The 1,153,433-nt window shown below is 38.2% G+C and overlaps 5 protein-coding genes, 4 long non-coding RNA genes, 1 other non-coding gene and 3 pseudogenes across 11 annotated transcripts; 9 read left to right on the plus strand and 4 right to left on the minus strand.

Moving 5' to 3' along the window:
- The first annotated feature begins 269 nt into the window (after positions 1–269).
- Positions 270–59,762, plus strand: DNAJC3 (DnaJ heat shock protein family (Hsp40) member C3). Of its 2 annotated transcripts, XM_036458876.2 has the most exons (12): positions 270–490; positions 19,070–19,180; positions 27,589–27,713; positions 30,024–30,098; positions 35,353–35,505; positions 37,039–37,220; positions 37,695–37,814; positions 41,509–41,614; positions 41,699–41,819; positions 56,705–56,837; positions 57,600–57,748; positions 59,576–59,762. In XM_036458876.2, the coding sequence occupies exons 1-12, from the start codon at positions 409–411 to the stop codon at positions 59,731–59,733; spliced, it is 1,515 nt and encodes a 504-aa protein (XP_036314769.1). In that variant the 5' UTR covers positions 270–408; the 3' UTR covers positions 59,734–59,762. The 2 variants fall into 2 exon arrangements, with proteins under 2 accessions (XP_036314769.1, XP_036314770.1); XM_036458877.2 differs by lacking the exon at positions 270–490 and having other exon boundaries at positions 19,070–19,176.
- A 4,909-nt stretch (positions 59,763–64,671) lies between these two features.
- LOC118730735 (40S ribosomal protein S18) lies at positions 64,672–65,219 on the plus strand. The gene has a single exon (XM_036458878.2). It carries the CDS (start codon positions 64,722–64,724, stop codon positions 65,178–65,180), a length of 459 nt encoding a protein of 152 aa, XP_036314771.1. The 5' UTR covers positions 64,672–64,721; the 3' UTR covers positions 65,181–65,219.
- A 1,069-nt stretch (positions 65,220–66,288) lies between these two features.
- UGGT2 (UDP-glucose glycoprotein glucosyltransferase 2) lies at positions 66,289–211,560 on the minus strand. Its single transcript, XM_036458874.2, has 39 exons — positions 211,279–211,560; positions 204,698–204,780; positions 201,518–201,648; positions 200,533–200,645; positions 196,686–196,860; positions 193,016–193,112; positions 184,712–184,784; positions 181,889–181,989; positions 177,436–177,535; positions 173,341–173,401; positions 170,334–170,425; positions 159,004–159,154; positions 151,895–152,014; positions 150,925–151,010; positions 150,274–150,409; positions 139,935–140,066; positions 134,835–134,999; positions 134,360–134,483; positions 134,173–134,271; positions 131,315–131,409; positions 129,005–129,211; positions 125,714–125,845; positions 109,655–109,779; positions 106,942–107,037; positions 103,975–104,077; positions 102,739–102,818; positions 100,043–100,226; positions 96,648–96,806; positions 96,162–96,247; positions 91,321–91,405; positions 88,563–88,642; positions 85,860–85,958; positions 84,202–84,286; positions 81,594–81,776; positions 80,207–80,367; positions 79,467–79,581; positions 76,714–76,830; positions 70,866–70,992; positions 66,289–66,516 (listed from the first exon to the last, which is right to left on the minus strand). Exons 1-39 carry the CDS (start codon positions 211,437–211,439, stop codon positions 66,494–66,496), a joined length of 4,542 nt encoding a protein of 1,513 aa, XP_036314767.1. The 5' UTR covers positions 211,440–211,560; the 3' UTR covers positions 66,289–66,493.
- Positions 211,561–252,531: 40,971 nt separating this feature from the next.
- HS6ST3 (heparan sulfate 6-O-sulfotransferase 3) lies at positions 252,532–934,898 on the plus strand. The gene is made up of 2 exons (XM_036457361.2): positions 252,532–253,821; positions 929,773–934,898. The coding sequence occupies exons 1-2, from the start codon at positions 253,064–253,066 to the stop codon at positions 930,479–930,481; spliced, it is 1,467 nt and encodes a 488-aa protein (XP_036313254.1). The 5' UTR covers positions 252,532–253,063; the 3' UTR covers positions 930,482–934,898.
- On the plus strand, positions 308,600–327,226 carry LOC118729840. Its single transcript, XR_004991280.1, has 4 exons — positions 308,600–308,611; positions 310,890–310,991; positions 314,812–314,815; positions 327,217–327,226. It is a non-coding gene; the product is annotated as an uncharacterized LOC118729840 (long non-coding RNA).
- Positions 440,882–442,168, minus strand: LOC118729839 (annotated as a pseudogene).
- LOC118729837 lies at positions 574,306–575,988 on the plus strand (annotated as a pseudogene).
- LOC118729838 lies at positions 633,476–634,035 on the plus strand (annotated as a pseudogene).
- Positions 820,802–820,907, minus strand: LOC118730966. Its single transcript, XR_004991691.1, has one exon. It is a non-coding gene; the product is annotated as a U6 spliceosomal RNA (small nuclear RNA).
- A 73,708-nt stretch (positions 934,899–1,008,606) lies between the features above and the next one.
- On the plus strand, positions 1,008,607–1,020,746 carry LOC123653097. The gene is made up of 3 exons (XR_006742726.1): positions 1,008,607–1,008,745; positions 1,012,107–1,012,112; positions 1,020,735–1,020,746. It is a non-coding gene; the product is annotated as an uncharacterized LOC123653097 (long non-coding RNA).
- A 20,332-nt stretch (positions 1,020,747–1,041,078) lies between these two features.
- Positions 1,041,079–1,046,601, plus strand: LOC123653265. The gene is made up of 2 exons (XR_006742972.1): positions 1,041,079–1,041,174; positions 1,046,240–1,046,601. It is a non-coding gene; the product is annotated as an uncharacterized LOC123653265 (long non-coding RNA).
- Positions 1,042,287–1,046,284, minus strand: OXGR1 (oxoglutarate receptor 1). The gene is made up of 2 exons (XM_036458912.2): positions 1,046,178–1,046,284; positions 1,042,287–1,043,398 (listed from the first exon to the last, which is right to left on the minus strand). The coding sequence occupies exon 2, from the start codon at positions 1,043,322–1,043,324 to the stop codon at positions 1,042,311–1,042,313; it is 1,014 nt and encodes a 337-aa protein (XP_036314805.1). The 5' UTR covers positions 1,043,325–1,043,398; positions 1,046,178–1,046,284; the 3' UTR covers positions 1,042,287–1,042,310.
- Positions 1,046,602–1,070,491: 23,890 nt separating the features above from the next.
- On the plus strand, positions 1,070,492–1,085,872 carry LOC123653098. The gene is made up of 3 exons (XR_006742727.1): positions 1,070,492–1,070,575; positions 1,076,868–1,077,028; positions 1,085,604–1,085,872. It is a non-coding gene; the product is annotated as an uncharacterized LOC123653098 (long non-coding RNA).
- The last annotated feature ends 67,561 nt before the right edge of the window (positions 1,085,873–1,153,433 follow it).

Raw genomic sequence — 1,153,433 nt, forward strand, 5'->3', positions numbered from 1 at the left:
TCCTGACTCCCAGCCGCCTTCCCTGCCCCTCCCCGCCCCGGCGCCCGCGGCCGCCCCGAGCACCCTGACAGCTCCACAACCGGCGGACGCCGCCTTGTCTCGTGCTTCCACGTTACCCTATCAGAGGCGGGGCGGGGCGATGGCCTCCGCAGCCAATCAGCGCGAACCACGACCCGGCGAGCCCAGTAGAAGAGCGGCTAGGGAGAAGGCGATTGGACGGCGGCGGCGCTGGGGGGCGTGACATCGCCCGGGCCCCCGCCCACCGCTGCTTCCCTCGGGGGGTGGGCTCCAGCTGCCGCTTAGGCCCGAGCGAGAGCCGACGGCGGGCGGGCGCAGCTGCTGCCGGAGCGCCAGCGGGGACGTGTGGGCCCCGCACTCTCGTTGCTTCTCCCCGCCGCGCCCTCGGACATGGTGGCCCCCGGCTCCGTGACTAGCCGACTGGGCTCGGTGTTCCCCTTCCTGCTGGTCCTAGTGGACCTGCAGTACGAAGGTAAAAGTCCTGCGCTGCGCTGCGCCGCGCTGGCGGGAGGAGCGGGCTCGGGGGTCAGGTCCCCCCGGCACCTCCTCGCCGTGGCCCGGGCGCGAGTGTGTCCGGGCGGGCGCCCCGGGCGGCGGGCGGCAGCCGGGGCTGCGCGGCGCGGCCGCCGGGGCCTGAGCCCGCCCCTGGGTTCCGGGTTGGTTTGGGGAAGAGGAGCCGGGGCCGGCGGGCGCGGGGCGGGAACTGGGGGTTTGGAGTGGAGCCGGGGCCGAAGGGAGGCGGGGAGAGCGGGGCCCGGGGCGCGGAGACGCGCGCAGCCCTCGGGTCCGGCCTCGCCGGGGACCCTCGCCCGGGACCCTGTCGGTCGGTCGGTGGGGCCGGGAGGAGGCGGTCCGGGCAGCCCAAGGGGAGCCAGCTTTCGCTTTGGAGGTCCGCGGGCGGCGGGAGGAAGTGTGTCCCGCCGAGTGAAGTCCGGAGGGGACGACAGTGCTGGGACCTCCCGTGCTGGTCATTCTGTGTCTCCCGTGGCAGTGGCTGGGCTGGGAGTCATGCACTCGGAGAGCAAGGCTTTTGCAAAGTTTGTGGGTTTTACAATTCCTGGCGCGGTGTCCTTCAGGTTAGGGCTGGCTTTGCTTTTCCCAGTTTTCTGGGGAAGGAGAGGGGGGATCCCCTTAAAAAGGTACCAATATTTAAGTTTCACGTAAGTCCTACAGCTTGGGATGCTGCTTACTACTGTAACAGAATGTCCAAAAACAGAGGGCTGACTGCCCCGTCTTAGATAGCAGCGGGAGGAGTCAGCATGAAAGCCCCTACTTTGTAGGTTACCGTGCGAAATAATGGAGTGTAACAATCTCCTATCCAATGCACTGGTCTGTTCCCGTCTAAAGGCTCGTGGGGAGGTAAAACGAAACATTGTAATAGGAGACTTTATATTATACGAGGGGAGTGAGGAGCTGAAACCAGGAATTGTTTCTGGTGAAGTCCCCTCAAAATTCTAAACGTAAAAAAAAGTAATATTTTTCCAATTTTTAGGTGTCATGTATGATAGCGATTTATTTTTACTTTTAGTTTTTGGTTGTTATTGTTTTGGTGTCCCTAGTGACTATATATATATATATATGTGTGTGTGTGTGTGTGTATATATATATATATATATATATATATATATATACCAAAAATCAGGACATGTATGCGGACAAGATGGAGATAGAGAATTTGACAGTGATGCTGCCCCAGAAAAACTAGGGAATTTGAATTTGAATGCCCGGACCACATTAATATGGGTCATGTTTTCCAGGCCTCTTGGATTTTCTAAAGCTAACCCCCTTCCTCCCCAAATGAAGCATTTATGTCCAGTTCCCATTGATTTATTTCGGCCACTTAAGAGAACGTTGCCTGTGTTCTGTTTGATGGCAATCATTTTAGGATGCAAAGGGTGCACACTTTTGTATGATTTGCTTTTCCCACTAGCTCTTGGATTACCTTTTTAGAATTGCTGTTCTGTATATGATTCTGTCACTTTATTTACATCCTGTGATACTTTTCATAAGAAAAAAAGCCACGCTGGAGAGCTTTTCTGTAGAGGAAACCTTGGTGGCATTTCTCCAAGGAGTGCCAGAGTGCTGTCTTCTTTAGGAGCATTACCTATGTAAAGGAGCAGGGATTTGGTACAGGCCGTAGGGTAGAAAGGAAAAAGATCTCAAAGTTATTGAATGTCTGCTGTGTGCCAGGCCCCTTTCTGTAAGCGATCTCTTATTCATGGAGGTACGTGATATTGTTCCTACTTTACTGACGAGAGAACGGAGTCTCTGAGTTTAAAGAATGTGTATAAGGTCACATAGCTATTAACTCTAAGATCAGTAAATTGAACTCAAGTTATTTGACTCTAAAGTTTATCTGTGTACAGGCTGGAGACAGAGTTAAATGGTTGATAGCGTCATGTGGGCCCAATCATTTGTAAGTGGTGGCAGCTGAGAAAAATCAAAATTTTTTTTTTTTTTGTTGTTGTTGCTTGTTTGCTACCAGTAGTAATGCACAAGAAGGTGATTTTCTGGCATGTTTCATACAGCAGTTCTCAATTTTTTTTTAAAAGACCTGTTTTCATTATTTATTTTTGTTAAATCTCACCCTAGGATATTCTAATATTGATTTTTAGAGAGAGTGGAAGAGAGGGAGAGAGACAGAGAAATATCGATTTTAGAGAGACACATCAATTGGCACCTTGATCTGGGATCGAGCCTGCAATTGAGCGAGGTACATGCCCTTAATCAGAATTGAATCTAGACACTTCTGTCCCAGAGCCTATGCTCTTTCCCATTGAGCCAAACCATTTGGGGCCAGTTCTCAACTTTGAGTGTGCATCAGGATCTCACCCTGGGGGCTTTTGAAAACAGAGTTCAGGTCCCCTCTCTAAGAATTTCTGATTCAGTAGGTCTGGGTGAGAGCTGACATTTTGCATTTCTAAAAAGAAATCACTGATGAGAATCACGGCTATAATAAGTTACACAGAACAGTAAAATTATGTGTCTTCTATGTACTAGACATTAAGTTTGGTAATGGAACTCAAAACGAATCTCTGACTTGGGCTAGCAGACTGTTAGCTCCTGCTTTCCCAAGTAAGATGTTTGTCTGGTACAGATAGTAGGAAAGGAAAAAGATCTTAAATTCTTGGAGGTAGGCTGGGCTCAGTAACAGCAAAGTCCTGGAAGCATTCAGAGCTGAGTGATCCCACCACTGTGCCTGACTGAGGCTTTGGAGAAAGAAGAAATAAAGGAGAAAGGGTTTGAGAAGAGTAAATGTGAAACAGAGTTGCATAGGATGGGGAGTGTCACCAATAAGTAGGTTAGTTGGCCTAGTTTTTTCTAATTTAACTGTGGATGAAAAAGATCAAATACTAAACCAGACAAGCTCAGGTATGGCCTGCATGGCAGCCTTACAAACTCAAAGCCTAAAGTAAACCACAAAGGATGGTCTGAAATTAAAATTAAAACTTCTTAACTAAAAGCAGATTGTTGCAGGTTGTCATGCCCTAAGGCAGTATTTTTCCCTAACAAAAGTCAATCTTTACCTTAATTGAGCCTATTTATTTATTTATTTATTTTTGCATATATAATAAAATGTAGAATGTCAAAATAATTTTCTTTTTCCAGATCCTTCAGAGGCATAATTCTGGGAAGACAACAGACTCTCCTCATTGTTATTGTTATGTTAATTGTTGACTATTAACTAACATGTTTTCACCCATGTAAAAGAAGTGTGTATATCATTTTTCTTTCTTTAAAAAAAATTTTTTTTTTATTGATTTCAGAAAGGAAGGGAGAGGGAGACAGAGAGAGAAATATGGGTGATGAGAATCACTGATCAGCTGCCTCCTGCACGTCCCTTACCATTCCACAACCCAGGCATGTGCTCTGACCAGGAATCGAACCATGACCTCCTGGTTCATGGGGTCCACGCTTAATCACTGAGCAACACTGACGGGGCTGTCAATGGGTTTCATATAACCCATTTACGTCTTCTCTTTTGATTGTATTGTATAAAATAAGGTTCATAACTGCCGTTCTCTGGAGCATCTTCTCAATCTGTTAACATTTTGCTTCCTGGCAGTTGTCGACAGTTGAGTTGTCAAATAAACTCACAAAAGTTCTCTACGGTTTGAATGTTCCACAAGTTGACATGATTCAGAGAAAGAAAATACGTAATATTTTTATGAATTTAAAGTGTTAGTACATTGTTTCAAAAAGACCTTTAAAAGAGGGAAGACTAAAACACTAGATTAGGAATAGAATTTTTGTAGCAGAGAGAAAACTTCAGTAGAATATACTTTAGTATTCTCTTGTTACAGATAAGGAAGTTATCGATATTTAATTCTTTGCTAATGGTTCTGTATGGTGCCTTCAGTAGGAACATAGCCTGGAAATCAAAACTTCTTTTATCTCTTTTTCTTCCTTAATATGCCTCCTGGATCCAGTATCTAGACCCAGTTTTCTTCCTTTTTCCCCTTCCCATTCCCCTTTCTTTCCTCTTATTATTTTTTTTTTTTAAGCTTCATCTGAGGATATGTTTTATTGATTTTAGAAAGAAGAAGGGAGAGAAAGAAATATCTATCTAGAGGCCTGGTGCATGAAATTCGTGCGTGGGGGAGGAGTTGTCCCTCAGCCTGGCCTGCACCCCCTCCAGTCTGGGACCCCTGTGGGATTGGGCCTAAACCAGCAGGCCTGAACTAGCAGTCGGACATCCCTCTCACAATCAAGGACTGCTAGCTCCTTACCGCTCACCTGCCTGCCTGCCTGTCTGCCTGTCTGATTGCCCCTAACTGCTTGTGCCTGCCAGCCTGATCACCCCCTAACTGTACCCCTGCTGGCCTGATTGATGCCTAACTGCTCTCCTGCTGGCCCGATCACCCCCAACTGCCCTCCCCTGTTGAACTATTCGCCCCCAACCCACCCCTGCCAGCCTGATTGCCCACAGCTGCCCTCCCCTGCCGGCCATCTTGTGATGATGTCACACGAGGGCATGATGCCACCTAGGCTTTTATTATATAGGATGAGAAGAATAAATGTAATAGGGAAAATGAATGACTTTCAGTAATTTTTATAAACTATTCTAGCAGATGGTCAGGCAACTTCTAAAATTAATTTAAATTCTTTTAATGAGATAGTCTATAGTTAGCAGTAGTGCCAAAGTTCCAATTCACTTGATAGGTTAGCATTGCTGAGTTAGTGCTTAAAAATGAAGTAATTTTAATTCTATAGGTCAGAGTGAGTTGTTCTAAGATAGGATGCCTTGAAGTAATTGGGCTTTATTTCCCCATATGAAGTGAATTAATTGTGGTTAAGTTTACTTTCTATTGCTATAGTTTTCCTTTGATTAATGTCCAGCAATTAATCATTGTTTATATGGAAGTATCATGAGAATCCAGTCATCTGCTCTTTAGAACTAACACATTTCAACTACAGATTTATTTTTATTTTGAGATCTTTAGAAAACGTCTTAAAGAAAAAAGTCTGAGTTTCTGTCATTTGGAAATTTGAAATATGGGGAATACTCAATTAGTCAGCATAGGCTTAAACTGTAGTGCTCTTTGGTGAGGTATAGAACTCAATGTTTTTGTTGTTGGGTTTACAGACCACTGGGGGTATAAGACATGCTTTGTGAAGCATCCATGCCCTCTTCCCTACTTTCTCAGTATAGATTTAGTGGTTCTGCCTTGAAGTTACTCCATTGCAAACACACTTTAATTTTCTTGCCCCCCTGTATGTTTTGTTTTATTCACTTGGCAGAATTTGACACTGATTAAATCCAACTTGGCCACCAACTTTGTTGTACCTCAGAGCTGAACATGGGGGGGAGGAAAATGGAGATAATCTTGCCTACTGGTCTCATTTTAAGCATATAATCTCAATTTCAAGTGCATACTTAATACTGCTGACATACCTACAATTCTCTACTATGTCTATTTTGAATACCAGTATTTCAAACCTTTTCCTCTTTCCTTAAATCTCCAATTAATCCCCTTCCCTTCTTCCTTTACTTCATTCTTTTAGATCTTGCCTTTATTGAGAAAATGAAAGATATCATAGGGCAGTTTTCTTTCTATCACCAAATTCACTAGCCTACTTGTATCTGTTCCTACTCTGCTACTTTTATTTTTCTGTCACCATTTATCCCCTCTACTTTTCTTATATTAACATGGATAAAGCATCTCTGTTCTGGAAAATTCCAATTTCTTTATTTGAAAAAAAATATGTTTTTATTGATTTTAGAGGGTGGGGGAAGAAGGGACGAAGGGAGAGAAACATTGATATGACAGAGAAACTCCACTGGTTGTCTCCCACCTGCATTCCAACCAGGGATTGAATCTGCAACTTGGGCATGTGCCCTGATCTGAAATTGAACCTGAGACCTTTTGGTGCACAGGATGATGCTTCAACTGAGCCACACTAGCCAGGGTGGCAATAAATAATTTTTAAAAAATATATATTTTATTTTTTACAGAGAGGAAGAGAGTTGGATAGAGAGTTAGAAACATCGATGAGAGAGAGACATCTGTCAGCACCCTCTATTGGGGATGTGCCCACAACCAAGGTACATGCCCTTGGCTGGAATCAAACCCGGGACCTTTCAGTTCACAGGCCGACACTCTATCCACTGAGCCAAACTGGTTTTGGCGGCAATAAATAATTTTTAATTGGATGAATAAAGTTGACTATTTGAGCTGTTTTAGCATGGACTTTTCTAAACTAATTGTCCAAGTTGAAATTCTTTGAGTAAGGTATCTCATTACAATATTTATGCCTTCACAGTTCATTAAAGCAAAGACAGATTAATGTCTATTAAAATTGATTAAACCTGGTTACAATAAATTTTATTTTCCTAGTTTACATAGGAAGATTTTAATGCACTTTTCAAATATCACTGTTCAGATGTACATAACTTCTCAGCCTTTTCTTTCTTTTACTTTGGCTTTGTAGACTAAAGCACTTTTTAGAACTAGGTGATTGGAAAGAGGTTCTTAAGGTTTCCAGATCAGTGTATTTTTTTTGAAACTGGTCATTGGTTCTCACTTAACTATGGAATTGCTAAGATAATGAACTTCCTGCTCTGTCTTTCTGTGGCCAGATTCTACTGTTTTCTGTGTTTCTGTCATCTTGCCATCTTGCTTGATCTTTTATAAATAGTACTTTGCCATTTTGCCCATGTTTCTTTCTAGAATGATCTTAACTTTCCTCATATGCTGAGTGCTCCAACCTCAGTAAGCATTCCTGGGCTTGGTACCGCCTTTGTCAGCTGGCTTCAGCTTGAAACTTAGTATTTCTGACCACCAGTTCTTGCCTTTTTCAGCCTGTTCTTCCAGTATTGATTGTGACTCTTACTATATCATACTTTTAACCCCTCAATTTAAAATTCTTTTATTTTTGCTCTTCAAAACATGACAGATTCTAATAACTTTAGTGAAAGACCTAGCTACTCCATCACTTTTTCCAACCCTTCCTGTATATTTTGCTGACCTGTGGTTATGCTTGTCTAAGGAGAAGCCCGTTATTTAATCCTGATTAGAAAATGGCATGATATTTGGTAGCTTTATCTCTCAGAAAATAAGAGATAGCTCTCATTGACACTCTCTCCTAGGATGTGGCAAAAGAATAAAAATATTATCCATGGCTCAAAATAGAGTTGAGACATTGTAAAAATATTCACAATTTACACATTAGTGCATTTATTATTTGATTTTATAATTGTTATATGTCTTAGACTCTAATTCTGATGAATTATATATTTAAGTAAGAAGAAAAGTAGTTACATTCAATAAATATCGAGTGCACTTCATTCAAGAGACTGAACTAGGTGATGCAAAGAAGAAAAGATAGATTCTCACACTTGGTTTTGGTCTGAGAGTTGAAAGGTTGAGGGGCTGGGCATTGTGAGAGGCAGGCAAACTGTAACGATCAATATATTGCGACTATTATTGAAAAGTGAAGCCATGTACTTGTGAGTGTGGGGATGCAAAGTATAGTAGGAACCTAGGAGGGACTTTTTCCTTACCCTCTCACAAACGTAGTTTGAGAAGGTTTCACAAAAGGAGTCAACATTTGAGGGCAGGATCCTGATGGAGAAGTAGAAATTTTTCTGGTGGGCAAATGGGGACCTTTTCATGAAACTCCCAAGTGCAGAGGGATGTGGTGTGAGTACATAGTATGTTCACTGAAATACAACCAGTTCATTATGATATGGAAATATAAAGTAAGAGGTGAAGGAATGAGAGATTATAAGGTTGGATCTATATCATGGGATCTGATTATGAAGGATCTTGTTTACCTTTAGATCTGAAGGAATTTAGTTTAAACCTAGCCAGTGATGTGAAATTACTGAAGAATTTTTTATTAGGAGTGTATTTTGGAAGGATTGACAGCAGCATGGGGGCTAGATTTGGAGGAAGAAGGTGAGGGAAGATCCCTGTGGGAGCACACTGTGTTGAGTGTCTGCCCCCTGGTGGTCAGTGTGTGTCATAATGACTGCTCCTTCCAGTGTTGGGTTGATTTGCATATTAGCCTTTTATTATATAGAATACCCTTAATGGGTATTCTTTAAGAATTTTCAATTGCAAGTGATTATTTAATCAGCAACAACTTTAACAAAACACATCCCTAAGTCTACTTTGTTAAATTTTTATTATATTAATAGTGTGTGCATACATTCTTAATGGAAAAAGTTGGACAATACAGAAATACATATTGTATTTTCTTTTAAAAGCATAAATGAAATCAGGATATAGTATATACTATAATGCAACTTGTTATCCTAATCTTAGTTCACACCATTATAGTTTTTTCCATTCTTGCCTGCCTCCATTATCTTTTCCACACTACCCCCTAAAGTGATCTTAAAAAAAATAATAAAAAAATTAAATAAATAAATATGTATATAATATATATCCATTGATTTCAGAGAGGGAGGAAGGGAGAAGAAGAGAGAGACAGAAACATCAGTGATGAGAAAGAATAACTGTTCGACAAACCCCCTACTGGGGACTGAGCCTGCAACCTGGGCATGCACCCTGATCTGGAATCAAACTGTGACCTCCTGGTTCATAGGTTGACATGCAATCACTGAGCCACACCGCCAGGCCTAAAGTGATCTTTTAAAAATGTAAATCAGGCAGTCAGTTCCTGGCTAAATGACTTCCATTCTAATGACTTCTCTTTGCACTTAGAAATAAAATAGAAGTTTCTTACTGGGGCCTTCAAGGCTCAATGTGATCTGTCTTGCCTACATCCTTTATCCTTCTTCACATGCTGGAGCCTACTTTGGATTGGTTGAAGTGGAGCTTGGCCCTACCTAAGCCCTTTGCACTTGTTTTGTATTCCTTGGGAGCCTAGTAATGCTTTGGCATCTGGAGGCTTCTCGTCATTCAAAATCCCCTTACTCCCTTATGTTTTAATACAAACACAATCTTCTCAGGAATTATAACCCCTTTGTCTTAAGGACTCTTCTTTTCTTCTGCCTATTTATCATGGCTCTTAGAAATCATCTTGTTTATCTTTTTCTTCATTGGTAGAGCAGCCAGTGCATAAATACTTGGTTCTGTTTTTTTTTTTTTTTTTCCTTTTAATGAATGTTGCACCCTCTTAACTCAGTAATTCATTTTTAGAATTGTTTTTCTATTTGTTCCACTAATTTTTTCCTCTTAATTTTCTTAGTTAGTGTTGATTTTCTTTAGTTGATTTTCTAGAGAGAAAGGAAGGGAGAAGGGTAGAGAGAGAGAAACATTGATGTGAGAGGGGGTTGGCTGCCTGCTGCATAACTTCTACTGGCGATGGAGCCCACGACCCGGGCATGTGCCCTGACTAAAAATTGAACCTGAAACCTTTTGGTGAACCATATCGAACAGGCTGGTGTTAATTTTTAAAAGTTGGACATATCCAGGGTTCCTTCCTTTTTCTTGTATCAGAGTTGGAGCGCTTAAAGAACTGCAGCCACCTCCATGGCCTGCTTTCCCCAGAAGGGTTCTTGGATGTGGTTTGCCCACCAGTTCAATCCTGTCCTTTTCATGGTTTTTTTTTTTCATGTTTTTTTTTTTTTTTTAATTTTTAAAATCTTAATTATTGAGAGGATTACAGATGTCCTCCTTTTTTTTTTTTCCAATGTAATGCTAGAAAGCAGCATGTCTCTCTCCAGAGTCAATTATGAGACCCCTGCAGGCTGGGGAGTTCTCATAAATGGCTAAAGCCTTCGGGATTCTCTTCATTGACTCTTTGGAAGAGACTAACCTATTCATTTCTTCCTATGGCCACAGTTTTACATATTAGTATGTCTTTAGTAACATTTGTTAAATGAAACACATTAATTTCTATAATCTTCATTATGAAAAGCAGGTTATATTTCTGGATATGGTATGGAGTTGGGTGGAACTACAGGTGACTTTCACTATGAATATAATCATTTTTTAAATTTATATTGCATAGTGAATTTTCACAGAGTAGGAGCTTATATCCTCATTTTATTTTTTAAAATTTTATTATTATTATTTAAATATATTTTATTGATTTTTTTACAGAGAGGAAGGGAGAGAGATAGAGAGCTAGAAACGTCGATGAGAGAGAAACATCCACCAGCTGCCTCTTGCACACCCCCTACCGGGGATGTGCCTGCAACCAATGCCCTTGACCAGAATTGAATCTGGGACCTTTCAGTCCGCAGACAGACGCTCTACCACTGAGCCAAACCGGTTTCGGCTATGTCCTCATTTTAAATGAAAAAAATAAAATAAAAAAATAAATAAAAATAAAAAATGCTTTCCCAGCTCATTGAAAACACCTAATTTCTCTATATGTTACTCATATTCTTAAATACCCTAGTTCTCTTTACATTGTTGCCCAAAACAAAAAGGGCTCTGCAGGACCCTAACTTTTAGAGGCCATTAAGTTAAGGTTTCCTCTCGCCTTCCCTTCTTGTTTTTCCTTTTTCCTTGGGGGGGGGGGGGGGGGGGGGATCCAAAAGGCAGCCCAGGCAATAAGACACTACACAGAAACTTCAGACTAGGAATACTGAAAGCCAACAAAGCTACTTTGTTTAGTAGGGCATATAGCAAGAAAAAGTGAAATTTGTTCAGCTTTTTGCTTGTATTAGATGAATAAGAATTCAGTTGCTTTTGATGACTAGAATGGCAAGCAGTTGCTCAAATAGTTGCCCTGAGTATCCTCTTAGACTCATGCTCTTTCTTCACTTGACCTCCATATCCAGTCAATACAAGCCAGGTGGTCGACTTTCTGTCCGACATCTCTTTAAACAGTCTGTTTTTCTGTTTCCACCACTACTACACAGTCAAGTCACCATAATGTCATTTGGATAATTGTAACAGATGCTTTATTGGCTTTTGCCTTCTCTATTGGCTATTTACTGTAATCACCTAGCACTTACTAATAAGTGACCCACTCCAGAATAATTAAATTATGACGGAGAGGAGAGCTATTCTAATACTTGGCTTTAATTTCTTTGAAAATCTCATTAATTTTTTGACTGCTGGGCATTTAGATATGATGTTCTTTGCATTTGGAATGTTGGTTTCCCTCTTCAGCCTTTTTACATAGAGATATTCTTCCAATTTTTCCTTCAGGTTTCAGGTGAGACCTCAGCAAAACTGCCACCTCAGAAGCACTGTCTGAGAAGTTTCTGTGAAAATGGGAAATGTTCTGAATCATCTACACTGACCCATCAACTAGCCATTAGCTATGCAGTACTTAAACTGACTGATGTGACTGAGACATTGAATTTTAAATTGTATTGAATTTTGGCTATATGTGTTTGGTACCTTAACTTGTGTCCTCACAGTACCCTGTGTGTGTTTCTCCCATCATAATACTGATTTTATTGCATATTTTCCCAATATTTTATTACTAAAAGTTTTGCAAGATGAAAGAATTTTATAGTATAAACTTGTGTATTCATCACCTAGATTCTACCATTAATGTAATTACTATAATTGACTTTAACACATACCCTTCTGGGTATTTCTCGATCCAGCCATTATTTTTTCTAAAAAAATACATTTAAAAATCACATCAATACACATGTTCCTAACTACTTTAACATACATATCATAAACAGTTGTTTTGGGTATAAAATTTACATAAAAAATAAAATGTCCTTTTTTTTGGTTACTACTCACCCAAGGATCTTTTTTTCCATTGATTTTTAGAGAGAGTGGAAGGGAGGCAAGGACAGGGAGAGACACAGAGAGGGATAGAGAGAGACTAAGAGAAACATTGATGTAAGAGAGGCACATTGATTGGTTGCCTTCCTGTAACCCAGGTATGTGCCCTTGACTGGGAATTGAACTCGTGACCCTTTGGTGTGAGGGCTGATACACTAATCTCTCAACAAAATTGACTAGAGAAATGTCTATATTTTAAGTTGCATTTGCTGAATTTTGATAACTACATATACCTGCGTAACACATACCTCTGTCAAGATCAGAACATTATTGAACCCCCAGAAAGTTCTCTTTTGCCCCTTCCCAGTCCTTGCACTTTCCCAAGTGATTACTGCTATTCCCCCCCCCCCCCCAAAGGCCCCCATAGCATCATAGTTTTCATACTGTTCATTGTAAAAGAGAGATAATTTGGCCACTGAGTTTTCATATACATCCTTCTACACACATTTCAACTTCACTACAATAAAACGACTGTATTTCCTACCTAACAAGATACAACTATTCGTATAAGTGAAGAAATTCCCACCTGTACCCCAAATGAAAAGACACAGTTCTAAGTCATTGTGTCCATAACTGGCTATATAAGTAACTATTATCTCATTACTATCCCACTTAGCATTCAGCTACATAAAGACTAAATTGTAAAGTTAATTTCAACAATTATATATAAAGTAAAAATGCAAACTAGAGAAAATATGGTCAATACAGTTGATTCTGTATAGTTATGTGGTAGTTACGTTCTGTGAAGTCATTACTACTCTGAGTGGTATACTGTAAGCCTCAGGTCATTACATTTTTGTCAACAGATCAAAACTTAACCTTGTTTTATGTGTGTTTTTGTTTAAAAATATTTTATTTAATATTATTGATTTATCAACATTGAATTCATGGCCAACAACATTATCATTCATGTCTGAATGAAACTTTTCTAGCACATACTTTCTATGAAAGAGTACATCACAATCTCTTTCACTTAGAAACACTAGTCAGGACTATACTTGGGGGCCATTTTGACAGTGAACAAAAAGTACAAAAATATGAAAATCACTATCATAAATATACCATAGAAAGGTAACTTATTTATAACTCAGAATAGAAAGAAGGCAAAGTATCGCCTTGCTTGATTTGAGAATTTGTACTACAAGTGACTCAAGTTTTACATCATTCTGCACATGCAAATGTCCATGAATGACTGCCAAGGTGCCCCAAGTATTAATTTTAGGGTTATAATTGAATTTTAGGGGTTACAAATGAATTATTATTGGGCACATTCACAAATACAGAATCTGTGGATTGTGAGGATTGATTGTATTTGCAAATAACGTGTATAACAAGCAAAGAGAAAATATACAAAGCTACTGTAGTCTTCGTGTGTGGTAATGAGGTTGTTGATACGTATAGCTTTCTTTTTCACTGCTGTTCATACTTCTGCTCTCAGCTACTCTGGCTTCTTTACTTGATAGTGTGACCAAAACTTTTATTCCTGAGAGATCATAGTGTTTAATTGTTCTCTTTTCTGTAGTTTTCTTTAATCTTTGGTATTGGAAGTACTTAAGACCCTAGAGCAGTGGTTCTCAACCTTTCTAATGCTTCGACTCTTTAATACAGTTCCTCATGTTGTGGTGACCCCAACCATAAAATTATTTTCGTTGCTATTTAACTGTTATTTTGCTACTGTTATGAATTGTAATGTAAATATCTGTGTTTTCTGATGGTCTTAGTAACCTTGCTAGCGATGGAGGTGTTACTAGTGGTGAGAGGTTGAGAACCGCTGCTGTAGAGCCTAAGACCAGGTTTCGAGTTCCTGTATTATGGCTATGGGGGAGATAGCACCATCTGATGGTCTGTCACCAAAAGTGTAACCTGTATCCTTCAAAATAGTTTTTTAGGTATTTGTCTCCCAACTAGTGCTGCCATTCCTCTTTTCAAATGGGCATGCTGCTTCTGGGTGAAAGAGTATGTTGTATGTTGTAAGACTAATTCTTTAAAAAAAAAAAAATATTTTATTGATTTTTTACAGAGAGCTAGAAACATCGATGAGAGAGAATCATCGATCAGCTGCCTCCTGCACACCCCCTACGGGGGCTGTGCCCACAACCACGGTACATGCCTTTGACCAGAATCGAACCTGGGACCCCTCAGTTCGCAGGCCAACGCTCTCTCTACTGAGCCAAACTGGTTTCGACTGTAACACCAATTCTATGGGCATGAGCAAATTGCTGTACTTTCTTTGTTGGGAAATGAATAAATGTGTTTATTGATTAGATACCAAGCTATATGGACTGCCATAATGATGAGTCTATTAATGGTGGTGCTGGCAGAAGTGTTACAGGAAAATCCATATGCTGAATATGTGAAGGCGATCTATATGGAAGAGAGCCAGTATAATCAACCTACCACCAGGTGGCTGGCTTGTCCCCCCACCTTCACCCCTATGGTGCTCTATTGGGAACTCAAGTTTGTTCTCTAGTGGTGTCAGATTAGGTACTCAGTCAGCCAGATTAGCATTGGTAGAGAGTAGCTGTGTTTTTTCATTCATATCCTCTATCCCTGCTGCCATGGCCACTTTGTTGCATAGGTATCATGGGGAAGGAAGTTGACTGATATCCACAAGTCATTTTATTCCTGATTGTTAAGATTCTCCTGTCGCCAGGACCGGTTTGGCTCAGTGGATAGAGCGTCGGCCTGCGGACTGAAAGGTCCCGGGTTCGATTCCGGGCAAGGGCATGTGCCTTGGTTGCGGGCACATCCCCAGTAGGGGGTGTGCAAGAGGCAGCTGATCGATGATTCTCTCTCATCGATGTTTCTAACTCTCTATCCCTCTCTCTTCCTCTCTGTGAAAATTCAATAAAAATATATATATATATAAAAAAAAAAAAGATTCTCCTGTGAGTTGATGCATTTATAGTTGATGTGCTCACCTGGTCTATGGTGGTGATAACTTAAGCTTCAGCTACTTCAGGATCCAATAATTTCCATTGAAATCAGAAAGCCAATCCTGATGGTAGCATCCCCTATACTCATACCTGTCCTTCAAAGGAGAGTGATCACAGAGCTTTGAAAAGGTTGCAGGTAGTATACTAATACCCTGTTTCCCCGAAAATAAGACAGTGTCTTATATTAATTTTTGCTCCCAAAGATGCGCTAGGTCTTATTTTCAGGGGATGACTTATTTTTCCATGAAGAAGAATATGGTACACATTTATTGTTAAATGAAAATAAAGGAAATTTATTACCTGTATACGGTATGGTAGTACAGTAGTTGTCAACACAAACCAGACAAACTGTCAATCCTACAGTATCAAGAATTGACTCTTATTCAATGACAATCATGTCATCATCTTCTGGAACATCATCATAACAATCTAATTCCTGAATTTCCTGTTGAATTTCTTGTGACTCCATTTCTTTCAGAATCAGTGGACCAAATCTCTCATGTTTAGCAATAGCACTGTCTTTAAATGAGTACTTTTTGTCAAGGTAGCCTCGCAGGGCATTTGCAATGCAACTGTCAGTGATTTTCTCCCATGAATTCTTCACCCAAGTCACAACTTCTTGCAGTTTAGGTTTCACAGAGTTTCCACGCTGATTTCTCTCCATTCTATTTTCATTGTAGTCATTAATTTCCATGCGCAAATTGTCTTTGAATGGCTTGTTTATTGCAATATCAAGAGTCTGGAGATAGGCCTTATTTTCGGGGGGGATGCCTTATATTATATTTCACTCAGAAGGAAACCTGTAAGTAGGTCTTATTTTCGGAGGATGTCTTATTTTTGGGGAAACACGGTATATTTCTGAACACATTAGTAAATGGAGTGTCTGCTGGGCCCTGTTTGGAACATAAGTGGGAGGTTGGTGTGTAAATGATAAATCTCATAAAGGTTTTGAATACCTCCTTATTGTGCTAAGAAACTCTCTGGAATCTTAGTTTTATGAAAGCATAGGTCATTGTTGGGTCCAATTTAAGTAAGCCAACCAAGTAAGTTTTAGAGCTACCTTCATCTTCATGAACTAATGTAATTAAATCTGGGATTTCCAGTACAGGAGTCAGCAAATCTTTTCTGTAAAGGGTCAGATAGTAAATATTTTAGTTTTAATGGGCCATATGTTTTTTGTCAAAATTCCTCTACTTGCCTATACCGGTTTGGCTCAGTGTTTATAGAGCATCGGCCTGTGGACTGAAAGGTCCCGGGTTTGATTCCGGTCAAGGGCATGTACCTTGGTTGCGGGCACATCCCCGGTAGGGGGTGTGCAAGAGGCAGCTAATCGACGATTCTTTCTCATCGATGTTTCTAACTCTCTATCCCTCTCTCTTCTTCTCTGTAAAATATCAATACAATATATTTTTAAAAAAATTCCTCTACTTTGCCATTATAGCATGAAAGCCATAGAAAACGTGGGATGAAAGGGCATGGCTGTGTTCCAGTAAAATTTTATTTATAGTAGCAGTTTGCTGACCTCTGCTATAGTAAGTGTGCACATTATCAGTGAATTAGACCAGATATAGTGTTACATTTCACCCTGCTTGGTTTAACACCTTTAGGATCCACTTCCACACATGTTCCAAGGGTTTCTGTTAGTTTATCATGAAAGTCTTACAGTTCTTTTGCTGTATAATCTATTTCCTTTGGTCATAGTGTATACCTGTTTAGTGACATTGGGAGTGGTTAGGGTAGGCTTTAATGAAAATAGATATCCCCTTTCATAGTATTTGCCCTAGGTAAGGTTATGCTAGGAATTTTAAGGGGTGGAAGGGTAGTCTTCTCTGTTATGGGAGAGTGAGCTACTTCTGGTAAGGGAGGCTCAGAAGGGGTTTAAATTGGTTAGTTTCATCTGGGTCAAACTAAATGTCTTCATTCTGAGTTTTAGAATTCCGTTGTTTACTAATGCATGTCCTAAATTTCAGAGGAGAAACTGGGTGAAACTGTGAATTCAACTATTGTTTTAATTTAACCCTCAAAAGTAAACTTTTGTTTTATTTTCAGTTGAGTTAGCTCTGTGGTTTCAAAAAATAAGAGATTTAGAGTTGCTATGGTGCTCTTAGAGAATTGAGCTGAGAGTTAGACCTGAGCCTTTTCCCCCCCTAAGTGACCTAGTGTACTCAGAAGAATCTTCCCCCACATCACAATTCTTTATGGTCTAGAGCAGCAGCCATTTGGGTTTCCAAGGCATGTGCCTCAGCACTTGCTCATGGCAAACCACAGTGATATCTTGATTAACTTTTATTCCAAGACATGCAATGGATTGCTAATGATGTTTCTCATTGTCAAGGAGCTCACAACTGCACTTAGAACTAGTAAGCTCAGGGCATGACCAGAACAATTGTCAAATTCCATGTTTGTGAGTCTATCTCCTGGGACCACTCCTATTACAATGTGTAAGTCTGTGTTGTCTAATGAGATAGAAACCATATAGTAATATAAAAGGGGAAGTTTAATATAAAGAAATGTAAGTTGTGAGAGTAGCTATAAACATGTAAAGGGAACTCTAAAGGACATTCTTATAATTGGCTGGGGTTCAGACCTCATTGAAGAAGGTATAGCTACAACCCGAGTTTGCTGGTAGAACAGTTTGCTGAGTTGCTGGGGCAAGAGCTGGGCAGGCAGGCAACAACCCTCTCAAGTATACTAGTAGATGAGCCCAGGTTGGTTAGCTGTATGCAGGGGGAGTCAAGGTGCTGTTGGTGGTTATGAAGCCTTGAGTGCATGGTGTCCTTATAGAGGTGGTGTCTGGCCAAGGCTGCCAGATTGCTGAGGTACTGGATCCCTGGGCATATAGCCACATGGCAGTGCACCACTGGATGTCCTTCCCATGCGTACCATGAAGCAGGAGCCAGAAAAAAGTAAACGCAGTAAGGGGAACCAGAAAGTGTCCTTGCAATGCCCCTTCAATGTCCTTTTCTAACAAAGTATAACATTGTGCTGTATAAAGAAATGCTTAAAAATTCAATTTTTTACAGCCAAGTATTAAAAATGAATTCGAAACAGAGAGGCAGTACCTTATAATAATTGGCTTGGCCAGGCAGATCATGTTATTCTCACAATTCCTCAGTAGCTCCCTGCTTTACCCAGAGTGAGACTGAAGCCAGACATAGACCCGCTACTTTGACTTCATGTTATACTATGTTCTCCCCTGTTGGCTCTGTGGTAGCCATTCTGGCCTTCCTGCTGTTTCTGGCACATGACCTGGTTCTTGAAAAGCTCTTTCCATGGATACTTGCATGTTGACCTCCTCACTTCCTTTCAATTAAATCTTTGCTCAAATGTCAGCTTCTCAATGAAGCACATCATTCACCACCTTGTGTAAAACTGGAAGCCCAGTACTGCTGACTTCTATCACACAGTCCTGCTTTTTCCATAGTACTTTTCCTTAACGTGCTGTGTAATTTACTTATTTCTTATGTCTGTTTCCTCCTTTAATGCCAAGCACTGTGAGTGGCACATTTTTTGTTTGCTTTGCACTTATCTCAAATACTTAGAATAGTGCCTGGTATGTTGTAGGTGCTCAGCAAGTAATTGAATATTATTGTGGTCTCGATAATATTCATTAAAGTGAGAGTCTAGTTTAACAAAGCAGTTGTTATTTCGTTGTTCACCATAGGCTTACTACCACTGTGTTGTATAGTTTCCCTTATATTTTGTAGACTGGATGCATTCTTTTCATTGACTAGGTTAATATGGTATATTTCTGGGTTGCTTATACTCTATAAAATGAAGCATGCTTGTGCCTTATTGTTACTTTCTTTAGGTCACTTTTCAGCTCCTTTTACTTTTCTCATGATAAATTTCTGAGACAGATAATTATAGCTTTAACATTTTATTTTTTAGGATTAAATCTTGGTCCATTGATAATTAACTTATTTTTTAATTTGTTTCTAGGTGCCGAATGTGGAGTGAATGCAGATGTTGAGAAACATCTTGAATTGGGGAAGAAATTGCTTGCCGCTGGACAGCTGGCTGATGCGTTATCACAATTTCATGCTGCAGTAGGTATGTATCTTGGAAGTAAAAAACTCAGTGGTCATCTTAGTAAATTTTAATTAATAGCTGTTTATAGAATAACATTTAAATTAAACATTATTTAATGCTTAAATATAATACTTAAAAATAGTTGCAGAATTTTAAGTGAAATGGATTAGTAAAATAAATGCATAACACTGAATGCATATGTATTTAGTATGAGAAAACGTTCTAGGCAGTAATTGAGATTTGCTACTATAAATACCAAGAATAATTCAAGATAATTTTGACAGGAAACCTTTTCAATGCATTACATAATTTTCTGCCTCTTAAAATATTTTACTAAATGCAGTTTAATTTTCTTGATGACTTGAGATAATCAATCTAATAGTTACTTTTCTGATGATTTGAACTGTCTTAATTGCTGCAGCATGGTAATTAAAAAATATTCAGTTATTAGTTAAAGCATGTCTTTAAAATATTGATTCTTCTTACAGCCACAGAAAGTTATACTTTCTACCTATTTTATACTTTATGATTTGCATTCTTTTTTCTTTTAATATAGTATATTTTTGGGTTGCTTATACTCATCTGAGGATATTTTTTCATTGGTTTTTAGAGAGAGGGAAAGACAGAAATACTGATGTGAAAGAAACACATTGATTGGTTGCCTCCTGCATGCACCCTGACCAGAGCTCAGGCTGGGGAGGAGCCTGCCATCGAGTTATGTGCCCCTGACTATTATCGAACCCAGGATCCTTTGGTCTGCAGGCTGGCGCTCTATCCAGTGAGCCAAACAGGCTAAGGCTATTATTTGCATTCTTTAATCCCACAATTATTGGAAACATTATGGGCCATGATATATCTATCGTATATAATAAAAGGCTAATATGCAAATTGACCAAATGGCAGAAATACTGGTTGCTATGATGTGCACTGACCACCAGGGGGCAGATGCTCAATGCAGGAGCTGCCCCCCGGTGGTCAGTGCGCTCTCACAGGGGGAGCGTCGCTTAGCCAGAAGCTGGGCTCAAAGCTGGTGGGTGTAGTGGCAGTGGCAGGAGCCTCTCCCGCCTCCGCAGCAGTTGGACATCCCCTGAGGGGTCCCAGGCTGCAAGAGGGCGAAAGTTGGGCTGAGGGCTGCTCCTTCCTCTGAGTGCATGAATTTCATGCACCAGCCCCCTAGTATATATATAAAAGTGACCATTTGACTGTTTAACTGGTAGCTATGAAGCACACTTACCACCAGGAGGCAGACACTCAACGCACAGGCATGAAAATGTGGAATAGGCTGATGAATCTCAGAGGGAAGGGAGGAGGGCAGGAAGAGATTAACCAAAGATCTTATATGCATACTAGAGGCATGGTGCATGGATTTGTGCACTTTGGCCTGTATTGAGGGGATTGGGCCGAAACCAGCAGTCCGACATCCTCTAAAGGGTCCCAGATTATGAGGGGGCGCAGGCCAGGCTGAGGGACCTCCACTGGTACCCGAATCCGTGCACTGAGCCTCTTGTTAAAATAATTTAAAATGACTCCCTAGTTTTCTTTTTATTTTTTTAAAATATATTTTTATTGATTTCAGAGAGGAAGGAAGAGGGAGAGAGAGATAGAAACATCATTGATGAGAGAGAATCATTGATTGGCTGCATCCTGCACGTCCCCCACTGGGGATTGAGCCCGCAACCTGGGCATATGCCCTTGACGGGAATCGAACCTGGGACCCTTCAGTCCTCAGGCCGATGCTCAATCCACTGAGCCAAACTTGCTACGGCTCTCTAGTTTTCTTTAGCATCACTGCCATTCAAGAATCCTTGAGCTGGCTCTTCCCCAAAATACCCAATAAAATATTATTGTTTTCACTGAAAGATGTAAACTTGTAAAACTAAATTCGGTAAAGAGAAAAAGCAAAACACTGGTTGCATCCAGAATTCAAATAGCTATGTCACTTGGTTCATAATTTGATGAGTAGCAATGAATTTCAAATGGTACAAATGTCATAATTTCTGAGGAGCACCTATGTGGTTTGAAAGATTCATCATTTTAGTTTATGTAAAACACTGTTGTTCATAACTAACTATAGAAAATAGAGTTTAAATTATATATGATGACAATATATAGCAGATAGTGATAGGGTGATGTGGTGTCATGGCGTACTGAATCTCTTAGGAGATATGTGTTTATCAGAAAAGAAGTGTAGATCCTCTTGCAGTTGTCTCATTTACCAAATATAACATTTAGTATGGCCATGTTGGCTGCTTCAGGTAACTCAATGATTTGGTGAGAGCCTTTAGCTAACAGTGAATTGTTCTAGATAGACTAACAAGTTATGCACAAGTTATTGCAGCAGATCATAGGACTGTGCTACTTTAAAATGAATGCTAATCTTTTGTGTTAAAATGTCATCTATGTACTAATACATTGCTTTAAACTAATTATATAAAAAGTTTGTTAAATGTTTATTCATAAAAGTGTTTATACCTCCCAACTTCTAAATTTTGTAATGTACTTTATTGCTTTAACTTCATCTTTGATTAGAAATTAATGTTAAAAGTTTTTGTTTTTAATTAAGGTATTACATATGTGTCCTTATCCCTTGCTCCTCTGCTCCCACCCCCCTCCTCCCCCAGTCATGCCCTTACCCCCCTGGTGTCTGTGCCCATTGGTTAGGCTTATATGGATGCAAACAAATCCGTTGGTTAATCTCTTGCCCTTACCCCCATCCTCCCCTACCCTCCCTCTGAGGTTTGAGCATCTGATTGATGCTTCTCTGTCTCTGGATCTGTTTTTGTTAATCAGTTTATGTTCATTATAATCCACAAATGAGTGAGATCAGTGAAATTTATCTTTCTCTGACTTAACTTATTTCGCTTAGCATAATGCTCTCCAGCTCCATGGTAGGAGTTCCTTCATTTTTACAGCAGTGTAGTATTCCATTGTGTAGATGTACCACAGTTTTTTGTTTTGTTTTATATTTTATTGATTTTTCACAGAGAGGAAGGGAGAGGGTTAGAGAGCTAGAAACATTGATGAGAGATACATCGACTAGCTTGCACACCCCCTACCAGGGATGTATCCGCAACCAAGGTACATGCCCTTGACCGGAATCGAACTTGGGACCTTTCAGTCCACAGACCGATGCTCTATCCACTGAGCCGAAACCGATTTTGGCTGTACCACAGTTTTTTAATCCACTCATCTGCTGATTGGCACTTAGACTGTTTCCAAATCTTAGCTATTATAAATTGTGCTGCTATGAATATAGGGGTGCATATATCCTTTCTGATTGGTATTTCTAGTTTCTTGGGATATATTCCTAGAAGTGGGATCACTGAGTCAAATAAGAGTTCCATTTTTAGTTTTTTGATGAAACTCCATGCTGTTCTTCACAGTGGCTGCACCAGTCTGCATTCCCACCAGCAGTGCATGAAGATTCCTTTTTCTCTGCATCCTCACCAGCACTTAACATTTGTTGATTTGTTGGTGATAGCCATTCTGACAGGTGTGAGATGGTACCTCATTGTCGTTTTGATTTGCATCTCTGTGATGATTAGTGACATTAGTGACTTTGAGCATGTTTTCATATGTCTCTTGGCCTTCCTTATGTCCTCTTTCGAAAAGTATCTATTTAGATCTGCTGCCCATTTTTTGATTGGGTTGTTTATCTTCTCTTTGTTAATTTGTTCCCTGTAAATGTTGGAGATTAAATTCTTATTGGAGATAACATTGAAAAATATGTTCTTTTATGCAGTGGGTTTTCTTGTTTTGCTGATGGTTTCTTCTGCTGTACAGAAGCTTTTTATTTTGATGTATTCCCATTTGTTTATTTTCTCTTTAGTTTCCATTATCTTAGATGCTGTATTAATGAAGATAATTACTTCGGCATATGTCTGAGATTTTGCTGACTGTGGATTCCTCTAAGATTTTTATGGTTTCCTGTCTTACGTTTAACTCCTTTATCCATTTTATTTTTGTCTATGGTGTTTTATTTTTGTCTATGGTGTAAATTGGTGGTCTAGTTTTATTTTTTTTTGCATGTATCTGTCCAATTTTCTCAGTAGCATATATTGAAGAGACTGTCTTGACTCCATTGTATGCTCTTGCCTCCTTTGTCAAATATTAATTGAGCATAGTGGTTTGGGTCAATTTCTGGTTCTCTATTCTATTCCATTGGTCTATGTGTCTGTTCTTGTGTCAGTACCAGGCAGTTTTGAGAACAGTGGCTTTGTAATACAGCTTGATATCTGGTACTGAGATCCCTTCTACTTTGTTCTTTTTCAGGATTGCTGCAGCTATTCTGGGTCTTTTTTTAAATTCCAGATGAATTTTGGAGAGTTCATTCTTTGTCTGTGATATAGGCTGTTGGTGGGGGGTGCATTGAATCTATAGATTGCTTTGGGTCATATGGACATTTTAATGATTGATGCTAAAGTTTTTAATTAAATTTGGCCAGCAGCATATTGTGTATCAACGAATAATTTTTTATAATGTTGCGGAAATAATTTATGTTGTGACATCCTTCCATTTTTATTTTTGAAAAATTACTTGGTACGTTTTGGAAATTACTTGGGCATGGTATGTTTTATGATTACATTTTTACACAATAAAAGGTTAATTTATTAAAACTGCATAGTAACATAAGTAATTATTTATACCTTGTGGTGATTTAGTTTGAAATATTTTTGTATCTGTCATATAAATATTTTTTGGCAGGGGTTTTAAGATTTAGAACTGATTGGGAAATAGTCTTGATCTGTTGGAAACATTTTTTATTTAAGAACGAGTGTAGTTTATCACTTTTCAAATAGTTTTCTGAAACAGTTGCATCCATTTTAATGTGATGAAGGAGTTTTATTTAGAGAATTATCATTAAAGAAAACTACAATGCAGGTATGATGATGGTCTCACCTCTCATCCCCACATCATGTCTTATGTTCTGTGTGTCTGAAATGTATTCTAGGGTGTGAAATCATTTCTTTGATAGACCTTACAGAGTGTCTTAAGCCTATCTGGCAGGAATGAATGTCTGAAGTAGATTAAATGGTGGTCATGTCTGAAATGGTACGTGTCTCCATTTGCTTGGTAAAAAAACCAACAGTATTACATTTATGTAGTTTTGCCAAATTAAAAAAAACACACCAAGTCTACTTTTATTTGCCACTTAAGCATTTGTTGCTTTCTCGTGACATTTGAACATCACTTGTGAAATGGGAATGAGCATTCCTGTTCACATTAGACAGTAGGAAACAGAGAATACACTGGTGACCTTCCAAAGGTCACATCCCGGGTCAAAAGATTGTGAACTTTTTAAGGATAGGTACTATCTCATTATTACTGTGTCATTTTTTAATTTTAATATCTGATGGTGCCCAGTTAAAGTTTGAATGAATGAATGAGGTAGAGTGGATTAGCTGGGAGCCAGAATAAAAATAATTTTTGTACCCAGGCAAGGGTAGTGTTCTCATGCTTCCTGCTACCACTGTTTACAACATCATTTGTAATTGACTTCCTGACGTGTTTTCTCCAGATAGTAGTTGTATATTCTTTATTAGGGCTTATTGAATTGATAGTTTTAGGATTAAAACTTAAATTCTTCCCTCATGTTCATATTTCTAATCAACTAGTGTAACAATTTGAATGACATGTTTTAAAATGAAGTATTTATATGCAGGCTTGCAAGTAATTTAAATAATGAATTATATTGTATATATAATTATATTGAGTGGATAATAGGAAAAGTGATTTTTTTGAAGTTATCAAATCTTACATTTATTAAGATGATGGTGTGTGGTTTAAATGCCAAATTTAAAAGCACGAATTTCTTAAACTAATTCTTGCTACTTTATATACAACGATATAGGAAGGGACACTAGTTCTATTGTAAGAACTGTTGGTATTTTAAGGTGAAGAGCCAGGCTATTCTATAATATTTTGCAATTCAAGTGCCTCAGCCCCGCCACCATGGCTTTTTCTGGAAAGTCTCCCGGTCTAATTAGCATATTACCCTTTTATTAGTAAGATAGAGGCCTGGTGCACAGGTGTGGGCCAGCTGGTCTGCCCTGAAGGGGGTCTAAGATCAGGATGGGGGTCTCCTTAGGGGTTGGGGCTGGCATGGGCGAGGGGCTTGGGACGGTTTACAGGCTGGCCACACCCCTATTGGGATTTGGGGGGGGGAGGGGTCGTTTCTGCTGAGGGGCGTGGCCAGCCTGGGCTAGGGGCTGTTTGCAGGCTGGCCACACCCAGTTGGGTGAGGGTCCCAGCTGGGGTCATGGCCAGCCTGGGTGAAGGTCTGAGGGCCATTTTCAGGCTGCTACACCCCTAAGGGGTGAGGGTCTCTGCTGTGGGCAGGCAGGCCTGGGTGAGGGGCTAAGGGCTGTTTGCAGGCCATTCTCACCCCTATCAGGGTGGGAGTCTCTGCTGGGGGCGGGGCCAGCCTGGGTGAGGGGCTGAGGGCTGTTTGCAGGCCATCCTTGCCCCTATCAGGGTGGGGGTCCCCACTGGGGAATGGGCAGCCTGAGCAAGGGGCCTGGGGCAGTTTTCAGGCCTGATAAGCCACGGGTCTAATTAGAATATTACTCTTTTATTAGTATAGACTAGTGGCCTGGTGTATGAAATTTGTGCACATTAAAAGGGGATTAATTTGAGGGAATATTTTAATACTGCTATTTGCCCTTTCTCTATAATAGAAGTGTCAGAGATGAAAAAAATTAGTAAATGTAAATGAAAATCTTCCTCCTATCAGAGTCTGGGGTGCACCACGGGACCTAGAGTCAAATCCCTGCCCATCTATGGTGCCTCAAAATTGCACGAGACCCTGATCCAGCCGGCCCCACCACATTGGGCAAGATCCAGCCCCAGCCAGCCCCACCCTTGTCAGGTCCCCTGATCTGGCATCGGGTGGGGGGTGCAACTTCAGGTCTCTCATCAAGCCCTACCAGGCAGGGGGTGTAGCCTTAGGTCCCCAGTGCACCCTCAGGTCCCTGGCCCGCCACCAGGGCAGGAGGTGGAGCCTGAGATCCCCTGGCCTGGCACAGGGGTGGGTGGGTGTGCCTTGAGGTTCCCAGTCAGTCCCTACTGGGCCAGGGCATGGCCTGAGGTCCCCTGTCAAATCTCACCAGGCAGGGGGTGCAGCCTGAGGTCCTCCAGCCTAGGTTGGGGTGGGGGACATGCCTTGAAATCCACTGTCAAGCCCCACTGTGTGGGGGATTCAGCCTGAGATCCCCTGTCAAACCCTGCCAGGTGGGGGGCGCAGCCTGAGGTCCCCCATCAAGCCCTGCTGGGTGGGGGGTGCAGCCTCAGGTCGCCCAGCCTGGTGCTGGGCGGGGAGAGGGGAACAGGGTGGGGGGGGAGGCCCTCGGTTTAAACCTCAGATCTGGCCCAGTGCTGGGTGGGGTCACAGCCTCAGCTCCCCCAGTGTGGGGTGGGTGGGTGTGGCTTGAGGTCCCTAGGCCCAGGGCGTGGGGAGCAGCCTGATGTCCCCTGGCCTGGTGGGGGTGGGGGGGCAGGGGGAGACGCGTATGCAGCCTCAGATTCCTAGTCAAGCTCCACCAAGTGGGGGGGCACAGCCTCAGGTCCCTGCTGATTGCTCATTAAGGCTTGTATGGAAACTTGGCCTCCACTGTGGGTGCAGCCATCTTGTGTTACCGAACCCCACCTCCCCTGTGGGTGCCACATCTTTGTGATGGTGTGATGGTCAACTTGCATATTCCCTCTTTATTAGATAGAATTTCAAAGTTGCTTTCTGGAAGGATTGTTCAGCAGCATGAGGTTTGCTTCTAATTGAATTCACTCTTTCCCCAATTTGTAGGTGCTGAGCAGAGTGGAATTAGCTCAAAAACTTAACTCATCCATCTGCTTTCCTTTGTTCAGATATTTTTGACTTATCTAGTCTTGCTCTTTTAGTCTCACTCATTCTTTGTCTAAGCATTGTACCTTTATTTCTTTACTGCCATTTTAGTTGGAGTTTGTGAGGGAGCAGAGGTTGCACAATATCAATTTAATTGGAAGTCTATATTTTCTAAAATCCTGTGAATAAGTGCATAGTCCATATTTTCAATCAGTATTTTACTTAAGAAAATTTCAGTAAAGACAAAGTTGTGAGTTGAATATAGTATTTCAGACTAGAGATGGGCAAACCTTTCCTCTCAAGGGCTAGATAATAAATAAATATTGTAGGCTTTATTGAATATTTTTTTTAAACTCTTTAAAAATGTAAAAATTATTTTTAACTTGTGGATTGGATTTGGCTGACAGACCAGTTTGATGACCCTTGTTCTAGATTTATTTGCAGTGATCTTGCTAGGCAACATGATTCGTTATTAATGAAGAAATTCTTTTCTTAACTAACATTTCTTAATAGAATTGCAAATTCTAATATTGTTCAGGTGACTTGGTTTTTTAAATAAATTACTGAGTGCTAATATTTATTTAATTTTCAGATGGTGACCCAGATAACTATGTTGCTTACTATCGAAGAGCTACTGCCTTTTTAGCTATGGGAAAATCAAAAGCAGCACTTCCTGATTTAACTAGAGTGATTGAATTGAAGATGGATTTCACTGCAGTAAGTGCATCTAAACTTTCTTTAAGGTTTAATTTAAGGGAACTTGGAAGAGGTAATTTGTTAAGTTGAGGACTGGCATGCTGGGTAGGCATAGCTGGAGGATATAGAAAGCCACTATGATGTAGTGAACTGGGCAATAAGAGCCTTCCAAAGTCGCTGACATCAAAGGTCTGAAAGAGGAACAGTGGGTACATTAGATAATTTTTAGAAGTGTGGCAGTGATGTTCACTCTGTCATTTAGGAAGACCTCTGTGTGGAAGATGAAGTGCAGGGCAAGAAGTGAGGCTGAGAAATGAGTTGACTCAGAGGCTGTTAAATTAAGAGGCTGTCCGGTTACTAATGACAGGGTCAATTAGTCAGTAGCAGGAACAGTAAAGAAAAGGAGACAACTAAGCAGTGGTTTGTGGTGAATTAGACAGAATTCTCCCCTAGGACCAACACATAGACTTCAGAAGTGGAGGAATTTACAACTTACTGGGATATGTTGACAATTGGCAGGTCAGTGTAATGGCTTAAAATAATAGGACCAATTAGATAGTTTCAAAATTAACTTGATGACTTATTTATTGTTTATATTCTGCCATATTTAAAAAAGAATTTGAGATAATTAGATATGGGTGAATGTTTGGTTTGAAATATTACTATTATTTTAAGATGGAATGCCCAAGTATCTAATTTTCTTTAATCTATTTGTAAGAAATAAGGCGAGCCCCCAAATTCAGGGGTCCTGGTAGCACACAGAACATACTCGGGAGCCAGGCAGCAAGGCAAACATCTTTACTTCTATGTAGAAGGGTGCGCACACATGGTCTGGAAGCACCCGCACACCAAGCAGGCAGTCTGCTTGGCTTTTTAATTCCTGACACACATGACCTATCCCTCACTCTTGATTGGAGCTCAGGTGCACAGTTTTGAGCAATTGGTTAATTCAAAGGGAGGGATTGTTTGCTATTTCAAGATGGTGGCCCCCAGGGAGCTGCAAGTCATGTGGCCAACATGGTGGCTGTCAAAACTGTTTATTGACAGAAAAGATGACTTGTTTATTCTCACATATTACTTTACCTAGCTAAGCACAACCTTTCACAAAGGCTAAGTAGCTCATTATTCTAATACTTCCATACAAACTCAAGCCACGAGACATCTACTCATCACACACACACACACAAATATATATTAGAGGCCCTGTGCATGAAATCGTGCATGGGTGGGGTCCTGCCAGCCTGGCCAGGGGGAGAGGCCATGGGCAGTTGGCCGACCTGCCTGCTGGTCGAACTCCTGGTCCAGGGGACAATTTGCAGATTAGCCTTTTATTATATAGGATATACACTGAGTGGCCAGATTATTATGCATTCAGAGATCATAATATAATCTGGCCATTCAGTGTATATACCAAGTTATGTTTAATGTAGTCTATTTTAAGTTGATAGTCACTTAGGTTTGAACATATTCTAAAATCAGTACAATTTTTACTCATCTCCTCCATGTTTTTGCTTTTGGCATTATTTTCCCCTTATTTTATGTGTGTTTGTGTATTCCTAAATTTATTGTTGTAATTACACATGATCTTCTTTTAACCTTTGTACTAGCTTTATAATTACTAGGTCCAGTGCACGAGATTCATGCATTGGGGATGGAGGGTCCCTCAGCCCTGCTCGTGCCCTCACAGTCTGGGACCCCTGGGGGATGTCCACCTATTGGCTTTATGTGAAATATCCAAATTCCATACAGACAGAAAATAAGTGGTTGCCAGGGACTAGGGTAGATATGGTAATGACTATTACTGAGTACAGGGTTTCTTTTAAAAAAAATATTTATATGTGAAATAAACATATATACATAAATGAAATATTACTATTATATAGCCTTTTGTGTCTGATTTCTTTTCAGTTAGCATGAAGTTTTCAAGGTTCTTATACTTTATTCCTTTTTATAGCTGAATAATAATTCCATTTTATAGATTTTATCACATTTGATTATTGATTTATTAGTTGATGGAAATTTGGATTGTTTTTCACTTTTTGGCTATTGCTGTGAACATTCATGTACAAGATTTTGTGTTTTCAATGTTTTCAACATTTTGGGTATAGCAAAAAATATTTTTAAGGAAGCATACTTTATCAAAAATTAAACATACTTGTTGGTTCCAGGAAATATTCTTAGAGTGCCAAATCAAATAGGCATTGAAAAATAATTTATTTCATTAACACTTCATTAGCTTATTTAATTTTATTCTTTGTGTTTAAAGAACATTTAGAAATGCATAGTACTCAGAACACCCTTTCTGTTTTTTTGTTTTGTTTTGTTTTCTAGGCAAGATTACAGAGAGGCCACTTATTACTCAAACAAGGAAAACTTGATGAAGCAGAAGATGATTTTAAGAAAGTGGTAAGTTAAATTTGTGTTTGGCTCTTTGAACATGCTATTTTGAGTGGATATATTTGATTTATATTTTATAGGAAGACATTTAATAAAAATTTTATATCTAAAAGGGAAAACATTTCATTTGTGTATATAAGAATCACAGTTCTTGAATTAATACTTGGTGGCTGACATCAAAGAGTCACTTTAATAGATAGTAGGTAAAGTGTGAGGAATAAATACATAATCCTGACTGTTTTTGTAGATCACATACTCTGTTTTGTCTTCTGTGAGAATCTAGGGATGTTAGCTGAGCTATTCTAAGAGTCCTCTAAGTAACTTGGGAACACCTTTATTTGATTTGAAAGGAATAATGACACAAATTCTTTTTTTGTTAATCCTTACTGGAAGTTATTTTTCCAGTGATTTTTTTTTTTTTTTTAAGAGAGAGTGGAAGGGGATGATGGAGAAAGAGAAAGGATGGGGGTGAGGGGAGAGGAAGGGAAGGAAGAGTAGAGAGAAGGAGGGAGAGAAACATCAGTGTGAGAGAGATACATTGATTGGTTGTCTCCCATATGCCCCCCTTCCTGCCCTATAACCATGAAACAAACCTGAAATGAGGTATGTGCCCTTGACTGAGAATCAAACCCATGACCCTTCGATGGGGAGGGTTGACTGCTCTACCACTGAGCAACACTGGCAGGGGCCATTAAACAGATTCTTAAAAGGGATTTTTTCAATTTCCCATATGGCTACTTTAGTAAAGTGTTGTTGAGGATTTCATTCAAGAGGGCAGAGTAGCATATCCAGAATCTCTATGACAAACTGACCTTTTACTTGCTAATGCTAGCAGCCTTTCATAGCTAGCTTTGTTGTATTATTATACTAAAATAACCTGTACCAGGCAGAGATGAAAAGTTATGAAATTGGGTGAAGAAAACAGAGAACTCTGTATTATTCCCACTTCATTTGTTCATTTAACAAACCTTCATTTTGCTAGACATTATAATGTTATATGTTTGATTTCTGTCCAAAAAAGCATAAAGCATTTTGGATTTTTTGATGGAATGTAAGATAATATGTAATTAAAAGGGGTATATCCTGAAAAATGATTTAGAGAGAGATAGCTAGCCCAATGTCTTTATGCCTTCCTTGGGCTTGTTTTAAGTCGAGCATTTTTGTTCTACATGGATTTGTTTCTGGAATGATTTAAAAAGGCCATAAATGTAGAGTCCATTACTCATTATTTGGATTTTTGTAGTTTATCAAAATGCGTAGGTACTATGATGATATCCACTCTGAAAATAAAATTAAAATTTCTAACATTTTCATAGCCTTACCTCAATGCTCAGTCATAGGCAGAAAAATCTAGAAAACATAATAGTTTTGAATCAGAATCTTGGCTCATGATCTCAGTAACATTGTATGTCATTTTCTGTTGATCTAATCTTCCTTGCTACTTGAGAGCAGGCTGAAGGATGAGTGGTGGAGATACAGAGGTGCTGGGAGCATACCTTTCTCTAGCTCAGTCTCTAGCAAGTGTTTTATAAAAATCTGTCGAATGGATAAATAAATAATAAAACACAAGGATGTGTTTTTTTCTTTTTAACAAATACTGATATATATTACTTCGAGTTTGTTTTTTTCAATCATACATTAATAACACAATTTATTTATTTATTTATATATTATTATTATTTTTTGTTAATCCTCAGCTGAGGATATTTTTTTCATATACATTTTTTTTTAGAGAGGGTAGAAGAGAGAGAGAGAGGCACATCGATTGTCTGCCTCCTGCACAAACCCTGACTAGGGCTGGGGAACCTGCAACTGGGTATCTGCCTTTGACTGGAATTGAATCCAGGACCATTCAGTCTGCAGGCCAATGCTCTATCACTGAGCCAAATCAGCTTGGGCGAAATAGCACAATTTATAATCAAGCTTTAGCATAAATTAATCCTTAGTGGACATTGAATGTATCTTTTTGGAAAAGTGAGTGTTTGGAACTTGGGGTATGTATTGGGTTAATTGCAGCCCTTTCTGTGATCAATATGAAAACCTCCCAGAAACAAGAAGGGGAACTTTCGTGTTACTTTCCACTTTTAGATTGTTCTCTGACAGTCATGCTTCTGCTGGTGTGTTCTTAATACTGTCATTGCTGTTACTGGTATAGGATTCTTCCATGAGAACGCACATCAGTACTGAATGTTTAATTTTTAATTTAAAGTTTTGAGATAATCGTAGCTTCCCATGAAATTGTAATTAACACAGAGATTCTTTGTACTTTTTACTTAATCCCCAGTTTTCCCCAATATAATTAGCATATTACCCTTTTATTAGTATAGATGGTATTGCTTTATAGACCGAGTTGTGGAAAATAAAGTTAGTTAAAAGGAAAAAAATGTGTAAATGTTATCACTACAGAAAACATTTATGTGTGCTAGATTGGTATAAGTGGCAATTGTTTAAAGCTTATAGCTTGCCTTGTCAACTGACTTTCCCCTCTCTCACCTTCCAACAACAACAAGAAGAGACTAGACTGCAAAGATGAGGAGAGGAAAGATGCAAATTCCATCCAGAAGAGGCACTCTCTAATACATTCCAATACAATCTATTCAAAAGGGAGCAGTGATGAACCTATAGAAAAGAAGTAATCAATAAACTTCTACTTTTACCGAGAGCAAAGAGACAGCGCACACACATTTGTACTCCTTACAATGTGGTCTATCAGAAGTATTCAAGACCACCCTAATAAGGATGATAAGACAGTCATAGACAAGCATTCCATGGCCATAATGCAACTCACCTTCAGCTGATAACTCAGTCATGCAGTGATAGTCCACCCCCAGCCAGAGCAAGCTGAGGTTGACCAATTCCTTCCTAGTTACCTATGACTACTTGGAGTCCTGTCTATTACTTCAAAAGCCAGAGGCTCTACAGACAAAATAGAATACCTAAAGTTTTCTAAAAACAAATGGAGAAATATAGAGCCTCTATCAAGTGATAATAATCTTAATGTTTTTCCTTTGGAGTATTTTCTCCTACCAGGTGGTTCTGGGGGTGTTTTTACAAAATAAATCCACTAAATGGGGAAACAGTATGATTGGTCAATTGAAGAAGAGACATTTTTAGAAATCAACTATGGTCTTCATCGCACCCAAAATTAGAACCTAGCAACTACAATTCTCATCTTAATAAGAATATTAGATTTCAGGAATTATTACATAACTAATCTGAAAGAAAAAAGTCCCCCCAAAACTCAGTAGCTTTTAAAATTTTTTAAAAAATTATTTATGTCCTTTTTCCCCATTGACCGCTCCCCAGCTGTTCCCACCCTCCAGCACATGTCCTCACTCCCTGTACTGTCTGTGTCCATGAGTTATGCTTATATGCATGCACCTCCCCTGCTTTCCCTCTGAGGTTGGACGGTCTGTTCAATGCTTCTGTTTCTCTGAATCTATTTTTTGTTAATCAGTTTATGTTGTTTAAAGTCAGTAGCTTTTTATTGTAGCACCTCATTTTTCTGAGCCATTAAGCTTAATGTTTTCCATCTGGAGGAAGAAATTATTAAGAGTCATTGTATATGAGACCAGGCTGGGAGTGGGGATGAACTGTAAACAGACACAAAGGATCTTATTGGGGTGACATAAATGGTCTAAAAATGTGGAGATGGTTGCATACATGGTTTTTTAATTAAAAATCACAGAATTGCACACCCAAAATTAGTGAATTGTTGATATATATATATATATATATATATATATATATATATATATATATATATATATATTACACATGGATGATGTTGTTTAAAAAGAGACAAGGGCCCTAGTTGGTGTGGTTCAGTTGGTTGGGTATCATCTTGTGCATCAAAACGTTGCCAGTTTGATTCCTGGTCAGGCCACATGCCCAGATTGCAGGCTCCATCCCTGGTAGGGGGTGTGCAGGAGGCAGCTGATCTGATTGATAGTCTGCTCTCACATTGATGTTTCTCTCTCCCCCTCCCCCCTCCCCCCTTCCTCTCCCTCTCCCCCTCTCCCTTCCTCTCTCTTTCAAAATCAATAAAAATATCTGTCTATAGAAAAGCCTAAGCATTCGACTGGTCGCTATGTTGCACACTGACAACCAGGGGGCAGGTGCTCAATGCAGGAGCAGCCCCCTGATCACTGCGCTCCCACAGTGGGAGTGCTGCTTAGCTGACTGACAGGTGCCAGACGTCAGGCTCACGGCTGGTGAGTGCAGCCGCAGCGGTGCAGGCCTCTCCTGTGGGCATTCCTCCTGAGTGTCCCTCCCCCATCTGGATTGGGACTGGGATGGACCGGCACCAGGACTGACTGGGCGTGAGCCCGCAGCCGCTTCTTGGTCACGGGTGTGCTGGTATCACCCTAGGACTGTGCGTTGAGACCGCAGTAGGGCAGCAATGAGCTGCTTACCTAGTGGCAGTGAGCTTACCTAGCAGGGCTGGGATGAGAAGGAGGGGCGAGGTGCCCAACTCAGGCTCTGGCTCCTCCCAGCTGCCTGCCACTTCACACACTACTACATCCCTCAGGGGGATGTTGGAATGCTGGTTTCAGCCTGATCCCCAAGGCCACGCCAAGGGACCCCACCAGTGCACAAATCCATGCGCTGGGCCTCCTGTTTAAAATAAAAAGAGACAAGGTGTCAACCTCTTAAAACCTCATGATAGCCTTTAAATAAAGTATTACTAATACTCTTATTTTTCCTTATATATTCTTTTTTTCTTATTATACCTTAGCCCCTCCGGCATCAAATGCTTTTTCTGTTTTACAAGCTCTAAAAAATGCCCTCTCTGTCTCTCTTTCCCTGTTTTTTTTTTGTTTTTTTTTTTTAATTTTTAAATTTTGGCAAGATTATTTTATACTTAAAAATAAGTATAACTAGAAAACAAAATACATAAAACTCATTATTTTCTCTAGAGCTATACATAAGAAAGTGAGAATGGTGCTTTCCTTTAGTCTCCATTCTTCTCTGCCCTCTCATGTTCCTAAATATATTTGCTTCCTGTGTCTGGGGGTCCAGGTCTTTGGCCCTCACTCCACTGCTCGCTCACGTGCACCACACTGGTGGGAGCTGCCTTTGCTGTTGCTTTCCATGGTGGTCAGCACCAGGAGCAAGTCAGTGGACAAGACAAGCCGGGTCTGCTAGTGTCTCGATCCTTTCTCCTCAGTGAATTTAATTAGGAATGCTTAGATTATTGTGTATACTATGGATATTAGACTTAAGAGATGGAAACCCGGTTTAATTTAATTTATTCTTATAGCTCAAATCTAATCCAAGTGAAAATGAAGAAAAGGAAGCCCAGTCCCAACTTATAAAATCAGATGAAATGCAGCGTTTGCGTTCACAAGCCCTTCATGCTTTTGAAAACTCAGATTATATTGGTGCTATAACCTCCCTTGACAAGATTTTAGAGGTAAGTTTCTTAAGTATTACAGCTGACAAGCCTAACACTTACTGCTTTTACAATAAGGCATCGTTATATACTTTGATATGTAATGTACCACAGAAAACCTAAATAGTATAAAATCAGACTGTCCTTGGGCTTTTGGCTGTTAGGAGAAACATGGTCTTTATAGAGAACAAAATTTGTAACTGAAGTTTTCAGTAAATGTAATGAATGTGCTGTGAAATGGGAGTTACATATTTTTATACATTGCTTGCTTTGCTATTTTTACTTTACTTTTTTTGGGGGGGAATGGGGAAGAAAACTCTAGAGGTTAAATAATGGAGTACAAGATGAAAGAGTTGGCTAAGAAAAAGGAAAAATAATGTTTGGGAGGAAAGAGGAGTGTTTAGAGTGAGAAGTTTCTTGGGAAAAAGGCAGATGAAAAGAGTTCATAGGATCCAGACAGTTCTAGATTGGGAAAACAAAGTCTATAGTTTCCTTGCCTCCGAAACTTACTAATGACAAGTGGTTTCAGAAGGAAGTCTACTAAAATATTCATATGAAAGAAATCATAATTCATATTTATAATTTTTATGAAACTTTAATATACAGTTTCATTTCATCTTTGTGGTAAATTTTTATGTAGAATGTGCATTTTAACAATTTTATAGAGGAAATTGTGATGTGATTAAGTAGAATTCACGTTTTGCTAAGTCATTTTGTAAATGTTTTATTAAGGAAAAATATAGTTACAATTTTTACCTTCCAGTATTTAAACTGTCCATTTTGACTTAACTTATTGTTCATATTTAATTGATATCCAATGTTGTCTTTGATAACTTAATATATGTGGGAAGTTGACATGACTTTAGCATAAGTTTTAAGAAATGTGTACAAACACGTCTACAGACCTTACTGGTGAGCTTTTGGGTTTACATTTTGAAGAATACCAGTGCATTTACTACACATGGTAAACGTGCAATGAAATGGAAATGAAGCCTCCACCTTCTCACATTGTTTTTCTTTTCTTTTCTTTCTTTTTCTGATATGAGGGCTTAATTTCAAGATGACATTTTACAAGACAGAATTTTACTTAGTTATTAGTAGAATAAAAATATTTTGCAAATTTAGAACCTAGATTTTTATTTTTTGTTACTAGAAAGTAGAATTGTTGGTTACAAAAATCCCTTTACAGAATACCCTCTTCAAAATCAAATATGTTTCATTGGGAACAACATTCTACTAGTAAATGCCATGTGTTCTTATTTTCAAAGTTTTACAATTATATCATTGAAGGAGGTAGGAAAAGGGCCTTGTCAGTGTATGTATATCCTTCCCCTGTTAGAATTTATTTACAATATTCTTAGAGAAATTATTTTATTACATTTACTAAGTTTTGTCATATGTAAATTGTTTCAGATTTCTAAATACTATTTACTATATAGAAGTTACCACATTAATTGAGGATGTTTTATAAATATATAGGTGAAATATGTGGGGTGTAAGTATAAATGTGCATAATTTATTGTTTCTTAAAATCTAGTTCTTTTGTTTCTCAAGGTTTGTGTTTGGGATGCCGATCTACGGGAACTTCGAGCTGAGTGTTATATAAAAGAAGGGGAACCTAGGAAAGCAATAAGTGACTTAAAAGCAGCATCAAAATTGAAAAATGACAATACTGAGGCTTTTTATAAAATCAGCACACTGTACTACCAACTAGGAGATCATGAACTATCCCTCAGGTGCATTCTGCTGGCTCACACATATCATCCTTTGTTGTTGGCAGTAACATAATACTATTTTCTTTTTAATTTTAAATTAATAAAATTGTGGTTAAAGCTGTTTTTATTTTCTGTTGTGTTTATATATTTTGTGTTTATATCCTATTATTTATTTATACATTTCAAATTATTCTAGTTCTACATAGTTTATTTTCATGAACTATTCTTATTAAAATAAATAGGGATGTTATTATTTGTAGAAACAAAATGGAGTATTTAATGTATAACCCTACTTAAGTCATTTTAATTTGAATTAATAAGTATGTGCATGTTCCAATATGTGCAAATATATGGTAAATTATTAAGCCAGTATGTTTTAATTATTACACACAACAAAATACCTTTTATTGTAATTTCTATATTTAGTATGGAGAATTAACTACTCATTGATTATTTTGACTTGGAATATTTTCTTCTTTTTAAATACATGAACAGTGAAGTTCGGGAATGCCTTAAACTGGACCAAGATCATAAAAGGTGTTTTGCACACTATAAACAAGTAAAGAAACTTAACAAGCTGATTGAGTCAGCGGAAGAACTCATCAGAGATGGCAGGTAAGCATATCCTGTCTAGAATCTCCAGCTCCCTCATGTGTCCTTTGTAGACACAAAAGAACCATTGAACTGCTTGCTTTTTTACCCTTTAGCAATCAAGGATGGAGTTATCTTAACACTGGGCTTTAACAAAATCTGTACATTAAAAATAATGCAGCAGAATATAAATAATAGTAACTGCATAGTATTCTTACCGGATTTATTTCTATTTCACCAAATACTTATTGAGTATTTGCTGTATCAAGCACTGACTATGTCCTGGGGTTGCAGAAATGCATATGACTAGTTTTTTATTTTAAGAAGCTTTTGGTATAGTTAGGGAGACAGACATATAAATTATTAAAAGGTAATGTAGTGATAGAGATATATACAGAGTATACAGAGATTTTTTCCCCCCCTCCATGATATAAGAATCTCAGTTATAATAGTTCCTTTGTTATAGTACCTGAAAAATATTGTACTTTTTTCCGGCCTCCATGATTCCTGATGAGAAATCCATTGTCATTTTAATTGCTTTTTTCTCCTAAAGATAAGGTATGATTTTCCTCTGACTTCTTATAAGATTTTTCCCCTTGCCTTTAGCATTCATGAGTTTAATTATGATGTGCCTCAATGTGCATTTCCTGTGTTTATCCTTTTTGGAGTCTATAATATTTCATTGCTAGAATATGTAGGTTTACATCTTATCAGATTTGGGAAGTTCCCAATTAATATTTTTGGAGTGATTTTGAGCCCTTCCCTCTCTATACTTTGCTTCTTAGACTCTGATTGACTTAAAGGTTAATAACTCTTTTGTTATAGCCCTACAGATTCCTAGGCTCTGTTCTTTTTTTTTTTCTCTTCAATTTATTTTCTCTCTTGTTAAAATTTGGTAATTTCTGTTGTTCTAATTCATTGATTCCTTTTTCCTTCAATCAGCTATTTAGCCCATTCCATGACTCTTTTCAGTTTTTTTATTTTTCAGTTCTAAAAATTGGTTATTCTTTTATATCTTCTGTTTCTTTGTTGAGGCATGGTTGTTGGTGTTTTTTTTTTTTTTCGTTTTAAATACGTTTTTATTTATTTTATAGAGAGAAAAGGAGAGGGAGAGAGACAGAAACACCAATAATGAGAGAAAATCATCTATTGAATACCTCCTGCACAAGCCTACAACCCGGGCATGTACCCTGAGGGTAATTGAACTTTGACCTCATGGTTCATGGGTTGACATTTAACCACAGAGCTAAGCCAGCTGGGCCATTCTGTTTTTTTGTTGTATTTTCTCCCTTTGCTCAGAGCATGTTTATCATTATTGCTTTTTTATGGCTGCCTTAAAGTTTTTGTCAGATAATTCTAACATGTCTGTCTTGTTAGTGTTCGAATTTATTGTCTCTCTCTCAGTTTGAGATCTGTTACTTTGTATGGGAGTGGTTTTTAATTGAAACCTGGACAGTAAGACTGTTTTTTTTCCTGCTTTGGCTGGTTTTTCTGATATTGTTTCAGCAAATGTCTAATGTCTAGTGGCAGTGGAGGTAGAAGTCCACTCAGCCTTCATTGATACTCGAGGTGTGGGGGCTTCTTGCTACTGCTTGGTGCAGGTGAGAGTTTAGGGGGGCTTATTTGCAGCCATGGTTGAAAGTTCTGGCTCTTCACCTGGCCTTTTCTGACAGCACCGTGGTCTGGGTGTGGGCACAGCTCATCAGTCTAACCGTGAAAGAAGGCTGGATGCTCTCCCCTGACCTGCTGGTGTTGATGGGGGTGGTGCCATAATTTTCTCTGGTGTTCGGCTGGAGTAGAGCCATTGTTCTGTCTTGCCAAGCTGCTCTTTCCAGGTCTTTTGGCTTGGGGCAGCAGGTTTTTGCTTTTTGTTTGTGTTATGTATGTGTGTGTATTTGTAACCAATAGCATTTCTGGGTTGCTTGCTGGCTTCCTCAGCTCCAAGTCTGGGGTATATGAAGCAAAAGAGAAACCCAAGGACTTACCACATTGTTTTCCCTCAGGTCTAGAAGTCCTACCTGTCTCCATCTTTCCCTTTCTCAGTCTTTGAATATTTAAAAAATGTCTAGTGTCTAGGGTATTCATTGCACCTAGGTGGACAAATTGGGGAAAGTACATTTATTCCACCTTCCCAGAAGTTAGTTTTTGTTTTCTTAAGTGAGGTGCAGTATTTTCTAATTGAGCTTTTTATTTTGAGCTAATTGTAGCTTCACATGTAGTTGTAAAAAGTAAAGCAAGGTCTCACATACTCTGTGCAGTTTCCTACAGTTGTTTTATCACTATGGAAAATTTTAGAGCCATATCCCTACTAAGATTTTGACATAGCTAGCTAGCTTCTGTTGTAAATATTACATTTAAAGCTGTGTTTTAATTCATCTGCATTTAAAGGTGAAGATTGTAGCAATTTGGAAATAATGTGCCATATTATATATCCTTTAGTTTGCCATTACTGAGAAAAATAACAGGATGTATAACAGGATTAGTACTTTTCAACAGTTTTTAAGCTGCAAAAATAGCTTTTATTGTTCTTAGACAGCTACCGGGTTTCCCCGAAAATAATACATCCTCCGAAAATAAGACCTACTTACAGATTTCCTTCTGGGTGAAATATAAGGCATCCCCCTGAAATTAAGGCCCCCCTAGGCTAAACATGAGAGATTTGGTCCACTGATTCTGAAAGAAATGGAGTCACAAGAAATTCACCAGGAAATTCAGGAATTGGATTGTTATGATGATGTTCCAGAAGATGATGACATGATTATCATTGAATAAATGAGTCAATTCTTGATACTGTAGGATTCAGTTTGTCTGGTTTGTGTTGACAACTACCGTACTACCTTACCCTATACAGGTAATACATTTCCTTTATTTTCATTTAACAATAAGTGTGTACTGTATTCCTCTTCATGGAAAAATAATACATCCCCTGAAAATAAGACCTAGCGCATCTTTGGGAGCAAAAATTAATATAAGACACTGCCTTATTTTCGGGGAAACAGGGTAGTAAAGTTAGCAATTTAAACAGGTTCCTTCTGCAAGGATGTACACTGTGTACTTAGCTGTGAATATTAGCGTTCATTATATAAAATAAGCATGTATTATATATAATGGGTTCCATGATTTCATGAAAGTCAGAGTGACCAAAAAATAAAACCTTCTCTCTGCTTTGTTATAAGTGCTCTATTAACATTGGTCTGTGGACTGAAAGGTCCCGGGTTTGATTCCAGTCAAGGACATGTACCTTGGTTGCAGGCACATCCCCGGTAGGGGGTGTGCAAGAGGCAGCTAGTCGATGTTTCTCTCTCATCGACTTTTCTAGCTCTCTATCTCTCTCCCTTTCTCTCTGTAAAAAATTAATAAAATATATTAAAAATAAATAAATAAATAAATATAAGTGCTCTATTAAGCCAGACTTTAACAAAGTGTTTTATTCAGTTTCAAAATCATGAGCATTTTTCTGTAAAGAAATTCATCAGGTGGTTTGATTGGTACTCACAAGTATGCTCTGATTTGTCATTTTATGTGGTCATGTGTTTTATATCTTAACTCTTTATTGCAGGTAGTGCATTCCTTACTACTGTAGATTAGTAAGTAAAAGCAGTGTTTGAAGGCATGTGCTCATTCAGGTAAACAGATTAAGCAACATATAGTGAAGAATAGAGTTTCTTTGACTCTGGAAATAGAATTTGTTGCTCATTTTGATTTGCTCATTTAATAGATACACAGATGCGACCAGCAAGTATGAATCTGTCATGAAAACAGAGCCTAGTATTTCTGAATATACAATTCGTTCAAAAGAAAGGATTTGCCACTGCTTTTCTAAGGTAACAGTTGACCCATTCTCAGAAATGCAGAAACTTAACATATGGAATAAAAACCATCAATCATTTTCTCACATTTACTTTTAGGATGAGAAGCCTGTTGAAGCTATTCGGGTGTGTTCTGAGGTTTTACAGATGGAACCCGACAATGTGAATGCTCTGAAAGACCGAGCAGAGGCCTATTTAATTGAAGAAATGTATGATGAAGGTAAATCTATAAGGAATTGGATTTTCAGAATCTAAAAATTGATGTATATGAAAATTAGTATATGTTTAACATCCTGTTGTTTAGAACAAGTTTATCAGAGTACCAGGAAATGTTGACCATTTTAGAAAAATCGTAGAGAGCTTCAAAGTTATTCTTCCTTAGAACTTGAAAGGTATACCATATAAGGAAAAAGTTCTGCTGTTGAAGCCAGTTCAGTAGAGTCTAAAAAAAATTTAGCCTTTCTTTTTAGATAAGTTAGAAAAGGTAAATAACAAAATAGAAAACTTAAATTGTGGATTTTATATCATCCAGAGGAATCACTGTTAATTTTGAAATTAATCTCTTTCAGACTTTTTTCTATACATAGTCTATATTCTATACATGTTAGAATATACATATTCTATGCATATATAGTATACATATTATATATGCATCATACATTTTTATGTCATATATTCCTAAATAGACAATGATCTTCTGTGATCCCTAAGCTGTTTAATAACATTAGGATAGCTGCTTACCCTGCTTTGTTCAGTTTGAAGTAATGGAGATTTCTCTGTGGTAAGGACCTTGAGTAAAGGCAGTGCCCTATTTTTGGAAGATAACTAAGGCATATATACTAATGTACATATTTTGAAAACTAGACTTTTTTGTGTGTGACAATATGCTATGAACATTTAAATGATATGGTTTTTAAAAGAAGTAAGCCTTTTTGCTCTTATTCAAAGCTTTCATTGCAGATCAGGTAAACTATTTTAAATTGAAAACACAGTATTTTTCTGGTGAAATTTAGTTTATGGTACTCTATTTTTTCAATTAAGTATTGAATATTTAATAAAAGAATATGGCTATTAAAATAATACATATTAATTTTAATGTAATGCAAAAATAGTCTTAAGTGGTAATTGTACATAAAATTTTAAATGCAATAAGAATACATCACAGCTACGATAAAACCTATTCTAAGAAGGAAATAAGTACACTTCTAATTAAGAAAGGTTTATAGTATTCACTTTTTAAAGCAAAGTAATTATTCAGTTTTTCTGCTTTCTACAATTTGAAAAGAATTTTGCTCCTAAGTGGTTTCCTGGGAGTGATGACAGCTCTGGTTACTGCTATTTGTGGGACATATTTATAGTATAGTTTGAAGTCTGATTGAAGCTTGAAATGTATGCAGTCAGTATAAGTTTTAACGTATATAAGAACACTTCGGTAAGGCAGGTAATCTATATGGAAGAGTCAATTAACATAATTGTTCTTTTCACATTTGAGCTATTTTGTCTACTCAGTACTTTACAGTTTTCATTCCAGTTAGTTTTTGAATTGTTTCATCAAAGGAACTTTTGCATCTATGCTAATAAAAGGGTAACATGCTAATTAGGCCAGGTCGAGCCGTCATCTTCCAGACATCTGATTTCCTTCAAGACAAAGCCATGGTGGTGGGGGCCAAGGAAGAGGCAGTTAGGGGCGATCAGGCAATTGGCGACCAAGCCAGCAGGAGAGGGCAGTTCGGGGGCACCAGGCTGGCAGAGGATGGCAGTTGGGGGTCACCAGGCTGGCAGGTAAGGGCAGTTGGGGGCAAAATGGACAGCAGGGGAGGGAAGTTGGGGGCAACTAGGTAGTCAGGGGAGGGCAGTTGGGGGTGGTCAGGCTGGCAGGGGAGGGCAGTTAGGGACGACCAGGCCAGCAGGCAGGTGAGTGGTTAGGAGCCAGTGGTCCTGGATTGTGAGAGGGATCCCGGATTGGAGAGGGTGCAGGCCGGGCTGAGGTGTATGAATTTCATGCATTGGGCCTCTAGTCTATATATAAATCCTTAGCTCTAATTGTGAAATTAGAGAAGCTGTAGAATATAAAAAACATAGCTGTAAAAAAAAAAGGTTAATTCTTTTTGACTGCTAAATATAATTTGAAAGGTACTTTTGTGAATGTCAAACTGACTTTTTTTTAAGGGAAATGACAACTTTAAAAAATTAATTTGTGTGACATTGGTTAATAGGATAATATAGATTTCAGAATAGCTTAATTCTTGAAGAAAAAGATGCTTAATACTACTTTAGTAGAACAGATGTCTTTAAAGTCTGTTTTTTCCTTTAGAAATTTCTTGTAAATAGGAGTTTATTTTTTGGGGGGGGGTATTTTATTTTATCTATTTTACTTTTTGCATTTTAATTTCTTTATTGATTAAGATATTACATATGTGTCCTCATCCCCCCATTACCTAGGAGTTTATTCTTTGTCTTAGGGGGAGGGCTTAGATTATACACTGGCACCTTTTTGACTTATTGTTTTACAAGAGTAACATTGTTTGAGTCTCAGGTTTGGAAATTTAGGCAAGGTCCTGGAGATTGCTAGGTCTCTAAATTGGGGGGATCGTGAGGAGGCCTATTTAGTTGAAACTGAAAGGTGTTATTTGACTTGTTTAGATTTGAATCTGAGGTTCAGTAAATGATGTAAGTGGCTAATAATCTTATTCAACTAGGCTAAATAATATGTTGAAACCCTTAGTTAAAATATGAAAGCTTTCCATATTCTGTTACTATTACCTATTTAAAAGTAAATCAGCAATTTAAAATGATAGTAGGTATATAATGAATAAAGAAGAAATAGGTTTAAATTAGTGGATAATGGAATATGGAGATTAATTTTGGGCTTACAATAGAATTATCGGGAAAGAGTACTGTATTCCACTCATTAGGAAGCAAGTAAGGTAAATTGTTGTTTGAGGATGCCTCTGAGACTATGAAAAAGGAAGGGGGCTCTTTGTCTTTCTATGACTGATTCTTTTAATAGTTTTTGAGAGGAACAATTTGACATTGAAGCAATACTGAGTGGTTGACACATTTCCTTTAAATATAAGGTGATTTATGTGTCCTTATGAGATAAGCAGTTATACTTTCTTGAACTTAAGCTACCTGTGTCTTTTTTATTAACTGGTACTTGTGCCTGGCACACAGGCAGGTATTCATATATTTGCCGAATGAATAAATGTGGTTAAACAATAAGGTCAGAGTGCAAAGATTGTGGAATTTGGAATTAGTCCTGAGTTTGAGTTTGGCTTTGCCATTTTACTAAATTAATTTACTTTTTTGTTAATCCTCATCCGAGGATATTTTTCCATTGAGTTTTAGAGGGGGGAAGGGAGAGAGGAAGGGGGAAATGAGAGAGAAGGAAACATCTATGTGAGGGAGACATGGATTAGTTGGGATCATCCAATGTGTGCACTGATGCTCTAACCACAGCGCCATGCTGGCCATGGCAATTTATTATTTTTAATCATAAATAATTACACATAAAATCTACCAAATTGATTTTAAGGCCAGACGTTCCCCACCCCTCACCTCCTTGCAAACATTTGGTATTGTCAGACTTTTAAATTTTATGCATTTTAGTATCTTATGGCTTCAATCTGTGGCATTTCTAAAATTTAAATTTTATTTTGTTGACCTTAGAGTGTGGGAGAGAGAGAAAAACATTCTTCAGTTGCCCCCTGTATGTGCCCTGACTGATGATTGAATCTGAAATTTAGGTGTGTGCCCTGACTGGAAATTGAACCTGCTACCTATTGGTATGTGGGACAATGTTCCAACCAACTAAGCTACACCAGCCAGGGCTTACTCTGTGTTTTTGATGACTAAGGTTGTTGGATACTTCTTCATAACTTCTTCATATGTTGCCTTTATATTCAAATAACTTTTTTTGTGATATGTTCAAATATTTACCCATTTAACCAAATGTGTTGTTTCTGCCCTGACTGTGTGGCTCACTTGGTTGAGCATCATCCATTGGATGCACCAAAGAGTTGCCATCTTAATTCCCAGTCAGGACACATACACAGGTTGCGGATTTGATCCCATTGGGGTGCGTGTGGGAGGCAACTGATCTATGTTTCTATCCCTCTAACAACAACAAAAAGAAATGTTTAAGTGTTGTTGTCTTTTTGTTACTGAGTTGTAGAATTTGTTAATCCTCATCCAAGGATATTTTTGTGTTTTTCTTCTTTATTTTATTAATGTGATAAATTAACACTGATATTTCTAAAGTTAAATCAACCTTGAAGTATTGGATTAAACCCTTCTTGGACATGGTGTCTTATCATCTTTAGATATTGCTGGACTTGATTTGCTAATATTTTAAGTGTGCATCTATATGTTCACAAGGGATATTGCTCTGTAACTTCTTTTTTTAATATCTTTATCAGATTTTAGTGTTAAGGCTGTCCTAAACTCAGTTACAAATTGTTCCTTTCTCTGAAAGAGTTGTGTAAGATTGATATTTTCTTTAAAGTTTGAGACAATATACTAGTGAAGCCATTTTGGTCCTGGAGTTTTCTTAGTAGGAAGATTTTTTCTGATTATGTTGTTTCATTAATCGATATAGGGCTATTTATATTTTCTGTTAGATCTTGGGTTAGTTTTTATAAGTTATCACTTTCATGGAATTTGTTTATATTGCTGAATTTGTTGGCATGAAGTTCATATCATCTTTTTCCCCTTACTGTCTATATTATCTGAAGTGATTATTTCTCTTTCATTTCGAATAGTGATAATTTGTGTTTTCTTTTTCCCCCTCTTGATTAGTGTAGTTAGAGTTTGGTCACATTTGTTGGTCTTGAAAGAACCTATTTATGGATTTGTTAATATTTTCTATGATTTTTCTTTATTATTTTTCCTCTACCTTCCTCTGACTTTGGGTTTACTTTGTGCTTTTCCAGCTTCTTAAGGTGTAATTATCATTGCTTTTAGTCCTCTTTTTATTTGTAATACTAGAGGCCTGGTGCACAAAATTTGTGCACTCAGGAGGGGGAGGTGTCCCTCAGCCTGAATTGCGAAAGTGTTCAGGCCAAGCCGAGGGACCCCACCAGTGTATCATCAGGGCCAGGGAGGGATGCGGGAGGTTGGCTAGCGGGAGAAGGACTGTGGGAGGGCTCCAGGGTGTGTCTGGCCCATCTCGCTCAGTCCCAATTGGCCAGACCCCAGCAGCAAGCTAACCTACTGGTCAGAGCGTCTGCCTCCTGGTAGTCAGTGCATGTCATAGCGAGCAGTTGAGCGGCCTTAGCATATCATTAGCATGCTTTGCTTTGATTGGTTGTATGGTCGACCAGACAACCAGGCACTTAGTATATTAGGCTTTTATTATATAGGATAAGCATTAAAAGCTGTACTTCTCACACTGTTTTATTTTTTTGTTTTTAAAATTTTAAAAATATATATATTTTATTGATATTTTACAGAGAGGAAGAGAGAGGGATGATAGTTAGAAACATTGATGAGAGAGAAACATTGATCAGCTGCTTCCTACACACTGCCTACTGGGGATGTGCTCACAACCAAGGTACATGCCCTTGACTGGAATCAAACCTGAGACCTTTCAGTCCATGGGCCAATGCTCTATCCACTGAACCAAATTGGTCAGGGCTCTCACATTGTTTTATTTTCATTATCATTTGGTTTGAATTATATTCTAATTTTCCTTCTGACTTTTTTGTTAGATGTAGTTTAATTTTCAAATATGGGGTAGGGCAAATTAATTAGTTGTAATCAAAAGAGGTTACAACTATAATCCTACTTTTGCCCCATCCTGTATTTGATGATTTTCTAGGTATGTGATTATTATTTTTTAAAATATACCTTTATTGATTTTAGAGAGGGAGAGGGAGAGATAGAAGCATCAATGATGAGAGAAAATCATTGATTGGTTGCTTCTTGCAGACCCCCTACTGGGGACCTAGCCCACAACCCAGTTATGTGCCCTGACTGAGAATCAAACCATGACTTCCTGGTTCATAGGTCAGTACTCAACCACTAAGCAACATCGGCTGGGCCTGATTATTGGTTTCTAATTTAATTCCAGAGAACATACCTGTGTGATTTCTTTTCTTTTAAATTTATTTGATTTGTTTCGTTTAAAACTTATGTAGATTTGTGTTGTAGTTCCAACATATCTTGCTGAATGTCCTATGTACACTTGAAAATAATGTGTATTCTGCAATTGTAAGATGTAATGTTTTCTGTTAGTTTCCCCAACAGTTGCTGAAAGTTGTTAAAATCTTTTAATTACTTTTTTGGAAATTGTAAACTTTCCTATCTTCCCTTTAAATGTCCAATTTTTGTTTATACGTTTTGAAGCTCTGATATTAGCAGCCCACACATTTAAGACTTAAATTCCTGATGAACTTTTCTCCCACTCTCTTCCCTTATTAATTCCAGAAGAGAGTATTGCAATAATCTCAAAAAATTCTGAGGAAAAAATAATTTTTAACCTAGACTTTTATGTATAACAAACTATTAATTAGGGTAGTTTTAAATAATAATTTGGAATTTTCTTTTTCTTTTTAAATATATTTTATTGATTTTTTTACAGAGAGAAGGGAGAGAGATACAGAATAGAGAGTTAGAAACTTCGATGAGAGGTAGAGTAATCGATCAGCTGCCCCTTGCACGCCCGCTACTGGGGATGTGCCTGCAACCAAGGTACATGCCCTTGACTGGAATCGAACCCGGGACCTTTCAGTCTGCAGGCCAACGCTCCATCTACTGAGCCAAACCGGTTTCGGCTGGAATTTTCTTTTTAAGTTGTGGTATCTCCATGGAAAGCCTGCTGCTTAGTTGGGAGATGACTTTTTTTTTTTTTTTTTTTTTTTTTTAATGACAATTGTTCTGTTTCAATTTTCTGTATCTTTTGCATTGAGTTACTCTATGGAGTTTTCAAAAATTTATTTGTACAGAATTTAGCAAAGTCTCATTTTAATTTCTTCCATGATTATTTCTCATTTATTTTAGCTTTCTTTTCTTAATTAGAGGTATTTACAGATATTTCTCAATAAATAAGCTTTTGACTTTTCAGTCCTATTTTGTTTCATTAGTTTCTATTTTGTCCTCTAATTCACCTTTATTTTCTAACTTTGAATCATGATTACCTAGTTCATTTTTTTTCTTGTAATTCTTATTGAACCACTAAGGTTATAAAAAACACCTTGTGGGATGTCTTATGGGTTCTGAACAGTATTGTTTTCATCATTACTTTTTAGATATTTTGCAGGTTTTATTTTTATATTTTTTCTTTAAGAGTTGGTGAGTTAAAAAATTTTTTAGATGTGAAACTCCTTTTATTTTTTTACATTAATTTCTAGTATTATAACATTGTGATTGGAGAATATTTTTAGTACTCCTATCATTTGTAATTTATTACTGGTTTCTTTGTTTTTAATCTAAAATGACTGATTTCATGAATTATAGAGATTTGGAAAGAGGTGAACACTCTCGTTTCTAAGACAGTTTGACATATCACTCAAATCTACCTTATATTGTGGTCTTTCTTTTCTTGCCTTTTGTCCACTAGCTCTGTTATGAACAGAGAAGTCTCTCTCTACAAGTGAAGCCTCCCTAGTATCTTATTTCTGCTTCATAAATGTTGCTATTTTATTTTATGCAGATATTCCTTACGTGTCTCATTATGATGTCTAGCCTTTAGCATTATAAGTCCCCTTCTTCCCCTTTAATGTTTTTTACCTAAATTCTAATTATCTGATGTTAAGATTGTGAATCAAACTTACTTGCATTTGTTTGGTGAAACTTTGACCACACTTTTTTCCCCCCAACATTTTGGAATCACTTTGTTGTTTCAGGTATATCTCTTGCATAAAGTTGTGTTTTGATTTGTGATCCCATATGAAATTCTTTTAAATAGGTGAGTTAAACACATTTACACTTATTGATATGGCAGACATGTTTGGTCTGAATTCTGGCATTCTGTTTTGCTGAGAAATTTTGCTATTTGGCCTGTATCGTTTTGTATAATATTTTGATATCTAGGAAGTTTGTATTTTTCTTCTTAGTTATTTTTATAGTTTTGTTAACTTTGCTTTCTTCCTCTGGACAGTATTTATTAGTTTTCTGCAATGAGGAAGAATATTAGCATGTTTCTTCTTCATCTTTCCTTTTCCTCTACCATATAATGCTTGTTAGTGAATCTCTCTAGTATTTGCCTTTGACTTACCAGTAGTGATGTTTTCTGATTGCTCCAGCTGTAATTGGGGGAATTCATGAATTCTCCCATCTTTTGTTAGCTGTATCCCCCCTGCCTTGTCAGGGTATGCATTCTTCTTTAGTACTGAACTTCTTTCTGTTTTGTTTCAGTCTTGGTTCTATATTAAATATATTCCATGTGTGCCATCCCTCCTTTGGCTGTGGTTTCTCTAGACTCTTCTTGGTGAGTTCATTGCATAGTAGCTTCCTTGATGGGCTCCTGGGAAATTTTTTTTCCTGGTTTCTTCTACGTTCAAAGCTGTTTGTACCTTTTGTACTTGAAGGATGGCTTGGCTAGATAATAAAATTCTTGGTTCACAAATTTGCTGTATATTGGGTCGGCAGCTAAGTAATTGCGGATTTTTTAAAGAAAATCAAAGACAATTTTTTCATGGAACTAAATAACTTTATTCTGTAATGTATTGCCCATTTTGATCAATGACCTTTTGCCATCTTTCAGGCAGCATCATAATCCCACGTTCAAAAAACTTCTGGTTTTTATTAGCAAAAAACTGAATCAGGTACGATTTGACATCATCATCATTATTGAAATTTTTACCATTCAAGGAGTTTTGTAAAGATCGAAACAAAAAGTAATCAGATGGTGCAAGGTCAGGACTATATGGTGGATGTGGCAAAACATCCCAACCAAGCTCCATTAATTTTTGCCGAGTGACCAAAGATGTGTGTGGCCTTGCATTGTCATGATGGAATACAACACCTTTTCGATTTGTCAATTCGGGCCGCTTTTCTTCAAGTGCATTGTTTAATTTCATTAGTTGTTCAATGTAGACATCAGAATTGATCGTTCTGTTGGGTGGTAAGAGTTCAAAGTAGACAATTCCTTTGTAATCCCACCAAACTGATAACAAAACCTTCTTTTGATGAATATCAGCTTTTGATGTTGTTTGACTTGGTTCACCTGGCCTGCTCCACAATCTTTTCCGCTTGATATTGTTGTAAACAACCCATTTTTCATCGCCAGTTATCAGTCGTTTTAAAAATGGATAATTTTCATTACGTTTCTTTAGCAAATCGCAGCTGCTAATGCGTTGCGTTAACTGTGATTCTTTCAGTTCGTGAGAAACCCATGTATCGAGTTTTTGAACATAGCCAAGTTGTTTTAAGTGATTTTCAATGCATGTATGTGATACATGAAGCTTCTCTGCAATCTCATGTGTTGTACTGTGACAGTCCGAATTGATTATTGCTTTGATTAGGGCGTCATCAACTTCAACTGGACGACCAGAGCGTTTTTCATCTTTGAGTGAAAAATCACCAGAACGAAATTTGGCAAACCAATTTTGACACTGCCGTTCTTTTAAGGCTTCGTCACCATAAACAGCACATAACTTTTTATGAGCTTGCGATGCGTTTTTCCCTTTGCGGAAATAAAAAAGCAAAATATGACAAAAATGTTCCTTTTGATTTTCCATTTTTCAACGAACGCCAAACGAAAACTACAAAACAGATCAAAAAACTTTTTTTACTGATTAACAGCTGAATAGCCAACTATCAAATAACAAAATGTGTTTTACATTTGTACTACGTCTGCAAACCTAAAAATTCAACTGAAGCCATATATGTGTGAAACCCGCAATTACTTAGCTGCCGACCCAATATTTTAGTTATTTTTACATTCTTTCTGGGCACTGAATATTGCTATGGAAAATCTGGGTCCAGGATTTTGGTTTTGGTCTGGCCACCCAAAGAGCCCTTATCTTCCAAGTGTGTTACTTACACCAAGATATTACCTTAATGTTGATCATTCTCATCCTGTTTGCCCTGGTACCTAGTGTGCCCTTTGAATTATATAGGTTTATCTTTCATTTTAGAAAAGTTTTCTTAAATTTGATCTGAATTGTTTTGTTCTGTTCTATTAGTTTTCTGCTTCAAAGATTACTCTTTTCTTATCTGTAGCTACATTTTTTCCTCTCTGGTCTTTTTGAACTATTTCTATTTTGTTTTGTTGGGTCCTTAATTTTTCCTCATGTGCTCCTTATTTCATCTTCACTTCTGTGAGTTTTTATTGTATTTTATTTTTCTTGAGTGTTGACTACTGATATTTTTATCTCCCCCTTGTCTCTCTTTCCTGAGCACTTACTCTGCTTAGTGACTTATCCTTATTAGGGGTGATTGAGTTAAAATTTAAATATTCATGTCAGTATTTGCTCAGAATTTTCCTGTATTCTTTGGCTATTGTCCTGATGTGTGTTCATCAGGTAAGTTTCAGTGTTTTTTTCTTGTTTTAAAAATTAAATATCTGAATTGATGCTAAACAATATTACTCATCACAAAATATGTTATATTGCCCTTTTCTGTCTACCTGTGGGAAAGTCATTTGGAGGGTATGTGTGTAAGAGGGTGTTGGGGACAGGGCAGCCTTCTGTACTTAATTGCAATACTCTCTGCTTCACTGTTTCCACAGACATTCTGCTTCCTGCTAAAATGGCCTTTCTGTATAGCCATGCCCTCTCTGCTTCTCTGAACCAAACCGGGTCCAGGAGGTCGTCTGCTGCCAGTCCTGCTGCCCCTCTGCCCACTTCCTTTGCTACACCACAGGGGCATATCTTTTGCACTTCAGGGTGAGCCCCTCACCTTCAGAGCACAGTTTCTGAGTTTCCTGACATGTACTGCCCAGGGCTGTTATTCTCCCTCATCGCCGTCCCTTCTTTCCCCATCTTCTCTCTAGTAAGACCTCTGCCTTATCTTCACTCAGTCGGCTTTAGATGTCATGGATCTTGTAATAATCAGGGGTACAGGTTGTCACTTCAGGGAGAGCCATCCTCATAAATAATATTCTTGGCTGGCGTTTTCTGTGGTCTCTTGCCATTGGGCCTTTCTCACTATTTGCTTCCCCCTCTCATTTTAGATTTATGGCTGATTATTAGCTAATATTTGCAGCCCTTGTACAGTATGAATTGTTTGTTGAAAGCGCGGCTCTCCCCTGTACCCCTACCTGTTTGTTTTGTACGATATCCAGGATGAGAAAGTTGATGTTCCATGGGGCATATTTATATTGAAGGTGTGATATAACCTTGAGTATAGACTTTTAGGGCAAAATAGGAATGGAAGCTGAGGAGAGCTTTTCTGAAGCTATTACAGCTATTCAGGTGTGTCAGTGATAGACTTCTCAGTGGTAACTGTGGAAATGGTGAGTAGTAGTTAAATTCTGTTGAAGGGAAGCTGATTGAGGATTTGCTAATGGATTGGTGACATGAAAGAGAGAAGCCATTTGCAACTGCATGTTTGTTTTTCAAGTGCTTCTCTACTGGGGAGTCACTGCAGACTGCAAGGGGCAGAACTGCTCCCAGGAGGACTTCCCCTGCAGTGCTGCCATCTTGCCCTTATCAGGTGGAGTCCTTTGGTGTATTTAAATTCTGGACAGAACGACTTTTCCTTTGTTTGTTCTGGGTCTGCTGTGGAGGTCTCAAGTGCCTGCAGGCTCAGTTCTGCATCCTTCCTGGTCCCAGCAGCCACCTCAGGGGTCTTCCAGATGCACACCCTCCATTTTGCTTGGAGGCTGGGTCTTGAGGTTAATGCTGTATCTGCTCCACATAAAAAGGGATAAAAGGGAACGTCTGCTCTTGCTTGCTAAACTGAGGATCCTTGGCCTAATAGAACAGCCTCCAAATTTGACAGAACCTCTCAATGTGTATTCTTTCTACTTAGGTTAAATCACTATTAATATGATCCCATTTGCTTTCCCTCTTCCAAAAACTGATAAACATTTCTACTGTTTTCAGTGCTGCCATGGTTATGCTTTTTTTTTTTTTTTTTTAAATTTTAGTCAATTTGGTGGGATAGTGGGATAGAGGGCAGGCAAAGGCCTTTGCTTACTGCCTGCCATCTTGATCTGATTGTTTGCATTGCTCCTTAAGAATTGAGGAGAATATGGAAGAAAAAAAAAATTGGGAGGTATGTTTTATATTCAGATGTTAAAAACTGAATTGGCTAATATGTAATATACTAGGGGCCTGGTGCACGAAATTCATGCATGGGGAAAGGGGGTGTCTCTCAGCCCAGCCTGCACCCTCTCCAATCTGGGACCCCTTGAGGGATGTCCAATAGCCCGTTTAGGTCCAATCCCACCAAGATTGGGCCTAAATGGGCGGTTGGATATCCCTCTCACAAGCTAGGACTGCTGGCTCCCAACTGCTCGCCTGCCTCTGCCTGATTGCCCCTAACCACTTCTGCCTGCCAGCCTGATTGATGCCTAACTGATCCCTAGCTGGCCCGATTGCTCCTGTCTTCCTCTAACTGCACTCCCTAACTGGTCACCCCTAACTGTTCTCCCCTGCCAATCTGGTTGCCCCAAACTTCCCTCCCCTGCAGGCCTGGTCTTCCCCAACTGCCCTCCCCTATAGGCCTGGTCCCTGCCAACTGCCCTCCCTTGCAGGCCTGGGTCCCCCCACTGTCCTCCACTGCAGGCCTGGTCCCTCCCTCCAACTACCCTCTCATACAGGCCTAGTCCTCCCAACTATTCTCTCCTGAAGGCCTGGCCCCCCTGCAACAGCATGTACCGGTGTGTGTGTGTGTGGGGAGTGTCTCTTGGCCTGGCCTGTAGGGGTCATGTTGAAACAGGCTCTCCAACAACCCTGAAGGGTCCTGGACTGTGAGAGGGCAAAGGCCAGGCCAACGGACCCAACTGCCCCCCGCCTGCTGACCATCTTGTGATGGCCATCTTGTGTCCACATGGGGCAGCCATCTTGTGTGTTGGAGTGATAGTCAATTTGCATATTACTTTTATTAGGATAGGATACTGTTCATTTGGGTCCTTAGTATTTCTGTCTTACTCTACTTTTCACAGCTGCTAGTGTATGCCATATACGAAACTAGATGGCATTTAGTATTTTTTTTTTCCTCCAGGATTCCCTCAGAGAGTAGAAATCTGAAATACAATTAAAAATTATCTAGTTAATATCCATTGAAAGTCTTACATCATCTATATTAAGTTTAAGATAGGATATAGAAGACTACTTTGGGGAGATACTGTGAACACTTAATAATGCAAGCAAACATGTTTTAAGTGTAGAGTTTGTATAAGTAGCAAAATTGCATATATTGAAACATTTCCCCATGTATTAAATTCTTTCAAAGTAATTTTCTTACTGGGTTCTGCTATCAAGTGCTATGGGTATTAATTGCAGTTAAACTTTGCTGTTTATGATGGATTTATGTCTTAAATTGGAAAGATACTATGGATTGGGTGACTGGCATTTAATTTTTCATTAATACTTAATATGTTGAGGCAGGAATTAGGAGAAAAGCTTAAAGCAGCCCCCCTATGTTCGAGTTGGAGGGGGGGGCTTTGGGGGAGAGGTAAAGGTAATGTTGGTTCATTTTACTATGTAGTTCAGGGTTATAAATTTGAATATCTTTCTCATTTTAACCTTGCCCAAGTTTAAACCCCTTCCAGGATTATCTATCCTGGCAAGTTATCCAGAGAGTTGTCTTTTTCCACAATAAAATGCATTTCCATAAACACTAGAATTTGAAACCAACAATCTATTATTTGAGATGTCTTTCCAGGGAGAACACTGGGAAGAATTTGTGTGGGAGCTTCCCAAGACCACCCCCAGATTTGGTGATTCAGGAGAGGACAGTGGGACTCAGCATGTAGTTGTACTGAGACCAAGATTTATTCCAGGGAAAGGATACTAAGTGAGGTGAGCAGAGGGAAAGGCTCATGGGGCAGCATTCAGAGGGAACCAGGTGATAGATTCCAAGCGTCTGTAAAATCATACAGCACCAGCCAATTCCTCAACAAGTGTGAAGTGCTGTCTACCAGGGGGCTGCCTAGTTCATACCCAAATTCTAGCCTTTCAGGAGGAAATGAGACTTTTTGTGTGTGTGTGTGTGTGTGTGTGTTTTAAAAAAATATATATTTTATTGATTTTTTTTTACAGAGAGGAAAGGAGAGGGATAGAGAGTTAGAAACATCAGTGAAAGAGAATCATCGATCAGCTGCCTCTTGCACACTTCCTTCTGGGGATGTGCCCGCAACCCAAGTGCATGCCCTTGATCGGAATCGAACCTGGGACCTTTCAGTCCACAGGCTAACGCTCTATCCACTGAGCCAAACCGATTTCAGCAAAATGAGACGTTTTGTATACATCACAGTTTTATCAGGGAATGTTGGGAGCACTCCTGAAATCCGACTTTCCAGATGCTGCGGGGGCCCACCTTTCTAAGGACAGTCCTTTCTGCATGACATTAGGTATCCAGATAAATGCCTGTTTTAACTAATATTTTAACTAATCTAAAAGAAAGGATACAATATGCATTACCAGACCTTCCATACCAGGTCTGTAGATAGGTCTCTATTTTGATTGATACTTAAAAAAAAAAAAAATCAGGTTGTAATAGTTTGTGTTGAAATCTGTGGGTGACTTTGTGATTCTAACTGCTGATGGTTCCTCCTGCCCCCTTTCTAAGCCTCTAATTCTTCTGTACTGTGAACCCAGTATCTGAACAAGTAGACTTTCTTTGCCACTGTCTTGTTTTCCTGTGTAACAATCATTTTAATCTTACTGATGGTAAATTGCTTTGTTTCAAGTGCTGATGTTAAAGCATCTACAGGGCTAAAAGGTATGGGTAAGATAATGTGGGAGGGAAAGTATATAAACAGCAGTGAATTTTATTGAATGGGAGTAATAAGCTACTAAATTCTTCCTTAATTATGTTTTTTTGTAAGTTTGTGAACAAAATCAGTAAGGTTACCACTTCTTAAGCTCTTAGTAATGACAAAAGTGTGAAGTGATTGGGGATGGTGACTTCAATGTCAATTTTGCAGGATAAGTAAAGGTGTTATAAATTGTAATTTCTCTTAACAGCATTATCTTAAACATATTTTGACAGCTATTCAGGATTATGAAACTGCCCAGGAACACAATGAAAATGACCAGCAGATTCGGGAAGGTCTAGAGAAAGCACAAAGACTATTGAAACAGTCACAGAAAAGAGATTATTATAAAATCTTGGGAGTAAAAAGGTGAATTATTTAAAATTTGCATTTTTATTTTCAATCAACTGCTTTAAAGCTAATCATTGCTCCTCTTTCTCAGATTCCTTTCCTAATAGCCTAACATCATAAAACTATGTTGAATATATTACAGTTTTCTTTGATGATAGAGACTAGTAATGCAATAATGGAGAATTAGTAGTTGGTGACAAAGATATGACACTGAGGATGAATAGATCTTAGGCCTAGATTTCCTTTTAAAAAATATACTTTTTTTTTTTTTTTTCTTCATTTGAGAGAGGAAGGGAGAGAGGGAGAGAGAGAGATAGAAATATCAATGATGAGAGAGTCATTGCTCAGCTGCCTCCTGCATGCCCCACACTTGGGATCAAGCCTGCAATTTGGGTATTTACCCTGACTGGGAATCATACTGTGACCTCCTGGTTCATAGGTTGATGCTAAACAATGTAGCCACACTGGCTAGGCGAGGCCTATATTTCTAAAAAGTAATGTGTTAGGAGAGAGATTTTTTTTTTCTTTTTTTGAGGGGATAGGAAGGAGAGAGGGGATAGGGAAAAGAAAATGTATCTAGGCCTATAAATAAAGTGGCATTTTAAGAATCAACTTGTAGGTACTAAGATATTTAATTTAGCCAATATGTACTTTTGAATAAGACCACCTTCTTTGAATAAACATCATTCTTTTAGGTAATTGTTCTTATTAAGTAAACTCATCCAGAAGTTTTGGGTACTTCTTAACTAATGATTATTAATAAATTTTAATACCCCTCAGAAATGCCAAAAAGCAAGAAATCATTAAAGCATACCGAAAATTAGCAATGCAGTGGCACCCAGATAACTTCCAGAATGAAGAAGAAAAGAAAAAAGCTGAGAAAAAATTCATCGACATTGCAGCTGCTAAAGAGGTCCTCTCTGATCCAGGTAGCACTTGCCTTTAACATTTTTTATTCCCTTGAAATGGGTGAATCGGTGACGTGGCCTCCCGCTCCCATTGCCTGTCATAGAGGCAGTGTCGGAATGGACGGTAGGCAGCTCTGGGCTCACTTCATGGGCTGGTGACTAGTGCGGGCTCGACAGTTTCCTGCCCCGCAGACTCCGGGACCCACATATTCCTGGTGCAGTAAATGAAAAATTCTGACTTTGACATCTTTTTTTTCCCATCTGTGATAGGAAAGCACAACAGTGAGGGGATCTCTTAGGTTTCACCCAGTTTCATAGCTCAGGGATGAATTCTTCAAACCAAACGGACAGGAGCTCTATTAGGAAACCAGCTGGACTGTGCAGTGGTGGGAGAGAAGCTGCCTGCCAGTGTGTGCTCCCCAGGAATCTTGTCCTAATCAGATGTTCATTTGATTTACTGGCTGCTAAGTGTTCTTTAACACACGCTAAAATGGCCTGGGAAATAACAGTGAAAGAGCTAAAAATTTAGGTATTTTTGAACAACACTGACATTTCCAGAGGGAATTTAATGTTAAGTTAGTATCTACTGATTCTGTGCCTTTCCATGTCAGTGGGAGCAAAAGCTATGGCTTGAGCTAGACAAATTGAGGAAAAAAGTAGAAGGAAATCAAGTTGTATGCCCATTTGACAAATCTTTCTTGAACACCTCACTTATGCTATGCACCTGAAGAGAAACAGGTTTTTGTTCATTTATAATCAAGCATAGGAGACAGAGTGTACTTAATTAGGAGGCTACATACTGTGGTGGTTTTGTTCTGTTCTGCAGGGGAGGGTCTACCACCTCTCTGGAGTGCTTCTGTCCCCTTGCACAGTGCGCATGGGGGTGGCTGGAACTCATGGCAAGGGTTCAATCCCTTCAGCTCAGGCGGACCTTTTAGATTTAAATTTCACTTCAATTAAGCCAGCTGTGTTTTTTTGTTTGTTTGTTTTTTGTTTTTTCCCTCCGTAGCTGAGCACCCCGGGAGCTGGGACCAGCAGTCACTGAGGTGCCCATGGAGAAAACTGCATTTTTAGTTACTATGAGTTCCTTTTTTTTTTCTTTCTTGGTTCCCTTTTCTTAGCTTCAATTTTAAAAAAAATATTTTTATTAATTTTTTTACAGAGAGAAAGAAAGAGAGATAGAGAGCTAGAAACATCGATGAGAGAGAAATACTGACCAGCTGCCTCTTGCACACCCCCTACCGGGGATGTGCCCCCAACCAACGTACATGTACATGCCCCTGACCGGAATCGAACCTGGGACCTTTCAGTCTGCAGATCGACGCTCTACCACTGAGTCAAACCGGTTTCGGCCCCAATTCTTATTTTAAGGATGACGGCTTTTTCTAAACACTGAGGATGAGCTTGCTCCTGTGGGACTTTCCTCAGGACTGACAGGCACAGCCTTGGAGGTGGCCTCGTTCCCCTCATGTCTGAGGAACTCAGATTGAACAGTGAGGCTTTAGAATTGTTGGGCTCATCAACAATGAGCTGTTTTGGAGGCACTTTCTCTGCAATTATTTTTTCCAGAGAAGCATCTCCTTGGGTAGCTTCTTGTGAGGAGTGAAGCTTTAGGGGCCTGTTTTCAATGATACCATTTTCAACCCTGGCCCTCACCCCCCTCTCTATGACTGGTGTTTCTCTAGTCTGTTTTCCTGAGACCAAACCTCTGATCTAGGAGAGCCTATTTTTTGAGTGTCAGGCATACCTGTTTTAATAACTGAAAAGTAAGTAGGTAGTCCCTCAGTCCACCCCCGCCTCCACATCTTAGTCCATACCTGAGTCTTAGTCTGTTGGTTTCTTTTCTAGAAATGAGGAAGAAGTTTGATGATGGAGAAGACCCCCTTGATGCAGAGAGCCAACAAGGAGGTGGTGGCAACCCTTTCCACAGAAGCTGGAACTCATGGCAAGGGTTCAATCCCTTCAGCTCAGGCGGACCTTTTAGATTTAAATTCCACTTCAATTAAGCCAGCTGTGTTTTTGTTTTTTTTTCTCTTATTCCTTAAATTTTTTTAAAGATTAAAAACAAACCTTGTTCCAGGATACTAAAGAAAAAAAAAATTCAAATATTTTAGTTTGTCCATGACCAAAGAATTGTTTTAATAAGAAAAATCTGTTCTTCTCCATTTTAGACTTGAGGTGGATGGGTTTGTTATGGCCGGGAGCTGAGAAATGGTTCTGAGGCAGGCTCACCGGGTCTGTTTTCCTATGCTGCAGCATGTAGAAATGGTTTTCTTCACAGCCCTGCATAGTATGTCAGTGCCTATATGAAGAAGAAGGAGCTGTACGTAACCTTCATGAGAATGGGTTATATTTCAGTATTCGTAAAGAGAATATTAACATTTAGAGCTATTGATTCTTAGGGACAATTTTGTTTAGATTTTGGTCAATACAGTCACTTGCAAATATCTGTTAAATTACAGAGCCTCCTTTAATCCGCATGCATGTCCATCTCCCACCAGCATGAACATGGCTGACTCTGGGGAGGAAGGGACTAGAGCTCCTGCTAGAGAACCTGTTACCCAGTGGCAGTCAGTGTAGCCAGGGTTAGACTTCGGATTGATGGTAAGCATATACTTTGTATTGTATTGCTGAGTATCTCTGCAAGAGAATACTAAAAACACCGCAATAGAATTAATTATAAAACCTATGGGCCTTTTGTTTAACATGACACATAATAGATTAACTTAAAAGTTATGCATAAATAAGTTCAGAGAAGACAGCAGTGCTTTTATGTAAAAAAATTTGCTGAGATGCAGAGTGAACTGCTTCAACAACTGAAATTGAGAGTTAAACCTATCCAATAACAGGTTTAACTATAAAGTTGCTCAGTTAACATCAACAGAATGCCCTCTTGCCCACCTTTAATACATACAGTGGGGCAGGCTCTCTTACCTCCTGGCTGACCCTCTTGTTCTGTAGTAATGCCCAAGTGGGGCCTGTTTCAAGTGGGCTGAAACAGCAGACCCGTTCCTTTACCTGCCTAAAAAAAATAAAAATAAAAAAACAGGCTTACAGATCTAGTCAGCTCTGGCTATATTTCCACTATTAAGATGGGCATCTCTTCTTGGGATTCCTTCTTCTTAACTTTGAAGAAATGAACTATTCAATCTTTGTTTTTGATAATTGATAATTTTTTCCTCTAAAAAAATGAGTGTTACTTTAATCAAAAATATTAAACATTTATGGGACTATTGATACTGCATTTAAAATCTAGGAGAATTACTTTAGATAAGAATTAGTACCTTTACTCTGGAAAGGTTTTTCTATTTGCCTCAAAGCATGTTGAAGCATTTTAAGCAATACAATACTGATACTGTTTTTATGAAATCAAGCATTTTACTTTTAGTTCTAGAAGGCATCCTGACCAATAATGTCCACAATGGGCAAGCACAAATCATTTTCTTCCACAGTCACCCTGAAACATATGTGGAAAAATTTTCTTAACTGGGAGACAAAAATCACATAGTTGAGTTGGGTAAAACACGTTGTGCTTTTTGCATCTATTTAGAAGTCTATTTTTTACCAATAAACTTAACAATGCATTTTGAAAACTAGTGAACATCTTTCAGCTTTCATTTTGTTTTAATGTCTCAAAATTCAAGTTAATGTAATCACATTACTTAATTATATCAGAGATTTTTTTCAATCTGGTTCTTTCGTACATGATGTCACTGTGACCTCTTTGATATCTAGCAATGGTCTCTACTTTCAAGAAAAGGATTTTCACACACATGAGAACAAAAGGAATGTCCAATTACTTGCCCTTCTATTCAGAGGAGAGGATGAAAAGTCCGGAGGGTTGAGAACTGGGCCACATGGGAAATGTATCTGGGACACAGGTTACCTCGCTGCCTGCCAATTGCTGCCCAGAAGGTTGTTTACATTGTTTTTTCTCCAATGTAATAACTTGTAATAACTGTAATTCCTGTTTATAAAGTCTTACCCTGGACTTAATTTAGTCACCGTACTGAAATGTACAGAGTTACTTGCCTGTTTTCAGTGAAGAGAGTAAAATCTGTGATGCCAAGTGCCAATGCCACTGAGAGAAACTAATTCTTTGGAATTTGTTTTGCTGACTAATGAAGAAAACCATGACCTTTACATTCCGCCTGGATGGGCACCAGCAGTCTCTGGCATCCACCTGAAGGGAAAGACGGTCACTTGATGTCTCCTTACGTGACTGAGGAAAACGTGGGTGTGTAGAGGACAGCGAGTCTCTGCTGGCCTGAGGATGGCTGTGCAATGGAAGGCGATGACTGAGGAAGCATTCGACTGGTTTGGGGCTACTTGCACTTACCTTTCGAGTCTCTTTGGAGACGGCAGTGCCCAGTAACCTTCATGGCTCTTTCTGGGAAAGTGAATGCCGAGGGGCACATCACCTCACCTGTATTGTATTCCCTTCTTAACGCCTCCCTTTGGAGAGCTCCACAAGTGAAGTATTTCTGGTCTGTGCATTGTGGATCTTTTCCACAGCAGCAAGTATTAAACACATCAGCCTATAAAATGTGAGGGAGTTCTGAAAAGAGAATAAATTAATTTATTGCCCACTTCTGAAAGTTCGTGCTTTCTTACCATGGATAAATGAAAACTGGGGAACAACTTTAATAGTTGACTGATGTGAATTGGATATAACTACTAATTTTAAAATGTCTTTCTCTTTAGTATTAAAAATTTATTCTAAATATCAATATGGAAACAGAACTTTTTTGGGACTTTGATAATAAAATGCAAACAATCCACTAAATTTTAAAGAGAAAGATACTGATAACTGAGTAGGAAAAAAGTTAACAGAATCACAATTTAAAATTGGCATAATTTTCTATTCATGGTGGAAAATGAGATTCACCTTTTAAAGGCATGAAGCTGGTAAAAAATTGTGAGGTTTACCATGAAAAAAAAAATGCATGAGATGCCTAAGTTAAAAATGGTTCCTCAGGTATTTGTTAGAGCCGACTGCCTTAAAAGTACAGGGCACTGGTGACAGGCCTTGCAAAGGGTTTTTGTTGAGCAACATCAATAGTATAACCTAGAGAGATCCATGCAACTTTGTTGAACGTAATTTCCTTTTCCATATTTATAAAGTAAGGAAGAAAGAAGGCAAATGCTAATCTGTCAGTGCATTATATCCTTATTCTAAATCAGATTATTTCTTTTTAAAGTAGCAGAGTTTATGCTGTAATTGCAAATGATGTTAATAGGTGGGGATACTTTTTTATTTTTATGAATGATCTCATTTGCTGAATGATTTAAGAGTAAAATTAGCCACCGAGTGGCTTGTGTATAGTTAACAGGTTTTGTTGCAATCATCTGTGGTTGAACCTCTTACCTGCAGTGGAAAGCAGAGTGTGGAGAGTGTAAAAGCTGGAGATGTTTGGGGTTAAAATAGTACTCCTGTACGGCTGTATACTAGGTTTTGAATGAGAACACTTAGTAACTTAATCCATCTCAGTTTAGTGTTTTAATAAAAACTGAAAATTAATTGAAATGGGTCTCAGACATGTCTATACATATGGGTACTATTTTTATGCCCTTGTATTTTCACATTTAATAAAAATATTTATGGTCAAAATCAGTACATTTTTGCTTTTGATTAATTTTTAGTCTTTTGGAGAAGTCTATTTTCCCACTTTATTTCACACATTATCAGTGATTACAAGGACTCCTGAACACAAGCTAAGGAAAATCAGAGCACCAAATGCAGAAATGGCTAAAATCTCTTAATTTCAAAAAGTCAAATGGATGGTTCTTCAACTTAAAATCTCTTAAATTGACTTTGAAGACTTACCCTTTTATTCTATAACTAGAGGCCTGATGCACGGAATTTGTGCAAGAGTAGGCCTTCCTTCTCCCGGCTGCTGGCACCAGCTTCCCTCCGGCACCCGGACCTGGGCTTCCCTCACAGCCCCCACTTCACCTGAAAGGATGTCTAGTCTAATTAGCATATTATGCTTTTTTATAGATTTGTACATTTCTATTATAAAGTCTTTAAAGGGATAGTAGGGATACACTGTTAATCAAATTTCTAGCAACAAAAGCTTTCTTAACTCTATATTCTGCATACCCTAAAACTAAAGGACAGCTAGGATACTTATATAGACCTTTCCCAGGAAGCTCAAAGTTTGCAAATTCTTAATCATATTTTTGCAATATATGAACCACTTGCCCTAGTCTGAAGACAATAAGGGCTTCCAGGAGTGCAAAGAGGAAGTTCCCTGTAGAATATTTATAAATCTAGATTTTCAGATATAAGGTATCATTTATGTGGAAATGAGACATGTAAATTTAGCCACTCAACTCACAAGACAAGCTGGAGGGAGCCATCAAGTCTTTATATTCTGCAATTTTAGCTTCTGCTCTATGAAATACAGACTCTACCAAATTGGACGTGATAGTAATAAGCATGGGAATCAGGTGTCTGCCTAGCCCATCCTTTCCACAGGATTCTTACAAAAGTGGAAACGGGCTGACAATAAAGGAAAACAAAGTAACATCTTGCAATTGGGGCTTCTGCTTAAAACACTAAACCATGAACTCAGAATTTCTTACCTCTCATCAAGCTCAGATGTTACTCCTGACTCCAAAGAGGAATGAGCCAGGTAGTACATGGAGTTGGTCACCTCAGGCCAAGTTACCCATGAGGTCTTTGATAGCATCCCTTTGGATCCCTGGAAACCACAGGAACATTCTAGTTCCATTAGGGAGCCATTTCTGGAACACCCCATTTTATCATAGACAAATACAAACACATAACAAAGGGAGGGTGACCAGGAAAGGGAGAAGTCTTGTGATCTCTTATTAACAATGAATGAAACTACTGGGACCAGAGAACTTATTTGCAAATACCCTGGGCTGGACTGTCAGAGAAGAACTAGACTTGTTTAGAAGCACTCAAAGGAGCAAGAGTAGAAATTGCCAATAGAGCTCTTCCACAGGAGGCCTGCACGCCGCCGCCATGTCTCTAGTGATTCCTGAGAAGTTCCAGCACATTTTGCGAGTACTCAACACCAATATCGATGGGCGGCGGAAAATAGCCTTTGCCATCACTGCAATTAAGGGTGTGGGGCGAAGGTATGCTCACGTGGTGCTGAGGAAAGCAGACATCGACCTCACCAAGAGGGCAGGAGAGCTCACGGAGGATGAGGTGGAGCGTGTCATCACCATTATGCAGAACCCACGCCAGTACAAGATTCCAGACTGGTTCTTGAACAGACAGAAGGATGTAAAAGACGGGAAATACAGCCAGGTCCTGGCCAATGGTCTGGACAACAAGCTTCGTGAGGACCTGGAGCGGCTGAAGAAAATTCGGGCCCACAGAGGGCTGCGCCACTTCTGGGGTCTTCGAGTTCGAGGCCAGCACACCAAGACCACAGGCCGCCGGGGTCGCACTGTGGGTGTGTCCAAGAAGAAATAGTCTGTAGGCCTCGTCTGTTAATAAATAGTTTATACACCTCTGAAAAAAAAAAAAAAAAAAAAAAAAAAAGAAATTGCCAATAGACAGCTCTGGCTCACTGGGGACCTAACTATACAGAATTGTCCAAAGATGGACTGCCCTGTCTCTATCAGCCTGGAGGGTTCAGAGATGGCCTGAGCCTCTACTTGACAAGACCTTGTAAGGGGGTCTGGCACACTGGTTGGGGGCTAAATTCTGCTGGATGTTCCCCAAACTTCACCTATCAACAGAATCATCTGGGAGCTTTTTAAAACAATCATGATTTCCCATGCTCACCTCTGCCCTATTACATTAGTCTCTTCAGGGGATGGGGTTCTAATGACATTGAACTCTCATCCAGTCCCCAAATCCCATGATTCTAGAATAGTTGGATATTTTTTGAACACTGACTATACCTATTCTATTAATACAGAAAACAAAGTTTACATTCTTAGTTTCTATAAAAGTAGTTCTTATTAAAAAAAAATAATGCACATGCCCCATAAGCCCATAAATATCATTTTATGAAGTAAAAATTAGAAATAGTAAAAAAAATACAAATAGAGCATAAGATTAAAACATATAATTTAAGCCCTAACCGGTTTGGCTCAGTGGATAGAGCGTCAGTCTGTGGACTCAAGGGTCCCAGGTTAGATTCCTGTCAAGGGCACATCCCCAGTAGGGAGTGCAGGAAGCAGCTCATCGATGTTTCTAACTCTCTATCCCTCTCCCTTCCTCTCTGTAAAAAATCAATGAAATACATTAAAAAAACCAAACAAAAACACAATTTAAGATAAAGTAACATTATAGTGCAACACTATTGTACCTTCCATTTTACAACAGATAAGGTATAAACTGGATTACTTTTTTTTTTTTAATTCAGAGATAACCATGCATCCCTTTCCTCTACTTTTAAATGCATTTTGTGAATAAGAAAATATAAATGCACACAGAGCTGAAATACACAAAAATGTAGATGGTTTGGTAAATCCCCAATAGACAGACATGTTTTTTACTGGGTCACCTGGCAAAATACCACTTTGGTAAAATCAGTGTTTTAAGCAATTAGGAAAAAGGAATAAACTTAGAATTAAATACTCAGTGGTCATTTCTTATATAACTTAAATTTATTCAATAATTAAGTACATGTATTTTTAAATAATATTTACAAAATTGAGGAATATGTCACTGATCTTTAATGAACCTTCCAAAAGTCTTAGCAGTAGTTCAACACCTTCCCAGCAGATGGCAGATTTCTTGTCACTCTTTCATCTTCTTTCTCATAAAAGCCAGTGCTAGAGTTCATCATGTGTCAAAACTGTAGGGGAGGAAAGTTTCTTTCTTGAAATCTTAAATATCAAATTAGTTTAAACCTCTCTGATGTCTGATAGAGAAAAAGCACAGGTGCTGACTGAGGATCCTTCTGTTAATTTAGTATCTATTTGGTTCAATTATGTGACATGAGAACAGCTCTCTGTACATTATGGTATCGGTTAGATTGTACTGTATCATGACTACTTACCTTTGCCCCTCCTAGAAGTGAGCTCCCAGTAGTCTAGGAGGACAAGAACTATGCCTTATTTATCTCTTATTTCTAGGACCTAGCACCCAGCCTGGCAAGGAGGCCATGAAATATACTACCGTGTTTCCCCGAAAATAAGACCTAGCGCATGGAAAGATAAGACATCCCCTGAAAATAAGCGCAACTTTGGGAGAAAAAATTAATATAAGACACTGTCTTATTTTCGGGGAAACAGGGTAGTAGAATATTTCCTGCTATCACTTGCAAAAAGTATTAGTGTAATGAACAACAAAGAGCAAAAGACATACATGGTATTCTATGATGGGAGGAGAGAGCATTCAAATATAGACACAAGTACCATACAAATGTGAGAACAGTGAAGACTTTTAGAGACAAAAAATGGGTTCTTTTTTTCTGCATCACTGAACTGTCACATCACATACTAATTGATTTAAGAACACTGAGAATTCAAAATGATATTTTCAGGTAGAAATTAAAATACAAATTAAATGTATTCTATACCACAATTCAAGATGGAAGACTATGTTTATATCTTCACTAAATTCCACTTTATCTTTTTATTTTTTATAAAATATATTTTTATTGATTTTAGAGAGTAGGGGAGAGGGAGAGAATCATTGATCAGCTGCATCCTGTACATTCCCTAATGGGTATCAAACCTGCAACCCATACAGGGGCCCTTGACCAAAATTGAGCCCAGGAACCTTCAGTCCACAGGCTGACTCTCTATTTTATGAGGCAAACCAGCTAGGGCCACTAAATTCGACTTTAAAGATAATCCCATCTAATAAAATAATAATATGCAAATTGACTGTCACTCCAACACACAAGATGGCTGCCCCATGTGGTCAAAGATGGCCACCCGCATGTGGACACAAGATGGCCGGCAGGGGAGGGCAGTTGTGGGCTATCAGGTCTGCAGAGTAGGGCAGTTAGGGATGACCAGGTTGGCAGAGGAGGACAGATGGGGATGACCAGGCCTGCAGGGGAGAATAGTTGGGGGGAACCCAGGCTTGCAAGGGAGGGCAGTTGGGGAGGACCAGGATTGCAGGGAGGACAGTTAGGGGTGACTGGGCCAGCAAGGGGGGGGGGCAGTTGGGGGCAACTAGGACTGCAGGGGAGGGCAGTTGGGCAGGACCAGGCCTGCAGGGGAGGGCAGTTAGGGGGGACCAGGCCTGCAAGGTAAGGCAATTGGGGGTAACCAGGCCAGCAGGGAAGGGCAGTTGGGGGTGACCAAGCCTGCAGGGGAGGGCAGTTAGGGGCAACCAGGCTGGCAGGGGAGGGCAGTTAGGGGCAATTGGGCCAGCATTGGAGCAATTAGGTGTTGATCAGGCTGGCAGGGCAGTGGTTAGGGGGTGATCAGATTGGCAGGCAGAAGTGGTTAGGGGCAATCATAAAGGCAGGCAGGTGAGCAGTTGGAAGCCAGTAGTCCTGGAATGTGAGAGGGATGTCCAACTGCCTGTTTAAACGGGCAGTAGGACATCCCATGAGGGGTCCCAGATTGGAGAGGGTGCAGGCTGGGCTGAGGCATAACCCCCTCCCCCACCTTGTGCACGAATTTTGTGAACCAGGCCGCTAGTAAAAAAATATAAAAGGGAAGGAAGGAAGTGGTTATGAAACATTGGAGCAGAATTTTTAATGAATTTCTAAAAATGGAAAAGAGAGCAGTATGCAGCTGAATACATAAGCACACAGCTGAGATGTGGTGGTGTTCCTGACAGTGGAAACCAGGTGAGCCTCCTAAAAGAAACGCTGGTGGGGACTGAGCAAGACAGAAGCAATTAACTGAAGGACTGGTCTGGAGTATCTGAGCTGGCTGCTCCCCTTCCATCCTACTGCATACCGGAGGAAATCTGACAGCCTGCTTGTTCCAAGAGATAAAGTAGAAGACTTTTTGTTGTTATTAATCCTTACCCAAAGATATTTTTCCCATTGATTTTTAGTGAGAATGGAAGGGAGAGAAGACAAGGGAGGGAAGGAGAAAGGAGAAAGGAAGAGAGAAATCAATGTGAGAAAGACATATTAATTGGTTGCCTCCCACACATGCCCCATTCAGGGCCCGGGATTGAACCTGCAACCCAGATATATGCCCTTGACCAGGAATCAAACTCTTGGCGCATGGGCCAAGGCTTTAACCACTGAACAACACCAACCAGGGCTAGAAGACTATTCTTTTTTTTTTTTTTTTCCAAAATATACTTTTTTATTGATTTTTTATAAAGAGGAAGGGAGAGGGATAGAAAGTTAGAAACATTGATGAGAGAGAAACAGCAATCAGCTGCCTCCTGCACGCTCCCTACTAGGGATGTGCCCACAACTAAGGTACATGCCCTTGACCAGAATCGAACCAGGGACCCTTCAGTCCGCAGGCCGATGCTCTATCCATTGAGCCAAACTTGTTTTGCCTATTGTAAGTTTTTATACAGCTAGTACATGATGTTTAAATAAGTGTTCATGTGTCAACATCCTCATTAATGCTGGATATTTTGATCCTTTAACTCTTTTCAGTTTGATAAGAGAAACATTTGATTCAGTTTTGTGCACTTGTAATTATGTAAATTTTCCTTCCTTCCTTCCTTCCTTCCTTCCTTCCTTCCTTCCTTCCTTCCTTCCTTCCTTCCTTCCTTCCTTCCTTCCTTCCCTCCCTCCCTCCCTCCCTCCTTCCTTCCTTTTTTTGCTTACTTTCCTTCTTTTCTACTATCCTTTGATTTATTTATCTTTCTCTCCCTTTAAAAAGTTATACCACTTACAGAATAATATAACTTTTGAACTTAAACAGATTATTAAAAATACATGGGTATGTTTTAAATACGAAATATCTCAGACAACACATTAGTTTTGTTAAGGAAAACACAAAATCAAGATGAAACAATTTCATACTTATGTAAGGAAATTTATATATAAACATTTATATATTAAAAATAAAACTGAGGAAAACAAAAATTATATTTTGAACTACTAGGAAGAATTATTGTGATGGTAACAAATATAACATGGGGGAAAGTCTCTTAACATACTGACTGAAAAAGCTCAATGCTTTTCTTCTTTTCAATCCTCACCCAAGGATATGTTTTTATGGATGTCAATGAGAGAGGGAGGGTTAGAGGGAGAAACACTGATGTGAGAGAAACATCAATTGGTTGCCTCCCATGTGTCACCTGATTGGAAATTGAACCTGCAACCTTTTGGGTGTATGGGACAATGCTCTGAACAACTGAGCCACCAGGCCAGGGCCTTAGTGCTGTTTTTATAAAAAGGAGTAAAGAACAAAGGGGAGACAGACACTGGCAAGGAGAGGGAATTATGAGGCTTAAAAGAATATTCAGCACACATCTGGTGAAGGTTTATGTAGGATGATTAAATGCCAAGGTAACCATAGTTTTTTAAATCTAAGAAATGGAAGCAGATCTAATTCAGTCACCCTCCAGCCAATGAATAAGCTACTAGAATCAGGAACACGTGGGGAAACCTCTATTTTCTGAGGTTAAATTTGGGAGAGAGAAGATAATATTCTTAGTTAGCTATGTAAGACTTTTATTAAACTTCAGAGGTTGGATTTTCATATTTGGAAGATTCAGTGTGATCTTAAAAGATTAACTTAAAAAATTTTTTTTTATGTTTACCTCTATCTCATGTCAGGAGATGACTTGTATACTATGCATCTATGTGGTACAGATTATATGAATTGAAGCTATATCCATGGGGGAATAGATTCTCTGTCCATATATTTTTAAAAAAATGTTTTTTTATTTTTATTTTAGAGAGCGAGGAAAAGGAGAGGGAGTAAGGGATAGAAATATCAATCAAACATCAACCAGCTGCCTCCTGCACAACCCCCATTGGGGATTGAGCCTGCAATCCAGGCATGGGCCCTGACCAGGAATTGAACCAGTGACCTCCTGGTACATGGGATGTCACTCAACCACTGTCACACTTGCCAGACTTTATCCATATTTTAAATTTGTGAGCTTAGTCCACATAAAAATATTCTTAATTATGTCATAGACTTTCTTAGAGAAATTCTGACCCAATCACTTGATAGCTTCACTATAAAATATATAATCTATTCTAGTTTCATTTAATGCAATGTGTGGTGCAGGTGCCACCACAGAATGATTACTTACTTGCATTTTTCTTCTTGTTTTCAAGGTGATCTAGTAATTGTCGTATCTCAGTATCATACTCCACCCATTCTGGGACAATCCTGGCAGCAGCTTTCAGTTTGGGTTCCTTTGTTTTGGGATTATTGCACTGAAAGTTTAAATAAAGTTTTGTTAATAAAAAACCATACTCCTGAAACAGAAAGGAAATACTTGAGGACTCTGCTGTGTCACTGGAGCAAACAAAATGCATTTTATAAGGAGCAGAGTCCTAAGTCCTATGTCCTTGAAATACTGGAATTCATTTAATGAACAGGAACAAGTGAAATGACAGGCCTTAGTTTCTGAAAGCAGTAAGTATTCAATGCAAATACTTCAATCAAAAAAATTTAAAAAATTGTTTAAAGACACTTGCATGGTTCATAAGAAGTTTTTCAAACAATTCTGTAAAGTATTTTGTTTGGCAAGAGGTCTAAATACATGACCATTCTGACAAAAAATAACATAGCAAACTATATATATATATATATATATATATATATATATATATATAATTTTTAAAAAATACATTTTATTGATTTTTTACAAAGAGGAAGGGAGAAGATAGAAAGTCAGAAACATCGATGGGAGAGAAACATCGATCAGCCGCCTCTTGCACACCCCCTACTGGGGATGTGCCCGCAACCAAGGTATATGCCCTTGACCAGAATAGAACCCGGGACCCTTGAGTCCGCAGGCCGATGCTCTATCCACTGAGCCAAACCGGTTTCAGCCATAGCAGACTATATTAATAAATATTTTCTTTGGACTAAAAATTTGGTTTAATATACTTTACATTTTCCACAGACAAAACCATTTGTCAGCCTTTAGAAAAGTTTTGAGTTTCTTTAGCAAAAGCATTCATTCCCTTTCATGCCTCTGTTTTAATTAGCAATTGGGGCTATATTAAAAGTCAGTTAACTGGAACTCATTTGTCCAAATAGTTGTGAAATAGTAATAGCTGTGAAATTCAGAGTAGTACATAAATCTCAGTCCACATATGTCCAATTTACTGGCAGAGTAAGATCCATACATGTTGCTTAACTTTGTGTATATGTTCATCTACAGAGGAGGAGATTAAACAAGATCATCTTCAAGGTTCCACTAATATAAGGTCAATTGAAACTAGGTAACAACGGACTCTATTATAGAGTTTCTTGGGAAAGTAAAGTTTAAAAAGTGGAAGGGCCCGGCCAGTGTGGTTCAGTGGTTGAGTGCTACCCTATGAACCAGGAGATCACAGTTCAATTCCTGGTCAGGGCACATGCCCAGATTGCAGGCTTGATCCTCAGAGGGGAGTGCAGGAGGCAGCCAATCAATGATTCTTTCTCATCACTGATGTTTCTCTCTCTTTCTCTCTCCCTTCCTCTCTGAAATAAAAAAGATTTTTATTTTATTTTTTTAAAGAAGGAGATGGTTGAGAGGATCTGATTCTGAATGTATTGAAGGTTCAGCTAACAAGAGTTGCTGATGGGGCTGAAGCCGGTTTGGCTCAGTGATAGAGCGTCGGTCTGCAGACTGAAAGGTCCCAGGTTCGGTTCCGGTCAAGGGCATGTATATTGGTTGCGGGCACATCCCCGGTAGGGGGTGTGCAAGAGGCAGCTGGTCAATGTTTCTCTCTCATCGATGTTTCTAGCTCTCTATCTCTCTCCCTTCTTCTCTGTAAAAAAATCAATAAAATATATTAAAAAAAGAAAAAAGAAAAAAAAGAGTTGCTGATGGGCACAGTAAAGAATAGAAATGCCCTTGACTGAGACAGGAAAGACAATGAGAGGAGCATAGACTTCACAAAGTTACAGACACCCATTTCCTCATTACAAAGCATTAACAGAAAGCGTGTCCTGAGGCTTACTTCCATGTGACATATTCTTATGGTTGTTGAAAATTGCTCACCACCATGCCTTTGGGAAAGCTGTTAATTATGAGCCATGAACCTGTCATCTTAATCCTTTCCTCACCAGATATTAACAGCTAATTCCACTGTGGAATTTTCTTTCTACAGTAATATATTTCTGAAATAGTAGAAATAGGATTTCCTTTGCAGAAATTAACTTTATAGGCAATATGTTCTATAATGTGAAGATGAAACTATTTTCCCTTTTTGTGTCAGAAACTATTAAATAAAAAATACTATGTTTTTCTTAGTTTTTTTGTAATACAATCCCCCCCCCCCCCCCCCCCCCCAATCTAGATCTGTGGTGCTTAATTGGGCCTATCATGTCCCTTAGGGGAACTGTGGCAAGGTTGTTTGTCAGGCCTGAAGGTGGTGGGGTGCTGCTGCCATCTAGTGGGTAGAGGCTAGGGATGCTGCTAAACATCCTTACAAAGAATTATGTGGTCACAAATGTCAATGCCCAGACTGAGAAATGTTTACTGAAACAGAGTCTCAATTTTAGTTCCATTATGCATCTTTTTCCTTCCCCTTATGCCATTTCCTTGGAATTTTTCTGAATTCCCTCAACATTTTCCCCAAGAAGCTAGCTCAAAATAGCATGTTCTCTCATTTTTATTTTAAGTTTTTCTGTGGGAGAACTGGCTAAGCTGTCCACCAAAATTTATGCCACTTGTCCTTTTCCTACACAGACCTATTGCCAGGACATAGCTGGCCACCCAGCAATGACATTTATCATGTGACCACATGAGCAAGTCCCACCAAGGGGTGAAGGCTGTTAAGAGTCAGGATGAGGGACCGGTTTGGCTCAGTGGATAGAGCCTCGGCCTGCGGACTGAAAGGTCCCGGGTTCGAATCCGGTCAAGGGCACGTACCTTGGTTGCGGGCACATCTCTAGTGGAGGGTGTGCAAGAGGCAGCTGGTCGATGTTTCTCTCTCATCGATGTTTCTAACTCTCTGTCCCTCTCAATTCCTCACTGTGTAAAATCAATAAAATATATTAAAAAAAAAAAAAAGGAGTCAGGATGAATTCTCCATATTCCCTTTTTCCTTTACTCCAGATCATACTACCCAACAGAAAAATTTGGAAACTGCTTATGAAATTTAAAAATTTCTAGTAGCCGCATGTGAAAATGTAAAAGGAACAAGTGAAATTAATTTTAATACTGCATTTAACTATGTCCAAAATATTATCAATCAATATGTTATCAATAAAAAAATCAGTAGATACTTTTACATTATTTTTATTGCACTCAGTTCTCCTAATGTAAAAAAGTATGTTACATCCCATAGCACATTTAAGTTCAGACTCCCAACATTTCAGGTGCTCACTGGCCACATGTGGCACATGACTGCCACACTGGAGAGATGCATACAGGTGATGATGAATCCTCTAGGGCCGAGAATGAATAAGCCACAAGGTGGACAGAGACTATTCCCTGAGTTATGATACACAGGGAAGCTACTCACAGACATGACACCCACTTAGATCTGTACTTGGGAGAGTGCAAAACCACTAACATTCGGGGATTTGTTACAGTGGCTCAAGTTAACCCAAGTACTCCTAAAGAGCCCAAGGATATCTCATGTCACAACCTTTTATGTTACAACATAACCTTAAACAATATATTAGCCACTGTAAATAACACTGCTATGAACATAGTAGTGCATATCCTCTTTCTGATTGGTTTCAGGCTTCCTAGGACATTCCTAGGAGTAGGATCACTGGGTCACATGGCAGTTCAACTTTTAATTTTTTGAGGAAACTCCACACTGTTTTTCATAATGGCTGCACCAGTCTGCATTCCCACCAGCAATGTACTAGGGTTCCTTTTTCTCCACATCCTCACCAGCACTTGTTTGTTGATTTACTAATAGTAGCCATTCTGGCAGGTGTGGTGGTACCTCAGTGTCATTTTAATTTGCATCTCTTCTGATAATTACGGTAATGACATTGAGAATTTTTTTCATATGAGCCTATAACTGAGGTACATGCCCTTGACTGGAATTGAATGGGCAAATATTCAATTCACAGGGCTGGCGCTCTAACCACTGAGAAAACCAGCCAGGGCATGCCATCCTGTTTTTGCTACCTTCTATCATCTACAGTTGCATTCCAACATATTGTCATGCTATTTTTTTTATACAATGTTACACATATCTAGAAAAAAATTTTGTTTCAATTAAAAAACTTTATAAATTTTAATATTTAGACAGTTTTTTCTTCAGTGAGGATCTTATACACAAACTAGAGACCCAGCGGGGGGTGGGGGTTCCTTCAGCCCAGCCTGCCCCCTCTTAGAGTCCGGGAGCACTCAGGGGTGGGAGGTGACCTGGTGATCAGGGGAAGGTGACGCCCATCACACCTCTGCTGTTGCCACTCCCTGAGCGTCGGGCAGCCCTGGGCACCTGAGCAGCCAACATCTGAGACTTGCCTGTGCCTCGGGCCAGCCCTGGGTAGCTGAGGGGCTGAGGGGACTGGGGAACTCTGGAGGCAGGAGTGCAGAGCAGCTGGGCCCACCTGGGGATGTGCCCAGCCTTGCTGCATGCCTACTACCCAGGAGGGGCTGAGGGAACTGGGCGCTGCCATCTTGTGGCTGTGGGCGCTATCTTTGAGGGCGAGGCAGTAAATTAGCATATTCCCTCTTATTGGCTGTGGGCACTTTCATCTTTTGTGATGGTGTGAGGGTGAATAAGCATATTCCCTCTTTATTAGATAGGATATCTTATACTTAACTTAGTACATTGAAACAATATGATCAGAAAAAAATAATGGTATCTTTAACTGTTAGAGATAATGAATAAGTTTGAAATGTTTCATGTCTAGGAGAGTTAAACTGTAGCATAAAGTGCTTAAAAGGAAAATGTAATTAAAATTCTTCTAAAAAATAAGGAATAAAATAGACATGTTTTGCATAATTTGAGTAAAGGCAATTATTTTGGTTATGTGTACTTGGGAGAAATATTGGCAGGAGAATTAAACTGATGATATGCTAAGATGATAGCAAACTCATGAACATGTTAGACCATGGCCTTTCTTCCCAAAGCAGAAAGAGTTAAGCAAGCAGGCCTGAGATTGCTATTCTTTTTAAAAAAATTCTTTATTGTGCAAAGTATTAGAGATTGATATTCTTAGACAGGCCTGCTTGCAAGGCTGGTCCGTGGCTTGCATCTGGAACTTGCATTTCAGGAGTGCTCCCTCCATTCCCTGGTAAGAAAGGCTCACTGTGCCTAATCTGTGCAAACAACATGGTTCATGCTGATGTGACTGTCCCCCAATAAGAATCCTGGGCACTGGGTTTCCAGTAGCTTCCCTGGTTGATATTACATATGCGTTATGAAAATTTTTGTAGCCTAAGGAATTAAGCTTGTCCCATGGAACTTCCCAGGCTGAGGGCTCTTGGAAGCATGGTTTTCTCTGGACTTCACCCCATGCACCTTTCCCTTTGCTGCCTTTGCTATGTATCCTTTCACTAGAATAAATCATAGCCATGAACATGACTATATTCTTTTTAAAAAATATTTTTTATTGATTTCAGAGAGGAAGGAAGAGGGAAAGAGAGAGATAGAAACACCAATAATGAGAGAGAGAGTCATTGTTTGGCTGCCTCCTGCACTCCTCACATTGGTGACTGAGCCTGAAACTCATATGTCCTGACCAGGAATCCAACTGTGGCTTCCTGGTTCATAGGTTGGCTGAGCAGTATGACTATATTCTCAGTCCTGTGAATACTCTTCACTAAACTAAGAAATCATCAAAGCTGGAGTTGACTCAGGGACCCCCTAACACATCCTATACCGGTCAAGCTAAGTAAATACCAGTAAATAGACTGAGCAGCAGGATGCCAGGTGTGTGCCACTCCATTTGTAAAACATAAAATATTTCTACTGAAAATTATCATATTTGCTTATACACAAATAAAAATAATCACAGACACTCACCAGATCAATTGTTTTGGCTCTTTGTTTGGATTCATCATCACACCAGGTTTCACACCACAGCCAATCTTGAGGAAGAGACTTAATGGCGACTTGGTAAATCATATTATTAGGAAGATCCTACAGAGAGAGAGAAAAAAAGATTTAAACAGAGGTATAGGGTCTGGAGTCATAGGAAAAGAATGTGAAGATGGGATTTAGAACAGTGATCGCCAATGTTTTGGACCTCATGGTCCACCAGTGGTCCATGGGCCACCGGTTGGCGACCACTGATTTAGAGTATAAATAGATCGTTAAAAACATGTAAAATTGAGATCTCTCTATTTTTAAACTTTACTTAACTTGACCCAATCATCTTGTGTAATGAATAAGCCCATGCAAGGGAACTATTATATGTCCACACCTGCCCGGACTTGACCCCTAGCATCAAGGTTGAAGAAGAAGGCCTAGAAACCCACCATTTCACATTCCCCAAACAGACTACCTCTATCTGCCTCAAACCCCCAGGATCAATCACTCACACTGTGCTTGCTATTACTGTTTATGTCAGTCACTATCACATTCTCCAGATTCTGAGGGAACCTTTCATTTTCCTATTAGAAAACAATGACCCATGAACATTTTCATATTTCTGCCTGTTCAGGGCTTTCTAAGCAAAGATTGCTGGAACCTGAGTTAAAGGATGCTTAAATGGCAGATGAACACAGTAATCTAAAATAGTGACCTCTGGAGAGATTTAGAGATGTTTTCCCCAGAGATACTTATTATTTATATGCCAGGGGATGTAGAGTCCTTCCTTACTCTCCCCAGAAATGTTGATTTACATTCCAGGGCAAAGGGCATGCTTCCTCTCTCTCCCGGAGGGCACAAGGGGTACTTGTGTTAGATGAACAATTTAAGCTCCAAGATTCACAATTTTAAAGTTCTTCTCTCAACACTCCTATTAAAAATCAATACTGTAAGTATTAGCTAATGCAACAAGACAAGAAAAAGAAATAAGAGATAAACACATTGGAAAGGTAGCAATAAAACTGTCTTTGTTCACAGATGCCAGAATTATTTATGCAGAAAGTCCCAAGAATCAATAAAAAACCTCCTGAATCTAATACGTAACTGTAACAAGGTTTTAGGATACAAAGTTAATATACAGAAGTCAATTGTGCCCTGGCCCAGGTGGCTCAGTTGTTTGGGTGTCATCCCATGTACTGAAAAGTTGCAGATAAGGTTCTCAGTCAGGACATAGGCCCAGGTTGTGGGCATAATCCCCAGTAGTGGGTGTGCAGGAGACAGCTGATTGATGTTTCTCTCTCTCTTCCTCCCTCTTCTTTCCTTTCTCTAAAAATCAATTTAAAAAGTATTAAAACAACAAAAAAATAATAATTAGCTATATACCAGCAATGAACAATTGGACTTTGAAATAAAAAATGCATTACCATGACATTAGTACCCAAACCAAACAAACCAAAAAAGACAAAAAATAAACCCAGGTAAAAATATTACAAAATATGTTCTTCTATATGAGGAAAGAAAACTATAAAATTCTGATTAAAGAAACCTGGGAAGATCTAAATAAAAGGACAGTCCATGTTCATGAATAGGAAGACTCAATATTGATAAGATGTCAATTATTCCCAACTTGACATATAGATTTAATGCAATTCCAATAAAATCCCAAAAAATTATTTTGTGGCTATTGATCAACCTGATAGTAAAGTTTATAAGGAAAGGCAAAAAATCCAGAGTAGCTAACACAATACTGAAGAACAACAACAAAGTTAGAAGACTTATACTACTGAACTAGTAGTCTTGCTATAAAAATCTATAGGAATTAAGAAAATGTGGTATTGGCAAAAGAACAAACAAACCAATATAATAGAGAATAGAAAGCCCATAAATATGGGAATTCCTTGTACTTTGTGCTCTATATTTTTTCTGTAAACCTAACACTGCTATACAAAAGGAAAATCTATTCAATAATAATAAGAATAAAAGCTACATTGTTCCCTTCAAAACCCTTTTCCTTGGAACCCATTCCTTAAATAACTTGGCCTTTCATCTTATCCCACCCACTTTTCACCCGATCATGTCCTAGCCAAGTCCTCTTCAATTTCAAATTCAGAATCCCACTCTCTGACCACCTCTTGATTTTCAGCTCACTCCATCTAGTACTCAGATATCAAAATCCTTTGATCACCATTCAAACCTCCAATCAACTGATGTTATTTCATTATCATCACCCCTTGATATCTTTGCTCATTTCCTTTCATAACTTAATTTCCATAGTTAATCATTATAGTTAATCCCTTGTATATATTCTCGATTGTCTTACCCTTGTTTCACTTAGTTGCATTCACTTGGCAAAATTATAGTCGTGGTTAAATCCAAACCTCTGCACTTTAACCCATGCAACTAAGCATGGCTTGCAAAACATATGGACACAAACAAACCACGCTGTTTTCATTTTAACCTTATGAACATGAGCCTTAAGGGGGTCCTTAACACTGTTGAACATTTATATATATCATGTACAAATCTTTGTGTAGACAACAATCGTAGGATGGAAAAGTGAGGATAAAATACTACTATTATTATTTTTAAATGTTCAGCTTGAAGTTAAAAAAATTATATATAAGTCTAGATTTTCAATAGATAATTCTATAAAAAGAAAAGGCTGAAAATATAAAACTTTGAAGTCTACAAACTAGGAATTGGAGCAGTCTATATCTATATAATTATTCTATGGACATTTTACTTACCTGATCTAGGTTTGAAAGGCTGTTTGGATCTTGGCTGAGAGCTTGGTACTGGCCCCGAAGCCTGTCACCTGCTGCAATTCTTCTGAACCTCTTGAGATCCACTACATATAAGGCACTGCAAAAATTGAGCACTCCTTGATAGTATGTTATTTATAGATTTTTATTCCCCCCCTACAGTGTTAGTCTACTTAATAATATTAACCCTAGATATGCTTGGATCTAATAATAATAAGTCCTTTAATAAATTTGCTCCCAACATCTAATACTATTTCCAAGGGGTTTGAAGTTCGTTATAATACTATTAGGACACATATACTCTTAGAGTCACCTCAAATTTTTCCAAGATCTCATGAAACTGATGGCCTTACAAACCAAAAACAGATTTGAGGTCAGTATCTTGATTTGGTTATTTGACAAACCAAATCTTCTGTAGTAGTTAGTAGCATATTTCTTGAGCTATATCACATGGGTTTAACTTGGTTTAGTTATGTAAGCCTGGCCAAGTTACATTAAGTGTTATATGCCTCAGTTTCTACATCTATAAAATGGGGATAACAACAATATCTCAAAAGGTTGTTAAGAGGTTTTATGACTTAAATTATAAAATCTTGTAAGCGTGACTGCCATGTAAAAGCACTATGTAATTGGTTGCCATTGTTGTATAATTTCTAAGAGAACTTAATATTGGTGATTCAATAATTTATTTATTTACTAAAGGTTAAGAGTACAGATTTTCTTACCTGATATGGTATTTCCTCTTTAACAGATGTGATGCCCAATATCCTTTCTTCCAGAAACGATAACCATCCATGTCAGTGCGGCTATCACAAAATGGAGTATACCCATAAGGAGCTCCACCCAGATCAAAATCTCTAAGTTCTTTCAGGTCATGTCTCACAATCTAAGTAATTAAAATAATTTTTCTGATGAAGACTATAAAATAAAATCATTATGTAAATCTCAAATAATTACTTTATTGTAGAAATATAGAAACTATATTTTCTTCCAGTTTTCTTTCTCTTGTCCTCACAAATTAAAAAAAAAAACACTAAAATTTATATGCCTAGTTAACATGATTCATTAATAAGAATAATTACATCATTTTTATCAACATATATTATTTATTTATATATTTTTATTTATTTCAGAGAGGAAGGGAGAGGAAGAGAGATAGAAACATCAATTATGAGAGAGAATCATTGACCAGCTGCCTCCTGCATGCCCTCTACTGGGGATTGAACGTGCAACCTGGGCATGTGCGCTTGATTGGAATCAAACCTGGGACCTTTCAGTCCTCAGGCCAACGCTCTATTCACTAAGCCAAACCAGCTAGGGTCATCAATATATTTTAAAAGAAATATATTTTGGGAAGGAACAAAACATCAGACAAGTGCATAGCTCTAAGTTTCTCAAAGTATGAACTAATAATTCAAAATCATTTTTATGATAAAGCTCCATTATTATATATTAGCAACTATTAGTTTGAATCATAAAGAAAAATCTCCTCATTACCTTCAATGGCGTTAATGCAATAATGATTACAAAGGTATGCAAGGAGGAAAGGGGAAAAGTCATAATTTCTGGATTTATAAATTTTGGAAGCTGAGAATCATAATTGTTTTTTGGGCCAATTTTGGGACATCCTTCCCCTGTAAAAGGATAGGATGAGGAGGATTTGGTTTCTGGCTAAATGCCAAAGAATACTATTGCAAATGGAAGAGTAAGAGTTGTGTGTAATTGCTAACTTTTCCATCAAGAATAGCTCATTATACAACTATCAGCTCATATTCATAGGAACTCATATAACTTTTATTATGACTAATATAAGTATTTGTTTTATTTTTAATACCAAAATAAAAACAAAACACTATTATTTCAGAGAGAAAACTGCTATGTCCTAAATAACAAATGGTCTTCCTTGCAATACCTTTAATTTTCCCCTGGAATTCTGAGGTTTTTTTTTTTTAAAAGATGCTTTGCCTTTGTATCTCAATCATATCTTATTTGTTTATGTAGCATGGCAACAAAGATAATGATAAATACCAGCAATATAAGTTGAGTCCCTATACTAAGATAAACCTGTTAAAAAGAGTTTAAGTACTAATAAAAACAAATCCATCTATTTACCTGGTCAGCATCAACAAAAATAATTTTGTCCACTGCTAGAGGAAAAAGGACATCAAGGAAAAGAATTTTGTATCCCCAAATAATCCTTTGTTTTTCTGTCTGTTGGTGAAGCCAGCGAGGCCACTTATATTGGACCAGTTCATATTGGAATCCATATTCCTTAGCCATGTAAGGAATTACCTCCTAAAAATACACATACACACAAATCAAATATGTTCAAGAAAGAAAGCAGTTTTTGTTTTAAAGAAAAAGCTATCATTTAAAAAATATAAATTTTATTGATTTTTTATAGAGAGGAAGAGAGAGAGGGGGGGGGAGGGAGAGAGAGAGAGAGAGAGAGAGAGAGAGAGAGAGAGAGAGAGAGAGAGAGAGAGAAATCTATCAGCTGCCTCTTGTACATCATCCCCTACTGGGGATGTTCCTGCAACCAAGGTACATACCCTTGAATGGAATTGAACCTGGGACCTTTCAGTCCGCAGGCCAAGGCTCTATTCACTGAGCCAAACCTCTGCTCAAGGCTACAAAGTTTCAATTATAGAAGATAAATAAATCCCATATAACAGGGCCTCCGCTTGGGATGCTGGGGGCTTGACCAGCCTGCAAACCACCACAGGCCCCTCTCCCAGGCCACCCCATGCTCCAAGGAACCCCCACCCTGATCCAGGACACCCTTCAGGGCAAACCATCTGGCCCCTACCCATGCACCAGGCCTCTATCCTACCTAATAAAAGAGTAATATGCAGATTGACCATCACTCTAGCACACAAGATGGTTGCCCCCCTGTGGTCAAAGATGGCTGCCCTCATGTGGATATAAGATGGCCACCACAAGATGGCCAGCAGGAGAGGGCAGTTGGGAGGGGTCAGGCCAGCAGGGGAAAGCAATTGGGAGGGACCAGGCCTGCAAGGGAGGGCAGTTGTGAGTGATCAGGCCAGGAGGGGACCAGGCCTGCAAGGGAGGGTAGTTAGGGGTGACTAGGCCAGCAGAGGAGGGAAGTTGGGGGTGACCGGGCCTGCAGGGAAGGGCAGTTCAAAGGGACCCAGGCCTGCAGGGGAGGGGCAACCAGGTTGGCAGGGGAGTGGTTAGGGGGGTAATCAGGCTGGCAGGCAGATCGGTTAGGGGCAATTGGGAAGGCAGGCAGGTGAGCAATTGGGAGCCAGCAGTCCTGGATTGTGAGAGGGATATCCCACTGCCCATTTAGGCCCGATCCCAATAGGCCAGCCACAGAGGGCAATTGGGAAGGACCATGCCTGCAAGGGAGGGCAGTTGTGGATCCTATTGGGATCAGGCCTAAACGGGCAGTCATACAACCCTCAAGGGGTCCAGATTGGAGAAGGTGCAGGCTGGGCTGAGGGACACACCCCCATGCATGAATTTTGTTCACCAGGCCTCTAGTATATATATAATACATAGACTCAGACAACAGTATGGTGAGAGAGGGGAAAGGGAGTGGGGAATAGGTGGGGGTGGGAATTAGGTGGAGGTGGGCAAAGGGGATAAATGGAGACAAAAAGAGACTGCTTAGGGTGATGCACACAGGATGCAGTGTGCAGATGTTTTATTGAGTTGTACACTTGCAATCTATATGGTTTTATGAACCAATGTCACCCCAACAAATCTATATATATAAAAGGCTAATATGCAAAGTGTCCCCTGGGAAATTCAATTGGGAGACTGGGAGTTTGATCGCTTGCTATGATGTGCACTGACCACTAGGGGCCGGCGTGGACCATGGCAGATGACCAGCAGTGGCAGGGTGCTGAGATAACGAGGGAAGGAGGAGGCAAGGAGGCGGGGGTGGCGGGGGGAACCTCATGGTGGCGGCACATGGGTGGCAAGGGAAGGAGGCGGGGAACCTGATTGGCCCTGATCGCTGGCCAGGCCTAGGGACCCTACCCGTGCACAAATTTAGTGCACCAGGCCTCTAGTTAAAAAATAAAATAAATAAAAGGTAGCATTTACTATAAAATGGTTACAAATTGATGTCTAAATACTACTTCTACAACTTATACCTATTAATGAGAAATGTGAAAATGCTGACAAATATAAAAAGACAAGCATACACCCAACTATATAATTAACTGTCATAAAAAATAGATATGAACAAAATGGCAATAAATATGTATGTATCAACAATTGAATCTATAAACAAATTGAACAAGCAGAACAGAAACAGATTCATAGCTAGAGAACTTTTTGTAGGTTGCCAGATGGGAGGGGAATTGTGGTGGGTGGGCAAAAATAAAAAGGTGAAGGGAATAAGAAGTACAAATTGGTTATTATAGAATAGTTATGGGGATGTAAAGTATAGCTTAGGGAATATAGTCAATAATATTCTAATAACTAGATGTTGTGCTGATGGGTGCAAAAATTTATTGGGATGATCAAGTATTAAGTTATGTAATGTCTGGTCACTGGGGTGTACAAAAAATTAAAAAATATTAAAAAATTAATAAAGATAAAAATTTGAGTATAAATACATTTCTTTTTTTTTTTGAGTATAAATACATTTCAAAACTCATTCTGAAAAGAAAAAGTTATATGAACTTACAATGATATAAAGCATTTACTATTAACCATTCTATAATAAAAAAATCAATGGACTTACTTTAAATGTTGGTGAGAGATAATTTTTTAGGAACCAAAATTTCACTGGTGTTTTGGTGTTACGTAAAACAGAAAGCATCATAATTCTGTAAAAAAAGAGCATTAAACCAACCAAGTTCATATTAATAGTTTATCCTACTTTTCATAAGGCATTTAAATATTTAAAGTTATTAATATGAGAAATTTTTCAATATGTATTATAAAGAAATAAACTAAAGGACCTTCAAATGTTATGGTTGCTCATCAAGTATGCAATGTGTAAGATTATGTGTTTACCAAGGATTCCTGACCTATGATGGTATGATTTATGAATTTCCAACTTTACAATGGTATAAGCGATACAAATTCAGTAGAAACTGTACTTCAAATTTTGAATTTTGATCTTCTCTTAGGCTAGTGATATATGATTTAATGCTCTTTCAGGATGTTGGGCAATGGCATGACATGTTTCTGTCTAATTGTACGTACACTAGCACAAGTGTTTTGAGCATATTTAAGGTAGGCTAGGGTAAGCTATGATGTTCAGTAGGTTTGGAGTATTAAATAAATACATTTTCTAATTAGGAGAGATGGGGAACCTTTTTTCTGCCAGATCCCTTTAGACATTTATAACATCATTTCGAGGGCCATACAAAATTATCAACTTAAAAATTAGCCTGCTATATTTGATCAAACATTAAACTAACTCCCCCTAATGCCTTGGCAGGGCCAGACCAAATGATTTCCCGGGCCTTATATAGCCTACAGCTGGACATTCCCCCTTCCCTCCAATGTTTACTGAGACATAACCTTATTGTTAGTCAAGGAGCATCTGTATACATATATTTCATTGCATATACATATAATCCATTAAATTGCTTGCTTTTTGACTATTTCAGCTTGCAAACAAACTAATCTGAACTAGTCTTGATGAGCTGAACTACAGTCTAATATTGTCTCTTCTACTGTGTCAATAACATCAGGTGTGAAAAACATGAAGAGCTGAATGCTCTGTCTTTATTGATAAATTCACTGGACAGGGCACTTGTTTTGAATTCTAGTCCTCTGACTGGAGAAGGTATCTAAAGTTCCATCTTAAAATATAAACATATATCCAAACATTTCTGAAGCATTCTCTGAGATTCTTCTGTATAAACAGTTAAAACAACAACAGTGCTTTGGGGTCTGTAAATATGCTTTTCTCCTCTCACTGCTCCTCCTCCTTTTATGTAAAACAAGGCATTTCTTCATTGGAAAAGGGAAATTTACAATATATAATTCTTATTAATTATATTGTTATAAGATATTTCAATTTTCTAGTCTTAAATAATATCAATATTCCAAATCAGTCAAATTCATGAAATTTATTATATTTTAAAATATACTTCCCTCATAATTTTAGGTGAAAAAAAGCAAGGTACAGAACAGTGTATAAACATTGTTCCTATTTGGGTAAAAATAAATTTACAAAATAAAAAATATATATATTTACTTGTCTATACATCTTTGGTAGGACATAAAAATAATATTAGTTACCTGTGGGAAAGAAAACTGGGTATCAAGAAAAGGAAAGAAGATTCTTTTCACTGTATATAATTTTATTCTTTTGAACTTTAGAAATTCTTTTTGAACCAAGTAAATGTACTAGGTTTAAAAACATTAGATAAAAAATATACCTACCTTAAAAAGCGTTCATATAAATGGCCAGAAGCAACTGAGAAAATGTTCAGAACGTCTGTTTCCTTTTTGTCTTTTTCTTTATGCAAACTTCTTGTGAAACTTGGAATAAAAAAAGTAGTGATTGTCGGTTTCTAAAAATATATCCATAAACTTTATATACCTAAATGCTAAATTTCATAAGTAATAAAAATAAGACCGCCTTTCAAAGTAATTTCACTAAAACCAGTTCTAAATATTATGAATTAATACTAGGACATATGACATTATAACAAAGTTTTTATGACTAAAAATATTTAAAACAGAATGTAATTATATTGTCTCTAGGTTAATGAGGTAAATCTTTGAATCTTTTTGAGTTACAAATGTTTTTGAGAACAAAGAATGAGTTATAGCATGCCATGGCCATAAAAAATGATATTTATTTATTTAATCCTCACCTGATGATATTTTTCATTGATTTTTAGAAAGAGTGGAAGGGAGGGGGAGAGACAAAGAGAGTGAAACATGGATGTGAGAGAGACACATCGACTGGGCAGAGAATGCTTCAGCCCAGGACTGGCGATAGAGCCTGTAGCTGAAGTACATGCCCTTCACCTGAATCAAACCCAGGACCCTTCAGTCTGTGGGCCAACTCTCTATCCAATGAGCCAAACCATTAGGGCTGAACTGACATTTTAACTAGGCCAATAGTCAGGGCAGAAACAGACTGTACACGTGTAACTACAGCAGTGAGACATTTCCTATGTGGTAATAGTAGGTCCTTGAGTGCTGGTGACATGGCTCCCCTAGGATAAAATGTTATAAATAAAAGATGCCTACAATTGAGAGTTCTTCTGGCCAGCTATAGTCACCAAACCACACGGGCTATCCTCTGGGTGTGCCTCCACGAGGAGCAAGAGAGTACTAGGGAGCCACATCCACTCACTGGCTTCCTCTGGGCCCAGCTATAGTTTTCACCACTTTCAGGACTCACATCAGCCTTTTATATGTCCCATCTCATGTTCAAAAGTGACTGATTTTTTTATTTAAGGTATTTATAATGTATTAATTTCTTCCTTTTCCTTCTATCAAAAGATTTTAATTAAAAATCTCATTTTTATATGCACAGATATTTAAAATGACTAAAATTTGGAAAGCTAAACAACTTACAATCATCATGGATTATATTCTGCCAAATAGGAATTGTTATGACAAAAGCATTTTTCAAATATTTTTATGATAATCTCCAAAATAAGAAAAACACAAGTTGATTCAGTGAGAAAAAAATCACTCTAAGAGGATAAAACTAAGATTAAAAAAAAAGTGAAAACAATGTACAAAACATATATTTGGAGGAGTTATCTCTGTAGCAAAGCATATTTTGTTTTTGGTATCCCTTGATAAAGTAAGTTGCAATGCTATACTTGAACAGTTATCTTTATTCATTCAGTTTATCTTCTGGCTTTAATGGAAGCTCATGGACAGATACTCTTTAAATGTCCAAATAATAATGTTTCATTATCCCATCAAATATACCTACTCTTCAAATCATCTCAAAATGTGAGTTTGAGCCTTACTAGCATAATAACATGATCCTTCTTATCAAACAAGGAGTCAACTATCAAAAAAGAGACCTCAACTGGGCAAAATTCAAGATGGGAGTGCTTTGATCACTACAATAACATCTGCTTAAGTTGTTGAATCTATTTGGCCTAAAGTTTCTATTTCTCAGCCCTGACCAAAATAATCTTGTCCTCCATCATAATTAAATTAAGTTCAAATCTCTAAGTTCTCTACAGTCTAGATCTATGGCAGATTTTGTTTCCGTCTGCTTAATATCCTTTACATTTCAATAACAGTAACCAGGTATTTTGAGGGGAAGGCATTTTTCAATTTCATTCTATAAAGTGTAAGTGGGACAGTTCTTCTCATTGGCTCTAAAGATAGTCATATGACCTAAGTCACAGTGATCAGCTCAGTTTGGGACACATGGCTATAGCTGGACTAATGAGTCAGCCTTGGAACTTTCATTGGTACTATTTGGAAAGAGGCAATCTCTTCCCACTGGAGATGGCAAACTTTCCTTGTTAAAGTTAACTGAAAATGAAGGAGGCACAGATAACAGAACTAAGAGAGGAAGAGTTTCCAGACCATATCACCTGAATGCTTAAAGTTAGCTCTACTCCTGGATTCTGTAGGTAATGTGAATCAATATATTAATTTTTTGATGAACTAATAATAAAGGTCTCAACCTAATTTATAGATTCCCTATCATATTCACTGTACCAGCTAACTGGAGCTACTTTCTGTTCCTTGAGTAACATATCAAATCTTCACATAACTAGGCACTTTCACTCCATCTTCAACTTTTAAAAACCTGCTAAACCTTTAGGACAGCGGTCACAAACCTTTCGGATCTCGCGGACCACTTGTTGGCAACCGCTGCTTTAGAACACATCTTAGCTACACATTTCGCCATGAAGTCTTTTCTGAGTTTCCTCCTAACTGGATATAGCCCTTTACTCCCTTGGTTTGCATAGCACTTTATTTCCAGCTGTCTTACAGCTCCAGTTTCCTACCTTATATTATTAAAACTTACCTATCTTATCCCTCTTAGAGGAGAGGATCTGGGTTTTACTTAAATGTTGACCATCTGTAGGGTTTCCATATACTAGATTCTTGATGAATCAATAGTTATGTGTTAACATATTCATTAGTAATTACCTTTTAATGGAATCCCACAATCCTTTTTTTTTTTCATCAGTAAGGATATCTTCCTTAATTTTGTCTGGCTTTTTTTGTACCTAGATAGCATGGTGAAGAAAAATTTTAGAATTCTTCAGCTTTAAATATTATGCTGCATGGTTAGAAAGTGAAACTTACTTTTCAGGGTGACCCTGTATATCTAAGACAGTGGCAGTAAATGAAGCCGGAAAATATCTTAGTACATTATAGACACAATCTGGTTTCAATGACAGTTCAAGCCTTTGTTTTTAGTTCTCTGATGGTTAGCTTCATACTGCTAAATAGTGTATTTATATTTGTACTTACTGATTTATCAACTTTAAACATACCTGGATATACATAGTATATCTGGATTCACAGGATTTATATATTATTCATTCATGATGAAAGAAGAGCAGCTCACCCTGCTTATATCACCCTGCCCCTTTGTCTGGAAGTTTTTGATAGTAATACCTTCATCATTACTTCTTTTATCAACTGTTTTTTAACTTCAAGTAATATTTAAATCTCTATTTTCTATTCCAAAAACTTCAACAGTCCCTGTTTCATACTGTTGATAAGGATACTAATATCTCTACCTTTTCCCTCCACCTCCCAACTTACATTAGCTAAACACCTTTACTTTACTTTAAATGTAAATATATTTTCATTTAGTCCAATAAATATCTTTTCCAGTATGTTGTTTATTCTTCATCTTGAGAATCAGTCACTAGTGCTTATGGTGACAATGTAAATATTATTCACTGAAAAGTCTGAAAGACTGCTACAATTATATTTCCTCTGTGGAGGTACAATAACATGATCACTGTGCCACTTGTAGGAGACTTGCTAGTTTAAATTGATTCTGCTTTTTTACATTCCACCATAGAGAAATATATATTTTTGGAATTTTATTATACTTATTCTTTCTGGTTGTGAGCTATATTTCTTCTTTACCACATACCCAATATTTTCCAGTTTATTATTCATGCTAGTTAGCTAAAATTCCTGTCTTCCTGAAGATTTTTTTTTTTCTTGGAGCTCAACAATTAACTGCCTGTTTATTTCTAGGTTTTCTTTGCTTTAACTTTCAGATTAATGTTACCATTTCTCAAAATACTTAACTTCTTCTTTCTTGGTTTTCATCTTCACTGTGTTGGCAAATAACTTCAAAAAGAGATGTGAAAAATAATGTTTCTAAATCTTCACACTTCAGAAAACAACCTTAGTTTTCAAATTTGATTAAGAATTCAGTTAAAGAATCCTAGGTTCAAAACAATTTTCCTCAAAACATTAAATACTTTGTTTTGCTGTCTTGTAACTTCCATTTGAAAATGACAAATATGATGCTAGTGCTTGTGTTATTCAATTGCAGTGACCCAACTTTTCCCTGTGGTTTTTTTGTTTTGTTTTTCAGGGCTAGTTTTTCGACCTGCATTACTGATATAATTTCTAGAGCCTAATTTTTAACATTATCTGGCTACAGATACAGTAGTAGACACATCATAACTTAAAAAAAATCATTTCTTTTTTTCTATCTTCAAGTTCTATGCTTTCCTTTATGAATTTAATCCTCTTCTTTCTGTCATTACAATAATTCCAATATGACATTTTAGGTAGTAAAATTATGAAATTAGTTGTAAAATAAAAATTAATCAATTAAAAACAGATAAAATCTACACTAAGAAAAGAGAAACATGCAAATTAACAATCACTCCGCTATGCAAATTAACCCAACCAAGATGGTGGCCCGCCATGGAGCAAGCAGAAAACTTGGGTTTCCCTGGCAATGGAGGAAGTCAAGCTTTCCACCAGCTCTGGCCGGCCCTGGCCTCTGCTCAAGACTACAAAGTTTCAATTACATAAGATAAATAAATCCCAACAAAAATGGCTGTGGCCACAGAGCAAGGAGGCATGGATTTCCCCAGCGATTGAGGAAGCCAAATTTCCTGGCCTGCCCTAGACTCTGCTCAAGGCTACGAAGTTTCAATTACAGAAGATATATAAATCACAGATCCCAGGGCCTCCACTTTGGTTACTGGGGGGCCTGGCCGGCCTGAAAATCACCACAGGCCCCTCTCTCAGGCCACACCATGCCCCAAAGGAACCTCCACCCTGATCCGGGACACCCTTCAGGGCAAACCAACCAGCCCCCACCTGTGCACTAGGCCTCTATCCTAATAAAAGAGTAATATGCAAATTGACCATCACTCCAACACACAAGATGGCTGCCCCTATGTGGTCAAAGATCCTGCCCCCATGTGGACACAAGATGGCCACCACAAGATGGCCAGCAGGGGAGGGCAGTTGGGAGGCACCAGGTCTGCAAGGGAGGGCAGTTTTGGGTGGTCAGGCCTTCAGGGGAGAGCAGTTGGTGGGAGACCAGGCCTGCAGGGGAGAGCAGTTAGGGATGACCAGGCCTGAAGGGGAGGGTAGTTAGGGGCAATTAAGGTGTCAGGAGAGCAGTAAGGCATCAATCAGGCTGTCAGGGGAGTGGTAAGGGGGTGATCTGATTGGCATGAAGAAGTGCTTAGGGGCAATCAGGAAGGCAGGCAGGCAAGTAGTTGGGAGCCAGCAGTCCTGGATTGTGAGAAGGATGGGCCTAAACAGGCAGTTGGACATCCCTCGATGGGTCCCAGATTGGAGAAGGTGCAGGCTGGGCTGGGCTGAAGGACACATTCCAGGCACGAATTTCATGCCCTGGGCCTCTAGTTTAATATTAAGAACGAAGCCTATGAGTAGCTTCTGTCTCACATACTTGTATTTCCAGTATTTTGCTTTTGAAGCTGTTTAATACAACAATGACATCTCCTAGGTCTGATTGAGAGTCAGTTCCTTCATGCCTAAAAGTAGAAAAACATGTAAATATCATCAGTTCATGAAAAAATATACAACATAAAATAAATGCATTTCACAATAAATACAATATAATATCACTTGTGTACATATACAATATTTTATATTTCTATAATCTATTAAGATGTGCTATAATACATTAAAAAAACTGTCCAATCAATTTAATTTAGTACAAATTAACACAATATAAAAGTAACTCTCTAAATTTAATATTGCCTATTCACTCAGAAAGCTCAAATTACTGTTCATCTTTTCTGATGTATACCAAGATGATCACAAAAGTCAAATCTTTCAGATGTCTGTGATATTTTCAATGATTGTTAAAATATAAAACATTTCTAGACTTTACATTGTTTATAAATCATAATCAAGGAATCATATACTGTCCAATAACTTTTAAGTATCTATCAGCCATTTTCAAATACTAAAATTTGAAGTGTACTGTTAATCTCACAAGACTGAAAATGCCTATGATGTCCAACTACATCACTTGAATTTTTCTATTTTATATTATAGTAGAGGCCCGGTGCACAAAATCATGCACTTGGGGGAGGAGGGAGCACCCTCAGCCCAGCCTGCATCCTCTCACAGACTGGGAGTCCGTGGAGGATGTCCAATTTAGGCCCGTTCCTTGTGAGCCCAGCTTCTGGCTGAACAGTGCTCCCCTGTGGGAGTGCACTGACCACCAAGGGGTGGTTCCTGCATTGAGCGTTTGCCCCCTGGTGGTGAATGCGTATCATAGCAACCAGTCATTCCACAATTTGCATATTAGTCTTTTATTATATGGGATTCATTGTCTAAATTTCAAAACTGAGGAAATCAACCACTTTGCTCAATAATTATGTTTTGAACACTATACTCATTATGCACTGAAAAATGCTACTGTAAGAAGATTTATAATAAAATTAAATTTTGTCAGAGGGAAAGCAATCAATGTCAAATTAGTAGATACTTTATTTTTGATTATTTAGTATATACTTTAAGTTCAGTCAGATTTATACACTTGAACATTTTTTTCTAAAATAAAACCGGGGGGCGGGGGGATCATGTGTGATTCTAGCACTACTAGTATGCTGACTAAGACATGCCTTTGACTCCCTCATATTCCCAATTCACCAGCTGAGGTGGTTAAACCAATGTACAAGACACAGTCCTGAACAGCGATTACCACTGGAAAATAGAAAGTATCTCAATTTATGTAGTAGAAAAGCCGAATTTCATAAAAACTTTTAGGAGCTTCTAGTCCCAAACAGTACTCAAGGGCATCAGCAACGTCAGCCATTGAGTCTGCCATCTCCTGAGATCAGGGTAGAGCCAGGAAGCACAACACTACAGCTAAACCCAAACAACATTTAAAGCAACTACCTCCTTGCCACCAAGTGGCACAAGTAGTGGTGATGAAGACTTACTTTATTCAGGTACTATTTCAAGTACTCTTCAGTTGCAATCATAATTTAAGGTATACTAGATCCAAACAGCCCAGGCAGTTCGGCTCTGCATTGCTGCACTTTTAGATCTCTGTAGTAAATCTAGGCAACTAAACATCTCTGGATATGTGAGGACAGTAAGTAGCTTAAACAAAAGGAACAAGCTAAGCAGTCAGAGAACAGGGACTTTATTGATAAAGAAATTAAAGCAGTAAAAGAGGGAGCATTCAAATAATTCATATTCTTAATGACACTTGAGAATTGTGTATCTCAGCAAAAGCCATGTAGTTAAAAATGAAAGAATATATGACATGTCAGGAAGCATTATTTTTTAAAAAAAATCATATTTCCCCAAGAATTTTACATGTAAATATCATTCAAATTTTGTAGAGGTAAAGTAAAACACACTGCCTCTCACTTTTTATTCAAAACACTAAATAGCGAAAGATAATGATGAAGGCTTGTTTCAAATATTCTAAGGAAAATTAAAATGCTATTATCAATATTTATGAAAAGCAAAAGAAGGTTAGGCTGTTAGGATCTGAAAAAAGGATGTGTAGAAATGTAGTTCATGTTATGACATAGGTGGCAACACCCATTCCACCTTTTAGCATATGCTATAGAAGCTACAAAGCTTAAAACTCTTTTTGTGGTTTTTGTTCCTAGATTTTTTTTTTTTTTTTTTATGGTTTTGGTTTAGATTCTGCTAAACAGAGAAACACATTTGCCTGTGATTTGGAATTTAGAAGTGAGGTTGGGGTAATGCTTGGCTAGGTTTCTTTGAGCAAGCGAAGTCATGGGGACAGAAGTTTTCTACATTTAATGTTTAAGTGTGCAATCTCTTAGCTTTCTGGGTCTGAAGAACCAGTTGATGTCCGGTAAGTAGTAGCTTGGTGCTTCCTCACTTTCCTAATCCTGGGAAAAGTAGCAGCTCGTTCTGGTTCATCAGTTCCTCAGTTCCTTAGCTTTGTTCTGTTAGCCATTCTTGGAAGCTAGCTCTTCTGGAGTGCTTGCTCCTCCAATCCGCCTTATTACAGTCAACAACCAATTTCCCTGTCTTTAATCCTTCTCTGGAAGCTGGGTATTGCCTTCGTATCTCAAACTTAGATAGATACTTTAAAATGAAAGCACTTTGCAATGAATTTTTTTGAAGTTGGGAGACACAGAAGTCTGGCTCCTGTCCGGAAAAATTAAAACAGACCACGGGCTAGAATCTGGCATTTGAGAACTGATTTATTGCTTTAACCAGTGGAGTGCTGCTGCCTTTGAGACTAGCCTGAACTCCTGGGCAAGTGATGTGTATTTCCCATGTTTCAGACATGGCCAAACAGGGAAGAGATTTGTTATTATTACTGTGGTATAGTCTTATATCCAGCCAATGTGGCAACCTGAAGATATGAAGAGACTTCAACAAAAATAGGCTGTGGGTATACATAGGATGATGGAGTTAGGAAGTTGTTAGAGATGCTGCTAGAACAGATGCGCCAACAGAGACCAAGGAATCAAAGGAAAGTGAAATACAGCAACAGAGACCTTCCCAGAGCCCACCGAAGTACTCCACAAACAGTGAGCTATTTGTGGAGTACTGCCAGGTCAGAGTGCAAAGCTAGTTTACAAAGGAACTAGCTCAACGAATTGTAAAGAAGGTAAAGTGTTTGAATTATCTTCTGAATCCTATAGTAAGTAAGCATAGGAGAAGGAGTTCACTCTCACAGGTATCAAATTAAAATTATGTACAGTAGTAACTTGGCAATTGGTGTCACTGAAGATTTCAAGTGAAAAGTCTACCCTAGCTGGGACCGGTTTGGCTCAATGGATAGAGCGTCGGCTTGGGGACTGAAGGGCCCGGGTTCGATTCCGGTCAAGGGCATGTACCTTGGTTGCGGGCATATCCCCGGTAGGGGGTGTGCAAGAGGCAGCTGATCGATGACTCTCTTTCATTGATATTTCGAACTCTCTATCTCTCTCCCTTACACTCTGTACAAAAATAAATAAAATATATTTTAAAAAAAGAAAAGTTTACCCTAATAATTTTGCCCATTGAAAACCATAGATATGTGTACAGTATATGATATTTTCTATAATTTAATTAGGAAAATATAAGGAACATTTATCTAATTTTAATTGAATTTATCTAATTTTAATGAAATTTAATTTAATTTTGAAGATTTTATTTTCTTGGAGAGAATAATTTTGAGTATTTATGTATTCAAGGTAAATGACAATCAACATTGAGTCAGGGTAGGTAGTCTGCAGTTAAAGATTAAAATAAGATGGACAGAAATAAAGAGTATACACGTGAGGACTATGCCTAACAAACAGAAAGTCAAATTTTAAATTATCAAATTATTTAGCCATTGTTTTTAAATCAGGACTTAGAAACTCATACCAATATTACTTTATTATTTTAGCTATCTTTTCAGCATATTTCAGGACATTATTCTTAAATGTAATACCAATTAGAATGACATCATAAATTGGGATAAATAGATTTTCCATTTTTGTCATATTTTATATTGACCTATTTTTTCATTATTGATAGTATTTTAATTTCAAATAAATTTTATGAAGTAGCATTATTTATGTTTTTTTCCATTCTGGATATTTAGTGACATTAATCACATTTAAAATTAAATAAATTATGACAAAGAGAAGTTTATGGTTTTATTGTTTGTAAGTAATACAAATTTGAAATTATTTCTATCCCCAAAAGCTGTCTGTGAAGGAGAAAAATTAGTTTACTACAATATATTAGTGGTACTTAATGATATCAGGGGCTATTTTCTCCCTAAATGATCCATTTATTTATAGATTGTGTATGACAGAAAATAATGGTAAAGAAGATAAAATAGAACATAATATAATGTCTAGTTTTGCATAATATATATTATACACATTATGTAAGATAGATATTATATACATATTACACAACATACATATAAATAATATACAATGATATGTAACTAGAGGCCCATATGGCTTAAAATGAAAAACTAAATATAACCCTTGGATAATGGCTAAGTTACAACACACATTATATTGTCATTCAATGATAAATATATTAATTATGATAAAACATGAAAAAGTGTATAGAAAACAGTTAAGTAAATGAGACAGAATAAAGAACAAGATATATACATTAGGCCTACTTTTGTATTTTTGAAATAAAACAAAAATTTGGAAACAAATGCCAGATTTTTGTTGTTTTTTTATAGTGATAGTACTTGTGAACATTTTAGTTGTTTTGATGATCTTGGTTATATCACACTAAAACTTATTTATACATAAAAATTAGAAAGTGGTTTATATAACTCACCCAACTATTTGATAAATATCTTCAGATTTTCCTTGGCGTAATTTCAGTATCCAAGCACCTGGGTTTGCTTTTAATTGAAAATACCCCTTTTAAGTGAGAAAAATATGATCATAGTTATAGGACTAAACACACATACGATTGTTTAAGAAAGTTTATACATTAATCATCCAATAAAGTGTTTATTAATTGTGGGATGAATGAATTTTACAAGTGAATTCCAAGAAGGAGATTTTGCAATAACCTGTAAATGCACTTTTTGAAAAGATAATTCTATTCATTTCTGTATTATTTAATTACCTTATTCAATGTTTTAATTTTATTTTCTTGGAAGCTGTTCAGCAACAGCGTAATAAAAATTATTTTATCTTATTATTGAAAAACAGAGGATTTTACCAAAATATCAAATTTTAATGATTTTACCAAAACACCTACTTGTTGTTTTATAGTGATTTATTATAAAGTTAGTTAAGTCTTTATAATACTTACAAGATTGGCCATCACTATTGTATCAACTGCAACAGGTTGACTTTTTGTGCCAAGTGTAAACTGCAGACCTCGAGGAGGTTGTTCTGTTGTTCTATCAAAGCAATGTCCTTCAAGTAGTAGGTACTCTAATTCATATTCTGCTATAACAGTTCTCTCAATCTGTGGAGGAAGCATGCCAAAAATATGTAATGCCCATATACAAATAATAATTAAATGAGATTGTTTTAACATTAGCCAATACATTTTGGGTGGGCAACTTCAAGTCTTCCTTTTACATGGGTGAACTTAACAGTGGAATCAATTTCTTGAAAACCAAAGCTAACCATGGTAAATTTTCTTCCTTTACCATGGTATCAGCTCTTTTCTAGCCTCATGATATATGAGCCAATATCACAAGCTGCCATGATGTGCACTGGCCATTTAAAAATAAATGGCACCATGGACCGGGCACCAACAAACCAACACTCAGCTTCCCTCAAGTAGGACACAGACCCGCCACCACCTCAGAGCGACATCCTACCAAATCACAGCCCAAAATGCCAAGACCCCATTGCGCAAAATGCTGCCCACCGCCCATCCTGGAAAGGGTCACTGTGGGCGTTGGGTACTGATGTCACATAGCAATGCCCAGGTTCCCTCCCTAGCGACTAGCTGCCTTAGAGTTTCTTCAGCCCAGGAACCTGACTTGCTTTATAGCTTTATAGCAAACATGTTAAACTGAAAAAAAGTAAGAAATGGTGGAACTTGGAAATGACTTTAGGTTTTCTCACTGCACAGAATATAGTCAAACACTGCTGCAGTTAAATATTTTACCCTTTGTTCTCCCTGCATGATCTACAATAACAATCTGCTTTGTGTTGATATTTATTGCTGTGTTGCTGACAATAACCTGAAAGAAAAGTTGGGTGCTTAACTGAGCTGGAAAAAGTTTAGCTAAATCAGAAAGTAGGTCTAATTAAGCAGGTGTATCTATAAATATAAGAGGATAAGTTGACTTGTGCATGTGTGATACATAAAAAGCTCTCACTGGCATTAATCGTACATGTGTGTTTCAATTTTTCATTGTTAATCATGAATTTGGTTGACACTTCTATTATAGAAAAAGGGCGAATAATGATATTAAAATATTTCTTCTAATTAATTTGCTTTCAATGTGCATGGATCTGTGCACCAGGACACTAGTAAATAAATAAGTAAATACGAACAGAGGGGGGAAAAAGAATTTGAAAGCTAGTAATCTTTTTTTTAATGTTTATATCTCCTTTATATTTTATTTCCTGTTCTAAATATTGACTGTAGACCAAAGTCCTGGTAAGGGAGAATTTTTCTAGATCAAGCTTTTTTAAAGGTATTTATGTTGTGAACTAGATATAGCAAAGAGTAGCTACACGAGCTAGTGTGTGGCGACAAAACTCTCATGGTTAGTTTCAGGTTTGCAATGGTACACTTTTATCCTTTACCTAGAACTCCTTGTTTCTGCTCTAGCAAATGTCTTTGCTATTTACTCTTTTTGCAGGATGATTGCAGGGAATATTCTGAGTATGTATAGTGGAAGAGAAGAGCCTCAGAGGCAGTTAACTTTTATCACTGCTAGAATTTATAATTTCCTTCTTTTTATTCATATAGCCTGTGAAGAGAGAGGAAATTACTTCTCTATTTTAGTCTTCTAAAATAAACAGATCTACTGTTCACTTAAATAGCTTCTATAAAGACCTTGTTATATTTGCCACTCACAACAAAAAATGTTTAAGCTCCATTATTGTTTAACAGCTGCTGTAATTTTTTACCAGCAGACTTGATTTAAAATCTTTTCTAAGCTGCATTAATTCTCCCAACACAAATTCTTTACCCTTTTGTCTAGAATCTTTAAAGTTACCTTATGGAAGTATATTACTGAACTCTCTTAAAAAAGAATCCAATGGACTTTTTTAAGAGCTAAAACTTGTGGGGGAAAAACAGAATTTTTATTTTTTTTACTTCCTGCCAAGTTCATTTCTCAGTTTTCTCATGAATTTTCTTTCCCTGGATTTGAAGGACTGATTTCAGATGACTGCTATGACTGAATTCAGAGTCTCCGGGTGGGTAAAGTTGGGGGTATTGGTGAATACATGTTCCAGGGAAGTAACTTAGAATTCTATAGAAACTATTCATGAGTGGATCCGAAGAAACGTGCCTAAAAGGAAAATCTTTAGGCAAAGGGCAACACACAAGAAGCATGAGAAGCAAATCTGATGAATAGTTATAACCAAATTATAAGAGGTTAAATGTTTATGCCTACGTCAAGGCAATGGCTACATTCTAAGGAGCTGTTGGAAACAGGTCGGAGGCTGTGCAGAACCAGGCAAGAGGCTAATCAGAAAGAAGTATTTTCTCTCCAGTTTCTGGATACCTGTTCTCTATGCAAACTCCCCTGAAATGTTTCTGCTTTTTGTAGTATCTGAATCCCTTTCCCATTTTGAACGGAAATAACAGTGGAATCAGTTTGAAAGACTCAGTATTTTTTTAAACACTCATCTCACTTTTTTTGTTGTGGTCTAAACGACAACAGGAAGGGAAAAGAAGTCTGGTCACTTACTGGACAAGGACCACACTAAAGGTGTGGAAAGCAATGCACACAGCCTGCAGTACACGAAGGACTTTCTTCCCTGCTTTTTACTCTTATCTCATTAAGACTGCCTTCTCTAGCTATGATCTGCGGGGCAAAAAGGGTTTCAGATGAAACTGTTTCTTTCCAGTTAAAAACAAAACCTAGCCGCGGTCAGTGTGGCTCAATTCCCAGTCAGGGCACAACCCAGGGTTGACCCCCATAGGAGTGCATATGGAAGGCAACCCGTTAATGTATCTCTCTCTCTCTCCCTCTCTCTCTCTCTCTCTCTCTCTCTCTCTCTCTCTCTCTCTCTCTCTCTCTCTCTCTCTCTCTCTCTCCACACACCACACACACACACACACACACACACACACACACACACACACCCTTTTCTGAGAACATCTTCTCAGGTGAAGATTTAAAATAGATAAATAAATGAATGAATGAATGAATTAATTAATTAAATTAAATTAAAACAAAATTCGAAGGGCAAAATAGAGAGATAGTGGTACTGTCCTACACTGTCATGCTTTTGCCTCCGTATTTTCTACATTGCTCATCTTAAAACAGCATTTGTGTATCAGGAGTCTGAAGCAACTAAAACGGTGAAGACATCTAGAAACCCAGAAAATCAGAGAAACAGAATTTGGAAGTTAGGGAAACTAAAAAAATCCAAGGGAAGACTGAGTCAGGACCTAGAATCATAAAGAAAACATTTTGTTGAGCAGCCGGTGTATGATCACTCAGTTGCTATAGTTAGCTGATAAATTTTTTTCCCTCTTTCTTGATGTAAGTTTATATAACTTACGTCCTTTAAGTGGATATTATCAAGGTCACAGTTGCTGTGTACTGTTTCAACCAGCCAGCCTTCAGGAGTAATCATGTTAAGGGTTAGAAGGGGTGATTCAGGAATATCCAAGAATCTTGCTACTGGTTCAGTAAGGTCATTAGTCACTAACGTCAGTTCTGGTTCCAGAACAAATCGGTAAAAACTGTCAATAGAACATAAAAAAATAAAACAACATACTTTGACCCAAATTGAGATTTCCTCTAACTAAAATATTAAAACTGAAAATGGTTTAAAAATATAACAAGAAAGCATTAAATTATAAAGACTAAAACCACACTATATTTCAGAAGAGACAATGCTTGTAAATGGTATATAATTATTAAATTTATACTATTAACTGTTATAAGATTGTATGTATGTATACACACTCACAGACACACATAACCTTGTTAATTACTTCTTAATGAACATGGTTAAAATCCCTTTAAGATACTGACTTATGCAGGTTCTAGAAGTTAATGATCTGTATTCATTCACTGATCCTTCTTCAAATTTGATCATGGTCTATTTTTCAGCCATTATATCAGCTCTTGGTACCATTAATAATATGAAGAGAAATAACCAGAAACTAAATAAAATTCAAGCTGAAAACCAGGTAACCAATTATAATATTTCAATTAAAAACAAACAGGATTGAGGTGAAAACAGTTGCTTATTAACAGACTTAGAGTCTTAAAAGTATTTTAGCCTTATTTCCCAATATCACACATAATAAAAATTAGTTATATTACTAATAGTGACTTCCACTATTTTAGACTGGAGTCAAGGTGTCAGCTATGCTGTAGTTATCTCAAGGCTTGAAGGGGGAAGGATCCATCTCTAGGCTCATGAGGTCCCTCAAAACCGCTGGAATGAGGGCTGCAGTTCCTCACTAGTGGTTGGCTGGAGACCAACTTCCTTCCACAATGTCATCTCCAGTATACTTGCTCAGAGAAGCACACAAGAACAAGAGAGAATGCCAGCAGGACAAAAATCCATCTTTTATAACCTAATTACAGAAGGCACATTTCATCCCTTTTGCCATATTCTGCTTATTAGAAGCAAATCATTTGGTGCGGTCCATTCTCAAGGAGAATCTACAGAGTGGGGGTCCCAGAAGGTGGTGATCCCTGGCAGCCATATCTGAAGCTGCTTACTGGAGGAAGGCAGAGTCAGAAAAGGAGAGTGGGAGAGGCGACACGGGAGAGGACAATCATGTAGCAGAGGGACAAAACAAGTGCTTGCTACTGTCAAATGCAGCAGAAATGTCATCAAGTAAAAAGTATCCCATGGATAATGCAAATAGCAATTTCTTTGTGACTAAATAAAAGGGAGAAAAGCCAAACTGCAGTGGGAGGTACAGTGAATGAGAGATGAAGAGGGGGTGTGACCACTCTTCAAAGAAGCTGAGACTGAAAAGAGTGGAGAAGAGGAGGAAAAGCCAGAACTCTAGAGGAGAGCGTTAAGGGGGCAGTTTGTGCTTTTGAAACTGAATAACCCTTTGGACTGAAAAAGGCTAGTAGAGAGGTTGAAGGTACAAAACAAAGGGACTATGTGATAAAGCAAGGATCCAGAACAAATGGGAAAGAATGGGATCAAAACAGAGAGAGAGAGTTTAACCAGAGGAGAGAGAGCACATTCTTCCCCCACACACAGGAAGGCCATGGTGCAGGCGTTAGAGAAAGTTGCGGGAATTCCTGCCCATGACCTCCATCATCTCTGAGAAGGATGAGATACTATTTACTCTAAAAGTAAAGGGCTGGGAATTTCACTACCTTTCTTAAGTAAATAAGACTCTGTTTAACTCACAGTTGAACACAGTTTAACATTGTTGTCCTGTGCAGCATTATTCACCAATCCAAGCATCAATCTGGTACATTAGGCGTTATTTCACCACAGAGAAGTCAAGTTCTTTCCCTCCTAATGAATTATGCTTCTTATACTCAATATTCCTACTCTTTATTATATATTCAAAACTTTTATAATTTTATATACTATGGAGATGACTTGTACTTGTGTGAATATGCTCAGTTTTCATAATTCTCATTTACCTTTTGTATTTCAAATTAATTTCACCATGTCTTTCTACATAGGAACAAATACTTTCATCTTATTTCAGCCACTCACTGAGAAGTCTATTAATTTCATGAGTATAGAATTTTAATCCACTAGAACCGTATTAATGAGAAATATTTGCATATAATAAACAACCTTTTCTGTATCATTAAAAAATTACTTGAAACTAGTTATACCTAAATACCCCCAAATATTAATTGTGATGTTATAATAAAGATCATTTTGATAATTTAGCTCAAAGTACTGAAAGTATAGGTAAACCAAAAATGGTGTAATTCAACCTACTTCCCACTTGTTATTTCCTATGTATTTCTAAATAGGTATCTCTAAATCACATTTTTAAAAATACTCATGGATAAACATAATTCTGCAATTAGTCTGTAAATTCTGCAATTAGAGTGGTTCAATTTTACTGGTTAGGTTATTTTAATTTTATATCATTTAAAGTTAATAATAAATTATGTCTGATCTTCTGATCTATTTCAATTAACCATCCTGTGAAGAAAAATAAAACAGGTACAAAATAAAACAAGTTCAGTAATTATGGTCCTTTTTTCATTTTAGTCTTTTTAAATGAAATTATGTTCACTTAGACTCACCTCTCTAAAGGGGCTTCTGAAAGCTTATCCCTACAGTTCAGGAACAACTTTAACTTCATGTTGATAATCTTTCCAAGTACCTGTTAGGAAAAATTCCCATATTTGAAAAATTAGTATTAATAACTAACATTGATTGAACATTTACTATGTACCAGGCACTACATTAACACTTCACATTCATTATCTCACCTAATCCCCAGATCATCCTCAGAGATAGTTAGTTTTATAGTTGAGGCACAGGGATATATAGTAATTTGCCCAAGACCACACAATAAGTCATGGTAGAGGTAAGATTTGAGTCTAAACTACTGATTTCATTGCCTAATGGGTATGCTGCCTACCTTTTGCCAAACATGATTTTCTTTCATGGTGTCTGAATTTCCTTAGTATTAAAGAACAAGTAACTAATTATAAATATCTTGACCTGCAAATACAAAGTGGTGGCCTCACAACAATCAGGGTCCTGAGCCTTTGTTATTTCAACTACATTGTAAGAAATGCAGGTAGTTCTTGGCTAAATACAGATGGAATACTTACTTTTCATTTCCCTGGAGCATAGAATTAGGAGAATTATTAATCTTGATAGTTGCCACCTCTAGATAGGCAACAAGTCAGTGAAAATTTGAAAGACAGTAGAAAACAAAGGATGAAAGTAAAGGGAGAAGAAAAAAATAGATACATGGAACAGAAAGAATGCAGATTTGTTAGGGCAAACTAATTTCTGAGAGAAACTGCATTTTGAAGTTTCAAAAGACTATACATTAGAATGACCTAGCTTGATCACTTATATCTTTCCATAGACTTAGTATTGAATTACTTTTGTCTATCTCCAAAAGTGAAGCAAACTGTCAATGTGTCTTTTTAAAAAAGCATTGAGTAATTTTACATAGGAGTAAAGAACAAGTAACTAATTATATTGTAAATATCTTGACCAAAATTCTAAACATCCCAAGAAAAAAAAATAGCCTACCAATGGAACTACTTTATTAAAATTTACTGCAGTCCAGAGGAACACCTAACTTTGGTACTGCCATAATACCCCATATACAGCTCTATCATTTCATTTTATACATTTAATTAAGACAACCTATTTAAAATGTTGTATGGAAAAGAATCAAGAGCACAAATATTTAATTATAACTGAAAACAAACTTAAAAAGATTAATTATACAATTTTAAAAAGTACTATGTAATATGGTAAATATATGTAAATATATAACAAAAACAATATCTTACAATCAATAACTGTGCCATCATCTGTGCTTCTCTTGTCAATGGGTCAACAATAGCAATAACATCAAAGAACATATCATTCTCTGGAGGATTGATCTTTATAATGCTAGGAAAATAAAGCATAAAAGGTAAATGATGATCAGTTAAATTTATTCTACTTCCAATTAACCTTAATCTAAGCTATATACATTGTTATAAATTGCTTTCTCTCACTAGATTTTAAAATCCTGGTTGTTTCACAGAAGAAAATGCAAATGTAAAACTCTAATGTTTGTGTTAGCAAATTAGAAAACTGCAAAGAATTAGAAAAAAATGAAAGTAAACTTTTATGAATGAGTGATTTTAAAAACTCTTCAAAGGACAATAAAATTATAGTGAAAACTAATCATTTTAAGCCGCCCAAATTCTCCTAGATCACTAGGATATAAAAATAAAACCAAGATGCCTTTTTTTGTTAGTTGAATATTCTTTTTCAGGTTTGAGAATAACATTAACTATTAAGCACTTTTATTAAATTTAGTATTTAAAAAACCCCAACATATTATAACAAAAAGTTCAGGAGAACCTCCTCTCCTAGATTTATCATACGTTATTTTTACCCCAGTCATGCTCTCCGTACCTCTCCCCTCTGTCCTTTCCATTTTGTCGTTCATTGATCTAACTTCTAAATTAGAATATGAACTAGTTTTTAAAAGTTAATGTTAAGGAAATAATTAAAAGCACAGACAAGGCCAATGGGAGATAATTAATTATATATTTAATGTAATTGAAAGTTAAAAGTATATATTTAAAGCTCAGAATATTCCAGATGAATGATAATTTTAACACTATAATAATATGAAAATCCATTGATTTTTGAGATGTCTAAATTAAATATTTTACATATTACAAAAATAAAAATATCTCAACATAAAATGTATATGTGTAAAATTACAGGAAGATAGGTCTTCTGTAGTATATAAAGACTTTTTGCAATGAAATATTTATTACCAATTAAATTAAAGGTAATGCAAACTTCACTTGAAACATGGGTCCTCCAACACTGGGAAATAAATTACATTTTATTTTATATGCAGTTGATATGATTTAATGTTAAAATAAGAATGCCAGAGCTAGATAATAGATCCTGCTGGATAATTTTACTGCTAAAAATTAAAGACAATATATGATATTTTAAATTAAAGAGACCATCTACTGTACAATGGTTAATTCCTTTAGTTATCTTTAAAAAAAAATAAATAAATAAATATATATATATATATATATATATATATATATTGATTTCAGAGAAGAAAGGAGAGGAAGACAGAGATAGAAACATCAATAATGAGAGAAAAATCATTGACCGACTGCCTCCTGCACACCCCACACTGGGGATTGAGCCCACAACCTGGGTAGGTGCCTCACTCGGGAATTAAATTGTGATCTCCTGGTTCATAGGTCAATGCTCAAGCCCTGAGCCATGCCTGCTGAGCAAGTTATCTTGATGAAAATTTTACAAAATTACTGGTTACTTTCTGTAAGGTTTATAAGATGTTATGGCTAAGGTAGGCATCTGTTTACTGCTCCTTTAAGTTTCCCCCCTCAAACTGCTACCAATTCTGTGAGGTTGTATGAATCAGAATTCCAATCCCCAGAAATAAACAGAAAAAAAACACTGGGAAATTGTAAACCACTGTCACAAAGTCACACTATGTCCATCCCTCTACATAAAATAGGGCAGTAGGCCAAAAGCAGCAGGACACTGATAGATGTGAAAAATAGAGAAAGGAGAGACTATAGCAACAATCCCATATACAATAATAAAACCCTAATATGCAAATTGACTGAACAGCAGAATGACCAGCGGAACAATTGGTTGCTATGATGCGCACTGACCGAGGGGGGCAGACGTTCAGTGCAGGAGCTGCCCATAGTGGTCAGTGCTCTCCCACAGGGGGAGCTCTGCTCAGCTAAAAGCCGGGCTCATGTCTGGCGAGCGCAGTGGTGGTGGTGGGAGCCTCTTCCGTTTCCACTGCAGTGCTAAGGAGCAGTAAGCCAAGAGGCGAGGAGCAGTGAGAGGCGGGCGATAAAGAATGAGGGGTCCCGGCCTATGAAAGGAATCCCAGACTGCAAGAGGACATAGATGGGACTAAGGGACACCGTCTCCTCCCCGCCAGTGCATGAATTCTGTGCACTAGGCCTCCAGTAAACTATAAAAGATCAATGTGTCATACATTTAACATGAGTAAATAGTCCCAAACATATAAAAATTCCTAAATATAATATAATTTAATGGGAATAGTATAGTGACTAACATTTACAATAATAGGTTTAATAATTTGTGTTGAATTATTTCAGCACATAGTACTTAAGCAATAAAAAGTTTGTAAAAAGAATCCCAGTGGATATGTTTAAAATTCCTAAAAGAATTGAATCTCAGTAATCTGAAAAAAATAAAAACCTCACTCCTGACAGTGCCAGATAATTTCTCTTTAGAAAATACTATACATGTGTGCACCTGAAACCTGTATAATTTTATTAATCAGTATCATCCCATTAAATGCAATAAAAAGGAAAAAAATACTATACATATGTGAAGACATCTGAAAGGATAGACTTTTTCAGAGCTAAAGCATGTTTTATCTTCTAATAGTAAATACAAGCAACATAAGATTGCATTTACCGTAAGATCAGAAAACTTAAGAGTCAGTCACTTTAAGTTTTCGATAAAGTAATGTGAAATCCTTCTTATATATATCATCCTTTATTTGCTGCAATATAGACTTAATAGGAATTTCTTTTCCTAATCTTGTCAAACACATTTATTTTCTAACATAGTACTTTTAATTCTTTTTTAATTTTGCCATATTTGAATACAAATGCAACCATAGTACTTTTAATTCTTCTTTAATTTTGCCATATTTGAATACAAATGCAACCATCTCTGTCAGGATTCAGTGACAGAGAACAGCACTATTATATTCTTACCTGTGATTCTCTGTTAAAAACGTGACATTATGACGGGATTCACGTGTAGGCAAAGAGGAAACAAGGGCATCAATTTTCATGATAAGGTCACTCTTTCTAGATAAATAAGATAAACAATGTATGAGTTTTTCAGAAAGAGAAATATCAGTATTTTGTATCACAATTAATGCTCCAAGGAAGGGGAATTTAAAATTGAAGTTTCAATGAAGAACCCTTAAAAAAAACAAACAAAAAAACCCCACCCCAAATAAGTGTGTCTATCTATCTATCTACATACACACATATATACTTATATATAAATTACAAACCTAATATAGATGTATTTCATTCATATTATAAATACATATGTGTATTTGTATAGCTACATATAAGTAATATATATGTATTTTTTTAGTAAGTGGGATTACTCAATATTATATAAAGATGATAATTTCTTAATCTAATCTATAGATTCAAATAAATCCCCATAAAAATTCCAGGAATGTTTTTGGTAGAACTGGTTATGCTGGTTCTAATCATATTTATACTGAAAAGCAACTAACAAAAAATAGTCAAGAAAATTTTGAAAACGAGGCAAAGGGGGAGTTTTTCTATCTACTATGAAAATTTATTATGAAGTTGTGGTAACTGGAGTGTGGGACTGGCATGAGGCAACAGTCCAGTGGAACAATAGAAAAATTTAAGAATTAAAGATATAAATCAGAAAGAAAAGCAAAACTGTAAAACTTTTAGAAGACAATAAAAGAAAATATCTTTACCAACTCAGACTAAGGAAAATTCTTACACATCCTTCTCTCTCAGGTCACAGACAAACTATGAATGAAAAACCTGATAATATTTTCCCATTAAAATAAAACCTCTACATATGTGGTAACATTATATATAATAAACATGCAGTGTGCAAACTGTCCCCTTGACTGGGAGTCCCACCAGGGGGATGGGTTGGCTGGGGGAAAGGAGGGAGGCTCTGGCCAGTGGCAGCGGGGGGGGGGGGGGGGGGGGGGGGGGGAAGGGGGGGGATAAAAAGGGAAGGGAGGGAGGCCCCAGCTGGCAGCAGGCAGCCACTAGGGACCATACCAGTGCACACCGGGACTCTAGTTTTATAATAAAAAGTAAATAGTCAAGACACAAAATAAAATATTGTACTTGCAGAACACATAACTGATGGATTAATATACAGAATCATAAACAATATGTTTACAAATCACTAACACGAGACAATAACCCAACAGATAACTAAGTAAAATCTATGGACAGGTATTTTACAGGAGAACAAACATGAATCAAGATAGTCATATGAGAAGATCCTCAACTATCCTAGAGCTCAAAGAAATACAAATTAAAATAAGATACAATATAACATCCATTACATGGGAAAAATTTACAAGTCAGATTAACACCAAATATTGGTGAGGACTTGGGGAAACAGGAACTCATACATTTCCGGTGGGAGTATTGATTGTTCCAACTATTTTAAAAGATAAAATGTAGCAATATCTGCTAAAGCTAAAGATAAGCATATCCTACAACCCAACAAACACACTCCTCTAGACTCACACATTGCACAAGGAGACATTAAAGCAGATTCATTATAGCACTTCTGTAATAGTAAAAAGCTAAAGCCAAGTTCATTATACCTCAGTAATGGATCATATAAACTTTATTTATTTATTTATTTATTTATTTAAAAAAATATATATTTTATTGATTTTGTACAGAGAGGAAGGGAGAGAGATAGAGAGTTAGAAACATTGATGAGAGAGAGTCATCGATCAGCTGCCTCTTGCACACCCCCTCTGGGGATATGCCCGCAACCAAGGTACATGCCCTTGACCGGAATCGAACCTGGGACCTTTCAGTCGCCAAGCCGACGCTGTATCCATTGAGCCAAACCGGTTTCGGCAGATCATATAAACTTTAATCTATACATATGAACGGCTAAGTGACTGTACGTCTGACTTGTCCAACTGGCCCATACATATGATGCACACTGACAATTTAAAAATAAATGTTGACTAGTATGTGCACGATACATATCAGGCTCTCGTTGGTGCTAATCGCACACGTGTGTTTCAGTCTGTCATTGTTGATCATGAATTGGTTGTTTTTGATGACATTCTGAGCCAAAGAAAGCAAGTATCAGCAACAGAATATGTCTGAAGACCAACTATGCAAAATATACCTCTGACACTTCTATTATAGAGAAAGGGTGAATAGAGATATTAAAATATTTCTTCTAATTAATTTCCTTTCAATGGTCATGAATCCATGCACCAGGCCACTAGTATATTCATAAAATGAAATATTAAAAAGAAGTTAAAATGAATGAGCAAACTCTATTTCAATGAATGTGGATAAAGCTTCTATGAAAGTAGATAGCAAAAAGGAGTCTTCAGTTTATTAGCATTTCTCTAAAAAAAATCAAAGCATCCAATACAATCAAAACTGATAGTGCATATTTACATATAAGGCAAAAGTAAAAAGAAAAACAAATACAGGAATCTGGTACACAACCTTTAGAAAAGTGGTTACCTCTTGGGAAGGGAGGAGATTGAGGGAAGCAGAAACAGTAAGACCACAGCAAGAAAACAAAATATTAACATTTATGGTTTGGTGATAGTGAGTAAATGGTTCATTATTTCTTTATATCCTCTATGAGTTGGAAAAATACCAAACCTGAAAATGAATTGCTCTTATGATTTTACATACTTACTTCTTTGAGCTGATTGCCATATTTTCAACAATGCCTTTAATTTTCTCTGCTAAATTAGTAAATGTTATCTTTTCCAACAAGGAGAAATCTGCTGCACAGAAATTTTCATTCAAAGGTCCTAAGAACTAAAATAAAGGCAATCATTGTATATCTTATAAAACAGATATTTCTTTAAGCAAAAATTGATTACAGATTAAAGAGATAGTGGCCCTCAATCCCACCACTTACTAAGCCCACAGGGATAAAATAGAAGAGAAAAATATTTTCTCACTTTCATAATACAAATAACATTTGTATAAACACAAAAGTCAAAATAACAAAAAGTAGCAAATTATTTTCATTTGAAATATAATGCTCCCCAAAACCTAAGACTGTTTATATCTTGTTTATCTATAAATTGTAGACCATATGCATAGTTATGAATCTCTATATATAAAAGCCTAAGCAACCGAACGACCAGTCGACCAGTCGCTATGATGCGCACTGACCACCAGGGGGCAGGTGTTCAATGCAGGAGCTGCCCCCTGATGGTCAGTGTGCTCCCACAGGGGGAGCATTGCTCAGCCAGAAGCCAGGTTCACCGGCTCATGGCTGGCAAATGCAGCGGCAGTGGCAGGAGTCTCTCCCGCCTCCTAGCAGTGCAAAGGAGCAGCGAGTGAGCAATAAGGAGCAGTGAGGAGATGGGGTGTAAGGAGCAAGGAGTCCTGGACTGCAAGAGGGATCTCTACCGAGGGCTCCCAGACTTCGAGAAGGTGCAGGCTGGGCTGAAGGATTACCCCTCCCCCTACTGCAGGAATTTTGTGCACTGGGCCTCTAGTTAATACATAAGCAAGGCATAAAAGAGCAAAAACCAAGAGACAAATCAAGTAATTGCTTAATAATACCAAGCAATCTTCATTGGATACTTTATAATGGTTTGGAGCTCAGCAAGGTCATGTAGGTTAGCTTTAAACCAGTAAGTACAGAGGGGGTAAACTCAAACTACCACATACCTAATTTCTCAAGATGGCTATTCCATCACAACTACCACCAACAATTCGCATTTTCTGAGGAAATTAATACATGAAATCATCATACTATTATGAACACATACCCTGATGTAGAAGGTGGGCCTGAGATAGTCTCATGCATTAACAGTAGTACTTAATGACAACCAGAAAATATGTCAAGCAGAATATTCCCTTTTTCTTAGCAAAAGAGCCAGAATGAAATGGCTGCAGATTTTCTCACTTCCCCTTTACCTGTTTCTACAGTTAATAATTTCTAAAACTTAATGAAATATAGTTCTTGAATCTTTCTTATTTGCTGTTATAGGTGATATCATGTTTCACCTTAAACATAAAGCATAGCTCTTAAGAATAAAAAAAATGGGCACTATAAAACTAAAAGTACACAAATAAACCTTAAGATATCATCACCTTAAGATTTATAAAAAATATCTATTTTATTGATTTTCCAGAGAGGAAGAGAGAGGGACAGAGAGAATCATCGATCAGCTGCCTCCTGCACATCCCTCACTGGGGATGTGCCCGCAACCAAGGTACATGCCCTTGACCAGAATTGAACCTGGGACCCTTCAGACTGCAGAGCGATGCACTACCACTGAGCCAAACCCGTCCCCGCAACACCTTAAGATTTGATACCATTTTTAAGGTGACTTTGAAAGCACTTTTAACATTATATATTTTGGACTATGAATAGAAAAGGCCTGGAAAATAGTTTAAATTTTATCAATAGCATCCATAGTGACTCAAACAGTTTTGTTAATAGCTCAAAATAAGATAATAAAATCTCAACTATTTTTTAAGGAATTAAAAAGATGGCTATTTTAACTGATTAAATTCACCAGAAAACCAACTCTATTTCTCTAAGTAAGTCCAGCATCAAACAGCTAGGAGGACCTTGCTTCTTCCGTGTCTCACTTCTATTTAAAGTTAAATATGATAATTGTGAAATAAAGTAACTCAAATAGTACAAAATACTATCATATCCATGTTGGGAAAAGGAATATTAAATTTGAAAATCATGTATTGATACAGTCAGTAAAACCTATTTGGTGCTTAAATCTTCTTTACAACACTTTAGAAATGTTATTTTCTCAATTATACAGAACTAGAGACCCGGTGCACAGATTCGTGCACTGGTGGAGTCCCGTGGCCTGACCTTGGGTATTGGGCTGAAACTGGCTCTCTGACATCCCCCGCGGGGTCCCAGATTGTGAGAGGGTGCAGGCCAGGCCGAGACCCCCCACCGGTGCACGATTAGGACTTGGGAGAGACTGCGGGAGGACTCCAGGCCTCTCTTACTCAGTCCTGATTGGAGCCAATCGGGGCCATGTTGTCCAGTCCCAATTGGGGATGGTTGGCCCGGGAGGAACTACGGGAGGTTGGCTGGCCAGGGAGGGGCCACGGGAGGGCTCAAAAGTGTGTCTGGGACATCTCTCCCAGTCCCAATCAGGGCCAATCAGGCTGGGGAGGGACCGCAGGAGGGCCCCAGAGTGTGTCCAGCTTGTCTTGCCCAGTCCCGATCAGCCGGATTCCAGCAGCAAGTAACCTACCGGAATGTCTGCTCCCTGGTGGTCAGTGGGCATCATGGCGACTAGTCTAATGGTCAGACACTTAGCATATTAGACTTTTATTATATAGGATAACTGCTATAATACAAATTCATTAGTTCTTTTGACAGCTTATTAAAATTCTAGAAAACTCTGGGAGTGTTCATCCACATACTGAGCTAAAAATCTCTCTCCACTAGTGGAAGTTTGAGAAGCTGGCCTTAATTCTATATTGATTCTTATCCAATATAACATAAATCTATCTACAAATGTAAATATGGTGCTCCATGACAGCCTTCAAATATTTAAAGAGAAAATAGGAGTGAATATTGACTGAAAATTTACTCAGTGGCTGGTGCTATTCTATGTGCCTTATGTATAAAACTATATTTTAAAAGAAGAAAAAAATTATATTTAATCTGACAACTGCATAATTCATACTATTATCATTCTTATTGTACAAATGAAAAAAGCAAGTCTTACAGAGGTGATATAATTAATGATGAAACTAGATTTGGAATCCAGATTTCTGTATCTTAAGAAAAAAAAGTCCTTGATTGTTTCCCTATTTTCTATTATCCCATGTCATTCAGCAATCTGTAAATGTGTCATGTGATAAAAATAAATTTATTATAATTATAGCAACAACATTTAAGGTTTTATTTGATAACAAAATATATAAAATTTTAATTCTTCAACATGCAGTAAGAAAGTGTCCTTGTTGGTTGCTAAATGGGAACAGGTTGGGGGACTGGGTGAAAAAGATGAAAGGAATGAGAAGTACAAATTAGCAGTTACACAATAGTACAGGCATGTAAAATACAACATAAAGAATATAGTTAATCTATATATATAAAACCCTAATATGGAAATATACCGTAGCTCTGGAGACAGGTGGAATATATATATAGGCTAACATTCCAAGTGTTGCCTTGGGAGTTTGACCAGGAGACTGGTAATTCAATCGCTCATTATGACATGCGCTGACCACCAGGGGGTGGTGCATTATTAAGATGGGCCCCAGCCAGCAGCCAGGGAATAGGGACCCAGCTGGCAGCCGAAAAGCCCTGATTGACCCTGATCGGCTCTGATCACCAGCCATACCTAGGGACCCTACCCATGCAAAAATTTTGTGCACTGGGCCTCTAGTTGAAAAATAAAAATAAAATTTAAAAATATCACTGGTACCTAGTTTTGGTCATTCCTAATTTTAATTTTGAATATGTTTCAATTCTAAGACAACATTTGGACAGGTTCAGAATGAAGATTAATTCTAAAATGTAGGAATTATTTCAAACTTTCAACTATTTGATTCTGAATGATAGCTATCTGCCATAATTGCTGTGATTATTGTACTTTATTACTGAGAGCATTAAGCTAAGTATCTTACCTAGTAATAGACAAACATGTAATCTGACCATACCTCCGCTATGCTACCAGCCAATCAAGAGTGATATGAAAATTAACCCAACAAATATGGTGATTAATTTGCATACACAGGCCCTGAGAGATGGAGGTGGGGCGCTAGCATCATCACTATGGTGATGATGCAGGCATTCTGCCCCAACCCCAGTCTCTCAGGGCCTCTGGGCAGCATGGGAAGGCGGGGCTGGAGGTAAAGAGGCGGCTCTGGGACCTGAGTGGAAAGGCCCTGCTGGCAGCTAGGGAAAGGAAAGCCCATTCTAGCACAAATCTTTATGCATTGGGCTTCTAGTTACATTATAGTTCACAAACCACAGAACTTATTTTTAGATATATCTTTTCTATTTAAACCAAATTTGTATAAATAAAATAATCATCAAAATTGTAATTTTCTACAAATCAACATTGAAGGTCAACATAATTCTATGTAATAAAAGAGAAAGGTTCAAATTGATTGTACCTCCACTATGCCCAGAAGCCACACCCAAAAGCCAATCAGGAGCGAGTATGCAAATTAACCCAACAAATATGGTGGTGGCCACAGAGCTGGAGAGAGCAGGAGTCTTGGGCCTGCAGGGGAGGGCAGTTAGTGGTAACCAGGTTGGCAGGGGAGTGGTTAGGGGGTGATCAGGCTGGCAGGCAGAATAGGTTAGGGGCAATTGGTAAGGCAGGTAGGCGAGCAATTGGGAGCCAGCAGTCCTGGATTGTGAGAGGGACATGAACTGCCCGTTTAGACCGGATCCCAATAGGCCAGCCATGGAGGGCAATTGGGAGAGACCAGGCCTGCAAGAGAGGGCAGTTGTGGATCCTATTGGGATCAAGCCTAAAGGGGCAGTTGGACATCCCTCAAGGGGTCCAGATTGGAGAGGGTGTAGGCTGTGCTGAGGGACACTCCCACCTCCCATGCATGAATTTCGTGTACCAGGTCTCTAGTTTAATACTATCTTTAGGGGCGGAGCTTGAAGATAGCGACCGAAAAGTCGGACTTGTTCTGACTCCCATCCCAGAACAGATAGAAGCAGTGTCTGAGTCGCTCAGGGAATGTTGATTGGCAGCTAAGGGGCAGCGGAATTCTCAAGGAAGGTAAGGAAAGTCCACTGGATAGGATTTCCTGACCAAGAGGCCAGCACTGCCGCGGCCACGGCGAGCTCTCCTGGAGAGCTCTCCCGGAGGGAAGGCTGCGCCATCTTACCAGGAAAGGAGGAGCTTCTCTGAGGCCTGGAAAGCCCACAGCGGGGAGGTCCATCGAGCAGCTGAGACGCCCGGATTGGCACGGACACGTGGATTCAAGGGGTTATTCAGTCACCCACGGAAAGGTCAGAGTTTGTGGGGAGAGCCTGAGGGAGCTGGGTCCCGCAGCGCAGGCAGCTACAGTGGCCGGGGAGCTCCGGCCCCACCTCCACAGTAGCCGGGAGTGCAGCACTACTGCCCACCGAGCTGAGCTGCTCCCAAAGAAGGCTGCAGTGACACCTAGTGCTGGGTTTGACATAATCCTTCCCAGAAGTGGGACTTTTTTAAAACGCCAGGGGTCACGGGACAAAGTGTTAAGAATCGCGGCTGTCCCCCCAAGGGCGGAACATCTGGACACCTGGCGCCTGATCCCCTTTACCCCCTTGCTTCTGACTAGGGAAGGTCTGCCCAGTTGGGCATATCCGGGGAAATTGCAGGGGGAAATTGCCTTCCTGGAAACAAGGGATTGGAGCCAGAAGAGATAGTCTGGGAGCCAGCCGACACCCTGCCAGCTAGAGCCATAGAGAAAGAAGGCCAGAGCAACCAAAAAGACTGGGAGGTCAAACCGGTAACACTGACACCTAAGAGCTGAATTACAAACTGCCCTTTTTTTTTTTTCCTTTTCTTTTATCTTTTAATTAATAAAAAATAAATGGACACAAATAACTAAGATATAGCCTACATAAAATTAAGGATTACCTTACGAATCTGAGGTGCAGTGGAATGCTGGGAACTGCAAGACTGGTCTGAGAATCAGGAGTGCCAAATACATTAACTGAGGAAGTGAATGACCACTACTGGACATTTTTATGCTAATTTTACTATTCTTTATTTTATTTTCATTTTTTTACATCTTTAATTTTCATTTCTTATATCTTTTACTTAAGGAACGATTTTTTTTTCTTTTTTCCTTACTTGATTTTACCTTTTTAATTATTACATTTTTCAATCTCTATCATCACTATTACTACTGCTATTTTGCAATTTTTGTTTCCTTTTTTTCCCCCTCTCCAGTACCATTTTATTTTTTCTTTATTTTACATTGGGAGTAACCTTCATTCTATTTTAATCTCTATTATAGCATCATTCAACCCTATCTCAACTCGACCTTTACACCATCACTCTCTTACTAAACTTTACCCTTTTAGTCTACAGTTTATCCTATGCCTTTCCAGCTTTAATTTTTCCTCTATTCTTTCTGTATACCCCCTGCTAAAGCTCTCACTATACTTATAGACCTAAGTTCCAATCCCTGATCCAAGTGTATAAATACTAATCTCTGCACTATATTAACTATTTAAAAAAAAAACACAAAAAACTGTTCTCCCCTCTATCCTTTTCACATTGTTTGAGTGAAGGTTGATTATTGTGAATTTTTATGCTTGTTAGTGAAATTGTTATGCTTATTCCTGTGTTGTTATTGTTGCTTTGAATTTTTTTTTAAAAATCCTGTTTTTGTTTGTTTCTTTTACTTCTGTATATCATAGCCTTACTTAATAATAGTGGATATTGTAGTTTGTATTAATCTCCAAGTATTGTTACTGGCATTGGCTGGGTGCAGTGGTTGTTCTATGGCAATTTTCTCCACAAATATATAGTTTGTTTCCCATTTCTCTTTTAGTTTGCTTCTCTCTCTCTCTCTCTCTCTCTCTCTCTCTCTCTCTCTCTCTCTCTCTCTCTCTTCTTTTTCTCCCTGTTTTCCAACTTCATTTTGTCATTACTTTTCTTCTTCTTTTTCTATCTCTTTATCCCTCTTTTTTAATTTTATTTACTTAATTTTTTTTTATTTTAATTTTAATTTTTTTAAATTTTTCTTTATTTTATTTTTACCTTTCTTCCTTCTCTCCTATCCCCCAAGTTGTCTTTCTCTAGTGGTCACCTTTATTAGAGGTTATTAATATTGTAAATACATTCCTGTTAAGTGCCTCTTGTCTTGTACCTGGTAGTGTTGTATTTTGTACCTTTAAATCAATGCAGGAGAAGGAACACCACATAACCAGACATCCTGAAAAGAGAGGCCATGGGGAGACAAAAACAAAGTCCGCACATGAAAGAAAAGCAGGCATCACCAGAAAAGGAAGTAAACGAGTCAGAGGCAAGCAGCCTACCAGAGCAAGAATTCAGAATATGATCATAGGATGGCTAAAAAGAATGGAAGAGAAATTTGACAATAACCAAGAAGAAATGAGGAAAAACCATGAGGAATTGAAGAAGAACCATGAGGAATTGAAGAAGAACCAAGAAGAAATGAAAAATGACATCGCTACCATGAAGAACTCAATAGAAAGCATCAAGTGTAGACTAGGTAAAGCAGAGGACCGCATCAGTGAGCTAGAAGATAAGATGGAAAAAATACCCAAGTAGAGCAGCTTCTAGAAAAAAAGATTAAAAAGCAGGAGGAGAGCCTACAGGAGCTTTGGAACAATACAAAACAAAATAATATTCGAATAATAAGGGTTCCAGAAGGAAAGGAAACTGAGGTAGACATGGAAAAAGTATTTCAAGAAATAATGACAGAAAACTTTCCTGAAATAGAGAAGAAAAAACCCACACAAATCCAAGATGCTCGCAGATCCCAAGCAAAATGAATCCCAGAAGACAGACTCCAAGGCACATTATAATCAAATTGGCAAACAACAACGACAAAGTAAGAATCTTAAAAGCAGCCAGAGAGAGACAGAAAGTTACATACAAAGGAAACCCCATCAGCCTAGCAACTGATTTCTCAACAGAAACTTATCAGGCCAGAAGATAATGGGATGAAATATACAAAGTCATGCAAAGGAAGGCTCTGAATCCAAGAATACTGTACCCAGCAAGGCTATCAATCAAAATTGAAGGGGAAATCAGGAGCTTCACAGACAAAAAAAGACTGAAGGAATTTATCTCCACCAAACCAGCAATGCAAGAAATGCTAAAGGGTCTACTATAAAAATAAAGAAATAGGAAGTGAAGAAGGAACACGGGTATAGAATAAAAATGGCGTCAAATGAGTACCTATCAATAATAACCTTAAATGTAAATGGATTAAATGCTCCAATCAAAAGACATAGGGTAACAGATTGGATAAGAAAACAAGACCCATACATCTGTTGTCTATAAGAAACCCACCTCAGAAAAAAAGATGCACACAGACTGAGGGTGAAGGGATAGAAAAAAGTTTTCCAGGCAAATGGAAATGAAAAAAAAGCTGGGGTAGCAATACTTATATCTGACAAATTAGATCTCAGAGTGAAGGACATAATAAGAGATAGTGAAGGCCACTTCATAATACTAAAGGGAACAATCCAACAAGAAGAAATAACCCTGGTAAATATATATGCACCCAATACAGGAGCAACCAAATACATAAAAAAACTGCTGGAGGACATTAAGGGAGAGATTAATAGCAATACAATCATAGTAGGAGATTTTAATACCCCACTGTCACCCTTGGACAAATCATCTAAACAAAAAATCAGCAAAGAAATATCAATCCTAAATGACTCACTAGACCAGATGGAATTAATTGACATCTTCAGAACATTCCACCCCAAAGCCACAGAATATACATTCTTCTCAAGTGCACATGGGACATTCTCAAAGATAGACCACATTTTGGGACAAAGGCAAAGTCTCTTCAAATTCAAGAAGATAGAAATCATATCAAGTATCTTCTCAGACCATAATGGCATAAAATTGGAAATTAACTACAATAAAAATAATCCAAAGAAATCAAACACATGGAGACTAAAAAGCATGCTATTAAATAAGGACTGGGTTACCAGAGAAATCAAGGAAGAAATTAAAAACATCCTGGAAACAAATGACAATGAAAACACAACAATCCAAAATCTATGGGACACAGCAAAAGCAGTTTTGAGAGGGAAGTTCATAGCCTTACAAGCCTATTGCAAAAAACTAGAAAAAACTAAAAAACTAGAGATGATCTAACTCTACAACTCAAAGAGTTAGAAAAGGAGCAACAAGAAAAGCCCAGTGTAAGCAGAAGGAAGGAAATAACAAAAATCAGAGCACAGATAAATGACATAGAGACCAAAAAAACAATACATAAGATCAACAAAACCAAGAGCTGGTTCTTTGAAAGAATAAACAAGATAAATGAACCTCTAGCGAGGCTAACCAAGAAACAAAGAGAGAGAACCCAAATAAACAAAATCAGAAATGAAAGAGGTGAAATAACAACAGACCCCACCGAAATACAACGGATTGTTACAAAATACTACGAACAACTCTATTCCAACAAACTGAACAACCTGGAGGAAATAGACATATTCCTAGAAAAATACAAACTTCCAAAACTCGATCAGGAAGAATCTAAAAATCTCAATAGACCAGTGACTTGGGAAGAAATTGAAACAGTCATCAGAAAGCTTCCAGCAAACAAAAGCCCAGGGCCAGATGGCTTCACAGGAGAGTTTTACCAAACATTCAAGGAAGAACTAAAAACTATACTCCTCAGACTATTCCAAAAAATCCAAGAGGAAGGAACACTTCCAAACTCTTTCTATGAAGCCAGCATCACCCTAATACCAAAACCAGATAAAGACAACTCAATGAAAGAGAATTACAGGCCAATATCCCTCATGAACATAGATGCCAAAATCCTCAACAAAATTCTAGCAAATTGACTCCAGAAGAACATCACAAAGATCATACACCATGACCAAGTAGGATTTATTCCAGGAATGCAAGGATGGTACAATATCCGCAAATCAATAAACGTGATACATCACATAAACAAATTGAAAGATAAAAATCATATAGTCATATCAATTGATGCAGAAAGACATTTGATAAAATCCAACACCCTTTCCTGACAAAAACTCTTAACAAGGTGGAAGTATAAGGATCATACTTCAACATAATAAAAGCTATATATGATAAACCCACAGCCAACATTATACTCAATAGGCAAAAACTAAAACCATTCCCTCTAAGAACAGGAACAAGACAGGGATGCCCACTCTCGCCACTCCTGTTTGACATAGTACTGGAAGTACTAGCCATTGCAATTAGACAAGAGGAGGAAATAAAAGGCATCCAAATTGGAAAAGAAAAAGTAAAGTTATCCTTATTTGCAGATGACACGATATTGTACTTAAAAAACCCAAAAGACTCCATTAAAAAACTAATTGACTTAATAAATGAATTTGGCAATGTAGCAGGATACAAAATTAACGCCAAGAAATCCATGGCATTTCTATACACCAACAGTGAAACTACAGAAACAGAGACTAAAAAAGCAATTCCATTTCCCATCACATTAAAAATATTAAGATACCTAGGAATAAATTTAACCAAGGAAGTAAAGGACCTATATGCAGAAAACTACATGACACTGAAAAAAGAGATAGAAGAAGATGTAAGGAGATGGAAGAACATACCATGTTCATGGATTGGTAGTATCAACATCATCAAAATGTTCATACTTCCTAAAGCAATCTATAGGTTCAATGCACTCCCCATTAAAATACCAACGGCATATTTCACTGACCTAGAAAGAACTCTCCAAAAGTTCATTTGGAACAATAAAAGACCCCGAATAGCCACAGCAATCCTGAGAAAGAAGGGTAAAGTAGGAGGGATCTCAATAGCATACTTCAAACTGTATTACAAAGCCACTGTTCTCAAAACAGCCTGGTACTGGCACAAGAACAGACATGTAGATCAATGGAATAGAATTGAGAACCCAGATATCAACCCAAATCACTATGCTCAATTAATATTTGACAAAGGAGGCACGGATATACAATGGAGTCAAGACAGTTTCTTCAATAAATGGTGTTGGGAAAATTGGACAGATACATGAAAAAGAATGAAACTAGATCACCAACTTACACCATTCACAAAAATAAACTCAAAATGGATACAGGACTTAAACATCAGACGGGAAACCATAAAAATACTAGAAGCATCCACAGCTAGCAAAATCTCAGACATATGCTAAAAGAACTTCTTCACTGATACTGCCCCTAGGGTAGGGGTGTCGAACTCAATCAGAGAAGGGGCCAAAATCTAAAATCCAGCCTAAATCGCGGGCCGAATGGTTTACTGAACAGTCATAAACTGTCATTGTGATGGAAACGCAGTGGAGTGCAGTGATGACAGAGCGGTGTGGGCCACATTGCAAGGCCTGGCGGGACGGATTTGGCCCGCGGGCCTTGTGTTTGACACATGTGCCCTAGGGCAATGGAAGCTAAAGAGAAAATAAACAAATGGGACTACATCAAAATAAAAAGCTTTTTTACAGCAAAAGAAACCATCAACAAAACAACAAGAAAGCCCACGGTGTGGGAGAACATATTTGCAAATAACAACACTGATAAAGGTTTAATCTCCAACATCTACAGACAGCTGATACAACTAAATAAAAGGAAGATGAATGATCCAATTAAGAAATGGGCAATGGACCTAAATAGAATATTTTCAAAAGAAGACAGAAGGAAGGCCAAAAGGCACATGAAAACATGCTCAAAGTCACTAAATTATCCGAGAGATGCAAATCAAAACAATGCGGTACCATCTCACACCTGTCAGAATGGCCAACATCAACAAATCAACAAACGACAAGTGTTGGCGAGGTTGCGGAGAAAAAGGAACCCTCCTGCACTGCTGGTGGGAATGCAGACTGGTGCAACCACTGTGGAGAACAGTGTGGAGTTTCCTCAAAAAACTGAAAATGGAACTCCCATTTGACCCAGTAATCCCACTCCTAGGAATATATCCCAAGAAACTAGAAACACCAATCAGAACACCATATGCACCCCTATGTTCATAGCAGCACAATCTACAATAGCCAGAATTTGGAAACAGCCTAGGTGCCTGTCAGCTGATGATTGGATCCAAAAACTATGGTACATCTACACAATGGAATACTATGCTGCCATAAAAAAGAAGGAATTCTCATCATTTGCAGCAACCTAGATGGAATTGGAGAACATCATGCTGAGTGAAATAAGCCAATCAATGAAAGAGAAACACCACATGACCCCACTCATTTGTGGATAATAAAGATCATTATAAACTGATGAACCAAAAGATAGATATAGAGACAGTAAAGCAACAAGCAGATTGTTAAATTACAGCGGGGAGGGAAGGAGGATCTGGGGGAGATAATGGATCAACCGAAGGACTTGTATACATGTATATAAGTACAACCAATGGACATAAAACTCTGGGGAGGGAGGGGATATCTGAGAGGGAGGGAGGGGGGCAAAAAAAAAATCAATAAAATATGTAAAAAAAAAATACTATCTTTAGCCCCAACCTCTCCCTTAAATTCAGGTCATAAGTTCAACAGCCAACTCAACAAACCAACCTGGAGATCCAGAAATGAACTCTGAATTCTCTACCTTTTCCTTTCCACTCCTCCTGAATAACTCTCACTCTTCCTGCATTCTTTCTCACCTGAATACACAGCAACTCCATTCTGCCAGTTATGTAGTTCCGCACCCCACATTATGCCTCTCAGCAAATCCTGTTCACCTTCCTCCAAAATGTATCCAACCTCCAATTTTCACTAATTCCACTATAGCCGTTCTGGCACAAGCCATTGTCACTTCTCACTTGGACTTCTTCAATACCTTCTATCAGGTTTCCTGACTCCCTATAGTCTATTCTCAATGTTCAGTCTCTAGAGGTCCAAATAAAACATACTAATTATTAGTATGTTGGAAACAGCCTAGGTGCCTGTCAGCAGATGATTGGATCCAAAAATAGTGGTCAGCAAACTCACTGGTCAACAGAGCCAAATATCAATAGTACAATGATTGAAATTTCTTTTAAGAGCCAAATTTTTTAAATTTAAACTTCTTCTAACATCACTTTTTCAAAATAGACTTACTCAGGCCATGGTATTTTGTGGAAGAGCCATACTCAAGGGGCCAAAGAGCTGTAGGTGGCTCGCGAGCCACAGTTTGCAGACCACTGTACTAGTAGGTCAGATCATGTCACCCCCCTGTCTAGAACTTCACAACTCAGTCAGAGTAAAATAGGAATCCTAAGCTGCCTGTAAAACCATACTAATCTGGTCCCCAGAAACTTCCCTGAGCTTTTCTTTAGACTACTCTCACTATAACTGCTATTTCTAAAACACATAGTCATGACCTCATCTTGAGGCCTTTGTACTGTTACTTCTACCTAGAGCATTCCTCTTCCAGACATGGCTTTCTCCCTCACCTCTTCTTGTTCTCTGTCCCAATGACACCTTATCAGTAAGAATGCTATTTGTTATATGTCTCTGCCCACCAAAATGTAAATCCACGAAAACATGCTTGTTCACTACTATACTCTGAGAACCCTAGAATAACGTTTGGTTTAGAGCAAGTGAAACATTAATATATTAATATTTTGTTAATTAAAAAGAAGAAGAAATGAGTTCTAGGAGAAATCAATTTAACATAACTATAACTAATATTTGTTATCACTAATTTTAATAACAATACATGCGATATATTAAACAATGTCAAAACATTGTAGGATCTGCACCCAGCCCACAGGCCCCAGACCAGCCAAGGTGGGCTCCAGCGAGGGACCCCCCCCTCCCATTACCCCTCCTGTTGCCCCACAGGGGGAGGCAACCAGCAGTGGCAGCAGGGGGTGGGGCTGACTGGTGGGCCCAAACTGCCCCCAATCACACCATCAGATGCCTCCTGCTGAGGAAGGCAACTGTGGCAGTGGCAAGGCGATAGGGGGGTGGGGCCAGCGAGCAAGGCGGGTGCCAGTGGGGGCCCACCAAACACCCCACCAGTTGCCCCACAGATCAGTCCTGATTGCTGGCCAGGCCTAGAAACCCTACGCGTGCACGAATTTTGTGCACCAGGCCTCTGGTAATGTATTATTAAAAGGCAAGGTACTATATATAGCAGGTTTAATTTATTTTCCTCTTTATTTCTGAAAATGACTGACAGAGCCAAAGGCAGTTATATAGTTTAAAACTGTTCTAAAAAACTGTGTTTTTCCCCCAGAATAATTGTTAGAGAATAAGCAATATCAATTTTGGGCTTCCACATAACTCACTATCAAAATTCACTAATACACAGTCCTCAGGTTACGTCAGTAATGACTTACACCATTTGTGGTTATGGCACCATCTCCCATTTATTTATAAAAAAAAATAAAGTGTCATCATTTCAACGTATGTACATATGTGCTTTATGCTTTTTCATTATTTGTTTACCACAAGTAAAGGTCAGGAATTGTTATCTTTTAATTTTTTTTTTTTTACTGTTTTACTTCATTACTGCTATGTATGTTCTCCATGTGAGTGACGTAGGTGCTTATGTAGGTGGGTTCCGACTTACGGCAAAAAAACGCATTACATCGCACCTTAGGAACAAATCTCAGAGGACCTACTGCACAGGGAGGGGCAAAAGTAGGTTTACAGTTGTGAAAGTTTATTCTTGTATTATTTATTAATTACTGTATTATTTTCCATATGAACAACTGTAAACCTACATTAACCCTACCCTGTACCTTATAATTTCTGTAATAATAAATGGCCATCAGTGTCATCAATTTGTAAAGTAGCACTGAACACCGATGAACTTGAGCCTGATTGCTTTTAGGAGCTAATGTCAGCTTAAACACCATTACACTGAAGAAGATGTATTTTATCTGTGGAAGCTTGGGGAAATGGATCTCTCATTCGTCTCCAATTCTATTATTTATAGATTCAGATAAGAAAGAATAAATAAGCATAATTTTAAGGGAATAGTGTGATAAGAGAATAAAATGCAGGTGAACAGAGTTCATAAAAATGTAGAAAAGAAAGAAAGCAGAAGCATATTAGAGCTTTGAAGATGATTTAGGAATATATAATTTGATAGTTCAAGCAGAGGTCTGTCAAGTGCATTGTATTAGTGTATTTCTTAATAAATCAAAGCACCAAATTTAATTTTTAAAAACTGAATTCCTGAGAAATAAAATAAAAATATATTAATAAGTAGCTAGTACCCACTAACAGTGAGTCTATAAAGATGTCCTAATTAGAAAAATGTTTATAATATACTAAGAAAAAAAGTGTGATATAAATTTATATATATAAAACTATAATGATGTACTTTATGAAAACCAGAAACAACTCTATAGGGTCAGAAAAAGGGTTAGAAGATAATACAGTAAACTTTTATAATATATTTTATTAGGATGTTGGGAGCAAGTAATCTTTTCCTATAGATCACATGTGTCAAACACAAGGCCCGCGGGCCAAATCCGTCCCGCCAGGCCTTGCAATGTGGCCCGCATCGTGCTGTCATCACTGCACTCCGCTGCGTTTCCATCACAATGACAGTTTATGACTGTTCAGTAAACCATTCGGTCCATGATTTAGGCTGGATTTTAGATTTTGGCCCCTTCTCTGATTGAGTTCGACACCCCTACTATAGATGTTTAAAGGTTATATTGATAAATAATACTTTATACTTCAATAGAAAACATTGCACTGTTGTTATTAAACAATTTTAAGAAGGCTACAAGAAGAGTAAGATTTCACAATGTACTTTCTACACTTACTGTAACAGTGGTCCTCAATCACAATGTTGTAAAGTGTACTAAGTTGTTTATTCTAGTACTTATATTAGGACAAAATAAAGGTTACGTATCCCCACAAGAACATTCTCTCTTCCCTGCAGTCAATGTTCTTACCAATGGGGGAAGGGATGAAGTGATATGTACTGTGCCCTAAATAACCCTTTCAGCACCATTTACTCCTGCTGAGACCTGTCTCATGTGTCCACCATGCAAACACCATCCTCTGTTGTGTTACATTGCATGGATTGTGCCAGAAAAATGTCTGAGACCCCTGAACCACAATGTCACTGAGAAAAGTGAGCAACTGTTTTTCTACTTACTTTCCCATTGCTGACAATTCCCATTTCTCCAGGACCCAACTTAAGTACATCTTGACAGAACAACTGGTGAGTTCGAAAAATATTCACCCCAATGGTATTATATTTTTTCTCAAAAGCATTCTTATCCATCTCCTAAAGCAAGAAAATATGAAATGAATAAGTGAACAGTAAATATAGTAAATTATTTTCTTAACAAATCTTACTTTAATATATTAGTGTAAAATTTAAATTATACTAAGTTGTGACAAAAAGTCTCCTGAAACCATTTTTAAAAAATAAATCATTCTCTGCCAAATCAAGTACAATATTTGTATATCTTTTTACAAGTAGATAGTTTGCTATTCATTCTTTGAGAATTTCAGGTGGAATACTGATTGGTAAAATGCTAAGGAAGATCAAATTAAATAAAATTTAATGTTCCAGAAAAGATATAAACCTAGTTAGTAATAGTGCATTTAACTTCTCTGTGGTGAGAGTCATAAAATATATGGATATTCACAGAAAATTAACCACAAATAAGTTCCTTACATCTTTATACTAACACACTTCTTCATATCAATATTTAATAATTTTTTATGTTCATCCAAATCACCTTGGTACTTTGTTAAAATGAAGTTTCCTCTTCAGTAGATCAGGGTGGAGCCTTAAATCCTGAACTTCTAACAAATTCAGATGATAGAATTGTTTCCCCTTTGCTGCCCAATATGGTAGCCACAGCCACAAATGGTTACTGAGCCCTGGACATGTGGCTGGTATGACTGAGGAGCTGATTTTAAAGCTCAATTTAATTTTAAGCTTAAAATATCTCCATGTAGCTAGTGACTACAGTATTGGATAGTATCTCCTTACTTCCAAAATCTCCATCTCAGTCATCCCCTCTCATCACAAGCTCCTAACCTTCCAGCTCACTCATTCTGTTACCAAATATTATTCACACTTTCAGTCCACGGACCCTACCGCTTATTTATTGTCCATTACACTTCCCACATCATAATTTCCCTCCCACCCAAGTTACACTCTGGAATCCTTTACTGTAACATCAACCTTCCATGCTCAGCTCCCTGAAATGCTTCCCTCAGTTACATTCACCTTTGAAAAACCCCAACTCTGGTTAAATACAACTCAGCTTCCTCTGCAACTGGACCCAAACAGTGTTAATAAAACTGGAAAATACATACAACCAAGGCTGATCTCACTTTCAATTTGTGGTCATTAATCTCAAGTGGGCTCTCAGAAATCTTCCCACACTAATGTATTGGATTCACGTTCTCATTCTGAGTAACAGAAACATATTTGACATTTTCTCTTCTTCCTCATACCTCTAATAGCACCCACTAATACTCTAATACTTAACTAACGACCCACTTTTCTTTTGAAAAATGAAAGTAATCAGAAGAAAAGCACTTTTCTTGTTACCACCAAATAAATCTATCCTTCTGCATCTGTACCCATATAGTCTGCCTTTCTTCTGGTTAAAATGGATGAATGATTCCTATTCTTAAACTAACACTTAACACTGTCCATTGGTTCTCAGCACCTTTTAACTTTATGTCTATATGATCCTATTCTTATTGTTGGATAGATTGTTTCCATTAGCATACAAAAGAGTGACATCTCCTAAGGTTAGAAAAATTTCCTTGACCTCAAGTCCCATTCTGGCTATGAAATACTTCTCCTTTCAGTGTGCAAGAAACTTTTTAAAATAACTGTACTTGCTATTTCTATTTCCTGATTTTCTATTTTCTCTCGAATCTAGTGTACTTTATGCTTTTCATTCCACTGAAGTTGTTCTTATCAAAGTCACCAAGGACCACCTTAATAAATAAAATGGTCAGTTAGGAAGTTGGATTTCAGAAACATCTGGCATAGGTAATCATTTCCTACTTGAAATATATTCTCCATTTGGCTTCCAGGATACCATACTCTCCTGGTCACTTTCCTAATTCATTGGCTGTTCCACCTTTTTTATAGGATCATCCTTTTCTTGTGTTCCTCCACTTTTTAGAATGTTCCAGGGCTGATATTTCAATTTCTCTGTCCTCTACCCACCCTCACTTCTAAGGTTTCTCACCTAGTTTCTTAGCTTCAAATTATATATAACGTTGATAAACCTCAAATTGACTCTCAAAAAAAAAAGGAGAATCCCTCATTGATTTCTACACTCATTTACTCAATTGTCAACATTTCTACTTGAATGTCTAACAGGCTTCTGCAACTTAACATGTAAAAAACTTAGCTCTAGATTTAGACCCTATGTGCCCAAATCTTCTCTTCAATCTAGATTTCCCATCTCAAAATAAATAAATAAATAAATAAATAAATAAATAAATAAATAAATAAAAAATATCACCATTAAATCTAGCTATTCAAGACAAAATCCTAGCCTATTATTTTTAAGTCACATACAATTGAGCAATTAATCCTATTGACCATAATATAACAATTATTTATTATCCATTTTACCATTTCCACCTCTCCTAGCTAGTTCAACATACCATTATTTCTTGCCTAGGTTATAGGCAAGAAATGCAATAGCATTCTAAATGTTCATCCCATTTCCACTCTTGTCTACCTACTATCAAATCTTCACATGGTAACCAGAGTCATCTTTTTAAAGGTTATTCACCTCTTCAAGATTCCTTAATGACTTGCCAGTATGCTCAGGAAAAATTTCAATCCCTTACTATGGCCTTTAAGTGCTTGAGATATCTGGGGTTATATTTCTGACCTCATGTGCTAGTACTCTGCACATCTCTCTCTATTTTGGTCATAATGATCTTCTGTCTATACCTCAAGTCTGACAAGACTGTCTCTGTGTCAAGCCTTTAGACTTGCTATGTTCTTGAACCTGGTACATTCTTCTCACAGACTTTCTATGGTTTGATATTTCATTTGCTGCCCAAATGTAGGCTCTGTAGAAATACATTTCCTGACCATTCCAGCTAAAATAGCATCCCTCAAACAATCTAACCTTTATGTTTCTTTATTTTTTCTAATACCACTTACTTTGCTGTCTTTCCCACTACCATGTAAGCTCACCAAGAACAGGGACTCTATTCTTGTTCACAAGTGTATCTCCATGGTCTAGTAGATAATATATAAAATCTAATTTGTTAACTGTCTCTATGCAAAGTCATATTATTTAACATTTATCTTTTCCCATTTAAAGAAATATTATCCCCAAATTATTATACTTACTAACCGATGTTTTTAAGTACCATATTACCTCCAAGCATATTTATTCTTTTGAAATATTCAATACATACTTCTTTTTTCAAAAAAGGTACTGACCTCAGTAAGGAATGTTTTAATTTTATCTCCAGAGTAAATAGCTGTAGCAGTTTCTTCCCTTGCCAGTTTCCTGAGAAAGTTTCTCAAAAAGCTGTTTTTCTGTGTAAGAAAAGCTGCCAAAATTCCTCTAGAAATAGCTGTGTTCTCTTCATTTATTTCTGATGTAGGATTATAAATAACGCCCAACCGACTATGTAAACTTTTTTTCTGAAAAACACATTTATAGGTGAAAAAAAAATCTGTGTCTTACATATCTTTTTACAGTTGAACTTTTATCTTTCCAATCAAGTTTATACTTTACCATACAACATCTTTCAATGTCAAATTCTTCTTGTTGACTACTGAAGATGACCTATCATTAAAATAGCCTAAAAACAATAATTTTAGTAATTCCAACTGCTTCAACTCTTTGCATAATGATTATTTTATAATGCAATACTTTGTTTAACCTCTTCTTGTGTATGTATGTCTATGAAATAACAAAATTACAAAACAAAAATGCAAAATAACCACCCCGGTAAAAAAATAGAGCACTGTCAAGGATACTTCTCAGGAGTAATTAAAAAGGTAAATTCCAAGATACTATTCCATGGGTGAATGTGAGGCAAAATCATAACATTTCTGAACTGTGAAAGTAGTCTCTAAATCAGTCACACATATCCAACAGTAAAGATGAAAATCTAACTGGCTTTGGGGACTTAAGCACAACCTTTTACCAGTAAGTGGCTTGTGCTCACCCAGAGATATTCCCCAGGAAACCAAGATAAAAGACAAAAATAAGGGTAAAAAACCTGAGCAAGAATATCAGAGGCATACCATGAGAGAAAAATAGACTTTACAGAATTAGTTCATTCACATTACTAAAAATAGGTAAATCAATAAACTATCCAACAAACAACAAGTAGTCCAGGGAAGGTGTGGGGGAGGGTGTAGTTACCAATATTCAAATATGCTACAGCATATTCCCAGTATCCAAATATGCTATGGTGTATTATCTAAAATGTTTTGTTTTCAATAAAAAAATTATGAGACATGCAATGTAACGAGAGTATGATTCATACAAAGGTGAAAAAAAACTACATAGCATTAGAAACTGTCTTTGAGGGGCCTTAGATGTTGGACTTAACAGATGTAATATATTCAAAGAACTAAAGAAAACTATGTCTAAAGAATTAAAGAAATATTTCACAGATAATAATAATGAAGATACAGAAATTATATAACAGAACCAAAAGAAAATTCTGGAGTTATAAATTCAGTAACTAAAATGAAAAATGCTCTAGAAGGGTCCAATAGATATGAGATGGCAAAAAAATAAGTGAATCAATAGAGATTATACAATCTGAAAAACAAACTATTGCAATAAAAAGAATGAACAGATCCTCAGAGAAATGTGGAACATCATTAAACATGCCAACATATGCATAATGGAAGGGCCACATACATGTAACTACTGGGGGAAGGGCAGTCTGTGAGCCTCTCAAAGAACATGCTCCCAGAAATTCTTGAGAAGGAAGAGAAAACAGAAGTTGACTGTTGTTCCATAGGTCCCGAACAACCGGTTTTGAAATGTACTTCTCTGCAGGCAACTGAGGAAAGCCAGAATGTGTTCTGAGATTATCTAATATGATGTGAAAATCTCCTAGCAGATGTTGTGTTTCATTTTAAATGTATTAATTATTCTTAATGTGGTAGCAGTGCACCAAGTTGGCCCCCAATGATCCCCAACTTCTGGTACTCCTACTTACAGTTTCTTCTCATACTGAATAGAAATGATCTGCATAACAAACAGAATAGTGTGGAAATATAGTGTATGACTTTGGAGACTAGATCATAAAAGACATTGTGACTTGTGGTTTCCATCTATAACTCTTTGTCACTCATTCTGGGGAAAGCCAGCTGTCATTTTGTGAGGACACTTAAGCAACACTAAAAAGTGGTCTACGTGGCAATAGAAGAAGCATTCTGTTCATGGCCAGTGAGAAACTTGAGGTCTCCTGCTAACAGCCATGCAAGTGAGCCATCTTAGAAGCTGATCCTCTAGCTCCAGGAAAGCCTTCAGGTGGCAGCAGCCAAAATCATGACTGCAACCTTATGAGAAACCCCAAGCCACAACCACTCAGCTAAGTCACTCTTGAATTCTTAAACCTCAGAAACTATGAGAAAATAAAGGTTTACTGCTTTAAACCACTGAGTTATAGGGTAATTTGTTATACATCAGTAAACTTACATTTAGTTAATACAAAGCAATTTCATAAAATATTTTGGTTTATGTTTCTTGGGTGCTTTTATCTAGGTAAACTTGCTCACCATGTGCTTTAATGCATTCAAAAGCAGTTTTCTCCCAGATGGTTTGTCAAAATCAGCAATAATCCAGAGAGTAATGGAAGAAATCACATCTTCATCTGAAAGTTTCAAATGGTTTAGCTAAACTATTTTTAAAATAAAACTAAAAGCAGAGAGCATATTCAGTTAAAATTAAAAAACATTAAAATTAGTCTTTTGGAAAATAAACAAATGTTAAAAATTGTACACACATAGTGACATAAAATGCTAGAAATATAATTCATTTATAAGCTCTCTAGAAACTCAGGTACCCAGAAGAAAGCAGTGTCCCTAAAGGACACGTCTGTGGGATACTTCTATGAGTAGAGAAAGTTGTATTATGCTTATCATGGTTCCATTGTTAGAAAGCAAAACTGCGTTCTAGCTATATTTGTAAAAAAAAAATTAAGAAACTGATATGTATAACCTCATATATAAAAAAACACACACCCAGATACAATAAGGTTTATTAGTATATACTAAAAATAGCAATATCTTATTAGCTTTTGATTCATTAATTCAAAATGTCTGACTTTTATTAACTTGGTCTAATTCACATCTTGTGACATCAATATCAGTATGATTCTTTTTCTGAAAAATTTGAAAATTTAGATGGCACAGAAAGAAACAATTTTTAATTCTTACGTCACAGTTAAATGAATTTATTTCATCCAGCTTCAGGATATAACATTTGAAGTAACACTTATCTGGTCATTAAAATCTATAGAAAAATTATTCTTTTAGATCACATGACTCACTTAAAACAGTTTTAAAAAATTTATTGTTCTGTAGATCAGCAAATAGCACATTCTTTTAAAAGAATAAAGGTAAAGAATTCTGGTGCCCTCTCAATGTTAGCCCTTTTACCAACAGTAGTAAATGAAGTAATGTTTCAAATGTGCTACGTAAATTATAATTTTTTATTTCTTTACACATTTACATAATTGCAAATAAGAGGAACTTATGATGCTTCTATTAATAAAGTATTCCTTTAAGCTACAGGAAATTTAAAGGCTAACTTACTCTGTTGCCCAGAAATACACCCCAGAACCTGACAAATATTTATCCCTTTATTTCCTATTTCCGACTCCTTTTCTTTCCCATCATTTTTTTAAAAATATTTTTTTATTTTATTGATTTTTCAGAGAGGAAGAGAGAGGGATAGAGAGTTAGAAACATCAATGAGAGAGAATCATTGATCAGCAGCCTCTTGCACACCCCCTACTGGGGACGTGCCTGCAACCAAAGTACATGCCCTTGACCAGAATTGAACCCGGGACCTTTCAGTCTGCAGGCCGATGCTCTATCCACTGAGCCAAACCGGTCCCGGCTCCCATCATTTTTTAAAAAATATATATTTTATTGATTTTGTACAGAGAGGAAGGGAGAGAGATAGAGAGTTAGAAACATCGATGAGAGAGAGTTATCGATCAGCCGCCTCTTGCACACCCCCTACTGGGGATATGCCCGCAACCAAGGAACATGCCCTTGACTGGACTCGAACCCGGGACCCTTCAGTCCCCAAGCCGATGCTCTATCCATTGAGCCAAACCGGTTTTGGCTCTTTCCCATCATTTTTACACATTAGCCTGCCATAAAGTGGAACTTTTATTTTACATTTTATTATTTGTTGGATTGTGTGTAGACAGATCATTTTGTGAACATAAAGTCATGAATCAATTAGAAAGTAATTTGGGGGCCATCTGGTCCCAAGTTGGATTCACTCTTTTCCACTCTCAAAACTGGTTGTGTAGCCTCTGCTTAAATCTCTCTCTGATAAAATTTACCCCTTACAACATAGTTTATTCCAAATTTAGATCACTGTAATTGTTAGAAAGTTACTGCTTTAATACTGAGATACAAATAAGCCTTCTTTTATGTATTGGCTCTCATTTTTTTCCCTACAGCTAAGCAGGTCAAATAAAATAAAGCAAAACAAAAACCAATCAAACTTTAATTATTTCATCTATCTTATAATTACCTACCTTATCTTATCTATCCGATAAGATTAAAAAATGTAGGGCCCCATTGCAGACTTCCTTATCTAGGCTAAATTCTTATTTTCAAATATGTTTCTGTCTTGGTTTCCCTTCCTTTGCTTTGACCGCCAAACCTAAGCAAAACATCCACCTATTTTTTTATTTTAATTGATTTTTTTTTTTTAGAGAGAGGAAGGGGGAGACAGAGAAACACCTATGTGAGAAATATTTATCAGCTGTGTCCTGTATGCCGCCTACTGGGGATTGAGGCTGAAACATGGGCATGTGCCCTGACAAGGAATGGAACTGGCAACATTTTGGTGCATAGGGTGAGGATCAACCAACCGAGTCACTCCAGTGGGGATACACATGTTATAGCTTTTAAAAAAAGGCAAAAAAAACTAAAATGAACTCCTTCTGCATTTATAGGATAGAAGGCATTATTTTCTCAGCACAATCCTTATATCCTAACAAATTACAAACTCTCAAATTGAAAACCAGGCCTCTAGTCAAATATCAATATATAAATATGTATTATGGTCCTAGCTGGTTTGGCTCCATCCCACAGACTGAAGGATCTTGGGTTTGATTTGAGTCAAGGGCATATACCTCAGTTGTAGGCTCACTCCCCTACCTTGGTCAGGGCACCTGTGGAAGGCAACCAATTGCTATGTCTCACTCGCATCCATGTTTCTCTCTCACTGTCTCACCCCCTTCTTCTTCCCTTCCACTCTGAGAATCAATGAGAAAAATATTGTTAGGTAATGATTTAAAAAAAGAAAAGTATAATGCAAACACCTTACTAAAATTACAACATTTTGCTACTTTAAGAATAAATTCAGGAAAATAAAATATGCTTATTACCTTCATGGGTTAAATAATACATGTTCTCTGCAATTACAGCACTCTTATCTTGTGAGTCCAAGAAAAAGAAAGTAGAGAAATCTTCAACATCTGTAGTTACTGAAAAATTTCATATTAAACAATAAATAATGAATTAATAAAACATTCACAATTCAACAAGTATTTGTAGAAAACAGAATTATTTTACCTGATGTAGATATTAAATTAAGGTACTGCCCTTCGTTGTACAAAATCGAAGGATTTATACGGGGTACAACATTATTTTTATCCATAAAGAAATCAATTGCATTTGTTTGATCATTTAATGTGCCCTAAAATAACAAAAATATTATTTAGGTAATAGAAGCAATTTATATGCATATGTTTAAAGTTATGCAGAGATTATATTTAAAGATACTCAGTATAAAATAAGTCAATAAATAATACGTGATTTAGGATTCTCATAATAAATTTTCATGTAAAACTTTGAATTTTCTTTCCAATTAAGCAATTTTTAGATGTAATTATGCACAGATAAAGTTAATTATTACTTTAAAAATCATTGCTAAATGATCAGGATGAAAATTTTTACAAAATTAACTTTTGCTATTAAAATATTTCTTAATACAAAAAGTCATTTATAAAAATCATTCACATATATTTTCTTATAAATGTTTACCTACCATAAAAACTTCCCTTTGTAAATATATGGTTGTATCCATCATTTTTTGAAGAAGAGCTCTTTCTAGTTTTTGAATATTTAACTTCTCATGGTTAAAGGATTCGCCATTATAAAGAGCTTGAGGCAAAGGACCCAGGCCAGTCATCTTATAAAAGCTTGCTCCTGCCTATTAAGTTAAAAAATATCAGAGTTAAACAGAATATGGTTTTCTAAAAAAGAAATACATAAGAAAAAGAAGGAACACTGGCACATTTTTATATGCCAGAGTGGGGAAAATGTTAATTTTGATAATATTACTCAACCTTTTAAAAGACTGTTTAAAAGAAAATCTACAAAGAGCAAGAGTCAGGGAACTTATTATGCATGGAAAAATATAGTAATACATATTTTAGGCTTTGTGAGCTATCAGGTTTGTCTGTGTCACATCTACTCAACTTTGCTGTTATAGTACAGAAGCAGCGAGAACAAACAAATATGGCCATGTCCCCCAAAACTATGAAAACAGGCAATGGGAGGGCTAGATTTGGCCTATGGGCTATAGCTTGCTGACCCTTGATATGAACAACAATATTCACTTTTTAAGAAATATCATTCACCAGGACCAGAGAGTCATTTGTCCCTATATGTACTTGTTTAATAAGCATTTATTCAATTCATGCCACCAGCATTAGGCTAGACCCTGTGAATACAGAACTGAAAGTTTTCCCTCAAGTGGTTCATATATTTACAAACAAAATGCAGGCATGTACAAGGCTCTTTGGGAGACCAGAAATGAAGCATCTAACCAAGTCTGTGATGGATAGGAAGGTATCAGAGAAGGACTCTGCTAGGGGGTAACACCAAAAAAATCAAAGGATGAGCAAAATTTGCTAGGGAGATGAAGTGGAAAAAGGCATTCCAAGTGAAAAGAGATAGCCAAGCAAGTGGGGGGAGGGAGAGAGAATAAGGCATATTTAGGCAATTGCAAGTAATTTGCTTTGTTTACAGTGGGGAGAGCTGTCCAATATGGGTCAGAGGAGACAGGCAGAGACCAGATCATGAAGCTTCAACATCGGGATTTTGAAGTGATAAAGCAGCCCTGCACACTTCATTCATTTGCTATTCTGTACTATGCATTATTATAATTATTATAGCCAACACTCTCACAACTACTTGATGAAGCTAAGTATTCTGATTACATCCATTTTAAAGTTGATGAAAACAGATATAAAAACATGAAGTCATTTCCAATGTCACATAGCTATTACATTTTGGAAACAGAATTTGTATTTAGATCTAACCAAGAGTCTGAACTGAACTCAACCACTGGACTATATTTCCTCTGCATTTATTGAGCATTTACTATATGTTAGGCTATGAATTCATATAAATAATATTCAAACTCCTTCCTAAGAAAACATACTTTAACAGAGGGAGAGATGGATACATTAAAAACAGGTGTAATATACAGAGGTGCAAAGTATGTATAATCAATTCTATCTAGGAAGAGGATTCATGACAATATGATCAGATGTTCTTATTTTAAAAAGAACACAATATCAACAGTGGAAGAAGGTGGGGGAGCATGCACTGGGAATGATGGGTCGGGGGCTACTACAGTAGCATGGGAAAGAAAAAGCAAAGGCCGGAACAACAACAAAAAAGTAACGGGCCAGGTGAGAATGAGGCAGTTTCTAAAATATTTAGTGGGCTGAACTGGATCTACTGTTTCAGAGAGTATGAGAGGAAATAAGTAGTTTAGGATGACATAGGTGTCTTGGGAGAATGATGATACTACCCTCTAGATAGGGCAAAAAAGGAAAAAGGTTAGGGGTAACAAAGAAGATCATGGGCTTGGTTATAGGTTATTGTGATTTAAGATGTTCATGGGCAATCAATCCACTAGGCAGTTGCATACCTGGGTATGGACCTCAAGAAAGATGTCCCTGCTAGAAATACAGGCTCTCTTCTGATTTATTCTATCATTTCCAATTAGGCAAGCTGTTCATTACAAAAGTTTTAACTACCAAAAATAAGCCAATAACACTAAATTTTATACTTTAACCCACACCTCTTTCCTGAGCTATAGACACGTATATCTAAACATTTATTTCATATTTACTCTGGAAATCTCACAGGCACCTTAACTTCAATATGTGAAAAACAGTATTTTTGACCTTATTTCCCATCTGGTTTTCCCTCCACTCCTTTCCACCTTGGCAATGGCATCACAACCTTCCATAGTTAGTTGATCAATTGAACCCTGAGAGTAGACCTTGACAATCTCTCATCTCTCCTTTACCTACTCTATCCAGCAGCAGGTCTGGGGTTGTACTTCCTAACTCAATTGTTTCCATTTTTCTCTGCCTCTACTTCCAAAAGTCTCAAGTTCATCTCTCATTTTGAACTCCTAACTACATGTTTCCTAATCTGTCTCACCACATATAATTTTACTCCCTGATGATTCATTCTCAACAATGGAGAATGTTTTGTTGTTGTTGTTTTTAAAAAGCATTATCTCTGTCACTTTCCAAGATCTTGTATTAAATACTGTTCACAAGGCCCGGTGCAATCAGTCCCAGGGCCTACTTCTCCAGCCTTGTCTTAGGAAATTTCCTCCTGCACCTACCTAACCCAAACTTGCTATCTGTACAGCAGCAACGCCAATTTCTCTTAGTTTCTTTACAACTCAGGACCTCCTAACATTTCCCCCTGAATGTTCATCTACTACTACTATCACCTCCTGTTTTCTTTCATCCAACTCTTCGTTTTACTTCAGGACTCATCTTAAATGCCACTTCTTTAGAGAAGGATTCCTATTCCCATTCCAGAGCCCTCCTCTTTCATTCTGCTGTGTACCTATGGGCCTCTTCCAATGAAGACTCATGTCCATCAATTCAGGAATTTCTTTATGCTATTTGTGATGCTTTCTGTCCCTTTGTTTTATTTGTTCTTTCTGACTCTTCTAAATTGAGTCTCTAATTGTTTACCTTTCATTCTTATTTTTCACTTTTTTTGTCTCAGTACTATTACATTTTTATTTTATTTTGAATTTTCAAGAGATCTTTGGACTCTATTCTTTAACCTCCTGTGCCTTGAACATTATATGTACTCAATAAATATTTGTCAAAAATACAGATGAAGTTTGGATTGGATAGAGAGAGAAAATTACATGAATATGAGTTTATGGAATAAAGGCCTAAACTCATTTATTTGCTTTGTGATGTAGGAGTCAGAATGATTTCCTAGGCATGGAGAATAAAGTGGAAGAAGGTTTGATGGGACTGATAAATATTTACAGTAATTTGGGGATAGTGTTCACAAAACCAGAGGTCCTATGAAGGGGAGCATCAAAGGCACAAGTTCAGTTTAAGAGAAAGAGGCAGGAACAACTACAGAAGGGCATTCTTGGGGCTGATGTGTGCAAGGGAAGATGCTGTGTTATATTTGTTATTATTAATTGCTATGTTTGCAAGGAGAATTCTGAATTAGTTATTTGATTAATCTATGAAAGTAAAAATGTGGAGTAATTCTTAAAGAAAAAAAAAGTCAAGAAATGAAAAGACATAGTATTTGACTTACTAACAAGGAACATTTAAAAAGTCACACACACTCTAAATATTCACTTAATCAAAATGTGTTATCAACAGATCTCTTCACTAGCTGGTATGTACTGCACAGTCCTATGAATTCTTAATGGACTGAAACGCTTCTGTACTAATGGCACAGTGGTTTCCCCCATGAGAACCATCTGACCTCTTTCCCAGACCCACCCTGTCAACATGTTTCAGCCACTACAGGTAACTGGCTCCCACATCAGCCCTGGTTGATTCTTTCTGATTGGTTTCATTTGATTTTGAAGCTACAAGTTTTTAGATATTTTAAGTAATACCACTGGACTAAGGAGAGATTAAGTAAAGGCAGGAGGTAGAAAAGATCTCAATCCTCAATTATGGTAAGAAAAACTCAACAAATAATATCTAAAACTTAAGCTATGCTACAAAGCTTGAGGAATACAAAAGAATAAGGAGACAAGATCCCTTTTCTTGAAGTACCTACAGTCTAGCTAGAAGTTAAATTTATATCCACAAAGGACATGTTAATATTGATTTGTGCATACCAATATGTAAGGATAACATTGTGTTACTCAGGTATTTTTATGGCAACACATAAAAGAAGTATATTTTGACTATGTAATATTATCTCAGCTTAAGTGCATTAATATAACAGCATATACTGCCTAGAATAAGCAAATAAATAAGTACATTTTCTTCTATATGCAAGTTAGGTTATAAACAATATTTTAAACTTTAATAAATATATTAAATAAAATTAAGTACCTTAAATATTTCCTATCTAGATATTCATATAAATGCATTTTATTTCAATACACTTAATATTCTCAGGAATGCAAGCATTAACAAAAGGCTTTAAATGCTATAATTAATTTGAATCAGAAGAGATTCCTTAAAAAACACTTATAAAATACAAAATCCCATTGAAAAATGTTGAGAGCCATATGAGCATTAGAAATACAACCCCAGCCGAAACTGGTTTGGCTCAATGGATAGAGCGTCGGCTTGGGGACTGAAGGGTCCCGAGTTTGATTCCGGTCAAGGGCACGTACCTTGGTTGCGGGCATATCCCCAGTAGGGGGTGTGCAAGAGGCAGCTGATCGATGACTCTCTCTCATCGATGTTTTTCTAACTCTGTATCTCTCTCCTTTCCTCTCTGTACAAAATCAATAAAATATATTAAAAAAAAAGAAATACAACCCCAATGATGCTTTTCTGAAGTCTGATTCTTATCCTAATGTTTATCTAAAAAGCCACCTTTATTTATTCCTAAGAAAGCACAAATTCTATCCTTTAAAATTCTATGCTTAAGTTTTCTCCCCTGTAAATCCTGAGAACTATCTTTTTTGGGGGTACTTTTTTCGAAAAGTCAATTGTGGAAATGTAAATACTGTACACAACATGTGTCTTTCAAAGGTCTAAAATTTCCCTTCTTTTAAAGGAACTAAAATCCAAATCGTGAGTTATTTATATTAAGATAATTTATTCATAAGATTATAAAAAAAGGGTCTTGGATCATATTTTTGAAAACTTAAAAACCAAATTACCTTTCTTTTATTATCATATCTAGAATCCATTCCCAAAATATCCGAAATATTAGCATGAGGAAATTTATCTTGGAGAACACTCTTCACATTATCCACCGTGAGTATATTTCGATTCTTCACTTTTTGGTACATCTGTGTATAAAAATATTATAATTAATTTTCATCTTACAACAGTTATTTTATTTCCCTTAGCATGCAAATACATTTCTATATTAAATATATTTAAGTTCTAAATATACTATATACATATGAATACACACCTATGCAAACAACTAAATTAATCATTCTAACCATACAATATATCATCTTGAAAGATAAACGGTTTTGTGGAATTCTATAGCTTTCACAAATAACATAACAAATTTATTATATTCCTTCTTGACCACTGATTAATAAAATAGTTACTTTATTTAAAAAGATAAGTATAAAATATTTTAAATGACTAATTTCAGAATGCTTTTTTTTCATTTCTAATTGCTCTTCAGTAAATACTATGATTAGATTTTCTCTGCACTGCCATTCTTCCCCATCTCAAACATTTAAATGCACTTGTGTAATGTAAGCTATTACTCCTTATTATTTTTTTGTTTCATTTCTCCCTTCATTATAGATCCTCTACTATGACCAGACACTGCTCTAGGCATGAGGCAAAGGACAGTTTTGCATCGAGAGAGATGTTATCTTTGACTTAGCCAAGACATACTATTCAATAGTAAATATGAACAGTGAGCTAACAAGACATTCTGGGGAATACACAATATTATATACAAGATGATGTACAATATTACAGAATTGCACTGGAAACCTATATAATTTTATTAACCAATGTTACCCCAATAAATTCAATAATTTTTTTTCAAAAAGATATTTTGGGGAAAGAAACTTCCAAGCAGAAGGAACTAGCAAGTACAAATACCATTAGGTAGCATTTTGATAGATCAGTTAAGAACATTCTTTTTAGTCCCAACTCAAGTAAATACTGCCAGAGATAATCTCACATTATGGCTGACAGAATCCCCATGATATTCCTCAAAATGAAGAGTTAGAATTCTTATTTGTTTTCCCTTTATCACTGTAAACTTTGTAACCTTTTCCTTTAGGAAGCACAGGTCTGTAATTAGATCAGTTTAGTTGTCTGCGTTTCTCAATTTACGGGTATTTTCTCCTCATTTCTCCCCATAGTATTAGAACATACTATGATTCTAATAACTAACAAAACAAAACAAAACAAAACAAAACAAAACAAAAGGTGAAAAATTCAGGCTTTAGAGTAAAACATAAATAAGAATTAAAAAATAAGATTTTTGAATGAAGCAAAAATTACATATGAAAAGTCTTTGAGACTAATCATTTTACTAATGAATTATGTTAAAATATTAGATATTCCGAAATATCTAAGGTAGCCAGAATATCTTGCATAAGATACTTAGATACATAACAAGTCAATCTTTTTATATATATTTTTTAAAATTCAAACCTGTCATATAACTTGGTAAGCAAAATAAAAGTATATATATTATGAGGCATCTCTATAATAAAGAGCCAGTGTGTAACGACAAATCACAAGCAAAGTCAGCACTGCGTTGCCATGGTGATCCAGTGCTGACTACTGAGGCTGCAGTGACTCAGGCCCAGAAAGAGACCTAAAGAGAGAAGCTGGGACTGATCTGGAGCAACTGAGTCAGCTTTTGACTAGCACTTGCCTCTCTCCCTCACAGCCTGACCAGCAGTCCTGTGTCCATTTCTCTCCAGACCTCCACTAGGGCTGCTGATCAGCTCCGCCTTTCTGATCAGGCCCTGTTAATAGGCCCAAAGATGCTGACTGGCATAGAAATTGACTAATCAGAACCAAATCTGGGTCAACTGTGGAGAGCCAATGGTTGCCTAGGAGGCAGAGCTTTTGATGCTGATTGGCATAGAAACTGACCAATTAGAACCAAATCTGGGTCAACTGTGAGGAGCCAATAGCTGCCTAGAAGGCAGAGCTTTTGACACTGACTGGCATAGAAACTGACCAATTAGAATGAAATTGGCCAGCAGAGGAGAGCAGTTGGGGGTGAGATCAGGCCAGCAGGGGAGGGCACTTGGGGGCAACCAGACTGGCAGTGGAGGGGAGTTGGGGGTGAGTTCAGGCTGGCAGGAGAGGGCAGTTGGGGGCAAGATCAGATCAGACAGTTAGGGGTGATCAGGCCAGCAGGTGAGCGGTTAGGAGCCAGTGATCCCAGATTGCGAGAGGGATGTCCAACTGCCAAATTTTGTGCACCAGGCTACTAATAAATAATAAAATGGACAATCCCCATGAATAGACCACATAACCCAGGAAATGGAATATCATCAGTGCTGGTAAAGTACCGTATTTTTCGGACCATAAGACGCTCCGGACCATAAGACGCATCAGTTTTTAGAGAAGGGAAATGAAGAAAAAAAGATTCTGAAACAAATAGTGTCCTAAAATATTTTATGTGCATTAAAACCCAACATCACAGTCATAAACACATGTAATCAACCCTGTAAAGTAAACAGCAGCATTTAAAACCATTTTAGAGCTGGGCAAGCACACAGAGACCACACAGAGCCGGGCAAGTAAAAAACCTTTTTTTTAAAAGTATATGTGTAGGCTATATTTGGACCATAAGACGCAGGGACTTTTCCCCCCCACTTCTGGGGGGAAAAAAAGTGCGTCTTATGGTCCGAAAAATACGGTACATCCCTCCTCCCAATCCCATCTTGCTCCCTAGATGCAAGCATCTTCTAATTTGTATTCACCATTCTCTTGCCTTTTAATTGCTAGATTTTTACCTGAATGTATTCCCATGCACTATAATTTTACTTTTGAACTTCAAAGTGTATGGCAATATGTTAGCCTTCTATAATGTCATTATGCCTCTAACAAATATGCTGTTGCATATCATATTCCATTATCTGAACAGACAAAATTTTACTCATCTCTTTTACTACTGACACATCTCTATACTCTCGCACTCAGAGAGACATATATATGTATGCAAAAATGTGTGTGCATATATATATATATATATATATATATATATATATATATAATTTCCCCTTATTTGTTGCTATAGCAGATGATTCTGCTAAGAATACTTTCTTATGACACAGATATATATAATTCCCCCCCCCCCCCCACTATTGACCTTCCCCCAGCCTCCCTATCTCCTGTCACATGCCCTCATCCTAATAGATGGTTTTTCAATGTGGTGGGGCCAATTCATACTCTTACAGGCAGTGTAACATTGTAAAGGCATTCCCACTACTCTATATTCTCATTGTAAAGGCTTTCTTAATTACTGACAAATTATAAGGTATAAAATAATATCTCAGCGTAATCTTTGTTTTTCTTATTTCTGAAATAATTATCTTATTTACCATTAATTGTAATAAATATTTACTTACTGCTTTGACTTCAATAAATTTTAATTTATCATTAATGTCTCCTCTTGTATTTTAAATAATCTTTTATGTATTTCTTCTCTTGGGTTGTTTTGTCTTTTTCTTTTTTGCCTTTTCAATATTTTATTTGTATCTGTCGTTAAATTCCCATCCTTATTTAGGTCCTCATTTGATTCATCCTGGACTATTTCATAATCACTTAACTCCAGTTTCTCTTTTTTCCTTTACATTTATTATAGTTTTCTTTTTAAACAATTAGATATAATCCATTTACATGGAGGCATGCTAGTCACATGACCCTCTACTCCAAAGTGCTTCTTGTTGAAATCTTAAAACAATGAAGATGCTGGAGAAGCATTTAAAAAAATGTATATAATAAATCTTTATTGTTCAGATTATTACAATTGTTCCTCTTTTTTCCCCCCATAGTTCCCCTCCACCAGGTTCCTACCCCACCCTCTGCCCTTACCTCCTCCCACTGTCCTCATCCATAGGTGTATGCTTTTTGTTCAGTCTCTTCCCGCACTTCCACTCCCCTTTTCCCCTGAGAACTGTCAGTCCACTCCCTTTCTATGCCCCTGATTCTTTCTATTATATTCACCAGTTAATACTGTTCATCAGATTTTTTATTCCCTTGGTTTTTAGATTCAATTGTTGATATGTATTTGCTGTTCATAATTTTTATCTTTATCTTTTTCTTCTTCTTCCCCTTCTTAAAGATACTTTTCAGCATTTCATATTGTATAATTCTGGTTTGGTGGAGATGAACTCCTTTAGCTTTTTCTTATCTATGAAGCTCTTTATTTGACCTTCAATTATGAATATAGCTTTGCTGGGTAGAATAATCTTGGTTATAGTTTTTTGCTATTCATCACTTTGAATATTTCTTGCCACTCCCGTCTGGCCTGCATGGTTTCTGTTCAGAAATCAGCTGACAATAGTACGGGTGCTTCCTTGTAGGTAACTAACTGTTTTTCTCTGGCTGCTTTTAATATTCTGTCTTTTGCTCTTGGCATTTTAATTATGATGTGTCTTGGTGTGGTCCTCTTTGGATTCCTTTTGTTTGTGGTTCTATGTGCTTCCTGGACTTATAAGTCTATTTCTTTCACCAGGTGGGGGAAGTTTTCTGTTACTATTTCTTCAAATAAGTTTTTAGTATCTTGCTCTCTCTCTTCTTCTGACACCCATATAATTTTGATGTTGGTACACTTGAAGTTGTCCCAGAGGCTTCTTACACTATCTTCAACTTTTTGGATTCTTTTTTCTTATTTCTTTTCCAAAGAAGTGCTTTTTGTTTCTTTCTATTCCAAATCTTTGACTTGATTCTTGCGATCCTCTAGTCTGCTTTTAGGTCTCTGTATAATATTTTTATTTCAGTCAGTGTATGGTTAATTTCTAGTTGATCCTTTTTCATATCCTGGAGGGTCTCGTTAAACTTATCAGCCTTTTCTAGGAAATTCTTTAAAAACCTTATAACCATGGTTTTGAACTCTATATCCAGTCTTTTGCTTTCCTCGACTTCCTTCATTTGTGGCCTGCCTCTTTGTCTCTGCATTTTAACTGCTTCCCTGAGTTGATGGAGTGGCTTTGTGTGCTATGTGTCCTAGCAGGGCCCAGTAGCTTAGCCTCCCCAGTTATCTGAGGTGGACACTCTTGGTGTACCCCTTTGTGGGTTGTGTGTGCAGTCTTGTTGTAGTTAAGCCTTGATTGTTGTTGGTATCACTTGGGGGGAGTTGACCTCTAGGCCAATTGGCTGTGAGGATCAGCACTGTCTCCACTGGAAGGGCTTCTGTGCTCAGCTTGGATGGAGTGGAGTCTCAGTGTGGTTTCCCATCAGCCTTGGTTTCCCATCAGCCCTGCCCTAAGAGGCCCCTGGGTCTGTGTTCCATGGCAATGGCTGCATGCACCTCTGAGAGAAGGCTGCTTTCGAGTTTCACCCACTGCCAGACAATCCAGTTTCTCCCCGAATGAGTCTGGGTACCCAAAAGTCTCACCCGGAACTGGAGTTCAGTGCAATTGGAAGGTTTTGTTTCCTTCCTGAACGAGAAAGCTAGCCGCACGCTTGCTGCCTGCCCTTTCCGTGCAGCATATAAGCCAGCCGCATATTCAGCTGCCCGCCCTTTCTCGCACCTCCATAACTCCTCTGAGGCTCAGTGTCCTTTTCTCTTTCCTTCTAGTTGTAGAATTTCCACTCAGCCAGCTTTTTGGCGGTTCTGGACAATGTCCACTCTGTCTTTCAGTTGCAGTTTTAAAATCATTGTGCAAGGCAGCAGTATAGGTGTTTATCTATGCCACCATCTTGGTTGCTCCTGGAGAAGCATTTTAAAGACCTATTCTTCTTTTCATTCTTATTAGAAGTTGGGGAAAGTTTCATTAATACTCAGAATTATGAAAAAGCTGTAACTCAATTAAAATAGAGACTTCCTTTTCTTTTGTCAGAAAGTTAGGTAGAGAAGCAGATCTTTGAAAATTCTGTCCCATTTTACTAAATCCAAAGGTTAAACTGAAGTAAACTTTTCATACTATCAGTTTTAAATATTCTGAAAGGGGCCTTTCTTTCCAAAACTTCTTTCTTAATAAGTTATTTATTAATTAATCACTATAGAAAGTCCATCCTCATCCCACCAAATAGACTTCAACTGAATACTTTCAAATATTTTCTACAGTTTTCTGGGAAAGGTCATAGATAGAAAATCATTATCTTCATCTGGCTCAGAGGCACAAAATATGTAACATGGTCTTTTTATGAAGGTTATTTCACACAAAAAGGTGTTTTCTTCTATCATACTCAACTCCAAGTCCCCAGGGCATGAGTCATTACATAATATCTATCTAATGGAGTTTTCTGAATCATTTCATCCATCTTTAGTAGAAACAATTTAAATTTCTGAAGAACATGGGCCATCTCAAACTTTTCTTTATCTGCCTTCCACATCTGCATAATTTTGAACGTTGCAGCTTCAAACCCGTCTTGGCAGGCAGATAAATTCTTCACACCATCACAATGATCCTCAACCTGAGTTGCTGCGACATCACAAAATAACTGGTCCTCTAGCAATTAAACATAACATACAGCCAGTGTTTCCTTCTCACTTTATAAATGTTATCCAGTTAGAATAAAATATAGGCCAGTTATTTTTGGCAGTCACCAAAAAATAAAAACTGCAAAATTATATTGCTATAAATAAAACATGTATATAATAATCTATTGGTCCCTGAAATAAAACTGATTTCCTCCATTGTATATACAAACTCATACTAAATTGGTGCTAATGATATAAGACTGGTAAGTGAACAATTAAAAAATGAGTTAAATAGCACTGGCAAGTGTGGCTCAGTTGATTGGGCAGGCTCCCCTGCAAATAAAAGTTTCCGGTTTGATTCCAGGTGAGGGCATATGCTCGGGTTGTGGACTTGATCTCTAGGAGGGGGTTGCAGGACGCAGTGAACAGATGTTTTGCTTTCAGATCAATGTTTTTCTCTGTGTCTCCCTCTCCATTTCTCTCTCTCTTGGGCTCTTGTGGGGTGGTTAGAACTGTGTGAGGAGAGTCTGGAGTTGGTGGTTCCTTGGAGACAGCACAGAGAAGGCAACCTTCAGTATCCATGTGTTGAGTCATTCCTCCTGTATTTTTTTTTTTTTATTTGTAGGAAATCTTTATATAATGGCATATAAATATTTTATTGATTATATATACATTACAAATACTTCTTTTGCTTGGAACTTATTTCCCCTGACTTTATGATGTCATTTGGTATGCACTTGTAATACAGCTAAATTTATCAATATTTTCCTTCAGACTCATGATTTTTTTAGTGTAACCCAGGAAACTCTAACCTCCCTTGGGTTCCTATTTTTATTCTAAAAGTTTTAATACTTTGTTTTTCACACTAAACTTTTGTGCTGAAATAATTTTTATATAAGGTGTGAGATTTTATGTTTGTATTGTTATAATCAATTGTCTAGACACCAGTAGTTGAAAGTCCATTCCAACTTACTATATCATCACTTCTGTATTTTTCAGTTTTGGAGACCCCTTTGGTCTATATATCTTTCCCTTGAACCAATACCACACTGTCTTAATATAATTTTATGGATATTACCTGTTACAGCCAGATACATTTTATTCTTCCTCAAGGGATTCTCAGCAATTCTAGAGCTTTACTCTACCACATGTTACATTAATTTTTCTATTTTATTTTACTTTTTTAGCTTTTTGAAGTATAATTGACAAATAAAATAGTAATATATTTAAAGTGTACGACATGATAATTTGATAAAATCCTATGAAAGGATTTCCACTATCTAATTAATTAAATGTTTTTCTTTTTTGTAAGAACACTTAAATTCTCTTAGTAAATTTCAATTATATAATACAGTATTTTCAACTAAAGCCACCATGCTATACATCAGATCTCCAGAATTTATACCTCTTATAATTGAAAAGTTTGTACCCTTTGACCAACATCTACTCATTTCAGTCATCCGTTGGCAACCACTATTCTACTGCTTCCCTGAGTTCAGCTTTTTTAGATATAACATATAAGTGATATTATTCAGTATTTATCTTTACTCTCTCTAATATAATGCACTTAGCATAATGTCCTTAAGGTTCTCCCATGTTATTGCAAATGGCAGGATTTCCATCTTTAAGGCTGAATAATATTCTGTTGTACAATATATATTTCCACTTGTCCATTGATGAACACTTAGATTGTTTCCTTACCTTGACAATTGTAAATAATGCTGCAATGAACGTGGAAGTACAGTAATCTCCTTGAGATACTGATTTCATTTCCTTTGAATATATACCCAGAAGTGCGACTGCTGAATCATATTATAATTCTATCTTAATTTCTTAAGGAACCACCAGACTGTTTTCCATAGTGGCTCTACCAAAAAATTTAGTAGCCATCCATGCATGGGTTCTTGATTTTCTGTTCCATTGATCTATGTGTCTGTTTTTATGCCAGTTCCATACTGTTTTGATTACTATAACTTTGTAATATTAATTAAAATTCAGAAATGTGATGCTTCCAGTTTTGTTTTTCTTTCACAAGATTGCTTTGGCTATTCAGGATCTTTGTGGTTCCATATGAATTTAAGGATTGTTTTATCTATTTCTGTGAAAAATGCTACTGAAATTTTAATAGAGATTGCTTAAATCTGTAGATCACTTGGGTAATATGGGCAATTTAAAAATATTAATTCTCTAATCCATGAACATGGAATATATTTCCAATTACACTGTTTCCCCAAAAATAAGACAGTGTCTTATAGTAATTTTTCTCCCAAAGTTGCGCTAGATCTTATTTTCAGGGGATGTCTTATCTTTCCATGAGCTAGGTCTTATTTTCGGAGGATGTCTTATTTTCGTGGAAACACGGTATTAGTCTCTTCAATTTTTTTCATCAATGTCTTATAATTTTCAGTAAAAAGATCTTTCACCTCCTTGGTTAAATTTATTCCTAAGTATTTTATTATTTTTCAATGCTATTGTAATTGGGATTATATATTTAACTAGAGGCCTGATGCACGAAATCCATACACGGGGGAGAAGGGGAAGGTCCCTCAGCCTGGACTGAGAGAAGGCAGAGGCCAGGCAGAGTGACCCCAACGATGTATAATCAGGGCTAGTGAGGGACACGGGAGCTTGGCCAGCTGGGGAGGAACTGTAGGAGGGCTCCAGGGCAAGTCCAGCCCATCTCGCTCAGTCCCAATTGGCTGGACCCCAGCAGTAAGCTAACCTACAGGTCAGTGCACTTCATAACGACTGGTCCAGTATCTGCACTCTGGTAGTCAGTGCACATCATAGTGAGTGGTTTACTAGCCCTAGCATATCATTATCATATTACACTTTGATTGGTTAAATGGAAGACAGGGTGACTAGACACTTTAGCATATTAAGCTTTTATTGTATAGGGTAGAAAATTTATAGTGCTTTGGTAATTTTCTTCTCAGTCTAAAGAAGCAGCACTCCTTGTTTACAATAAAGGTTGATAAGCTAAAGACCAATGAATTTAAAAATGAATACAGCGGGACCGGTTTGGCTCAGTGGATAGAGCGTCGGCCTGCGGACTGAAAGGTCCGGGGTTCGATTTCGGGCAAGGGCATGTACCTTGGTTGCGGGCACATCCCCAGTACAGGGTGTGCAAGAGGCAGCTGATCGATGATTTTCTCTGATCGATGTTTCTAACTCTCTATCCCTCTCTCTTCCTCTCTGTGAAAAATCAATAATATATATATATCTTTAAAAATGTTTTAAAAAAATAAATAAAAAATAAAAATAAAAATGAATACAAGTTACTTTTTAAAGTTATAATCTAATTTTATTGATAATCTTTTAAAAGTATATTTATATTTTTTCATGATGAATTATAATAGTTTTAAAAGCTCAATTATGAAATAATTCTCCTGTCTCATATGCTTCCTTAATTAAGTTCTAACCAGTTTCTGACTTTTCTTATACAATATCTGTCAAGACTCAGTATCAATCTTACTACTTCCACACTAATTTACTATTATAAATTGATCTCCTTCTCCTTTGAAAGTCCCTAGAAAGTATCTATATACTTTTTTTAGGATATTTTACTCTGCAATAATTTTTTCCTATTCATGGTTTTACTCAGGATCTATTAAAGAATTCTTCCCTGCCTAATCATGTTCTTTAAACTTAATATATACAATTTAAATCCCTTTATTGGCTAAGCAAGTTCATATATTTTGGTAAAGCCTCAGTTGCATAATTTTTAAATTGGGGACCATATTATGTACCTCAGTTAGGAATGGCAAAAATCAAATCTATTGTATGTATTAATCCTCACAATAGTTCTTTATACACTTTGAAATATTAATATAATAATAATTATAGTGATATAAGAAACACTATAAATTCCAAATATTGTACATTGTGCTAGTACATAAACTTACATGTGTTATGGAAATAAATGCTTGTGATACATCATGTTCTTTTGCAATATAGTTGAAAGCCCGCCAAAGAGCAACTCCAGCATCATTTGTTCCATCAACTTCATCATCTGTATTAACAATGAACACAAAGCCAATTCTGGAAAAAAAGATGAATAAGGAATGTCACAACAATCCCTTTAAACCACAATAAACTATGATTTTAAAACATCATTAGACTATAACATCCAATTGGAGAGAATGTATTAATAAATAGGGACAAAGGGAAATATTATTTGAAAAGGTTTGATTTGTAATGCCTATTCACCTAAATCTTCATATTTGATGGATTCTTCCAAAACATATACTCTCTGGTGATGGCATTATCAAATGCCTGTTTTTCTGTTGTACTCTTAAAACCACAAAGAAATGGGTCCATCTTTAAGTTCCCAAAATGATCAGATCATTCTCTTGGGAAGATAAACAAGATTACCAAGCAGCTTTGATTAACAGTCTATCATTAAAGTATATGATACTTCATAACACACAGCTATATTTTATCAGGCACTAGATATAAACCATTGCTTTGAATCACACATTAATACTCTATTATAATACAAAATGAAAATCACTGGATTTCCATCATTTGACAGTTTGTTATTAATTGAAAATTACCTAAGAGGAATTTTATGATAATATAAAAGTTTAGCAAGTTTGATAAAATCCAAGGTATATTCTTGCGCAGGGTCAATAAACAGAACCTAAAAGAAAGCAGACAGTCTATCATCATTATTTTGTTTAAACACTTTTAAGATTTTCATAAAATTAAAATTTAATCTAATTTCAGCAGTTAAAACCATACAATTTAAAGGTTTTTAAAAAAGAAATTTCTAGCAAAAATCTAAAGAATTCTGAAATGTGTATATAAGAATTTCAATTTATGAAGGATTTTTAATAATACAATAATAAATATAATTTAATAACATTATTCATTCTCTTTTTGAAACACAAAATATTTTTTTATAAGTGAAATATCTTATTTTAAATGTTCACTGGATTTTCTGTGATAAATTTTTAGAAAAAGAAAATAGTAATTGAATTTTGACCAAAAAATCCCCAAAAGCATTAATATAATTGATTGCTCCAGGTTGAAGTAGGAAATAAGATATTTACTTCCTATGCTAAAAGCAAAACAAAACAAAACCCTGGGTGTTTCTCTACAATTTCAAATTCATAAGGTTATTTATGTTGTGATAATGAATTTATATGCTAACATGCTAATCATGTATTTTTTCCTGAAATGTATAAAATTTTAATCATTAGTTGTAAGAATGATTATTTATTTAATCATTATAATATAGAAGAAAAGTTCTATCATAAATTCTTTTCAGGAAATGTAAAAATTGACCACTAACTTAATATTGGTATCATTAAAGTTATAGGAACGCTAAGTAACATAACAAGAGGCAGATTATGTGACATTGCTAGCTTCTGATACCTACTCAGCCATGCCACTCAAACTTGTTGCATCAAGCAAATATTTCCTTCCTTATTACTCAGATGCTTATTTATCAAAAGCAGAAAATCCAAAAAGAATGCTGATATCTTTATAAATGTATATAACATGTCAAAATATGAAACTCACCAAATTATGAAAATTACGCCTTATGGAAGGTATTTTTCCAGGGAATACTGATTTCAGAAGTTCCTGGCAACTTGCAGGCCATGTAAAATACAAATTATCATTTTCTAAGTCATTAATCCACTAGAAAAGAATAGAGAAATCTGTTAGTTATATTAAGATAATACTTAAATCATTTTTAAAGGAAGATTTCACTTATTAGAAAGACATGAAAATATATGCACACTTTCTATTTTAATGGATAATAAATATAATTTAATTTTTTAAATAATCCCATTTACAATAGCATTAACAAAGGTAAAATACCTAGAAATAAATTTAACGAGTATCAGACTTTTAACTGAAAACTATAAAAAATCATTAAAAAAAAAAGATGACCTAATAAATAGAAAGGCATTCCTGTTCATGAATCAGAAGACTTAATATTTTTAATAGCAACACTCCTCAAATGATCTACAAATTCAACAAAAAACTCAATAAAAATTCCAAATTCATTTTATTTGCAGAAATAGACAAATTAACTCATAATTGAATTATTTTTAACAGTGAGCTGCAAAAATTTTTAAAACATGCAATACCTGACTATTTAGTCAGGGGGCACTGACCTTTTTTGGGGATTGCCAAGACAATCTTGAAAAATAATGAAGTTTGAGTAATCATAGTCCCAATTTTGAAACTAACTACAAAGCTATAAGAATCAAACAGTGTATGGGCATACAAATAAGAGACTGGTAATAAAATCAAACTGAGAATCCATAAATACACATATCTATGGTCAATGATTTATGACATCATTATGGGACTTGGGGAAACTTCCATAACACTGGGACTCATTGTGGATAACAAGTTACATTCATATATATATATATATATATATATATATATATATATATATATATATATATATGTGTGTGTTAGAGGCCCAATGTGTGTGGGGGGGGGAGTCCCTCAGCCTGGCCTGCGTCCTCTCATGGTCTGGGTCCCCTCAGGGGATGTTCACCCTGGGATTGGGTCCAAGCCAGCAGTCAGAGATTCCTCTCACAGTCCGCTGCTCTTGAAGTCCGGGATCCCTTGCTCCTTACCGCCCTCCTGCAGCAGAGGTGGGTGAGGCTCCTGTCACCACGTTGTGTTCGCCAGCCATGAGCCTGGCTTCTGGCCAAGTGGTGCACTGACCACCAGGGGGCAGCTCCTGTGTTGAGTGTCTGTCCCCTGGTGGTCAGTGTATGTCATAGCAATGGGTCGTTCTGCCATTTCATTAATATATTAGAGTGTTACTATATAGGATTATATATATGCTAGTGGCCCGATGCACGAATGAAGATTCGTGCAAGAATGGGCCTTTGTTCCCCTGGCTGCCGGCACTGCCTTTGCTCTGGCAGGAGCAGCGTTTCGACTCTGGCCCAAAGCCACCTTCCTGACTTCCCATGCTGCCCAGAGACCCCAAGTGGCTGAGGTGGTGCAGAACACCTTGTCCCCAGCCGCTCAGTGCCTGCACATGCAAATCAACCGGCTATCTTTGTTGGGTTAATTTGCATAGCCACTCCTGATTGGCTGGTGGACATCACAAAAGTATGGTTAATTAGCATGTTACACACACACACACACACACACACACACACACTAGAGGCCTAATGCACGAAATTGGTGCAAGGGGCTCTGCCTTTGCAGCCCCGGCTTCATCCGGAAGGTCGTTCAGAAGGACATCCAGAAGGTTGTTTGGCTGTCTGGTCTAATTAGCATATTACATTTTTATTATAAAATCAAACTGATTTTATATATATATAGTTGATAATTGATTTTAGAAAGAGAAAAAAAGGAGGGAGGACGGAAGGGAGTGGGAAGGAGATCAGCTGCCTCCTGCATGCACTCTAACCAAAACTGAATCTGCAACCTGGGCATGTGCCCTTATTGGAATTGAACTTTTGTCCTTTTGGTGCACAGACGACTTTCAACCAACTTAGCCACACCAGCTAGGGCATAAGTTATGCTCTTACATTCTTAACCTGGTTAAAGAACTCATATCATTTGCCTGTGTCTATCAGTGCTTTTTTAAAAAGATGATGTCACTATCATATTGGTGATAGTAACTAAAATTTCAAATTCTGATATAATGACAAATGACCAGGTTGACGTGGGAACATTAAATAGGACATGAAAAAGGATAAGAACATTATCAACATAATAAGATAAAAATAGTTGCTGCTGGAGATAAGGATAGTTTTGGTAGAATATTAACTAAGTACCTTTTACTTCAAGTGGTCTGGTGCAGTGGACTGAAAAGGAATTACAACCCAACAGAGCCAAATATTCAATCATATGGTGTGTGTTTTTGACTCTTGACAAAATACTAGTGATACCTGAAGCATTATAGCAAGGGTGGAAAGAAACAGCTAAACTAGATAAAATTTAAATTGTGTTTCCTGATGTTTTGGACAGAGAAACCTGGAATGATAAACCAGGGATGAATGAATACCCTATGACCCCTTGAGTTCTTACTCACTGTCATTTAGCAATGTTAAAAAAAGAAACTGCCCAAGTTTGTTTTGGGGAAGGTGTTTACAGAGGTCTAAAGTGATGTAAATGAGTTACTCAACTTTCTCTGTGAAGATAAAAAGTAGGGATACAGATGCAGGTGCTGGGAGGAGAATTAAAGGCAATGTATTGCTTTCATTCATGAATAACTGTTTTGACCTTAAGATATTCAACAAATTTTTTGAGTGCTTCCAATGTGACAGGATCTGATGTTTGTGTTGGTTTTTATGGAGCTTACATTCTACTGGAAAATTATAAATAAACAAATGTATACTATATTGGGTGGTAGCAAATGCTATAAAGCAAAAATAAAGCTTATGTGGATTGATTTTGCTGCTTTCACAGACCAAATTGAAAAGAGTGCTGAGACCACAGAACTCTGCATTTTGTGCCAGTTGTTTTTTTTTAAAGGTATCTAAAGAATGAAGTCTCAGAAATAATTTTTTACTCAAAGTGAAAAATAAAAGCATTTGAGACATAGAACTTCCCTTAACAATATATAAAAAAAAAAATTTAAAAAATTAAACTATTATTCAGCCTTAAAAGAGAATGAAATTCTGACATGAATAAATCTTGAAAACATTATGCAAAGTGAAATTAGCCAGGCATAAGCAAATAATGTATAATTCCACTTACAAAGTATTTAGGCTAGCCAAATTCATACAGACAGAAAGTAGAACAGAGGTTACCAGAGAAGGAAAGAGAGACTTTAATGAGTAAGTTTCTGTTTGGAGAGATGAAAAGTTCTGAAAATGGATAATGGTGATGGCTGTACAACACTGTGACTGTACTTAATGACACTGAATGTCATACCTAAAATCATTAAAAGAGCCTACCTTCCGTTTTTTTATTTTACTACAGTAAAAAAATTACCTTGTGATACTTTCAGATAGCTCCTAGAAAAGAATGCCCCCTCAAGGGATTGAGTGTTGGGCAAGTAGGAGACTATATAGCAGTACAGAAGAAATTTTTATCCAAGAGAAATGTGACTGCAGAGAGCAGGGGTAATGGGAACAGCAGCAAGGCTGCTCTTCCCCAGGGAGAGTGACTGGCCTGTACTGCCACCGCCAGAGGACCCGGATGTTATTTTATTTTATTTATTTATTTTTTTAAATATATTTTATTGATTTTGTACAGAGAGGAAGGGAGAGAGATAGAGAGTTAGAAACATCAATGAGAGAGTCATTGATCAGCTGCCTCTTGCACACCCCCTACTGGGGATATGCCCGCAACCAAGGTACATGCCCTTGACCGGAATTGAACCCGAGTCCCTTTAGTCCCCAAGCCCGCTCTATCCATTGGGCCAAACCGGTTTCGGCCCGGATGTTATTTTATAAATGGAGCTGCAAAGAGCCTTTATTGATCTATTTCTTATGTCCAAAATAGCCTTGAACATTTCTACCCTCATTTTCTCAGTGTGATTCACACTTCCAGCATTGTTCTAAAAATGATGAAAGGCATAGCTACTTAAAATAAAAGGCATAAAGTATTAATATTATAACATGGTCATTCCTTTTTCTGATAAAACATTTTCAGAAAAAAATCTATTATTGAGCTTAAAAATATCCAAATAAAAGGAGACTCTTGCCAATGAAAGAATATAGTCTAAAGAGTAGTAAAAGCAGCAACAGTAAATCTTGATATCAAGTCACTTAGTATTCTAGAAAATATGAAAAATAACTAATTAATAATTTAACTGCTTTTCTTGAGTCTGAGGGCTTTGATGCACATGGTGCTGCTATCATTTCATGATTCTTAGATGGTGTACTAAATTTGTAAGTGGAAAGACTATTCAGGTAGGACAAAAATAACCTTAATAATGGATACTTCAGAGCAAGGCCCTTTGATTTTTTTATGTTAAACAATTAGCAAGACATTGAGAGTTTATGTTTTCCTCTAAAAACATGTTTTCTGATCATACAGGGGTAGGTAAAGGTAGGTTTACAATTGTAAGTACATGAGTTTATTCTTATATTATTTAAATTACTGTATTTATTTGTATTACAACTATAAATCTACTTTTGTCTAATACACAGCTAAAAATTTGCAGAAAATGGGGAAAAAACCCCCAAACTACCCATTAAATCACATCACCCATTAATAACTTAGCTTCTTATTCTATGTCCATCTTTTCACATGATGACATCATATGTCCATATTTTTTACTAAACATGCAAATACAGTCATTGCTCCTGATTCAAAAATATTTACAAACATAATATTAATGTCTGAATAATACTCAATATTGGGGATATATAATTTACAACACTTGTTTTGTATATAACTCGTTTCTATTTTGTTTTAAAAATATGCAATGATGATCATATTTTTGGGTATAAAGACTTTTCTCTATTTCCTGCTATCTCTTTATGATCATTTCTATTTCAGAGTATATGAACACTGAAAGGGCAACACAGCCAGAATTTTTAAAAGGCTATGTCATTCAGCACTCTCTTTCCACAGTCCTTTATCCTCCTTTTCTATCTCAAGTTGCAGTTTTTATTATTAATCTTAAGATAATCTTATTGCATAGTAGTTATTAAGATAGTATATTAGGAATTTAAAATTTTATGTTGTTATAAATCATTTTGTCATCCAAATGGCTTTTGTGAAAAAGGCTTTTGACCTGTTTCCTGTCACTTCAAACCCATTTTTACTAAAGTCTCATTAATTATAATGGCTTTCCTTGGGGAGTTTTAGTTACATAATCTTATGTCATGTAACACTTTTATTTTCTCATTTAGTAGTTTTTTTTATAATAATGTTAAATCATAAAGCTGATAAGAACATTCTTATATTGAGTATAATTACAATGATCCCAGAGTTTCATTATTAAAAATTATGTTTTATAATGAGATAAATATTTAACTGACCATTGAAGGAATATTTATATTTACTGAGTACCTATCAATATCAAGAATATATTGGTGAGAAAAAAAAATGGATAAAGTTCCTACCTTTACAAAGTTTAGATAGTCTAGAAAAAAAACAAAGACATCAAAGAATCATAGGATAAATAAAAAATTATAACTGTGCTAAGTATACAGAGACTGTAGTTCTATAACATATATATATATGTGTATGTGTGTGTGTATATATATATATATATATATATATATATATATATATATAAGAGAGAGAAAGAGAGAAATCAGTTAGCTGATTCAGCAGGCCTGGGTTGCTCATACCTTGCATATTCTCAAGAAAGACCTGTTTTTGTGATAAAGGTTCTCTAGGTTGGCTTCTGGGAATTGAGCTCTTGGGATGTTCTACTGATAACGAGTTTTCTGAATGCTTAGGCCCTTGCTGCATGCTTGATGTATGATTTATGATCAACACCTACTTTTCCTTTGAGCTTCAATGGCTAAAATCAGTCACAAGCCATTCGATATCTATATAAGGTACTTCCTTTCAAAACTCTGAACTCCCAGACTCAAGTGAGTAGCACTTTGCATGTATTGTCATACACTGAATTAAGCATGTCCTGTACAACTACATGAGGAGCAGATTCCTGGAAGTTTGCACCTGGTTTTCTCTGGACTCCACCCCATGTCCTCTCTCCCTCTGCTGATATTACTTTGTACTCTTTTGCTCTAATAAATCATAGCCAAGAGTATAACAATTTCAAGGGTTTTGAATCCTTTTAGCAAATTACCAAACTTGATGGTATTCTCAGACTTCTTGGTATAATGTGCATTAAAAAATTATCTAGGATAGTTAAGGAAAGTTTCTTTCAGAAACTACTGCTTGCAGTTGGAGTCTAAAAAAATAAGAGTTGGTTGGATAGAGAGGAAAATTTCCTTTCCAAGCATGGTAGAAGGGATAGTGGTGAAAAGAATATTTCATACTTTTAGAAATTAACGGAATTAGACCATTTATGCAGGCGTCCTCAAACTTTTTAAAGTGGGGGCCAGATCACGGTCCCTCAGAGAGCTGGAGAGAGGGACTATATGAACTACTAATTCCTACTGTAACACCTCGGCTGTGCTCACTGCCCAAAAAACCTGGAGGGCCGGATCAGACTCCTCTGCGGGCTGCATGTGGCCCGCGGGCCGTAGTTTGAAGACCCCTGATTTATAGCCTCACAGGCCAACTGAGAATTTTTTTTTTTTTTATGTGTTAAGCAAAGAAGAGCGATGTGATCAGATTTCACAAACTTCATCAGCTACGTATACTACATAGGCCAGAATTTAAGAGCGCACTTAAAATTGTCTAGGTAAGATTTTCATTATATTAAGGTAGCAATCTTATGTTCCTCAGATATTAACTGTTATTTTACTGTTGCTATTGTTCACGTGGTTAATTTGTTGTTCTTGTTTGTTTTGTGTTTATCTTTAAAGCTGGAAAAGATAATGAACTAGTGAGCAGGTGCTCTTGTGAGGAAGTGCAGAGAATATGGGGAGGGAAAAGAAAATACAAGAGTAAGAGGGGAAGAATCAGTGTTTTTACTTCTTCTTCTGAGTTCTGCTATACAACCTCTTTCAAACCACTTAAATGTATTCTGATGCCTGACAAAATTTGGCTTTATACTGAGTCTTAAATAAACTAAGTTTTAAAACAGGATTTACATGAGCACTTACCATTATTGAAGAATGCCTAATATCTAATACATAGTTATTGTTCCAAACATGTGAATTTAATTTTAAAAATTTGCTCATTTCTTCTCCGTTTATTCCAAGCTTGCGAAGGCCATTCATCATTTTTCCTTCCAGCTTCAGCATATCCAAAATACTTCACATTTAAACAAAAAAGATAAGTTTTATTTTTATTTTCCAATATTTAAAATAATTTTATCAAGTTTATAGCTTTCTCAAGCACTAGAAACAAGTTTCACTGGTATTTTTATTAATAGCAGAAATATATATTAAACTCATTAACAAATAAGGCAAATAGTTGTAACTAGTTATACAGATTAAAGTTATGTTGAAGGTTCCTGTTGTTGTTTTTAGTGGTTAACAAAATCTTATTTAAAAGATAAGAAACAAGGTATGTTGATTATATTCCTTACCAAAGAAGCAAGAATATGCTCATTCCTGAGCAAGCCCAAAATAAAGGGGAAAACATACTGTTACTCTTTTGACAAATCTACTCAAAAACAAGATCAAATATGACCTAAAATATAAAATTTTAGTATAAAAAAATTGCTTTGATAATAATGTCTGGTCAAATCAATCAGGATCATAATAAAAATAGAGTATGTCAAGATTTGCTCTGTTATATAGTAAAACAGTTGCAGAGAGATGGTTCTACCATGCAGCAAATTTTAAAACAAAAATTATAACTAAATTATAAAAAAAAATTAGTATAGAGAAAGCACGAAAGTTCACATCTATTTAGAATACATATTAAAATTCCTAATTACATATATAATTGACAGCTCTTAAACATGATAGAAAGTATTACTGCTAAAAATAACATCAATAAATAACCATATTGACTTCTCCTTTCAGAAATAAATGAAATCAGAATAAAGTACTATGTGAATTTTAGAATATAGTTTTCAGATAGAACTACAGATATCCACATTTTAAAAAATAGAGATCTAATATCTAAACTCCTAAAAAAGCTATTTTATAAGCTGTTTTGAAGCTGCCCTGTATAACTTTAGCTCTGCATGTCTATCTCCTAGATAGTTCTGACAACTGCTTTACAAAGGAAACTTTTTACCCACAAAATGAAATATACTAGGATACAAGTATGATCAAAAGAGCACTAGTTTGTATGTTACAAATTATTAATCTAAAAATAAGATTTAGTCTGGGCTGAAACACTACTTCATGTATGGCTTCTTGAAGTTCTTAATTTCTTTAGTTTAAATTTCTCACTTATAAAATAAAAAAAATCTGGATTGCATTGCCAATGTTCTCCTTCATGTTAAAAATTTCATGATGCGCCAAAACGGGTTTGGCTCAGTGGATAGAGCGTGAGCCTGAGGACTGAAAGGTCCCAGGTTCGTTTCCAGTCAAGTGCATGTACCTGCATTGTGGGCACATCCCCAGTAGGAGGTGTGCAAGAGGCAGCTGATCGATGATTCTCTCTCATCGATGTTTCTAACTCTCTATCCCTCTCCTTTCCTCTCTGTAGAAAATCAATAAAATATATTTAAAAATAAAATAAAAATAATTTCATGATGCTTACTGATCAGACACTTTTTTACACAGTAGAATTTAAATGTTCCACATGGATTTTGTAGTTATCATCTTTGCTACCTCATCCAAGTTTCTAAGGAAAAGCATTAATAGAAAATTAGATAGTTACAAGGTACACTGAAAAAAGCATGAGATTTTGAATCCTGCTACTATTTGCTAGCTGAATCCCTATCTTTGTATGAGATCTCTCTGAGTCTTCATTTTCCCATCTATATGAAGAGAATAGTCATAATCACTTCATAGAGTACTAGAGGCCCAGTGTACGAAATTCGTGCATAGGGGGAGGAGGGGATGTCCCTCCTCTCCAATCTGGGACCTCTCGAGGGATGTCTGACTGCTCTCACAACCCATAACTATTGGCTCCCAACTGCTCACTTGCCTGCCTTCCTGATTGTCCCTAACTGCTTCTGCCTGCAAGCCTGATCACCCCCTAACCACTCCCCTGCCAACCTGATTGATGCCTAACTGCTCCCCTGTCAGCCTGTTTGCCCCTAACTGCCCTCCCATACAGGCCAGGTCACCCTAACTACCCTCCCCCTGCAGGTCAAGTTCCCCCAACTGCCCTCACCTGCTGGCCATCTTCTGGTGGCCATCTTGTGTCCACATGGGGGCAACCATCTTGTGTGTTGGAGTGATGGTCAGTCTGCATATTACTCTTTTATTAGATAGGATAGAGGCCTGGCACATGAGTGGGGGCAGCTGGTTTGCCCTGAAGGATGTCCCGGATCAGGATGGAGGTTCCCTTAGGGTGTGGGGCGGCCTGGGCGAGGGGCCTGTGGTGGTTTGCAGGATGGCCACATCCCATAGCGACCCAAGTGGAGGCCCTGGAATCTGGGGGTTATTTATCTTCTACATCTGAAGCTTTGTAGCCTGGAGTAGAGCCAAGCCTTCTGCTTGCTCCTTGGCAGTAGCCATTTCTGTTGGAATTTATGTATATTCTATAATTAAAACTTTGTAGCCTCAAGCAGAGGCCTGGGCCGGCCAAGGTGTGTAGAAAGCTTGGCTCTCTCCAGTGCTGGGAAAACCCAAGCCTCCCTCCAGCTCTCTGTGACTTGTAGCCATCTTGGTTGGGTTTATTTGCATATCCACTCCTGATTGGCTGGCAGGCGTGGCCTGTGGGTATAGCATAAGGATGATTAATTTGCAAATTACTCTTATTATATAGGATTAGTATTACATTAACTACTGCTGGGCATACTGTTGCCCTCAACAAGTATTTGTTTCTTCACTGCTCTTCCTACATCATGAATTCTGTTTATTGATTTAAAAACAAAAACAAAACCCACACAGGTTCTTTAAATATGCTAGATTTTCTTATCAGTAAAACTTGTAACTCTCCATTTCTAAATAATTTATCATACTTCTCTTTTAAATACTTAGTGACTATCTTTAGATTTACTTAGAACCCTTCACTGGCTTCTCTGGCCCTTGAGATAGAAGGCCAAAATTTAAAACCTGGTTCCACATCTGATCATTTCCCACCTCAGTGAGCTCAGTTTTCTCCACCTCCTCCTCACTCCAGTCTGTCCATATTAGATTTTCCATTTTCTCAAATATACCATGCTTGCAGAATCTCCACTCCTCCATTTGCCTGATTCATCTTTTTTTTTTTTTTTTTTTTTTTTTTTAAATAGAATTTATTGCATGGCATAGTGATTTCAATACATTAAAAAAAGTTTTCTTGTCAGTATTGGCACATAATGAAGAATTTTAAAACACTGCTAAATTAACACTTCAAAAATTTTTAATCATGTTCCATTAAAAAAAAAAAGCCTAATAGTGTTATAAAGTATTAATTTACACTAACCTCCATATCAAAGTGTTTAAAAAAAGGATTCCACACTAAAACCAATGATCTAAGAAGTAAAAATTCAATCATGTATTTTTAAAAAGGTTCTCATTTAAACAAAATACAACAGAAGGTATAAAATAGGCAACAACTACAAAATTTACATTGACTTGTTCTACTGGAAAGTTCTGCAAACTAACCAGATAAACTTTGGATATTTTAAAAAAATCCATATTCCAAAAGAATGTTTACAATACTTCATGCCCAATTAAAGAAACACATGATAACATTAAGCATTCTACATTTTTTTCTTTCAGTTGCTACTTATTTGCCATTATTACAGGACTATTCTAAAATTTTAGTTTTAAGAAATAATTTTCCCCCATGATAATTTTCATAGATACAAAGGCTGTTCTGAAGTATAGAAACATTAAACAAGTTCACATATGTGGCCTTCACTATAATATGGCCTGTATATTATTCTATCAATCTCATTTTGTTTACTCTGAAAATTCAGTAATCCAAATCATAAGTATTGAATATTACACAATTTCTTTCAAATTCCAAAAAGTTGAGTAATTTGACTCAGATCTTTTAAATTTACAGAGTATCTTTCTTCCAGGAAGCATAAAGTCATTTATATTCAGTATTTTGACTTTATTTACATTTCTTGCCCCAATCTGTGTAGAATTAACCTCTGAGGTAAAACGACCACTGAAAATAAAAATTTTAAACTGTAGAATTTATTATTTGACATCTTCTTGAGTAAATTCAACTCTTTACCTTGTTGATAGAAAAATATAAAGCCTTTCAAACTTGTACACTGCACCAGTTTGAAATGCAATTCCTATATTTTTGAAATCTTATTGGTTGAGGTCAGGCTAAAATTTTAGAGATCAAGCTTAAGTAAATTAAATACTTTTTTAGTCAAATGTAAAAATGTCTGCTTATATCTAAGGAAAAAATCGAACAAGCAAAAGAAAACTAGAAAGCTCATTTGTATTGAATATAAATGTATCATTTTAACAAAATCTCTATGGACATTTAACTAACATCTATGAATGCCAACTGCAGATGGGTTAATATTTTCTTCTTTCTAAAAAGAAATAAATTGTGGATTTTACTAATAAGGTATTGCTAATCTAAAAAGAAAATACAAGATGAAATATAATGTATTAAAATAGCAAGGTTTTCCTCACAAACCAAATTATCTTTGCTGAAGTAAACTGAAGTGAAAACTCTACAATTTGAGATATTTAGTGATTTATGTTGGATAAGTTGCAAAAATGTTCATAGAAAATATCTAAGAAGTAACAATTTTTTCAATAAGTAATAATATAGGATATAGTATTGTTTTTAAGACATATTTAGTTAAAAACCCAATTTATCTTCTCCTTAAAGTTACTGGTGATGGGAAGGCAAGAGAGGAAGAATAATAGAGCCTTTTAAAGACAAATTGTCATCTCCCCTACTCTTTGTTTACTTTGACTTGTAAAATATTTTTGTACTTTGTTGTAATTTCTCTAAATATATTCAGCGGGGTTGTTAGAAGAATTATTTAAGTATAATGGAAAGTTGACACTGAGGATGGAGAAACTTAAGGAATTTCCCTATTTCTTTTTTAATAGCAAACTGGAAAGGAAACTTTACCTCCTTGGTAGTTAATGGTTAGATACAGTACAATGTGTATCAAAAAACTAAAACTTCATATTTACAGATTTAAATTTTCCTTAACATTCTTCATAAAATGTGGCTGAGGTTGAGGCTTTTGAATATCAAAAAGCTGGGATGAGAATGCAGATAATTTTACTAAAAAAGATGTATTTTTGCAAACATTTTATTGATATTAAAAATGAAAATATATGACCCAGTAATCCCACTCCTAGGAATATATCCCAAGAAACTAGAAACATCAATCAGAAAGGATATATGCACCCCTATGTTCATAGCAGCACAATCTACAATAGCTAGAATTTGGAAACAGCCTAGGTGCCCATCAGAAGATGATTGGATAAAAAAACTATGGTACATCTACACAATGGAATACTATGCTGCCATAAAAAAGAAGGAATTCTCATCATTTGCAGCAACCTGGATGAAATTGGAGACCATCATGCTGAGTGAAATAAGCCAGTCAATGAAAGAGAAATACCACATGACCTCACTCATTTATGGATATTAAAGACCATTATAAACTGATGAACGAAAAGACAGATATAAAGACAGTAAAGCAACAAGCAGACTGTCAAATTACAGCGGGGAGGGTAGGGAGATCTGGGGGAGATAAGAGATCAACTGAAGGACTTGTATACATGCATATAAGTACAACCAATGGACACAAAACTCTGGGGAGGGAGGTTATGTATTGGGGGGCAATGTTAAAATATGTACACAGATAATAATTTAATTTTAAAAAAAGTAAAGCTGGCTAAAAAAAATAAAAATATAGTTGGATCTTTAAAATGACATTTCATGTGTTCTATCAGCATTTGCCAAATAAATTAGATTCTTTGGAAAAAATTCAAACTTGATATTATGGAGACAGAATGAAGAATAACCCTTACTGGTCAGATACTTACTTGTCATTTACCGAAGGATCCGTAATTGTATTAAGTGGACAGAGGGCTGTCAAGGGAGCTTCTCTATCTGCTACTTACTCAGCAAAAGGAACAAACAAAAGCATCTAATTCCCTCAAATGCTAAATTTAGGTCTAATACCAAAGCTCTCATTTATTTTAAAAGGCATTAGATTTATATTTTAACCAGCTGAACTGGCTTTAGAATGAAAGAGCATAGAGTGGCTAACATAGCTTGTATATTATTTCTAGAGAATGTAAAATTCCACTGCCCTTGGAATTACTTGTTATTTGGAAATTTCTTAGCAAGAAAAAAAAAAAAAAAAGAAAAAAAAAAAAGGAAAGACAATTTGACCTGACTTCCAGGAGAATGTTCAAGGTCACAAGCAAAGAATGAGAGGTTTTTTGTTTCCCTCTGCCCCAAGTTATAAGGTACGAGAGTGGTTCATTGGTCTAACCCAGCAATTTTCAACCAGTGTGTTGCACCTGGTATGCTGCAAGAATCTTCACAACAGATAATATTGACTATTTAGTCAGGGGCACAGACCTCTCTCTCTTAGATTGCCAAATAGATAAATGACAACAGCCGACACAACAGCTGTCCAGCGTGGATGAACCAAAATTATACCTATTTTTTTTTTTGTCAGAATGACAAATATATATTTTTTGGTGTGCTGCAGAATTTTATAATTAGTTTATGTGTGTCATGAGATGAAAAAGGTTGAAAATTGCTGGTTTAACCTACAGTACTCATTTTGCAGATGAGAAAACTGAGACATCAATGTCTGGCACCAAGATAATTCACTCACACTTCAGTCATGTAATTAAAATGACCCTAACACCCAGTCTCCTCTCTTTTGTCTTTCTTCTGAAGCACACCTGGTAAATTAGTATATCATCCTCCACCAAAATATAAAAGGTTAGCAGTGGTTTCCTTTGGAGAAAGGAGTAGGAATTAAGATAGTGGGGGTGGGAGCAGGGGCGGGAGAGGAGATTGTTAAGGATTTTACACAAAATACTAAACCTGAACATCAACAGGCCCAAACTTTAGAGATCAGAAATACCACAGTGAAACTGAGTGTTGCTATAGAAATTTAAACTATACCTTCAGGAAGTATTGTAGCAAACCACTGAAAACTGTGGATGCCATTTTTGTATCCTTTTAATGACTAGTTCTATATATTAGGTTTCCCTATACTGGGAAAAATATTGTAACATAAAACAGCAATTTGAAGCAATTCAGGTTCTCAACATTAAAAAAGGAATGAATTTTTTAAAAAAAACGTATGCTATAAACATATTCCCAGATTATATTTTTTTAACTTCTGCAGTTTCTGGAATTTCATTATGGAACTTCCTTCTTGCATGATCTTAATCAAATTTCTAGAGAGCACAAAATTTTCATAATTTTTTTCAGTAAAATCTGTTCAGAAATTCACTTGGGCAGAAATACTTTTATCTGACACTAAAGTTGAAAAGAAATAGATTTCAGTAAGAAAAATACAGGGATGGATTTTTTTTTTTTTTTTAAGAAAAATATACTGTATATAATACATTTTGAAAGTTATACAGACCCTATCCTTTTATTTAATGTGAAGGCACAACTTTAATATAGTTAAAAGCAAATGTATTTTAATCACGTAAGACATAGTTGACAGTACCAGCTCTTAAAAATGTATATTTGCGAGCATGTCATTGAAGATTCTTTCAGATTGTCAGTTCTAAAAGTAAAACTCTTCCGCAGAAAATCAGTTGAACCATTACGGCAGGTCCACATGATATTACTGTTGGATAATCTGTTCACCAGCAGCCACAGGGGTTTCTTCACTTGCTGCATAGTCCAGCTGGTCCATCTTGGTTGCGGGCACATCCCCAGTGGGGGGTGTTCAAGAGGCAGCTGGCTGATGGTTCTCTCTCATCAATGTTTCTAACTCTCTGTCCCTCTCTCTTCCTTTATGATAGCTGTTTCCTTTCCAGAACTTTTTCATTTCTTTACGTCTCCAAGCAACAATTGAGGCAGTAATAAGTGTGCACAGTACTAAATAGAGGAGAGCAGGTTGCCCCTTTTCCATCTGCACCAGAGCAACAAAGGTAATTATCATGCCAACAGCATAGGCAATTGTGGAGGAGACATAGTACAAAGAAGAACTAGTGTGCTGATCAAATCTTCTACAGAATGCAATCAGCAGGCCTGGTACAATAATGTCTCCAAAACCCAATATGGAAACTGGCATGGAGCATATGCTCATTACTGAGAAATATGCCAGCTTTGGCACTTTGATGACTACTGGTAATTTTTCGTTATTTCCAAAAGGTCCAGCTGCAAGTTCAGCCATGATACTCTCGCCGTTCTTTGTGATGAATGGTGTTATAAAAACAAAAAAACACATCATAGAAGAGGAGAAGGCCTAGAAGTATCACACATGACTTGAAGTTGGGTAACTTCATTGTTTTAATTAAACTCAGGCAGAAAGCAATCCCCAAGATATCCTGTAAAAACCAAGCCCACCTATCTTCATTTCTATATACAGCCCAAACAGCAGCTATTGCTATGCACAGTCCAGCGAGAAAAATAGGTCTCACTTCAATGCTTTTGCCATGACACACAATTGTGCATTGTCCATATGGAATCTTATGAATTAGTGCAGCAAGACAGTTGTATAGACTCATTGCTGATGCTATGCAGAAAATTGCTATCATAACATAAACCAACCATTTGTAGAAGAAATAAAGTAAGATCATCATAACACAGGAGAAGGCCACAAATATTACAACTGTTAGAGGACTAAAAGTTAAATATTCATCCTTCTTTCTCCTCGTTTCTCTGTCTTCAGTGTCTGCCATTGCCTTCATGCTTTCCAATTCAAGTAGTCCACTCCAGTATCCTCCTAATGCCACAGTGAACACATAAATTACAAAATGACCACCATCGTATAGTCAAAGTTACATCTTGATGGTGAATACATTTTCACAGTAATGTTATCTCCAAGAGCCTGCTTCATATCTTTTAAGTCTTTATTGTTTATAAATGCAATCAGTATTTTCACATTGTCAAATGCAGATCTGTCCCCTGAGGAGCAAATACGATACTGTTATTGGCAACCAACAATGCTTCAGCACCTCCGGTTTCTGCAATTCTGGCTTTTTCAAGAGAATGGCAGGTTCCCCACTGAATCACAACTGCTTTGTTCTTTATTCCATCAGGAGGAATATCAGAAATGTCACACAGTGTTGTGGAAGTAAGATTCTTCAAATTAAAGGAAGTTGCATTTACTAGGGTTCTTGGCAGAGCTGTCCAATGAGGGTTATAGACCACGCAGTAGTCCTTAGATGGTAAAGGTGAGCCAATTCCTGAGCAGCTGTCAGCCAGAGGAGGACACCCCAGAGCAGGGCGGCCCCATCGGTGAGGCGTTGCTTGGCGGGGCGGGCTCGGGGTCCCGCTGCGCTGCCTCCGAAGCGGAGCTGGACCAGGGGGGAGGGTGGCGGGGCTTGGCCCGGGTCGTTGCTGGGGAGGTCACTGGGGCGCTGACTTCCTTTACCTACCACACCTGGAGGACTCGGAAACCCCCGCGTTGAGCACGTGGAGCCCGCTGGCTCTCCTGATTCATCCTTTAAGTCTTAGCTTAAACATCACTTTCATGAAGAAATCTGATATCCACTGTCCAAATGTTCAATTAAGAACAAATTAAATCTCTGGAGTTATAAAATCCCAAAGCACTGCACTTTATCTTTTATGAACCTTATCACACTATAATTATTTATTATCAGTTCTTCCTCTAGACTGTGAATTTCACTTAGGCAAGACTTCTATCTTGTTCACCAAATATCAATCTGTTTTTATAGAAAAGTAGGCACTCAGATACTTACTGAGTTGAATTTTAATACTGAATTGATTTTATCATATTGAATCTTAATGTTGCTTGCATTAAAATACATATTTACTAAGAGGACAAAAGGATTCTGAGCCAGATAACTTCATTAAGATACAGAAAAATTTACACAAATGGGGATATCAAGGCCCCTCTGTTCCTTCCTTCTTTCAGGATCAGTGCAAGAAGGGGTAGGCCATGGGCATAGTATCAGTTCTCTACAACCCAAGAAGGCTATGAGAAACAGGAGGTGGGAAGAAAGTGCAAAATAATTACTTACTTGGCCCCCTCCCCTTTATTTTATTTTCTTTTACTCCAAATGGACCTCTCTCTAGATCCAGGATATAATCTCAGTAATATTACACTTTTCTTCCTCTCCTCTTTCCTGTATAATTTTATCCCATTCATTAACCTCTCCACACTGATTTTACCTACTTGTTCTCATCTTTTTTTCAGATAACCTCTTTAATTATTTACTTTGAAATAAAAATGTCAGAAGATAAAAAAAATATTCTCACATATTTACTTTTCCTCTAAGGGAATTATAATACCTTCAACTAGGGATCACTTCAATGAGAAACAAAAATATATCACTCATCCCGCAGCTCACTAATTACCATGTGAAGGAGCCAAGGGGTTGTGTTTGTTGCAATACTTTTATAAATGACACATCAAAATATTCCTGCTATGAAAATTTCTCCATACATTGACACTGAAAACTTTCTACAATCTATGTACCACTTCACTGCTTTTTAAAACCTATTTTCACTGTGCTGAGCACAGATGTACCTTTTGTCCCCCTGAAGTTTATAGGCCAGGCGCTAACAATTGCTCTATTCTTTCTGTGTATCTTAGGTAATCATTTTCCCAATATTAGGTCTAAGGATTCAACTAAAGAGAAAAGCACCATTTGAACTAACTCAGTTTTTCTTGTACTTTCCTATATATTTACAAACTATTAAGAAAATTAACATTTAATTAATTTAAGTTCAATAAAATATATTCAATTGACTTAAAACTGAATGTCTGAACTAAAGTGCTATGTTATAAAATTTATTTTATATTCTAAATGTTAATTTTAAAGTACTTTTATACTTTTCTTTAAAAATAAAATAAATTCAATGATTTCTCTTCTTTTGGCCCATGACTGATTTATGGGCCAGTGCCCATGAAGAGTAAAGACTATTTAATTCTGCCCTACGCCATTTTGGCATTTTTTAATTTTTTTTTTTTTAACCTAAGGGAAAAGATAGCACCCGAATTCTGTAATTGCAAATTTCCTTCCTGACAGATACAAATACAGTTTTCTCAACAATATCTCTAAGTTCTCTCCCAGTTCTAACATTCTAAGACACTTAAGAGAGTATTCTACAAAAATAACAGGTGTTTTATACAATCAAAAAGATGTTTTTGTTTTTTTTTAACCTTTAAAGTGATTATTTGAATTTTGACAAATACTACATTCAGGACAATATTTACCTTTACATAAAGTATAGTTATCGTTTGTATCTATAATTCAATACTTACCTAAAGATATCAAGAGCATCCATGTCAACACGAAGTCCATTTATATACAAAAGAGCATCACCCGGCTGAATTTCAAATCTATTATGAAGATCCTTGAAATAGAGCAGAATAATAAATAGCTAACCCAGTAACATAATAATATCCAGCTATGTCAGGAGTCTGCAAACAGATAGTAAATGTTTGACTTTGCAGGCCATACCATCTCTGATGCAACCACTAAACTCTGTCCTTGTAGCATGAAAAGAGTCAAAAACAATATTTTTTAAAAAGCCATAACTATGTTCCAATAAAACTTTATATTGATAAAAGCAGGTTAGATTTGACTTGCAGGTTGGTAGCAGTTTGCCCCCCTGATCTAGTAATAGACATCTGATGACAGATTTGAGACACAGATGCCTGAATCTTTTGAGTTTTCAGTATTTGATATTAAAGTTTTAACGATGCAATGACTTTTTGACTTCTACGTTTTATCAGGTGTATTAGCTGATAATGTTGATTTTTTTCAATAGATGGAGTTACACATATGTTGATATATATGCAATTTGATATGTATGCTATTTTGTTGTATTGACAGCAAGCTTCAAAAGTTCATATGTCAAATTTCCTGAAGGTGTTAACATCATAGATATTTTTACACTTAAAAATATCAAATTTTATGCTATAAAAAGAGCATCTGCGGGAAGCTTTAATTCATTACTTTATTTTGAAAGAAAGTGCTGCTGAAAGTTATCATATACTTCAGGAGCTTATGGTGAATATGCTCCATCTAAAGATACTTGTGAATGCTGGTTTAAACACTTTATAAGTGATGATTTCAATGTGAAAGACAAAGAATGTCCGGATCAACCAAAAAAGTTTGAAACCAACAATTACAAGTATTATTGGATAAAGATGAGAATCAAACTAAAAACAACTTGCAGAAAGATTAAATGTTGCTCAGCAAACAATTTCTGATTGTTCACAAGCAATGGGAAAGATTTTAAAGGAAGGAAAATGGGTGCCACATCAACTGAATGAAAGACAAATGGAAAACCAAAAAGTCATCAGTAAAATGTTGCTTCAATAGCACAAAAGTCTTCTTTGCATCAAATTGTGACTGATGATGAAAAGTGGATTTATTTTGAGAATCCCAAATGCACAAAATCATGGGTTGATCCAGGTCAACCATGAACATCGACTGCAATGCCAAATTGCTTTGGAAAGACAATGCTCTGCATTTGGTGGGATCAGAAAGGTGTGGTGTATTAGGAGCTTTTAAAACCAGGTGAAACCGTTAATTCTTATCGCTACTGACAACAAATAATCTATTTCAGGCGTCTTCAAACTACGGCCTGCGCCACATGCGGCCCGCAGAGGAGTCTGATTCGGCCCGCCAGGTTTTTTGGGCAGTGAGCGCAGCCGAGGTGTTACAGTAGGAATTAGTAGTTCATATAGTCCAGCCCTCCAGCTCTCTGAGGGACCGTGATCTGGCCCCCACTTTAAAAAGTTTGAGGACCCCTGAATATGAACCATGTTTTGACCGTAAAACAACCAGAATGGGTCAGAAAACATGGCAAATAGTTTTGCTTCATGATGCCACACCATCACATACTTCAAAACCAGTTAAATACATGTTAAAAGATCTTGCCAGAGAAGTATTAACCCATCCACCCCTATCCATGACTCAGAGGGGTAACTGTTTTACTTCCTCCTCAAAGCTTTTTGTTCATCCTTTTCTGGTGTTCCTTTAAGCAAATACGAAGACATACAAATATATATCTTGTTTTCCCTGCTGTCTTCCACACACAAAAGATAGACTTACCAACAGATTTTGAATACTGTAAATCTGGTATCTCAGTATAACTCTGATCTGTATGTTTTATTATGAATGAAGATAGATAATGTTTTTCCATATTCAAAGACCACTATTTTGTATGTGTGTGAACTCTCTGGTTACATGTTTTGCAGCAGTTATGTTTTATAGGAATTGTAGTGTTGCTGTATATGGATGAGATGTAACAGTGACACACTTCCAGGGATGATGTGTATGGTTCCTAACACCCATGCCCAATGAACAATAAGCATCTACTTCTTTACATTGTAGTTGTCACCATCACAACAGCTAACATTTATTGAGAGCTTACTCTGTCCCAGTGTGACAGATACTGCTGGTTGGCTCAGCTAGCACCATTCCTAACCCACTCCTCCTGTGCTTGTCTCAATTACTAGAAAAGTAAAAACTGACTTTTTTAACCTCCCTTGCAGCAAGGGAGAGCCACACTACATTTTGGCCAACAAGATGGAAGTCAAAATTGGCTTACTGCTCCAGGAAGGCTTTAGAGTAAGGATGCCACTTCTGCTTAGAATTCATGAAAGAAGACCGGAGCTGTGGCAGCCATTTTGCAACCAGAAAAGAGGAAAATTCTGCCTGTGGCCATATACTTTATGACATCTTTTGTGGGAGAAGATTAAACTACTTTTTGGGGCCCTGTGCATCTGGTATAATATTACTTAAAACCAAACGAGTCTTATGTAATAAAACCAGACAATGTTCTAAGCACTTCACAAGTATTAACACAATTAGGATCAATTGGAATCTTAAGGTAACATTAAGAAATCATTTGGAAGAGTCTTACTAAATTACCAATCATGTCCTACACACTGTAGGATCACAGCAATGTTCCAGTGGTCGAAACCTGACTTGCTCCTTATAGTTTTAAGCAAAAACTAATTATGAGAAACAATAATTAACTCATATTCTTTATGCTTTATCCTATTAAGAAACCCACACTGCATCGCCAAAAGATTTGGAGTATAGGGTGAATAAGCATGTAAGTAGAATATATGTCAGGAACTACTGGCAAGAATTACAGACTGTAGCAGAGAGTACAAAAAATGAAAAAACTTGAATTGTCTTAATAATTGAAATAGTACAACTAAGCATTTTCTTTTTTGTATGAAAATGAACATTTGAAGTCTGAAACAATGATATGACTATAGTAAATTTTTTTTTAAAAGGAATTCAAACCTGTTGATTTTTCTGTATTTCTTTCTTCATATGTTGATTTATAGAAATTCTGGTCAGAGATCTGGGAAAATAAATACTATTATAACTCATTTATCCTTAAATGTTTAGGCCTAACCTATAATTTAAGGTAATATAATATTTTGTGTAAGAAACTAACAACTACAAAGGCTTCATGATATTATATTTCTATATAGACTATTAACAAGTGGACTATTTGACAAAGGTATGTGACTATTTAACAAAGGTATGTGATTCAAATGGAACAGAGACTGTCAAAAGTTTATGTACTCTGCCAAAACCGGTTTGGCTCAGCGGTAGAGCATCGGTCTGTGGACTGAAGGGTCCCAGGTTCGATTCCGGTCAAGGGCATGTACATTGGTTGCAGCACATCCCCGGTAGAGGGTGTGCAAGAGGCAGGTGATCGATGTTTCTCTCTCATCGACATTTCTAGCTCTCTATCTCTCTTCCTTCCTCTCTGTAAGAAAAATCAACAAAATACATTTAAAAAAAAAGTTCATGTACACTAACTGAATGCATTAGGTATTGTCAAACTTGCTTATTTCCAGTTATTTTTCAAAAATACTTGATTAAAAATTCTATTTTGTGGTTTTTTTCACACAGAGAAATTTTGCATGAAATTATCGATGTCATCAATATGTATCAATAAAAACAGGTAATTTTCAGAATATTTGCACACAATTTTGATTAATCTGTAATTTTTACTATATAACATCCTATATAATAAAAGGCTAATATGCAAATAGACCAAATGGCGAAACAACCAGAAAAACCGAACAACCAGTCACTATGACGTGTGCTGACCACTAGAGGGTGTGTGTGAAACATGGCGGGAGTTGTCTGTGGTGGGATGGTGGAGCAGGTGAACAGGGGCACCAGACCAAGGTGGGGCACCAGTTGCTGTCATTGGGGTAAGCCTCTGGTGGTTACTGAAAATTCTTCGCTCCCACGAACCACAGTCCTGCCTGGTGCTCGCACCTACTTAGTGCCGGCCCTGCTTGCACCTGGTGCTGGCACCAGAGCCACCATTCACACTCACTGCCAGTGCCAGCCCTGTTTGCACTCTCAGCTGGTGCTGGAGCTGCTGCTCGCACCCCCTGCTGGTGCCTGGTGCCAGTCCCAATCACCCAGCACCATCAATAGGTGCAAGCAGCAGCTGCTTGCCCTGATCACCCCTAAGGGTTTCTCCACCTTCCCTTGCTCCTGAGGGGCAATTGGGGCAGCAGCCACCACTTGTACCCACTGATGGTGCTGGCCCTGCTTGGCACCCACTGCTGGTGCTGGCCCCAATCACTCGGCACCATTAGCAGGTGCAAGCAGGTTGGCGCTGTCAGTGTATGGGAGTGGCTGTGGCAGGAGCGGGCTTCTGGCAGACAGGAGACGGGGGGGCCACAATGGGAGGGGCCGGGCAGGGGCGCGGACGATAGGCCGAGACCCACCCTTGTGCCTACTACAGCCTCGTGGTCAACAGTTCCTTTCAAGGTGTACAAATTCGTGCACTGGGCCCCTAGTAAGTTATAATACTTAACTTCACATATTCACGGCTGAATAGCTTACCGTATAAAAGAAAATTTTAAAAGTAGGACTATTATTTGACTTAACTCCTAAGAATGCTTAGTTATATATCTGTCAATTTTATTCATAGAAGAAAATAATTTAAAACTTAAAAGACAGTAAACACAAAGTTTTGCTTTAGGTACAACTCAAGCAGAAAGGTGTAACTTAAAACAATACACAATAAGTGTGCATAATCTCCTAAAAGTTAGTAGCATTTGTGAGAAATTATATAAATTTGATAATGCAAGTTTTTCATTAATTTAGAAAATATTTTATTTCAATAAACACTTACCAATTGCTCACCGAGTGTTTTAGAATTATGCTCAAGCTTACAAGGTAGCCATTAAGCAATGTTAGCATAGTTTGTAAATTTTTTTAATAGCCAACTATGAATTAAAACTAGAGTGTAGTAGCTGAACCCCACAATAGTAGTACCGTGTTTCCCCAAAAATAAGACATCCTCCGAAAATAAAACCTACTTACAGGTTTTCTTCTGAGTGGAATATAAGGTATCCCCCAAAAATAAGGCCTATCTCCAGACTCTTGATATTGCAATAAACAAGCCATTCAAAGACAATTTGCGCATGGAAATTAATGACTACATTGAAAATAGAATGGAGAGAAATCAGCGTGGAAACTTTGTGGAACCTAAACTGCAAGAAGTTGTGACTTGGGTGAAGAATTCATGGGAGAAAATCACTGACAGTTGCATTGCAAATGCATTGCGAGCAGGCTACCTTGATAAGAAGTACTCATTTAAAGACAGTGCTATTGCTAAACATGAGAGATTTGGTCCACTGATTCTGAAAGAAATGGAGTCACAAGAAATTCACCAGGAAATTCAGGAATTGGATTGTTATGATGATGTTCCAGAAGATGATGACATGATTGTCATTGAATAAATGAGTAAATTCTTGTTACTGTAGGATTCACAGTTTGTCTGGTTTGTGTTGACAACTACCATACTACCGTACCATATACAGGTAATAAATTTCCTTTATTTTCATTTAACAATAAATGTGTACCGTATTCTTCTTCATGGAAAAATAAGACATCCCCTGAAAATAAGACCTAGTGCATCTTTGGGAGCAAAAATTAATATAAGACACTGTCTTATTTTCAGGGGAACAGGGTACTAACTTACTGTCCAAAAGCGAACCAACTGTCTTCTTAAAACTAAAATTATTTTAACTTTATTTGTATTTAATTGAGTAATTTCAAAAGCTACTCTTAATTAGCAGCAATGTGGCTAAACATCATAGTTATACATACATATAACTAAAGTTATATATACATATATACATGTATTTTATTGAATGCCTATAATAACTAAGTTATATATACATATAACTAGTTATATATACATATATACATGTATTTTATTGGATGCCTGTAATAACTAAGCCATAGTTATATATACATACATAATTTATGTTTCATAATACTGACTTCTCAAATTTTTGACTGTTTAAATTAAAACTGAAAGAATCATATCAATATATTCATTCTCAATACATAAAAAAAAGTGACAAACCTGTGTATTTTCAGGGTACCATGAAAAGGTTCTTGGTATCTCGTGGCCAACAGTACTCTTTATTTATCTTACCAAGGCAAAGAATATCTAGATAACATTCAGTAAATTGTACTGTGGACAAATGTACAAGAGTGTTGAAGACAAATAGAAGCCTAGCAAGCATTCACTGCTTAAGAAGGGATGCTGAGAGCCCAAGGATTCCTCTCAACAAAACACTATTGTTTCACTTGTCACATATTATATGCATTAAATATTATATAAGCTAATTTACTTTGTATTTTATTGGATGCCTGTAATTTTATATTCTGTCATTGCAGATCCAAACACAAATGCATCGATGTCCTGTGATTTTGTCAGTCCTTACAATACCTGGAAACCTGAATTATCTGTATTTTTACCTTTAGATATACCAATGTATTATCTACTGAACCGAAAGATGTGTAAAATGTAACAGTAATATTTCCGGAAGCAGTTCAATTAGATATCCTATGGCAAAAAGTATACCATAAGCTATTCCATACAATTAAGTAAGACCTTACTACTTATTTGAAATCTGAAACGGCAAGAAGATTTGGCTACACATTGGGCATAGATTTATTAAGAATAATATTGTACTTTTCAACATCCTCCATGGTGAACAGAAAAAAAATTCTTTTATTTACTGCTTAAACAAACTTTTTCTTGGATTGTCATGTCTCACTGTTTTATTTAAATATATATATGTTTAGTGAATTATTTTTTCCTTTCCATTTGCCTCTAATTCAAGAGTTCTATTTTGCAGTACATACACACATGCATAGAGAAGCCAATATTCTGCTCCAGTAAAAAACAACAACATACACAACACAGAAAGATCCTGATTTCTGAAACACTATTTATACTAGAATTAACTGGCATCATTATGTTAAATGAAACCAGCTATTTTAATAAATTTTACATAATAGAAAGAATTCTGATCATAATCAAACTAATAAACTTTACTATACCTGGCTTTTATGGGGAAGTTCTGTGAAATGTCTTTCATTAACTTTAAGGAATCATAAACTGGAGTGGCCATTATTTGAGAAGCTGCTTGAAAACTAAGACCTAGAAGGGGGCGGGGGGCGGGGGGGGGGAAACACAGACACATTAAAAATTCTAGCATAAGGCCACACCTTCATAGACATTTCCATGTAATATAAGTGATTTATTCAATCCTTCTGGCCATACATTCTTATATAGACATGAAGGCATCCTTATATTTAACATTTTTCAAAAGTTTTAAGTGGAAAGGTATCACTTATTCCTACTAAGGTAAACTTTACACCTTTATAAATCAATAATTATCACTTAATATTTGTTTTCCACAAATTATAGTATAACTTCAAAAAGAGATACATGAAAAGAAATGTGGTTGCAAAGTTATTTTTTCTAAATTTAGGTTAAATAGGCAAGGAAAGGCTTTGATAAAAAAAAAAAAAAAAAAAAAAAAGATAAGAAGAAAAGTTTAAAGAACCGATTCTGAAAAGAACTTTTAGTAGGACTCAATGTGTTTAACTCAGTAAATACTCTTTCAATATTGTTCTACTTTTATACGATAAAAACAAAACCCTAAACTTAGCATTATTGTACTTGAACTGACAGTTCTAAGAAAGGAAAAATGTTTGTGGCTTACTATAGGCAGTCTTCAATATGCCAGAAGCAAAGTTGAACTTAAAATATTTTCACACAAAAAATGTACCTCATATATAAGTAAGTGCTCCACAAAAACTGATGAATGAATGAATGAACAATAATATAACAAATAAGACCCTTTATGTTATGTCTCTTATTATTCTATTACTATTAAAGGCATTTATAAGCAACATAATTTTTAACTGGTGTGCATACATTTAGGAATATATTTTTTTTTTGTGAGAAATCTTAAGAGTCATTACTTATATGATTGATATAACAACTTCTTTTGAGATAAATATATGATCAAAGGTGTTGCCTAACAGCATTTGGCTGCATGATGTTATATTAAAAAAACAGTACAATATAGTGGTAAAGGAAGAATTTAGGCTCTAAAATGAGAGAGACCTGCTTGTTTTAGGTATTTTTCATATGTGCTTAATTATTTTGTGTGTCCATGTCTTGAAATTTCCTCATCTGGGAGAGTGAGATATCTATATTACATAAATTTAAAAAAATTAGGATAATGCATATATAGAGCCTGTTACTGTACTAAACACATAGTATTGGCTAATATTTTTATCATCATTAATTACTATGACCATGGACAACTATCTTTTACTCAGGTTGACAGCACAACTAGTCTTCTAAAACTTATTTTAACATGAGTGTACTTCCCTTTCACATGACCAATTTTCTAATGTAATTTATTTGAAAGCCCCTGAAAATTCACTAATGAAATCAGAGTGCAAATAACAAGAAATTAAATAACAGATTCTATTACCCTTTTTGCTTTTGTCTAAATTGTTTCATACCTAGATGATTCATAAATTGCTACTTAAGGTCTACATTGACGCTAAAACCCAGATCCTATTTTAAATGCCTTCTTCGTTTTACCATTTAGAAACTTCAACAGGAGCATGTTGAAACTGTAATAGTCCTGCTTCATCTTTGCAAAAACCTGATACTCTTTAGTGTTCAGCAAATATCACCACAAAATTGTCCCTCCAGTTGGGCAAACCATGGATATAGCTGTTGTTCTTGATATCTCCTTCTCCCTGCCATTCCATATCCAACATCTCACAAAGATTTTTAAATAATTTCTCTAAATAACCCACCCTCAAATTTATTCCAAACCATCCTCAAATTTCAATTCAATCAACACTCTGAAGAAAGCCACCCCTCTCTGTTCTCTCTTCCCTACTCCCACTTCACCAATTCAGATCTTCTTGGCATATATCCTTCATAATCTATGTATTTTTACTTAGCAGTATTTAGAATGGTACTTTCTATGTTGGTTTATGAAATTATTTCTGTTTATCTAAGATCCTTTGAAGGACACATGGTTATCTTTTTTAACTCTTCATTTTATCTTCAGAATTTAATATTTTTCAAAATGTTAGCTAGAACCCATGAGTTAACAGTGAAATCAGGTTAATGAATAATGTGAAGTTTTTTTCTAATGAAATATGGTAGAATAAAAGAAAGTTCTGTTGGAGTAGATAAACTGTAGTAAACATACATACTGTATGCTGAAGATTTTTTTTTGTTTGTTTTGAGAATTCTTATGTATTCAGGCATTATACACTTGTGTATGAGTCTCAATGTAAAGTATATTTACTACTATGTAGGTCTCAGCTCAAAATTGTGAAACCATGGATGTAGGGACATGGCTGAAACCTAGCAGACACTCAATAAATTGTGTTAAATCAATTAAAAATAAAAAAGAAAGAAAAAGGAAAGGTATTGATCAATCTCTTTCTTGAACATGTGTTTCCTTAGCTTATATTGTACTCTTCCATTCTCATCCTCCCGCCATGTCTTCCTCATGGGACCACTGTCCACACGGAGATGAGCACCACAGCCCCTTCCTTGTGCACTGATCTGGTCATGCTCCACTTTGATAGCAACCCTTCCTTTTAAACAACATGATGCTATGATTTTCAACTTTTAAAATCCTCTCCTATTTGCTTAAGGACTTTATATTCACCCCACAACTAGCCCTTGTCATCTGGGTATGTCACAATCACTCTTAAGTCAATCATTGTAATGCCAGTCTCATTATTTCTGGGCCCTATATTCAACACACAAACCTGCTTCCAGGTTTTATATAATTTCAAAGCTGGAAATATACCATTTTTAACTCCTTTTATCTCCTAAATATTTGCCAAATCCAGCTCTCCTTTTGATTTCTCTACCATAGTTATGGTTCAACCCCCTATTACACTACTTCAGTGATGTCTAAATTAGGTTTTTTGTTTCTAGTCCATTCAAATCCCTTACACAGAAACTACAAAGGTTAATTAAAAGTTAGCTGACTATATGTATTATCTGCTTACAAAGCCTTCAAAAGCACTCTGTTAGTTATATTTCTAAAATATGGATCCCTTGGGAGTACATTTTGAAGGAAAAGAAAGTAGACTGGGGATTACCTACAGCTGGAGGAATTGGGAGAAATAAGAGTGACTGTTAACATGTACATTACTTTCTCTTTGGAGTGATGAAAATACTCTAAATTAACTGTGGTGACAGTTAAAATTTTTGAAAATATACTAAAATCTATTGAATGATATACTTTAAATGGGTTGTGTCAGTTATGTCTGAAGGATGCCCAGGGACGGGCGGACCTGCATTACCACCATTTGTCCACCAAACCAGAGACGGGCGGACCTGCATTACCACTATTTGTCCACCAACCAGATCTGAAATATCATGGCTGATATGTACACATAAGGAACTATCTAGCATTGAAATTGGGACTCAAAAGAACTGTTGGCCAAGAAAGGAACTCTCTACAGACTGATTCATTTGCCTCTCAGCATAACCATTATGGCTTGTTGCAGTTTAAGTTCTTACAAGGGTATTTCTTGGATCACATGATCTCACACATCTAGAGGAAATAATGAACAACATAATCAGACCCAGAGAAAGAGAACCAGTGATCAGACTCTCAAACCTCAGAGGGAAAGTAAGAGAGGATGGAGGTAAGGGAAAGAGATCAACCAAAGGACTTGTGTGCATACATATGGGCCTAGCCAGTGGCCATGGACAAGGGGGGGGGGGGGGGGAGAGAAGAAGGATGGGGGGGCATATCTAGGGAGGGGTTTGGGATGGGAATGGGGAAATAACAATTATGTGAGACCATAATCAATTTAAAAAATCATGATATCAAAAAACAAATTATATGCAATATTAAACAAACAAACAAATAAATAAATAAATAAAAATAAAAGTTGATGAGAGATGTGATGAAAGTTATGGATCACACAGAAAAACACAACTAAAAATTACAAATAATAAATAAATACAAGCTAAAAGGAGTTATTGTTCAATCCAAACTAAATTTTGGCCATAAAATATCTGCTTATGGGATGCCAGTACAGAAGCTGTTCCAAGCGAATAATAAAACATGCAATAATCAGTCTATTAAGATCCAAATTTTAAATAGAAGAAAACTAAGGATTAGATATGATTTCTCCTGACCTGTTAGGAGTTTTAATCAATATTATGGATTCCATAAAATGTGATTGAATATAAATACATCAGTGTACATTTAAATATCTATATTTCATATAATTTAAAGTCATAAAATTTAAAGACATAAAAAATGTAATTTGCTTGATGGATAACATTTTTATTATTTATTTTTCACAAGAAGCAAATTTATATTATTTATAATAATAATTATTTTCTATAAAATAATTTATTTCATCATGTTATATAGAAGCTAATTTAACAAAACATAGATCAGTTAACAAACTGCTATGTTAAAGTAGAATACTATACCTTGTAGTTCCCAGACTTTCAAAGGCATCATTTCTTTGCTACTCTCAATCAGGTATTTCTGGAATGCTGTCAGATTATCTCTGAGATCTGAGTATCTTTCTCTGCATTAAAGTAGTAAGTAATGTTAATTATCATCCTATAAGTCACTATTTAAGCAGTAAGCTTTTGAAATTAACTCTTACAAATTAGTTACAAACTAATAGTTCATCATTAAAAGAATAAATCATGATGCAACTATATACACAGAACTTAACTCTCATGTTAACTCTCAGTTGTTAACATGCTAACATTATCTAAAAGGATCTCAAGGGTGAGGGCTGAATTATTAGTTTTTATGTTACATAATTTTATTTTAACATTTTATAAATTAAAAGTATTGATTTTATAGTTTAAAATAAAAATATTTTATAAGGAAAAACATAAATGCTCCCTATACAATCATTTCTGAAAAGTTCCATGTATAAAATGTATAAAAATATAACATAATTTTGCCTAATATTAAACACATCTAAGTATCTTTTAGAGAATGCTAAATCATAATGTAGTAGAATGACAAATTTTACTATACATACAATCTAAAATATAATCTTCCAACTCTCATGAAATCAAGACATGGTGCCATTTTAGATTAAAATAGAATTCCTTTTAAAAAAATACTTTAGCTACCATCACAACTTATAAAATAGATAATTTCAGGAGTAAAGAGAAATGAAGATATTAAAAAGTGAAATGAAAATAAATATACAGAACATATATACAGAAATGCATTAATCTTATAGATAACAATAAATAAATATACTACAGTGTCAATATCTTGCAATTTGATTAAAATGTAGGACCACATATTGAAAATGAATCAAGACTGACTATGACTGGTCTCAGAATAAAAAAGGAACAAAATTCCAGAAAAATTCACTACAAATTACATTAACCCCTCATTTCTCAAAATTGTAATTAATGGAGTAATATTATATAAGTTTATCAGAGATACTGTTTTTCATATTTAATCATAATCATTAATTTTCACTGCTAAATTTATTTATGTAATTCAGGTCAAAATACATTATTCATACAATACCTTAAAGAAAAAAATATTTTTCCCTAAATCAATTGAGTAATAGTATAAGAACTAACTTTTAGGATACCTCTTAAAAACTAATGTCCCATGATTCCAAAGGCTTTTTGGAGGATGCACACGATTTATTCCCATAAAAAGGTATGTTTAAAAAAGAACAGAACTATGGATTGTAAGACGCTGAGACACAGCTGAAAATGAAATAAAAAAATTTTTTTTAATATAACTGTATTTTTAAGGCCACTAGTATATCGCTTGGCCAATACAGTTTAGAGCTGTAACTCAGTCATCTGTATAAATTAGCATAGTCTCCAAAAATGTTCCCCTCTCTATATGGTTATCTACTCACCAGAGTAGATAAGTGTCCTAAATGTCCTTTAGGTAATGTTAAACATGAACTAAAGATACTAATAAAATCAGTTATTTTGTTTTCATTAATTTTGCCTTTATATTGGAATCATAAACTTTCCCTTCTTGTAAATAGGAGAAAATGTAAAGCTACAATGATCCCCATTCATGAATATTCAGAGAGTACTCACCATTCTATTCCTTGTCCTCAATCAGTAATGCAGGGAAAAAAGGGGGACACAACTTTAACTGTTCAAAGTTTACTTAAACATGGATATGAGATTAAGATGAGACATTAAAAGATTTTTAATATGGGAATCTGCAGCACTGAAATTTAGGGGAATAAATTATTTTCTCTTCTTTTGAGGAGTAAAAATTATGTTTTTCTTCCATGCTAAATATATATATTTTCATGCCTTCTTTGTCAAATATTAATTGAGCTTAGTGGTTTGGGTGGATATCTGGATTCCCTATATATTTTAAATCCTCACCTGAGGATATTTTTCCATTGGTTTTTAAAGAGAGTGGCAGGGAGAGGGAAAGACACAGAGAAATATCAATGTGAGAGAAACACATCGATAAGTTGCCACCTGCACGAGTCCTGACCAACACCTGGGCTGGGGAAGAACTTGCAACCAAGGTACGTGCCCTTGGCCAGAATTGAACCTGGGACCCTTTGATCCCCAGGTTGATCGATGCTCTATTTACTGAGCCAAACTGGCTAGGGCTCATGCTAAATATTAACTATGGTTTTTGTAGTCTATTATATATATAAAATATTCTGTAAATTTAGATTTAGATTTTTTGCCAGAAATAACTTCAATCATTTTCAATTCCTATTGTCTAATTACCGTATTTTTCGGACCATAAGACGCACTTTTTCCCCCCCAGAAGTGGGGGGGAAAAGTCCCTGCGTCTTATGGTCCAAATATAGCCTACACATATACTTTAAAAAAAAAGTTTTTTTACTTGCCTGGCTCTGTGTGGTCTCTGTGTGCTTGCCTGGCTCTAAAATGGTTCTAAATGCTGCTGTTTACTTTACAGGGTTGATTACATGTGTTTATGACTGTGATGTTGGGTTTTAATGCACATAAAATATTTTAGGACACTATTTGTTTCAGAATCTTTTTTTCTTCATTTCCCTTCTCTAAAAACTGGTGCGTCTTATGGTCCGGAGCGTCTTATGGTCCGAAAAATACGGTATACTTACACTGTTGAATTAGTGATTACTTTTCAATTTTGTGCTTTTCTGTATTAACTGTAATTACTTTTATAATAAAAATAATTATAAGTGTATCTTTAAAATGTGAAACATAAGCCAACAGAGCATATTGAATTAATTCCCATAAAAAGCACATGTAAGAGTATATTAATATAATTTTATTTCATTTCAGACTTACTTGAGTTTCCCAAAGAAAAATCCTTGAACTTCATTTGTTTCAATCTCACCTTCTACGGTGGTATTAGTCACAGCTATAATTGGGAAACAAACCAAAATAAAATAAAAACATTTTCAGAATGGAAAAACAGTATGTAATCACATATCAGGAGACTTCTAAATAAAACTGAGTAACATCTGGTTTACTTTGTGTTTCCTTCATGGATCAGCTTAATGATACCTGCACATGCACATGCTTGCACTCCTGATTGTGCACTCTCTTTTTATTTATTTATTGTTTTTAAATAGAATTTATTGGGGTGACATTGGTTCACAAGACCATGCAAGTTTAGAAAATAAAATAAAAAACCATACAGGTTACAATGCAACAAAACCTCATCTGCACACTGTATCCTGTTCCCATCCCCCAAGGCAGTTTCTTTCTGTCTCCATTTATCACTGCGTTGCCCACTCCACCTACTCCCACCCTTTTCCCCTCTGGATATCATCACACTATGGTCTGTGTATATGTGTTAAACAGTATATGATTTTTTGCTTCATCTCTTCACCTTCTTTCATCCCGCCTCCCAACTCTTCTCCCCTGACAACTCTGTCTGTTCCATGCATCCATGCCTCTATTTCTATTTTGTTCACAAGTTTTTGCTCATTAGATTCCACACCTAAGATTTTTGCTTAATCCCTTCATCTTTTTCACATAGCCCCAAACCCCTCCCCTCTGACATCTATCAGCCTGTTCTCTGTTATCTGTGAGTCTGTTTCTATTTTATTTGTTAGTTTCTTTTGTTCATTAGATTCCACATATAAATGAAATCATACAGTACTATCTTTTCTCTGGCTGGCTTATTTCACTTACATAATACTCCACAGGTCCTTCCATGCTGGTTTTCAGATTCTTTGTCTTTAATTTTTGTTATTTTAATTATTATGTGTCTTGGTTTGGGCCTCCTTGGGTCCATCTGGTTTAGGACTCCCTGAGCTTCCTGGATTTGTGTCTTTTTCCTTCACCAGTTTAGAGAAGTTTTCAGCCATTATTTCTATAGGTTTTTGATGCCTTGCTCTCTTTCTTCTTCTTCTGGTATCTCTATAATGCAAATGTTATGCTTCATGTTGTACCAAAGGTCTCTTAAACTATCCTCATTTTTAAAATTCTTTCCACTTTATTGTTGCTCTGATGGGGTGTTTTTTTTTAATTATTAATTTTATTTTGTTTAAAGTATTACATATAGTAGTACATATATCTCCTTTTTCCCCCCATTAACTTTCCCCCAGCCTCCCTTACCCACTGTCACATGCCCTCAGCACCTCCCCCTCGGGGGGCGGGGCAGTGTCTTGTGTCCATTGGTTGTGCTTATATGCATGCATACAAGTCCTTTGGTTGATCTCTTTCCCCCATTCCCCAACTCTCTCTGACCTTCCGCTGTAATTTGACAGTCTGTTTGGTGCTTTACTGCCTGTGTGTCTATCTTTGTGTTCATCAGTTATAATGTTCTTTATTTTCCATAAATGAGCGAGATCATGTGGTATTTTTCTAGCATTGCCTGGTTTATTTCACTTAACACAATGCTCTCCAGGTCCATCCATGCTGCTGCAAATGGTAAGAATTCCTTTTTTAATAGCAACATAGTGTTCCATTGTATAGATGTACCATAGTTTTCTAATCCACTCATCTGCTGATGGGCATTTACCATAGACTGTTTTCAAATCTTAGCTATGGTGAATTGTGCTGCTATGAACATAGGAGTGCATATATCCTTTCTTATTGGTGTTTCTGATTTCTTGGGATATATTCCTAGAAGTGGGATTACTGGGTCAAATGGGAATTCCATTTTCGGGTTTTGTGTTTGTTTTTTTTAGGAAACTCCATACTGTTCTCCACAGTGGCTGCACCAGTCTACATTCCCACCAGTAGTGCACAAGGGTTCCTTTTTCTCTGCATCCTTGCTAGTACTTGTGGTTTGTTGATTTGTTGATGACTGCCATCCTGACAGGTGTGAGATGGTATCACATTGTTGTTTTGTTTTGCATCTCTCAAGTAATTAGTGACTTTGAGCATGTTTTCATATGTCTCTTGGCCTTCCTTCTGTCTTCTTTAAAAAAGATTATATTTAGGTCCATTGCCCATTTTTTTATTGGATCATTTATCTTCCTTTTATTAAGTTCCCTGTAGATGTTGGAGATTAAACCTTTTATCAGTGATAACATTTGCAAATATGTACTCCCATGCAGTGGGCTTTCTTTTTGTTTTGTTAATGGTTTATTTTGCTGTGCAAAAGCTTTTTATTTTGATGTAGTTCCATTTTTCTATTTTCTCTTTAGCTTCTATTGCCCTAGGAGCGGTACTGGTGAAGGAACTGCTTTGGCATATGTCTAAGATTTTTCTGCCTGTGGATTCCTCTAGCATTTTTATGGTTTCCTGTCTTATGTTTAAGTCCTTTAGCCATTTTGAGTTTATTTTTGTGTATAGTGTAAGTTGGTGGTCTAGTTTCATTTTTTTGCATGTATCTGCCCAATTTTCCCAACACCATTTATTAAAGAAACTGTCTGGATTTCATTGTATGTTTATGCCTCCTTTGTCAAATATTAATTGGGTCGGCAAGTAAGTAATTGCGGGTTTCACACATATATGGCTTCAGTTGAATTTTTAGGTTTGCAGACGTAGTACAAATGTAAAACACATTTTGTTATTTGATAGTTGGCTATTCAGCTGTTAATCAGTAAAAAAAGTTTTTTGATCTGTTTTGTAGTTTTCGTTTGGCGTTCGTTGAAAAATGGAAAATCAAAAGGAACATTTTCGTCATATTTTGCTTTTTTATTTCCACAAAGGGAAAAACGCATCGCAAGCTCATAAAAAGTTATGTGCTGTTTATGGTGATGAAGCCTTAAAAGAACGGCAGTGTCAAAATTGGTTTGCCAAATTTCGTTCTGGTGATTTTTCACTCAAAGATGAAAAACGCTCTGGTTGTCCAGTTGAAGTTGATGACGCCCTAATCAAAGCAATAATCAATTCGGACTGTCACAGTACAACACGTGAGATTGCAGAGAAGCTTCATATATCACATACATGCATTGAAAATCACTTAAAACAACTTGGCTATGTTCAAAAACTTGATACATGGGTTCCTCACGAACTGAAAGAATCACAGTTAATGCAACGCATTAGCAGCTGCGATTTGCTAAAGAAACGTAATGAAAATGATCCATTTTTAAAACGACTGATAACTGGCGATGAAAAATGGGTTGTTTACAACAATATCAAGCGGAAAAGATCGTGGAGCAGGCCAGGTGAACCAACTCAAACAACATCAAAAGCTGATATTCATCAAAAGAAGGTTTTGTTATCAGTTTGGTGGAATTACAAAGGAATTGTCTACTTTGAACTCTTACCACCCAACCGAACGATCAATTCTGATGTCTACATTGAACAACTAACGAAATTAAACAATGCAGTTGAAGAAAAGCGGCCCAAATTGACAAATCGAAAAGGTGTTGTATTCCATCATGACAATGCAAGGCCACACACATCTTTGGTCACTCGGCAAAAATTAATGGAGCTTGGTTGGGATGTTTTGCCACATCCACCATATAGTCCTGACCTTGCACCATCTGATTACTTTTTGTTTCGATCTTTACAAAACTCCTTGAATGGTAAAAATTTCAATAATGATGATGATGTCAAATCGTACCTGATTCAGTTTTTTGCTAATAAAAACCAGAAGTTTTTTGAACGTGGGATTATGATGCTGCCTGAAAGATGGCAAAAGGTCATTGATCAAAATGGGCAATACATTACAGAATAAAGTTATTTAGTTCCATGAAAAAATTGTCTTTGATTTTCTTTAAAAAATCCGCAATTACTTACATGCCGACCCAATAATTGAGCATAGAGCATTAATTGAGCATAGAACCCATAGAATGGGTTCTCTATTCTATTCCATTGGTCTAAATGTCCGTTATTGTGCTAGTACCAGGCTGTTTTGAGAACAGTGGCTTTGTAATACAGCTTGAAATCTAGTCTTTTTTTTTTAAAATTCGAGATGAATTTTTGGAGAGTTCTTTCTAGGTCTCCAAAATATGCCATTGGTATTTTAATGGGGAGTGCATTAAATCTATAGAATGCTTTGGGTAGTATGGACATTTTAATGATGTTGATTCTACCAATCCATGAATATGCATGTTCTTCCATTTGTTTACATCTTCCTCTATCTCTTTTTTCAATGTCCTGTAGTTTTCCGTGTATAGATCTTTTACCTCCTTAGGAAATAGATCCAAGCCTTGGTAAATATAGTTCTTGCACATTTCTCATGCCTTTAAAAATAATCAAGAAATCTTGAAAAAAAAACTCATGGTCTCAAAAAATAAAGATGTAATGTTTTATATTCCTATCACTTACCCTCACTTCTTTACTTACCAATACCTGCAATATACAGTGTAGTGAGTGGTATATACAAAAGGCATTTGGGATTATAAGAATTTGTGACTTCTTACAGCATAGGGTTGCTCTCTAACAGAGTCTGTCAGGGCTCATCAAATAAACTCCTTTCTTACTCTTATGAAGGTCTGGATCTCTAGAACTACAAAGAAAAACCTCTGGTGCTTTATGTAGTCTTCCTTTCCCTCCTTTTCATTCACCAAGCAAATATATTGACTAGCTACTATGATGCCCAATGCATGCTGGGATAGACCCCAGAAATAGACACAAACTCCACTTGGTTGTAAAGGAGAGAGACAAATAAACAATTTTAATAGTGTGTGAAACTTTTCTGAAAGCGCATGCCCTATGGAATATAGAAAAGAAAAAATGATCCTGACAAAACAAGAAAACAGGCAGCCATCTCAGAGGTACTGACTTGCATATGTCTAAAGAGATGAGTAAGCCTTAGATGAAACGGAAGAGGTGGGAGAAAGGAGGAAGGTGTCACCAAAAGGAATGGCATATGCAAAGAGATGAAAGTACTCTGTAGAGGCCATAAAGGCTTTGCATGGAGTCACACATGGATGTAACCAGGGAACATGAAGTTATTCTACATAGTTTAGTGTTGCAGGATCAGATGATATAAATGAAAGAGGGCTGAGGGAGAGTGATAAGGCAGAAAGAAGTCAGTGTGTGAACAGCTTTCTTTGCTATGCTACCGTGCTTGAATTCAGGAGGAAGGTTACAGGGAGCCACTAAGTGATTTTAACAAGTGAAGTCACAAAGTCAGATTTTCATGACAAGAAATCCAATCTGAAAGCACTGTGGAGATTAAACTGACTAATCTATTTTGGAGGTTTGGGGGTTGAGGTTATGAAGACCAAAGATCAGAGAGAAGGCTATACATGTACAGAAGGCTATACATGTACAGTTCTTTTTTCCTCTATGTACATGTATAGAAGCTAATACATGTACATAGAGGAAAAAAAAACTGAATTAAATGAGTGGCAACTAGAATGGAGAGACAATATATTCTAAATCCTATATAAGCCTAATATGGTAAGGGTCTGACCATTTATTCAAAGTTTTGAACAGTTGCTATGATGTGCACTGGCCATGAGAGGGTAAATGCCCCCACTGTTTTGGTCTAGCTGATCAGGACTCGGTGAAATGGGCCAAACATACCCTAGAGCTCTCCTGTGGTTCCTCTCTGGCCCCAATTGTGCACTATAATGGGGTCTCTCAGCCTGGCCTGCACCCTCTCACAATCTGGGACCCTTGGGACCCCTTTTGTCAAAGAGTTGGTTTCGGGCCAATCCCCACAGGCCAGACCGAGGGACCCCACTGGTGCATGAATCCGTGCACTGGGCCTCTAGTGTGTGTGTGTGTGTGTGTGTGTGTGTGTGTGTGTGATGACAGAATTTAGTATGTAATTTATAATATAGATAATACATGTAATATAGGTAATACATGTGATCACCTCACTTTTCATTATTATTTATGTTTTTATCGTGTATGTTTTTAGAGACAGAAGGGAGAGAGAAACAGTGATGAGAGAGAAACATTAATCAGTTGCCTCCTGCATGCCTCCTACTGGGGATTGAGCCCAAAAGCCCAGCATGTGCCCTGACCAGGAATCAAACCTTGCTTCCTGGTGCATGGGTCAATGCTCAATCCACTGACCCACACCAGCCCGACATCATCTTACTTTTTAAAGAAAATTCTACAAGCTCAAAGAAAGGTTGAAAAATGCCTTATGTTACTATACTAGTAGATGTTACATGTCTTAAAAAAGAGTAGGCATTAAATAAATTGACTTAAATAAGATATTATATAGCATTATAAAACTACTAGAAGCCTGATGCATGAAGATTCATGCAAAAATGATCCTTTCTTTCCCTGGCTGCTGGCACTGCCTTTCTGCTCCAGCCCGAAGCCGCCTCTTTCCACTCAGGTCCTGCCTTCCCAAGTGGCCCTGAGCAGCTGGGATGGTAAGGAATGCTCCAGGCTGCTCGATACATGCATATGCAAATCAACCTGCCATCTTTGTTGGGTTAATTTGCATACTCACTCCTGATTGGCTGGTGGGTGTCACATAGGTATGGTAAATTTGCATTTTTTCTCTTTTATTGTAGATATGTAACCATATAGAAATGTATAAAATCAGAATATTATTTCTATTATATTTTTCCAGCAAGCCTTTAATAAGACTTACATCACAGTAATACAGATCTTTATTGGGAACACATTCAGTAGGAGCAGCCAGAGCTAAGTCTACAATCAGGGCAGGGCTTTCTGGACCAGATCCTGAACAGAAAAAGTTAAAGCAGAAGCCAGATCTGAGAGCATATAAAATAATTTAAAACTCTTAACCAAGATTAAGATATAAATTTCTGATGAATGAAGTAATAAAAGATTTTCATTAAGTATATGAAACTTCTTTAGTTTTTCTTTGATCTCCAGAGTCTTTTGTCTAGAGCACATGTGTCAAACACAAGGCCCGCGGGCCAAATCCGTCCCGCCAGGCCTTGCAATGTGGCCCGCACCGCGCTGTCATCACTGCACTCCGCTGCGTTTCCATCATAATGACAGTTTATGACTGTTCAGTAAACCATTCGGCCCGCGATTTAGGCTGGATTTTAGATTTTGGCCCCTTCTCTGAATGAGTTCAACACCCCTAGTCTAGAGCATTCATTTAGTTCCCAGGAATACAAGCATATTAATTTGTAGATCAAAAATCTAACCAAGCTACTTCATCTAAACAAATATCCCCCACACCACTTCATGAAAGAAAATAAAAAACTCCATCAATCTAACTTCATTATAAATAAAACTAGAGGCCTGGTGCATGAAATTTGTGCACTAGTGCGGTCCCTAGGCCTGGCCGGCGATTGAAGCATGAGCATCTGGCAAGGAAGAGCAGGTCCCAGCTGACCTCTGAGCCCTGAGCAGCACCGGGGCCCCTGGGTCTCCACGCACCCCCCTTCGCCTAAGTCATGGCGCCTGAGTCCCCATGTGGAGATGTGGTGAATGAAGCCAGACACTGTGGGTTGAAGTGCAGCGTGGGCCTCTGGGTCACTCAGCGGCGGTGCATGGAAGCCAGGCAGGGAGTGCGTTCTCTCCTGGCTGGCCTCGCAGACCAGCTCCTGCATGAACCCATAGAGAGCCCAATCAGCCCCTGAGGTTCTGATGGCTATGGTCCAGCTCATCTCAAAGAGGCCACACGGGTATATGGTGGGCTCCTCACAGGTGCCCAGCACCTGAACATGGGGGCTTCCTCAGCACACAAGCCATGGCAGAATGGGTAGCAGGAGTGAGAGTGAGCTCGGTGCACACCCCGCATCTTCATCCCCATCACCCCTGCCCCCAGGTAGCGAGTGGTCGCAGTACATTGCCAATGCCCACCATGTCCGTGCTGTCACCTGGTGGTCAGCACATGTCACAGTGAGCAGTCGAACTCCTGGTCAAGATGGCAATTTACATATTAGGCTTTTATTATTGAGAATACGTCAGACAAACATTCTTAAGGCAAATGAGTTACTGATGAATTTCAGATTTACTGAGCTATTGATCTCCTTTGATCTCTTAGCCCCCTCATTCACACCCTGGTGGGTGGCTGGGCACATTAGACCAGTCAGAGCTTCTAGGCCAGTCACATGAAACCATAAGCATTTTTGTCTAATGCCTCAGTGTGCCTTGTATTATCATTTTAAAATATGTTTCTAAAAATGGTTGGTAAGCCATTGGATATAAGCAAAACTCCAAACTCAAGAAAAATATGTCACCCCATCAATAGCCTCTTTTAACACAGAATTTTAGTCATAAAATTTTTAAAAGCAAAAGGATGTAAGCCTCCAAATTTTCATTCTACTCAAATTCAAAGATAAAACTTACTTTTAACTTGAGTATCATCCAGTGTTTTGTATTCTGTACTCTTAATTGCTAATTCCACGCCATATCCAGATAAGTACATTTTCCGTGAACTTGGTTTCTGTTCAAACATGTTGATTTAAAAAAAAAAGAGAGAGAGAAAATACTCTAATATCTTGTTTTCATTTTAGTATAACTGTGTTTTAGCATATTAGAGTAAATTACTAATAAACATATTTAAATCTCTATAAAAATTACTTGGGGGATATTTACACTCTCTCTAGACAGTCTATCAAGGTACAAATATTTGGCTGATGACAACTTTCTTAGTTTTTAAAAGTTTTGTCATGACTATACTGTTTTCTCTTTTATGATGAAAGTATCTTATATTTTCTTATTTTACTCTAGTACCTTCCCCTCTCCCCAATGAGTTAATTAACAAGCATCTAATACAATCAAGTGTCAATAAAACCGTACTGTTTTGGGGAACCACAGGAGATTTGCTAAATCAGCAAGTGGCATTCATTTGCTAGTTTTCTAGATGTAGAACAACTAGAGTGTTGCCAAAAGCAAATACTGGAAAGTACAGACAAAGGAGACAAAAACAAAACAAAACAAAACAACTCAGTGCCTTGAACAACCTGATTAAATTTTTCTCCATTGTTTCTCAATGACTGAAATATACCAAATGCCACAAAAAATATTTTTTAAAAATATTTTTAATGAGTTTATACAGAGAGGAAGAGAGAGGGATAGAAAGCTAGAAACATAGATGAGAGAGAAACATCGATCAGCTGCTTCTTGCACACCCCCTACTAGGGATGTGCCCACAACCAAGGTACATGCCCTTGACCAGAATCGAACCTGGGATCTTTTAGTCTGCAGGCCGATGTTCTATCCACTGAGCCAAACTGGTTTCGGCACAAATTTTTATCCATTCTTGCAATAAAGGGTAACAATTGCCTAAAACTGAGTTATCTGAAGAATTTAAAATCAGAATTTTGGTATCCCATTTCCCCCTTCCAATTAAGGACAAATATTAAATGTACTTTATCAAGGAAGAGAAGTCACCATCTTTTTTCTAAAGGTAAGCAAGCTGAATGCATATACATAATATTGTTGAAAATGTCCAAGTTTCTTTATAGAAACTGAAATTCTTATCAGTTGTGCTACAATCATTATAATTTGGCATATTCTTTTAAAGGTTAGGAAACCAGTTTAACCTAGCACTCACAAAGTTCCTTGAAAATGTTCTGTCTTTGCTTAATTCAGGTTTGCATAGGGGTAATTTTGCAACCCTAAAAATGACAGAGAAAGAGGCAGAAATTGGAAGGAAGGAGAATCTTACAAGCATATTATTCTTTTCATTCTCTTTTTTCCCCTCTGAAGTTCTTCCCCAGTTTTAAAAAAATAGTAAATATATCACCAGAGTAACTATTCCTGGACTGTTCTATTTCAAAATAAGAGGATGTAAGAATTAGCGTCAGATATGCAGACAAGTATCTAATACTGCTGCCCACACTAAAATTTAATTTGCTAATTTTTCAGGCATATGCTATAATGAAAGATAGCATAAGAAAACTAGGTTGTTTATAATTATAGTAATCTGACAAAGTTGAAAACCTTTGGAAGTCTTTTCAATTTTATACAGCTCAATTTAAAAATACATTGTGACTATCCACCCACAAAGACAATCAGTTGGTGGCTAAGTGAACCAAAGCTTTAAGTCTACATACTTTCTTATAGTTTATAAAAGAAATATAATTTCACATAACCAATTTCCATTATAAGTTCTGGGGTATTATTAGTTCCTCAGTTATAAAGATAAATGTTTATTAAATCTATATTTACTTTCTCCATATGAAAATGTATTAATATAAAATTGAATTATAGTTTAATAAATTCAGATTTGTAAACCAAAAATGCTCATAGGCTAAATTAACTAGTGAAAAAAAAATCTGTATTCTATTTCTTCTTTCCACACAAAAATGTATCTGTTCAAAAAGTATCATAAATAAATCTATTTTTATTAAGATTACATGTTGATTAGACTGACAATATAACTATTTTGATTGCACAATATTTCAGTTATTAAATAGAAGGCTATAATTTGATGTTTCAAAGTGCCCAGAGAGTTTCAGTATTATAAAGTAGCCAGTATGATTTTGCAGAAGTATACTTAATAGTCATATTCTTCAAAGAATAAGTAGGGACACTGATTCTCAATAGATGAGCATACCTTCTGGGGCCATATTAGAATCCCTTGGGAGACATTGTTTTAAAAAAATATATATGTTTATCTTTTTCAATCTCCAACTTTCATTCCTGTTTTGATATAATTGACATATAACACTATGTAAGTTATACAACATAATGTTTTGATCTATGTATATGTATATTATGAAATGATCACATTAAGTTTAGTTAACATCCATACCCCACATACGGTTGTTTATTCTTGTGATGAGACTTTTAAGATCTATTCTCTTAGCAACTTTATAATATATAATACATTATTGTTAACTATAGTCACCATGCTGTACATTGCATTTCCAGAATTTGTTTCCCTTATAATTGGCAATTACTTGGATTTGATACAAAAAATAAAGGCAATAAAAGCAAAAGTAAACAAGGGAAACTACATCAAACTAAAATCCTTTGCATAGCAAAGAAAACTAACAAAATAAGGCAACCTATGCAATAGGGAAAAATATTTGCAAATCATATATCTGATAAGGGGTTAATATCCAAAACATATAAGGAACTCATGCAACTCAATAGCAAAACAACAAAAATCCCAGTCCAATTCAGGCAAAGGACCTGAATAGACATTTTTCTAAAGGAAACGTGCAAATAGCCAACAGGTACATGAAAAAATGCTCATATCACTAGTTATCAGGAAAATGTTAATCAAAACTACAATGAGATATCACAACAGCTTTTAGGGTGGCAGTTATTAAAAAAAAAGATACAAGCCGAAACCAGTTTGGCTCAGTGGTAGAGCGTTGGTCTGCGGACAGAAGGGTCCCAAGTTCGATTCCAGTCAGGGGCATGTACGTTGGTTGCAGGCACATCCCCGGTGGGGGGTGTGCAAGAGGCAGCTGGTCGGTGTTTCTCTCTCATCGATGTTTCTAGCTCTCTGTCTCTCTCCCTTCCTCTCTGTAAAAAATCAATAAAATAAAAAAAAGATACAAGTTTTGGTGAGGATGTAGAACAAAGGGAACCCATGTGCACTGTTGGAAATAGAAATTGCTGTTGCCAGTATAGAAAAGAGTATAATGGTTCCTCAAACAATTACAAATAGAGCTAAATAGAACTCTCATAAACTCCAGCAATTCTACTTGTGAGTATATACAACAAGGAAGTGAAAGCACTGTCTAGGAAAGATATATGCAACTCCATGTTTACTGCAGCATTACTTAAAATAGCCAAATGTGTGAACAATCTACTTGTCCATCAATGGGTGAATGTATAAAGAAAATGTAGTGTGAGTATAAAATGGAATATTATTCAGCCTTAAAAAAGAATGAAATCTTGCCATTTGGGACAACATGAATGGTCGGAACATGAGGGTATTGTGCTAGTGTGATAGTTGTGTCAGTTTTAAAAAATCTTAAAATTACATTCCTAATGGAACTTATTATGTAAAATCTAGTAAGACAATGAAATAATCTTAAATAAAACAAACATGTACCTGAATATAATGACGAAGAACATACAGAATTTCTCCATTTTGAGCTTTTTCAGACAATACTGTGTGAAATTTACCAAATGATCTGGTACCCATTTCTGCATAGAGAATAATCACTGGTAAATTCTCTTTATTTGTAGGAAATTTATGATCCCCTTCAAAAAGATAAGGTCTGGGCCTGAAATGGAAAAAAACAAACAAACACAGAAAACCCCACAGAAATTTTTAAAAGAACTTAAAGTAAAGAGCATATGAGAAATACATCATGACACTTTATAATTTACTAGAGGCCTGATGCATAAAATTCATGCAAGAGTGAAATTTCTTTCCCCTGACTGTCAGCACTGGCTTTTCTCTGGCACCCAGGACCTGGGCTTCCCTCATAGCACTGGCTTCGCCTGGAAGGTCATCTGGTCTAATTAGCATATTATGCTTTAATTATTATAGATAGGAATATAAATATATACTCCTCACACATATATTATCACAGAAAAAGAATTTAAATTTCCTGTGGTACTTTGTGCACATAACTTCTAAGTGACAGAAAAAAAAGCAATTTGGTTAACCCAAAATTGAATATGAGAAGTATTTTCTTTTCCGACAAGGTACACTGTCTTTAATCACTAACATATAATAGCAACATAATTATCAATTAAATAAAATTTATACTTTTCTTCAATTAAGATGTGATTTTTATTATTATAGCTCACATTTCATTTTCAACTATTTAAAAAACAAAAGCATTATATCATACAAAGATTGTTAGTACTTAATATAGGGTGGGCCGAAGCCGGTTTGGCTCAGTGGTAGAGCATTGGTCTGCGGACTGAAAGGTCCCAGGTTCAATTCCGGTCAAGGGTATGAACCTGAGTTGCGGGCACATCCCCAGTGGGGGGTGTGCAAGAGGCAGCTGGTCGATGTTTCTCTCTCATCAACATTTCTAGCTCTCTCTCTCCCTTCCTCTCTGTGAAAAATCAATAAAATACATTAAAAAATATATATATATGTAGGGTGGGACGAAAGTAGGTTTACAGTTGTAAATACTTGAAACAGAGTTGATTCTTGAATTATTAATTCCTAGGGACCTGTTGCAGGAATATTCCTGCAAGACTTCTGGCGGGCTTCCCTCCCACCACCGCCACTTCTCCCACCCCCCACCTCTCCTGCTGCTGTGGGCGGGGTGAGGCAGGATGGGCAGGGACCTCTCATGCCACTGCTGTGCACCCTGCCCCACCCAACACCTCCACTATCTACGACCATGTGCATGCCGCCCCTGCACCCCGCCCCACACTCGCTGCCAGTGCCTTCCCTCCAGCAGCTACAGCCGCCTTGCTTTCCACTTTCCCTCCCTCTTCCTTCCATGCTGTATTCAGTCTTCATTCCTCCCTCCCTCAAATTAAATACAAATTAACTGCCATATTTGTTGGGTTAATTTGCATAATTACTGTTTGGCTTGCGGGTGTAACAGAGTGATGGTTAATTTGCATATTACTATATTATTAGGTAGGATAGTATTATTTTCCACACAAATAAGTGTAAACTTACTTTTCCCCCACCCTATATAAGTAACAATTCATTAAATCCTCAAGCAAAATTAAAGAAACATGAAAAAACATGAAAAAGAGCCCTGGCCAGTGTGACTATTTGATTGAGCATTGTCCCCATGTTCTAAAAGGTCACAGGTTTGATTCCCAGTCAGGGCACATGCCCAGGTTGGGGGCTCAATCCATAGTCGGGATGCATGCAAGAGGTATCCAATCGATGTTTTCTGCCTCACATCAATATCTGTCTGTCTGTATGTCTGCCCCTCTTCTTTCTCTAACAACAACAACAAAAAAGTCATTAAAAACAAATTTTTTAAAAATTTAAGAAGTGAAAAAGAGTCTTGGCCAGTGTGGCTCAGTTGGTTAGGGCACATGCCCTAGTTGTGGGTTCAATCCCCAGTATGGTAGCATATGGGAGGCAAGTGATAGATGTTTCTCTCCCACATTAATGTTTCTCTCTCCCTCTTCCTCTTCTTTCTTCTCTCTCTAAAATCAATAAAAACATGTCCTCAGGTGAAGATTAAAAAAATAAAAGTAAAAAAGAATCTTAAACTAGATGAAATTATTAAAATCTTTCTCTTGCCCTAGCCGGTTTTGCTCAGTGGTAGAGCATTGGTCTGTGGACCAAAGGGCATGTACCTTGGTTGAAGATTCCTCCCCTGCCTGGGCCCTGGTCGAGGCTTGTAGAGGAGGCAATCGATTGATGTGTTTCTCTCACATCCATGTTTCTCTCTGTCTTTCCCTCTCTCTTCCACTTTTCCTAAAAGTCAATTGAAAATGTCCTCTGGTAAGGATTAACAAACAAGCAAACAAACAAAATATTTCTCATTAATTTCAACTGATGATAAGTTTGAACTCGTATGAGACTAAGTTAAATGGCTTATCATTGAAAATTTGGTTTTGCCGAAACTGGTTTGGCTCAGTGGATAGAGCATCATCAGCCTGCGGACTGAAGGGTCCCCGGTTCAATTCCGGTTAAGGGCATGTACCTTGGTTGTGGGCACATCCCCAGGAGGGGGGTGCAAGAGGCAGCTGATCCATGACTCTCTCATAGATGTTCTAACTATCTCTCTTCCTTCCTCTCTGTAAAAAATTAATATATTTTTAAAAAATTGAGTTTTATCAAATCAGTACTATAGAAGTCTATTTAGTAATTTTTAAAAAATATATTATTTATTAGTTTTAGAAAGAAAGCAAAGGGAGGGGGGGTGGGAGAGACAGACATTGATTTGTTGTTCCACTTAGTTATGCATTTATTAGTTGCTACTTATATGTGCCCTGAACAGCGATTAAACCCACAACCTCAGCCTATCAGGGTGACACTCTAACCAACTGAGCTACCTGGCCAGGACATACTTAGTAATTTATATAGGGTATCTTACATTGGAAATTAGTATGAAAGAATGTTTTCAAATGATTTACAATTGTTGATAACTGGAAAGGCTGCAAATAAAACAATGCTAGTATATCAATCTTGAAGTTGAATATAAAAGAAAAATTAACTCATATAGAAACTGTTCACAAATCATTACAGAAAATGCCTTCCTATACACATATACACATACCTTCCAAAGTCTGTTTCTATGATTAATTCAGGAACTGCTGAGATATAACACAGGTTAAGGAAACTTAATCCACAGCTATAGAGAATTACTGGGTAAGAGAGAAAATAATCTTTTTTTTAAAAATGTTTTTATTGATTTTTTTAGAGAGAGAAACACTGATGAGAAAGATTAACTGGCTGCCTCCTGCATGCCCCCACCAGGCACTGAGGATCCAGCCCACAACCCAGGCATTTGCCCCAACCAGCAACAGGATGATGTTCAACCAACTGAGCCACATTGGTTGGGCGAAAATAGTCTTTAAATCTGAAGAGATTACATTAAAAAATGTAAATTTTCATTTATTAAATTCACTAAGATTATAAAGGGAATAACACGAATTAGCAGTGGCAAAAATGTTAATGTAGTGCCTAAGGTTCACAGAAAAAAGGTCCATATAAATCCATAGGCTCCATTTGTTTATGGTTTCTATAAAACATATCTCATATTTTATGGCATTCTTGTATAATTTATACTCTAAAGTCAAAAGCTAGTTAACACAAAATACTGAAAATACTTAGATATTTTAGAAAAGGACTCACACTCCCAGCTCATATATATTCAGTTTTTCAATATATACATATTCTTTAAAATATTGATATATCTTAGAATAATAACATTTTGTATTATAAGAAATTTAGACTATTTTGACCCTCAATCCTTTTCATAAAGCAGTTCTTTCACTAGAGGCTTTCATTAATTTACCTTGAAGTAGCCTTCTTCAGCAGCTTTTTAATCTCATTAATTTTACAGGTGTATTTCTTATGGATAACCACAAATGCATCACAACCATCTGGTGGTGGCTCATCAGCTGCAATCTAAGATTTAAAAGATTATATTTAGCTACAGTAATTCATAATTACAATATGATTTTAAAAACTCACATTACTTTGATTATAATAACTCATCAACTACTATTAAGTTATTGCTCTAATTAAAGTAAAAAATATCTATATGCAGGCAGAATTAAATATTTTAACAGAATCAACTTTACAGTAGAAATATATGTTTCAAAGAAGTTGAAAGTTACATCAAATTAAAATTTTCTATACAGTTCATTTTAATGGTGATCTGTCCTCATAAAATCCTTTATCCCAAATAACTGTAAAATTATATATCAAGTAGAGGCCTGGTGCATGGAATTGTGCACATTGGAAGGAAATAAATTAAGAAGGTGGCTGGCGGGGCGGGACCAGTGAGATGGGCTGGACATGCCCTGGAGCCAACCTCCCGTGGCCCCTCACTGGCTGGCTGCACCTGGGGCGGCACAGGGACTCAAAGGGCATCTGCGGAGTGAGCAGGGTTCCTCCGGTAGGTGGGGTCCCTTAGCCTGGCCTGCAGGGATTGGTCCAAAACTGGCAGTCCAACATCCCCCAAAGGGTCCTGGATTGTGTAAGGGTACTTTGCAAAGTTACTATTGCTTGGAAGCTCCTGCATTAAGTGTCTGCCCCTTAGTGGTCAGTGCATGTCATAGCTACCAGCTGGTCAGCTGGTTGGTCACTTAGCCTTTTATATAGATGAATTATATTATAATCAATGATAACAATAACAATATAATCAATAATAAGCTATGGAACCAGATATGATAGGTGTATAGATCCTTTTGAATGAAAGATATTCACCTAAAATAGATTCATGTACATTGCTAGCATGCTTCTTTGTCATAGATAGCTTAAGAATTTTTACATACCTGTTGAAACATCTGAATAGTAGGAGAGTATGCTCTTATAGAGAAAGCAAACTTTAAGAGATTGATATGTAAATTGTCTAAGAATTGACCAGCTTTCTTCAGGATTAAGTTATAATAAGAATAACTTGACTCTATAAAAACAATGCAAAAAGAAAGAATGTTAATATTTTGTATTCAACACATTGGCACATCTCTCTCACTGTAATGCTAAATTAATATCAAATAATCATAAATTTTTTATTGTTTAAAGTATTACATATGTCTCCTTTTTACCAGATTAACGCCCCCCCAGCTACTCCCACCCCCAAGGGCAGGCCCCCACCACCCCAGTGTCTGTGTCGATTGGTTATGCTAATATGCAAGCATACACGTCCTTTGGTTATCTCTAACCCTTTTTCACCTGCCTCTTGTCTCTGGATCTATTTTTGTTCATCAGCTAATCCTATCTCCTTTAAAAAATATATATTTTTATTGATTTTTTACAGAGAGGAAAGGAGAAGGATAGAAAGTTAGAAACATCGATGAGAAACATTGATTCAGCTGCCTCCTGCACATTCCCTACTGGGGATGTGCCTGCAACCAAGGTACATGCTCTTGACCAGAATCGAACCCAGGACCCTTCAGTCAGCAGGCCAATGCTCTATCCACTGAGCCAAACTGGCCAGGGCTAATCCTATATTTTTAAATATTTTTTATTGTTGATAATATTATAGATGTCTCCCTCTTAAAGCTCTTATCACCTCATAGAATACTTAGCTGTTTTGCTGCCTTCTGCACTGTAATATGGCGTTTCAAATAACATGTCACATTTATTTATCTTTATATTCCCTGTATCTAAAGCAATGCCCAGCTTCTCTTGACTCAAATAATTATAAATAATGAATTGAAGTAAACATTTTTTGAGAGAGCAAATTACTTGTTTTTGGAAAGATTTCAGTTTAAGATATTATCAAAGGCATGTCTGCTCTATTTTTTAAACCTAGCTCATGAATAAAATTGTTGAACTTCACCATCACATGAGCCAAATAGTCTCCAGTAAATGAACACTTAAAACATTTTAAACTGTTCTTTACCTTACATTTATAAAATAATAAAATAACAAACTATTTAATTACTGTAGTAAGATGCTTTCTCTAAGTCTAAAAGGTTAAAGAATTCCCTCTTGAGGGATTCCATGTTAATATCATTTATTATATTCTTTGTAGAGACAGGAAAATAACCATTCTTTAAAATAATTGGTAACCTTTTAGCCTCTGCTGCTAAAACCTAAGTTCAATTTATTAAATCTAGTAACTTTCCCTTGGAAACACACTAACATAATGAACACTTGTTCATTCTAAAGATACATGTATATATAGAAATATAATCTCATATATATTTAATGTTTAACTCCATTTTCTAGACAGTGAAATGAAAGCATAATAATTTCCTTGATTTTTGATGGAAAGTATTAAAAATCTCTTGAAAAGTTTGAGTATTTTGGCAAAAAAAAAAATCAATATTACTATATGCAAAACTAACACTATTTCAAATCTATGTAAAATGCAAAACAATTAAAAAATTATATTTCTTCTTGATTATAATGCATTATGCAAACATTGCTAATTAGTTACTAGTGGCCTGGTGCACAAAATTTGTGCACGGGGGTGGGGGGTTTCCCTCAGCCCAGCCTGAACTCTCTCCAATCGAACATCCCTCTCACAATCTGGGACCGTTGGCTCCTAACTGCTCACCTGCCTGTCTGCCTGAACACCCCTAACTTCCTCTGCCTGCCTGTCTGATAGCCCCCTAACCTCTGTGCCTGCCTGCCTGCCTGATTGACCCTAACTGCCCTCCCCTGCTGGCCTGATCTCACCCCCAAATGCTCTCCCCTGCCAGCCTGATCTTGCCCCCCACTGCCCTCTCTACCTCAGCCCCCACCACCATGGCTTTGTCTGGAAGGAAGTTGGATGTCTGGAAAATGGGCGGTCAACCCAGTCTAATTAGCATGTTACCCTTTTATTAGTATAGATTGATTATATAGGATAGGATTGCTTAAATGGGAGGAAAAGCTTTTTTCAGCAGGAGGAGATATTCTTGGCAGACAAAAATACATCCTGATATCTGGACTGATAGCCAGCCATATGCATCATACTGTGAAACCAGTCATTAAAAATTGAACTACTTTCTTACACCTTACACCAACAGCTGTTGTTGGTAACCTTTTAAAACCCCTCCTCAGCTCCCACCTTAGGTTCTGCCTTTGCAGTTCACCCAGATTTTGTTCTGATTGGTTGGTTTCTATGCCAGGCAGTGCCAAAAGCTCTGCCTCTTAGGCAACCAATGGCCTCAGTTACCCAGATTTGGTTCTGATGGTCCATCTCTATGCCAGTCAGAGTCAAAGTTCTGCCTCCTAGGCAGTCATTGGTTCCTCACACTTCCCCCAGGTTTGGTTCTGATTGGTCAGTTTCTATGCCAGGCAGCATCTCCAGGCTTATCTCCGGGCCTGATCAGAGAGGCAGGGCTGATCAGCAGCCCTGGCGGAGGCTCAGAGAGAAAAAGAGGCATGGCTGCTGGCTAGGCCCGGAGAGAAAAAGAGAGGCAAGGTCTGATCAGCTGCCATGGAGGCTACGGATCAGACCCGGCTTCTCTCTCCAGGCCTCTCACAGGGCCTGATCGGCAGCCTCCTCAGCAGTTAGCGCTGGGTCGCCTGCTGGCATCAGTGCTGGGTTGCCACAGCTGACTTCTGGTCAGTGAAGCCTTCGGTCTTTACAGACCATGGGTTTTTATATATTAGGATTTTTTAAAATTGATTTTTAGAGAGAGAGAGAGGGAGGGAGAGAGGAAGGGAAAAAGGGCAAGAGGGGAAAAGAGAGAGACATTGATGTGTGAGAGAAACACTGATCAGTTGCTCTTATACATGCCCAACCAGGGATCAAACCCTAAATCTAGGATGTGCCCTGATCAGAAATAAAACCTACAACCTTTTGGTATATAGGATAATGCTCCAACCAAATGATCTATCTGGCCAGGGCTGAGCTTTCTTATAATAAAGAATTAAAGCTTTAAAATTTTGGAAATAGATGCTTGAAACAGTTTTCATTAAAACATTTCAAACTTAATATTCAGATTTATTAACCCCATTAAGCAAGTGTGTATATAAATACAAATCTTACCAGTTAAAATATACACATGACATACCTCTTTGCTTATAAATTGCTAATTCTTTTACGGTGTCCAAAAACTGCCAAAATTTTTCATTACTTTCTTCTGCCATAAATTCACTATTAAAAAATAAAAGCAATCAGTTAATAAATGAAAATAAAAACCCACCTATCATCTATCTCTCCTCCCACCTCTCTCTCTCTTTAGTAAACTTTAACATGTAATATAAATGGAAAGTATTTAAGACATCAAACACAGTTGCAGACGAACTAATTCTTGTGAATCTGAGATGGTTACTAAATGGAGAAAAGGAGGTCGACAAAACCGATTAATTCATCAACATAAACATGGCAAGCATATAAAATTCTTTTTCATTTTAAATATTTACTAAGTTGATTGGGGTGACACTGATCAACATGAAGCATAGAAATTCAAAACATTAAGTAACTTCAAAATAATTCTTGTTATTAATGGTGTCCAACTCACAATGGCATAAAAAAAAGAAGATAAAAATAGAGGAAACAACTGGAACACTAAACAGAATATACCTGAAAAGAGCAAAGATGCTACAAAACCTTAAGTTAAGTGGGGAGCAACACTTACTACCTAACTGACTTGACCAAATAACTGCAAACATGCTCATAGTGTGCAATCATAGGAAAAAGACTTCTTCCATATGCCAGAATTTATACATCTAAGCATGAACCTGCAAAGTGACTACCTTAAGAAAATATTCACTTATACTCATTTACTCAATATATATCACCGCTCTAAGCACTTTTGAAACTATTCTGGAATTACTTTCAGGAGCAAAATGCCAGTAACCCATCATTAATCTCAAAGAAGTAAATATCCTTGAGAGACATCTAAATCAGCTCCTCACCTTCCAAAAGATATTATCTTTGGTCAAAGTTTTAAAAAGAGAAAAACCAAAGTAATCTTGAGAAAGAAGAACAAAGCTAGAGGTATCATTCTGCCTGATTTCAAACTATATTACAAAGTTATAATAATCAAAACAGTACGGTATTGGCATAAAAACAGACAAACAGATCAATGGACCAGAACTGAGAGCCCCAAAATAAACCCAGGTATATACAGGGGTAGGCAAAAGTAGATTTACAGTTGTATGTTAAACAGTTTATTCTTATATTATTATTATTATATTATTTATATTACAACTGTAAACCTACTTTTGCCCACCCTTGTATGGTAAGCTAACTTATGACAAAGGAGCTAAGCAAAAGAAAAACAGTTTCTTCAATTAGTGGTGCTAGGACAACTTAACAGCCACTCACAAGAGAATGAAACTGGATCACTGTTTTACCTCATAAACAGAAACTGACTGAAATAGATTAAAGACTTGAACATAAAACATGAAACCATAAAACTCCTAAAAAATAAAAAACCCATGGGCTGTAGGCTCCTTACCATTGATCTTGTTGATTTTTTTGGATTTGATACTAAAAGCAAAGGCAACAAAAGTAAAAATAAACACGTGAGACTACATCAAATTAAAAATCTATACAACAAAGGAAATAATCAACAAAATGAAAAGGCAATCTACTGAATGGGAGAAAATATTTGCAAATCATGTATCTGATAAGGGGTTAATACATAAAATATATTAATAATTCATACAACTCCACATTAAAAACAACAAGAAATCCAATTAAAAAATGGTCAGAGGATCTGATAGGCATTTTTTCCAAAAAAATACAGATGATCAATAGGAACGTGAAAAGGTGCTTAACTTGACTAATCACCAGGAAAATGCAAATCAAAACCACAATGGGATACCACCTCACACCTGTTATACAATTGCTATCGTTAAACAGATGAGAGATAAATATTGGCAAGGACATGGAGAAAAAACCCTTGTACAAGGTTGGTGGGATGAAATCAGTGCAGCCACTATGGAAAAGAGCATGGCAGTTGCTCAAAAACTGAAAAAGAGAAATACTACGAGATCTCGAATGTCCACTTTTGGGTAAACAAAGGAAACAAAAACATTAACTCAAAAAAATATATGCACCCTTATATTCACTGCAGCATTATTTACAATAGCCAGTTGTCCACAGATGGATGAATGGATGAAGAAATTGTGGTATATATGTGCAATGAAAAATTATTAAGCAATAAGAAAAAGAAGGTGCCCAGCAGGTGTGCTCAGTGGTTGGATGTCCACCCATGAACCAAGTCAAGGTTCAATTCCTGGTCAGGGCACATACTCAGACTGTCCACTCGATCCCCAATAGGGGGCGTGCAGGAGGCAACCAATCAATTATACTCTCTCATCTTAGATGTTTCTGTCCTCTCCCTCTCTCTTTCTCTCTCTGAATATCATTACAAAAATAAAAAAAAAAAGTAAAAAGAGAGAAACCAAGATGGCAGCATAAGGTACCTACAAAACTACAACTAAAAGACAAAACGACTATCACCCAGAACCATAGGAAAGCTGGCAGAGTAGAAGTTCTACAACTAGAAGGAAAGAAAAAACCTCATTGAGACTGTGTAGGACACATGTGTCAAACACAAGGCCCGCGGGCCAAATCCGTCCCGCCAGGCCTTGCAATGTGGCCCGCACCGCGCTGTCATCACTGCACTCCACTGCGTTTCCATCACAATGACAGTTTATGACTGTTCAGTAAACCATTCGGCCCGCGATTTAGGCTGGATTTTAGATTTTGGCCCTTTCCCTGATTGAGTTCGACACCCCTAGTGTAGGAGGTGTAGAGACGAGGAAAAGCAGAGGTACGGAGGTGCGAGAATCAGGATGGCAACTGGGTGCACTGTTTTTTTTCAATTTGAAGGGAGATACAAGCTACCTACTGCTCTGAACTCGTTTCCAGCTAGACTCTGGGGACCCAGACTCCAATGGGGAGAAACTGGACTGTCTGGCATAGGGTTGGAAAGTGAGGGTGGCTTTCTCACAGATGTGCATGCAGGAATCATTTACCGCGCTGGGGCGCAGGACCCAGGGATACAGAAACATGAAGGTACAGAGACGGCTGACTGGCAGCCATCGCTGTTTGCCATGCCCTAGTGATTCCCTGAGACCTTATCCCATCCAATTTACAAACCCACCTGAGCTGTGTGCAGCAGCTTTTGCATATGAATGGTGTGCCCTTTCACGGTTTAACCTAACAAACTGCAGCTGGGTCAGGCTGCTCCAAAACTTCCAAACCCCAAACTAAGAGGAGAAATCTGCAGATCTCGCTGTAGCTCCTGCTGGGTGGTCTCACACAGTAGCTGAATTGCACCTCCTTGGAGATCCAGGAGCCAGTGAACCTAGTGATCAGTGTGAGACGACACCAGATTTCAACTCCTCACATACATAAGTGACACACTCAAAAGGCAGACTCAGTGAACACCAAAGCCCCATTGAAGCAAGTCCTGCCCCATACGCGTGTCTCCAGCACAGTTCTTCCGTTACAGACACAGTTGATCCTCACAGCCAATTGGCCTGGAGGTCAATTCCTCCAACACCAATAAAGGCTTAATTACAATAAGACTGTGCACCCAGCCTACAAAGGGGTGCACCAAGAGTGTCCACCTCAGGTGATAGGGAAGGCTGAGCCACTAGGCCCTATAGGTCACCTACCACACAAAGCTACTCCATCAACACAGGGAAGCAGCCAAAATGTGGAGACAAAGAAACATGTTATGGATAGAAGAAATGGAGGAAAGCTACTGGAGATAGAGTTCAAAACCACAGTTATAAGGTTACTCAAGAATCTTCTAGAAACTGCCAAGGAACTTAGTGAGACCTTCAAGGATCTTAATGAGAATGCCTAAAAAAAAAAAAAAGACAAGAAAAGGATGAGTCAGAAATTAAGCATACACTGTCTGAAATAAAGAATAATATACAGAAATCTAGAGGACCCCAAGAATCAAACCAAATATTTGAAATATGAGGAAGCAAAAAACACCCAACTAGAAAAACAAAATGAAAAAAGAACCCAAAAATATAGAGATAGTGTAAGAAGCCTCTAGGACAACTTCAAGGGTACCAACATCCGAATTATAGGGGTGCCAGAAGAAGAGAGATAAAAATATTGAAAATCTGTTAGAAGAAATAATGACAGAAAACTTTCCCTATCTGGTGAAAGAAATAGACTTACAAGTCCAGGAAGTGCACAGAACCCCAAACAAGAGGAATCCAAAGAGGACCACACCAAGACACATCATCATTAAAATGCCAAGGGCAAAAGAAAGAATCTTGAAAGCAGCAAGAGAAAAACAGCTAGTTACCTACAAGGGAGTCTCCATATGCCTGTCAGCTGATTTCTCAACAGAAACTACGCAGGCTAGAAGGGAGTGGCAAGAAATATTCAAAGTGATGAACAGCAAGAACTTATAACCAAGATTACTCTACCTAGCAAAGCTATCATTGAGAATTGAAGGTAGATAAAGAGCTTCACAGATAAGAAAAAGCTAAATGAGTTCATCACCACCAAACCAGGATTATATGAAATGCTGAAGGGTATTCGTTAAGAAGAGGAAGAAGAAGAAAAAGGTAAAGATAAAAATTATGAACAACAAAGTGACAACAAATACATATCAACAAGTGAATTTAAGAATCATGTCAATAAAAAATCTGATGAACAGAATAAACTGGTGAACATAATAGAATCAGGGGCATAGAAAGGGGGTGGACTGACAATTCTTGGGGAAAGGGGGTGTGAGGAGTGCGGAAAGAGATTGAACAAAAACCTTACACCCTATGGATGAGTACAGTGGCAGGGGCGGGGGGGGGGGGGCGGGTAGAGAGGTTAAAGTCATGGGGTGAAGGGGAGCTCTGGTAGGGGGGAAGAGGAACATTTGTAATAATCTGAATATTTATTTAAAAAATTAATCACAGTGTTTACTAAATGCCAGGCTTTTTATGTGTTTTATACATATGGCTTATTAAATTTTTTAAACAAAAAATAAAAATAAAAAGAAATTCTGCTATTTATTACAGTCTGGCTGGACCGTTAGGGCACTATGCTAAATTAACTCAGAGAAAGACAAATATTGTAAGACCTCATTTATGTGTAAAATTTCTGCTCACCCAAATAGAGAATAGATGGAGAAGGGCAGGTGAGTGAAATGGATGAAGTTGGTCAAAAGGTATAAACTTTCAGCTATAAAATAATTCAAGGGATGTAATGTACAGCATGGTGACTGTAATTACTATTGAACTTTCATATTGAAAACTGTGGAGAGATCTTAAAAGTCTTCATCACAAGAAAGAATGTTGTAACCATGACCTGTTAACTAGACTCATAGTGGTGATCACAATACATACAAACAGCAAATCCTTATGCTGCACAGCTGAAACTAATGGAATGCTAAATGTCAATTATAAAAAAAAACTCATTTAGTTTCTTACATATGCATTGTGATGTGGGGCAATGGATTCTCATTTAAGGACAATAAGCTCTCGTTTGGGTGAAATGACAAAAGTAATTTGCATTAAAACTTCATGTTGGCTAAAGAACGTTAAAATTCGGTTATTTGGAATACCAAGAACAAAACTGAATAGCAACAAGTTTTGTTTGTGCACAGCAAATGACACCTTGTGAGCTAATACCAAGAGAGGAGATTCGGAAAGAAGAACGTGGGAAGCGTCTTGTGCACAGGAGACCTACCTGGGTGCTTCAGATCTTTGAAAGAACTGCCCACGTTAACTGAAGGGCTTGCAGTAAAAGCTACACTCCATTACCCATTCTCTTTTTCCCTTTCCTAAATGTTAAGAAATTCCATGCCGAAACCGGTTTGGCTCAGTGGATAGAGTAGGGGTGTCGAACTCAATCAGAGAAGGGGCCAAAATCTAAAATCCAGCCTAAATCTCGGGCCGAATGGTTTACTGAACAGTCATAAACTGTCATTGTGATGGAAGCGGTGCGGGCCACATTGCAAGGCCTGGCGGGACGGATTTGGCCCGCGGGCCTTGTGTTTGACACATGTGCCCTATAGAGTTTCTAAAATTAAAAATTTTACAGATTTTGAGTTTGTCTATTTCCTGGCCTTATTTGACAGTCTGTTTGTTTGTGTCTTCTTCGTGGTAGTAACTTACTAAAATCATTGATTTTTTTTGTTGTTTATTTGTTTTTATAAGATAAAATGCTGACTTATTTTTGGCACACAAAAAGAATATTGAGTATAGTATTGTGGGATAGAGAATCAGCCTGCAGACTGAAAGGTTCCATGTTCGATCCCGGTCAAGAGCATGTACCGTAGTTGTGGGCACATCCCCAGTAGGGGGTGTGCAGGAGGCAGCTGGTCGATGCTTCTCTCTCATCGATGTTTCTAACTCTCTATCCTTCTTTCCCTTCCTTTCTGTAAAAAAAAAAATCAATAAAATATATATATTTAAAATTTTTCTAAAAAAAAAAAAAAATCCAAACGCATTAAACAAAAATCCCGAAATTTTTAAAATTCGAGGGCGAGGCAAAGTAGGAACCGCGGGTGGGGGGTGGAGGGAAGGAATTGCAAATGATGCTGCGCGGGGCCGCGGGAGGAGGTGATGCTCCGAGGGCCCCGAGCGGCGGTGCCCGGGCGGCTCCGGGAAGCCGTCCGGCCCCAGCTTCCCGGCCCCGCCGCTCCTCCCTCCGCGGGCCCCGCGCACCCACCTGGCTTCCAGCAGCAGCGGGGTCTCCGGCCACTTGGCGGCCAAGCGAGCCGTCACCGCCTTGGACGCGGAGGCCGTCCCGGAGCGGAGCAGCGGGAGCCACAGCATCGCGTAGCCCAGGAGCCGCAGCAGCCGCCCCGCGCCGCCGGCCGCCTTCCCCATGACGCGTAGAGGGGACGTTCGAGAGCGGTTCGAACCCGGAGCCGAAAGCCCGCAGCAGCCGCCACGCTTCGGCCGGCTCCTCCCGGCGCGCCGGCACCCACTTCCGGTGGGGGGAGCTCGCGTCCGTTACTCGGGCCCGGGGCTTGGCGGGTGCGGGGCGCATGCGCGGCGGGTCTCCCGGGCGGGCCGACTCCGAGGGACGTGAGCCACGTACGTGTTGTTGGCGAAGCTGGAATGCGGAGCCGCTTGGCTGATGCTCAGGCAGGTCCGTGGCGGGCTCCCCCCGATAGAAGACAGACAGGCTGTGGGACCCGAGGCGGGGAGACTGGCTCCCCGAGACAGAGCTGGGATCCTGGCCAACTCCGGCTGGCTGGACATGCCAAAATCTGGAGCCAGCGTGGATATTTATCCACATGGACACATGCGGGGAAAGCAGGCCCATCGACATGCAAGCGCCTACCTCGCGGTTTCTCGAATTTCATTGCAGATGAGAGCCACCTGGTAGAGCTTCTAGAAAGCTGCAAACCCACACCGCACCTCGCACCGTGGCAAGTGATTCTCCGGGATTGAGATTTTTGAGCATCAATAGTATTTAACACTCCCCTGCCGCCACTCCTCCAGGGATTGGAGTGCTGTAGTCATGTTGGAAAACCAGGGACATAACAGAGGGTTTGTTGAAACACAGGGTGCTGGGCCTCGTTTCAGGGTTTCTGATTCAGTAGGTCTTGGGGGGGGGGGGGGGGTGTCTCAGAATGTGCATTTCACGTCTAATAAGTTTCCAAGGAGCTGCTGATACTGATGACTGGGGTCCATGCTTCTAGCCTTTTTACTCAAAAGTAGTCTACAGACCAGCATTACCCGTAACCTCATTAGAAATGCAGAATCTCAGATCCCACCCCAGACCTACTGAATCTGAATCCCCAGATGAATGGGAACCCCAGGTGATATTTGTTCACATTAAAGTTTGAGAAGAGGGACAGGTGAAATGCATAGAAAACTGATAGTTGCTTTTGTTATTAGCAACCCAAATTACATATACTGTGATTAAGTTTAAAAAATATATATATATATATATATATATATATATATATATATATATTATTGATTTCAGAGAGGACTGGAGGAGAGAGAGATAGAAAAATCAATGATGAGAGAGAATCATGGATGGACTGCCTTCTGCACGCCCCCACACTGGGGATCAAGCCCACAACCCAGAGATGTGCCCTGAATGAAATCAAACCGGGACCTCCTGGTTCATAGCTTGATGCTCAACACTGAGAAACTTCAGCGGGACTGTGATTAGGTCTTGATTTCAATAGAGGACTGGCTGACCTCAAAGCTCATGAATTTTACTACATCCGTTTCAAAGACAAAACTTGCAACAGAGTTAACTGGTTTTCCAGTACATATGATTCTTCAAGCAAAGTACTTAAGGTTTTTTGTTTTGTTTTATTTATTTTTAATTTATCTTTATTGATTTCAGAGAGGTCGGAAGAGGAAAAGAGAGATAGAAACTTCAATGATGAGAATCATTGATTGGCTGCTTCCTGCAAGTCCCCTATAGGGGATCAAGCCCGCAACCCAGGCATGTGCCCTTGACTGGAATCAAACCTGGGACCCTTCAGTCCACAAGTTGATGCTCTACTAGGATCCACTGAGCCAAACCAGCTAAGGCTTGTTTTGTTTGTTTGTTTGTTTGTTTGTGTGTGTGTGTGTGTTTTAACTGAGTGGAAGTAAAGCCTCAATATTCTGACTTCTAGTCAGGAACGATACTTTTCCTATTCAGAAGTTAGTAAACTTGTTATAAATATTAAAAAACATGGTAAAGAGAAGCAGCAGCTGGGAAAAATCAAAATTGATCCATCCCCCGACCCCTTATTTCTCTACCCTATAGGAGATTGATCTCTGGAAGCTGCCAAAAACGTTTGCACTTCACTTTTACATTTCCTCTGATGTGCTTAGAATATACCTTTCCTTAGAAAACCTTGCCCTGGAAATTCTAGTCAGATCTCACTTCCCAAGCTTAGCCTTCATTTCTGGCTTCTCCTACTTGATATGATCCATCCCTCCTTTAAATTCTCAGAAGCTCTTTGTTTTAACTGTCAAATACCACTTATAATTCTCACTTTAGAATTTGAATACAGTACTTATTTACTTCTCTGACTAGAGATGGTGTGATCCCCAAAGGCTCATACCTTATTCATTTTTAGCCTCCTTTGCAGAACCTAGCACAGTACATGTATTGGGGCTCAATAAATATTGAAGAGTCCTTGCTTTATGGATAGATAGGCAGAAAGCTAAAGCAGACGAGAAAGGAGTTTCATTTCTATCCATAGAGCATAACAGAAAAATGTGTTATGAATTTTTCACAAGCATTTGCTTTAATTAATTCCTTATTTCCACTTATTTTTGGACTTAATATTTTACTGAAATTTTGGGATGAAGGACCCAAAATATTTGCAGTGAATATAAATGTTAGCATTTATCTGATGGGTTGCAAATCTTTAAGAAATGACTTTCCTATCAAAAGTCACATAAAAAGCCCCGGCTGGTGTGGCTTAGTTGGTTGGAGCATCATCCTGTCTACCCAAGGGTCATGGGTTCATTTCCCAGTCAGGACACATACCCAGTCATGGTATATGGGAAGCAACTCATTGTCATTTTTCTCTCATATCAATGTTTCTCTTTCTCTCACACATTGATGTTTCTTCATCTTCCTCTCTTCCTCTCTTTCTGAATTAGTGGAGGCATATCCTTGGGTGTGGATTAAAAATAAATAAATAAAAACAAAACAGAAATGAAAACAAAAATGTCACACAAATACACTGTTTTTTTTAAATGTTCATTTTAAAATCTAATTTTTTTTGTTAATCCTCACCTGAAAAATATCTCACCTGAGGATATTTTTCCATTGATTTTTAGAGAACGGAAAGGAGGGGAGAGACAGAAACATCAATGTGAAAGAGACATTGATTGGTTACTGGATTGAGTCTGCAACCAAGGTACATGCCCTTAACTGGAAATTCAACCCAGGACTCTATCCACTGAGCCAAACCAGCTAGCACATTATTAAAGGGCACTACTAAAGCATAAGTTAATATATATTCCAGGATATTTGAATTTAGAATAGTGAGGAATGTATATTCCTCTTTTAAAGACAATGAAATTAATTTAGTCCAGAGTCAGTTATTTACTTTAATACCTGCAAGAATGGGCCTTCCTTCCCCTGGCTGCTGGCACTGCCTTTGCTCCAGCTGGAGCTCTTTTTCACTCTCTGGCCCAGAGGTACCCTTCCATCTTGCCTCAGTGCCCAGAGGCCCGGAGCTGCTGGGGCGGTGCAGAATGCCTGCATCATTACCATGGCAATGATATAAGCATCCCACCCCTGGCCACTAGGTATCTGCATATGCCAATTAATCCACCATCTTTGTTGGGTTAATTTTATACTTGCTCCTAATGGGCTGGTGGGCATCACAAAGGTATGGTCCATTTACATCTTACGCTTTTATTAGTGTAAGTTATTATACATTTTAGCTTACATAGTATTTTCCTAGAAATCAAAGTGGGTTCGAAATATCACTAACTTGACTATCCCTGGACTTGTTTCCTTATCTGCAGAACAAAAGAGAATAGTTGGACTGGATGATATTTAAGGGGTAAGGGTGGTCATCAGGAGAGGAGGTGAGGTTGATCTGAGAGGTGGACCTGGGCAATCCAAGGCTCCTTTCCCCCTCTCCTGTCCCTGGAATAGACTTTACATTCCACCCACATTTTCCACAGTAGTAGAGATTTTTGTTATTGAGACCATCTGGACTGAACCCCATTAAAGCCTCGATATAAACTCTTAAGGTTCTGGGAGCAGGTGCAAAGATCTACTTAATGTTACAGTTGCCCAAGATAAGCCTAGTACATTCATTCTCTGTTTATTAAACTCGCCACCCTTCTTTGGTCTCTCTTTGCCCACTGCATACAGGTCCAGTTTCATATTTTACCAGGGGAACTTCAGAGGTTTTGAACCAACATTAAAGTCTCTTTTCTATGTGATTTCTGTGAACAGATAGAGAAATTAAAATGCAAAACTTGAGTAACTCAGCAAAGGTCACTCAAGTTAGTGGAGCAGCAAAGCATTCTAACATTCATTATCAATAACCTTTGAGCACAGATTGGCTCTGAAGTGAATATAATTCAGGGACACAATTGTTCTTTAGTATTTTTTAGCAAAATGTTATTCAAAGTTATTCATATTGGGGTAATATGAATGAAAATTGATGATGATAGCAGTTTTCATTGTATGTGGAAGAAGTGATTAATGAGTGCTTTATAATAAGAATATTGTGTTTAATAGAATAAATCATCTTGAATTTTTTTAGGTACAGCACACACTAGGTTTATTTAATGAAAATAGTGGTGCTATGTGAAGATAAAGTTACTGCCAAATTATCATGTAATATAATAATACTTTAATTTTCTCCACCTAAATAAACTCTCACAGCTGAAATGGCTTTTATAAAACTATCACTCTGTAGAGCTTCCTTACTATAAGAAAGACTTCATTCTCACTTTTAACTTTGAATATATTATATACACAGAGGTGTCCTACTTTTCATTCCAGTTGAGAAGAATTTGTAGATTTATGTTAAAAATCTCTAGGTACGATTACACTAAAATCATACCCAAATGAGTAATGAATTAGTTTCATTTACTTTAGTGTCAGTAAATTTTTAAAACAAGTTTGTATATTTTATTTAAAATAGATTCCAAATGCCTCACAAATATCTAACACCAGGTAAACTTGATAAAACTTTTGAGTATAGTTTATTACAGTGACTTTCAAATAGTAAATTAAATGTGAGAGATAAATAATTCTAAATGGATCATTTAGGTCAGTGATCGGCAAATTGCGGCTCGCGAGCCACATGCGGCTCTTTGGCCCCTTGAGTGTGGCTCTTCCACAAAATACCATGTGTGGGTGCACACGTACAGTGTGATTGAAACTTCATGGCCTGTGCGCAGAAGTTGGTTTTCGGCTCTCAAAGGAAATTCCAATTGTTGTACTGTTGATATTTGGCTCTGTTGACTAATGAGTTTGCCGACCACTGATTTAGGATAATTTAAGAACTTGAAATCTAACAGCCTTACATATGTGGTCAGTATTTTATAATCATGCATTTATTTGTTTTGTTTCTTCACCAAAATGCATAAGATCGAAACGTGAGTGAAAGACATGTTTTGCTTTTACATCTTCTAGTAGAGGTTAGTATGGTTTTGTGCAAACTTGCGAATTCATTAAAAAATATATTGTAAATCATCCAAGGGAAGGTGACTGTATCAGATATTGGGGAAAATACTGAGATGAATAAAATGGTTAATATCTTCAAGGCGTTTACAGTGTAGTAAGGAAATAAAAACATATATCAGATAGAAGATAATAAAATTTGATGCAAGTCCAGAAGAAGAAGACACATTTTTAAGAAATCTTATTGAACAAATAAATATTCTTATTAAAATTATTTTCCATGTTTAAACCTAAGACTTTGTGAAGTGGCACAAATGCTTTTAGTTGCTAGGGAAGCATCTGAAAAGTAGTGTCATGACTATCAACAATAAAAATAAGCATTTGTGGAGCAGCTGCTTTATGTTTGTGTCGTGAAACACGGTCTCAAACCCAAGTGACTGTTTCATGTGGTTGGGAAAGTAGGAGAGTACATAAAAAGTAAATTAAAATGCATTTTATGTGGCAAGATCTAAAGGACTGGCACTTTACAATAAATATGACAGGAATTAAAGGAGAAGGCAATCTCAAGAAAAGCCTCACAGAATAGATGGTGTGACTGTGCTTTGAAGGAAGGTATACCCTGTTTCCCCGAAAATAAGACAGAGTCTTATATTAATTTTTTCTCCCAAAGTTGCGCTAGATCTTATTTTCAGGGGATGTCTTATTTTCGGGGAAACACGGTAGATGACATAGACCACTGCTCTGCCATTGTAACATTAAGGCAGCCATAAATGATATGTAAGCAAATGGACATGGATATATCCCCCAAAACTTTATTTATGAATACTGAATTCCTAATTTAATATGTCATGAAATCTTCTTTTTTGCTTTTTTTTTTTTTTTCATTAAAAGAACATAAAGAACTGTGTTTAACTCATAAGCTATACATATTGGGCCATGGGCCACAGTATGCAAACCTCTGTTCTAGAGAAAGTTTTTCCGGAAACATATACAGGAAAGCTTATAAAATTATTGTTTGTAATAACAAAAAAAAAAAACTGGACACAGCTCAAATGTCCATTGAAATAGAATGACAAAATAAATTGTGGTTTATTTGTAAAATGGAATACTAATCAGCAGTGACAATAAATGAGTCACGGCTATTAGATAAACATGGATGAATCCCCAAAACACAATGTCAGTGAAAATGCAAGTCACAAAAGAACAAATATACTAAGACTGTTACACAGGTTACAAATCGAGTTGTCTATCCTAATATATAAAAAAGCCAGGGGCTGGCATGACGGAAACAACCAGGCAGGCAAAGAGGGCAGTTGGGGTTGACCAGGCTGTCAAGGGGGGACAGGTAGGAACAATCAGGTCAGCAGGAAGAGGTGGTTAGAAGTGATCAGGCTGGCAGGGTGGCAGTTAGGGGCAAGCAGGCAAGCAGGCAGGTGAGCAGTTAGGAGCCAGCAGTCCTGGATTGTGAGAGGGATGTCGGACTGCTGGTTTAGGCGTGAGCCGGGGGAGTTGGACATTCCCTGAGGGTCCCAGATTGAAGAGGGTGCAGGCTGGGCTGAGGGGACCCTCCCCCATGCATGAATTTTATTCACCGGGCCTCTAATATTTAATAAACTTTCTTAAAAGTCCTAGCAAATGACTTCCTCTGAAATCTCCGCCACCTGGCCACCACTTGCACAATGTGATTTTATAGCTGGGCACATTTTCCTTGTTTCTACCAACAAAATTGGGATTCTGTTACTAAGGAATTAGGGAGTGATGTGATTTGTGTAGACAACTGGCTGTGATTTCTATACCATGTATCCTTTCTACTTTCAGTAGTTTATTTTGAGGCAATAAATTAGCTTGGAAATTAGAGGGAGTGAGATTCTAGAAGGAAGAGGAAAATTTGTAAGCCAATATCAGAAAATGGATAATCTGCCATAAGTAGTCTTCTTCTAGCCTAATGTATCCTAATGTGTGTTTTATTGGTTGAAGACTCTTTTGAAGGTCAAGTAGCAGTAAGTTAAAAAAAAAAAAAAACCCCAAACACAAAACACCCTTTATTTAAAAATACTATAATTCAAACCAGGACCAGTTTGGCTCAGTGGATATAGCGTCGGCCTGCGGACTGAGAGGTCCCGGGTTCGATTCCGGTCAAGGGCATGTACCTTGGTTTCGGGCACATCCCCGGTGGGGGCGGGGGGTGCAAGAGGCAGCTGGTTGATGTTTCTCTCTCATCGATGTTTCTAACTCTCTGTCCCTCTCAATTCCTCTCTGTGTAAAATCAATAAAATATATATATTTTAAAAATACTATAATTTAAAAGTAACAGAATATCAAAATTTAGTGTTGATCGTTATCTTGAACTGTTATATTTGCAGCTGTAAGTGCTAAAAATCTCTTTGTCTAAAATTAGTTGTATCAAGTATCATGAGCCAAAAAAATTTATGACATTTGTGTAATTTTGGTTTAAACCGTTTTCTGACCCAGCAACTGATCTTAATAAAATCAAATAACAATTTGTTTCATTTCAAACCCAAAACTTGATCAGTCTTGCCTAGCTAAGAGTAATTCCTTCTTCCCATTGACCTTCTCATCGGCTTCTGATAGTATATTTCAACTCTAGACTTAGGAAGGAGATATTCTGGAAGGCAGAAGCATGGAAACAGTTTAAGTAGCACATCAAATAGGAAATTAGTGTTTGTGTATATTGTTTCAGATGGAGATATTAAAGGGGGGCAGAGAGATGGGGAAAGTAAGAGGAGGTTTTATAATGTTAGCAGATTTAGTAAACCTTTTTATTTATTTTCATTTTTGTCTCCATTCCACTTTGGGCTCAATATCTTTTTTGTTTTCTCTTCTCTCTTTTTATTTCCCCTTCCAGTGTTAATCTGATACCATTTATTTTTAATTTAGTATGAATGCATTTCTGAACCTAAGCTAGAGTTACCAGAGTACCTTCTGAAAGAGCTTTTTGGTCTACTCCAAGGCCATTCACTAGTCTCAGCTGTAACTACACTGGAAGAAAAAGGGACCTGGAGCCAATCCTGAGAAGGCACAGATTATTCTGCTTAACAAGGTCCCTGCATTATCCATCTTCAGCTTCCATAATATTTTTCCTTGTATTTCAGGTTTTGTTCTTCCCACCAGTACCTTCAGCCCAAATGTCCTGCTTCCTCATCCCAAACTGTATAACCTCCCACTAGACTAGCCCTTTGATCTCATGCCCCTGGGATTCTTTTATTTTAAATCATTTGGCATGCAGAACATCTGGGGCTGAACCTTCTACAGATAGGTGGGATGAATATGAAAATACTTCTCAGAAACAGCTTAGAGGTAGGATAACCCATTATACCTGCCTGAAGAACATCAGTCATTTTGGGCCAAATTTCCTGAAGTTTAGCTACTGGATTCAGGATTTAGCTATTTCAGTGCATTATGTTAATATTTTAACATGTGATTATAATAATGAATATTAAACTGCCAATGTAGGCACTTTATGGATACTCAGAAAACAACAAAGAATATAAAAACTCTTAAGAACATTGACATGGACTAGGTGAACTTCTCACTATTTTTTATTTCATTGGGATGCATTATAAAAACTCCCTATAAAACTATATTTAAAATATATATACATATACACATATACATAAACATATATATATATATATATATATATATATATATATATATATATATATATAAATATATATAATGCAAATTAGGCCAGGAAGCTGTAACAGTCATGACCAGCTCAGGAGGAGAAGCCTGGTGTGGGCCCAGAGCCTGAGAGAACAACAGGGTGGCCCACGCCTGACCCCAGAGCCAGAGAGAACAACATGCAGGGTGGCCAGCTGTGGTGCTGGGCTGCTGGGGCCAGAGCAGCAAAGACACAAACCCACATGGGGGGCTGGCCCCCAGTCCCAGCCCCATGGCTGCAGCTGGGGGCCATGTTTGATTCTGGTCAATGGCATGGACCTAAGTTGCAGGCTCCTCCCTGGCCGGGCCCAGGTCAGGGCTCATGCAGGAGGCAACCAATAAAGTGTGCCTCTCAACTGATGTTTTTCTCTATCTTTTCATCTCTCTTCCACACTCTCTAAAAATCATTGGGAAAATATCCTCATGTGAGGATAAAAAAAGAGAAAAAAATGTCATATCTTATGAAAGAGACATCTTCAAAATGCCTAAAGAAAATTGTCATTTTTTTTTTGTTTGTGGTGAAGGGACTGGAATCTGTGTTGATGAAAACATCTTGGCATCTGCAGCAGCTGGCAGTGGCAGCAGCACAGGGTGATGGGTGTGGCACCATCTGATCAGCCTGGTTACCTCCTGCAGAGGGAGGCCAGATTTCGGGAGGACATCCCCTGAGGGCTCCCGGTCTGTGAGAGGGGGCAGGCTGGGCTGAGGGATCATCCCCCAGTGCATGAATTTCATGTACTGGGCCTCTAGTAATATATATAAAATGCCTTGTGCATACCTAGTCCATGGTAGGCACTAAAAATGCAACTATACAGTTAATTGCATTATTGTATATTTATAATATATAAATATTTTTGTATTAAAATTAATATTTAAATCATTAATAGGTGCTTTATGAGATTATTATTAAGTTTCTCATTCTCAGTGTTTACATAACAGATTTTTCTATTCAGACATTTCCCAAACTGGTGGGAACATTAGTGTGGATTTTTATTAAATCCTACTGAGAGCTGTATGTCATATCTTCACCTAAAATTTATGTTCTAAAATCCTATAATTCAAAATGTCAGAATAATTTATGCCATTGACTCAGAAGATGTCTCTTTGCCTACTGGTTTCTCGACTGTTTTGTCTGGATTTATATTTAAGCATTTGGCTTTCATTTTTATCTCTGTTTCAGCCAGGCTGGAAGAGTTGAATAGTGATACCAGCTGGCATTGAGTTGAGCCTGTATCAGCATATTGATGTTCCTGCATCAGCATATTGATGCGAGTGACACCAGAATGTCTCTCTGTCTCACTAAACTGCCTCTCATTGCATTAAACAAGTGTGGTGACAAAAGAGAGCTGACAGGAATTATCCCCTAGGGTGGATGAACTGTTGCCCATTGGAAGAGAGACTGTTTCACAGTGAGGTGGTACATTATCACAATGACATGAAACAAATCCATAGAATCCCAGCTCTCCATAATGAATAAGAATGAGTATGTGACTTTCTGCTGGTCATTGATGATCACCTATTGTGATCAGAACACTTTTGGCTCTGAGTGTGATTGAAAACAAAACTCAATGTAATGAAGAGGTTTATAAAATACTGGAGCTATTGATCAATCCTGATATGAAGATAACTGGCTAACCAATTATATTTTATGTAATTAACTTTTTAATTGAACAATATATATATATATTAGAGGCCTGGTGCACAACTTGTGCATGGATAGGGTCCCTTGGCCTGGCTGGTGATCAGGGCTGATGAGGGGGGTGTGGCTGGTGTGGGGGAGGACCTGAGGGAGGTTGGCTGGCCAACTGTGGGAGGTTGGTGGTGGGAGCGCACTGACCACCAGGGGGAAGCTCCTGCATTAAACATCTGCCCCCTGGTGGTCAGTGTGCATCATAGCAGCTGGCTGACTGGTTGTTTGGTTGTTCGTTGTGTGGCCACTTAGGCTTTTATATATATAAATATGTTTCAAAAGTGCCTGTATCATACTTATACAGCTCAGTGAATTTTCATACATCTATCACACTCATGTTACCTTCACCAGAATAAAGAAATAGTACACATTGGCAGTATTCCTCCACTTCATAACAGCTGCTACTATGGCCTTGGATTCAGAATTTAGCATTATTAAAGAAATAATGATATAAGTGATGATCCACAGGACTCTGGCTTGGGCAGAGAATAGTGTTGACATTAATTGAGCTAGGAGAATTGATGAATTTTGGACATATTGAGCTTGCCAAACTTGCAAGGAATCCAAATAGAGATAGGTTATGGCTAGTTGGATATATACAATGTTCAAAACATGGATATTTTTTAAGAAGATTAAAATATAACAAGCATTTCAAAGCACTCTGGAAAGTTTAGAATGCTCCATAGACTACTATTAGCTATTATTTTTTGTTGACTAAGTTTTAAAAGGCCCTGATAGTGACAGTCTATGATTAATCGCTGGAACAGAAACATCTCTCTGGTAAAAGAAGACATCAGCATTTTGTCACTGATAACAATGGCATTGTGCCAGTTTCAAAAGCCATTTCAGCCAATGATCATCCGAAATTATTTGCCTAAATTCTAACTATGAGGCAATTCAATTCTGTAAGACAGAAATCTTAATTTATTCTTTAAAATTTGTTTCTACCAATTGTAGCACTACAAAAATGCCTGTAGTTGGCTCAACAATTAGTTGGAACTAAGGATCACTCTACAGTCCAATGTGAAAAACCCTGTTATCAAGACAAATTCATTGCTATGTCACAGAAAACTAGGAATAGAACATTGTCAGCTCCTTCATTTAGTGACCCCTCTGATTCACCTGGGAGCCAGGGAAGCATCAGTGAGAAAGTAGCATAGTGCTTGAGTTTGAAGTTCTTGAACTACATACAAAAGCTCTGTAAGAATATCACTGGGTGTTTTAGGCAACTACCACATCTCCAAAGCTCCTGAAGAGATTATTCTCGCTCTTGAAAGAAAGTCTTGCCCCTTGATGACCTAATCAGACAAGGTAGGACAAACTAAATGTCCACCAACAGATGAATGGATAAAGAAAATAGACAAAGAGAGAAATAGTATTCAGCTATGAGAAAGAAAAAATTTTCTGTTTGCAATAACACAGATAGAACTTGAGGGCATTGTGCTAAGTTAAATAAGCCAGACAGAGAAAGACAAATACTGTGTGGTATCAAGTGTATGTGGAATCTAAACAAAACAAAATAAAATACTCACAGAAATAGAAAAGTGGTTGCCTGGAGCTGGGGGTTTGAGGAAACAGAAAAAAGTTGGCAAAGGGTATAAACTTTCATCTATAAAACTGAATAAAGTCTGAGGATCTAATGTATGGCATGGTGACTATACTTAATAACACTGCACTGTATAATTTCCCAAGAGAGTAGAACTTAAATGTCCTTGCACACATAAATGATATGTGAAAATGATGGGAAAATTTCATTGGATGAAATTAAGTTAAGGAGAAGGGGGAATTTTTAAAATAATGTATATGTATAGCAAATCACCATGATATACACCTTTAAATATCACATCATTTTGTAGGTCAATTCTTTTAAAAAATATATATATATATTTTATTGACTTTTTACAGAGAGGAAGGGAGAGAGATAGTGAGCTAGAAACATCGATGAAAGAGAAACATTGACCAGCTGCCTCTTGCACACCCCCTACCGGGGATGTGTCCGCAACCATCGTACATGCCCTTGACCGGAATCGAACCCGGGACCTTTCAGTCCAAAGACCGACACTCTACCACTGAGCCAAACCGGTTTTGGCTGTAGGTCAATTCTACTTCAATAAAACTGAAGTGAAAGAAAATAGAAGAAAAGGGGGGGGGGGGAAAGAGAACAAATTTGAAGAGGAATCATAAACTAGACAAGAGAAATAATTGATTCATTTCATCAGTTATAATACATATTCACCAGGCATCATGCTGAGTACTGGGGATACCAGTTATAAATATGATTCTTCTATTAAGGTCCTTATAGATTAGTGGAAAGACAAACCTATAAATAATTATATAATAAATATAAAAGTATTGATTATGATAATGAAGATATAAGCAACACACAATAGAACAGTGGAAGAGGGCACCTAATACTCCAAGTAAAAAATACTTCATAGATAAAATAATACCTAATAGGAGTTGAGATATAAGTTGGAATTCAAATAGGAAGAAAAAGCTTGAAGAGTCTCCTACTAGCCAAATTTATGATAACTGAAATAAAAGATGTCAGTAATTAGTTATAGTACATTGAATAAAAATTATCCTGAGATTCATAGTGATACTCAAGAAAAAATGAGGGGAGAAAGGATAGGGGTGAAGGTGGTGTTAAAAGGAAAACTAATAAATGAAAAGGAATGATAAAATATCAGAAAATGTTCATTTGAAACCTCCAATGTAATATCGATAGTTGATTCAGACAGGTAGGAAATTGACCTCTGTGATCCATCTCCAGTATAGTCAACTTTAAATGGAAATGGTTACTGAATTTCCCGATGGCAAACAAAATGTAGGGAGGATGGAAGAGGATATAAGAATAAAGAAGTGTGTACTTGAGCTAGCATCATAGTGGGAACCACCCCTCTCCCCCCAGCACCCATCTCAACTATACAGTGGGAGGTGAAGACAACTAGAAAAGGCCTCAGTCCATTAAAAAACACATAACAAAAACAAATAGGAAAAAATAAGATCTAGGCATGCGGAAACTATTAACCCCATAGTATCAGCTAATGAGGAACCAGAGGAGGGACTCTCACACTTCAGGGGGTTAAATGGGTGGTGATCACTACTCCACGTGTGCCTGTACAACTGGACACCTGCTCTTCAGAACCTATTAAAAGTCTCGTTTTCGCGATACTTCTCTTTCCGAGTCTATTATTTGAAGGCAGACAGGTGAGCATTTCTCAAGAACATGACTCGTGAATAGGTGCTAAAACCATTGGGTAAAATGATTTTGGAGAAGTTGTATTTTAAAAGTGAGAAAATATCACCACAGAGTTCATCTATTAATTAGAAAGGGAAAATTTTATGTTTACAACAGGGTAATCTGGAGATACTGCCTTAACCGAGTGATGAAATTTACCATCTCATAGTGAGACCAAATAATGTCATGTGATAAAATAGAGGTACACGATATCACTTATGAAGTATTTTTGTTCAAAATGTTCAACCTGAATATTTTCAAATCTCCAAATGTAACTCACAGTTTACAAGAAATACAAGAAAGAGGGGAACAAGTTGAACACATTCAGGATATGGGAGCACTCTATATTAAAACTAGCCCTGTTTTTATAAATTAATGTTTTGTGGCGGAAAATGGTGGGAGCTGCAAGAGGTTCAAGAGACACAACAAAATGCAACGTGTGAGCCCTGATTGGATTCCAGTTTGAAAAAAACAAATATCTATCAAGAACATTTTGGGGGAAATTTGAATATAAACTGGCTATTCTATTGTAGAATTGTTAATTTTCTTAGATCTGATAAGTAAACTATGGTTATATAGGTGAACAGACTTCTTATTTTTATGAGACATGAAATTTAAAATGTGTATGACCCATTTTCAAATGATTCAACAAAAAAGTGTATGTATTCGACAACATGTTAAAATTGTTAAAACTAAATGAAAGGTTTATAGAATTTCATTGTACCATTATTTCGAGTGTTTTGCATTTTTGTCTCATGATGTTTATAGGTTATGTCCTAAATTCTATTTGCACAATTTAATTTTCCTACACAGGCATGCTTAATGTTCTTTATATGATACTATGAGTGCACTCATAGCATGATGACGATGTATTGAGGCTCTGGCATAAGTTCTTTTGTCTCTGTTTCTAAATTCCATGAACAGGTTCTTTGTTCTTTTCACTTTGCTGTCCCCAGGAACTGGAACACTGGCTGGCCCACAGAGAGTGCTCAAATAATACTTTTAAAACAAATTTTTATTAAAAATTTTTTTTCCAGACTTACAAAAACGTTGCAAAAAACAATAGAGTTCTATTTACCCTTCACCATTATCTCCGAATGTTAACCTCTTACATAACCATAGCACAATCATTCAAACCAGGTAATAACATTGAAAAATGCATAATCTACAACAAGTAATACTTCTTGAATGAATAAATTTATAGAACAGGCAAAATAATATTTTCTATCTCAAGCACATGACCCTTAGTAAGTGTTCACTATTACTTATATTAAATTAGAGGCCCAGTGCATGAAATTGGTGCACTGGTAGGGTCCCTAGCGAATGCCCACTGCCGGCCAGGGCCTCCTTCCCTTCCCCTGGCTGCCTGCCCCCTGGTGGAACTCTCTGGAGAACTCCAAAGGGACAATTTGCATACTACAGTTTTATCATATAGGGTAGCATCATTCTGATTATTTCTTTTTTTAAAAATTCTTTATTGTTGAAAGTTCATCCTGATTGTTTCTGTCCTTAAGTTTATAGAAGGGACATAGGGACATCTGGTTAGAAGGAGAACTAAAGGACTTAAAGTTGTATTTATATAGCAATCATTATTTTTATTTAGCTTTCAGTTTATTTGACATGGCTGTCATGCCTATCCTGTCAAACTGTTCGGGTCTTGGGCCACTCTAGATTTAGGCATACATCACCTATATTATGTGCTGCAAGAGTTCATTCATTCAACATTTATTGAACCTGAACTTCAAACCCCAGAGCTAACTCATGAGGATTCAATGATAAATTAACCAATCAACCAACCAAACATACAAACAAACAAATAACCAAACCAAACAAAAAATAAAAACAAAATTCCTTTCCTTTAAGGAATTCAGGGGCCAGAGCTTCTTGTGTCAAACCTTTGGCTTGCTTCCTGATTTTACCGTCCCAGACTCTTGGTAACTGCCTGCTCTCTGTGGCCTGATATCAGATATTTTGGGACCTTAGGTAAGTGTGAATGTTGTACTTTATTACTATGACAAAGTGGTTTTAAGTCTCTCTGAGAGCTGCCTAATTATTGTCTGAGCCCATTCCAGGCTCCAATCCTGTGTAACAACTTGTGACAGCAGGATGCTTAACATATTGCCATAGAATAGTGTCTCTTCACAGGCATCCTCAGACTTTCTATTCTTATTGTTGGAGATAGTTCTTTTCTTAACTTTCTGTAGATGGCTCTCTCATGCCATGTATAAATGGAGTCTGAAGCAAAAACAAGACTCAAGCAAAACCCAGCAGTAACATTATTTTTCGTTTGTTGCTATTCAATGCACCACAGCAATTTCTGGAGGCAACCTTTCCGGAGAAGTTGGGAAAGAAATATTGCCCAAGTTCTAGATGCTTATTCAGCTTTTAACCAAATGGGGATTAAGGCTTATCCCCTATTAAAATAATCTACTCAGTATTTCAAATGTGTAAAAAAATCAAAAAAACACTAATAACTAAAACCAAAACATTATCAGGCAATCAAAATACTTAATTTATGCTTTAGGAAACACAATAAATCACACTTTGATTATAGCATTTCAAATTGGTAGTCTAAAAAGTTCCTTATGAATTAAATACTTCTCAAAAACACTGAGTCTATATAGCAACTTATCATTTTCATGATTTTAAACAAAGCATTTAAACGACAGTCATTTAATTACTGAGTCCATGCAATTGCTTATAGTGAGCATAACTATGGCAAACATATAAAAATTACTTTTAAGTATTGTAAATGAACATCTTATATCTTTTCCATTAATCTGAATATGTGAAATTTTCAACTGAGTAGATTTACATGAGGTCATAATTATAAAACATCGAAGAAACAGCTTTTAAATCAATGCAAAATATAAAAGGCACACATGAATGAATATGTATTAAAAAACTGCAGCCACAAGCTATTACACATATAATTTAAATGATTTATTGATTTTGGCTTTGATTTTTTTTCTCTCCCTGTTATTGAATCATTATGGGGATCCCTCGAGTTCAATTATAATTACACATATACACATTATCATGCTTCACATATATATAGTACATATATAATCTTTAAAGCTGAACTAATGTAATAATATATATGCAAATTTAAATGTGTAAAATTCAGGTAATTAAAAATTATGATTCCCTAAGCAACATTAACATACAGATAGTTAGGCATCACTTCAGTGTATGTTAAATTTATATCACAATACATCTCGGTGTCAAGGTAGATTTATGGTGTAGGTCTGAATTCTTTAAATTTCATAACTTATATTCTTAAGGTATTGGGCATACACTTCTTAGTTTAATAATTTTACTCTATAATTAAAGGCATTCTTTGTGTCCTGGCCAGATAATGCACAGACTTGTCGAAGGTCTGAGTGGTGACTAGGATTGAGGGCTTTGCAAACACAAAAAGAATAGATAACTTACTAGAATAATCATATTTCTCATTGATTTTCAATGGAAAATTCAGATAAAGTTGATTAATTGGTAGATACAACAAAATTTTTAAAGAGATGAAAATAAAGGAGCTGAAGCATATGAATAAGGAATACTACAAGGTCCCATACAATCTTGTTCCCTGAGGTGGTGGCAAAGTTTACTAGTTTAGGAGTGGGTCCTTAATCACCGTCTAGGTCAGTGTTTGTTATGAGTTTGAATTGTGTCATGAAAAAAAGATATGTTGAAGTACCAACCCCTGGTCCCAGTGATTTTGACATTATTTGGAAATAGGATCTTTGAAGATGTAATTAAGATATGATGGCTTGTCAGGATAAGCCCTAATCCTATATAATAAAGAGGTAATATGCAAATTAACCCTCCTGCCATCAGAAGATGCCTTTACCCACAATGAAGGCAGGGTTCCCATAACACAAGATGGCTGCATCCACAGCAGAGGAGGGGTTTCTGTAATGAGTGATCAGCAGGGACCTGAGGCTGTGTCCCCTGCCCAGTGGGGCTTGACTGGGGACCTCAGGCTGTGCCTCCTGCCCCCTCCCTGGTGATGAGCTGGGAACCTCAGGCCACGCCCTTTGCCCTGGGCCTGGGGACCTGAGGCCGTGACCCCTGCCCCAGTGCCAGGTCAGGGGACCTCAGGCCATACCCACTGCTCTGGTGCTGGCCCAAGGGACATCAGGCCACGCCCCATGCCCAACGGGGCTTGACAGGGGACCTCAAGGTGCACCCCCTACCCCGGTGCCGGGCTGGTGGACCTCAGGCTACGCCCCCTGCCCTGGTGCCAGGCTAGGGGAACTGGGGTGCGCCAGGGGGCCTGAAACTGTGCCCCCTACCTGGCATGCATTGGGGAACCTGAGGCTGCACCCCTCCCCCTAAAGTTGCACCCCCCCCCCCCCAGTGAAACTTGACGGGGGTCCTGAGGCTGCGGAGGCCCCTCCCCCCCACCCAGTGCCAGGTCAGGGGACCTGAGACTCTGGCCCCTGCCTGGCAGAGCTTGACCAGGGTGGGGCTGGCCAGGTCTGGATCTTGCTCAATGGGAGTGAGGCCAGCCAAGTCTGGGTCTTGCACTATTTTGAGGCACGCGCAAGTGGGCAGGGACTTGATTCTGGGTCCCATGGTGTGCCCTAGACTCTGACAGGAGGAAGGTTTTCATATACATTTTACTAATTTTCTTTGATCTCTGTCATTCTATTGTATTATAGAGAAAAGGCAAATAGCAGTATTAAAGTATTCCCTCTAATTCCCTTTTATTTATTTTTAAATTTTTAAAAAAATATATTTTATTGATTTTGTACAGAGAGGAGGAGAGAGAGATAGAGAGTTAGAAACATCGATGAGAGAGAGAATCATCGATCAGCCGCCTCTTGCACACCCCCTACTGGAGATATGCCCGCAACCAAGGAATCGAACCCTGGACCCTTCAGTCCCCAAGCTGATGCTCTATCCACTGAGCCAAACCGGTCTCGGCTAATTAGTTCCCTTTTAATGTGCATGAATTTCATGTACTGGGTCACTAGTGTAATATAACTGTTATTATAAGAAGAATAGAAGAATGCCATATGAAGATACAGATACACAAGGGAAGAATGTCAGATAACGATGGAGGCAGAGATACCTGTGTAGCAGCTGCAAATCAAGAAATGTCAACAATTACCAGAAAATGACCAGGAGCTAGGAGGAGGCAAGGAAGGATTCTCCCTTACAGGTTTCAGACACCTTGATTTCTGATTTCAAGCCTCCAGAACCATGAGACATACATTTCTGATATTTTAAACCCCTCAGGTTGTGGTACTTTATGGCAGCTTTCGGAAACAAATGAGTCACCTGGGCTACATTTTCTGTTTTCTTAGGAGAACTGGCTGTCTGACTTCTGGATTCCAATAAGCTGAGCTTTACATTCTCTTTATTTCCATACAATATGAAGTGAACTCACTCTTTATTCCTTGCAACCAAAATATTATTGTCAACTGGAACAGAAGTGGGCTGTAGGCAACAGAGGCTCACAAGAAATGAAGGGCACATGGAATTGGTTATGGTGATGAGGCAGAGTAATGGGCAGTGAGAGTTCCTTACCTCCATAATGTCAATGAAGTGCTGGTAGCTTGCAGTCTGTGTGATGGAAGAATTAGTTAAGCCATAAACTATTGTCTCTAGATACTTAGATAATATATTCCCCAGAGACAAGTCTTTGAGGGCTTTTCTAATGTTTCTAATGGCTTTTCTAAGACGAGGTCCAAAAAGCCTGTAGAATTGTGGGGTCAACTGAATTCCTGATTTGTCCATATCTCTCTCCATGTAAAGATTTAGGACATAATTAATAGAGTTTGGATCACATATAATGAGACAATCCAAGGGAAAGGAGAAGATAATTGGCTTGCTTAAGTTGAACCAACTTGTACATCTACATAATGGAATACTATGCTGCTGTAAAAAGGAAGGAACTCCTACTATTTGTAACAGCATGGATGGACCTGGAGAGCAGTATGCTAAGCGAAATAAGTCAGTTGGAGAAAGATAAATATCACATTATGTCACTGATTTGTGGAACATAATGAACAACATAAACTGATGAACAAAAACAGATCCAGAGACAGAGAAGCATTGATCAGACCGTCAAACCTCAGAGTGAAGGCAAGGGCAGGTGGGGGTAAGAACTTATATGCAGACATATAAGCCTAACCAATGGACACAGACACTAGAGGGGTGAAGCATGAATTGTGTGTGTGTGTGGGGGGGCAATGGAGGGGAGGACACTTATGTAATTAATACCTAATCAATAAAGAAAAAAAGTTGCAACAATTTTATGTTATGGCCATTTTACTGAAGTTAAGAAAAATAAAAGCACTTTGTATAGTATGAATGAGGCAAAATAAAAAAGTCAATTATTTGAAATGCATAAGGATGTATTGAGGATTATATGTATGAACATTTAAGCCTGAAGTTGGAACAAAATTTGTACAAAAGCTTTCTATTCTCTACTGAATGTGATCTGTTGGATCAATGAAGGACTTGTCCTTATGGAAGTTTTAATCTTTTAATATGAGTGGTTAGCTGAAATCTCCCACTAGGGGATAGGCCAAGAATTTGGGCAATCTCATCTTTATGATCTTTACAGAATGGCTTAAACGGAGAATGTCTTACTGAATTACATAAATACTTTGGAAATATTTATGATATCTATGGGGAAAATAAAATTATTAAAAGAATAAGGAGACAATGATCAAAAACTTGTTTGCTTTTTAACACTAAAAGAACTCACAGAATTCAGTTCTATAGTATTTACTTCAAATAGATAGTCATTTTGTTCAAGAGAATTTAATCTTTTCAGAATATGAATTCCTGTGCCAGTTCATACCTTAAATGGAAGGTTTAAAACAAAAGTTGACCCATACTTTGTTTAATTCTTGGAGTGATTAAATATAATTGAATAATAGACCTAAGTGTGCTTCATAAGTTTGAGGAGAAGGGAAGAAAAAGTATTCTCTCATTTTCTTTTGGTTGGAAAAAAACCCCACACCAATCTATAATCCCTCTCCTTTGCCGCAAATACCAAACAACCAAACAGACAAGCGAGAAAAGGCAAATTCTCCCATTAAAAGCTCTTGTGCTGCCGAAACCAGTTTGGCTCAATGGATAGAGCGTCGGCTTGGGGACTGAAAGGTCCCAAGATACATGCCCCGATTCCGGTCAAGGGCATGCACCTTGGTTGCGGGCATATCCCCAGTAGGGGGTGTGCAAGAGACAGCTGATCGATGACTCTCTCTCTCATCAATGTTTCTCTCTCTCTACCTTCCTCTCTGTACAAAATCAATAAAAATGTATTAAAAAAAAAAGCTCTTGTGCTTTTTTGAGCATCTTCCCACATTATGCAGAGATTAGTCCCACTTTACAGACAAAGTTTGTTATTGTTCACCAACAAAATGCAAATATTCAGAACATGCTAACTGATCAAGAATAGGCAAGAGGGGGGAAAAGGAGAACAGACATTTTTGAAAGATCAGCTCTTCTACTAGTAATCCTTTCAATCCCACTGTGATCTAGTGGGGACTATCTCTATGTTAAAGTAGTAGAGATGTTTACTCAATCAGGATCACTCAGCCAGTGACAGAGCCTGGTTCTGTCTGACTCCCAGACGGGTACTTTTGCTAGTATACTACCCAGGGTCTCATATTGAGAAAATATTTATTCATAGGCAAAGTGATTTTTTGATCAACAATTTCCATAAACATCTTGTTTTCTTTAAGACCCCTTAGGAGAATGCGTACACACACACACACACACACACACACGTCACAAAAGTGGTAACAGTCTGCTAATTAGTGATTCCCAAGTTTCCTTGGAGTTTTTGCTATTCTTAGTAAGTTGACTTCTGTCAATAAACACTTTTTTAGGTATAGCAGCTGGATAATACATCTTTTGAAATTATGATAGCCAATAATGAGGCTTTATTGGAGTTGTCTAAAATTTCAAAATATTTTTATTGATTTATTTTGAGAAAGGGAGGAAGGGAAAGGGAGAGAGAGAGAGACAACAACATCAATCGGCTGCTTCCTGCATGACCCCTACTGGGGATCAAGCCCACAACCTGGCCATTTGTCCTGACCAGGAATCAAACCGGCTGCCAGTTGGTGCATGGGAGGAAGCTCAACCATCTGAGCAACACTGGGAGGGCTAAAATTTGACATTGTTTAAAACACTGTCATTGAATTGGGAAAATTCACATTTTCAAGTAAATGTCTAAATTCTTGGTACGCTGATCTTAGAAAAAGGAACAGATCACTATTTAATAAACAATTGAATACAAACTTGGCTACTTTACTTTTACCATTTCTGCTTTCTTTTTTGCTTATTAATAAACAGCTATTTTGTTTCTTGGCTGAGAAGATGAGGCTAATAAAATGTACTATAATTGTTCAGAAGCGATTTTTCTCCAGAGATCCAGGAAGCTTAAGCAGTTGAGCTTCCTATTACTTTCTGCTCCCCCTGGGTTTTACATGAGTTCTGCTCTCACTTTCTTTCTTGTGTATTTGTAAGAGTAAACGATTAGGTGGGAGAGTAAACGATTAGGTAGGAGAGGCTCCAGGGGCTGTTCTTGGCAGTAGCAGGTTGTGCTTAACCACCTTGTACTTACGTGCACCTGATGCTGTTGGTTATTAACAAAGTTTATGGGAATCAATGACTACAATATCTCTTTGCTTAATAGGTGCACACAAAGGGAAAAAAAGAATGTAATAACATTTACCTGCAGGTGCATCTTGTGGTCTGAATCCAAGAAACAGAATTTTGTAGCATTGTTGACAGCTGTTCTAGGTGTTCTGTGTTTTTATTGCACAGGTTGATCCATGAATATTCAAAACGTGGTCTACCTGACTATGTCACCCATGGGAAAAAGCAACAAGAAGAGATATATGTGGTAGAAAGTAACGGACAGCAAAGGCTATTGCAAATGAAGTGGTAGGAATTAAACTCAAACAAACCCGAATGATGGTATTACAGTGGACGATTTTAAAAATTGAAAATATGATACCAGTGTTGAAGTCATAATGTCAATCTGCTGTTTGACAGGAGGACCCTAATGGCCTCTAATTCATTTACACTGTCTGAATGCTGGAGATTAAATCAAGTTTTGTGCTTGTTGAGAGAATATTTAAAGTGCAAGTTTTTGGATCCTCACTCTACTATCTTCCTAGGGAAGAATTCCCCCCCCCCCCCTTTTCCTTCTTTTTCTTTTCCTTCTCTATCTCCACATCCATTCTCTTCACCTTCTCTTCCTTTTTTCTTTTACTCTGATGCTACTAGGACTTCTTTGCTGCTGGGTGGGAAAAAACTGGAGAAACGAAAAACAGATGGCTCTTCATGATAAAAAGGGAAGCAGACATTCAGAGGAAACATCTGGTTTATGGGAAGAAGAGGGTGGGTTTGGATGGGGAGGTCTGCAGAAATGTGGAGTTCAATGTGACATGGGACTTCTGGAGAAAAAGAAATGTATAAGGAAGATTTGCTCTTTGGGATGAATGATGAAATCCCCATATTAATTTCCAACCAAACTATTGAAAAGGTCAGATTGCATGTGTGTGTGTGTGTGTGTGTGTGTGTGTGTGTGTGTGTACATGCACATCTGTTATGTTAACACATATATCTGGGCATTATGTAAGAGTAGAGCTGACTCTAAAGATGTATTATATGTGAAAAATTATTTAAAATATAGGAATCACTTCCTTTACTATCCGCTAAACTATCTTTTACAGTCAAATTAGGTTACTTACTGCTTTCTGCACTTTTTTCCTTCTTACCTCTGCACTTTTGTGCTTGCACTCTCTCAGCCTTCACATTCTCTGTCACTTCCATTTCACTCAGCCATCAAAATCCAACTGATCTCCCAAAGTTTAAATGCCAAGTAAAAAAAAAGAAAGAAAGAAAGAAAGAAAAAGAAAACAACAACAAAGTTTAAATGCCACCTTTCCTCGCAGGGGTCCTCAAACTTCTTAAAGTGGGGGCCAGATCACGGTCCCTCAGAGAGCTGGAGGGCTGGACTATATCAACTACTAATTCCTACTGTAACACCTCGGCTGCGCTCACTGCCCAAAAAACCTGGTGGGCCGGATCAGACTCCTCTGCGGGCTGCATGTGGCCTGCGGGCCGTAGTTTGAAGACCCCTGCGTAAAGCCTTCTCTGATTCCCTGGCTGGAAATGATTTTCCCCTTAATTCTTATTTCTGTATTTTGTTTGCAGCTTTTTCACCCACTGCCTTATACTATAGGTCTTTTTCTGCTGACAGAGTTTGAGTCCCTCCTATGAAGGAATCCTGTACTATTCATCCCTCTGCCTCCTCTAGATTCTGGCTCAGTACACTTAGCAGGTGCTCAGTAAACATATATGGCCCATGCCTGAATCATCAAAAATAGTTTTGCTTTTTTTAAAATTTATTTTTATTTATTTATTTTTTACTTGCATCTTCTAACTCATGGGTTACTTTTTAAAAGCTCTTTTGTAGGTAAAGTTCTTTCCAATAATACAGCATTGAAAGGTAACATTGATAACAACAAATTGCAATGGTAAACATAGTTTTAAACAAACAAGATAAAATATAATAAAAAATCATTTAGAGGATACTGTTGTACTTCACTACCTAAATTGTAATAGGTGCTCATCCATTTGGCAAATGCATTTACACAATAAAGTTGTGTGAAAATGAAAGAAAAGTTGTCATTTTAAAGGTTTTCATGTAAATGGAAGAGGGGTGGACCACACTGTTATCTACCTTTGTCTTAAAGCAAGAGAATTATAAAGTGCAAATTATTATAGAACCAGAAAATGTAAGTAACCTGAGGTAATAATTAGAAGTAGTTTCCATATTTCCCTTGTGGAAAGAATGGATACTTATGGCTGTACACGTTTTTAAGTTTTATATTGTCCCTGTGCCCTCTGGCAAGGAGAGAAATTTTGATTTGAGACACTGTTTGGGAGAAATAATAGGATCCAAGAGAAAATGAATAAGTAATATCGGTATACATCAACATAGATTAATCTCAAAAAACACAATGATTAGTGAGAAGGCAAATCACAAAAGAAAATGTACAGGATGTGTCCCCTTACATAACGTTAAAAACAGATAGAACAAAGCAATAGATTGTTGAGAGATATATATATGTCTCACAAAGAAAATAGGGAATTAAAAAAAAGTAATGTGTTAAGGTAACATTGGTTAATAAAATTACACAGGTATACAATGCAACAATACCTCATCTATATATTGCATTGGGTATTTACCACTCCAAGTCAAGTCTCCACCCATCACCATTTATCTCCCCTTTACCTTTTTCTACCTCCCCTCGCCCCTCTGGCATTCACCATACAGTTGTCTGTATCTATGAATTGTTTTTTTCTTTGCTTAATCCCTTCACTCTTCTCACCCAGCCCCCAATTCCCTTCCCTCTGACAGCTGTCAGTCTGTTTTCTGTATCCACCAGTCTTTCTACATTTTGTTTGTTAGTATATTTGTTCATTAGACTCCACATATAAGTGAAATCACATGGTAAGAAGTGAACTTTGCATTTGAATATATGGAAAAGAAGGGAAATTTAGGAGGGAAAAACGAGGCTTTAAGGATACAGATAATATTTTATTTCTTAAGCTGGGTGGTGCATTTTAAAAAGCTGTACCTGATATCATATACAGTTTTGCATGTATGGCATAGTTAATGTTTAAAAGTGAATATATATAGTCCTGGCCAGGTGGCTCAGTTGGCTGGAGTGTCATCCAATACATGGAAAGATTGTGGGTTCTATCTCAAGTCAGGGCACATACCTAGATTTCTGGTTCGATTCCCCTATCAGGGTGTGGACTGGAGACAACAGATCCATGTTTCTCTCTCTCACATGGATACTTTTCTCTTTCTCTCATCCATGTCCCTCACAAAAACTAATAAAACCTATCCTTGGGTAAGTATTAAAAAAAAGAGAGAGAGAGAGAGAGAGAGAGAATAGATACACTAACCTCACAGCCCTGTAGTAAAACTGGTGTATATAAATATATAACAGCATGAGAGAGAGAGTTGTGTCAAAGGTCATAAAACTACAAGACAGACATAACATTTAAAATACCATTTTTTAGTAAAAGTGTTGTGGACAAAATATTTGAAGATTAAAGGATATTAGCAGTTTTTATGGAATAAAACAAAGCATTTGCATTAAGTTTCTAAGATAAAATCCAAGTCTTGCTAAGAAAGTTGCTGTTACAGTGAGTCATTGTAAGTTTGATTCCAAAGCACTTGAAAAACTCATTCACTATCCTCTAGAGCAGTGTTTCCCAACCTTCTCTCATGATGAGAATCACCTGGTGGAGTTGTTAAAACACAGATTCCTGAATCCCAACTAAGAAGTGCTAAACTAGAATTTTTGGGAACATATAGGTAAAATTGTATACTTAACTAGTGCTCTAAGACAGATTTTATATACAGAGCACTAAGTTAGGTATGCAATTTTACCTATATGTTCTCAAAAATTCTAGTTTAGCACTTCTTAGTTGGGATTCAGGAATCTGTGTTTTAACAACTCCACCAGGTGATTCTCATCATGAGAGAAGGTTGGGAAACACTGCTCTAGAGCAGCGATTTTCCACCTTTTTAACCGCATGACACACAAACTAATTACTAAAATTCTGCAGCACACCAAAAAATGCATTGTAAAAAAAACTAGGTAAGGTTTTGACAAAATAACTAGGTATAATTTTGATTCATTCACACTGGATGGCTATGGTTGTGTTGGCTGTTGTCATTTTTTATAATATTTGCCCATCTAAGGGGGAAAAGGTCAGTGCACCTGGCTAAATAATCAGGTGCTGCATATTTTAAAAATTCTTGCAGCACACTGGTTGAAAATCTATAGTAATGTTTGTTGCAGGGAGAGAATCTGGGGAAGCCTCGAGGAGTCGAGAAGCCTTCAACCTGAGCCAACATGGAGAGTAGACTCATGCCTTTCCCCAAAACACAGCAAAGAGGTATTTATAAATGTAACTCTGTAGCAAATAGTGCTTCCTTTTCTTTATTTTACTTTATTGTATTGCTATTTTAGTGAATACTGAGCAAATTCTTTAAGAGGTCTTTGCTGAGATAGCTATTATTTTTGGTTCCCCCTAGAGGTTATTAGAGATACAGTAATAAATTAATGTCCAGTTCTCAGTGACTTTTATACTAAGCCACTTCTAAAATAACGGATGAGGGATTTTGGAGAGTTTAGAGGAGCAGAAAACACATCTAAGACACAAGAGGCTATCAAAAGCAAAAGGAGACTTTAGGACACATCTCACAGGTATCCTTAAAATGCAGAAAGGCTTTATTAATTTCTTTGTTCAAATACAGATTGAGTTGTCTTTTTACAAAAATGGGAATGTCAGTTTTCCTAATACAAGTATATCAAGGCAGAGTAAAATTTGTCTCTTTAGACGAATAGGGTAAGGGTATTCAGGAAGCCTAGATTTATTCATGAAGTAAACATTTATTGAGTGTCCACTGTGTGCCAGGCACTGCCCTAGCCATGGAGTTACTAGCAGACTGATGAGTACTAGTAAAAGCATCATTAGTGCCCTTTGCAAAATATGGCTAATAAAGAAGAGTGAAAATAATCAAGTAATATACAAAAAATGTACATTGAAAACAACTAAAATGCTATGGAATGAGGGTACATGGTCCTAGAATAGGAGGAGCCATATAAGAGAAGGATTAGATATAGTAGTGGAATGGATCAGGAAGAAATTATCTGAAAAAGTGACATTTGAACTGAAGTCTGAAGAATGAGAAGAAATTAACTTGTTGAATTATGCAGGGGTAGGGGTGTTCAAAGAGAGAAACAATATATGCAAAGGTCCTGAGGCAGAATGACATATGCATGGTACATTCTAAAAAATAAATAAGAAGACTGTGTGACTCTAGCACAAAGAATGAGGAGAGTGAGAGGGCCATGTTCAGGATTTAGGTCATTATCTTAAAAGAACTGAGAAGCCATTTAAATCTTATAAACTGGGGAATGATATGATCAGATGTATGAAAAGTATATTATGACTTCAAGGTATAGAATAAATTGAAAGATGCAAAAACAAAGAGACCAGTTAGAGTGAATTTTGAACCAAAGCAGTGAAAATGGTACCTTAGCTTATCATGTTAATGGGAAGAAAAATGTTTTGATAAGTAGTTAGAATGTAAAATCCATATGACTTGAAAATGGATTGAATATGAGGGCTGAGAGAGAATTGTCAAGAATGATTCTCAGGTTGCTGGTTTAAGATGATTTGTCATGGACTTGGGACACATAAAGGAAAGATCCTGAATTTGGTAATGGACATGCTGAGCTAGAGATCGTAGTTAAACAAGCAAATAGAGCAATTGGGAAGGCAGTTGGTTATAGGCAGGTGCAATTGAGGGGAGAGGTTTGCATTGGAGGCAGAGCATAGTCTAAGAATTACTGGTATATGTGGAATAGTAATGCTAGAGGATCAGGTGAGGCTTTTGGTGGATGGGGCTTAGAGTGAGAAGAGAGAAGGACCTAAGAGCTCTAACAAACAGAGTGAAAAGGAATAGTCACAGAGCTCAAATCACCTATGGCAACTGGGTATAATCCAGTCTTTGCAGTCCAGTGGCATGTGGGGCACAGAAAAATAAGAGTCACTTAAAATCATTTATTTATTCAATTATTCAAGAACTACCTTGTGATTAGCAGCCAACGAAATAGGTACTAGAATTAATCCGAAGAAGAGGAAGGCACAGACTCTGCCTTGGAGTATCCCATAATCTGGGAGTGGGCAGACATCAAGCTCTAGATCCTCAGCTTGATGAACAAAGTATGGGGCCATGGAGAAATCCAGGAAGTTGAGAAAAGGGCTTATTATAAGACTTGGGTATGTGTTAAATGATTTGAAGAAGGATTCAATGTCTTCCAGAAAGCTAAACAATTAGGTGAAGGGGTATTTTAGTACTTTGAATTTAGGTGGAGGAGGAAAGGAGCAGAGCTAGAGTTATCATTGGAGAAGAGCAGTTGTTATTTGTATTTTTTTGGGGGAAAGGAGAGGTTTGGTCATTTTGTGTTTGCACAGTGTCTTTGTTTTGATCTTTGGCCAGACATTTTTGGGGAGTCTTGTTTTTGTCTTATTCGTAATCATGGAGAGTCCTCACCTGATGCTGAAATTATGGGAGGCTGTTTATATTCACAGGAAAATGCTATGGCCTGCTGGTAGTCACTGGGCCAGCTACCAGTGGACAGTTATCGGGGCTGTGTTTTTCTTTCTCACCAGACAAGTTGGGATCAAGTTATGGGTGACAAAATGGTCAAGGATAGATTAGAAATCGGATGGGGAATAAAATGGAAGCTAGGAAACATGAACAGAAAAAACTAATCTAAACTGACATAAAATATCTGTCCCGCTTGTTCAGCTCAGGAAGGTCCATCAATCATTCTAAGAAATTGTCTGTTCATTCTCTAAAAATTCATTTGTACTTGCATAGACCACAATACAAATTTTTTTTCTAAATAGTGTATTTCTTTCTCCCTCCTTTTTTCTTTTCCTTCCTCCTACCCCCCTTCCTCTCTCCCTCCCTTCCTTCCTCTCTTCATCCCTCCCTCTCTCTTTCCCTTCCTCCCTTTCTCCCTTCTTCCTTCCCTCCCTTCCTCCCTTCCTCCCTCCCTTCCTCCCTCCCTTCCTTCCTTCCTTCCTTCCTTCCTTCCTTCCTTCCTTCCTTCCTTCCTTCCTTCCATAACCTCATTCATTAATTCAAAGCATCTAACATTAACAAATAAATACTTTATTATGTACCAGGCACTGGGGTGTTACAACATAAACATAGCTGCCTAAAACAATACAGTCTGTAGGTCATAGTTCTGTAGGCCATCAGTCCAGGCATTTCATGGCTGTGTTATCTGTTCAACATCTTACAATGCTAAAATCAAGGTGTCTAGCTGGGTTGACTGCCTGTCTGGGAGTACTGAGGAAGAGTCCACTTATGAGCTCATTCAGGTTTTGGCAGAATTTCCTTGAGGCTGTGAGATGAAGTCATATAGACTATTGGTCAGGGACAGCACTCAGCTCCTAGAGGCTGCGTGCCATTTGGTGCTACGGGGTCCCCACGGTTATACCTGCTTCTTCCAGATCAGCAGGAATGAATCTCTCTGACTTCTTCCTCTGCAATAAGCTGGAGAAAGCCTTCTGCTTTTAAAGGACTCGGGTCTAACCAGGATTACCTCCCTTTGCCATATAACACAACATGATCACAGCATCTTCCGACACTCAACAGGATGGAATTCTACAAGCATCTGCCCACACTCAACAAGATAGGATTCTACAAAGGCAAGCAAGGGTCACTAGGAGTCCCTTGGAATTCTGCTTACTTCAGCTAGATAAATACAGATATCAACAATCAATAGTGCCTGTCTATAAGGAATTCAAAATCTCAATTTAATTATTCAGTATATAAACACAATTTAATTATTCAGTATAACAATAGAGCTACATAATTGTGAAGAGGTGGAACAAAGGAGGGAATATTTCACTTTACCTGCAACAGAAGGATGGCAGAGTATTCAAACTGTTTTATGGAAGAGATGTTTCAGCTGAGTGTGGAAGGGTGAGCTGGATCATCAGGTGACAGGGTGTGGAAGAATATTCCTGATGGAAGGTTGCCAAGAATGGAAAGTATGTGCCTTCTGGGGAGGCATGGGTCTTGGCCACTGACATGTAGTCGAGTGAGAAAAGGGTGCTGATAGTAGAGACTAGCCATAACCAATAGAGCTACGAGGTAGAACAGGAGCAGGTAAAACAGACCCAGGAAGAGCAGCCATCAAAGATCTAGTGTTGGTTTGAACTCCCCACAAGCAAGCAAGCCTCCCAGCCCACTCCTCCTTGGGTGGCTTGATTTGGATAAGCAGCCATCGAGGACATCATCATTTTATCTTGCTCTGCCATTTTGTGCTTTAAACAAACAACTCCCCGCAAAAGGCTCAGGGAGACAAATGTTTCAATTTCCTTTTTTTTTTCCCCCCAGAGGAATGAGATGTTTTTGCATTTGCTAAGTTTGGACAGCACCTTAGAGTTAGACACTTAAATGATGTATCATTGCCTTATAAAAATCACAAGAGCAACATTTAACTAACAATAGTTGGGGAGAATTATCATTAAATGTTTAAGAGCAATTTATGGGAAAGAATGATCAGAAGACAGCTATACTGAAAATAGAAGTGCAACTGTTTTAATGTACTTTTTGTGCAAAAATGTATATTGAATTTGGGTCTCTAGAGCACAACTAAGAATGAATTGGATTAAAAAACCCATCTATTTCACAGCATGATTTTAAAAACAAATTATTTTATTAATCAATTGAATAAAAATGGACATACACTTCTGAGGTTCTGTATTGGACTTTGATGGGTTTAGGTAGGCAGGCTTATAGCTACATTAAACTGTTTTCTTTGAACATTTAAAATATATTTTCTTGAAAATAGAAAACTAGGATTATAATGAACAGAACTCAAAGTTTTAAGACCATGCTCTGAGGACAATAAGTATTTACTGCCTGATTTCTTAGAGAAAACATAAAAATAATTTAAAAAGCTTTGAAATAGCCCTAGCTGGTTTGGCTCAGTGGATAGAGCATTTGCCTGTGGACTGAAGGGTCCCAGGTTCAATTCTAGCCAAGGGCGCATGCCCAGGTTACAGGCTTGATCCCCACTGAGGGAGGTGCAGGAGGCAGTCGGTCAATGATTCTCCCTCTCATCATGTTTCTAGCTCTCTCTCTTACTCTCTGAAATCAATAAAGACATATTTTTTTAAAAGTGCTTTGAAATAATAAAATTCTATATTAATAACCATTAGAAGGTAACAAACATAATTTTTCCCAATAGCCAATATGCTTCCAAGGTTACCAGTATTTTTGATAAATGAATATAAAAATATCTACACTAATAAAAGAGAAAGATGCAAATTGACTGTACCTCTATGACAACCAACAGCCAATCAGGAGTGAGTATGCAAATTAATCAAACAAAGATGGTGGGTTAATTTGCATATGCAGGCACAGAGTGAAGACTGAAGACTGAAGAGGCTTGGCTTCTCCACTGCAGCCAGAGCAAAGGCCTGGGTCCCAGGTGCTGGAGGAAAACTGGTGCAGGCAGCCAGGGGAAGGAAGGCCTATTGCATGAATCTTCATACAACAGGCCTCTAATATATGTGTGTGTATATATATATATATATATATATATATATATATATATATATGTAAATATAATAGGATTTTGTTTTTGTGTAGTACAATTCATCAGATCCTAGGAACATCAGTTAAAATGGTGGGGAAAGGTCATACTAAAATGAATGTTACCAGTAGTAGGAACACAACTGAATGATTTGTCAAAGGACTCATTGCTCACTTCACTTTAAATAAGACATTAGCAAGAAGTATCAGGGGTTTGAGACTAGGCATCTGTTAAGGGAGTTTGTGGAAACCCATTTAGCAGTTGAAAAGGAGAGCATAGTTATTTCTTAACTTATTCAAAGAACATTTATTCAGATGCCTATAAAGTGTAAAGCACTGGGCTAAGTGCTTTACAAAGAGTCTTCCTTAAATTCTGTCCTCAGAAAACATTCAGGTCATCTGTGTCTCTGGAAAATGTCATTCTAATGGAGCAAAGAACAGCCACCTACAATATTTTTTAGAACATGTTTTAGATATTTAATTTTTTGTGGTACATAGATAGATAGAGATAGAGATTGTCAAAGTAAGAAATATCCAAATTTGTAGAGAAACTTTATGAGAGGTTATTTGAGCCAAACTGATGAAATATGCCTGAAGAAAGATCTCAAATGTTTCAAAGAATAACAGTTTTGCAGCTTCTTCTATGCATTTGAAATTAAGAAAGGTAAGGAAGATCACCTGGTGGTGGGAGAAATCAACTCATGGACGGGATCATAGGCTAGTGAAGATTATGGTTCTCTTGGGAGGCCTGAAAGGGAACATTTCAAAGGTGTGTTAACCTAGATGTACAGAAACATTGGACAGGGCTTGCTTAAGGCAAAGATAAACCTTTTAGTAAAGAAATTATATGCCTGGGGCATGGTTACCTCCATGACCTATCCAGTTAGGTTACTTTCCAGAAAACCCCCTCTTTTTTGTCCACAAGATGTATAGATGTCTATCATCTGTCATCTATCTATCTATCTATCTATCTATCATCTAGATCGAGAGTGAGAGATATTGAGAGATAGATAGATATAGAGATATTGAGAGATAGATAGATATAGAGATATTGAGAGATAGAGATTGAAAGAGGGGGGATAGAACTCATTGCCAATGTAGAAAAGAGCATTACAAAATGATTTACCCTATAAAACATTAAAAAAAAGAGAAAATAGTCTTTCTAAAATATACTGTTACCTAGGCTTTTCTTTACAAAGCTAATAATTAAACTAAGGTTATCTGTCTTGCTGTAGAAAGATGAAAGTATATTTTGAAAGCCTGCTTCCTTAAAATGAAATGTAAATGTTTTGAAACTCAAATCCATTTGAAAAACGCAAGCATTTTAATTTGCTGAGAGAACGAATAATTATCTGTATTGATTTTTTTCCCTCCCAATCCTTTTTCTGTTTCTCCTCCCCTATTAATGGCATTACCATCCATGTAGCTTTCTAAGCTAGGATACTTTGAGTCATCCTCAATTTCCTCCCTTCATACTTAGTCACTAGATGCCATTCCACCTCTGGAATGTATCTCAAATTTCTTCTTTTTGATTCTACTGTCAAAGAGAAGAAATTTGAGATACATTGGAGTATGACCTTTCCCCATCATTCTTTTTGTTTGTGTCTCATTTCTCTCATGGACCATATTAATTGCTTACTTAGTCTTTTATGTATTTTTTTCAACAACTATTTATAAAGCATTCACTGCTGTGTGTTATCTATTTATTAAAAGCACCACGATTTCATTTCCTGTCCTCTCATATTTGAGCTCAAGATATTATAATCAGCTATATATTTGATATATCCATTTGGCTGTCTCATTATTATTTTATACTTAACTTATCCAAAGCAGAACTCAGAATTCACTCCTCCCGAACCCCAGCCTCCCGACTGGTTTCTCTCTCATGTCACTCCTTTTCAGTAAATAGAATTGTCAGCCCTCCAGTAGTTCAAATGATAAACCTCAGAATCATCTTTCATTCATTCATTCCTTGTTAACTCCTCTTCATCCAATCTTTCAGGAAGTCCTGTTGATTTGGCTCCCAACATCTATCCTGAATCAAGCACTTCTCTCCATCTCTGAATTAGACCACCTTGCTCATATCCAAGTACTGTCATTTATTAGCTATGTGACCTTGGGTAATTAATGTCTGAAAGTCTTGTTTTCAAGTACAAAACCAGACCTTTTAAAGACAAAAAGTATTATAGATGCCAATAAAGAAAATGAATTCTAAAATACGACTTTACCTGTCAAGAACCAAAATCTGACTGAGTAAGGAAAAATGTACTGGTTTGGCCTTTTTATCTCCCCCAAATGGATTTATTTTGACTGGTGGGAAAAAAGGAAGTTACTAGATTCTCAGCAGGAGTGGTATCAATGCATAGGGTGTATTTGGGCTTCTCACAAAAATGAGGCACCTTTCCTGGCATTTATTTACTGGTTGTAATGATAGAATTGTCTTGCCTCCATGTGACTTTCAAGTATTCTATTTTCATAAATTTGGTTAGCTTTTTATGTGTAGTGGAATTTCATGTGTAGTGGAATTTCAAGATAGATTTTTTTTTGAGATATATTATAGAGAAGTATTTTGACCTGACATTTAAAAAGAAGACCTAGCTAATTTATGAGAATCATGTTTCCTGTTTTCCTCCTTCCAAAAATCTGTACTTTGTCATCTCTGCTTCATTCAAGGTTATTCCCCTCTTTTTTTCTTTCTTTCTTATCATAGGTATATTTGTAAATCAAGTCTATTCTTACTTATTCTACCATTATTTTAATTCTAGTATCCACTAACACCTCTGCTCTTTCAATTTCTTCTTGAAAGGAATGGCTTGTGAACTTTGCTTTTATTCAATCAAACAAGGTATTTAAGAGACAAACATTTCACTACTTTATATTGTCTGCTGTAGTCAGGTATGAATATTTACATTTTGAAATTCACAGTATTTTATTATTAGTACTTTCTATAACTTTTTCACCTTACAATTAGGGCATTATTATTTTTTTTTTTTGCAAAAGTTTGTGTGTAGGTAGGTACCATTATCTAACCCATTTAACTTGAGATTATAAAAAGGGCAATTTCACAATATTTGTTCAACAAAAGCAAATACTGGGGCTGATAGGTTTGAGATACTGATTTAGTTGCAAACATGCCCCTGAGAAAGGCCATAGAAGAGCTTAAAGGGCTAGCAGACAAAAAAAGTCACAGTTCAGTTGAATAAGATGCAGATCATGTGGACATAATGGTGAGGTTATAGAATGGCAGCAGAACAACCAGCAGAAATCAAGACGTAACCTGAGTTCAGCTGAGCCTAACTGCATACTGTGGGGAGCTCTGTGAGAAGAGGAAACTCCTACAGACCCCATCTCCTTCAGCCAAAGCAAAAATGCTACATAAGCTCCCTTAGCTCAGATCACAGAGAAAGACAATGAGAAGAGGGAGGGGAGACAAATGTGAACATCTACCCCAAAGAGACAGAGGTTAACTAAGAAGTGACTGAGTTAAGTTGGATACTTTTCATTTTTCTCTTTCCTCAGGGAATAGAAACTTAAAGGCAAACTTTCTCTCAGCCAGTGTGGCTCAGTGGTTGAGCATTTACCCATGAAACCGGAGCTCACAGTTCAATTCTTGGTCAGGGCACATATCCAGGTTGCAGGTTCAATTTCCAGTAGGGGGCATACAGGAGGAAGCCAATTGATGATGCTCTCTCATAATTGATGTTTCTCTCTCTCTCTCTCTCTCTCGCTCTCGCTCTCGCTCTCGCTCTCGCTCTCGCTCTCGCTCTCGCTCTCTCTTCTCTCTGAAGTCAATACAAATATTTTAAATATTTTGAAACAAAAAAGTAAAGTTTCATTCTGCTATTAAAAAATAAAGAAGTTACATCAGCCCATATTGTTTGTGGACTCATGACTGTAAATTATTTTCTCCACTCATCCTTGCCCAAGCCCCAGCCATGTCTTGCCTAGAAAACTGTAACAGCCTCCTAACTGCTTTTTCTCTTCCTAATCCTCATCTATTCTTCATGGATACGAGTGGGCTTTTCATATAAATTCATTATAACTTTTCCTTGATTAAAACTCCCCAGTGGTTACTTTGCACCTGTTATCATGGCTCTGAATGTTCTGGCCCCAACTACCACATCCTTTCTCTACCTTGAGCCTGCCAAGATCTTTTCCATTCCAGACTTTTGTACTTGTTCTTTTTAGAAAGCTCTTCTCCAGGATGTTTGACACAGCTGGTTCATTCATTCCAATCCTTCGTAGCTCATCCCCTTTGCCTCTGCATAACAAGTATTTTCTGACTTCCTCCTTCTCACTACCCATCATTTATTCTTGGTTATATGACCCTCCTTATTTACCCGATAACACTTGGAATGGTCTCCATTAAAACCCCAATTGATGGTAACTCCATATTTCCAGTTGTCTAGGCACCTAACTTTGGCATCATCCTTTGCTCCCCCTTCCTTTTACAACACACATTCATCCCACCAGGAACAAGCTGATGGCTTTGTCTTGAAAATGCAGGTACTCTGACCACTTTCCACTGCCTTCTTTACTACCACCTTGTTTTGGTCTGAATCATTATCATCTCTCACTTGATTACAGAATAACCACTTATCTGGTTTTTCCATTCAATGTTTGCTTTCTTACAGTCCATTCTCAACAAAGCAGTCAAATGACCCCTTTAAAACTGTTTATATCCTTTAGTGACTACCCATTTCTACCATGGCCCACAGGCCCAACAATTTTATATTGCTGGCATTTAACTCTTGAGGGAAAAAATATTGTCTTTATTGTTCACTAAAGTATTCCAAGTACCTAAAAATAACTGACAACATACTAGGTACTCAATAGATATATATTTGGATTAAATTAATGAATCTTGATTCATTTATTTTTCCATTGTTGGAATGTAAGGTATATATGATGGAAGGGTCCTTATTGGTCTTGTTTAATGTTGTATAAACAAAGCACTCAGAACTGCACCTGCTATAGAGTAAATGCTTGACAAGCTCTTGAGGAAGAAATCAGTGAGTATCTACTATGAAAAGATGATTGTATCTGCTTATACTGAAATAAGTTAATGAATACATTATTCATACAGGTAGTATAGTTTCCATTCATCGTACATAGGCAGCTACCTATGGTGAATGAAGAGTGTTATACAATAAAGCAAAGAATAAACTGTTAATATAAATGGAACTTCAAGGAAAGCAGTATGTAGGGTTATGGTTGCCCCAAAGTTACAATCATGTAGCGAACTGGAACATATTCAGTATGTATCACATTCTTTCTGCAGTTTGCCCTGCCTATACAAACTCTCTGCTTAACTTCCTCAGGAAAAATAAAGCCATTGCTTTTCTGGTTATTTGCAAAACTGCTTACCCAGGGGCTTTTTTGTTTTTGTTTTTTGGGGGTTTTTTTTTTGTTTACAAAAAATGAAAAAAGTCATTTCCGTGTATAAGAGCACTTTGTATTCTTGAAGGAGAGATTCACACTGCCAATCACTTACATAATCTATTTTGTTTTTCATTTGTATTGAAGGGCATTCATACCTCTATATTACTGTGTGCAAATCTAGGGAATCTAAAACTATTCTCTGTGATCGTTTGGATTGTTAATCTCTCCAGGGTTTCCTCAACAATCTCAGAGGCAGTTTCTGGCACCAAAGGGAAAATGGAGAAGTTGAGATGCAATTTTGTCTCCCAATTGAACTTGATTAAATGGGGACTGTTCTAATCAAAAGTTTGAATCCCAGGGGTGTGCAATGTTGTTAACGGGTTTGAGAATATTTGAGGAGAACAGGGAGGAAGAGTGCTAACGTTACGGCAGAGAGAGAGAATCAGGCAAGAAAATAATTGTAGTAAAGCTTATTAAGGCATAAAATTAGGTGAACAAATTGCTTCACAGATAGTGTTAAGCTCATTGCTAGACTGGCAAAGGAAGTGAAAGGAAGCTCTTTGAAAACATTATTTTTATTATTTTAATAATTTGTGTAGGAATCGTAGTAGCTGCAATCTGTTAGCCAGAAACAATTGCCAGCTGGTGTCATCGTGGAGTAACTGTAGTAGGCTGAATGCAAATATGTTTTTCCTTTTCACCTGGAGAGCATTCAATTTTAGAAAATTTCTATTTATTTTCACCTGAATGTGAGGTCTGCCATTGTAGATAAGAAAGCCTGCTTATTGCATGATTTAAGAGCTCTGATTAGTTTCACACCAAGTTCCACAACTGTGATAGGGAGGCCACTCCTGGGACAGTGTTCACACCACCAACATTACCCATCATTAAAAACAAATACTTGGTTCCATGCCTGAATTAACTGTGTCATTGCTTGATTCTATGCATTGTTTTCCTTGTAGTTACCCTGGGGAAATGTTGGTGCCTCCTTGGGTATTTTACTGAAAGCAAAAAGAGATCTTCTAGGGTAGTGTTTTTTAAAGAGGGTCAAAGGTACACTTATTTATGGAAACATATTTTGTTAGCAACATAGCAGTTACATTTGTTTGTTATAATGCTTTCTTCTGAAATTCTCCTAAATAATTTCTTTTAGCAATGATATAATCCTGTTAAATTGTATTGTCTTTCTCCTTTATATGAGAACTCTCTGACTAGGTCCAAAATACTTTAGGGTGTGGGGATTGTTCAGCTTTTCCTTAAAGCCGTGGTCAGCAAACTGCGGCTCTTTGGCCTCTTGAGTGTGGCTCTTCCACAAAATATCATGGCCTGGGCGAGTCTATTTTGAAGAACTGGCGTTAGAAGAAGTTTAAGTTTGAAAAATTTGGCTCTCAAAAGAAATTTTAATCATTGTACTGTTGATATTTGGCTCTGTTGACTAATGAGTTTGCCAACCAGTGCCTTAAAGCCTGAGGGAGAGGCAAAATAATTCAATTGCTCTATTGCAATTCCTTTGCCTCTTCCTGTCTCTTGACTCAAAAGATCTTGAGAGGGAGAGAGGAAACTTTGGGCTCTGTTGTTGATGTTCATTGGATTTTTTCAAAGGTGATTTGAATGTATTTCAGGGATATTAGTGGTTTCTAGTCCTGGCTCTGCTTTCACCTAGTTTTCCTTGGTTCAGTTTCATAGTCTCTGAAATGGGACATTATGCTCTTCTGATCACCTTAGAGTGTTGTTCTGAGGAGCAGATGAGATAATGGCTAGGAGAGTGCTTTCGACTATACAAATTGCCACCTGCAATCAGGTTATACATTTGTGTAGCTAACAAGGTTATATCTATCCATGTGATAGCAAGTGATTTTATAAAAAAAAATGAGGAACTTCTCAAATAAAGTAATATGAAAATGTGATACATTTTTACTTTGCTAAAGTAAATATATGTATTTCAAAATAAGGACACCGTTAACTAGATGAATTCAGGGAATAATTGTTGGGTTTTATCGGGGTTTGGTTCTATTTCAATTTCTTGCTTGGAAGAGTAGTGGGGTGCCATTAAAAGGATTTTAAACTTTACATGAAAGGGAAAGAATCTACTAAGCTTTAAAGAAGCAGATTCATCTTACCTCACACCTTTCTTACTAATACAGGTCATACAGTATCAGGAAGGGCACTGTTTGCGGCTGTTTATAGAGTTGAAAAGAGGAAAGGAAGCAGAGGAAGGAAGCTTTGTTAAGGTGAACCCCCACCTGCCTAGAAAATGAAAAATAACCTCCTATGGGCAAGCCTTAGTATCCCTGAAACAGATCTGGATCTTAAGTGATGGTTGCCAAGGGGACAGCCTAACAAATGAAAGAGATCAGCACAGTGTCTCAGGAAGAGACAGGCACCTCATAGATCTGTAAGGAGGCCAGGTGGGAAAGTTGGCTGACATGAAGGTATGGATCGCCGGATGTGGTTGACTGGGACTGGCAGGGTAGCCAGGAGGGACATGATAGTATGGGCCAGGGGATAAAACTGCACCATCTTGGTCTTCAATACACTGACACTCTCCACTGGAATCAAACAAGACCAGGAATTTATTCCAATTGATGGTACACACATCCATTATCTGAAATACAGAAAATGTTATGATATAAAGATTTGGTTCTCAGGTAAATGCAAAATTTAGATGTTTGAAAAAAAATAAAGTTTTTAAAAATTTTATTTATGTTAAGAAATACAGGTAAGTACAGGTCTTATCGTTGACATTGGGGGGAAGGGGTGAGTCTTGCATATTTAGTACCTCAACGTGTATTAGTAGGATGAATTTTAGCAGGTGACTCCTAAGTGCCTCTTACTCTGTATGCACTGCCTGGTTGTGGGAAGGGCTGTCTGGGCTGGAAGAAATGAACGGAGGGTTGAACACAAAGCCTGATTGATTCACCTTAGAAGCCCAATGGACAATGGCGTCTCACCATGACTGGCTGCTGGTTGAATAAAGTTGTAGAGTTGGACACAAGAAGTTTGTAGTTAAGGAAGGAGAGGGGAAAAATTGAGCACCCATTAGAATGTTTTGGGTAGAAATTCAAAGCTGTCTGGAGGCAATTTCCTCTGCTGACTAGAGACCAGCCTACTCTCGTGAAGTCCCGTTTAGGAGAATCCACCCAGCATGGTGTGCAGGTGTTATTCTGGTCGATAGGCCGGCCAGGTTTCTCTCCTGATTCAGATCCAGAAGAGCAGCCACGCTCTCCTCCACCGGGGGGCCTCTCCTGGCTCCGCCATTGCCTTTTCTCCCAAACCTCTCCTCCCTCGGGGCACAAGGGATTCCCGGCGCCAGCTGCCACCGCGAGCCCCGCGGAGCGGCGGGCTCCTCCCCTGGAAACTCCTCCAGGGCCGGGGGCGCTGCGGCGCATGCTCCGTACCTTGGGCAGGTTTGTGCTGCGGGAGCGGGGCGCCCGTCACTCCGGCAGGCGGGCTGTGGCGGTGCCAGCCGGTGCGTGCCAGTGTGCCTGCGTGCCCGCGCCCGGGGCGGACCGACCCGGAGCAGCGGTGCCACCCTCCCGGGAGAGGCGTGCTCTGCGCGGGGCGCCTCGCCCGCAGCCGCGGCGGGGGCTCCCCTCCTGCAAACTTGCGGCTCCCGCGCCTGGCGATCGGAGCGCCGAGGGTGCGGAGCGCGGTGCCCGCGGCGGCCGGCCGTGGCGGCGGGGCCCGGCCGCGCCTTCGCCTTCGCCCTTGGCCGCCCGCGCGCCCCGGCGAGCCTCATGCAGCCCCCGCGCTCGCGGCCGCCGCTGCCCGGCTGCCCGGCTGCTGCCCGGGGCAGGTCCGGGACCCGAGCCGCTCTCCCCAGCGCCTGAGCGCCCGCGTGTGCCCGAGCGCGGGCGGCGGGGTGCCCCGAGGCGCCTGAGAGCGCGCCCCGCGCCCCGGCGGCAGCCAGAAGCGGGCCGAGCCGGGCGCTCCCGGGAGCGCAGGGCGCCCCTCGCCGCCGCCAGCACCGCACTCGCCGGCGCCCGGCAGCTCGCTCGGTCCGAAGGCCCGGCTCCGTCCGTCTCGAGTGCCGGGGTGCCGCCGCGGGGCCGCCGGCCAGCCGCTCGCCCGGGCGTCGGGGGGCATGGAGGAGCGGCGGGCTCGGAGCCGCGCCCCGGAGTCCCCGAAACTTCCGAGCGGACGCGGGTCCGCGCCGCCGCCGCCGCCGCCGCTGAGCCTGCCGGCCTGAGACGGGACCATGGATGAAAGGTTCAACAAGTGGCTGCTGACGCCCGTGCTCACCCTCCTCTTCGTGGTCATCATGTACCAGTACGTGTCCCCCTCCTGCACCAGCTCCTGCGCCAACTTCGGGGAGCAGCCCCGCGCCGCCGGGGGGCACGCCGGCCCCCCCTCCGCCCCGGGTCCCGCCCGCCGAGCGCAGGTGCCGCCCGAGGACGGGGAGCGGCGGCCCCAGCTGCCCCCGCCGCCCCGGGGGCCGCCCGAGGGGCTTCGGGGCGCCGTGGTGGCGCCCCCCGAGGACGACGACGACGACGACGATGAGCAGGGGGACCAAGAGGAGGAGGAGGGAGAGGAGGAAGAGGAGGAGGAGGGCGAGGAGGAAGAGGAACCGGACCCCGAGGCCCCCGACCACGGCGGCGGCGGCTCGCTGCCCCGGTTCGTGCCGCGCTTCAACTTCACCCTGAAGGACCTGACCCGCTTCGTGGACTTCAACATCAAAGGGCGCGACGTGATCGTGTTCCTGCACATCCAGAAGACCGGCGGCACCACGTTCGGCCGGCACCTGGTGAAGAACATCCGGCTGGAGCAGCCGTGCAGCTGCAAGGCCGGCCAGAAGAAGTGCACCTGCCACCGGCCCGGCAAGAAGGAGACCTGGCTCTTCTCCCGCTTCTCCACCGGCTGGAGCTGCGGGCTGCACGCCGACTGGACGGAGCTCACCAACTGCGTGCCGGCCATCATGGAGAAGAAAGACTTTCCCCGCAACCACAGCCACACCAGGTACCGTGTCCTGCCCCGTCGGGGCTTCCTGCCACCTCCCCACCTCTCTCTCTCTCTCTCTCTCTCTCTCTCTCTCTCTCTCTCTCTCTCTTCCCCCCCCCACCCCCCCCCCCCAATCCCGACCTCTGGCCAACGCTGTCTGGGCGGGCTGGGCTGGTAGTTCCCCCAGTGGCTCTCAGCAGTGGGGGCAGAGGCTTTGGGATGGGGATAAGAAACCTCTGGATGGTTCCTTGGTCTTGAAGTCCCCCACCCCCCGCCACCCCCCTCCCTCCGCCTTCACCCTCTTTGCTTCCCTCTCCCCCTTTCACCTTCAAATGTGTCCCGTGCCTTTTGTGTGTCTCCTTCCTAGTGCCTGGCATGGTGTGGGGGCCTTCTGAGCAATGCTTGGAAAATCTTGGTATGGCCAGGAGGCCTGAGTTAGATCAGCGAGGTAGAATCCTGTACTTAACTTTTGTGGGTGGAAACCCAAACCCAGTAAAAGACAGAGGAGTCGGGGGGTATAGGGACAGGGCAGTTTTCCAGGCACGGTGAGGCTGAAGAGGAGTCTCATTCCTCTATAAGTGGCTCTCAGGTGGCTGCTGGCCAGCTCAGGAAACAATCCTCTTGATGACACTTTGAAGATAACATGTTCACATTCCTGCTCCTACCTTGATAACGCTAATTCTGGAAATGGTTTTTTTTTGTTGCTGAGCAATGCCAGGATTTTGGATGCTGTTCTCAGCAAGATTTCCACTTTCCCCCAGGCTAATCCATCAACTCATTCAAAAAGTATTTGTTAAATGACTACCTTGTGCCTGGCAATGTGCTACATGCTAAGTGGATACAAATAGATAGTAAGTAAAATCCCTTCCTTTCAGGATAGATTGGCCTACCCCCTTTTAAATAGCGATTCTGCTGAGAATTAGGAAAGTTTGACATCTTAATAGCCAATGAAACTGCTTACATTATTAACATCCTTTGAGAGAGGCATGGGTTTAAGAATTTGGTTGAATGTTCTTTCTGCCCATTGCAATTTGAAGATTAATCTGACATGCTTGCTCAAGGGACTGAAATATTAAAAGCTTGGAACACTAGTTTATTGAAGTTTTTATCTCAAAGGTTTCAAACAATTTGGTGTAAGGAAATAGGAATTTAAAAACTCAAGCCCAATATGTTGATATCATATAGCCTTTGCATTTGACATTATGGAAAAGCTTCATTTACTGGCAGCTGCCCAGATTCTAGAATTCACCACCACTGAAGCATCTAATTCTACTTCATTTCTCCAAGAATGAGCAAAATTTCATTATGGGATTTTTTACTCTGGCAGTTTTTCAAATGCTTTCTCTCCTCCCTGCTCCTTTCTCTGTTTAATGGAAATTGGTGAGAATAAAAAATAGTTAGACTTGGAAGGAAGGCATTAGACTTCCTTAGTATATTTTATGGGTATTTTACTTTTAAATATTTCTCATGGTGTAGTATTTTAGATCCTGCTCCTCTATTTTAGTTTAAGACAATTTTCCAATTAATTATTACTTCTATACTTCCTAACAAACAAAACTATCATTTCAGTGAGAGGGAATCTCTGCTGCGTTTTACCCAAAGTTGTACTTTTTGGACTTAGAACTTTATGTATTAATTCCTGAATGACCCCAAAGGGTTTGATAGTCTGATTCCCAGCTTCTATTTCACTCAAACTAGAGACTTTGATTATCACATAGAAATGTATAATGGTCCTTCAGTAGGTATCAGCATTGTTTTGTACTGATGTATATAAGTCGTAGTGGATAGGTTTAAGATTTTGGAGGAATTAGGAATTATGGAATCTAAAAATAATGAGATTTTTGCTTAATGGTGGAATGATGCTGCTGCTGAAGACCCAGCATAGATTATAGCAGGAAGGTCTCACTTCTAAAGGAAATGCTCAACACCTCTGTCCTCTGTGATGTAGGAAAATTCTACCTTGACTATTTGAACCCGTGGGTTCTAATGCACAGTCCAATGCTTTTTTTTGTTTAGCAATGGGCCACAAACATTCATTTCTTCCTGATTCTCAAGTTACCAGATAATCACCCTGCACTGATTCACTTATTTTTTAATTCTAATTTTTGTGTATATATTTTTTGGGGGGTTAGCACTTCTTATAACACTTCTTCTTTTTCTTTCTCTTCCTTTTCTGGTACTCTAAATTACTTTTTGTCTCTAGATGCTGTAGGAAGGAATATGTGAGGTGCCTTGCATCAAAAGCTATGGAGAAAAAAAATTGAAGAGATGTTCAGTAGCATCTTCCTCACACAGAAGATTGAATTAGTTGTCTGTCATTGGAATGTCTGTGTACGACATTCTACACTCAACTAGATTAGCCTGGATAATGGAGGGTACATTCCCACAATGCAAAATGGCAGATAATCTATTGCTACATAATGGGAACAAGGTTCTTCTTCAAATAGAGCTGACTCAAAGCCAAATCGAGAAGTAGAGCATGATGATTTTTGTTTCCTAGTCTCTTTTGCTTTTGGTACCCCTCTTGGGCACCCCATTCCCAATTTCTCATAGGGATCAGTGCTTTTGTGAGTCACGTAATTGGCCAGATCAAGGATTCTGGGTACAGATGGATATGGCTCCTGTGGTTACTAGTTGTACAACCAGAAATAATTTATTATTTCTGAGCCACAGATTCTTTATCTTTAAACAGAGATAGCTATTAGTACTTCTATCACAGAGGTGTTATGAAAACTAAGTGAGAAAATGCATTCTAAGTGCTTAACTTATATTCATAGTATAATATGCTGGTATAAAGTTCTTAATATGCAAGTATAGTTGAAACCGTTTTGGCTCAGTGGATTGAGCGTTGGTCTGCGGACTGAAAGGTCCCAGGTTCGATTCTGGTCAAGGGCATGTACATTGGTTGTGGGCATATCCCCGGTAGGGGGCGTGCAGAAGGCAGCTGATCGATGTCTCTCTCATCGATGTTTCTAACTTTCTGTCCCTTTCTCTTCCTCTCTGTAAATGATCAATAAAATGTATTAAAAATATGCAAGTATATAATAATACTTAGACATTAGTTGTAACTATAATAAGAATACTTTCCCTAGAAGGATATGAGGTCAGTTCCTTAGAGCTGCTTAGTGTAAATGGTGCTCAGTAATTTATAGAGATGCCATTTTATGACTGTTTTTATTGAGGCAGAATCCTAAGTTCAAAACACCAGAAATAAATGGAAAATTATGGACATTTGGGCATCAGCCATTGCAGGGGACAAGATGGGAAACAATATAATTGAGTTGGTGACACAAAACACTGTCTGAAATGGTGAGAGGAAGTGAGAGGTGGGAAGCCAACTCTAAAGGGAGATGCATCAGGCACAGGAAGGAGAAAGGCTTGGTGGCTGGTAGTTTGGATTCAGCACCAAGAACATTTCTAACCATCAAAATTGGTTAGAACAAGGTCAGAAACTAATAGAAAGTTGGCATACCTGAAGACCTCTTTTATCATATTACTGATGATTGCTTCCCATTATATTCTTTTGCTTTTTTTTCTCTCCAGTTACATATTTCTTCGTTAAGGTATGTTTCTCCCCTAAGCATACCTAGGTCTTTTGAAGACTCTTCTTTAGCATTGTTGAGTATGGATAGAATCATAACATTTTATGGCTAAAAAAGACTGGAGAGATATTCTTGTCTTACTATTTATATGGTGAGTTGGTAATCTAATCTTAAGGATGTGAAATGATGTTTTTTTTTTTTTTTTTCCCCCAGGGCACTCATGTCTTCATTTTAGTAACTTATATCCAATGTTTTTCCTACTGTTTACTATAAAAAGTATAGTGGAGAGTGTCTTATTCACCTACTATGTGCCAGGTACTCTGAAGTTCTAGGAATACAGTTTTGGATAATGTCAGCCCTTTGAGCTTAGGTTCTTAAGGAAAATAGACCTTAATCTTCTTTGGTAAGCGAGTAACACTCTAATTCTTAAATAATGCTGGAAAGAGATTCCATCCAAACCTTTTGTAGGGTGGAATGGCAATTTTTCTCTCTTATGACCTGCATTCTGTTGGTCCTATTAGAGTAGTTTGAACCATATGAATATTGTATTAAACAGGACCCTCTGTGCTGCAAATGGTACAACTCTAACGCAAACTTGGTTCAGTCAGGGGGAATTATTGGTTTAAACCAGGCAATAGGAAAGGTAGGGGTAGAGTTCAAGAATGACTGGAACTAGAGATTTGAAGTTTTTCTCCCCACATTCTTTGCATATGGACCTCATTCTGTCAATTGGCTTATTCTACGAAATGGGTAAATGGCTGTCATATCTAATACCTCCACAAGCTGAGAGGGAAGCAGGTCTTGACTGAGTTTCAGCTTGCAATATTGGGGAATGACTTTTTATAGTCCAGGTTGGAACTTGTGACTATTCATTTGAAGCAAATCAATTGGCCAGGGAGATAAGGTTGACTTTGTATCACAGATCCACCCCATGACTGATGTAGGTGAGTGTGTGTGTGTGTGTGTGTGTGTGTGTGTGAGTGTGATCACAAGAATAGCATAGACATGGCTCCTGAGTAAACCATTGTGTTCTTAACTTATAGACAGTACTGCCAATTGTGTCAATTATAGGTGTAAATAAATGAAACTTCAGTTTTCTTCTTTGCATTTTATATTCTGTTTAGGACACATTAAAAAGAGAAAGAGATAGAGAGATTTTATATTCTATTTCGGAAACATTAGAAAGAGAAAGAGAGATAGAGATAGATAGATAGAGAATTTGGTGTATGGGATGATGCTTCTACCAACTGAACCACACTGGGCAGAGCCTACAGAAAAAAATTTTAAGTCAATCTACAGCTCTTATTTATCTGTAACATCTGGGAACCATGTCATATGAAAAATAATAGAAGGAACTGATAATATTTAATAAGGATATGGAAAAAATAAAGACATAAAAGTGTCATTAGATGCTCAATGGAGGAAGATGTGGAAGATGAAGGAGACTTGTTTAACATTTCTCCAAAGGACAGAACTAGCATAAGTGAGATCGTTGTGATGGAATAAAGATTTCAACTCAGAGTAAGAAAGAACTTTATATAATTTGTAACTTTCTAAAATGAGAATGAACTCTTTTGTGAAGTGGTGTGCTCCACAGCAGTGAAAACTTTAGACATGGATGATTAACTACTGATGTTGTAAAAGGAAATCCTTCTGGGGCCAACATATGGCCTTTTATTTTAAGGCTTGCACTCTAATCTAATGGTATCTTCCTCCTCCCCTTTCCTGTCCCAGGCAAACAAAACACAATAAAACAAACAAACAAACAAACAAACAGGAATATAAATGAATTAAACAGTTTTCAAGCATTTGTCAATATTTCTACCAAGGAAATTTTGGCAAAGCACAGTCTGATAGCATAGACTGTTTTATACATTCAGGGCCAAGAGCAATAAATAGGCCCTGTGTACTAGTATGTATGCTTAATAATAAGTGTAAAAAGGTAAGATGAGAAAATATAACACAACTTGCCACAAAAAACCATAACCACTTTGAAACATCATCTGGTTATTGCTTTTTCTTTAGACAGCAGGCTAAAATATATAAGGAGGCCACAGAGCTCTGTTTCAAAGACAATCTAGAATATTATGGCCCTTACTGCTTTTTAAATCATAATCTTTTTGATGTCTCTTCGAATTAGAAATGTTGAACTGCAAAGTAAGTTAATTTTCACCATCAGATTTGTGTGCAGTGTAGAAACTAAGAATATAGGAGATTGTGCTGTCTATATTCCATATCCACTTACATGTTGTCTTAATGCATTGCTTCGGTTCAAATCACCAATATTTGCTGTAAATCAGGAGGACGTTGAATTAAACCCATATAGTTTTTTGAATTGTGGAAATAAGGGTCTAGGTGCTAAATGTAATAGGTGGCTTATTTTTTTTTCCTTTTACTTGCTGGTTACCTCGGAATTTTTGAAAGGGTTGATTTTAGAGAAATATGAATGTTTATGTGATAATTGGAAGGTAGGTAAATTTAACCACTAACAATGTAGATTTGATTTATCTCAGATTCTTATATTATTATTCCTCAAACTAATTATTATCATCTCATTTTGGCTAAGGACAATCAGAGGCTTATGACATTTGAAAGTTATTTATGCTTGATAATGAATTAAACAGGTTTAATTGAGACTGGAAAATCCTAATGTGATTTTAAGAGTCATGAAATAAATTAATTATTGGGCCAAGAAATAGGTTTGGTATGAAAACAATTAAATGGGGAACCCAAATTAGTATTTTGTAGCAATCATTTATCTTGTTTTTGAGTTTGTTAAATTATGGATATAATGTATATATTCTCTGTTGATATTAATTGCCTGGTAATAATTTTATTTTAAACATAGCTAAGAATTTAACTATCTGTTGGAAAGTCTACTAAACATTTAACTTAGACAGTGTTATTAGTTTATATCTTCCTCCAGCAAATATAGTTGCTCAGTAAAACATATGTAAAGTTCCCAGGACAGAGACTTACCTATAGAAGATGCTATAGATTACATTGTAAGAACATCAGCATAATTTGACAAGATGGTGGTTTTAAAGATGGAATTATTAAAAGCTTTGATTCATGACTCTCTTATTTCAGGTACAAATCTTTTATAGTTGCCTTCCTTAATTAACAAGATATCAACTCTCCCGATTCTCTAGAACAGGAGTAAAAGTAATCATAGAGACCAGGGCTTGTTGGATCATTTGAAAATAGTTGTTACAAATGTTGTTACAAATCAGAAATTTAAAGAATTGCCTCTTGGGAAGGCTAATCTCATCATTCATTTTTCACTTTGGAAAAAATAGCCTAAACGGAGAGCATGGGAACTTTGAAGTAGGATAGGAGAATGAACAAGTATAAATGTAGACTCTGGATCACTGTCTAAATTAGATTGTTGAGGTCATTGTGGCTAGAGATTGTGATATTGGAGAGCATAGGGAGAGACCTTGAGTTAGGAAAAAGTCCTCATGAGAAATTGGAAGAAACCAATGACAAATTTATCAACCACTGAAAATTGTAGTGATGCTCAATTTGTGAATATAATTAGGGTGATGTTTAAGAGCATGGACTATAAAGTCAAACTAGCTAGAGTTTAATCTGGCTCAACCATTTACTGCCATTTAACCCTGAACAAGTCAGTTCCCTGCTTCATACTTCAGTTTCCTTCTCTGCAAAATGGGAGGATTAGTACTATTTCATGTTGGATGCCACAGAACCTGACACATAGAAGAGTTAGCTATTATTTTCTCATTGGACTAATCCTATATATGTTCATGCTGTTTTGTGTAAAAATAAAATGATAGATAAACCTGTACTATCCTTTTTGAATCTGGAATTTTTTCATCCTGAATGATGCAGAAATGAATTTTTAAACTTTTAAAACCATGAATGATAAAAATAAATGTTAATTCTTAAGATACTATGAATACTCAATGGGCACTTAATGAATATTATTGAATGGAAACTCATTGTCTTTCTTTTCTTCAGCATATCATTGTATTTTCTCTTACTGAAAATTAATGAAACAGTAACAAAAATGTTTAAAACCACATACAATTAAATTAATAAGTGAAGCAATCCTGCAGTGAAATTGAATTAGTTGCCTGTGGGCACATAAATATTTGTAGTTCATTGCTATGATTAATATCTTACCATGCTTTTATTGCTAAGTATTGTGTCATTTCTTGTCAGAATCTTGCACTTAACACTGTATGTTCATGGTTGCTCGTGCCCCCTCTAGTTTCTTTGTAAACACAAGAGGGTAGAAATGCTAACCACCTTGATGTCCTCCATATTTATTTGTTAGATTTTACAGAGTATTTCTCCCATAGAATTCAAGGTTATGGATGTCTGACTGTAAACCTGGAAGATAGTTTCCATATTTTGTGTGCCTTAATTAGGATTTTGTAGAATTTTTTATGTTTACTTCAAAAATGAAAACATAGACCTAGAAAGATGAGTAAACATGATTTTACAGATAGACATGCAGTAACATAACCTGTGTGTATAAATTTCAAGGTAATATCAGGATAGTACAATAAAAAACAAGGTGACATACCATGGAAGAGAGAATAGACAGTGAATGCAGAGTGTAAATTAGAAGGATGCTACAGAGGAGGGAGAGAAGAAGGACAAAAGTAGTCAAGGTGAAGAATGAAATCCTAAAAGAACTGAATCAGAAAGAAGGTAATAATGAAAGCAGAGGTCAGAAATTTATCTTGTGTGCAGTGTGTTTGTCTCATTAGTACATTTATGGAAGTAATCAACTATCTAGGAGGCTATCTGACTCAGAGGGCTGGTGTTTTTAAACGCTGCTAACGCTCTTTTATTATACATTCTTTTTCAGTATCAGGTTGCTATGTATTAGTCAGCATCTTGACAGCAAACAGAGGCACAATCAGGTATTGCAAAGAGACTAGGTACAGAGGTTTGGATGGGGTAAAGGACCTGAGATACTTTACAACTAGGAATAAAGGAAGACAGTTAACGCCCCTGGGCTTAAGAGACAGAGAGAGAACCATGTTGTCAACATCCACTGTCTGCTGGAGCCTGACAGGAGCTACAGTCTCCATGGTAGGGAGGGCTTCCCCATAGGAGCTGTTTGTAGAAAGCAGCTACTGCTGGAAATGTAGAGCTGAGGCAGAGGAAGGGGTAGGGGAGGGACTTTCTTGACACTTTCACCTCCTATCCATCTTTCACTTCCTATTGCCTTCCATTGGCTGAATCCATCTGGAAACTAGACAAGAGATCTACTTGATACATTCCATGCCAACAACAAGGCAGAGAAGGATGGAAAATGGAGGATGGAAATGGAGAATAACTAGCACATTGTCTTAAAGTAGTTTGAAATTTCTTCTAATTCATTTATGGATGCCACATTCAGTTCTACAAATGAGGCACACCCTTTCTTTTAATATCTGTACCACACGTTTTCTGTATGGACTGTTAAGTCTCCGCCTAAAGAAAGATGAGTGCAACAGGACACTCAGCTCAGGAGCAGTCACCACTGACAAAGGAATTTTTTTTGCTGAGTAATAAAAATAATGCTAAATTTGGGTGTTTTGTCATGAAGTACCCGAGTCAGCTGGTAATAGTGACAGATTTGGGCAGTTAGAGCTGTATTATGATGCATAGTTTACAGTACACATTTTATATTACACCTCTGTATAGTATTTTATAAATTTGAAATTATATAACAATATTAGTTAAAGCATGACAAAATAGTTTTCAAAACTGGCTGTAGTTTGCAAAAGCATATTTAGAAAATAAGATGCCTTCTGTAGCTTGATTTTATTCCAAGAACATTTAGAAAATTAAGAGTAATATGTTTGTAGCTTTAAGTCTCTGAGGGTAAAAGGTGAGAAAGAAAAGGCGTACTACATTTGAAACAATTCTAATATTTTTAGTTTTAAGTGATTTTGAAACAGTTTCCATATTTAGTATAGGGGAGATATGAGATGCTTGAAAGTATGCATACAAGCAACTTTCAGTGCGCAAAGCATTATGAATCTGGAGTCTTGTAACATTAGATACTGAAAAATCTATAATAATAAAAGGGTAATATGCTAATTAGACTGGATGTCCTTCCGGATGTCCTTCCTGATGAAGCTGAGGCCCAAGGGAAGCCAGCCCTGGTCCCAGGTGCCATTGGCAGCCGGGGGAAGGAAGGCCTACTTTTGCATGAATTTTTGTGCATTGGGCTTCTAGTAGTTAAATAAAGTTGGTATCTGATGAGGCTTGGCACAGGGAACTTGATATAAGGACTATCAATAACTGCTTTAATTCCAAGAGTCAAAATGCCATGAGCAAAACAATTCAACATATGTATTCGTAGATGACAAAATAATATTCAGTGCATCATCCATTGCTCGTACATCTATTGGGATTGATACATATGTGTTAAGTTCATTTCTCCCAGGCATCAGAGGGGATTTGATTTGCTGGGGACATCACCCATGAAGAGCATACAAACTTTCAGCTGTCCTCCCCATCCCTGCTCCCATTCTGCCTCTCCCCTCCCTCCCCCAGCCTTTGCACACAATCCTCTCTTTTTGTGACATGGCTAGAGTCAGTAATGGCTGTAAACTCGAGGATCACCTCATGTCCTTGCCTCTATGAAAGTTACTTGCCATGGTAAAAATTGCATCAGGAGTTGTTTTCTGCTGCCTTTGAAAATTATTAGCTCTAAGAAACCTGTACTCCGTTCAACTGGATTTAAGTCCAGTTCACTTAAAGAATCTGGGAGAGGTGTCAGAGAAGGTTTTCTTTCCCACAGAGTTTTATTGAGTTTGTCATTGTGCCTTTTGTATATGCAATGAAAGAGGTGGGTTAACAGACAGTCTTAATTCTAATATTCCCCTTAACAAACATTTCAATCAATAGGTCTATTGATAAATAGCAAACATTTTATGTATAAAAACATTGGACAACGTGAAGGAACTTAGGTATTTTGGAAGTGTCAAATTTATTTTCTGATACATTTTTAATCTAAAAATATTTGTCAACTATCATGGCCCTATTATATTTGCCTTTTAAACTCAGACTTAAGCCTACAACACCACTGAAGATAATTTTTTTTTTTTTTGCTTGGAAAGTTTTATTCTCCAAGTTCCTTATGTGTGCTATAAAGAATAATTAATGTAATGAAAAAATCAATATAGTGTATAAATTATTTAGGCTTTACTATCATTGTAATTTTCTTTTCAGCACCTATTGATTGGCAACAATTCATTTGTTAATTTCTTTCTAATAAGATATTCATTGTATTAGGTCTGTAGTAGTGCTGTCCCTGCACTTTCACAAATAAGTCATGAATTACTAATGATACATGGACAAGTTAACTTACCAGTGAGTTCTGTGAGATGGGAAGCAGGCAAAAGGGAGTCATTTGAAATGCTGTATAGAGACATCCTGTAAAACCAGACAACTGCTGGTAACTAAATGCATTGATTCTTGCAAGATATTAATTTGTATTTTAAAATTTTATGTGTATTTATTTTTTCAGGTATGTATATGTTTCCTTTTTCAAGTTAATTTTTAAATCCCAAAATTCTCTTTTATTGGGGGAATTGGGGATGGTCATTCCTAACTATCTGTAATAATGCTCTGAATGTATTATTTACTAATGCTGTTTTGGCAGTTGTCCACTCAATTACTTCTGAGGAGTGGGAAATATCTAAGACCTTTTGGAAACGCAAACAGATCTGAGTTCAATAAATCAAACTGCCAAAATTCATGGCAAAGAGATCTTTTGCATCAGCTAATTTGGACCAGAAAAGCAAAATGATATCCTAAAAAGAGATTTAAATTTGTGATCAACAACCACAGTATTTGAATCTAGGCTTCCTCATTGACTTGTTTACTTATTTATTGTGTGGCTTTCTTGCCAAAATTTAAGTTTCCTGAAGATGTGACTGTTTTGTTTCCTTCTGTATTTTTAGTTCCTAGAATAGGGATTATGAAAGAAAGGTACCATAAAAAATTTACTAATTTATTGGACAGTTTGGATAAGAATATCTGTCCTATTTCCTTTTTTACAGTTGTTGTGGTTTAAGGAAATGACTATGAGGGCACTTAGAAAGCATAAAGTACTCTACAATGTTAAATTTACATTGGTAGTGAGAAGCCTTTTGAAATAAAATGGAAAAGGAAGGAAAGTTGGATTTTGGAAAATGCAATGAATATATAATTTTTATAGAGAGTTTCAAAAATTGGAAGTGACAAAGATGCAGTTGAAAGATATGCAAAATACACATTCAGCTCAATTTGTTAGTGTAATGACCAGTCTCTCTCTCTTTTTTTTTTAATATATTTTTTATTGATTTTTTACAGAGAGGAAGGGAGAGGGTTAGAGAGCTAGAAACGTCGATGAGACAGAAACATCGACCAGCTGCCTCTTGCACACTCCCTACTGGGGATGTGCCCGCATCTAATGTACATGCCCTTGACCGGAATCGAACCCGGGACCTTTTAGTCCGCAGACTGATGCTCTACCACTGAGCCAAACCGGTTTCTGCATGACCAGTCTCTTTTAAAACAGGATATAATATATTATAAAAGGCTTATCAAAAGGCATATGTAATGGAGGGTCAAGATGGTAGCATAGGATAAACATGGTTCTCCCCTCTACTCACTACCATATCAATATAACAACTAAGCCACAAAACAACCAGCATTCAGAACCATGTGAAATCTGTCTGAATTCTGCCTTACAACTAGAGAATTAAATAAGAAACCACATTGAAACTGAGATGGAGGCTCAGAACTGGCTGATCTGACACTTACCTGTGGCATTTTTTTTTTTTTTTTTTTTTTTTTTTTTATCAAGAGGGATATCTCAGCTACACAGGTTCCCCATGAGGAGCAAAGGGTCCCAGCCTCACACCATACCCCTCAGCCTAGGATTCTAGTGCCAGGAAGAGAAGTCCTTATAACTTTGGGCTGTGAAAACAGCAGGGTTTGTGGTTGAATGACAAGGAGGCTGTTGGAGTCCCAGGTAGTTCCTCTTAAAGGGCCTACACATGGACTTACTTGGACTCACTCCCTCTGAGATCCAGTAATGGGGCAACAGCTTGAAGGGATACAGCACATATCCAGGGAGCAACTAAATTGTCTGGCATCAGGCAAGAGCTGGCAGGGAAGCTTTCTCCCAGAAAAAAAGTGCTCTTTTGCTGAGACCACTCTGTCACAGTGCCAATAGGCAGTCACCATATCTGAGTCTCCATCAACCTGGCTCACACTGTTCTTCTTGGTGACCCCTTCCCCCAGCTTGCAGGCTGTTTGCAGTGCTTTTTTTCATATGAATGACTTGTCCTGACTCAGGCTTCAAACTTTTCTAAAAACCTCTCAAACAAGCAGGAGCTGGTCTCAGCATGCCCCATACTTCTTGATAAGTGGCCTCAGGCCCAGCACTAGCAGCAACTGCTTTGTTACACAGCTTGTCCTCTCCTGGGGATCTCCAAACCCAACACAAATAGCAACAATCTGCATATCACACTGTAGTTCAAGCCATGTGGTCCCAGGGAGGGTACAGGGATTACCTAACTTTGTACCTCCCAGGAGGCCCCAGACTAAGTGCACCTGATGGCCAGCTTCAGACCAGGCCAGAATAAAACCCTACCACATCCATAAGTCAAACACTCAAGGGATGGACTTAGTGAGCACCAGAGTATCACTGAAGCAAGTCCTATTCTGTAGGGCAGTCTCCTGCATAGCAGCTTGTCCATTGTTGTCACAGCTGGTTCTCACAACCAATTGGTCCAAGGGTCAATCTCTCCCAGTGACCCCAACAGCAATCAAGGCAATCAAGGTACAATAGGACAGTGCACACAGCCCACAAAGGGGTGCACCTATATTGCCCAGCTCAGGTGACTGGGGAGGCTGAGCCACTGGGCCCTACACGACACCTACTACACAAGGCCACTCTACTAATTCCTGAAGACACAACAGCTCTACTTAATACATAGAAATAAAGACAGAGAAGCAGCCAAAATGTAGAGACAAAGAAACATGTCACAAATGAAAGAACAGAAGAAATATCCAGAAAAAGAAGTAAATGAAATGGAAGCAAGTAAACTATCAAGTACAGAGTTCAAAACTATGGTTATAAGGATGCTCAAGGAATTTAATGAGAACTTCAAGGAACTTAGTGACACCATCAATGACATAAAAAAGGACCAGTCAAGAATGAAGGATACACTAATTGAAATGAAGAATAATTTACAGTGAATAAACAGTAGAATAGAAGATGTTGAGAATCAAATCAGCAATATGGAATATGAGGGAGCAAACAGCACCCAATCAGAATAACAAAAAGAGAAAATAATACAAAATATGAAGATAGTGTAAGGAGCCTCTGGGACAACTTCAAGTGTACCAATATTTGCATCATAGGGGTGCCAGAAAGTGAAGAAAGAGAGCAAGAAGTTGAAAACTATTTGAAAAAAATGATGGAAAAAACTTCCCTTATTTGGTGAAATAAATAGATTTACAAGTCCAGGAAGTAGAGTCCCAAACAAGATGAACCCAAAGAGGTCCACACCAAGACCCATCATAATTAAAATGCCAAAGGTTATAAAGACAAAGACAGAATCTTAAAAGCAGCAAGAGAAAAGGAGTTAGTTACTTCTAAGGGAGCACCCATATGACTGTCAGCTGATTTCTTAACAGAAACTTTGCAAGCCAGAAGGTAGTGGCAAGAAATATTCAAAGTGATGAAAAGCAAGGATCTATAACCAAGATTACTCTATCCAGAAAAGCTATAATTTAGAATTGAAGGTCAGATAGAGTGCTTCTAGACAATAAAAAGCTAAAGGAGTTTATCACCACCAAACTGTATTACATGAAATGTTAAAGGGTCAATAATAATAATAATAATAAGTTATTATTATAATAAAAATGTGAACAATAAAATGGCAATAAATACACATCTATCAACAATTTAATCTTAAAATCAGTAAATGAACAAGTAATCTAATCAATAAAATAAAATGATGAATAAAATAACTAGAGGTATGGAAACAGAACAGACTGAAGAATCTCAGAGGTAAATAGGAGGGGAGATGGGAAGAGACTAACGAAAGATTTTATATGCATACTAGAAGCCTGGTGTACAAAATTTGTGCATGGGGGGGGGGACGGGGGTGTCTCCCTCAGCCCAGCCTGAGCCCTCTTGGGTAGGGTCTCTAGGCCTGGCCAGTGACCAGGACCTATCAGGGCTTTCCTTCCCCTGCTGCTGGAAGCTGGCCCAGCCCCTGCTGCTGCCACTGCTTGCCATCTGTGCAGCGCTGCCCCCTGTCCCCTCTACCGTTCACCTCCCTCTATGGGCAACAGGTGTGGGGTGTGATCAGTTGGCTGGCCTTGGCCTCCCTCTGTGGGGTGATTGCTGGCCTGTCCACACATTCACCACAGCATCGCTGGCCAGTGACATGGGCCTCCCTCTGTGGAGCAATCAATCGCAGGGTCCCCAGATCGATCACCCAGCAGAGGGAGGCCCCACACCATAGCACTACCAGCCCAGTGGCCTGGGCCTCCCTCTTTGGGGCATTGATCATGGGGCTCTGTGATTGATCACCCAGCAGAGGGAGGTCCTGCTCAAATGGCCAGGGCTCTATGATTGATTGCCATGCAGAGGTTGGCTTGGGCCTATTATGCTTTTATTATAGACTAGAGGCCCAGCGCACGAATTTTGTGCATGGGTATGGTCTCTAGGCCTGGTCTGCAATCAGGACCATCCTTCTTGGCTTCCCACAGCTGGCTCCAAAACCTGCCACCACCCACTTCTGTTTCCCCTTTTGCTATAGGGCGATCACTGTCTGACGCCTGGGGGAAGGGACTGAGAGGTTGGCTGTTACTGCCTGCTCACTAGCCCCGGCCCTGCCATGGGTTGCCCTCTGTGTGTGGGGTATAGCTGGGTGGGACCTTGGCCTGGCACCACCCATATCCCCTGCCACCCATCCCCAGTTCCATGTTTGTCATCAGGTGATCAGAGCCTGTTGGTTGGGGAAAGGAACCAAGAGGTGGTCAGTGTGCCTCATAGTGACTGGTCCAGCAGTTGTTCTGATCGTTCCACCTTTAGGGCCAATTTGCATGTTACCCTTTTATTATATAGGCTATGCATTACCTATGGATATGGACAATAGGGTGGTAAAGGCCTGAGGTGGGATGGGATTTGGTTGGAGGGGGGAAATTAAGGGGAAAACAAAAGGACATCTATAATACTTTCAACAATAAAGATTTAAATTAAAAAATGCATACTTCAGAAACTTTTTTTTTTTTTTTTTTTTTTTTTTTTAACCTGGGATCTGGCACAGATCAAGGTGTAAAAGTTCCTTTTTTTCCATTGCTTTACCTTTTTGAGGAAGTTATTCTAAAATTGATGTTTTTAGTTTTATATTCAGAACGTTATTTAATATTTTCATTTGACAGCTATAAATTATAGCTACCTGGTTAATATGTTCTGAAAGTGAGCTAAGAATCTAACTCTTCTTTATTTAAGCTGATTTAGGATGTACTACTTCACTGTACTATTCAGCACATACTTGGTTTTGCATTTACTTAAAACAAAATCAAGAAGTTACTTTAAAAAAAAAATTCCAGAATCTAGTTTATCCTACCTAATAAAATAGTAATATGCAAACTGACAGTCACTCTAAGACACAAGATGGCTGCCCCCATGTGATAAAAAATGGCTGCACCCATGTAGACACAAGATGGTTACCACAAGATGGCCAGCAGGGGAGGGCAGTTGTGGGCAGTTAGGGGTGACCAGGCCAGCAGAGGAGGGAAGTTAGGGGAAACCAGGCCAGCAGGGGTGGTCAGTTGGGGGAGACCAGGCTGGCAGAGGAGGGCAGTTAGGGGCAATTGGGCTGGCCAGGGAGCAGCTATGTGTTGATCAGGCTGGCAGGGAGTGGTTAGGGGGTGATCAGGCTGTCAGATAGAAGTAGTTAGGGGCAATAAGGCAGAGGCAGGTGAGCAGTTGGGAGCCAGCAGTCCTGGATTGTGAGAGGGTGCAGGATCGGCTGAGGCACACCCACCTCAAGGGTCCCAGGTTGGAGAGGGTACAGGCTCAGCTGAGGCACACCCTCCTGTGCATGAATTTTGTGCACCGGGCATCTAATGTTAGAATAGAGATCTATCAGAAAATAATTTTGCTGAATAATAAGCTGGTTTTCATTTGAGAGGCATGCCTGGTCACTTCTAAGAGGATATACACATTTGCATGGGTGAAGACCTAAAAGTCTTGGGCTGGGTTGGAGTCTTGGATGAACTTTAGTAAGCTATGAGAGGTGTGATGACTGTCAGTATGAGGTGATCCAGAAGAGAGGGGGCATTATCATTTATTGAACTCTTTATGTTAACAGCAATCCTATGAGGCAATGTAGAAGTATCCCCATTTTACACATGAATAATTCGTGTAGGATGCCATCAGCTGCATTTACCAAAAATTCAAATTCAAATTGGCTTAATAATAAGATATTTCATATCTCATAACAAGCCCAGAGAGAATTAGTTGATTCTTTCAGATCCACTGAAGCAGAGAGCAAAGACTATAAGTTCTGAGGCCCAATTGTGGTTTTAAATACTGACTCTATCACTTTCTGCCTTGTAATTTTGCACAAATTATGTGAATTTTTTCAGGGTTCTGTTTCTCAATCTGTAGTAGTGATGAAACATTTACCTGGTATTAGTGATGGTTTTCTGAGCTAATGCACACAAACATTTAGAAGAATATCTGAAGCATAGTAAGCACTTATTAAATATTAGCTATTGTTATTTTATGAAGGACCCAGGTATTTTCCACATCTTCACTCTGCCATCTTGAGCTTTCTGACTTAGGCCATAGGTGGCTTCTTTTATGGCTACAAGAAGGCTATAGTTGTTCAGTTGGCTGCAGAATTCCCTGGCCAAATGGACTCCAGGATTTGTTCTTTAAGATGAGGACAGGGCCCAAACCAGTTTGTCTCAGTGGATAGAGCATCAGCTGTGGACTGAAAGGTCCTAGATTCGATTCCAGTCAAGGGCATATTCCTTGGTTGCGGGCACATCCCCAGTGAGGGGTATGCAGGAGGCAGCTGATCGATGTTTCTCTCTCATCAGTGTTCTAATTCTCTATCCCTCTCCTTTCCTCTCTGTAAAAAAAATCAATAATATATATATATATATATATATATATATATATATATATATATATATATATAAAAGATAAGGATAGGGTTACACTTCTTTGAGTTCCAAGTGGACAGCAGAACAAAATAGAAGTTTTCTCAGAAAGGGAAAGGGCAGGGGGAGTGTATGTTGGAGAGGTTAACAAAAGTATTTCCATCCTGTTTTAGAGAGGCATATAGGATTAAACTATAAAGATAGATTTTTAAATCCAGACCTCAACTCCTAAGTTCTAGCATGTCAGTTATACGAATTTACATTTATTAAAAGTCTGGCATTTCTTTGATTGGTCAAAGAATTGGAATTACTCATTTATTTTTTTTTTAATTTTATTTTATTCATCCCTTTGTTGGTTCAGTCAACTTCAACATATATTTCTTGAATATATACTATATATCAATCACTTACAATTTCAAGGAAATCAGAGGGAATAGAAGTAGTCATTATTGCTGATACATTTTGATTGTTTACTCGGCTCTAGGCAAAGTGCCTTATGTATCTAAGTACCTGCATTAAATAGGTGTTATTATCATCTCCACTATACAGAAGAGAGAATGAAGTTCAGGGCTGTTTAGTGATTTACCCATGGTTGCAGAACTACTCATTGGTGGAGCAGTTAGGTATTTTCACCACCATATCTCAGAACCATATCTCTTAATACCTAGGGCTGTGCTGATGTTGTGTGTATTTTGAAAGCTATTTAAGCTGCTAATAAGACAACAGGCAGAAACAAGGCAGGACAAAGGTCAAACCTATATGGTAATAACCTTGTTTTCTAGTTTTTGTAATAACCTTGTTTTCTAGTTTTTTTTGTATTTCATGTCTTAATATCTTGGGTTATGCTGACTCTGGAGGGATTGCCCCTCAGAGGGTTAGCTAATTTCTAGAGCTAGTAAATGAACATGCCTTTCATAACCAATTTAGAACGCATCCTTGCAGCCACTTCCTTTATCATGCTCTTGATACCATTATTGTCCATGCCCTAATCACTTTGCCCTACTATGGCCAGGAACTAGATAATTTAGGAGAACCCAGAGCCCACTGAAATTATTCAAATTAGCCAACCCTAAAACTGCTTTCCCCGACTCACTTGCTCCTTCCCTTGGAAACCGTAATGAAGGCTCTTGCCCACATTTCTCCCCAGTTTCCTCTACTTCCTGAATGACCCTGGTGCTTTCTCAGGTAGCACATGGTTGTGGTATGCTGTGCCTCCTATTTATAGGAATCTGTGAATATAAAAAACCTTCTTTATGATAGTCATTCACGTATCTACTTAACACACGATTAAAACAAATCCTGAATATTCTTAAAACAGTTACCAAGAATTAAACTCAAACATAGGACAAAGAATCTAGAATCAGAAGCATAAAATGGTAAAAAGTGGGTTCTGACACAATATAGAAACCAGTTTTTAGAGTACAGGTCCAAAGTCAGTTTGAGACTGGATCCAGGATCAGTGCCCTCACATCCATTGTTAGGATTTGTGGATTGGCTCCAAAGACTGGAGTGGGGCCAAGTCTTTAAGACAAGTGGTTCTAAGCTATAGGAGGTCATGAATATAGGAAGAGGAGGGAGAGATGGAAAGGGTTGTAGAATTGTAATTAACCAAGTAAAACATGAAACAGCCAATTCTTTATAAGTATTTAAACAATGTTGTAATTGACTGGTTGACAAGAGAGATATAAAAATACCTAATTTTATTTTGAAGTGATTTCTTTCTGTTGCTAGTTAGCTAGTTAGCTAGACTGACTGATTCAATTACCAGGTATTGTAGAGGATACAGAGGAGAAGACTTGTCCTTTTATGGAGTGAAATCATAGTTATGTAAATCACAGGCAAAATGACTTGGAAATATTTATGTCACAACAGTTAAGTCAATTCATGGTATTATAACCAGAACTATATATAAAAGTTTTTTTTTAAAAAAATATATTTTATTGATTTTCTACAGAGAGAAAGAGAGAGGAATAGAGAGTTAGAAACATCGATGAGAGAGAATCATTGATCAGCTGCCTCTTGCACACCCCCTACTGGGGATGCGCCCACAACCAATATACATGCCCTTGACTGGAATCGAACCCGGGACCTTTCAGTCCGCAGGCCGATGCTCTATCCACTGAGCCAAACCGGTTTCGGCTATAAAAGTTTTTTGAAGAAGGTATACTAAAAGAAAGGAAGAGTGTGAATATTTGTAGAAATGAAGAAGATACGTATAAAGGATTTGAATTGTCTGAAGAGATAGAGTGATATTGGGATGGCCATAAATCAGTATATAGAGGGCCCTGAATATATGCTGGACAGAGAAAATAATTTAATTATTTTTGATTTAGTATCAAATTTAGAACAACTTAAACAGTGATGGTTTTACAAATATGTCCATATTTGATACTCTTTTCTTTATTTTATTATTTTATTTTATTGTTAATCCTCAGCCAAGAGTATTTTTCCCACTGATTTTTTAAGGTTCTTACTTTTTATTTTTAAAATATGCTTTTTATTGTTGATAGTATTACAAATATCTCCCTTCCCCCCTTTACCTCATCCTCCCAGCCCCTACCACTGCCCCCCACCCCATGTCTTCACTACCCTATTGCCTGTGTCCTTGGGCTATGCCTATAAGTATATTAGTTCTTTGGTTTGTCTCTTCTCTTCCCCCCAACCCCACATCAAGGTATGTCAGTCTGTTCCATGCCTGCATACTTTCAGTCTTATTTTGTTTGTCAGTTCATTCTTCTCATTAGATTCCACAAATAAGTGAGATCATGTGATATTTGTATTTCTCAGATTGGCTTATTTCACTTAGCATAATATTTTCCAGGTCCATCTATGTTTTCCCAAATGGTAAGTGATCCCTCTTTTTTTATAGCTGCATTGTGTTAATGTCCCACAGCTTTTTTTATCCATTTATCTATTGATGGGTACTTGGGTTGTTGCCAAATCTTAGCTGTTGTAAGTAATGCTGCTATGAACATAGGCATATATTCTTTCTGATTTGTGTTTTGGGGTTTTTAGGATATATTCCCATAAGTGGGATTGCTGGATCAAAGGGAAGTTCCATTTTTAATTTTTTGAGCAAACTCCGTACTGTTTTCCATAATAACTGCACCAGTCTTCATTCCCACCAGCAGTGAACTAGTGTTTCCTTTTCTCCACATTCTCCCCAGCATTTGTTAATTTTTCTATATTAGCCTCCATTAATATTTAGAGAGAATGGAAGGGAGGGAGGGAGGGAGAAAGAGAGAGAGACATGGTATGAAAGAAACACATTGATTGATTGCCTCCCACATGCACCCCAACAGGGGATGGGGTTTGAACCTGTAAACCAGGTATAATATGTTCCTTGACCAGAAATCAAACCCTCGACACGTTGGTGTGCAGGCTGACATTCTAATCACTGAGCACTCTGGCCAGAGCTGATACTCCTCTCTTCAAGAGGGAAGCTTAATTCCTTTTCCCGATACTAGTATTGACTTCAGTGACTTGATTCTAATGAACAGAATTCAATCAAAAGGATGAACTGCCACTTCTAAGGTTAGGTTATAAAAGGATTGTGGCTTCTATGTTGGTATTCTCTCTTTTTTTGTCTCCTGGGTCCCGTGCTCTGGGTGAAGCTGAGTTTTGTGTGGCCTTATGGAGAAGCCCACATAACAAGGAACTGAAACTTCTTGCCAACAGCAACGTGAGTGAGCTTGGCAGGAGATCCTTCAGCTCCCGTTTAGTCTTCAGAGATTGCAGCCTTGTGAGAGACCCTGGGCCATGTTTGAATGCTGCTAATGGGAATGATAAAGCAAAGAGGAGTGCTTGTAGGAGTGATGTTTTTAAGAAGATGAGAGATGATCTGATAGCAGAACAGGATTTCATCTATCTTCTTCCCCTTTTGACAGAAACGAATGCAGAATATTTGAACACAGATAGGGGAAGCTTGAGGAATTGATAGTTGAAAAATGAGATCATTCTAATTTGATTGCATCTTCTTTCCCTGTGAAGTATGAAGCAAGGTCATTAGCTAAGAGAGGAAGGAATGTTGGAAATTTGAAGAGAGCAGAGAAGGTGTGAATAATTATCTCAGAAGTAGGGAAAACAAAGTTTCTAGGTAGTAAGCTGTCTGGCAGTATTGAGTTCTGTTTTGAGACCTTTGATTATAAATTTGAAAGCAATCCAGTTAGCATGGTTCTGTAGTTTTCTCCAGCAACATTAAGCTGTTTGGATAGGGGCATGGAGTAAGTGCATAGTCGGATTCAACCAGGATTTGGGTTTTACCAAGGAAGGAGCAAGGGAGTTATGGCTGTTTGCAAGGGAGCATTTCTAGTGCCAGAACATGTAACTTAAACTGGTTAGGAGATGAGCGAAGATGCAAGAATTGATTGTGGAGGTCTTGCTGAGGTTGGGGAATTGTAGGAGTTGCTGTTGTAAGTGTGCTTGACTATATGACCTAATGGTCAGAGATCAGGATGTTTGAAATCAGGATGCTGGAGTGGGTGCTATAATTTATATGAATTATGTAAATGGGTGCATGAAGTGTAAAAGGGGGGAAGAGGTGATAATTGGAGCTAGGAATATTGAAGAATGGTGGGAACAAGATGTTGAATGGATTATCCATGTGGATGTCGAAGTCAAGAATGATGGTAAAAGTACACTTGGAAAAGAAAGCCTGGTGCTGGAGGTCTGGAGGCCCAAGGTGATAGAACCTGGGACAAAGGATTACGAAGAATAATGTGTTCACCAGAAGACTCAGCAGATCATATTCAATATGTGAGTAGATACATTTCTTAGAAATAAAGGTTTCTTGAGGAAATAACTCACTTTCATAAAGAGAGTTACACTGTTTCAGACCACTTGTGGTTTTAATGAGATGTGCTGGGAGAAGGATGAATTAGGGCATAATTAGGACAGTTTCCAAAAGGTTATGCATTGCTTATATGCATAAAGGGCCTTGTCCATTGGTAGATTGGCCTGTGTTTTGTCTAAAGCTCAATTCTTCCCTCAGTGGGAGAACTACTTACATTTATTCATAATCTGATATTCTCTCACTTTGTTCTAGAGAGCATTGAAGGCAGTATTATAAATTACAAAGATCAAGAAGTACCAAATAAGGGCCTAGGAATGAGATTCCCAGCATGGCTCCAAAAGCTAGAATAGGAGAATACAAATAGTGAACGTGAACAGCAACATGTACTTCTTAAGTCCTTACACATGATGTTTGATAATATGACACGTTTTGGCATGCAGAGGTGGCTAAGGCCCTGATGATTAAAAAAAGGTCACTTTCTTGATGGGAGACAATAATTTTAGCAGCTAAGACACAATGTGAGTCGATTGTAAGTGCTAGGTACTGTGCTAGGCACTGGAGATTAAAAGATTTAGACGGTTCAGGCTAAAACTGGACAATGATAATGTAAGGAGGGACGTACTGTAATGGCCAGCGCAGTGAGGTGCAGTGAGAGCAGAGTGAAGAGATAAGGCATTGCCACAGCAGCAGGAAATGCTTAAGCTATGATTCAGGAACTGCTCACGACTTAACCTTGTCAAGGAACTTCTTCAAACTCATTCCTACCCATTTGTGTTTCGGATATGTCTTGATGACATGCTGTTCGCTGCACATTGGCCAGTAATTAAACTGTACTATAAATAATTTATGACAAAAAATATTGGAAGTATGCAAGTTTGTGAAAAATGATTGTGTTTTTTCTTTAACTTATACAAGGACTCAAGGTGACCTGAGGGATCACTCTTCATATGCTGTAAATGCTTTCTTCAGTGTGATATAAGCGGGTAGATTTACAGTATGTCCTGGAGGAAAAAGGTTGATTACACTCTTTTTAGCATATGTAATTAGGAACAGATGAACAATACTATTCAATTATCATATAGCTTAATTACCTGTGAATGTGCATATTAAGGTACATAACCTTCCTAGGCTATCTGCTGACCTCTAAAGACAATTTAAGGTGGATTAAAGAATTAAAATAGAAAAATTAAAAATACAAGTAAAACCAAAACAAATTAAAAGGAACAGAAAAACGTGTGTGCCAAGCATCTAAGTTGAGTTCATTTGTGCAGTTAAACATGAACTAAGCTTTTAATATCTTGATTGCTAAGACAAATAATAAAATACTTATAGAGCTTTTGTCAATGGGTTAAATTTGTTTCAGGAACAAAACAAAACACCTTTTTCTGACCTCTGGAAGGAATTTATTGCTTAAAGGGACATGGGTTGACATCATGAACAATGTTTTCACAGTGGTTTTGCAGAAGATACAGAAAAAGTCTTCAAAGGCTGTTACTTATATCAACTCTGTAAAACAGAGATATTGTATATCAGCTTGAAATGTCTAAAGAATGTAATGAAAAACATTTCATTCACTATAGTGACAAAATATAAAATACTTAGAAATAGTTTCTTTAGGGATCATTGTGACTGTGTAAAGAAAATGACAGCATTTTATTGGATATATATATTTGAAAAAAGAATAGATAAATGTTTCCTGAATGGAAGAAAGAATATTATAAAGACGGTAAATGTTTATAAAGTAAATTCTTAAATTTAAGAATAAAAAAGTCTATTCTTTTACTTGACTAAATCATTCTAAAACATACTGGAAAAAAAATCACAGGATACCAGAAATACTATGAAAGAAGACAAATGAGGTAGAGTTAGTCCCAAATATAAACCATGTTAGAAGTGACAATTACAACTGCATCTATTGGTACACAGCTAGAAATATTCGTAAATAGTGTGGCAAGACCCAGAAATTGGTACAATTACATTTATGAATTGAATGTTTGATGTAGTAGCTATCACAGAAGAGGGAAAGGAACAGTCACTTGATAACCAGTTTCCCAACAATATTTAGAAACACAGCAAACGATTTCCGATCCATGTCTCATATAACAAACTATGTTCCAAGTGAATTTAGTAGTTAAGCGTAAAAAGAAATATAAGCTTTAGGAGAATATCAAACTGTGCATATTTGAGTTCCTTGAAAAGAAAGATCCTCTCCCAAACAGGAAAGGGTGAAAGAAAGCACAAGTGAAAGCCTGAGAGTTATCGATAGTAAAAATTTGAACTGTGAACAGTGAAAACAACTAACTGAAGTAACATAGGGAAGAGGAAGGCAGAGTTTCCGGTGAGTCTGGGTTGGCAGGAATACTGCAGATGCACATTCGATTAATTCCTGATTTACTTAGCTGAGGGTACAGGGTTTGCTGGGATAAGGAGGTCACGCAGAGCAGGAGCAGGTACAGTGGACATAACAGCTCTCTCCTGTGAGTGGGGCTTCTGGTAAGGTGGACCTGTTGGCACTGTCCCCACAGTGGTGGGGAGGGGGATGTTCCTCCAGATCTGAGAAGCTCAAATCTTGCTGTTCCTCAGCTCTTTTGTACTCAGAGCTTAAATCAATATCCAGGGATAAATGACATAAAATGAATTCCCTTAAAATTTAAGGGGGCATTTACAGCTATCAGGCCCTTTTGGCTTTTGAGCCAAACTCACCCTTTTCAAGGTCATAGCTTCATCTATAGGGAGAAAGCCAATTCTGAGCCCAGGTATCACTGAGTGGCATCTTAGGACCTTGCTTTCCAGGACCCCAGTAAGCAGATGAGGAAAAATATACAAAGTATGACAGGAAAGAATTAATCACTTTCTTTAAAGACATTCAAAGTAGTAGAAAATCTATTACATTCTCAATTGGACAAAACTTAGTACAGTCAAATTTTTCATTAAGAATCTTAGTTGCCCTAGTTGGTTTGGCTCAGTGGATAGAACATTGGCCTGCAGACTGAAGGGTCCTGGGTTTGATTCCAGTCAAGGGCACATGCTCAAGTTGCAGGCTTATTCTCCAATGTGGGGTATGAAGGAGGCGGCTGATCAATGATTTTTTTTAATTTTTTTTATCATCATTGATATTTCTATCTATATCTCCCTCTCTCTTCCTCGCTGAAATCAATAAAACTATATTTAAAAAAAGAATCTTAGGTAATAAGTAAACAACTAGAAAAATAGTCACTGCATCTGTATGCAATGCAGCTAAAATAGAAATTAAAAAATAACATGTAACTTACACCTACTAGATTAGTAAATATAAGCATAACATCCAGTCCTCATGATATTATGGTGAAATGTGTTCATTTGTAAGATTGTAGCCTTCCATTGCTGATTTACTGGTATAGAAAGTAGTCTGACTATATGTGAGGAATAAAAAAAATTGCTTTTTGATGTTTGTACCAGCAATCTCACACTTGGGAATTTATTCAAAGAAATTAATTCCAATGAAAGAAAAAAAATGTACTGAGATGTTCCACCATTATTTTAATAGCAAAGAAATGGAAAACCAGGGAACACCTATGAATTTAGAGGGTAGGGGAAATAAATGGTTAAGCTATGGTAGAATAAATTGATGAAATACTATTTTACCTTTAAAATGATAATTATTAAGATTGGCATGTTAGAAAATTTTGAGGCACTGTTAAATTAGACACAAAATGGTATCTATTCAGTGACCAAATTTGTATCCCTATTATAAAGAAATATAATAAAATGAAAAAAGTTTTAAGTTAAGTTTTATAAAGAAATATAATAAAATGAAAAAAAGTGAAAGCGTGGGTAATTTTAAATTTTTATTATTATTAAAAGTAGCATGGAGTAGTAGTTAAAAATGTGGATTCTCAGATTACTGGGTACATATCTCAGTTCTTCCAGTTAGTAACTGTGGGGAGTTACTCACATATTTGTACCTCATCTGTAAAATGGGCATACTAATAGTGCCTGCATTACAGAAATGTGAGGAATACATGAGTTAATATTTATAAAATGCTTTGAAAAGTGCCTGGCATGCATAAAGCTTTATGCCAACATTAGTTGTCAGTTGAATCTAATAAGATGTAAAAGGATGTAAAATCCCCCAAATAAACAAAACGTTGTTCTTCTCACAAAACATCACCTATTGCAAAACATCACAAACACTTATGAGAAGTCAATAGACATTGACTTCTCATAAGTGTTTGTGTAGAGAGCAAAGACATTGATTGGCCCTGGAATGTAACTACAAGGAGTCTAATTTCACTCATTTTTATTACATTCTGACTCATTGTAGGAGATATATATATATATATATATATATATATATATGATATATAATATATAATATATAATTTTATTATTATTTTTTAATGGAATTGCCCAGATATGTGGCTTTTTACCAATCTGGCTTAATAGTTAGCCAGAGTTTAAGTAACCATAGGAATTGTTTCTCCTTGGCTTTGTGACTTTCTTGAGATTTCTCAACCTCTCCACTTCTGTGCCTTTGTTCAACTTACTAGTTTTTAAAAACACAGTACAGGTGTTGTCTGTTGAGGTTAGGTTAGGATCTGTTTCTTGGCATAGACATGGAACCGGTTGATATAGGTGATAGCATTTATTATAGTTACATTTTTTCATTACTTGGCTCTCAGCTATTTCTTAGTGGCAGAAATCAATCTAACTAGCTCACACTAAAAGTGTGTTTATTTAAGATGTGGGCAGGACACAGTGATATCTCTGAAAAGCAGACACTAGAACAGCAGGTGTCAGGAAGGGTCTTAAGAATCTGTTCAACTTCAGGAACTGGGCAGCAGGAATGCATGAATCCTGGTTCTCCATCACTGACATGACTACATATTCTCTTCATTCATTGGCTTCTTTTATCCTGCCATGACCTGACTTGTTCTTTATTTGCCTAATTATAAATTTTTGGCTGAGAAAACTGGTTGGCCCACTTTATCTATCCAACTGGAGTGCGGGTGATAGGAGGGAGTATAGTTGTGATATACACATGGTGGACTTCTAATCAGTAGAGATGGAGTCTGGAGAAGCTTCTTTGAGAAAGGAATAACAACAACATGGCAAACTCCCCAGCTCATGTGTAATCTGTAGCATTCTCCCCTCCTCACTTGACCCCAACTGTAAGTTTCTCAGTGGTTGATGGATGTCTTATTTATCCATGTATTTTAAGATACTGGAGTGGTTTCTGGCATGCAGACAGTGCTCAATATACATTTATTTATTTTAAATATTTTTTTATTGATTTTTAGAAAGAGAGGAAGGGAGAGGGAGAGATAGGAAAATCAATGATGAGAACTGTCAAGCGACTGTCTCCTGCACAATCCCTACTGAGGATCAAGCCCACATTCGGGCATGTTCCCTGACTTCTGGTGCATGGATTGACCTTCAATCACTAAGCCATACATTTATTGAACTGAAATTTAAAATATCTGCTAGTTCACTCATTATAGCAAATGCTAAATTGTAATAAAATTTCCAGTGAATGCCTGCCCACCACCATTTTAAAGTATTGATTAAACAGTTAGGCTAGAGAGGTACCAAATGGCAGAACGACCATCTTATTGTGATTTTATTGATATCTGACATGTTCTCATCATTTCTCTTGTGCAGGGAGGCTCAGAGAAACTTCAAATTGAGTAAAAATGTATTTGAGTGTCAATGGGAGTTTATATGAAGTCATGAGAAAAGCATAGGTTTTGGAGTCTACAAATTAATTTTGACCCTAAGCTTAATATCATTTACTACATATATGAACTTGAGAAAGTTACTATGTTCTCTGAGCCTCAATTTACACATTTGTAAAATGAGATAAATGATTTAATCCAAAATTTAGGTTAGAGTATTAAATGAGATTGTGAAATTAAGTTTCTAGCATGTAGTAAGTATTAGTAATTTAATTCCCTTCCCTTTTTCTCCTTGTTCTTACCTCTTATGTGCTTTGAGAGTTATTCTGAATGGAGTCTTAGGAGTCCTGATTTCTGTAGCATGAAAGAGACTATTTTGGCCTGAATATTTCATAAGACAAGGACTTCCAGGAACATGCTAAAAGAATTAACGTTGTAAGATGCCCCCTGTGGTATAAGCATATCAAAATAATAGCAGAAGAATTACAAAAATTATAATAAGTACCACAAAGGGAAAATAACCTTTGAAAACAATAAATGGAAACTTAAAATAAAAAACCATATCTCACTGTGAAAGTATTTTAACACCGAAGAGGAAGAACACATTTTCAGGATGAAGCATTTGCGCTGGTAGAGATTGGAAACAAATATCACGAATCACAAAGAGATAAGGTTGAATGATGATATCCACTTGAGAAGATAGGAAAGACATAATATCTATAAAAATATGCAGTGATGATGAATGACTGCAGTACATGGAAATGCTGCAGAAATACCAAAAAAAAAAAAAAAAAAAAAAAAGACAGGCTACAGAGAATAGAGTTAGAGCCTGCAGTAAAAATTTACATTAGTTGTACATTGTAACCTAAGTGATTAAATTAAAAACACGTAATGAATTTCATGAATCTAGAAAACAGATTGAGATAAAACTGTGAAGAATAGCTACAAAGTTATGGGCTGAATTGTGTCTCTCCCAAATTCATATGTTGAAGTCTTAACCTCAGCACCTCAAAATATGATTGGTAGGGGTGTCGAACTCAATCAGAGAAGGGGCCAAAATCTAAAATCCAGCCTAAATCGCGGGCCGAATGGTTTACTGAACAGTCATAAACTGTCATTGTGATGGAAATGCAGCGGAGTGCAGTGATGACAGCGCGGTGCGGGCCACATTGCAAGGCCTGGCGGGACGGATTTGGCCCGCGGGCCTTGCGTTTGACACATGTGGGTTAGAGCATCGTCCCATACACCAACAGGTTGTGGGTTTGATTACCCGTTAGGGCATATACCTAGGTTGTGGGTTTGATCCTCAGTCTGGGCACTTACTTGAGGTAACCATTTAATATTTCTCTCTCACATGGATGTTTCTCCTTCCTCTCTCCCTAAGATCAATGAAAAAAAAAAAAATCCTTGAGTAAGGATTTAAAAAAAGGTAATTGAACTTGAATGAGGTTACGGGGGTGGGCCCTAATCCAATATGACTGATGTCCTTATAAGAAGAGAAGATTAGGACACAGACACACAGAGGGAAGACTGTATAAAGACAGAGGGAGAAGATGGCCATTTACAAGCTAAAGAGAAAGGCTTCAGATTGAAACCAACCTTGTCAATACCTTGATCTGACTTCTAGCCTCTCTAATTATGAAGTAATACAGTTTAGTTGTTTAATTGACCTAGTCTTTGGCACTTTGTTATGGAATCCCAGCAAATTAATACTGATCTCAAGTGAAAAAGTGATGATGACAATCATAGGAAGGAAGTAGAGAGACTTCCTCTATCATGGAAGAGAAGAAATAAGGAGAATTTAAGAAAAGTGTTGAAATATCTTCTATCAGTATTCCAAATTAATGATATTAGAGTTGCTTGCCGTAGGACTATGCATGGAAAAATGTGAAGGACTAGATTCATAACTTACCTTTTTAAGTGTATGCATGATTATGTATGTAGAAAACCCCAAGAAATCAACTAAAATTTATTATAGTAATGAGTTCAGCCTAATTATAACATCAAATAAATCCTAGATTCTAGTGCTTCAGACATCTGTAAAATGTAATAAAAATTAATCTCTTAATAAATAGTAAAATGACATTAAATAACTGCTATTTTAGATTTCAGATTCCTAACCTCCAGAAGTGTGAGAATAAATTTGTGTTGTTTTTAGCTACCCCAGTTTTTGGTACTTTGTTATGACAGCCCTAGGAAATGAACCCAATGACTATGTCATTTCTGTAGCCATTTAAAACATATTCTTGAATATTTTAAGGATACAAAAAATATACAATATAGTAACTACTAAAAAAAGCAGCTTTAAAAATATTATATATGCCCTGACTCCTATTATCTAAAACATATAAATGTAATTATGTATATTCATCCAGTTTGTTTTCTATACATCATGTTGTTAAAACTATTTTTCTCTGATTGGGAGCATTTTGAATATTCTTATTTTCTTCATATTTTTTTCTAAATTTTTATAAAGAGACAAATCTATAAATGTTAATTTTTTGAAGTAATACTTTATTTAATATTGTCCTCTTGTGATTTAGGCAACTATGCTCCCTCATAAAAAGCACAAAATTATAAACATTTCTTTTTTCAATTTAATTTTCTTTGCATGGAGCTTGGCGGAACCATTACCAGTTCAGGCACACAAGAGTGCTAACATGAGCATAACAGTTCATGTATAACATATGGGAGGCTGATGTATCTGAAAGACATGTGTTACAAAAGCATTAGAAAAGCTATTCATTAAGGCACAGTAGGTCAGTCTCATCTCAAAATCAGGTAAGGTTTGGGATGAATGTAAGCGATTCTGAAACTAATGGAGAGTCATTGGCCTATAATGAAATTACCTGTCCTGGGCTGCATAGCAAACTGACAAATAAAACTTGGGCACCGAGAATTTCATTTTCCAAATCTCAGACCTTCTAAAATAGATACTGCTAACACTGGTCACAGAGGATTTAAATTCGTTTGCACATCTATCAGAAAAACATTTTCAGTTATTTGTAAGTATATTCGCAATCACTCTAAGGTTTTAAAAAATGCCTTCATTTCTCTTTGGGATTTTAAAGAGTGCCTTTGAGAGATACTGATTTTACTAATACTTTAAACTTAGATATATTTAATTTAGCTGAATTGAGATATATCTGAACAGGTATGTTTTATGGGCTTCTTGGTACAGTTTATTAGAGACTTATTAAGGAGCCAAGCAAATGTAGAGTGAGGCTAGGATTATTTGAGGTGAGTGTCATCCTAAGAGGTATGAAATGAAGAGACGTGTAGAAAAGGCATATTCTTATTGCTCTGATTAAGTTATAATGTATTTTGACACCTCATGGCCTTCTTTCTTCTTGAAGAAAGAAAATGAGGCAGCAGATGGCCACAATTTCTAAGAGCCCAGGCCAGTTTATAACAGCCATCCAAAGAGTGAGCTCATTTCTCCTCTAGTCCAAGGTCTCTTTCTGGTAGCAATGGCTATGGGTAGAGCATTACAGATTCATGAACACTTGGTTTATTTTTATTAGCTGCAGTCATTCTGTTTGGAGAAGCAGCTGGCCTTGGGATCCAAAGTTTTCCAGTTGCTGGAATCCCTGGACCACTTTTCTTTTTAATATATTTTCATTGATTTTAGAGAAGAAGGGAGAAGGAGAGAGAGAGATAGAAAGATCAATGATGAGAGAGAATCATTGATTGACTGCCTCCTGCATGCCCCTTACTGAGGATTGAACCCGCAACCAGGAATTGAACCCAGGATCCTTTAAGTAGGTAGGCCAATGCTCTGTCCATGGAGCCAAACCAGCTAGGGCTGGACCACTTTTCATTTACCACCCAAGCCCTTCTCCTAATGAATTCTCTCTTTGTCTGGTACGCAAGTCCTAAAATCTATCCCAACCTTGAAGATTACATTTGACTTCATATTGATTACTTTTGCTGTATATGCTGTTATTTTTACCCATTATAATTGCATTAGCATGAAATGAGATTCTCATTACCATGGCAATAAGGGAGGAGTAAGGTTTATGCAAAAACTTGTCAGCCAAGACTTTGTTTACGTTGGTCATATTCTTTCACTCTTTTTTTCAATTACAAAAAAATATAAACCATTTTCTATGATCTGAATATTGTAAGAGACTTACATGCTGGTAATTCTTTTAATTGTCATAATAACCCTTTTAGGTAAGGTTACTATTATTACTTTTTTACTATATTATCACTATTTTGCAGATGAGGAAGTTGAGAAACAAAGAGAAAATTTGCCCAAGGGAAAAAGATAAGAAATGGTAAAGTAAGGATTTGATCTCAGGAGCCCCCCACACTTACTTATATGCATTTGCACTTGACCCCAAAAGCCCAGATACTTAGCTATATGTATTTGCTTCTTTCCAATTAAGTCTTTGACTGTTGTCCTCTGTTGTCACAAGACATCATTAAAGAACATGTTCTTCTAAATCTATTACTATAGTATATTATATTTCTACTAATATAATCATAATTATTCTTTTTCAAAGCCTCTAAATATATATATTTTATAATATGATTAACCTAATATATTTCCTCACATTGTTGAATGGGAAATGACACTGATGCAATAGTAGCCTCCCAATCCACTACCAGAGACCAAACAGAAGGGCTCATGGATAAACTTAAGATACTCCAATCACATGGTTTATTAAACCAATGCAAAACATAAGAATCAGGAGGAAAAAGATGGGGTAAGTTACTGCACTTAGGATAATATGCAAAACGAAACCCACAACCTGAATTCTGGTTATACAATGCTCATATGTCTTATCTTTATCTTTATTGCATCAGCCTCCAAACCAGTGGTGTGGTTACAAGGATGAGAATTGGGGTTTGAGGAAGGGGACCCAGTAGAGAGATGGAAGGTATTTGGGGGTATATTTACTCTATCAGAGAGACGCAAAGGCGAGTACATAGTTGTCAGCCCACAGTGGTGCAATTTTTACCTTAAGACTTGGTTTTTCTGAGCCTTCCAATCAAAAAGTTATACTGCTGCCTGTTCCATAATAAATTCCATTTATTCTATCTTTAAACTGCTTACAGTTTACTTACTTCCTATCTGTACTGAACATTTATGCCTGTCTCACAAACTATTATCTATACTTAATGCATCCTATGAATTCTGTCTCTTGTCTTAAGCTATTAGCTTTCTTATTATCTATGCATAACATTTATTGAGTTCTACAAAAATATTCTATTTATTTTGCTTCTCTTTTTTTTTAAGAAAAATTGAGTATTCTTAAACAATAGAGCAAGCACATATTATTCAAGTGCAATAGATTTCCTCACTTACTACCAACTGGTGAGTACAAAGTGTTCAGATTAAATAGAGTGAGCATTGGACAAATGGTATTGTGAATGGGTGACTTTTTTAGTCAAAGTTTTATGAAAGGTTTTGGAAAAGAATTAGAGCCAATGCTCAAGCTCTTCATATTGGTTAGTTAGTTTTGAACTGCATCAGGCCTACTCACGCAAACTTTCTGGGGTATGGCAGGCTAGCAGGGGTCATGGGGGAAAAAGGGACATGTAATACTTTCAATAATAAAGATTAAAAAAAACCTTAAAATGGAGAAAACTTTCTGTTTCCCCTTATCAAGAACTATAAAGCAGCTGAAGAAATTTCTCAACTAGTTTCCATTATTGAGGAAATATGGTATTGAGTATGACTAGTACATATAAATTCTCTTCCCTTAAATGGGTCTGGAATTATCAAGTAGAGTGTATTGTCATAGGAGTTTTGGTGTGATAGCTCTTATGAGAAGGACAGAATTGTTGTGGTTATGACTTTCTTATATCCAGCTATCTCTTAATTTTCATGAGTGAAGGATGCATATAAAATATTTATATGATAAAAACAAATCATTATGAAGGTTATTCCAGAAAAGTTAGTTTGCTGAGAATTCAAAGGATTATAAATAAGAATCCTCAATTATGCCTCCCTCTTGGAAACATTATATCAAAGGATCACCCGTATGCTTTAGAAAATTAAAAATGCAGATCTTATAGAGATGTTAGTTGCTGCATGCATGGGCTGATTAGGAGGTTTGGCCAAAGGTTAAGCATGTTGAAGATTATGGATTTAAGCTCTCATATTTGTCATATGGGGACTGAATCATCTCAGGTATTAAAAAAAAATGTTAGGGAGCTTTTCTTAATAGTTTTTAGAGGTAGGTCTTATTGCTCTCTTGATGGCAATTTCTAACCCATTGTTCCACTGAATTGCCTGGGACAGTGACTTTAGGTGTGCAGTTATTAACCATCTCAAGAGGAACATCTTTTAGGACAAGGGGGCCATTGGGGACTTGAATGGGATATCTGATTCCAAGCATTAAAAGTCTCTGTGGACAACATTTTTAAGCCACACTTCTTTCTTGTTTTGGCATTCCTGATTCCTTGTTTATTTGAATAGATGGGAACTAACTAACTAAATATGATAAATAACAGAAAAAAACAAGTAGGTATTGTTTCATTTCTTTCAGTAATGGAATGTATAGACAACTCAGACTTAGAAAGCTTTAAGCATCTGATGTCAATAAGGATGGATAATTCTTTGGGCTGGTGTTTAGGGTTTCCTTGGATTTCTACTCTTGAGGCAGAGGCTCATGGACTACATGCCGGGGTCTGATTAGTTGATTATTGGTTAAAGCTGATAGCATGCTTTTCCGATTCTCCTTTTAGTTCTCTATTACCTCTTTTGTCTTTCTAAAGTTCTCTTTTTCCTTCAGATGCCTTTCAAATGTCGATGTTATTTAGATACATGTCCTTAGTTCTGCTCTCATTGGAAGTTCTCACACATCTTTGTGGTTTCATCAACCCCTTGTGTGCTTGTTGATTGGTTGGGAAGCCAAGTGGACATGTAATATTCTGGTGACTTGGACAGCTTTAGAGGAAAAACATATGGAAGCAATAGGAGGTGACAGCGAGCATAAGTCTCAGAGGTTGTGAAGTAAGATCCCACACCAACTGCAACAGAATCACATAAATATATTTACCTAACCCTATCTCCAATTTTTTTTTTTTTGTGTGTGTGTGTTTGGGGTGGTCCTGGTGATCCGTATTGTTAACAAATTCCTGAGTTGTTTCTGATATACATTTATTGAATGTATAATATGTCCAAGACCATGCTATGTTAGTAAAGCCAACATTTTATTATGCAATTGAAGAGACTTATTTGTATTCTCTAGTTAATGTGTAAGCTTTCTGGCTGTAGGAGGAACCACAGGCATGATCAGAACTTTATTCTAAAAGCAGTTCTGAATGTGCTTATAATTAGTAGAGTTGATTAAGTATTAGGTTCTGTCTCACGAGGTACTAGTAGTGTGGTTGCCCAGAATATTTTGAGGCAGGGCTTTTTTTGACTGTCTTATAGATGTTCTCTTTCAGATAGTTGCTGACCTTGCATAATGCTATATCAGGGTGCACTCAGGGTAGTTCACCTTAACATATTAACCTTAGAGATAACTCGATGGCAGAAGATAACTAGATGCCAGCTGAGGGACTCCTTCTTACAGGATTCCTCCAGAAGAGTGCTGCATGGTTTTGCCCTACATGGATGCAATGCCCAGCTCTTTTCAAGTTCCTGGAGCTTATTTCCATTTGTTAGTTTATGGCGATTTGGGGTTTCACGTGGGGATTACATTTTATACCATACAGACTCTACATCTCCAAATTCTCCCTCTCCCTGCTTCTCTCCCTTCTCAGTCTTCCCTTCCTTCCCATTACCTTTTTCTATCAAGGTCAGCACATATTCTCCTCCTGATTTGATGCAGGGAACTTAATAACAGTCATTTTTTAATTTGAATGTGCTTGGGATTGATCTTTTCCTTCATCCTAAAGAGACAATCAAAGTTTTTTTTTTTTCCCTTCTGTGCACTTCCTAAGAATAATTCTGGAAATAAAAATTTCTCTGTCTCACTTTCTGAAATGTTTCCTTCAAAGCTGTTTCTTAAAAATGACAATTTTGGTGGTGTTACAGGCAATATTGTGAGTGCTTTATTCTGGTCATGATTGGTTCAGTTTCTGAAAGAAGATCATTTCTTAACTTCTCAAGGAGGATGCATGGCAGGCAAAAAAACAACCTCAAATAACTAAATTTCAGAGTGGAAACTACATCATATTAGGTCTAGTAATAATTAATGTCGTTTTCTAATACTTTTTAAAATCGAATTTATTTAAACAATACAACAAAATTTAATCAACAATATAGTTGCCGTTGTTTTCTACTACTTGTGCCCAACGCTCAGGAAGCATTTTAATCCCTCTGTTGTAAAATTCTTGTGATTTTGATGCAAAAAATTCGGTCAATGCATTTTTGAGGCATTCTTCATTATTAAATTTTTTTCCAAGAAGGAAGTTTTGCAAAGAACGAAACAAATGGTAATCGGAAGGGGCAATATTAGGAGAATATGCAGGTTGAGGGAGAACTTCCCATTCCAACTGGCGCAGTTTTTCAGCAGTGATTCTTGCAGTATGCGGTCGTGCGTTATCGTGGTGAAGAATTACGCCCTTCCAATTAATGAGTGCGGGTTCTTTTTCTCTTAAAGCTTGGGCTAACCTTTCCAATTGGGCACTATACACTGCACTTGTAATGGTTTGGTTAGATGGTAAAAGTTCATAATGAAGAATTCCTTTAAAATTCCACCAAACACACAACATCACTTTTTTCGCATGCAAGTCAGGTTTTGGCGTGGGCTGCGGAGCCTCATTTTTGTCCAACCATTGAGGCCACCTTTTCAAAGTAACATACAGCACCCATTTTCCATTTCCGGTAACAATTTGCTCTAAAAACGGCAAAGGGTTTTGATGAGAGAGGAGCGAACTGCAAATTGTGACTCTTTGATTATGGTTGTTGTCGGTCAACTCATGAGGAACCCATTTTCCAAACTTTTGGACTTTGCCAAGTGCACGCAATTGATTGGAAATTGTTTTTTGTGAACAATTTAAAGTTGTCGCAAGCTCTTGTTGGGTAATTTGAGGATTTTGCACCAAAAGACCTTGAAGAGCTTCTTGATCAAAATTGGACACACGGCCTCGACCACTCTTGTCATCTAACGAAAAATTTCCCTTGCGAAATTTCTCAAACCAACGCTGGCATTTTCTGGCGCTAACTGCATCTTGACCAAGAGCACTACAGATTTTTTTTGCAGCCTCACTTGCTTTTCTTCCTAATTGGAACTGGTAAAGCATGCAGTGCCGAATATGCTCTTCATCCGCCATCTTCTTAGCCCTAGTTTTGCAACAAAAACCAAACCAAACACAAACTTTTTCAAGCAAAACTTGTTAATTGCACTTCACACATTTTGTAGATACCATGTGTTTGAAGGTTATGTCAATACAAGTCAACGCCAAGCAAGATTTTAAATGAATGTTTAAAAACGACATTAATTATTACTAGACCCTAGTTCGCTTTCTATAATATGGAGTTTGATTTGTTGAAACATTGTCTTTGGTGATTTTATAACAAGTCATTTAAAGTCCCTGGGATCTGTATCTTTGTTAGTTTGTATGGAAACAAGAATGCCTGAGAACCAAGAATGAAAATTAATTTGGAGCATTCAGTCCTATCTTTAAGAAATTTATCTGAAAGATGATTATAAGTAGTGGTAATGGTCATATGTCCAACAATAAGTGTTATGGGTTGTATTGTGTTTATTTATTGCAATCCTAACCTAAGGATTCAGAATGTCACCTTATTTGGAGAGAGGGTCTTTTCCAAGTTAAAGTGAGGTTATTTTATGGTGGAAGCTATTCCAATAGGAATGGTGTCCTTATAAAAAGGGAAAATTTGGAGATAGATTCACATACAGAAAGAGCACTCCATGAGCATGAAGAGGGCCATCTATAAACCAAGGAGAGAGGTCTCAGAAGTAACCAACCCAGCCAATACCTTGACCTCAGACTTCTAGCTTCCAGAACTGTGAGACGATAGATTTCTGTTGTGTAAGCCACCTACCGTGTTTCACCAAAAATAAGACATCCTCCGAAAATAAGACCTACTTACAGGTTTCCTTCTAAGTGAAATATAAGGCATCCACCCCGAAAATAAGGCCTTCCCAGGCTAAACATGAGAGATTTGGTCCACTGATTCTGAAAGAAATGGAGTCACAAGAAATTCACCAGGAAATTCAGGAATTGGATTGTTATGATGATGTTCCAGAAGATGATGACATGATTGTCATTGAATAAATGAGTAAATTCTTTATACTGTAGGATTCACAGTTTGTCTGGTTTGTGTTGACAACTACTATACTACCGTACCGTGTACAGGTAATAGATTTCCTTTATTTTCATTTAACAATAAATGTGTACCGTATTCTTCTTCATGGAAAAATAAGACATCCCCTTAAAATAAGATCTAGCATATCTTTGGGAGCAAAAATTAATATAAATCACTGTCTTATTTTGGGGGAAACAGGGTAGTTGGTGGTAGTATGCCATAACAAACACAGTATGTCTTCAATTGCAGTTCCCATTAAATATGTTAGTTTGACTAATCTAGCTCTGTAGTGCAAGAGGGGAAAATAATAGCAAAGAATTCTAAACGTATTTCTTTCATTAAAGAAGAGTACTATGTAATTTTGGGGAGTAGGATGGTAACTTTTTGGTAAATAGAGTTACTTATCTTAGGAGTTTCTAAATGTTATTTAGCAGGGAATCTTTTTTTTTTTTTTTTTTAAATTAAAGGAGATAATTGCAGGACAGTTTTCTTTGGTTGCAAGGACAGATGTGTGTATAAGCAGAGAGTTGGTTGCTGTCCCTCTCTCCATCCAGCCCTCCCCTTTAGATGGCTTGGAACCATGGGCCTTTTAAAAGGTAGCAGGAGTACACTCTTGGCTACGATTTTGAATGTACCCAGAAGGAACCATGGCTGAGGGTTAATTAGACTCTTTGCATGGGTTGGGATTTGCTACATTAAAACTAGTTAACATTGTCCTATAGGCAAAATAATCATTTCTGGGAAAGTGATTAATTATATATGCTGTAATGGGAGAGGGGTATCCATACTTGGGGAAGTGTTAGAGCCTATGAAACATGGGGTGAATATTACGAGGGAAATAATCAGTCATTGTGAACTTGTCTTTCCTTGATTCCCTTTTCCTGAAGTAATGCCAGAAGCAACTATATCCCCAAATCTGCATTCATTGTTGGTCCTATTGGTTAAGCCTTGGGCTTTTCAGTGAGCTCTGTAGTATTGCATTAAAAAACTGCTTATAAAAGGATTTACATTTAATGAATTTCTCTGCAGCTTTCTCTGAGCTCTTTATCCTATCCCATCTAGTCTGAAACTTCCTCCTTCAATTATCGCTGCTCTCAGAGTTTCACCTCCCGACTCTCTGATGCCTCACTCTCTAGTTACTCTAAATGTTCAAATCTTATCCAAGTTGTTTTCTCGTTTCCCTCTTCTTACCCCTAAGCAAGGTATTGGCTTGGGTGAGCATCTGCCATGAGAAGTGTGCTGTTTCTGATCTTTCTAGGCTTTCATCAGCTCATTGCCCTCAGCTTTCCATGAAAACCGTCTTGATATCCTTTGCCAGGAACTGTTAAGTCTTGAAAGGTCAAATCAACAGGAGATATACTGCCTTTGCGTTGCACTCAAAATGAGTTCTGAACAGCATCTAAGAAAAGTGTATATCTTATTTTACTATATAAAGAATCTATTCTGTTCATCTAAACTGTTTCCATTTATTCTCCTTTAGATTGTTTGTCTTAGTTTATTAGTTCATTTAATGCTTAGGATATTTTCTCTTTAAAATGATTCTTTTGCTATTTACTTTTGTTATTTTTAAATTTCTTTATCATATTAATTTTTATTATCTTATTTTAGAAAGGACTGTCCTGAGATTTACCCTCTTGAAACCGTAAGTGTACAATATATTATTGTTGACTATAGTTACAGAATTGTATAGCAGATCTTTAGAACTTTCTCATTCTATTTAACTGAAATCATGCCTGTTGATTAGTAATCTCCATTTCCCCTCTCCATCCCTGAAAACACGATTCCACTGTTTGATTTTATGAATTTGATTATTTTAGATACTTCTCATATAAGTGGAATCATGATATTTTTGCCTTTCTATAAATGTCTTATGTCAGTTAGCATGATGTCCTTGAGGTTTATCCATATTGCACAATTTCCTTTTTTTTTTTTTTAAGGCTGAATAGTATTTCATTTTGTGTACACACACACACACACACACACACACACACACACACACACCCCGTTTTCTTTATCCATTTGTCTGTTTGTGGAAGGATATTTTTGTTGTTTCCATATGTTCGCTATTACAAGTAGTGCTGCAGTGAACAAAAGAGTGGTAATCTCTTTGGTTTCAGTTTTTTTGGACAGATACTCAGAAGTGGGATTAATGGACCATATGTTTTATTTTTAATTTTTTGAGAAACCGTCATACTCTTTTCCATAGTGGCTGTACCATGTTGCATTTCTACCAGCAGTCTGCAGGCCACCATGCTGACAGTTGTGAAGTGATATTTTGTAGTTTTGGTTTTCACTTCCCAGATGACTAGTGACACTGAGCATTTTTTTCATGTACCATCTGTACCTTTATGTTATCTTTGGAGAAAGTCTACCAAGAGCTTATACCATTTTAGAATCAGGTTATTAGGCTTTTTAAAAAAAATTCACAGATTTTATCTACTTCTGTCCTACTTAGCAACCTCCTCTTCCGTGGCAGCCCTAGTTTGGCCAGTGTGGTTTGGGTAATTGAGCATTGTCCTATGTACCAATAGATCACTGGTTTGACTCCGGGTTAGGATACATGCCCCCAGTAGGTGGCATGCAAGAGGTAGCCGATCGATGTTTCTATCTCATCCATGTTTCTATCTCTCTCCCTCTCCCTTCCTTACTCTCTAAAAATCAATAAAAACATATTTAAAAAAATCGTACTAAAGAAGAAACAGTTGAGGAAATAGTTTCGTCTAACTATAACAGGAAATTAAAGGGAATTTGTTTGCTATTGGCAGATGTCTCTAGGGCAGCCACGGAAGAGGAGGTTGCTAAGTAGGGCAGAACTAGATACAATCGGTGGAATTTACAGGAGCTAGCTTTGGCTGTGTTTATGGAAGAAAAGAAATTCATGTATGAAAACTGTTCAAACATACAACATGCTGCTTCCAAGTGGACCGTAATAGGCTAATTTTAGAAGATAAGAAGATTGTATGATTTATTGGTCTTATGTTTGTTTTTACTTCTGGCTTTATATTGGATTTTAAATGATATGATTAGCTTATTTTAAAATAAAGTATTTGAATTTGAAATGAATTTCCTTATAGAATTTTAATTATTTTAATGGGGAAAAGGAAATATTTTCTCCTTAGTACTATCTAGCATTGGTTATATTCCATCCAGGTGGTTGGTGTTGTCTTGGTATGCAGTAGGATTAATTGAATGTAAGTTAGGGTCATGCTAGGCAAAAAAAAAAAAAAAAGAAAGAAAGAAAAAAGTAAATTTGATTGGAATCATATTACAGCTAATACTTAGCTTCCCAGATATTTATATTATCCCAATTTTATTTAAGGATAAGGAAACATATAATAAAATGCATGATCTTAAATGGTTAGTATGATCAATTTTGACAAATGCATATACACATATAGCCACTTACTGAAAATTTCTTCATAGTTTTTTTAAAATGATTTCTTCACCATTTTCACCCTAGTCTCCAGATAAATTCCTTTCTGACTCCTATAGCAATAAATTAGTTTTGTCTGTTCTTGGGCTTCATATAAATGGAATCATACATTTATCCATTTGTTTCTGGCTTTCTTCACTCACCCTAATGTTTTGGAGGTTTATCCTGCATGTTACTGCATCTCATTTGTTTCTTGAAACCTAAAAGAACAATGCTGAACATATCCAAAGGACTTTGAATTCTGGAGGTAAGCTTCCTCTAGACCTCATTACTTAGTATTGTCATATTTTTACTTTATTTTTTCCTATTTTAATTGAAAGAAACAAGAAAGAAGATAATTGCCATGTAATATAAAATGCTAACACAGTGTCTAGCTCATGGAAAGCCTTCAGTTAATGTGGTCTCTAATGATAACAATAAGTAGGTTACCTAATTTTGCCCCAAATACATTTTAGTCCTAAAATTATGTGCAGTAGTAAATATTTTAGTAAAATGAGTTTCAGGAAATTTTAATAAAATCTGTTCTGAATTGTAAAAGAGTTAAAATGTCTCTTCATCAAATCCATGAATTAGTTTTAAATATACAAAATTGTATTCTCTTTGAAATAAAGTGGTAGATTATTTTGTTCATAATAGCCAAACATTGACACCAAACACAACTGTTGGTGCTGCCAGGGTTAAGCCCCACATTGAGCACCATTAATGCTGGGGTTCTTGTTCTGGCATTAAGAAGGGGTTTCAGCAATCTGGAGAAAGGCTGTGTGTAGATGAAGTAGGAGTCCAAAAACGAAAAATAGTTTTGAAAGGCATTGGGGGTCAGAGGAGCTTCAGCTAAAGGTTTTCTCTTGACTCAGGACCCATTCTTTTTATTAACACAATTTGTCCTAAGGCAGAATGGAGATATACACTTCAAAGGGTAGGGTTTCATACAGAAAGCATTGTCAGATTGGGGAATAGCTTCCGGCTGTTCAGGTGTTTGGCCAGTAGGAGGTAATAACATGTAGAGTAAGAAGCTCTGAGCCCTCTGGCAGCAAGCAATTTTCCTATTCAGGTTTGGGAGAAGTGACCTCTAGCCACTGGAACAGGTAATTTCATATGTGACTCGCCCTTGTTGATCCCCCAAGTTTCATCAACCTTTTAATAAAACCCTTGAATTATGACATGCTGGAATTGACCTCCGGCATCAGACCACTGTACAACAGTAAGAGAATTTTTATAGGTTATTTTATCAGCTTCATTGAGGCATGATTGCTGTATAATAACTGCAAATATGTAAAGTGTATAAAATTTGATACCACAAAACCATCACCACAACCAAGATAATGAACATATGTGTTATCTCCAAGTGTTTCTTGTGCCTTTTTAGAATTTTCTCTCTTGAACTATTTCCCCCCACCCTCAGCAACCACTGACTGATTAGCTTTCTGTCACCATAGTTTGTATTTTGTAGAGTTTTTAGTAAAGGGGTATTAAAATAAGTTATGGCACATTTATATTCTCTTCAAATTAAAATAAGGCTTTTGAAGAATATTTAATTCTAGGGGAAACACTCATGATATAATGTTAGATGGGAAAAAATGACATAAAATTATAGAGAATAATCTTAAATTTACATTCACAAAAAACTTTTAACTTGAATAGAAAAAAGAGATGGGAATATTAAAATGATGTGGTTATTTCTGGATATGTGGGATTATGGGTGATTTTATTTACTTTATACATTTCTTATTTTTTAAATTTAGTATCAGAATACATTCTATTAGAATCAGAAAAAAATAAAAATGAGAAATCTGTGGGATTTACATCTACAACAAACTTTTTTTTTTTAATTTATTGATTTTTTACAGAGAGAAAAAGAGAGGAATAGAGAGTTAGAAACACGGATGAGAGGGAATCATTGATCAGCTGCCTCTTGCACACCCCTACTGGGGATATGCCCGCAACCAAGGTACATGCCCTTGACCGGAATCGAACCCGAGATCCTTCAGTCCGCAGGCCAATGCTCTATCCACTGACCCAAACAAGCTTTGGCACAAACTCTTTATAATGCACTTTTATTTTGCTGAGGAAACTTTCCCTTGGGGATTTTAACTGCAAATGGTTAAGGATGTGTTCTCTATGCTAAAGGAAAAATTCTGATTAAAGAAGCATTTTCTTTTCTTCCAAAAGTGGAGTGCCTTGGATATTAATATAATGTCTCTAAGTAATCATGTTAATAACTATGGTATGTAAAATAATTCCTACAGTATCTGACTGCTTATCCTCCTGGAACTGAACTGAAAGCAGTAAGTGTGCTCTCATGGTAATGAAGGTCACAAATCAAAAGAAAGAATGCATGAAAAAAGGATCAGAACAAAAAGAGCTAAGCCGTAGCTCTACATCCCTGTTCTAATGAATCCTATAATTTGACAAATGCAAGTGGTAAAAAAATGGCACTTAATGAATTAAGGATGAGCTGGTATTTCTTATTGTCAGTTGGGAATAAAAACTTTTTTAATGAATTACTAAAAGATTCAGAAAACAAAGAGCACATGTAGATTAAAATAACTTGTTAGATGTAAGAAAATGATCATATATATATATATATATATATATATATATATATATATATATATATTATTGATTTCTTACAGAGAGGAAGGGAGAGAGACAGAGAACCAGAAACATCGATGAGAGAGAAACATCGACCAGCTGCCTCTTGCGCACCCCCCACCGGAGATGTGCCCACAACCGATGTACATGCCCTTGACCAGAATCGAACCTGGGACCCCTCAATCCACAGACCGACGCTCCACCACTGAGCCAAACCGGTTTCGGAGGAAATGATCATTTTTAAATAAATAATATTCATAGTAAAGAATAACTTTTCTCCTTGTGTTTTGCATAGGACTCACAGCATGTGTAAGGTAAACAAGAATTGAAGTTTATATATTTGTTTTACTTCTCAACTTAACAAAATAGTAATTACCTATTATGTGTTAGTGGAGTTCTGCTCAGTGCCATATAAAACACAGAAAAGATCAAATAGTGTTCAAAGGGCATATAAACTTCAGTGCATTTTTTGGGTATAGTACTTGGGCTTTGAACCAAGTGTATAATTTGGACGAGAAGAAAGGAGTATTTTCCCTGGTATACTAGAAGGAAATGAAAGTAACGTTAAATATGAATATAGTTATCAATTTCCATTAAAATTAGGGTTTAGGTCATTTAAAAAAGGTTTCCTTCTATGAAAAATATATGAAAATTATCTCAGTTTTCCTTCTTATTTTTAGTAGTGTTATTTCCCACTTTTGGATAGGTCATTCTGGAAAAACACTTTCTTCCAAAGAAGTAATAATGTATTATTTTGCATCTATTAGTAAATTTCAGAATTAGTGCAGGCAAAATGAGAATGATTGAAAGGAATTATCAAAAAAGCCAGTTACTCCTAAGGTAGTTATGTCAGTACTCAACCAAAACATAAACTGCTGATATTACATGTAATATAATATTCAAAAACTGCTGATATTACATGTAACATAATATTCACAAGATTGGTACTTTACCCAATTAGAAGGGTATATATTGTAAATATAGGGCATACCAGAAATGTATACACACACTTTGAACAATTATAAAAAAAGGTTCATTAAAATACATTTCATTTTCAAAATTGAGCTATCAGTTGTTACAGTGTGTATACATTTTTTGGTTACACCCTGTGTGTATATTTGCCTGTGGCAAAGGTATGTCAATTGTAGCTATGGGTAATTCTGAGACACATGACACATCTTATAGTATTTTTCTGGAAGTTTATAAATCTGATAAATACATGTCAGAAACAATGGCATATCATGAAAGTACAATTGATGCAATTAAATGTTTTATCCTTCCTTTGTGCGTATAGTCTGTTTTTCTTCATAAATCCTCCCACTTAATTAAAGTGAACTCATTTCAAAGATGCATTAGAAAATGGAGAAACTGTAATATGATATTTTAGTAATGTCTTTACAAAAAGATATTTCAAAGTTAAAGTGCCAGTGCTTTCTGAGCGCTTAATTGTATTTAAAAATAAATGAAATTCTGATGACTTACATCTTTTACCTCCCCCAAATCTCTCTAATGTAGATGCTATTTCTATAAAACTTCTTAAGCAGAACTTGACATCTTTTAAAACCATCCACTATCATAGCATAATGTAGTCTGCAAATGTTTCTCACTTCATTTGAAATGTCTCTATGCATGAACACAGATCCTATTGATAGCAGTGATTGAATGCCTCACTTTTGTCGCATAACGAAACTAATATCACTCTGTGATAAGATAATGAGCATTCAAAATTTACAGAGCTCCCCCAAACTTTTCACAGATCAAAACAAAATCTTGGAGGAAAAATAGTGATACATAAATGTTCTCAACCTCTTTATAACTAGGCAAGTGATCCCATATGTATATATTAATAGACAGGGTAGTCTCATGAATAACCTTAAGTACATATAAGTGGTTTATTGCAAGTGATTAAAATTGAATCTCTAAATTGTTTAAGTTGAAGAGATAGCTAAAAATAGCCTGATTTAAGTATTTGAAATATTTTTTTTTTATTTTACAAGTGAACATAATTTTCTGGAAAAAAAAAAACAAACACAACACACAACAACCATGGACTATTGTTTGAAATTGAAAATAAATTGCTTTCCCTTTCTAGACTCACTTTAAATAATAAACCATTTAATTCAGTTTACCCATGATTGTTTGGGAGATGGTAACCCAGCTTGTAGATTATTCAGACCCTATGATTTTCATCCTTCTTTTACTTCTGTCTACCTTCTGTTCATATTAGTATCCTAATCAGGCTGGGTGGTGGGGGGGAAGTGCCTGAAGAAACAGAAGTTAGATGAGTCAATATTTTTCTTATTAATGTTAGGAAAATGTTTTGACCAAAAGCTGTTAATTAAAATCAAGTTTTCAATGTACTGTTAGTTTTAATTTATGGTATGTGTGTTTTCATCAATTTAGGGAATCCTAAACTTAATTGAAAATAAAGGCAGTTTGATTTAGTGAAAAGCTTTGAAATCAGACATCGGGGTTCAAAATCCCAGCTTTGCCATTACTAACATGACTTAGGCAAGATAGTTTATTAGATTTTATTACTTTACTAGTGGCCTGGTGCATGAAATTCATGCATGGGGTATGTGGGTGTCCCTCAGCCCAGCCTTCACCCTCTGCAATCTGGAACCCCTTGAAGAATGTCCTACTGCTGGTTACAGGGATTGGGCCTAAACTGGCAGTTGGACATTCCTCTCGCAATCCGGGACTGCTGGCTCCTAACCACTCACCTGCTTGCCTGCCAGATTGGCCCAAACCACTTGCCTGTCAGCTTGCTCACTCTCAACTGCCCTCCGCTGCTGGCCTGCTCGCCCCCAAATGCCCCACCCCCCACTAGCCTAATCACCCCCACCTGCCCCCCATGCGAGTGTGCTCGCCCCCAACTGTCCCCCTCCTTCCCTGGCTTACCTGCTTGCCCCCACATTGCCTCCCCCCTGCTGGCCTGCTCACTCCAAACTGCTTCCCCCGCTCCCCGCTGTCCTGATCACCTCCAACTGATGGCCTTCTTGCCCCCAACTGGCCCTTTTGCTGGTCTGCTCACCCCCAAAGCCCCACCCGCCCCTGTTGGCCTGATTACCCACAATGGTCCCTCCCACTGGCCTGATCACCCACAACTGCTGTCCTGTCCTGGCCTGATCACCCACAACTGCCTTCCCCTCTTGGCTTCTAACTGCCTCTACCTCAGCCCCAACACCAAGGCTTTTCCCAGAAGAACATCTGGAAGGTCTCCTGTTAGGTCTCCCAGTCTAATTAGCACATTACCCTTTTATTAGTATAGATAGAGGCCTGATGCATGGGTGGGGACTGGCTGGTTTGCCCTGAAGGGTGTCCTGGATCAGGATGGGGATTCCCTTGGGGCATGAGGCGGCCTGGGTGAGGGGTCTGTGGTGGTTTGCAGGCTGGCCATGCCCCCATGGGGTGAAGGTCCCTTCTGGGAGGCGTGGCCAACCTGGGTGAGAGGCTGATAGCTGTTTTTAAGCTGGCCACACCCCCTTCAGGGTGGGGTTTCCCGCTGGGATGCCTGGCCAGCCTGGGTGAGAGGCTGATAGCTGTTTTTAGGCTGGCCAGGACCCCAGCAGGGACTCTTACTCCATGGGGACATGGCCAGCCTGGGTAAGGACTGAGGGCTATTTTCAGGCTGGCCACGCCCCCTGGTGACCCAGGACCCAGCCACTCCTTCAGTGGAGGCCAGGGAAGACTGGAAGCCTATGTTGCCCCTGGAAACCTGGTCCCCAGCCACTCCTTCAGCCGTGGCCAGGGTGGGCGGAAAACTTGGCTTCCTGGGTTGCTGGGGGAAACCCAAGCCTCCTGCTTGTTCCAGCTTCATAGCTGCCGCCATCTTTGTTGGGTTAATTTGCATATTCACTCCTGATTGGCTGGTGGATATAGCAGGGGGACAGTCAAATTGCATGCTTGCCTTTTATTAATGTAGATCTGTTCATAGGGGGTGAAATATTTGTCATACAGAGTTGTTATGAGAATCTATACTAATAAAACCCTAGGTTGTCGCCATGCCATTATGCCGTCATGCTGTCACACCATGATGTCCTCATGTTGTCACAACCCATCACGAGGAGTCTTTGTGAGCAGTGGGCACATGCGAGTGGGTGGGGACATGACACTGTATGCACGGTGTGGAGGAGGTGGGGCCCAGCAGCTCTGTGCTGCAAGGCCTGGGGTGTCTGCAGCTATGGCCTACCTCTTTGGGGCAATTCATCCAGGAACCTCAGACGGGTGGGTGGGGCCTATCTCTTACGGGCAATTGATCTTACAAGCTCCCACACTGTGAGAGGGCACAGGCCAGCCTGGGGACTGACTCCCTTTCCCCAAGTGCACAAATTTCAAGCACCAGGCTTCTAGTTAATAATAATTTATGTTAAAATCTGGAATATAACATATTCATAATTTTTACCTGAGTGTGTCTTTCAGTGTATTAGAAAATGTTCAATATTAGAAAATATTCAATCTTAATATTGATTATATTACTAGTAAGATTGCTAAGTATACTATGAAAAGTAGTTATCAGAAATACCGGTGGCCAAAGTTTTAGTACACAAATGTAATGACCCATTATTCAGAATTCTATACAGCTGATAGTCCTAATCATAGAAAAGCACTCATAGCTTTTATTTAATGCACAGAAGATTGTCACTAGAATTAGGAGACATATGCAGGATAGAAAGTTCAAGGTGAGAACTCTTAAAAACCCTAGTTTTTCTTCAGATTGTGTTCACCATCAAACAGTTCCGTTTAAAAAGATCTAAATTTATGTACTTTTTAGACTAAATGTGATCCTGAAATTGCTTCTAAATAAAATTCTTTTTAAAGAATACAAGTTTAAATTGATTAGTAAACTTTGATATTTAAGGAAATAAGAGAAACTTCTGATAGGTGCACTTTATATTTTTTTGGCTTTCTGTAAAATATATTTGTAAATCATGTCATAGAGTTTATGTACCATTCTTCTCATTCCCACATGGCTCTGCTTGCCAGGGATCTTAGGATAGCTTGGGAGAAAAGAAATTTTATAAACTAAGTCATGTCCACATGTAGTCACCTTGTGTAGCAATCTCTTGGAAATACTGTTTTTCAAGTATGTTATGGTTTATGTTAAAGTTTTGGTTTTTTTAAAATTCCATAGATCATCGAGCTTAGTGTGTTTAATAAGGAAACACTTGCATTAGCTAGTGTTGAATTGTTCAATGGAGTTGAACCACAAGACAAAAAAAATGTAAAACCAGTAGTGTAAATAAAGTAAATTTCAGGAAACTCAACTTTATTAAGCTTAAATAAGTTATAAGAAAGGATGCATCAGTAGAAGGATCCATGCAAACTAGATTTTTTTGAAAGCAGCACTTATAAGGATGGCAAGAGGATGAAGAGAACAGAGGAAACCTGGGTAGCTACACTGAACTGCAGATCTCAAATGCCCAAGAGAGTAAGGATTACCCTGTTTCCCAGAAAATAAGACAGTGACTTATATTAATTTTTGCTCCCAAAGATGTGCTAGGTCTTATTTTCAGGGGATATCTTATTTTTCCATGAAGAAGAATACAGTACACATTTATTGTTAAATGAAAATAAAGGAAATTTATTACCTGTATACATACGGTAGTACAGTAGTTGTCAACACAAACCAGAAAAACTGTGAATCCTACAGGATCAAGAATTTACTTTACTCATTTATTCAATGACAATCATGTCATCATCTTCTGGAACATCATAATAACAATCCAATTCCTGAACTTTCTGGTGAATTTTTTGTGACTCCATTTCTTTCAGAATCAGTGGACCAAATCTCTCATGTTTAGCCTGGGGGGGGGGGGGGGCTTATTTTTGGGGGGATACCTTATATTTCACTTAGAAGGAAACCTGTAAGTAGGTCTTATTTTCGGAGGATGTCTTATTTTCGGGGAAACACGGTAGAAAGGACTATTAAACCAAAAATAAGGCAAGTAAGGATAAAACCAGGGAACATATGGTGAATAGAAGGTGAAATGCACCAAAAATGACAAAATACTCTTTAGGTAGGCATGAAGTGAAAGGATGACTGAGAAAACAGTCTCTTCATTAGGTGCCAAGAAGAGAATTGGCAACAAAACCAAAAGCAGAGTTCAGTTGTTTGTAAAGAACATTTAGCATTCATCATAAATATAGTGTATAAGTTAGAAAACGGAATAGGAAGCAATTTGCTTGAAGGGCAGGAAAACAAACTAGTCTTGACAATAAATTGATCAAAGGTCATTGAAATAAACAGACGCTGATGACTTTCAAATTAGAATGCCAATTACTGATGATCTTGGATCCGATATGCTAAAAGTAACACCTTATAGTAGAAAACCATTCTTTTTAATATATATGTATGTGTGTATATATATATATATATATTATTGATTTTTTTTTTTTTTTTACAGAGGAGAAGGGAGAGGGATAGAGAGTTAGAAACATCAATGAGAGAGAAACATCGATCAGCTGCCTCCTGCACGCTCCCTACTGGGTATGTGCCGGCAACTAAGATACATGCCTTTGACTAGAATCAAACCTGGGGCTTTTGAGTCCACAGGCCGATACTCTATCCACTGAGCTAAACTGGTTAGGGCTAGAAAACTATTCTTAATGATTTTTGAGGGGAATTTGAGTGAAGAAATGTGGAAATGTGGATAGCAATTCTATCACCCTTTCCTTATGGCATGAAGTTTAATGTCTTGAACCAATTTTTAAGTAGATGCCTTATAGACACTAAGGATGTCCATTAATAATAATAAAAAAAAATCAGTAAATGTTATTTCAAAAAAAACCTTGGTTAGTTTCCCAGGGTTGCTTTATCAAAGTACCACAAAATGCTTGGCTTAAAACATGGATATATATTTCCTCACTGTTTTGGAGGGCAGTAGCCCAAAGCCCAGGTGTCCATAGAGACATGCTTTATCTGAAACCAGTAGGAAAGAATACTTCTTTGCCATCTCCCTGCCAGCTGTGCCCAGTTTCTTATGCCGATTCTTTTTTTGTTTTGTTAATCCTCAGCTGAGGATATTTTTCCATTGATTTTTAGAGAGAGTGGAAGGGAGACGGAGAGACAGAGAGAAACATTGATGTTAGAGAGTCAGAGACATTGATGTGAGAGAGACATTGATTGGTTGCCTCCTGCAAACACCCAAATTCAGGGGAACCTGCAACATGCCTTTGATCAGAATCAAAGCTGGGATCTTTCAGTCCATGGGCCCACACTCTATCCACTGAGCCAAACTGGTTAGTGCTCTTGTACCCATTCTTTCCCCTATTGTATGGGAGGAGGGTTTTACTTCCTCTGAAAGTGGTTAGAAGATGAAACAATTGGTTCAATTTGCAGGATATATAGTTTTTCTGATTAAATCTATTGGTGATACATGCAAAATATATCAAAAGCAAGCAACTATTTAATTTGAGAATTTTATGTTTACATGTTATTTCTGCTATTCAAATTACTAGTATGAAAATTCTGATTTAAATTTTAGTCAAGTTACATAGGCCAAGCTCTAAAAAATGTAACCACTGATGCTATGTTTATTAATGGAGGTATCATTTGAGGAGTTTCCAACCAGAATATATATACTAAATGGTCTTGATAAAATATTCTTATCTAAGTTTTTTTTAAATCAGTAGTTAATACACAATATTGCGATGGTAAGGGCTGCATGCTATAAGGCCAGGTGCTTAACTGTGAGGGGCACAGGCTCTGGGTTGGTATTCCTCTCCATCACCTGTTAGCTGGCTGGCCTTGGCCAGGTAGTTAACTGTTCTGAGCCTATGTTTTCTCAATTGTAAATTGGAATGGCTAATATGGCTCTGAAAGTTTGTTTTGAGAATAAAATGAGATAATTAATCTAAAACAGCACACCGACTGGCACTTAGTAATTTTTTAGTGAATGGAGGTGATTAATAATAATGCTAATATTCAATAATGTCAGATAATTTGGGATTTGGTATAAGCATCAGTTTCAGGGTGGCAGGATCATCAGTTTTATTTGCGTTAATTAAATTGTTACAGTAATGCATTAAAAGGTTAGGAGAGGGATAGGGAATAAGAAAATTTGTCTTTAATTGGTTGGCATGTCATATTGGAAAAAAATCCTTTTATTTTAATTTCAAAGGATAAGTATAATTATAACAGGTAAGTTCCAGTGAAACAAAAGACTATTAAAGCCTCCAAATTGTCCCTCAAATAACTGTCAGAACTTGGTGAAATGCTCCCAAGATATTTTAATTCTAATTTATTAGTGTCTGATTTCACTATTCAGCTTAGTATAACATCAGTAAAATGTCAAGGATCCTTCTAATATTCTTACTTTTAGTACTAAATAATTTTATGAGTAAAGGAGATGGCCTCATACAAATCAATGAAAAAAGATGAAGCTTCTAACAGATGAACAGATAAAGCTAATGAATAGATGACTCACACAGGAAAAGTAAAACTGGAAAATAACCATGAAAAGACAAATGTTCTATGTAAAAAGGGAAGTAAAATTAATACAGCCATGTATCTACTTTATTTCTTGCATATTTGATAGGAAAACTTTTTGCTGAGAGAATCAGGGTCAAGTGACATTGATTGCTTACCAACATTATTGATGGCAGTAAAATTGGTGCAACCCTTTTAAAGGCAGTTTGAGAATATGTATCAAGAATCAGATAAATGCCGAAGCCGATTTGGCTCAGTGGTAGAGCGTTGGTCTGTGGACTGAGGGGTCCCGGGTACGATTCCGGTCAGGGGCATGTGCATTGGTTGCGGGCGTGTCCCCGGTGGGGTCTGTGCAGGGGGCAGCTGGTCGATGTTTCTCTCTCATCGACATTTCTGGCTCTCTGTTTCTCTCTCTTCCTCTCTGTAAAAAATCAATTAAAAAAAAAAGAATCATTCTTGTTGAACAAGCATGTAATTTGGAAATTAAACATAAGAAAAGATTACAAAGATAGAAAAAGGTATATGCAGGAAAATGTTCTTCATAATGCTATTTAAAATTAGGAAGATTAGAGGCAACACTAATGTCCACCACCATGGGGGAAATAGTTAATCTTTCAGAGACATGTTGTGCAGTCAATACATAAAATACATATGTACATATGTAAAACTTAAAATTGTTTATAGTAATGTTAATTGAGAAAAATAATAAACAATTATTTGTACACCATAATTAAAGTTTTATAAAAATATTCATGAAAAAAAAACTTGAAGGAAATACTGTATAATAGTGATAATTACTAAGAGAGGTGGTATCATGAAATTTTTTTCCATGTTTACATTTTCCAAATTTCCCTTGCTTTATATTTTATATAAAATGTTTTATAAAATTTAAAAAAGAGCATTCTCACCTCATTGAGATTTACTGTTGTGTAAATATATTCTTGCCTTGTGGACAAATTTTTCTTGGCCTACAGGGCAAAAGCTGAATGCTTAAATAGGTATTAATTAGCCCTAGATTCAGCAGTAGGAGAGGATGAAGATGTCAGAGGTTAATACAAATTTTGATTGGGATAATTTATACAATGAAAATTCATGTCCATGCTATTCTGGCAAGTTTTCCTTTAAAACAAGGTTAAGAATTTTTTTTAAAGGCCAGGAATGGCAGTAATTTTTAATAATGAAAAACTGATAGAAAAACATTTCTGTACATACCAACTACTTCTATTTTCTGTGATTACTAACAGCATAAGTACAGTTCATTTTTTGTGATCTGTAACTTAATATACTATTTTTCTGTCAAAATATGTGAAAATTGAGATTGCATTTAATCTTCCAAAAATGTTTCCCTGAATAAATAGAGAGGAATCATAAACCTGCTACAGTGTTTGGAGAATAATTTATAAAGTCATGAAAACTTTTAAAAATTTAATAAGGTATTACAAATGTGTCTTACTCCCCCATTGTCCCACCAATCCCCCCAGTCCTGCCCTCACCCTCACCCCCTGTTGTCTGCCTCCATAGATTATGCTTATATGCATGCATACAAGTCCTTGGTTGATTGCACCCTTACCTCCATCCTCCCCTACTTTCCCTCTGAGGTTTGACAGTTTGATTGATGCTTCTCTGTCCCTAAATCTGTTTTTGTTCATCAGTTTATGTTGCTCATTATAATCCACAAATGAGTGAGATCATGTGATATCTTTCTCTGACTTATTTCACTTAGCACAATGCTCTTCAGCTCCATCCCATCAGCAGATGAGTGGGATTAAAAATCCAAAAAACAAAAAAAACTTTGGCACATCTACACGATGGAATACTATGCTGCTGTAAAAAGGAAGGAACTCCTATCATTTGCAATAGCATGATTGAAAACTTTTTTAAGTTCACCAAAGACCTACTTTAGGCCAAACCTTTTAGAGACTTATGGATTGAAAGCCCCTCCCCTCCCATCATTCACAAGTTCATAATTCCCAGTGTCCTAGTGTGTCTGTTATGAAGGTGGGGTCTCTGAGGAAGTAATTAAGGTTAAATCAGGTCATAAGGGTGTGGCCATGGGAGCTCACCAAGAAGGCAGCTGTCTACAACTCAAGAGGAAAGCTCTCCCTAGACACCAACTGGAATCTTCTTCTTGGACTTCCAGGTTTAGGAACTGAGGGAAAATGCACGTCTGTTGTTTAAGCCATCGAGTCTGTAGTAGTTTGTTACAGCAACCTCTGGCAGACTAATAGAGTGACCTTGCAGGGGATCAGGCACATGATTTCTCAACTCCTTTAAACATACCTTCTCTTCAGCTTCCATGAAACTATGTTCAAATGCTTTCCTTCTGTTTTTCTCTTCTCACAGTATATAGTCATCTCTGTAAAATATCGTTAATATTTTTATACTTTATTATGTAATAACAACTGTTCTAAGTGGCAGTCCTGGGATTGGAACCCAACAGACTAGTTTCATAGCACAGACATTTTATCACCATTCCCTGCTGTTTCTTACAGTGCCCCTCAGTGCAAAGAGTGCCTGAAAACCCAAAGGTGAATCAACGAGAGCAGTCATTGCTATGAAAAATCCAGAAAGTGAAAGCTACACAGCTCTTTGGTTAGTTGGTATGATAGGAGGAGATGTTTCAGAAGACCTAGAAGACCAATAGAATAAAAAATGACTTAAGAACAAATTTCAAAATGGTAATGACAAGTTTCTGGTGATATTCTCAAACAAGATCTTGCTGATCTAGGGCAGTGTGGGCCATGTTTGTAGTTGAAGGAGACATTTGATTTGGTTTTTGGGAACACTGTTAATCAGCTTCACTAATTGTGAGGCTTCAGGTCCTGAGCTTTGTTTCCTTATCTCTAAGGCAATAAATAATACTGCCCCATTCATAACTCATTCAATACTCACACGAGGAAATTGTATTAAGGCTCTTAGCACAGCACACAGTGTAAATGCAGGCAGAATATAGGATTGGAGTTCTGTTCTGGAATAATGTGTCTGACAAGAAACCACATGTCAGTGAGCAGAGGCAGTGACCTTCAGGCAGGTCAACTTTTTTTTTTTTTTTTCCTAAGAAAATTACCTCAGGTCACTTCAACATATGGCAAGGAACTGCCATTTATTACCTGGTTAACCTTGAGCAATTACTGAACCTCTCTGAATCCCGGTTTATTGATCTGTTAAGCAATGATAATGTGATTTACCTTGCAGAGTTTTGATGAGGATTAAAATTGGATAATAACATCTTTAGTCACTAACCTACTCTGTTATTTCTTAAGTATTTGATAACATTTACTAAATGTTATTGCTGGAAAAGTCTTTGGCTGTTATTTTTCCAGTATTTATTTTTATTGTCATCTTACTTGGAATTTAGTTTCTTTTTTCTGCCATTAATTGGGATAACATAATTATGGAGAGTTTAATTCACAAGGTTTAGAAATTAGAGGAAGTTTATCAAAGATATTTTATCCTGAAAAGTAAGAGAGGAGACAAAGAATTTTATAAAATAAAATGTAAGCTGGCAGGAAGAGATATTTCCATTGGATTAAAGTGAGGCCAAATTGAGTAGGAATAGGCTTCATCACTGACATTCCAGAAAGAAATCAAGTATTTGAGCAGGGACCTGTAAGATAATTTGTCATTTTGGACTTTTAAAGTAGGAATTAGGAAAGCAGTAGTGAGCAGTTGATTGACATTGGAAACTGGTGTTCTCAAGAGAAGCTATTCTGTTTCTTCAGTGGAGGTAACCTTCTCTGCACAAGAACCATAAAGGATCATATTTGGTGTTAACATTTGTTTCAGGAAGAAAAATGTTGTATTACTTCCCTTGAATTTTTTTGATGTCTCACATAATGAATTATTTGTGTTCAAAGGAACTAAAAATTTACTTAATATAAGCCCCTTTCTCTAACTAGGAATTTTTATAAACAACACCAGGCAGATGGATCAGCTCAATGAAGCAGACATCTTTGAAGACTTCCGATGAGCTAGGTACTTGTTCAATGTTTCATGACATAGAATAGGGAATACAACACAAGTCTCCTTTGCTAAGGAACAATAAAGATAGGAACCCAAATGAATGGGGGCAGGAGTTCTCAAAATTATCATAGTACCAAGGCTATAGATGCTATAAATTACCAGTGTACACAAAGTGCTTTGAGAACACCAAGGAAGAAATGAATGTTCTTAGGAAGAGATAGAAGAAGCTTCATAACACATGTGACACTTGAGCAGGAATCTGAACGTTAAGGACTATATCAGGTAAAGAAAACATTATATATAATAAAAGGCTAATATGCAAATTGTCTCTGAGAGTTTGACCAACCTGGAGTTCGACTGCTTGCAATGACATGCTCTGTCCACCAGGTGGTGGCAGGAAATGAAGGAAAGCCCTAGCAGGCAGCTTGCAGAAGGTCCTGATCAGCCTTGATCTCTGGCCATGCTTAGGGACCCTACCTGTGCATGAATTTTGTGCACCAGGCCTGTAGTTATGTATAAAGATATACATGCTGTGAGCCATCCAAGATGAGAACCCTGGACTGCCTCCATGTCTTCTTGGTTGCCTGTGAGGAATGACAAGAGAGGAGGCTGTAGACAGGTTGGGAAAGGACTGCAGAATGCCTGGGTGGTTTCCACTTGGGAGATGGAATGGATCTAAGGGCAAAAAGACGGAGTGGGTTTTAAGAGAGAGAGGGTAAATGGGTTTCAGTGTTTTAAAGTGGCATATTGGGGAGAGAGGAGGAGAGTGTGGTAAAAGACAAATGAGGAACAGTTTGAACTCTTGGACCAAAGGAGAAAAAATTGTGACTAAGATGAAGAAAGAAGGAAGGCTTTGAGAGGAACAGTCAGAGAGATAGGAAGATAACCTGGGAAGTTGGGTATTAATGATATCAGCGAGGGCTTTGAGGAGAGAGCATACCACATTAACATGATCTAGGGAGACATCAAATAGGGTAAGAATAGTAAGTAGGGGTCACTTGTGACATTCCTGAGAAGGATTTAAGAGAGATGAGAGCAAAAGCCAGGGATGATGAATAAGTGGGAGGTGAGGCAGAAGTATAGGCAGAACATACCACTTTGTTAAGCATTTTTGCAGGGAGAAGAGGAAGAAGGGAAAGAGAGTTCTGAGGAAAGGGCTTGTGTGTATATAGATCCAGGAGACCTGAACATTTCGTGTTTGATCTGAGAGCTAAAGGCAGGAGGAGGGGGAATGCAGGTAAGGATACGGAGAGAGAAACATTTATTGAGGAATTTTCCAGAAGAGGTGATGGAGAGTGGGATAAAGACTACAAACAGGAGGAATAGTCCTTGAAGAAACAGCAAGACACCTTTTCCTCTAAGACCGGATGAAAAGAACAAAGGGATCAATAAAGGAGGAGAGTGGATTGCATGAATGCCCTACTTTTTAAATTCTCTTACCAAAAGGAGCATTTGCTAGCATTTATTCTATTCTATTCTCTTTTCATGGAATTTTTTTTACTTTAATTTTAAAGGAAATGGAGATACCATGTTAATAAATAATTGCAAATTTGCAGAAAACAATTTTGCCCATAGCTCTAGCATGTGCTGGTTTAGAACTGGCTTTCTTAGGGGGAGAATTCCTGGCCACACATCTTTTCAGTGTGTTTCTCATATCAATCTGTGATCAGCATTAAGGGCCTGACTGGAGTTTATGTTTTATTGGTTATACTGTAATTTGTAATAACTGTAATTTCAGGAGTCATTAAATACATTCACTGTACAAAATAAAAATAAAATAATACATGGACAAGGAACCAAAAGCTACAGATATTATCGTTTTAAGTTCTTACTAGGTTGAACCATTTTTGGTCAACAAAAGCAATTTTATACAGCTCAGTATGATTATAATGTCAAACTCACAAGAATATTTGACAAAATATATCCTTTTAGTTAATACTAACGGGAGGCAGTGTCCACATAGCATAGGGGCCAGGGCTGTGACACTAGAAAGCATTGGGAAGTATTCCCACCTCAATCTCTTATTAGCTGCATGACCTTGGGCATATTACTTTATATCTTGAGTTCAATTCTTTTAAAATGCAGTAACGATAGTTCCCAATTCATAATATTTTTATGAAAAGTAAATGAAATAATTTATGTAGCTCTTAGCAACACGCTTGGCATATAGTAAACACCCAATTAAGTTAGTAAAATGAATAATAAGAGCAATAATAACAAATTCTAAATAGCTATGAGAGGTTTTAGTAGAAGCCTCTTATTTGTAATAGAGGATGTTCTGTGTAATGAAAATGCTGAATATGATAGAAATTAACATACACTAAATCAGATGATATTTATAGTGCTTTAAAATCCTTCTTTGAGGAAAAGGTTACATTCATATGGTTACCCTGGACACCTAGAAATGATTATTCTGTGCTTATCAGTGTATAGATGACAACTTAGTTTATATTATTAGTTATGTTCTGGAAGTTGGTAGAATGATGACACAGAACTCTATGCATTACTTAAGGGTCAGTTTTATTCACTATATTAGAGGCCCGGTGGGGTCCCTTGGCCCAGCCTTCGGGAATCGGGCTGGATCTGGCTCTTGACATTCCCTGAGGGGTCCCAGATTGCAAGAGGGTGGTTCTTGGGTGACGCACCCTGGAATGAGGCTCCCTACTCTGTGGTACCAGATGTGTCACCCAAGAACTGCTCTGCCGAATCACCACAGCTCAGCAACTCCTACATTGAGCATCTGCTTCCTGGTGGTCATTGCTCGTCATATATATATATATATATATATATATATATATATATATATATACACACACACATATATATATATCTACATATATCTACATATATCTACATATATCTATATCTATCTATCTATTTATCTATCTATATATATAGAGAGAGAGAGGGAGAGAGAATAGATTATTGGGAGGGCTATTATCTTTATGTAAAGAGATCTGAGTTTTCCCATTCTTCTATTTCTGACTGTGGAAGCTTCACATTATGTTGAAATATCTAGAAAGGTGGTGATTAATTTCAAGAAGAGCTAATTCTGCTACCAAGCTCCTTTCCCCTGTGACCATGAGTTGATTTAACTTCCATTTACTCTGGTTTGTCTATTGGAAAATGAGAATAATAGCAGGTTTCCTGATAGCTTGGGGCTATTCTGAGCACAAATAAGGGAAAAAGTGGTATTTAAGCATTTGTTTAGTCAGCAGACTTTTATTTAGTCTTTGTATCTGATTTCTATTCTCAGAGGGGTTATAATCCATAGTAGCATGGGCATGTACACACACAGTTATACTTTAGTATGGTAAATGCAACGAAGGGCATGCAATAAAACCCAGAAGGCTGGGCTATCACTTTAACAAAGGGAAATGGTACTTGAGGTTGGTATAGGTTCAGAATTTCAAGAAAAGGAAATTTCTAAAGCTATGATACTGAATCCTAGTTTGAAAGTCTTCATTTCTCTTAAGTTTAATTCTTTAACTCTTTAACTCTTTCAGTTTAATTTTATGAATTTATATTTGCTAAACAGCATTTCTAGTAATTGGAATTAGGGTTATGTTTCATTGAAAAAAATTTTTGAGTGTCTGTTATATGCTGAACATTGTACTAGGTGCTGTTTGTAATATGGAAAAAAATAATAACTAACCTTTGCCTCAAGATGTTATTACATAGTCGGGGACTCTAATGCATTAAGGAAGAATGAGATAAGTACACTAATAGGAATATGGGTAATATTTTATGGAGGGTCAGATCATAAAATGTCCATAACATACAGAAGATTTTATAGAAGAGATATTGGTATTTTATCTGGATCTTGACAAGATAATGTGACATGGAAGTGGAGTGAGCTTCATCAAATTCAGGGAAGCATAAAATTTCATAGATTCTCTGCATAGTCAGGATGGCTAGAGGATAGTATGTGAAGAGATGCAGTGGAGAAGTAGGTTGAAAAAGAAAATAGGTCTAAATTTTAAGGGTTTTACGCTTTATAGTGCCTACTAAGATCTCCACTTTAGAGTTATTTTTTTTCTCTCTTGGGAGTAAAGGATTTAGGAGCATGTTTTATTGATTTTTAGGCAACACCAAACTCAATGATTAGGTCCTCAGCTGAACCTTTAAGGATAACATTCATTATAGTGAAACTTGAGAGACTGGGGAGGACAGACGAGTTAGGAGGCTATTGCCCAAATCCTCTGATCAGGCAGGTGATAAAAGACCTTTAAGTTCAAGACTGATGAAAAAAGCACATACTGAAATTTTCTGTTCTCCTACAAAACTCAGAGAAATATGTAAAAGGGAAAATTATACAACCAGCGAATATATATTTCTATGAAAACATGGGATTAAGCAGAAGCACATAAGAGCACACAGGAAAATTCTCTCACAAAAAATAAGTTAGGGAATTTCAAAGACCTGAATAAGGTCAGTATCATTAAAGAGATCATATTAAGAGATGACTTAATACACACAAGAATTTACAATTGAGGAAACAGAGATAATAGAATAGTCTGAAAAGGCTTTAAAATGAAAAAAAAAATTAATATCTTCAGGGTGATGAATGTCTTTACATTTATACAACAAAATGCTAATTCAAAAAGTTATGTGCAACCCTATGTTTATTCCAAGATTATTTATAATAGCTAATGGAAGAAGTCTATATATTCATCAATAAATGATTGTGTGTATAAATATAATAGAATATTACTCAGCCATAAAAAGGAATGAAATCTTGCCTCTGACAACATGGATGGATGTAGAAGGTGTAAGTGAAATATGTCATCCAGAGAAAGACAAATACCATATGATTTCACTTACATGTGGAATCTAAAAAACAAAATAAATGAATAAACAAGATAGAAATGAACTCATAGGTATAGAGAACAAATTGATGATGGCCAGATGAAAGGGAGAGTTGGGGTGATGGGTGAAAAAGGTGAAGAGATTAAGAAGTTCAAACTATCAGTTATAAAAGTAGTCACACAGATGTAAATTACCAACATAGGGATTATAGTCAGTAATCTGTCTATATAATAGAGGAAAATGCAAATTAGCCAGGATGCTGTAATGTCACAATCAAACAGCAGTAACCTGAGGCTGCATGGCACCTAGCCTAGGCAAAGGACCTCAGGCTGCACCCCAGTCTGGGCATAAGGGGGTCCCATCTCCCTGCTGTTGCAGCCACTGGGAATTTCATCAACATAGATTCTAGTCCTTTCACCATGAAAAAATGACAACTTTCTTTAGGCAGTTTCAAGATGTGTCTTTCATAGCATATGATCTTCCTTCCTTCCTTCGTTCCTTCGTTCCTTCCTTCCTTCGTTCCTTCCTTCCTTCCTTCCTTCCTTCCTTCCTTCCTTCCTTCCTTCCTTCCTTCTTCCATCCCTCCCTCCCTTCTAACCTGAGGATATGTTTCCATTGATTTTTAGAGACTGTGGGAGAGAGAGAGAGAGAGAGAGAGAGAGAGAGAGAGAGAGACAGACAGACAGACAGACAGACAGACAGACATCAGTGTGAGAGGGACACTTTGGTTGGTTGCCTCCTGCATGAGCCCTGACCTGGGCCAGGCCAGGGAGGAGCCTGTAACCTAGGTGCATGCCCTTGATCATAATCAAACCTTGACTCTGCCTGTCAGCAGGCTGAGGCTCTATCCATTGACCCAAACCGGCTAGGGCAGGATATGATATTTCTTAGCCCTCCAGCAGCAGACCATTGTTTTTTCCTCCAGGAGTGTTGTGGAAAAACCCTAGATCACCTTCTTGGATTCTTATTACCCAGGTTACCAAGAACACTGCAAGTGGAGGTGCACAGGGAGCTTAGTCAATGAGTGGTCAGAAAACATGTTTATGCTCAAACTTGTTTGGCTCAGTGGATAGTTCCCCTGCTTTGTGTCCACTGGGCTAGGGGTGTGTCCCCGGCTGCTGGGGGCATGCCCCTAAGACTGGTGGTGATGCGTTCGCTGTGTCTATGGGCTGGGGGACATGGATCCAGGCTGCTTGGCATGGGCACAGTGGCCAGAGGTTGGGAACTTCCACCATGTCATCATGGCGACATGGCTCAAGTGGCTGTGGGGTGGGAACTTTACCTATCCCACTTGAGTTTGCGCTTGGCACCCCTGGCTGCTTGTCCTAGGACCCAGCTCACTTGGTGCTCCCAGCCACTCCTGACCTGGGTGTTCTGGGACCCTTGCTGCTCAGGGCCTATAGGCTTGGAGCGGCCTGGGTCCCAAGGATGTTCTTGGGACCCAGGCTCCTGGCTGCCTGCATATGCAAATGAACTCACCATTTTTTTTTTGTTGGGTTAATCTGCATGCTGACTCCTGATTGGCTGGTGAGAATAGCAGAGGTATGGTCAATTTACATGTTTCTCTTTTATTATATAGAATTTTTTTCTTAATATAAACAGTATTATGGTGGTTTTTTATTTGTTTGTTTGTTATTTGTTTTTGTTCTATTCCACATCCTTTCCAAAAGAAATGTGTAATTAAATCGTCATGGGTACTAAATTACTCTAATAAAAGGTCACTCAAGCAATCTGATATCAACTTAAAACATTATTTTAGGATTTGACCTCAAACTTCTAATATGGATAGAATCATCATAGTCACCAATTCTTAAAGGAATAGAGTTATTGATAGAGGAGAGTTATTAATTTTACAGAGTAATTGTTTTGTGTTTAAGGAAACATGCTGCTTTCATGAGGCAGTGGACATATAAGTACGATATATTTTTCTCTGTGACATTTCAATGATTGTTGTATTTCTGAAATAGTTTTTTTAAAAGCAGGACAGAATACAATATTTTTCTTGGTGTCTGCCTAGATGGTATGTTGAACTATAGTTTTTGTTCTTTTTTTAGAAAATGTCATTGAAATAATATTGTAAGATTAATTTATGATGATACTTATAATAATATTTAATGTATCCACAGCTTAATAAAAAGCCTCCTTCCCCAGCTAAGAAATATATCGTTATTAAACTACTACTCAGTGACATGATGTTCTTAGAGATCATTCTATTATGATAAATTCTTCTCAGCAGAAGTTCTGAATGTGCGAATGTTGACAGTTCTTTATTCAAAAGTTAGTAGCAGGTATTTTGTGTGTGTGTGTGTGTGTGTGTGTGTGTGTGTTTAAGTAGAAGAGATTAGGTATATTACTTATGAGTTCTTACATATGTATAAAGCTGGGAAAACATTTGTGGTCTTGCTGGCATTCTAAGATACATGATTTGAGTTCGGGAAACACAATTCTCAGTCTTCCAGGTGGCCAGGAATGATTCCCGATGTTTTTCGGTAGCTTCGGTGGATTGCACTGCAGTGGGGCCTCACCCCTGGTCTCAGGGAGGAGTCACTTCACATGGGATTAGGCTTTCTGCTCCAACTTGTCTTATGAATCCAAAAGCACCATTGAGAACTCGCCTGCCCATCTGCTTCTTTGTCACAAACACACCAGATGTGTTTTATATGTATATAAAATGCATTCTTCAAACAGGGGCATGCGTGCTTTCCAAGGGTTCTCATGCATGGGTAGTTTTAAGAATTTGCAGTGACACGCTGCTTTCAAAATTCGCAATTTCCACGTTTATTCTTTTCTAGAATTGCCTTAGACATTTCCTGCTTTTGTATGTTTGTTCCACCACTTTACAAAATAAAGGCCTACTTTTCATCTATGTGAAATATTAATAGAGGGCATTTGCCCCAGGATTAGAGACCTCCCGTGCACTAAAGAAAGGGATGATGAGAAATATTGGTTTTTGGAGGAGGGCTTGTTTAATGTTTAATCAAGGACACTTAAACCTGGTGGGTTTCTTGTCTTTCTGTAGTTTATATATATTTCTGATAAGAATGAAGCTGGGCTTTTCCAAGTAAGTTAGTGGTGCTAATTAAAAAAAAAAAAAATCCATGTTTTCCAGGACGAATAACATTTTAAAGATACAAATACAAATTTATATTTGTATTTGTGTAAAACTACAAATACATATTTCATGTGGTTTCTTTTAGATGCAGCATGGTTTTTTCAGTACAATAGTTAAAACCCATTTTATCAAGTATGTCATAAAACATTGATTTCAGTTAAAGTCAATCCTTATCTTATTTTGTCTTATAAAATATTTAATATTTACTATCTTTTATTAACAAGTTAATTTTCAAACTTGTGAAAATTTTTGGATGGCAGTTTTAAAATATGTAAAGGGGATTCATAATTTTTTTTCAAAATTATTTTACGGAGAATTTTGAATAACAGAGTATTTTGAATAACACTGAGAAAAAGCCTCCTTGAACATATTCTGGGATTGTTCAGAGACCTGGTTGGCCCCTTGCTCACACAAGCTTACCTCTTTTGGTGGGTACGCAGGCTGCTTTTAAAGGCCCACATTTACCCTGTACTCCCTCTGGGATGTCTGAAGCTCACTAAACGAATTTAGGAAAGGCAATGTCACAGTGCTGGTTTCCAGAAGACAGTTGGTTCATTCTAGAACTTCCCCTTTGCAGTGCCAAATACCAGAATTGTGACTAGTTAAGATTGCTGGTTGTGCTGAAGTAACAAATGATACCAACGTCTCAATGGCTTATAATGGCCAAGATGTATCTCTTGCTCATGCCACATGTGCACACGTGGATCAGCTGTGATTGTGCTCCTGTTGCCTTGAGAACTCAGATGGATACATCAGCCTCTGTCTTGGAAAGAGGAAACTGGGCACTCTATAGATGAGGTTATTGTAAGCATATCCCTTCAGCTCACTTTTCATTGACCAGAGCAAGTTCATTGGCTAAACCTGGTATCAGTGGGGGTGAGGAATATGGTCCTCTCTTTAGTAAGGTCAGTGGATATTGTCCAAACAAAATTTATACTGGGCCAATTTAAAAAGACAAGGAAGATTTTATTCAAAACTATTGTAATGGGAGAAGGAGACCTGAACTCAGTCTGTACCAACTCCATAAAAGAAAGGGTGGGAGGGTTTTAAGAGATGGAATGGTGGTGTGGGGATTATTGGCCTTCTATGTTTGCTAATTGGCTTTACCAAAAGGAAACATAAACTTCCATGTCTTTATGATGGGCAGTTTTATAAAGGTCTAGTAATAATTAACGTCGTTCTCTAATACTTTTTTAAATCGAATTTATTTAAACAATACAACAAAATTTAATCAACAATATAGTTGCCGTTGTTTTCTACTACTTGTGCCCAACACTCAGGAAGCATTTTAATCCCTCTGTTGTAAAATTCTTGTGATTTTGATGCAAAAAATTCGGTCAATGCATTTTTGAGGCATTCTTCATTATTAAATTTTTTTCCAAGAAGAAAGTTTTGCAAAGAACGAAACAAATGGTAATCGGAAGGGGCAATATCAGGAGAATATGCAGGTTGAGGGAGAACTTCCCATTCCAACTGGCGCAGTTTTTCAGCAGTGATTCTTGCAGTATGCAGTCGTGTGTTCTCGTAGTGAAGAATTACGCCCTTCCGATTAATCAGCGCGGGTTCTTTTTCTCTTAAAGCTTGGGCTAACCTTTCCAATTGGGCACTATACACTGCACTTGTAATGGTTTGGTTAGATGGTAAAAGTTCATAATGAAGAATTCCTTTAAAATTCCACCAAACACACAACATCACTTTTTTCGCATGCAAGTCAGGTTTTGGCGTGGGCTGCGGAGCCTCATTTTTGTCCAACCATTGAGGCCGCCTTTTCAAATTAACATCCAGCACCCATTCTTCATCTCCGGTAACAATTTGCTCTAAAAACGGCAAAGGGTTTTGATGAGAGAGGAGCGAACTGCAAATTGTGACTCTTTGATTATGGTTGTTGTCCGTCAACTCATGAGGAACCCATTTTCCAAACTTTTGGACTTTGCCAAGTGCACGCAATTGATTGGAAATTGTTTTTTGTGAACAATTTAAAGTTGTTGCAAGCTCTTGTTGGGTAATTTGAGGATTTTGCACCAAAAGAGCTTGAAGAGCTTCTTGATCAAAATTGGACACACGGCCTCGACCACTCTTGTCATCTAACGAAAAATTTCCCTTGCGAAATTTTTCAAACCAACGCTGGCATTTTCTGGCGCTAACTGCATCTTGACCAAGAGCACTACAGATGTTTTTTTCAGCCTCACTTGCTTTTCTTCCTAATTGGAACTCATAAAGCATGCAGTGCCGAATATGCTCTTCATCCGCCATGTTCTTAGCCCTAGTTTGGCAACAAAAACCAAACCAAACACAAACTTTTTCAAGCAAAACTTGTTAATTGCACTTCACACGTTCTGTAGATACCACATGTTTGAAGGTTATGTCAATACAAGTCAACGCCAAGCAAGATTTTAAACGAATGTTTAAAAACGACATTAAGTATTACTAGACCCAATAATTTGGAGCAAGGAATCCTACCTAACTCAGGTTTCTATCTACCATTTTAGAGTCTGGGTGATTGGGTCCTATTTTCTTTGAAGATTATATTTCCAAGTGGTGATTCCCACGTCTTTGGGAAAACATTTCAGAGATAAAAACTGGTGAGAGGCTTTAAAAAAGGTTTACATCTACTTGGGCAGAGAAAAAAATTTATAATTCCGAAAATTTACAAGTTTTCTGAAGTAAATGCTTCTACATGGGAGGTCAGGGGCCTAGAGTCAGGAGGAAGGCTGTCTAAAGTTAAGTTGAGGGGTATGTGAAGGCCATCTTGGTTAATATTTAAGAACAATAATGCAGTCTACTACAGTGTTGTGTGTGTGTGTGTGTGTGTGTGTGTGTGTGTGAGATATTTGCTTGAATGCAAGCAACAAATCAATGTTGGCTGCTTAATTGGGAGAATGCATAGAATTGATGGGAGGTGAAGAATCAGGTTTGAAAAACATATCTAGCAGATCTTGAGAAAGCAGCCACCCATCTTTTGGCAGGGAGAATGTAGTCAGAACTTCTTTACTGCTGGGCAAGGATGTGGTTACCACCAGATACTTTTATAGTTCTTGTACCTAAAGTCTGGCTATTCCTTCAGTTTTGCTCCAGAATCAAAGTCTGGGCTGGCATATCTGATTGGCATCAGAAGGCCACCACACTGGGTAATGGAGAGGTGTAAGCTCCCTCACATATCCATGCCCTCGCCTTGTATAGTGGGAGGATGTGAGCTTTGACTTTGGTTTTGGTGATGGAAAGTAGGGTAATGAGTTCCACCAAGACTGAACATATAACTAGAATTAACCTTTTAACTCATCCACCCCAAAGGAAAGTTAAATCAATAAAACAAAATAAAACACGGAAGAAACGTACAACCCCTAATGTCCACTACCTGGAGGACAGAGTCCTTGTGAAGGGAGTTATAGCAATTGTTTACACTCTTCTTCACTGTCTCTTCTGTGGGTCCTTTAATGGCCAACAAATGATTTCTGCTCTAACCCCTGGGCTCACTGGGGCAGGCTCACAGGTGTCCGAGTGGTCAGCCAGAGACCACGTGGAGAATTTCTCTCTCCTCTAAGCTCTTTGCACGAAGATGTGGTGAGCAGAAAGTGAAGCTCTCAAAAACCCTTGTGTCTATCAAGTAGGAAAATAAAAATTACTATGAACATATAGATTTTCCAGCTTAGTACCTTTAAAGGAGAGGCACAGGATGGTCTTTGAAGTTACAAAACTTTGTAGTTGCAAAAACTCCTCACCCCTTATCTCTGAGCCTCAGATTTCCTTTCAGATCAATGGAATTTTCAGGCATATTTTGCAAGGAGTTTTGGAGAATGCATCAGATCAAGTCTGCAGAATGCACAGCACTGGCACACAGTAGGCACGAGTAAGTAGTAGCGATTCTTAGGAAAGGAACATCTTCAATTTCTTCTTTCCCCTCTGCTAGAGTTACTTCTCCATAGCCATCGTAATTCCGCTATTTGTCTAGGAGGAAGGACACAGGTATATTTTCTTTCTTTTAAAAAAAATATATTTTATTGATTTTTTACAGAGAGGAAGAGAGAGGGATAGAGAGTTAGAAACATCAATGAGAGAGAATCATCGATCAGCTGCCCCCTGTACACCCCCACATTGGGAATGGGCCTGCAACCAAGGCATATGCTCTTGATGGGAATCGAACCTGGGACCTTTCAGTCACAGTCCGATGCTCTATCCACTGAGCCAAACCGGTTTCAGCACAGGTATATTTTCAAATTGGCTTCTGAAGGCTGCAGAGTGCCATGTGCTCTTGCTTCTGTCTGTCTTTCCTCACAGCCCAAGGATGTCCTATGTGGCTTGCCTGGCCTAACCCAAACTGAGCCAGAGAGGCCAGATCTTGTGCCAGACAGATTGGAGTCTTTCTGCCGGCCCCTGGATCATTTACTGAGCTTCAGTGCTTTGAAAATATGAAGCATGCTGAGGAAGGGTTTATTAGGCAATTTTTACTATGTCCTCACACTAACGCTGCATTAATCATGTTGGATCGTACAAGTACCCAAGTGCTTCCTGAATAGGTAATTAATTAAAATATTATATGCAAGTGTCATACAGTATGTGAGGAGTTTTATGGAAATTATTAACATTTCTGTGAAAAATTCTCTTTGGGCCTGTTTATAAATGTATGCTAAAGATACGGCATTTTTGATATATAAATATACTATGCGTGTGTGTGTGTGTGTGTGTGTGTGTGTGTGTGTCAAATGTTTGGTGATGATTAAGTTTGGAGTGGGCTTAGTTAGATTATAAAGCTGGAAGTTAATACTGAAAATTTTTCCAAGTGTCATTAAAACTTAACACAATTTTTTTTTTTCAGTTTTAAAGAATAACTGTCTTAAAAATCGAACAAATTAGAAAGTTTTATTGGCAGTAATATTGTGTTTCTCAAACTCTGGTTGCCTTGGTTACTCTTGGAATGTTAAAATAATCTGGGCCTTTAGACAGTGAGGACTAGTCTCCTATTTATTTTGGGCCCATGATGGTGCTAATTAATCACTCTCTAGGCTGTGTGAGGAGAACATGTACATGCTGTCTTTAAGGAAAGATGGCTATGGCAGCCAGCAGGGAGGATAATTTCTGAGCCCCTAAAGAAAATAGCAATATTAATATGGAGAATCACTATCTTCCAGACACCCATGAGTCCTTTTCTAAATGTTTCTGGAGCACAAAGGCACATCTTTGACCAGTTTGTTTAAAGTTACTCTTAGAATTGAGAGAAGGGGGCAGTTTATGGTCCTAATCCACATCTGTTATTTTTTCCCTTTAATTATTGTTCTCCACCCCACTCCTTTCTCAAAGATAAGCAGTGCTGAAGGTGGCAATGTCCATTCCTGAGAGGCAGTGGTTCTCACAGATGTATTTATGGCCTGCTGTTGTACCTAGCTCTGTGGTGGGCTGAAATCTTATCCTAGAATTAGAATTTCAAAGCTGATTTTTCAAACCTGAGTTTCTTATTTCCATTGTGTTCCCCACCCCCACCCCCAATTCTGGTTTATATTGAGGACAATCCTAGGTTTTCCAGGTAAACCTAAGTCCCTTATTTAAGTAACACTGCTTGTTGGAAAATTGTTTGGCACCCTTTGAATTTTAGAAGTTCTCTTGGTCGAGTTTTGTAGTCACAAAGTGGAAAGGAGCCTTGAGCATTAATAATCCATAATCCACCAGGAGAATTTGTAATACCTCACGCTATCTCTTCTGATCTAAAGGTAAGCTCTCAAAACTCACCTTTAGATCAGATTGGAGGCACAATCTGAGGAGGGCAGGTCTCAGAAGCTAGGGTATCTGTCTAAATACACGTGGTTTCCTTCTTTTGTTCACTTACCTAGTTAGACTTATTGACTGTAGAATTGTTGAAGGATAGGGGAATGGCTATAAGGTAGAGCAGTCACATACAAAACCCACTGTGATTTGTATTTTAATCTTTCCACTTTACTGTTTCAGGACCATCAGATAATCCATACTGATGACTTAAGTGTTTTAATTGATTGGCAGATAATTAACAGTACCAAGAATAAATAACACAAGAAGGAAAAAGAGAAAAATGAGAAAAATGTGTGCTGTGTTCCACCTGTCACTTAGATATATTCAGTCTTCACCATGAGGTGAAGAAGATAGTGTCACCATCTTATGGATGAGGACACTGGGAATCAGAAAGGTCCAGTGTCTTTCTGAAGGTGACAAAGTTACTGAGTGGTGATGCTAGGATTGGAACCTGGCCTGCTGCCTCCCAGCAAACTGAAAACCTTAAAGGAGACTAGCAACTGGATATCTGTGCAGTTGAGTGTACTTAACATTTTCTTCCTGTTGCCTAAAAATAAGTCATGTCATGTGATCTCGACGGTGAGCTTCCTGCTGAAGCAAAGATGAAGCCAAAGAGTTTTCCTAAGTTTGCAGATCTCCTGAAGTTTAAAAATGGTGGGAGAGTGCATTTTCTTTTTTAAAGCTAATGACTAGAGTAATGATGAGTAAGAAGAAACTTAAGACACAGATTGATAAAGGGCTCACTGGCACTGAGGTGGAAGACAATGATGTGGGGGAGGAAAGTGTGGATGAAGATATAGTGAACGTATTTGACTGCATAAGCATTGGAAGTGATTGAAATGTGTTTATATTCCAGAAGCCTTATAATACCAAAAATAAAAAAATTGGGCAATTGATAGCAAGTAAGGCCTTGATGATGTAGGACAAGAACTTGGTGGAAGGAATTGCATTGGATCTCTCTCTCTCTCTCTCTCTCTCTCTCTCTCTCTCTCTCTCTCTCTCTCTCTCTCTTACACACACACACACACACACACACACACACACACACACACACAGTCAAATACTGGGAAAGCTCTAATGTCAAGCCAGACTGCAAACCTTTAATGTCAAGCCAGACTGCAAGCAGAGGGACTTTAAATATATCTACATATATAGGGTATCACCCAAATATGTATACACCCACTTTGAATAATTATAAATGCAGTATTTATTAAAATACATTTTATTTTCAAAATTGAGCTATCAGCTGTTAAATTGCATATACATTTTTTTGGGGATATCCTGTGTATTAGATGAATATCTTTTAATGGAAAAAAGTAGAATTTAGATTTTTGATTAAGACCACTGAATCACATAGTTTTAGGATCAGGAATGATAGGAAATGCTTATAAGTTGAATAATTTTATTAATATGAAACTTTATAGATGGTGATTGAGGGCAAAGTACAAATAAGCTTGAATCCTGAATTTCCACAATTATCAGCCTTTTCCTTCCCCTTCCTTCACTTACTCACCTCTTGCATTTGTCCTGCTTGAGTAGATTCTCAGTTCAGAGTTGAAATGGTGTGCACAAAATGTCCTTTCCTTCTTTGTTTGTACTGAGGGAAGAATGCCCTGAGCTTAGGGGTTGTTCTTGTGGGATGGAATACTCTTCAAGAGTTTCATTTGCCCACTCTTTGACTCAGCATTCAAGGAGTTTGCTCAGGCTTCTCTGGTCGCTTGAATATTTCTTTTGAACAATATTCTCTCAGTGGGCCACCATAGTTTAGAACTTCTTGGCAAATTTTGAATTTTATTTTCTGGTCTGCATGTGATAAAGTGTTTTGTCTGTAACTTACACAGCAGAGGCATACAAACTTTATTGGTTCATGGAGCCCTTAGCTTCTCAGTAAAATTTTTTTTCATGTTGCCCGTAGGCAAAAAAACCCCCAAACAAATAAATCTAATGGTTCTGCTTATTAAGTAGTTGAGCTCAGACAAGTTGGTGAATATTTATCTCCTAAGAGTGCTAAAATTTTACATACATTATATAATTTTAATCATTCAGCCATACTCTTCATTCAAGCATTCATTCAAGAAACATTTATTGAGCAGCTGATATATGCTAAGCATTGTTTTAAGAGCTGCAGATATAGATATGAATAAAGCAGGTAGGGCCTTGTCCTCAAGAAATATGTAGTCTGGTATGGGAGATAGGTAATAAACAAAGAAAAGAACAGATGTGAAGAGTAGTGGCAAATAGAGATAAAAATACAGTTAAGAAAAATAACTCAGATAAAGGGAAAAGAGAATAATGGAGATGGTATTTTAGATAGGATGAAAGATGTAACTGTGAAATTGGTGGTATTATACCCATTTTATAGAGGAAGAAACTGAGTCGCACAGATGTTAAATGTTTACCATAGTCTTTTAAAAGATAGCTGGGTTTCAAATCACTCTTATCAAGGAACTGATGCAATACAATCAAGAGTTCTAATTAATTAAAGGGTAACATTATTATTATTATTATTATTATTATTATATTTTAATATATTTTATTGATTTTTTACAGAGACGAAGAGAGAGAGAGAGTCAGAAACATCGATGAGAGAGAATCATCAATCAGCTGCCTCTTGCACACCCTCTACTGGGAATGTGCCCACAACCAAGGTACATGCCCTTGACTGAAATCAAACCCTGGATCTTTCAGTCCTCAGGCCGATGCTCCATCCAATGAGCCAAACTGATTTTGGCAAGGATAACATTATTAACATATTTGTCAAACGTTGTGAGTTAATAAGTCATTGTATCTGAGTATCTGAAATTTTCTAACACGAACTCCCTCCTATAACTTGAGAATTACAGAAAGATCAGTTTCATTTGCATACTTATCAAGGATATAAAAATATTAACAGAAGGGTGGAATCACTGAGTACTCAAACATTGCCTGGAGTGTAAGTGCAAAATGATTTCTCTGAGGACAAACAAGACTTGGCTTCTTTGAAGAGGTAAATTCTCCAATTGGAAAATAATGGGGTCTAGAGGACAGTACAATTTATTTAGTTCAAGCAAAAAGATCATTTTCATTTTGATTGGCAGCTACTAAGGGTAAAATCAATTGGGAATAGCATTCCAAATTGAACAACTTAATTTCACTTTCTGTGAAAGGAAAGTAAAATATTCCACTAGAATTTTAAGGACAGAAAAAAGGATCATATAATAAAGACAACATAGAAGGGATAGTAATGTATTTTAATTATTATTATTATTATGACCAGGTAATTGGCAAAAAGAGCAAGGGAGTGATGGACAGAAGGATGCTGAGCAGGCTCCAAGGGGCATGTGTTAGCTATAGGTAAATCATGTCTGACACACTGTGTTTTGAGCATCAGAGTAAATTATCACCTGTTAACACTACTCTTAGAAGGCTAACACTACTCTTAGTTCTGCAGATAAGAACGGTCTTCAGTTTCTCAGTGCTCTGGAAAACATGTTGCAAAGGAAAGCATGTAAATACCGGTTCACATTTATTTATTCATTTTCACATTTTATTGTTAATGAAAATATTATGAAAAATTCTAAGCATGCAGAGTGGTATTAAATGAAACGTACATGGCTTCCCAACTTTAGTACTACTCCCCAGAGACAATCATTTCTAACTAACATCAATCACCACATATATGTATTTATATATAATAGGTTATGTGTTTATTTCCTAATTTATCAACTTTAGACAGTATCGAATTCTGGTCGTGAAAGAGGAATTTATCTTATACAGTCTCACCTCTCCCGTCCAAAATTATATATAATTTTATAATATTTTATAGTATATACAATTTATCATGTTTTATTTTTTCAAATTGAAATATAACTGACGTATAATATGAGTTTCAGGTGCACAACATAATGAATTGATATTTGTATATATTGCAAAATGATCACCACAATAAGTCTAGCTAGCATTCATCATCACACATAGAGTTATACTTTTTCTTGTGATGAGAACTTTGAATTTTACTCTCTTAACAACTTTCAAATATACAAGACAGTATAATTAATTATAGTTGTCATGATGTACATTACATGTGCAGGACTTATTTATCTTATAATTTGATATTTATATCTTTTGACCACGTTCACCCATGTATAGTAGTTTTAGATTTTCAAGTTTCTAACTTTAATATGTAATTAATACCTCTAGATTACTTTCTCTCTTTCTACTTGTAGTTCAATTCCTTTTATATTTTTCAGTATTTATATGCTTAGTTGTTGAAAACTGAAAAACAAGATACCACACTTGCAATATTATGATTCAAGTAAGTATTATTTACTGTAGAATCAACTGTATATCTGACCTTCAGAGAAGAATGTAATTCTGTGGAACTGAACTCTGGCTTCTCAAAGGAGAAGGTCCAGGAATTATAGTCAAAAGAATTTCCTCTTAAAAAATATCTGTATTAGTTTCTCAGAATCAGGCCAAAGTTTAAGTTTGCTTCAAATTTAGAACATGGCTTTAGGGCACAACTTTCTATTTTTCCTGGAGCTTCTAATAAATTTGCTTTATATTTGTTGACACAATGAATATGTCTTATTCACCATGCTATTAGATCTTCCAGTGTAAAAATTATGAGTTTTATTAAATGGAATCTATTCTTGTTTTAAAGACATTATTATTGGACTAACACACCTGGCACCTTAGAATTTTTTTCATGGCACTGCTAGGTTAGTTTGCTTCTTTATACACTCTTTCTTGAAGTCTTTTTTTGTAATTTCCTCGTAAGGAGTATATAGGGGATATATGTCTGTAAACATTTTTTTCTCTTATTTAATACTAGAGGCCTGGTGCACGACATTTGTGCATTTGAGGGGGGAGGGCCCCTCAGCCCAGCCTGGGCCCTCTCACAGTCCAGGATCCTTAGAAAGTTGTTAAGCTGGCAAGCGGACAACCCCCCCAGGGATCCTTAGCGCTGCTGGGTAGGAAGGAGAGGCTCCTGCCACCACCACTTTGCTCGAGCCTGGCTCCTGGTTGAGTGGTGCTCCCCTGTGGGAGTGCACTGACCACCAGGGTGGGCAGTTCCCGTGTTGAGCATCTTACCCCTGGTGGTCAGTGTGCATCATAGCAACTGGTTGTTCCACTGTTCAGTCGATATGCATATTAGCCTTTTATTATATAGAATTTACTTTAAAATGTTATTATATTTCTATTTAGGTTGGTTGGGTAATGTTCCCTTGGAACTGAATAGGTAATATTGCATTTTTTTTTTCAATTACCCAGTGTTGTTTATGAACAGTCTGATACCAGTCTCATTCTTTTCCTTTTATAATAGGTTTCCCACCCCACCCCCTCTTTTTAAAAATTAAAAATTTTCCTTTTGTTTGTTGTTTGTAATTTTATAAGGCTGGGTAAAGTTGTAGTTCTGATTGACACTTGGTGGGTTTTCAATTCCATGTCATCAGCTTTGGGAAGTATTTGCCTATTTGAAAACAATTCTTCCTCTTTCTTTGTTTGTTCTTTTCCTCTGGAAATCTTATTAGATAGTTATAATAGCTAAATTGATTTTTCTAAGCCTATTAACTTTTCTCTCAAATTTTAAACTTTTTTGACTATTTGTTCTATACTTTGTGAGATTTTTTAAAATGTGATCTTCCAAACTTTCTATTTAATTTGGCTAAAAATAACAACAAAAGAAGCTAACATCACTCTTGTTCTCCCACTTCTGAAAAATTTAAAGCAGTTTATTCTTATTTTATGACTGCAGTATACTCTTGAAACTCTGAGTTTTAAAATAATTACTAATTATTTTTAAAAATAATAATTATTGTCACTTTCTCTAGAGTCAGTTGTTATTGTCCTACCCTACAATGGTCTTGTGTTTTGATTTTGATTTTTAAAATTTTGGGTGACATTTATTTCTTTGTTTAGCTTTTAAAATTAAGGGGCTAACCACTTGTAATAAATGTAAAAGTAAGAACATGTGCATGACTACTGATATTATTTATAACATTATTTGCAGTAGTAAAAGCCTGGAAATAACCCATGTTATTGAGTGAGATGATACTATAAGAAATATATTATATGGAGTGGTATATGAGATATTTTGTTAGATTAATAAAACAAGGCAACGTATAGAAAGTATGTATAGTATGTTAATAATTGCTGAGAAAAGGGAGATATACAATAAATAAATATAAATATGTGCTTATATTTTAAGAAATGAAAGGATAAAACATACAATTAAAAAAATGCATGGGGAGAGAGAATAAGGTGATGCTATTTTGTATATTTGACTTTGGAATCATGTACATGCTTCACATAATTATAATGCAAAATCAAAATTAGAAAGATAACCTCCAACTACCCCCAAATTAATAGTAAAATGAGACCAATAAATCTAATTATATATTTAGTTCACAGAAATGAACTATACTAAGTGCTTTAAAACAGAGAATTATGCCCCATGGCAAAAATAATTCAAAAACTCTTAAACTGTTTTTAGAAATTACCTTGTTGATGTTATTCTTGATATCAGTAGTAGTAATATAAGAAAACTAGCAATTATGTTGGTGTTATTGAAGACTGGTATTTTTGGCATGGAGAATGGGTGTTAAGGTACACAAGATTAATAATGTTAAGTTTAAAGTTCTGTTATCCCGATTTTGAATGGGAAATATCATTATGAAATTGTGAAATATGTTGTATGTATGTATATACATGTATTTATATATATTAATTCATCTGTAGGGTGTCTACCTAAATTGTATATATTTTGAATAATTATAAAGGCAGTATTTGTTCTTCCACTGGGTTTTCAAACTTTCAATAGCATTGTAGGATGAATTTCCTTTGTTCAAAGCTTAATATGGCTGGAAAGAAAGAAACATCAATTGAGCTATCAGCTTTTAAGAGTGTGTATACATGTTTTTGGTACAACCTTGTATATTTTAGTAGCTCTCTCCATTGAACAACTGAAGTAATGGTGACCAACTCGTAGCAATCCCTAGCATCAAGGTTGTGGTCTCTAAGTACTATTTTTCATTAAAATGTAAGAACTTGAAGAAATGGCTGACTGCAGGGCAGGGGTAAGAAATAAACAAGATAAGCCTGTAATATGTTGTCTTTCTATAAAGCAGGGAAACTACCAAAGACTTATGGGTCATGTCAAAAGGATTCAGGAGCCAGCTTACCATATTTTCTGCTGTATAAGACGACTTTTGAAATGAAAAAAGTCAACTGAAAATCGAGGTCGTCTTATACGCCGAGTATATCCTGAAAAACGTCTTGATATGCCGCTAAACGAATTTTCCAACTCGATCCCGAAAATCGTCTGGATATGCCACTAAACGAATTTTCCAACTCGATCCCACACCAATCACTGCAAGGCTGCTCGGACAGCCTCTCTAACTTAGCCAATCCAAGCAGACTTTTTATGCATGCAAATTATAGTACATGTTCTGTACCCGAAGCTACACTGTGTTCTAGTAAAAAGCCTGCTCAGATTGGCCAGAGTCAGAGAGGCGGTCTATTAAAAAAAGAACTGGTGTTGCCTCGGAATTGGGGGGTAGTCTTATACAGCGAATATAGGCCTAAACCTATGTTTTAACTGTAAAATTAGGGGGTTGTCTTATACGCTGGAAAATACGGTATATAGATTCCTGTTGGACAAAACTGGGACAATTTCCACTTAAAAAAAAAAAAAACTACAGTGAACTTAAACATATTAAGTATGTTTAAATCCATGAATTCATAATCAAACAACTATTTTCACCAATATCCCACCTCTCAAATACATGGCTCACTTTTGTAAGATACAGAACTCATATTTTTTGGAAATTGGTAATAAAAAGAAAGCAGTTATCTTGCATTTCTTATATAAAGAGCATCTCAGCCCAGCCAGTGTAGCTAAGTAGTTGAGCATCAACCAGTGAACCAGGAGGTCATGTTTCAATTCCCTGTCAGGGCACATGCCCTGGTTGTGGGGTGTGCAGGAGGCAGGCAGCCAATCAATGATACTCTCTCATCATTGATATTTTTATCTCTCTCCCCATTTCCCTTCCTCTCTGAAAAAAAAAAAAGTTATTTTACAAAATAACCCAGGATAGTAGAATATTTGATGAAGGTAAACATATTTATAGAAGTATTCCAAATTAATTAAGAAGGAGTGATAGACCAAGAATATCATCTTTATGTAAACCTGATGAATGACTTGACTCAGGTCGTCACTATTAATGACTGCTAACTTTACAAAAAGAGAGATAACTAGAAATTATGTTCCTCTTGATGGAGGTTCACATACCATGTCTGAAATGGTCTTATATATATTAAAAAAAAAAAAACAGTATTAGATTAAGCTTTCAATAAATCTATCAATGTAGGAGAGAAACCAAGATGACGACATAGGTGAACACCTAACCTGCTGCCTTGCACAACAATTTCAAAACTACAGCTAAAAGACAGAACGGACATCATCCAGAACCACAAGAAAGCTGGCTTAGTGGAAATTCTACAACTAGAGGGAAAGAGAGGGGCATTCAAAGACTCAGAGGAGCTACAAAAGGCTGAGGTATGAAGACATGCGTGTGGAGAGGATGGGCGGCTGAGTGCCTGGCTGGTTTTCTTTACTGGGAGGGAGATGGAAGCTCCCGACTGCACTGAACCCTAGATCCGACTGCATTGAACCCCAGTTCTGGGCGAGACCCTAGGGACCCAGACTCATACGGGGGGAGTCTGGGCTGTCGGGGAAAGAGAAGAGTGCACGGAAACTCAGCAGAGCCGCAAAAAGCAAAGGTCTGGAGGTGCACATCCGAGTGCACGCAGAGAGGACTACAGTGATTGCCGAGGGTCATTGAGACCCAGGGGCCTCATAGGGTAGGGCTGATGGGAAGCCAAGGCTGTCTATTCAACCCTTTGACTCCACACCATCCAAGCTGAGCACAAAGGCTTTTGCAATTTTGCAAGTCTTGTCACATAAGGCTGTCTCCTTCACAGAAGTTCTCCTGGCATAGACACAGCTGATCCTCATAGCCAATTGGCCTGGAGGTCAATTCCTCCCAGTGTACCAACAACAATTAAGACTTAACTACAACAAGGTTGTACACACAGTCCACAAGGGGTACACCAAGAGTGTCCACCTCAGGTAACTGGGGAGGCTGAGCCACTGGGCCATATAGGACACCTAGCACACAAAGCTACCCTACCAACTCAGGGAAAGCAGCAAAAATGTGGAGACAAAGAAACAGATCACAAACAAAAGAAATGGAGGAAAATGACTGGATATAGAGTTCAAAACCACAGTTATAAGGTTTTACAAAAATTTCCTAGAAAAGGCTGATAAATTTAATGAGACGCTTGAAAATATGAAAAAGGACCTACTAGAAATTAAACATACACTGACTGAAATAAAAAATATTATACAGAGACCTAATACCAGACTAGAGGAACAGAAGAATCAAGTCAAAGATTTGAAATACAAAGAAGCAAAAAACACCCAACCAGAAAAGCAAAAAGCAAAAAAAAAAAAAAAAAAAAAATCCAAAAATTTGAAGATAGTGTAAGAAGCCTCTGGGACAACTTCAAGCATACCAACATCTGAATTATGGGGGTGACAGAAGAAGAGAGAGATATTGAAATATCTATTTGAAGAAATATTGAAAACCTATTTGAAGAATTAATGACCGAAAACTTCCTCTACCTGCTGAAAAAAATAGACTTACAAGTCCAGGAAGTGCAGAGAACCCCAAAAAAGAGGAATCCAAAGAGGACCACACTAATATACCGGTACATCATAATTAAAATGCCAAGGGTAATAGTCAAAGAGAGAATCTTAAAAAAAAGCAAGAGAAAAACAGTTAGTTACCTACAAGGGAGCACCCATACGATTGTCAGCTGAATTCTCAACAGAAACTATGCAGCCCAGAAGGGAATGGCAAGAAATATTCAAAGTGATGAATAGCAAGGACCTACATCAAAGATTACTCTACCCAGCAAAGCTATACTCAGAATTGAAAGTCAGTTAAAGATCTTCACAGACAAGAAAAAACTAAAGAAGTTCATCCCCACCAAACCAGTATTATATGAAATGCTGAAAGGCACTCTTTAAGAAGAGGAAGAAGAAAAAAAAGGTAAAGATAAAAATTATGAACAACAAATATATATCTATCAACAAGTGAATCTAAAAACAAGTGAATAAAAAAATCTGATGAACAGAATAAACTGGTGAATATAAAAAAATCAGGGGCATAGAAAGGGAGTGGACTGACAATCCTCAGGGAGAAAAGGGTGTGGGGGGCCCAGGAAGAGACTGAACAAAAATCTTATACCTATGGATGAGGACAGTGGCAGGGTGGTACGGGTAGAGGGTGGGGTAGGAACCGGTGGAGAAGAGTTATGGGGGAAAAAGGAGGAACAGTTGTAATCATTTGAACAATAAAGATTTATTAAATTAAAAAATCTATTAATGTACACAATATGTGGACAATGGAAGAATATGTTAAGTGATTCCGTGTAGAGGCAGTAGATAAAATCCTGACTTTTAGAAACTCTACAGATCAAATAATGTGATTTCTTCAACAAATATAAATTGTTTAAAAGAAAATAAGGGACAGAAAGGATATCTATGGATTATAAGAAACCAAGTGACATATCAATTAATCATAATGTATGCTCCTTGTTTGGGTATTGATTCAAATAGACAAATTGTAATGTTAAAGATATTATTTATAGGACAATTAAATGTATGAACACTGAGCAATGATATCATGAAATTGTTTATTTTGGGAGGCTGTGACTTAGGTATTTGTGGTTATGATTTGAAAGGGCAACCCTTGTCTTGTAGAGATATATACCTAAGTGTTTACTGATAGAGTAGTCTGGGAATTTCTAAACAATTATGTAGATTGGGATGTAGATTGGGGTATATATAGTTCAAGATCGGCCACAAATTAATAATTTTGAAGATGGTGTTGGGTACATTGGGATGCATTATATTATACTCTCTATCTTTTTATATGTTTGGAATTTTTAATAATTAAAAGTGGGAAAGAGTAAAGAAGGAAAAACCATTTTGGGTTACAAAATATGAAGCCAGAATGTTTTTTGTGTGTTTTCTTTTCTTTCTTTCTTTCTTTCCTTTTTTTTTTTTTTTTTTTTTTTTTGTGGGGGTTGGGAGGGTGATTGATTCAGTGGGGCTCTTTAGCTGCAAAACCTCTTTCTTGTGAGGAGGGCTGACATTTGAGCTCCATGCAGATCTTCACTTCTGGGGCCCCCACTCCTGCCCTGGAACTGTAATCTGTCTTGATAAATTCTTTTCAGAGCATATCTTAGGTTTCATTTTGAGGCAAATGTCCCAGCTGTCAGTGTCTATGAGGGTGGGGAGTGTTCTGAAAATAGGTCTTGCAGTGAAATTGGCCTGATTTGATACAGCCCACTGGGGAGTGTGTTCTACCTGAAGTCCCTTAGTTTGAAGTGAATCTTTCTGTGTCCAAGCACCATTCCCATCAGGTTCTTAGGTAATAGCTTTGATCTTGTTCTTATGCAGACCAAGAATACTTTTTTACAGTAAGGATAGAGGAATAGAGGGTTGAAATTCTCCTTTGATTAAAAACACTATTGCCTCATGAAATACATGTCTGATGAAGTTAAAACTATAGGTGAATCTTTCACTTATTTTTCTAAAAGTTATTGACCAAGTATTACAGAGAGATATATTTTAAAAGCTGAATTTTATTAACTTTGAGTCAAATACTTAAAAATGGAGAGACTGGCTAACACAAAGGAAATAAATGAGTCTTTCAGCAGATGAAGTTAGTAGATTAATAAAATCAAATTAAAAATGCAGAAAATGAAACAAGGTTGAAGAGTGAAATTTCCAGATTGGAAAATGACAAACTCAACTAAGAGCTGTGAGCTAAATGGATAAAATCTCCACTAGGAAAGTTAGAGTTGAGCATGCGTATGCCCTGGGCAAAGTAACTTTTAGAACAGAAATCCAGGCTGCATTTTTAATTGTCTGAATCCCATTTAAACTTTCACCACTCTGATAAGACTGTACCGTTGAAGGTCACTATTAACTCTGTAGTCTGCAAAAATATCACTGCATTAGTAGCCAGACTCGTTATCCTTCCCATTCTCCCTGCTGCAAACTAGCATTGTCTTTGTCTTTTCCACTGAAGCTCCCGGTAATGCTGTCTTTTCACTCAAGGAGTTAAGAGTCTTGCAGAGATCACCCATGGTCCCTTGGGTCAATGTACAGGGGACTTTCTTAAAATTATCATCTTTTACTGGGTATCCCTAAAATAGTACTCACGACAGTTTGTTTTAGATTATAGTTAGGTGTCTCTCTCTTCCATTAGGTTAGGAACATAATTCATTTATTATGTATTAATTTTTCCTACCTTCCACACCCTTATTTATGTTTTATTTTTCCTTCTTTTAGGATGTAATTATGTGATTCTTACTACACACACACACACACACACACACACACACACACACACACCAGCCAACCAACAGAACCCTGTTCATGTGCTAGTAAGGGCTCCAAAGCAGGTAACCGAATGCTTCATGCTGCACTGTGATTCTCTCAGCCATCAGGTTACTGCCTTCCTTCGTAGTTGTCAGCTTCCTACCAAGAGGAGAATGAAAATTATTGAGTAGTTCTGCCTCCCTTCTAACAATATTGGGCATTATTCTTAGAACACTTCTACCTCAATTATAATTGTTTTTGTTGCTTTTGAAAATAAAAGTGTAGTTTTTATTCACAAAACTTTAGGGTTCCTTCTAGAAAGACAGAAATAAGCATGGTGTCTGATGTATGATATAATAAAAATGTTACACTAAAAAAAGGAAGTGTTATTATTGATAAAAATTTAAACTCTTCTTAATAATATCAAGAGAATCTTGAAAACCATGAGATTAATTGCCTTATGGCACACGTTTGATGTGTAAACAATAAGAATGATTGAGTACTTATAAGTACCTGGTACTGAGCCAAGTCTTTTATATGGAGTAACTGTTTTAGTCCGCACAGTAATCCTATGAGGCAGGTATCTGTCCTATCTCTGTTTTACTACAGATTAAGACTCTGAAGCTTAAAGATATGAAATAATTTGTTCTTACGTATCAGGTGATAAGTCTGATGTTTGAACAGACCATAAACTTTGTATCAAAGTATCCTATATAATAAAGAGCTAATATGCTTATTACATTGGATGGCAGAATGACCTTCAGGAAGACCTTTCTGAATGATCAGTGGGCGAGGGTTGGGGGTGAGGGTGGGTGGATGGAGGGGTGGGACCACTAGGCAGCTGTGAAGGCTGAGTGTCTTGCATTAATTTCGTGCATCGGGGCTCTAGTTAAATGAAGTATTCCTTCCCTCTCTCCCTTCTTTCCTCTCTTCCATTCTTCCTTCTTTCCCTCCTCCTGCTGTTCTCTCCCCCACCTCCTTTCCTTCCTTTCTTCTTTTCTTTTTATGGTGCTACGGAGAATTCATTTACCATGATATACTTAATTAAAAAAAAAAGTTCTGTTTAACATGAAGGCTGGGGAGGGTTGGGGGGCAGGGGGAAGTAAGAGATCAACCAAAGGATTTGTATGCATGCATAGAAGCATAATCAATGGACGGAAGACACTGGGAAGGAGGTGAGGGCATGTGCTGGGGGGTAGGAAAAGCTGGGGGAAGGTCAATTGGGGGGAAAAAAGGAGACACATGTACTACTATTGGTAATACTTTAAACAATTTAAAAAAGAACAAAAGAATATATAAAAAAAAGTTCTGCTTAAGATATTAATGTTCTATTATCACAAGCCTTTATTATTAATGAACAGTAGTGGCTTGTGGAATTCAGTTGTTAAAATTTACTCCGCATGTAGTAGAAAAATATGTTATTACATAAGTTACTGAATGTATTGATAATTGAATTAAAAGATTTTTTTTGCTATACATTTGAAAAAAATTCCTATTCAAAATTCATGCTATATTACAGAACTTTTTTTTTTAAGATTTCATTTTACATTTTTTCTTTCCACTATATTTTATTGTAATTTAAAAAAAAGTATTTTATTGATTTTTTTACTGAGAGGAAGAGAAAGGGATAGAGAGTTAGAAACATAGATGAGAGAGAATCATTGATCAGCTGCCTCTTGCACACCCCCTACTGGGGATGTACCCACAACCAGGGTACATGCCCTTTACCGGAATCGAACCTGGGGCCTTTCATTCCGCAGGGCCAACACTCTATCCACTAGCCAAACTGGTTTCTGCTACAGAACTTTTTTTTTTGTTATTTTTAATTTTCAACTATGAGAAACTTTGGAGGCACATTTCCTCAGAAGAGGGGGCAGTTGTTTTTTTGAGTGTATGCCCATTTGTATTTCTTACTGCAAGTCATTTACATTTGTATGTTTTAGCTATTGAGTCGTGCTCCTAAAATGTCAAATGTAATTATCACAGTGAGCAATGACTGGAAAAACTTCCCTCCAAATATTTTCCTCAGGAAGGAAGATATTTTTTTCTGCCGTGGGTGAGCTCAGTCGCCAGAAGCTCCCAGGTTCTCTAGCCATCCTCCTGCCTCCTCACAGACCATGGCTGGCAGAGTTGCAGATGATCTGCTTTGCAGAATCTCTTGCTGGCAATCTCTGTCTTGAAACTACACAGGAGGCATGGTATGCTGTGGAAGGCATGATGATTCCTTTAATTCCATTGAGTTTCTGAAGCCTTGCTATATTGTCAACCCTTGACTTTTGCTAAAATGATGTCGAATCCTGCAATTCATCATGACTTCTGGGGCACAGTGATGCCAGCAGTTGCTAAAAGTATGCTGGGCTGTAAAGACAGTGTCGTAATGATTTAAGACAAGAATCCTTTATTCCTAAAATAATTCTGCTCACTAATGTGATCAGGGAGCTCAATTTCAGTTTGACAGAGGTTTCAAAATAGAACTTTATGAGGGAAAACGGCAATTAGATATTCATGGGTAATATTCCTAAGCTTGTGGAGTAGAATGTTAATGAAGAGTATTGATTTTATTTTAGTTGCATTATACTACATTTTCCATTGTATCAGCTGTGGATTTGTAAGGGACTTGATATCACAGCTTCGCCTTTTCTTCCTATTCAGTACCTGTTGTGAATATAGGCATAGGACCCTTTGCAATTTGCACCAGACCTCACATCAAATGTAATACAGCTGATGTGAGTAAGCAAATAAAACCTCTAACAAAATTCCTCCGGCCAGTACTTAGTTGCAAAATAATGTCATAGTCTTGCTTTCTTATATTGGAAGGCTCTCCCCTGAACTACAGACCTTTGTGAGATTAGGAATCAAATAAAGTAAAATAGCAGAAAAATAGCCAGCCCAGTCTTTCAAACCTAAATGACCAGGTTCCTTTCAAAGTCTTCTACAATTTTTTTTTTTTAATCCAGTATTTGGAGACGAAACATTTTCTTGTGTCAGTAGGCTCCTCCTAGTGAATTAAGGAAATGATACACATTGCTTGAGGGCAGATCCTAGATCGCAATAAAGGCTAACATGGATCATGGCACCATTTTTTTTTTCTTTTACCAAATGTTGTGGATAATAATGATCATTTTGATAACTTCCATGTTTTTGGAAAATGACTATAAGGTTGGAAATTATAGAGTGCTAGGTTAAAGCACTTATTGGGGAGGGGGCTTGTATACAGTTGATTTTTCTTCACTTTTGCTATTGTCTAGGTGAAGCTTCATGTTCAGTGAGAGAACCAAAGTGAAATATATTGATTTCCATACTATCTCACCCCATTGCCAGTGACCAGTAAAAACTTAGATGCTTCAGGAGGAAAAAAAAAATCTTTGGGTGATCTTCACTTTACTCAATGTGTCTTACATCAAATTACTGTGGATACCAGGAGGTGCTTTTTAATTCCCCTCTCCAGTCCTAAGGGTTATATATATCAGTCCCTATCCTCCTTCAATTACAACCCCAGGGAGAGCATAGCTGAGCCCAGTTAGTCTCTGCTTCTTTCAGTTTGAGGCCCAGATAGACTGCATTTTAGACTGTTACTCTTTCCATGGCCACATTCCTCTTCTAAAGGAAATTCTGACACATGCTATAGCATGCATGAACCATGTGGATATTAAGCTAGACACAAAAGTACAAATACTGTATGATTCTACTTCTATGAAGTATCTAGAATACTAGTCAAATTCATAGAGACAGAAAGTAGAGTGGTGCTTGCCCAGGTCTGAGGAGAGATGGGGATGGGAATTTATTGCTTAATGGATGCAGAGTTTCCATTGTGGAAGATGTAAATTCTTGAGATGGGTGGCGGTGATGGTTGTGCAACAATGTAAATGCATTTAATGCCACTGGACTGTATGCTTAAAAATGGTTAAGATAGTAAAATTTGTTATGTGTGTATTTTAAAAAATATATTTTATTGATTTTTTACAGAGAGGAAGGGAGAGGGATAGAGAGCCAGAAACATTGATGAGAGAGAAGCATCAACCAGCTGACTCTCCTGCACACCCCCCACCAGGAATGTGCCCGCAACCCATGTACATGCCCCCGACCAGAATCAAACTTGGGACCTTTCAGTCCGCAGACCAATGCTCTATCCACTAAGCCAAACCAGTTTCGGCTATTATGTGTATTTTATCACAATAAAAAGTAATTTTGAAAACTTTCTATTATATCATCTATCTAGATATTTTCTCCTCAACTAGATCATCTCATCTTTTCTAATTGTTACTTATAAATCATTCATACAGGTATTCAAATGCAAAATTTGTAAGTTCCCTTCCTCTCATTTATTTATTTTTAAAAATAAATCTTTATTGTTCAGATTATTACAGATGTTCCTCTCCCAACCCATAGCTCCTCCCAACCCAATTCCCCCTCCACCCCATGTCCTTACCCCCGCCACTGTCTTCATCCATAACTGTAAGATTTTTGTCCAATCTCTTTCCACACCCCTCACACCCCTTCCTGCAAAGAATTATCAGTCCACTCCCTTTCTATGCCTCTGATTCTATTATATTCACCAGTTTATTCTGTTCAGAATTTTTATTCACTTGATTTTTAGATTCACTTGTTGATAGATATATATTTGTTGTTACTTTGTTGTTTATAATTTTTATTTTTACCTTTTTTTTCTTCTTCCTCTTCTTAAAGAATACCCTTCAGCATTTTATATAATATTGGTTTGGTGATGATGAACTTCTTTAGCATTTCTTGTCTGTGAAGATCTTTATCTGACCTTCAGTTCTAAATGATAGCTTTGCTGGGTAGAATAATCTTGGTTGTTGGTTCTTGCTGTTCATCACCTTGAATACCAGTATTTCTTGCTACTCCCTTCTGTCCTGCATAGTTTCTGTTGAGAAATCAACTGACAGTCATATGGGTACTTCCTTGTAGGTAACTAACTGTTTTTCTCTTGCTTCTTTCAAGATTCTCTCTTTGTCTTTTGCCCTCGGCATTTTAATTATGATGTGTCTTAGTGTGGTCCTCTTTGGATTCCTTTTGTTTGGGGTTCTGTGCACTTCCGGGACTTGTAAGTCTATTTCTTTCACCAGGTGGGGGAAGTTTTTGGTCATTATTTCTTCAAATAGGTTTTCAATATTTTGCTCTCTCTCTTCTTCTGGCAACATATCATTCTGATGTTGGTATGCTTGAAGTTGACCCAGAGGCTTCTTATACTAGTTTCAGATTTTTGGATTCTTTTTTTTTTTGTTTTTCTGGTTGGGTGTTTTTTATTTCCTCATATTTCAAATGTTTGGTTTGATTCGTGGAGTCCTTTAGTTTACTGTTGAATTTCTGTGTATTATTCTTTATTTCAGACAGTGTATGCTTAATTTCTGACTGTTTCTTTTCCATTTTTTTGGCATTCTTACTAAGATCCTTAAAGGTCTTACTAAGTTCCTCGGAGGTTTCTAGAAGATTCTTGAGTAATTTTATAACTGTGGTTTTGAAGTCTATGTCCAGTAGTTTGCTTTCCTCCATTTCTTTCATTCGTGATTTATTCCTTTGTCTCCACATTTTGGCTGCTTCCCTATGTTGATGGAGTGGTTTTGTGTGCTAGGTGTCCTATAGGGCCCAGTCGTTCAGCCTCCCTTATCACCTGAGGTGGACACTCTTGGTGCACCCCTTTGTGGGCTCGGTGGTCTTGTTGTAGTTAAGCCTTAATTGCTGTTGGTACACTGGGAGAAATTGACCTCCTGGCCAATTGGCTGTGAGGACCCACATCTATTCTATAATGGAAGAACTACTGTGCTGGAGACACCCTTATGGGGCAGGTCTTGCTTTAGTGGAGCTTTGGTGTTTACTGAGTCTGCCGCTTGAGTATGTCTCTTATGGATGTGAGGAGTTGAAATCTGGTATCATCTCACACTGACCACTAGGTACACTTGCTTCTGGATCTCCTTAAAGAGATCTTTAAGGAGATCCAGAAGCTACTGCCTGAGGCCACTCTGCAGGAGTTACAGCGAAATATTCAGATTTCTCCTCTTTCTTTGGGGTTTGGAAGTTTTGGAGTTGTCTGACCCAGCTGCAGTTTGTTAGGTTAAGCTGCGAAATGGCAGGCCATTCATATGCAAAAGCTGCTACACACAGCTTGGGTGGGTTTGTAAATTGGGTGGGGTGGGGTCTCAGGGAATCACCAGAGTGTAGCAAACAGTGATGGCTACTGGTCAGCCATCTCTGTGTCTCTGTGAATCTTCATTCCTCCCCCCAGTGCAGTAAACAATGATTCCTGTAAGCACCTCTGCAAGAAAACCACCCTCACTTTCTGACCTGATGGCAGACAGTCCAGCTTCTCCCCATAGGAGTCTGGGTCCCCAGAATCTCTCTGGAAACTTGAGTTCAGGGTAGTTGGGAGCTTGTATCTCCTTCCCAATTGAAAAAACAGTGCACCTAGTTGCCAGCCCAATTCACACACTTCCGTACCTATGATTTTCCATGTCTCTGCACGTCCTATGCATGCCCCACCTGGTCTCAATCACTTTTTTCTTCCCTTCTAGTTGTAGAACTTCTACTCAGCCAGCTTTCCTGTAGTTTTGTCTTTTAGTTGTAGTTTTGGTGTGGTTGTGAGAGGCAGCAGGTACAGGTGTATATCTTATGCTGCCATCTTGTTTTTTCTCCCTTTCTTCTCATTTAATTCATTCCCCAATATAGGTTATTTTACTCACAAAATATATCTTTCCTCCATCCATTGTTTTTTGTCTGGGCCACAGTGGCTCTAGGCTAGACTACCATCCTGAATCCCTTGGACTCCTGTGACAACTCTCAACTGGTTTCCAACTATATTTTTTTCCAAACGTTTTTTGGTGCTCCTTCTGCATGAAATGTTCTTCCTTCATTATTTCCCTCAGCTGCGTTTCTGGTCTTTCAAGGCCTTTCTGCAACGTCATATCTGACAGACGACCTCTGTCATCATCTGTTCTAAGAAGTCCTCCCTTGCTTTCCGACTCTTGCTTCAGGTATCCTTGCTCTCACCCCTCTATTTTCCTCAGCATAGGAAATTTTGTTTTTTCTTTGTTCGTTTGGTTGTTCATTGAATGTCTTTTGTAGAAGAATACACACTCCATGAGGATCTCATCTTCTCTGCTAAAGCCCCAGGTCCCCAGCAAAGAGTAAAGAACATGGTAGACATTCAATAAATTTATTAAATAAGTAAACAAAAATACATATTTTCACAATCTTTTGTACTTTAACAGTTTAAAAATAATTTCTTAAAATGTTTCAGATATATTACATAGCTCACCATACCATAAAAACATGGATTTGAAAAATTGTGTTTATACTTTGTTTCAAGGTATTTCAAAATATATGATCTAAATAACTGAGGAATTGTACCTTCAGGAAAGCCAACAAGATAGCCAATTACCAATTTGGATGTTGTGGAATGCTCTTTGTCATATGATCACTGAGTTTCTTTACTGTGAAATTGGGATAATGATACCTGTACCATCCACACATGATCTCTGAACGCATAATGAACTGGCCACTCAGTGTATATCCTATGTAATAAAAGGCTAAATGCAAATTGTCCCCTCAACCAGGAGTTTGACCAGCAGGCAGGCCAGCCAAACACCCATGTTCCCTACCCCTGGCCAGGCTGGTTGGACCCCACCCATGCACAAATTCATGCACCGGGCTTTATATTTACACACACACACACACACACACACACACACACACACACACAGACTGAGTGGCCAGATTATTATGAGTTTAGAGATCATAATAATCTGGCCACTCAGTATATATGGATATACTAGTGTGTGTGTGTGTGTGTGTGTGTGTGTGTGTGTGTGTGTGTATTTATAATAGTTTCCTTCTGACAATGATCCAAGTAGTCCGAATATTTTTCTAGAGGCTTCACCTTTGGTATGTGCAGTGAAAAGAGTGAGAAAAAAAAAGAAGAAAAGTAAGATGGCTCAGAGAACAAAGAATACAGTACATGGTCTGAGGAAGGTGGAGCTGTCTACATTTCACTAGAATTTGCCCTATCAGGTCTCATCAATAAGGAGGAATTTTGAAAGAGACTAAACATGTGATAGTAGACAATGACTGTATGTTTCTGTTATAATTAAAAAATTTTAACTCATTTTTTTAGAGAGAGGAAGGGAGAAGGAGAGAGAGAGAAACATCAATGTGAGAACAAAACATAAGTTGGCTGCCTCCTGCACCCCCCAGCACCATGTGCCCTGACCAGGAATCGAACCTGCCACCTTTTGGTGCATGGGACAATACTCAACCAACTAAACCACAACAGCCAGGGTTGAATGTTTCTTTAACAGTCTCTAGTGATCTTTCTTCTGCTGAGCCTTACAGCACATGTACACAAATTTTAACTTTACATTAATTATTATGCACCTGTGGTTGCTATGTGGATGGGTCTTAAAAGTTTGATGTGATTCCAAGTAATTTCTGAATGCCTTTCCACTAAGGAGACCTTTGTGTGTGGATATAAAACTTCCCGGGTCAAAATCTATCTAAAGTATTTGAAAATCCAAAGCAAGTTGTTTATAGCAGGGGCACTGTTTTATATTATTTTTGACTCTGTGGACAAATGTGTAAAACACTTCTCTATGGGAAGCTACATTTTTTCTTGAATGCCCCTTCAAATATATATTTTTCATCAGACTCTGATATATAAGTCTCTTCCTATTTTTAGATCTATGTATGAATACTCATAACTCTCAATGTGTGTTCTTCACCTTTAGTCACGATGGATTGATTTTTTTATTTTATTGTCCTTCAAGTTCAAAGGTGATGCTACCTGTGAGTATGCTAGTCGTGAGGTGTGGGTGTGATTGAGGAGACCACTGTGATTAATAGTTTCTGCAATGTTATTTGCTATGAAAACAGTTTCTTGGCTTGTGACACAGGACTTTCTTAGCAATGATCAGATTTGATTTACTGGAGGTTCAGGCTTTCTTCTCACAATCTATCCAATACCATTGCTACAAGGGAGGCATCCTAACACATTCTGTAGTTTGGTGGCAGCGGCAGCAGCTGTTTATCAGTATTTTTCAGGATAAAGCACTGTTTGAGGTTGAGCTTCAATGTGCCTTTAAGACACTTTTCTGCTGTCTTTCATACTTGCCTGAAAATGCTCATCTTGCAGCAAGTTTTGTGATATTACATTTCTATCCTGAATTTGGTTAACAGTAAATGTACTGCTGAGAACCCCACTTCCACACTGATCATGTGATTAATAAAATAAATAATTGTCATTTGTTGAGCATCTGCCATGTGCTAGACATCTTGCCTATGCTATCTCATTTACGTTTTGCCAGAAAAGCAAAGCATTTTTCACATTCATCCTCAGAATGCCACTTTCTCCAAGATTTCCCAGTTAATCGTGGCAGGGCTAGCTCAGGACCGAGGTTTATCTGACTTTAAAGCCCATGTTTTATGTGATGTGACTGCAGTGCCCATGTCTTTACATTTGGGTTACACAATAGGCTCTGGCCCTTGATTGTTGGCTATGTGACCCCATGATCCACATGGCCAGTTTTCAAAACTCTATTTATGGCAGATCTCTACCACCTTGATGCATTGTGGAGTTGACACCAGGAACCACCCTTTGATTGGTAGATCAATGCCATGTTGGTGTTCTGTCTGCCAGCCTGCTGAAGGACATGTTGACTTTTTCTGATTTGGCTAGCTACTTCTTTATCTGTCAAGCTGCTGTCAAAGAGCTTGCTCCGTAGGTAGCAGAATTCAGTGATAATTTCTTTCTCTCCATTGATAATGAACACCTGTATATAAATTCACATTCTTCTAAATAGAGGGTGTTATCTATCATTGCTCCTCTCTGGCAACTGCCCACTTTTAGCCATTCAAATTCCAATCATTTTATTTATAGAGTGCTGCTGGTTATATACAGAATTACTTACAGTTCATATGTAAGGTTCATGCCTATTTTATGGGGTGTCCCCTTTCCTCTGGAGCACTGGGTCATGGATATAGCACTGGCCCTCATCCCGGGATGATCACTTTAGCCCTATCACAAGTAATGCTTAGCATATGTTCTGTTTCATGTAAAAAACTTTAGAGAATTTGACATGTATTATGATACATAGGGCTATAGTTTAGTAAGTGTGATGTTCATAGTATTTTTTGGATACAGTTGAATATCAGTCTTCATTAGAATTTATATGTAATATTGTTTTTATTTTAAAATCATGTAAAGTATCTAGAAACTTAAGTAAAATCTTGGTCAAGGTTTTAATTTTTTAAAATTTTCTTATCAGTAACACAGAGAAAGTATATATGCTTCTGTCACTTCCTTTATAAACTATGAATTACTTCAAATTAATTTTTGTCACTTTTTATCATTGATAGTATTACAGATGTCCCCCTGTCCCCCTCCGTTTGCACACCTCCACCCAGCCCCTTACCCCACTCCATTGGGAAAGTAATTCTTAGCCCATTTTCTTGGTATGTTTGCTTTATCATTATAGTAATCTGTATGTTATTGTTATTGCTATCAGATGCCTGCATTTAGGATATTTATTGTCAATAATTGGAAGAGTTCATTAAAAGATATGGATATGAGTCTAGATAACATATGCTAATTTAAAAACTTTTTCCCAATATATTATTTCATATTTTATTTAATGTTTGATACAAAATATTAAGATCCATATTGCTACATCATTAAAATTATGTAGCTATAGGCAGCAGCAATAAGCTTCTTAATACAGGTATTTATATTGTTTTATTCAAGAAAACCATTTTAATTAAGCAAGAATGAAAAATGTATTTCAGTTCATTTTTCTTCATCTAGAATTTTCTATAAATAAATTTCATGGCTTGATTAAATCTATAGAAATTATAGAACTATAAAAGAAATGAGAATTGATTATTTAATTATCATTATTTTAATTTTAATGCTCATTTATGTTTATAGCTTTATTGAGTTTTCTTTCAGAGGAGCTTAAAGAACTGTAGGCTTGGCAATGAAAACATTCAAAACAGATGGTGAGTGGGGGTTGAATACAAAGTGGGGAAATAGAACATGAGGGCCATAATAGAGTCTATAATAGCAAATTCAAACAAAATTCCACTTAATAATGAAAATAAATTCCTAGACTATTTACCCATTAATTTTCACTGTGACACATCCCACTAGGAAAGGTAAAAAGCACATCTTAGGTTTAACTCCCTTGTAGGAAGGAGCAGTGTAGGGCTATTTCTCTAGAGCGTTGTTTGATAAGGAATTTGTCTATGAGATCCTTGTCTTTGAGGTCCATACTCACTTATTTTTACCCCAGAGGCATTCACTGTCTTTTGGGAATTAAAGAATAAGTCAAATTTTGCTGCAGCAATAATCCTCAAATCTCAGTGGCTGCTATCAACAACAACTTGTTTCTTGGCCATGTTATTTATGGCTGTAGATGGGTTGTGGCTTAGGTACAGGCTGCTGGACGGCTGTGTGTCTTTGCCATGTGTATTATCATTTTAGAACTCAGGCTGAAAGGAGCATCTCCTACCCAGGATATCTCCTGGTAGTGCCTTTGAGGTGTTGGAGGTTCAGCAATGAACAAAACAAGCTTCTTGTTTTTATTCAATTTGCACTTAGAAGTGGGAGACAGCAGTAAGCAGGTAGTAAGTAACAAGGAAATGAAGTTCAGCTAGTGAGAAGTAAAATAAAAATAAAACAACTGACAGGGTGGTCAGACAAGGTCTATTGAGGAGGTGGCATTTCATTAAGGACGTCAGTGACAAAAAGGAATCGGTGATGTGACAATCTTGAAAAAATCTGCTTCAGATACAGAGAACAACTAGTGCAAATACTTGTGGTTGGAGATACAGAGAACAACTAGTGCAAATACTTGTGGTTGGGGGTCGGGGGACAAACATGAGGTATGAGGAGCATACAGAATGCCAGTCTGGGAAGTGTCTAAGATAGGTGGGCTTGGAATGGGTCTAGTTTCAGACATGATGTATTTTGAAGGTTGTAGTAAATATGATACAAGTCCACCACATTTCATATGGCCCCACCATTAAGCCAGAAGCCTATGCATTATTCTTGATTCCTCCTCCTTCTTTATTCCTATGTCCAATCAATCTCTGTGACTTTCTATTTCTGTTTTCCAAAAGCTTCTTTGATCATCCACCTCAATGCTACCTCCCCAGTCCATATCATCACCATTCAGGGTAGTTTTTGTGCCCTAGACTTTCCCACTTCCAGCTTGGTTTCCACCTCATTGCTAGAGTGATCTTTCTAAAATGCAACTTCAGTCAAGTCAATCCCATTGAGAAAGACATTCAGTGCTTCCAACTGTCTTATGCTCTACCCTACCCCACCTTGTACAGTTACTAATAGTAACTGTTCTTTCAGTCCTACTGCACTATATATGTGTCACAATCCTTCTACCTCCTTAACTAGGTACGCTTAGTTCTTCCCCATTCCTGCACCTGAATTACTTCAGTTCACCCTCCAAGTCCTAGGATAATTTCCACTGACAACTCTGTCTGGGTTAACTGCTTTGTGTCTACACTAATTGCCTCTTGTCTTGTTTCTTCCCATTTTAGCACCATTCTACATTTTATCTGTCTGCCTTCCTCAGAGTGTAAGCTCTGTCTGTCTTATTCACTTTTGCATCTCAAGGATTTAGCACAGTGCCTAGAACCAGTAGATGTTTAAAAATATGTGTTGATTGAATAAATGAATGTATGTGTGTAATTTAAGTAGCCAAAATTTTGAAGAAAGAGCATCTTCCTCTATGGGTCAGCCAGTGCTTTGTAAATAAAAGGTGCTCTACAAAAGCTAGTTGAGTTAATTAAAACTTGGGATATATGTTGTTTGTTGGAACAGAAGTAGGGTTAGGCAAATAGACAAAAGGAGCAGGCAAATAGAAAAAGGAAGCATCCCTTCAAGATAGAGAGCAAAGGTGGCTCAGTGCAGCACAGAGAATATTGAGTCTGGGGTCAGAACACAAGTTTGGATCTTATTACTCACTGTATGACTTTGGTCAAGTAACTTACCGAGTGCATACTCAGGAGTCAGAGACTTGTGTTCAAATTTAACTGTGACATTTTCTAATATATATATGTTACCAGCAATTAGACTTGACAAAATTGTAAGCTCTTTCGTGGTTATTTGATATACATACACATTGTGAAAAGTTTGCCTGATCTAGTTAATGAACTCATTCATCGTTTTTGTGTGTGTGAGAATATTTAAGTTCCATTCTCTTAACAAATTTAAATTGTACAATACAGTGTTATCAACTATAGTCACCATGAAAGATCCTCAGTCCTTTCTCATCTTAAAGCTGAATATTTGTTTTCTTTTACCATCTCTCCCTATTTCTCAGCCCTGGCAATCACTTTTTCAATCTCTCTTTCTATGCTTTAGGCTTTTTTTATTTTTTTAAAATAAAATTTATTTTATTTTATTTTAAGATTCCACATATAAATGACACCATGCAGTATTTTTGTTTTTCTGTTTGGCTTATTTCACTTAACATTACTGTGAAGATTAAGTGAGAATGAAATTGCTTTGAAATATGCCTAACAAATGTTACTATTGTTATCGAAAGTACTAAAATAGAGATATGATTATTTTCATCAAAGGTTTCTAATGCCATCCAAATAGTATACTTAGTATAGTGAATTACTAGAGAAATATATTCAATCAGAATGAGTATAATGTTGGAAAGAAGTGAAAAATGGGACAATATGTGGTGAGGTTGGAGGAAAGAGTTTTTCTGAGCTCTTCAAGTATTGTGGCATTCAAGAGTCTTCAGAAAGGTCTCGGAGCACCCCCTGCTCCTTTTGTGCAGCTCACTTTTCTCTCTAGCAGATTGCAGAAATGCCAAGTCCATTACTTTTTCCACTCCAGCCCTATCTCTAGTGCTTCCTTTGGTCCTTCTCATTCCTTTAACCCTAGGCTTCTGTCTAGAGACAAATGAGAGAAATCAAGGTTGCCATACCCCAGAGGTCTCTTGTTAGGTTTTAGGAGGGATCAAATGAGTACAGTGGATTTTCCCACCTCTACCCTGCCTCTAGCAAAGATGCTTGTGTTCTTATTGCTAGAGTAGAATCATCTCCTCAAAGCTTAAAGAAATCAGAAGGAACATTGTTTGACAGTTCAATTCCATTCCAGTATTTTCAGGCTCCCAAAGGGTACCTGATTCTGTATTTCTAGCAGATGTTATTAAGGAAGTATAAACAACTAAAACTGAGGAACCACGTGGTTGAATAAAGGCAGGGTTTACAAAAAGTGAAGGAAGCTTTGGTATAAGTTTTCTGGGAGATCGGTGAAATAGGTGATGGGGAAAGTAAGGATGAAGAGAGTACTGAACTGTCAGAGCTGCATTTAGGTATGGAGGGAAGGAGAGGGAGAGGGAGAGAGAAAGGTAGAAGGAAAAGGAGAGGGAGAGGGAACCATAATGACCTAGCCTATGTTTTTATCAGTTGGTAGTTTCTTTACATAAGTGTACAGGGAATTTAGAAAGAGAGGTAGTCAAGTTTCTTATGGGATTTCATTAAGCCCCTTTCTAGCTATCTTATTATTTTGGAAATTGAATAAACTCTTCCAGGACACAGAGCTAATTAATACACTTGGTAATCTGCTACTTCATTAAGTGGAACTCCTTGAGGAGCCCATGAAGCTTTCAAATGTGCATTCTAGGAATAATTTTGTTGCTTTTCAGTAATAACAACAATGTTCTAGGCACTGTGCTCAGGGTTTTATGTAATTCTCTACACAATAATCTGCACAATGATTCTATGAGGAGTGTTTTCCCCAGCATATTCCCAAAGCTTCTTTATTTGCTGCCATTTTACACCTTGAAACTGTTTCCCTGGCATCCTCAGCTCATTTTTTATATTGCCCTGGTCAGATAGCTTAGTTGGTTAGAGTGTCATCCCTAAATGCCAACCTCTCTCTCTCTCTCTCAATAAATATTAATAATAATAAATTAAAATAAAAGACACAAAACAAAAATCTTCTCACAGGAAATATATTGTGCTTGCTTAACCCTGATTGCCATGAAACGAAATTAAAAAGTGAGATATAAATAAGGCAGAATATACTTGAAGATATTTAGTCCTTGATTCTGAATCTTACCTTATAATAGACAAACATGTAAATTGACCATACCTTAGTAATACCCATAGCCAATCAGAGTGACTATGCAAATTAACCCAAACAAGATTGCAGTTAATTTGCATACAAAGGCACCTAGAGTCTATGTCCCAGGAACATCCTGGCACCCAGGTCATTGTGAGGTAAGGCCTGGGCAGGAGCAGACACCCCCTGTGATCAATTGCAGGGAACTGAGGCTCGACTCCTGCCCAAGAGGCTTTTGGCCTGGGCAGGAGCAGAGCCAGTGATCAGAGGGAGCTGGAGGGCCCCTGCCCAGGATTAAAACTTCGGCCAGAGGCTTTAGGCCTGGGCAGGGCCCAGCCCGTGATTGGTGTGAACTATAGAGGAAACACCTTTCTGAGTGCACATTGGCTAAGCTTCTTATATGCCACTGGTAATATTCTTAGTAACTTGGGTAATAAGAATCCAAAAAGGTGATCTAGGATTGTTCCACCACACTCCTGGAGAAAAAAAATGAAGGTCTGCTGCTGGAGGGCTAAGAAATGTCATATCCTGCCCTAGCCGGTTTGACTCAGTGGATAATGCCTCAGCCTGCTGACCGCAGGCTGAGGGTTGATTCTGATCAAGGGCGTGCACTTAGGTTGCAGGCTTCTCCCTGGCCAGGACCCAGATCAGGGCTCATGCAGGAGGCAACCAATCAAAGTGTTCCTCTCACTTTGATGTTGCTCTCTGTCTTTCCCTTTCCTTTTTTAAATAAATAAATAAATGAATAAGTAAATAAATAAATAAATAAATAAATAAATAAATAAATGTATAACCTATGAAAGACACATCTTGAAAATGCCTAAATAAAGTCACTTTTTCTTGGTGAAGGGACTGGAATCCGTGTTGATGAAAACACCTTGGTGGCTGTGATGACTGGCAGTGGTTGTAGCAGCCGGGTGATGGGGCTGGTGCCTTCCCCTGATCAACCAGGTTGCCTCCCACAAAGGGAAGTTAGACTGTGGCTTAGGCCCTAAGCTGTCAGTAAACAATAAATCCCCTGAGTGCTCCCAGTATGTGACGGGGGCAGGTTGGGCTGAGGGACCCCCCCATTCCAAGTCCATGAATTTCATGCACCGGGTCCCTAGTTTTTAAAATAATTTCTTTAATGCACTTTGTCAGTCATGAACTCAGGAAAATATCAGGCTCCCTATTTTCTAGACTTTCTTTTTACCCAGAAATTCATTTTATTATATTCCTCCTTTCTTTTTATTCCCTTTAGCCTTTATTATAACAGTTATCTGTCATTCCTATTAGATAAATTGATCCCATTTCCAAACTTTAATTAACATTTTATTATTGATTAAATCTAGAGGCCATGTGCTATTCATGGAATTAATGTGAATATTATATGTAAGGGTTATTTTAAAATGCAATTTTATTGATTTCAGGTCTAAACCCATTACTTTCTTCAAGAGAGCAATATGTTGGGTGGAAATGATGTCTTCACTGTTACTAGTTCAAGATTTGTCTGCCAGTTTCAAGGATTTGCTTTTTGAAATGTCACAACTAAAAAAGGAAACAAAAATAACATTAACAGACCCAACGTAGGAAATTATATTATTTGAGGATGTCACATTGGAAGATGGAACATGTTTTTTGCAAATTTTCCTGCTTCCTGAAAATAGCAATGAATAACAGAGAAAAATCTTTAATGCCATCTTGGAGCTTTTGTTTGATTAAAGGAACTACTGTACAGCTTCGAAGGTTAAAGAAAAAACCCTTCACAGAAATAGTTTATCCTTCCCTGAGCATCTTCTCGTCTCTGTGCACACATGCACTCCCAGCGGCATGCTTAATCCATCTTCACAGCCCTACATATCTTCGAGTGAGTGCATAAATTCTGTCAGGAAGGAACTACGACATCGTTGTGAATAACTGCACGAAGCACTGTGCGTGTGGCTCTATTGCTTGAGGTAAAACATGGCCCTGGATGATCACTCCGTACTTGTATTTTTTAGGGTTATAAGGTTGGATGTGAGCTCCTCGCCATGGTGGTCAACATTAATGAGCATTTGATGTAGAACCAGTGCCCAAAAAGCATCGCTTGGTCCATTGCCACAAGTTGTCATTCATCCCCACACCCAATGACTCCAAGTGTTCATTGACACCTTCAGTTTAACCCCTCAGTTTCCTTGTTTGCCAGTTAGGGATATTACTGTTTCTCTCTCTCATGAAGTCGTCAGTACATTAAATGAAATAAAAATACTCAGAACCTCGAACAGTGTGTATCACATAGTAGAATATGTTTTTGATAAATGTTAGTTTAAAGCAAAATTTTTTCCCCCTCTTAAGAATAGGCTTGAAATCATCAATCTGAGGAAGCAAATGATTTCTTTCTATTTTAGATCTGCTTTTACTTGTGTGCTTTTTCCTGAAGTGGAAGGCATAATTTTGTACTCTCCAGTATATTCCTGAGAGCATAGATGTGTGTGAAAATGAAGAGTGATTTAGTAGAAAGTGTCACACTGGGTCAGCATATTAACTGCTTCCTCTCTGCACTCTGTATAAAAGGCAGAGGCAGCCACCCACAGAATTGTAAGGGCCACCCTGCAAGAAGTGCCTCGCTTCCCTCTTTCTATTCAAATCCCTCCTATCAGGTTTCTGCATCCTTGTCCTTGTCACTTTTCTTAGCTGGTGTGTCCTTATTGGCCTTGCCTACTCTGATTTTGACCCATGTATATTGTCTGTTGGTTTTTTGGTTGGCATCTCCCTAAATGTCTTCCCTCAGAAAGTGGACCTGTCTACTGTCTTGAAGGTAAATCAAACAGGAAGAAGAAATGTTCTGTGTTAACTGAAATCCCCACAACAGCCTCACTTGGTATTTATTTATTTATTGTTATTATTTTTAATCTTTATTGTTGAGACTAGAGACTTGGTGCATGAAATTTGTGCATGGAGGGAGGAGTGTCCATCAGCCCAGCCTGCACCCTATCCGGGACCTCTCGAGGAATGTCCGACTGCCTGTTTTGGTCCAATCCTGGTGGGATAGGGCCTAAACAGGCAGTAGGACATCCCTCTCACAAACCAGGACTACTGGCTCCCAACTGCTCTCCTGCTTGCCTTCCTGATTGCCCCTAACCCACATGTGTCAAACACAAGGCCCGCGGGCCAAATCCGTACCGCCAGGCCTTGCAATGTGGCCCGCACCGCGCTGTCATCACTGCACTCCGCTGCGTTTCCATTACAGTGACAGTTTATGACTGTTCAGTAAACCATTCGGCCCGCGATTTAGGCTGGATTTTAGATTTTGGCCCCTTCTCTGATTGAGTTTGACACCCCTACCCTAACCGCTTCTGCCTGCCAGCCTGATCATCCCTTAACCACTCTACTGCCAGCCTGATTGATGCCTAACTGCTCCCCTGCCAGCTTGTTTGCCCCTAACTGCCCTCCCCTGCAGGCCTGGCCCCCTCCACCTGCTCTCCCCTGCAGGCCTGGGTACCTCCCAACTGCCCTTCCCTGCAGGTCTGGTCACCCCAACTTTCCTTCTTTGCCAGCCTTGTCACCCCTGTCTTCCCCTACAGGCTTGATTACTCCCAACTGCCCTCCCTTGCAGGCCTGGTCCCTCCCAACTGCCCTTCCCTGCTGACCATTTTGTGGTGGACATCTTGTGTCCACATGGAGGCAGGATCTTTGACCAAATGGGGCAGCCATCTTGTTTGTTAGAGTGATGGTCAATCTGCATATTACTCTTTTAGATAGGATAGAGGCCTAGTGCATGGGTGGGGGCCAGCTGGTTTGCCCTGAAGTGTGTCCTGGATCAGGGAGGAGGTTCCCTTGGGGTGTGGGGTGGCCTGAGCAAGGGGCCTGTGGTGGTTTGCAGGCCGGCCATGCCCCCTGGCCACCCAAGCAGAGGCCCTGGTATCTGGGATTTATGTATCTTATATAATTGAAACTTTGTAGCCTTGAGTGGAGGCTTAGGCCAGCAAGGGCAGGCAGAAAGCTTGGCTTCCTCCATTGCCAGGAAAACCCAAGCCTCCCTCCTGGTCTCTGTGGCTGTAGCCATCTTGGTTGGGTTATTTGCATACTCGCTCTGATTGGCTGTTGGCATAGCTGTTGGGCAGGGCTTGTGGGTGTAGTGGAGTCATAGTCAATTTGCATATTAGTCTTTTATTAGATAGGATTATTATAGAATTCTCTTCCCGTTTGCCCCTTCCTGCTTCCTGCCCTGCCCCAGACCTTTGCCACCCTATTGTCTATATACATATAGGTAAGGTATATATGCATATATCTGTTTAATCTCTTCCCATCCTCCCACCCCCTTCCTTCTGAGAATTGTCAGTTTGTTCCATTGCCATGCCTCTGATGAAGTTTTATTCACCAGTTTCTGTTCATTAGATTTCTTACTAATTTATTTTGATTTTTAGATTCAGTTGTTAATAGGTATGTATTTGTTGCCATTTTTTTGTTCATATTTATGATATTTTCTTTTTCTTCTTCTTCCATTTCTTAAAGAATACCCTTCAACATTTCATATAATATTGGTTTGGTGGTGATGAACTCCTTTAGCTTTTTCTTGTCTGTGAAACTCTTTATCTGACCATCAGTTCTAAATGATAGCTTTGCTGGGTAGAATAATTTTGGTTGTAGGTCCTTGCTATTCAAAAGAAATTTGAATATTTCTTGCCACTCCCATCTGTCCTGCATAGTTTCTGTCAAGAAATCAGCTGACAGTCATATGGGTATTCCCTTGTAGGTAACTAACTCTTTTTCTCTTACTACTTTTAAGATTCTCTCTTTGTCTTTTGCTCTTGGCATTTTAATTATGATGTGTCTTGGTGTGGTCCTCTTTGGATTCCTTTTATTTGGGATTCTGTGAGCTTCCTGGATTTATAGTCTATTTCTTTCACCAGGTAGGGGAAGTTTTCTGTCATTATTTCTTCTAATAGGTTTTCAGTATCTTGCTCTCTCTTTTCTTCTGGTGCCTCCATAATTCAGATGTTGGTAAATTGAAGTTGTCCCAGAGGCTTCTTACACTATGTTCAAATTTTTGGATTCTTTTTTTTCCTCTTCTGGTTGGGTGTTTTTTGCTTCTTCATATTTCAAATCACTGATTTGATTCTCAGAATCCTCTACTTTACTGTAGAATCCATGTATATTATTCTTTGTTTCAGTCAGTATATGCTTAATTTCTGTCTAGTCCTTTTTTTTTTTTTTAGGTTTCTAGAAGATTCTTGAATAACTTTATAACCGTTGTTTTGAATTATATATCCAGTAGTTTGCTTTCTTCCATTTCTTTAATTTGTGACGTGTTTCTTTGTCTCCACATTTTGGCTGCTTCTCTGTGTTTGTTTCTATGTAGCTACTAAGTGTCCTTGAGTGGGTAGAGGGGCCTTGTGTAGTAGGTGTTCTATAAGGCCAAGTGCTCAGCTTCCTCAATAACCTGAGCTTGTAGCTCTATGTGCTCCCCTGTGTGGGCTGTGAGCACAGTCTTTTTGTAGTTTAGACTTGATTGCTTTTGGTGTCACTGGGAGGAATTGACCTCCAGGCCAATTGGCTGTGAAGAATAGCTGCCATTTCTGTGGGAGAACTGCTGTGCATGAGATACCTCCATGGAATAGGACTTGCTTCAGTGGGGCTTTGGTGCTCACTGACTCTGCCCCTTGAGTGTGTTGCTTATAGATGTGTAGAGTTGCAATCTGGTACGGTCTGACACTGACCACTAGGTACAGTGGCTCTTGAGTCTCTAGAGAGGTACAAAGTCAGCCACTGCCTGGGGTCACCCAGTAGGAGCTACAGAGAGATCTGCAGATTCCTCATCTTTGTATTAGGTTTGGAAGTGCCCAGAAGAGGCCCAGTTATAAAGCAAGGCAGGCTGGTGCTGGTGCCAGGTTTTGGGCCTTTTATTAATAGGTTTGGGGCTCTCTAACCCAGATCCAGCTTGTTTGAGAGATATTAACTTGAGAAAGGACAGGCCATTCATATGCTGCAAATGCTGCATACAGCTTGGGTGGGGTAAATTGGATAAGACAATTTCTTAGGGAATCATCAGGGTGGAGCAAACAGAAATGGCTGCCAGCCAGCCTTGCGACTGGGGAGTTCCCAGCATAGGAACAATGATCCCTGCAAACACCTCTGTCTGGGGAAAAAGCCACCCCGAGTTCCTGCCCTGATGACAGACAATCTGGTTTTTCCTTGCATGTGTTTGTGTTTCCCAGAGCCTCACCCTGGTGCTGGAGCTCAGAGGAAGCAGGACCTTTTAAGTTCAGGTCATGGTGCCAGCCTTTTACAAAGAACAGCTAGGTCTCCAGCAGCCTCTGTGTCACTGAGCACCAATCCACACTGGTTTTTATAGCCCGTAATTCTTACTGCCTGTAGGGATTTCTTTTCCCAGCTCTGGAACCCTGGGCATGGGGTCTGGTGAGGGCTGGGCCCCTTGCTTTTCCAGGCAGCCTCCACAGAGATGATCTTCCCAACTAAAAAGCAGCACATGTGGGTTCTGGACCAGCTTATTCTGTGTATCTGCACCTCCTACCAGTCTCAGTGTGCTTTTTTCTTTACTTCTGTAGTTATAGGACTTCCATTCAGCCAGCTTTCCAGCACTTCTGAATAATGGTTGTTCTGTATGTTAGTTGTAATTTTGATGTGGTATGGGAGGTGGGCGAGTATAGGCATTTACCTATGCTGCCATCTTCAGATTCTTGGTAGGCATTTAAAATCCCCATGTACAGTTGATGTAAGTAGCATAGAGAGAATAGGTAACTTCCTGAGGCTGTAGGACTGATTAATGATTTGGTGGGTCTTGAGGACCATGTTGATGGTGGTTAGTAACTTGGTAATTGTGCAGTCAGAGCAGTAGGAAGACGATGCTCACGCTATAGCTATAATGGGGAGAGCTGTCCCAGGTGGGCTGTAGAAGTCTCTGAGGGACCTTTGTCAAGAGGATTACCAGTGAAGCACAGCCCCACAGATGTGACTGACACAGCTGGTTTCTACCAAGTAATCATTTCTCCTTCTTTCTTTGTTATAGGACTCCAGTATTTAGCTAACCATATTACCACCTGAGACAGACGGCTTTTTTTATCCTTCCTAGCCACTAGATGTGGCCATGTAAGAATTCTCATTAGGGAGTTTGAGTGAAGTGTTGTGTGAAGCTTTTGAGAGTGTTGTTGAATGGGATCTGACCCAGTAGGAAGCCTTTCTCTGTCTGACTTCCTTCCTCTTGGCCCACAACTCAGAAATGATGATATTGAGGTGGAAGCTACTTACTGGGAAACTGGGTCCCTGATATCATCATGAATCTGTCAGACCAGACCTGAATGGCCTCCCTGGAATACGTTTATGTAGGAAAGAAAGAAATGTCTGTCTTTTTTGTCACCAAATGTATACAAGAAACACAGTGAGGTCTATGTTAACTCTATAGTTAACATCAAAACAGCATCTAGAAGAAAACTATAAAAAAAATAAAACATGGGAGGAAAGGCACAAGGGACAGTACGAACAGGCATGAAGGGCCAACAGAGGAGCTCTGGACACACCGAGTCCAAGGTATAAAGGGGTTAGGGAAGCAGGTTTCCTCTACCAACCGCTACTGGGTCCAGGATATAAGAATCCTCTCCAGGCTAGCAGCTCATCCATTCATCGTCTGACCCTTGTCAATTATGAGGCCATTGAGAGTGGTAGCCATGGGCCCAGCTTTAGAAAGTACCAACTATATGTACAAACAACCTACCTTTTTGGTGAAGGGCCATGTGGCTTATATTGCTCATTGCTACTGACCACCACTGCAATGGACACTGGGAAAATCAAAGCCCAGCTTTGCACCATAGCTCTTGGGCACCACTTTGGGCCACAGTGGAATTCTCTCAAGCCTGATTGTTCATCATTCCCAAGCACTATGGGGCTGAATTTATTCATGCTTCACATTCATGTTTATTATTATTATTATTGTTATTATTAATCCTACAAACCCAAATCTCTGTGGTCATTCCTCTTGCCCACACTATTGTCATCATGAACCAGCCTTCCACTCTTCTCTCTTCCTGTTCCTTTTATATATCCAAATATTTTTCCATCTCCTTGACTTGAATTAAAACCTGGCTTGTCCCCAAGTATGTGGCTTCTACTGCAGCCCTCTGAATGGTTAGCTGTCAAACCTCTCACAGCCCTTGTTTCTCAGGGTTAAGAAATGCCTTCCTTGTTCTGAAATATAACATTCTGACCAGTTTTTCTGTACAATCCTGAGTCTCATGTTGCTGGCTCTAGTATTCTTCATATGACCTCCAGATGGATCTATGGGATTCACAGAAGACTGGTTTATTGATAATGATATGACAGGTGATCTAAATATATTTTATAAGTAGGTGATTAAAAAATATTCTTTGGCTGTTAGGGCCAAGAGTACATGTAGATACTAACAATATCTAAATTTATTTGCTTTATTGAGTCAAAACAGGACTTTGGCAACATGAAATTATATTCTTTGTGTGTATGGCTGCACAATTAAAGTGAAGGCGAGTTCTTGTACATAGATTATAAATTGCTTTACTTTAAAAAGGAACAACCATGGAGGATCTCTTGATATTTACATGTTTTCCTCAGGATCTCAATTATTACTTTTAAAATTAATTATATGCTCACTGGATAGGAATTAGTATGTTATTATGTAGTTATGCATTAATTCTTTTTAATAACTGAGTATTAGCCACAAAGAAATGATATTTCTTTAAACATATATTGATATTTTTTGGGGGGCGGGGGGATTCTGAGTTCTGCATCACTTCTGTGTATATGATTTCATTTATAATTTTAAACATTATCTTAGACCAGGCTGACACTTTTATAAATTATCATATGTTTTATTTTAAAATTAGATCTGGAATATAGAAGGTAGACCTACAAGGAAACAACCATTGATAATCTTATTTACATTTGCTAATAAAAGCCCAGGATGCCTTTTAACCAGGGTAAGGGTCAAAAGACATGCAGATTCTGGTGTCATGTGATTACTTGAGTAGCTTGCTAGCAGGCCAAATGAGAATAAGATTACAGTTAAAACTTCTCAGAGTAACAGATTTCTACACTCCTTCTAAGAGTGAAAAAATGATACAGACACTGAACTATATCCATATGTTTTAAGTCACCAAATAAAACAGCTTCAGGAACCATAAAGCATGCTTAGTCCGATATTCTCACTTAACATATCACTTCCATTAAGATAAAGCATTAGAAGTAGAATATGTAAAGATATTTTAGCTCTATTCTTCAATGTCCCAAAAATGCCTTCCATATTTTGAGGTGGAGGCAAAAAGTAGACTATTCATTTGAACTCTATATAGAGTCAACTCTGTAGTAGCTGCCCATTTTCCTCTCAGTGAAATCTAACAAACCTACACTGGTTCTCAGGCCCACATGGTCTGATTCCAGTTACCTATGGGACTTCATTGCCTACTCCTCTCCCACTTGCATGACTGCAGCCACCCACTCTTTCATCAGGCCTCTCATGCTCCTGCCTTAGGAGTTTGCACTGGCAGTTCCCTTTACCTGGAAAGCTCCTCCCCTGGAAATTCACATGGTTAATTCCATTAAGTCCACTTTAAGTCAGAGCTCAAATATTATAGTCTCACAATAAGGCCTACCTGGACTAGCCTACTAAGGTCATAGTTTGCCATCTTCTCCAAACCCCAGCATACCCAGTCCTCCTTATTTTGCTATTTCATTTTCATTACTACTTATTATTTTATGACTATATATTTTTTTTCAGTTTTCTGTATCTCTTGCTTTTGTGTGTCTTCTCTAAGCTATGTAAGGGCAAAGATCTTTGTTTTGCTCACTGATGTATCCCAAGTACCTAGAACGGTGTCTGGCTGTATTAATTGAATGGATGATTACAGAGCATTCTGTATGCCCCATTCAGGGTGTTTCATGTTTGGAATTCTTCACAAGTTACCTTTTCTTCAAAATATGGTCCAACTTTGCCTTGGACTGTAACTTCCATTCATCTCCAGCCTGATCTTATCATTCCTTCTTGTGTGTGTTCTAGTGTTACCCATGGGGTAGTCAGGGCAAAGCCCAGGCCAAAAAAACTTATGGCTGTGAATTCATGGCAGATGGCCATAGTAGTCTGTCTGGTTATCTCTGAGATTAGAGACACAGTTGATAAATGACAGCCTGCCAACCATCTATTACCACAGCCCAGCTGTGCATGGGTCTGGCTGTGCATCCATTAGATGGCTGTATACAGATGCACCTGTTTCACTCTGAGCTCTGGCATGTCTCAGAATTTCTGATGATGGTGGCTAAATAGATGGAGCTACTTGGGACCTGATATAAGGGGCAGAATTTCTTGCCTAAAAGGAAGCTTGGCCTGCTAAATGGCATCATCAGAAATTCAGATGAGAGCAGATATGCTTTCCAATTAGTTTCCATTTCAAATTTCTAAATCCCTTGCATGGAGGAAGCCATCCTAGATTAGGCTGGTTGGAATAATGATATCTTCCACCCCAGGTTTCTGTGACTAATATTGGTCTTTACTTGTGAAATCCACAAGAAATTTAGCGAAACAGAAAAATTTAAAAATTGATATAGAAAGTGAAAAATCCATCATTTTTATGGAGGCCGTGTTTTGGTGCCATTGCATGAATTATGCCACATTAACTTTTAATTCCTGTTGCAAAGGATCTCTTTCAGTGCTCAAGATACATGGCTCTATGAACCATGTAATATGTTGGCATTAGCACTATTCTTAGAGTGTAAGCTTCAGATGTGAATGGAAAGATAGTAAATAATGAGCCGAGGACTCTCTGATTCACTTGTTTCATGGCATGCAACAAGCACCATGTGGAGGCTATATGAGTGCTTTTTCATGAAAGTATTGAGGGTGAATATTTAATATTTATTAGATGCTAAGAATAGCAGTTTCATTTCAGGTTTTAATATAAAATAGGTTTCTATCTATATATTCGTTTAACTTTTTCAGTGTTGTAAATGCATAAAAAATACTTGTTTGTATATGCATGTTTGTAGATGTGTGTTTGTGTGTGCATGCCAAATACTGCATGCTGTATCAAAGGAATTATGACCTTAAAATTGAGAATTTATATATTTCTAAATAAAACAAAACATTCAGTTAAAATTTAAAATTGTGATGACTTTGTAGAGCATATCTCCATATAGACCTGTTTTAAAATAAGCACTCGGAGTAACTTTCGGAGAATCCAAGATGGCTGCTCGGGTAGGCAACTAGCCGCAGCCGCACACAACAATTTCAACAAAATACAACTAAAATATAAAATGGACATTACCCAGAACTACAGGAAAGTCCACTGACTGGAAATTCTACAACAAGAAGCAAGGAGAAAACCAGAAGGAAGCGCGGAGGAGCTGTAAAAGCCCAAGGTACGGAGACACACGGCACGCGCGGAGAGGACAGAGCTGGAGAGGAGGGAGGCCGAGTGCCTGGCTGGCGGTCCCAAGCGGGAAGGAGAGAAAAGCTCCGACTGTGCTGGGCCCAGCTCCAACTGCTCTGAACCCCAATTCTAGGCTAGACCCTGGGGACCCAGGCTCATCCATAGGGAGCCGGGCTGTAAGGCGGGACTCCGGGGAAGTGGCGAAAGGAGGTCCCGGAGGCGCGCACACTGCGCGCAGAGAAGGGCCGGCCGGCTGTGCCGCCTGATTGCCCTGACAGGAAGGAGACAGGGGCTCCAGACTGCTCTGAACGCCACCTCCAATCCCACTACCAACTGAACTGAACCCCAACACCAGACTCATTGGGGGAGAGCATAGACAGTTTGGCAGCAGGCGAAAATTGAGGGCACCTTTCTCTCAGAGGCACTCGCAACAAGTACTGAAGGACCCTGAGTCTCAGGAGTCGCATAGGGCGGGGCTGACGGAAGCCAAGGCTGTAGGCTCCACCCTGAAACCCCGCCCCATCAGGAAAGCTGCCTGTGAAAATGCCTAAACCAAATAGATCACAAACGAAAGAAATGGAGGACAAAAAGTGACTGGATATAGAGTTCAAAACCACACTTATAAGGTTGTTCAAGAATCTCCTAGAAAAGGCCGATAAAATAAACAAGACCTATGAGGATATGAAAAGGGATCAACTAGAAATAATAAGGGATCAACAAGAAATAAAGAATACATTGTCTGAAATAAAAAATATTTTATGGAGTCCTAAAAACAGAATGGAAGATCACAAGAATCAAGTCAAAGATTTGGAACATAAAGAGCCAGAAGACACTCCTCCGCAGACGCAAGAAGGCCAGAGAATCCAGAAAGTTGAAGATAATGTAAGAAACCTCTGGGACAACTTCAAGCGAACCAACATCAGAATTATGGGGGTCCCAGAAGATGAGAGAGAGCAAGATATCGAAAACATACTGAAAGAAATAGTGACAGAAAACTTTCCCCACCTGGTGAAAGAATTAGACTTACAAGTCCAGGAAGCACACAGAACTCCAAACAAAAGGAATCCAAAGAGGACCACACCAAGACAAATCATAATTAAGATTCCAAAAGCAAAAGACAAAGAGAGAATATTAAAAGAAGCAAGAGCAAAGAAGGTAGTTACCTATAAAGGAGCACCTATACGATTGTCAGCTGATTTTTCAACAGAAACCATGCAGGCCAGACGGGAATGGCAAGAAATATTCAAGGTGATGAATAGCAAGAACCTACAGCCAAAGATAATCTATCCAGCAAAGCTATCACTCAGATTCGAAGGTCAGATAAAGAGCTTCACTAATAAAAAAAAGCTAAAGGAGTTCATCACCACCAAACCAGAATTATATGAATTGCTGAAGGGGGCTCTTTCAGAAGAGAAAGTAAATAAAGATAAAAATTATGAACAACAAATACGTAACTATCAACAAGTGAATCTAAAAACCAAGGAAACTAAAAAAAAAAAAAAAATCTGAGGAACAATATTAACTGTTGAATATAATAGAATCAGAGGTATGGAAGGGGAGTGAACTGTTTATTCTTGGGGAAAAGGGGAGAGGGGGATGTGGGAAGAGACTGAACATAAACTGTGCACCTATGGATGAGGACAATGGGGGGTGGGGAAAGGGCAGAGGGTGGGGTGAGAAGGGGGGGGAAAGGAACATTTGTAATAATATGAACAATAAAAATTTATTTTAAAAAAAATAAATAAAATAAGCACTCTAAGATGAATCCCTGCATATCTTTGAGTATCATGATACATTGCAGTGGCTGTAAGAGATTATTTCATCCCCTTCTAAGGCCTTTTAGAAAAATGAGTTGACTTGGCACCCATGCAACTTGTTGTAATGAATCACACCAGTGAACTGTGTTTTTATGCCTTGATGCCCTATGAAACGATTCAAGTGGGTGCAAGAGGGGATGTATTTTTCTTATTCCGGTCTCCTCATATTCATTTGAAATTCCTGATCAAAGTTTTAAATACTTTCTAGCTGCTGTTTCCTCTGCCATTCACATCCTCTTTATGCAGCTGCACTGATTTTGTCAAATGCCTTGGTCCTTACTCCCTACTACCCCAATCATCTGTAGCCATCAGCACTGCTGTCTCATTTTGGAATGATGTTGCATGGCGTTTCCCCCATCCCAAGGTGCTACAGCACTTTACTCACTGGCCTCTGATAATATCACTACAACATCCCTGCTACAACCCTGAGATCCTGAATTTGAACAGCCATTTTGTCCAACTACAACTGCCCCTTTCATAATTCCCCTAAGGCAGCTCTGATCTGTGTTACCTTCTTTCCATAGCCTCTACCATCCCAAGAGCTCTCAGAGAATTTTTATCTCTCAAAATTCTAGGACATGATCTCAAAGGTTATATACGCCAATCTTGGTTTGATTTGATGGGGATTTAGAATTGACTTACCTGTTGTGAAAGTTACTCAGGTCACCAGAACAGAAAGCCTGCAACAGTTTGGGGGAAATGCCAGTTCAACTCTTTGTTACTGTGTCTCTGACTTTTCAGAGATCTTCTGCAGCATGTGATAAGCTTCAAGATGAACTTAGGAAGCAAACTGACTGTAGGTCATAGAGAAGATTCAAGAGACTGATCATTGGATAAAGATCTTCTCACGTTCATCCATTTCATTCATCCAATTTATTTATCATTCATTCATTTACTCTCTGTCTCTTACTCATGGTGCCAGCCACATTTCTCCCCATGCAGGCATTTTGGGCTTGGTCTTCCCTTTAATCTAGACCCATTCTGTTCAACTATCTTAAACTAGATTTAATCTGTTTTAATTAACTATATTTCCAAATGAGAGCATCACACCTCTTTCTAACTGGGACTACTTTCTTGTGAGCTAACTTGTTGACATGAGAAGGATGCTAGAAGCCATATACTGTATGTCAAACATCTTGGATGAAGCCGAGAGGGAAACATGGACAATGGATTTTGTCTTTTTCCTACATTTGAAGTAGGGTTCATAATTAAAATATCTGAAAAATACATAAAATATGAAATACCACTCAGAATTATACTCTTTTATTGGTACTACATAAAGGTATGAAATAAGTCAGAGCCTTTGCACATCCCTCTAATCTAATATCTCAAAGATTACTATCTGTTTAGCATTTATATTCATGGCCATGTCTTAAAATATTTCATTTGGTTTTAAATAAAAAGTAAGATATCCATATTCATCAAAAGGAGACCAGTTGAATACCAGTTAAAAAAGTTTGAGTACATTCATCCTATTTCCTATTAAGTATTAAAAGCAAGTTTCAGATTAATATGTGTCATAAGATTTAATTTTGGTTAAAAATGTACACATTTTGGCAAATCATTAAAAAAGAATGGTTGAAATCCACCAAACCCCTGCTATAGTTTCATATGTTGCTTTGTTTTTGACTATTTCAAAAATACATATTACTTTAATAATTCTAAAGTAATAAAATATTAAGACACTCTCCTCCACATATTCTTTATACCCTCTAACACTCACTCATGCTGAATATATTGGTCTTCAACTTGCATTTTTCATTTACTATATCCTAGACATTTCCCATTAAAAAATCATTTTTTTTCAAAGCTACAAAGGAGCTATTATATGTATATGTAACACTTTATTGAATCATTTTGCTATTGGTGGAATTCCAGACTATGTCTAAATTTTTGTTATTCCTAGAAATGCTGCATTGAACATTAGTTGTCTCTAGATATGCACACAGATAAGCAATTATTTCTGTATGATGAATGATCAGAAATGGGATTGCTAAAAATGTACATTTAACATTTTAATACTCTGCCTAATGCCCTAGTGTTTGACTGATTCTTCAGAGACTAAGTAATATAAACTATTTTAGAATAAAATATTTTCTCTCCTTTTGATAACTAGACAGATTATTGTTGAGGCCTGTAGATTAATATTTTTTATTTAACATGGTGGAATTTGGGAGGAACCACTGTGCAAGCAGAGTATGCAATTTTCATTTGATGTTTTACTCAAACACAACATTAGCCAATGTTAAATGGTGGCAATTGTTTTATTTGCTATTATGTAAATAATGTACTTTATATCCTTAGCTGAAAGGGCACTAGGTGAACTGAGAATTATTATTGTTCTTTGTTAACTTGTGTTAGTTTGGGAACAGTTGTTAATACCACAGATAGTAAGGCAAGAGTAATGTCCATCCTAGTGATTGCACCATGGCTACGATTCTCAGCTTGCTTTTTCATCTTTACATAAATACGATATATGTACAACAGGACTGTTGAATCCATTTCTTACTTTGCAGGATTGAGTTAGCAGCTTTAATCTTCAGAGAATAGAGTTCTGTATTGTCTAAATGTCTTTTATATTGTGAGAATGTCAAAACCCTTTAAATGTATTGTTTTCTATTGTTTTATTAGATATTTCCTTACACTGAAAATCTTTATTTTCTTTTACTCTAGGAAAAAAAAAAAGAAAAGGTAATAAAGAGAATGCTGTTTTCTTGTGGAAGTATTGCACCATAGGTGGCTGTCTTTATATTATATTATGATTCTGGGATACTTAAGGTTTTACATTCAGATTGCATGGAACTCAGCTAAATGTCTACATGTTGTAGAGATATACTTCTTACATTTGCCTTTTCTTTGTCAAGAAAATACAAAACATTTTATAGATATTAACTCTCAACAACCTCAGAGGACAAGATAAAAGGCAAATAGAAAGAAAGTTACAGAAGGGATAGTTTTCGTGGCATTGTATAGTATATGAGAAGCAAGAAAGTTCTGTTAACTTTTAGAATCAGACTATTTCCTGATCAGGATGATTCTACCAATTTGGAAATACCCTACTAACTTAAAAAGTTACATCAAAAGGAGCTTTTATCTGACTGGTCAATTGCTGCCAGGCACATTAATAGGAAAATATCTCTAGGGTAAAAATTAAAAGAAAGCTTTTTCATAGAACTTTTGAAATACTAGAAAAGAGGAGTAATAATTGAAATACTGGCATCAGTTTTAATGCAGCACATATAAGAAAACATGATGTCGTTATATATGCTAGGCATGGAGTAGTTATCTAATATGTATTTCATTGTTTTAAAAATTCCTATGAAAGTCTGTTTCTATTGTGTCTTATTTATGTTTCATTTTTAATTGAATTTATTGGGATGGCATTGGTTAATAAAATTATATAGGTTTCAGGTGTACATTGTATAATAATATCATCTCTATTTTGTAGTATGTATTCACCACCCTAAGTCAAATCTTCTTCCATTACAATTTATCCCTGTTTACCTTCTTCTGTCTCCCCTGACTTCCCTTTCCCTCTGGTAAACACCATACTGTAATACTGTTGTCTATGTCTATAATATTTTTTCTTAATCTCTTCACTTTTTTTTTTCCATTCAGCCCTGGCACCTCGCATTTCCCTCTGACTGTTGTCAGTCTGTTCTCTATTTTCTATGAATCTGCTCCTATTTTGTTTATTTTACTCATTAGATTCCCATATGAGGGAATTCATATGATACTTGTCTTTCTCTGACTGGCTTATTTCACTAAGCATAATACTCTTTAGGTGCACTCATATTGTCTATTTGTCTAGTTTTAAAAGTTAAAGTCATATTTAACTAACCTTCTTCAAAATATATGCAAAATTAGGATATGATGCATTTGAACGTGTGTCTGCCTCAGTAACAGTGTTTTCCTACAAAATTTAAGAAAATTAGAAAAATTCTCGTAATAATGTTTGTAGATCTAGTTTATATGTGTTCAAGTTATATAAATGTAGTCAATTTTCCATTTTCAGAGAAAAACAAAATACATTTAGGTTTGAAAACGGGTCCCAAATGCTAAATTACTTTCTAGAGTTTGAGTTATTTTGTTTTCTTGATTGACTGATACCCTTTTTGTGGGCAAAAAGGGCAAGAAATAGGATAGCAGGAGGATAGAGCTGAAGTGCCCTGAATCATAGATGTAACACATGTTTGCAGCTTCAGTGGTGAAGAATTCTATTACCAAACATAGCAAGCTCACATGTTCAAATAATAGCATTTCATTTTTCATTGCTCTATATAATAAGTGACTAGATTAACTATTGAAAATATATTTTCTCTTTCCAGAATCCAAAGAGAGAAGAAAATTTTCCCCACTAAATTTATTATCTTGCACCACTAAAGCAGATGGTATGATAGGAAAGTATTGATTTTTCTATACTGACAGAGCAGCTGATAACTTATTTTTGGTTTGACTTAATGTGTAAACTGTGAGTTAGGTCAAGGGATTTCTTATGCCATTTTGTACTGGCTTATCTTGGACTTTACAAATCCACATATTGACTTTTCAAAGGAAAAAAATCTAATTGAACCCATTGGGATTTTTATAAGACAGCCACAAATTTTCCTTAAAATTTAGCCCCCTAGTACATGTACTCATCATCTATTTCCCATCATCCAGCCATAAAAAGGGCATGATTCAGTATTGAGAGGCAACATTGTGGTGTCCATATATATTACTCTTTTTGTGATCCCTGTGTTTGCTCTTTCTTCTAACTGTACTGGGGATATGTTCTTAACTATTAATTCTGCCCAGACTTAAAGATTCTGCAGTGTATTGTATTGCTGTGTTGGGGGGTATTCTTTATTCTATCTGTGATATGACAGATAGGTGAAGATCATGATAATTAAGTTAATGTCATCTACTCTGTGGCCTCTAACTGACTCCTGCCCCAGTATAGGACATTACGATGTCAGTGAATGGTGAATCTCAGGATATATCTGTCTCACTGAAAACAAAACAAAACAGTTTCTCTCTACAAAAAGAAGAGAAACTTGGGAATTGATGAAATCACTTCTGTAGGAAGATTAATACTTATGTGTTTAAGTTAGGTGCATTTAGTTACTTTCAGAGATAAGCAAAACACATTAACTTTTGCAAATGAGTTCCAAATGCTAAGGTTGAATATTCTGATAATGGAATAATGTTACAGAAAATGTGTCATAGACCTCTGTGTCCTTACTTCACCCATTACACCTACCTTGATTAGTAGAGTTCTTTTACTCTCTATTTTTATTGTGAAATGCTTTATATCTAAAAAAAAAGTTCAGAGAATAATATAACAAGGATAAAACCTAACAAATGCAGTTGAAAATCCCTGTGGGTCCTCCCAGGTCTCATGTCTTTTCTCCTAGGTGCAATCACTATCTTAAGAGTATGATTGTTTTCTGCATATTTTTATACTTTTTACTATGTGTCCAGCTAAACAAAAATGAGATGACTGTTTTTGATATTTTAAAAACTTGATGAAAAAGCTATTGTGTTTTAAAGATTGACAAAATTAATACGTATAGATATAGTTTACTTGTTTTTATTATAGTATAGATTATATTAATTTACCAGATTGTACTTATCCATGATCTTGTTGACAAACATTTTAATTTTCCCAATACTCTGGATTCTTGACACAATATGCATTACCATGTATGCATGATGGAGATTTTCTCTAGGGCATCTACCTAGGAGTGAAATTGCTGGGTCATAGATGCACACATACCTTTAACTTTATCAGATATTACCATATTGCTCTCTAATTTATGCTTGCATCAGCAGTGTACAAGAGTTCTAGTTGCTCCACATTCTCACCAGCAGTGGTATCATCAGATTTTTGAATTTCAATTTTTGTTGCCCATCTGGTGCATATAAAAGTAGTATCTATCACATTGTCTTTTTAATTTTTCTCTTCCCTGATAATAAGATTAATCATCTTTTCATATGATTATTGGTCATTTAAGTTTTTTCCTCAATGAATTATTTTAAATAGCCTTTGCCTTTTTTGATGGTTGTCTTGTTTAGGTCTGGGCAGTTTATAAACAATGGAAATTTATTTCTCAGTTCTGGAGGTTGGAAGTCTGAGATTAGGGTGCCAATATAGTTGAGTTCTAATGAGAATCCTCTTCCAGGTTGCAGATTGCCTTCTTATTGTGTCCTCACATGGTGGAGAGAGCATGAGAGAGCTCTCTGGTGTCTCTTTGAAAGGGCACTAATCTTATTCTGACCTAAATACCTTCCAAAAGGCTCCACCTCCTAATACTATCACATTGGGTGTAGGATTTCAATATATCCATTTTGGAGGGGTCGGGGTATGCAGACAAAAACATTCAGTTTATAATAATATGATCTTTCTCTTACTGATTTGTAAAATTCTTTATATATCTGAATTTTAATTCTTTGTTACATATATGGCAGAGATCTTTCCCCTCTTGGGCTCCTCAATTTACTTTAAAAAAATGGTGCCTTTGTTGAACATAATCTTTTTTATCAATCTTTTTCTTTTAGCTTTTTCCTTAAGATGTTGCTCTCTCACTCAGGTCATTAAGAAACCTTTGTAGAGTTTTACTCTCTGCTCTTTCATTTCTGTAGTTTGTATTTTTGTGATTATGTTCTACTTTTATAATCTTGTAAACCATATGTTATCAATTTATGAGTCTGCACCAGTCAGGTCAGAATCCAGAATTCTACCCACTAACCACTTGTATAAAAAAATGTACACCCACCATGTGAGTGAGCTAATAACTTTTGCACAATTTCATTTGGGGAAGGGGTGGGTGGTGGCTCTGGTAAGGAGGAATTGCATGGAGGTTCAGTTGCTCACATACCCCACCAAGTCCCCAGGAAGTATAATCTCACTTCATTTCTGCCTGATTCTCTCTTTGGGAGTAATCCTACCATCGTAATCTATTTCCTACAAACCTTTAGAGTCCTGCTAAGTAAAATTTGTTATTTCATGACAGTGAGCACACACACACACACACACACACACACACACGCACACACGTTTACTGCTTAGAATGTCTGTATTAACTGGATTAGCCTCTAAGATTGGGCTACCTATCCCCCAATCCATTATTCTATAGTTTATTAAATACTAGAGGCCCAGTGCATGAAATTCCTGCATTGGAGGGGAGGTGTCCCTCAGCCCTGTCTGTGCTCTCTCACAGTCCAGGACCGTTTGGGGGATGTCCACCTGCTAGCTTAGGCCTGCTCTCTATGGGGATCAGGTGTACGCTGGCAGTTGGACATCCCTCTCGCAGTTTGGGACCCCTTGCTCCTTACCTCCCACCAACTTGCTGCTCCTTACCACTCAGCTCACTGCTCCTGAGCACCACTAGTACATTTGCCAGCTGTGAGCCTAGTTGTGCTTCCCCTGTGAGAGTGCACTGACCACCAGGGGGCAGCTTCTACATTGAGCAATTGCCATTGGTAGTTAGTGTGCATCATAGTGACTAGTCATTCTGGTCGTTCAGCCATAGCCACTTAAGCTTTTATTATATAGATTGTGAGTATACATTATCTAGGGCCCAGAGTGGTAGCAAATATAACTGAGCCCAGAGCTGTGAGTAGGTAGCCTTGTGACCTGAATTATCTCTCTAGTTGGCATAATTAGGAGACAAACAAATACTAGAAATATAATATCTAGCTCTAAAAATATTTAAAGAAAATACAGAGGCTTATTATTTGAAAGAAAATGAAGATGACCACTATAACTTTAAGAGGAAACCTAAGAATTTGAGGTTTAGGCCATTGAAATACAACTGGATCCTGAACAAAAGGGAGATATGCTGCTTAGCAAGTGAGCAGAGCACAGGCAGATATTTGGTTCCAGCCTACATGTGATTTGTTGGATGAATTATTTCTGATCCTCACTCCTTCCCTCACTAGCCCCATTTTACTGGAGTGGGAGGGAGGGGGTATTCAGACATGAAACAAGGTTTCAGGATGGGGAAGGAAGGTGGTAATAGCAGCTTGCTTTTTCAGGCCCTTCATCTCTCTAAATGTCTGTGTTACTACAGCAGCTTGAAAATATCATGGACCTGCTTTGCCCACTCTGTGATGCTGAATACAAGCAATAATATCTGAGGAAGCGAGGCTGTTTTTGTGACGTGTCTTGTGCCTGTGCAAGGCTTTCAGCTCACCCAGTGATTAGCAATTCTTGGTTGTTAATGGTTAATGAGACACAAGTTGGATAGCTTGGAGAAAAAAATCATTGGTCATTCCATTAAATTGAATCCTCAATATGAACTGCCAAGGGCATTGAGTTTATCCAACAAATCACCAGTCGCATAAAGAAATGCCTTTTCCAAGTGTTAACAGTCAAATTTATTTCTTGGCAATATAAAATTGTATGTACTCTTTTACAATAATGTGAGAAATGAATATTAAAAAAGACTTTAAGGGAAGCTATGAAGTGGGAGCTTAAATTTTGTTTTTTATCTAATATGGTATATTAATTTGTAGTTAAAATTTTTGTTTGCTGTTAAAAGTAGCTTTCCTTTTGCACTTCATTTTTTCTTCTTAAAAATTTAAGTAACATAATCGCATTGCAGAGGATTTAGAAAACAGTGCAAAGAAGAATTAATGTATTGTGTCATGATTAGGACTTGGACTATGGAGTGAGGTTAGATTGCTTAGTTTCTAACTTTGTGTTTTTGGGTGAATTACTTTGACCTCTCAGCTGAGGTTTCCATCGTTTTAATAGGATTAGTAATAGCTACTCACAGGGTTGTTGTGAGTATTAACCTAGATGATTATTGCCCTTAACAATTGATAGCTATTGTTATTATTAGCCTGTTTATGGGAGGTAGTATAGCATAGTAGTTAAGTGCATGTTTCAAGAGCTAACTGCCTGGGCTCAAATCCCATTGCTGCCACTTGCTAGCTGTATGACCTTTGACAAGTGTTGTAACTTCTCAGTTTCCTCATTGATAAAATTGGGTAATATTAGTGTTTAATCCTACATGTATTCTGAGAATTTGTAAATTAACCTACATAAACAATATAAAATAAACCTTACTACACACATTAATTATTATAATGATGATGCAATTACTGAATTAGTGCTGACATTCTAGCACATTTTGTTTGTTTTAATTGCATATAAATCCTTTGCTTTCCTTTTTCACATTATCCACACTATAAGTGGTCCTTTTATTTATTTATTTTTATTTAAAAAAATATATTTTATTGATTTTATACAGAGAGGAAGGGAGAGAGATAGAGAGTTAGAAACATCGATGAGAGAGAGTCATCGATCAGCTGCCTCTTGTACACCCCCTCCTGGGGATGTGCCCGCAACCCAGGTACATGCCCTTGACCGGAATCGAACCTGGGACTCTTCAGTTCCCAAGCCTACGCTCTATCCACTGAGCCAAACCGGTTTCGGCTAAGCTGTCCTTTTAAAGACTCCATAAAATTCCACTGAATGAGCACAATACGATTCTCCGAGTCTCAATATTGGCCACTCAAGGTTTCTTTCTTTTTCTTTTTCCTCATTGATAAATGATAATTAGAGAAATGTTATTATGCTTTTCAGTTGTTGAAAATTGTGATTCTTTCCCAAGGGCAGAGTTTTCTATTTGCTTTTTACAATACTTCATGTATATAAAGAACTATAGAAAATAAAGAGACCTGTATGACTCAATAACCAGATTATTACAAGCTGATGTGTTACCTACCATATTTACGTTAAATATTTCCTCTGTGAAGAAAAGAGATGTAAACATGGGGTGGGCAGGGGCAAGAGATGTGGAGATGGGGGACACAATCTCTCAAACTCCTCCTCTTAGACTTGAAGGCTACCTTCATCCAAGTCTCCTTCTTATTGTAGAGGTGACCTCGGTCACTGTGTATTATCCCAGCATAAGCATGAGCAATTTGCCAATTCCTATTTTCTCTTAGCACACTAAGGGAGGTGACAATTTTCAAACGGAATTGTACTTAAAATAAAGGGAAAAAAATCAAGTAGAAGGAAAAAGAAAAAACAAGAAGCATGAACAGTTGAATTTTCTGTCAGCTCTTGCCTTGTTTTCCCTGCCCCAGGGCTTGGAATCTTCTGGTCCCCTCTGCCTATAGAGTTGCCTGTGTCTCTCCCCACTTCACTCCCATGTTGCCTCCAGTTCTGGGCCCATCTATAACTCCATAGTATGTTTCTGGAACCATATCCAGCTTCGTCTCTGATGGCTTATTCTCTTCCGCCTCAGTGCCACTGTGAGGTGTCAAGGAGCAAGACTGAAGCCAGCAATTTTCCAGGGGACACTACAGGAGAAGCCATCTGGAAAACCATCCACTTTAAGAAGCAAGGGATCTGAATTAAGGAATAGAAGGATAGAAGACAAGGAGCATTATTTGAGTCACATATTACACTAGGTGTTTTACATATGTAATCTAACTTAATGCTTCTCTAAGCTGCGAGATAGGGTTTATATTCTTTGTTTAATGGATGAGAAAACTGAATCTCAGAGAACTGAAGCACTGCACTCAAGATCACCATTGTCTTTTTATGATTTAACCAAGCCCATTTTCACTTATCTGTCCCATACATCAGAATGTAAGCTCCAGGAGACAGTGAAAATTGTTCCTATTTATTCAGGTCTTATTAGGTGCTTATCACTAAAGCTTCATTTTATTGTCTCACTCAATCTTCCCAATAACCTAAGGAAGTAGATCTTATTATCTATCTAGTTTTTACTTTATAAATAGATAACCTGAGGCAGAGAAAGTTTTGGCACATTCTCACAGAATCTTATAGCTAGTTAAGAATAGGACAAGATTTTGAAACCAAATAGTTTAACTTTAGAAGCAGTATATATGCATGTTTTTGTATATGACTATATATGTGTGTACAGGTGTACTGATGAATAATGTAGATTTTTCCAATAGATGGAGTTACACACATGTTGATATACATGCTATTTTGTAGTATTAACAGCAAGCTTCAAAACTTCATATGTCAAATTTGCTGAATGTGTTAATATCATAGATATTTTTATGCTTAAAAATGTTGAATTTCATGCCTGAAAAAGAGCATTTGTGGGAAGTTTTAATTCATTACTTTATTTTGAAGAAAAGTGCTGCTGAAAGTTACCATATACTTCGGGAAGCTTTTAGTGAACATGCTCCATCTCCAGATACTTGTGAATGCTGATTTAAACACTTTAAAGGTGATGATTTCAATGTGAAAGACAAAGAACATCCAGGCAAACCAAAAAAGTTTGAAACCGACAATTACAAGCATTATTGGATTAAGATGTGTGTCAAACTCAGAAACATCTTGCAGAAAGATTAAACATTGCTCACCAAACAATTTCTGATTGTTTACAAGCAATGGGAAAGATTTTAAAGGAAGGAAAATGGGTGCCACAACAACTGAATGAAAGACAAATGGAAAACCAAAAAGTCATCAGTAAAATGTTGCTTCAACAGCATGAAAGTCTTTTTTTGCATCAAATTGTGACTGATGATGAAAAGCGGATTTATTTTGAGAATCCCAAACAAACAAACAAAATCATGGGTTGATCCAAGTCAACCATCAACATCTACTGCAAGACCAAATCGCTTTTCGAAAGAAGACAATACTCTGCAGTTGGTGGGATCAGGAAGGTGTGGTGTATTATTAGTTTCTGAAACTTGGTGAAACCATTAATACTAATCGTTCGGAAAACCAAAAAGTCATCAGTAAAATGTTGCTTCAACAGCATGAAGCACTTTTGATGTTTCTCTTGAAATTATTGTGTTTTCTTTGATTATAAAATTCGCATTATTAATCGGTATATACATTTTTTTTGTGTGTATATATATTTACTGTATATATACCTGTTATTTATTGCTGTAGTTCCTGTACATAGAATAATGTCTGGTACACAGTAGATGTTTAATAATATTTTCTGAATGAATTAGTACATTGATATAAGTCAAGGTCCTAATATGAAAGATATGAAGGAGATGGTGCTCTCAAAATAATACAAGGTGTGTTTATTTATGAATTGACTCATAAAGAGACAGGATAGAAGATCCATGATAATTTAGAGACTCAGAACTGGCAGCAGCCACCCTCTTCACAGAGCATGGACACAGAGATAAGGGGTCAGCACAGGGACCAGGCGGAGGTTCCTGAGAACAGAGTGGAGAGAGAAGTGTGGAGCAAGCCACCTCGAGAGGACCACTGACTGTCAGATGGAGGACACAGCAGCTTGAGGGGACCCTACAGGGAGGGAGTCCTTTCTCTTTAGTATCTAGTTAGGCTTCCCACCTGCCAAACCCAAGTGAAAGCCAGGGGGAGGGGGCCCCTTGCTGTAGTCCATACAGCTGACCCCTGGGGAGAAAGCAGTGTGGATAAAGGGAAAGATGTGGAGGGGCTGAGGGATGAGATCTGGCAGAAAATGACTGTGTACCATGCCTTTCTCTCTCTACCAATGTGGCTAATTCTGGCACCCTGTGTTTCCTCTGGGAACATGCCAGTTACCAAATGTCAGATATCCGAGTCACTCGTTGCCATGTGGGGAGAAGATAAGCACGGATATGTTTAAAAGCAAAAGTCAGGACCGGCTGGCTATGGAGAGAGACTGCAGGGAAGAAATGTGGCCTGCCACTCCGCGGCTGTGGTTTAAGAAGCTTCTGAGTAATTTTGCCTTGTGCTATCTGGCATTGTTTGCTGCTGTCTGTCACTTGACAGATGGACTTTCCTGGTGCTGAACCAAGCCTGGATATGCGCCACTCTTTCTTCATCAGGGCTTTGACTACTCGTGGCAGGGACAGTCCTCATCACCATTTTTGCTTTTCCTTCTGGTCCCAGCCCACAGGACTTCTTGGTGGACATTTTCAGTCAAAAATCTAGCATCACTGATCTGGTGTGCTGCTTTTAAAAATAATCCTCACCCTAGGATGAATGAGAGAAAGAGGGAGAGAGACAGAGAAACATCAATGTGAGAGAAACACGTTGTTTAGTTGCTTCCACAGGTTCCCAGACCAGGGCTGGGTTTGTGCCCTTGATGGGAATTGAACTCATGGCTCTTCAGTGCACAGGCTGATGCTCTAACCACTGAGCACACTGGTCAGGGCTCGTGTGCTGTTTTGTTTTTTCCACAAAGGCACCAATGGCCTCCCTCACCGTCTCCTGGGACCAACTGTGACCCCTGGAAGGTTCCTGTACATCTTAATTTAGGTTCTTTCCTAAATTAAGAACCTTACATGTAAGTACCGTATTTTCCGGCGTATAAGACGGGCCTTAATTTTACAGTTAAAACATAGGTTTAGGCCTATATTCGCTGTATAAGACTACCCCCCACTTCCGAGGCAACACCAGTTCTTTTTTTAATAGATCGCCTCTCTGGCCAATCTGAGCAGGCTTTTTACTAGAACACAGTGTAGCTTCGGGTACAGAACATGTACACTGTGTTCTAGTATGTTTTAACTCTAAAATTAGGGGGTCATCTTATGCGCTGGAAAATACGGTATATGTTTCCAGAATTACACAAACTCAGATAGCTTACCTGGTTCACCAATGGTCTTGTTCTCATTCCCTTTCTGCCTAAAGTTCCGGCCTTAGATAATTGCCTTATTAAGTACTTGGCCTTTCTCCCCCACCCCCCTTCTTTCTTGTTATCCACTTTGTGAAGGTATTATAAACATGGAACACCATCTAAAAAATAACATGAACAAATTTCTGTAGGCAATAAAGGTTTCATTTTCCAAGAACAGTATTTTGTGGTGATTATTTACTGTGACTGTATTTTGAACTCTATTTTACTCTATTTTTTCCAACATGGTATGTTGATAAAAACATGGATAGTGGAGGTAGATAGACCCACTATTGTAGGTAGCATTTTAAAATTCTAGTATCATCCTTCATTTATTCATTCATTCCAAGAAAATGTATTGAGTGCCTGCTGAGTACCAAGCACTTATTAAAGCTCTGGTGAATTGGAGATGGACAAAGGAGCCTGCCGATGCCTTTATGAGATGGTGAAAATAATGTTTCTCTTGGAGAGTCATTGTTCAGATGAGATGAGATTATATGTAAAGCAGCCAGCCTAGAATTGGGCACATAGTAGCTGCTTAATGAATCTTATTTGTCATCCTTTCCCTGAAGATAATCAACATGAAATTAGATACATTTTAAAGGTTTTTGCTAAAGATCATCTGGAGGGAAAATATTTTTGAAAGACCTTTTTAAATAGACAATTTAAAAGCATCGTTTATAGCTTTAAATTTTCTGATTTGTTTTCTTGGCTTTTAAGTTGTAAGGAAAGATTCATTTTTAAAAAAAAGGGTGTAAGGTAGAGCAGTTATCTTACAGTCATCTAAAGTCACCTTTCTTTTTTCCTGCCACTTAATTAGAAATGGTGGTGACTCTCTTTCTCTCTGAACTGTGAGCTTATGAGAGGTAGCTGGGTTGTTTGTGATGATCTGCTCCATATGGACACCTTATCTAAAAAAGCATACAAACTTTTAAGAAACTTTATTTTAACTTATTTTCCTGATAACAGTTTTATATACCCTAATAAATCTGTGACATTTTGTTTGCCCCAGGGTTTCTCTAAATTTACATATTAGGCAGCTAAGCCATATGATGTAAAAATTTTAAGCTGTCTCACTGGCTTTATGAATTAATCCTGTAATCATTGAAATTAATGTGGTCAGACAATGTCATGAGTGTCCCATTTTTTATGCCTTAGGGTTGAAGCATCCTGTTTGGAATAAATGCATGGATACTAAAACTATGGTGATCTAGTACAAAAAACTGATCTCACTGAGAAATTAAATATCAAGAAATATTCTTAAAACTGTAACAGTACTGGAGCAAAAAAAAAAAAAAAAAAAGAACATTTGTTTTGCCAGCTCCTTTAGAAGGTTTTACTTGGCTGTTAATAGTTTTGGCAAGCTGGCAAAAACGTTTGAGGAGGACTTCTATCCTTTGGTGGCTGAAAGAAAGTCAGTACACAATATATTTAGCAATAACATGTTTTCTGGCTGAATTAATTCTTGAAATATCAGCCGATTCACATAATAACTTTATTAAATGCATGTGAGCATACTGAATATTGTCTGCTTGCCTCTTTAGATGCATCTTCCTGTCCTTTTCCACCTGCTTTGTTTTCTTTTGTATTAGTCTGCTTGCTCTGCCATTACAAAATAAAACATACTGGGTGGTGTACACAGCAGAGGTTAAATTTCTCACAGTTTGGGAGATGGGTATGTCCAAGATCAGGGTCCAACAGAGTTTAGTATCTAAAAGGAGCTCTTTTCCTGGCTTGCAGACTGCAGCCTTCTTGCTGTGTGCTCACACGGCTTTTCTTGGTGTGTGGGTGTGGAGAGAGAACAACTCTTTAGTATTTCCTCTTATAAAGGCACTAATCCCAGAATGAAAGTACCATCTTCACGATCCCATCCAACCCTCTCAAAGGCTCCATGTCCAAATACCATTACATTGGGAATTAGAACTTCAACATGTAAAATGTGGGGGACACACAAATATTCAGTCCATGACCCCTAGGAAGCTGATTTATACATACCACACCAAAGCATTCCTTGCCTCTGGCTAACTATTGAGTTTGGTCATGGGAGCATCAAGGAGATGGAAGGAAGCAGAAAAGTGAAGTCAAGCCTGTCATGAGTTGGCTGGTCCCTTGACCCAAGTTCACAGTGCCTGTAAGGCAGCTTTCTCTAAGCATTCCCTCTTATTTCAGGTGCTGTGGCGACTGCATTTCTTTCAATTCAGGCCCAATGGTGATGACAATCCTGCTGTTACCAGTCAGGGTACCACACTATCCCTGCACTTTCTCTATTTGCCCTGCATCTGGTCCATCTTTGTCAGAAGTCCCTTCTCTCATCCTTTCTGACATTACTCAATCTGAGTGATCTGTGTTTTCCTTCTATTTCTTGCTACAATTCTAACTGATATGTCTAATTAATTTAAAATTCTTTATCATTTGAACATCTTAACATTAGATTGAAATGAGCAGACAAATATCTGGTAAAGAAGAAAATGTGCTTTCGTCGAGTCTCAAATACTTCTCCTGCCCTCTGTTCACCATGAAACAAAACAATAAAGCAAAACATATATATATATATATTTTTTTTTTTTACAAAACATATTTTTTACAGAGAAAATAGGTGCTTCTTTGTTGATGGGAAATTGGTTTATGGCACATTTCCCTTTTGACTGATTAGGAAGCAGTTGAAGTTGGGGAAAGTCTTTTGGGGGAATAATAATCGAATTATCACTGTGCTGGGCAAATATGAGAATTACTCTAGGTGATCAACACTCCCAGCAATGGTCACTAACTTATTTGTTTCATTGCTTGTGGCTTGTTCTCATCTGTAGAATTCAAGCTTATGGATTGTGGTTGTCTAAAATACAATAGTGTTGCAGGCATTGAGAACAATGCTAATGGTAGCTTCCAAAAATATTTGCCCTGTGAATTTGTTACTAAGCTGCATGTTCTGTTGAACTGCAGTAGAATGGGGGGAGAGAGGCAAGATTTGGGGGAATGGACTTGGTTAAAAACCCTAAATAAAGTTCATGCAGCAGGCAGCAAATAGTAGAGGTAAATATGGTACAGACAGAAAGGCGTGGCATGGGTAAACTGATGGGTTCTACAGTCTAGCAAGGGAAGAGGTAGTTCCAAAAATCTCAAAGACCAGAGAGAAAGGGGCCATTGACACGTGGCTCCCTGTAACTCTAGATAGATGGAATGAATGTCTATCAGCAGGTTGTAAGGTGTGAGCGATCTGGCAAATTACGTGCATGTACTGAGGTGCTGAAATACAAAGATGAGTAAGACATAGTCTCTTTAGATTTTTGGCTCTTTAGCATGGATTCATGGAAAAAATGGTTATATTATCCCTCTCAAAATGGGAAGGAATATTAGTTATACTATTATGCTTTCTATTAGGATGATGAATTATTTTAAAATTTATCATTGATCCTAGATGGTTGAACAACAAAATGTAACATGATAACTTTAAAATTGCTCAAATTCTGAAATACAGATGGTGAAATGGATGGTACTATGGGATAAAATCAAGGTTCTTTTTTTCTGTGGGCAACCATAAGACATCCATCTCAATTCTTTAGTTAAAACTTCATAGGAAAATCCTGAGATGCCGAAGTAAATATGATTCCCCCACTCAGCCATTTTATGATGTAACATAAAATAAATTGATTTCCTTTCTAACAAGGCAAAAATCACATAAGACAAGGGAGTAAATGGATTTTAATAATTTCTAGGCCTTAGAAGATGCCACAGATATCTGCATGGAAAGGTGACAAGCAACATTTCTGAGGGGACAACATCATTTTCATTTTCCCCGGGTGTAAGATTAGAAGCACAGGAAATTAAAGGACATAGTCATGCTCCGAGAAAACCAGAGGCCAAATAGCTGGAGCAAAGTTAATATGCAAGCAAGGACTTAACAGGATCAGCAAAGACTAACTTGCTTTAATGAAACTTGCCCATTGAATTCACCCCAGGTAAATGAGCTTGGTTGCCTACCTCCTCCTTGGAGGATTTCACTCTTAGAGCCCTCACTGTTTAAACAGGAGCATATTATTCAGACCTACCAACTAGTAATTGTCCTGATGACTGAGTCAGTGATGGAATAATTAAAATGCATTTATTTACAGAGAATTATTGTGTGTGTTAGCAAATTTTAGATGAATAATTGGGTTGCTTAAAACTTGGGACTTCTATGCTATTAATTTCTTGATTTTCATCCCTTTCCTTTCAGAAATTAATTTCTCATTTATCTGGAAGCATTCTTCAGCTTGCACAATTTAAGGATAGGATTCTTTTTGTGGAGGGGATGAGTCTTCTCATAGCTTATGTAGATGTATTTCAATGGATTTATGGATATGAATTTTGTAAAAGGTGTCTATTGCATCTCAAAACTGCAAGGTGCTTTTGTATGTTAAGTACTTACTCTCTTGTTGTAAGCATGCTTGTTTTGGAATATTGATTTCATCAAATCCAAAAAATTATGTTTTGTTTGAATTTTCAGTATTAGTGTGTCAGTTGTGTAATTCAGTCAGGACAAGAGTGGATAAATTGTGAGCAAAGGTGGAGGAAGGAAGCAGAGATGGATAGTATGATGAGTCACCCTCATTTTGCAATAGAAAATGTAACTGTGGCTGTTTAGCCAATACCCTGTGGCCGGGGTGACAATGCACAGGCATTGTTGTTGCATTACTGCCCCCAACTGTAGAACAAGACAATTTGTTCCAATGCCCTTTACAATATGGTTGTCTCCACAGTGGCTCAAACCCTCCACTGACACCATTCAGCTAATTTCCGCATGGATGTTGGCAGGGAGAAGGATGCAGAGTGTCTTTCTGATGCACTGGCCCGAGTCTGATCCTAAGAACCATCTCCAGTGTTGACATTCACGATGGGAACAGAGCAATTGCTTTCAGAACAGAAAACCTATACTTTGTGGTGATACAAAATAATCCCTAGGATGTTCTTTCTGGAATGAATACAGGAAAAAAAACCTTTATATTTTTTTCATTTTTAGCTTATTCCTTTATTTGTATCTAACTTAGGGGGTGGTAGGAGACGGAAGAAAATTGCTTAGATGTTGCAATAACATATACACTACAATTTTTGGCAATAACTATATCACCTCCTAGAAGTTGCTACCTTATAAAGGTAAAAAAATGCTATCCTGGGATGTGTTGTTGAGGAACTCTAGTCTCTCTCTGTGTCTCTAAACCATGGCAGTTTCTTTCAGATGGAAGATAGTTCTTTATATATTCTCAAGCAAAATATCCTGATCATTTTCATTCTTCTTTTCCCTTCTCCTTTTTGCAGAGCATAAATTAACTGAATATATAAGAGCATGACTCAGCCCGCAGCAGCAAGCTGTCCATCCTAGTGGCACACGTTACTACTTTCAAATGTCACCTGTGGGTTTTCAAGATGTTCTAATTTCTATATCAGGATATTAACCTCTATGGTGCTTTCAGGTGTTCTGTGGCTCCTAAGGCTAATGATTCTAAAAGAGAGTCTAGGGCCCCTCACTGTGAGTACTGCTGATTTGGACAAGGAAGAGTTAAGGCCTTGAAACTTGCACCAAATTCTAATATGGGTCTTTGTGGACATTAGATATTATTTTAGAGAAATTTGAGATCAGTTGTTTGTCACCTATTAGAAATTAACAAAACACCCCTGCATTAAAAAAAAATCTTTTTGTTGATTTCAGAGAGAAAAAGGGAGAGGGAGAGATAGAAATATCCTATATAATAAAAGCCTAATATGTGACCAGTCAATCAAAGTGTAATATGCTTAGATCGCTCAAACACTTGCTATGACATACACTGACCACCAGGGGCAGACTCTCTCATTGGTAGGTTAGCTTGCTGCTGGGATCAGGTCCATTGGGACTAATGAGATGGGCTGGACATGCTCTAGAGCTCTCCTGCAGTCCTGCCTTACTGGCCGACCTCCCATGTCCCTCTCCAGATGCCAGCTCAGGGCCCTGATCGGGACTGGGCGAGATGAGGGCCAGGCAGACCCTGGAGCCCTCCCTTGGTTCCTCCCTGGCCCTGATCATGCACTGGTGGGGTTCCTGGGCCTGGCCTGTGCCTTCTCGCAATCTGGGACCCCTTGGGGGATGTTGGAGAGCTGGTTTCAGCCTGATCTGCAGTCTACTCCCCTTGGAACGGCACCAGATGCAGGACTCACAGCTGGTGAGCATCGCTGTGGTGGCACGAGGCTCTCCTGATCAGGATTGATTGGGCATGAGCCCGCAGCAGGGGCAGTGGGGCCAGGATGAATGGGAGCAGCAGGTAGGAGTTGCAGGAGCAGCAGGTTGGACTTCAGGTTTTGGCCTGATCCCTGCCATGCATGAATTGGTGCACTGGGCCTCTAGTCAATGATAAGAGAGAATCATTGATTGGCTGCCTCCTCCACACCCACTACTGGGTATGACCTTTTGGTTCAGAGATCAAAGCTCAACTACTGAGCCGCACTGGCTGGGCTACAGGGATCCTTTCTATAAAGACATGTCCTCTCTGTTATGCATTACTCAGATTTCTTTTAGGTTATTCTTAAATAATTTGGGCAGACTTTTATGTTTGTTTAAATGGAGCATGTTTGCATCGCTACTGGAAGTGTATTTAATTTTTCCAAAGGGTAATTGAATTATTCTAAAGTTGAGTGCATGGTTTATGCACAGCAATATATCAGCTTGTAAGTTGGCAATTGAGGGAGTCACTGAGAGTACAACATTTCCTCCAAGCATCATAAGTATTTTGGGAGCTTTTAATGTGAATTTTGATCACAGAGTTCCTTTGCAGTCAGTAGACTTAATTGGTCATACCTGAGAAGTAGACCCATGTACAAGGTCATTTGAGAAGTAAATGTGCATCAAATAGAGTTTGGTCTAATTCAGTGACCTGGGGACATGAGTATGTAGAAATGCAGATGCTGTTACTACACATTACCTATCGCAGGAGGTGTAAACAACAAGTTATTCTGGGAATATTCCTTTTGGAAACCTCTTCATGATTTATCAAATATCTGAAGTCCACAAACAGACCCAGAAGAATTCAATATTTTAAGTCTTGTGTTTTTTCTCCCCCTAAAATGGAACATTTTTATTGGAAATAAACATCATGCTTTTTATTATTTTTTTCTCACTGCATATAGAATTACTTTAGGTAATTATGTTGAATGTGTCCTCTGTTTTTTTTAAGGTACAGATTCATAGGTACAGACAACAGTATGATGATACCAGAGGGAAAGGGGGTTGAGGGAGAAGAAGAGGGTATAGGGGAGTATAAATAGTGATGGAAGGAGACTTGATTTTGGTTGGTGAACACACAATACAATATACAGATGATGTTTATAGAATGGTACACCTGAAACCTATATGATTTTATATACCAATGTCACTTCTGTAAATTCAATTAAAAAAAAACAAATTCCTAGTCACATAGAAACAAACAGATGGTTGCCAGAGGGAAGGGAGGTAGGAGGATGGGTAAAAAAAAAATGAAGAGGGTTATGAAGTACAGACTTCTGCTTATAAAATAGGTCATGGGCATGTACTGTACAACATAGGGAATATAGTCAATAATATTATAATAACTGTGTCTGGTGATTGATGTTACTACACTTATCAGACATCATTTAATAAAGTATATACATGTCTAATCACTATGTTATACAGCTAAACTAATATAATTTTGTATGTCAAGTATAATTTTAAAATAAATAGGTAGATGGATTTGGTGGACTAACTTAAATAATTTAAAGCATTAACAAATGAACAAATGAACAACTGGATTTACATATACATTTCAAAGGAGAAATATCTTGAGCAATTTCAGGATTTAGATGAGGAAATTAACATATTACATTATCTTTTGTTTTGTTTTTGTTTATATGTTTGTCATAATGTGAAATTTCTTCTAAACACATACCATTTGAATGTGACAACACTATAGTTTCAAATTCTGTCATATACAATGTATTATTTTTCTGTGTAAAAAATTATAATGGCACAGTTATGTCCTTGGAGGCCTTAATCTAGGTTACAAACCTTCGTGTGTATGAATACGGTATATACATAGAGTAAAAAATATTAAGCCAAAATACAAAGTTATATTTTTGTCAGGTATATTACAGGTAAAGCATTTTAAAAAAAATACATTTTATTGATTTTTTATAGAGAGGGAGGGAGAGGGATAGAGAGTTAGAAACATCGATGAGAGAGAAACATTGATCAGCTGCCTCCTGCACACCCCCTACTGGGGATGTGCCCGCAACCAAGATACATGCCCTTGACCAGAATTGAACTGGGGATCTGCAGGCCGATGCTCTATCCACTGAGCCAAACTGGTCAGAGCTACAGGTAAAGCATATTAAAAATAGATGTTATTGATAGAAGCTAGCTCATCTTGAGATCATTCACATTAAATATTAACCTTTAGAGTCAGTAGCTTCTTGATGTTCTATGGTGACTTTATCTAGTTAATATTCTGCATAGATATTTTTATTATATTTAAATTTTGGGCCAGTTAAATTCATGGTTGTTAGGATAAGTCACTTTATCTTGACACAAGTTTGAACTGTTTTTACTAATGCCCTTGAAAGAATAAACCCTAAAATGTTGATTTTGCAGGATCTCATATTTTGCAGGTTCCACACAAAAGTAAAAATATGCTTATTTTTACCTTTTAAGTGTGGATATTTTTCACGTGTCAGATATTTTTTTTCCTGTCAACATACTATATTTAATACAATCTTTGGGAAAAATATTTACCCATCTTTTGCTCTAAAAATAGGTCCTAACAGCATTTGTAGAGATCCTGCAGAACAACGGTAATCAATTTGATCTGGCCTCTAAAACAGGTGTCATTTTGATAAATGGTCCTAATTAAGCTGAGATTTGAGGTAGAAAGCTGATTGAGTTAATGTGCTCTCTCCTATATGGCTGTGGCCGGACAAGTACAGATGCTACAACGGGGTCAAGGCAGCACTTTATTAACTTTACCGAAGTCTCCAAGTTCTGCATTTCTCATCATTTGATCCAAGTATCTCTGTGTGGCGACAGCTCTCGCTTTGACTTTCATTTGTTCACAGCATTGCAGGAAGCAAAGGCAGCGATGGAAGTTTCAGCTCTTCTGGGTCATTTTTTTACTGATCCCTATCCTGCAGTGAGAGACAAGTGCATAAAAATGATTAATTAGACAAGAAGCCTCATTGTTTCCGATCCATGATTCATATTCCTTCTGCACTACGTGGGTTTACACTGCTGTAAATGAAGCTCTTTTTACATTTTCTTACATTAATTTTTGAATGGATTGTCTAGGGGTGCAGGAGGCCTTCATGCTTGCTGCCTCACCTTTCGACACACTTTTTTTTTTTTTTTTGTGATAATGATACAGGGACTTGCCCTTCTCTCCTGAATTCAGGTTGCTTTGTGATCTCACAATATCAGATTATGTAAAGTTCTGCAATTGGGTAGTCCAAGAGAAGACTTACAATTTCTCCCCACCCTCTACGTACTCATTTTAAAGTTGTGTGTGTGTTTTTTGGGGGATAGGAAGGTATTTTTGAGAGTATTTCAATAAACTCTGTGAACTTAATTCAATAGCTTCAATTTCCTAATGCAGAGATCTGCAAACTTTTCCTGTAAAGGACCAAATATTAAATATTTCAAGCTTTGTGGGCCATACAAAGCTTAGGTCTCCCTTAACTGCTTAACTGCTGTTGTGACATGAAAGCAGTCATAGACCATATGTACATGCAAAAGCATGACTGTGTTGTAATAGGACTTTATGGATACTGAAATATGAGTTTCATATAATTTTAACATGCCACAAATATTCTTCTTTTTATGATTTTTTTGCAACCAATTAGAAATGCAAAAAATATTCTTAGCTCGCATGCCGCACAAAGAGGGGGTGGGCTGCTTTCGGCCACGGGCGATTTTGCTGACCCTGTTCTAATGCATTTCATAAAACTCTGTACTACATAATTAGTGCTGTACTTAGAGTATTGTGTTGTTCCTGCCTTCAAGGTGCTTTTCATTCCGATGAAGAAAAAGTCAATTGCATAAAAGCATATCAGTATCACAAAACAGAATGTAATTAAATGCTAAAACCCAAACCATACTAGTTCTCTAGCCATCCCAGGAAGAAGGAAGAGGAGCCAGGGGGAGGGAGGGATGAGTTAAGGAGAAACAATTTTCACAGAGGAGTGTGGGTGTGGATGTGAGAGCAGCAGTGAGGGTTGGGGGGAATTGTGAGAAAGAAGAGGTCCTGAGAGACATGGAACTCAGACAAGAATTGGTAGGATATGTTTTTGAATTTAGCAAGATGATAGTGAGAGAACCAAGATCAAGCCACTTCAAAGATTGGTTTTGCTCTTTTCTATAGTCACAAATATACCCAAAGTTAAGATTAATTATCAGTTTACTTTAGTGTCATGTTCTGTGATAGTAAACCCAGGAGAGGTACTGATTTATTTTTGAGACTTATCACTTGGTTGTTGAATGACATATGCTATTTTTCATTGCTGTATATGCATTTGGCCATTCAACAATCACTTATTACACCACCTTCTGTGAGTTAAAAAGAGTGCTAGTGTATTAATCAGCTCTGGTGGCTATAATGAAATACCATAGACTGGGAGGATTAAGTAACAGACATTTATTTCTCATAGGCCTGGAGGCTGGGAAGTTCAAAATCAAGGTACTGGCAGATGTACTTCCTCTTTGTGGCTGACAGACAGCCATCTTCTTAGTCTCCTCACATGGCAGAGAGGGAGTGAGAGGGAGAGGGACATAGTGTCTCTTCTTCAAAGGTCACTAATCCCATCACAAGGCTCCACCCCCATGACCTCATCTAAATCTAACTACTCCCACCCAAAGCCCCATTTGAGGGTTAAAACTTCAACATATGAATTTTTGTGAGGGCATAATTCGGCCCATAACAGTTGAATACATGAGATATAAAGAATAGAATAGAACATAATTACAGTCTTCTAGTGACTTGGCAGTTCAAGGGGAGACCCCATTAGGCTCTTAGTACCACCAAGTGATAGTGCTAAAATAAAGGGAAACATTATTGTAAGGAGAACACACAGGAAGAAGTACTAAACTCTGTTTGGGGAACTAGAGCAAGAAAATAATTCATAGAGGAGGCAACATTTGGACTTTGTCTCAGATGATGTGTATGAGTTAACCAGATAGGAGAGAATAGTCTTACCAGAAGGGGTAGAGTTGGAAAAACATGTGGTGCATTCAGGAAATGCAGGTAAATCACCATGGCTAGGAAGTACTTGTTGGATTGTCAGGAAAGGCGTATAAGACCGTGATAGAGTTTAGAATTTTGAAAGTTCTTTCATGTCATATTAAGGAGTTTGAACTTTATCTCATAGGTATTGGTGAGTTGTTAAAGGGCTCTGAGCAGAATAGTGATATGACCAGATTGGTCCTCACTTTGGGCCCAGTGTAGAAGGTAGTTGGCAGGAAAACAAATTAAAAATCCATTGTTTTAAATCACATGGAAAGTGATGTAAAGTTAGCAGGAAGTGAGAATGGGAATGAAAAGGATAGCATGAGGGGTTGGAGGAGTCTTAGTAAAATACTCAGAGTACTGGTCCAGATACTATAGTTGTGTGATCATCAGCCAGATGGGGATCAGTGGTTTGATTTGGTGGGATAAAAGGTAAATTTAATTTTCAGTAATGTTGAATTTGAGGTTCTAAGTGTAACTATACAGACCCCTCATGAAATATGGGTCTGAAGATATAGATTTGGGAGTCAATCAGTATGAAATTATAGTAGAAGCCTTTAGAGATGTGGAAACTAGGCAGAGAGGATGAGCCATGTGAAAATGTGAAGTCCAAGATGGAACTCTGTTGGAGGCCAATATTCAGGGAAGAGCAGAGGAGCTGCATGGAAGACAATGGAAGATAGAATGGGAACTGAGAAGTGGAAATGTCAGTGTAGGTAACTTTAAAAAGAGCACCTGAGGTCTTGCCGGTTTGGGTCAGTAGATAGAACATTGGCCTGTGAACTGAGGGGTCCCAGGTTTGAGTCCAGTCAAGAGCACATGTCCAGGTTGCGGGCTCAATCTCCAGTAGGGGGTGTGCAGGAGACAGCCAGTCAATGATTCTCTCTCATCATTGATGTTTCTCTCTCTCCCTCTCTGAAATATATCACATCTGAATTTAACCAAAGGACAAGATTGTGCTTAGAGGGGGACTTAAGGTTAAAAGAAGCTTTGTACCAGATGGGTGGTATCTGAGCATGTTTTCAGACTGTAATGATGGAGCCAATCAAGAGTAAAGACCAATGGGTTCTTTTTTTTTTTTTTTTAAATATATTTTATTGATTTTTTACAGAGGAAGGGAGAGAGAGATAGAGAGCTAGAAACGTCGATGAGAGAGAAACATCGACCAGTTGCCTCTTGCACACCCCCTACCGGAGATGTGCCCGCAACCAAGGTACATGCCCTTGACTGGAATTGAACCTGGGACCTTTCAGTCCTCAGACCGACGCTCTACAACTGAGCCAAACCGGTTTCGGCAATGGGTTCTTGATATAGCAGAGAAAGGAAGTAGTTCATGGAGCAAGAGCTTAGCAGGGATTGGAAGTATTACCTTGGATAGGAAGGGAATTCAAGGTGAACAGAAGGAGATGAGGATACATTGTGGAGATGGACAACTTTATAAAAATTTAAAAGAAAAAAGTTTTACCATCAAAATATTTTTTTTGTCACTGACAACATGCAGAACACTATGATTGTATCATTACTTTAGTTCTTTAAATATTACTTAAATATTCATTAAAATATGTTTATTTTTAGAAATGTAACATACTAAAGAAGTCCTCTGTAAACATAACCCCTCAATATATTTTCCTGATTTGTTTCATACATAAATAATAATCTATAAAGTCACAAGCAATTATACTATTCAGTCTAATGGCCTAAAAGTATACACAAATTTTGGAACATGACAAAAGTGTTCTATAATTTTATAAATAACAATGTGCAGTTCTTACAATATTTATTAGCAAATAAAAGACTTTTCATCACAAGGTCTTATTGTCTCCAACAGACCTTCCAGTGCACTTGGTGAAGATGTCATGCATTTAAAAAGGAGACTGACAACTTTAGAGGTTAGGGACTTAAATGCTAAGGGAGTTCCCATCTGATGACCTATTTCTTTTCTGTAAAAGAGGTGGTAAGGCCAACTACTTCAGATGAAGTGGAAAAAGAGGTATAAAGAGTAAGCTGGGACTAGCCAGTTAGGAGAGTGGATTTTCCCAGTGAATTCCCTATAGCATATATGTGTGTGTGTGTGTGTGTGTGTGTGTGTGTGTGTGTGTGTGTGTGTGTGTTAGGGTAGAGACTGGAGAAAAGGGCAGGTAGGGCCAGGACAGTGCTTCTCATAACTTTTAATGCACTTATATATCAATATATCATTTGGGGATCTTGTTAACATGTAGATTTTGATTTACTAGGTCTGGGATAGGTATTGAGAGCTTTAATTTTTTAAAAGCTACCAAGACTCAAGTGATGCTGATGTTAAGGTCCCATGCAGTAAACTTTGAGTAGCAAAAAACCAGGGTAATTTCTAGAATCTGCACTTGCATATACTCACCACTTTTACTTATTTTATGTATTTAATTGGAGGAGGGGCTTTGATGATAATAGAGAATATGGAAGGATTAAGGCCCTTTGTAGTCAGTTAGCCTTAGCTCATGAATTGACCAGTTATAAAGGGCAAATAAAAGCTATTTTCCCCTTAAAGTTTTACATTAACACATTACTGGCACCAATGTAAATGATTGTGTGCTGTTTCCATCAGTGTTTCTCTCTCTGCTTGAGTGGGAGATGCACACAGACAGTTGGTCCAAAGTGGGCTGTGGTAGGACTGCTGAAGAAATGTGATATGTTGACTTACTCTTGATTTAGAAAGAGCTAGAGCATGTAGCATGGGGAAGGAGATTTAAGGAGAAAGTGAGATGCCAGAAATTGTGTGTTCTGAGAGTGTGAGAAGCAACAGTGGTTGACAGTTTTGCAAAAAGATTGTTCAGATAGATGGCAATGTTGAGGACTGGAGAAAGACAGATGCCAAAGTCCCCATCAGTTGTGAGAGTGATCACAGGATCATAGTAACAAGATAAAGAAGATGTTGAGGATGGAATAGGCAGATGTCATGAGCCTCTGAGGCTCATGATAAAGGATGGAAAGTAATGGTTTGGAAATGGCAGAGAACATGCTGCACAAGAATGCCGTGTATGTATGGGGTATAAGAGGATGAATATTTTCCACTATAGACAGCTAAAAGGGGGAAACAAATCTTTAGAAAAGTAGGATCTATACAGGTTAGGGGAAAGTCTGAGCATTCTGAAATGATATTGAGAGCATGCCGTGGGAGGGTGTGGGCTAGAGTGTTTTCAGAGAGTCCAGGGGAAAGAATTGGAGAGGAACTGGCTGTGGGAGAAACCAGGAGGAAGGAGGAGAAAGGGAAGAGCAGTATGAAGATGAGAATGGGAGAAATGATTGATAACTAAAGAGGATTAGCCTTGTCCCAGTGCTGAAAGATCACAGCAAAGAGAAGGGGCAGAGATGCTATTGATTGGTCTTGGGATTCTTACTGAGAGTTGAGTAAGAAAAAGTTTTTGGAAGGGAATTGGTAAATCTAATCCCAGGGTGGATGACTTAGGGTTCTTAGGCCCCGTTTTTGGATGATTTGGTTGGCCAAAAAGGAGGTCTGCTTATTTATGAATATCAAACAAGAAAACTTTAAAGGATTAATTCCAGAATTTTGATAGCTTTGTTAGAGACAATGTAGAAGAATCTAATAGTTGATTAATATATGTTTTCCATTATGAAAACATTAGATTTTATTTAAATAATGCTTTTCCTGTAATTGTGTTGTCCCAATATATCTTTTTCATACAAATTATAAAACAGAAAATTACAATAGAATGAAGTTCTAATTTCTTGCCAAATTGGGACCACTATCAGGCCATCAAAAATAGAATTTCCATCCCGAAAAAGGCCCTATTCTTTTGAAGCTATATAACATACCCTATGCAAAAGGCTTGTCATGTTTACCAGAATGGGTAAGATGTTAACAATATTGCAATATTGGTTCTTTGTTCTTTTTATTCCTTTAGTTTTGTGTAGTAACTGTTACTGTTCTATTGAAAGCAATAGCCAGCGGGGAATGTAATTTTGAACTTGACAAATACAGAGCATTCATTTTATTACAAAGGGTTTGAAATAAGAAAGAAACTATAGTTTAAAGAGCTCCAGCAAAAATAGATTTGAAATGGAAAGAGAGACAGTGATGAGGAGTGGAAAAAATACCTAACAAATCAAAATGAAGCCAGTTATAAGAGAAAGCAAAAGAAAATTGGAAAAATAACAAAAAGAGATAATGAAATACAATAGAAAAGATAAAATGATAACAGTTTGTGTTTACCTGGAAGCTTTAATTCTGAAATTAAGTTTGACAGGAGTGAAAGATTTGGAGAGTTTGGGAAGCAAACTAATAATGAGTTAGCCCTGGGAGGTTAGGGATGGGGTCTGAGCAAATCTGTAAATAGGAAATAAGAATTGTGAAGGAAAATATATTTAATCCAGGGAGCTTTGGGGGATTTTGTGTAAAGGACCGACTGGTCACAATGACAGCAGGGAAGATAATTATCATCCAGGGTGCAGGTGCAGAAAGAAACTAGAAAGGGTTGCTTAGGGGAAGTGTGTGTAGGGAATACAGTTACCTACTGCGTGATGGAATGGACAGATCTTGACACACCAGCAGACCTGGGTCCTGGAATAATGCTGACTTATAAATAAGATCCTTCCTTTTAAGCCCTTGTTTTTTCATCTACTAAACCAAATAAAGAAAGGAAACAAAGAATTTGCCCAAGCTTGGCAAGGTACATGGGAAGTCTTAGACATCCATTTTCTATGACCATATAATGCTACCTCAAGGGATTTATTATCAATAATAATAATTAGATATGTCTTCAAAGATTTATTATGCCTATGGGTTTTCATTACAGCATTATTTATAACAGCCTAGATTTGGAAACAACTCAGACATAGAATACTAGCACATTGCTTAAATAAATCTCAGCTGATGGATCTAATGTAATACAATGCATTTATTATGATCATGTTATAGAAGAATATTTGATGTTATTGGAAAATCCTTAGGACACATTGTTAAGTGGAAAAGAAGCAGTTCTACAAATAGTGTGTACAATATGGGAAAAATATGTACGACTGAATGTTGCATGGATACTGGATATTTTATCATTATTTGTGGTTACTAATAGAAACATGTATATTAAGAGGACTATCTGGAAATCTGGTTTTTAGGGAGTTCTATGGTTGAACTACAGGATAATGAGAAAGCCAATCAACTGATGTTTGAAGGTGGGCCTCTGCAGCCCCATCAGGCAGAAACTATATTTTTACTGATAGCCTGAGAACCTCAAATACAGGCAGGCTGTTTTGGGGCTAAACATGAAATCAGCAAAGAGAAGGCCATGTGCTGTTCCAGCAGATTTATGATGGGATCATCCTTCATGGCAAATACATTTCTGTTTCTATTCAAAAGGCCAGTAAACAAGTTTTCAATGAAATGTTCAAAAAATTTATGGAGCGGCGAGGTTGATTTTCCCTTTTCTCTCTTACTGTTTCAGACTGATCCTTCCCCCTACCTATATTAACAACTCCTGATCTTTCGATTTTTACACCAAATAGATATATACCACCTTCACCCCCAAATGCATGTTATCATCTACTGATCTCCTGGTCATTCTTCTTCATTCACTGAAGACTTTAGCTCCTGATTCATAATCTTATTCCCCTACTGAACCCTTTTATTATTCGATTCTCAGTGACTGTAACACTCATCTACTCATCAACGTAGTCTGCTACCATTTTATACAATCATTCCTTCAACTGCACTCTCCAATACATTCTCACTGTCCATTCATCACCACCATACTCTCTTCATTTTTCTCTTTGCCCAGCTTAGATTCCACGGTTGTCTACCATAATAACTCTCTTGAAAAATCCCTTAACATTTTTTTAACCTTTCTTCCTTTGTGATTTATTTCTAGAAAAACTCTGACACTATGAATCTGTCATTCACCATCTCCTTGCCAACATCCAAGCAAAAAAAATATACAAGAGGACTTATCTGGTTAAATTTTAAATGTATGATCACAAATGTCAAATAGCCATTTAGTGTTAAACTGCTATCCAACTATATTTCTCCAGTAAATTCATTTTCCCATTTCCTGAAATGGATGTTTCATGTCATTTGCTATCCTCATATCTCTCCACCTCTTCTCCTGTCGCTGGTGACCTTATTTCTTATGTCACTGAGAAGATCGAAGCCATCAGTAAGACATTTATTTGTCTTCTCATTACCAAATCCATAAACTTACTTGCATTATTCTTCCCTCTTAGTACAAAAGCGAATTTTTTTACTTTCCACCTGATTGTATTTCCAATTTTCTGTCTTCTGCAGGACTTCCTTATCGAACGTATCTATTTTCTCTGCATCAATGATCTTTTCCTCACTTCTAAATCAGTGTATAAAAACAAAAGTAAAACTTTGGCCCTATATTATTCTCAAACATTAGATTCATCCCTGTTTTCTTAGTAATCACCCTCTTTAAAAATTGTCTATACATACTGTCTCTAATGCTTCATCTCCAGTCTGGTCAGCTGAAAATGCTCTTGTAAAAGTCACACTTGACCTTCAGATGGCCTAATTAAGTGGCCACATCTTTGCTCTATTTTGTGCTCAGACTTCACTCAGCACTGGATTCAGTTGGCTACTTCCTTCTTAAAACATGATCTCATTTCCCCTTCTTTAACCTCAGACACTTTCTGTTTTCTTACTTTACTGATAATTTTTCTCTCCTTTGCATTAAAAATTTGATGTTCCCATCAGCTAAACCTGGGCCTTTCCTCCCTTGTCCCTCTCTCTATACTTTCTCTCTAATGGATCTCACTCTATACCTGTGAATTTAATATTGTCTCCAACTGCTATCTTGACATCTCCAGTTGATAGTCTTACAGGTTGTCAAGCTTAACATGTCCAAAAGGCAACATTGGATTCCATTCTCCTCCAAACATGTTCCTCTTTTAGTCTTCCTTATCTTCATCAGGACTACTAGCACCTACCCAGTTGTTTGAGAATAACACTCTAAGTCATACTCAATTTGTCCTTTTTACCTCTCACATACAATTTGTCACTAAAATCCGTAGTTTTCACTTTCTATTTACCTCAAAACCTTCTACTACTATCTGTTTATATCATCAACACCTTAAACTGCCATGGCATGGTCTCTTACTTGGACTACTGCCACAGCCTCTCATTCTCTCTGCTCCCAATCTTGCTACCTTTTACTCATTCTTCAGCCAAAAGTGTCTTTTTAAAAAGTTGAATCTGATTTTGCCTCCTAGATGAACTAAGGACTCCTTACTATGTATAACTTACAAAACTTGGTCTGTCATTCTATTCTTATTTTGTATGTCCATCTCCTTTGCTACTGATACCTCATTTTGTAGGTCTCAGATTAAATGTAATTCATTCCAAGATGCTTTCCTCAACATCCTGATGAAGTAGATCATTATTCTCCAACACAGAACCATTATAGTTTCCTTTACAACCCTTATGATCACTAATCATAGTATTTATGTGTTTATTGGTATGTCTTCTCTGCTATCCCGGAAGGCCCCTGAAGTCAAAGTTGAAACTCCTCTGATCAGTCTTTTACCCCATTATCTAGTGCAGTGCTTGTGCATAGTAAATAGTATGCTTTCAATAAATATTTGTGAATTGAATGAATAAATGAATATTTGCCAAGTTTTTATTTTATTTGGTGCTGATATGAAGAGATAAGATAAAAATGATCCAGATTACAAAATGATTGCTGTGATGGCCAGGTGACACAGGCAAAGTGGTAAGGATTGGTGGCACATATGGGGAAATGGAAAATACAACAGTGAGGAGTAGAACTTGAGAAATGACAAAATGATTATACCTTCGCAGGAATGAGGAAATAGGGCAATAAGGTCTTGAGGAAATAAAACTGGGAGCTCAGTATTCTTTACCTTTTGTGGGAGAGCTTATACTTAAAAAATCTCTTCAGGCAACCTGACTCAAAAATAGAATTCATAAAACTACTCAAGATAGGATAAAGAACAGGAACCACAAAGACATTAAAATGGAGAAAGTTTGTGCATATGTCAGTCCTCAGTATCTATAAATGTATCAGTAAGTACATGAATGCATACCACGGAACTGGTGAATTAGAAGGTTAATTATTTTTATGATTAATGCTTATTGACTAACAAAGATTCCCTTGTTGATTGTTTTAAGCCTTAGTGTTGATATGAAAGGCATTCCTTTATCTGGCCACATAAATGAAATTGATCATTTAACAGCAGTTGGCTTATCATATTGCTCTACTTTATGTGAAAGATGCTATCCATAAAGGCAATTGTAATGGGTGGTTTAATAAGGCAAATACTGTTAGAGAATACAATTTAACTGTACTTTTTGCAATGCGCGCATTTGTTTTCTTAAAGCCTATATATATTAGCTTTTGCTAATTTTTATTGTACAAAAGAAATTTGAAGTGCTTAATAGTCAATTACTGTGAGCATGCAGATAAAAATAATGAACATTATCACACAAAGAGATTATATAGAAGAGCCAAGGCAGACACTAATATAGGATATGGAAATTTGTCAGAAATTACTAACTTCTATTTTAAGCTGTTTTAAAGCATTCAGGGAAGGAAAGCCTTTAAATCAATGAAATTTCTACCTGGGTCCTTGTAGATGGCTGACATAATTCTATCTAAATGGAATACTGGTAAAAGATATAAATGATGTCCTCTCAAGAGATCTGGGTTTTTCCTTAACATCACCATTAACACAATAGACAAGTAAACCAATGGTGCTTAGATCTCTATATTTAGTCACTTTGGAATATTTGATGCTTTAATGAGTCATCAAAGAGAAACTCTAAACTTGCCTTCAAGTGATAATGGAGAATTACATATAACAAACAAATTTTGGTTCAGGGAATGATAAATAAACTGACAATAAAATTGTGGTTATGATTTAATTAGAAAATGTTTTTTATTATTCAACAATTATTCATTTATGTAGTACTTAGATACTTAGGTTAATTATTTTTATGATTAATGCTTATTGACTAGATATAGATAATACTTCAAGTTCATTATTAGGTATGTAAGAAAGGTACTGTTCTTGCAGTGTAAACTTGATAGTCTCAAGGTGTGATGAAGCATTAAACAGGTTGCTCCAGCAGCATAATACTGTGATAAAGGAATTAATAGAACCATCAACTGTGAGGTTTTTATCTAAAATAGAGATAAAGGAAAGCTTCCTGAAGGAAATAACAGTTAAATAGAGCCTTTCATTTAAAAAAAAATTCTTAAAAAATATTTTTATTGATTTCTGAGAGGAAGGGAGAGGGGGAGAAAGATAGAAACATCAATGATGAAAATCATTTATTGGCTACCTCCTGCATGCTCCCTACTGGGGTTTGAGCCTGCAATCCAGGCATGTACCTCTGAACGGAATTAAACACAGAACCCTTCAGTCTGCAGGCCAACGGTCTCCACTGAGCCAAACCAGCTAGGGCAAAAATAATTCTCTATTGTTGAAAGTATTACATGTATATCCCATTGACCCCCTCCAACTTGCTCCCATTGCCCACCCAGGCCTTCACCACCCTATTGTTCATATGTTATGTATATAAATTGAGCCTCTCATTTGTGTAGGAGGTAGGAAAAGGAGAGAGAGGGAAAAGCTTATTTTTAGGTTCTGAAACCTTTGAAAAATGGAAAGAAGTTCAGATTGGCTGGTAAGACAAATGTCAAAGATGAGTTCAGAAGAACAGATTTGGATTGCCTTGTGAGTCATAATAAAGAAATTTGTACTTTATCCTAAAAGTTGAAATGCCACTAAAAATTTTAAGGAGGGTCAGAACATGATCCCATCTTATTTTGTCTTGTAATTATTCTAGCTGTAGTGTGGAGAATGGGTGGGAAGGAAATAGGATTGAATGCATAGATATGAGTGAGTAAGGATGCTAATATGGCATTCCAGGCAAGAGAGTAGGGTGACTTTTTTAGACAAGGGCAGCTAGGGATAGAAACTAGTGGGTAGATTGAAGAAATGTTTAAGACTTAGAATGGCCAACATGATGGTAGATAGGTGGTTCTGAATCTCAGGAGAATGAACTGATCTGATAGATGCTTGAAAGTTATCAGCATTTAGACATATTGTAACTGAAGTCATGGGCTTTAGTAAAGGCCTAGAGCAATGGTGTTCATACTGAGGAACTCATACATGTACTTATGGGTGTACATGAAAACTCTAAGGTTTATGTAGGCAGAGAAATTATTTTAAGAGAAACTAATTGCTAGGTCCTCAGTTTCCATATGCTGTCTTCCTAAGATCAATATTTCTGAGAATCCTTTTGTGGTCAAGTAGGTTCTTCTTCCCCATATCTCCTTTGACAGTGTTCTTTTGCCATTGAAAAAAGAAGGGAAAGCCTTCAATCTATTCCTACTTGCCAGAGTACCTCTGTGGGCCCCACGAAAATCAATAACATTTATCTGGAGAAAGTGAATGACCCAAATGAGTGATAAATCCTTTTGTAACCCAGGTAAATTTCCCTATGTTTGCTTGTTTCTTTTTTCATCTCCATGAAATGAAAGGAATGCCTAATGGAACTGTCACCTGATACATCATTAAAAATAATTTTTGATGCTAAATCACTATTGGATTTTTGGCATATAACTCAGAAGTAGTTTAAAGAATTGAGTGACAATGCTATAATAAAACTTTCATTTCTATCTATATACTTGTGTAAAAAATGTTTTAGGCACTCACATAGAAAATGAAAAATAGGAATAAACTTGATGCAGAACATTGTCTGATTTCAGGAATAAGTTACATTATCCAGGGTCCTTTGAAATAATTGAAAAAATCATTTTAAGTAATTAATAGTTCCATATTCACCTGTTTTATATAATTAATAAATATCTGTCAAAATATAAAATATGTTACATTGTATTTATCAATTTTATGTGATGGTAGTTCAATGCAAACTCAATCCAGAAGAAAAATGTTATCACTTAGAAATTTATGTTTCTAGAATATTTAAAAAAATACTATGTTTACCAACACATTTTTTGCAAAATATAGGATAAGGTTATCAATAAAAGACTTTCAAGCATAATATATATATATATATATATATATATATATATATATATATATATATATATATATAAAATATATTTTATTGATTTTGTACAGAGAGGAAGGGAGAGAAATAGAGAGTTAGAAACATCGATGAGAGAGAGTCATCAATCAGCTGCCTCTTGCACACCCCCTACTGGGTATCTGCCCACAACCAAGGTACATGCCCTTGACCAGAATCGAACCTGGGACCCTTCTGTCCCCAAGCCGACGCTCTATCCATTGAGCCAAACCGGTCCCGGCTCAAGCATAAAATATATTACATTGGGTTGAAATTTTGTTGAAGTAGAACAGAATTATGAGTTCCAAGAGAAAGAAGAATTATATAACATTTTTTAATGTTAAAGAAGAGCTTATTTATTCATTTTTTAACTGGATAAAGGTGGGTGATGATTTCACATGGTTTAAACATTGGACTTATTTAGAATGAAATCACGGTTATGCTTTTAATGTTCTTACAACATTTACAAAATGGAAGCAATTATATACTCTGCCAGTGATATTCTATATGAAATTATATGATAATTTTTGGATGTCTAATTACAAATTTGAGAAAGGCTTTTTCTAAATCATTTTAGTGGGTATGTGAGAACAAAAGTTTGAGGACCATTGATCTAGAGAGGGGAATCAGAGCAGAAAGGGAAAAGGCATAGGTTAGATTCCCAGAAGCATCGTTTTGTTGTTACTCCTTACATAGGGATATTTTTTCCATTGATTTTTAGTGAGTAGAAGGGAGAGGAGGAAGAGAAAGAGAAAGAGGGAGAAAGAGAGAAACGTCAATGAGAGAGACCACATGGGTTGGTTGCCTCCTGCACATTCCCCATCCAGAGCTGGGGATTGAACCTGCAATCCAGATACTTGCCCTTTACTAGGAATGAAACATAAGACCTTTTAGTGTGAGCCTATCTTCTAACCAGGGGGAAAAAACTGACCAGGGCCCCAGAAGTAGATTTATTCAAAGATCCTGCTACTTTCATCTGTGTGATAAGGAAAGAAAGCAGGAAAAGGCTGGCTAGATGTGAGGAGGCCTTCTCTGTGGGATTGGAGGTGAGGCCATTTAGGAAAATGCATGGAGGATTGGGGAGCATATCCAAAGAGAGTATAATATTTGAATTAGTTGTTGTGGTGAACAAGAGCATCAAGTGATGGGTAAGAAGCCAGTCTCCAGGTTGGCTGACCATAATCCTAGAGTGATACCAATCTGTTAGGTATGTAATATTCTTTAAGCCCTTATTGGCAGGAAATTCTTAAAAGTCAATAAATAACATAGTCATTAAGACAATTACTAGAAATTACATAATATTAAGAGATGATGGGGATAACTGGAGGCAGAGATGATAAACCATTTATTCAAGGTCACTTTTGAGAATGGCAGATAAAATCTCAAATTCTTGCTTCCCCACTGAAGGTTTTATAAATGTACCTTATACATCTGTATGGTGTATCTTTCATTGAGTTTTCTTCGAAAGTGCACAGAAGTGAGATTAGAAGTTATGAGGAGGCTGTGTGTGTGTGTGTGCCCCACTGTCTGACCAAAAATTTGGTCTCAACCCAAATATCCAAACCCGCAAATTCACTTTCAGGCAAACCTCCCCTCTGCCCTGAAATGTACTAGTAACATTGCATCTTCTGCCGGAACTTATCTCCCTCCTCACTCCAGCTATGCAAGTGTTCTAAGTTATTTAAAGGCCAGCCTCCTCCGTGAAGTTTCCACACTCCAGTTGTACTTATAATTTACACCAGCCCCGTGTAGGAGAAAAAATACAAACTACAAATGTAGAGTCACATAGGTAATTTTTGTTTACCTAAGTAGCCACTTCACAAAAGTAAAAAGGAAACAGTTGAAATTATTTTTTAACATGTTTTATTCAACTTAATATATCCAAGATATTGGCACTTTAACATGTGATCAATATAAAAATTTATTAATGAGATATATCCTATTTTTGGTACTAAGTTCAAAATTCAGTGTGTGTTTTACACTTTAGCTCATTTCAATTGGGAGTAGGCATGTTTTAAGTGCTAATAGCCACAGGCGGTTAGTTGCTACTGCATTGGACAGTGAAAAATCCCTATGACAAGAATTAGTGCTAAAAATTCCATTTTTATTTGCTGATTGTTTCTGGAGTGTTCTTGGTTTTCTTAGCAGACTATAAGATCCTTAAGGGCAAGAATCATATTTTAAACTTTGATATTCTCAAGGTGCTCAGCATAATGCTCAGCCATCATTAAGATATCCCAGTCTGCCACATTTGTTGGATTATTTTGAATAATGGAACTTTTCGTTAAACCATCTTAATGATAGCAGTCTGTTGACTGGCCCTTTTGAAATAGGATAGCACTTTTTAGAACAACAAAGCTGTCAGTTTTAAATAATTGACAAGACTGCTAATTGCTGCTGCTGTGTAATTAGACAGTCATTTAAATTTGTGAGCATCCTGGGGAGTGGGACTGTGGTGTCTTTTCAGTTATATATCCAGTCTCACAGATTTTATTTTTAATATGAGCATCTTTACATAAAAATTAATAGTTCTTTGGAAGGTATTAGATACTCTTTTAAAAAATTATGAGTTTAAATTTTCTCTAGGGTACTTGTCAAGTTGGTTAATATCATCAAGCTTTATATTTGACTTATGTGAGAACCTAGGTTGAAAATAAAGTGGCTTAACTATTCCAGCTGTTCCCTTAGAAACTTTTAATTTTTTTTTTTAGGGGACTGGAGAAGAGGAGTTTTGCCGAGATTCTGGAAATGTCATTATTTCCTTTTACTAAGGCATTATGTTCAGAGCTGTGGCCTTCAGAATAAACAAAGTGAAAAAACGGCCCCTTGAGAATCTTAATTTATCCAAATTAAAATGAATGTAGGGAGATAATAATGCTGCTTTACAAAGTTAGCCTGAACTTCAGCGCAGTATTTTAACCATTCCTTTGGGGTAAATTACATCACCCTTACATGCAGGGTCAATGAAAAGATAGTAATTATTTCAAGTTGTAGAAATGCTTTTTTAGCCTCCACCATTTGGAATGCAATGATATGAATTCAGTAGTGAAGATTGTTGAGCTGTAGCTCCGTGACATTAGAAAAACTTAGCTGTACTGAGGAGGGAGGAGGTTTGACAAAGTGATCACTTTGTTCTAATAAATGTATGCTAAAATAAAGTTATATTATTAAAAAAAGTTTTGCAATAGAAACCTTGTAGCAATTGCAGAGTGAAGATCTTTTACATGAAAAGGGAACATTATTCTTTCTGTAATTCTGACCACTCTCTTACAGCAATAAAGAAGTTGTGCTAATTTACTCCTAACTGATGCAATTGATTTTCTGGAAGTTTTATGGGGAAGAGAAGATGTCATTGTGGTAAGTCAGAAATGACAGCTGGTTTGCTCAGTGGATAGAGCAGTGGTCGGCAAACCGTGGCTCATGAGCCACATGTGGCTCTTTGGCCCCTTGAGTATTCTAACGTCACTCCTTCAAAATAGACTCGCCCAGGCCGAAAACCAACTACTACGCATGGGCCACGAAATTTCAATCACACTGTACATGCGCGTCCGCACGTGGTATTTTGTGGAAGAGCCACATTCAAGTGGCCAAAGAGCCGCATGTGGCTCACAGCTGCAGTTTGCTGACCACTGTGTTAGAGCATTGGCCTGCAGATTGAAGGGTCCCGGGTTCCATTCTTGTCAAGGGCTCATACCCAGGTTGTAGGTCCAAACTCCAATAGGGGGCATAAAGAAGGCAGCTGATCAATGATTTTCTCTCATCATTGATGATTCTATCTCTCTCTATCCCTCTCCCTTCCTCCATGAAGTCAATAAAAGTATATTTTAAAAAAGAATTGCTTACCCCTATCACAATATAAAGCAAATTGAGTTCTTATGTAGTCCATCTATTTTGGTATTAATCAAAGTGGGGGAAAACCCAGCTGTGTTCTTCATCTAGTTCTAGGTAATTCACAGATGGGAAGAGGATTATATAAGCTAGTTTTAAACTTTTACCAGGAGAAACAGAATTGAAATTTGAAGCCTCTGGTGCTAATTGTTGATGTGCGTCCTGTTAGGAATTAAAGTCTATGGGTGGCCCATAACAGAAGTCTGCCAAATATGACTTGTTCTGTACATAGATAATGAACTGCTGTCAGTTTCCCTCAAGGGAAATCTGCATATATTGCATTTTTCTCTCTGAGCTAGGTGTAACTGTGTTTGGAAATACAATTTTGGCTACTGCTAATAACTATTAGCTTTAAATGTTATTCATTTGTCTATGCTAGGAAGTCACAGCATGTACCGAACATTGATTTTAATCTCTTTCAGCAGCAGTGAAATTTCCCTTCATACCCATCTAGATGAATGTGATCAGCTACTATGGTGCTGATTTTGTGTGCTGTTGCTAAATCATCTCATATGACCGAAACCAGGCTTCCAATGCTGATTTGGAATCACCACAAAACATTGCAAACAACCAGGTGATTCCTGGACTCCTCTTAGAGCTGGCCCTCAGTCATCATGTCTAGTTTGGACCTTACTCCTTATATAAGAATCAGAGAATTTAATCATGTAGAGACGAGAGCAAGAGTCATGGCATTAAGACCACAACCTTTGGGTCTCCAAAAGACATAACTTAATTTTTTCCATTTCAAAGTCTTGACAATTCAAGGTAATAGCTGTCAGTTCAGTGTTTCCTCAAGTCAGTTCATGGTTTTTGCTTCCTCATAGGTCCCAACTTCCTTTGAGGGATCTTGAAGAAACTAAGACATGAAGTCCTCTCTTTGGACTCTGTGGATTGGCCCTTACAGCTTGCTGAAAACCTTCTTTGTTCTGATTATATGGTCTTCAGGGTCTAGATCTTCCCAGAGCCTTTTCCACACCATTCTGGAACTCCCTGTTCTCATTTAGGGTGCCTACACACCCCATGAAAACTGGAGTAGTCTCCTGGTAGAGTTTGAAAACGGCGTATTATAAGTCTCTTGTTCATTGAGGTCCCTGGCTTTTCAGATGCAAAAGTCAAGATTGTGACTCTTTGGTTCTTCTCTGATTTAGAAATTCCTTAATGTGTACATATCTCCTAGATTGCAATAATATGGAAGTGGGGAGTGTCCTGGGCTAATAGGAAATAAAGAAGGAAAAAACCACATCAGTTAATCTGTCAAAAATATTATTCTCTAGAACAAACTGAATAGAGTTTCAGAAATGTGAAAACAGATTAGAATTGGTCAGTCTGAGTAAAGGAGTGAAAGAAAGCTATCTAAAATACTAATTTTATGTATCATACATACATATGTAACTGTTCTGTTTGGCTTGTGATAATAGTTTAGTTTCTCTCTTTTAGAACAGAACCATATCTCTGAAGACCATCTAGTTCAGTAATTTTTAATAGTCAGGAAACAGGAACTTATAGATAACTAGCATGAAGTCACACAGCAAATATAGGACGTGAAAACAGATCTTCTGACTCGGAGAATTATTTCCTCATTTTTTCCCTCCTTGCCTGAGAATGATATTGTTTTGCAATTGAAGAAAATTAGGTTAGTTATCAGGATGAACTTTATTATGCTAACAGGTAGAAACATTGAAATATATTATGAAGGACATTTGCAGTGGTTATTTTAAAAAATGGTTAGGCTGCCTCCATTTTGCTCTGGCCTGGGGGCAGTCCTGTGGAATCAGGGACAAAACAGCTTATGGAAGTTGATTTTCTTACCCTGGTTTTTAGATTACATGATTTTAAGACAGGCACTTCAAAAAAAGGCTTACAAATACAGTCTGGATTGATATATTTACCACAGAAGCTGCCAGGGTAGCTTCTCTAAATTTACTGTGTTTGTTTTCTGTGTGTGTGTGTGTGTGTGTGTGTGTGTGTGTGTGTGTGTGTGTGTAGGGAACAGCAATCTGCCCTTTCAAGCAAATGTAAGGATTTTTCAAGATGTTTAAAAACAGAAGTGTGAAATTGTCTTCAGATCCCCAGAGAAGATTGGACTGCATAGAACTTTAGCTTCTTCCTCGCTATAGAATGGATTTCTGTTGGGAAAGGATTTATAACTTTATGGGCCAGATAGTGTAAAAGATGTGATAGGCTTCACAAATAATCTTGCAGTGGGACTATTTCTTGGAAATGGTAATTGATTTTGCTTAGTGTCTGCTAAAAACAAACCTGGAGGACTGTGTTGCATTAAAAAAAAACACATTAAAAAACCAAAGGCTAAAGCAAAGTATTCACATATTCACATTGTGTGTGTGTGTGTGTGTGTGTGTGTGTGTGTGTGTGTGTGTGTGTGTTTAGAGATTCAGAAATATTTTAGAAAGATTACTTTGTATTTCATTACTCCCTGGCTGGGTGAGGTACATTTTGTAAAACTTATAAAACATTTTCTTTTATTATGTTAATATTTTAAAATATTAGCTTTCAAGAAAGATTTCCCAGAAGACCTATTTATTTATTTATTTATTTATTTATTTATTTATTTGTTGTATTTCAGTCCTTGGGTTCTTCCCTTTTGGTGACAGTGTATCTATTTAACCAGATTTGGGGTAGGGAAACACCTGTTTGAGAGGAGCCCCTCCCTTCCTCCTTCCTAATTTGTAGTGAACAGCTTTGAACTGCCAAAATCAAATAACATGATAGCACAACAGAGCCTAGTTTACTCCCCGCTTTGTTGAGCTATAATTGACATATAACATAGTGTAAGTTTAAGGTGTACAATGTGATGGATGTCTGTAAAATGATTATCACCTCATATAATTACCTTTGTGAGTGTATGGTGAGGACATTTAAGAGCATATAAGCATGGACAACAATGTGGTGAAGCCTCGAGGGATCAGTGGTTGAGTACAGGGGAGCAACGTGGGGGCGGGGGGAGAACATAAAAAAGATTTACTCCATTAGAAACATTCAAGCAGTAAATACAGTCCTGTTAACTATAGCCACGATGCTGGACATTAGATCCTCATAGAACTGAAAGTTTATACCCTTTGATCAACATCTCCTCATTTTGCCCACATCCCTGACCCTGGCAATAACCATTCTACTGTCTGTATTTATGAATTCAGCTTTTGTGTTTTTTTTGTGTGTTTTTTTTTTTTTGCAGTGAAGTCATACAGTATTAATTTTTCTCTGTCTGACTTATTTCACTTAGTATTATGCCCACAAGGCCCATTCATGTTCTTGCCAATGGCAGGATTTCCTTCTTTTTTTAAGGCTGAATAATATTTCACTGTGTGTGTGTGTGTTTATTTTATTTTTTACTTAAAAAACCTATTAATCTGCCGAAACCAGTTGGCTCAATGGATAGAGCGTCGGCTTGGGGACTGAGGGGTCCTGGGTTCGATTCCGGTCAAGGGCATGTACCGTGGTTGCGGGCATATCCCCAGTAGTGGGTGTGCAAAAGGCAGCTGATCAATGACTCTCTCTCATCGATGTTTCTAATTCTCTCTCTCTCTCTCCCTTCCTCTCTGTACAAAATCAATAAAATAAAAAATAATAAAAATAACATTAACTCTTAAAAAAATAAAAAAAACCCACACAACAACAACCTATTAATCTGTAAAAGAGGCTATTTTTTATATAATTATTTTTGTTGAATTTGGGAAGCTAAAGTACACAAGGCATACTACAGCTTCATATTTTAGTATATCCAGCTAGATTGAGAGAACTTTTAATTTTATGTAATCTTTTAAGGTTATAAATAATAGAATTAATTGTGTTTTTAATATGCCTCCCAGCTGGATTCTCACTCTATGCTAGCTCTATAAGATTAATCCCTTAGAGATAGAACCGAAAATTGAGATTTAATTCAGAATTAATATAATGTGAGAGTATGTAAGATTATCACCTCATTCCCTATAGTCTGTTTTCCTTTTGAAGTATACAAGTGTATAAATTTCCGTTAATTAAAAATTTGCCGTCAGGATTTGTAGACACTTTGACCCTACACTCACTGTCTGAATCAGCCTCTCACCATAATCAATATGCATGTGTGTACAATAAAAATCTTTTGTTGTTGTTGAGATCAGGCAAGAGGATGTAGAGTGAGTGGGCTGTAGTCTGAAGCCCTTTGGTCAGGATGTTTAAAAGTGTTTGCATTGTCTCTAGTCATCTTCCCAATCCTTGTTCCTGAGCATCTGGCCCTTCCTGAGCCTCAGTTTCTTTCTACCCAGAGTTGGGAGCACTTTTCACCGGGCTGTAATGTAGATAGTGTCTTTACTATCTCTAACATGTTATACCATTGCTTATTTACATTGCAGTATATAGTCCTTGCTCATGTAAAAGGAAAATATAATTTTATTTGCTATTAAAAGAAAGGATTCCTTGTATGGTACATACAAACATACCCTCCAAATGCTTTATTATATAATTTTAAATTATTAGGCAATAGGTGTTTCAAATGATTTTACTTATATTATTTAGAAGTCCTGGGTGAATTCAGATTGCTATTACATGTTTCTAAGTGTTTTATTGGTATTTGGGGAATCTGGAGGGGTATTTGAATATGTTGGGAACATATTAATCTTCACAATTTAAGATAATGGAATGAGAGGTTCTCACCACCTGCAAACTACTATGCAACAGATTTTCATAAAAGAATTGAATTTAGATGAGGCATGTCTATATTTATTCTGAGCACAAACATATACATTCTGTAATAGTATATACTAGTCAAATTATCTTGAAGTCTTTAACATGACTGTTGTTCACAATTGCCATCCAGTATAATTGATGTACTACTGATTCTATCAATCAATATACTTGTAATCTTTGGTGGATTTCTTTCTTCCTTTCTTTCTTCCTTTCTTCCTTTCTTCCTTTCTTCCTTTCTTCCTTTCTTCCTTTCTTTCTTTTTGTGGAATTCTTGACAGTTTTCTCAGATGCTTACAGAATTTCTTTCTCCTGTATTATTTTTTAATGTTTATTTATTTATTTTTTGTAATTAAATTTATTGGGGTGACACTGGTTAATAAGATCATATAAGTTTTAAGTGTGCATTTCTATAATACAAGATCTGTACATAGCACTGTGTGGCTACCACCTGAAGTCAAATCATCTTCTATCACCATACATTAGGCCTCCTCCATTCCCTACATCCCAAAACCCTTCCCTCTGGTAAACACCACATTGTTGTCTATGTCCATGAGTTTAGTTTTATATCCCACATATGAATGAAATCATATAGTTCTGTGGTATATCTATATAATGGAATATCATTCAGCCATAAAAAGGAATGAAATTCTTATATATGCTATAACATGATGAATCTTGGAAGATATGCTAAGTGAAAAAGCCAGACATAAAAGAACAACTATTATATGGTTTCACTTATACCTAAAGGATTCAAATTTATAAAGACAGACAATTGGTAGAGGTTACCAGGAAGTAGGGGGAGGGCGAAAGGTGGAGTTGTTCTTAAGGGGTGCAAATGTGTAAGGGGTTCAGTTTGGGAGATGGGAAAGCTGTGAAGATGGATGGTGGTGATGGTTGAGCAACAATGTAAATGTATATACTTAATGACATTGATATGTATGCTTAAAATGGTTAAAATATTAAAATGATAAATTTTATGTTATGAATATTTTCCATATCCTATATAATAAAAGCCTAATATGCTAAGTGTCTGGTTGTCCAGCTGGCCATTCAATCAATCAAAGCGTAATATGCTAATGATATGCTAAGGTCACTCAGCAGCTAGCTATGACGTGCACTGACCACCAGGGGGTAGATGCTCTGAGTAGTAGATGAGCTTGCTGCTGGGGTCTGGCTGATAGGTACTGAACGAGAGGGGCTGGACATGCCCTGGAGCCCTCTTGCGATCTCTCCCCGTCTGTCCAATCTTCTGTGTCCCTCCCAGGCTCTGATCATGCACCAGTGGGGTTCCTCAGCCTGGCCTGTGCCTTCTCGCAATTCTGGACCCCTTGGGGGATGTTGAAATGCCGGTTTCAGCCTGATCCCACTCAATGCAGGAGCTGTCCCCTGAAGGTCAGTGCACTCCCACAGTGGGAGTGCTGCTCAGCCAGAAGCTGGCTGGTGAGTGCAGGAGCCTCTTCCACCTCCACAGCAGCATTAAGGATGTATGACTGATGGCTTAGGCCCATGGGAAGAGGGCTTAGTAAGCCACCAGTCAGACATCCCCCAAGGGCTCCCAGATTGCAAGAGGGCACAGGCTGGGTTGAGGGGACCCCCTCCCCCAAGTGCACAAATGGGTGCACTGGGCCTCTAGTGTGTGTGAGTGTGTGTGTGTGTCTTTGTTAATGTAGAGATAGAGACTATATGCCATGTGCCGGATGAAATAAGATCTGCTGCAAAATGTCAGCAGAGGTCAGATTGAAAACAAAACAAAACAAAACAACACAACTATAAAACCCCTGAAGTGGGTTGAATGGTGATGTCCCAAAAGATATTTCTGTACTTTAACCGCTGGAACTGTAAATGTGACGTTATTTGGAAAAAGAACTTTGCAGATATAATTAAGTTAAGGATCTTGATATGAGATCACTCTGGATCCAAGTGGGCCCTAAATCCAATGTTATAAGAGACAGAAGAGAAGACCCAGAGGAAAAGACTATGTAAAGATGTAGGCTGAGATTGGACTTGTTCTGGGAGAGGCAAGCAAGAATTCTCTAGAGCATTCAGATGAATGGGGCCCTACAAACAATTTTATTTTGAACTGCCAGCTCCATGCCTTGGAAAATCTTTTTTTATTTTTTTATTTTTATTTTTTATAATATATTTTATTGATTTTTTACAGAGAGGAAGAGAGAGGGATAATTAGAAACATCGATGGGAGAGAAACATCGATCAGCTGCCTCCTGCACACCTCCTACTGGATATGTGCCCACAACCAAGGTACATGCGCTTGACTGGAATCGAACCTGGGACCCTCCAGTCCACAGGACGATGGGTGCCTTGGTAAATCTTACTAGTCACTGGACAGTGACAAGAACTTCCACCAGAGAGGATTTGTTTCTAGCTGATTCAATTGGTATCTTGAAGGTATATCTATTGACTTCTAGAACTCTTAGAAAAATAGAACCATCTTTATTTGGTCTGATTCACATGCCATCAAAAACCTAAAGGAGGTAGGCCACACGTGTGTTTCAGATGGGGAAATGATAGCTTCCTGCCAATGTTTATCAGAGAATCAGCTGTGGTGTTAGTTGAAATACATTTTCCTGGGTCCTGTCCAGGACCTCATGAATCAGAAACTCTATGGATATTCTCCAGGAATCTGTATTTTTAAAAAAAAACTTTAAAAAATTAATTCCAGAGAGGAAAGGAGAGGGAGAGAGAGAGCTAGAAACATCAATGATGAGAGAGAATCCTTGATCGGCTGCTTCCTGCACACCCCCCACTGAGGATTGAGCCTGCAACCCAGACATGTGCCCTTGACTGGAATTAAACCTAGGACCTTTCAGTCTGCAAGCTGATGCCCTATCCATTGAGCCAAATCAGCTTGGGTGGAATCTGTATTTTTTACAATCATATTTCTATAATACTTATGCAGGCTAGACTTTAAGAATGACTGCTATGGAGATCAGGTTATTTGCTTGATGTCTAATGGTGGGTAAAACATGCATTGAGGATTTGAATGTAGCTCTTTTTTTGTGTGTGAGTTTTTTATTTTATTTTTTAATTTTTTAATTTTTTAAAAATAAATCTTTATTGTTCATATTATTACAAATGTTTCTCTCCCCCCCCCCCTCCATTGCTCTCCTCCACCAGGTTCCCACCCCACCCTCTGCCCTTTCCCCACCCCCCATTTCCTCATCCATAGGTGCACTGTTTATGTTCAGTCTCTTCCCACATCCTCCTCTCCTCTTTTCCCCAAGAATCATCAATTCACTCCCCTTCCATACCTCTGATTCTATTATATTCAACAGTTAATATTGTTCATCAGTTTTTTTAATTTCCTTGGTTTTTAGATTCACTTGTTGATAGTTACATATTTGCTGTTCATAATTTTTATCTTTATTTACTTTCTCTTCCAAAAGAACCCCCTTCAACAATTCATATAATTCTGGTTTGGTGGTGATGACCTTCTTTAGCTTTTTTAAATTTTTATTAGTGAAGCTCTTTATCTGACCTTCTGAGTGATAGCTTAGCTGGATAGATTATTTTTGGCTGTAGGTTCTTACTATTCATCACCTTCAATATTTCTTGCTCTTCACATCTGGCCTGCATGGTTTCTGTTGAGGAATCAGCTGACAATCATATAGGTGCTCCTTTATAGGTAACTATCTGCTTTTCTCTGTAATATTCTCTCTTTGTCTTTTGCTCTTGGAATTTTAATTATGATTTGTCTTGGTGTGGTCTTCTTTGGATTCCTTTTGTTTGGAGTTCTGTGTGCTTCCTGGACTTGTAAGTCTAATTCTTTCACCAGGTGGGGGAAGTTTTCTGTCACTATTTCTTTCAGTATGTTTTCAATATCTTGCTTTCTCTCATCTTCTGGGACCCTCATAATTCTGATGTTGGTTCGCTTGAAATTGTCCCAAAGGTTTCTTACATTATCTTCAACTTTCTGGATTCTCTTGCCTTCTTGCTTCTGCGGAGGAGTGTCTTTTGGCTCTTTATGTTCCAAATCTTTGACTTGATTCTTGCAGTCTTCCATTCTGTTTTTAGGACTCTGTATAATATTTTTTTATTTCAGACAATGTATTCTTTGTTTCTTATTGATCCCTTATTATTTCTTGTTGATCCTTTATTATTTCTAGTTGATCCCTTTTCATATCCTCATAGGTCTCATTTATTTTATCGGCCTTTTTTAGGAGATTCTTGAACAACTTTATGAGTGTGGTTTGAACTCTATATCCAGTCGCTTTTTGTCCTCCATTTCTTTCATTTGTGATCTATTTCATTGTCTTGGCATTTTCACAGCTTCCCTGATGGGGCCGAGTTTCAGGGTGGAGCCTACAGGCTTGGCTTCAGTCAGCCCCACCCTATGTGGTTCCTGAGCCTCAGTAATCCCCAGGGTCCTCAGTACTCGCTGCAAGCACCTCTGAGAGAAAGGTGCCCTTGAGTTTCGCCTGCTACCAAACAGTCTAGGCTCTCCCCCAATGAACCCAGAACTGGGGTTCAGTTCAGTTGGAAGTGGAGTTGGAGGTGGCGTTCAGTGCAGGAGCTTTTGTCTCCTTCCTGCCAGGGCAATCCCGTGGCACAGCCAACTGTTCCTTCTCTTCGAGCAATGTGAGCACCTCCGGGACATCCTTTTGCCACTCCCCCGGGGCTCCGCCTTACAGCCCAGCTCCCTATGGATGAGCCTGGGTCCCCTGGGTCTGGCCTACCACTGGTGTTCAGAGGAGTCGGAACTGGGGCCTAGCACAATCCGGAGCCTTTGTCTCCTTCCCGCCAGGGCAATCTGGCAGCAGAGTCAACAGTCTGTCCTCTGCACACAATGTGCGCGCCTTCGGGACTGACTCTCCACGTGTGCCGCGTGTCTCTGTACCTTAGGCTTCTACAGCTCCTCCGCTTTTCCTTCTGGTTTTTTCCTTGCTTCTTGTTGTAGAATTTCCAGTCAGTCGACTTTCCTGTAGTTCTGGGTAATGTCCATTTTACATTTTAGTTGTATTTTATTGAAAGTGTTGTGTGTGGCTGCGGCTAGGTGTTTACCTGTGCAGCCATCTTGGATTCTCCCCTGAATGTAGCTCTTGTTGCCTGAAAAGCTTGTGTACTTTCCACCAAAACCCAACTGCCTTTTCATCTTTCTTTTCACTCTAAATTCCTTTGCAAGACTCAATGGTACCGGTGAATAAATAGTTTTCTTTCTAGGTATCAAATAGCTAGTATTTATTTACTCATTGGTTCTAGATCAAACTGATGATAATATTATTTTAAATATGTTTGTTTCCCAGAAATGATGAGCTTTATCACAATGGGGCTCTATTTTTACATCTCTGGTGTCTAAGGCAGGGTCTTATGTCGAGAATGCATCACATACTGGAAAAGCTTAATTACTGCTTCTTTATTGTTTCAATTACAAAATAAAGATGTTATTATTTACATTTCCAAGATTGCATGAGTATAGAAAATGAAAGGACAATTTTTGTCCTTAATTGCTATATTTGGAATATATTCTTCAATTTTCTGGATGTATACAGATTATAAATATAGCTTTCCACACAAAGCATATTGCTCTGTCATATACTTTTAACAAATACACTGAAGACAGCCTACCTGATTAGTGCCTAGTGATCTATCCCATTTCCAAAAGCCCTTTAAAAAAGACAATTTGTAGTTAATCTTCACAGTTCTTGCCAGAAGCTCTCAGTTGGAATCAGCCAAAGAACGTGTCATTTTAGGCCTCTAAGGTCTAAAGATGTGGAAAAACTCAAAGGGATGGAGGAACTCCAGAGAGAAGCCCAGAAACTATGTAGCTCAGAGGAATCAAATAAAGGAGACTTTTTGCCTCAAAGGAAAAAAAAAATTGCTTTAGAAGAAGGAACTTCATGTTGTTCCAGAAAAAAGAAGGCTATATGTTCTGAAAACCTGAAGAAGAAAAACTGAATAGGTTGATTCCTGACCTTGTAGCTTTCTCGATAGCAGTGAGTAAAAAGCCAACATTCAGTGAGAATTATAAGTATAATAGATTTCAGCTGTTTAAACATCAATTGTGAAAAGAGTGAGTCAAAGTGAATGGTGGATGTTAGGTTAGAAAAGACATTCTATTTTTCTTACTTTTTGAAAATATCCTTAAGTTTTTAGATTCTCTAAAAATTTATCCAGCAAGCAGTTAATTCTTTCTGTCCACCTGGAATAAGGGGAAACACTGAAGGCTCAGGGATAAGCCAGTCTCCACCCCCAGGGAGACCATGGTCTAAATTAGGGCTGTGGGACATCCCCTACCACAGACGCACGGTGAGAGCAAACAGTTTTCATTTTATCCTATTTTATATATTACGGAACGTCTTCCTGAAAACCAGGATCGAATTCATGGGCAGAAGCTGAGTAACTCAGACTGGCGGGTTAATAGCAAGGAGTCGAGGACAGACCATCTCATAGAAGTGAAAAATGTTATAAAATCCTTAATTGTGGCATATGGACCCTAGGTTTTTCCTTTAAAAATTTACAGTGTATGTGTATTTGTCTAATATGCTAAAAACTATGTTAAATATTAATAGTAAACACATATAATGTGACTTTATTTTAAAAGTAACTTCCTACTTAAGGCTTTAGGTATCTCAAATTACTTGGCATGATGTTGGGAGATAGAAGAAATGTGTTTTAATAGTGTGGCCAGATTTCTGGTTGTAATTTTTCAGGGGATCCAGAAGGCAATTATGATGCTGACCTTAATGGGGAATTACATACAAAATTTGCTGTGAGAAAGTTGAAACTTGTCTTTGTCTTCTCTTGATAAGAAATTTGTGGAAAACTTTATTCATATCAGCAGCTTTAGTGGAATTGAGTTTTCCTTTGCATCTGAATCAGTTAATTGCTTTTCTGATATTGCTTTTTAATTCACAAATTTATAGGTCTCTCCATTTTCTTCACCCCTGGACCTCAAGTTGTAGACACAATGTTTGACCTTAGTTTGATCATTTTATGTATGGTATCAGGCTATTGCTATTTCCTTCACAAATAAACTCACAATTGATCAGCTCATGTCTCAGGAGCTTTTAATGTCTTGCTTTTCCATGCTTAATGATAACACACATTTCCCAAATTGCATTAGTACCAGCATTAACATTTTCATCCTTCTGTCTTTTACTCTGTTATATAAAAACAACAACTGAATATTCAAACACTCACATAAACACTGCTGTACCGACAGTGCTAGTGCCATCAGGCCTTACCTTAGCCTGATGTTTCATCAGCAGAAACATACACCGGACTGGTACTAGAGAGGGAGTGGAGTTCCACTGTACAATAAATGAAAGTCAAGGCCCTATGAATCTTGAAGACTCTTGTCATGTGTATATTAAAACATTCTGTCATTGCAAAGGTGCAGCAGGGATGGGAGCTAAAAATTCCATGTTATTTCAACAGTGTCCTAATTATTAATTTACTGTATCAGGTGTGACCTCCAAGCCTGTTTTTATTTTTTTTTTTAAAAAGAAGGTACTGATTCCTATCTCATAGTATTATTGTGAGGATTAAGTACTATACTTACAGGGCTTAGCACAGTGTTGGTTCTGTGGTCGGAGCCAGTGATGGAACATCCACTTTCTCTGAATCAATGGATGGTGCACATCTGGATAGCAGGGACCATGTCTTTTATGACTTTATGAGGCTTTGTACTGGTTGTTACATAGTTCAAAAGTCTTTTTTACTAGTTAGTTTCCCCCTACTTAGGATCTTTAAGGTGATTTAGTAATTGAATTGAATTTGGATGAAGAGTTGTGAAACAAATGGTAAATTTAGAGATTTTTAGATAAGCTGTGCAAGCTCATCTGCATTTAATTTTCTCCTGGTTGTATTAAGAGTTACAACAAACCCTTGTTTATCCATGGTAAGTGTTGCTACATATTTTATCACCCAAACCAGAATGCTTTTTTTTCTAACTTTATTTTTTATTGCTGACACTATTACAGATGTTCCCATTTCGCCTCCCTTGGCCCATCCCGAGTGAAAGAGCATGCTATAAATATTCCCTGGACCACAGGTGAAATCTGGAATTGTCCCAGGCAAACGGAGATAGATGGCAACCCTATTCGTGGCTGAGGTTCTTCACTTGGGATCTGATTTAATTTAAGGTTTAGCATTTCTGTTGAATTAATGTCATAGCCACATTCTAAATGAGCGGCCTGTTCTTGAGGATGGCCTTTTTCAGAGCATTAGAGATCCTTCCGGAGGCAGGCTTTTATCGCCCCTTGACTGACCTTAATTGAACAGTGGCACCAGGCCTTGAGATCAATGGCTTTATCAGGAGATCAGAGGATTCCCCTCTCCTAATCATAACATCTGCCCCCAGAAAAGCTTTCACCATCTACCTGTATAGCCACAGGAGGGGTTTAATTAATGTTGTATCTGGTATATAAATCTCCATGATTTAAATTCAAAGATCATTCAAAGATTATCCAGTGTCCCATGCTGATATTCCATTCCAGGATTTCTATATGGATTTTCAACTTTATCTGAGAAACAGCCTACCTGGTGGTGAGAGCAAGGACTTTCGCTGCCAGATGGCCTGGCTTTGGTTCCTTGCTGTGCACACTTATCAATTTTGTGACCTTGGCATTTACTTAAATTCTTTCTCTTCAATGCCTTCATTAATAATATGGGAATAATAATATTACCCACCTCATAGCAAGGTTGTGAGGATTAAATGGATTAATACTTGTAAAACGCTCATAACAATGCATGATACTTAGCAAGAAGTATATGTGTTTGTAAGTAAAAATATTAATAGAATTTCTACATATAATCAGGTGCTGGTGATTATTAAGCTTAAAATGCTCACAGGCATAAATATGGGAAGAAAGGAAAGAACAGAAAACCTAATGTAAGGGCTATAAGACAGCAGTGGAGTTTTCGAGAGAATAAAAGTAGGAAATACATTCCTCAGGAGATTTGAAGATGGAAATCTCTGTGTTATAAGAGTCAGTATTTTATTGGGATAATGAGCCCAAGAGACACATGCAATTTTTTCTTTATTTTTTTAGTGCTGTAAATTTTTCAGGGATGCTGCTGTAATCATTTTTGCTATTGTTAATATTTTCACCACTATCATCAATATATCATAATCATTGTCAGAAAATATTAAATTCCATTTGATTTTGACAATTCATTCTATCAGTTAAATACAGTGGTCCAGCCTCAGAACTTACCGGTTTTAAAATGATGAGTTTTCACTGAAGCCTGGATGAGACCATAGTGAATTTAATATGTCTACTGTTGAGTTCTCTGAATGAAACAGGAAAATGAAAACATTCATAGCACTGTCAGACAGCATCCGGAATGACTGTTTCTAAATCCTGGGTAGAATAGTCTGAGACTCAGTGCTGCAGAGTGATCTGTGCAAGGTCATCTTATGACAGTATCCATGTAATAGATTTCCCAATTTTCATGTCAGATATATTTTTTAAAAAATCAGCAACAAAAAGCCCAAGTATAAACATTAGAAAAATACGAATACATAGAGAGTTATGGGCTTTGGAATTAGGTTGAATTATATTCAGATTCTGGCTCTGGGATCAATTTTATGCACCTCAATAATGTGTTAAGCTCTCAGAGCCTGTCTGAGAAATGGGATGGATACAGTCAGAGTAAGGATGAAATGGGATCACATATGTTAAAGCAACTGTGGCACTTAGTATAGGTAATTTCCTTTTTCTTGCCATTCACTAGAATGTTTCTTGATCATAGTTTGTTAGTACATGTCCAGTACTCAATACAGTGTCTGACATGTAGTAGATACTAGATATCCTACCTAATAAAAGAGTAATATGCAAATTAAACATCACTCCACTACACCCACAAGCCATGCCTACCAGCCAATCAGAGCGAGTATGCAAATTAACCCCAACCAAGATGGCTGCAGCCCCAGAGAGTGGGAGGGAGGCTTGGGTTTCTCTGGCAATGGAAGAAGCCAAGCTTTCTGCCTGTCCTAGCCAGCCTAAGCCTCCACTCAAGGCTACAAAGTTTCAATTATAGAAGGTAAACAAATCCAAATAGAAACAGATGCCTCCACTGGATGAGCAGGAGGATTGGTTCTGCTCCAGGCTACAAAGTTTCAGTTGTAGAAAGTAAATAAAACACAGATACCAGGGCCTCTACTTGGTCAATTTTTGGGTGGTGGTGGGGGGAGGCGTGGCTAGCCTGAAAACCACCACAGGCCCCTTGCTCAGGCCACCCCACACCCCAAGGGAACCCCCACTCTGATCCAGGACACCCTTCAGGGCAAACCAGCTGGCTCCCACCATGTACCAGGCCTTTATCCGATCTAATAAAAGAGTAATATGCAGATTGACCATCACTCCAACACACAAGATGGCTGCCCCCATGTGGTCAAAGATCCTGCCCCTATGTGGACATAAGATGGCCACCACAAGATGGTAGGAAGGAAGGGCAGCTGGGAGGGACCAGACCTGCAAGGGAGGGCAGTTGTGGGTGATCAGGCAAGTAGGTGAGGGCACTTGGGTGGCAGCAGGCCTGCACGGGAGGGCAGTTGAGAGGGACCAGGCCTGGAAGGGAGGGCAGTTGAGAGGGACCAGGCCTGGAAGGGAGGGCAGTTGAAGGCAATCAACCCTGCAGGAGAGGGCAGTTAGGGGTGACCAGGCCAGCAGAGGAGGGAAGTTGAGGGCAAACAGGCTGGCAGGGGAGCAGTTAGATATCAATCAGGCTGGCATGGGAGTGGTTAGGGGTGATCAGGCTAGAAGGCAGAAGTGATTAGGGGCAATGAGGAAGGCAGGCAGGTGAGCAGTTGGGAGCCAGCAGTCCTGGATTGTGAGAGAGATGCCTTACTGTGGGATTGGGCCTAAATGGGCAGTCAGACATCCCTCAAGGGGTCCCAGATTATAGAGGGTGCAGACTGGGCTGAAGGACTACCCCCCCCCCCAATCCCGTGCACGACTTTCGTGCACTGGGCCTCTAGATAATTCAATATTGAATGATAATAGTTTAACGAAATTTATTCATGCATCATGCATTCATTAAATATCTATCCTTTGTCAGTTATTATACTAAGAACTTGAGAAATAGAAGTCAATAAGGCTCGATCCCCACCCCATGTGGACTTACAGCATTGAAGGAAAGAATATATAGTGTAATGAGTACATTGTAGAGCTTGTGTGAGGCACTAGGAGCACAAAGATGAGGAAGTGCCTCCCTCTAACTGGGGAAGTCTGGGAATGCTTCACAGAAGAGATATTTGAGCTAAGTCCATGAAGAAGATATAGTACAGGGAAGGGTACTCTCTGTAGAGGGAATTACATTTGCGCTTACTCAGAGGGAGGAGAGATCATATTGTGAGCTGCAAGATTTTTCCTTATCTGGAAAGCAGACAGTGTGTATCTGTTTCAGGGTCTGGGAAAAGTGAGGGCCGGCTGGAATCTGGAGTGAAAAGGTTGGCAAGCAGGCAAATCAAGGCAGGCACCAGAACTTTACCCTAAAGGTGATGGGGAACCTACAGAGGATTCTACCCAAGAACAGACAGGGACAGATTTGAAAGGGCCCTCTGGCTGCCACATGGAGGGTCAGCTACATGACGGTGGTGCTGCTCCCAGTGAGGCAGAGGACATGGGAACACATAGAGAGAGGCTCTTGGAAGAGCAATGGGATAGATTAAAAAAATCTTAGGATATGAGAATGATAGGACTTGGGATTGATTGGATATACAATCTAGAGAAATCCAATGGTGGTTTGGTTTATACAAGTAGAGGTTCTTTATATTTTAAGAACCATGGAAAATACTTTGCATTTTTAAAGATTTTCTAACTTAACTATAAAGAAATTTTTTTTTTTTTAACATTGAAAGCCATTATGTTCTAACATATGTTCCTTTAATTGTTTTTATCTATCTTAGGTCTTTACAAACATTTAACTTTGATTATTTAATTTTGGATTTTCTATCTATCTTCTCCCCTTTCAACCTGCAATTGTTTAATTAGGAAGAAAAGTAACCATCAATTAATTTTCCTGTCAGAGAATAGCTATAGACAAAGAGATATACAATTTTTGTTTCTTACTTCCAAAAATTTTATATTACAATATGAAGTATTAACTAACCGCTATGTTAAGCCATGTTTTGAATATGTAGCAATATTTTAAATAAAATATGGTTTTCTTGCTGGTATCATTACTTAGGTGGTGACTGTATTGTTTCCATCTGAATTTTATAGATAAATAAAATGAGTCAAGAATATGAGACTTTCATTTATAGTATCTTTTGCTTTTACAACCAAAAATGAAGCAAAGTGTTCCATACTATTACTATATTGAATATTCTTTGATGTCCTTGTTTAATAATTTGGTCACTGTTTTTCTAGGTTTCCATCTTGAATGGCTTATTTTATATATATATATTCACCAATTGGGTGAATACTCTCATAGGTTAGTTCATTTATACTCATTTTTTTTTAATCCACTTTACGGAGGGTGATTTTCTGGATTTATGCTAAAAAACAAATGGGATTTATTTGTAACTACAGGAATTCATATATTTAAACAATTTTTTTGAAAGATTGTTCAATTTAACAAAGCAATTACTTTAAAAATGTCTGAGTTGTAGCCTAAAATTTTTATATTTAATTTCATAAAAATTTAATAGTTAATTAAAGTAAATTTTAATAAATAATAACAGGTATTGATTCTTTGTTTAGTAGTTGAAAAGCTAATATAAACACTTCAAAGTAGGACTTTTTTTAGGTATGCATTTGTAAGTAATGTTAGGCTTCAAATTGTTGAGCTAAAATAAGATTAGGAAAGTGCCAAATGCAAAAGGGGATATGGAGCTTTGAATAAAATATAAATAGATTATACACTGATTTTTTAAAAATGTTAGCAAATATCCTTGATAATAGTTTCCCCCCCCCCCCAATATTAAATGTCCATGAATACAAGAAAACAGAGATTCTACGTTGAAGATGAGAAGATGTCATGGTGAAATGAAGAAAAGCCACAGGAAACAAGTTTTTCTCAGCCCTGGCAACGGAATTATTTTGCATGAATCACTCAGTCTGTTTAGGTCTATTTTTTTTTTTTTAAATCTATGAAGTCTGGAGATTGAAATAATCTTTAAAAATGTCATTCTTGATTTCTGATCCTCATAGCCAATTGGCTTGGAGATCAATGCCTCCCAGTGATACCAACAACAAGCAAGGCTTAACAATAAGACTGAACACACAGCCCACAAAGGGCTACACCAAGACTCTCCACCTCAGGTAACTGGGAGGCTGACTCACTGAACCATATAGGACACCTTAGCACACAAACCCACCCTACCAACTCAGGGAAGCTGTGAAAATGTTCAGACAGGAAATAGATCACAAACAAAAGAAATGCAGAAAAAGAAGAGACTGGATATAGAGTTCAAAACCACGCTTATTAGGTTTTTCAAGAATCTCCTAGAAAAGGTCAATAAGACCTATGAGGAGATGAAAAGAGATCAACAAGAACTAATAAGGGATCAACAAGAAATAAAGAATACATTGTCTGAAATAAAAAATATTATACAGAGTCCTAAAAACAGAATGGAAGATCGCAAGAATCAAGTCAAAGATTTGGAACATAAAGAGCCAGAAGACACTCCTCCGCAGAAGCAAGAAGACAAGAGAATCCAGAAAGTTGAAGATAATGTAAGAAACCTCTGGGACAACTTCAAGCGAACCAACATCAGAATTATGAGGGTCCCAGAAGATGAGAGAAAGCAAGATATTGAAAACATACTGAAAGAAATAGTGACCGAAAACTTCCCCCACCTGGTGAAAGAATTAGACTTACAAGTCCAGGAAGCGCACAGAACTCCAAACAAAAGGAATCCAAAGAAGACCACACCAAGACAAATCATAATTAAAATTCCAAGAGCAAAAGACAAAGAGAGAATATTAAAAGCAACAAGAGAAAAGCAGATAGTTACCTATATGATTGTCAGCCCTATATGATTGTCAGCTGATTTCTCAACAGAAACCATGCAGGCCAGACGTGAAGGGCAAGAAATATTCAAGGTGATGAATAGCAAGAACCTACAGCCAAAAATACTCTACCCAGCAAAGCTATTACTTAGAATTGTAGGCCAGATAAAGAGCTTCACTAATAATAATAAAAAAAAAGCTAAAGGGTTCATTACCACCAAACCAGAATTATATGAATTGCTGAAGGGGGTTCTTTTGGAAGAGAAAGTAAATAAAGATAAAAACTATGAACAAAAAATACGTAACTATAACAAGTGAATCTAAAAACCAAGGGAATTAAAAAAAATCTGATGAACAATATTAACTGATGAATATAATAGAATCAGAGGTATAGAAGGGGAGTGAACTGACAATTCTCGGGGAAAAGGGGAGAGGGGGGTGTGGGAAGAGACTGAACATAAACTGTGCACCTATGGATGAGGACAATGGGGGGTGGGGAAAGGGCAGAGGGTGGGGTGGGAACCTGGTGGAGGGGAGCAAGTGGGGGGGATGAGGAACATTTGTAATAATATGAACAATAAAGATTTATTTTTTTAAAAAAGTCATTCTTCAAAGCTTGGTGAGTGGTGTGAAAATAGAAATACGGGATGCCCCCCAAATTGTATATACACTTTGAATGATTATTCATTCCAATGGGTTAAATCTTAAAATAAAGATTGACCTATTAATAGAGGCTGTGGATCTATGGGGAAAATGGTCCCTGCTGGTTTTGTTTGCTTGCTTTCCATTGAAATATGAAAATAAAGGTATTGTGTGTCCTAGACTATTTCACCTCAGCTAGGTTTGGTGCATGTGTTGGGGATTTATAGCAAGTTCACAGGTCATTGGAACCAAGTTTTTCTTAGAATAAACAGAAAAGGATCAACTTTTGCGTTGAAAAAGGCAGATGGGAGTCCTCTCATCATTTTAGAAGTAAATGTACATTACCATGACAGTGAGAAGAGTTATCCCTTGTGTTGTTCATCTGGAAAGAATGAAGGCCATCAGAGTGGTGGACCACCAGCATCACTTAGGAATGTTTTAAAAGTATGATGTGAACAACATCACAACTAGATACCTTCATCCCCAGGACACTGAGAAGGACCATTGAACTATTCTACTGAAATGAAGTAGCAAATAATAAAAATATTAAAAGAATAGGATTAATAGAAGCAAACACTTTCTGTTTACTTTTTATTTTTTGAAGTGTATTTTTATTGATTTCCCTGAGGAATGGAGAGGGAGAGAGAGATAGAAACATCTATAATGAAGGAGAATTGTTGATTAATTGCCTCCTGCATGCCACAAACTGGGGATCAAGCCTGCAACCCTAGCATTTGCCCTGCACAGGAATCAAACTCTGACCTCCTGGTTCATTGGTTGATGCTCAACCGTTGAACCAGGCCTGTTTTTTTGTTTGTTTGTTTTTTGTGTGTGTGTGTGTGTTTTTTTTTTAAGAAAAAAACTGTTAGGACAAAGTTTAAAATCTGTCTGAATATCTTTTGTTTCTTCCTGGACAGGACCTTTTTACTAAATAATCAGGCAGTTATTTAAGCATCTGGGTAACTCTGAAAACATGAAGAGTCTAGGTGAATATTTTTGCCCTCTGTGTCTTATGTCCCTGAGGACAGCATGTACTTTCTTGGGGAAAAGTCAAGGAATTTATAATAAAGGTAATCGTTCAGAAGGTAATCGTTCCCTCACACAATGATTTGGTTCATAACCATACTTAATAAAATGAAAAAATCAGGCAGCAAAAAAACAATAAGAGAAAGATTTTCACCAGATGACCTCACTCATTTATGGATAATAAAGAACATTATAAATTGATGAACCAAAAGATAGATATTGAGACAGTAAAGCAACAAGCAGACTGTTAAATTACAGCGGGGAGGGTAGGGAGATCTGGGGGAGATAATAGATCAACTGAAGGACTTGTATACATACATATAAGTACAACCAATGGACACAAAACTCTGGGGAGGGAGGGTATGAATGGGAGAAAGGGGAAATGGTAAGATATGAACACAGATAATGATTTAATAAATTAAAAAAAAGAGATTTTCTGTGGATTGTCTTTATAAGCAGCATGGTTGGTTGTGTACCCATTGGCCCATCCAGGGTTTACCATAGCAGTAATTAATCCTCACTCAGCTCACCTGACTGCTATACCAGTGCATCTGCCAGACAACTATTCTTTCAACCTCTTAAAGAACTAGAACTCGAGAATTGAAATCTACAATTAATTCAAGACAGGGAATATGATTATTAAAACACTTGAGTATAGCAAACTTCTTTATTTTGTGTGATGTCCCTGCATTTATTAATTTTATTAAATATGAGTGCCTAGCACTGATTTTTAACCTGTTCTATACCTTGGACCTCTTTGTTGGACTGTAGAAGCCTCTGAATGACTTCTCAGATTAATGTTTTTAAATGCATAAAATGCAATACATATGATTATGAAAGAAATAATTTATATTAAAACACTGTTTTCAAAATTGAACAAAAAATGTGGTATGGAGGGAGATGTCTTAAGTACCATGATTTTGAAGTAACGATGAATATACAGCTGTTATAACTTAATGTGATATGAAAATATATGTTAATTTATTGGTAACCCAGTAATATAATTGAATAATACTGTGATAATAGGTTGCCAACATTCAAAGTTGAAGGAAATGCTAAATTTCCACTGGTGGTAAAGAAAATAAAGATCCTTTTTTTTTTCTATTCAAATTAATGAGCTCTCTGGGTTTTATCCCTTGTCCATATGAGAGTTCAAGGACTCCTGGTCTGTACTGTACAGTTGACTTAACTTTCGCAGAAGATAGGAAAATTGATATAAATATCCACATTAATATAATTAACAGGAAATAAATTGATCTTGTAGTATTTATTTTAATTACATAATACTAGATCTGCTTGAGTATACCTCTTAGCCCTTATTTTCTCCTTAAGATATAAAACCATGAGTATATATATTTCAGGTGGAATAATTATTTAAAAACTGTGAACAAACATTCAGAAAATTAATATTTTTTAATGCCTGTGATGGATAGTTTTTAAGTATTTAGTGAAACACAAAAGATTTTATATAGATTACCAATGGCAGGAATCAAGATTCAGATATTTATTACCTAAACTGTTGGCTTCAAAAGAAACAAAATACAAACAGATTTGGATAAGAACTGAGCAGCACTGACCAAAGTCCAGGTCTGGTTATTTCATTTTGATTTACAGTGTCTTGATTAATATGTTCCCAGAGGGAAAAACAGCTTCTTTAACAATGGGCTCCCAGTCAATGAGGGGTAAGGAATTCACAGTGGTGTCTGCCATATATCTGGGCTCAGGAAGGAGCCTGGTCTTCTGAGGAGTGAGAGCCACTCTTGACCCACCTCCTGAAGAGAGGAGCCAGCCAGGGTACGGAATGCACCTCCCTACCCTTAGCTGTATGAAAATGTCAGGGTGTTAGTGGCTTTATCTGGATAGTCAGATGGGGTACAGTTGGCTAGACAATAGACTTGGAATATAAACCTATGCCAATGAAAAGTTTTGTTTGTTTTCATCTCAGATTTTTACTGGTAAAAAATCTATCTTACACATTCAGACAGATATCACTATGGCTCCCTGGACTGACTATGTAAATATTAGCAGGGGTGTGGAAGTGAGCTTTCCAGAATAAAGAACATGGAAGGAAATGTGCTTTGTTCACACACCATTTTTAACTAACTTTCACTAAAAGGTGCACCAAAGGCTGTATAACAAAATGCCAACTTCTCCCTAGCTGCAGAAAACCATGTTTCTATATGAGTGTCTTGCCTAGTCCTTGGCTTATCTACATATGGGGGCGATTCACTCAGCTCATGGATTGAAGCAAATTAGATTACTTCTGTTTTCAATATAGAACAATATTAAACAATCTGGTTTCTCTGCAAAGATGCCCTGTCTAGCCCTGGCTGGTGTGGCTCAGTTGGTGGGGTTGGTCCGGTGCATCCAAAGGTTGCTGGTTTGATTCCTGGTCAGGGTTTCAAGCTCAATCCCCAGTAGCGGGTATGCAGGAGGCAGCTGGCCCATGTTCTGCTCTCACATTGATGCTTCTTTCTCTCCTTCTTCCTTTCTCTCTCTCTAAAAAAGAAAATTTCAAAAATCATAAGAAAAAAAAAAAAGATGCCCTGTCTATTAAGTGTGAGGCTCATCATAGATGGCTGAAAACAGAAAGTAGACTGTTCGACTCAGCTCAAACCTATATTAGTAAGTCCAATTCAAACCCCTCTTCTAGCTTTATTTTACAGTACAGGAGAGTGAACTCTGCAAGATGAGAGGGTTTGGTGTTCTCCAAAGCAAGCTAGGGTCCTCATGGGTTATTTCTAAAAGGCAAAAATATAAGGCTTAGTTTCACAACTTTTAAAAAATTATTTGCAAGTGTTACAAGTTGACATTTCAAAATGCTGAAATTTGAAAATACATTTTAAAAAGTTCTAATTAAGCAATAATAAGTAGGAATTGACATTTTCTACCAGTTACTGAGAAGTTACCTAGCTAATAACTTCTCTTTTCAAATTCCTAGTCTAAGGCCATTAAATATATATAGAATGGCATTGTGGTACTATGCAGGAGATTGGGGTCTCAGCATATAACCTACTTCCACCCCTCTCTCAGTCCCCCTGGAAAGCACTGTTGAGATCACCTTAAGCAGAAAAAGAGTTTAGTGTTCCTTGAAAATTTTGATTAGAAATTGACTTGCTTTAAGCAGTCCTAATTTAATTAATATTCTACAGCACTATTGACTCTGATTCACTTAGAATCCCCGAAACACTCCAGCTATTTTTATAGTAGCCAAGTGAAAATTCCTACTTAGGAATATTAAGAACTACAGATAGAACTACTCATGGGCTGATCCAGGAAGCAGTACAGCTTTATGATGGTGTGATTTAGGATTATGGTGAACTTGCAGACTTGTTCTGATGGAGGGAGAGAAAAAGGGACCAGACCCAGGTGACTTTCCTTTGGTTTTGGCCAGGACAGCCAGTTTTTGCTTGTCATAGTTTTTCATCCCCCAAAAGTGTCCTCGTTTGGAGGATGAAATGGATGTTTACTTCCTTTAATTGTATAATGAATTCCATGTTTTCTCAAGATATCCTAGAAGGAGAATTGCAGTAGAATGAAAATATCTGGCTTTCAAATCTGTGCTAATTGAGGAATGTTAAGCAGTTTGCTTAACTGATCTGGGCCTTTTCTTTATCTGTGAAATGGAGATAGCAATCCTTACTTCACAGAGAAATCCAGATGTTTAAATAATAACCGTGAATGTAAGATCACCCCTATAATTGTTGGCCAGTAATGGACATAGGTATTGTAGTTTGGTTGGTCTGAAATTACTGTCAATTATTGCCTCTCAGGGGGGCTCATATGTTGATTCATCATCTTCTGGGGAGAATATAAGTTAATGCTTCTTCCTTGGGCAGAGTTCCATGGTTCTTTAATTGATATGTGGATCAAAGGGGTCACATGCTAACTTGACAAGCTCAGGGAAGGCCTGCATGGCAGTCTTGCAAACTTCAAGACCTAAAATAACCACAAAGGATGGTCTGAAATTAAACTTTAACTAAAAGCAGTTATGGTGGGTAGTTATGCCCTAGGCCATTACTTTTCCTGACAAGGTTAATTTTTACCTTAACTGAGCCTACTGCCTTTTTGCCTCTAAGATAACATACCTATGAAATATTAGTAACTTGTAAATTCCCCCTTCCCCTCAACCAAATGTGCCTGGGCGCCAGGACAGAGACCATAAATTTTTCATTTGTTATTGTTATCATGTTAATTGTTGACTGCTAACTATTCTGCAACCATCTAAGTAAAAAATAAGTATGTATCTATCATTTTCCTTTTTATCCAATCCCAGAGGTCCTTCTCCCCCCCCACCCCATTGCTTTTTACAGTCCCCCTAATCTATCACCAATGGATTTCATGTAACTCACTTACTTCTCCTCTTTTAATTGTAATATATAAAAGAAGGTGAAAAACTGCCATTCTCTTGAGTATTATCCCAATCCATTGAGATTCTGTTTCCCGGCTATTGTCAACAGTTTGGCTCAAATAAACTCACAAAAATTCTTTACAGGTTTGAATGTTTTTATGTCAACAGATAGCACTTTGGGCTGGGAATGCAAGTTTTCCATCTGTTACTATCTCCTGTTTAACTGTGGTTACATCACTTAATATTTAAAAGATCTATCTCACTTTCTCTTTTTCTCTCTCTCATTTTTAATAGTGATAAGAATTGGCTAAAATGAATACACTATAAATGACATATTTGTCTTTAGATTTTGATTAGGCATTCATTCATTCAACTAATATTTATTTAATATGTATTCCTTAAAAGCCTGTATACCACATATGTTGCACACTCAGATAAATCAAAAGTGAACAAAATAAATATGGTAACTGCCTCAAAAGAATTTTCATTCTGGCTATCCTGAGTTACATTTTCTAAGCATTCCCAATAGAGAGGACTGTTTCTTCTTACACATCAACAGGAAAGATTATTTTAGATTTCTTCATCTAATCCTAAATAACAATTTCTAAATCTTTAAATCTAACTAAACCTTTTCTGGCATCACTTAAGTCTTTTCCTTTCTGCCTTTTCTCAGTGGAAAAGGAGAAAATCTGTTCTTCTGACCACATGGATACCTTTTATGTTATTAAAAAATCTACCAGGCTTTATCAAGGCACCATACTGTGTACTACCATGTGGTTGCCTTCCATATGGTAATGAACTCAACTGTTAGATTACATCTTTTAATTTTCTTCATGCTAATATAAACTGTCTTATAAAATTTATAGTGAGACTAATTTTTGTAAATGTGGATGTTATAACATTTGCAAGGTGGTTCCTGTTAGGGTGAGGAATTTTGTTAGCCTGAAACATCAATAATTGTGTGAGTGTGTGGAATGAAGCACATTGTCCCTGAGGGGGTGATTGCTTACTTTTGTAATTAATATGTGAGAACTTTCTTGATAGGAAGGAATGGATATGAAATGGGATTCTTGATATGTAGGCCGTGAATAAGCCCAAAGGAATGGGCTTATAAGGGATGAGTGAAGTGGGGGAAAAAAGTCAGGCTTTGAGATAGATAAGCAGGTATAGCTGGGCTTCCACCTTTGACCCCAGGATATAGTCTGGTTGCCCTTGGTTGCATTCTGATAAATCTTGCTGGGAGAAGGAATTGTGTGTCTGGAGCCAGATACCAACAAGGTTTATCAGATAATTCTCTTGAGTGGCTGAGGTAGCTGATTAGAGCAGAGGGGCTAGGCTCAAGGAAAAGATAAAATCTAATACAGCTAAATTCTGAACTGCCAACAATTACCTACATTTATCAGACTGCAAAGGACATCTGATCATCTTGCTTATCCTCATGCTTCCCAGCAAAATTGTACATTAATGATTCTGGACAGAGGGGTGTCACACATGTCAAATGACTTTAGAACGAGAGCTCAGCTAGAGCGAAAGACAACTTTCCTTTGAATCTAGTATTCCCTATGTTATTTAGTCAATTCTATCCTGGTGCTACCTCAGGAAATGGACCCAGTTTTTCACTTATAGATTATTTAAATAAGTAATTACAGAGATGTACTCCCCCACCCTGTCTTTGGCATAACAAGATGTCCATGTTTCTCAGTTGTATGCATGAGGCAGTCACATTTTATGTGAGAAATAGGTTCATAAAGACTTTGCATTTTTCAAAACTCACATAATTCAACACTAATTTTCCTATTGTAATAAATTGAACGCAGGGAAATGTGTTCCCAGACTTCATAAATCTACTCCAATTGTAGCGTAATTTTGCTTTAAATATACTTTTTATGTATATCAAATTACATAAAAATAACACATGAATAAATACACTATAAAACCTTGACCCTTTTCAAAGCTTTTTATCACAGCTAATTTCACTCCATGGATTTTGATTTGGGGGCACTGTTAACAGCATCACCATTCAATGCATTTTGGGATATTGTTATGGTAGGTAAAACAATTGTAAATTATAATAGTACTAAGCATTAAAATAGCAGTACAACAGTCACAAAATCATTCGGGAATGTTCCTAGGCTCTAAAGCTGAGAGTGGTTCAAGGCATACTTTTATTTTTGATATTTCTGCACACCAGCAGAAGTGCCACTGCCTTATAGAGTAGCAAGGAAGCTCAACTGCCAGCTTTAAAGGGATGTGATTCATGGGTGGTTTTAAAGTGTGTGTGCACGCACTCACACACACGTGTATGTGTCTGTGTGTGTAGAGTTGCATTACTTTAAATTTTTATGTTAAGTTACATATTGTATACAAGATGTAGTACATACTATATAAATGATAGAGCTCAATTATATCATTTCAAATTCGCATATTTCAGTTTTGTATAATAGAGAATGTCTTATATCTATATCCAGCAATGACTGTCATGATTATTGGTATAATTTGGGGAATGATTTCTTTGTGTCTTGAACCAAATAACTGTTTTATGTTTTTATATTAAACCACATTGCTAAATTGTGTCTCCCCCACCCACCCCAATACTTCCATGTTGAAGCCCTAACCTTCTATGTGATTATATTGGAAATAGGACCCTTAAGGAATTGATTAAGATTATATAAGGCCATGAGGATGAGATCCTGGTCTAACAGACAAGTCTGGCATCCTTCTAAAAGAGGGATAGATGCCAGAGGTCTTTCTGTTCTTCATATGCACATAGAGAAGAGGTCATGTGAACATACAGCAAAAAGGCAGTTGCCTACAAGCCACGAAAAGAGGCCTCAAAATGCAGTAAATTCAACTTCGTTCTTAGACTTTTCAGCCTACAGAACAATGAGAAATCAACTTCTGTGGCTTACCACCTGCCACCACCCCTCATCTAAGGCATTTTGTTCTGGCACCTCTGGAAGACTAATACAATTATCTTTTAATGTTGAATATGTTCAAATTATTATTTCAGTTTAGATTCTTCTAACATGATCAGTGCTGATACACATTAATTAGTCTCTTTTGATGTGAAAGACATTATTTTTATTTATTTTAATTAAAAAAAGTTGAATTGTGAATTTTATCCTCATTCTGGAGATTTGACTATTAATGTTTACTGGGCTTAGTGTTGAAGGATTCACTCATTCGCTCATTTACAAATGTAAGGACCTGGGGTAGGTCCTGGCAATGGGAAGATAAAGACAACATGAACTCTGTCTTCAACAGAATTATCTGTTGTGTGACAGAAAAGAGAAATGTGCAAATAACAGTACAGTAAGGTGACTGACAGAAAAAGAAATTTGAACAGAATGGGCTGACATACCCTTTGTATTCTATCCCATCAGGTTTTCAGTCCTTGCTAGGACCAAGAGCTTACTCTCTCATAGAGTTCATATGCTTCTTCTTTCCCTGGAGTGCTCCTCCCTACTCCTATGCCTAACCAACTGCCAGAGCTCAACTCAGGTGTCACTTCTTTGGGAGTTTCCTTGAAATCCATGGCTATGGTGCAATCTCCCTGTTCTATGCTAATATTTACTTATGTTTCTGGTAATTATCTCAATTATTAGTAATGTTTTGGTAAACATTTTACTACTCGTTCTCTCAATTTGTAGCATTTGCTGATTTCAATGGTATACCTACTTCCAGCACAGTGGTAACCAGCTTCTAAGGTGATGTCATTGAATATAAATTTGAGCAATGAAGCACAGTAGCAAACCACTATATTAAATTGTGACCATAAAGATGTAAACATATACTTAAATAATTTCAGAAGCATAGAAAATAGAAAATTAATTAGGAAATATTGAACATAAAGTATTATTTTAGTATTTCATATAATTAATTAAAAGTTTATATAATTTAATTTTAAATATTGACTATATTTAATGACTGACTAAAAAATTCTGAAAATTTAGCAAAGAGCTCTGACAACTGTCAGGAGCTGGCTTCTGCACACCACTGACAGTCACATAATTATGTGTAAACAGTTATTTAATGTCTTCTCCTTGAGAATGTAAGCATGTTAAGGCAGGGACTGTGTTGGCTTTGATTTCTCAGTCAATTTTGGTTGGGACAAACAAGCCATTTAGGAATTCCAAATAGGGAGACTTTCATAAAAGGAATTAGAGGCTTTTACCATGATGGAAGGTCAGGGAAGCATGTGGTTGGGTGCAGCTGTCTTATGGGAACCTGCGCAGAAGCTGTCACAGCAAATCTCCCAGTCCCAGTGGGAACTGCCATTGCTGATCTTAGGGATTCAGAAGAATCAGCCTTCTGTCTGTGAATTGGCCTGCAACTGCCAACAGAGATATCCAAATCCCATGTGGGCACTTCTCATTGGATGACTCTAACCTGTCATCTTCCTGGGAAGGGCATTCTGAAGAATATGGTTTCAGGGTCCTCTGCATAAGGGATCAGAGATGATGCTGAACTAACATTTTTGCTCACTAACATTTCACTAACACCTAGAATATTCTCTTGTACACAAGTGGTGCTTAGTGCATGTCGTTTGAATGATGGTTGGCCAGGGTGTTGAAAGTATATAACACAGCCATGATAAAGGGTAATTGAATTGAAAACAAAGGATTTAGTTGGACATTTCACTCAATTATCCTCTCCAAGTACTTATAGCATTCAAATAAACCAACTTTTGAAATAGTATTCTGAAAGCTATTGTATTACTTAACTGCTTGGAATTTAAACATATTTCTGCCTGTAAATGGTAGTGAAATCTCTAGACTGGCCCCTAAAAGCTCATTTCACTCATGATGTTGCTGATATACAGCACTAATAATGTAACACCTCAGCACTTTATAGAATATTCTGCAAGAAAATGCACTACAAGTTCTAGTTCTGGTGCTAGACTCACATTTTCTGTTTTTGTATCTCTGGCAACAAGTACACGAATTCCTCCTCCCCAATTCCTGTTGAGATTTGGATCAACAGGAATAGGAACATCGTGATGCAATTTCAGCTTTAGTCATACTGGGGAAAGTTAAGATCCAAGTGCTTCACTCATAATAGATTAAAATTCTGGATTGCGGAGGGAGTTCTAGTAGTTATAATGGAAAAGTAAATTCTATGTAAGGTATATTGTTAGTGTTTTATATTAGGATTTTCTATATCATGCTTATTTAATTAAGAACAGAGTTTTCACTGCAAAAGAATATAAGCTAGACTGTTAATTAGGAGAATATGTTATATTACATTTGCAGGGAGATTTTTGTTAATAGGTCTTACCAGGTGAGTGAACCACACCTTAGGGATATTAGCTCTGGAAGTTCTTAAAAAATCATTTTTGTAAATTACTGATAGACTAAAATAAAAGATAGTCTAAAGAATACTAAAAAGTGGCTTAAATTTTGGGGGGCAGGGGTTGTTTTTTTTATTTATTGTGTATCCTTCAAGGGTTGAGTAATCAGGTTACCAATGAATGTCAAGTGAAATAATGCAGGATGTCAAAAAGACAAATTAAGAAAAGTAATCATGACCTAATCTAACCTAAGGACCCACCTAATATTTCATTAAAAAAAAAAAAAAAACGAGTAAAAATTGAGGATTTGCAAACAGGAAAACTAATATACAATAAGAGAGAGTTGGAGTTTGGAAGTCATTAGTATCATTCACAAAAATTTGAGTTCTTGGTTTTCTGCAGGATGGTCCCCTTGTGATAAGGTAGGGCTGTGCCAAGCTCTGCTCAGAAATTTGAGAAGGGACATGGTGCTTGTAGGTGATGCTTCTAGTCTGGAGCACTTAATTGCTAGTTTAAGGCATCAAAGCTCTCTTTTTCCTGAACTATGTTGATGGGCAATGTTCCAGATAGTGATCATTCCATCAGTCTTGGCCTCATGTAATGTATAGGTAGCCTATGTGAGAAATAAATAGTGTGACCGTATAATTTTTTGTTCAAGCCAGATCACTTTTGAGGTTTAGAGGAGTCTCCATTAATAACTTAGCTGAGAGAGTAAGCGCAAATCAGAACTGCCCTGACCAAACAAGAAGTATGATCAGTTAGAACTACGTAAACAATTGTTATTTAAACTACTGAGACTGCTGTTTGTTACTTCAGCATAACCTATTCAGACCGATACATGGAGTCAGTGCCAGAACTGAAAATGACATTCTCTTTAATGATTTATTGACTTCTAATGGGTCTGTATACTAGTATATTATTTGGGTTGCAGGTTACAGACAGACAACACTCAACTCAGAAGTGTTCAGGTAAACTCAAAGGAATATTGAAGCACTTGGAATTTTAAAAAGATTAAAATATAGAACAACAGTTAAAAGTTGTACCTGAGCTGGCGAATCCGGTCAAATGCTGCCAGGCCTTTTGTCCCAGTGTACAGGCCTTGCCTCTCACTAAAGCCAAGTTTCCTCTGCAGAAGGGCAAACTAGGGCCACCAGCAGCTTCTAAATGCTGAATCTGACTGCTTCCATCAATATCTGTAAGACAGACTTAAAGATAGTCTCTGAATTGAATTTCAAAAATCCCAGGCAAGGATTTCTGTATGGCTCTATTTTTGAAAGGTGCCAACCTCTTAATTAACCAGCTGACACCAGGAAGTTGAGTCATTTAGTACTAAGACAGTGTTCCTGGGAATTACATTGGGATACAGAGAAGAGTAGGAGAATGGAGTGCTAGGAAGACACACACACACATACACAAAACATTGTATGTTTACTTCATATGTGTTCTTGAATATAGACAAACACCATCGATGTACTTGCTTAGAACTTTTTCTTGTGTTATTGTTGGAATTTGGGAAAATTGATAATATTTTTCCCTATATCCATTTTTTTGTGTGTGATTATTTTTGGAGAAAAGTCTCATTTTTTAAAATATCTCAGTAGAAAAATGGTGAGTCGTGGGGCCAAGGGGCCTACTAAAGCTAACTGACACACTTAGGCATTGAACCAGAAATTCTGCTCTTCATAGAATTACTAGTGTACTCTAATTAACTAAACTGAGCTGTGGGAACATAAATGATGTAATGACATTCAAAGTGACTTTTTAAAGCTGGTCATAAACTTCCACTATCTGCAGTTAGCTAACTTAACCCTTTTTAAAATAAAAAAATAAAAAAAAGCACACCTCAAACTGAAGAGTTAGATTATGTCATCTTAAACCTGTCTTCAAAGGTTTGATTGTGTGGTCTATGATTTGGTTGCAGACCTCAGCACTGAGTTTATGTCCTATCGTCCTCCTCTCCTGTCTCATATTTTCCACATAAATTTTGGGGGGATAGTGGAAAATCTGCTCCCAACAAGGTTACCAGCCAAACTCTTCTATTATATAATTTTGAAGGTACCTATGATTAAGGGCTGTGCCATGATGAAAATAATTGCTTTAATTAGCCATTAAACAGGTTTCAGGGTCAACATGACAATGGGTTTCTTTCTGTGTTTGATTTAGTAGAAGCAGTTAATGATTTTGTTTTTATTATCTTTACCCCCTGCTTCTGAATTATTTACTTAGCACATGGAAGGCAACAGATATTTGTTATTATAAAATCAATTTCATGCCTGACTAGACCATCTCTTCCACCTTTGTCATTACTCTTTGAGCTTTGGGTGTTATCTTGGGCTCATTTATGTTTATACAACAAGATGGCAACGGGCCCTACCAATAATTATCTGTGAAATTTGCGTCATACAGCAGGCAGTGCATTTTCATTCTCACTTTCAGAGAATTTCCGGGTATGCACCCCTATCCCCTCCATTTCTATTGACATTTTCTAATCAATAGAATTATGTTTCTGAAGTAAAAGTGTCGTATTATACTTTCTCATTATTTACATGATGTTAAGAATGGATTATGTATCCACAGTAAAAACTCGGTATTTAAAAGGAGTAAGTCTCACATCCATAAGCTATTATTTTATTTCAAAGCTTTCTTCTTTGAAATCCTTGTTTACTGAAGTTGTGTTCCCTTGTTTTCCCTAGATTTTATGTAAGGCTCAAGGTGATAATCATGGCTTTTCTGAAATGTCAGTTGCCTTGAAGTTAAATAATAGAAATGCTATTAACATTCTTTTTTTTTTTTTTTAAGTGGTTCTGGATTAACTCCCAAACACACATAAAATTAGGTCTGCAAGTCTCTTCATGCCTGTTAAGCATATCCTGAATATAGCCTTGTGCGTGTGAGGAGGAGTGAGTTTGCATAGCTCCTTTTAAATCTGCCCACTGTTCCCATTATGCCTTGGTAGTGTCTACCTGCTCTCAGTTGGTGGCAAGGGGAGCTTAGCCTGTTTCTGTGTTTTCACTAAGTATCAGAAATGAATTGCTACCCTAGTTGTCTAAGCAGTCCATCGTCTCCCCACTGAGGCAGAACTCCTGCCTTGTTCCTTCCTTCAGCCCTATTTTCTGCTCCATGGAGCTAGAACCATAACACTACCTTCCTAGCACCCTGCTCCTAACAGGCCAGTTTATATGGAACCATCATGCCATTCTCTGATCCCATCTCCTAATCTTTCTCACTGATTAGCTTTAACTTTTAACACCCAGCAAACATTTATTGAGCTTATACATACCCAAACCCGGCTCCTACTTGTGTTAGGCTTGGAGGTGCCCAGGATCACTAAGCTGTGAACCAAGGTGGCTGCCACTAGTGCTGGACCTAGGGTCACTTGGCAAGAGGTGCAGGCTACACAGAGGACAGCTGCTTCTTGTTGGAAATTTTAGGAAAGTCTGAATCATGAAGCAAGAGAGGCCAGTTGTATGGAAAAGCCACTGGAAATGACTTGGGTGGTATGGAGTCTTAAGGAATTACCAGGGTGGGGCAAACAGTGGTGAGCCATGTTGATGGAGACTCAGATATGGCTCCTGCTTGCCAGCTCTGAAGCAGGTAGGGAGGACTCAGCAAAGGAACAATAGCCTCTGCCACCATTTTTTGTTTTGCAAAAATTGGCCCCCAGCTCTTACCCTGATGTCTAACAATTTATTTCCTTCCCATATGTCCTTGGTTTCCTTCAAGCTGCTAGAGCTCAGAGGGAGTGAGTTCAAGTAAGTCCATATATGGGCCCTTTAAGAGGAATTGCTTGGGACTCCAGGAGTCTTCATCTTAGCCATAGACCTTGTTGGTTTATATAGACACAAAGTATGGGGACTTCTCTTCCTGACAATGGAACCATGGGCTGAGGGGTGGAATTGGAATCCCTTGCTCCTCAGGGGAACTTGCAGAACTAAGACATCCCTCCTAATTATAAACCATTACATGTGGGTGTTGGACCAGCCCTTCTGCCTCTCTGCCCCTCCTACCAGGCTTTTTTTTTTTTTTTTAAATATGTTTTTTATTGACTTCAGAGAGAGGAAGGGAGAGGGACAGAGACATAGAAACATCAATGATGAGAGAATCATTGATCAGTTGCCTCCTGGATGCCACCCCTCCCCCTGCCTTTCCCATGAGAATCAAGCCTGCAACCTGGGCCTGAATTTTTAAAACTGCAAGTCTTCAGAATGGTGACAGATTTTCAAAATGTATCTGGAATAGATAGATAGTTAAGTATATTGTGTTAATTAAATGGAATTATGCATTCATTAAAATTATAATGCTGATGATTATATGTCAATATGAAAATGTTACAAATCTTATTTTAATTTTAAGTGAAGATAACAGAACATAAAATTATGTTTTTACTAAAATTACTACTATGGAAAAACATGGATAAAGGCTTGGAGAGAATTCAAGTATTAAAACAGTTATCATTGGGTGACAGATTAATGGGTGAATTACTTTCTTTTAATACTAGAATACTATCCTTATAATAATTGAAAAACATGCAGCGATAGTTTGGATTCTGGTCAACTATGGTAAAAGTACTCAGTTTCTGAGAATGGAAAATGAAATGAATTGAATGGAGACTTTAAGAGCCTTCAATGTATGAGCTAATTCTGATAGCCTGTGCTTTTACTTTTTATCTTATATAATAAAAGGCTAATCTGCAAATTGTCCCCTTGGGAGTTCAACTGAGAGACCAGGAATTTGATTGCTCACTCTGACATATGCTTACCACCAGGGGGTAGCATGGAACATGGAGGTGACCAGAAGCAGCAAGGTGCTGAGGGAGAGAGGGAAGGAGGAGGCTGGGAACCCGTGAACCTGATCAGCCCTGATCACCAGCCAGGGCTAGGGACTCTACCCATGCATGAATTTCATGCACCAGGCCTCTAGTCTACTAACTTAATATTTTTAAGACATGGTTACCATGTCTTAGGAATCCTGCAGTTTATAAAATAAACTCTATACTTCAATCCCCGCCAAAAAAAAGTAAAACTGCCAGTAGGATATCTAAAACTCAAGACCTATGAGAATCTTAATATCATAAACTTCTTTTATTCACAATCCACTTCTTATTTGTGCTCTCATATTAGTTTGTGTGACAAGAAACTGTTTCTCGTATTGGAATCATTGTGTGCTTTTCCCACATAACAACGTCCCATGGGGTTTTCATCAGGGAAGAGAAGGCAGCACACCGAAGTAGGATTTTGCTGTGATTATCTCATCATCTCTTTTCATTTGCAGTGCCACTGGCAAAAGTCTTTTTAAAAGAAGGTTCAGTAAAATGATTGGCACTTGGTAAGTGGTTGATATTGAATAGGAAAAGCCATGAGCTAATTTGAAGTCTTTTTATAATGTTCTTTGTTTAAAAAAAATGAAGAGAAAATATCCAAAATTAGAATACTAAGAACTAGAACGGTCTTGCACCATACTGTTTTAATTGGCTGTTGCTCATGAGAAGAATCAATAATTTCTTTTGAAGTTTCACATCAACTGCTTAATTTTGATCAAGTCTTATAATTAATTAGCTCTGAATAAAATGAATCAGATATAATTTTAACCTTAGTTTGTTTTTTTGTAAGTAGCTACACTGATATAAGTAATAGGTTATCTATCCTTATTCAAAACCTTATAAAAGATTTTAGCAGTATTTAGGGGGAACAACAACTTATCAATTTACTTCTGGGTTTCAACAATTACATTCTGAATATTTTTCAAAGCATATTTATTGAAATGTTAATGTAATTTTGGGTTATTCAGGTATTTTGCCTGCTTTATTTTAATCATCAACTAATACTATAAAATTACCCAGCAAATTTCAAACACAGTGCCAGGCACCATAGAAGCAGAGAAGTGAGTCAAAAGCAGCACAGGGTATAGATTTTTTGTTCAAAGAACTTACAATGTAAATGGAGGAACAGACAGATGGGACATACATAAAACAGAATAACTGGGTTTCTTTTTCTTTAATGTATTTTTTTAAATCGATTTCAGAGAGGGAGAAAAGAGAGAGAGAGAGAGAGAGAGAGAGAGAGAGAGAGAGAGAGAGAGAGAGAGAGAGAGAGAGAGAGAGAGAGAGAACACATTGATGTGAGAGAGAAACCTGGATATGTTGCCCTAACTGGAAACTGAACCCATAACATTTTGGTTCATGGGATGATGCTCCAGCCAACCGAGCTACCTGGTCAGGGCTAAAGTATTCTTTTTAAAGAGTCTTCCCCCACTGCCAGAGATCTTGACTAGCCTTCTGGTCATTCATCAGAAGCAATTCTTCGCAAAATTGATGAACCTGGCTTCCACTTTGAAAAGAGAACCACTTTTAAAATATTTGCTTGCATTTTTGCTTTAATGTCTTCTACAGAATGAGGTTCTTTTGGTGTTTTAGGAGTTTTTTTTGTGTGTGTGTTTTTAAATTTTATCTTTCTTGTTGATCATAAGATAAACAAGTTGTCCCCTTTGTTTTTCTGTTATTATTTTTTCTCATTGACCCCCTCAACCCTGCACACCTGCCCCTCCCAAGCCTTTACCACACTATTGTCTGTGTCCTTGGCTATGTGTATGTGCATATAAATTCCCTGGCTAGTTAATCTCTCACCTCCCATGCCATTCTCCTCACCCCCTACCCGCTACCCCCCTTTCCTGTTTCCTCTGAAATTCATCAGTTTGTTCCATGGTTCTATGTTCCTGAATCTTTTTTGTTCATCAGTTTATTTTGTTAATTAGATTCCACATATGAGTGAGATCATGTGATACTTTTCTTTCTCTGACTGGCTTATTTTACTTAGCATAATACTCTCCAGATCTCTTCATGCTGTTGCAAATGGTAAGAGGTCCGTTCGTTCTTTCTTTCTTTCTTTTCTTTCTTTCTTTCTTTCTTTCTTTCTTTCTTTCTTTCTTTCTTTCTTTCTTTCTTTCTCTTTTTTTATGATTCTTGACCTTTTGATCTTGGTGGTTTTGAGTCTTTTCTATTCTGATTTGATTTTTGTGTATTTTTTGGCTAGAGCATCTCATATAGATTTTTTAAATTTAGCTTTTTCACCGTTTTCATAATCAAAATCATCATATCTTTATAATCATCATCATCTTCACCAACATCTTCAGTAACAGCAAGTTTTACTTTTTTGAGTGTGAAACTTGCTACAACTTTCTGGGCAGAATGCTTTTCAGATATACTTAGGAGTTTCACATCCTCCTCTGACTCTGCATCTTCTGACTCTGCATCTTCTTCTATAGCTATTAAGTGCTGCCAACTAATACGCACAGGCCCTGAACCACATTTCAACATGAGACCACAGTAATATTATTTGAAACCACAAAGGACAGACATTTTCAAAATTACCAGTGTTACTTTAATTGTACTGCTTTCATAACTCATTGCCTCTGCTTCAACAATGTACAATTCATCCTTTGTACCAGCCCCTAAATTGATTATTCTTAAAGATAATTGGTACTCATTTATATCATTATCCACCTTAAACTGATAATTTTTGGGAGACCTTTAGTTCACAATAATTCTGGAGGTTGAGAACCCAAGATCAGGGTGCCAGCATGGTTGGGTGAAGGCTGCCTTCTAGATTGCAGACTTCTGGCTATATCCACAAATGGTGGAAAGCTTTAACTGTTATTTTGAATTGTCTTTTTCTTACTTCATTTTTATCAGTTTTTGCTTTAGATATTTGGATAAAGTTCATATATTTTTATAATTTCTTATATTTTCATGTATTATAACTTTTATAACTATATATTTTCTGGATAGATTGACTTTTTATCATTATAAAATATTCTGCTTTGTCTATAGTAACAATTTTGTCTTAAAATCTATGTTGACTGATATTAGTACAGTTACTCCAGCTTTCTTTTGATATAAATCCTACCATATTTACATTAAATTAAATGGGTTGAAAATTCCAATTAAAGCAGAGATTGTTTTAATTTTTAGTTTTCTACATTTCTTGCTTATATTTCTCTCTTCCTCCATTATGGCCTACTTTTCTGTTAAATATTTTCTTATGTACCATCTTAAACCTCTGGTCATTTTTTATTATATATTCTGAATTATCTTACATCATAATTAATAACAATCTAGTTTGGATTAATGCAAATTTAATTTCAGTGTTATAAAATAATTTCAATCCTGTGTAGCTACATTTCTCACCCCCTTGGGAATCCATTAACATAGATTTATAATCATTGTTTTATGTAGTTGTCTTTTAAATCAGATAGGAGAAATGATGCATCACCAAGAAAAATACATTTATATTGTCTTTCATAGTTATTTATATAGTTTCCTTTACCAGCACTCTTTGTTTTTATGTGTTTTTGAGTTGCTTTGTAGTGTCCTTCATTTCAGCATGAAGGATTTATTTTAGTATTTCTTGTAAGTCATGTCTGCTAGTGTTGAATTCTCTCAATTATTGTTTGTCTGCCAACTTGTTTAATTTCTATTTCGTTCTTGAAGAGTAGGTTTACTGAACAAAGAATTCTTGTTCAATAGTTGTTTTTTCTTTCAGAACATTAAGATGTCATGCTACTGCCTTTTGGCCTTCAAAGTTTCTGATGAGAATTTGGCTATTAATCTTATTGAGAATCCCTTGTACATGATGAGTTGCTTCTCTATTTCAGTACGTTCAAGAGTCTGTATTTGTCTTTTGAGTGTTGGCTATCATGTGTTAGGTTTGATTTTTTTTGCATTATTTTGATTTAGAATTTGTTGGATATATAACTTTTTAAATTAAATTTGGAAGTTTGGGGAAATTATTTTTTCAAATATTTTTCTGCCTCTTTCTCTTCTCTAATTTGGGTCATTTCATATGCTTATGTTAGTATGATGGTGTCTCATAGGTATCTGAGGCTCTGGTTCATTTTTTTTTCTTTTCTTTTTCTTTTTGTCTGTTACTTAAATGGGATAATTTTAGATGACCTGTCTTCAAATTTGATGATTTATTCTCTTCCTGCTCAAATGTGATGTTGAGCTTCTCTAATGAATTTTACATTTCATTTATTGTAGCTTTTAATCTCTAGAATGTCTAGTCAATCTGTGTTCACATTGAGACATGCTTTCAACACTCAGCTAGACAGTTTACAACTCTGCCTCAGTCTTTGATTCCTGCCTGCACAGAGCATCCAGATCACCCAGGATTGGGAGCTTCCTGAGCACACATTAACCCCTGGACATATGTAGAGCACTTCAAACGTACACAATCTTCTAGTTTCCCAGGAATACGTTGGAGATTTTCAAAGCCCCTATGGATATCTCATTCCTCATATTTTTCTTTGAGGCTTTTTAGTTAGTCTGTTATCTGCCCTAACTGTTGTTCACTCCCACAGACAGCCACAAATTTTCTGTAGTTTCTGTTGACAAACGCCCCTAAGAGAATAGGATTGGGAGGAATTTCTTTTTTCTTTGCTGGGTAAACTTCATGTAAGGTCAAATACAGAAGACAGATTTTCAAATGGGGTTTTCCAAAGAGGCACTACCCAGGTAAAAAATGACAATTCTCTGGAATGTGGCTTTGAAATAGCTCCAGCTTCCCTCTGCTGACTGCCAGGAGGCTGAATTTTAATACAAATGTGAGCTGGAGGGCAAGTCAAAATGCCACATAGGTCTTGAAGAAATGCTTACTAGGTTCTTGCAAACATTTGGTTAATTTTTAAAGTTATCAAAAAAACTTTTGGAAAAATTTTCCCAATTTTCTTATCACTTTTATAAAAAATAATTTTCAGAGGACTTCATTCTGCCATTTTTGCTGATGTCATTCTCTCATCTGTTTTTATGGATTTTACTTTGTATTATGTGTTATTCTTTGGGCTCTTTAAGATAAATATTAACAGGTTATTTAATATGTCAGTGGAATAATTTTTGTCTTTAGAATTATATTGACTGGAATATATCACATTGTTGAAAGTAGAAGTCTATTGCACTTGGGAATGCCAAATTTGGATTCATAGTTAACATATCTAAAAATTTAACTCTTGCCCTAGCTGGCTTGGCTCAGTGGATAGAGCATCAGCCTGTAGACTGGGTTTGATTCTGGTCAGGGGCATATGCCTAGGTTGCTGGCTTGATCCTCCATTGGGGGCAACTGATGGATGGTTCTCTCTCATCATTGATGTTTCTATTTCTCTTTCCTTCTCCCTTCTTCTCTGAAAGAAATAAAAATATATTTTTTAAAAATTTAATTTTATTGTTTACAAGAAAATATAAATTTTATTAACATTCAAATATAATCATTTAATTAATACTTATATAGTGATAAACATGGCTCTTTACTGTTCTAATCACTTTACAAATATTTAATTTGTAAAGGTTTTTAATTCCCATAAGGTTGTGAAGGAAGTCCCATTATTAACCTCATTTTGCACTGAGGAAACAGATAGGTTAAGAAACTTGCCAGAGTTTATGTAAATCAGGAGTGGGGAACCTTTTTCTGCCAAGGGACATTTGGATATTTATAACATTATTCGTAGGCCATACAAAATTATCGACTTAAAAATTAGCCTTCTATATTTGGCCAAACATTTAATTAACTCACCTCTAATGCCTTGGCAGGGCGAGACCAAATGCTTTCATGGGCTTTATGTAGCATAAGGCTGGATGTTCCCACCCCTGATGTAGGTAGTGAAGGCAGAAACCAAATTCAAATCGAGGCAGTCAGGCTTCAGAGTGTTTGCCTTTAATCATTATGCTGTCCTGCCTCTCCAAATAGTTACTTTAATGATTATATTCAATTAATTTATTCTAATATTTATTGGGTATATAGCACAGCCTAGATACTGTGACTATTGCAGTGAATAAGACAGATAAAACTTCTACCATTATGGAGCTTATAATGGAGGGGCAGGAAAATAGAAATACTAAGTAAATAACTATACAAATTATAAGTGATACGAAGGGTAAGTTTTAGGGTGTTATGAGGATACCCTGAAATTGTTATGAGGAAATTTAATCTTGTCAGGAAGGACCAGAAAAGGTTTGTTTCAAAAAGTAAATTGGCAAATTGAGAATGAAAAGCTGATGAGGATCTATGCAGAGCCCAGCCTTAGCCATTCTGGCAGTGATTTCTGCTATGTCTGTCAGCTGCCAACCTACTTCTTTCTTACCTTGTTTATCTCATAACTGCTCTTTTGTCTTTGGACTCTCACATCAAAGAGTGCTCAGTCAGAATGTTCCTTTCATTCTGTTCTGGGCATAATTTGGCAGTAGTTGGAAATTCCCAATTGTGTATGCAGTTGCTTAGTGTTTAAGGGGTTTCTTCTCAGTGTCTCCTCATAAAACTATATTTTTGTGCTCCCTTAATCCTATTTTGAAAAGATTATTTATATTTTACTTTTATAGGAGATATGACTCTTTTGGAAAATGGTCAAACTCTATAAAAAATGGCAGGGAACCATAACTCCTTAAGATGTGAATTTTTGCTCTTGTGGCTTCAATTGTATGTGGACATAGCTTCTGGGTTTGTCAATTCTTTGCCTCAGTGCCCTCAATCAGTAGCTTGGCAACATATTACCCTGGCAGGTTCTTATTGTCTGTCAACACAAAGCTTGTTTTGTGCACAGTATTAGCTCCTGGATGGTTCTGCAAAAGTGATGTGTCACTGAAATTTTCTTTTTTGACATGTCTCTTACCTGGTGGTTAATGGCTGTGATGAAATATTTTTTTCTTCAAGAAATGAACCATTTCTTCTTGGCCCTATATCCTAGTCTTTGATGATGTATCTGGCAAGAAAGTGCCAATGAAACCTTCTTTTCTTCTGTCCATTTAAAAAATGTCTACCATTTCTCCATTCTAGGTTTATTATTTCTATCAGTGAAGTGATGTGTAACTGCAATTTATCAGGCATTATATTGTAAACCGATTGACTGATTACTTTCGACATGAGAGATTCAGAGTAAAGAAAAAAGAAATGACAAATTCAGGATGTGTTCCATTCAACAACAAATGAAATAAAAAAGTAAATTTTCACTAAATTGTTTGAACAATCAGAGTTGTGAGAGTATATATTTTGTAATCAATATAAAGTGAATTATGTTTTTGTCTGTCTTGTATCACATAACACAAAACCTGCTGGATGTATTTTCTGTTGGAGAGTAAAATAGAGGACAGGTCTAGTATAGTCAATCTTAAAAGAGGCTTTGTGGTCTAAGCAAAATTTATGCTGGTGTACTTCAATACAATCGTCATTTTCTAAAATAGCACCTCATACAGGAGCAGGAAAATTGGTTTATAACTTTGAGTTTGTGAAACAGAATTTATTCTTGTATTATAATATTATTTATTAATTATTGTAGTCTTCATTATTATTATTAATTTACTTTTGCCCACCCCTATATTGAGATACTGGAATTTCAGAGAGATAAACCACACATATACAGAGACCAGATCTTTTATAAAACGAACAGTGTTTGCAATTTAACATTCAAATAAAAATAATTAGGAGAGGTACTCTGAATTGTAGGCATTGGTTTCTGATATGCTGATTCTCCTAAGGACAGTTCTATTTAGCATACTCCAGTGTAGAAGCAAAATTTTATATTATTAAAGATGGTTATTGCTTTGAGCTCTATGAAGAAAATCAGCCAATTTATCATAAATGTGAGTATTCCAGTGATGAGGAATTAAAAACAAATGTGCATGTTGTTTGTCAGCACCAACAGAAGCAAATAAATATAATTGGAATAAGAGTGATTTAGAAAATTGTGTGGTAATATCACTCAAGCCCTATAACATAATTCAGAAGGTCATTGTGAGTTTTTTGTCCTAATGGCTTTCAAAACAGCATAGATTCACCAGTTTGTAGAGTGTAAATTGCTTCCACTGAGAAGTATTTACTAGACATCATAAAATTACTGAAATTATTTTTGACTGAGTTCTAGGTTCTACTTCTGGTAGTAGTTACAAATCATAGTAGTTTTAGGCATATTTCCAAAAGTAGAAAATAGGAAGTTATATTGGATTCTCTTCAAGGTTGTTTAGAGCTGTGAGTTCTTTTTGACTTTTCCCATAAAGCATCAGGTCATCATATTTTGTGTAACTGCTTGTTATTCTTATGATCCAATTAACACTATAGGAAAGGTCAACAAGATTTGTAGTAAGAATCTTCCAGTGGGTCCATTTGGTGACAGAGCTGAACTTAGGACCTCTAGTTGTGATAACAGTTATGTTAAGTTCTAAATTTCCTATGATGGTTGGGAAAATCATTAATTTTAATAAATTTTATAAAAATTTTTATGAGCCTCTATAGTTCTCTAATCTCAAAATTCTTCTTAGTAACTATTCTAAACTTTTAAAAATGTCTCCTATGTGTCTACTTTAGCCTCAAAGTAAGTCTGGGAATAAGGCATATAATGAGTCCTCACCCTTGGCCATTCATGCATAGGCAAGGGAGGGTCTAGAGTCTGTATCCCACCACAGAAGGAGAAGGTCAGTGGTCAGGAAGTCCAGTCAAGGTCAGGTGGCCAGAAGAAGTCCAGCTGGATGTGCTTTGGCAGAAACACAAACTAATGACTAATGACAGGTGAAGGTAAAGTAGGTGAAGATCAGAGATGTTTCTGGTGCTGCTGAATTACAGGACATGGGAAAAACTTGATATGCTCAGTTAACCAATGAAAATTGCATGTGGATGAGTGGAATGAAACAGTTTACCCAGGATTTTCTTCCCTAGACAATGGAATGCCAGGAATTTAACCTATATCTTTGAGTATGGTATCTGTTTAATTTCTTCTCTGCATCTCATTGACAAGATTAGGGTACTCTATGTATGTTAAAGAATATATACATTTCCCCGTAAAGTTTTGATTTATTTATTTATTTATTTATTTATTTTAATTAATTAATTAATTAATTAAAGTATTACATATAGTAGTATATATGTTTCGTTTTTTCTTCATTGTCCTCCCCCAGGCCTCCCCCACCCCCTGGCACATGATTTCACACACACACCCATTGATTATGCTTATATGCATGCATACAGTTCCTTTGATTGATCTCTTACCCCTCCCCTCAAATCTCTCCTGCCTTCCCAATGAATTTTGACAGTCGGTGCTTCTTTGTCTCTGTATCTAATTTTGTTCATCAATTTATGATGTTCTTTATATTCCATAAATGAGTGAGTTCATGTGATATTTATCTTTCTCTGACTGGCTTATTTCACTTAGCATAGTACTCCCCAGTTCTACCCATGCTGTTACAATTAGTAAGAATTTCTTCTTTGTTTTTGCAGCAGTGTAGTATTCCATTATGTAGATGTACCACAGTTTCCTAATCCACTCATCTGCTGATGGGCACTTAGACGGTTTCCAAATCTTAGCTATTGTAAACTGTGCTGCTATGAACATAGAGGTGAATATATCTTTTCTAATTGGCGTTTCTGTTTTCTTTGGATATATTCCTAATGTGGGATTTCTGAGTCAAATGGGAGTTCCATTTTTAATTTTTCAGGAGACACCATATTGTTTTCCACAGTGGCTGCACCAGTCTGCATTTCCACCAGCAGTGCAAGAGGGTTCCTTTTTCTCCTCATCCTCTCCAGCACTTGTCTGTTGTTGTTTTGTTAATGATAGCCATTCTGACAGGTGTGAGATGGTACCTCATTGTTTTGATTTGCATCTCTCACATGATTAGTGACTTTGAGCATGTTTTCATATGTTTCCTGGCCTTCTTTATGTCCTCTTTTGAAAAGGACCTCTTTTGTTTATTTAGGTCCTTTGACCATTTTTTTTTTGATGGATTGTTGACTTCTTTTTGTTAAATTGTATGAGTTCCCTGTAAATTTTGGAGATTAAATCCTTATTGGACAAAACATTGACAAATATGTTCTCCCATGCAGTGGGCTTTCTTATTGTTTTATTGATGGTTTCTTTTGCTGTGTAGAATCTTTTTTTATTTTGATGTAGTCCCATTTGTTTATTTCCTCCTTAATTTTTATTGCCCTAGGAGGTGTATCAGTAAATATATTGGTATGACAAATGTCTGCTATTTTTGCTGCTTATGGCTTCTTCTAAGATTTTTATGGTTTCCCATCTTACATTTAAGTCCTTTATCCATTCTAAATTTATTATGTGTATGGTGTAAGTTTGTGGTCTAGTTTCTTCCTTCCTTCCTTCCTTCCTTCCTTCCTTCCTTCCTTCCTTCCTTCCTTCCTTCCTTCCTTCCTTCTTTCATTTGCATATATCGGTACAATTTTCCAAACACTGTTTATTGAAGAGACTGTCTGCCCTCCATTGTATGCTTTCCTCCTTTGTCAAATATTAATTGAGCATAATGGCTGTGTTGCTTTCTGGGTTCTCTGTTCTGTTTCACTGGACTATATATCTGATCTTATGCTAGTACCAGGCAGTTTTGAGAACAGTGACTTTGTACTATAGCTTGATATCTGATATTGTGATCCCTCCACCTTTGTTCTTCTTTCTCAGGATTGCTGTAGCTATTTGTGGTCTTTTTCTATTCCAGATGAATTTTTGGAGAGTTTGTTCTAGGTCTTTGAAGTATGCCATTGGTATTTTAATGGGGATTGCATTGAATTTATAGATTGCTTTAGGTAGTATGGACGGACATTCTAGTGATGTTGATTCTACCAATCCATGAACATGGTTTATTCTTTCATTTGTTTATGTCTTCCTTTATCTCTTTTTTTTTTTAGCATCCTATAATTTTCGGAGTACAGGTCCTTTACCTCCTTAGTTACATTTATTCCTAGGTATCTTAATTTTTTTGTTGCAATGGTAAATGGGACTTTTTAAGTTTCTCTTTCTGTGAGGTCATTATTGGTGTATACAAAAGCCATAGACTTTTGGGTATTAATTTTGTATCCTGCTACATTGCATTTCTTGCTTTGCTGGCTTGGGAGTGATAAACTCACTTATTTTTTATTTTTATTTTTATTTTTATTTTTATTTTTATTTTTTGTCTTCAAACCTCCCGATTTCCCTTTAAATTTTGATTGATAGCCTTGCTAGATAGAGTATTCTTAGATTCAGTCCTTTGCTTTGCATCACTTTGTATACTTCATTCCATTCCCTTCTGGCTTGATGTTTTTCTGTTGAGAAATCATTTGATAATCAGGTCGGAGATCCTTTGTAGGTAACTCTGTTACCTACTCGCACGCGCGCGCGCACACACACACACACACACACACACCCTTAAATTCTCTATTTGTTGTTAATGTTTGCCATTGTAATTACAACATGTATTGTGTAGGCGGAGGCCCACTCAAGCGCTGTGGTCACCTGTGCCCTGTGCTGGTGCAATGGGCTGGTGGGGAGGCAGATGCACTCTATGACTCACAGGAATCTGTTGCTGGGATGTGTGGAGTCTCGGTGTCCGTGGGTCTGCAGCTGTGGTAGCAGGTCTTTGTCCAGCGTGGCTGTAGGGACCCGGTTTGCATTTGAGGCCAGTCTGGGTAGTGGTGAGACTGGGATCCTAATCATAGCAGTTCTTCCCTTCAAGATGGCATGGTTTCTGTGCCAGTGCTGGCCACCCGGGAGTGTTTGAAGTGGCAGCGGGATTTGCAGTCTAAGATTACCCAGGCCACCAGCCTTTGAAAGTTCTGCAGTATCTAACTGTCCCTAGCTCACACACACACACACCACAAGTCCACACATTCCCCTTTTGCTCCCTCACTCACACTTTTCCTTATTGTCATCCTGCCAGCCACCATCTTTCTCCCTTCATGTACTGTTTTTATAAGAAACAGGAGATCCTATGATTTGAAGATTCACTTTCTCATAAGGCATCCGACCTAAATGCAAGTTAGTGAAACAGTGTTCTGGTTGGGATTATGAAAACCTGAGGCTGCATATTTGCTCACTCAGGTTGCTTTCCTTGCAAGTAGAGTGTTAGAATTCAGGGTTCACACGAAGGACTGTTGTGAGCATGAATTTTTAAAATGTCTTATTGTTTAACGCAAAATTGCAAATAAGGAACATATGCCTAGTTACCTGAGGGCATCATTGTTAGCTGGAAAAATCCATTCACTCCACAGCTGTCCCTAGCTCCGAGAGTCTGTGATGGATAACTGGCTCAGCATCTCTGAATGTCTCTTCCTCACTGTGCTCTGAGAATCCGCTGTCCCAGACTCACCAGTTGCTTCTCATGTTTCAGAAAGATGTCAGTGATGCAGGGTGATTTTTTTATTGTTGTATTTTTTTCTTGAAGAAAAATGCAAATCAATATTTGATCTATCAGCTTATTAATGCATTTGTTATTTGTAATCTTTTTTCCTTTTAAGTAATAAAGCATTCTTTATTACTCATATTTCTTCTTCTTGCTTAGTAACACCCTACAAGGCCGCTAAGTAAATTCTTTGCACTTCTTCACATACCTGGCCTATGCAAAAGTCCTTTCCTATTCCATCTCCATCCTCTTCTACCCCAGCGTTTTTCAACCGCTGTTCCGCGGCACACTAGTGTGCCGCGAGATGTTGCCTGGTGTGCCGTAGGTGCAGACAAGACAAGAATTTTATAATTTTTCACTATTTTGTTTACTTAATATTTCATAATAAAGTAATTATAAAATACTTTCTTTGTGTTTATTTGATTCCTATTCAAGAGAATTACTTTATATATAGTCAATATAGGCACAGAGTTAAATTTTTTAACATTTTCTAATGGTGGTGTGCCTCGTGATTTTTTTCATGAAACAAGTGTGCCTTTGCCCAAAAAAGGTTGAAAAACACTGTTCTACCCCACTGTTCTACGTTGCTTTTTAATTTGTACTTTTGTCACACAAGTCTGAATCTCTAAACATTTACATGATTTAGTTTCATTTCTTTTGTAATCTCAAAAATCATATACATGATTATTTTTTTTCCTGACAAAATTATGTTTCTAAAAAATTCCCATCATTTGTTCCTTGTAGAGCAGTGCTTCTTAACCTTTATCTTGCATGAGCATCACCTTGGGAACTTATTATAAAATCAGGAGACTGATTCAGCTCGTCCAATGGGGCCTGTGGCTCCACATTTCTAACAGGACCACAGGTCTTGTTCATCTTGCTGATGAACAGATGGTGCCTTACTTTAAAATAGTTTGTTTATTAAATTTAGGTATGTCTTCCTGAAAACATACATTTATTTCTTCTGGAAAGGTGGTATTTGTGAAAAGAATTTTGGGGTTCACTTCCTTTATTTAAGAACAATGATTGGGTAATACATATCAAACCAAGTTTTCCCTCACAGGTGCTTGGATGGATGCTTTTCTATAGGGAGAATACTGGTTATCTTTTTTTTTTTTAAACTGGAATTTTCAGGCCCTGTTAATATATATTGGCTATGTAGATCTTGATATCTTGGGTCATAGGACTTAATGTATATTTTTGTTAGTCTTGCACTTCATCACTTCCTGAAACTTTGGCTTTGGTAAGGTTCTAATAGTGAAGATAATCAGCCTGGGAGGAAAGAACAGGAAGCTACATGGCAGAACTTTGAGCATGTCTTACATGTGATTCAGCTGAAAGATCTACAACTCTGATATGTAGATGATTTATCATCCTCTTTTCTCCAGCGCAGAAATTTCAGGGAGCAATGGGCACTTCTGATCCTCTTAAAGATATGCTAATTAGCAATACGTTCACTTCCAGTGAGACTAATAGATGCTTGTTACTTAGTGCTATTTTCTCTACCGTGTTTCTCCGAAAATAAGACATCCTCCAAAAATAAGACCTACTTACAGGTTTCCTTCTGAGTGAAATATAAGGCATCCCCCCAAAAATAAGCCCCCCCCCCCTAGGCTAAACATGAGAGATTTGGTCCACTGATTCTGAAAGAAATGGAGACACAAGAAATTCACCAGGAAATTCAGGCATTGGATTGTTATGATGATGTTCCAGAAGATGATGACCTGATTATCATTGAATAAATGAGTAAATTCTTGATACTGTAGGATTCACAGTTTGTCTGGTTTGTGTTGACAACTACTGTACTACCGTACCATATACAGGTAATAAATTTCCTTTATTTTTATTTAACAATAAATGTGTACAGTATTCTTCTTCATGGAAAAATAAGACATCCCCTGAAAATAACACCTAGCGCATCTTTGGGAGCAAAAATTAATATAAGACACTGTCTTATTTTCGGGGAAACAGGATACTTCTGAATTCACAGTGTTCAACTTTGAAGGTATGATCAGCTTCCACTTTAAGAAGGATTATTTAGCCCTTGAAGAAACTATAGGTAGCCAGCTTGGGCACTCCCTGGGACAGGTGTCAGCAACCTACCACTCCAGAGCCGCATGCGGCTCTCTTGAAGCTTTACCACGGCTCCTACAACTGGCAAGCCTGTGTGAAAATGAAGGTAACGTCTTACAGCCCTGATGTGCTGACACTGTGCACTGAGGTTCAGGAGCAAAAATCCCATTAACCAGGTAAATTAAATATTTTAATTAGCTATTAATTTGCAAAAATATATTTTACATTGTTAAGTGAAAAAGTCCTTTTTTTCTTCAGATTGACAGCTAACTGCACGATCCGGTATATAGCATTAAGGTAAGAAACAATATATGCAGTGTTATATTTGTTTTAAATGTCGCAATGGTTTTGCGGCTCCCAGGTTTTTTTTTTCCTTCGGAAACGGGTCCAAGTGGCTCTTTATGTCTTAAAGGTTGCAGACCCCTGCCCTGGGAGAAAAAACACACGAAGCCAACTCTTAGGAAAACAGAACTGAGCTGCAGAGAGAGAAGGAGCTGATAACTTGATTAAACCCTGATCTCTCAATGCCTGAAGCTAGAGAACCATAGAATTTGCCAGGCATTGTCCCATTTTACATGTTCTTTAATAAAGTGTTGGAGAGTAGAGAATTGGGTCTTTGGCTCTGATGCCTGTCTCTTAGTGAGAGAAATTAGTGTACTGAGGAATGTAAGTAATTACTTAACAGAATATTTATCACAATTCTAAATAATGATAGGTTTGTTGTGGTTTGAGACTCTAGTTTGCTTAGAGATAGAATAGTTGAAATTTAGTTAAAGGACAAGATGCCTTTTCATTGCAAGTGATAGAAACTCATCTGAAATCAATTTAAGCCAAGAGGAGAATTTCTGTGCTCATGTGACTGGCAAATTCTATGGTTCTCTAGCTTCAGGCATTGAGAGATCAGGGTTTAATCAAGTTATCAGCTCCTTCTCTCTCTGCAGCTCAGTTGTTTTTCTAAGAGTTGGCTTCATTTTTTTTTCCTCCCAGGGAGTGCCCAAGCTGGCTACCTATAGCTTGAGGCTGACATTGTCTGATAAGTGGCAATCTCAGAGAGCAGAATAAGTTGCCTTCTGGGTAGCTTAGCCAGTTGGGTCTCTCCTTATCTAACCTTTATTTTAACCTCTCTCTCATTCTTCAACTATTTAACTCAATCATTTAACCCTTAAATTGCTGTAATTTAGAAATATTTCCTTCCTTAATTATCAGCTTTCTTTAAGATGATTGAAATCTCTAAGTATGTATGTGTGTGCTGGGGGCAGTTAGGCCTTGTTGATATAATCATTTAAAAATAATATTGTATAATATTTAACATCATGTAATTGTTCATAATACATAAGTAAAAAAGCAGAGCCCAAAATAGCTATAAACTATATCTTTTAAAACACATATGAGTAGAATATATAGATCTATAGGCATAATGATTTCTAGATAACAGCAAAGATATTGAGTGGGATACACTCCAAAGAGATAACTTTGATTATATCTAATAAATATTAATTCCAAAATTTTAACTTAGTATCCTTAAGTCCTCTCTGTTGGGTGGTTTATACTCACCACAAAAGGCCCCTTCATGCCCCTGATGGCAGAGATGCTTGCATAAGCTTGGCTCCATTTCCTTCAGAGCTAAGTGGAGAGGAAGCGAAGGAGTGTTAACACTGGTTATATCAGCTTTCACTTAATACTCCTGATTTCAGGATGGCACACCTGTCTGAGGAGAGAAGATGTGTGTGTGTGTGTGTGTGTGTGTGTGTGTGTGTGTGTGTGTTTTGTGGGGAGAAGTCACCAAGCTGAACTTTGTGAAGCAGAAAAGAGAAGATCTGGGAGTGAAATTGAATCCCCCAGCTCCCAAGGCAGCATCATAAGGGCAGAGCCTCTCCTCTGGAGACTTCAGAACACAAAGAGATCTTGTTGCTAAGGCACCACATAGTAGAAAAGGACGCCGATAGTCATATTTCCTAATCCCCAATGTTTTCTCATAAAAATAAATCAAACAAGCTTCTATATAACATTCTTCAAGTCCTTGTCCAATTCCTAATTAAAAATCTAAATGAATCCTTTTTATTAAGGTGTACTTTCCAATGTTTAATATCTATGAAATAATTTTGAGTTACTAAGTAGCCTCAACCATAAAAGTATAGAGGAAAATCTCATATAACTTCTTGAAATACTTTAATATTTGGCTATTTTAGGATCCTTAAGGATTATTATCTCTTTAGAGATATTTTAAGATCTTTAAAGAGCATTACCCACATAAAGCTGAATATGTCGTTATTTAATATTGAAGTATACTGATACAGAAAGTAATTTAGCAAAAATTTCAAAATGGAATAATACCTACCATGAAATTTAAAGTAACACTTGGGACTTATTTTATTTTATTTTTCAGAGAACTTAAGATTCTCGACTGAAAGTCATACTATTTTTTACCCTGTCCTCATATAGGCATGGGTGTTCCTATTCTTCTTCTCAATTTAATTTCTCTTGCCAATAATTTCATATGTTAGATATTGACAACATAAAATGCCAAAAGTCAACAGGTATTTGGTGTGTTAGTCTTCCTTTTTTCTTAGCCCTTATTTCTTCCCTCTCCCTCTTCTTTATCCTTAAATTTTTTACTTTCTTATGAAAATAACTACTCTTTATTTAATGTTTACTAGGTACTAGGCTCCACTTAAATCCTTTGTATACATTATACTATTTAATTCTCACAATAATCTTATGGGGAATGATGGTTATCTCCATTTTTTCAGATGTTGCAGTTGAGCCTTCAAGAGAGTTTAAAGCTTCCAATGCTGCACTGCAGAGCTTCTCACAATGTTGTCTTAGACCAGCAGTGACAGCATCCTTTGGGAACTTGTTAAAAGCCCAGATTTTATAAAATGAGAAACTATGGTGGGCTGGGTCAGGCCAATCTGTTTTAACATGTTCTTCAAGTGATTTTGACCCATGCTTAAGTTTGAGAACTATTGACTACACTCTTTTCTGAACTTGATCTGAAAATTATATTCTCTATTGTTGACTTTTTCCTTTGTTTAAATATATACATGTGAATTTGTTCTTTTATATAGGTTGTTTCCCTTTTTATTTTGCCTCTTAATAAATTACTGAAAATTGCGTTTAAATAGATTTCTTATAATTTATTCTGGTGATTATTTTTTTTTTAAATTGTACTTTGTATTAAATTGCTCAAAATGTTACCAGCCAGAATCCAGCAATGCAGATAAGGATCATCAGTTAGTAAGAAAACTATTAATATATTTATTGCATCAACAAACTAAATGAGAAAAATTCATGTTTATTGAAACCATTTTGACAAACTTAGTAGCCATCTCTAATAAAAAGTTAAGCAAAATGGAAATAAAAGGAAAATACTGCATTATGATAAAAAACTATTTACTAAGACCAACAGCAAACATTATCCTGATAGTAAAATACTAAATTCTTATCCAGTGAAATACAGATAGCGAAAAGAATACCTTCTATTGCTGTTATTTTTATCATTGTTTTATAGGTTGAAGTAAATAAAAAAGTCAGGAAAATAAAGTTAAATGATAAACTTTTTTAAAAGTAAGATCTTTAATTTTTTTTCTGAAGATATATCTTATATACCTAGAAATCCCAAAATATGTTAGTAAGAATGACTAGAACTTTATAAAGAATCTGGTAATAAGAAAAATATTTTTTAAAGATTTATACTTATAGTAACTTAAAATGGAAATGGTAAAAGTATGTCAGTCACAGGAATAACAAAAAATTGTAACATTTTGCCCTGATTGGTTTGGCGCAGTGGATGGAGTGTTGGCCTGTTGACTGAAGGGTCCCAGGTTCGAGTTTAGTCAGAGGCATGTATTTTGGTTGTGGGCACATCCTCAGTGGGGGGTGTGCAGAAGGCACTTGATCAATGTTTCTCTGACTTTCTATCTCTCTCTGTTCCTCTCTGTAAAAAATCAATAAAATATATATTTTTAAAATTATAAAATTTTAAACAAGAAAAGTACAAGATCCATATGAGTAAAATTACAAAGTAGTATTGAAGGATATAAAGCAAGACATAAACAATGAAGAGGACTAATATTCCTATTCATAATATATAAACTCAATGCAATTTTATTTAAAATCGCAAGTGATTTTTAGAATTTAATAAAAATATTCAAGGTTAGGAAAAATGAATGTCTGAGAAGAAAGAATGTCTGAAAAGAAGAATAATGAAGAGCTCCCCACCTTTTTTTTTTTTTTTTTAATACAGATACCAAAATGTACTATACAACAACTGCAAAACACCAATATGGTGTGGGAATAAATGGGTTGACTAGAATAATTACCCTGACATATTATAGATTTCAGTATATAGGGAAACTTAATGTATGATAAGGCTGATATTTATTTCACTATGATAAGGATGATTTATTAATAAATTGTGCTCACAAAGCTGGAAATCACAAAAAATGGTTGCCACTACCTCATACATATATAATATTAATTCTAATTAAGAAAAAAAAATGTAAATTAATTGGTAAAATTCTAGAAGAAAACCAATAGTTTTCTAGTATGTGGTAGCATACAGATTGTGGAGACCTGTCTAACCAAGAGAAGAAATCAAGGAGCTACTAAATAACTTTGGCTACAAAAAATAAAAAGAAATTGAGTATGGCAGATACTACAAAAACAATAGACTATAACATGATTTATTTTTAATGTATATGGTATGTAAATGCAACAATAATAATAATCAAAGAAGTTTGAAAAGTTGATGGATCTCTTAACCCAGTTTCTGAAGAAAGTAGGGTCTGAGACAGGATTAAATGCTTTATTTGTAAAGGTTTGCAAGGGTAAGGATTAAAGGAAGAGAAGCAAGAGAAGATGTGATAACACCCGAAGTGATGTGTTACTGCTTCACAAGACACAGCAAGTTCCTTGGCAGGTGTTTTTGCTCAGGATATGGGACTTCACAGATGAGCTGAAAGAGAATGCAGTTTGGAAAAGTCCAGGGAGAGAGCTAGGAAGGGAAATGATCTGCATAGTTCCCTTCTGTGTCTTGTTTTTTATTGGTCAATGCTTGTCTGATGACTGGTTAGCTTTCCAAGTGTGTTATTAGACCATAATAATGGCTCCATCACATACCAATTCTCATGCCCCTCATTCTTTCTTTGTAGTCTGAAAGTGACAAAAGGTCCCCAAACTCTAAGTATACAACTAGTCAACCAAGCACCATAATGACCAAGGGGGATGGCCTGACACATGCAGGCCTGGTGACTGGCTGGACCCCCGTAGTGTTAGTGGGGTCTAAGAGGCAGATAATATGAATAACAGGCAGATAAAGGGAATCTGAGGAGAGGAGATTTGTATCTATTAGGTGAAATCATTCCTGGCACTTAGTGTGATCAATGTCCATTCATCCAGAGAGAGGGGGTTTCATATCACCTGAAAGATATATTCTTGCACAGATGAATAGCCCCTTTAAGTTTTACTATTTTAAATTACTGGTATACAGCTCTTTAAAAAAGTACATGCCACCTGGCTCTACACCATCTGTGTTAGCAGGTGTCACTTGGCTATCTATAGCAAGCCCCATTCCCTCTTGGGTGCACAGATCTGCCATCTTGCTACTTGCTATCCAAGATGCACTTCTGATTGCCAGTCTCCTTAACAAACTCTTGTTGTGATTCTGGAGTTGTCAATCCCTTTGTTTTGTCTCTTGCCAACAGGGAAATTTTCTCAACAGTATTCATTACAATAGCAGATGGATATATAAAAAGGAATTTTAAAGAAGTTCAAATCCAAATGGGCGATATGACAAGGTGATTGACTTCCTCAGTAGATTTTTTTATTCAAGGCCTCTGCCACAAGAAGAATGTATTGTCAAGAATTGCCAGACTTTGAAGTTACCTATTTCTTTTTTTTTTAAATATATTTTATTGATTTTTTTTAATTTTTATTTTATTTATTTATTTATTTTTTTTACACAGAGGAAGGGAGAAGGATAGAGAGTTAGCAACATTGAACAGCTGCCTCGTGCACACCTCCTACGGGGGATGTGCCCGCAACCAAGGTACATGCCCTTGACCGGAATTTACTGCAGGCTGACGCTCTATTCACTGAGCCAAACCAGTTAGGGCAAAGTTACCTATTTCTTACATTTATGCTACTGCTCCTGCTCTGGTTAAAGCAACCATCCTCTCTCTAATGCTGGCATTAGGACAAGGTAGCCCTTAAATTGGCCTTCCTACTTTACTCTCATTCCAATCTAAGTTTATTCCTATTATAGCAGCCAGAGTAATCCCATTACAGTGGAAGTGAGAACACTTCATTTCTCTGTTCAAAAATTCCCTATGGATTCTTAGAGAATAAGCTAAATTCTTTACAATAACGTGTAAAGCCCCACATAATGAGGTTTGTTACTTCTCTGATCTCATCATCTACCATCATCCCTTTGTTCTTTGAGCTCCAGTCACACTGACCTCATCATTTCTCTCACAGGCCAACCACACTGTACCTCAGGGCCTTTGCCCTTGCAGAATGATGCCCTTTTCTTGGCTTCTGCGTGGTTTGTTCCCTTTCTTTTTCATAATTTACCAGTATCCAAAGGTCACCTTTTTTGTGAGGCCTTTCCCGACTATTCTTTTTAATTTTTCAAACTACCACCCCTGACATTTTCGATCTGTCTGCAATGCCTATTTTTTTTTCTTCTTAGCATTGACCAATTTGTTGTGCATTTTACTTATTTGTTTATTTTTTGTTTCTCTTATTGTATGTAGGACCCTTGAGGTCCCTATGTATTTCATTCATTATTGTATACCCAGGACTTAGAACAGTCTCTGACATAGAGTAGATGCCCAATAAATATCTGTTAAGTGAATAAATGGTCATAACACAAGAATAAGGTCTAAATGCTGCTAGCCTTAATCTTATTTAGTGTTGGTAACAAGGGTTGGTGGTGTGTGAGGAGCTCAAAAGAGACACACTGACTTCTAGCATCCATTGTGTGGCCCATGTTTGAGATATGATAGTAAATGTTATCTTTTGGAGCATGTATTGAGGAATAACACAGGTTTTCTTTAAGATAGAGAAATCTTGCTAGGAAAATGAAATCTCTGATTGGGGTTTAGTTTGAAAGTAAACTTTTATTTTTAATAAAAACACGGATGGTCCTGACAAGTGAATAAGATAAGTGCATTTATTAAAAAATTATATTCTCAGAAGATAAAAAAAATTCTTGATCTAATGGTATTGAAATGTTTTTTGGTGCTACGGCAGAGCTTTCTGTTAATGACTTAAAACTGGAAAAAGAAGTGCTGTTCTGAAAACCCAAACAAAAATGTGATTGATTTTTCAAAAGCTTGTGGATTCCATTCAAATGAAATTGATATAAAATAATGATCTGATTCATCACCCAGGAAGAGGCTAATGATTATAATTTTCCCCCCAAAAGGCACATTTTTGTTCATACCATCAAGTATTTATTGAGTACATACTGTTTGTCTCATTTGTCAAAGTGGTGTTCATTGAAAAGCGATATTGCAAGATGCTAAGAGCTGTGCTGCAAAAAGGTTCTTTCTGTTCTAAAATATGTTTAGAAAACCTTGACTTCTGCAATTGTAAATTTCTAAGATGGGTTTTGAAATATATTATAATTCTCATATAATGGGAAACTTTTATTATAGAACTCTTGTTAATTTATTTGAGTATGGTATTCAATGCAAGGCAATTTAGAACCACTGTTATATATTGCTAATATGAAATATTTAAAATTCAGAAAAGTAGATATTTATAATTTTAAAAGATTTTTATTACTTAAAAATTGACAGTTAATTTTGACTTTTTAAATATTCATTTAACATTTTTACCTAAAGAAAAAGACAGTCTGTCACTTTATGTTAACAAGATAAGTTTTGATAAAGTAATTTAGAATTTTTAATACTCTCCAAGCAATTGAATGATTCATTATGGATATAAGGGTTATGTCTGTTCAAATGTTTGTTGCTAAAAATAGCCATTTAAATTAGAAGTGTTTTAGTAAAATCAGTCCATTTTTAATTATTCAGGACATTTAAAAATCTATAGAAAGAAATGGATGTATTTAAAAAATCTTAATTTTACTTAAATTTCTGTTAAAGGTAGAAAACTATATATACAGTACTTCAGCTAAATAGTCAGTCGAGTGACATATATTTATTGAATTTACCAATGTGCCAGCACATATGGGAATATAACCAAGAGAGATAAAATCTTTGTCCCCAAGGCAAATTCATTCTAATGCAGAATTCAACTTGGTGAATAAAAGTGAGATTATTAGAATAACTTTCATCTGTTTCATAATTATCAACTATAAGAGAAAAGATTTTTCTGTTTGATTTTATTTCAAGTGTTTTCAAAATTTAGAATGAAAACCCTAAATAAAAAAATGTTTCTCAGATAAAATAATTTATGCTAAACATGGATTGCTGCTTTTATATTCTGTATTATCATGTCCTAATTTTTAAGGCACAGATTTAATCTATGACTAATGGATGATGACCTTCAGTGATATTGAATATTATTGTTTCTCTTTTAAAAAGACATAATGTAGAGATATTAAGAAGGTATGACACCCATCCCCTCAGAGTTTATATTATTAATAAAATAAAAAACATATTTATGAAACAATGCCTTGAAATAGAGCAAGAACAGCTTGCAAAATGGTTAACAATTAGATTCAAGTAGAAACTTAACCATTCAACAAATTTGGAGGATTGTATCTAAAAATTATTTGATGTTTCTTCAGAAAAAAATAGCAGTTCTACTCACAGTTCCTGAAGCTCACGGCTACTGATGGTCCTCTGCTCCTGTATTGGTGCTTTTAGGGTTTTTCTATGACTTTATGCTTTATTTTTAAAGCTCAGAGCAAGATCGAGCAAGAGCATTGATAGATTTCAACACTTAAGAGTTGGTATATCCAACTTAATTTTGCATGGACTCTGTCAGGTATATATAGAGAGCACCATATTTTCATATAGTGATCTTACGTGAACTGATCTCTAATTGGCTCTCATCATAAATTTCTATATGTGTGTTACATACTTGTACACATGTATGTACACATACAATACACCAAATAAAACACATACATACACAAATATGTATACACCTCTCACATGCTTGCCTATATAGAGGTATTTATTCAGAGTTCTATGTTATCAATACAATATTTAATTAATAATAAATGTTTTTCTCTTAACAATATTATGAAGACATGATTCTCAGATATTCATTTATTAATTAACAGGCGTCCTCAAACTTTTTAAAGTGGGGGCCAGATCACGGTCCCTCAGAGAGCTGGAGGGCCGGACTATATGAACTACTAATTCCTACTGTAACACCTCGGCTGCGCTCACTGCCCAAAAAACCTGGTGGGCCGGATCAGACTCCTCTGCGGGCCGCATGTGGCCCGCGGGCCGTAGTTTGAAGACACCTGATTAATTAATAAAATTAATCCCAACCAGCTCTTAAGCAGTTTAGGATTAATTTCAGTATTGCTTCTGGAGAATATTGGTAAGGAAATAAACTGGAAATTGTTCAGAGACCACTGACTTCGTGATGCAGAGTGGGGAATGAGGAGATGTAAGATCTTCACCGGAAACTGATGCTATATCATCTCCATTAGAAATTCCCCAGATTAAGGAAAAGGGGAGATTGATAGAGGATACTAGGTGTGCATATACTTTTCTTAACTTGGCATTTTTAGGACTTTTGAGGTTGCATGATGGTGGCAGTATCTTTAAATTATAGTTCAAGATTTAAGATCTATTGCATCTTGGGGAGCCAGTAATAAGGCTATTAATGTCTGAAGGAGGGACATTGCTTTTCTTGGGTTTTCACGCTTAAATTAATTTGGTAATGCTGTTTTGCCATTTATTCCTTCTTGTCTGTAGGCAAGAGTCTATACCATGATAATTCTACATAGAAAATTATATATGTTCTTCTATGGGAATGGCTATTTAGGGAACTGATATTATGATCATTATTTGTTACTAGTACAACATTTAGATTATTTTTTCAGAACAGTTTCTGTATAGGTATGTTGAACCTCTTCTGTTCATGTTTTAGGCAATATTCCTAATTTATGGTATAAAGTAATAATGCAGTGGTGGCTGCAGTTACTACAGTATTATTTCTTGGCTCACAGCAATAACTTAAGTTAAAAGACAAAAACAGTGGAGTTAACCTAAATAGGACAATAAAGACAGGTGAAGGAACTGGTGGATATAGTATTCAAATGAGTTTGTGAAAAAAGATTGTATTTATACACTTATACACTTATATAAAATAGCCTAATGGAGGTTATTTTATTCCATGGCCATTTGTAGGGTAACTTTACTTTTCAGATTATCTAAAAAATGCTGATGTTATGGACTATATGTTTAATTTAGATAATAAAAATGTGGATGTTGGTATTGAAAATGGGCTTTTTATTTATTTTTTCTTTTTAAAAATGTATTTTTATTAATTTCAGAGAGAAAGGGGTGAGAGGGGGATAGAAACATCAATGATGAGAGAGAATCATTAATAGGCTGCCTCCTGCACACCCCCTGCTGGGGATTGAGCCTTCCACCCAGACATGTGCCCTGATCAGAAATGGAACTGACCTCCTGGTTCATAGGTCCACACTCAACCACTGTGCAACACCAGCTGGGCTGGGCTTTTTCTTTCTGAATGAGAAATGTGTATTTATTTAAATATCATATAGAATGAAGGCATATGATAGAAACCCTGCCTGATTCTTAATAGGATTGCTGTAATCTCTGAAATTTTTGTTTGTTATTTGGGTGGATAGAATGAGAGTTATTTTAAAGATGTCAGCAAGAAACCAAACAATTGGATTTTTGTATTGTGTGTTCACTGTCCTAAATCCAGTCTCTTTCCATCACTATTTGTTCTCCTTTACTCTCTTCTACCTCTCCTCACCCTCTTTCCCTCTGGTAATCATCATAATGTTGTCTGTGTCTATGAGGTTTTTTTTGTTTTTCTTAATCCCTTCACCTTTTTCACCCAGCCCCTCCCCCCCCAACCATCTCCCCTCTGACAGCTGTCAGTCTGTTCTCTGTCTCTCTGAATCTGATTCTATTTTGTTTGTTAGTTTAGTTTGTTCATTAGGTTCCACATATAAGTGAAATCATCTGGTATTTCACTTAATATAATACTCTCTAGGTTCATCCCTTTGTTATTGCAAAGAGTAAGATTTCTTCTTTTTTTAATAGCCAAGTCATATTTCATTGTGTAAATGTACCACAGCTTTTTTTTTTTAATTATTGATTTTTTACAGAGAGGAAGGGAAAGGGATAGAGAGTTAGAAACACCAATGAGAGAGAGACATCAATCAGCTGCCTCCTGCACAGTCCCCACTGGGGATGTGCCCACAACCAAGGTACATGCCCTGGACTGGAATCGAACCCGGGACCCTTTAGTCTGCAGGCTGATGCTCTATCCACTGAGGACAATACCACAGCTTTTTTAACCACTCATCTATTGATAGACACTGGGTTGCTTCCAAATCTTGGCTATTGTAAATAACAGTCCAATGTATGTAGGGGTGCATATAATTCTTTCAAATAAGTATTTTATGTTTCTTCAGATATATATATATTGCAGTGGAATTGTTGGGTCATAAGGCAGTTCCATTTTTAATTTTTTTAGGTAGTTCCATACTGTTCCATGCCTGCACCCATCTGTATTCTCACCAACAGTGCACAAGGATTCTCTTTCTCCACATCTTTGCCAACACTTGTTTGTTGATGTATTGATGGCAGCCATTCTGAAAGGTATGAGATAATATCTCATTGTGGTTTTAGTTTGCATTTCTCTGATGATTAGTGACATTGAGTATCTTTTCATATGTCTATTGTATGTTCTCTTTGGGGAAGTATTTAGGCAAATGATATATTATATAATGGTACACTTAAAGCCTATATAGTTTTATTATTCAATGTCATCCCAAGAATTCAGTTGAATTTTTATAATCAGTTGTTTTGTAAATAAATAGAATGTGCTTAAAACCAGGGTCACGGTAGCAATCACAGAGGGTGATCAATGGCAGGCTTTACTCTCCAGCTGTTTCACCAGATGGCCACAGCCCAGTATTTATACCTTTAAAGCAGGCTACATATAATAAATAGGATGAAAATACTTACTTTGAAACCTTATTATTTTATCTCAAATACATTTTTTAGCTTTTTAAAAGAGAGATATATCTTTACATATTTTAATATTTAACAATTTATGCTCACTTAATTTTTTTCCTTTACAAAGAAAAATGTTCAGTATCGGAACAGAAAAGTGTTTTCTTTTCCCCCCACCAAGTGTCAGTGTGATTTAGAAGTGGTTGCTGAAGAGAAGCCATGTTAACATAATAACAGTCGATGCAGTTGCAAATCTTTCCGTTTTAAGGCTCAGGGTTGTCCCAAAGGAATAATCCGGGCCTAAGTGCAGATGTTGAGCTCTCTTAAAAAAAAAAAAAAATAGTGCTGAGCCTGATACAGATGTTCCCACATTGCCCAGCACTTTGATTAACCTTTTATGAAGTATCTGTCTACAGAAATCTAGATTAGCATTTTCCCATGTGTCTTATTAAAAGCCTGCCAAGCTTTATTGAACATTGTGTTTATACTTTTTGTTCTATGGACAGCTTTGGTGTCTAGGAAGTATGAAATGGAAGCATTAGCATACATTAACAAGGATGTCTGATGTTAGCTGCTGACTTGAGTTTGCAATGGGAGCCATCAAGGTTTGATTAGCTGATTGTCATTAAAGATGACTTTAGCTACATAAAGAGGAGGGGCTCTGATTTCCCATAAACAGTTGTTAATGGAAGCCCTACTTTGCTTTTTTTGGAAACATGTTAATTGAATTTTTGGTGTTTTTTTTTTATTATTTTTTTTATTTTATTGATTTTTTACCGAGAGGAAGAGAGAGGGATAGAGAGTTAGAAACATCTATGAAAGAAAACCATCAGTCAGCTGCCTCCAGCACACCCCCCACTGGCGATGTGCCTGCAACCAAGGTACATGCCCTTGATTGGAATCGAACCTGGGACCTTCCAGTCCACAGACCAACACTCTATCCACTTAGCCAAACCGGTTTCAGCTGAATTTTCTGTTGTTTATAAATCCTTGGGATTGAGTTTTAAAGGGTATGCCCTTACTTTAATGTAGATGAGCCCTCAATATAGGAGCCACTAGCCAAATGTAGTTATTTAAATTGAAGAATAAAAAAATAAATTCAAAATTTAGTTTCTTTGTCACAGTAGTCACATTTCAAGTGGTCAGGAGCTCTATAAGTGGTTAGTGGCTCCTGCACTGAATAATGAAAACATAGGACATTCACTTTCATCATGTAAAATATCCTATCAGATGAAAGTGCTCTGAAGTTTACATACATGACTGGCCCATAAGCTGCAGAGTTTCTGTTTATACTGTACATTCTTATTATAAAATGATTTTTTAATGGTCTTGTGACTCCTTTAAATTTATAATATTAAAATAAAAAACTGTCAGCTTTTCTTTAGAGGAATGGTTAGCCTATATTCTAGGGGAATGGCTATTCCTTCTAGCTTAATATTTGAATCCTTTGGTGAAAGTTTAGATTTAGAGATTTTTTTTAAAATTTATTTTTTTTATTAAATTATTATCTGTGTACATATTTTAACATTGCCCCCCTCCCATACATACCCTCCCTCCCCAGAATTTTGTGTCCATTGGTTGTACTTATATGCATGTATACAAGTCCTTCGGTTGATCTCTTATCTCCCCCAGATCTCCCTACTCTCCCCGCTGTAATTTTATAGTCTGCTTGTTGCTTTACTGTCTTTATATCTGACTTTTGGTTTGTCAGTTTATAATGTTCTTTAATATCCATAAATGAGTGAGGCCATGTGGTATTTCTCTTTCATTGACTGGCTTATTTCACTCAGCATGATGCTCTCTAGTTCTATCCAGGTCGCTGCAAATGATGAGAATTCCTTCTTTTTTATGGCAGCATAGTATTCCATTGTGTAGATGTACCACAGTTTTTTGATCCAATCATCTGCTGACGGGCACCTAAGCTGTTTCCAGATTCTAGCTATTGTAGATTGTGCTGCTATGAACATAGGGGTGCATATATCCTTTCTGATTGGTGTTTCTAGTTTCTTGGGATATATTTCTAGGAGTGGGATTACTGGGTCAAATGGGAGTTCCATTTTCAGTTTTTTGAGGAAACTCCACACTGTTCTCCACAGTGGTTGCACCAGTCTGCATTCCCACCAGCAGTGCACGAGGGTTCCTTTTTCTCTACAACCTCGCCAACACTTGTCGTTTGTTGATTTGTGGATGTTGGCCATTCTGACAGGTGTGAAATGGTATTGCATTGTTGTTTTGATTTGCATCTCTCGGATAATTAATGACTTTGAGCATGTTTTCATGGGCCTTTTGGCCTTCCTTCTCTCTCCTTTTGAAAATATTCTATTTAGGTCCATTGCCCATTTTTTAATTGGATCATTCATCTTCCTTTTATTCAGTTGTATAAGCTGTTTGTAGATGTTGGAGATTAAACCTTTATCAGTGGTAACATTTGCAAATATGTTCTTCCACACAGTGGGCTTTCTTGTTGTTTTGTTGATGGTTTCTTTTGCTGTAAGAAAGCTTTTTATTTTGATGTAGTCCCATTTGTTTATTTTCTCTTTAGCTTCCATTGCCCTAGGGGCAGTATCAGTGAAGAAGATCTTTTGGCATATGTCTGAGATTTTGCTGCCTGTGGATGCTTCTAGTATTTTTATGGTTTCCCATCTGATGTTTAAGTCCTGTATCCATTTTGAGTTTATTTTTGTGTATAGTGTAAGTTGGTGATCTAGTTTCATTCTTTTGCATGTATCTGTTCAATTTTCCCAACACCATTTATTGAAGATACTGTCTTGATTCCATTGTATATTCGTGCCTCCTTTGTCAAATATTAATTGAGCATAGTGATTTGGGTTGATATCTGGGTTCTTGATTTGATTCCATTGATCTATATGTCTATTCTTGTGCCGGTACCAGGCTGTTTTGAGAACAGTGGCTTTGTAATACAGTTTGAAGTCTGGTATTGAGATCCCTCCTACTTTACTCTTCTTTGTCAGGATTGCTGTGGCTATTCAGGGTCTTTTATTGTTCCAAATGAACTTTTGGAGAGTTCTTGTTCTTGGAGTAGCTAAAAACATTTTTTTATTCTTCTGGATAACCCTTCAGAAGAGACACCTGAGAAGTTGATCGTAGTCTACATATCTTCATGAACTGCAGTACTATGGAGAGAAAAGCTGGCACAAAACTCCCAGAGTTTAGAAAATACCAACATTTTCCATTTTATAGAATTAATAAATTAATTTGCTATTTATATAACTGTTAAAATGATTTTAAATGGATGAGCTTATGATCACTTTACCCTGAAATTTATCTATTTTACCTGCTTTGAGTGAAGGGGTTCAAATATTTTCCAATTTGCATCTTTCCAGGTTACATAATTTCAAATGTTTTACAACATTGAAATGTTGTCCCCAATTAATCCTTTTTCTGTCTATCCTCAATGCTGGTACTAGGATTATCTTTCTAAAGAATATGATTATCTTAATCATATTCTGTATATTCTCATGGCTTGCTTTACTAAAGTCAGAGACCTTAGTGGTTCTGAACAGTCTTGTTATTTGGAGTGGCCGGTGGTGGGGGTGGGGGAGAATGCCCCTCCTTGACTCTTGTCCATCTCACAAGAAAGATTACAGATGAGTGACAGACAACTGTGTTGCAGAAAAGCAAGCAGATTTACTGAGAATACATTTGGCATAATGCACAAGTGAGCAACTTAGCGAGTCTGAGCGCCCTTCCTGGTGAGGGTTCAGGAGGTTTTATACCCTTCTCCCTATAGGTTTTATTTATTTATTTATTTATTTATTTATTCATTTATTTATTTATATATTTTATTGATTTAGTACAGAGAGGAAGAGAGAGAGATAGAGAGCTAGAAACATCGACGAGAGAGTCATCGATCAGCTGCCTCTTGAACACCCCCTACTGGGGATATGCCCACAACCAAGGTACATGCCCTTGACCGGAATCAAACCCGGGTCCCTTCAGTCCCCAAGCCGACGCTCTATCCATTGAGCCAAACCGGCTTCGGCTCCCTATAGGTTTTAAAGGTTCCTTGCAGAAGACTAGGTTTCAAAGTCCCTTTCTACATTGTTGTGGCTTATCCTGGGGTGTTTGTACACATATCTTATTTGGCAAGTCCTAAGATGGCTGACTTCTTTTGTTTAGTGACTAAGATAAAACTCACCCTTCTTTCCCCTTCCTCTTCCCTACCCTTTTCCTGTCTTAGCAGTTATCTTTCTTGACCAATATCCTGAAGAGTTATCATCCAAATGCTTATGGGGTTTTGTTGTTTGTCCCCAGATTTTATTTGTCCTTGGTTTAGCTAGCACAAATGACACTTATTGGGTTTTTGTTCTTTATTTTCCAAGGTCTGTGTGATTGAAGCCACGTATTTTCTGTTTAGGGAGAAGAGGTATAAGCCATTTGCTCTCAGGAGTCCTCAGTTGGGCAAGATAATATCTTGTGATTCACAAGCTGGCAGCAAGCTACCCCAACTATCTGGCCTTGTTTAATTTTCTTGTCTCAGTTTCCCTATTCCACTTGCCCAGGAATTTTCTTAGCTTCTTACTATCCTGCCAAACTTAGCATTTTGTTCAATGACTGATTATATACTGTCTCCTATCTTTTCTAAACTATATTTACAAGACTCTCTTTTTAAACTTTTCTTCTTACTCTAACATATTCCCAATAAAGCCATTATGTCTTTATAACTAACACTTCCCTTTCTGCATAGGTTCCTAACTTCATCTCTATCTACATGCTCTCTACAATGGCCATTTTGTTTTCCTGTAAAAATTGAGGTTGCTTTTTTACTTCACTCTTTTCTACCTTTAAATTTCTCTGTATTTCACTCTTTTGCTTTTTCTTCCACTCTTCTCAGAAGAGGCAATATCTCTTCTTCTGCAAATTAACTGATTTAAAGCTGAACTCTGAATCCTTACTCAAAAAACTTCAGTGGTTTCCCTACAGAGTATAGGTTAAAGTAAATGAAACTCTCCACTTGGTGTTTATGGTGTGTCATGATTTGGCCCAAGCCTACTTTGCCAATCTTAATCTTCACAATGTTTTTTCCTTCAGTGGACTGTGCAAATGGAATTAATTCTCTAAGTCTTGTTTTGCTGACTCCCTGCCTTGCATGATTCTCTTTCTTCTAAAAGTCATGTTCTTTGCTCTGGGTGAGTAGCTCAGTTGTTTAGAGCATTGTCCCAAAGAGATCAAAGTTGTAGGTTTTGTCCCTGGTCAGTGCACATATAGGAATCAACCAATGAATGAATCAATAAGTGCAACAACAAATTGATGTTTCTCTCAAATCAATAAAAAAGCCTTCCATTTATTTAATTTAATTTATTTTTAAAATATGTTTTTATTGATTTTAGAAAGAAGAACAGAGAGGGAGGGGGGAGAGAGAGAGAGTCAGTGAGAGAGAGAGAGAGAGAGAGAGAGAGAGAGGGAGAGGGAGAGAGGGAGAGAGGGAAAGAGAGAGAAACATCTATGTGAGAGAAAATTGATTGATCAGCTGCCTCCTCTCTGCCTCTACTGGGGATTGAGTCCACAATCTGGGTGTGTGCACTGATTGGGAATTGAACAAGTGACCTCTCTGTGCATGGGTTGATATTCAACCAACTGAGTCATACTGACCCGAGTAAAAAAAAAACACAAACGTATTTTAAATGTCATGTTTTTTATTTCCCCCTCCCCATCTGGCACAATTTTTGAGCATACAGACAAAAGCTGTGTCCCAGATGAAGGCATTTCTGATTGCCCCAGTGTGCAATATTCACGCCTCATCTGCACTCCTCGAACATTTTATCCTCATTCCCGCTGGCATTAATAATCTCCCCTGGGGGAGGAGGAGCTCCTTGGTAACAATTTACTGCTGATTCAGCTTTTTCTATTTCCTACAATGCCTACCACTTAAGCTTGTATTCAGTACATGTTCAAAAAATGTATTTTAAATGAATAAGTGAATGGAATCACTTATTTCCAAGCTTAAATATATTTCATGAAATATCATCAGCTACATCTATTTTAAGTGAAAATTTCTTAATGACACCAGCAATTTGGCCATCCCACCACTGGACTCTGGATTATGATGGGACAATGATTATCTTCTTCATTTTAGCTGGTTAGGTATGATATAGTCACACAATTACTGAAATACTCAAGTTTGTCAGATTTAAATATAGAGAGATACCTTTTCAAATGAAGGTTATGTTATACATTCTTCTTTGGTGTGCTTAAATGTTAAGGTGTCAGGATTTTCTGTAGATAGGAAGTAGAAAGTTTCCAATGAGGTAAACAAAAGTGTTTTTGCACTAATGTGACCATGGTTTTGTATGTCTACAGATAAGGCACATAGTATATGGTGTGGGGAAAGAAATGGAGAAATGGAAAATAGGAAAGACAAAAATCCCTACATTCATAGATTATGAGGTGGCTGCTGCTAAGATAAGTTTTATGAAGTACATTTTCTCCTTAGGCCCACTGACAAAGAACAGTAGCTCTGAGATCAAACACATAGGTTTGTGTTTGTTCATTTCCCAGAGGGTCCTTTAAGGCTGAGTGCTCTGCCCTCTTTTTGTGCACATTCTGTGAATCCAGAGAAATCTCTAATCGTCTGCTGCCTAAATCAAGATAAAGCAGCACCCAAATTGTTCTATAGTGATTGCAAATTCTTTTTTATTACTGAACTCCATTTCAACTTTATAGATATTAGTTGACCTGTCACAAAGAATGAGGTTATCCTAGTTGACCTTTGTGTCCTTTGCCTATTTTAGGGCAGGAACTAACAGCTCAGCAGAAGCAAAGCTGAGTACCTATTTTTTGTGATGGCAGCTTCCACTTCTACCAAACACCTGGAATTAAGTGGAAGAAATTTCATATTGCAGGGGGGAAAAATAGAAGGTTAGTAATATCTATCAGAGTGCAGGGAAAAATCGATCTACCTTTTCAACCTGTAAATTCAAAATGGTAGAGAAAGCAATATTTTGAAATTTTTAATTTTTATAAAACAAGGTAGAAGTTTAAATGTACTTAATTCATCCAACTCTTGTGTTGGAGAAATGATTTCTGATTCTTTACTAGAAGTTGTGATGTCATCTTTCTTTGGGCTATTGATCATGGAAGGTTAAATTCCTACTAAATTCTAAACCTTAATCCATACCCTGGGAAATACAAGGACAAATGAGGCCGTCTTTATTTGCATGGGATTTGCAATATATTGGCTTAGGTAACCAAATAAAACAACAATGAAAATATAATGGCATGATGAAAGTTTAGAATGTAAAACTCCACATAGGCAGGCTTGTGTCTGTCTTATTCACTGCTACATTCTTTGACATCTGGCATCATGCCTTGAATAAATACATGTTAGATGTTATTCAGGATTTTATAGAGAAGAAGCATGAAGTAGTGGTACCTGATTCAGTTCATAGAGGGCTTCCCACAGATGATGCCATCTGAGCCAAGTCTAGAAAATATGTAAGAATCACCATGCTTTGAGAAAATGGCCACCAAATGGGACTGATTGGGAAGGGCATTCCAGGAAGATGGAACAGAGCAGGAAAAAGCACAACAGCATAAAAAAGTATACAATGGTTGTGTTCTAAGGAATGTCAAAGGCTTAGGCTGTAGAGGCAGCAAGGGCATATTATGAAAGGACTTGGGAGAAAAGCCAGAAATTGCACTTCAGTATGAAGGCTGCCAGTAGCCCATGAATCATTTATCAGAGTGGCATACTCAGATTTGCATTGAAGTAAAAACCACTGTGACATTGATATTTTGAAGGAAGCTGGTAATGTCAAACCCAGACCAGACAACTAAAATATTCCAAGTTGAGATATGAAGTCTCACCTGCAGAGATAAAACTTCCAGAACTTTGAAATCAGTGGAAGAGATAACTCTTTCTTTTATGAAAAAAAAAAAAAAAAGTTTAGAGAAAATGAATATTCATTGAGTATTTATCTCTGATCTGTTTATTAAGTTATTTTATAATTTTATACAAATACCAGAGGCTCAGTACACGAAATTTGTGCATGGGTAGGGTCCCTAGGCCTGGCCGGCGATCAGGGCCCATCTGTGAGGTGACCGGTGGGGTGATTGTGGGGTGATTGTGGGGTGATTGAGGCCCCTGCTCACACCAGCCTTGGCTTGGTGCCGCCCACTCACCTGCTCCACCACTCCACCTCTGCCACCCACTGCCAGAGCCACATCGCTGACAACTGCCATGTTTTGCATCGCCCCCTGGTGGTCAGTGCATGTCTAACTTCTGGTCAGTTGATCTCCCACCTGTGGGAACAATGTGCATATTGGCCTTTTATTAGGATACATATATACTTCAATATGTTCAGAAAACAATCATTTCCTCTACAAGCTTGCAAAACTAAAAATTAAATGATAATAAAAATTAACCATTTAAATTATTTTGAAAGATTTTTATTAGTAGTAAAACTCTAATGACTTCATGAGAATTTTGTTTTAGAATGTTGATTAGACCATACTTTGCATAGTTGAAAAATACCAGAAACATCCTTAAGAAAGAAGTCATTGAGATCTAGTGTTCTAGCAGAAAAAAGACAATTGTTTGTTTTGTGCAGTGGTTCTGAAGCATACCTATGATTAATGAGAATTTTTTTTTAGAGTCAAAGAGGATGCTATTAATTATTATGCTGGATACGAGGTTTTAAGTAGTTTGTGGCTAAACAAGCTGGATGGTCATCTAAGAGCAATCAATAGCATTGGAAATACAGTTTTAATTTTATATATTTTTTGGTACAATGTTAGCTTTTCTTTCCCAATACACACACACAAGAAAAAAAAAAATTAAACGCTCACATTTAAATTTGCCTTCCCACTAGATCTTGGTCTGAAGCACTTAGGCTAGAGAAAAGAACAAAAGGAAAATTAAGTTTGTGGTTATTTTGCTCTTAAACCACATATTAAGATGAACTAGAAACAAGTTTAGAGACTTATCAGACCGATCCAAATGCTCGTGTTATATAGATAGGTAGTGTGCACATGGTGTTGTACAATGGGAAGAGCTTTAGCCTATCAGTCAAGAGTTCTCGTCGTGGATCTGTCTCTCTAACTTGGTAACCAGGAGATAATATTTATCTCTCTGAATCTCAGTATCCTCTTTGTCTTTCAAGTGAGAACTAAAATTCACAAAATAAGAAATAATTGCCTTGGCTAGTTTTGCTCAGTGGTTAAAGTGTCAGCCTGCAGACAGATGGGTCCCAGGTTCATTTCCTGGTCAAGGTCACATGCCCTAGTTGCAAGTTCCCTAGTGCTAATAAGGGGGTATGTGGAAGGCAACCAATTCACATGCCTTTCTCTTGTAGACTTTTTTAATCTCTCTCCTTCCCTCCCCTTCTTGGTGTCTTTCACTCTCTCTAGAAATCAACTGAAAAAATAGCCTCAGGTGAGGATTAAAAAAAAAAAAAGAAAGAAAAGAATGAATCTTCCAAAATTAGGAAAGATGCATCTTTTTATTAATGGAAGAAATACATGTGAAATGATAATATGATAGCATTTTAAGCTAATCAAATTAGCTAGACAGTATAAGAAAAAGAACATCATAAACTTCAATGCCAGTGGGTAGTGAAATTTACTGATGATGGCTGTGTAACTTGATACAAGTTGATAAATTCTCTCAGGAAGGCAATCTAACAATTGTGTATCCAAAGCCATAGAGTTAAAAACTTTTTTTTGACTTTACAATTCACTATAGGATTTTACCATAGGGAAGTAATCAGATTGCCATATAGAAGTATATGCATAAGGAAATTTTATTATCTAGTTATTTATAATAGCATAGCAACTAGAAATAAATGTCTTCTATTAAGGGACAGATTAAATAACTTATGACATATGCAGCTAATGATAAAATTACATAGTCTTTTAAAATGATGCTCTTGAAGATTATTTAAAGCTATGAGCAAATGCTTATAAAAAGTTGTTAAATAGATAAATGGTTCACAAAATTGAATATACAGCATGACAATTACTTTGTAAGAGAGTACATATATAATATGAAAAAACATAAAATTTAGACATATGTGATTTATATGTAATGACTGGAAACATAAACACCAAAATGTTAACAGTAGCTATTTCAGTGTCACAAGATTAGAAGTGATTTTTTTTCCTTTATTTATTTAGAACTTTTCTTCAGTGAAATATTTTTTTTTATGTATTTTACAAAGGACAATTATTGCTGTAGAACAATTTTGATTATGAAATAGTTGCCAAAGTAGATCATTTGTAGTGCTAGTGTTAGACTGAACCTCCCAAAACCCCCCCCTCGTCAACCTACCCTGCCCCAGTTCCAAGAACCTAACGCCTTAACCGCAGAATGCTCTTGGTCCTGGGTTGCAAAATAACCTATCTGCTTGGCTAATCTTGCGGGTTTGAGCAAATGATAGCTACAGGATATAACCGTTGCATAACCTAGAATAGAATGGAAAATTTTTTAACCACCTGCGTGTGGTTTTTGCCTTTAAAAGCTGTACCCTTCCCCTTGTTCGGGGCTCCAGCTAGCACTCACCCCTTGGTGGCTGCAGGCTGTGAGACCGAGCGCTCGAATAAAGCCTCTTGCATTTGCATCAATTTGGTCTCCTGGCTCTCTCTCTCGGGGTCGCCACCGGTCAGGACCAGAGACCAGGGGGGTCTCTGGCCCAACATTTGGGGGCTCGTCCGGGATCTGTGGCGGCCACAGAGACGACCAAGACCATCTTGGAGGTGAGTTTTTGTGTCGGCCGACTGTCTGTCTTTGTGTTATGTCCCTGTGTGCGGCGACTGGTTTCGGTTTTTATTCTGGTTCCAACGGGACTGTCTCTGTCGTGAGAGAGGACAGTCTTTGGGTCAGACAGGGGGTCTGGCTCTCAAAAACCGTTGTCCCCGGGAGACGTCCCGGGGTTGGGGAGATTGATCTCTGTCAGAGATCGCCTCCGTCTGTTCTGGTCAGGTTGTTTATTCTGGTTCCAACGGGACTGTCTCTGTCGTGAGAGAGGACAGTCTTTGGGTCAGACAGGGGGTCTGGCTCTCAAAAACCGTTGTCCCCGGGAGACGTCCCGGGGTCGGGGAAATTGATCTCTAGCTGAGATCATTTCCATCTGTTCTGGTCAGGTTTTATATGACTCCGTCGCCTGTCACATTGTGGTTGGACCGAGGATTGCCAAGGCCTGGTTTTATAGTTGTCTGTGGTTTCATTTCTGTCATTATTTGTTTTGGTTTTTTGTTCAGTGACATGGGTCAGGGGAAGTCGACTCCGCTGAGTGCGACTCTTGATCATTGGAAAGAGGTCCGAGGACGAGGTTTCGATCTTTCGGTAAATGTGAAAAAGGGTCCCTGGCAGACTTTCTGTTCAGCCGAGTGGCCCACTTTTGGTGTTGGTTGGCCGGTCGATGGTTCTTTTGATTTAAATTTAATTTCCCAGGTTCTCTCCCGAGTTTTCGAGTCCCGGACTGGTCACCCCGATCAACAACCTTATATTCTTGTCTGGCAGGACCTGGCCCAGCGACCTCCTTCGTGGGTCCGGCCCTTCCTCCCGCCATCTAACCAGTCTCAGGTTCTTGTTTCACAGGTTCGTGGAGTCCCGCAGAAGGCGCCCCTGCGCGACTCCCAAACTGACCTTCTCCTTCTCGACCCGCCTCCTCCCTATCCTCCTTCTCTGCCCCCAGTTCCCTCCACTCCCCCGGCCCCTCCACCTGTCCAGGCTGCCCAAGGTGGTCCCTCGCAGCACACGCGTAGTCGAAGGACCCAGCCTCCTTGTTCGCCCGATTCTACGGTCACCTGTCCCCTCCGCCCTCTCGGCCCGCCGCCGCCGCCTCTCGACGACGGCACCCCGGTTCTCCCTCCCTTCAGTATTGGCCCTTCTCCTCCTCTGATCTGTATAACTGGAAAACTAACCACCCTCCGTTCTCTGAGGACCCGTCTAAACTCACCGCTCTGGTTGAGTCCCTCATGTTTTCTCATCAACCCACTTGGGATGATTGTCAGCAACTTCTCCAGACCCTCTTTACTACAGAGGAAAGAGAGAGAATTCTCCTAGAAGCTAGGAAGAATGTTCGGGGCCCGGATGGGCGCCCGACACAGCTCCCCCATCTCATAGATTCTGCCTTTCCCTTAGCCCGCCCTGATTGGGATTTTAACACTGCAGAAGGCAGGGAGCGACTGATAGTCTACCGCCAGACTCTAATGGCAGGTCTCCGAGGGGCTGCCCGTCGCCCCACTAATTTGGCCAAGGTGAGGGAAGTTATACAGGGAGCCACGGAACCTCCGGCAGTGTTCCTAGAAAGGTTAATGGAAGCCTATCGCCGATACACCCCTTTTGACCCCACGTCTGAGGGTCATAGTGCATCGGTGGCAATGGCTTTCATTGGTCAGTCAGCCCCGGATATCAGAAGGAAATTACAGAGGATGGACGGGTTACAGGATTTAGCTCTCAAGGACCTCGTTAAAGAGGCCGAGAAAGTTTATCATAAAAGAAAGACAGAAGAGGAAAAGGAGCAGAGGCAGGAAAAGGAAAGACAGGAGCAAGAGAAACAGAGAGAAGCGGGAAGAGAAGCGACTGACTCGTATCCTGGCCGCAGCGGTAGGAGAGAAATCAGATCAGAAAAAGAAACAGGAAGGACAGAAAGGGAAACGCCAGGGCGGCAATCGACCTCCGTTAGACTGAGACCAATGTGCCTACTGCAAAGAAAAAAAACACTGGAAGAAAAAATGCCCCCAGATGCCCAAGAAAGATCCGGTTCTGGCCCTCCATGAGGACAGCGACTAGGGGGGTCAGGGCTCGATTCCCCTCCCCGAGCCCCGGGTAATTCTCAATGTAGAGGGAAGACCGGTCAATTTCCTGATTGACACCGGGGCTCAGTTTTCAGTCCTCAAGCGGCCTCTAGGAAAACTATCTGGCCAAGCCTCCCTGGTCCAAGGGGCGACCGGACATAAGAAATACCCTTGAACCACTACCCGGAGCATTGACCTAGGCCGGGGAGAAGTGACTCACTCATTCCTTGTCATACCTGAGTGCCCCGCTCCCCTCCTGGGAAGAGACCTCTTGACCAAGCTGGGGGCCCAGATTACCTTCACCCCGGCAGGACCTACTACCAAATGGGGACCCCCGATGGCCCTCACTCTCCACCTAGAGGATGAACACCAGCTCTTTCAGCCAACCGATGGGCAACGGAAGGCAGGTGCTGCGGTTGTAAGCCTTCAAGATACGGTATAGACAAGTAGCCTCCCCGAAGGGACCTCGGCCCCAAAAGCAGAACTAATCGCCCTCACTAAAGCCCTACAGTTAGCAGAGGGGAGGGCAGTCAATATCTACACTGACAGTGGATATACTTTTGCCACCGCACATGTACATGGTGCCATCTACCGACAGCGAGGCCTGTTAACTTCGGCAGGAAAAGAAATCAAAAACAAATCGGAGATCCTACAATTGTTAGACGCTGTCTTAGCACCTAAACGCCTAGCCATTATACACTGCCCCGGGCACCAGAAAGGAGAATCTGAGGTTGCAGAAGGGAACAAACGAGCCGACGCAGCAGCCCGAGGAGCAGCCCTCGGACCTTGCCTGCTCACCCTGACGGTGTGGCCCCTGAAGCCTCCCCAGCCGACTTTTCTACACTACTCCCAAGAAGAGGAAGAAAAATTTTCCAGTCAGCCTGATCTGTTCCTAAAGAAGCAAGGCATCTGGACTACCCGGACGGAAGGTAAGCCGGTTGTCCCCCGGGAGGCGGCGGCCGAGTACCTTGCCCAACTTCACAGAATCACCCACCTTGGAGAAAAAAACCTCAAAAAAATCTGTGGCAGTACTGGATACCACTTCCAAGGACTGACCAAGGCCCTAGAGAAAGTCATCCAAAGCTGCCGGGCTTGTCAGTTGGTCAACGCAAAAACTTCTGCCATCCCTGAAGGGAAACGGGAAAGAGGAGATAAGCCAGGAGTTTACTGGGAAGTTGACTTCACTGAGGTAAAACCTGCCAGGTATGGATATAAATACCTACTAGCATTTATAGATACCTTTTCAGGATGGGTTGAGGCCTTTCCCACAAAACACAAGACTGCTATGGCGGTAGCCAAGAAAATCCTGGAGGAGATTTTCCCTCGATTCGGACTGCCCAAGGTAATCGGGTCTGATAACGGACCGGCTTTTGTTGCCCAGGTAAGTCAGGGATTGGCCAGGATACTGGGGATTAATTGGAAATTACATTGTGCCTACCATCCCCAAAGTTCAAGACAGATAGAAAGAATGAATAGAACCCTAAAAGAGACCATAACTAAATTATCCATAGAGACTGGCTTAACAGACTGGACAGTCCTCCTCCCCTATGCCCTTTTTAGAGTAAGGAATACTCCGAATTCTGTTGGGTTGACCCCCTTTGAACTCCTCTTCGGAGCGCCTCCACCCCTGGCCATAGATCCCTGGGATAGTCACCCTTCTATCTCTACCCCCCAATCTCTCCTGGCCAGGCTGAAAGCCATCGAGTCCTTACAGAAGGAAGTATGGACTCCCCTGGCAGAGGCCTATAAGCCGGGGGACCTTCGTGTTCCACACCAGTTTCAGGTCGGGGACCTGGTCTACGTCCGGCGCCACCGCACCGCCAGCCTGGAGCCCAGGTGGAAGGGTCCTTACGTCGTCCTCCTGACCACACCCACAGCTGTCCGGGTTGATGGAGTCCCAGCCTGGGTCCATGCCGCGCACGTCAAGAAAGCACCTGAACAGGATCCGGATGGCTGGGTCGCGGAGAAGACGGACAACCCCCTCCGACTCAGGATCTACAGGCGCCCCGACTCTACTCACCCGACCCCTTGACGGCGCCCTGACCTTCAGCCCCGCTCTGGTCGGACTTCTTATTCTCCTAAGTATCCCTCAAACCGACTGCAATCCCCATGCCCCCAAGAGACTAACTTGGAAAGTAATATCTGGTCACACGGGAAAAGTTATCTGGTCCATAACGAAGGTGGCCCCTCCCGGCACCTGGTGGCCCGACCTTACACCAGATCTCTGTGCCCTGGCAGCTGGGGCGAGACATTGGGATATACCACTTCTTGAGGCAGCAGCAGTATACCATTGGACGGCAGGGAAGAAATGGGGGCTTAGATTATATAAAGACAGCCATGATGATGGTCTTCTTTTCTGGATTCGGTTGGGAATTGGTGGTTACCAACCTTCCCCTGTGATAGGACCCAATCAAGTCCTCTCTGGGCGAGAGATTCGAGAGAAAATAATAACCCCTACTCCTAGCCCAGGCCCCTCCTCGTCCACGCCTTTAGAGACAACGCCAATAATTCCACCCCCAACTCTCGAAAATACCCAGGCACAGAGACTGTTAGGCCTAGTAGAGGGAGTATATAGTACTCTGAATAGATCAGCACCAGACCTGACTGAAGGTTGCTGGCTCTGCCTATCTGCTGGACCTCCCTACTACGAAGGAATAGCTTTCTCAGGTAATTACAACAACACCACCAACCACGGCCATTGCTCTTGAGGGACAGAGGGGAACTTGACTCTGACTGAACTCTCTGGACAAGGAACTTGCTTAGGAAGGGTACCTAAAGACCGGACTATTTTCTGTAACAACACCCTGAAGACCCCTCCCTCGATAGGAGCTTTCTACTTAGTACCCCCCACAGGAGGATGGTGGGCCTGCAATACTGGGCTTACACCCTGCCTAGCCACCCAGGTCTTCAACCCGCTAACAGACTATTGTATTCTAGTCCAATTAGTTCCCCGAATCACGTATTATCAAGCAGAGGCCTTTGAAGGAGAATTCGACTCGAGCCTCGGCATGCCATTAAGAAGTAAGAGGGAGCTAGTCTCCCTCTCACTTGCCGCTCTTCTAGGACTAGGAGTGGCAACCGGAGTGGGAACAGGGGCAGCTGCATTGATCCAGGCCCCTAGGTATACGGAAGAACTAAAAATAGCCATTGATAAAGACTTAAAAAATATAGAGCAATCCATCACCAAACTAGAAGAATCCCTAACTTCCTTATCAGAGGTAGTCCTCCAAAACAGGCGGGGGCTCGACCTCCTCTTTCTGAAGGAAGGAGGTTTATGTGCTGCACTCAAAGAACAATACTGCTTTTATGCAGACCACTCGGGCTTAATAAAAGACTCCATGGCTAAACTCAGAGAAAGATTAGAAACGAGACAAAAAAAAAAAAAAGCAGAAAAAGCTGATTCGAACAATGGTTTGATAGTGCTCCATGGTTAACTACTCTCCTATCCTCGCTTCTGGGCCCCTTGGTAATCTTGATTCTCTTACTTACCATTGGGCCGTGCATCCTAAACCGCCTGGTCTCTTTCGTCAGAGACAGGATTCAGTCAGTCCACATGCTAGTGCTTCAGCAACAATACCAACCCCTAGACACCGAGACCACCCTTTGAGTCCGATGATTCGGACTCTCCAAAACAAAAGGGGGGAATGTTAGACTGAACCTCCCAAAACCCCCCCCTCGTCAACCTACCCTGCCCCAGTTCCAAGAACCTAACGCCTTAACCGCAGAATGCTCTTGGTCCTGGGTTGCAAAACAACCTATCTGCTTGGCTAATCTTGCGGGTTTGAGCAAATGATAGCTACAGGATATAACCGTTGCATAACCTAGAATAGAATGGAAAATTTTTTAACCACCTGCGTGTGGTTTTTGCCTTTAAAAGCTGTACCCTTCCCCTTGTTCGGGGCTCCAGCTAGCACTCACCCCTTGGTGGCTGCAGGCTGTGAGACCGAGCACTCGAATAAAACCTCTTGCATTTGCATCAATTTGGTCTCCTGGCTCTCTCTCTCGGGGTCGCCACCGGTCAGGACCAGAGACCAGGGGGGTCTCTGGCCCAACACTAGCTCTTGTTCTAAGGTTCTACAATCCTGTAATTTTGTTTTAAAACAGTGGATTGCACTGGGCCTCAGATCTAATCTGGCCTACTACACAATTTCGTAAATACAGGTTGTTTTTTGTTGTTGTTGTTTTTTTTTTAAATGCAGCCATGCCCATTTATTTATATACTAGAGGCCTGGTGCACGGATTTATGCTCAGAGAGTGAGAGGGGCCCCCCAGTCTGGCCTGTGCCCTCCACAATCCGGGACCTCTCAGGGGATGTAGCAGTGAACCAAGCAGCAGGCAGCCAGGGAGGAGCCTGGATGCTCGCACTCATCCTGGCCCACTGTGTCTGCTTCTGGCCATGAGCCCTGATTCTGGCTGAGCGGTGCTCCCTCTGTAGGACTGACCACCAGGGGGCAGCTTCTGCATTGAGTGTCAGCCCTCTGGTGTTCAGTGTGCATCATAGTGACTGGTTGACTGGTCATTCTGGTTGTTTGGTTGTAAAGGTCGCTTAGGATTTATATATATATATATATATATATATATATATATATATATATATATATATATATATATATAATGGCTGTTTATGGCTGTTTTTGTTACAATGGTAGAGCTGAGTAATTGTGATAGAGAACCCATGACCCACAAAGTCTAAAATACTAATTGTCTGGCGCATTGCAGAAACAAAACAAAACAGAAAATAGACTCATAGATTCAAAGGACAAACTAATGGTTGCCAGAGGAGAGGAAGGTAGAGGGATGGATAAAAAAGTGAAGGAAATTTAGAGGTACAAACTTCTACTTATGCAATAAATCACAAGGATATAATGTATAGTAGTAGGGAATATAGTCAGTAATATCCTAATAACTTAGTAAGGTAGAAGATGATTACTAGACTTATTGTGGTAATCACTATGTTGTACACCTGAAATTAATATAATATTGTATCTCAACTATAATTAAAATTTTTTTTCTGACCTCTATTTTTGAATGTTGAATTGGAAATTTCCATTACTTAAAAAATACACTACTTCTCTTAAAATATAGTTTAATATTATTTCAGATAAATTTTGATGCCTAAAATTCTTTGAAGGTCTATATTTTAACAATTTTGTGAATATTAAATTCACAGGGTCAGGAAAGAGCAAGATCCAACTTCATACTTTTAATGAAGAATCAGAGGTGTTTAGAGGTTTAGATCAAGAGAGTTACCTTAAGAGATTTGGGCTTGCTCTCATGCTCCTGTGTTATTCCCAACCCAGTTTCATTGCAACGAAAATGGGCTATTGTTGCTTTTTTTTTTTTTTTTTTTGGAAAAATTATTAGCTCACTTTCCAACTGAAGGTGAAATACTTTATTCATGTCAATAACAAATATTTATTGCATAGGGCATTCATAGAGGATGAGTGAAGAGTCCCTGACTTTGAGGAATAGGAAGAAACAAAATGAAGAGAGAAATGTATTCTGGGTAAGGAGAGAGTCAACGCCCATATATGTCACTGGAAAGATATTTGAGAACTGGGGAAATATGACAAGTTTGTAGAAATTTGAAAAAATGAAGGTGAAGTATATGAAACATCTGTGAAACAATCGAGTTAGTGATTTGTATGGATTTTTCCATGATATTTTCTCACATTTGTTTTTTTATGATTTTACCAGATTCATCTGAGATTAAAAAACACACACATGCTTTTATTGATTTTTTTTTTCTAGAGAGGGAGAAAGATAGAAATATCCATGAAAGAGAAACATTGATCAGCAACCTCCTGCACTCTCCCACTTGGGATCCAGCCCCCAACCCGGGCATGTGCCCTGACTACCAGGAATCAAACCAGTGATCTCTTGGTGCATGGGATGACACTCAACCAAATGAGCCACACTGGTTGGGCTCATCTAAGATTTTAAATAGTACTAAGAAGACTTTCTTAAAATTTTAATTTGCAGCTTTAAAATATATTGAAGTTTCGTCCATGTTTTCTACCTAATGTAGATTCTAGATTGATTTACTATTTAGTCATTGAGGAATTATATTGTATTTCTCGGTGGATTATTTTGAGGGGGGAGTTGCTTCCATCCAAAATAAAAAGTAAAGGGCTCTAGAGTTTCCATTGCTTCTAATACTTTCTCTCTAGTTCTCCATTTAGACATTTATTTGATTGAAAATGCCTTTCTTTGCATCAGAGACATGATTAGACCTAACGAGCATTTAATTGTTATTCATTAGTGCCAAGGTATAATCAAGTGACCTTCTAGTGGAGATCTGCCTTAGTTAATAAGGATAATGGTGGTGGGAGCATATAAGGTTGATCATTTTGGAATTGGGGATGTCTTTGGAGGGCACTGTAAACTCACTGATTGCCTGGGAAAGAGGACAAAGCAGAGAATGTACAAGTTGGAAGGCTTCAAAGTTCAACTACATGCATGTCACTACTGGATGTTTTTGTAATGATTTTCTTGCTTGAGTTTTTAATATTTTCTTCCTTCCAAATTTATTGATTATCAAGAGATTGGAGGTATTTAATAATTCCTCTGAAATTAATTACCATCTGTAGATTCTGAGCATTGTGAGATTGTGAGCCTGGATCTTATTATGCTACAAAACCTAATGACTTTTTTTTAGAAAAATAAATTATGGAAACTCTATTGTCAATGATAAATTTAGGTGTCAAATATTATCATTCGTATTTGCCTGATATATATATATATATATATATATATATACACACACACACACATATAATTTCTGAAAAACCCACATTTATCTACTTAGGAAACATTTAGTTTTAAGACACTTCATGAATGTTTTAATATTTATATTTTATAGACACTGTACTTTGATAACATATAAAATATATCATTTATACAGTTTTCTGCATTATTCTTATCAAATTTTAGACAACTCTGTATTTCCATAAATTATACAATTTATGCTTTAGGATCTGTACAGACTTTAACATGTAAATATACATATTGCATATGGAATTTCTAATGAATATGAAAATAATGTAAGTTCTTTTACATTATTACATTTACATCAAATAATGTATAAGTAATTTTAGAATCTAATACCAAGTCCCATATAAATCATTTATATAATACTTTAATATCCTTAGCATTTGTTATACATAAAAATAATTTTTCGTGATTTGTATTGTAATCTATGTGCATCCCACAAGAATTTACATAATATGCCTTGGACATACCTAATTAATTCAAGATTGGTTAGTTATGGCTTTGCCACGAATTGTTATCTATTAATAGCTCACGGTTTGCTATTACCTCTTAGTGAAAGTGAGTCCAAATTACTTTTGCTTCAAATGAGCTGCGTGGAAGTGAGTTAAATACTGTCCCTTTTAGAGCAAAAATTCTAGTTAGTAGTTTGTCCTTTCCAGGAGCACCACAAGCATCCCATTGGCCGCCGGTGAGGGACTCCGCTCTTTGATTCAGTTTCTCTGATTAGAAATCCCATGTGTTTGTGCTGCACATATGCCCTTCTTGCTTCAGCGTGTAAGTCGGTAGCTTTTTGTGTGTGTGTGTTCCATGATTTCTGTAAGGAAGTGTATGACAAATAAATAAGCTCTTCACATGTAAGAGAAAATATATTTACCTTACTATAAAACTGGATTCTAGATGTTAAGAAATCTTGACTTTAACGAATAATTTTCATCATCATAATTTATACCAAGCATCTTTTAAAAGTGCCTTATTTTGATCTAAGTTTGGGTACAAAGTAGGCAGAATACTCTAATTCAAATAACTACAAGAAAGATACAGACAGTTCAATCAATGTTAAAATTAAAAAAAAATGCATACATCGAGTAGATGATTTAATAGCATTTTAACCCCCAGGGGAATAATTATGTAGGAAAGGGTGGTAGTAAGCCATGAAATTTGTTAGTCTTCCACATTCAATTAGTCCTTAAGAAAGAGGAAAGATTTTAAGATATACTTCAGTGAAAGAAAATGCTCTCTCTAATATCATACGTGGGTGGTTAATTACTATTTCAGTTTTTGTTGGCATTCATCATCGTGGGCAATAATTTAGATACATAGACATAGTGAATCTCCAAAACTGAGAGAGCAATAACCACATATTTCTTCAAACAATGGGAGTAATTATTAAATCTTGTTTTCTGGAAAAATTGAAAAAAAGGCATATCTCACTAGAAGTTGATAATACATTAATTGTGGACATTTTGAAACACTCTGGATAGTTTTTAAACTTTATGTTTATTGTTGACACTCCCTATTCCTCCCCTTTCTTTGTACAACTCTACCCAGTTCTGTCCCCCTTTCCCTCTGGCCATCACTACACTGTTGTCTGTGTCTATTGGTTATTCATATATATTCTGTGGCTAACCCTTTCACCTTCTTTCATCTAGTCTCTGCCTTCCCTGACAGCTGTCAATCTGTTTCTATTTTGTTCGTCAGTTTATTTTGTTCATTAGATTCCACATATAAATGACATCATGTGATATTGGTCTTTCTCTGACTCGTTTATTTCACTTAGCATAATAATCTCTAGGTCCATCCATGCTATCACAAAAGGTAAGATTTCCTTTTTTTTTTTTTTTTTTTTTTTTTTTTACAGAAACATAGTATTCCATGGTATAAATGTATCACACCTTTTATATATACTCATCATACATCTGGGCTACTTTCATATTATGCTCATTGTAAATAACATTGCTATGAACATAGGGTGTATATATTCTTTCAAAGTGGTATTTCAGGATTCTTAGGATATATTCCCAGAAGTGGGATCACTGGATCAAAAGGCAGTTCCATTTTATTATTATTATTATTATTATTTTTTATGAAACCACACACTTTTTTCCATCATGGCTGCACCAGTCTGCATTCTCCCCAATAGTGCACTAGGGACAGTTATTTCTTAATGGTACTTTTTGTTATAAGGTGTGTTATAAACCTGTTTATAAAAACCTGGCAAGGCATACCATTAATATAATACTTTCAATATGTTTGATATTATTTCTGAGGATGACGTGTCCATTAATTTTGTTCTTTTGATTGATTTATTGTGACAACATATCTTAACTTATTGTATTTGAATTATTCAAAATTGCTAATAAGACAGCCCTTTCAATGGGCAGTATTTGTAATATGGATATTAATTTGTGCAGCAGAGTGGGACTTGATAAAATAAAATTGTTACTCAGAACAAATTTCTATTTTATGTACATATTTTCTTCACTTACTTATATGTTCTATGGCAAGAATGCTGTAATTTTCTGTTTGAAATTATAGCTCTTGAGGATGAGAGGGAAGCTTGATTTGATTAATTATGCTTACAAGCTGTTAGAGAGAGGGGGGAAACAGTTTTGACTTTAGTTATTGCATAATTGCTGCTTTTTGGATTTACATCACTTCCATCAGTTGTTGAGAAATTGAGAACTAATTTATTTTAAAGAGATAAGACGAAGAATTGAGGGTATTAATACTAAGAAGTAATGACATTGAATTACTACTTTAATATGGTGATCAGTAAGATGAGAGAAAGCATTTATTAAAATGTCAGTCTCATACTTTATACTTTTCAATCTTTGAGAAAATAGTTATTCTTATATTTAGAAAACTGATTCCTTAGATAATTTTCATTTTGCTTAACTGACAACATTAGATGCTACATTAAAAGGAACACAATCAATTCTTTATATACTGCTTTATTGAAAGCATTTGTGATGATCTTTGGATTTGGTATTCATTATCCTACTGGAAAAGTAATTGAGATTCTTTTCTTTTTTATCTTAGTCAAATAATTATAATTAGACAGAAAATATTTATTGCTGCTACCAAGACAATGCTGTAGACGTGAGGCATTAGGAAAACAGAAAATATGGGCAACTCAATATCCAAAGTAAGACACTTGAGTTGTGGACAGTTTAAAAATTAGTGTAAAGTACATTAGAATAACCAACATTGTTTCCTCTTATCTGTCAGTAATTGATTGGTAGGTATTGCATTAGGTGTCAGACTTATGTAAAAGACTTATTAACTCTGGAAGGCAAATTCTCAAATGCCATTTTCATTTCTGGTTCCCTTTGCGTTCCAACCTTACTCCTTTCTTCCTATAGACTCTTGGGTCTGGGATCCAGCAAGAACTCCTCTCACCAGCCATGCTTGGTTTAGATGAGCTTGTTCTTTTCAAGTTCACAGCTTCATAAATATGCATGCTATTCTGGGAAGCAAAGATTCTGTCCATAACAATTTGCAAGTCATATGGCTTGCATGATATAGTCTGTTACAGTCAAGAAATTGCATACACATGTTGACTGAAGAGAGTTTTACTGGTAGGAAATCAAGGAATTTCTTAGGAAGATTAGGAAAAGAAACCTTTGTCTAGGGGTAAAGAAAGAAATTATATTTGGCATATTCCTCCTATGTTTGTACAAAGTATTTACACAGTCTTCACACTGTGGAAAAGCTAATTTAAAATATTTTGTAAGTGAATTCTCTGCTCAAATATACACTTGGCACAGTTTACAAATATTTATTTTCCTCGAATTGTATTCTAATATTGTTCTAGGTTACGCATGGAGATGCCTTCTGACTTGGCATACTTTAACTTAGCCCTTATCACATTCTGGGTTTTATGATTTGTTTTTCTCACTTAGTCATACATTTCTGAGAAAGAGGGCATTTATTTCAGCATTGATGTGGTGCCATGCTGAGCATGGCACATGATAGTGCTCAGCAAATATTGCCTAACTGAGAGATGAGAGTCAACATCCATGATGATCAAAATGATGGGGGCTTCATTTTTAACTGTGATAAAAATGTAAATGTAACATTTTAAGAGGTTGGTGCTAATGCTTTTATTAATATTTCATTGAATTTCATGTTCTGAATGAGATTATTATATTTTTACATATACTGGGGTACTTAAAGCAAGTTCCATTGTCCACTGGGGCTCCAGAGATGGATTTAATATAAATACAGATTTTTTTTGAAATAGTTTGCAAAGTGTTGCATGCATGTATGTTTTTCTGGAAAAAGGATTAAAACTTTTATTTGTTTCTCCAAGAGGTCTATGGCTTAAACAAGATTTAAAAATTAACTGAATTAAAGAGTAATTGTTTTGGTACAAAGTCCAGAGTTTGTCAAGTTATCACATGTTCTGTCTGTGATTTACCATTTGAATTAAACTTTGATAAAAAAAAAATGAAATAAGAACTTATGTTCCTATTCAACCCTGCCTTCAGGCTTTTAAAAACACATTAATGTCCTTATTTTAAACTAAAATAAGAGACTTTACACAAGAGAAATATTCTTAAAGAAAATCAATAGCTAAAAATATTAAGGGGAAAGTAGGTTACAAAACTTATGTATAGTAGGTATATTGTACTTAATTAAATATACTTAAAAATGTTTCTAAATGTATAAAGATCCTCCAATTACCTGCAGTGATTATTCCGGGTGGTAGATCTTATGATTTTAATTTTAATTAAAAAAATATATATTTCATTGATTTTTCACAGAGAGGAAGGGAGAGCGATAGAGTTAGAAACATCCATGGGAGAGAAACATCGACCAGCTGCCTCCTGCACGCCCCCTACTGGCGATGTGCTGGCAACCAATGTACATGCCCTTGAACGGAATCGAACCCTGGACCTTCCAGTCTCAGACACTACTGAGCCAAACCGGTTTCGGCAAATTTTAATTTTAATTTTGTCTATTCAAATCTGTATTTTAAAATATGCCCCTTCTATCATGCGAGGACAGAGTAAGTGATATGCAGCCTGAAAGAAGATCTGACCAGCCTGTTCTCAGACCGCGGACTTGTAGCCTCCAGAGTTATGAGAAATAAATTTCGTTATTTATAAACCCCTTCTCATGACATACTGGGTGGGACAAAGTAGGTTTACAGCTATTCATATGAAAAATAATGCAATAATAAATAAGTAAATAATGATAAACTGTCTCCCGCACTCCTAATAGTAGACCTACTATTGTCCTACCCTATATATAGCACGTGCGCGCGCACGCGCGCGCACACACACACACACACACACACACACACACACACACACAGTGCCTATTACTGAGAAAGTTTTTATCTTTGAAGATCTTTGCATTTTGTCAGGCTGATTATCTTTCTTCAAAATTTAAATATAAACAGAAACATATACACATATACATAAAGAGACATGTATCCAACAGAGAGAGCAATCTTTTTCAAAGACATCGGAATAATTTTAACATCATCAAGACAAAATTTTCTTTATTATTGTGTTGTGAGGGCCTTATGCTTCTGCTGTCAATGAATCTATCCTTTGCTTAACAGTCCTAGATTTGCAGTAGGCTAAGGAGGTGTCTCAACACTGTGGGTTTAGACAGGAATTTGGAAGAATACAGAATATAGGTGAGCAGGAGAAAACAAGTTAACTCCACCAACCAGTGATGAAAGAAATTGGACGTGCCCATGTTGTCTATATAATTAGCGGAGGCAATGAAGGGAGTTTTCTGGCTGCTTCCCTTTCTTTTCTTACTCCCCCACCCCCACATACATACATACATGCATGCACGCACACAAAAAAACACCTACGAGGGCATATGTCACATGCTACATCCTTTAACATTGCATGGGACACTGTTTTGAGTTCTTCCTGTCTTTTTTTCTTTAAAGGCTTACCCTTGATAATATTTAGCTATTGTTCACTTATAAACATGTTTTCATTTTGTTGGAAACTAGAGGGGTTCCAACAATTATTATGACATTTGTGCTACACCTACCTTTCCCAGTATGAATTGAGTGGATCCCTGTAACCACCCTCCACAAAAAAAATAAAGCCCTATCTAAATCATGTAGTCACATTTGTAAGTGGAAATTCAGAAATATATTTTTACCTCAGGTGCAGATAACGCAAGAGGATAAATACACAAAACTATTCTAATGAGTGGCTTTGATAACTATTTTTCTATAAACCGGCTCTCATTTGAGAAGCCTTACTCGCTCTTCTGTACATATCAGATATCTGAGGTCCATGTATTTGAGATGGACACAATACTGGTCTGTCCAAATAGGACATTGTGCAATGTCCTGCTCAGGTAATTGATTTTGAGATGACACATGAGATACAATGAGGATTTTCTGGGGCTGGGTAAATCAGGGAAGGTGTGGATCTGTAGCTCCAGGTAACCATCTACCCACAAAGTGGAACTTGAGAATAAAAACCAGATGTAGAGGAGGGTGGGATTCAGGAGAGAGAGGGTGGATTCTGGAGACATTGTTTGAGCCCCTAGATAAACCTCTCTTAGCTTATTCATTTGCATCAGTGAGTAGGTTCCTTTTTGTTGTTGATGTTTAATCTATTGTACTTTGTTGTTGTTTTTTCTTTTTTGTAACCTACAAAGATCCCTTACTGATATAATGCCTGTCCCCTCCTGCAGAGCACACATATTCTGTCTTCACTAGAGAGTAAAATAGAGCTCCTTAGTGCCCTGTTACAGTGCTGCACAGTCTGACCCAGCTCTGCTTTTCAGCTTCTCCGGATTTTTTTTTCTTTTTTTTCTGTTATGCTTCTAACTTAAATTGTTAGCTTAGCCTGGTCATATTCAGTCTTTTTTCCCCCCCTAATACAATCATTTCAGGTAATACATTTTTTTCTAAGTGATGATTTAGTTGGACTTCTCAGGTTTTGATATGTAATATTTCCAATTTCCATTATGGTTCATTATGAAGTTAGCGTATAGGGTAGGGTAGTGGCTGGATTGAAAGCTTACTTACTACCTTGGGTTCTTGTTCTTGCTTTCTATTACCTTTTTAGGATTTCCTTTACCTTCTTATTCTTGCAAGCTCAGCCATGCACTGGAATTTTTTTTATAAAGAATTTTATCCAATATTAGGAAGTTTATTTTATCTGCTATCTTGTGAGAAACAGAAATTCTCCTCCATTGTCTGTCTATTTAAATTCTTATCATTCTACAAAGGCTCTGTAGCTACCTCTTTAGAGAGCTCTTCTGTCAGACAACATTAATCATCCTTTCCTCCAGTTCCCATATTACTTATACTCGCATTGAGTGCTGATTTCATTTGGTCATAGTCAATTCTCATTTATTTATCTTATCTCACACAATTCTTACCCACTTTTCCCCAACAATACTTTATTTTTTTATTTTATTTTTTTGCCTATCTTCCTAAATTTCAAAGATTCTTCCTAAGTAGGGTAAATATTTTACATCTTGCATGATGGTTTCAACTATTTTCCTCTTCACTGATGTACTCCATTTCTGAACTTCTATTATTTTCTTACATTTTATCACAGAAATAGTACTTTCTGGATCATGATCTTGCCCTGTTCTCTAATTTTATGATATTCTCAGATAGAAAACAGAAAAAATATTAATATATTGCTATTCTTTCCCACTGAGATGCCAGTTGGAGTCTCCTTCTCTCTTAAAATGAAGATAAGGTTGACTTGAGCCACCATGGCACACTGAGCATGGGTACTAGTACTAAACCCTCTCCAAGCTTTTTGGTGCTTTCAAAGTTGGGGTAGAGCTGTGGTTCTCAAGTTCACCTCTGTCTCCAGTCTCCTGTTTTCACAGGTTAGCTGTTGATGGTTCATATTTACATGCCATGCTTTCTGTTTTATTATCTCCACATTATGCCATATCTGAAATTCATTCTCTTAATTTCCACAATGAAACCATTATAGTATACTTTACTAAGATATTGGGGAGATCCATATCCAGGAATGCAAGAAAATTTAACTCCCCCCCCCCCAGATATTTTCTTAAAAAAATACTCTTCTGTTCCATCATCAGGAATAATTTTACCTGAATATCTTTACCCCAAATGTTGCTCCAACATTATTATATCAACTTCCTGGCTTTTCTCTTTTTCCAATATTCCTAAATTTTGTTTTATTTCTTATACTAAGTATGATTTCCCCACTCATTTCTGAAGAGCCACACTTTCAGGTATTTTCCTAAACCCAAATCTCAGGGCAGCTCTTAGGAGGATAGTATTTTTCATTCACTTTTGCCCTAACCCAAACATGCCTTCCTCCCATAGCTCAGGGCTAGCTTTGTGCTTTCTTTCAGGCCTTTCTTTAGCACTGTGGTGACTATGAGGAAAGAACCCAGGTGGCAAGATGCAGCTGCTGCTAGCTATTTCTGGTGGCATGATTAAGGAAAAAAAAAAAAAGACCTATACAGCAAAAAAATTTAGCATTTTTCTCAGTTGAAGGCACTCTAAGTTAAAAACAAATACCAAAAAACAAATAAACAAAACCCCCCACAAATAAATAAACTGGAATAGCTCTATAAGGAATGCTCTTATTTTTTTTATGAGGGAAGGATGTGAATGTGGGGTGCAGAGAAAGAGAAAGAAAGAGAGAAATGGAGAACTGTGTATTTCATCAGTATTTTATCTTTGGAGGGGGTATTTTGTGTGAAAAATAAACCAACATCATGAACAACAGATACACTTATCAATATGGACGGATTGCAAAACATATTGTGGAGTGAAAGAAACAATTCTCAGAACAAAGTATAATTAGGTATTATTCCATTTAAGGAAAATGTAAAAATAAATACCTAACTACTAACTGTGTAGTTACATGTGAAAATAATAAACATAATTTTGGAATATATGGGAATGCTCTACTTAATTGATCTGAGAGTCAGATGCAAGTATTTCATTTTACTACTTTCCCTTAAATTTTACTATTACAGTTATACATTTTTTAATATATTCTTTTGTTTGCATGCTATATTGCAAAATATAATAAATACATAAATTAGACAAAGCACAACATTTACCAATAATACACAAATATTAACAAAGCAGAATGTATCAGAAACTCTTAAATTTCCACAGTCTGGCATTAGAACTATCTTTAGATAAACAAAACTTATCTAAATATATTTGACCTTGGGAAAAAATAAAGTACAATTGCCACCAAACAAAAAGCCTTTCCTCTTGCTGAATATATCAACTGTAGAGGAGAAATCAGTGACTCATATCATACTACACCCAGTGTCTGCACAAAGAATTTAGATTAATTATTCCTGTGAGTTTCAGACATATTTCTTTAAGATCTTGACAACTGATATTGGTTGCTTATGACCCAAGCCATTTCAAAGAAACAGAAACAGACCATCATCATTTCTGTGGGAATAGAAAAATTAAAAAAATAGTCAATTATTATTAACAGTTGCAGAATAAATAAGAATAAACATAACACATTGTTTAACCTGATAGCTAGGGATCTGTTGCTCAAAGTGCATGAATAAGCTTTTAAATACCTTATTTCTATTCAGAATAACAGCTGCCATCATTTCCATTTAGGTTTTTAGATAGGTTCCTGTTTCAGAGATAACAAGTGGGAAAAACATCTAGCAAGTCTTTCTGTACACAATATGTCAAAGCACATGGTGAAATTAAAGCTTTATGTAATATTGAGTGTAATTTCCCGATTTTACTTATTCATTTCTTTCCTTTTTACTTGGTTCTCCTGTCACCCAATATAACAAATGAAAATGCCGCTTTTTAAATAAAGGACTGTTTGTACTAATCATACAATTATATGTATTTTCACAGACTTAGTACTTTTCTGCTGAGGATATCTGTGTTCCTCTGCATTTTCCATAGTGAGCTTGCTAGTCCTGAGAGTAGGTAGAATACACAGCCAGGAGAGATGTGACTTTTTCCAAGTTGTGTATGAAGTCAGTGGGTGTCCTTTTTAATAAGACCACATCCCCCTTTTTCCTTTTGTAAGAAAAACAAGAGTTGACACTATTGTGGAGCAAGCCAATACATAAGCTTTTCTCCAGAACCCTGGAGTACTCACTTCTGGTTATATTTTTTAAATTATCAATATCATGTTAATATTTGCAGTTTCTGTTGAACACATATTTGAAACTCTTATTTGTGGTAAATGCTATTTTATTTTCTTAAATCAGTACTTGTGGGCCACTACAAATACAAGATTATATACATACATATATATATATATATATAATACATAGACACATAGCATACAACATACACCTGTGCATGTATGTGTGTAGTGTGTGTAGGTTTGTGAATAGGATTGATAGCATGTGAACGTTTCTAAGAAATAATCAAAAAGCATAGTGAACAAAAGAATAAAACCTGTAATTTCCCTAAGTCCCACGTTATCCCAAGGTACTCATCTCCATTGCCTTTCTGGATTTTCTCCAAATACAATTTACTTATCTAGGATTTATAGGCTCTGGGAAGAGTTGTGGTTCTGAGCGGAGAGGGTCTTGTCCATCCTAAACTCTAAGGCTACCCTTCCGGGAAGAAGCCACCCTTCTAAAGTTACCATTTGTTCTCTTCTCTCCTAAATGATGAGAAAGTTGCAAGTCATATCCAGTTTGTTACTTTTATTTCAATTATGATAATTTTAGTTGAAAGCTAAATTAGAGATTCATTTTAGTCATAGCCAACAGGAGCAGATGCTACTCTTCTGGCTTCTGGACTTTTCTCCTCCTCAAAGGAACAAACACACCTACCCCTCTTCTCTTTCCCCCAACTTTCTGTATTATATACAAAGCAGTATGGAAAAGTGGACAGGCATTCCTAAATCACAATGAATCATTTTTTGTATGTTGGTTACCTGTCAAGCCCAAATTCCAATGATGGCACTCAAGATGAAAAAACAACTTTTAGCATATATAGCTATTCATAAAGAAAAAATGTTAATGATGGCTTAATATCTGTGCATAGTTTTTTAAAATAATAGCTTAATTAAGATAGTATTTATATACCATCCATTTCATCCATTTAAAGAGTATAATTCAGTGGTTTTAGTCTACTCACAGAGTTGCACAACCTTCAACACAATTAATTTTAGAATATTTTCATCAGTCCAAAAAAAACCTCATGCCCATTTCCCGCTAACCTCCCCAACACTGGGTGACAAGCAATGTATCTTGTGTCTTTATGGATTTTCCAGTTCTGGGTATTTCATGTAAATGGAATTTTAAAAACATGTAATCTTTTATAATTGGGTTTTTAATTTTATCAATGTTTTCCAAGTTCATCCATGTTGTAGCATATATTGACACTTCATTTTAATATCAAATAATATTATTCTGCATGGATATACCACAGTTTATTTATCCATTCATCATTTGATGTGCATTGGGTTGTTTCCATGTTTTGGCTATTATGAATAATATTGCCAAGTACATTTATGTACAAGTTTTTGCATGGTTACGTATTTTATTACTCTTGCTGAGTCACATGGTAACTCTGTATTTAACTTTTGAGAAACAGCCAAGTCATTCCCCAAAGCTCTTGCACCATTTCCATCCCAACAGTTGCATATGAGAGTTCCAGTTGCTCCTTGTCCTTAGGTTTTAATTGGAATTTTGTTGTTGGGTCATACTAGAATAAAAGTCTACACTTTGGCCCAACATTACAATGTCAACACCAGGACCAATAATTATAAACTTGTTATACCTTTTGCAGGTGCATTGTAAAATGTCGTTGTGTTACACCTGAGCACAGTCTCTCTATAGCTCTTCACTAGGCGTCAGGAATCTTACCAATGTTAGAGCTCTCCGAACACTGGGAAAACAAGAGTGCTGCCCCAGAGTCTGTTTTCCTTTGTTCTCCCAGGACATCAGATAGGCTTCTGATGAGGTTTGTTGTGAGTGTTTCAATGGTAGTGGCATTTTAGGTTACTCCTCAAATGATTCTTTAAAAAAAAAATCTACCGTAGAACTGTCTTACATAATATCATAGTGTTGTGTGGAATTCTTCTTTTGTCCTTAAAAGTCATTCTCATGCCTAAGTGAACACTTTGATCTTCTTTTAATTTAAGTTCTTTATTGTTTAAAGTATTACACAAGTCTCCTTTTTCTCCCACTGACCTCTCCCTGGCCGCTTCCATCCCCCAGCACAGGCTCTCACCCTCCTAATGTCTGTGTCCATTGGTTATGCTTATTAGCATGCATACACTTTGATCTTTTGCTCATTGTTTTCTTAGCAAGATGCTTGACCTATATTTTTCTTCCTTTGGATTCCAAAATTGTTTACTTCTCATTTACAGCTCTTAAGTACATTTCAATGTATTTCTTGACCTAGAATTGAACTGTTGGAAGAAGAGATTCCAAACCTTCACAGTGCCTCCTGTTATATTGTCTCCTACCCTGAAGGTTTCACTGAGATGCAAGGACATTCAGTTCTGATAAGTTTTACTCTTCACAACTGCACATAGCAGTGTTGTTAAGGAAATAGGCTGCACAAAGGCATAAATTTGTACAGAAAGCTGACAAAGAAATACAGAAAGTTTGAAAACAGGCCCTGTTCTCTTTGAGATCGGATTGAGATTCATCACACTGTTGATTCCCACTTAAAATTTTCACTGACATTAGAATGTCCCATTTATTTTGTTCAGAATGGCATTTTAGTTGACTTTAATGCTGTCAGTAGTTGTCAGCATAAATCAGTGGTCGGCAAACTCATTAGTCAACAGAGCCAAATATCAGTAGCACAATGATTGAAATTTCTTTTGAGAACCAATTTTTTTTTAATTTAAACTTATTCTAATGCCACTTCTTCAAAATAGACTCACTCAGGCCATGGTGATTTGTGGAAGAGCCACACTCAAGAAGCCAAAGAGCCACATGTGGCTCGCCAGCTGCAGTTTGCCGACCACGGGCATAGTCCATCAGATGGTTGGAGGGTTTCAGGGAAACATTCAAAAGTCAGGGAAAAGTGATGATACTGGGACCCAATTTCCTGTAGTGAGCACAATATTGGGTCATTCTGTTGCCTCAAACCTTTGGTGCCTCAGTGAGCCTGCTTCTTCGCAGAGACTGCTTGCTCTGTTCTGTGGTCCATTATAGCAGCTCAATTGGTATTGATGCTGCTCCAGATCAGATCAGTGTTTGTCTCATACCTTCAGATATTGTAATGTGGATTTCTGACACTTTCTGAGCGCTGAGGAATACAACAAAAATTATTTCTTTGGTCCAGGACATATTCTCTCTATGATTACTCCTTTTCATCCTTTCCTGAGTATAAAGGGTAATCAGTGGACATTTATTGACTCTATAAAATAAATTGAACTAAAAAAAAAGAAATATAGGGTTTTCTATTTGGTTTTCTTATTTAATGCAATATGATATCAAGAAAAAGTGTTTTATAACATTTTGAATCTTCTAGTGGCCCCTTCACTCTGTTCTAGCCACACTGGCCTCCTGGCTGTTTCCCAGAACACAAACACGCTTCAGGGCCTTTTGCTCTTCATGTTCGTTCTATTAGGAGTGTTTGCTACCATACATTTCCCTCTGTCTTTACTCAGCATAATTTCCTCTGAAGAACCATCCAAAGTGGCTATCTGCTACCTTATATTGAAATTTCTTCTGAGAGCCAAATTTTTATTACTTTCTATTGACCTTCTTTATTTATAACCAACTACCATGCTATATAGTTTATATCTTACTTTGTTTCTTTTTTTTATTTATCTCCCCCACCCCATAGAATATAAGCTTTATGAGGACAGAGATCCCTGTCCATTTCATTCAAAGCCCAGAACAATGCCTGGCATAAAGAAAACTCAATAAATATTTGCCACACGAATACTGTATGGATTTAAATTGGGCCTCTTTTTAAAATTTTATTTTATTTTATTTATTTATTTTTTATAACTTACCCCTTTCCACAAATGACAAGAGGTGACAAGTCTTTAAGTGAGCCACGCTGAGAAACTGAAGGATACTTAACAATATTCTGTGCCTCTATGCTAGTCATGAAGATTTTTTGCATAGAGGGCAGAAAAGCTAGACTCCAACAGAAAAGCAAGAAGCAGCTATTTAGCATGAATAGGCTAATAGAAGTTTCAGAAACTCCTTCTTGTAGACATCTTCAAAAGTTTTATTGTGTCGCTTCACCAATAGGACTGAAGGCCTCATAAATATCTTTAAGATAGGGGCATCAATTATCCTTATCCTTAATTTGCTTAAACAATTCTAAGGGAAGTGATTGCCAATGCTACTAGATTTCATGATGCAAAGTTTAGTACCCTGTTTTGGGTTGAAGTTTTGCCCTTCCCCCCCCAAAAGATTTTGGAGTCCAAACCCCTAGTGCCTGTAAATGTGACCTTATTTTGGAAATAAGTTTTTTGCAGACATTGAGATCATTAAGGTGGGAGAGGGACTCTCTGCTTAAGAAAGGGGACATTTGGACACAGAGTCACATACAGAGGGAAGACTATGTGGAGACCCAGGGAGAATTACACCTAAGCTCAAGGAATGGCTAAAGCCATTTGCATTCCTTTCCTGTCCTCTATAACTGTGAGACAATACATTTTTGTTGTTTATGCTACTTAGTTTGTGGTATTCTGCTATGACAGCCCTAGGAAACTAATACATTTTTAAATTTTTATTATTGTGTATAGCTTGGACATATTACTTTGGGACTGGTAATTTATTTAAATCTGAGAGCTTTAGATTTTAATTACCTAGAGAAAATTTCCATCTACCACTTATTCACTGGTTAAATTATGGTGTAGTAACATTCTCAGACATTTAATAAAAAGAACTATACTTTTAATGCTTTTTTACATATATCATTTAGAAGGCTGACTTTACAAACAGAAGGACAGGTTATGTTTAACTATTTGAAGCTAGACTTTAAGAAGTATTTTTGATAAATATTACTTTACAAATGCAATTTATAGAAATGATACTCCAGACATTCCTTTCTTTCATTTTTTTTATACTTAAAGAAGTTTATCAAATGATACAAGTTTTGATCTTTGGCTTCAAAGAACTGAGGAGATACTTGGGTTAAACAATATATTCAAAACACATTCACAGAGAAAACTCACAAAGAAGCTCCAGTAAGACCAAACACAAACATATATCTAATTGAAACACACTTTCTCATCTAATTCCCTAGTGAATATTTTCATACATTGAAAATTGTTATTTGATATAAGAACAGTCTTTCATGCCATATAAAGTTCTGAAATAAGGAAATATTTTTACATAATCTTAAACATTTAACATTAATCATTGGGACTATGAATGGAGTCTGGGAGTAAGGGTAATTTTTTGAGGAACTAAATTTCATCACTTAAATTGGTTGAGAAAGTTCTAAGGACATTGTGAAGTTAATTAAATTGATGGTGTAATGTCAGTAAAAGTGGATTTATATGTTAAAATCTTTTCTTTGCTGTATTCATTATGCACCTTAAAAACATGGTAATATATACACAAAGCACTATTTTTAAAGTACTTGATTTAGTTTGAAGTTATTGTAAGAAAGAAAAGATCTAAGAAGAGATCCGAGGCTTAAAATTTCATAATGATAATGAACTTGGAAGGAACCTTGTATACTAAGTGAATTATAGACAAGATAGTGGGAAAACTATGCTCAAATAATAATATTTAATATCATCCAATTTACTCTATTTATGAAGATCCATAACTTTTAAACATATCTGATATATTTGGCTATATTCTTTCATGTTTCAGATTTTCTGCCCAAATTTTTATATCACAGTTTTAAAGATACATGGCAGTTTTGTCCAATATATAAAGATACCGAAGGTCTGCATATATATGGCTCTTGTTGGCCTTATAAATTTTTTATCTTAGTTCTAACTCTAGTTTTACTACCAACTAACTGGTGACCTTGAGAAAATCTCTTCACTTTTTATTTTATTTTATTTCATTTCATTTCATAACCTATAACACTTCAACAACCTTTAATTTGCCTCTTGAAAGTCTTTGTGGAGCCTGACAAAGTTTAGATGTGTTTTTTTTTTTTCCCCTCCCAAGAATTTAACATCTGCACTGCACTGTTTGGGATGCTCTCTTGGTTTCTGCAGGTGTTCTTTCTTGCTTTCTACTGGCTTTAGTTTCTCTTAATCATGGGAGGTCCTTTTACATATCTAATTTTAGAAAGTACTGCTTGATTTGTGAGATATCCAAGAATGCCGCTATGACTTAAGGAATTGCTATGAAATAGAATTGAAGGCACTTCACATTGTGTTCAGGGTATTGCTGCATATTTAAAATATGCACTGGCTTATGTGGTGTCTATTTATATGTTCTCCCAGGATCACACGGGTAAGCATTTATTCGACGACATCTACTTGCAGGCACATTGCTGGGACTTATTTTGGGTCATAAACTAATATTTAGGACCACAACTGCCCGTATGACAGCTGAGCTCAGAATCAGAGCGGAGAAAGCTCTTGACTAAGATTCTGTGTTTATAATTCAGGGTGAGGTACAGGGTGGCTTCCACAAAGTACTTTTGTCCTTTCCTGGTAGATTATTAATCTAAAGTGATAACTCCATAGAGGGTAAGGACTTGTGGTAAGGTCATTGCAAGCAAAGGAAAGGCAACCAGGAGAGGGACAGTCTGGCCACTAGGTCTCTCCTGTTTTTGGAGTTCTGTAGTGCTGGGTGGCTGAGAGCTTTGAGGAAGCCTTTAGCTTTTCCCAACTGCCGACAAGCTTTTGGGGTCGCAGTAGTTCTGGGATTTGCAGAAGAAATTGGCAGGGGTAGGAGGACACAATGCACCATTATCAGCACATTCTGTGAGAAGTGGATCTTGGAGTAGGTGCTTTATAAGGTTTAAAGATTCTTTTGATGGTGGGTTACAGCACATTGACCCTCAGCTGGACGAAGGCAGAACTCAGTTCCTTACAGCTCCCAACAAGAGCAGGCTTCCCGGCAGGGCTACACAGGCAATTGTTCCCACTGACGAAACAGCAAGCTCGATCGGCAGGAGGCAGCTTATGGCAAATGGGGTGGGGTTAGTTAGGTTTCATGGGTTCTCCATGGATTTGATCATTTGAATAATTCTACAGGCTCCAGGGTATTGCGTTGGTCATTCATTGTCTGGTACCTGACCAGGGGTTTTTAGGGCAGGTGCACTGTAGCCTGGAGTGTGAGACATGATCAGGGCAATGGTTGGCATGTGGACTTACTTCCCTGGGCAACAAGGAAGGCTGACTGACCTCTAGCCAGGGCCTCAAAACTGGACCAAGATAGCACTTAAAAATAATAACCCCCCCCTCTATATATATGTTCTTTATAGTTGTTCAAATACCTGACTGATGCTTCTGAGCTCTGTTGATGAATGGCAGGGAAGGACAAGTATTCAAGGGACTCAATGACCTTTGACAGCACCATCCAACATCACCGAAACTTTTGTGTAAATTGGTCAGTATATGGCTGTTGAGCATGTTGTTGTCCCCTTGATGCAGAGGATCTTATCAACAGGGGAGGGTGTTAGTTGTTGCTCTTTGGACTTGGCTTGTGACAGAGTCCTATCCTGAGGGCTATCTCCACATAGGGGAGCCTTGGGACCAAACCAACAGATAAAGTAGGAACTATATTCAGAGTAAGATATTGCAGGAGCACTTGTAAGGTGAAAGGGATTGAAAAGTTTCTGAAGTCATCCAGGTCTGTTGTTGGGCAAGGGTTCGTCCCAAGTGGTGGTGTATTTACCATAAATGCCATACCAGTCATTCTGTGGTTTGGACAGATGTGAGTTATCAGCCTGAGTGGTATTTGGCTCCAATGACACACGTCACTGCCAGCTTTGCCAATTGAGCAGCACAAGAGCTTGTCCCAATAGCACTGGCTTCCCTTTTCTTCCCTTCTGTCTTTGGTTCTTTGGTACCACTGTAAACAGGACTTTACTTACTGCCCACACCAGCTCTCTTTTAGCTATAGCTGCATGGATGTTTCCATGGTGATTCTAACTTCTGGAATAAGACATCTATGAAGGGGGAGTTTAGACTGGAACACATGACCCCAGTTAACTAAATTACTGCCTATGTAATATACTTTTTTAAAGTCAGATGGGGATTTGTGTAATATTACTCTTTATTTTTTAAAGTTTATCTTTATTGTTGAAAGTTATACAGATGTACCCTTTTTTTTCTGACTGACCCCTTTTAGGAATATTACTCTTTAGATTTATTCTCCTTGATAGGGTCTCTTTGATAGAGTCCTCTTTGATAGGATGTTAATGATTTGCATAACCATTCTTTCTTTTTCTCAAAAGATGTATAGAAAACAAATAAAAATACTCTCTGTTACTTTATATGTGTGTGTGTGTTTGTGTGTGTGTTTGTGTGTGGTTGAGTACTCTCTTCTCTTTAGTCTCATGGTGTCCTACAGACTTGCTCTTTCTTTACGGTATTGGTACCTGGGAATTAATAAATCAAAATGTTTGATATTTGAAAACATTGAGTTCTAGTTAGTTTATCACCATTTTCTTAATTATTTATGTCTTAGACATCATAAATTATTGTGTCCCCAAGCATCTGGTAATAAGCTAAACATTTTGCCTAATTGATAATTACATATTTTTGTTATTATTCACATTTTTATAATTATTTTTATATCAAAATACTTTAATTTGCTTATTCTTACTATAAAAAAAAGACAAATAGCTCTGTAAGACATAATGAAAACAATTCCTTCTTCCTCTGTTCCCCTGATTTCCACTCTGCAGAGACAATTACTTTGAATTCTTTCAGCTTCTTCTACTATTTGCCTCCACATTTATAATGATTTTCTAGTTTTAGATGATTATCTACTGACCTACTGGTTGTTATAGGATAAATTATTTTCTCCCAGAATTCATATGTTTAGAACCCCTAACCCCTAGTACCTCAGAATGTCACTATATTAAGTGGCAGGCCCTTTAAAGAGGTAATTAAGTTAAAGTCCAGCTCTTAGGACGGGCCCTAATTCAATCTGACTGGTGTGCTTATAAGATGACATTAGGACATGAACATGCACAGGGAAGATCATGTGAAGACACCTCAAGAAAGAGGCCATTTACAAGCTAAGGAGAGAGGCTTTATAATTAAACCAACATTGCTGATCTTGGAATTCTAGCTTCCAGAACTGTGAGGAAATAAATTACTGCTATTTAAGGCCCCCAGTCTGTGATGTTTATTATGGAATCCTGAGTAGGGAAATACACCTCTCCCATGTTTCTCCTTTACTCTCATACTGCTGCCACACTCATACTTCCAAGACCTCAGGTATGGCTTTTCCCACACACAAAGGAATTCTCTGACACTGGCTGTTCATCTGCATTCTTTATTGTATCCTTTTGTTTCTCAGCAAACAGTTAAGTCCAACGTAGGGAATCTCAAAGTCTCCATAAAAAAATTACAAAAGGGTGCAGTTTAGAGAGCTTCTGAATTGGTGAATTCATCCACATACTTTGAGGGTAAGGACACACCCCAGCTCCATGGGAACAGAGACTGGCAGGGTCCCTGTGCAGGAGCTTCATCACGTAAACATGATCCATTAATGACTGAATCCCCAGTCCTCTCTCCTTGCTGGAATGATTGGGGGAGGGGGGCTAGAAAGTTACAAGCTTTTAATCATGGCTTGGTCTTTTTGGTAACCATCCCCCATCCTGAAGCTCATTAGAACAAGACAGTTTTTTGTTTTTTTTTAGGACAGTTTTATCACCAAGAAATTCCAAGGGATTTAGGAGCCCTGTTTCAGAACTGAGGTGAAAAACCAAATATTAAAACAAAAGACACTCCTAGTGCTCTTATCACTTACAGGGGTCTTCAAACTACGGCCCGCGGGCCACATGCGGCCCGCAGAGGAGTCTGATCCGGCCCGCCAGGTTTTTTGGGCAGTGAGCGCAGCCGAGGTGTTACAGTAGGAATTAGTAGTTCATATAGTCCGGCCCTCCAGCTCTCTGAGGGACCGTGATCTGGCCCCCACTTTAAAAAGTTTGAGGACCCCTGATAGGAAATTACAAGGGTTTTAGGAGCTCTGCCAAGAACCAAAGGCAGAAACATACATATACATATACAAACACACATACACATACATATACACATATACACATATACATATTCAGTTATTTCACACACCTCTAGCAAACAAATATACTGGTATAGGAAAAAGATAAGAGTTTGGCTCCATATCTCCATCCTGAATTTACATGTATCAATATCTAAAGTTATTTTATTATTATTAAGTCAATCTTTGGGATTGTAATATTATAAACACTATGACAAGTTAACCAAGAAGTATAGAAGCACAATCTATAATAATTAAAGGGTAATATGCTAATTAGATCAGACGTCTTCTGGAAGTCATTCTGGACATCCTTCCTGATGAAGCCAGGACTCGAGGGAAGCCAGCCTGGGTCTCAGGTGCTTGTGGGCGGCTGGAGGAGGGAAGCAGCCTGGGTACCAAGTGCCGGAGGGAAGCCAGTGCCAGCAGCCAGGGGAAGGAAGGCCTACTCTTGCATGAATTTTTGTGCATTGGGCCTCCAGTGTAATTAGTATATATCCTTTTGTTCTTTCTAAAATAATTTTTTGTTTCATTACTTATTTAATCAGTTTTCTATGATCAATCAGTACTTTTTTCTCAACTCTTACAGAAGAATTTTCTCAATGTCTTCTCAGTAAATACAAGCACATAAAGTAATTGATCAATTTTATTTTTTTAAATATGTTTTTTATTGATTTTTAGATAGAGAGGAAGGGAGAGAGAGATAAGAGAGAATTGTTGATTGGCTGCCTCCTGCATGCCGCCTCCTAGGGATTGAGCCTACATCCTGGGCATATGTCCTGACTGAAAATTGAACACAAGACCTCTTGGCCATGGGACACTACCGAGCCACACCAGCCAGCCCAGTTCTATTTTTCTCCTGAAGAAATTCCTACTGGGTTTTGCTTTCAGCTTTATTCCAGAGTCCTATTTTCCTTTATGCCATCAGTCTACATGGTCTATCACTCATATAGAATCCCCCATATCCGGGATTTGTCTAGGTTTACTTCTTCATTTTGGTAGGATACATGCTCTAGCATCACCCTGAAAAAGAGTTCATGGGATATAAAATTTGTTTTCTAAAGTGCTTTCCTCCACCTCACACATAAAGTAGGGATGATATTAATCGTACCTTACAATGTTGATAGGTAAATTACCTGAGGTAAGATGTATGGAGCATGTGGCAGAGTGCCTGGCACCGAGGGAACGTGCAAGGTTAACTGTGCTAGTCCAGACTCTGGTAACAATTCCCCTGCAGAGACAGACACACTGCAGTGTGACTTCCTGAGATGTGCAGAAATGAGTGGGCACCTTTGCTGTCCTCAGACTCAGTCTGAGGTTTCCTGACCATGCCCACATTTCTCTTTTGTGTTGTTTCTCTTACATATCTGTTTCTCATATAAAACCCAGTACTCTGCCTGTACATCACAATGCATTTTATAGCCAGTCTCATAGCATAACACAGTGCTATATACTGAGATGTTCAGTAAATAATTTTGAATGACTATATACGGAGAAAAAGTAGTGACTATGTGAAACATAGAGCTTATGCTTGTACTATTATAATAATAGCCTGCATGTCTTTTCTATATGGACAACTGTAAACCTACTTTTGCCCACCCAGTACTTATCCCTGTTTTTATTCTTAAGCTTTTCTAAACCCCCAGCCTTTTTTTAGAGATATGTTGGATGTTTTATTCTTGTACATAATGACTGAATTAACCAATAAGGTGTTTGAAATGGAGTCATCTCTAGTTATATGTGGGAAAATCAGACATTATTCACTATGTAGGCTTCTATAGTATTTGGGGGAAATGGCATTCATTGTTTGTGTAATAAAGTAATCTACTACAATAAATGTTCTTTTCATTTAGATCTGTGTGCATAAAGAGGCCAGTTTTAAATGGAGAAGAGAAAGTATGATGCATTACTTTCAAAAACATTTGCTATTTTTAAAAAGTAGTTTAAAATATTAATGGTGTTAATTTAAAAAGAACTACATTTTCAATGGGTGGATTAAAATGATAACTTAAAATTAATAATTTAATCCATTAAAATTGTTTTGCAGTTGAAAGATGCTTTCATCTGCTATGAGGAAGGGCTCTTATTTCATTTTCTAGGACTAGTTTTTCTTCAGTATGTGCAACTCTGCACCATGTGAATCCTAAAGTGAAGCAATTTGTAAATATATGTACATTCATACGTGTGTATAATTTCCAATATATGGGATGCAGGCCATATATAAGGTTATTCTGTTTTGTAAATTGCATTATATACAAATTCCTTTCCATGAATAGACCACTCTACCAAGTTCTTTGTGATGCATTTCAAACTGAGATACTCTCAACGCTGGAGCTGTGTAGTAATGTGCAGGGATATTGTGAAGCCTGGAGTGAATATGGCACTTGATATATATATACAGGGGGTCAACTTTCCTGGAATATTTTTTTGAATTTTAGGGGCTATGGTAAGTACTATTTAAATGGTAAGTATTAAACTTTTTAAATAATAAAAAGTTATATTATGGAATTAGTTACAAATTCTTACATACTTTTTAAAACTAAAAATTAAAACATTGGGGATATGTCTTGCTTGGTAAGAGTAGAGTTCCCATACTTTATAAAATACATTTTCATTCTCTTCTACCAATAGTATGGAATTTTTATTAAAGAATTATTTAGTATATCTATTTTAATTGCCTTATGTAAAAGTGACTTACAATTTATATATTTTAATTGACATAGGTTACTCTAAATCAGGAGTTCAGACTAATATTCTAAAATTGAATGCATCCATGTGTATGTTTGTAATTATTACACTCTCCCCTCTCTGAACTTTCTCTTATCCAAAGGGAATTACATACTAATAGAAAGTTTGTTGTTGTTGTTTTTTTTTTTTTACTCTTCAGCATCAATGACAACCATTGAAAAAAGATTCATGATTTTCATTAGATTCATGAAGGTATCAATGGTGAAAATAATATTAAGAACTTATTGATTTAAAATTTAAGTTTAGTTAGTATATAATATCAAGTTAGTTTCAGGTGTACAATATAGTGATTTGATACTTATATACTGTAGAATGTGATCATTACACTAAGTCTGTAAACACCTGTCACTGTGCAAACTTATCACAATATTATTGACTATACCCCTTCACCCTCTTTTAAACACTGTGATTCACAAATTGGAACATATGGTTACTTTCCACATTTGAACTCATTGAGGCTCAAAAGCAGTTCGTATTCTTTTGCATATTATTTGTCATATTTTAGTTATTTGTTTACCCATTCCTATCTTCTTTCTCTGGACTGTGACTTCCATGAAGGATAAAGACTGTCTTATCTATCTATATATATAAAAAGCCAGTGTCTGTGAGGACCAGGATGACCAAACAACCGATCACCATGAGGTGCATTGAACACCTCTTGATCACTTCCCCCCGACCCGCAGTCTCCCATTGCAGCATGGTGAACGGGGAATCACTGCAAATGGGATAGTGGGTGGGACTGGCAAGTGGGCAGAACAGCGACCTTTTGGTCCCTCATACCCTCCTGCCCCACCCCTGCCACAGGCTTTAGGGAACACGGGGAACCGATGTGAGTGGCAGTGGAGCGGGACTGGCAAGCAGGCAGAACGGAGACCTCTTGGTTACTCCCCGGGCCCTCAGGCTCTGATCTCAGCTTGGCGAATGGGGAAACATAGCAAACCAAGGTGAGTGGCAGTGGGGTGGGGAGAGGGTGGAACTGGGACCTCTTGGTCCCTCTCTCCAGCCCACAGGCTCCAGGGAACCAGAACCATGTTATGATCGGGGAATCACGGCAAACCTGGGGGTGACAGCAGGGACTGGCAAGTGGGCAGAAGATGGCTTAGGGCCTAGATCGCTGGGCCTCTAGTTAGCTATAAATCTGAGCACCTCAAAATAGGTCTGGCTCAACAGTAGGTGTTGAGTATAGCTGAATAACAAACATGTTCATATAGTTTCCCTTAAGCATTGTCCTTATAACCAACAGAACATTCTGTTGCAATTAGTTTGAACTTAAAAATGATTTAGTAATCATGTTTACTTGCTAACATCATCCCTGGAATTGTGTTTTAGAGTTGAATGTCTTGAAAAATAGCTTCTCCTTAACAAGACAGAACCCAGACAAAGCAATAATCTGTCTTTACTCAACCCAGACCTAATATGTTAATTCTGACTTAATTTAATTTTCTTCTGCTCTTGGCACTGAAATTTTCAAATGGTTCATTTAGTGCTTAATTATCAGCTAAAAATTTCACCCTATCTAGAGAGAAGCCATGCTGTGTCAAGTGCAGAGCATTTATCTGGGCACATTTCTGCTCTTCTCACTGTTGCTGGGCTGCATGTCATTCAAGATGAAATTCTTCCATCTGTAACTCTAGTTTAGAAATACAACTGATATATTTCTGAAAGGATTTCTAAGTAACTCAGGGCTAAATGTCATGTCTTCAAACTCCACGTCTGTATTCGGTACACTCAATATTGCACTATTTCTTTCTTCTCTTAAGGACTTGTCATAACCAACAAATGAGCCAAAGAGTCATGGAAACTTTTCTTTCATCTGAAGGGAATTATATAATAACAGAAGGGATTGCTCAATTTTTATTATCGGTGACAACCAGACTCATGAGTCTGTTTCTTTTCTGCCTGAGAGATGTGCTGTCTTGCTACCCCTCACCCTTATTGTATTAGTTTACTCTTGCTGCTGTAACAAATTATGACAGAAGTAATACAAGTCAGAAGTCCAATACCTGTCTCACGGAGCTAAAATCAAGGTATTGGCAAGGCTGCATTTTTTTTCCTCAAGGGTCAAGGGGAGAATCAATTTTCTTAACTTTCCCAGCTTCTAGAAACTGTCCTCGTTTCTTGGCTTGCTGGCCCCTTCATCTTTAATGCCAGCAGTGAGAGGTTCAGTTGTCCTCTTCAGCCTCTCTCTGCCACCTTAAAGGACCTTGTGATTACATTGGCCTACCTGGATAATCCAGGATAATCTGTTTTAAACCCAGCTATTTAGCAACCTTAATTCTCCCTTGTCATATCATGTAACATATTCATAGCTTTTGGAGGTAGGGCAAGGTTTATTATTCTTATGACCTATGACTATACTCCCCTCCCCTATTATTTTTTCTTTCTAACTCTTAAACTTTTAATTATCTTCCCACTTCTCTTGTTTTCTTCCCTGTTATTCCATATTCACAGTATCCCTTACTCACCCGTTTATTATGCTTTACTTATTTTTACTTTATTAAACATACATCCTTTAGTATATGTTATATAGGCGTATATGTAGATGCCAGATGAAGCTTTTAAAATATATTAAAACTTTAATCTTCATAAGAACATTATAAGGTTGTTCTAAGATAGGCACTGTTTTTATCTATATTTTATAGATGAGGAAATTATGTCCCAAAGAAAATAATTTGTCTAAATAATCTTCAATGATCAACATAATTTTTCTTTATTCATGTAACTTACTTGTAATTAAACAAAACTGGAAAAAAAAACTATAGAAATAATCAGGAGGAAAGATATACTTATTCAAATATCTTTGTAGGCTAAGTATAATTGCCATCATTTCTTAGATTGAATCTCAAAATTTAAAAGACTTGCCCAAGGTCAGACAGTTGGCAGTTGATAAATATTTGGGATGTCAAAGCTTATGATATTTGTATCATAGGACACTATCCTGCCTTATGAATATGTATAGATTTAGTTTTGCATAGCCACTGTCCTTAGTCTTTGTTATTGATTTGCTACTTTTTAAACATAGTGAGTGAGCTTATTGAATTCTGGTATATGTTTATCGAATTTGTATTCTCTCCTGTGTTGGTTAGTAGCACACACTGACCTTGACCTGTCCTCTATTACAGAGAACTGTTGAGTTTGTATTTCAATTCCCCTTTTCGATGTTACTTTCACATTAGATGTTTCCGTTTAATGAAGGTCATTGCTTGTGAACAATCTGGAACACCATTCTAAGTATCAGTGTGATGAGCCTGCTGATTGAGGTATTGAATGCCTGTTTTTTTTTGTTTTATTTTTTTCTCATAGATAGATGAGGATTCTGATGATGGGATCTTTTGGCTTTTCTCCTTGTATTATTTGCCTGTCCACATGTAAATAATAAGGACAAAACAGGAAATTCTTTTCAATTGTGTTAGGATCAGATTTGAGCAAAAATAATAAAACACAGGTACATTTTCTAGTAAAATTATCTTCAGAGTTCATGTTGAAGAAACATTTGGGTTAGTAATAATCTCACCCCACAGTACTGATTAAGGCAGCATTTGAGAAACACACTAGAATAAGGGGTGCTAAGAGACATTTTGCTGTTTGTTTTGTTGTAGAGATATATTTGTATTGAATTAGGCAGCCTTCAGAGAAATCTTCCCTAAAGTGAACTCATAGTGCCTTGTTTTTCATAAGGCTATCATCAATCCTTGAAAAATGCAATTACTTAGAAAACAAAATATAGCCTCTAGCAATTTACCTGAAATATTTCTATTTATATTGTTCTTTCAGAGCTTTGTTTGTTATCAGGCTAGACAGCTTATTTTCTAAAGCATGTTTATCTTAGTGACTAGGTTAATTTTCAAGTGTGTGTGTGTGTGTGTGTGTGTGTGTGTGTGTGTGTGTATTGTGTGTGTTTAATACCCAGATTATTTATTGGAACAATATGAGGATGTTATGTTGCTAATTGACTTAAAAAACCACAAGGTGTGAAACAATTTTATTTGGCCAGTAGAATCCACTTTTGCCATGCCCATCTTACCATTTGCATTTCCTTGTGTTTCCTTCATGTGTACTGGAGGACAGTGTTTACCATATTGTATTGTACTCTGGAGGTAATTTTTACTAGAAAATGTGCCTGTGTTCTATTATTTTTGCTGAAATCTGGTCCTGACACAATTGAAAAAATTTCCTGTTTTGTCCTTATTATTTGCATGTGGACAGGCAAATAATAAAAGAAGAAAGCCAAAAGATCCTGTCATCAGAATCCTCATCTATCTATGAGCAAGAAAAAAAAAAATGCATTCAATACCTAAATTTGTATCCTGCATGGAGAGATTAAGGAATATTTGATTTCTTCTCTGTAGTAAAATCCTCTTTTGCAACCAGCTGTGCTTGTGATCATACTAAATATTACTTTTAAAAATAAAGCCAAGAAAAACAGGTATTGTAATTTCATGTTTGTATAGTCTTGCTAGATAATTTGAAACGTGCTAAAACTTGAGTACATTTTACACTGAGCCCACTCACACTAAGAGTGAACCACCAGTCAACCTATGAGAGAGATAGCCTCTTAGATGGCTCCCTGTAATCCAAGCCTTCTGGCAAGAATGAGTAACTTTCATTATTCCCCTTGAATAACTTCCTTCTAACACATGGAATATGGCAACATTGAAGGAATGTTATTTCCATGATTAGGTCACAAGAGATTATGACTTTTACCTTGATAGTGGACTCTATTAGCTGCCCGTGGGAGAGCTCATCATTACAAGAAACCAAGGGTGCCCAACAACCAGCAAGGAGAACAACCCTGCAAACAACTACATAAGCTGCAGGTGACTCCTCCTTAAGTCAAGGCTACAAATGAGACCTCAACTTTGATGCTTTCATTATCGCCTGTGAGAGATCTGGAAGCAGAGGACCTATGTAAGTTGTGCCTGGATTCCTGCTCCACTGAGACTATGAGATAATAATTGATTTATGCTGCTAAGTTTTGTAGTAATTTGTTACACAGTACTAGGAACTACGATAGCCCAGATTTATAACTGCTTTCAAGGATTTTTTTGACCAACCTTCCATTCTGCTATGAAATACATGATGGCATTGCCAACAAAAGCATGTAATGGTTGATGGTTAATTGCAACCATATTCATGCCTCATTATGATTTTTTAAAATATACATTTATTGATTTCAGAGAGGAAGGGAAAGGGAGAAAGAGATAGAAATATCAATGATGAGAAAGAATCATTGGTCAGCTGCCTCCGCACTCCCCCTACTTGGGATCGAGCCTGCAACCCAGGCATGTGCCCAGACCTCCTGCTGCATTGGTCAATGCCCAACCATTGTGCCACACTGGCCAGACCCTTGAAAGGGCAGGGTGAGGCTAACTCCTGATCCTCCATTTTGTGTGTCATTGTGTAACTGGACCCTAGCCCTCACCCAACAATCAGGGTCAGCCAAAGCAGTGACATCACCACCCCTATAAAACCCTTTGATCTGCTGAAGCTCTCTATCTTTCGATAGGCCGCTGTTGGTGTAAGTGGGACAGAGCTTGGACTAGTCAGTATACAGGCTTTTTGCTATTGCATCAGACTCGGCTCCCTGGTGGTCTTTGGGGATCACAAAATCTGGCCATAACACCCTCATTATGTTTTTTGCTGCCTCTTTTCCACCTCAGGCCCAGGCTCAATGAAATTATCATTGTTTCATTAGTCATTGTTCAGAAAATTGAATTTCATTAATGAAACCAGTAGTCTGATGAAAGCATTCCTGTGGACATATTCTAATTTTGCAATTTGGGGAAATTTTAGAATTTTATACTGTAGGATCACCCAATATTTACAATCTATAATAAATCCCTTCCTTACTGGACCACAGTTAACATTAATAGTAATTAATAATATCAGAAAAGATAATGGGCTGTGATACTGTATTGTTATTTACCTTAGAATTCAGAGAAACAGAATATTTTATATGTGTTTTGTGATTAGGAAAAATTCTACTGTTGTCCTTTTCCATCTTTTGCTGAATATCTTTATCCCCTAACAATCTTTTAAATACCAATTAAATGACATTCTTTACAGATGCTTTACCTAACTCAATTCTTCATTTTCCCCTTTCACCATGATGAGTCTGATACCCTGTATCTATTTTCCATTTCAGAATGCTTATACTGAAGAGCTAGTGTTTAATTATTTATATCCCAATAGGCTTTATGCTAATTAAGGCAAGGAGCATAAATTGCTTATCCATTCTGTATCTCTAGCACCTAGAACATTCTTTGATATAGAGAAAGCACTCCGTATTTGTTGAAGAAATAAATAAATTTAAATATCAATAATATGCATCAGAGAATTTTTACCAATTAAGTCAGCAAAAATGTAGGAGCATGTGTTTGTCCCATAAAATCTATATGGAAAACTACTGACACTTGCTTTTATGTGGTATTATAAAAACAATCTACTGGAAAATTCAAGAATTTTGGATATTGATTCTGCAAAAGAGAAAGCCATCTAGGGAGGTGTAACATTCAAAATCCATTTGAGTTAGGTTGAAGACCTATTATTGAGGTTCCAATTAATCATCTGCAGGACGCACTGGCTATTCTCATAATACTGAGAGCCACAAGTTGTCATATTTAGAGGGTCTGGTGGAATGTGCTTTAAAGTACTTCAGCATTTGAAATAGCATTAATCAATGACTAACATGTAAGATGAGACTTAACTCTGTGACATAATTGGCAACTATGCCTTCCATAGAATTTCCCCCTTAAGAATCATTTGTCAAGGTTACTGAAGCCAAACTGTGTACTTGTGGATTCAGTGGAAAAAAAAAAAATCTCTGAATGTTGTGTTGTGAAAGGCTATCTTACAGAGGGTCTCTGACTGATCTTCACAAGGTCTGTAGGCATGTATTTTGCCACCCAGAGAGCCGGCATTCAGGATAGCTAAAGCAGCCCAGCTTCAGAAAGGTCTCCACTGATTTCCCAAGGTTCTCTTCAGAGTGGGGGACACTTATGGGAACAGCGAGTCTCATTGATCTAGATCTCTGCAGGCCACACATGTTCTTAAAGGTTGGACTTTGTGCTCAAAGAGGAATAAAAGTGAAGAAAAGCCTGATAACTAATCAAAGTGTCTTTAGTCACATGTGGCACTTAGAGTTTTAGTAATTATGGCATGACTGAAAATCAGGAATGTTAAGATTTACACAATTAAAATTTTATGACAGTTTATGTCCTGGAACACTTTGTTCTTGACTGGCTACCCTAAATATTATATTTAAGGTATTCTAAATTATACTTTTAGGGAAGTTACTGTCCTATAAAAGAAATCTGTAAACTTCAATGAAAACTTTAATTTATGTTCAAGCCAATGTTTAACCTTATATTTCCTTCTATATTTGCAATAGCATTCTTAAAGTAGTAATCCAATTTTCAGTTAACATTTTCTGAGCTTTTAATGGGGATTGGTTTGCTAAGTGAAAGTTAAAAAGTAAAGTATTCTCTGTTTTTTTGCTTTTTCCATAATTTGAAATAAACCAGTCAAGAGTCAAGTGTGTATTCTAAATTATATTCTTAGGGAAGTTATTGTGGTGGCTTCTTTGTTTCAAAATCATACTGTTCTTTGTTTAACTTTACTTTTCTTCTTTTCCAAACAACTCTCTCCAAAACTACTGCATAACATTAAAAAGAATTTAAATAGAATGCCACAACACCTCCTGAAAAAGGAAATAACCAGGGGTATTATATATCAATCCCACAATGATTGAGATTCACTCCACTTCTGAAAATATACTGATGGTGTGGCTTGGTGCAAGTTTTAGCTTGCCAGTTATCTTTCTTAAAGCAAGTTCATTTTCCAAACACGTGTTGTTGGATTTTATGGCAACATACAGCAAAAAATTAAACAACCATGTTCATGTCAGTTCAGCAGAAGTAAAGAAGGAAGGGAAATTTTTACAAAGAAAATAGGGTTGAACTGTTAATGCCAAGACCTTGATATATATGTTAAGTAAAGACTAAGGAGGATTTATTCAAATGGAAACCAAATAATATTGTTGGTGTAAATGTTGACTGGAGTTATGATAGGCTGTACAGAAAAGTCACAAAATGTTTATTTTAACCGAAATCATATAACCCCAGTTCAGATGGTAAAGTAGGTGAAAATGAAACCCTCTCTCCTTAGTTCTTGACTAGGATGCTACATTAAAGTTTACATTGTGCTTCTGAAGAGGATAATTGGGTATTCCATAGAAAAGAATATTTTGCTGTGTCCCAATTGTAGATTTCAAATCTGCAGAGTCATTACAGTCAACATTTCTTTCCCTGGATTAAATAGTCTTTCTTGCTCTTGCCATTATTCATATAAATCCTGTAGCTACATTGAGTGAGGCCACTGAAATTAGTATTGAAATACATCCAATTTCCCCAGCCAATTGTTTTCATCATGCTCACAACAGATGTTAAGTCTTGAAAAGGTAAAAGCTGATCACGTCTGTGGTTCCAAGTTAAGCACAGAAAAAGCCAGCTTACATGTTACCGTCACGGTCTGTACTCTTGTAAATCCTGCAGTGTTTGGTATGCAATGATTCTGCTAGTGTTGATTAAACCTGCCTTATAAATCTGGCATTGTGATAAGTCACTTTGGGAAGTCTTGGCATAACATTTATCTGTAAAGCACAGAAGAGGGTCTTCTCAAGCAGAATTATCATTTGTATGCAAGTTAATGTTTCTAGAATTAGAATCTGCAAAATGTAGGGCCTCCAACTCTAAGTTTATATGTTCATTTTGCCTTCTACTGTATATAAAGTGCTAGATGTTCTTCTGTTAGACGTAGATAAGGAAAAAATTGATACTTTAACTCAGGTAATAATGAATCTTTTATCTACCTGAATGTTATTTTGGCTTTCCTCTCATTCACATAGCTATAATAAAGAAACTGGAAAACTTTGGAGGGTGTTTTAACAGGTGCTAGTATTCTCTTAGTGCAGCACAATGAAGAGAGAAGGTTTACAAGCTCCTAACATAATAAAAAATCAATTTATCAGTTCCCCTGTAGCGGTATCGTTTTCCTGGTTCTCAAAAATGTTCCTCATTGCTTTCTTCTTATCCTGTGTCATTCAGAAATTACTTTTCAACTTAACTTTTCAAATATATTAAAAGAAAAATTTATTTGGGAAGATTTTATTTTCCTAAGCAATGTCAAGCTGTTGCTTCCTCTAAATTTTAATCTTTTTCATTTAGAAGCACATTTTTTTTTTAATTTCTGTAGTTCTGATTTCTACTTTCCTTGGATTGGAAGGAAGATTTTTGGTTAAAAGTTGAGCAGGATTAAGAATAGTCAATGAAAGATAGTGAACTGTGACAATGATTGTCATCTTATATTTTTAATTCATATTATTAAGTGCTTCAAATGTTTTACTTAATACAATTAAATTAATTTCTAAAGTTTCTATTAAAATTAGATTTTATAAAAATGTTAACTGTTTCAACCACATTGGTTAAGATAGCAATCTTTAACAAGAATATTCAGAATAATGGAAGAACTCAAATTGATAAATGTTAATTGTTTAGCATGCCTTTTGCCATAAAACATTTTTTGAGCTAATATTTATTACTTCAGGCAATATAATTACAAAATAATAGCTATAAAATAAATAATAGCTCTAAAAAGGAAAATATGAAACAAAATTATTATCCTTATTTGCAGATGATATGATTTACTCCTGAAAAATGCAGAACAATCAGTTGTCTACATACTAGAAAAATGACAAATTATGTAGATCAATGTGACTGCATATGGAAAATATGCCATAAGCAATCAAAATATAAACAACAAACTAAGGAAAATTACATATGTTCATTCAGCAACTAACAAAGTTCTAAGTTCCTCATTTATAAATAGTTCTTACATAAAGCAAAGTTGTATATTTCAATGAAAACACCACAGAGATAGTGATTGGCAAAAATATAGAGTATGTAAACAGGAAAAATGCTCAATCTTAAATTAAAAGTATTAAACTTAATTTTCGCCTATCACATTGGCATATGGCAGAGATTAAAATATTACTAAGAGTGTAGGGGAAAAAGGTAATTCTTAGACACATTGACAATATCTCTAACAATAAGATATATCCTGACCTTTTGACTGAATAATTTTAGCACTAGATATTTCATCCACATGCATACTCTTACATGCACCCAAGGATAAGTGCACAATTATGTTTGCTGCACCATTGTTTGAAACAGCAAAAAATAATCAAATAAACACATTAAACCAATATGGGACTGGTTAAATTATAGTATAGCCAGTGAAAAACTAGGTATATATCGCTTAAAGAAAGTTAGCTGATGGGGGTGCTGATATGAAAAGTTTCTCCAATTCAGTTTGAGGAACCAGTCTAGTGTTGTTGATAATTTTCAACAACCAGTGTTTTCAACAACCAGTGTTTTCAACACTGGTTGTTGAAAATTATCATTTGTTTAGCAATAACAGCAACGACAAAGGATTTATCTGCATATATTTATATATATTTGAAATTTCTGGAATATCCTTTTTAAGAATCTGTGAAAAGTAGATGATTTTGAGAAGGGGAAGACAGCGTTCTTGAGTAGAAGGAAATATGATTTATTATATTCCATATTGTACTTAATGACTTCCTATTTTTGGTCTGTTTTTATATCACTTTTTAAATAAAAATTAATAATTAAAAATTTGACTTTATGGTATCTGATGTGAAATTCCATATTCAAGTTTATGTCTACTTATAGGTAAAACAAGTAATAATATATGCATTATTATTACAACAATGTAAAATGCATAGCGGTGACTTAAAATGGAAAACAAAATGTAGGAATTGTGGGATTCTGGTTAATTTTGATTTTTTTAAAATATATTTTATTGATTTTGTACAGAGAGGAAGGGAGAGAGATAGAGAGTTAGAAACATCGATGAGAGAGAGTCATCAATCAGTTGCCTCTTGCACACCCCCTACTGGGGATATGCCCGCAACCAAGGTACATGCCCTTGACCGGAATCGAACCCGGGACCCTTCAGTCCCCAAGCCGACGCTCTATCCATTGAGCCAAACCGGTCCCGGTAATTTTGAATTTTTATACCACATACTATTAGCATTAGTAATTTATTTAAAGGAAGTTAGTACTCTAAAAATAAACCCTATTAAAATGGAATTAAAGAATTACTTTCTATCAGATATACAACCATATTGTAAATTAATATTTAGAGTGTAGTACCAGACTATTCTGATGAAGCTAACTTCAGATGATCAATAATTTTTATACTTACCTACTTTCTCATAGAAAATATAAAAATCCATTTAAAATGAGAGTCCATTGAAAAAATTAAGCAACTAAGCAAATAAAAAAACTAATCAAAGAGAAAATGTGTCCACCTCTAGGTTGACAAAAAATAGATATAACTGACCAAATTTGGACAATTTGAAATAAAAAATAATTATTATAATGGATTATAACACATTAAATAAAAATAAAGAGTGTGAGTCAGTCTATAGTGATACATATAAGTATGTGTATATACATGTATATGTAAAGAGACCCCCTCTGTAGGGAGTGGCTCTAGGGTCAAGCCTCGGGCTGACCTGTGGGAGGGCCACAAGCAAGCCCCAGCCTGGAGTGCAGAGCTCTCCTAGCATAATTAAGCCTGACCTTGTAGCTCTCCTTAATTCCCTCCTGAGTAGCTAATGGGCTATGGGAGGTGCAGCAAGTGTTGCCAAAGCAAGGACATTTTTATACATGTTACTCTATTCTTTTTTAAATCAGACTATAAAATAAAGCATTGGCTTATAGGCTGGGTCTTTTGTATTGTCATCCAGGCATGGGAGATCCACCAAGCCCCAGCTGTATTCTCTTGTCTTCCTTTTCTTCAATCCTTCACTGGCACTCTTCAAGTTCACCCTTGGCTGTTCTGGCATGGCACCCCCCGCCCTTTAAAAAAAAAAAAAAAACAATCAGAAGAATGCTAACTATTACTTATGGAAGGAAAGACAGAATAAGAAAATCACAGTGTTATAAACCCCAATTCAATAGCTGATCATTTAAGGATTATGTCAATGGATATAACACCTTTTAGAGAAAGGTAGTTGAGAACAGAATACATACACGGTCTCAAAGTATCTCCTCACAGATTATCTCTTAGAAAATGAAAAATGTACCTTTAGTAGAGATCACCTTATTCATGTGATCAAGCTTAGTATTATCAGTAATAGAACAATCTGTTATTTATACGTCTCCTGATATGATGGACTATCACCTAATTAACAGATTTGCCAAATATGTTAAATCAAATGTAATGAGGAAACAATCAAATAAATCCAGAAAGTGAGACATTGTGACAACTAGCTGGCCTGAACTTAAAAAATATAATATCATGAATCACACTAAAAAAGTAGGAGGAATATGAAAATTTAAAAGAGTTAGAGAGACCTAACAATCAAATATAATTCATGAAATTTAGATATTTGACTTTAAAAGGGGGGAGGGGTTGGTGGTGAATACTAAGCAAGATATTTTAGAGTTTTAGGAGCAATTGGAACAATTTGAATATAGGCTGTACAATGGGACATACATTGAATTACCATTAGTTTTCTTTGGTGTAATGATGGTTTTGTATTTATGTAGGAAAATATTTTCTTAGACAATGCAATCAGAAGGAAAAATATATAGAAAGAGAAATTAAATGTGGCAAAATAATTGATGAATAGAGGGGAAGGATATGCAGTTGTTTATTATACTATTCTCTAGGTTTGAAATTTTGCAAAATAAAAAGAAAAATATTAAGTATGGATTAGTGGCTTGAACTATTTCTGGTAGATATTTTAGTGAGTTCTTGATAATGACTTCATCTTTGCCTTCAGGGCAAAATTACAATGTTGAGGGAAGAGTTTTTCTGAACATCTTGATTCTGGAAGATGAATAGGACTCTTATTTTTGCTAATGTGAATGAATATACTTTTGAGGCAGCTTTACTCATGGTTATTTTTTTTCTTCCTAAAACTGCTGGTATTTGATGGTATTATTTGTGCTCTAGAATTAACTGTCAAAGTGTTGGGCAGCTAGTCATAAATACATTTGCTTTCAACATTTTTGGATTGATTTTCATCTAAGAATGTGGAAACTTATTTTCTTACATAGGCAAATTAATCAATCAGTAAATTTTTAAGAAGACCTTGGTTCCTTATTAAAGGCTTTCTTTTAACCATTAACTGGTTCTCAAAATGTGGTTCTTAAGCCAGCAGCTTCAGTATCTGGGAAACTTGTTAGAAATGCAAGTGAATGAAATTGACAGGTCTTCTCATTTACACATAGGTTCTGGAATTCTTTGTGCCACTGATCAAAACATCCTAAAAATCACTGAAAATTCCAGGAGATTTTGGCCTATTAAGGTAGAGCATCAGAACGTGCATTAACACTTCCAAAAATAAGTTGCAAAACAATTCTATCCATCATTAGTCATCAGCAGGGCCAATGGAAGACTTGGCAGAAGAGACTAGCCATAAAGTTGGAGTTGGTGTGAAGTGGAAGAACAGGGGCACACTATAGCCACCCCATCCCACCACTGGACAGGACTTCAGGTCCAAGAGAAAGTCTGGGAAGTGACTTACTCAAGGTCATCCAGATAGAAAGTGAGGACACAAAAATACAGGCAAGAGATGAAATCAGCCAAAACTGGTTTGGCTCAGCGGTAGAGCGTCGGTCTGCGGACTGAAGGGTCCCAGGTTCGATTCCGGTCAAGGGCATGTACCTTGGTTGTGGGCACATCCCCGGTGGGCGGGCGGTGTGCAAGAGGCAGCTGGTCGATGTTTCTCTCTCATCGATGTTTCTAGCTCTCTGTCTCTCCCTTACTCTCTGTAAAAAATCAATAAAATATATTTTTTTTTTAAAAAAAGATGAAATCAGCAGTATTCCTGGACAGCTCAGGGTTGCTCCTTACCAGAGTCTAGGAGAGTAAGAGCTAAATCCGTTGTTGAAAGATTGGATGTTAGCACAATCCAAGAAGAGAAACAGGGACCTTCCTGAGGATCTTAAAGAAAACTTTACTGTGAGATTTGATGTTTCAGGTTAAAAGAGACCCCACTCTGGAGAGAGGAACCAAAAGAACCTGGACACCTTAATATCTGGGCCAAAAAGATAGGCACCTTTTGAGTACTTTGCAGATCTACTGACAAAAATAGGGAAGAGGGGGAAAATGTCTAACTCAGTGCTCCTTTGTTGGGGAACAAGACAAATGGAATTAATGTTGAATTCCTTAGGGCTGTGGGAGAGTTTAGACCTTCATGCTGACTGTGGGAAAGGAGCAGAGGAGCAAGGCAAATCTCTGCTGGTCATACAGGCAGGAGGTGCTGGGGAGAGCACTGATAAAATGCCACTCACTCGTTATCAGAAAAGGAGCTGCTGCTGAGACCGGTTTGGCTCAGTGGTAGAGCGTTGGTCTGCGGACTGAGGGGTCCCGGGTTTGATTCCAGTCAAGGGCATGTACATTGGTTGCGGGTGCATCCACGGTGGGGGGTGTGCAAGAGGCAGCTGGTCCATGATTCTCTCTCATTGACGTTTCTGGCTCTCTGTCTCTCTCCCTTCCTCTCTGTAAAAAATCAATAAAATATATTTTAAAAAAAAAAGAAAGAAAAGAAAAGGAGCTGCTAACATCCTTACAGGGTAGGCTTCTATTGAAACCAAGGTAAGCTAAAGTTTAGGAGAACCATTGTTAGGAACCCGAGAGAGAGGTTAAACAAAATAGGGAACATAATGGTTATTTTGAAATTCTTAGGAGACAGACATTCCCAATTAATGATGTTTTTGTATAATTAAAAGTGAAAGGCAAGAGGAGGCAAAGATTAGGTATTTATGAGTGCTTAACCAAGGGACTAAACTATTATTGGAAACTCTATGTAAGAATGCATTCTATGTATTATATATAAAATCCTAAGCAACTGTGACGACCATACGATCGGAATGACTGAAACGACTGGTCGACCAGTCACTATGATGCACACTGATCACTAGGGGGCAGAAACTCAACACAGGAGCTGCCCCTGGTGGTCAGTGCGCTCCTACAGGGGGAGTGCCAATCAGTCAGAAGCTGGGCTCACAGCTGGTGAACGCAGCTGTGGGTGGCGGGAGCCTCTCCCAACTCTGTAGCAGAGCTACCAAGCATTGGAGGCAGGCACAGCAGGCCAGGATGAGCAATGGTGGCATGGCGCCCAACTCCAACTCGGGCTACTCCCTGCCTGCCTGCTGGTTGGTGCACTGCTACACTCCCTGAGGGGTCCCAGATTGCAAGAGGGTGCAGGCCAGGCTCAGTCCTCCATGCACAAGTCCTCTAGTAGTCTATATAATAAAAGCCTAATGGACTGTTATGGCAGAACCAGAATGACTGGTTGCTGTGCTGCGAACTGACCACCAGGGGCAGATACTCCACACAGGAGCTGCCCCCTTGTGGTCAGTGCACTCCCCCAGGGGGAGAAGTCGCTCAGCCAGAAACTGGGCTCATGGCTGGCAAGTGCAGGGGCAGTGGCAGGAGCCTCTTCTGCCTCCATGGCAGCGTTAAGGAGCAATGAGCCAAGCAGTCGAGAGCCTGCCAGAAAGGAGCCTGCCACTAAGGAGCAGTGAACTGAGCAGTAAGGAGCGAGCACGAAGGTGGTAGGGAGTGAGGGATGCTGGAGTACAAGAGGGATGTCTGCCAAGGGGTCCTGGTCTGGGAGAGAGTGAAGGCTGGGTTGAGAAAGACCCCCCACCCCCAATTCATGCACTGGGCCTCTAGTAGTTAACTAATAGTGATAATATGAATAATAAGGATATTAATAGCTAAATAGTTGGTGGTCTCGAGAGTGCTTTGATACAATTACTTCATATGGAGCATCTGTGAGTAGTGAGGGGCACACTCTTATCCTTATATTGCAAATAGAGAAGTCCCAGGTAACAGTAATTAATTGACACAGTTATTCATAGAAGACTATGATTCCAGTCCAACCTGATGGCTTGCCTTTTCACAAGGCCATGCTGATCCTACCATCAAAATTTTATTTTATTGCATTTAAAAGACTTTTTAAAATTTCCTCTTATTCTGAATAATATATAATAATAAATGTAAGAAGTTTTTAAAGATTTTGCTTTAAAAAGCTGTTAGGGAAAACTAAGATGGTTTTATCCTCCCACACCTGAGTTTGGATCCTAATTCACATTATTTTAAAGTAACACTTAACTAGCCTTTTCCCATCTGACAGTCTCAACTATTAGAAAACAACACAAGGGTGTGTTACCCATCCCGGGAAGTGCTGAAAACAGAGTGGGCTTTGGGGTTGTTTGTGATGTAGAGGAGTTTCTTGCTTTGGGAAGAGTCTCAACTGATAACCTTTAAGGTCCGGCTGCCAAGATTTCATGAAAAGCTGGAATCAAGTGAAAAATAAAACAATCAACAAAAAACATGCACACAAATAGTCATAATATCTTTATTATTCATTGTAGTCAAAGCTTGGAAACAGCCCTCATATCCTTTAGTGGGTTAATGATTAAACAAACTGTGGTATATCCATACTACAGGATGCTACTCAGCAATAAGAAGCAATAAACTATTTCTATATGGAACAGATTTGTTAAACCTTAAAGCATGGTGAGTGAAAGAAGATTACATGCTGTATACTTCTATTTATGACACTCTTGAAAGAGCAAAATTGTAGATGTGGAAACAAATTAGTGGTTGGCAGGGACTGGGAATGAGAGAAGGAAGTTGTGACTATAAAAGTATAGCTTGGGTAATAGAACAGTTCTGTGATTGGCTGGTAACACTACCATTACATGAAGCTGTACATGTGATAAAAATGCATTAAAATACACACACACACACACAGACACGAGTGCTTGTAAATATGAATACAGTCTATGGATTATAAAACTGTTAAAGTTTTTAATATTACATTAGAATTATGAGGCATGCACAAAAGGTTGTGTGTTAGGGAGCATGGAACCTACCTGTATAAGTTTTAGAACTTTCTGTAAATCTATACTTATATCAAAATGAAAAGTTTAAAGAAGAGAGACTTGACCCAGAAGTGGCATACATCATTCCCTTAGACTTAATTGACAAGGACTGATTGCATGGCCACATATAACTGCAAGAATAATGGGGAATGTGGAAGGGATTTTGCTAGGCTAGCCTTCTCTGCCACATAAAAAATCTTGGGAGCTATTGCTTACTGCATATAGAGTTTCTGTTGGAGAAAATTAATAAGTTCTGGAAATGGATAGGGTGTTGGTCACATAACATTGTGAGTATAGTTAATGCAACTGAATTTAAAAAATGGTTAAAATGGTAAATTTTATCTTATGTATATTTTATCACAACAAAAGTAGGAGGAAAAATACTGGAAGAAAATTATCTTAAGACTTTTAAGGAAAATGGCTGCACTCAGATATATCACAGGATTCTCTCTCTCTCTAAAAGCCTAAGCAACTGCCTGACCACCCAGTAGCTATGATGCACACTGACCACTAGGGGGCAGATGCTCAACACAAGAACTGCCAAGTGATAGCAACTTTGCAGAGTGCCCTCTGACATTCCAGGACCCCTCAGGGGATGTCAGATGGCTGGTTTTAGCCTCATCACCACAGGCCAGGCCCCCGCCAGTGCATGATTTTGGCACTCCTTGTGCCTGCTGCCAGAATCCCACAGTCCTTTCAACCTAGCTGGGGTGTGCGGGGTGGCAGGCACACAGTGCTGCCCAACCGACCCTCAGCCCTCCTTGAGCCGCCCAGGGCTGTCCCAAGGCACAGGCAAGCCTTGGATGTTGGCTGCCGAGCCGTCTAGGGTAGGACTGAGGCTCAGGTAACCAGGGCCCGCTGAGGCTTGCACTGCTGGCAGTGGCAGCAGCAGAGGTGTGATGGAGCATTACCTTCCTCTGATTGCCAGGTTGCCTTCTGCCCCTGAGGGCTTCCGGACTGTGAGAGGGGGCAGGCCAGGCTGAGGGACACCCCTTCCAGTGCATGAGTTTTCATGCATTGAGCCTCTAGTGTCAAACAAGGAGAAAGGAATAGATTATCTCAATATATTTTAAAAGTCACTCATATTCTCCCTTCTAATTAGTAAACATTGTATAATACAGCATTTCCAGGAGCTGATAAACTTTTAGATTTTACAAGTACTTATGTAAAGGGATGTGCTGCAAGTTCTTTGAAACATTCTTCTTTTTCTTCCAAAAGTGACCCAGCAGGTTTGGCCTGGACACTCTCATTTGGTAGGTCAAGTTTAAGCCATCTTTTTGGGTCATGGTGATCATGAGTCAAATGACAGAAATCTGGGTAGAGATATTTTAGATGAAATTTGCTGGGACTAGGAGGTGGACTTCCCCTTTCCTGATGCTCAGATATTTCACTTTAACAGACTAATTTTCACAATATACCATTCTTATGTTGCATGAGAAATTGAACATCGAGACTCTGGGTAGTTTAACCTAAAAGAATGTGTTTTTTGGCCACAAGGCTTTTATAGTGTTCTTCTCAGATATATTATGCCAGCCTGTCACATTGGCACTGAAAGGATATTAGGTCGGAAACCAGTATATTTTTTTGCTATGTGGTAGGGTCTGGGGACCAATGGGTATAAACAAAAGTTATATAAATAAGGAGTTAAAAATTATACTTGTTATACTGTTCTATTTATATTGTGTGATTCTTATTTGTGAAAACACTTTGTCAACTGTCACAAGTAGCATACAGCATGTAAATGCTATTGTTTCTAAAAATTATGATTTGTAACTTTCTAAAACAGAAAGATTAAGGAAATGTCATGAGCATAAAGTGTATTTTTAAGGTTAATATTGTTATAAGGCCAGGGATTGAAATTTTCTTTGAAAAATATGGTTATCCTGCCTATAGAGGAAAGAGCAGATATTTCAGGAAGAAATTGGGATTATTGTGTTCTAATTTTACAGCTTACTAACTAATTTCCTCTGGGTGAGTCAAAGCCCTGATCCTAAATATTCTCTTACTTAAAAATAATGATCATAATACGACTATCTCACAAAGTTGTTACCATATTAAAAGTAAATTACAAAGAAATCCTTTGGAAACACCAAGGCCCTTTAAAGGGATATCTAAAATGATCATATCTATTATCGAATTAGTTCTGCTCTTTCTCTAGGGAGGGAATGAAAGAAATGGAGGATACTGAATTTTGTTATGCATTTGAGTATCTTTGAATCCTTTTTAGGTATATGTCAGTCAAAAACGTTTTTTTGTATTCGTATTTTTAGAATCACGTGAGGGCCTTTTAAGGCTTCAGAACCTAGTGTCCATGCCCAGAAATTCTTTCATGAGCGAAGAGAAGTAGCTCTCAATCTTGAGTGCACAACATTACCTAGGAGTTTAAAAATTCACCATGCCCAGGATGTACCCAGAGCCCTTGTACCAGAATTCTGCAGAAGAAACCCAGGCATCAGTTCCCCAGATGATTCTTAAGAACCATCACTTAAAAACATGGCTTTAAAGAATAAGTTGCTACACTCTGAATAATTACAATTTCCATTTTATTGTTGTATGAAGGAAGATAGTACTTGTTATAACATAGATTAAGAGCAATATTTGAAATTATTTTTAGAATAGAAAGGCTGAAGCAAAACAAATTTCCTACTTTTGTATGGCAAAACTTTATATATCTCTAAGATAATATTCTTAGATAACAGTGATATTATGAAAACACTATTGAAAAATGAACAATAAAAGGGTTTGCTTTTTAAATTTGATTACAGGATGATAGGGTTCAGCTTTACTTTTGCAAATATGATGTCTGCATGTTTTGTTTCCTGTCTTTAATGTCTTTAATTAAAAACTGATCCACGCTTTAGTCAAATCATAGCTGCTGACTGTGAGGCTGGTACAATCTTATCATGCTTATTTTCTGAGATAAACTCCTAATTGCCTGCTCCTCAGTTCTTACTGGCTCTTTTTCTTTCCTATAATACTAGTTGGCTTAACATTGATGAAAATGAAAGGGATGCAAATGAGATATATTGAAGCTCTTTGCAAAATCTAAGAACAGAAATACATATTAACTGTTATTATTGTTGATGCAAACAACTCAGAATGGTCTAGATCTCAGTCAGTTACACTGAGTTACAGAGGAGGAGTAGCTGGTAATATCCAGCTTAATTGGCTGGACTTGTCTTGAGATCTAGTATGTTTTGTAACCTGATCCTTTTACCAACTGTCCACTCTTCTTTCCCCCAACCCCACACTCCAATGACTGTTCTAACTCTACATCCACACTGAGCAGCACTCAGTTTTTTTGTTTGTATTGGTTATTCAATAAAAACTCATTTCATGACTTTTAGTCCCCTTGTTGTCAGGGAAATTGGGGTGTCATCTTCTCCACTGAGTGCTGGGGGTGGGGTCCTTACGATATCTTGAGAAAAAGAGTTTTCTGAGACTTGCATGGGAGCATGAGTGATTTTTATTTGTGTGGAATTATGCCCCTGGGCTGTCTAAAGTCCCATTTCCCTTAGTGTGGTTATAGAAGAAGTATAACTGAGGTTTCAGTAGAGCTAGAAGCAAAGTCAGTATCTAGAGTTTTCAATCCAGGTAGCTGGGTCCAGTGCAGCATCAGGCTACTTACAGTTCATTAATCCATTGTGTGGGGGTCCAGATGGCCGTGGGCACACAGGAGAATGCTAGGAAGCAGGAGTGAGAGAGCCCTACAAGCACAACACGCCAAGAGAGCAAACTCCTTTGTTTAGGGGATTAAATATCCAAAATTTCCAGCCCTTTATGGCCACGCCCATTATGGCCAGGGATCTGTCCCTAGGTGTGACTGACAGACAAGTACCTTCCTGAAATCATCTCCTCTTACTGCACATGCATCTATTCTCTTCCCTGTCCAGTTCCTTACCCCAGCAACAGACATTCAGGAAATAGACTGGTGGCTCCCTGGGGAGTATAAAGCTTTTGCTTCCTGGTGAAGCTGCCCAAATGGCATGCCTATGACATTTGACCTCCCCCTTTGCTCCTTTCCTGTTATTATTCACTAAGTTAATTAAAATAGTATCCTCCCTGTCCCCTCATAAATGTATGAGGTCAAGGAGAGTATTTCACCCCACAAACTTCCCAAATTTCCCACATTCCCTGTGGTTTCTTCACCTCCACCCCACTTCACTACACCCTCACCCATCCCTCAGAGCCTAATATTGCCAGCCACTTCTTTTTTCCTTTCCTCATAAACTTTAAGTTTCTCTCTCCTTTATTATGTGAGGTTCACCTTCTGTACTTGAAGGTTGAAATCTATTTCCCATTCCAAAATAAAGGGCTCTTCAGACATAGGGCTACCCTGGCTGCATTGAAGATGGATGCTGATAAATAACAATATTTTTAGAACTCAGGAATAAAATGAAGGCTTCTTTGTATTAACAAATATTGTCTAGAAATGTGTATTATATTAGAAATGTTTTCAATTCAACTGGTAGACATGGTCAATGAAAAAAGGACTTCTCATATCATAAATATAATTCAGCCTTGAGCCAGCAAGCCTGATGTTCAGAGCTTTTAAAAAACCATAATTTTCTCCTTTATTTTAAATTATGTGGTATGATTCAGGGTCTACAGTATAATTCTTTATTTGAACAGAAATATAGTAAAACTGAGTAAAAATGTGATTTTTTATACTTATAGAAACTGTGATTTTCAACCCATATATTTATATATTTATATGTTTATATGTTTATATATTTATATATTTACATATTTTCTCTTCTTAGTCAGCTATCAATTATTTAGAATTTGTGTTGGGAATTAGTTCACTCATTTTCCTCTTTCTCTTCATTTTTGAATTTAGACAAAACATTCTGAATTCACAAGGGAAATGAAAGAAGACTAAATTCGAGTAAATTAGTTATGATATTAGGAGAATTTACAAAGGTTCAAGAGCAGGACATATCCAACCTACTGGCACATGCCAATGTTTATTGTGACTAACAATCCAAGTCTTTACAAATTTCCTAATTCATATTTCTTGGCATACCTGTGTACAGGACATGTTTTGCTCCCAGGAAACATTTATCTTAATAGAGTCTGGGAGAGACTTCCAACTCCATCACAATGTACTGTGTTTGTACTTAGGAGGATCAAGTGTGTGAGAGGAAAATGGTGTTTCCTTGGGTGTATGGGAGGGGATGTGGGAGTGAGGTGTGTGTGCAATCATAAACATGCATTTCAGCTCCGTTTTCTATTTCCTTAGAGCAAAAAACCAAATCTTCCATTAGTGGGGCTAACCCTCTTGCAGCATGTAAGAGAGAAGGACTGAAAGTACATCAAGTAAAACCATCAAATGGCAACTCTGCTGCCAGAACCAACTGCAAGAGAATGGGCAGATGGGCATTTGGTTATTGAATGAACAGATCACCCACCCCTTCTCCAGTTTTCTGCACCGTGAAGCAGAAAGCAGATGCCTTAACATACCCAGTTGCCTCTGGTATTGTTAACAGCTGTCTGATGGCTCTATGTGAGTTTAACCAGGGATCCTATGTTGGAGCCACCGTTTGGGTCACTACCAAAGCCTTTCTGGGAAAAGCCTAGAGAAAGAAGATGCTGAATGTGATGTTTTCATCTGTGCTCCTTCTTGCCAGCCGGGTACATTTATCAGCATCTCACTTGGCTCTGTCATCTGGGCAACCGTCTCTCAAAAAGACTGATGAGCACAGGAATGAGGCTGTTAGACACCTCTCCAGGGTGATTTCTGGGGCTTCACTGCACTTCAGAAAGTTCAAAGTGGAGCAAAGGATATAAAGCAGGGTGGGTCCCCCCAACCAAGAAAAGGAGGGGGAAAAGATAAAGCTATATATAAATTTTGCCTAGAGAAAATGCGTGGGGAGAGCTAAAATGTCAGAGCACTGGGAACCATTTTCAGAATGAGAGGTTTTAAGAAATGGTGTCCTTTTTCTAGATCTTTAAAAAATATTTTAATAGAAGTTTGATGAACTTTCCTGGCAGTATAATTATATTGATGAGTGAGTGTGTGGTGTAGAGCCTGGGATTTCCACTAATATAAAGCCACTTCTCTTTGGCCTTATTTTATCAACAGGAAAATAGGAGGATTGGTCTAGATCAGTGATTTATCAGCCTGGCTGGGCATTAGGATCACCTGGCAAATGGTGAAGGTAAACCCAAAAGGAAAACAAATGAGTTGACTGGTTTCCAGTCCCATACATTTTGATTTATTTGGTCTCAAGTGGGGACTAGGGATTACTCTTTTATAAAAGTTTCCAAGTGATTCTAATGTAAAATAGGGTTGAAAATCACAGTTCTTATAGCTAATTTTCAGCAGCAGTGTTTTGTAATTGTTTATTTGCAACTTTTTTCTTCCCTTAGAACAATTAAATTTTGTCAATCCTTTTGTTTACTCTTACTTTTTTATTTGAATGGTTTCTATATAATATTTGTGATACATGGAAAAATTTTACAGCATATATGTAAGTTATGAAGCATAGCAATAGAGTAGTACCATTACTATTGGACTTGCTTATGTGTTCCTCTTGAGTCCCTCAAGGATAATCACTGTTATGGATTTTGTTTTCAACATTCCTGTTTTTAAAATATTTATTGTTATACCCTCTGCATGCAGCAGTGGGCAAAAGCAGCTTTACACTTGTGACTATGCCAAACACAGAGTTTATTCTTGTTTTATTATTTATTAATATTGAATTATTCATTTGTATTACAACTGTAAACCTAGTTTTGTCGACCACTGTATATTATAAAAGAATATATTGCTTACTTTTGCTGCATTTAGGGTATTATAAATAATAATATTATACTCTATTATATTATCTTATGCAGTTTACTTTTTTATACTTAAAATTATTCCTGAGTCATTCCTGCCATGTATTTCATTCATTTTCATTGCTATGTAATATTCCATTTGTATGACTGTAGCACAGTATGATTTTGTCATCCTCCTGGCAATGGGCATTGGGTTACATATGACTCTAGTCCACCCTATGTCATGGACACATACTATTGTTATCCTTTAGAATTTTTCCAATCTAATATATTTAAATTGGTATTTCATGCTGGTTTTAATTGGCAAGTCCCTGATTACTAAATATCTTTTACTGTGCTATTTGCTACTTGAGTTTTTATTTGCATAAAAAGGCCAGTTCAAGAGTTTTACTCATTTTTCTAATGGTTCTTTTCCTTATCAGCATGTAGTACTTCATACATTTTTTATATTAATTCCTAGCAAGACTTAAATGTGGGAATATCAACTTTATGTGTTGCAAATATAATTTTATAGTAGCTTGATGAGAAATGATTGAGTTCAGCATAGTCAAAATCATCATTTTTCTCTTTTATAACTATGCTTTCTGTACCTTCTTTAAGAAATGTTTTAGTCCCTTAATATCCTATATCAAGCCATCTTACTACATTTGTTAGTTCTAATAGTTTATCTGTAGATATTTGGGAGAGGTGTTCTATAATATATAAATAGTCATTTTTTTTTTTTTGCAGACTATTCTATAATAGTTTTATCTCTTTCTTTTTAATTCTGTATTTTCTCATCCTTGTCTTTTAATGTTTTTAGGACTTCTGGCATAATGTTAAGCAGAAATAGTGACATTGCCATCATTTCCTTATTGCTGGGTTTAAAGGAAATGCTTGTTGTTTAAATAACACTTCAACAATGAAGCATGATGTTTGCTGTAGGCTTTTGAGAGATGCCTTCTATATATTAGGGAAGTCCCTTTCCATTTCTAGTTTGCTAAGAGTTCTGTTTCTTCTTTGTTGATGAGTTTTATCAGTTTATTTTGTTTATAAAACATTTTATCAATTTTCTTTCTGGCTGTTATAAAACCAAAAGCCCATAAAATGATTTTTTACTGCAGCATTCCTAAGACTTGGTACTTAGTACTAGCTCAAGAAATACTTATTGGATATTGCTGCATGATTCTCTCTTTATAAATGGCATAAAAATATCTAGGACTTATATTTAACTATAGTTGAAAGTAATTTATTAATAATATAAGGGTCAGTCTGGGTCTGCAGAACTTGCAAAATATTTAAGTACTATACAAAATATTTAAGTATATTGCATCCCAATTCAGTGGAATTTATGCAGAAATTTGAATATATTTGAAAACCATATAGTCACAATGAAAATGTTTATGATGTAAAGTCTAATAAAAGAAAGGACAATCATTATGTGGATAGTTTGAGGACAATAATGTAATTATATAGACAACAGGACTATGCTAAAATGAAAATACCTTTTATATTTGATTGAGCATATAGATAGTTTGTCTTGATCTTCAGGTCAAACATTTCTTTAATGTTGCAATATTGCTTTTATAATCATTAAGGAAAGAGCAGAAAGATCCTACCAAGGCTACTTTAATTAGGCCTACTGTAGTAAATTAACACAAACTTGGTAGCTTAAAACAAGCAAATTTGTTCTCTCACAGAAGTCCAAAATCAAGGTGTCTGCAGAGCTGTGCTCCCTGTGAAGGCTTGAGGGAAAAGGTTTCCTTTCTCTCTCAGCCTGGTGGTTCCAGGTGTTATTTGGCTTTTGGCTCTATCACTCCAGTGTCTGATTCCAGTCTTCGTCTGGCCTCCTCTTCTCTCCATACTTACCCTCTGTGTATCTCTTATCAGGAAACTTGACACTGGATTTTGGGCCCATTTGGATAATGCAAGATGATCTGATCTCCAGATCTTTAATTCTACTCTCTGCAGACTCTTTTTTTTCTCCCTGACAAAATCACATTCATAAGTACCTAAAGGATGTGGACATATCATTTTGAAGACACCATTAACTCCCCCCTCCCCCAGAAACCTTCCTTTCTTAAACTAAAGTACATGATCTTCGAATATGACATTACTTGAATGGAATAATACTATATATACCTTAAAAAACAAACAAACAAACACATTTTCAAAAGGGATTTTGGCTCTATGTTATTTTTATTAAAAAATGAGTATAAATAGCAATTATTGCTATAACATTACTATGATGCTCTATGAAGGGTAATTTTATTTCTTTTAAAATATGTTTTTATTAATATTAGAGAGAGAGGAAGGGAGAGATTTATAAAGAGACAGAAACATCAATGAGAGAACAACATAATGGAGTGGCTGCCTCCTGCATACCCCCTATTGGGGATTGAGCCTGAAACCTGGGCATGTGTCCTGATGGGAATCAAACTGGTGACCTCTTGGCTCCTGGGTCAACAACCACTGAGACACACCAGCCTGGCTCTTTTAAATTTTTAAAAACTTAATCCTCACCCAAGGATATGTTTATTGATTTTATTGATTTTATTGATTTTATTTATTTATTTATTTATTTATTTATTTATTTATTTATTTATTTTGAGAAAGAGAACAAAAGAGGGAGAGAGAAAGAGCAACATCAATCAATTGCCTCTATTCTCGCCCCAACCAGGGACCAAACCTGAACCTAACCATGTGCCCTTACCGGGAATCCAAGCTGAAACCTTTTGGTGTTTGGTAGGATGCTCTAACTGTCTCAGCCACATTTGGCCAAGGCAAGCCTCCTCCTATTTTCTGTGTTTCATTAAGATGCAGTCCTCGCCAATTTGAAAACAAGACCATTTGGATTTTTGTTCGTGTTGTTAACAAATATGTGCTCTAAGCAGATGTAAGAGGACACTTTTATGGTAAGGCTGTGAGTGTTAAGCAAAATCTTCCTCAAGCATTCTCTGCTTATTTCAATCATGTCTGTTCTCATCAATTTGATTGAAATAAGTGGCTGGGTTTCTCCCACTGTAATCCCTGGGGTATACAAATCACGGATTGCCTGGCACACTGATATTGACATAAAAAACACTGCTGTGCCTGACTATCACAACTCCTAAGTTGCAGTTATTTTATTTTGTCATGATGTTAGTTTAAATCTGCTTTCCTTCTCTCTTATAAAATTTTGACCCTGTTGCCCTAACCAGTTTGGCTCAGTGGATAGACTAAAGGGTCCCAGGTTCAATTTCAGTCAAGGGCATGTACCTTGGTTGCAGGCACATCCCCAGTAGGGGGTATGCAGGAGGCAGCTGATAGATGTTTCTCTCTCATCGATGTTTCTAACTCTATCCCTCTCCTTTCCTCTCTGTAAAAAAATCAATAAAATATATTTAAAATTTTTGACCCTGTTAATCATGCTGTGCATTCAGGGAGAACAGAAGTGAATTAGTTTTGTTAGAAGGAGCATTAATTGAAAAGTTATTTGGTCTAGTTTCTTGCCCCCAAGCAGGAAAACATCTTGTCCAGATCAGTCCAAGTTCTTTCGCCCCAGAAGGGGAGGCCCTGTCTTAACCCTTATTAGTCTTTTTCTCAAGCAAGTATCCTATCATGAGTCCTTATATTGTGACATTATTGTTTTATACTCTATAGTATTTTTGTTTGCTTATACTGATTAGTCAAAAAACCTAAAAAGGCTTTTAAAAATATATTAGGAATAAACTCTGATCTAATTGGCAATCAATAATTGGAGATTTTTTTAATATTGAAATTTTAAAGTTTATTATTATTATTGACATTATTACAGATGATCCCCATATAACCTCTACCTAAGGTTATTTTTTAATGTGCTTTTATATGTTTACTTTACATCTCTGGCAAACCCCATATCTTTGTCAACTTATGCTATTTCACTTGGTAGGTTTTCACTTTCTTGATGATTTCATCAAATATTTTCTTTGTGTGGCACTCACTGAATCTTGGTCCCTGTCTCTTTCTATAGATCCTATTTAAAACTGTAGTTTTTTTTGTTTTTTGTTTTTTTTTTAAGAAAACCAAATGTGAGGGCCTTCAAGACATTCCTCCTATAAGCATGCAGTACCACTCTCTTGTTCTTTTTAATTTATGTATTCTAAGAAGAGCTTGAGTATCTTTCTTCAGCCAGTGGATGTTTGCTGTGGAACAAAGACTAGGACCAAGCCATTAGAGCCTCCGTGATAAAAAGCTGTAAACCTGTGGGTGTCATGAAATGGTCACTAGATGTCAGAAAACCTGGAGTTCTGATTGTCCTCTTCACTGACAACACTGTCCCTCATGGTCAAAGCTATGAAACAAGAGATAGAATAAATAATCCATAATTTTGCTTCTATTCTAAAGTTTTATTATTTTTTCTTCTAACTTACTCACTGGCCCAGATAGACTACATTAATTTTACATATGAACCAAATTACAAGGAACTTTTTACCAACATTTATTATTTCTAAGTCTTTCGTATCACACAAGGAAGAACTGCCCCTGCCCACTTCTTTACCTTCATCACAGCCAACATCCTCTTTGCTCACCATGCTCTGGTCACACTGGCACCTTTCCCTTCCCTTTACCATAAAAAGCTCTTTCTTGCTTCAGCGTCTTTGCATTTGCTCTTTCATTTGCATGGCATTCCTCTGACTTTTCTGTACCTTTTTTGTTCTCATTCATTAACACTTAGCAAAAATGCCAGCTTCACAGTTGATGTTACCCGACCATTCTGTAAAGATCTGCCCCTTTATCCATTCTCCTTCACCTCTCTAGTTGCTTCCCATCACTTTACTCATTTTCTTTACAACTTTGAAGGTAGGAATCTTCTCTGGTTTATTCTAGATGTATCTCGGTGCCTAGTAGATTGTATAGATAGATGTCCAAAAATGAATTAATCTTTGCAAACAGAGCATATTGGTCTTTATCAAAGCAGATTTAATAAATAATCATGACCTCACTAAGAATCTGTCTTCAAGCTTGTGACCTGAGTCAGTTGGTGTAGCAGGGTGCTTATTTTGGTTGTCAATTATTTGTCTTTATTGCTCACTAATATCTGTTGACATGAGATAAAAGCCAATTAACATTTGCTACCTAAACTCTAGAAAATTGTAATATACTAACTACACTTGACTTAGAATGAAAATTGATTGCTGGTATTTATTTGATGTGGATAATATCTTTATGGACTTAAATAACTTAGATATTACTAGTGAAGGTTTTCTTCATGGATATTACTATTTGTGACACTAGCATCCAATTAGTGATGTGAGGGCCCTGGGAAGATAAAAGCTTCTCTGTGTGTATGTTTTTAAGACTATATTTCAATGATAATGTCAGCCAAGATTTCTCTCTGGATTTATTTACATATTTTTGTCTTCAATATTTTGAGTCCCTGGCATTTCATTTCCTTAATAATCTGTTTTCTGAGCTTTGCTAGTCAGGCAATATGGCAACCGTGCCCCCAGAAGCATATGGAACCCTGAATGATTAATATAATTGAGGCTTCTACCAAGTAGGTGGTATGAATCGAGTCATAAGAGCAGATGGAGCTTAAAAGGGTGGATTATAATATTCAAGGTAGTAAGCTAGAAAAAAGAAACTAGTCTCAATGGCTTAACTGGGACACATGTATTTTATCTTTTAGAGAACATATGTACACTACAAATACCTTTTGTGCTTTTTATGGATTGTTTTCTAAGATTGCGTTTGGATGAATAATGATAGATGCTAATTTGTTACTGTAAGCTCCTCTAGAGGCTCTTGGTAAATAGACATATGCTTGAGAGCCATTGTGTTGTCCTTCATGTCAAGCATTCAGATTGCAAAGTGATTCGATTCAGAAATAAATTTGTTCACATGACATAGGCTTATCATGTACCCAAAATGAATTGTAATCTTTTGTTGGGAAAAATTGCATTTCTTAAAAAATGTCCAAGACTGGGCCATGGCAAGAGCCACACATAACCAGACATTGAATCCTTGATCTGCCTTTTACCAGCATCTATGACATTTATTGAGCATGCCATTATCTGTGGTCTTAAGCTTGTTTCTGAATATTTATGAAGCTCTTCATCTGTAATACCAGTATCACAGAATTATTGTGAGGGTGTCATGAGAAATATTATAAAATCCTTGAAAATAGTATATACTCAATAAATGCTTATTTATTCCTTCTATTCAGGTATCACTTTCCATAGAAACTTTGCCTATTGAAAGTTAAGGGGTTGGCCCTAGTTGGTTTGGCTCAGTGGATAGAGTGTCAGCCTGCAGACTGAAGGGTCCCAGGTTCGATTCTGGTCAAGGGCACATGCTAGGGTTTTGGTCTTGATCCCCAGTGTGGGATGTGCAGGAGGCAGCCAATCAATGATTCTCTCTCATCATTGATGTTTCTCTCTCTTTCCCTCTTCCTTCCTCTCTGAAATCAATAAAAAGTTATTTAAAAAAAAGGAAGTTAAAGGGTTGTTCTTTTTTAAGACAATGTAGTTTAATTTTAAAATTAAAAAACTGTACACTTATGTAATGATTGCTGGTAGTTCTCAAGCATTTTTGTTGCATTTAATGAGATTTACTAGGCACAGAGTTGAGTGCTAACAAATATAATAGTAGGATTTCTTATATAAATAAAGAAAGAAAGGAAGGAAGGAAGAAAAGAAAAAAAGAAGGGAAGAAGTAAGGAAGGAAGGAAGAGAAGAAGGAAGGAAGGAATTCTTAAGATACTTTCTCTAAAGATGCAACAATTCCTACTATGAATGTAAAATCTGTAAAACAGTGAACCAAATGATACATGAATGCACAGACTTAGCATACAGGTGCTGACATCTGTGCAGTTTCCATCTGGTGCACATCTTCAGTCAAAAAAATTTAAGCATTGTTATAAAAAGAACAAGGAAATTAAGTGACTGTGACAAAAAAGTGATACCATTGAAAAGAAAGAGAAATCCCAGAACAGGTTTACAAAGCATCATGTAATAGGGCCAGAAGTAGTCAAAATCAGACAAATGTTTATTATAAAATAACATGCAACTTTGGGTAAAGAGAAAGAGATACAATAAAATGTCTGGTAGAATTGTTCCTCTTTTACAATGGTGAAAATTTCAAAAGAAATCTATTTCACTTTATTTGCTGATTTTTTAAGGGATTAACAGATTGAATCATTACTTACAAAGTTAGTCATGTTCATGTCATTTTACTGTATTGGGATAAGTTAGAACAAAAACAGAGAACCCCAAATTTTGTTTTTTAAATGATATGAATAGTATTTTTTAAATTGTATTATTTTTTTATTTTCAATTATAGTTAACATACATTATGTTAGTTCCAGTTATACAACCCAGTGTTTAGGCATTACATGACTTACTGTGTGATCATCAAGATAAATCTCATAACCATCTGATATCATACATAGTTTTCAGAACATTATTGACTATATTCCCTATGCTGTACTTTACATCCCCATGACTATTCTGTAACAATCAATTTGTACTTCTTTATTCTTCATCTTTTTCACCCATCCCTCCATCCACCCACTTTCATCAGGCAACCATAAAAATATTCTCTGTATCTATGAATTTGTTTCTGTTCTGTTTTTCGTTTATGTTTTTATTTTATTTAATTTTTTTAGATTCAATTGTGATATGTATTTACTGCCAATTTATTATTCATATTTTGGGTCTCTATTTTCTTAAAGAAGACCCTTTGACATTTTATATAACACTTGTTTGGTGGTGACTCCTTCAGTCTTTTCTTATTTGGAAAGTTCTTTGTCTTTTTATTGTATATGATGATTTTGTTGGATAGAGAAATCTTGGTTGGTAAGTCCTTGCTTTTCATTACTTTGACTATTACTTGCCAATCCCTTCTGGCCTACAAAGTTTCCCTTGAGAAATCATCTGACAGTCTTATGGGAGCTCCCTTGTCCTGCTGCTTTTAAGATTCTCTATTTGTTTTTAACCTTTTGCATTTTAATTACGGTATGTCTTGGTGTGGGCCTCTTTGGATTCATCTTGTTTGGGACTCTCTGTACTTCCTGAACTCTTATGTCTGTTTCCTTCACAAATTAGGGATATTTTCTGTCATTATTTTTTCAGATGTTTTCAATCTCTCTCTCCTCTCTTCTCTCTCCCTCCCTCCCTCCCTCCCTCTCTCTCTCTCTCTCTCTCTCTCTCTCTCTCTCTCTCTCTCTCTCTCTCTCTCTTTCTCTTCTTCTTCTTCTTCTTCTTCTTCTTCTTCTTCTTCTTCTTCTTCTTCTTCTTCTTCTTCTTCTTCTTCTTCTTCTTCTTCTTTTTCTTCTTCTTCTGACAAACCCATGATGGGAATGTTGGTATACTTGAAATTAAGCCAAGGGCTCCTTACACCATCCTAATTTTTTTTTATTCTTTTTTCTTTTTGTTGTTCTGATTAAGTGTTTTTTGCTTTCTTATATTCCAAATTGCTGATTTGATTCATTTACTTTACTGCTGATTCCCTGTAAATCATTTTAGTTAATGTATTCTTCATTTCTGACTGTTTCTTTTTTTATGATTGAGGTTCTCACTAAATTCATTAAGCATTCTTATAACCAGTGTTTTGAACTCTGCATCTAGTAGATTGCTAGTCTCCATTTTGTTTAGTTCTTTTTCTAGAATTTGGTTCTGTACTTTCATTTGGGACATGTTTATTTTTCTCTTTATTTTGGCAGTTTCCCCGTGTTTGTTTACATGTTCTCTGTAGAGATGCTTTGTCTCCCAGACTTTGTAGAATGGCCTAATGTAGTAGGTGTTCTGTAGGGTCCAGTGGCACAGCCTCCCCAATTGCCCAAGCTAGCTACTTGAGGTGTACCCCATGTGGGCTGTATAGTTGAATCTTGATTCTTATTGGCATATCAATAGGAGGGACTTATCTTCAGGACAATCAGCTGCAAGAACTGGCTGTGTCCACTGATCACTGACCTCTATCCACTGGATTGAACTTCCCAGTGAGATAGCTGTGCAGGGGACCACCCACAGAGCAGGACTTATGTCAGCAAAGTCCTGGTGCCCATTTAGTCTGCCCCTTTAATGCGTTGTATATGGGGGTAAAAGGGTGGGTGGTGGTGCTTCAACATGGTCTGAAGCTTTCTACTGGGTGTGCTAGCTCTGGGCCCTCTGGGGAGATGCAGTCCATGTTCAGCCACCACCTGTATTTTCCCAGGGCCACCTGGCCAGAGCTATAAAGTGATCTGCAAATGGCTGCTATTTGTTCTGGGCTTGGAGGTACCCTAGTGAGGTACCTTAACTATGGCTAGCTGCTGCTAGTGCTGGTACAGGAGTCACTTATCCAGAAGTGTGGTGCTCATTGAGGCCATATGCAATCTCAACGTGGTCTTTTCTTTAATTCCCTAGTTATAGGACTTCGATTTAGCTTCATTTTAGGTGGACTTGAATAATGGTTGTTCTGTAGTTTCGTGTATTCTTTTTTTTCTGTTAAATTTTAATTTTATATTTCTTTTATTGTTGATATTGTTACAAATATCCCCATTTTCCCTTTCCTCCTTTTTTACCCCATTTTGCCCAACTATTGAATCAGTAAGTCTTGTTGATTTAGTTGAGATTATTGAACCTCTTAAGTATTTTTCTTTCTAGCCTCTTTCCCTCCTGTGGTCTTCTTGAATTCTGTATAAACTTTATCTAAATTATTGTAACAGGTTTTCTTGGCTGCAGCCACTTTCCCTGACATCATTCTCCACATTGCCATAAATTGCCTTGCAAAAATTTTATTTTTAGTCTGCTGTTCAAACTGACTTCACATTTTCTGAAGTAATATTTTCTCAAATATAGCTGATACAACCTCCAAATCAGGCAGTACTCTATAAAAATACAGATTTCTCAGCCACATTTCAGATCTACTGAGTTACAATCTCTGGTGTGTGATTTAGGATCTACACTTTAATAACATCATTAGGTGACTTTTACAAACTGAAAGTTTGAGAACAGGGTAAATATTGACTAGGATGAGTCTGTGCTTTATCAAAAAGTTACTTGTAAGAAAAATTTCTAGAATTTTGCACATAGCCTAGTATATATAAGAATGGGTTTTGTTTTTTTGTTTGGAGAATCAAGTAAAAGTAAGGAAATTTATTTAAATCATGTTTATATAATAATGATAATAACATGTTGCACTAACTGGTTTGGCTCATTGGATAGAGTTGGCCTATGGACTGAAGGGTCTCAAGTTCGATTCCGTTCATGGTGATCTGCACATTTCCTGGTGGCAGGCACATCCCCAGTAGGGGGTGTGCAAGTGGCAGCTGATTGATGTTTCTCTCTCATTGATGTTTCTAACTCTCTATCCATCTCCCTTCCTCTCTATAAAATAAAAAGTCTCTCTCTCTCTCTCTCTCTCTCTCTCTCTCTATATATATATATATATATATATATATATATGTGTGTGTGTGTGTGTGTGTGTGTGTGTGTGTATAAAGAATAATAAGATGTTTGTAAAATCATAATCTTGTGATTAAAACTGCCTTGAGAGAGGCTGAAGTTAACCTCTACTTAGGCAGAAATTTTCTTTTCCACACATTGCAATGAGTGGTCATTGAGCACTCTGTTTTTAATAAGGAGCTGGCTGCTTCATAGAAGATTCTGTTTTACTGTTGGTCATTAACTTGCATGGTTTTGGTCAGTTGAACTTGCATGTGCAGATATGGTCATATTTGCATTCATAAAAAGCATATGAATTGTATAACAGATATTTGTTCTAATTATCATACATTTTTTAAGCTGACAGGTTTAAAAAATATTTTTGGGAAATTGCTTTATCTATCTATCTATATATATGAAAACCGTAAATTCTGTTTAAAACATTTGTCAAAATGTTCAGGGGGAAAAAAGTTCAGACTCCATTTAAATAACTAGTTTTAGATAAAATAAAGTAGCTGCTAACACTTCACATTTTAAAAAAGAAATGATTTCTTGTTTGACTCTATTTACTTTTATATTAACTTATTTATTCACTTTCAAAAAACATTGAAGGACTAAGAAGAGTTTGGTGATATACAAAATAAATAAGACCTGGTTACTATTCATAAGCAGGTCATTGTCTAGTGTAAGGAGAAAGAAATGGATGTTGGGAGTGTGATAAGTTTGAGTCTGATATGTTCACCTGGTGGGTAAAAGCATAGAAGGTAGATTCCAGAAATCTGAGCACAGGTTGCTTGAACTAGACACATCTTATATAATAAAAGCCTATTATTATAAGTGACTGGTCATCCATTCAACCAATCTAAACTAATAAAAGAGTAACATGCAAATTAACCATCACTCCGCTACACCAACCCATGCCCACCAGTGAGTGAATCAGGAGCGAGAATGCGAATTTACCCAACCACAATACTGGCTGGCCACAGAGCTGAAGCAAGCAGGAGGCTTGGGTTACCCCGGCAATGGAGGAAGTCAAGTTTCCCACCCACCCTGGCTTGCCCTGTCCTCCATTCAAGGCTACAAAGTTTCAATTATATAAGATAATTAAATCCCAGATACCAGGGCCTTTGCTTGGATTGCCAGGGGTCATGGCTGGCCTGAAAACCACCACAGGCCCCTTTCCCAGGCTGCCACACACCCCAAGGGAACCCTTACCCTGATCTGGGACATCCTTCAGGACAAACCAGCTGGCCCCCACCCATGCACCAGGTCTCTATCCTATCTAATAAAAGAATAATATGTAAATTGACCATCACTCCAACACACTAAATGGCTGCTCCCATGTGGACACAGGATGGCCAGCAGGGGAGGGCAGTTAGGAGGGACCAGGCCTGCAAGGGAGGGCAGTTAGGGGTGACCAGGCTTGTAGAGGAGGGAAGTTGGGGGTGACTGGGCCTGCAGGAAAGGGCAGTTGGAAGGGGACCCAGACCTGCAGGGGAGAACAGTTGAGGGGGACCAGGCTTGCATGGGAGTGCAGTTGGGGGTGGGACCAGGACTGTAGGGGAGGGCAGTTAGGGGCAATCAAGCTGGCAGGGGTGCAGTTAGGTATCAATCAGCCTGGCAGGGGAGTGTTTAAGGGGTGATCAGGCTGGCAAGTAGAAGCGGTTAGAGGCAATAAGGAAGGAAGGCAAGTGAGCAGTTGGGAACAGATTGTGAGAGGAATATCTGACTACCGGTTTAGGCCCATTTCTACCAGGATAGGATTTAGTGCACTGGGCCTGTAGTAAAAGCATAATATGCTAATGATATTTTTAAGGCCACTGAAATGCTTGTTATGATGTGCACTGACCACCAGGGGGTAGATGCTCTCAGCTTGCTACTAGGGTTCGGCTGATCAGAACTGAGCAAGACAGGCCAAATACGCCCTGTATTGCTTCCCTACATAACCTTCCACGTCTCTCCCTGGCCCCTATTGTGCACCTGTGGGGTCTTTTGGCCTAGCATGTGCTCTCTCGCCTTCCAGGACCCTTCAGGGGATTTCCGAGAGCCAGTTTCAGCCCAATCCTGCAGGCCAGGCTGAGGAATCCCACTGGTACACAAATTCATGCACCAGGCCTGTTATATTTTAAACAAATATGGTTATATTTGTTTGAAAATGAGCATAGTTTAAGAAAAGAAGGCCTAAAATATACTAAGCTTTTTTCAAAAATTTAATGTAAACTGTGACTATAGAAGATAATGATATCTGGATTGTGTGCTGCTTGTGGCAGGCCTATCCTTCAATTTGCACACTCAATAGACACCACTGAAGTCAGAGTAACCTTTGAAAACCCAACTTTGTATTCATAAATTTATATTTTTCAAGTATTTTCATTTGGTGAGATTGTTTATGTAAAATAGATGTGCCAGAGGACTCATTCATTCTGAGGCCAGTAGAGTTATAGGTGCAGGCTGTGGGATCCCAGTTCTATCACTCACTAGCTGGTTACTCAACTTCTTTGTGCTTTAATCTCACCTTCTATACCTGGGGGGAAATAATAGTAGCTACTTCACAGGATCGTTGTGAGGCATACATGAGATAAGAGTTCACATAGCGTGTGGCCATAAAAATTTCTCCCTGAGTGCTATTGTCATGTGGTATGAATTCCTCTGGAGGAGAGGAATAGCAGTGGTTTGGAGTCAGAAGGCTTGACTCGGAGTATCATCCCCGCCATGGGCTTGCTCTATGTTTTGATCATCTCCTATTGCCCCTGTTGGTGAGTTGAGGGAGCTCTTGCCCTATGGTTATGTGGATGGCTGAACACAGGACACCTGGCCCTGGGAAGATGAAATTAAGAGTAATTTCTTAGTTGCATATACTCACAGCCGAGAGAGGAGGACACTGCACCATGTAGGGTCACACATGGCTTGTGCTCAGGAACGGAATGAACCACCAGGGGCTGTGGGAGCCAGGCTCTCGGTGTCAGGAAGGCTGAGGTGTCTCCTTACTCTGTGGGAGGATGTGATTGGCTTGTTTGAATAATTTTGGGGGCTGGCAGGAAACTGCAACTAACTACTCAAGGAGAAGCAGGAACTGAGCTTTGACAGGAGAATTGTATGGTTAGAAGAACTTTTCTGCAGATGCAGAGTGGGGAGAGGAACCTGCAGTGGGGCCATTCAGTTTTACCAACACAGCATCTAATGTTTAATCTTAATATTAGGCCTTACAGCACATTGTGAATGATGACTTCACTTCGCCTCATCACAACCATATCTCTTCCTCTGTAAGAGGTATGACTTTAAATGAATGTGTCTTATTAACTACATACTCCACAAATATGCAATGTTCTTAAATAAACTAGTTCTGAATATGGTTTTGGAAGTATTGCCTGTATTCTGACTATAATGTTCTGAAAAAAATATCTTGGTAAACTCCCTTGCATAAGTCAAGGTCTCTCTTAAATTCTTACTGAAGTTCTCTTTTCTTTCTTTTAAAGTCAAGGACTGTGTGTTTACATGGAAAATTAATGAGTTTTTGTAAGATTTGTGATAAATAACCAACATAACTGTCAAACTAAGTCATATCAGTTTAGTAATTAAAGCCCAAGGGCCACATACTTTTGGTAAAGGGTGAATATAATCAAATTTACCTTATAAATAGCAGACATCAGTTAGTGTTTCTGACTGATCATGCTGGTTTGCTTCTCAGATCAATATTTGCATCTGACAAATAAGGTCGAAGTTATGAAGAACTATATAATTAAGGACATTTCTTCTTTCTCCTTATCCAGTTACCTTAATTAAGGATTAATTTAGAATTTTTCTTTTGGTACATTCTATTAAGGGGAATAAATAGCCAGACCAAAGTGAAAAATGCATTCATCTATTTAATTTTTGTTGTTGTTTGTGTTTGTGTGTATGGCTGTGTGTAATAGCATATTCTTGCAGAATCTATAGACTAAGTGTGAGAAACCCACCCTCATACCCTCATAGGGTGGTATATATTTGTACCAACTGATTTATATGGTGCTAAAAAGCCTAATCTACAGACACACACACAAAAACAACAACAAAAAAACAACAAACAAACACAAAACACATGCAGTGTCAATGATTGAGATTCAAGAGAACCAAATTGAAGAACAATTATAATAATCCATCCTGGAAGAATAAATTTATGGAACAATGAGGGACAGTTGTCAATAGAGGCTGAAGTTCAGAGAGGAGCCATGCTGGGTCAGGTGCGTGGCTGTTGATTGACCCTGCTTGTTGCCAGGCCCTTGGTAGTTTGTTCCTAAAAGGTGAACACCTATTGGTATAAAACCCCAAAGTGCCAAATCATAGGGCTAAACATGAGCTGTGACCTCTGACAGAATATGGAGGAAGTGGAGCAGTTCCCAGCTGGCCAAGTTCGGTGAACACAAACTGGTTGAGAATTGTGAGTTGTACTTGGGGTGAATGTTAATGGACCTGTAGTGTGAGGGAGATTGAGGATGAGGCCCAAACCTGGTGCATCCTCAAGCTTCATAATACACATTGCAGCCCCAGAACATTGAAACACCAAAGTAAGGAAGACAGTTCAGGGCAGATGGCAACTCATTCCAGTGCAGAGGTGGCACTGAGACAGCTCCTGGGGATCTCACAGCACATGGCAGACAAAGCCTAAGAACTTGAGATACCAGAGGGAGAAGTGAACCACAAAAAGTGGAGGCTATTTGAGACAGGAAGTTATATTTTCAAAAGGGGCCTCTGACTGAGCCATAGTGGGATCTATTAATATAACCTTATTTGGTAAAACAATAAGGTGTCCATAGTCTTTCAGCTTGTGACTACAAATAATGCTATATTTATTTCAATATTTAATTGGTAATAACTCTGAGATCCCACCTTACTAACAGTAAGTGTAATGTTTTGTTCCTTCTCAAGAACTCCTCCTAAGTTATATCCAAGACTGCCAAGGGTGATTACTGAAAACCGAAGGCCACATCTCCTTAGGCTTCTCATTAAGTCCAGGCTGTTGGGAGTATTGCTTCCTTTGCCAATGCGAGTTTTTGTTTTTGTTAAGGAGTCCTGTCTGCTACTGTGGCTGTGGCTGTGACCATCAGTGAGAATGTTCTTTCCCAAGCCTGGTGTTAAGCCTAGCCAGAGGTATTCCTCTTTCTTATGGGGAATTTGTTCTCAGGGGCTTCTCCAACTTGGCCTTAGCCAGGGCTAACTTGTGGGGTTTGGTAGCATTGAACATCATAGAGAAGACTTTGCATTCTCAATACCTTGCTTCCCAGAAGACCCCCAAGATACAGATGTGAATAACCCCCTTTTAATAACCTTTAACCTTTATAAAGCAATGGCTAATGGGAGAGACAAATTAATTCCATCCACTTACTTACAGTGAAGCTCAGATTCTAGTTAAGTTGAAGTCCTGTTGTATAACCCAAAAATAAATCATTGGGAACTTGATTTGGATTCATTAAATTAAAAAGGGCTTTAAAGTGGTTCTTTCTGGTTAAAATAAGTTTTCCCTAAGGAGAATTTTAGCTCAAAAAAGAATATGTATCAATATTTGTCAAAAGACTTTTCCTTGCCCTAAAAAATATAAAGTCTTCCCCTGCCCCAGCAACTATCATATTTCATGTCAGAAGGCCTCAATTAGTATTCCTCTTTGCTAACTTTTTACACTGCAGCAAGGCATCGGTTGTAGGAATGAGTTAAAGTCATATGGGTAGTAATTCCAGCTCTCCTCCAGCCAGATAGGCAGCATGGGAAGGCAGTTGGGGGTGACCAGGCCTGCAAGGGAAGAGAAGTTGGGGGCAATCAGGCTGGCAGGGGAGAGATTAGGGGCAATCAGGCAGGCAGGCAGTCGAGCAATCAGGAGCTAGCAGTCCTGGAATGTGAGAGGGATTGGGCCTAAACTGGCAGCCAGATATCCCCTAAGGGGTCCCAGATTGGAGAGAGTGCAGGCTGGGCTGAGGGACACCCTCCCCACTCAGTGCACACAATTTCATGCACCAGGCCTCTAGTAGTGACATATAACTAATAGTAATTAAAATGAGAGTAATTACAATAAAGTTATTTTTTTGCCTGGCCAGTGTGGCTCAATTGATTGAGTGTCATCCCATACACCAAGAGGTCAACAGTTTGATTCCCAGTCAAGGTACATGCCTGGGTTGTGGGTTTGTAGAGGGCTTGCAGTAGGCAGCTGATGGATGTTTCTCCCTAATGTAATTTTTAAAAATATATTTAAAATATTATATTTTCAGTGGTTATTATTTTTCAGGTAGTGAAACATGCATGAATTATCTTATTTAAAGTGTATCTGAGGTATGTATGAGTATTTTACATAGAAGTATGTATGAGTATTTTACATACAAATAACTTGTCCAAGTTATTTCTTCAGGAAGTAGCATACCTAGGATGCAAATTCAAGTCCATCTGGGTTCTTATAATGTACACATAATGCATGCAAAAAATACACAAAGTTCTAACATGATTTGGCTGGAAAGAAATTGAAATCTAAACAAAAATGAATCATGCAATAAGAAAAGGAAAAAGAGTAATAAATTATGTAGGATGAAAAAAGGTCCACAGGAGAAAAAACTGTGGAAAGTTGCTTTATAATGACACAAATTGACCAAATGCCTTCAGGGACAAAGCAATAAGATTAATTTGTAGGAATAAATATTGATTTGACAGGAAATTGGACAAACTAATTATGTAAGTATAGCTACTGTATTTTAAACAAAAGCATCAAAAACAATCTTGGAAGAAAACTTTTGTTGCAGATAGTTCTTGATATAACTTGGCACTTCTCCTTCCACTAACGTACTCTGACCTCTAAATAACATGGAGAATGATTCCTTCACCCCAAGTGAGCTCTTTTCATATGTCTCCATTTCTTTGAATCTCCACGGCAATCTCATTATCTCATTGGTATTTTTTACCTCCATTTTTCCTGCTTGTGACTTTTACTTTTGATTCTTGTGTAGATGCTGGACATTAATGTTGAACCAGATAGACACAGTCCTTGTTATCCTGAAACTTACTGTTTATTGGATGTAATTTGCTCCTTAGACTTTGATTCCTGTGAGAGAGATCTCAGCTGGAGTGGGGTCTTTCTATGGTCAAATTCTAGTGTAATCAGGAGTGACAATGAGGTTTACCTTAGATTTGGGGGAAGCTGGTGAGGAAAGAGTCCTACATGAATTCATCATCCATGTGCGCAATCCATCCCTGCCCATCTTTCCTACTGATTCTTGGATCTATACTTGCCTATCATTTATCTGCTTCTATGGAGCCCAAGTTTTCATTATTTCCCTTTGGTTATTATGAGAGACTCTTCTAATTGGCCTTCAAATAATTTTTTGCCAAATGCTGTCATATTTATTTGCCTAATATGTAAAGTCATTGTTTTACTTTTAAGTCAAAGACTACTGTGTATTCTGTGTCCTTATCATTTTTCCAAAGCTAAGTTCCTCATTTTGTAATTAAAAGATCTCCATCAGTTATTCATTCTTTTCCTGTTCTTAGATCTTAACCCCAGTCTTATCACTTCTCAATGCTATCCATCCACTTATTCTAGTCCCTTCTGACTCATTATTTCACTCCCCATAACTTTTTTTTTTTCCCAGTGGATTCACCAAAACATTATTTGCTTTATCTCTGCCTTGTGGGTGCATGTTTATTTATAAATTTATTTCCCCTCAAACCATTTGAGACTGTATTGCAGGCATACTGCATCACCCACTTCAGTTGCATCTCTTTTTAAAATATATATATATATTTTTTATTGATTTCAGAGAGGACGGGAGAGGAATAGAAAGATAGAAATATAAATGATGAGAGAGAATCATTGATTGACTGCCTCCTGCACGCCCTCTACTGGAGGGATCGAGCCCACAATCCCAGCATTTGCCCTTGGCCAGAATAGAGCCTGGGACCTTTTAGTCCACAGGCAGACACTCTATTCACTGAGCCAAACCAGCTAGGGCTTAGTTGTATCTCTTAAAAATAAGGACGTTCTCCTACACAAACAAAAATTCAGCACTGATTTTATATTGCTACCTAAATTTCAGTCTACATTCACATTTTTCTACTTTGGAGGTGTGGTTACTTATAGCTGTTTTTTTTTGTTTGTTTTTTTGTTTTTGTTTTTTATTTTTTTTCCCTTTCTAGGATCCAATCAAGGAATTTGCATTTCATTAGGTAGTTATAGCTCTGAAGTGTCCTTTAATCTAGAACACTCCTGCATGATGTTTCATCTTTCATGACGCTGATATTTTTGAAGAGTTCACATCAAGCATTTTGTAGAATGTCCCTCTATTTGGATTTGTCTGAGGTTTCCTCACAGTTATGTTCTGGTTAAACATGTAAGCAAAATTACATATAGATGATATTGATTTATTATGTTTTTTCTTCAAGTTGCTCTCTTGGCTTGTATATTCTCTCACTTCCATTTCATTATTGGGAGCCTTATAATCCCTTCAGTTAAATTCAGAAAGTTGTTAAGTGACTCCTGCACTGTGCCAGGTGATCTGGGTGCATTAAAGAAGTAGAAGATTCTTCTTTCAGGGCAGCCCATGATCCGTACCCCCAAAGAATCTTCTCTCATTAACTCTGGTTCTGGTGATCTGTGCCTCCTGAATTCCTATAGCATTGTAGTCTATAAAGTATAAGCCTGATTTGATGACTAGTATTCAGCCTTGTAAGATGCTATGCTATATTTTTAATTTTTAATTCTTTTTTTTATTTTTCATTTATTTATTTATTTGTAACTCCCACCTGAGAATATTTTTCCATTGTTATTTAGAGAGTGGAAGAGAGGGAAAGCAGAGAGAAGTGAGAGAAACACAGCGATTTGTGGTTGCCTCCTGCACAAACCCCAACAATGGTCCGGGCTGGGGAAAAACCTGCAACCAAGGTACATGCCCTTGACAGGACCCTTTGGTTGTAGGCTGACGTTCTATCCACTGAACAAAACCAGCCAGAGTGTATGTGAGTCTTCTTGTCCAATAAAACTCTTAAGTTCCCTTAAGGCATATATATGTTGTTCACCATTTTTTCTTGTTTGTTACAGCCTTAAGCAATGTAGTAGACCAAAGGCAAATACTTAAGAAACAGTTAATACTCGAGTCTGTTTTTGTAATGCCAGCTTTATTTTAAAGCTTTTGACTCTTTTTTTCAAATAAAGATAATTCTTGGCAATATTCTGCATTGGAAAAAGCTGTGACATAGATAAGACATTAATGTATAGCTTTGGAATGAATTACATGACTTTTGAACAATCATTCTTTTATATCATCCTTATTATGTTTGTCTAAGCCCATGATCACTTTGTGTTTTCTGAGTATAAATTTGAATTCTATAGATAGATAATCAGGGGTGTATTGTGATTCAGATTCTTAAATTAGCTATGGATGATCTTCAAAGCAAATAATTGACATTTACAAAATTACTCATTTAACCCCCTTTTCTGCATATAAGATTAGATAGTTGAACCATTATGCTTTTCTGTACAGGAACCATTCATCTCATTGAAGCTATTTATCATCTGTATGTGCATGTTGATTAAAACATTTTCTCTTGGAAATCACAAAGATGGCTTGGAAGGCAAATAATTACAATGTAGCCAAAATCCATGTTGAACAGACTCCAGTAGGGAGGCTGGCATTTTATAAAGGTTTCTTAAATTTTGCATTGTATTTTATTGTTCTACATTGGAGGAAAAACATGTTTATAGTCATGGACCAACTGGATCACTCCAGTTACCCCAAGGCCCCAAATATTGTCTGACCCAAGCAGCATCAATCAATTAGAAAAAGTAAATCTTTCATGCATCACTGTTGGTTTGCTTGTTTATTTATTTATTTATTTATTTATTTATTTTGGATCTACCAATGTGCAGAAGTTTTACATCATGCCCTAAACAGGGAGTCCATAAAACCTGTCTTTTTTCCCCCCAATATTGTGTATTATTGGCCGTTTGCAGGTGATTGTGCCAGCTCTATTGATTGTTGACCATCTGGTGTAGCCTTGGCTTCTGAGTCTTTAGAGCCACAGAGCCTTCACTCAACAGTAGATTTACCAACAATTCTGGTATAAAACAACTATTTGGCCAACTTTGATGCCCTTTAAACTGTCAACTTATCCTCTGATCTGTCTTGACTGCCATAGATTCATCGGTGATTTGTTTGCTGGAAAATAAACCTCAAGGTATTTAACCATGTACTTTTGGTCACATCCAAATTAGGGTGTGTTTTACATTTGCATTTGTGGAGCTTAATCACAGTGCAAGTTTGAAATAATTCTATGTGAATATCCAGAAAGAATCAAGAAAGCCATGTTCAGTTAGTTGAGTAATAAGTTGAGTAATAAGGACATGATTCTAGGAGCTGTGAATCCATGAAGTATAGTAAGAAGAGTTTAATATTCATGAAGATGGTGTATTGTGTAGTTTTTGAAGGATTGCCATCACATTTCTTCCTAATATATTCTTCTTGCATATGATAAGGCAGTATTAATTTACTAAGCAAGATGGTGGTTATGAGGAATAATTAACTAAAATGATTTCAAAAGCCTCTGCTAACAAAATAGGTTGTATAAACAAACCTTCAAATTAGAATGGGCCCATAGGCCTAGAGCTGATGAAAAATGTGATCATAGCTAAAATTTCTGACACCAGGAAAGTAGAAAATGTCATTCATCCTGTACTTTTTAAAAAAAATTCCTAAAACTTTTTATTATTGGCTGCATCCTTAACCTAACATGGCTGAAAAAGCTTTGTATAAATCTTATGAATTTGTTAAACATTTAATAAAGTTATAGATTAGACAAATATGTGAAACAAATTGATATAAATAATTGTTAATTATTTTTAAAAACCCACCCCAGTGGAGGGATGTGTGTGTGTGTGTGTGTGTGTGTGTGTGTGTATATATATATAGTTTTTCTATTTTTCTTTGCTTGGAACACACTGATATTGAGGCCTAGCATTTTAAAAAAAAGTTAAGTTATTTACCTAGTGAGGTCATTAGTGAATTCAGGTCCCTTAAATTCACAACTCCTCTACAAAAATACTATGTATGAGAATATAAGTATACAATATTTCAGCTTTTAATTAGCACAATGGGTGAAAATGGATTTTAAAAACCATGTAGTTGAGACCCTTTATTTTACAGATGAGGAAACTCAGGACTAGAGAACTGAAGGGACTTGGCCAAGATTTTAACATTGACAGAATTAAGATTTGAACTCTGATTTTCTGTCTTCTAAGCCTTTACTCTTCCCACATATCAGGAAAAAATGGACATTTTAAATAATTATGTGCTTACTGAAGACAAACTCAAAAGGAGGCACATAAGAGGTCACCAAATCCAAACTGTCACTTTTGAATTTGCCTTGAAATTTCTTTCTTTCTACTCTTTTTAATAGTATTGATGACAGGATTTCTTTAGGGCTATTTTTCTTTGCCATTTTTTTTTCAGTGAAATTTGAAAATGTTTTTAGTTTTGAAACAAATTAAATATTTTTATTTAAATTATCTGTAATTTTAGTATCACTCAAGATATTATGTAGGATATTTAAGTCACCCAATAAACATAAATTGAGTGATCTTTTTCCCATGAGCTCACAATCTGCATATAAGGGCTCATAGACATTAAAAAATATTTGTAGATAATTAAAGGTGCTGTACAATATGCTTCGATCATTCTTCTTCTTCAACATATTCTTCCCTTTCTCTCTCATCTACCACACTCAACCTCTTAAGTATATGCCAACATGTGCCCCTTTTTACCCTTTCCCTATAGCTTCTCTCATTCAGGCTGTGTCACATTTAGGCTCACTTAAATTTTTTTTTTTTTTAATTGACTTGAGAGAGAGAGAGGAAACGAGAGGGAGAGATAGAAAGATGAATTGATCAGACCCACTGTCTGTGACAACGACTGCTTTTCCAACTTTGTCCATTTATCTCCTTTCATTGTTCCCTTTCTGACATTCTATTCACACTGTCTTCTTAAGAAGAAATACTACCCACACAGAAACAGTAGTTTCTTAAGCATTTTGCATGTAGTTTAAACAGTTTACTTCAATCCATATGTATAGGCTGACTCCTTACAAATTTCTAGCATAGCTCTTCTATTATTTTATCCTTTGACCAACCACATAAGAAAGGACGGATGGAGTAATCATCTACTCAATAAATAATTATTGAACTTTTCCTTTGTGCCAGGCATGATGGTCAATGATGGAGATTGAATGATAAGCAGGAAGAGGATGAGACCCCTGTCCTCATCCATAACAGGAGAGAACTCTTAATATTTAGACATGGTAATGAAACAGAGTATGTAAAGGAGAAGAACACAAGTCTATGAAAGTCTGTAACAAAGACCCCTTGTCTAGAGTGTTGACTTGAAGGAAGTGATGGCATGCTGAGGAAGTGACATGTACCCTGAAAATCAAAGAGTTAGTGGAAGCTAAGTGGGTGCAAGGAGTTAGAATGGGGGTAGGAGAGAATTTTGAATGTACCAAGTGAATGTGTAGCCTGCACAAATGTCCTCTGGCAGAATGGAACACGACAAATTTAAGGAATTTAAAGTAACTTCTATGGCCAAAGAGCAATAAGTATAGGATGAGATTAATAAGGGAAGGGGTAGAGATATAGGAGGAAGCAAACCCTAAGGAACTTAAAGACAATGTTGATGGTTTCGGTCATTATCCTACAAGCAGTAGAAGGGCACTCAGAGTTTTTAAATATGTTTTATTGAATTCATGGGGTAATATTGGTTATTAACATTATATGTTTTAGGTGTACAAGGTTATGATTTGACAACTGTGTACTCTATTGTGTATTTACCACCTGAAGTCTAGTTTTCTTTTATTACCATATATTTGAAACCCTTTTCCCACTTTATTCTCCTCCAACCTGAATGGAAAGATAATACGTGCAAATATCGGAAATATCTGAAGAACTCATTCGGGGATTTTTAACCTGGAAGTTACATAAGCATATACGGGTTCTGAAAGGGCCACTCAGCTTCCAGTATGGAGAATGGATTATAAGGGATGGGAGTAGCCAAGGAGGTGACCCAGGGAGATGCCAAATAGGAGGTTATTGTAATTATCCAAGAAATTACTAAACTTGTGAAGATTTACTTTAAATGTAATACACATGTAAGAGGTGAATAGTTTAACTACAGTTAAATTCCTTCCCATTAATTTTAAAGGCTGAGTTTTTTCTTAATAATTATTACCTTCATACTGATGCTATACATTTTGAAATAATGCTCATAGACAAGTATATATTTTTGGATATAAAAGGTTGATTGCTTGCCAGTAAAATTCTTAATAATTTCACTTTTTAAAGGAGAGAAAGCTAAGCACTTAAGAATTTAAAGTGTGTGGCTACTTTTAGTAGCGAATATGCAAAGTTACTCTTTTGAAGAGAGAATTCAGCCTGCAGAACCTGTGACAAGGAAGGAAGATGGGTTGTATAGAGACAGTAAGAATAAAAACTCCTCTCATCCCTTATAAAATATTAGTTGTTAACTTCTAGGTTAAAATTAAAAATTTGGGGGGGGGGGTGTTTGAGGAAAATGAGCAGCCAGAGCTTAAACAGGCCAAGATTTCCTTTTAGTGGATGAGTCATGGGTTGATATCTCAGATGCTGGTAACCATTACTAGCTTATGATATAAGAAAGTTGTTTAACAATCAACCTAACTTCGGGGAAGGAATGGTCTTAGTCATTTGTCCTTTGAAATTTTTTATAAACTGTCAATTTTAAATGATTAGGCAAATATAGTAAACCTGAAATATGTTTTCCCCAATACTCTCAACCTCTCTTTGCAGATTGTAATCTCTGCGCTCTCTTAGCTGCCACTCTCTGCTATCTGCATTGAGGAAGCAAGGTTTGTTTGTAGCTGAGGTTCTTTTACTATTTGAATTTCTTAATGGCTCACTTTTTTTATGCTTGAAAATCATGTCTTTATTTTATTCTTTATTGATTAAAGTATTACATATGTGTCCTTATCCTCCCATTGTTCCCACCCACCTACCCAATCATGCCCTCACCCCCCTGGTATCTGTGTCCATTGGTTAGGCTTACATGCATGTATACAAGTCCTTTGGTTAGTTTCTCCCCCTTACCCTCACCCTCCCCTACCTTCCCTCTGAGGTTTGATGGTCTGATCAGTGCTTCTCTGTCTCTGCATCTGTTTTTTTCCATCAGTTTATGTTGTCCATTATATTCCATAAATGAGTGATATCGTGTGATATTTATCTTTTTCTGACTGGCTTATTTTGCTTAGCATAATGTTCTCCAGTTCCATCCATGCTGCTGCAAATGGTAAGGATTTCTTCTTTTCTACCACAGTGTAGTATTCCATTGTGTAGATGTACTACAGGTTTTTAATCCACTCATCTGCTGATGGGAACTTAGGCCGTTTCAAGATCTTAACTATGGTAAATTGTGCTGCTATGAACATAGGGGTGCATATATCTTTTCTGATTCGTGTTTCTAGTTTCTTGGGACATATTCCTAGAAGTGGGATCACTGGGTCAAATGGGAGTTCCTTTTTTAGTTTTTTTGAGGAAACTCCATACTGTTCTCCACTGGCTGCACCAGTCTGCATTCCCACTCACAGTTCAGGAGGGTTCCTTTTTCTCCGCATCCTCACCAGCACTTGCCATTTGTTGATTTGTTGATGAGAGCCATTCTGACAGGTATGAGATGATACCTTATTGTCGTTTTGATTTGTATCTTTTGGTTGATTAGTGACTTTGAGCATGTTTTCATATGTCTCTTGGCCTTCCTTGTGTCCTCTTTTGAAAAGTATTTAGGTCCGTTGCTCATTTTTTGATTGGTTGTTTATCTTCCTTTTGTTAAGTTGTCTGAGTTCCCTGTAAAGAGGAGTGCTGTAATTAGAGATACATTCACCAGTTTTCCTGCTTTGTTCTAGAATGGACTGGCCACAACTGGTAATCAGGAGTTTGTAATATTTAGGCCTCTAACACATCTAGGGATAAGAGAATAGGGCCACTTTTACGGGCTCTAGCAAGCGATTAGTCTCTCTTCCAATTTTAACTCATTTCTTGCTTTAATTATGGCTTTTGACATGGTAGGGGCTTTTTCATCTTTTGTAGTCTCAGTTTTAAGTCAGCATGCTGTAATTTTGTAAAGCTACACCTAAAGTTTGATAAATTAACTTTATGGGTGATGTTGAATTTCTGGTAGGAAAATGGTTTGTATAAAATTGTATAGTTCTCATTGTGAAGAACATGAAGAAAGGCATGAATATAGATTATTGCCAATAATATTTGAAATGAAAGGCTTAGAGTATGACTCTATTATTTGAAATTTTCCTACCTTATGGTACATTTCCTAATACTATGATATAATATAGTATTAGAATACTGCAAATTCAAACTCATTTTTGTACCAAATGAGGCTTAGATCTTTTAAAGAAGAAATATACAAAGGTGGGAGAATTATAATATCAAATATAGAAAGCATTCACTTTTATATACTGTGTGAAAACTAATGGATGCATTTTATTACTTTATTTTATTAACTATAGCAAAAAATTGAATGGTGAAGGTGGCTAAACCACTAAAATATCACCACCTTTCCCTATTTACATCAAGATCTCTCTGTTAAGCCTTTATATACTCATTTGATGCTTTGTGGTCTTCCCTAAAATAAAGATCTGGCTAATGGGACTTACAATATTTGGAAGAGGATGTTGAAGAGGATTTATTTCCTTTTTTAAGCATCTGAGTTAAAAAATTAATTACGTATATTTTTATAATAATACTAGTGTACATTTTTTTATAGTATACAATTCTGGAAAACAACAAGAGTGCTTATTAGTTTTACAGCACCCCTGTGAAGTCTAAAAAGTATTTTCATGAAGAAACAAATTAGTTAAGTCAAATTTATCTTTAATGGCAGACTAAACTCTATTCTCAATCCTAAATAGGCAATCTAATGCTAAGTCTGTTGTTATAAGTGTGCTTGTTCTCTCTCTTTTTGGCCCATGTGGTTCTTTCCTCCTAGCATATCAACTACCATTACAGAAAGCATCCAGAGACCAGACTTTGAGTACTGACTTGGGTAGTAACCTCATGTGTTCTACCCTAGTGTTCCTGTTCACATTGCTATTATTGAACTTATCTCATTATAACTATATATTTTGTTTTTCATGACCCCTGCCCTCTCCATCTCAGTAGTGTTGACTCCTTGAAGACAGATTTTTAAAAAAATATTTACTTATTTACTTTATATACTTGGTTCTAGGAACACTTTCTTGGGTAGAGTAAATATTAGATGAATATTTAGTAAAGGAGAGCCACAAGGGATAGGAGGAGGAGAAGGAAGGAGAAAGAAATGTAGGGACAAGATATGAAAGGGACAAAAGAATGGAAGGATTTTTTATTTGCTAGTTATAAGGATGTTTGCCGGAGCCTCTATTTTCTTATTGATAAAATGGGGGAAATGATAACTATCTCTGTGGTTAATTAGGGGTTACTTGAGAGAACAGTTATAGACTACATGTAGTTTGATTAATTGCAGGGCATTCATTCCAATCCTTCCTTTTGGAAAAAAAATCCTATCTTTCCCCTTGAAGTTTTCCCAAATTAATTCAATCCAACCCAGTTTGGAAATTCCAAATTGTCAGCATATAGATACATGTTATACTGCAGTAAACTACATTGTAATGTTTTCTTACTGGCTTCCTTTTGATCTTCTCACTAGGGCCATGTGGTATGCCAAAGCCATTTCCCATCTCCTGATCATCCTATTGGTACCTTGAACTTATCTATGGAAACTGGCAAATATTTCCCCTACCAAAGATGGGCTGTTAAACATTTATTAGTGCAGCACTGCTTTGGTCCCTCCTGCCTCGTCCTATAGGTGGTCCTTGGGTGAGGTCATTGCTATCCTATTTGTAAGTATCCTATGGTAGGTCAACACTTACAAATGGTGAAAACATTGATTTGATTAGGGACAATTAAAAATGAAAAACAACTGTATGCTCAAGGCAAAGCCAAGGAATTCAAGGAGAAATATATAGTCATCACTGGTCTCAGAAATATCTGCCTTTTAAAACTAGCTGATTTATAATATAGGCATCTAATTTTAAAGCATGCTGTAGAGTTATTAAGGATGACTTACCATTTATAATATCTTATAATATAATCAACATATTAAATAGTTTTGAATATATTATTTTTTTATTGATTCACTCATTCATCTGAATAAATCCATTTTTGTCTATCTTAACACTTTACATTTTAACAAAGGCTACATCAAACATTCTTATCAAGCATATAAGAAGTCCGCTTCTTAGACCCACCAATATGAATTGTTAAAAAACGTATTTTACATTTCAAGTTACTTGCGGAGAAGAGAGTTTTATTGCTTCTCTTAAGGAAAGATAGATGGAGTATTTATTCTTTTTTATTCCTCGAGGGCCTTTTAATCATAGAAAAGTAGTGAGCTGATTACCAAAGAATCCTGAAAATTTCCTGCTAATAAAAACAAACAAATAAAACATTATTAAACTCAGCTCCTTGTCTGCACTGTCATATGTAGAATAGAGTTTATAGAGAGCATAAACAGAAGAGCAATGATACCACTTTTTAAGCATTTACCAAGTATCAGTTTTGGGGTAAAGTGCTTTATGTAATTTATTACCATTTTATCTTTACAAAACCTTAGAAGGTTATCTTATCTGTTTTATAGATGAGAAAACTGATGCTTGAGTCTATTATAATTTGATGTGTAATTTAGTTACTAGATTTACCAAACTACTGGACATTCCCTTTGCTTTTGTATAGGAAACTGAATTTATGCGTTTTAAGCAGGGTGCACTTCATTCTAGTTATGTGACCTTGTATAAGCCACTTAACCTGCCTTTGCCTCATTTTTTTTACTGTAAGATGAGGATAATAATCCAACTTCATAGAGCTATTGTGAGTATCATATTAAGTGTAATAACGTGTACAATGCTCACTAAGAGTGCTGAACATGTGCTTTCTACTCTGGTTCTTGTCATAGCTATTGTTATAAGAAAGTTTTCCAATAGCATCCTTCCATTCTCATTTTAGTTCTTAACTATACATTTAAAGTTTAAAAAAAATAATTGAAGGAACATAGGTTGGTATAGTAGCCCAATTGGTTTGCATTCCCCATTTTGGAAACATTCCCTAAAGTGACCCCTAAGAACTCCTGCCCTTGTATAATCCACCACCCTGGAGCAATCGGTGGGGGTTAGATTTGGCAAAGGTGTTAAGATGTCCCTCCTGTGGGCTTTGTCTTAGCAGATGGGAATGCCAGATTCCTGCTAGCCAGGACATGTTGTGAAAGGCCAATGGAGGTGTCATTGGCCTCTGGGAGGTGAGAGTGGCTCTGGATGACATCCATGGCATAGATAGGAACCTTAGGAACTGATGAGTTTGGAAGTAAATGCCAAACTCTAAAAATTAATGCAGCCTGGCTGACCCCATAGTCCTAGCCTTCTAAGATTCTGAGCAGAGGACTCAGAATGCTGTGCCCAGTCCCTGACACCTCCCCTGAAACTGACATAATTAATTTGTTGTTTGAAGTCAACTTTATTACTACATTTTTGGTTATTTGGTACATAGCAATAAATAACTAATATACACTTCTACTCAAATTTCTGAATACCTATCTGACTTGGATTCATTTTTACCATATTAGTATTATACAAAAATATACCTTAAATTTAATGTGTAATTAGAGCCAAATAAAAGCTAGTCTTAAAATTTTTGAATGATTATCAATAATATTTAATTATTAACAAATGTAAAATATGAGTGTGATTACAAAAACAAAACAGACATTTTTAGACAATGAAATGTTAGTCTTGCCTTTTTATTTTATAGTTGAAAAAATTGAATCACGTTTATACTATATTCTTTTGCCTTTGTACATTGTGAGCTTTTCATAGATATTTTTATAAGATTACCCTGAAAGAGATCTTGAATTCATATAACTATTCATTATATTATTTATTTGTAGAAGTGAGAAAATTCCCAAAGTTGCATTGTACCAATGCAAAGAAAATGCTTTTGTGTTTGGCCTGAATCAGACTCTTACCCATTACAGAAGATCACTAATTGTCAGAGAAGAGATAGGCCTTGAGATAGCCAGAGTCACCCATGTCTACTGCCTGGTGTCATCATCATCTCAAGGGCTATCAATAGATTGGCTTCTGACTTAGGACCAGGAGACCCACATTTATTATATTAATGTGTGTGTACTGTAGGGGATGCAAGCTATAGTTGAGTCATTGACTCATTATGCCTATAGAATAAGTAAAAACTCTTACACCTTGCTATTTAAAGTCTTTCCTCAGTCATCTAGCCTAATAGTGCTTCAGCCCTGTAAGCCCCCACTCCAGACTCAAAATTTCTTTTCAAGGGCAGCTGGCCTTATCATGTCCAATTCTGGGCTTTGTCCATGTAACTCACTACACATTTGGACCCAGATATTCCTTGAGACAGGGAAACTCATGTCCTCCATCCCTTCAATGGGGAGCACTTCTGCTCATCTCAACACACTCCTTTTGATATGTTAGTGCTGAAATTCCACAAAAATACTCCTTTTGATATGTTAGTGCTGAAATTCCACAGACACACTCATAAACACACTCAGACACACTCTTTCACTCATACTCTTGAATCCCTAAATAGACTAAACATTTATTAAGTTTAGAGAAGAGTGTCATATACCAGTTTTTATACTTGATAGGTATTAACTTGATGTTTGTTAACTGATTAATTTATTACTTTGTTGGTGTAGATAAGGAAGTGGGTAATGGATATAATTAAAGGGGTGATAATGGGAACTTATTACAGTTGATGGGAACTGGGGAGTTGGTAATGGCTGTAATTAGAGACCTAATAACAGGAGAATATCAGGAAGGAGATGCTGTGGGAAGACAAGGCCACAGTGGATAAGAGACATGAGAAGAGGCATTAATATGAAGGATTGAAGAAAATCCCTCAAATGGTGCAGACCTTTGTGGTTTTGGAATTGGGAGAGTAGCATAATACTCTGGCAAAGAGAATTTGGGGCAGGAAGATTATGTTGTGGTTTGTAGGATTTGTGTGCATGTGTGTGTAATTAATTGTGTAAAATGTTCTTGCATTGTACTCCATCAATATCTGGGCATTTTCTTTTCCTCCTCCAAGTAGGTTTTCAGACCCCCTTGGTTTTCAGACCCACAGTGTTAATTTGCAAGATAATGAAGATAGGGTAAAGGCAGTGTAAAGAGTTAAATATATTTTTTTTTAAAAAAGTTTTTTGAGAACACTGATCTGGAATGAAATTCTTTGAATATGAAACTTAGTAGTGTCTCTAATTAAGGATATGTTGATTACTAAATGTCTGATTATTTTAAGCAGATATAGGTAAGACATCAAAATAATTACAATGGTTTGGAAACTGGGAGAGTAGTCATAAGGCTCATCCCCTCCTTTTACCAGCAATCTTTTAACAAAAGACCTTCCCTTTGTACCTCATGTTCTTTTTCTTTCCCTTATTGAAAAGACCTGTGTTTGCTAATATTAACCATCATTCTACTTTTAACTCCAACTTGTAGGATTTGTGTTTGACCCTCTAGCTTTTCTAATTAGATGTCAATGCAGACTTAATAAGTATTCTTTGTTTTCTCATCATCCAAGTCACCATTCAAGATGCCAGCTATATCAGGCCTCCAACTCCTGTAGGTAGATGTCCCTTAGTAAGTTGTTAATTCTCCCAGAGCTATACACATTTGTTCTGCCTCTACAGGCTGAATATTCCTGAATATACTTAATGAATCTTGATAAAAATTATATTTTCTCAGTTTCTTATAGCTTTTTTGTTGAGCAGTTTAATTATCACAAACATATACATTCAGAAGTCAGAAATACTTTTTAATGTCTTTTTTATTTACCATGTAACTTTGTGTAATGTGTATATTAAAGAGCTTATCAACTTAGGACTTTTCAAAGTTGTTATAAATATATATTTACACTTATTAACTTTTTTTTTATAAGATGTGGATGAATGGCCTTGGATCAGTTATTTAACCTCTCAGATTCTCATCTGTGTAATGGGAATGATAGCATTTATCCTGTTAAGATTGTTAAATGGGTTAAATTTGATAATATATCTAAACTCCTTAGACCAGCTGGCACTTATGCAAACTATATACTTTTTAGTTATTATCATTTAGCAGTTTGAAGTGGTCAGTGTTAATGTAACTGATCATTCTTAGGTCTGCATTTGTTTATGGAGGTATACTTTACATACAATAAACACACAATTTTAAGTGCACAATTGTATGCCTTTGACAATTGTGCACATTCATGTTACAAGCATTCCAATTAAGATATAGAACATTTATATCACCCAGCAAGTTCCTTTGTCCCTTTGTAGTCAGTATCCTATCTCTTAGAGGAAAAAATTCTTATTTCTATTACCAAAGATTAGTTTTGCCTATTATATAACTCCAGAAAAATAGAATAGAAGATGTATTCTTTTGGGTCTTGCATCTTTTCTGCATCACATTTTTGACATTCTCACATTGCTGCATATATCAATAGTTCAATCATTTTCATTGTTGAGGGGCATTTCATTATACATGCAACTTGTTTATTCATTCTCCTGTTGATGAACATTTGGGTTGTTTCTAGATTGGGAGCTCTTATGAATGAAATTGCAATGCACATTTTTATATAGATTATTCTGTGGATGCATGTTTCCTTCTCTTTGGTAAGACCTAGGAGTGGAATCACCAGATATAATAGGATAGGTGCATATTAGCTTTTAAAGAAAGTAACTTTCCAAAATGGTTTTACCATTTGTATATTCAAATTAGCAATTTCTGAGATTTCCAGTTTCAAGTCCTCATTGACCTCAGTTTGCCATTTCAGCCACACTAATGGGTGTGAAGAGGATCTCATCATAGTTTTCATTTTCACTTACCTGTTGATTAGTGATGAGGAGCTCCTATTCATGTGCTTATTGGCCATTCCTACATCTTCCTTTGTGAAGTATGGATTCAAGAATTTTACCAATTTTTAACTGGTTTGTCTTTATTATTGATTATTCTTATGTGATTTGGATTAAATTATTTATATACATACAGAATATTTATGTGCTTATTCCATTTGTCAAAGGAAGGAAATTGCTGCCAAAGTGGTTACTCATCTTCAAATAGACTCATTAAAGTATCAATACCTTTGTTTGAGAGTTTCACACCAAAACCAGAGCCAAGGCAGGTGTTGCTACCATCTGAGAGTGATAATCATTTGCAGATGCTACATATGGTATCTCTAATAACTCAGATTCTACATTATGTAGCTCTCTACATTTTTACAGTTTTGTGACTTAATCATTTCCTTCCCACAGTTGTTTTAATTTGTCTCTTCAAGAAGAAAAAAAAATCCCTGTGAGAATATAAGAATAATTAGTTTCTATGAACTGGATATTTGCAACAACTGTTTTTTAAGGTGGGGGAGCAATTCTCTTTTTTGGGGGGAGGAGGGCATAACCTTCTAAGTACACCACCATAGCTGTGAAATCTGAATGCTTTCATTAGCTTATATCAGGGTCATTACAGTAGTGACAGCTAAGGAATGCTAATACATACTTAGAAAATGTGTTTGTTAATGGCTCTCAGGCAAAGACTGTGACAGAGCTGCCCCTAATTCCATAAACATAAGGCATATTAATCCCTTTAGTTGACAGGTGCTTAAACAGGCAGATTGGATGAGTAATTGGGTTGTTCTCCTAATCCTTAGCTTTGAATATAAATGAGGAATATCTCGATGTTTTTATTTGTCTTCAGTAATGTCTTTAATTGATTTATTTTAAAATGAACTGTTTCTGTAGAATAGTGATTTCTTTCCACATCTGTTGTTCATAGGAGAGGGGTTACAATGATAATATTTCTAACCCTTTAACGCCCTTTCCAAATTCCATATAAAGGACTGGTGAAGTCATCCTCCAATTATTTCATTTTGAATAACATTATTTTGGGATGGGAAAAAAAAACCAACCCAAAAACCTATTCCCTAGGAATAAGATGAATCCCTTTGGAAGCTGCTCAGTGCCTTATATATGCCCCCAGGATACAATTTAGTGTTCTATACTGTGTGACCTAAAAAAAATTTAAGGTAGTTTCCAAAAGAGCCTTAATGTGCTCTCAGGAGGCATCACCTGGCCTGGAAAGACCCAGCTCAATATTCCTCTTTACTTGACAGTGAGAGAAATTAGTTAACATTTTAAAGAGTGGGCTGATATATTTCTGAACCTTTTGTTTCAGACTCTCATCTGTCAGTGTGATGAAGGATTGGGGGGAAAATTGGAATAAGTGAGAGTTGTGGCATGAGAGGAATGGAAGACATTTTACAGAGCAATGTAGGAAAAAAATAGTTTGGAAAGAAAAGTTGGGGAGTTCTTTATGCCAAATCAGGCCAATCAGCCAAGAAACTCATGAAAGGTCAGCACCTTAAAAAATAGCAAAAAGGCAGCCAACACCTCACACTGAGCCACAGTGAATTAGAGGATGGTGGAATGCTGGGGGAATGAAGGCTGGGTAATAAAACGTGGTACTATATTCAGAGAGAACCAAGAGAAAAAGTATCTTGCTTATGTATTTTCCCCCCAAGTTTAGGGCTCTTTCTACATTTTACTTCTATATACACCATCATTTGTACAAACAGCTCTGTAAATTTTTAGTTGTTGGCATTTGTAATGTTAACAGATGTTAATGTTTTACTTTGGGGGAGGGTGAAGGATATGAAGGTGTTGCTATATGTGGAAATATGTTGTTCCCATGTTTGGTCATGGTTGATGGGAACTCCCAGTGGGAAGGATCCTTCCCTCTTCTTTTTTTTTTTTTTTTTTTTTTTTTTTTTTTGCCTCAGGATCTGACACCATGTCTTGCTTCTAGATACACAAGGAACGTCAGCTGATGGAATAAAATCTGATTCAGGAGCTTGCTAGCAGATTTGAGTACTTCTTAGTAATGGTTTTTGACAGACTACTTCAAACCCTTTTTCTATAATAGTAAGTACATCTATAGGGGTGCTACATTTTCTACCATCTTTGCTGGTGTAAATGGCCTTTCTTAATACACAAAGATGGTTTATGATATAACATTCTTTGGAATGACTGTTGCTAAATGGTCTCACAGTACTGAGAGGGACAAGTTTGGAAGAGCAGTAGGACTTCAGAGGATTATTCACATTTTCTTGCAAGTGCCTTTAGAGTGGCCTTTAGTTACTTTATAAAGAGATTCGATTCATAAGCTATCAGGGCTAAGTTTACTTTTCCAGAAAATAAGAAAACATTTGAACTTTGGAAACTTAGGACATTAGAGGCCTTTTGGCTAAGATCAGTGTAGAAAATACAATTTTCAAATTTGTTAAATAAGACTGGAACCCCCCCCCCCCCCCCCATCAGTTCACATTTTAGCTGTGTGATTAATTTAGTTTCCTTGAAGTTTGTAATCCTTTTATGCTAGGTTCCACAACCGTTTCAGCCGCTGAAATACCAAGGACATTAGACTATTGCAGCGTTTTTCAACCGCTGTTCCGCGGCACACTACTGTGCTGCAAGAGGTTGCCTGGTGTGCCATAGGTGCAGACAAGACAAGAATTTTATAATTTTTCACTATTTTATTTACTTAATATTTCATAATAAAGTAATTATAAAATACTTTCTTTGTGTTTATTTGATTCCTATTCAAGAGAATTACTTTATATATAGTCAATATAGGCACAGAGTTAAATTTTTTAACATTTTCTAATGGTGGTGTGCCTCGTGATTTTTTTCATGAAACAAGTGTGCCTTTGCCCAAAAAAGGTTGAAAAACACTGGACTATTGTGTTGATTTTGGATTAGAGTAGTTTAATTACAATTTCAACTTATTCTAATCACTTTTATATTTTTATTTAGACAATCTGGTATTACACATAGGTAGTTATGACCTCTTTAATATATAAAAAGGAAAAAGAAAACATTCAATTTTGAAGATTATAAGACCTTGTACCATAATTCTTAGGCTCAGTGATGCTGATTTTTTTTTTTTTTCTTCTCAAATACTAGTGAATACAGCCAATACCTATTCCCACACATATTACATAGCTTCATGGAATTATAATAGCTTGTTTTTATGTCTGTGGAACAACCAGTACTATCCATTAGCTGCAAACCAGAACACTAAAGTGTTGTGTGAATCCATTTTGCATTGGAACTTGGAAATTAGCAGAATGTTTTAGCTATCATTTACATTTCACAACCAGGGAACTGTTCAGTGTAGACAGATCTAACAGTGAGATAGGAACTGGATTTATATCTTTTCTCAATTTTCTCCGGAATGGCTTGTTTTTTAGAAATGTAAGTGCTCTTTTCAGGTCAAAGAATTGTAAAATATAAAAGAGCAGCAATGACACTTAATTTAAAACAAATAGCCCTGAGCACGAATCCCTGAGCTCACCAGTAGCTCTCAGCCTCCCTCCAGCAACTCTCTGCCCTCTGCCCCACCCTCCTGTAGCTCCCCAAACTCCTCCTCATAGCTTGCTGCTCTGACCCCCCCCCCCCCCCCCCCCCCCCCCCCCCCCCCCCCCCCTGTTGCTCTCTGCCACATTTGCATATTACATTCTTTATTATACAGGATAGTATGTCTTTGTGCCTTTAGGAGTGGGGAGAATGAAGATCTTTGAGTTCAGTAAAGGTGCATATCAGGTATTTAGAATCTTCAGTTGTCAGAACTTACTTTTAAGTAGGTCTTTTATTTGATTGTAGAGGGAATCTCCTGGGATTCTTTCTTCATATTGACTTATTAGGTCAACATTAATTAAACATGTTTTGTAAACCAGATACATATGTAACTGTACATTTGAAATATAGTTTTCTTATTTTTAATGAAAAATGCATCCTCATCATTTCAGTATCAAGATATTTATATTAACAATCTACAGTGTAGTGAGTTACAAAAAATTACATTATTCATAGCATTTGACATTAAATACAGATAATGTTGAAATGAATATATTTGTTAATATTGAAACTTAATGCAATAATTTGCTAATATTAAAACAAAGTATTCTTTGTGACATTTTAATCTTAAACAAAGTGACTTATTTATAAAGTTTCTATGAATTTTATCTGATGAAGGATAAACTATAATTTATCTCTTCAGTGATAAATTCTTACATACATCTTTAGGCAATATAGCATAATAGTTAGATTTGAAGCTTGAGCCTGGATAGATTTGGATTATATTTTTGTTAAATTATTCCCTGCCTTTTAAAATTTAGGCCGGTTGTTTAAGCTTTGTTATTATTATTATTTTCTTTAACTGATGAAATGGGAATCATAATAATATTTATTTCATGTAGTTGTGATGGTGAAGTAAGCAATAACATATAAAGTGCCCAATACTGAGCACATATTAGGAACTCAATAAATGTTTATCTTTAATATACCATATTTGGCCCAGTATCTTGCATGTACTCAAAATTATTTATTGAATGAATATGTCATTGCTGTGGAGTTTTGAAAACAAAATTGATTCTGAAACATCAAGCTGGATAGGTTGTACTCACTTTGGTAATCTATTAAATATATCCTTGAATAAAGTTTTAATGAATTAAATCAATAAGTAAGATTTTTGATGTCCTAATGAAATCAAGAAACTGTGCTAGTTGATGTGGGGCATGTAAAGAAAAACAAGAAATTGACCTTGTTCATAAGGGAGTTACATTACAATTACAGAGGGGGGAATAAGACCTGAAAATTTTAAGAATAATATTGAATTTAAGTAATAGGTGAAATGATAAAAGACAATTACAAAAATTTTAATAAGTGACATAATTAAGAATTTTATGAGTTAAATAAAATTTCAAACCGCAGGATTCAGGAAAAATTTAGTAACAACTCAAAATTTCAATATTGATACTATTTGGGATTTTTAGCATTATTTTTAATACTGATAATGGTAAATATATTTTATTCTCCCCCCAGTATTCATATTTCAAAGTAGCTAGTATATAACTAAAGTACAATATTTGTGCCTTGCTTCATAAGGACCAACATGTTATAGTTGGATATATAAAAATGAATGAAAAATATTTCCCAGCCAGGAACACATTGCACAAATACACACAGAGCTAAAAAATGAGATGCAGTATGATAAGTTTATTCAATTATCATATCCTAAATCAGGAAAGAAACTGAGCAACATTTATATATTATTCACTATTGAATAGGTAGTGGTTTGCTAGGGAGACAAAGGTGTAGCTCTGACCTTCAGGAGACAGCCTAAAGGGAGGAGGGAGTTGACTAACAGATAGGCCTACAAATACAGTATCAAGACCAAAATGCTCTAATAGAATTTTTTTCAAATGCTCTGGAAAGCCAGAAGAATATGTCTCTTGAGCAACTATAATAGAGAAATAAAGAGGAACAAAGGATGAGTATGATTAAACAACAATGACCTCTAATGGAAAAATCATGGAAGACTTCCTGAAGGAGAAAGTCTTATATATTTGTATATTTTATTGATTTTTTTATACAGAGGAAGGTAGAGAGATAGAGAGTTAGAAACATTGATGAGAGAGAAACATCGACAAGCTGCCTCTTGCACACCTCCTACTGGTGATGTGCCCGCAACCAAGGCACATGCCCTTGACCTGAATCGAACCTGGGACCTTTCAGTCCGCAGGCTGATGCTCTATCCACTGAGCCAAAGTGGTTTAGGCTAGGAGAAGGTATTTGAGTTAAATTTTGAAATGAGGTTATCTCAATGAATTCCCCAAATGGAAGATATTTGTTCATATCTAACATATGCAGGTTCAGATTTGTATGTGGACAGAATACTCTATAGCTACATTTAGCTTCTAGAACTGTGTCTGATCATAGTGGCTGTTAATAAATATTTGGTTGAATAAATAAATTTACATTGTGCATAATAGAAAAATGCTGAGCAGTGCTCCTATTTCTCATTTATCTTTGTATTCCCCATAGTACCGAATTCAGTGTTTTACACATTGCAGGTACTCAGTATTTGTTAAATTTATGACTTCTGGGTGGAGATCATTGGTAGTTAGGCTTATGTGGTAAGTAAATATGTCAGAGTTTTCCCATGGCTGATGTGTCTGAGCATATGCTAAATTTGAAAATGTGTTTGTCATTGTGTTACTAGCATAAGATGAAATATAGATCAATAAAACAAACAATAAATAGGAACTTCTATTTACCCAGTGCTTCTCATTTCCCGTGTGTTGTGATAAGAATTTCATATGAATCATCTCTAATCTTTAAAATGATCTTCAAGTAGATCTAGCTCTGTTTGCAGACAGTGGAATTCAACATCAAGAAATAAACTGACTTATTCAAGGACACAAAATCACTAAGACCTGAAAACAAGTCCAGAAACAGAAAACTCCTAAAAGTTTCTGTTACACACAAAAAAATAGTGTATGACAATATGGTCTTTTTAAAAAGTGCAAAAATAAAGCTGTAATTAATAAGTAGAAAATTAGGTTAATTTTAATGGTGAATAAGTTTCATTTCTATCTCAAATAATTTTTTTAAGTAAATGCCAAATGAATAACAGAATTAAATATTAAAAAAAGAAAAAAAAGGAATTATAAAAGCACCATTTGGCTAATAATTTTCTTCATAAAGAGGAAAAGGCATTCTGTGTAAAAAAGCAGGGAGCAGAACAATGAAAATCATGATAAATTTGTCTACATAAATATTTTAGCATCTACAGATCAAAAGAATAAGAAGATACCATGCACAAAGTTGTAAAACAAATGGCAAATTGTAAAAACACAAAACATCTATCAGTAGATTTAATCCATGATACTGTAATATAATATAAGATATAATGTGAAAAAACAAATTTCACAATTAAAAATGGGTGAAAGAAATTAACAAGTAATTTTCTAAAAAAATGCAAGTTAATAAATATATAAAAACATGTACAACCTTACTGATATTAAATAAAATAAAAATTAAATAAATAAAACAAATTAAAGACATGGATACCTCATATTACACAAATATCAAGCTGATAGCCATATTTAGACATAATATTTAATGACACAAGAAGTGCCACCTATGCCGAAACCAGTTTGGCTCAGTGGATAGAGGGTCGACCTGCGGACTGAAAGGTCCCAGGTTCGATTCCGGTCAAGAGCATGTACTTGGTTGAGGGCACATCCCCAGTAGGAGGTGTGCAGGAGGCAGCTGATCGATGATTCTCTCTCATCAATGTTTCTAACTCTCTATCACACTCTCTTCCTCTTTGTAAAAAAAATAAATAAAAAATAAATCAATAAAATATATTTTTTAAAAAAGTGCCACCTAACATTCTGTTCAATAAATAAACATACATATAAAATAATATCACCTTGTTAAAATAGCAATAAAGATAAATAGAAAGACAAGGAACAAATTCATTTAAATGCTAATCATTGTGGCAAAAGTTTAGTTATATTATGAAGATCATATTCCCCAAATTCAAACATAATTAAGACATGACAGGAAAATAAAAGTAATGAGAAATACTTTGCTACACAATTTAAAATTATAAGTGAACCTTGGCACTCAGTTAAGAATGAGGATATTGAATTTCCAGGTGAAAGTTCTTCAACCTCACTATGAGAGAATACACAAATTATCATTGGCGGGGGAAAATCAAAATGAAACATGCAACTAAGTGAAGAACAACTAGAGTTCAAGAGTAAAACTGAGATGCATGTAGTAAATTATTCTAGAAGAAAAATAATTTTAAGAAAAATCTACATGTTGAAGATAGCAACTAGTTTCAAAATTTAATGAAACTAGGCAAAGATTTGTAGACTAGATTGCAGATCCCCTAACATTCAGTGAAGCGAGGAGCTGCTTCTCTAGTGCTGCCTGCCAGGGCGGGAGCAGGTTGTTGTGAGAGGAATGCTTCTATGTAAGACACAGGAGTCAAAGAGTTGTCTTGGAAAATATATTAGGACTTAAATGGGCAGAAATGGGGGAAAGAACAGCGTAAGCAGAGGAAAGATATTTGCAAATACTCAGATAGAGAGATAACATAGTGAATTCTGGGAAAGTAAGAATTTTGGTGGGGCTGCAGCCAGAAGAAAATGTGGGGAAGTCACGGGAGATGAGTAAACTAAGTGAACAAGGTCCAATTCCTGTATTGAATCAAGATTTCATCTTGCAAGATATGAGAACCAATTAAGGTTGCATAGAGCAGGAGTGACACACTAAGATTTATGTTGCGGAAAGGCTGTTCCAATACCAACCTGGAAGATGAATTGGTCAGAAATCTGATTAAAGACAGGACAGATATTACAGAAATTCAAGTGAGAAATAAAGATGGGGACAAAGAAAGGGGCAATAGGAGGAACAGAAGATGAATTTGAAATGTTAACAATTGATAGGAACAATAACACTAGATGAAAAATGAATAAGGGAGGCGTTATTGATAGTTAAGATTAAGATGACCTGAAGTTTCAGGGTTAGGTCACAGAGGACTGGTGGTGCTCTTTGGACAGGAAGGAAATGTAGAAGGAGAAACAGATTAGGAAACAGAGAAAGGTGGGGCACATGGTGCAGATATGAGATATTTCTAAGAAGAGAGTCCCAGCAGTGGACTGAAATGTCTTTGGGGCCCAAGATGGCAATCTAGATTGGAGTTAAAAATTTCAAGTCAAGGATGGGAATGAGAGGATATCATAGGGAGAGTTTTTGTAAAGAAAAGTGGCCTTAGCTGGTTTGGCTTAGTGTATAAAGCCTTGGCCTGTGGACTGAAGGGTCCCCATTTGATTCTGATCAAGGGCACATGCCCGGGTTGTGGGTTCAATCCCCAGTAAAGGGTGTACAGGAGGCAGCCAAACGATGATTCTCTCTCATCATTGATGTTTCTATATCTTTCTCCTTCTCCCTCTCTGAAATCAATAAAAAGGTAAAAAAAGAAAAAGTGGGTAGCTGATGTAATTGTGAAAAAATCAACAGAGAATAAGATGGATTAAGAAGGTTCTTAAATAGAAATAAATGGTCAAGTATAATATGCAGAGAGCTGAGAGGCAAGTTAATAGAATCTATTATATAAGTCCTAAATAAGAATTTCCACAGTAAGATAGTGTCAAAGCCACAAAGAAAATGAGTGAGAGAAGTATTGGCTGGTTTCAATTGGATCTCTTTTATTCAGTACTTTGTAGGCATTCAATAAAATATATCCAGGTCAGTTTTTATAGAAAATGCATTTCATTAAAACCTACAGATTTCCATTTTGGAATATGTCTTTGTATATGTAATATACATGTATATAGAAATCTATATATATAAAGAGCCAGGGTCTTTAATGAATAAACAGAGGACCAGCCAATCCCCCAGCCCTCAGGCTCCATTGATCAGGGGATGGCTGACAGGAAACAGGAGTGAGTGGTGTGGCAGGGGACTGGCTAGCAGCTGGAAGGCAGGCCTCTTGGTCCCTCTTCCTGGCCCTCAGACTCCAATTAATCATTGGTGGAGGCAGGGGACTGTCTTCCTTAGTAGTCCTGCAGATATAATCTCTAGAAGACAGGCGGGGCACCAATGGACCAGAGCCTCCAGTACAATCTGGACAGAGCTGTTGGCCTCCTGGAACTCGGCCTCAGGCACTGCATCTGCTTCCTCTCCCTAGCCACTTCACAAGGAAGAAAGGATATGGCCTGCAGTGCCAGGAACAACCAGCAGTGACTGACTGCTCTCCCAGTGCTTCCTCCAGGTCACTCGAGCTAGCCTCCACCCACCCTGCTCCAGATGAAGCGTGGTCACTGCACACAGAAGGAATGTAGTAAAAACAAACAAACAAACAAACAAACAAACAAAAAACCCGATGACCAAGAGAATGCCACAGTCAACATCTTGAATTCTGCTCCGGAGAACAGAGAGAAGGGAGAATTTCACAAGCTGGCCAATGCCAAGTTATTTCTTTTCTTTGTTCCTTTTTTCTTTTTTTAAATTTCTTTATTGGGTTATTTCTGATTGATTGCCTGGCGTGTGACAGTTGTGTGACCACAGAGGAAGGAGTCCAAGTTTCTCAGAACACCAAGGACTTCTTCTATGTTCTGAACCTTAATAAGAAATGTGACACCTTACAGCACAAGGTGCTGGCAGTGTCTGTGTGTCGTCAGTCTCTGGCTTATTTTGCTGCTAAATTCAGCCTCAGTGACACTGATGCATCCAGAAGGTTCTGCAGTTTCTTCAAAAGCCTTGGGGTGCACTGTCTTTGATGTGAAGATAGCTGCAGACTTCAGCATCCTGGAGAGTCGGAAGGAATCTGTGCATTGGTACTGCCAGCGCCGTGTGGAAGAGCCTCAGCTACCCATGCTAACCTCTGCCTGCCCCGACTGGGACCGATATGCAGAGTATGTGCTGGGTCACCCCATCACCCCCACCTCTGCATGGCCAACTCTCCCCAGCAGATCGTGGCCTCTCTAATGAAGGATTGCTTTGCCAGATGGCAGAACCTGTCCCCAGACAAGATTTTCCACGTCATTGTGGCCCTGTATTATGACAAGAAAGTGGAGGCCCTTTGAGTTGATGTTCCCTCAGCTTTGCATAGTTCCCATGGTGCTGACCACATGTTAACCTCAGGTGAAATTGTCCAGATAATGGAGCAAAGTGACTTCACCTTGAATGTCGCTGCCGTGGACACTCTGTTTGGAGACATGAAGTAGGCGAGGCTCCACGAGGGTGTCAACTCCGATGGGTCCCTGGAGCACATCTTAAGGCACATGGCCAAGGAGCTGTTCAGTAAGGACGCGGGAGTGCTCACCTATCACACCCTGAGGAACAAAGACTTCCAGGAGGTCACCCTTGAAAGGGACAGAGAGGTTCTGCTACGCTTTGAGGCTACTTATGGCTTTTGGAACATCCAGAAGTGGTTCTGAAGCTGCAGAGGGGCAAGTTCCCCTGCTACTTTGGAAGTTCTGGCCTGCGCTGGGAATGCCTAAGTGGCAGGGGCCAGGCCCAGCAGAGGACGGGTATGCAGACAGGGCACTGCTGCAGCAGATGGAAGGCATCTATGCTGCCATCCCGGTGTGGCCCCCAGAGATCAGCACCCATGTGCAGGAGCTGTACCAGGAGTGGCTGGGGCCGAGGGGAGGCACTCCCCCTGGCCCAGGTAGCCCTGCACACCGCCTAGCAGGGCCCAGGGCAGCCTGCCAGGACTTCAAGTAGTAAAGGTCCAGCAGACGCCTGGCCTGCAGGCCACCTGAAGAGGGGTGTCAGACACGTGAAGGAAAGGCTTAGCATCTCTGTCATCACTTCAGTTTTCAGAATCCCCTGTTCCCCATCTGTCAGCTCCCTCCCTCTGAGGGGTGCTGTCATCATCACATGGGTGCAACTGGAATATTGTATCTTGAGAGCATTGCCCCAATGTATGTATCCTTTTATCCGATGATGAAAAAAATCCCAAAGAACAAGAATTGAGACAGACCACTGTCCTTTAGGCTCAAACCCCCCCCCCACACACACACACACACCCCAAAGTGTCCTGCGAAGAGCTGAGACTTGGTTCTGCCCATGCGCCTCAGAGAGATTGAATGAGGAAATGGCCTGGCTTGCTGGCTTGGCCATGACTTTACCCACTTATGTGTCTTTAAGGTGTCTTTGCCACAATGTGAATAAACTGCCACCTTTTGGAATAGAGCTCATACAAAAGTCTGCCTTCCCAACTTTCTTGAAACAGATCTATGTTCTTGCAGCTGTGGCCACCATCCAGAGACCATGACCTGTAGACTAGGTCCTGTCGCTGGGAATCAGAGGGCACTGGAGTGGAGACCCCTTTCCCCACCCCCTTACCCCCTGTGCCCTTTTACATTCAGGGATTGAGCTGAACTCACTTTGGGGGAGGCCTGGCAAGGGTGACAGGTGGCACAGATGGAAGGATAGAGAATGGAGAGGCAGACACCCTGCTCCGTCCCTCCCTGGGTGGGGTCAGGTAGATGAAGGCCAGCCAGCCCGCCCCACAATTGGGTGAGATAGCATCCTCTGTGTCCATCTCACCTCATGAGCCCAGCCCCTCCCCTCAGCTCCAGGCAACCCTCTGTATTCCACGGCAGTGTACTCTGGCCTCACATGCTGCTTGCCATCAATGAGAAGGAAGAGAGCCAATTGGCCCACAGACAACTACACAGAAAGATAGAGCTCACTGCTGGCAAGTGCAGTGGCAGTGGCTGGAGCCTCTCCTGCCTCCAAACAACGCTAAGGAGCAGAGGGCTGAGTGGTAAGGAGCAGTAAGCAGGCGGGTGGTAAGAAGCTAGGGGTCCCAGACTGTGAGAGGGATTTCCAACTGCCAGCTTAGGCCCGTTTCCCACATGGGGAATGGTCCTAAGTTGGCAGGCAGATATCCCCTGAGTTATCCTGGACTGCGAGAGGGTGTAGGCCAGGCTGAGGGACAGCCCCCTCCCCATAGTGCACGAATTTTGTGCCCCAGGCCTCTAGTGTAAATATAAGCCTTAGACATTGTATTTAACCAATATTTATTAAATAAACAATTGAATAGAGAAAGTAGAAAGAATGAAATATAAAGATAACTCTCATGTGGTTTTCTCCCCACACTTCCACAAATCACACTCTCCCTCTGTTAGCGTGTTTCCCCGAAAATAAGACATCCTCCGAAAATAAGACCTACTTACAAGTTTCCTTCTGAGTGAAATATAAGGCATCCCCTGAAAATAAGCCTCCCCCCCAGGCTAAACATGAGAGATTTGGTCCACTGATTCTGAAAGAAATGGAGTCACAAGAAATTCACCAGGAAATTCAGGAATTGGATTGTTATGATGATGTTCCAGAAGATGATGACATGATTGTCATTTGAATAAATGAGTAAATTCTTGATACTGTAGGATTCACAGTTTGTCTGGTTTGTGTTGACAACTACCGTACTACCGTACCGTATACAGGTAATAAATTTCCTTTATTTTCATTTAACAATAAATGTGTACCCTATTCTTTTTCATGGAAAAATAAGACATCCCCTGAAAATAAGACCAAGCGCATCTTTGGGAGCAAAAATTAATATAAGACACTGTCTTATTTTGGGGGAAACAGGGTACTTTCTATCTTCTCCAGAGAATGATAATATGCTTCCTTTGTTTTAGGCCTAAATAACATGTCCATTAATGTGCATATTATATGATTCTTCTCTTATTTAAAAGGCCTTTTTGAAGTGATGCTTTCTGTGTTTTACTCTCATTATCAGCTCACATTGTTTTTAATTGAAAAAATGAGATTCAAGCCTTAGATTCAATATTGTTTCATTTCTTTATGAATGTTATTCATTGATTAGTCGAAGTGTTTCTTGAATTTATGTATCATCATACTTCAAACACTTCTGAAAATAATCTGGAGATAAAGTGAAAGGGTATACATAATGTAAAACTTAATTGGTTAAAGCACCTAATTTTATTTTTAGAATGAGCAGAAAATAAGCTAGTACCACTGTGGCATGCAAGTTAGACTTAGTAAGTGTGGTCAGAAAATAAATTGGGGGTGAAAGATATAGAAAACCAATGTGTTATTTTATGTAATGTCACTTAAAATTTTTCAAACTATCTTTTTCTTATATAATATCAAGTTTAAAAACTGATAGAAGATATTACAGCAACATTATTTTTAGTAGAAATCTTTACTAAAATTAAATAATTTTAACAGCATCCAGGTATTTTCTGCATGTTTGCCATTTTTGACAATGTGGATGGACTAGCAGTATTATGCTAAGTGAAATAGTCATACAAAGAAAGATAAATATCATATGATTCACATATATGTAGAATTTTAAAAACAAAATGAACAAGCAACAAAGTATAAACAGACTCATAAATACAGATAACAAACTTATGGTTGCCAAAATGGAGGGTTTGGGAAGATAAGTAAAAGGGATCAAGAGGTATAAACTCCCAGTTATAAAAATAATAAGTCACAGGGATGTAAAGTACAGTATAGGAAGATAGTTGGTAATAGCATAATAACTTTGTATGATAACAGATGGGTATTAGACTTATCATGGTGATATTTTGTAAGATATATAAGTTTTGAATCATGATGTTGACAAACACCTGAAACTAATATAATATTGTATGTTAACTGTACTTTAATAAAAATAAAATAAAAATTTTGTATATATCACTCCTACAGAGAGGAAGTATATTTCATTTTGGTTTACTAAGTGTTAAATAAAAATAAAAATTATTTTTACTCAGATTGAGCCTTAGCTGATTAGAATAATGGAACTTTAGACTTTGAAAGGATCTTAACATGATTTAGTCTGATCTTATATTTTGCATATGCAAAATATAGGGACCAAAGAGGTATGTTTATTAAACCCAAATTTTCACTAGTCTTGGGATTTCAACAATTCAAATTTCTTGAAGCATGCTCTAGTACTCTTTCTCCACATAGTGCTTCTCCTTGCTGAATAAATATGGGCTGGTTTTCATTTCACACAAAAGTGATCTTAGGTGTTTAAAAAATGGTGTATTCTACAAGAAGTGATGGAACTTTCTTAGAATGCTATGATATTTGAGTGAGACATTAAACTCTTTGTCCCTTTAAAAACAAAACAAAAGCAGAAACATTTTTCCAGTCAGCATATTTGATGTTTTTTATTTTAAACTTAGCCTCCATAGTTATAATAATTAACTACTCAAAAATGTAGACTTAAAAATAGGATATATTACACATAACTGAAAAATTCTGGCTAGGATATTGCTGTCTTGCTATAATGGTTCTTCAGGGAATGGAATGACCTGCTCAACCATTTTGAATCTTCTCACAGTGTATCATTAATCAGAATATTACAGTTCCTGAGGGAAGTTGTCTGGGAACATGATATTCAGTACAGATGGGGTGGGAGCCGATGAGGGGGGAGGGAGGAAGAGTCATCTTACTCTTTTCGGAGGAAATCTCAGGAATCCACGGTGAGACCCCAAGTTTTGTTGATGAAAAGGACACATTATAAGACCACCCTGAAGTCTCTCCTAGCCCAGGGATGCACTTCCACTCTCCTCTGGCTAAGCAATTTTATCGCCTTAGCATTGAAAGGAAAAAAACAAAGCGCTCTGCTTTTGTTTGGAATGAAGGGCACACCATTTCCAAACTCTGTCTTTGCTGAATCTGCCTAATGAAGCAGCTTAGGCACCACGTGACTGGAATAGCTGGAGTTGGGGGAAATAAGACCAGCTTGCAGAGCTGCCGAGATGTGCATATTGGCACAGAAGACCCTTGATTGGCTTTAGAAAATAATGGTTGATGTTCTCTGTGGATCTTGCAAGAGAATCTTACTGGGGGTGGGGGGCTGGGGGTGGGGGAAGGACATTTCATTTATGCCACTTCCTTCTGTTACTGGCAGCCCTGCAAATGATCTGGAACAGGTGGGCATACCAATAAGCAAAGAATGTGCTTTACAGCCTGTCATACTCCACTTATCTTATTTTGATGAAGACATATAAAGGGAAGATCTTGTGTTAGGAGTCTGCAAAGCACTAACAAAATAAAAGGTACAATTTCTCTCTGGTAAGTTAGCTGGCTATTAAAATTGAGAATAATTTTCTTGCAATTTCACAGTACAGTTTTTCGTCAATGGCAGCCATCATTTGGGGCAGGAAAGGGAGAAGCAGTCTATCAAAAACAGATAAAGAAAAGCCACGCCACAGCCTGCTGTTTCTGTTATTTTGGATGATCGAGCTTGTGCGCAAATGAAATCATGACAGATTCATTTATATGAAATGGCCATTGCTGATCTCCTTGCCAGAAACTAGATTGCTTTTTTATTTAGGAGATTTGCAGAGCAGTCCTTAGCTTTTTTAGTTAGTGGCAAAATGGCAGCTGGCCAAATTGCCTCTTCTCATTCAGTTGGTGTTGCCAATACCTTGGGATGCGTGCATTAAAATATATTTGCAGTCAATTGAAAAATTATTTTTCCCTTTAAATTTTTTAATCATTTGCATAGCTGGATGGGAGAATACCTTCTTTAGCTCTATATTGAGATGAATAGCTGGGTTGATATAAATAATACACTTAATAAGTATAGGGTTATGAATTTAAAAAACAACAAAAATATCTTATGGATGATTTTTTTCATTTATGATATTGATCATTTCAAGTGAAGTGCTTAAAGTATTTTTTTATTGCTGGTTATGCTGGCCAAATTGATTGAGAACTAAAAACTGAAAACATTGATTGATTGGAGAACATAAAAGAATTAGGTAGGCACAAAGAAAAGTAAACTAGCCAAGTGTTTTGGGGGGATAGCTCATATGCTAATTTTCACTCTTAGAGGGCCTACGGGCTTGCTCATCACCAGGAGGCATGGGGTAACTTTTTGGCTGCCAGCACACATTCAAAAATGCTTAGCAAGGGGACAGGAATTAGAACAATCATACGTGTGTCTGTTTTGAAGTTTTGTTTTGCACTTTTCTTCTGCTCCCTTTTCTTACAGGTACCAACTGCTGGTGTGTTTAATGGACCAATAAATTTATTCATTTATCGAGTGTTCACTATGTGTGAGGTACCTGTGTTGGAAGCTGGAGGTTCAGAGTAAAATAAGCAAAGATTCCTGTTCCACTGAGCTTCCATTCTTCAGCAACACTTTCCTTCCTTGCCCTAATTCAGAGCCAGTTGAGGAAGAGAGAGAGAGGAATAAAACAGTGAAGCTAAACACATTAAGTGTTACCACTGATGAAGCTGATTGGAGACTGTGGCTTTTGATTTAGCAGCCCCAAAGAGCTCGTTGATGAATTGTTTACTTTTTTACTAGACTTCAAGGGCCATGAGAGCTGGAATCATATTTGTTTTGTTGACTTCCATTTATTCAGGGCCCAGCAAAGTGGAAAAAATGTAACATAATGTAATATGGCATATGTTAATATATACATATAAATATATACACATATACATTTATATATGTATTTATATAGTCATTTTTACATATATTCAAATTTGTGTATACATAACACACACACACACACACACACATATATACCCACATGTATATGTATCAATAGAAAGAACAAGAGAGAATCTATTCTTGTTGTTTGTGATAACTATGTTCTATAAAGTTGCTGCAAACACTGAATTGGTGAGTACTAATTGCTCCTAGGGGAAATGCAGGTTTAGATTCCTGCAAGCCTCTGGTCACAGCATGTTCATCAACCGATCAATACACAACCTGGTTTTATGTTTGTTTTGGTTTAAAGACACCTTATTTAATATCTATCGTTGATTCATTGACACTGACCTCACGCAAAACACTATAACTCATGCCTGCAAGGAAGTTTATCTAACACATATTTTCTCTGCGAGGCACAGCACAGCCTTCTTGTGCTTAGGGAACCAGAGAGCACTTCAGCTCCACACTTGGGGGCCATTGTCAGCAGCAAAATTACCAGCAAAGAGCACAAAAATGTAAAAAAGACATGACACTAAATAGAGCACTAAAAAGACACTTATTTGCTGTAGGAGAGTTGAAAGAAGAAACCGAAGTGCTGACTTTTTGAACCTGAGCCTGGGACAAACCTGTAGGGTTTGCCACTCTGAGCATGTGGTATGAATGATCGCAAAAGCATCATGGGTATTGATTTTGCTGTTACAAATAAATTTTAGGGAGTGGTTGATTTTGCACATACAGAATCTGTAAATAATGAGAATTGGCAATAGATGTTAGATAGATAGAGGGTAGATAGATAGATGATAGATAGATAAATAGATGATAGATAGATAGATATTGAGTAGATAGATAGATAGATAGATAGATAGATAGATAGATAGTTAGATAGATGTTAAATTGGGTCTTCTGTTTTTATCAGTGAGTTCTGAGCTGTGGAATTAGCTCTGGATGAGTTGTAATGCCAAATTGGGAATGCAGTTTTAGGTTTAGAGCAGGGAGAAAAGATAAACCCTGTCCCCCTGCATGCTGGGCTCAGCAGTCTAAACCTGCTCTCTCTGCCTATATCCCAGTAGGCACCATAAGACATGCAAAGGGTTCAGTGCTTCCCTTATCCCACCTGCATGTCCTGACCTTGTCCCAGGCGTTCTGAATAATGATCTGGTGGAAAAATAGCTGGAAGAGATATGCAAGAAGCAGCAGTGTGGGTAAACACGAAATCACAAGCTGTCTGAACCCTACCAGGTGGCAACGGGGCCTCACTTTCTGTTGTTTTTTTTTTCCGACCAGTTCCTGTTTTTCTGCCATGGAATTTAGAAACTTGCTGGTCCCAGCCTTTTGAATACCAAGTCTTTCTCAGCTGATTGGCAGTCCTTTCAAGGTGGCAGAGTCCTGACCCATGTCTGCATCTTTGGAAGCATACAGCTCAGCACCAGGACATGGAGGTCCCCCATAAATGTCTTCTTGATTGATTAACTGTCGTAAGATCTTTTACAGATTTTAAGTCGGACTTCTTCAAGTGTCAGTTGAATAGGCAGATGCCTGAAATTCCTTTATTGAGGAGAAAAGCCTTTCATTCTATCATTATAGAGGCATGAAAAAGATCATAACAATATTCAGTTGTAGCAATTTCGTGTGCATGCTTTCTAGTTAAAATATAATTAATCAACAAATGGAAATGATTAATTATGAGTTCCTTTTTTATTTTGATGTAAAGCCATCCTTCTAGTGTCTCTAGCAAGAAGAGACCTTAATACTGAATCTACGCAAATGCATAAAGAGAAAATGGAGCAGCCTATTAAAAAAGAGAGCCATTTGACCAGTTTGAATTTGATTGGGCCTGGACAGAGATTGGTTGGTTCTGTGGTATAGTACTTACAAAAGCACCAACTCTACTTGGTATGGTATTTTGAAGATAATAGATAAAGAGAGAGAAAGGTAGATAGATGGATTTGCATAAGAAGGTATTTTAGTTTTCTAGGGCTGCCCTATGAAAGTACCACAAACTAGGTGGCTTTAAAAACAGAAGGTTATTGTCTCACAAGTCTGGAGTGCAGATGTCCAAAGTCAAGATGGCAGCAGGACCATGTTTCCTCTACATCCTTAGTGGAGAACCTTTCCTCCCCTCTTTCAGCTTCTGGTGTTTGCCAACAGTCCTTGGCAGTCCCTTTTCCTTTGCCTCATGTGTCTCTGTGTCCACATGGAATTTACCTCTTCTAATGACACCAGGCATGCTGAATTAGGGCCCACCCATATGGTCTCATCTTACATTTATTACGCCTGTAGAGACTCTCCAGTATTTCCAATAAAGTCACATTCACAGGTACCACGGGTAGGACTTCAGCCTCTCTTCTGGAGGACAAGAGTCAATCCCATGACAGAAGGGTCATTCATGATGATCTTGTATTTCACTCTGAGGCACAACCTTACAGTCACAAGCTGTCCGTGGACTACTTCTCCACTCCCCTTCTGCTGGCGGTTTTCCTTAAGCTCTCTAGCCAACAGCAGCAAACAACATGCAGCTGGCATTTACCTGTCCTGAAACTTTGTACTCTCACCAACTTCATTTTGGCTGGGCTAGGGGAAGAGTCCAGGAAAGTACCTGATGAGTACCTGGATTTATGGTACATCTTTAAAGGCAGAAGGGGAGAGGGGAGAGAGAGTCAAGTTTTTGTGTTTGGAAGGGTCCTGGGTTATGTCTATTTTCCTGGAGATCTTTGTACATTTTCCTCTTCCTTTTCCCCTATCCTTTATGCCATCTGCTTTTTTTTTTTTTCAGATTCATGACTGTAATATTACACTTGAATTTTAGAGGACAAGGAATTTTATTTCAAATTTTTATTTATATTGCTAGTTGATGAATATCTGGGGGAAGAGCTGCCATTAAATGAACAAATTCACATTTTAAATATTTAAAAATAGCTTATAATTGATGATTAAATATGCACTAGTATTGAAATTATGACAGTCTCCTGGCAGATTTGCACTTTTTACTCCATCTTATATATGTGTACTGGTATGTTGAGCAGATCTTCATAACCTAGACCAGAAATGTCATATAGATGGATATTTTGTACTTTTTACTGATAAGCATGTTTTTCATTTGGTTTGGGAAACAGTTCTGTATGGTAAGAGAGTAGTGTAGTTATTCCCACTTTGCCTGAAGGGAGTGAAATGGAGAGCATGAACCACTTGTTGAGGTTTACACAGTAAGTGAATGAAAATGTGTTCCGAACTACAGTTTTCACCTCCTTTTGGGAAATTGAAACTTTGTTATCCTCCCACTTTAAGATAATGTACTCACATATAATTTATTCTTTGTGTTGTTTTATTGAGAGTTCCTGACGAATTCTAGATTCTGCTGGAGGTTACTTATGGGTGGAAATCAAAGTTACATAAGAAAGCTAATAAGAGTTAATATTAATTACCATTGAATTATTAAAACCCTGTTTTTTAGATTGTTGCACAAAAACACCCTTTGCCTAGGTTAGCTATAAAATTAGGATTTTTTTTTTATTACCACAGAAAAAAAGAGAAGAGAGATTTGTAAAGTATGAAGTTATCCATTCATTCGTGACTTCCTCTCTCCTCTGTAGAGAACTTTAGGGTATTGTCTGTCCCAGATTCCCAGGGAAAGGAAGAAGGCAGCACTGCTACACATTCTGCTACTGTTGGATTGAAAATATGATCATAGCATTCCTTTATTTAAAATATTTCAATAACTTTCCATTTTACTCAAGATGAAGACCAAGCTCCTACTTAGCATGGTACATAAAGCTATTTTATTATCTGGCCTCTGTTATACTTAGTGACTTGCAGTCACCTGAATGTACCATTTTGCTTCTTACCTTGTCACATGCTGTTCCTTCCTCTTTAGAGCCCTCTGTGTCCATTTTACCTAATTGCTCACACTCATCCTCTTAGGTTCTGTCTTGGTAATCTTTACTAAAGGTGTTCTTGACTCATCCAGAAGAATTGGATATCTTCTACCTTCGAGTTCTCAGTATTTTTGCAGACAGCTAAAACAGTCAATATATTGTTTGTTTGCTCATCTGTTTTTCATGCTAGATTGCAAGCTCTTCGAGGTAAAAAAAGACACAATGTCTTCTCATTTTTACATGTTGAGTTTATAAATTCGGGTATTGATTAAATATCCATCTCTTGCACATTCATAAGTAAATGTTTTATTATATGGATGCCCGTGTTTGTACTTTAGCTCATTTTCTCCACAATTCAGTTTTTCAAAACTTTACATAATTTGTTTCCTCATTTGTGAAATAATGATCACCTCTTTCTGAATGTACTGCACGTTTCATGCTTCCCTGCATAACACTGATTCATTTTAGCACTGTTTATCTTGAAGTATTTTTGTAATTAAAACAAAATTACAGCACACTGTTAATATATGCTCTTTCCATGCACTCTCAGCCAGAGAGAGCTGTGGCAGACTACCGCACACTCCTTGTCAGACAGACTTAGCACATCAGACTGCAAACTCTATCAGCCAATGAGCCCACTGTGCTATTCTGAGTTGAGTCAGTTCTGTAACCCAGAGTTTGGTCAGCAGTGTTCTTTTTCTTTGTCACGTGTCTTATACTCTGGTGAACTTTTTTTTGCAAAGCAAGACTATCTTTTTGGATGTTTTAATGTGGGTTTTATAGTGACCTAAGTGTCCTCTAAATCAGCGTTTTTCAACCGCTGTTCCGTGGCACACTAGTGTGCCGCGAGATGTTGCCTGGTGTGCCGTAGGTGCAGACAAGACAAGAATTTTATAATTTTTCACTATTTTGTTTACTTAATATTTCATAATAAAATAATTATAAAATACTTTCTTTGTGTTTATTTGATTCCTATTCAAGAGAATTACTTTATATATAGTCAATATAGGCACAGAGTTAAATTTTTTAACATTTTCTAATGGTGGTGTGCCTCGTGATTTTTTTCATGAAACAAGTGTGCCTTTGCCCATAAAAGGTTGAAAAACACTGCTCTAAATGATGTTCTTGAAAATAGAAGATAATATTGGGAAATTAGGGGTTGGTCTAAGTCCCTTGCATTTTAAGGGGCATATACATATCACTGCAGTCTGGGCAGGATGTTTGACAATTAAGAGTGGTGTCTGGAAGAAACCATGGAGGAAAGTGATTTCAGGAAATGTTGAGGAGGATGAAGGAACAACTGCCACTGTGATGCATCTCCATGGAGACTTCACGCCATGTGACTTGCATCAGCACTAATTCTCTTAAAGCATCTATCTAAGCATGAACACACCATCCCTTATTCTTTTTAAATGAGGCGTGCATATACTCAGAATTAAACTCAAGCTAGTGAAACATATGAGAAGAGGGATTCAAAACAAACTAGCAAGAAGTATTAATAAACAATAAATACTTCCATTTTATTTTTTACTTTTAAAGCATGTTTTATCTTTTTTACCTGCTTTCTTAAGCATCTAGCATTACAACTTAACCTATGTAATATTATCATTTTGTAAGTAATATACCTCTAATGTGGAAATTAAAAGAAGCATACATATGTAGCAGTAAAATGAAATATATGTGGAATTAAAACAAAAATTCTCCATGGGGAATAGAAAAAAATACTAAAAATATCCCTTTATTATTTTTCAGGAACCCACTTATTTCCCCCAATGTTTTATGGGATTTTGAAAAGTGATCATTCAAATAGAACTTAGGAATCTACAAACTTTTTTTTCCCAGATGAAAGTCTCTTCTTTATTCTAATTCTGCATTCTAATTTCTTTATTCTTTATTCTAATTTCACTGTAAGCCAGAATGAGCTATTCATTCATAAACTTTTCCTCAGTTTTTCAGATTCATTTGTTCATTTATTCCAAAAATTTTTTTAGAGAATATCTATTATATACCTAACCCTGTCCTGGGTCCTCCTCTACTCCACCTCCCCAAATGAATGTGTTTCTAAATGAATTTATTTTCTACTGGGAAGACAGGACACAAACAAACAACAAACAAATGGTACATGCTCTCAGGTAATGAAGTGATAAATAAAATGGGTCAATTGCCTGGAGAGTATGCTGAGGTGGCATGAGAGTGACTGTGATGGGTGGTCAGGCAAGATCTCTGAGGAGGTAACATTTGAAATGAGAAGTGAGAGTAATGGGTGAAGGGAGAGGAATGGCCATTTGAAATTCTTTGGAAATAACATTTCAGGCAGAAGGGACAGCAGGTGCAAAGCTCTGTGATGGGAGTCCCTGTGGCAAGTCTGAGGGCTCACAATAAGGCCAGTGTGGCTAGAACAGAAAGGAACCTGGATCTTGTTGGCACTGGTACGGCTTTTATATTTTATTGGTAGCCCTATGCATGAATTTGTATGCCAGTAGCTCACCAGTAGCTCACTGCCACCCTCCAGTAGTTCTTCACCCACTGCCCCACCCTCCTATAGGTCCCCCTATCCCCCTCCACCCCACTCATAGCTTGCTGCCCTGCCCCCTCCTGTAGCTCTGTGCTGCCCACTTGTAGCTCGCTGCCCCACCCTCCTGATGATCTGTGATCCAGTCGTTACGTGGTAGGTCGTTATGCTTCTCGATGTAATGACCATTTGCATATTACATCTTTTTTTTATATAGGATTCTTTCTGTGATGGTACACTTCAGGAGAGTTACTAATAACTTAGGTTTTAGTGGCTGTTGTATTCAGAATAGACTACAGGTGGGGAATAACATGAAATTAGGGAGACCAATTATGAGACTACTGCAGCACTCTAGGTGACTGTGTAATAACACAACCTGTGGGGTTCCAAACTTCCTTCCCAAACATGCAATTGTGTCTTTGATGCAATAAACCAGGTTATTCACATGCATTAAATATGCTAAACCTGTTATCTCAATTTAACACTTCATCAAAAATGGGTTCAAAACTATCCTGGGGACGGTTCCTATTCATATTACTATGTTTTCTATAAAGCATCATTATCCTCCAACTAGTTCTATATTAGGAAATCCAATTACAATGACCACACTTATTAGAGATGTATGTTTTCTATAAAGCATATTATCCTCCAACTAGTTCTGTATTAGGAAATCCAATTATAATGACCACACTTATTAGAGATAATTTTTTCCCCCCGCCGTTGACATTACTCAACAAATGAATTCCAGAACAATGGAATAGTTCCAATTAAAATAAAAACATCTCAATTCATATTCACTTATGTTGATAAAACTTGGGTTCAATCAATTCATGTTAAATGGTTATACCTATAAATAATTTTAATTAATTAGTTTCCAAACACAAAACCCAACCATATAAATTAAAAGAATTATAAACTTTAATGTCACTTGCGTGCTAGTTATTTCATTTAGAAACACAGTACACATTTAATGAATACATTCTGTGTTTTTTACAAGCATTTTTTATACAATGAACTTGAAACAAATCCTGAAGTTATAAACTTAACAAAATAAACTTATAATGTATGCCCGTGTGGAAGGTTGGTGACTTTTTTTAAAAAAATCAAATAACATTTAAGAAGGTGCTACTAACCTTACTATACATCTTATATAATAAGGAGGTAATATGCAAATTGACCATCACTCCAACACACAAGATGGTCGTCCCTATGTGAACACAATATGGCCACCACAAGATGGCCACCACAAGATGGCTGGCAGATGAAGGCAGTTGTGGGTGATCAGGCCAGCAGCAAAGGGCAGTTGGGAGAGACCAGGACTGCGGGATGGTAGTTGGGGCAACCAGGCTGGCAAGGGAAGGAAGTTAGAGATGACTGGACCAGAAGGATAGGACAGGTGGGGGCAACCAGGCTGGCAGGGCAGTGGTTAAGGGGTAATCAGGCTGACAAGCAGAAGCAGTTAGGGGTAATCAGGAAGGCAGGCAGGCTAGTGGTTGGGAGCCAGAAGTCCTGGATCATGAAAGGGGTCCCAGATTGGAGAGGGTACAGGTTTGGCTGAGGAACACTGCCCCCCCCCCCCCCCCTGCACAAATTTTGTGCACCAGGTCTCTAGTATCAAAATAATGCACAATTGGGTTACATAACTCTAGAATATAATTGCAGATGCATTATAGCAGGTTGGTTGGTATGATCTACCATGTGAGGCAGGAGAGTTGTGAGTCTGAGCAGCTGCTCTGAGGAGAGACCATCTGGACACAGCCCAGTTGCCTTTTACAAGTGTGTAACTTTGGGCAAATAACCTATTTGATTCCCCTTGCTTCTCTACTGAATGGAGTAAACACTATCATCCTCTTTAGATTATTCTGAGGATTAAATAGCTAATATATTTAAAGCACTAGAACAGTAAACATGACAAGCACTAAATAAATGTGAAGCTTTTATGATGTCCTGCAGTGTGCAGCCTGAAGCCTTGAAGAACTTTGGAGTGCTTCTTTTGAATGCAACTTCCTAGAGAAAGCTCTCTTTGGCATACCTGGGAAAAATCTGCCAAGTGCATAATGGCTTTTCAAGATAAAATGCTTGCCTGACATAGGAGTTCATGCACAGGTTTTCATTATTAATAAATTAAACATACCGAAGAATTAGCCCACGTGCTTCTTGTGGATTTCCCTTGTTTTTCTAGATTTTCTTTCTTAATCTAATAAACTGAAAATCAGTTATTCACATTTGTAAGTTCTGGATATAAAATAGTAATTAGAAGTCTCCTCTTCCTCCCCTTCCTCCCTCCCTCCCTTCCTCCCTTCCTCCCTTCCTCCCTTCCTCCCTCCTTTCCTTCCTTCCTTCCTTCCTTCCTCCCTCCCTCCCTCCCTCCCTCCCTCCCTCCCTCCCTCCCTCCCTCCTTTCCTCCCTCCCTCCTTTCCTTCTTCCCTCCTTTCCTCCTTCCCTCCTTTCCTTCTTCCCTCCCTCCCTCCCTCCCTCCCTCCCTCCCTCCCTCCCTCCCTCCCTCCCTCCCTCCCTCCCTTCCTTCCTTCCTTCCTTCCTTCCTTCCTTCCTTCCTTCCTTCCTTCCTTCCTTTTTGTGGATTTCTTGACAGTTTTTAAAGCTCTGTAAAATAAGTCTGTGCCATTGAGAAATCCAAAGGAGATGAAGGAGATCTTCATATTTTAACTCAGAATATGGAATTGATATTTTTGCAGGTCAAATATTGGCAGTTCCATATGATTCAACCTAAACTATATTTTTTCAAAAGCTAAAATAAAAAGGTGGCACCTTTGCTCTAATAGTGCAGGGAGACAAACTGTGCTTCAGGCAGGGGTCTCTTCAACCTGTCACAGCTGTGTAATTATGTAAAGTTAATGAGCTTCATAACCTCATTTCAGGGTTACTATTGTTCGCATTGCCTCTATTTGTGTTTTTAGAATCCAGCTCGTAAACCCTATAATTAGGGAGAAGTATCAGAGTGCCTACTTACACACTTTTTATTTGTTTTCTGGGGTTGTAATTGCCTCTAAGTGCTTGCATGGCTGACAATTCAGCAAACAGAATGGTTTTCAAATACCCTCATTGCAGGCTTCTTGATGGTGCTTTCTGTTTCATTCCTCACCTTGAAGCTATTCAGTTTTTTCCAGCTTTAATTCCACTCAAAAGTAGGAAAATGTTTATTTTCAATTAGAGTCTTACAAAGCTTGATAGTTTCCCTTTGCCATTTTCAAGGGACCAGAGGAAATTAAAATCAAAGACAATAAGTCATTTGACTTCTGGTAGTCAAAAGATTGCTACTTTCTTCTCTGTATTGGAAGAGTTTTGAGGTTCATTTCCTAAGTCAACTGCCTCTAAATTCTTGGCACTAACTGCAATTAGCTGATGACAGCCCTTCTAAAGCTGGTCCCTGTTCGCCACGTGTCTTTTAAAGGATTTCTTCTTCTTTTGTTGTTCCCATGAAGAATATGTTGCACAAATCAGATTTAATTGATTTTGATTACTACATGTGTGTACTCCTGGACTTGGTAGTTACAATGGCCCTGTCTTTGGGAGGTTTTAGTTCTGTTCTGTATGACCATAATATTGAAAAACTAGTAAAGATGCTGTTTCTCTACCTGTTGAATCATCTGGGGATATTTTATAAATCCTGAGATCAGGTTGAATCCCAAAATAATTACATCGGGATTTCCTTGGGTAGGATCTGAGCCCCAGGAGTTTTTTAAAACTCCCCAGGTGATTCCATTATGCAGTCAAGAATGGGAGTTGTGGAATTAGAATATATACAATTAGATGAATGTTTAGTTGGTGAGGACATATAAATTATAAACCGTAGAAAACAAGTATTGTTTATTGGATTTAAATGGAGTTAGGTCTAAAATTCAGGTCTCTCACTTATTATGTGACCTGGATTAGTTACTTAAATATTTTGAGCTTCTGTTTTATCAGTTGTAAGATTTTACAGATGAGAGTAATGTGTGGGGATTAAGTGCATGTGAATATCATCTCAATAAATATTAGATACTCTTTCTCTCTTTTCTTTAATATACAGCTTATCTCAGAAGATACTTCAGGTTTATTCTCCTGATGGTTATTTATTGGTTCATTTATTCTGTTTATATCATATATTATTTTATATGTATTTAAAATAAATAATTTAAATATAGTTATATCATAAAATACGAGAGGCCAGGTGCATGAAATTCTTGCATGAGGGGATGTCCCTCAGCCTGATCTGCACCCTCTTCTGCCTGCTTATGGATTGAGTGATGCAGTTTTAGGGTGGTATGCCCTTTTCATTGTTAAACATACATAATACTGGTATGTGTGGGGTTCTTAACATAATCAATAATATAGTTAGTGAAATGGACTTATCATAGGGAGCTGTATTAGTTTACTAGAGCTGCCATAATAAATACCATTGATTGGAGGGCTTACACAACAGAAATCTATATTCTCACAGCTCTGGAAATTTAAAAGTCTGAGATCAAGGTATTGGCAGGGTTGATATCCTTTAAGGTATCTCTCCTTGATTTGCAGATGTCCACTACCTGGTCTTAACTGTGTATATGTGTCTGTGACCTAATTTCTTCATTTTATAAGGACATAGTTATTGGATTAGAGTCTACCCCAAAGACATTATTTAACCTAACTTGCCTTTAAACACACTGATTTCAACTATAATCACATTTTGAAGAATGGGGCAGTGAGCACTTCAATTTATGATTTTTTTTTGTTGGGGGGGGGGGGGTGGCACACAGCATTTAGCCCATAACAGGTACTTCTCAGGTAGAGACATGCACTAAAATAGAAGAGGCAAAGGACTACCGGGATGGAAAATGATGCGCATATTGCTCCTTAGAAACAGAAACAGCTTCTTGGCAAACTGGAGAAAACGGTCACAGCAAACATAATGAAACTCAATGAGATCAAAATGCTCAATGGGAGAACCAAGCTGCTTCTGCATTAAATAGAAGACAGTTGGTTAAAGAACATGATGTGCATGGGGGAAGGGTTGGTCTCTGGAGTTATAAATAACTGTAAAAAAAATCATGCGCCAGTATTCCAGCTGTAAAAGTCAACATGATATGGGGATGCTGCAAGATATTTAAAGGCACAGAAATCTTTTAAAGTAATCATTGAAAAGGCTTACTCAATCATAAGAAGAAATTGCTGATGGAGGGATTTAATTATCTCCAGGGGTTGTATGGGAAGGAGTTCTGAAACCAAGGACACTGACCAGCTGTTTCAAAACTTTACAAGAACAGATTTCAAGTTAATATGCTTAAATGGCAACGAGTAAAATTTAGATTAGAATAGAATAAAAAAACACATTTTTTTTTTACAGAAACAAGGGTTAAATACCAGAAAGGTTACAGATGGAAGAAGCATGATAATTATAAAAAGAACATTGGTCTTGTAGTTAGAGTACATCTGTTTTAAATCTGTTTCTACCATTCATCTGGATGATCTTGGACACAGAGCTTAACCCCTGTCATTTTTTTAAAAAATTATCTTTATTGTTGAAAGTATTACAGATGTGCCGTGTTTTTTTCCCCCCGTTGACCCACTCCACCTGCACCAGCCCCTCCCAGGCATTCACCACACTATTGTCTGTGTGCAGGGGCTATGCATATATGCATATAAATTTCACGTTAATCTCTCCCTAACCCCCGTTATTATTTTGAAGGATTGAGTAAGCTACTATAAATTTTAACAGATTTACTAATGTAAATTTAGCAACATCGAGATGTTGCCCGAAGAGTATGGTCAGTGTCCTTTGCTAAATCTGAACTGTTACATGTGTGGTATTATTTGAAATCCAGGAAAATGGTATTATAAGTTCCTTTAGCTCTAAGACTTTACATTTTTCAGCCCAAAGCGGTTTGGGGGCTTAAATTCCTAACCATCTAAGAATCCATGTAAAGCAAATATGCTGTAGATTCAATGGAAAAGTAATAGGGGCTAGGTAAACTCTTTTTGCTGTCAGAATAATACAGGGCTTGTGTTTGGGGAAAAGCATGAATTACTCGTCAAATCATAGTTTATAACATTCAGCTATGGTTAACCACTGTGTGTTACTGAATTTCACAGAAATATTTTTCTGTTGTAGATTTAGACCTCTTAACAGATAATAAACCCTGACAGAAAGGCGTGGAAAATCTAGGGGCTCATTCATAGAATCCAAATTGACGTTGATCACTGTACTTTCACAGTCCTGATGTAGTGTGTGCCTGCTGTGTATTCACTTTCTGAGACAACATTAAAGCTAGTGCCTTAGCATAGTTGTGAATGTTCTCAGATTTGGGCTCTAATTTTGGGTATTACCCTTTTTAGTTTGAGGAAATCGCATAATCTTTAAATTTCTGTCTATGAAATTAGAATTACCCTAATTTCTGGCTTCATAGGAGTTACTTATTTGAAATATAATGCAGTCTCACCAGAATGGGAAATACAATGATGTCACATTTAACAGTTGAATCCAGACGACCCCTTTTGCCTGGATTGCTGTAGTAGATGAACTTTCTCCCTTCTGGATTCTTCAGGACCCCCTAACATTTTTCCAGAATTGTGTCTCCAAGAGCCTCTGATGCCAGAGCACCTTCTGGCTCTTTGTTACACTGCAGAGAGCTGACCTCGGCTTTGTGGGGCTACAGTTCTCACCATTGCCATGATTAGAGTTTTCATCACAAGTATCTCCATGTTGGCACCTGGACTCCTACTGCTGCATCAGTGCCCTCTAAGCTAATCTCGGAGAATACTGATCTTCTCTTTACCACCTTGGACTTCTACTCATTACCTATAACACAAGCCCAGTGACAACCCAGGAGTTGCACCCACCTGGACTGGCTTCTCATTGGTCATTAGTTGTGTTCCTTTCAAAGGTTGGCCCATTCAGCCAGGCCATCTGCAGCAGCTTCTCTATTCAGGTACAAAGAGCTTCCTTGCTTGGTCAAAGGGCGCTCTTTTGCCAGCCCCCTGCCTGTCTTCATGCATCAGAGACATATATCCCCCACTATGTAAGAATACCCTTGAAGTTGATTCCTTTGGATCTAGGTCTAAGAAAACACCACCAAGAGAGAGGATGCTGTTCCCTCTTCCTGGTTTGGTCCTACTCTCCAAATCTCACTGCCTGTCTCTTTAGGGTGACTGACAGTAGGAATACCCACTCCCTTCAAATTCCACCCTCATAAACGTGTGGTTTGAACCTTTCTCTCCCCCAAAATAGTCACACTCCAGAAAGCTGTAGTCCTACATTAATAAACCTCCTCCTTATATCTTCTCTCTCTAAATTACAAAGCCAAAGGGCATATTTTTTTTTACTTAGACATTTATCAGTGTCTATGAATTTCATTTTTGAAAAATGCCATGTGTTTAGACTTCTGGGTGGAGTTTTGTCAAGACTAACACAACAGTTTCTATTCAGAATTTTTCTACCATCTGAATGTTCTCAGGTTCTACTTACCTGTGAGCAAACAGCATGAATAAACACACACCAGAATAAATAATGGTTGACAAGCACTATTCTCCAATTAGAAGACTGTGTTCAGAGGTACAACTCTTGCCGATTACATAATCATCTCTTTCATGCTAACTTAGTTCCTCAAAGCCCCAACTTCTCAAACTTTCCACTGTACAGTATGTTCTTTGTTTTTCATTGGCATAACTCAATGGCCTATACTTGTGTCTCTCCCAGCACAAAAGCCTGGTCAGCACTAAAAATATGTTCCACCATTTCATCTCTCCACTATACAAGCTTGTTTTTCTACTTCTTAAGATTCTAGGTTTTAATCTCTCTTCATATAGAAGGGAGTGTAGAAAAAGCACTGGGTCAATACCTGTCCTGGAAATAGGAACTTCCAATTATTTTTCTGTTTTCTCTTTTACATTTGGAACTAAAATATTTTCCAAAAATGATACCTTATCTCCACCTTGGCCCAGATAGTATGCTCTCATGTAAGAATTAATAGATTCACAAAGTCCTTCAAATTATGGCTAATGAGGCCTATAGGAATATGCAAATTGCTTTAGTGGGTATAGAGTACATTTACTACATATTTAAAATTGCTGACCTAATACTGAAAAACTTTACAGTATTATATTTAATGATCTATGTCATCACATCTTTAACAAATAATGAAAAATTTCATTTTTTCTAATCCCTTTGTTCTTTTCATTCAAACAATATATTATCTAATATATTGTTAATAAAGGGGAAAACATTATATTGAATTATGGTTTATTGGCTAAAGGGACTCAATATTATTTCAAGTATTTACTGTTGTGTAGCATTTGCATCCTCCTCTGAATTCCAAGTTTATCTGTAATAGTATAATCAGGCTTGCTCTGAAAAAGTCAATGGAGCTAGAAAATAAGTTTCACAGGCCTCAATCAGGAGGAATTCATCAGTTTCTTCATACTAAATGTTCTTTAGCAAAAGGTCAGTAAACTCATTTTCATTCTTCTAAAACGAGAATGGGCAGAAATGCGAAGAAAGTGAGAGAACAAAAATGAGAGAATCAAAATTACTTATAATTATATCTCTATGCAGTAATAATAACTTTATTACTATGTTGCATATGTGGCTTGACATTCTAAATGAGCTGGATGAAATTAATACCAATAAAACTATAAAGATGATTACTGGCAATTGTATAAAATAAAAGGTCTTTAAGCTCTTTTTAAAATACTGAAAATCGTAAGTGAATAGTGCATGGGAAATTTTCCTTCCCTGTTTGACTTGAAATAATAAGTAGGCCTATTTGGCTAATAAATAGCAAGAAAAATTATGCTCGGGACTAGTCAAACCACAGACTGTTTATTCTTATTCTTTTTTTAAAACACATTTTCATGGGTTCTATAGTTTTATATCTGGTAAAATAATTGGCCAACAATAAAATTCTCAGTTCTGATTTTTAAAAGGGTCTACAACAAAGTTGCACAAAGTTGTTCTAGTTCCTTGATTGAGCAAGGTTGACATCTTTATATAGTGTAGAGTATACAAATACTGCTGTATTTTTCCAAAACTAGACAAGTATGCCTATTACTAAATTTTGACTGAGAGATTGATTACCTGGTACATTCTTACAAGAATTCTATAAATCAATCTGACTGTTGTCCTTATAAGAAACAGAAATTTGGACACACAAAGAGACTCCAGGGTTGTGTGTGCACAGAGAAAAGGCCATGTGAGAACACAGTGAGAAGGCAGCCAAATGCAAGCCGAGGAGAGAGACCTCAGGAGAAACCAACCTGCTGATACCTTGATCTTAGACTTGCAGCCTCCAGAACTGAGAAATTAAACTCTGAGGTATTTTGTTATGGAAACCTGAACAAATAGCAAAAATAAACACTCAAATATATTTATTGATAAATTTACAAATGGGAGGATATTAAAGGTGGGGGAAATGGCCTCCTTTTCTTTTCTGTTTTTCTCCTTTAAGTCTTCTTGTTACCCACACAAATTCATTGTGGGAATAGACTTCAGGGCAGTGGTCTAGAAGGCCAGGATAGTTATCAAACATGTCATGAATATTCTTCAAAACTTAAGCCATCCTGTAGTTCATTCCCTCTTTGTCTGTATAGTTGCCTCTGAGTCTTGCTGTTTGAGTGCTGTTACCAACTCAAGAAGCATCTCTGCTTCTTCACTCATAACCAAACCAGGCCCATTCTCCTGCATGACATTCATTTTCCTTCCTTCCTGGACATAGCCCTGATTACACCAGCTTACACTATCCTCTTCTTCTCCATCCTCAGTTTCTTGTTGGTCATGTTATTCACTGAAGTTGCTTACTAGTTGTTGAATATCATCAGTTTCAAGTCATTATTTAACCTCTTCCATGTTTTGTCTTGTTTGGCTTGAAGATTTTGTTTTCTGAATGCTAGGAGAGTGCCGTCACTTCTTTTTCATTTCCACTCTTCCCCATCATCTCTGTCATATCTGCATCCCAGAGGGACTAAGGTACCACTGAACACACAGAAATTGAATTCAATTAAGAGGATTTGACAACTCTGATTCCTCATGCCTGTTTGAAGGTGGAAACAAGTGATCAGAAACAGAGCTGGTAGGAGCTATCAACATCTGTTTTCAGAAATGAAGAAAATGTTTGAATCAAAGCTAGATTTATTATGCTAGATTAAACCTTTGCCTTTTCTTGTTCAGTATCTTTCTTGCCGTAGTCAGTTCATGATGTGTTGGGAAAAAGAAAACTGATGTTGATGGTTTAATACATCTGATGAAAAGATGCTTACATTGTTTAAAGAGAATTTTTGTTTTCCCAGTAACTCTACTGGGGATATGCCTCATGTTAAAAAGTATGAGGGTTGGTCTCTTTTCTAATTTTTCTTTCTTGCTAGTGTAAATGCACAATAAATTCCTTTGACAGTCAGAGACACAGATAAATGTTATTGGAAATCTCTGACCTGTCTCATGGAGGAGTAACACTTTTAACAATGAACTCACTGGGGGACACTTTGTTATGATGTCATGACTTTTTACTCTTTACAAATGTCAGCAACATTCATCTTTTAAGAGTTTCACTGCTCTAGACCTATATTTCTTGCCATTCATTCAATATATACTCCATTGTGTCCAGGGACTGATGTCTGTTTTTCAGTTCAGGCTGGTTCTTGTGTCTTAATACATTTTATTGTAATATGATTTCCTTTCTCTTTCACCTTAACAGCTCTGTGGCTATGGGGAAGTTACTCATCCTGTCTGTACCTCAGTTTCCTGAAAACTTTGAAATGGGAGTAGTAAAGTCCTTACCTTGTAGGGTGGTGTGATGATTATTGATTGAGTTAGGGTGTTAAATACTTGGAATGCTGTCTGGCTCAGAGTAGGCACTGTGTAGCTGTTATCCCTAAATTAGACACATGGGAAGAAGGTAAAGAATTATATAGTTATCCAGAGTTAGATTTGCTATTATAACAACCTAATCAGATGATTCTACATGTAAGAGGATTCTAGTTATATGTTAAATTTATTTCAGCCAATTTGGGTCATTTTGGGTAGTCAATGGTCAATTTCGACTTTTGCTTTAGTGAGTAGTCAAAACCAGACAAAAATAGAATAAGCAGAACTCTCTTCTGGATTCTTTGGTGATACGGGACAATTTAAAAAAGGCCTGGGCTGATTTGCTGATATACTGATGTATTGATATGCACCACTTAATACTGGTAAGCATTCTTCAGGCTGATGCTGCCTGTCTGTATTTTCTTTGTGTCCTTGAGGCTAACTATGAAGTTAATTTTCCCTTATGTAGAAACATAGAGGGCTCCTAATTTATGATGGCAGGCCAAACAAATACTTTTACCTACTCTTTATTTTTGAAGATTTATTATTATAACACTAAAGGAGTAAGAATGGAATCATCACATACAAGTGAAAAGAAGGCTACTAAAGGACAATGGAGTCCCACAGATTTCTAGATGATGTAAAATGGAAGATGATTAGTGAATCAGAGCACTGACAACTTCAGTTGGCCAAAAAGAACCACAGCAAGACTATAACCTGAGAAAAAAGAAGAAGAAGAGGTTGGGAATGAGAAATGTAGCTAAAAGTAGAGACCATTAAGTAGATGAATTAATCCCTCCCCCCCACACACACACACATATCACCACCACCACCACCTTTTCTCTAGTATTTATTACTGGGTAGATAAAAATGGAATTAAACACACCTTTTTAGGGAGTGATGAGGAGAATCAAGAAAACTGGAGGGATTGTTGTGCCACAAAGTAAAGCTTTACTCATGGTGATATTTTGGGAGCCATTCACACTTCTCACTTGCTCACTCCAAAGTGGAGTTTTCCAGTTGACAAGGTTTACCCATGAACTCAGAGGACCATTATTATTATTATGAATGAGCAGCAAAGAAGCACAAGATAGCTAAGGAAAGCCTCTACAATTAAAGAAAGACATACAAAAACATGGGAAACCTGAACCTAAAGGAAACAGGTGACTCAGAACTCAGAACTCATGTAAAACAAACATTATAGTTGGTATCCACAGAGAGATTTGAGATATTACATCTATAAAACAGGAACAAAATGCTATAAACATGAAAAATAATAGAATGAGAAAGAGCCCTGATAAAACTGATGAACAAAATGGAAACAGAGGCAAAGAAGCATTAAACAGACTGTCAAACTATAGCGGGAAGGTGAGAGGGGGTAAGATAAAACATCAACTGAAGGACTTCTATGCATGCATATAAGCATAACCAATGGGCACAAGACACTGGGAGGGGCCAGTGAGGGCATGTGCCTGGAGTAGGGGAGGTCGGGGGAAGTTCAATGGGGAAAAAGGAGAAATATGTACTACTATTTATAATACTTTAAACAATAAAAACAAAAGAGCCCTGAACACAAAAATATATATTACTGATATACAAAACACAATAGAAGATTTGAAGATTATATTTTAGGAAATCTGCAAGAACATAGAGCAAAAAGACAAGAGACTGGAAACATGAGAAAAAGATAAGAGATATAGAAGCCAATCTGAAAGGCCTCTCGAGTGTTCAACTAATAGGAATTCCATGAATTAAGGAGTGAAACATTTGATGGCAATAAACCTTACATAATATAATAAAATTTCCCAGAGGTAAAAGTTGTCACAAATTTTCACATTGAAAAGAGGGCTGAGTGGAGTAACAATGTCATTTTAAAATTTTATGATATCAAGGTTAATAGAATTAAACTCAGACCTAAAAAAAAAAAAAAAAAAATCAAATTTTCTCCAGCTGTCCATCAGCACACTGGATCCTAGAAGTCAATGGAACATTACTTTCAAATCTGAAAAAAAAGCTTTTCGGTCAAGATTTCTATATCCTGATAAATTATCAATCAGGATGCCATGAGAAAGTCATTTTCAGACATGCATTCTTAGGAAGTTACTTGACAATACACAGCAGCAAGAAGAGGGTAAGAATTCAAAAAAAGTTTTGGGCTTCAAAAAAAGTGCATTCAAGGCAACAGTAAAGGAAAATTGCTGGGTGACATTTCTGTAGTCCATCTGAGGAGAACAGAGGGGAGAAGGGAAAAGAGGATGTCAAATGGAAGGATTTGAGGAAAATAATGGATTCATTATAACAAAGAGTGCAATTAACAACAAGGAAAATATTTGAGAGCATAATAAAAATAGAACATAAAAATTAATTTTGAAATTCTTAAAAAGAAAAAAAGCTTTACAAGAAAATTCAGTTTAATTGTGAAATAACTAGCCCACATTAGATTAAGACAGTGGTCGGCAAACTCATTAGTCAACAGAGCCAAATATCAACAGCACAACAATTGAAATTTCTTTTGAGAGCCAAATATTTTAAACTTAAACTTCTTCCAATGCCACTTCTTCAAAATAGACTCGCCCAGGCTGTGGTATTTTTGTGAAAATGCCACACTCAAGGGGCCAAAGAGCTGCATGTGGCTTGCAGGCCTCAGTTTGTCCACCACAGAATTAGGAAATTATTGGGCTTCAAGATAAATGAAAAAGTTTTAATCAACAGAAAGAATGAATATTGATAAATTGAACAGTATTAAGGAACAAATCAGAAAAGTCTATTTCCAACAAGAACTAAGTTAGAAAAAAGATATAGAAAGGCATCTATAAATAGGAAGTAAACCAAAGTTGCCAGCTAATTTTGAGCAACCATGGACTATTATTAAAAAAAAAAAAAAAAAAAAAAAAAAGGATTACTTTTTAAAAATGTTTTCTTTCAAAAGTTATAGGGCATGATGGGAAACCATAACACAATTCCTATTAAAATCATGTTATTCATTTGTTTGCTTATTCATTGTTCTGCCTGACTGGAATGGAAGCACTATGTTGGTCTAGTGTAGGGGTGTCAAACTCAATCAGAGAAGGGGCCAAAATCTAAAATCCAGCCTAAATCGCGGGCCCAATGGTTTACTGAACAGTCATAAACTGTCATTGTGATGGAAACGCAGCGGAGTGCAGTGATGACAGCGCGGTGCGGGCCACATTGCAAGGCCTGGTGGGACGGATTTGGCCCGCGGGCCTTGTGTTTGACACATGTGGTCTAGTGCATCATTCTATTCCCAGCATGTAGAAGACTATCTGGCCCATAATAGATGCTCAGTAAATATGTGCTGCTTGAATGGAGAAATAAACAGTTTCCCCACAGTTGTAATAAAGTGCTCTTCATTTGTGTTCTACATGTGGAGTCGACCCTAAGGCAAAGACTTAATTCTAGTTACAGGACAGAATACATTAATAACTGTTGTCAATCTTTTTTTTTTTTTTCCACTGTTGTTGATCTTGATGATCCTGAAGCTGTAAAAGCATTCATCACAGATCACACTTACATAGTCTGTACTATGATCCTGACACTACTCAAAGTGTTCCCATATATAAATGCCTGTACCCCTCACTATGAACTACCTACACTATCATAATTCCCAGATTTCAGTTAACAGCTGGGAGAACCTGATGAGGAGAAGTAGAGAAAGTATAGAGTAGAAAGAAAATATAGAGTATTCTCATTATAGATCTTCTGGAATACCAGTTTTTTAAATCAAGGGCATGTGTACTTAGGTCAAAATTTAAAAATAAATTACCTAATACAGTGGGCACATGGAGTTGGGCTGTGTAATTTAACACCATTAGATCTAATGACTTCTTGGGAGTGACCAGAGCATGGGCCCATATGACACGGCATGTAGACTTCAAAACACAGCAGTTATTCTGGAGTGGGCCTTGATATGGGAAGGAACCAAAAAGGAAGTTTTATTATAATAAGGATTTCTCACTAATGAGCATTACATGCTTAATTAAAATGGACTTAAACAGTGAAGTCTCACTCTTATTTCTGAGAACTGAAAACAATTTGAGTATCAAGAACAGACTAATAATTAATTAATCTTAATTTCTTAAGCTAAAATCATAACATTTTTATTTTTATGTATAGAACACAAATGGGTTTGTACATGGTCCATTTTGACTACGCTTTCTGAGTTCACTCTGATACCTACATGATAGGGTTTCTTTTGTAGGAACATATACATATATATATGTTCAGAGTTCACCATTTTATGAGCAATAAAAGGATTTGAACATGACAAAGTTGTAATTATATGGCATATAAAACATATTTTTGCTATTTGTGTATGTGCCATCTCTTAGAATAGTGATGTGAGACCAAAGGTTTCATCTAGTAGTTTCATCTGGTAGTAAGCAGGCTGAATAGATGGCATTTGCTGAAACAGCATTTTTTAAGATTTTTCCCCCTCAATTTCAAACTACACTTGAAGCTCATAAACATATTCTTTTAGGATCAGAAGATATAATGCATACTATATTCTTTCTAAATAAAAACATAATCTAAATGTCAGGAGAAGTTAAAAAAATGGGAGACATCAAATTTAGTGATTGACCTCTGCAGAGTTAGGGGTCACTTATAAAGTCATAAATGAATTACCCTATATTAGGGATGCTTGGTGCCGCAATAGGTTGTGGAAATTGGAAGGAAATGGGTAAAAATAATAGGTCAAACCTATTACACTGGCTTTTCTTTGGCATAATTTTATGCTCTAAAGCATTGAAGCAGATATCACCCAGTGTTTACTGAAGAAGAAAACATTAAGGCGATTATGTTTTTTTTATGGAATAAAACAATCAATTGGGCAAAAAGTGTGTCAGAGGGATGCTTGCCATCTGTGTGGGTAACCAACATCTATGAAAACAAAACAGTTTTATTCATTTATATTTAACATTTATGTTTTTAAAATAATGTGAAATCTTCTAGATTATATTTTGCTTTTGCTAAATCTAAAATGCCTTTTTATGTAAAGCAACTAAATCCATTATTATAAAAATATCACTTAGTAAGGATATATAATATATATATATATTCCTCCATATCATTTTTGTAGAAATAATTATTTAAATTTTTATAATGTTAATTTTTAAAGTAAAAATAGTTTATTTATGGAATTCATGCAAGTCAGCTATCAATTGCAATATCTATATTTATTATAAAAAATAATGAGCTGTAGAGTAAGATAATTATTTTTTGATGTTTAGAATTTCTTTTTAGACCAGAAAATGGGGGTTAAATTTAAACAGCAGCATTTAACTATGTGTATTGACTTACCCAACTGTAATATGTTTCAATGTGCATGCTTTTCTATTTTCTCTGCTATTTAATAATAAAAGAATTCTCTGTGTGAAAACAGTGGTACAAGGTTACAAGTGGGAGTATTTTTCTCTTCTCATAATGATAAGGGAACATGATTGACAAGATCTGAGGTGTGACCTCCATCTTAAAAGACAATACTTGGTACTCCTAACACCATTGAAGTAGGCTTCGTTATTCTTATTCCAGGGGTTTCTTTTCCCCACATTCATACTCAGCTCTGGCAGTGGAAAAAAGTAAACATATTGACGGATCCAGGAGAGCTATGTGGGTAAAATTCATTAATTGAAAGTGGACTGCTCTTGATGAATTCTTATTTGTAGAGGCAGCCGATGCTGGTATGGATGTTAGTGCCCACAAGCACCTGCTGTAGATGTGGAAAGGAAACTAGGTATAGAGAGGCAAGCAGCTTGCCTTCTAAATGTGGTCCTTCTGCATTTCTTAGATCAGTTGGTGAAGCTAGCACTGATTTTATTATCCCAACAGAAGCCTCATTTTCTTTATTTTTTAAATATATATATATATTTAATTTCAGAGAGGAAGGGAGAGAGATAGAAACTTCAATGATGAGAGAGAATCGTTGATTGGCTGCCTCCTACAGATACCCTACTGGGGATTTGGCCTGTGACCTGGGCATGTGTCCTGACAGGGAATTGAACAGTGACCTACTGGTTCATAGGTTGACACTAAACCACTGAACGACACCAGCCGGGCCTGGAAGTCCTCTCATTTTTCACACCTTTTTTTTCCTAAGTGTTTCCCAAGATCTCTTAATCTCCAACTTGTCAATCTCCTAACTATAGCCCTCAATTTCTTTACTGTTGACGTAGACCATTACCAGATTTCCTTGTAGTAACCTGGTCATATTGCATTCCATTCTTCATATTCCATACTCCATACTCCATTCTTGGACTCCCCTGATTCCCAGGTCAGGGCACTCAGGAAAGCATTAACTTATACTTCAGTCCTTCTCAACAAATTTACCAGCTGAGGGATTTCTGAACACAAAGCTCACTAACATAACAGAGTCATCAGCTTTCCCGCATTTCCATTTATAACTAACTGTCCAAAGCCAGGCATTTCCTCCACCCCTTTTTTCTCCCCAATTCTTTTTTTGTTTTCTTTCAGTTCTCAGCTACCAGAATGCCTGCCCTTGTGTAGTCCTGTCTCCGTGGTGTTTTCTTTATTTCCATCTTATTATAGCCTGAGGAGTAGGTGCTCTTCTTCTTGAAGACTTAATTGAGTTTTTCCACTGAGGAGATTCTTCCTTTCCCCTAGTTGTCCATGGTACAAGAAATACCGCTGGATGAAGTAGAGCTATTACTCTTTTCACATCCTTTTATCTTGACTTCTGTCCTACAAACTTGAGAATTCTTCTTATTATTTTTTTTTAAATGTATGTTTATTGATTTCAGAGAGTAATGGACAGGGGGAGAGAGAGAGAAACATCAAGGATGAGAGAGAGTCATTGATCAGCTGCCTCCTGCATGCCCCACACTGGGGATCAAATTCATCTCAGATCATATTGGGATGAACTATTATTGGTGAAAGATTCCATCCCAGGAAAACACTGCTAATGCTCTTTATGACATCTACCATTCCAGGTTGGGAGAAATAAAAATTATATACCAGTTTATATGATTCTAGTTCTTTTAGCATTCCTATAAGAAAGGGTGCTTCTTGTGACTCAGTCTTTCATCCCCCTTACTGAACTCTACCTTGTGGACAATGGTTTCATTGTTACCAAATAATACTACTAAACAGATGTCCTCATAGGATGGGCCCATAGTTAAATCAGAAGTAAATAAATAGCTGTAACCGGTTTGGCTCAGTGGTAGAGCGTCGGTCTGCGGACTGAAAGGTCCCAGATTCGGTCCCAGCCAAGGGCATGTAAGTCATTTGTGGGCACATCCCCGGTAGGGGGTGTGCAAGAGGCAGCTGGTTAATGTTTCTCTCTCATCGATGGTTCTAGCTCTCTATCTCTCTCCCTTCCTCTCTGTAAAAAATCAATAAAATATATATTTTTAAAAAGAAGTAAATAAACTTCCAGAAGACCATATTCCCATATTCCCATGTGTGTCTATTTATAGATATATTTATGTATCTATCTACCTACCTACTTACCTACATACCTAACTTTAAATCTTCAAAGGCTATACCAATCTAGATCTTCTTTATTAGCAGATTGTAGGCTATGTAACTATTTTTTAAAATATATTTTTATTGATTTTTTTACAGAAAGGGAGAAGGATAGAGAGTTAGAAACATTGATGAGAGAGAATCATTGATCAGCTGCCTCCTGCACCGCCCCCATTGGGGATGTGCTTGCAACTAAGGTACACGTCCTTGACCAGAATTGAACCCGGGATCTTTCAGTCTGCAGGCTGATGCTCTATCCACTGAGCCAAACCGGTTTTAGTGGCTATGTAACTATTTATCACAATATACTCACCTCTTAGGAACATGTCCAAAGACTTTTAACAATGTTGGGTAGTTCCGTTGCACTTCTCTTGTATAAAAATATATCATAAATTTGAAAGTTAGAATTTCTTTACAGATAAAAAGTGTTTTATATTACATTATATTGCTTGTTAAAACTATAACTGGATTTATAAAAACTATAGATCAAATCCAGATCTGTATTTGAAAAACACATGACAGAGCAGCCCAGGTGTATTAAGTAATTATTTAAAATGTCCTTTCTTCCTGTTTGTGCTTTCTGCTCCAAGACCTTTCTAGTTTTTCCATGTGGTGTTTGCCTTGCTTTAACCTCACACAAATGTTTTGTTCAGTGGTAGTTCAGTGCATCTGGAAACTCACTCTCTGAGAGGTAGTTCTAACAAATTTGAGTTAGCTTAAACAAAATAACTATTGGTGGGTGTCTGATTGGCTTTTTATCAGCTTTATGAGCCTTTTGATGGATTGGAACTTTCTTGTTTCCCCCTGGTATTTGCCATAGGAGCTCTTATGATTTGTTTTTAGATTTATTTAAAAACTTGTCTATTCATCTCAACAGAACATTGATGATTGTGAAATATCTCACCATACATTGACTTTTTATAGAATTATTGTAGGACCTGCTTATTTTTTTTATTATTAAGATGTGTTGAATGGAGACCCCTGCTTGCCTACCTCTATGCTTTTTTTGTTATTTCTGGATGGATTGGAATGCTATTGAATATTTTTTCCATACCCTAGAAACTGGCCGCCTCTCTTTCATTCTACAATGCAAAAATTTACCAGTCCTGTAAGAAGTTGAGATGATTGTGTTGAGTATACAAATCACCCAAGAGGTTTCTGGCTAAATCATCCTTAGAAACTGTGCTTGTGATTAATAAGAAATTATGCTGTAGTAATATTTTCTTTGCTGAGGGAAAGTCAGTGACTGTCCTTGCTCATTATGAAATAGCTTGACCGAATGCACAGTTGTAGCCTGTCATAGAGCATTTGGCATTTCTACTAACGAGGTGAAATGATATTATTGACAAAAGAGTCTGGGCAGGAATAAATGTGAATATTCTATACAAATACTGAGCTGAAGCTTGTGAAGTCATAATGAAGGTGCCTTCAAACCCCCACGTGAAGACCCCAGTTGGAAGCATGAGACAATGTTTGCTTTGTCAAAAGACCAATCAATATTATGAGAGCAGATTCAGTCTCCCATGACTGTAGTTATACCTATGTTAGTTTATTTCTGGTTGTTGTTTATTTTACTGTCATAGAACATTATTTCCTCTAATATTAAAAATCGCCTGATGTTGCTGGGCCAGTGTGGCTCAGTGGTGGAGTGTCAACCCATGAGCCAAGAGTTCACTGGTTGGATTTCCAGTCAGGGCATATGTCTGTGTTGCAGGCTTGATCCCAGGTAGGGGGCATGTAGGTGGCAGCCAATCCATGATTCTCTCTCATCATTGATATCATTGATATTTTTATCTCTCTCTCCCTTCTACCTTCTCTAAAATCAATTATTTTTAAAAAAAATCACCTGATCTTAACAAGGAGAAGAGAAAGAATAGATGATAGTCACATTACTCACTTTATCAACAACTTAAAGAAAAAAATTAGATGATGTTAAGGTAGATAACATAGTTTATCCTTTAAAAAAAAGCCAAGATGTGCTTTTATTTTGAATTCAGAATATAAGCAAGGATGGTTTTTGTATCTCTTTTTGTTTTAGTGTTATAGTCTAAAGGGCAACACACACAGTCATATTATCCAGCCCTGTTTGTGTCAGATCCAGAAAATGTAAAATTGCATTATCTTTGCTTTCTAAGCAATGGTATTAGTTTAATTCAGATGCTGCATTTTTAATTTTTAATTTTTAGCTACATATTGAAGTTTTAATTCTCTGCTCAGCTTTATTAGTAGTGATTACCTAACACAAATGCATCTATGATTTATGCATATCTAAAAGTGATTCTGAGATACTGTCTTGTACATTGTGATTGTTTTTGTACTGTTTTGTCCTTCTGTGACATCTTCTCAAACATCTGATCAAGGAGGCCACCTCTGGGCCATGACACTGATAGACTGCTTATACTCTGCAAATTAGCATTATAGATACAGTTCGAGGAATGTAGAAGACTGAAAATTTTGTGATAATGAGAGGAGGCTATATTTACAGAAAAGCAAATTTCTGCCAAGATGGCTTTTTTTTTTAAGATACTGTAAACTTCTAAATAAATTTTTGACATTTTGAAGTGTTTTGATAGCCCTTCATTTGTATAAAGCTATGTGTATAGCAGACTCATTGACTAGTTTTTGCTTGGTCTGGTTTTTATGTGATCGTTTTTACCTCTGTTGAATTGGTGAAAAGTAATTTAACTTTTCTTTTTTCAAGACTCTAGCTGGCACAAGAAAACTCTGAATCCAGATAGGAATTTTTCTATGGCCTAATTTGTGCATTGCAATGAACATAAAACTTGTATCTAGTTTTAATTTTCACTCTTTACTGGTATTTATGTTATGCAAAATTAAATGTTGCAGAGTGTTAATTAACTAAGGAGAACCATAATCATCAGCAGAATCTCAATAGTAAACCTATGAAATTCATACCAGTTCAGAACTTTAGGATAAACAGCTACCTTTTGGAACAATATCAATTGAGTTTGTGCTCCAAACAAATGACAGTGAAACTGTAGAAACCCAAGTATTGATGAAGATATTCTTTTCATACTCCAGGGATTTGTAAAGATTTTCCTTTCACACTTCAAAAAATTGCAAAAAATAGCACACACACACACACACACACACACACACACACAAAAACAGTCAGGGAAATCATTGAGCTTAAAGTTAATATTTTGTGGGCAGATTAGAAATTAATATGAGATAATAACAAATCTGACTTTTAATGTCATTAGTACTTTCTTTTTTTAAATGATTTTTAGGATTATCCTAGTTTTCCGAATGTCTTGATTTTATTTGAATTGCCAACTATTCTAATTCTATCGGGAATCAAAAAAGAAGTCTTGTGTTTTAAAATAATATATTTATTGGACTTGGGGCAATATGGATATCCCCAAGATCTTGGAGAAATTCCTTTTACCTATTTATTCTTCCTTGAACACCAGACCCACCCACACTGGGACAAAACACATTTTTATTCCCCCCCCCTGCCCCCCCTCCAGGTGGTTGGAGAATTCTTAACAACTTCCTACTTTGCTATGCAGGAGGCTAGTCTTATCATCCAGTGATAAGACTTTACTCTTATGGGATGAGATTTGGTCTACTTACAAACAAATAAGTAAACTAACACAGTTTCATGGATTCTGGCAAAAGATATGAAATCCTTGGGTCAGAGACAAAGGACATTATTACTGATAGCATAACAAGTGGCATGAACTTTATATTCAATTTTGTTGTCCTTTTTTCCTATTCTCCCTCACCTCCATTCCGTACCCACCTTCCCTGCCCCAAGTTTCATGAAGGTGATGAGGAGTGGCCCAGGTAGATGATGCAACACAGTGAGTTTTCAACACAGCTGAGGACTAATGAGGATTGTGTGAAACCCAATATTTTTTAATGGATTGTGTATAAATCTGACCAACCTTTGCCCTGAAGGGAAACACTATCTTTATCTTCTAAGGCTGTTTGCTATACAAACACCCTTGAAAAGTTAGGCTGAACCAAATCTGGTAAAGATCAAAATAAAAAGCTTCTGTACAACAAATGAAACCATCAACAAAACAACAAGAAAGCCCACTGCTTAAGAGAACATATTTGCCAATGTTATCACCGATAAGGATTTAATCTCCAACATTTACAAGGAACTCATACAACTTAACAAAAGGAATATAAACAACCTAATCAAAAAAATGGGCAATGGACCTAAAGAGACACTTTTCAAAAGAGGTCATAAGGAAAGCCAAGAGACATATGAAAACATGCTCAAAGTCACTAATTATCCAAGATGCAAATCAAAATGACAATGCGGTAGCATCTCACACCTGTCAGAATGGATATCATCAACAAATCAACAAATGACAAGTGCTGGAGAGGATGCCGAGATAAAGGAACCTTTGTGCACTGCTGGTGGGAATGCAGACTGGTGCAGCCACTGTGGAGAACAGTATGGAGTTTCCTCAAAAATTAAAAATGGAACTCCCATTTGACCCAGTGATCCCACTCTTAGGAATATATCCCAAGAAACTAGAAACACCAACCAGAAAGCATATATACACCCCTATGTTCATAGCAGCATAATTTATCATACCTAAGATTTGGAAACAGCCTACGTGCCCATCAGCAGATGGGTGGATTAAAAAACTGTGGTACATCTACACAATGGAATACTATTGCTGCAGTAAAAGAAAAGGAATTCTTATAATTTTCAACAGCATTGATGAAACTAGAGAGTGTTATGCTAAGCGTAATAAGTCAGTCAGAGAAAGGTAAATATCACATGATCTCACTCATTTGTGGAATATAATGAACAACATAAACTGATGAACAAAAACAGATCCAGAGACACAGAAGCATCAATAAGATGCTCAAACCTCAGAGGGAAGATAGGGGAGGGTGGGGGTAAGGAGGAGAGATCAACCAAAGGACTTGTATGCATGCATATAAGCCTAACCACTGGACACAGACACCAGGGGAGGTAAGAACATGGGGGTTTATGGGAGCAATCGGGGGATAAGGACACATATATAATAGCTTAATCAATAAAGAAACAAAAAAGATGTGTAGAAACACTTTTGAGGATTGTGTCTCAACACTACCAAGTGAAAATGATAGGCCTGCCTCAATATGCATCTCTACAAATAGTATTTATCAGGTATTTTTTAGTAGCATTTGGAGGGAGAAGAAAAACAGTTCTAGTATAAAACTTTAAGTGCAGCCACAAGTTATCTTATTAAGCACTGGTTACTTTGTTCTTTTGAAGAACCTCTCAGACTTCATCACACACCTGGAAATCAATGACTGAACTAAGATTGTATCAAAGTTCCCCCAGCACACAAAACTCCTCCCCCCTTCACCACACACACACACACACACACACACACACACACACACACTTCTGAGTAGTCTGGAAATTTTAAATATTTATTGGACAACTTTTGCTGTCTCTTAAGTCAGGCTTGATCAAACCATTTATATAGAAAAGAGTTATTTTAAGGGTAACTGTGATTTCTTTTCTTTGCTGTCCATTTTCCTCCCCCTTAATTTTATTCTTGATATCTTTCCCTGGGTTTTATTGGAAGGAATTGTGTAAGATTTTTTTTTTAAGAGAAGTTGATAGAAAAGGGAAGACTTCCTTACTTTCACTCCTATTGTTCATTCCTACTTAGCTCACCCCGGGCTTTCTGAGCATAGGGTATCTACTACCTTAGTAGTGTTGACTCTCTGGCCAGGAGATGCTGCCAAGTTGAATGTGTTACAGTAGGTGCTTTTATGGGGCCTGTGGATCAATGGTCTGGAGACTAGGGCATGTGTTAGGAACCACATGTGCCTCAGATCTGAGCCAGGAAGAAATCATAGTGGGGTCTCTGGTAATGCAGAGTGGAAGTGTCCACCAGCCATGAGGAACTAGGATTTGAGACCTATGCCTTTTCAATGTGGGTATGAGAGCTACTATAATAGCTCTCATGATAGCAGACATGGCTTTGGGGGACAATTTAATGAAAAGTGTAGTACTATGAAAATTTGATTTTGCTGTGTAAACCTAACATTAATTTTAGTCATTTATGTGAATGACTTAGCACTTATCCCTAATTACTGTGCAGCACAATGATTATTCATAATACTAATCAGTGTCAGATCAATGATTTTAGGTTGCACTGATTATAACACTACTGGTAAATCTGCTTTTGTATGATACTCCTTCATTTGGATGGGTGTCTATTAAAGCAGCAGGGCTTTCTGACTACAACTTAAAGCAAGTAGGGTGTGTGTGTGTGTGTGTGTGTGTGTGTGGTTTTAATAGATGGAGAGGCTCATTTGCATTAGAAAATATAACTGCAGCCAATTTGACTGTGGGTCACTGTAGATATTAGCATTCTCATATCTTAGTTACAATGGTTAGGAATAGTAAGAGTGTTGGCATTTTAAGGCTTTGCATCCAGCGGTTACTTAGCTAGCTTGCTTCTAATTTTTATTTTTTGCCACTTCTGTTATTACCAAGGAATGATATTATTAAACACTAAAAAATATGTCTATTTTCATTCAAGCCAAGGAGAGGAGTATACAGTGTCTTCGACATACTGAAATAAATTGAAGTTGAAGGAGTTAACTGTGTATGGGAGGATGTATGATGTAATTTTCTCCTTTATCTGACTTCTGAGTCAGGACACAGCTTTCTTCTCTAAAATTTTGTCTTTCACTTTGACCACTGATTTTACCAAGACCACTTTGCTTTAAAATTTGTTTATGTGGACTTGGTTGGTTTGGCTCAGTGAATAGAGCATCGGCCTCAGGACTGAAAGGTCCCGGTTTTGATTCTGGTCAAGACTTGATCCCTGGCCCTGGTCTCTGTCTCTCCCCTTCTCTTCCACTCTCTCTAAAAAGCAATGGAAAAATATGCTTGGGTGAGGATTAATAACAACAAAAATTTTGTTTATTTGGCATGAAATTAGAATGAAGTAAAACCAATCAAGGCATCTTAGCAGAGTAGGAGTATCTCAAGTAAGTACTAGTGTTAGCTCCATAAAATCATGTTTTTAGCATGCAGGGAAATGATTGAGCCTCAGTCAGTTTCTCAGACATTTATTGAGTATCTACTATACAGGCAACACACTCGTTTTCCAAGCACTTTATAGATGGAACTAGTTTAAAAGAAATTAGGTACTTAGGACTTCAATATGAATAACTGAGCTACTTTTAGAACGTTAGGTGTAGTTTTGAAATAAAATTTTAGTGGTTAGATTTAAAACTTTGTCTTTATTATAAACCATCACGAACATTTATCCATGGTCAAGCTATCTCATGGATTTTATGTTAGTTTAAAACACTTTAATGCTGGTTTTTATAGTGGAAACAGACAGCCTGTACTTCTTTGAAACAGAAGTAACCAGGACAGTGGAATTACGGTAGAAAAATATTTTTTTAAAGTTGATGCCTAAACCTAGGCCTCTTGAGTTAAATAGTTTCTGAGTTGTTCCTAGCAGAGTGATGAAGCTGCGTTATCTTTTGTAGAGGAGTCAGCTTCTCTGAATGCTTTTTATTATGCGTATGTTTAGTTGGACTTTGAGACATTAGTGGAATTATAAAAACTCAGCTCTTCTAGGTAAATTTTTGGGAAGAAGAAATTTGTTTTCTTTCTTATTATCTGGGTGTAGCAGAATGAATACTGTAAGTATACCATTATAAAGTGATGGTGTAATCATTGTTTTGATCCTTTTGTTGTAATTACTGTTGTATAAAACTGGAGAAGACTAGATTGGTCTAGTTGTATAATCAGCATTTTGACCCTTTGTGATGAATCATTTCTGCTGTGTAAAAATGACAAAGAGTAGATTAATCAGAATATGCATTATCCATATGCAATCAGTTTTTAGATAAGTCAGAGTCACCCACTATATCCAGATGTGAATGTCAAGAAACCCTCTATCCCAAATACATAAATTATTGATGTATAAGTGCATTTTCCTAAGTGTAAGCAAGTGCATTTTTAGGGATGATACACAATATTTAATTTTATTTATGTAGTCAGTAAACTTCTATTGTTATACATCTATTATACATGTCCTTTATCAGTTCTAGAAGTCTTAGATTTTAAGTGGCTAGAGGACTGTTTCACTTCTGTTATATTTATTTTAAAGTCATCTGAGAAAGTTCCTTAATTAGGAACTTTCCAAAAACCACCCCCACTCCCCTCACCTGCCCCAGTGATGGTGGTATTTAAACTGAGATTTTCTTGGTCTAATCTGCTTCCCCTTTCAACTTTAATTATATGAAATTATAAAACTTCACTTATATTTACATCTAATTTTTGGCATAAGTCATAGATATTATGCATGGTCCTGGTTTTAATGTTTTCAATCTCACATTAATAACTTGGTTGTTGTGGTGAGTATTTCTTTGCCAAATGTAGCCATTGTACATATTTATGATGATTGCATGTGAATGAAATAAATTAATCTTTATGAATTATTATCATAACAATCCTTAGTGAATGCAAATAATTTTTAACCTCTAGGACTTGTATTTGCAATATTTTAACAAAGTATGAAAATAATAGGCAAATATGCTGATTCATTTAACTTTAAATTCTATCAGTTACACAGAGATTGATTACAATTAACTTAATCACCCTGGTTACATCCCTCCTTTTATTTGTCCTTGCTCTAAATTATATTTAAGAGTCAAACTTATGTATCTTTTTAATGGAAAATTTCTGTCATTTGAACATGGCCAGATTGACATTTATCTTTAAAACACTTAGGGGAGCCCAGCTGGCATAGCTCAGTGGTTGAGTGTCGATGTATGAAGCAGGAGGTCATAGTGTGATTCCCAGTCAGGGCACATGCCCAGGTTGCAAGCTCGATCCCTGATCCCTAATGGAAGCCCTGCAGGAGGCAGCCACTCAATGATTCTCTCTCATCATTGATGTTTCTATCTCTCCTTCTTCTTTCCTCTCTAAAATCAATAAATATCTATATATTTTTCAAAAGGATAAAGACTAGCTTTTTCTATCTTAAAAAACAACACTTGGGGGAAACATTCAGCTTAAATTGCAAAAATGCTTAACATCACATACTTCATAATACCAGGATGGGCCTCTTTAAAAGGAACTCAAATCTCAAACAATATAAAGTAATTTTCCCTTAACTTGCAACCTCTGGCAGCTCAGGTTGTAGAGAAAACAATTATTTGCTAGGTGACAATGTGGCAGTTATATAAATGTGATACACAAAGTGAACTCACAAATCGTATTTCATAAACAGAGAATCACCTGGGTCCCTGTTGATTATAGAATAGGCGCTGGACATTTTAATGGAATTGCTTCTTGATTACAGAATTCTCTTTGATAACCATGAAAAAAATTGGATTGGACAATATTGATTCCAAGCACTTCTGTTCCTCTTTAGGGATATTCTGAGTTGGCAAAACACATACAGATGGCCAGACAAGACTGCTTAGTTTGCCCTCTGCTGAATTTGATCAATAGGAACCTATTTCTGTATCAGGAAGAAGTGGCTCTGTTAATTTAGGCCTGGAAATTTCATCATTCAATACTCTTGAGTAAGATTTAAAATATTTTAGTTGCTATATAAATTGAACGTATGCAATTTTTTACAGTAAAATTTGTTTTTATGTTCTATTTTTGAATATGACAAATATTGCTCTATTTTTAATATTTTTTCCTCAATAAGTCTTCTAAGAGGACCTTAGTTAGTGGATAATACCCCTATTCCATGTTAGCCTGTATTCTGATGGATAATTTTTTTCCTCGGCAGTATTGTATATAGTTTTAGGAACTGAATAAATATGATGATGAAAAGAGAATCATTTTGGCTAATAGCATAACAGTGTTTTTCTTTTATCTTATCCAGGTTAACCTAAATCCTGTTTTGTATTATGTATTCTCATACTATCTTACCTTTACTTACTCAGGAGCATTTACTGAGGCTTATCGTGCTCAAAGGTAACTGGCTGATAACCTGGAATCAAAAATACACTGTATATCCTTCTATTTTATGCATTAATCCATATGATCATACTTATAGTAACAAAATTATATTAGGTATATAGATTGGCTGTGTGCCCTCTGATATGATACTCCCGTCTTACTGGAAAACACACAAATATGTTTTTAACATATGTTTTTTGCTCAGTTTTCTTTTAATGGAGCCATTTCTGCAAGTGCTGGATAAAGTTCAGACTCATTGAAAGAAGTAGGAAGTAATGGAGAGGAAGCAAGTGTTGGCAAGCAGCTGCATTTCAGACTCAAGGTGCTGTGGCTCTGATCTGAATTTCTTTTTTAACATTTGGAATAGGTTCGAAGAGACTGTCCTGCTCAATCTGTTACATTTGTCAAGTTCTCAAGACAAAAAAAGAAAAGAAAAAAAAAAGAAAGAATGATCTTTGAATTGCAGTTTTGAGATTTGAAATTCCCAGATCATATTTCCATTTCCTACTATACATATTCTGAGGGAGCTGGAACATTATTAAAACCATCAGGGAAGTGGAGACTGCAATAGGCACTGATGGAAATGAAGGGATTTTAAAAAAAGAGGTGGTGTGAAAAGGGAGAAAGCATTCACAGTTTGTAATTGGACTTGACAGGAGAGACTGGGACATGGTGAAAGGTGTCCTTCTGAGATTAGAATTCATACTCATTTGATTTTTATTAATTTTAACAAAAACAAATTTCTGTAGGCATCTTCAGCCAAAGGAAGAAAAAAAAATAAATGTTTTCTTGTTCAGAACCTAAAAGACATACATGACCTCAAAAAAGGGATGTTAAGATCATCATTTAGTTGCTGATAACGAGGATCATCTTTGCATTGAAAAAGTCCAACACATTGAAAGGCATGCTGATTTCAGGGTAGAGTATACAGCAATAAGGAGAAATTCTTAGTATATCTGAAAGTATAGGTATGATTCTAAGTAGGTCAGTTTATATCCCTGAAATCAGGACTTGGCATGCAGTTTAGGAATAAAGGCGGACTCTCTGATTTTTTCTGTTTGTGTGTTGCAGTACGTCTATTTCTACATATTCCCCCAGGTGAAAGGGTGATTTTAAATTTCCTCTTTGCCAGGACTCTTTTCCCAGCCTTACAAAGGGTTCAGCATTCTGGAGAAAGGGGCCGTGAGTAGATTCAAAACAGAATCCAAGGACGAATGATAATTTTGAAAGGCGTTAGGGGTCAGAGGATCTTCAGCTAAAGGGAACTGAAGGGTCTCTCCTTGTCTAGGACCCCGCGCTTTTATTATAACACAATTTATCTCAAGGCAAGGTGAAAATATACACTTCAACGGATAAGGTATCAAAGGGTACAGAAGCTTTATCAGTTTGGAATAGCCTTCAGCTGTTCAGGTGTTTGGCCAACAGGAGGCAATAAAATGCTCTGAGCTGTCTGGCAGTTAACAATCCTATTCAGGTTTGGGGGAAGTGCTGTTTAGCTGTTCCAACAGGTAAACTACATATGTGGCTCACCATTGTGGAGCCACCCAACCTTCACCAACCTTTTGGTGAAACTCTTGTAATTATTGCTTTCTGGAATTGGTTCCTGGCATCTCTTGTTTTCAACAATTCTTATGAAGATTGCCTACATTCTTTTCCTAGCTATAGGAACAAAAAAGTAACTCCTACCTTCTGGAGAATGATGCCTTCCACGCTGTAAAGATTGATCAGCATTCACATTGGCTTTTATAACTTAAAAAATGGTCAATTAAATAATGGTGTAATTAAGATATGCTTTAATTAACTGGTTATAGTGTGTGCATATATTTGTAAACCACCCTTTAAAATTCAGTGTTTGAAAATTGTAGGAGTGTTTTGAAGTTTGACCTGAGAATCCTTTTGAAAGGTTGTTTGTTGAATTTTCTTTGTGAGTGTAGTATGATTAATGAGCAAGGTGGTTTACTTTAAATAATTTTGACTAGCTAAATGTACTATATTGCAATTAATAAAGGCAAGAGGTTTATTAGATTCCTTTACTTGGAACTAAAGATAGAGCCAAGATTCATAACATACAGGCAAAAAAAAATAATAATAATTTCTGTAAAAGAATGTTGTTTTCTACAGGATTGAACCATTCTTCTGTGGTTTTAACCCAGACACTGTGGCATTATTAGTGTGTGAGAGCAGAAAGCTAACCCAACAAAGGAAAGAGAAGTCTAGCTTTAGACTCCTAGACATTACCAGGAATTTGAACAAAATAAAGTAGTTTAACTGTAAAAGGGATTTATTTGTTTGAAATTTGTCTACTTGTTATTTACATTGTTGATGGTTTTATAGAGAGAAAAATTACTTTAATTTTGTAATTAAGCTTTATCCTAGAACACTTTCCTTCTCAGGGCTTTTATGTTGTTGTTTTTTTTTGTAAGACCCCATAATAGTTTATAGATATACATTTTGGTTTATGTTCTCTGAGCTCTCAGGTTTAGGAAACATGTTACTGTTTTCAGAATTAGAAGACAGAGGGTCACCCAGCCGTTGGCCTGGTCTGCCTATACACACTCTGAGACTAGATGCTGTCAGTTACTGCAGGTGCATTTGTTTTTCTTCAGAGAAATAAATGTGCATAGATATTGATTTTTCTATGTCTTTATATTTCGTAGTAAACTATGGGAGGCTATTACTTCATGTAACAGTGGCTTTAAGAATTAAAACAGCTTACGTGACTCTAAATTCTATTTGCAGGTTGTTTTTGATTAAGGAAATAGGGTCTGGCAGGGTGCCTGCTCAGAATAGGCCTACTTCAATCCCTCTCTCAATGGTGAGGTTCAGAGCATCTTGTCAAGAAGTATAACTTATGTTCAAATAATGCATGTGAGCTAGGCGTCTACTGCCAAAAACCAGCTGCCTGGGGCAGATAGGAAAAAAGCTATCGTAAGTACTATCGAACAACTCACTGTAGGCTTTTAATTATCTGAGATTTACATAAGCAACTCTTCAAATGAGAGATGCACCCAATTAAATGACAGTAAATTTACTTTGCTGTAGAATTCAATAATTTACATCTTAGTTTCCTTGCATTGCATTAATTACCTATTTGATAGCAGGTTAAAAAGCACCTGGGTAAAATTTAATCTACATATATTCAAATTAACTACAGTGATTGATTTATCTGTATATTTATTCATTAATGTATGTGCTAGACATTGAAGATAAGGAGACATAAAACAGATATAAACAGCTTTCTACTCTTAAAAACTGACAGTTCAGCAATGGTAACAAACATGTAAGTAAAAATTATAATGAATTGTGATAAGAACAATAGCTAAATATGTTGGACACAGTTGTAGTATTCATCTGTTCATTTAATACATTCTACCAAAGCCTCTACTATATGACAGAGTAGAGCTGGCATATAGTAGGTGGGGTAGACTAGATAGTAAAGACAGATCAAATTTTAGAAGAACATAGCCACTGGCATATGATTTCTGACAGTATGAAAGACCACCTGGTTAAAGTAACCACAGGCTGGTGAAAAAAACATTTTAAAAATTCTTTAAAATGCATTGCTGAACTAACACAAAGGGAACAAAGCTGAAGAGGCAAAATCTAAAGATCAAGCTTGAATTTTGCAAAGTGGATGAGCTCTAAGTGTGAGGGTTTTTGGCCAAATCTGTATGACTTTGAACTATCACATCAGGGCCCTGTAGTTATACCAGATAGACAAGGACCAGCTAATGCCAATGCTACATATATTATTTCTGAGAGGAAAGAAGAGGGAACAATTTCAAACTTCTTACATGAAGTGAGGATAAACTTGATACAAAAACTGGGCAAGGAAGCCAGGTCATTAGAAGAAAGAAATATTATAGGCTACTCTTCTCATGAACAATATCTGCTTAAAGATTTCACACATGTAGCCGAAGCCGGTTTGGCTCAGTGGTAGAGCGTAGGTCTGCGGACTGAAAGATCCCAGGTTCGATTCCGGTCAAGGGCATGTACATTGGTTGCGGGCACATCCCCCGTAGGGGGTGTGCAAGAGGCAGCTGGTCAATGTTTCTCTCTCATCGGCGTTTCTAGCTCTCTATCTTTCTCCCTTCCTCTCTGTAAAAAATCAATAAAAATATATTTAAAAAAAAAGATTTTGCACATGTAATCTAGACACATCTAAAAAAGATAGCTTATAATGTTATCTCAGGAATGTAAAGTTATTTAATGTTAACAAATTGATGGGTGTAATATACCATACCAACACATGGAAGAATTTTTTTAAGCTCAAGGATTTTTTAAATAACAGATTCAGGAAAATATTCAGGAAACTTCTGTATCTATTTATTACTTAAATAGAATAATTCTTGGCAAAGTTGGAGAATAATGAAACTTTATTAGTCTGATAAAAGGAATCTATAGAAAACCTATATTAAAAATCCAACTAATGGTGAAATATTGAAAGCACTCTTTTGAAGTTGAAGGTCAAGAGCAAGGTAAGAATGTCCACTGTCATCACTTCCCTTCAATATTTCATTGGGGGTTTTAGTCAATGTGCTAAGACAAAAAATAAAGATTGTAACGAAGAAACAAAACTGTCATTGTTCAAATCTTATATTTGTAGAAACCTCACAAAGACATAAACTTTACTAGAATGAGTAAGACAGTTTAATAAGTTGCTGGCTATAAACCTATTTTATAAAAGTGAGTTATATTTCTATATGCTAACATCAAGAAGTAATATATATGTAATAAATATGTAATATAATAAGAAATAAACCCATAAAAGATTTTTAAGTCTATATTTCCATTTAAATAATGTGTGGGGTTAGAAAAATAGAATTAGGGTACAAATATAGAAAATCATAAATTTTGTTCCTAAAAAATTAAAGAATATATAAGTGAATGGAGACTATTTTTAGAGTCCTTGGAAGGCAGATACTAATTTTCCCCAAGTTTATTTATAGATTCACTTACAATTTAATAAGAACCTCAACAGACTTGTGTGTGTTTGTATAACTAGATGAACTTTTTAAAGAATTTATTTGAAAAAAGAAAGTATAAGAAATACCCAAAGCACCCTAAGGAAGAACTGGGGACACAAACTCTTACAAAGAATCAGGCTTATTTAAGTTTATATTATAGTTTAGACTTTTCACAGGATTGTGATGTGGACCCATGGAGTAAAATGAAGAATGCCCGAACAGGCTCAGGCATATACGAAAACTATAGAGATATCATTGCAGAATAGCAGTCCATGAAAATGATAATAGGGCAAATAATTAATCATTTGATAAGATAAGAAATGGATGACTATCTCCTTACAAAAAGTAATTGAAAGTAATTTAAAATTTTAGACATAAAGGAGAACACTATGCAAAGGTTAGAAGAAAATACAGGATTATGTTTTTATGATCACAAAATAGAAAAATGTGTGTGAGGTGTTTTTTGTTTTTTTTTTTTGTGTGTGTGTGTTTTGTTTTTGTTTGTTTTGTTTTGGCAAAGGTATGCATGATGCAAGACACAAAAATGCAAGCCACTAAGTAAGGATTTAAATTGACCATATTATAAGTAAGATGTTGCCGAAACTGGTTGGGCTCAGTGGATAGAGTGTCAGCCTTTGGACTGAGGGGTCCCAGGTTTGATTCTGGTCAAAGACGTGTACTTTGGTTGTGGGCACATCCCCAGGAGGGGTTGTGCAAGAGGTGGCTGATCGATGTTTCTCTCTCATCAATGTTACTAACTCTCTATCCCTCTCTCTTCCTCTCTGTAAAAAGTCAATAAAATATATTTTAAAAAATAAAAATAAATAAAAGTAAGATATTGTTTAGCAAAAGACACTGACAAACTGGCAGCACATACAACTGGCAAATAATTAGAATTGTATCCAGATAACAGAAAAGAACTTACTTAATTCAGTAAAATAAAAAGAAAAGACAATCTAATAGAACATAGGGAAAAAAATTAAAAGATTCACAAACATATGATAGTCTGGGAAATGAAAATTAAAAACCTAAAGCTACCAAACTGTAGAGTATTATGATAGCAGCAGAGAACTATCATTCACTTTTGGGATTTCGCAATAACTTTAAATATTCACTCATAAATATAAATGCCATTTTTAATATATATCCTAGAGAAATTTTTGTATTGTTGTATGTAAATGTTTATTGCATCATAGTTGGTAAAGCTAAAATGTGGAAACAACCTAGATATGTTTCAAGAGTAGAACATATAAATATGTAGTAATGTATTTGTATCATGATAGGAAATGAGCCAATTTATTAGACCTAAAAATATGGTTAAGAAGTAGTCTGAATAGAATTTGATTACTTACTGCTAGGAAGAGTAATGGAAAGTGAGAGAAGTAAAATGATTTCTGGTTCTAATTTGGACAGTTATGTCAATAGTGGCACCATTAACCATGATATTATTTCTAATTCTTGAATATTTACTTTAAATTTTAAAGGCTTAGATGGCCATAGACACTTCTATCTACCTTGATTCATTTGAAATAGCACATAGTTACCCATAGCATCCATGATAAATATGCTGATATTGGCAAGGCAATTTACACTCAATTGTGTACATACATGCATACCCAGAGAGAGAGAGAAGGAGAGAGAAACTCAAGTGGCAAAGATGGTAGAAAAAGATGCTCCAACTCAGGAGTTATCAGTGCTAAATCTATACATATCCATCAGATTGTCAAAATTTTAAGAAGCTGGGTAACACTAAATGTTAAGGTATAGATAGGGACTACTAGAAATTAGTATAACTACTCTGGAAAGCATTTTGTTATTCCTTAGTAAGTTTGAATCTGAACAAAACTCATGAATCCAGTGACTTCATTGCTTTGTAGAAACCCTAGAGAACATTTGCATACTTGTACCAGGAAATATACATCAAAACATTCTGAGAAGCAAAATATGGAAAGAACTCAAATGGCCATTGGCAATAGAATCAAGAAATACACATGGATTTACTCATTCAATGGGAATCTACACAGCAATGAAAATAACTGAAACACAGCTTATGCCTTAAACATGGATGAATCTTAAATAAACATAATGAATGAAAGGAAGCAAGCCATCATTAATACATAGTGTAAGGTGACCAGACCAAGTAAGAAGTTCGACCAAGCAGAAGTTCAACCTCTCACTATGATGTGCGCTGACCACCAGGGGGCAGTGCAGAACAAAGGATGGCCCCGGACTGTGGCTGGAAGTCCCTAATTAGCCCTGACTGCCAGCCAGGCCTACAGACCCTACCCATGCACAGTTCATACACTGGGCCCCTAGTAGTTAATAATATGCATTTTCTATTGGAAATTAGCTAAAGGAGAATATTTCAGGTTCTCTTACCACATAATCACAAAAAATTCTTGTTGTACATCTTAAATATATATAATATTTATTTAAAATAATAATTGTTATGCACAAGAATTACAACCACAGGATTAATTTAGCATTTCCTAGATGATAAGCAGTCTCATATATTAACTCACCTAGTCTACATAACAACTATATCACATGTGTATTATTTGGCACCATTTTGCAAATGAGGAAATTGAGATCATATGTCCAAAGACACATAGCTACTAAAGTGCATAGTCAGAATTTAAAAATCATGTAACCCAATTCTCAACCCATTGTTTGTACCCCCCATGCCATTCAGTTCAAGTTCACTGAGAAATAAAGCACAGAACAAGGCTGGTGCAAGGGCAAGGTATGGCCTGAAACAACACTAGTCAGTGTCTGGATTCCAACTGAAACTCAGGAATTTGGAACTGACTTCATGAAAAACCCATTCCTGGTGTTGTGGTATATTTAGTGTTTTTCAGTTCTGTGTTTCTTCATGGTGATATCCAAGGTCTATGTCTTCCTAATGATTACATTTTCTGTTTTCTTTAAACATAGTTTATTATTGACTTCCAGCAACTGTTTGCATGTTAAATGTCTGCATATAATCCTAAAGGAGAGCACCTAGCTTTAAGTTTAAAAACACAACAAATCAGGCTTGGAAACAGATGAACAATGTATGGCATGATGTACTAGGCATGTTGAATGGGCACCTTTTCTCATAAATATGAGAAGGCTTGGGAAATAAGAAGTTGGATGTCTTTAAAATGAAATAAGTGTTAATAAGAACAGAGAAATTGAAGTGATGGAACATTGATTATGTGGTCATTTAATTGAACAACTTTGTAAGGTCACTTCTGTTTCACTTAGTGGGCTACACACACACACACACACACACACATCACTGTATGATCAATCATATTTTTTCTGCAAGAAAAACAAGGAAATGGAAAGTAAAAGACATGCTAATACAAGGCTGAGTTTGAATGATAGTTCCCATTGCAAGTTTACGTTCATCCAACACACTCATGCCAGGGTAGATGTCATCATTATGAACAATAAGAAAAACCTGTATATACACTTGGAGCTCTGCTGACAAAGGCTGTGGAAGCCATAATTTAGAATTTTAGATGTTTTTAAGAAGTAAAATATCTGTCTTGGATTTTTTGGCATTAACTATAAAATACAACATTTCACAGGAAGATAAGCCCTCACTGAGCTCCTCTTTGGCAAGACCTAAAAAAAGCCATTTTCGATTACTTTTCCATAGTGATCTCCTTCAAGGAAGCTAGTAAATAATTTCAGCACCATGTTTTCTTCTTGTTTATTCATGCCTTTTAAAAGGAAAGAAAGGTTTGCAAATGGAAGAAACAAAACAAAATATTTACACCATGCTGTGACTTTTTTTTGACAAGGGCAGATGTGGTAAGGAGGCTTTTCCTCCCACATAAAATTGTTTACCCTAAATAGTAGGAAAGAGCTAAAGAATAACAGTTTTTCTCTAGCAGCTGGAGGTTATCTGAATGGAGTCTTCAATTCCCATGCATGTTTTGTAATGCAGATTTCTTTGAAAGTGGTCTTGCCCATGCACCTTAAATACATTTTAGAATTATTTTACCATGAAATTAGTTTTCTCCATCATTGGTTTAGTTGAGCCCCGCCCCCCCTTTTTTTTCTTTTTTTTCCTTTTTTTTTATCAATGCTGGGACATTAAAAATAAAGCCCTGGCTGCACATGCTATTTTTGTAAGTTTCTATCAAGAATCCATCCTGCAGATGGCCAGTGTGCTTTGAGAGTCAGGTCATTGTGGCAGCATAGTTACCTGGCATCCTGCTCCTTCACCTCTCGCCCTGAGTTTTAATTCTCCATTTCTGCTACCTCTGCCATAAGTCTACATTCCTATATTTATTGTATTTATTTTACAGGTAGTGTAAAAAGAGAATTTCAAGAGAAAAAGTAGCATAGAACTTTGTGCAACTAAATGAGCTGATTCATAAAGCAACTCGTAGTTCAAAAATCATGGTAGGAAACCAGATGGTGATGATGATGTTGATGAGGTGGTGGTTATGGTGGTGGTGGTGGTAGTGGTGATGGAGATGGTGGTACAAATGGAAGGGGAGATGGTTTGTAGTAATGATTGATGGTGGTGGTGGTGGTGGTAATAGTGATGGTCATGGTAACCATGATGGCAGTGGTGATGTCAGAGGGTGGTTATGGAGATGATGACAGTGATTATGATAACGGTAAAGATGATGGTGGTGGCAGAGTCATGGCAGTGGCTTAAAAGCATTCAACTTAAGATTCTAGGAAATGTAGTTGGTTCAACACTTTTATTTCTATATTCTGCTCACTTCACAATAGGTAGTTCTTTTGCTCTGCTAATATTTTCCTGTGTCTAAAACCACAATTAATTTTAATAAGGGAATCCTTTATCAAATATACACACATATTGGAGATTTTTCAAAGTCAACACAATAAATGTTCACTTATTTGGTATGCATTCAGTATTCTTTGGAAGTGAGAATTATAAAAAGGAAACCAACTTTGTAAATTTAATAGTGTAAAAAAATCTCCCCACATTCTCTTTTCCAATTGCTGTTATACCTGAGAGGACTGTCTCTGTGCCATTTCTAGCTGGCACATTTTTTTCATTCTGTACTTTGAAATATGAATCTATTACTGAAGGATCATGTTGGTGAGGTAATTTAGGAATAGTAATTAATTTTCAGGCATTGCATTTGAGGATGCATTTTACTCCCCTCCCCCCTGCCAAATAATTTTCTCCCAAGCAGTTGGTTTATAATAAGAACAGTTCAGTTTGACAAAACTTACATTTTCTTGAGTATACTGTCTTTATCTCCTTTACACATTATTTCCCAACTAGAGGTCTGGTGCATAAAATTTGTGCACTGGGAGGGGGAGGCCCCTCAGCCCAGCCTGCACCCTCTCATAGTCCAGGAACCCTAACTTTTTACCACCTGCCTGCTTGCTCGTTATGACTCAGATCACTGACTGCTCCTTAGTCTTGCTGTGGAGGCAGGAGAGGCTCCTACCACCACCACTATGCTCGCCAGCCTTGAGCCCGGCTTCTGGCTGAGCGGAGCTCCCCCTGTGGAAGTGCAGTGACCACAAGGGGGAAGCTCCTGCATTGAACCTCTGCCCCCTGGTTGTTAGTGCGCATCATAGTGACCTGTTTTTCTGGTCTGGTTGTTCTGCCATAATGATCCCTTAGGCTTTTATTATATAGAGTAGAGGCTGAGTGCACAAAAGTTGTGCACTGGTAGGGTCCCTAGTGACTACCTGGCAGTCAATGTGCCCCTCGGAGCGGTCCTGAATTGTGAGAGAGTACAGGCCATGCTGAGGGACCCCACCAGTGCACGATTGGGGCCAGGGAGGGACGTGGAAGGTTGGCCAGCCAGAGAGAAACCACAGGAGGGTTCCAGGGCATGTCTTGCTTAGTCCCGATCAGCCAGACCCCAGCAACAAGCTAACCTACCCACTGGATGATCTGCCCCCTGGTGGTCAGTGCACGTCATACAAGCATTTGAGTGGCCTTAGCATATCATTAGCATATTACGCTTTGATTGGTTGCATGGAAGAATGGATGACTGGACACTTAGTATATTGGGCTTTTAATATAGAGGATTACACTGTACTATTCCTTATGCTCATCATTTCCACCAAAAGATATCCTCTTCTAAATATGTCAGCCTGTGACACCCCTTCTTCATGTCTGGAATGTGAAATGTTTCCCACCAAGACAAACAAAGCAACAAACAACTCCTCATTCCATTCCTCATACCCTTCCACTCAAAGCCCTGCCTCTTCCATAGTCATGGTTCTTGAAAGTGTTATAAAAATTGGCTTCCCTGCCGAAGCTGGTTTGGCTCAGTGGTAGAGCGTAGGTCTGCGGACTGAAAGATCCCAGGTTCGATTCTGGTCAAGGGCATGTACATTGGTTGCGGGCACATCCCTGGTAGGGGGTGTGCAAGAGGCAGCTGGTCGATGTTTCTCTCTCATCGACATTTCTAGCTCTCTATCTCTCTCCCTTCCTCTCTGTAAAAAATCAATAAAAATATATTTTAAAAAAAATTGCCTTCTCTGATTTTTATTTTCTCACTCTTCGCTTCAACTCCCTGTAATCAGCTTCTGTTTTGATTACTCCACAAAATATTTCTCAGTATTACCCAGTGATCATTTTGCTTAACTGAGAGACCATTTCTTAGATTCTTACTGGACACCTAGATGGCATCTGACCTACTTAATCACACCCTCTCTGGTAAACTAATGAACTGAAACTCATCTTAAATATCCGATTATTCAAGATGACTTTCTGGACTATTCCAAGTCTGGAAAGTACTCCCTAGCATCTGCATTTATATCATGGGCATAATAGATACCTATTTTCCTTAAGTTTATTTTTGTTTCAAGTTACAATTCTTTACTAGAGTTTAAGGAAGTGCAGAGTGAATCAGAGTTAAAACTTGGGTCAAAAAGCAGGAAATATCACTAGGTCTTATGGGGACTTAAAACAGGAAGAGACAAATATAGGAATCAAAACAATTTATCTTGAATGCACTTTATTTACCTTTTGAAGTCAAATAACTACTAGTGATTGATTCTTTCTGTGTTTTGGCCCCATTTCTCTCCCCGCCCCCTCCAGTCCCACCATATATAGACCAGTTTTACCTACTTATTGGCTTCTGTTTTCCTCCTCTGAGTTGATATATCCTGTCCTCTATGCCAAGGGGAACAGAGACAAGTGATAGAAACATGGCTTCAGGGACTCACCCTGAGGCTGCTGTATGCTACTCACAGAGGAAAGAGAATCATGAACAGCCACTCCAATATATGTCCATTTCAAGCTCACTTAAAAATCTGGTGAAAGATTAAACATCTCTTGCTCCCAGTTTTCTCTCATTTTCTTAAGCAATCTAAATTCTCAAAGCACTAATATTTCTCACTGACAAAGAGTGATTTTATCCAGGATAGCTTCAACATTCCTCTACATTCTCCTTATTTCCACAATGGGATATACAGGCATATCTCGTTTTCTTGTGCTTCACTTAATAGCTTTTTGTAGGTATTGCATGTTTTTCAAATTGAAGTTTTTTGGCAACCCTGGTTTAAGAAAATGTGTTGGCAACATTTTTTTCCCCCCAATAGCATTCACTCGTTTCATCTCTCTGTGCAGTTCTGTCAATATTTCAAACTTTTTCAATATTATTAAAGTTGTTATGGTGACCTGTGAACAATGATCTTTGATGTTACTATTTATTTTAACATTATATTATATATATATATATTTTTTTTTTCAATTACAGTTGACCAACAACATTATATTAGCTTTAGGTGTACAACCCAGTGATTAGGAAGGGATCACCCTGATAAGTACCCCATCTGACACCATACATAGTTATTACAATATTATTGACTATATTCCCTAGGCTGGACTTTACATTCCTGTGACTATACTGTAATCACCAATTTGTACTTCTTAATCCCTTTATCATTTGCATTTATCTCCCAATCCCCGAACCCCCTTTCCATCTGGCAACTGGCAACAGCCTGTTTCTGTTCAGCATGTTCATTTATTTTGTTTTTTAGATTCCACATACAAATGAAATCATATGGCACTTGTTTTCCTTTGTCTTACTTATTTCACTCAGTATAATACCCTCTAGGTCCATCCATGTTTGTTTCAGATGGTTGTATTATTATTTTTATGGCTGAGTTTGTTCCATTTATATATGCACCTCTTCTTTTTTATCCATTTATCTATTAGGTTGCTTTTATATCTGGGCTATTGTAAGTAATGCTGCAATGAACATATGAATATATAGGTTTCTCAATTTAATGTTTTTGGTTTCTTCAGATAAAAACCGGAGTGGAATTGCTGGGTTTTCCTTTGTCTCTTGTTATATGGCCTTTATTTTGAAGTCTATTTTATCTGGTAAAAGTATTACTATCCCAGCTTTTCTTGTTTGTTTCAATTTTCATGAAATATTTATTTCCATCCCTTTCCTTTCAGTCTGTGTGTGTCTTTCAATCTGGAGAATCTTTTAGACAGCATATGTAAGGGTTTTGCTTTGTTATCCATTCAGCCACCATATGCTTTTTAATTGGAGCATTCAATCCATTCTCATTTAAAGTAACTGTTGATAGATATATATTTGTTGCCATTTTAACATAAATTGTTGATAAATATATACTTATAGCCATTATTAATATTTTTAATTTGTTTCTTCTTTATAAAAAAGACTGACATTTTATGTAATATTGGTTTTGCGGTGATGGACTCCTTTAGCTTATTCTTGGCTGGGAAATTCTTTATCTGTCCTTTGATTCTAAATAATAGCTTTTCTGGTTACAGTAACCTTGGTTGTAAGTCCTTGCTTTTTATCAATGGATATTTTTTGCTACTCCTTTCTGGCCTGCAAAGTTTCTTTTGAGAAACTTTGTTTTATGGGAGCACTCTTATAACTAACTGCTTTTCTCCTGTGTCTTTAAGATTCTCTCTTTGTCTTTAACTTTTGACATTTTAATTATGATGTGTATTTGTATGGGCCTCTTTGAGTTCATCTTGTTTCTTGATTTGTATGTCTATTTCCTTCACCAGGTTAGGGAAGTTTTCCATGCTTATTTTTTCACATAGGTTTTCAAATCCTTGTTCTTTCTCTTCTCCTTCTGGCACTCCCATGTTTCAAATGTGGTACACTTGAAGTTGTACCAGATATTCCTTATATTATCCTCATCTTTTTTGGATTCTTTTCCTTTTTGCTGTTCTGATGGTGTTTTCTGCATTTTTATATCTAAATCTCTGATCTGAGATTTACTCTGCTTTATCTACTCCACTGTTGATTCCCTATAATGTATTCTTTTTTTAATTATCTTTATTGTTGATAATATTACAGATATCCCCCTTGTATTTCCCATTGTTCCCTTCTCTCCCTCGCCCCCCAACTCCCCCTTAGGCCTTCACTGAAATATTGTCTGTGTCCATGGGTTATGCATATAAGTTCTTTGGTTAATCTCTGCCACTAACCTCCCCCACCACTCCCAGCCCCTTCACCTCATTGCCTCATCCCCTCTCTTCCCTCTGAAAGTCATCATCAGTCTGTTTCATGTTTCTATGTTTCTGGATCTGTTTTGTTCATCAGTTTATTTTGTTCATTAGATTCCACATATGAGTAAAATCGTGTAATACTTGCCTGATTAGCTGATACCTATAATGTAATCTTCACTTAAATTAATATACTTTATTTTTGAAAGTCCTTTTTTTTTTTTTTACATTTTTTACCTCCATTTTTCTGTTTTCTATTTCTTTGTTGAAGTTCTAAGTTCATCTACTCTTCCCCTAAATTTATTAAGCATCCTTATAAGCAGAATTTTAAATTCTGCATCTGGTAGATTTCTTGTCTCCATCATATTTTGTTCTTTTTCTGGAATTTTGTTCTGTTCTTTCATTTGGGACATGTTTTTTCAGCTCCTCATTTTGGCTGCTTCCCTGTCTTTGTTTCTATGTATCAAGTGCAGCTGTTATGTCTCATGGACTTGGTAGAATGTCTTTATATAGTATGTGTCCCATAGCGCCCAAGTGGCAAAGCCTCCCCAATCACCTGAGCTGGACAGTTCAGCTGCACCCCCCAGTCTAACTGTGTACACCCTCCTATTGTAGTTGAAACTTGATTAGTGTTGGCACCTCAGTGTGAGGTATTTGCCTTTAGGTCAGTTGGCTATAAGGACTGTATGTGACCACCATGGAGGATCAGTGGTGCAGGGGACAATCGCACGGAGCAGTACTTACATCAGCAGGGTTCTGGTGCCCACTGAGTCTACCCTTTGAGTGACTCACCTGTGGAAGTAGTTGGATGGTGCTTTGATGTGATCTGAAGCCATCAAATGGGTACACTGGCTCTTAGGTCTCCTTGAGGTGCAGAACAAGGTCAGCTGCCACCTGTGCCCTGCCCGGGGCATAAAGAAATCTGCAGATGGCTATTACTTGTGCTGGGTTTGGAGGTGCCCAGGAGAGACCAAGAAGGGAACATAAACCAGCTGCCACTGGTGCCACTTAATGAAAGGTATGGAGCAGTCTGAGGTCAGATGCTGCTTGTTTAAAAGACTTTAGGAAAGTCCAAAGCATGAGCCAGGAAAGGCTGTATGGAAAAGCCACTGGAAATTACTTGGGTGGGCGTGCAGGTTGGGAGAGGCAGGATCTCAGGAAATCACTATGGTGGGGATAACAGATTAATGGAGACTCGGATATGTTGCCTGCTTGCTGGTTCTGTGGTGGGAGGGCTTAGCAAAGAAACAACGACCTCTGCCAGCACTTCTGTATAAGAGAAAGCTACCCCTTCAGCCCTCGACGTGCTATTAGAGAATTCAGTTTTTTCCGTTGTGTCCCTGGTTCTTGTGCCACATCTCTGACCCTCCTACCAGTCTTGATGTGGCTTCTTCTTTATATATTTAGTTGTAGGACTTCTGTTCTGCTAAATTTCAGGCAGTCCTAAATGATGGCTATTTTGAATTTTAGTTATTACTTTTTATGTGGTTGTGGAAAAACTTAAGTACTGCATTTACATACCCTGCCATCTTGACTGAAACCTCTTGATGTTACTATTGTAATTGTTTTGGGGCATCATGAACAAGAGAAGTTAACAAATGTTATGTGTGTTCTGATTTCTCCACTGACCAGCTATTCTCCCCCCCTCCCCTCTCTCTCCTCAGATCCTTCCATTCACTGAGACAAAACAATATTGAAATTAGACCAATTAATAAGTCTACAATGTCCTTAAGTGTTTAAGTAAAAGAAAGACTTGTACATCTCCCACTTTAAATAAAAATCTGGACGTGATTAAGCTTAGTGAGGAAGGCATGTCAAACACTAACTTGGCTTTTTGTGGGAAATGATTAGCCAAGTTGTGAATGCAAACAAAAAATTATCAAAGGAAATTAAAAGTGCTACTTCAGTGATTATACAAATGATAAGCCAAAACAAGCTTATTTCTGATATGGAGAAAGTTTTAGCAATTTGGATAGAAGATCAAACCAGCCACAACATTCCTTTAAACCAAAGCCTAATCCAGATGAATGTCCCAGCTCTCTTCAATTCTGTGAAGGCTGAGAGGGGTGAGGAAACTTTAGAAGGAAAGTTTGAAGCCAGCAGAGGTTGGTTCATTAGGTTCAAGGAAAGAAGCAGTTTTTATAACATAAAAGAGCAAGGTGAAACATCAAGTGATGCTGAATAAGCTGCAGTATGCTGTCCAGAAGACCTAGCTAAGATAAGTTATGAAGGTGGCTACATGAAACAACAGATATTTACTGCCTATGAAAAAGCCTTATATTAGAAGAAGATATCATCTATGATATTTTGTAACTAGAGAGGAGAAGTCAATGTCTGGCCTCAAAGCTTTGAAAGACAGACTGACTTTCTTTATTGGGGTCTAAAGCAGCTGGTGATGTAAATTGAAGCCAGTACTCATTTAACATTCTGAAAATCCTAGGGCCCTTAAGAATTATACCAAATCTACTCCGCCTGTCCTCTCTCAACAGAACAAAGCGAGGATGATAGCACATTTGTTTTTACCTGGTTTACTGTATAGTGTAAGTCCACTGTTGAGACCTACTGCCTAGAAAAATATTTCTTTCAAAATATTACTGCTCATTGACAATGCACCTGGTCACCCAAGTGCTCTGATTGAGATGTAAAATTAGATCAATGTTTTCATGCTTTCCAACACAACATGCATTCTGTAGGCCATGTATCAAGGAGTAATTTCAACTTTTAAGTCTTATTATTTAAAAATATATTTTATAAGGTTATAGCTGCCATAGATATTGATTCCTCTGATGGACTTGGGTAAAATAAATTGAAACTTCCCAGAAAGGACTCACAATTCTAGATACCACTAACCATATTCATGATTCGTGGGAAGAGGTCAAAATATTATCAACATTATCAGGAGTTTGGAAGAAGTTGATTTCAACCCTCTGGATGTCGTTGAGAGGTTTAAGACTTTGGTGGAGGAAATAAATGCAGATATGGTGGAAATAATAAGAGAACTACTCTTCCTGAAAGTTGCCACTGGTGACCTCTGAAAATGGTTTACTATTCACTTGACCCAGGAACCACCACAAAATCATGCAAATCAAGAGGTTCAAATTTGCGTGTTCACTTATAGAAGACCCAGGCCATCAAGGATATGCATATTAAAAAAGCCACCATGTATGTGAATTATGTCACTTTACAGAAGCCGTGTGTATCATACTGTCAAAAATGGTGGGGTTGGTCAGTGTGCCCAGGCAAACAATGGGACTGGACAGTCATTGGCCCAAAAAGGGTGCTGAATCTTTGCTGCATATGCTTAAAAATGCAGGAAGTCATGCTCAGCTTTGGGTTTAGATGTAGATTCTCTGATCATTGAGCATATCCAGGTGAACAAACACTCAAAATTGTGGCACCGGAGTAACAGCTCATGCACAGATTAACCCACGCATGAGCTCTCTCTGCCACATTGAGATAGATGATCCTTAGGAAAAAGAGCAAATTATTCCTAAACCAGAAGAGGAGGTTGCTCAGAAAAAGTATCCCAGAAGAAACTGAAGAAACAAAAACTTACGGCCCAGGAGTAAATTCAGCATAAAAGAAATAATAATAAAAATAAAAACAAAACAAAAAAAAGAAATAAGAGAATTAAAGAGTCAAGGCTGTAGATGAGACTGGATTGCTGCAATCTCATGATAAAACTTTAATGGATGAGGAGTTGCTTCTTATGGATGAGCAAAAAAATAGTGGTTTGTTGAAATGGAATCTATCCTTGGTGAAGATGCTGTGAACATTGTTGAAATGAAAACAAAGGATTTAGACTACTCTGTACACTTAGTTGATAATGTAGTGGCAGGATTTGAGAGGATTGACTCTAATTTTGAAAGCAGTTCTCCTGTGGGTAAAATACTGTCAAACACCAACACATGCTACAGAGAAATCCGTCATGAAAGGAAGAGTCAATCGATGAGCAAACTTCATTGTTTTCTTTTAGAGAGATAGCCACAGCCAACTTAGGCTTCAGCAATCACTACACTGCTCAGCCAACATCATCAAGGCAAAATCCTTTCCCAGAGAAAAGATTACTATTTGCTTAGTGCAGATTATGGTTAGCATTTTTAGCAATAGGTATTTTTAAATTAAGGAATGACCATTATTTTTTTTTTTAGACATGATGCTATTATTGCACACTTAATTGACTATAGTATAGCATAAACATAACTTTTATATGTACTGAGAAACTTCCAAAATTCATGTGTCTCTCTGTATTTTGATTTTGTTTTATTAGCATGGTCTGTTTCTAACCTGCAATAGTCTGTTTATTAGCATGGTCTGTTTCTCTTTGAGGTATGCCTGTATTGTCTTTAAGAAAGACAAATGAATTTCTTATAGAGTCTTAATTGACCATCACCTTATTATTTTGATTTCAAAAGTGGGAGGAATGGATTCCATGCTTTTATCAGTCAGTTATTTCTAGAATAAGAATATAAAAAGCAATAGCCCAAAATTCAGGAGCTTGTAACAACGTGTATTATTTTTCTTATTCATGGGTCCAGAGGAGCTGAGATCTAGATGATTTTGGCTCAGGTTGGTTGGGCTTGGTGCAACCAGATTTGGGTCTGTTTATTCCAGGACCTGGGCTGAAGGAACAGAGGCTACCTGATACTCTCTCTTCCTAGGTAAAAACCCGAGCAGAAATATAGGAGGCTTCTGAAGGCCTGAGATCAGATGTGGTAGCTGTCCTATTCTATTGGTTAAAGCTGAAGATAGGGCAAGTTCAACTACTAGAGTCTCAAGTTGCCAACACAATTTCAATGAATTTTTAATTTTTAAGATAAAGTTCAAATTCCTTAGCTTGGTATATGTGATTGCTAGGTCTGTCATTGCCGCTGGCTGCTGTCTTGGGCCTCATTTCTCTTTCATCTCTCCTCATAGATGTACATTTTGGCTGAAGCCAAATTCAATCACTGTTGAATCTAGCATGTTATTTCATACCTTCTCTCACGCTGTTATTTTTTACTATCCTTGCTTTCTTTATCTAGCTAACTACTCCTTAACAATTAAAACTAAGTTCAGGAAAAGACCTCCTCCTAGAAGCCTTCTATGATTCTGTCCCAAAATGCCCCTTCTCTGTGCTTCTTAGCATTTTGTGTTTCTCTCTATCATTATATTTATCACTCTTTGATGCATCATTGCTTTTATCTGCTCCTCCAGACAGAGCTGAATGTTCCTTAAAAGGTATCAACTTATAGCATAGGGCCTACCACCTAGAGGAATTAAACAAAGTCTGTGAAAGGAAAGAAGAACAAAAAGAACAAAAAAAGGCAAGAATGTGAAAGGAGGGAAGGAAGAAAGAGAAGAAGGAAAGAAAAGTGGTGGTTGGTTATTTGAGGAACAACTTATTCTCTGGGTTCATCCAGTAAGCTTATGTTAGGTATATTTTATTTTTAAAATTAAGGATGGTAAACCTTAATCAATATATCATTGTTAACTCAATTTTATAGGCATTATTCTTAAATTGAGAGCATTTAAATATTGAATACTATAAAAACATGGGCAAACCCTTAGTCCCTCCTCAAAGTCAAGTTTGTGCCATTCCAAATTCCCTGTAAATATTTTGTGGCTATTACCTTGTCACATGATATCTGTCTGAACATGGGTGGGTTTAATTACACAGGAGCACTCTTGATCTGTTATTGACTGATGTAGTTGAATGCACAGCCTTGAATACCCCTAATGTAATGCTAATAAGGAAATGGGGACTTCATTGTTAGTAAGTCATTTTCCTATTGGAAAACAAAGGGCGATGAATGCAGCCAGGGCTGAGTTCCTCCATATTCTATGCATATATCAAAAGGAGTTTATCTTTACCTGAGCTTCTCTGGAGCATAAGTGGCTGCATGACACATCTTGGTAAATAACGACTTTAAAAAAGTCTGTGCTGACTTGTTTTAAAATGCATGTGCTGTTTAAAAATAGGCAGGGAGTTTGACACACACCTGATTTCCTCGGAGATGGAATCCAAAGTGTCTGGCATCCTCTTCTGAGAAGGTTTCTCGTCACCTCACCTCTTGTATCCAGCTGCTCGGACGGCAGTTAGGTTACAGAGGCAGCATCCAATTACTCAGAATATCTGCCCCTGCTCTTGGCAGGGACTTAAAACTTCCTGGCTTTTGCAGATGATGGATGGCACTTTGTGTGAGATGCGATTTCTCTAGAATACTGAGTGGTTGAGTCCAGAAGAGGGTAGGTCTGGGTTCCCCCAGGACTGCATAACTAAGAACGTGGCCAGGCAAAGTCAAGAGACCACTGAGCAAGGGCTGTAGTGTGATTTCATCAGAATCCAGGGAGGGCAGCCTTGCTCAAGACTCTGTTGGCTGCATTTAACCCTTGCGTCAGAAGCTGGAATTGTTTCCTCAGTGTAAATTTCTTGCCAGCATGTTGTTATAACCCTGTGGAATAGGAAGTGCCTGGCTGAGAGTTGTGAGTTGTGAGTTGAGAGTTGTCACATGGCCTCCCTGGGAGCTACACAGGGAGTGTAAAGTTGCAGAGATGGCTGTCAACACACAATGAGCAGTGGAAAATCAATGAGAGGAAAATGGTCCATTTTTGCTTCATTGATTTTTGCTGGTCAATGAATCCTCTTCATTTTTATGTACCCCCTTTGTTCAATTTCCCCCCCCTGTTGGACACATCTTAATGTTACTGCTCTGCATCAAGCACCGTCCTGAGAGTGCTGTTCCTTTAATCACAGGGGGTTGTAAGCGATGGCAATGTGTTAGGTTTGGAGGGGAGCACAGTGAAAGGAAACTAAAGCTTGGGGAAGATGAGTCTTGCTTCTGATAGAGAACAAAGGATGAATGGGGGTGGAGAGTAGTACTAGGATTGAATAGAATAGCTTAGAGATCGGAATTATTATATGCAGGTGGATATGAAATGTTTCAAAGGATAAGGACTGGAGACAGGTCCCTTAAAGGAAGAGCAAGGGTGGAGCCTTGGGAAGAGAGTAGTGCCAAATCCATGTGGGTCTACCTGTAGGATTTAGGAGGTATCTTTGACTTAATCCAATGCATCAATGTTTTTATGATAATTCGAAGAAAAACAATAGCATTTAGTCTTCAGTAACATAAGCTTAATGTAATAGGTGAATTGTTTGGAGTTCTTTGCATGGTTTTGGTCAGCTCACTCAGTGGAAGAATAATTTGGCTATCAAGAAATAAAACCCAGGGGCGGAGCTTGAAGATGGCGACTGAACAGTCGGATTTATTCTGACTCTGGTCCCAGAACAGACAAAAGTAGCGTCTGAGCAGCTCAGGGAATGTTGATTGGCAGCTGAGGGGCAGCGGAGTTCTCAAGGAAGGTAGGGAGCTGTCCGCTGGACAGGATTTCCTGGCCGGGTGGCCAGCACTGCCGCGGCTGCGGAGGTGGCGGCGAGCTGAGGGCTGCGGCTCGGGGGCTCCGCCACCTTACCAGGAAAGGAGTAGCTTCTCTGAGGCCTGGAAAACCCCAGCGGAGAGGTCCATCAAGCAGCTGAGAAGCCCGAATTGGCGCAGACACGTGGATTCAAGGGAGGTCTTCGGTCACCCACGGAAAGGAGAAGGAACACCACATAACCAGACATCCTGAAAAGAGAGGCCATGGGGAGACAAAAACATAGTCCGCACGGGAAAGAAAAGCAGGCATCACCAGAAAAGGAAGTAAACGAGTCAGAGGCAAGCAGCCTACCAGAGCAAGAATTCAGAGTAATGATCATAGGATGGCTAAAAAGAATGGAAGAGAAATTTGACAATAGCCAAGAAGAAATGAGGAAGAACCATGAGGAACTGAAGAAGAGCCATGAGGAACTGAAGAAGAACCAAGAAGAAATGAAAAATGACATCGCTACCATGAAGAACTCAATAGAAACCATCAAGAGTAGACTAGATGAAGCAGAGGACCGCATCAGTGAGCTAGAAGATAAGATGGAAAAAAATACCCAAGTAGAGCAACTTCTAGAAAAAAAGATTAAAAAGCAGGAGGAGAGCCTACGGGAGCTTTGGGACAATACAAAACAAAATAATATTCGAATAATAGGGGTTCCAGAAGGAAAGGAAACTGAGGTAGACATGGAAAAAGTATTTCAAGAAATAATGACAGAAAACTTTCCTGAAATAGAGAAGAAAAAACCCACACAAATCCAAGATGCTCGCAGAGTCCCAAGCAAAATGAATCCCAGAAGACAGTCTCCAAGGCTCATTATAATTAAATTGGCAAACAACATCGACAAAGTAAGAATCTTAAAAGCAGCCAGAGAGAGACAGAAAGTTACATACAAAGGAACCCCCATCAGACTAGCAACTGATTTCTCAACAGAAACTTATCAGGCCAGAAGGGAATGGGATGAAATATACAAAGTCATGCAAAGTAAGGGTCTGAATCCAAGAATACTGTACCCAGCAAGGCTATCAATCAAGATTGAAGGGGAAATCAGGAGCTTCACAGACAAAAAAAGACTGAAGGAATTTATCTCCACCAAACCAGCAATGCAAGAAATGCTAAAGGGTCTACTGTAATAATAAAGAAATAAGAAGTGAAGAAGGAACACGGGTATAGAATAAAAATGGCGTCAAATGAGTACCTATCAATAATAACCTTAAATGTAAATGGATTAAATGCTCCAATCAAAAGACATAGGGTAACAGATTGGATAAGAAAACAAGACCCATACATCTGTTGTCTACAAGAAACCCACCTCAGAAAAAGAGATGCACACAGACTGAGGGTGAAGGGATGGAAAAAAGTTTTCCAGGCAAATGGAAATGAAAAAAAAGCTGGGGTAGCAATACTTATATCTGACAAATTAGATCTCAGAGTGAAGGACATAATAAGAGATAATGAAGGCCACTTCATAATACTAAAGGGAACAATCCAACAAGAAGGAATAACCCTGGTAAATATATATGCACCCAATACAGGAGCAACCAAATACATTAAAAAACTGCTGGAGGACATTAAGAGAGAGATTAATAGCAATACAATCATAGTAGGAGATTTTAATACCCCACTGTCACCCTTGGACACATCATCTAAACAAAAAATCAGCAAAGAAATATCAATCCTAAATGACTCACTAGACCAGATGGAATTAATTGACATCTTCAGAACACTGCACCCCAAAGCCACAGAATATACATTCTTCTCAAGTGCACATGGGACATTCTCAAAGATAGACCACATTTTGGGACATAGGCAAAGTCTCTTCAAATTCAAGAAGATAGAAATCATATCAAGTATCTTCTCAGACCATAATGGCATAAAACTGAAAATTAACTACAATAAAAATAATCCAAAGAAATCAAACACATGGAGACTAAACAGCATGCTATTAAACAAGGATTGGGTTACCAGAGAAATCAAGGAAGAAATTAAAAACATCCTGGAAACAAGTGACAATGAAAACACAACAATCCAAAATCTATGGGACACAGCAAAAGCAGTTTTGAGAGGGAAGTTCATATCCTTACAAGCCTATTGCAAAAAACTAGAAAAAAGGGTAACAGATGATCTAACTCTACAACTCAAAGAGTTAGATAAGGACCAACAAGAAAAGCCCAGTGTAAGCAGAAGGAAGGAAATAACAAAAATCAGAGCACAGATAAATGACATAGAGACCAAAAAAACAATACATAAGATCAACAAAACCAAGAGCTGGTTCTTTGAAAGAATAAACAAGATAGATGGACCTCTAGCCAGGCTAACCAAGAAACAAAGAGAGAGGACCCAAATAAACAAAATCAGAAATGAAATAAAACAGACCCCACCAAAATACAACAGATTGTTACAAAATACTACGAACAACTCTATGCCAACAAACTGAACAACCTGGAGGAAATGGACATATTCCTAGAAAAATACAAACTTCCAAAACTCAATCAGGAAGAATCTAAAAATCTCAATAGACCAGTGTCTTGGGAAGAAATTGAAACAGTCATCAAAAAGCTTTCAGCAAACAAAAGCCCAGGGCCAGATGGCTTCACAGGAGAGTTTTACCAAACATTCAAGGAAGAACTAAAACCTATCCTCCTCAGACTATTCAAAAAAAATCCAAGAGGAAGGAACACTTCCAAACTCCTTCTATGAAGCCAGCATCACCCTAATACCAAAACCAGATAAAGACAACTCAATGAAAGAGAATTACAGGCCAATATCCCTCATGAACATAGATGCCAAAATCCTCAACAAAATTCTAGCAAATCGTCTCCAGAAGAACATCACAAAGATCATACACCATGACCAAGTAGGATTTATTCCAGGAATGCAAGGATGGTACAATATCCGCAAATCAATAAATGTGATACATCACATAAACAAATTGAAAGATAAAAATCATATAGTCATATCAATTGATGCAGAAAAAAGCATTTGATAAAATCCAACACCCTTTCCTGATAAAAACTCTTAACAAGGTGGGAGTACAAGGATCATACCTCAAAATAATAAAAGCCATATATGATAAACCCACGGCCAACATTATACTCAATGGGCAAAAACTAAAACCATTCCCTCTAAGAACAGGAACAAGACAGGGATGCCCACTCTCGGCACTCCTGTTTGACATAGTACTGGAAGTACTAGCCATTGCAATTAGACAAGAGGAGGAAATAAAAGGCATCCAAATTGGAAAAGAAGAAGTAAAGTTATCCTTATTTGCAGATGACATGATATTGTACATAAAAAACCCAAAAGACTCCATTAAAAAACTAATTGACTTAATAAATGAATTTGGCAATGTAGCAGGATACAAAATTAATGCCAAGAAATCCATGGCATTTCTATACACCAACAGTGAAACTACAGAAACAGAGACTAAAAAAGCAATTCCATTTACTATCGCACCAAAAAAATTAAGATACCTAGGAATAAATTTAACTAAGGAAGTAAAGGACCTATATGCAGAAAACTACACGACACTGAAAAAAGAGATAGAGGAAGATGTAAGGAGATGGAAGAACGTACCATGTTCATGGATTGGTAGAATCAACATCATCAAAATGTCCATACTTCCTAAAGCAATCTATAGGTTCAATGCACTCCCCATTAAAATACCAACGACATATTTCACTGACCAAGAAAGAACTCTCCAAAAGTTCATTTGGAACAATAAAAGACCCCGAATAGCCACAGCAATCCTGAGAAAGAAGGGTAAAGTAGGAGGGATCTCAATACCAGACTTCAAACTGTATTACAAAGCCACTGTTCTCAAAACAGCCTGGTACTGGCACAAGAACAGACATATAGATCAATGGAATAGAATTGAGAACCCAGATATCAACCCAAATCACTATGCTCAATTAATATTTGACAAAGGAGGCACGAATATAAAATGGAGTCAAGACAGTTTCTTCAATAAATGGTGTTGGGAAAATTGGGCAGACACATGCAAAAGAATGAAACTAGATCACCAACTTACACCATACACAAAAATAAACTCAAAATGGATGCAGTACTTAAACATCAGACGGGAAACCATAAAAATACTAGAAGCATCCACAGGCAGCAAAATCTCAGACGTATGCCAAAAGAACTTCTTCACTGATACTGCCCCTAGGGCAATGAAAGCTAAAGAGAAAATAAACAAATGGGACTACATCAAAATAAAAAGCTTTTTTACAGCAAAAGAAACCATCAACAAAACAACAAGAAAGCCCACGGTGTGGGAGAACATATTTGCTAATAACACCACTGATAAAAGTTTAATCTCCAACATCTACAGACAGCTGATACAACTAAATAAAAGAAGGTGAATGATCCAATTAAGAAATGGGCAATGGATCTAAATAGAATATTTTCAAAAGAAGACAGAAGGAAGGCCAAAAGGCACATGAAAACATGCTCAAAGTCACTAATTATCCGAGAGATGCAAATCAAAACAACAATGCGGTACCATCTCACACCTGTCAGAATGGCCAACATCAACAAATCAACAAACGACAAGTGTTGGCGAGGTTGCGGAGAAAAAGGAACCCTCCTGCACTGCTGGTGGGAATGCAGACTGGTGCAACCACTGTGGAGAACAGTGTGGAATTTCCTCAAAAAACTGAAAATGGAACTCCCATTTGACCCAGTAATCCCACTTCTAGGAATATATCCCAAGAAACTAGAAAAACCAATCAGAAAGGATATATGCACCCCTATGTTCATAGCAGCACAATCTACAATAGCCAGAATTTGGAAACAGCCTAGGTGCCCGTCAGCAGATGATTGGATCCAAAAACTATGGTACATCTACACAATGGAATACTATACTGCCATAAAAAAGAAGGAATTCTCATCATTTGCAGCAACCTGGATGGAATTGGAGAACATCATGCTGAGTGAAATAAGCCAATCAATGAAAGAGAAACACCACATGGCCTCACTCATTTGTGGATAATAAAGATCATTATAAACTGATGAACCAAAAGATAGATACAGAGACAGTAAAGCAATAAGCAGATTGTCAAATTTCAGCAGGGAGGGGAGGAGGAACTGGGGGAGATAATAGATCAACTGAAGGACGTGTATACATGCATATAAGTACAACCAATGGACATAAAGCTCTGGGGAGGGAGGGGATTTGTGGGAGGAAGGGAGGGGGAAAAATCAATAAAATATGTAAAAATAAATAAATAAATAAATTAAATTTAAAAAAAGAAAGAAATAAAACCCAGAATTATGACCTTTCTGGAATGTTTGCCCTAGGAAGGCTTGGTCAAGTTAATGGGAAAGGGATGAATAGAAAGCTGTAGTAACCTACAACACTTATTGTCTCAAGCTACAACTTATTTTAGTTATTTCATTCAAATAACTATTGAATTGCTCTTCATATTTTTGAAGACACTAAGGCACAGGATATTTTTAAAATGATAAGAGCAAGTATAATAGAAGCTAAAAGCAATTCTTGGTCGAGAACTCAAACACTAAAAACTTTGCTAATCAATTGGTTATTGAACAATAATACTTTATAGGGATGCAGTCAATAGTTAGAATCTTCCCAAACAGAAAAAGTAAGATTTAAGGCTGAAATGTAATCTATTTTAACACCTTGGAGACTATTGTTTTGTTTCTAAATTAGCCTTTTAATTTAATATTTTGCATTTGGAAACTCCTGCTCCAATATTCAATATCAAAATTTCCTGCCTGGTCAGCATGGTTCAGTAGTTGAGCAATGAGCTATGAACCAGGAGGTCATGGTTCGATTCCCAGTCAGAGCACATGCCCTGGGTTGTGGGCTCAGTACCCTGTGGGGGGCATGCAGGAGGCAGTTGATCAATAATCTTCTCTCATTGTTAGATGTTTCTATTTCTCTCTCCAGCTTCCTTCTTCTCTGAAATCAATAAAAATTCTATATAATAAAAGGGTAATATGCAAATAAATCATCACTCTGCAACAAAGATGGCAGGGCCCACAGCCAATAAGGAAGAAATATGCAAATTGATGTGACAAAGATAGTGGTGGCCAGGCCGAATGCTTCTGTTGTCACCATGGTGACAATGACTGAGTTCCACCCCACCCCAGCTTCTCTGTGCTCTGGGCAGTGTGCAAAACAGCCTGGGAGAGGTGAGACACCTGCTATGACAAGGGGCATGGGGTGGGAGGTGGGGGTGGAAGGAGCTACAGGGAGACAGAGGCCAGAGCGAAGGTGGAAAGCTTAGCCAGGGGAAGAAAGGCCTATTCTTTTTTTTCTTCTTTTTTTTAATATATTTTATTGACTTTTTACAGAGAGGAAGGGAGAAGGATAGAGAGCTAGAAACGTCGATGAGAGAGAAACATCGACCAGCTGCCTCTTGCACACCCCCTACAGGGGATGTGCCCACAACCAACTTACATGCCCTTGACCAGAATCGAACCTGGGACCTTTCAGTCTGCAGACCAACGCTCTACCGCTGAGCCAAACTGGTTTTGGCGAAAGGCCTATTCTTGCAAGAATCTTCATGCATCAGGCCTCTAGTACAAACATAATAGTTTAGTTTCTTGATAACAAATATGTAATGTGTCCTTCAAGCTAGTTCTGCAAGTTTTCTCTGGGAAGCTATGTCTGCTCCTTGACCACCAGCAGTCTGTTAAGTCACATGTCAGGAGAAGCTATCTGGCTAAAATGTAGCCTGAGAAAATAGCAGCCTTACCATCAGCCAGTATTATAAAGACCAAACCCTCCTGAATTTGTTTTGGTAATGGGATATGTTAACTAATTAGGCACTTTACTCATCCCACAATAGTCACAGGAAAAATAAGATTAGATGAAATCATTGTAGCTTTGTCCCATAGTAAACCTAGTAAGTTGCAAAGACATCTGCAGTCATATTACAAAATGAGGGATTTAGAAGTTGAAATGGAACTTACAATGATTAGCTTAACATCATCCAAAAATCCCCATTGACATACAGCCAAAAGAAGAAAAGGCAGGAAGAACCATGATATAAAACAGATAAACCAACCAACCTCAATCGGGGCTCTCAGCCCTCTTGTTCAACCTGCAATAGAACATAACCTTACATACTGAGATGTACAGGGATCTGGGCAGATTTTTACCTGGAAAAAAAACAATAACAACTACCATCTGAAAATAAGAGGGAACTATCTTTTTGTTGAATGTGGTGAATGCTGCTTCTTCATAGCTGGTGGAAGCTCTTAAATGTAAGGAATAAATCTGGCAATGACATGTAAGAGCCTGTGCATACCAAGGACATTCCAAGAGCACAGATAATTAGGTCAGTTTTCCTCCACGGCTACTCAGGATCTCCTAAACAAATCCAATGAATGGGTTATCTATGGAGACAGAGATCTAAGACTTGAATCTTTCCTTGAGTGTTTACTATCTGTGGTGACATTATATCTTGTGAATGTGGCTAAATGTGACTCACTAGCATGGAGTTTATTTGTGGTGTAATATATTGAATCGTAGAAGGAGAAATATATTCATGCTGTTAACAATGGAAAACCAATATCTCAGAAGAGTTCATATCAAAGAACAGTGGTGGGCACTTACCATGACAACACCTTGATTTGATAGTGTACTTGAGTTTATAGAAATAATTCAGAGCATTTTACACATACCAAGGGTTGAAAAAGTCATAAGGAGGAGTTTTGAGAAAGTGAGGGCTTTTTAATTTTGAACATCAGTTATTGAGAAAGGCTAATAACTTGTCAATTTTCTGAGTTTGTTGTTGTTTTTAAATAACCCCTTTTAATAAAACATTGATCATGTAGCATTTCTTTCCATTTTCTTTACGAGGAATCGGGAAGTAATAGAGGCCAATGTCCCCTACACACCACACTCTAATGAGCAGTACTAGAAGGTACATCTTTGAACTTCCTGACCTGTTTACTTTCATAATACTATTGCCTCATTTAATTTATACAGGAGGCAGTGTGGGGTGATGAGATAGGGAATAAGAAAGTGACATAAACTGAATTTTATTTTGATCATTAGACCTTTTCAGCAACAACAACTTTAAGTTATACAAAGTAAAAAAATTCAGAAGTGATTATGTTCTTTAATATGTGACATTGTTCTATGCTGTGAGCTATTTAGGGTAAAGAGCTAAGTGCACTTATGTGGGTAGTTTCAGGTTCTTAGCGTAGCAGAAATGGCATCTACACATTCATGTCTTTATGGCTCACTCAAAGGAATGTCAAATTTTCATTAAAAATCATGTCTCATATATGCTGTGAATTAAATACTGAAAAACCAATTTGCTACATGATTTATGAAAAACAACAACAACAAAATAAAAAACCCTCCCTTTGCCTGGGTACCAGGAAGGCCTGAATCTGAAAGGGGACTAGCTTTTCCTCAATGACATTTTATTCTATTTAGGTATGGGCAATGGTTTATAATTAATGTTTATTTAGAGAGAAAAAATAAAACAGCACCTAGCTCAATGCCCCAGGCTTAGATCAGTGAGTACTCATTCAGTGTGTGTTGAGTGAATGACAGATGTAGACTTTTGAAGACCAGGAATGTAGACTTACTATTTAAGGAAGGATTGATTGCCCAGTCTTTTCTTTTTTTTTTCTTCTTCTTCTTCTTAGTCAGGATGTAAAAAAGGAAATGTGCAGAGAGGAGTTTCAAGAATGACAAGAGAAGGGAGCATGGAGAATTCAGGATGCAGACCATAAGAGCAGGAGTTCTAAGAGAAATAAAAAGGAATATTGGTAATAGCTTAAAAGTTAATGTATTTAGAAAAATATAAAGAATGAGGAGGACAGAGGAAGCTGGCAGGGGAGCCGAGTAAGAGTCCATTATCCCCGTATAGTTCCCTAGACTCATTTCCAGTCTAATTGTTTGCTCTTTGTTCCTGCTTGAAATGAAAGCTGATCTCACTTCCAAGTAAGTGCATTTCCATTGCTGCCATCAGATTAGTTTTTATTTGATCAATAATAATAATAACAAGAATAATATTATACCTACCATTTATATATAGTGTTTGCTTTGTGCCTCTCCATCTGTGGCTGTTTTATGTTCACAAGCACAATTTTTACTACTCCATAATGGAGATGTGATTACTCCCATTTCAAAAATGGAGATTTGGGACTAAGAAAGATTAGGTTATTTGCCTGGGGTCACACAGTTTCCAAGTGGTAGTGGGAAAATTTAAAGCCAATTGAGCAGACTTTAACTTTTTTCCCTCCTCTTTCCTTTGTTCTATGCCTGAGATCACTGAGAAGGGGAAGAAGCTGGAAGAGAGATGTTTTGGATTTAAGCATTTATTCATTCACTCATTTTTTTCATTTGACAAATATTTGTTACAAGTTTGTTGTGTGCTAGTCCTAGGGATGGAGTGATGGCTAGAAATCAATCCCTGTGTCAAGGAGCTCTAACCAGCAGAAGAGTGTCAAGGGCATGGACAATCATGCTCCCTGAAGAGGTGACCATTGACAGGGGTGAGCAGAGGTTGACTCTGGTGAGCAGAGGTTGACTCACTTCAGCCTTACAAAGTCAGGAAAGGAGGTATTGCCTGAACATATTTCTAGGGAATTAGCTTAGAGAAAGTTGGATTGGGTGGATAACAGCATTCTAGGGAGAAGGAACAATGAGTCCACACCTTAGTAGTTCCTGGAGATCAGACATGGATAGGACTGACCCTAGAGAATAGAATGTCAAGTGATGAGAATGGAGAGGTAAACAGAGGTCTAATTATAGAGGGCATGGAAAGTCATAGGAGTTTGCATTTTATCCTCAAGGCAATAGGGAACCAGTAATGATTTTAGGTAAAGGAACAAAAGATTCCTGTTTATACTTTAGAATGATGACTGGCTATACAGGAAATGGATTAGAATGGATCAAGTCCAGAGGCAAGGAGACCTGTTTCATTAATAGCTAGGTGGGAATGATAACCTGATAAGGTAGTAACAGTAGTTAAAATTAGATGGATTTGAGAACTATCAATGAGGTGGAATGAGGAGAACTTGGTGATCAATAATATGGACAAGTGGACGGAATTAGTGAGGCTAAACTAAGTTACTCTGCTATAAAAAGACAGCCCCCAAGTCTCTAGTGTAACAGAGCTCATTTCTAGCACACGGAGTCCATTGTAGGTTGAGGCAACTCTTTCAGGCATCTGCTCAACATGATCAGTGATCCAGTTGCTCCAACCTTGTATTAGCTCCATCTCCACAGGAGAACTCTTCTGCAATCATCAGGACAATGGAAGAGGAAGACTTGGAGTTGTGCTTGAGCTTTTTACTGCTTCTATCTCATTGGTCAGAATAAATCATATGGACCAATCCAAGAGCAAGACTGCACTAGTATTGCCTATCCCAAGGACTAGGAAGTTCTGCACTTTAATAACATATATGTGTGTGGGTAGAGCAAAGAGAGCTAGTGTGTCAGCAGTGGATTAGCTTTTCAAGTTTGGGACCGATTCATGAGATGAGAGAGGGCATGCAGATCTTGGTGGCTTTTACAAATTTGGCTGCTTAGTCCTAAAGACGATATCAATGTTTACTAGAGACTATCTATGCATGTTGCTGGGTCCTTTAAGTTTCTCACCTTCCTACCTTTACCCTGACTCCTGTCCACATTCTGTCACCTTTTCAAAAGTCTCCCTTTAAAAATGGTTTATGGGAAGTTTGTGCAACACTGTGAAGTGACTCACCAGCAATCCTCTATCCTTGTGTGGACTGACCCAGATTTTGGATTCATGTTAGCATGGCCTGAATGTACGCTGGAGCCCAGGTGCTTATGAAATGTTTACATCACTTTAAGATGGCAATGTGCTGAAGAGAAACTAAGTGATTTGGACATCTTTTGTTTAGATTCATTCCAAACCATAAATAAGATTGATTAATTACAAAAATATCTTCTCTATCTGAAAACCCCTCTCTACTCTTTTTAACATGGGACTCAGGGCTTTAATAAGGATAAACATTTATTTATTTCCTCTGCATAATAAGTTTCAGGATATTAATCAACAATCAAATATACCATGAACATTTCTGTCTTATGCTTTATAGTAATCAAATTAAAGTCAGATGAAATCTTTGAAATCCAAGAGCACATGATCTAGAATTCTTGTCAAGGCTGTGGAGAAAAGTTATGATGTAAAAGTGAAAATTGAAACAAAATGAAGCAAAACACATGTTTGTTGATCAAAAAAGCAATCTCAATAAGAACTGTGCTTGCCTTTTGTTCTGTGTAAGCAGAGAGGGAAGTGGTAAGTTTGTTTACGGAGGATTCAGGTTCCATTTTCCCCTAGGACAGGCTCACAGTAGGCTTGCAGTAAATGTGTGCAGATTGAGTTAATAGTAGAAAAACAAAACTTAATAACTTCTCCTTTACCAGAAGCTGCTCTGCTTAACCTACAGATGGGTAATAGTACCAGCAGTTACACAGGCTCATGCTCTACCAACACCAATACGTGCAGTTTGTTGCCTTTCCCAGGTGCATTCTGCTGTCAGAAACATGGTGCAGACTCTTCCTGCCTCTCTGCTGGCTCTGGGACTTGGGCATCTTGCATCCTCTCTGAACCTTGGTGATCAAGTAGAACAGAAGAACCAGGGTAGTGATCCCTGCCTGGTCTGTTTTACAAACTTGATGTGAGGTGGCATAAAGTGGAGTGTGCGAAGTGCTTTGGAAACTGGAATTCACTACGTGATGAGCTCTAAAGGGAAACTAATTATTTTTTAATTTTTCATGCTCTCACCTAGCTCACCTTTGTGTCTTTCTTCCTTTCTTTGTTCTCTCTGTGTCCTGTTCGAGTTGTGTTCCTCACAACAAGCTTATTTCCTTGCTCTTGGATCTCTACCTCTGCTTCATCAACTCCAAAAATAAAAAAATACAAATGGGGGAAATGGAGAATCCCTTAGGACTGCTGAAAGTTTCAGCAAAATGCTCTTTTCTCTGTCTCCCTTCTTGTCCTCAAGTCTATTATTCACAATGCCTCTCGTGCACTATGGACACTTTATAAATAATCCTCTTAATAACAACCCGGAGAGTTATCTATTTCTACTCCAGTGGTGATATTTACTAGTTACCTATAACATTGACCTTCAGGGTCCTACCTCCTGGGGCAAGTGCAGCTCATTATTTTGGTCTGTCTATCTGCTTTCTTTGCTGTCCCTCCCAATGGAGACTGATTGAGAGGCTAGTTATGACACTGAGATCATTAGCTTTCATATCTGGCTCCTTGAAACCAAGCAGAATGTATGCTATGCTCCTATGACAATATTTTTCAATGACTTAGGATTCACATTTTTATTTTCCATAAAGCTCAGCCTCGATATAACATTCTCTGTCCTATGGGAACTAACTTTTATTTGGTCTCCTTGGCAGTGCTGTTAAAAGCCCATAACAATCAAATGGCTTGATTAAGGTCATTTCCTGGGCTGCGGCACCTTAATCTGTCTACATCCTGAGCAGCTTTCAAAATGACTTTCCTTCGATCCCAAAGGTAATGGTCTTTCTTCACATCAAGTTCAATCAATCATTAAATATAAGGAAGTAGGTAAAATAGAAATCTATGGGAAAGTATAAAACGTAACAGAGAGACTAGCCTGCATAGGTATGTTCCTTTGGGTTGTTGGCATATTCTATTCAAAGGAGACCATAGGAAAAATGGTTAAGTAGAAAAATTAAATTATGTCCATGCCTTAAATACTGATAACTGTTTTGACTTCTTTGATGCCCCCCTCAAAAATGTGTACTTTTTCTATAGTATTACTTTTATATGCTATACACTAAAAGAAGCCCTTAATTTATCAATAGATTTAATAATTAAAAATGTTTATTGAATACTTACAATGTGCCAGATACTTGGTACTGAAGATAACATTAATTAGCAGAAGGAAATGTAGTCTCCATTTCATGGAACTTACATTCATTGATGATCATGCTAATGAAAGTATAAAAACAAATTGAGATCTAAATTCTAAAGGAAAAGAATGTGGTTTTATGAATGACTGCGTTTCACCACAGAATTGACCAGATTTGGAGGGTGTGGGAGTCAGAGAAGTGATCCTAAAGATCTAAAGGATGAGTGGAATTCCCAGATGAAAGGTGAAGTTTTAAAGGCAAGTATTCCACTGAGACTAAGCAGCAGGTGCAAAGGCCCAGTGGTAGACAGTGTCTGGCATCTTTGAGGAACTGAGAAGAGGGAAGTGTATTTGGAGCAAAGAGAATAGGGAGGCAATGGTTTAGGATAAGGAGGGAGGGGAGGATAAAACTAGAGTACCCATGCCAGGCCATCCATGCCAGATCATGTTGAAGTGGCTAAAGCATTTTCAATAAGCATTGTAATATAACCCTATTTTTATTATTAAAAGAGATGGTTAGCTTCATAGTTAAGGAAGGATAAGGTGTACTCTCAAAATAAGGAAATATATTCAGTTTGGGAAATTTAGAGTATACAGATTTTTGCCTCAGTGTTACATCACTCATCATATTATATAGCTGTGTATCTTTGTCTCACAGACATGTTTTGCTCAAGATATGAGCATCCTTGAGAGATTTATTTCTTGTATCTTTTTTACACATTAGTGCCTAGCATAGTACCTGCTATCTAACGGGTGGTTATTATCACCATGCTGTAACTCTGAAACTAATATAATATTGAATGTCAACTGTAATTCAAAATTAAAACAGAAAAAATGTTGTTGTTGTTTTTTTTTAGTAAATGAATGGATGGAAGAAGAGAGATGAATGGTTTTCTGATCATTTTTCTCCACTCTGATCCATAGGTTCCCCTGCAGTCTCTGAGAGTGTTTTTAATTGGGAGATCCTATGTACTGAGCTTAGTAATCAAAAGCAAGGATTTAAAGACGGAGACAAAAAGCCAGAATAAGTAGGTGGAATCATGTCTTTGTCCCCAGCACTGCACGCGACTTTGCGCATGTCTCTGCACACATCTTTTTCCCTTGGCACTGTGCAGCCCATATACTATAGAACTTATGGCTTCCTTTCTGTGTCCAGCCCAGCTATGGTTGATTTCTAGAGTTCTCTTCTCCCAGAATCCCTGTGGACCCCCTTCCACATTCACGGGCTATGCTAACCCCAATGGCTGTGGATTTTGTGGGGCACAGATTTCTTCCTCCAGCCTGGATCACAGAGGAACCTTCCTCCAGCCTGGATCACCTTTCTCTAGGTGATATTTAACCTTTCTGTGAGAATGTGCAGGGCTCATCTGCGTCTGCATATTCGCACTGCTTGACACCCGGTATTCATGGGTTCGCAGCTGGACCCTGGGTGTTATGGTCTTAGGGTCCTGGGAGGTAACCCATTCTTCCTGGTTGGAGGTAAGGCTAGGCTTCTGATCACAGCCACTCTCCCCTTCAAGATGGTGTGGTCTCTGCTGCAGAGCTGGCCACTCCATGAGAGATTTCAGCAGTAGTGAAGGCTGCCCGGTCAGGGGTGCTGGTCCTGCAGTCCCCAACAGTCCCTTGGAATATAGCTGTCCCTCACTCACAAATAGACACTTCCTGTACATTCACACACTCTCCTTTCGTTCTCTCACTCACACACTATCTTGCAATCTGCTTTCCCGCCAGCAGTCATCTTGCTGTCTCAGAGTTCTGCATCTGAATGTGTGTTCACTGATATCATAGGCGTGTCCAATGTTTCTGTTAAGGTTTTCTATTTTGCTTGCTTATGTTCAAAATGTGAGACTGGTTTTGCACATGTATCATTGTGAACAGAAATAGCTGTGTGCAACTTGAGAGTGACTAGTATGAGAGATCAACTACTTTACAGACAAATTAACTCAAGTTGAGTTGGCAGAAAAAAAATAATTTAACTGAAAAATCCACACAATTAGATGCTTTCTGTATAGGAGATGAATGGTTGGTTTTCTTTGTCAAAGGTTTCATTTTTATTGTCACCCATACTTTTTTTTACCCAAAATGATCCTTTGTATCTTTTTTTTTTTCTCTCTCCCCCTTCGGCTACCTCTCTTTGATGTGAATGGATGCTGTGAACTTGACTTCTCTCTCTTGTACAGGTAAGAAAGGGCAGCCTTGCTGCTTATAGTCTGTGCTTCAGTTGCATTTAGTGAGAAACATTATTTATTTGTCTACTGCTGCACTTTGATATGCTGAAAGTATGTACCTGAATTTGAAAACAGATGCCTCTTAGGATGCCTCTAAGATGAAATCTTTAAATTATTGATGCAATACACTATGTGTATTATTTAGATCATGTGTTGGTATTCATATATAAGGATGCTTTAGTAAGAGGAATGGGTTTCTGACAATTAGACTGTCAATTGGTTCATCATTCCCCATTGACTTCTGTTTTAACTGGATTGAATGTCCATTGGCAATGCTGCCTTCTGTTTTTAAAGCTAAGCTGTTTTCCCCCTATAGCTTCTTCTCCATCAAGTATTCACTATTTATAAAGATCAGGAAAATGTACTTGGTAAGTAAGGATGTGGACCATGAAACCTTTGTTGAAAAAATCATCTTTTATATTATGCAAAATCACTACCATCTATTTGTGTAGTATTTTTTTTCTTTTTTAAAGTAGAAATCACATATAATTAAAATCATGTTATTGGTCACTTTGAAAGTTTCTGCATCAATATGACTTTTAGAACATATGAATATGCTTAATCTTTCAACACAAAAATTTGAAATCCCTTAATAAACATTTTATTTTTGCTTCATGGGGAAAATAGATACAAAAAAAATTTCAAGAAAGTATGCTTAATGGTAGCCTATGTCTAAGAGAGTATGTGTGCCTTATGTACTGAGGAGGCATATTATCAAAGTGTATGATACTCAGAAATATTTATGAAAAATAATAAATGATATAGCAATGGGCATGTTAACCAAACCGTTTCTTTAGGTTCTCTAAGATGTATTTTAAATCATCAAAATAAGAGGAAATAGCATTTCTAGCCTCTATTTAGCTTTCATCCCCAAAGAACTGTCTTTGAAATTATGATTCAATGGTATGTCTCAGCTTTTATCTAGGCTTTTTATAGCAAAATGATTAATTACAAAACAAACTACATTAGTAAATAACTCTTCATGTTACTAGATGGCTCTTAATTCATCAAGATATACAATAAACACATGAGATTTTTGTGCCAGGAATTTTTTTCTATGAATACAGACATATATTTCCCCCCAAATCCATAAAAAACAATAACAACATTTTTCTAATTTTAATCACCGACCTAGAATTATATTTTGTTCTTAGTAATAATAATTAGCTCTTTTGGTTTCTGGTGATTATTTTTCAATGTTTTTCCAATTTTTCTAAAAAGAAACCCATTATTTTAATAGCACTGATTCTGTGAATTGTAACAGTGTCTCTATCTTCAGGCAACATTGTAAATGGCAAATAATATTAATTTGTGAACCATAATAAGAGTTAACATTTGTTAAGATTTTTCCAGGTGCCAGGCACTAGTGTTAACCTGTCTAAATAGCACAGGCATGAACACACAGGAACTCTTCTATTTCCTACATGTTTGGAGCAGAGTTTGTTGATTTGAAGGGAAAGAGTACATATACATCATATTATAGCAGATGATAGTATTCTTAATATGTTCTTCTCCGTGTAACTCTGCCAATCTTTCTTCTCTTTCCTCACTTTTGCTCCTTCCTTCTTACGTATAAGAATAAACTGCACTCTATTTTCTTTTGTAGGAAAATGAGCTCCATTTAGCCCTTCCACTCATACTCAACTCTGAACCTTCCTTATTGCTTAAAGACACCCAGAGATGCATTCAGTAGCCTCATACAAGGACAAATACTAGGGTGGGCAAAAAATAGATTTACAGTTGTGAGTACACAAAACAGTTTATTATTGTATTATATTTATTAATTGTTGTATTATTTATTTCTATTAAAACTGTAAGCATATTTTGCCCATCCCTGTATATTAAATTTCTGAGGGCTAGTTCTTTTAGTTATATAGAGTAATAATTATAATCAATGGTATGAGTTCATGGACTTAGATACTTTAAAACATATTTGAATTTAGCAGCAGCTGAGCTTAATTCAATAGGAAAATGTCCATAATTAGTTCAGACCCAGAATCTTATTTCTAGAGCTGTTACATCTTTATGTGTACAACCGAATAAGGGCATCTGACATGTATTTTCATGGTAGACTCCAAATAAGAAGAATGGTACATGGGCATACTGATATAAGCCTCAGAAAATGGACTGAAATTTAAATTGTTGCAAAGATTTCAACCATAAACAAATATTTTCAATGTATATTAAGGATCATAAATAAAAATAAATGTGCAGGGAAGAATTTTAAGGGTATTAAAATACCTAAAATCTAAATAGTATTACAATACTGAAAGATTTATAAGATAGCTATTTTGCATTGACCAGACTAAGAATGTATTAAAAATATTAATACTTGTACACGTATCACAGTGCTGAAAATGCTGAGGATGTTTAAATGTCATGGTTACACACTTTGTCTTTTAAAGTACTAAACAAATGCATTTCACAGTTATGATGTCACCTGAGAGACATATTTTACTGGCTCATCTGTATCCTTTGGTCTATAAATAGAACTTCCCAGAATATCTACAGAGAGGTAATCCATTAAATATAGGTCTTTTTACAGCATCTGCAGGGTCATAGATAAACTTATAGATCAGTCGATGCTTTGTTCCTATTATTGTATCAACACAGCCAAGCTTTGCCATTTCAAATCTTGGAGCATATTGTGTTGTTTGTTGTCCTAGCAATCAATATTGCACAACATCTGGACAGGCTGGAGGAGCCATCTATGATGGGCCACAGGAGGACCCTTTCTGCTATTCTGTATTTAGGACATGAGTATGTGGCTTATGAAAGCTAGTGAGCCTTTCTGAATACTTATCATAATAACTTCCTTGATAATCAGACTTGGAAATTAATATAATATAATATAATATAATATAATATAATATAATAATATAATGACTATAGGGTAAATTTTAACATAATTTACCTTATTGAGCCTGTTCTGTAGAAGACCCATATTAATTCAAATATTATACTTGATAGCTAGTTAAGTTCAAAGGAGATTCCATTTACTTGAGGGAATTATCCTTTTATATTTTGCTAACTAAACACCTTTTGAAAAGCTAAAATAATAATTGTGATGATTGCTAAAAGTTGTTCCAAAGCCATATGCTTACTATCTGGGATTTCTTTCCATGGGTAGTGTTTCAGTGTTCTCCGGGACACATTTCAGACTACCATTAATAAAAGAGCAGGAAAATGAAGAGATACTTTAGTTTTAAATGGATAAAGGGGATTGTTCTATTACAGGGTTATTAGCAACTTTAAAATTGTAGTATCAATGTGCAGAAAATACCCAGAACAGTCCAGATGTATGGTTATGTGACTTGGAGAAGAACATGAAACTGAAAGTGGGGGTTTCCTGCTCCTGAATGTTACATTTTTCATCAATGGATTATTTGCCTATATTCCTAGCTTGCCCACTCGCATGTGAGCCTCACTGGCGTAAGTTATAACCTACCGTGAGAGATATTTCCTACTAGTCAAACCATATACACAGGGCCTCTTCCAGATTCAGCCATCTTACCTAATAATAGAGGAACATGTAAATTGACTGTACCTCCTCTATGCCCACCAGCCAATCAGGAGTGATATGCAAATTAACCCAACAAAGATGGCAGTTAATTTGCATACACAGGTGCTGAGCAACTGGGGCAGGCATCTGGGCAGCATGGGAAGGGAGGGCCAGAGCAAAAGAGGTGGCTCCAGGACTGGTCTGGAGTGGAAGGGGGTGCTGGCAGCCAGAGAAAAAAGGCCCATTCTAGCACGAATCTTCATGCATCGGTCTTCTAATTTGCTAAATAAAGCCTTTGGTGAGATTATGGTCATGATCTCTGTGCTCATTTTGCTCTCTTTTCTAGATCTCTCAAGTCCAGCCACTCTTGCTGACAGGTATATCTTAGGGATCTCCTGGGTAACTTCTTAAAAATCACTTGCTTATTGCCTCCCACCCAGAGAATTAATTCATAGTGCAACATGAATCACAGTTAATGTTTATAAATAAATCCTTCTATGGTACTTTCCAAACTATTCTTCTTACTTGAGTAAGCAATATAAACAAATATGCATCTTATATTTGTTTAGAGTCATCCCTCATTCTAACTTCTTCCCAGTAATTGGAGAAAGCACTTCAGTAACCACCAAGATTATATTCTCACCTTGTCTTTTTTACTTGTCTGAAAATGCATGGTACCTAGTTAGTTGTACCTAGAACATGAAAATCAATTGAGTTTAACTGAATTGAAAATCTCTTCTACATGATGTTTTTCTTCAGCACTGGAAATCTCGCCCCTTTCTGATAACTGCAACCGGACATTCTCATACAGCGCTTCTGCTTCCCATGCTGTTAACATGTGATCCATGGAGGCTTGGTAGTTAGTAAATGAGTCATATTTAGCAAATATTTAACTATCAGCCTTGCTATCTAATACTGTGAAGGTATAGCCTTGGGAATGAAGCTACAGTAAGTTGTATCATTTATGTTAATCTTTACAGTAACTCAGGAGACATTCTCTTTGCCAATGGTTTTCATTCCTCAAGTATCTGTGACAGATACATTATTGAACTTATATTTTCTAAATCTATACTCAACAGAAAAATGAAAAGCTTGTTTAAGAATGAAGTTGATAGAACTAGTTTCAACTCAGATTTGATTATTGTGACTCCAATTCTGTCTGCCCTTATGAGGGAGATTGCCTTAGTGATTCTGGGGCTCCTACATTTATCCTTGTCAAAAGTTTATTTATATTCTAGATCTAGAGCAAGCATGTCAAACTTGTGACCCAAGGGCCGCATGTTGCGCACAACAAATATTTTTGAGGCCCAGCCTAGAAAACAGAATGTAAAAATGTTTCAATAAAATTTTTGTAACTTAATTTTTACAATATCCTATTATACATAATTATTAATGAACTACAATGTTCCTTAATGACTAATTACTATAATTGTGTTGCATTCATTCCCCTTATGCTCCTTAAGTGCAGGTACACCATTTCTCTCCACTAATACTAGCAGTGAATATTTTAGCAGCTAATTGCCACATCATTAGTCTTGAATTGACTAGTTTGGTGTGTGCGACAGGGAATATTTTGGAGAACAAGATGCTGTTTTTGTTGGTTAGTCTACATTTTTCATGGAATTGGTTTATTCTGGCTACTTTGGTGGCTAAATCCTCACATTCCCCAGGCAGTAACACTTTTTCTATAGCAATTGGACAGAATCTCAGTTCTTTCAGCCAGCTGTAGACAGCTTAGCATCTCATTTACTTTAACGCTTGTTCTATTAAGGAACAGTTGTTGAGAGGCTGGCTTTAGGGCTATTGTGTGCTGCTACTCTGCATCATAGGTACGTCTTCCTCCCTGTTCCTGACCTAGTCCTATGTTAGGGTGTACAGCCTTCAATTTCTCCTCAGTAGGCTGAGAGCTTGGCCTTTCGGGATGTTCTTTACCTCTCTCTTTCTCTTTCTCTCTCCTCTCTCTTTCTTTTTAAAACATTTTTATTTATTGATTGGAGAAAAAGAGAGATGGAGAGAGATAAATTTGTTTTTCCAATTAGTTATGCATTCGTTGGTTGATTCTTACATGTGCCCTGACCAGGATTGAACATGCAACCTTGGCATATTAGGATGATGCCCTAACAAACTGAACTACCCAGCCAAGGCCACCAATATTTATTATTTTTAAAATTTTTATTTTATTGTTTAAAGTATTACAAATAGTAGTACATATGTCTCCTTTTTTTTCTCTCACTTACCTTCCCCTGGACTCCCTTCCCCCGCTTGGCACATGCCCTCACCACTCCTTTCTCTCCCCCACTCCCCAGTGTCTTGCATCCATTGGTTATGCTTATTTATATGCATGCATACAAGTCCTTTGGTTACCTCTCTTCTTCCTTGTAGAATTTCGGTCACAGTGCCTATAGATAGATGATCAGTCCCACAATAACTTCACCATTTCTAAGGGAACATTAATTTTTTGAATAATACCCTTTCCTGAGACCCTATATATGAAATCTTCCATGACTTTAAAATTAAAATTGATTTGAGTCTTATATATTGAAGGAAGTACAGTAGCTTTCCTTTTGAGGGTCCTTCCTTTCTAAAATTTTCCAGGAAACCTGAGGGCTTATTCAATCCAAATGGGGGCTGAAAGGTCAGTTCCATTTCCATTATAAAGGAGGAAAGAATTAATCCTCTTCAGTTTGCTAATGCTATTGCTCATGGCTGCCAAGTTGGGTGACTATTGACAAAATCATGCTCCCTGCTATGACAGAATCTGCTAATTCACATCTCCACACTGGCTAAGGACACTGTGCCAGTGTTGACTTTTGAGTGGGAAAAACTTTAATTTCTCAGAGCCAGGCTCAGAGAAAGATGCCCTTCACTTGGTTTCCCAAGGTCATGGCTTTCTAAGATCTACTGGTTTTTTTTTTTTTTTTTTTTTATGCCCCAGAGACCTCTACTTAGAGGTTGGGCAGCTTTTCTCTTCCTGTTCTTAAAACACAAAAGGTCTGATTATACCCATTTTCCAGATTGTCCACCATTCTGAGGGAGAATATTTTAATGACTCTGGGTTTCTCTATTCATTTTTCTCAATGTTTTCCTCAAGAATGTCAAAGTAATTCTCTGATACCTCTCTCTCTCTCTCTCTCTCTCTCTCTCTCTCTCTCTCTATATATATATATATATATATATATATATATATATAAAATCTCAACAGACACATTGCTTCATATACTAGTCCAAGATGGGGCAAGAGTAAGTTTACAGTAGTGAGTACGTGAAACACAGTTTATTCTTGTATTATTATTTATTAATTATTGTATTATCTTCCATATAAACAACTGTAAACCTACTTTGACTTATCTTGTATACCTAATAGTGATAATCATTTAGGTTTTGGAATGTTTTACAGAGTTTAAAGCTACTCATTATTACGCTTATTCTTCACAACCATCCTCAATATACACTGAGTGGCCAGATTATTATGCTTTCAGAGATCATAATAATCTGGCCACTCAGTGTACTTCTCTTGAGTACCTCATTTATTTGATATCAAAGATACTATAAATTGTGTACCTGATCAGTTTTCCCCTTTGCACTGGCTGATAGAAAGCTCAGGGTAAATAGGTGGATCTCCAGCAAAAGTCTGAATACTTTTGGTACCCATCTGAGATGCAAATACACTGAATGGCCAGTTATTATGCATTCAGAGGTCATAATAATCTGGCCACTCAGTGTAGATGTTATCATTTTTCCTTTTTGACAGTATGTAGTACAGGAAGTGTGGGGTGACTTTTCTTCAGAGTGGTATTGGCATTTATCAGTTTAAATAAATTAATGTCATCCTCTTAACCTTTATAATAATGAGGAAAGTTTTAATATTCCAATTTATGAATTGAATTATGTTTCCTCAATTCTGAAAAATATTAAATATGTTGTGGTTTTGCTTTGTCAAAAGACTCTAAAAAAAAAAAGGCTAAATTGTCTCTTTTTCTCTCTCTTTAAATAGCCATGCCTTTTGAACTTCAAATGATGTGCTCAAGATCAAATTAGCAGAATGACAAAAAAACATAGGCAAGTATAGGAAGTTATGAGAAATATGAATTATTAAGGTATGAATGTCAACATGTCACATTTTTAAACAAATATAATTTTTAGAATGGCTATGTGACTTACCTAATATTTCATGGTCATTGCTTAAAAACCATTAGTTCAGGCCCAGGATTCAAACATACAGTCCTTAATCTCTATTCACTGTGCCAAGGATTCTCATTATTTGTGATGTATCAGAATAACCTCTGGAGCCTATTGCAATGAAAAATGCCTGGAACTCTTAAGTATTTACTACATCACAATCTCTAAAAGTAGGTAGGGTCTAGAAATTAACATTTTTATCAAGTTTCACTGGAAATTCTGCATCACTAAGCTTCAGAATCACCAGGAACTCATGCACACATTCAAAGGAAGGGATAAGAAAAAGAGACAGTGTGCTTCTGAGCACATGCCCTGGCACATACATCAGGGAGAACCACATTATTAGAGGAGTAAAGGCCCGGTGCATGAAATTCGTGCCTGGAGGTGTGTGTGGGGGTGTCCCTCAACCCAGCCTGCAACCTCTCCAATCTGGGACCCCTCGAGGGATGTTAAACTGCACCCTTTGTCCTGAAGGGTGTCCTGGTGGTATCGGGTTTAAACGGGCAGTCGGACATCCCTCTCACAATCCAGGACTGCTGGCTCCTAACTGTTCGCCTGCCTGCCTTCCCGATTGCCCCTAACAGCTTCTGCCTGTCAGTTCTTATCACCCCCTAATCACTCCCATGCCAGCCTGATTGATGTCTAACTTCTCCCCTGCCAGCCTGTTTGCTCCCAACTTCCCTCCTCTTCCTGCCTGGTCACCCCTAACTGCCCTCCCCTGAAGGCCTGGCCCCTCCCAACTGCGCACCCCTGCTGGCCATATTGTGGTGGCCATCTTGTGTCTACATTGGGGTAGGATCTTTGACCACATGGGGGCAGCTATCTTGATCTTGTGTGTTGGAGTGATGATCAATCTGCATATTACTCTCTTATTATTTAGGATAGAGGGCTGGTGCATGGGTTGGGGCCAGCTGGTTTGCCCTGAAACGTGTCCCGGATCATGAGAATTTTTGTCTTGAGGACTGTGTGTTTCCACTGATAAAAAATATCCCCCTACCCCATTTTATTTTTTGGTTAGTTAACAATTCCCCAATTTCCAATATTTTATAACAGACTTCATTAAGAGAAAACACCCTTACTTTACTATTTCTTCATTAAAATTTTAACAGTATATTAAACACTGGGAGTTTGTGGTTTTTCCATCTTAGGCGGAAAGAGTTGAGGGGGAAAATAGCCCTTGAGTAAGTGGAGAGATTGTTTTTGTTTTGTTGATTGTTTCTCTTAATGATTTCTATAGTCCTGTTCAATCTTAGATTATTAAAAGCTTAATGAAAAAAAGCATATTGCCTCTTTACTTAAAGAGCCATTTAATGAAGACTCCAATATCATTTCAACTCAGAGAAAGGGGAGGGTAATTGATATAGCTTCATAGGTTCACAAATTGGTAGTTGTCTAAATGTGTGGCCAAGACTCGAATTTTCATATTGATTCCAGGACTGCTTGATTGTTTGGACTACTTTAGAGGAAGAGGGTGGGTAGAAAGGGCAATGAGCCAAAGAGAGCACTTACCACACTAAAGAAAGTTCCAAGAACAAGGCTGTGCTCCAATCCAATTATACCTAAGATCCTTTTCTTCCCATTTCTAAATACCCATTGCCTGATTCCAATGGCCATATTTTGTTCAGTTTATATTTGACTTTGGGCAGATTTCATTCTCCCTAGGAATGAAGTGAAGACTATATGAGAGAATGTCTGATGTTCCTAAAAATTACTCTGTAAAGCTTGGGGACCTTGCTTCCACCAACTCCTTCCCCTTTGTATGCTCATGCTGCTTTACCCACCAAGAGGAGGAGTCCCTATCTCCTCTCCTTGAATGGGCTGGCCTTCTGACTGGCTTTAATCAATAACATGTGGCCGATGTGACCTTCTGGGTCATTCCTCCTCTTGGAAGCTACCAAGTAAGAGATCTGACTATTTGAGACTACTTCTGTCAAATGAGACTCTTGGAGAGGCCTTGCAGAAAGAGATATGCCTGCTCCCTACATCCCTCTCCAATTTTTCTAACCACCCCCAGGTAAGATGCCAGACAAAGTGAAAATTTGGGCAGGGCTCACCTGGGTTATCCATTTTCCCCTCCATGTCATGTATTTTCCTATTGAATTCTCTATGTTTGCCTAGTCTGTCCATTTCATGTAAGTGGAACCATACACTATATGGTCCTTTGATACTGGCTTCTTTCATTTAGCATCCATGTTGTAGGTTTTCAAGGTTCACCTATTTTATAGCATATATTGGTATTTCTTTCATTTTTATTGCCAAATAATATTTCATTGTGTGGAGATATCATAGTTTGTTTATCTACTTACCAGTTGTTGGGTATTTGGATTGTTTCCACCTTTTGGCTATTATGAATAATGCTGCTGTTAACATTCATGTACAGGTTTTTGTATGAATGTATGTTTTCAGTGTTCTTGGGTATATATCTGTGAGCAGAATGATTTAAAGCATCACTCTGTCTGATGTCTTGAGAATAGATGGAGGAGGTCAAAGGTAGAGGCTAATGTAGTAATCCAGATGAGAGAGGAAGGTCTGCAGAATAAGTTGTTTTGACCAACCACAAGTCCTAAAATATGGACCCTTGATGGCAGCCACTCCTCACGATGAGTGCCATGACAACACATCAACCCACCTGCCTACCATCCTGGAAATGGCAGGAAAAGCCCCATATTTAATGGATTAGCACTCAGTGGCATATGTTTTCTAGAGAGTTTCTATCCATTGAGCTAATGATATTATACCAAATCAATATGAAATCTATTAATATACAACAGTCCACTAATATTAGAGCCACATGACATAACTGTAGTTGGCATGCAAAGAAGAACTTTGTTGCTATATTAGCTAAATGCTTTCAGCAACTGTAAGCTTCCCCATCAGTGAAATGCCTTATAGCTGATGACATGTCAGAGCGATCTCTATTTTAATTTGGTAGAGTGAAAGTTTGAGTGGAAGAAGTTGTGGAGGAAGATAGAGATAGAAAAAAGTAGAGCCCATGTATTGTCTGACTACGAAATGTCTCTGGGGTGACAAGGGGGGGGGGGGGAGAATCCACATCTGTCAAGTTCTGATGCCCGTGGTTGATGAGGTCATTAGTATATTGTGCCAGTGTTGCTGTTTAGAACCTAATGGTCTGTTTGCTATACAGAAGGGTGTCTGTACTTTGAATACACATAGGACCTAAAATTGGTTTCCAAATAAGGGAAAGTAGAGTAAATATATTGAGGGCTTGCTACTGTATAACATAACCTTTTATGTTAACCTTCATTACATCTTCTGAATGGATGCTGTGAATTCTGGACATATTCTCTCTGGGTTCAAATTCCACATACTCTCGCTTATTAGCTGCTGCCCTTGGGCACATTATGTAACTGTGCTGTGATCTGCTTTCTTAGCTATAAATGGGGCTAATACTACTGACCTACTGCATAGAGTAGAAGTGAGGATTACTGTTTTTAAGGCACTTAGAGCAAAGCCTGGCCCATGGTGAGTGCTCCATGCACCTATACATGAACTATGTTCTGCTAGAGAGTTTGGGTTCTTTCCATCCATGTTATGATGCCTTTTTCCAACACACATAAGAATAACACCTTATACATGATTTCTTATTTTCCCAACTTATCTATTACACTTCTGATATTCTAAGAAATCTTGATGGATATAGGAAGCATCCATTCAAAGCATTTGATGCTTTAAAGTCCTATAAAACATCAAATCAGTTCAGCTGAATTTATGCAATTTGTTTAGAACTTGCGAACTTGGCCTTTGGCACATCCAGACCGCAAAACTTTTGCAATCTAACATAGAAGTGTAATTTTGGATGAAACAAAATTTCAAGGAAAATGAGACATAAGTCATGTTGCTCTTTATACTCTTACTTAAATGTCTTCTATATTTTTCTCCTCTCTTTAGACCTATAACCAAATATTTGAACCATAAATCATGGACTGTTTGTTAAGGCTTTGTATGACAGATATCTAACATTTCCCCCTCAAGGAAAGCTGGAATAATAAATAACAATGTGCTAGCCACTCTTAGGTACTCTAACTCACTGTGTAGACTGCTGTATTCAGTTAGCTTACTGCTCCTGACCAGTTTGGAGATTTATTTTAGGTGATATCTGAAATGCCAATTTCTGATATCTTTAGTTTCACAATTCTGGGCACCAAGCAGGCACTCAGTAAATATTAGTTGATTGATTGCATTTCCACAGCTCTCTGGTTAGTAAAGGGCCAGAATATCTTGCATTGTCCATGTGTGTGCACATTTGTATCATAGTCTTTTCCTTCATTTGGCTGTTTGGGATGCTCTAAATGGGAATAGATACAAAATTTCCACATGTAGAGAGAAACGATCCAAAATACTGCATCCCTCCTGACATTCTCTCACAAATGAACATTTTTACAAATTTTATTTAAAGAATCTTTTAGTTATCAAGCAGGGGAAAGGCAGATATACACTTTCTCTGTACATTGGAAGTCTCAGCTCTCTATGCAGCCTTGCCAGAAACTCCCTGGTATAAGAGGTACAACATTCCTCTTAAAGCTTCTGTAGGTAGCTTTTTACAATTGAGGTCTCCCAATACCATCTCTGGAAGCAGCCACAGATGCTGGTCTTCATGGTGCAGGTGATAGGCCTTAGTAGTTCTTATACCTTGTTTATTTGTGGATGGGAATCTTACTAAAATGTTTTAGCCAAACTATGTGTGTTGAACAAAATGAGAATCCAGTTTTAACAGCCTTTGTGTGGATGAACAAACAATGAATTATGTCAATGAGAAGCCATTCTAACTTTCCTTATACTAGTTAGCAAAGCCCCTGTTAATTGAGTCATGAGAGTCTCCTCTATAGGATGGTGTAAGCTACCATCCCTGGAAAGTACTGATTAGGTCACTTGACTACAACTGGAATACAACTTAACTAAATCACTAAAGCACAAAACAAATTCAACTACTGTCCATGAGGATCACAAAAGAACTTTTTTATCTTAGGCTTTTAGTGAGGTTCATTTTGTACGATGACTGGAACCCCTCCTTATATGCATAGCTTGTTTTCTAAATGCTAAGACTGAATGAAATGAAAAAAAAAGAGAACACTTGGAAAGTTTCACTTTTATTTTGTTAAGTGCACAGAAATCTGCTTTAGGATGTTCAAAAAGGAGTAAATCAACACTTGTTTAGAATTCCCATTGGTCAGTGTCTGCTCCATGAGACCTACATCAGGGCAGTGCCTGTGCTGATATTTAACTATGTAGGTAACATGAATACATAGCAAACAATTAGAGGACTGCATATTGGAGTATCTAATACACAAAGAAAAGGCATGAGGGTGTAAATGGTACAGAGGAAGTAGGGGAAGATCACTGTGACTTGACGTATCCCCAAAAGAGCTCATGGTGGAGGTGAGTCCAACAGGAAAGGGTAGGATTGACAACTGTAGGAACGTGGGGAAGACATTCCCGCCTGGTGGGATAGGGATCACTGTTGCAGAAAGCATGTGTGTGAGTGTGGTGCTCTCTAAAATGGCAAAGAAGCCAGCTTTAATGGGGTAGCAGTGCAAAGGACTAATAATAATGGCTCACATTTATTAAGCACCTACTATGTGCCATGCCATATGCTAAATACTTTATATCTATGAACATATTTAACGATTCCCAAAACCTTATGAAGAAGTTGCTACTATTATTCCTGATTTTTAGAAGATGAATTAAGGCATGGCAAACCAAAGTAAGTTGCCCACTGGTCACATCATAAGTGACAGAGGTGGGATTTGAACCCAAGCGGCATGACTTTCAACTCTGCTACCCTTGCACCTGTAACTACTACAGTGTTTTGCCTCTGGTGGTTGGTGATTGGTTGCCGATGTGTTGTGAGGAGTCTTGACAACTGCAGATATTTGAAGCAGGTTCTGAACAGGTGTTAGCAATTGCTTAGCAATGAATGTTGCCAACAGAGTTCAGCATGCCTTCAGATGTAGACAGGAAAAGGAGACATCGAGTGACAGAGAGAGACAGACTCAGAAATAGAGAGGCACAGAAAGAAAATGTTAACAGAGAGAGAAGGAGGAGGAAAAGTGGTTATAGTACAGAGTGATGGGATGGCAGACACCTCATGTCAGTTACATTCAGAGTGCTTTAGCTCTTCTCTGCTTCAACCTAGTCCCAAAGTGGCTCACATAATCAATTAGGACCTTTCCCCCTTAGTGAACGATACCATATATATATGTTATTATATATATATATATTACACACACACACACACACACACACACACACACACACACATCTTTCTTGGAGCATGTTGTGATGTCAGACGAGTGTCAGAGCAGTTCAGTATAGTCAAACACAAGTTTACAAAAATGTATAAAATTCTGTTGTGTAATTCTTATGCAATAATAATAAAATAATATCAGAATTTCAAAGTGAACAGAAATGTAAAACTAAAATTCAAAATAACAAGTGACTGAAAGTCCAGTTTCTCTACCTGCCATTTTGGAAAATATTACCCTACATGAGTAAAACTCTGACCAACGTACTATTATATACACTCAAGTACTAAAGTTTGGTGCCATCCTTCCTATAAGGTGTAAATAATGCTAATCCAATCAGATGGAAAATTTCACATATTTTCTAAATATCTCCCAAAGCAGCTGGAAAATATGTGTAATGTGGAACAAATTTATTCCTTTGTAATTGCCTCTTTACATCCCATGTAATCACGTGGGAGAATTCCCCAAAGATTGGCAAGCTGCAGTTTAAATTCATCAAAAACATGTAAGAAAATATGAAGAGGCAGGCTTCCATGAAATGAAAAAGCACTAATAAGAACCTCAAGTAGGTCAGAAAGTGGTCCCCTTTGTAGGACTGCTCTCCCCACGCTCATCCCAGTAATGAGTCCTTTTAGTTGGAGCTCTGTGTTTGGAAGATAGTTCTAAGAATTCTCAAAGCGTAACTTAGGTTATAAGTTAGAATGTTCCACAAGATAGGACTGAGTGTTGTTGAGTTTGCCATGAGACTGTGGGCTTAAACATGCCTTTTGGCCCCACATCTCCCTGCTGCCCTCACTGTTACCCAGAAAACACTGACATATGCAAAGCACTCTGAAAACATTTGGATTTAAATGAGTTGAGGGAACTAACGTTTGCAGGAAGATATTTACTTGCTTTCATCTTGTCTAAAAATACATTGCAAATCAAGACAGCTTCACATGGTTAGATCTCTAGTTACTTGATGAAGAAATTTGGGGGGCTGTTTTAAAAATCCTTTCATAAGCACAGATAAAATATATATACATGGAAGTATATCTCTCTTTGTGTTAACAAATGAGTCATATCAAGAAATATAACTAAGATATAGCAAAAAATGGTTGATGCATTTTTTTTCTGCAAAAGAGTTCTCTAAGATATTTGCTGGATTACTTATTTTAATTGGATATTTTTTAAATTTTAAAAGCTGTTGGTTCAGGCTCTTTCTGATATTAATGGTCCTGAGTTTCATTTTGCTGCTACTGTGTGTGGGATGTTGCATACACAATCAATATTTCTAATACCTGCTCTGCCATTGTGTGACCTTGAGGAGGTTTCTCATTCTTTTTAGGTCTCAGTTTACCCACCTCTCATAAGGAGTTAAATAATACAGGATTTTTAAAAAAAAATAAGATTTGAATAATAGATGTCTGAAAAAGCTTTTAGATTTATAATTTGAAACCACTGTATAGTTGCCAGGGATAATAATAGTAAGAGCTTGAATTAACAAAGAACTTTTCTTCCAAAAGCTTTAAGCACTTTTACATTATTCTTTCATTTGTCCTTAAAATACCCCTAAGAAGTAAGAACGGGGAAAGTATCAACTTCCTCATTTTGCAGATGAGAAAAAAAAAAAAGAAAAAGAAAAAAAACGTGAAGGGAGAGATGTTGGAATGAGTGTTAATTTTCAAAAACAGTATTTTTTATTCCAGGAACTGTTCCTGATTTAAAAATGGCAAACGTGTTTTCACTGCATGTTATGTATGAATGGGGAAACTTCTCATGAATGCTGCCTCTCTAAGCTGTCTGCCATTAATTCATCTCTTAAGTATGATAAGAAACCTTTCTTTGCAGTTATCAGTTATTTTCCTATTGAATGCTGCCCTTCCATTTAGACGGTGATCATCATTTCAGTGCTCAGTCAGTGCAATCAGTGAATGGAGAGATCCATGTTATTTCTCTCCCCCACGAAACTGATTACATTGTTGTAGTCCTGGGTAAGCACTTGTAAGATACGTAGAAATATTATTATGCTGCCACACAGGTTATCCATATGCTGGCATTATGGTTTTCAGATGATTTCCAGCTGTAACAGTGTGTAACTGAAAACCAATCACTCCTCTCCCGAGAACATCGCCATTTCTGCTGCTGAAATGGAAATTGACAGGAGGAGTTAGATACAGCTGTACCTGATCGTCGAGGGATAAATTATTTTGTATAATTGTTAGAGGCTTGCTAAGGCCTAATGGAATGAACATGTTGTTTTCCACACCTGCGGGAATGGATAGTCCTGGCAAATACCGTGTGCTCGGATTTAAAGATGTGGGGAGAGAGTCGGCCTGTTGACAATGAGAAAAATTAATTTAAACTGCTGATAAGGAAGGAAAACATACACAGTGAATTAAATTTAATAGACTGAAAAAATATGTTTCTCCTCACTGTTTCCATGTGGGAATACGTCAGACTTCATTTAACTCAAATAACTATGGACATTAAGAATTGCTACACTGCAGCCCCTGTTGGAAAATTCTGCCTGGCAATTTGGTGCATCCGTCATGGGCACTATTTTGGTTAGCCTTACCTTTTAATGTAAAAACTTAATGAGGTGTGTCCTGAGCAGAATAGAGAGTGGCTGGTTGTCAATGACAAATTTGACATCATTTCTATTCACTTTGCCTTTACATACAGTGGTTTTTTGCCTTTCCAGCAATGAAGAGTGGAGTCAGGCCAGACCCTGGTTGGCTATGCCTTTCTGAGATCTTATTTAAGATAGATCTGATCTCTGCAAGAGAAGGTAGAATTTTGCAACTAAGGTCTCAGGTTTGCTTTCAAATTTCCTGTAACTAATATATAGTCCTGAGAAATCTTCACATACAGAACTTGATTCTCTTTCCCTGTCTTTTTACTTCCCTTGTAACCTAACAGCTAATAAGGGTTCTAGTTATTGTCACCACTTCCTATTTTTCTCTCATTTTATTAGTAATACTTTTATTGTTTCAGTATTATGTTACAGGCATCTTAAAATTTTAAACAATTAAAGAAAACCAAGAAAACTAGCATAAACATTCAGATATAACCATTACTAATATTCTAGATGTTACCCTAGGTCACAGTGGTGGGCAAACTCATTAGTCAACAGAGCCAAATAGCAACAGTACAACGATTGAAATTTCTTTTGAAAGCCAAAGTTTTTACACTTTAAACATCTTCTAACACCACTTCTTCAAAATAGACTTGCCCAAGCTGTGGTATTTTATGGAAGAGGCACACTCAAGGGGCCAAAAAGCCGCATATGGCTCGTGAGCAGCAGTTTGCCCACCACAGCAATAGGAGCTAGGTAGAGAATTTGATAAAAATCAAATCAAAATAACTTTAAAATGCATTATACCATATATACTATTTTAATGTTAACTATTCAGTTAAATTTTATAGAACAGGAAAAGAAGCTGAATGCCATAAAGAACTTGGAATTCAGGCAAGTCCTTCACAAGAAATATTGGCATTTGACAGAATCCTAAGTTAAGAAGAAAAGTTAATGAAGAACTTTATTTTTTAATCAATTTTTGTTAAAGTTGAAATCATAATTCTTATTATACCTACAGATTTAAAATTTAGGCTTATTCACTTCCTGCTATGAAAGATGAGGAAATTAGCACACTTTTACCCTTTTAATACTTCACCACCCACTATTTTTATTAGTTTCATGATTAGATTTTATATTATCAAGGTTTATAGTATTTACCTTTTGCTGGGTGATTTTAATCCCATAATGGTTATTTAAATGAATAGAATGCTTAAGTCAAGCCTTTCTATTACCAGTTTTCCATTTCTAGGGTTTTGCTTTGATTCATTCCATAATTGTCTAGATCTATTAAGCAGTAGCCATCCTCCTGCCTCTTATCATTTTGGACCTCAGTTTGATAGAATGGGTTAATTCTGTTTCATGGGTAATATGATACAATATCTCTTTGTTAAAAATTATTATTGTTTTATTATTGTTGTTATTTTTATTTATTTTTTATTCCTTAATTTCATTCTCCTTAGATTACCCCATTTATAATCATTCTAATTTGCTTGATGAATATCCCATGTGTTTGGTGCATGTGAATTTGCTTCCTTGTAAAATGTCTACTATTGTATTTTGCATAAGTGACATTGTATTGACTTAATAGAATTTGTTGCTTTTTCACTCAACATTTTATTTTTAAGATTTTATCCATGTTTCTGCGTATATAATCTAGTTAGGTGCTTTTTATCTTTGCACAGAATTATGTGTAATTTATTGTCCAAAAAGACATTTTTAAGCCTAAAAAGGGCCCTATTAATAATAATATCAGTGAATATGCTTTGGGACTAACCCAGACCACCAAGATGCATAGTTGCCTTATATTTACTATAACTTTTCCACATTTTATATTTTCAGGGCTATATTCATGAAAAGTATGGTTGAGACCAACTTTGTGCCTTCACTAACCATGCTGAGATAAATATGCTCATGTATGTCCCTCATGTAACTGTGAGACAGTTTCTCAGGAATGTATACCTAGGGGCTGCTGGGTCAGAGATGTGTACATGATTGATTTGCCTAACTAGACAGTCAGTGCTGCAGAATGACTTCAGCTGTGTCAACTTTATCAGTAGTGCATTTTCAGATTCCCATGTTCCTACAACATCTGACATTAGGCAGCTTTTCAGATTTTGTCAGTCTGATGGATTTAAAGGAATACTCAATGTTATTTGACTATGAATTTCTCTAAGTAATAATGAATTTGAAGTTGCTAGCCTTTAAAGTTCCTCCTCCACTGAAATGCCTGTAAATGGACTTGTTGCTTTTCTTTGTTTCATTTTGATTTGTGGGAATTCTAGATATATTGAAATAGTTTTCTTATTGGTGTTAGATTGCAGGCATCTCTCTATCTTTATGGTTGTTGTTGTTAGTTTTGCACATGGTGTCCTTGATTGAACAGAAAATGTTCTTTAATCAAATCTATCAACGTTACATATGTCAGTATGGGGGGTTTATGTTGAAGAAATCCTTCTGCATTCCTATGTTATGAATCTTTTCCTACATCATTTACTTTAACTTTATTGTTTTCATTGGGTTTGAAACTCACTTTTGTAAACACTGTTAGATAGGAATAAAACTCTGTTTTTCAAAATATAGTGAGTTAATTTTACTAACATTACTCACTTTGTATAATGATACTAGAGGCCTGGGGCATGAATTCATGAACCAGTGAGATTCCTTGGCCTGGCCTGTGCCCTCTCACAATCTCAGACCCTTCGGGGGATGTCGGAGAGCTAGATTCAGCCCAATCCACGCAGGCCAGGCTGAAGGACCCCACCAGGGCACGAATCCATGCACTGGGCCTCTAGTGTGCATATAAGATCTTTGATTAATCTCTTTGCCCGCTCCCCGCTTCCCTCTGAGATTCATCAATGTTCCTAGTTTCCATACCTGTATTTTCTGCTCTTGAGTTGAGTGTCTGCCCTCTGGTGGTCAGTGACCAGTTGGCTGGTATATGAGACTTTTTTATATAGAAATTTATCCACTGATTTAAGATGTCAACTTTATCATATAAAAAGGTATATGATCGACTAATAAAAACAGTATCATATTGTGGTTTGTTTGTTTTTTTGTCCCAGTATCATGTTGTATTTTTTTTAATGTATTTTATTGATTTTTTTTACAGAGAGGAAGAGAGAGGGATAGAGAGTTAGAAACATCGATGAGAGAGAATCATCGATCAGCTGCCTCTTGCACACCTCCTACTGGGGATGTGCCTGCAACCAAGGTACATGCCCTTGACCAGAATTGAACCTGGGACCTTTCAGTCCGCAGGCCAACGCTCTATTCACTGAGCCAAACCGGTTTTGGCTCGTGTTTTATTTATTACTGACTTTGTTTAAAAAAAAAATAGCTCTTACTGCAAATCCCCTCTCTTGGCTTTTATTTTGCAGTGTTGAATTGGCTATTACTGAAGATTTATTGAAATTTTTTAATTGAATTCATTAAAATCCACCAAAAAATCAGCTGGAATTCTAATTTTAGTTGCATTGAATTTTAGCTTGTCTAGGGGAAGATTGGTTTATTGTTAATATTAACTATTCTCAACCAAGAGTATAACTGTTCATCAATTATGTCTTCTTTTAGTCCTTCATTAGGTTTAATTTTTTTTTATTTAAAGATCTATTAATTCTTTTAAAATTTATAGACACTTTATAATTTTATTTTTATTGTTTGTGGTATATTATTTTTTAGTCATATTTCCTAGTAGTTTATTGTTATTGTTTTTATGAGTTGGTCTTGTATAATATATATATATATATATATATATATATATATATATATATATTTTTTTTTTTTTTTTTTTTTTTTTTTTTTCATCCAGAGACTGGAATGGTGGAATGACCAGTGACTATGATGTACACTGAGGCAGCCAACCAGCCTGATCTGGGCCCTGATTGGCTCCCAACACCCTGATCAGGAATGGGGCCGGCTGGCCAATCATCCAAGGCCCCTCTTACCCTCCAACCCAGCCTGATGGGCCCCCCTCAGGGTGGGCCAGTCAGACCCCACCAGTGCACAAATTCATGTACCAAGCCTCTAGTCTATAAATAATAAAGATAATTTATTTTCTTTTTCTCATCATCTTGATCTGTAATCTCTCATTTCTTTTTGTTTGTGTGTTTGTTTCCTATAAAATAGGCAGATCTTCCACTATAGAAGCAGTGATAGTTCTAAGAAAAGCTTCATGATAATTGTTTTCCCTTTGCTCTTATAAGCTTGAGAATATCTTTCTGTTATTCCCATTGGATGATTCTAAAATTATTGTAAAGCCTTTAATTCCCCTTGAAATTATGTATGCTACTGCACTATAACATGGTAGTGTGACCTGCTTTCACTAAATCTGAAACTGCCTAAATCTTTTAAATGCCTCCCCCAACCTCCTTTTTATGGGATTTCTATATGATATCTCTCCTTATCCTTGAAATTCAATGGCTTCCCATAATACATTTCAGCCTTGATCTTTTGAAGCTTTTTTCCCCTAGGACAAGGTCTAAAGATTCAAGTCTTTATTTTAGGAACTTTTTTTTTTCTATTTTGTCATTGAACTCCCTCCTCCCCCTCCATTTTTCTTCCTGTTCTCTGCTTTCTGAATACCAATAATATTTATTTGGAGTTTCCTTAGTTTTCATGTCTATGCTCATTGCCATAATTGTTGAAATATCTTGGCTAATTTCTATTTTGTACTGCATGATTTTTACCATGATCCTTCCTTACTTTTAAAAAATGTGTATTAATTTCAGTTTTTGTAATTTTTTTGTTTCTTTTCCTACTACCTCTTCTCTGAGCTCTGCCAGCTACTTGTATTTCCTTATGCTATGTTAACTATTCTTTGAACTCTTGTATCTCTTTTTGAGCTATTTTCTTTAGAGCCATCATGCTGCCAATAATATCTTTGAGGCAACACAGAACTATCTGACTTTGCCTTTGGTCTTATATATTGCCTGTTGTAATATATATTCCCCAGGTGCCTTTTGCTATGTTTCCTTTCTCCTCCTTCTCTAAGATCTTATGCATTATTGTGTTACTAGACCCTTTTCGATGATTTCTCAAGTAGTAATGGGAACAATGAAATCATGGTGTAATAGTCTGAAGTTTCTTTTCACTCAGTCTCACTAGGGATAATTTTCTCTCATTGGGAAGAGATTGCTATGGTCCAAAACAAAACTCTTCTGGTCACAATATCATACTGTTGCCATGTGGCTTTTGCATGTCTATTCTCTTTATTTCCTTTGCTTTATATGCCCTGGTCCCCCCTGAGGGAAAGATGAATGATAAATAATAGAAATAGGTTTGTGGCATGAGTTCTTCAGCAAACTCTCCATGATTTCCCATAGCACTGATTTATTGCATCATCACCAACCTTTCATGTGTGTATGGTCATGACTTTATATTTCATTACTCCAGTCTAAGGATCTGGGGACATCCATTTCAAGACTATGTGCATAAATCTGAGAACATCTGTGTCCTGTTTAAGACTTAAAGAGGTATTCACCTGCTCTCAGGTGGTTTTTCATCTTTAACACAACTTCAAATTATATAGATGTGTTCATATAGTGTATTGCATTCTTCACACAAACTACATTTGTGTAAATAAGGATAGATTTATGTGAAACTATCAAGGATTATTCATATTTCTTTTGCTGAGAGTTTGTTCATTATAAATTAGTACAATGGTTCTCAAACATTTTATCTTTGGTCCATGCAGTCATATCCTACTTTCCAGTGGAAAAATAACTTGACAGCAACAGTACAGTGAGAACATATGAACAAACATGGAGTGTCAGGTTTGCATCTTTAGAAGTGAGGAATTGGATGGTTTATTTCATATCTCATAGGTATCTTAAAGTCTAGTTATTGGAAATTATAAGTTACAATAATGTTAATGCAATGTATATCATTACATATTGTAAGACCAACCGAAAAAACACTAACGATGTAAATCTATTCCTTTTTTAAATAAATAAATAAATAAATAAATAAATAAATAAATAATATGATCTAGGTTAGGGGTGTCGAACTCAATCAGAGAAGGGGCCAAAATCTAAAATCCAGCCTAAATCGTGGGCCGAATGGTTTACTGAACAGTCATAAACTGTCATTGTGATAGAAACGCAGCGGAATGCAGTGATGACAGCGCGGTGCGGGCCACTTTGCAAGGCCTGGCAGGACGGATTTGGCCCTTGGGCCTTGTGTTTGACACATGTGATCTAGGTACTGCTCTAGGCAAAAAGATATATAGAGGGAAGAAGAAAAAGGAGGAAAATGAAGAATGGGGCAGGAGGGGGGCGTTGTAGGGGAACCTACCTGCCTTGTCATACTTTCATTCTAGTGGGGGTAGATAGATAATAAACACATAAGTATGTTACATTAAGTACTATGTTAAACAAAAGTAAAAAGATGTTGTGAAGAGGGTTAAAGAGAGAAGTGGTCTCCTAGTAGGACATCTTTGAATAGAGTGCTGAATTGAATGAGATGAAATGAGAAACTGAGCCATATGATTATCTGGGAGAAAGATTCCCATGCAGAGAGGTGAATAAGTACAGAAGCTCTGAAAGGAATGTTCTTAAAGTATGTGGGAGAGTAAGGAGTGCACTGTGGTTCTAACGAGGCAAGTGTGGGGACAGTGGGAGGAGATGCAATGGAGGGGTGGTCAGGAGTGTGCTCATGAGCCTTGTGGGATGGAAAGCTGAGGGTGGGAGGGGATCTGAGTAGAGGAGCAATATCATATAATTTGTTATTTTGCCAAGGATCCATTTGTCTGCTGTGTAGAGAATAGATTTGGGGAGGGTGGGGGTGAAATGAGATAAATAGGAATGTTATAACCTTGAGATTATATGATATTGCCTGTACTAGGTTGATGGTAATGGACCAAGGTGGAATTGACTGGATTTGGTAGAGCCAGCAAGATTTGGTGATAAATTCAATGTGAGAAAAAACAATTAAAGCAGTCCAAATCCCAGGTTTTTCTTGGGCTGATCACTGGAGTGACTGGTGATACAATTCATCATAGGTAACTGCTAAATACTATAGAATGTGTCACCAATTCATATATTGCTACTCTAATCCTCAATGTGACCATATTTGGAGATAGGACCTTTTGGAGGTAATTAAGATTAAGTGAGGTTATAAAGATAGGCCCCTAATTGGTAGGGTTGTTAGTCTTACAAAAAGGAAAAAAAAAGAAAAAGAGTCCTAGATGGTTTGGATCAGTGGATAGAGTGATGGCCAGCAGACCAAAGAGTCCCAGGTTCGATTCTAGTCAAGGGCATGTACCTTGATTTCAGGGTCCTCCCTTGCCCAGGCCCAGGTTGTGGCCCATGCAGGAGTCAACCAATCGATGTGTTTCTTTCACATCAATATTTCTGTCTTTCTCTCTCTCTTCCATTCTCTCTAAAAATCAATGGAAAAATATCCTTGGTTGAGGATTGAAAAAAAGGAAAGAAACAGAAAGATCTTTCTTCACATATGTATAAATAAGAGGTCATGTAAACACACAACATTTAATAGCCATTGGCAAGCCACGAGAAGAGGCCTTAGAATGAAACCAGCCCTGCTGTCACCTTGATTTTGGACTACCAGTCTCCAAGTTGTGATAAATAATTTTTTTTTAAGCCTCTCATTCTGAGGTATTTTGTTATGGCAGCCTGAGCATACTAGTACAGTAACTCTGAGTGAAGTACCTTTTTATTTACTTAGCTATTTTCAGGAGGTGTTATTAATTAAAGAGTTTGATTTTTGACAAGTTAAATTAGAGATTCTATTGTACATGCAAGTGATGTTGTCCAGTAGCAAGCAATTTGGGAGAAAAGTGCAAACAGTGACAAAGGCAAAACTAACAGTGATATATAATAAAAAACCTGGAATAGCAATTGAAAGTCAGCTACCTCAAGGCAACACTGATTATGCACTAAAAACAAAGCATCTTTTCTGAAATTGGTACAAATTCAATCTGTCTTTATGTGCACCTTTGCCTTGGAGGAAGTAGCTTTGCAGTTGGCGTGGCAGCTGGCCTCCCCCTCGCTGTACTCCTTTACATTAACTTGAGGAAAACATATAACATTTGTTTATGAATACCAAATATTTGTACACTTGAGTAAATCACTACAATGCAGTTCTAATAAAAATTAGATCGGTGAAGTTTCTTGTAATTCCTTTTAATGAATTGAATAAAACAATTATATTTATCAAATAAGTATGCAGTTCCTTCATCCAAATTGTAGGGATCAGACCATCATTTCAGTCACTGAGCTTGTGAGGTCCTTGGTGTTAGGTATGATCAGATGATTGAATCAATACCTTCTCCTGGGAACTGACATTTAGACCACTTCACAACTGACACTCCCTTTTGCTTAGACCACATTCCACTTGCTAAGACCATTATCCTTCCCCTCCTGACCTTGCAAGGATCCAGACCTGCTCAGAGAATTCTCTGCCCAGAAAAAGCTCACCTAGAGTCCTTTAAAATCTCCAACTCCGTATCCTTGGGTACTGGTGCCATTTTGGGGCTCAGCCCATATAGTTTTCCAGATGACCTAATAAATTCATAATTTCTTATCCTTTTTGGTCTCATATGCTCCTCCTTTGGTGACCCTAACACTTGGTAAAGGTCGGCCTGAAGGAGATGGTCTTGCTTACCATTTAGTAGAGTCCCTTCTGCTTTATTGATTCTACACATGCTGAGCACATTCATATATAAATACTGTTGCTATTTTTTTTTTTATCATCATCACTATGTTTTGCTTTTGCATGTGCTAGAATGTCTTTTCCATGCACCTGTATTTGCAAACTCTTAGGCATCTTCTTTCTTTCACCTTAAGAGCTACCTCTAGATTCCCTAAAGCAGATTGAGGCTGTTTGTGCTATAAACTCCTATTTAGCTTTGTGCAGAGTTCCATTTAGTAATTATTACATTGCATTGTTATTATAATATACTCTACTGTTTGTCTAAATGATGATGATGATGATGGTGGTGGTGATGATGAAGATAGCAACAGCATTAACATTTATATCCTACTTATTAAGTGGCTGACAATACCCTATTTACTTAACCTGTATTATTTGTCTCTATATTCCCACATCTATTGAGCACTTAAATGCTCAGTAAATATCAATTAGATAGAAAAACATTTTATATCCCTGGTATATTTTAATGAAATTTACATGTTCTTAAATTTGTCTTACTTTTTGAATAAAGATTTAACTTATATTTTCATGTGTATTTTATTTTTTCTCTATGCATAGGAAAAAAAGGAAAGAATCTGGTTCAGAGTAATCAGTTGAAGTAGAATCTTAATGAACACACTAAAAAAAAAAAACTGCATTTATTTTAGTCTTGGTAGATTGAAAACCTAAATAGTTTTAAAAATTATTGTGTTAACTTTAGCTGTTGTCATAACAAGGCAGTGTAACAGTATTCCAAAATCTAATGGCATGCAACAATAAGTTGTTTGTTTGTTTTTTCTGTCACGGATGGATCTGTGAGATTTCTGGGTTTCTTTGATCAGGTCTGGGTTTAGCTACTCTTGCTTTAAAACCATTGGGAGGTACTGGTCAGCTCCTTGTATTTATCGTTCTTCTGTGACCAGTGGATTCCCAAGGGCATGCTCTCTTTGTGGCAGTGATTGGAGGCTACCAGAGGGGAAAGAGGCCTTGCTCAGAACTGGCATATCATCATTCCCCCTGTGTCCCACTGTCCCAAGCAGATATTATGGTCAACTCAATAGTAGTGCGGAGAAGTATATGCCTTCCTTGGAGGGCAAGGCAGGGGTTGAAGACCAGCAAAGAGGAACAATAACCAAATACACCACATTGGGCTTTTAAATGGCTTTTAAATTTTCCTTGATATAGAAGTTTAGATAAATGTGATGGCCCATGCACCTTTATTGAAACCTCTCTTTTTCTCTGATCATTTTGGGTTTACTTGAAATGCCTCCTTTTCCATGAGGAAGACACCATTTTTAAGCAGATTTTTATTAAAAGAAAAGCAATGAAACTTAAAACATTCTGAATTTCATTTTGGCTAAGATCATTCAAATATTAATAAATATGTTTTGTATGAGGTAGAGGGCATCTGCAAATTAATTTTTATTTTCTTCTTTATGAGAAGCTGTTGCAATAGTCCTAGTTAATTTAGTTGCTTAGAGCTTGATATTAAGAGGAGCAGTACTATTTATTTAATATATTTAGTATATTAGGTATGTTATATAGCAACTTTGAGTCTATTTATAAAAATATCACAAAAGAATGTTATTGTATGTACATCACTACCACCTCTTTTTCCTCCCCCTCAGGTGGTAAAAATAAATTCTGCAAGCATACTCGCTTAGTATAATTAGCTATTTATATTAAAAGAGTAGTTAACTAGATTCTTAAGTTGAAGAAATTAGAATACCTGGATTAAGGCAGCAATAATGACGTTATTCATCTATATTATATTCCTATCAAAAGAAATATCATGTGAAAAGGAAATATCAAATACTATTTTTGAACTTTTTATTTATTATGTTACATTTTATAATGCTTAGTCTTCATTGAAAGTCATCTTACAGTTTTCAGACCGTTTTATGAAGCAGCATTCATGCTAAAAATCATTTCAAAACAAACAAACAAACAAACAAAAAAACAGGTTTATATGTTCTGGAACATTTTCCCTCTCCTTTCTATGTATGAGCCTTCAGAAAACATTTGTTTTCACATTTTGACTGAAAATAACTTTAGAATAGAGAGTTCATGGTACAAATATGTGCATTCTGGTTTATTTTATTTTTATTGGTAAATTGCCTAAAATTATTTTTTTTAAAAACCCACACACACACAAAAAAAAAACTTGTTTAAAAACTATTTACTTAGCTCAAGATAATGGAGTACATTCTCCATGACTTTCAGAAGTTGTGTTCCTAGTGAGCAGAGAAAATATTGGAGAATCTTCTGGGTCTAAAACATGGTCAGTGTTGCATTTGAATCACTTTGTTAATGTATGGTGGTTCTGCTCTTATTGGCGTCAACATTTTCACAGTTGTTTGGTAGAATGTTGGTAATGCTTGCTAGTCTGTCTGCTAGATAAGAACTATGGCTTCACCCAGTGACCTGTACACTATCCCTAAGTTATAGGTCAAAGATTGGCTATTTTGTGGTAGATCTTGTCTCTATACTTTGAATGACTATGTCTAAACTGAACTCATACCTGGGCAAACCCACTGATGGACAGAGGAATAAATTAATAAATATTTATGTGCATCTTCTGACCAGTCATTGGATTCTGATGATATGATTGGCAATGAGCTGGCCACTGACAGATATAGAAAGATGAATAATAATAAATAGTTCTGCCCTTGGGAAGTTTAAACTTACCTGGGGTAACACTTATTTGTCCATTTACAGTTTAGGAAATAGTATGGTATAATAGGTAGAAGCACAAACTTTGGAGTCAGGCTAAAATGAGTTCATATTCCACCTATGTGAGGTATTAGCTATGAAACTTTAAGCAAATCACTTAACCTTACTAAGCCACAATGGTCTCCTTATTATTATTATCTTGCATTGGTGTGGCACATTTGTTACAATAGATGAATGAATATTGATACATGTTAAGGTTCTTGCTTCCTGTTGAACATTTTATGGATTTTGCCCTTTATATAATGCCCTTTAAACATTATTACAGCACCACACAGAACAGTTTCACTACTCAATATATCTCCTTGTTCTACCTGTTTATCCCTCCCTCCCTTGTGTCAAATTCTAGGTGACTACTCATCTTTTTCACTATCTCTGCAGTTTTGCCTTATCCAGAATGTCATATTGTTGGAAGCATACAGTACATAGGTTTTTTTTTAGACTCGCTTCTTTTAGTTAGAGATATGCATGTAAGCTTCCTCCACATCTTATCATGGCTTTATAGCTTATTTCTTTTTATTGAGGATTGCAATTTTTAATAAGGTGAGCAAAGCAGGTCTCTTTGTTGGAGCACACTCTCTCATATCTTCCTACGAAAGGGTGCCTGGGAGGAAGATTTTCTGAGTCCTTGAATGCCTGAGCATGTTAGTATTTGATCCTCACACTTAACCCTATGATTCAGGTTGGCATAGAACTCTAGGAAATGGACTGTCCCCTCAGCACTGCACCACTCCATTGCCTTGTAGCCTCTAATGTTGAAAGTGAAAAAAACAATACTCATTACTGTGTAGATAATCCTCATGTTTTATTTTCCTCTGGAAACAGCATTTTCGCTAATCTTGGTTGTTCTAAAATTTCATAAGGAGGTGGTGAGGTGCAGAATCTTTTTATTTTTTATTCTAGTCTTAAATTTTTTATTCTCTTGTTTATATGGTTCTATCCTCCCCTCCATTTTGTTGTTGTTGTTCTCTCCTTTTGGAATTCCTGTGGGTTCAATGTTGACTTTCCTGGATTGAATGTCTTCTTTTAAATTGTACCTTATGTTTTCTCTCTCCTTTTCTTCTATTTCCATGCTAGAAAATTTCCTAAAAATAAATTTTAATTCATTTGAATTTTTATCTTGATGGTTGCATACTTACAATTATAAAAGATAATTACATTCTTTCACTTTTTTTCAGATTCTTTCTCATTGTATTCTATGGTAGCAATATCTTCTTAAGTATCTACAAGGATAATCATTCAGTTTTTGAAAGTTATCTTTTGTTGACTGAATTATGTTTCCTTCGTCCTATTAAATTTAGAGTGTTTTGGTGTGAAATAAACTAACCAGTTTGACCCTCAATACCTGTCTCTCCAACACAGTAATTTTCCACAGGCAAATTGTTTAATTTTTGTAAAAAAAAAAAAAAAAAAAAAAAATGGAGAAAGATCTTTAGTTTTTGATTTGCCTGGAAATCTGAGTTGCTCATTGTTGGAGCCTGCTAGGATGGAACCAGGAGATGAAGGAGTAGTGTATTTTTAAAATTACATATCTTATTTTCTATTTCACTTCCTGCTCCTCCTGGTCACTAGCAGACTCTGTGCTTTGTGGCTGCTCTGGGAGTTCACAAGGAAAATTGGCTCTTATCTCTATAGCCAACACCAGCTCCTGAAAATATATCAACACAAAAGCTTTGAATATATTCCTAATGTCTCAGTAACACACACACACACACACACACACACACACACACACACACACACATACACACACACCAATCTCCATTCTAGGCCTTTAACCATCTGTTTTGCTATCAATTATTTTAGATGTAATCTGTGACTTTGAGAGAATTTCAATTGGGAATTATTATTCCACCTAGTTAGAATGTTTTTGTCTCACTGTCAATTTTATTTTGTAATGTACCTATTAGTAAGAGGTGTGAAGAGAACCTGTAAAAGACAAGTCTAAACATACCAGTTCACTTCTCTACAACTACATACTGTGTAAGCTATCAACCAGGCATGCCGTTGGGCTCTAATGACAAAATAGTGAAAGGCGTTGTGCCTGAGCTCACTGATGTGGTACCTTACCAAGTAAGATGTCCAAGCAGAGCCACAATTATTCACTAAGTTAGAGGTTTCCAGGGACACTATTCAAACCCCAGGACACATCATTAGATAAACGGGGGGAACAGGAAAGATGTTTGGTAAATTGCTGAGTTAAATTTGAAAGGTTTTTGTGGTTAGCCAGGAATTGAGAAAATAGAATGTATTCTGGGCAAAGGGAGTGGCTCAGTGAAAGGTACAGAGGCTGCGGATTTAGAGGATTGCAGCTTGTTTACCGTTGTGAGAGCTTGGGGTACAGGGGGGAAGGAGATGAAGGTGGATGAAGACTGGGCAGGGACACACGAGCTCAGCCATAATGAGCTCTGTGTGATGTGTTGACGAGTTTGGAATTTCTCCCGAGGACGAGGCGCACGAGTGAGGGATTAAAAATAGGTGAGAGCCATGATCAGAATTGCATTTTAGAAAGGTCACCTGGATGCTGTGTGGAGACTTAGAATTATCCCCTGTCCGTGTGGCGCTGCGGAGGATTTATTTTGCTTCTGCTGAGATCCAGCGGTGATAAGGGCTGGGCCGCCTGCTCCCCTCCTCTTTCTAATCCTCTCCAAATTGGGAGGTATTAGTGCAAATTCTCAGTAAATTGGTAACTCACACACACACTTTCCCCAGTACCTTTTCTAGGGGTTGCAGTCGGGATGGTTAGGAGTGAGGAACTATTACAAAAATTTGTCTTATTCTTATTTTGCAAAACTCACGGTATCAAGTTGAAGTCTACCTTTATTTAGTAGCAGGTGGTAATTATTGTTATTTATTACCACTGCTTATAATTTTTCGCTATTCCATTAGATTTGAAAGAAAGCAAATGACTTGATTTTGTTTCTCTCCACCTTTCCTTCGATTGCACTCTCTGCTACAGTGCCAGTCACAAGTAGCTACTGAGCACTTGAAGCATGGCTCATATGAATGGAAATGTTCTGTAAATGTAAAATACACACTGATTTCAAAAATGTAGTAACAAAACTAAGAAATATGGCATAATAACTATATATTGATTACATTTTGAAATCACAATATTTCAGATATATTGGGCTAAATAAAATCAATTATTAAATTACTTTTGCTTGTTTCTCTTTACTCTTTTTAGCACCAACTGCTAGAAAATAAAAAATCACATCCGTGGCTCACATTATATTTTGATTGAACAGCACTGATCCAGAAGACTCTCCCTTATTCACTGTTAGATAATGTAGGAACAGTATTTAAGGGACTATATTTGAAAAGTAAATTAATTTATTCATAATGCCAGTTTTTAGTGAGTATATGATACGGCAAAGACGATGCTAGCCGTTGGAGCTGCAGTGGTGAGTAAAACAAGGTCCTGGCTCTCGAGGAGCTTATCTTTTAGTGGGGGAAGCAGAAAATCACCAAGCATGTGAACCCTCTGAGTTCTGCTTACTGAAGAGTGAGGTGACCAAGGAAACAGGGCAAGGGGGTAGAAAATTTCCCCAGGCCCTGCTGAGGAAGATGGAGCCTAATGTGGACAGGGAGTCAGGAAACACATATTAAAGAAGATATCACTCACACAGAAACTAGAAGTGATGAGGAGCAGCCAACTTGCATAAACATTGAAGATCAGAGCATCACCGGCAGAAGCTGCAAACATAGACGCCCTGAGATAGGAACAAGCTCGTTTTGTTCAAGAAGTGGCAAGAAAGTCTTTGTGGCTGGGGCAGTGGGTGGCAGAAGACACCTTGAAAAAGCAAGTAGGGTTGTTCTTAAAATGTGTTTCACAGATTCCCTGGCGCTCCCAAGACCTTTCAGTGGCATCTGTAAGGTCAAATCCATTCTACTGTGTTAATATTTGTCCTCCTGCTGGAAAGACAATGATGGAGCCCTACTGCCTGTTAAGGCAGGGGCACTAAACTGAATTCTCGATTGCCATCAAGGATCTGTACACATAATGCCAAGTTCACTTAAGAATAACCTTGCTAGAGCAGTGTCGTTATTAATTGCATTAAATCTTGAGCTGTGAGTACACATATTTTTAATATTCTTTGTAATGAAATGAGAGGTACTGCGTATGTTAAGTAATTCTGTAGCAGACTCCATTATGATGGTTGTCCCACAGAAAAGCACTGATGCAGATTATAGTGAGTTGAACTGGCAATCTTTTAATGGAACATTATATTCAATTGAAATAATGTCTTCCACATTATAGTTCCTTAGATCTAGGTATTTTGCAGATATTTTTTAAAAATGAACCTATCCTTTTAAAGGTGAGTCACTTCAAGAGAAATAAATGGCATTATTGTTGCTGATGATAAAATTTGAGCTCTCAAGAGAAAATTAGAATTTTTAGAAAACTTATATTAGGCTCCATGACAGGTGCCCAGTACTTTAAAAAAATTGCTGATGATATTGGTGGTAATATTAACAATAAATGTGATTTTTTAATATTATGTAATAAAATATGCCAACATTTGGAGGTTCTAGATAATTCCATGAACTGATGATTTTCAATGATTAATGCATAATGTCAAAAATCATGCCTGATTAGAATATTCATTCAAAATGCTGGAGAGACCAACGTATTTTACATAAACTATACTAATAAAAGGGTAACATGCTAATTAGACCAGATAGACTGAATGTCTTCCAGACATCATTCTGGACGTCCTTCCTGACAAAGCCAGGGTCATGGCCAGCCTACAAACCTCCCACAGCCCCTCTCCCAGACCAGCCCTGCCCCCTAGAGGGGACCCCACCCCGATCGCAAGCTTGGCTGACCTGCAAACCCTCAGCAGCCCCTTGCGCAGGCCGGCCCAATCTCCAATGGGGACCCCCACCCCAATCGGAGGCATGGCCAGCCTGCAAACCCCCAGCACCTCCTTGCCCATGTTGGCCCTGCCCCTCAGCAGGGACACCCACCTTGATCGGGGATGGAGCTGGCCTGCAAACTCCATGGGCCCTCACTCCTGCCAGCCCTGCCCCCTAAAGGAGATACCCCACTCCAATCTGGGGCTCCTTTCAGGGCAAGCTACCCGCCCCTACCCATGCACTAGGCCTCTATCCTATATAAAAAAAGAATAATATGCAACTTGACCCTAACAGCAGAATGACCACTGGACCAGTCACTATGGGGTTCACTGACCACCTCTTGGTTCCTTCCCCTGGCCATCAGGCACTGGTCACCTGGGGGCAGCTGGGGAAGATGGCCCTGATTGCAGACCAGGCCTAGGGACCATACTCGTGCACTAATTTCATGCGTCAGGCCTCTAATTAGTCCTATCTAATAAAGAAGGATTATGCTAATTGACTGCCATGTCCTCAAAGATGGCGGCACCTACAGCCACAAAATGGCGGTGCCCAATCCCTTTAGCCCCACTGAGGCAGCCAGCATGCAGCATGGTCGGGCCTACACCCAGACAGGTCTTGCCACTCTCTATACCTGCCTTCAGAGTCCCCCAATCCTCTTAGGCCCCCAGCTGCCCAGGGATGGTCCAAGGCTCAGGCAAACCTCAGATGGTGGCTACCCAACCACCCAGGGCCACCCGAAGATAACCAGGACTGGCTGAGGCTTGCTCTGCTGGCAGTGGCAGCAGCAGAAGTGTGATGGGGACGTCACCTTCCCCTGATTGCTGAGTTACCTCCCACTCCTAAGGACTCCCAGACTGTGAGAGGGGACAGGCTGGACTGAGGGACCCCGCCTCCAGTGCATGAATTTTCATGCACTGGGTCTCAAGTATCTTAGAAAAGGTTGATTGAAAAAAGCTTCAGTTTCCACATTGCAGCTAACCATAAGACACTACCACTCATCACGTTTGCATGTATACCAAAGAAAAATATCCACAATTATCTGAAAGCAACATTAAAATATTTCTCTATTTCCAACTATTTATTTGTGGGGAGCCTGATATCCTCATATCCTTCAACCAAAATAACATATCAAAACAGATCAAATGCAACCAATCTGTACTTCTCTATCTTTTCACCTTTTTCACCCAATCCCTTTCCTCTTCCCTCCCAACCCCCAATCCCCTCTGGCAACCATCAATCTATTCTCTGTATCTCTAAGTCTGTAAACTGTAATTTAAAAATGTAAATTAAAAAATAAAACAAAATATTAAATGCAAAAGCAATATGATAATCTAGCTGTCTTCTATTAAGCCAAATATTAAAATGATTTGAAAAATTAAAACAATGTCATACTTCTCACTGATTATGGGGAAAGTTCATATAGATTTTTAAAAAATATGTTTTATTTATGTTCACTTGCACTATATTTATTAGTACTGTTTATAAAATTTTTTTAAATTAATATTTTTAATATTTCCCAGTTTAAATTTAAAGTAGGTAGATATCAATATACCTTGTTTAAAGAAAAGTTTTTTGTGGTCCTCAATACTTTTCAGGAATTTGTTTGTTACTAATGGTGATTTGAGCTCCTGAGGCCAATTTGAGAACTGCTGATCCCATGTTAGGATCTGGATTGTATTCTATGTATAATGAGAAGTGGTAGGTAGAATTTAAACATCAGATATGACAAGGTCTCATTTATATATAAAGCTAGAGGCTAAGTGCAAACATTTAGGCTAAGTGCCTAAAATTCCTTGGCCTGGCTGGTGATCAAAGCATGAGTGTCTGGTGTGGAAGGGCAGGTCCCAGCTGACTTCTGGGCCCTGGGAAGCACCTGGACCCCAGGAATCCTGCACGCCCCCCTCTATCTGAGTCATGGCTCCTAAATCCCCACATGGAGATATGGTGAGCGCGGCCAAAGGGTTGCAACATGGGCTTCTGGGCCACTCTGTGGTGCCTAACAGAAGCCAGGCAGGCAGCATGCTCTCTCCCTGCTGGCCTTTCAGACCAGCTTCTATACAAACCTATGGAAAGCCTGACAGGCCCCTGTGGTCATGGTGGCTACAGCTCAGCTCGCCTGGAAGAGGCCACACAGATCTGGGGTGGGCTACGCCCAGGAGCCCAACATCTGAGCATGGGGGCTTCCCTGGCATGCAAGCCTTGGTGTCCCAGAGGAGTGTAGCAGGAGGAGTGAGAGCAAGCTCTGCAGATACTCCACATTCTCACTACACCTCCACCTCTGTTCCCATCACCCCTGCCCCAGGTGGCCAGAGAGATGTCTCAGCCCCCTGCCCGGGCACTGCAGGAGGTTGGTCACTGCCACCACCCCCAGTTCCCCATCTCAGCCTAGGGCCCAGTCCCAATTGGGTGACCAGGGCCTGCTGGCTGCTGGTTGCTACCTGCAGGGTGATCAGCGGAGCGATTAGGCCCCCTGTTCCCACCCATATTGGCCTGGTACCACCTGCTCACCTGCTCCACCATCCCACCATGGTCCCACTCTCTTAAGGTCCCATCAGGGCCAGCAGTGCCTCCATTGCCACCTGCTACCAGTGCTGTGTCACTGACAACTGCCATGTTCTTCACCGCCCCCTGGTGGTCAACGCACGTCATAGCGAGCAGTCAAAATCCTGGTCGAACAATTTGCATATTAGACTTTTATTATATAGGATATTACTGTGCCCTAGCTGTAGCATGCAGTCATTTAACTCATATGGAATGTATTCTTTCTCTGTGCCAGGTGTGAACACAAGTTGAACAAACCCTTCTTTGAAAGATAATCCAGAATGGAAGCCTTAGAACTTCATCTTAAATCTTTCTTTACACAGATGTTCTTTACCTAATCACTCTCCAAATGCAGTCTTTCAAATCTATTCCCTTCATTCTCTTTCCAACAACAGTTTGTTCTTTATCATCATTGGTACATTACAGTAAAATCACAATTGGCTGTGGTCTTTTCTTATTGATAATTTTTCTCCATGCATTCTTGATTCTCCACTCCTAAACCCCCTACCAGGCATGCTGAAACATAGATGTGATACTACCAATCCCTATTTTTAAAACCATAACCAACCAGGGCTTCTCAAATCTTAATGTGTATTAGAATTACCTGGAATCTTATTAAAGTGCAGAGTCTGTTTTAGTAGATATGGTGATTCTGCATTTCTAAAAATTTTCCCACAAATCCCATGCTTCTGATTCATTGGCCACACTGAGTAGGCAATGGTTTTGAACACTCCTCATGGCTTATCAATGTCTCATCTTCAGAGCAGCATTCAATGCTGATCAGAAACTATCTCTAATCTGTTTCTAGCCATATCTCTCTGCCCTCACCATTGCTCTAGTCATTCTTCTAATAAACAATGAATTTATTTGCAACAAAGTTAAAATTTGCAAACCCCTTCCCCCACCTGTTCATACAGCCAGGCCATGAAAGATTCAAATCCTCCTGGCTTGGTGTCAAATTGATATTTGGAAAAGTGGAATTTCCCTTGGGTTAAACCATGTTTTACAAATGTCCCTTCTTACCTTTCAGGCATACTGTGGGAGATATGATTCTTTTTCAAGTTGATTCAAGCATTGTCCCAATACTTTGGCAAAGGTTTCATATTTGATCCCTGCTCCAGGCACATACAAGAACTAACCAATGAATGCATAAATAAGTGGAACAACACATTGATGTCTCTCTCTTTCTTCTCTCTCTAAAAATCAATAAATAAAAATTTAGTCATTTGTAAGATGATTACTTTAGAAGAACAGTGTTTTGGAAACATCTCAGTGTTGTTGTCTGGGTGTCAGTTACATAAATTTCAAGTCCCGATCATTACATTATGCCTTGAAATGTTGTTGTTGTTGTTTTTATATGTATTGCCCTTCCAGTGCAGGTCAACAGGACTGTGACCCATTAGTGCCATTGCAGCTATGACAGGCTCATTAGCCAATCCATAGCCATCTTTATAGCAAACATTATGGAAATGCCAGCTTTCTTGAGGGGGCCAGGGTATTGGCAACAAAACGATTTCCAGTAAAGAAAGTAGCATAGTGACCTGAGGTCTCTAGAGCTGAAAAGAAAACTTTCACTGAGAAATGCAAGGGACTTTCAGAACCCAGGGGACCGCTGTAGGGATGCCGCTCCTCCTGGACACACAGAAGGGACAAAGCAGTGGATTGTGGAAAGTGCACTTGAGGGGGCGTTGTGAAGCCTGGTTCTTCTTGTCCTGGCTCCCACTAGTTTTGTGAACTTGAGCAAATCACCAAACACCTATGAAACTCAGTTTCTTCATGTGTGAAATGGAGGTTTTATTTGCCCAACCTGCCTACCTGGGGTGTTGTGAAGGCTAAATGAGATAAAAAACATTACCACCATTCTGTATCTCATAAAAGTACTTGTTTACTATTAAAGCCACTAGGAATGGTAGCGATGTAAGAATGTTCAAACCCATAGAGAATTATTATAAACATTTATTTGAGCCAAACAGAGGCTACACTTGAAAGCAAGATCTCAACAGACTGAGATAAATGCTCCCAAGAATAACAGTTTGCAGTTTCTTTTATGCATTTGAGATAGAGGAGGGAACATACGGAAGATTACATGAAGCTAGGAGAAAGCACAGTGGGGATTGGATTACTGGAAGGTTAAGATTATTTGTGCTCTCTAGCATGCTATAGAAGGAGGGGTCTGAGAAGGTGGCCAAACTATGGGGGAAGTAGAGAGAAAGAGGAACACCTGTAATAAACTGAACAATAAAGATTTATTATAAAAAATACATTATTTTTTTTAAGAAATAAGAGGGGTTTGAAAAGGGGGCATTTCAAAGGTGTGTAAACCTAAATGCACATGAACAATAGACAGGGGTGCTTAATGCAAAGCTAAGACTTTTAGTAAAGTAGTTATATGCATGAGATGTGACTACTCACCATGACCTGCCCAGTTAGGAATTTATAATCAGACCACCCTGTAAAGTAGGTTATTTTTCCATAGGACCCCCTTTGTTCCCCTCCACAATGGAATAGCTGCTAAGAGTCAGTCTTCATTGTTGAGGCAATGTATGTAATAAATAATTTGGGCTGTCTCTCTCCTGAGTCCTTTCCCCTCTGAGAAATAAACACAACGTCAGGTCAGTTTTATTACAGGTAAAGCTGGGTGGCATAATACAGTTGTATTCTTCTAAATGCAATCCCTTCTCTCCTGAATAAAACTACCTTCTTCCAAAAGCTGGTGAGCTAGACAGGTAACCACAGGTCTTTCCAGACACATCAGCCCCATGCTGTCCTTTGGGCCCACTCCAACCGGATCCAAAGAGCAGCCAGGTCACATCTTTTAGTCATCCCTTTCCTGTGGAAAGGCAGGAATGACTTACAAGAAGACTGATAGCTGGTACTCTAGTACTCCTGAGAGGGGAATCCCTATTTGATGGGTCACAAGAGCTAACTAATGAGGGAAAAAATAGCTTCTCCTACACATACATTATTCCACTTAATTCCTGCAGCTGCACTTTGATGTACACATAGTTTTTTTTTTTTTCTATGAGGATTGTGGCCTTAGAGAGCTTAAAAAATGTGTTCACTCTGGCAAGGGGGTTCAGTGGTTGGAGTGTCATCTGTATACCCCCCCAAAAAAAACAACAAAAACAACAACTGTGGGTTCAATTCCCCATCAGGGCACATATCTAGGTTGTGGGTGTGAATATGCAAGTGTGTTGCACAATCTAAACTTCTTAGTACCCTAATAACAAAAAATATGAAGTCTGTGGCTTTAGTTAGCAAATATATTTCAAGACTATGAGGGTAGTTGGCAAGGAGTCAGTTCAACAGGAGAGTGTTGGTAGAGGCCCAGATGTTCCATGAAGGACTCACAGGAGGATAAGAAAGTGCTTGGCCTGGACTCCAGAATATAAGTACTGGAAGAGCAGACATCTGAGTGTGTGAGCAGGACTGAAGGGGGAAAGCTGTGCTAGAATAACAAAGCGGACCTCCCCTAATATCACAAGGAACCTGGATTCTATATTTATACCACTGGTGGGACAAAAGAATGAGCATTAACCATCATACTCTCTGCCACTTTGGGTTGCATATGAGACAGGTCTCTCCAGGTGTTTCTCAAAAGTGGAAGAAGCCTTTTTCAGGAGGTGATCTGCACACAGCATTTCTAGGCAGGAGGTTAAAAGCTCTAACATAGGATGCATACTTAATGTGATTTTCTGCTTCATTCTCCTTTAAAAATAAACTGGAGAGCGAACGTGGCTTCATTCTCTGTTGTAATTGGATGATGTTGTTTGCATTTGAAATGGGAGCCAAGTGAAGTGAAACTAAAAACTTCATAATCGGTTCTTTGATTCTTCAGGGATGTGGGGACAAGGAGACTGATGAGGTATTTTGATCTTCCCAGGATAATCCCTGGACATTGTCAAGTCTTCCACCTTTATTTACTTAAAAACAAGCTTCTCATTCCACAGAGTTTCAAAAATGATCCTTCATGTTATTGACAAATAATAATTTAATGGACAACCTGATTAGATGGGCACAATGAATTAGCTATCGGCTTGACAGCCTTAGAAGCATTATGTTCTGTATCTGTTTACTCAGCACTAGGTGAAATGCAGAAGTCTATAGAAAATCAGATTTCCATGCTGCTTTGTCAAAGCAAATTTAATCACAGCCAGAACATGTGGCATCCATCATTTCCACTTCAGAAGGCATCAACGGGGGCAGATCAGCAACAAGGAGCCTGGCTGCCATGGCTGTCCTCCACTCGCAGAAAAATTAAATTTAACTATAGATCCCTGATAAATGAGGCCACTGAAGCCATCAAACATGATGACTAAGTGCTCGGTATTAAAGCAATCCCCAAAGGCCCCAAACTGGAAAGAAGCATAGGCTCATTTGATCTGGCCTTGAGATCTTTGCACACATTCACACCTCTGCTATGGACAGATAAATATGGGCTTTAGCACACTGCTCCAGGAGTCCAGAGATTATTTGCCCAGAAATCTTTACTAGGTCTTTGCTTTTGCAGAAGGTTCTGTTGGAGCTTTCCCAGTCACTTACCCAACCTACTTTTCCTTATACACCTTCTTCCTTTCTCATTGTTCTTAACTCCTATCAGGCATTTATCATCCAGGTCCTAAAATGACTATTTGATCTTTGATTGCTTTTAAAATATTCCTTTCCTCACATCTTAGCTATTCTCTTCCAGGATCCAACTCATGGGAAATTAGATGATAAATGTAATTTTGTGAAATGCCAAGATTGTGAGCTGTTTGTAACATTTTAGTAACATTTTTTTTGGGTTTTTTTTGTTTGTTTTTTATTTTTTATTTTTTTATTGATTATGATCTCACATAATTGTCCTTATTCCCCCATTCCCATCCCAAACCCCTCCCTAAATATGCCCCCTCCATCCTTCCCCCCTCCCCTCCTCCTTCCGTTGTCCATGGCCACTGGCTAGGCCCATATGTATGCACACAAGTCCTTTGGTTGATCTCTTCCCCTTACCCCCATCCTCCCTTATTTTCCCTCTGAGGTTTGAGAGTCTGATCGCTGGTTCTCTTTCTCTGGGTTTGTTTGTGTTGTTCATTATTTCCTCTAGATGTGTGATATCAAGTGACATTTTTTTTCCCCCGCCAGAACTTAGAAATTAGGATATGGCACATAGAGTCAGCTTGGTTAATACATTTTTAATGAATCAGTGAGTAAATGAATGTTCATGAAACTCAACTGAATGCTCTGATGATAGTGTTTACCAGAGAAATTAATTGGGGCAGTTTTCTCCATCGCCAGTGGGGTTCTTGGGGTACTGTTGAAATAAGCATTTTCAGAAGCCCCAGTGGGCGCATGAGATGTGGTAAAATAATTTATTTGTGTGGAGTTATATCCTCAGGTTGCAAAGTCCCAGGCCCTTAACTCAGTCCGGAAAGGCGCAGTTGGGGGTCCATAGAGCCAAAAGCAGGACCAGTCTCCAGGGCTCCTGTTCCATGTTGCCGCTGAGTCCAGTTCAGCCACAGGGTAATTAAAGTCCATTAGTCTGTTGTGTGGAGTCCACCTGGCCCTGGGCCATGTGGATGAATGCAGGTGTGTGCACTCCCTGTAACTGAAGTACCAGGAGCATAGGCAAGCAGGGGAGGCAAGAGCCAAGAGAGTATGCTCCTTTATCTAGAAGTTTAAATATTCGGGCTTTGTGCCCTTGCAGTGGCCACACCTATTCTGGCCAGTTACCTGTTCACAGGTGTGATTGACATATAAGTAAGCACCTTCCCACATTACTCAGACCTTACTATGTATGAGTCCAAACTGCCTTTGTCCAGCCTCTTTCCCCATTGATCAGTGGGGAAAAGACTTGGAGAGTGTTAACTTAGCAAAACTATATAAATGCCTTGCTTATATTATCTAGTTTTTCCTTTACTCCTTTTCTGGTCATTAATAACCAGGTTATTATACCAGTATCAATAGGATTCAGAGCCATATGTTTCCCAGTGTAATCCAGATACATACACTGACTGTATTATTAACTATCTTAAGGACAATTGAGTATACCTACCTCTTCAAAATTCAGTTTTGATTAACTGACAAACTAATCAAACTGACCTTTATAGACCTCCATTTTATCATGATTTAAATGGCACATTGAAGCATAGCTATCCCATGTAGTTGCCATGAGGTTTAAATGCAATAAGTTATTAACATTGGATAGCACAGGGCTTGCCACATAAGCAAAGAATCAATATACATTTGTTACCATCATAGTTTATAGTCATCATCATCATAGTTATCATTATTCATCATGCTTTTGGCTCAGCACCAGTCTTGGTATTGTGGAGGAGGCAAGAGAAATATAAAATTTGCTCTTTTCCCGGAAGGAATGTCTTAGTGCCTGGAAAGACAAGGGGAAAAAAAAAAAGACAATACAGGAATAGTATGCCAGAGAAATTCAAACAGAACATAAAATGCATAGAATTTCAAATGTGGGCCTGCTTGGGTTTGTATGGAGACATCTGACTTAGTGGGAAAGCATGTAGCTCTTAGGGCCAGCCATTATAGAAGAGTCCTTAATGATACGGGCAATGGAAGCATGCCTGGGAGTGGCCTGGGGAATATTAAGGAGACCAGCCTGACGTGAGTAGAAAGTGGAGGTCTGGGCAGAGTTACAGTTTTGTAGAATCTTAAAAGCTAGGGGGTTTAAACTAGTGGCTTGATGTGAATGCAGAGGTCCATTTTAGATTCTTTACCAGGAAGTTACATATAAAAGTGAGTTTCTTGAGTCATTAATGTAGATTGGATGTGTGAGGCTGATATGTGAGAAGTGAATGAACGAGGTTTTGCAGAATCATGTGTGAGATAAGGGAAGATGAGTAAGGGAAAAATAAACATTGATCTGCATCTCTTGGGGGAAGAACCAATGGGTTTCGGTGACTCTTCAGTTTCTATTGCTAGGCAGTGAGTAGCACATCACGGGGAAGGAACAAACTCCCTTTCATAATGCCAACAAGAGAGGAGGGCAAGATGAATTCACCTTGCTCCAAACTGATTGACTTGCTGGAGTAATTTCAAGTGTTAGTAATTGAGAATAGCTCTATAGCTTTGAGCACTCTGCACGTGGAGGTATATTTATAACTCTGCTTAACCTCAGCAAATGCCAATTTAAAAACTTATAGTCAATAATCAAGCGCATTTTATTCCGTGAAAAAAATTGTGATGCAACTTAAGCATACCCTTACACTCAGATTTTTAACGTGAAGCATTCAAAAGGAGTTTGTACTAAATAAATATATGGTTTGCCTTCTTAGCAGATTTGCATAGAAATTTTTCAATGTTGTTATGAAATTGTTGAAGCATTTTTCTTGTATCTCTTGAAAATACTTTAAAGCATTGGCAGAAATCATTGTCTTTGGTCTAATCACATGTTTCCAAAGGCAGTTTACAAACATGTTATTTTGCTATTTACTAATTATATTTATTGGACACACCAATCACTTAATAGCCTCTGGCTGCATTTACAAAAAGTATTGAGAAAGCTCCCACTGTTACACTTATAATTTATTATAGACAACATAAAAACAAGATGCTCTCTCTCCACATGTGTTACACACACAGGGATGCTTACAGAAGAACTCTGTGCAGATCCTGAATGAGCAAATATAAAGGGCACTCTTAGCTAAAGGCGTTCATTTCTTTCAAGACAGCTGGAGATGACAGCTCTTCTCTATTGGTGCTTGGGGAGGGGGAGAGGCAAAATGATGCCATGAATGCTGACTTCTGTTGGCCAAGCAAAGTGGAAAACTATAGTCTTCAAGGGATGGGTGGTGCTTGCCATTCTTTTCTCAGGATTATCAGAAACAGCCGGGTAGAATGTGGTCCTAGGAGATCCCAGAGCCTGTGTTGAATAATACTTTCTCCATGATGATGCTAGAAAAAGACTCTCACATTAGAGGTGACCTAACGTGTGTGGTTTCAGGATGCCAATAGCCTACTTTGGGGGAAAAGACTCTTCTGTTTACCTGTACCTGGTGCTCCTCCTTTTTAGCCTCTTCTCATTTAAAAGTTATTCTTTAAACATTTATTAGGCCCTTGGTTTTATGTATAAAGCCTTTGAGAAATACATTCTCCGATAGTTAGGCTAAAGCACTTCTATCTTGCCTCAAAGACCCGAGGAAGAGTTTCTGGCAGGACAATGATTGAAAAGAGATCCCCTTTCTCAGTTACATCCACTTCCACATACATCCTGTATTGGGCACTTGTTTTTCTTGGTTGCTCTCTTGTTCAAACCATTCATTCTAACATGGGCATTTATTTCTTTTCCTATAGATCAGACAGTTATAAACTTCTCTCAGGACAAGGGACATTTCATATTCCCTTGTATCATTGACTTACCTAATGACTAGTAGAGTGCTATTCACATAGTTACATGTTAATTATAATGCAACAGGAAAAAATCATCTTAATGTGGATCAGTTCATTTTATTAATGTGTCTCAAAAAGCAGAAATGCTAAAAAAATAAACCTATCTTAGGGCTGATAAATTTTTTTATGGTAAGTTGGATGTTATATGTTTTATAAATGAGAGTAGGAGGGAATCTGCCTGTGTTTACAAAGGCTTGTGGTGAGATACAGGGTCAGCTTGGTGTAATTTGTGGGTGCTTTCAAAGGGGAAAGAGGGGCACCAGAAAAATTGGGGGGGGGGTGTGAGATAAAGAAACTTTCCCTTAACCTCACAATTCTGCTGAAGGCCTGGCATACCTTAAAGGTTATGCTCCAGCTGAAACAGGTTCAGATGAAGCAGATGCTAATGCAAGCATGATACCCACACTGTATACTTCAAAATAGAATGAACCAAACGCTAATCATAGCTCAAGGTGCCTTGTCTTACGTGTTATTGAAGCATTTTAAAAGAACTTTACTACACTCTCCAAATAAGTAATGTGATTTATGAAGCAAGATATGCAGTTTTATTATTCTGCCAGAACAAGTGAATAATTTATGAAGTAATTCTAATCACACTTTGAAGGGGGAAAAAAGACAGTGGTCATGTCTCTCTCTTGCCTTATGTATTAATTATAGAGATCGTTTGCATTATAAATGTTTGAGAGGAAAATAGTTTTTGTTTGAAAATATTATGAGATATAGTGAAATATTTGAGTATGTGGAAATTGATTTTAGTAATATTTAAAGCATATAAAAAGTTCAAAACTTAAATTACAAAAACTCTTGTCAACCTCAGATGGTGTGCCTCAGTTGGTTGAGCATTATCTCATACACAAAAATGGTTATGGGTTCAATTTCTGGTCAGGGCGTATATTCAGGTTGCAGATATATATATTGATTTCAGAGAGAAAAGGAGAGGGAGAGGGAGATAGAAACATCAATGATGAGAAAGAATCACTGATTTGGTTGCTTCCTGTACACCCTCTACTGGGTATTGAGCCTGCAACTCAGGCATGTGCCCTTGACTGGAATTGAACCTGGGGCCCTTCACTCTGCAGGCCAACGTTCTATCCACTGAGCCAAACCGGCTAAGGCTCCCTGTATAGGTGCAACCAATCGATGTTTCTCTCTCTCTCTCTCTCTCTCTCTCTCTCTCTCTCTCTCTCTCTCTCTCTCTCTCTCATCTCTATCTCTATCTCTATCTCTATCATATATCTATCTCTCTGAAACTCAATAAACATATATTGTATTTGAGTGAAGATAAAAAAGAAAAAGATAAATCTTAACCAGAATAGAACCTAGGACCCTTCAGTCCACAGACCAATGGAACTAAACTCCCTTTTGTATCTTGATGCATCCACTTGTTATTCTGGTTCCCTAGATATTCTCAAGAATAGCTCTAATTTTGCATTTCCCACTTTTCATTCACTCTAGCCCTCTCTCTGTGGCCCACATGTAAATGTGCTTGGTATTTTTCTATAGCCCAGGGCCTGGACCTCCTTTGGGTAATAATTTACTTTATTCTTTTACTCTTAGTGCCTTTCTGATAGACAGCAAGAAAAAAGTGTTGTGTATTGATCATTGACAGGCCCTGCAAGCGGGCAGTGGCTGTCAGCTAAAACCCTATCTCCATGAAAAGTTCCTTTATGGGGACATGGCATTGAAAACCAAGTTTCAGGATGGCCAGGCAGAGTTCTGAAGTTTTCCAGCAGATTTTTTCTTGCTGTGTGGTGAACACAACTCTAAATTTCAATATAAAATGGATTCTTTGATAAGGTCAACCTGATGGCATTTCTTCCCAGATACTTTCTAATATATATTTTGTATTTATGTCTTCTAAGCCATTTTTTTCCCAATCAAAATCTACCTTTACTCCAATGCCCACTCTAAGTACTTTACTTGGGTATAAAACTTATTCAAGATTTCCAAATATTTATCAGTTCCTACATTTCTTTCTCTCTTTTTTTTTCTTTTCAATTTGTTCCTTCACTTAAAAGTTTGATTCTTTTTTTCCTGCTAAATTATAAGCAGGTGAAGGACAAGAAACATTTAGGGATGTTTTCTGAGCCCCTCTATCTAAACCAATAGCCCTAATTCCTCTTCAGCCAGAGACCTTGTCAGCATTGCTTAAATTTGGTTAATGGATTCCTTGCCAAGGATAATCTCTTAAATTGACATTTTAAGCTATGCCATTAGTTGCTAACTAACATGCTCTTGTAAGTTAAGCCATTTCCTTCACTTCACTCTGCAAACCTTTTTTGTTCTAAAATAAATCTTATGAAGGAATCATTTCTCTTTGCTTAGCTTGGGACATCTAAATTAGCCCTAGGCATTCCTATTTATTTCTGGTTCTGAGGACCTTATGGAATTAGATTTGACATGGAGTTCTCCACAGGGAGCTGTCAGCTGGCAAGCACCAGGATGGATGATGCACTTAAAGAGTGTGGAGTAAGAGTGACCTCAGGAACAGATTAATCCATATCTATGCACTGACATATGTCAGACACATCTTCCTGAGAACTCTGTTGTATAAAACCAGGAAATTTTAGAGACTAAAGAGGATATTAGAGACCATTTAGTCCAAATCTGACATTCTATCCACAAGAAGACAGGACCAGAAGTAAGAAATGACTTCTTCTAGTCAAAGAGTCAGTTAGTGGAAGAATCAATATGAGAACCCAAGTCTCCTCGCTCCTGAGAATGTACACTGGTTTGAGTGTTTAAGAGTTTTAGTTCTTCCTGCTGATTTTAGGGCTTTACACATCAGGGAACCTGAGAGTTAACTAGCAAAATTGAAATGACTGTAATAAATTAGCAATGTATAGTGCCTGGGAGCTATGATTACAGGTGCTGTAAAAATGCAAAATTGTAATGAGAATGATAAGTGTACTGAGAAGCCTATGAAAATGGGATGATCTTATATCTGCCCAGGGCCAGATAGGAGGAGCCTCTTCAAATCGACCAATACTGTGTGACCTCATGAAATATATAGGAATGTTTGCCCATTATGCCATGGCTTGTAACTGTGATGTCCAAAATAGTCCCCAAGGGGCCTAACATGTAAAGTATCTTTACCAGTGCTAAATTATTTTCAAAGTGATTTTCTTGGTAAGACAATTTTTTTGTATCATTTCATTTAGAGGTAGTGCCACAATTTACCAATTGACTTTCAATTGACCTTCAATACGGAGGTAAATTTTGATGTGTGCATTTCCTGATAGATTTTTGTTGTTGTTTTACTTTTTTCCTTAATGTTATTGGATCAAAAGATGTTTTACCACCTGTGGATTATAGATGCATATCTGAAAACGTTTTTTATTCAAGGTCCCTAAGCGCAAAATCCTCTGGAACAAATACTTAACAAGTTACGTTTGCACAATTACACAAGAAAGAGCTGGTTCCTGGCTCAGTAAGAACAAGATGTGACAAAGTTACTTCCTCATATTTGTAGTATTATTGGACTGGCAGATGAAGATGAAAACCATAAACTATTGACACAGTTTATCTTCATTTCATTAAGATAACCAGCAGCTTTTCTATTAATATGTATATGCTTGTGGTGAGCAGAGAGAAATTGTACAGGATCATAATAGAATAAGATAGACTTCTTGATTGAACATCTATATGTAAAGTATTAGGTTCATGTCACCTTAAAGGTAATCTGTAGTCCCATTTGGTATGTTTATTCATGATTTTGTAAGTGCATAATTAAATGAAGTGGCTGTCTCCCACTCTTTAAAAGTCAACCTCTTCTGGCACATTTGGGAAAGCAGAGCCTGATCTCATATTCTTAATGCAATCAGGGTTATTAACATCATTTCTGGTCTTGTTTCTACCAACTCCTGCCCTCAGTGTGCTGTATGTGTTACATCTTCCTTCTCATGAACTTCAGCAGAGTGGTGAATATGAAAGTGACTACATTCATTTCTACTACTCTATCTCTTGACTGCCAAGGCTATTCAGGTGTTCAGTAAGGGAAAAGGACAAATAAGTTTCCATCGTTAATAGATATTTTCTCTTGGGGACATAGTGTAGGTCATTGCTCTGCCACTTTCAAGTTCTGCCCTGTATTACTCTAGCATCTTCTTATAGTCACACATAGTAATTGAGAGCCTTTCTGTGCACTGTTCTAGATGGTATGGCACTTGAGAAAAATATATCATGGTAGTCCCTGGTCAAGTGGAGATTTACATTTTGATGGTAGGAGAGTGCAATCAAAGAAAATCAAATAAAAATGCTTTTAGATAGTGATTAATGCTATAGAAAAATACACTATAGTTTTTAAATTTCTCGCATATCCATATCATTACATACCCATCATTTGGCTTTTAAGGAATACCTCTCCCACTCATAGACAGGAATCTATCTCACTTCCTATTCTTTTTTTCAGACAAACAGCCTCCTATAGCAATTCATTTTTCAATGCCTGATTTATTTAGTCTATAATAATATCCTGGGAGACTTTACCCACCCTACTTTCCCAGATACGGTTGGTTCAAGGACTTCTGACCACTGTGTGATATAATAGGTCTTCTCATTTTGGTAGTCATCCACTGAGTAATCCGAATAGGCACTCAATCCTGATAAAAATTCTCAGAGATGGCACAATCAAAAGAGAAGCATGATGTCCCTGACCAGGACATTCTCCTATACTCTTTGTATGAAGGGAATCAGCTCAGTCCATGTGACATTTCAGTAAAGAATGGGTGACAGAAAATAGACTTCGGAGTTTTGTGTAAGACACAAACTATGAAGGATGGCAAATGCATTTTAAAACAGTCTTTATACAAGTTATTATTATTTTAAATGTTGAACAGGGCAAGGCCAAGAATAGATGACAGAATCTAAATATTTTTAATAGGATGGAATGATGTATTTCAACCACAGATATGAAATATGACAGTAATAAATATAAAGTACTAAACACCAAACCTTATCTGCACTAATTCAGGGTTGAAAACCCCCAACATGACTAGGCAACAGTTGATATGAAAAAATACCTCAAGGGCTTCAGTAGACCATGAACTTACCCTGTGTTCACAGTGTGGCATGGAAACGAAAGGTCAAGTGCTCCAAACGAGTGAAGATATATTCCCACAGACATCTGTCCTATTAAGCTCAAATCTGGAATATTGTGTCTAATTTGGAGATCAACTCACTGACAAGGATAATTACAAACCAGAGAGCATTTAAAGCAGGTTGAATCCAATCAAAGGGCATCTGAAACTACCTAATACAATGGACTGTTTCTGGAACTGAGGACTTTAACACAGAAAGAGAATTCTTGTAATAGAAATGATATGTTTCTTTAGAGGTTTACATGGGTAGCATATGGAAGAATTAATAGATGGAACTGTGTTGTACAAGAGAAGTAATGATGGACAGACAGGAATTCTTTACTAGAACCAGTTAAAAATAGAACAACATACTTAAGAAAATGATGAGTGCTTTGTCATAGAAAATTATCAAGTAGAGATTTGAACAGATCTATACAATGTAAATTACTGTTAGTTGTCTTTATTATTTTAGTTATTATTATAATCTTCAAGACAACTCTTTGTTTGTCTTGCTTCTTGATCCAGAATATAAAAAACTCCAAAATATGAGTATTTCCCAGCTTGGAGTCCTTCATAATTTACCTCTTTGTGCATGCATGATGTTGGCATCAATTTTCTCAGGGCCACCTTCACTGGTGGATAACTGACAGAACATGACAGGTAGTCCTCTACTGGACCAGAAGATTCAGCAATGTACCCAGAGTGACTGGAGCTCTTGAGGAAATCTGACTCATTCTACTATTTAAAAGTGTACCTTGTTAGGAATTCACATATGTATTGCTTTGAAATAAAGCTCATACTAGAAGAAATATTTGGAGATTTTAACAATACAGAAACTTATTTTAAAATTGGTATTATAGAGAGAATAAAAAAATATTTGTTAATTACAAAATGGAAAATGCACTCCTTGCCTGGCGAATATATAATAGAAATCTTTGAGAACATCTCTGTATACCAATAGTTCCCACTGGCATTATTTATGCAGCCTGGGTCAGCCATGAGAAAGTTTTGGTGGGCTCCATGCAGGACTAAAATATGTGTTTCTTTTGAATCAATTCTTGCTCAAATTTCTGCTACTTATTTGCATTGTAAGTATGATAACACTGCTCATTGTATTCATGTTTTTCCATGTAAGAATGGAGCAATTATTTCAATTTACCTCATCAAACCACAGTGAGCAGATGTCTCAGATGATCATAGTCAAGAGAAATTAAATGACATCCTACCAATGATGGAGCATATTTACTATTCTGCACTCCCTTCACAGCCAAAACTACTGTTGTGAAAAGCTTAACTCAAATTACACTCAAACCCACATCACTAATCATGGGAAGGAGAAAAATTATATGTCAACACTTATGATGGAGATCAGATATGTATTATCATAAGAGTAGTCAGTATAGTTTGCTGATTTTTTTTTCTCTTATAGACTTCATAATAGAGAGTTGAAGTGTCATAAGTCAATAATGTGTCCTATGTATATTTCAGATGGTTCTTTGAAATGAAAATTAATTTCAAAATCAATTTATATCACCCGTGTTCTTATTGGTGTTATATAGATATATGAGTTCACTAGTTTTCATCTGTATTTATAAGAAATTTAAAAGAAGAAGTTCCTGGGAGAAAACCCAATGCCTACTTCAAGAAATACCTGATATAGTCCATAAATATCAAGAACATATAGAATAGTAGCTAAAACACAGGAAGTTGAAAAGGCTGCCTACAAATATCTAGTGAACTCTATACTCTGTGAATACAGGGCATGTCCGTCTTATTTATTCTTGTGTCTCCAGGGCTTACTACAGTGCCTGGCAGACAGTAGGTGCTCAAGAAATATTTTTTGAACTTGCTATAAATCATAAATTGCAGAGTAAATTGGGAATGGAACAGCCTTTCTCAAGGCCTCTGAGATTACTCTTCAATTTATTTAACAAGGATGGCTTAAATTTCATATTGGCCTAACAATCATAAAATACTTGTGTAAAAGATTTCAACCCGAACTATATATTTGCCTTACCTGGGATCTTTTTTAAAAAATCAATTAAAGCAGACCTTCTGAGAGGTGAAACCCAGGTGTCAGTATTTTTTAGGCCACTCCAGAAATTCTAGTGTGCAGCCAGTTTGAGAACCATGTGTGATATGTGTGTTAGGGAATTTAAGCTGCCTATTGTGTATTTCACCTGGTAACATTTTCTCTCCGGTGGCAAAGGCAGAGGTTGGGGATCTAGAAGGAAAGAACTTGCACCAGAGCACAGAAAATACGTAAGTGTTTATGGAAAAGGAGTAGGTTGCTATAAATTATTTCATCATTAATTATGCCATGTCCTGTTTTTATGTTCACTCTTCTACATAAACGAGATGAAATCGCTTTACAATGTGCCTAACATAATTTTAAAATGCCACATAAATTCACTCCTGTTTTTATGGGGTTGAGAAATTTTAACACAAAAATAATTTTCCTAGCTTTAAGAATTTGCATAAAACCATTGTAGGGGTGTGTTAAAATTACTCTTCTCCCCTTTACTGTAAAAGTACATGACAGGATGGAGGATAGATTTCATTCTTATGATGCCCCAGGTGAGTCTCCCATTTGCATATTAAAGATTCAATTTAAAATAAAATCCCAAGTCACAATGGACATTTACCTTAGACTACATATATCAGCACGAGCCTGGGTTTATGTAAGGAAGATTTCTACAGGGCCAGCAATGTCCACTGTTGTTCCAGCTCTGTGGTCCTTGTGTATTTTTCTACAAATAATAGTAGGAGGAGAATACTAGTATTTTCTAGGCAGCCCATCCCTCATGCTAGGAAATTGAAGAAGGGAAAAAGGACAGTAGTTATCTGGGTTTTACTTCATAAAATATTGTGGTACCATTGTCAACAGTTGTGCTTTTTTTTTTTTATGGGAGTAAGTTAGGTGAAAGTTGGCTGTTACTAATAAGTGCCCAGGAACAGAGTGGAAGTGAGAGATATTGGGGAAAGCTATTCTCAGTAAGGTACCATAACTATTCTCTGGAAGAAATTAACCCCAGAGAGAACCTAGAGGTGGTATAGGGGGTGAGTGAAGATTAAGGTAAGATCAGGCAGCTGTTAAAATCAACTTGATATGTACAACAACTCATAGCAAATCATCAGCAATACTGGCATCTCTTTTCTCCTTTTGGAGTTTGCTCAATCTCTAAGTCTAGTATTTCTTTACCACTTAAAAGGCACTGGAGCCAAAACCGGTTTGGCTCAGTGGATAGAGCATCAGCCTGTGGACTGAGAGGTCCCAGGTTCGATTCCGGTCAAGGGCATGTATTTTGGTTGCGGGCACATCCCCAGTGGGGGGTGTGCTAGAGGCAGCTGATCGATGTTTCTCTCTCATTTATATTTCTAACTCTATATCTCTCTCCCTTCCTCTCTCTAAAAAATCAATAAAATCTGTATTTTTAAAAGGCACTGAAAACAGAGCTTTATCATTAGTAGATATCTTTATTAGAGTCAAATTAGAGGTATTAAATGAATATGGTATTTATCACTTTCTTAGTATTGCTTTTAAAACTTAAACATGATAGAATAGTTTTCTTTAAGATTAATCTTACTGGTTTCTTTGTTGGCAAAAAAAGAAAAGGCCCACGAGAAAGAAAGAGTGAATTCAGCTTAGGCCTTTAAATTACTTCTGCCTTTTTTACAGTCATATGCTTTATCTGCCACCTTGATTATTTTTGCTTCATCTTTATTTGTCATCTGAGTTGTTTGGGGTATGGCCAGCATACCTATCAGTAGTGTATTTACCTGCTGCAATGGGTGCAGCTCTAATTTTAGGTTTTAGTGTTGCTTGGTGTGTTGTTTTCTTTTGGCTTAAAAGAATTAACAGTACTGGGTGTTTTAAGGCCTGAGAATCCTTTTTGTTAATCATAGAGATTTGCTAGAAAAATGAAGCTGTCACAGAGGCACCCAAAGAAGTCCTGACAATTCTCTTCTACTGTAGGGCTTTATTTAGGAGAAATGCAGGGAAATTGGAAAAATTGTAATGTTTATAGAAGAATCATCTTCTTACATTTTCTTCAATTATTTTGTTTTACTTGAACTGTGACTTCCCCTTCTCACCCCAGCCAACCTAACTTTAAATATATATATGTATATATATATGTTTATATGTTTATATGTTTTTATTGATTTCAGAGAGAGGAAGGGAGAGGGAGAGGAAGATAGAAACATTGATGAGAGAGTAACACCCATCGGCTGCCTCCTACATGCCCCATACTGGGGATTGAACCTGCAACGGAGGTATGTGACCTGACCAGGAAATGAGCCAGCAAACTCTGCAGGGGACATGCTCAACCAACTGGCCCAATTTGGGTTCATACTGCATTAGTGTGTGACTAGACCTGGGGCCTCTAGTCTGCTTTTCCTCCAGGAGGTTATACAACTGTATCCAGACACATCTTCCTAAAACAATATTTTATCAATTGTTATCAAACAATATTATACCCCCATCTTGCTCAAAGAGCTCCAGGGAGTCAACATCTATGTGTTTATGGCTCCAATTTAACTGTTCCATCTTCTTCTCCACAATACCCCTATAGGAATTCTACTCTTATATGCTGGCCTATCCACTGTTACAAGAAAATGTCTTATACTTTCTCAATTTTTCATATTTTCTCATGGTATGCCCCCTTCATTACTACTTTCACTATTAGGGTACTCTAGAGAAATAGAACCAATTGGGGATTACTAATCTATCATCTAAAGAGATTCATTATGAGGCATTGGCTTACATAATTATGGAGTCTGACAAGTCCAAAACCTGCACAGCTGACATCCTAGTTCAAGTCTGAAGACTGGAACCTGCTTTAGATCCAGGCAGAGCTGCTGTTCAGTCTGAATTCTTCTCTTTCTCAGGAGGGTCAGTCTTTTCTATTCAGACCTTCAGCTAATTGGATAAAAGCCCCCTCCTCCACTAGAGAAAGCAACTTGCTTTACTCAGTCTACTGATTTAAATGTTAATCTCATCCCAGAACAGTCTTAGAGAACGACACAGAATAATGTTTGGCCAAATATGTGGCCCAACCAAGTGGACACATAAAAGTATCCCTCCCACATTCCCTACAACATTAGAAGTCAGTTGTCATTATTCCTCTAGATTCAGTGTTTCAACCTGAACATCTCAGAGCTTTAGTCACTCCATCCTTGGCTGAGTTTGAGATACACTGGCACCCTGTTGCCCTCCTGTGACTTGCATTGTCTTATCTCCACCATCCCTCATCCCCACCATTCCATCCCAAGGAGGAGGGCTGTTTTCTCTCCTCCATTTCTCAGGGATTATCAGACTTCCCTTGTCTTTTAAGTTTTATTTTCCTTAGCCACTCAGTAGAAATTAGTTTTGGATGTGTACCCAAAATAAAGAATGTCTACAGCCTCCAGAAATCACTTTATATTAGTTGTTTGGATGCTTATGTTAATTTACGTGTGTGTGTGTGTGTGTGTGTGTGTGTGTGTGTGTGTGTTGTGTGCGGAGGTTTGGTGTTTTTGATGCTGACTTTTTCAGAGTATAGAAGATTAGAATATTAAATCCTCATTACATCAAGGAACAGCTGTGGCTCTGATTTAGTTTTAGGCTTATATAGAAACTAGAGGCCCAGTGCACAAAATTTGTACACTCAGGGAAGGGGGGTGTCACCCAGCCTGGCCTGTGCCCTCTCACAGTGCAGGAGCCCTGCAATCGATCACCCCAAAGAGGAAAGGCCTGCCTACCCATCTGGGACTCCTCTATGAATTGACCCAAAGAAGTAGGCTGGAGCCAGGGGACCCACCTCTGTGGTTTGTGGGGCTGCGAGACCCTCAGGCCTGGCAATGCAGAGAGGCCACCAGGCTCCGCCTTCACACCATGCACGCAGTGTCAAGTCCCACCCACCTGTGCGCACCCACTGCACATGCAGTTTCCTGGTGATGGATTGTGGGATTGTAATGACGTGAGGGCACCATGGCATGAGGGCGTGACGACCACCTAGGCTATTATTAGATTGTTAAACTGCTTTTTTTTCTGGAAGTAATAATAAATACAAATATTTGAAAAGAAACTTATAATTAAACTCTGTAATTTATATAGTGAAAGGTCCTCTACCCTTTGATTAATAATTATAGAAAATCAACTTTAGCCCATAAAATCCTCGGTAACTGTTTATTAAAAAATCTGAGAAAAATACTGATTATGTCACAGCATTCTTCAAATGTCCTTGCGAGCTGTACCAAAACATTTGTGGGCTCAGAGCATGCCATGTTCTTTCCTGCTTTCACTCTGTTCTGCATGCCTGGAATACCTTCTCACATCTGGCATGACCATGCTATGGCCCAGCGGTTCCTACTCTGAGAGGCCTTCTCTGGTTTCTGCAGGCAGACGTAGACATTCCTTCCAGAAAATAAAGCACAGTGTAAAGCACAGTATGTATTTCATTATCTCACTTGTCACAATGTGTGTTGTTCTGATGCCATGTCACTAGCACTAACATCACACATTAATACATGCTTCTTAATACCCCTGACCTTGAAGAGTCAATGGTGCGCTGCACAGACTGGCTCCCACCCTCCTGGAGTTTCTCAAGCCTAATGTGAACCCAAGACTTGTCGTCTTTGTAAATACCAATGCTCATTTAATCAATAAATAGAAATGTGACTCCCCTATTAGAATCTTCAAGAATAGGGACAACATCTTATGGATCTTTAATTTTTATTTTTTTGGCATCCTCAGAACTTAGCATAGTAAACAACATACACCAGACACACGTTAATTGTGTTTGAGTGAACGAAGGAATGATTAATTTAAGTAATTTCATTGTTGACTTTGAATTTTATATGAGCAAGTAGCTTCTCAGAAAGAAAAAAAAACTCGTTTAAAAGTTTATGCTAATTTCTTTTCATAAGTGCTGTTTTGAAGCTGATAATTTTAGGAGTAATGAAAATTCAAAAGTCAGGTCATCTCCCAGAAGAATGAGTTGGAACCAAATGACACGTTTACTAGCACAAGATGTTTAGATATTTCTAATCATAGTTTCAGTAATTATAAAATTATTAATGTCAACTGTCACTTATATTTAGACTTTCAAGTGAGAGTTTAACCTTTAACTCTGTCCAAATCTGTCATGTAAACAAGCTAAATTAACTATCCTTTGAGATAAAAAACTAATATCTTATAAGGATTTACTCAGAGTGTGCTAATTCTTTGAAGCTTCCTGGAAACCAAATTCAAATTCAAGACAATTAAATGTTAATAAGTTTCTAGTGATCAGAGACAAATACTAGTACAAGGAAAATGAATATTCTTTCTCATGCTTTAGAGACAGACTTCCAAAGTGATAAAATAAAATGTTACCTTTGAAAGTGACACCTTAAATTACAGTGCTTGGATGCCCTCATATATTTAGTGAACAAGCAAAAAGATTTTTTTTTAGCGTGGAATAAGAGCTAAGGTTTGTGATCTCCTCTGAAGAGGACATAGTAGGAATAAAAATAGATTCTTTCAGCCACGTGCATTATTCTTAACCTAGGGATTATGGCTGTAGACAAGGAAAACAGAAATTTTGGCCTGGTGGGTAGGAAACACAAATGCATAGGACTATCCATACCAAACAAAGACAGAATTGTTTGCAAATGATTAAGAAAATACTATATTTCCAAATTCATATTTTGACATGTCTTTGGGAAGGGATTTATCAGAACCTTGAGTTGAGGATTTGCCTGTAAATGTTTACTCAGGATGAGCTGTGAGCCCAGACCGCCGGACCCAGAGCACATCATTGCCTATAGCTCAGCTCACGTCCCCGCCCCCTAAATCACACTTTCTCACTTTAGAAAATAAAACTAGCATCAGAAACATCTAACTTCAGCTCTCTGCCAGCTCTGTATTGACCTTGTGTGTTCAGCTCTGTGATTTTAAGACTTCATAAATATAAAAAAATACTTACAATTTAATTTATCTTCAGTTTGGTTTTAATTTCTCTTCTCTGTGAGAACTATAAACCTGCCAACTTTAAAGTTAGTTGATCTATTTATTCGGAGCTATAGGAATACAGAACAAGTCCGTTGTTAGGTGTGTTTTCTTTAAGTCAGAGCATTCTTAACTGATATCCTAGGGAAAAAGTTTATTGCATGCATTAAAAAGGAAATTTGGTTTATTTCAATGGATTTGGAGCAATTCAAAGAGTATATATTTATTGCTTAGACACATGCTATGCACCTATTACAGAAATATAGCAGTTTATGATGATATTTTCAAAATCTTTCCTCTTAAAAATGTACTACTTTGCTGAGGTATGTTCCTTTGTATTTTTCTGACCATACCTTGTAAGGTCTACTGAGGGCACATCAGCTAGAGACAGCATGGTCCCAACAGCTTTGAAAGGACATGGTGTTTTGCTGTGTGTTTTCTGGTTTCTCTATAGCTGTCCTCCTGCCAATTTGTCACATCTGTGGTCATATCCAAGTCAGCTAGAACAGGAAGGGTCTGAGGGCAATGGTTCAAATCCAGACCTTCCCACCCAGGTGCTAGATGCAATGTGGTCATATATCCAGCTGGCTGCTTTTGGAGCTAATCTAGAGTGGCCTGCCAAAGTAGGTATCCAGGCCAACACAAGGAAGCCTTCATAACAAGGACCACTCAGGCATCAGTACAACTGGCTGGAGCTTGACAGTGGCTTTACAGGAGGCAGGTACTTGGTATCAATAACTACTTCAACAGGTAGAGGGCATTGGGCTGAGGTTCATGTGTAGGAGTTTATGCTGGAGGAAGTGTGAAGACAATATTGAGAAACACAAACTCGAATTCAAAACTCAGGAGACTGGGAGCAGGGAAGATTAATTAGGCATAGCAATGGTATGAAACAAAGGGATCCAGTTACCAAAATGGAAATATTAGATGGAAGAAGAAATAAGCCTAGGTATAGAGGCTGAAATAAAAATTTAGAACAGAATTTGTAACAAAGGATTTTGGAGTCTAGCAGGGGTTTGAGTTGACCAGCTGTACGGACAGGAGTGAGATAGGGGCTGGCAAAGGAGAACCCTGACATTGGGTCCTCCCTGTGGTGTAGATATTAGGGTCACTGAAGATACTGGACTTCGAAGTGTATTTGAAGGGGTTCTTGAAACTCTTACCCACAACAGTTTATTTCCTTATTTCCTCTTAGTTGTACATTAGGATCCCTCTATTCCTTGGTTTATAACACTTTTCCCCTCATCCTTGGAACTCAAATGCCTATTGTTCAAAATTTAACATGTGCTTACAGAGCACTTACTATGTGCAAGACCACATGATGGATACTCTTCAAGTGACCGTGGTAAATAAAGCACAGTTCCCATCTGAATATGTCGACACTATGGTGATGAGGTATGAGTAGGGGACAGATGAGGACAAGTCAAGGCCGTGTGTCAGAAATGTGGTACGAATTGTCTAGAGTGGCTCAGCAGGGTAGAGGCAGAAAAAGTGATTCCCAGGGAGCACAGAAACTTCTCAAAGGAAATCTTGTTTAAGCTATCCCTTGGAAGAGGCTAAAATTTCAATAGCTGTAGATGAAGGGGGTAAGGCTGAGGAAAGAGCAGGTGGACATGTAGGGAAGCAGTCTCTAGGCTTTTGGTATTTAGAACAAGGAGACAGAAGGTTATAATGGAAGGTAACATTGCACAGAGATGACTACATTGGGCAGAGTCTTAAGTGTCAGATTAACTCCACTGAAGTTCATTGAAGCTTTGTGTGGTAGTTCCCAGATCTTACTGGATATTTTATGCATAAGATTAATACCATCAAGAGGTGCTTAGCTTGGCCAGTGTTGCTCAGTGAACCAGGAGGTTGCAGTTTGATTCCTGGTCAGGGCACATTCCTAGGGTTGTGGGCTCAATCCCCAGTCGGGGACATGCAGGATGATTCTCATTATTGATAGGGTTTCTCTCCCTCTTTCTTCCTTTTTTCTGAAGTCAATTAAAATATATTTAAAAAGTAGGGGCTTAGTTTTAGCAGAATGAATTAAATGGAGACTCACATAAGAAGGCCATGTCAGAAATCATATGCAATTGTGACACCATCATGAAATGCCTGTGAAGGTAACAATTTGGTGATGGAAAAAAAAAGAATAAAAATGGCTACGGGTTTGAATCTGATTAACTCAGAGAATATTGGTACAATAAATAGCATTAGGAAAATAAGAAGGAGGAGTTGGTGCTGAGTGTGAATGTGCATCATTTGTGCGTGCACTTGACTAGGCTGGGTAATGAATGCCAAAGAATGAAATGCAAATAGCTTGACTAGACAACTAGCTAGAAATTGGTGTGAACATATTCAAGTAATTAGAATGTGGTGCCACAACTCAGGGGATGTGTGAGGGATTAAGACAGAAGAGAGGTCAGAACCTTGGAGTTCATATTATCTTAAGGCACAAAAAGAAAACGAGGAATAATAGAAAGCAACAGAGAAAGAACCATTCAGAATAGATGAAGACCAGGAAAGTGTATTACTAAGCAAGAAGTCAGAGTTTTATGGAGAAACTATCATTTCTTTCTTTCCATTAAAAACAAAATACATTTTACATATGTTTGGGTAAATTAACTACAATGGGATACAGATAGAAAAATAAAAATCAACAAGTAAGATAAATAAGAATATAATAGACAAGCAAGTACATCCATCCATTAATATTCATTTTCATAATGTAAATAAGCTAAAAAAAAAAAGTAGCTGACAGAAGTTCCTTGTCTTTGCTATAGCAAAACCAGTGTCTACTGCACAGATTATCTCTTTATTTGGGTTCTCTGAGGAAGAGCCTGGTCATGGTCTTCTTATTTGTGGGCCTTGGGTCAGGGAAGGAACCCTGTACAATGGCAGCAAAGGCCATTCTCATCAGCTGCCAGGCATAGAAGCCTCTGTTTCATTAGCTGCCTATGCCCTCCTCCCAGCCTGTAGCCCTGCATCATAGTCCCAAGCTCCCTTAGCTCCTTTCTGTCATGAGCTAGGAAAAGGCACTGTGGGATTTCATAAAGTGTGGTAGTTGAAAAGTGAGATATATTCTGCAGAATGAAGTGGATATTTGTAAATAAACATTATCACACCTTATTCCCCCTCTGTTCCTTTGAACACAATGGAAACAGAGCCAGTGGTCAAATCGTTTAGGATAAAGGAATAATAATGGACTGAGTGAAAACTTTTTAGAAAACATATGCCTTAAGGTTCAAATCAAATATGGTGTTTTTGAAGAAAACAATGAGATAAGATGGAGATGTATAGTGAGAGTAAAATTTCATTAGAACTAATGGAAACTCTATAGGTGGATTGTTTTGTGTGTTATCAGAGCTTGTCTATCAGTGATCTTGGTGTTAGCAAACATGGCTTCCATTACATGTGAATTATTTGGGTATATATATAAAATACCACTTTTATATTGAGAATCTCATATTAGGTTCTGCCTAGAGCTATTAGAAAATTTATGACCTGTAATTTACAGACAAGTCAAAATAAAACCAAAAGGAATTAATAAAGTCATTTTAAACAGATGGTTCTTAATATTAAAAAAAAAATCCCAAATAGAATACAGTGCAGTGAACCAGAATACATTCTTGTCTGAAAATCTTCACATATAGATGTAAATGACAATAAATTCCAGACTGAGGCAATAAATTCTAGATTTTTTTTTTTTAGCAAGAAAATTGCTTCAATGAATTTGTTTTTTTCAGAATTTCATCCACCTTAAATTAACACCATAGATCTTTATACCTTGATTTCCTGAATTAAGGGGGAAGGGAAATTTTCAGTGAGAGTCTGAAGGTCAAGTTTTCTCTGGGTTTTAATCCTTGAATGTGGACCCCTCTTAGTACACTGACAATGGATATCTAATCAATCCATTACTTGTAAAATGCCTTTCCTGGTCTATTTTTAAATGTAGAGAGAAGTGCAGCTAGGCTTTCCCTGGTATTATGGGGCAAGGGGTGGAAAGTAGGGGAGATAGTTGTTCATAAAGTAATAAGACTGCCATAGGTTTTCAGGCATGTGTATTTATAATGCTTTAGAAACAACACTGGACTTAGAGGAAAGAAAATTTGGTTTTAATGCTAGTTTTTGTACTAAGTAGGAGTGTAATTACATCATTTGAGTTGTGGTCCCTATTTTTACTTTTTAGCTTTAATCTAAAGCTTTTATACTTTCCAGCATAAGCAATATTTTATATAGATTTTACCTCTATTCTTAGGTATATATTGATATCTAAATTTCCACAATCAAGCTCAGATTTGTCCAGAACTCGCCATTTCTAAGTTTGTCAATTCAAGTTACCCTTGGCCATTAAAACAAATTTCTACTTGGGTATGCATTAGGGATAGTTGAGAAGATTATTTGTTTAGAAAATAATGACTTGTTTTAATACTGGTTGATGAGGGTTGGCTGGGCTATGCAGTACAGGTAAGGCAGTTTTTATTCTGACTTGGATATTATTGCTTTTGTGTATTCCAAACTACTCACTTCTATGAGAAAAGCGAACAATAGTACCGTGTCCTAGGCACGGGTGAGTCATTAGTCATAAAAATGACAGAAAAGCAATTTTCCAATGCTAAAAGTGACATTAATGATATATAATAATGGTCAGGATATTTTGGCTACATTCATTTTGGTCAGTAGCAGCAGCTATAGCCGAGTACCATTGTTAGGTATGTGAAAAGAGATGGTCCTGTATCTAACGTCACATCCAGTTTTAATGTCACATCTGAACTACTTAATTCAGGTGATTTATAGGTCATCTTTAAAGCTGAGATGGATTCACCAGCAGCAAGGTCTAGAGAGAGTCAGTCCTGCTGTTCAAAAATAATATTAGCTACTGATGTCTTGCTTCATCAAATGTTTATGGGCTACCAGATATAATCTCATTGCATCTTTACACATTCCCTCAGAGGTAGATACTGTTATACCTACTTTAGAGAAGGTGATGTACTCAAGGAAGTTAAATGAAAAGGAGGCTAAAGGTCATGCAGCTGACAATGGTACAACCCACTCTGAACTAGCTCCAACCAGAGCCAGTACTGAAAGGCTCCAGGTTAGAGTCTGTGTGGTAAAGATAGGTGGTAAGATACCTACGCAGCTACTGAGGATAAAATGAAATGGCAGTGCTTATGAGTAAGGAGGACAAAGAGTAGCCTAAGAAAAACCCCGAATAACACCACGCTGAGATGGAAACTTGGCAGCCAGCTCTCATAGACCTTCCTGATCTTTTGAAAGACTGGCCTCTCAAGCCCAATGTTTGGAATGGTTTTCTGGGGAAATTCAGTGTCTTTCAGCCACAACCACTCAACCTACATGTGTGATCACTCAACAATCTTACCAAAGGCACAAAGAACAGTGTCTACATTGTAGTCTGATAGTCCCAAGCTCCTAGTGACTTGCTGCACGGGGCTGCGAATGTACAAACCTTAGCACACTCAGGTGGGTTTTTTGTCTTCAAGATAGATAACCCTAGTTGAGTAATTGAGTATTTCAGTACTATTTCTACCTCTCTGCTGCCTTTGACTAACCCAGCTCAGACCAGGAGCCAAACTGCACAGGAATAAGACCATAGACTCTGGAGTGAGAGAGCTAGGGTTTGAATCTCATTTCTGTCACCTATTGGCTTGTGTGAGGTTGAGTAAGATACTTAACCCTTCTATCCTTCAATTTACTCTCTTGTAAAATAGAGACAATAACAATACTATCTATCTCATAAGTTATCAGGAGGATTTAGTAAGTAGTTAAATGCTCTTTCTGCTTGGACCAACCTATTGCCTTCTATAGGCTGATACACACATATGTGCAGGTATCATTTTTCTTTAAATTCTTATTATTTTTTATTTCCCTCGGCCTTTACCTTTTTGCTCTGTACCTGTCTCTGTCTCCTCCCAACGCTTTTTTCATTTCTTATTTTATAAATGAGCATGCCATCAAGTCCACGCTCTACTTATTTTACCTTCAACAATCCCACATTTGAAGAGAAAAAAAAAGAAAAACTACTTTCACAGCTTTAATTATCATGTAGGTTCATATAGTGTTCAAACTGAGATGCATATTAAGTAGGTCATTCTTGAGGACTCACTACTTGCCAAGTTCTTGAGAGATTTTCCGACGTGCTATTTCATTGATTTCTCTCAAAGACAAGTATGTTATTATTTTCATATTAAGAAGAGAAAGTTAAGTTTCAAAGAGATTTACTGACTTGCCTTAAGTCTCACAGCAGGTAGATAACAGTTATCACTGCCTGCTGCCTGCTGAGTGTAAGGGGATCATTTTTTACAAACCATTTACAGATTAATTTACAAAGCATGTAATAATGTTCTGGAGAATCTGGGCAGTATGGCCAGTGCCACATAAGAAGAAACTTTTAACTTAAAAAAGATAGCATAGTATAAAAAGCCCAGTGTCAATTTAACATTCTTGCTGGGAATCCCCTCTTAGTCAGTTAGGCTCTATGTCATCTCAGGTAAGTCATGTCATCTTTTTTATCCTCATTTTCCTCATCTGAAAAATAGGAATCATACTATTGTTAATATGAGGATTTTAAAATGGAAACGGACGTGGAAGTTGTTTATAAATTTTATGTCACAAGAGAAATTAAGTTTTATAAATTTTAGTATTATTTCAGACTTTTAGATTTTATTTTTTTTAGAGTCCTATCCCTAATCTTAGATGTGGATTGGTGAATATTAATTGGACTATTGGTCAAGATTTATTCTGCATGTCTGATGTAATTTTGGCCAAGCAAAGATTAAATATGGTGGGCTTGGACTTTTTTATGAATTAAGTATAATGGGCTTGTGCTTTTAAAAAAAATGTTCTAACTTCAGTAGGCAGCTCTATTAGTGTCTAACTGAATTAGGGGGCCATTTTGACCAATTTGTAAGTGAGAATATATATACTCAATTAAATTTTATTAGTCAATAAAGCTACGTGTCATTCCATTTTTCTATTTACCAACCTAGTTTATTGCATTGATACCTAACTGGCTTTTGAAGATTTCCATCTTAATGAAAACTAGGCCACAGGAAGACTTGGGTAGATTATATCTTTGGTTCATTTAATGGGCCAAGAAAAGGGTGTAACTGTTTCTTTAATCAGCAAACCTCAGGCTGTTTCACTGAGAGTAACCCAGGTGCTGATCACCTTAATGACAACCCTATTTTTAAAAAGCATTTTAAACACATTATGCTCTAGATTATTCTATTTTTTTTCCTAATGGAGCTGTCCTTGAAGGGCCATTATGCCATTTCTTTCAGATGTTTAATAAAGCACGAGATTATAATGATCATGCTTGAGAATAGGTTTTGTGCAGCTGGGAATTGCAATATAGCAATCTTCTATTAAATCATCAAGATACTAAAACGTATCTTTAGTGGAGTGGTGATGGAGGTTTCATTAAATTGGTCTAATCAGTATTCCCTATGATCATTCATACAATTTTATTTTTAATTATTATCACCCCAGTCAAAAAAGTATGGCTTCAGGATTCCTTTGTGCGTACTCCTGAATTGAAATCAAGCCCTCCACAAGCTTATAGTGAGAAACAACCCTAAAATTCATTTAATCTAATTGATGGAGGACAGATACATTATTCTTTATGAGGTGTTGGTGTTGGGGGTTGCGTGTGGGCTCCTGGGTGTACTTGCTTGGGTTCAAAGACATGCACTGGACTTATTAGTGGCCATATGTTGGACATGTTGCTTAATCACCTCTGAGAATAATGTTGTCTTGTGAGATTTAAATGAGATGATTTGTATGAACACTTAGCCCTGAGCTCTTAGTTCAATAAATGGTAACTCTTTAAAAATAAAATAAGTTTTAACCAGTAACTTTAGTATTATTTCCCACACAATTTCCGAACAGTCTTTCTTATTTTATTCTTGACAATTAATTTTTAAATGACTAAGCAAGTTAAACCTCCTTCAGGATCATGACAGAAAAAGAAACATCTACCTAGCTATTGAGTTTCAGCAAAAGAGCCAGCTGTATTTCATTGTGTACATGCAGCAGGCAGGAGGATGGTGTGCTTAGGAGCACCTTTCACCCAGAGGTAAGGAGTGAGAAGCTCTTCAGGTAGCAGATGGTGGTTGGGGTTGAAAGTTTAGGGATCTTAGAGGTCTGGAAGCTGCAAGAGGAACCTATGGGGAAGCAAAGAGAGGAAGCAGCAAATACCGAGATCAGGACAGAAATTCTCAGGACAGGTATCTGATGCCTTCTGTAAGGAAGAGGAGGCTGGAGCTGCCCCTGGAAATAGGGCTGCACTGAGCAATGGATCCAAGTAGAAACAGAAAAAGAGCCTCAGCATGGAGAGCCAGTCAGCAATTCAACCAATAAAATATGGTCTCTTGATCCTGATTTAATTTTTCTAATAAATCAGACTTCCAGTCATCTTAATAAAGATTTTAATAAAATGGGTCCTGTGATTTAGGCGAGGTGATGGCTAAGGCAAGGCTGGACTTTCTATCACATTGTTTCAAACCCCATTCCTGATTACGTGGTGAAAAGGTCACAGTTACGTATAAGAAAGAGTGGAAAGAAACTTTTAAAGATATCAAACCACAGAGCAACAGCATTTGTCTTGCTTGAAAGTTCTTATTTTGATGCTTTAGTCCTTTAGAATGAACATCCCTTAGTCTTAAATTTTTTTTAGAAAGCTATTCTACATTGAGGTATTTGCTTTTATTCTTGAAGAGCACTATAGCCATGGGGACAGGGGGAATACTTCAAGTTACATTTATGAAGAAGACTCTGAAAGGGAAAAGAAAACTGGCCATAACCTTCAGACCTTACTGCCAAAAGCTCTAGGGAGGGTACACATGTAGGAGGCCTCTGATCGTCCCAAACGATGTGTCACTCCCTATTGACGCTCAAAGGATTAGAAAATGTGTCTTCTCTTTAGTGTAGCATCCCAGCATGATAAGGACACTTAGTCAACTGATTGGGATCCATAATGGAGGAGTTAGAAGGAACTTAATTGTGCACCTCTTAAGTGCAACACATTGTGCTGCCCATGTTCAAGGGTTGTGTCTCTTAACCTTCATGGAGTCCTTGTGGAGTATATATTATCATACCCTTATTAAAAATGAGATTAAGTGCCTTGCTAATGGCCATGTTTTAGAGACATGCCTGATGCCAAAATTTATCATCTTCCTTTATGATACAGACTCCTTCTGGGTTGATGGGCTTTTCAAAGAGAATTGATCTCAAGAAGCACCTCTCTGCCGAAACCAGTTTGGCTCAGTGGATAGAGCATTAGCCTGTGGACTGAAGGGTCCCGCGTTCGATTTTGGTCAAGGGCATGTACCTTGGTTGCAGGCATATCCCCAGTAGGGGGTGTGTAAGAGGCAGCTGATCAATGACTCTCTCATCTATGTTTCTAACTCTCTATCTCTCTCCCTTCCTCTCTAAAAAAATCAACTACTCTCTACCCATTGCTTTGGCCCCAAGCTGGAGTTCAGTGCCATATCAGTGTGACCAGCCTATGTGTAAACACCATATTGACTTTTCTCTTGAACCTATTTTTGTCCTGCAGATAACACAGGAAATAATATAATTGGCTGTAGCCTCTTCGTATATAAATGATAATGATACATATCTAGTTTATGACCTTGCTTGGTTTTCACTGCCCGAAAAATAGAAAAAAGAAACTGCTCTGTTGTTCCTTGCAATTGAAAATAAACTAACAAGTTCGGCAAGTAGTGTGAACTGCATTTTGGAAGTTTCTATAGAGCATGAGTAATTGGACAATTTTGCACAATACTTCTGGCTGATGCATTTTGTAGAACTTTTCTCCTACCTATTTAGGGACTCTGGGAATAATTCAGACTGCATGCAGTTTATGTGTTTTTAAGTGAAGATACCACATACTTGCTACTCTTTTGTCTTATAAAATTACTTGAGAATATTTTTCCCTTTATGTTGAACTGCAATAATCTATCTTGGAAAGTACTTTTAAATACCAAAGATGAAGTTCTATTTCCTTCACAGATCATTGGGTGCTTTGCCTAAGCACCTTGTATAATGAATGTCTCATTGGCATACTGCTTAGGCATCATTTAATCACAAACCCAAAAGAAATTCCCTATCCGACCTGGAATGACTCTTTGAACCCATAGCAATACATGTATACATGAAAGTAAAAGAACAAGGTCATGAGAATTGATATGGGGAAGCTTTCACAATAAAATGTTCGGGGCAAGTATAAAATAAAGAGCTCTTAATTCAATTTATAGAAATGATAGACTATCTCATTACACTGAATCTTTCCTCATCCTCATCCCTAGTTTTAAAACAAGTAAGCTATTTCTCATGAATCTACATAAGTACTCAGTTGACCTCTGAGATAATTATCAAACATATCAAGAATAGAACAAATTAAAAAAAGCACACACACAAATTACTTAAATAATGAATATTATCTGAATTTCATATTGAATCCATGGGAAAAGATGATTTCCATGTACATTTCCAGAATAAAAGCATTCTCTCTATCTGACTCTTTGATAAGAGAATAAATTAGATGTATAATAGTAAGTGATATATTATAGGGACATGCCAAGAGGCCATGGCGACATTCCAGCTGCATCTACAGTTCCTACACCAGCTTGTATAATGGGTGGAGAGGGTCTTGAGTACAGAGAGCTCAGAACTTGTAGTTGACATAATGGGTTGGCCACATGCATTTATCTTTTCTCCTCTTCCAAACCCTGGTAAAATGAGAATAAAGGAAATCAGGAAGTGTGATGCCTTCAGCTTTGTTTTTCTTTATCAAGAATACTTTGTTTACCTGGTGTCTTTTGTAATTCCGTATGAATTTTAGGAATATTTTTCCCATTTCTTTGAAAAGTGCTATTACAATATTAATAGAGATTGTAGTGAATTTGTAGATTGCTTTGGATAATATGGACATTTTAATAATAAGTCTTCCAATCCATGATCTTAAGATACCTTTTTGTTTAGTTTTGTCTTACATTTCTTTCATCAGTGTATCATAGTTTTTAGTGTACAGATCTTTCACCTCCTTGGTTAAATTTACTTCTAAATATTTAATACATTTTGTTGCTCTTGTAATTAGAATTATTTCCATAATTTCTTTTTCAGATAGGTTATTGTAAATATATAAAAATACAATTGATTTTTTGTATATTGTTTTTGTAGCTGCAATTTTGGAATTTGTTTATTAGATATAACAGTTTTTATTGGAATTAATTGTATCAATTTATCCTCATTTTTCTTTCTGATTTGGATGCCTTTTATTTATTTGTTATAAAACTATACTAATCAAAACAATAGGGCGCTAGTATAGAAGCAGACACATAGACCAGTAGAACAGAATAGAGGACCCAGAGATAACGCAAACATGTATGGTCAACTGTTTTTTGTTAACGGTGCCATGATACACAATGGGGAAAAAATAGGCTCTTCAAGATGGTGTTGGGAAAACTGGTTAGCCACATGTAAAATAATAAAATTGGGCTCTATCTTATATAATACACAAAAATTAACTCAAAAACAGATTGAACTATAAAACTCCTACAAGAAAACATAGGGGAAAAGTTTCTTGACATTGTCAATGATTGTTTTTTATTTGTTTGATTTGAATATAACAACAAAGCATAAGCAACAAAAACAAAAATAGATAAGTGGGACTTCATTAAACTAAAAAGCCTGTGCACAGCAAAGGAAACAACAACAGAGTGAAAGAGCAACCTTCAGAATGAGAGAAAATATTTACAAGCCATATATATGTGATAAGGGGTTAATATCCAAAATATCCAAGGAAATCCTACAAATCAACAGTCAGAAAACAGCCTGATTAAAAAATGGACAAAGGACCTGAACAGTCATTTTTCCAAAAAAGACATACAAATGGTCAACAAGAACATGAAAAGGTGTTCAACATTACTAATTACCAGTGGAACAGAAATAAAAACCACAATATCATAAAATATATAAATGCATACTTATTGGACTATTATCAAAATGATAAGCAATAACAAGTGTTGTGGAGAAAAAGGAAGCTTTGCACATTGTTGGTGGGAATGTAAATTGGTACAGCCATTATGGATAATATCAAAATATTAAAAGTCAAACTACCATATGATTCAGCAATTCTACCTCTAGGAGTATATCCAAAGGAAATGAAATCAGTATCTGCATTCCTATGTGAGGTAATGTGAGGCAATGAATATGTGAATTAACTTGATTGTGAGTATCATTTCACAATGTACCAGATAAGTATATTAAGCCATCATGTTGTATCACTTTAAAAATCATGTTCACAGCTTAAGTATATACACAACTTTTATTTGTTAATCATATCCCAATAAAACTGGGAAAAAAAGAAGAAAATGAGAGTAAGGAATAAAAGAGGCATTAACCTATAAGAACCAAGATATAAATGAAAAACACATAAAGTCAGTAGAAACATGAAAATATTCCTATGGAAAAATGAGCAAACAGAACAAACAGACACTTTTTTTCTGAAGGAAAAAGGCTTATAATGGCTAATGAACATACAAGAAAATGTTTAAGTTTTGTTATTGAGAATCTGGGAAGTACTAATATAAATGAAGACATAAATGAAATGCCATTTCTCGCCCACCAGATTGGTAAAAATGAAAATGCCTTATGATATGGTGTGTTTGTGAGAATGTAGTGAAACAAACACTGTCATATACAGCTGGTGGGATGCAGTCCAACCATTTTGGAAGGTAATTTGGCAGCATCTATGAAAATGAAAAATGTGCAGACCCTCTGACCCAGGAGGAGTTCCACTATCAGGTCTCCAACACAGAGAAACTGTTATTCATATGCTCCAGAAGCCATGTACATGAGTGTTACTATAATATTACTGGAAATATAAGACACAGAATTTGTTAGATATTCTGTGATGTATTCACACCACAGTGCTTTTTAAAAACAAATACTGCAATTCGATTTTGTAAATGTTTACATTCAAGGGCTTAGCTATTATAATTATTTCATTGCATTCTCCATTTTTAGATTATAATACAATATTTACCATTTCAAAAACAGGTCATATCTGGGAACAGTGAGTTTGGCAATGGATTATACATACCATATGCCATGATTATGTTTTGGTGTTATACTATGCTTTTCTTGCTGAAAAATTTCTGTATATCTCAAACAATTATAGTTTGCAACCCACTGCAATCTGAAATTTATCAATCTGCATTGGTGAGCATTAGTCACCTTAAGAACAAGGTCAATGTAGCCCACAATAATAAATTTATTTTTAACATCATTCTTAAGTATGAAATTTAAAAATATGGAATTTGCACCCAGCCTGATTTGCTCAGTGGTTGAGTGCATTAACCCATGCACTAAGAGGTCACGGGTCCAAGTCTCAGTCAGGGTATATGCCTGGGTTGTGGGCTCAATCCCCAGCAGGGAATGTGCAGAAAGCAGCCAATCAATGTTCATGTTCCTTTCTCTTCAATGTTTCTATCCCTCTCCCTTCCTCTCTCTCTAAAGATCAATAAAAACATTTTAAAAATAGGGGATTTGCTCTGTTCTAGAAGTAAGAATGAGGTGACACTGTCTCATTCAGCTAGGGCTGGGTTAGCCTCATGGAAATAGTATGTCTGTCTTGCTTTGAGTCTGTAAAACAGAAGTACTGCATTTTCAGGATTAGTCATGACCCTGCAGTGAAAGGCTGAATGGGTTTTCCTTTATTCTTCTTTTCATTGTGACACTAACAGTTCCTAGCATCGTATTGGATTTCTACTAGGCATTCAATAGGTATTTGCCAAACTACCTTAATGATATGACAGAAAGGAGAAGATGCTTTGCTGAGATATTAACTTAGCTTGGAGGAGAATGATGACCTCTTCCCAGGAGATTTGATTTATGTGTCTGGTCTCCCTTTGTATTCTCCATTATACCCTTGACCTAGCGAAGCCATCTTGTTGTAAGTCAGAAAAGGAGACTGACACCCAGAATGGCAGAGCCGAGAGATGGAAAGAACCTGGGTCCTTGATAATACCTTCTACCCAGCCCTGAGCCCATATACACTCTGGGTTTTCTATCATATGAGATAATGCTTTTGCATAAAGTTACTGGAGACTGGAAGCACTGCAATGGATACATTTTTAAATGCACTGCTTTTGCAGCTATCAAATATGCTAAAAATCAAAAAAGTTTTTATTAGACCGCTAACAGTTTCCTCTGAGTGAGAAGTAAGAGCAAGGAAAACAAATAAAATAAACCCTAGAAATAGAAATAGTTGAATATTCAAGTTAAAGGAAAATAAAGTACATTATTCTAAGCCTTTTATTTAAATAGAGAATTTTAGGCCCAGAGAAAGACAAACCTTACTCGGGGTCACTGAGCAAATTTGAGGCATGAAAAGATTAGATCTCACTTACTAAATACTGTCTATATTTAATGTTAATGGCTGAAAGAGAGAGTGTTTAAATAGAGAGGAGATTGAGGTATTAACACAAACGATACCATTTTTGAGTGGTGTTTAATGTCTACCCGTCTAAAACTTCACAAGACCCTCTTTTAACTAGATCATTAACTTGAAAGGATTGTATAAGATTGAAGCATTATTATTTTATGCTTCATTTTATAAAATGTACAGTGTCAATACTTTGTGTTTTTATAAATAATTGATATTTATGATACTTTAGGAAGTTGAAGATATTTTTGGTTGATCTGAGAGAGAGAGGAAATGGGGTGGAGGGGAGAGAGAAACATTGCCCTGTTATTCCACTTATTTATGCATCCATTGGTTGATATTTGTATGTGCCTGACTGGGGATTGAGACTGCAACCTTGGCATATCAGAACATTCTGTAACCAACTGAGCTACAATGCCAGGGCCTGAAGATATTTTATAAGCAATAAATGTGTCTGGTTTGATTTATGTCCTTTCTGATTAGCGCATGACCTCTGACACTTGTTTGTTTCATCCTGTTTTAATTATGAAATAGTTTAGCCTTAATTTTGGCCCTAAGTTTTTACACAGTATGGTTCCTTTACTCATACCTCTTTGACTAGTTAATGTTTAATGTCATTTGTATTCTTACACCTTTGAAAATTAAGCCACAACAATGTTTTCGAGTGTTATAGATTATAGCTTCCATTGAAAGTGCTGGTGGAATTAATATCCCAGATTACTGTAAGGCTAAAATCTAAGTGTATAGCATATTAAAATTGAATAAATATTTATGCACTCAAGTTTGCAGCCTAAATAAAAGGTCAGGAGTTGAGACTTTAAGTCATCATATTACATTTAGGAGGGTTTTCAACACACACAAATCTAATTACCCATTAGGTCCTGACTACCCATTAGCTACTCCCACTTTCATTCAGTCAATATGCCTTTATACAACACCTACTCTATGTCCAACAATGTGCAGGACACTGGGAAGCAGCATATTGATAAAGGTACAAGATTATGGTGACCAGGAATAACAGAAATGTAGTAAGGAATAACACAATAACCCTGGCCATGAGGAAACTGCAATCTTATAGGGAACGTAGCTAATCAAGAAATTACTGCAGACTGTGGTTAGTGCTAGAGTAATGGTTTAATCAAAGTACTATGAATTAAAACCTGGGGTTTAGAAAAAAGATATGTAGGAAGCAGGAACAAAAAATAGTTTGAATACTTATGCCAATCTCATATCAACAAGAATTTAAGTATTGAGCACAGGTACTGACCCACGAAACACTGAAAACAACTCATTGAAAGGAAATCCAGAGTCCCTAAAGTCCAGTGGGAACCTGTATTGCATATATGTAATGTGGACCTTTCACATAAAGCCACAGAAATATAGACTCTGGGAGCAATAAATGGCATTAGTGCTTCTCTGGCCTTACTCCCTGTGCTCCATCATGGAGAGCATGTGGAAGAGCAAAAGGGTGTTTAGCAGGGGTCAAAGAGCCTGGGTTCTAGTCCAGGCTGTAGTTCTTGGGAAAATCCCTTTGCCTCTTTATACCCTCAGTACATAGAGCTCTTAATTAGAAAATAGGCGTGGAGGACTCTATGAGGAGAGAAAATGAAATGAATTCTTATTACTATCATTATCACTTATGGTAGTCAAATCATTATTACAATAAGACCTTTTGATAATTTAATTAGAACTAGACTAAATTTTACCTCTCTACTCTTTGCATTTGTTCATGTGAAGTTTGGAATAATTAAGATTCAACTGTACATTTTTAATATGCTAAAGCATTTTGAATGATTTTTGATGCCATTTGCATATAAACAATTAGTCTTCTAATTACAGATGAATTATTCAGTTATTAAAATATAACTTTCAGGAAAAAAAATAAGTCCTGTGGGACTTATATTTGGAGTATTTAAGTGGTTACTTTTATTTACTTTAAAATAATTGATTTGTATTTCTTTAAAAGTATGTAATTACAGACATTGTTTTATGTGTTTTTTACCAATTTACTTGCCCAACTTCATATTCCATTCCTTCCATATGACCTGAGTCAGTGAAGATTTAGTACATTAATTCAGCCAGTGTTTGACGTGAGTTTTAATTCTGAAGTTTATAAGTTGTTGGTGTTTCCTGCATCCTTGTTTTCCCATGATGAACTCATGCAATAAAGACATATAAGTAAGATACTAAGGCAGTGGCTGTCTATCTAGTCTAATTATAAAAAGCAATAATAAACTCATTGTGCAACTATACCAAAGGATAGAAAGTCACCTATATCAGATTGTGTAGTATGGTGTTTGCATTTATTATTATTATCTTATTTAGTGAAAAATTCTTTTTCAATGTTACAAGGAAACCTCACTCTGAAGACACACTCAAGGATAAGGTAAGAGGAAAGAACCCTAGACTATATAGTAGGGTATACTGGGTTCTAGTTCCATTTCTGCAACCAATTCGCTGTGTAACTCGAGCAAGGTGTCTTATTTCTTAGGACCTCCCTTTACACATAGATATTTAGAGAAGTTTGAAACTGAGAATCTCAGCATCACTTTCTTAATCCTGTCCCTGCTCATTATCTCGTAGTTTAATCTTTAAAAAAAATATTTATTGTCGAAAGTATTACAGATGTCCCCCTTTCCCCCCCATTGATCCTTTCTAGCCCTCCTCTCCTGCCCTGCCCCAGGCCTTCACCACACTCTTGTCTGGGTCCATGGGTTATGCATATATGCATATAAGTTCATTCACTGACAAAGTAAGTGAACTTGGGCAAGTCACTGTACAGGGTTTTTCTGGTGGTGTTTCTAGAGTAACAGGTCTTAGATACTCATCGCAATCATTTTTAAGTGCTAATGTGATATGAGAAGATTCTATGCAAATGTTCTGGTATCAATTAAGTCTTGTGCTGAGCAATGAACACTATTACAGTCTCCTTTGGATAAATAAGACCTTATATCTGTTGATCATTCATTTTCTGTTTAGTGATTTTCTTTTACTTTTATTCACTAAATGATATCTTATGATTTAATCTAATCAGAAACTAGTGTCCTTAAACTAGTATAGTTTTCTCCAAAATTTTCTCTACTACCTTCAAACATTCAATTTGACTGTTTTTTTCTTATTTGATTATGAATAAGTATCTCTCTAAGTAACTATAATACATAATAGGTATAAGCTTATAAAGAACATAATCTAGTATTTCACATAGCTTATTGCCATATGAGCCTTTTCTAAAAGATTTGTCTATAATGTTCATTATTTTCATCATCACTAACTGACTTTATGATGGAAGCAGCCAAGACATGCATGTGTGCTGGCTTATCCACTACTTTGAATTGTGTGTGTGTGTGTGTGTGTGTGTGTGTGTGTGTGTGTGGTTGCACCGTATGGATGAATTCTCAGCAGTAAGCCCATTTAAAATTTGTCATGCCTCATGATCCTGACAACACATCAAGAGGAGCTGATTTAAGAAAACACAGATTGTTTGCTAATCCCTACTGCGAGTGGATAGCTTTCTAATTATTTTTTGACCTTGAACATTTTCAAAACCTTTCTTTAGGTAATTATTGAATGGAAAGAATTTTTTTATGAGAAAATATTGGTTTTAGGGCCTCTCTCTTTAAATATTATTTTTAAGGCATATAACTAAATTAAATTATTTAAAACTCACAATTCTTTAGGCTCTGGCAGGCTAGCTCAGATGGTTAGAGTATCTTTCCGATGTGATATAGCAAGGGTGTGGGTTCAATCCCCAATCAGGGTACATACAAAAACAACCAATGACTGCATGAATAAGTGGAATAATAAAGTGATCCCTCTTTTTCTCTATCTCAAAAATCAATTAAAATATTTTTAAAACCTCACCGTTGTTTATAAAACAGTTTAAATATATTTTGATTTCTGCTCACATAGTATGAAATGTTTTTCTTAGAATTCAGACTTCTCATCTATTCCCTTATGTTTATAATAGAGATATACAAAGCCAGAGAATGCTTTATTTCCTCAGTTCAAGCCTTTAATACTAAATAATCAGCCTTCTTAAAATGATGAAAAATTGGATCTCTCCGTTTTAATAATCTCCTAAGAAGTAAGAGCAAAAATGACTGAAATTTTTAGTTTTTATTGGTCATAGAATCAAATATATCTGTGGAATGAAATGAAAAAGTAGAGTTTAATAGAGAGGTTTTATTAAATTACTTTAAACAGAAACTTTAAAAGAGCAAGTTTAGTTTCAATTTCTTACATTCTATTTTTTAAAATAGTTGATTTCAGGAAAAATTACAGTTTAAATCCTACTTGTATACCATTCAAAAAAGGAATAAATTCAGACCCACTTTTCTCTTTATATGCTGATTAGATTGCAGTATAGTCATTTCATGCAACAACTACTTTTGGACTCCTTTGGGATGCCCAGAACTGCTAGAAGAAACAGCAGAGAAGGCTCTTTTCCTCATGGAGCTGACATGGTAGTCTTCGTAAGCATGAAAAGTGCCCAAGAAACACCTAGAGAATATATGCATGTTAACTTTCAGAAAGAAAATCAAAGTAAAAAACAAAGACATTGAAATTGATCAGAAACAATGTTAAGTAGCAAATCAAAATAAGGGAAAAATCTGGATGAAGAAAAAATGCGGACTCAAGCTCTCATGGCTAGTGGAGGGGCAAGAGCAGGGGACAAACCAGATTGTTGGGGCTATTGGCTTGAGAGTTTGGACTGAAGTGGGGAACAGGGAAAGTGCTTTTTAGAGGTTGCCAATGCTTTCTATAAAAGTGTTTGATGTAATCCAATTCCAGTCACAATTCCAGCCAACTCACCTAAGCAGGTGAGGACTTATATCTTCTGTCTAAAGAAAACAGCTGTGCCCTAACTGGTTTAGCTCAGTGGATTGATAATCAGCCTGCAGACTGAAGGGTCCCAGGTTTGATTCTGGTCAGGGCATGTACCTTGGTTGCTGGCACATCCCCAGTGGGGGGTGTGCAAGAGGCAGCTGATCAATGATTCTCTCATCGATGTTTCTGACTCTCTATCCCTCTCTCTAAAAAACCAATAAAATATATATTTTTTTAAAATAAAGAAAAAAGTTATTATTCAACTTCAACTGTTGCAGCCATGAGTAAATGCAGATCTAGTGAGGCCATATCTTCAGATCTTTTGAATGCAACCAGACACACAGATTTTTAAGAACGTGCTTTTAATTTTAAATGTTGACTCAAAGATACAATGGAATTATACTGTGTAAGCCAAATTAAGGATATTTACTGGCCTGAAACAGCCTGAAAATGACCAGTCTACAATCTTTACAATAACAAGGAATATTGGAAGGTTTAAACCTGAGAGTAACATGATGGCAATAGTGAATATAAGAGTCAAGCTAACCATGCAAAAAATGACCAAGAATCAGATATAGACAAAAATAGATTTACAGAAACTGGAAAAGGGAGTTTAATTTAAGAGAAATTGCAGAAGATTGACAGAAGTTGGAAATTTTATTAGTTCACCTATGAAAATAAAATTCATACAAGAAGTCTACTCTAAGGTTTTGAACTTGCAAGTTCCAGGTTTATGAGTTAGAAAACAGCTTGGGGAGGGAGGGGGCAATGAGAACCAATGTATTATATATTTTCCCTCTTTTACGGAGGTACTGAAAAAAAGATCACCTGAGCTAGTTGGAGATTTTAAACTAATAAGCAGGAAATACAAATGTCAAAATTGATTAGGTATTTAATTGATCTTCTGTACAAACAATATCTGTTTGAACAGATACCTCTTTCACATACAGAAACCATTCATGGAGAGCCTTTTAGTTTTGAATTTGAGAAATATAGCAGGTTGGCTCATTTTCCAAGTATATATAATTCGATGTTTACCTATGCAGTTATTCATCCATTCATCCATGCAGAGGGTTGCCAGATTTTGCAAATAAAAATACAGGATGCCTAGTAAAATTTAAATTTCAGTTAAACAACAAATAGTTTTTTGTATAAATAAGTCTCTACTATTGCATGGGACATAGTTATATAAAATTATTCATTGTTCATCTAAAAATCCAAATTTACCTTGACATCCTGTATTACATTTGGCAACTGTATACACAGGAGCATCCAGGTTATTCTATTTCTCATGGAACACTGCTATAATCTTTTTATTCACTCCCTTCTTTTCACTTTTTACAAGCTGTTCTCCACACAGAAGGCAGGGTGTTTTTTAAAATCTGATTATGTCATGTTCTTGTTTAACCATTTTTAGGGGTATCCTTTTGTCTTAGGGTAAAATTCAAACTCTTTACCATGACTTGCATGGCCCTCAATTATCTAGTCTAGACCTCTTGCTCAACCTTATCTTGATTGTACTGTTACCTGCCCAAACTTGTCTTGAATGTACTATTGTTCTTCCTGGCTCAGTTCAGCTCCTTTAAACTCTCTTTGTTTTCCTTCAAACCACCCAAACTGATTTGTACCTTAAGGCTTTTGCACTTGCTGTCCCATAGGTTTAGAATGCCTTTTCTCTATAATTTTGCTCTCCTGGCTCATTATTCAGGTATTAGCCTCTTCTGAGCACTCTATCTAACATCAAACTTGGCTCTATGAGCTTTGGGGTTGGGTAATTCTTTGTGGGGTTGTTCTATGCATTCTAAAATTTTTAGCAGTATCCTTGGCCTCCGCCTATTAGATATGCTCAGTTGTGACAATTAAAAATGTCTCATCAAATATCCCCAGGGACAAAACACCCCTTATTGAGAACCACTGAAGCAACCAGCCTCCTTTTACTCTATTTCTGTCACATTATCCTATTTTCATAGCTTCATAGCACTTACACTCTCTGTAGTGTTTCTTTTTTAACATCTCCTTTTCTCCCTAGAAGAAAAACAATATGTACAAGATTTGGCCTATTTTATTGACCGTTGTATCCTTATTGAGCAGAACTATTCCTGGCATATAAAGGTGCTCAATGATCATTTATTGAATTCATGCCAAATGCACTCAAATGGGATTTGTTGAAAAGCTAGCATTTTGCAGGCACTGTCGCCGTAAGTGGAATAACAATGAAAATACCTTATGCCTGGTCTCTTGTCTCTGATATCTTATAGAGAGGCCTAGTCATGAACACCAGGCTACATGTGATAAGAATCACAGGTTGCATAGGCTACAGGCATCTTGTGTAAGCTCCAGGGAAGCTAGCCATACTGCAGTGCATGGGGCAGTCCCATAAAACAAGGAGTTGTCCTGCCCCAGTGAGAACAATGGCCAATGGAGAAAACTGGCTTGAGCCATCCAGCACTCACCTGCAGAATTGGGGAGACCAACATTGGGCACAAACTACATGAATGAAAATTAGGGAAAGAAGTTTCACAAATAAACATTAGGTTACTCAGCAGAAGGAACAAGGTCCAATGTTTAGGTGAAGCATCACATCTATAATCATAAAAGCATAATATGCTAATTAGACAAAGCCCAGGTGCAAGCAGCGGGGGAGGGTTTAGGATGGGGGGGGCGTTGAGAAGGCCTACTCTTGCATGAATTTCATGCATCTGGCCTCTAGTGTCTATATAACAGGGTAAAGGTATCAGTGAGAAGTTATTGAAGACTTTCTTTTAATATGGAGATTGGAGAATTTTATGAAAAATATTTTGATAATATTTGTTGTATTATATCACTTGTGTTAATTGTGGTGAAATATAGTTCTTGCTATTAATCATGACATAATTTCCTCGCTATTCTTGGCACTTATATAGAAGACTTTTCTTTCATAGTAAACTTTTTTAAAACATTGAAGTCTATCATACCTACTAAGAAGTTCACAAATTATAAAAAGATAACTCAATACATTTTTACAGCAGAAATCTACCTTTGTAACAGCTACCGAGATCAGAAAATAGTGTGGCCAGCATCCTAACAGCCCACTTTCTGTCAAGTCTCTGTCCTGACTTTTTTCCCAAAGCAACCACTATGCTTATTTCTATCATCACAGTGTGATTTTGTCAACCTTTGACATTTATGTAAGTAATGATATAGTACATGCCCTTGTGTTGGCTTTCTTTTGCTCAACTTCATGTTTGTGACATATACTTGTGTTGTTTTTATAGCAGTAAGTAGTTCATTAATTTTTATTGCCTTTTATTATACATTGCATAAGTATTTTACAATTTATTGATTGTTTCTATCTGGGTTGTTTCCTGGTTTTACAAATAGTACTTCTTTGACTATTCATATTTGTGGATTTTGTGGGTATGTGTACACATTTATATTGGGTATATACCTATGAGTGGAATTGCTAGGCCATAGAATATGTATATGTTCAGCTGTGAATAGATATTGCCAGTTTTTCAGCATATTTGATTCAGCTTACTTGTGTGAGAGATCCTTTTGCTCTACATGAAAATAAATTTTTAAGAAGCAGTAACTTACAAAATTTGGATGAAAGAGAAAAAAAGAAGTGTTACTTTAAAACAAACACTGGCTATTCTGGGATGGTTTTATGTATGTTTGGCATACTTCAGCATTTATAACAAAGCTGGATCACTTTCTTTTGTGAAATTTTACCCATGTGCCCACTTGAACCTACTTCAAGCCAGATAATGATGACAAGGATCTACTGAGTCTAGGAAATTCAAATTACCGCCAGAATATCGGGGATATGGGAATAACTTACTCAGTAAGTAGTGTTCCTTTAACCAAATCATAAAAATCATTGCTGTGTTACATGAAAAGTTTATGAGGTCACATGAATGCTTGCTTACTGTGCATATGGTAAGAGCTGTGCATTTCAAGTAAAATATAGAAGCAGTTCTGGCTGTAAGGAAGTATTTTAAGAAATCAAGAGAACTATAAATGGCCATCTGCTCTCTTCTCCATTTTTATTTGCTGAATTAACCCAGTGCAATATTTTAATGACTAATGGGTTGGTATTTCATCTGCTCATTAATTTTTTCACACTTTACAATAATCCATCATTTTTACTGAGCGAAAACAATTTGCTACTTTGTAAAAATACTTTTTAAAATAGAGGTAGTGGGTGTAATTCAACTTTACATTATTTTTAACTGAATTTTAGAGATGGGGATACTGAGGTCAAGGTGCTGAGGAAAGAATTTTAGATCATTGGGATGATACTGCGTATTAAGCGATATGTATGTAAGAGAGGTGTGTTTGGTCTTATTTGAAAAGAACAAGAAAAGCAGCTTTCTCTGTATGACCAAATGTTGCAGAGATGTAAATTACATCAATGATATTATAACACTTTAGCAAAATGAGAGTAAGGATTCGTTCTTTAAAAATAATGCAAAACATATGTCACTATCAGAATAGAGCTTATGGTGTTCCAAATCTGTTCTCAGTGACATGAATCTAAATCAAGTTGAGCATATTAATGTGTGTGTGTGCATGCATGTGCACACATTGACATTAAAATTTCATTTAAAGTACATTTTTAATTTGTTTCTGTTCTCGTGCTTCTGTCTTTTTATTTCTCTTAAGTTGGCATGGCCAATGATATGCTGCCAGGCCATTTAAGGTTCATGTGTCCAGGAGCAGATGTCAGTTTAATGGCATCTTTAATGCCTGCTGTGCCACTTCCACAAGTAGATTCCCTGAAAGAGGATTTGGCCAGAGGGTGCAAGCTGACATTTGGAGAATTGATGGATGAGATGAGAGGTGGAGAAGAAAAGGGAAGGGGCTTTAAAATATTGCGGTATTGATATTTTCAAAATTTTAAAAGGATTTCTACATCATTTACCAAATATTTTCTCTCCTGGTGGTTTTCTAGCTCAGTCCGTTTTAAATAATTTATCAACAGATTTTTAAAAGCCTCCACTCCAGTTCCTATAAGTTATGGAAACTGAGGGTATTCTTACCTATCAGCAGAAATATATTATTCCTTTTAAAGACAAGGGTATGTTGTTCCTATGGATTACAGGAGCCTATCCTGCATGAATATAATTTTGAAATAATGACTAACTTCTGAAAAAAAATGACAGTGAACTAATCATCATGTCTAAAATAAATTAATCATCTTAGAGGCACACAGTTTAATCCCATCAGATTTCACTTGTATCTTTTTTCTATTGGACTGGATAAGTTAAAGCTATAGGTTTTATTACTTCTCAGAGTGTGTCTGTGAAATATTATGTACTATACTTTCCTAAGGCTCTTGAGCCCCAATATTGATCATATCATCTCCCACACCCAATTTTCCCCCTTATATCTACCTGGAGAATCTAATGTAACTGACACTAGTCCATCCCAATGCATAACATAAATGCTTTATTATGAATTCTATTTTCAAGAGAAACTTCCATTAAAATTTAAAGACCAAGCAAAAAAGAAATCCAAAAATATTAAGCAAGTCAATATTTTAAATTGACCAGTATAAGAAGTCAAGGATTTCTGTTTGGTTGAATATGAATGTTAAAAATGTCTTGTTGGATAGCACCCAATTCTAAAGAGACATTGCTTTTTGTTTTTTGTTTTGTTTGGTTTGTTTTCTTGTGTGTTATTCCTTGGACATTTTTTATTTTTTACATCCTTGTAAAATGTAATTTTAAAACAGACTACCTGGATGTTTTTGGGAACCTGTGTTCAGAGGGATGGCACTGCAAAATGTTTCCATGAGCTACAAAGGTAGATGCTAGATAACAGAGTTGGTTCTCTACTAGAAGGTGTGCATTATATACGTGCCTCAGTTTATAATGGGTTGTTGTCACTACATAGCCAAGTCCATCATGGCAATGCCGGCATCAGAACTTGCTGATGCTGCCTCCCAGTATGTGCCAGTAGATTCATCAATAGATCCTCTCAGAATTATGTATTTTCAAAACCATAGGAACATTTTCTTCAATTACAAAGCAGGAATATAACAGTGGAATAAATCATTATGTTTTATGGAAATGTACCTGGGAATTTAATGGACATAATTTCATTAAAACATACTTCAATTTGAAATATCCAATATTTTAATGCTTGGATATAAATGTGAAGATTAAAAATGATTTAGTAGGGGCAGTATGGCCTTCCCTTAAATGTTCAAGAAAACATGCACGATAAAAGCCATTTTCCTTTATCTTTCTTGGGGGTATTAGGTAAACTCCAGGAGAGAAGTACTGTGCTGATCTTCACTAATGCATCCCTAGTGGCAACATAGTGCAGGGCACATAAAATTTAGGTGGATCTCAGGAAATAGATATCCTATATAATAAAAGCCTAACATGCTAAGTGTCTAACCATTCCTTCAACTATTTGACCAATTGCTATGACACACACTGACCACCAGGGGGAAAACACTGCCACTGGTAGGTTAGCTTGCTGCAGGGGTCCGGCCAATCAGGACTGGACAAGACAGGCCAGATACACCCTGGAACCCTTGCACAACCCCTCCCTGGCCCCAGTTATGCACCAGTGGGGTCCCGAGGCCTGGCCTGCACCTTCTCACAATCCTGGACCACTCAGGGGATGCCTGAGAGATGGTTTTGGCCTGGTCCCCCTAGGCCAGTCTGAGGGACCCCAACAATGTACGAATCCATGCACTGGGCCTCTAATATTAACATAAAGGAATTACTATGGGCATAGATTTTGGCATCAAATGGCCTGGGTTCAAATCCTAGCTCCTACATTGGGATTTGAACTCAGTTAATAACTTCTGTAGCTTGAAGAAATTATGTAATTGCTTCAATTTATTTATTTATTTTGGGGAAAGAATTAGCTACCCTCTGGATTATTATAAAAATTAAATGATTTTATATATAAAACTAGTGGCCCACTGCATGAGATTAATGCACTGGTGGGAGGGGGTTCCTCAGCCCAGCCTGTGCCCTCTCACAGTCCTGGAGCCCTCGAGGAATGTCCAATTGATGACTTAGGCCTGCTCCCTGCTGTAGTGGTCCTAAGCCATCAGTGGGACATCCTTAGCACTGCTGTGGAGGTGGGAGAGGCTCCTGCCACTGCCACTGTGCTGACTAGTCATGAGCCCAGCTTCTGGCTTCGTGGTGCTCCCCCTGTGGGAGTGCATTGACCACCAGGTGGCAGCTCCTGCACTGAATATCTCCCCCTGGTGGTCAGTGTGTTTCACAGTGACCAGTCCTTCCGCTGTTCAGTTGATCTGCATATTAGCCTTTTGTTATATAGGATGTTCAGTTCCATGCCTGGCAGAGTTTGTGCTCAATTAATGGTAACTATTTCAGATAATGAAGATGGTGATCTTCCTGCCACAAATAGAATTATTTAATTTTTTTAATAAAAAATTTGGGATGAAGAGTGAGGCTTATGTATGACTATCAAAAATGTTAGAAGATTTCTCAGGCCACAACTAATTTCCAGTGTCCCCAATATGATTAATTCTAATTATTATCCAGAAAAGTCAGCAACTGATATTATTTCCTTATCAGGGGTGGGAAACAATTATTCTGTCAACGTTTCCCACCCCTGTATTATATATTCAATCAATAACCAATTATAAGTAAATTTTAGATTCTCCCTTTGTTCTTTTGTCTTAATTTTATACCTTGGTGTTCAGAAAAGAGAAATAGTGCCAGAAGCATGAAGTCCTTCGGAGAGTAAAGTATATTTAACAAAAATCTATAAAGAATGTTCAATTATGCAATCTGTTCCCATGAAAAGGCCTTTGTTGATTATCATGTTAATTAGAATATCTTCTACTCCACTGAAATGTTCTATACAATCAATGTTTTACTTCCTCATGTCTCAAAGTGCATAATTTGTAGTTTTTTTTAAAAGAAAGAGACAGATAGTACCAAATCTTTGCATTATAGCTGGTTCCCCAGAGGGGCTTGTAGTTGTGCTGAACAAAAGAAAAAAAGAAAGAAAGAAAAAACTTAAAACATATTGCTTGAACTATATACTAGAATATCATAGAACAAAAATTTTACCTTATCATGTAAAGCTATGGGATTTACCTACATCATCAGCCAACAATATGTTATTAGGTTTGAAAACAAAAGCAAAATATCAGAGACATATCAATTTTCACTTTCATTATTCCTTTTCTTTCTTTTTTCCCCCCAATTTATCTACAATATTTTACAAATGAAGAAGAATTTAAAAATAGAGATTTATTTGATGAAATAGAAATAAAAATATGAAATTAACATAATTTAAAGAGATATTTTTTTCATGTAAGAAGATATTTATTTTAATTTAACAAAAGTATGAATGCTTAGTTAATGCAAGCAGTGTGTTAAGAACTATGGACCTATTGACATAAATAACATGTGATCTCTACCTTCAAAGAGCTTTCAGTCTGTTTGTTGAAACAGGACAACAAAGAGCCATGTAAGATAATTTAAAATGGCCGAAGCCCGTTTGGCTCAGTGGTAGAGCGTCGGTCTGTGGACTGAAAGGCCCCAGGTTCGATTCCGGTGAAGGGCATGCACATTGGTTGCAGGCACATCCCTGGTAGGGGGTGTGCAAGAGGCAACTGGTCGATGTTTCTCTCTCATTGATGTTTCTAGCTCTCTCTCTCTCCCTACCTCTCTGTAAAAAAAAAAAAAAAAAAAAAAAAAAAAAAAAAAAAAAAAAAAAAAAATCAATAAAATATATATTTTTAAAAAAAGATAATTTAAAATGAAGTGAAATATCTATGATAAAAATACAAAACCCAAAGCCTTCTGCCAAGAAATATTAGGGAAGGCTTCATTAGAGAGTTGGATTTCTGAATCAATTATAGAAGGATGTAAGTGTTTACTGGGTACTTGAGAGAAGGAAGTGCTTCCATGAAAGAGAACATCATGAAAAGTAATCCAATTGTCATGGTCTGGGAACCTTCAATGGGTCAAGCTTGACTAGAGCAGAAAGAGCCAAATGAATGGAGACAAGACTGGTGTGAACAGGCATGGCCTTGAAGGTCATGCCCAGCAAAATGTACCTACCTCACAAAGTCAACAGGGGCCACTGAGGACCTCTAAGGAGGAAGACATATGACTTGTGTAAGATAAAACTTTCTCTTAGTTTGCACATCTCAACTGATATCAGCTCTATCCTTACAGAGGCATGGGCCAAAAACCTTGCAATCATCCTGGACTCCTATTTTACCCTACATCCTTCAGTCAGGAAATCCAAGGAATTATACCTAGAAAATAACCTGAACCTGGCTTCTTCTACTTTTTTTCTTTTTTTTTTTTTTTTATATTTTTTATTGATTTCAGAGAGAAAGGGAGAGGAAGAGAGAGATAGAAACATCAATGATAAGAGAGAATCATTAATTTGCTGCCTCCTGCACACTCCCTATTGGGGATGGGAGCCAGCAACCTGGGCATGTGTCCTGACCAGGAATGGAACTATGACCTCCTGTAGATTGACACTCAAACACTGAGCCACACCAGCTGGACAGGGCTGCTTATGGTCACTTCTGCAATCATCTTCATCCAAGATACATCATCTCTGTTGTTTCCTCACTGATCTCCCTATTTTTACTCTTGATCCCAGCCCTAAGTCTCTTCTCTACATAGCAGCTACAGTTACCTTTTATTAACAAAGTCCAATAACATTACACTTTCATTCTAAATCCTTCAGTGGTTTCTCATCTCATGCTGGTTAAAAGGTGCCGCCCTTCCCATGACCTGGAAGGCCCTACTCCCTCCATCCCACTGTGACCTGGACCTGGGCCAGTCTCCTCCTTTCCCCACCCCCCACCTCCCACTACTCTCCCTGCTTTACTGGCTCTGGTTAATCTCCCATTGTTCTTTCAGTGCTCCAAGCAATCTTCCCCCATACAGTCCTTCCAATTGTGGGTCCGGCATCTTATAAAGCTCATCCCCCAAAATGCAGAGCTCCTTTCTCACTCATTTAGGTTCCTGATCAAAAATCATATTCTCAGAGAATCACCTGAGAGAGGGCACTTTGTATAAAATAGCAATGACCTATCTCTATCCTCTTGCACCTCTTATTTTCTTCACAGCACTAATCACCAAGTTACCTGTAATATAGTTGCTTTGTATGTCTTTTTTTTGTTAGAATTTAAGGTCCTTGAAATTTTGTCAAACACCTGTATCAAAAATGTCAGACACTCTTTAAAAAACTTTACAAATATTAATTCATAACAACCCCATGACATAGGTAATATTATTCCCATTTTATAGATTAGGAACTTGTAGCAGAGAGTTTATTTTTTTAAACATATTTTATTGATTTTGTACAGAGAGGAAGGGAGAGAGATAGAGAGTTAGAAACATCGATGAGAGAGAGTCATGGATTAGCCGCCTCTTGCACACCCCCTACTGGGGATATGCCTGCAACCAAGGTACATGCCCTTGACCGGAGTCGAACCTGGGACCTTTCAGTCCCCAAGCCGATGCTCTATCCATTGAGCCAAACCGGTTTCGGCTGTAGCAGAGAGTTTAAATAAATTACATACCAGTAACATCTCACAGTTAGTATGTGGTAAAGCTTTGATTCAAACCCAGGCAGTCAGACACTAAGTTTTGGTGTCTTTTGAAAGCAGAAACTTGGCTTTCTTCATTGTTATGCTGCTTCCCCACCATCTAGAATGTGGTCTGGCCCAATATTTAATGAATAAATAATATTTGGCTATATTAATTTGAGGTGGCAGTGTAGCACTTCTTTCCTATATTCAGAAACCAGTGGAAATTTAGAAAGAAAAGTAATCAGAAAGTTTGTTTTTGTTCAAACACCATATATTATTTCTTTTGAAAATATCATTTATTTTTTTTTTAAGCACTCTGGATTTGTTTTTATTAGCCTGCATAATTCCGTTTTCTATTAAAACACTATTATTGTAAACTCAGCAGTAAACACTAAATATTAAATACTTGACTGCTTTTTTATGGTCATGTGCTGAGTTAAGCAAATTAATCAAAATAAAGCTTGACTCTAAAATTGCCTCCTTTTAATTACACTGTGGGGAATAGTCAGTAAAAAGATATTTGATGAGGAATGTTAGCTTTGTTAAACTGAGCTGATAGTGATCATGACAAGTGCCAAGCATTGTGTTACAAGTATAAGACCTGTAACATATTCCTACATCTATGGTGTACATATTCCTACATCTATGATGTTCATATTCCAGGAGATAGACTAGTAAATAAGTAAGTTCAAAAATGTCTCTAGGATATGACAGGAACATAGACCCATGTGTTCAGAGAATTGAGTTAAGAGGAAGAAGTGACAAGAAAGATTTGGTGGAGGAGAGGTTGTTAGGTATCTTAAAGGTTAATGAGTATTTGTAAGATTGACTCAAAGGTAGAGTCAACTTAAGGATGGGAGTATTGGTGGCAGTGGTGGGTAGAAGACTTTCCAGACAGAGAAAGAAGCATGAATAATGGAAACTTACCATGTTGTGAATCTGTTCAGCTTGGTCTTTGACAGGGTAAAAGTCGATATCAATTTTTGAGAATCCCATTCCTTATTAACTCTATAAATTGCTATAAGACCCATTGGAGGCTCAAAACTGCATATGTATAAAATTTGCTGACAGTAAGTAAAATAATATGCTGTTTTATAAGTGATTTAAAATGTATTTTTAATTAAGAAAATAAATATGAAATTAGAGGTGTTTTTTTTTTTTTCCACTGTTTCCTCTTAACATTAACATTTTGGCAAAATTTTGGAAAGCATCTGAAGTTCTACAAATGCTGGTTGATTTTTTGCTGAATTTCAGGTTTATTTCCACCTCAGTTACATTTTTATAAGATTTCTCTTAACAATATATATTTAACATATCTTTAAAATGTATCCAATCAGCTTATTTGTGGGTAAAATTTGGCATAGATATTTTGTAGCATCCCCTACATCTTTGACATGACATCTGGGTCTTTCTTTAAAGAAGTTTCTAATAGTGATGTCTTGGGTTTTATGATCTTAAAAATTTCTTACATTTGTATCATTCATTACAGTTTACAAAACCTGCTCTTTTAACAATTTGCCTACATTTTACCAGTTGATCCTTACAATAGTTCTGTGATTGAGACAAATGATAGCTAGTTCTGAGTTCCATGAACATTTCCCTGCTTCTTTTTTTACCTGCTCTTCATATGTCCAGATGCAATGCACTCAGGTAGCTGTTGAGAGTATGAAATTCCAAATAACTTATCAGGGAACCATGCTAGATCATTGATCAAGTGGCATAATGAGAGCAATACTTGAGTCATGCGACCAGGATTTTAATCAATCTTGGCCCTTTCAACACCCTGATGGAGATACTGGACCTATCACCAGACTTTTCGGGGTCTCAATAAATCATATCTGAAAACGAGTTGGAAGGGGAGAGATGAAATCATCTCCAAGGTCCTTTCTAGTTGAAATTTCTGAGATTTAATTTGAACTTGAAAATAAATGAAGAAGAATAAATATAATTATTCGAAAAATCTTTTAGAAGATTTTGGTGAAGCATGACGTTTTAAGACCTGGTGACACCTATGATGTACATTTGGACTTGTCATAGTAAGCATTCTTCAATAACATCTCTTCATATAAAATGTTTTAAAAGCTAGTTTTATATCAACATTGGCCCTTTTCAATATATGTGACCTGAAGTTTTCTTTGGTAAGGCAGTTGTATCATTTAAGTGATCTGCTTCTATTAGGATTTATTTCCCTTAATTATACTAAATAATGTTTTCTATTAACAACTCTTAAAGAGGACCAAAATAATTAATTATTTCCAGATATTGTGGGTTAATAGAAACAGTTGACACCAACTAGAATTCTTTTTTTGTGTGTATATTTTTTAAGCCTTCTGCCTAAGAAATGTGTAATAAAAAATAAATTTATAGAAGTTATTTTAGAAAAAAGAATGATATTAAATACTGAGATTATATAGCATATGATTATTTTCTTATGGAATCTCTTATTTGTAAAGGCTAGAGGTCCGGTGCACAAAATTTGTGCACTTGGGGGAAGGGGTCTTTCAGCCTGGCCTGAAATCTCCCAATTGATTGCCCTGCAGAGGTTGGCCTGGGCCTCCCTCTTTGGGGCGGTCACAGAATTCCCCTCTCCCCTAGATTGATTGCCCACCAGACGGCGGCCTGGGCCTCCTTCTGTGGGGTGATTGTGGGGACTCTCTGACCAATCACATTGCACCCACCTTGTCTGGCCTGGCACCAGTGTGAGTCATAGTGTGTTCACCTGGGTGGTCATTCTGCTGTTCAGTCGATTTGCATATTATGCTTTCATTATTATAGACTAGAGGCCCAGTGCCAAAATTTGTTAACTGAGGGGAGGGGTTCCTCAGCTCAACCTGCCCCTTCTCACAGTCCAGGAGCCTTCAGGGGCTGTCCTACTGATGGCTTAGCCACGGTATGGCCTCCCTCTGTAGGAGGTGACAGACTGATTAGGGGAAGGCGATGCCCCTATCACGCCTTTCATTCTGCCACTGCTGGCCCCAAGGCAGCCTGAGCCTCACTCATCACAGCCATTGAGGCTTGCCTGAGCCTCAGGCCCTTGCAGTGGCAAGGTCCATTGGTGGCTTGACAGAGCCCCAGGCTGACCCTGGGCAAGTGGCAGCAGCCATCGACCGTGAGCTTCCCCATGTTTAACCCATTGGGTGTGCTCATCTGATGATGGTCAGACTGTGTCTTCCATGGTTCTCCTGGCTCAGGGGAGGGTGCAGGTTTCCCTCTGACCCTGTGTCACTGGGTCCAGCTCTAGAGAGAATTTCCTACATTGGTTGCCCAGACACCTGGAGGCCTCCACCAATTGCCAACCCTGACCTGAGGGTCATTGAGGGGGTTATGGAAATGGCCTGGGAGTTTGAGGAGTCACCTAGCCATCGAGCTCAGGCTTTTCCTCACCTGCCTTCCCTGCTGGTCTTTCCCTCACTCACCTGCTTTTGCTGCTGGTGTGCACATTTCCCAGCAGAGCAGCTCTGCTGTCACTTGGCAGAAGAAACCTGTGGTCCTTCTGAGCAAGTGGCAGCGGCCATAGGGAGTGCTCACAGCCACCTCTGCCAGCCTGCCTCCCTTGCCCCCATCCCTGCTGCTGCTTGTCTAGGGCCTGGCAAACTGCAGCCACCACCGTGTCCCCAGCACTGCAAGTCCCCGCCCACCCGCACCTGCTGCACACAGCCTGCTAATTGGTCATTGCTTTGACGGTGTCCCAACCAATTTGCATATTACCCTTTTATTAGTAGATACCTGCATCCTGTGATAATTGTTGGGAATTCAGTTTTTTTGATACTGATCTATAAACTAGATAATTGACTAGAAGCCAGAACTAAGATTTATTTCCATTAATGGTACATTTTGTAGAAATATACAGAACTTTTAAAAATCTTAAATCAAAGGTTATATTTTATTACTGGTTCCTCAGAAAATCTATGGTTTCTTTCTGAAACTGTAGTATTTGAAAAAAGTCTTAATTTCTTCTCATTATCAACCACCAATTCCAACTCTTTAAATAATTTCTATGTAAATGCCAGCATATACAGATGATTATGAAGCTCTGCTCCTAAAAGCAGAAAATATTCTATCAGGGCCTATATTTGTAATATTTCCTAGAAATTAGTCTGTTCTCTAATACAAACATCACTGAGAAAACTATGGACCTGTGACCCATCCATTTGTATTGATTATACAAACTATCAACAGAAAAATCTCCATGAACCCAAAGTTCAAATTATTTTTTTCTGTCTCTGAGATGATTTATTGGGTAGTTGTATTATTTCTGTTTTCTTTCTCTAAGTAGTCAGAGAGAATAATGTCGTTAACTAATTCTTTGAAGGCTAGATCAGTATCTTAATTTGTATATTCTTGGTACCTAGTAGGTGTCAGTAACTCTTTGTTGAGTAAACAAAGAGCCTCATAGGCTTTCAACTAAAGGACAAAGACATAGGATCCTTAATACAGAATATTCATGAGATAATAGTAGCAAAATGTCATCTCTTCTTTCTGTAAACAAGTTCAAGAAATTAAGAGTTCAAAGTGAACTGAAGTCTTCTCAACCTTAATATACTTAGTGCTGGCATCTTAAACTAATTTATGGATGTGACTTTAGTAGTATGTCATAGTGATAATTTGTCTACAATCATTTCATAAGCATCACTGAATAACTATCATATAATAAAAGTCCATCATTATTATACTGAATCAGACTTGAATACAGAATGTAAGTTGTACTTTGTTGTAGAATGCATTTAAATACCTTGATTAAGCTTTACTAACTCAATTTCAAGTGACATTTCATGCCCTTAGTCCCTTAGTCCATCCCCCACTGCACACACACACACACACACACACACACACACACACTTGGTGATTCTCTTTCCGTGGCTTCTCATTATATTCATTGATCCTATTTTTCTGTTTGTTTACAGAAAAATTAGAGTATTATATAAGCTTGCTTAATTATAGTAATTTAACAGTTTTAAATTATGCTATTGTGGCCGAAACTGGTTTGGCTCAGTGGATAGAGTGTCAGCCTTTGGACTGAAAGGTCCTGGGTTCGATTCTGGTCAAGGGCATGTACCTTGGTTGTGGGCACATCCCCAGTAGGGGGTGTGCAGGAGGCAGCTGATCCATTGATTCTCTCTCATCGATGTTTCTAACTCTCTATCCCTCTCTCTTTCTCTCTGTAAAAAATCAATACAATATATTTAAATAAATTGTGCTATTGTGAGGCTAATTTAAATACAATGAGTTTATCATGATTAGGTTAAATTTAAAGAGTCAGCCTGTGCTTCCAACATAACCCTTCACTAATGGTCTTCCTTTTTTGGCATCTTTTGGATTCCAGTCTGTTAATCCAGCCCAAGGCTTTTATGAAGGGATTGGGTATAGTTCTAGCTGAGCTGTTAAAAGTAAATTGGAACTTCAGTAAGTGTAGTTTCCCTTAAGGAAGACAATGGATGGACAGAATACTAGAATTAACTCAGTTTCTCTAGGTCAAAACTAGTGACTAAAAATATGGTATCTAATCAGTAACATCCATACCACCTGGGATATTCTCAGACTTCACTCAAACTTACTGAATGAGAAAGCCTGGAGGTGGAGCCCAGCAACCTGTGGGTCTATAAGCCCTCCAAGTGATTCTAATTCATGCTCAAGTCTCAGCACTACCACTTTAGAGCTTCCCTTAATGGGAAGAATTTTCTGGGAAGCTAATGCAACTAAAAATACCATCCTAATTCAGGTAAGTCCAAGTAATACAACTCAAACTTCAAGTTTGAGTTTGGAAGTTCAACAGAAACTCAATGGTATACATGAGTTTCAATATAGACACACTTGAGTTTGCATCCTAAGGAACAGATTCCCAACTCAGCAATCTAAGGTAACCCATCTGAATCTCAGCGTCCTCCTCTGTAAAATAACGCTGACCTTCCTGGACAATTGTGATTAGAAATGATGTGTGAAAATCAAGATCCTGAGATGCTTTTCCCACGTTGCTAATGAGGCTTAAGTGTTGGACCTTCACTTGTACAAATCCCTTTTAAATAATATTAAAGTTTAAAATGATAGTAATATGTTTGGACCCTAATTTTGTATTTGAAGCTTATATTATTATTTTTTCTTAAGAAGAAACCTTAAATTGTATTTGCTTCAGGCCTTCACCGAATCCCAATGCACTCCTGGCGAAGTACAACGCTTGGCACATGCCAGAGGTTTAATCAGTGTTAGTTCTGTTGCCATTTAGTCTGTTCACTCCTCCTGCCACTTGTTGTCATTTACATTTGGATCCTGAATTGTATTGTGGAATAACTTACCAGGATAGCACATAAGCCAGATAATGAGTGCATGGTACATGTTCCTGGATGACAATGAGTTTGAAATCTATTCAGGAAACAAAACTTAAGTGCCGAGGGGCACGTTCTTTCACAAAGCAGGAGTCTGCTTGTTTGCCAGGTCAGGTAAGGAGTCCAGCCCCTCCGTTTACATTTATCTAATTCATGGCAAGCAAAGTGTATGGAGAACTGAATTTTTTATAGACAAAAACTTTTAAAAACAATGTGAAGTTGCTTAAGATTCATATGACAGTTCCGTGAAAGTCAGACTGTATTTTCTGTCCTTTCTTTGACAATGATTATAGTAATTCAACAGAATGTAGTCTTCTCCACTGAAGTATATGAATGTAGACATTTAAGGTTATATTTCCAAAGTAGCATGTATAGACTTAGCCATGTGTCTCTCTTAACACTGATGGTGTCATGCAAGGTGCAAGGAAGTTCTTTTGCTCATTGGTTTGAAAATGTATCCTACCACATTAATGCAACTATCCTTCAGTACCATCAATTGATTATTCCATTTTCCTATGGCTTCTTTTCAATTAATTTTTTTCCAGAAGGAAGAATTATCTGATCTTTTTATTTTTAAAAAATTTGGTTAATGATACTAGTGCTAGCGTTTTCAGTATTTATCAAGTGACTAGATCCTTTTGGTTGAAGAGTTGGTTAGGAAAATGCCTGTGAGCTCACGCCCCAACATAGTAACCAAATTTTAATATGTACCTTCTTGGGATACAGATTGTTATATAATCTAACTCCATGGCACTAAGGTACAGTGTATGTAGTGTATTTATGATTGAACAGAAAGTTTCAAACAGCAGCCTGTGAAATTGGATTTTAGATGTAATGTACCATAAATGCTGTAAAGATTGCCTTTAATGCTATAAATCAGATTTTATTGGTTTCAGCTATCTCATTCTGGTTATTGTATTGCCCACAAAATCAGAGGAAATCAAAGAGCTGGAATATTTTTTATTTTAATATCCCATATTCTACAGTAATGGCACATGTTCCCTTACAGCTTCCTTTTTGGGTGGTTTGGACAAAGTTGACAGGATATCAGCAACAGGCCCCAGCAACATATCACTGGCAGGATTAGTGTAAACAACCAAACTTCCCAACTTGAAACCTTTTAAATTTTCCTGTCTGGGAAATAGACAAGTAGGTGAATTGGCAGATCCCTTCCCTTGCTGAGAAGCTGGTTGTCATATTCTTTGTTCACAGCTGACACCTATAGAGATTGGCAGGTGAGGGGCACATTGTGTCTTCTGTGATAAGGCTATCTGTTGGGGGCTGAGAGGGTATCCATGCGTGACCTATCTGAATTATTTTAAGCACCCCAAACTGTGCTATAAAAAAAAAGTTGTGTCCTCAATCTCTTCATGTTCGTTTTAGAATCGCTCCCTCATCACTCACTCTCTCTCTCTCTCTCTCTCTCTCTCTCTCTCTCTCTCTCTCTCTCTCTGATATTTTTATTCAATATGCTTTGGTCAAGAAAATCAACATATCTAGCATTTAAAAAATATATTTTATTGATTTTTTACAGAGAGGAAGAGAGAGGGACAGAGAGTTAGAAACGTCGATGAGGTGAGAGAGAAACATCGACCAGCTGCCTCTTGCACACCCCCTACCGGGGATGTGCCTGCAACCAATGTACATGCCCTTGACTGGAATCAAACCTGGGACCTTTCAGTCCGCAGACCGACGCTCTACCACTGAGCCAAACCGGTTTGGGCCATATTTAGCATTTTAAAAATGCTTAGAAAAGCATACACGTTGACCGGTCGAGCCCAGGAAGGTATAGCAATCTAAAGATGAACTAGGTAGGACAAGAACAATTTTCAAGTTATTAAAAATGCAGTTGTGCTTGGTTTATGCATAATTTCCCTCCGAGTTTACTTCTAGTAGATACTCTAAATAGCCTCCCCAAGCCTTGTAGGTGTTATTTTCATTGTTTAAGGTTGAAGCCATAGGCGCTGAAGAAGGCTAAAGGGGAAGTGGGGGTTTCTTAAAATAGGATATCAAAGAGCTATATCTTCATTATGCTTCACTTTTTAATTTATTTTTACTGTGGCATTATACCAGATATGTTCTTGTTCGATACCCCACCTGAAAAATCACCACACTTAGCTATCAGAGAAGGCACCGAAATGTTATGTTTTGTCTTGATTACAAAGAAATCTAATTCCCTTGAATGCTTAGGTAATCTTGAACCTGGTGGAGATAAAAGCCATATAGAACGTTAAAACGCTAATATTATGCTAATCCGAGTTCAGCAATTATTTTATTCCCAAATAGGAAATCTTCTTGATGCCACCTTCACTGGCTGTGAACTAAGCTCGAAGAAGTAAGGAGATTATGCTGATCAGGGCTTGACATTTATGACTGCCAGTTTGCTGCTGAAAATATAGCCCAGGAGCTCAGTCCTAGACCTGGGAAGCAGCTGGATCCCCAAGTGTGCTTTGGCACTTGTTACAGGCTGCATTCAATTTTCTGGGAGCCCCGTGGGTTGCCTACAGTGAACAAAGAACTGTCCTTGTCTGGAAATGTACGTTCAGCTGCAAACGAAGCAAGGAGGCTCTTTCTCTAAGCTCTTTTGCCACTAGTTCCATGTTCTGAATAGAGGAACCTCTTTCTTCAAGACAAGCCTTCTCTAAGACGTTATCATCTCTGAAAACCCTCCCTATTTAGTTTTAGACCAACCAAATAATTCTACTTATATCATTTACCCCCTTTTTAGTCCTCTCTACATAACTCTGAAATGCTAAATAATTCTATATTTTGGTTTATTTGATTTGATTTTCCTTGTTGCCTATCCTAGCTCAATCAGACTGAGATTGCTGGAAACTAACTGACTTTTACTCAGCAAAGTCAGGTTTATTGCATCATTGCAATGGGAGCAACCACTCACCAGGAGAAGTGTTGGACATTTCACCAAATTAAATGACAGAGGCTACTATGGGATTTTGAGGGGTAATGGAGCTTAGGTGAAATTTAAGTGAAGCAGTGTTTGGATAGTCTCAAAGCAAAGCAGGACTGTGTGCAAAATGTTTAGCATTAAGTCTGGACTCTGAAGTGTATCTGAGGTCCTATTTCTTTGAAAGCTACAGTTCATGTAGAATGTTGTATCTAGAGACCCCATGTTTAATGCTCTGGATTGGAGATTGAGGCTGCCTCTGTGACAAAGTGACTTAGATCATATAGAGAACAGTGGGATGTTTTATTTTTTCTGGTATGATTTCCAAAAATAAAAGGTTTTATGATAGCTAATTATTTAATAGAACAACACATCTCAGTAAATAAAAATTCAGTAGTCACTCAAAGAAAGGGTTGTCATGATAGTTTCTAGCTTTGTATATACTTGGAAATATATATTTTTCTATTAATTTTCAGGTGGCTTTATCTATGTCTATTATTCTAGATGTTGAATGTCCACCTGTTGATGTTTTTTATTTTCTCAGTCTAACTCATTTTTACTTTCTTTCTCCCTGTATTATATATTTTCTAATACCTTTGTTTAAGATTCCATGTTGCATTTTAGACTTTCTATATGGACTCATTTTCCTTCTTCATGAAGCATATTCTTTAGAGTTTCACTTAAGGATAGTCTGTATATGAGAAACATTTGCAGGTTTTACTTCTTTGAAAATGTCCTTATTTTGCCCTTGTTCTTGAAAGTTAGTTGTATTGGGTATGAAATTCTAGAGTGGTAGTTGCTTTCTCTCCATGTACTATATTTTGTCTTCTGATATTTATTGCTATGTTTAGAAGTCAGCCATTAGTAAAATTATTTCTTTATAAGTTATTTTTCTTCATTTTTCTTCTTCATATAATCTCTTCTTCATTTTCATTGTTACAGTTATATGCCACATAACATTTTGGCCAATGACAGATTGCATATGTGATGGTGGTCCCATACAATTATAATGGAGCAGAATTTCCTATAAGAACTATGTGTATATGTGGTTCAGGAGGAATTTTGTTTCTCTGATGAGAATAGTATCTGTAGGACTTGGTGATAGATTCTCTCTCACTCACAGCACCTCAATTTTGAGTGCACAGATTACATCCCAATCAGTCAGCCACTAAGCACAGAGATGCCTGTCCCCCAATTGGTTCATAATCAGAGGGTGCTACAGCCCTCCCAGATCTAGCTCGATGGTCTTCAGAGTGCATTGCTATTAATTCTTTTCTGAGGACCTAAGATTCTTTATAAGGACATAGGATGACAGGATCTACCCTAACAAGTATTAAGTGCCACTGTTACTTTAGTAAAAGCTTTTGTGGTAGTGTGAAGCTAGCCTGTGTCTATACTTTGGAAATATATTCAAGTTCTAATGATATAAAGTATAAATAAGTTTTATTTCTTTCAGCAATTCAATGCCAGAGAAAGCTCTTTGTGCCAGATAAGTTCAATGGGACCAAAAACAAAGTTTCAAAGTCAAAATATCGAGTTCTCAAGTCTATACTCTCTCCATGATAAATACCCTCTTTTTGTTTGGACATCAGAAAATTCCTTAATCCGATCACTGTTCCAATAAGCAATAGCCAAAATAACATTGCCATGATAATCTTCTATATGGCTTTATTTCTCTATCTTGATTTTTTATTCCTACTGATCCTCAGATTCCACCATTCACTGACTCCTGACAGTTGCTATTCTGATAATCTATATCTTACGCACTGGTTTCTTCTCAATATTTCCCATCAATCTACATAGGCTGCATCCTTGTTCATGGAGCAGCACTGACAGCTCCAATGTTCTATTTCTAGCCTTAATAAAAAGAAGTATTATGAGACAGTGTTTATAAAGTTTACAGCAGTATACAGTGATGTCCTAGGCCCTTATATTCACTTAACACTCACTCACTCACACGGAACAACTTCCAGTCCTGCAGACTTCATTCATAGTATGTGTCTTGTGAGGTGTAGCATTTTTTATATTTCATACCATATTTTCACTGTAATTTTTCTATGTTTAGATGCACAGATAATTACCATTGTGTTACAATTGCCTACAGTATTCAGTAAAGTAACATGTTATACAGGTTTGTAACCTAGGAACAATAGGCTATACCATATAATCTGTGTGTGTAGTAGGCTAACCCATCTATGTTTATGACAAATACATTCTCTGATGTTCACACAACAGTGAAATCGCCTAACAAGGACATAATCTATTGGTAAGTGATATATGACTACGTATATTTTTATTTTCAGTATGTCTACTTGTGGATTTATTTTTATTTAGTCTGCTTTGACATTATTGAGCTTGTTAGATATGAGTTAAGTATCTTTTAAAAATTGTTGAAAATATTAGTTTTTATTTTTTTAAATATTTCCTTCTAATTTTATTCATTAGCTCTCTCTGAAATGCCACTTAGATACATTTCAAACTTTCTCAGCCTATTCTCTATTTCTTTCCAACTTTTAAAAAGTTTAATATCTCCCTGGTATTATTTCAGATTTATCTTCAAGTTAATTAATTACCTCTTTAGCTAATTTGCTAATCTTTCCTACTGAGTTTTAAGTATTATTCTAGAAATGAGTGAATCTAATATATTCTTTTAAAACTTGACTTGTGTTTTAAAATATAATTTAATTTATATTTTTGAGTCTTTTATTACAAGTATATTATTGTGTATTCAATGTCTGAGATCTTCAGAGTTGATTCTGCCATCTCTCATTCTGGGTATGCAGTTTCTTGTGTGTATTGCACTCTTTTTTATTGTGATTTTCTTGTTTTTTCTTGGAATTATGTGTGAGAACTATTAGAGCTTCAATGTGATGTTGAGTTTCTCTAGAGAGGTTATATAGGATTACCAATTTGGCTGTACATTTAATTCATTCTTATGCTTGCAATTTTTCAATACATACAGAAAACATAAATGTGGTCACAAATCCTATTCTCTCCAGGGATTCACTTGTGATTACCAATTCTCAGGGAGATTTATTTTTTTCTCATACCTAGGATCAAATCATGACAGATAAGTTTCCTTACTATCCTTCCCTGAGGGTGAGGATGGTTTATCATTTACTCTTCCACTTTGGAATCTCAGCTTTAGATTGCATTCTATTAAATTCCTCCCTCTGAGTAAACACTGGCATCTATTTCGTACCTCTTGTGCCCTGACAAACTATCAAAATATAGTCAAGGTACAAACTTCAGCCAATGCCTGCAGGACAGCTGAGACTTTGATGCTGACTTGCCTCTCTGGGATCTGGCTTTCTCTTCATTTGAGGAATTCAATTCATCTGAGATTCCTTTTCCCCCTCATGAGCTCTGAGATGGCTTTAAAAGCTATGTTTTAAAGATTATTTTATTTGATGGTTTTGGGAGCTTTCAAAGAGAAACAGAAAATTTAGCCTGCCATCAGAAATGGGAAGTCCTCTGTAAATGGTATATATATATATATATATATATATATATATATATATATATATACTGTATATGAAGGATATGAATGAAATTTATTTTATTGAGTTTTACATTTTTTAGAAATGCAACTCACCATTATGATTAGAAATCAATGGTTTTCAGTGTTCTTAAGTGTAAAATCAAGGGAGAAACATTCTAAATGTGAGTTCAAATGTCTATTATATAGAGATTGTTGATGATTTTCTATGAGGAAATAGAGTCTAAAAACTGGCTTGTAATCAAATGACCCGGAAGGTAGTGGCAATATTTCAGCAGGCCTTTTTCATTTCAAGTGCAAGTTAGACATACACCAAACACCTCATTTTTTCCCAGGCATCTCTCAGTATTTCAGAGTGGTTTTATTCCAGCATAGATTATGGATCTTTCTGCTCATTTGTGCCTGGCTATCATCTATCAATTCTTCACTTTCTAAGAATAGAAGTTTGCCGAAACTGGTTTGGCTCAGTGGATAGAGTGTCGGTCTGCGGACTCAAGGATCCCAGGTTCGATTCAGGTCAAGGGCATGTATGTTGGTTGAGGGAACATCCCCGGTGGGGGGGTGTGCAGGAGGCAACTGGTCAATGTATCTCTCTCATCGATGTTTCTTGCTCTCTATCCCTCTCCCTTCCTCTCTGTGAAAAATCAATAAAATATATTTTTTTAAAAAAGAATTAAAGTTTTAGCAGCATTTGGTCCCATTTTGATCAAATGATATAGCAATAGTAAAATTTTTATTAAAATTTAATAAGGTAAACAATAAAGTTTTTAGAGTCAACAATGGTATTTGTTTAGGAAAGGAAATAACTACTTATTCCGTTTTATTTTTTTCTTTACAGATCTTACTACCAGTCATTCTGTGGGAAGATTCTAGTATTAGGGATTGGTTCTCAGCCCCAGTCTGTAACATCTCACAGTTATATACTGATATCCCATGTTGCAAAGTTTCTGAAATGTGATTAACTTTAGTATACTTTGGTTTTATGTGTTTTTTTTTTCTTTCTTAAACAATAACTCCAGGTTTTGTCCAGATAGCTCCAATAGTATTGCAAATTTCTTAAAAAAGATAATTTCAGTTCAATTTCATTGAGGTATCATGTATTTCTTCAACATTTCCAGCAATGATAGGTTTCAGAATCAGTGCTATGGGGTTCATGAAGATCTCCTTGAAATAAAAGCAAGGGGACTATGAATGCCAAACCAGAGTGGGAAGGCTGCCACTTAGCAAGCCCAATGGAGATGATCTGAAATACACATAAGTTAGAGTACAGGTGCATTGAGATAGGAGTGAGTGGGCTATTCCATAGATGTGATGTAATGGAGAACTGTTCCAGGCCAAGCATATCAACAGGTGGACAGTTGTGGGGGCAGTTTTGAGGCCCCAGAATATACACTAATGTAACTCTATTTCTGAACATCAAAACATTGTTTGCTTCCCGCAATTCAATCTGTTAAGATAACTTTGCAAAGCTGTTCCAAAGCACCGACCCTTGGAAAACATGAGGAATTTGGGCAACTGCTGAGAGCTTAAATTGTTTGATATCAGTGAAGGAAGATGGGCTCTCTGCCTTTGCCATGTAGTCACCGCCTGGTGAGTTCTGAGAACGGTATATAATATAAACAGGATCCCTTCCCTTCGCAGCTTCCATCCTGAAAGCAAATCAGTTTTTCAGCAGCAATACCATTTCGTTTTATTGTTAGTGTTGGTGATGGAACTTGGATAGTTCAGGCTGTACACTACACTAAGGATTAAGGAAAACATTGCCTCTGTCCATATGGTGCATCATCCGAATACACCAGGCAAGACATTAGTAGATGGAGAAAGTTGCGGATGCGTGAATGAGATGCGCGTGCTTACAGTGAAATCAGCCAGGTCATTTGTTTGTGTCTCTCCTCTCACTGTGCTGCGAGCCACACTTGTAATCAGGGCCCCTTCTAATTATTCTCTGATTCTTTCATCTTGCATTCCTGTCACTCTTCTAACACCAGAAGCTGCAAAACTGGCAGTGTGCCTCTTCCCTGCCGTGACTCAAAATACGGAGGAGCGGATTTAGGTACCATTCCATGGATCAGTCAGCATGGGTGTGCACATTGGCAGGGACCACCATATTTCACAGGCTGCCAGAGAGAAAGGCAGGAATATAAAGTGCAGGCATATGTACAAACACAACAGGGAGAGCAGCTATGAAGAGCAACTGCAGAAAGCAAAATAAATCTCAGCTTGGTTCAGGAACATGCTGCACACATTTCTGTTTGCTTAAGGATAAAACTTTTAGTCTCAAAGGACCGCATTAGCGACCGAATCTTTATTGAGCACTTTACTGAGTGAATGCTCTGTGCTCCAAACTTATTATACACTGTAGACGCTGGAAAACCTTTAAAGTGGAAGAAAATTTTAGAAATTCACTAGTCTATTTCTGCAATTCAAGAATGAGAACATGGAGGCCCAGCGATATTTTAATGGACTTAGCTCGAGGCACTGAGTTGGGCAAAGAGCTGGTTGGTGCTAAAGCTCTGACCTCCTGGCATTTAGTTCTCAATGCTTCCAAACACAGTCTGCAGACTTGTGACCCCAAATATGCATGTAAATGTGGACATGAGTCCTAGTTGTAACAATTGATAAAGGGAGCCTGTCCTGGCATCTGCATTTCCACCTTAACACTGGCCTCATCTATCATTGCAAATATGCATGGCAAGGGACATGGAGAAAAAAGCTCAGTAAGAAAAGCCTGGACATAGAATCACTAGTGTTAAGGGTTTGTTAGGCTAGTGATTTGGACTCCTTTGAAGTTCAACCTTCACCCAACAAATGATATCTTCTTCTTCACATCCTCAGAGTCTCAAAGACATGGTCTCATTGGTTTATTCACATATTTTCTTAAACAATATTAAGCAGAAAAGGTCTTCAAAGACTTCCTTTTTGCCAAAGCTATTAGATATGACTCAATATTAACTCTTCCACAAGTTAGCATCTAATTTCTCTTACCTTTTCTGTGAAAATCTTCATGCTGAGCCTCCAGAATTCCTACTCCTTTTGTCTCACATCACATGCAGGTCTCTGAAATATCTTCTCAGCACCTTCAGCAGTATCTGCTGTCAGCCTTAACCCTAAATGGTGGTTTTTCCCTCAAAGATTCTCAGCTGCTGCTTCTCTCTTTTAACAAGTTCTTCATGGGAAATTCCATCTTCTCTCAAGGATTATTTCTACTCCGATAAATTTAGAAGTCACCTAATTAATCTTGATTTCTGACTTCAAAGCTCAGATATCCTAAGGCCCAATGAATACCTCAAGATACCTACTTCCCGACTCTTACCCAGCACAGGGTCCTTCCCTTTCTGCCTTGTCAATATTTCTTGCATAGTTTTACTCTCAGCTCTAATAACACTACCGTAACGTATGTTCCTCTAGTGTTTTGCCAAGATGATTAAAATCGCTTCCCAGTTGGGCTCCCTGTTTTCAGTCTTGCCCAAATAAAATCCATGCCCTTCAATAAGTTCCCAATTTAAACTGTTTAAAACAGAGATATAAGTATGTTTCTTTTAGGGTTGAAATTTTTCAATGTCTGTCTTTCTGAAAAATGAACAGCTTAAACAAAAATCCTTGATTACCTGGACAGTGCCCACCTCTACAATCTTAATGGCCTGCTGTTCCCAGCTGGGCCCTTGGAATTTAAAGGACAAACCACCTATTAAGTTTCTATTCACCCACTTTGTTCCATGCCCTCTTGCTCATGCTGCTGCCAAGCCTGGAACCCCTCCACTCCTTGCTAATTCTTGATTTTATTCCTGTTTATTTTCAGGCCTCACTCCGGCATTGTCATACTTTACGTAACCTCTACTCTCATTGTGCATAAATGTTATGCTTATGCATTCGTGTCCTAAGTAGATTCTAAGTCCCTCAAAAGGAGAACTAGGCAATCCCAACTCTATTCCTGGGAGGAGGTGAGGTGCCCAGCACAGAGTAGGTAGACAACAACGTTTCTTGACCTGATTACCAAACACTTTCTTTGCTATATGCCAGAAATACAGAGATAAACTCTATATTGGCCTTGCTTCTGGGAACTCTCATTGGACAGTCGGAGATCGAGATCTATGTACCTTGTAAACCCCACTTTCACTCGGTATGATATGAGGTGCATATGGAATGTGGAAACTGCCAACTTGGCCCGAGGGAGGAGAGCAGAGGGAAGGATCAGGCAATACGCCCTAAATGAGGTGAACCTTCAGCTCTTTTCTTCACTTACCCTTTTCTGCACTTTTACTCCTTCAATTAAGGAAACACAACTCCTTCAAAACCTGACTGGAGAGGCCTAGGACTACCTCATCAATAAGTTGATAAAATCCAAAGCTTTCCCTGGGAGACGTTTCTTTCATCTGGCTTCCGCAAATGTTGAAGCCAAGATGAAAGTACACTGTGCTTGCCAGGGACTTGCAAGATGTGCTCCTGACTGGCAAAACACAAAAAGCCTTAAAAAGTGAGAAAATTGTACAGCTAGCGCTGCCATCTGATAATAGCAAACAGGCCCACATTTGTGCAGAAATTGATAGAAAGGCATTTACTGCATAGTAAGTATGTGGCCAATAAGACTAACTAACTGGCTCTATTTGCCAAATGTTGCTTTTAGATACATACTCCACACCTACTGACTTTGGATGACGTTGCCTACTCTAAGTTGAGGGGAGAATTTGGATCCAAATGTGCAATCTTGGCTGCAGCTTTGGCTACCAAGAAAACAGCAGCAGGCCACCGGGGGTAGGGTTTGGAAACATCAACTGGATTTCTCATCCTATCTCTCTGGCACAAGGGGAGCGATTTTATTTACTTTCCATGCTTTGTGGTGCCAGAGTTGCAGCAGCCCAGCCCTGAAGGGGAGCTCAGCATATTTTCTCCAAGACTTCCTATTGCTAGAAACCCAGAATGGAGTTGACATAAATCTAATGGAATGAAAGAGCTCTCTTACCCTCCCCTGAATCCCAGAAAACATTGGCATTTGGAAAATTGTGTTCTAAACGAGTTGACAAGGGCAGGAGTTCAGTAGAAGCTAGCTATGAATTTATATACATTTGAAGGTTTCTGTGCTCCTCCCTCTTTCCCACTGAAGATAAATTGTATTCAGCTTTAGGGAGTTTAGTTTAAATATGCATGTACACTTGGGGTTTCTCTTAAGAAGGAAGAGGATGAGAAGGAGGAGGAGGAGGAAAAGTTTTAGGAGCATGTTGGTTATGGACAATACAATAAAATAAAATAAGAAATAAAAAAGGAATGAAAGGAGTTTTCTTGATACCTCCTAGAAATTAGATGAAGAAAAACAATGTTGGCAATTTCAGTGATGGTGGACTCAAATATGCTGGTGCTTGATGAATTCCGAGGTTATTACTATAATTACAGTAGCTATACATAATTCTTTGTTAATTAATAAAATTCATATTAATTAAAGAGGGACCCAACTGAGACTGCCTTATTCCAGACTTACCAGATTGGGAAAATAAAAGTATTTTGGAGGCACTGGAGGAACATTTAAGTACCTGGTATTTTGTACTTGACACTATGGATAGAGAAATATTTCTTGCCACATGAATGATGGAGTTGAGAAATTACAGCACACATTTGAGGTCCTGGAGTTATTGAATATCTCCTTTCCTCACTTTTCTCATTTGGAAGATAGAAATTATTACCTCAAAAGTTTGTTCTGTTGATAAATTTCAATAACATTATGCCTGGGATGTTGTGAGTAGTTTATACTATTAGCTTGTATTGAATTAAGGCAGGAGAATTAAAGAATTAAATAAAGGCAAGTAATAGATGGTGATTAAGAGCAACACCTGAGAAGTTACATAGTCATTGGTTTAAATATTTATGAATACTCACCAAGTATTTGGCATTTGCTAGGTGCAGAATATTCAATTGTGAACAATAATGCAAAAATGTGAGGCCCCTGCCCTTATGGAGTAAATAGCTTCGGGGAAGAAGCAGAATAAACAGGTAAACAAATAATGCATTCTCCCTTTCTCCCCAAAAAGTAGTGATTTCTCATAGAGTTTCTTTTTTTGTTTTTTCAAATCCCAGGTTAAAACCCCATCTATGTTTAGTTTCTACATGTTGTTTCTATGGTGACTGAGAAGGATGCCTTGTAGTGGTTAGATACAAATACCTCCTCTGGGCTATAAGCCATTTGAGGTAATTGGGGGAAAGAGAACTGGCTGCAATACTCTTATCTTCTGGGTGATAGCTCTTTTCATTTCTGGGTGAAATATCTAGTGGTGTGGCATTATTAAAGAAACATTTATAGTTTGATTATTCTTTTGTATGGCCAACCACCCTGGGTTTACCAGTGCTGAGATGATTCTCAGTACTTGTGACTACCAGTGTCACTCCTGAGAAAGTCTCAGGCAAACCAGGTTGAGTTGTTTATACTACTTATCTTACCTACTTGTCCATCTTCAGCCCCAGAAATATATAATTTTACATCGTGAAAAGTTCTATGAAGAAAGAGAATAGGATGCTGTGAGAGTGAATTACAGTAAGGACCTTGTATAAATTGGAGGAAGAGGAGGAAGGGGTGAAGGAGAAAGAAGAGGATATGTGGAAGAGGAGGAGGGAGAGGTTTTAGGAGCATGTTGGTTATGGACAATACAATAAAAGAAAGTATCTCCTTTACAGGACATTTGGTCCTGTTCAAAACATCTATGGTGACATTTAGTTTATACCAAAAGGTCCTTGAAATTTAGTCCTGCCCAAAACATTGATGAGACATTTGGTCTATAGTTATTATAAATTCCACTCTTCTGCAAGATTTGAACCCCGTTCTATTTCTCCAACCCCATGTGCCATTACTAGCTAGGCTACTGAGGAATATTATGAGGAATACTCCACAATACAATTATTGGACTAATAAACCATGATAGTATTTTTTATGTATTAATCCTATTAACCAAAAGCAGGAATAAATGTTATGGGCTATTTGAACACAAGAACCTTTTATAAGTATGGATGTTTTGGACATGACCAAATACAAAAGGGTCATTTGGTGTGGACAAAATATGCTTATATTTTGGTTCCTATTTCCGTGATATATCTTTTTTTTACTTCCAGCTATTTGTTTCTTTGACAGTGTGTCTTATAGATATCATATAATTGGATCCTATTTTTTTCCTCATCTATTCTGCCAGTCCTAAATAGAGTGTTTGATTAATTTATGCCATATGAAATTAGTGATTAATGTAGGTTTTACATCTACCCTTTTGCTATTTATTTTCTGTATGTCTTTTGTTCTTATTATTGTTCTCACCCAAAGCTATTTTTTCCCATTGATTTTTTAATTTTTTTCCTCCCTCCCTCCCTCCCTCCTTTCCTTTCTTCCTTTCTTTTTTCCTTCCTTCCTTCCTTCCTTCCTTCCTTCCTTCCTTCCTTCCTTCCTTCCTTCCTTCCTTTCTTCTTCTTCTTCTTCTTCTTCTTCTTCTTCTTCTTCTTCTTCTTTTTCTTGAGAGTGGAGGGAGAGAAGGATGGGCAGAGAGAGAAGAGAAAGTGAGACATCAATTAGTGCCCCCTGCACTTATCCCAACTGGGGCCAGGGATTGAAACTACAACCCAGATACATGCTCTTGACTTGGAATCGAACCTGCAGTCCAATATGTGGGCCAATGCTCTAACCATTGAGCACACTGGCCAGGGCAATATGTCTAATGTCTTTAATATTTTCTTCATTACCATCTTCTTTTAGTTTACATGGATATTTTCTAATGTACTACTTTAATTCCCTTGTTATTTCATCTGTTATATTTTCTTCAAGTTATTATCTCAGTCATTGCTCTGGGGATGACAATTATCATCCTAATTTACTGTAATCTAGTTTGGATTTATATAAATATATTTTCAATAATATATATATATATACATATATATATATGTGTATATATATACATATATATATATATATATACTCTTATATAGCTCCATTTCTTCCCTTTCTTTGTTCTGTTATTGTCATAGAACTTATAACTTTAAACATTTTGTGCCCAACAACACTTATTTACAAGTATTACTTTATGCAGTTGTATTTTAAGTCAAATAGGAAGGAATGGGTTATAAATAATTTATACTGTCTTTTATATATATTTATATAATTACCTTTACCAATGTCCTTTATGCCATTGCATAGATTCACATTACCATCTGGCATCCTTTTATTCCTGTTTGATTTTTCCTCAGAAACCCTGGAGGTAACAAAGCAATGGGATGACATAATCTAAGTGCTGAAATGTAAAGACTATCAACCAAGAATTCTACTTCTAGTAAATCTATCCTCAAAAATGAAGTATAAATTAAGACAGTCACAGTTACAAAATTGAGAAAAATTATGTGCTTGCTTTTCTGCCATTGTTTGAATATGAAGAGTGGCTTATGTTTTCAAAATTCTCTTATCTTTGGCTCCCAACCATTTGATTATGATACTTTTGATGACCAGAATGGTGAGCTGAGATGTTTTTCCAGAGATGTGCCTCCTGATGCCAAAGAATGAATGAGCTCTGCAGACCAGAAGATTTAAGCAAAAGTGTGGAAAGTTTATTACAAGCAGATTCAGACTCCCTACAAGGGGAGGAAGTCCCATTAATGGACTGCCCATTAAAGCCCTGTAGTCCAGGGGTATATATTTGCTATAATCCTGTTCTATGTCTATCTGTGTCATTGATTTCCTCAATTGTTCTTGCCCAGCAACAGACTTGAATTTTTCCTGTTTCTAGGTGTTCTTTCTCTGTTCCTATGGTGAATTTTCTCTGTTTCATTGTGTTAGCATACCTTGTGATTGCAGGCCCTCCCTTGTTTTCCCCTGCCTCCCGTTTTGAGTTCAGAAACATTTTATTATTTCTGCTTGGTTGGTTCCTGTGGTTAGGCTGTTCAAACTGCTGTGCCTGCCTCTGCCTATGTTTTCTAATGGACCCCTGTCCTATCCACCAACATTTCAAGTTAACCCTCTCACTTGTAGCTGTGGAAATTTTTTATTTGGAGTATATTGAGCTTGTTAGATATGTAGATTGATTTTTTTTAATTTGGAAAATTTCATCCATTAATTCTTCAAATATTCTTTCTGCCCTCTTTTTTCCCCCCTCTTCTCTCCCTCTGAGACTCCCATTATGCAAATGTTGGTCTTCTTAATGCTCTTAAAGCTGTGTTTATTTTCCTTTATTTCTTCTTTCTGTTCCCCAGGCTAGATCATCTCAATTGATCAATCTTTAAGCTCACTAATATTTTATTCTGACTGTTCAGATCTGAGTTGTGTTCTTGTAATGAAATTTTCCTTTCACTCATAGTACTTTTAATCTCCAGAATTTTTACTTGATTCCTTTTTATAATTTATTTGGTAAAACATCATTCTCACATTTTTCTTTTGTTCTTTAGACATGATTTTTTTTTTTTTTTTGCTCTGACTATATTTAAAATAGCTAACAAAAAATCTTTGTTGTAAGTCCAAAAATTTAGCCTTCCCCTGGGACAGTGTTTACTGATTGCTGCACACCACCACCCCCCCTCAAGTATGTATGGGCTATACCTACTTGTCTCATTGCATGTCTGCTACTTTTATTGAAAACTGAATATTTTAGCTGATATGATGTGTCAACTTTGAAAATCAGATTCTGTCTCTTCACCAGGATTTGTTTCTGTTGTTTATTTTTTTAAATAACTTTTCTGAACAAGTTCTGTGTTCTTCTTTGTACGGAGCTCTGTGTTATGCTGGGGAACAACTTTAACACCCCAGTGAGGCTGCTTTTTATTAGCCTTCATTTTTTGCTTGCACAGAACCTCAAGTTTAGCAAGAGGTTAGAGTTTATTAGGTCTTCCTGGGCATGCATGCACACAGTCCTCTTCAGATGCAGTGCTCTCTAAATGCACATGGGCTTATGGATTTCCAAGGATATGTTGAGGATTCACCTCATTACCATGTTTTCCTTTTAAGCTTTTGTTTAGCATATTGTTTCAACTATTACCAATTGCCTCAGGTAGTTGCAATGTTAAACAATTGCCTTTGGGTTTTTGTTTGTTTGTTGACAAACATCCCTGGGGAAAAAGTATTTCACACTGGGTAAACTTAAAGCCACATCATATCAAGAGAGCTTTGCAAGTGGAGTCTTCTAGGGAAGTACTAGATAGGTCAAATAATGACCAATTCTGTAAGACCGAGGTCTGCACTCTGCACACTGCGGCTGGAGAGCCACATGCGGCTCTTTGGCCCCTTGAGTGTGGCTCTTCCACAAAATACCATGGCGCGGCAAGTCTATTTTGAAGAAGTGGCGTTAGAAGATGTTTAAAAAATTTGGCCCTCAAAAGAAATTTCAATCATTGTACTGTTGATATATGGCTCTATTGACTAATGAATTAGCTGACCACTGCTTTAGGAGAGTGGAAAAAGCTCCAACCTCATTCTGCTCCTTCCCATGACTGCCATTTCTGGTTTTATGTGATTGTGGCTGTCAGTTTTCAAGAGTATTGCAAATCTGGGAGTGGAAGGGTGAGAATAGGGCAAGTGAAGTCACTCTGAGGTTGTTACGCCCAGACTTTGTGATCCCCAAGGACCACCAGGGAGCTGAGTCCGATGCAATAAACAAAAGAGCCTTTTCCATGCTAGCATGGGCTCTGTCCCACTCACACTGGCAGCATGGCAGAAGAGAGAGCAAATTTCGCCCAGTCCAGGGGTTTTACTCTGGTCGGTGGTGGTGTCACTGCCTCGGCTAACCCTGATTGGTTGGGTGAGGGCTAGGGTTCAGTTACAGAATGGAGGATAACTCTGCCCTGCCCCACAGTGGAGTCAGGAGCCCATCCTCGCCCCCCCACCTGCCCTCTCAAGGTTAGGTTTTCTAAATGAGATTCATCCTTTTTTAAAAATTGTCTATGAATTGCTGCCAGCCTTTAACTAATATCTAATATTCAGAGTTATAAAAAAGTCAATTTTGATCATTTTTGACAGTGTTTTTATAGAGAAGAGGCTTTTGGATTGCTTTTATCAGCATTTTCATGGGTGCTATCTCTCACTATTGAACAAGTCAATAAAAGGTGTTTGTTTATCATTATCAGTTAGCTCAATAGCCTCATGAGATGAACATTATCATATTATAAATGACAGTGAAGCAAAAAGAAAACAAAATATCTGGTGTCTTTCATCTTTCTTTTTACTGCATTTTTCTTATTTCACCTGCCATTGAATTTCTCAACAAAGCCCATTCTCAGGAAGAGATTTGATATTAATCAATTATGTCATATTAATCAATTATATAGATTTCTGGTCATATGTTTCCTCTCACAGGAAAATGTGTATTGAGTCAAAACATATCTTTCTTTTCCTAAAGGAGTTTGAAACATCAGTGAAAAAAAAAAAGTAGAATTTTGTTTTTAAAGCAGAAAGCCCTGGAGATCCCTGAAATAACTTCATATGGGCAGGAGACAGTCTTGTTAGTGGGTCTAGTTTTGAGACTACCATTGCCTGTGAGCATGGAGATTTGCCAGGATTCTGAGATGATTAGAGCATTGCCTCAGGGATGGAGTTTAGAGAATAGAGGCAGCCTGGAAAAACTGACTGATGTTCACCTTGGGCTGTAAGTGAGGACTGGCTTCCTAACATGTGGCCAGAAAACTCAAAATTAGATGTGAAAAAAAAATCTATATTAATAAAAAGTAATATGCAAATTAGTCAGGATGCCCTCACAGTAACTACCAAACAGCAGGCTTTATGGGGTGACCAAGCCAGCAGGGGAGTTATGGAGGGACAAAAAAACAGCTGAGCAGCAGACTGCCTGGGGTGATGAGGCCAGCAGGGGGATTAGCAAGGGACAATCAAAGGACATATTAATTAAAAGGACAGTTAGGGGCAATAAGGCAGGTGAGCAGTTAGGAGTCAGCGGTCCTAGATTATAAAAGGGATGTCCCAGGATCGGGCCTAAATCAGCAGTTGGACATCCCTTGAGGGGTCTCAGATTGGAGAGGGTGCAGGCAGGGCCAACAACCCCCCCCCCCCCCATGCACAAATTTTGTGTACTGGGCCTCTAGTAAATAAATAAACCAATGAGAAAAAAAAGATCCAGAGACATTGAAGCATGCAATAGACTACTGTATTTCAGATGGAAATGGGGTTGGGGAAGAGATTAACCAGTAACTTTATATGCATATATGCATAGCCTATGGACAGACAATAGTGCAGGGAAAGGGAGTAGGGTGGGAGGTGTCAATGGGGGAAAAAGGGGAACATCTGTAATACATTCAACAATAAAGATAAATTTTTAAAAAGTAGATGTGAAAATCAATAGCAGAAACTTATAGCTGTACCTTAGGATCAGAAATGCCATCAGAGCATCTTTTTAAGAAAACAAAATTATTCTTTTGAATCCTCTTGTTCACTTGTTGGTATAGCAAGAAGACGAGCCATACTTCAGAAAAGAACTCTCTAGAAATAGTTTTCTCTATGGATCTTTCTTCAGAGATGACATACTTTCATAAATGGCAATTACTTGAAGGATCATCTCAAGGAAACTCTGTTTTAGTTGGAGGGAGTATTCTACTTTGTAATCTGGATCATTACTGTACTAGAAACACTTATTACTCACTAGATATAAATTGTGAAGAATTTAGAAACCTAAGACTTAAAAAAAAAAGAAATATATTGTTTAATAGGTTTTAGAGTATCATCAGAGGATTCCAGCATGAATTAACACCATAGTGGTTCTTGCAAGGGCTAACTGCCCTCACAGTGCTTGAGAGAGTAGGACTAAGCATGGAAAATTCAGCACCATCTTAGGTATAAACTGAAGCAAGTTGTATCATTCTTGCCTTTTTTTTTTTTTTCTCCTTTGTTTTGTTTCAGGAGAAGGAAAACAAAAGCCAATTGTTAAAGTGGGATTTACTTTTAGCAACATAACCTATATGATTACATGACTTCAGAAATAGTTTTATGAAAGAGTTGAGGCCCAGAGAGTTTGAGTAGAAAGAAATTCATGAATCAGAGAGCTATACCTTAGCCCCACCCCCATGATTTCCTCCCCAGTGTTTGTTCTATGTTACTGTCCTGACTCCCATAATAATAACAACACCTAGACAAACTGTGGCTCGTGAGCCACATGTGGCTCATTGGCCCCTTGAGTGTGGCTCTTCCACAAAATACCACGTGCAAGCACGCACATACAGTGCGATTGAAACTTCGTGGTCCATGCGCAGAAGTCAATTTTCTGCTCTCCAAAGAAATTTCAATCATTGTACTGTTGATATTTGGCTTTGTTGACTAATGAGTTTGCCTCCCATATTCCATCTAGGTGAAATACAATATTGAGGAACCTGAACATGCATTGAAAGCTTTATAAGTGTGTTTGACTTTATTATTATATGTTCTTAGGATTCATACTACCTGGAAAAAAAAATCCAGCACATTTAATAGAGAAATCTATAGTGTGGGCACTCTCTTGATACTGAAACAATCCATGCTGAACTACATTCTTTTAGTTCATAACTAAATATATTTAGGAATGATGTTTCACGTTGATTGTTTGTTTCAACATTAACTTCAATTCAGACAAGAGAAAAGGGACCCCATTCACCAGCTTAAAGGGATTAAATGCCAGGTAAACTAAGAGAAGTTTGGGGGGTTTTGTACCTTCAAATAATTGACAAACTAGTTGGTAGTTTCTTTCACCTGTAGTTCAGTTTGCACAGTGGTCTACTTGGAACTAAGTGGCCTTTCACATTTCTTCAAAACCTATGATTCCTGATTGGATGCCATTGCAAAAAGGATTTGTTAGGAAAAGCTAAGAAAAAAAACTCAACAGCTTAAAAAAAAGATGATCTCATGCAAAACTTAGGATTTTCAGTGGTTAAATAAAAGGAAGGCAGAAAAGGGCCAATAATGAAAATCCTAGTTTAGAGGGTTAAAAAGTAAGTAATGTAGCCCTGGTATGCATTGTGATTATAAACTGCTGAGTTGGCGTTTACTGTGACAAGAGTCTCCAATTTATTGGATGCATGTCATTGGAATTTGCCCTTTCTTTTTATGTGACTTTCCATGATGAATGCTAGTGCTGGGAAATGAAGAGCTCTTACCCTTTTCATACTTTGCTGAATGCTGGTGAACTTGCCAATTGATGCCTCTATAATTTTTGCCACAAGGTCACCTGAGGGTCCAGAGTCATCCAAACAAGGTCACTGCCTATGTTGAAAGTTCATAGTTGTTTCTTGAAAGGAAAAGTCACAGGAAAATTAGGCTGTAATTGGCATAAGATGGAAAACGGATGGAGAGAATATTTTCATTTAATAATGCAATTCATTTAAAATAAAATGTGATAAATAGTGCTTGGACAACTAAGGTCATTTGGTCTGATCTCAGTAATTCAATTAGGAGAAATCTGAAAGTGATGAGTGCGTGGTAGGTGGGAGCTGTAAAAGCACTGGACTGTTAATAATTTGAGACTTTCTCATCCCTTTATGCGGATGGAAGTGGATCAATTATGTGAACACACAGGTCTCCGTATTGTCCTCATTTCACGTATGGGCCCTGAGGGAGACTGCACAAGGTCCCCACACCGTGAGCCAGCGCTCTGCTCTGCCTTTTGGAAATGATTCTCTGTCTTCAATGTGAATTTCAATCGGGAATAATGCAATAACTAGCTTTTTTTTCCTTCTTCTTTTCAGGTCATAATAATTTCAATGTTCTGAGAACACAGAGCTCATTTGACTCAGAACTGCTACGAAGAACTAGGGCAATTTGAGAAAATGTTTAGTATTACAGCAAGGTTGAACTGCTGAGCTTTCCAAACCTAATGAGCATATGGGTTAGGTTTTCACTGTGTTTTCCACAAGAAATTCTTACATGTAGGTAGGCTTCTCTCCACCATCCAGTGGACACTAGTGTGTAATCTAAATTTAATTCAGCCCAAAGCAAACCTGCTAATTGTGTTCATGTTTTTTAAATGAAAAAAAATTATAATACAGGGTTTGACAATTACATGAACATTTATGAAACTATTGAGGCTGTCCTTAAAAATAAGGAACAACATGATGAAACCGGTTTGGCTCAGTGGATAGAGCGTTGGCCTACAGACTGAAAGGTCCCGGTTCGATTCCGGTCAAGGGCATGTACCTTGGTTGCGGGCACATCCCCACTAGGGGGTGTGCAGGAGGCAGCTGATTGATGTTTCTCTCTCATCGATGTTTCTAACTCTCTATCCCTCTCTCTTTCTCTCTGTAAAAAGTCAATAAAATATGTTTAAAAAAATAATGAATAAAATAAACTGATGAACAAAAACAGACCCAGAGAAAGAGAAGCAGCGATCAGACTCTCAAACCTCAGAGAGAAAGTAGGAGAGGGTGGGGGTAAGGAGGAGAGATCAACCAAAGGACTTGTGTGCATGCATATGGGCCTAGCCAGTGGCCATGGACAACAGAGGGGTGGGGGTATATGTGGGGAGGGGTTTGGAATGGAAATGGGGGGATGAGGACAATTATGTGATACCATCATCAATAAAATTTTTAAAAAATTCTTGAAATCTGATTAGCATACTTTACCTCAAGGCTAAATATGGTTTTAAAGTTATATCATATGACTCATTGTTTTAAGTCTAATTGTCCATACCATAATTTGTATTTAAATAATTAAGAATAATCATACACTTTCAATGCTATTCTTCATTAATAAAGTTAGGTAGCATACACACACAAAAAGGCAAATTATCTAGCACCACCTTTTCCTAATGGCTTTTCTTATTACTAATCAGTGAAACATACCTTTTGTTAAGTATAGTGCCCAGTACAAAATATCAACTGACTTAAAAAAAATTTTTTTTGAGCATATCTAGGAAACAACACTGACCATTTGGAAAATCCAAATGGTGTATATGCTGGAATATGTAGATATCCTTTATTTTAATGAAAGCTGAAAGTAGATAAAATTATTCTTGAATAATTTCAAACTGAAATCCTTACATAGATATGGTGAAGAATTTGTGTCCATTCCCTGAAAGGCTAAAAGGAAAAATTTGTATCTGAATCTCACTTGCCAGGGGGAAAAAAGTAGAAAAAAAAAAGGGGGGTAGGGGAAGCACAGATATTTTGCAACAGTAGCAACACGATCCTAGCTTAGAACATCATTCTGGAATTCTTTCTTTGTTTTCTTTGCTTGGAAATCTAGGCCCCACCAGCGTTTGAACGTTTACTCACATCTTACCTTTAGTTTTCTCCTGTTTATCATGATCTACTTTCTGAAGATTTCATCCTTTCCTATGACATAATGACCACCTCTCTGGAGATGATTTCTCAAAATATATTTAATAAATATTTGTTTTGGTCTGATGGCCTTTATTTCCAGCTGTCCCTCAATGCAATGACTTCTAGTTGGTGGTTCAAAGTTGGCCATGAAAGGAGTATTCACACCAGAACAATTGCTAAATACTACAAATTACACTCCCCTTCCCTGGAGGAGGTTGTTAAATACTTACCAGCACACCACAGTTACACCTCAAACAAAACATGTTCCAGATAGAACTAATCTATCCAGCCAAACCTCCTCTACCACCCTCGGATTTTTGCTTATTCCCTTAGGCATAGCACCATTAATTCCACTCAATCTCTTTACAGTGAGTGCTTCTGGACCCAGTTTTTGTCCTTCCTTTTTTTTTTTTTTTTTCATCTACTACATCTATACTTCCTTTTTTGATAATCTTATCTTGCCTCATGACTTTACATACAGTATTTATGCTGTGAATACTTCCTAATTTATATTTCTATCTCAGACCTCTCTGCAGACCCTTACGTCAAATTGCCTACTTAGCATTCCCATTTGGCTATCTAATAGACATCTTGAGCTTGTCACATACTGAACTGCACTCCTAATTGTCTGTACAAATCTACCCCAACTCCAGTTCTCTCTGTCTCATTTATAGCAATTCCATCTTTCTGGTTGTTCAAGGAGTAGGGTGGGGAGAATGAGACATTTTGACTCCTCTTTCTCTTTAACACTTCCTATCCAATTTGTCAGGAGGAAATCCTGTGGGTTCTACCAAGAAATTACTATGTATCCTGATTCTGCTCCCTTCTCATTCTCACTACCTCGATTATTATGTCTCACTTGAATTAGTGCAGAGCCTCTAATCTTCATGGATCTCCCTGTTTCTATGTTTTATAACTTTTTCTCAATGCACAGTTAGAGCAATCCCTAAAATGTAAGTCAGATCATATTATTTCTTGACTCAAATGCTTCAGTGGCTCCTGTTTCACGCAGAGTGAGCGCCAAAGTTCTTATTATTGCCTAGAAAATCAGTAAGATTTGCCTCAGATTTACTGTGGTCTCATTTTCTATTATGCCCCCCTCTTGCTTATGCTGAAGCAGCTATCCTGGCCTTCTTGCTGTTTATTGAACTTGCTAGACATGCTCCTTCTGGCTGGAATGTTCTCCCCCCTAGATACTCATTTAGCTAAGGCCTTTTGTCTCTTTCAGTCTTTGCTCATATCCCCCTCCTCGTGAGGCCTTCTGACAGCCTTATTCACTATAGCATCTTACCCACCTCTTCCCTTGGTTCTGATTCCCCCAGAGCCTGCTTTTTCCGTAGCACTTAATATCTTCAACCATGCCACATCATTGATACATTTATCATGTCTATTGTTTGTCTACCCCACCTGCAAATAAGCTACAGAAAAAGGATGTTGGCTGTTTTATTTACTGATTTATATCAAACATAAAGAATATGACTGGCATGTAGTGGGAACTCTATAAATATCCATGAATGAATGATCTGCTTTAATTCATCCTTGACTCTTATTTTCTTCCTACATCCACACTATACAGAAGTCCTTCCTCTCCTAAATCCTTCCTTGGTGGGTTTACCTCTAAGGAGCTCAAGGAATAAGGTACATTATAAGCAAGTGGCTCACCTTTAGGGTTTTATCCAGAGACTGGGGCTGGGGTGAGGGATATGTTTACCTGAAACAACCAGAAACAGGAAGAGTATGAGAATGAGTACTGAATATCACGTCAGGAAAGTAGAACTTCCTTTAAGTCCAAGAGGCATGTAGAAACTTGCTTGGAAACAGGCAATAGCACTAAAAGGTCAAAAAACAGACATATAAGGATGGTTTAGGAGGGAAAGCAAAGTATGGAGACCCAAATAACCAAAGTAGGCCTGGAGGTCTATGCCATATGCATATCTGTCTCTATCTATCCTGGGTAAATATATGTAATAATAGTAGATACAGTAGTTCTGATGTTGCCTCTAATCATTTTATGCATCACATTCCTACTGTTACCTAAATCCCTATTAACTTGAGTCTGTGATACAAGAATAGTCTGTTATTTCTGATACACCCTCTCTTATCCATCCTTTATCTCAATACCAGATTGATCTTCCAGATCACAATGTTGATCCTGTCCTTCTTCATTTTAAAGGCCTTTAGAGCTTTCCCATTGGCTACTGGATCAAGCCCTAATTTTTTTTCCCCCCAGAATTCATGGTTTGACTCCAAACCATATTTTGAAACATTTTTCCTCCCTTCTATATGATCAATTATTAATTTACTCATTCAACAAATATTTACTGAGCTTCTAACAAGTTTCAGGAATGAGAAAAAGTATTTAGCTAAAATACTCAGTTCTTAGTTAAAATGTGATAATAGCTGACTGACCACATCAGTAATTGCACCATATTCTGATCTAAACCCAGCATGGTATTCACACAATAGACAACCTTGTCCCTCTTGTTACCTCTGGCCTGGCTACCTTACTGCAAATTCCTCTCTAGGTAAGTGAATCTACATGCCATTCTTCAGCATGTTTTACCTTCCTTATCTCATGTCTTGACTCACATTTCTCTGTTGGCTTGCACAACTCTTGCTCCTCTTCCAGCTATTAAAATAAGCTCATTTCTCTGTCCCCTTTCACCCTTGGACTCTCAATTATTCTTTTTTTTTTTTTTTCTTTCTTTCTTTTAAGTTCTTCTCAGCATCTTGTTTATCTGTATCAGGGCATTTGCTTCAAACTGTTTTTAATTCAGAAAGTTATATATATCCCTTTGTCACAGATATTCTGAGACAATGCCTGTCAAGCCAATCATTTCATTAATGACCAAATATCTATTCATCTCGGGGATCAACGATCTTTAAGAAGAAGTTAGACCTTCTGGAACACAGGAAAAGGTGGCATGCTAGGTGATTCTGTTGTGTGAAAAACAGATTTCCGTGAGTGTAAATGTATTCACCCTCATTCAGACATGGTAATTCACTCCTGGCCAGGTATCAGATCAGTAAGATTCCATCTATGGTCCACAGTCTAAGAGGAGATGCACAAATACATATTTTGCCGATTTCCTTTCCTTTCCACCTCTTCGCTTCCTTCCCCTTCCTTTTCCTTTCTTCTCATTTCTCTTCTTTTCTTTCCTATCTGCCCATCTCTTGCTTTCTCATTATTGATTTTAAATAATGACACTGTTTTCCTGTACTTGGTACATACAATAGAAGGCACAGATGGTTAAAATAACCAACATCACCTTGTATTGAATTGTTGATATACAGGTTTATGGTCTGAAAGCATCTCACCTATTTATTTTTCTTTTATTTTGTTTTATTGTTGACAGTATTACAAATATCCCCCATTTCTCCCCTTAATCTCCCTCTACCCGTTCCTCCACCCAGTCCCTACCCACACCTCTGGGTCTTCACTACCTATCCGCCTATTTGTTCTTGATTGTACAGTACATTAGAACAGATTTTTCATACATTTCTTTGAAAGGAAGATTGGACTCAGCAAAACAGGTGCTTGGTATTCTGTGATGTAAATTATGTCTCTAGTCTCTGAGGACCTTTGGAGGAGTATGGATTCTGACAATATTGCTGCATTTACTAACAGGACTCATAATTACTCTAAAATTGTGCATTTTAAAAGGTTCTGCTGGGCCATCTTCCTCCTCATCTGTCATTACTCCTTAGAAATGCCATTAAAATAAGCATATCTAATGTCACTAATCATCAAAGAGATGCAAATTAAAACTACAATGAGGTATCAGTTCACACCTGCCAGAATGGTATCATCAATAAATCAACAAAAGACAAGTGGTGGTGAGGATGTGGAGAAAAGGGAACCCTACTGCATTGTTGGTGGTAATGCAGACTGGTACAGCCACTGTGAAAAACAGTATGGAGTTTTCTAAAAAAAAAAAAAAAATTAAAAATAGAACTTTTCACCCAATGATTCCACTTCTGGGAATATATACTATGAATCCAGAAACACCAATCAGAAAGAATATATGCACCCCTATGTTCATTGCAATATTATTTACAATAGCTAAGATCTGGAAATAGCCCAAGTGCCCATCAGTAGATGAGTGGATAAAATAGCTGTGGCACATTTACAAAATGGAATGTTATGTGGCTGTAAAAAAAGAATTATCTCTTATCCTTTGAGACAGGATAGAGGGACCTGGCGAGTATTATGCTAAGTGAAATAAGCCAAATACAAATAATATCTTATCTCATTTATATGTGGAATCAATAAACAAAACAAACTGACAAATTAAGACCATAAGCATGGATACATAGAACAGACTGACAGATCTCAGAGGGGGGAGGTGTGTGGGGACAGGAAGAAAATTAACCAAGGAATATATATGCATATATGCATAACCCATGGACATAGACAATAATGTGCTGAAGGCTGGGGATGGGGGGCAGGTTGGAGGGGGACAATGAGAGGGAAATGGGGACCATCTGCAATAGTGTCAACATTAAAAAACAACAACATACATCTCTGATAGTGGTAGTGTGGAGGATTTTCTAATGCTATCATAAAATTCCAGTCACGTTGTAATAATCATCATTGATGACTAAATGGTGCTAGTTTCCTGCTCTGCAAGAAAATAGAAACATTTTTTAAAAATTTAATGACAGTACTATAATATTTGGGGTCTTTTGTTTGCTAATATCTTGTCTGAGGTAAATGCAGAGACAGGAGAACTTTACTACCCATCCTGTTCTTGAACCAACAGTAGTGGAAAACCCAATTATCTGTTCACAGTGTGTGTTTGATTTTTAACTTCCACTTCCTCCCAAAGAAAGAGAGGCTGAGTAGTAGGCATTGTTTAAAATCTTTAACATTTTTTGTTTTTAAAATCACTACTTGAAAAAAAAAATTCTAATTAAAACAAACAAAAATTAGAGAGAAGCAGGCTCTCTATGGCTTATTTTTAATTGTCAATGTAAGAACACACATCCCATCTTTATCTTTTCTACACATGCTAGATATACTTGTTCCTAAAGCCATCGTTATTAGAAAATGCCTGGGGTTAACATGTCTGAAGTGATTATTTAATTTGACAAGGGCAGTACCAATTTTTCCCCTCAAGAGTTTACATATGAAATGTTGAAGGAGGAACTTTTTGGCTGTCTTAGCTGGCTCACCAGCAATTTCTGTGATTTTTAACATGTTTATAAGTGGGAGGGAAAGATCACCTCAGCCCTTAGGACATCGTTAAGTTTATATTTTTCTCTCTGCCGATATCTGTTAGGAGAGAGCAAAGTGAGCATCTTAGTTTCCTACTTTATGCTTTTCAATTCAACTGAATTTCCCAGTCTAACACACTCATGATGACAGGGACTATAGAAACTGTGAACCCCAGACAACGCATGCGTTGTCAACTTTCCTTAAGGATATTAAACCAGGGGACATTTTAGATGTGTTAAGAGGTGTGCTTCAAAGTCTAGTGTAATGGGGAATATTACCAAATAATGCACACAATGACTGTTTATCTCCAGGAGGGTGAATGCAATTGAAAGCAGCATAATTATTTTAAACGAAGTCCAGTGTATAAATTCATGCACTGTTGTGGTCCCTTGGCCTGGCCTGCTGGAATCAGGCTCTCCAACATTCCCCAAGGGATCCAAGATTGTGAGAGGGTACAGGCCAGGGTGAGGAACTCCACCGGTGCATGATTGGGGCTGGGGAGGAACCTCAGGAGGGCTCCCAGGTGTGTCCTGATCTTGCCCAGTCTTGACTGGCCAGACCCCAGCAGCAAGCTAACCTACCAGTTGGAGCATTTGTCCCCTGGTGGTCAGTGTGCGTCATAGCGACCAAACGTTTGAATGAACAGACACTTAACATGTTAGGCTTTTATGATATTTATTCAAAACTTGTGATGGGCTGTCAAAGGAAAGAGTGCTGATTTTTGCTCATTATTTTTTCACCTGTATCTATCCTAAAATAGTCTTCAAAATGATAGTTTGAAGACCCTATGATATACCTATAATGACTTTCTCCAATAAAAACATTCTGACTGTATGCTAAGATATGTAACACTATTGCTAGTTCTGAGGAAAACCAAGCATTGTCAATAAAAAGTAAAATGAAACTCTACCAAGCACTCACAGATCTTGTCCCTTCCATGCTAACCAGATACACACTCTATTCCTGGAAATTGTGTGAGAATGGCTGGGAAAGAAGAACAGTCAGAGAACACTGATAGGGAGTAAAGATGTGTCTCCTAACCTTGTTTACTGGTCAACCTTTTATCAGCTGCTCAAGTCTCTACATGTTCTCAAAGATCCCACATCTCAAGAACAAAGGGTTGGGCTGAGCATAATTAATTGTAGTAAAATATGTCACTCATTTTCATTGTTATTATGATTACCAGAATTATAATTCAGAACCTGTGGTTGCCAAGAGGAAATTAGATAATATATAAAATATAGCAATAGATAAAATCCCCTTGAGAGCTTCCAATTTAGACTAATATTTCTGTGCCTTTGTTCATAACCTAAGAGAATTATGGAGATTGTCTTTGATCTACATTTGAAAAAAAAAGAATTATTAAAAATAACTCATTTGATATTTTTTAAATGCAAGAAAATGCATTACAATAATGGGCCTAGATGCCAGATATAGTTTAAAGTTATAGGCTGAGTGGAACAGAGCAGACCACTAATGCAATTAGTAATTAATTCTCCAATAACGCTTTCCATCCATGCTTTCTCGGGATGTTTTACAATATCCTAATTATGTCTCATGCCCTTTCATTTGTTAAGGGGAACCTCATTTTTATTCTTATCACAACTCAAAAGTTCAAGTTCAGAAGTTATTAGATAGTGAACTCATCTTCAAAAAGATAGACTAGAAATACATTGTTGGAACTAATTCTGACCATATTTCAAACTTATGCTCATTTTACAACTAAAATAAAGGCCAGAAAAGTAGAGAGGCAAGGAAATTAGACTATGGTTGCATGGAAGAGGTGTGTTTGGGGCCAAGATTTGGAGCTCAAGGAAGGCCCTTTGCTTTAGCTGGTTTGGCTCAATGGATAGAGCATCAGCCTGCAGACTGAAGGGTCCCAGGTTCAATTCTGGTCAAGGGCAAGCATGTAGGTTGCAGGCTCCTCCCTGGCCCAGACCCTGGTCCAGGCTCCTGCAGGAGGCAACCAATCCATGTTTCTCACGTCAATATTCTCTCTGTCTTTCCCTCTCTCTTCCACTCTCTCTAAAAATCAGTGGTAAAATATCCTCAGGTGAGGATTGAAAAAAAGAATGAAAGAAAGGTGCTACAATAAAGCTTTCCCCTTTAGCCAGTGTTTCACTCTGAGCCCCACTGTAGTGGGATGGAAGGAGGAAAAGGAGAGGCAATAAGATAGCACAGGGATCCTGCTTACATTCTAAAACAAACTGGCTATCCTGAGAAACAAGGGCTGATTTTCCTGAGCTCCAAACTTTAGGCAGGTTCTAAACCTTAAATTCATACAGACTGATTTTATGTTTATTATGTAATACAGCCTCACAGTTGCTTTAAAGCCATATTTGGAATACCCTACCACTGGATGCAGGATATCAAAACCTAGATGTGTCATGGCCAAATGGATTATTCTGACTTCTTTTAATTGTGTGTGTGTGTGTGTGTGTGTGTGTGTGTGTGTGTGTGTGTGTGTGTACAAGTTTAAATGTGTGTATGAGAGTGATAGAATTGTGTGTGTGTGTGTTTTAGAGACATATCTCAAATGGCAAAGCAAGGAAAGAAAAAAGATAAACCCCAGCCAATGCTAATATTTTTTCAGCCCAATCAAAAAGGGGCATATTCATTTATTATTTTTATTTATCAAAACTCAAAATTGTGAAAGTAATAAAAATAATTTTAAGAAGCAAAATAAGAAAGACATTATCTAGAACTCATTCACTTTTAAGATGTGAGAATGTATCCCATTATCATTGTTTCAAAAGAAATTGTTTAGAATCTTGAGGAACGCTTTGCTGTGAGTGCTGCTTGTTTAAAGATGACTTGGTGACTTTTGCCAAAAAGAGTTTTCATTAAGAAGCTGCCTGTTGTGGTCAGGCTAACCCCAGAGGTATTCAGTGGTGACTTTCAGAATCTTATCTGACAGTAGAGGTAGAAAAAAAGAGGTGAAGGGAGGAGGATTGAAGAGTATCTGTTCTTAAACTTTGTTTTAATCAGTAAAAATTCAGTATTCAAAATCGCCATCCAGAAAATTGTGAAGAAAAAGCTGCAACACCATAGCTAGTAGCTCAAGTCAGACTTGAACCCAATTAAACGATTAAGAGGTGCTGGCCATAAGGAAATACATTAAAACTTAAGCAACAACTGACTTTGACGTTACATATAACTGTCACTCAGATGAATGTCAAGAACATTCCTGGCATTCAAAATGTTTCATTGTATCACTTCACGCTAGAAGTAACATTTTTTTATACATCTATTACCATTGATTAATTCTGCCTATTCTGTGTATTCTTGATAGAATCACATTTTATTTTGTGTGTGTGTGTGTGTTTGTGTGTCTGTGTCTCCTCAGCATAATGTATATAAAATCTAGGCCCCTTATTTCATCTATCATTATCTTGTTAAAATTTAATAGAATCTACTATTCTATTGTACATCATAATGTATCTATTCTTCTATTGATAAATATTTGGGTTTTTTTTTTTCAGCCTCTGGCTATTATGAATAAGGCTTCTGTGAACATTCATGTATGTGTCTTTTCAGGGATATATGCACCTGTTTCTCTTGGGTATAAACCTAGGAGTGTGATTGCTAGATCATAGTGTTAAGGTAAATGTCACTTTAGTGGATAATGGCAAACAGTTTTTCAAAGTTGATGCACCAGTTTAGTCTTCCTCCAACAAGATATGAATGTTCCATTTACTCCACGTCCTTCACAATAAGTGGTATCATCAGTCATCTGGATTTAGCTGTACCAAAGGGGATGTAGTGGTATTGCATGGTTATTTTAATTTGCATTTTTCTGATTATCAATTGTATTGATTTTTGCTGGTTTTTCATTTGGGTATTCTCTTTTGTACAATGCTTGTTACTTTGTAGAAATTTTTTGAGATATATTATATATAAGCTTTTTGTTGGTTATATGTATTATAAATATCTTCTCTCAGATTTTTTAAAACCCTCACCTGAGGATATGTTTTTAATGTTTTTTTTTAGAGAGAAAGAGAGAGAGAGAAATATAAATTGGTTGCCTGCCATACACACTGCGACCAAGGATTGAACCCTCAACCAAGGTACGTACCCTGACTAAGAATCCAACCCAAAACCTTTTGGTGTGCAGGATGATGCTCCAACCAACTGAGCCACCTGGCCAGGCTCAGATTATTTTTTAATTCTCTTTAAAAAAATATATTTTATTGATTTTTTACAGAGAGGAAGGAAAAGAGATAGAGAACTAGAAACGTCGATGAGAGAGAAACATTGACCGGCTGCCTCTTGCACACCCCCTACCGGGGATGTGCCTGCAAACAATGTACATGCCCTTGACCTGAATCGAACCTGGGACCTTTCAGTCCGCAGACCAACGCTCTACCACTGAGCCAAACCAGTTTCAGCTTAATTCTGTTTTAGTATCTTTTGATAAATTAGTTCTTAAATGTAATTAACTATGATCTATCATTTTCTTTTATATATATTGACTTTATGAACTAATTAAGAAATTGTTTTCTCCCCTACTATGGTATGAGAATATTCTGTTTTCCTCTAGAAATTTAATGTTTTGTATTTTTTTTTTTTAACATTTAGGTTAATGGGCCATTTCATGTCATTTTAAAATATAGTTTAAAATAATGAGACAAGATTTATTTTTTTTTCTCAATATACATATCTAATTCCTCTAGAACTATTTATTGAAAAGAAATTATTTTCTTACTGAACTTTAATGACATTTTTGTCATAAATCCATTGATTGTATATGTGCACATCTATTTCTGGACCATCTATGCTATTTACACATTTTCTTTTCCACTTGGTATATTATGGATAATAAATATTCAACATAATTTCCTTTTAATAGATAGATAGGATTTAATTTATGATTGCACTAAAATTTATTTAATGGCTTATGGCTTGCAAGCTCAATTATTAAATGTATTTTCTCTCTTATGTTTGCTGAATCATTATGCACCCTTGTTCCATACAAGTGTTGTAAGAATAGCAAGACAATTTAATTTTTAATGAAGAGAACCTCTGTTATGTAATGTGAAGTACATTAATACAGCATCAAAAGAACTGAATTCCAATCAAGATTCTGCCACTTATTAACTGTACATATAGGTCTCAGCTGTAATTTGGACTCAATAATACCTATCTTCCAGAATTATAATAATAATAAAACATATTACATAAAAATTGATATAAAAACATTTTTGTCATTGATAAATAAAAGTTTGACAAGCATAACATAATTTTAGCTTATTGGGAAAGCTATTTTAGTCTGTTCCTTAAGAAACAGACCTTATCTGGGACAAGTCTCTAATTCATAAGAGACTTCCAGTCCCCTAACTTCTTGGTTAGGTTAGATAGTGTCTTCATTAGCTTTACAATTTAAATCTTTAGGGTGCTAATTAAGGAGAAAAAAAGTGACTTTTCTTTGGTGTTTTGTGGTGTGATTATGCTGTCTAGAAGAAACACAACTTAGGTGCAAAAATACAAATAGCTTAAAAGTAAGAAATTGAAAAAAATGTAGCATGAAATAGACATAATAAAACAGGAGTAGTTATATTAATATGAAACAAAGTAAACCTCATAATAAATACTCGAGGTCTGGTGAATGAAATTCATGCAAGGTGATAGGGAGTGTCCCTCAGCCCAGCCTCTCCAATCTGGGACACCTTGAGGGATATCTAACATCCCTCTCACAGTCCAGGACTGCTGGCTCCCAATTGTTCACCTGCCTGCCTTCCTGATTGCCCCTAACTGCTTCTACCTGCCAGCCTGATCACCCCCCTAACCAATCCCCTGTCAGCCTGACTGATGCCACACTACTTCCCTGCCCACCTTATTGCCCCTAACTTCCCTCCCCTGCTGGCCATCTTATGTCCACATGGGGTAGCCATCTTTGACCACATGGGGGCAACGATCTTGTGTGTTGATTGATGCACAATTTGCATATTACTCTTTTATTAGATAGGATAGAGGCCTGGTGCATGGTTGGGGGCCAGTTGGTTTGCCCTGAAGAGTGTCCCAGATCAGGGTGGGGGTTCCCTTGGGGCATGGGGTAGCCTGGACAAGGAGCCTATGGTGGTTTGGAGACTGGCCACAAAGCAGAGAACCTAGTAACTGGGATTTATTTATCTTCTATAATTGAAACTTTATAGCCTTGAGCAGAGGCCAGGGCAGACCAGGGTGGGCGGGAAGCTTGGCTTCCTCCATTGCCAGGGGAAACGCAACCTTTTGCTCTCTCCAGCTCCATGGCTGCCACCATATTTGTTGGGTTAATTTACATACTCACTACTGATTGGCTGATGGGTGTGGCTTGTGGGCTTAGCAGAGGTAAGGTCAATTTGCATGTTTATTTTTTAATGGATAGGATTAGAAACAAAGACATTTCATAAATTTGAAAAGATTAATACATTAGAAAAATATAACAACTATAAATGTACATGTACCTAAGAACAGAGAGAAATCTGTGTCAATTATGAGAATTTTTTTAAATCTTTATTGTTGAAAGTATTAAATATGTCCCTTTTTCCCCCATTACCCTCTCCTCCCCACTTCTCCACCTCCCCAAGCCTTCACCACCCAATGTCTGTGTCCTTGGGTTATGCTATAGCCATATGAGTTCACTGGTTGAACTCTCCCCACACTCCATCCTCCACTGCCTTCCCTCTGAGGTTTAATAGTCCGTTCAACATTTCTGTGTCTCTGGGTCTATTTTTGTTCATCAGTTTATGTTGGTCATTATATTCCACATATGAATGAGTTCATGTGATAATTATCATTCATTTCCTGGCTTATTTCACTTAGCATAATTCTCTCTAGGTCTATCCATGCTGTTGCAAATGGTAAGAAGTCCTTTTTATAGCAGCATAGTATTCTATTATGTAGGTGTACCACAGGTGTTTATTTTAATATATTTTGTTGATTTTTTACAGAGAGAAAAGGAGAGGTCTAGAGAGTTAGAAACATCGATGAGAAAGAATCGCTGATCAGCTGCCTCTTACACACCCCCTACTGGGGATGTGCCAGCAACCAAGGTACATGCCCTTGACAGGAATCAAACCTTGGACCCCTCAGTCCACAGGTCGATGCTCTATCTACTGAGCCAAACTGGTTTAGACATAATCCACTTATCAGCTGATGGGCACCTAGACTGTTTCCAAATCTTAGATATGGTAAATTGTACTGCTATGAACATAGAGGTGCATATGTCCTTTCTTATTATTGTTTCTGGTTTATCAGGATATATTCCTAGAAGTGGGATAACTGGGTCAAGTGGCAGTTCCATTTTTAATTTTTTGAGGAAACTCCATACTGTTTTCCACAGTGGTTGCACCAGTCTTCATTCCCACCAGCAGTGCATGAGAGTTCCCTTTTCTCCACATTCTTGTCAACGCTTGTCTTTTGTTGATTTTTAATACAGTTCTAAAAAAAGCCATGTGTCAATGAAGAAACTAAAACGGAAATAAAAATATTATTTTGGCTTAAATGAAAACAAACAAAACAGATAAAAATTATGGAATGTTTAGAGAGAACTTTAGAACTCTAAATGCTTATAACACCAAAGAAGAAAGTTTCTTATCTCAATAACCTAAGCTTCCACTGTAAAACACTGGAAAAAGAAAAGTAAACTAAATCCAGAGTAAACAGAAAGAAGGAAATAATAAAGATTAGAGCAGAAATTGTGTCTACAAATTACCAAAATGCACTCAAGAAGAAATGGAAAATCAGAAAAGACCAGAATAAGAAATATAATTAGTAATTTTAAATCTTACCACCAACAAAACCCCAGCCTCTCATGTCTTAATTAGTGCATTCTATTAAATATATAAAGAAGAAATGCCAGATTTTACAAACTAATAAAATAAATAAGGAAACAATTTTCATGTCATTTTTTTTCAGGCCAGAATTACCCTGATACCAAAGCCAAACAAAAACATCACAAGAAAAGAAAACTATAGATCAATATCCTTCATAAAGATAGATACAAAACTCCTTAACAAAATATCAACAAAACAAATTCAATAGCATATAAAAAGCACTATCTGCCAGGAGCATGTGGAATTTATTTTAGGAATGCAAAGCTGGTTTTCTATCTAAAAATCAACCAATGTAAATAACTATATAAATGGAACAAAGAACAGAAACTACATGACTATCTCAGTAGACACAGAAAACATATTTGACATACACATTTCTGGTGGGGATATACAATGGCACATCTACTTTGAAAAATATTTTGGCAGTTTTTAAATGTTAAACATAATCTTACCACATAGTCTTGTGATTTCAAATTCCACTTCTAAGAATTTATACTAGAGAAGTAAAAATATATGTTCACACAAAGAATTGCACATGAATGTTCACAGCAGCATCATTCAAAATAGTCTGAAACTGGAAACCATCCAAATGCCCATGAATTTCAAAATGTGGTATAGCCATCTAATTAAATGCTATTCAGAAATATTAAAGGAACAAAGTACTGCTCTATAAAACAGCATGAACCACAAAACCATTATCATAAGTAAAGAAGCCACACAAACACACAAATCTCTATATTATTTGATTTCATTGATATGAGATGCTCAGAAAAGGTAAATGTAATGAGACAGCAGATCATGGTTGCCTGGGTTTTGGGGTTAAAGCAGGACTGAGTGCAAACAGTCTCAAGGAAAATTTTTGGAGTGATGGAATGGTCGAAAACTAACTTGTGGGTTTGGTTGCCAACTCTATAATTTTATAAATATCACTTAGTTGTATATGTGCATGGGTGAATTTTATGGTATGTAAACTCTATCTTAAGAAAATTATATTTTAAAAAAGCCTCAGTTTCTCATCTGTAAAAATGGATGTATACCACATTGTGTGTACATGTGTCGCATGTGTAAAAATGTAATTAATTCATAGACACAGCTTTGTACAGAAGTGCTTGATAGAGTAACAGTGAGTCAGTGTTTCTAGCAGTCATCATTATCATCATCATCATCATCATCATCATCAGCTTCATTATCATCTTTCTACTGAATGTAACCATCTGTCTTCCAAACCCTAATTACTGAACTATGCTGTAGAAAGTATATCCAAACCTGGGTAAATTGGTAACATTAAAAATGCATCATCTGAATGATTGATGTTTCCTGGCATTTCTGTGTCTCTCACTCAGTACATTCTCTCTTTCTCTTCAATAAAATATCAAGACCCGTGCCCCTCCAATCACTCATTCCTATATGTTAATGCCACCTTCTACTTTACAGAGAATATCATGTTTAATAAGGGTTCTCCTTTTATAATATTTCTGCATCTACAGTTATTTTTTGACCTTCTTTTCTATCACAAGGTCAAAATTGTTCCTCTTCCTTTTCTTAGGCAATTCTTGTTCCTCTGGACTGAATCAAGTCCTTTGACATCCTCAGGGACCCTATACTACCTCTCACAATTTCTCTGTTCTACCTTAAATTTCTCCAAATGTTTCTTTGATTTTAGCATATAGCAGGTGCACTTTTTTTTATGGTCAACACTTTGTTATTAATAAGCAAAACTGATAAAAACACCAATCTAAAGCTCCTCTTTATTCTTAATCCATTTCACTCATTCATTGATGTACCCAACAAATTTTTATTGAATGCCTATATTGTTCCTGATACCTTACTAGGGATTGGAGACATGATAGCCAGCTAGAAAGAGATGACCCTTGCTCTCATGAAGCTTACACTCTAGTAGAGAAACAGTAGTTAAAACTAATTGGAAGAATAATTAATTTTAATTATTAATAAATATGACAAAGAAAAAAATATCAGGGTACTAAAAGATCATGTATTAACAGATCCAAGGACAGTTCACTAAAAAAAAGTTGTATTTAAAAATGAATGTGAAAGATGAATGGGCTTTTAGAATAGTTAGAGATTAGAGTAGGAGAGTGGGGAAGAAACCCCAGCAGAGGGAAATTTTCTACAGAATGGGGAAGTGGGTTTACAGTTGTCCATATGGAAAGTCATATAATTATTAATAAATAATAATATAAGAATAAGCTCTCTGTTGCAGGTGCTCACAACTATAAACCTACTTTCAACCAAGCCTGTATATAAATAAGTGTCTTGAAGCTAAAAATATGAAAATTGCTTGGGTTTTGGACTACACACTGGCCTAATTTGAATGCCAGCTCTGCCCTGACTTTGTGCCGTGGTTTGGTCATGAACATTAAGTAACAGAGCTCACTGAAGATCTAAGAGGATGATAGTCTTCTATATCGGGAAATAATTTAACACTTTACATAAACTCTTGTTTCATCCTTATAATAGATCTAGGTGTTATAAGCTTCACTTTGAATTGTGGGATCAGAGATTCATAGGGCTTCATTACCCAATGTCACTGACTAGTGAGTGTTAAGACAGATTTTGAACTAATTTTTTTTTAATAAGTTATGTTACTGTTGATTTTACCAGATACTCAATATTATCTCTATTCCTATTCCTTTCTTTTGCTCTTTCCTTCAATCTGACCAAACCATTATCAGTTCGTTGAACTATATCACACTCATACTGACATTTTTCTGATATACCTTTCTTTCCAACATTTTTTGTTAGGTTAATTATTGGTACTATTAATAGAAGGTTATGGTTAATTTTAAAATGGGTGAAGATATTTTCATTTTCTTTTTATCATTGCTGTTATTTGATAGCACAACTGGAATGACATCAACATTTTTTGAGCTTCAGCTTCCTTATTTCTAACATAAGTGATTTGATTTACATAATAACTGGTTGTTTCCATGTGTAATAGGTTGTAGATGTATATTTCTGTACTTTCTGTGTAACTTAATTTTCAAAATTTTACTTCTTTATCAAGTAGTAGTTATATTTTATGCCTTCATGAAAATAAATAAATGGAAGTCATTCATATAAGTATTTCATCTTGTTTCAAGATATGTAATTTGTAGATAGGACCGTGTATCTAGTTTGGTTACTTTCTTATGTTTAATAAATTTGTAAGTCAAAACATTATAAATTCAGACTAGAAGGCCTTTAAATTGTCTTAAGGCTTTATATTAATAAAATTTAATTATGTAATGTCACCCAGGATGAATTATGCCTATATATTTGCCAATTTTTTGTTACATAGGATGTCATTTAATCATAGAGTCAAAAACATCTTTCTCATGATAGAAAGTCAAATTAAACACCAAATCCCCAGATCTATTTGTTTTATTTATGATGCTCATAAGATAATATGACTATAGATTGTACAAAGAGCAATTTATATTTTGCTAATGCAAAAATCTATAAATGGTATTGAATATAGAGTAAAAGCATATTGTAAGGCAATATTTAAAAAGAAAAATAGATAACAGAAAATAGCAGACAACTTCAGGTAGATTTTTCTCTCCTCTAACTAACTTATAACAGAATCTTCTGAAAGGGTCAGTATCCAATTAAACTCTTACACTAAATGTTGAATACAGAAGCAGTTATTTTGTTAAAGAAAACATGCCTTCTGGAAACTTCTATAACCCATGTCATCTTGTGAGGATAAAGGCACATTTGTTATCCTAGTTCAGAGATAATTGCTTGCCATTAGGTTGCTTGGAACGTAAATTTTACTCATTTTTGTCAGCTAGTCTGTCAACTTCCTAAACTCCATCCCCATCTGCCCCTCCAGTGACAAGCCCAGTATCATTTTGCCTTTCACCAAATGATAATGACTCATAAATGTAAATTTCATTGAAATCGCACGTGTGGAAACATTTAATAGCCTTTTTTTTTTTAATGAATAGGGATATCAGATGGGTTGATCTTGGATCAGCAAAATTATTCAAAATATTCCATCCAAATTCATTTGCTTTTCTTATTACAATGGTGTAAACATATTATTGATTATTTTCCCTGTTTTTCTTCTCTCTCTTTTTTTTTTTTTCAAGCATTATACATACATTTGGCTGTCAGGGCGTTAGACGTAATAGTGTCACAGGGGGTATTTACTATGCCTTTTTCTAGGATGGGGAGATGGATGGGGAAAACTGCCACCTGCAGGAGCCCTTGTGCCAGGATTCTTGTCTCTAAACCCAGAGGCCACATTTCAGAATCACAGACTGTGACTTTTATTAAAGGGAAAGCCTTTAATAAAATAGCTGTTATTTCCAAAGTACCTACTATTTTGTGGTGGATTTTTGTTGTTGTTTGTTTGTTAATTTTGCAAACATTCAGCAAATCCATACAATTTGCCAACCTCTGTTTTAAGTTATTTAACATATTAACTAATTTTCATCCTTGCAAGAATGCTTTGAGACAGATAACAGTTGTAATACCCATTTTTCACATGAGAAAACAGAGCTCACAGAGCGATCTCCTACCCACTCACACACAGCTGGTAAGAGGTGAAGCCAGGATTTGAACCTAGGCAGTCTGGTTGGGTGGAACCTACCCTCTTCACGACATGCTTGTATCTTCTATCATGTTACCTTTTTAAGTCCTAAGAAAAGCCTAATCGGGCAGGATGAGAGAAATAATGCTCACAAAGGTCAAACAATGTCCTCAAGTGCACACAACTAATGCAGCTAATAAGAGGCAAAGCAGTGCCTGGCTAATGCTAACACATGTGCTTAGAATGCTTTGTGACATCCTGTGACTTGCCACCCACATACAAGGTGTTGTCCAATTTCAGGGGGCAAGGTAGGAACACCTCACAGATTTGCTGCTGCTGCTGCTGCTGCTGCTGCATTCCATCCCATTTCCTCTCATTCCTGACAAAAAACCCTGCCAGAGGGCTGAAGAGCTGGTGGGCCCACACTCACTGCTGCGCCTCACATTTTGAGTGCAGAGGAAGACAACGGAGGGAGCTGAGCACATGAGTCCAGACCCTTTTTTTTTTTTTTTTTTGTATTAGGTACATTAAGTATTATGCACATTCATCTTGTTCATTGGGCTTTTGCAAAAAATAAAAATAAAAATAAAAAAGCAGTGTAGTTTTCTTATAAAGAAACGAGATTTAAAGAGACCCATCATTTTATAGATTAATTTCAAAGCCATGGGATTATATGAGATCTCCTAAGGCAAGGGTGGGGAATGTGTGGTCTGTGGTCCATATAAGGCCTTCAAAATCATTTGGTCTGGTTGTGCCAAGGCATTAGTGGTGAGTTAATTGTTTGACCAACTCTAGCAGGCTAATTTTTAAGTTGATAAATTTGTATGGTCCACGAATGGTGCTATAAATATTCAAATGTTATAAAGAAACGAGATCCTGACACATTAGTCTTACTTTTACCCTTGAGGATCAGGATTCTTGCTGATAAGAAGTGTGCTATAAAAATATGGATACCATGTTTCAAGTATTTAAGGATAAAGCGATAAACATGCAGATGGGGCCATTAATGAACATTAATTGCTTTAAATGAGGTTTTATTGTGCAGTGGGTAAATTGGAAAGTACACATTTGCATTGGTAATAGAAAATTAATTTAAATGCTTCAGGAAGCAAAATATCACCTGATGTGCTAAAACCTGTGATTTGGATAGACTGAAAAGGAAAGTTGAAGGGCACTGTGTATGAAAATAAAAATAATAAAATAAAATTTGCTGAAGGCACACATACATGAGTTCACCTCCTTGGGTGTCAACCCTGTATGCCACTGAGTTTGCCGAAGCCAAGGAAGATCCCAGATGGTGCCTGGCTTAATGGTACATGAGCACTGCACCGTGTCTCCAGTGTGTCGGTTATGTAAGGGCGCACTGTAAATCTGAGCATCTCATGGGCCCTCGGGAGGTTATTGAATCCTTCCTCTCCCCTCCAGGGAGGTCATGTTGTCTTAAAATCTTCCAGAACAGATTGTTGCCTACCCAAGTCTTGTCAATGCTTGGAGGGACAATGTGGCTCTCCCTTCCTCAGTGGCCCATTTCTAGCCAGGATCCATCTGGACTCACATGGAAGAAGCCTTCCCTCAGGCCTCTATCCATCTCTCCAGTAATGCTGCTGCTGCTCATTCAACTTCTGAAGAGTTGGGAAGCAGAGTACATGTGTGATTTAATTGTTCAACTTTCTTATGCTTGAATAGATAACCCTCTTTATTTTCTTCAGCACTTAAGTTTTTTATATTTATATCCTTATTTTTCTCTGAAAGGGATATTGTTGTATTGTAAACCGGAAGACACCTTAATCAATAAGCCAAATTTATTTGGAGTCCTTTTTCATTTCGACAGCACTAGCAGGCCCAGGGGAAATAATGCTTCTCAAATTCTGGGGCCCAAGATGGTGGAAGTCTTTTCTATTTATATATTTTTCAGCTTTTTGTTTTCCAAATTTGGAAAGAGACTTCTGGGCCTTCTGAGAAAAAAATCCTGTGGGCTGGGACAGGGCCCTGAGACCATATCTCAAGGCCTGGCCTGGCGCCAGCACTGACGACTCTGTCTGGGGCGTAACTTATGGCCTCTCTAGAATGGGGAATAGTCTTATTTTTCCCTATTATTTAAGCAAGCAAACATTTACAGAAGCCAGAATAGCAGGATTAAATTTTAAACAGCAGTTTTTACCCGAGATGAAGGTTGCTACGCTGCAATATTATTTTAAAATATTAAAAATTCTCTGATAAGAGAGGAACATAATTAAAACTTTATGTCCTAAGGGTAAAAGTAGTAAGGTATTGTCATCATAGCAGGTAGATTTCCTTAGCCAATTGTGCTGCTGTTCCTAGAGGCAGGGAAGAATGTGAGAGAAGTGGGGTTGGAAGGAGGAGCAGGGAACTGAGGCTTAAGCATAGAATACACAGGTGTGGAATTGAAGAGGCAAATTGAGGCCAGAGATTTAAAGAGACCCATCATTTTATAGATTAATTTCAAAGCCATGGGATTACATGAGATCACCTAAGGCAAGGGTGGGGAATGTGTGGTCTGTGGTCCATATAAGGCCTTCAAAATCATTTGGTCTGGTTCTGCCAAGGCATTAGTGGTGAGTTAATTGTTTGACTAACTCTAGCAGGCTAATTTTTAAGTTGATAAATTTGTATGGTCCACGAATGGTGCTATAAATATTCAAATGCCCTCATCAGATAAGAGAAGGTTCCCCACCCCTGATAAGGAGTAAATAGAGAAAGTGAAGCCAATATAGAATGAACTGAGCCTCAGCATTTTGAGATCCGAAAACTGGAGGATGCACCAGCAAAAAAAAACCAAAAAAACCTCAAAAGAAGCAAGGCCAGAGATGAAATAGAAAAACTAGGAGAATGCTTTAAGAAGATCTGTGTGGCAGCTGTGTTTAATGCCATTTAGAAGTTGAGTAAGAGGAGGTCCTTGTTGACCTTAGCAGTCATTTTGGGTAGTGTAATCGGGACAATGGCTAGTAGATTTCAAGGGACAATGGCAGATGAAAGGCAGAGCTGTTGAATAGAAATACTTTTTTCAGAGGCTTTAATATAAAGGGGAATGGAGAACAGGTGATAATAGAGGGGAATATGAGCTCAAGAATAAAATGCTTTAAGGTAAGAGATCTTATGACATGAATGTATATACCAGTGGAAATTATTCAGTAGAAGGAAGAAATGATGATGCTAGAGAGAAAGAAAGTGCCAAGGAAGGGATGTTATCCAGTGCACAAGTGGAGTATTGATTCTAGATCATCCAGGGTGAGTTCATCTCTGGTTATTGAGTAGAAGTTAGTTAGATGGGAAATGTTAGAAATTCGGTTCATTAAATAAAATATTGAATTCCTCTCTTTGTATATTTGAATCAAATTTTGTTTCAGGTAATCAACTATTTTGTTAGGTCTTTGAACAATCCATTGGTTCTTGGAAGAGGAGGCCCATTGTGCCAAATAAATAATGAGCAGGAAACAGATGAAAAATATTGTGTTTGTGTGGCCAAAGATTTTATAAGTGCTTTCTTTCTCCTTGGAGGTCCACTCTGGTTGTTCCTTGAACATTCCTTCTAATAACTGGGATCAGAGTTCCAGTATAACAGGGATAGGCTGTGAACTTGAATTGACTGGACACTTAGGGGGAATAAAAGTACCAGCAGAGAGTAGCTTATAACTATGAGTAAAAGGGACCACCCCTCTCTGTCCAAATCTAATTTTAATATAATCTCTACTGGGTCAGTTCCTTTCTTGCTTCCACATGGGCTGAGGGGAGCTAGCTCACCTCATTACTAGGTGTGCTCCAAATGTTTTCAGAGCCTAGAGTCCAGGCTTTAATGCCATCATCCACTCCCTCCAAAATCCTTTTGAACTCAAGTCAGAAGGAAGGCTCTTCTCCCTTATTATTTCAAGGACTGCTCATTTTCTATGCCAGGATTCGTTTTCTTCCCAAGATAATTAACAGTGCCATTTTCCTTCAACTGGATTTAGGCCTAACTGCAAATACGTCCTGGATCCGGGTTCTCAACAGAACCGTTATCATAATGCAGTTCTCAAGTCCATTATGACCAAGTACTGAATTTTATTTCTAATATGTTTTGGTGTTAGTTTTGTTAATCTTTTGCTTTGTAGACATTCTGTGGACAATTTAATCTAGAAAATTGTGTTCTTTATTTCAGGGATATTTTCTATTGATTCTTTGAACACTTGGTCTTTGATATTCTGTCTCCTTCAAGAACTCCTACTTATCAGTGTGGACTCTTTCAGGGCTTTCTGGGTGAATCCTCTGGTTTACTTATATTTTCTTTTGTGTTTTTTTGTTTCTTAAACTTTTGTTCCAGTTTCTGGAAGATTTTTTTTTTCAATGGATCTGATATCTTCCAATTCTCCTATTAATATTTGCATTTCTAATATGAAATTTTATATATAATATTGTATTATTCCTCTTAATAGCATCCAATTCTTGTTTCTTTAGTTATTTTAAAACTTTCTATATCACCTCTTTTCTTAAGTGCTTTTTTAAGAAGAAAATTCAGTTTTTTTTACCAGTCTTTTTTATGTGGGAAGAATTTTTCAAATGTTTAAATATTTTTTATACTTAATAGTGAGGCAATAAAAACTTTTAAAGTGATCATTAATGGGTCAGCATTTTTTTTTGGGGGGGGGGGGCTGGGTGTCCTGAAAGTGTCAATTTCTCTTTTTTATTTATTACTATATAAACAGATTTATATTTATTACTATATATATTATTTTTCTTAGAGAAGAACCCTCTTAATTCCTCCTGGAATGTGTGAGCCAGGCTGCTCGCATTGTGGGAGTTGAGTGGGAAAGAACAGACTTTCACTTATTGCCTCTGTTAGGCCTCTCCTACATGGCCCCAAATAGACTCATTGTTACAGAGTTCACATAATCTGATGCAGTCTCTGCAGAAATAAACTTTCCTTCCTTATGATGGAGAAGAGCCTTAGAAGCACATAGCACCCCCAATTTCTGAGCTTTTTTTGTGGTTCAGCAGTACTCCCTTCTTCTTGGCATAGCTGCATCCCCTTTCCTCCCTCCCACACACTACAGACTTGTATTTTAGCTCTGCTTTCAAAAAATTGTATGATATCACTGAATTTGTCTCCTCTCCCATTCTCAAGAGAATTTTTCTCTCTGCATCTTCACATCATCTTCCATGTGTGTTTGTATCCAAATTTCCTAGAAAGATATCAATAATACTGGATTAGAGCCCTCTCATTTTAATTAAATTACCTCTTTAAAGACTATGTCTCCAAAAACAGTCATATTCTAAGCTACTGGGGGGTTAGAAATTAAAATTATAAGCCTGGATAGGAGAGGGGAGACACACAATTCAATCCAAAGCAGGCTCTATGGAGGCAGAGCTGCTTGACCAGAAAAAGCTCTCACAGCATGAACACCATAACTGATGCACCCAGTGCAATATTCAACTCCATTGCAGTTCCACTAAACAAATTTATACTTACTGAATTAAATGAAGTTGAATGATTTAAGATATGAATTCTTCATATCAATTGTAGAAAGTCCAAGGCTCAATACATTTCCCTGATAAATTGCTTTATGATTCCCATTCTACCCCCTAGAGACATAAACAATTACTGTTTTTAAAGTCCCTATCCCTAGGTTATAGTTGTCTATCTCAAGGCTTTTGAGGTCTAAGTCATAATTTCCTAAATTATGTATGATTGTGTTCTTCAGAAAAGACCAAGAAAAAGTGACTAGTCTTGTGAAGTCAAGATAAATGACACCTTCTGCTTCTTTTCATCTGTGAGATTCATTATTCTGTCAGAGGAGTAATTGAGATGGCTGTGATTTGTTCCTCAAGAAGTTATTTTGGTTCTTTCAGCACTCTTGTCTTGGGTTGGGTGCAGTAATCAGCAGGTCTTCTTGATTAGAAAACGTTTTCAAGTGAACTAGAAACAGGAAGAAGTTTAAGATCACCATCAGTAGAGAAAAGTTGTCTTTATATTTACTTTTTTTTTTCAAATATTACATCATGCTGCATGTAACAGATCTCTGAGGTAGAGCATATCTCTGAGGTCATCTCTACAGGTGGTTGGAGAAATTTTCAGATCAAAGGAAAAAGTTTCTTGCCACATGAATTGGGTCTTAGATGACATTACATGGAGCAAAGTATAAGAACTTCTACTGTACATTGTTGTCTTTTGAGTTGTTTTCCTGTATTAAGGCAGTTTGGGTTGACTTATATCTTGATAGAATATATGTTCTCTATCAATATAGATGAAACAAAATGCAAGACAAATATCATTAAAAGGCAAAGTTAGTCAGAATTATGTTGAATAATTACATTTTGGGAAAGTTAATTAGTCACAATTACATTATGGTTGACTTGTTGTCTCCCCACTTTTTGCCAGAGGATGCGGCATCTAGCTGAAATCAAGCCTTTCTACTAAGCAGAATGTGATTGGCTGCTCTTTATACAATGGCCATGAGTGATTCTCAGGAGTGTGTGTGTGTGTGTGTGTGTGTGTGTGTGTGTGTGCACGCGCACGCGTGTGTATTGTACACATATATATCACACTCTTTTGTTCAAGAAAAATTAAAGTGAAGGAGAAGGTTACATGTCATTTTCATTCCCTATGCTATATTTCTTGTTAAAAGAGATTTATTTTCAGAATCTTATTAGCAACTCTGTGCCCATATCACTTTGCACTCAATTCTCTTATATGTTTTATGACACTGTGTTGTAAATATTTGATTATATCTCTTTTTGCTCCTTGAGAACTTGAGTCATACTACACTATAAATATCATTTCAAATTTAAGTGAATATACTTTATCAGAACATGTATTTAGTGTTTATACTCTGTTCTTTAATGTAGAGAAATATTTTAAGGGTTTTGGTCCATGATGTTTGATAATACTCCTATTCATAACACATTTTATAGCTTTCAGGCTAAGCCTTAAAACCAAATAAATGCAAGCTTGCCACTCAACAGCGACATGAAGAATTGACAATAATATAGAGATGCTTAGATTCATATTTTAATTTACCTTAACTGTACTTACTAATTGCCACCCTATCCATTTCACCACTTATTTGTTTTTCTTATCAACTTAGCTAATTGTCCAATCCTCACAACTTTTTTTTAAAGCATATGACTTCATATCATTTATTTTCTTTTTATATTCACCACCCTCAGTAAAACTACCTCCTGAAACTGAGTGCTTTATTTCTCTTCTCTGTTTAGTCTATCTTTTGTTCCTGTGTAATTATGTTTAAAGATTTCTAGGAATACAATGATTCTTTGGTACCTGCTGTATTATCAGAGGAACTCCAGCTGTAAACTGGGCAAATTGAGGAGAATGAATTGACTCCAGAGGCCACCCAGTGACTCTTAGAAAACTGAAAGCAGTGGATGGTGCATAGATCCTGTAGCCACAATACCTGGATTTTAGAGCAGATACAAAAGAGACTTCATAATAGCAAATTTTGTTCATTAGGCTGAAATGCTTAAGGTGAATTCATGGTGGAAACCTCATTAAAGTCCAATAATGAAAGAGGCTCTTGTATTGATATTTTAAAATAAGTAATAGGTTTATTTCTTTTGTCTTGATCATGATGCAACCTTGCATTAGTTAATGGATTTTCCCCATGTCTTTTGTTAGTGCCAAATGAAAATAATTCCAGAAAAGCACCTTATTAGCATTAATTTAAAAAAAAAATCCTTGACACACTTTCAGAAGTAACTTTATATCCTTTCATTTCTTTTTATAAACAAGAAGTTAAATTACCTTTAGGGATTCTACTAGTATGTGAAGCTTTTGTCTTTTTTATATAAGGCCCTACAAGCATTGAATGGGAGTGATTTCATGAAGGTTTGTTTGATGCAACAGTGCAGTCATCAGGTTTATTTGCACCACTTGTGCTATTATCTGTGCCTTGTATATCTAAAGTGCCTGCTTATCCTTTTTAACATTGATGGTGCATTACTGGGGGAAGCATGTAATATATCATTTGTGATATTTAAATGTCAAGCACTTGCTAGACATTTAAATATATACAGCTAGAGTCCAGCTGTATATAACTGCTCCCTTTAAATCTGTCTTATCTGTGCCTCAGTTGGAAATGTCAATTAAAGAAAGACTCTAATCTCATTAGAAAGGCTGAGTGACAATGCATGATATTCACATTTATTTGTCAAATTATGTTTCTCTGCCACATTTTGATATTTTAATTAAATGTGTTTTGGCAGCATTTTTATTGATGGAGACAACTCTCTAAAGTAGTCTCTCTTTTTAAACTTAAAAAATGATTTTATTGATTTTTAGAAAGAGAGGAAGGAAGGAGTAGGAGAAAGAGAGAGATGGAGAGAGAGAGAGAGAGAGAGAGAGGGAGAAAGAGAGAGAGAGAGAGAGAGAGAGAGAGAGAGAGAGAGAGAGAGAGAGAGAGAGAGAGAGAGAGGGAGAGTCATCAATGTGAGAGAAAAACATCAATTGGTTACCACCCATCCATGCCATGACCTGGGCATGTTGTCAGATGGGATCAAACCAGCAACCTGATAGGTATGTGCCCTGACCTGGATTTGAACCTGTAACTTTCCAACCAACTGAGCTCTTGGCCAGGGTTAAAGCAGTCTCTTTTCTATAGCATGTACATTAAGACATTGTAAGACCATGAATGCTAGCTAGAATTATTTTATCATTGGTTCAGTAATTCATAATTCACTTATTGTTGCCAGTTTCTTCCAAGAAACTGCTAGCCAAAGCATTGTGGAAATAGAACTGATAGCCATTTGTACTAATGGATTTTGGTTTATTTGGCTATGTCATTATATTGTTGTGAAATAATCTTTGGTCCTAGGGAAATAGTCTCACATCGTATGTTTAACTTCTACTTGTTGTACTGGAATAATGCTGGCTTAAGAAAGAATCTGGTTTGGCTCAATGGATGGAGTATCAGCCCATGGACTGAAGGGTCCTGGCATCAATTCCAGTCAAGGGCTCTTATCTCTGTTTCAGTCTCGATCCACAGCCCTGGTCAGGGTGTGTATGGGAGGCAACCAATCAATATGTCTTCCACACATCAATGTTTCTCTCTCTCTCTCTCTCTCTCTCTCTCTCTCTCTCTCTCTCTCTCTCTCTCTCTCTCTCTTCCTCCCTCTCTCTCTCTCTTCCACCCCTTCAACTCTGTCTAAAAATCAATGGAAAAATATCTTCAGTTGAAGATTAATCAAAAAGCAAACAAAGGGGAAAACCTTCATAATGATAGCAAAACCTAAACAATTCCTAAGTCATGTAGCATAATAAATCACCAATTCTATATTATCTTCTGTTTATAAACACTTTGAAATATGTGAATTACTAACCACAGAGGATCTGAAAATCACTGAATTGTAAGTGTATAGATTTGAAGGCTAGTGTTTGTTTTTAATAGAAGCAGGCATTTCTGTGCCGAATTACTCTGCATACCTCGCTAATTGAAATGATCTTTGTAAGCTGAGAAATCTGAAAGGTCGCATTGAGAGCTAAGCCATTTTCTACAAGCACATTAATATTTACGTATGTAGAAATAATTAAGCATTTGTAGTTTTGGAGAAAGTAGATATAGTTGTAACAGGTTAAACACTGATTTCACACATAGATTTATTGTCCCAACTCAACTATTTTTCCTAGTGTAAAAAGTTCTATATTTTCTATTACATAGAATTTTGAGGAGCGAGGGTAAAATAATTATCTCTTCTCCTCGTATCTTTTTTGTATTTTGATTTCCCTCTAATATTCCTTTTCACTGGTTTCTACATGAATTCATCAAAAGGTGGTATGTTTTAAACTACATTTTACATTTTACATATCTGGAAATGCTGTGTGGAGGGGCAATAGAAAATGTTTAGCCAAAACCAGTTTGGCTCAGTGGATAGAGTGTCGGCCTGTGGGCTGAAAGGTTCCAGGTTTGATTCCGGTCAAGGGTATGTACTTTGGTTGCGGGCACATCCCCAGTAGGGGATGTTTCTAACTCTTTATCCCTCTCTCTTCCTCTCTGTAAAAAAATCAATAAAATATATATTTTTAAAAGATGTCTACTTTTTGAACTGTATTAAGTTATCTGAATTAAATGTGCTCATTACTATTTGAGACCATCCAATGTTTTAGAAATGAAGTCTTCACCTGCAGTCAGAAATGGAAGTGGAATCAGGCCTAGGAGACTGGTGTGTCTAATTTTAGAGGCTTCTCCAAAACTCAAGCCGACGAACTAAGTTCTCAGTAAGCACATGGCAGTGAGGGGTATGCCAGTTGATGCTAGAAATGGATTCTTTCCCCCCAGGTAGTCTGTTGCTGAAAGCAGACAAAACTTTGAATGACTCCTGGATTTGAAGTATTTCCATTGTGTTGTCATCCCTGCACTTAACATCCTTTCACACCCTTGACACCTGAACTGACAGCCTTAACCTGTTACCACTTGCTAGTGCAGCTCCAAGACATGAAATGTACAGCTAATTACAATGCACTCCACAGTAGTGTGTGACAGGCAGCTGGGTGCTGGCAGAAGACCCATCCAAGCAAGAGGTGATAGGTGTACTTATGAGCTGCTTGCCAGGACAGCCATAGTAGAAAAATGTTGTGTGTGCATGCATATGTGTGTGTGTGTGTGTGTGTGTGTAATATAGGGTAGGGCAGAAGTAGGTTTACAGTTGTGAATATGCAAAACAGCTTATTCTTGTATTATTATTTATTAATTATTGTATTATTTTCTATGTGAATAACTGTAAACCTACCTTTACCTACCCTATACATTTGATACATATGTGGTTGTGGGTGTATGTGTGTGTGTAAACACACAACACAAGCATATTTGCACAGCATTATTTTCATTTGCTTATTTAGCTTACAGCAAAAAAAAATGTGAGTGAAAGTGTAATCAATACATAAAATGATTATTCAGTCCACAGTCCACAGAAGTGATCTATTTGTCAGGGGCTGGCTCTCTTCATCTGACAGTCTTCTATTTTTAATAGATAAGTATCATTTAACTATTATTCTCTCTACCACGATTCTAAAACAAGCCCATGGAAAGTGATAATGCAGGTCAAACCAATCATTTTGGCACTAAGTAAACCAGAAATTGATTATTTTATTTAAGAGAAAAGGATTTATATGTGGATAGTTTATTTTTCTTATTACCTCATTCTTGTTCTTTCTTGTCCTAAAGAAAGATAGAAATAGGATGACTGATTATGAAAGGAGGGTTAATTCTTAAATATCTGGCATAGGAATATGGACAAAGTTTGTATTGTATTTTGTGGCTTTACTCAAGTTTACATCATTAGCACAAATTTATGTTTCTAATCATGCATTAATGTAGTGAGTTTCATACCAACAGCATGTAGTATCTGTGTTAGCTAATACATAGACAATAAATAAGATATTAATTCACTAATTTAATTAACATGTGCTGAGCATCCTATATAATAAAAGGCCAATATGCAAATAGCCAAATGGTGGAACAACTAGAACAACCAAACAACCAGTTGCTTTGACATGCACTGACCACCATGTGGAACATGGTGGGCTTTGGCTGCAGCAGGATGGTGGAGCAGGTGATCGGGCCACCAGACCAAGGCAGGGCCTGGTTGCTGTCATTGGAGCAAGCCTATGGTGGTTACTGAAAATTCTTTGCTACTGTGCACCACAGTCCCACCTGACACTCGCACCCATTGCCAGCGCTGGAGCTGCCACTCACACCCACTGCCAGTGCCCAGCACTGGTCCCAATCACTCGGCTCCATCAGTAGGTGTGGCTACCATCCCTGATTGCCCCTGAGGTCTTCTCCACCTCCCCCTGCTCCTGAGGGGCGATCGGTGCAGCAGCTGCCACTTGCATCTGCTGATGGCACCAGCCCCAATGGGAATGATTGGGGCCATTGCTGTCAGTGCATGGGAGTAGCAGAGGTGGGAGTGGGGCTGCCAGCAGACAGAAGACTGGGGGCCACAACTGGAGGGGCTGAGCAGGGAGGATGGGCCAAGACCTGTCCCTGTGCCTACAGCAACCTTGTGGCCCACAGTTCCTTTCAAGGTGCGCGAATTCGTGCACTGGGCCTCTTGTCAATAATATTTGAGATATCATGCAGTTGGGATCTTCTATTCTGTAGGAGTGAGACAGAATGAAATTATGTCCACCCATCTAACACTGTATCTCTTTCATGATGGGGTTGAAATGGAAAATAAGTAGAATTATATTTCAAGTAATCCTATTAATAAAAGCCTATATGGTTATGATGCCCTCATGCCATGATGTCCTCACACTGTAACAAATGATCACCAGAAGGCTGCATGCACAGAGGGTGCATATGAGTGGGCGGGGCTGTGCACGGGGCTGGGCGGGGCTGTGCATGCATGGCATGGAGATGGGTCCTGTGATTCTGCGTGGTGATGTCGGGAGTCCCATGGCTCTGTGAGGTGTGGAGGCAAGTACCACAGCTCTGGCTTATCTCTTTGGGGCAATCCATTGAGGAGCTCCAGATGGGTAGAGCCTACCTCTTTAGGCAATCCATCACGGGGCTCCCACACTGTGAGAGGGCACAGGCCAGGCTGGGCGACCCCTCCCAAATACACAAATTTTGTGCACTCCCCTCTAGTTAAAATATAATTTCTTAAACTCAGACACCTTGGGAAAGATGACAACTACTGTGTTTTATTTCTGTTTTCCTTCATTGACCCAGAATAATTTCCCAGAACTTCCAAGGAACTGAGAAACATAGCCCACCTCTGTGTCATATTGTCTAGCTCCCTGCCAAATTGTAAGGGCCAGAGAGTAATTCAGAGGCTGAGCTGTTCATTTAAGATGCTCAGTTAATGACAGTGGCAGACAAAATTGCAGGTATATAGTATCAGGGTTATATTTTAAAGCTGAAAATAATTTCATTTTTGGAGTGTACAACTTTACTCACCTAAGTTATTACTTACCCATTGGAAAAGTAACCCATCATTAAATTTTCATTGGAGGAGGAAGGCGTTTGCCTGCAGTTACACACAACACATCATCACACTTTCTCATTACCATAAACATCTCCTCCAATTTGGGGTCTCATTTTCTTTACAAACACAGCTTGAAAAACTTCCTCTTTGCCAGATTATTCAAGTAAATGATGATCTTTCGAGCCAGGAAAATAACTGTCACGAGTGAAAAAACATTTTTATTGATGTGAAACTCAAGATTGTGGTGTAGCCCACAGCAATGCACATATTTCCCTTTAATAATTACAGCTTATTACCTGTGTAAATAGTGCTGAAATGGTGCTTAGTCCATACTGCGTAGAGGCCAAAGCCATCTAAAAACGGCTTGAGTTATTGTAGTTTTCTATCGAAGGCAAGGCAACTGAACCTATTCAGGCTTAATGTTCCATTTTGTGTTGGCTAGGCACATCTGAGAAGGATTGATAGTCATTTTTTTTATTGCTGCTGTTATTGTTTTAATTTAGTACATCTAATAACTTCCATTCCTAAGACACTGAATGCGCAAGACAGCCCCTTCCATCAAGAAGCTCATGATCTGTGCAACTAAATAATAAAACAGAAAAGGCTCCTTGATAAAGCAAGCACGCTTACAGTCAAGAAAAGTTGAAATGCCATATGTTTGTTCCAGTTCTCTAATCGTTGTCCGTATGTAAAATTATAGCTCTGGAGCTTAATTTTTTTTTTATTGCGGAAACAGACTTAGAAGATAACTCTGTATAACACTGGTGTTGAGAAATGGGATTCGCAGCCATATGTTATGGATACGTTTTATTTGGCATCTATTGTGTAGAGTTACTTTTTATGCCATTTCCCATTGCAGAGTCCAATGCATGTGATAATCAGATATAGTAAAAATGTGGATTTGGGTATTTAATATTTACGAGAGATTAAAAGTACAATTTAATGTATGCATGCTTACTGCTCCCTTCCCTCCAGGCTCTCTTTTTTCCTTTCTGTTAAAGAAACATTGAGCAAATACCAAATACATTATGAAGGAGCCAGAAGAACATATATATATATATATATATATATATATATATATATATATACAAATATGGTGGTAAAATGTTCATTTTGTGAGTACTTTCAGAATAACAAATAGACAAAATAATTCTGTTAAAAAATAATCTGTGCCGTGAGACAAATTTACAGCCTCCACCTCCAGTGAATATATTATCTCTCTCCCTGGTAGAATGTGTGTGGTTTCAAAACAGGCTATTAAAAGTTTCCTTGGGGTGGAAACTTGTGGGTTTGGGGCAGGATTCCACGCTGCAACACATGGCGTGTTCTTTTTTTGTGATTTGGACACAGTTGGCTGAAAGTCAATTACTTTGAATTTGGGCAACTTATGTTTGTAACACATCTAGACAGGGTGAATTTGAAGAATGATTACAATATGCACAATGTCTCTAAACATGCTCACAGTTGAGCTCACTTTGGTATTTTAGATTTGCAGGCAATGAAGGGCAGAAATGATTATATATTTCCAACTCACATAGGAGCCAGTCTCTGAAAGATCTGAAACATTTTCCATCTCTAAAATGCTCTTGTGGTGTGCATGCCAATCCAAGAGGCAGTTCACACGATGGGCTCGATGGATCTAAATGTTATCCCAAGTGAGGGTAGGCATGCTGGTTGGTAGCTTTGGCCATGCAGCTCTGCCAGGACCCTTCCTTCTTTCCATCAGCTCCAGCCACTGCAGCCTTTCAGGACATCTGCAGACATCTTACCCCCATGCTCTGTCTGCAGTTGGAGATCCATGAGGTGCAACAGAAGATTATGTAGGCAGACATTCCCATGGAACAGGCCCTGGGAAAACCAAGGCCCTCCACACACACACACACACACACACACACACACACACACTGGCATGGCTGCTACCCCTGTTCTCACTGCCAGCCTTGCTGGGTGCCCTGCACCCATATCAATCTGGCATGGCCCAGGCTGCCCTACCACTGTCTCCACCCCCAGAACCAGACCAGGATAGCCTGCCTGAAAGGAGGCCCCCAATCCTACCCCTGCCCCCTGGTCCCTCCATACCCCAGATTCCCTCAGGACATTGGCAGTATGTAAGTGGCAGGAATTGGGGGGGACAAGATGGTTACCTTCTCCCAAATAAAGCTATTTCATCCTTTCCATTTTGGGGTGGGATGAGGCCTGCTATTCTCTGTATTCCTGTCTCCCCACAGATCCCTCCCAATGATGGGTGCCAGCTGAGAGGAAGCACGGGTACAGCCTCCTTCCACTGAACCCCAGTACATAACCTAGAATATGTTACCTTCAGATCTTTTCACTTGTACTTTATACAGAACGGCTCCTATGAGGGCTGAAAGCAGAGAGAAGTGAGGGCCTGTGGAGTAGGGGGAGTTCATGCACCGTTTTTCCCCAGAAGGGATTGGGCTCAGGTTAGTTTGGGGGTGGAGGCTCCTGCACTTTGCCACAGGCATGGGAGGGTTCTCTCCCACCCTCTCTCCTCCCACTTTGGGTTGTTCTTTCCAAGAAGGTGATTACCCCTATGCTTGTCCCATCTCCAGAACAAAATATGTTGATCATGTGCAATATTTCTCACTCTACTTAGAAGCCAGCATAATAGATAATTGGAAGTATTGGGAGTAATGGTCTCTCTTTCTCTCTCTCTCTCTCTCTCTCTCTCTCACACACACACACACACACACACACAGCATCTCTAGCAGCCTTGGTGAGCAGAGGGTGCAGGAGGGACCAACGGTCTCAGCCCCCTTCATTTCACCAGAGGGATAAGACCCAGAGAAGTCCAGTGACTCATCCAAGGCCACACAGACTAAGCTGGGGTATAAGTGCCCAAGGCAGGGCTGTAGTGCCCCATCCTAGCCTTCCCTCCCCACTCAGTAGCTCAGAGCCTTCCAGCCAGTCAGGGGCTACTTGGAGTCCTTGGGCCAGGCTACTCGCAATCTCATGTCTGCCTCTGCATCTACCTGTACAATGGGTCCCAGGAGCGTGGCCTCCAGTGACACCTGATCTCATTCGCCTCCCTAACCTCCATGACCTCCACATCCAGGTAGTCTGGGATTGAAAAGTCAGGCCAGGGCCACAGTGCCATCAGAACCCACACTACCTCCCACTAGTGCTGCCCATGGTGCTGGAGGCCCTGCAGGCAGGAGAGCAGCACCTGGACCCCTGCGTGGTGGCCATCAAGGTTTATGTCATGCAGAAGTTCCCTATGAAAGATGCTATTGGCTCGCGGACCTGCGGAAGCGGGCCCTGGATGCTGGTCTGCAATGTGTCCTCCTTGTCCCACCAACTCCAAGACTGGCGGGACACTGGCAGCTTCAAATTAGTTCCCAGATACACTAAACAATCCAGCCCAGAAAGATACCCACCATGTCAGCCCCCCAGAGACCTGATTAGGCCATGGAGGAGGCCCCCAGGAAAGGTAGCCAGACCAAGGACAGAGAGACAAGACTGCACAAGGCCAGGATGGGCCCCAGCAGCCAGGCACAGCCACAAAGGCCCCTCCTGGTGTCAGAGGATCCCTTGGGTTACAGGTAGAGAGAATAGCCCGGCATATGCCACTGCCTACAGGAAATCAAAGCTGGGCTCAAAATTTAAAAACCCACGGTTACCAAGGGCCAGAATGGTGCAGCTTTTCCCCAATCAAAAAGAAGACTGAGAACAAGGTCCCTAAAGAGGATGCTTCTCAGGGAATCAGGGAAGCGTCAAAAGCCAAGGCTGCTGCTGCCCCTAAGGACAGTGGGTCCAAGGTGGTACTTACACCTAGAAGACAGAAATCCCCAAGGGCCCAAGAGGACCTGGCATGCCTATCAAGGCCTTGTCACCCAAAGGGACTAGTAAGAAGTCAGAAGCCAAGAATTTGAGGTGGAGGTGGAGAGACACTAAGATTTTGATTGGAGTTTTTTTTTTCCTCCCCAACTAAACATCACTCTATTTATTTCACTGAAGCCTACATATCAATAAAGAAATTTCCCCCCTCCAAAAATAAATAAATAAATAAATAAACAAACAAATAAATAAATAAATAAATAAAAGGACAGGCACAATTTCTTAGCTTATACTTAGTAAAAGGGTTCCCCAAAAAAGTGGTTACTTGGATGCTTCCTCATCAGGAATACCAATTGGTTTGTGGATTTATTTTTCTTCTTAATAATTGTTTGTGTGGTTGGTTGACATATAGAACTAAGCATAAGTACGAAGAAGTAAACAGAGTCCAATTTTGGGCCCATTCTCCTACAAAGAAGAACACGGCTTCCTTGATTATTTTTTGCTATTCAGCACTCTGACGTTTGGTTTTCTTTTTCTGTCAATAGATATTTGTTGAGAAATATGATACTAACTTCAAATGATGCTGGCCATCGGCACCTCCTTTTTATTATAATATGCAACATCCAATTTTGATTTTCTATCCATGTTGATAATTCAGCTATTTTATAAACCAGCTATTAGGCTGAACATTCGCAGGGAATACAAAAAGGGAAAATTGGCTCATTTTGAGAAAAGCCCGAGGTGTCCTTTAGTTGATCATGTTTTGAAATATAGTGAAGAAAACTTCTGATGGACAGAAATCACCTCTTCAGCACTGAACACTGCAATGTCATAGCTTTGAGGTATTTGACACAACCCTCACAAAGGGGGCTTCATACGATCCCATTATATTAGATTTATGAACATGAATGAATCTTCGAATAAAATAAAATAAAACTATAAATTAAAAAAAAGTATCCTTATGAAAAGAACTGGCAACTAAGAACCGATGGACTGTAAACATTAGACGAAAGTACAAGAATGCTAGAGCATTTGATTTCATTACTCAGGTTGTAATTTATATGCAGGCATAGTAGGCTGTGTATGATTTACTATTCAAAATGCAATCAAGTCATCTTTGTTTGATAGATTGGTATTTTGAGTTTTCATAACAAAAGCTTTCCAAGACACTATTGCATGACTCCCTCCCGACTTGGTATTTGAAACCCGATAATGGACTGTCTTATAAATACAACACACACATCTCCAGTGTGCTCCCCGGGACCTTCATGGATCATCTGAAATGAGAGTCATCTTCCAGGCCAGAAGGGAATACTGAGGAAGTCCTATTGGCTCTGGTATCTCACAATGTTTACCTCCATTTACCTGAACAGAGATTACCCTTCAAGCACTGTCAAGGACTTCTGAAACTGTTGAAATGCATTTTTGGATCACTTTTCAAAGTGCCTCTGTGCAGAGATCATTACTCTGCATGGAAACTACACAGGAACAGTGAAATAAGAAAACTTATTCCAAACACGTGGGAAGGTCTTGTCCCTTGTAAAATGAATGCCCTCAAGAGATGTAAGAAAATAATCTGAATATGGCTTTCATTCTTTATTGTCACTGCTCAGCTATGATAGGTTCCACATTTTTCACTTCCGAAATTGGGAATAAATGCCTACCTAATAGATTATTATAGGGAAATAGAAAAAGTAAAGTGTCTGACACAGTCCTTGGCACACAGCAGCCCTCTATAATAATTTCCAGTTCCCTTTTAGTCCCAGGGAGAATTCATCACCTTGGTCAACTACCAAGGTGAAGACACAACAGCAAAGCCTACATCAGAAAGTAATAAATCAAAAACATATGATTAGTAGCCTTTAATGGATCTGCTTCATTTCACATCTCAGCAAAATGTTTATTTCAAATTAATGTGTCCTGACAGAAGGAGGGCGTGTTTTCAGCCAAAATATTTAATTTGCAGCTGTCTGGTGATTGATAAGTTGTCAGAGGGCCATGTGTAAATGATTGCTCTGGTGACAGGCTACTGAAGATAAGGAATTTAAAGTGGGCTGCTAACTGTAAGACTGGTAGCATGCTTCCATATGCCCCTCCCCTCACTCATCTGAAATCCATAGTTTCTCAAATTATTGGTCAAAGAAGGAAACCCATCGTATCCTTTCTTACAACTGGTAGGCATATATAGAGAACAGAAGGAGGGGATAATTGGTTGGGATTGAAATGAATCCCAATATATGCAAATTGACTATCATATCCTCACAAGATGTAATATGCAAATTGACTATCACACCCTCACAAGATGGCTGCCTAGGACCAGGCCAGCAGGGGGGTTAATGAGGGATGACCAAACGACTGAACAAGTAGACTATGTGGGGTGACCAGGCTGGCAAGGGGGTTAGTGAAGGATGACAAAATGACTGACCAAACAGGCTGCATGGGAAGACCAGGACAGTGAGGTTGGGGTGGGGGGCCAGTTGGTGGTGACCAGGCCAGCAGGGGAGTAATTGGAGGTGACCAGGCTAGCATAGGAAGGGGCAGTTAGGGGCAACCAGGCCAGCAAGTAGGGGGTGCAATTGGGAGCAATTATACTGGCAAGGAGGGAAGCAGTGAGGGGTGACTAGGCCAGCAGGTTGTTTGGAGACTAGGTCAGCAGGGTAGGGGGGAGCAAGCAGTTATGGACTATCAGTCTGGCATGCAGAGACAGTAAGGGACAATCAGGTAGGCATGTGGTGGGCATTTAGGGTCAACCAGGAAGGCAGGCAGGTATGTGGTTAGGAGCCAGTGGTCCAGCATTGTGAGAGGGATGTCCAACTGCCAGTTTAGGGGTCCCAGATTGGAGAGGGTTCAGGCTAGGCTGAGAGGACCCCCCCATGCATGAATTTTATACATCAGGCCTCTAGTATATTATAATTTAAGTTTTTTACTTTGTAAGATAGCAAGATTGGCCTAACATATTTTGAAATTGCTAGCCAGCTCGGGCAACTCCTAGTTTTTCTTTTCTTTTCTCTCTTTCTTTTTTCACTATTTTTATTTTCCTTTTTCTTCTTTTTTTCACCTTTTCTCGTCCTATCTTATTGGATCAACCTGAATACTAACTCAGCAGAGAGAAGATTTTTAAGAAAAATAACAAATTTGATGGATGTGTGCTCTAAAGAAATTAACTCTTACATGAATATCTGCTCTTAATTAACTCTTAATCAAGGGACTATTTCCTTTTATTTAAATCTTATTCTAATCAATCACCATTTGGTAGGTATTAATATTTTAACTCTATATTGAGAAAAAATGATGAGAGAAGTAAAACAATGTAAACTCAAGGTCACACAGCTTGCAAGTGAGAGAAATAGCATTTGGATTTGAATCTAAGCCTAAATACAGCATATTTTTACTTAAACTGCCCTCACTGAACAAATTCATGTTTATTGTGACTTAGAAAAAGACTAATTCTTGGACTGCTAAAGATTGTTCATCCAATAATCAGCTATGACTGAAATTTTCAGATGCATTCGAACAAGTATTTCTAAAAAAAGAAATAATTTATTTATTTCTGCAGGGTTGTGTAGCCTTGGTGGCTTATTTCATAGTATATTTAAGGATGCTTGCCACTATTGGGATGACTACAGATTCCTGAATCTGTTGGGAACTTTAATCACAGATTGCTTGTGCAAATCCTGTAGATGAAAATAATTAAACTACATTAAGATGCCATACTGAATGATTCAGGAGCAACTATTTCTATATGAATATTAATAATGTTTCATGGAAAAACAGATGTTCATTTTTCATTTCTTTCTTTTTTTGGCATAGCTATTATTGGTTAAATTAGTAAGCAAAAATGTATATTTTTCCATTCACTTATTTACTAATTCCAGTCTCCTGTTAATTCTTTTGCGTTTTATTTATCTGATGTCTGTATTCAGAATTATGTAAATCTAATTATCACTCTCAAAAATTACTGTGTAGGAAGATAGATGTTGTTGTTAGACTGGTGCTTTGTCAAATATGCTTTTTGAGGGCTGGTCTATATTTACCAAGCCCATGTTAGAATTTGTGCTTGAAAACGCCATTTGTGGCCAAATAATAATCCCTATTTGAAAAATGAAGTTTCATACTTAGGCACAATGACACTCAAGATTTTATATCTATCCACACTTCTAATTCATAATTTCATTTTAATTATCTAAGATGAAATTGACCCTCCATATATTACTTCACTTTTATGTTGGTAAGACTGCTTATAAAGTTCACTGTTCTCTTTCACCTGCATGTCTTTGTTTTGTTTTAATGTGGAAACAGATCCTAGCCTCATCATTGAGTATATAACAACCTCTCTAATATCAGATATATGTAATTTTGCTGTATCAAAAATATTTAGTTAGAGTGGGTGGAGATTGATGATGTTACAGAGGGGATAGATGGCAATGGAAAAAATAAAATAAAAATGTTAAAAATTAGCTAGGTTCTTTAGAGTTGCATTAGAGTTCCTGCATACTCCATATTGTTTCAGCTATTTATTTTTGAGGTAAAATGATAATTGGATCTAAGCACAACTTGGGGAAAATTAGGCAGAGCTAGTGTGTGTGTCCTCATGGAGGTTGAAGCCAGAACAACTGCTTTCATATTCACATTCTCAATCTCTGAGCATCTTTCATTTGGAAATTGGCTCCAGCGCTGTCACACAGACTCATCTTTAAATTAAAGTTGCACAGGCCAAGATATGACCCTTAATACACATTCACTGCTGCCCTCAGCAGCCATTTATAACCCACAAACCTAAAACCCTAAAAGCAACTGAGCTTAAGCAGTAATATCCTTCTCATAGCTGCAGGCAGTCGTATCTTCTTCCCCTGCACATAGTTTTAAATCTTATGGGGGAAAACAACTTTATCAAAATAAGGGACACACACACACACACATACACACACACACACACACATACACACACACACACACACACACACACACACATCTGCACAGAAACAACGGCTTCCTAGAAGCTCTGGGTTGGGAGTATCCGTAAAAATTTTTTTGGTTCAACAGTTCAGTTATTTGCTGCTTGATAGCATACCAGCTACTTACTTAAACAGGTCTACTGATGAGAAAGTCCATTTCATCTAAGGATACTATTGTTATTATTTTCTTAATTTATCTTTTCATTACTATTTTTAATTTGTTTTTAATTTTAACAGGTTTCTTTATGTTGGTCAGAAAAAAATTTCTCTCCCTTTAGGTTATGCTCATCAGCAACCATGTGTGCTTGAGGACAATGGTGCAGTGCCTTTAAAACCAGTAGGGAAAATGGTTTTGATAACAGAGTTCTACTAGCTAATGGCTATCTTTGGACAGTGAAATGATGGGTTAGTTTACTTACTTTGAGAGTGTTTTTATATTATACTCTGATATTCTCTAGAGACCAATGTAATATTTTTTATGCTTTTCAAGTGTGATACACACAAACAAACAGAAAATAGCATTTGTAGCCTCATCAGTACTAAATCATGCAGGTTGATTATGTAAGTCCTTTGAAATACTTTATTTCTACTGAGCAATAGACTAAGATCGCATTAGCCTTTTTGGTGACAGCACTTTTTGCTGCATCCTATTCAAGTTATTGGCAGTCTAAGGGCCTTTAAACTAGTTTTCATTTGTATGACCCTAAGACATACCTTCCTCGCTCAAGACCTCACCAAAGCTTTAAATCAATTCTTTTTATTGGAACAGCCCCTCATGTACATTGTCAACATTTTTTTTGTGTGTGTGTGTGAATGCTGATTTTTAGCTTAATATTTGAAACTTAAACTAATACATTTGTTAGCCTTAAAAGTAAAAAGAAACAATGTGGGTTCCTTGCTTGACATCTTGCCATATCTGGGTCCGTGTATGAGAGAAAGAAAAATTATCCACTGTAAGGAAGACGATGTCTTAATTCTTCCTGGCTCCAAAGAGACTGCTTGTTACACTGGAAAAGGTCATCTGCAAAATTGTTTCCTTTTGGTCTAAAATAGATGACACATTTCCCCTAGAGTGAATGATTCACTCTCATTTTGTTGGGTTTAAGCTAGATAATGACTTAATGAATGTAAAATCCTTACTCCTGTAAGACAAGGGCATTTGAACATCAGGGTCCTATTTAGTTCACCAGAAGAAACAATGGGGCCAGTGGAAATTTACCTTCTGGAATGAAATGGTCACAATTTAAGGGTGATGGTTTACTTACAGAATTGTTGGATCATCATAATAAGCAGAACAATTTTATTTTAGCTGAATTTGGGAGAAGAAACATGTAGGATAATAATCAGCTGTTTTAAATAGTTGGGTGGATCTGTCAATCAAAATTACCATCTAACAAAAGAAGTACTATACTTACCAGAGTCACAACATTTCTATCATGACAGCTGGCATGGTGTATTATTAAATCCAGCCTTTCACTTTGTTTTCATGTTATCTGAGACACTACGCCGCACAATTTGAGACAGGTGAAATGTTAATTACCGGTCTGAAGCTGCAGAGAATAATGACTCATCGAATAATGTGGTAGCTTATCGAGATTCTACATTATGTATAGACAAATCCTAATTATGGTATTTAAGGATAAAACTAGAAGAGGCTGGATTTTAAATAAATGATTGGAAGTGGTTAAATACATATATTTAATTTACTTTAGATTTTCTTTTGTTTTTCTGGGCATAAAAATTAAATCTGATACTATGGAACTGACAGAGCTGGGAAGGAAAGTCAATCAAAATTTAATACTCAGAGCACTTCATTGAATACTGGGCTCTTGGAAATAAAAAGGAGGTTCCCATATCCAAATTATGTATAATTTAATGACAGGAATATGAAAGATGCAAGAGTTACCTCTAAGTGAAGAAAACAATATATAGTATAGGCAATGGATTTAAGAACAGAGATTGGATCAAGATTACCATTGGATTTCCCAAACAGATGAACAGAGAGAGGATGTGAAGAGGAAGATGATTAGAGGAACAGTATGTATGGCTGTGTTATACGTATGGAATTAAATGTTCAGATGAAGTAAATTAGAGGCAATATTGGTTGTCTGTTTTATTTTAGTTGTAAGGAAGAGTCATAAATGTAGAAGAGACCATTAAGAACATTCCCTTCATGTCCAAAGCTCTCTGCAGTCATCCAGCAAGATGATGCGAAAGAAATCTGCTTTATTTATGATTTTCCTGCCTGTATTCATAGTCTTTCAGACAAAGCATTCCGGTGGTTTCATGTTCAGAAAGGCCCTTTGAGGACATTTCCAGATAGTTCAGTTGGTACTTTTTAAAGGAAATACTACCAGTGAGTACACAAATGAGCCACATAAATATTATTAACCAATAAAACATATTTCTACCTTACTTTTAAAAATCCAATATTGAAACCATGAGTATATAATGAGCATAGCTTGCTTCTTTCTTGCTGATACCAGCTTGGGCCCCAGCACAGCTGTATCAGACCTGCTGTCTACTTCTCTCCTGAAAATCTATAAAACAAATCATTTGCTTGTATATATAGAAAAGAGAAACTTGGAGATTTGCCCTGGCTGGTGTATCTCAGTGATTGGAGAGACAGCCCACAGACAAAAGGGTTTCCAGGTTGGATTTCTGGTTAAGGGCATTTATCTAGGTTGCAGGTTCGCTCCCCATGCCTAGTGGGGCACATGTGGGAGGCAACCAGTCCATATGTCTCTCTCACATCTCTCTCTCTCTCTCTCTCTCTCTCTCTCTCTCTCTCTCTCTCTCTCTCTCTCTCTCTCTCTCTCTTTCTTCTACTGTCTCTGAAAAGCAATGGAAAAAAATATCCTCAGGAGAGAATTAACCAAAAAAAGAAAAAAAAATTGGGGGATCCAATCTTTTAATTTCAGAAAGTGTCCAAGAGAATTAAAATAAAGATCATTGGATTTGAATCTTTTAAATATCTCCCTATCATGAGTATTCAAGTTCACAAGACATATTAGCTAGCTATGGAGCAAAAGGAGTGAGAAATGAAGGGTATAAATGACTTGGGCAAATCAATAAAAATCTGTGAGTCTCAGTTTCTGCAATAAGAATGATATTCTGGAAAGTATTTTTAAACTATAGAAGGTACTACTCTTGTTTTCTTCTCTGTGTCTTTGGTTTTAGGAAGCCCATTCTCTGTGTCTTTGGCTTTTAGGAAGTCTTGAGTTTAAGACTTCTTTCTTTGTCTAGTACAATGATTCAACTATGGGATCTTCAAGGTCCAGTCTCTCTCAGCTTCAAAATATTTGCTCTCTGTATTGCTTACATGCACATTAAAATCAAATTCTAATACAATGCATAAGCTCTGTTACCAGAGTTTCTGCTTCCAAATAACAAGCCATGCATATCTATGAGATAGTTTCCACTAAAGGCTAACTTTACTAAATGATCTATTGACATTGGCATCGTCCATCATTGATTCTTTTACTTGGCTTGCTTAAGAACTGTATTTAACAAATGGCACTGGGAACTTTTAGTGTTAACCTGCAAAGCGTCTCTGCTCATCTGCATCTGCTAAGGTTGTGAGAAGAGTAACCAACCTGTAATTTTCTAGAGCATCCTAATTAAAAATGGAGAATGAAAATAATGTTATGCTCTCATCAGAGGCACTTAGCTTGATTGAGCGCTTGCTTAATGTTCAGCATAAAATTGCTACAAATATTTTCACATGTCTACAGTAGGGATAACAAAGAAAATGCAGCAAATTCTCAGGCATCAGTGTTACCAGGAGTCATTGGCAATCGTTCTGTTATATTCTGTTTACTGTTTGTTGGGATTATTTACTTTACTCCTGGGGCATTTCAAAGATGCTATATATCTTCTGTTATAAAAGAATTTGGCTTAAACATGCTGGTATTAGTCCCTGCCCTCAAAGTAGTTCTAAGTAGGCACTTCTAATCTGCCCTAAATATCTCAAGCAACTCTACAACCTGCCCCAAAGCAAACAGAGGTCAGTGGGTTATAATAACATACAGTGAGCCCGGCTCTCATACAGATCAGATGGCATTCTGCACCTGCATTCCTACAGAGTCTGCCCTTTGTCTCCACAATAAATTCCAGCCCAGATGTCCTTCGGTTCATCATACAAGTTCCAGACCAAAACTGGATAGTGTATGGGACTCATTCCCGAACCAATCTGTCCTCAACATCTTGCAGAGGGCAAACATCAGTAGTTAGATCAGTCAGATTAACGTGGATGGCTCCAGTGACAAGATAATTATAGATGATCAAAGGTATGATTTGATCAGGAGCAAGCACCAGATACGTATTGAGATTGTTTAATCTTTGTGGAAGTAATATTTCTGATAGGTGACTTTTGGACTGGAACATGCCGTTTTCCTCTGGGCAGGATGGTTCCCAGATTCTCTGTCAGCCAGAGTTGAAGATTGAATCTACAGACAGAAGATAGTACAGCCAAGGTGATTTATTGAAGAGCAAGTACATACTCCCACATGGGAAGGGGGAAAGAGTCCCCAAGGTCTCCCAACTTCCTTTCTCCACCATTTATAAAGGTTGCAAGTACCCATATGCTGATATCCCTTGTGAATGGTTAGTATTCCCTTTTGAATTGATTACTTTAGTAACTCCAAAGATGCTCCTCCCTCATTGTCCTCCCATTCCTACATGCTTTCTTCTTCCTTCATTTTGTAAATATAGATCTTTTGGCTACTCCCAGTTCCCCTTTCTTATGTAAATATAACTGTTCCCACTCCCTTTTGTTATGGAAATGTTCCTTTTCCCAGGTTCCCTTGTCTTAATGCAAATGTACTAGTAACTTCTCCCAGTTTGTAGCCCTGTATTTTTTTTTCATGGACCCCAATTCTAAAAATCCCTTAAACCTGCCTATATCCTCCTAAAATTCCTATTTAATTTCTAAAATTCTACATTTAAATTAAGATGTGGCTCTTGAGTTGGATACTCTGAGACCTGGGCTGAAAAGCAGGCCAAGAAACCAGGTCCATGGGGAGATTTGAGTCAGGAGACTAGCTATGCTATATAGGCAACCTGTGGTTTCTAGCAGGGATGGGAAGGGAGCTGTTAAGGATCTGTTTGCCTGGGATCCCATGGCCTCTTTTCAGAAACTGATGAAGTAAATAATTTTGTTTAAAAAAATTATATTAGGGCATTAAAAAATAGACTTTATTTTTATAGCTATTTTAGGTTTATAGCAAAGCCCAACAGAAAGTACAGAAATTTCCCACGTACTCCCTGTCCCTACACATGTACAGCCCCTACCAGAGTGGTAATTCATTACTATTGATGAAGCTACGTTGGCACATCATTATGACCCAAGTCCGCGGTTTACATTAGGATTCAGTCTTGGTGTTGCATGTTCTATAAGTTTGGACGAATGGCATGTAGCCATCATTATCGTATCATATAAAAATATTTCACTGCTCTCAAAAACCTCTGTGCTCCACCAAGTCTTCCCTCCTTCCCCTCTAACTTCTTGGGGCTTTTAAAATTCATAATGAACCAACATAAGGATGACTTTTAGAAGGGTAAAGTGGTCAACATAATGATTCAACTGAACTCTTCATTCAATGTGATTTTTACCCAAATTCTTGCAGGTGATATATTTTATGGAATATTGTGCATTTTAACATGTTTTCCTTCCTGAGAGTGTCTTAAATCAGAAGTTACATACACATTCTGTGAAAAGGTACTGGAACCAACTCACTGGGGCATCGCAGCCTCTTAATGTTTCTCCTTGGCACTCAGATGCTAACGGCTCTTCCATGAGCCCACTTGTGAAATTGGAAGGTGGGTGGCCTTCAGTTTGAGCCTCATTTCTTCTCCATGACTTAGATTCTCAGGGAGCTGCTTTATGCACATTTTTTCTCCACACCCAACTCTTACCTGCAGTTCACAAGAAACCTTACAGGTAGGCAGAAACCCAGCCTGCTTGAAGCTCCAGCAATCCACATAAGCATTTATCTATCCCCTCTACTGGTGCTCTACACACCTGGACATGTGATGATGTTCTCACCAAATCTTTTACCATAGGTCTCATAATCAAATGCTTGTGCATTCCACCCAAAGGAAGGTGATAATGACACTTCTCACTAGTCCTCACCCTCTTTTCCTCTTTCCCTCCGAGATATCTGGCTATGTCTCTGGTTTTAATATGAGAGTTTGCCAAGTCCAGACTAATCTAGGGATCTTTTCTTTTGGAATAATGCACTGATTACTTTCCTCGCCCGACTTTCCACAAAACGTACAATAATCTTGAATTGTCTTTTTACTCTTTACAAATAAGGAACCTCACATTTTTTAATACATATGTCCCCACAGAGCAGAGAGGAAATGAGCATGCTTCTCTTTGTCCAGAATAATCCAACCAGAAAATGAGTGGGCAGTCCCTGGAAGCTAGGTTTGGGGTTATCTATAACATTTGGAAATGTACTGAAGAGCAGGCAGAGCTGTTAATAGCCTGGGTCTCCAAACAAAAAAAAAGACATGAAAATACGCAAAAACAAACAGAAAACAACAACAACAACAAAAACACTCTAAAACCTAAAACATCACTGGGAATTTAACAGCAAGGAAAGATCTTATATTAACCAGGAAAAGTACCATGTAGGTTAAGTGTAGATGGTGAGTGGGCTCCCAAGAGACAAGCTTGGTAATAACTAATGGCCAGGTCAATTTCTTCTCAGGAAAGTGAACTCATTTAATTGCAAAGCTTTTGTTTTGCTGGGAATTACAGGGATATTGGGGGGTGGGGTGGGTGGGGTGTGGAGGCTGTGAGTTTGGGACCAGGACTGAATGTCTCAAGGCTAGGAAGTCATAAGGCTGACCAATAACCTATCTCCTGTCATCCCCTATGTAAACTCTCCCACATATAAACATTATTGTTTTTTAACAGAACAATATTTCATGCCTGTTAGTTTAGAGTGCCTACTAGTTTAGAGGAGTGACAAATTATTAGCCTGCTCTGAATGCTCACATGGCTGAGTAGTTCTGGCTGCACCAACAAATAATTTTTCTTCTCATTCCAACTATTACCACTTTTGAGCAATGGAGAGATGTTGAAAGCTTTCCATCACAACAGTTTTCAAACTTAGGTTTGCATTCGAATCACCTGAGCATCTTTTAAAAAATTAATTCCTGAGCTCTACTTCAGATCTACACAATCAGTTTCTCTAGAGGTGGGGCTGTGGATCTGCGTTTTCAGGCCTCCCTAAGACATTGTGATTCATCCAGTCAGGCCTCAGCCTGAGGACTGACCCTGGAGAGCTGATCCCCAAGTACCTTCAGACTGTGGCTGTGGTTCAAGGTTTTTTATATATGTGCACTGGGAGCCAGATAGACTGAATATGTTTTGCCTTGCTTTCTGTGCTCAGTTCACATAGAGATGCCCTGACAATCACAGGGCCCATTTACATGTAGGAACAATGTTGGAAGGATCCAGATTCATTTCACTCTCCTCCTCTTTTCCCTGTAGAGACTCAAGCTAAGCATGCAGTGAAAAGCAAAGGAAATGTATTCAATGCAAGTCCTCTGAATAAAAAGAAGTTAATAGTGAACCATCTCAGGTCCTCTGTTGACCATTAATGATCTAAAAGAAGAGCTGGAATTAGCGAGGTTTGCTGATGGCATAATCAGTGTCAGTCAATAAGAATTGCAAAGGAATAAGAGCATTCCAGATGGGTTTAAAGTTAGAAAATCTAATGAAATAACTCCTAGGGATATTGGATTTCTGAACCTTTCAGTCATCCTGCAGAAAACACTAAGTGCTGGTGTCATGAGTTCAAGAAAACAGCAGCCAGAGATCCTTCCAGAACTCTTGTTTACTTGTTTGCTACCTCACAGTATGTGGGCAGTGAGTCAACATTGCATTCAGAAACCACTGTCACAAAGTAGATGCTGTTCAGCTGTTGATAGGATAGAAGAGAGGATAGGAGAAAAAATTCTCTCTCTCTCAATGCTCTCTCACTCTGTTTCCTTTTTATTTTTTTCTCACTGTCATGCACACAAACACACTGCTTATGACTATGGTTTCCTTCAGGGTAGAAATTGTGTCTTATTCATCTTTGTAACTGTGGATTCCCTCCCAATGATAAGTGTTATGGACTAAATGTTTCTGTTCCCCAAAATCCATATGCCCAAGCCTTAATTTTCAGTTCGATGGTATTAGGAGGTAGGGCCTTTGGGAGGTAATTAAGTCCTCAGGGTGGAGTCCTCATGAATGGGATTAGTGCCCTTATAAGAAGAGGTATAATAGAAGAGAGATTTCATGTAAGATTAAGCAGGTGAGTGGCTGTCTGTATAATAGGAAAAGGATCCTTATTAAAAACCTGACCATGCTGGCACTCTGATCTCAGACTTCTAGCCTCCAGAACTGTAAGAAATAAATGTTTGTTGTTTAAACTACCCAGTCTATGGTACTTTGTTATAGCAGCCTGAGCTAAGACAGTAAACAATCAATAAATGTCAAATAGATTGCTGAAGGTGAAGCATTATAACATACTCTTTAATTTTAATATCTATGTGAAGTGGTAAATTGAAATAGAAAGCTCCATTTTTCTTATTATGATTACCATTTTGTAACTTGAAGAAGCTGTAAAAAAATAATTTATAATTCAAAGGGCTCTAAGTGGTAAAGCTGAATTTGTGTCTGAGTCTACAGTCCTTGCCCTTGACTGTAACTCTGTGCTGCTTCTCAATCTCTTGGAGAGGTAAGGTGGGTATGGTAACTAACATAGCTCTAATGTATATAGTAAATAATCACTTAGTGATAGTAATGTCTATTGTAATTACTATTATTGTAATTTTCACACTATATTAAATTAGCCCACTACATGTACAATTCAAGATTTTGAAAATGGCTAAAAAACAAAACAAAACAAAACAAAACAAAACAAAAAAAAAAACACAGCTAAAGGGAGACAAAGTATTAAGCAGTGTTATCTAACAATAAATACAGATATAAAAACAAGTGTAGCCATAACTGGTTTGGCTCAGTGGATAGAGCATCAGCCTGCGGACTGAAAGGTCCCAGGTTCAATTCCAGTCAAGGGCATGTACCTTGGTTGCAGGCATATCCCCAGTAGGGGTGTGCAGGAGGCAGTTGTTTTCTCTCTCATCAATGTTTCTGGCTCTCTATCCCTCTCCCTTCCCTCTGTAAAAAATCAATAAAATACATTAAAAAATAAAAAAAATAAAAATAAAAACAAGTGCAGACCCAGTCTTTTTACTCATTTGGGATCTGAGGCAGCAGAGGTCAGCCTGAAGGGTCACCCCTGAAAGCTATACTCAGCAGCAAGGCTTCCTGAGCATAGCCCACTCAGAGCTGCTGCTTCAAATTCCAGAGACTAAAGTGAGAAACTTGGGCTCTATCAGGCCTTGGCCTTTCTCAGGTAAATGCAAATAACAATGGGGATATTATCTATATACTAGAGACCCGATGCATGAAATTCATGCAAGTGGCTTGGCCCCCACCACTGCAGTGGCGGCCACCTCTGCCTTGGCTCCCACCTCTGCAGCTTTGTTGAGAAGGTCATCAGAAGGACATCAGGAGGGACATCCGGTCTGATTAGCATATTACACTTTTATTATTATAGATATAAAAACCTAAGCAACTGTCCAACCTACCAACTGCCCAACCAGTAGCTATGATGTGCAATGACCACCAGAGGGCAGACACTTAATGCAGGAGCTGCCACACTGTGGTGACTTGGCAGGTGCGATTCTCGGGTGATGCACCTGGAACCAGAGAGGATGGAGGCTGATTCTGGGATGCATCATTCAAGAACCGCCTTCTCACAATCTAAGACCTCTCAGGAGATGTCAGAGAGCTGTTTTCAGCCCAATCCTCCTGTACATGAATCTGTGCACCGGGCCTCTAGTCTGCAATAAATACATAGATTAGGCAGATAGTTCACTTTTTCATATGCTATTCAACTACTATTTATTAAATGCTTACTCAGAGTCAGGCACAGTCTAACCCCTAGCCCCTCATGCCATGAAGAGAAGCAGGTTGACACCACCGTAGTGGGACTCATGTCACACTTCACCTTCTGGCAGGTGCTGCCTCCCAGGCAACAGCCCTTCATAAATCCAAGCTAAGAGACCCCTGATGGGGCATAGAGAAATGTTTTTCTAGTGGTGGTGAGGGCCTCCTGGAGAATTCTGGATAATTTATAATTAGAAATTTAAATCTTCCCTAAATAAACAGCCCCTGTTTTTGAAGGTGAAATAAGAGTGGACTTGGCCAGTTGAACCTGGGATGAACCATACTGGTATCAGAACAACACATTTCTCTCACCTTCTCAATGATTTCAGACCTTGACTGGTCTTTAGCTTGTCTCACCAACAAACGTTTTCCATTCATCATAGTCTGTCCTACATCTGCTCCTGCCTTGTGTGTAATGTGCCCAGTCCAAAGGAAGGTGAGCAGCCTATGTCCCATTCTTTCTTAGACCTTTACCTGCACTGACCAGTAAACTCAGCCTGACCTGTCTAGACCTGTTGACCACACTTCAGCTTATATCTCCTAATGGCCAACCCTAAATGACCCATTCTCCCAACTTCTCAGAGCTTGACCAGCCAGAATACCAGATATTTGTGTAGTAAAAATAAAGTAACTAGGCTCTTTAATGATGCATTATGCATAAGTTATTAATAAAATAGTATATTATAATAAAATAATAAGACATATTTTAACATGGAAATGAATAATTTTACTTGTGGGAAATATATACATTTACTAAGTTAGTCTCTGTATGAAAATAGAAATATAAGAAATTATGGCAATATGGTCCTCATCTTTGCCTGTCTATATTCTCTCTGGATTTTGTCAGTTCATATCCTCTGTGAACTTCTTGGTTAATACTGTGCATACATATATTTCTTTTTCCTAACTTCTAAACATGTCTCCTTATTAAGCCACCATTTGAAGCGTCAATTAAACACCTGCATATCCATAGGATTTTTCCAGAGGCTGTCTTCCCACATATTTTCTATTTATGTTTCATTAAGTGGCTCATTCCAGACTTTTCTTGTTTGTTCCAATATTTTTTCTGTTGGGTTACTGTTTATGGCTCCATGTTTATTTATATCCCTACCTTGTGATTTTATAATCCAGATTGTGATCAATCTTATTTGTTTTATAAATTCTGGTTATATAAAGAATGACATCAATTCTGGTTATATAAAGAATTCTGGTTCTATATAAAGAATGACATCAAATATAATTGCAATAGATTATCTTCTGTGTGTGAAATTAGGATTTCTTATGATTCTCCAACCCAGTAGAATATAAAATATATGATTGTGTAGAAATCCAGTGTTCTAGGCTAACAGATGCTTTAGTCTAATATGGCACAGTTGTCCAGAGATACATAAGCCAGAGTGGTTTAATTTATTTCTTATCTATTGAATGAACCAGTCCTGATTTTTCTTCATTCAGTGATCTGTAGATTGGAGATTGCATAAGGGCTGCCTAAATTAATGAAAAATTGTTAAATTGAACTGATTTGCAATGAAGTAAATGGTAGTGAGAACTAAACACAGTTTTAGGGCATGAACACTCATGAACACTAAGAAATACAGATTCATCTTATTTGACACCAGTATCTCTGTAGATACTTCCTGATGTGATAGCCTTGAACAAACTTGGGACATCAATACAGCAGGGAGCAGATGGATTGGGAAGCCCTGGGTAATTTGGAGTTATGGAATTTTGAGTTTCATGGTAATAGATTTCATTGAATTGGAATTCAATATGTTGAACTCAACAAGATAACAGGCTCATCCCAGCAAGAGCATACGGTGCCTATTGTTCCAGGGTGAAGATTGAGGGGTGGTGTTTTGCAGCAAAAGAATGAGAGAAAGAAGTAGCCACCAACACTGCATCATGATACTGTGAGAATGTCAAATAATCATATTTTCAGAATTAAGAAATGTTGGCTTACCATCCAAATCAATCAAGGTGACTATTTCATATGTTGATAGGCAATTGTTGGATAGTTCCCCACAGTTTCTCGTCACTCTTAGCCACTAAAGGCTTTCCATGAATCTGATGCAAATTCTAGTCTACAGCATCCTCTCTCTCCCCACACAGCCAGTACATTTAAAGGATTCAGCAGATCATATTGAAATTTTCAAAACAGTAAAATTTCAAATATTATTTTTAGAGAAAATTATCTCGAAATGACTCCTCAAAATCCATTTGAGGATATAAAAAGGATGCACCAGCTTTCCTTGTTTGGTACCACAACTTTACTGTTGTGAAATGTCGTCTTTTTCTGTGATAAATTTTCTTGGCCTGTTTTGGATGTGATGTTGATGGGATATTTTCAGAATTCTACATCTGTCCCAAGCTACAAAGAAACATTTATAATCATCAGTTTGTAGACCTTCTTATTATAGGAGTTTTAAATATAGGCTCTAAATATTCTACATCTTTTAAAACCATTGATCGTCATTGATCAAATAAAACTAAACAGCTTTTGAGTCTCTTTGGATCCCTTGCATAAATACATATTGAGGTGCTGTTTTAAATGTCCATTAGATCTTAACATTTCTCTTTAGAGCCATTACCATTTATCATATGGCTGTAAATATAGATTCAAGGATGTTTAAAACACACATTATTTACCCAGCAAGGCTTAATGGCTCCAATAGATGCATTAGAACTCGTTTATAACTCCTTTCTAAGAATACATTGTGAACACCTCCCATATATGAATTTTATTTCATACCAAGGGATGAGATTATGCTACTGAGTAATTTACACAATGTTTTAAATGAAAAAAATATTTTTCAAAGCATGCACATTCAACAATTTTGTGACTTTGTAAAAATAATTTGTTTGGGGTAGTGCTTTTGTAGAAATAGCCAACCATGGTTTTACTGAAGCACTTTTAAAACAAAAAGGTAAAAGAGAATTCATTTTTTAAAATTTATCTTTATTATTGAAAATATTACAGATATCCCTTTTTTTACTCCCCATTGACCTCCTCTACCCCACCCCCCTGCCCAAGGTGTTTTTTGAACTAATTATCTGTGTCCACGGGTTATGCATTTATGCATATAAGTTCTTTGGTTAATCTCTTCCTGCAAAAATCTGGAATGCTTCACAAATTTGCATGTCATTCTTATGAAGGGGCCATACTAATCTTCTCTGTATGTTCCAATTTTAGTATATGTGTTGCCAAAGCCAATACAAAAAGGGAAAATTCTTTACCTTTAAGGTAAAAAAAGATTAGATTTTTTATTTTTATTAATATTTATTATTTCAAAGTTAACCTATATATTGGTTAAAATAATTATTTCAGAAGACCTAATGATTACTGGAACAGAACAAATAGCCTAGGCACCTCCTTCACATGCATAGAAACTTGATGACAGAGGTAGCATATAAACCAGTGAAGGAAAGAATGGGCTAATCAATAAGTGATGCCAGGATAACTAGTTATCCACAAGGACATCATTAGACCCTTACCTTACACTGGGCCCCAGATAGTTTCCATGTGGATTAAAGAATTAAATGTGAAAATGAAAAACTTAAAAAAAAATAAGAGAAAATATCAGAGACTATTTTATGACTTCTGGGTAGGGAGAGATTTCTTAATCTACCTCATCACCTTTCAAGGCAGAGATAGATAAATCAGGATATATTAAATATGCATAATACCTATATAAAAATATATCACAAACCAAGTAGAAAGTAAAATCTGGAAAAATATTTGAAATGTATCTTACAATAAAGGATTAGTGTCCTGAGTATATAGATAATTTCTGCCTATTACCAAGAAAAACAACAGAATTCAAAAGTGAGTAAAGGGTACAAGTAGAATAATCACAAAAAAGGAAACTCAGATATCTGACCAACATATGAAAAGATGCTCTCCCTTCCTGATGACTAGGTCTAGGCAGAATGAAGCAAAGCAATGCCATTTTACCTTATCAAGTATGCAAAATTAATATGTTTGAGAATGCCAACAGTTGGAAAGATTGTGAAGCAACAGCAACTCTCATGTATGGCTGGTAGGAATTTTAATTAACATCACTGCGTTAGATGTAATATGTTGGCAAGAACAACCCTTACACATGTGTATTAATACACAAGTAGATTTATATGGCTATTCATAATTGTTTACTAGGATAATAGTTTTTATTTGGAAACAGCCAAGTCTCCATTAATGGAAAGATTAATAAACAAATTGTAGAATAATCATAAAATGCAAATCTCATTTGGCTAAATATACTTAATACCAAAACAAACAAATATCTGAAATGGAGTAGAGCAATATATATCAAATAAATATTGTTGAAGGAAATATTGGCAAACTGATAATTTGAAGTTTGAAAACATGCTAAATAAGACCATGAATGTATGGATTTATCCCTATAAAAGGAAAAACAAAACATTCAAGGGAATGAAACACCTTCAAGCTAGCCTTTCATTTATGGATGGACCAAAGACAATGGATGAGAGAGGTACATTGGGTTCTTCAATTGTATGTCACTTGTTTTATTTTTTTTTAATGTTAGCATTTTTTTATTTAGAAAATATCTAGAGCAAATATGAAATAATACTGAATTTGATAAAGCTAGGTGTACTTGGATGTTTATTATGTTATTATCTAATTTTTCAATTCTTGAAATATTTTTAAATTTATTTTTAAATTTTAAAAAGTATAGCATAGTTTCCTTTCCAACTCTTTTCCATTCCTTGCATCACTTCCCAGAGGCAACATTATTAACTACCTTCAGCTATTCCTTCTAGCAGTTACTGCTGTGTCTCTAGTTAAGGTAAAAACTCTAATTGAAATATTATCTATCCCCCAGGATGAAAGTCAATGATTGTGCTCGCTTATACCACTTACCACCTTTCCTCCACAGTTTTACAATATAGTTATATCAAGATGTTCAATTTCTCTATTGGCTTGCATTAACTTTTAAGAAACATGTTATACTTAAACCTTGTTCCATCAGGTATAGATAGCTTCTTGCTCCTCTTATTTCTAAGATGGGTTCCTCTTCCCATTCTTCACTCTTTTGCCTCTGAATTGTTTTCTTTTGTGCTTTTACATTATTCAGATCAATAACATCTACATTCTGTTCCATAATCATAATCAAATTTTCTGGACTCTGAGCTAATTCTAAAAGATCAAAATCAGTGAGGAATATTTATATTATTGTCATTATTTAATGTAGGTTAAAATAGACCCAAGCAGTGAATCATAGTTTCATTTCCTTCTCAGATTGCTTTTCCTGGAAATTTTAATTGCTTTTGTTTCTTGAATTACCCACCATTATTATTTTTTTGAGTTGTTCAAATGTTCCATAATTTCAAGCATTCCATTTGTGGGGCTGATGTGATTAGGAAAGATTTTTTTTTTAAGTAGTAATGAATCTGGACAGATAACTAAATTACCTCACAGAAGTCAAAAGCCTAGGAGAAAGAAACTACTTGAAAGCATAACCCATCATCATGAAATGACTTATTAAAATTATTTTTTTAATCTTTGGCATTATATTAAACTAGGGTTTAAATTTTTTTGAAAGAAATAACAACCAGGTGTACAACATAACTTCTCTCTCTAGCAATAACCAAGAGAGTATACTTGATCTGGACTCACCACCAAATCCTCTTCCTGACATGTCACTGAGTAATTTCAATTAATACTTAATCCAAAATGATTGCAATGACATCTTTGTGTCAGTCTGTCTATGTGTATCAGTTTGATGTTGCTGTGTTACAAATTATCACAAGTTTAGCTCAGAGCTCTGTAGGCAGAAGTCTGGGTGGATTTAGGTTCTATATGCAGGGGCTCACAAGACCAAAACCAAGGTGTGAACCAGGCTGGATTGTTACCTAGAGGTTCTGAGAAAAAATCTGATTCCAAAGTAACTCAGAAGATCAACAGAATTCTGTTTCTAGTGGTTTTAGGAATGAAGCCCCATTGCTGGTTGTCAGCTAGGGGTTACTGTCTGTTCCTTGCAGCCACCTGTAGTCTGCTCATGTGTCCCACTTCATCTTTAACCTTCAAATTTATACTCTTCTGCTATCAGCTGAAGAAAGCTCTCTGCTTTAGAGAGTTTACGTGATTAGATCAAACCCAGATAGGGCATTAATTACATCTGCAAAATTCCTTAAAGCAGCACCTAAGTTAGTGCTTAAGTGAATAACCAGGATAGGAGAATCTTGGGGGTGGGGACATCTTTAGAATTTTGTCTGCAACTTTATCACCTTCTTCCTTCCCTCTTTCCTCCCTTCTTTCTTCTTTCCTATCTACCTATCTACCTTCCTAATCTAGCTATCACCTATCTGACTAGCATCTATCTATTGTAGCTTTCCATGTAAATATTGTATATACCTATCTCTTTGCCATTTTATTTCTGTTCTTATTCCAGAAAGGACACGGATGGTCCAGACTTTTTGAACACAGCATATAATAAAACTCAAGTAAAAAGAAGAAGAAAATATGAGTAAAGATAGCAAGTTCTCTTGACCCCTCCATTAGTGTGGGTAAGTGGGCCAAGTAGAAGAGCAAGTAAATGTTAGCCACAAAGATAGTGAACTGACACCATATTGTAATGCCTGGTGTCACTTTCCTTCATCCAATGAGCCTGACTTTTGGATCCAACAGCAAAATCCAAAGTCTAATCCAAAGCATGGAGCTCTGGTGGGAAATTAGAAGTTGAACAGCATACAGCATAGGAATATCTAGTTCTTTATGTGTGGGAAGTCATTAAATATCCAGGAGTAATTTGTAAGCAGTGTACATCAATCAATTTTTGAATCCATAAATCTGAAAAACATGTAATCAAGAAAGAGAGAGTGCAGTTTAATACAGTAGGGATAATAAATTAGCAGACATTTGGTTCTGTCCAAAATATCCACAGAGACATTTAGTCCATGCCAAATGGTTCTACGTATTTGGTTCTGTCAAAGACAACCAGGCTTAGAAAGCATCCCAGGGTTCAAAATTATTTATAATTTTTATTTTTAGGACTAATACATTGAAATTATTATCATGTTTTATTCGGTAATTGGGCTGTGGCTGTATTGCCAATAATAACTTTGTTTGCCTTGATGGCCTACTGGTAATGGCACATGATCAAGGACATTTTGGCATGGGCCAAATGTCTCCATGTATGTTTTGGATAGTATTAAATACCAAGGACCTTTTGTAATGGACCAGGTGGACATTTTGGAGAGGACCAAATATCCTACAAGGGGGACACATGTATGGCAGATCACGTTTCTGCTGTCCAATTGCATGAAGCAAATTTCTCACAATGCATATTATGAACTAGTGTTTAGGTAGCAAAATGGGACTGCATTGGCCCTTCTATCATACAAGTGATAGATTATGCTTCCAGAGGGAGCGAGTACTGCAGAGAATCAAGTGTCTAGGCTTCATAAGCGTGAAATACCATATTTCTCAGGCTTTTTTTTTCCCCTCAGATTTTTTCCTTCCTAATACTTTTTGAGAGTATACCACATTCTACATGTTTTTACATAGAAAATGCCACTTAATGTGTTTTGCAGAGTAATAAAAGAAAGAGATAAGGAAGGATATGTAACATATTACATGGCTGTTAGCTATTAAGTATTGAGCAAGATGCCTTTCACATTTCATTTTATTTAATCCTCAGTACTTCATGAGGTAGGCCATATTGCTTTCATTTCAATGAACAAGGAATCACTGGCATCCCACTACAGTGGTGGATTTGGACTTAACCCTAGTGTGCGTCCCCCAGGACTTCTGATGGGAAGATGTCAGAAGGAGGATCTCAGAGAAGTGCTTTAGAGGTTACACATCTGTGGGTCAAATTTCATGATTTAATATTATTATTAGCTGTACGCTATTTAGTTTTCCTCCTTTCCTCTCCCTTTTTGTGCTTAATTTATTAAAATGGTTACTGTATAATTTATTTTCATAAGCTTTAAAAAATTACTAGATGGTTAAAATAGACTTGTAGGCCAATCTTAAATGGGGTGGGAGGGGCACAAGGTGGGGTGGGCAAAGATGTTTTGCTATAAACAAAGCAAATGCACTTTGGGTGTGTTTTGGTTTTTTTCTGGGGCTAGAGGGGGGGGGGGGTTGAGATGTCCCTGTAGATTAGTTCCAGAATGGTTGTCATTATATATTGTATTAATAGGCATGATTGACTCTTGTAAAGGGACGTTAGTAGCTGCTGAAGGATCTGTTTGCAACCCCATGTACAATTTCCAGTTTTTTGTAAGTGTCAGCGAGAGAGACATTTGATTCTTGTGTTTGTATCTCCTTTTTATGGTTGCTGTACTGACCCATGTCTTTTTGGAAGGGGTGAAAATAGATTTGAAATAAAAATGTTTAGAAATTAAATAAAAAATAAAAATATGACAAAATACAAGGAGAGGCATGATATTCAAATGTTAACATATGGCAGATAAAACATACAATGCCCCTGCTCTGCAAAATAAAGTGATGGTAACAAACCTACTCCACCCAGGGATCCCCATCTCAAGCTCTACCTCCCTCTTCTCAGCCTTCCATACTCAACCAGTCATTCAATCTGGAGGTTTTCTAAATTCCTAGTCTTGGTCAGCTTTCTAGCCACATATTCACATAGAACCCTATAGCTCTTGTTACAATGACAAAAGGTCCATTGCACGAAATTTATACACAGGGGGATGGGGGTATCCCTCAATCCAGCCTGTACCCTCTCCAATCTGGGACCCCTAGAGGGATGTCCAACTGCCCATTTAGGCTTAATCTACGGGCAGTCAGACATCCCTCTCACAATCCAGGACTGCTGGCTCCCAACTGCTTGCCTGCCTGCCTTCCTGATTGCCCCTAACTGCTTCTGCCTGCCAGCCTGATCACCCCCTAACCACTCCCCTGCCAGCCTGATTGCTCCTAACTGCTCTCCCCTTAAGGCCTGGTCACCCCTTACTGTCCTTCCCTGAAGGCCTGGTCATGCTAACTGCCCTCCCCTGCAGGCCTGGTCACCCCTAACTACCTTTCCCTGCAGGCTTGATCACCCCCAACTTCCATCCCTTACAAGCCTGGCCACTCCCTACTGCCCTCCCCTGCTGACCTGATAACCCACAACTGCCCTCCCCTGCTGGCCATCTTGTGTCCACATGGGGCAGCCATCTTTGACTACATGGGGACAGCCATATTGTGTGTTGGAATGACAGTCAATTTGCATCTTACTCTTTTATTAGATAGGATTGAGGCCTGGTGCACAGGTGGGAGCCAATTGGTTTGCCGTGAAGGGTATCCTGAATTAGGATGGGGGTTCCCTGGGGCATGGGGTGGCCTGGGTGAGGTACCTGTGGTGGTTTGCAAGCTGGACACACCCTCCCAGCAACCCAAGCAGAGACCCTGACATCAGAGACTTATTTATTTTTCAAATTGAAACTTTGTAACCTTTAGCGTAGGCCTGTGCTAGCCAGTGGGTACAGGAAGCTTGGCTTCTTTTATTTCCAAGGAAACCCAATCCTCCTATTTGCTCCCTGGCTGCAGCCATCTTGGTTGGGTTAATTTGCATGATCTCTCCTGATTCGCTAGTGACATGGCTTATGGGTGTGGCAGAGTGATGGTTAATTTGCATATTACTCTTTTATTAGCTAGGCTTATTAAAAAGTAGTTTGTGTCATTAATTTTGTTTAATGTCTATCTCCTTTGCCAGATTTAAATTCCACAAGAGCGACAAAGATAGTTTCTCACCATTATACCTGTAGTCATTATATGACTCTTTGAACCTACAAATAAATTCCAGGTTAGATCATTTTTGTGGAGACCTCAGATCAAAGTTTTCCTTATGCCTCTATTTAATCGAAGAGTAGCCTGAAATTATAAGACATGCTGTCATGTTGTTAAGGAATTATTCCCTACTGTGATTTCTCTTTGACACAAATCAAGATTTTTTTACAAATATATTATGTAACCAACAACAAAAAAAGGAGAGATGAAAAAATAAATTAGATGCTGGCTTCTATAACTACCAATTTCAAATTTTAGGGATCATATAAATAGCTGTACAGCTTGGTGATTTACTGTTCAAATAAATATTGTAAGCTTGAATTTATGACATTTACCTAGCTTCATAAAAATTTCTCTTTAATCTTTTTTACATAGGGAGATGTAATAAGAGATTTAATTTGAATTTAAAAAAATTGAATAACAACTGATATAACTTCCAAAAAAATAATGGTGGGCACAGAAGAGGCTCTAATTAAATTGTGTTAAATGGAAGAATGAATGAGTGCTACATTTGGTTTTATGGACTGAATGTGCTCCCTCCAAGATGTTAATGATGAAATCCTACCCTTCAATGTGATGGTTTTAGGAAGTGGAGTCATTGGGAGGTAATTAGGGTTAAATGAGGTCATGCGGGTAGAGTCCTCATAAATGGGTTTGGTGCCCTTACAAGAGACAGGAGAGAGCTTGCTTCCTCTCTGCTTTCCACCATATGAGGACATAATGAGAACTCAGCAGTCTGCAACCCAGAGAAGACCCCACCAGATCTGACCATGATCTCAAGCTTTAATATCCAAATCTGTGAGAATACATTCATGTTGATAAACTACCTAGTCTATGGTACTTTGGTACAGCAGTCCAAACTGATGAAGGCATTTTGGAAATGCCTACACATTAGTCCTTGTGTGGCTACTACTTCCATGTTACTCATCAGCCATCTCTGTCCTCCTTTCTCTTTCATTTTTATCCCCTTCTCTCCATCCAGCTACATCTTTCTTTAAATAGTGAAGCTTTTTAGTAAAAAGCTTTGGTAAAGGTTCACCTTTAAAAAGATACTTATTACTTTAAGAAATAGCCTAGATATATACCATCCAAATTTCTCTATAAAAATCTTTTCTGTAAAAATGGCAAATAAGAAGCTCCTATTTGAAGAAACCAGAAAATGTGAGAGCAATTTTCTTCTTGGTTTAAAGACAGTAGAAAAAGCAAAGGAGAGACTTTCCTTTTATGTTTTTTTGTTAATGTTTGTGTTTTGACTTTTAACATTATTAGGGTTTTCATAAATATTTGAACCCTGTGGAAATAATCTCATCAACATTCTATTTCTAGGTCTATAAAGCAATTACATGCTGGAAAGTGCTATTTTATTGTAATAAAAAGGAGAGTATTGGTGATATGTGGTTTGTGGTTTATTAAAGCCAGCTTGCTTAGACTTTAAAATGAGTAATTGCCAACATAATTACTGGTTTACATTATATGATCTGCACTCAGCTTTTCCCCTGAATCAGTCTTTCTACAGGTTTATGGTGCTTTTGCTTGTAGGACTAAAGTAAATGTAGTTGAATTATTCAGCATCTATGGTGTTACCTATACCTGTGAGTCTGCCTTCCACAAAGTGGTCCAAGAGATTATGTGAGTTTAGTCCAGAACAAGAATACCCACAGACTCTTGAAAGCTTTGAGATCCCAGTCTCTCTGATACTCTCAGAGTCTCTTCCTTCTCTCCTGTGTGCTGAAGGTCTCACACCTTCCCAAACAGCCACATTGCTTCTTGACTCACAGATGCACTCTCCAACTCTGGCTGACAAATTGGAGGAGTGTATATTTGGGGCCCCACGTGCCAAAGGATCTGACTCATCTGTTTTTCCCTCTTCCTCCTCCTTCCTACCTTCCACACATTGATAAAAGTCACAGGGCTTCTGGAAGAGCCCTAGATTTACTTCCTACAGTGTATATTGGTTCTGAGACCCAGTGGTCACTCATGTAAACTGCTTCATATGAAATTTGGTTTATTCTACTTTTATTTCAGACAAGTAGGTTATAAGCTCTACAAAACCACAGTTATCTTCCTCCCTTTTGTATTACTCATAGCAACTTGCATACAATAGGTGGTAATGAAATATGGAAGGAGGGACTAATCTCAAAAGATGGGTCTGCATGGCTTGAAGCTGCCCCATCCCCCACCCTCAAGAGCACCCAGAGAGATCAAGCTGGAGAGGCATGCATCCATCTTCATACTATCCTTAGGTTTGGCATTCTATTTATTCTGCCTTTTTGGAGTTTGTGGGGTCAGGAACAAAATGAACTAAGAGGGACCACTCCTATGTTCCCCCTAATTTATTTTCAGGTGAGCTAGTATAGCTGTTTAGCTATGGTAATTATCACTGAAGAACCCATTGATACCCTCTTTCATTGCTATTTCATCGTCCATTGCTGTTATCCTCATCCTGATGTATTTATTAAAAGGCAAGAAGTACTGTGAAAGGAAATTTCTTCTATTGATGAAAAGCAATATAGAAATAAGGAAGGTTTTGTTTTGTTTATAATCCTCCTATTTTGATAGGCCTTTGGCTTCTGAGATGATGACTTAGATGTGCCTTGTAGAATTTTGGAATTTGCTGCTCATATAGGAAATAGTGTATTGTGTCATTCTAATCGTGGGTTTAAGGGTGTCATTAAAAGAACAACTCACATTAGCACATCTTCATGTTCTTTCTTCATTACATATATTTTGTAAGAGTTCAATGAAAGACTATGTAATGATAACCCCTGCAGGAGCTGAAGAAAAACTATACAATTTATGAAATGACACATGGTGAGCTGATAGTGGAGACCTAGGAACTGTGAATTAACAAGCAGACTCTGCAGAAAGTTTAAATTCTTCAAAACCCTCTCAAGGCTGATTGCTATATACCGAGGCTAATGATAATTCTTCTTGTTGAAGAACAAGGTGTTTATGTGTTTTTATGGTACATATCATCTGAGTGCCAGGTGCTTAGACATATTATTTCAGAACAAGACAGCATTTTTATATCTTGATCTACTTAATGACCTCATATTTGCCTCTGCTGGTGATTTGTGTTCCAGTCAGGAGTCTTCGGGGATTAACCACACGAAAATGTTGTCTCTGAGGAAGATGTTTCTACAACCAAATTGAACTAAGCTAATTAGAATATTAGCATAAATCACAATATTTATCTAATAATAATGTCTAAGAAATTTATATCCTGGGGAAATTTACAGACATATTCTTTTTATGGAAGAAAACACATCTCAGGTCTTCATTTACTGAGCTAAAGGCAAATGAGCCAATATGGCCATGGACTAGTAATAAGATATTACACATTTATGAATTTTCCAGTCATCCCCATGTATTTTCACAGATATTACCTCATTGATTTTCAATAGAAAAAAAATTTATAGTCTATATTACCTTATCTGAATTCTTAGAATGAAAGTTCTCTCTTAAATAAAAAGTTTCAGACTTTTGAAGGTAGTACTATATATGTATGTACTATATAGTACTACCTTCAAATATCATGTATTATATTGCATTCAGGGTTTGTATAGTTATCACTGTAGTCAAGCTCATTAATATTACTGCAGTGAAACTTCTGAATAGTCACACAGAATAAGTTAAATAATAAAAACAAAGAATCTCACATCAGCTTAAATTAAATTTTGCCAATAAATTATTTAGGGAGAAAAATTGGTTTTCAGGAATTGGGGATTTGGTATATATGTAAGGGACTCTGAACTTAAACAAAATAGACGTTAAAAACCCAGATTTTCACTAACAAAGGCAAAAAAATATTTCATGGATATTACTTATTAATTTCATATTAAAAACAAACAAACAAAATTATTAATAAGCTATTCTGTGTGTGTGTGTTTTTAATACAATTTAAATAATTTTACTTGGGTCTCCCGCCTCCTTTTTGCATTCACATTTATGCTTTCCTCACCATTTTCTCCCCCAGAGTCACAACTCTTAAATTTCCATTTTATTTATTTATTTATTTAATCTTTATTGTTGAGGTTATTACAGATGTCCCTTTTTTCCCCTCCACCTCCATAGCTCCCCTTCATCCAATTCCTACCCTGCCCCAGGTCCTTGCCACCCTATTGTCTGTGTCCATATGTAATGCATGTATGCATACAAGATCTTTGTCTAATCTCTTCCTGCCCCCACCTTCTTCCTTCTGAGAATTATCATTCTGTTTCATTTCCATGCTCATGATTCACCCGTTTATTCTGTTCATCAGATTTTTTTTATTCATTTGATATTTAGATTCATTTTTTAGATTCAATTGACAGATGTGCATTTGTTGCCACTTTGTTATTCATATTTTAAAAATATATTTTATTGATTTTTTACAGAGAGGAAGGGAGAGGGATAGAGAGTTAGAAACATTGATAAGAGAGAAACATCAATCAGCTGCCTCCTGCACATCCCCCACTTGGAATGTGCCCACAACCAAGGTACATGCCACTGACTGGAATCAAACCTGGGACTCCTGAGTCCTCAGGCTGATGCTCTATCCACTGAGCCAAATTGGTTTTGGCTGTTATTCATATTTTTTATCTTTATAATTTTCTCCTCTTAAAGAATACTGTTCAGCATTTCATATAATACTGGTTTTCTGGTGATGAACTCCTTTAGCTATTTCTTGTCTGTGAAGCTCTTTTGCTGACCTTTCTGTAATTTAATTTACTTGAAACTTTAATTCTAAATGATAGCTTCACTGGATAGAATAATCTTGGTTGTAGGTTCTTGCTATTCATCACTTTGAATATTTCTTGCCACCCCCTTCTGGCCTGCATAGTTTCTGTTGAGAAACCAGCTGGCATTTGTATGGGCACTCCCTTGTAAGTAACTAAATGTTTTTCTCTTACTGCTTTTAAGATTCTTTCTTTGTCTTTAGCCCTTGGCATTTTAACTATGATGTGTCTTGGTGTGGTCCTCTTTGGGTTCCTCTTGTTTGTCTTGTAAGTCTACACTGAGTGTGATCTCTGAATGCATAATAATCTGGCCACTCAGTGTATGTCCTATATAATAAAAGGCTGATATGAAAATTGTCCCCTCAACCAGGAGTTTGACCAGCAGCAGGCCAGCCAACCTCTCATGTCCCCTCCCCATGTCCAGGCTGGCTGGACCCCACCCATGCATGAATTCATGCAACGGGCCTCTAATATATAAAGGCCACTCAGTATATTTTGAATACCAGATAGGAGAAGTTTTCTGTCTTTATTTTTTTAAATATGTTTTCAATATCTTGATCTTTCTCTTTTCTTGGAACCCCCCATAATTTGGATGTTGTTATGCTTGAAGTTGTCCCAGAGGCTTCTTACACTATTTTCTTTTTTTTCTTTTTTTTATTCTTTTTTCTTTTTGCTCTTTTGGTTGGGTGTTTTTTTCTTCCTCATATTTCAAATCATTGATTTAATTTTTGGGATCCTCTAGTCTACTGTTATATCCCTGTATATTATACTTTATTTCAGTCAGTATATGCTTATTTTCTGACTGGTCCTTTTGCATTTTTTTTTTTTTTTTTTTTTTTTTTTTGGCATTCTCACTAAGATCCTTGAAGGTCTCACTAAGTTCCTTGGAGGTTTCTAGAAGATTCTTCAGTAACCTTATAACTGTGGTTTTGAACTATCCAATAGTTTGCTTCCTTCCATTTCTTTCATTTGTGACATGTTTCTTTGTCTCTGCGTTTTGGCTGCTTCCTTGTGTTTGTTTCTATGTATTGGATACAGTTGCTAAGTCTCCTTGAGTTGCTAGAGTGGCCTTGTGTAATAGGTGTTCTATAGGGCCCAGTGGCTCAGCCTCCCCAATAACCTGAGATGGACACTGTAGGTGAACCCCTTTGTGGGCTGTGTGCACAGTCTTGTAGTTGAGCCTTGATTGCTGTTTGTGTCACTGGAAGGAGTTGACCTCCAGGCCAATTGGCTGTGGGGACCAGCTGCGACTACAATTTAGAGAAGCTGTGCAGGGATATCCTTATGGAGCAGGACTTGCTTCAGTGGGCTTTGGTGCTCACTGAGTCTGCCCCTTGTGTATGTCACTTATGGATGTGAAGAGTTGTAATCTGGCATGGTCTCACACTAACCACTAGGTATACTAATTCTTGGATCTCCAAGGAGATGGAAAATCAGCCACTGCCTGGGGCCACCCAGCAGGAGCTACAGAGAGATCTGCAGATTCCTCCTCTTTGTATGGGGTTTGGAAGTGCCCAGATGAGGCCCAGCTGTGAAGGGAGGCAGGCTGGTGCTGGTGCCTGGTCTTGGGGCTCTTATTGATAGGTTTGAGGCTCCCTGACCCAGCTGCAGCTTGTTTTATAGGTTTTTAGACTGAGAAAGGGCTGGCCATTTATATGTAAAAGCTGCTGTGCACAGCTTGGTTGGGGTTGCAAATTGGGTGGGGTCTCAAGGAATCACCAAAGTTGAGCAAATAGAAATGGCTTCCAGACATCCCTGCAGCCAGGGAAGTCCCAGTAGGGGAACAATGACCTCTGTGAGCACCTCTGTCTGGAAGAAAGCTATCCCCAAGTTCCTGCCCTCATACCAGATAGTCCAGTTTCTCTTTGTATGTGTCTTGGTCCCTCATAATCTCACCAGGCACTGGAGCTCAGAGGAAGTGGGATCATGTAAGTGCAGTTTGTGTGTAAACCTTTTAAGAGGAGCAGCTGGGTCTCCAGGAGCGTCTATGTCAACGAACCCCTATCTGCATTGCTTTTTACAGCCCTTAGTTCTTACTGTCCATAGGGACTTTTCCCAGCTCTGGGACCCTGGGCTGGAAGTCTGGTGTGGGACTGGGTCTCCTTGCTCCTCCAAGCAGCCTTTGCAGAGATGATCTCCCTCCCAATTAAAAAAGCCACACATGTGGGTGCTAGCCCAGCCCGTTCTGTGCCTCCACACCTCCTACCAATCTCAGTGTGCTTTCTTCTTTACTTCTCTAGTTGTAGGACTTCCATTCAGCCAGCTTCCCAGTGGTTCTGGATGATGGTTGTTCTGTATATTAGTTGTAATTTTGATGTGGTTGTGGGATGTGGTGAGTATAGGTGCTTGCCTATGCCACCATCTTGGTTCTCTTCTAAATTTCCCATTCTAAAAGTGTTTCTGATAAAGCATGTATTTTGGAGCCGATCGTATTTACACTTTAATCCTACTGTGACTTTCTGTAATTTACTTGAAACTTTGATACCTCATTTCATTCACCTCTAAAGTGAAGATAATGATATTTATCTTGTAGGATTTATTTGGGAACAGGAAGATAGATAGATAGATGATAGATAGATAGATAGATAGATAGATAGATAGATAGATAGATAGAATTACTATATATAGTACTTAGCATAATGAAGTTTGTAGCAAAGTTTACCCAATGTCTCTGCTCCCCTCTTTTAGCTTAATGGCAGGACCTTAATTTTTAGCTGGTGCATGACCACTATAAATGACGACTATGTCTCCCAACCTCCCATAAAGCTGAGTATGGCCATGACTCAAAGTTGCAGCCAATGAAATGAAAGCAGAAGTGCTGCTGCCCTAGCTCATTTGGCTCAGTGGATAAAGCATTGGCCTGTGGACTAAAGGGTCCTGGATTCCATTCTGGTCAAGGGTACATGTCCAGGTTGTTGGCTCAATCCCTAATGGGAGGCATGCAGGAAGAAGCCAATCAATGATTCTCTCTCATCATTGATGTTTCTATCTCTCTCTTTCCCTCTGCCTTTCTCTCTGAAATAAGTAAAAATATATTTTTTTTAAAAAGAAAGCAGAAATGCTGGTTGCATCTGATTCTGTATTTCCTCATGAAAGATAGAAGCCAAAGTCCATCTTGTGAAGCTACTGTTATTTTGGATTTTCTCACACTTATAGCTGAATCTGTTTCTGATAAAGCTTTCAATAATGTTGGTTTTCTTGACCTGTCCTCATATCTACTTTTTATTGCCACTTATAAATTCTCTTTGCAGTTCTAAATCTTTCAGTTTTAGACATCTGGTTAATTCCTATGGTGCATTCACAACCCTCTATGGATAATTCCTCCCTATACCCATGCCTGACAGTGCCTTTTTTCTCTGGACCTTTCAACGTGACCTGGGTTTATCTAGTGGTTTGTATGTAAATCATTTTCCATGAAATTTCTGTTTCATCTTACTTTCATTTCGTTTAGCCTCTTAAAGATCTTTTTAATGGTCTCATTTTGAATTCCTTTAATTCCTATTTTATAATCCTAGAACTCTTTTGATGTTTCCTTGTGAAATACTTTATTAGACTTTCTTTTTACCTCCTTGTTCCCAATTTCTTTATCACATCTTTTCTTTCCTCTTTTTTTAGTCTTATTTTTCTCATTTTAGAAAACGTTTTATCTTCATTGCTTTATTCCCCTCTTGAGATTATATTGGCCTCTTCCCAGAAGGTGGGACTGCTTCAGAAGTGAAGCTCATATATCCTTCACAACACTCTGGAGAGATTAAGGCCAATAAAACGTAATGCCTACATTATGTTAACATTTATGTACACAAAACGTCAGTATATATTGTCTGGGTACACAAAAATGTGGAAAAAGTAAGAAAAAAAGGCATTGAATAGATACATGTCAACTTTAATAGTGATTACATGTAAGGAAGCAGCAAGGGAAATGAAGTAAGGTAGGTGTCTTTTGTTACAGCTATAATCTTTTAAGTAGCTCTATTGAGATACAACTGACATACAATAAATTATACATATTTAAAGTGTACAATTTGACCAACTTTGACACATATAAGCACCATGAAACCATCTCCACCATCAAGATAGTGAATTTGTCCATCACCACCAATAGTTTCCTTGTGCCCTTTGGTAATTCCTTCCATTGGCTCCCCCCTCCTACCTTAATCCAGGCAAACACTGATCCTCTTTCTATTTTCATTTTGGGAACTGTTATACAAATGAAATATATATATATATATATATATATATATATATATATATATATATGCTTAAAATTTTAAAATATATATATATTTTTTTCTGTCTGGCTTTTTTTCCTGTGTGCTATTTTGAGATTCATTCACATTTTGTGTGTATCAACAGTTCATTCATTTTTATCTCTGAGTAAAATTGTATTGTATAGATTAACCATAATTGTTTATCTTCATGCATTCATTGGTTGACTCTTATATGTGCCCTGACTGGGGATCAAACTCTCAACCTTGACGTATTGGGATGATGCTGGAACTGAGTTACCTGGCCAGGGCTGAACATTTGTTTCTATTTCTCTTGAATAAATTCCTGGGAATGGCATGCTGGATCACATCGTAGGTATAGGTTAAACTTTTTCAAAAATTGCCAAACTGTCTCCCAAAGCTACTGTACCGCTTTATGTTCCAAAGAGTAGTGCTTGAGATTTTCACTTACTCCACATTGACCCCAACTTTTGGTAAAGAATCTTTTCAAATCTTTTGTCTATTTTTTTTTTTTACTGTTATTTGTTTCCTTGTTATTGAGTTTTACAAGTTCTTTATATATTTTGGATACAAATCCTTTTAGATGTGGGGGTTTTTAAGACAATCTCCCAATATTTGGCTTGTCTTTTAATTCTCTGAGCAGTATCTTGAAGTGCATAATTTTGAATTTTGAGTAAAATATATCATTTTTATTATTTTATGGATTGTGATTTTGGTATCACATTTGTAAAGTCATTACTAACCTATGGCTACAAAGATTTTCTCCTATTTATTTATTTTTTCTGTTAGTTTTTGAGTTTAAGGTTTTAACATTTAGAATTATGACCCATTTCAAGTTAATCAGAAAATAATAACAAATCATGTCTCTGTGTTATTTAGATAGTTTCTATTGCTATGTCTTCTAATTTATTAATCCTCTCTTGCAATCTCTAATTTGTGGTTAATCCCACCCAGTATATTTTATCAGTGGTTAGTCCCACCTAGTAGATTGTTGTCTTCATGCCTAAAAGCTCTTCTTGTATTATTTATATATTTGCAATGTCTCGGATTAAGTTTTTGAACATGTTGAGTACAGTTATAGTAACTGTTTAGTATTCTTGTATGCTAATTCTAATATCTTGGTTAGTATTGGATCAGTTTTGATTGGTTTTTCTCCTCATTATGGGTGGTATTTTCTCACTTCTTTGCATGCCTGGTAATTTTGGGATGGCTTCCAATCATTGTAACTTTTAATTTGTTGGGTTTTGGTCTTCCTATAAATACTATTAAATTTTATATTTGGGTACAAATATAAAGTTACTTGGAAATGAATTCTTGCATCTAAAAATTTTTAGGTTGGACTAAAAAATAGTTTTACTTAATAGTCCATAATTTTGAGATTATCTATCTAGTTTAACCAATGAGAACTGGCACAATTCCCAGTCCTGAGTAAGAAGCCAAGTAATGTTCCCTCTAATCTATTAGGGTGGTTTCCTCCTTGTTCTTGGACATTTTTTTTTACATGTATTGTTCTCTCCATAACTCCAGTTATACCGACTTTAATTGTCTATTTTCTTGTCTGTCTCCACCACTAATTATAAAATTGTAGAACTTCTTAAAGGCAAGAACAGTGGCCTACTAGGACACAGCCTGGCAAAATGTTCCCACTCAATAAATACTTGTTGAATAAATGAGTAAAAGAAAGTAGGAAGGGCAAAGTATACTTTCATGATAATATAAGTTCAAAAGAGAGATTACTTCCAGTTGGTGCTCAATAAACATATTGAAAGAATTAAAGAAGCCCAATATTATATTCATGTACCTAATTTGTATCAGACCCATGTCTACACTTCAGGATTCAGGCCTTCTAGTTTAGGGCACTTTCCATGGATCATTTTGTGTTCCTGAAATATAGATAAAACAGAGAAATAACCTAGAATTGAGTTTAAACAGGAAATGCCTTAAGTATTTATTTAAAAATGTTTCTAATACTAACATTGTCTTCTCATAGAGTGGTTGCACTATGCTTAATTTAAATTTAATAGTGAGTCCTTCCAGTGTTATAGGGTCCAATCCTCACCTTCTTTTTTGTCACCATGCTCACAGTTTGATATGCTCAAATATTGAAAAGCTTTATCTGGGAACCCAAGTGAACATAGAACCTTCCCACAATCATGATTTTAATCAACCATTTCTGTCCCAACACATGAAAAATAATCACACTCAAGAAAGAGCCGCAAGTTTTCTATTGTATCTTGTTAAATGAAGTACTTTCTAAAAATGGAATTGGTGATCTTTATGTCCGAGGATTGTTACCGTATTTTTTGGACCATAAGACGCACTTTTTCCCCCCCAGAAGTGGGGGGGAAAAGTCCCTGCGTCTTATGGTCCAAATATAGCCTACACATATACTTTTTAAAAAAATTTTTTTTACTTGCCCGGCTCTGTGTGGTCTCTGTGTGCTTGCCCGGCTCTAAAATGGTTCTAAATGCTGCTGTTTACTTTACAGGGTTGATTACATGTGTTTATGACTGTGATGTTGGGTTTTAATGCACATAAAATATTTTAGGACACTATTTGTTTCAGAATCTTTTTTTCTTCATTTCCCTTCTCTAAAAACTGGTGCGTCTTATGGTCCGGTGCGTTTTATGGTTCAAAAAATACGGTATATGGTATACACGAGAACATGTGCAAAAGGCCTGGTATACTTACAATTGTTGCCAAATAAAAGCTAGTTCTGCTTTAAAAAAAGAAAAGTACTTTGTACCATTTGGCTTACAACCAAATTCTAAAACAAAGTGGTAATGGTAAAGGAAATTAACTCCTTTTGGTGTAGGTGGGAAAGAGAGAGAGCAAAAGAGCCAGAAACTTGCTTACTATCAAATTGTGAATTTTCATGTTTGGGTGATCACTGAGAATCAAGCCCAGAGGGTGCTTGAGGAACAGAGTCTGAGCCTCCCATTATTGTCAAATCCAGGACAAATTTATATAATACAATTAGTATAACTGCAAGCACTGGAATGAAAAAAAAAGTTTTCTCGGTTCAGTGTTAATGACAATGCCCATGGTGGGGGTGGGGGTGAGGAGGGCATGTTTTCTCCAGGATGGTGAGTAGAATGCCAACCTGGGCTGGCATCCCAACCTCCAGAGGTGCTATAAGTGCAGTACCTTTACTAACTTAAAAACATACGGCAATTCCTGCACCCTCTCAGCTGTTATGGAGCCTTCAAAGGGGCAGTGAGAAAGCATGGGCCATTCTGTACCCTGAACTACAAACGGAGCAGAATCTGCATGGCATGAGATTCTTCATTCAGAAAACTTTCATTCTTGACTTCTGGTTTACTCTTTGTTTGAAGCTTTTAAAATGGTTTATACTCTCTATGTTCACAGAATCACAAAATATGTTTAGTCCATTTGGTTAGCAATTGGTTTTCCAACGTCCTCTTTATTTTCTCTCTATATATAACACATTGGTCTCTGGGTTTTTATTATTTTACTGGTTTCTCACACCTCTGGTACATGCTCAATGCAATTAGATTTATTTGATTTTTTAAAAATCTTTATTCTTTATGTAGAATATGGCAGTTTTTAATATGGAGTTTCATGCAGTTAAATCTTCTTTGCATGCCTGACCTTTATTTCTGGTTATTATTAGCCTTTGCACATAGTATTATCTCTGTTTCACTGGTATGCTTGACAATTCCCTATTTAGTATCATCTAGAAATTTCATTAATGTACATCTTCCAGATTGCTAATAAAGTTGTAAATCACACTGAACCTGACATTCATTTCCATTACTCTCTTCTGGTCATCTTCTTGCAGCTCAAGACATTATCCTTTATCAGAGTTTTATTTCCTTTCTAAGGATTTGCCAGCTATTTTCAAATTCTCCGGATATTGCTCAAACCCAGTCATTTTAAATTAATTTTGTGATTAGTGTTCCAGAATCTAGTAGACTGCCTTGCACATAATAAGCACTAGATAAACATTAGCAGAACTAAATTAAGTCACCAGGTCTGCCATGCGCTTTATTCAGTATGTTTGGCTCTCTCCAGCCCTATCAAAAAAAGAACATAAATCTTTTTTTTAACAGACTTGTTAAAACAGAATTTTGCTACTCTCTTGAATCCTTTCAAGTACTTAAGGATGCTACGTTTCTTTTAATACTTTAGACACTGCCTTAATCCAGGTGTTAATATAGATAAAAACAAGAAAGGAATCCACATACTACACCTATATTCTATAGCAACTTCAATATTAATTAGTTTTAAAGATGTCCTTCTAATCCTACTAAATTCCTTATAGGATTTGCCATATCTTGTAATAACTTCATATTTACAGGAAAACCAATGTCAATTATCATAGGACATAAGAGGACCCAATTAAGAAGAAAAAGGATGGCAGGGGGAGGAATTAAAAGTCCTAAATTATTTCAAGAGGGCAGAAGAGGGGAAAGAGTCTGTGCTTAGAAACCAGACTAAGGATACATTCTGACTTTGCTACTCATTAGATAAATGGCCTCAAGCAAGTTACATGACTGCTTCCAGCCTCAGTTTCTTCAGTGAAAGGGGAATGCTATTTAATGTGTGAGGTTTTGTGGATGTTTAAGTAGAGCCCTAGGCATACTCTTGGCATAGGATGGGCTCTGGACACAGTCCTACTGCCCTTTCCCTAATCACAGGAAACGGTTCCCTTTGCCACATTACTCAAGTCAGAAATTTGGAAGAGACCTGTGATTGGTTTCCTCTCTAACCTCCACACCCAAACAGCACACAGCAAGTCCTGTGGTCACTTTTTCCAGAATTTCTCCCCTCCACCCACAGGCTTGTGCCTGAATCACTGCAATAGGTTTTATGTCTCTGAAATTGTTTCAGCCTAGCCCTCCTCCAGTTCCCCGCCTACAGAACAGCGAGATTTCACCTTTTCAAAGTGCAAATCACATCCTGCCAGTCCGCTGCTTACACTTTGTAGGGGCATATTCCAGATTTGAAATAACATCCAACCCCCTTATTTACTTATGAGCTGCCTGCTTCCCTTAAACCACACACTCCACTCAGACAGGGACCAATCTGTCATTTCAGCAATACCCAGCAGACTCTGGCACATTGCCTAACACACAGTAGGCACTCACAAATAGCTGCTGGATGAATATTTGCACCCTGCACTATTGCTGCAAGGGAAAGAGAGAGACTGCTTTTTTCCCAGCGTGGTGAGGGATTCTGCTCACGGATGTCTAGTAGTGAGGAATGGTAAAACTATAATTGCTCCTGCATTGGCCTCACTTTCATTATCCAGACACTGACATGTAATAATCATTTAGTCCTGGGGAAGGCAGTTCCTACAGATTAAAGTAACTATTTGTTAAAGAGGAGGAGACTGGAATTAAAATGGAGAACCTTTTGATGAACATTACATTCCAATCATTAGAATTTCATATAGATATAATTGCTCCCTCAGAATAGATTAAAAATATACAGAGCATTTTAAATGACACTTTTCCATTGTGAAAGCGCAGTTGATTATAAGTTATGAGTGTTTCACACCAGGCATGTTTTCTCTCCATCCATCAGTGTTATCTTTTGGCTATCTTCTTAATGCAATTATTTGCTCATGCAAAACTAAAATGAGCAATGCCTGAAGCAGCAGCAATGCAGAGAATGATCAAGTGACAGCACACCCACCGTTTGATTCTCTTGCCAGGACATGGTGTCTGGAGAAATTTGTTTTCCTTCTTTCACACATACCGTGTAGCTACTGCTAATGGGGATTTTTATTTATTTATTTATTTATTTTCCCCCAGATGAGGAGTCATGAGTGCCTCTAAGCTTGGAGGTGCTAATCATTAGCACTTGAGAAGCATCTTGGAGAATAAACTCTGGCATTCTTCCTAACAGCTGAAGGTTGAGATGCTGCAGGGCTATTTTGGATGCTGGCTTTTGACATTTATATTCATTCAAATTAGGAACATAATACATTAAGTTGACAAAGAAAGTAAAGTCATCAGGCTTTCAATTGAGCAGTAGACTGCTCAGCTGGGTCCATTAGCCACAAAATTCTGATGTGCTATTTACCTGCATTTTTTTCTTTTCAGAGCCTCCATTGATATGTGAAGAAAATCCCCTTTGGCAAAAAGCAAAGAAGCACAGAGAATTTTTTTAAAGCAATAAAACTTGGGCAAATTTGCCAAAGCTAAAATAGGACCCAAACCATTCTTTGATCAAATAACTCTCACCCACACAACACAAAACTTACCTACATTCTGTATTAAAGGAAGACTCCAAAAAATCAAATATCCGACAAAGGGAAAAAGTCACAGAACAGGCAAAGACATTCCAGGCAGGTGCAAACAAAAATGAAACATTGACCACAAGGTATTACTGGGTGAATTTGAATGCAGGGCAAATCTAAAAAAAAAAAAAAAAAAAAAAAATGACACTTTCCAAGGACATAAGTACAGCTCACAATGAAGCACTTACAATGTGAATATCTAATCATTAAAAAGAAGAGCATCAAGATTCATTATAAAAATCACCAGAAATAGAAGGCAAAATTGGAGACTTTAACCTATTTATTATAGTCATCAATAAACCAAATGGACAAAAAATAATTAAGGGTAGAAAACCTAAATAACAATTTAAAAGATGGAACATATATATTTGCAAAATTAATAGAGTTGCAAAAATTAATGTATTGGTTATTAAAAAAAACTTCATCAAATTATTCAAAGCCAAGATAAGAGCAAAAACATGCTTTGATCAAATGCAATAAAGGCAGCAATTTCAAAATATAACTATAGTTGAATCAACAAACAGCCATATGGAACTTTCAAAAATTTCTCTTAACTAGTCCTTAAGAAAATAGAGAAACCAAAACCCAAATTATAGAACATCCAGAAGAGTTTGATGAAAGCATATATGAGAACCTGTAGTATAAGCCTAAAGTCATGTTCCAAGAAGTCATAGCACTAAATAATCCGATAATATGCAAAAAATTTCAACTTCTAAGAAAAGCAATGGAATAATTATGAAGGATTAAAACATTGTAATGAATGGGAAAATAGAAACACTTTAAAATAATTAAATCTCAAAGCTGATATAGAAAAAAAAAAAAAAAAAGGTCAATTATTAGCTGATTTAAACAGGGAAAGAGGAGAAAGCAAACTACAAAAAAAAAAGTGACAATGACGCCAGGACTGGTTTGGCTCAGTGGATAGAGCGTCGGCCTGCGTACTGAAAGGTCCCGGGTTCAATTCTGGTTAGGGGCATGTACCTTGGTTGTGGACACATCCCCAGTAGGGGGTGTGCAGGAGGCAGCTGATCGATGATTCTCTCGCATCGATGTTTCTGACTCTCTATCCCTCTCTCTTCCTCTTTGTGAAAAATCAATAAAATATATTTTTTTAAAAAGTGACAATGACTACAAGTGCAGTAGAAATTAAAAGAATCATAAAAGATTATTTTATTCCACTCTATATAAATATAAGAAAGAATATAGATTAGGAATATTTGTAAGAAATCATAGAATATAAAAAAAAACCCTATACAGATCAACTTTTATAAGAGATTATTTCAAATCATAATTGTACTGAAATGTTAAATAATAGATAACTCTGATGCTGTTTAAACTGTTTCAGATTACATAAAATGGAGGAAAATTTGTATGATCCTATTTAATAAAAACCTAATACCATGTTTCCCCGAAAATAAGACATCCTCCAAAAATAAGACCTATTTACAGGTTTCTTTCTGAGTGAAATATAAGGCATCCCCCCGAAAATAAGTCCCCCCGTAGGCTAAACATGAGAGAGTTGGTCCACTGATTCTGAAAGAAATGGAGTCACAAGAAATTCACCAGGAAATTCAGGAATTGGATTGTTATGATGATGTTCCAGAAGATGATGACATGATTGTCATTGAATAAATGAGTCAATTCTTGATACTGTAGGATTCACAGTTTGTCTGGTTTGTGTTGACAACTACCGTACTACCGTACCATATACAGGTAACAAATTTCCTTTATTTTCATTTAACAATAAATGTGTACCGTATTCTTCTTCATGGAAAAATAAGACATCCCCTGAAAATAAGACTTAGCGCATCTTTGGGAGCAAAAATTAATACAAGACACTGTCTTATTTTCGGGGAAATAGGGTATGCTAAGTGTCTGGTCATCTGGTCAACCGTTAAACCAATCAAAGCATAATATGCTAATGATATGCTAAGGCAGCTCAACTGCTTGCTATGATGTGCACTGACCACCAGGGGGCAGATGCAGGTTAACTTGATGCTGGGCTCTGGCTGATTGGGACTAAATGAGTTGGTCGGACACGCTCTGGAGCCCTCCCGTGGTCCCTTCCCAGCCCCGATCATGCACCGGTGGGGTCTCTTGGCCTGGCCTGCGCCCTCTCATAATCTGGGACCCCTTGGGAGATGTGGGAGAGCTGGTTTTGACCCAATCTTGCAGGCCACTCACCTCAGAAGGGAGGCAGATGCAGGGCTCAGGTCTGCCTTAGCAGTGCTCCAGATAGGGACTGATTGGGCCAGAGCCCACAGCTGGTGCAGTGGGGCCAGGGTTAGCAGGAGCAGCAGGTAGGAGCTGCAGGCAGGACTCCTTCTGTGCACAAATTCGTGCGCATGGCCTCTAGTATTAATAAATCTATTATCTCTAGGAGCAAATCGGTTTGTTTGCCTTTCTAGTTTCTAGAGGATTTCAATTTGCCTGCGGACCCAAGCCCCCTTCAGAGGCAGCAGTCACATTGCTCCAATCTCTTGTCCTGACTTCTCTTCACATCCTTTTCTCTGACTCTCCTGCCTTCCTCCCTCACTTATAAGGACTCCTGTGATTACATGAGTACCACCTGAATAATCCAGGATAATTTCCTCTTTTTAAAATGCTTAAATTAATCACAAAGTCCTTTTGCCATGCAAAGTAAAATAGTCACAGGTTTTGTAGATTAGAATGTGGGCATTTTTAGGAGGCCACTTTTCTGCCTTCCACATCATATTCCAATATATTTGCTAGCACCATATGTTGGATAAGGATGGATCACTCAGACATAGCTATGGGTTGGCAAAATCTTTATGCACAGCCATTTGGAACATCCATCAGATTGCAATTGCACATCCAGGAATTTTCCTTACAGATTCATCTGGACAGGGTAAAGATGATTGCATATACAAGGACACCCCCTGCAGCATTTTTAAAACATCAAAATAATTTAAAGTAAGTAAATCATGCTCAAAAAAGAAGTGGTTAAATCAGCTATAGTACACTGGCAAAGTAGGATATGCTGCAACCTTTCATGAAATGTACTTTTCTTTATATTGAGATGGAAAATACCTCCAAGATGAAGATTGTATGTCATTGTTTATAAAAGGAACTTGTTTTTAAACATGTGAACATCTCTGAAGTCAGAAAGTGTTTTTCAAATAATGGTCTGTCATAGTTTAAATGGCAGAATATTTTTAAAAATATATTTTATTGATTTTTTTACAGAGAGGAAGGGAGAGGGATAGAGAGCTAGAAACATCTATGAGAGAGAAACATTGATCAGCTGCCTCCTGCATACCCACTACTGGGAATGTGCCCACAACCAAGGTACATGCCCTTGACCGGAATTGAATATGGGACCTTTCAGTCCGCAGGCCAATGCTCTATCCACTGAGCCAAACCTATTTTGGCTATTTTTTCCTTTTTTAAGAGTAAAATAATATTGGTTATGTCTTCTGGTCATTAAGAACTTAAATGTGATGGAATACCATCATTAAATGGGAAAAGAAGTCCAGATTAGTGTGCAATTGCATGTCATGTGTGCAACAAAATGAATATGTGTGAACACACATTTTCCCTCTTTATTAGATCATTACCACAGCATTCAAATAAGCTTTTTATTTCTCCCATTAAAATCACAAATCTCTTTTTGATACATTTTTTTCCCTGCAATTATTACCCCTTTTCTTGGCTCTCTTTTATAGAAAAACTCTTCAAGAGACTTTATCTATACTAATTTTCTCCAGTTTCTCCTCTGCTTCTCACTCCTAAATCCATTCTAATTTGTTTTTGTCCCACTAATACTCTTCTCATCAATATTACCATTGACCTTTGTCTTGATAAATTGATTAGCAGCATTAGACACAATTGTCATGCCCACCTTCTTGAAATAGCTTTCTTCCCTTAACTTCCAGGATACCTCACACTGGTTTTCCTCCTCCCCACTGTTGATCCTTCTCAGTCTTCTTGCTTTTTCTTCCATAACTCTTTCATGACTAGCTGTTGGAGGATCTTAGAGCTCCATCTTGTTCTCTTCTTCTCTATGTACATTTACTTATGTGGGGTCTCCTCTAAACTCACAGCTTTAAATAACATCAATTTGCCTTTGACTCTCAAATTCTTATCTCCAGCTCAGATCTATTCCCTGATTTAAAAAAAGATAATTTTAAAAATATATATATTTTATTGATTTTTTTTACAGAGAGGAAGGGAGAGGGATAGGAAGCTAGAAACATCGACCAGCTACCTCCTGCACACCCCTTACCGGGGATGTGCCTGCAACCATTGTGCATGCCCTTGACAGGAATTGAACCTAGGACCTTTCAGTCCGCAGACCGACGCTCTATCCACTGAGCCAAACTAGTTTTGGCTATTCCCTGATCTTATACTTGTATATCTTACTGTCTGTTTAGCATCTCCAATTCCATGTTTAATAAAATCTCAAACCTCAGATATCTAAGACAGAACTTCTCATCTTCCCCCTAAAAAATCTATTCTTCCTTCAGGCTTCCTATCTCACCTCCATTCACTTATTCTGGCTAAAATCCTTAAGACTCACTCTTAATCCTCTCCTTCCTGTACGTCACCCACTGGGGATAGAGCCCACAACCTGAGTGAGGAATCAAACTATGACCTCCTGGTTCATAGTTCAATGCTCAACTACTGAGACACGCCAGTGGTCTTAACAGTCACTCTTGATTCCCAAGTTCCTCTCGCAGCCCATATGCAAGCCCTTAGTCTATTCTTGTTGATCCTGCCTTCAAAATATATTCAGAATCTGGCCTTTTCTCACCACCTCCATGGCTGACATCTTAGTCCATATCAACAGTCACCATCTATTGACTATATTTTTGCAATGAGCTTCTTTCCTGCTCTCCCAACTCTTGCTCCTTTTCAGGCTATTCTCAAAAAAGCACCCAGCAAAATATATGTCAGATCATGTCTCTGTTCTCAAAACCCTCCAGTGGCTCTCTAATTCCTTCAGCATAGAAGCCAAGTTTCTTACAGTGACAAATCTCAGCCTGATTTGGCCCATTGTGGACCTTCATCTTATTTTTCATTCTTTGCTCCCAAACTTACTCTTCCTGGATACTTTTTCTTGATAATCGCTGAACTTACTATCTCTCCTCCTTCAAGTCTGCTCAAATATGCTTTGTTCATAAGGCTTTTTCTGACCACCCTTAAATTTTGTCACTCATTGCTATACCTTCCCAAAATTCCCTACTCACATTCCCTGTTTGCATTTTTTTCATAGTAATTATCATCTTCTAATAGACAATAAATTAGCATATTTATCTTATTTGTTTCTGTTTTTCCATACTAGAATGTAGACTCCTTGAAGGCAAGGAAAATGACTCTTTGTTCACCATAGTCAATGCCTGACACATACTGAGTGCTAAATAAATATTTGTTACGAGGGTTATTAATTTTGCATATGGGCAAAGCACAGTTCTGGAAGAATATATAAGAGAATGGTGACAAAGGCTTCTCTGAGGAGGGCAACTGGACCTTTTTTTGGGGAGGAGGGACAAAATGGGTAAGGTAAAAATGATTTTTATTTTATACATTTTTATCTTTAAATGTTATATTGTTATATATTTTGTAAAAAAAAAATCAAGTTAAATCATTTACAAATAGTTTTAAAATAAAGGTAAAGGCTTTCATCTCAGCTGTGAGTTGGGATGGAGTAACACACTTTGAATCAAGAATGTGAAATGTTCCATACCTTTTGAGGTCTCCCAACACTGTTTTGATCTTGGATATGTCTCCCCTAATCATATGTTACTTTAATATGTCAGTGGGAGGAACATTGGTGATATTCTCCATCACTAGTTCATCCTTTCTTTTTTTCACAATGTTTCACTTTTTAAGAGAATTTGCAGAAAAATGGTATCAAGACAGACAGGGCTTTTGAGATCAAAGCCAAAATAGCTCTTGAGTGACAATAACAAGATCTCATCTTCTCCACTAAGGGAGAGACAGAGGCCAGCCTCAGGTCAGCAGATGGATAGCTGCTCACAGAATGGACTGACTCGGTGTTTCTGGGAACATGACAGGGACCGAAAAAATACTAGATTAAGCACGTGCCAGATACCAGCTAGTACACAGTTGTGGAAAGTTTGAGGTAGCAATTATGCTGTTGCTAAGCAAAAGGGCTTCATTAGCATTAAGCATTGTCCCCTTCCACTGAAATAAAAATCCACAAAGGAAAACAAGCTATTCTTCATTATTTTTTAAAAGTAATGCTCTGTATGGAAAATAATTTACCACCAGAAATACGTCTTCTTCTAGAAAAATGTATAATTGACTGCCATTATGTAGAATTATTAAAATCTTGAAATTCTATTATTATTTTTTTGAGCAACCTTTCCCTAGTCTTAGAGAGTCCCTTGCATTCTTACCTGACCTAATCTATTATGAGAGCTTCTCAGCCAGAGATGATTTGGAAAGAATCAAGTTCTTGGTACAACTTTATAAGATTAAGTGAGTCGGATTAATATAAAGATAAAATGTAACCATGGTTATTATTATTTTTTGAGTAGCTTTTATGCTGCACACCACACTATCAGGGCCTTGTCAGCTAAGACCTGAACTACTGGTTTCCAGAAATGTAGACTTCTGTCTCCACCCATTCTTGTGCACCTGTCTACCTCATCTTGGTCAATATTTATGGGTTACCACTGTGTCCAGAAATGACCGGGCAGACTATACCTGTGTGATTGTGCTTCATCTTTGAGAGAATGCTTGTCAGAAATGCAAGTCTGCAGGCCTCCCCCAGGGCTGTCAAACTCACCTGGTGATCCTGATGCTCACTACAATTTGAGAACTACTGAGTGAGAGGATGGAAAATAAATAGAAGAGTTTTGGCCGGGTAGCTCAGTTGGTTGAAATGTGGTCCCATACAGCAAAAGGGATGTGGGCTTGATTCCTAGTCAGGGCACATACCTAGGTTGTGGGTTTGATCCCCCATTGGAGTGTGCTCAAGAGGCAATGGATTGATGTTTCTCTCTCACATAAATGTTCCTTTCTCTCTTTCTTTCTTTCCCTTTCTCTATCTCTCAAAATATCAATACAAAACATATCCTAGGGTGAGGATTAAAAAAATAAAAGAAGAGCCGAGACCGGTTTGGCTCAATGAATAGAGCGTCGGTGTGGGGACTGAAGGGTCCCGGGTTCGATTCTGATCAAGGGCATGTACCTTGGTTGCGGGCATATCCCCAGTAGAGGGTGTGCAAGAGGCAGCTGGTCGATGTTTCTAACTCTCTATCTCTCTCCCTTTCTCTCTGTAAAAAATCAATAAAATATATTTTAAAAAATAAATAAATAAAAAATAAAAGAAGAAAAATAAATGGAAGATAACATCTTTGTTCCTGTGGAATGTATAATATAGTCAGTGAAGACAAACTCCTTACATATAAAGCAATTTGGCTTTATTACCAAGAAATATATTCACACATGAGTGGAAATCAACAAAGATCTGCTCATTGAGCACATGGCTGGCTGATGGATGAATTCAGCACAGACTCAGTATGTGAGTGTGATGGGTGTACCTGCATCTCTCCTACACTGCTCTGCCTTCTGTGTGGTTCTTTGGTTTCACAAGACTAACAAAATATCCCATATCTCTGTAAGCAAGAGCAAGTTTTGTCACTTTTGAAGATATATCAGCAGCCCATAGAAAGAGGATATATGAAGCCAGTGCAGACAGTCCCTGACTTATGATGGTTTGACTTATGGTTTTTCGACTTTATGGTGGTGTGAAAGCAATACTCATTCAATAGAAAGTGTACTTTGAATTTTGATTTTTTCCCTGGCTAGTAATATACAATGCACTACTGTCTCGTGATGCTGAGCAATGGCACTGAGATGATTTTGCCCAACTGTGGGCTGATGTAAGTGTTATGAACATGTGTATGGTAGCTTAGACTAAGCCCTGAAGTTTAGTAAATTAGTGCAAAATGCATTTTCAACTTACGATGGGTTTATTTAGACATAACCCCATTATAAGCTGAGGAGCGTCTGTACTTATAATGATGTTAAGAGTACAAAGGGCTTTGCTTACTCTGAACAAAGCCTAATTAAGTATACGTGGCTACTGAATAGCTATAGAGTGTCATGTCTTAACCAGTGGCAGGGAGTGGGGAAGTGGAATTTAAAAAACTAATACAAATTATGGCAGAAAAGGAGAAAAATAAACTAAGATCAGAATAAATAGGAACAATAAAAAAAAGATGATTTAAAATCACTTCAAATATATTGATAACCTCAGTAGGTATAACAGGAATAAACTCTCTAGTTTAAAAATCAGAGATATGAATTTGGATAAAAGAAAATAAAAATTCAGTACATTCTGTTCACAAGTGGCACACAGTGAAAACATAAGGACACATTAATATTAAAAGTAAAGGAGGGGCCAAGACCGGTTTGGCTCAGTGGATAGAGCATCGGCCTGCTGACTGAAAGGTCCCGGGTTTGATTCCAGTCAAGGGCATGTACCTTGGTTGTGGGCACATCCCCAGTAGAGGGTGTGCAAGAGGCAGCTGGTCGATGTTTCTCTCTCATCTACTTTTCTAACTCTCTGTCCCTCTCAATTCCTCTCTGTGTAAAATCAATAAAATATAAAAAAAAAGTAAAGGAGGAGGAAAAATATATACCAGGAAGATATTAACAATCAGTGCACTTGAGTCACATTATTCTGTTACAAACAGCTGTAAGATTTCCAGCTTCCATGTGTTTTAAAGGAGCACATAATTAAATACCACAATTCTAGGTGCATGATATTTCAGCTGCATATTCAGGCTTCTTTTAAATTCTGTGGTTATTTTTTCCCCCTGCAAAATGCCAATTTCTAAGTTAATTTTAATAAAATAGACTTATATTACTATGATTGAGATATTAGTTTCATTTTCTTATTAAAATGCTCTAGATGAAGACACATTCTATATGAATCATGTTTCAGTGGGAAATTGCATCCTGTTTTTGCGATAGCTCACGAGCTTGAGTGTCATGAAGCTGCAATCTTACACCCAATAAAATGTTAGTTGAGGGAATGCTAAGGACTGGCAACTTCCTTGATAAAAAACTAGCTCAGATCGCCAAGGTTGGGTGCAGAAAGAATCTTTTCAGGAAATAACTTTTCTCTTATCCTCCATGCTTTATAGAGAAATGTGTCTGATTTTTTAAAGTGGTAATCCATTTCCTCCTATGGCTGCAGTAATGAGTATGAGATCTCCAAAAAAACCTCCAATTCCTTCCATGTTTCATTGGAACCTTGCACGATCAGGTCTGACTTTATTAATCCTGGGGGAGTGGTAGACATGAGGTCTAGGCAAGGGGGAAGCCCAGAGCCCATGCAAGCATCTGCAAGGTGGATGGTGATAAAGATAGCTGGCTAGCTGTCGCCTTCCTAGATACTTCCTAGACCCCTGGCCCAAGGCAGGAATTCCACACCTCTCTTGCCCTCCACTCTCCCCTCCCTAAACAGCTGTATAAAAGAAGTACCTATGCTGATTTTTGGCGCAAACTTCCCTGGCCCACCCTGGGACCAGCGAGCTTTACCAGGGGTGCAGATTAAAACCTTTCCCCTTTTAATGGCCTGGATTCCGTGACTTGCTTCTGCTTCGCAAACCTCTCAGCTGGAACCTTACAGTAGGTTTCTTTATAATCAAACCAGTGGTTTATTAAGTTATGCTGTCTCAAGCCATTCTTTGTTCTGAGTTATTCATTAGGAGTCTTAAAAGAAAGTCATTAGATTTGGAAGAGGTGAAAAAGGACTACTTTTGTTAAATTATTTTAAGAGAATCCATGTAATTCCTGTAGATAATGTAATTTATTTTTTAAGGGCCCTAAACCAAAATTTTAAAAATGAGCCAATATAAGTATAATCAGCAAAATTCAGGTTCTTAATATTTTTATCCTTCTCTCCCTGACCACATACATCGTAAAAATAAGGTGTTCATTGGTCAAGTGACTCATTTGCAGTTAGATATTCAGAAAAAAATAATTTTGGGATTGCAAAACTGAGATTTGAACCTGGCTCTGACAGTTATTAACTCTGTAAGCAGCCTGGCTTCTCTGAACATTGGCTTTTTCATCCTTAAAAATTAATAAGATAAGTCTTAATTTGCTAGTTTATGATAATTAAATAAAATAATATGTGCACACACACCTCCTCCCAAAAAAAGAGCAGAAAAGATGAGTGTGAAAAAAAGTTGAGAGGTTCAAAATGTGCCCTTTAAAAATATTAATGGCCCTGACTGGTTTGGCTCAGGGGATAGAGCATCGGCCTGCAGACTGAAAGGTCTCAGGTTTGATTCCGTTCAAGGACATGCACCTTGGTTACAGGCACATCCCCAGTAGGAGGTGTGCAGGGGACAGCTGATTGATGTTTCTCTCCCATCAATGTTTCTAACTCTCTATCACTCTCCCTTCCTCTCTGTAAAAAATCAATAACATATAAAATAAAATAAAAAATATTAACAATATTATACAGTCACTAGGATGATCCTGATATTCCTGATATTGACTCACTCCAGCCTCTTTGGCAGTCTTTGGACCCAGCATTTGTACTGGGTGGGAAAACCTGTGAGATGACCCAGCGTTCCCTGGAGAACATGGTCATTAAACACCCCCTATTTTTCTCTTGTCAAATCACTGCATACTGAGTAAAATCCCATAATGACAGTGGAAATCCTGCTCAGTGAATGACTGATCTTTTGATTCTTCCTGAAGTGGGAGGAGCGGGACATGTTTCTTTACAGTTTTTCTGGAGCCTTTAGTCTTGTATGGTGTGAATTAAGACCCAAGTAAAGCTTGTGGTCTTGTCTTTGTTAGTTTGACAATGAGGGTGTTGTGAATTTGGAGATTTCAGGACAGCTCTCTGCTACAATATACATTTGGGGGTAAGAACCAATTTTTGAAGATTTATCAATCTGATGTTCAAAGAGGCATATCACAGGAAATGCTTGATACCTTATAACTCCTTTTCCTGGCGATGATTTATTGGACCATGGAACTATAAATCATGCTTTCTGATAACCTCTTCTCTATCAGAATTAAGTGACTCATTCTCTATGGCCAAGCTTGCTCCTTCTTTTTTCTTCTTCTTCTTTTTTTTTTTTTAAATTTTCACAGAAAACCTTGTTTTGATTTGTCCCAACCTTGTACATGTCATTTTTTCTATTAACTTTCTCATTATCTGAGAATGCTCATGTAAAGAATATTTCTGTAAAAGTCATATATTATCTACTTAAAACAACTGAGTCCTTAAAAAATGCATAGATGTTAATATACAAGCCATATTATTGCTTGGAAACATAGTACAAATGAAATTTTATCTTATTTTTATTTTTTTAATCTTTTGGTAAAAAATATAATAATTTTCACTGGACTTGGAAAATATGGATTCAAGTTACAAGTCAGGTTGTAAACAATGTTTATTTTTTTTTAAAGCCAAACTTTTAGATAACCATAAAGTAAGCATGTTTTTAAAAGCACTGCAGGTAAACAGTGGAGATATTTGGAAACTAGAAGATTTTAAAGTAAACGATGGCATACATTCAGAAACTGCCGCATGGAGGGAAGAAATGATTTTCTATTTAAAAAGCAAACAAAGCTAAGTGATATTAATGGCTGCATAAGCAGGCTTCCCATTTGCACTTGCATGGGGGTGAGCTTAAGGACTGGCAGTTGCTCATGTGAATTAAGTCTGGTAAGAACCAAATGAGTAAGTGTTTGACATTTTCAGTTGGAAAGGAACAGCTTGTCTTCAGTTCTGAAAAGATTTCTTTTGACAAACCAGATTTTTAATATCGACTCTGCATAAGCAAATCCCCAGTAATCGAGAGGGCAGAACTTTCTGAAGTGTCAAAGTAGCCAAGATGAAAGAGGAAAAGGTGACCATATTTGCCCACCAAAACCAAATCTGTTGCCTGTGTATTTGCCAGCATATTTCACACAAGCTCTTTCCATTCACTTGTGCTGTTTCACAATTCTTAAATGAAAAAAAAAAAAAATGAAAAAATAAAAACAAGGAGAAAATGGGGGACATATAAACCAGATTGTTTTCTATGTTACATCAACTTCACAAAGGAATCTGCTTTCTTAATGATCAAATGTCTTACCTGGCAATTACTTGTGGAATGAATATTAACCCAACATTTATTATTGAAAACCTAGCTAGGACCCAGAAAATTGTGTGATTCATATCTAAGAAGATAGGTTGCTTTGTTAAGTACAAAAGATCATTCATGACATCTGAGTTCTACTTCTATCTCTACCACTATTCCTATGTCCTTTGCAAGATACCCGACTTCCTGGTTTTTGTAAAAATGCGGACATTTAAATAAATATTTTTTTCATGCACCTTCTAGCTCAAACATTATAGCCTCAATTAACTGAACCTGCTTACAGACCTCTGGAAGAGGAAGTAGGAGAAGATGAAAAGGCAAAAAGAGAACAAAGTGTACAACAGTGGTTGTGACAAAATGTCCTAAGATTTAAGGCAGTGCCCAACCAAGTTGTTACGGCAATGACCCCTCATCTTGCTAGACATACATGCTTCTGTATCCATTTAAAAGAGATGAATAAAATCTTTCATGAAGCTAAACGTCAGAGCTGAGCTGGAAACACTTATGTTTCGGAATTACACCGAAGTTGTGAAAGTAACCATTAACAGTGAACTGGCTTCAGCTTGATTCAAGAGGCCAAGGCCGACTTCTTTGTGGAAGGCAAAGAGTTTCCAGTATGAGCCAATTACAGTTCATGTATATTCAGTATCTCATAACTCATTTAAGTGCATTAAGTTAGATCCCCAGCTTGTCCCACACTTGAGGTGGTTTTGATACGAACCCTGAAACTTCCCACTTTGACTCCAGTACTGCTTGTGTTGCCATCTGGCTGCTGGCCATGATGGGGAAGCAGACTTCCTCTGGAACCTTGCTTCTTCTTGCTTGGCCTTGTTCCTGCTGCCTCACTTTCATCCTCAGGCTTTTTCCATTGCTGCAGAAAGACAAAGCACAAGCAATGTGTTGGAGCAGCAGTTTCTGGTTGAATTGTTCTTCCTCATAGACATAAATTGTCAGCTCTAGTTGAAAATAAAATTAAATTAAAAAATAAAAAAGGCCTAAGTAGCCAATCAATCCCCAAGTATAGATCCAAGATATGCATTAGATTCATATAAGATGCAAAAAACTCCACTTGAAAATTATTCAGCCCCACTTCCTCGTTAAAGAGAAAATGTATTTTCTTTCCAAGACTAAGGGGAAGTAAGAGGACTTAATTCAGGCACTTTCATATAATTATGTATCTAATTTTTAACATTATTTGATATAACTCCAATTTTGCATTGAGGATATGAAGGCTTAAAAAGGTTAAGTAACCTAAGTTCAAATACTTAACACCTGGTAGAATTGAATTAAAACCCTTCACCTCAAAATTCTGTTTTTCTTAATCAGGCTATATTACTTTTTGAAATCACACAAAGTAGGAATTACCTTAGTTCCTCTTAAAATCAAAAGATAACAAAAGAATAGAGGGAAAGATATGCACAAGGAAGGTAGAGTATAGTAACTATCTAGAATTAACTAGTTTAAACTAATCCCAATGTTTTGGATAGAATAATTTATACACTTGCTTGGTAATCAAATGTTATTTTGAAAATTCCATGGTCATGGTCAGTCAAGATTACCCCTGAAATCCTAATCTAATTAATGGTATTAAATGATTTGACTTATAAAGCAATTTTAGGAACCTACCTGTAAAGGAGTCATACCAATAACCCTGAAAGATCTAACTTCATCCATGAAAAGTAAACAGGTTCTTATGCCATGATTCTTGCCATGGTATTAATAGAGGTTTTTGGTTTGATGTCAGTTGTTTGTCAAGGAATTATAATAATATTTTTCAAAAAAGCTTTGCTTTGACTTCCATTACACTGTGAGACTATTTTTTTCTCCCAACCTCCCTACCATCTGTCTTGATTCCACATTGGGAAATCTCCCTGATATTCCATCCAGAAGGGCTAAGTGAAATCAATATGGCAACAGCAGATTGCTGATGCAGTACAGCTTTTAAGTGGGATGTTGTTATGATTAACAGTGGCCCAGCACTTTACCTCTCTATTATCCCAATGCTGTCTCAGAACATTTCGGACCCTCATCACCACACTTAATTAATTCGATATGCTTCCTAAAAATGCAGCATAAGGCTAAAATAAATGTGAAGAAAAAAAGATCAATTATATTTAGCTCTCGGCAGAATTGAAATGGCACAGTTTTCCCCTTTTTGTCTATTTTGAATAAAAACTGATCAATATATAAGAATACCATGTGTTTCAAAATAGTGGCAATGAAAATCATTAACAAGATCTATTTTTTTATGTGCCATATGCTTAACTAGTTATTATATAGAATACTCAGCTTATTTTCCATAATATACCCCCCCCACACACACAAAAAAAGAGTCTTTTAAAAACTTTATTCCACCTAATTATATTATGCAATCTGTCACTGTTGATTTTCCATCATCCGGCTAGTAATGAATATGTGCATCTCCATAATTATTAGAGGATAGCGTTTTATAGTGTGGCAGTTCTGAATAATGACAAAGGTTCAATTGAAGTAGATGGAGACTCAAGGCCACTGGGGACAGTGTGATTTAAAAAAATGGTGATGCTTGAGTGTTGCATGACTCATACACATATAGAAGTCTCAGGAGCAAGGCAGACAGCAGGGCGATATATTCAGGAGGCACTTAATTGTAAGTATCAGGAATTTTAACTAAGGCAAAAAAACAAATTTGTTGGCTCACATAAGTGGGAAGGCTGGAAGTGAATCCACTTCACACATGATGTAGGGCATTTTCCTTGATTTATCTCTCTTTTTTAGCTTATCTCTTTCACGCTTGTGTTTCCTTCATCCTCTGCTATTGTAAACAAGCACTCTCCATATGACGTGAAAGACGGCCACGGGCATCCCCAGATTTCCAATGTCCTTGCTTCCCAGAGTATAAAGAGAACTGGTGTTTCAAAAAGATCTCATCCAACTCCCAGGATAAGAGTCTCTGTAGCTCTGCTTGGGTTCTGTATCTTCTTTTGGACCATTAGTCATCAGAGCCAAATATCAACAGTACAATGATTGAAATTTCTTTGGAGAGCCAAATTTTTTAAACTTAAACTTCTTCTAATGCTATTTCTTCAAAATAGACTCATCCAGGCCGTGGTATTTTGTGGAAGAGCCACTCTCGAGAGGCCAAAGAGCCGCATGTGGCTCGCGAGTGGTTTGCCGACCACGGTTCTGGACCCATCATTACAAACAGAGAAATGAGGACCCAATGCTTGCTTGATTAGGCATCGGTCAGGGCTGTGCACTCTGTGACTGGGGGTGTAAGATGTCATGAAAAGAAGAATATACTAGCAAAACCTTCTAATACATTTGGAGAGGAAAACCACAAGCCAAAAGCAAAAATTTATCAGTTAATATGGAGGAAAAGACTTTGGTGCTGGCTATTAATTATGCTTTAATAATGGCTATTCCTATGCAAGAAAAAACAATGTAAGTCATGCAGTTATATTTAGCCACTGGCAGCTAAGTAAGTTTGTAAATGTCTCGAATGCAATCCTTATGTGCTCTCTTTGTGTGCCTTCTTTTGAATAAAGGTTTTACCTAGTCTCATTGATCACAGCATAAATTTTCAAGCTTTATTAAGTGATTGTGTCTTGTCTATTGCTCTACTTGGCTTATAGTAGAAACTCAAAAATGTCATGAAGAGGATGATAATAATAATCATGTTTTGTTTTTGTTTGTTTGTGTGTGTGTTTTTTTTGTTTTGTTTTTTTGCTTTTGTAAAGCAACTGGTAGAGTCTGATTGGTACTAGCTGTTCCATCACAGTATAAATTCTTGCCATTCCAAGTGTCTTCCTTTGAGTTGGCATTTGGTATCCCCCCACAAATTTCTGGTCTCTCCTCTCCTATTACCCTTTAGTTTAGGAAATAAAATAGCCTCAACATAAAAATACTTTTAGCTCACCAGATCTTTGGAATTACCTCTCTTTGTCTGCCCTCTCTTTCTGTCATGTGGTCTCTCACTAAAATAAAAAATTAACAGTTGATACCACAGTTACCTGGGGAGCTATTAAAACTAGTATAAAATGAATACTTATCAGGTGTTTGTTTTTCCCCTTCATATCATTGCAAATATGCTGTGTTCAACACAAGTAAATTATTTCTTTTCTTTGCCTTAAATGGTAATTTCAATGGTATACTATGAAAATAATAAAATACTGTTGTGGAGGATATAATGTCAAGATATTCTTTTCACATTTTAAATGAAAAAAGAACAATATATACTTGTTTTATTTGTCTAATTGTCTTGTTTTTTATCTACACATATATATGATTATATATGTGTAAAATTACATATATATGTATATATAAATATAAATGCAAATATTTATTAATTTGCCAATACACTGCTAGATTTGTTACATTCAAATACTTGGTTAAACTTTTTTAGGATTCTTGCCTTCAATTCACAAATGAGATACATTTTTGGATTGTGTGTGTGTGTGTGTGTATGTGTGTGTGTTGAAACTTTCCATCTTTTTCTAAGCTCTGGGATAGTTTGAGTAAGAAAGTTATTTTTCATGTCTTTTTAAAATCTGGGTTGGTAGTCTGAATTCAAGATAGAGATTTGGCTAAATTATAATTTCACTTATAGTCATTTGTCCACTGAAGTATTTAAATCTTTTTTAATCAGTTTTGGTAACGAATTTATATTTTCATAAAAAACTGGACCTTTCATGTATATCTCCAATGTACTTACATAAGATTGTACATAATACACTCTTAAAATTTTTAAAATCATCTGTGTATCTGTAGTAATACCACTTTTCTAATATTTATATTTCCTTTTTTCTATCAGATTGGCTAAAACGCTGTATATTAAGCTTTATTTACTTAGTTCTATTGTCTTTTAACTTTCTAGTTAATTTTTATTTTTATTTGCTGTAATTTTACTTCTCTGTGTTCTTTAGCTTTATTTTGCTGCATTTAATTTATTCATAATACCCCTATATATCATAATCTGGATTCAATAAATAAACCGATTTATAAATTACCCTAATCCATGGGCATGACAATAAATCAAAGTTAAAATTTGTGGCTCTCAGTATACTATTCTATGATTAAATTGAAGAAGATATTATTTTGTGTAGAGTTTTTAGTAACTACAGAAATCTGTTTCAAGTATTTTGCCTATAATAAATGTCATCACTTATAATAGAAAGATAGTTTAAACAACCAAGTATTCTAAACTTTCTCATTTATATATTAAATTAGCTTGTTACCACTGAAGAGATCTTATAGCCATTACCTTTTATTGCAAGGCTTGGCAGCTGGTAAAAAGTCACAAGGGGATGGTTACATGGTCCAACTAAACTAACATCTTTTAGAAAGTACTTCTAAATATGCTGCCTAGTTCTGCACAAGCCCCAGAGATAAACAGGGATTATTAAAAATGCAATATTCTGGCCCCAGCTGGTTTGGCTCAGTGAATAGAGTGTTGGCCTGCAGACCAAAGAGCTCCAGGTTTGATTTTGGTCAAGGTTACATACCTTGATTGCATGCTCCTTCCCAGCCCAAGCCCTGGTCAGGGCACATGCAGGAGGCAACTAATATGTTTCTCTCACATCGATGTTTCTCTCTGTCTTTCCCTTTCTCTTCCACTCTCTCTAAAAATCAATGGAAGAATCACAGGTAAAACTCTTATGTGGTTTGGATCTTCAGATAAATTTGGAAAGAATTGCACCCTTTATTAGTAGTGAGACTTCCTACTCCTGAACATCTTAATTCTTTTAATTGTGACTTTTTAAATGTCTTTCAATAAAGTTATAAAAATTGTATTTATAATGTTCTGAAATTTTTGTTAGATTTCTAGATACTCTATATTTATGTTGTTATTGTAAATGGATTCTTTTTAAAAAATAGATTTTTTTAATTGTTATTAATAGTATATAGATTAAGTATATAGATATATAGATTGTTATTAATAGTATATAGATTAAGTATATAGATTAAGTGTATTGATCTTATTTCTGACCAGATTGGTATATTCTCTTACTAATTTAATGTCTCTGAATTATTTCGGATTTTCTGAATAGCTAATTATGTCATCTGTGAGAAATGATACCTTTTGCTTTTACCATTTCATGTCTTATATTTAAGCTAGAGGCCTGATGCACAAAATTCGTGCACTCAGAGGAGGGGTGGTCCCTCAGCCCAGCCTGTGCCCTCTCACAATCTGGGAGCTTTTAGGGGATGTCTGATTGATGGCTTAGACCTGCTCCCTGTGAGTCCAGCTTCTGGCTGAGCAGTGCTCCCCCTGTGGGAGTGTACTGACCACCAGGTATCTGCTCTCTGGTGGTCAGCATGTGCCATAGCAACCAGTCATTTCACCATTGGGCCAAAACTGGTTTTCCTACATCCCCTGAGGGGTCCCGGATTATGAGAGGGTGCAGGCCAGGCCAAGGGATCCCGCCAGTGCATAATACGAGCTGGGGAATGACATGGGAGGTTAGCCAGCTGGGGAGGGACCACAGGAGGGCTCCAGGGTGTGTCTGTCACATCTGACTCAGTCGTGATTGGCCAGACCCGAGCAACAAACTAACCTACCAGTTGGAGTGTCTGCCCCATGGTAGTCAGTGTACGTCATAGCGACTGGTTGATCGGTCAACTTTCTAGCTCCTGGTGGTCAGTGTACATCACAGCAAGCAGTTGAGCGGCCTTAATGTATCATTAGTATATTACTCTTTGATTGGTTGAACAGCCAACCAGACGACTGGACACTTGGAATATTAAGCTTTTATTATATAGGATTTTAGTTTCTGAGTATTACTATACAAGAAAGGACCTGATATAACTTGCACAGCAGCAGTTAGTGGTCATATTTCTCTTGCTCTTGATTTTAAAGTGATCTCCTCTAATATTTTATTGTTAAAAATGTTTCTGATTTGGGTTTTTGGAACTATTCTTTATTGGGTTAAGAAAGTTCCTTTTTATTTCTAGCTTACTAATGCTATTTATTATTAGTAAATCAATTTTATCATGGATTTTTTTAATCTATTAAAAGGAAACATAACTGTTTTCTAATTTTATGTATTAATGTGATAAATTGTATTTAAAGCCTTCTATTGTCAAACCACTTTTGTAATCCTGGAAATTTTTTAACTGATGAATGGTATTCAATATTTCCAGTTTTCTTTCTTTACCTATTGAGATTATTATATAATTTTTCTCTTTTATTTAATGAACACTGTGAATAACATTGGTTTATTTTCAAATTGTAAACAAATTTAAATTCTGACAAATCTTTTTTTTTTTTTTTAATGTATTTTTATTGATTTTCTACAGAGAGGAAGGGAGAGAGATAGAGAGCTAGAAATGTCGATGAGAGAGAAACATCGACCAGCTGCCTCTTGCACACCCCCTACCAGGGATGTGCCCGCAACCAAGGTACATGCCCTTGACCGGAATCGAACCCGGGACCTTTCAGTCCGCAGACCGACGCTCTACCACTGAGCCAAACCGGTTTCGGCAAATTCTGACAAATCTTATGATCTTTTATATATATTATGGATTCACCATCACTTATATATTGAATCTTAAAATAAAGAGGCATGAACAAATAAGAATCAACCAAACAACCAAGAATTTCATAGAAAAAGGATGAGACTTGCCCTAGCCAGTTGGCTCAGTGGATAGAGCATTGGCTTGTGTACTGAAGGGTCCTGGGTTTGATTCCCAGTCAAGGGCATATATCTTGATTGCAGGTCTGATTCCCAGCCCTGGTTGGGGCATGTGTATGAGACTACCAATAGATGTGTTTCTCTCACATTGATATTTCTCTCTCTCTCTCTTCCTCTCTCTCTCTCTCTCTCTCTCTCTCTCTCTCTCTCTCTCTCTCTCTCTCTCTCTCTTTCTCTCTCCACCTCAATTCCATTCTCTCTAAAAATCAATGTGGAAAAAATTCTCAGGTGAGGATTAACAGTAAAAGGATAAGATCTATGGCTACCAGGGTATGGGGAGGTGTCACAGGAGGGAAACTGAAGGAAGGTAGTTAAGAGATACAAAGTTCTATTTATAAGATAAACAAGTTTTAGGGACGTAATATACATAATGACTATAGTTAACACTGCTATATGGTATGTTTAAAAATTGCTGAGAGTAAATCCTAATTTTCCATAACTAAACAAATGTTTATTTTCTTTTTTTGCTTTTCCTTTTTTATTATATCTATACTATAAGTCTGGTGCATGAATTCATGCCCAGGTGGGGTCCCTCAGGCTGGCTGGCGATTGAGGCCTATGGGGGTGGAGGGGGGGTGGCTAGGCAAGGGAGGTTGGCTGTGGGAGTGCACTGACCACCAGGAGGCAGCTTCTGAATTAAGTGTCTTCCCCCTGGTGGTCAGTGCAAGTCATAGTGACTGGTCAACAGCCATTCCAATCGTACAGACATAACAGTCACTTAGGCTTTTATATATATAAATGAAATTATGGACGCTAATTAAATTTATTGGAGTAATTATTTCACATATCGATACATGTAAGTCAAACATTATGCTATACAACAAACTTATATGGTAATGTGTGTCAATTATATCTCATTAAAACTGGAAAAATAAATGTGTGTATAAAGGAAGTAAACATATATGTCAACAAATGAGATTAAAGTTCTATTGCTTGCAATTAAAATATGTAGATATTTAGGTAGACACCATGGAATCAGAGTGGAGCAGTTATTTTAAAATGTCCTAGGTACTAAGAGTTGTTTGGACACAAACCCTACGCCTTCCACATTGCACTTATTCAGTATGTTTGCAGCTTTCCTGATCTCAGTTGTAGGCTGGTCCCATTTAGAGTCCTGTGGGAGCCTTATTCTTAGTTCTGCAGGTTGTCCTTGACCTTGTGAATAAAATTAACAAAAGGTTATTCATTGTCTCAATGGCCTTATTCAAGACTGCTTCTTTTTGGCAGAACAAGGTATATTTATTTGAAGTCCAACCTGTTCTTTAACACTCAAGTCACTGACTCTAAATAATTAGCACTTACTATATTTATCTTGTGAGAACTGAGCATTTCCCAAGGCTTCGAAAAGCTGACAGGTATCGCTTCTTTCCTGCATTTCTTCATATTCTTTCCTCTGTCTTTCTCCTCTCTCATTTGTCCCCTTCACATCTTCCTTTTTTTTTTTTTATTGTGCCTTCTCTCATTTCTGTCCTTTACATTTCTGAACCAATATGCTCTCCAAATTTGGCCATTGTTCAAGTGCTGGTTTAGCTCTTTTTGTGACAATTTTGTATATTTGAGATTATAGTATGTTGCCCATTTAGAGTCCTTGGAAATGAAGGGAGAGTGGGGACAGAGAGTGTGAGAAAGCAGCACTGAGAAAAAAAGTGTGGCCTACTAAAAAGTTTGTCAAGCCAACCAATTTTACTTTTTTTTTTTTTTTCAATTTGATATAAGTATATATCTAAAATGAGGCAGCACAGCCTAATGGTTACGAGACACAGACTGGTTGGGTTCAAACCCCAGCTCTACCATGAGGAGCTCCATGTCTTGGACAAGGTTCTTAACCTCCTTTGGTATCAGTTTCCTCCTCTGTAAATTGGAGGGAATAAAGTTACTCACCTCTTAATGTTGTTGATTAAATGAGTTAAGATTTACAAAGTGCTAAGAATAATGTTGTATAGCAAGCACTATCTAGTTTCCTAAATAGATGAAATAAAAATAAATAAATAAATAAATACATAAATAAATAGGGAAAAGTTGGAAAAGAAAGTAAGACACAAGCCATATTGTAGCAGTATGCGTTTCAAAAACAATTTTTCTTAGTGTCAAGAGTTTATCGAGCCAAACTGATGACAGTTGCCAGGAAGCAAAATCTCAATGGATTGACAAAATGCTCCAGAGAAAGGTAGTTTTATACATTACAAGCAAAAGAGGGGCCCTAAGTGGGTTACATTAAACCAGTTGGTGATAGATTAGGGAGGCAGGAGAAACAGAGCAAGGAAACCTCTGGGACTGGATAAAAAGTCAAATGATAGACATATACATCTTTTACATAAGTGGGTACAAGATAGTTAAAAGTCAACAATTAACACAATAACTATAACAACGAGGGGATTTATGGTCTCTGGTGTGGTTGTTGTGCCCTGAGGGGTCAAAAAAAGGGAAGTTACCTTGACATTCTAAAAGATGCAAGAGGACAACAGACAGGCTCATTTAAGGTAAAGATTGACCTTTGTCAAGGAAGATACTGGCCTAGGACTTAATTACCTTCCATGACTAATTTTTGGTTAAAAAGTTTTAATTTTAGGTCATCTTATGTGGTTACTTTAAGTCTCTGAGTTTGTAAGAGCACCACAAAGGCCTTCCCTGAGCTTGTCAGATTTAGTATGTGGTAACCTTGAAGTTAGAAGATAAACAAGTTTTCAAAGGAAAATGTGGTGTGCAGTTATACCTATAGAATCACAACCATTTGTACTCCAAAAAAGCATAGTTCAGCCCTAATTGGTTTGTCCTAGTGGATAGAGAGTCGGCCTGCAGACTGAAGGATCCTGGATTCAATTCCAATCAAGGGCACATTCCCAGGTTGTGGGCTCCAATCCAGTGATGGGTGTGCAGGAGGCAGCCAATCAGTGATTCTCTCTCATCATTGATGTTTCTATCTTTCCCTCTCACTTCCTCTCTGAAATCAATAAAAATATATTTAAAAAGAATAGTACATAGTATTCTTTGTTGTTGTTAATTCTCACCCACGGATTTTTCCATTTGTTTGTTTGTTTTAGAAAATGGAAGGGGGTGAGGAGGAGAGAAACATCAATGTGAGAGAAACACATCAATTGATTACCTCCCACATATCCTGCCTGGGGCCAGAGATAGAACTGTAAACATAAAAAACAAAACAAAACAAAACAAAAAAACAAAAACTACATTGAAACCTGTAAAGAATTTTTGTGAGTTTATTTGAGCCAAACTGTCTACATATGCCAGGAAGCAGAACCTCAACGAATTGAGATAATGCTCCAGAGATTGGCAGGTTACATCTGTATTTATACATTGCAATTAAAGGAAAAGGACAAAGCTTTGGGGATTTCATTAATTCTGACTGACTTTTGTCTTTTTAATTCAATGGGTTACATGAAATCCATTGGTAATAGACTAGACAGGTGGGAGAAAGCAAAGCAGGGAAACCCCTGGGATTGGATAAAAAGTAAAATGATGGTGGGTACAGGAACAATTAACATGATAATAAAGGAATTTGTGGTATCTGTCCTGGTGCCCAGCACATTAGGTTGTGCCCTAAACGGGTCCAGAAAAAGGGAAGTTACAAGTTACCTAGACATTTCAAGGGTATGTTATCATAGATGCAAAAAGCCAGATAGACTCAGTTAAGGTAAAGGTTGACCTTGTCAGTGAAGATTCCGGCCTAGGATGTAACTACCCACCATAAATGCTTTTAGTTAAAGTTTAATTTCAGACCATCCTTTGTGGTTACTTTAGGTTTCTGAGTTTGCAAGACTGCCATGCAGGCCTTCCCTGAGCTTGTCAGGTTAGCACATGGTTCCTTTTATCCACAGAACCTGCAACTGAAGTACGTGCCCTTGGTTGAGAATTGAATCCAAAACTCTTTGGCAGTTTATAATATCCTGTTTTAAAAACATGTTTTTATTGATTTCAGAGAGGAAGGGAGAGGAGAGATAGAAACATCAATGATGAGAGAGAAGCATCCATCTGCTGCCTCCTGTATGCTCCACACTGGGAGCCCGCAACAGGGTATATGCCCTGACCAGGAATTGAACCCGTGACCTCCTCGGTTGATGCTCAACCACTGAGCCACTCTGGCCTGGCTATAGTGTTCTTAATTCAACATTTACTCAAATTCACTTCTTCAACTTCTATGGACTTTCTCTCATGTTCCTTTATTAAATCTGTCTTTTTTATTGAGTACAGGAACAACACTAATTTTAGCTCCAATTGTTACATTTTCAAAGAAGCTAAAATAAGTGTTAAGCCTGACTGTTTTCAAAGAACGATTCTATAACAGGAAACTAGACTCCGGTTTGAAAGTGATTGGTCTTATTAACTAGAGAGAGAAGTATGGCCTGCTGGAAAAGGGGAAAAAAGGAACAAGCGATGATTATATCTTACACTTTTCATCTTAGGCTTCCCAAAGCACCTGAAACCAGCTTTCATTATCATTTCTCTAAATAGAGGAAGCAAGTGAGATAGCCAGTTAAGTGTGCTCCCCAAGGTCATCCTCCAACTTGCTAACATAGCAATAAAAATCCAATATCCTTGATTAGTGTCTGCTGTCCACTTCTGCTCTCCTATCGATTTTGTGTATGATGGGGAAAGGAGAGGGGCAGGATGATCTTCTTGGTCCTTTCTGTCCCCCCACCCCATCTTGAGTTAACAGCAGACCCCCTTTAGTTAATCACTGATTGCATCTGGGATAAGCTTTACTTCACACCTTTTCTGTTCAGGCAGAATTCTTGCTGGCTGAGAGGTCAAGATGCCAAGTTCTTCCCTGGCTGTTCTCTTGTGCCACTCCCATGCTTCCTCATCCTTTAGGAAGCGTGTAAGTCCTCACAAGTGTTGTTGGTCTTTGTTTTACTGATCACTTTCCCCTGGAATGTCTGTGGTGTTTGTGGTTGATTTCAAAAAGCCTTGGGGATTTCCTTAATTGGGACTGGCTTTTGTCTTTTTCATTCTTTGGCGTTTTAACCCACCAGCCATGTCTTTAAACCCCGTTTGAATAGAAGGCTATAGGAAGGGCCTCTGTGCTACCCAATAGTATGTCCTCAGATATACCAGCTATAGTTGAAGCACTCGGTAGTCACACATGTCTCTTATCCTCAGCCTGCTGGGTGGAGAGATTGCAGTAGATGATGGAAAGGTCCCTCTGGTCCTGGCATTGTCATTTTTCCAGGGACTCCGCTTGGGTTCGACAGTACTATCGTGGACTATGTGAGCAGTGACTCTCTCTCTCTCTCTCTCTCTCTCTCTCTCTCTCTCTCTCTCTCTCTAGCAAAATGTAACTCTTATGTTCACCTTGTATGTTGGAACTAAGTGCTAACGAAGAATATGGTAATGTATTCAACAAAAGCTTTGTGTACTAAATATAGCCTCATAGCTTTAAAGAGGTTTTGTGTTTTCTTCCCCTTTATGAGTGTTGGCAGCTGTTTTACTATGAAGCAGGTCTCAGAAAGAGATGAGGACATCTATTTTGAGATAAAAGTTTCATCTGAGATGTAGAAATGACACTGTAATAAATGCTATTACAGTTAATGAAAGCAGGGTAGCAGCTTATTTTTATTTGATTGTGAGGCAGATTCTTCCAAATTTCCTTGTGCACATTCTGAACATAAACTACAGCCTGTTGTCAATCAATCAGAACTGCAACTTGGTCTCTGTTCCATTTCTTTTTGTAGCCCTGAGGTTGTAAAAAAAAAAAAAAAAAAAAAAAAGTTAGAAAATTGAGGTTAAAAATGTAAAGATTAAAAACTTTCCTTTCTTTTTCTGATATTTACTTGGAAGAGCAACAATTAATTATCCAGTGGGAGATAATTATGAACCTCAGTTTACAAACTAAAACAAATGATTTTAAAAATCATATAATGCAACTTTCTATTTATATGCCTTTGAAAAGTAAATGTGACAGTCTGGTGTTAATCATTTTAAAAGAGGGAATTTTAAAACTTTCAATGAGGGCAGAGAATTTTCAAAGTACTGATTATATGTGCTAATTGTCATTTGTTTGTTATTTCAGTCTCTTAACTAGGAAGATTCTTGGAGTAAGTCTGTCTACCCCCTCCCCTGACTTTCTTCAGGCAGAAATTCCCTCCAGGAGAGTTTTCTGACAAAATCATTAAGTAGAAGTTTTATGAGCCTAGGTGGGATAACATTTGGAGATGACTGATTACATGATTGCAGCTAATTGTTTGTGGGACTTGAGAAGTCTCTAACATCTTTAAGGAGAATCCTTTTCACTTGTAATCCATCAAAAGAATTGCCGTTTTCTCTAAGGATAAGCTTCCTTTGGGGTGTCATAGAGAAAGATTTCTGAGGCAACCTTGCAACAGCTTCCATCTTTTTATTTTCTGATGAAAATAATCCCTCCTTTGTTACCAAAATACAATTTATGGCTTCAAGGCCATCCCCTGTTTGCCCTTCAACAAGATTATTGGAGATCCTTTCTGGTTGCATGCAGGAAATTATATACTAACTTTGCCCCATAAGAACCCTGCTGATCTGAAAGAATAACATACTTACCAAAAAGGTCTAATTACAGTTCAGATGTAACTTGTTGTTTTTTTTTTATTATAAATAACATACATTTCTTGATGTATTTATCTAATTTTATTTATTAGCATAAGAATCCTTAACATGCGATCTATCCCCTTAAATTTTTAAGTGTAAAATACAATATTGCTAACTATAGGCACAATGTTGTACATCAGATATTTTGCTTTTGGACTGAGCTAACTTATGAGTGAAGCAAGGGAAGCATTTGCAACTTAAATGTATTTTGCTGCAGAGAGTAATTATTATCTTATATATTTTTTTGGCATCTCTTCAACAAAGGCTTGAGGCACATTACTAAGTTATAGTTGGTAAGTAATCATTAACTATGAGACTACAGAGATGCTATCATGTTTAGAATCCTCAACCCCATGTCAAAATCCCAAGCCTGGTCGTCGTCGTCGTCTTCTTCTTCTTCTTCTTCTTCTTCTTCTTCTTCTTCTTCTACTTCTTTTTTTTTATATATATATTTTATTGATTTTTTACAGAGAGGAAGGGAGAGGAATAGAGAACTAGAAACATTGATGAGAGAGAAACATCGACCAGCTGCCTCCTACACATCCCCTACTGGGGATGTGCCCACAACCAAGGTACATGCCCTTGACCAGAATTGAACCTGGGACCTTTCAGTTCCCAGGCCGATGCTCTATCCACTGAACCAAACCGATTTCAGTGAGCCTGGTCTTCTTGTTTAACATCTACTACAGGACAAAACCAATTGCCTAGCAAGCATTCAACAAATACTTTCAATAATTCAGTCAACCAACGTATACCAAATACCTCCTGTATGCAATACACTGTGACTCGCACACATACCCATGTGTGCACACAGGAGCACAGACACAGAAATACATGCACCCCAACCTTAGAGTTTAATGAAAATGATCTGTGTCTCCTTCTACCTGGCAAAAGCTCCATCTGTCTTGTTCTCATTACCACTGGCATGGAAACTGTGTGATAATGAGAAATTATGAAACTGTGGCTTTGTTGGGGGCTGGGGGTGAGGATTGCAGACACAAAAAATATTGCCCTTTTGTAACCTGTTATCTGACTTGTACTACTTCCATGTTGGTCTGATAAATTCTTGAACTGCAACCCTGAAATAAAGCTGAGTGCATGCATGTTGTTACAAATAAGGATTTTGAAAAAGTTCTGCCCTTTGGAGATCTGGGTGGTGTTGGGGAAAAATGGTGCAGTTGTGGGTGCTTGGAAAGGCACCAGGTGTTAGACCCATGGCGTCGGATGGGACCTGGGCTCAGCAACCTTGGTACTTGAGTTCTGACTAGGAAAAAATCCAGAGCCAAAGCTCAAACTATAAGAGAACATTTATTTGGAAAACCACACAGGTAGAAGTGATTGTAGAAGAAATGGGCTCAGGATACAAGTGATAGAGGTAAAGGAAGGGTCCTTGGAGCTTGGGAATGAGGAAATTAATGGTAATGTGCCTGGTGGGGGCAAAGGGGGGTGGTGGATGGGGGAGAATGGATAAGGAGAAGGAGGGCAAGGGGGAAGGGATAGGGAGAAGGAGGGCATGGGTATGCTCTCCTGGGAGGGGCAAGGAAGGTTGCTGGCTCCTCCACCCTAAGGGTTTTACTGGTGGAGATTCAGGGGAGTTCTCGGGATGATCTCAACATAATATTCAGCAGTTTTCCAGGAATATCCTTTCAGGGTCTAGGTCTAGGTCTACACTGATTGATTGGCCAGTGCCAAGGTAGGGAGTTATTATCCAATGCAGCTGATTTTGACTACAGAGGTCAGCCATGGGGTCACTGGTCTGGTTTTGCTGCTTTTCTGGGCCTAGAGCTGAAATACTACTGAGGCCTAGTTGTTATGTCTAGGAAGGAAAGGTCAGGGTGTCCAAACTGCATGACCGATATGCGAGGGGAGGAAAGGAACACCCAGTGGGTGAGGTCCCACCCTACAATTGTTCTTTGCTGGGCACCCAAGGCTTTTCCATCTTGGTGACCTTCTGTGCCTGGCCCATTGTCCTTGCTTTGCTCATGTCTGTCTAATTGCCTCAAGCCATGTGGAATGGAAGAGTATGAACAAATTAGACTGAGAACTGAGAAATGCAAGCTGAGACTCAAAGCCAGCCAGATTCACATATTGCTCAAATCTCAATTGGCTCAGAAATTTAGTAATTGGGCAAGATACCGTATAATTGTTTTGTACCTTTAGCTGAGGAGTGAAAAAAAGAAAGGCATCTATAGAACTTTATCAACCCTATCACTGGATCTGCCTTGGAAACAGAAATGCCTTGAGTCCTTGCTACTGGATTAAAAGAGACGGTTTGCCTATGGATTTCAAAGTCCAATAAGACATAAACAGGAGTTTGCAGCAAAGAAAGTGAGAGCTTATTATCAGGAAGTGTTATCATACCTAGGGTCACAAATGGGTTAATGCTCAAAGACTGGCTCCCAGATGGCTTCCAGCAGATGGTTATACAGGGGGGAAATCATTGATTGTGACTAAGGGAGTCAGGGTTGTGGTTATAGTTGCACTCTCCACTGATTTGTCGGCACTAGGGTAGGGGGGTAGTTCGATCAGTGCACCGGGTCTGAGGTCAGCCATGGCATCGCTTTCTCGTGTTTTGCTGTTTTTTCTGGGCCTGGAGTTGAAACACAGTTGAGGCCTGGATGCCACCTCTAGTTTGAAACTCTGTCCCTGTGGTCACAGACCAGAGGCTCTTTGCTCCTCAGTTTATGTGAGGCTGATTTAAACCTCATTGTCCTGAGGGCTCAATGATTAAGGGAGTGGACGAGAAGGGGAAGGAGGCAGGTGAGTCAGGTGCTGGAGAAGGCCATTTGGAATCAAAAGGAAAGGAAAGAGAGAAGCTCATATTAAAGAAATAAAGTTTCTAGGAGGTTGCATCCTTGGAAGGAGATAATATTTAAATCAGGTAACTTCTGACCCCCTGGGAAGCCAGTTTGTTCACTCTCCCGCTTTTGCTAAGGGAGTGAGGCTGGACCTGAGGTGGCACAGTAGTTCCTTTTTGTTATTCCTTATTCAGGCAGACACTGCAGAGCCTGAGAGACTCCTCTTTTCCAAGCACCTGGAAGATGCTGTCATTATTTTTATAATCACTAGCTCCAAGTCCCCCCTTTCTTTGTTCGCCTTGCTGATGCCTGGAAGGTAGTTGCCCTTGCTCAGCAGGCAGACTTGGCTGTTAACTGCCTTTGAGGCAAAGGATTAAGGGAGAGGGGAATGAACACTATGTAAAAATGGAGAACACGTCACTCACTCCCTTAGCTAGTTGACCGTGTAGAAAAGTAATTGCCAACCATGATTTGGGGCCTGCATTTTGCAGGCAGTACATTTAAGTACATACATAAGCCTTTCTGAGCAAATGATCACAAACTCTGACTATGTCACTTTTGTATTCTTATCTATCCTTTCCTTCATTTCTCCTCAGACACAGTTATTTGAAGGTATAGAATTTTAACATGAATGCTCCAGCTCCATTTTTTTTATACTCTGAAGTGTGATTAAACTCAGAATAAAATGAATTCCTTCCTGCCACACAAGCCACAATGCAGGGAGGGGGGAAAAAGACACTTTCTTTGATCCCATGAGCATGCCCTTCATAAAAAGCAATATCGAACTCTTCAGTTAGTACACAACAATGCCATTGATCCTCTGAGCCAATTTCTGTAAAATCTAAAAGGCTAGGAATCACATTATTTAGCCTCTGACATCTGCTTGCATATGCTCATTTTAGTCACAGCACAATATTGAGAAAAAAAAAAAAAAATACCCCAAACTCTAGACCACATGTGTCAAACACAAGGCCCGCGGGCCAAATCCGTCCCGCCAGGCCTTGCAATGTGGCCTGCACCACGCTGTCATCACTGCACTCCGCTGCATTTCCATCACAATGACAGTTTATGACTGTTCAGTAAACCATTTGGCCCGCGATTTAGGCTGGATTTTAGATTTTGGCCCCTTCTCTGATTGAGTTCGACACCCCTACGACCAACACTTCAGAAACTTCAGTGAGCAAACACATCTCCTGCAGTTTGTAAGCAGAGGCTCCTGAGCTCCATTCCAGAAGTTTAGTGGATGGGCCATGGGTGGAATTTCCAGCTGTGAGGTGATGCTGCTGGTTTACAACCTCTTGCAGGAGCACCGCCCCTGGCTGAGGGGCCCGCATCCAGAACCCCCACTGTCAGGTGCCTGAAAACCTCTCTCCCTCCCTCCCTCCCTGCTTTTATTTAAGGTGGGAGATTTGGTAGGTTCATTTCAGTGCAGACTGGCAACACATCTTCTTTACAAGACATTTTAGCTGCCTTCAAAGAAATAGCAGGGAGAGTTAGAGGGCCATTAGGACAGACCATTGAGAACATCTCTGACTTAAAAAACCCAAACAGAGGAGAAGCTGTTAATGCAGACATCCATTCTGTGCTTACTAGGAACACAGTATTGCTGACACATTGTTTTAAAAGGACCATTTAGAACCTCGAGTCAATTGATAATTATTAATATTTTTTACTGCTCTGATGAAACCCCCAGCATATATTTACTTTCTAAAGGTTGGTAATAAAAGCAGATAAATTGATAAACAATTAGTCATTTGGGGGACTTTCTTCTATTTAATTTGCTTCTCACTCTTATCATCCTGCTGTGTGTGTGTATGTGTGTGTGTATGTGTGTGTGTACATATATATGCACATATACACATTTTATATATACATGATTTTGAATAGAATATATATATTATAATAGACTATATACAAAATATATTTTATATATAGTTTTGAATATGATATGTATTATAATATTTTATACCTCTTCTAGTTTTGCTAGCCAGGTTATGAGGAAGAAATAAATTATTATCTCTATTCTTCCCCTTTCTTATTTGGAACTGCACAATTTTATCATTAAGTTAAGTATACCAGCAATTAAAAAGGACCTAATTATTTGGGAACAGTTATTCAGAGTGAATTGCTCCTTACTGCCTATCCACATGGATTGGTTTGATGGGAGAGCAGGAAGTCTGTAGGTCAGTTCTGTATTTCTTGCATTTTGCGGTCAGATGCTTTCGCTCCTGCCCTTGAAAGTCTCAGAAGTACTGGATAAACCACATTATACCAGTCCTTATCTTTCTTATGGGTATTAGGGACAGATATTCTCATTAACTCTCAACTTGTGAATTATGGGCCAGCCACTTACTGCACAGAATAATAAATTGTCCAGAACTATGTGTGCACACAGCTATTCCCTCTAAATATTGGCTTCTCTGCCCAGTGCAGTTCACTCCTTTGTAGCAGCCAGACTGCAGCTCCAGTAGAAGAACTTACTAATTAAAAATGGATCCTGATTGTGCTTTTTGCCATTTAGAAATTCTCAAACAATTTCTCTTGAGTATAATTTTAATGTTGGCATGTTCTCATTTTTTAAATGATCAGAAGTACATAAATAGAAATGAGAGCTAATACTTTTCATGTTTCACTTACATGCTTACCTTACAGAACCAAGTGGCTCATATTTGGATATTACATTTATTTCAGATGAACAATGGTTTTATGAGGCAAAATTTTGCTTGCTGCAATATATAGAAAACTACAATAAAAAACAAAGAGCATATGATTTTTCTTGGTTGGAATAAAATAGGAGATCTTAGAAAAAACTAGTAAATTTTATTGTGCAGTGAATACTCAATAGTTTTGTATTGAATTATGGATTGATTAATTATTATATAGTAATTGTCAGAAATCAGTAGAAGAGTTTGAACAGTACTCACTAATATCAAGCTTGAGTTGGGACCTAGAATCTGAGCTACCGTTAGGGGGCTTTTGTGTGGATGCTCTGGTCACCCTATCAAGAGTAGTCTTGATGAGGTGATATGTGTTTAATCAGTCACTGTCTCTGAAAGAGATAGTTAACTGGAGGAGGTAGTTAATCCAATGGCCATTGCTGAATCAGCAAATTTGATGATATGTCAAATGCAAGAGTCTTTTTTTCCCCCCCAAGAATTAGGGAAACCTAGATAAGCATTCTAATGATGTATTGCTCAACTCTTCATAAAATTATAAAATAAGTAGACCCAAAATAGATGAGCGGTTAGGGCAAGAGAAACCTCTAATGAGTCCAGCCCCAAACTGATAGAGCAGATGAACGTTTTAGAAAAGTGGCAATAAACAAATATTCATTGTTTCCTCTATCCATGTGCCAAACCCTCCATGATTTTGGCACCTTTATTCTGTTACACAGCAGGCATTTCATTCTTTCCCAGGCAATTAGAGAAGATCCTGACATGACTGCTTGGATACTCACAATCACAACCGTACTGAAAAATATCCTCCAAAGTCTGGGCATTAACCTGGAGTAAAACTAACAGAAGTCTATATAATGTGTTTTGCCAGGAGGCATCTTCCCCTTAAGTTCTAGTTCTACTAAGGATGAGCAATGAACACTGACTGTGAAATACTAGCTATGAAATATCACAAATCTATAAAGAATATCATGACTGCTTTATGCTTCTTGTACTTTTTGTTGTTGTATTTTCCTTCTTTTATATTTGATGAAGTCCATTTTTTTTAATTACATTTTGTTTTAGCTTTGCTGAGGGACAGCACGGGAAAATATTTGGGTTTATGGACAGGGCAGAGTTTTATTTGGACAATAGCACACATCTGGCAGCCACATTGGTACAGGCCATACTAATCAAAGTGAGATAAACCTAAGAGGGTAGTGAAATTCAGCAGGGTTATCAGAATTGATGCTATTGGACTAGCTGCCTCTGGCCCCCTGCCATCCCCAATCCAGTGGTAAAGGGTTTGCCTTATTTAATAGAATTTGTTATATGCCTAATTCTAGTGTATAACAGAAACATAGATGGTAGATTCCAGTGCTATTCTGTACTCTAAGAAAACCCAGATAAAGGCTAACAAAAATAATAATATTATATAAACAGAAACCAAAAAATGGACCCAGGACAAAAGAATCATGTAATTATTGGGCCAAGATCATCAAATACTCAGAATATTACACTGTATTAGAAATATATCCTATATAATAAAAGCCTAATATGCTAAGTGTCCAGTCATCTGTTCAACCAATCAAAGCATAATATACTAATGATATACTAAGGCTGCTCAACCACTTGCTATCATGTATGCTGACCATCGGGGGCAGACAGTTGACTGGTTGACCAGTCGCTATGACATGCACTGACCACCAGGGGCAGATGCTTCAACTGGTAGGTTAGCTTGCTGCTGGGGTCCTGCTGATCAGGACTGAGCGAGATAGGTCAGACACGCCCTGAAGCCCTCTTGCGGTCCCTTCCCAGCCAGACCTGTGCCCTCTCAAAACTCAGGACCCCTCAGGAGGTGCTGGAGAGCTAGTTTCAGCCTGATCCCATAGGCCAGGTTGAGGGACCCCACTGGTGCACAAATTTGTGCACTACGGCTCTAGTTTATAATAAATATAAATAGGAAGAAATCAAAGATTTTGTGTTGGAATTAATTTTTCTACCATTTGACATCATATTGTATTTTACATCTTGTTTTTATTACCTATCCCAGAAATGGTCGGTAGATGCATGTCCCAACATAGTCTGGCTCCTATTGCTGCCGCTTGTGATAGCGGCTGACTCTCCTGATAGTGGCTGCCTCTCAAGATAGTGGCTGCCTCTCAGGAAGGTACCTATCCAGGAAACTACCTCTAACGATAGAGGCTGACTCTTCCGATGGTGATAATTAATACTGAAAAGTTGTGTTACTGTTACAGGTATGCAGAAATAAATGATATTTATTAAGATCTTTTATGAGCCAGGCATGTTGCTAGAAACGTTATATGAACAATAGCTAAGGGATGTTAAGAAATTCACTCCACTTTTACAGACACCTGTTTATGAATTGGCATTCACTCATAAGAGCAGCCTTCCAAGTTACTGGAATCTTGGTTAAATTATAGTTCTTCCCCTTCAAGTAAATTGTGTTCTTAATGGCCATCTTAAGAAGTTTAGAATTTGTTCTTTAGGAAAGAAAGGAATTCAGATTCTGTTTTATAAGAATTCCTTCTACTGGAAATAGAATTCACTCTGCCAGAATTTATTTTATGAGAATAGGATATGATTGGAACTTTTGGAGGTAGCTAATAACTATATCAGAGCTGCATGATGGAAAGATGACTGACTATAGTGTGAAAATGCATCTGAATTTGGAGGTCATTTGGGGGAAAAGACAGTAAGTTGAGGGTTTGGGCCTTTTGAGAATGAGGAGCTAGCAGAATATCCATGAGAGGACAGATGTGATACTTGTTGAAAATGCAAGACATAAAAAGAGATTAGAGATTAAAAAAAAAAATGTAGACAAATGGAGTGCTCCACACACAGTGCAAGAATGAACATGGGGGCAGATCAATGAACATAGTTGAGATAACTCAAGGCCCACTGACTTTTGGGCTTGCCCAAGATTAAGCGAGCATATTTACATTATTAAAATCACTCATCTTACTTATACTGATTTGAGTTTTTGTTTTGGGTTGTTTTTGTCTGTTTGTTTTTGCAAGGGCATTAGAATCCTTGTGGTCTAGTTCACCAGGATTGTGATTCAAATTGAGGGACTAGAAAGAAGCCACAATGAATCATAAACTGCAGGTCTCCATAACCTATTGTTCAATCCCAGAATGGAAATGCAGTTATTGGAATGTGTTGCTAAATAGCATTTTAATTTAAAAAGTCTGTTTTTATTCTATCAGTGTGAGTAGAGCAGGAACCAGGAACCAAGGGCAAAGAACTAGGAGCAGGAGATCAGAAAGCAGAGTAGGCAGAGGGCACACATAGAATACAGTGCCTAAGGCAGGGCTCAAATATGGAACTATGCAGTTATAGCAAGGGAAAATGGACATGCCAAATAGAAAAAGTCTCAAGGACTAAGAATCTAGGAAGGAAAGTAGATAGTGGGGATTAAGGACCAATGCAGAGACTGTCAGCACATACAGAAAGCAAGAGTAAATACTCTTGATTCTATGCCAAGTATTTGCTTTAGTGCAAGTGAGGAGCGATTGTCCCGCATTAGTAAGAACCAGCAGCCTTGGACAGCCCAAGCCTTACAGAAAGAGATAAAAGGAGTCAAAAGCTGGGCAAGGCAGTTTCTTGACACGTTCATTCCAGATAAGAACTCCATTTCCTGGAGTAAGGGAGAAATAATCATTCTTAGTTCTGGTCCTTTCTTTCCTTAGTCCAGAGCTGTAGCTTGGGTGGGAGACATTTTCAGGATTGAGTGAATGCTAGAGATTCATCATCAAAGAATTTCAAACTCATGGACTCTCAAATATTTCCTATAGCTATAGGGGTTCACACACTTCCCTCAGCCCTGCAGCTGAGAATACCAGTCCAAGATGAGACCAAACCAGCTCTTCTGCAGCACACCCTCGCTTCTCTTGGGAAAAGTTGGGCCTCTGCTTCCTTCTTATGTATGTTCAGCAGACAGAAGATAGCGTGAAGCTGAGCTGGTGTCCTCGCCCCCCTGAGTATAATAACTGCACATATATGTATGGATGAGCTGATTCTGGCAGAATGACAGTCTTACTAGGAAGTAAGGTGAAGGACGAGTTATTAATCATAGCCCTGGAAATGGTAGCAGCTGCAGCAATAACAACTGCCATCAAGTGCTGCAGGCCTATTAAGTACCAGCTACTATATGATACACGTTACCTTGCTCCATAAACATTATTACACCTAATTTACTGATGAGGAAACTGAGTCTAGAAGGAGCCGATTTTGACTCATCCATAGGCAGGTAGTTAAGCCTGTCTCACAATAAGGAGTTCTCCCTTCCATATTTCCAACTCCTGCATCTTGCCTAGAGAAACACTCTCTTCTTTCTGCCCTTTAAAGAGCAGAAATTCGTCTTAACATTTCAGAGCTTCCCTAGTCAACGCTAGCCGTCAAGTTAAATAAGAGCCACTACTAGTGCATAAATGCCTCTGTGAAAATCAGTAAAATTCCAGGTGGATGCAGCCCCATGCCAGGGTATCTGGATGAGCAAACAAAGCATGGGCCACATTTCAGTCCCTTTCCCCCTGTGCATTGAACAACTTGCTCAACTCTATTTGGTAGCCTTGATCTAGATTCTTCCAAATGCTACCCAAAGTGAAGAGCCAAGGACAAAGCTTTGCAGTTCCTCACTAACCTTGTTATTCAGTAGCTGTAACTTCTTAAACAAATTGCTCTGCTTCCTTCTTATGTATGTTCAGCATACTCTTTTGAAAAAGAATGTACTATAAAAGTGGAGAGATAAAACTCTCAACAGGAAACCAGGGCAGATCATAACTCTGTCATAGTTCAACAAATGAAAATATATCAATAATGAGACAAAGCCAAGTTCAAAACAACTTACGATGTCTTTGGGCCTCAAAAATAATCTATTTCCCATTATTAGGGAGAACATGAACTTTCTTTTTTTTTTCTTTTTCATTTCTTACAAATCCAAATCTTATTTTCAAGAGATGGTCATGTTTAGCTAAAATTGCTTCCTCTTACCTTTTATAGTGGAATGACAAGTGTGTTATTGTTGGTGTTTATTGGCATTATTATAGTCAGTTGTCAAATCTTAAAGGAAAAATCAAGGACTAAAACTTTGAAGAAGTAATCTTATTTTCATAAGCATGTTCCCAAATAATTATCTCATATCCAATATCTACTTCCCTTCAATATAAATTTCTCATATGAAACAGAAAAGACTGTGGATAATTTAGATACCCGTTAGGAAAACAAGTAGAAATGATAAGGCATATTTTATGATATATTAGTATCCTATTGATTGTCAACTTTCAAGCTTGCCTCAGCTACACTGTGTGTGTGTGTGTGTGTGTGTGTGTGTGTGTGTGTGTGTGTGTATGTTTTCCAGCCTCATGCTTTACTTCAGAGAACGTAGTCAATTTACCAATCTAGCCTTGATGCTGCTCTTATTCTCCTCTGGTTCTAAATGTTAATGTTTAAGCAAAGAAGACCATTGACTCATATAAGAAACTGAGGGCAGTAAAATTATTCCAGAGTTAAGGACAGCTGTTTTATCCATAGTTTCAAATGGTTGCCATGAACACATCACATCATTGCCAGAGAAATCGAACTTTCTTTGTTCCTACTCTGTTTCAGTGTCTTTTCTTGCCCATAGACATGTGGCAGTGAGTTGACAAGTGGCCATTAGCCAGCTCTGTAGTGGTGAGCGTACATATAAAGGGAGGTTTGGGAGTTAGACAGCTTTATTGAATAAGGCTGGTCTGTCGCTTGAAATCACTTGCTTTAAGTAGAGAGGGAAAGCCTTCCAAATACCTCAGTCTGGATATTCTGGGTCCTCTTTCTGAAGAAAGAAAAAGAAAATAAGCAGACTCTATATATGGCAAGAAAGATAAAACTCTAAGAGGCCAGAAATTCTCATTTGTGGGGCCGAGGCACCAGGGCCCAAATAATTTACATGTAAATAAAGTAAATTATTTTAAACCATGTGACCAAATGAGGGCAAAATGGAAGACATTATTTGTTGAAGGAACAAATAGTTTAGGAACTAATTATCTTAGGTGGATACATGAATATGTCACAAAAATATAAAAACAATGTATTGCACTAAATGAGCCCTTACTCTCAGGGCACAAAGGTTGTGTGTTAGGACCATTTCTTTCTTAGGAATTGACAGCTGTAGCTGTAGCCTTTAGGCTCTTGAACTGGGCTGATCTGTCCCCAAATTGGGTCATGATTCTGCTTTTCTTACGTCTAGTCCCATTAGGGCATAAACACTCTAACCATCAAGCAGCCTGACTGAATTCTTCATTTTTTATCCAATATTTTTGTGTTATACAGGCTGTAGCAATCTTTGACATTTCCCACTTTGTCTTTATCTCTATCTGAGTTTGAAATTCAAAACAGTTTATATTTTTTTATTAAGAAACTAGAGGCCCAGCCGAAGCCAGTTTGGCTCAGTGGATAGAGCATCAGCCTGTGGACTGAAAGGTTCCAGGTTGGATTCCAGTCAAGGGCGTGTACCTTGGTTGTGGGCACATCCCCAGTAGCGGGTGTGCAAGAGGCAGCTGATCCATGATTCTCTCTCATCAATGTTTCTAACTCTCTATACCTCTCTCTTCCTCTCTGTAAAAAATCAATAAAATATGTTTTTAAAAAAAAGAAAGAAAGAAAAAGAAACAAGAGGCCCCATGCACAAAAATTCATGCAAGATTAGGCCTTCCTTTTCTAGCTGCTGGCACCAGCTTCCCTCCAGCACCCAGGACCCAAGCTGCTTCCCTCTGGCCCCAAGTTCATCAGGAATGACGTCTGGTCTAATTAGCATATTATCCTTTTATTATTATAGACTAGAGTCCCAGTGCATGAATTTGTGCACAGGTGGGGTGGTGAGATCCCTCTGGATGTCCTTCCTGCAGGGATCGGGCCGAAACCTGCAATCCAAAGCCACCTGCAGCTCCTATCTGCTGCTCTTGCTCATCCTGGCTCTACTTGCCTGCTGTGGCTCATGCCCAATCAGTCCTGATTGGGAGAGGCTCCCACTGCTGCAGCAGTGCTCACCACCCATGAGCCCTGCATCTAGATTCCTCCCAAGGGGAATGGCCTGCGGGATCATGCTGAAATTGGCTCTCTGACATCCCCCAAGGGGTCCCAGGTTGAAAGAGGGCACAGGCCAGGCTGAGGGACCCCACCGGTGCATGATTGGGCTGGGAAGGGTCTGTGGGAGGACTCTAGGGTATGTCCAGCCCATTTTGCTCAGTCCCCATTGATTGGACCCCAGCAGTAAGCTAACCTACCGGTTGGAGCATCTGCCCTCTTGTAGTCTGCACATAATAGTGAGTGGTTGACTGATCCACTGTCTGCCCCCTGGTGGTCAGTGCATGTCATAGTGACTAGTCCACCAGTTGACTGTCTGCCCCCGGGTGGTCTGTGCACTTTGTAGTGAGCAGTTGAGAGCCTTAGCATTCATTAGCATATTACCCTTTGATTGGTTGTTTGATTGTTTTTGCCATTTGGTCTATTTGCATATTATCCTTTTATTAAATAGAATTGTGAATTCTACAATTAATCCCCTTGCACCTTGCCACCAACAATGGGGTTCTAGAAAAATAAACGTATTTCTTTTCTCTTTTGAGAGGAAGAGTCTTTCAGGGGCTTAGGCATTGATACCATAGTTTATGAACAGGCTGTGGCCAATGAATCTTGGTCAGGCAATTTGAGACAATATAAAGCAATTCCTTTTACTGGGGGATGAGCAGTGCAGTTTTCAGCAATGAGAACTTTTGAATAGGAAGACCAGATTTGATTCAACAGAGCCTGGAAGCGATGGGGATAAGAACTTTGCATCGCAAGATCGCATTAAAGCAGTTATTGATTGGGCTGAGAAGGTGCCTTAAAACCATCATATCTGGTGTGCCATTGATCTTCGGAAACTTTCACCATGCTGCACCCCAGCACTTACCAATGAGTTTAATGACAATGCCCGGAAGAAAGACTCAGTAGAAAGAGCAGAGGACAGCCAGGGCCTGAGGGCCTCCTAAATCTTAATATTTTGTACATTTTCCAGCTCTAGCCTTTTGATTCATCACTGCTGGGAGATTAGAGACTGAGGCTAAAATTCACATCCTGCTGAGAAGAAAGGAGCTTTGATATGAATAAATAAATTGCATGTTTATTTGTATCAATATCTGCTTTATCCCCTCCTGAGGATCGGGGGAAAGATTAATGGTAGTAATGAAAACCCTTCCGAAATGAATATGACCAGCTTACCTGACCTGTCTGGTGAGAGTTGGTGCTTCAAGAATTGGAGTTAGCAAAGAAAGAGAAAAAGGAAGAAATTGTAGTCTCCTCCTCAGGAAATGAGCTTTTGAGACATGTAACTTTCATTTTATTTTAGTTAAAAAAATACATTTTATTGATTTTTTTTTACAGAGAGGAAGGGTGAGGGATAGAGTTGGAAACATCAATGAGAGAGAAACAACGATCAACTGCCTCCTACACACCCCCAACTGGGGATGTACCCACAACCAAGGTACATGCCCTTGACCGGAATCAAACTTGGGACCCTTCAGTCTACAGGCTGATGCTCTATCCACTGAGCCAAACCAGTTAAGTTGTAACTTTTAGAAAGTTACATGGACAAAAAACAGCAGAGGCTTTGACTGTGCTTGTGCTTGATGACTTGCTTGGATTCTCTTTCCAGAACCAGTCAGAGTAAGCAAAAGATGGAATGCCCAGAAATGAGACTGAACTGGAGGGTTCCCACAAATAGAGAAGCAGCAAAGGGACACATACACAGAGAGAAAGAGGCACATGGAAGAAGGGAAGCATCTTTTATTAGACATCTGCTATAATCTGCACAATTTTAGACCAATAATTCTCACAAAAATATTGTTGGTAGGTGTTACCCCACTTAACATATGCAGAATCAGAGTCAAAGTTAAAAGTGCTTTTCAAGGTCACCTTGAAATGTAATCAGATCCAAAGCATTCTAACTCAAGATTCAGATTCAACCTATATTTATGTTGCATTATAAGTTCTGTGCCAAGTACAGTATTCATGCAGACATGATTTTTATTTATTACAAAATATTTTCTGTCCAAATTGAACTTCAAAAGACATTCTGTAAAACATTGTTTGTTTTTGATACTGTTCATGTGTCAGATTCTCTTAAGGATATAATCAAATACACAGTCCTTGATTCTGTGCATCCTGACTTCATAATGTGGCTTGAGAGCTATGGTGACTTGGCTACCCCACCTTGATTCAAATCAATTTGGGTTATTACAATAATTCCCTTACAACATTCTGAAAAATAGTTGTCTAACTGTTTTCTTGAATATACTACTCCTTTCCCTTAAAAAAAAAAAAAAAACTATGTAGCCCTGGTTGGTATCTCAATTGGTTAGAGAATTGTGCTGATACACCAAGGTTGTGGGCTCAGGAAGTCACCATGAACTTTAAGGAAGTCACCATGAACTTAAAACAGTCTTAATACACCAGTCTTGATACAACCTTGGTGTATCAGCACAATTCCCCATCAAGGAACATACAAGAAGCAATGAATGCATAAGTTGAATAACAAATTGATCTCTCTCTCTCTTTTTCCCTCAAAAAAATAAAATTTGTCTTTTTCTCCCTGATACTGCCATTGAGGCAGCTTTTTGTGTTTGCTTTTAATGGCTATTTCTAGTACCAGGTCCTCACATTTTGCCATTTGATTTTAGGTCCTCTTGGATTGAGAGATGACTTCCTCACACAGAAGCCAATTTCAACTGGTAGAATTTCTACTTATTTTTAATTTTTTATTTTTCATACACAGTTTACATTTAATATTATTCTGTACCAGCTTCAGATGTACAGCAAAGTGGCCAGACCTTACAAAGTGGTCCCCCGGCTGCCCCCAGAACCCACCTGGCTCTATTCATAGTTATCATGACATTAGGGAACTTCTCTTTGCTGATTTCTGCCATCCTCTAATTTCTGACCTTTGATCTTTTTGACACCTGGTATGCTAATATCTATTCTTTGCTATTAATGATAAATATTTAATAAATACCTATTAGATACAAAGTGAATCATGGCAAGTATGTGTTGTGTGATCATCACCTGCCTGTCTTATAGCCAGAACAGATATTATTTGTTGATTATCCCTGATCTCTTCAATGTCACTTCAGAATCCTTCTGAACACAGAGGTCCAGGCAACCATACCAAGCAATCAAATTTGACACATGAAGTGAAATTTAGTTTCTGTGACTATGCCAGGCTATAACAGGCAATAGTGTATGTAATCAGGGAAAATAACACCATTCTCTTTCTTATGTGTGTGGCAAGATAAAGCAGGAAGGAGTGTCTTTACATTGATAATAGAACACTGACCACCCCTGACTTTATTTGTCCTTCATTTTTTCTGCTTTTACTGCACATTTGTGCCATTTTCTAGTAACATTATGACATTCTGCTCCTGATGACTGTTTTAAGTTCATGGTGACTTCCTGTAAGTCCTTCTTAAGAGTTTGCCTATCTACTTCTTATCACCATAGTGGTTTTATGAGGCAAAATAATATGGTTATTTTTCTCTGTCTTTATATTTTTATATGTAAATAATATGCAAAAACATATATACTATGCCATATATATGTTAACATATATTTTATAATATACTAGAGGCCTGGTGCACAAAATTTGTGCAAGGGGCTCAGCCCTTGCAGTCCCAGATGCCTCAGCTGGCCTTTGCAGCCCTGGCTTAGTCCAGAAAGTCTGCTGTTCAGTCTAATTAGCATATTATTTCTTTATTATATAGGATGCATATAAATATGTTCAAATAATATGTATGTGTGCATGTAATATATGTGAGCATGTGCTCATGCACATGCGCGCGCACACACACACACACACACACACACATATTATCCTACATTTAAAGTGAAAAATGAGTTGCCATTCTATACAAGTTCAAGCAAATGGAAAAATTAAAAATTATCTTTAGTGAACAAGGTGATTAGATACACTATTTTCTAAGTACTTTGCAGTTTTTGTGAAAAGAGCTTGTCCACAGTTTTACAGAAAGATTTAAACTAATGCTCGGCAATAAATCCACACACATGAGCTGTAGATGGAAATATACTTTGATTCTGAATTTGAAACACAAACCATGGCTCCGATGGTTTCCCTGGGAGCTCACGGCCCTGGCCCATTTTTACATTCCGGGAGAAACTAAAGTTTGAATTGACCATGTGTATTACCCTTTGGTCTTCCACAAAATTCTATCTACATCTATCATCATTGTTTTCAACTTTTTGTGTAGTTGCCCTATGAAATTGTTGATCTTTCCAACAATGAAAGCCCTGAAATACTTGGCTGCAGGAATTAATTTAGAGTCTAGGATGTTGCTTTGGTCCATGGGAGCACAAGGTGCCAACTGAGAAGACATTTTATAACCTGTGCTTCGGCCTGACAGAGAGAGCTCTGGTCACATTCACTTTTCCAGAAAAAAATGTCCTTGGACATCAAATAGTTCAGGTGTAGTGAGAGCAGCTTTTCCTACCCCAGCAGGCACAGCTTTATTTATCTGGAGAGATTTTGCTCTGCAGCAGCCTACCCATTTGACTTGAAGATTTTGATTTTCCAGTACCGTGCCTCTGTAATGAGAAACTTGTGCTGACATATGTTTATTAATCTTAGTTAAAAGACACCTGCCCAGATGGTTTATACCTGAGAAACATTCACAGCCATCAATCCTTCTCTAATCAGCAAGTTTTCCTTCCTTCCTGGCACCATACCAATTTGTTGAGTTGACCAAGAATTGCTTCTCTCTGGCCATAGGTAGTCCATACCTTGTACTTTAGAAGGATGGAGGGAAGTGAGGCAAATTGCCTTGCTCTGAGAAGCCAGTGAGTTTGTGTCTCATCGACATACCCTAGTGGCCCCTACCTGTAGTTGAAAGGATTCATCTCACATTATTTGTCACCTTACAGTCTGCAAGTCATGGTAATGAGATGCCATCTCTGTACGCTCCCACTTCAACAGGCTGTCTGGAGAAGCACAGCTGCACATAGCTGGCTTCTAATCACCACTTCCCCACTGATGCAGAGGACTGACAAACAGGAGCGTAGGGATTGTTTGGGAGTTGTTTTTGTTTTTTCTTTTATTGGAATGCTCACCTCTGCATTCCCGCATCTGCTATCATCTGCTTCCCTGGAAACTCCTGGGCGTTTCTATCTCACCAAAGAAGCTAGACTTCTATAAACAGAAAAATTATTCTGGGGTGAATTAGCCAAGTTATTAAATTGATCAATGTGATGGCGAGCAGACTTGGTAGTTGGGAGACAGAATAAGCAGCAATGATCTGTGAAATACAAAACATTATGGAAGAAGAGTTAGTGAGTTGTGAGCTTGCCACTGGTAACATGATATTTCCCTGTATCCCATTATGTCAAAAGGGAATTTACGGGATTTTTACCTCATGCTTCCTTCCTGCGTGTGGGCTGGAGAATTGCAGTGTGCGCCTTGGTAATTTAAACAACCATCATTAGGCGTTCCACATTCGATGTCTAATTAAATCTCTCGAACCGCAGGATCACAACCACACTTCATCATCCGGGGATCTTTACAGTCTGCACCATACGATAGCAAGCGAAGATATATAAATCTACAATCAATTCTCAAAAGGCCCAAGAGCTAGGGATTTATTTCCACTACAGTACTCTGGAAATTCTATGCTAGTTTTAAGTAATCCCTTGAAAAGAAATAAGGATATTATCATGGTTCTCGGAATTACATTTCTCATAAAATATTGTTTAAAGATAATAATGCACTCTATTTTAGTTGTGTCGTCACCCAGGTATTCTCTTATTGATCGACTACAATGACACACTAAGAAGGGATGCAGTCCTTGAGGAAGATTTAGGCATACGTTTACCTGACTACTTTTGCTTCTACTGATTTAGCACTTATGTCACCTTCCACTCTCTCAGACAAATGGCACTGGGCCACTGATCTTTTTTTTTCTGAAGAGATCAGACACTTCAGTGTCATCCTTCATGTATCAGTTCTTTTATTTCAATCCCCGATGACAGGTTAAATGGTGAAATGTTAGACACTCACCTATGTGGAAATGTATGGCCCTGAACTTATAATGAGGCAAATGAGTTCCACGTGTGTATGAAACTGTCTGATAAATACTCCTTCATGCAGATTACAATTCCAGGAAACTGTATAAGGAAAGATTGGATCTGACTCCAAAAATTTACAATTTATAAATAACGGCCATATTTTAAATAATAAAGATTCTTTCCAACATTTAGATTTCCTGAATATTTACAGCCAAGTTTCCAAGAACTATATTTTAAGATACCGCTACATAACTTCAATGTTCTAAAAACAAAAATGAATCTTCCATTTGACAAATTACTTTGCCTGCAAGTAAGATATTTGAATAAGTGTGTATTTTTTCTTTTCCTTATTCTTTAACTGATAAGCGAACTTATATTTTTAAATTTTGGTGTTGATGTCTTAGAAGAACTTGAAAGGTGAAGAAGGGAAACAGGCTACATTGGGCAGACTTGGGTCACTGTACCACAGTCTAAAAAATGAAGTCGGATGCGAGTGTTGTTTCAGCCCACGATTCTTGATTTGATGTATAATGTCATCAGATGAAACATGAAGTGGAGATAGGCTTTCTAACCAGCTGTGTATTTTGGTTCCAGCTGACTGACAGTAGAAAGAAAATGTGTCAGTCATGAATATTAAGTTTCTTTCTAGCATTTTTCTTCCAGATGGAGGCAACATGCACATTGTAGCAATGCTTCTTCCAGCTGATGAATTTTCTTATTTATATTTTTGGCAAAGCATATTGATTTTCATCTGTGACTTTCACCTGAATATCCTACGGCTTGGTTTTAAAAATATTCAGCTTAGCGGCTTCTAAAACACCCCACTGTCCAAAAAATTCTATTTATATTGAAGTCATTCCAGCACAAGCCCTTTTATTATATTATCTCTCAAGCCCTTCATTCTTCTTTATTCTATTTACTATCTTTGAAACTACATAGTATTTTAACTTATTGATAACATAATTTTCCAGTTTTGTCATCACAATATTATAATATTAGTAATCAATTTTAATACTAAAATCTACTGATTTTAATGTTGTCCTTGTGCCAGTTAGTTAAAGAATGTTTTATATTCTCTATGGCTCTTAATTTTTCTAAAAGCTCTATAAGTATAACACCATTATTTTCATTATACAGTTAAGGTGATTAAAGACAAAAGAGGCTCAATAATTTCCCCAAAACCCCATAGCTAATAAGTGGTAGAAATGGATTTGAAACTCATCTCTTTGAATCCCAATCTCATTCTCTTAACTGCTGAACTATCAACATTTTGCAAACTTGATAATTCTTTTGCTCATTCACTAATATCTCTGCCTTATATTTTCAAACAAAATTGCAATAGGGATGTAACTATAATAAATCATTAAAGATTATGCTTTTCCTCATTTAAGTTTCTAACTCTTTGAAAATTATTTTCAAGCTGGTCCCCAGAAAGCCCAAAGAGAATCATATATAAAGGAAAGGGTTTTATGTTGGGAGACCAGTTTTCATCGAATAGCTCTTTTCCAAACTCTTATCCCCATGGCAACAAGCATTTGACTGAATTTTTCTTTGAGATCTCCACCAAATGGCAAAGAGCTGCACTTTCTAGAGAGGCTGCTGCTTGTTGGAGATGAGGCATAGTGGTCCAGCACAATGGCACTCGCCATACATGTCCAGCTATAGGCTTTGTTTCCTGATAAATCTATTGATGGCTTTGAGAAGGTGAAAAGGAAAAGACAACACATATCCAAATGCCATCATCATAATCCTTGATGTTACCATTAGTATTGCTAGAAGAATTGTTTCTAATCTGTCTGTTACCTTTCAGAAACATTAAGATTCACAAAGTTTAAATATCAGTTACCACATCTAATTTATCCAGCATTTATTCAGCCTTTCATTTGTCCAAGTCAATTACCAAAAAGGAAATCTTTCCTTTTTGATTTGTTGCTGGCCCTTATTTGAATAGCAAAACAGAATCTTCACATTTGAACGTTTCAAGCCTCATCATATTTTCCTTCTCCATATGACAACGATAAACAGATCTTGGCAAAATCTCAGACGCAAAAGAAAATTTTAAAATGAACCATACTGTCATTTCTTTTGAATGATATGGCAATAAAACACACAATTCAAAGGATCACTGAACATCTAGCCTTCTAAAGCAAGAGAGTATCTCAGATTGTTGGTATAAGAAAGCACCATTCAACTTAATGAAGTTTCAAAGGGTAACTTTTTAAAGAAAACTCATATTTTTGGAATGTCAGTGATGATTGGCTGAGAGAAAACTTAATAGAATGAAAATACATGAGACTTGGAGAAGGAGAAACAATCTGAGATCTTGAATACATAATTTAAATTCACCAACCTTTGGTTTCCTTAAGAATGAGAGAAATAATTGCCTCAGGCAAAAGAAACAAGTGGGGGGGGACCCCACACAAATGTGACTACATCAAACTAAAAAGTTTTTGCACAGCAAAGAAAACCATCAACAAAATGAAAATGAAAAAAATCCATTTAGTGGGAAAACATATTCTCTGATACATTTGGTAAAGGATAATATCCAACAAAGAACTTATGAAACACAGCACCAAAACAAACAAAAAACACACCCAACAACAATCCAATTAAAAAATGGGCAAAGGAGTTGAATAGACACGTTTCCAAAAAGTACATACAGATGGACAATAGACATATGAAAAAAATGCTCAAAGTCACTAATCATCAGAGAAATGCAAATTAAAACCACAATAAAATATCACCTCACACCTGTCAGAATGGCTATAATTAATAATTTAAAAAACAAGTGCTGACAAAGATGTAAAGAAAAGCAAACCCTCATGTACTGATGGTGGGAATGCAGATTGGCGCAGCCACTGTGGAAAACAGTATGGAGTTTACTCAAAAAATTAAAAATGGAGCTGCCTTATGTCCAGCAATTCCACTTCAAGAACTATATCCAAAGAAACTCAAAACACTCATTCAAAAGAATATATTCATCCCTTATGTTCATTGCTGTGTTGTTCAAAACTAGAGGCCCAGTGCACAAAATTGGTGCATGGGGGGGGGGGGGGAGGGAGTGTCCCTCAGCCCAGCCTGAACCCTCTCCAATTTGAGATCCCTAAAAGGATATCCGACTTCCCGTTTAGGCCCAATCCAGGTAGGCCTGACATCCTAAACGGGCAGTCAGATATCCCTCTCACAATCCAGGACTGCTGGCTCCAAACTGCTTGTATGCTTGCCTTCCTGATTGCCCCTAATTACTTCCCTGTAGGTTTGGTCACTCCTAACTGCCTTCCCCTGAAGGCTTGGTCACCCCTAATTGCCCTCCTCCGCTGGCCTGATCCCCTCAACTACTCTCTCCTGCAGGCTTGATCGCCTCCAACTGCCCTCCCCTGCTGGCCATCTTGTGGAGACCATTTTGTGTCCACATGGGGGCAGCCATCTTTAACCACATGGGGGCAGCCATCTTGTGTATTGAAGTGAAGGTCAATTTGCATATTATTCTTTTATTAGATAGGATAGAGGCCTGGTGCACAAGTAGGGGTTTGCTGGTTTGTCATGAAGGGTGTCCTGAATCAGGGTGAGGGTTCCCTTGGGGAATGGGGTAGACTGGGCGAGGGGCCTGTGGTGGTTTGCAGGCTGGCCACACCCCCTGGCAACCCAAACAGAGCCCTGATATCTGGGGTTTATTTATCTTCTATAATTGAAACTTTATAGCCTTCAGTGTAGGCCTGGGCCGCCAGAGCAGCAGGGAAGCTTGGCTTCCTCCATTGCTTGGAAAACCCAAGCCTCCTGCTGTTGCAGCTCCATGGCTGCAGCCATCTTTTGAAATGTCTGTGATGGGTTGGGTTAATTTGCATACTTGTTCCTGATTGGCTGGTGGGCATGGCTTGTAGGGATAGTAGAGATACAAAATCAATTTGCATATTACTCTTATTAGATGGGATGGCCAAAATTTGGAAGCAGCCCAAGTGCCCATCAGTAGATGAGTGGATAAAAAGCTGTAGTATATTTACACAATAGAATAATAAATGGCCATAAAAAAAAGAAAATGTTAAATTTTATTATGCTAAGTGAAATAAGCCATAAGAAAGAAAGTACCATATGATTTCACTTATATGTGGAATCTAATGAACAAAATAAACTAACAAAGTGGAGACAGACTCATAGATACAGAGAATAGACTGGCAGCTGTCAGAGGGAATAGGGCTGGTGAGAAGGGTGAAGGGATAAAGCAAAGAAAAAACATAAAAGATTCTTGGATACACACTACAATATGGTGAATACCAAAAGAAAGAGAGATGGGGGAAGAGAGAAGAGGGTATAAAGGATAACTGGGATGGAAGGAGACTTGATTTGGAGTGGTAAGCACATAATACAATATAAAGATAATGTATTGTCAAATTGTATACCTAAAACCTACATAAGTTTATTAACCAATGCCACTCAGATAAAGTCAATTAAAAAGTAAAATTACAAGAATAATTGGTAGCTTATCATGTTATTGCAAGAATTGGGACTAAGATGTATAAGATATAAACAAATGCTCTATCATAATAGTTGCTCAAGAAATTAGCTACCACTATTTTTCTCTCACCGTTATTTTGTAATAGATTATGACATTACCTGCCTAGAAGGAGAGCTGAGTGGATGATCATTTCTTCAGTAGGGGACCATTGGACAGGTGAATAATGCAGAGAACATTATCTGTTAATTTTCTGCCTGTGAGGGAGTGTTCTTATGAATCTGTGGACCCTGAGTACAACTTGCCAGGCATTCAGCTATGCAAATCAATAAGCTGAACCTTTCAAAATCAACATCTGCAACCTTTCAAAATTTTTTTATGTTTAAAAAAATCTATTTATGAGATGGAGAGGGTTGGCCCTCCCAGGGAAGATGCTTAGAGAATGAGATCCAGTCGGAAGAACCATTTAATTATATTTATTGACCCTTCAACTGGAAGTCACCCAGTGCCCAGGCATGGATGCACAAGGGATATTTGAGGTTCCATTTTTAATGCAAGTGAAATGCTGCAGGGGAGAGCAGAGAATGCAGATGTTTGCAAAGCCATGGGCTCTTAAGCTGCACTAACATAGGCTCCATCTGACTGCAGCTCTTTTCCAGTAACTGGGTCCTGCTCAGAGTTCTGATCTAAGAACCTCATTGCAGAGCTGGCAAGCAGCAACTCCCTGGAGTGATCCCAGCTGACATGGGAACAAAGGCCGGAAAAATAAACAATCTGGTTAATTGAGTTTGAATGATGGAATTGCAAGGAGGGACCAATAAAAGGTGCAATAAGAAAGATGTTTAAAAAATCTAATAAACCTTGAAGAGAGAGTGCTGTTGAGACTCTGGAAATAACTGGGGGGAAAAGTCATGGAATCAAAACATGTAAGCTAGGAATCTAATGGTGTGATTAGGGGAAACAAGCAAATCAAAGGTTATGTTTTTGAATTTCTGTTTTTATAACTTCAGTTTTTTACCATTAACTTTAAGAGTGATCCCATAGGCCCAGCCAGCATGGCTCAGTGGTTGAGCATTGACCTATGAACTAGGAGGTCATTGTTCAATTCCTGGTCAGGGCACATGCCTGAGTTGTGGACTCAATTTTCAGTGTGGGGCATGCAGGAGGCAGCCAATCAATAATTCTCATCATTGATGTTTCTCTCTTTCCTTCTCCTTTCCTCTCTCTGAAGTAAATAAAAATATATTTTAAAAAAGACTGACCCTATAATTAACATGCATTTTTTAAGAATTTACCTATTATATGTGACCTTTAAAGAAGTCATTTAATCTAAGTTTCAGTGTTCTCATCTGTAACTTGAGGATAATAATATCCACCTTGTAGAGTTAAAGACAAGAGATTGTGTGTGTATGTGTGTGTGTGTGTGTGTGTGTGTGTGTGTGTGTGTGTGTATAAACATAGAGGTATTAGTTTCTTAGGATTGCTGTAACAAAATACCACAAACTGGTGCCTTTAGCACATAAACTTATTACTCACATTCTGGAGGTTGGAACTCTAAGGTCAAGCTTTCAACAGGTTTAGATTTTTTTCTTAAGCCTCTTTCCTTGCCTTGCTAATTGTCACCTTCTCTGTGTCTTTCTTTGTACGGTCTTTTCACTGTGGGGCTGCACCCCCAGTGTCTCTTTGTGTGTTCAAATATCCTCTTCTTACAAGGACACCAGTCATATTGGATAAGGACCCACCCTAATGACCTTATTTTAACTTAAATAATTACCTTGATAAAGGCCCCATCTCCAAATATAGACACATTCTGAGATGCTGAGCATTAGGTCTTCATCATATGAATTGGGCAAAGGAACACAATTCAGCCCATAACAGTATACATAGTGAGTTAAGCCTTAGAGTATAGTCCCAAGGGGGCTTAATATATGGTGTGGTAGATTATTTGATTTTGGGTGATGGGCACACAGGGCAATATATAGAACTTGTGGAAATGTATACTAGAAATCTATATGATATTATTAACTAATGTCACACCAATAAATTTAACACAAAAAAATACTTCCCCATAGCAGCCACCCAATAAATAATTGCCTTAATAACTATATTGGGTATTATTATCTATTATTATATAATTAAATTTTCATATCAAATAATGTTAGATGCAAATTATTTTCAGAATAATTTTATATGTAGGTAGGGAAACTGAAGTGCAGAAAAGTGGCTTAGCCTCCCTAATTACTTGAGGTAGACACTCTTAGTGCACCCCTTTGTGGGCTGTGAGCACAATGTTGTTATAGATAAGTTGATTGTTGTTGGTATCACTGGGAGGAATTGACCTCCAGACCAATTGGCTGTGAGGATCAGTTGTGTCTACAATTGTAGAACTTCTGTGCTAGAGACACTCTTATGGGGCAAGACTTGGTTCAGTGGGGCTTTGGCACACACTGAGTCTGCCACCTGAGTGTTTCTCTTATGGATCTGAAGAGTTGTAATCTGGATGGTGTCACTCTGACCCCTGGATACAATGACTCTTGGATCTCCAAGGAGGTGCAAAGTCAGCCACTGCCTGAAGCCCCCCCAGCAGGAAGTACAGAGAGATCTGCAGATTCCTCCTCTTTGTTTGGAGTTTGGAGGTGCCCAGATGAGGCCCAGCTGTGAAGCAATGCAAGCTGCTGTAGAGCCTTGGGCCTTCTTTTGGAGGCTCTGGGGCTCTCTGATCCACCTGCAGTAGTTAGGTTTCAGTTTGCAAAGGGCCAGGCCATTCATATGCAAAAGCCTCTGTGCACAGCTTGGGTGGGGTTGTAAATTGCGTGGGGCAGGGTCTCAGGGAATCACCAGGGCAGAGCAAATAGCAATGGCTAACATTCAGCCCTGCCCCGAAGAGGTTCCCAGGTCTCTGTGTCCTGCAGTACTGTGCAGGAACAATGATTGCTGCAAGTACCTCTGAGAGAAAGCTGCCCTCATGTTCTGACCCAATGCCAGGCAGTCCAGTTTCTCCCTGTATGAGTCTGGATCCCCAGAATCTCACCTGGAACTGAAGTTCAGAGCAGTTGGGAACTTATGTCTCCCTCCTTATTGAAAAAGACAACAGTGTACTCACTTGCCAGCCCCTTTCTGCACACTGGCTTCCGTACCTTCACACTTCATTTCCACACCTCTGCACCTCCTCCCAGTCTCAATGTGCTTTTCTCTTTCCTCTAGTTATATAATTTCCACTCAGCCAGCCTTCTCATAGTGCTGGATGATATTAGTTTTGTCTTTTAGCTGTAGTTATTTTATTGATTTTTACAGAGAGGAAGGTAGAGGGGTAGAGAATCAGAAACCTCAATGAGAGAGAAACATCGATCAGATGCCTCCTGCACACCCCAACTGGGGGATGTACCCACAACCAAGATACATGCCCTTGACCAGAATTGAACCTGGGACCCTTCAGTCTGCAGGCCGACACTCTATCCACCGAGCCAAACCAGCTAGGGCATTAGTTGTAGTTTTGAAGTGGTTGTGTAAGGCAGCCAGTTCAGCTGTTTACCATCTTGGTTTCCTCCAACACTGTTAATATTTTTTCAGGCCTCTAGTCTTATTATAATGAATAAAATGTCCTAGCTTCTACCTAAGGCCAGATGTCTCAATATTTCTCCTTTTTAAGGACTTTTCTCTTTTGATCATCTTCCTTTTTTTCTGCTCCATTGATTTCTCCCTCTTTACTATATCATTCAATCAGCATATAGACAACCTCTAGCATCTTAGATCTTAAAAGAAAAGAAAGAAAACATACCTTTGGTGGACCTCTAGTTACTGCTATATTACATTTTATCCTGTTCTAGTAAAATATAAAAGGTGTTACAGTCATTGTCTCCAATTTCTCTACTGTCATTTACTTTCCAAACCACTTCAGTTATGTTTATATCATCTTCCTCCACAGAAATCCACATATTCACATCTCTGTTTTTATAGTATTTAGTCTCTTAGATGCATTTAACACTGTTCACTCTATTTTTCATGAACACTTTCTTCTCTTGGCTGTTGGCTCAGCATATTCAACTTATTCCTGCCCTACTTACATTACTGGCTACTTCATCTCAGTCTCATTGTTTGATCCTTCCCTGACAATCTTAAGGACCCTACAATTGAGTACCCCTCAGGGACCTTCCTCTCAGATTCTAGGTTCCTAAGAGATCTGAGAAAAAACAATATTTTTGCACTTAATCCTGGATAAAATGTAAAAAATAAAAAAAGCTTTAAGTCTCATACTCAGATGCTGTCCAATGTACCATATGTCTTTCAAGTTTTATTTATCCTGCTGCTTGAATAGTGTTTATTTTCTCACTTGGTTTGTTTCCCATTTGAAAACATCTGTCAGAATTGCTTTTAGAAGGTATGTGTGTTTGTATTTTAGGTATTATTTATTGAATACATTTTGCATGCATTCTCTTATATAATCTTTGTAAGTACCCTATGAGTGAGTGGTTATTGTCACTTTATAGACAGAAACTTGAACCTTAGAGAGTTTCAGTGACTTATCCAAGCTCAAACAGTCAATGGCAGAGTCAGAATCCCACCCCCATGTCTGACTCTGTTGCAGGTGCACTTAAAAAAGTATAATGTGATATTTAGCATTGCCAGAGCAAACTGGGATTTGGAGTTATGATATAGCCTTTGAGTGGGGGGGAGTGGAGGGATGATTTGTAGAGTGCCTTTTGCTGCAAGCAGCAGAGAATGCAATTCGACTAGAATAAATAATTTATCATCTAAATGAAAGGAACTCCAGAGTTATGTCATAGTAAGATCAGTAGGCCAAGATAGTATCGAGGATCTAAGCTCCTTCCAGTTCTCTTTGCTCTCCTCTGTGCTGGCTTCATCTAAAGCTGTTTCTTCATGTAATTGCAAAATGGCTGAAGTAGTTACAGAAGCATACCAAAATACAACACCAATAGGCATTACTAAAGGAGATACTTCTGACTTATGAAATTTACCAGGAAGGAAAACTTTGAGAAGCCCTCCAGTTGACATCCTCTCACACCTCCTTTAAAAAAATTGGCTACTTTCCTGTAACCTACCCACCTTACCAGCAGGAACCGATCCTAATGGCTTAGCTTTACAGAATCTATCTACATGATTTATGGGGAAGGAGAGAGGATTGGAAACCTGAAAAAAATCAGGACTTGGACATCATGAAAAGATGACTATTGCATAGGCAACCAAGAAGGTCTACCTTGTCTCTCAAGGAGTATATTAGGCACGATATCTGTGACTACATGTTAGTGTTTGTGTATGTTCTATTTTGAAGTCACTTTTCCTTTTAACAAATCTCACTTTGTTAAGAAGAACTTTTCAACCATTCTTCAGACATCTTTTTTTCCAAAAGTCTAATTAGCTACTTTGTTGGCAGTCTTAAATAAAACATGCTTTCTCCGGTACCAGCAATGTTTATCTATCATTTGGTCTGTGACTGTTCTGTGTAGGATTTCCAATTTGTCAAAAAGCACTGGTATGCTAATGGGTTGAACACATTCCCACACCATCCAGAGGCTCCTGCAATTTTAAAGTTCTCTCCTTAGAAATAAGTTGTCTGAGCTGTAAAATATCTGATCATGACTGACAATTTGAACATCTTCCAATGATTCCCTTCTTGTTAATAGCATTTTCAACTCAGATACCATGTGCTGGTCTCACCTCATTCTTATTTATAGCATATTCATATTTTCAAATACTTTCCCCATGCTATTTTCTTTGGCTCTAAAGTAAACCATATTTGCAAGTGGCATCTTAAAGCCTCACTATAAAGTACCTCACATTCTACATATCTAGTTAATCTGCAGATCAAACATCATTACCTGATCTCTCTCTCACTCAATGGCATGGAAACGGACAGTTCTCCAACTACACTGACTCTGCATTTTGCTTTAGGATAGGCATTCTCACATAGAAAGGACTTTGCCATGATGGATCCCAATTTCTTCCCAACTACTCTGGTTGCCATAGGTACCCATGGGATGTAATAAACGGCCTTGTCACTTCACTCTTCCAGTAGAGGTGGGACAAGAGTTTCTTGGCAAGAGCCAACATTGTGCGTTACAATCATCCAACCTCTTTCAAATCCTCTTGGTGTGTACCCCCTGTCATTGTTTCATTAAACTCCTCCAGCATTTAATAAAGTGCAAAATAACAAGATCTCTTACATTTGCAGAGTTGACAATTAAATAATTAGCCCTCATTGAGCCAGATTTTCCCCAGTAAGTTAAGGGTTTGGGAGATGTATTAATCCTTTAAGGCCACCAGAGCCACATTTGCAGCTGATGGGCCCATATCCCTAACTTACTACCTGGGAGGGCCTGGAGTATTTCTAGGAAATGGAAGCCGTTAATCCTCTCTGTACCAAGAAGGGCAGGTGAGAATTACTTTGCACAAATTGATGAGAAAATGTGTTTTGTTTTGTTTTTCTTTTAAGACCAAAAAGGGACTCTGAAGCATAGCCAAAATGGGAACTCAATATTTTTCTGGCAAAGAGCCTATGTTCAAATTTGAAATCTTGCCATAATTTGTTTATTTGTTTATAGTCTTAAATTCAATACCAAGAGTGGGTCAGCAAGAAATTTTGTGCTAGGGCCAGAAAAATTCTAGCAACTGGAGTCTTTGACAGTGAGAAAGGAACACTGTGATTCTGTTTCTATTGTATAGGCTTTTTATGTGGGTACATATTAAGTAATGTGGACTCTTCCCCTATGGTGAGTGTGTAGGTCTGGGTGGTAGAGAATGAACATGAAAGGACATTCCTAATAAGAGTGCTGTCCTGCAGAACTGGATGGACTGTGGGAGGGAAGTGGACCCTCCCCTTAGTAGCAGCAGCAGCTTATCTGAAGGAAAATTATTTAGGACCCATCTCTGCCTCCGACTTTAGCAGGAAGTTGGACATTCCTACTAGCATATCCTGGAACTTGGACATGTAAGCTTGGAGGCTGAGCAGGGGAACAGTGCTTGCATGTGCATTCCAGTGGGGTTTGCAGTTCCCTTGTGCCCTGGCACACGTTTTGAAGTTACATTACCAGATCCAAATGGAGGAAATGCAAGTGTAAAGCTAGAGTGGAGATGGTGGTGGTAGAGGTGGAAAGATGCAACTAGAATGGTCGGAGCAAAGAAAAGCCAATCTCTGCAGAGAAATGTAGGGCAGGTGACAGCCTCAAACATCATTTATGTGGCTTACAACACTATGTGGTATAAAGAGGGAGGCAGGAGGTGCCTTGAGTGTTTAAGGGAATAGCCTGGGGCTTACAAATGTATTTACAATCTTATGTTTATTATACATACAGAGCCATACATTCTCAAGGCCTTTGTGTCTGCCTGTTCCCTCTACATAACCCCACACATTAATCACAGCTACTCAGGAATAAAGCAAAAGTGTCTTTTTGTCTTGTTTTGTTTAAAAATCATCTTAAAATCCCTGCTATGTCAGTTGGCTATGTGATATTTCGGTTACCTAGGTCATATACAACACTCCAGGAATCCTTTCTTCCTTTCCAGCTATTGTGATCTGTTCTCCAGGGGCCCTTCCTTCCCTCAATGCAGGTTGTGTGCCAAATAAGAAGAAAAGCTTTCATGTCAAGGATAAGTAGCGTGGAATGTGGTAAAAACCACATCAAACTCTTTGATGGGAGGGTGTGGAAATTCGGAGAAAGAGACGTTTCAGTGGCCTTCTAGAGAAAAAGGCCTCCAGCTAAGATTTAGAACACAGGGATTTTTCCCGCATTGCTCCTTCGAGTGGAAGTCATTTCACCTCCCTGTGATTCATCTTTGCCCTTTGAAAACTAATGTATGTAACGGGTGTATGTATTAATAACTCACTTTGTTCCACAAAGGTTGTAAGCCAGCGCCTCAAAGTAGAAACAAAAATGTACTTAGAAATATGCAAATGAGAAAATTGGATCCAGGGAAAAGAGAGTGAAAAATTAAAATGCAGTTAAAGTTATGTGTCCATAAAGTAATTTTAGTTGGTAGAGGAGGTCAGAAAGATACCTTGGTGTTTTCCAATCATAAATGCAAAAAAGGTAATATGATATGACGATGACAACAATGATGATGACAAATAGTCAATACTTATTAATTACTTATTATGGGCCAAGTAGTGTGCTAAGGAAACATTTTGCTATTATTATTCCACTTTATCTTATCCCAAGCTCTATGATGCAGATACAATTACTATTCTCATTTTTCATGTAAGGAAACCAAGATTTGATATGACAAAAAAAAACATTTTCCATAAGAAGTAGAATATAGAATTTAATATTGCTCCATGGGTCACCAATGCAATATAAGGACCAATATCCTCCTAGTTTTATGGTGAATTTAATAAAATTAAGTAGCATTAGGAAACCTGTAAAGTTGGCATAATGTTATTTATGTTTAAGTGAAGTTGGTTAAAGATCTTCTATAGAAAGTAATGTTTCATGTGTGAAAGATTCTAATGCTTTGGCTTAACCCAATGATTCTCTAGAGGCATGAGTAGTTTTAGTCTCAAAGCAATGTTCCACAGATTCAGTTGCAGAGATTTTATTAGGTATTTAAGCTCCCTGACAAATACCTGGAATTGCAAATATCTATATCACTTGTTCAGTCCAGCTTGATTCCACTTTCTAAATGTGGTAGAAGCTCATAAGGACACATAAGCAAACAGGTCACTGTCAATTCTCCCACAGAAAGTCCATGGGCAGAACCAAACTGTTCCTCATGAAACAATTTTGAAATGTTTCCAAGCCCCAGAATAATTAATTACCAAAGTTCAATTAACTGATATATTCACATGATCATAGAAATTTTATTAATATATGCCAGATATTAGAGGCATAATGGAAATAAAATAGAGCCAGGCCCGCTCATCACTGAGCATATGATCTACTAATAGGTATCAGTAATTAAGTAAGCAGTTGAAATGAAGTTTAGCAGAATGAACACACAAAGACATGCACACAGGGAAAATGCCATGTGAACTAGTGATATGTCTACACATCAAGAATCACAAAAGATTACCAGCAAACCACCAGAAGTGGAGAGAGAAGTCTGGGACAGATAATTTTCTAGCACCTTCTGTGGGAGCATGGCTCTGCTGACACCTTGATCTTAGACTCTGGCATCCAGAACTGTGACATTTGTTTAAGACTCTCTGTGGTACCTTATTATGACAACCATAGCAAACTAATAAACACTTCCTCCACCCCCAACCTCAAACCAGAAACCTGGGAGTCATCCTCTATTACTTCTAGCTCTCCTCTTAATCACCACATGCAGTCCCGCACTCAGCATCCCTAGCTTTCTTATTTAGTACCTTTGCTTATAGCCTTCTTCTCCTTCCAAGTGCATTAGGCTAAAGTCTAGCTAGTCAGGCCTAGCTCAGCTCACACATATGGAAGCCAAGATCCAATCAGGAAAGCAAAAGCACTGTGCATATTAAGGAATTTACTGTACAAACAAGAACTTTCACAATTGTGGGAATCAGTTCTGGAATGGATGAATGAGTTGACACCTACAAGGAGATCTTGAAGACAGGCATGTGCAGCTGACACTGTGGGTCATGGGTGGTTGGTGTAGAAGCCTATGCAAGGTTCTTGACTTCCTGTGATTTACTGGCTTTGTGAGGGTATGAAGGCATGGTAGGTCAGCAAAGCCAGTGGTCAAGACTGAGATGTGGGTGCAGAAGAGGGTAAGAGGGAGCCTGGAGGAGAACCCACCTACACCTGTACATATACCTTAGCTTCTAACCAACAATGACCTTTACAGTATAACAACTGCTGCCACACTTGCACCTCCCAATGTCACATCACTTCATTTTGGGGAATTCTAACCCACAGCTGGTCAGAGAAAGGGGTTTTAAGCAGCAGCACTCCCACATTGACAGTAAAGCACTATAGCTCAAACTGCAGCAAGTGACCACGTAGTTGGCAGCTCAAAACCACAGAAATGCATTCTCTTGCAAATCTGGAGGCCAGCCTGGGCCTTAGTCAAGGTGCCAGCAGGGCTGTGCTCCTTTCAGAGGCCCTAGGAGAGAGTCTCTCTTGCTTCCTCAGCTTCTGGTGGCTGCCAGCATTCCTTGACCTGTGACCAACCACATCACACAGCACAGTAATTTGCTGTTTACTTTTTTGAGTTGCCCATAAAAATTTGAACTCTTCAAACATGTGGGGCCTGTCTTTCTCTACCCTGATGATTGGTCCAAAGCAGGCACAAAATTAATGTTGGAGAGTTTTTCTCTGGTCATAGGCTGTATCAGTTGATAATCTACTCCCAGATACACTGGTTAGAAAATGCTTCTTTAATTGTTCCCATGGAGCTATTTTTTGAAATCAGAGCTTTTCACATAGGATGATCTAAAATATTGATGCTTTCTGTGGAATCTGATAGGGTTTTGATTTAACGGGTGTTGGATTTACCTGAGCAACCTCATTCATTTATCGCAGAAGGCTGTACAACAATGATCATTTTTTACATGAGCAGTTAGATGAAAGAAGTTGTGAAGCAGTGTTATAGATAAAGAAAACTTGGTTCTATCTTTTATAAATAAATTTTTTATCTTCCCAGAATTCCAACATAGATTGAAATGTTTTATGTGATAAAATGAACAGAAATTTAAGCTCTGCCTCCACTGACTTACTCTGTGTTGTTATTCTGGTTAGTAACCTACCTATGACTTAGTTTTCTCATTATGAGATTAAAATAGCAATCATACCTATCCTAATGGATCATTTCTGTGGACGCACTTTCTCATGTCTGATACAAGTGTATTAATCGCAGTTTGAGGTGAGGAATGCCAGTCCAGATTGTGGAGTCTGATCAGTCCCATCATATGGCACTGTTATATCTCAACATATTTTAAGTTATTATTTCATGTACATATAGCTTATCTCCTCTGAGACCAGAAACTGTGTTGTTCAGAAATCATTCACTTGATCTACCACAATTAAGAGCATATAATGGGTAGATCAAGTGAATGATTGGAAATTTGCCATTTGGTTCATTTATTATGCTTCTTATTTGGGGTTATCAAGATAGGGTAGAGGCAGAACCCCATCTTGCACAATTGGGCATTTTTGATACAGACACCTGAGAAGGCTCTCTCAGGCTAGTTACAGCTTGTCAAATCTTGAGAAAGTGGCTCATAGTTTCCAAGAAGAGTTGAAGATGGTCAGAGAGTAAGAGCAGGGTGTAGAGTCCTAACATGGTGTCTGCAGCAGAGTTCCTGCCCGGGGGCTACACCGGGCCTTGCCGCTTTTAGATCCTGCTTTTCCTATCTGAACCTGTTCTTTACCCAGTTTGTTATTTCTACAAACTCTCCTTTACCTCCTTCCCTAAAAATTCATTTTCTGTCTATGTTAGCTGGAATTGGCTTCTCTTAGATTGCCATCAAGAACCCAGCTAGAATCAATTAAAAGTTTTAAAAATATCAATTCTACCCTAAATCAAAACAATATCGTTTTAATAGTTTTAATAAAATAAGTTTTATTTTTTATGAGAACTAGAAGGCCAGTGCAGTGAAATTGCACAAGACCTACACCCGCTGTGCTGGCAGGACCTCAGACCACTCCAGACCCGCTGGGCCGTGAGACCCATCAATGCATCTCCTGGTGACTGGTCATTTGGTCATTATGTTGTTATGGAGTTATGGTCACCGGCCTTTTATAATATTGATATTATATTACATTATTTGCCAGATGTCTCTAGGCTTCCATCAATTTCTTCATCTTCAAAATACAGATACTTCCTTTTAGGGACATTTTGAACATAGAATGAATTATTCAAGAGATATTTATTGGGTGCTTTTTCTTCGTGAGACCCTGTCCTATGTTTGGGATATATGTAAAACATTAAAAATATATCCAGTGAATGCTTGATAAAATATAAGTGCTGGTTAAAACCAACAAATAAGGAAATAGTTTGATAAATGATTGCAGTATAAAGTGAATGATTGATTGGATAAACAAGGAACTCAAACCTCCAATGTACTGTATAGTGGTACAAAATGGGAGTGCAATAGTATAGAAGCCATATTTTAAATGTAATTTAGAAAGGTAATCAATGCTTGGATATGATATTAAACACCCATTATATTATACATTGAGATATAACAGTGCCATATAAATGGAACAAAAAATAAAGGTTCTTAAAGTGAAGGGAAAATATACCACTGTTATCAAGCTATGCTGTGTGGGAAAAGCAACAGAGCAGATATTGGAGCTGAGCCTTTAGTAATGATAGGATATAAATCAGTACTTTTGCTGGTTATGGACACTGTTATTCATGTTTTCCCATTTGAGCCACTGTTGGAATTGAACATCCTGACTTCTCTGTGGTTGGATGGCTCCATGTGACTAGTTTTATGACTGAGTGGAGGGTCAAAGGGACATGTGCCAGGTCTAGGTCAAAGCATTTAATAGCAAATCTGAGTCTTCTCTAGCTCTCTTTATCCTCTGGTATGGCCACCAGAAATGTTCAAAATGACTACTTCACCCACTGACTCTGAGGTGTATAAGACAGGGCTAACTCACCATAAACACCTAACTAACCCACAAAGGAAGGCTTTGTTGTTTAAAACACAGAGAGTTCGGGGTTGTTTTTGTTACTGCAGATGACCCAGCCTATTCTTACTGATTCAGCAGTAAATAAATCTCTTCTTTTAAAAAAGATAAGGAAGCATACACTGCAGTGAATTTTTCATGTCGGAGTAAGAAGCATAAACTTTTCTCAAGAACTTAGTACAGGTTTTGAGTAGGGACTAGATGTGAGAAGTTAATTTGATGATTCATATGAAAGCAATGGTCCATGGGGATTAGAAAAGGGAACCCAGTTAGGCCAAGGCAAGATGCAGACAGGATGAGAGACCATAAGAAATTTACTTAAACTGGTGGCATTACTCGCCTTTAAAAAAGAGCAACAACAACCACAAAAATCTCCAAACAAATTACATGCTTATCTGGGGAGAATTTATAGATTCACCTCTAATCATTTGAGCTATTGGTTTAATATTCTAGACTCAAGGAAAAAGCACTTGGACCTCTCATTTTGCATTCATCATGTTTGAGTAATGGTTCTTGTTAGCCCTGTAATAATGTCCTCTTTTTTAAAAAGTGAAGCCTAGTAATAAAATTTTTATTGTAATCCAATACTAGCATGATTCTTCCTAACTAAGAATTATGTTTGGTGGATTTAAGCAACCCCAGGAAATATTCAGGCTAAGAATTTAGAAAGAGATGTTTGGCAAAAAGAATATCTTTATAGATTAATGTTTTAGGGAGATTTTTAAAGAATATGCTATTATTGTCTTGTCTTTTGCTTTTACATTTAAAATTAGTAGTTTTCAACTTTTAATTACTTTAAGAATAATCGGGCAACATGTGTTTAAATGCAGAATCCTTAAGTTTGCCTCAGAAGGATTATGATTCCACATGTATAGGGAAAAAAGGTATAATAGACTAACTGTTCACATCCCTCTGCCAAATTCATAGGTTGAAATTCTACCCCTCATTGTAATGGTAAAGGATGTGGGCCTTTGGGAAGTGACTAGATCTTGAGGGCTGAGTCCTTGTGAATGGGATTAGTGCCCTTCTAAGAGAGCTGTCACCCCTTCTACCATGTGACGACACAGCAAGAAAAGAGTTGTCTATGAACCAAAAAGTTGTCTTTACCAGACACCAAACCTATCTTCACCTCGATCTTATACTTTACAGCCTCCAGAACTGTAAGAAATAAATTCTTGTGGTTTAAACCATCCATTCTATGGCTATTTTTGTTATAGCAGTCCAAATGGACTAAGACAAGAGGGCTAGGAACATACACATTAAGAAGTAGCTCAGGTCATATGTGAAGGGAGTCTGAAGACCATACTTGGAGGGACATTGTATTGACTCTGAGATCCCAGACTCAATCACGAGCTCTGTGAAGGCAGTGCTGTGTTTTAATGATCATGGTATCTCTGGTACTTAATATAAATTCTAGTGCACATGAGACAGAGCTATGTAAGACTTATAGACACTGGCTTTGCAGTCAGACAGACTTGGATTTATGTGTTGGCTCTGAGACTTATTAGATTTAAGACAGTGGAGATAACCTATCTAGACCTAGCTTGGTCCTCTGAAAGGTGAAGTTAATGACATCTTCCTACATGAAGAGTATGGAGCTTACATGAGGTTATGTTTCCATAGAGCTTGGGACAGTTTCTGGGGTGATGGATTTTGAGTGAGATCTTGGTATATTATGATAGTACTAGAGGCCCAGTGCATGAAATTTGTGCACAGTGGGGTGGGGGGGTGTGGAAGAGGACCCCTTAGCTTGACCTGCACTTTTTTCAATCCAGGTCTTTTTGGGGGATGTCCAACTGCCAGTTTAGGACCTATCCCTGGATGTCCTAAAGGACATCCCTCTTGCAATCCGGGACCACTGGCTCCTAACTGCTCACCTGCCTGCCTGCCCGATTGCTCCTAACCACTTCTGCCTTCCAGCCTTATTGCCCCTAACAGCTCTCCCTTGCTGGCTTCATCGCCCCTAATTGCCTCTGCCTCAGCACCATCACCATTGCTTTGTTTGGAAGACATCTGGTCTATCCAGTCTAATTAGCATATTACCCCATTTTTAGTGTAGATTATGGCCGGTGCCCAGGAATGCTACAACTGGGGCTCCTTATCAAAGAAGAAATAGCAAATACAAATCAAATTTCCTCTGAATTAAGGGCTGAGAATGCATTCAATATCCTGCAAGACTGAAAGAAGGTAAAAGATGATTTGGAGAAAGTGGTGTAGACCTGACCTGAAAGAAGTCCAGGGTGATCTCACCATGTGACTTACTTTGAAAGTTTAGTAGTTTTTCATATCAGAAAAATGTGGCCCCATTGTGTCCCAGGCTTTACCAAATATTATTAAAAACTCCTTCTCTTCCTTCAGTGAGGCAAGGGAAACAAAGAGATGGAAGAGAGAAAGAGGAAGCAGACCAATTTCCTCCCCTGCTGGACCCATAGAGTGCTCCATAAATGGCATTTGTTTGGGTTATTATTTATTATTATTCTTATCATAAACCTTTGTGAATGATAAGAATATCTGACCTTTATTTAATGCTTTCCATGTGGTAAGCTCTGCACTAAGATTTTTCCATATGTGTCTTATTGAATCCTTACAAGGAAACTCTTTGAGGTTACTACTATTTTTATCACCATTTAGACACAAGGAAAGTAAAGCTTAGAAAGGTTAAATAATTTGTTCAAGTAAGGGTTGTCAAAGCTTGGATTCTGTCTAATGAGCAAATCTGAAGACAATGTTAAAAATAGATTAGTCGTTGCCCTAGCTGGTTTGACTCAGTGGATAGAGCATCGGGCTAAAGACTGAAGGGTCCCAGGTTTGATTTCAGTCAAGGGCACATGCGTGTGTTGCAGTTTTAAGCCCTAGTAAAGGGTGTGCAGGAGGCAGCGATCAACGATTCTCTCTCTCATCATTACTGGTGTGTTTGGTTTTTTCTCTCTCTCTTCCTTACTCTCTGAAATCAATAAAAAAAAAATTTTGTAATAGATTAGTTATTAAGTTGAAACAGAGGGAAAATATAAGGTGCCCCAAGTTTGGGGAATTTGCTTCCAACTTTGAATTTGGGGAGCTGGGAGGTGTAATTTGGGGTGAGGGAATCTGCTTTGCTGATATCTGTCCATGAAACATAAAATAAAACAACAAATGTAGCTGAAGAGCTTAGGTACATTGTTTTATTGCGTGTGTTACTCAAAAATAAGAAATTACATGCAAGCTTTTCTGCAGCTTAATTACAGGCTTCTGTGCTGCAAACAATGCACTAAGTGCTAATAATAGGGGCCATCCAAAAACAAATTCTCTGGAGACCTCCCAACTCCACTGGGTCTGTTTAGGACAAGTGATAAGGAAACAATGTTCTGTATGAAGAAGCAGAGGGCCCCTAGACAGTGTGAATCTTTTCCTTGTTAATGAAGTAAAATGAATATTGTTACTGGTATGAAACCAACAGCAGCAACGAAAAGTCATTCTTGTTAGTTACCTCAGGCAGCAAGGGAAATATCCACTCAGCATGTTAGCTAGGAAGCAGTAAGGCCCCATCAGGAGACTGGTCTGTGCTGCCCTGGCAGAGAGGATCAGGAAGAAATGGTCCTATTTTTAAAAGGCTTTTCTATTGTATGTCTCATATGATTTGGGCCCAATTCCTAAATCATCTTTGAATCAGAATAGCAATTTTTTGTTACCCACTTGGCTGGAGTGTTAAAAAATCTTTGGAAAATGTTCAATAGGTGTCTTGAGCTCTATGTAAATATGAAAAGCACAGTTTTTTTTGTGTGTGAAAAGAATATCGAAGAAAAGCTTAATATTATTCAACCTTTCTATATTGGGAAGCAAATGCATTTTTTTCCAATGTACAAGAAGATGGAATTACTCCATTGAACAGAATATCCAGTGGCTGCAGCATGGGAGGTGCATAGTATGTGCTGAATGAATTAATGAATAAGAAACATATGAATAGATGACCTCATTAAAAACAAATTAGAAAGCTGAACCCATATGATAAATAACCATTTGTACCTACCAGTTTAATTTAGTCTTTTGCTACCAAAAGAAAACCTTGTTTAAAATATGAAGAATATTAAGGCTTGAAATTGAAGAGGGAAGCATGAAAACCTCAAATATCTGGGTCTCAAGCCCAAGTCACAGCCAAACTAGCAAATTCAGTTTCTATTAGATCAGAGAGAATATGCTCAGAGCAGACTTAGGACATGGGGGTGTCTTGGCCCTAGAGTGAATATTCTTGGGTGGTGAGGCTGGGGTCTAATGTGTGGACTGAAGTGTTAGAGTTGGAATCAGGGCCTGGAGGATAGAAGCATATAACATCTCCAAATTTTCTATGAATTACGAGGACTTCATATTTTTCAAGGTCACCTTTGGCTCTGAGAGTCTGAATTCAGTGCCATTCCCATGCTGGTCCAGCTAAAGAATTCAGCCTCCTTCCCTTGATTTCCCCAATCCACACCCACATAAGATGCTTGTTTGTATAGCAGACCTTACTCATGGTTTGGGGTTGCAAAGAGGGCTTTCATCACAGAACCTCACAGATATTAATTTAAAAGTTAGTATTAGTCATTGCCATTCTTCAAATCTTTCAAACTTTTTGCTACCAGAAACTTCTTGCTGGCCACATGCCTCCACACCACTCCCTCTCTTTCTTGAAACCTCTTTTTCCTTCCTACTTTCCCTTATTCCCAATTCAAGTAACCTTCTTTGAGAAAGTATCTGAGTTCTTGCTTTATCTGACCGCTGCCACTCCCTGCTAAACATAGAGCTTTTTCCATATAGAAACACTTACCAATGTACGTTATGTCACTAAGCAAAAACAGTTCTGAGAAGAATTCTAAAGTTGATTCTTAAAATACCTTTCATCAATATTGTCCTCCTACCTAGCACATGAAGACAATAAAGGTCTCCACAGAAGGGACATTTGCCTGCCTATAATCATTAGCCTTGCTAGCCATTACTTTTTATTCTTCAAGCTTTGTTATATTGGTCACTCCAACAATTAGATGAAGCTCTGCTCTTGATAAAGTTGTCAACCAATAATGATGTAATTCTAATTCCAATAATAGTGGATTCTAGCCTAGAGGTGAGAAATTCCTTCTCTTTACCACCTTGAGTTATTTTAAGCACGCAGATCAAAATGTATTTTAAAAACTATATTTAAACCTGACTAGATGTGCTTTGTCCAAAAACAAAAATGCCTTGTAATCCATTAAGGAGCCAGATGTTTCTACCTGCTTGGTGCTTGATCCCTGTCCTTCACAGGGTCTGCCTCAGTCCCAGGGCTAGAGGGGCAGGGCTCTGAGTCAGATCCCAGTTGCAGGCGCTCATCTGGATACGTGAACCCTACAATCCCCAGGTCATGGCCAGATGCTCTAACAAGGGATGTTCCACTAGAAAGAAGATCGGCTTTTGGAGGGTGCATGAAGGAGAGAAAAGAATTCTATGATAGATATGGGAAAGTTACAAAAGTAACTTGGTAGCAATGAATAGGAAGAATTTAAATGGAAGTCTGGTTTAGAACTGGAAAACCTCCTTTTGAAATTCTAAAAGGAAATAATTAAGGCAAATTAAGAGGAACTACTGCTATTTAAACTGGGAATTAAGCTTGGGGAAGCACTAACTCTAAAAAGTGTTGTACTGCATAGAAAATTCATATCTTTAATATGACCTTTTCTCCATTCTTTCCTTTTGATTCAAACTGACCTATCCAGCACCCTGACTCCTTCTCCCTTGGATGTCCACTCCCTCAGGCATTAAGCCCTCAGGACAATGAGGTTCTGATCAGCATCAAATAATCTTAGGAGCAAAACCTTGAGGTCTGTTGACCACAGAGACAGAATTTCAGTCAAACTAGAGATAACATCCAGTCCTCAGCTGTCTTTCAAGCTCCAGGCTTAGAAAAATCAGGGAAACCAGACAAAGAGATGCCATGGCTGACATCAGGACCAGGGGCACTGATCAGCTCCTGTTTATCCTACTGCCGACCAACCAATAGAAACCATGACTGTGACCCTGACTTAGTCACCATGATTAATGATTTTTCCCCTTATAACTAACCCCTGGAAGCCATTGGGTAGCCAGGTCTTCAAACATTAGCTCACCTGTGAGGCCAGTTATGGGCCACTTTCTAAAAATAAACCCCTACTTTCTTAGCTGCAAACTCATGTTTGTGTCTTATGAGGCTTTGATGTGGACAGGCAAATGTACCCGTGTAGTCTGATAACAGTGTTGGCTAAAATTCTACATAGCTTACATCCACGTTTAGTTCAATTTGGGCATATGCCAAAACTGTATTTAGGGCATATGCCAAGCAATGTAGGATTTCATGAGGGAGAACTTTGTTTTTCCAGAACACCTTCGTTGCGTGCCTGTGTTAAAGGTGGAACACTAGGCTTCCTGAGAAAGACATTTACTCGATGACAATTCTCAATTCCAAGAAATGAATGGAAGTGAAGCATGATGAGGAAAACTCTCATCAGAAGGGACAATTGTGCTGCTTGAGTCTCTGTTTCTGTCCTCCTTTACACTTTCCATGGCTCAAAGTTCTAGGTCAATAAGCTGCCCCGAGGGAGAAGGATCTCAAATACCACTCCCTGTGGCAGAACTGTCACCAGTCCTTACCTTTCCTTGGGAACATTTCCACTAGAGAAAAGATAATCATCTAAAAGCCATTTCACAAAGCTCTGAATGTGTACAAAGGCGATTTTGGCATTTTAACTAACTGGACCATGTTTTTGGAGCATTTCTGTTCCCGTCTTTTCCCTTTGGTAGAGGTGATAGGTGCTGCTCTCTTTTTAGTCAATGCTTTGAGAAAGCTGCATTTCCAGCCGAAACCAGTTTGGCACTGTGGATAGAGCGTCGGCCTATGGACTGAAAGGTCCCAGGTTCAATTCCGGTCAAGGGCATGTACCTTAGTTGCAGGCACATCCCCAGTAGGGGGTGTGCAGGAGGCAGCTGATCAATGATTCCCTCTCATCGATGTTTCCAACTCTCTATCCCTTCCTCTCTGTAAAAACTCAATAAAATATATTTTAAAAGAAAGAAAGAAAGAAAGAGAGAAAGAAAGAAAGAAAGAAAGAAAGAAAGAAAGAAAGAAAGAAAGAAAGAAAGAAAGAAAGAAAGAGAGGGAGGGAGGGAGGGAGGGAGGGGTGGAGGGAAGGAGGGATGGAGGGAGAGGGTGAGGAGGATGAAGATGAAGGAAGTAAGAAGGAAGGAAGGAAGGTCCGAGTGAGCAATCCTAATAAGCCAACATAGAAAGAAAAGAAAGAAAGAAAGAAAGAAAGAAAGAAAGAAAGGGCTGCATTTCCAGTCTGCTTTACTGGCTGAAACCTCCCATTCTGCCCAAGTATTGCACTAGATTCTGCCCCTATCTTGTGACCCTGGAACAGGAAATTAAAATACTCTCTTTCCTTCCAAGTGTCTTTTGTGGTCCAGGCTGTAAACACCATCAGCACCATCAAGCTCTCAGCATGAGTTGAAAACCCCCAGAGCTAATAGCTCTAGCAACTTCCCACTGGCCCAGGAGAGGGTCACTGCATTTTCACTTGTGTATGTCAGCTTCCATGGCTGTTTTGGGGGTGCCTGATGTGGCAGAAGGAGGGGGATAGCCTTTAAAATCCATCAGAGGTCAATGTATTCCATTATATGCACAGTGCTTCAAATTCAGTTTTAACCTTTGGCGAAATTTGCAGTGTTGGGATTTTTTATGCTAGAGCAGACACAGGAAATCACAGGTGCAACTCATTTTGGGTTTGACTTGCAATCACTGCGGGCCCCTAGAATTTTAGAGCAAATTCTCTCTTTAACTTGAGTATAAAGTGTCAGAAGTCTGTAGCTTGTCTCTGTAATGTACATTAATAGGTAATATTGATTTGTGGAAATTAATTACTAGAAAAACAGCTCTCAGCACTTACCTAGTGTTTGGAAAGATTTGAGAGCCCCCTTGTGGCTATAATAAATCCAAACTAAAAAAGAATGAAAAGCTTTTAACTGTGTTTTTCTCTCTATCTTGTCTCTCTCTCTTTGGTTATATTTGTTTGCTTGCTATATAATTTGAGTAGTTTTTCCTTTTATAGTTGCATCAGCATATTTCATATCATTTCAATGAAGGACTCAGAGATGATAGCCAGTGTCAATTTTAAAAGAAAAAAGATGCTTGGGTTTTTGTGTTTGTTTTTTTTACTGATTATTAAACTCAGATTCTTATCATCAAGAGAAATAATATGGAGGGGGGGCATTTAGAGAAGTTTACAAAATAAGGGTATTACAGCTGCATTATTCTGCTTCTTAAGGGAGCCCCCCCATTCTTTTTAATCTATGTATTGATTGCACAAAGGCAAAAGCCACCTCTAACAGCCCCAAGCTACATTTATTTTGAACGTCTTAAAGATTATTTTCTCAGATTTACATATAGCAGAGGAAAGTAGGAAATTAAGTGTCCTCATTTGAGTGTTTTTAAATCTCCAAGAAATGAACGCTGCAAGTTATTACCGCTGATGCTTCAATCATGCCTCAAGAAAAATATTTGCAACTTAAGGTCACTGTGCTCCACACTTGAATTGATGAAGAGAGCGCCCAAGGCAAAATTTAGACAGAATGAATTGATTTTTTTCCCCCAGAGAGATTTAAATGCTTGTGCATATATTTTTTCCAAATTTCTGTCGTTGCTTTATTAATTAGGCAGCGCTGCAGCAAGGCTCCGGAACCCAGTGCCGCTGAAAGATCCCATGGAGCGTCCATGTGGTGAGCTGGGCTTCTGGAAGGAACTCAGGCTATTATCATGAATCAGTGGATTTTGGAAGGAACCTGATTAGGGTTCCATGTTTTTTCCAGTATAATTTGCATTCTCCTAGAATAGTTTGTGGTACGACATTGGAATCTAGTCACAAATGAATCACTAGCCCTCCTATTGTTCCTAGCATGGAGGAAAATGTGAAGTTAAGGAGAAAATAAATAAATAAAGCAAGCCCTGGTCGGTTTTGGTCAATGGATAGAGTGTCAGCCACAGACTGAAGGGTCTCGGGTTCAGTTATGGTCAAGGACACGCACCTGGGTTGCAGGCACATGTGAGAGATAAGCAGTCAATATGTCTCTCTCGCATTGATGTTTATCTCTCTCTGTCTCTCCCCCTTCCTTCCAAATTTCTCTAAAAATCAATGTAAAAATATTTTCAGGTGAGAAATAACAAACAGACAAAAAAAGGAAAAGAAAAACTGAACAGAAAGCCCCTGATGTTGATGCCTAAGTAGAACATATGAAAGTGAAAGATGGTGTCTGGTGGGTTTCCCCTTCAGTGCACCAGTGTAATTAGCACAAACAGCAGTTCCAGGCTTGGGAGGGAGGGAGAGAGGAGACTGTGGGGCACAGCTAAAGCTGGTCTATCACATGCTGAGCAGAAACCACTTTGTTCTTAGGGACTGTAGAAAATTTCAGGTTCTAACACCATCATTTTGGTCTTTTTAAATATGGAACTTTTGTAATGTGCAAGATCCTTTCCGAATATGCAACAATGGCCACAGAGTTGTATCCAAAGGATTTTGTGTCTACCTGAATAAGCTCCTATTGGCTCCAAATTAGATACTTTGAGCATCAGTAAGGATAATGACTGCAATGTGTTGAAACTTATTAAATATGTTTAGAGTCATCTATGTATTATATATAACCCTAATAAGCAAATAGACCGAATAGTGGAACAACGGAACAACTGAACAATCAGCCGGTCGCTTTAATGTGTGTTGACCATCGGGGGCATGCGTGGAACATGGTGGGTATTGGCAGCAGGAGGCAGAGCATGGGACATGGTGGGCATTGGCCATGGTAGGCGGAGCAGGTGAGCAGGGGCACCAGACCAAGGTGGGTGCCGGTTGCTGTCATCAGGATGAGCCTCTGGTGGTTACTGAGAATTCTTTGCTCCTGCTCATGCCGTGGTCCCACTCAGCGCTCACACCTGCTGCCAGCTTAGGCCCTATCGCTTGGTGCCATCAGCGGCTGTGAGCGGTGGCGGCCAGCCCCTGATCACCCCTCAGGGCTTCTCTACCTTCCTCTGCTCCTAAGGGTTGATCGGGGCTGGCAGCTGCCTCTTGCACCCACTGGTGGCAATGGCCCTGCATGAATCTGCTGCTGGCACCGGCCCTGCTCACACCTGCAGCCAGCGCCGGAGCCACCACTTACACCCACTGCTGGTGCTGGCCCCAATAACTCCATGCCATCAGCGGGTGCAAGCAGGGCCGACACTATCAGCACATGAGAATGGTGGTGCAGAAGCCGGGCTGCTGGCAGACAAGGGACCGAGGGCTGCAGTGGGAGGAGCCAGGTGGGGGTGCAGAGGATGGGCTGAGACCTGCTCCTATGCCCACTGCAGCCTCATGACCCACAGTTTCTTTCAAGGTGCATGAATTTGTGCAATGGGCCCCTAGTCCTATATAATAAAGCCCTAATATGCAATTCGACCAACTGCAGAATGACAGGTCACTATGACATGCACTGACCACCAGGGGCAAACCACCTGAGCTGCCTCCTGCATTGAGCATCTGCCCCTGAGAGGAAGGCAACTGGTAGAGGTGGCAGGGGGTGGAGCCAGCCAGTGGGCAGCACCAGGATGCCAGCCAAGGTGGGTGCCAGCAGGGCCCCCCCAATCATCCTGCCTGCTGGTCATCCCGTAGATCTGCCCTGAATGCTGGCCAGGCCTAGGGATCCTACACTATATATTGGAAGCAGTCTCTTATATTTAAAATTAAAACCTGGCAAGGTTACTCTAACACTGAAATAAAAAAACAGGATGATACAGCAATGACATGCATAGACTCTGGCTTGCACATTTTGGGTTCAGCCTTGATTCTGACACTCATAACTGTGTGACAAAGCCAATTATTTAACTTTCCTCTGCTTCAGTTTTTCCACCCACAGGGTGGGAAAAATGGTACCACTTCAGAAGGATTATGTTATGTATCACTTTTTTATAATCAGAAAGAAAAAATGTAGCTGCCCATACAACAGCAAGATGCCTTTCACCTGTATGAAAAGTATGGTCACTGGTGCATGCAGCATCCCAGATTGTGAAAGAGATGTCCCACTGCTGGTTAAACTGGCAGTTGGACATCCCCCAAGGGTGCAGGCTGAGCTGAGGGACTGCTGCCCCTCCCCCATGCACAAGTTTCATACACCTCTAGTCCTATATAATGAAGAGGTAATATGCAAATTGACCATCACTCTAACACATAAGATGGCCGCACCATGTGGTCAAATATGGCTGCCACAAGATGGCCTTCACAGGGAGGGCAGTTGTGGGTGAGCATGTCAGCAGGGGGTGGGGGGCAGTTGTAGGTAATCAGGCCAGAAAGGGAGGGCAGGGGGAGCAGGCCTACAAGAGAGGGCAGTTGTGGGGGACAAGGCCTATAGGGAAGGGCAGTTAGGGATGATGAGGCTGGTAGAGGAGGGAAGTTAGGAGTGACTGGGTCGTCAGGAGAAGGCAGTTGGCAGTGCCAGGCCAGCAGGGAAAGGCAATTGGGGGGAACCAGGTCAGCAGGGGTGGGCAGTTGGGGGAGACCAGGCCTATAGAGGAGAGCAGTTGGGGGTGACCAGACCAGCAGGAGAGAGCAGTTACGGGCAACCAGGCCAGCAGAGGATAGTTAGGGGTGACCAGGCCTGCAGGGGAGAGCAATTGGGGGGAACCAGGCCAGCATGGGAGGCCAATTAGGGGGGACCAGGCTGGCAGGAGAGGGCAGTTAGGGGTGACCAAGCCGTCAGGAGAGGACAGTTAGGGGCAATTAGGCCCATAGGGGAGCCGTTAGGGATTGATCAGGCTGGTAGGGTAGTGGTTTGGAGGTGATCAGGATGGCAGGCAGGTAGGATCTGGCCTAAATGGGCAGTCAGACATCCCTCAAGGAGTCCCAGATTGGAGAGGGTACAGGCTGGGCTGAGGGACACCTCTCACCCCCACCCCTATGCACACATTTCATGCACCGGGCCTCTAGTAATGATATAAAAACAATATCAACAAAATCCCCATTGGAGGAGTCCAGGAAAGCAACCTACTGGTTTGAAAACCAGTAATAGAATGAGTCAAGTACTCATCTACCTTTCCTATGCAAACTATACCTTCTCGTGATAGAAGCCTGGCAGCCAAAATGAAAAGGAAATGCACCTTAAAGTGAAGTTTCCAACATGTTTGAAATTACGTGTTCATGCTCTGTCCAAATGAGTAGAGTTTGACTTCTATTTTCATTGAATCTTCTCTTTCTGAATAAAGGCACTAGAACAGCCAACTTTAGAATCCAGCAACCTTCCAGAACACATTTCTGAGTCTTTATAGCATTGTGTTAAAAAAAAACAAAAACCCACACAAACCCATTTTAAATCCAAAAAGAGAATGATGGCACTGCATGCATGAGCTTTGGCTTTGTTTGAATTCTCTTGCACCACTATATCAAACTACCCTTTGTTGTCCTGGGATTACTCCAGCTTTTGGCTTCTGAATTCCTTGGGAATGGAACTGGCCCAGCTGGTGTGGCTCAGTTGTTGAGTGCCGACCCATGCACCTGGATATTGCAGGTTCTATTCCAGGTCAGGGCATATGCTGGGTTGGTGGGCTCTGTCCTCAGTGGGGGCATGCAGGAGGCAGTGATTGAGGCTGATGTTTCTCTCTCATGGATGTTTCTGTCTCTTTCTTCCTGTCCTTCCCTCTCTCTCTGAAATCAATAAAAATAAAAAAAAAATAAAAAAAGAATGGAACTGCTATAATCCCCTCGTGCCTCTAATACCCTTTCCTCAAGTGTCAACTTGGCATGTGCTTTTGTGGGTGTGCTGAGCTCAGGAAACTGTATCTAGGACTTCTGCACTGTAAACATATAAAGGACCTTCTTCACCCATTCATGCCTGAGGTTGAGAGGAGCCAATGCCTTATGTCCCCCTGACCCTGCAGAGTGCTCCCTCACTTATGTCTCCTGCTGCCTACCCACAGGGAAGCACAAATCCCTTTTTTTTGAGATGGTCATTTGGCTTCTGGAGCTTTGAATTCAAGAAAGCCCCGACCACTGCAGCATTAAGTCACAAATCGCATCTCTACAGCCTGATGCGTATGAGATGATGGAAGAGACTGTCAAAACTGTCATCACTTGGTGAAACTGCAGACATCGTCCAAAAGACTACGTAACACAGAGTTGTTTTGATGACTAAATTGGTCAATGCAGTACAGCACTTAGAACTGTACTTGGACATGGTAAGCAGGCAATAAATGTTAGGCATTATTATTATTTCTACTGCTATCGATTTTTATTTCACATGCACTTTCCTTATTTTAAGTTAGCTTGTTCCTAATCATCACTTAAGGCACATGTGTCAAACACAAGGCCAGCGGGCCAAATCCGTCCCGCCAGGCCTTGCAATGTGGCCCGCACCGCGCTGTCATCACTGCATTCCGCTGCGTTTCCATCACAATGACAGTTTATGACTGTTCAGTAAACCATTCGGCCCGCGATTTAGGCTGGATTTTAGATTTTGGCCCCTTCTCTGATTGAGTTCGACACCCCTAACTTAAGGGATCATATCTAAGCACTCTTTCTTAGAGAACTGGCAAAGTATTTTGTTAAATATGCTAAAATGATTGCCCCGTCCTGATAGCAGAATTTTAGGCAGATCCTAACTCAAAATAATCTTTTATGGAAAGCTCTGGAAAGATTTGAGGTTTTGTTTGTTTGTTGTTTGTTTTGTTTTCAGTTCTCATGATGCTTTAGGAAAATCTGTATCAAAGCTGTCAGATATTAGCCTAAATATCGGAACCTGTGCCTTGTTCTTAAATATCCTGATTTCCTTCTTTTCCTTTCCAAATTGACTAGTGCAAAACAAGGAGGCACCTGGTCAGCTCCACCTTGTGTAAGTCTCACATTCCCTAAAAATAGCGCCTGTGAAATTAGCTAAAGAGCGAGCCCTCTGCACCCGAATGGCCCGATAACACAATCTGAGTGTACTATCTGGTGTTCTGCTTTGCCTGGCTGGGATTAGAGCTGTGAGTGAGACTGAATTGGGCCTTATCTCACTCTGGGGCGGCTTCAGGCTTCAGCTGGATGCCCACATGCATAAACCACAGCTTTGCAGAGCAGAGTGCCTGCCTCGCAACGTCCCCGTGCCCAAATCCCAACAAAGCCATGCAGCGCAGGGCACCTGTGAACCAAATAATCACGGAAGTCTCTGCATAATGCATGAGCGCAGGACCCTCCCTGGCACATTTGAAACTGTGCTGGGAGGAACTGTGCTCAGCAAAGATAGCGAGAACAAGTCCCTGGACCATGCCTGCCCTGAAATTTATTCCTGCAGCAGCCACTTGGGGAAAAGTGAAAGCAAATATGACAACCACCAGCAAGTCATGGCATTTTAGTGAGTTGGAGGCTCATGGGTTTCACATCAATATAAAGCAGCAACATGACAGGATTTAAAATTTTATCTTATTGATAAATACTAACCCTTTCTCTGGGAAATGGGAAGCCGGCCTATCATCACTGAGAAATGACCGGTGTCCTGCAGAAGCCTCTATTCATGCTTTTGTTTGGTTGGGTTAGTATCATGCGTGACTTCCCTTCATTAGAGTTGGCTGACACCTGGACAGTATAGGAAAGCTGCTGCTCAAGCGTCTGTTTCTTTGAGGACCAGCACTAAATCTGCCTGAGCCAGGGACCTCCATCTTTCTGATCCAGATGTCAGCTTTAACACAGCTGCAGAACTGTTGCAGCGGGATTTGATTCCACAAATGTCTAGTCTCTAATGTGATATGCCAGCCGATCATTAAGTACAAAATAAACATATCTTTTTGGGAGAATGTTTCCTCATCGCTATGACACAAACCCCACTCAGGCTGACCTGGAATGTCCCTAATAGGTTCCTGTTCTGGCCCAGCCCAGAGGGAGCAGGGCCAGGAGCCTGTGTGACACCCTCCCCTGGCTCCCAGGGGCCTTGTCCCCTGGTTCTTGATGATGTCGGCCCTCATGCAATGGCCCTGTCCTCGGTCATGTTGACTGTGGTCATATATTGTCATTTTGTAAATGAAATAGGGACAATGTTCTTGACTCAGAATGTCTACTCCTAGCAATTTATTCTTTGTCCAAGTAGTTCTGGCTTAGAATGTTCATCAGATTATTGTTTCTAGTGTATCCCTCCAAATATAGTCAGCCTCCTTGTCTGAAACTGGGAGACTGGTCACATAGATTATTGGACATCCATAATTGGAATATTATGCTTTTATGGAAGAACATTAAATAAAATAGGAAAAAAATGTTCATCCTGTATGTTTGAGTTTAAAATGTAGGTTAAAATATCACTTATATTATAATCTCAAATCTGTAAAAGAAATATATGTATATATATTTAACTGTGGCTATAGCTGAGCAGTGATTTTAGGTGATTTTTATTTGCCTCAATTTCTTCTGTTCTGCATTGCTCGTATTTTCCATAATGACAAGGTATTACACTTCTAAGTTGGGGAAGGGAGGAAAATTAATGATGTAAAAAAATTTAAAAAGCTAGGCTAGCTACATCTATCCTATTCTCCCTTTACCGTTATCAGGCACGCAGGTAAGAAAAGGAATACAGAGCCTCTCTCCTCCTAAGGGAAGCACTGCAGGCATTCCTCTCTTCTCTCTTTCCAACTGAAAGGAGTCTAGATCTTTGAGTCCTAAGTAAAATAGCAATGCCTTAGCCAAAAGGGTCTAGCTGCTTTGTAAGTCACCGTGGGAGAGGAGGTAAGGGAAGCTTTGAGGGAAAGGTTGGGGGTGGGGAGGGATGGAGCAGATGTAAGGCTCCTTGTAAGGTAAGATAACCAGCGCATGTCTGTATTTTCCCATCATAATGCTGGATCCTCTTGGACCCGGTTACTCTGACACACACCACTGCCGGCCTTCTAAACTTCTTTCTTATGATGCTTAACAATGATAGTTCCCAATATTCCATTTGCTTAGCACATCATTTTTAAATTCCTTAATTTGTTTTCAAGGCTTGAACAAAAGGCCTTTTCATCGCTCTGTCAAAGGGCAGTCTGACTGCTAAGCTCCAGCTGCCACAATTCCCCCTATCAGATACAGTTTAGTCAGATAATACTCTACTGAGATAATGAAGACTGGACAGCCCGTAATGAGTGTATGGCTCTAAAGGGAGTCGAGAAATTAATTCCATTCTGAACATTTGGAAAATGACTCCAGCACGCAGTACAGGAGGGTGGAGGGGGAACTAGGTTGCATGTTTTGGAAGCGCACACATCAGCTTATGTGGGAGATGTGCCAGTTGTCTGCATGCTCTGTGGCGAGGGCCAAAGATCTCCTTTGGACACCCTTCGTTCATTGTGAGACACTGAGCTTTGGCAAACATAATTATGTAGGGAAAACTCATTTTAAAGTCTGGAGGGCAAGAGGAAAGAGGAGGAATTGACTGTTTCCCATACATTTCACAAGATCTAGCCTATGAGAGAGCCTTCACCTGGACCACTTTTGTTGGTTAAGGCACCAACATGTTTGATCAACTGAGCACATCACCATCAGAATTCCTGAAAGAGTGACTAATAAAATGAATCTATTTATTCATTCCACAAACATTGAACACTTTATATGCATCATGGTGTATGAGGTCATTTTTCATATGGTTTGGGGAAAGAAAAATGAGTAAAGCATAAAGCTTATTTAAGGGAAAAGACAGTCACTAGTCACTGGAATGTAGATAAAGCATGCAAGTATGTATATACAGTGGAATATTATTCAGCCATAAAAAGGAATGCTATCCTACCATTTGCAATGCTATAGATGGACCTAGAGCACATGTGTCAAACACAAGGCCAGCGGGCCAAATCCGTCCCGCCAGGCCTTGCAATGTGGCCCGCACCGCGCTGTCATCACTGCACTCCGCTGCATTTCCATCACAATGACAGTTTATGACTGTTCAGTAAACCATTCGGCCCGCGATTTAGGCTGGATTTTAGATTTTGGCCCCTTCTCTGATTGAGTTCGACACCCCTAACCTAGAGGGTATTATGGTAAGTGAAATAAGTCAGAGAAAGACAAACACCATATGTTTTTACTTATATATGGAATCTAAAAACCAACATAAGTAAAATAGAAACAAACTTATAGATACTGAGAACAAATTGATGGTTACCAGATGGGAAGAGGTTGGAGGGAATGGTAAAAAGAACAAATTGGCAGTTACAAAAACTGTCAAGAGGATATAAAATACAGCTTAGGAAATACAGGCAATAATATTGTAATAACCACATAGTGACAGACGGTTACTAGACTTATTGTCATGATCACATAATAAAAAATGAAATGTCTAATCACTATGTTGTACATGTGAAACTAATATAATATTGCATGGCAACTAAAATTTTAAACATTTGAAATCTACACTAATAAAAGAGAAAGATGAAAATCGACCATACCTTTGCGATGCCCACCAGCCAATCAGAAGTGAGTATGCAAATTAGGCAAACAAAGATGGCAGAATAATTTGCATGCACATTGCTGAGGCCAGGGGTGGGGCGGGATGCAGGTGTTCTGCACTGCCCCAGCTGCTCCGGGCCCCTAGGCAGCATGGGAAGACGGAAAGGTGGCTTTGGCCAGAGCAAAGGCGGTGCTGGTAACCAGGAGAAGGAAGTCCCATTCTTGAATGAATCTTCGTGCATCTGGCCTCTAGATTTTAATAGAAAGATAAAGCATGAGAGGCACAGGTTTCAGGGGGACAGATATGCCTTCCACTGAGGGTATCACAGAAGGCAGGCTGGAGGAGTTTTTAGTTGAGCTAAGTTTTTATGAATGCATAGAAGTATGAAGTATGATGATATGAATTTTGTTGCTTGATTTTATGAGGGTTAAGCTAGTAGTGGAAGGAATACAGTGGTTGGCAAAAGTGGGTTTACAGCTGTGAGTACACAAAGCAGAGCTTATTCTTGTATTATTATTTATCTACTTATTATTGTATTATTTATTATTAGTAACCTACTTTTGCCACCCCTGTATATTTATTAAACCTCCCCTATGCATCTAGCATTTTATAGGTTCTTTGAGAAACATTCTCATCAGCTAGGCAAGTCATAGCCTCATAAAAGTGAATATTCCATATTAAAGTATAGCTTCTGTACAATATTATATTAATTTTAGGTGTACAACATAGTAATTCTAAATTTATATACCTTATGATGTGATCACCATGATAAGTCTAGTAATCATCGGTCACTGTACAGTTATTACAATATTATTGATTATATTTTCTGTGATGTGCATTACCTTCCTATGACTTATTCATTTTATAACTGAAAGTTTGCACGTCTACTTCTCCTTAATCTTTTTCTCCCATCCCCTACTACTGCTCCCCTTTGGCAACTATCAGTTTGTTCTCTGTGCCTATGAATCTGTGTATATTTTGTTTGTTTTGTTTTTTGGATTCTAGATATAAGTAAAATCATATGTTATTTGTCTTTCTCTATCTGACTTAATTGTCATGCACGTAAATGACAATATTTCAAATAATAAGTGTTAGCTAGGATGTGGAGAAAGTGGACATTCCCAGTATTGGATAGGATTGCAAATTGGTGCAGCCACTATGGAAAACAGTATGCAGGTTCCTCAAATAAATTAAAAATAGAACTACCAGCAATTTCACTTCTGGGTATTGATCTACAAAAAATAAAAACACCAATTTGAAAAGACATATGCACTCCTATATTCATTGCAGCATTATTTACAATAGATAAGATGTGGAAGCAACCCAGGTGCCCATTGATAGATGAATGAATAAAGAAGATGTGAGATATAATGGAATATTATTTAACAATAAGAAAGGTGAATTTTTTTTTATTGATTTTTTACAGAGAGAAAGAGAGAGGGATAGAGAGTTGGAAACATCGATGAGAGGGAATCATCTATCAGCTGCCTCCTGCACACCCTCTACCAGGGATGTGCCCGCAACCAAGGTACATGGCCTTGACCGGAATTGAACCCGGGACCTTTAGTCCACAGGCCGATGCTCTATCCACTGAGCCAAACCAGTTTCAGCAGAAAGGTGAATTTTTAAATACCACAGGCAGAGTCATTCCAGTGACTTATACTTCTTGTTCCACTATTTTGATGAGCACATTAGTTCTGCCTCTTTTCCATTACAGGACTGAGAGGGAAACAGAAAATACTGAGGAGGGAAAGGTAGTGTAGAGGAAGCTAACAATGAGGAAGGCAGAAGGAATAATGACAGCTGGGTGTATGATATTTCTGGAATCTGTCAAGGAGACTTTTTTATCCACACCCACATTCTTGGGTTCTTCCCTGCTGGTCTCTCACCAAGGTTGCCGAATATCTCCCCTGACCTACTGTTGTCCATCCTGAATCCTGTTGCTGAATGAATCTTCCTAGGTCAACACATTTCCTATTTTAGCAATTCACAGTTGCTTTCAGAGCCCATGACAATTTGGCTTCAGCATCCTCTTCTAGTTTATGCCCTCCTTCCGTTCATTCAGTTATTAAAAAACGTTTAGTGAAAATGCATAATATGAACTTCCTGGTGTAATTAGGCCATATTGCTCACTGTACATTCTTAAATCTTCTGTGTCCACTCCTTACCTCCGTAACTTAATCAATGCCTTTTTCTAATCTGCCACCCTTGCACCCACAATACTTGAGGGCATTTTATTTATTTATTTATTTATTTATTTATTTATTTATTTATGTTCTTCACATTTTCTAGAGTGACTCCTCACATGTAACAAACCCTCAAAAAGCACATATTAATTAAATGACTTTATAATGAAAGAACTGAGCAATTAAATAATAAACAGCAATGGAGAAGAAAACTAGTAAGTTTAACACTTAAAAAGAAGCACCTATCTCATTGCTACTAACTACCTGTTGTACGGAATATTCAGCTTTCTACCCAAAGTCTATACTGACTGCCTGTTCTTGAATATCAACAATCACAATCAAATTATAAATATACTAGAAGATTACATATCCTTTTATTCATTTCACACATTTTAGACATTTAAAAATAATATCAGATTAGTTTTTAGGAGAGAAAAAGTCATTTATCGAAGACAATATTAATCTTTGTCATGAAAATACATTTATCTCATGTGATGCTCATTTGTTTTGTGTAGCATCATTTATTGAACATTTGCAGTGAGCAGGATTGTGTTAGGTGCCCTGGAACACAAAGCCTCGGTCCAGTTATCAAAAAGAAACTTAAAGGGTAGATTCAACCAGGACTTCTGCATGCCAGTTAAAGGGCGGTAGGTGATGCAGCACATCCTAGAGCCTGGAAAAGTCAGGGAAGATGGATAAGAGCTGGCCAGGAAGGTTAAGTTGGATGCAAATGAGCAAAGGAAAAGGCAAAGACTGAGGGAAGGCAGTAACACCCTTGTACAGTATTAAGAGTTTGTTTTTTTGTTTTGTTTTTTTTAACATGATTATCTTACAGAAGTGCAAGATGCTAAAGTAATTATAAAGCAGCCATGAAAAAATGTGTATTCTGTGTCTTAGGACTTTAATAAGCCATGATAGTTCCTATGATGAAAATCGGTTAAAATGATTTAAAAATATATATATATTTTATTGCTTTTTTACACAGAGGAAGGGAGAGGGAGTGAGAGTCAGAAACATCGGTGAGAGAGAAACATCAATCAGCTGCCTCCTGCACACCTCCCGATGGGGATGTGCCCGCAATCAAGGTATATGCCCTTGACTAAAATCGAACCTGGGACCCTTGAGTCCACAAGCCGATGCGACTGAGCCAAACAGGTTAGGGCGGTTAAACTAATTATTGAAGCAACCGTGGCACCAGTGCCCTAATCTACCTGAGTACATGGATACTGGTCCAGAGAATGGCAATGCTAAAGAGTTGCAATTGCTTTACAGACATGCTTATATGAATTCGCCTGAGTTCTCAACAAAGCAGGTGGCTAATGGGAAACCGGCTGACAGGATGCTGTCACTGGCACAAAGTTACCTGTCTTAGAGATTGTTCTGGTCCAGGGAGGTTGGCAGAAATCTCCTAAATTGGTGGTTGAATTTCTTTTATTTTAGCAAAATCATTGGGTGCCTGAATTCTCTTTGAGGACAACATCTTAGCCATCTCTTCGTCCTGATTCCTAGCCCCAGTACTTAGCAATTATAGGCGGGGTGAAGGAAGGGGTAGAGAGAGCACTCAATTAATGTTGGAAAGCTAATGAATGAATGAATGGATAGATGAAGGGGGAACATTATAATTTATTTGAAATTTTAAAACCTGGGGAGAGTTTGGGTTAACTGTAAGAACAAATATATGAACAGATGATGCTGTCTAGGCTTAGGAGATGGAGTTAAAAGGAACAGGAGGGCATGAAAGCCTCTGCGTTGTGGCCATAACAGGCTTTGTTTGGTAACTGTTTGTACTTCCTCCCTTTTCTTTGTTGTACGGAAACTCCATTGTGCTGTTGAATAAGTAAGGCTTAAAAAGGAAAGTTGCAAATTTCGGTAGTCCTGACCCTATAAGTGTTTTAGGAACTGAAGTGGAAGTTATGGGAGCAGAAGAAAATGAGTTTCGTTATTTTGAGGTAGGGAGGAGATTAATGACCTTGGTGCAAAGCTTGTACACAATAAAGGCTGGGTGTGTGCCCTGGCCAGTTAGTTCAGTGGTTAAAACACCCACCCATGGACCAACTCTTCTCAGGTTTGATTCACTGCCAAGGGCATGTATCTTGGTTGCAGGTTTGATACCTGGCACTGGCAAAGGTGCATGTGGGAGGCAATCCATCCATGTGAGCTTCTTTTTCTCTCTTTGTCTTTTCCCTACTCCTCCCTCCCTTTCACTCTCTCTAAAAATCAATGGGAAAAATATCCTCAGGTAAGGATTAAAATAAATAAATTAATTAATTAATTACTAAAGGATGGTTATGAGGCCTGGAAGTAGATATTACTTCATCAGTGATTTTTGCAATGTTCTGTCTAAAAATAGAGAAGCAACTGAAAGTAGAAAAATGTAGAAATGAGAATTATGATTTAATTAATCAAATTTTATAGGGTAGTTTTCTTCAATAGTGATTCTTCTTCAACCCTATTATTTTATTTTTACTATTGTTACTATCTTATCATTTTGACTGCTTTGCAGGATTGAAATAAACAAAACATACATGAGAATATGTCTGATAAAGCAAAACCCAAATGCTATTAGCCATTCCATTCCAGACCCATGAGATGGAGCAGCTTTGAACTTTATCAATATAAATGTTCTACTCGTACATTTTTCTGTCTTGATGTCAGAGTTAATTTTAGTTACAAATGGACCTCTTATCTATTTGGCTAATAGAACTTGTAGACATTTGGGACTTGATTTTACTCATGTAAACATGGCCCTACTCTCTTGTCAGTCATTATTACATACAATGTTAAACTGAATAAAGTTAAATCTGAAACCAAGAAAATTTCAAGCTTATGTCAGTTTTAGTCTGCTTTGAGACTATGTCGATTCCAATGAAATGAAGGCATCAGGAACTCTATGGCCAATTTTTTCAAGTAAGATAAAGACTCCTAAGATTCCAGGAGCAGATTCCAGTGGAACTTTTATGTCACAAACCATTGCAATTTCCAGCTCTAAAATTCTCCAGCTGATATGATTACTTTAAAAATGTGGTTTGAGCCGAAACCAGTTTGGCTCAGTGGAGAGAGTGTCGGTCTGCAGACTGAAAGGTCCCAGGTTTGATTCCCATCAAGGGCATGTACCTTGGTTGCAGGCACATCCCCAGTAGGGGGTGTGCAGAAGTCAGCTGATTGATGTTTCTCTTTCATAGATGTTTCTAGCTCTTTATCCCTCTCCCTTCCTCTCTGTAAAAAAAATCAATAAAATTTATTTTTTTAATGTATATTGTGTCCAAATGTGAGACATAAATGAGGTTGAGACTTATCAATTGATTGCCATCATCTTTTTAATTTAAATCCTTTTTTATGTTTCCTGTTTTGCCCAATTAATAGGGAAATAATAAATGTTTCATGTATGGTCTTATTTGACCCAATGATTGGTCTCTCTGACTTAAATTTTTCTGTTTGGCATCCTTAACCCACACCTGAGTTACATCACCAACATTACTGTGTTTCTATATTTACAATGAAATTTGCTTATGAATTAAAAGCCAGTCTCTGCTTGTAAAATTAGAAAGTGAACAAGTCCCTACATAGGCCCAAAGCAAGATTAATAATGACATGTCATAATATTCAACCATAGTAATATCTCTGAGCAAAACTTTGTCAACATTTCTTTGTGGAGCCCAGAAGCTGTGTCAGTCGTTTTCTGCTCTCTCTACTGACCTATTGGGAAATTTTCTCCCACTGATGGAATTGTCATTCTGTCACAGGAAAAGACAAACAGAGTAATGGAAAGTGTTGGCTGGCAAAAGCAAGGGCTCAGGCTGGCCCGTCTGGGGCAGTTCCAGTAAATTTCGTCTCCTAATATAATGGGAAATGAGTGTTACTTAAGATTTTGAAGTTTCATTAGCACACTTCAAAATTATTTGGCTAGACATTCAAAATAACTGAATATAGTAAATGTATAATTTGAAATATTATAGTTCCTCAATCTTTATGCTGTTTCTAACAACATAAAAAAACATTGTACCCTTAAATTCCTTATTTTTGTCAGGGCTTTTATTAGGTATGCACTAAGAAAACCACACAACAGTTTAGTTGGCCAAGTGAAGTGTAGTGCTCTTTTTAGAATGTTTCAGGACACTTTGCCCAGGAGAATGCTGAGTGTTACACCTGTTGACAAAGTGCTGGGGTGGGCAGCCCATTCCACTGGTAACTGCTGAAACTATGAGAAGGATTTTTCTCATTATGAACCTATTTTTGTTTTCTTTAATGCCTACTACTGTGTCTTTTTCTGCTGACTTCTCCAACTCTCTTTTTGTCCTTTCAATCCAGAGGTGTCCTGATCTTTGCCTCATCATTCTGGAGCGAATCATTTATAGAATACTAAAGGCTAGGTGCATGATATTTGTGCACTCAGAGGGGGTCCCTCAGCCTGGCCTGTGGCCTCTCACAGTCTGGGAGCCCTTGGGGATGTCTGACTGCCAGCTTAGGCCCTCTCCCCTTAGTGCTGCTGCAGAGGTTGGAGCGGCTCGCACCACTGCCGCTGCACTCGCCAGCTATGAGCTTGGCTTTGGCTGAGTGGCCTACCCTTGTGGGAGGGCACTGACCACCAGGGGGAAGCTCCTGTATTGAGCGTCTGCCCATTGGTGGTAAGTGCATGTCATAGTGATCAGTTGTTCTGCCATTCGGTCAATTTGCATATCAGCCTTTTATTATATATGGTACTTCTTTTCAAAGTTTCATTGAATGTCTTTAAATAAGACCTGTAATTATAACCACAGCACCTGACAATTAATCGCATTTTTGTTTTTAAAATATCAGTCTGGTGCACAGGAAAGCACAGGGGCTATGAAATCAAAGAGGCCTAGATTCTATTATTGCATGTCAAGTTTTAACTTGCTCTAGGATCTTGGGTTACATTTTTCACCTTTTTCAGTCTCTGTGTTCTCAGTTTCATTAAAAAAAAAAATCTCATTTTACAAAGTTGTATTCAGGATTATCTGTGTCAATATCCATAAACTACCTAGTATAGTTTCTGGCACATAATAGTTGCTCAGTAAATATTAATCTTCACATACAGCTCATCCTTCCCAATCCCATATCCCTTATAATCTAGAACAGCAGTGTAAACAGAAAAACAGAAGCCTTCCTTAGCTTCCAGCTTTGCCCTTTCTATGCCCAGGACCTTGGACAAATCACTTTACCTCCTTGCATGGTTCCCTAACAAATAGTCTCATGTCTACTACAAAAGTTTGTTTTAAGAATCAAATAGATATTGGATTGGTAATAAATTTCAAATATCATGATGTCAGCTATTGTAATTGCTGGTAGTAACTTATCAGTGAATAATTGCTGAGTGAATGAATGATCTATTCCCCTACTTCTCCCTCCCCACACTAGAGGAGGGAGGAAAAGTTCAGCAAACTTACTATTGAAAACTGGCTCACATGTGCTTATGGAAATATGCACATATGGGAACATTTGCCTTCATCAGTGCAAATCCTGGAAAACACTCTCACATGAACATCTGGCAGAAGAGCCATTGACAACAGAGGTTCAGAATCCCAGAGTCATAGTTGTCGATGACTGACACTCTTCCTTTCATTTCTTCCAGGAATTTCTATTACATCACGATGTTGCGTGATCCAGTGTCCCGTTACCTGAGCGAGTGGAAGCATGTCCAGAGAGGGGCCACATGGAAAACCTCTCTCCACATGTGTGATGGGAGAAGCCCCACCCCCGATGAGCTACCTACCTGCTACCCTGGGGATGACTGGTCTGGGGTCAGCTTGCGCGAGTTCATGGACTGCACCTACAACCTGGCTAACAACCGCCAGGTGCGCATGCTGGCGGACCTCAGCCTGGTGGGCTGCTACAACTTGACTTTCATGAACGAGAGCGAAAGAAATGCCATCCTGTTGCAGAGCGCGAAAAACAACCTGAAGAACATGGCCTTCTTCGGGCTCACCGAGTTCCAGAGGAAGACACAGTTTCTCTTCGAGAGGACATTCAACCTCAAGTTCATCTCTCCCTTCACACAGTTCAACATCACGCGGGCTTCCAATGTGGACATCAACGATGGTGCTCGCCAACGCATCGAGGAGCTCAACTTCCTGGACATGCAGCTGTACGAGTACGCAAAAGATCTCTTCCAGCAGCGCTATCACCACACCAAGCAGCTGGAGCACCAGAGGGACCGGCAGAAGAGGAGGGAGGAGCGGAGGCTGCAGCGGGAGTCTCGGAGCCACCGGTGGCCCAAAGAGGACGGGAACACAGAGGGGGCCGTCACTGAGGACTACAACAGTCAGGTGGTGAGATGGTGACCCCCTGCCTCTCCTCCCGGTGGCGTTACCTTGGAGACGCTTGGGCCATTCTGAGGACATCTGGCTGTTGGTGGCCCGATGTGGAGACCTGCTTCCTCTTTTCCTTCCTCTCTATCCAGCTGGAGAGAATTGGTCTTGTTCTTTTCTTCCTGACATTTCCTATCTGTGATTTGGAGTAGGGTAGGAATGCATTCAAGACAGACCACTTCAGAAGGTCAAGGAGAGAAGCACCAAAAAGGAAACAGTGTCCTTGCAATCTCCTTGGCACAGCGCAGGTTACACCATGGGTGGCTGGACCCACAGAGGCAGACATGAAAAGCCAAACCCTGGCTTGGATGTTCTGCTGAAACTGGGCTGTCTCTGTAATGGAAATACTGGTTGGTTTAAAGAGAGAGAAAAAGAAGTCCCTTTCAAGTCCTTTGATGAGGTTTTAGCCAACCCTTACTTTGCTGTTGGCTGTCGTCTTTGAACTCTAGTTGAATGGGGTTTAAATCAGAAGAAGAGAAATGTGTTTTGTTGCCGTCTTTTAAAACGAAAGTATCCTACTAGTGACCATCACTAGAGACTCACATCCGGCAAAACCCTGCATCCCAGCCCTGAGCCATGTTTCCTTCCCCACATTTCAGGGAACTGCAAGTGGATTCAGGTCAGGGTGCCCGTGGCCCCTGAGAAATGAACGTTGGCAGGGGCATTTGGGAGAAAATGTGCTTATTAACCAATGCCAATGGAGAGAACTCTTTACCGAGTTGTATTTTCAATGTAAGAAATGAATGATAAGAGGGGTTGGGGTGACGTTGGAGGATAGATACATGTCTACCATTTCCGAACTGGTTACAGACCTTAGGTGTTTGTGTGTGTGTTTTTAAAGAACATTTCCAAGTTTTACCTCTTTGGAGCAGTCATCTTCTCTGATATGGTACTGCCTACTGCCATGTCTGAAATGTTACTATCACAGAGGGAAAGACATTTGAAAAGAATTTGGCTTGAAGAATATGAGCTAATGGTAGGTATCAGGTATACAAAACATAGTCGAGGTCCTTAAATAAATAATTTTGATTTAGGCCAGGAGATATGGAACACGATGGGGCAATTATCCTGGTAGTTTAAAAAGACTCTATCTCCTCAAATTTTAAATATTTCTAGCCTGGTAACTTTTTCCTCTCCACGTGGTCTTTACCTGTTGTTAGATTCTGGCTACAGCTGGCGCTGGCTAGATTGTGTAAAACTGAACCCCCCAAAATGCACAGCCTTGCTGAATGTTTCTTATGTTCACTTTTTCCCAATCACAACGATGATAACACAATGCTTTTGAATAATAAGGGGAGAAATATGTGGGAGGAAATCACGATCCCTTGCCTACCTACCAATCAGAAGGAGGATCAGAGTGAGCAGTAAGTTTCACAACAGATTTATCTGATCAATCCCCTCAAGGAGCTAAAAGGCAAAATGAGTGAAAACTCCTTAATCAGATTGAAAAGCCTATTTCATTGATATCCAACATGTTTGATGTGTAAGCCAGCTTTGTATAAGCCGCATCTCATCCTCCAGAATACTCTCTCTGGGGTTGAGAGTCAATCAACCCACAGGCATTCATGGATTGACTGCCTGCACGGAGGGAAGCTGGTGCCTCTGTCAAAGGAAGGCCTAGAAGAGTCTCATACACTCTTCTCTCACTTCCCTTGGCTTCATCTGTCACGTGAGGGAAGGCATTTTGGGGGACTTCCCTTTGGCCAGGAACTGTAGGAGGCCCTTTTCATACTTTAAATGCATTCACAACCAAGTATATATTATTAGTCCCAATTTCATAGGTGAGTATAGTGAAACCCACTGACAAAATGTAATTTTCTCCTGAATTGTATGCTAGGTCTGGCTGACTGCAAAGTACAATCTCTTTGGATTCCATCATGATTTCCATATGGGATAAAAGCTTTCAGCCAATCATGCAAGAATCCAGCCATTATTGCTCAGAAGCATATGCCTCTATCCCATATGGGTGACACAACTGGGACAGCCCTAAGGTGGCCAGTGACCCAGAGCAGAGCCGTGGGGCCTTGAGTGAGTCCAGCCCATCAATAAACTGAGAAACGGATGATTTTTTTAATCAATTGTACTTTTTCAGCCATTCATGAGGGTGAGTTAAAGGGGCCAAGTACATATTGCTTATTATTTGGTAGAGATGAGGCTCACAAAATATTAATGTTTTCTTTTCTGATGAGTTGTTCCTAAGGTAGGGAGGGAAGGAGAATTGCAGCTGGGATTAATGAAAAGAAGCTCGCTCTCTCTTCACATTTTGGTGTTAACATCCAATGTTCTGCCGAGGATGGCACGTCTGCAAATTACCCTCTGCCTGCTATTGCCACACACACACACACACACACACACACACACACACACCACCCCACAATGATCGTCTAGTCTTTTGTCATGTGGAAAATCAAAACAAGTTGGAAAGCATTCAGATTGTTTCCTTTAAACTCACTTTAAGTTTTTGGCAGGGAATTCGTGCATAGCTGAGACTTGGAGGCAGCCTCTGCTAACTTCACTGCTCCTTAGGCACCTCAGGATTGATATCAAAAGGCTTCCATGGCCTTGCTGCTAACGGCGTGATGTATGGTGCTCCACTGGAGACCAGCTATTGGGATGTTCAGAGGAGAAACCATCTCTCTGTGTTGGCCCGAGGCCAGCGCTGAGCAAATTAAAAAGCCCGACAAGGGCTTTCTCCCTCATATCATTTCATTCTAAAGCAGCACACTTGTCATATCCCTGGGGTCCTATGTTGATAGAAATGAAGAAGTGGGGATGCGGTTTGTTCTCCAAAAATTGACTGCACACCTACATGCTGAGTGAAGCTCGGGAAAGGGATGCCAACAAAAGGCATGTGGGCCTAAGGATCCAGGGGAAGTTGTCAGCCTTCAGATCCCAAACCAAATCAATTCCAGATACATTAGTGTTAAAAGCCTGAAGGAGGGGAAAGAGAGAGAGAGAGAGAGAGAGAGAGAGAGAGAGAGTTCCCCAGGGAGTGCCACATCCTATTGATGCCTGCAACTCTGAGGTAGACATTCCTTTCCTTTTTTTTGGCCATGGCAGCCCCAGTAATGAGACTGAGATTAGGTGTCTGTGTGTGTATCTGTGTATGTTTAAATGATTATTATCATTATTAAGGACTATTCTGCCTCATTTATTGGCAGCCTTCTCTTGGTAACCAGAGAAAAACCTGCCCTGAGAATTATCTGGAACCCCTTTATAATAATTAATATCATTAGCAATTAGTTTTAGGCAGCAGTTAAAAGATATCACACCCAATGTTAAAATTCATAAAAACATGTTTTGTTTTTTTATCATCTAAAGGAAGTAACTGTCATACACAGTTTGATCGATGGTTTGAAAAATGAGGATTTGTTCAGAAGTCTGTAGAGAGATAGTATGGGAGAGAAGGCCTACCAGACAGACCTGGCAAGGAGGCAAGCATCGATCATAAAGTAGGATCTATAAGAAGTTTATTGGATAGGTTTTCCATTTGGCTGTTTAAACAAAGAAACTCAACATGTTAGTGACTTCAATGAGATGGGAGAATCGTTGTCTCACTTAAAAGACAAACTGGCTTGACAGCTGGTGTGTGGCATTGCCAGAGACCCAGGCACTTTCTTGCTCTTTTGTCCTCATGGGCAGATTCCATCTCCTGGTCCAAGATGACTGCCGCAGCTCCTGCCATCTCATCTACATTGAAGACAACAAAGAAGGGAAATGGAAGGCAGTTGCACACATCACTAATAGCCACATCTTATGGGCTAGCTCCTAGCCATTAGCTACATTTAGCAGCATAGAAAGGCATGAAATGTCTTTATGTTATTGGTTGCTATGTGCCTTGATATGAAGGTCCTATTATTCAGTGAAATAATGTCAAAATTAATACTGGTAAAATTATTAGTCTCTGACACAAAGGGGAATAAAAAAAGACATCAAGTGCTTTTTGATGTCATCTATAATGTCATAGGTTTTTCAATAGATAAAAGTTCATAATTCTATATACCATTTAATGTTTTAAAAAAATTTTTACCTTTAGTATCTCATTGATCTTTACTACATTCTTATATGTTAAATAGGACCTCTGTACATTACCCCTTAGGTAGTTTGACATGGAAATTCAGAGATGTTGAGAGATTTTCCAAAGATTACAATTTACTAACAAGAAAGTTGCTCGGAGGCTCAGTCTTTTGAGTTGGAGTCTTTCCGGCTGTTTTGTGCTGCTCAGCATCAGATTTGGGGTTGGGAATTGAAAGAAATATGAATCTAAACCATTATTGATTTATACTTTCCCTTACCTTTTCGTGGAATTGCAGTGACTTAGATAATGCCAAGGAGACTGGCAGAGTTGGCCCATAAACCCCTCTGTCTAGTGAGGGAGCCTGTTAATAGGGGTGAAATGGCCAATAGGGGTGAATTGTCAGTGTTGCAGGGGCAACTGGAAAGCACAGGCACTCAAACACTTCCTGCTTATGCTCACCCCATCCAACCCCAAACCTACTCAAGGACAAGGCTGAGGGATGTGCTTATACCTCTGTGTTAGAAGCTCAGTGTTAGGAATATTTACAATCAGTAGCAGCCTAAATACTGAAGCTTAAGGGGTGATCAATAGAACTTCTGCTCTAAAAATTTACCTTTCTCATTACCTCTTCCCCAGGTCCCTAGAATTTTATCAGCAACTTACTTTTTTTGGTTCCTAAAGGTTTTTGAAATTATTTTTTTCAGTGGTTCCCTTTGCACATTTGCTAGAGAGGAAATGCTTTAAGCTGTCATAAGCTAACACCTTCACACAGAATGTTTATCTGGCCTCTAGCTGAGAAGAAGGTCCTATGTAATAGGATCATATGTGTGGGGGGATGGAGGGTTAGGGAGACTGGGAATAACTATAGGAAAAAAAATAAGCAGAGCTCCTAAAAAGGAAGCAGATCTTGTAAAGGTGGAAAGACGAGGAGTTAAATATGTGCCAGAAAATACTGAAAAATAGAAAATGACTAATAGGCAGCTTCTGTCCTCAAGAACAAGGGCAGTCTGGGGACTGTAATTCTTTTGGCCATTTAAAAGGGCAGAAAAGTTCCTAGCCAGTTTGGCTCAGTGGATACAGTGTCAACCTGGGGATTGAAGAGTTTCAGGTTCGATTCTGGCGAAGGGCACATACCTGGGTTTCGGGCTTGATCCCCACTGTGTGGCATGCAGGAGGCAGCCAATCAATGATTCTCTCTCATCTTTGATGTTTCTGTCTCTTTCTCCCTCTCCTTTCCCCTCTGAAGTCAATAAAAATATATTTTAAAAAATAAAAATGAAAAGGGCAGAGAAGGACATGGGGATAGTTTTAGGGGCTGAAATAAAGACTGAATGGGTTTGGCTCAAAGAGAAAGCTGAGTGGGACTTAAGCAAAGAACACCCTGATCCAGGCATCTTCAAACTACGGCCCGAGGGCCACATGCGGCCAGCAGAGGAGTCTGATCCGGCCTGCCAGGTTTTTTGGGCAGTGAGCGCAGCCGAGGTATTACAGAAGGAATTAGTAGTTCATATAGTCCGGCCCTCCAGCTCTCTGAGGGACCGTGATCTGGCCCCCAAAAAGTTTGAGGACCCCTGCCTGATCTGATCACAGCTGTGTCGCCAAGGTTTCTCCTTTCCCAGAGTTACTGTACCTCCACTGGCCCCCAGAACTCCCACTGAAATTCTCCAGGCTGGGCATCAGGGCTGGCCGAGTCCAATGACTACTCCGTTGCATCATCTCTGGGAGCAGGCAAAGGTTCTTTCTCCGAGACACCTTCAGCTTTCCTTCCATTCCCTTCTTCCCTCTCTACTGGACACAGAAGCCTGTTATCCTCTCACCACGTTCACCTGGACACATCTGAACTGATTTCCTAAAACTTTGAATCAGACCTTCTGGGCAAGTGGGTGAGTTGAAACCTGTGTGTTTTGTAGCCAAATGGATGGAATGCACATGGCTGTGAGCTGCGTGACACACAGAGCCAGCGGATCTTGCAGAGGTGCTGAGATTCCAGAGGACTGGCTTCACTACAAACACCAGCAACATCTGCAAGACAAACACCCCCGGGCTTCCAGGCGAGGACACGAGGGAACCTAATGGAGCTCTGGATCTGAGAACGCGAAAGCACAGATGTTTCTTGAACTTGTGTTCTAAGTCGTCTATGGAAATAGCGTGTCATCCTCTGACACGTGCAGTGGAATCTCTGTGAGTTCCATGTTCTGCCGCACTGTGGTATCTCATCAAAGGGCCAGATGTCAGTGCTGAAAAGCTCAGTTCTTGCCAGGGAAAACCATGATCTGAGGAAGCAGTTTGTGTGATTTAGTCATTGTCACATTTGTCTCCCGCCAGCTTGTCGTTATTTTTTTTTAAATCATGTGATCAACTTTTATCTCCTTCCCTTGTTTTTTTTTGTTTTTTTATTCCTCCCAGAAGTACATTCTGGATTTTGCTTGCATTATTTTTCATTTAATGTATCAAATATTTAAAAAAGAAAACATGTTGGAAAGAAAAATCTGGACTTATATCTGGTGCCCCACTTTAGATGTAAAGATAGTTACTCAATAGGTAGTAAATTATTTCTCCTAAGAGATATTTCCTTTGGTTTCTGTGCAACAATATGTATGAACTCGGGTACTAGGAGATTGTATTGTGACATTATCAACCCTTATTGCTATTTAAAAATGATAGTTTGTAGAACTGAGGATTTCCATTGATGTGAAGCACAATTTAATGAATAAGTTAGCATATTAAACTGTTGTGATGTCAAGAACAATTGTTTTCCCCTGTGATTTTGTTAGACGTTTTTGCGAAATGAGAAAAGTTGGTTAAACACTTTAAGGGATTTATGGAAACTGAACCCACAGGATCAGCTTTGTCAGACTCAAAAAATCCATGCTCTGGATACTAATGCGGTTATTGGATGTGAAACTTTAAAAGCATAAAAGTCAAAGAAAATATAGATTGAAACAATTTAAAATCTCTGAGGCCAGGGAGGATTTCACAGGCTCTCAAACACATAAGCTTCTAAAATCATGGTTCTCAGTAACCCTCCCCATTCAGTGCACACTCTGGCACATTGGCATTCACTGTGAAATGTGGCAAAGCAATGTAGAGATGGAGGGAGAAGGAAATGATGTGAGAAAGAACGGTGAGAGAGTAAATCATGAATTGAAGCTAAGGAATTGGGAACTCTGTCTAAAAGGAAGGAAAAGAGGGAGGGAAGAAAAGAGGGAGAGAGAGAGAGGAAACAGAGGAAGAAAACCACAAGATCTGCGCTGGCCAATGTCTCACAGTGGTTAGAGCATTGGCCCATGCCCAGAAGGATTCAGGGTTCATTTCCCAGTCAAGGGCACCTATCTGGGCTTGCAGGTTCAATCCCTGTCTCTGATAGCTGGTTGAGGCACATGCAGGAGGCAAACAATCTATGTCTCTCTCTCTCTCTCTCTCTCTCTCTCTCTCTCTCTCTCTCTCTCTCTCTCTCTCCTCCTCCTCCTCCTCCTCCTCCTCCTCCTCCTCCTCCTCCTCCTCCTCTCCCTCCCTCCTTCCCTCTCCTACTCCCTTTAAAAATCAGTGGTAGAATATCCTCAGGTGAGGATTAACAAAATAAAGAAAGCCACAACAATAATGAAAACTAATATGGATCTGTTTACAATTTCAAAGCGTATGGTTTGTCAGATTCTTAAAAATATCTGACCAGTTCCTATAACATAAGCAAAGCAAGCAAAAATTAATGAGTTGAGATATTAAACTTTTATGATGTCAAGAACAATTGTTCTCCCCTGTGATTTTGTTAGATGTTTTTGCACACAAAAAAGTTGGTTAAACGCTTGAAAGGATTTATGGAAATTTAATCCACAAGATCAGCTTTGTCAAACTCAAATGTCTAGTACAGAATAGTTCCATCATTTAAAAATCCCTTGAATGATGTAATTTATTGTTTTTTTTTTATTCTGTAGATTTGTGGATTTCTTCCTTGCTTTTAGGTTAGTGAGATTTGCAGCCTTAGGAGAATGTCATTTGATCATGTTCCACAAACTAGTGGGAATTATATCCAATGGGAACATTAGAACAATTGAGATAGGCATAGGAAAGACTCCAAAAGATAATAGAAGTCAAATGTGTGTAAGCATGTGTGCATGCACACACACACACACACACACACACACACACACACACATTTTGGGAGCTTTTATCTCCCAAGAAAAAATTCAGATAAGTTAAGAGAAAGACTAAGAAACACTCAGGATTTATTTTTTTCACTCCATTCACCATGAAAATAGTCTTAAAAATAAGATTTTAAAAATGTGAAAAAATATTAAAAATCTACTCTCAATATAGTGATGTTTCATTATTACTATATCTTTTCACATCAACTATAAATCTGAAAATCAATTAAGTCTAATTCAGCAAAATTATATTTTTATTTTATAAACAATGTTGATTTTTTTTTGTAATACAAATAATACATAATCTTAGGTTATTTGAAAAATAAAAAGTACTGAAAAATCTGTTCATTTTAGAGCCAAATCCTGGCATTATTTGAATCTATTTGCCTTCCTATATTTTATGTAATAGCAATTAGAATAAAATTTTAAATAACAAATGTTCAATAAATTAGGATAATAATCTATGCAGTGTAAATGCATATATTAATATCTTAATGCCCATTCTTTGAAAACATAATTTTAATAGCTGCACATAATTTTATCATTCTTATACTTTGGGGTATATTGATCATTGTCAATCATTCCCCTAATATAAATACCACTAAAATTAATGTACTTGTATATAAATAGCATCTATGTAAGTGTCTTTGTATACCTGTGGGAGACAGGGCAGTGGACCGCTTGATTGCATCTTCCTAACAATTCCAAAAGAACAAATATTCCAGAATGTCAACATTATATAGACAGAGCCAAATGAATTGTGAACAAAACAAAAAAAAAGTTGAAATGAAAGTTACCCATGTCATCGAAGAAAATTGTATGGAACTCTCCAGAAGCACCTTTAGAGTCCTGAGCTGAAGGCTTCATTCCCGCAGCTTGCTGGGAGCATTGGCTGCTGGCTACCTGCTCTCAGCTGACTCTCTCAACGACTTGCCCTCTCCACAAGGTCACACCACACTTTGGGGCCAATATGAACGTGTCTGCTATGGAGGTAAAGGTCAGGCCTTTTGACCAGAGATATCTCACCTCCAAAGTGCCCTGTAGGGTCAGCTGAGGACTTCATTGCAAAGCACCCAGGTTCACTTTCTACCTCTGCCCCCTCTTGTGGCCCTCACTCCCCCACGGGTTGTTCCCAGTCAGCTTCCCTCACACTCATCTCCACCACAGTCTCTGCCCTCCAGGGATCTAGAGCAGTCTTACCCATGTTCTAGCCTCCATCGCCTTCTGTTGAGTTTCCTCTTTGTTGTAGCACCTGCAGATTTCCCTTCCTGTCTTTTGAGCTCATCTATAAAAAGTTATTTTGGCATATTTTGTCCAAGATTCCTCCTTGTTTGTGGCTGAAAGAAGAATCTTGTTAGCTCAGTCTGTCAAGTTCCTAAAAACAAGTCTGCTCTCAGATTTTTAAATTTCCTTTGATTCTGTGCTTCCGTTGCTTTTTCATTATTCGGCACTTCATCACATTCTATTTCAAGAATCCAGATTGTCACAATTAACTTTTGCTCCTTTTCTACTATGGGGGACTTTTCTCTCTGTTTACTTATCTCTGTCATAAACCTCTCTCAGTAATCATGCCCTTTAAGAATATTTTTATTTTCCTACTTACGATTATATTTTAAATATGTTATTTTACCTTTTCACTTCTTAATTTTCAAGTTTTAATCTTACATTTATGCTTGAATTTTTCCTTTTATTTTTGTTTCTTCATTTATTGTGTTCAAACTTTCATGGTATTTCATTGGTCAATTTTTTTTTAATCTTTTACTTTAAAACTCATTTTTTTTTTATCCATCACTTACTGCTTAACCTTTCATTTTTATTGATGGTTTATCTTTACTCAATTTTCCATGGCAGTTTCAGTTTCTCACAGTTGGTTCTAATAGTCTCTTATTTTTATTTTGCAACAAATTTATTTTATCCCTATTATTTGTAGTCAACATGCTGTGATCTTGTAATTTCAACTTTCTAAACTATACTTGGGTTCTTTGGGGTCTTTGTGTGTGCCCATTTTGGTAAAACTTTTATAGATACCTGAAAACAATATATGCATTATATTATTAAATTATATAGTATATGAGATATCTAATATAAATATATATAAAGTATATACACAACTATATATTACATATATCTTTGTATATATAACTTAATTTTAATACACATATATGCACATATATGCATTAATATAAAATATGTAACTATTCAAAGACAGTGAGTGCTTACTAAAATCTATTGTAACTGTTCTTGTATCATTCATCACAGTTTTTAGTTTATACTATATATTTTGATGATTCATTCTTTCATGTTTATGACTTCCATATTTTTGTTGTTGTTAATTCTCATCAGTGGATATTTTTTCCATTGCTTTTTTAGATAGAGTGGAAGGGAAAGGGGAAAGGGGACAAAAAGAGAGAAACGTGGATATGAGAGAGACACATCGATTGGTTCCTTCTGAATGCACCCTGGCCAGGGATTGAACCTGCAACCCAGGTAGGTGCCCTTGACCAGAAATCAAACCTGAGATCCTTTGGTGCTTGGGCCAGTGCTGTAACCACTAAGCAACACTGTTCATGGCTCCATATTCTTTATTGATGAGATTGCTACCATTTTCAATATAAGATGCCCCCTTTTGTATCATTTAATACTTTTTGTTTTCATTTTGATCTTATCAACTTTTGTAACTTGTAATTAACATGTAGTTTAATTTTTCTTCACGTAGTCTGTCTTTGTCTTTTAATTTGAGAATTATTATAATTGATAGATTGCTATCTTCTGTTGTTTTCTTATTTTATGATTTTTATTACTTATGCTTCCTCCTTTTGTATTTTCTGTTTTGATAGGCTGCAATTTCTGTGGAACCAGTGTTAAGAATGCAGCATATTTGTTTGACTTTCCTTTGTGCAATTTGCAGATATTTACATTTAGATGCTTTTCTCATCCTACTTTCCATTGTTTGTTTCAATTACCTGAAGTAACAACCCTGGATTAGAAAGAATCTAGGACTTTAGATTCCTCTTGTTATTGCTGCTGTTACAGTGTTATTATAGTTAGCATTGTAACTACATCAAAAGAAGACAGGAGAATAAAAACCAGGCAAACTGTTATTCTCATTCTAATTTAAAAATACTGAGTTACTTTTGAAGTAAAAGTCCTCACACTTCTGGGTGATGCTTGCATATCTGATCATTTAAATCATTCAAACAGTCTAAACCGGTTTGGCTCAGTGGATAGAGCGTCGGCCAGTGGACTGAAAGGTCCCAGGTTCGATTCCGGTCAAGGGCATGTACCTTGGTTGCAGGCACATCCTCGGTGGGGGGTGTGCAAGAGACAGCTGATGAATGATTCTCTCTCATCGATGTTTCTAGCTCTGTCCCTCTCTCTTCCTCTCTGTAAAAAATCAATAAAATATATTTAAAAAAATAAAAATAAATCATTCAAACAGTTGTTGCATATAAATAAATGAAGAATAAATGAAGATAAAGAAAAAATTAGGACCTCTCAAATTGGTGTTTGGAAATCATGGGGTGACCTAGCTTTCAAGAGGTCATTAGTTCCTGTGAATAATATGTTTATTCAGTAAGAAGGGGGGAGGGGGGACACATTAAAGGAATAAAAATTTTATCAGGATTCTAGAAACACAATTGTTTTCAAGTTTAATTTATGACTAAAGCCATCACAATATATGCAAAAGAAAGGAGTGGGGGGTTGAATTGGCCTTTTGTATGACTAGCAGGGGTGTGTTAAAATTTAAGAGGATAGCCCACCTGGTGTGGCCCAGTGGATTGAGCATCGTCTCATGGACCAAGAGATCCCCAGTTTGATTCCCAGTAAGGGTACATGCCCAGGTTGCAGGCTCTATCCCCAGTAGGGAGGCAGCTTATGGATTTGTCTCTCTTATCATTGATGTTTCTATCTTCTCTCCCTCTCCTATCCTCTCTATTTAAAAAGCAATAAAAACATATTTTTTAAAAATTTAAGAGTATAATTTAAAATATTTCCAGTAACACTGACAGTTTTTTAAATATAAAGAATTATTTTCTGGGGAAGAAAGTACCTTCACAAATTCATGGTGTTCACTTTATCTGGGGCACAACCAGGTGCTACTGGTAATGCCCTCCTCTTGTCTCTACTAGAGGCCCGGTGCATGAAATCCATGCACAGGGGGTGTTTGTCCCTCAGCCCAGACTGCACCCTCTCCAATCTGGGACCCAACAAGGGATGTCTGACTACCCATTTAGATCAGATCCCACTGGCGATGGGCCTAAATGGGCAGTCAGACATCCCTTTCACCATCCAGGACTACTGGCTCCCAACAGCTCACCTGCCTGCCTGATCACCCCCTAACCATTCCCCTGCCAGCTTGATCACTGTACTGACTTAATCTCCATTCATTTATGAGCTGTATAGCTTATTGGGTCACTCAGGGTAAAACACCTGGTCACCCTCAATTCCTATAATCATCCTGGTAATGTCACCAGCATCCATCTCCTACCCTCCATTCCTACAGTTGCTCTAGTTTATAACTTCCTCCTGTCTCACCCTATTTGTCAATAGAAGCATTTTGTGCATGTTTTAATCTTCAAAGCAATACTATGAGGCATTATGATTTTTTAACTAGAAAATTGAGTACCAGAGAAACTAAATGAATATATAGTTAGTTAAGTATTGGAACTAGGATTTGAAGTCAGTTTTGCTTTAACCCAAAGCCCAAGTTCTATTATGAAATAGTTACTCTCCTAGCTTCCAAAACCTTTCCTCTTGGCCTGACTCTGCCTTTTCAAAGACCTGGTCATATCACTCCTCTAGTTAACCAGTTTAATAGAAACTCATTGACTTTAGGATTCAGTAAACACTCTGTAGAGTGGCACTTAGGAACAAACCTCCGCTACCCTCCCCAACACACACACACACACACACACACACACACACACACACACACACACAAGAAGATGTCATCTTGCTCTTTAGTAATCTGTCCTCTATTCTAATCACACAGAATTCATGCAAAATTCTCCCAAATCATTTTGGGTGGAAAAAAATACCTAAGTGGATCATCAGGTGGGTAAGATGGAGTTGATTAAGAAGATAAGGGCAGAACTTAATGGACAGCAGGGACCTGGACATTCTTTAGGTGGAAGGCCACAAATAGAAAGATAATCAATTTGGCTGAGTAGGCAGCTATGGTTCTACCCTCAAGCAGAAAAGAGAGCAGAGAAGACTGACATTCTCTATTGGAAGATAATTCTTTGGTGAGCTCCACCCTCTAGAACAGGGTAGGGAACATTGGGCCTGCAGGCTGTATCAAGCCTGGAAAGCCATTTGGTCTGGCCCTGCCAAGGCAGCTGCAGGCGGGACTCAGAATTCAATAAATCTGGGAGCTTTTTTCATAGCAACATAAATTTATATTAAGTGAATTACATAAGCATACGATGTTATAAACATCCAAATGGCCCTTGGCAGAAAAAGGGTGCCCTACTCCTGCTCTAGAATGACAATAGTTGAGAAGAGTCCAATTTGATATGAAAGAACTCTCACAGCAGTGAAGACATGAGTTATATGTAGGAGACCATGACTATAGGGTCATTTCTGACTTTCTTTAATGAAATTTCTTGTGTGCCTGTCTTTGGTCATAACAAGGAGGGGACCACTGGGGACATCTTGCCCTACTTTTACTTAGCCAGTCTTTGGAGGGGAGAACCTAAGAACATATTGGCAATTTGAAAAAATAATAGAGGCAATCTGCCGAAATCATTGAGGTTGGTGATGAAAAAAGATACAATTACTTTTAGTATAATTTTAAGATTTCCCTATATAATTCTATTAGGACAAATAATCCTAACATTCAGTTAACCAGAATATTTATATTTCCCATGATACAGCTATCCTCGGGTTCTTTTGCCTGAACAAGTGGAGTTTATCATGAAGCAATATCTTTTAGTTTGAATTTGGCCTTTTAGTTTGTTTTCCTGCTTTAAGACTCACTATCTTGTTAGCATGTGGTTCCTGGACTGTCTACGGATTTCTCTGATGGAAGCCTCAAGGTAAATTGGTTTGCTTTGCCTCCTGAGATGGTAATTTAGATAGACAAGAAAAATCAGACTCTTGAACACTTTCATTGGCCTTTCATGGTCAAATCTCCTCGTAAACAATCAGAAATAAGTATAGTGTGAGTTAACCCCTTGCTGGCAAAAAGAAACCTCTTCTGGACTTGGGAATCTGCCCATCTCTACACTTAGCTCTCCCCGCACCTCCCAGAGTGCCCAAATTACAAGGCCATCCCCACGTTTTCAGGACCAAGTATAGTAATGCCAATAGAGGCGCTGGCCTGCTGATCTTCCCACTCCACTTCCCACACCTTGTTCCATCCCACATGGTGAGAGGGTGGTCTCAAGTCTGTGGACACTTCAGGCCAAAAGTCTAGGCTGAGGCCAACTCTGCTCTCAGCACTCTCTTCTTGGATGGACTCCTAGCAGGCCAGCTTGAATCTTGGGAAGAGGCTGTGCAGTCCCTAGATGCTATTGTGGGTTCCATGGGGAGGGTATTCTGGGGTGCTGAGTCCCTGGAACATGGAGTAGAAGGAAGGAGAGTCACAGATTTCAGTTGGACACATCCCCCTGGGCTCTGACGAGTTCTTGGGAGAGGCTTGATTGAGGAGGACCAGAATGGGCCTACTATGCATGGGAGCCTGATGTCTGGATTCTGACAATCAGTGTTCATGCACAGACTCTCTTCATCTCCTCATTTCTGGACTCTAAATATGTGGTTCATAAATAAATATTATATACATGTAATTGAACAAAGATCCCCAGATCAGGTCCTATCTTAAGGTGTTCTCAGCTAACATCTGAACACAGAGATGGATCAGACTCATTTTCTCCTGGAAAGCATTGGCCAGGAATAAAGGAGGGGCCAAAATGAAGACAAGGCTATGTACACTATTGGTGGGTAGTCTGAAGCCACAGATTTAGCTTCACATCCACCCTAATAATAAACCAGACTACCTAAGCTGCCAGATCGGAGGTAGGTAGCCTCAGCAAAGCAGGAGAGGACAGTCCTCAAAGTGGCACCTCACCGGCATCGTCACCTCACTGTCAGATGCACAACCCTCCCAAGGAGGCCAGTATGGTCCATTTGTCCCTAAGCTCCCAGAACTTAAGCAGGCAAGTCAGTGCCCAACACATTGTCAGCTATTTTCAGGGACATGGAGATATCCACTCGCTGTGCTCCAACTCACAGTATCTGCTCTGGTTTTAGGCCTAGCTGTCCTGTTTCACATTAAGTGGAAAGCAGACCCTGCTTCAACTCTCCTTAGAATATAAGTTGGTAAGTAAATAAGTAAGTGTATCTGAGACTTGTCTGTATGGAGCAGGCTGCATGGACTGAAGAGAGAAGCTATGGGTTCTTATGTATGTATGTATTTTTGTGAAAAAGACAGTCTTATAGGATGAAAAAGCAAGTACTGCAAATACAAATGGATAAGTCACGTGCCCTGTCCTAGGTATGCTCCAGTCCTGGCAGAACTCAGTCCCTGGGTTCTTCACTTGAGGCTCCTGGCCATTTACTGTTGGGTCAATACTGAACACACTTGAAATGTTATTACTGCCATTCATAGAGGGGCACATGCGGAAGGAACTAGCAAGTTATTTAGTTATCTCTTTCGAGCAAATAAATAAAAAGGTGGGGATTTTAGTGCCTTCCTGCTGAAGACCGAAAGCATTTGCACATGCTTTGAAGCACTCTCATTCCTGGGACAGTGGTTTACTCTCTGCGATATAAGGCCAGCCTAGATAGAATCTTTTACAGTTGCTAGTATGTTAATTTTTGGTCCAGAATTTAAACATGTTATTGATGGCCAAGTTCGAACATCATCATCTAAGTCGTTTCTTCTGAAGCAAGCACTACTGTGGAAATCTTCCCCTTGTCTCTGGATCCAACAAAGGGCAAGTGATTCTCTATCTATAGCTACAGTCACTATCCAGGCTGAATAGATAGACCACCACCAGACTCCACTCATTTCTGCAGCACCAAGGATTGAGACAAAGAGCAAAGGGGTTGTTGGTAGACTGTGCAACTCTTCAGTAATGTCCTTGCCTCTCCTTCTGCAAGGGTGTTACTCGCCTGCCCTCTTGAACTCAGGCATGGTCAATAAAATGTAAGTGGAATGTAATGTCACTTCCAGGCCATTGCTTTAGGAGCAAGCATGTGCTTAAGCATGCTGACTCTCCCTCTGCTCCAGTAGTTAACAATGCTCCAGGGAATGACTGTTCCAGGTCTCAGAGTGCAGATTACAAGGATGACTTGGTGAGCAGAGCCCCAAATGGCCTGTGATAGACATGTAGCATGAGGGGGGAAATTAACCTTTGTTTCTTTAAGCCACTGAGATTTTCATAACCTAACCCGAGTGATACAGAGTCCAATGTTAGTTATTTCAGGAAGAATGGAAAGTATATCCAAGTATTTCCTTGGAATATCTGGATTTTAGTTTTGCCCCTTACTAAAAGTGATATTTTAGCCAAGTTAATGAAACTTTAGGAGTCTCTGGCCTGCCTATCAGTCTCACAGGGTCACTGGGAAGAACAAAATAGAGATAGTGAGGTTTAGGTGCTTCTGCTTTAGTACAAAGATAGGTGTTAGCACCAGGAAGGGTTTTCCCCAACTGAAAAGGGCAAGCATTAGGGCTCTTTAGCTCCCTGTGCCCCTCCCGGGATGCTCCTTGTCAGAAGCATTGGGGAGGGTGATATATAACTCACATGTGACAACTGTAGGTCTGCTGAAAATTGGCGATAAGATGACAAAGAAACAGTAGAAATGCCAGCCCAGTGTAGCTCAGTGGTTGAGCATCTACCTATAAATCAGGAGGTCATAGTTCAATTCCTGGTCACATGCTCTATTGTAGGCTTGATCTCTGGCAGGGGTGTGTATGTAGGAGGCAGCCAATCAATGATCCTCACTATTGATGGTTCTATCTTTCTTTCCCTCTTCCTTCCTCTCTCTGAAATCAATAAAAAAATATTTTTTGGGGGGGAAATAAAGAAGGAGAAAGAATGGGTCCTGTTCTTAGGGGGCTTGTCCCTAAAAGAAATAACACAAAATGCCCAAGCAAGTTCTTTAGGACATTTTCAATGTGACATTAGTGGGGCAAAGTGTGAACTACTGTAAGCAGGCCCTATCAGCCAGGAGGGGCAGATTACAAAAAAAGATGAAGTCCATCTGGGCAAGTGTGGTGGGACATAACAGGGAAGAAAGGAAAAGGCGACAATTTTTACCTGTGTGACCTGTGCTCTGAGCACACACGTGACCTCATACAGACTCAGTGAGGTCATTGTCATTATCTTCATGTTTTTCCATGAGAAAACGGGCTCCAGGTGATAGCGTAACACTGCTAGAATCAGATCTCAACACAGGCATCTGTGACTTCAAAGCCCGGTGTCCCTCGCTCACCCCACACTCCTGCCTTTCTGAGAAAGGCTTCACGTGGTGCTTCCCATCAGCGGTGGCCCTGGAAGTGCCAGTGGCATATTCCATTAGGGCCCGTGCCCTCGCTCCTTCCCTCCCAAATCAGGTGGTTACATTTTCTCTTCACAGGCCCTTCGGCAGCTCTCCCTGCCTGTGGGGCCTAATTGAGCAGGAGTCTCCTGGGGGCTCCACTCTGCTACTTCCTGATGAGCAAGGGGAAAAGGGAGCAGGAAATGCGACCGTTCTCATTAACGGGGAACCCCCGTTTGTCATCCCTCTTATCGGCGCCATCACTGTTTTAATTAACCGTCTTTGCCATTGGGTCTGCAAATAATTTCTCTCTGCATTGTTCAAACCACTGGGATGGATACCTGTAAAGGGGCAGGCTTCTGCCTCCATCAGCCGTTGCTAATTAGAGCAGGAGAAGCTCTAACTCTCTGCAGAAGGCCTACCAGTCAGGTAGGATGTGACCCTCATTAGCAGGGGGAAGATGACAAGCCCTGCTGTGATTATCCAGGTCGCAGTCCCGCTTCTGAAAGCCGCTGCTGGCTAAGAGGGAGTGCCGGGCTGATGTAGATTTTTGCCCGACAGAGCCAAGTTACAAGATAATTTTTTTTATCCCGGCAACAGGATGAGAGAGCGTTTACCTTCCTAGGTGGAGGATAATTTTCTAGTTAAGCAGCAGGTAAAAAGGCGAGGGAAAAAAGAAAGGGAAACCTCTCCACAGTCTGGCTGTGAGAAAAGACGGTCTTAAAAGGGGCCCAGTAAGGAAAGCCACACTGTAGCTCGGAATCATGGAGGTAAAGACTCTCCAGGGACTGGTTCTAGAAAAAACACTGTGGTCGAACAGTCCACTTAAATGACTCCACTTTGGCTCTGTGGAGAGAAACGTGGAGAACAAATGGCTTTGCAAAAGTGCTTTCAGATTTGAAAAAAAAAAAAAAAATAGGTGTGGCTAACACATAGTCTCCAGCAGTTTGAATTGGACCCGTGACTTGCCACGGATTCAGGTTCCTGAAGCATGGCATGGCCGCACCTTCCTCTGAGGGGTTCACCGTGGATCTACCTCTGAGTCTGTGAAAAGGCATCAGGTTCTCCTGATCCTCCCTCCTTCCGTGACTCGAGATGACTTAGGTCCATGGGTGGGCATCTCCTTGATTCGGTTCAGGTAACCCGTTACTTCATAGCTGCTCTTCTTCTGAGAGACTAAATATACAGAAGGACAGAGGCCAGACCAGATATAAAAATAGAACTCTGATCTATGATCTGCAGCAACCAGGAAGCCACCTACTCTCTACATTAAGTAGCACAGGAGGCCGGCCTGCTAGGAGTCAGACTTGTAGGAATCAGACCACTATCTCTAGCAATAATGCAGGAGATGGAACAATAGTCCCTCCAACAATTGGCCAAATGGCCAGGAGTCAATAAATAATTGACAGCTTCCCTAACTTTTTTCCTCACTTTCATCTAAGAACCAATCAGAGAAAGCCAAGTGTGCCCCACTAACCAATGGCATAGTTAGCCACCCCATTCCTGGTTATCCTCCCCCTACCTCCCAACAGCCTCCAACAGGACACACCGGGAACCTCCCCTCTTTCCTCTAAGAAGCTCTCCACTCCTCTGCCTGCCTTGAGTCTCTGCCAAGTACAAATAACAGTGGCTGCCTCCCTGACACAGCAAGCTCTGAATATGTAGCCTCAGTCTGTTTTTATTTGTTTAGTCTTCATTTATTTCCACACTCTCTTCTCTATTTCCTCTCCAGTGCTTGGAACTCATTTGTGCTTTTATTCCCCATGTCAGGGTCACATAATTAATAATTTCCTGTGTTTAGTATGTAAAATCCTTCATTTCTTTTACTCCAAGACCATCCCAGGTTATTTTAGGTTAATGTCTGTATTAGAGGCTCAGTGCACTAAATGGTGCACTAATGGGATCCCTTGGGGTGGCCTGCAGAGATTGAACCCCAACTAGCAGCCCCAGCTTGCACCCCCAATGTCACAGCACTGCAACCCCAAAGCCCCACATGGCATCTTGCCTTGGCCTGGTGCTGCCCCCTCACCTGCTCCACCTTCCTACCTGTGGGGCAATCCATTGGGGCTAGGCCTCCCCACCAGACTTCCTTAGCACTTGGGAGCTGGGTGGTGGCCCTGCCCTCTACTGCTGTCACTGATCATCATCTGCAGGGTGATTGGGGGGGGGGGGCATAAGGCTTCCACTCGCACCCACCTTGACCTGGTGTCACTCGCTCACCTGCTCCACCATCCTGCCATGGTCACACTCTCATAGGGAGCTCATCAGGGCTGGCAATGCCTCCACTGCTGCTTGCTGCCAGTGCCACATTGCTGATGCCCACCACGTTCTGTACCACCCCCTGGTGGTCAGCAAATGTCATAGCGAGCGGTCAAACTCCTGGTCGAATGACCACCCATGGGGACAATGTGCACATTAGGTTTTAATTATCTTACCTAATAATAAACACACATGTAAATTGACCATACCTCCACTACATCACCAGCCAATCAGGAGTGATATGCAAATTAACCCAACAAATATGGCGGTTAATTTGCATACACAGGTGCCTAGTGACAGGAGTGGGATGCTTGCATCGTTGCCATGGGGACGATGTAGGTGTTCTGCTCCACCCCTGTCTCTCGGGGCCTGTGGGCAGTGTGGGCTGGAGCGGAAGAGGTGGCTCCAGGGCCTGAGTGGAAAGGGGCTGGGCCAGAGTGGAAAGGTGATGCCAGCAGCATGGGAAAGGAAAGCCCATTCTAGCATGAATCTGTGCATCAGGCTTCCAGTCTATAATAATAAAAGTGTAATATGCTAATTAGACTGGATGTCCTTCCAGACAACCTTCTGGATGAATTTAGAGCAGCGAGGATCAAGGTGGCCACTGTAGCAGGCAGGAACTGAGGCAGAGACAGCATAGTGGCAGTGGGGGCCGAGACCCTTGTATGAATTTTGTGCATCAGGCCTCTAGTATAGGCTTATAAGAAATTGTCCCAAAATCTTATCAGCTTAATAAAACATCCATTTACTATCTTACAGTTTCTGGGGGCCTAAAATTTGGGTATGGCTAAGTTGGGTGCCCCAATCTCTCTCAAGGCTACAATCGAGGTCTTCCTGTTGCTGTAGTTCTCTTCAGACTAAACTGGGGCAGGATCTGCTTCCAAGCTCACTCAGAAGTAGGTGGGCTTCAGTTTCTTATACCTTCTGGACTGAGGCTCTCAACTTTTCCTAGTCAGCAGAGCCAAATATCAACAGTGCAACTACTGAAATTTCTTTTGAGAGCCAAATTTTTTAAACTTAAACTTCTTCTAACACCACTTCTTTAAAATAGATTCACCCACACTCAAGGGTTCAAAGAGCTGCATGTGGCTCAAGAGCTGCAGTTTTCCAACCACGGGCCTAGACTATTGGTCAGAGTCCACTCCTGAGTCCTTTTGGGTGCAGCTCATATAATAGCAACTTGCTTCATCAAAGTGAGCAGGTTGGGTGAGAAAGGGTCAACAAGATGCAAGTCACAGTGCTCTATAACCTGATCTCAGAAATGACCTCCTATCACTTTGGCCATGTTCTATGTATTAGAAACAAGTCACTATCAGGGAAGGGATACCTACACAAGGGCATGTACACCAGGAGGCAGGAACCGTTGAAAGCCATTGTTGAAGGGTGCCTATCACGATTAGTCAGACCTGCTCTCTCTGAATTTATCTGTGCACAAAACTTCCCCTATTCTTGAGCCGGTTTCTTCCTCCCTCTCCTCCCAAATATTATCAGCAACATCTTCTTTTTCTTTTTGAGAAACTATTAAAGGACTATGTTCCTTTTCAAATGATATTATATCTGGTCTCTCACTAGTGAGAGAGTGGCTTTTATTGCGAGTCCAGGGACATTCTTTTGCTTGAGGCCACCGGTGATAAAGCCAGACTGAAGCTGAGGTTTCTATTTTCACCAGACACATTGCCCCCCCCCCCCCCCCCATGTGTCCTGCTTTAGGCTATCACCTGGGTCAATAGATGTGGAAACTCCCCCAAAGGTGGTGATGATTATTGAAAGGCTGCCAAAATGGAGGGTACCTCCCTTTTCTGAGCTAGATTGGCTTGGATGTTTTTCATTATGCTGCAATGGAAATTTCAAAATTTAGATATAATGTACAGATTTCGGCTTGCTAACTAAAGTAAAATTGTTGGATATTCTGAACTTGAACTCCAGAGCCGGTGTAGCTAAATGAAGGGCTGGACACCAAGGGATTTGCCTCCAGCCAACAATCGCACCATTGTGAGTGACAATCTTTTAAAATAATCTTCACTGGGACAAAATTATTGCCCACAATGAAGTCTATTAATAACCTCCCCCCATGGCTTAATTTGATAAGGTTCATGGCAAATTTCCTTTGGATGTTTCTTTTAACTCATTTGGGGGAAAATGGATGAGTCTCTAAACAAACAAAGAAGATAAACACCCCCCAAAAAAGAAACTTCATAAAAAGTATTTGTATATATTATTTATTTGCCTCCAGTAAAATGACAGACATCTTAGAGGAAAAGGGACATTGATTTTGGCCTACCTTAAAAAAGAAAGCATCTATAATATGAATAGTTTCTAATTCTGTAAGCACAATGGAAAAAAATAATGGCCCATACTAGGACTTCAAGGCCCGATTGGGGATTTTTCTGAGGATCCACATTACATGCTTTAGAAATACATGAATATGTCCATTACACTTATGCATAGACACAACTCATAAGTAATAAAGTCTCCTTATAATGTATGACCATTTCAAAGAGGTTGGGGAATTTCTGGTAGTTCACATTATTCACTTATCCCCAACATTTCATGCTTATTCCTGCTGGACTGTTTTATCTCCATGCATTTCCCAAGCTTCCCTGGTGCTTAAATCTAGAGATATAAGCACTATATATTTCAGAAATTATGATCCTTATCAAGATCTAAAAGTCTCACTTTAAAATTAGTGTGCGATATCCAAAATCACTAGCTGTCTTCACAACTTTCCAGCCACATCCTCTTTCCTAAGTGGCAGAGCTAAATTGCTCATAGGGTTTTCATGATTGCTCATCTGAAGATCACAGACATGTCAAGATTAATTAACCAATGCCAAATTTAGCCTTTCCTTCTACCATGAATCTAACTTCTGAAATGTAGGGCTTGGGGGAGCAGATCCCCCCCTTGCAGGCTCTTACCTCACAAAGTTTAGAGAATAAAATTCTTGGACTAAAAGGATTTGTTAGTAACAGGTAGAAATTTATTGGAAGCAAATACAGATTCCCACATAGGAAGTGTTCCGAAGGGGTAACCAACTTGACCCCTTTTTCTGAGTTTCACAAATGCTATAGTTCTTTGTCTCTTCATCCTCCCTTCTAATTGAACCCCTTCCCCATTTTATGACCCAGTGCTTTATCACTCTTTTGCAGAATATCAGTTTCAAAATCCAACAGATTTAATTTGTCTCTAAATTCTTAGCTTGCTCCTCTAGAACTTATCTTACCAGGATTCTTTCTTTGGAGCACGCAGGCCCAATCTTGGTCAACCTCCCTTATTTCTTGCTTGGCTTGTTATAATAGCCTTCCACCTGCCCTCCCAAGGAAAACCAGAAGGATTTTACAAACTGTAGGCAGAAAATTCCATTTCAAGGATTTCTAGAATGAAGTCCAAGATTCTCAACTTTCTTCTTTTCTTCTTGCCCCATATCCACCTTTTTAACAAATCTTAAAAGGCATCAAGAATTCTACCATTTGTACCTGCTCGACTGCTTCCATCTACAGTCAGCCACCATTGTCTTGCAACCGGAGCATTGCAGCAGTCTCCTCTCTAGTTTCCTACCATCTGCTTTTAACCCTTACGTGCTGTTCCTGTCTCAGCAGTCAGAGGAGACTGCTTGGCGTTTCTTCTCATTCAGAATTCCACAAGATGGCCTAGAGAACCTTTTACCATCAGCCCTCCTCCTCTGGGCCTATTGTTACCTTATCAATCTTATCTCTCCCACACTACAAGCCACACTACCTTCTCTCCATATTTCAGAGGCAACAAGCAAACTCCTTGCTCAAAGCCTTATCGTTTGTTTTTCACTCTGAAACCTTCTTCCCCCCTTGACTCCCTCTCTAATCCCCTTCAAAACAAGGATGAAGCATCACTTTTCAGCAAGACCTCCTCCAGGCACAACCACTGACACAGGTACTTTCTGTTCCTCTCCTCTCCTTGGCATTTATCTGACATCCCACATGTTTTATTTGTCTTTTCATTTTCTCCTCCCACTAGAATGTAATATCACAACAAAAGGCATTTTGAAAAACTGGTTTATAATTGATAAATCATCAGAACCTGAAACACTGCACCCAAAAGGTACTAAATGCCTATTTGTTGAATGAATGAATGGGATATAAAAGGACATTAAAAAAATCCCTTAGCACATCAGTTCTTCAAAGCCTTATTACAGACATGCTGTTATCATGTTGTATCACTGGACCTTTCTCCAAAGGGTCATGATTAAGATATATATGTGTGCATGCACACATGCATACATACACATATACATATATTCCTTTGCTCATGTATTCTCTTTTCTCTGTAATGGGAAAACTCCTAGTCATCCTTCAAAACCCAGTTCATAGGTCTTCCCCTTGCTGTACATTTCCCCCTTTCTTTGTCTTAGCCAGATTTTCTTGCTTCCTCATTCGAATGCTTTGTACAGACCTCTGTGATATGATCATTTCATGCTATTCCAGTATATTGTTTAGCTGTCTATCCCTATTAGCTTCGTCAAGTTTGTGACTGCTGGGGCACCCAGCCCAGGAGCTCAGAGTTTCAGTAGAGTAGGTGTGCAATAAACATTTGTTGTGTTTTCCATTACAGTGAATAAGGAGGAGAAAGGGACTTTTGAGGTTTCTTATATTCTGAATATACCACACAGTGTTGAACACATAAATAATAGGCTTCAGAGGTATTTACAGAATGATTAATCCAGTGCTTCCCACACTTGCCTGGTTATAAAAAATTACCTGATAACCTGTCAAAATACAGATTTCTATGGTCCACCCAAACCTACCAAATCAAAATCTCCAGGGGAAAACACAGAAAGTGTACATCTTTCACAAATACCACTGGTAAATCCTCTGGCCAAGCAAGTTTGCAGAAACCCTGGATAAATCCACTGCATCTATGATTTGATTTTTATTCTATTGTCTTACCAATTTATTTGGGATATTTTGATGCATAAATATGGGTGAAAGTGTTCCCAACAACATTCTATCTTGATTCTACCCTTAAAAATTCTGGACCACTGCTTTGAGCTGGCTCTAGCCAAAGCACAGAGGAGCAAAAAACCACAAGGATTTTTAAAATATTTTCTCACAGATTCATGAGTTAACTTTCAGAGACTTGCCTTTTGTTGGCCTCAGTTCACCCATCTGTAAAATGATTATGGTGCCACCTCCTCACAAGGGTATTGGAAGGTTTAATTATATTTTGAAATTCTTTGCATCTGTCAAAGAGTAAAGACGTGCAAGGTCTAATTATGAGCAATGAGTTAGTATTCCTGGGTTATCATGCTGTTAATGTCATGTCTGCATTTAAATTCACAGAATAAAATCTGCAGAGCACAAGGCTAGAAACTCAGTCCAGGTTTCTGTGTTGCTTGGTTTTCATTTTAAGTAACTTTCTCCTGGTGCTCCCCATTGTATATGGAGTCCCTGTTAGGCCCATGTGTCTGAGCTGTGGCATAGCTCAGTCTATCATTTCTAGAAAGTCTTGTGGGTCAGCATAAGCATCAGCCCTTAGCTGAGCTGGGCTCCAATATGTCTGCTGACATTTGGGCAATTTCAGCCTCAGGTGTCTCTTTTGCAAAATGGGACAATATTTAGCCCAAATGGCTATAAATAAGGATAAGAAAGTGGAAACTAAGTCAATGGTAATTATTTTTTTAAAAGAAAAACAATGTTAAGAAAGATTGATTATTAATGCTATGATCTTGATCCGGCATCTAGAAAGGTACAGGAATCTGAAGAAGGTATGTGTATCACAGTAGACTCTTATGTAATTTACACACAGACCTTCTCCAGATTCCTGTACCTTTCTAGATGTTCAGAGTTTTCTGTGTTATTGTGGTTCATAATACAAAATAAATATTTGGTCTTCAACCAATTCTGGCACAGAGCTCCCAAATATCATGAATTTTTTTTAAGTGATGAGAGCAATAAAATGGTCTTTTGTTATGTGGATGAGATGACCTTCTGAATCCTCTAAGTCACTTAAGGATGGGGGATTGTCACCAGAGGAACCAACCATGTGATTAGAAGTTTGGAACTTTCAGTTCACCCCCTGATCTCTGGGAAGGGAAGAAGGGCTAGAGCTTGAGTCCAACCACTAATTGCTATTGATTTAATCACCAGTGCTTATGTAATGAAACCTTCATAAAACCCAAAAGAATGGGGTTCGGAATGCTTCTGGGCTGGTGAATGTGCAGAGATTTGGGAAGAGTGGTGCTCTTGGAGAAGACATGTAAATTCCTTGCCCTTTCCCTATACCAGGGGTCTGCAACCTTTAAGACATAAAGAGCCACTTGGACCCGTTTCCGAAGGAAAAAAAAAACCTGGGAGCCGCAAAACCATTGTGACATTTAAAACAAATATAACACTGCATATATTGTTTCTTACCTTAATGCTATATACCGGATCGTGCAGTTAGCTGTCAATCTGAAGAAAAAAAGGACTTTTTCACTTAACAATGTAAAATATATTTTTGCAAATTAATAGCTAATTAAAATATTTAATTTACCTGGTTAATGGGATTTTTGCTCCTGAACCTCAGTGCACAGTGTCTGCACATCAAGGCTGTAAGACATTACCTTCATTTTCACACAGGCTTGTAAGTTGTCATCTGTGAGGCATGATCGATGTTTGTTTTTAATATAGTTCATGTTGGAGAAGACCTGCTCACATACATATGTGGAGCTGAAGATTGACAGGACTCCAAATGCATACTTTTTCTATGTTTATATAATTCCTTTCATAATAAACTGAGCCTCAGGTTGCCGACACCTGCCCTATACCTTGTCCTATAGGTCTTATCCATCTGGCTGTTCCTGAATAATTCCTTTCATAATAAACTGATTCTGAGCCAGAATGGCCTTCTGATGGACAACATCCTCAAGAGTAGCGGTCAAGCATTTGAACTTGGACACCCATATATCTTTGTAGGCTATATCAGCCAGTTCCATCTCAAGATCAGGTTGACTTATACCTGCAAATGCAGTCATATTCAATAGGGATGGATCGATCGCCAGGGGAGTGACAGGGAAGGATAATGTGGTTTTTTTCCTCTCTGAACTCACAGAATCGTTTCCCAAACGAACTTTGCATTGTGGTGATTGCAGACTTCAAATATTCCAAATTTATCGTATCATGACTTTGTTTGAACTCTCTCAAAGAGGGAAAGTGAGACAGTGTACCTCTCTGTAAATCTTTGACAAACACTGACAACTTGCGCTCTAATGCCAAAACCTCCTCCAGCATGTGCAGGGCTGTGCCTCCTTTCCCCTGAAAGGTTGTATTTAGTGTGTTTAGATGTGCTGTCATGTCTACCATAAAATGTAATTTTTCCAGCCACTCTGGAAAGGTGAGCTCTTTGCTGGCCAGGAAAGTTTGTACTTCTTCCAAACATGCGACAAAGTGTTTTCGCACCTCGCCTCTGGACAGCCACAGGGCCTTGTTGTGGAGCAGGAGGTTAGAATATATGCTTTCTACCTCATCCAATAGCAAACGGAACTGGCAGTGGTTTAAACCCTTTGCCATTATCTTATTAACAATCTGAATGACCACATCCATCACTTTTTAGATTATACACATTTGTAGATATGGCATTAATTTATTTTCCATTGATTTTTAGTGAGAGTGGAAGGAGGCTGGGCCAGGACAGGGACGCTGTGGTTGCCTAGCAACGCTAAGTCGCCCGCAACCTGCCACACAGAGGGCTGGGAGCGCCTGAGGCGGGTGGAGGTAAGTGATACAGCTCCCCCGCGGGCCCCCTGCTATAGGCCCTGCTAGTGTTGGCCCTGCTGGGAGCCGCGGCAATGCTTCAAAAGAGCCGCATGCGGCTCTGGAGCCGCAGGTTGCCGACACCTGCCCTATACCTTGTCCTATAGGTCTCATCCATCTGAATAATTCCTTTCATAATAAACTGATAATCTAGTAAGTAAATGTTTCTCTGAGTTCTGTAAATCTCTGCACCAAGTTAATTAAAGGAGGGGATTGTGGGCACCTCCCATCTACACTGGTTGATCAGAAGCACAAGTGACAGTTTGGACTTGCAATTGGCCACTGAAGAGGGGCAGTTTTGTGGGACTGAGCCCTTCACCTGTATGCTCTGAAGCTATATCTAGGTAGATAGTGTCAGAATTGAGTTATATTGTTGGACAGCTTACTGGTTCTGGAGAATTGCTGGATGGTATTGAAAAACACACATATCAGAATTGGTGTCAGAATTGCATCTACTGCTTTAAATGTTAATCTAAAAAATAAAAATAAAAAAACCTTCACAGCAACATATAGATTGGTCTTGGACCAAACAACTGAACACCATAACCTGGTTAAGTTGACACAAAATTAACCATCATGATCCTCAATCCCATTCTTATGCTACCATCTTGCAAGAGAATTGCTTCTCCTCTTCCTCTTAGCTGTCCAGCCTTTGCTCCTATTAAGGCAGAACCTGACTATAAGAGCAAACATACAGATAGGTGAAGGAGGGTATGAAGTGCATTATAACATTTATGCAAAGCCACTGTTATTTCCAAGTGATTCCAGGTCACTTCTTAAAATATAAGCATTTTCTCCCCTTTTCTTAAATTTGGCTAATTAAATGTCTATTTCCACCTCCACCTCCATCCTTCATGCTTAGAACAAATTGTCTAAAAAGAACTGGAGAAACAGTGGTGACTTTCTCCAGGGAGAATCTAAAATAATTTTTAAAGTGTGGCAAAGGATAAAAATTGGAACCCAGATGAAATGCTGGCCGACTTTGGCACATAGCAAAAGCACCGTTTGTTAAGCTTCTTGCCCAACTTTTTTTAGGTAGAGGTACCATCCAGCCTGGAGAAGAACGGTTCTCTTATCTGCTCAGGCCAGCTGGCTCCTGGTGTTCTCCAGGCAATAGATCAGAGAGAATTATTTCCAGCTCTCTATTCCCATCCGGCAAACCAAGAGCCTCCCTGCCTCCCCGCTGCCTTGCTGATTCTGCTCACTCCCCAGCCGTTTCCAAGGTGGGCAGTGTTGAAACAATTGCTGGTGTGTGTGCCTGTGGGTGTTGAGCCCCGTTCTGCAAATGGGAAGTTGAAGTATGGTGAGGAATTGCTTTTCAGTGATGGAGCCAAAAATACAGCCTCATAGCTGGTCTTCCCAATCGATTAATTCATCAGGTCAGGCAGCTAAGATAACTAAGCAGGAAATAAACTAAATTCAAGTTCTCTGCCATCCAGACAATGATCAGCAGGCACTGCTAACTCACTGGGCTCACAGCACTTAACCACTTTCTGGTTGTCTGGATGTAAATGGGGATGATGATGATGATGATGATGATGATGATGATGTGCTACCTATTGAGCTTCTACTCTAAGGTGTATATGCATTAATTCATTAAAATTCCAAGCAAAGAGTTTTAATCTCTGTTTTACAAATGAGGAAACTGAGACCCATGGCCACCCCTAAGCAAGAGTAGTAGGCACGGTGTCAAACTCTGGCCTGACTGACCCACTCTTCTAAGATTCTAGGACCACTGCTGAGTGTGTGGTTCCCCTAGGCACCCTGGCTTAATGGATTTAAAACCCATGTGTACAAATTGTACATGTTCACCCACTGGGGAAATTAAGGTTTATTTACCTAATTTTGAATTTACCACATTAAAATTTTGTTTCACACAATCTTTGACTTTAAACTTGAAGGATTTCTTAAGCTAGAGTATGACACCATTATCAATACAGGTGAAGCGTGCTTCCTTATCTACAGAAATACCCAGGAGAAAGGAGGGAAGAAGGGATTTCTCAAAAAGTTGTTCCCTGATTGAACATAGAGAATGCTGAATTGGGAAACCTAAGCAAGTATGTAACGAAGGAGGTAGAAATGACAGCAACCAAAAGACATATGCTAGTTGTTCTAGATACAGTAGTCCTCCTTATCTGAGATTTCACTTTCCAGTATTTTAGTTACCCATGGTCAACCATGGTCTGAAAATATTGAATGGAAAATTCCAGAAATAAAAATTCATGCATCTTAAATTGTGTGTCATTCTGAGTAGTGTGATGAAATCTTCTGCAGTCCTGCTCGATCCCACCTGGGACATGAATCATCCCTCAGTTCAGCATTTCCAGGCTATATATGCTACCCACCTATTAGTCACTTAGTAGCTGCTTTAGTTTTTAGATCAATTGTCATGCTATAGCAGTGCTTGTATTCAAGCAACCCTTATTTTACTTAATAATGGTCACAAAGCCATTCATATAACTTTTATTACAGTATATTGTAATAATTGTTCTATTTTATTATTAGTTATTATTGTCAATCCCTTACTGTGTCTAATTTATAAATTAAACCTTATCATAGGTATGTATGTATAGAAAAAACACATTACATTTTGTGTCCCCAAAATGCACACACACACACACTTTGAATAATTAGAAAGGCAGTATTTATTAAAATACATTTTGTTTTGAAATTGATCTATTAGCTGTAGAGTGTCTATACCTTTATCTACTGAGTGTCCTATGGATGAGGGAGGACTATTGTGCTCTAATGTCCAGTATGCCAGGAAGTTGATCAACATTTTGTTCCTTCCCTCACAGCAATATATTTTTAACTCTCATTTGTTGTAGTTCTGTTCCCTGTGAAGATACCCATTCAACTTCTTTTGATAGTTCCCATAGGAAAATAAATTTTCTTTTACCAAAGAAATAGCTTTAGAGTTCTCATTACTGGAATGTGTGTGTTCTGTTAAGTGATAGATACTGAGATATCTTGGTGAGCACAGAAATTAATTTTCTTTGTGTTTCATGGCCTTGCACACTGGTTCCTACTGTTGACTGTTACTCATACATCACTCTCTCCAATTATGAACACTGTTTGAGAAAAACTTGCTAGAGGAAACATAAAAGTAAATCAATCATAATATTTATACCTTCTGGGAAGAAACCCATTCCATTTTCCTGGCCCACAAGTACAATATTAAATTAACTTTCCTTTAATTTATCAAATGCAGGCATTTATTCATTTGTGCATTTAACATATACTAATTGAGTGTCTACTACATATCAGACACTTTGAAGTGGCCAGAGAGAAGCAGCAAATTACATAATCAAATACCCTTGTCTTCATGAAACTTACATTCTAACAACACAACTTAATTGCTTTAAAATCGGTGTCTGCAAATTGTGCACATTCATTCACTGGGAAAAACTCAAGTTGATTTACCTAATTTTGAAGTCACCACATAAAAAAAAAATTGTTTCACACAAACTTTGAGACACACACACATGCACAAGCACATGTTTGCATACATATGCTCAGTTCAATTTGGATATGAATAGATTATAACCAAACGTTAACACGTAGGGGGTTAAATTTGTTACTTGGCACATCTATTTGTTTACTTCCATAGCATTAATAATCTTAGGTACATTTCTGCAGTGTAGAATAACATATTTATAAGTGTACTGCTCAATTAATTTTCAAAAAAAAAAAGAACACATTGTTGTAACCATCAACCAAATCAATAAAGAAAATATCACTAACCTCCCAGAAATCCCATTTTCTTCCTATGGTACTCACCTTTTTCCCTAATGAAAATCACCATCCTAGTTTGTAACACTATAAATCAGTTTTTCTATTTTTGGTCTTTATGTAAATTGAATCATATAGTAAATACTGTGTGTGTGTGTGTGTGTGTGTGTGTGTGATTTTTTTTAAAAAAAAAGATTTCTCTCTTCTGTTGTAACAGTAATTTGTTCATTTTCATTGCTGTCTAATATTTCATTGTATGTAATAATTTAGTATAATTCATTTGTTCTACTGAGTTCGTATTGCTTCTAATTTGGAAATATTAGCAACACTGATACAAACATTCTTATATATGCATTTTGAGGCATACAATCACTGCATAAAATTTAGAAGTACAATTGCTGTGCCATAGGATACATGCAGATTCAGGTTTAGTAGATACTGCTGAACAATTTTTCTAAATAGTTGTTCCTATGTACACTCCAGTGTCGAAGAGTTCCAATTGCTCTATATCCACACATACACTTTGTTTTATTTTAGCCCTGATGGTTGGGTATATAAGGGATTTTCATGTGGTTAATATGAAAATTTCCCTGGTGACTAACGATGTGAACAGCTTTTTATAGTGGGAATTTGGATATGATATTTCTTTCCTAAAGTGTCTCTTCAAGTCTTTTGCCCAATTTTCTATTGTATCATCTTATATTTTCTTGCTGAGTTATAAGAATTACTTGTATATTATGGATATGAGTCTTCTGTATATTGTAACTATCTTTGCTCACTCTACAGTTGCATTTTTTCTCTCCCAATATGCTTTTTTTTTACTCAATAGAAAGTGTTCATTTTTAAGTAGTCTAATTTTTCAGTGGTCTTAATGGTTAGTGCTTTTTTTATGTCTGCCTTAAATTTCATAGTACTGAAGATATTTTTAAAAATTTTCTTCTAGAACATTTATTGTGTAACCTTTAGTATTTATATCTACAATTTACCAGAATTAAGATTTTTATATTCCACATCAAAATTAATTTTTCCCCACTTGGATATTTTGTGTTGAAAATTTTTGAAGAAAATTAAATAAAGAAATAGGAGAGGCAGCTGAAAATATTTTATTAATATTTTGTAACAAAAATAGCAAGCACTTTATTAAATACAATTTATTATGTACAATTACTACCCCATACATCTTACATATGTTATTTATTTTATCATATATGTACTATGATTTTGTTACTATTATTATGTCTTCCAGTTTACTGACTAAGAAACGGAGGCTCAGAGAGGTCAAACAATGTGTCTGAAGTCACTTAGCTGGAAAGTGGCAAAACCAAGAGCTGAAGCAGGCATTCTAGTTTTAGAGCCAGTTCCCCTACCACAAGGCAATGCTGCCTGCATCTCAATAAATCATACATTGTTTTCAGTCAATTATATAAGTGGGTTATATTACTTCGGAGAAATTGAATAATAAGAGGACAATGTGGAGTTGCAGGATATAAGCTGTACTTTTCTTCCGACCACCCTCCCATTTGCCCTGATTTTAGTGCCTCTTATTTGCATTACAAACAGACAGAACCATTCTGAGAGCAGTTTTGTCTTTCATGTTGAAGAGCGTGTCACTGTCTTAGTCTTCATACATTGGGCATGCTAAAAAGAAAGCATTTATGTCTACTTGGCCATCATATTCTTCTCCCTCAGACGTTGCTGCGATATAACCATGCCCTTCAAACACAGTTTTCATCTCAACTCCCTTTGTTTCTGTGGCTTGAAGCCAATCCTTTAAAGTCAATTTTTGCTTGCCCTTGACTCCAGTGATCGAATTAACTATTTGATTTCTTCTTCTCATTCTTTCTTTCTTCTATTTAAATCCTGGCTTCCATTCAAAATGGGAGAAGTGGTCCTATGCCTTTGAATGCTGATACCACCAGCAGGCTGTAAGGATATTGGAGCCCAGTGCCTTGACTTGGGACCTGCACTTAACTCGTCTAGAGTCACCGATGGTCCCCGGTTGGCTAGAGGCAACTGCTGTATCTGACCTCAATGACCACACCCACCTCAACCACTAAGCAAAGAGAAATGACCAGGGAGTAGCATGTGATTTGGGCCTTTTTAGAGAAAATGCATTGTGAGATGGAATCAGCAAATGAACCTGGTGAGGAAAGTGCAATTGACCCATCACAAGCAATTAATTAGGCTGCCTTGGATGAAAGCGATGCAAATGTTGGGGGCAACCATACGTAATGCGCAGCCCTAATTAGGTTCCCAATCCAGAGGCCCACGCGACTAAGTGGTTTATAAATAGAACTTTAGATGTAGAAAACAGAAGCACAAAGCGTAAGTCATGACTGACTGAGTTCAATTTAATTAAAAGTCATTTGAGGTGGTGTTGGGGGAGTTGGCTCAGCTTGAGTACCTGGGGAGGCAACTGTTAGTACTAACTTTGAAGCATACACTTCAAAATCTAATTGTGCTGCTGCCGCTGCAAAAATCCTATACTGTAGTAAATGGTGAAGGATGGGAGAAGCCATTGCAAAATTTCAGGAAATAGCAGTATTCTAAGGGGAAAAGCCAAACCCAGAGCAAATTTCTCTTAAACTATACCAGGAATTTCAAACTTTTGTTTGTGGTCAAAGGCCCTGCCATTTCTGTGGTTCATGGGCTCTAGCTTCCGTAAACCCTTTAAAAAAAGGAAGGTCATTTGAAAATATCACGGATTGTGTTTTGACTCAGCCTGTCAGCATTCATGTAACCTTGGGAAAGTCATTAACCACCATTGCTCTGACTCACAAGCCTCTCAAGAGTAGGGGCATGTCTTAGCAAACATGATCTCTAGCCATGGCCACCCAGATTCATGTTTCATGAAAGAGGAAATAAAGAAAGTATGAAAGGTGCTATGAGATACAGAGACAGTAAAGCAACAAACAGACTGTCAAATTACAGTGGGGAGGATAGGCAGATATAGGGGAGATAAGAGATCAACCGAAGGACTTGTATGCATGCATATAAGCAAAACCAATAGAGGAAAAACTCTGGGGGGAGAGGGCATGTATGGGAGTTGGGGGGGGGGGGGGCAATGGAAAGATATCTTCACATATAATACCTAAGTAAAAAAATAAAAATAAATAAATAAATAAAAATAAAAAAATAAAAAAGAATGGTGCTATGAAATTATATCTAAGCTGCATTTTCATCTTAATTTCTGTTTCTACATTCAAAACTATTTTACAATGAGTAATTTTGGAACATGCTAAATAAGCATGATCATATATGTGAGCCAGTGGCTTGACTTGCCCTGTCAGGGAGGAGTATTTTAACACTGACATGGTTTAGAACCATAGCTATATGATAATAATAAAATGACTGACTTTAATGTTGATTTTACTACTGCTTTAAAAGTGGACAGTGACAATGCACCCACTTCCTGGCATCCCACACTGCCCTGTATCTCCATCTGCCAGGGACTCCAGCTTCTTCTTATCTTTTCTTGTCAATATCACAAACTTGATTAAAGTTTTTCATAGTGGCTTTCCTGAAGAGAGTCAACTAGATGATAAGTTTATTCTTTGAAGGGCAGAAATTCTGTGGCAGAAAGACAGATAAACCCACTGGCATTGACAGGAGGTCATCTAGTGAGATGATCCGACTCAAGTTTATGAATAGATTTATACACATCACACACACACACACACTCTTACACACTCACACACACAAACATATTACTAAGGAACAAGTACATTTTTACTGGGTTTGACACATATTTACTGGGTTTGACAACTTTGCAGAGGTATTTCAAACTAAGCGCATTGCACTGATATGCCTTATACATCAGGCACTCTGCTTAGGCACTGGGCCTACAGCAGTAAGATTGATAGAGTGAACAAGCTGAGCTAGACAGAGAAGAGGGAATTCTGCCTCAGTATACTGGCAAGGCTTCCCAGCAGGGTAACAGTTAAGAGCAAGTCTGATTAATCCCTTGAGCAGTACATTACTAGCACAGAATTTATGGGTTTACTTGATGAGCTTATTACTATCTGTTGTCACCATGAAGTCCCAAGTTAAAGGCATGCAAAAAAGGTGAGATTTACTGGGGCTGACTAATATTCCATTATATGAAAACTAGTGGCCCAGTGCATGAAATTCGTGCACATTAAAAGAGAATTCATTAGAGGAAATATTTTAATATTGCTATTTGCTCTTTATAATAGAAGTGTCAGAGATGAAAGAAAATTAGTTAAATGTATATGAAAATCTTCCTTCTGTCAGAGTCTGGGGTGCACCGTAGGACCCAGAGTCAAGTCCCCGCCCACCCATGTGCACCTTGAAATTGCTGGCCCCACCCCCATTGGTGAGATCCAGACCCTGCTGGCCGCACCCTAGTCAAACCCCACCGGGCAGGGGGCACAACCTCAGATCCCCTGGCCTGGTGCCAGGAGCGGAGGGCGCAAGCCTCAGGGCTCCCATCAAGCCCCACCAGGTGGGGGGCGCAGCCTCAGGCCCCCTGTCAAACCCTGCTGGTTGGGGGGGCACAGCCTCCTGTCCCTCTCTCTGGCTTGGCACCACACAGCCTCAGGTCCCTGCTGATTGCTCGCTATGGCTCCTTATGGGAACCGTGCCTCTGCTATGGACACAGCCATCTTGTGTTAAGGGAACCCTGCCTCCACTGTGGGTGTAGCCATCTTGTGATGGTGTGAGGGTCAATTTGCATATTACCTCTTTATTGTATAGGATACCACATTCATCCACATTTGGGTTGTTTTCATCTTTTGGCTGTTGTGATTAGTCCTTCTATTAGCATGCTTGTACATATATTTATTTGAGTACCTATTTTCAATTCTTTGATATATATATTTATGAGTGAAATTGCTGAATCATGATAGCTCTATGTTTAACATTTTAAGGAGCCCCTAAATTGCTTCCCACTGCAACTTACTATTATACATTCCCATCAACAACCACTATTATACATTCCCATCAACAATGTACAAGAGTCCCAATCCTCACCACTTATTATTTTCAGTGTTTTTTATCATAGCCATCTCTATGAATGGAGAGTGCTATCTCAGTGGTTTTGATTTGCATTTTCCTAATGACCAATGATATTGAGCATCTTTTCATGTGCTTGTTGGCCATTTGGATAACTTCTTTGGGAAATCTTTATTCAAGTCTTTTACCTATTTTTAAATTGTGTTATTTATCTTTTCACTGTTTAGTTATAAGGATTTTATATATACTAATATATCCTGCATACTAGGCCTTATCAAATATATTATTTACAAATATTTTCTCCTCTTATATAGGTCATCTTTTCACTTTCTTAATGTCCTTTATATGCAAAAAAAATTAATTTGCTGAAGTCAAATCGATCTATTTTTCTTTTGTTTCTTGTGCTTTTGGTGCCTTATCTAAGAATCCATTGCCAAATCCAAGGTCATGAAGATTTATACCTATGTTTTCTTCTAAGAGTTTTATAGTTCTTCTATTTAGGTTGTTGATCCATTTTTAAAAATATACATTTTATTGATTTCAGAGAGGAAGGGAGAGGGAGAAAAGATAGACACAACAATGATGAGAGAGAATTATTGATCAGCTGCCTCCTGCACGTTTCACACTGGGGATAGAGCTTGCAACCTGGATATGTGTTCTAACTAGAAAGCAAACCATGACTTCCTGGTTTATAGGTCCATGCTCAACAATTGAGCCACTCTGACTGGGCTGTTGATCCATTTTGAATTAACTTTGTTTATACAATGAAGTAAGGGTCCAACTTCATACTTTTCCATGGGACTATTTAATTGTCCTAGCAGCATTTGTTGAAGATACTTTCTTTTTTCCTCCATTGAATGGTATTACCCTTGTCAAAAACCAATTGACCAGGGATGTTTGTGTTTATTTCTGAATAACTATTTTTATAGAACTTTCAAAATAAAGATTGTAGCCATAAATTCCATTTTGTTCTTTCTTCTTAGTTAGTAGACTTTTCAGGCTTTTGAGGTATTTAAAAAATTTTATTTCTTCATTCACTAAAACATTTTAAAGCCTCTTTTCTAACTGGTGTTGCAAATAGTCCAGTATCTCTAAACAACTGGAAAAAAAAATCAGAGTAGTTTTTGGACAATAAATCTGGCCATGAGATGATGTAGCATTTAAAGTGTAAAATCCAAGATGAATGAAGGCTGCCGCATCCTTTTTTATCTGTTCCCTTGAGTTCCCTTGAAAACAGGCATTTATTGGAAGTTAGATTATTCTAGTTCAAATCTTTTCTTCTGACAAGGTTTTAGTCTTATGAAATGTCACTTCTGTAGTTTTCCTTTTAAATTTACTCTACCTTTGACATCCTTTGTGTCTTGCTCCACATTTGTAGTGTTTTTGGCCCATGTTTTCTGACTGATTATTTCACCTGTTGAAATATTTACATTGACTCTTTAAGGCCACAACTGCTCCTGGCAGAATTTTAGTCCCAGTAGGCCAGATCATGAAACTTTCCAGTGGAAAAGGTCAGGCAGTTATAGGTACTGACAATTTTTAATTTTGTAACCTCTGTGGAAAGCTGAAGGGGGAAGACTTGAACAAATAAATGAGTGTGATCTGGCCACAAAACTCACTGAAAACTGGCAAGGGAGGAAAAAAGAGACAATTTTACTCCAATAAACACAGAGGAGTACTGGGTATTTGTATGACAGCATTGAACTGTGTCAGCATGTGAATGGAAGGAACTTTGAGTTATTAATACCTTAAATCTGTGGCAGGCTCTCAGTTAAGAGCTCTCAGCAGAGGTTTACTCAGTTTATTTGGATCCAAAGAAGATTATTGACTGATTTCTGATTCTCAGAAATATGATGTTGAAATGTCCAAAGGGACCCCATATTCTATAGGATCGTCAAGGGCCTTGCAGTCAAAAAGTGTCTAGATGTCTTGACTACAAAGAAGCCTTCATTGGGATTTTGTCTTTAATCTGAAGCCATCTCCTTTTACTTTTGCAAAAGATGGAAACATGTTCATGCCATGTCCCAAGATACTGGGGCAGAACTGTCATTGTGGTTCTCAAACTCTTTCTAGTAGCAATGGAGAAGAAATAGAAGGCACCCAGCTTTATGAAGAGTGAGAAGAAAACCTCTCTCAAATATTTCTTTTGGCCTTGGGGAAAAGTTTAATTCTCTTGCACACCCTGCATTTAGTCTCTTGGAAATCATAAGACAAATTATAGAAAGCAAAATTGATAAATAAGTGTCACAGAGGAAGTTACAGAATACCCAAATTATTTCTAATGTATCTAGGACCCAAGTTAAGGAATATAGTGATGGAGAATGCCTGTAGTACTCATTCACCTCCCTTTTACTTTGCTCCTTTTATAGAATTAGGTTCCCCTCCACCTTTCTGCTCTAATAAAATTGTCTTCTCCAGGCTTCTATACCTACTTGACCTTTTCTTGAGTCTTCTTGAATTTCCTCCCATGTTTACCTTCACCTAACTCTTTCGAAACAGTTGCCTCCTTTTAATTCCAAAATTTTAATCTGTTTTCATTCTCCCCTTCTTTGATTAGTTTTTCTTAGACTTACACTAATTTTTTGTTAATATTTTAACCCTGTAGGTATATTTTCTCCTAAGTTTTGAGTTTCAGTTTTTCTTCTTCTCACCCTACTTATTCTTTCTGGGTGACTCCATCTCTGCCAATGACTTTCTTTATAACCTATATTCATTCTGCTATCTCTCAGATTTGTCTCCCAAACTCCAGGCACATTTTCATCTGCCTTCTGGACTCTGACACAAGAACCCTATATAATAAAAGCTTAATATGCTAAGTGTCCAACTGTTCATTCAACAGTTTGACCAGTTGCTATGACGCACATTGACCACCAGGGAGCAGACTCTCCAACCGCTAGGTTAGCTTGCTGCTGTGGTCCAGCTGATTAGGACTGGGCGAGACGGGCTGGACACGTCCTGAACCCCTCCTCCCTAACCCTGATTATGAACTAGTGGGGTCTTTCAGCCTGGCCTGTACCCTTTAGCAATCCAGGACCCCTCAGGGGATGTCAGAGAGCCATTTTTGGCCTGATCCCGGGATGCCAGGTCAAGGAACTCCACCAGTACACAAATCCATGCACCAGACCTCCAATACCCTATAAAATAGTCACACTTAATATATTTACATCAGAGCTTTCTTAAATCTATAGAAAACTTCTTCATATCCTCTGTATCTTATCTAGATTAAAAGTAGCTAATTGTTTTATCACCTTCTCTCATCTTGTTAGAAGTGTCTAAAATATTACCTTATATTTCCTATTTGTTATCATTATCATTGAGCCCTTGATGGCCACAACAATTCCATAGTCTTTTAACCCAGATTCTTTAAAGTCTGTGAGAACAGTAAAGTTTTTTTGTTTGTTTGTTTGTGTTTTTTATTTATTTGTTTGTTTTTGTTTTTTTCATTTTGTTCACATCTAGTTTCAGCACTTAGCACAGTACCTGACAAATTTTAGGCAATTTTAAAATGTATTTTTAATAAATGAAAAATTTATATCCCTAGATTCTCTCCCCATTAATTCACTCTACTCAATCAGCACAATTAACCAAAACAAAGACAAGATCATATCATCTTTTGTCCGGAACCGTTTTCTGGTCACCTCCCATTTGCTAAAGAATAAAATCCATCTTGTCTAAGTAAGATGTTCAAGACCTTTGACAGAGTATCCATAATGTACTTCTGGGAACTCATTTCCTACCACTACCTGCCAGGACCCTACTCACTGATAAACTAGATTATTTTTATGCCTTTGATGTACGATATATATTCTCAGTTCTCCAACTTTGCTCCTTTGTTCTTTCTGCCAGAAATAACTTTCCTGCCTTTGTATATGAAATGAAATGGTCTTTTATCTATGGGCCTTTGAGTGGTTGTTTGAAAAAAAAAAAAAACCAAGAACTAATAACAGGCAACTGAAATCAACATAATGAAACTTAAAGATATAATTAAAGGTTAGAAAGAGACAAAAAGGCTGAATTCCTAACTTTAAAAATGACCTTTTCAGATTCCTGTGTTCTTAGGATCCAAAGTTCCCTCACACCTACCTCCACCAACCCAACAGCAGACATAAAGGGACAAGGTTTCTGAGATGCCTAGAAAACAGTGAGGAACAGTGAGGAAACCAGAGAACAGTCGAGTTGGGGATGTCAAGGCCTCAAAGGTTAAGAGAAGAAGAATAAGAATAAGAATAAGAATAAGAATAAGAAGAAGAAGAAGTAGAAGAAGAAGAAGAAGAAGAAGAAGAAGAAGAATAGGAGGAGGAGGAGGAGGAGGAGGAGGAGGAAGAGGAGGAGGAGGAGGAGGAGGAGGAGGAGGAGGAGGAGGAGGAGGAGGAGAGACCAAAAGGACTCTCTGAAGCATGGAACAGAGAACAGAGAAAGTTCATGTGCTGGTGGAACCACCAGAGTGATGGGAGTAGGGAGGCCCTGGGAAGACATGTGCAGACATGAATATGCATGAAAATTACTCTGCCAGCTTCTTATCTTTCTCTGACTCAGTATACAGTGCTGTTCTAATACTGAGAACAGAAAGCGAAGCATTGCACCCTTTCTGATGTGTGTGTGTTGCCCAGGTACTGTGCAATGGATGGAGAACAGGTCATCACCACTTCCACGCCCTATATCACCTACAGGCACTTAAGATCATTCAACCTAGACAATGAGAATGAAAGAGAGCAAAACAGGGGGTTCACCCAACTAGCTAACCAGAAAAAAACGATTTCACTTACAGCTTCTAGAAGCCCTCACTCCAAGCCCTCAAGAAATAAAGGCTTTACTTTGTTACACATCTATCAATTTCCTTCTCACACTTCAACAAGCTTTGCTTCCGGAGACAGAACTGATGGTTCTGTCCTCTGGCTCCGGCCGGCTTTGTCTTTCATAGGTCTGTCTGTTCTGCGCAACTAGATCCCGAGTTCGCCAAGAGCACAGCTGTTGAGGCTGCCTCCGTATCCTTCAGAGCCTCACTCAGGGTCTTGCACCTTGTGGTCACTCAATAAATATTATCGACTTGGCTGTTACAGATGCTGCCACTGAGGCCTAAAGCAGCTAAATGGCTTTTCCAGCACTCCATAAGTTGTCAGAGACTAAGCCAGGAAAGGAAGGCAGCTTTTCCTTTCCCCAGAAAGCTCACTGCTTGCAGTCTAAAATTTTCTGGCTTTTGCACACATTTGCTTAGAAAGGAATTGTAGAGTGTGTGTAGTGCTTGTTTTCTTCAACCACGGTTACAGTCTACAGTGGCAATTGTCAAGCAAGAATTGGTGTCATCCCCACAACACAAACTTCGGTATCAGTTTTGCCTTCTGTGAGGAGCTTCAGGGCAAATCTTTTCCCTTCCTGAGCTCCCGGTTCTCACCGTGAAATGAGATTACCAGTGTCCACAGCCCGGTGATGTGGCAGGATTAAATAAGAATGAGGGGATTCAGACAGCTGTTCTTCAAGTCTTCAAGTGGATCATTTGGGTAACAACTAAATCAACTATTCATTGGCTCTATGTGTGTGTTTAAAAAACAAACAAACAAAAAACCACACATAAATATTTACTCAAAACTTGAAAAGAAGTCCTAACAAATTATAATATTTAAAAGCTGAGTGGAGACAGGGGAAGTTTCGGGGAGAGGAGAGGAATGGAGACATTTGTAACAGCGTCACAATAAAAATAAAGAAAAAAATTAAAAATATTCTTAATATTTAAAATTAAACTTAAAATAAATAAATCTACTCAAACATCAAAACATTCAGAAATAAAAAGCCCACACAATATTTATGTTAACTCTGTGAGGCACATCTTTATAATACCTTTTCCTACATATTTTGTCTACATACTTTAAAAAGTTATTTTATTGCAGTAAATTATCCTATATAATAAAAGGTTAATATGCAAATCAACGGAAAGCAGAATGGCCAGTCACTATGACACGCACTGACCAGCAGGGAGCAGATGTTCAAAGCAGGAACTTCCCCCTACTGGTCAGTGCGCTCCCACAGAGGGAGTGCCACTCAGCCAGAAGCCCTGAGCTGGGCTCACAGCAGGTGAGTGCACCAGTGCTGGCAGGTGCCTCTCTTGCCTCCTCAGCAGAGCTAAGGATGTCTGACTATCAGCTTAGGCCTGCTCCCCACCTAAGCCAGCAGTTGGACATCCCCTGAGAGTTTCTGGACTGCAAGAGGGTGCAGGCCAGGCTGAGGGACCCTCCCCCTAACCCCTGAGTGCATGAATTTCATGCATTAGGCCTCTAGTATATAATACAAAACTTGCCGTTTTGATTATTTTTTAGTGTATAATTTAGTGGCATTAATTATATTCACAATGTGTGTAACCATTGTCACTATTTCTACAACTTTTTTCATTTTCCCAAGCAAAATTCTGCACACATTAAGAAATAACTCTCTCCTCCTGGCTGATGTGGCTCAGAGGTTGAGCATTGACCCATGCACTAGGAGTCACTGGTTCAATTCCTGGCCAGGGGTATTAATTTCTTCACATCTTCACCAACACTTGTTGTATTCCATCTTTTGTAGTACAGTCATCAGAGTGGATGCATCTACTTCATCTAATTTGAAGGTTGATACTATGAGTGGGAGAGATTTTTGAGATGTGAGTTTTATTTTGCTCCTCCGTGGCCAATTTCACAATTGGAGATTCATCCACTTGGTTTAATATTTCTCAACTTCTATTAAAATGCTGAGAGGAGGAACATCTGGAGCCTTTTTTATTATTTGCATCCAGCACAGCACATTTCCTGCCCCATGAGCTCTTATAGAGCAGCTTAGACATCTGAGGGAGCTTGTTAGGGGTGGTTGCTGGTGAGCAAGTCCTCCTTCTGGCTCCTGTGTCATTCCTACCTCTGGAGTCCAGGCTTGCAGAGATGCTCCTTACACCCATCTACTTTACTCCCCCACAAGATTGTCCCCAAACCCTGTCTTTACTCACCCTCCTGCTCCCATTGCCTTCATTCTTTTCTTTTTTTTTCCCCAATATATTGTATTGATTTTGTACAGAGAGGAAGGGAGAGAGATAGAAAGCTAGAAACATCAATGAGAGAGAGTCATCGATCAGCTGCCTCTTGCACACCCCCTACTGGGGATATGCCCGCAGCCAAGGTACATGCCCTTGACCGGAATCGAATCCAGGTTCCTTCAGTCCCCAAGTCGACGCTCTATCCATTGAGCCAAACCGGTCTTGGCTGCCTTCATTCTTGTTGAGGCTTGAGTCACTTCACGATGAAAATTTTTCAGTGCTCTCAACTAGTGTTCCTGCCTCCATTGCCCCTCACCCCGCCAAGTCAACTCCATAAACAACTGCCATTCATCTCCCCAGATGGCCACATATTCCATATGCTGCAACCCTGCCATGTAAAATAGTAAGGGGCACCTCCTCATGGGCAGGAAGCTCTCCACAGTTGGATCCACAGGTACCTTCTCAGGAAGATCAGCCCCATCTCCTCTTCTTTCCAACATGAACCCTCCTGTTATCTTCTGATAAGGCCAGCACTGCCTGAGCATTTACAAAGAGCCAGCACTCCTGTGGCCACTTGGCCCCTTTCCCTTGCAGCTTTTGTATATTGTTCATGCCTGGGAGAGCTAGTCCCTTACAACACAGTGTGAATTATGTCCCCTTGAGTTGTGTGGCACTAAGGCCCAGACATGACACCTTCTCTCACTTTTAAGATTTAATGCACATTTTTCCTCTTCCCCAAACCTCATATTTCAGACCACTTCCAATTCTTCTGGTACTCCTCCTCAATTTTCAGCTTCATCTTAGTTAGATATTTGAAGCCCTTATGGAAACCCCAAACTGGATGTTCTTCTTCTGAGCTCCTATTTCATGTTTATCCAACTATAAAGTGTTTTGCATTATTTTGATTCCTCTGTCCTTGTAGAATGTGAGTGCCTCCAGGGTAAGAATTATGTGGCATTCACCACTGAATTCCCCCTGCTCAGTGACTGCCACTTAGTGGATATTCTGTAAATAGATGATGAATGAGTGAATAGAATGACCAATCATTTACCAGGTCCTATATAAGGACTGCTTCAAAGTTTCCTTTACCCCACACTATTTCCCTCAAACCCACTCATCTATCCATTCATTTATTAATCTTTTTATCAAATGCTTGTGAAGTATCCACCCTAGAACCACCACAGAGACTAAAAAACAGAAAGTACTAATATTGTGGACTTTACACTACAGTTGGGGCATGGAGGGAGTATATGGAGAAGCAGAACATAAACACAGTAAAATATATAGTATGCCTAACAAATCTATTGGTGGTAACAAATATGTGCTTTAAAAATTCAAATATAACTGAGAAGGAAGAGCAAGGTTGAAGGAGAGAAAATATTAGTGTGAGGCTATCTGCTGGAAAGTTGGGCATATAGGGAGGGATATCAGAATGGGGGGTGTTGGGCATTGGGAGAGGATTGGTACTTCACCTGGAGATGGAGGAGAGAAAGAGCAGGGAAATGAAAATGAGGCAGAAACAGAGAAGTAAATACCAGAGACAACTGGTATTACTAAAATCTGGCCCTGGCTTTAGAATTGAGTGAGGGGAAGAAAGAGGATGAAAGACCTGTGGGGTAAAGACTATGGAATAGTTACCCTGGGACTCAAGAAGCTAGCCAGAAAGAAGATGCTCCTTAAAAAAGAATGTCCCTATGATACATCTGACCTCTTTCTTTCCAGCTGCAGAAGAAAAAGAACACACAATATAATTTTTTAACTATTAAGGGTTGTGTGGGAGTACAGCCTTTCATGAAATGTGACAGCTATAGCCCTAGAAATACTCCTTTAGCTTGAACTATATAATTAAAATATCCTATGTCAAAAATAACCACTTTTAGACATTTTCAGAACAAGACTGTGAGCTGTTTGAAAACAGGGCAGCCTTTTCCTTCTTTTCTTCCTAGATTCCAGCACAAGCCCTAGGACACAGACATAGACAATATAAGTCTAGAATGAGAACAATTTGTTATCAGTAATTTTCTTGGAAATACCTTGCCTTTGTATTTTTTCTTTTATACTTGAGACTTTTACTTTTAATTTATCATAATATCTCTATATATAAAAGCCCAAGCGACCATCACAACTGAATGGACAACCAAACAGGCTGTGTGGGGTGACCAGGCTGGTGGGGGGGGGGGTAGGATGTTGGGGGCGATCAGGTCAGCAGGTGGGGGCAGTGAGGGATGACCAGGCTGGCAGAGGGGGGCAGTGAGGGACAACCAGGCTGGGAGGGTGGAGGCAATTGGGGGTGATGAGGTTGGCGGGGGGCAAGGGGGGAATTAGAGGCAATCAGGCAGGCAGGCAGGTGAGTAGTTAGGAGCCAGTGGTCCCAGATTGTGAGAGGGATGTCCAACTGCTGGTTTAGGCCCAATCCCCAGAACATCCTCTGAGGGATCCCGTATTGAAGAATGTACAGGCTGGGCTGAGGGGACCAGCCCAAGTGCACAATTTCATGCACCAGGCCTCTAGTTTTTATTATAAAGTAATATATTTTCTTTACATGAGGGATGCTCAGGAAGTAGAAAATATGTGTAACATCTTTCTCCAGTTCATGCAGCCTGAAAGACTAGTAATAGCAATAATTTATATTTCATTGGTTCTTTCTCTTCTTTCAATTATTGCTCTTCACCACCACCACCACCACCACCACCACCACCCCTGCTCTTGTTTCTAGACTGTATTAGAAATACAGGGGTCAAGGGGACCTTGGACTCATGCGCACAATTTTGTTTGGCCCATCAGCTATGGCTTTTGAACCATCCCCCTTCCACATCTGGCCATCCTCAATGATATCATATCTACAAAACATACATAAGTAATGAAGAGCTTTGAGGCCCCTCACTAAGGCACTGGAACTCTGTAATCTTCTAGTTGCCAAAATACCTTTCATGCAACTAAAGCTCTGAGAGGTTTCATACAGAAATGTGGAGAGCATGCCCATCTCCACCCCCAGCCAGATCTTCTTACTGTGACACTGGGCACTTTCTGAAGAGAGGACTTTTTGTCTTCTGATTCCTCTCTCCCTTGACCTAAGCTTCATGTCCAAACACTGGGTCTTCGGAGGATATTTGATAAGCTTAGGACTTTTTCCATGAGAACATTGATCCAAATCAAATTTTAAATGGTCCACCCCAGGCCCTACCACCCTACCTTACTCCACCCCACATCTTTATGCTCAAACATCTATAAATCCCAACAGACACACTCCAGGGTTACAGTTTGGAACCTAGCTACAAATACAAAGAAGGGAATTAATAAATCATCATTCAAAGATTTTAATTTTAATATTTTTCTTTCCTTCTAGTGTTTTCTGCACATTTATTACAAAATTGAGACTATGTATGGTATATGAGTTAAATTTCAGCTCCTTTCCTTTTAAAAATCTCAGGTACAGAGCATTATGTGTTTCATGCCTTTTGGTTAGTAAACCTTTTATCACTGAACATCAATTTAGACAAGGTCTTTTTCTATTATAATTTTAAATATAACAATATTTTATTGTATTATTCCCTTCTGATGAAGGTACTTTCCTACTGATTGCAATATATGCATCATTTCATATGTTTTTTTAAATATTCATTTGTAGTAAAATCTCATGCTCTCACTTTTCTCACTCAATATTGTTTTTTAGATGTATTTATGTACACACTATCTAAATTTTGTCATTTCATATATTTACTATATTAACATTTCTATTTACTATACTAACATTTTCTTTCTTCTTCTCCTAGTGTTGAACACTGGGGTTTACTTAATCTAGCTTCTTTTGTTGTCAATATTATGACAAATGTCTTTCTCATGTTCCTGGAAGGACCTAGGAAAGAATATCACTGTGGTATGGATCCAGGATGACTGGAATTTTGGATCATGAGTTCTCACAGAGTAAAACTCTCTGGTAATGTTTTACAGTATTACTCAAGCCTGCATCTTTCCACATTGTTCATATCATATGCTTTTCTAATTTTTGCTATTTTGATGATGCCAATCAACCAGTATTTCAATTTTATTTGTATCTGTATTTTTCTGAATGCTACAGAATTTCAACATCTTTTCATATAATTGTATACCTCGAGGCCTCTTCTTATGTGAAATGTCTATTCACAGCTTTGCTCATTTATCCTACTTTTGCACTTAACATTACATCTTGAGTCTATTTAATGTAGATTAGGGATTTGCATTTCTTATGTAAATGATCTATTTGTGCTCTTTGCCCATTTTCTCTAGGCTATTTGTATTATATTGCTTACTCACAACATCTCTATAAAAGTAGTATTTATGTCATATTGCTTTTCACATCTATGGCATATGGAGATCACTAGAGGCCCAATGAACGAAATTCATGCACAGGGTGTGTCTGTTAGGGGTGGGGGGTCCTCTCAGCCTGGCCTGCACCCTCTTGCAATCTGGGACCCCTTAGGGGATGTCAGACATCCCTCTCACAATCTGAGACTTCATACTCTTAACCACCCACCTACTCACTCCTTATAGCTTGGCTCATGGTTCCTTAGCATTGCTGTGGAGGCAAGAGAGGCTTCTGCCACTGCCACTGCACTCACCAACCATGATCCTGGCTTCTGGCTGGGTGGAACCCTCACTATGGGAGCACACTGACCCCCAGGTTGAGCTTCTACCCGTTGGTGGTCAGTTAGCATCATAGCAACTGGTCATTCCACCATAATGGTCACTGGGCTTTTATGTATATAGATATACTTGAAAAAATGGCAGTTGTTTGGGGCTTGTCTTTTGTGGGTGTCTAAGAACATTGGATGGCAAGATTGCTCTGGACATCTGAAAAAGTCAGAAAAATCATTGCAGCATAACCCTGCAGACTGGTTGCCTTGCGTCCTCAGGAAAGGCTGACTATTGCTTCTCCCCATGGTAGTCCAGAGAATTCCCATTGCTCTGCAACTCATCTCATTTCTCCTTCTTACCCTCCCCAGGTCTGACTCACTAATTACAGAAGTTAGGAAACTCACTGCCTGCAGAAGGCCCAGGCATTTGAAGTAAAGCTGGAATAATGAGGGCTCAATAAATCTGACCCTTAGGACAATGGATGTACTCAAAGGCAATCTTTTCTTAATTGTGTATGTTGTTGTTTTTATTGTCTAAATTTTACTAATGTGTCTCCTTTTTCCCCAGTTGACCCTTTCCCCAATCCCTTCCCAGTCTGGGTAAGCCCCCCACCACCACAGTGTCTGTGTCCATTGGTTATGCTAATATGCATGCATATAAGTCCTTTGGTTGCTCTCTAGCTCCCTCTCCCCACCATTTGTCTCTAGATCCATCTATTCTTGTTCATCAAATTGTTGATCATTATATCCCATATGAGTGAGATCATGTGATATTTATCTTTCTCCAACTGGCTTATTTCGCTTAGCATAATGCTCCCCAGTTCCATCCATGCTGTTGCAAATGGTAAACGTTCCTTTTTTTTTTTTAAAGCATTGTAGTACTCCACCATGTAGATGTACCACAGTTTTCTAATCTACTCATCAGTTGATGGGCATGTAAGCTGTTTCCAAATCTTAGCTATTGTAAATTGTGCTGCTATGAACATAGGAGTGCATATATGCTCTCTGATTGGTATTTCTGTTTTCTTGGGATATAGTCCTAGAAGTGGGATTACTGGGTCAAATGGAAGTTCCACTTTTAACTTTATGAAGAAGCTCCATACTGTTCTCCACAGTGGCTGCACCAGTCTGCATTCCCACCAGCAGTGCACAAAGGTTTCTTTTTCTCCGCATCCTTGCCAGCACTTGTATTTTGATTTGTTGATGTTGGCCATTCTGACAGGTGTGAGATGGTATCTCATTGTTGTTTTGACTCTTTAATAAATGGTGTTGGGAAATTTGGACAGATACATGCAAAAAAATGAAATTAGACCACCAACCTACACCAAATACAAAAACAAACTCAAAATGGCTAAAGTACTTAAATGTAAGACAGGAAACCATGAAAATCCTTCAAGACTCCATAGGTGGCAAAATAGCAGATATATGTCATAGCAGTATCTTTATAGACACAGCCCCTAGGACAAGAGAGACTGAGGATAAAATAAACAAATGGGACTACATTAAAATTAAAAGTTTCTGCACAGCAAAAGAAACCAGCAACAAAACAACAAGACAGCCCACTGCATGGGAGAACCTATTTTCCAATGATATTTCTGATAAGGGTTTAAGCTCCAAAATTTACAGAGGACTCATACAACTTAAAAAAAAGAAGATAAACAATCAAATCAAAAAATGGTCAAAGGATCTAAATAGATACTTTTTGAAAGAAGACACATAGAAGGCCGAAAGACACATGAAAACATGCTCAAAGTCACTAATCATCCGAGAGATGCAAATCAAAACAACAATGAGATACCATTTCTTAATAGTGTTTTTAATATGAATTTCAGATCATTCCATTTTATATGGTTTCCAAGTCTGATCTGTTCTACCATAACCTATTTATAACTTCTCGAGTAGTTAATAACACAGCACCTTGTTCTGTGCTGTGTCGAATCTTGGCCAAAGCCAGTGCATTAGCCTCCAGAGAGCTATTGAAAACTGTGAACAGCCCTCTTGTTTTCTCTTAAGGCCTAACATATGTAAAGCTAAGCGTACCACATAACCATCATGCTGTAAGGAATGCTGAATCCTGCCAGGCTCTGTTTTACTTCAGGGAAAGATGACCCTTTCTCCTGGGAAAGCAGGGGAGTCATTTAGCCTCTACTTGTTTGCCCAGTGGCTGAAGAATGAATATGGATCTCATTAAGTAGTGCTTAACATTTGATTTGTCATCAAATCCTCAGCTGGTCAAATGTCTGCCCAGTCCCAAGCCCTTCTTTCTGGGATACTAAATGTAGAGCCTGAATACAAGAGCCTAGAAACTTTAAAAAGGTCAATGGTTGCCACTGGGCAATAATGTGTAATCTTCACTGCTGTATGCATTTCCTTATATGGGCCAGAAATGTCCACATGCCCTAAATAGCCAGACCAGGTACTCATCTATCTCATTTCTATGATCCTGATTTACACTCATCATGTTTCCTTTATGCCATGGCTTTTAAGTTCTTGATTCAACTACTGCATGTCCCTCATAGATAAAGAGAAGGGGGCATTTCTTAAAAACATTTCACAATTATAGAGGTACACAATAAAATGCGTAAAATTTAAATGTAGTTTGAGGAGTTTTGGAAATCGCATGTATCTGTGTAACCATTACTCTGATCAGGATAAAGAATCTTTTCATCACACCAGAAAGTTCCTTTATGCCCTTTCTAGTCAATTCATCTCAGTCCCTGCCAACTTCTAACTTCTAGAAGCATAGATTAGTTTTTGTTTGTTTTTTTTGTTTTTGTTTGTTTGTTTGTTTGTTTTTAAATAAATCTTTATTGTTCATATTATTACAAATGTTCCTCTTTCTCCCCCCCATTGCTCTCCTCCACCAAGTTCCCACACCACCCTCTGCCCTTTTCCTACCCCCCATTGTCCTCAACCATAGGTGCACAGTTTATGTTTAGTCTCTTCCCAGATGTGGGCATAGATTAGTTTTTATTATTCTAGAGTTTCATATATATAGAATTATACAGTATGAATCTCTTCTGCCTGGTCTCTTTGACTTAGTATAATGCTTATGGGAATTAATCTGTGTTGTGTGTATCAGCATTTCATTATTATTGCTTAGTAATAGTCATGTGAAAACATTGCAATTTGTTTACCTAGTAAATTCTTGATAGACATTTATGTTGTTTACAGTTTTTTCCTAGTATACTATTTTGGGGAGATTTGCTTTCATGGGGCATAAAATACACTAACTAGAAAGGACTGATACATGACACTATTGTAAAATTAATAATTTCAGTGATGAAAAGGCAGATTAAGAGGGAGATGCAAATTGCAGAGTAAGAGAAGATTGCTGCCAATACTAAAGAAGATTAGTATCAACCAAAAATATATAAAAATTTCTACAACTCATTTCATTTATTTTAGTAAAAATTTAGGAGTGGAATTTCAATACCCTAGGTTAGGTTTACATGGTTTTATATAATGATGTTAGCGGTATGATTTTTGTAGATCTCCTTTATCATATTGAGGAAATTTTCTTTCCTTAGTTTTCTGAGAATTTTAAAAAAAATTATGAATGTGTTGAATTTTTTCAAATGTTGTTCTGACTCTTTTATTTAATTAATGTGATTTACTACATCAATTTTCAAATGTCGAATCAAACTTGCAGTCCTAGGAGAAAATCAACTAGGTCATTATGCATTATACTTTTCTATATTGTTGAATAATATTTATAAAATTTCCATGTTTATTGAGGAGAAATTTTGATCTATAGTTTTCTTGTAATGACTTTTTCAGGTTTCAGCAGAGTATGCTGTCCTCAAAGAATGAGTTTGAATTTTCCTCTCTTCAATTTTTGATGAAGTTTCTATAGAATTGATGCTGTTTCCTCATTAAATGCTTAGAATTCTACCAGTGAAGCCATTTGGCTCTGAGTTCTTTTTGTGTGAAGGTTAACTATGAATTTAATTTCTATAATAAATACAAAGCTACTTTAGGTTGCCCTTTTGAATAAATTTTGTTAGTGACTTTCAAAGAATGCATTCATGTAAGTTGCAAAATTTATTGCCATAAAATTATTTATAACCATTTTAGCAAAGATAGAGTCAATAGTGACATCCCTACTCTAATTCCTAATATTAGTAATTTGTTTCTTTAAATTTTCCTCCCTAATCAGTCTGGCTAGAGATTTATCTTTTTTTTTTTTTTTTTTTATCTTCCCTAAGAACCAGCTTTTGGTTTCATTGCTTTTAAAAATTGGTTTCTATTTTATTAGTTTCTCTTCCTATGTATATTTTTGTTCTCTTTGCTTGATTTTAATTTGTTCCTGTTCTTTCTGCATTATAGAATGGAAGCTTAGGTATTAGTGTTTAGTTCTATACATTTCTCTCTAAATGCTGATTTAGCTTCACTCCACAAATTTTGAATGCCATGTTTTCATTTCCATTCCAAAATAATTTCTAATTCTCCATGTGATTTTTTCCCCATTGATCCATGAATTATTTAGAAGTATGTTATTTAGTGTCCAAATATTTGATGAATTTCCACATGATTTTGGTTCCTGGTTTTTTATTTAATTCTATTATGGTCAGGTAACATATTTTATATAATTTGGATCTTTTAAATTTCCTATAGACCCAACTTGGCAAATGTTCGGTGTGCACTTGAAAAAAAATTGTTTATTCTGCTGCTGATAGGTGGAGTATTCTACAAATATCTATTTGGTCCAGTTGGTCAATTATGTTCTTTGGTTCTTATGACCTTACTGGTTTTCGGGGAAGACTAATGTGGCTAGAGTGGAGAGAGTGAAGGGAGCAGCAGGAGAAGAGGTCAAAGTGGTTATAGCTGGAGTTTGATCTTGTAAGATCCTGAAACTCATTTATAAGCATTTTGGTTTTTATTCTGAATCCCACAAAGGAATGCAAAGTTTCCATTTCTATTTTCGAAAGATCTCATTAGCTATTGTATTAAGAATACAAAGTGAAGATGCAAGGGCTAATGTTAGGAAACGTTTTAAATAATCCAGGAGAGATTACGATGGTGATTAGGCCAAAAGGAATGGCAGATGAGGTCATGGAAAGTAGCTAGATTCTGATGGTAGAGGTGACAGAATTTGTTAATATTAGCTTATAGACTTAAGCAATCTTCCCTCCAGCCTTCCGTTGGGGCTCAGTATTACCTTGTAATATTACAAATAGAAGATTTAGAAGGTCATGCTCTTCCTACTATTTTATTATGCTAGGCTAAAAGCCCCTGGGAGTGTCTAGAGACTTTCTTTGGAGACAGTGCCAGCAGAAGCCTTTAATGTGCTTCTCCTAGCAGAATAAATCTGCCATTGTTCTCGTTTTCATTGCAAAAAGATGCCAATAACTATTAGGTAGTGATTTTGAATACCTGGAACAGTAGGAAGACTATTTTTCAATCAATGTACAAATTAATTGTTTATATTTTCTTCTAAATTTGACCTTGGTGACATTTTAAAAACTATCAAAAAGTGCTCTCATGTATGTAAGCTTTTGGAAAATGTTCTTTTTTTTTTTTTTTAAACTCATCTGCATTTGAGAATATTTTGTTTCAAAATGATCAGAGCACTGCCTCTGGTTTGCAACCTGATTCAAATATGGTTGTTTTGACAACATGTTTAAAGGTTTGATCAATTTTCATTTAATAGATATTTATCTAATACTACATTCCAGATCCTGTGTTATATGCTCAGAGATAGGCTATTTCCAATCCAAAGATTGCAAAGTCCCAGTCCTAAAGAACTATATTAATATGTATGTACTGTGATAAAAGTTAGAAAAGCTGGTAGAAACCTGCTGGTATGAGAAAAGTTGGGAGGACTTTGCATACCAGGTGCAGGGGCTTTATCAGGTGAACAGTTAATAACACAGGGAGAAAGGACTGAAAAGTGGATGTTTCCTGCAGTAGCAGCAACATGCATAAAGGCTGCAGTATGAGAGGAATCACAGTGCATTGGAGATCTGCAAGTACTTTACAGTGGTTGGAGCCCTCCATTCAAATGTTGAGCAATGATGCTGAGGAGTCACGCACAGGACAAGGTGTGAAACTCCATGCTAAGGAGTTTGCATTTTAATTGGAGAGCAAGGGGAGCCATTGAAAATCTCTTTTAGCAGAAAAGGAGTATTATACTTTGAAAGGTCACTCTGGCTGTGGTGAGGAGAATGGATGAGAATACTGCAAAATCAGAGGCAAGGAGACCTATTTGTAGGCTGCTGCAGTAGGCTGCAAGAATGATGCTAACAGCCTGAAATAAGCTACTACCAGAAGTATTGTAGAATTGCAGAGTTCCAAAAATAACAAGAGAGGATCTAAAGAATAAGTGTGGTTGGAGGTAGTATATGGAAAAGTAAAAAGTAAAGAAGAATCCAAGACCTACACACTGGGTAAAATGGCAGCATCATTGATTAAGGTATTGGGTATAGATGGAGATATAGATTTGAATTCTCTGTGGTGAACTAATAATGAATAATTAGATATAGAGTTCTGGAGTTCAGAACAGCCATTCTATTAAATAGCTTGAAATAATATTTGGAAGTCATAGTATACATGTAAACTATGTTACTGATAGTTATTGAAGCTTTGGGGCTAGAAGAAATTATAGAAAGGTTCATAAAGCATTGAGAATGGGACTCTGAGAAATACTGACGTTTTAAGGGGTTGACCAAAAAAGACAAGTCAGCAAAGGAGATGGTGATGTAGCAGTAAGTGGGGTAGGAAGGTGACACTGACAATGGGAGAATAGGGAGCTATGGAACCTGAAATAGGTGAAAACTTCCAGAAGTCAGGGTAGGTCACCAATGTTAAGCCAAGATGAAGAGTCAGGTAAAATAAAATCTGTCAAAGCCATAGCATATAGGCAAAAGGAAGTCATTCACTACACAAGCAGTTTCAGTGAAGTGGTGAGGGAGGAAACCAAGTTGTAGTGAGTTGAGTGAATAAGATAGAGCAAGTGGAGAGAGCTGAAGTAAGCTGTGAAAGAAAAAAAGAGAGTACAGAACCAATGCTAAAGTGGGATGTGAGGTCTGTGGAAAGCTTTTGTTGTTGTGGTTGTCTCTTAAGATGGGGAGAAGTGAACTTGCTTAAATACTGATTCTAAAGCACATGTGTCAAACACAAGGCCCGCGGGCCAAATCCAGCCCGCCAGGCCTTGCAATGTGGCCCGCACCGCGCTGTCATCACTGCACTCCGCTGCGTTTCCATCACAATGACAGTTTATGACTGTTCAGTAAACCATTCGGCCCGCGATTTAGGCTGGATTTTAGATTTTGGCTCCTTCTCTGATTGAGTTCGACACCCCTATTCTAAAGAGTTGGTACAGAAGAAGTAATTGTAGCTATTGAAGAGGTGGTGCCTTGAGCAGGGTTTCTGAGTAGGCAGGAATGGCTGGATTCCACCACATCTGTGGAGGGAGTAGTTATAATAAAGAAGAGTACTTCTGAGAAGGTCAGTCATGAGGTAAAGATGTGTGCCTATAGGGGTTGAATTGTGTTTCCACAAAATTTATATGTTCAAGTCCTAATCCCCAGTGCATCAGAATGTGACATTATTTGGAAATTGGTCATTACAGATGCAATTAGTTAAGATGACTTCATATGGGAGCAGGGAGAGCTCCTTATCTAATATGTCTAAAGTCCTTATCAACGGGAAATTTGGACACAGACACACATGTAGAGGGAGAACACCATGCAAACATAAAAGCACAGATCAAGGTGACACAGCAGAAGCCATCAGAGATTACCAGCAAGCCACCAGGAGTTAGGAGAGAAGCCTGCAACAGATCCTTCACTAGCACTTTCAGTAAGAACCACCTCTGACCTTGGGCTTGTGGCCTCCAGCACTGTGAGACAATGAGTTTCTATTGTTTAAGCCATCCAGCTTGCTGTATTTTGTTACAGCAGCCTTAGCTGACTAAGAGGCTACCCGTGACTGTAAGTTTGCATGTGATGATTGTTCCTTCTACTCTGGCCCTGGACCCTATGTCATCTTTGGCGAACCCATCGGGGAGGCACCATGAGGGTTGAAGATAAGCGGAGGAAACAACCACTCTGGACAATGGACAACAGCAGTCTGAAAGGAAATATAAGGTTGCCAGGTGCTCCTGAGACGCCGGTTGAATTTGAATCTCAGTAATATACAGTGGGTGTTTTTTTTTAACAGTCTTTTCAGTGGCAAAACACAGTCCAATGTGATTATTTTGAGAGTATATTTTCCACCCCTGAAGTCAAAGCTAACTCTCTCTTCCTGCCCTGTCTGCCTTTTCCTAGGCCCTGGTCCTTACAAAATAATAATACTATTTTATTCATGGGAAAGGTCATTAAAATTAATCAGCAGGCTGCTTGCCCATGTGCCGCTCACAATCTTCCATCACCAAGAACGAATCCCCTGGGTTTCGCTTATAAAATCCATGACTAAAAAATGTTTTTGTCTTTCATCATCACCTTTCTCACAGATGTGGTGGTTCTGAGCTGTACTCCAGAGCTGAAATGTCTCCTCCAGGCATTTTTCATCACCCTTAAATTCAAGGATGTCTTAAGAGGCTTGTTTTCTCTTTCCATGAATATGAATCAGGCCTCAGCAGGGTCTGTGACTAACCAGTCCTGAGAAAGTGCAGTAATAACAGAGTTGATGGAGGAAAAGTCGCCACCGGAAACCTTGCAAAGATACTTTTTTTTTTCCACATGGAACATTAATTTCTTAAGGTAAAATATGGCAGCTCACGCGAATCACATGAAACTCATGTTCAATACAATGGGGGAAAAATGGGACTTTGATTTTTTATGAAATTTGTATTATTCCCACTGCTAAGTAAGCCAGTTTTATTTTAGATTGCATCTCTGAGTAAGCAGCTAAGTTCAAAGCCTGCCAAAAAAAAGGTGATGAATTTCTCAGGGATATTGCAGGGGAATTGCAAATTCTGGGCAATATTCATTAGGGAGATGGAGGAGAAAATGGGAGCCAGGACACCTCCAGGAAGAGGGAAAATGGAGTGACATCAGAGCAGGACAAAAGCCACTGCTCAGATAGTTTGGCCTCAGAAAGTGCCATCAGATGCCTGTGACAAATCCCCATGAACACCCTCCCGGAAGTGAGAAAGTCAACAACTCAGGCCCTGACAGGAGGGCCCACTGCCCAAGCTCCAGTGGCTCCTTGGGAAGAAAGTCATCTATTTAGAAGGTACTTTCTGACAAACAAAATAGATCCAGAGATACTGAAGCATGCAACAGACTGACAGATTCAGAGAGAGAGGGGGACTTATATGCATATATGCATATCCCATGGGCAGACAATAGTGTGGTGAAGGCCTGGGGAGGGGGCGGAATAGGAGTGGGGTGGAGGGGGTCAGTGGGGGGGGGGGAAACAAGGGCACCTATAATACTTTTAATAATAAAGATAGTTTGTTTCTTTTTTTCTTTTTTTTAAGAAGGTACTTAGTGATGGATTTAGAGTCTAATTCCAACCCCAGTGGAAGTAGGTCTAAGCCTGAGGCAGAATTTACTCCCAACTGTCACCTGTAAAATCCTTTCTTTTAGGAGGAGAAGGGGACAGGGTTTTCTTGATTCTCATTTCTTATCAGTGAACCTGTGTGCATATACATTTGCCTCCAACTCTGAGCACTGCATCTTATTCACCACTCTCTCTAAACTCCAATTTGTAAAAATGGTGAGACCTCAAAGATGCACATAGAATCATAGGTAATGAAGCTGCAGTGAAATGAGAGAGAGAGAGAGAGAGAAGGGGAGAGAGATGATATGCAAATTAGCTGGGATGCCGTAACAGTCACGACTGCTCAGGAGGAGGCTACACGCACAGGTGGGTGGGAGGGGACTGCTGTGCAGCGAGGCAAGCCATGGATGGCACAGAGGAAACATCTTTTCTGACTGCTCATTGGCTAAGCTCCAGGTATGTCACTTGCAGTGTTTTTGGTAACTTGGGTAATAAGAATCCAAGAAAGTGACCTAGGGTTTTTCAACCTCACTCCTGGAGGAAAAAACAAAAGTCTGCTGCTGGAGGGGCTAAGAAATGCCATATCTTGCCCTAGCCGGTTTGTCTCAGTGGATAGAGCCTCAGCCTGTGGATCACAGGGTCTGGGTTCAATTCTGGTCAAGGGCATGCACCTAGGTTGCAGGCTCCTCCCTGGCCAGGGCCCAGGTCAGGGTTCATGTAGGAGGCAACCAATCGAAGTGTCCCTCCCACACTGATGTTTCTCTCTGTCTTTCCCTCTCTCTTCCATGCTCTCTAAAAATCAATGGAAAAATATCTTCAGGTGAGGGAAGGAAGGAAGGAAGGAAGGAAGGAAGGAAGGAAGGAAGGAAGGAAGGAAGGAAGGAAGGAAGGAAGGAAGGAGGGAAGGAAGGAAGGAAAGAAGGAAGGTCATATCTTATGAAAGAGACATCTTGAAAATGCCTAAAGAAAGTTGTCATTTTTCGTGGTGAAGGAATTGGAGTCAGTATTAATGAAAACACCTTGGCGGCTGCAGTGGCTGGCAGTGGCAGCAAAGTGGGGTGATGGGGTGGTGCCTTCCCTGATCAGTCCAGTTGCCTCCTGCAGAGGGAGACTAGACTACTACTTAAGTCATCAGTAGGACATCCCCTGAGGGCTCCTGGACTGTGAGAGGGGGCAGGTTGGGCTGAAACCTCCCCCCTCCCCCAGTGCATAAAAATTCATGCACTGGGCCTGTAGTTTAAAGATAATCTAGTCAATCCCCTCCCATCCCTCTCCCTCCCTCCACATACATCATCACCAGCACCATCACCATACATATTTTATTGAAAAGAAAATAAAACTGAAGTCCAGGGTTTAAATAACTTTAACATATGTTACTAAAGCATGTATTAAGCTTAAATATTTTGTTTTTGTATTCAAAGAACTTTCTACTGTTCAACTCAAAAGCATCCAGAGCCTACAGATCAGCCAACCAGAACGTAGGGCTAGCCCACTAGAATAGACTCAATAAATACTAATGTCATGAAAACAGCTCTGATCTGCAAGGTAAGAGGGGTGAGAGCAATGATTCATAATGGTCTCTTCGAACCTACTCAATTTCCATGAGCAAGCATTTAATAAGATGGATTTTCTTTGATCTATACTTCATAATTTACTTCAAAACGCTTTGTTACACTAAGTTTCATTTAATTTTTATTTTTTTTCAAAAAAACCTAGGAGACAGAGAAGTTTGGTATTATTACTTCCATTTTAGAAATTAGGACATTAAGATAAGAGAAAAGTGATAGGCCCAAGTTCACAAGGCTAATAATTATTAGAACTGAGATTGGATCCCAGTATTTTACTGTCTTCTAGCCCAATATGTTCCCACTATTCAACAAACAATTGTTCAACTCCCACTCTATGTAAGAACCTCTACCAGAGCCTGGGGCATTCGAGATCTAACTAGAAGAGGTCTGATTTCAAGGATGTGAGAGCCTGCTAGATAATTAGATAAGTAATTAACTAAATTATGTTCAGTAAAAAGAAAATTATTAACTTGTGTCCACCAAAGAAGTCATTTACATACTCTGAGCCTCTGTTTCCTCATCTGCATAAAAAAATCATTTGCAAAGTTATGTGGGATATATCTAATGATATTTTAAAAGTTTCTTTTATCACACACAATATTATAAAGAAATTCAGACAGCAGGTACAAGATATTCACATTTCCGAGATAGTGAGTGAGAGTTCCTGGCAAAATTGTTCTGACAAAACAGAAATTTGTTTCACTGAACTTAGAAGAACCAACTTCCCACTGGTTCGTACAATGCCTTCTAAGCCCCTGTAATCTTTGGGGGTAGTGACCGAAGGTTGCAGGGTGCCCATGCAGTATAATAGATCTAGGAGCGATCTATTCTAATTTGAAATTTGCTCACATGCTGAATGAATAGGACTAAATTGCTTACTCTCTCTAACTCTGGGTCCCTGAGGGGTAGAAAAGCATAATTATCCCAATAAATAACATGGCATTATGAGTCAATAATGGGATGCCATCTTCCTGGCAGGTAGACAGTAATCGCATGAATTCAGACCTTGAGTTTGCCAAGGTACTTGTTACTGCAGGCTTACCACGGGCTTATTATATTCTTTTGGTCTTGAAAATGGCTGTCTCTACAGCTGAGTTCATTAGGTAAACAGCTGGGGTAATTGATAGTGTGAATACCATTTCATTTCCTGCTGCTCTGAAAGAATTTACTCCAACATGGAAGAAAATGGCCAGTTCTGCTACTGTGAGTTCTGGCCCATTTTCCTTGAGGAGCAAGCTTTAGGCCCAGTGTCTTCAAATCTGATTATTTTCTGTAAGAGCTAAGACTATGGGAGCGGCTCTTAGTTCCTCTGTCTTTCTCAGGGCATTGTTGCAGTTCCCAGGTCGGATGGCTTTGGCTGCAAAGAGCTTTGCAGACAGCTTCCTCTCCTCCCTGGAAAGCCTTGGCAATGTGGGGGAGGGGGCAGAGAGCTGGGGTGCTCTCACTGGGTCCTCCAGGAAGAAGGATGAGTCTTTTCCGTGACCTCGGCCCAGGCCTGAAGTTTCTGAATGTCAGTGGAAACGTTGTACTGCTTTCCTGGGGCTTAAAACAAATTCACGCTGGGAGATGAGGCTCTTTGAGAAAAAGAAAAGAGATATAAAATTCTACTGCATGGGGCAAAATATTTTCCCCCAATTCAATTAATGAATTTAAAAACAATCTCAATGAGAATCTCTGAAGAATTTGCTTAGCTTGACAAAAGTATCCCACGGTGTATCCAAAAAATAAATAAATAAAAAGGTAAAGTAGCCGAAACTGGTTTGGCTCAGTGGATAGAGCATCAGCCTGTGGACTAAAGGGTCCCAGGTTCAATTTGGTCAGGGGCATGTACCTTGGTTGCGGGCACATCCCCAGTAGCGGGTGTGCAGGAGGCAGCTGATCGGTGATTCTCTCATCAATGTTTCTAGCTCTCTATCCCTCTTCCTTCCTTTCTGTGAAAAATCAATAAAATAAAATAAAAAGGTAAAAAAGCAGTCAAATTTCACATAACCAGAATAAGGCATGATTTGCACTTGCAGAAAATAAAATATACCACCAAGCAGCGGTCACTAAACACTGTATTTTTGGGATCCGAACAGACTCATGTATCAGTGGAAGTGAATGATCCAAAAAAAAGAAATTTTTGTACCTGTGTTTCCCAAATTCCTATGGGAAACAAGGTACAAAATAACGTAACCTATGTCGGAAATGGATATCGACAACTTTCAGCCTCTGGAGTAAGGACATTGGGAGGGACAGCAGTGTGACTGGTATGATTCACACCAGCAGGTAACTAAATAGCTATTGAATCGTACAGAATGCCTGGAAGAGGCTTTAGAATTTCCACTTTTTCTTTTATTTTTTATTCCCCTTTATTGGAAGGAAGGAGACAGTTTTAAGGATGGTATTAAAAGCAAGTTATAGAAATGGGGAGATTGCTCTACAAAAAAAAAAAAAAAAAAGGAAACATCTGAATTTCCATTAAAAAAAAATGAGAAGGGCATGTTAAATTAGGAAAAGTATTTCTAACATATGTTACAAAGAATTAGTGACCCTAGTATACAAAGTGCCAAAGCAAAAAAGAGAAAAGATAAATACTTCCGTTTCTTAAATGGGCAAGTAACCTGAAGAGATAATTCACAACATATAACAACATTCATAGAATAAGCGTGTTAATTTTACAAAGTAGTACAAAGGGAAACAACATAATTTTTGCTTATCAAATTGGCAAGCATAAAATCTTCTTTTAATAAGCATTGTTGAGGAAGCAGCAAAATGTACATCCGATAGAAACATAAATGAATACAATATTTCTGGATAACAAAATGTTGGAAATTTGGAAAATGTTCATGTTTTTTAATCCAGCAAGCTCTCTGCTTGGCATTTATCCTGTGGCAAGTATTATAGATGTGCACAAAGATTTATGTGTAAGTATTTTTATGGACAGTGTTGATGATTTAGAAACAATAGAAAGGTCTATCAATATGGGACTGGTTGTATAATCCAACATACAGCAGAAAACTAAACAACTGATGAAAGGCACTGTATAAAGTATATTTAAATGGACAAAAAAAACTCTTTAGTAAATTACTTGGAAAAAAAGTGACACACTTAAATGACTAAATGATTTTTATTTTTCTTGGTGGTGAAATTAATGTGCTTTTTTTCTATTTTATAGGCTCCCCTGCATTTTCTGGAATGTCAACAAAGAACATTAATGAATTTAAAATTTAGAAAACTTGATGTCCTGTTATATTTGTTTTCTGGAAACCCAATACATAAGATTCGAAACAATTTATATAAAGCACCCAAATGGCCATCTCTCAGTTTTGTTGTGGCGGTCATGGGTATTTGTGCTTCTTCCTTATTCTTCCTGAAAAGCACCCTTTCTGCCATATTCCTGCTCAGTCCGCAGGACTTCACGTAGTTCAGGTGGGGACTATTTCAACTGCAGCTGCTAGGGTAGCCCTAAGGCTACGACCTAGACCTGAACCATCTTTTCTCTTAAGTCAAGGATAAGCAGGTGATACAGCCTGATACAGCCGGTCTATCAGGTACCATCAACCTAATCCAATAATTTTTGCCTTGGTGACCAGAAAGATGTTTCTTACTCCATTGGACTTAGAGTTGTAACTATCTCCAGCAACCATTGGAAGGAATCCTGCTACAGGGTATAGGGTAGAGCTGTGGTGGGAAAACCATGGCTCTTGGGCTCCTTGAGTGTGGCTCTTCCACAAAATATCATGGCCTGGGTGAGTCTATTTTGAAGAAGTGGTGTTAGAAGAAGCTTAAGTTTAAAAAATTTGGCTCTCAAAAGAAATTTCAATCATTGTACTCTTGATATTTGACTCTGTTGACTAATGAGTTTGCTGATAGAGGGATGGGAAGAAACTCAGTCCTCGTGACATCACCTAAGTCCCTGGGTCAAAGAGAGCCTAAAGCTCAAATGACTCCTTCCCCAGCAAAAATAAATAACTAAATAAATATTTTTCAGTTAAGTACAAAAGAAATACTATTTTTAACTACCTTAGGCTGGTGTTGAGTTGGTTCCTATCACTTACAAGAAAACAAGCCAAGTAAACACAGAACTCAAAATGCTCACAGCAAATCACTCAAAAATGCACCAGGAAAACGTGTAAGCATTGGGACTTTAGTAAGCTCCCAGGCTATACTTGTTCTAATAAATAAATAATTTTTTTAAAAAAAAAGATCACTCACCACAAATAAGGAGACCTCCACAGCCACCTACACCACTTCTTGAAAAGTATGTCTAGTACTTCATTCAGAAAACCCTTCATAGGCAGGGGCTGGAGGGCTTTCTGAAAACAGATACTTACAATGAATGTGTCTTGTTAGTCATGTATACAACTTTAAATGGAGTTGGAGAATCGGAGAAAGGTCACTAAGGGAACTTCCTGAAGCGCTGGCATGAGTTGACAAGTCGGAGCTTTCAGAGAAATCTTAGAATTGAGCAGAAGGAGAAGCACTGCTGGTGAGTTCCAGGAAGGGCTGCTGCCTCCTTGTCTGGACGTGGACTTGCGTTCCTTTGATTAGCAGGGCTAACAATCTGATCCAAGAGCTGGTGTGGAGGGAGAGGGAGGAGGAAAAGCTGGAATCCAGGCCCATGCATGTGACTCTCACTGCAGCTAGGAGGACCCTTGGGGAGCGAGGGACACTGCTCTACTTCCACCTTGTCAATCTCGTGCAAATATTTCTCTTTTGGTCAACTCTGATTTTCTGTCCTGGAGGATATATGCAGTTCCAGTTTACCCAAATTGACATGGTTGTAAAACCACCATAGACATGTATGCCACTCACCTTGGGGAATCGGTTATGATCTAGATTCTGATTCAGTAGGTCTGGGTGGGGCCTGGGATTCCGTATTCCTAATACGCTCTGAGTGAACGCAGTGCTGAATTCTGTATCCTGCACTTTGAGCAGCAGGCCTTGATTCCTGTGATGAAAATGGGGCAGCGGGCATCTTCATACCATCTCAGCCACCCCCAGCAGAAAGTACAAAATTGTCTCAGTTGCAATGAACAAAGGGAAAATTTAAATGTCTTACCGAAACCGGTTTGGCTCAGTGGATAGAGCGTCGGCCAAGGGTCCCAGGTTTGATTCCAGTCAAGGACATGTACCTTGGTTGTGGGCACATCCCCTGTGAGGAGTGTGCAGGCCGCGGCTGATGGATGTTTCTCTCTTATTGATGTTTCTAGCCCTCTATCCCCGTCTCTTCCTCTCTGTAAAATAAATAAATAAATAAATAAATAAATAAATAAATAAAATGTATTTTTTTTAAATAAAAATAAATAAATGTCTTAATCTTTTGCTTAATACTACACTGACACGATGGGAACCACTGATCTCACCTGAAACTGGATATGTGGGCTTATCTGTGCTGATCTTCCTCTTTCCTCCTCTGATCAAGAGCAACAAGGCCAGAGATCTTCTGTCAGCAGCGAAAGGACATTTTCTTTGCACATTTCCTCAACTTGCTTCTTTGGGAAAAGCTGTCCCAGATTTTGATTTGTGGAGTCCATGACCAAGCAGCAAATTCGGGCACAGAGATCGTATTATATAAGAGATGAGTTATAGGAGTAATAAGCACGTGTAAATAGCATTTACATATTTAATGATCATTTTATTTCATGGCAATTCTGCATTAAATATTCAGAAATTATGTTCTCTTTCCTCATTTAAAAGCCTTTCATCAAGTGTGTTATTATTCTGGGAAAAGACACTCGTTGTGCCGTTATGTGACACATGATGGCATGGACGCTCTGGTTCCTGTCAGTCACCTGGAAGCCCTCACCTCAGCCAGCCTTACGGGGTCCCTTTTCACTGTCCTAGTGAACCGAGATGGCTGGAGCTTTGCTCACAAATGAACCTGTTCCCAACGTCTCCACCCCCAGCTGCCACAGGCCAAGGAACCTCAAGGGCTTTTGTTCCTTCTCCATTCCTTTTGCTTCCGTTTTTCTTTTTTCTTTTCTTCTTTTTTTTTTTATTACTAATTTTTTAAATTTACATTGTATCTTTTTTTAATATATTTTTTATTGATTTTTTACAGAGAGGAAGAGAGAGGAATAGAGAATTAGAAACATCAATGAAAGAGAATCATCGATCAGCTGCCTCTTGCACACCCCCTCCTGGGGATGTGCCCGCAACCAAGGTACATGCCCTTGACCAGAATAGAACCTGGGACCCTTTAGTCCACAAGCCTACGCTCTATCCTCTGAGCCAAACCGGTTTCGGCTTGCTTACGTTTTTCATTTCAGTTTTCCCTGACGCTAACATTCTGTGACTGTTCATTTCACTTCCCTTTCACCCCACTATCATCCCAAGTACAGAAAACCAACTCTTTTATTTATTTTTATTTTGTTGTGCTTTTCCTTCAAAACACCATTTCGAAAGCCACCTGTGTGTAGGGAGATCTTACTGAGGAATTGGGTGGTGGAGTGAGTGAGGGTGAGGCGCTAGATGACAGCAAAGCAAAGTGCAGCAGATAACTTTAAATAGAGCGTCGGACAGCCTGGTTTCAGAGTGAGTTTCTGCCTGGCAGATTTCTCTCCCGGAGCCCCAAAGGCACTCACCCTATGTTCAGCCTTCCCCACAGCATCTCCCTTTATCTCCATTCTCCAGCAGGGCACGCCATCCATCATGGTGACTTCCCGAAACTCGCATCATCTCCGACTTCACAAGCCAGAGCAACGTGGGTCCCCCCCCCCCCCCCCCCGATTCTCTAGGCCATGCCTGGGTGCTCACTCATTCTGACCAAAATCTGCCCGTCAAGGTATCTGGAGACAAAAATAAAAATAAAAATAAATTCCTCCTCCCAGGAGGAAGGAATTCTGCCACCAGCGGATGTACCGATAATCACTGTTGGGTTTTTACTTTTCTGCTACCTTCTCTTGTCAGCAAAAATTTTGCAGCTTCTGTAAGAGCATCTAGCTTTCACATTTTTGCCCCCACAAGATGTGTGGCGTGGAAGAAAGAACACACCATGTATTTGGGAACATGAATAATTGCTCCCACCGATCCCTAAGAGAAAGTGGTTTGTGCACCTCCATATTCCATATAGACCATGAGCAGCACATTTAAGCATAACTAGGAAGTGAGTGTCTCACACTCTCCAAACAAGATCTCTTTTACCACAGCTCTCATTCTCTCCTTCTTTCTTATGGGTCCTAGTTTCATATTACATGGGAGTTCCCAGAGGTTTTCTATTAGTCTAGGGGCTCAACCTTCATGTGGTGGCGGGGCTCAGAGTGTGTATTGGGGGTCCCATCTTGTGGATGCTTTGGTAGCCATCTTTCCGGAACCAAAATAGGAAATGAAGGAGTCTACTAAGTAAAACATGTTGTTTCACTGGGAAGAATTAGGCAACCAGTTTTTATTTTATTTTTTTAGTCTTTTAATATATTTTATTGATTTTTTACAGAGAAGAAGAGAGATGGATAGAGAATTAGAAACATTGATGAGAGAGAATCATCCATCAGCTGCCTCTTGCACATCCCCTACTGAGGATGTGCCCGCAACCAAGGTACATGCCTTGACGGGAATCGAACCCGGGACCTTTCAGTCCGCAGGCCGACGCTTTATCCACTGAGCCAAACCGGTTTTGGCTAGACAACCAGTTTTTAATCAAGCATTTTCCCCCCACAATGGTACATTAAGAGAGCAAAAGTTTGTTCTTGCCCACTAGTGACAGGCACTAGTAATACAAAGATAAATAAAACTCTCAGCTGGCCTTGAAGAGCTGGCTCTCTCCCTCCGTGGTCCTGAGTCAGACCCTGCTGAGGTCTCACCCAGACCTAATGAAAATGATACTGAATCTCGGGTGGGGGGTGGGGGGGGAGGGAGGGAGGCAGTGCCCGGGTTTCTGTATTGTGTTAACGTTCTGATGCACCGTGAGGACTAAAAATCACTCTTCTAGCTGAAGAGCAGGCGCAGATAATTGCCAGCGAATACGGCGTGCTACAAAAGGCAGGGTGGAACAGGAACAGAGTAGAAGCAAGGATTAGTTCTGCCTGGAGGGTTCAGGAAGGTTTTCGCAGAGGATGGGACCTTGTGAAACCTTTGAGTGAGACCTTGAAAGATGAAAAGAAATTGCTCAGCTACGGCATTGCACAATGAACACTAGGGAAGCATTTGCTTATTTCAGGCACAGCCAAGTGCCCGAATGAGTCAGAATCAGAAATCACCCACAGCTTGCTCATCAGGACAAGAGTCACACAGAGTGTGTGTGTGTGTGTGTGTGTTTCATGTGTATTGGTGGACTGATTTTGATTCAGGATGTGTGTGTGTGTGTGTGTGTGTGTGTTTTGTGTGTGTGCGCGCACGCGTGCTTCATGTGTATTGGGGGACTGATTTGGTGGTCTGATATGGCTTGGAAAGAGCTCATATTTATTTCTTTTCTGAGAGAACCCAGTTCTATATTAGCATATTGAAGGCTCTAAGGAACCCTACAGTGAATTTTTTAGATGAAGTGGGTTTTACATTTATTCATTTAAAACTCTTTTGTTGTTATTGTTTTTGTTTTGCTTTGTGATGATTTCATGAAATGCCTTAGCATCCCTGATTTCTCAACTGCACCAAGAAACACTGCCAGGAAGTATTGTCAGAGACCACTGCTTCTCTCCAGAGCAGACCTTTCAGAATTAGACCCCAAGGTAAGCCACAGTCAGACAAACAAGAAAGAAGAGAGAGCAACAAAGCTTCCATCGGCAGCTGCTGATAAATATTTTGCCATTTTGCATTTCCTCATCCTGGTGCATATACCAGTAACTACATTTTGTAAGTTGTAATCATAATATAGGTGATATTTGCTGTTCTCACTTTCTCACTAATATTTAACTGCAAATCCCTTTTCTTACTGTTGTGTGGTTTTAATAACTATTATTGTTAATGATGTATCCATGTAAAAGCATAGTGTACATATCATCCCCCTTGTGTATTACTAAGATTGTGCCCAATGTCTTGTAATTAAAAATATTTTTGCTGCAAAGAACAGGTAAATGATATTTCCCTTCCTAGAATATTTCCTTAGAATAAATTCCCAGAAGTGTGAAAACACAATTACAGGATCTGAACTAGTATCCTGATGGAAATATTTGGTCTTGATGGAATTAATAAGTTCTATCTTTGGAGTGAAGGTAAAGAATGGGTGAGAAGAAGTTGTGAAGTCAGCTTCTACATAATTTAGCTCTGCAATCACAGCTCCCAGTGCACAGGCCGACGCTACCGAAATGGTCCTCATACTCAGCGAGGGGCCTTCCCAACACTTTTTCTTTAGCTCTTACATCTACAGGGACAGAGTGGCATCTATCTGAAAGTCTATAATTATCAGACAGCATGCCAACGCTGACCTTGCTTTCTCCTTGTCTCCTTGACACCAGGAGCCCTTTTTGTTCTGGCAGGGAGGCACTTAGCATGCTGCTGCCCACTCCCCAACTCTGGAACCAGAAATACATGCCAATTTGGAGTATACCTTTAAAACAGATAACTGCCTACAGCTGAAAAAAGCTTTAGCACTGTCAGCTTTGACCTTATTGGATTTCAGTTCTTAAAACCCAAAAAGGAAACAAAAAACAGACAAAAATTATATTTCCTTGTGAAAAATCAATCGCAACAGAGTTTGTAGGTGCATGAATATGGGTATAATTAAACTTCAAGTGCGGGTCGCCAGTAAGAGAGTCTGCATTGCAATGCTGATTCCCCGTGGCCGCTCAGATTTTCTGGAGTTGGCGAACATGAAGCATCCTGGCTAATACTGGTAATCCTGGAGCTGAGCAGGAGGGTCATGGCCTTGCACTTTGCCCACTTCGAAATGCTGGTTTTTCTATACTCTTAATCAGTGTTTGGAAGGAGCTTCTACTTGATGCGTTGCCCACTGATTTGACTACAAGGATTGCATACTTCTTATATTTAAGGATTCGGTGACAACTTGTTTTTTTTCCTGAAACTTCTGGTTGAATCAGTGTTGGAGGGAGAATAAAGCCTTGAATATGGGCCATCAGAGCCACAAGAATATCTCAACCCATATGGCCAAAGGGGCTATTGAAATAGAAGAATATCTCGTATGTTTCAAGAGTGTTAAGACACTTTTATACTCTGTGGGTTTTATCTATTTGGTTGGTTTCTTTATCCTTCTGGAGAATATTTAGGTTGAAATGATGCTACTGAAAAGAAAAATGCTTAGACTAAGATAGAAGTGAGGAATCTACCCTGAAGAGAGTGTTTTGAGGAGAATAAACACAGAACAATAAAATTATTGAAAACATACTCCTTACAAAACAACAAATAAAACAACCACCACAAAACAAAATTTGACAACGGAAGAGAAAATATAAGTGAATTAGATAATAGTTATGACATATAACTTCTGAACAAAAATGTATTCTGGAAAAGGAGAACAGAGAGAATAGAGAATTTATCAATGAAATAATAGAAATTTAAAAAGGAAGGTCCAGCCCAGCCTGTTTAGTTCAGTGGTTAGAGTATTGGATTGCAGATGGGAAGATCACAGTTTTGATTCCCAGTCACGATATGCACCTTGGTTGCAGGCCCAATCCCCCAGGACACAGGGCACAGGGCATATCTAAAAGGCAATTCATATTGATATTTCTCTCTGTTACCCATCCTCCTTTCCCTCCACTCTCTAAAAAAGAAGACAAACAAAAACAATGATCAAAGTATTCTTGGATGAAAATTAAAAATAAAATCTAACCCTGACCAGTTTGGCTCAGTGGATAGAGCATCGGCCTGTAGACTGAAAGGTCCCAGGTTCGATTCTGGTCAAGGGCATATACCTTGGTTGCGGGCACATCCCCAGTAAGAAGTGTGCAGAAAGCAGCTAATTAATGTTTCTCTCTCATCGATGTTTCTAACTCTCTATCCATCTCTCTTTCTCTCTGTAAAAAAAAAAAGTCAATAAAATATATTTTTAAAAAATAAATAAAATCTAAAGAAAGGAAGATCCAACATAATTAAAGCAAGAACACCACCTCCATGATATCATTGCCAAATTTCAAAACACCACAGTGTAATTAAATATTCCTAACTGTCCCAGGGACAAAAAGCAGAAAGGTAAGGAGTCAGAAAGACCTACCATGACAAGCTAGCAGGTAGTGGAGCATCATCTTCAAAATTCTAGTGGAAAAATATTTTTAATTCAGAATTCTATACCCAATGAGTGGTGAATAAAGTGTTAATAAATATCATAAAAGCAAGCTCAGGCATGCAAAAGTTCTCATTTCTCTCTCACGCTGCCTTTTTTAGAAAGCTGCTGGAAGTTACTCACAGGAAAGGGAGAGGCTGGATGATCACTTAGATAATAAGACAGCCTCTGCCCTCACTGGACTGTAAGATCTTGCAATAGTTTGGGCTTTTGAGGCAGCACCAGCCCCATGCTCTCTGAGCAAGATTTGTGGAGTGTGTTTGGAATGTTGCCGCGTTCCCACAAGCACTGAAGGGTGGCACTGTGCTGGCTTCTGTTGGGGGAGTCCAGAGAGGCATAGAGGCTCCCTCTGAATTGCAGTCAGGGGATGCTGAACTCAGTGAAAAGTGCATACACACTCCCATTGACTGCGTGTGGCCCAACTTGTACCTTCCCTCTGAGTCAACTCTAAAAGCAAATGATTGAGAAGGAGGAAAGGTGGCAGGTAGCTGGAGGACCAGGGAATTCAGGGACAGAGGAGCCTTCTTTCATTTGGATAGTGTTTTCTCTTCTTAAGTTCTAAGGTTCACCACTAGCTTTTGTAATGGTGCTAGGCCTGTGGGAGGAGAAATGACCCTTAAGCAAATTTGCTAAGCAGCACATGTATCTCCATTATCCCTCCTTTCCCAATTTCTCCTTTTCACTCCCAGACATCCTGGGAATTTGGATGTCCAGGCTTCGACTAACCACCACTTACTAGTACATACTTATTCCCTTCAGCACACACCCCTCATACTTCTTCTTTTTTTATTTTTTATTTTAAATACACTTTATTGATTTTTCACAGAGAAAAAGGGAGAGTGAAAGAGAGCCAAAAACATCCCTGACCCGAATCGAACCTGGGACTCTTCAGTACTCAGGCCGACACCCCATCCATTGAGCCAAACCAGCTTCAGCCACACCCCTCATTCTTGTCCTTAGTTTTGTACCTTGAGTTAAAATGACTTCTCACTTCCTTTCCTTTTCACTTCCTCTCAGGGGGGAAAAAAAAATCAACATTCTGATTTGTGAACTGATAATCTGAAAGAAAGCGATTCAATTAAATTAATTCCCACCAAGTTGTGAATATTTGAAATTTCCCACTCTTCTCCAATAATACCGCATTGAAAAGGAGGATTGTTATTCTAAGGACAGCTCCAGTTAGCTGAATTTTAGGCAGGAAGGTTCACTTAGTGGGAGGAAATTACCTTCCTGGTGACTTACCAAAAAGTAGGAAAGTCTGCTTGCCTCCGCCCTCTGGGGCTCCTAGAAATAAGAGCCATAGAACTTGAGAACCAGAGGGAAGCTTCAGGTTTATCCTCCTCATTTTATAGCTGAGAATAAGGAAATCCAAGATGAAAACCCAACCACAGATAACTGGTGGCAAACAATCTGCTTTGCAGACTCTTTCTGATGCTCTTTTTCTCTCCAGTGCCATCTCCACTTCCCAGACTCAAAGCTGCTTCTTCTCCCACCTGTTATCCTTCCCCTGTCCCTGATATTGCTAGAGAAATGTTGCGACAGATCTTTATATTTAGAAAGTATTTAAATATTACATAGTATAATTATCCTTCTAGAAAATGATTTCAGACTACATCTTGGGTAGGTGAAAACATAGACATGAACAACTCGTTGTGTTTTTTGTTTTTGTTGGTTTGTATATTTTGTAGTTAATAGTGGCTATCAAAACTGACTACTCACTCACAACCTCCCTACCAGGTTATATAAGGAGCATGAATGCTAATCCATATGCAACACATTTATGAAATCAACATTAAAAAAGCAGGCAAAAATAATTTGCACAAAATATTCAATAAACTCAATGAAGTTTCAGCTCTCAGTCCTTTTATATCTTTTGAATTTTTCTTTGCATAAAAGATTCCCTTAATCCAAACACAACATTGCAAAGATCGTATTTTGGGCCATAAAGTTAGAGTCAGACATTCAGAAATCCTCCTAACTGATAACTGGACCAAAGACCATTCAGGAATTCAGTTACTGTGCCTACACAAACAGACTACAGATCTTCTAAGTTTTACACCACTGTACACATGCAAGATGTGGAGGGCAATGTGAGTGGAAGGGTGTCTCTAAAATATTTTAGCTCATCTACATATCTCAGAAACTTTGAATTTTACCAATGAGATCCCATTTCTAACAGTCTTCCAACTACTCAACAGATCAATATTTTTCACCAATAAAAACGCATTTCTGACATTCAGTATACAAATGAAAACAGTGTGAATTGATTGAGATTTGGCTACCAGAAATACAAGTAGTAGCTGCCTCCAGATGTGTCATTTTTCCAATCGAATGCCAGCTGACCTCCCGCAGACTGTGTATTCTTGAGTAAAGCAATCAATTGCACTTAGAGTGAAAGTTGTACTTTACTAGCACATTTACAACTTCTCACTATCTAAACTGAAGTACTTTAAAGTCCATTTCAGACTTTATGAAGAACTAAAAAATCTTGATCTTGAGTCGTATCTCCTCAAGTCCATCCTTGGTAGCTTGTTATTTTTGTTTCCATGATGGTTGGGCTGTGATTACTAGTTGACCTTGGTCTATAGTTTCTTTTCCCAAGGTCGGACCATGGGCCTTCCTTAGACCCTAGCCCTAGAGTGGCCATCTCTAAGCTCCTAAATATTACACTAAATTTGGGGATTTGCCTCTAGGAACTAGCATCCATTCTAAGAGGTAGGGTGTTAGAAATTCTGACTTTTAATCAAGCTGCTAATTAAATTCTTTTAATCATGATCTATGTTGGCAGCTCTTTGTTCATGATGTAGAATCATAATTAGGGAACTGAGCCAAAGCAGAATATAGTAGCCACAGTGGGACATGTGGTCTAAAAGGAATAATATATATTGTTAGATTTGGAGTGGGCCCCATCCCGCTTTTACATGCATAGCAAAATACAACCCCGTATCCTTGGACCTTGACCTTTCATGCAAAAGCAAGTACCTTCACCACAGACTAACTGATGCTAAATTATGCAACTGGAGACATATTCCTTCAGCTTAAATTTTTGCCATAATTTGAAATGCAATTACACTCAAAGGGTAACATTTGAAATCAGGCAATAGACCAACGGGGAGATAGGTTTCATGGAGGGAGGCAAGTTGGACAGAGGCCCTTCTCTATACCCTCAAATCAAATTTTGTATTTGTCTGTTTGCTTGGCTTGCTTGTAAGATTTGCCCTGATAAGGAAAAAGAACTAAATCCTCTTACACTGACACATCCAAATAACCTTGTGACAAGGGATCAAAGGAGCTCAGGTGGATTTGTACTCCACAGGTATAATATTTGCCTTGACTGATTTGTCATTGTGCGCAAACACTGGCTATTACTTTTATGGCCAGTAGAAGGGCAGAAGCCAAAGCTCTGGCAGAGAGTAAATAACATAGTCCACAGTGACGAAAGAAGACATTAAAAGCTTATAAGCAAGGAGGTGCTGCATGCAGAACCCATCCTTATGATTTATAGCATGCATATGTCCCCTCCCTGTAATTGGAAGCCAGCCCTTCTTAAAATGGGAAAATTGTGGTCATTTTATAGGCTTTATTAAGACCTATTGCTTGTGAAAGTGCACATAGAAAAGCAAGAGGCCTGGAAAAATGACACTCTGGTCCACGGTGCTCAAGAGTGTGTTTATCTGCATGTGGCTCCATGACCCCTGCCTCAGAGGCAGCCCCATGTAGGGTCCAGGACACTGGAAGGGCCAATTCAAACTCCTCACAACAGATTCAGACACCACTCCCTGTGTGCTCCCCAACTACCATGTAGCAGACATGCCTACTGCCATGACCCACCCCAGGATCTCAGGCTGGATTTATCTAACCTCTAAGCTCAGGTGTGGGAGGCGCCTCTCCTTGCCATCCTACAGGTGTCCAAGGAATTCTGGAAATATGTGTTTGTAATGGGCTGAAGGGTAACACCAGCATCAATATGTGAGGTAATGTAATAACTACTTACACATTTAAACACATTCAAACACAGAATAATCCTACAAAATATATACTGTTGTTAGAGGCAGAAAAATATCATTAGATAGGCAAAGCTAGGAAGTTAGTGGTGGAGACAGCACTCAAACATACATAGTCTGAGTTCACAGTCTGGTGGCATTGGTAGTCAATTGCCCTCTGGAAAAGCCAGCTGGTTCCTGTTGTTAAACAAGAAGTGTCTAGTGAGCTGATGATTGGGGGTGAGGGTCAGGTGCCTGGAGAGGATGACTCGGGAGTTCTGGAAGTGTAAACAAGACCCAGGCAAACTCTATGGGCTTAGCTCAGCCTGCGGCCCCAAAGGTGGACCACTCTTTCATCTAGACAGCAAATTTATGACCTTTCCTCACTTTGGGCTCCCCACATTCTCTTCCCTGTCATCCAATATTAAAGTCCTGGTCTCCCTTTTTATGGCACAGAAAGGGCCAGGAGAAAGAGACCACAAAGATGGCTGCACCCACAGTTGAAGCCTAGTTCCCATCATCAACAGCACACCAGACTGCAATATTCTCTTGTTAAGTATAATCCATCCCACAGACCATGACCTTTAGGGTAGGTGATGAAGTAAAATAAAAATAAGACTAGTTTGTCATCATGTCAGAACACAGATGAAAACAGGATTGTTATACAAAACCACAAAAATGGTCAAACATCCCCTTCTCCTGGTGAACTTGAGTGACTGCCTCATTTTCTTCTTTTTATTTTTTATTTTTTTGTTTCATTAGGGTTTTTCTTCCCCTTAGCTTTTTTACATACACATAAAAGAATCAAACATTTCACAATAACTGACAGTCTTTTCTTTGCTCCCTGCTCCAATGGTCCCCATGGAAACTGTACAAGAAGCCCCCTATTGAGGCAGATCTATTTGGTAGGAAAAAGCAACTTAAAGAGACTTAGGAGAGGATGGCTTCAATTCTTCAACCTCGAAGTTACTTGCCCACCACAATTCCACTGCACCACTTTGCTACAATGCCTCTTCTTTACCAGTTAAAACTTTAACCTCACTCCATTTCTTCTGTTTCTAGGTAAAATTCCTTAAGGGATCCAATTGTAGAGTTGCCCCATTTTTCTGACAGTGCCCTATTCAGAGTGTATCCTTGCTTCCTTGAACTCTCCCCAAAATCATCTTGCAGAAATCCAAATCCTATAACAGAGCCCTCCTGACACTCACTGACATGGCCTACGGCTCCCCATGGTGTGCAGTCTTGTTTGCTGCATCCAGCACCGTCAACCCGACATTGAATGCAAGCACATCTCAGATGAAGAAGCTGCTGAATGAAGAGCCTCAACAGCCATTACAACTAAAATCCAATTCATTCAGAACTATATATATATATATATATATATATATATATATATATATATTCATAGCTCAGCCTGCGGCCCCAAAGGTGGACCTCTCTTTCATCTGAACAGCTGATCTCTCTTTACTTTGGGTTCCCACATTCTCTTCCCCATTATATATATATAATTATATATATATAAAGTTTCCACTTCCTTTGAGGGCTAGGATGGCGCTGCTTTCAGCAGCACAATTACAGACGCTCCACTTCCTGGAGGAGAGGAAAAGTCGTTTCTGATTTATGTTTTGCTTGCGGAATGTCACCACCACCACCCTGTCACCATTTTGCTAAGGATAAATGAGTCTTAAGTGAATCGTTAGAAAAACCAAAGGGAAGTGACTATTTGTTTTCCATGCTGGTGTAGTGACTGATACTTGATTTTCCAAGTCTCTACCTCTAGATATATCATCTGTATCTCATATTTTTGAAAGCATTTGACAAAGTTATTTGTAGGTAAAAACCCAATGTTGTAAAGCAGTGTCATAGTTATCAAGATAAAAGTGAACCCAGGCAGCTAAGGAGCTCAGAAGAAGGGGATTTTTGTTGACATGGAGAGGCCAAGACTTCTCAGTGCAGAGTTGAGTAGTTGTTAGCCAGAAATGTGAACTGGAAGGCATCCTATCTAATACAGGGGGAATATGCTAATTGAGCATCACTCCATCACAAAGATGGCTGCACCCACAGTTGAAGCCTAGTTCCCATAAGAGCCTTAATGAGCAATCAGCAGGGACATGAGGCTATTCCCTCTCCCGCCCCCATGGGGCTTGACAGTGGACCTTAGACCATGTCTCCCACCCGGCAGGGCTTGACAGGGGACCTCAAGGTGTACTTCCCATCCTGTGCTGGGCTAGGGGACCTTGGGCTACTCCCACCACCTGGCAGGGCTTGACGGGGCACCTTAGACTACATCCCCCACCCAGGTGGGGCTTGATGGAGACCTCAGACCTCACCCCCTGCCCTGGCATCAGGCCAGGGAACCTGAGGCCACGACCCCTGCCCAGTGGGGCTTGATGGGGGACCTCAAGGTGTGCTTCCCATCCTGGTGCTGGGCTAGGGAAATTTTGGCTGCACCCCCATCTGGTGGGGCTTGACAGGGGACTTCAGGCTGTTCCCCCCACCCTGGCACCAGGCAGGGGACCTCAGGCCATACCTCCCACCCAGCACGGGCCATGGGACCTGAGGCTGCGCCCCCTGTCTGTCTGGGCTTGACAGCGGCTCTCGGGCCTTGCTCGCCATTCAATGGGGCTTGATGAGGGACCTCAAGGTGCACCCCCAGTGCTGGGTCAGAGGAACTCAGGCCAGACCCCCTCACCCAGCGGGGCTTGTCAGGGGAGCTGAGGCTGTGCATCCCTCCGTGTGCTAGGCCGGGGATCTGAGGCTGTGTGTCCCTCCCCCCGCCTGGTGGGGCTTGATAGGGGACCTTAGGCCATGCCTCCCACCCAGAGGGGCTTGACAGGGGATCTCAGGCTGTGACCACACCTGGTGGGGTTTGACAGGGGACCTCTAGGCATGCCCCTGCCCCAGTCTGAGCAGGGAGACCTCAGGCCACGCCCCCTGTCCTGGCACCAGGCCAAGAGGCCTGAGGCTATGTTCCCTGCCAGGCAGGGCTTGACAAGGGTCTGGGTCTATCCCAGTGGGGGTGGGGGGCGGCCAGGTCTGGGTCTCACGATATTCTGAGGTGTATGTGGGTGGGCGGGGACTTGATTCTGGGTCTTGTAGTGAGCCCCAGACTCTGACAGGAGGAAAGTTTTCATATACATTTTACTAATTTTCTTTCATCTCTGACACTTCTCTTATAGAGAAAGGGCAAATAGAAATATTAAATTATTTCCTCTAATTAATCCCCTTTTAAAGAGCATGAATTTTGTGCACTGGGCCAATAGTTTCAAATAAAGGAAGCCACTTTGAAAAAGTGGTCAGATTCCTTGGGAGGAATTTCTATAGATCAGTTTGGTTCTCTTGAGAAACCTTCCAAAGCTTCCAGGTTGAGTTAGTTTATTTTTAGAAAACATGTGATATATTTACATACCAATAAGTTTATATACAATGTGCTGTTACTGTTTCCTACGTATTTGTCTCTTACATGAGAGGAAATGTTCTGGAACATTCCTGGTAACAATATGGTGTATGAGACTGAGAACCAATTTTAAGTCAGATAGAACTGGCCCTACCATTTATTGATCATGTAATGTAAACAACCATCTGGCAGCACAAAGCAGGTGCTCAGAATATTTTTGAATGATTACATTGTCATTTGACCCTATGACTTTTAATTCCTTTGAGTGTCAAATAAAGATGACACCTGCATGGGAGCAGGCAGACAACTGAAGACATGATAGAATGATATGGATGAGCAGACAGTGCCTGGCATTTGGTGGCAGCATTAGCAATGTTGAGAAGCAGATTGATTCAGGATGTGCTCTGGAGGACCTTCTACTGGGTTAGGTGTGAAAAATAAAAGAAAAAGAAAAAACAAAAGTCACTCCATCTTGGTTTTAACATTCCGTTCCAAATGCTAGGTATGATATAGGAAAAACTGGAATATATGCTCCTAAGTAAAGTATCTAGTAATCAGTTAGGTGCAAGTGTTGCAGAAGACCAGAGAAAACCAAGGACGCTTCAAAGAAGAGAAGGGACTCTGTTTAATACACTGGTGGACTCAGGGAACAGCCTTCCAAATCTGAGTGAAGAAACAGGCATTGGAACTTTCCTTATATCTCCCTGTAGACTTTGTCCCGCAGATATGGATTATGCTTCTAGTCCTTTTCTTGGGCCTTGCAAGAAGGCTCCCAGGTGTTGGGGGTCTCTGGGCCATATCTGATGGTCTGCCCTGGCACCAGTGTTAATAACCCTCCCTCTGGGGCAGTGCACTGTCCACAGCTCCATGGTCTCTGTAACCAGCTCTGCAAGACAAGTATCTGGGAAGGAGGTAGTGACTGAATTATAGGTTATCAAGAATGTACACTGAGCTTGCTGGCATGGATTCAGATCACTATCCCCCAAATATCAGGGTTACATTGGAATTAATCTTTTTTAGCCTTCTCACAAGATTCTGGCTCTATATGGACTTGCCTTCTCTACTTACTTTATTATTGAATGTGGGTAGCCAACACCCTATTGCCTAAAGTTTGAAGTTCTCAATTGCCTCTCTCCTCATGGACTCGTGAAAAATGCACACATCATCTGGACGGGTTGAAGTAACCCAAAGAGACCAAATGATTCTTGCAAAAACCTTGAATGACATTTTCAGGGATGCAAGCCTAGCTACTTCCTAAAATGCAGGGTCAGAAAGTCCAGCACTAAAAGATCTCTGAGCCAGAGGGAGAGGTTGGGAAATGAGGACGGTAAGAGGAGAAAATGTAGAGAAGGAATCAGGATTGGTCACTACCTCCCTTTGTTTCTTCTTGCTGGCAGTGACAAAGGGAAATTCATATAATGCACTGTTATGCCCAGATTTCGTGATCCCCAAATATCACCAGGGAGCCGAATCTGATGCAAAGGCAAAAGAGCCATTTATTCAGGGCTAGCCAGAGCTCTGTCTCACTTACACTGACAGCGGGGAGGCGGAAGAGAGCGTGCTTCAACAGATCAAAGGGTTTTATAGGGCTCTGGGGGAGATGTGGTGATGTCACTTCTTTGGCTGACCCTGATTGGTTGGGTGAGGGCTAGGGTCCAGTTACACAATGACATACAAAATGGAGGATCAGGAGATAGCCCCGCCCTGCCCTTTCAGCACCTTCCCAATTCTCTGGCTCCTTTCCTTGTTCCATGGCCCAGGTGAAACAGTGGTGTAACCACAGCTCTTTTTGATATTTTCTGGTGAGAAACAAGTGAGACTCTAGGTTTTTGTGGATTCTAAAAATCTTTATGGCCTTTTTGATTCATTAGGACCTTGCACTACTCTCAGTTAATCATTTTGTTTTCTTTCCCAATGATACTGAATTTTTGGACTGGAACTCAGATTCTTTGTCCACCGGAATTGAAAAATGAATCCATGGACAGAAAGTGGTACAGCAAAGGTGAAGATTTCTTGAAGAACAAGAATAGACTCCCAAGTAGGGAGGGGGAAAGGGTCCCAGTGAGTACCTCTTCCCAATTGCTTATAAAGGCTACAGATCCTGGTGTCTTGATATCCCCTCTGATTGGTCACTAGTCCCTTAGACTGGTTACTATAATAACTCCTGGGCTCAAAGGTGGAACCTCACATGGGACATGTGAGGTTCTTCCCCCTTTCTCCTCCCCCTTCCTTCTGAATGAAGGACTTCCTTCTCTTTATTTGTAAATGTGACCTTCCTTGGCTACTTCCAGTTCCCTTGTCTTATGGAAATATACCAGTTGCTGCCTCCTTGTTTTATGGAAATATAACTGCCCCTGTCTTCCTTGTGTTATAGAAATGTACCTTCTCCCAGTCTGCAGCCCCGAGCTTTTCCAGGACCCCAATTTTAAAAAAAATTCCTAAGCCTGCCTGTGTTCCCCCCAAATCCCTGCTTCACCAACAGATGTGTGTGTGTGTGTGTGTGTGTGTGTGTGTGTGTGTGTGTGTGTGTATTTGTTGTTTTTACATGGTCTTCTGCTGACAGGACACTGGCAAGTAAAAATAGCAAGCACATAGGCATCTGTGTCTCTATTTAGAAGTATCATAAGTAAAAAGAAGGTGCTCCTTCCCTGGGGTCCCTTTTTATTCCACTTAGCCTGACTACTGTCCTGAACTGGCAAACACAGATAACAGCTTTCTCCCCAGCCTCTGAGAAGCATGACGGCATAACGACAGTTGGGGTTGAAGAGCCTAAAGCTGCCACACAAACACATTTGCTGTCCCTGGGGAAATGGAATGTGAATTGGGTTTTCTGAGCCTGAGAAAGAGAAGACTGAAAGTACTTTAACGTAAAATCTTGTAGCATATGAAAGTGGATGGGTGTGTTTTTTTCCTCCTGAACAGAACAATGGTTTTGAATGCTTACAACAAAAGATTGAAAGTAGTTTTTAGGGTGAAATAGGAATTTTTAGGGGTGAAATAGGCAAGTTTAGGAAATTGTAAAAATGAAGGGGTCCAGGGGAAAATACAAGGCCACAGAGTTGCAAAAGGGTACATTTCCATAAGACAAGGGACCTGGAAGTAGCAAAAGGTACACATTTATAAAATAAAGGAGGAAGAAAAGCCCAGAGGGATAGGAGAACAATAGGGAGAGGAAGGAAGGAACTTCCCAAACTTCGTGTGAGACTTGAGCTCAGGAGTTGCTATAGTGATCAAATCAAAGGGGACTAGTAACCAATCAGGGGATATTGAGGCACAAAAAAATTGCAGCCTTTATAAACTGTTGGAAAAAGGGACTCTTTCCCCCTACCCACATAAGAGTCTGTGCTTCTCAATAAATGTCCACCTTTGTTATACCACCTTTCACCCATGGTCTCTTTCCTTCTTCAGCTCCACCTGATAAGAGCCTAGGAACCATCCTGCCCAGGGGAACACCGTGTGGTGCCCATCCAAATTTCCCGTTTCAACATTTAAGTACTCTTAAAGCAGGAAATCTTTTCCCTGCACAGCATGAGAAAGGGAAACCCTCGCATGCTCTACTGAGCACATGTCCATGCGTCTGTGTCTGGGGATAATAAACACGTGCCCAGTAAATCTAGCCCTTTACCTTTTCTGAGTGCAGGAAGCAGGGCTCCTGGGGTTCCCCTCAGTGCCTCTTTTTAGGGGCACTTAATATTTTGGGTCACATCAAGTTAGAATGTGCTTCTTGGCCCCTTTTGAAATGCTTGGCCACTTCTGTTCAACCAGCATAACTTACTCATCTCTCATCAGAGAGGGAGAGGCATGGGACCTAGGTTTATTGAACACCTACTATGTGCTGGGCCCTGAAGATAGGCAAACTAAGATTGAGAGGCATGGCCAGGCCTCTGGCCAGCCTGACTCTAAGCACCACCACCAGCCCCTCTGTGGCACACTCCGAAGCCTTCAGAATGTGCAGTCCCTAGCTTTTCAGAGACTCTCTCTTCCCGGACTATTTGTTCCAGTTTGATGGTGACTTTATTTAGGTGATAACAGAAGCACCCTGCTGTTTTATGAGGTGATAATCCAAGCCCTGTGTGGATAACTATTCTCTTAGGTTGAGTGGTTTATCCTGCTGATAAAAAAAGAGGTAGATTATTGTTCGGGAAACATCCAAAGTCTTCTGTTCATTCCTGCTTTAGATAAGCACACTGGCTTTTAGCAGAGGCTTCCCCGGAATCCCAGATCTAGAGAAGCCTGCAGGGCCTCCAAGCAGAGCCAAGCGGGTGAGGGATTGTTCTTCCCTTGCAGTTGGCTGAGGCTGGAGGAAGTCACCTGCAACTGTGGAACCTGGTTCCTTTCCTTTCATCTGAACATCTACAGGGATTACAGGGTGATCAATTGTTTCCTAAAACCGCCCTCCCTACCCCCCACAGGGACTGTTCTGGTTTGAGAGTCCTGTATTCCAAAACCCTCAGTTCTGTCTTAGCAAACCAAAATGGTTAGTAATCCCAATTAAAACTTCATCTGAGCCGGGACTGGTTTGGCTCAATGTATAGAGCGTCGGCTTGGGGACTGAAGGGTCCCGGGTTCAATTCCGGTCAAGGGTATGTACCTTGGTTGCGGGCACATCCCCAGTAGGGGGTGTGCAAGAGGCAGCTGATCGGTGACTCTCTCTCATCAATGTTTCTAACTCTCTATCTCTCTCCCTTCCTCTCTGTATAAAATCAATAAAATATATTTTAAAAAAATCAACCTTTTAAAATAAAATAAAATAAAATAAAACTTCATCTGAAAGAAATCATCCAAAGACAAAAAGGACTGGGAAGCAGAAACTAAAGCAGAAGTGTAGTAAAATAATAATAATAATAATAATAATAATAATAATAATAATAATTTACTATCCCTAGGCATTTGAAGCCACTTGGATATTTTTCATGTATTTCCTGGTGACCAAATGGGATCTTTGGAAGGTCCAGAAAAACAAACAAAAAGTCTATTAAATGGGGACTGGATAAATAAAATCAGGAGCCTCCATCACTGAAATAAAAAGCAGTCTTAAAAATGAATAAGAGTTCATGTTGCATAATCTCCAAAATTGGAAAAATAAAATAAATCTCTTGCATATATAAACCATTTATGGAAGGGTACTACTAATTTGTTATTGCTGTGTAAAATGTTATTACAAACTTAGTGGTCAGAACAATGCACAAGTACACTCTCGAAATTCCCGTGGGGCAGGGGGCAGGACATGGCCAAGCTGTGTTCTCTACACGGTGGTGATCAGGTGGCAGTCAGGACTGATTCTCATCTCAAGATGTGACTGGAGAAGGATTCGCTTTCAAATTCACATGGCTGTTGGCAGAATCCACTTCCTGTGGTTCCTGGACCGACACGAGGTGCCTGTAGGTTTTTGTCACGTGGGTTTCCCTAGCATAGCTGTTCGCTTCCTCAAAGCAAACAATAAAGGAGGAAACTCAAGCTGAGAGCTGCATTCTTGTACAACTCAGTCATGTAACTGGGTGGAGACTGACTTTCTTGTAAAATTTAACAAGTACATGGATTACTTTTATTTATTAAAATACAGCATTCAATAACAAATTTCACTAATTAGCTAAGAGTATAAAATATAAGACCAAGGACAGTGCATTTTGATCAGTTGATAATCATCATCATCACCTCTTATCCTGGTGTTGCAGAAGATCAAAGAAAACCAAAGACGCTTCTAAGGAAGAGGAGGGACACTGTTTAATATGCTGGCGGACTCAAGGAACAGCCTTCCAAATCTGAGTGAAGGAACATGCATGGGGCCCTCCCTTATATCTCCCTGTGGTCTTATCCCACAAACATGGATTATATTTCCGGTCCTTTTCTCGGGCCTTGCAAGAAGGTCCCCAGGTGTTGGGGCTCTGCAGGCCATATCTGGTGGTCTGGCCTGGCGCCAGTGTTAATAACCCTCCCTCCGAGACAGTGCACTGTCCACAGCCCCATGGCCTCTGTAGCCAGTTCTGCAAGACCAGTAAGTGGGAAGGAGGTGGTGACTGAATTATAGGTTATCAAGAATGTACACTGAGCTTGCTGGCATGGATTCAGATCAATATCCCCCAAATATCAGGATTACATTGGAATTAGCCCTTTTTAGCCTTCTCACCGGCACTATATGTGGTCAGTGACAGCTCAGCACCAGTGCCTGGCCATGTAGATAAATTTCACTTGTACATGAAAATCAAGGTATGTCTTATGGCACCTTTAAGACTTTGTGAACAAGCTCTATTGTCATCTTTTAAAAACATTGTTATGACATATTCACTTGATTGGGGAGGGTATATTGTGGTAAATGGTCCATTCAGTATTAAAGAGTAAAGCAGATCAAATATATTGATGATATATATGAGGAGACTACAAGTTCACCTACGGATGGGCATCAGGATGTACTAAAAAGGTGCCTAGAAAACAAACTACTATTAATATCTCATAAATCCCTCAGGTGACCCACAGACCACTAACATTGGCATCACCTTGGAACTTGTTGAAAATGTAGAGTTTCTATTCTTATCCCAGACTGAGTGGATCAGAATCTGCATTTTAAAAAGATTTAAATGCATATTAAAGTTTGAGATGTTTGGGGATGGACCACTGCACACTAGTGTACAATACACACTCAGAAAAACTTATCACATTTTCACAGGAAATATCTACCCAGGAATGCTTATTACTGCTTATAATAGAAAAACAAAACTGGAAAAATACAGCTGATAGATTATCTGTTGAAAATTGCAAAAAAAATTGCAGTGTATTTATCAAAGGAACACTACAAGAAATTATACACAAACTACAGCTACGTATATCAGGGATATACATATAAGTGGACTTATGGATAAAGCCTAAAAAGATGATCCCAAACAAAACAAAATAAACATTAAAAAAAAGTTGCAGGAAGGAACATAGAACACAATATTATTTATGTAAAGTTCAAAGACTAGGTGTATAGATGCATACATAAGTAATGGAACAAGCCAGATAACAAATTTAAGACAGTGATTTCATTTGGGAAGAGGAGAAACACAATTAAGAAGGAGAAACAAGCCCTAACTAGTTTGGCTCAGTAGATAGAGCATTGGCCTGCAGATGGAAGGGTCCCAGGTTTGATTCCGGTCTAGGGCATGTGCTTTGATTGTGGGCACATACCCAGTACGGCATGTGCAGGAGTCAGCCGATCAATGTTTCTAACTCTCTCTCCCTTCCTTTCTGTAAAAAAAAAAAAAACAAAAAAAAATAAATAAATAAAATATATTTTTTTTTTTTTTAAAAAAAAGGAGAAACAAAGCATTTTCAGTATGCCTTTTTCAGATTGGGTGGAAGATACATAGGTGTTAGCTATATTTTTCCTACTTTTTTATATACTTGAAACATTTCATAACAAACAAGAAAAAATATTCAGCTTTTCCAGATGATGCCAAATTGTTTTCAAAATACATGTGCTGATTTCTAATCCAACAAGCAGTGGAAGTAGGGTTTCCATTACTCCACATCCTCACCCAGTCTTGGTTGATCAGTTTTAATTTTTTGCCAGTCTGTTAGGCATGTATGACATGGTATCATATGGCTGTTTTAATCTTCTTTACTCACTTTATAAATGAACTATGCCTATTGACTATCAGTTTTCCTGTTCTGTGAATTACAGCTGCACATAAAAAAAAAATTTTTCTTATTGGCTTATAAGAAACTCTAATTAAGTGCACTAAGAATGCAAGCTGACATCCTTGTAACTATCTCTCTTAAACCAGAGAGAGCAAAGGCTAATGGGAAATGTCTAGTGGGATTCTGGTTACAAATTGGGTCACCTCTTAGGTTTACCATTCAGTCAATATCTTAAGGTATGCCCACATTGATGTGACTCTTCTTTATTTAAAAATACAGTAAAAGTAATTAATTAAGCAACAAAATGCATAGGATTAGAAGCCCTATGTTTCTCCATGGTTACATTTTACTTTACAGAGCTTCACAATTTTATTCATTTTTTACTATAATTTTGTGTGTGCTTTTAGGGGGGAAAGGATGCTGGGGGCAACTTTGACATAAATTAGCAACCAGATTTTGTATTAGTCTTTTTTTTTTTTTTTTTAAGTGACCTTTAAGAAAATGACAGTTTTGGGAAATTACTTAATGAAAGAAATTCCTTTTTTTGTGTTTGATATAGTACTTTTGTAGCTGTCACTGTTTATATCCTAAAAGAAAGGCACATTTTTTAATTTAAACTGAGAGGAATCAATTTCTTTAGAATGCTGGAAAATCCTTGTGCTTAAACGATTAGAAAATCTCATTTATGTGATGGATGTTCCTTAGAAAAATTTTGGTAGCAACCCAAAGAGAGCTGTAGTTCCATTTATAATGGAGAACGTGGTATCGCTTTGGTGAGTGAGACCTATTACTTTAAGTAATAACGGGCTTTCTCTCAGCCCCATAGTGCAACTGGGATTTTTAAGCATTGCAAAAGAGAAATTCCACAGACAAGTGCTATTCTGCTTAAATCTGAGGTCTAACTCAGATTCCAGGAACTGGCTGTATTGCTCTAAGATTTCAGCCATGTCTGTAGCCTTTAAGGACCCTTGACCATTAGGCCAGACATTCTCATCCTGGAATACTGACCCATGAGGGTTTTATTTTGTTTGCTCTTTGATTGTTTTTTTTTTTATTATTATTATTATAAATCCATAGATTTAAATATATTTACTGTGCTGTATGGATATTCACATGGTAATAACCAGCTCCTCAAAGGGGTAGTATTAGGAGGTGGGCCTTTGGAAGATAATTAGGGTTAGAAGAGGTCATACAGGTGGAGCCCTTATAGATGGGATTAGTGCCCTTATACGAATCACCAGAGAACTTGCTTATTCTCTCTGCTGTCTGCCATGTGAGGGTACAAGGAGAAGGACTCTCACCACACCTGACCATGCTGGCACCCCGATTTCAGACTCTCAGCATTCAGAAAGATCAGGGATGTCTCTTGTTCATAAGCCACCCAATCTGTGCTATTTCTGGAACAGCAACCATAATGGAGTAAGACATTGGTTTCTTTTTTTCCATGGTTCTTATTAATGGTCTAATTTCTTCATCTTTGCCCAGTAGGAGCTAATTCAGTTAGGTTCTTTTGGTGTGAACAATATATCCAGGCTCATTCTGTCTATATCCTGCCTCAGACCTAGAATAATTTATTTCTCACAAGATCCCTGGTTCCTTTTATTATTTATGGGCCACATTCTGGGCAGTAGTGATATAATGGTAAATGGGTTGGTCATTGTTGCTAGCCTTTTCAGTGGTCATAGAAGGAAATAATATGTTTTTCTTAAATACAAAATGCAGCATCAATTCATTATACTATTTACAATTCAAATCAGGCCTATGAAGTTTCCTTGTATCGCCTTTCAACTATGCTGAAAAAACTCACATAATTACTTATTGTATACTTTGTATACTGTTCATAAAACATACGGAAAAATCTCAGAATAATTATATTCCCATTGCCTCCCACAAAATAATTGCTGGAAACAATTTAAGACATTTTTTATAGTCCTTTTTACCTCAGAGCATGTCCTAGTAGGGTTAGGCAATGAATTTACTCTTGTTCTTTAATTTTCACCTGAGGATATGTTTTTAAAATTGATTTTACACACACACACACACACACACAGAGAGAGAGAGAGAGAGAGAGAAACATCAATCGGTTGCTTCCCCCACCACACACCCTACTGGGAATCAAACCTGTAGTCTAGGTTTGTATCTGACTGGGAATCAAATCCACATGCAGTCTTTTTGGTGAATGGGACAATGATCCAAACAACAGACCCACCTGGCCAAGATTGAATTTATTGTCTTTTAAAGTCATTTGGAATAACTCTTATCAGCGTGGTTTTTGTCACAGAGACACATAGTTAAACTATTCATTTCATTTTACTTTCAATTCTAAGTCATTACATTTTAATTTATGTAAATGCTGTTGAAATAAACTATCTAAATGGTTCCAAAGTAAAAACAACAATGTAGGATGTATTCAAGGCAGTCTCTCTTGTATCCCACTGTGGTCTGGTTCCCCTTCAATCTGTCTGGACCTTGCACGCATTATACTAGTAGTCTTTTCAAAATGCGGCTCCTGTCACCCCTGCTTCCTGCTTAAAAGCATTCACTCACTGCGTCAACCACTTTACAACGGTCTGCTTGGCTCTGCGTGAGCGAGCCCTTGCCTACCTCTCCAGCCTCATTCTCCATCCTTACTCTTGATGCTCCAACTAAAACGAAATGCATTCAGAGCCTTGAAAGTACCAAGCTCAGCAGCACTTTTGAGTTTTTGCCAATCTCATTCCCTCTGTTTGAAACACTCCATTGCCTGCATTCTGTCTGGGAGTCTGTCTAAATCCTACTCACCCTCTGCTATCAGCCTGATAGCTCTCCCCCCAGGCAGCCTCCACCTGGACTAGAGTCCTCCTTCATGTGCCCAGGGCCCTCCACAGACTTAACATCCCACACACTGTTCCATAATTGCCTGCTCATGTGTCTCACTCTCCACTGAAATGGAAGCTCTGTTAGGACAGGGATTTTGTCTATTTGGTTCACCATTTTAACACCAGGGCTGACAATCTTTTCTTTGTGAGCAGCTGGGGGCTTTTGTGCATTCTACATCCTGCACAATCGCACAAGCAGCCCTGCTTACCACGAAGTATTTACTCATTAAATATCTATTGAATTAATTTAGTGATCCCCTGTTTTGGCACTTACTGGTACTTACTAATAGCTTTATTGCTGATTTTCTTTTCCTCTTTTTCCCTTTTGAAGCATCCTTTAACAATTAATTTCTCTGATGATGATGGCTGTACCCTTTTCCAAACAAACAAATGGAGGCTTGCAGGCTAATTTCATTAGGGAAGTCACACAGCCCACACCCTCACAAAGGTGTCCCTTAATCTACCAAAAAAGGAATGTGCTTTTTATTTGAAATGTGACTCCTTCTACTCTCAGTTCTCCGAAGGAATGAGCGGTGTAGAAGAGGACAGGATGGAACCATTCCCATTTGCTCTGCAGACAGCAAGCCCTGAACTTCACCTGCTCCAATGGGTGAGGGAATTTGGAAGCATCAAGATCACAATCACTGCTGTGAAATTTCACTCCCATTGTTCCTTTTGTAAAGCGCCCTGCTGCGGCCAATCTTCCTGTGGAGCTCAAAACCACCTCCCTTCCCCTGACTTCCCAAGGGCTCTGCCTCCCCCCGACAGGATGCTCTCCACAAAGAGAACCTTTAGATGCATCAAAGAAATAAGTCACTTGAGAAATAAGTCACAAAACCTCCTTTCCTCCACATCGTGGAAAGAATTGTCATAATTGAGGTTCTTCAAAATACCAAGATATTACTTTTGAATACTTCTGCCCACATCCCATTACAATGTAGCCTTGCAGATAATGAGGGAGGTGCCCCGGAGTGCCACATTCTAAACACCAGATCTATTCCCTCAGCCTCTGGTCACCAGTCTTATGCCCTTTCAGGAGGACCTAAGACACAACAAGTCTGGAGAGACTGCACTGATGAAGTATTTTTGGAACTCTGTTTAAGGAACAGAAAGAAAGACTTTAATATGTAGTGAGGAGAGAATCTGGACTTAAATCTATCTCCTCTTGAAGAATTCTTCCCAAGGCCCTGTATTGCTTCCTGAACTGTCTATATGAGCAAGTATCTTGTCTTTTAAAGTCTGAAATGACATCATCAAACAAGCTCATCTCTAAAAGAAGATAAAAACTTGTATAACTATGGAGGTGGTCAGCTGCCATTCAACATTTAGACGTGTTAACGGTGATAATAGCAGTGAGAGCAATATTTTATCGACTTCAAGAATTGAGCAAATACATGAAGGTGAAAATATCCTCTAAAGGGCAGATTTCAACAAAAAACTTAATGGCTATGGAACAATCTTAATCTCCCCCATTGATTATTAAAATCATGTTGTGTGGCTTCAGCTTGCATCTGCACAGTGAGAACTCCTTGTAGTCAAAGGAATTTCAAAAGCTAATGAGTGACTAGTAAGTGTGCCTCCATTCTAAAACCCAAACTTGGATAATTCAACATGTTAGATATCTCTTTTCAATGTATGCCAAGCAGAAGGTTTCAAGGGTCTTTAACTAGCATGCAAATCCCACAGAGAAAAGCTGATGGCATGACAACAGGAAGGTTCAAGAAGAGGACTACCTTTGGAGAACCAAGAACCTGACATATTATTTTAGTCACCTAATCTACCATCTTGAGCACTCATTCTACAGCTAAGGCCTTTGCTTCATCTATGAAATAGGGATGATAGGCTCTGGTCCGTAGTTGAGTTGGTTAGAGCATCGTCATGATAATGCCAAGGTTGTAGGTTTGATCCCTAGTCATGGCACATACAAGAATCAACCAATAAATGCATAAATAAGTGGAACAACAAATCTATATATCTTCCTCTTTCTCTCAAATCAACAAATAAAAAAAATTAAGTAAAATGGGGATGGTAAAAAATGTGTATGTTTATGTACTAGTATGTATGTATGTATGTATGTATGTATGTTCATAATATATGAAGAATATTGTGCATAGTGCCTGACAGATACAAGGGACCTAGCAAACTGTTGTTATATTTTATACAGCCACAATAAGAAGCCAAACTAAACTTGTAAAAAGACAAGTCCAGTGGAGGTAGCAGGGTCCTTGCCCCACCAATCAAGGAGAGGAAGCTACTATTTATTTGGCCTTAGTGGATGTCAGGGTCTTTGATGGGCATGATCTCACTCAGTCAGTATAACAGCCTAGTAAGGTGTGGCAGAGAGCACTTCCAAAGCCGGCCTGCTGACATAAATGACTGTGGACTTGCTCCTATAGCACATTGCCAGCTCAGGGTGATTGAGGCTAGGCCAGCCACTGAGTTAATCTCTGGGGCATCTTGAATGTTTTTAATAAAAATTCAGATATTCCAGAAATAGTTTTTAACTCTGCAGTTCCTTTGTACATCTAATTATTTCCCTGATTCCACATTCATAAAATATGGACCTTAGCTTCTCTGCTTCTCATTTTGTTTGAGCACACTACAAAGAAAATCAAATTTTAATAATGACCATTATTATATGTTTACATATAATGAGGCTATTTTCATGTTCTCACAGATGGCCTGGAATAACTAAACATTATTACAACCAGTTCGTATAAATGTGGAGTGTCTCTATTGGGTTTCTTTGATCTCTATCAATAAAATATTATTGTTTTTGACAATCGTGTTTTTAATAAACTTTATGCTACACTGAAAATTTGCTAGGATTGTAAATTGCTCATGGGTTTTGTTTTTGCCATTTTGGAAGGGAGTGAGGAGAACGATTCTGATGGTGAGAATCGTCCTTGCTAGAGGTTAATAGATTTGGATTGCTCATTAGTTAGCTGGGATCTAAGAAAGTTAAGAGGATGCAAAGTCAACCTTGAAAAGAATCTTGGCTCCTGGTTGTCTCTTCAGCTCATCTCCTATCATTGCTCTAAACATTTTTCCTCCACCAAGTGTTAAGAGCTCATATTCTTAATTCTTACTTGTGTCTGTACCTCAAAACAATGTAAAGCTACCCCCCCCCCCAAAAAAATATATATATATATGGCAGCCTGCACTAAGGTAGTATCCAGTTGGATAGAGACTAAGTAAGATTAGGAAACTAAGTATGACCAGATCCTGGGGCCTAGTGTTCCCCATCTAAACTCTGTCCCAGCATAGAGAAGATCCTTTGCTATCTGCTGCATTCATCTGCCCATCCTCTTCTGGCACTGCCTTGGGCACAGTGAACCCCAGGTACCCTCCATCACTTACAGTTTGCCACTTGTTCTACATTCACCTCCAAGAGGCTCTATTTACCTGGGATGCTTTTCTCCCACATCTAACTTCTGTCGTTTTCCAGAATGTTGCCTTACCTGCCTTCCCTAGTAGAGTTCAGCACTTTTGCCTTGCTTTGCAAAATGCCCTTTAAATACCTTTCAGTTATGACATAGTTGGGTGAAAAAATAATTATTTTGTTCTTGGCACTGGAGTTCCTATTAGGGAAAGGACTGTTTTTATCGAGGAAGCTGTAGCTAACAGAAAATAAGGCCTTAAGGATGGGCCAGCAGGAACAACACACAGACAGATTAAAGAGCTGTGACTCAAAAAGTCAGTGTGGAGCTGGGAGAGAACAGAGGAGGTTGGGTGTGCTGGTGGTGGTGGTGGGGGGCTGGAGGGAGGGACTGAAGAGATCAAAAGCTCGTGGTAGGAAGTTGAAATGTAGGTTGCCAGAATCAGCAGATGGTTTTATGAAAAGCAAAATCTAATATTTAATTTAAATCTATCTACCATGTGCTTGTGAGACACAAGCCTGCATGCCATTCCTCCCTCTCATTCCCAGGGAAAGTCTGCTCCTTCTGGTGGCATCCTGTGAGCAGAACTTCAGGGTAGGAAGGAAACAGATCTGTGACCCATATTTTTAGTTGACACCAAGACAGCGAGAAAGGGGCAGACATCAAAGAATACAGAACAAAGAAAAAGAAATTCCAAAGAAACTGGGTCATCCGAGTTGGTAAGGAAATTTAGAGAAAGAAATAGAAATAGCATCCTTCCCCATTCCAAACCCCTGCCTGCCTTTCCCACTGTGAACCATAAACCAGTAATTTCCCACCTGTGAAATTAGACAGATAAACTTGATGGTCCCTCAGGGCCCTTCTAGCTTTAATATTCTATGATTCTAAGCTTTTCGCCAAGCTTGGGGAAACTGGTAAAACTTATGTCCTGGTGTGAAAAAATATTTGGTGCTTTGAATTAACTTGATTAGGCACTGGAGATGACATAAATAATGACAATCGTTTCACACTTCTGTGAGGAAAAAAAAAAAAAAAGAAGTAAATTAAGAGAAGTATTTTCATAGAACCAAACAATGGCTTACTCAGATTCTTCCAGCAGTTGTGTAGCGTCTGCTCTAAAAATTACAATATGTTTTGAAATACCTGCTTCAGTGTATATGCAATATGTGTCAAACATTTATGTAATTATGTTATTTTAAAAAATGGTTCCAGTATCTGTGGATAAAAACAAGCCTATATAAGCAAAAATATTAACGTCCCATTCTCTCCAAACCTGGCATGTTAAAGTTGATCAACATAAGCTGTCAGGTAGCAACCCAAGATAAGGGCTTGGTCAAACCAATTGATTAAAATGTAATGATTTGGAAGGAAAGTATTATATTGTTTATCTTCCAGAGGTAATTATCTGATTGTGTTTAAGTAGCGTTAGTCACAAAGAACTATTGTTGGGAAAAATCGGTGTGAGGTGGTTGATTCTACTCTACACAAATGGAAGGTCTGTCTCGGAATGGGGAAACTGAGGCAAGGAGAAAAAAGACACTTGCAATCTCTCAAATGAATAGATATTGATGTAATTACGTTAACCTGCCATTGGTCATATATTAACTAGATGTACACAGAACCAGTGGGGGCCATTCTAGAATCTTGGGCACCACGAGTGAAAGCTGAGCCCACAGAATCTGGGAAACAACCTGAGTTCAAGTGTGACTCTGACACTTACTGGTTGTGTGATCTTAGTTACTATCCGTGCTTCAGTTTATTCTTATGTAACACCGGGTTATAAATAATAGCTCCTAACCCTTGGGTTTGTCTTGGGGGGTTAAATAAATTGATACAAATCATGTATCACTGTGCTTATCACATAGTAAGAACTCTGTAAATATAAGCTATACTTTTGACTTAAAAATTTTGTCAGAAAGAGAAATTTAGATAGATTATTAATTGCAAAAAAAAATAAGCAAGTGTTCTTTTTTGTGACACAGAGAAAAATAAAGAATGTAAAGACAATATGATATAATAATAGGGGGAAATATAGGCGCCTGAGCAGACAGAGGGAGTTACTATGCGTTTCTGGTCTACTGTAGTTCAGACAGTGCGCCAGACATGTGGCAACTCACCCAAACTTTCTAACACTGTGAAATGTAGTTGATAATCTCTGCCTTGCAAGTGAAGGGCTAGAGGGCTCAGGGATGCTCAGTCCCTTAGCTAAGATCACAGAGCCAGTGGGTGAATGAGTCAGGATGAGACTCAGGTCTGTTGACTCAAACTTGTGGTGTTTACACTGCATCCTGCATCTGTCCTCAGATGAGGTCGTGGCAATTTGAGGCCAGCTGAGGGAAGCAGGAATCTTTAAACTCTATGGTCTCAGGCCACTTCACACTCATAAAAAAGTACTGAGGGCTTAAAGAGCTTTGGCCATTGTGATCAACATGTAGCATCTAAGAAATCAAAGATACAATAGTAAGATATGTACACATATAATACCTTAATTAAAAAAATGAAAAAAATCAAAGATGAAAAAATTAAAGTTATTAACTTAAGAATGACAACAACAAACCCATCATATGTTAGCCCAAATAATATATATTGCTGAAAAATAATTACATTTGCCAAAGTTGAAAATATCTGTGAGAAGAGGGGCATTGTTTATAGTTTTGTTTTTTTTTAACCTTTGCACACCCCCTACTGGGGATATGCCCGCAACCAAGGTACATGCCCTTGACCGGAATCGAACCCAGGACCCTTCAGTCCCCAAGCCCAACCTCTATCCATTGAGCCAAACCGGTTTCAGCTTTTTTTTTTTTAACTTTCTTGATCTCTAAAGTGTTATTTTGAAATAAATGATTAGAAAACTTCAGATTGATGCTCAGATAAACTTGGTAAATAAAATCCTAAATTTATATGATTTGACTAAATATAAAAATCTACCTTTTGAAGTGTTTTCTTTGTGTGGGAAGGGGTAATAGGCAAATGCTGCGAATACAAATAGTGCCACAGGAAAAATATACAATCTGGATGAAAATGTGTATGGGTAACAAGAGCTAACATTTATTTAGTTTTCACTCTTATATGAGGTATTCTTCTTTTTTAAAAAAAAATATATTTTATTGATTTTTACAGAGAGGAAGGAAAAGATATGGAGAGTTAGAAACATAGATGAGAGAGAAACATGGATCAGCTGCCTCCTGCACACCCTCTACTGGGGATGTGCCTGTAACAAAGGAATATGCCCTTGACCGGAACTGAACCCGGAACCCTTCAGTCTGCAGGCTGATGCTCAATCCACTGAGCCAAACCGGTTTTGGCCGAGGCATTCTTCTTAACCTGTGCATGGATCCAAGTCAACTGCAATGGGATGCCTACATTACTTGGGTTTACAGATTACTGCATGTCACTCAGACAACACGAAGTGCTAATCGATGTTAAAGCTATTATATTATTAAAATAACAGATGATAGAAATACTAGCAAGACATATTCATTGATTATAGAAGCAGTTCAAATAGTGGTTAAAATTATAGAACCCGAGACATATTGCTCCAATTCCACTTTATTTCCACTGTTTCTTACTTGTGTGACTTGGGCAAGTCCCTTATTCTATGTGCTCCATTTCCATCCGTAAAATGGATATAATGATAATACTTTCTAATTCATAGGGTTGTAGCATTAAATGAGTTCATACATATGAAGTGCTTTCAGCCAAGTATTACAAAGGATTTGCTATCATCACCATAACCATTACCATTTCATGTTTATAGTGTCTAATGGCTTCTTTTGATTCTGGTTTGAAATTTCTTCCTTGTAGTCTATGTCAAGCTGAGCACGGAATAAAGAATTAAGCACAAGGGTCGAAACCTGTTTGGCTCAGTAGTAGAGCGTCGCTCTGTGGACTGAAAGGTCCCAGGTTCGATTCCGGTCAAGGGCATGTACATTGGTTGCGGGCACATCCCCAGTAGGGGGTGTGCAAGAGGCAGCTGGTCGATGTTTCTCTCTCGTCGACGTTTCTAGCTCTCTATCACTCTCTCCCACTCTCTGTAAAAAATCAATAAAATATATTTTTTAAAAAAATTAAGCACAAGGACTGCCTTTCCAAGAGGGAACTAAAGCCTCATGGTTTCTGCTCACTTGGGATCCTTCTGATACCCAAGGGGATTTTAGGTGAGATTCCACTGAATTCCTGGTCTGGAAACTACCTGGCGCTAGAGACGAGAGCCGCATCCAGAAGCTCCCACCTGCACTTCGTCCACGTTTCTATTCCCCAAAACGAAATCAAGCAGCGGTCTCCATGTTGAAATGTTATCACCATATACTCACTCAATTGTAATGGGGTATTCCTTCCATTCATTGTTCATTCTCCTTTTCCCTTCTATTTGGCCATAAACTCCATTTAACCAAACAACTCACAAAGTAACATTTTACCCTTTCTTGTCAATTTCTCCCTTTACTTCCATTCTCCCTGCAGGTTTAAAACAAATGAATATCTGTTGGAATAAACAAAACTTCCCTCAGCATTCTGCCCACACACTCTGTCCCTCATTTCCCAGGCAGGTATAGTCTCAGGTTCTTGTCTTCTTTATGCATCAGTGCTTACGGAGGGTTATTTGTAGCTCACAGTGGTCTGAGTAATATGGAGATACTAGAGGCTCAATGCATGAAATTCATCTAAGAGCAGGCCTTCCTTCCCACAGCTGCCTGCATGCCGCTTCCCTCTCGCATCCAGGGACCCAGACTTCCCTTGCAGCCCCTCCCCCACTGCATCCAGAAGGACGTCGGGTCTAATTAGCATATTACACTTTTATTATTATATTTATTATTATAGACTATAGATTTTGTAGCTCGGAGGGCAAACAAAGAAAGTGTGGTTAGCAAGTGAAGTTGTAGCGTGATCTAGAGATTCTTTTTTTATGAGGAAGAAGGATTGCAAAGCCTGCACAGATTCCTAAAGCAGAGGAGCCAGTTTTTCCTAAACAAAATCACTGCACACTGGGTAGACCCTCTCTCTTCTCGTTCAGGCCCCGCTTAGATTATTCTCCAAGCTGAGTTCATTGGGAAAGTGTTGGTTTTATAAACCAACAGTGCCTCCATTCCATTAATTTTTATAAAGAACTTTGACGGAGGGAAATTAAAAAAGAGCAAGCACTTTTATCTGTGAGCTAATCTAAATAGTAAGGGAGATTAGACATTACTTCACATCGATGGGAAAAATATAAACATTTACTAATTTTGTCATTTTTTGAAGAGATGGTATTTTTTTTTTAAGAGAACGCACCCTCCCTCTGCCTTTCCCAGCTGCATTTAGCTAAGTTGGCATTTCAGCTTCTCCTTGTTTTGTTTTGTGTGGGATTTTTTCAGGTACTGCTGCTTTTCTCTGAGGCACTTTTACTTCTAATAAGGTTTTCGATGCCCTCTAGTGGTTATTTTGTTTCTGCCATTTGAAGTGAGCTAATGGACAATTAGGGAGCAAAATTCCACCTGCGGGAGATAAAAGGAGGCATGTTCACTGCGCTGCTGTGTGAAGTGTTTGTGGAGTGCTTTCCCTTGGGGGCGGGGGGGGGGGGGGCGCGCGCGCTTCGGGGCGACTTCTGCTCACGGTCCACAAAGACAGGCTCAGACTTCCCCTTTATTTTTTTATTTAAAAAAAACATATTTTATTGATTTTTTACAGAGAGGAAGGGAGAGGAATAGAGAGTTAGAAACATCCATGAGAGAGAAACATCATCGATCAACCGCCTCCTGAACACTCCCCACTGGGGATGTGCCCGCAACCACGGTACATGCCCCTGACCAGAATCGAACCTGGGACCTTTCACTCCACAGGCCAACGCTCTATCCACTGAGCCAAACCGGTCAGGGATCCCCTTTAGTTTTGCAACCCCCTTCCCCATCCTCCCAACACAGGACTGTTGGAAATCCTACCTCGATAAGGCTACATTTTATAGTTTAAGATAAGAATTGGTCGCTCCTGTTGGAACGTTAACAAGAGAAGAGCTTCTTTCTGTCCTTAAATTCTGGCTCTGTGAGAGAAGCTTAAAATTCACTCCTCTGAGAAATGGAAGCTGGCTCGTGGCAGTGTTTGAGGCCATTGAGTAGAGCCATATGGCATTTTGTGGGCCCTTCTTCCTGCTTTCCAGTCCAGTGAACTTGGTAAGATTGAGGCTCTTCTCATATGGGGCTTTCAGAAAGCCAAGGATTTGAAAAAGATGTTCTGAGATGTAACAGCTATGGCTGCGTGGTCCCAGGCAGACTTATTTGGGACAGCTGCCAGGCCCTCGTTGTGCCTTCTGTAAGTTTTGATCTCTGGTAATTATTGGAAATGACACCACCTTTTCTTAATTAACCCCTCTGACACAAACAGAAGGTGTGCTTCCTGCATGGGTTGCCTCCAGAGGACTGCATTCGGGGATGGAAAACATCCCATTGTTCTGCACTCTTCGCTCACTTATTCACCAAGTCTCCGAGGATTAAATTGATGAGGAGGATTTGTTCAGATTAGCATTTCATGTTCACCTAAGACGTAATGTTTATCCTTGGCTTATATGGTGATGGAAGACAGAAGCAGGTCTAAGTAGCTAGACAGGATGAAGAAGCAGTATAATATGTTACAGAATGTGTCCAATGCAGCGAAGTGGCGACCACAGAGACCATCTTTTCCATAATTCTGACATCATATTTTCAAAAGCTTATTGTTTGCAATGTTCATACTGTTATCTAGATCATAAACACACACACACACACACACACACACACACACACACAGAGAGAGAGAGACATGCATCTATACAGTTAACTATTAAATAATGAAAGAAACCACTCCCTTTGTGAGATAAGCCAAATTGTTTTTGCAAATTAGTGTGTATGTCCTTTCCTAATACGACTATAGGAGAACTCACTTTATTTCAGCTCCTTGATGATACTTATATCATCCAACTAAACACTTACCAACAGATAGGTGGGAAATGGCAGCTCACCAACAGTTCAGTTTTGCATGTCCCTAAATTCTAATCAGTTTAGGCAGTTTTCCATGTCTGTGTGGGCCATTTATGCTGCTACTGGGAAATAACCTATCTATGTATGTATTTTTACTTATGGTTTCTATTTAATTGTTGTTTTTTTATTCACTTGTAAGAGCTCTTTGTGTATTCTGGATGTGTAGGGTCAGTTGTTTACATGGCAAAACTCTTCAACAGATAGCCATCAAAGGCAGTTTTTGCTCTCTTTGTGATATATTTTGCTCACTAGAAGCTCTTGGTGTTTTCATGTAGTTGACATCATCAATAGTTTATTTATGGTTTGCGTTTTTTTGTGGCTTCTTTGAAACTCCTTTTTTCCACAGATTTTTAAAGCTAGGCCCCTAAATCTTCGGAAATGTTACTGTTGCACTTTTTATTTTTTGTGACCAAGAAAGCTAACAGTCCACCAAGTTCTCATGCCCCTCCTCTTTTCTGAGCAATAGCTGCTCAGTCAGCAAATAAGTTAACCCTTGTTAGCATCCAGATGGGGTCATGTGGCTAGGTCTTGCCAATGGGATATGTATAGAAGTGACGTAGCACTTATATAAGAAATGTGTGCCTTCTCTTTCCTCATCCACAAACATGCAAGGACTCTGGGATGCTAGGATTTAGTGAAACTATAGATGAAAGGAACATAGATACTTGAATCCCTGCATATATGTAGATAGCCTACAACCAGGAATACCTATGTTGGGCAGCCACTTGAGCAACAAAAGGACTTCTTTTTATTAAATTTCTATCACTAAATTTGGGCACTATTTTGTTTCATCAGCTAATATTGCTCTACCAATATGGAAACTGGTATTTTGAAGTAGAAAGCTGCTTTCACAAATTCTAAAATATGGTATTGACACAGTGGGTGAGGGGCAGGCAGAGGAGGAATATATAAAGCAAGATGGAAATACAGAGAGCTTTACTATGGCATAGCATAAAATTTTACCTGCTGTTTTGGTGAAAGCAAATCAAGTGCCCTACTAGGTGTGCAGTTGTGTGGAAGTAGTTGGAAGGAACTAGAAATGTGCATGTATCAATATATTGGCCTGTCCTAGTACTCATTGCTTATAATGAAGTGTAACAACAAAAGGATGAGTACAAATGGTTGGCTTGAGTGAAGAGCTTGAAAAGAATGGAAAGAAGCCAGAAATGTAGGGTTTCAAGGATAGGCAAAGCTGTTTCTGTCCTCTAAGCCAGGATTTAAAAATTAGAATGAAAAGGACTTTGTACCACAAAGATTCATCAGGAATTTTCAGTTTCATGAAGGGATTAGGCCCCGTGGCAAAGATCAGATGAAAGGTATTTCTTTCCAACTCAGGGTTATTTTATGAGAGGACCTCCTGGTGCCTGCCAGCGTACAAGGTTCTCTAGAAGAGACAACTGTGGGCGGTGGGGAGCAGAAAGCAGAGATATGAGTCAGAGTGAGAGCTCTGCCCAGGGAAGAACTAATGTGGTTATTCATACCTGGAATTTAATGGAAGCCAATAGCTGAAGGGATTATCTGTAGGGGTTATCTTGCTAAACACACTGCAGTCTGGCTTTAAGTCTGTGACTACAGAATTGTCCCTCATGCCTCCAAACTTGCCCCAGCGAGGATTTGGCAATGAAAATAGGACTCCCTCGAGGAGGAGACATTCCTTCAGCCCATTTCAGATAGGGCATTGGGACCATAGTTCTTCCTTAGTGTGGTCTCCAAACCAGCAGACTCACCATTACCTAGGAACTAGCTAGCCATGCAAAAACAAAACAAAACAAAATAAAAAAAAGCCAGACTCACTGACTCAGAAATTGTAGGGATAGTGTCCAGCAATCTCTTATAACAAGCCCTCCAGAGGATTCTAATTCTTGCTAAAGCATGAAACCACTGCCTTAGGAGAAAGCATGAGGGAGTGCCCACCGGGAACAGAGAAAAAGAGTTTCTTCTAGAGAACAGACTTGAGCCTAATCAGGGAACTTGAGCCACAGACAAGAAACAGGGTCTTCAACCAAGCCCATTGACAGGATTTCCCAATTCCTACGACTCTTGTCTCCTTTCCTTTTTCTTCTTTTACTGAAGGAGCTTTTGTATTGAAGTTATCTTTAATCTGCTCTGCCTTTATGTACCACATTGGAGACCCTAATACATATTTAGTTCCTAAATAAGCAGATAATGAAGATCTCCTCCATCCAGACCACGTGGAGGGAACAGTGACCAGGGATTACTAATAGAATGTGTGAAAAGTAATTAAGAAGAGGGTAGGTAAAAGTAAGACTGAGGTCTGAGACCCTAAAGGAGTCATGACTTGAAAGACGTTTGGGTCCCTGAATCACTATTTGAACAAAAGCTACCTTCTGACACACTTTTGCTGATTTTTTTTTTTAATGAGTAGTAAACTATTGTGTTGAGATAATTTCTAATTTTATTTCTTTCATTGTTATAGGTATGTTCCATTTTGAATTTTTTCTTATAAGATAGTAAGTTTTATCTTTTAGATGTTTCTTTCTAAAACAGCATAGATTATAGTGTAGTCTGAAAGCTTTTATTAAAACTGAAGTATTTAGTTTCTCACATTTATTGTGATACTGGCATATTTGTTTTTGTTCTTTCATCTTATTTTATGACATTTGTTTATTCCACTCTCGTTTCTTTTTCCCCTTCTCTCATGACTTCATTTTGATTAACTAATATTTATTTATTTAACTTTTATAACTGCCAGGTAAATAGAATTGGATTAATTGTAAACCTTATTTTATGACAGATTTTTATTACTTTTCTCTGAAAAGCTTTCTTTTGTATAATCCATGTGTTTGTTTATTAATACAATAAATACTTTTAACCTACTAATCCAACTGTTTTTGTTGTTTCCCCTCATTCTCTTTTTTATCTCCTTCTGAAAGTCCATTTATATATATGTTGGACCTTCTCACCCTCTACTCTAGGTCTAACTCTTTCATATATATTTTTTTTTTTCTTGTTCCTCTGTGTTGCTTTCTACACAGTTTTTTCTCATCTCACTTCCAATTCATTACTTCTCTTCTTACTGAGTCTAATCTCCTGTTTTACCAAACTATTAATTTTTATTTCAATTTATTATATTTGTTATTTCTAGAAGTCTGTTCATTTTCTTTAAATTGCTTAATCATTTTATAGTCTCATTTTCATCATTCTTCTTCTGAGGATTCAGGCTTTCTTTCTTTTTTTTCTTTTTTCTTTTTTAACAAGACAAACATTCTATTTTACAATAGTGTTTGATATTTTCACAGGTGAAATATTTGACAGTCTGATTCTTCCATCCTCTAATCCTGACATTTTTTATCTTTTGTGCCTTTTTTTGTAAACTCTTTTTAAATATGTTTCTCATTATTTTCCTTGGAAACGTTACCAGTAGGAATTCCTGGAGACCTGGGTTAAAGTTGTGTTCCCTCAGAGAGGTCTCCCGTATGCTCCTGCCAGTTGCCTAGTGGTACTACCTATCTGGAGATCACTTAAAATTCAATTCTCCACTTGAACTTCAATTTTAACATGCAGTAACAACAAATTTACATGAGAGCTTGATGCTGACTATGATTTCTCAGGGGCAAATTCATTTTCCTTCTACCTAATATCAAAGTAAATGCAGACTTCTTTATATTCTGTTCCCTCTGCTTCATAGTCTTATTTATCTTTCACCCTAGCATGGAGAGCAGAACCCACTGACAAGCAGAGTTTTCCAAGGACCTCCTATTAGAATCCCTACCTTTTTGAGTTCCATGCATTATGTCCTCTCTCTTACACTTAGGATGATTATATACCATTCAAGGGGCTTTTAAGAATAAAACTGGGTGTTGTTAATAACTATACCAGGGCAACAGGCATTAACTAGTTCTGTTCTGGTTAAACCAGGATGTAGCCCTACTCATCCCCATATGGATATCAAAACTCAGGCTCAAAAAAAAAAAAAAAAAAACAACAGAATTTTGCAGATACAATTTGGAAAATTGCTGCTTTTGATGCCCACTGACTCTGTTTTCCCACTTTCATATTTATTTTTCTCCTTTGTGGAGTCTTTTCTTTTTTTTTTTATTAGCTCAGTGAGCATGTTCAGATGTTTGTGAACATCTTTGATTTAGTCATTTTCATTTTTTTTTATTTTTTATTGGAAGGTTGTGCATTAGATTTAATCTAGCATGTCACCAGAAACAGAAGGCTTTTTCCTGTCTTCAAAGGCAATACAAAGACTCAATTTAAGCATGAATTTTTCCATATGCAGAAATCGGTTGAGTAAGAATTGGGATTAAAAAGCAGGTATTTCATTCTAAAAGAGGCTCATTGTTGTGCTTGTTCCATATGGCATGCCTCTTAGCATATTGCCAGGAACTGGAAACACAAGTAAATGTGACCATGCATTGAGGAGTTAATAACCTCCCTGGGAAGAAAAAGAACATATGGACATGGAAGAGTGGTAACCCACCGTCCTATAAGATAAAGTGCCTAAAGCCAGTCATGAATAAGGAAAGGAAGTTGTAGGACTGGCCATCCTGGGCTGGGAGGTCAGCGAAAGATGCAGAAAAAGCCTAACTTAGTAATGTTTTCACAAATGCTTAAAATTTGAACAGGGGCTTTAATATTGCTCTTGTTTCAATCCTTGAATACAAGTACTGGTGTGCTCCCCAACTTAAAGGGAAAAATACCAGCACTACTATTTACACTTTTAGGTGGTCTCAGAAAATATTTTGCAAGAAGGAGTAAGTTTGTTATTGGATACAGAGAGCATCATGTGTGGTGTATATCTAAATTTTTTTTCTTGGATATCATGGGTAAGATTCAGATATTTATAATGTTGTCTTTGAAAATGGGATAATACTAAGTATGTAACACCAACTACTGCCCTATAGTTCATTTCCTAAGTGGATTTAAACAGATAAATTGGGCATTTAACCATGTACAATTAAAACTCTAGGATATTTCTGTGCATTTAGCATTTAGAATACATTTTAGAGTTATTGATTAGAGGGATTGGATAATTACATGTGTTCCTAAAACACTCCCTTGGGATTTAGCTCTTTAGAACAATGATAAACTATAATGACAGAAAGAACTGAATAGACATTTCATTGAGTTTTGGTAAGTACTTGCAGCATAACATACTCAACCCAAAAGGCTTATATGGATAACGCAGCTGATAGGCAATATTGTAGTATCTTTGAAAATACAACTGATTATTACTCAGGTTTCTATCTTCAGGGTATAGCAGTGTTTTACACATAATAGGGGTTCAAAAGATGCTGGTGTTATTTAACAAAATCAGAGTTTAAACTGATATTGTAGTCCTAAATGTGTAGCTCTATATTCCTCTGTACTACAGATACCTGTGCTCAACAAGCAAAGATTGAAACTGAATGAAGAATATTTTATGCATCTATATTTTATTTTTCAAGTATTTTTATAAGGTATTCATTAAAAAAAATGTGATTCATTAAAAAAAAAAACCTTTAGAAACATTAATGTAACGTTATCAAGCATTTCTAGAAAGGAAAAACAATGTGCTCAGGCTATGGGCATATTTCCAAATCATGAAAAATTAATTACCTGCTATTATGCAATCATATAAAAGTACTCCTACATCGTATAATATGTAATCATGGAGACAAAATAAATATAAAAAATAGAGCAACCCCAAAAAACATGGTGCTTTAGAAGCACTTTAAAAAACCCTACTTTCCTAACACCTTTGAAATGCACAACAAAAATTCGAGAACGTTTCCCCTACACTGAAATCAAGAATAACTCTAGCATCATACTACCAGCCTCAAAGAGTTCCTTTTTAAATATACGTTAGAATAAATTAGAAGAGGATGCCAAGAATACTCCTGCCTCCCAGAGCACTGCACATATCAACTTGTAGGCAGTTCGTGGAGGGCATTTGGAACATGCACTCTCATATGCCCCTTCTTAAGCCCTCCAAGAGCTCTTTCCTTTTTCCTTTTCTCTTGCTATGGTCATTCCTTTAGAACTTCCTGGTGTGTTTCAAGGATGTCTCTGAGAGTCTTAATTATAGGCTTTAAAGAATGCGTTTCGGGCCTGGCTGCTCCCAGCCTGGCAGCTGCTGCTTCGGGCCTGGCCGCACCAGACCCGGAGCAGCCGGGCCCAGAGCAGCAGCAGCCAGGTCCAGAGCAACTAGGTCGGGAGCGGAGGTGACCAGACCCAGAGCAGCTGGTTGTGGAACGAACCAGAGCAACAGAGGCCAGGCCCTGAGCAACCAGGCCCAGAACAGCTCGCTCCTCGCCTGCCCCTGCCCCACGGCTGCCTCTCAGACATGGCTGGAAACTATTGTGGGAACTTGAGGGTCTGCTGAATCAAGTGATGAAGGCTTAGATCTGGATGTGTTGAGTTAGTATAGGGCTGGGGTGTTGATCTGTGTTGATCTGTGAGTGCCTTGGGTGGGGCCTGGATGAGGCTGGTTGACCTATTTGGAAATGTCTTTTATGTGAAATGTATCATTGGGCATATGGTGGTATTATTGATATGAGAAAATGCTAAGTAGCTGATTTACTATCTGAAAAGGGATTTACTATTGGGGAAAGGGAGGGAGGAAGAGACTGAACATAAACTGCACCTATGGATGAGGACAATGGGGGATGGGGAGGGGGCGGAGGGTGGGGTGGGAACCTGGTGGAGGGGGGAAGAAATGAGGAACCTTTATAACAATATGAACAATAAAGATTGATAAAAAAAAAAAAAAGAATGAGTTTCTTATGCTCCCTACATTGTTTCTGTTACCCTGAGTGCCCCTCCCCATTTTTTAATTTTGGAGCCTTTGATTCCTAATACAGGTTCTCTTCAGTTGCCTGGTTATTGGTGGCTGTGTCCTCATTCTAAAGCGTAAGACACTACCAAGCTATGACAACAAGGCAGGTCACCCCGTGGGCATCACTGGGCATGAGCAGGCTGAGCTGTTCCCCAGCTGCTGGCATCTAGATGACTCTGTCCCTTTGTGCAACTCAGCAGAATACAGTGGTTCTGCACAAGGACTCTAAAGTTAGATTGGCTGGATTTGTGAGAAAACGGTTAAGACAGGATCTGGCACATCACTCGTGTTATATAAGTTGTGTCTGTTATGGCTATAGTTTCTATTCCCTTGGAGAAGAACTCACCAGTATTCTGCTAGGAAATGTAGGCATGAACTGCCAGGGTTATCAGAGCCAAATGTTTCTCTCTAGTACCCAGGACCTCACTTGCACTCCACCTTTAATTGTATCTGTTGTCCTCAAGTCAAGAATCTTTCTGCTTCAACCTTTCCAGAATGAAAAGTTTAGCATTTTCTTGGCATGGAAAAGGAGCATAGGACAAAATAGAATATGTAGAAATGTAATTATCTCTTATTCAGACTTTAAATCAAATCTCTTATTGTCAGTCCACTTATAACCCTCTTTCAGAGGTAGAGCTGGTCATTCTAATTCCTGAACATTTCACAATTAAACAGAATACATTTGCTTGCCTCTGGATTCCCTCCACTATCAACTTTATTTCTATTTTGTATCACCATTTATCCATCCTTTTTCTGTTCCCAAAAATGCCAATGTCTTTATAGCTATATTTCCATTGTTATTTTAGAGGAGGAGATATGTTTAAGTTGGGATCTCTCTCACATTTTAGAAGGGTGAATAGGAAAGAGCATTAATGGGAAAGGCAGGTAGTATGGGACCTGTTCCCTCAGCTGGGATAGATCACAGTGGCACATACTGTTAACAACAATAAAACTGGACAAATATATGAATCTGATGTTTTCAGGTTTAGGACAATAGACAAAGCAACACAATCACTCCAGTTCTCTGGCTAGGCAATCCTTGACTGTGGTGCAGAGAATTGGAGTCTGAGCAGAGCATAGTGGTTCCATTTAGTTGAGGAGGCATAGGTCAGAGTTTGAAATTGTTGACATATCTAACATATATATAGCAGAGCATCAATGATAAAGTAATCACGGGCAGAAATGTATGGAGATTCCCTGAGATTCCTAGGCCAAGGGCTGTGTTTGCAGGGAGAGACTACTCAAGATTAATAATAATAATAATAATAATAATAATAATAATGAGCCTATTATGGCATCAGAGATACTACTGTGTTTCCCCGAAAATAAGAGATCCTCCTAAAATAAGACCTACTTCCAGGTTTCCTTCTGAGTGAAATATAAGGCATTCCCCCCAAAATAAGACCCCCCTAGGCTCTGTCTCAGAAACTTTGTGAAACCTAAACTGCAAGAAGTTGTGACTTGGGTGAAGAATTCATGGGAGAAAATCACTGACAGTTGCAAATGCAAATGCACTGAGAGCAGGCTACCTTGACAAGAAGTACTCATTTAAAGACAGAGCTATTGCTAAACATGAGAGATTTGGTCCACTGACTCTGAAAGAAATGGAGTCACAAGAAATTCACCAGAAAATTCAGGAATTGGATTGTTATGATGATGTTCCAGAAGATGATGACATGATTGTCATTGAATAAATGAGTAAATTCTTGATACTGTAGGATTTAGTTTGTCTGGTTTGTGTTGACAACTACTGTACTACCATACCGTATACAGGTAATAAATTTCCTTTATTTTCATTTAACAATAAATGTGTACCGTATTCTTCTTCATGGAAAAATAAGACATCCCCTGAAAATAAGACCTAGCACATCTTTGGGAGCAAAAATTAATATAAGACACTGTCTTATTTTCAGGGAAACAGGGTAGTGGGCAAGCAGTGCTAGGGGACATTGGTGTTCCAACCCATCCAGAAAGGAAAGACCTTATTAACATCCAGCTAACTCAGGAGACAACAGAAAACTACCTTGGGAATAAAGACAATGCCCTAGAGAGTGAAGTCTATTTTAGATATGCTTTGAGAAAACAAACAAACAAACCAACACAAAACCTAACAGCAAGTCTGGATAAGAGCACAGAGGAACCAGATTGAGTCCTACTGTATTGGAAGGGCTTGGGAAACACCTTGGGCTTTTCACAAATTTGTTCTTAAAAATGTGTAAAACCAAGTCAAGGCAATTTCAAGGTAAGCAAGAAATTGATGTGTCTCTTAGAGGAGAAAAAGTCACCAACCTTCAGAGGACAATAATAGAACACGATGATATATTTACAATATCCAGTAATCAGTAAAAGTCAGTACACACACAAAACAGGAAAAATATGTCAGAAAGCCAAGAAAAGCAAAGCAATGAAAAACTGACCTCAAGGCCCCTTTACATGGTTATTAGTGTTACTTTAGCCAGTTGTTATTTAAGAAACCACTGTGGTAGGTTGCATAATAGCCTTCCAAAAAATGTCCTCTTCCTAATCTTTAGAACCTGTGAATATGTTACATTACATAGTAGAAGGGACTTTGCAGAGGTGATTAAATTATGGATTTTGAGATGAGGAAATTATCCTGGATGATCTGGGTAGGCCCAATGCGACTGCAAGAGTTTCAATTATAAAATGACAGCAGAATTAAAGAGAGGAGGGGTTTAGATAGAAGCACAGGTCTGAGAGGTTTGGAGATGCTGTGGAACTGACTTTGAAGATGGAAGGTGGCTTATGGAAGCAAGAAAATGCAAGGAAATGAATTCTCCTCCAGAGCCTCCAAGAGTAAGAGAGGACTGCCAACTCCTTGGCATTAGGCCAGTGAAACTGATTTCAGACTTCTGACCTCTGGGAGAGAGAAAGGTCGTGGTATAATTTAAGCCACTAAATTTGCGGTAATCTATTACAGCATCCAGAGAGAAGTAACACAAACAAGCTGCTTGATTTAATAGACAAATATGTTAAAACAGCAATATAAATACATCTGAAGAGTCAAAGAAAAATATGATTTATTTAGTGAATAAGAGAGAATTGTATAAGAGAAGTGAAATTAAATGGAAATTTTATAATAGAACAATATAACAAAAATCTCTCAGGGTAGCCTTATTGATTCTTTCATATCCAATTTCTGTCAGTTAATAAAAAAAAAAGTAGACATGCAAGGAGACAGGATCATGTGACCCATAAACATGAGGAAAATTGCAGACAATAGAAGCAGACTCAAAGGTAATCCAGATATTGAAGTGGACAGATAAGGACTTTAAAATACCTTTGATTATTCAATTCTAGAAAATATTTAAAAAAATAGACCAAAATAGATTATAAGGGAAAGAAATTCACTGAAATGGTAGAACTAGTGAGAAGAATTCAATGTAAATCCTATAAACAACAAAAAATATAATATCTGACATTAGGAATTCTTCTAATGGGTTTAATATATATATCTATATCTATATCTATATCTATCTATATATATATATATATATATATATATATATATATATATATATATACATATCAGGATTAATAAAAGGCAGATCAATAGAAAATATTTAGATAAAAGTGCTGAAGGAAAATAAAATAAAAATTACAATTTAATTTCTTCCTGCAGCTCAATAATGGAAAGGGCTCTCAACCTTAGGCATTTTTATATTGCTGGCCTTGTATCATTTGCTATCATTTGGGCTCATTATATAGTATCAGGAAGATTACATTGAATGGTGTTGCTGGGTAGAATTTAAGGATAAAATTAGAACAAGAAGTAATGTTTAGCCTTAAGTGCTCCAATATGTTGTAGTTATTTTTTTAAATATAGTTTTATTTATTTTTCAATATATTTTTATTAATTTCAGAGAGGAAGGGAAGAGGGAGTGGGAGATTGAAACATCAATGATGAGAGAGAATCACTGATCTGCTGCCTCCTGCAAGTCCCACATTGGGGGTCGAACCCACAACCTGGGCATGTGCCCTGACTGGGAATTGAACACTGACCTCAACTTGTGGTTATTACCCCTTCTGGGGGCCTTCTGGAGGGAAACTGAAATGGCCTGCACTGGCCAGGAGGACACACAGGCACCAACGGGAGAAGCATGGTAGGTGTTGATTGTTGATGAAATTAAGGCATGGGTATGTGAGGTCATTTTGTCACTTTCTCTAATTTTGTGAATACTTAAAATTTCCATGATATTAAATTAAAAAATGAAGTGAAGGAGTTACTGTGTCTCCAGATTTCATAGCAGGTTTTTTTCTGAGTTCCCTGCACTCAGAGGCAGTGAGCTTGACTTGAGCCTCCAGTCCTTGTGCAGACAGCACGCCAAGCAGGCAGCTCCCTCTCTGGCAGACAGTCAGAGCTCTGCCTTTTGTTCTTACACTTTCTCTGCCCACAACTGGGCATGTGAGGCAAGGTCATTCCGGTCCCATTCTGGCCTTGAAAGTATCATCAATCTCTTTTTTGGCCTCAGTTCCAAACTGCATCCTCCAGCACAATTAGCCCTGAACAGCCCTGAACTCTTTACTTTGGAAAATAAAACTTACCCTTTGAATCCAATTTAGCTTGGATCTGTGTGATTATATTCTCTCAGCAGAACCCTGGGAGGCAGACAGTCATCTGAACCTGACCCATAACTGCAGGGAACAAGCCAGATAAGAAAATGACAGAACAGCTGAATCCAAGGAAGGTATTTTGAGGATAAAGGGAAATTATACATGTTCCCAAGCTAAGGTCAATTATCCAGGGTAATAGAAATGTTAAAAAATGGAGAAAGTGGGATTGAGTGTCAGAGGAGGTCCCTAAGAAAGCAGAATAAGGACCAAAGACAAAGTAGAAGAATTAATATCAGAGATGATTTATTGTTCTGTAAATTGATAGAAGGAAAGGGATAAAAGAAGCTAGAGAGACAAGTTGAGATAGACATGAAGGAGATTGAAGTGATTTTTCTCAGGTGGGTAAAATCTTTAAAGTAAGAAGGGAGAGAGGGAGAAAGGGAGAGAAGGAGAGAGAGAGAGAGAGAGAGAGAGAGAGAGAGAGAGAGAGAGAGAGAGAGAGAGAATAGATAAGAAGGCGTTTATGCCCTGGGCCAGAATAACAACAACAGCGGTGCAGAGGTTAACCTGATTACATTTTGGTGTTTGTCCAGGAGCTGAGCTGGGTAGTGGAGAGAGGAGAACTACCTAGTGTCCAGGTTCCAAATGGACCCTTGAATGCTACTCCATGCCATGTAGCCACATGGACAGGCATACCTGGCCCTCCAGTGAAATAGCTTGTTCCATAGGCTTTAGTGAGGCCCAGGAGTAGAGAAGATGGCTTGGAAGGTGATGGGTGGAGAGAATTTTATCATCCAGAATGCTCATGTAAAGAACTATTGACTTTCCTCTTTCTTATCCGGGCATGCCTGGCAGAGGTCCCTGAGGAGTGCCCTTAATTAGGTCTATATCAGGTGTAATGTCCGAGGAGAACCTGGCAACCACAAAGAGTTCCTTTGGTAACCTTTCTTCTGCTCAGATCATCTACTCCAGCCTTATTCTACAACTGATTCTTGGAATTATTTTTGTTTTGTAAACATAGAGAACATAAGCTTCATCTAAATATAATTGTGGCAAAGCTGTGTTTTCACAGAAAAATATTACCAGCCGATCTAATGATTTTAAAATTAGTTTATTAATTATATCAACACATTTGCTCAATGTATAAATATTCAGACTAGGAATTTGCTCTGATATTTATACTTAGTGATAAACATAGAAACAATTCAAAAATAGCTTAGTTATGATAATAGAAGTCATATTTTCATGATAGTCACAAAAGAGAAAGGTATGTAAAGAGAATTAGTATTTCCAGAAATATTTTCCCACAGAGAGAAATAACAAGTACGTTAGATTTATTTAATACACAATATATACATGTTATTTAAAAGTACTTCTGTCCCCCAAAAGTTCCTTCACCCCCCCCAGAACACGTTGGTAATAATTAATATAACTTGATAATTTTTATAAATCTAATAACAACTTGGAAAATGGTCTACAACAATAAATATAATACCCCAATTACCTTGCAGGTATTTATTTTAGTCATTTGCATTGACATCTTTGAATATCTCAAGTGTATGATACTGACTTGCTTTAACCTACAAAATTGGCTAAAGCTTAGTGAAAAGCAGAGTTTAATCATCTCAAAGAAAAATTTTTAAAAGAGGTTTAAAAATACAAAGTGTAAAAAAAAAAAGAATATTGAAAAAGATGCAAATAGTGTCTTGAATAGTCTTGGGGTTCAGTACAAATAGGCCTCAGTATGAAGGAATATAAAACCACGAGTGAAAGCTGGCTTTCTCCTACAGGTGCTAACTTATTGAGACCTAGGGCAAGTGTTCTCCGACAGGGCCCTGAATTTAAATAGTTCCACTTGCACAGTTTAACTCTTTACTGATAGGATGTATCCCATTCTTAGGTCTACCCAAGGAAGGAAGTCAACAAATGGTTGCAAAGGACTCCTGGCAGATCTGCCCTGGCCTTGACACATGAATGCACGTTATTTACTGAGTCCCACTGAAGGAGATATTCTGGAGTAATTAGAAAGTGTAGGGGAAGTACCAGTAGGCTTTGGTTGGGTGAATGAAGTTTGTCAAGGGTTGTTTGAGTAACTGATTTTTTTCGCTGGCTCCAGGTCCCCACTCGCTTTGCATCTCACCATTGAGCAGATGGCCTGCTGAAAGTTGTCACTGACCACCACATACAGTAACAGGTTACCAAAGGTGTTCAGGGCGGCTAACGGTCTGGAAAAGATGTACGCTTCGTGGATCTGATTCTCAACGGAGCAGCTGATAGAAAGCAGGCGCGATTCGATCCGAAGGACCCTCAAGATGTGGAAGGGTAAAAAACATATATAAAACACCAGCAGTAGCAGGATGGTCAGCCTCCGAGCTTTCTGCTTCAGGCCGCTGTGAGTCCTCGGCCCTCGGTTCAGGGTGTAGATAATCGTGGCATAGCAAAGCGTCACTATCACCAGGGGAAGGCAGAAAGCCGTGGCGGTCAAAACCAGATTGTACCACTTGATGGCGGCGAGGTCATCTGAACTGCTGAGGTCAAGGCAGGCAGAGCTATTGGTCCTGGTGGTGGATGTGATCAGGAAAGTCATGGGAATGACAGCCACCAGGGAGATGATCCACACGCCAGCACAGGCCACCACGGCCCACCGAGTCCTGTGGATGCAAAAGCAGCTCATCGGGTGGCTGATCACAAAGTAACGGAAGATGCTGAAGCAGGTGAGGAAGAGGATGCTGCTGTACAGGTTGAAGTGGAAACCGAAGCGGATGAACTTGCACATGAAATGCCCGAAGATCCAGTTCTCGCCGCTGGCATAGTAGTGGATCAGGAACGGGAGGCTGGTGAGGTAGAGCAGGTCCGTGCAGGCCAGGTTCAGCATGATGACCGTGCTGCTCCTCCAGGGCCGCATCTTGCAAATGTAAGTGGCAATTGCCACCGCGTTCCCCGGAAAGCCCACCAGGAAGATGATGCTGTAAATAACCGGGAGGTAGTGCTTCTTGAGTGGGAGTTTTTCATCCGTGCAATTTCCAAAAGCAGCCGCATAATCGGGGAAATCAGAGGCATTTGCAAAATTGTCTAGTGGCTCATTCATGGCTGTCTCCTTTCATCTTGTAAGAAAACAAGAGACAGCAGTTTGGCAATACGAATCGACCGAGAAGGAGCTCGCTGATAAAAGAAAGCAGAAAACATTAACGGTGGGGTAAGGAAAACATTGATCCACTTTTAAATGAAAATTGCTCTAACATTTTTAAATTGCCACTTTTTTCCCCCCTCTCTCTTTCATCAGGAGATGAAATTGAATTCCTAAGAAAACCGCCATGAGGCAAGTTGCTAAAGACATCTAATAATAATATAAAAGTTAAATTACCTCGGGAATGAAAATGAAGGAGTGGGGAGGAAAACAGCCGCATGGAGAAAACAATGTGGCAAGATTTCTGTTGGGCAAGCCACGGGGTCTCATCATTACAGATTCAACAAGACCCGCCATGAATCAAGCACTTTACCTCCTTACTAGACAAAACGCTGAAGAGTGTTTCTTATTATAGCCTTTCCTTCCACTGAGGAAAGGAAGACTGAGGGAGGTTATGCAACCTAATCCTGCAAACACGTCCAAGGGCAGGGCCAGTCCATACTTGTCTGATTTTGCAGCTCTGCTCCTTCTACCTTACCTTACTATGCTGCCTCTAAAAAACTGACAGAGCAGAAAGCACAAAGGAGTGAAAATACTGAATACTAAAAATGTTTTAAATGTAGATTTCTTGCATTGCACCATTGTATGTATATTGTAGATTTCATTTCAAATTTCAGCTCTTCCAAACCATGTTAATAAGCTAATATAATTTGTTGGTGTGTGTGTGCATGGGGGGCGGGGGTTGTTACAGAAAACAGGAGAAGAACCAAGCAATGCTTAGAGAGATGGAGTTACATTTATTACTATTACTATTATTATTATTATTATATGTGCAGGCCCAGAGGAAAATGTCTCTCAAATTCTGGGCCCCAACATGGAGGAATTTTCCTTATTTACATGTTTTTACCTTCTTTGTCTCCCAAATATGGGGTGTTTCCAGCCTCCTTTTGCAAGTTCTTAAAGAGCCCCTATGTGCTGGGGCTTTGAGACCTCAACCAAAGGCTTGGCCTGGTGCCAGCACTGATAACTTCATCTGGGGAAGGTTTAATGGCCTCTCTGGAGTGGGAGTAGTCTTATTTTCCTTATTATTTAAGCAAGCAAGCATTTACAGAAGCCAAATAGCAGGGTTAAAATTTCAAAGAGCAGGTATATATATATATATATATATATATATATATATATATATATATGATGGATGCTTCAGGGCGCGGGGCGGGGGAGGAGAGAGGAGGAGCGGGGGTTGGTGTTATTGGTGGTAGAAAAGAGGAGGAGCAACAGTATCCCAGCCTTAAGAGCTTGGGCTCTGTCACCAGATGCCTGACTTTGATTCTCAGTTTGGTCGATGAGTAGCCAGCTGTGTATCCCTAAGCCAGTTGTTTAGACTCTCTAGGGCTGGGAGGAGTGGGATTTGAACTTCCTTCTTTTTGCTTACCAGTGTTTTCTAAAATTTTGAGAGTGAATTTCTGCAGTGAGAAAAGCATGAAGATTCTATAAAAGAATTACTGACAATTAGCTTATTATTTGAATGTAAACAGCTGTTGGTAAAAATGAATCCACTTCACATTTATGGAGTGCCCACTGTGTATTAATTAGGCACGCTGCCAGGTCTAGAGATACGAAATGAATAACACACAAATGTACAAGCAACTATCAAAGTCTACTGGGGGAGATGAACACAGAAATAATTTAAGCAAATATAACCTTACCTCATAGAGCTGTCAATAAATATTAAAAGAAAATCAAGAAAAATACATGGGACACTGCCGGGCACAGAAGTGCTCAATAATTGTTAGGTAATTGTTAATCACGAAGTCCTTTGATAGATGAATGGTACAAGGCTGTAAGATATAAAGAAGAGTGGGAACAGCTACCTGGAGAATAAGAGAGGGCATTAAAGGAAAGTTACATGTGAGGGAACAGTAAGCCAACATAGCAGGAGTGCAGGAAAGTATTCTAGGCAAGGAAATAGTATATGGCAAGGCACCTGCATATGACAGAGCTGAGGAGGTCCAGGAGAACTCTAAGTAGCTCAGCATGGCTGCTATATTAGGGGCATTGGCAGATGAAGCTCCAAAGAAAAAGAATAGCCAATAATAAAAATAACAATACCCCCTGTGTACAAAGCACCCTTCTGAGTATCTTACGTATGTAAATTCATTTAATCCTGACAGCAACCTAATGGAATAGTTCCCTCATCACCCCCATTTTACAGGTGAGAAAACTGAGGCACAGAAAGGCAATGACTTGCTCAAGGTTACCCTGCTAATCAGTAGTGAATCCAGTTAGAGAACAGGGCAAGTCTGTTTGCAGAGCTGGGCTGCCTCTCACAATGAGTAGGCAAGAGGGAAATAAGTGCTCAATAAATCAAACTTCTAAATTATGTCACCCAAGGCTAAAATGTCAATAATAATGGTACCACTTTGGGTTGAGAGAAGACTAGATGAGTTAATCTACATAAAGTGTTTTGAAAGGTGTGTGGCGCATCTGTTATCAGTGCCTGCCACCATTACTACTATTATCTGGTAATAAAATCTGCACCATCAAGTTTTTCCTTGGTGTAGCAACAGAAATACACTTCAGACCTGCTCATCTTGACCAATCCAAAATTAGTAGAATCCTTCCCTGTAGGTTGGTGTGGAATATATTCTTCCAGATCTCACGTTGGGTGCAGACTAGAAAGCATTTAAACATTTATTACTTTTATTCTGAAAGAATTAGAAAAAGAACAGCCCAGGGAGGTGTAACTTGCCACTGGGCAGTTGTTAGGATCCTCATAAGAGAAACCAGTGCTCCCTGGGACCAGGCATGACCTACCCGAAGTGAATACTTCTCTCCTTGTCAAGTTAATTGATGTTCACTGGCCATGCTCTTCATAGAACCAGCACCTACACAGCCATGGAGATGACAGAAGTCAGGCACTGCTGACCAGCAAGGGTGCTGTGAGGCAGGGAACCTCAGTGAATGGCTTCTCCCGTGGCCAGCACCAAGGGGAATGGGCTCATGCACTGAGAGGAGGCAACAACGGAAATCCAACGAATATGGCCACAGTCGGGGAGTTCCTGAAGCAGCCCCTCCCGAAGTCAGCTCTTAGCAAATCAGGATTCAAGTGCGCAGTGCTTATCTGTCAACTCCTTGAAAGCATAAACAGGAGTCCAACACCCAGAAGGTGTTTGATAAACTTTTGCTGAATACATAAGAGAACAATGAGCAACATCCATCAAATTTATCTGGTGCTGAAGGGCTAGTGAAGCAGCAATTATTATTATCATTTTTTTTTAAAGCATGGTTCTTTAAATAAGGGGCAAATTTAATTTCTGTCATTGCCAAATAAACCTCTGCAGTGTGATGGGCCGTTTTAAACAATAATCCTATCAGGAAGAGACAGGTTGTGAGTAGAAACAACTACTTTATTATTTGAAAAACAACCATTCAGCTTGGGATTTAATGAAGCTGACTGACCAATTGTAAGAGGGGAGGAGCTATGAGATTTAACCCCTCTCCCATAAATCTCACCCAAAGAATGGTTTAAGTTTACAAAATACGTGTGACGTTAAGAACAGCAGACAAGCACTGTTCTGGGCTGTGAGCCAAGTAGAATGAGGCAGTTTCTTTCCTCGACAGTCCCAGGTCCTGTGCCATTCACTGCTGCCACCCAGAGCACTGGATGCCCACCAGGAAAGTATTTACATTCAAAGGACATTAAAGAGTAATGTGATGCATTCCCTATTCTTCACCACAACAGTGGATCTCAGACCACCTAGAACTGATGGACGTTTCATAAGCTGGAAATAATGATTCCTCGTGTCTCAACATCACCAGATATATAATTCTGACCTAGCCAAGATGCCACACAAATAAAAGCAAACACTGAAGACTTGGGGAAATGTTATAAAGGAAAAAAGAAATTATAATTTTACACTCTATTTTTTTTCTCTCTGAAATTGGAAAGGGATGGTGATTGTTTGAGGCTCCATGCAGGTATCAGGGATTTGGGAACACATAGCCTGAGGACCATTATCCTAGTGCCAGCCTGTCCATGAACCTCACACTGGGGTAAAGGGCGCAGGACCAGAAATGCTGCCACTACTCAAGTGGCAGCTTTTACTTTTCTGTGGCCATACAGTATTCCTGCCCATTTGGTGGGAACAAGTGAAGTGGGATTACTGATGGCATGTGATTATTTTCAAGGATGTCTGTTAATTTTGTAATAACAATCCTTCTTCCACAGGGCCTCCCTCGACCCTAGCCCCAGCATACACCCCAGGTGTTCCTGGTGCTCTCCAAGGCTGAGTTCACATCCCATCCCTCCTCCTTCTTCCAAGTTTCCAGTGGACCAGTGGCCAAGAAACTTGAACCTTTGTGCCTCTCACCTTCCCTCAGCGCTCCCGGAAACTCTACCGTCGGGCTCCCTTTTGGTTACCAAGAAGAAACCTGGATAGGCCTTCCATTCACAAAGATTCACGTTGGTTTCCTGATCTACATATTTGTAAACTCTTTTATTTCCTACCAGTGGAAAACAGACCAGTCCTTAGCTCAGACAAACCTGTGCCAGTGGGTGACTATTGTCCTCCCTGAACCCCCGAGAGAATCTCTCCCTCCAACTTCTCCCCAAATCCCAGCTTTCAAATAAGAATCAGACCTTCTGAAGACATAGACCATCAGCACATCCCTGTTGACGGGCCCAAAGCTGTGCGTTTAGCTATTTTATCGTTGGGAGAATCAAATGAAATTTATGGAAGCTCTCCTAAAAAAAAAAAATGCACACATAGACACCAACATGTTACATACAATTGGGAGGTTTGGAGACAAACTTGTTTGCTTAATCTGTAGCAATGAAACAAGGCAAGACAAAAGAAAGGCATAGGAGAAGGTTTTGTCGCTTTGTTCATTTGAGGGGTTCGGGGACAGGAGTTGTAGGCCAGCGTCTCTGGGCTTTGCTCATGATAAAAACCCACAACAATCCAGTGTGATCTAAAAACATATTTGCAGTGCAGAATCAATCAATCAATCAATCAATCAATTGGGGTAAGAGATGAACTCTCTAGTTTGTCCCCAAAGTCCCCCAACCAAAGGCACCATGCTTGGTGGTGAAAAAGGCACAAGATAGGATGACAGTCCAGAACTTCTCCAGGTCTGCCTGAGACAAACCTCTCAACATGCCTTTTCCCCAAAGGCACCCCAGCTCCCTGCAAGGAGGTGGAGTGCTCTTGCTGCCTCTTAGAGAAGTTGGGGCCCCTCTCTGTCTGTCCCTGGTCCTGCCGCAGGGACGTGTCCCCTGACTCTTCCTCCCCCTTACCCCCTCCATGGTCAAGGCCCCCACGCCCCCACGCCCAGATCAGCACATGTCCCCCAACCAGGCTCCCTGAGGTCCGCAGGGTCCCGCTCCCAAGTCGCAGCTCACCTGGCACCCTGCGCGCGCTGGAGTGGCCTTGGCCTTTGGAGCGCGGCTGCTCCCTGGCGGTTGACGGTCCCCATGGAGGCAGCGCACCACCCCTGCCCCGCCCACCCACCAAGCCCAGGGAGGGAGCAGGGGCGAGCGCAGGTCCGCCCCAGCAGACTGCAAACGGCATCCTATCCTCCTTTTGCTGCTTTCCAGACCAACGCGGGGACAATAGCTTCTACTCCCCGTGATTCCTGGACATCCTTCACACCATACCGGTTTTCCAAAGGGAGTATTTGCAGAGGTGCAAACAAGGACTGGCAAGAGGGCTTCTTGCCTAGGAGGGTGCCAATCCTGTTGTCTAAGCCCAGAAATATCACCTGCTTGCCCACCCTTCAGGGCCTTTTATTTAGGCTGGTATCCCAGAGCCCAAGTGAGGAAGAGCCTCCCAAGCTGATGGTTGGGGCAGCACTGTTTTAGATATTTTAATTATCATGCTGACCACTATTTTTATTTGGGCCCCAGCCTCTTCTGGGAAATATTTTGCATCCAGAGGAAAATTATTCTCCAATTTTACTACTTTTATCACTTCCTCAATTTGTCGTGTGCAATTACTTGACCCTATTTATTTTATTTTATTTATTTATTTATTTCAGTCTATCCACACATTCACTCAATAGGCTGTTCCTGCTTAATTATTCTATACCAAGCATTGAGGAGATAAAGAATTAGACATGATCTCTGCCTTCCCAAAGCTCATGTTCTTGGGGGGAAAAAAACACAACAACTTAATTTAAAAGGTGATTAAAGTTTGACCCTAGTAAATAAGGGTGCTGTAAGTGGTCATAACCCGTGTAATAAAGATAAAGAGGGGTCAGAAAAGGCCTCTGGGGTGAAAGACATTTGAGCATTCCCCTTGCTGTTTGTTTAATGCGTACAGATTTCCAGGTAAAGAGGACATTGCTTCAAGAGAATTTTTTTTAACTGTGTTAACATTTTTATTTATTTTTTGTTGTTTAAAGTATTACAAATAGTAGTACATATGTCTCCTTTTTTCCCCAATTGACCTTCCCCCAGCTTCTCCTACTCTCTGGCACATGCCCTCACCACCTTCCCAGTGTTTTGCGTCCATTGATTATGCTTATATGCATGCATACAAGTCCTTAGGTTGATCTTCAAAATAATATTTTAAAACAAATATTGATTCCTACAATTTTAGATGTGGAAGGGACATTTAAAAATACCAGTCCTAGAAATGTAAAATATCATAATGGTTCCTCACAAACTTAAAAATAGAATTACTATATGATCTAGCTATTCCACTTCTGGGTATACACCCCCAAAAAATTGAAAATAGGGATTCAAATAGATATTTGTGTATCCGTGTTCATAGCAGCATTATTGACTATAGCCAAAATGTAGAAGCAACCCAAGTGCTCAGAGGTGAATGATCAGATAAGCAAAATATGATTTATCCATTCAATGAACTTAGGAATGAGATTCTGGCACATTCTACAACATGAATGAACCTTATGATAAGTGAAATAAGTTAGTGACAAAAGGACAAACACTTTATGATTGTACCTATATGAGAAATATAGAGTAGTCAGATTAATAGTGACAGAAAATAGCATGGTGGCTGCCAGGGGCTGTAAGAAGAGGGAATGGGAAGTGTTTGTTTAATGCAGGGGTGGGGAAACTTTTTTCTGACAAGGGCCATTTGGATTTTTATAACATCATTCATGGGCCATACAAAATTATCAACTTAAAAACTAGTCTGCTACATTTGGTCAAAAATTTAATTAGCTCAGCCCTAATAACTTGGCAGGGCTTGGCCAAATGATTTTGCAGGCCAAAGGTTCCCCACCCCTGGTTTAATGGGTGTAGAGTTTCAGTCTTACAAAATGAACAGCGTTCTGTGGTTGGACGGTGGTGATGGTAGTGCAACAAGGTGAATGGACGTAATATCACTCAACTGTACACTTAAAAATGATTAAGACAGTAAATTTTATGTTATGTGTATTTTACCACAATCTTCAAAATTTTATTTTAAAAATCCACTCTTACAGTCTCACTTTGCAAAGGAAAACACTGAGAATTAGAGAAACCCAAGTTACAAACATGAGGACAGGGCCAAAGGGAGGCTTGTGTAAGATCAAAGCCACCAGCCCTGTTCTTACTATCTACTCTGAGCTGGGGGTGACTGGGCCACTTGATTGAAGGCATTGGTTTATCAGAAACATTGAGCTATAATCCAACACTCTAAAAATTGGCTCCTTCAGCAAGATGATTTTTATGAGTTGTCTTTTTTATATTTTATTAGAGGCCCAGTGCATAAAATTTGTACACAGGGGTGTGTGTCCCTCAGCCCAGCCTGCACCCTCTCCAATCTGGGATCCCTAGAGGGATGTCCGACTGCCTGTTTAGGCCCATTCCTAGTGGGCAGTCGACATCTCTCTCACAATCCAGGACTCTGGCTCCCAACTGCTCGCCTGCTTGCCTTCCTGATTGACCCTAACCACTTCTGCCTGCCAGCCTGATAACCCCCTAAACACTCCCCTGACAGCCTGATTGATGCCTAACTGCTCCCCTGCCAGCCTGTTTGCCCTTTATTGCCCTCCCCTGCAGACCTGGTCCCTCCCAACCGCCCTCCCTTGCTGTTCATCTTCTGGCTGCCATCTTGTGTCCACATGGGGGCAGTCATCTTTGACCACATGGGAGCAGCCATCTTGTGTGTTGGTGTGATGGTCAATTTGCATATTACTCTTTTATTAGATAGGATTGTTTATCTGTAAATATTACTTCTTATTATAACTCAAAATCCTCACATAAGAGGGATCATTTGTTGGAGAAAATATTATTACAATAGTAGCCAATATAGATCTCATACATCTCTGAATAAAGAGGATAATATAATTTATATTTCTTTAAAACAACTTGCATCAGAAAATATCACTAATTTAGACTATGTTTTAAGCTTTTAGTTGAGGACCTTGAAGTTATCTTTTAATAATCCTAAGTCAGACCTATATAAGGATAAAATTTAACTTCCATTTAAAGTTGGTCTCTTGTCCAGATTCAGAAATGTACTTTCTTCTCTAAAATGAGCACCCGATAGACCAGAATTCCAGCATTTAATTCAAAGGTATTTGAGCAGCACAGGTGATGCAGTTGCTCCTTGAGGCAGGAGATGAGACTTATATCCAGGATAAGCTGGATACCCAGAGTTCCTCTGAGTCCAAAGCACTGCTTTAGAAAGCCCCATGTAACTCTGCAGAGAAGGCAGATTCAAGTGGCATTCTCCAAACAGCTATTCGTTATGGAGCTGGAGGTTGGCAGTGGGGAAGAAGCAAGAGCAACATAGGCTTAGTTCTTATTCAGAGTTGAGTAAGAAAGGAACAAATCATGAGTGCTAATGTGGACCATCTACTTCTCTCTCTCCTGGTTATCATTTCTCATCATTCTTGACCATTTGCATTAACCATGTCTATTATTTTCTATATTCTGGTGCTTTGATATCTGGGATCCTAGTGATACAGAACAGATTGTCCTTCCTGTGGTTACCAATTCTTAGAGATAAAAAACTCATCAGACAATGTACTTTCAAATGCAAATCAACCCATGCAGAGACCATATTCCCTCTCCTCTGCCCCTTCTTCTTTATTGCGCTCTCACGTTCTGGGCCACTATCCACCTGTCCTAATCACCCACAGGGTCAGGTACCAGAAAACTAGGAGAGCAACCCCTATATGCCAAATTTCACTGAAGTAATTCAAACTAGGCAATCCTAAACCTGATTTCCTTTCTTTGCCTGTCCCTTCCTGCAGAAACCACAATAAAGGTGCTCACCACAATTCTCCACCTCCTTCTACCTCATGCCCAACCCTAGTTTTTCTCCTTGTGGCTCCCTGTGGTATGGCATGGCCCTCCTCTTGGGATCTATGAGTATAACAAACTATCTTTTCAATGCTAATCATCTCCTGTTTTGTTAGCCTCACCACATCTGAATAATGATAAAACCTATATTTTGAAACACCATATATGACCTTGTTAGACTTTGCTTTAACTTTGGCAGCAATATGATATGTCTTGGTATTTTTCTGAGATGGATTTTTTCTTTTTTTGTGTGACTTTTTTTTTTCCAATTTCATTTTTTAAAATTTTTATTGTTAACAGTATTACTAATGTTCCTATTTTTCCCCCATACCCCTTACCTTCCTTGACCTGGCCCCAGCTCCACTCAAGGCCTTCACTGCTCTATGACCTGATGAATTCTCCTGATTAAAAAAAAAAAAAAAAATTCTTTACTTGCCATAGCTGGTTTGTCTCAGTAGAAAAAGTGTTGATCTGTGGATTGAGGGGTCCTGGGTTTGATTCTGGTCAGGGCGCATGCCCAGGTTGCTGCTTTGATCCCCAGTAGGAGGCATGGAAGAGACAGACAATAAATGATTCTCTCTCATCATTGATGTTTCTATCTCTCTCTCTCTCCCTTCCTCTCTAAAATCAATAAACATATAGTTTTTTAAAAGTAGTTTACTTGTTTTCTAAAATTGATTGCTTAGTGAAGAAGCACTGTTTAAAGAAAATAAATGTTTTGTCTATAATATACTAGGCAACAAATTCAACTATTGCCAGGCCTTCCAGATTTTTCCAATATTTCTTCAGTGAGGAAGAAGTGGCATAGTGCAGAGAGTCCCAGAAGTTTGAGGCCTGAATTTTAGTGTTTGGGAAGCAAGCCCATTAGCTAAGGAAGGAAATTCCCTTTCCAGGCCTCCATCTAGGAAAAATGGAGGGCAAGACACCTCCCTAAAGTCCATGCCAGATTAAATGGATCTTTGTTGTGAAAACTTAAGAGAAAATAAAAGTGTAGTTTCTTAGAAAACTATGTATGCGATTGTTGTGCCAATGTGAGTCACCTGCTGTGCTGCTATGTAAACATCACTTGATGTTTTTAAATGTTATCATAATGATGTGGTGTTGTGGATACTTATTTGAAAGGAGGCCTTTCTGAGGAATTTAGAGAATGATTGGGAAAGAGATCATCTAGACCAGGGGTCTGCAACCTTTAAGACATAAAGAGCCACTTGGACCCGTTTCCGAAAGAAAAAAACAAACCTGGAGCCGCAAAACCATTGCGACATTTAAAACAAATATAACACTGCATATATTGTTTCTTACCTTAATGCTATATACTGGATCGTGCAGTTAGCTGTCAATCTGAAGAAAAAAAGGACTTTTTCACTTAACAATGTAAAATATATTTTTGCAAATTAATAGCTAATTAAAATATTTAATTTACCTGGTTAATGGGATTTTTGCTCCTGAACCTCAGTGCACAGTGTCAGCACATCAGGGCTGTAAGACGTTACCTTCATTTTCACACAGGCTTGCAAGTTGTCGGAGCCGCATGCGGCTCTGGAGCCGTAGGTTGCCGACACCTGATCTAGACTGTCTATCCTTAGATCAACCCCAGGATCATCTGGGAGATGTTTATTGTCTTTTAGAAGTGGATAAAGACCCAGGCAGCTAATAAAGCCAGACTGATAGCCACAGCTAAGGATGGGATTACCAGTCTGCCCAGGAAGAGTTTTAATGGGAAATATGGCAAACAATGAAAGCAGGAAGACATGGAGATTGGAGACCAAAGGAAATGTGGTAAATAAAAGAAGTATGGAAAAGTCAGAGGATAGAGAAAGCCATCACCAAGAAGTTGTGCTCTTTGTCTCTGCTGGTACAGGGTCCCCTGTTTGGACCATCCTTCCTATTGCATCTTTCTGACCATACTAACTACTCTATGAGTACTCATAAAGATATTATAAGACTTAACTATATTATAAGACTTAATTAAATACTATTCTATGAATATATTTGTCCAGAAATTATTTTCTCTTCTGAATACTTTCTTTCTTGTAGTCTCTACCATATGATCCAGCATTTATTAATTTTTAAACTGTTTAATAGTTTTACAAACTATTATAATGCCATAACGACAGGAACAACCAGTCGCTATGACACCCACTGCAGCCAGCAAACTGCCTGATCAGGGGTGGGGCTGACTGGCCAACTCCCCACAGCTCTCCCTCCCAGCCAACTCTGCCCCCGAACTGCCTGGCCCACCCTGATCAGCCCACAGCCCCTGATCAATGCCCCCATACCTCAATAGTAGGCAGGGCCTACCCACCAACCTCCTGCAGCCCTCCCCCTGCCTGGCCCCACCGTATATTGGCCCTCCCACTCTAATCAGGGGCAGAGCCTGTCAGCTAACTGCCCACAGCCCCTCCCCCTGATCGGCCCTCCCACACCAATTGGGTGCAGAGCCCACTGGCTAATCACCTGCAGCTCTTCCCTACTGCCCCTCCCCACTGCCAACCCTGATGGGGCCAATCTCCTGCCATCTCTTCCTCCTGCCAGGCCTAGCCCTGATCCACCCCAATCAGGAGCTGGGCCAGCAGATCCCACCTGTGTAGATATGAATTCATGCACTGAGCCTCTAGAGTTTTATAAACCTGAATCTTGCCTAATCAACAAGATAATCTATGTGCTGGATCTTGCACAGCACTTCAGATGGGTACATAGTAGGCAATAACAATTGACTATAATTGTTAGACAATTATTACTATAATCATGAATCAGATTTCTTATTTGACCTTAATTAATACTAAGTTCTTTGAGGTTTTCCTTACTAGTTGAGACCAAGCTGCCTTCCACTGGCCTCTGTCCAGTCAGTTAAGCATATGAAAAGGAACATGGGGAAAGAGTGGTCAAGATTTTAAAGGAATGAAAACTAAGCGAAATGATTGAATGGGGTTTTTAGGAAATCATTAGCCACCGAGAAGCATTTCAGTTGCTGATGATAGTTTGTGCCATGGGTGGAATTGTAAAATGAAAAGTTTAAGAAGTTGGGAATTCAAGGAAAAGGAAATAAAGAATGTAGCTTGAAGACTGACATAACCACAGAAAAGTTTTATTTATTCTTTTTATTATGATAAAGAAAACCTAAACATTATTATAGACTAATGGAAATAAAATAGCCAATGGAGAATAAAAATGTAAGAGATAATTAATGGACAAGGGGCATAATAGATGAGAGGTATGACTCTGAAAATACTAAACAAGTGTTTGAATCCTGGCCCCTACCTTTACAAGTTATATAACTTCTCTCTTGAAGCACCATTTTGGTCATTTGCTGCATAATATGATTATTTCGTAGGATAATATGATTATTTAAGACCTAAATGAGATATATAATAATATATAGAAAGTCATTAACATACAGTAAGAATTCATAAAATAGTATCTATTATTAGGTCAGGAGCATAAATAGAAAAAAGAAAAAAACACCAATTCCTCTGAGATATTAAAGATGGGGAAGATCCTCATGAACTTGAAATGGAATCCCATTATCTGAGAGGCTAGACCAGAGGTTCTCAATGCTAGCAGAATATTAGAATCAATGGGGGAGCTTGCAAAAATGCCAATGCTAAGTTCTCATCCCAGACCAATTAATTCAGAAACTGTGAAAGTGGGCATGAGTATGATTGTGTTCTGTTGTTAGTTTGTTTGCTTTGGGTTTTTACAGCTTTCCAGGTTAACACTCTACACAAAGTTGAAAATGACTAGGGTAAATTTGATTTTCAAACTTAACAATATTTACATATTACAAATACTTCAAACATTTTAAAAAACTAATGATGCCAACCATTGATGAATCTCAAAAATATTATATTGAGCAAAAGAAGCCAGAAACAAAAAAACCTACTTTTTATGATTCCATCTTGATCTCATCAGGATCAAACAAACAAACAAACAAAAGATCAATGAGGATGAAAATTAGAATAATGGTGGCTTCTGGAGGGGAGATATACCTTTCCTCTTGCGGTATGAGCAAGAGGAAACTTTCTAGGTTGAAGTAAATGTCCTATATCTTGATTAAGGTTACATAGATGAATATATTTGTCAAAACTCATTGACTTATATACTTAAAAATCTTTGCATCTTACTGCATGTATTTATACATTGATTAAAAATAATGAACTCCAAAAAGGAGCTTTGATTTAATTAGTATGGGAAGTGTGTTAGGAATTGATGGTTATAACATAAAGGAAAGTTTGAGAACCATTTGGCTAAATCAACTGCTGAGATTGAGACAAGAATGAAGAAGCAACCTTGAGAAATCTGAGAAAGGTTTGAAATTAGAGAGTGAGGTTGAATAGGTACAACCTTGTTCCGCAGGGTATGATTCTGGGTTATCTGTGTGAGAGACTCCTATGGTGTCTGAAAAAGTGGTAAATTCCCAGGGTCCACACCAGACATATTGATATACACTTTGAGAGCGAAGCCCATATATTTGCATAGTAATTAACCTCCTTGATTATTCTCATACTTTAAAGTTAAAGAAACCAGCTGAGGATGAGAACTAAGCATTTTAATAGAGAGAACAAGACTGAATGGAGGGCAATTCAAAGATGAGGGCAGCTCTAACTCAGAGCAGAGACAGGATATGTAAAACCAGACAACCTGCACAGGTATCCACATGAACCGAGGAGGTGATGTAGAGCTATAATATTAGGTCTAGTAATAATTAATGTCGTTTTCTAATACTTTTTTAAATCGAATTTATTTAAACAATACAACAAAATTTAATCAACAATATAGTTGCCGTTGTTTTCTACTACTTGTGCCCAATGCTCAGGAAACATTTTAATCCCTCTGTTGTAAAATTCTTGTGATTTTGATGCAAAAAATTTGGTCAATGCATTTTTGAGGCATTCTTCATTATTAAATTTTTTTCCAAGAAGAAAGTTTTGCAAAGAACGAAACAAATGGTAATCGGAAGGGGCAATATCAGGAGAATATGCAGGTTGAGGGAGAACTTCCCATTCCAACTGGCGCAGTTTTTCAGCAGTGATTCTTGCAGTATGCGGTCGTGCGTTATCGTGGTGAAGAATTACGCCCTTCCGATTAATCAGCGCGGGTTCTTTTTCTCTTAAAGCTTGGGCTAACCTTTCCAATTGGGCACTATACACTGCACTTGTAATGGTTTGGTTAGATGGTAAAAGTTCATAATGAAGAATTCCTTTAAAATTCCACCAAACACACAACATCACTTTTTTCGCATGCAAGTCAGGTTTTGGCGTGGGCTGCGGAGCCTCATTTTTGTCCAACCATTGAGGCCGCCTTTTCAAATTAACACACAGCACCCATTTTTCATCTCCGGTAACAATTTGCTCTAAAAACGGCAAACGGTTTTGACGAGAGAGGAGCGAACTGCAAATTGTGACTCTTTGATTACGGTTGTTGTCGGTCAACTCACGAGGAACCCATTTTCCAAACTTTTGGACTTTGCCAAGTGCACGCAATTGATTGGAAATTGTTTTTTGTGAACAATTTAAAGTTGTCGCAAGCTCTTGTTGGGTAATTTGAGGATTTTGCACCAAAAGAGCTTGAAGAGCTTCTTGATCAAAATTGGACACACGGCCTCGAACACTCTTGTCATCTAACAAAAAATTTCCCTCGCGAAATTTCTTAAACCAACGCTGGCATTTTCTGGCGCTAACTGCATCTTGACCAAGAGCACTACAGATGTTTTTTGCAGCCTCACTTGCTTTTCTTCCTAACTGGAACTCGTAAAGCATGCAGTGCCGAATATGCTCTTCATCCGCCATCTTCTTAGCCCTAGTTTTGCAACAAAAACCAAACCAAACACAAACTTTTTCAAGCAAAACTTGTTAATTGCACTTCACACGTTCTGTAGATACCACGTGTTTGAAGGTTATGTCAATACAAGTCAACGCCAAGCAAGATTTTAAACGAATGTTTAAAAACGACATTAATTATTACTAGACCCGATAGGAAAACAAAAGAAGCCTGTAAAATCAAAAGAAAGGAAAGGATTAATGAAGTGAGGAACCTGTCTGGAATCTGGGGCTCAATTCATGGACCAGTGCAATATTTTGGGATGAACCTTTTGAGCAGCAGCCAGTGCTTTTTAAAGATGATTCCTCTGAATTGAATAAAAAATAGATGTCAAGATAAATGATTGTCATAGGCAATGCCAGCAAAATGTTACCTTTCAAAAATGAATACAGCACACATTTGAGACACACATTGAGTAGAATTCAGAGCAAGTTAAATGTTTGTAAGAAGGAAATTCAGGAGGAAGCACCAGTTTATGCAAAAATATGGAGGCAGAGAATTAAAGGAAGTGTTCAGGTAATAACATGAGTTTCAGTTTTCTTTGAATAAAAAAAAAAGGTATATCTAGAAGAGTAGTGGGGACGAGTAAGTCCTAAAAAATTAGCATAAGAATATATTGGGAAGAAACTAAATCCCCCTTCTGCAATCCTGGCTCTGAAAAATTAAGTTGCCATGACTCATAAGTCCTGTAGCCTACAAGGAAACTCTTCCTGGCAACACCCCAGGATGATTAGAAGTAAATAGGTCCACTCTGAGCTTTGATGGGAACCCAACCATGGTCAACAGCTTGATTGCAGCCTGGCCAGACCCCAAGCAAAGGACCAGGTAAGTCATGCTTGGACTCCTAACCCTAAACTCACAGAAACTGTAAGGTATTAAATGTGTGTTGTTTTAAGCCACTAAATTTATGATAATTTGTTACACAGCAATAGGCAACCAATACAGAGTTTGCTAAGGAGTCTGTATCTAATTACACAGGCAGTGGGGAGCCATTAAACGTTTTTGAGCAGGAAAGTTTAATAAGAGCTAATTCACATGTGTTTAGCACCTTTTTGTCCACTAGTTTCTCTGCTGGGCAGGCATTGCATTAAAATATTTTATCAGTAAGTTTCTACTAAGAAAAAAGGACATCCCAGGAAACTATTTGAAGGAAGGAACCACGTTGTTCTTACTTTAAAGATTAATTCTTTCATTACTTATATAGCTTATATATCAAGTTACATTAATTACAATATATTTTAGTTATTTGTTCTGGTTTGTATCTTCCTGTGTTTACTCTTGTGGTCAAGGTTTTATTTCCTCTTTTTCTTTTTTGGACCTTTGACACTATAAAAATAATAATGGACTCTAGACTCAGATGGTTCTTTAAGCTATTGTTTTATGGAATAGATTCAGGGGTTCGTGCCAAACTCTTGCCAGCTTAAGGGAAACTTTACTAGACCAGCATATCACACAGACATTAACTTTCTCTTTACCTCTATGACCACGCAAGACTGCATCCTCCACCACACACACACTCAGACATCCACCATAAAAAACTAAGTCCACACTCTCTACTTTGCTGAGGTACCCATAATGCAATTTGTCACTCTTGTGAGCCCCAGTGACATTACTAATGACCAGCACAGGATGGTTAGTTTGAAGCAAATAGAAGAAAATTATTTCAGCATTAATCCCAACTTATATATCCTTACACAACTCACCATTCCTTTTCCTTCCTCTGTTAGAATTTCTCCTCTTTCATTAGACTCTTTAAAGAACACTAGGCCAGAATGAGCTAGCAAAATTTATTTGCCTACTCTACTAGCTTCTTATGTCATTTTTCTCTTTCAGAAACTACATTAAGCAATGTCATCTTTTTACTTTTTTATTTTTGCCATGATTCTGAGTGTAAATTAAAACGCCTCAGAAAAACACATATCAGGCCCTGTAATTTCTCTGTTATAGCATTTTCAATGTCTTCCTTTTGACCTTTTGGATTGCTTCCATGATTAATTTTTTTCTAGTGCCCTGTTGATACAACAGACCACTGTACAAACCTATTGACCTCTGAAAAAAGCAAAGTTGAAATCTGATTTGAGTATGAAACCCCAAATAGTTTTTAGCTAGCCTGGACTTTATGAATAATAATTGAGATAAGTTGCTCTCCATGATGGATGAGCTCTGCATGTGAAGGAGGTGGTGTGAATAAGAAATTGAAATGGAATGTGGTGCATCTAAGCTGTGAAGATAGAAGTGGGTTTCATCTTAGAATGGTTTGTCTTAGAAAAAGCAAAAACACAAGTAATGTAATTATACCTGCTATAACTTTCTTTGATTTTTTTTAATAGACACTCCTCCGAGGTCTGCCCTTTTCTAATTTGTGCCTGATGTATGATTGCTACTTAAAATTGTTATTTATTATCACTCCCTCCCTAATTATACTAGCTTGATATTTCTATAAATTGGAAAAAAAAATTAAGCCCTCTTTATTTGTAAATCCTGTTTTAATCCCAATGGTGAGTTTAACTATATCCGATTCTTACAATTGTTCAGTGATAGTTGAAGAGAGATTATTCCCTCTGTTTGATTAATCTATTCCTTCTTCAAAGGGGGTTATTCTTGGCCTTTGCAAACTTCCCTGACACTCCTCTCCATGTCAAAACATGCTGATCCCCAGTCCTGCAGCTTTAGATGTCTTTGAGCTTTCTGTTTTATGTTACTTTTAACTAGGGACAAATAGGTTGCCAAAAAATCCCAAAGTGACAATCTTTGAAGAGATACATCCATATTTGGTTATTTTATCATACATTTATTTGAAAGAGAAATACTGCCACTCCTGTCCTTCATTCAGGACTGCTTCCAAACCTGATTTTCTTTAGTTCCTGTGGTCACATCACAGTGATGCCCATGTGGGCAGACAGCAGGGGGGTGAGAGTGTGTAAAGATGGAAGCAGGTACTGGGGGACTTCCCTCCTGAAAATGCAATCCTGCAGACCAGTTATGATCATAGGACAACTCCAGGGAAGCCTTGTACTTATCCTATAGGCACTTGCCTTTGAAGGCTGAGCTACTGGACAGTATTCTCTCCTGACATTACTACCTGGTGCGTTCAGTTATTGCATTCTCTTTGGAACCATGGACCTGTGCACTTATTAGGCTTTGAGCAGGGCCAGCTCTTTGCAAGGCCCATTACAAAATGAACAAACAGGGTTCCTTGCTTCAAAAGCAGGAGAAAGTGCCTTTAAAGGGTTTCCTTTCTTCTTGATTTGTCATAGTGTTTGTTTGCTTTTAAATTGCTATTTAACCTAATTCTAACTGAAAACAAATTAACATTTTAAATTATTAACATAAAGTTTACCATTCATCTTTATTTATTTTTGTTATATATTTGTTAATCCTCACCTGAGGATATTTTTTCCATTGATTTTTACAGAGATTGGAAAGCAGGGAGGGAGGGAATGAGAAAGAGATAGAGATAGAGAGAGAGAGAGAGAGAGAGAGAGAGAGAGAGAGAGAGAGACATGGATATGAGAGAGACATATTGATTGCTTGCCTCCTGCACCCACCCTGACTGAGGCTAGTGATTAAATCTGCATCCCAGCTGTGTGCTCTTCTAACTGGGAATCTAAACTGATACCCTTTGGTGAGTAGGCAAACGCTCTAACCACTTAACAACATCAGTCAGGGCTACCATTCATCTTTATATGGTGCAATGCCAGTTTCATTTATTTATTTATTTTAAGTATATTTTATTGAGTTTTTACAGAGAGGAATAGAAAGAAAATCATTGATCAGCTGCCTCTTGCTCACCCCTTACTGGGGATGTGACCAAAACCAAGGTACATGCCCTTGACTGGAATCGAACCTGGGACCTTTTAGTCCGCAGGCCGATGCTCTATCCACTGAGCCAAACCAGTTTCAGCAACAATGCCAGTTTTAAATGCAACTATAAGAGCATTTAAGTCATGTGAAGCATCCTCAAAATTATACAAACCTTATTTCAAAGCTTGTTATATGTGTTTTGGTTTTACCTCAACAGTGGAAACACTACTCAAAATTAACTTACCTCCTGTAGTTCTTTTTTTTTTTTTTTTTTACTTTTTCATACACACACATTCTACCAACTCTGTCCCCAACTTACTGATGAGTAACAAAAGACTGAAAGGAAACTGAACTATGGGTTGCCCTATCTTTTCCTTCCTTTTTATGTCACCACTTCCAATATGTCATTGGCTTATTTAGGAAATAACACAAGTGAAAAATAGTATGATAGTGTTCCTTGCCCATTAATGTTTATTACAGCATCATTGCCTTCTTGGTGGGTCCAAAGCAAGGTCTGATTCAAACAGAGAGGATGGCCGACTGGTGCTGTCAGTGCCCCTCTGACCCAGTCATCTGCCTAACACTTGCCTTCCACTTGCTTTAAATCACTGACTTTCACACCTCTCAGGGCCACTGGCATTCTTTGGTTGAGGGTCACAAATGCTCTTTGTAAACAGGCCTGTAAAGAATGGCAGTGGACATGCATATTGCATGTGGCTTCCTCTGCTTTATCCTATGTAATAAGAGCCCAGCGACCATAATGGTATAATGACCAGAATGACCATTCAACCAGTCACTATGAGATGCATTGACCACCTCTCGGTCCCTCCCCCTGGCCCACAGGTTCCAATCACAGGATGGTGAATGGGGAACCACGGGGAACCGGGGTGGGGCTTGGGGGCCGGGACTGGGGACTGGCAAGTGGGAGGCCCTGATCGCAGGCTAGGCCTAGGAACCCTACCCGCACGTGACTTTGCAAGCTGGGCCTCTAGTATACAAATATTGTCTCAACCTATGTCACATACAAAACACAAGCTCAAAGGTAACATTACTAAGATTTTCAAGACAGCAACAGCAGCACATTAAACCAAATGAGGAACCCTTCGAGCATGAGCCTGGGCTACAAGGTCAGCCCTGGCTTTGAATTAGGAAATCTATTGGTTGACTGACTCAGAAAAAGTTATCAAAGCCAAGAACATTTCAGAAGTGTCCATTGGGAAGGAAAATGTAAGTTTTTATTTCTTGAGTTTGTAGATCACAAGAGACATTTAAAAAGTTTTGATTGAGTTCATAGGGATGGTTTCTATCCCTCTTTTGTTTTTGTTATTTGCCACAAAATAATTTTATAAACTACAAATACACTGGATTACCTGTGGCTTCGGATAAGTTTTGTGTCTGAGTGACTGTGGGCATGATAAGCGTCTCCACTCAAAAGCCACCGCCTTTTACTGTTTTGGGGTCTCTAGCTCTGAGCCTCGATGGTGGTCTTTACACATGCATCAGTACATGTGTTGTTCATTAGTGGCTGTCAGCAGAGAGCCCTCCATCTACAATGGGACATGTGGATAATTAAGCCTTAAAAGGCAAAACTGGAACTGTGAAGAGAAACCTTCATAAAATTTCCCCAAAGGAGCGATGTAGTCATCACACACACACACACACACACACACACACACACACACACACACACAGAGTGAGAGAGAGAGAGAGAGCGAGGAGGGAGAGGCAGAAAGCAGTAACATTGTTTCTCTTCCCAAGGACTGAGATAGCAAGTTATCTGTTTTAAAGGGACACATTTAAAGCTATGTCTATGCACAATTCAAGGTTTGTCTTATTAAATTAGTGAACATAAGGAAAATGCCTGGACTTTGCAAATAACCGGTTCTCCTCAGACATAGCAGGCAGACAATGCCAAGCACTCCTTGCTTCTGTAACTTCTCTCAGAAAAATGAGCTTGTTGCATATTCATAGAAAGAACCATGGAGCCACATGCACACGTTTGTCTAGTGAGCTGCGTTTCAGCCACCTTTCCCCCTGTGTGCTGTGGACAGCTTAAGAAACAAATCCTCACCCTCTGCCATTTTCTTGGAAGCCAAGAAGGAGAGCTAGTCTGTGGCATTCATGGACAAAGAGTGCTGGGCTCCGAGGTCCAAGCAGTAGCCACCATCCTTCCCCTCCTTGTCCTTGAACACTGACCTCAGCCACACATGTGTGCAGGGATAAACAGAGACCAGCTTGCACCTGCCTCTGCTCTCGCTGTCAGTCTCTCTCTGGCCTGCCCTCGGCTGCATCAGGATGCTGGAGACTGTGTGCCTGAGGCGGAGTGTCAGGTGGCAGGGCTGGGTCTAGAACACTGTACAAAAGCACCCTGTCCTCGGTGATCCTCAAACTTCTTTGGGGAACCTCTCAAGCACCCAGCATTCGCCATGAATGATCTCCATTCTATGTGCTGTTAACAAGTAGCACTTCACCCTACGAAGCTGGTCATAGTGTCAGTCCCATTTTACACATGTGATGATGAGATGCTTTCACCGGTCACATAGCTATAGGAAAATGCAGTTCCAGAAAATGAAACCCGTGAAGTCTAACTTCACAGTCCAAACTTCACCTAGACACTTACCATCTCCTGTGACTGTTACTCAATAGTTAGCACAGGCAATAATTAATGGACTTAGTTATGGATGAGATCAATAAGGTAATCCTCTCAAAGACCATATGTGAGTATCTTTCCCTCAGAGCTCTGCTTTTTGATTTATGATAATCCAGACTAATAGCCTAAATGTAAAAACGAAGCCTCCTTAATGTGTTCCCCCTTGGAAAGTTCTCAAAACCTGTCCATCTACTTAAAATGTAGAGCTCTTGATGGATGTCTTTGTAGAATACTCAAGACTGGGGACCCTGACTCATTGATGTGAGGGAAACAAATCGATTGGCTGCCTCCTGCATGCACCTAACCAGGGCCTGGCCTGGGTAGGAACCTGCAACAGAGGTACATGCCCTTAACCAGAATCAAACTCAGAACCCCTCAGTCCACAGGCTCACACTCTACCCACTGAGCCAAGGTGGCTAGGGCTTACCAGCACATTTTATTAGGACTCTTTCACTGTGCCCCCTTGCTCAAAAGTACTGATCTATTGCATAGTTGCTTTGAAACGTGCTGGCCCCATTCATAATGAAATACAATGTAATAGCATTTCTAGTTTTTTGGGGGGTTAAAAGTACATGTCAGATGATAAAGAGCAATGTGAAAACTCCAGAAGGCAGCACAATTAAAAGAAAGAAGAAGAGGCTGTTCTGGAGCAGAATAGGACAAACGTATGAGTCATCCCCTATCCTTTGTCAAGTGCTTGAGAGAATTCTGGTGCCTGAAACTTCACTTATATCTTTTGGTGCCTCCTTCCGAAAATAATGGAATTCTGGCATGACTGTTCCCACTTCTGACTCTGTTAATAACTATCTTGGGTTCATTTCAGCTCTATCTCCCAACACTGCCACCAAAACATAGAGGACATGTGCTAAGGGTTTGGGCTACTAATGCTAAATTCCACAGATCTCCCCTTGATATCAGAAAACGGGGTATTTTTTTTTTCCTTAAATGGCTTCCCCCCCTCCTCCATGAGTGTTTAAAGTGTTGAGGATCGGTCTGTTCAATCAGGTTTCTGGCACACTTTATTGGACACCAATCTTGTGCAGTTGGACTCAGAACTGTGGTAACCGCTTATGGCTAGACATTCACCATTAGACATTTTAGAGATCCCTTAGCCATCTTGGCCTGGGCAGAGTGCGCCCTCAGAACCAAGCATCGCAGAGGGGTGACCTGAAATCAGACAATTTCAGAGCACTTTCTTAGGTGACTTTCTAAGAGCTATGAGCAAGTGGACATTTGACATTCAGCCGGGGATATGCCCAAAGAGCCGCAGGCAGCCAGCAGATGTCAGACACCCTGCGGTGAGCAGCCATATGACGCAAGCTGCGTTTTAGACAGTCATGCTCCACAAGAACAAGCTTGGACTAACACGGGCCTTTAAGGATCCAACGAGGAACCACAGCGGCTCCAGGATGACCTAAGGCCAGTGCTTTTGGAAGTTCACAGTGAGATGCAGCAGATCATCACACTTGTATTTGTGGTCTGGCTGTATCTTTCCCACTAAGCTATAAGAAGGCTGTCTTTGTTCACCACTATCAATATTTTCCCTATGCCTAAGACAAGGCCTGTGCATAGTAGCCATTCAACAAGATGTTATTTTAGGGGGTGGGTACCTTTAAGGACCAAGTTACCTGATTATTGAGTGAGGCATCATCAGAACCCAACTATTGCCTTGTGATATACATATATACATACCGTATTTTCCGGGGTATAAGACGACCCCCTAATTATTTTTTATTTTTATTTATTTTTTTTTTTTACAGTTAAAACATAGGTTTAGGCTACACTGTGTTCTAGTAAAAAGCCTGCTCAGATTGGCCAGAGTCAGAGAGGCGGTCTATTAAAAAAAGAACTGGTGTTGCCTCGGAAGTGGGAGGTAGTCTTATACAGCGAATATAGGCCTAAACCTATATTTTAACTAAAAATTACGGCGGTCGTCTTATACGCCGGAAAATATGGTATACATATAGCACATTCTCAGACCCCAGATTTTCATGCTGCCTCTCTCCTTGCGGTCAACTCATGTGCATTCTGAGCATGATCATGCTTAAGGCAAACAGATAAATCTGTATTTCTGTGGCCTCTTTAAAGTTGTTTCCTTGAGCAAGTTTGCTCTCACTGTCTTTGAGAATGAGCCCTAATGTGTTTTCACTGTTCCTTTGTTACTTTAAACGTTAGCTCATTCACACAAATGGAAGAGAGTGAAATGGATTCATCAATGACCCTTAACTTTGTGGGAAATGTGCCATGTGTTCAGGGAGCAATAAAAAATATCCAACCCAGACAGGTTTGAGGCAGCAGAAGGCACTCTCTGGAAGAACTAACGCAGCCCAGTGTTTTTGAGGTTGGCATTGCTGATGTTTGTTATATAACATTCCTTGTTTGAAAAATTGTTCTGTTTTTCTTCTCAAGTCAGTCAAAATGTCAGTAAAGATGCTAAAAGGATTAAGGATTTACATTAATCTAGAAAGTTTGAGGAGTTATTTCAAATGTACCTCTTTTGTTGGATGAATTTTCAGGGATTACAAATGTGCACTCGCCCATCTCCAGAATCAGGGGCTCTAAATTGTCATGAAAGTTGAAATTTTATCACTCCTTTGTTTTCCCTAAAAGAAAGGTGGGGGTGCCACAAATTCTCTTGGGAAATCCATAACTTCTTTTGGTTTCAACTCATGCTAAAAATAGTAAGTATATGAAGAGGAATCTTATGAAGGGCTTTCTTATTGCACATGCTAAACTAAGCCAACTTCACATTTATTCTCACAACCCCCCTGGGGAGGCCCCACAGTATTTCTCTCCCTATGTGGGGAAACTGAGCATCGTTGAATATTTCGACCTGTCTGCTGTCTCCCAGCCTGTATATTTATGATTTCAGTGCTCTCAGCTCCAAGCTCACCCTTCTCCATCCTGCTTTGTGAACTGGGCACTCCACAAACCTCTTTCTCCTTTGCTTGCAAACAGGCAGTCCTGGTGGAAGGCGACAAGGTTGGAAGAAGAAGGGACTTGTGTCCATTTTCTAGGACTGTCATAACAAAGGACCATGGACTGGGAGGCTTAACACAACAGAATATAGTCTCTCAGAGCCTAGAATTCTGAAATCCAGGTGTGAGCAATACTGGTTCCTTCTGTAGCTTCTAAGGAAGACTCTGCCCCATGCCTCTCTTTAGCTTCTGGCAAACCTTGATGTTTTTTGGCTTGTAGATGCACCACCCCAATCACACACATTGTCCTTTTCCTTTTATGTGTCTGTACCTTCACCTTTTCCTTTTATGTGTCTGTACCTTTTCCTTTTATGTGTCTGTACCTTCACCTGGTGTTCTCTTTTGTGTCTCTCCTCCCTTTCTTGTAAGGATGACAATCACATGGGATTAAGGATCACATACCGGTATGACTTCATCTAATCTTACATTTTAATTACATCTGCAAACAAAAACAATACCACTTTCCAAAAAGGTCATGGTCAGAAGTAACAAGGATTTCAATAAATCTTTTTGGGAGGATACTAATCAACCCACCACAGAACTATTCTTTTCCTTTTTTGGTTTTTGTTTTTGTTTTTGTTTTTGTGTTCCTATGAGATTCACTCCTCAGGTAAGTGATGGTCTCTGCAGAGTTCACACAGGGGCTGTGGCTCTCAGGGTCCAAAGCAGGTCGTCTCCAGTGACTTTCTTTTCTCAGGGGTAGGCATTGCTCTGTCACCCACCACCCCTTCAACTCTGAAGTTTGAGTCAGCCCTGCAGGGCACCCCTCCAAGTTTCCCAATTCCTTCCTTGTTCATATTGGTAACTACCACCTACAGTTGCTGCTCCTGTTAAATCTCAAAGTCCTCTTTTACTCTTCCTATAGTTCATCACTTTTTACTTACCCAACAGTTCTTTCTATTAAGTTATCTGTTAAAGTCTCCATCTTCTGACTGGCTTGACTCCTGGGTGGTAAGAGAACTCACACTGAAGGTGTGGTGTTATGGTTAAGGATCTGAGCTCCCTCTTAGGAGAAAACACTGGAACTTATAACCAATCCTCAAATTCCTACTGAAATTGTGAAATGACATGAATGAAAGTCACCCTTCCTAGCTAGTTTAAAGGCAGGGAAAAGGCAAATAAATCGTAGAACTTTCTTTAAAATCTGTTCTGGTCTCTAAATACCTACAGGTAATGAACAGCACCACGGTTATCCCACTTCCTTCCATTTATCACCAGACATTCACTGTGTGCAGGTACCCCCTTTTCATCTCTGTCTGGCAGCACGATGACATTGCCCTGGTTTACCTCTTTCGATGTTAGCTGTGACCTTGAATTCCTTTGCTCAATAAAATGTGAAAGGAAGTAGTTTGTGTTATTTTCAAGAATTTTAAGAGCCACTATATGACCATGATGTAGCTTTTTCCCTGCCCTGTCAACCATGGAAGCATAAATCAAAACAGAACTTCCACCTGCCCATGTGCAGACTGACTGCTACGAACAGAGCACCAGCCACCTGAGCTGCACATGTACCTTGAGTGAGAAATGAATGGTTGTTGGACCATTTGTTCCTGCAGCTCCCAGAACCTGTCCTGATTAGTAAACATAGATTCGCATGTCCAGGGGCTCTCTATCAGGCTCATGCATTTTTTATAGTTTGTTCACTTGTCTCCTGCAATGTTGTGCTTTGCTGGTATTCCTTCACCCTCATTGGCTTCTCCTTGTTTGCAACTTTGCTGGATCTTTCTGCCATTCTGTTCTGTAAATGCTACAGTGCAGCAGGATTGAATCTTCACTCATCCTTTCTTTTTTACCTATACTCTCTCTCTTCCTAGAAAATCTCATTCAGGCTCAAGGAATAAATTTGTATGTGCCCAGGAATCCTTCTAATTACCAAACACTTATAATAAACCCCCTATTAGTCGTATCTCCCTGTGGCTGTCTCATTGGCTGCTTTGCATTTTAGATACCTAACAGAAATTCTGGTTCTGATCCACACCTGCAAAATCTTCTCTGTTCATATAACCATACCAGCATTCATCCACTGGCTCAAACTCCAAACCTAGAGTCATTCACGAATCCACTCTTTCTAACTACCTCTCCCTGGTCCTCATCCAATCCACCGGGAAGTCTTATTGAAGTCAACTCAAAAATATTTACCAAATCTGATCACTTATTACCACTTCTTCACATACTCCTATTACAACTCATTCATCTGACACCAAATGAGCTGCCATAACCTTTTAGTCATTTTGTTTTCACTCTGAGATCACCCATGCCCATTTTACAGACATTAGCTCCAGAGTTCTTTTAAAAATATAAATTACATCATATTTCTCTCTACTTCAAAACCTCCAATGGCTTTCTGCTAACTTAGAAAAAATAGAATTTCTGTATAAAGAGTAAATTATAACCTCATATTTATTTTTTCAGAAGATGTAACTAAAGTTCAAAACTCTAGGTCTTCTTTCAGTTTTTAATAATAATAAATAAATAAAAACTTGAAAGAATGGAAGATTGCTGATGAGAGTGTTAAACTGCCCAACTAGCATTACAACATTACTTGTTGTAGTTTGCATGCACATAAATCACACAAATTCAAGTGAAATCTCTGCTTATTCTTTTGTCTACATAGGTGAGCTTCCATTTGTCTATTTTCTATGGAGGTCAAAGAGTTTTCCTGTAAACTTGAAGAGACTCTTAAAATTTCCAGGACTGTTGACATGTATCCTTGAGACTAAAAATATCTATTATCAGTTATCATATGTAAGACTGTTTTGTTTTAAAAAACACTCACATTTGTTCAACTAAGTTGTTAACGAAGTTTGTCATGGGAAATTGAATTTTACCCTTGTGACAATTATTTAACTCTGACATCTCTCATCTAGCTGGAACGAAACTAACAAATGTAAAAGACCTATACAGATTCTCTTAAACCTAGGAATAAATCTAAGATGAATTTCTTTTTTGTAATAATTTATAAGTAACTAAAGGCCCAGTGCATGGATTCGTGCACTGGTTGGGTCCCTCAGCCTGGCCTGCAGCCTCTTGCAATCTGGGACCCCTTGGGGTATGTCAAACTGCTGGTTTCATGATCCCTGGCAGTCCAATATCCCCTGAAGGATGAAGTAGTGCTTGAAGCGGCAGGCAGCCAGGGAGGAGCCGAGCCCAGGCAGGGGTGCTGCTCCCACTCATCCTAGGCAGGTGGGCCCTGCTGCACCTACTGTTGCCCCTACTCAATAAGCTCATTGAGTGGCACTCTTGCTGTGGGAGTGCACTGACCAGCAGGAGGCAGCTCCTGCATTAAATGTCTGCCCCCTGGTGGTCAGTGTGCATCATAGTGACCAGTCAAACGGTCGACTGGTCACTTAGGGTTTTATATATATAAATAATAAATTGCTTTGAAGTCAATTAGCATGAAAACGCAAAGTAGACTCTCAGTCTTTCACATAACTCCTTACGTTGGTTCACAAGGCCTTATGTGACTGGATTTTCATCTACTTTCTTTATTCTTTCCCTATAATTATTTTCTTCATCACGTTTCCAGGTACTGTGGCCTTGTTGCTGTTTCTGAAACACAACAAGTTCATTTCAAATTTAGGGCTCTAGGCTTCTTGATTTTTTGCCTTACCTTCCCATGACCCCAATTATTCACAACATTCAATTTTGGTTCAAATTCCACCTCCTCCAAGAAGTCTTCCCAAATCACTCAATTTAGCCTCCTCTCAGTTCCATTAAATCACTCTCTCATAACTCTGTTTCTTTACTTCCATTTATTTATGATATGAAACTGTGTTATTTTTTTACTTGTCTGTCTTCTTCTATTAGACTGCAAATTCCATAAGAACAAGGACCTTGTTTATCTTTGTTTTCTCCTGGAAACTTGAAATATGTCTAGTCTACAGTTGGCCATATAAACAATTGTGAAATAAAGAAATAAACTCATTTTTTAACTTCAAAGGCATTTCAATGGAAAGTAATAAATAGCATAGCATTATTCTACATATCTAGGTGAATTAGGGTCAAGGACAATCTATAATAAGAAAATTGTCTGATTTAGACAATATTAGCACACATTTTCTGGGGCCACAGCTGTAAGTAGGTTTAGTCAATGTGTTTTATATCAAAGACCATTTGAAAATTGGGTATATTGAACCATCTATGAATTAGCAAGAACTTGGCCCACAGTTCCAAGGTTGGCTGGTGATTCTTGCTGCTGGACAATTGTGAAAATTAGGATGAACTGGTACAATACATAAGTGCAGGTTATTGAAATAATTAGGATTCCATAAGACATTCCAGCTAAGGACCTTGTTCGCATGTTGGTCTGCAGATCAATAATGTGCCTGAATAAAAACTAATAGAGGCAGAAAGTTGTGGTCTCATTTCTTGGCTTTGATTGGGTTGGTCAGCAGCTCTAACTCAGGGTGTGGCCAAGGACTTAATTCCTTCAGATGGACCAGGTCTGAATTAAGAGTACATAAGCCCAGACTGCTGTCAAACCCTTGCCAAGAACCAATTCCAGCATGTAATAATTACAAGAGTTTTACCAAAAGGTTGGTGAAGCTTGGGGAGCTCAATAGGGTTGAGTCACATGTAGTTTACCTGTTGGAAATGGCTACAAAGCATCTCCCCCAAACCTGGATGGTATTTTAACTGCCAGACAGCTCAGGGCATTTTATTGCCTCCTGTTGGCCAACCACCTGAATAGCTGTAGGCTATTACCGAAACTGACATTTCTGTACCCTTTGATACCTTATCCTTTACAGTGTATATTTCCACCCTGCCTTGGGACAAATTGTGTTTAATAAAAGCACAGGTCCTTGGTCAAGAAGGAGAGTCTTCTAGTTCCTTCAGCTGGAAGCTCCTCTGACCCCCAATGCCTTTCAAAACTATCTTTCATCCACGGACTCCTTTCCACGGACTCCTTCTCAATCATCTATGTGCATCCCTCTCTTCAGAATGCTGAACCTTTTGTAAGGCTGGGAAAAAGAATCCCTCCAGACCCTCAGATCTGAATGTATCAGTTAAACTTTAAAAGACCAGTTATAGAGAAAATGGGGATAATCCTTTTATGAGTTAAAATTTATAGTTTGTTATTATGAGTAGAGATTCAAAGACAGTTGAATGGAAAAAGTAAAAACAAACAAAACCCTACAACCTGACTTCTATTTTAGATAACAGTGAAGACGGTCTGATCTGTGACAGCTTGCTGGGGTGCATCTGCACAAATGTTTGGCCTTGTGCTTTGATTACTACAATGTCAATATTTAAAATGTTTTTTTGTCCATTTGCATTTTCTATTTCTTATGCCAATTTTTAAAAAAAATCATTTTTGCTATAAATTTATTTTATTTTTTTAATCCTCACCCAAGGATATGTTTATTGATTTTAGAGGCAGTAGGGGAGAGAGAGAGAGAGAAAGAAGAAAAGAGAGAGAGACAGAGAGAGAGAGAAAAAATGGATGTGTAAAAGAAACATCCATTAGTTGCCTACTGTATGCACCTTGATTGGGGATCAAACCCATAACCTATATATATGCTCTGACTGGAAATCGAACCTGAAATCTTTTGGTGTATGGGACAATGTTCCAACCAACTGAGCCACCTGGCCAGGGCTAGAAATCTAATTTTTTATCTAGGTTTTCAAGGTTGTGGTGATTTAGTTGTGATATACATGTATGTACATTTATATACACACATATATGTAAAATACTCTATATACAGGAGTGGGCAAAAGCAAATTAACAGCTGTTTATATGGAAAACAATACAAGAATAAACTGTTTTTTGCCCACACCCTGTATGTGTGTTTATATATCATGTATGCATTAGATATTACATGTGTAATGTATTCAATGTATTCAACTTTGAATGTTTGTTATATTTTTAGTTTTTTCTTTTTTGAGTCACCTTTTGCATCATCATAGTCTATCAGACTCATCACTCTTGTATCTTCCTGGCTGGCCTGAATGTGCAAGCAAATTGACAGCCTGTGCTGAGTGGAGCATCTCTTCCAGGAATATTTTTGTTTGCTTTTTAAAGAATTTTGCAAATTGTTCTATATTTATTGGCCATTGAATATACTGAAAATACCAAGAGAAGTATCTTGGATGAAGAAGCAGCTGCTGGAGTGCTGGATGCAGGGTTTGCTGTCATGTAGATAGCTCTTTCCATTTTCCTATGTGAATGTGAGTTTAATTTAAAAAAGAAAAAAAAAAGCCCCACACATTTCTACATTTTACCATGAAAGCATATACAAATGGATCAAATGGTTTCGTATTTAAAGCAAAATACAGTAGAACATTAAGTACTTCATTTCCATGCTTTCATCCAAATATTGTAAAAATTGGATTAATCTCAGTTTATCAGTTAATTGTTCAAGTATATTAGTGGAAAACTTTAAAAGATGTTGTTTGAGTTTTTTTGATGGAGCAAATATTGTTTTCTTAAGCTGCCTCTCTTTTACCTTTTGGAAACAATTTTAAAGACACTTTAGCACAAACTTTCATTAGTTTTTGCCCTTTTATACTAGTTTGTTTTTTTAATGTAATTCTGAAATTGACCTGATTTACTCTATTAGACACTTGAAGTTGTGGAATTCTGCTAATTTCACTAGTGCATATGTTGCATAAGAAAACAAAAATCCTCCTGTTGTTGATAAAATAAAAATAAAAATAAGTGTTCTAAAAACAACAACAACACGTCCTCTATTTCCCTAAGAGACCGTATACCTATAATATAATTCTAATCCTAGGGATATGCACGCTTTCATTTTAAAACAACAAAATGGCGCAGGCTGAATCTGTACCAACTGCAGAGCAACTCTTAGTGTTGTGGTGGTTATTGATGTTATTTTTTTTGGAGGGTGGAATGGGGACATTGCCTCCTAATATAAGAGAGAGAATATTCTTAATCAAGAAACATTTTTGTATAAGATATTTTTTTTAAATTAATCTGATTCAAATGATGCCATGTAATATGCTGGTCTTGAGGCCCTGCTAATATTTAATGTAATATGTTATTTAATTTGGAATTTAATATCTGTTAATAGTACTTAAAATATAAAGCTATTTCTTTAAAAATATGTTTTTTATGTATTTCAGAGAGAGAAAGAAAGAGGGAGAGAGAGAGAAAAAAAAAAAATCAATGATGAGTATCATTGATCAGTTGCTTACTGCACGCCCCCTACTGGGGATCGAGCCTGAAACCTGGGCAGGTGTCCTGATGGGGAATCAAATCGTGACCTCCTGTTTCATGGGTCGACATTCAACAACTGAGCCACATTGGCCAGGCTAAAGCTATTTTTAAGATAAAAACAACCATTCATTTGGAATTCTCAATGAAAGAGAACTCTATCTTATTGCAAAAAAAAGTCTTTCTATTTTTTTTCCCTCTTGATTTATTTTTTAGTATATTCAATGGCTAGAGAAAATAAAATAACTTGTTAAAATTTTTAAAAAGCAACAAATTTCTAATTTTATATTTGCAAGGTTTGTAAAGTTTAGGATTGCCTGGCAGTTCATTTTGCTTTCATGTTGATTATGATGAAACTAGGGGCCCAGTGCATGAAATTTTTTTTGCCCCAGGGGGGCAGAAGGGAGTGTCCTACTGATGGCTTAAGTCTACTCCCCATGGTTCTCTGCTCTCTGTGGAACTGCCTGCTTGATGACACCACAGGCCCTGCAGTCTGCTTGCTCACTAAGGGGGGCTGCTTGCTCCTTGCTGCCATGGCCAGGGGCAAGCAGGGCCCTGCTGTCTGCTCACTTGTTGCAGGGGACATTCCTGCCCCACCCTGGGCCACTTGCAGGTGCAAGCTGGCTCGAAGCATCTGGGTCCCAGGGATGTTCCTGCCCTGCCCCCCAGCTGCTCAGCGCCTGCATGCATAGGCCAGGAGTGGCCGGGGGCATTTTGGGACCCTGGCCACTCCAGGCCTACGTGGAGGCCTACAGGCTAAGAGCATCCTGACTCCCAAGGATGCCTGTCCCTGGGATGCAGACCACTTAGTGCTGGCATGGGCATAAGCAGCTGCCCTGCCTTAGGCTGCTTTGTGCCTGTGTATGCAAATTAACCTACCATTTTTGTCAGGTTAATTTGCATGCTCACTTCTGATTGGCTGGTGGGTATTGTGAAAGATTTGCATCTTTCTCCTTTATTAGTGTAGATAGCTGGCATTTCTGAAATACTTTATTTATTTCCCTCCCCACCTTCTCCAGATAATAATTAAGAATTAATATGAAACATTTCATAACATTATTTAAAAAAGAATAATAATACTTAAAATTCATAGAGTGATCACCATATTTCAGGAACTATGCTAAACACTTGTACATATTCACTCATTTAATACTCATGACAATCCTATGAAGTAGGTATTATTATGTTCATTCCAACTTCATAGATAAGAAAATTGAGTTGTGCACACAAAGACATTCAGTTACTTACCCAGGGTTATAGCTGTTAATTGGCAGAGTTGGGGTTCAAACCTAGGCTCTTTAGGTCTAGAATTCACTTATTTAATTATAATTCTACTTTACTATGGTTGAATATAATATGGTTTGTTGTTTGTCTTTTTTTTTTTTTAATCCTCACTGAAGGGTATGAGAGACAGAGACATCCAGGTGAGAGACAAACATCAATCAGTTGCCTCTCATATGTGCCCCACCTGGGGATCAAACCCAAAACATTTTGGTGCATGGGGCAATGCTCCAATTAACTGAGCCACCCGGACAGGGCTATTTTGCCTTTATAGAGCTAGAGGTTAAAACTTGTTCTACATAATACCAAAACAACTGGTAAAGTAATATTTTTGAATTTTTTAAATCCTAGAAATGTGGGGTTTTCTAGGCAGTTCCTTTACTCACCTATTTTGGTCTGAATCTCATATAGAGATTCAAATAGTAAATATCACAAGCTTGGCAGTGAAAATACACAGTGCAACACTTTAAAATAAAATAATTCTGGCCAAACAGCAATTAGACCTGTTATTGCTTAGTATTGTGTTGACTTGACCCCAAAGAATTTCATAAACTCTGGAAAAAAAAGAGAAAAATGTTAGCTGTAGATGAAAATGTTTCCCTTTGCCAGCAGATGTCACTGTTGCCTCTTAGCTCTGACCATTTAGTGTCTATAGGAGATTGAGATGATGGAGAGCAAGAGAAGTATTTTATTAAAATCTCTGTAAGTCAGTGGTATAAAGAAACACTATTGCTTTGGTATAAAAAAAAGATAATTAAGCAAAATAGAGAGAGTATCTGTCACACCACTTCTACAGAGAACAGTGGATTTCAGACAACCTGCTGCCCCTCTGATAGCTCAGAGGCAGCAGCCCCAGGAAGAAGGCTGAGGACTGTGGTAAAAGGAGCTCCTCAGAGGTCTGCACAGAGCTGTGTTCATTCCTGGAAGCCAACAGGACTCAAGCAGAGCACAAATGCTAGAGGACAAAGAAAGAGCTACAGGGCTGTCATGAACTGCTTGTTTCAGAGCACAGGCAAGGCACTTTCTCGTAAGGCCTAAAAACAGTCGGAAGAGATTTTGCAGAAACCAAAGGTCTTGTTTTGGCAGGTGGGACAGAAAGCATGGCAATAAGGCTCACACAAAGGCACCCTGAGCACTTCTGCTGTCTCTGGGAATACAGAGGTAACCAGACAGGACTCACCCTGAAGGCAGCAGGAATGCATAAACAAACCAGCAAGCCAAGAAAAAAATAACCATGACCTTTGTACAATTTTCTCTGCAAATGATACCCTACTACGGTACTCTGAAAAATTGCCCTGATTCTCACCGTGAAGATAAAATCATTAATTATTTGAATGAGTCCATAATTAAGTAATAGGATAACTATCTTACCTAATAAGAGACAGATATGTAAATTGATTGTACCTCTGCTATACCCATAGCCAATCAGAGTGAGTATGCAAGTTAACCCAACAAAGATGGCAGGTTAATTTGCATATGCAGGCACGGAGCAGCCAAGAGGGTCAGGATGCCTGCTATGAGAGGGAGGGAGAGTAGCAGAGGGAGCTCCAGGAGTGGTGCTCCAAACAGAAGCGAATACATGCCGGCTCCTAGGTGGGCTGGGGGCAGGGATATGCCAGCTCCCGGGTGGCTGGGAGTGAAGCCAGGAGAAGGAAGGCCTATTGCAAGAATATCATGCAACGGGCCTCTAATAAAATCATAATTGTCAATAGATATTGTCATTTTTGAAAACCAAAATGTCTTTTATTATTTTGGGTTTTAAAAATATCTGCTCCTCAAAAATTTTTACTTCTATTTTGGTAAATTCTGCTAGGGTAGTTAGGAAATATATTCTACTTACGTTTTAAAGGTGTTGTTTTAGGGTTCATTGTGGGAAACTTTTCTAAGATTAACCAACATGCTTCTCTAACTTGGTCCTGTCATTTCAGAAGCTCATTTGACACAAATAATGTGCTGTCAGTGTTTGCTTCAGGATGCATGTGTGTGTGTGCTATGTTTTGATGAAATTGGTTGGTAATAAGAAGAGAGCTAGAGTGTGACCTTCAGTGCTATGAAGGGAGCACAGGTGTCCCTTTTGACTTAAATTGATATTCAAACTTGTATTATATCTCCTGAGAAACACTAATGCCTAGGTCATGAATAGTTTGAAACTAAATGATGATGCCTACTTTGTGGAATAATTACCTAGAAAAATAAAAAAAATTACTGTTATTGCCCTGCCTTGGTTTTTAGGCCAGATATTTCTCCTGAGCAGCCAACCCATACTTTCCAACAGCCTAAGGAATGTCTCCAGGCATCCTGAACACATGGGTTTACCAGATGTATCAAGTAAAAATACAGAATGGCAGTTAAAATTGAATTTCAGATCAAATAAGATTACTATTCCTTTTTTGTATGTTGCATTCAATTTGCTAATATTCTTTGAAGATTTTAACTTGTATGTTCCTGAGGGATATTGGACTGTAATTTTTCTTTTCCTGTAAAAATCTTTTTTTTTTAACTGTAGGTTTTGATATCTGAGGGCTAGCAGCCTCATAAAATGAGTTAGGAAGTGCTCCTTCCTCTTCTATTTTCTGAAAGAGTTTGTGTAAGGTTGGCATAATTTCATATTATGTTTAATAGGAGTGTTTGATAGAAGTCAGTTAAATTATCTGGACTTGAAGTTTTTCTCTGTGGAAAAGTATTTTTATGCAAATTCTATCTTTTTGTTGTTGCGTGTCTCAAGGACTGTTATCCCTACTGGACTACATTGGCATGACCTAGCCTACCTCTCCTACATCATGTGGCCACGCTCCCTTGAGAGACCCACCTTCAGCCACCCTGGCTTCAGACAGAAGGCCTTTGTGCATGTTGTAGTGTCCTGCTGCCCTGCTCTTTTATCTCACTTATCTTATCCTGGGATCTTCACCCTTAGGTACTATTTCACTGGGGTGTTTTGCTCACATACACACACATAAAAATGTATAGTATTTTTAATTGAATTGTGCAAAACTACATAGTCAGTTTTCCTTTGTTGTTGTTTTTATTTTTAAATTTAATAAGTTGCCAAGGCTTGTTGTTGTTTACTTCCTTGTCAGTTCTGCAAAAATGATTTGAAACCTCAATCCCACTTGCAGAAGGCTCAATCACAAAACTAGACTTGTCTGCCCCCTAGTGGTAGGCTCTGTGATGACCACAGAAGTCAAATACTTGAAAACAGGCTTTTTGTTGGAGCTGCCACAAATTGGACCCAGCAGATGTGAAGCTCATGTTGTTTCACCACCAAGCCATGATCCTCGATCCAGGTCTAATATTCACTCTCCATAAATACGTTCATTTTTCTCTTTATTAATGTGTGTTTTGACCAAGTATTTGTTTTTACTAAGTATTTGTTTTTACTAAGAATTTATTACCTTCATGGAGAAAAATAATGGAATATATTTTAAAAAATAATTTTTACAAGAGCTTTGCCCATAGAGTAGCTGTAAGACTGAATGTAATAGCATGTGTCATAACACAGAGGAAAAATGTAAACACTAAATGATTTCTTGTGAAATTTAGAAATATGATTAAAGGATCATATTTATGGTCCGGTTATTCTCTTTGGACCAGGTACCAACTCACATTCTAATATACCATATTTGATCTAGTGGAGGTTTAAAATGGGGAATATTAATTAGGCAGAGGGTTCCCCTTCTTTAAATCAGTGTATCATGGTAGTTTTAATCATTGGCCCATTTTTATAAACATGATGATCTCAGCATCTTTGCTCCCTGATAGAGACTCCTAGCTGCCATCCAGAAAGAGTTTCCCTTTGAGCTTTATCACCCATAGTTTTATGACAGAACCATGATTTCCTTTTTCTTCTTTAAATACAAAATTGCATTAAATATTGCCTTCCCTATTCCTGACCCTTCCAACTTCCCACACAACCCAAGGCATGTAGCTCCTATTGCTTTCAGATTCCAGTTTCATTAGCTACAGACAGCTCTGCCCTTGCTGATCTCAGAAGATACCAAAATAACCTGCACATTCTTAGGTATCATGAATGAAATGCATGTCAACATTGATGATGTTTCTCTCAAAGAATAACGGTTCATGCTACATTCATTTTTATTTAGTGTGTTGGTTGCCGAGCATGGTAGATATATGACTATAGACTTTATGATTTGTCTGCCAGATGATGCCTCATACCCACCTTGTTTTCGCCATTACCCTGGCAATGGTAAGCTCAGGGAAGATAAAGATTGAGATTGAGGGTTCTCTGATTTGCACAGATGCTGGTAAATGTTAAAGAGTTGTAGTCATGCACATGGCTACCCATAGAGACATTTTATGTAAGTCAAAGATTCAGTTTTTCAGGTGAAAATTTGAAATACTCAAAACTTAATTGGTTAAATATTAAACTTTCAACAAAAAGAGGTAAATTTCTAAGGGAGTTTGAGGGAGAATGAAAAAAAAAATACTTGTGGAGGAGATGAGAGTTATTTAAGGAATGCCTTTGGATTTTGTATTCCAAACTAGAGGCCCAGTGCACGAAATTTGTACATGGGGGTGTTTGTCCCTCAGCCCGGCCTGCACCCTCTCCAATCTGGCACCCCTAGAGGGATGTCCGACTGCCCTTTTAGGCCTGATTCATCCCAGTAGGATTGGGCCTAAAAGGGCAGTCTGACATCCCTCTCACAATCCAGGACTGCTGGCTCCCAACTGCTCACCTGCCTGCCTTCCTGATTGCACCTAATCACGTCTGCTTGCCAGACTGATCACCCCCTAACCATTCTCTTGTCAGCCTGATTGATGCCTAACTGCTTCCCTGCCAGCCTGTTTGCCCCTAACTGCCCTCCCCTGCAGGTCTGATCATTCCCAACTGCCCTCCCCTGCAGGCTTGATTGCCCCCATCTTCCCTCCCTTGCAGACCTGGCCCCTCCCTATTGCCCTCCCCTGCTGGCCATTTTGTGGCTGCCATCTTGTGTCCACATGGGGACAGTCATCTTTGACCACATGGGGGTAGCCATCTTGTGTGTTGGAGTGACAGTCAATTTCCATATTATTATTTTATTAGATAGGATTAGATAGGATAGAGGCCTGGTGCACAGGTGGGTGCCTCCGTTTTGCCCTGAAAGGTATCCCAGATCAGGGTACAGGTTCCCTTGTGGCATGGGGCAGCCTGGGAGAGGGGCCTGTGGTAGTTTTCAGGGCAGCTACGCCCCCTGGTGACCCAAGCAGTGGCCCTGGTATCTGGGATTTATTTATCTTCTATAATTGAAATTTTGTGGCCTTTAGCGAAGGACTGGGCCAGCCAGGGCAAGTGAAAAGCTTGGCTTCTTCCATTGCCAGGGAAACCCAAGTCTCCTGCTCTCTCCATGGCTGCAGCCATCTTGGTTGGGTTAATTTGCATACCATCTCCTGATTGGCTAGTGAGCATGCCTTGTGGATGTAGCAGAGGTATGGTCAATTTGCATATTACTCTTTTATTAGATAGGATTGCAATATGGTTAAAGTATGAATCTTGGTCCAATGAAAATTGGAAAAGACACAGAGAAGTGAGGTCATCAACAAAAATTAAGTCTGTTAGTATGTGGTGTGTGTGTGTGGTAGTGTATGCCAGGTGAGAGTTCCGGTAAAAAGTGAGTGATTTGGATAATAAATTGTATGTTAAGTCAATGAAAAAAAAAATTTTTTTTTCCAATTGGAGAGTTAGCTCTTTAAGCCTAATGTTACATATTAGAGCCACAAGATGGGGATACAACATAATCTTCCTTTTTCATGCTGTTGACAAGTAGAATACTCAAAAAATAACAGGTTTTAGAGCAAGACTGTTTCTCTTGATGGTAACTTTGATCCTATACCTGGTACAGAAAATGTGTTTGTCAAAGACAGCATATATTTTTAAAAATCAGCTTCTTTTAAAAAAAATAATTTGCACAGCACTTTCTTCCCAGTTTTACTCCAGGTCAAGATCAAGTCACTGTGTTTTGATGTATGGGATTAAAGCTTTTATCCTGTCGGTGTCCTCGTGTTACCCAATTGAGTCAATGTTATCAATAAAGTTGTCCTCCCTTCTTTCCTTCCCTATTATTGTATGAACTTTTCATCCTTTATATTTGTATTTAATCTAAGAGTTTTGCAGGATATTGAATTCAAGCACTTCATAATATAATGTAAAATTTTTAAATTTTAGAATATCAATATGTGTGTGTTATGGCTATGAAATATTTACACACAGATAAAGCTTCAGATAGATATATAGTTATTTCTTTTTTATATGTATAAATTTGGTACTTAAACAGGGACTCAAGTTTCATGTAAGGTTAAATAAATGATTCTTACTGATAAATTTATTTATATATAGGTGTAAGATAAGCTGCACCTTAACATATAAATATTTAGTTACATGTAGCTATTAGTGAGTGTAAGTGTGTGTATGTGTAGACATATGTGTCAATTTTTATCCATATGTTTATAGATAAACTTCTACAGCAAACTTATCTAACTGTGTGCTCAGTATCCCCTCCTGAACATCCCATGAGCATCATGTTTAAAATTTAGCTGGTCACACCATCATCCCCAAGCTCTTCCTGTATTCCTTGTCTCAGTGAATGGTCCTACAAGCCATCCAGTTGCCCAGGAATCTTGATACGTTTCTATTCTTCACCCTGATCCTAAAATCAATCACTATCTCTTGTGGATTGTTCTTCAAATATTTCTCTGCCCACACCTTCTCTTGTCCTTATAGAAACTTCCATAAAATTTATTTCCTCTGGTCCTCTAATCTCCTTTAAACACATCCCCAACATGGCCATTGGACTCATCTATCTGAAGTGTAGATCCGGTCATGTCTCTATTCTTTTAAATCCTTCGGTGCATCTCCCCATTTTACAGTTAGATATAACTATATATTTATATGCTAAGATGCAATTTATCTTATGCCTATATATAAATAAATTTATACAGAATATAAATTATAAGGTTCTAAACTACAAAGCCAATCAGATATTTTTATTCTTTAGCTTTTGTTTGTTATTGTTTTGCACCAAGAATGCCCTTCATGATAAATTTCACTTTAAAATATCTTCATCTTTAAAACATATATTAAATGTTAACTAAAAGTAGGGCTATATTATAGGAGCTTATGTATTCATTATATATATAAATATGTATATACTAATATATTTATAAACTTAGATGTTGAATAACCAAATCTATATTAAAGTAGTACTAAAGCAAAACTTCTGCTTGACCCTGACAATGATTCAGCACTGTTACAGATGGCCATTCATTTGATTAAATATTCACTGAGTTCTCACTACATGGGAGGTCTTTGGGAGACATTATTAAATAAAATGGATAAAAATGATTGCCCTTGTAAAACTTAAATTCTAGAATATGAAACACTCGTTTCTTCAAAAAAAATTTCTACTTTTGAATCCTTTAATAGTAAATATACCTTAATAAATTTTATTATATCATGAAGGTAAAGCTTTCAATATTTATTTAAATCTAGAATTGTATTACTAATCAAGTGATATAGTAGTGACGTAAACTTATCTTGTCTTTTATATTTTCAGAAAATGTTAATTAATTTGCTTCTACTAATTAGTATCTATTCAAATTTTAATATGCTCCATATTCATCAGCTAAGAAATTATTTTATTTATATATTGTATCCCATAGGATGAGATTAAGTAGTATATAATGAAAAACATAAATAACTGACCTGAAAATGATAGTTTACTTTTCTCTCAGGTGAAAAGGAGTCTGGAGGCACCTCTCTGGGACTGATATGGCATCGCTATTATTTGAAATGTATCTGAAATCGACAGCCCCTGGAAGGATTCAGGAGTTTGAGCCAATTTTCTTATGGGATAAAAGGTAGAGCTGGGGGGGAGGAGGAGAGAAGATCCCTTCAACACTTGGAATTGAGTCTTTCAGGTTTCAGATCAACTACAAACTAGGAATTAGCCTGAACACTTGCACATCATTTTGTCCCAGAACATGGATCATAGAAGAACCCTTAATCACCTCCAGTTGGCCTTTGACAATAGTGGCTATTGTTTTGGTGACAATGAGGTCTGAGAACATTTCCTTTTCTTTTAAGACTATTACATGGAAAATAAATAACAACTTAGAATATGGACTCTGGTGTTTTAGCACTGCATTTTATTCAATGCATATTTCTTCAATGCATATTCTTCCAGTTAGACTGTAATCTCCTTGAGGATAGAAATTGCACACTGCACATTTTTGTATTTCCACAGTCTTCTAGCACAAGATCCTACATGATCTTGCTCTTGCTCAGCTCTTCGTTTTCATCCTGTCACATTCTTCCTTCTCTTGAGATTCCTGGAGTGAGCCTACATCCTTCAGTATTAGAGAAAAAGAGATTGATTGCTGGGCATCTCCAAACAAAAACAGCTGGGTCCTCACACTACAGTGGAGTTCAGCATTGATAAGCTCCACCCAAACACACAACTTCAGTCCAACCACCACAAGAGGAGTCCTAAGTGGCCTTCATCAGCAGTGGTAGCCTTGTGGCTTGGGCCAGTGATTGGGCTAGTGGAAACCCTATGGCACTATTATGGAGGTTGGCTCGATGGGGCCATCTATACAATATTTGACTTTTCAGATTAAAGGAAACAAATTGGCTTGCACCCAGTTCCCTTCTCCTTTTTCAAGAATGGAAAGCAGATATGATACTAGCAGTCATCTTTTCTTAATAGGTTGACACAGATAAAGGAAAGTCTGAGATTCTTAAAAATGTATGGCCATGGTCAATTCTGAGCCTATATCCGCACTTCTTATTAATATCCCAATTTTTATATTCTTACTTGTGGATAGTCTGAATGCATTCCTAGGTGGTAATCCAACATATGCCCATCAAGAATGATGGAGGGGAAAAAGAAAATACAGGGGAGGGTATTAAAAATAAATTCTAGAGCTGAAGGACAGTGGTCTGTAGATTGAAATAGGTCATTAAGAACCCAAAACATGAAGGAAATTAAACCTGAATAAGCCATCCTACTAGAAGTTTCAGAACACTAGGTGTGCTTTGTAAAAATCTAAAAGCTAACAGAGAAAAAATAAGTCATATACAAAATGCTAGCAATCATTACGGTATTGGACTTCTTCACAACAGCGAAAGCTAGAACACAAAGAAGCCATGCATTCAAACCCTGAGGAACTGATTTCTACTATAGAATTCCATACTCAGCCAACTTAGAGAAAAAGTGTAGAGGAGAGCAAAATTATTTTCCTATCTTCAGTCTCATAATTTTTATTTCTTGTGTACCATTCTTAGAAAATGCCAAAGGAAGAAGGAATATGCTCCCCCAAAATAAGGGAGTGCACTGAGAGAAAAGGCATGGGATCCCAGGAATAGACTTTAATAGAAGAGAGGCAAAGGAATTCACCAGAATGTAATGAAAAGTCCTAGATGAGAACTTAAGTGGATCCAAGCAAAACTCTTCCATACTACAGCAAGAAAACAAAAACTCCAAGATGGATAAATCCAAAGGAAAAGCAATGATGTTTAGCCAGCAGAGTTTTATTCTTGTGGTGAGTTTTAAGAAAAATGAATAGTACAGACAGAGTCAACTCAGCAAATAAGAAATAAAATAAAATAAGGGTTTACTAACCACAGGAAAACAAAAATATGTGCATGCACAAAATTATAATAATTGTTCAGTGTGGCTCCCTTTTGAATAATAAATATCTATATATATAAAAAGCCAGCAACTGGAACACTGGAATAACCAGACTATCAGTTGCTATGACATCCACTTGCACATCATTTTGTGCAGTGAACCAGCTGGATCAGAGATGGGGTAAGCTAGCCAACCTCCCATGGCCCTTCCCCCACTGGTCCTGCTCCCAATTGGCCTCTCCCACCCCAATCAAGGGAGGGGCAGCCAGCCAACCCTCCCTCCACCCCTCTTTCTGACCCTACTCCCATCAGCCCCCCCCCCCTCTGATTAGGGGCAGGGCTGGCCGGCCAACCACCTGCAGCCCCTCCCCCTAGCTGGTTCCACCCTGGATCACCACCCCACAAATCGGGGGTGGGGCTAGCTGACCCACTGCTCACAGCCACTTCCCATGGCTGGCTCCACCCCATCATCCTCAATCAGCATCCACCTCCACCACCTCAATCAGCATGCTGCCCCTCTGCCCAGCCAGCTCTGTCCCCAATCAGCCCCCCCACTCCAATCATGGACAAGGCTGATGGCTACTGCCCACAGCCCCTCCCCATGGCTTGCCCCGCCCCTAATCAGCTCCCCCACTCCCATTGGGGGAAAGGCCTACCAGTCAATCACCTCAGCCCCTCCGCACCAGCACCAGCTGGCCTGGCCCTGATTAAGCCCTGATCTGTGTGGGCCTGCTGGCCAACCTCCCACTCTCTCCTCCTCCTCCCAACAGACCCAGCTCTATCAGCCCAAATCAGGGCTGGGTCGGCCGAACCCTACCTGTGCACAAATTTATGAACTGGACCTTTAATAAGTCATAATTATAGAAACCATGAATACTGACCTAATGAAGAATTGTGATATAGGTATTTTGGGAAAATGGGAGAGAGATGTGGTAGAGAAGTAAATTCTCATCTATCAAAGTAAGAATCCATAGATATCTAAACATTTAATAAGAAAAAATAACATTCTGATACTGTCATTTAAAAAGAACATGATAAGGTAAATTCCTGAAAAAATGGCTACAGACTTTTAAAGAAAGTGTGTAAAAAAGGACAGGGCAGAAAAATCTCTGTTTCTCCTCATCTGAATATTTACCTTTTAAAAAGCATGTGCATGTTTTATTTTGATGCAAATTAACTTAAAGCACTTATCAAAAAGTAAATTGAGGAAAGCATTAAAACACATCTTCTTTAGTTGTAGTAAGCAGCTATAAAAGCAAAAATGACTGGTTCATTAAGATTTGTTTCCATGATCTAGTTTCCTATTTGTTTGTTTCCATGGCTTAAAAGAGGCCTTCTAAAATTCACTATAAAAACAAGGTGTCTTAAACATGAGAAAGATTTCTGATTGAAGAATTTAAGCATCATAAGAGAAGAATTTGCTGGAAACCCTAAAACAACTAGCCATCTGTACAATATCTTTTTATTCAGTTCATGCACTTCCCTTTTTTGAAATACAAAATTATAATATTTTAATTAAAGCAAAACTTTCAATTAAGGACAATCTTCACTCTTTCATAGCTGTTTAATAATTTGACAATAGTAAGTCTGTAAATCTTATGAGACCTCATATGAAATGCTGTTTTTCTGGGGAAAGCTCTTCATGGAAATTTAGGTACAATCTTATGCTAGATCTAATGGTCATATTTTAAAATAAAATTACATTTTTAAAAGAAATTGAACATATACTGTATGTGTGCATGTGTGTAGGTGGGTGGGGTGAATATATATATATCTGAATAAACAAAATAATTTCTGAAGTTGCTCTTTCAATTTTAATGAGACAAAAGACCTCTAGAAAAATTTCCAGGGGTAGAGTACCAAGTAAGTCAGGATTTATCTTGTACAATGATTTTGACCTGAATTAATTTGTGTATATTTCCCCTTCCTCTCTTCCTCCTTACCCCATCCTTCCTTTAATCCCCATAAAAAGTCAAACATTAACTCTGTAAAAACCTTTCAGTAGTAAACTGATGGAGATAGCAACTATATTAATTATCTTACCTTTATCCCCTTAATAGAGTCTGAGTTGATAATCCTAGTTATATTTCCATAGGTAAAAGCAAATCATGAGAAGGATTCATCACAATGATCCTGATCCCCCTAAATAGTTCACTTACGAGCTTTGTGTATTTACAAGAGTTGTCCTTTCATCTGGAAGTTTCTTTCAAGTCTATCTAGCATATCTTAATCATCTTTAAACTTGGCTTTGTTATCATTCACCTGCCATCAGATGGTCTCCTTTACCAACGTCCACTCCCCAACTCTCCCTATTAACCAGCATGCCCCTCACTCTGTAACATGCCTTCCACCCACCAAGGGCAGCCCTCTCTGGGTGTTCTTCAGTGCTCCCAAAGGCTTCTCCCATCATCTCACCTGTCACTTCAAAATACTTGGATCAAAGGGTGTATTATTATGATAACACAATTTAATTAAAGCTTACCAAAACAACAAAATGTGCATGGGCAAAGAATGTGTTTCTCTTAAAACTAATTTGAATGCTCTTTTGAGAAGACTGGATGAAGCAAAATCTTCAAAAATGCAAAAAGAAAAAAAAAGTAAAAACTAAATCGATAAAATAAGCATAAAATTTTGGGAAAACAATGAAAAATGTAGAGGAATAGAGAACTCAGATGCTTCAAAAGAGTCCTTTTGCATTCACTGCTCAATAAATATATTGAAACCGAAATCATGAAAGATTCATTATTAATGTGCTTTACATAAGAAAGAAGCCTCAGCCCTGACTAGTTTGGCTCAGTGGATAGAGCATTGGCCTGAAGACTAAAGTTTTGATTCCGGTCAAGGGCATGTACCTTGGTTGCGGGCACATCCGTTATAATAGGGGGGTGTGCAGGAGGCAGCTGATTGATGTTTCTCTCTCATCAATGTTTCTAACTCTCTATCCCTCTCTCTTCCTCTTTGTAAAAAAATCAATAATATATATATATATATATATATATATATATATATATATATATATATTTTTTTTTTTTTTTTTAATAAGAAAGCCTCAGATTTCTAATCTGTGTGCTTAGACACACAAAAAAAGAGTGGGTTTTTCTCAAAGGATTAACAATAAGAGAGAAAACCAACTAAACAAACAAACAAAAACAAAAATCAATGTTTTATTGGGGCGGAAAAGTTTATGTTTAGATGTACTCTCTTAAGTATCCACTTTAACTAAACTCGGTGATTAACCAACTGTCCTTGATAACATATAATAAAGAAAAAGGGCTTCTATTAGTAAGTACATTCTAATCTGTAGCACCTTTGCTCATTAATAAACTAAACATTTATTCAATATATTCAATGCTTTAAACACTAGGCTAAGTTTTGAGAAGATAGATGTGAAAAAGGAAAATGTGCTCTAACCCTCTGCCCTTGTGGGCTTAAAATAGTGCAATGCCATATTATCTTTTAGCATCTTATAGAACTACAAATGTGTGTTTGCATAGCTGTCTTCCTTGCTGTTGACAACCAGCTAAAAAGTCTGAAATATAATTTCCAGTTTTGTATTTTTAGTGCCTTACAAAATATCTGGGATTTAGTAAAAATTAAGTTGGTTGAACTGAATTCATAAATGAAGTTCCACACTTCATTTTACCTAAAAATTATACTATCTACAAGCTCATAGAGATCAATAGTGGGACTTATAATTTGTACATTTACCTGCTGGACAAACCAATGGCTGGAACTGGAACACAAGTACAGCAATAATTTTTTTCAATGGGAAAAAATGACCGCACTATTGCACAATTACTTGTTAATTGCGGCATTAGTTACCTAGAGAAGTACTTACACAGCATGCACTTACTTTCAGAAATGTTCACTATAGTCAGTCCTCAGCAGGTCTCCGGCACAAAAGTTCAGCAAGGAAATAGCCTCACGTCATGCAAGTGCCTTTTAATGAATTTGTCTGCACAAAAGATGAAAAGACCAGTCAGAGTAGCAATTCATTCTCGTTGAGGGGGATGGGGCTTAAGCTGCAATTCTTCAAATGTTGCTGTATCCCCTGCCCGCTCCAAATTTAACACTTTAACCTCATAGTTCAGACTGGATCCTCAGGACAGCTTACACTTTTAACTATTTTTTTCTGCTAAAAAGGCCTTTTATTGCCACCCAGAAGAAAAATTAATGAAAAGTCATATATGATGCCTTAATCAATATCATTGATAATTTCCATCTGAAAATCTAGATGCTCTTTTTTGACTCTATATTGGAATCTGGTCTTTGTTTCCAGGATCTATTGCCTGAATTATTACAGTCATCAAATGTCCTCAAGTACTAGTATATCTGCTCTCATCTGGTTTTAAACGTCAGTCTTTGATGTTTCTGTGCTAGCCTTGAATATCAAGATTTCTTTAACAGATGGCGGTGTTTCACACTTCCAATTTCCAATATAGCTTGAGCAGTTAACTGGATAACATGCAGTCTTAATTTATTGAAAGTATAGCCACTCCATTGTGTTGTGTGGTTTTTTTTTCTTATGAAATTTAAAATACAGAAAAATACAAATAACATATATCAAGTATCTATGAACTTACCACCCAGTATTAAAAGTTGTAAATATTTTTGACACATTTGATTGAATGTTTTTTTTAAAAGTATCTATCTATATATATATAAAACCCTAATATGCAAATAGACCGAATGGCAGAACAACCGAACAACTGAACATCTGGTCACTATCATGTGTGCTTACCACCAGGAGTATGCATGAAACAAGGTGGGCATCGCCATGACAGGATGGTGGAGCAGGTAAGTGGGGACGACAGATCAAGGCGGAGTGCCAGTCACTGTCATCAGGGTGAGCCTCTGGTGGTTACTGAAAATTCTTTGCTCCCATGTGCCCTGGTCCCGCCAGGTGCTTGCACCTGCTGCCGGCACCGGACTCGACCACTCGGCACCATCAGTAGGTGCAAGCAGTGGTTGCCAGCCCCAATTGCCCCGGATGGCTTCTCCACCCCCCTCTGCTCCTGAAAGGAGATTGGGGCAGCAGCTGATGCTCATATCCATTGAATGGCACCAGCCCTGCTCATACCGCTGCTAGTAGCAGCGGCAGAAGCAGGGCTGCTGGCAGACAGGGGACTGGGAGACACGACAGGAGGGACCAGTTGGGGGTGTGGAAGATGGACTAAGACCTGTGCCTGTGCTCACAGCAGCCTCCCAGCCCACAGTTCCTTTCAAGGTGCACAAATTTGTGCACCGGGCCCCTAGTATTGTATATAATAAAGTGTTAGGGATAAAATTGAGATCTCTTTGCTTCCTATTTCCAGTCTGAATTCTCTCCTTCCCAACGGTCCCTTTCCCAAAGGTAGCCCTTTTCATGAATTTAGTAGATATCTTCTAGTATGTGTATATATATATATATATATATATATATATATATATATATATATAAAACTACATCACATATTTGCTTTCAGGAGCATAGAAGATTATTGATTTTTATTAATTAATGTAAGTACAGTGGTATTCTTATCTTTCTTTTGTATCCAACATTATACATTTTGAGATTATCCACATACATTGATATGCATTAAATTCCTTTCAGTGAAGATATGGTATTTTGTTAAATCAATATTCCACAATTTATTTACTCACTCTTTTTAAAAAAATTATTTTTATTGCTGAGAGTATTACAGATGTTCCCCATCTTCCCACCATCTTTTCCCCCCTCCACCTGATTCCCACCGCACCCCAAGCTGGAAGTGCTGTTGGCTGCCCTGTGGCACAGTGAGGAGCACAGTGGCATCCCCTCTCCTATCTTCTCCACCCACCTGGCAATGTAGCTTTTGGGAAGTCAGTTGGGGCCCTGCTACATCGTGGGTGGTGCCCTTGAGGCTCTGAGTGCAGGCCTCTGGGAGGCTGCTCAGGTAGGGAGGGATCCCTGCAGCCCTCTGTTTATCTATCCGTTACTTGATGGACATTTGAGTTGTTTCTACTTTCTTGGCTATTGTGCATAATGCTGCTATGCATGTTTGTATAAAAGATTTTGTGTGAACATATGTGCTAATTTCCCATGGGTATCCATCTAGGACGGAATTGTAGGGTCTAATGATAAGCCTGCTTTTAACCTTTTGGGGAACTAGCTGTTGATTTTCAAAGCATCAACACCATTTTACATTCCCATTAGTTGACGTATACATGTATAAGTTTTTTTTCTGCTCTTTTCACATCCTCACCAACACTTGTTATTTAACTTTTCTATTATATTCACTCTATAGGGTATAAAATGGTATTTCATTTGTGTTTTGATTTGTGCTTTTCTAATGACTAATAATGCTGAACATTTTTCATGTGTTTATTGGCCATTTGTATAACTTCTTTGGCTATTCAGATACTTTATCCATTATTTAGTTGGGTTATTCATTGTGGTTTTTTTTTAATTGAGTATGTGAGTTCTTCAAATAGTCTAAATGTAAGTCCCTTGTCCAATAAAGCATTTGCAAATTTTCCCTAATCAATGTGTTCTATTTATTATTTTTAGTTATAAATGAGATATAATATACATCAGTATGGCTCAATTTATATATATATATATATATATATATATATATATATATATATAACTTTAATATACAGAAATTGATGTTTTATATATGTGTGTGTGTGTGTGTGTGTGTGTGTGTGTGTGTATACACTGAGTAGCCAGATTATTATGATCTCTGAATGCATAATAATCTGGCCACTTAGTGTATATCCTATATAATAAAAGGCTAATATGCAAATTGTCCCCTAGACCAGGTATTTGACCAGCAGGCAGGCCAGCCAACCTCCCATGTCTGTTCCCCCTGGCCAGCCTGTCTGGACCTTACCCATGTACAAATTCATGCACTGGGCCCTTCTCTCTCTCTCTCTCTCTCTCTCTCTCTCTCTCTCTCTCTCTCTCTCTCTCTCTCTCTCTCTCCACACATACACACACACACACACACACACACACACACACACACACTGAGCGGCCAGATTATTATGTGTTCAGAGATCATAATAATCTGGCCACTCAGTGTATATATCACATATGCATATATATCCTACTAATAGAATATATTACTGGATTTGATTTTCTAATATTTTCTTAAGGCTCTGTGATATTTTCATGAGGAATATTGGTCTGAAGTTTCTTTTTCTTATCATCTCTTTGCATTTGTGCCATTGTACCAGTCTCCTAAAGTGGTTTTTTTCTGAAACATCTGTGAAAATTTGATATCATTTCTGCCTTAATTGATTGATAGAATTTGACAGTGAAGCCAGTGGCACCTGATATTTTCTTATGGGAGGAATCTATAATATCTATAATAATAAAAGCATAATATGCTAATTAGACCAGATGACTTTCCAGATGGGCTGCTAGGGAAGCCTGGGTCCTGGGTGCCAGAGGGAAGCCGGTGCTGGCAGCCAGGGAAAGGAAGGCCTACTCTTTCATGATTTTCATGCATCGGGCCTCTAATTTAATTATAAAGTACTTTTGTATCAGATGCTGAGCATAGCTGATTTTGTTGAGTTCTTGATTTTATATTTTCAGAAAGAATGTTGGATTTTGTTTAAGAAGGCTCATAAGTTACTTGAGGACTGACTGATGATTTTATGGCTCGCTTTTGCATTTTATTGGGTTGATTTTGAAACAGTCTAGTTCCAACGTAGTCCCACTACTAAAGCCAGAGTCCTCTGGTGTCTTTCTGGAATGCTTGGGTGTGTAGCAAGAACTCTCCACTCTGGCTGATTGAAACAGAAGTTCTCCTACTCTGTAAGCTCTGACACTTGTTCACCTTAAAGCTCCCTGGTAGTTTTTAGTCAATTCATACCTTTTTCTACACATGCCAAACTTCATATTCAGTCTCAGACTCCAGGGGAGGCCTGTGCATAGCTCTGGAGCTTTTATTCCATACAGCACTTTCCTCTCCATTGCTCTGCCCCCAAATTCCCTATGCTCCCTCTTTCCCAAACTCCAGTCGCTGCTGCCTCACCTCTGGGAAACTATTGTGCTGGTCTCCCTGCACTGTTATCCAGAAAGTATTTGTAAAGAAGAAAGTAGATGTTCACCTCATTTTCTTCCCCGATCTCAGGTACTGCAGTCCTGCACTGACTCTGTCCAATATCTGAACATAGTTGCCTTGTTCATTTTGTCTGGTTTTCCTGTTGGTTATGATGAGAAGGAAAAGATGAAAAAGTAAAACACTCAGATCCTACCATCTATGAACAATCATTAACAGTTGGGCTTGCATAAAAACAGTCATATAAAAACAGTAAGTACTTTAATAATGTAACTTACTTGAATATTATAGAAGAAAAATAAACTGAATTAAAATGAGCAAGATCCCTTAATCTTCCCATAAATTTATCTTTATTCCATGAGAGACTTCCCAACAAAAGATCCTCTTCAATTAAGGAAAGATACTAAATAAAGCATTGAGGGTATGAAATCATTATGTCTCATTAAATACATAATGTAATTTTAGGCAGTATCAGCTAATTACCCAGCAAGGCTAGATAAGTGCATTAGCAATTTCATTCTTTCTTTTATTATGAAATATTCATATGCTGTAACCATAATTCTCCAAATAGTTTAGTATTTGTTTTATATGGAGATACATTCAATGCAGTGCAGTGTCTTCATTTTGAAGTTCTTTTGTTTTATTTCATCTAGGTTTTTGTTGCCAAATAATTTGCAGAAGAGGGTTCACACTGTATTCTGTACGCATGCCTGAGTGTTCTCTTTACACGACGAAGAGGGGCTGGCTTCGTTAGCATGCATCGGTGCTACTGCACTGGGTCCTTCCTGCCCTGAGAAGGAACTTGTGCTTGGCTTAATGTTGTGCTGTCACCGCCTTGAAATTCTTAATATTCTTTTCGATAAAGGCCCCACACTTTCATTTTGCTTTGGGCCCCCAAATTATGTAGCTTGAAACTCATTATTGGGGATCCTGAGCTCTCAGTCACTCTTCCCTTCAGGGCACAGTAAGCACTAATGCCTTCTGGCACCCACATCACCATGGAGGGTTGGAGGACAGCCTGACAGCTTCCTCTAGAAGATATGATATTGCTGCCTGGACGCCTGAAGAGATCCTTCATCTTTAAAGCTCAACCATTCACCAGGCTATGGCTCTTTGTTAAGCTTTCTGAATTACAGTTTTTTGGAACACAGTATGCTCCTGCTTCTATCTGCAGATTTGTTTCAGAGAATGATCCTTATATAAAAGATGGGGGTGGATCTCGTTCGTGCTGTCCCGTGACTGTGTTTTACGGACTATGCACTGCATGTCATACAGTAAGTCCTGCCCGGACGTCCTCCTCTTTCTTCTTAGTTCTGTCGGGAGTGTCGGGAGGGAGGTTTCTGGACTTTCCCTTCCTTTAATCCCGCCCTCCTCCTCCCTCTATCCCTCCCTCCCTCCCTCCCTCCCTCCCTCCCTCCCTCCCTTCTTCGTCTTTCTTTAGTTCTTTCTTTCTTTCTTCTTGCTCTTTCTTTCTTTCTTTCTTTATTTCTTTCTGGACGTCATTCAATTCATTCCTTCCTTCCTTCCTTCCTTCCTTCCTTCCTTCCTTCCTTCCTTCCTTCCTTCTTTCTTTCTTTCTTTCTTTCTTTCTTTCTTTCTTTCTCTCTTTTATTTTTTTAGAAAGTAAAGAGGCAGACCTGCACCTTCATATGCTCTTTATTAAATTGCTTTCCCCGTGGACTTCAAAGCTCCCACTACAGCAGTGAAGAGGAGGCTCAGAAATGCTTACTTCAGGAGCAAGGGGAGCGATCCCTTGAAACAGCAAAACCAAACCAAATCCTGTCCCCAAATCCCTCTCCAACTAATTATGGTAAAACTGCTTGGAAAAGCTGTCCATTATTCCTGATCCCAACTTTGAAGGGGTGATGGCTTCCTGCTGCTCTAATCTCTTGGCTCAAGAACACCCATCTGTCATTGCAACTCGTCCGTCACATGTGCAACCAATTTCTTGCATTAAATCCCGCCACCCTGTTTTAAAGACTTAAGGTTTTGGTTTCCTTGGTTGGCTCCTGCCTGTAGATGTGGTGAATATTTTAGTAAGATTCATTAGATCGCTCTTTTTAGTTGTGCTGTTTAAATCCTGCATAGCTTCTCTATTTATTTATTTTTTTCTGTCTGCCTGGCCTATCAATTACTCAAGTTAAAAAGTTTCCCATTGTATTGGCAGGTTTGTCAATTTCTGCTTGTAGGTTCTATCCATTCTTTCTAATAGTATTATTATACTAGAGGCCCAGTGCACAAAGTTTGTGCGAGGGGGTTGGCCCTTGCCACCTCGGCAGCTACCTCTGCCTCAGCCCCCATCTGCTGTGGCTTCGCCAGACTTTGGGTCTAATTAGCATGTTTATACTTTCATTATTATAGATACTCTTCAATGCGTACAAGATTAAAATGGTTATATTTTTCGAGTTGGAACTCAAAGTCAACTTCTGCTCTATTCATTGCCTGAGCCCTTCCTAGTTTAAGTGACCTAAGGGTTTCAATAGGAGAAAGTGTGGTTTCAGTCTTCACATTTCTTCTCTGTGTGTAATATTTTCTTTTCTCTGGTTTCTATGCCCTTCTGATCTAGTCTGCTTTTTCTGCCAAACATTGTTCCAAGTTTCTGGCTTTTTAGTTTCACATTTCCCCTCCCAGCAAGTTGATAAATGTATTATTTTTCTCTGTATACGTGTGTTTTTCCCCCCTCCTCCCAACACACACAAGTGTTCCAGTTTCACTGCAATAAAGTAGCTTTAAATATTTTTGCTTCCTTCAACTGTTTTTATGGTATTGAAATTATCTGTTTAAAAGCATTGGCTGCTAAAAATCATCAGGGCTTAGTCCTTTGGGAAATAATTATTTGATAACTTTTTCATTTTTTAATAGTTGTTATCTTTCCAGGTTTTCTATTTTTTTCTCATCATTTTGATCATGTATATTTATAAAATTGAAATATTATCAAGACTTTTTAATACTGTAGTATTATTTTATTACAATTCTAGTTTAATTTAAATAATTTAAAACTTCTCTTTAGTAGTCACAGATACTCCTTCTTAGTTTAATTTTTTTTTTTTTTTTTTTTTTTTTGCCAGCTAAAGAGAGCCAGTTGTTTTATTGGAACTTTTATGTTTTTATAAATAAGTAAATAATTTAAAAATAAGTTGTATAAACCATATTTTTAAACACATAAATAAAACATATTTATGTCTTCCCATTCTGCCCTTCACTGCCCTGAGATAATGCTAACTGCCTGATATTATTGTATTTCAGTTCTGTTCATAATGCTTGTGCAAACAAACACACATACATAGGAAATTTTGTTGTTGGTTTTCTTTTGGTTTTTACACAAAAGAATACATTATACAGAGTACTTTTTGAATTTCAGTTTTCAATATTTAGGTGTATTGGTTACCCCTTCAGGTTGGTAAACTCTGTTCAGGCATGAATTATACATAGTTTTATTGACTGAGTTCAATGTTAATGAATCAATAACATATATTAAATGAGATGTCTTTAGGACAGAAACACACATAGAACATGATTATGTATTTATCAATTGATGAACATGTGACCCAAGGCTCACAGAAACCTAACCCTGTATCTCTCCTAGAAACAATGATTCCATATTCACTAATTTAGTGTTCAAGGTGGCTTTATAAAACATAGCTACCATGATAAACTAGAATGCACTATAATTCAGAGAGGTGCAGATTTTGAGAACAAATGTGTGACAGTTAAGCCATTTTATCTATATTCACACAAAATAGGTAAAATAAGTTCTGACTAATTTCTTTAAAATCACACAAACACATACTCCCCAATGGTAACCAAATTGGTGCTTTACTATTAGCGAAGAGCCATCATTGGCTCTTTCCTACTGGAAGAGAGTCCTGGGCTATTGGAGGCACATTTTATTTATTTGTTTATTTTATTTATTTACTAGAGACTCAGTGCTCGAAATTTGTGCACGGGGGGGAGGGGGGGAGAGGGGGGGAGGGGAAAGGAGGAGTGTCTCTCAGCACAGCCTTCACCCTCTCCAATCTGGGACCCTTTAAGGAAAATTTGACTGCCTATTTAGGCCTGATCCCACTGGACATCCCTCTCACAATCCAGGACTGCTGGCTCCCAACTGCTCACCTGCCTGCCTGCCTGATTGCCCCTAACCACTTCCCTGCCAGCCTTATGGATGCTTAACTGCTCCCCTGCCAGCCTGATTACCCCTAACTGCCTTCCCCTGCTGGCAAGGTCACCCCTACTGCTCTCCCATGCTGGCCTGGTTACCCCAAACTGCTCTCCCCTGCTTGCTTGGTCAACCCCAACTCCCCTCCCCTGCAGGTCTGGTTACCCCCAACTGCCCTCCCCTCCTGGCCATCTTGTGGTGATCATCTTGTGTCCACATGGGGGCAGCCATCTTGTGTGTTGGAGTAATGGTCAATTTGCATATTACCCTTTTATTAGGTAGGATTTTTTAATATATTTTATTGATTTATTACATAAAGGAAGGAAGAAGAATAAAGAGTTAGAAACATTAATGAGAGAGAAACATTGATCAGCTGCCTCCTGCACACTCCATACTGGGGATGTGCCCACAATTAAGGTACATGCCCTTTACTGGAATCGAACCTGAGACCCTTCAGTCCGCAGGCTGACACTTCATCCACTGAGCCAAACCAGTTAGGGCTGGAGGTACATTTTAATGAAAGGTGAAGGAATTTGTCTTTAACAGCTTAGAAGTTAAAGATAACTGTTAAACTTACTTTGCTTTCTGTTAATAGCCATTCAAAATTGATCTTTTTCTCATTGTTCCCATTTTAGAAAGTAAATCACAGATAATAAAAAAAGAGAGTTGAGATTTATTTTCTATTGAACAGGCAACATATTAAAATATATATATATAGCAAATAACCTAACTAGTCTACACAGAACTAAAATGATCACCTTTGAACAGAAAAAGATTGTTGTTTCTAGGTTCATGAACATTGGAACAATAGTCATTAAGAACTTGACCCCTGCTATCCAAAATGGTATGCTTTCTTTTGAATGTATAGGGGTGGGCAAAAGTAGGTTTATATTGTAGTTTTGTGTATATCAAACAGTTTATTCTTGCATTATTATTTATTATATATATATATATATATATATATATATATACATACTAGAGGCCCTGTGCATGAAATTCATGCATGGGGGCAGTGTCTCTCAGCCCATCCTGCACCCTCTCCAATCTGGGACCCCTCAAGGGATGTCGGACATCCCTCTCACAACCCATGACTGCTGGCTCTCAACTGCTCACCTGCCTGCCTTCCTGATTGCCCCTAACCACTTCTGCCTGCCAGCCTGATCACCCCCTCACCACTCCCAAGCCAGCCTGATTGATGTCTAACTGCTCCCCTGCCAGCCTGTTTGCCCCCAACTCTCCTCCTAACTGCCCTTCCCTACAGGATTGATTGCCTCCAACTGCCCTCCCTTGCAGGTCTGGGCCCTCTCAACTGCCCTCTCCTGGTGGCCATCATGTGGTGTCCATCTTGTGTCCACATAGGGGCAGGATCTTTGACCACATTGGACAGCCATCTTGTGTGTTGGAATGATGGTCAATCTGCATATTACTCTTTTATTAGATAGAATAAAATCCTGGTGCACGGGTGGGGGCCAGCTGGTTTTCCCTGAAGGGTGTTCCAGATGAGGGTGGGAGTTCCCTTGGGGTGTGGGGCAGCCTGAGCAAGGGGCCTGTGGTGGTTTGCAGGCCATCCATGCCCCCTGGCAACCGAAGTGGAGGCCTTGGTATCTGGAATTTATTTACCTTCTACAATTGAAACTTTGTAGCCTGGAGTGAAGCCAAGCCTCCTGCTTGCTCCATGGGTGGCAGTGATTTCTGTTGGAATTTATGTATCTTCTATAATTGAAACTTTATAGACTGGAATGGAGGCCTGGGTTGGCCAGGGTGTGTAGAAAGGTTTGCTTCCACCATTGCTGGGGAAAACCCTAGCCTCCCGCTCTTTCCAGCTCCAGGGCCGCCACCATTTCTGTTTGGATTTGTTTACCTTCTATAATTGAAAATTTGTACCCTTGAGTGGAGGCCTCGGCCAGCCAGGGTGTGTGGAAAGCTTGGCTTCCTCCATTGCCTGGGAAACCCAAGCCTCCCTTCTGCTCTCTGTGGATGTAGCCATCTTGGTTGGGTTTATTTGCTTACTGGCTATGATTAGCTGGTGGGCATGGTGGGTGGGCATGGCATGTGGGTGTAGCGGAGTGATGGTTAATTTGCATATTACTCTTTTATTCGGTAGGATAGATAATGACATGTGGTTCCTTTTATAATCATCTCTCCCCAATTTCCTGTTAATTTCCTACACTACAGCCAAATGGCATGTTGCCCCAAATACAATTTTTTCCCTCTGTGCCTTTTCAAGGTCTTGGGCCTTTGCATAGTCACATTGTACTGGGTTCAAATTCCCATTGCACTAATTAAGAGCTTCAGGACCTAGAACATGTTACTTAATCTCGCCAAGTCTCAGTGTCCATATCTGAAAAATAGGGATGATAGAGGTATCTATATAATAGAATTTCTGGAAATGAAAGTGATAGTAATCATGCAAAGCATCCCCATCTCCACAATTCTTTAAGGCAGTGTTTATAGAGTATTTGTAGAAAACAACCCATTGGTTGTGAAATGAAATTTAGAGGTTTCAACCATGATTTTTGGTTAAGTGAGAATAGTGGCATATGGTACAGTACAATAGAATAGAATACAAAAGAATATTCTGGCCCGTAATAAGGGGAATATTGCTTTGTGAAATTCTTATTTCACATATATATGAATATATGTACTACACTATAACATGAAGTGCATTTCCCATTGAAGGTTCAGGAAGAAACAATTAACATCTTTAACATTGATTTAAATTATATGTTATTCATGAAACCTTCCCAGGTTTTGTCACCCAGGATTTATATCTCCCCTTTTTGAACTGTAGTTTTACAGCCACAATCTAGGTGGTATTAGTGTTGATTTTTAAGTATCTCTTTTTGTTTACAACAAACTTGTTCATCTCTGCATACATAGACATTATAAATGCTAAATACATATTTTGTTAATAGTTGACTAAGTTTTACCCATATTTAATTCTGGAGGCAACACACTGTAATCAAATCAGCCTGGTACTGGCACAAGAACAGACATATAGATCAATGGAACAGAACAAAGACCCCACAAATAGACCCAAGCCATTACGTTTAATTAATACTTAACAAAGGAGGCAAGAACATACAATGGAGTCAAGACAATCTCTTCAATAAATTGTATTGGGAAAGTTGAACAGATACATTAAAAAAAAATGAAACTAGACCACCAAGTTAAAACCATACACAAGAATAAATTCAAAATGGAAAAAAGGACTTAAATGTAAGGTGTGAAACCATAGGCAGCAAAATCTCAGACATCTGGCATAGCAATGAGATGTTTGGGGACACATCTCCTAGGACAAAGGAAACTAGGGAGAAAATAAACATATGGGACTACATCCAAATAAAAAGCTTCTGCCCAGCAAAAGAAACCATCAATAAAATGAAAAGAGAGCCAACGGTATGGGAGAACATGTTTGGCAATGATACATCTGAAAAAAAGGGTTAATATCCAAAATATATAAGGAATTCATACAACTTAACAAAAAGAAGACAATCCAATTAAAAATGGGCAGAAGACCTAAATAGACACTTTTCCAAAGAGGATGTACACATGGCCAAGAGACATATGAAAAATTATCTAATTCACTGATCATCAGACAATCAGGTATCACTTCATACCTGTCAGAATGGTTACTATCAACAAATCAACAAATGACAAGTACTGATGAGGACGTGGAGAAAAGGGAACCCTAGTATACTGATAAGAATGCCAACTAGTGTATTTCATTATTGAAAACTAAAGGCCTGGTGCACGAAATCTGTGCACGGTTAGAGAACCTAAGCCTGGCAGACAATCAGGGCCAATTGGGGCCTTCCTTCCTTCTGTGCCGGCCCCTGGTGGTCAGCACACATCATAGCGAGCAGTTGAACTCCCAAGGGGACAATTTACATATTAGCCTTTTATTAAATAGGATTATATAGGATAGTATGGAGTTTCCTAAAAAAATTAAATATGGAACTGTCATTAGACCCAGGGATCCCTTTTCTAGGAATATATGCTAAGAAACCCAAAACATCAATCAGAAAAAATGTATGCACCCTTGCGTTCATAGCAGCACAATTTATAATTGGGCACTGGAAATAGCCCAAGTGCCCCTCAGTAAATGAGTGGATAAAGAAGTGATGGTACATTTACACATGGAATACTATGCAGCAGTAAAAAAAGAAGAATCTCTTACCTTCTGAGACAGCACGGAGGGTCCTGGAGAGTATTATCTAAGCTAAATAAGCCAGTCAGAGAAAGACAAGTATCATATAATCTCATTCATATGTGGAATCTAAGGAACAAAATAAAACTGTTGAATAAAATAGAACCAGACACATAGAAGCATGGAACAGAGTATAAAATCTCAAAGGGAAGTCAGGGGTAGGTGTGTGGGTGGAAGGAGATCAACCAAAGAACTTACATGCATGTATGCATAACCCTTGAACACAGACAATAGGATGGTCGAGGCCTGGGGTGGAGGGCTGGAGTATAAGGGGTCAAGAGGAGAAAAAGTGGGTCATATATAATACTTTCAACAATAAAGATTTTTAAGTTAATATTACTAATTCTGGAAGTAACAAATTGACACGGAAAGCCTAGAAGAGAAACTAGAGACAAAAATTCAGGAATTTAAATTCAACCTGAAAACACACACACACACACACACATATTTATTTGTCTTTTGATGAGAAATCCTCATCCCCCACTGAATAAAATGTTTAAACTTTTAGAAAAGGGATTTTGTTGTTAAATAAAATATTTCTTTCTTAATCTATATAGGGCAGGACTTCTAAAACTGGGCTTAATGGGTTAGCTTTAGGGGTACACAAATTCTCTGAAATTGTATGTAAATCTGTATACACACACACACACACACACACTGGAGTGTAAGATATCCAAAACTTTATACTTTCCAAGGAGATGTTTCATGATATGAGAAACCACAACTATAAATCTACTCACCCCTATCAGTAAAAAAATAATAATAATAATTTCCCAACTATCTGCAGTTCGCCTTACCTTCAACTCTCTTTCCTCTTATCTTAGAAATCACCCAGCTAGGATTAATGATCCAGATTCTCTCCCTGTTCCAAAGGGCACCCTCTGCTATTGCATTAGGTACAGGGGGAAGCACTGAGACTCTTGCAAGTCATTAGGAAGTCATTTAGTCACTGCTCCTCTGGGCCCTGCTCCCTTTAGTCAGCTCTTATTGGCTTTCCACAGCAATAAATCACCTGTTTGTTCAGCATCTCTGCCGTTCTTGGAGTATGTGATCATCATGCCTAATCGCCCACCTCTGGTGTAACAGGAGCCTGATGGGTGGTGCCTAGCTTCACTAATGTCCTGTGTGCTTGTGGTCTTCAGCTTGACAAGGGATGAGCACAAGGGAAGCCACTACAATTAACAGCTGTTCTGGACCACCCACATAATGGGCTCCCTAGGCAGGGGAGCCCGGGGAGCTGTGCCCAGAACAATTTGGAGACTAATGCATCCAGTGTTTAAGTGGAATTTACTGTCTGCACTTTTGTTTGCAGCCGTGCCTTCTGATCCGCCCACCAATGTGACTTCCAGCTCACCCCCATCCCCACCCCCACGGGCAGGAATGTCAGAGGAATGTAAACACTGTGGATATTTTAACAGCTGCTTCCCTTCACCTTGAATCTCATCCACTCTCCTTCATGCTAATTTCCACCATTAAAACTGCCCTTGCTTTCCAGAGATGAGATGCCAGGGCTCTGAGGAACCTGACCTCAGGTTTAAACACCAAATATAGTTTTCCAGCCAACCTAGGGTATCACTGACAATTACCCTCTGATTTTTCTGGGGCAAAGCCTGCCACCTCTGGAAGCCAAGGCTATGATACTCTCCCAAGAGTTTTCCGCAGCTGCCCTTTCAGGCCTGCAAGCCATCAGCTTGGTCTAGGTTGGATGCTAATTTGGGAAGGCTGCCCTCTCCCAGCAATTGCATGAGGGGCAGGAAGCATCACTGTGGCAGGTTAAAGAAACAATTTCTTTTTTTTTTTCTTTTTTTCTTTTTTTTTCCCTGCATGTGATCTAAAAGCCTGAAAAATCAGTCTCTTCAAATGCAGCTCCCTCCTTTGCCTTAACTGAGCACTTACCTTATGGGCAAGCTGTTTAGTGGTGAAATCAAATCACTTAAAAGGGAACTGTTTTTGGAGGAGAGCAGTGATCTCCACTATCCATTTTTCACCTGAAATGCAGTTTTCTATTCTTGGCTGAGTTTCTCTCCTCCCCTCTCCCTTTTTCCCACAATACTCTAGGCTATTCCTTTCTGCTGCAGCAGTAGCAGCCACAGCACATCTGACCTTGACTACCTTTCTTCCTTCCCACCCATGAGCACTCCCTGGCTTCTGGAGAAGCAGGATATTAACTCACCGCATGGTTTCTGATGAATCAAAAACACCACTGGACCAACAGTCAGTTTGCCAAATTGTGTTGTTCAGGACCCTGATTTCTCATACAAACAGGAAAGAAGCTTATAAATTCCTATTCCTATTCTCAGCCCTCAGCAGAGGGGAGTCTTCTCGTACTGTCGGATGGCCATTCTAATCAGTGACCACCGGGCTTGGTGAGCTGTCAGCTGATAAAGGTGCCATCTGACCTGAAACTAGTAGCCATAGTGGTGCAACGATAAAGAAAGGATTTGGGCAGATACCTGTTCTTTCCAGCTCTTAGCACTCACTTCAAAATCTTGGTAGGCCTATTTTTACTTCTCAGTAGAGGTAGTGATGATCAATGTTAGACTCTTGGAGGTTGCTCTCTTCTCACCACTGCTCCAGGAGCCCCATGCCTGCCTTGGGCAGAGTGAAGTGAAGCAAGGCCTTGTCTGCTCTGTCCTACACCCAGCCATGTCCCAGCCCTCAGCCTCACCAAAGAGCAGGGAGAGTCTCAGGACTAATTCCATGTGTCTACTGCGACTCTTCGCTTGGAACACCACAAGGAAACCAAATATGACCATGTCTTCAAATCTGGTTCCCCATCCCCAAGACACCGCCCCCCTAACTTGACCCCTTCAAAGACCCCTGACCTCCACTATGCCCTCTTAATAGGCCATTCAGTAGCAAAAGCCACTATATCCTCAATCTTGCATTAAGGAGATGCAATGAGGTCTTCTCTGAGGATAACGCTTCCTGGCAGCTCCCTCTGGTGGTTTTCTCTCTCTCTGCCCTCAAAATCCTGGGCCTGGACTCCTCCCTGCTCCTTTCAGATCATCCCATTTCTTTAGCTTAAAAGACTATGCAGCAGAGTCCTCCACCCAGTCCTCCAGCTGGTTGAAGTTGCCTGTGCAGTGACCGTGCCCTCATCTCTCAGAGAAAATGGTAGCTTTTGTCCCATCAGTTGAGTCCCACAATAGTTCCTGATAAGTCAATATAAATGACTTTCCCAGACTCTGTTGCTCAGCTCTTTGGCTTCCTTTTTATCCAGTGACCATGCTCTCGACCCTCTCTTAGCCCTCCACTCCCTAGCATTCTCTACCCTAGACATTAGTGCTGTGCCCTTTCCTGATCTCAACTTCACCACTCCACTTTAAGATCACCACCTCTTAATGATTGGCCAGCTCACTCTGTCATGCACCTCAACTCAAAAATGTAATTCACCCTTCAAGATTTGCAATCCAAGGACCTTCTGACTTTTTCACTCCCCTCCACCTCCTCATTGCATCATTGTCCTTATTTCCCTGCTTAGCATCCCTAGCCCATCATACATGCTCTATATGTACCTTACCTCCCTCCACTCTCTCTCCCTTTCCCATAGTCATTTGGGAAAGCTCAATCCTTGGGTTCATCAAGCTCCCTGTCTTCTCCTCAGCTGTTCCAAACATCTGGCTGTGGCTGGAGAGAAACACAAAACCATGTTCTCATGTCACTCTCTATTCATAATGCTGATCTTATGCCTTTAGGACCACAGGCTGTCTCTAAGCTACTATTTTGTGCCTTGCCTTTCTCCAAACCTCCACTATCTTTGTCCAACTTTCACTCCTAGTAGATAACCCTTCTTCTATTTTATTGAAAATCAGAAACTAGAGGACAAGAACTTTCTTGTGTCCTCGATCAACCTGCTAGCATCTGTGTGATAATCCCCTGCTGTCCCTGTTCCAGGACCTGTGCCCTTTGTTCTCCTGCTACCTCCTTGGTGTCTTTTGTTTGTTTCCTTTGCTCGGTTTCTCCTCATCTTCCAGATCTCTAAACTTTGGAGTGCTCCCAAGGTTCTGTCCTCATCTTTCTTTCTGTCCATATACACCTGCTTGGTGAGTTCATCCATTCTTGTGGCTTTAAAACCTACCGATGACTATATATTCAGTCTGGACCTCTTTCTGAATCTGAGTCATATCTGCACCTGTTTGCTCAACATGTTTACCGCCATGGATGTCTAATAAGCATTTTCAACCTAACAAGCCCAAATTGGAGTTTCTAATTTTTATTACCCTGCAAGTCTGACCTTTTCACATTATTCATCATCTTGGTGAATTGCAATGCCATCCTTTTAATTTCTTAGCGGAAATCCCCAGATCAACCCTGATTCATATCCCTCCTCCTTCCCAACCATTTTCACTAGAAAAATATCTTCTACTATCAAATTATGTACAAATGTGTCCATTCACTTCTGACACACACTGGCTCTTGCCACTCAGCATTTGGAACTGTGTTGCCACATTGAAAGGGTTCCATGACTGTCTGTTGAATACTGAAAGCCTTGAGACCACATAGAAGGTATAACATACAATTTTAAAAATTACAAAATAAGTGGCATAACATCATCAGACCTTTTATGAAGATTATGGAGAATGCATAGAACTGAGGGAACTTTGTGGGGTGTTTAGTAACTATATCAGTGACTTGTCTCCATAGCAACCTCACAGCCTGCTTAATTCACATTTATTTCTCAGCAAAGCAAAAACAAAACAAACAAATAAAAACCCTAATATTCTTCCCTATCCCTTTATAAAGTACTATTTCCCCCCAAAAAAGGTATATCATTAATTCAGATATACTGGCAGACAGTCCTGTAAGAATGGTAGAAATTTGGAATATAAAATGATGTCTAAAAATTTTCAACTAAAAGCACACTAAAGTAAAAACAAAATTTCAACTTCATTTTTTACTATCTACAGTAGTTTCAAGTATTTAAATATTCATTGTTCAGTTTTTACAACCTACTCCCTTCCACACACTCAGTCCTTCAAGATGATTAAGCAAATGTTTGATTTCATTGATATCCACAAAGGATAGCTCTGTCTGCTTCAGTGTCAGATTGGAGCACAACTCAGACTGAGAAAATTGGTTATCACAAAAGTTAGTTCTATTGCCCTATTGGACATTCAATTACATTGTCTTTAACTCAGATTTTATTTATCCATTTTATCTGTCCTGGACATTTGAGTTATTTCCAGTTTGGGATTATTATGATTGTTGTTATGGAGATTTTTGTAAATGTCTTTTATATGTATAAGCATACATAGGAATGGAATGGCTGTGTTGTAGGGTGTGCCTAAGTTCAGCTTTAGGACGTACTGCTAAAAAGCACTGTGTGGATTTCTAACCTTGTGCACAAATGTACGTGAATTACTGTTTCTCCACTTTCTTATCAACATGGATGATGTCTACTTATTCAGTTGTTGTAGCCCATCTGCTAGGTATATAATAGCATCTTGTTTTAGTTCTAATTTGCATTTTTCTGATGGTTAATGATGTTGAATAACTTTTCATGTGCTTATTGCATTTTAGATATTCTTTTTTGGTGAGGTGTCTATTCAATTCTTTTGTTCATGTTTTATTTGAGTTATCCATACATTTCTTTTTTTTTAAATATATTTTATTGATTTTCTACAGAGAGGAAGGGAGAGAGAGAGAGAGCCAGAAACGTCGATGAGAGAGAAACATCGACCAGCTGCCTCCTGCACACCCCCTACCGGGGATGTGCCCGCAACCAACGTACATGCCCCTGGCCGGAATCCAACCCGGGACCCCTCAGTCCGCAGACCGACGCTCCACCACTGAGCCAAACCGGCTTCGGCCATACATTTCTTATTAACATGTAGAGGTGGTTCAAATATTTGTCATTGAAAATAATTATCTCTTCCTTCTTATGGTTGGCGTTTTCATGATTTTTGCCTGTACTTGGCTAATACTTTGGAGTGTTGGACCTCTGAAGGTGAATGTCCAAAATATCACATGTAGCCCTGTCTGGTTTTGCTCAGTGGATAGAGTGTCAGATCATGGACTGAAGGGTTTTGGGTTTGATTCTGGTCAAGGTCATGTGCCTTGGTTGCAGGCTTAATCCCCAGCCCTGGCAGGCCTGTGTGGGAGGCAACCAATCAATGTGTCTGTCTCACATTGGTGTTTCTCTCTCTCGCCCTTTCTCTTCTACTCTCTCTAAAAAATTAATGGAAAAATATCCCCAGATGAGGGTTAACAACAAAACAAAACAACAAAAACAAAAACAAAATTTCACATGTAGAAGACTTATAACAGTAGATACCAAAACACCTGTTCAATTTAGGGAAGGAAATCTATTAACTTTGGTGTCATGTTGACTAACTAAATGAATGATATTTTGACTAAATCAGTTCCCTTGCAGTTTGGTTTTGGCATTGTGGAAACAGCAAAGAGACTGAACATGAAACTATACTCAGAAGAGAGTGATCTTGGCATTGGCTTTTAGCCCAGATATAATTACTCCCAAGATACACCTATTAACAAAATTGGGCTTGATTTCCTTAGTCACTCTTATTATGATTATAAATTCATCATTTACCTGACAGGGACCTGAATTGGGTCCATTAAGTTTCCTCCAGCTCTAATATCCAATGATTGACTCCCTGCTCCTCTGTAATTCCAGGCAAGCCAGCTGATTAATATAAAAATTAAAATATAAATGGAATTTAAATGACCACAGACCATACAGATAATTTTAGATTTTGTGAAGGAGGCAAGACTATTTTGTAAGGTCCTTTAGCTCTAAGTCATACATGCTCACACACATATAACACATTTTTGGGTTTGCATGTGTATCCTATATAATGAAGAGCTAATACGCTAATTAGACCGAATAGCAGAACAACTATCTGGATGAAGCTGGGGCTGCAAGGGCCGAGCTCCTTGCATGAATTTTGTGCAAGGGGCTGCTAGAGTAAATATAATCTTAAAAATTTATTAACAATGATAATATTTCTATGAATCAAGTTGCTTTCTTATTTATTCAACTAACATTACTTAAGTAACCTCACATTTCATAAAATCTGGAGAGTAACCATCTGCAATTCTGTCACTCAGATATTATTGATTTTATCATATGAGGGTTTTTTTTTTTTTTTTAGTATCTTCAAAATGTTTAGTGGAGAAATATGTTTAATGAGGAAAGTTTTTATAAATACATTTTTTTCTACCTGTTATCAACTTTTGTGGAATTGGGAGATAACAGTGGGGTGATTTAATTGAAAATGCAGGTCAGAAAATATATTCAAAATTCACTTTCTTGGAGTTTAGGGTTAGGGTGGAGTGTCAGAAGGGAGTTACAGTTGTGATCCATAAAAACCGATACTGAGCCAAAACTGGTTTGGCTCAGCGGATAGAGCATCGTCCTGTAGGCTGAAAGGTCCCAGGTTCGATTCCGGTCAAGGGCATGTACGTTGGTTGTGGGCACATCCCTGGTAGTGGGTGTGCAAGAAGCAGCTGATTGATGATTCTCTCTCATCGATGTTTCTAACTTTCTATCCCTCTCTCTTCCCCTCTGTAAAAAAAAAACAACAACAAAATATATTTTAAAACAAAAACAAAAACAATACTGAGGCCAAAAGGAGGAATATGCCAGAGGCGAGTCAGGCCCGGATAGGTAGCGATGCCATGGTCTGAGCAAACAATAGTCTTTAGACATAGGCCCCAAATCAAAGGCAAGAACAGAGGTGATGATACTTGGGACTGAGCAGCTTCTGGTTGGGTGGCTCCTGCCTCAGTGCAGAAGCAGGGGCGGGGGGTAATGGGGCAGTTATTTAGGAAAGGGCTGTCAGGGCTCCTGGGAATCTAAACCACATGGGGTCTGCATAGTTGAAGAATATCTGGATTAATTAAAAATATCGCCAACAGTCCACAATGTAATTCTTATTAGTTTACTCTCATGACTAAATTACCCTGATTGTACTTTTATTTTATTTTTAAAAGTATATATTTTATTGTTTGTTTGTTTTTTTACAGAGAGGAAGAGAGAGGAATAGAGAGTTAGAAACATTGATGAGAGAGAAACATCAATCAGCTGCCTCCTGCACACCCCCCACTGGGTATATGCCTGCAACCAAGGCACATGCCTTTGACTGGAATCGAACCTGGAACCCTTCAATTGGCAGGCCAACGCTTCATCCACTGAGCCAAACTGGCTAGGGCCCTTATGGTACTTTTAATGCCAATTACTTATAAAAGGAAAAGCCCTAAATATTTTAGAATAGACATAGCATCTATCCCTCCATCCCCTGCTTCTAACTTTCTATTCTCAGTCCCAAAGTAGCCAACTTGAACAACAAGAGGCATTTATTTCTAGGATGGAAGTTAGATAGGCTGTCCCTGACTTATCTCACTTTAGTCTAAACCCCTTTTTGTCCATTGTTAGGCTTGAAATTTATCTGGGGAGTTTGTATCCATCTTTGACTGGTAGCATTCTGAGAATAAATAGCTCTGGCTGATATTTCCCAGTAGTTAGAGCATTGGCCTGCACAGAAAGGTAATGGGTTCGATTCTCAGTCAAGGGCACATATCTGGGTTACAGGTTCAATCCCCAGCCCCAGTTAGGCTGCAGGTAGAAGGCAATCGATAGATGTTTTTCTCTTTCTCTGTCTCCTGATGTTTTTCTCTTTCTCTGTCTCCCTTCCTTTCCTTCTCCCTCCCTCCCTTCTACTCTCTCTAGAAATCTATGGAAAAAATATCCTCACTCATGTAAGAATTAATAACAACAAAAATGAGTAAATAAGATATGCTTTGTGCAGTAGGATTCTACAGAGAAACAGAACCAATAGAAGAGATATAGGTAGAAGTAGATATAGAGAAATAGAGATATGTGTGTATATACGTGTATATACTTATTAGGTATTGACTCATGCAGTTATAGAAGCTGAGAATTCCTACACCCTGCCACTAGTAAACTGGAGACCTAGAAAAACCAGGGGTAAAATTAGAAGGAAGAAACAGAGAACTACAAAAACAATTAAGAAACAATAAAATGACAGTGACAGCATACCCATCAATTACTTTTAATTAAATGCTCCAATCAAAAAACATAAGGTGACTGGACAGATTAAAAAACAAGACCTCTACGTATGCTGCCTACAATAGATCAATTTCAGATAAAAAGACATACAGATTAAAAGTAAAGGGATAGAAAAGATATTTCATGCAAATGGAAAAATAGTTGGGGTAGCAACATTTATATCAGAAAAAAATATATACATTAAGACAAAGACTGTAACAAAAGACAAGTGATGGTATTGCATAATGATAAAGAAAGTAATTCAACAAAAGTATATAACTCTTATAAAACATCTACACATCTAATATAGGAGCACCTAAATATATAAAGCAAATTTTGATTGACATAAAGGGAGATATCAATAGTAATACAATAAGAGTAGGGGAATTTAATATTCCTTTCACATCAATGGATACATCATTCAGACAGAAAATCAACAAGGGAACAGTGGCCTTAGATGAAACATTAGATCACATGACCTCAATATTTTTAGACCATTTCACCTAAAAACAGCAAAACATACATTCTTTTCAAGTACACATGGAACATTTTTCAAGATAGACCACATGTTAGGCCATGAAACAAATCTCAATAAATATAAGAACATGATATCATTAAGCATCTTTTCTGATCACAATTGTATGAAATTAGATATAGACATGGGGGGGGTGAGGGCATGAGTGGTGGAGTTGGGGGGCAATAGGGGGTTATGGACACATATGTAATACCTTAATCTATAAAGAAAAAAATTAAAAACAAAAGAAGTTTTAAAAAATAAATGAGAAATTAATTATAAGGAAAACTGAAAAACACACAAACATGTAAAGACTAAATAATATGCTGCTAAACAAGGAGTGGGTTACTACCAAGATCAGGGTGAACTCAAAACATACTTTGAGACAAATGAAAATAAAAACACAATTACCCTAAATCTATGGGGCACAGCCCAAGCAATTCTAAGAGGGAAATTTATAGCAACACTGCCTACTTCAAGAAACAAGAGAAATCTCAAATAACCAATCTAGCCTTACATTTAAAACAAAAACAAAGCCCAAAGTGAATAGAGGGAAGGAAATAATAAAGATCAGAATAGAAATAAATAAGAGACTAAAAAATTCCAAACCTGCCAGGGCTAGGATAATCTATTTTTATTTTGTTTGCCTTTACATTTTTCTCTTTACTTTTCTGAAGTTTCTCTATAATTTCTCTATGAGTGAATTTCTTATATATCTTGCTTGAGATTTATTGGGTTTATGGGATCTTGGACCCATGCCTTTTGTCATGTCTGAGAAATACTCAACTATCTTCTCATTAATAATTTTGTTTTGTTTCTCTGTCCTCCTCTTCTCCTGGGACTATGATAACATACATATTACATATTTCTGCTCTGTCCCACCTCACTAATGCTATTTTATGTAGCTTCAATTCTTTTCTCTATATCTTCACTTTGGATATTTCTATTGATCTGTTTACCTATTTTTTTTTTTTGTCTTCACTGTCTAATCTGCTATTAAGTGATGTCTCTGTCTCAATTTTTTCTCCTTCTTAAATTCTGGTTCCACATATATCAAACTTTCTCACTCTATATTCTTTGACTCTTATTTCCTCTTCTATATTATCCCTAGTATTTTTTTCTTTGTGCTACACTCTGGATAACTTATTCTAATTTATCTTCCTTTTTAGTAATTCTTTCTGTGATATTTCTAATTTGCTATGAAAGCCATAAATTATTTTCTTTTAATTTCTAGAACTACCTGGTTGCTTTTTAAAAAAAAAAAAAATACAGTGTTTCATTCTTATAGTTTTCTGTTTCTATAGATATCTTTAAACTTATATCGTATGTCATTGTAATTAACCTATTAACCTAGTTGTTTTGCAGTCTTTGTCTAATCATTTTAATATATATGACATTATTTAAGTTACTTTGTTGTGTTTGATTCTGCTGATTTTGCTCATGAAGACACATTTTCTTGCGTATCCAATTGTCTTCGGCTCTGTGTTACGCTGTATGTGAAAATTTATTTGTAGGAATCACTTGAGGCGTATAGTATATATGCATCCCTCCAGAAATAATGTATTTTTACTTCTCCAAGGTGCCTAGGATCCTTATAATTCCATGACCTCCTTAAGGCAAATCAATGCTTTACATGACCTGTCTAAGCCAAGGATTTGACACCATTATGAAATTCCCCATGAGCTTTGCCATTTTGATTTGCTCTTACCCTTGAGCATATGGCCTTTTGGAGTTTCAGGGGTTACTATGGAGGGAATGGTGGGAGGGAGTTGGCTCCAGAGAGGTTCTTATAGCATGCCCCATCGTGTACAGACTCCGAGGTTTCTTTTCAATCTCTTCCCACTCAGCATCCCATGAAAAATAAGATGCTAACATATTGGGATTGTCAAGTCTTCAAGGCAAAAGAGACTTCCATGGTTCCCTACCTTTGTGGGTACTCATTCACTTATAATTTATTTAGAACTTTTAGTAATATATTTTGAAAGTTCATCCAATTTTTTCCTTTTTTAGTTCTTTTTGGTGGCAGCCAATATAAGTAGCAGAAAATACTATGAAACATTTTTTTCTCATGATTTTAAATAAACTTGTATATATTTTAAGATAAATTTAAATTTGCAGGAATTTTAAATATTAAATAAATACTTTAAAAACGTGTGTGTGTGTGTGTGTGTGTGTGTGTGTGTGTGCTTGTTATGGATCAATTGATATTGTAGCCCTGGTCTGAACTCCTCCTTCCTCATTTTCCACCCACTCTTCCATTCCCCAGTAATATACAGAGATGCATACAAACATATTTATTTTATGTTACTGTTCTGTGGGAAAATGTATGAAAAGCCTCGTTTTATTTTATATATATAATATAATATATATGTATATATATACATTATATCACTTGGATCTATTTTTCTTTGCCTTTTATATTTTTCTTCTAGTCATTAATTGTGGTTTTGGTTATTTGCTTTTTGCTCTGGGAGGATTTCTCAAGCTGTTTATCTAATTTCTTGATTTACTATTTCATTCTGTTTTTTAGAGCCTCTACTATATTTGTCATTTTTAGTGTAACAATTTCCTTCTGAAAGTAATCTTCCCTGCTCTCAGTTTTTTCCTTTTTTACTTATATAATCTTAGAAAAGCATACTGAGAATATAAATTAGATTTAAAAAACAAGTTTTCTCCTGAGTGTTGCTTGGTTCATAATCTATTTCATCACAGAATGTTTCCTCTGATAACTCAGACGCTGCCCTTCTTTTGAACTATAGGGGATTTTCCTGTATAATTTGACCACTTAAATTATAATTTTTTGTTTTCTTATCCTTTTGGGTGCTTATATACACATCCAGTTGTGCAGCTCAAATAACTTGTCTTATAAATGCGTGTATTGAACTTATCTGTATATATAAAAGCCTAAGTAATGGTTATGACTGGTGAACCAAACAACCAGTTGCCTGGCCACTATGATGCTCACTGACCACCAGGGGGTAGATGCTCAATGCAGGAGCTGCCCCCTGGTGGTCAGTGCATTCACACACCACCTCCCATGGCTGGCCAATATATGTGTGTGTAGTGAGGCAAAGGTATGTTTATAGTTGGTTGTGTGCAAAACACAGTTTATTCTTTTTTATTTTATTTTATTTATTGATTTTTTTTTTAACAGAAAGGAAGTGAGAGGGATAGAGAGTTAGAAACATTGATGAGAGAGAAACATCGATCAGCTGCTTCCTGCACACCCTCCACAGGGGATGTGCCCACAACCAAGGTACTACATGACCTTGACCGGAATCGAATCTGGGACCCTTTAGTATGCAGGCCAATGCTCTATCCACTGAGCCAAACTGATTTCGGCAACACAGTTTATTCTTGTATTATTATTTGTTAACTGAAGGCTTGGTGCACAACATCGTGCAGTTGGGAGAGGGAATAGGGGAGAAGGGTCCGGCCTGCACCATTTAGCAGTCTGGGAGCCCTCTAGGGAAGTCTGACTGATGGCTCAGGCCCACTCCCTGGAGATGCTCCTGCCACAGCTGCTGCACTTGCTAGCTGTCAGCCCAGTTTTTGCTGAGCAGCACTCCCCCTGTGGGAGCACACTGACTATCACGGGGCAGCTCCCGCATTGAGCATCTGCACCCTGGTTATCAGTGTGCATCATAGCCACCCGTCATTCCTCCATTTGGTCGATTTACATATTACCCTTTATTATATAGGATTGTTGTATTATTTTTCATATGAACAATTGTAAACCTACTTTAACTTCACCCTGTGTATATGAAATACATAGTCCCCAACCCAAGTATTGAGCCATTGAAAGTATGAAAAACCGCCAAAACCGGTTTGGCTCAGTGGTAGAGCATTGGTCTGCGGACTGAAAGGTCCCAGGTTCCATTCCGGTCAAGGGCATGTACATTGGTTGCGGGTATATCTCCTGTGGGGAGTTATGCAGGAGGCAGCTGGTCGATGTTTCTCTCTCATCGATGTTTCTAGCTCTCTATTTCTCTCCCTTCCTCTCTGTAAAAAATCAATAAAAAATATATTTTTTAAAAAAAGAAAGTATGAAAAACCATTGTCATTTAAATAACTATTTTAGTGATCAACTTTATGATCAGAAAACTTAATGGGGTAATAGGAAAGTTTCAGAGAATAATAATAATGACATCCATTTACTGAATGCTTTATAAGAGCTAAACATTGTGATACTTCACATACTTTTTCCTGCATTTAAGCCTTATAATAACCTCTTGATTTATTTTACAAAATGGTAGACTGAGGCTTTAACAGGTTAGGAAATGTACCTTACATCATATGATGAACATGTAGCAAAGCGAAGATTTGCACCCACATTTTTCTTTTTTCTTCAGTTGGTGTCTTTTCAACTAAATCATATTGCCTCATGCATAGACATTTTATGTAAGGATTTCTTATGCTGTAGCATATTTACATTTAAATTTTTCTTTTTCATCTTGAGGTAGATGTTTTAAAAGGGTGGAAGGCTGTGCATAGGATTTTTTACATAATATCATATTCTATTATGTCTACTCTTAAGATAACATAAAGTCAGACTATGTTTAAAGAAAATATTGAACATGTTTTGGGCTTAAAGTGCACAATGAATCTGTAATAACTTTCAACTTGTAAGAGCTGATGAGTGCCTTGAGTTTTAAGTGTTGACAGTTATCATTTGAGCAAGATAACTGATTCAATAATATTTGCCTTCCAACAACTCTGACCGTGCCTCAGGAGAAAATAAATCAATGAGAGATATGCCCCTACTCTGTCTGATAAAACAGCCAAGGAGGAGGGAAACTGCAGGATTAAGTGGTGTGTTAGACACATTCCATACTGACTGTGAGATATGATTAATACATTTTCAGGAATTTTGTGAGCCTGGGTCTCTAGTTGAGTGGAGCTTCAACCTCCATTTTGTTAAATGCAGCCATTATTAAAAATTAAATTACATTAAAAATAATTGTGGGCCCTGGCTATTTTGCTCAGTGGATAGAGCAAGGGCCTATGGACTCAAGGGGTTCTATCCTGGTCAGGGGCTTGTGCCTGGGTTTGCTGGGTAAATATTTTAGGATTTGTCCCCCCCAGGGGGGACATTCATGAGGCAGTTGATCAGTGATTCTTTCTCATTATTGATGTTTCTATCTCTCGCTTCCTCTTCCTTCCCCCTGAAATCAATAAAAATAAAATTTAAAAAAAAGGTGTGACTTCCTAATTATTTATTACACTTTAGTATCATCTACGGTCTGCAGTTATTTCTATTGTGTCTTTATGATAGGACTATCACTTAATGTTCTGCTACTGTTTGTCTCCTCCCAACTCTGTGATATCACATAGTAATCTAAATTGACCAGGGTGTGAGTATTCACACCAAAGAAATCTGCAAATTCTACATGTCGAGGCTTGACTCATTGTTTTGTTGATTACCTATACAGGGTTTGGCAAACTACAGCCAGTAGGTCATATTCAGCATATAGTCCAATTTTGTAAAATTTATTGGAAAACTGTCATGCCCACTTGTTTATGGGTTGTCAATAGCTGCTTTTGTACATCAGCAGAACTGAGTTGTTGTGAGAGGCCAACTGATTCACAAATCCTCAAATATTTACTATCTGGCCCTTTGAGAAAAATGTTTGCCAATCTCTGATCTAGACTTAAGAAACTGATGGAGAAAATAGCAATAATACAACTTAAACATAAAAGAGAATCATGAAAACTTGTAAAAATATTCTTCTAGGATTCGAAAACTATGATCCAATTCAGCAAAAATGTTGCTTGAGTAAGTGGAAAATGAGTGAAGTTCCAATAAATGTAGTGCTTAAGTTGACAGAACTTTTTATTTTAGTGACGTGATTATTTATTTATTGTCTAAAGTTTTATATATGTCTTCTTTTTCCTGCATGACCCCCCTTAGTCATTCCTACCTGGGCAACCCCCACTGCCCCAGTGTCTGTGTCCATTGGTTATGCTAATATGCATGCATACAAGTCTTTTGGATGCTCTCTAACTGCCTGCCTCTCCCCTTTCATTTGTCTCTGGATCTATTCTTGTTCATCAAATTATGTTGAACAGTAATAAAATTGGATAGGGTCATAGACAAGACCTGATTCCCAAAGAGTCATAAGCATCATGTTTTTCACAGCTGCATCCAACTAAAGGAGCACCTGTATGATTAACCTAACTTGAGACCAAAGGTCAGGAAAGTGGGAGTCAGGTGTTGGTACCTGTGTTGGTTAGGAAATGAAAAATGCTGTGACGAACAACTCCAGAAACCAGTTTCTCACCAAGATTTTTTTCTTACACACCTCACAGTCCAATGTAGTTGAGGATTGGAGGTTGAGGCTCCACTCAAGCAGAGAAGCAGACTTCTTCCATTGAGTGTCTTCATAATCTCACAAGGTATCTTGTATTTGGTTGCCACAGGGTGCATGGTTTTAGGGGATAGGCGTGGAAAGTGCATGTAACTGCCAGTCCACATCTCATCAGCCAGAATTCAGTTAGCAGGGAAGACTGGGAAAAAGGTTGCTACCCCACATGCAGGAAGTAATGAAATGGGAATTTGTGAACACATAGTATTGCCTCTGCCACCACCCCCTCTTTTTCTTCTTTGCCTAGAAAGTCCCAATGTTTACAGGATCTTTCCCCTTTTACAATGCACACTAATAATGATACTTGATCTTGTTGAACTACATGATAAACCTTAAATGACTTGGATAAACTAGTTGATAGCCATCCATGGCAGACATGCAGCCTTTTAGATGGTCCGCAGGTTTTCTAGAGTAAGCATGTTGCTGAGAGACTGTGGGAGGTCTGAAATACAAGGTGAAAATATGAGCTTACAAGGATTTTCTGGTTCTGATAGAATTGCTTTTTTTTACTTAATTTTACAACATAATCACTCAAAGTACTTGTCTAATCAATGCATTTAGGTCAGTGGCTTCCTTTATGTTATTGAAACTTCTTGATTTATTTTCAAAATTTTATATTTATGTGAAGGAGAACAGCAGATTAAAAGAAGTATTATGAGAAATACATAAAGTGTGAAGAACATTAAGATGTCCAAGAATAGACCCCCTAAAGATTAGAATTGCATTATTACAACTTCAAATTGCAAAGACAAAATGTTCAACAATATGAACGGAAGGTAAAGTCTTGCCTGTGTGTATTATGTGTCTGTGGGTGTGTAAGTGATTTGCAGAAGTCTATTTCTGGAGCATGGTTTTAGGGACAGCACAGTAGGCATGTGTTCCTGGAATAATATCAAGCATACAGGCAGCTTTCCCCTTCCCGACCTGGGTGCCAATAGTGACATATATGTGAGGGAGGTGCTCCCACATGCCTCTTCCCATCTGCTTCCTGGGCTTTGAACAGAATGGAAATGCTGAGAAGCACGGCAATGCCAGGGCCACTGCTGTCAGTTGGCCCCGGGACACCCACCCTCGTGGTCTTTGGCACAACCCCGTTCATCCACACTTTGACACAAGCGGCAGTCTGGGCCTGTCCACTACAGGAGCTCCACATACACTAAAGGTCTATGTTTGTATAAGTTTCTCTCCTTCGGAAAACAAAGAAGTCCTGAGAAGATAGGTCAGTTGAGAATCCAGGAACTGGAGTGTCAGGAATATCTAGCATGCATTGGATCCCTTGTTTAGGTCCCTGTTTCATAGCCAGGGGAAGGGTCCCACCTGTGGAGTGTTTGCCTGCCCTCCTCTCTGGGTCTCTCCTGGCGTAAGCCTGCCATCTGTCACACAGAGTATTCTGGGAGAGGCCTTTCTATTCCTGAAACCTGCAGAGGAATGACAGATGAATGTGGGGGAAGGGAAAACACACGACCCCTCTCTGAGTGGGCTTGTGTGACTGCAAGTAAGGCAGAGCTCCTCTCTCACGAGCTTTGTAAGAGGACACTCTCCTAATGTCAAGAAGTGTGTCTTCCCTGCTGGGTTTCTTCTTTTCTTACATTTATATTTTTGGTAAAAAGACAATCCTGCTAAAAGAAAGGAAGGAAGGAAGGAAGGAAGGAAGGAAGGAAGGAAGGAAGGAAGGAAGGAAGGAAGGAAGGAAGGAAGGAAGGAAGGAAGGAAGTTAGGAAGGAAGGAAGGAAGGAAGTTAGGAAGGAAGGAAGGAAGGAAGGAAGGAAGGAAGGAAGGAAGGAAGGAAGGAAGAAAGAAAGAAAGAAAGAAAGAAAGAAAGAAAGAAAGAAAGAAAGAAAGAAAGAAAGAAAGAAAGAAAGAAAGAACAATCGGGAGAATAGATGGGGGAGAATTTGACTACAAAAGAGCAGCACAAGAAAATGTGAGGAGTGAAAGAATTGCTCAGTATCCTGACTGCGATGGTTGTATAATTCTGTGCATTTATCAAAATTCAGAGAACTCTATGCCAAAAAAGTGACACCTTCTATTTACAAAGTATAATGTAAATTTGTAAAGCTTTTCAGATATGTCACTGGCCCTTATAAGCTCCCTTTATGGAAAAGATAATAATGTAAATTAAAGGGACAAGAAAATGTTTATTTAAATTAGCTGAATTGGTCTGTTCCCTCCAACATAGTAGCAGTAGCCCCAGTCTGTTGGTTATACAGTGCTTGAAATGGATAATCAAATTGAGACATGCTTTAAGTGTAAAATACATATTAGATCTCAAAGACTTCACACAAAAATTGCAAAATAGCTCATTAATAATTTTTTAGATCAATTACATGTGGACATGATAATATTTGGAATATATATATAATTAAACTAGAGACCTGGTGCATGAATTCATGCATAGGTGGGGTCTGGCCAGCTTGCCTCAATGGGGACTGATAGGGGGTAGGGCTGGCTGGGAGGAGGGGCCATGGGTGGTTGGCTGGCTGGCTCCATCCCCCCAATTGGGGGTGGGTTCTCCAGACGATGGGGGGTGGGATCCAATCAGTAGTGAGGCCAGGTCGGGGAGGGGCTGCAGGAGGTTGGCTGGCCAGGCCTGCCCCAAATCAGGCTGGTTGGCCAGTCTCAGTGGGTATTATTCTGATTGTTCCAGCATTCTGGTCACTGACTATATATATATATATATATATATATATATATATATACACACATACACACACACACATACACACACACATATATATAGATAGATAGATAATATATGTTATTAAATTTAATTTAATTCATTTATTTTAACTCTTAATAGGATTATGAGGAAATTTAAAATTACATTGGAGAGTGTTAGCTGACATTGTGTACAAGAGGTATCATGGAATTAGCAATTTATTTGGAACCTTCCTTGCTAGCTTCCTCCAAACCACCCTAATTTCATATTCATTACCCAAAGCTTTGTTCTAAACCACTAACTACTAGTATTTCTTCTCTAGGTTTCATTTCTTATTAAGACTCAGGCATAATCTTTAATCAAATGATTCCTGAATTGAAATCTCTAATACAGCATCGATTTAAACCAGTGACTCTCTAACCAGGGCCAATGTCACCCCCCAGGAGACAATATTTGGCAATGTCTGGATACATTTTTAGTTGTCACAACTCGGGGAGTAAGGATATTACTGATATCTAGTCTGTAGAGACCAGAGATGATGAGATCTTAAAGACTTCACACAAAAATTGTAACACTATCCTACAGTGCTTAGGAAAGCCTCACATCAAAGAACTATCCAACACAACATGTTAATATTTCTGAGATTGAGTAACCCTGATAAACATTTGTCAATCTGCTCATTGATATAAATGTTTATTGATAACCTACCTTTATGCAATGCACAATTCTAAAGTATGTTATGGGAAATAAAATAGTACTTTATTTACAAAGATAAAGTAGACATGGATCTTGCATTCACTTATTTACAAAGATAAAACATTAGTTTGAACATAATTGGAAATCAATAATGTCATAAAAAGAGACAATCATACATGATAAGTACGGTATAGATGATGTCTCAACTATATTCTTTGTTCCCAAAGCTGACATGATATTTACACTTGGCATAGCTAAAATTCAACTCATCAACATTTCTTACAGCAAACTATTTTCTAAGCATGTCATTATTTTGTTAACTTATTTGGTTAGAAAATTGGACCATACCTTTGACCATCTCCTCTAGCTTATCCATCTCTTATCAAGATTTTTAAAAATTCTTCTAATTTAGTCCACATAAATAATTTTGCTTACTTTTGTCCTTTTCCAACTGTGGGTAAGCAATTTTAGGGACATTCAGAGCATTAAAAAGTATAAATATATAATATGGTCCCAATATGCAATCTAGTGGAGTTTATGTCATTTCTTGAAATTCTAAAAAAGTGACTATCATACAGGCTGTACATAGTGGCTAGTCAACAATAAAATAAATTTTATCAAAATTCTAAGGAAATATGTCTAATCTAGGCTTCCCATTGCTCTATTATTAAAATAATTTTCTCTACTTCCTGCTCTAAACCCCTAATAATGTTTTTAGTTTAATTTTCCTCATTGTGATATATCTACTGCTCAAAATCTTTAATGACTTCTTCATCCTTAAGATATTAAATACTCAGCTCCTCTCCTACCTTTATTATTTTTTTAAATTATACTTTTATTGATTTCAAAGAGGAAGGGAGAGGTAATAAGAAATATTAATGATGAGAGAGAATCATTGATTGGCTGCCTCCTGCACCTCCTACTGGGGACTGAGCCTGTAACCCAGGCAAGTGCCCTTGACCAGAATCTAACCCGGAACCCTTCAGTCCATAGGCTGATGCTTTATCCACTGAGCCAAACCAGCCAAAGGCTCCTCTCCCACATTTAAAGTCATTCTACAATTTGACCCAACTCTACCTTTATTTCTCACTCTGTCCAATATGCAAACACCACACCAGCCAGGTGGGCCTATTCACAAGTCCCACCATCATGACTTTTGGAGCTGTCTTCCACCATTCCTTTGCTATAACAACTCAAGCCATCACTGCAGGTCCACCTCAGTCTTCTTCTGGAAGCTTTCTTGCCCCTCTTTCCCTTCTTTCAATTCATTTGCACTCGTAATAGACACAAACCAATGTTGAATATTCGTAATCTCTGAAAGTTGCATTCATAATCAACACCATCCAACACTAGATGCTCTTATTCTCTCAGAAGAAAGAAGCCATGTTGAAGTGTCTTTTCAATACCTGGGTTCACCTGAAACAGTCCCTAGAAAATACTTAGTTCCTATGTCATGCTCAAAACCAGAATCATTGAGATTGCGCCTTTGGAGAAATATTCCTTTGATTCTCCTATGTAGAAAAGCATATGTAATGGATTCTTTTACCCAAGCAGATCAAATATTCCTTCCACATAAAGTTTGCACTTCAAAGTAATTAACTGGAGGTCTATGCAAATATTCTCATTTTCCAACTTTTCTAGTACTCCTTTATAAGAATTCCTTTGAGAGCCTGTGGCACATTCCTTTAATATAGTCAAAGATTAAAAATCTTACTTCTGTGACGGTGAACTCGGCTTTCTAAGTGGCATTTAGAGCCATGTCAGAGAACTGTGTTGAGTGGAGCTGAGTAATGTCATAAATGTTTTGAAAAAGAGCTGTGAGCAGAAGTCAGAAGCTCCCTTTTCCTGTCGATTTTAAACTATGTCCGAAGGTAGTTACAAATAAATGCTGGAGCTCTGATTCCCAGTGGGGAGAGCCTGTCCCGCACTGCAGGCCTCACAGATATAATCAGCCAAGACAAGCTTTCTGTGGGGATCTTTGTCCACCCTGTTTGCTGCTTTGTGTTGCTCTTCATTTCGTGCCAACTTCCCTTCACTGATAAAGCACACAAGTCGGTGATTTACAACACCTCAGTGAGCCCTGCTAATCCCAGGGCAGCTCTGATCACCGGCGGAGTGGGTGCGAGTTGACAGCAGATGCAGGGCTGTTCAGGTTTTTATTGACAACTTTGAGGATGCACTGACCTCTCTGTGAAGCTGAAAGATGGTAAAAGATGGTAATCAGGACCCCAGAGGCGGAATGAACATTGCTATTAAAGGGAAGCTACCTCTTCTGGGAAAAATAAAACTGAATGAATCAATCAGTCTGTGTGTGTGTTGGAGGAGAGGGCAGAAAGACAAAGATAAACTGAATACAATAGGTACCAACATTTAGACTTTTATCACTACATATATTTAGCACCCATTGGTCAAACTCCCATCACAGTTGGCTGCTTTGGTGTCTAATAATAAATTGAATTTTCGGTCCTATTTGGCATCCCAATCTTTCTTAAGCACTGCCCAATCTTATAATCTGGTGCATAGGTCTCACGCAGAGGGAGAAAGTGCTGTGTCATGTAGATGTTTCTTATCACACGTGATTTCTTTTAATCCTCACAGACCGTCTGAGGTAAATAAAATTGTCCTCATTTCCACAAAATGGGGAAGGGATCTTGGCAACTTTTAGGACCTTGATGGAGATCAGGCATATAGTAGGTTTCCAGTGGAATGGAAAATAGTCCGTGGCCAGGCCGGGCACACACGCCTTCTAGAAGATTCAAAATCCAAGTGTGTGCATCTTCCTGAAAAATCTGCTGATGTAGTCTTAGCTAAGGTATAGAGTTCTGCTGAGTCATCTTCAAAATGATGACCTGCTTTGATGGACTGCCAGGGTTCAGAGTTCCTTTGAACTGATGGATCCTTTCATCCTCTTGAACATTATTTTTGTGTCCAGGGATCCTTCCTTGCTTCCTAAGCTCTGAATGAGAGAGAACAATGCACTCGCATTTTGATATTCTGTAGTTTTTCTCTGCTTAGTCATGCCACTGGGCACCTTGTTGAATGAGAGGCATTTTAGAGTGCATGAAAATAGGCTTATTTTTCTCTACAATTTATAAAGCATTTTTTACATGTAACAGCTAATGTTATTTTGCCTTGGCAAAAGAGACCACGCTGAAGCCTAACATGTCCACAGCATTGGTTAATCAAGTTTACTTCTTTTAAATCAATCTTTATTTTTTCTAAAGCAGCAGTTTTCAACTGGTGTGCTGCAAGAATTTTTAAAACAGGCAATACCTGTTTTAAAAAAAAACAGGGGCACTGACCTCTTTTTCCCTTAGATTGTCAAATAAAAAATGACAACTGCAACACAACAATAGCCATCTGGTGTGAATGTCCTATGTTGAATCATAAATATATAGGTCACAGAATAGAGTTGCAACTTACTGGTCATATTGCCTTTTAAGGTTGCATCTGATTAGTTAATCTTTGTACCAAAAATATTTCTAGACAACTATAGGCACCTTTGTTTAAAACAAGTCACTTTGGAGCAAAAAGATTAGGTCAGTGGTCAGCAAACTGCAGCTTGTGAGCCACATGCAGCTCTTTGGCCCCTTGAGTGTGGCTCTTCCACAAAATACCTTGGCCTGGGTGAGTCTATTTTGAAGAAGTGGCTTTAAAAGAAGTTTAAGTTTGAAAATTTGGCTCTCAAAAGAAATTTCAATAATTGTACTGTTGATATTTGTCTCTATTGACTAATGAGTTTGCTGACCACTGTGTTAGATAATTACCATTTTATTTTTATTTTTTTTAAATCAAAATTGTTCCTACTTATTTTTTTAGCTCAACAAAAAATACATTTTTTGGTGTGCAATGGAATTTTAGGAATTAGTTTACGTGTGCCACGAGAGGGGAAAAGTTGAAAATTGCTGCTCTAAAGGGCATGGAAGAGAAATGCCATTAATAGCCTCCTGATAAGGCAAACAAGGAAGTCTAAGCTTGCTGTCCTGCACATGAGTATCTGAAGGGTAAGCCTGGAAATTTACATTGCCTTAAAAAGCTGTCCTGTGAATCTTTTATAAAAAACTAGAGGTGTCCTTCAGCTCAGCCTGCATCCTCTCCAATCTGGAATCCAGGACTGCTTGCTCCCAACCGCTCACCTGCCTGCCTGCCTGATTGCCCCCTAACCACTCCTCTGCCAGGCTAATTAACACCTAACTTCTCCTCTGCCAGCCTGGTTCCCCACAACTGCACTTTCCTGCAGCTTGGTCACCCCTAATTGCCTTCCCATGGTGGCCTGGTCACCCCCAACTGCCCTCTCCTGAAGCCTGGTCACCCTGAACTGCCTTCCTCTGGTGGCCTGGTCACCCCCAACTGCCCTCCCCTGCTGGCCTGGTTCCCCCCCTCAACTGCCCTCTCCTGAAGATCTGGTCACCCCCCAACTACCCTCCCCTGCAGGCCTGATTCCCTCTAACTGTCCTCCCTTGCAGACCTGGTCCCTCCCAACTGTCCTCCCCTGCCAGCCTGGTAACCCCTAACTGCCTTCCCCTACCGACCACCTTGTGGTGACCATCTTTGACCACATAGGGGCAGCCATCTTGTGCAAGGACATGGGGGTCAATTTGCATATTACCTCTTTATTATATAGGATTTTTTTTTTGTTATGAGTGCACAGCCAGAGTCTTAAGATAGAGGCTGATGAACAAAACAATGCCTTCGTGTCTTTCTGGTGTAATTTTCCATGATCTGCAGGATTTAACACACTGGGATCCAGGTGAATATTCTGCCAGGCCCCTGAAAGAGTTACTAAAACAAAAGAATTGATTTTATGTCTACTTAGAGTGCAACTGTCTTTCTGAAGCTACTGTGATCTCTGATGAGCTCACTTGTAGTTTGAAAACTGGCATTAACATCGATTTTGGGGTTATTTTTATATTTATTCATTTACTATTTATCTATTTATTTATTTAAAATAAGTTTTACTGGTTGCAGAGAGAGAAAGGGAGAAGAGGAGAGAGATAGAAACATCAATGATGTCAGAGAATCATCAATCAGCTGCCTCCTGTGGATCAAGCCAGAAACCCAAGCATGTGCCCTGCCTGGGAATGGAACTGTGACCTCCTACAGAGCCACACCACCAGGTGATTTGGGATTATTTTTAATTATAATTTTTTTTTAATTCATTATCCAAAATTAACAAGAAGTTGGTAAATATTTGTTGAATGGGTGAGTGAGTGAATGAATGCCATTCTTTTCCAGTTAAGCACAGACTGAGCCTCAAACCTGTTTGGAAAACCAGCAAGTGGCACCTCAGAACCCAGAGGAGAAACCAACAGACTTCCTTCCATGTGATCACAGTTTCACAATAAAAGCTCCCTCACATCTGTGATTAATCAGCACAAAGGGAAGTCTTCTGCTTTCATAAATGAAACACTGCTGAAACTGTTTGCTGCCATGAGTAGGCTAACTTAGATGTTGCCAAGATGTTCACAGGTGGGTAACAGGTGTGGCACCAGTCCCTTCGGTTCAGACTGAAAAGGCACAGGGTAGCAGTACCCCTGCCCAAGGCTGCTGGCCACACAAACCTTATATGTCTAGGGTGAACAAGCTTGCGAGCACTGATGGCCACAACGCAGGCAGAATGGCCTGAACTAGTAATGATTTTTAGCCATTATCAGTTCTTACCTAGACGTGTTGTGAGATGGGAAGTCAAAGGAAGCACTGTATTTTCAGGCTTCTGCAGAACTTAGCAGCAGCCCTATCTCCATGGAGTCCTGAGATTTCTCCAATTTAGAAAAAGCAAAAACAAACAAACAAAAAAAGAACAAAAAAAAGGAAGGTGGGAGTGCATGCTATTAATGTTATTATAGTAGTAATAGTAGTAGTAGGGGTATAGTAAGAGGTCAACCAAAGAACTTGTATGCATATATGCATAACCCATGGCACAGCCAATAGGGTGGTGAGGGTCTAGAGTAGGGGTGTCGAACTCAATCAGAGAAGGGGCCAAAATCTAAAATCCAGCCTAAATCGCGGGCCGAATGGTTTACTGAACAGTCATAAACTGTCATTGTGATGGAAACGCAGCGGAGTGCAGTGATGACAGCGTGGTGCGGGCCACATTGCAAGGCCTGGCGGGACAGATTTGGCCCGCGGGCCTTGTGTTTGACACATGTGGTCTAGAGGGTTAGGAGGGTTAGAAGAGGTGGGGGGAAAGGAGACCTATGTAATACTTTCATCAATAAATATTTAAAAAACAAATAGACAAAAAAAAAAATCACACATACAAAATACTAATTGTAGGAAGTAATAGGAGTAGTGGTAGCAACAGTGATCATATTTCTAAGGCAAAAATTTTAGATGAAGCCCTGGCCTGGTGGCTCATTTGGTTGCAGTGTTGTCCCACACACCAAAAGGTTGCAGGTTCTGTTCCCAGTCAGGGCACATACTTAGGCTGTGTGTTCAATCCCCTGTCAAGCCCCATACAGAAGGCAAGTGATCAATGTCTCTCTCTCTCTCTCTCTCTCTCTCTCTCTCTCTCTCTCTCTCTCTCCTTCCTCTCTCTCTTGAGTCAATAAAAACATATCCTTGGGTGAAGATTTAAAAATTTTAGATGGAATAAAATGTCTAATTTTATATTTTTTGTATGGGACACCCTTCTCTCCACCCTAGGAGTCAGGGGTCAATAGCTGAGAACAATTAGTAGCAAATGAGGCATTTCCTTAAAAATCCTAGGCTTTATCTTAAAAATCCATGCAGATTTACTTACCACTCCATTATGTCAGTATCATCTCTTTCTCCTCCCCCCTCCCCCCAAATAACAACTATGAGTTATAAATGTACTCCTGGGCATGGACCAAGTTCATCTTGGGACTTTAAGAATCCCTTGCTCCATCCCCTGATTTCTAAACACCCCAGGTGCTGAGAATTCCTTACTGTTCAAGGTTCCTGAACAAAATATAAGCCGCACAAAATCTGTGTTACTAGGGAAAATAGTGGGTGGGACAAAAACAAAACAAAACAAACAAAAAAAAAAACACACACAAACAACTGGAATGAAATGATGCATTTTTTTGTGTGTGTTTTTAAGGAGTCAGAGCTTTCTCCAAGCTGAGATGACAGTGTTCAGGGCCTGCAGCTGGACCTCCCAGCTTCTCCCAGGATCCCAGAACCAGAACGGCTGGGAACCTTGTCCCAACAGGCTCGCAGTCTGTCAGTGGTCTGTCGCTGTTTATCATACTCACATTCAATTACATTGGGCGTGTGTTCCCAGTCTAGGAACTCTGCCAGATACAGCCTCTGACTGCAACTTGGCCGCCTCTGGCGAAAGTTTGATCAGGGTTTGATCGGTATTTCAGTATCAGTTTAGGCCTTCCTAAATAATGTGAGTCATAAGGCTTTCATGAGACCCAAGCAGCTCTCCAGTCTCCATGTTCAGAGGGAGAAGGCCTGGATACGTTTGGCACTGACCCCGACTTCCTTAGCTGGTGAAGAGCATATTCAGGCTGAATCTTCACTTTCTCAGGGCTGCCGATTCTGAGCTGACTCAGCTTTCCTGATGCCTTCCTGCGGGTGGAGGAAAGGTTCCATCCAGCGTCTAAGGAAAGGCACCAGGTGCATCTCTTTTTATGGTCCCCAGAGAACTATCCTTATGTGGACAAAGAGCTCAGATTGTCGTCCATGAAATAAAATGATGGGATCCTATACTCTCTCTGGTGTCTTCCAGTTTGTGGGCTTTTGGAGTTTGAAAATTTCCGTTACACTGTCTGAGAGGCAGAGATGTGTTCTAAGCCCATGTGGAAAAGAGAGCCAATAAAATATTTCATGAGCCGAACATTCCAGGGAACTAGAAGAATGGCACAAGTCAATATCCAGTCTAGACAAGACTGAAATGTCCGCCCCTATCATACCAGCAAAGAACCAGACTAAAACTCCTTGAGGATTCATTCAGACAGAGAGCAAGGATGCGTGAAGCAAATGGTGAGAGGCAAGTGGTAAAACAAAACAAAACAAAAACAGGGCAAGAGGAAAACTTTCGGAGGTGATGGATAAGCATATAGCGTTGATTGTGATAATGGCTCCACACGTTACCTCCAAAGACATCTCAGCATTTTGTATGTTGATCATCCTATCTAAACAAGCAGTCGGACATCCCCTGAGGGGTCCCAGATTGGAGACGGTGCAGGTTGGGCTGAGGGACCCCCCAATGCAGGAATTGCGTGCACCAGGCCTCTAGTACATCAATAAAGCACTTAAAAAATAAAAAAGGTAAGTAGTCCCACCAGCTCATTATTTTCCCCTACCCAAAGACCTAACAAGCTCCTTGCAGTGTGTTCCTTTCAGAGGAGTCACTGTCCCTGTCTCATTTGGAGACTAGCTCTCCCTGGAGAATATAAAAATGTTCATTTCTTCTGGCCTCCAAAGGGCTTCGGATGGACACATCTAGTGTATACTATTCCTTTCTCCGAAGCATGAACTGTGCACCTTGGGTGGGCAAGGATGGCTTTTTGGCACATTTCATCCACAGGCAGATTTCAAAAGCTCGGAGGCTTGCTTAGAGAACACAGAGCTAAACCCTGGACATAGTTTGGGTGGATGGAGTGGTATAGGGCCACTGAGGACTCTGTGAAGTGCTGATGGCAATCAGGTAGCCCCAGTAGAATATGGCGGGGCTCTGGCATGGCAGGGATGCAGGGAGGATGCCCGCGTTTTCTCCCAGTAGCTTTGCCTGGTGAGAAATGCCTGGTCCCGCCGCGGGAGAGGATCCTGCTGTCTATTCCTCTGCAACCAGAGCAAACAGTAACAAAGGCTGTACTCAGAGTGGGAGAGCTGAAAGGGAACTCAGAGCTCACCTCAGTCAACCCCTCATTCTGAAAACGAAGAGAACCAAGACCTCACGTGACAGGGTGCTTGGTCCAGCTCCCAGGCTAATGAATGCCAGGGCCAGGTGTGGAAACCTGGTATTCTAGAAGTCAGAAGAGCCCTAATCAAAACCTGGCCGGTCTCTCCCTAGTTACGTTCCCCTCGATAAACCATGCCCCATCTCCCCTGACCCCCAGACCCCTCATCTACAAAGTAGGAACCATACCCTCCCTGGGTTTTTAGGGTTCCTGACGCGTATACAATTCATGTCCTTTGCTGGGTGCCTTCTACGTTAGAAGGGCATTGCTACTATTTTCTTGCCCTCATCACAGGTTTAATCGAAGCGCCAAGAAGCCAGTGATTTCCTTTTCTCAAACGTGCTCCGGTTGCAGTCTGGTGTTGCATAACCTGCTGGCTGAGGACACGGGTCCCCTGAGAGCAGTAACCAAGTGGCCAGACATGCTGGCGCGGGTGGAGCGTTCCGTCCAGCAGAGGGCAGCAAAGCACGGGCGCCTCCGCAGCCCGGATGCTAACCAGCCATGATCCCCCAAGGATGGAGCTGCTTAGGGAGCTCCTTGCAGCGTGGTCTTCAGTGGGAGCATTTTTCCTGTCTCAGCTCAGTGCGCATGCAGTGTTTTTGTTTGTTTGTTTGTTTGTGTGTGTGTGTGTGTGTGTGTGTGTGTGTGGTGTGTGTGTGTGTGTGTGTGTGTGTGTGTGTGTGTGTGTGTGTGTGTGTGTGTGTGTGTGTTTTTAAGTTTTTTTTTTTTTTTTTAGTTTTTTTCTTTCTTTGGTTCGGTGTTGTTGGAGGGGGTAATGATTACATTTATTATGCATCTACCAGGGGCTGAGAAGCACAGACATTCCCTATTTAGAGATGATGACCTATTCATTTAAGTTTTGTCATGTCTCAAAAGAGAAGGCTCTTTCTAAACCAAGGATGGGACTGGGATGAAGTCCCCTTGAACAAAAGCACGCATTAAATGCATAGTGTTCATTTAGGCACAGTGGTAAATGCAGGGGACCAGGATGCAAAATAAAAGAATGTGGCGCATCTTTTTAATTCTTCTTTAAAAAAAAACAACACACACACAAACTTTTCCCCCTTATCTGAGCAGCTGATTTGGGGGGAGGAGGGGCTTGTTATAACTCTGAATGGAAATCTGCAGCTTCACCAACTCCCTAGGTAAATCCTGTGCACTTTCAAGTGTAAGCAGCAAAGCCCTGGAGGGCAGCCAGTGGCTGCTTTCAAATATTTGGAGGGCTAATATTTGAAAGAGATCTTGCATTTGTTTTGCTTTGCTCTAAAAGGCAGATTTGGGTCTAATTTTGTGTAAGCCTCAAGAGAAGGTTTCCAAATCCTTAAAGAGGGGAGATTTGGCATTGGACCTTATCCCAAACTCCTGCAGCTCCCTACTGGTCACTGAGTGCCTGGAAGCTGGAGGAGGCCCGCTGAAGTACTCCTCCCTCATTCTCACTCTCTAGACCAGTGGTCGGCAAACCCATTAGTCAACAGAGCCAATATCAACAGTACAATGATTGAAATTTCTTTTGAGAGCCACATTTTTTAAACATAAACTTCTTCCAACGCCACTTCTTCAAAATAGACTCGCCCAAGCCATGGTATTTTGTTGGAAGAGCCACACGCAAGGGCCCAAAGAGCCACATGTGGCTTGAGAGCCGCAGTTTGCCGACCACGGATCTATACATTGGGGATGTTGCTAATGAAACAACTAAAACTGTTCTTTTTTTTTCTTTTTTTTTTTATTCGATGAGATCATTGAAAATGATCTGTACATTTGAAAACACCATGTAAATGCCAGTCACAACTATCACCAGGGGTGAGCCAAGCTGAACTAGCTGTCCTGAGAGGTGAGCGGCTCCTCATGAATGAAGGACCGTGTGAAAGGACGCAGGGAGGCATGTTTAGGACTCTTAAGAAATCCATTATGAGTGTCAACCTGTGAACCAGGAGGTCATGGTTCAATTCCTGGCCAGGGCATATGCCCGGGTTGCACGGACTCGATCCCCAGTGTGGGACCTGCAGAAGGCCACCAGTCAATGAGTCTTTCTCATCATTGATGTTATATCTTTTTCTCCCTCTCTCTTCCTCGCTGAAATCAATAAAAATACATTCATTAAGGCTGGAGCAGATGGTGTGAGTGGGGACAGTGTGATGAAAAGCTGGATGGGGGAGTCCCTGGCAAAACAAGGTCTAGAACCCAAGGGTCACTCCTTTCATATTTATTTTGTCATGAGTAAGACCAGGTCCCCCATTCCTCCTTCCCCCCCCCGCCCCCCCGCCCCCCCCCCCCCCCTCGCCCCAATCTCTCACCCTTCAAGCTTTGGCTCTTTTTTTTTTAAATATATTTTATTGATTTTTTTTTTTTACAGTGAGGAAGAGAGAGGGATAGAGAGCTAGAAACATCACTGAGAGAGAAACATTGATCAGCTGCCTCATACACACCCCCTACCGGGGATGTGCCTGCAACCAAGATACATGCCCTTGACTGGAATCAAACCTGGGACCTTTCAGTCTGCAGGCCGACGCTCTATCCACTGAGCAAACCAAACCGGTTTCGGCAAGCTTTGGTTCTTTAGAATAATGCTTGGTGGCACCTGATTGGCTAGGAGCCTCACAGGCAGCCTGGAATCTTCCAGTTAGCTGTGGGCACAGGAGAAAGCAGTCTGTTCACTGTTTCTCGCTGCCTCCGTGTCCAGGCAATTAGGAGCAAGTGCAAACATTGCAGGGCAGAGTGACCACCGGAGCTCACAGCTGCACTTGTATTGTGAGCAGGAGGGACATGCTGGCCTCTTCTGTGAGCCTGGGCACCGGGCACTGTGGGTCCCCACCTTGCAGGGCAGCAATGGGCACAGGAGCGAAGACAATCAGCAGGGGGGGCTGTGTAAGGTGCCTTCCACACAGTAAATGCTGGTGGAATGAATGAGTGGAGGAATGACTGAAGATTAGAAAACAGCCAACAGCTTGTTTTCATCCATGTACACCTCCCTCGACACCTCACAGAGTGCCCAAAACAAGGACAAAACTTCCCCTAACTTGGAATTGGTTGGTTCTAATTTAGGTTTCCTCCGACTTGAATGGCGTCTCTCAAACACTGGGGCAGTTAGGAACGGGCATAGTATACCAGCACAGAACCTCATTCCAGCCAGTTCTGCCTCAGAGAATGCTCGTTAGCCTGACATAATGTTTTCTCCTGGTTGTCACTGTCCTCCATTATTGGACATTCCATCAAGCACATTACCACAATCACTCCATGTTGGGGCTTTGGTTTGTAAGCCATCTAGTATTTTGTTTCCAAGGGTGGAGGGCTGGGGTAGCAGAGGAGCTCAGAAATGTAATATTCCTTAATGAGGGAGGGGGTAGGAACTTGAACCATCTTGGGTTTACACATTCTGGTCAAAACAACATGGTCATCTATTTTGAAGCCTGTTTTTCCCACTCACACTTCTTCTCCCTAACTCACAGCAAGCCTTCCTATCTCCCCTCTCCTCCCCCCTCCTCTTTTTCCCTCCTGCCCTCTTCTCTCATCCCCTCCCCCCTTCACTTTTCCTCCACCCTCCACTCCTGATTTTCTGATTATTTTCTTTTTTTAAGAAGGTGCCATAAAGAATGTGGAGTTTGAATTCAGCTGTCTGCATATTAGTTTCATCCTTGCCCCCAACTAGCTGATCCTGAGGATGCCACACCTCCTCCCCGTGAGACTCAGTTTCCCCATCAGTGAACGAAGACCTTGCCCACCTCCCAGGATTTCTGGGAGGATACACATAAAAGAGCTTTGAAAAGTGTCATGCAGATGTTTTTCTCTCCTACTCTCTCTCTCTTTTGTTTAATCCCTCTACTGGGGCATTTCATTTGCTTTCATTAATGTTCTTCTCTTCTCTCTCCTGAAAACTGACATTTTTAAAACTGTTGCTGTTAAAATGAGTACTTGCCTTTTAAACATCTTCAAGTTGCTAAGCAGCATCTACCTCCCCCCTTTCCTTTTATGCAGCCCGGTTGCCATAGTATCATCTGAGCCTGGTAACAAAAAGCAAAGAGCAATCATTTTTTGCTAAATGGGGTTGGGCAGACAGATAAATACACTGCAATGTTTCCTTACAAACCATCCTGAAGAAGGGGGGACATGCTCCGGAGTACACAACTTTGTTTCTTTAATCAGCTACTACCTGAGTTTCCTGCTGGCTGACAGCAGTGCTCACACCTGTAGCTCCCTGCATGTCTTACCAGCCCCGGCACCACACTTCCACAGTGGCTCGTGAAGGGCTGCTGCTGCTACTCCCTTATTTGTAGTTATTTAGGGCTAAATGCAGACTCAGATCCTTCTCAGATAGATGCTAAATATAGAAAATCGAGCTGAATCAGTATTGGGACTAAAGATACTCCTGCCGTAGCAAGTTTGGAGAAGATAATAAATAAACGTCATCAGAGTGACATCAAGGGTGCTCTTTAAAAATGGAAAAGGTTCAGACAGATATAAAAATAAACAACCTGCCGAAACTGGTTTGGCTCAGTGGATAGAGCCTGCAGACTCAAGGGTCCCAGGTTCACTTCCGGTCAAGGGCATGTACCTGGGTTGCGGGCATATTCCCAGTAGGGGACTCACAGGAGGCAGCTGATCGATGCTACTCTCTCATCAATGTTTCTAACTTACTTTCTTTTTTTCTTTTTTTTAAATATATTTTTTTATTGATTTTTTTGTACAGAATGGAAGGGAGAGAGATAGAGAGTTAGAAACATCAATGAGAGAAAGTCATCGATCAGCTGCCTCTTGCACACCCCCTACTGGGGATATGCCCACAACCAAGGTACATGCCCTTGACCGGAATCGAACCTGGTGCCCTTCAGTCCCCAAGCCGACGCTCTATCCATTGAGCCAAACTGGTCCCGGCTGTTTCTAACTTTCTATCTCTCTCCCTTTTACTCTGTAAAAAATCAATAATATATATATATTAAAATAATAAACAACCTTCTTGAAATCTTACATGTGTTTAAGAAATAGGAATCCTGGACTTCTATTCTTCAACTCATGGCACGCTTGCTTACCGCTGACATGCCAACTGAAGCACATGGGGTAAATGAGTTTCCCCCTTGGCCCAGGTAAGCCAGGATGGTCAGATCTCCCAGCCAGGAAGCACAGGGACAGCCTGACTGGTTGTTGTTGTTTGTTTTGTTTTTGTTTTGTTTTTTCTTAGTCCTCACTCAAGGATATTTTTCCTTTGATTTTTAGGAAGCAGGGATGAGAGAGGGAAAGACAGGGAGAAACACTGATGTGAGAGAAACACATTTATTGGTTGCCTCCTGCAAGAGCCCAGACCAGGCCTTGGGCTGGAGAGGAGCCTGCAACCAAAGTACATGCCCTTGATTAGAATTGAACTGGGAACCCTTTGTCTGGCAGATAGTTGCTCTATCCACTAAGCCAAACTGGCTAGGGCAGCCTGACTGGTTGTTAAAGCATTGAAACATTTCTATAGTGGCTGGTGTTTCCTTAGCTCCCAGCGTGTCCTCCTGCTGCCCAATCATCCATGCCTCAGTTCCAGGACCCTCTAGGCCTCCCCATAACCCAGCATCTAATTTAAGGCTGGCATGAAAGGGGTCTCTGAGAGCCAAACAGTGAAGCCAGTATCTGTGCTGGTTGGTCAGTGTTCATATAATACTTGTTGCATATTTTGAGTGTCAGTTCTTAAAGCTGCCCTCCAGTACTCCAAACATTTTTCTAAATAATTAAGTCAATGTTTTCTTGAGGAAGCAAGTTTTACTCTTTCAGATGAAGCCATCAGGGACCTGTGCCACCTTCTAGGAAAAACGTGCCAGTGTTCGGTCTTCTTAGGGAAGACAAGAGCCTATGAATTTGGTCTCAGGATTGAGATGAACAAGCACTGTGGCTTGTGCGCTCATGCTTGGTTGCCCAATGACAATGACACACAATTGCTGAGCAACTGATTAAATAGGAAGTGCATTTGAGGGCCCCACACTGCGGTGTGTGTGTGTGTGTTGACGCTGGAGCTGATTGCTGAATGGTAAGCACACATGGCTCTGAGAGCTTTGCAGGCAAAGACAGGTTTGTCCCAGGCACATTCAAACAAATCAACTTGCTCCTCAAAGTGGACTGAAACTCCCAGGGCCTCTGCTTCTGTGTTGACAACTTTTACTCTTCTTCCACCCACCTGGAAGCCACTTCAGGGTTATTAACATCTTTCCAGAAGAGTCTGAGGATTCGGGGAGGGAGCAGAAAGGATTTCCCAGTCTTTGCTTTAGCCAGGCAGAAGCTGGAGGCATCTCAGACAGCTAGATGGTGTCCATCCAGGGCCTTTCAGAAGAGTTTCTGCATGTCACTCACCTACTCAACCTAGGGCTTACTGACCCTGGCTCTAGAAATGTGCTCTGTGCTACTTAAGGAATGTATTTGAAGCCTATATTTCTTTCTTTTTTTTAATATTTTTTTTTATTGATTTTCTTACAGAGGAAGGGAGAGATAGAGAGCTACAAACATCTATGAGAGAGAAACATCGACCAGCTGCCTCTTGCACACTCCCTACTTGGGATGTGCCCGCAACCAAGGTACATGCCCTTGACCGAAATCAAACCCGGGACCTTTCAGTCCGCAGACAGACGCTCTACTGCTGAGCCAAACCGGTTTCGGCTGAAGCCTATATTTCTTTATTTGGACTCCAGCAGAAGCAAAGATTAGCCATTAGAATGCCCTATAAACAAGTCCTTCTGAGTCCCAGATTTCTGGATCTTTCATCTTTTTTCCCTTTATTTGGAGTCCTTGAGTCAAATGAGAAAGGTTCTCCATGTCTGAGCAGTGCCTACTATGTGATCCTTCGCATATCAACTCTCAGATCCCTTTACAAAGGTGTGTTTTCTAAGAACACTCCTTCAAGATCCTACAAACTTCCAAATAGTCCCTAACTTGACCATGTCCAGAAGGCCAGTGAGTTGAGTTTCACAGGGCTTTGGCTGTTTTACTGGCCAAATTACCTTTGGATTAAGTTCTAGTGGTATGCTGATAAATGTTTCATAATTGTCTCTGTGGGGGGGCCAGGGGGAGTGATTGTGACACTTGCCAATTTCTGTGGTGCAAATCCTCTTACCATGGCCAATTTTAAGCCACTAACACAAAGTCCCTGAATGTAGACTGGGGAAAAGATGTGCCCAATAGCTTCTTGTGAGCTGGTATGTATGAGCTAGCTCTAGCACATTATTGATAATCCCTTCTTCAGGGGACTATAACCATTGATCTTTTTTTGATGTTCCTTTCCTTATCTTGTTTCCGTCCAACACTTAATCCTGTCAGACACCAATCTTTTAAGCCAGCGATTTCCAAACTCTTTCTTAGCTGGTCTTTATGTTTAGATAACTAAATGAACTACACAAAAGCCAGCCTGACTGAGAGATGGGGGGAAGTTTTAAGCCGTGTCACACTGCCCTGAAACTATGGACAACAGTAAGAATCACAATTTTCAGTTTTTTCCACTTTTTGATGATTTTAAACAGTCAGAATTATATGGAAAATATGACATAGTTCTTGACATATGATTGTTTTCTTTAACTTTTTGGAATAGATTGAAGTGAGCAATATTTTGGTACATTTGGAACCATTTGAAAACCCATTGCTTTAGGCTAGGAGGGGTTCTCAGGAACTCTATTAATCAGCATCCCAACAATGACCTCATATGAGCTGTAGGACAGGCCAGTGCAGTGGGAGCCCTTACTCTATCTACCCGATGCCTAATGTAAACGTTTGTCTGCAGCTCTGAATGTTCTCTGGCTTCAGCTGTCTACCAAAAACTGAGAGCTATGAGTCATGCCACTTAACTGGCTTGCAGGTTTTCAGTCCTGCTTTTTTCCCCTCAGTCAATACCTTTCTCTGTCTCTTGTTTTCTCTTTCTCTTGTTGGGTACTTAAAATGTTATTTCATGTGATTTACATAGCCCTAAAAGATGGTTTTACATATTTCCCTTCTAATAGAGTGCTTCCATTTTTTATCAATCTTATAAGTCATAGTTTAATGAAGATGCACAATTCCATCTTAATGGACTCATGATTCTACCTGATGAATTCCTCTCGTTTTGATGGGAGAAATAAGCTTGGAATTTCCTGAGACTTCAGCAATCAAGTTATTAATAAACAAATAATAATTGTAAAGCAGAAAAGAAGCCTATAAAAACACAAGAGAAAATGCAGAAATGTCCTCTCTACAAGCTCTACAAGTCTCTTTGACTGTTAATACATTACATGTAATTGAATGGTTCTTCTGTTTTCAGTTCTTTCTGGCTTATATTCTACTCTTAGATCTGAGGACAATAGTAATGGGGACACATCAAGCGAGTGGTGATGTAACCAGCAATCACAGTTTCCCATGCTGCAGGAGGCATACAAGTACAAATGAGTGAAGGGCTTTAACTTCAAGCCAAAGGTGTGAAGTGCTAATATTTGCAGACATCAAACTGGGTTAGGGCATAGGACTAGGCAACATCTCAAATCATACATGTAGATTACTGGTACTTCCACCTACAGGTAAGGCTTACCTTGTTCAACCAGGAATAGGGGAGACCTACATGACTTCCATCCCCATTTTCAGTGAGTTGCTGGACCTCTCCACTAAACAGACCCAAAAACAAAAAAACTCCTAAAGTCCAATTTTTAGTCTGTCCTCTATATCTCAATTAGTAGAAACATTCACAAGGTTACCCAGACACAAATCAGGTAGTCCTGTTTGGCCTCTTTTCTCTTCCTGCTCGCCACTGACTTGTCAAGTCATATCAACTTCTTTTTTAAGGTCTCACATTTCTATCTCTTTCCAGTCAACACCATTATCCTACTTCAGGTTATTTTAATTTTTGCCTCATCGGGAATAATGTTTTATTCATAAAACATTTTTAATAATATAAGCTGAAGAACTGGGTTATGATAGAATCTTCCTTCTAGCTTGCCTGTCCCCAGGCAATTGTGTTTTCTCTGTCCCATTTGTACTCCATATTCTTGTGAAAGTTCTAAAACAAATTGTGGATTATGTCTCTCCAGGAGGTCATGTTTCCTCTCCTTGGCTTGTCTCTCCCCATGGAGCCCTCCCTCTTCAAGCCATTCTTTAAGCTCTTTCACAGTGCTTGACTGCCTCTGCAGAGCAGAAGACTTTGCTTCCCCAGCATTAATCCTACCCAATACAGCTATCCCAAGAGCATGGGTCAATCTGACCCATTCAGGGTATTATTTTAGGATAATATTTCCATAAGCAAGCAATGTTACTGGTATTTTTCATGTAGGCCTTATGCCAGATCATCTCTTTCTCCGTTTAATATTCTTCCTGAATCACATGGGCTGCAAAATCTGGAAACTACATTTCCCAGAAGCCTTGCCAAAGGTTTCCCACTTTCATTGTGCCAAAGCAAATATCTCAAGCAGGATGGAAAGGTAGAAGAGGAGTTGGCTGAAATACTGTTCCTGTAGCAGCAACAGGCAGGTATGAGGCTTTCACAGAGGATCTAGGTGAGGCTTTGACCATGGTTTCCAGGAGTCCCGTGAAACACCTCTAGTGCTGTGGCAGGCACCCAAGATCATTGATGAAAGTTTCTTACAATTCCTGCACTTCCTGATTTCCTAAATTACAAAAGTAATTTTCACTGACTTTTGCTCCCTAGCCTTCCAAAGGTTTTGTTACGCCTCTAACTCCCTGCATTAAATTTTCTCTTCTGGAACTATCTGGAGTAGTTTCTGTTTCTCTGATCAAACGTTGACTAACACAGATCAGGTAACCAATGATTTAGAAATGAATTTAAGCCAAGCCTCAACTTTGAGCACACCAAAGTACCACTTTTCTGTCCCATCTGTGGTTGCATCTATAGGATTTCACTGTGGCTTCAGTTTCCTGGGTATATTTTTAATCCTCTGCAAGAATTAAACATTTGTGGTAGATTTCACCCCACTTGGCTAAAACCCTGGTACTTTCTCAAATTTTGCTGGTGATCACATAACGGAACTTAATTCCATGCCCTTATCTACTCTACCTCTTGAACTTGTGCTCCAAATTGGACACTCTATTAGGGACCAAAGAGCTGTCATCACCCAACTTTGATATTCATTAGTGCCTGGAAATGTCTGCTCTCATTCTTATTCACTTTTTGGCTCCAATCACTGTTGGTTAATCATTGAATTCTTGCCCCATTTCTCTAGGCTACAAATCATACAGCCAAGTTTGCTCTGATGGCCTGTGTTCTACCTCATCACTATTTTGTCCTAGATTTTTTTTCCTTCTACTGGTGGTTTCCTCTTGAAGTCCCAATGCATCCCTTAGTTGAGCCTGTCATTAAGCTAATGACATATAAATTGCTTAAAAGTATAGCATTTATCTATCCCTATCATTCCACTTTGAGTCCTTATTGTACACAACAGTTAGGGTATAGCTCACAAAGACAAAGGAAGTCACGAGGGTCATGATGAATAGATGTTATATTCATTGACAGAAGCATAGACCAGTTAGTCTGGTCAGAGCTACTCATAACAAATATTCAAATTTCTGATGTCACATGCTTTTTCCCCCCTACATATTATATAGTGGCAACTTTTCTTCATATATACTACAATATTTGCTGTCCCAAAGAATCTCTTATTCCAGATTCAGGTATCAGAACATGTACATACACTCTGCTTTTGAATCAGCCTTCTGTCATTTCTACATATTGCTAAAAGAGTTCTTACTTTTCTCTGGCATGCTCTCTGCTTTTCCTCTCTGGAAAATTTTTGTAACCACATGTGTACATTTAGTACTACAGACTCTTCTTTAAGAGATAATTTATGAAAAACCAATCCATATGCATTTCTAGTGCCAATGTTATAAGTCCATGTAATCATATCATTTTGGAATTTGTTTCAGTCAGAAAACAGGGAAATCAATCTTTGGTATGCTTGCAAAATCCTCAGGTCCATAGTCAAAAGGGAATACTTAGTGCAAAAAAATCATAGAAGTAATTGTTTTATCTGCTTCTGCCCTTAATATTTGAGTGAAGAATTAATTTTTTGCTTAATATTAGATATGGACAGACTACCTATTCTTCTTGAAATTCTTTTAAAAGAGATTCCACCCACTTATCACTCTGTTCTGCAGGATGAGTCATGAGCACTGCAATGCCACAAAAGGAAGATTCTAACACATTTGCTCAGAAACCTCCTGGCTGGACAGACGGGCCTTTCAAATCTGTCATGCGGTCCTGTAACAGTGATGTGTACTTTCATAGGCACAATGGTAGAATGATGACTCCATTCTTCTTCAGTGTCTGATTTCATTCTGGGGTTTCAGCCTTCCTCTTCTCTCTTGCCATCAAGTCTTTCTTCATCCAATTTCCAAAATCCAATGCTTGCTTTCTAACGAGGGTTTCCATGACAACTTCTGTGTGTGGTGGTGTTGACTTCAGCACTCCATTTCATCTCTCCTTTGTGGCACTGAGCTTGGCTTTTCTAAACAACCCTGGTTCCTCTCTGTTTTTATATTGTGCTTGACTATGACCCAGCCTCTCTGTGTTTAAGGCACATATTAATGAGTTTTGTTCACAGATAAACCAGAGAGAATCAGAATCATAGTCACAGTTTTAAACCTACCCCATCACTGAGAATTGGATCAGATCAAGAGTCTCCAGCTTTGTAGAAGTGGAGGTCATTGATTTTCTTCCCTGGAAAATAATGAGTAGAGAAGAAAGAACCCAGGAAGCTCCACCGCTCCTCCTAAAAAGAACACTTACAGGTCACCTTTCAAAATAATTCTACATGCTTAACCAATTGAAAACTCATTTGAGATCCTAAGTCTTTTTTTTCCAGGTGCATTCCTCTAATAGAGAATGTCTCTGTCATTCATTCCTTAGTACAAAATTACTCTAACACTCAAAGATCAATTAGCAGTCCTGCATAGAGGTGAGATATTGAGAAGTGGGTCATTTTTTAAATTTAAATTCTTTATTTTTTAAACTATTACATAAGTCTCCCTTTTTCCCCATTGACCTCTCTCTGGCCACCCCCATCCCCCAGCACATAACTTTACCCTCCAACTGTCTGTGTCCATTGGTTTTGCTCATATGCATGCATACAAGTCCTTTGGTTGATCTCTTTCCTCTTCACCCCTTGCCTTTCCTCATAGATTGGACAGTCTATTCAATGTTTCTATGACTCTGGTTCTATTTTTGTTCATCAATTTATGTTGTTCATTATATACCACAAATGAGTGAGATTATGTGCTATTTATCTTTCTCTTATTAGCTCATTTTACTTAGCATAACGTTCTCCAGTTTCATCCATGCTGTTGCAAATGGTAAGAATTCCTTCTTTTTCACAGCAGCATGCTATTCCATCGTGTAGATGTATCACAGTTTTATAATCCACTCATCTGCTGATGGGCACTTAGGCTGTTTCCAAATCTTAGCTATTATAAATTGTGCTTCTATAAACATAGGTGTGCATATATCCTTTCTGATTGGCGTTTCTGTTTTCTTGGGAATATAGTCCTAGAAGTGGGATCACTGAGTTAAATGGAAGTTTCATTTTTAACTTTTTGAGGAAATGCCATACTGTTCTCCACAGTGGCTGCACCAGCCTGCGTTCCCATCTGCAGTACACGGGGCTTCCTTTTTCTCCGCATCCTCCCCAGCACTTGTCCTCTGTTAATTTGTTGATGATAGCCATTCTGACAGGGGTGAGATGGTACCTCATTGTCATTTTGATTTGCATATCTTGGATGATTAGTGACTTTGAGCATGTTTTCATATGTCTCCCTATAAATTTTGGAGATTAAACCCTATTGGACATAACATTGGCAAATATATTCTTTCATGCAGTGGACTTTCTTGTTGTTTTGTTGATGGTTTCTTTTGCTGTGCAGAAGCTTTTCATTTTGATGTAGTTCCAATTGTTTGCTTTCTCCTTAGTTTCCTTTGCCCTAGGAGCCATATTGGTAAAGATATTGCTATGACAAATGTTTGCTATTTTGCTGCCTATGGCTTCTTCTAAGATTTTTATGGTTTCCCATTTCACATTTAAGTCCTTTACCCATTTGAGTTTATTTTTGTGTATGGTCTAAGTTGGTGGTCTAGTTTCATTTTTGTGTGTATATCTGTCCAATTTTCCCTACACCATTATTGAAGAGACTGTCTTGACTCCATTGTATGCTCTTGCCTCCTTTGTCAAATATTAATTGAGTGTAGTGATTTGGGTCGATTTCTGGGTTCTCTGTTCTATTCCATTGGTCTCTATGTCTGTTCTTGTGCTGGTACCAGGCAATTTTGAGAATGGTGGCTTTGTAGTATAGCTTGATATATGGCATTGTGAAGGTGGGAGGGGGGAGTGTCATTTTTAAATATAGACTACTGAGAGGCAAGAAGGGGGATAATTCTGTCTGGATAATGTTCCAAAAGAAAGATTCTAGAGCTGGAGGAAATGCGCCAGCACTTTGTATAATTTGGGGATGCTGTTGATAATGGAAGATTGAACTGCAAAGTCACATACAGGGTGCCCCCCAAAGTGTATACACACTTTAACAGCTGATAGCTCAATTTTGAAAATGAAATGCATCTTAATAAACACTGTCTTTATAATTATTCAAAGTGTGTGTGTACATCTTTTGGGATAGCCTATATTTTGCAGATTTCCTTAGCACATCAATGGAAGCACCTGCAGCCAACCACTGTGGAACATCCCACCCTTTGCCCTTGGCATGTGGTGGTAGATTGCTGATGCCTATATAGGTGTGGGGTATTTCACCAGATGTGATTTAAATCCTCTTTCTGTACTCAGAATACAGGCTCTGCTCCTTCCTCATACCCATCCTCCTTATTCCTCTCCACTTTATCTCTTCATAAAAAGGGCTCATTAGGAATCAATCTTTTAAAGTTCTGTCGGTTGCCTTACCATGTAGATGTATATGTTTAATGACAAACATAAAAAGGAGAAATAAACACATAGTCTATAGTCACACAGGATGAGTACATCTTTTGAAGTCTTTGAAATATCAAGGACTCCAGTATATATCAATATCAATGTATACCGGAGAGAATGACAGCTCTGGACTGAGTGAGGTCTTAGTGTGGGCCTTATCCTGCCTCTCATCTAGCTAGATGCCCTAGAGCAAGTTATCTAACCTCTTTGAGCCTGAGTTTACCCAGAGAGGGGAGAATAAAAATATCTCCCTCTTAATGTTTTGAAGATTATGAGATAAAGTTTGTAATGTGTCTGGCAGGCAGTTAAGCTAAATTAAATTTTAATAAAGGGTGTCTTTAACATATACAGGGTGGGAGTGAAAATGAAGACATTTTTGGTTTTCTAGAGTTTTTGTCTAGAAAATGTTCTATTGATATTCATGCCAAAATTCATCAAATAAAATATTTATTGGGTGATATGTGCCAACTAGAATAAAATTTGATATAATTTATTTTTTATGGATTTCATTGAGGATGTGATTTAGTCCTATTTTGAAACTAAATTTTTGAAACAGAGTCAGCTTTATTAGACTTATGATATCTGTGCTCTTGGCTGCTTTGGAATTCTATGCTTGCCTGCTGTATTTAAGAAACCAGTCATGATTCATCGTATAGTTCGTATAGTCCAAAATCTCGTGAGAGCTCTCAACCCATTTGTTTCAATGCAATCAGTGTTTATGTGCTACTTTCCATGTGCAGAGGGCAATGCTAGAAGCTGGAAGTAGTTAAGAAAGAATAAAACACTGTTCTGTTTCAAGGAGCAGTAAATATGGCCGAGAGCCAAAGCATCGGGCAAATGACTAATAGAAAACAATGAAGTGAATGCAATGAGCAAGTGATACAAGAAATGAGGAGAGAGAGGTCCATGCTGGCAGCGGGAACCAATTAGTGAATGAGGTAGAATTTATACATGACCTAAAAGAATGAGCAAAATCTGACCTAGCAAGATGAGAAGAGAGACCCGTGTAGACAAAGAAGGTTGGGCAGCTATCTAAGTTGCTATCTTTAAGGAGACAGCGAACTTGGCTTAAAGTTATTGTTTTAGAAGCATAGAATCATTAAATTTTGTAGACAGAAAGGACCCTAGAATCCAATCCTCTTATTTTAGGAGCATGTGTTAAAAGGAATTCCAGGTGATATGTTTAGAAAGGTATGTTGGATTAATTTATGGAGAATCTATCATTTGAAAAGTCTGGACTTCCTACCACAGGTAATGGATATTTCTGGAGGTGTTGAGAAGTAGACTTGAGTATATTTGAAGATTTTATTCCAGTTTTGGATATTTCTATAGCAGTACTTCTGGGTAAATACTTGGAGAACTTATTAAAACATTGATTGCTGGCCCCCATGCCACAAGTTTCTCATTTGGTAGGTCTGGGTGGGACTCAAGAATCTAACAGGTTCCCGGGTGATGCTGGAGACTGCACTTGGAGAACCACTTCTCTGTTGTATACTGTTGGTTCTCAACTCTGGGTGCCCATTCAAATAACTGAGGGGTGTTTTCAAAATACTGAAGCCTGGGCATTAGCACAGACAAGCTGCACCAGAACCACTAAGGATGGCAATAGCTGTGGTTAATTCTTAAAAGCTCCTAGGTCCTATCCTAGGTCAGCATTTCTTAATTTTCTTTTTCATATGAATCACTAGGAATCTTGTTAAGATGGAAATTCTGTTTTAGTGGGTCTGGGTGGAGGCCTCAGATATTGAATCCCTATATAATAAAACCCTAATACTAGTATGCTAAGGGTCTGGTCATCCATTCAACCAATCAAAGTGTAATATGCAAATGATATCCTAAGGCCACTCAACCGCTCACTATGATGTCCATTAACCACCAGGGGGCAGACAGTTGACCAGTTGACCAGTTGTTAAGGGACAGATTCTCTGACTGGTAGGTTAGCTTTCTGCTACGGTCCAGCAGATCCAGACTGAGCAAGATGGGCCAGACATGCCCTGGAGCCCTCCCACAGTCCCTATCCTGCTGGACAACCTCCCGAGTACTTCCCAGGCCCTAATAGTGTACTGGTGGGGTCCCTCAGCTTAGTCTGCACCCTTTCGAAATCCAGGACCCCTCGGGGGATGTCGAAGAGCTGGTTTCAGCCTGATCCTCTCAATGCAGGAGCTTCCTGCTGGTGGTCAGTGTGCTTCCACAGGGGGAGTGCTGCTCAGCCCGGAGCCAGTGAGTACAGTGGTGGTGTTGGGAGCCTCTCCCACCTCCGCAGCAGTGCTAAGGATTTCCAACTGACTGCTTAGGCCCAGGTGCAGTCTGGGCTGAGTTGTTTTGTTTTGTTTTGTTTTGTGCACTAGGCCTCTAGTTTCTAATAAGCTCCCAGCAGATGGAAATGTTGGTGGTCAATAGACCATATATTGAAAAGTAAATTCCTAGAAAGTTGTTTTTTCTTCTCACTTTTTGAAATCTCCAAACTTCTATTCAGTAGTTGATTTAACATCTCTTTCCTAATGCAAACCCCTATTGATTGCCACCACCACCCCCCAAAAAAAGAACAAACAAAAACAAAAAGCATTGAGGGTCTCAGTGAAGAACTTTGGGTTTGGTCAGCAGGTCCCAACCTGGAGATGGGACCCAGGCAAACTCCTGATTGGCAGCACAAAGCTTGTGCAGTGCAGGTGAGCCTGTTTCAGCAGCCCAGACCTGAATATGTCCATCTGAAGCCTCTGTCCCTACCAACTGCTGTGCTTGGCAGACCACCCATGCGCCTTGTGCTCGCCTGCCTTGCAGCTCTTCCTTGCATGCTCCTGATATTTGCTTGCCCACCCTCACTCAGCAACTTGCCTCTTTGCACAAGTTACTCTTCGTTATAAGCATAATTCCCAAAGAGAGAGTAAGAAGCTTTCTGGCGTATCTATTAATCATGAAGGATGTTGAAAGCTAGAAATAAGGAAAGGGAGAAAGAGACATATTAAACTAAATGGAAAATGCCCATTTGAAATGAAGATCCTCTGAGTGCCCCCTTGTTAGGACCTGCATTCCTGTCCACTACCTTACATGCCTCCTCCCTTTTCTTTGTGTGTGTGGGTTGGTAGTGGGGTGGTAGAGGCATGTGGGTGGGAGGACTTTTTCCCCTTTTATTTCCTTCAGTGAATTTTGAGGACCATTTGAAGTGCTCTTGGCTAGAAAACTATGCTCAAAGGAGTAAAAAGGAAAACATTCCCAAGTTATAAGGCAAATCTACCCTTACAAACTTGGTAGATCTATGCTAGAACACCTAAATTATTTCAATTAAAGGGAGATAGGTGAGCACAAGCTGCACTGTACCATCATTGAACAAAGAAAGAAACAGTCCTTGTTTTTGCTAAGCTGTATTTATATTAACAAAAGCCTCAGAAACAGTTTAGCCCTTGAAATTCTTCTTCCTGTGACCTTGGGAGCAGGAACTGATTGTTTATTTACTGATTATGTTAGGTGAAGACATTTTTGCAATCGTTCCAAGTGTGACTTCCAAATGGACATACATGCAGATACATGAAGAGGGCGCAGAAATCCAGGACAATTGTGATACTCTGTGATACTCACAAATTTGGGTCACTCTCTCAATTAGTTTAGCTCCTCATCTGTGTGAGTACAGAAACAAAAGCCACTTGGAGCCCTCGCGGGTTGGCAGAGCATCTTAAAATACCGGCCTAAAGAGGCAGTGCTGTAATTCAAAACACACTTCCAAAATAAACTCAGTAGGGCAGTGCTGGGGACTTACCATGCCAGCCCCCTGTCCCACCCAGTTTGAAACTTCAGTCCAGTTGAATGTTACAATCCTCCTCTATGAGCCTGCTTCTCCAGGGAGGAATCAATCGTTCTGAAATTCAGTCAGGATTTCTGCCACACTCCCCTCCTGTGTTAGTCACAATCAATCTTTGCCTTGTGGTGCAGGGAGTTAGGTATACGTGGTGTGCTTGAGAATGTGTGCTCGCGTGAAGGCCAGAAGGCCAGGCATTGGACATAAGAAGTTGGACCAAGCCTTGAACCTTGGAAGTTTCTGAGAATGTGGAGTGATGCCCAGTTACAAGGACAATGTTGTCAGGGCTAAATCCCAATTCCATCCCGTTTGTCTCAGCCATTCCTGTTACCAGAGCAAACTCCAGTGTTTGGAGCAGAAGTACAGATCGTCTGTTGTGCTTTAAAGTGGGTGTTGTTGGGGTTTTTTTTAGGAGCTAATTTGGTTGTGCAATACCATCAAGAGGAGCCACTTGTAAATTATATTTAGGTGTGTGTATGTTCTTCCACTTGTGGCAGTGCTGAATCATATCCATCTTCTCTTGATTATGTAACTCCACTCTTACAAGAAGAGCTCCAAGACTGCCCTGCAGAAGAGAACCCACCCAGTTATGCTCCACCCGGCAGAAGGGGCTCTGCTATTCTCTCCACCCAGCCTGCCTTGACAGCCGGGATGAAAAAGTGGTAAATTGATCTGTGTTTGCCTGAGAGTTTTCTGGTTTTAACCAAAAGTCCTGTGTTCCAGTGACTATTCCCCAACTAGTCCCAGGAAAACTTGGGATGCTGGTCATCCAAATAGGTCTGAATGTTTGCCCATTTCTGGCCTCAGGTGATGAGCGTGTGGATATGAGCACTGGGTCCTGGTGGCTCTGGGTCCCATGGAGAGGTCTGCTGTGGTCATGGAGAGGAGGACAGTTCCCAGTTCCATGCAGAGCCAGGCATGGATGTTAAGGAGTTCCCCTGTGCTAATGAAGGTGATGGCTCCTCAGGCGAAAGGCTTCTAATCCTATTGCATTGTAGTCAGACACAAAGCCAGGAACTGTGTCGGGGAGGGAAGAGGAAAATTGGTGAGGGGTAGAGGATTATGGAGAAGAACACATGCTTTGAAGCTCAACTGGGTTCAAATATTAGTCACGCCACTGTTTCTGGAGCAAGTTATTGAGTCTCTCAGCCTCTGTCTCCTTGACACACATAACCTTAATTCTCAACTTCTGGGCAGTATTTTCTCCATGAAAAAGCAATCAAATTTCAATTTACTTCTAGACTTCAGAATAAGGCACTATCCTTGGCTTTTTTTTTTTTTTTAACTAGATTTGTGCTGTCTAAAAGAATATTACATACATTTAGTGGGCATAAAATGTATGCACTGTAATTAGGATGTATAGGAATGTAAATTTGTTTTTCTATAACTGAATTACATTTCCTTATGAGCCTTCATGTCCATCTATGGAGGGGTAAATATTGCCTCTTAAGTATTGTTCAACTGAAGACTAGACCTTTCCAGGTGAAAACCTTAGTTTCATTCACTCTGTTGAAGACTATGCTCTAGTCCTCTGTGTTTCCTTCTCCTCTGGGAAGTCAGGATGTGTGTGCACTAGTGGCCTCACGAAGAGATGTCCCTTCAGAGCCCTCTGTTCTAGCACATTCTGCAATGGCCCATGCAGCTGAGGCTCTGTATGAAGGTGCCTGCAGCTATTGGTGGTGGCTGGTTGCTGCACTTATATTTGCTGCTAATGTGTATATAGATCTGCCTGCAACCACAATCACAGAGTCCATGTATTCCTTCTCAGCCTGACCCCATACCTCTGCAGCCCATTGACACTCTTGGCTGTTTTTCCTTACACTTGATGAAGAAGCATTAATGAGCATTTCTTGGGCCCTCTTTGCCTAAACATGCAAGGATACTGTGGGGGCTCAAGGCATACTGCAAGGTGTTCCAAATCTTCTGGAGTTCAAATCATAAGGTAGGAATAAGCCCTAAGGGTTATGGAGTCCTCCTTACCTGTTTGGTGTTTCAACCCTCTATTCTGCCCCTCTACTCAACCCAATTTTGACCATGGAGTTAGGCTGGATCAAAACTACTCAGGGACTTTGACCCAATTCTAATGCTCTTCTGTGCAACATTTCTCTTGGTTTAAACCCCAACCATTTCCATGCAGAGGAAACTAATTTGTTATGCTTATGTAATGTGTGCTAGGTACTTCTTTGTTTAAGACTTATTGTAAAAATTCTATGGTCTGAGTTATACAAGCTTATCATTCGATCTTCCAAATAAAAATATTTTCAATATAAAACCAGCTCTTTCTTTTTCTTTCCCTTTCCCCTACTCTTCTCCCTCCCCTTACCTTTCTCCCTCCCTCTCTTCCTCACTTCCTGTTTGCCTTTCTCCCTCCCCCTCTTCCTCACTTCCTGTTTGCCTTTCTCCCTCTCTTTCTCAGCATATCTTATTACTGTGTGTTCATTGAAGTAAATATGAGTATCAAAATAAATCAACTCCTAAACGTCAATGGCTTAATTTAATTGAGGTTTTGTTATTCACTTTTGGAGCAATTTTGTGCAAGCTAGGGATGGGGTGTTCTGCTCCGTGTGGGCACTCAGGGACCCAGGAACTCTGTCATCCTCAGCACAAAGTTTCTAAGACCGTGTGAAGATAGTATATCCGCTGTCTTGGTAGTGATTCATATCACTAGAGTTTGTATTCAGTTGGGGAAAACCAATTATATGGACCCTCCTAGATGCAAGAAAGGCTGAGAAACGTAATCCTTGCCTGCACAGCCACTTCCCAGCCACAATTCTAACTAGGGCTTGTCCTTCCATGTGCTGATTTGTTGCAGACTTCTAGAATGTATGAGCATTTGAAATAAAAAGATGATTAAGACATGGTCCTTATCCTCAAGAGGTTTACTTTAATTATAGATAAGCTATTAACCTTTTCATACTACTTCTTGCTGGTTTAGAGCAATAAGACTCAACCTTTTGGTTTGTCTTTATTGATGTAAGGATAATGAATAGAGAATGCAGGGGGGAAAAATTGGCTAATAACCAAATTGAAAGCTGAGGGAAGACTTGAAGATAATCTGTACAAAAAACCTTTGTCTCTGGGTAAGAAAACCTGAGACCCAGAGAACTGAAATGACTTGTTCAAATCCCCCTAGCTAATTTTTGCCAGAACCAAGTTAAAACCCTGCTCTTTTCATCTTGAAGCCCTAACCACTTTTCAATATAATGGAATCTGATGATTGTGTAAAATATAAGAGTTTATGAACTCAGCTTTTAGGCAAATGAGGCTAATGGTGAGTGGAATTTTCCAATGTGGTACTGTTCATAGATAACACAGTGGGCATTCACCATTATACCCACAAAACATATGACTATCATTGCTTCATTGGGAAATTATGGTGCCTCTTTGAAATGCTATACTCAACATTTCAGTTCATAGGCCCCAAATTTCACCTTAGGTATTGATTTATCTAGTTTCATTTGCCCAACTAGCAGTCTGATGGATCTCAAAAGTTGGAATAATGTTTGTTTCAACATTCAATGCTCTCTACCACATATCCAAAGCCACTGGCCATATCTATAAAATAACTTGTATTTAATAACATAATTATTGTGATCTCTCACAGAAAACTCAAGTAGATCAGCTTAAATGGCCATGATCTGTCAACTGCAGTCGAATTGGCATTGTCAACTTTTACACAAAGATACAAGGGAGATTGGAGATTTCTGAGACTTAATCCTGATCTGTGAATCACTGGGCAGAGGCAAACCCAGTATGTAATGTAATATAATCCTTAATGGAGATTTTCCAACTCTCATACTAATGTATACTTCTCAGATGGATCCTGACCTATGAGGCTGGAATTCTCCCACTATACCTTATTTCTGAAGATTCTGACTCTCCATCCTGGAAGATGGTAGTGGTGGAGATATATCAGGAAAAATGGGGAAAACAGTTTACCAATATGTAAGGTAAGCTTCTTGGGAATAAAGACTATATCTTAGCTGCCTTTTTATTATTCATGTCCCAGAGTTGAGCTGTTGGGTGGATTCTGTTTCTGTTCTGGCAGTTGAGACCTTGGGGAAGTTTAGTCTTGGGTTCTGAAGCTAAGGAGAAGCTGTGTATACTGTGAAATTATAAAGCTCCTTCCAGACAGTAGATTTCCTTTGAACCAGAGCACACAGAAGTAGAATTTCTAGTTCCCTGGACACTCTGAAGAGGCTCTGGCTCTGTTGCAATCTAAAATCTTCAGCTGAAAGAAACAGAGTGATGTGGGAATCCTAAATCCTTAATACATAAATAAAATGAAGTTTTCCTACAGTCTGAAACTTGGATATTTTAGCTACAATTATTTACCTGTGTTTTCCCAAAAAGCTACTAAGACACTGATTTATTTTGCACAGTACTTTTTAAGGTATGATTTAAGATTGTGTTGAAATGTCCAAAGTTTCTCCTAAGTGTGTGTGTGTGTGGGGAGGGGGGGGGGGAGTCCATCATTTCATGAGGCTCGAATCAGGCCTACTGAGATTTTTCACCAAGAGCAAAATTACCTTGCATATGTATCAAAAAAGGTTGAAAAGAACCTGTGATAATTTTTCAGTACCAACATCATTAGACTAATGGTATTCCAGTCAATTAGTTGGTATTGTTCTTTGGTGTGGACAGTCAGAAGGGCCCAACTGAAGCTGTCCCAAAAAGCCTATCTCTTCTTCTGGATTCTAAGTTTTAATATATAGTTTAGGTTCTTATCTTTTCCCTATCTCCTGGGATAACATTGGAAGATTTCATCTGACTGTTCACTAAGTCATTCAGCCGAGTGCTTAGAATAGGTGAGCATTATGTTGGGCACTAGAAATTTAAAGATGAATAAGGCATGCCTCTTACATTTAAAGAGTTTACCTTGATGTTTGGAATAGATGACAAATGGTACCAGACTGTCCACATTGAGAGAGTGATCAAGTTCACATAGGACAGTATGTGTTCTATTCTATAGCACACCTCCATGGATCATGTACAAGATTTTCTATGTGAATGGCAGCTTTTAGGGTACAATGTGAGTGATATCCTGGAGATGCAAGACATGGCTGCTTTGGGAGGAGTCACAGAAAGGTTTCATAGAGGATGAGACTCTTGAGTTGAGCCTTGAAACAGTGAGTACGTAGACATAACATTGAAGGACATTGCAGGGAATGATCAAGGCAGAGGGGCAAACTACGGATATGGTAAAACTAGATTAAGTGGACAAGGGAAGGTATGATAGAAAGTGAGGTTTTAAACA

Source organism: Pipistrellus kuhlii, unplaced genomic scaffold (genome assembly GCF_014108245.1).
Source record: "Pipistrellus kuhlii isolate mPipKuh1 unplaced genomic scaffold, mPipKuh1.p scaffold_m20_p_3, whole genome shotgun sequence".
In the NCBI taxonomy this organism is placed as follows: Eukaryota; Metazoa; Chordata; class Mammalia; order Chiroptera; family Vespertilionidae; genus Pipistrellus; species Pipistrellus kuhlii.

Excerpts from the sequence above, each read along its gene's own strand:
- OXGR1 (XM_036458912.2), bottom strand. The coding sequence starts at position 1,043,324 with ATGAATGAGCCACTAGACAATTTTGCAAATGCCTCTGATTTCCCCGAT.
- LOC118730735 (XM_036458878.2), top strand. The coding sequence starts at position 64,722 with ATGTCTCTAGTGATTCCTGAGAAGTTCCAGCACATTTTGCGAGTACTC.
- HS6ST3 (XM_036457361.2), top strand. The coding sequence starts at position 253,064 with ATGGATGAAAGGTTCAACAAGTGGCTGCTGACGCCCGTGCTCACCCTC. Across the intron at positions 253,822-929,772 it reads CGCAACCACAGCCACACCAG|GAATTTCTATTACATCACGA; the intron begins GTACCGTGTCCT and ends CATTTCTTCCAG.
- UGGT2 (XM_036458874.2), bottom strand. The coding sequence starts at position 211,439 with ATGGGGAAGGCGGCCGGCGGCGCGGGGCGGCTGCTGCGGCTCCTGGGC. Across the intron at positions 177,536-181,888 it reads GAAAGTCTGGGAACTACAAG|GTCTTAGTTTTCAAGCAGCT; the intron begins GTATAGTATTCT and ends GCCCCCTTCTAG. Across the intron at positions 125,846-129,004 it reads TTAAAACATTCCTTACTGAG|GAGATGGATAAGAATGCTTT; the intron begins GTCAGTACCTTT and ends TTCTTGCTTTAG.
- DNAJC3 (XM_036458876.2), top strand. The coding sequence starts at position 409 with ATGGTGGCCCCCGGCTCCGTGACTAGCCGACTGGGCTCGGTGTTCCCC. Across the intron at positions 27,714-30,023 it reads TGAAGATGGATTTCACTGCA|GCAAGATTACAGAGAGGCCA; the intron begins GTAAGTGCATCT and ends TTTGTTTTCTAG. Across the intron at positions 37,221-37,694 it reads GATCATGAACTATCCCTCAG|TGAAGTTCGGGAATGCCTTA; the intron begins GTGCATTCTGCT and ends ATACATGAACAG.